Source organism: Sarcophilus harrisii, chromosome 4, assembly GCF_902635505.1.
Source record: "Sarcophilus harrisii chromosome 4, mSarHar1.11, whole genome shotgun sequence".
NCBI lineage: Eukaryota > Metazoa > Chordata > Mammalia > Dasyuromorphia > Dasyuridae > Sarcophilus > Sarcophilus harrisii.
Genome location: NC_045429.1, coordinates 373,852,252 through 375,005,684, shown reverse-complemented (window position 1 = coordinate 375,005,684; position 1,153,433 = coordinate 373,852,252). Strand labels below are relative to the sequence as shown.

Below are 1,153,433 nucleotides of genomic sequence, written 5' to 3'. Positions count from 1 at the left end.
GAGGAGAAGAAGGAAGGAAGAAGGCAAGGAAGGAGGAAGGGAGGGAAGGAGGGAAATAATACAATGCAATAAACAGAAAACTAGCTTTGATGCTAAGAAATTATGGGTTCAAGAGTTGACTGGAACAAACATTGTGAAGAAAAAACTTGTTTTCTTATAACTTTGATTTCTTTTGAAAAGCCAAATACAATAACAATTTTTTTTGGAATAATATATCCTCAATTTACCTCAAAGTAAATAATGAAAAAAGTAAGAAGGAAAAAGTAAATTATATTTTAATACAGCAATCCCTTAATCTCTTTAGCACTGGTTTTATTTTTTAATGAAAAAAGTAGATCTACATGAAATGGAAATAATTGGAAGCAATTGTCTTATGTCTATTAAACTTATGAGCATATAGTACCAGAGGAAAGACTCCATTCTTAAGAATTTGGAGGAGAAATGGAAAAGTCATTTGGCAGAAATTAGGTTTAAACCAACATCTGTATCTATACCACAATAAACTCAAAATGTACATGCAGGCTAAATATTAAAGGTTGCCCCCATTTGAGTGTGTGTGTGTGTGTGTGTGTGTTTGAGAGAGAAAGACAGAGACAGAGACAGGAAGAGAGAAAGAGAGGGAAAGAGACAGAAACAAAAAAGGGGAGAGGGGTGAAGAGAGGGAGAGAAGTGTTATGGACCAGAACTTGAAACAAGGTGCTAAGTCAGTGGAATTGATAGACAATAGTTATCTAATTTAGCATGGTTCTTAACAGTTCTCTAGTTCAGTACATGTACTTAGTACTTACTATAGTTCCACAAGATTCACACCTTTAAGAGACCATCTATAAGCTAGGATCCTCAACCAGTGGAGGAGAACTAGGGAAGACAGAGACTTTGGTGGTGGTCCTCCTGCCTCCCCCACAGAAACCAAGACACATTCAGGAAGACCTCAAGAAGCTTGCAGAAGCAGATAAGACAAAGGACTGGCTGCAGGAGCTTAAACTCTCAGAACCAAGGTGAGAGAGGGTCGTCTAAGAAAGCTAACCAGGCCCCAGGAAAGGAGACAAGACTTGGAAAGAGACAATAAAGGACTTTAACTCCTGGCTGCATTTGGGTTGATTACTGAACTGAAACAAAGGCTGCCTCCAGAGACCCCAAGGAAATCTCAGCAGAGAATATTACATTTTAGAGAAGAATATTACAGGGAGGAAAGGGAAAAGAAGAGATTAGACAAACCTTAGTTAAAGAGAAAAAAAATTTTTGAGGCAATTGAGGTTGTGTCTTTTTCAGAGTCACACAGGTAATAATAAGTAAGTAATAGGCAGGATTTGAACTCAGGTCCTGTGCTATATCCACTGTGCTACCTAGCTATCCCAAAAGAGAGAACTCTTAACCAGACAAAGGATAAAAAAGAACATAAACATAAATAATTTTGATTACATTACATTTCAAAATTTTTTACAAAAATAAAATCAATAAAAGCAGAAGAAAAACTGAGTGGGGGAAATATATTCATTAAATGTCACTGATAAGAGATTTGATATAAATGAAATATGTAACTAATTCAAAATATATGACTAAGTACCAGACACAAGCATGAGGTATGACAATAATTTCTTTTTCTTTTTCTTTTCTTTTCTTTTGTGTGTGTGTGTGTGTGTGTGTGTGTGTGTGTGTGTGTGTTTGCTTGAGGCAGTTGGGGTTAAGTGACTTGCCCAGGGTCATAGCCAGGAAGTGTTAAGTGTCTGAGTCCCAATTTGAACTCAAGTCCTCTTGACTTCAGGGCTAGTACTCTATGCACTATGTCAATTAGCTGCCCCAATAAATAATTTTCAAAAGAAAAATGCAAAATATAAATGAACAATTGAAACATGTACCAGTAGTAAGGGAAAAATAAATTAAAATAGCTTTGAGTCTTACCTCATATTCTGCAAATTAGCAAAGATGACACAAAGTAGAAGCAGTCCATATTGGACAGATGCTGAGAAGTTAGGCATATAGAAAAGAACAAAACATATATACAAAGAAATGTAATATAATATATGTATATATAAAAGATGCATAATTTTTTTTTTTATTATTTAAGGAGATAATGCTAACATTGGATGGGGTGAAGGGTGAGAAGGTAAATCTTGAAGCAAGCAAAATCAACAACAAAATCATTGTGAAAGTAGTAAGAATTAATTAATTTTAAGTAATATCAAATTCATAGATTTTACTATTTGATTGACCTCTTGGTCACTTTTTCTGAATTTAAAAACATATTTTGGGATATAGCTCTATTTCTTTCCATTATACTCTCATTCAGTTGCTCATGCTTAAAATCTTGGTACTATCTATGAACCTGCAATGCTTTCTATGTCTAGATCAAATTGTACATTCTAAGGAGGTCAAAGGGTAGATCCTCATACCTGTAAAGCCTGTATGCATCAATTAAAATGGAAGCTAGCAAACAAGAAATTACTACCATGATCTTCTTTTGGATCCTAGTTCTCAGACTTGCTTTCATTTCTCACCCCCTCTACACAAGGCAATGAAAACCATCAAAGGAGTTCTGCTGTGATTAAAAAAAAAAAATTGAAAGATATCATGTCTAGGTTATTCATAATTTTATTAATAATGCTGACATATTACCAATAAAAATGAACACTCTCATATGCCAAAAACAAATCATTGCCATCAGCTCACAGTTTATATGCCCTTGGAAAAGTGGATATTCCTGAGAATGTCAATCAATTCTTATTGGTTAACAATTAATGAGAGAATATTGTAATAAAAGGTGAGCTTATTCTAGTGAGACTCTTGAAATAGGTGTATTGGCCACCTAAATCTTTATCAGATTTATCAGTTTTCATATCACTGGTCTAACTAAAGGAAAAACCCACTTTTCCCCAGATTTGTCTAAGTAAACGCAATGAGCAGAAATCCACCCATTTACCCAAATTTAGACTTTTCTTACTATCTTTGATTAAATCTTAGCTTTGTTGGGGGGGGGGGGAGGGTAAGTCTTTGAGCAAAATTTCCCACACTGATTTATTTCTGAATGAAAAAAAAATAGAAAATGGGGAAAAATCCAATAATTAGTTGTCAAATATGAGAGAAATAATAATTTCTTTCAGTGAAGTATGGAGAATTTGTGAGTGAATACAATGAATAGGACAAACACAGCCATATGTTCATGCACAAACACACACACATATACACAGTCCATTAATGGTTATTAAATAAAACAACTCTCTTAAAGCTTGACCCCATCTAAGAAGAATCAACAGAGTCCCTTAATTCTCACAGGTCTTTATAGTACTGGATGCATTAGGCAGCATCTGTAAGATAGCCTCAATTAAATTACTTCAAATGTAAAGTTCCTGTCTCTAATACCTACGTGATTTTAGTTGAATAGCACTTCCTGTTTTCTGATGAGTTTCCAGTCTGTTTTACCTGGCTCATTTTTTCCTTTTACTCTTTTGCTAGAAACCTCATATAGCTTTCTACAGCCTAATGCGTAAAATCCAATTCTTATAGCATGCCATTCATATACCTCTACAGACTAGCATGTCTTACTTTTTTCAGTCATATCTCTATCGTGCACATTTCAAGATGTCAACTATACTTGAGAAACAGCACACAGCTTGAGATCGCAACAAAGAAGGACACAATGTTGCTGCCAGCTCATGCCTTACTACAGTTCCCTTTTGTTGGTAAATTGTAACCTACTCACCAAAAAGATGGTCCCCTCCTCTTTAATGCAAAGAAAGCCTAAAGGGTGCCATTAACCAAATGGGAACAAGGGAAGTCACTTATCTGAATGAGTGTCCTAGCAAATCCAGCTGTCTAAGAAAAGCTTTGTTCAGCTACTGCTTAGGGCAGAAGTTGCCAAATTGGTGATACAAGCAGCTTTTAGAATAGATCCAATTATTATTTTTATTTTAATATTTAAATTATTTTACAAACTATGAAGTTGTAAATGTTTGGAATACTCTTAGAAAAGCATGTGCCATCACTACTAACTTATTCACAAAGGTATAAATTTTATTATTTTATTTCTTAGGTGCAAATGCATAGTAGAGTCTAGAATTTATTTCCTTACATAGAGAATGGAGTATGGAAGGCTTTACTGAAATTCAAGGAGTTCAAAGATAAAAAGTGACTGAAAAACTAACTTTTGAGAAAGTAATACAAATGTAGCTCTGGCCCTCTTTTCATTCTGTGAACACCAAAACAAGCAAAGGAGAAAAGTAACAGAGGAGGCAAAAAGGTTTCTGGTGGCAGCTCAACTGCAGTGGTAACAGATCTAATTTCTGTAGTTTTCAGAATGCTCTACTAATATGCTGATCTTCCCAGAAAATCAATCAGGAAAGAAAGTAATTCTTAGGAATCTTTGAATATTAAGAATGAACAAAATGAATAAAAATTACTTACCTGGGGAGTTATAGCATGGAGAATATGTAGTCAAAGAAGCTAGAATTAAATTCTGGCACTGCTTTGTATTTGTGTAATTCTGGACAAGATGCAGTTTTTCTGTATCAGTCTTCTCACCTGGATTCAAACCAGTGGAGTCTAGGGACTTAACAAATGGGTTCCACACAAGTTCAGAAAATAAGGTAGAACCATTGAGACCTTTAGAACAATCCATTCTGATTTATGCAAAGTAAATAGATTCCATAACTGTCTTTCTTTGACTTTAATATCATCAAATCAAATATCACAACGCCTGAAGTCATATAACCATATTCTATTCATTTCATTGTTGTAAGAAATGCTGAAAAGCTAGATTTCTAGTGTTCAAGTGCAAGCTTAGGATAGTGGGTACCACAGACCAAGAGGTTTTCAGAATGTGAGAGGTTAAGGAAGGTTAAGATTCCACAGAACAATTAAGTGATCAATAGAAGCCTTGAGCAAACAAGGAATTAAGGAGTTAGGAAGACATAGGTGAATTCAGCCAATGAGAAAGACTCAATAGGAGGAGTTTTCTGCCATTTTTGAACATAGCATGTATGATGAAGGAGGAACATATTCATACATATTTAGGGAGAACATATAGTGGATGTATCAGAAAGATTGTAACCTGAAAGAAACAGCACCAATCCATTCTCTGAAGGAAGGGACTGTGCCAAACTAGCAAGTATAAAAGTTCTCCCACTTCTGTGCTCAGGGTACCTTGTTCCCAAAGAGGAGTGGGGCCTACTTCTGGCCAGAAATGTTAAGAGGATTCCTTAAGACTTCTTTAACAAAATTTCCTCAATATCTTATTTTCAGTGTCAAGAGTATATTTCTAACATTGTTATTTTGAAATATACTTAGAATAATAGGTGTTATGGGATAGCAGATAGAATACTGCACTTAGGAAACCCTGTATTAAAATTCATTGATAGATTACACTATATGTTATGCCACACTGATGAAATCACAAGTGTCTTGTGCATAGAAGCATAATCAGGCTAGGAAATCCTTACTTTTGCATTACCAATAGATCCTTACTTTTGTATTACCAATAAGACTCTTTCAGACTATGTTATTATTTTTTGAATGGCTCTAAATTTTATTTCATTTACCTGAATTTAAGCAGGACCAATCTTACCATTCACACATCTCTGTTGAAAACACAATTCACACCTTTTAAATAAAAAAATTGCTTCTGATTTTTTTTTCCACTTCTTACCAGTTGCTTTGGAATTACAAAGATATAGCTGACATTTATCTCAGTTAAGGTTCATTAAATTTGGGAGACCTCTTTTTTCTAATTAATTCTTCTTTTAAACTAAAATCTAAAGAGTTAGCCCTATAATTCAGTGCCATCAGTGAATACAATGGAGTAGACTCTTATTTCTGTATTTTACATCATCAATGAAAAACTACATAGGAAATCATAGCTGTGGAATGCCACTTGTTCCATGCTATGATTATTAATGATGAAAAACCATTTATTGCTTTTTGAAAGGTGACAAGGTATAATTTAGAATGTCAGCGGCATTCCCCGAGTTGGGGTACTTACTATGTCCTGGGATTTTCTATGATAAATTTGTTAGCTGCAAACAGAGAAAAAATACTTTATGTGGCTCTCATCCAATTTGTATGAGTTATTCAATTAGAACAAAGGAAAACCAAGGAGAAATTATGCTTTTCCTTCCTGTAGTGTTTTGACTATAGAAGTGAATCATGATCACTGTATGTATCTCTAATCTAAGGGATCTAGTTTTATAAAAGTATTACTTTATATTTCTCCAGATTTCAGAAGAACAGGTTCCTATGAGATGTTATTTCAGCAATGATTTTGCTATTAGTATTTGATGGTTCTGGAGGTCCCTGTTATATAAGATTCCTTTCACTGGGCATTCTCCAAGGAAGTCATCAATGACAGGTCTCAAATCAAGCTTCCAAAGTTTCATGACAAAAGAGGAAATAGATGCAAGTAAATAAAACTTAGAAGTTACAATTTTATAAAACATTTAAAAATATTAAAGGAGCCTCGTTCTCTCTAGAGGCTATATATAGCACTATCCAGCTCATATTTATGACAAGATGACCACATATCAATTGAAAATATAATTTTCCATAATGTTCTCAACAGTTTTCATTGTATGGAAAGTTGATCTCTTCCCATTCTCCACTAACTCTATTTTTAACAGGGAGAGAAAAATGTAAGCATTATCATGTCTTATAACCAACACAAATTTCAGTTACAGGAAATTACCTTAAGATATATTTTACAAGAATTTTTTGTTTTATAAATAGTGTTGATTATTCTGTCACTCATGATATAAATGCTCAAAATTGGGAGTTTGGAGATTAATGCTTATTTGCATTATGTCTGTGATACTGAGATATTCCTCTGAAAAGACCATGTTTTCATGCAATTCAAAGATAAGCAATAAATATGCATCCAACAAAAGCAAATCACCCTTTTAGTGGGAGTAAAAGCTGAATGGAAAATTCATTCTTTTTTTTTCTCATCAAAAACTGAATTTTGAAGAATAAAATCATAGGTTGGATACAGAAGTCAGAGACAGATCCAGCTGGAAAGATCCAGATGTTCCTTGGATTCAACAATTCATTTGAACAAACACCAAGCACTTACTTTGGACAAGACATAGTTGAGGACATAAAGTCAAAAAATAAAATACTTCTGCCTTCAAAGGGAAAACATATGTACCAATGAGAAAATATGAGATAATTTTAAGAGAGAGTCAATAATTAAAACTTGGAATAGAAGAGGCTTCCTGTGGGAGGTGGTACTTGAATTGAGTCATGAAAAAAGCTAAGGATTCAAAAAGATGGAGGTAGGGAGAAAGTACCTTTCAGGCATGGGGAACAATCTGCACATAAGTATGGGTGAAGGAGAAAGAAAGCCAATTATGGGGAAGAGCTAGATTGGCTGAAAGAATACATGAAGAGGAATAATGTGAAATAGATCTCTTATCAATTGCAAAACCATTCTACTCCTTTCCCTACATAGCTCATACATCAAGGATGTGTGTGTGTGTGTATATATATATATATATATATATATATACATATATATATATGTATGTATATATGTATATATATGTATGTATGTATATATATGTATGTATGTACGTATATATGATTTTCATATTTTTTGCAAAGATAGGAAAGTAAGCATTTAATTAGGTATTTAGTAATTATCCTCTGTCATCTGTTCAGTAACAAGAAAGTTTAGGATATTTCCCAAGTCTTTGGTTCATCATTAATGATAATAACAATAATCATTTACATTTATATCATATTTTAAGGTTTTGCAAAATGTTTTACATTTGTTAACTTATTTGAGCTTCATAACAATCCTGAAAGGTTGTTTTTATTATTATCTCCATAAGTTGATAAGATCTGAATTCAGCTACAGATTCAACACTCTATCTAGTGTATCATTTAGATGCCTTAATAATATCTAAGATATTGCACATATCTTGCACATATCTTGAGAAAGGCTTTCTGAGTGTTTTGACAATTGTGTTTTCTCTAAAATTGCCATCCTCTGCATTTCGTCTACTCCAGCTGATCTGCCTATTTTTGCTTTCTTTAGGACCATTCTTACTCCATCAGTCAGTCAACTAGCATAAGTAAGCCTTTATCATGTGTTAGGCATTGTGTTAAGGGCTGGAAATACAAAGAAAGGCAAAAGACAGCACCTGTTCTTAAAGAGATTACACTCTTTGGGCATGATAACATGCCAACAATTATATACTTTCTCAAAAAGACAACAGCCTCTTAAAGAAAAAAAGAAATATGGTACACATTGTATATATCAAATCTTTTGGAGATTTGAAATAATTTTGTTCCGTGGGAGATGGACCTAAACAAATATTATTAGAAGATGGAAAGATAAATAGTGGCTTCACATAGGCAATAACTGTAAATTAAATGCCACTGTTAATGAGATTCTGTTTGCAAAAATAAGTAAACAGAAGGCTGGAGATGGCTCAATGACAAAATAATTCCCTTATTTTGAAAACTACAGCTGCCTAGATATACAGGACCAGAAAATATCATCACTGTCCTTAATATATTATGAGATATGGAAGGAAACAAAGAAGGAAGCATGGTATGGTAGTGATGGTTTATTGAGGGAGAAGAGGGAGGACAGAGGTGGAATGATCTATTGGTCTGTAGATAAAGAGCATGAGTTCAAAATGGGTCCTGTAACATTCTATCTGAGTGGTTTGAGAAGTCCCTTGTCCTCTCTGGGAGTCTGCTTCTTTATTTAGAAGATGAGAGTCTCAAAAATCCCTTTCAGTTCAAAGTCTATAATCCTAAATTCCTTAACAAAGGACTTTAAGTTAAAATTTAGAAAGAAAATAAATATATCAGAAACAGCTTTTCATTTTACAGCCTACAGGTGTGAACATTTTTAAATGAGAAGAAAATTGGGGAGAAGGAATATTATTTGGACATTCTTTCTTAGCTTTTGAAATTTCAGAATTTAAATTCCTGTGCTATGTGTTAAAAAAAAAACACAAAAACATGCTAAATATCCAAATAATAACTTTTAAAATGAATTCATTTATATTGTTCTATTAAGAAACAATGGATTATATTTTCTGTCCAATGTAAATGTTTGGTAGATTTAATTATCCTTATATTTTTCCCCTCTTCCTCTTCCTTTTTTGCATTATTCTGTATGCTATACAGTTAGGCCTAGTGTGAATAGATTTCTAAAGTCTGGAGTCAGAAATACTCGTCTCCTTAAGTTCAATTATGATCTCAGCCATTTACTAGCTCTGTGACTCAGCTTAGCTAAGTCACTTAACCCTTTTTGCTTCAGTTTTCCCAAATGTAAAATGAGCTGAAGGAGAAAATGGAAAACTACTCCAAAAACTTTATCAAAAAAACCCCAAATGGGGTCACAAAGAACCAGGCATGACTGAAAATGATTAAACAACAACCAAAAAGGTACATACTACTGTAATGCCGGAACAACTGACACAAGATAGAGATTAGAGAGTTTTTAATATTTCATTTGGATTTCTGAGAGGGAGAGATACTCTGGAACCAAAGGATCCATTTTGGTCCCAGGGTTGATGTCTTAAAGCCTTCAGTAACTGCAGAAGCAGCAGCAGCATCGTATGTGAGATTCAAATGATTTTTATATACGGGGCTTTAAGCAATCAGGATAGACAAAGGCAGGGGTGGAGTCTGAGCCCTGGTAAATGGCAGGAATTTCCAAGGACGGACCACCAATATGGTTCTGACAGGGTGGGGAGGGTGAGGACCATAAATTCTTGATAACTTAGGAGGACTTAGGAGCCAGGATGTCTGAACTCCCCCTTATCTTGAGATAACACATTTACTGTTTATAACCTTAGAGTTGGTAACCCTAAGTTATATCAGTCCTAATGGTTGGAGGGGAGAGGGGGGAGGTTGCAAGCAGGGGATTGAGGCAGAACAACTTAGGGAAACAGAGGCAGGACCATTTAGGGAAACTGAGGCAGGACCATTTAGGGAAACTGAGGCAGGACAATAAAAGAGAATTGTGGCACAGCACTACATTGATTTTAATTATTTTAATAAAAGTGATTATTTTATGTATTTTAATTAGCAAATTTAATTAAGTTCCTGCCTCATGGCAAGCACTGTGCTAGATGCTGAAAATACAAAGATAAAAATGAAATATTTCTTGCCCTGAAGTATATGTGCTTTTGACAAATAAAAAGAATATCAGATCAGTATCTTGGTATGGTATTGAAACTTAAAGAATGTTTTTGCTGGTCTCTGGAAAAAGAAATACCTTTGCAGGTAGATTGCCTCCTTTACTAAAACATTTCAGGGACACTCATTCAGTCCTCATTTTTATCCTGTTTACACTGATATGTGTGAAGATAGGGATTTTCCCTTACACTCCATAAACAATTTCTCTTCTGTAGCCCTGTAAAGTAGTTGGAAAAGAAGAGGTTTGTCTCAAAAGATGATATTGCCAAGGATTGTACTGGTAAACATTTAATATTCAATTCTATAAAGAAAGGAAAAAAAACATTTTAAAATTTAATTTGTAATAACACTCGTAAATCTAGAAAATCTACAACAAAAATAAATCAAGAATCAAGTCCTGATATGTACTGTTAAATAATTTTTGAGGTATAAAGGGTCACAATGAAAATTAACAACTGACTCTCAAGACCAGTTAGAGCTGGGCTTAAACACACCACTGCTTTTACTCAAATTGTTTTTTGGTTGTGTTTTTTTGTTTGTTTTGTTTTGTTTAGTTTAGTTCAACCATCTTTTAAATTCCCAAAGCTGTCAGTTTGTGGGTGAAATGCAGAAATAATCATAGTTTAATTCTAAATTTTTTTTTTGCAAATCTATAATTTCACTGATATAGAGAACTCCTAATTAGAAAACTCCCTCCACCAATATTGACAGTTTACAGTTGAGAGTTGCCTGAGAGGAACTGAGATGTTAAGAGACTTGATCTGAATCACAAAGCCAATATATGTAAGAAGTTGAACATAGATTTTCTTGACCCCTGAAATGAAACTTTCCAGAAACAGTTTCTACCATTTTTCTTTCATAAGCACTCTTTATACACCACAAAATTTCTATTACGAAGATGCCAGCAACAATTTCTGCTAAAGCCCTGAATAGCTTAAAATAGCTTTGATACCTTTATCCCCCTTTAATGATAGCTAGAATTTGCCATGATCTTGCAGAAACTGGACTTCCAATTCATTTAGATCTATTATTTATCCATTTAGATCTATAATTTATCCATTTTCTATTATAACAGTTTTTAAGATCAGTGCTCTAAACACTGCTCTGGCTTCCAGGCAAAAAAGTTACTAAAGTTTTTACCTGTCAAAAATCTCAGTCAGAGGAAAGACTCCCAGGCAGTGAAGCAATGAAAAGATCACATACATTAATAAAACTTGCTATTTTATATGCCAAAAGGAGTTCATAATTAAATGATACACTATTTTCACTTTATGTTTTTTCATATTTTGGGTTTGAGTTTTTTTGGTCCATTTCTTTCACAATATGACTAATATGGAAGTATGTTTTACATAACTGAAGAAGATTCTGTGAAGATGGAGGAATAGGTCAGTAAATTTCAAACTCTCCAGATTTCCCCCACAAAGAGAACAAATTTGATAAATTTAGGGCAAAGACAGAGTGGTGAAAAATCAAGAAGACTTGGTGCAGAACAGGAGTCCTCAATGCACTATCCAAGAAGACTAGAAGAAAGACCCGCCCCACCCCCAGACTAGGGATTAGCCAGTGGGGATTATCCAGGCTAGCTCCACAGAAACACCAAGTGGGGACCCTTTGGGCCAGCTGGGTTTTGCTGAAACCTCAGCAAGAACCACAAAAAATAATACTTCTTGAACTGTGTGTGGAGTGGGGGGTACATGTCCAGGAAGACTAGGGGAACCTTGGCTGATCAGAAATGCCAGATCCAGCTGTGCTGCAGAATTCCATCACTGATTTGTACCTTAGTTTTGCTAAACTGCTTTTCATTTTGTTTCACATTTTTATGTTTTGTTATAATAGATGACTCTCTGAGAAGAGAAGGTAGGATACATTTGTAAATAAAAGTGGTGATAAAAGCAAAAAACATCAATATAATTTTTTAAAAGAGAAATAGATTCTTCAACATATGGAATGATAAGTATGATTTCATTCCTGGTAAAATTCAAGACCTATTCCTTTATGAGATAAATTTTAAAAGAAAGCAATGATCATTATACATTGTCAGATTATAACGACATAAATTATGCCTAACTAATCTCATTATTTCTTTTCTTTTATTCATTCACTCATTCTTTCTTTTATCTTTTCAATAAGTTACTAGACTTACTAGCAGATATAGAGAGATGCCTTGATATAGAATACTCAAATGTCAACAAGGTACTTAGTGAAATTTCCTTGCAGTATCTCTGAGGATAAAATGGAGATGTCCTAATAACATAAGTAGATTGAAGACTGTTTAAAAAAACTAGCTCAAAGATTGGTTAATGATGGAATTTATGTTAATTTAGAAGAATCTCTCTAGTTAAATTTTTCCAGATAAATCTTGGACCTTGTTCTGTTTTTAACAATAATTTGGGACAGTCAACTCAACTATCATTTATTAAGCATCTATTATGTACCAGCCACTGTGCTACATGTCAAAGATACAGGAAAGGGGGGAAAAAACCTAAAACAAAAACTGTTCCTACTTTCAAGGAGCTCACAGTCTAAAGAAAAAAACAACATCAATGCAACCATGCATAAACAAGAAAAAAAAAAGAAATATAGAAGATAAATGGGGGTAGCCTCCCCCATTTAAAGGGGATTAAGATTAAGGAGGATTGGAAATGATTTCTTGCAGAATGTAAGCTATCAGGCAAGACTTGAAGGAAATAAGAGAATCTAGTAATAAATGGCATGCTTATTAAATCACATATAGTGTGAAGCTGGGAGGGTTTGCTGACAGTAGGTGAGAATCAAAATCTCTTAAAATCTTAATAAGTTTGAATGGTAAATTGATCAGATGACCTGGATTTTAATAAAGATAAATATAATGTTCTTTAAGGGCTAAAACAATTCACTTCACAAATAATAGTTTCTTGAGTTGTATCTATATGTGTTCCTTTATGTCAGTTCTTGCTGCTGTGACTTTAACAAATTAGATTTTTTACAAATTAGATTTTTTACAAACTTTTTTTTAAAATTGCCTTTATATTTGAGGAATTATCTTCTGGCTCCCACCTATCCAGCCAAGTCTTATAACAAAAAATAAAGAATAAAGAGGGGGAAAAAAAAGGCTCACTTGCTGTGACATCAGTTGTCTTTAATTACAACCCTAATCTTCCAATTAGAAAAAGCACCAGGTAAAGGAACATATTGTATGCTCATTCATTCATTTCACCAGTTATCCAACAAATATTTATTGAGTTTCTACAACCAATAAAATACTGTGCTAGGTACTATGGGGAAACACAAAGAAACTACAATATACCCCTTATCCTCAAGGGAGAGATAAGACCTAGATAGAAGTGAAAAGGTCACTTAAAAAAGTTTGCAAACAAAGGGTTGTATGATTTTGTAGAAAAGAAAAGTCATTTCTGGAGAAGGAGGAATCAGGGAAAGTTTCATCAAGAAAGGTGACATTTAAATTGGCTCAGAGACCATGTAGGATGTCTATAGAAAGGGAGAGGAGGGTCTTTCCAAACCAAGGGAACAGCAGTGGAAGGACCTTAATCCTAATTTAATAATGGGTTATTAACATAATGGAAAATTATCACCTCTCTTAAATCCCTTTAATTACACTCCCAATAAAAGATCATCTATTCTGTAATTGGAAACCCTCTGTAAAGGAAGGGAGGAGATCTATCTCCTGAAATAACTTATTCTACTTTTTGATAGCTTGAATTTTGGGGAAGTATTTTCTTATGCTAAACCTAAATTTGCTTGTTTACTATGTCTCTTGTTTGCAGCTCTTCCTAGTTATAGTAAGAAATCATAGAATGGCCAGTACGGCATCGTTAGGTAAAGTAGTGGCTTAAGAGTTGGGAAGTTGGTTTAAAATACTATCTACCAGTGAGAAAGAGAACATTGTCTATAGCAACAACAATATTATGTAATGTTCAACTGTGATGGATTTGGCTCTTTTCAACAATGAGGTGATTCAGGTCAACTCCAAAAGAATTGTGATGAAGTGAGCCATCTTCATCCAGAGAGAGATCTACCTGGATTGAATATGGATCACCACATAGTATTTTCACCTTTGTTGTTATTTGCTTACTTGTTTTTTCTTTCTCATCTTTATCCTTTTGATCTGATTTTTCTTATGCAGCATGATAAATGTGGAAATATGTTTAATAGAATTGCCCATGTTTAAACATATTAAAATGCTTGCTGTCTAAAGGAGACAGGAGGAAGGAGGGAAGGAGAAAAATTTGGAACACAAGGCTCTGCAAGGGTGGACAATAAAAATTCTTTTTGCATCTTTTGAAAAATAAAAAGTTATTATTATAAATATATATATATAGTAAAAATCCTATCTCACACATACACATTGAGTGTCTTACCTACAGCAAGTTATTTAATCTCTCAGTGCCTGAGGTAAAATCTATAGGCAAAGTTGCTCATCTGTTCTGTTGGAGTATTTTTCTTACTGGAAATTCCCTATGCTTATAAAATCATATATTCAGTCAAAAAAAATTAAAATGTAATAAGATTGTTAGGAATATTTTAGGATCTTAAGTTTAGAGCTAGAAGGGCAAAAGTCATATAGCTCAATCTTTCTCATTTTACAGAACAAGGAAGATAAGTACCTAACTTAATGTCATCCTGGTGCTAAATATGAGAGGTAAGAGTTGAACCTTATGTCATATATGAAATCCTAGACTATAAAACCATAAATCTTAAATGAATTCTGAGATGACATGAGAAGTTGATATTTTCTTCCCACAGTAGAACTGATTCTCAACATTGTTGTTTTGGGGGTATAATTCCATTGTTTCTTTTTTTTTTAAATTAGCTTTTTTTATTTTCAAAATATATACATAGTTTTCAATATTTACCCCTGCAAAATCTTGTGTTCCACTTTTTTCTTTCTTCCTTCCCCCATCTCCTAACTTAGACAGCAAGTAATCAAATATGTTAAATATGTACAATTCTTCTATGCATATTTTCACAAATTTTCATGTTGCACAGGAAAAAATCAAATCACAAAAGAAAACAAATGATGAAGAAAACAAAAAGTAAACAATGACAACAAAAAGATAAATATATTATGTTGTGATTGACATTCAGTCCCCACAGTCCTCTTTCTGGATGCAGAAGGCTCTCTCTGTCACAATTCTATGGGAATTGGTCCAAATCACCTCATTTCTGAAAAGAGCCATCAGAATTGATCATTGCCTATAATCTGGTTGTTGCTGTATATAATGTTCTCTTGGTTCTGCTCACTTCATTTAGCATAAGTTCATGTAAATCCTTCCAGACCTTTCTGAAATCATCTCGCTAATCATTTTTTATAGAACAATAATATTCTATAACATTCATATCTTAGCCAATCTGAGGGGTGTGTAGTAGTAGTTGTACCTCAGAGTTGTCTTAATTTACATTCCTCTAATCAATAGTGATTTAGAACATTTTTTCACGTGACTAGAAATGGTTGATTTCTTCATCGGAAAATTGTCTGTTCATATCTTTTGACCATTTATCAATTGAAGAATGGCTTTTATTGTTATAAATTTGAGTCAGTTCTCTATATATTTTAGAAATGAGGCCTTTTTCAGAACCCTTGGATGTAAATTTTTCCCCCAGTTTTCTGCTTCCCTTCTAATCTTATCTGCATTGGTTTTGTTTGTCAAAAGCTTTTTAACTTAATATAATCAAAATTATCCATTTTGTATTTCATAATGTCCCCTAGTTCTTTATCCATAAATTCCTTCCTTCTCAACAGATCTGAGAGGTAGATTATCCTATGTTCTTCTAATTTGCTCATAGTATCACTCTTTATTTCTAAATCATGAACCCATGATCTTAGTATAGGGTCCTAGGTGTTGGTCAATGCCTAGTTTCTGCTACACTATTTTTCAATTTTCTCAGTAATTTTTGTTAAATAGTGATTCATATCCCAGAAGCTGGAGTTTAAGGTTTATCAAACACTAGATTACTATAGTCATTGACTATTATATCTTATGAAACTAACCTATTCTACTGATCAACTACTTTAATAGTTTTGATGACTGCTGCTCCATTGTTTCTTAAGAAACAAAAGTACAGAGGAACTAAATTTTTATTTCAACTGAGTTAGGAAAAGTGAGATGTAATTTAGGATTTTCCCATGGCTGAACAATATGAGCAAAAATTCCATTGTCAAGACCAATGACAAAAAAATGAAAGTCAAGATAAGCATAATACTGATTTCAGTTCTTTAAAATTTCTTTCAGAAGCCAGTCATAAAGAAATGAATATATTTCTTAATTAACATATCTGATTTGTCAACAGTTTGTTGGGAAGTGGGAGAGATTGATCCAGTTATTGATTTTATTACTTTATTTTTTAGAATAAATCCTTATTTCATGCTATGCTTTTACTTATATTAACAAAGCACCTTATTATTAGCTCATTTCTTCCCTATACAAATATTTTACTTCTCTTGAATTCCTATATTTTACATATTTGAGCAATTTTTTTTTTGTTTTCTTCCCATTTAAAAAAAAAAAAAAGTTTTGTTATTGTTTAAGTGAGATGCTTCTCTCCTTCTGTCCTTGAAACCCCATCCCAGGGAGGCAAAAAATAGATTCCATCACACTGTCAAAAGTAGTATTAATTATTTGGGACATGAATATTACTCATGATGCTCATCTTCATTTAATGAATTGTGTCATATTCCTATGCAAATTACTATCATAACAAAAATATCTGCTATGATCCCTTTTCATTTAGAAGAGAGTTGGGGTGGCTTTTTTACTTAGGTCCAATATATTATCTTAGGTCAAGAAGATATTAAAAGTGATTTCATTTCCATTTGTTCTGGTAAGTGTGGCAAAATAAAATGTGACAGAACTAATAAAGGCAAGGGATGAAATACAATCATACTCAGCGAGGGTGACAAACCTCAGCTGTATTTCTTTTTTGACAGAGAGTTGAAAATAACAGGTTATATTGTTTCTCTGATAAGTTGGATCAGTAATTAAATGAATGCCTCCTGGTTCGCATTCAATTTGTCAATGGTGAAGTGAATTTCTTTCATGAATTATTTTATATGAATGGCACATCTTATGACATCTAGGTGTGATACAGTAAATAGAATACAAGGCCTGGGGTCTAAAAGACCTGAGTTCAAATTTGCCTTCAGATATTTTCTAACTATGTGACCCTGGCCAATGCACTTTAGTTGCTATTTGCCTCAGTGTCTTCAAACATAAAATGGGGATAATAATAGCATCTACTCTACCTCAAAGGGTGGTTGTGAGAATAATAATAAAAATAACAGCTAACATTTACATAGCACCTACCAATTTATTTATTTAGCACCTATAGATACTGAGCTGAGCAGTTTATAATTATTATTTCATTTGATTCTCACAACAACCTTAGGAAATAAAATTATCTCTATTTTTACATTTGAAGAAACTAAAGGAGATAGATATTAAGTAACTTGCCCAAAATCACAGCTAGTAAGTGTCTAATCCTGGATTTAATGATTCCCATGGACACAAGACAATCGGTATATATAATATGGCACCCAAATAACAAGTTTATATAGAAACAGTTAGCCTGATTAGCTGGATTGCCTGGGGAATGCAACATGCTAATTAAACTGGAATTTTCAGTTATCTAAGGATCTCTTCTGCTCCACATATTTTGAGGAAAGGTTTATGAAATACATCTTCTCCTAGTGAAATGACCATTCTATCTTTGTAATCAAGTCTGACCCAGAAAATATACTGGATCTGGTCATTAGGGGATTATGACACCAGTCTAAATCCTGATCATGAGTGAAGAGTGAAAGGGAGGAATTCAAGAAGATGGTCAAACAGGAGTTTATATAACTATAGTACCTTGAGCACATACTAACTATAGGATACTGAGCATGTGGGACCACATAAACAACTTGCTATTGTATGCAGATGTTTCCTTGTCACTTCAGTATAACTCTGCTTTAATTACAACACAGGTTATCACACCCCCTGACTTCTCAGGAAGTCCAAGATGCCCTTAGGGATGATCGGGAGCCAAACAGGTACTGTCAGCAGAGTGCCCAGGACTAAAGAGTCTTATACCTTGCCCAGGTTTCCCCACTATCTGTGACCCTCTACAAAATATACCAAGATTTCAATGAACTTTTTGAAGGTCTCTTTAAGACATTTTTAGTATGTGTGTTGGGGGGAGTGGGGGGGTGGATGAGATGAGCAGGAGGGAAAGAGAATGAAATATACAAAAACCAATAAGGAAGGGAGGGGAGAAGGAAGAATTTAAAGGATTCTAAAAAAAGACAGGATAAAAGTCAGTGATTTCAAAAAAGATCACTGAATACATAACTAATTCTCTTTAAGACCAATATTCATTTATAGCAAGTACCTTAACTTTGCATAATAATCAAAACTGAAGGGTTTTCTGAATAATTTAGAACATATTAACAAAAAATTGGCAGTATATAGAGCATTTCCCTTCTTGAGAATTAGGTCTATACTAGCCGTTGTCATTCAGTTAATTTTCAGTTTAGAAAGTCTTAAAATATGATGTATAAAAGGAGACACCTCAATTACTAGGTAGAAAACATATCTTTTGCCCTTCTTGCATTTGTATATATGGGTATGTGAATGTGTGTGCTTTCTGGAAAAATAAAGATAAGATTTTATAAATTTTAAAAGTACTTAGCCTTAGGATACTTATTCTACTTAAAAAAAAAAAAAAAAGAAAAAAAAAAAAAAAAAGCAAGATACCCTAACCAATAGATTAAGCTCAATGGATCTTATCTGGCAAATTTCAAATTTGCTATTTATCAACTCACTTTACCAAATTACAGAATTAGTTATGTATTCAGTAATCTTTTTTGAAATCACTGACTTTTATCTAGTCTTTTTTTTAGAATCAGTATCCCCATCAAAAAAAAAAAGGGGGACAATGTTAATACTAAGTGGTTAAAGTCAAACTATACATTCCTACTTTTTAATTTGTAAATTTCAGAAGTATAAAGTGACACATGTAATAAACCTATTAGCTACTCCCAAAATTGGATAAGTCAAACTCCTATCTTTTCTCCTTCTCCAACAGGATTAACTTTCCTTGAAAGAAGACAAAGCTCTTTCTGAGTCCTAGCTTCCCATAATGTACTTTGCTAATTACCTAAGTACATTAATAAGTCTCAGCTATATAGAGTTTAAGCCTCTCAGATTGGTGGCTAACACTACACATAAATGACCATACCATGATGACCTGCCAAGCAAATACATTTCCATTAAAAAAAAAAAAAAATGCAGGCTTTCTATAACTATCAAAACCAAAAATGAGCATTACTGTATCTTTTTTATATGACTTAGCTATATTAGGACAAAGTAAAACTTTTTGTCACGTTTTTGATGACTTCTGAATCAAACCTGAATTAAGAGAAACTTGATGTTATTTTACAAGTCATTCACAATCACTCAAGATACTTTGTCTGTCTTGGATTAAAAGAAAATGTATCATTTCAAATTATTATCATTTTTTTTCAAAGCAACAAGGTATGCCTAGAGTATTTACAGTGAATCCCGGAATTAACCACTGAAGCAGGACTTCTTTTTTTTTTTTTTTCCATTTGTGACCTTTTTACAAGGTTACTTGAGAAATTTTTATGTAACCCAAGGTATATAGGTATATAAAATAGGTATACAAATTAAAATTTTATTGAAACAAATAATAATTTTGTGACAATTACATTCAGTTACCTATATGTGTTCACAAACTACAATCTACAGAGCTGCTCTGGGTATATTAGAATAGCATCTACTAGATAAGAATCTACTAGGTGCTGGTAAGTCTACTAAATATAATTCAGAAATTTAATTTGTATATATCTTTAAAAGTTATAAATGGTCAACAGAATTGCTGGGGAATGGAAGGGCACTTCATTATCAATAGAATCCAAAAAAAAAAAAGTGCCTTTTGGAGGAGGGGGACAGAGTTTTGATTGTCTACCAACTTCTGAATTATTCAGAGCTCTCTTCCTTGAAACACACTATTCTCCTATGCCACATGTCTGCCTATATGATTATGAATAACCAAATTCTCCTCACCACAGATCCTGTTTCTTCTTTGCATAGAAATAGCAAATAATGGATAAAAAGCTGAACTTGAAGTCAGGGAGATCTGCCTTTATATTTCTATTTTTGAATGAATTAATGAAAGACTAAAACTTTTATTAAGAGCTTTCTATGTGCAAAATACTGCATTGAGTGGCAGGGAATACTATTAGAATATTAGTGCACTCTAGAATCCCATTTTAAAAGAGAAGACAATACATGGGGAAAGTTTCAGTTGTAAATCATTTCTACCTTATCTTGGTATATCGTGGATGTGGGTCTATGCCTAATTTGTGTCCTGTTGTTTTCAGTTTGCCCAGCAGTTTTTGTCAGATAGTGAAACAGTGAATTGCTATTGTCATTTACTACTGTGTCCTGTGTGCCTAAGCTATTTCAGTGATCCATCACTCTATTGTTAAGCCAATACCAAATAATTTTGATGATTGTCACTAGATAATATCGTTTCAGATCTGACAGCTAATCCACCTTCCTTTACATTCTTTTTTCAGTAATTCCCTTGATATTCTAGAACTATTGTTCTTCCAAATGAACCTAGATATTTTTCCAGTTTTATAAAATAATTTTTGAATAGTTGGCATGACAGTGAATCAGTAAATTCATATAGATAGCATTATCATACCTGTTTTATTAAGTGGAGTGAATTTGATGATTTTCAAACTCCAAAAATCTTTGTTCCTGTGCATGATGACAGCTAGATGAAAGTCAATAGGATTTCCTCTGGGATGATTCAAGCCAGTTCCAATAATCTTGGGATGATGAGAATCATCTATAGCCAGAGTAAGGATTGTGGAAACTGAGGGTGGACCACAACATAGCATTCTCACTCTTTTTTTTTTTTTTTAATTAAAACCTTTTATTTACAAAACATATGCATGGGTAATTTTTCCAACACTGATCCTTGCAAAATCTTTTGTTCCAGATTTACCCCTCCTTTCCTCCACCCCCTTCCTCTAGCACATTGGTAGTCCAATACATGTTAAATATGTTGAAATACATGTTAGATCCAATATATGTATACGTATTTATACAGTTATCTTGTTGCATAAGAAAAATCAGAACAAGAAGGTAGAAAAAGAAAAACTGAGAAAGAAATCAAAATGCAAGCAAATAACAACAGAGAGAGTGAGGCATTTTCAATCTTTTTGTTGTGGTTTGCTTGAATTTTATTTTCTTTCTCATTTTTTTCTTTTTGGTCTGATTTTTCTTGTGCAACAAGATAATTATATAAATATGTATGCCTCTATTGGATTTAACATATTTTTTATCATGTTTAACATATATTAGATTACTTGCTATCTAGGAGAAGGAATGGAGAGAAGGGAGGGGGCAAATGGGAACACAAGGTTTTGCAAGGGTCATTGTTGAAAAATCATCCTTGCATATGTTTTGAAAATTAAAAATTCAATAAAAAAGGATTCCTTATCTGAGATAAATTTAGTAAACCTAAATTTATACATGTAATCATGCATGTAAGGGGAATTTCCCTATAAACAATTACTAACATTTACTCAAAATGTTTGTCTTTCCTTGCCAATTTGGAACTAGACCTCCATGTCATGATTCTCACCATTCCCCTACACAGAGACCTCCCTTCTCTTCCAGCACTTCTTTATGCACTGTCTTTACCTGCTAGAATGTAAGCTGTTTGAAGGCAAGGACATTCTTACTTGTTTCTATTTGTATCCCTAGTGCTTAGCACAGTGCTTGTTCCTAACCAACCGTAAGCACTAAACAAATGCTGCAGCTCTTTATAACAATAGCTAGATTATTTAACCTTTCCTCATATCTAAAAGGAGGAAAGTGGATTAGATAATCTCAGAAGACCTAGAAAGTCCTGGAAAGATTTACATAAACTGATTCTGAGGGTAACAAACAGAACCAGAAAAATAGTATACACAGAAACAGCAAGATTGTGCTAGGATCACCTATGAAAGAATTGGTTTTTCTCAGCAATTTAGTGATCCAAGGCAAGCTCAATAACCTTTGAATAGAAAACACCATCTGCATCCAGAGAGAGAACTATGGAGACTGAATATAAATTAGCACATGCTATGTTCACTTTTTTTTATTTTTTTTCTGGTGTGTGTGTGTGTGTGTGTGTGTGTGTGTGTGTGGTTTTTCTCTTTTGTTCTGATTTTTCTCTCCCAGTATGACTCATAAAGAAATATGTAAAAAAAAAAAATTAATGTACATATATAACCAAAAAAAGATGTTGTTTTTACATGTAATTAGGAAAAATTTTTAAAAATTAAAAAGAAGTAGCAAAAATTGTGAGGGTATCCCTTTGCTACATGAGCTCCTGGTCTTTCTATGTACCTGTGGAAAAATACCATCTTGTTTGTGATATAGTGCAGCTCCTAGGGAAGAAGTGGCCTTGAAGACACCTTGCCTTGGGAGTGATATTATGGATACTGCACCTACTCATAAAGTCAGAATCAGATTACTCCTCAACTCCACCTCGAAGCCATAAACTTGGTATTTATCAGAGACATGAAGAACCTGATTTCTTTAATGTTTTTCCTTTAAATTTCACATTCCTGCATCTAGTTCTTTGCTAACTTCTTTTGGAATTTATCCCATTTTAAATGGCATTACAATTACAATAAACTTTGCCCCTTGACTTGGAGATGAGTTATCTCCTACAAATTCTTTTGAGATATCTCATCACCCTAGTCTGGAACCCCAGCCTTTTTAGAATCCCCTTTGTACCTCAACAGTTTGGGGAGGTGTTTTGTAGCAATTTTTCTCATATTAGTAAATATTCTTTTCTAAAAGCTAAAAAAGTCTGGCAGTCTGATAATCTTTGGGAAGCTCACTGGTAGAAATCAATCAGTAAACATTGATTAAACATCTATTCTCTGTCAGGTACTGAGCTATACAGTGAGGATGCAAGAACAGACAAAAGACTATCTTTGCCTTCAAAAGGATTGCAGTCTAATGTGGGAGTATATTTGCAAATATGTACACACAATATACAATATAATTAATAGAGGGAAGGCACTAAAAGAGGTTAGGAAAGACTTCCTGTAAAAAAAAAAAAAAAAAAATGGATTTTAGTTAAGACTTAGGAAAAGCCAGTAGGCAGAAATGAGCAGAGTTAAGTATTCTAGGCCTGAGGAACAGACAAAGAAAATGCCTGAAAGATAGTTTCTTGTCTGATGAACATCAAGGAAGCCAGTGTCTCTAGAACAGACTAAGTGTTTTGCTGGGAGAAAGTGAAGAGGTGAATGCACAACAAATTGTTTTGTACTTGATCCTGGGGGCAATAGGGAGTCATTGGAATCTATTAAGTGGGGAAGGTGACATGGTTGGACCAGTGCTTCAAGACAATCACTTTAACAGCCAAAAATAGGATGGATTGGAGTGGGAAGAGACATGAGACAGGCAGACGCCCCAGCAGGTTATTATTATAGTACAAATGTGAGGTGATGAGGTTAAGAGGATGGGGGGGAGGGTGGAGCAATATCAAATGGGAGGTGGATATTGTAAAGGTAAAATCAACAAGTCTTGGTAACAGATCGGATACAGAGTGAGAGAGAGTGAGGAGACCTGAATGGCACTAAATTTTGAACCTGAGAACCTGGAAGAATAGTGGTTTCCTCTACAATAATAGAAAATAAGAAGTGGGGATGGTGTAGAAGGAAAGATAATGAGGTTGGTTTCATACTTGTTGAGTTAAAATGTCTACTGAACATCCAGTTTGAGATATCTGAGAAGATGGAGCAAGAAAGGTAAATTTAAGAATAATGAGCATGTAGATGTGCTCTTGGATGAAAGAATTAGAAACTCTAACCCTTCAGGGCTATTCCTACAACCCTGAAGGTTAGCACAAGCTGCTCAGATAATGAGATTTCAGACAGAATGCTTGCTTCAGAAAGCGATTCTACAAAGGGAAAAAGAGTAGATTCAAGTAACACACCTATAAGTTCTGTGGTCTTGAGCAAGTCAGTTTAATTCTCAGTACCACTCAAACTCCTTAAGACAGATCTTGGGGAAGGTACCAATCTGCCTTAGTGGAGAAACTTTTCTCATATTAAGACATTTATATCCATGAAGTTACAGCTCTATACAACAATAATAACAATGACATCATAAACATCAACAAAGACTAGTCTGGTCTACTGACTGATAGCCAGACAGAAGAATAATCCTGTTAAAAATATTGCACTTGAAGGGAGGGAGGCAGAGGAATGGCCCCACACTTTGAAAGATTATTCTAATTTGAAAGGAAAAATCTACAAGAGAGACCACAGGGTCTTCAAGAATTCCTAGATTAACTCAATTTGATCAATTCAATAAACATTTATTAAGAGCCTACTATGTACCAAGCCCTGTGCTAAGTGCTAAGGGTGCAAAAAAAGACAAAAGACAATTCCTGCTCATGGAGCTTGCAATCTAATGGGGGAGACCACAGACAAAGGCAAAGCAACATGCAAAGCAAGTTATAAACAGAATAAATAGGAAATATTTCAAAGATGAAAGCACTGGAATTAAAAAGGATTAGTTAGGGAAGATTTCCTGTAAAAAGTAGGTTTTTAGTTAGGAACTGTGATCTTATAAATATAAAAATCAGCAGCATAAGAAACCAAGGGATTACACAGGCCAAAGATCATAGTATTTGATTGTAGATAAAAAAGTCTTCAAAGACCACCTAATACAAAATCTTTATTTTATAGATGAATAAACTGAGTACTCAGGGAAGTGTTACCCAAGTCACAACACTAGTAAGTTGTCTGAGGCAAGATTTGAAAACAAAGCCTCTGACTCGACCTTCAGTACTTTTTGTTTATATCACTTTGTTTACATATATAAAGAATACAAATACTAACTCATAATTTATATTGCTCTTAAAAGATTTCAAATTTCTTTGTTGACCATCCCTGTAAAGAAACTAGAGAGTAGGAATCCCTAAACAAAATATGTAATCTTGAAAAAAGGTATTTTCTGAACATCAGTAAAGGGATATTTTGGAATAATATATTTTTATTCCAATACAATTTCATTAAGAAAGCCTGAGGTCCAAAATTTAATATCCCAAATCTGAATTTCTTCAAAATCATGGGAAAGGTTATTTTTCAATTAATATTATTAATTTTAAATTAATTTGACATACTTTCTCTGACACTAAAGTAAATGGTCTGAAATAAAATTGTGTCTGCATTTGAAATAGGAATGATGATTTCTTAAAGCCTTTGAGTCATTTTAACAGGAGATAAGAAATATGTTCTCAAAATGGAGATACAACCATTATTTATGAGAGATAATAGACTTTAGTTAGCACACTAGTTAAATCTGTTATATTCTCTCAAGCTGCCTGGTATTTAAATATGCAATATACAAATGAGTTTTGGCTTTCTTAAAAACCATTTTTAAAAAATTCCTCAGTCTCCTTTTCAATCAACATGTCAGAATTCATATTCCTACTTGATTTTGAGATTCTGTTAATTAAGACTAATTTAACTTTTCAGAAAATTCTTGTTTTAGAGACATTCCTATCATTAATATATAAATATCTGGGAAAGCTTGAAAGCAAAAATCATATTTCCAGAAGCTTTCTCTAAATCACCTTTCGATTTTTGGTGGCTATTGCAATATGTTATTTTTTCCTCCTTCTGCCTTTAATTTATATGCTAATATTTATGTTGTTACATATTCATAAATTCCTTACTGAAATTCTCCCTTTTTTGCCATTAGAGTTTAAATGACTTCTTACTAAATTTGTTAAATGAATCCAATCCTTTCCACAGTTCATTTCATATGCATTTTCTTTAATTTTTAAAAATCTTTCATGTTGTGCTTTTCTATAAGTAGTGCTTCTTTACATATATATTGATATATTTAAATCTTTATACTAACTATTAAATTTCCATAGTCTCAGAGGGCAGGTCTTTGCGAATTCAAATGAATTGTTTGGGCCTATTCAATTCTCAGTGACATTTATTCAGGTGTGGAAAATGCTGAGTGGAGACCACAAAATATTCATTTTTCACCTTCTGTTTCATTATGAATGAATTCACATTCCCCAAAGCAGAACTGGAATGACTGAAAGATTCCTTTATAAATAAAAAAAAAATTAGTTTCTATTCAGAATACTATTCTGCCAAATTTCATTTACTTTCTTTTTTTTTCCCTTTTTTAAAAATTGTATTTTATTTATTTATGTTTTTGATACACATTGCTTTATCAATTATTTTGGGAGAGAAAAATCAGAACAACAGGGAAAAACCACGGGAGAGAAAAAAAAACAGAAAAAAGAAATAAACATAGCATGTCTTGATTTACATTCAATTTCCTTTGTTCTTTTTCTGGATGTAGAAGGCATTTTGTATCCAAAGTTTAATGGAAAGTGCCTTGGATCACCAAACCACTGAGAAGAACCAAGAATTTCATAGTTTATCATCGCACATTCTTGCTATTACTGTATATAATGTATTCCTGGTTCTGCTTGTTTTACTTAGCATCAATTCACATAAATTTTTCCAGGATTTTCTAAAGTCAGCTTGTTTATTATTTTTATAAAACAATAATATCCTCTTACCTTCATATACCACAACTTATTCAGCCATTCTTTTGCCACCACAAAAAAAAAAAAAAAAAAAAAAAAAAAAAACTCTGCTACAAACATTTTTGCAACATGTGAGTCTCTTAACCTCCCTTATGATTTCCTTGGAATACAGACCCTGTAGTGTCACTGCTGGATCAAAGGGAATACAGAGTTTATAGCCCTTTGGGCATTGTTCCAAATTGTTCTCCAGAATGGTTGTATTTCACAACTCTACCAACAATGCATTAGTGTCCCAATTTTCCCACATCCCCTTCAACATTTATCATTATCTCTTCCTGTCATCTTAGCCAATCAGAGGTATGACGTGGTACTTAAGAATTGTTTGAATTTGCATTTCTCTAATCAATAGTGATTTAGAGCATTTTTTTTCATATGACTATAGATGGCTTTAATTTCATCATCTGAAAATTGTCTATTCATATACTTTGACCATTTATCAATTGGGGAAAAACTTCATTTACTTTCTTTTTTAATTTGTCATCATTTGTCATCCTATTTTCTACAAACAGAGAAATATTCTTCAATACCTGGAACATCTTATCTACCTGCTGGCCTCCTTCTCCCATGGTGTGTTTCTTCCAAGAACCAATTCCAAGAATTGATCCAGGCCAACAAAACTTCATTTCATTTCCAACTTTTCTTCTAACTACAGACTTTTCCACTATACCCTCACATATGAATCTTCCAACCTTTTGTAGCTATTTCTTTACTGTACATGGGATTTTCTAGGGAAGGATACTAGAATGGTTTGACATTTTTTCTCCACTGTATTAAAGCAAACACAAATTAAGGGGCTTCCGAAGGGTCACATAGCTATTAACTATCTGATGCTGGATTTGAACTTGAGACTTTCTGACTCCAGATGCAGCATTCTATCCATCTAGCTGACTCCGCTGCCATATAGCAAAGACTTAATAAATGCTTGTTGTCTTCCTTGTTGCCTCATGGCCAATCTCACAGCTCCAACTGCCTTCCAGATATCTCAAATTTGATGTCTAATTAGCATAATAAACTCTGTCTAATACAGAACTCATTATCTTTGCCTCTAACCCTTTCCTCTTCTCACCCTCACCCCCATTCTGCCCCCTCACATAACTCTCCTATTACTATACAAAGCAAAACTATCTTGCTATAGAGATACAGAATATCTCTTCCAAAGAAGACAACTGAGAAGACACCTCCAGTGAAGTCAAAGGTATGAATGATTGCACATATTTTCATATTTTTTCCAATCTTTTGATTAGTTTTGCTAAATTTTTTTTCTTTTTCAAAAAAAAGTTATCATTTGAGACATATCTCAGAGAAGGAGAGAGACAAATAAATTTAAGTTTAAAAAAATCAATATTTTTTTCAAAAGAAAATTGTGCTTTCTTTGCTACAAAACTTCATGCTGCTATTTTAAAATTAAACTTCCATTCAAGGAAGTAATCCAAAATATATTCACTCTCCCACTCTTCTTCACATCATCAGCTTTTGTTACTTTTTTTTTCTTTTTTCTTTTTCTTTTTTGATCTCTGTCTCACAGATGACAGCAGAGTTTTTACAATGTCGTGTTAGTCAAGCTAAACATGTTCCACCATCCTTCTCTTTTGCCTGCCATAGCAAATAAAAAATCATCTTCCAAATCAGATATGAGGGCAAAGATAATCTGAAGACCTGTGGATTGGTTGGATGAGAAAAAAGTTAAATGCCCATAAATTTATATACTTATTTATAAAACCAGAAAATTAGAGCTGAATGGGGCCTCAAAGATCATCTAATCCAATCCCTTTCTTTTTTTATTTTACAAAAAAGGATATTAAGGCCCAGAAAAGTGAAATCCACTATTCAAAATTGAGTAAATATTTTTATTTTGGAATAAGAACTGAGATTCTTATTGAGGCATTATGAATCTCCTTGATCATATATTTGTTTTTTTTTTTCCTCCCATTTACATTACTTGTTTTTTTTAGACCTAAAGATAAGTATCCTTCATAAAATTCTTGTCATATTCCCTTTCTCTCAGCAAAACTGAGGATTTGTAAGGAACAATTCACATTTTTTGGTCAACTCATCTTGCAACCCATACTATAAGCAATTATCCCTTTCACAGCACAACTTTCCCTATTGAGGTTTTGATATATCTCAGGTTGTCATAAGAAATTAAATAGGAATTTGGGGGGAGTTTTATGAAAGTCACAGATGACACACAAAGGCCAGCAGATAATAGGAAAAATATTTAGAAACTCAGAAATGCATGTGTATGTATGAATTATGTAATATCAACATATTTTATCTTTTAATGCCAAAATAATTCAGGCTTCTTCTCTGGTATGAAGGAAAAATAAAACATTTTTGTGGATTTTCTAGATCACAGGGGTATCATGCACCTAACCCCTATAACATGGAAGGTAAGCTGACCATTATTAGTGGTATAATCTATAGCCATGGGATAGAGCACAGAAAATTGTTCTGATGAATGAGCCTATAGCTACTAGCAATATGATCTAATCTGTTAAGATTTACTAACAAATCATAATCGAATTATTAAATAGAAACACACATGGCAAGAGCCAAAAGGCAATCAGGCATTAAATTAACATTAATAATGTAATAAAATTAATATAATCAAATAAACTGTCTTTTCAATTCTGTCTTAATATGTGATAGAGTAGAAAGAATGTTAGATATAGATCATCACATAATTTATAGGACCTTGAGCAAGTCATTTAAATTTTCTGTGGCTCAGTTTCTTAATCTTCAAATTAGAGGACTGGACTAGATAAAACTAAAAATTTTCTTCCAGCTGTGAATCCTAATGATTCTAATAGCATCTCATATTATTCCACTTTACATACTCTATCCAGCAATCAAACAAGACTCTTCTTTACTCCCCAAAGATTCACTCCATGTTTGGAGTAACTATAAGTAGTTAATTATACTTAGTTACATTTACTCTTTCTCTATTTGTCTCCATGTCTGGAATGTACTGAATGGATCAATCAACAAAAATTTATTAAGCACTTACTATAAGCTAGGCAATGCACTAGCTCCTGGACTCAGTAATCTGAACTCAGTGAATAAGACAATCTCTACTGTTAAAGATCTTACATTGTAATGGAAAATACAAATTCATGTGTAACACATATATATGAAGAAATTAAATATAAAATAATTAAATGTATGGTAATACAGTTGAGGGAATTAGGAAAGGCTTTATTCACAAGGAAGATGGCACATGAGCTAAATCCTGAAGAATGAGAGGGACTCTGAGTCAGAGTTAAGGAGAAGAGAAGCTAAATTTTATGTGGGGGAACCCATGCAAAAAGCACCAAAATGCTAGATGAAGGATGTGAGGAACAGAGAGATCACCATTTTGGCTGTATTACTGAATTTAGAAGAAATAATGTCCAATGAGACTAGAAAGAATTGGTGTTCAGAAGTGAAGTTGTGAATTCAAAAGGGGGACTTTTGTCCTATGAACAATTAGGAATCAGTGACATTGTTTGAATAAGGGAGTGACAAGATCAGATGTGAACTTAAAGAACATCACTTTGTCAGCTGTGTCAGTGATGAACAAGAGTAATGAGAGGCCTAAGACAATGAAAGCCAAGGAGATTACCACAGTGATCTAGGCAAGCAGTGATAAGGCTTGAAATAAAGCGATAGTTCTGTGATTACATAGAAAGTTTGAATATGAGAAATATCGTAGAGGTAGAAATAGCAAGATTTAGTAACTGTTGAAGTATTTATTGAGTTCTTTCAGTTTCATATGATGTTTCCTGACTCCATTTCTTGGCAAAAAATATTGGAGGATTTGACATTTCCTTCTTTACCTCATTTTATAGATGAAGAAACTGAGGCAATCAGAGTTAAGTGACTTGCCCAGGGTCACATATCAAATAAGTGTCTAAAGTCACATTTGAACTCAGGTCTTCCTGACTCTACACCCTGATGCTCTATCCATCACACACCTCTTTAAAATACTATCTATGCTTTAAAATTCAATTTAAATGCTTGTGGAAACTTTCTCTGATTTTACTCTGCTCCCATCAGTAATGACCTTCATGGTCATATCTTAGAGACACTTTTGTAACTCTGTAGTACATTTTTTATGTTTGGGAGAGTGGAGTTGGGTTCACAAAGTGGAGAATTTCATGGACATGATTTTAGAACTGGGATTTGTGGGCCTGAAATACAGTTAAAAATAAATCTTAGTATTTTTTATCACCAATATTTACAAATATACCTCATCTAAGACAACCATCTATGATAATAAAGAAGGGGAGGAAATTCAGTAAGATAAACCAAATACTGAAAATACCTGACATATAAGAAGAACATAACAAAAAGGCCATTCATTGTTTTTATTATGTGTCAAACATCGGGCTAGGAGCTGGGAAAGTCTATTGAGAGAGAGAGTACATAATTAATTAGATGCATAAAAGATATATGTTGAGTAGAAGAATAATCTGAGAGGAGAAGGCATTAGTAGCTGGGAAGATCATGAAAGGCCTTCTTAAAAGGTGGGATTTGAACTGAGTCTTGAAGGAAGCCAAGATTGAATATATACAAGACATATACTGAGTAGAATGAAGGTAACCTGAAATGCGAAAGCATTAGTAGCTAGGGAAAACAGAAAAGTCTTCCTGTAGAAGGTGAAATTTGAGCTGGATGTTCAAGGGAGTCAGGGAAATCAAGGTAAAGGTGATTAGACAGAGCATCTCAGTTGTGAATAGTCATTGCAAATACATTAAGATGGAAGATAAAGAATTCTTCTTCTGAATCACAGAATGTGGGCACAGACCAGAAGAGAAGCATATTGAGGCAATCTGAATTCATATCTGGGATTTGCTAGTTGGATACCCAAAGCTATACATTTACAATTTGGGGCAAATCTATTATTTCTGCCTACATTGTCCAAATGACAAAATAATCATATTAGAATTCCATTTGTCATACACTCTTTTTTTTTCCTGTCCTTATCCTCTAAAAGTTAGAGACTATAGGGAATGCTCCTTTGATTGCCACATTATCTGAACTTTCATTCCTAGGTATTGTTTTTTTTTCCTTCTCTCTCTATTCATCACCAAAAGACTGACCCTCTCAGAGAGATGTGATGAATTTGTTTTGGCTGTAATAACTCATGCAGAACTGTTTAGTTATATGTGGAGGTTTACAGTCTGTTCCAGTGGAGAGACTACACACAAAAATGAAATCCATGATCTTCTTGAAGACTGAAGTATTCTTATAAAGAACTTCACTGACAGTTCCTTTGGAATTATCTACTCATCCACAGTAAGCAAACAGCATTTACTCTATATCCATATGGCTGTACCATATACTGAGAAGTCATCAATAAATATTTGCTGTTGTTAGGAATAAACTGCTGATACCCAATTTGGTCACTGCTTCTTCTTCTTCTTCTTCTTCTTCTTCCTTTTGGAATAGTGCCTGACATGTCTGAAAGATGCTCTCATGCAACTGTACTTCTGTTTAATGTTGCTTTCATGCAGTCACATCTAAAATTGGCCAAAATGCTTGAAAACAACATTAGTAACAATCTGGTCCTGGCATAAAGAATGGACCACATGTACACTTTCCCCAGCACATATGTCCTTTTCAGAGTATACATCTCTTATTAAAGTCAATCAGAGTACTGAGAATTGGATTCTATTATTTTACATAATAGTCCTTTTGTATCCTTTAAACATAAAAAATGCCCATATAGATCAGTCAATATTTTTGTAAACATATTCTGTCAATGCAGTTCTACTTGAAATTAATCTAAGATGTAATAAATTGTTTTTTAGTATTCATATTACATAGATGTAACCAAATGGTCGGCCTACAAAGCAGGAGCATGTATGTGTCCACAAGAAGTATAGAATTCCCTGAACAAACAAAAATTGTCCTGAGAGGTTAATTGACAAGTGAATGTAATAAAAAGTGAGTTTACCAAATTCTTTCTGAGGTCATAGTTTGATTTATTTTATACCTACTTCTAAGATCAGAGATGGAAATCTGAAAATTGTCTATTCTACCCTTCTTAGTTTATGAATAAGGAAACAGAGGATCACAAAGTCACAAAAAATAGTCAAAATTCAAACTCAGAGCCTCAGAATTCAAAGCCAGTTCTGTCCACTACACTCCTAAGATTTTTTAATGCTTGGTAACATTAATTTCTTATTATTTATATTAATTTGTATATTTATTATTAGAAATTATAATTAAATTTTTGGATATTATTATATTAATTTGGACATGCAGTTAAAATTATGTTAATTATCAGTTCCATAATAATATTGATATTAATTCTAGTATTTCAGGCTAGTTTTGTGTCTAGATTAAGAAACCTCATTTGTGACTTCTAAGATTGGCAGGATCCATTTAAAGATTTCTCCTAGATTGATTATATCAACCCATTGAATCACAGAATTTGATCTCAAATTCTGTGATTTGGAAAGGATATTACTGCCATCTGGTCTAAACTACGCATGAAAGGAATCCCTACTATACCATTAACAGACAAGTGGTCATTCGGCATTTGCCTGAAGATTGTAATGAGCAGGGACTCATCACCTCTCAAAGCAGCTCTTTCCACTCTGGGAAACTCTAATTGTTAAGACATTTATCCTGACATCAAGCTTAAATTGGACTCTTAACACATCTGTTAGAGCCAAACAGAATAAATTAAATCCTTCTTCTACATGACAACCCTTCAAATACTTGAAGACAGCTATCATGTACCCCTTAAATTTTCTCTTATAGATAGGATTGTTGCTGAGTCATGTCTGATTCCATTGGGATTTTTTTGGGCAGACACTGGAGTGGTTTGACATTTCCTTCTATAGATGAGGAAACTAAGGCAAATAGGGTTAAATGACTTGGCCAAGGTTACACAGATAGCAAATATCTGAGGCTAGAGTTGAACTTAGAATGATGATGGAGGAGATTGAAATAGAAAGCGAGAGTGAAAGGATGAGAGAGAGAGAGAGAGAGAGAGAGATTTGTCATGACTTCTCAAGAACAAACACAATGTTGTTTATATTGAAAAATTTTGAAAAAAAATAAAAATAAAATAAAATAAATTAAATTTTAAAAAAATTTAAAAAAATAAAAATTTTGAATACTGTGGAGGTAAATGAATAGCACTTGACTTGCTTCTAAGAAAGCTTATCTAAGCATATTCAGAGTTTTAAGGTATCTCAATCTTTCTTCACAAAATTTTTTTCAACCCTCAGTATCACCCTTTTGTTCTTCTATACACCACCAAGTTATCATTTGATAACCATCTTTTCATCAATGCCAGTATCCAAGAACAGCAACACATAAGTCATTGCTGTCTCAGTAGCTATGTATCTACCACCAAAATGCTTGTTGTGTACTAACTCCACCTCTACTTCAAAAAATTCATCTCTTGCTTCAATATGTAGCTTCTCATCACCTTCTAAATAAAGTCATTCCCAATCCCTACCAATTACCAGTGCCTTTCCTCCCTAATAATCTCTAACTACATTGTGTTAATTTTATATATTCTCTTTGTATTTATTCTATTATGTATCTATGTGTATTCTTATCTCCCCCCATTATATGTAAAATCCTTGTAACAATTACTTATTCTTTCTATAATACTAACATAATGCATGGCATCTAACCATACCCCTTTTCATAAAAGCTTATTCACTTATTCATAAAAACATATAGATTCATGTTAACAGGCATTAGCCCCAGCCTCAATACAGAGTTCCAATACAGAGAGTTATAAGTTTTCATCAGCTTTTCAGATGTATGTTTCAAACATATAAAAATATAATCTAAAGTTCAATTCTATATTAATTTATTTTATAATTATTTAGTCTGTGGAATTATGAATTTTTTTTTAATTTTTAATTTTAATTTTAACCAAAGAAGATATCATCTCACTGCTCATCACATGTGCAACAGTTTCTGGATAAGATAGTCTCAAACCTGTATCAGTTGCTTTGCTACCTCAGTCACATGATCTGACTCCATTAGACTTTTTCTTATAAGGTCACATCAAAAATAATATGTATGCATCAAAATCCCTTTCTTTGGATAAACTTAAGACTAGGATCTTTAGTCACTAAAAAGCAGTTGAAGGTTTTGATTAAGTTCAAAAATCAGATAGAGATATATAGCACAAGATGGTGTTTATGTTTAATTTTAATAAGTGCTTATCTTTTTAATAGAATAATTAACTTTAAGTGATTTCTATAAGGTTATAACATTGATGCTAATGATATCATGAAAAAATTTAAAGGACACTAAGACTTTTGGGATACATTATAAAAGACAATTTCAGGGCTGAAAATATATCCCATTCTTTGTTGTTTTTTGCTTATTTCTTGTTTACATAACATTATAGCACAGTCAAATAAAAATTCTTTGACAAGGGGCAAGGAATCCTTTGGAGGACCTAAATAGATAGAATTTTGTGTTGAACAAAGATAATGTTTAACTGATGATTCAGGGGCAGTGACCAAAAAGAGTATTTTAGCTGGCATTCAGGACTCTAAAATGATAGCTAAGTAATGGCATACTTTCCAGTGATTAATTTTTGCTAGCTGGGACATCTGCTATCATTTGAAAATGGTCCAGTCTGAACATCTGAAGCAGATGGGCGCCGCATGGAAGGAGTCAATTTGGTCTATAATTAATAAATATTTTCTCATCTCTTGTAAAAAGGATCTCTGAGGAAAAGATTTCCATTACTTCTTGAAATAGTGCAGCTCTGGATAGGGTCATTTACCAACTGAATAACTTTTCAAACCAAAATACCTCTTCTTTTACTAGAATGTAAGCTCCCTGAAGAAAAGACCTATTTTCACTTTTGCCTCTGTAGTTCAAGTGTTAAGCACAGAGATTGGCTCATAAGTAAGTACTTAAAGTACTTTTTCATGCATTCATTTATTCATTAGTGGTTTGAAGTCACCTCCTCTGGGTCATGTTCCAACTCATCACTGTGCTTGTAAGATAGACAATTGATGACAGAAGAAGGCAGCTTGAAGGCATATTAAAGAATCTGAGAAAGCCATTCCAGAATTAAGTATGTCATATATACATAATCTACAAAGTCTACCTCTATTCTGAATGTCATATATATTAACACAGATATTCTCAAGTAAGGAACAGATAGTTATGTCCTTCAGTTGAGATGGGGAAACAAAAAATGTCTCCCCTTTGTTCTATGCCACTTTAAGATATGTTCTATTCCATTTAAGATTTATCCTTTGGTTTTAGGGCACTGTGGTTTTCAATATTAAAATTAAATATTATATCAATTTTAAAAATTGATCATGTGCTAAAGAATAACGAACTCAGGAAGAAATGCAGGAAGACAGTTGTCCAAAAATAGAATGGGGGGCCTGTAGGCATGGTCTCTATTTAATGGAAAGGCTGGATGACCATTTTTAAGGTGCTTTGTTAAAGAAGTTTATTTTGCAATTATATATTGGATAAATGGTCAGTGAGGTTCCTTATAACTCTGTCTTTCTATGATTCTGAGTTCCTTAAAATATGAAGATAATCATAAAGCTAGAGCCAGAAGAAATCACAATTTTCTTACTTTGGGAAACTGAGGCCCAAAGATTTTAAGTGATTATTTTAGGTTCATATAGTTAGTAATTAGAAAGGCCAGGATTCAAACGTTAAGTGACTTCAAGTTCATCATTATTTTTTTATGTACCAAGGTATCTCCTATTAATTCAGTGTTTTCCAAATCTAAGTTGGCAATTGAACATGTTGAGGATTAAAACCAAGAATATTAGTGTGGGGAATCTCATATATAAATTGCTATGGGGATAAATAGGGCACGTAGGTTGATAGTCCTCTCTCAGTTGATAGAGGGCCAGCCTTGGAGTTAGTGAGTTCAACTTTGTTTTAAACTTTGTGAGTTCAAACTCAGCCTCAGACATTTACTAGCTGTGTGACCTTGGACAAACTATTTAAACCTGATTGCCTCAGCTCTTCATCTATAAAATGAGTTAGAGAAAGAAATGGCAAACCACTTCATTATCTTTGCCAAGAAAATCCCAAATGGGGTCACAGAGAGTTAGACATAATTGAGATGATTAAACAGCCAAAACAAAAACAGTATAAATGAGAAAGGAATCAGGGGAGAAATTGAGCTGATTTTTAGATGAAATTGTACACAGGAGTATTTTTTGATTCACATATAATTACATCTTTCATATTTTAGCAAAAAAAAAAAAAAAAAAAAATTGGTAAGACAGAAATCCCCTCTTGGAACTCCTACTCACATTCTCCAGAACACCGGGTTCCTTGAAACACAATTTAGGAAATATTGTGTTATATATCAGCAACTGACTACTTCATATGAATACAGATTATGCAGGTTTTGATGAAACTGAAGAGGAAGTGGTCAGAAAAGTGGAATGGTGCTCTTAGATAGCAGAACTGAGTGTGACACTAGAGAGAGCAAAATTGGGCACTTAAGCAAGGAAAGCAAAAATAAATAAATTAAAAAAGAATTGATAAAGGGGAAAGAGTAGATGCCAAAGACAATCTGAACTTAAAATCAAATGCTTCCTAGAACCAGAGATATATGTTAAGAAAGTTATATATCATCAATACTTCTGGATGAGTATTTATGGAATGATATATTATTATAAACAAGATGGCCCCAAACTCTTGGTACCAAATACTACCCAGAGAATTCAATACCAAAGAACAAAGGGAGGCAATCCATGGTACTAAGGCTATTGAAATAATACAGAAATTCAATCTATTTAATAATGCTTCAGATTTGATTGAATTTTTTTGGTGATCCATAATTCAATATAATTAGAAGAATGTCTACATATAAAAACAATCGGCAAGCCTCGCAATAGGGAATATTAATATTTGGGGGAGAGAGTTATTATATTCCATATATATATGGAATATATGTATTCTATGATACTAGCAAGCTTCTTAGATCAACAGGTAGCTTCTTATTTAAGATCTCATGAATGTCAATGTTGATATTTAGCAATCTGTTGGACAATGATCTCCATAATGATGTCTAGAAGAGAGTATATATTAATGCATATACAGCATATACTTTGAGATCCTTCAAGGCTACATTTTTTTGTCTTCTGCCTCAAATGTTTCATTATTTCAGATAACAGTGAGTCTCCTATCATAGGAAGTATGTAAGCACAAGTTAGATAACTACCTGATAGGAATGATGTGATTTGTGTGTTATTATCTTTTGTGCTCAAAGAGAACCAAAATGACATCAACTATGCTTGGGCTCAAAGAATAGTGTGTTCACTGTGGCTAATCAGATCAACATGAGCTTATAAGGCTCTACCACAGGTTAGAAACAAACAAAAAATGTGAATATTTGGAGTGGAGATGTCTCTAAATTTCCCCTTTTCTCACTTTCCTTTTCAATTATTATTATTTTCCATTCAGCCCCCTTTTCCAGCTGATATTCACATATATACAAGCACATATATACACACACATATACACACACACACACACACACCCCAAAAGAGACTTAAAATACAAGTTTGTATGCACAATACACTCATGTGTGCATATGTGCAATACATACACATGTGTGCATATGCACACATATAAAATATCTAACTTTGCTTCTGTAGGATATGAAATTCACAGTCAGCGTGATCTTGATTTGCTTCTCATCTTTGACTTTCTGAATATATTTGATTAGCATAGAGACCTGCTATTTCTGTCCTTAAAAAAGGAAAAGAAAGCTTTTTAGAAGGAGGTAAGAGGAGTTGGGAGAAATAACTCAGAAAAATGAATCATACATGTAAATCATTCTGCTAAGGGTACAATCCATGAGGATTTTGAGAATATTCATAAAACAGTGCTGAAAAATAAAGGAATACTCATCACTGTCTCCTATCAAAGTCTTACTTCATTTTTAATAACCTCTTCCCATTCAATTTTCTCCTTTCTAAGAGCTAGATAATAGCATAGCATTATTCAATGAAAGATTTTTAGGTTTTCATTGTATTATACAACCACTACCTGGTGAATTGAATGGTAAGGTGGAGAGGAAGATAAACAAAGCTATAAGCCCAGCTCCAGAGAGGAGACTTCAGTATTCACTATAAGAAAGAACAGAAACAATCTCCTATTATTTATTATATCAGGACTGAAATATCCCTCTGGACAGTTACTGCTCTAATGGGCTGTACAATTTACTTCAACTTAGGTTATTTTGATGATACATCATGATTTAGAACAATATGATGTTTTTTCATCGGGAAAGAAGGGGAGATAGAAGTGATTAAAAAATGATTCTACTCCTCCCAAACTAGTGCATAGAAAGAATAACAGCTAATGCAAAACATGGTCTCAGTTCAAATATCACTGATACCATTTGAAAATTACTAAAAACACAATATAAAAAGAATACACTTTTGAAAATGCACCACAAAGCTATAGCTATAACTTGTGAATGCAAATTTAGTCAAGAAATGAATTAAAGGGTTTAAATGAAAGCTGGATTGTGTTCGTGCTAATTCTGTGCAGATGAGCAGGGCTAACTCAGCCGTGAACAGCTGGTGCAATGATTTGTATTCTGTCTTCTATTGCATATGCTGGTTTCTTTAGTATTGACTGATAGAATACCTGGAAGAAAAGTGCAAAATTCAGTCAAACTGTTTGTTTGTGTTCTATACTACAGTCGCTAATAAATTGCTAACTCTTTTAGTCCTCTGCAGTCTTTCCTTCCTGCCAACTTCAGCATCTACTGACTGCCTGTAAATTTATCTGGCACTTCCCAGTCAGCTTCAAATCATGCTGCCTGCACTCTGGTCTTCCTCTTCTTTCCAATAGAGATCAGAATCCAAATTGGGTCAAGGAATCATTTCCAAACTGTGCTAATTCCACTCACTGGCTACTCTCTCTTTTCCAATTCAATGTCTCCTACATGTGAATTTATGAGTACAAGCAGAGGTTCTAGTGACATTAGAAGAAATTCAATACTCATAGGTATGCCCATGGCCATCCTATAATAAGCATTGTCAATGGGAAGCCTCACTTCCACCAAATGAATTACATATTCTCTTGCTAGAAATTTACTATAATTCTAATCATGTTTAATCCCATGTAGAAGAATACAAATAAAATATTCTATTGAAAAAGAAACATCTGGGGGGAAGGAGAGGAAAAATTGGAGCAAGAAGTCTGGCAATTGTCAATGCTGTAAAGTTACCCATACATATAACCTGTACATAAAAGGCAATTAAAATAAAAAATTAAATTAAATTTAAAAAAAAAGAAACATCTAACCAGTAAACATCACTTAGTTGAACCAACAACCCTATTCCACTCCTGCCTACTGGTTCATAGATTTCATTGCATACATATGCTGAGTAATTAGTAACTATAAAATAATGGACCAGAAAGCACTGCATGGGGTATGTCAACATGATGAATAAAACTATGGTCTACTGACTTTTCCTTGAAGAAAATTTCTGAAGGTTATATTTCTACTGGGACCCTTAATTCAACAGAAACTTCTGGAGTCCTGCATATTGAAAAACTAAATCACGGACATCAAAATGCAGTCTCCATTTCTATATTATCTCTGATCAGTGGTTAGGTAAAGGTCAAGTAATCTGTCTTGATGTTTTTTCTTCCTCATGTGCCACATAAAACTAAGGAATGGATGAAGATAAGGATTTCATGCAGAACCAAGCTATTATTCAGGATCCCACTTGTCTTTACTTGAAAAGGCACCCAAGAAGAATTCTTGGGCCATTTAAGAGTATATGTCATCAGGAGTACAATACCTTACCTGTATAATATACCTTTTCTATTCTGACTAATCACAGGATGTTATAACATAGAGGCTGCCCAGGTCAATCTTTTCATTTTACAAAAGATGGGACCAATAGATGGTGCAGTTGATATACCAATTCTGAAGTCAGGAACACTTGAGTTTAAAATCTGATGTCAGATACTTAATACTGGCTGCACCACCCTGGGCAAGTCATTTAATCCCAACTGCATTTTACAGAAAACACTGAAAAGAGATGAATTGATTTGTCTGAATTATAAAAATCTTAGATAAAATTATTCTATTTCCAAAATAGAATTGATGAGGTTAGTGGCAGGTGTGGGGTTCAGGGACCAAATGAAGAGGTTTGGCTCTCCTAATTCCCCTTCAGGATTCACACAAGGTAGTGAGTTGTGGGAACCCCCTTTTGTGGGAAGGCACAGAAGTCCTTCATAAAGGAATATATGAACTTGAAAAGCTAGACTGATAAAACGAAGCTTATTATTGGCATTGGGAAGTCAGCCTTTGCTATGCATGAATAGAAAGACTAAATTCCTTAGTGGCAAGGTCTGACAGGGAAGTAAAGTTTCTAGCAAATACCAACAGAGAGATATAAAGTCTCCTTTGGGAAACAGGTGAAAGAGTTAAGAGAAGGTAACACTGAAAGAGAATATCATTTCATTGGGCAGAGATTGCTGCTATGCCAGGGATGCCATATTAGGTCCTCTGCAAGGACTGAGATCCAAATTGCCATTTTTATAAGAAAATCTGAGACAGAAGTTTCAGTCAAATGAAATTCCCTCACTGCCCCCAGGCCTAGATGAGACTGTAATGCCAAAGGTCACTTTTAATGGGGTGACCAGTTCCTCCATTTGTCCTATTTCATATTCTGCCTTAAGGTTATGACTGACCCCTCTTAATGGTTGAGATAAAGGTGTTATAGACATTCCTTATTGTCATTAGAATATCAGTAACCTCCATCTATGAAGCTATCCCCACCTAGGTCTCTGCATTATGTCATAAAAGGCTTGTTGTCCCGATACTCGGGGCTAGACTCTTTGAGATGATAGTCTCTCCTAGCCCTGGGATCCAGTGGTCCCACTATTTCTCTCCATTTAATAAACTATTGAATTGGTCTCTAATCTCTGTCTTGCTCAGTTTCTTTTGACATTACAAGACCACTTCTTGAGAGTGGTTTTGAGCCAACAATAGGGGGTCAATAGAAATCTAAATGTCCATCTAAATGAGATTACTTCAACTAGTCCCACCAAGTTAAATCACTTTATCTTGGTTCCCTTGGGGCGGATTTTTCACAGAGGCAAGGTTCAAGGAGAATCTCTCCTTCAAGGAGCTTCAAGTGCTTTACCTCATGGCTCATTCCCAAAGTCAGAAAGAGAAAGAAAGAGTTTCAGAGCTCCCCTCATCAGAATTACATTACAGAAAGAAAAAGGGCCCCTACGGATCAGTTAGTTGCTTACCCCTCTCATTTTACAGGGAATCAAACTGAGTTTTATAAGTTAATATTAATAATTTGTACAAGGTCACAAAAGAGTAAAAACTCTTTCAGATTGTTACATATATTTTTGCTAGAAAATTACTATAATTCCAATCATGTTTAAAGAAGAATACAGATAAAATTCTCTATTGAAAAAGAAACATCTAACCTTAAACACTTTTAGTATATGAGAATACTGGGCTTGTTAATACACTAATCAAAATGTCCATTAGAATCTTAAAGAAATATTCTTGACTTAAGAGGAAAAAATGAAAAACTGTGAGTTCATGTGCACTGAAATTAATTAATTTAAATTCAAACAGTCATTAAGCAAATATAATTATGTGAATTGGTTTTTAAAGTTGTTTCTTATAGGGGAAGGGATTGAATCTATGACTCATTTTATATAGAAAACTTTCAGTGAGAAAATTCTTTACACTGATACATAGTGATCACTGTGATCAAGGTGATATATTAACACCTTCTCAGCAGTTTATTGATTTAGAAAATTGACAAAGATTCTGAGAGGTTAAATAACTTATCCAGCTTCCCCAGTCAGTACATATCAGTTGTAGGACTTGAAGTTCCTGACTCTGAAGCCAGCTTATTATATACCCTCTGTCACTCTCTTAATGCAAATAAAACATTAATTCTTTTTAGAAAAAAAAAATGCTCATTCTAGATACAATGTTATTTTTTTCATTCCCTCAGACATCATATCCTAATATAGAAGCCCATAGAAAGGGCTGACATATAGAAAATCTTATGCTGATACTCGATTAATGACAATAACATGGAATCTCAGAGACAAAAAACAAGGTCAGCAAAAAAGAGGAATACAAAAAGATGGTTGAGTAATTGAAACTATTATCAAAAGTCTTTCATAAGATAATTTGGAAAAATATAGCATTAGTCTCTTGCTACATTATAAATACAAGTTTGAATTTAAAGAACAAAGAAATTACTAAAAAGATAATTCTTTGGGGAGAAACAGGGATGAACAATGAATTGGGACTTAGATTAAATAAGAGCAGAGGACATGCATAGATTGTCTTTGGTTAACTTTGCTTTTAAAGAATCCAAGATTTTCTCTGAAATAATGACATCTTTATTTAAAAACATATTTTCCAATAATGTTTTATGACAGATATAAAATACCACAGTTTAAAAGGAATTAAGTACATGTATCATGCAAAAGGCAATGGAAAGACGCATGGTAGGGCACGAATAGTATACTATCTGCTGCCAATGCAAAACTGCATGAGATAAATATTATAAAAGATACCATTAAAAACCATGACTGGAAAAGGAACTGGAAAGGGAGTGAAAGATAAACAATGGACAATACCAATAGTTACTTACAAACAAGGGAGGACTTTGTACAAATCTGTCTCATTTAAATCTAATTCATCCACAAATCAAGGCACCATTCTGTAATGTAAAGGAAGGAATCTAGAGAATCTAGAGAAAAGTCCCCAACATGTGAAGTGAATCTTTTGTGGAGGATTTAAGGAAAGAAATGAATGAGTTGCATAGAAAGAAATCATAGATGCATGAAAATATAAAAGGAAAAAAATGTTTTTTTTTATTTTGTTTTTTAAGTATGATCCAGCTCAGTGCTTGTCCAGATCATTCTAAACTCCTTAAAAATGTATTTTCTCATGCTCATGGAGGTAGTAAAAATATGCTTGATAAATTGGTAGTAATTGATATACATAGCAATTTGCTAAAGTAGTGCCCCTAAGGCATTCTGTGGCAATTATATAGCTGAATTAAGGAGATGTCAAGTGTAAAAAACATAACAAACCATGACCTATTCCTCATTCTCCTACCTGATGTTTGCATGTCAATAACCTGTTCAGGCATTAGAAACACTAATCAGTACAGCTCGGCAATTAAAAATAGCTGAAATTATGAAGTGTGTTGTAGGGGAATAACTGAATGATGTGCCAGGTTTTCAGCTTGGGTAACGCTCTTCAAGAATTCCCAAAATAGCTACCTTTAGTCTGGTTTAGGAGAGAATATTTATAAAAATAGGTCTGTCTATATATCCCCTAGTGATGAGCTAAACACCTGGAGATACTGTATAATTGTGTGTTTGTCTATATACTAGATTGCATTCCTGCTTTCAAATTCCTTTATTCAATTCAAGTTTGCTTGCATTTTTATGTACCTACTATGTGTTACTTAGGGAGCTAGACATTAGGGATACAGAGATAAAATAAGGGAAATAATTCTTTCCTTAAAGGAGCTTATACCCAATGAGAGGAAATACATTCAGAGACATATAAATTTTAAGTTTCATAACCTTAAAGCTACACTGAGACTTTTGGAACCTTCTGTATATACAAAGTAAATAAAAAATAATTTTGAGGTAGCCCTCTAAAGTCTGAGGAAATTAAAAAGTGCCCTTATAGAGGTAAATCCAAGTAGAGTTCCCAAAAGGTAGAAGAGAATAGGAAAAACATCATAGTCATTTGTACAATCAATAAACATATACAAACTGTCTACTCTGTTCCAGACACTGACAAAATACTGGATGTACAAAAAGACGCAAAAGACAGTTCCTGTCCTTGTGAAACTTACAGGCTAAGAGGAAAACAACATGCAAAAAATTCTCTCTCTCTCTCTCTCTCTGTCACACACACACACACACACACACACTACATTAATATGGTATATTATTAACATATCTATATAGTATTGGTATATGATATAATGTGATTATCTATTATAATACTGTTATATTATACATTGATATGCTAATTTTTTATATATCATTACTTATATATATTTATATTATAAATTATATGTGTGTGTGTATGAGAAAGGGCCAGAGAGAGAAAAAAAGAATAAATAGGAGATAATAGAGAGAAAACACTAATATTAAGAGGGATTAGGTAAGATTGCCCATTTAAGGTGGGATTTTATTTGGGGCACAGGATGATCAGTAGTTGGAGCAGAGAAGGGAGAGCAATTCAGGCATGAAGGCCAGTCAGAGAAAATTCATGGATTTGATTGATGAGACATCATGTTTATGGAACAGCCAGGATGCTGTGCAAAGACAAAAATGCAGAGGATTGAATGTCATGTGTAAGAAATAGTAGGTGGACAAGGTAGCTGGAAAGTAAAATGAATGAAGGGGACAAATGAGTATTCAGTCTGGAAATACAGGTTAGTGATAGAGTCTGAAGGACTTTAAATGCCTAACAGAAGCTTTTATTTATCTTAAAGAAAAAGGAGAATAACTGATGTCTTTTGAGCAAGGAAGTGACATGTTCAAACCTGTGATTTGAGATTATCAATTTGTTACCTATGGAAAATGGATTGAAAGGGCAGAAACTGGAGGAAGCCCAATTAGGAGGCTACTATAGTAGTCCAGGTGAGAGGTGACAAGGTCCTAAATTGGAATAGTGACTGTGTCAGTGACAATAGGAAATACAGAGAGAGACCATAAAGATAAAAACTAAGAAATATTGGTGACTGATTCAATATTGAGAATGAGAGTGAAGAGAAAATTAAGATTGACTTTCAAGTTATCAGCTCAGGTGACTGAAAAGATGATACTGCTCTCAGCAGAAATAGATAAATTAGGAAAAGTGTTACAGTTTTTAGCTTGAGATATCTATAAGACCTAAAGTTGAATGGAATACATTCTTAATTTTTGATTCTTGAATCTAGTTCCATGGGAAGTAAGCTTTATGTATATCCAAGTGAATTCTGTCAATAGTGTTTTACTAAGGCATAGCAGGCTTAATTTTCCTTTTCCTATATATTTAGATGAAAGGAAAAAGCCAAATCCCCTACTGATCACTTCTTTTTCTTTAGATTTTTTAATCAACTAAGAACACTAATGGCTTTTCTAAGAACAATTTATTCCAACTGGAAGAATTCACTTTTTTTTTTCCTTTTTTTTTTTTTTTTTTTTAATAGCCTTTTATTTCCAGGATATTACAGGTAACTTTCGACTAACAATTGCCAAACCCTTGTTCCAATTTTTACCTCTTCCCCCCAAACCCCCCCCAGAAACAGGATGACCAGTAGATGTTAAATACATTAAAATATAAATTACATACACAAAAGTATAATGACCAAAATTTATTTTGCTGTACAAAAAGACTGTCTGAAATATTGTACAATTGCTTGTGAAGGAAATAAAAATGCATGTGGGCACAAATAGGGATTAATTCGTTGGTTTTAGTCATCTCCCAAATTCTTTTTCGGGGCATAGCTGGTTCAGTTCATTACTGTTCCATTGGAAATGATTTGGTTGATCTGGCTGAATGGCCTGGTCCATCAGAACTGGTCATCATATAGTATTGTTGTTGAAGTAATAATGATCTCCTGGTCCTCCATTTCACTCAGCATCAGTTCTTTGAAGTCTCTCCAGGCCTTCTGAAATCATCCTGTTGGTCATTTCTTACAAAAGTAATTTCCATAATATTGTATACCACAATTTATTCAAATTCTCCAACTGATGGACATCCATTCAGTTTCCAGTTTTCCACAAAAAGGGCTGCCACAAACATTCGTGCACATACAGGTCCCTTTCCTTCTTTATAATCTCTTTGGGATTGAGTAGTAACACTGCTGGATCAAAAGGGTATCACACTTTGATAACTTTTTGACATGGAACAAACTACTTCCAAAATGGTTGGTTCGTTCACAGCTCCACCAACAATGCATCAATGTCCCAGTTTTCCCGCATCCCCCAACAATATCATTTTTTCCTGTCATCTTAGCCAATCACGGGTGTGTGGTTTCTTAGGTTGTTTAATTTGCATTTCTCTGATTAGTAATGACTTGGAATCTTTTCATATGACTAGAAATAGTTTCAATTTCTTCATCTGAAATTCTGTTCATATCCTTTGACCATTTTTCAATTGGAGAATGGCGTGATTTTTATAAATTAGGTTAATCTCTATATATTTTGGAAATGAGACCTTTATAGAACCTTTGACTGTAAAAATATTTTTCCCCAGTTTATTGCTTCCTTCTAATCTTGTCTATTAGTTTGGTTTGTCAAAACTTTTCAGTTTGGTATAATCGAAATTTTTCTATTTTGTGATCATAATAATCTCTAGTTCTTTTTGGTCATAAAAAACTTCCCCTTCCACAGGTCTGAGGGTAAAACATCCTGTGTTCCTCTAATTTATTAATAATTATTTCTTTTCCTAGGTCAGAACCCATTTTGACCTTATCTTGGTTCTGTTAAATGGATCAATGCCTGTTTCTGCCATATTAGTTTAAATTTTCCCAAATTTTTTATCAAACAGGAAGTTCTTATCCCAAAAGCTGGGATCTTTGGGTTTTCAAAGACTGGTTGCTATATTTGTTGATGTTTTATCCCTTGAACCTAATCTATTCCACTAAAAACTAATCTATTCCTTAGCCAATACCAAAAGTTTGGGTAACTGCTGCTCTATAATATAATTTTTAGATCTGGTAAGCTAAGCCACCTTCATTTGATTTTTTTTCATTAATTCCCTTGAAATTTTGACCTTTTTTTTTCCATTAATTTTTGTTTTTTCTAGGTCATTAAAAAGTTTTTGGGATTCTGATTGGTATAGCCTAAATAAATAGATTAGTTTAGGTAATATTGTCATCTTTATTATATTTCTCACCCTATCCAAGAGCATTTAATATTTTTCAATTGGTTAGATCAGACTTAATTTTGTGAAAAGTGGTCTGTAATTTTGCTCATAAAGTTTCTGATTTTCCTTGGAGATAATTCCTAAATATTTTATATTATCAGTAGTTACTTTAAATGGAATTTCTTTTGTAACTCGGCTGTTGGTTTTGTTAGTGATATATAAGAATGCTGATGCTTATGTGGGTTTATTTTATAACCACAACTTTTAAAGTTGTGGATTATTCTAATCTTTTGTAGAATCTCGGGGTTCTCTAAGTATACCATCATGTCATCGGCAAAGAGTGATAATTTGGTTTCCTCATTGCCCACTTTTCCTTTAATCTCTTTCTCAGCTCTTATTGCTGCAGCGTTTCTAATCAATATTAAATAGCAACAGTGATGTGGGCAATCTTGTTTCCTCCAGATCTTATTGGAATGATTGCAGTTTGTCTCATTGCATTGATGTTACTGATGGTTTTAAATAGATGCTGTTGATTATTTTAAGAAAATCCATTTATTCCTATCTCAAGTTTTTTTTTAATAGGAATGGATGTTGGATTTTATCAAATGCTTTTTCTGCATCTATTGAGATGATCATATGGTTTTTTAATTTGGTTATTAACATGGCCAATTATATTGATAGTTGTCCTAATATTGAACCAACCCTGCATTCCTGGTATAAACCTACTTGATCATAGTGTATTATCTTGGATGATTTTTCTGTAGTCTTTTGCTAATATCTTATTTAAGATTTAGCATCAATATTTTAAAGGGAGATTGGTCTATAATTTTTTTCTCTGTTTTCAGTCTACCTGGTTTAGGTTCAGTACCATGTCTGTGTCAAGAAGGAATTTGGTAGGACTCCTTCATTCCCATTTTATCAAATAATTTATATAGCATTGGGGCCAATTGTTTTTAAAGTTTGGTAAAAATTCACATGTAAATCCATTGGTCCGGGGATTTTTCTTGGGGAGTTGTTTACTTGCCTGTTTATTTCTTTTCTGAAATGGGACTATTCCCAAAATTACTTCCTCCCCTGTTAGTCTGGGGAAGTCTATATTTTTTAGGTAGTCATCCATTTCATTAGGTTATCAAATTTATTGGCATAAAGTTGACAAAATAACTTTATTATTTCTCTAATTTCCTCTTCATTGGTGGAAAGTTCTCCCTTTTTTCCTTTTTAAGACTACTAATTTCATTTTCCTCCCTCCTTTTTTAATCAGATTTACCAAAGGCTTATCTATTTTATTGCTTTTTCATAAACCAACTCTTAGTTTATTAATTGCAATGTTTTTATTTTCAATATTTTAATTTCTCCTTTTAATTTTAAATTTCCAATTAGTATTTGATTGGGGGTTTTTAATTTGGTCTTTTTTAGTTTTCTAGTTAAGCCCAATTCATTAATCTTTTCTTTTCGTTTTATTCAATCCCTAAGGATTAAAATTCCCTCTTATTACCGCTTTGGCTGCATCCACAAATTTTGGTATGCGCTCATCATTGTCATTATCTTGGGAAATTAAATTGTATCTATAATTTTGCTTCACCCAATCATTCTTTAAGATAGATTTTTAGTTTATTACTTTTTTCTATTTCCCTAACTTTTTTGTTGAATGTATTTTTATTGCATCATGATCTGAAAAAAAGCATTTACTTTTCTGCTTTCTTGCATTTAATTTAGGGTCTTTATGTCCAATATATGGTCAATTTTGAATAGGTTATGAACTGTGAGAAAGAAAGTATATTCCTTTCTATCTCCATTCAATTTTCTCCAAAGATCAACATACCTAATTTTTTCTAATATTCTATTTACTTTTTAATTTCTTTCTTATTTGTTTTTGGTTTGATTTGTCTAATTCTGAGGTGCAAGGTTGGATCTCCCATATTACAGTTTTGTTGTCTATTTCTTCTTGCAGCCTCTTAACTTCTCCTTTAGGCAGTTGGATGCCATACCACTTGGTGCAATATGTTTAATATTGATATTGCTTCGTTTTTATGCTCCCTTTGAGGATGTGTTTCCTTTTATATCTTTTAATTAGATCAAATTTTGTTGATTAGAAAGGATGGCTCCCTGTTTTGTTTTGAAGCTTTTTAATTTTTTAAACCATTTCTCTTATGTATCTCCCTGCTTTAAATGTGTTTTTTAAAAACATATTGTAGGGTTCTGACTTTTGATCCCTTCTTCGCCCTCTTTATGGGAAGTTAATTCAATTTTGGTTAGAATTACTAAATCTTATTTCCTGCCATCCTAATAACCCCAGATTATGATTTATTTTGCCTCCCCACCCTCTTTCCCCTTTAAACTTATGCCCTCTTTAATCCTCCCTCCCCCGGTCTTTTCCTTCCTTCCCTTTCCTTTTTCTTTTCCTTTTCCCCCCATTTTTAATGGGGCAAGAATTTTTCTAAACAAAAATTTTTTTCGAGCCAACCTGATGGGAAGATTACCAAATTTCCTCCCCCTCTAAATTCCCCGAATATGTTTCCTTTGCCTCTTTGTGGGATGGTTTCCCCCTTTTTATCCCTCCCCACCATTCTGCCATCATCCCTTTTTTCCATATCTCCCCTTTTTTTATGTTAATTCAGTAAATCAAATTATACGTATTCTGTTTGTATATCCACAACAAAATACAATTCTCAAAAGGATTATTTTTTACCTTTTCTGCATCTCTTTGGTTCTATTTGGAGATCAAATTTTTTGTTTAGTTTGGTTTTTCTTGAAACAAATGGAATTCATTTGTTTCTTTAAATTATCTTCCCCCTGGAAGAAAATGCTCATTTAGCTGGGTGTTTATTCTTGGCTGCATCCAAGTTCTTGTGCCTTTCGATATCATATTCCTGGCCCTTCTTTCCTTTAATGTGGGCAGCCAGATCTTGGTGATCCCCTTTTTGGCCCTCGGTATTTAAATGTTTTTTTTTGGCGCTTGTAAAATTTTTCCTTAATCTGAAGTTCTGAAATTTGCCACAATATTCCCGGGTTTTTTTTAGGGTTTCTTTCAGAAGGTGTTGTAATTCTTTCAAGCCTATTTTACCTTCTGATTCTATCTGGGTTCTTTTGATGATTTCTTGTAAAAATAGTATATTCTTTTTTTTTCATTAGTTTTCGGAAAGTCCAATAATTCAGATTATCTCTCCTAGATCTATTTTTCCAAGTCTTCATTTTGCAAGTAGATAATTCATGGTTTTTCAATTTTTTTTTTTTTTTTGATGATTCTTGCTGTCTCAAGAATCAAGTTTTATTTGTTCATTCTAATTTTTTAAAAAATTATTTTCTTCATTAGCTTTTTACTTCTTTTTATATGTCCAATTGAGTTTTAAATGTATTGTTTTGGTCTGTGGAATTTTTCCATTTACTAATTTTTTTTAGTGAATTATTTTTTTTTCAATTACAGATCCCTTTTCTTCGAGTTCTTTGTCTTTTCCAATTCAAAATCATTTCTAGTAATTCTTCATTTTTTCAATTCACCAATTTTGTTTCCTCACTTCTGGGAATTTTTCTTTTTCAATTCGTATTTCAGGGTTTTGCTCTCGTAAGGCTTCTCTTTTCCTTTCCCCATTTATATTCTAACCCTCTTTTAGACTTTTTAATGGTCTCTTCTATAAAACATCATGTAAAGGAGGAAGTCTGATGCATGTTTTATTTGAGGGGTCTCTTCGGGTTTGCTGACCTGCTCTTTTCTCATAGAAGCTGTCCATTGTTCTTTTCATCTTTTTATTCATGTTTTAAAGCCTTTAGGGTATGTCTGCTAGGCAAGGGGGTTACCAGCTTCCTCTGCAGAACAGGAGAGATGTAAACCGATTTCCGGCTCCGAGGTATGGGAGTGCTCTGAATGAGAGTTTCCCTTCCCCAACAGGAAGTAGATTCAGCACTGGCTGAGCTATCAAACTCTTATGGGCTAGTGGGTTGCGATTGCCCTCGGCTAGAGACTAAGGGGTGAAAGTGTCACTGCCCCAGGCCGGAGCCTCTTGTGGGACTGTGAGTATTAGCAGCTGACCGCAGACCACAGACCGCAGACCGCAGACTGCAGACCGCCACAAACTCCCAGCGTCTCTGCCTCATGCAAATCGGCCCTGGAAAAGCTCTATGGCCCCAAGCCGAGCTCCCCACTGAGCAGATTGGAGGCTAACCGGGCTGTGTCCTCCTGCCGTGCAGGATCACAAGTGCCCCAAGGAAAAGCCCTGTACTGCGGGTTGGGGCTGGGCGCTTGTGCTGAGATCTGTGCTTTCACTTTCGGTTTGAGGCTCTCCTCGGAATCTAATTTCTCTCCCAGTCTGTGCTGATCTCCCCCCTGGCCCCGGAACCAACCTTTTTTTGGTGAGACTGCAGATTTTCTTCGGCCGGTGAGTTGTTCTACTTCTTATCTTTATGAATTGTAGCAGTCAAGACTATTTTTGAGGCTCGATATAATATTGATAAAGAGGGTAAGAGAAGAGCTTAGAAAGTCGCGTGTGCCTTCTCTGCCATCTTGGCTCTGCCCCTCTAGGCCAAGAATTCACTTTGTAACTGAACATAAAAAGGAAAGGAGCTGTCCAGCTGCATAAACTTTGGCTAGAGAGGGGATTTGTAGCTATATAATGAGTAACTTTTATCCAACCCCCTGCATACATCATGAGCTTTTCTAAACTATTTAGTGAGTATGTATACGGTGCTTTACACCCAAAAGCAGAATTGTACAATTCCTGTGTGAGAATGGTGGTACCTCCATTCACAGAAGGAAAATCTGGATAGCTTCGAACAGCCACAACTATTACCATCCCAAACACTTCATTTTTTATCTCCAGAAGGATGATTTCATTTATAAAATTCCTTAAGGCTTATAAAATGCTTTACATATATTATTTCATTTGAATCTCACAGTTTCCCCCATCTGTAATTGATCTTCTTCAAAAAAGTAAGACTTGACCAAGAGACTTAAAATAATGAAATTCAAACTTAAAAATAGCATTCAGAGAATTTTGTTCAGCTTCTTTCATATTCTAGAATTGTATTCTGAAGGAAGAAACTTTACTAATCTTCTTCACAAGTCTCTCAAATACTGAAAATACTCCCCTCACAGAGGAGCATTATGTCCTTCCAAGGAAGGAATAAGAAATTAGAAACAGCTTCATCAATATAAAACACCAACTCAATCTTAATTGCTACTCATTCCTTTCTATAACAAAAATAAGAACCATAGTCTAAACAATAAAGTAGGTGAGTGGTAGTTATACTATATGATGCCTCCTTTCATATCTGACTAAGCATTTGGTATTTGAAAATAATGATAAAAATTTCAATCCTCAACATGATTAATTGCTGAATTGGCAAGTAAAAATAAAGTGAAAATTATTAAAAATCAAACAACAGATCTGAATAAGAAAGACAATCTTCTTATCCTTTGTTGTGTCCTTGAACCATGGCCATAGGAAAGTGACATAGGCTGCCCTTTGTTTTAAAATATGAAGAAATATATTCTTCCTAGATAGTTTAGACATTTACCTACCTATAGGGAAGAGGATAAGCTATGTAATATCGATGGATATTACAGGTCTAAAACTGTCACTTAGATAAATATATGAAAGGTTCCTATGAGTTTTTTTTATAAATTCATGATTATCAGGTTCTGAAAATTATTAAAGCAAAATGCTATTGCATGTATTATTTAGCATTTATTTTCTGAAGCCAATTCAACAGACATTTTGCTAAACAGAATTGCTTTCGATCAGGGACTAGGCAAAACATTTAGAATGGTACAGAAACATGATGTAGAAAATAGATACTTCTCTATGAACTAAAAAAAAAAAAAGAAGACAGTGTTTTAGGTATCATCATATGTTATTCTTAATTGGTTTTGGAATATCAAACAATGAATGAGTATTTATTAAGTACTTATTCCATGCTAGGCACATACCAGGACAAAGAATAAAACCATCCCTACTTATATGGAGCTTGTATTCTCATGAGGGAGCAGTTAATTCTGGGCATGAGAATTAGTTAGTCTTGAGAAAATTATTAGATGCCTATACTTTAAATATATCCTATCCTTTATATGAACTGTAATACAAATTGGGCTCAATTCCTCTGAATCCACCAACAAATAATTAAGTTCTTGCATCTCTGGCACTGTGCTTAAACATATGGGATACAAAGAGAGCTAACAAATATGGTTCCTGCCCTCAAGGAACTCACATTCTAATAGGAGAGATTACAAGAAAAACAATTACAACGTGCACAAATCGTACAGTATACACAAACAAGATATATAATCAGTCTAAGATAGAAAGTACTCTCAAAACAAAGGCATTAGGAGGCGCAGGATGAAGGCTGGAGGAAGAGTCTGAAAAAAGCCCTTTTTAAAAAGTGAGATTAGAGATGAATCTTGAAGGAAACTGGGAAAACTGAATAGCAAGGTAAAGTGGGAAAGCATTCAAGCCAACTGGAATAGCAGTGAGTCATTTAAACATGTTAATGGATTAATAATGAAATCAACATCTTCATATGAAAAGACTCCAAACTAATACCCATTAGCATTCTCTTGGCCCTGAACCTAGAACATGAAATAGGGATGAAACCAAGAATTCTGAGGAGATCTTGCCTAAGGCAACCTGAATGTATAGGAGGACTTCCTTAAAATACTGCTGGGCTGAGTACTAGAAGGCTACACTCTAACAAAAGCAGGACCTCTTTAGTTGACATGTGCCCTTTAAATCCCCAGAGATTTTCTTTCTCAAAAGAAGCTACCCCTTAAAGTTTTAAATTTCACATTTAAAGACACAATTCATCTTGAAAGCTTTTCTTAGCACAAAACCTCTTGGTAGAAATCCCACATGTTATTCAACCCAGTCACTGATTTAATTATTGATTACCCATCTGTTTGATATTTATTCATTCCCAACATTAGTTTTTTCTGCCAACCACTGCTCCAGTGAATAAGTAGTCATTACTCAGTTCTTCCTGAATTCCAATATTTCCCTAAGATCTCCCACTATTCATTTATATTCTACATGACCAAATAGACTCACATTCAGGAACCAGCTTGTACTAACCCCAGATCTCCTGCTATTATCTCTAAAATCATTTACTAAAGAAATCTTTCTCTTTTTCTCCTAAGTTTCAGCCTGAAGGCTTAGATCCAGTTAACAATTTCCCAAAAGGAAATCATTTACCACAAGGAGGTCCAGAAGAAACATATATATGTCTCAGGAAAGTCTGCCATTATTACTAGAAAATCTATTCAGACCACACATTCTTGAGGTAGTAGGCCAGTTACATCATTTTAGCATTCAAAGGAGAATGCAAAAGCTAAATGAGGTATCACCCAAAGCAAATGATTTAAAAATAGAGGGAAACCCCAGAATGAAATGATTTATTTGAATACTTAGCAATGTAAATTTCAGAGTTCAATGGGTTGTACAAATCCCTCTCCCAAGACAAAAATAAAATCATGACAGTGAAATCTTCCTTTCTATAAAGCTAAGTAATACCATTGTCCCATACCTTGAGCCCTAGCCCCAGGAGTTGTTAGATTGAATGAGAGGGAGACATAGGCCTGGAAATCAAAATATTGTATGTACCTTCCAAATCCAGCTTCCATTCACTTCGAGTATAAAGAACTCTTTTATGATTGACCTGAGGAAGTCCTTAGTCCAAAAAACGTCAAAGCACTGTGCCTCATATCAAGACTGTCTACCAACACAGTCTCCCTTCAATAGCAAAATGCTATTAAAACTGAGAAACTTTCCCTCACTCAGGATTGACTTCTTTTTTATTATATAACAATCCTTGGCAGGAAGTATATATAGCAGACAATCTACCCCTCTTAAACAAATCACAATTTTTATATTGAATTCATCCCAGTCCTTATTATTTCATTTTTTTTTTTTGGCTTCTCTGAATGAGAACACAATCTGTTAATAACATATTTGTGCCAATATGTGCCGTACATATTGTGGCCCTGTCCTATGACCAAAGAACCTTACACTCTATTCCTGCCATGACCATGCAGCCCAGATAGAACTAGCAACCACCTGTCCTTAGTCAGATTCCTATTCCTGGAATCCTGCACTTAATTAAAAGTGCTTCTTCTCAGCTACGGCCATATCACCCTGAACATGCCTGATCTCGTCTGATCTCAGAAGCTAAGCACGGTAGGGCCTGGTTAGTACTTGGATGGAAGACCACCTGGGAATACCAGGTGCTGTAGGGGCAGCTAGATGGAGCAGTGGGTAGAGCACCAGCCCTGAAGTCAGGAGGACATAAGTTCAAATGTGACCTCAGACACTTAACACTTCTTAGCTGTGTGACTCTGGGCAGGTCACTTAACCCCAATTGCCTCACGAAAAAAAGTGCTTCTTCTCTTGCTCTAATTAGCCAGAACAAATACCTATCCCCTGACAAATATTGGCCTAATATCTAATGGCATTCCTCTGTCCTGATTTCCTACCAGATTTAACTTGTGCTATCTGTTTTTAAGGATCACGTCCATGAATAAACCTTACAGGGGTTCTCAAACTACCGCCCGCGAGCCAGATGTGGCAGCTGAGGACGATTATCCCCCTCACCCAAGGCTATGAAGTTTCTTTATTTAAAGGCCCACAAAACAAAGTTTTTGTTTTTACTATAGTCTGGACGTCCAACAGTCTGAGGGACAGTGAGCTGGCCCTATTTAAAAAAGTTTGAGGACCCCTGCCAGGCTTAGAAGATCTTCCTAGGTAGCCACAAATAAAGTTCTTATCTCTATAATCAAAATTATACTTCTATGTACTAAAATATAGATAACACTATAGTTGCGTATAACAAACACGAAGTTATAACTGTATTGATTAGCAATGAATAAAATATTCTCACCATATCACCAGTTACCAAGAGATTATTCTTCTCGGACCTTCCTTTCCAGTCCTAGAACCAGAAACAAACAGTACTCTCTTGGTTACTTTAAAAAGTATCCACTCTCCTTATACTCAACAAATCAAATCAGAGAGTACTGTTTTTGATAACTGACTTTACTAATTACTACCACCGGAGTGATTTTAGTTAAATTATTTAATCTCTTTGGCTCTTAGTTATTTTATAGGTAAAATGAGGAGGTGGTCTAGATCACCTCTAAGATCCAATTATGTTCTTAATCTGTGAACTCACAAAATCATTTCAGATTTTCAGCATGGATTGTATCCATCTCCCCATCACAGGGCAATGTGAATTTCTTGAGAGCATTTCTTTGTTACCCTAGCACTTAGCACAGCACCTGACATATAGTACTTAACAAATGTTTATTACTTAAATGACTGAGCTATCAGGCATAGCCATAGCTTACTGGGTGACCAGGGGAGGAACCACAGATTTAAAGGTAGAAGGGATCATAAAGGTCATCAAATCTACCACCTTCATTTTACAGGAAATTGAAAAAACTGGGACCTGACACGGTTACATGATTTACCAAAATCAGATAGTGTATCAGGAGGGATTTGGACTTAAGTTCTAAGTTCATAATATTGCCCACGGGCTTACTTTTAGATAGCAGGTGGATATACTGAGCCATTTCTTTCCAGAGATATGGAGGCTTTTTTTCAGAATGTATCCTCCTATCTGCCATTTCTACTTTTCAAACAAGCTAATTTGCAAAAAAAAAAAAAAAAAATCATAGGTTAGAGTCATCCAATTTTTCAGTAGCAATCTCTAATCACCCTTTTGCTCACTCATTAAATGTATCAGTCAGTGCTACATCCACACAACTCTAATAATGCTGTGATTATGCTTGGAATGTCTCCCTACCCCATAGGAATTTATCTAAACACAATACTAACCTTCCTCCCCTGAATCCAGCACTACTAGACTTTAATCACTGAATGGCTGCTGCCTCAAACTGAGACCTAGAAAAGACCTTAACTTAAAAAGGCCAAGGTCTCCCATTGCATGCAGGGCCATTGCCAGTCATCCTGACCTATGTCTTGCCACTGATGACTCAGAAGGAAAGAATAAGGCTGTTGACTTTGCACATCCCTGTCTCACTTAATCCAATTCATTTGCAAGTCAAGACATCACTTTCCTGATGTCATTGGTCCTTTTTGAGAACAAAGGACAAAGAACAAGAAACAAGAAGAATTCTCTTTAGAAACACTCTCAAATCCCATCACATTTTATCCTCTTATATTTTGAATCTTTGTTTCCTCTTAAAAACTATTTTCAGTTATGTTAGAGAGAAACATCTCCTTTAGGATACAGATTGATATATAATCTTTTGCACTTACAGTTGCTATTTGACAATGGAAGAAATATAAACATATGTTTGTATATCTATGAGTATGTATATGCAGTATATGTAAATTCCCTCTAGTTTTTCAGGGTTTCCCCCCAGGCTTTTCCCCTTTGCTTGGAGATCTAATTTTCCAGCTGTACTTGCCCTAGTACAATCTGATCTGAAATTAACATATTTTTCTCAGTGCCTTCACCGTAATCTGTAACAATTCCTTGTTATAAAGCTTTCCCTAAGAAATCCAATAACAAGTGATTTCTTGCCTATTTCTTTTCCTTCCTCTCATGACTGACAAGACATTATCAGATGCTCTCAATTTGTATCTTCTTTCCTTAGTAAGACAACTGAAGATAAGCCCTCTGGATCTGAGACTGAAAGACTTTAATTCAAAAATCCTGGATCTAACACTTTGGGTCATCTAACATTTGTGAATCTCAATTAATTCATCTATGAAAGGGGGGAGGTAAATTCAATAATTTATGAAAATGCTTTCAGATCTAGAGCTATTTTCTGACACCATATTTTTAAGCAGGCCTTCCCTCCTTTTTTTAGTTAGCGTTTTTTTTTTTTTTCTTAATAAAAAATTTTATATTAGTGCTACACTAAAAGCCCAAAAGTCCTTTACAAAGTAAGTCACTTAAATAAAAGTCTGATGATCAGAAAGTAGATATGAGCCTACTTTATCTCTTGCTAGTTGACATTTCTTTCCCCTTTCTTTCTTTATCCAGCTGTGGTTCTGCCATTACCCTATAAAATATATTTTTAAATGACAAAGGGTGTTCTTAATCCCACTTAAAAGACAGTTCTGTTCTTAGCTTTTGAAGACAAATTGATGCTATTAATTACATCTGAGTCAATTCAGTACCTTAAGTTAAAACTGGAAAGACCTGTACATAGGGAGGTTTTGTTAACAGCTTGAGTACATGTGAGCACTTTATTTTTTTTTTTAACATGTGGGCTTGATTAACAATTTATTTAATAATTTTTTCCAATTACATGTAAAAACAATTTTAACATTCATTTTTTAAATTTTGAGTTCCAAATTCTCTCCCTTCTTCCATTCCCAATCTGACCCCCATTGAGAAAGCAATCAATTCAATACTGGTTATACATGTGTAGTCATGTAAAGTATTTCCAGAGTAGTCACATTGTAAAAAAAAAAAAAAAAAAAAAAGCCTCAAGAAAAATAAGGAAAGTATAAAATATATGCTTCAATCTAAATTCAGAAACTATCAATTATTACTCTGGGGATAGATAGTATCTCTTCAATCATTATATTGCTGAAAATAGCTGTCATTCACAGCTGATCATCTTACAATATTACTGTTACTTAGTGTGCAGTGCATTTCGCTTTGCATCAGCTCATGTAAGCCTTCCTTGATTTTTCCGAGAGCTTCCTGCTCATCATTTCTTATAGTATAATAGTATTCCATCATAATCATATACCACAATTTGTTCAACGACTCCCCAATTAATGGGCATCCCTTCTATTTCCAATTCTTTGCCCCCAGAAAAGAGCTGCTATAAATATTTTTGTACATATTCATCCTTTTCCTTTTTGTTTTTTTAATCTCTCTTGAGATACAGACTTAGTAGTAGTATTGTTAGGTCAGAGGATATGCATATTTGTATAGCCCTTTCAGGATAATTTCAAATTGCTCTACAGAATGGTTAAATCAAGTTACACCAACAATGCAATAATGGCTCATTTTTCCCACATCCCTCCAAGATTTGTCATTTTCCTTTTCTGTCCTATTAGCCAATCTAATAGGGAGAAGGTAGTACCTCAGAATTATTTTAATTTGCTTTTCTCTAATTGTTTTAATTTGCATTTCTCTAATCAATAGTGATTGAGCATTTTTTTCCCTCATGCTATAGCTAGCTTTGATTGTTTCATGATTACTCATTCTTGGTAGCAATTCTATCTCCTTTGCCCTCCACAATATCATATTTCAAGCTTCCTGATCCTTTAATGTGGAAACTGCTAAATTTTGGAGTGCATTGTCCCAGACTTCAGGGGTTTTACACAGCTATTTTTAAAGATATATCAAAGAAACTGTAAATTTTCAGTTTTTTTTTCCAAGGAGACATGATCTAAGGAGAGGTGTGTTTACTATTCACTTGGCCTGTGCTCTTGTCTGCGAGTGAATGACCTCTTTTCTGCCCTGTAATGATGGAGAGGGCCTGTGCCCCATTACTTTTGCTAGCTCTGGTTTGTTAGTGCTCTTCCACACCTGAGTATGGGCAACAGTTTTGACTCAGTGCTAGTAAAGAGTTCCCTGCTATCTTGTAACCAGTCATTTCATCTCCTTACCATCTATATGAGTTTAGAACCCCCGAATCAAGTGCTTCTCATCCCCCTCCCCCTTCCCTTCTCCTAATTCAGTACCTCCCAAGGTCTGCCCCTGGTTTGTTCAGGCTGAGCTCATACTGGCCTGTACTCTACTTTCACCTAGGTGCAACAGCCCTTTCCTGATGACTATCTAAATTGTCTTTGGCTGGAAAATTATTTCACCCCATCCTCTTATGGGTTCTGCTGCTTCAGCAATTGTTTTATGGCATTATTTAAAGGCATTCAGAAAGGTTTGGGAGAGAACTCAGGTGAGTTGCTGCTTTTTCTCTACCATCTTGGCTTTGTCCCTAATATGTGCACTTTAAATGTGAAATGATATCACATTAAAAATATTAAAAATATTCTTTATTTTAGACTTTTTACCGATCCTAAATGTCCTTTCCCTGAGTTAATCCAATTAGTAAGGTTTTTATTATATTATGACAAAGAAATGACTTTTGGATAATGATACTGGGCATAATACTCCTACAGCCTAACCATCCAGCTTAACCATCTGGAGTGAGGAGCAGCTGGCAGGAGAAGTCACCATCTCCAGATAGTCTCTCTTGGCACTGCTAAAAAGGTAACAAATAAGGCATCTGGTGGATCACAAGATCCAGCTGTTACCAACATGTCACCTCTTGCCTTCAAAAGCAATTTATTCTCTGAAGGTGCCAGACTTGTATTTGTACAGATGTAATGAGGGTGGAAATAAGGGAAAAGTCACCACAAAGTCCAGAAAATAAACCAGTACTGGGAAGAGAGTTATAATTATTGCATCTAACATTCCCATTATGGAAGTTGGTGGTGGGAAGTGGGAACATTTCTGGACTCAGAGGCAGGAAAAAAGAACCAAATTCAAATTTTTCTTCTACCATTAAACTATTCAAAATCATTCATAACCTAGCATCTTCTACCTATCCAGTCTTCTTATACCTTACTTTCTATCCCATATTCTTTGCTACAGTAACACTGGTCCCTTCATATTTCCTTAAACAAGACTTTCCAATGTTTGGCTCCAGACATTTTCTCTGGCTGTCTTCCACACCTGGACAACAGTCCACTCCCATCTCATCTCCACTTGCTGCTTCCCTCAAGTCTTAATTACAATTCGATCTTCAACAGAAAGCATTTCCCAACTCCTCCTAATTCAAGTCCCTTGCTTCTTTTTAGTCATTTCTTATTTTTCCTGTAAATAGTACTTCTGAACATATTTTATCTCCCTGTTGTCTTCTCTATTAAAGTGTGAGCTCCTTGAGATCTGTGACTGACTTTTGCTTGTTTTTCCTATCACCAGAACTTAGCACAGTGTATGGCATATAGTTGGGATTTAATAAATGTTTACTGATTTATGTTAAACCAGTATCAAGCAATTTCTAAAATCTAGATTGTCAAAATGAAATTGGGCTTGCATGTAAAGAAGCAGAAGAGCAATTATGATTTTGCTGAAAATCTCTCACTGGTGACTCTTGGAAGAAAGAAAATACAAGACTATAAATTCTTTCCTTCTAAATATGCCTTGCCCAGTAAGTGGGCACATTTCCTTCACTTTTCTCTTCAAACATGAAAGATGTCCTATTTAAAATAAGGGAGAATACCATAATTCTCTTTTCTTATGCCTGATATTTTTTTCCTTTGAAACTTGCACTTTATAATAATATAATGATTTTTGGCATTAATAGGTTTTAAGCTTAGCTGATGTGTCCATGCATTATATTTGTTTACAAATGTACACAGAGTTCCATAACTAGGGAGAAGTGAATAAAGATTTCCCTCAGGGAATCAAAATTTAGAAGGTACTGAGATCATTGACCCTCCTTGAACACGTTGGGGGGGAAACAACTGCTTATAGTTTATTAGCAAGAATAATCAGTTAATCTGTAACAAAAAGTACAGATGCCTGCTGGACTCCAGGTGGGTAGCTCCTCTTCTTTCACATAATCATCTGGTTAAATGCCAGGATCTCCATAGCATCACCCCCAACAGAATTAATCTTTAAAAGTTGAGTTGAGGGCATCATTCATGCTTCTTCCCCAGAGTGGCTTCTAAAGTTTATTCCAAGGAATAAAAATTCTAGTTATGGTTCTGTATATACTTATATATTAAAAGCATAGCTAGGAAAAGAGTATAAAGGAGGCAGAGCCATTTGCATAACCAAGCCATCATGGTGACAGTGCCAAGCTAACAATTGCTTGCTGCTGCCTTCCCATATGCATCATTTATATTTAAAGATGTGATTTCTAAAGGGATGATTTTGAGCAGCTAATGATGGTGTTTCATGACTTGGGATGAGACACTTTAAATAATGAAAAATTTGCAAAGTCTAAAATGGTTATCTTTTTTTTTTTAAGACTTAGTAATTCTGTTGAGTTGATTTTTTTTATTTTTTTTGCCCCCACACATTAACATATGTGTTAAAGATAGACAACAAAGCAGTTGAAAATGACAAAAATAGAACTTATTCCATGGCAATTAAACAGGTAGCTATTTCTAGATGTGTGTGGTCATCTAACACACACAAAAAAAAAACTTTATAAAAAATGTCTCCTCTGATACTGTCACTATCCTGGTATAGCCCCTCACCACCTCATGCATAGACCATTCCAATAACCTGCTGGTTGGGCTCACTGCCACAAGAATCTCTTTTCTCCAATCCATCCTCCATCGAGATGCCCAAAGTAATCTTCCTAAAGTACAGATCTGACCATGCAATCCACATACATACACATTTAATAGACTATAGTGGCTCCCTATCACTTCCAGGCTTAAACAATAAAATTCTCTATTAAACAATAAAATCCTTCATAACCCGCTCTCTCCAATCTATCCATTTTCCAAACTTCTTAAAACTTATACTATTAATGCCCTAAAATCCACTAATACTGGCCTTTTTTTTTTCACATAAGAAATTCTATATCTAATTCCAGAAATTTTCACTGGATACCCCCCATTCCTGAAATTCCATAATTCCTCCACATCTGCATCTTGACTTTCCTGGAATTCTTCTAATCTTAACTAAAATCCCATCTTCTGCAAAAAAGATTTTCTTAAACCTCCTTGATGTTAGTGACTTCCCTTTCAATTAGCTTTCTGATGGAATTGTTTGTGTGCTGTCTTCCCTCATTAGAATGTAAGAGCAGGAGCTGTCTCTTGTCTTTTTTTTATATCCTCAGCATTTAGCACAGTGCCTGAAACATAGTAGGTACTTAATAAATGTTCACTGATGGATAATCAGTGCTTCCTTTTCAGTTGCTAAAAATTACGATAGCAGAACACAAATTCTGGCAAACCCCATTGAGCTAAAGAGATTGTAAGCAATGGTCCCAAAATTAATTGTATATCAGTTGTTAAAAACCAAGTTAGTTAAATTTGAAGAGTCCTCCCACTAAATAGCTAGCTAATAAATGCCAACTTGGAGGTTATGGTGCCTCATAAATCTACTCATAAAAGTATAACAACAATGGAAAAATCCATTGGTGATGAAATCACTAATTCTTGAAGCAGTAAAGCCAAAGAAAAAGCCTTGTGAGTTCATGATTTTTACAAAAGAATAAAACGTTTAGAAAATAAAAGTTTAGAGAACTAGGAAACAAATCACAATTTTCAAAAAATTACTTGAGAATTTGACAGGAAAAAAAATGAGAATCTGAAAATTAAAGAGTCTGGGAGTAAAAGGACCTGGATCAATTATTCAATTGCTGGTCTCCTTACAAATTTGTGTGTGTGTGTGTGTGTGTGTGTGTGTGTGTGTGTGTGTTTTAGAATTGTAGAACTTTCTCTGCTTTTAACACATCATAGAAGAATGTTATTATCTCTAACACAGACATACTTGAGTCAGTCACCTAGAATTTTTAAAGCATATATATGATTAATAAATAATACCACGGACAATAAATAATAAAAGTGTCTGACACCATGGTAAGTGCCGGGGATAAAAAAAAGTCAGGGGAGGGGAGGGAGACTAGCTCCTGCTCTCAAGGAATTTGCCCTCTAATGAAAGAACCAGAAAAGAGCCAGACAGTGTTGTCAAGAATTTGGCTGATCATACAAGACAGATCTATCACTTACATGAACATCTGGTATGCAATGTACCTAAGAAGACAAAACATCTCATCACAAAACCCAAGCCTTCCCAGAAGGATACAGTATACAAAATATAAACAGACATCCAGAAAAAAGCCACCCTGATTAATTATCCAGATTTTCATGGATCTGTCATGAAGCAATCTCACTTGCTCTCCACTATCCCCTCGGGACATAGACAGAACTCATACTCCATAAGCTGGCTCCCCTGTTTCACTATGTCTCCATAAATTGACTTTCACCCTCCGAGCTGTTTGCCTTCTTTCTCCCCATCTAGATCACTAGCATCTGAACTGGGCTTCCAGGAGCAAAGGAGCCCTGGGGAAGTTAGTCCACTCGAGCCAGGAATGATATCCCACCTCACCACCAGCTATCTTGATTAGTAAATTAGTAATTGCTGATGCTCATAGCCCACTACATGTAGCCATACAAAAGAATTTCTTCTCTTTATATCTTATCCTGCTGCTTCTTGGATTCTTTTCCTCCTTTTCTTGTTCTGGGCATAGTAAACAAATCAATATTACCACTGATTCTGGAAAGGGCATTTATATTGACTGCCTTCTGGCTGGATCCCCAGAATAAAGCAACGCTCCCCAGTCACCATTAGGAATAAGACCCTTTATGAAAAGGACTTTCTCACTTTTGTATTTGTGTCCTCAGTATTTAAGGCTTGATACAAATTAAGTGTTTAATAAGTGATTTTTTCATTTATTCATGCTAACGGGGATACAGGGTAAAAAAGAGATTTTGGTCTTTGCAGTAAAATTGGCATTAGCTGTAAATTCCAGAGGCTCAGCTCAACTCTCCCTCTCAATGTGTTTAAAAAGGAACCAATTTCTCACAGTTCTCCCTGTCTCTTTCTCCCTGGCCTAGGAAGAGTATGACTTGCCTTTTTTTCTAAAAGCACCTGGCAGGGAGCAGAGATTTGATTCATCCCAACAGCTCTCACAGTAGGGGCTGTGACCAACCAAAAATAGTCACTGTATTAGTAACTCCTATAGCAACTAAATGTCCACAGCCTTGTTAGAATTATGGGAATAGTGGTGCTGGTGTTGCAGTCAGAATACTCCAACCTCTGTCCACAAAAGTTCTCCAAAAATTGGTATAAGTACAAACTAGAGCTAAGTGCTATAGTGGTTAGAGCACCTGGTCTGGAGTCAGGTTCCTGAAGTCAAACCCGGCTCAGATACTTACTAGCTATGTGATATTGGACAAGTCACTTAACTCTCTACCGCAGTTTCTTCATCTCTAAAACGAACTAGATAAGGAAATGACTAACTACTCTAGTAGTTAGAAAATCCCAAATGGAGGCAAATTATTTAAAACTAAATAATTAAAAGACTCACTAGAGCAGTTGTTCATAACCTTTTTTTTTTTCTATGATGGACTCCTTAGCCAGTCTCATGAAACTTATATATCCTTTCTCAGAATAATGTTTTAAATATGTAAAATATAATACATAAGATTGAAATGAAATGAAATTATAGTGAATAAGAACTGATATCCAAAAGTTCATGGATTTTCATCAAGAACCTCTGCCCTGAAAAATGAATATCTCAGAAGATACTGTCAAATGTGGAGATGAAAGAAAAGCTGTTTAGAGTTTTTGTAAGAAAGGGACACACAAGGAAAAATTAAAAAGAATGACTGTATTTGAATTGAGATGACAGGTTTGTGGTCAAGCTCTACTACATTAACCTTTGTGATCTTGAGCAAGTCATTTAATCCCTCGAACCTCTATAAAATTATTGGGTTGAATTTGAATCACCAATTGAAAAATGAAAGGAACTTCTAAGAATAATCTAGTCTACCTCTTTCGTTGTATGACTGAAGAAATAGAGGCCTAGAAAGGTTAAGTGATTTGTGTATAATTACAGAATTAGTCAATAAACATTTATTAAGCCTTTACCCTGTGCCCGGAACTGCACTCAATCCTGAGCATACAAAAAAAAAAAAAAAAAAAAAAACAAATGGCAATCCCCTATTCTTACAATCTAGTGGAGGAGACAACATGCAAACATTCATGTATAACCCAGATTATAAAGGATAAACTGAAAATAATTAACAGAGGGAAGGCACTCAAATTAAAAGCAATAGGAAAAGGCTTCCTGTAGAAGACGAAACTTTCATTGGAGTTTGAAGGAAGTCAGGAGATAGAAATGAAAATGGAGACTATTCCATGAATCAGAGAACAATCAGTGAAAATGCCCAGTCAGGAGATGAATTGTATTGTCTTGAGACAGACTAGGAGATGAGTGTCATTGGAACTCGAATACTGGAAGAATCCTTGTAATATGTAAAAAGACTGCAAATATGGGGTTGGGATGGAGTGTCCTATTGATTAGGGCAGGCTTTAAGTGCCCAAAAGCAACAATAAACATTGGAAGGGGGAATCTGAGCCCAAGTTTGCAGACTTCAAATACAGCACTGTGGGATCCCAGTTAGTGAAAGCTATTCCAAAGTGGTCAAGGAATTAGATTGAAAGCTCTTACAAGGATACTGTGCCTAATAATCTTGAATGGGGGAATTATTCAAACCAACCAACTCCTGGTCTCATGAGATTGAAAGTCATAACAAAGACATAGTAATCAGGTGCAAGTAATAGTAAGACGTAACAAGGGCAATGTGATCAGGGCATAATCTTCACTGTGTTGACCACATAGTTTTGGGTATCTTCTAGGCACTCACCCAAGGGCTCTGGTGTATCACCCAATCTCTGGGAGCCAGGCCCAAAATGCAAATCCTAAATGACATCTGTAATAATGCTTTGCAGCTCCTCCTCCCTATGTAGTTATAGAAATAATTACCACAGCAATTTTTGGGGGGGGGTCTTTGCAGGGATCCACTGAATTGTCTAGCAGCTGCCCCCAGATAGCCCCTATGTAAATAACCCATTATAAGTATTAAAATAATTCATATAACCATAATGGAGCTTCTTGTCTCTTTCTTTAGGACAATTAGGATTTGATTGCTGGTGGGGAAGGAGACTCAGATTTCCTTTGTTTGGGGGATTTCAGATCAAAAATATCAATGTATCTCAAATTCTGTTGTCCTAAGCCTTTGTGGCACAGCATGAAATACATAGACTAGATCAAAGCTTCTTAAACAGTGGGTTGCAATCCCATATGAGGTTGCATAACTGAATATGGAGATCACAAAATCATGATTTACTTTCAATAAATGTTTGATTTGTATACTTATTTTGTATACCTATATACCCAGAGTCACATTAAAATTTCTTGGGCAAAAAGGAGTCATGAGTGGAAAAAGTATAAGAAGCCCTGGACTAGACTAATAGGATGCACCCCTTAAATCTAAGGCAACCTGACACACACCTAGATCCACAAAGCTTTCCAGGGACTTTTGCAACACAAGTAGACACAAACATCTAGGGAAGTCAAACAGCTGACGATCAGTACTTCATGTCTCTGCCAAAATAGTATTCTGTCCTTCAAGATACTTAACTCTTCAGTGTATAAAGTCAATTTGGAGATCACTATCAACCTAATGGTAGGATAGAGGCTCTTGACTTCATTTAGAAATATAGGCTTCAATTGCTGCTCATCAGTCAGTTGTCCTGCTTTCAGGATTATGGTCATTGGTCATTATAAGATTCAAGTTGACACTAGCTTTCATCTAGAACAGAAACAGAACAGCCCAATTATACTATTTATATATAATCAAGGTATTAAAAATCAGCCTTTTCTTTCTCTCTTCCTCATAAATATTTCAGGTATTCTGAGGTCAGAAATTCATTTTCAACCTAATCCAAATGCAAAATTACTCCTATTAAAACCAATTTATTTCACCAATATATTTCTGTTACAATGATAATGGAGGAATTATGATGAAGAAAGAAAGAAAGATGGGTATCTCAATGTTTTAAGCTCAAAATTAGAAATGCATAAATTTAAGGATCAGATGAATTTATTCAGCATTTAAGCTCTTCAGTATAATTGTACAGCACAGTAGATGAAGACTTAGATTTGATGTCAAGAAAATATAGCCGTAGGACTTGCTCTCAACTTTGGTCTCAGACACACTAGCTGTATTACCCTAGAGAAGTCATTTAACCTCTATATCAGTTTCCTCAATGTTAAAATAGGGAATATAATAGTACCACAGCATAAGAGCACCATAGAATTATTGTGAAGATAATATGAGATTTTTGTCAAGTGAGCAGCACAATGCCTGGCACAAAGTATATGCTTATAACCTCCTTTTCTTTCCTTAGTACTTGCCCTTTAAGAACCTTTTTTCTACATGACTATGTAGAAAATGTATTTATAAAACAAGGGCTATTTCATTCTAGTTTCCATTTTCAATTTTTAATACCAGCCATGCAATGTTTCTTGTTTAATGAAAACTGAGAGCAACAATAATTACCCTAAACCTGCTTATATCAGTGAGTAAAATCTCCAGATAGCTAAAACTTAAGATCAAAAAAGGCAAGAGGGACACACTGGAAGAATCTTTTTTTTTTTTTTTAAATTAATGTGCATTTCTACTACTTTATTTAAAGTGGGTGATAAATTCATAAACTTTAAACAAATTCACACTTTAAAATTACTGGCAATACAGTCTTGAATATGCATGCAAAAAATTCGGACAGAACTGAAGACAATGAAGAAAAGTGATTCTTCATATATATTCTATAGAAAAGCTTTTCCCTTCAATAGTTGAATCATCATTTCACAACTTTTTACTTTTGCATTTACCAGAAATGATTTACATATGATGAAAGGTACAGAGGATACCAAGAATATGCATGATTAAAAAAAGTAGATGGGGTGGGCAGGATGCAAAGCAAAAGCTGGGGATAGCATTACACTGAAAACTTGATCTATGATCTCATCATTTCGAATGTTTCCTACAAGAATGAGTGCGTCCATTCCTGCCCATCCCATCCAATTCATGATCCATATGCTTCCATAAATACACCACAGAGGAGCCACCAGAGATTTTCTTTATCTGACTTGACATCCCAAAGAAACCAGTGTATTCAGGCTGTCTACCTATTTTCTTTTTTCTCACCATGTGACCAGTCTGTCTTTTCTTCTTAAAATACATTTCCATGATTCCATCTTTTGTTCATATTCTTCTTCAGAGTTACCAATTGGTGATGGATATGAAAATGGGTATATAGATATAGATATATAGTAAGACTATATATAATACATATATAACATTATATGTAGCTACATATCAAGACTCTGTCTCTTTATAGATATACATATATGTATACACACACACATATATATATATACACACATGAATATTTGTGTCTGGATAGCTGGATAGATATATACACATATCTATATATACCCTCAACTCTTTTATAACCTTAAACTCCTCCCAGAATGAAGTCCTACTTTTTAAATAAAATTTAAAAACAAACATCATACAAAGAACAATGAAGAAGTATGTGAATATATGTTTATGTGTGTACATGTTTTTATATGTATATATATATGGATATATAATTTGTATTTGGTTACAGAATAATTAATAAACATTTATTAAGTCTAATCTGTGCCAGGCACTGATCTGTGTGTATATGATATTACAAATTTTAAAATACTATAAAAATGCTAGCTGTTATTCTGTCTCCTCTATTCCTTGTTTAGTTGAGACTCTCCCCCTTAGCTATAATTGGGAAAACTTTCTCTTCTAATTTGTTTATGATATGACCTTTTATATTCAGGTCCTGTATTCTTTTGAAGCTCATTGTGATAAATAATGTGATCTGTTCTAAACTAATTTTCATCACAATTTACAAATTATTTAGAGATGGAGATGCTAAGGAACAAAGTTTTTAATTATCTTGCCTCAGTACTTGAACAAAATTAAGGAAAACATCAACTTATCAAACTTTTATTGTTTCTGTTATATACAAAACTTTCCATTAAAGGCTTATAATAATTTAGAGCCTTTTCATGTCTGTGTCATGCCTTCTCAGATTTTACCAAGACAGAAAAACTGCATGTGAAGGTGGGTAATAAGCTATTGCCTATCCTTTATTCAGTGACCATACTAGCTAAGTGAGAACAAGCTCAGCACTATAATACTGGCTATTACATTATTATTATTATATGATTTTGGAGAGGTCCAGTCCAACTCAAAAAAATATTCTTAAGAATTCTAGTTTGCTTTGCTAGTGATGGTCCCCATTCAACATACAAATGAAATCATGAATTCTTTATATATATATATATATATATATATATATACTAATGACATATAAAATAGAATTTCAGATCGGAGTTAGAAGACCCTAATGGGGAATATCTATTCCAAATGATACCTGAAAAACAAACCCCACATACACGTGACATGATGTATCCTTGTTTCATTTCAATCATGTCTGACTCATGATTCCATTTGGGATTTTCTTGGCAAAGAGACAGGAGTAATTTGGTCACTTTTGTAATCCTAATTTTCATGCTAAAATATAAAAAGTTTCCCCCTCTTTACAAGTTATTACTATAAAAAGCTTTTTTGGAATCCTTGCCCTCTAACCTTGCCCCCACTCTTAGACAAATTTAGTTTCTTCCAGTCAGTATCAGGATAATTATTAGCACCTACTAGAAAATGGCATCTTCCCAAGTTTACTTGAGAAGTGTCTTAAGTTAATCATGAGAAACTGCTCATTGCAGACCAATTTCTAGATAATATTACCTTTGTTTGAGGCTTCTAAAGACACTGAATGTGTCCAAGGCTGTTTCCCAAACGACTCATTGAGATTCAGAAAAGATTCAAACACAATCTTATCCATATGTACATGGTGCTTCCATTAGCAAGATTTTGCTAATGTCCAAAGCAGAACTTGCTCTTCTTGTGGTTTTCCCATGTAACTATTGACAACACAGTCACAAAGTACTTTTTTATTGTTGAAATTTCATCCTGTGTCCCTCACACAGATGCTGTTATATGCATGAGTGAGTCAATGGCTAATATAGGGTCTGGAATACTGTAACCTTGAAGGATCATGCTCCTCACTCAGAATTACATGAGGAGTCCTTGGAAGTTTTCACTTCCTTATTCTATCTATCCATCCATCCAAAATCCAGCTGGATCTAGAATATCCTTCAATAAATCTGACAAAATACACATTTGTTCTATACTGAGTAGCCCTGTGTAATACAATTCACCTTTGTAAGCTTTTGTTTTCTCATTTGTAAATGATGGAATTGATAGATCAAATCTTCTTAAACTCTGGGTCATGATCCCATAAGGGGTCTTGTAATTGAATGTGAGGGCGGTGAAATTATGATTTATTATCAATAAATGTTTAATTTGTATACCTATAAATTCAGGGTCACATAAAAATCTCTTGAGTTAAAAGGTTCTATTGGAAAGTGTTTAAGAAACCCTGGATTAGATAATATCTAATAATTTCTACCTCTAAATCTCTGATTCTATGACCCAGCAGTAACTTTGATTATATAACTCTTAAGGTAGAAGGCATTTTCTACCATTTGTAAGAAGGGCTGATCAATTCTCTAACTTTTCGACTTAGTGCCTCAAACCTAGGACAAGTGGACATCTAGCCTTCTATTAAAAATCTCTTATGAAAGTGAATCCACTACTTTCTGAGGCAGTCCATTCTTCAGGAAGATATGCAATCTTTTTGGAGAGTTATCATTGTTGAAGATGTTTTTCTTATAATAAACCTAAATTTGATTCTTTGAGCTTATATTCATTGTTCCTAGGTCCATCCCTCATTTCCAAGCAGAAATATAATGGATGTCCCACATGACTGCCTAAAATATTTCAAGATAGCTTTCATGTTCCCCAAGTTTTCTTTTCTCTAAGCTAAACCTTCTTAGTTCTTACTATCAATTTTTAATAGCAGGACTTAAGGGCTTTCATTTTCTTTTACATAATCTTAATACTATGCCTCCTAAAATTCAATATCAAAAATTGCCTAGTCTTTCAAAGAATATTTGACCAGGGAAGAGATTTTTGTAGTTTTCTTGCCCATAATTGAAGTATTTAAAGTTTCTTGTAATTCTAAATGCTATGATGTAATTTATCTGTTTTTATTTGTTAGAATGCACAACTATTCATTTAATTGATTTTTTTTTTGTTTCAATTAAATTCAACAGACATTTATGAAGTATCTATCATATGTACACCTAAGACCCTATTGTGGCACTCCATTGAAATCCATGGGTGGTTGATAAAACCCTTCTGATATCTCTATATAACAGAGAAAAGAGGGTAAGAAATTGAAATGTCCAAGATTTTTAACATACAGAAAATTACTTAAGGTAGCTTAATGTTATGATGAACAAGCACATTTAAAAACAAAGAAAGTAGATGGTTTTCTGGAAAATCTTTCCCAAGCTACCAGAGGAGAGTACAGAATTAAATGACAGACATGTCACACAAAATGGGTGATGTGATTAAGCATTGTAATGTGATGGGAACTGTCCTTCTTGTAAGATAAATGATTCTCTTATCCCCAAGGCCCAGGAAAGCATTGAGGGATGTCAGATACACTGGAAAGATCCTCATCATAGAACCATATTGGTGAGTCATTAGGACTATTGAACTTTTATAAGGAAGTTGAAAAAAAAAAAGCAAATTTCATCCCTAAAGGAATCAGACTGAAGGCCTGCCACCCAATTCATAAGAGTTCCAATTTTCATTCTTTAGTAACTTTAAAATTGGGAGGGACGCTTGATGGCCCTCTTCTAACAAAGGAACCTTGGAAAAATCCATACCCTCGATGAATGTGAAGTAGAGAATACAGGTGTTAGAGGTATCTACATCCACTAGGAAAATAATATTTCAGTCCATTCTGCCAGCAGCAGCTGGCTCAGCTGCTTTCATGTCCTATCTTTTGATTATATCCAATAAGCAAATTCATCAATAATAGGACTTGGTAGTACTAGTGGATCACATGAAGTAGGAAAGATTAGAATCCCTGTGTAATGGGAACACATGCGAATTCTTGATCAATGCAAGCATTACTTTTTCACATCCTAATTTATACAAAGAACCCGGGCAAGGTACTATAAAGGGGGTTGGGGGGGGGGGGGCAGGGAGAGAATTGTATCCCTGGGCAAAGGGACTTGGGGTTGTATTTTAGGACATGTAGTACCACCTGGTGGATTACTTAAAAATTGCATGCACCACCCTTGGAAGGAGCATGGTTATTGCAGCTAACTCTGTACCAGCCTTTTCTCTGGTGCCATGTCAAAAAAAGATGATCCTGTGGAGAAATAGGGATGGAATATCCCTCATTTCCTTTACATGTCATTGTTCTTTGGACTTTGTCACAACATTAGAGCTGGAATAAAAAAGACCTGAATTTAAACCTAGCCTTAAATACTTCTTAAACTGTTTGACACTGGACAAGTCATTTAATCCTTCCTCAGTTTCCTCATATGGAATATTATATATAATATATATGTGATCTGCTTTAATATTGTAAGTCCAAGGTTTAAAGCATTAATTATGGCATCAGTTTGTTAAATGAACATCTTCAAAGTATCATTCTTTCATCCAAACATAATGACTTCATGCAGAAAAAACTAAAGAGAAAATGCTCTTTACAGATGTGCAGGATAGTTCATATTATCAGAAAAGAGAACGGGGTTGAAAATCATATCATTCAGGTTCTAACCTGGAATCTAATACTAAAAATGTTACTTTAGGCAAATTAGATAACCATCCTAAAACTCATTTCTCATTTAAAATGGCAGATTTCAACCTAATGCTTGTTAATGCCCCTTTCAGATCTAATTAATATGATCTATATATAGGAAAGTGGTATTCTTTTTAAAGCAATGAGAAAATAAGAAAAAACAACTGAAACTAGAAATCAAAAAACAAAATGACTTGAAGAAAAGCAAGAGTTTTCTCTTATGGTTTTTTAAGATGACTGGAGAGAAAACAGCTGTTAAGAAACACAAAATGCTAATTATAATGTTTAGTTAAGAGGAATGATTATCAGAGAAAGTAAAAAAAAAAAATAGGGGAAGATTATAGCAATTTAAATTGAGTCACACAATGCCGGCATTCAGCAAAATCCAGTTTATCTTGTTTGCAGCAATCAGGGAGGTAAATAGAGAGAAAAGGGGGTTGCTACCACATTAGAAAACAAAACAGAAGTGAAAGCATCAGCTATTGGGTTGAGAAAAGGTGGCAGAGGCCAGGTAAAATCAGTAAAACCCACGTCTGTCTCCTTTGCACTACACAAGCACCCATATTCTTTGTTATGAGCTATTTTTACTCATATGAAAAGGAAAGAGCAAATCCTTTGGGAGACATTCATTAATAGGGGATGATGGCTCATTTTTATGGTGTGAGCACCATTCGGAGATATTTTGTCACACAGGATTTTGAATTATAAGGATGGAAATAGTAACAGTCTGCCTACTTAACTAGATTTGCTTAGTTAATATTATAACTGTTGATTTAAATCTCATCACTTTCTAGTTATGTTGAATGGGGGGAGGGAGGAGGAGGTGGCAGGTTGTAATAAAATTGTGTTCCTCCAGCCTTTAGTTAAAACTAGAAACAAATAAATGAATGAATGATCATAGTTATGATAATGTCCAACATTTATAGGTCTTATGAGCCACCTACTATACTAAATGCTTTATAACTATTTTTTTTTCATTTGAACTTCACAACAACCTGTGGAGATAGATTAGAAGCTATTATTATCTCCATTTTACAAAGGAGGAAACTGAGGCAAAGATTAAATTACTTGCCCAGGGTTATTCGACTAGTGTCTGAGGTCATATTTGAACTCAGATCTTTTTGACTCCAGAACCAGAGGGAGAGAAGGAAGAAGAATAGGAGGAAGAAAAGGAGAGGTAGGAGGAGAAAGGGAAAAGGAGAAGGGGGAAAGGGAACAAGAGGACGAGGAGAAAGGAAGGAGAGGGAGAGGGTGATGAGGAGGGGAAGGAAAAACGGGAGAAGGGGAAGGAAGAGGAGGAGGAACAGGAAGAGAAGAAAAGGGAGGAGGAAAAGTAAAGGAGGAAGAGGAAGGGGAAAGGAGGGGGCAAGAGAGAGGAGCAAGGAGTGGGAGACAGGAGAAGGAAAAGGAAAGAGAGGAGGAGGAGGATGTACTATTTTGAGACATCTGTGATTTCATGAATGTGGGGAAATACAAGCATGGAAACTCCTTCTACTGATGCAGTTTGACAACTTGTATTTAAGTTATGTCCTTTTTCCTGGGACACCTAGAGATTAAGTAGCTTCCCTTACCATGTTGACTCACCTAATATATATCAGAGATGTTTAAAATTCCAGGTTTGCTTAACAGCAAGTCCACCTTCCATCTACTATGCCAAGTTACCTCTTATCCATCATCATAAATTACTCGCCTTCATATATATTGAAAGCTTTATAAATTACTTCCTTCAAGACAATTCTATTAGGTAGGTAGTATAAATTATCATCACTCTTATAGTTGTGCTGACTGAAGGACATCCTAGGATTTGAAGGTTCAGAGGGACGACCATTCCATTTTCATCACTACATGTAATTTAGGATCATAGGAAATCTTGAACCAAAAAGTAGAACTAAGTCACACTAGGGAATTCTTAAAGGGACATATATAACACAATTTTCAAGAATAGGATTGAGAGGAATTGAATTAGTGCCCCCAGATCTAAGCAGCAATAGTGGGGCACAGTCTTGCCAGTCTTGTGCAGGTCTTAATAAACTAAGCTGGAAAGAATTGGTGACAACAGGTAAAAAGAGAAAGAAAAGGGTGACTTCAAGGAACATATCAAAGGTTGGCGAATCAGTAGCAGAAAAAGCAAAGACTGAAAGACTCATGGAATTGCTCCCCGTAACCCATAGGCAGCCTTGATTTTCTTATATTGAAGGTACAATTTATATTTACTTATTGAAGGACTGATAGAAGTCCTTCGAAAATACACTTTCCCCAATTTTCTCTCCTTGTACTTAGATGCTGTAATATACTGCCTGATTCTCTTACCTAAATGATTCCTATAACTTCATTTTTGCCTCAAATATAAAGAGAACAGAAATTTCAGTCATTTTTGAGTTATCCAACTTTTTGTGACTGAATTTGGGGTTTTCCTAATAAAGATAATGGAGTAGTTTGTCATGTCCTTCTGCCATTTTACAGATGAGAAAACCGAAGCAAACAGGATTAAGCGATTTTCCCAGGGTCACCCAGCTGGTAAATATTGGAGACTAGATTTAAATTCAGGTCTTCTTGACACTAGGCCCTGAGAGGCTCTACCCTGCTTATTATATTGCCATAGGCTAAAAAAAATGTGACCTATTTGTTGGAACAGGTTTTATTAAATCTTCAAAATGTATGTGGGATATGTATGAGAAAAGAGCGAAATGTATCACCAGCTAGTCACAAACTCATACAAATCCACAATAATTGATGTTACAAATAGAAGAATTTAAGACTTGGGGGTCTTAAGTGATTTACTTGGAGGTTATAGAGCTAGTAAATTTTGGAGCTAGGGTTCCCAAGATCTGACTGCAAGCACCCTGCTGAAAAATTCATAAGGCTTATATATATACCAAAGGAATTTTAAAGTTTCCCTAGGGTAATCGATTCATTTTATAAACGATAAAATAGAAGCCAGGAGATAGGAAATGATTTGATCAAAATCACAGAATTAGTATCAGAGGCAGGATTCAAACCTAGACTCACTAACTATATGCCCAGTGTTTTTTCGTTTTGGTTTGGTTTGGTTTGATTTAGTTTTTAAATTTATTTTTAATATACATTGCTCTATGAATCATGTTGAGAGAAAGAAATCAGAGTAAAAGGTAAAACCATTGGGAGAGGGGAAAAGCAGAAGTCAACATAGCCTGTATTTATTTACATTCAAACTTTTCTTTTTTTTTCTTGGATGCAGATGGCACTTTCTATCCAGTTTATTGGGATTGCTTTGGATAACTGAACTCCTAGTAAGAACCAAGTCTTTCATAGTTTATCATCACACATTCTTGCTGTTATTGTGTACAATATATTCCTGGTTCTGCTTGTTTCTCTCAGCATCAGTTCATGTAAATCTTTCCGATCTTTCTAAAATCAGCTTGTCCATCATTAAAAAAAAAAAAACCAATAATATTCTATTACCTTAATATACCACAATTTATTTAGTCATTCCCCAATTAACGGGCATTTATTAATTTTACAATTCTTTGCCACCACAAAAAGAGCTGCTACAAACATTTTTGCACATGTGAGTCCTTTCCATTCTTTATGATTTCCTTGGGATGCTGGGTCAAAGGATATGCACAGTTTGATAGCCCTGTGTTATATATCCAGGGCCTGTTTTATCTGCTTCACATGAAGTTGTTCCTAAGAAAAAGGACCATAGGGAATAGCATTCTGTTATAACCTGGGCCTGACCTTCATAATTGAAAACCAGACTCTCTTTTAAAAAGGATCAGCACCCTTAAAACAGAGTCAGTGACTGAGAAGATCTCACACAGAACATACAAGGTAATAAATTCAATTTTGTCTCTAACCCTGGGGGAGTGGGGAGGGTTCTGGATATTGTCCAGAATCTCTTATATGTAAGTTATAGACCAGAAGAAAGAATAAGCATAATAATACTTATTACTTTTATATATATATATATATATATATATATATATATATATATATATATATATATACTTAATAAAATAATTATAATAGTAGTAGCCAATATTTATCTAGTTACTTAAGTTTGCAAAGTGCTTTCCAAAGGTAATCAATCTCATTTGATTTTCACAACCCTATAAGGCAGGTGTTATCATTAACACCATTTTACAGAAGAAGAAAATAGTTTCAGAGGGATTAATTTAATTACCTATGCCATAGCTATAATTTGAAACCTAGTCTTACTTGTCCAAATGGTTTAAAAAAAAAAAATAGCTTTAGAGTCAGTGTTTATTCAAATACCTCTATGCCTGTTATTTGTGTGACCCTGGGCAAGCTGTCACTCAACCTCATTTTATTCAATTGTAAATGAGCTTTGTTTTGTTTTAATTTAGCTCATTAATTTAGCTTGTTTAAAAATCATATTCACTCTCCCTGCCTTTTCTCTTTCTCTTTCTCTCCCTCTCTCTTTCTCCCTTCTTCTTTCACTCTCTCTGTGTCTCTGTCTCTGTCTCTCTGTCTCTCTCTGTCTTGGTCTCTGTCTTTTTCTCTACCCTCTCTATGTCTCTGTCTGTATGTCTGTCTCTTTTTCTCTTTCTCTCTCTCTCTTTTTCTCTCTCTCTCTCTCTCTCTCTCTCTCTCTTTCTCTCTCTCTCTCTCTCTCTCTCTCTCTTTCTGTGTGTCTCTCCTTTCCTTCTTCCTTCCCTCCCTCTCTCTCTCTGTCTCTATCTCTCCTTTCTTTCTTCCTCCCTCCCTCCCTCTCTCTCTCTCTTTCTTTCCCTTTCTCCCTCTGTCTCTCTGTTTCTCTCTTTCTCTTTCTCTTCCTCTTTCTCTCCCTCCCTCTCTCTTTCTCTCTCTCACTCTCTCATCTTCCTTCCTTCCCTCCCTCCCTCTCTCCCTTTTCTCCAGATTTCTCTGTTTTTATCTCAATCTCTCTTCTTCCTTTTCTCTCTCCCTCTTTCATACCCTTCCTCTTTCCTTCCCATTCTTTCCAGAGCTCAGAGTATCTGACAGTAGTATTGGCAACTTATCCAGCATGAAACTTCAAACAGAAGTTTAAAGGTCCCAGTAGTTTGAGTCAAAACTTGTACATTAGGTGTCGGTACACAATTGAGAGGTGCCTTGGTGGATAGATCTCTGGTCCTAGAATCAGGAAGACCTGAGTTCAAATCCAGCCTCAGACACTTATCAACTCTATGATCTGGGCAAGTCACTTAATCCTGTTTGCCTCAGTTTCCACCCCAGTAAAATGAGCTGGAGAAAGTAATGGCAGACTACATCAGTATCTTTGCTATGAAAACCCCAACAGGGTCAGGAAAAGTCATATACAATTAAAATCAACAATTTTGTTGTTGAGAGAGAGAAAGAGAGAGGGGGAGGGAGAGAAAGAGGAAGAGAAAGAGAAAGAGAGAAACAGAGAAGAAGAAAAGGAAGGAAAAGAGAGAGAGGGAGAGAGGGAGGGAGGGAGGAACAAAACTGGTCTAAGAAAGGCCTGAGCTTGAATCTTGCCTCTTGAACTTTATGACCTCAAGCAAATTTTTAACCTTGCAATGTCCCCAAGCAAATTTCTTATATTGTAAACAGAATCACATTCATAAACTATCTCTCAAAAGTTGAATCTCTTTTTCTTAGGGAATTTCAGCTTTCATTTGGTAGTCCATTCAGATGTCAACCTCCACCTTCAGGAAACTCATATTCTATCTTACCTAAATTCCTCATCTCATAATTTTAATAAGTTTTCTTTTTTCTTGGTGGAGAAAGACAACAGCTGGCCAATATTCTCTAACACTCACAAAACTCCTCATACATCTGCAGTCTACGCCATTCTTCAGTTTTATTTCTCTGAATGGAACAGTCCTATATTCATTACTCCTTTCTTTCTAGGTAGTACTTTCAAGCCATTAATTTTCCTAATTAACTACCCCTTATTCTATCTTACTCTCTTCCAAAAAGAAAGAGGAAAACATATTCTCTTAGTAAAATTGAAGTCCATGTGAATTTGGCCTTTCTCCTTCCACACCTGGTTTAGCAAATGTAATCTCTTACTTTTCTTGCAGCTGAAAAACGTTTCTACTGATCAGAGAGTAGTGCTGAATACTAAAATGGCTGAGAATGTAAAGAAATTGGAATTCTTTCTAGAAAACTTCACATTTTCACCCAGAGAATGTTGCTGTGGTTACAACTTCTGTATGCAGTTTAGGACATTGGCTTTGATGAATAGGCTGTGTTGTTAGTTTAAGAAGACAGGCAATAAAGTCAAAAAGAAGACCTTTGAACATTAGTCAACCCCTGTAACAGTTTAATGTCCACACATTTTGTTATCTGACTAAAAGGTCACATCATTAATTATGGTGGTCTTGCCCAGAGTTCTATTTTCTACTATACTGTTAAATTTCTTTTGACATATGGACCACAACAGTTGGGAACAGAATTGGGCTTTGATATATTTGGAAAAAGATATTTTCCCACATACCTCATCTTATAAGGTATAGGCCAACTCAATTATCTTCTGTACTGGTGATTTTGATGGAAACTGCAGCATTCTGAAATCTACAAATGCTGTAAATTCTCATTTGTCAGAAATCCAAATAACTGGAAATTTCTGTTAATAATTTATTTTTTCCTTCAGATTCAACAATATCTGCATTTTACTTTCAAAATCAAAATATAAGGGATAAGCAAACAAGATAATAAAGATTTATTTTAAGCAATTTATAAATTAATGTCAATAACGATTCAATAATTAGGGACAGGTAGTGGAACAGGGGATACAGACATCTGAATCTTTCTCTCTGTGTGACCCTGAGAAAGGTATTTAACCCTCACTGTCTCATCCTTCCTTCAAAAAAATCAACCATCAGTGTGAAATCTGGAGTCAGTATATTCATGTCTATCTGTGTAACTTTGTACAAGATACTTCATCTCTCTTTGATTCTACTTCCTCATTTGGAAAATAAGAAGATAAAACTATATGACTTCTGAAATCTATTAGTGCAATTGATTTATGCTCATTTAAGAATACTGACATCCCCATATAAAGAGAATTTCAACTTATAATTATGTCTATGCAACTCTACAAGATCCTAGAATACTACTTTCACCAGGAAAGAAGAAATAGAGTTATGATCAGTGCAATGTTTGAATTAAGTATTTGTAATCCAAACCTAATTCTTGGAAAATTAGTGTTCCACATATGATCACTTTTATTTTGCCAAAACAGTCTGTTTAATTAAAAGATATCATGTCAACAAAAGGAAGAAGGAAGAAAGGGTGTTATATACCCAAGCTAACATTAACAAGCTACCCATATTCAGTTTTTTATTTTATACATCCAGTGAAACACAACTCTCAGTGATCCTTTCACTATAAGTAGATCCATAAATAGACTAAGATATTGTAAAAGGATGAATGCCATGGATACTTTTAGAATGTAATAACCCAAAAAGCTAATGAAAATGGACTCCAATAAGAAAGACATGACATCCAGAAAGAAGAAAATTATAATAACATTGTACTTTGCTTAGACCAGACCAAAGCAGGAATATTGTGTATAGAACCTCGAGAAGAGGTCCAATATGATGATGAAGAACCCTGAGCCTAGACTATATGAGGAATGAGTAAAGCAACTGGAGATGCTTTTTAGTAATAATGACTTACATATGGATAGTGATTTCAATTTTTCAAATGCTTTTCTCATGAAACTTCTAAGATTTAGGGAGTGTAAGTATAATTATCTCCATTATATAAACGAGGAAACTAGGATGATGAGAGTTTAAGTTACTTGTCTATGGCTGCAAAGTTAATAAATTCCTGAAGCAGGAATATAACTCAGGTTTCCTAATCACAAATCTACTGTACTGTCCATTATATCACATTGCCTGGACCTTTGAAGACTTAGAGGGAGATGATAGCTATTTTCAGGATTATCATACAGAACGTGGATTATATTTATTTCTTTTAGATAGAACAGAGAAAATGAAATTTAATGTTTAAAAAAAAAAAACCCTGCAAACAATCAGATTTATCTAAAAGTACAAAGGGCTGCCTCAAATAATAGTTTTTTGACTGCATATTATCTAAGAAGCTAAATAGAAGATTATCCACAAGGAGAGAGACTCAGTTCAGAGGGGAAAAAAAGAAATTTACATGATATATTTAGTAGATATTTAAAAGGAATAGCAAGTTGTACATGATAGATTTGTAGTCTCATATCAAGCACCTTTTTATTATTCTATTTTGTTATAAAATTGCTTCATTTTATTTCATAAATCAAAAGTAAATTTAGAAAAAAAAAAGACCCAATAATGTAAGTTAAAATCTAAAGAGTAAATGACAATGAAAATTCATAACCTCAGTTGTCTATTGGATGTGAGTAATAAATAGAAGTAGAAATCTAAGTGAAAAGAGATAAACAGTTATCTTAACTGATCACAAGGTATAGTGACAGAACATTGGCTAGGATGTAAGGAAAGCCTTCAATATTTGCTTCATATATCATAATAAGTTTATGGTGAATATATAATTTAAATATAAAAGAATGGGGTATCTTTTATAATTATGGTCATCAGAAAGATTCAGCACCAAACCAGGTGTAGAAGAGATTATAAAAGATAAATTGGACAATTTTGGATGTTATATTTAAAAAAATGTTTTAAAGGAACAAAATAAATGTACTTAGGTTTAGAAGGGAAATGATGGGGAAAATGTATTTGCATTAAATCTCATTGATTGAAGTCTGATATCTAAGATATATAGAGAGATATAATTACCCCAAATGTAAGATAAAAAGCCAGTGATGAGTAGATAAGCAGACAGTTGTCAAAAGATGAATTTCAAATTCCTAATAATCATATGAATGATTGCTCTAGTTGATTAATAAGAGAAATGTAAATTAAAACCTCTATGAGATTTCTTCTAACAACCAATCAATTGGCAAAGATAATGATACAAATAATAAATAATGGAAAGTCTGTGAGAAGACAGGTATATCAATAAACTGTGGAGCCATAAGTTGGTCTGACTATTCCAGAAAAATTATTAATATCCCTTTATTCTACTGTTAGGCATGTACCTCAAGGAATTCAAAGAGAGAAAGAAAGTTCCCACAAATATCAAATTATTCATGGCATTTCTTTTTTGTGATTAAAAAAACAAACAAAATAAATCCTCATACAGTGGGGAAAGTCTAAAAAAGGGCCAGATTAATGTACTATATATTCCTATAATGAGTAATAATTAATATAAAAATTACAAGAAACATATGAAAAGTATAAACTTGTACTGTGAAATAAGTAGAAGCAAGAAAATATAATACACCATGACTATACTAGTGTAAACAATAAGACAAACATGAACATTGTATAATCATAAAAACTAATCTTGTTCCAAAGAAGGAATAAGGAAATGCACTTGCCTTTTCTCATTGAGAGGAAAATACTGATAGGTCCTCAGGCCTGGTCTCCAGAATATCTTCTCCCCTAAAGACAGATGGGGGAGATGTCCAGAGTTTACTCAAAACTACATATCTAGCTAAGAAGAGTGGAGCAATAAATTCTTATCCATTGACAGGACCTTGCTAAAATCCTATTTGTTGACCGGACTTTGCAAAAAATCCATCCTGTCTTCTTTCCTGAATTACAATACTTTGCTAAAAGACATTCTGGCTCCTCTCTTATCTGTACCTTGCTCACCTCACATAGGTTGTCTGTCAACTGAAGCCCAAAATTTCAGTTTATAAAGGCTCTACTAACTTCTACTAATTACCAGACTTTTTCAGAGTTTGGTCTGTTTCACTTTTACTTTAATGGTCTTTTAAATTTTGTTACAAAGACAGGGCACACTGAATAGAGAAGGAACAAAGGAAATACACCAATGGAATGACCATTATGTGAAACAAAAGACATAAATAAAACTTTTTTAAAAAATAAAAAGAAAGAAAAATTTGGATAATTAAACTGACCCATTTAAAAAGGTAAAGATGGAGTGTGTGTGTAAAACAAAATAATACAGAGTCAGCAATGGTTCAGAACTTCTAACATGAGGCAATAAAATATAACCAATAAATTACCGTCTCCAGCCTAAGATAGAGTGGGTCCTAGATAAATCTTTTCAATAAGCACACATGCTGATATATGTGAGACAGCATGCAAAGTAGCTTTAAAAAAAAAAAAAAAAAAGGATTGCTTAATATTGTACAGATAACTTAACTGTTAACTGGCCAACGATTTCACAATTCCATAATTTTTAGCTGTTTGGGATTGCATATGTCCAGACAGATTTTATTTTTAGAGTTCATTTTTTTTCCTTAGGTTAGAATCTATACTCTTCACAATAAAACAATTAGAAAACAAATAGTAAGAAAAGGAAGAATGTAGATCTTTAATAACTCAGAAAATGGATAGTAGACTTGTAAATTGAGATATATTAATCACTATATTATATTATCTGAATAAATGTTCTTCTTCCTAAATTATTGTTTCTTTGTCTTCAGTTATTTTGCTAGAGCTGCTATACTATAAACTAACTAATGACCTAAGGTTGATGTTCCTTCTGCAGGTTTGAGGTTCTCAAAATGTTTAGTGCCAGAATACCTTTACAATGAAAAATCAATCAAAGACAAAGAGATTTTGTCTGAGTTATAGCTAATGATGTTTACCATAGAAATTAAAACATTTTAATATTATTTTGAAAACAGTTTTGACCTCCCAGACTTCCTGAAAAGTTCTCAGGAAATTCCCAGGGTACTTGGCCACATTTTAAGAATCACTAATTTTTGCAAATTAAGACAACTCTGAGGTACCACTTCACACCTCTCAGATTGATTAAGATGACAGGAAAAAATAATGATAAATGTTGGAGGATATGTGGGAAAACAGAGACACTAATACATTGTTGGTAGAGTTGTGGACTTCTTCTACAATTCTGGAAAGCAATTTGTAACTATTCCCAAAGGACTATCAAACTGTACACACCTTTTGATCCAGATCTATTGTCTTTGTACTCCAAAGAGATCATAAAAAAGGAAAAAGGAACCACATGTGCAAAAATGTTTGTAACAGCCTTTTTGTAGTGGTAAGGAACTGGAAAGTGAATGGATGCCATCAGTTGAGGAATGGCTGAGTGATATATGAATGATATATAACATATGGCATAAGATATATGAATGTAATGGAATATTGTTGTTGTATATGAAATGATGATCTGGTTGATTTCAGAAAAGCCTGGAAAGACTTACATGAACTGATGTTAAGTGAAATAAGTAGTACCAAGAGAACAATATAGATAGCAACAACAAAATTATGCGAAGATCAACTGTGATGAACTTGGCTCTTTTAAATAATGAGATGATTAAAGGCAATTCCAATAGACTTGTGATGGAAAATGCTATTTGCATCCAAAGAGAAAACTATAAAGACTGAACATGAATAACAGAATAGCATTTCAACTTTTTTGTTGTTGTTTGTTGCTTTTTTTTTTTTTCATTCTCATTTTTTCCCCGTTAGATCTGATAAATGTGAGAATATGTTTTAGAAGAATTAAGTTTAATCTCTATTGGATTACTTGCTGTCCAAGGGAGAGGGAGGAGGAAAGGAGAGGGAAAAATTTGAAACACAAAGTTTTGCAAGGGTTAATATTGAAAACTATCTTTGCATTATTTTGAAAAATAAAAAGATATAAAAAAGAATCACTATTTTTTTTTACTTTTAGACAAGTATTTACCTTTTTGTTGAATAATTTTCATTTGGCATTGAATTTCACATTTTTATTTTCCCTATTTTTATTCTTATGTCTCAAAACAAATGGTCTTTTTGCTTCATAAGGCCACATCTAAAGATATGTAAGTAATGAGAGTGCATTTAAAATAACTAGAAGTATAAGAAATTTTAGAAGCAAATGGAAAAAATGCAGAGCTAGGACTAAACAAAAAGTAACAAAAATCCACCTCTGATTTCTCACTCCAAACCATTTACTTCAGAGTTCTGATAGTGCTTTGTTGGGCTCATTTGTTTGATTTTTAATATTTATAAATCACACTTTCCTGCCAAGATAGCAATATATTCTGAATAATCCAGGTTCCCAGAACAAAGAACACTTCTTACATTGATCAGTTAGATTCTCCTGTTTTTATCCCTAATTAGATCCTAAAGTGACATCTCAAGGGAAGTGATTCATAAACCTAATAAGAAAAATAAGATTGAACTATAAATAGGCATTTTATTCATACTATTATTTTAGGTTTTTTAAAAATTCTGTTTCTATGAATCAAAACTGCCTCCCCAAATTATGAAATGTGTCAAAATTCCTTCAACTTCTCTTTCTATGTGCTCAGAATTATAAAAATGTATTATTTATGGTATTTGGGATTGCGGTCTTCCATTTATCTTGCTTAGAACTTTCTTCCAAGTAATTCATTATCTGTTTGGTTATTCTTGAATCAAAATTCAGCATAACAAATTTCATTCTGATATTTAATAATTTTGACAGAATAAATTTAGAAATAATATAACAAAATTCTTTGTGGCTTTAACTGTTGAACTAATTACATTCAAGTTGTTTGTTTTTTTTTTTTTATGTATACACATACATACATACACACACATACACACACACACACAGACATTCCAGCAACACCACCACCACCACTACCATTTGACCTAAGCTTGGCTTATTTATAGCAGCACGTTAGTTCACTGAGGGCATGGATTTTTGTCTTTGAATTTCTAGTGATTAGCACTAAATTTGAGCTAAATTTGTTGTTTAATTAGAAAAAAGTGGATAATACTTCCAATTAACTGGCAAATTATTTCATTTTACAGCTCACTTTGTCCAGGATCTCAGAGACAGAATCTGAGGTTGTGGTAGGGAAAAGAAAGAGGAAGATGAATGGGATGCTTGGAGTGCGGGCAGCATGAAGTGGAAATGCCTGGGATGTGTTCATGTTTGTTGGTGCTTATCAAGGTCATAGAAATATAAGTTATTTTTAAAAAATAATTCATGGTTATACTCAATAGTCTGTAAATCCCTACATTTCCAATATTATTTTATATGTTTTTCTTGGAACTTAATATAAGATGTAGTCCAAGTGTGTTACTTGGAGTGACCCCAAAAAATAGTCCAGAAGAAAAAGACAGAAGTTGCCTGAAGTCAAGAAAAACTTTCTTACAGTTAGAATTAACCAAAAATGGAATAGTTTGCTTTTGGAGGTCTTGAAACAGAGGATGGGAAAAAACCTCAATAATTAAGTATGCTGTAACAAACCTTTGGTATGTTTGTTGTGGACCCTTTGGTAGCCTAGTGAGAACTATGGACCCCACCTCAGAATATTGTTTTTAAATAAATAAAATACATACTGTTATAAAGGAAACCAATTGTGTTTATATATTTAAAATAAAAGTTTAAATATAGTTACAAAAATTTGTTAATTCATAGGCCAAAACCACCAACACCCCCAAATCCAGCTTAAGAATCCCTGTTGCAGAGTGAAGTCTAATTTGGACTCTAGGGAGCTTCCAGGACTAAGTGATTCTATTATCATTCTAATTAGAAATGATTGACCTTTTCTCATATTTTGAAGAGCACATTCTTTTTATTTTCCTTAAGCACTTACCACATTCTATTTTGACTATAATTATCAAAGTAGCTGTCCTTGAGTGGAGGGACTGATGAAATGCAGGGTAGCTGGATGGGCATTGACTGAGAAAGTCTGAATTACTATAAGTAATCTGGAAGCCTAGCTACTGTCTGAGGCAAGCAGGGAGATGCAATGATAAGATTCAGAAATAGACTTTTTGATTTTAATTATGCCTTTTGTTAAGTAGGACCTTTATTACAACCCCATCCCAAGTGGATGTCTCTGATAGACTTCTTAGCTGAATCCTTTACATTAACAAAATCATTATAACTCCACAGCTACTATATTTAGTCAGAAAGCCAAGTTATGATGTCAGTACCTCCTCCAGGTTATATTTCCTCTAAAAAAGACTTACTCTTTAGGGTGTTAAATCCCTTTTAGGGTTAGCCCTCCAATCAATCATAGAATTGTCCCCTCCTCCATTAAGTCCTTTTTTGGATTTAGTGTGGTTACTGGTTTTCTCCTAGCTAATTGTTAAAACTCCATTTCTTTGTTATAAACCCTTATGGATCTAGCCTGCTCTCATCAGCTTATTAAATCTTTGTCCCTTGATTTGGTGGATGTCTAAGTCTCAAATACTTTTCAGACAACCTGTAACAACAGCCTATAACCCCAATATACTTTTGGGGTATCATTCATGTCCAATTCTTCATGACACCACTCTGGGTTTTCTTGGCAAAGACACTGGAGTGGTTTGCATTTCCTTCTCCAGCCCATTTTACAGATAAGAAAACAGGAAGCAAACAGAGCTAAGTGATTTGTCCAGGGTGACATAGTTAGTATGTGTTGGAGGCAGAGTTTGAACTTCCTGACTCCAGGCCCAGAGCTCTATCCACTGTGCCACTTAGCTGCATGCCTCCTTTTATTGAGCAGTTATTTAATAAAGAATTTTTATAATCAGAATACAGAGATACCTTGAAAAGATTGGACAACAAATAAATTGAACTAGCCAGTATCTTCTAATCATCTTAGAATCTTAAAACACAAAAGTAGCCCCCAAATTAAGCAGATCAAGAATATTTTGCTTGGAATGGCACAGAAAATAAAATTTTAAAGGAAAAATGGGTACAGTTATGACATCTATAATCATAATTGTGTTTCTCTATCATGGTAACATTTCTGCTAACCTTCTGCTTAGTTTTGTGCTTTTTGAGAGCACATTGGGAAGCAATTTTTGAATTTCATTGATTTTCAAATTTGATGTTCCTTTCTTATTTACTACTCCTTCCTTTCATTTTTCTTCCAGTGAGAATAAATAAAAGGTTCCAACTAAATTAACTAAATCTACATTCTTTAATGTCCTCCACCTTGGGTTGTTTTGGCATTCTAACAAGTGAAAGGTGTGAAAGAAGCAATGACAATATTTATTCTTCCTGGCAACTGCCAAGGTGGTACTTAGCATTTTAAATGTTCATTTCCAGCAGCCAATGTTTTTCATTGCCAGCGATCTTTTGTCTTTGCAAAATGGAAAGAAGTTTGATAATTCAAGTCTCATTGTTGCCAAGAAAAGACCTCAAAAGAGATAAACCATAAGAAATCAAATCACTGGCTTTCAGCTCTGCTAAACTCTTCATCTTAGATCTCAGAAACAATTTTGAGGAATTTCTTCTGCAGATATCTTTCTGAGATGAGGTTAAGCGGGTAGAAACTCCTGACAATTATTCCCCCCCAACAGCTGTTTTTTTTTTTTTTCACTCTGATTCAGATACTTGTACCTGTTTTGAAAGATGAAAATTAATCCAGTAAAACCAGAGTGATAGGCTTTAGTTCCTAGTAAGAAGTTTTCAAATAACAGACAGAAAGTCATTTATTTTTGTTTTTCTAATTTATCCCCATATCCCTAAAGAGGGATACTCAAGAGAAATCCCAACTCAAAGGAGGGCATGATCATCCACCTACATTTGCCACTTTATCTCTACCTGCCCAGCAGCAAACAAAAGACCCTATAGTATTTTTTACTTTAGTTTTCTGAGGCTTTTCCCCCCCACATGTAAAATAGAGACAATAACATCTATTTGTTCCCTGGTTCACAGATGAATTTTTATAGGGAGTTAGTTCAATTTTTCCTTTCAGACTTAGGGAAGCAAGACTAAACTCTTGGAATGGATAGGAAATGATCATCTGTATGACACCCTCCTATGGAAGCAATTCTCTTTCTATCATTTAGGTTGATGGATTCTTCCAAACTGACTGCCTTTAGGTAGTCATGCTCAGATTCTGAGTTGCAAATAAAGCTTTTAAAAGAGATATTTGCCAATGTATCTACTGGATAAGAATCACTACATTCCAGAAAGTAATGCCTTTGGAAGATTCAGAAGACAGAGAGAGTATTTAACATAGGGGGATCCTAGGGCTCTGTGCTAGGGGAAAGTAGCCTGATGATCTGCCTTAAACATAAAAAAAAAAAAAAAATGGAAAACTAGGCTAATAAGGAATTTTCCTCTCTCTCCAATTAATTTGGAAATTTTCTAACTGGTCAACATGCTCATTAATTCCTTTCAGGAGATACATATAACTTCAGTAGCTCGAGCTGCCCTTAAAATTATTTGTTTGTTGGAATTAAAGAGTAAAATGGATTCTGATTAGTGGACTCTCTATTCTGACCTACTTTTTAAAAAGTAACAGAAGAGCTTCAACTTTTTTAAAATTTTACTTTATTTATGTCCCTGTAAAGGGGATAGACCAGCGAACTACAGAGCAGACCAGGACTAAGAGGTGGGGTACGGAGCTTTGAGGCACAGTGAGAATTTTCCCAGGGAAGAGATGACAGCCAGGTGACCTATGGAGTTCCTACCCAAAACAGATACAATTATATGCTTACTGATATGTCCTGAGAAGGAAGTTATTGAGCAGTGTTATTGAATCCAAATAGAGATAGAATTTTCCTCCCCTAGATAACATAATTCCAAAATATAACCTTCTTCTATGCAGAAGGCAGTTTTCCTTGCTAGTAATACATTCAAGGTTTACCTGGCAAGTAACCCCAAGTTTGAAAGTATTAGAATTTAGCCATTAAACCAGACAAGGGAGCTTTCTTGAGGGCAGGGGTGAATTAAAAGGTAATACTACAAACCTTGGGGACACTTTCTTAGGCAGTGGGGCCATCAAAATGTCAAAAGTTTATTTTGATGTCAGCCCAAAATTCCTTTCTTTGTGAATAAAACTACTTCATGCTTGTATGTGTGTGTGTTTGGGGGGGGTATCTGTTGATAAGTTTCTATGAAATTTTATATTTCTTTTCTTTTCCACGAAAAGGCAAGGGCAAGGGAATAAGTATTTACTATCTATAAGGCATCAGGCTAAGGACATCTAACAAATATTTCATTTGATTCCTCACAACATCCTTGTGAATTAGGGATTATTATTAAAACCATATTACAAGCAAGGCAACTGAGGCAAGCAGAGGTTAAATGTCTGAGCTCAAATCTGAACTCAGGCCTTATTGATCCCAGACCCATTTACTATGTCACCAGCCACCTCTAAAGTGAAATGAAGATTGCTGTCTGCCTTTATGCCTGTGTTATATTGAATGCTTATACAAGAATTGGACAATCTGTTCAATATTATCCATATTATAATGTGGAATCCAATACAGGAGGTAGAATTGGAAATTTTCCCAGAGTAAACTCTGGGTGAGGGGAGGGCATAAATAGTGAAGATATACAATGACTATTTTGAGTCTGTCCCTGATCTTGAGCATTATCTGCATGATACCAGAGTTTTGAGGATGAAGGCAGAGATAGAACTGGATATGGGATTATAATGTTGATGATTTTGTGTTTGAAGCTTGGGAACAGTTTTGTGGTATCAGCAATGTATTCACTCTATATAATTTTTTTAATAGCCTTTTATTTACAGGATATATACATGGGTAACTTTACAGCATTAACAATTGCCAAACTTCTTGTTCCAATTTTTCACCTCTTACCCCCCCCCCATCCCCTCCCCTAGATGGCAGGATGACCAGTAGATGTTAAATATATTAAAATATAAATTAGATACACAATAAGTATACATGACCAAAACTTTATTTTGCTGTACAAAAAGAATCAGACTCTGAATTATTGTACAATTAGCTTGTGAAGGAAATCAAAAATGCAGGTGTGCATAAATATAGGGATTGGGAATTCAATGTAATGGTTTTTAGTCATCTCCCAGAGTTCTTTTTCTGGGCATAGCTAGTTCAGTTCATTACTGCTCCATTAGAAATGATTTGGTTGATCTCATTGCTGAGGATGGCCTGATCCATCAGAACTGGTCATCATCTAGTATTGTTGTTGAAGTATATAATGATCTCCTGGTCCTGCTCATTTCACTCAGCATCAGTTCGTGTAAGTCTCTCCAGGCCTTTCTGAAATCATCCTGTTGGTCATGTCTTACAGAACAGTAATATTCCATAATATTCATATACCATAATTTATTCAGCCATTCTCCAACTGATGGACATACATTCAGTTTCCAGTTTTTAGCCACTACGAAAAGGGCTGCCACAAACATTCGTGCACATACAGGTCCCTTTCCCTTCTTTATAATCTCGTTGGGATATAATCCCAATAGTAACACTGCTAGATCAAAGGGTATGCACAGTTTGATAACTTTTTGAGCATAGTTCCAAACTACTCTCCAAAATGGTTGGATTCGTTCACAACTCCACCAACAATGCATCAATTTTCCAGTTTTCCCGCATCCCCTCCAACAATCATCATTATTTTTTCCTGTCATTTTAGCCAATCTGACAGGTGTGTAGTGGTATCTTAGAGTTGTCTTAATTTGCATTTCTCTGATTAATAATGACTTGGAGCATCTTTTCATATGACTAGAAATAGTTTCAATTTCTTCATCTGAGAATTGTCTGTTGATATCCTTTGACCATTTTTCAATTGGAGAATGGCTTGATTTTTTATAAATTAGAGTTAATTCTCTATATATTTTGAAAATGAGGCCTTTATTAGAACCTTTGACTATAAAAATATTTTCCCAGTTTATTGCTTCCCTTCTAATCTTGTCTGCATTAGTTTTGTTTATACAAAAACTTTTCAGTTTGGTATAATCGAAATTTTCTATTTTGTGATCAGTAATGATCTCTAGTTCTGCTTTGGTCATAAAGACCTTCCCCTTCCACAGGTCTGAGAGGTAAACTATCCTGTGTTCCTCTAATTTATTAATAATTTCATTCTTTATGCCTAGGTCATGAACCCATTTTGACCTTATCTTGGTGTATGGTGTTAAGTATGGATCAATACCTAGTTTCTGCCATATTAGTTTCCAATTTTCCCAGCAATTTTTATCAAACAGTAAGTTCTTATCCCAAAAGCTGGGATCTTTGGGTTTGTCAAAGACTAGGTTGCTATATTTGTTGACTGTTTTATCCCTTGAACCTAATCTATTCCACTGATCAACTAATCTATTCCTTAGCCAATACCAAATAGTTTTGGTAACTGCTGCTCTATAAATAATTTTAGATCTGGTACAGCTAAGCCACCTTCATTTGATTTTTTTTTCATTAATTCCCTTGAAATTCTTGACCTTTTGTTTTTCCATATAAACTTTGTTGTTATTTTTTCTAGGTCATTAAAATAGTTTTTTGGGAGTCTGATTGGTATAGCGCTAAATAAATAGATTAGTTTAGGTAATGTTGTCATCTTTATTATATTTGCTCGCCCTATCCAAGAGCATTTAATATTTTTCCAGTTGGTTAGATCAGACTTAATTTGTGTGAAAAGTGGTCTGTAATTTTACTCATAAAGTTTCTGATTTTCCCTTGGCAGATAGATTCCTAAATATTTTATATTATCAGTAGTTACTTTAAATGGAATTTCTCTTTGTAACTCTGACTGTTGGATTTTGTTAGTGATATATAAGAATGCTGATGACTTATGTGGGTTTATTTTGTATCCTGCAACTTTGCTAAAGATATGGATTATTTCTAATAATTTTTTAGTAGAATCTCTGGGGTTCTCTAAGTATACCATCATGTCATCGGCAAAGAGTGATAATTTGGTTTCCTCATTGCCTATTCTTATTCCTTTAATCTCTTTCTCAGCTCTTATTGCTATAGCTAGTGTTTCTAATACAATATTAAATAGTAACGGTGATAGTGGGTAACCTTGTTTCACTCCAGATCTTATTGGGAATGATTGCAGTTTGTCTCCATTACATATGATGCTTACTGATGATTTTAAATAGATGCTGCTGATTATTTTAAGGAAAAGTCCATTTATTCCTATACTCTCAAGTGTTTTTAATAGGAATGGATGTTGGATTTTATCAAATGCTTTTTCTGCATCTATTGAGATGATCATATGGTTTTTGTTAATTTGGTTATTAACATGGCCAATTATATTGATAGTTTTCCTAATATTGAACCAGCCCTGCATTCCTGGTATAAATCCTACTTGATCAAAGTGTATTATCTTGGAGATGATTTCATGAGTCTTTTGCTAATATCTTATTTAAGATTTTAGCATCAATATTCATTAGGAGATTGGTCTATAATTTTCTTTTCTGTTTTCAGCCTACCTGGTTTAGGTATCAGTACCATGTCTGTGTCATAGAAGGAATTTGGTAGGACTCCTTCATTCCCTATTTTATCAAATAATTTATATAGCATTGGGGCCAATTGTTCTTTAAATGTTTGTAAAATTCACATGTAAATCCATCTGGTCCTGGGGATTTTTTCTTAGGGAGTTGTTTACTTGCCTGTTCTATTTCTTTTTCTGATATGGGACTATTCAAGCAATTACTTCCTCCTCTGTTAGTCTGGGAAGTCTATATTTTTGGAGGTAGTCATCCATTTCACTTAGGTTATCAAATTTATTGGCATAAAGTTGAGCAAAATAACTCATTATTATTTCTCTAATTTCCTCTTCATTGGTGGAAAGTTCTCCTTTTCATTTTAAGACTACTAATTTCATTTTCCTCCTCCTTTTTCTAATCAGATTTACCAAAGGCTTATCTATTTTATTGGCTTTTCATAGAACCAACTCTTAGTTTTATTAATTAGTTCAATAGTTTTTTACTTTCAATATTTTTAATTTCTCCTTTTAATTTTAGAATTTCAATTTAGTATTTGATTGGGGTTTTAATTTGGTCTTTTTAGTTTTTAGTTGCAAGCCCAATTCATTAATCTTTTCTTTCTCTGTTTTATTCAAGTAAGCCTCTAAGGACATAAAATTCCCCCTTATTACCGCTTTGGCTGCATCCCACAAATTTTGGTATGATGTCTAATCATTGTCATTATCTTGAGTGAAATTATTAATTGTATCTATAATTTGCTGCTTCACCCAATCATTCTTTAAGATGAGATTGTTTAGTTTCCAATTACTTTTTGGTCTATTTCCCCCTAATTTTTTGTTGAATGTAGTTTTTATTGCATCATGATCTGAAAAGAAAGCATTTACTATTTCTGCTTTCTTGCATTTAATTTTGAGATCTTTATGTCCTAATATATGGTCAATTTTTGAATAGGTTCCATGAACTGCTGAGAAGAAAGTATATTCCTTTCTATCTCCATTCAATTTTCTCCAAAGATCCAACATACCTAATTTTTCTAATATTCTATTTACTTCTTTAATTTCTTTCTTATTTGTTTTGTGGTTTGATTTGTCTAATTCTGAGAGTGCAAGGTTAAGATCTCCTACTATTACAGTTTTGTTGTCTATTTCTTCTTGCAACTCTCTTAACTTCTCCTTTAGGAAGTTGGATGCCATACCACTTGGTGCATATATGTTTAATATTGATATTGCTTCGTTGTTTATGCTACCCTTTAGCAGGATGTAGTTTCCTTCCTTATCTCTTTTAATTAGATCAATTTTTACTTTTGCTTGATCTGAGATAAGGATGTTAAGATCGTGTATTTTAAGATCAGCACGAGACAGGAATTCAGGTTAGGGGAAAATCATCAGTCTTTATTCTCAGTGAAGAAGGATCGGAGGTGGAAGAGAATCGGCGATAGCAATGTGTGCAGCTGAGTCAAGAAGCTAGCTCGACCAGCAGCCACACAACCAGCAGCTCGGAGTCTCGAACCCAGCCCAATCTCCCCCCACTTGTCTTCCTCACTCTCTCTCTGCCTCCACCCACCAAAATCGTCATTTCCTATACAACACATCAGGACTTGCATGGAGAGTGGGCAGGGACCATTCTTTATCCAATCATGTATATTAATAGAGTATAGCCCAATTACTATCTAGCCTCATGTACTTGGGACCTCAGTGCATCAGCTCAAACCTCAGCCCATTACAGCTACCCCTGCTTTTTTGACTTCACCTGAAACATAATAGATTTTGCTCCAGCCTTTTACCTTTACTCTATATGTATCTCCCTGCTTTAAATGTGTTTCTTGTAAACAACATATTGTAGGGTTCTGACTTTTTATCCAGTCTGCTATCTGCCTCCTCTTTATGGGGGAATTCATCCCATTCACATTTACGGTTAGAATTACTAAATCTGTATTTCCTACCATCCTATTAACCCCAGATTTTGCTTTACTTATTCTTGCCTCCCCAACCCTCTTTCCCCCTTTTAAACTTATGTACCCCTCTTGTAACATGATGCTTACCCTCTTTATAATCCCTCCCTCCCCCCCTTTGAGTCTTTTCCCCTTCCTTCCCTTATTACTCTTTTTCTTTTCCCTTTTCCTCTCCCCTGTTTTTAATGAGGCAAGAGAGAATTTTCTCTAAAACAAATGTCAATTATTTTTTCTTTGAGCCAACTCTGATGAGAGTAAGATTCACACAATGTTCATCCCCCTCTAAGTTCCCTCAGATATGATAAGTTTCCTTTGCCTCTTTGTGGGATGTGGTTTCCCTCTTTTATCCCTCCTTCCACCTTATTCTGCCATCATCCCTTTTCCATATCTACTTCTTTTTTATGTTATATCAGACAATCAAATTATACATGTATTCTTTTTGTATATCCACAACAGAAATACAATTCTCAAGAGTTATTTTTACCTTTTCTGCATCTCTTGAGGTTCTATGCTTGGAGATCAAATTTTTGTTTAATTCTGGTTTTCTTCAGAAACAAATGGAATTCATTTGTTTCATTAAATGTCCATCTTCTTCCCTGGAAGAAAATGCTCAGCTTAGCTGGGTAGTTTATTCTTGGCTTGCATCCAAGTTCTTGTGCCTTTCGAATATCATATTCCAGGCCCTTCTTTCCTTTAATGTAGAGGCAGCCAGATCTTGGGTGATCCTTATTGTGGCACCTCGGTATTTAAATGGTTTTTTTGCTGCTTGTAAAATTTTTTCCTTAATCTGATAGTTCTGAAATTTGGCCACAATATTCCTTGGGGTTTTTATTTTAGGGTTTCTTTCAGAAGGTGTTTGATGAATTCTTTTAATGCCTATTTTACCTTCTGATTCTATTACATCTGGGCAGTTCTCTTTGATGATTTCTTGTAAAATAGTATCTAGGCTCTTTTTTTCATCATAGTTTTTGGAAAGTCCAATAATCCTTAGATTATCTCTCCTAGATATATTTTCCAAGTCTGTCGTTTTTGCAAGTAGATAATTCATGGTTTTTTCCAGTTTGTCAATTTTTTGTTTTTGCTTGACTGATTCTTGTTGTCTCAATGAATCATTAGTTTCTATTTGTTCAGTTCTAATTTTTAAAGAATTATTTTCTTCATTAGCTTTTTTTACTTCTTTCTGTATATGTCCAATTGAGTTTTTAAATGTATTGTTTTGGTCTGTGGAATTTTTTTCCATTTCACTAATTTTTTTTTTAGTGAATTATTTTCTTTTTCCAATTCACAGATCCTACTTTCTTGAGTGTTCTTTGTCTTTTCCAATTCACAGATCCTACTTTCTAGTGAATTCTTTATTTTTTCCAATTCACAATTCTTACTTTCCTGAGATTTTTTTATTTTTTCCAATTCACCAATTTTGTTTCCCTGCACTTCCTGGGAATTTTTTAACTTTTCCAATTCGTATTTCAGAAAGTTGTTGCTCTCTTGTAAGGCTTCTCTTTCCTTTCCCCATTTATCTTCTAACTCTCTTTTGAGACTTTTAATGGTCTCTTCTATGAGAGCATCATGTAAAGGAGGACAGTCTGATGCATTTTTGCTGTTTGAGGTCTCTTCAGGTTTGCTGACCTGCTCTTTTTCTGCATAGAAGCTGTCAATAATTCTTTTCATCTTTTTATTCATGTTTTAAAGCCTTTAGGGTATGTCTCCTAGGCAAGGGGGTTACCAGCTTCCTCTGCAGAACAGGAGAGATGTAAACCGATTTCCGGCTCCAAGGTATGGGAGTGCTCTGAGTGAGAGTTTTCCCTTCCCCCAACAGGAAGTGGATTCAGCACTGGCCGAGCTATCAAACTGCTTAGTAGGGCTGAGTGGGTTAGCGATTGCCCTCGGCTAGAGACTAAGGGGTGAAAGTGTCACTGCCCCAGGCCAGAGCCTCTTGTGGGACTGTGAGTATTAGCAGCTGACCGCAGACCACAGACCGCAGACCGCAGACCGCCCGAACTCTGCCCCAGTGTCTCTGCCCAATGCAAATCGGCCCTGGAAAAGCTCTATGGCCCCAAGCCGAGCTCCCCACTGAGCAGATTGGAGGCTAACCCGGGCTGCGTCCTCCTGCTGTGCAGGATCACAACTGCCCCAAGGAAAAGCCCCGTACTGTGGGTTGGGGCTGCGCGCTTGTGCTGAGATCTGTGCCTTCACCCTCGGTTTGAGGCTCTCCTCGGAACCTAATTTCTCTCCCCGTCTGCGCTGATCTCCCCCCTGGCCCCGGAACCAACCTTTTTTGGCGAGACTGCAGATTTTCTTCGGCCGGTGAGTTGTTCTACTTCTTATCTTTACGAATTGTAGCAGTCAAGACTATTTTTGAGGCTCGATATAATATTGATAAAGAGGGTAAGAGAAGAGCTTAGAAAGTCGCGTGTGTCTTCTCCACCATCTTGGCTCTGCCTCCCGACTCTATATAATTTTATGAATGAGATATAGTAATGTATATTCTTCTTCAAAGAGAAAATGTTTTGCTACCTTAGATTAAAACACTTTTTTTCCTATTGTTACCCACTTTTGCCTTCTTTTTCACTGTCAAATCTGTACAAAAAAGTAGGCTATATCAGTTGCTTCTATTTCTTCAACTATTCTTAACTTAACTCTCAAAGATCAAAGGATGTTGGCTTTAAGACTAAGATACCTAAAAGGTATCCAACCACCTCATTTTATAGATAATGAATTGAAGATTGAGAGAAGTTATGTAACTCGTCCATTTTCATATAAGTGGTAGACAGAAGAAGTGGAATTTAAACCTAAAACCTCTAAATTTTTATCCACTATTTTATCCACTCTTTCATGAGGCCCTCCATTTTTGATCTCTCCATTTTGTTGAAATTTAACTATCAGAGATCATCAATAAATTCCTAATTACTAAACATAATGGTCTTTTTCTCAGTCCTTATTCTCCTTGACCTCTCTGAACTATTCCAAAAGTCTTCTACTGCTCTAAAGTTTTCCTACTTCTATGGTACTAGGTTTAAGTTTTCATCACCAATGGCTTGTCTTTCTTCCTCACATTTCATAGCCAATATCAAGTACTGATGATATTTTGTTCGAAATATTTCTTATAGTTTTCACCATATCCTGAACATGTTCCCCATTTTCTCACCTTCATATTGTTGTTTGTGCTATTCTCAATACCAGAAATGTCCTTCCCCTCCTTTCTGCCTATACAATTCTTTCTCATAGTTCAAAGCCAAAATCAAATCACACTTCTTTATGGGAAGATTTCTCTGTCACCACCTTAGCTGGAAAAGACCTCTTCCTCTTCTGAACACTGTGCAATTTTTAGAATTTTAAAACCATCAACTTGTATAAATTTAAAGATGAAAGAGATTTTAGAAGTTATTCAGTTCAACTTTGTGCTTAGGACAGAATTTCTTCTACAATATTACTGAAAGAGATCCAGTTTCTTTTTGAATGCACCCAATGATTGGGACATTTCTTTTCAAGAAAATCCTTTCTATTTATAAATAGCTCTAATTAACTCCAAGCTTTCCACAGAAACAAAGGCTGTTTTTAGCATTAACATTTTATTACTGAGTTGTATATATATATATATATATATATATATATATAAATACCTCCAACAAACTAAAGGTAAGAATCACACAGGGGGAAATGCAGGAATCCATAGGAAATGTGAACATTTCCACACATAACCAGTAAGGAGACTTCCAGAGGGCAGTTAAAAGGAGTCTGCATAGAGAGATGGCATGAGTTTCTTATTCTGAGATGCTTTCTTTTTTAAAAAATGAAGGGTTAAGAAAGAGAAATAAGCTAGGGAAGGAGGGAAATAATTTGGGGAAATTATTCTTAGATTAAAAACATTATATAGAGAACTTTTATAGTAGAAAGGAAAATGGAGAGTTGGGAAATATTTGAAGCTTACTTTCATCAGAACTGGTTCAAAGAGAGAAGAATTTTGGATGGACATACACATGAGGCTATAGAAATTTATCTTAATAAAGAAATAGGAGAGAAAGAGAGTAAGAGATATAGGAATAAGAGAATAAGAGATGATAAAAACATAGGGAAGATTAAGGAAAACAGTGGTTAGAAGCAAAATAGACTTTTTGAGGAAAGACAGGATAAAAATAGAGAGCAAAGGATAAACAAGAAAATTAGTTTGAGGGCAAGAGAGCAATACAGAGAGCAATCATAATTGTGAATTTCAATGGGATGAGTTCACACACAAAATTCAGAGAGCAGAATGGATTGGAAGCCAGAATCCAACAATATGTTGTTTACAAGAGATACATCTAAAACAGAAAACCACACAGAGTTAAAATAAAAGGCTGGAATGGAATCTGTTATGTTTCAACTGAAGTTTTTTTTCTTTTTTCCCTTTTTTTTTTTAAAGTAGGGGTAGTAATCATGATCTCAGACAAAGCAAAAGCAAAAATAGACTTGGTAAAAAGAGATAATCAGGATAACTATATTCTGCTAAAAAGGTACCATAAATAATAAAAATGTTTAAGTATAAATTTCTTTGATTAAAACCTTATTTCTCAAATATATAGGAAACTGAGTCAAATTTATAAAAATAAGAGCGGTTTTCCAACTGACAAAAGGTCAAAGGATAGAAATAGGCAGTTTTCAGAAGAAGAAACCCAAAACTAAATAAAGTCATATGGAAAATTATTATTGATTAGAGAAAGGCAAATTAAAACTGAATTACCATATCACATCTATGAGAAAAGATAAATGCAAGAGGGGATGGTTCACTAAATAACTGTTGGTAGACTTGTGACCTGGAAAACAATTTAGAACTATGCCCAAAGGACTACAAAACTGTACATACCCTTTGACAAGCAATACTACTATTAGCTCCATACCTTAAAAAAATCAAAGAAAAAGAAAAATCTACAAAACTATACTAGTTCTGTGTCACAAAGGACTGGAAATTGAAGAAATATACCATCAGTTAGGGAATGGCTGAAAAATTTATGAAATATGATTGTGATAGAGTACTATTGTACTATAAGAAATGATTGGGACAGGAGGAGAAAGGTGCTTTCAGGAAAAACAACATGGCAAGACCTATATAAATTGATATAAAGTGAAGTGTGAAGAAATGGGAGATCACTGAACATTAACAGCAAAGTTGTAATGATGATCAGATGTGAAAGACTTGGCTATTCTGACCAGTACAATAATCCAAGATAATTCTAAAGCATTCATCATGGGAAAAAAAAAATGCTACTTACTTCCAGAGAGAAAATTGATAAATTATGAGAGCAAGTTGATGTATGATTTTCTCACTTTATTTTTCTTGCTTTTTGTGATATAGCTGATTTTAAAAAAAACATATTTTGCAAGGGGAAAAAGTCTATTTTAGTTTTAAGAATATATCTATACCCTTTGCTGGCACAAAAATAAAAATAAGTCAGAAACACCTAGCCTAATTGGTATTGCATTATCCCTCTGAAATCCATTAGCTGCAAAGATTAATTTCTAAATGTGTTTACAGATGGTTACTAAACCTAAGTATGGAGTTTCCCACTATCTTCAGATTCAATATTTTCCTTTTATTGTGCTAATAAAAATCACCATTAGAATTTTATGGCCAAATAAATGATATAGAAATCCACACATTTGTTTACTTAAGAGTGTCTATAGAAATTGCGACTCTTAGGAGCTATTAAGTTTGAATAACTCTAGTTAAATACTGCAAAGTATATATACTGGGACCTTTTACCTGGAGTCTTAAAAGTATTTTGCTGACAATAATTTTACTCAATTACTCTATTAATATCCTATTATAATGATCATTTCCTTACTTGATCTATATAGAAAATGTCAGACCAAAAGATACAATATTAGGTTCAAAGTCACAAAGCAGATCCCTGATTTGCACCAGGAATTCTGCACCTTTAAAAGATGAGAAATTCTGGGCACTGAGTTTTTTGTTTTTGTTTTTATCTACTGACAAGTAGTAGTCATGCAAGTAATAAGTTAGAAGCACTATCATTACAAGGATCTCTTCCTTCCATTTTTCATACAATCATTTGCATAGTACTTTATGAATTATACATCAACCAATTCTCTTTGTATGGTCAGATATAGTTATACTCGAGTAGCTAGTCTACCTGTTCATCTGCTCAGTGTTTCAGGATTTTTCCCTTCCTCTCTACCTATACACATTCTTCTTGAATCCCCTTATTCCTCCTGAAACACATATCGCAGCCCTGATATGTCCCTCAGCAAAGAAGCAAATTCCAGGTCACCTTCTGCCATCTTTCATTTTCTTAAAAGAAAGACATTTTAATGAAATGTTATGCAAATTGTAAAAAATGCCATACTATGCTAGAATTATCATCAGTCTAGTCTATTCCTAACAACAGAAGGAAGGAGACAGTGATAACCACCATCTCTGAAATAGAACTAAAAAGCACTGACCCGTCTTGAATTTGCCTTAAAACTGCATTATACCTAACACAAGTTAATTATTTGAAACTTCTTGAATCCATTGTGTTTGGATTTTTAATAACTATTGTGCTCCTGAACACAGCACTCCTGTACCAGAGGGGGACTAACAGAATAACTCTTATGAAGCAAGTTGAGTTAAGCTTGGATGAATGGATAAATTAGTCTATTCAATCTGTTCTTTATCATTATAACATGGTCTCCCTTGATAATGATGGGGAGCCCATTGGTGATCAACTTCTTTGGAACTTTTCAAAGCACCAAATGAGAATTAAGTTGATACCAAATGTAATACATGCTTATATTCAGCTCCTTTATTAGGAATCTTTATCCCAGTTACTGCAAGATAATGAAGCAGGTTTCTCCAAGCTGTAGTACTTTGATCAGTGTGGACTATTGTGTATCTGTGGAGTTTTAGAAAGGAAGAGGACCTGTGTGACCACGCTCCCAGAATTACACCTTTGATTGGCAATTATGGTCAGTGCAACCCCCTCTTATGAGGCTTATTTTAAGCATAAGAATAAAACAATGGTCCTATGGATACATGTGGTTCCTTTCTCTACTATTTATAGGAATTTATATTAAATGAAAAATTAAAAGTGAGTACAGTCATAAAAGCTCTGAATCCTCTAGTTAAGAAAATTCCTAATATTTCAGTAGAAGTTTAGCTCCCTGCCTTAATTTCCATTTGGATTTTTCTCTAGATAATCCTTTCTCAAATTGAGGCAAAAATTCAGATTAATTGAAATTTGGAGGTAAAGAAGCAAATACAGGACTCTATCTATCTATAATAGGTTAAAAAAAGCAAGTTGAAGAAAGAACTATTTCTTGGAACTTTCTGTAGTATTTGGGAAGATGGACACAATTAATAGTGGCATTAGTCTGAATCTTCTCCAAAATGTTTGTATAGTAAATAGAAACACTCAATCTCTCTTCTCTGCCACAATTCAGTCCACTTTCGCCTTCTCCTTTTGCTGATTGTTTCTCTGCTTCCAATGGTTTCCAGCTCATCTCTTGATATTCCCTGGTAGACCGCTTAGACTTTAGAATTTCTCTGGCTCATATTGACCCCATATTTTATAGGCAACCCACAAGATCTGACCAAGTTCTTTCAGTTAATCTAAACATACCCACTATTCAACAGAACTACAGTTTATCCAAAAAAAAAAAAAAAAAAAAGGCTTACACTTAGTCTAAAGCTTATGATTATGACATTTTGATTTATGAAAACATTTTCTCATCTATTTTACCTATCAGAGGTAGCAAAACTTTCCTTAAGTTTTCATCAATTACTTTACTCCAAACAGTAGAACATCTGAAGCTAGGGGGTGAAGATCCTCAGAGTTGACTTCATAAATGTGCCCAGGAAAGCCAAATATATACCCTTTGGCTATAGCAAGATCCAGACTATATAAATAAGGAATTGCTGTAGGGATCTTATGTATTTAAATGTGTAGTATTCAAAATTATGATTATATAAAATATGGTATTTGATTGCAGTCTAATAAAATGTACATTGTGAATTCAAATAATGAAACCATTTCTCATATTTGTCACTAATCAGGACCTAGCTGTACATTCAGGTTGTAATGCAATATCAGCATCTTCATGGATTGGGAAGGTATTAAATCCTGGATAGATTTTGTATCTATGCCACCAAGGTATTTTAGTTATGTCTCAAAGAGAACAGAAAATACTTAAGGAGAAGTCACAAGGACCCAGAACCAGGAGAGTATTGTAGAAGGTAGGTTAGATTGTGGGAATATCTATGTTCATAAAACCTTTAGTTTTTTACTGTTCTCAGATATCAGTTCATATAGATTTAGAGTATTTCCATGACTTTTTAAAAGTTGCAAAATCATAACTATCTATTTTAGTAACTATTCAAAAAGGATATTATATTCATTTTGACATATCAGATGATTTAATAATTTAGATTTGCACTGAAATGTTAAAATGAGGCAACATGAATATTTTAAAGAAACCACTTTTCTTTCCTTTTTATTTATGTGATCAGAGGTTATCTGTTATTGCCAATTAAACTCAGAAGCAATCATCTGCTTTTGATTGAACTTATTTCCATACTCGGCTACAGCATGAAGTGTTTCAAACAGTAAATAATATGATATTGTAAGCCAAGTTTAGACTCCTGGGCAGTCTGTAAAGTGTCATTTTACCAAAAGGGAATTAAACGTAACTATAAGAAGTCACACTTGAAAGTATGGTTATTGTAACTGTAATTCTAATCTGCTCGAGCAGCAAGCAAGAACAATTGCAATAGTCACGTAGTCAGTTGACAGAAGAACCTTCATACAAATGAATGGGGAAAATTAAGTGCCTCAGAGATCTCTATCAAGTTATAAGGGAAGACACTTATGTGGACATTGTCATAATCTGTCCAATAATCTCCCATTATCCAATAATTGTCATTTGTATATATCCTCCAATACTTTACCTTTCTAGGATGTTTTGGTGAATACTCAATTTATTGACTGAACTGATGTCATGGTCCTCTTCAAGATTGAAGGACAAACAATAACAACATAGAAAAACTGAGTCAATTATTATAGCTCCATGACACATCATATTATGAAAAATAAAAGGTGGTCATGTTTTAATTAATTTTTAAAAACCACTTCTAAAGGCAATTTTTAATTAACATTTCAATTTTCAGAGGAAAATTTGATGCAAGAATATCACAGCTAAAAAATAAGTTACACCCAAGGGTTCTGATAAAGGCCTCATTTCTAAAATATTTAGAAATTGATTCAAATGTGCAAGAATACAAGCCATTCTTCAATTGATAAGGTCAAAGGATATGAACAGATAATTTCCAGGTAAAGAAATTAAAGCCATTTCTAGTCATATGAAAAAATGCTCTAAATCATTATTGATTAGAGAAATGCAAATTAAGACTCTGAGGTACCACTTTACAACTCTCAAATTGACTAAGATGACAGGAAAAGATAATGATAAATGTTGGAGGGAATGTGGGAAAACTAATACATTCTTTGTGAAGTTGTGAACTAATCCAAACATTTTGGAGAGCAATTTGGAACTATGCCCAAAGGACATTCAAACTGTGCATACCCTTTAATCCAGCAGTGTCTCTACTGAGTCTGTATCCCAAAGAGATCATAAAAAAAAGAAAAGGACCCACATAGGCAAAAATATTTGTAGCAGCCCTTTTTGTAGTGACAAGGAACTAAAAATTGAGTGGATGTCCAATAGTTAGGGAATGGCTGAATAAATAATGGTATATGAATGTAATGGAATATGATTGTTTTATAAAAAAGATCAGCAGGATGGTGAGACTTCCATGAACTGATACTAAGTGAAATGAGCAGAACCAGGAGAACATTTTACATTATACAGAAAGATTATATGACGATCAATTAGCACTTGTCAACAATGAGATAATTCAGGCCAGTTCCAATGGCCTTGTGATGAAGAAAGCCCATCTGTCCCCAGAGAGAGGACAGGGGATATTGAACGCAGACCACAACATAGTATTTGCACTCTTAAAAAAAAATCTGCCTCAGAAACTTCCTAGCTTTGGGAACCTCGTCAAGACACTTAAAATCCTTTTGATTCAATTTATTTAACTATAAACTGAAGGGGTTAGACTTGATGACTTTTAAAGCCCTTTTGAGGTCTAAATCCACCATTTTCTCATGATTTATATGGAAAAGTATCTAATTCTGTGGACAGAATCCACTTCTGTTCATGGGTCAGAAATTTTAGATTATTCTAATACTAATGTTTTAGATTGTTTAAAGTAGAAAACAATGATACAAAAAGAACATGTAAATTCTTATGCATAACTAGAACAGAGAGGGAATGGATCTCTGGTTTCACTGGTACAGGGAACTCCCAATAAGTAAAATCCCTCTAACAATATACATCAGCCTCTTTTTTCTTCAAGTTAAATCTTTAAAAGTACCTAGGGAGACTGAGAGTCCAAGTGACTTACATAGTAATTAAGGCAGAATGAGTCAGAGATGGGATTTGAACACATTTCCTTTAAGTTAGTTCTCGATCCATTATGCTATATTCTTGGTACAATTTATTTTCTGTAGATATATCCATATATACATCTTTAGCAATGATGTGATAACAGTACTGAATATTACAGATGAGCGTTTGCTGTTTATTACACAGAAAACTCTAAATCTATTGAAAGTTTTCCAACTATAAGTCTGAAAGCTGTTTGTGAGTTTTAAATAAAGATACAGCTGCACTCGTCATTAATATCATCAGCATTCCCCCAAGTCTTTTAGATTCACATCCAATAGACTAGTATTAAAGTAACCACAGTTCAGAATGTAGAAGCTCTGTTTATAAAATCAAAGTTGTTCAAATGTAGTATTAGAATGTCAAAATTCCTGGATATTTATTATTAAAGGATAAATTATCTAAAATGTCAAGGACATATGACTTGAATGGAAACAAGTAAAACAATTCAGTGTTAGAAGGAAAAGCAGCATTTTTCTAACTTTAACAACAGAAGCTTCATATTCCCTGAATTTGAAAAGCATGATAATGTCAAGGGTATCATTTAACAAAACTTTGATATTGAAAGTAATGCTGGGTTGAGGAGAATATGACTCATTAAACTTCTAAACTCATCATCCTCTGTATCTTTACCATTTAGCTAACAAAATTTTTACCTACACTACATCAAAGACCTGTTTTTATTTTTATACAGGAGTTTTGGAAGTTCTTTTGTTGACATGGAAGAATTGTCAAGCAAAGGCTTTAAGAGATAGTCAAGATAAATTGGGATCTATTCATCAATACTAAAATAAATCTCTGATCTCATTGATTCAAGAGTTTATAATGCAATCTTGCTTTTTATTGTAATTTGTGCATGGAAGTGCTTATTTATTGAATTAGTAATACATGCAGAGTTTTTTTTTTTTTTAATTGGAAGAAAGATTGTGACTTTTAAGTTACCATGGTAAATCATGCATTTGGTACTTAGTTATTATTTCTGTATCATTTGACTTCTCTAGTGCTATTCTCATAATTTAATGCTACAGAATAATGGAACTAATGTACAAAGGCAAAGTCTCATAATTGCTCCATAGATCCATTTAACCCAGTCTTCAAACGTTGAGAAATTAAATGGAATCATGAATGCAACTTAAAGTAGAGGGTGATGAATAGAGAAAGTTAGAGCAATGATAGAAGTCAAGACAGTCTACTGGTTCTTTAAATATTGTAAGAAGGACCTAACCTTAACTCTTCGCAAAGAATCAGGACACATTATTAACCTCACTTTCCACAACAATACATTTTAATATTATGACTTGCTGTCTAAATAGCTCTCAGTCTCAGAAATGGGATGATATTGAGCCACTTGATTGATATCTGCAGTTGTTCTACCATTTCCCCCATATGGGCATTTTTACTAAAGAACCTGTCAGCTTTAGCTAATAACTAGTACATTTTAATAATAATAAAAAAAAAACTGTCAGTTTCAGGATGGGATTGATTAGTTCTAACAAAAATCAGTTAATTGCAAGGGAAGACTGTTCAATGATAAGGAAATACTAGAACATAATTCACAAGGTCTTGTCATTTTTAATGGTGGACCAATTATTTTCAGGATGCAGAATTTCTCTTTTAATGAAAGGCTTGATGAAAGGTTTTGTTAATGCAAAGCATTTTTATTAACTCATAAATAATCCAAAATACAGAGATCCTAATGAAACAAAGGTAAGATAACTAAGGATAATAGTGACATAGACTGGATTTTATCCTTTATCACAACATTAGCAATTACATGAATTATCTATTTGTATTCTTTCTGTACAGTCTATCCAATTCCTGCTCTTCCATTTCCTGTGGTTATTCTTTTTTGCTGGCTGTTTGTCTGGCTAATTACTTGCATTCATTTTGGATAGCACATCTTGCTCTGAACTTTAGTAAACTCTCACTTTTGATTTAATACTCAGTTTCTGAAGTTTATCTGGCTTCTAATTATTCTTATCCCAGATATTAGAAAGATTCATAAATATAAGCAATGGATTTAAGCAACATAAGGAAGGGATTTAAGAGGATGGATGAAGGTCAGGTCAACATTACTGCTCATATCTGAATGTTACTTTCCTTGGTTTAGCATGCCCCTCAATTCTTATGATTCAAGAAACATACACAACACAATATGATATGAAGTAGCAATCACTTATAGTGGGGACCGATTATTTATGACAAAAGACAAGAAGGAATTGGGCTAAACCAGTTCAAGTTAGTTATCTCTAGCAGACACTGTCAGTTCAATGTTAAATTCAAGAAGACAATTTAATTATGCCTTTATGATTATCTAATTACAACATAAATGAGAGCAGAAGGAAGTTCAGAAGGAGATACAAATAGGATAGCTTGGTTACTGCCAGGTTAAATTTAATATATACTTTTTTAATGAGTAATAAATACAGTTCCACATAAAATCCTATTTTATGTTCTTTGTTTAATGAAATGTCCATATTTGTCAAGTTCATAATAAAGTTTAATTATAAAGAAACAGAGTTAGTGTAATAGAAGCCAAGGCTATGACAAGGAAAAAGGGAAATGTGGAATCAATCATGTGGAATAATTGAAGGAGCATATATTAGGGAATCCAATATGCTTGGTTCTGAATGAAACTTTTATCAATTATTTGTTGTATGACTTTGGGTAGCACACAGTTTCTCCAGGTGTCAATTTATTTTTCATTTCCTCTTTTGATCTGCAAAATGAATGAGTAAAGGTCCATTCCTTTCCAAATTCCAAAATAGAGTGAAATAGAATAATTGGCCCAATGACCTAAAGGCAAAAAATATGAAAATGAAGGCATAACTTTTGGTTATTATCAATAAATAAGTATTTAATCACCACTAATTGCAAAGCACTGTTTTATGCACCAAGGAAGGGAAGAGAAGAAAAATGAAACAATCTTAACTGTCAGGGAGATTGCAATCTGAAAAGGGAAAAGAAAATGTATATAAATAATACATACAAAATAAATTCTAAGCATTTAGGGAAATGGAACACCAGGAAGTAAAAATATTAGCAAAGTCTTTGTGTAGAAGATTTACATCATAAAAGAAGGTTAGGGTCCTGAGGCAGAGCTTAACATAGAATGCACTTCAGGAATGAAGTACAGCCAGAATGAGGGTATAGAGACAAGCAAAAAGATACTTTAAGAGAGGAACAGAGGGGCAGAGCCAAGATGCAAGGTTTTTGAGCGTTTCCTATCTTCTCTCAGATCAACACCAGATCAAGTCTCTGAAGAGGTTTTAGAGAGACAGAACTCACAAATATTTGGAGTGTAACAAATTTCCAGCAGAAGATATTTTGGAAGAACTTCAGGAAAGATCTGTCTCAATGTGACAAGGCAGGAAGCAGCCCAGAACAGGTACAGTGCAGCACAGGGAGACCCTGCCTCTGCCTACTGGAGGAATCTATTAGCCAAAATATAGCTGTGTTTGGTACTCTGTCTCAGTTCAGAAACCAGTGGATCAGCAAACTAACTGTGAATTCTCCAACGAAGCAACAAAAGACAAATAATGATCCCCTGAACTCCAGAATAACAAGTGGGACTTGGCCACGCCCACCCAGCAGGGAAGAAAGCCAGCTGCACAATGTAGCTTAACTAAAGCATTTAGCTTACACCTAAAAGATTTCAGCTAATCCTGACCATTTTGAGCTAGACCTAGTCCTACAAACAACATTTAAACTATTTATTATACCCACAAAACATTTATCAGCCCTAGTATAGGCGATAGAACAGACAAATATACAGGCACAATAGAGAGAGTACCGTGAGGGAACGTTGAAAGGTCACGTTGACCTCAGGGCAGCGTGAAACTTTTGTCACCTGAAGCTTAGGACAATCTACCCTTTGCTCTAAAAGCCAACCTCAACTTTTAAAAATGAGCAAAAAAGCAAAAAGAACTCTGACCGTAGATAGCCAGTATGGATGCAGGGAAAAACAGATCTCAAACTCTGAGGACACTAAAGGCAAAATATCTCTAGAAGAAGCCTCAAAGGGTGATATGAGTTGGTTTCCAACCCAAAAGTTCTCTTGGAAAAATTCAAAAAGAATCTTAAAAGAGTTAGAAGAAAAATGAGGAAAGGAAATAGGAACTTCAGAAAGGGAAACATAAAAATTATCTGAAGAAAACCACTCCATAAAAAATAGTTTTGGCAAAATGGGAAAAGAAAACAACTCCTTAAGAGACAGAATTTGTGAAATGGGAAAAAAAAATCCAATGAACAAAACAACTTATATAAAATTGGCCAAATGAAAAAGAGATTTAAAAGCTAATTAAAGAAAATAATTCACTAAAAATTAAAATTAAACAAATGAAAGTGAATGACTCAATGAGACATCAAGAATCAATCAAATAAAATAAAAAAAGCTGGAAAATATAGGAGAAAAGAGAGAAACAGAGAGAAAGCCAGTTTGACTGAGTCATAGAATGAAGGGAACTATTGTATAAAAAAGTTGGAGATTAGAACCAGAATGTGAAGGGATTTAAACAATTTAAACAAAGCATTTTCTACCTTATTTTAGAGGTAATAGAGAGAAACTGAGTTATTATGTAGAAGAGTAAAAAGGAGGTCATTTTTAGTGTACAATTAGTTTTTTGAATACATTCTCAAATGTATCAGTGATGCTGAACATAGTCCAGCCACACCTGCTCATTGTGTGCTATCTTTGTTCATGTCATTCCAAAAATTAGCACAAAGGGTCCATCCAACATGCTGGAAGCCTTCCTAACTTTCTCCTGCACATTCTGAGAGTATCAGCTAACCATATTATCTTTCCACTTGTAATCTTTCATTCTTAGAACATAACCTGTCTTCTTTCTGCTATATAATTCCTTGCTGACATCCTTTATGACTCCTCTTCTTCTCCTTCCTTCTTTCTCTTCTTCTATTCCTCTTCTTTTCCTTTCTCCTCTTTCTTCTACTCTTCCTCCTTGTCCTCCTGTTTCTTCCTCCTCTTCTTTAATTCTTCATTCTTCTCTTTCTTCTCATTCTTCTTCTTCTCCTCCTCCTTTTCCTTTTCCTTCTTCTCTTTCTCCTTTCTTATTCCCCAACTTTGTCTTCTCCATTTCCTTATTATGATTCTCTTCATCCTCCTCATTAGTTACTTGTTACAGTCTGCTTGTTTCCATCATATGCTTCTTCATTGTCCTCTTTCTTATTCTTTTCTTTCGTTCTTTGGAGCCTTTGGAGGCTACTGTATTTCATGTCTAGCTTCCATATGCTAGAATAAGAAAGAAAAAGTATATTGAAAATTCCTTTGTTTTTAAGGGAAGCGTATCAGATACCTTGTTAAGTATTCATCACGCTATGACTAAAGATACAAGGACCAAATGAAATAGTCGCCATCTTCAAAAATTTTCTATTCAGTCATGGGAAACAAAATATGCCTACTAACTTTACCTAAATACATATTAGAATTTAATCCTTGTATAGGAGTTTCATAATGGGGGGGGAGGGAGAAGGCGGAGCTAAGATGGTAGAGATGACACACATTCTCTCTGACCTTCTCTACAATCCTCACAATAATTATGAAATCCAGCCTCTAAATTAGCTCTAGCCCAGCAGAACCCACAGATATTGAGAGTGCAACAAATTATCAGCAGAAGATAATTTCTAAGATTGCCAGAAAAGGTCTGTTTCAGTTGGAAACAGAAGGGAGGCAGCAAGCCCACAAGCAACTGAGTGCAAATGCCAGTGCAGACAGCACAGAATCCTGAGGCATTGTTGACTCCATGGTGTTGCTGACTCTGCATGGTAGAAAATCTGCTGGGAGGAATCCACAAGAATCTATAGCAGTCATTCTGCCCTAGTTGTAAACCAATAAATCAGCAGAGAAGTTATAAAACATCCAACACAAACAGAAAAGATCAATAGTGAACCCCAAAACGCCAGAATCTCATGGAACCTATCCATGCCCACCCAGATGATTAAATCAGCACTGACCCAGGGCAGCTACAGTGGCTTGGAAAACCTCCCCCACCCTAAAAGCTGACCTTAACTTTAAAAAAAAATGAGCAAAAAAGTAAAGAGTACTCTAATGATTGACAGCTTTTATGGGAAAAGAGAAGAACAAATTTAAAACCCTGAGGAGACTAAAGGCAGATTATCTCCAGATGAAGCCCCAAAAGGCGATATAACCAGATCCCCACCACACAAGGCTCTCCTAGAAAAAATTAAAAAGGATCTTAAAAGAGAGCTAGATGAAAAATGGGGAAAGGAAATGAAAAATTTGTAAGAGCGTCAGGGAAAGGATACTCAGAAAGTATCTGAAGAAAATTCACTACAAAATAGACTTAGTGAAATGGAAAAAGCATATAACTCATTAAAAGATAAATTTGATAAAATAGAAAAAAAAAAGCAACTCCCAGCAAAAACAGAATTGTGAAACAGAAAAAGGAGTTTCTTAATGGAAAAACTGGCCTGATGTGAAGTTTGGCAACCAAACCAGGAATTAGCTTGAAGTCAAAAGACATTTCATCAAAGCTTATTAATCTTTCAATATACATTTACTATCATTGGCATAGAGCTAAGCTTGAGTCTGGATAGAACTTCAGAGTATACAAGGAGAATCCATTGAAATGGAAAGGGATTTTTTTATTCTTGTGTACCAATTTGCAGTCAGTAATATGGTCAGTCTAAAGAAACTCTCCATGATATAGATGAGCATAATTACCAAAAAAGAAGAGGAAACTGGGGCATGCTTAATATCACACAACATTAGTCGGAATGAGTACAACCAATCTTTGCTACATTCTATTATCTCCAAGAGTTGAGTGTATTCTGAATGTGATTCAAAGTATATGTGTTATAGTCAACAGTTGCAAAGCCTAAATTCCATCTTGATTTTTTTTTCCTTTCTCAAATTGTGAAAGATTCATTAGTGACTCACTGCCTAATCTCTTATTCCAGTTTCAAAAGTAGTTTAGTCTATAAATCTCCTCTAATGAGTTTTCTGAACAACTGAACTTGCCTACAAAATCTTGAAATGTTTTACTAGCAATAATTTCTTTCTCTTTTTTAAAATAATTTTTATTCATATCATTTGTTTTAATATAATCTTCATTTCTCAGCATATTCTTCCTTTTCCCCCTCCCAGAGAGCCATCTTCTATAGTAAAAAATAAGAAAGAAGAAAAAAATACAAAAATCTGATTCATTTGCCAAATCTGGTGATCATATTTTCTAAATATTCATTCTTTATTAATTTTTGTAGCATTTGTATTCAATCTATTTTCCTGAACATTCTCTTCTCTAGGTTTTTCTGACATTTTTGTTATCTTTGATTAATAATTTGTTAAGCCATTATTAGCCATTAACATGGGAAGATTAGCAAGTCAGACTTTGAAGAAAAGAGCATCAGAATGAATCCTTATTGATAAAGGGGAAAAAAAGAGAAGGAAAGGTCAAGAGCATAGGGTAAAGCATAGAAAGACATACTTCAGTATATTCCACAATTTAGGCCACAGGCTTATAGGATCACATTAAATATGAGACTGGAGAGGAGCAACACAAAGGAAAAGTAGACTATGAAAGGAAAAATAAAGAGGCACTTATTTTCCAATTTCCTTGTTTTTGTCTATGCATACAGTGGTTCAAGCTGGAAGTTAAACAAACTCAAGACCACTTAATTGAATTTTTAACAAGTTAGCTAGATACAGTAAACTTGAGTATGCAAGTATCCTAAAAAGACTCAATAGAGATTCCAGGATTACCTACCTTGGAATTTAGGTATAGTTTAAATGCTAACAGAATTTTGTTTTCTTTCTTATTTTTGTAAACATCTGAAATGTTCTAATTTTCCAACTCATCAAATTTCTTTTGGAAAACTAAATTTGAATAGTGTCTGTATAGATCTTCCCAATTCTTCAAGGGAAAAAATATTATCCTAAAGGAGAAATGCTACAAGTAGATCAATTATAAAATATTTAATAAAGAAGTGGTTCAATTTAAGTCAACAATGGCATGGTTCTAAAAGTTTGGGGTGACTGGTCAGTTTCCTTAATGAGTGCATAACATATTTCTAGTGTATGATGAATTCACTTTTTTTTCCCTCAGAAGTCCCATATGCAAGTAAATACCAATGGCTTCAATTATTCTTCTGATTATTATTTTCATGTGCATTTTTAAACTCATTTATACTATGTATCTATATTAGCTTTTCTTCCTAATTTTTATAATGAGGTTAAATGCTAGAAGATTCTCCACTAACTAATGATTTAATTTTATTTTACCATAGCAGTAAATCTGCATTACTGGAAAAGGGAGATTTACTGGCTCTTATCCCTGAAGCCTAAACAAATACAATGATTTCTGAACTACCATTAATTGTAGGGTGCTTTTTTCTTAAAATTATTTTAAATTTAGGCTATTTTCTGAGAATAAAACGCTTCTTATTCATGTTTCAGCTTTATATCCCCTAAAACCAGGCCAGTTCACTATTCTGCCTGCCATTTTCTCTTCACAATCTAAACCAATACCTTTCACATTAGGTCTGTGACTTGATCCTTAATATTGAATCTTTCTAATTATTAATCCTTAGTCCTTTTCAGAAGACCATTCTGCTTTAAAAAAAAAAAAAAAAACAACACTATTTTTTTTCTTAATGCTATTAGAATCAATTTAAATCAAGAGTTATCATTATATAAAATGGGCATAAAATAAGCTCCTTTCCAATAAGGTTCCAACAAGCAAAGCTAGAATATACAGTATTATTGCTACTATTGTATATAGTGCTAGAATTCTAACTATAGCAATAATGACAAGAAAATTGAAGAATTAATATAGGCAAATAGAAATCCAAATCACTGCTTTTTGCAGATAATATCACACTTTATGTAGTGACTTCAATTAAATTCAATTCAATTAAACACTTAGTGGAAATAACTTCAGCAAAGTTTCAAGTTATAAAATATCTATATATAAATCATCAGCATTTTTGAATGTTACCAACAAGTCCCAATAGAGAAATAATGAGAAATATCATTTGAAATAATTATGCTATACAAAACATTTAGGAGTTTACTAAGATACAGACAAAAACTTTATTAATATAATTACAGAGTACTTTATTGGATTAAAGACAGATCTAATTAATTGGATAAATGTTAATTGTTCATAAGTATTCTGAGCTAACATAATAAAATTAGAATGTTACAAAAATTAATTTACTTATTCAAAATCATATGCAGTCAAAGTGTCACCAAAAATATATAACAAAATTCATATAGAATAACAAAAAGCCAAAAATCTTAAGGGAAACAAGGGATGGGGGAGTGAGAAGGACCAGTTCTCCAACTATTCTATGAAACAATAATTATCAAAATGATTTGGAATTTTTTAAGAAATAGAGAAGATGAACATTGTAACACCTTAGGTATATAACATACAGAAGCCTATGAACAAAGTAAAAACAGGTTGTAATTGAGCAAAAACTAGATAAAGACCACCTCATTAACTCTAAAGCTATAAGCTTTAAATGAATATGGGACTTAAAGGTAAAGAGTGACATCATAAAAAAATTAGAGGAGTAAGGAAGAAATGACATATGTACAAACAGAGAAAAATTATATGATCAAATCAGGGAAAGAGGAGATTGGTAAAGATAAAATGGCCAATTATGATTATATAAAGTTGAAGTTTTCACACAAAATCAATGCAGCTAAAATCAGAAAGGAAGAAGGTAAGGGAAGGGCAACTTCTCTGTTAAAGTTTTCATTTATAAGATTATTTATTTATTTATTTGCCTACTTATTTATTTAATTATTTACTATGGCAGTCAGGATGTGACCTGCCCTGGATCTCACAGCTTCGGAAGTATTTTTTTTTTTGAGAACAGATTTGAACTCAGGTCCTTAACTCTTAAGACTCCACTTCACAAGAATTAGAATGTCAAAGCTAGTAATAAATTAAAATAAATGTTGGTGGGATTGTGAAAAAACAGATATATTAATAAATGTTAGAGCAGTGAATTAACACAGCAATTCTGAAAAGCAATTTAGATCTATGTTCAAAATGCTGCTAAATTGTACATTCTCTTCAATCAGGGTTACTACTACTCAGCTTTTATTCACAAAGAGATTTTTTAAAAATGAAAGGATTTAAATTTACAAAAATTATCAACAGCTATTTTTGTAGTGGCAAAGAACTGGAAATGGGCAAAGGAGAGAGTATCTATTAGTTGGAGAATAACTGAATTTTTATTTATGATTATATTGTATGATTATTTTATGATTTTAATTGTATTTTATTATGCCTTAAGAAATACAATTAAGGATGGTTTCAGTGAAACTCTGGAAGCTTATATTAACTGATACATAGTGAAGTAAACAAAATTTACACAATAACAATAAAACAAAGCAAAAATAGGCCACTCTTTAAGACTTAAGAATTACAATGATCAATCATAATTAAAAAGGATCAAAAGTTAAGCTTTTACATATCTTCTAAATAGAAAGTTGACAGAGACAGGACATAGTTTGAGATTAGATAGATATAGATATAGATACAGATATAGATTTAGATATAGATATATCATCTGGACATGACCAATACAGGAATTTGTTTTGCTTAACTAAGCATATTTATTACAAAATTTAATTTTTTTTTTTTGCTTTTATAAGGGAGAAGTATAGTGGAGATCAAATAAATTTTTGTACTTTAAAAAGTTAAATGCATCTTAAAGTTTTTACATCTCAAATACTTGACCCATAGTAAGTACTTGGCAAATATTTTCATTCAATCACTCATTTATTTCACAGTTATATTACTAAAATGATCAATTATTCATCTTCCTATGAATGATGGTAGAGAGACTCAAATCCTAACTAAGGTCATAAGAACACTGATTTAGACTGGAAACAAACTTTGGAAGTGATTTATTCCAAATCTCTCATTTTAGAGATGAGGCAATTAAGACCTTGAAAGATGAAATTTATCCAAGGACACAGAAAGATAAAATGGTAAAGCTAACTCATGACTCCATGGACTATTATTAAAAGCTTTCCAGTAAATGGCCCTGCCTCAAAAATTCACTCCAGCACATCCTCCACTCAATTATCAAATAGAATCATTCAAATGCCTGACCATATCATAACTCTTCCCCTTTCATTCAATAAACACTATTCTTCCTATTATCTGTAGGATCAAACCACTTTAAAAACCCGTTTTCTACCAGGATGATGCTTTGAATGCTTTCAGCTCTTTCCTCCTCTAACTCCCGGACTTTTCACCTTCTTTTTATATGTCATCTTGTCCCAAGGAAATTTGTCCCTTCAAACTTCTTGAAGACAGGGATTTTATAGAAAACTGTATAGAATTCTGTTTGTATTTGTATTCTTAGTCTGTAGAACTTATGCCTGACAAATTTGTTATGATTCAGTCATTTCAGTAGTGTCCAAACTCTTCATGACCCCATTTGAATTTTTTCTGACAAAGAAACTAGATTGGTTTGCCATTTTTTTCTCTAGCTCATTTTACAGATGAGGAAATTGAGGCAGAAAAAGGTAAGTGACTTGCTCAGGGTCACACATCTACTGTCTGAGGCCAGGTTTGAATTCAGGGAAATGGGTCAACCTGACTCCAGACCCAGCACTGTTATCCATTGTGCCACCTAGATGCACCATATAAATGATAGGATATATTTAAAACATAGGATGACAATTGCTAATTTCCTTAAGATATGTCTAGAATTATATTCTCTCTCATCAGAATATAAGCTCTTTGTGAGTAGGGGTTGCTTTATATTTCATACTTGTATTTACCTGGCACACAGAAAGGTCTTAATAAATTCTTGTTGAGGGGCAGCTAGTTGATGTAGTGGATAGAGCACCAACTCTGAAGTCAGGAGGATCTGAGTTCAAATCTGATCTCAGACACTTACTACTGCCTAGCTATGTGACCCTGAGCAAGTCACTTAACTCCAATTGCCTCAGCAATCAATCAATGAATGAACGAATGAATAAATAAATAGATAAATTCTTGTTGACTTAACTATCTTATTCTGACTATTCCTTCCTACCTTTCCAGTCTCCTTATACCATGCTCTCTTCCACATATTTTTTGATTCAGTAACACAGACTTTCTTGCTGTTCTTCACATATACTAAATATCTCAATCCCAGAATTCAGCAAATATATTTAATTCCAATAACACTAAAGTCAAAATTCCTGAAACTTTTATTTCATTTTCATTATAACTTTATTATTCATATTTATTTTCATTGTAATTCTTGGTATTTTTTTTATCAAATTATAATTTTCCAATTTAATTGAAAAAATGAAGTCAAATATTGTCTTAGGATATTCATTCACAAAATTGATCTGATTATCTGAGAAAGTGTATCCAACTAATTCATAGAAGAATTGTTCATTGAAGTAAGACAATTAATTTTATGATGTTCATATTATTTTATGCTAACTGTACAGGTAACATCACCATTTGAAAGATTTTAAATTATCAGTTGTTAGTAAGAAAAGAAAAACTGCCTTCTATTGATCCCATTTAGAACCATATAACTATAGAGAACAATCTTTTATGAACTATTTTCAACATTATTTATTTTGTGATCTGTCTCTTCTCCACAATCCCAAGAAATTTATAAGCTCCAAAATCTGCATCTCTCCCCTCAACCCTCCATACACAAACACAAAGACACTTCATAATTTATTTTCTTCTGAATTCCTCTATTACAATAGAGAAGATTACAATCTCCCTAGTTAACGAAAGCTAAAAACCCCAGGGTCTTCCTTGGCTTTTTATTCTTACCCCAAAGATGTAATTTCCCCCCAAAATCTAGTGATTTCTACCTTCAAATATCCATTATCCATTTCCCCTTCTCTGCATTCACATAACCACCATGCTAGGTCAAGACCTCATCATTTCTCCTCTGTTCTATTATCATAACCTTCTTGTGAGTCTCTCTACTTCATCTCTCTTTACTATAATCCATCTTTCTCTGTACTGCCACTATAATCCATCTTTCTCTGTACTGCCAATATGGTTTTTTTTAAAAGCATAGATTTGACCACATCAAACTCCTGCTCAATGAGTTCCAGTGACTATTATTTCCAGGATCAAATTATCGATCCTTCTGTTGGGTATTTAAAACCCTTCACAATCTGGTCACATTCCAGTTTTCTTTTACCCTTTTTACCCATTAGTCCCCTACAGTTACTTTATAATCCAAGTACACTAGAAGCTTTCTGAAGTTGTCTCTGTGCCTTTGTCCTGGTTTGTCCCTCATGCTGGAAATGCTTTTCCCCTTGACCTTTGTTCTTTGGTTGTTCTGGCTTTTTTCAAGATTCATCTCATTTCCTCTTTTTTAGAAAGTTTTTCCATCTCTCCTCCACTATCCACATTGCTGCTAATACTACTTTTTCTCTGAGACTGACTTCCATATTCTCTGTATATATCTCATCTATAACTAGTTATTTTTATACATCTTCTCCACCATTAGAATGCAAGCTCCTTGCAGGCAAGAACTACTTTCATCTTTCTTTGTATTCCCAAAATTTGCACACTGCTTGGTACAGAGTAAATACTTCATATATATCTCTTGCTATTGTTGCAATTATCTCCTTCTTGACATGGGTAATAGTACTTAAAGGTTAGAAAAAAGAGACAAAGTAATAAAAAGTGCATGGTTCATCTCTTCATATACACTACTATTATATACCAGTATTTAAGAGAAACTCATTAAATAATGCTATTAGAAAATCTAAATTGTAAAAATGTCACATAATACAAAGATTTATAGATGTAAAGCAATAACAGTAGATGTCATAATGAAGAAAATCAATAACAAATCCCATTACATCTCTTCTAGAACATATCATTGCAATTGATTTGTAATGCCCAACATCACACAGGGAGTCATTGGGAAAGCTGAGATTCCAACCAAGGTCCTTTGAGTACAAATCTAACATCATTTTTACCTTGGTCATTTACAAAGGATAATGATTTTTCATTCTTAACATTCTGAAGGATGGGCTTGATTGCATAATTAAAAGCAATCAGAAAGATAAAGTAGAGAGATCTCATAAACTTTTCACTTTACATCAAAAAGAATTAACCTTTTCATAGAGAGAATCCGAACTCTTGTAATTCTCGAAGAACCAAAAAGTTCTCACTTTTTGGAATTCAAATAAAAATTCCAAATAATTCAACTAAATTTCAATCATGTTGGTTTTCATTAATGCCTTCCTGAACCATCTGCTTTTTGATTGTTTAACTGAAATTGTTCTCCAGGATTGTCTTCACCTCTCAGCAGTCAATGTGTCTTTTAATAGGAGCTAGTAATTAAATACTATGTGCCAGTCATTGTGCTAAGTACTTTGGAAAACAATGTTTCATTTGATCTTCACAACAACCCTAGGAAATAGGTGCTATTATTATCTCCATTTTCCAGGTGAAGAAATTGAGGCAGAGTTTAAGTGACTTACCCAAAGTCACACAAATAAGCATTTGAGTTCAAATCTGAACTTCGGATTTCTTGATTCCAATCCCTTCCTACTATTCACTGTTCCATCTTGCTGTCTCAAAGCCAATCACGGAATTTTATTATCATTCCTTTGTATTTAAGTGCAAAAGGTTTCTGGAGTGTCCCTATTTAAATGCAACATATCTCTTAGGATCTTAACAGCTTAAGCTATTATTAAATCAACTAATCACTTTTCAGTATTTAATTGGAGTCTAGCTAAGGAATTACATTCTTTAATTTAAGAGAAAGCAAAGAGGAGTGATGGTTAAGGAAGATGAAAATCAAAAACAAATCATCTGAACTTTGTTGGACTCTGATACTTAACCAGAATGCTTTACAAAACCATAAATACTCAATAAATATTTGTTTGGAAAAGGAAAAAAAAACTTGAAAAATGAAGAAGGCAAAATTATCTTGATGATATTCTATGAAGTCTCTGTTTCATGAGGAAAAATAAAATCAGTAACCCTGATTCAATCAGATCGCAGTTGGTGGTGCTAAGTATTTAGAAATGTTGCATTCTGAAATGACAAAAAAGGAACAGCACTTTTTTTTAAAAAAGCATATGGAGTAATTTGATTCCCAGATGCTTTCTATATACCTTTTCCCTTTTCTCCACATGTCAGCACTAGAAATTTGCTTCCGTTAATCCAATTTCCTAAACCAGGAAATTATGGTTGAGAGTAGTCAAGAGATTAACTCAGAACTTAGAACCTTCTGAAATAGAATTCCTACTTAATATTTACAAGTGATTTTCCAAGATCATAAAGATATATACTTCACTGTCCTAGAATGAACTTTAATATTTAACCAAATGATAAATTTTGAATTCTATCTAAATTTAACAGACTTCAACTTTGTTTCCTAAAGACTTTTTATAGTTAATGTCAAGCATATGAGATGGCATAAATCTCATAGAGAGTTCCAAGGAACTTTAAAGGGTATCAGGTCCAACATTCTTATTCTACAAATGGGGCATGGTTATAGAGCAATCATTTCTCCAATAAAATTTTAATGATAGCCATATTCTTGATTCATTCAACCTAAGTAATACTAGCATTCCTGGCATAAAGTTGCCCAGACTAATGCCATTTTCTGAAGGTATCATTAATACAGTGTAATCAAACTCTGTCATATAGTAGCAAAAACCTGTTGTAACACTATTTGACCAACCAAATTTGACCAATTTGCTCCATTCATTATATTATTGCAGAATTAACAGTCTCCTATAATATTTCTCCACTTAAAGCAAAATTACATCTTGTGCCTCTGCTATTTTACAAGCTATTATTATACAGAATCTGAGAAACCTCCATTGTCCAGTGTTTCTTTCCCCTACCCCAGTTCTTATCCACACATACCTCCTTAGGGTGATGTGGAATAATGGATAGAATATCAGATGTGGTGTCAGAAATAGGGGGTTCAAATGCTGTTTCATACACTTATAAGCTATGTGACACTAAGTAAATACTATGATTTTTCTATGTTTTAGTTTCCTCATCTATTAAAAAGTTTTCTCATCTATTTCACAAAAGCAGCTTTTATAATCCCTTACAATTCTAAGTCTCTGACCTTAAGATACAATGATCTCATCTATTCCTGTATGTCCACTGTAACTACATAACTCCAGCTGAATTGGTAAAGATAAAATCAGCTCAATTCACCTCGGGAATTCCTACCAGTCTCACCTCTATCACCTCCTCTAAATCTTAAACTTGCTTCTATCATTGAAATTTGATCATGTGAAATTTTATTATATCAATATTCAAGTATTTTCTATTCCCTGAACATCTAACAAGCTCATCTTTAACATATTCTTCAGTCTCCCGTCTGTCCTCATTTTAATCTGCGAAGAATAATAATAAACCAGACATAAAATAAGTTAATTAACCAGATTCTGTGTTTCCAAATTCCTGTTGTGACCAGAAGACACTGTTCTTTCCCTATCAACAAGAAGCAATGGAATGTAATTCATGCTACCAGTTGGCACTCAATTTACTTCAAATGGAAATTCTCATTTCAATGTTCCTTGAAGGTTCTTCCAATTTTTGTTTTGGAAGAATTTGTTTTGAAGTACTTTACCACAGTTAGAGTTTTTCAAGATGAACGTCAGTTTTCAAATTAACAATTTCCCAAAGAACACTGTGGCTTTGTTAAAAATTTAAGTTGGTTACTTTAAAATAGACCCACTCCTGTCAAAATGCTCTTGTGAGAGGCGAGGAGGAAAACTAAAGTGGGAAAGAGTATATTTTAAAGTGACAGCTTCACAGTGCCTCAGTATTTTAACTGGAATGATTAATTGGAGATGCAAACCTGCTGTAATCTAGGCATATTCTTATGTAACTCTCTTAGCAACTTGTTCCCATCTCTCATTCCCTTAAGCTATATGAATTCTAGAAAATTCTATCAGGTACCAGATAGAAAGAAAACCCAGGTTGTCCATAGAATCTTTATCACATGAAATTCCTCTTATCCTATTACAATAGGATTTTGGTATTTTTGAAGGTCAAAATAATGTTGTTGTTGTTTTTTTCTTTTTCTTTAAATAAGCATGTTGAAATGACTTCTGTTATTTTGGGAAGATCACTGTACTGCAAGTCAGGAGACCTGAATTTTAGTGGCTACTCTTTCACTACATAATTCTCAATTCATTTAAATTCAACATGCATTCATTAAGCAAGTATCTGACCAATTCAACTCACTTGATAGTTTGGTCAATATTATTTCTAAGGTGTTTGGTAATGTAGCATCATGATTTCTCTCAAAGTCTTGGATGTAATAACCACTTAATAAAACTTTGTTTCCTTTAATAATAAATTAAGCAATTTCAGAAAAAAAATCATTTCTCACTTTAATGATTCCCTAACTACCATTCTATTATGACCTTGCCATTTCTGACTTTTAGATCTTGTCATGTTCAGTCTTTTCGACCATGTCCAACTTTTCATTACTTCATTTGGATTTTCTTGGCAGAGATATTGGAATGGTTTCCCATTTCATTCACCAGCTCATTTTACAAATGAAGAAACTGAGGCAACAGGGCGAAATGACTTGCCTAGGATTATACATCTACTAAGTATCAGAATCCAGATCTAAATTCAGATTTTCCTGCCTCTAGGTCCAGCAATATATGCTCCATGCTACTTACCTATCTCATCTTTCAATAGTCCTGATAATAAATTTTTCCATTTTTGTTCCAGGGCATATAGGCATCCACAGAGAATGCTCATAAGTTAAGGCAATTTCACCTTCACGCCCATAAATCGATAGAATCAACATCACAAAAAAAAATTACTATGATTATTTGTATGTAAAACAGGAGATGTTGGAGTCAATCAGTCACCCTACCTTGCTTAAAGTATTTAGCAAGATAATACATCCTGATACTTTAACCCACTGAGAATGCTTCTAATGATTTTAGCCAACATGTAAATAATCCTTGAAAAGAGGGAATGACCTAGAAAGTTATCTGAGAGTGACACTATAAGAGAAATATATTCACAGTGGCTGACGAAATTTGGTGGGAGTTTTAAAGCCCATCTAAAGTTAGCATGCTAGCTCTGTCTGAATCAGGGATTCAGGTAGCACATACCTTAGCACAATAACAAGCCCCTGAAAAGGTATTGGGTTGGGGGGGTAAGAGGGAAGAATGATTAAAGAGTCTGATCTTCCTCTTCTTCATATGACCAAATTAGAGTTGGAAGATTATTTTTCACTTTCCATCAGTGTCATGTTGGTCTGTCATTTCAATTGTGACCTCATTTGTGACCTCATTTTAAGGTTTTTTTAAACAAACATATGAGAGTGCTTTGCCATTTAATTCTCCAACTCATTGTACAGATAAAGAAACTGAGGCAGAATTAAGTGACTTGTCCAGGGTCATACAAATAGTGAGTATCTGAGATCAAATTTGAATTCAAATCTTTCTGACTCTAGACCCATTGCTCTATATATTACACCATCCATCTGCCCTCATTGATGTCCTAGTATCTATAGAATAGCTGACATAATACTTGAAGTAAGAGCTGAAGATAAAATAGAACTACCAAGGAAAGGAATAAGTGACTCCAGAACTTGTGCTACACATATCAGTAAAAAGAGAATTTATGATTATATCAACAGATGCAACAATGGTCTTCTATAAAGCAAAGCACTGGATGTAGAGCCAAGATGGTAGAATAAAAGCAACAATCTGTACTCTCCCGATATTCCCCACTAAACAACTTTAAAATGATGCCTCAAATAAACTTGAGTGGCAGAGCCAATGAAAGCTCAGAGTGAGACATTTTTCTAGCCCAATCCAATTTAGGAGGTTGTCAAGAAAGGTCTGTAATATGGGGGTGAAGATCAGCCCATCTTGGAGTTCCAAGAGCATGAGTTGGCAACATCTGCAAAAGTGATCAAGTAGCTTTGAATGTTCTCAGCTCAGAGAAATAAGGGGGTCAGACAAGTGATCAGAAAGAAATTACAGAGGACCCTTTGCTGACACTTGACACAGTGCATTGCCCATATACAATTCCAGATTACAACTCCAAGACAAAGAGAATCACCAGTACTTGGAGCTATAAGTCACAGTACCAAGGCAAAGAAGAATTCCTGTGGTCTTTCAATGAGGGAACAGGGACCTTGGTCTAACTTCCAAGGCAGAAAGCACTAGAGCTTGTGGCTTCAAGGGAGCAGAGGCCTTTACTGGATAAAGATCAAAACACAGGCCTGGGGAGCAGTGACTAAGCCTCTCCTCCCATCATATTAACTTGGAAGGAGTTGTAATGCTGGAGAAACTGAGGCAAGATAGAAATTAGAGAGTTTTTAATATTTTATTTGAGAGGGAGAGATTGTGCTGGGAGTAAAACAGGATCCATGTTGCCCCCAGGGCTGAATAAGTCTCAAAGTATCCAGTAGTGAAGGTGAGTTTTCAATGAAATATATATCTATGTGACTCTAAGCAATAAGGATAGACAAAGGCAGGGGCAGAGTCAGAACTCTGAGAGCAAGAATCTCCAAGAAGAGGACCATCAATGAAGTTCTGACAGGATGGGGGGTAGGACTATAAATTCTTACAAATTGGGAGGACTTAGGAGGTATCCAACTAGAGCCAGGAAGTCTAGAACTTAGAGACAGAGGATGCCAATTCAGTATCTGAGATAGGATATCTGGAGTTTTAGATTTTGGAATGTCAGAGTGGCCAGATTCTGACAGCCCCAGTTATCTCAGTCCTAATGGTCAGGAAGGGGAGTTGCAAACAGGGGGATTGAGGCAGAACAATTCAAGGAACTGAGGCAGGACAATAAAAGAGAACTGTGGCACAACACAGTGAAAACTCATGTCCCTCTCCATCCACAAATCAGCTCTAAAAACAGCAGCAAAAAATCCCTGAAATTTGGGACAATACCCCATCCCCATTCCCCACTCCAGGAAAAAAGCTCCAATTTTAACATAAAGGCAAAAGTCTAGAAATAGTCCGAAATGGATAAATACTAATTACTCATGACTGGTTTGAGCCAATATAATAAAAATGACAATTCAACCTAAATTAATGCACTTATTCAGTGCCATACCAAATTACCAAAAAAAAAATATCTTATAAAGCTAGAAAAATATTTTTTAAAAATTGATAAGATGATATGAAAGGCAGTTTTCAAAAGAAGAAACAAAAGCTATATCCAATCAAATGAAAAAATGTTCTAAATCATTATTGACTAGGAAAATATAAATTAAAACAACTTTGAGTATCAGTTCATATCTATCAGCTTGGCTAACATGACACTGCTATCATCCTGATGCAGCCTTCATTATCACACAGCTGGCTTATTGAATTGTCAGCTTACTAGGGTCTCCCTGCCTTAAGTCTGTTCCCACTCCAGTTCATCTTCTACCATCAAAATTATTTTCTGAAAGCACACATCTGACCATGTAACGATTCTCCCCATCATCATCACCTCCATTCAATAAAACTCTGTATTTTATTATTTCCATGATCAAATATGAAACCTTCTGTTCGCCTATTAACATCCTTCATCACCTGATCTCTTTCTACTCTTATATGTTTCTCACACCTTATTCTGTAATCCAGTGATATTGGCCTCCTTGTCCCCCAATGCTTCCCCAGATATTCCATTTCCCAAAATAATACATTTTCACTTTTAAAATGTTTTTTTAAAATTTTTTTTTAGTAAAAAAACATTAGTTTTTTAGTTGTTAGTTAGTTGATTATCCTAGTATTATTGGTTCTAAACAGGGATCTCAGAAGTCATTTTATTCAGCCTTTGCAAATAAAGAAACTAAGACTTATTGGGTTTAAATAACTGATGGGTCAGAGCCAAAGGTATACTCAAAACATCATATTTAGCTAAGGAATGTGGAGCAATAAAATCTTTTATCTCTTGCTCCTTATTTGTCACCTGAAAAAAACACATCCTGTCCCATTGATAATACCTTGCTAAAAGACATCCTGTCTCATTACCTGAATGAAAAGACATCCAGGCTCCTCCCTTAGCTGTATTTGATTTTCCCCATGTAGGCTGTTAACTTGCTACCCAAGCCCCAAATTTCAGTAGATAAAAACTCTCCCAAACTTTCTACAATAGCTAGAATGACACAGATAAGTCTGTCAGCTCTGGCACAAATAAACTCTTTTGTGACTATGAGAAAATCTCTGAATTTTTCAAATTATGACTCATGGCTCTCAAATATTTCATAACTTGTCCAAGGTCACATAGGTAGATCATGAATTTCAGAGATAGAATCCAAACCCAAACCTTTAGATTCTACAGGCAGGAGTCTTTAGAAATGCTGTTTCCTTTCTATTCTTTTTCTACACTACCCCCTTTGAAAGTCACATTCCCTGCCATAGCCTCAGCTCCTCATTTTATGCAAATGACTTTCAAATCTATATTCCTAGTCTTGATCTTCTTTCTGAATACTAGGCAGATTGAGACTAAAAGATAAAATTTAAAAAGCACTGACCTTGAAATCAGGATGCAAACAGAATAATAATCATGGAACTTTCAAAATTCCCTTAAAAATCAAAACCATTCAACTCTATTTTGACCATTCACCTAGCTGGCCAAAGAAGAATCCATTAATTTAAATAATCAAAATATTTCCATTAAAATTTATGAATGAACAGGATGAAGAGAGGGGGAGGAGAAGGTAGAAAGGGAGAATAGAAGAAATAAAGAAACTTCTTTCTCTTTGGTAAAACCTTCAAGAGCCATTTGTCCTTGTGTAGTCACTACCCTAATTACTTCAGGGAAGAGTCCTTCCTAAACTAATTTGGAGAAAAGGGAACAGGATATTTTTTTTTCAATTAATAATTAAATAAAAACTGATAGAAAGGTTCTCTTTCAGATTAGTTGAAAGGCTTAAGACTTTTTAAAAAAATATTCGTAGGAGGAATGGCAGGGGGGAAATTATCTCTTTTCTCACGTGTGAGATTGTCATGATTATTACAACACATTTCTACTTAGAAACCCACTAGACCTTCAAATACAATATGCCTATAAATTACTTTCTTATTTTTCCCTCTAAACCTGCCTTCTCTTTCTGACTTCACTGTACTGATAGTGACCCACCCTTCCCACAAGCTCCACCAAGTCTTGATATTATTATATCCATAAACTGTCATTGACAAGTTACAAATTATATAATTTTTTTAGCTATTGTGATTTTTCTCAGGCTGTTCCCTATGCTCTTTCCAACTCTTAACCTTTTTTATTATACCCACCATGTACTATTTTGTATAATAATAATAATAATAATATATATATATATATATATATATATATATATATATATATGACATTTCTTCTATTAGAGTGTTAGCTCTGTGTGTTCAGAAGCAGCCTCATATCTTCTCATAGTCTTGGAGGTCAACCCTCTCCTTTCACAGATGGGAAACTGAGGCATAGAAAGGTTAAATAATTTGCCTTGGGTCATACAGCTAATAAGTATTTGAGCCAATATTTGATATCCAAATCCACTGTGCATTCCACTATATCATATAAACTTTTAATATATTACAGAGACTTATAAAGTATCTGCATATGATTGGCATTTAATGAAGAATTTTGATTTAGAAATTTTTACATTTGAAAGCATGTTATCCAAAAGGAGTATGCTCTCAATTAAATAACTCATTCTTTCAAGGACCTACTCCTTCCCAGCATTGACAGGACCTAGAATATATATTATGATAAGTAAAAGTCACCCAGCCTCTCCAAGCTTCATTTTCCTCATCTGAAAAATGATGGGATTAGACCAGATGATGTAAGGTTTCTTCTTGGTCATGATATTTTTTGGTTCTAAGATCCTTGCAGTCTCATATTGTATGCAACAACATTATAACAATAGAAGGGAGAATGTAAATTATAATAGAGCTACTAAGAAGCTATTTAGTAGTTTAAAAGAGAAAAATATGTTTGGTATATATATATTTATTTATGTATAAATAAATATATATATACACACAAATATGCATGTATGTATGTATATATGTGTACCTATCAATATAAGTATTTCTGGATGATTGTGCAAATATGCACATCTGTATAGAGTTATCTGGTGATATTTAGTCATTTGATTTCTAAAAATATTTACTGAGTTCTAAAGGCAAGTAGATCTTTTGATATTTTTCAAGATAATATCTTTTCCTTAAGAAAGGCAATTAATGCTATAATAATAAAATAATAAAAAAATTTTAAAAATAAAAAGAATAGCAATTAATATGGTTTAGTGATAAACCACAAATTCAGAGGACTCCTGAAAACATGCTCCCCACCCCTTGACAGAGAGATGATGAACTCAGAATGTAGATAGACATATAGATTTTTTTTTAACATAGCCAATGAGAAAACAGTTTTGTGTAACCATGCATACTTGTAAGTTTTGTTTTCCTTTTTTTCCCTGAAGATTGGGAGGGGGGAAAAATAGATTTTGTTTTATGAAAAAAAATTGATTTGATTTTTTAAAATATAGAATGTAATCATCCAAGTGGATTACTTTTTATGAGAAACCACATACTGATACATGAGAGCTTATCATCTTATTTTAAAATTTTTTAATAAAAGAAAATTTATTGATAATTTCTATGTGAATTAATTTATCATGTAAGCAGATATAATTCATCAATTTTTGTGTCTGAGAGGACAAGAAGGATAGGAGAGCACATAATTAGAAAGAATCATGGGTAGTTAGAAGAAGTACTGGAATCAAGGGAAAGAGAGAAGGGTCAAAGAAATAGTAAGGAGGGAAGGCAATAAAAGTCAACCAACAAACACTATAATTGGATGGTTTGTGTCAGATTCTATTGTAAGCACTAAGGGGTACCCTGTCCTCAAGATGTTTGCCTTTTGCTGAGGAGATCCTAAATATATATATATATATACACAAATAAATGTATATATATACAAATATGTATATATATATATATATATACAAATAAAAATAAGATATATCAAAAGATAAATAACATGATTTGTGAGGGTGAATAGGAACTAAGATTGGAGAAATCAGGAAAGGTCTCTTGAAATACATTTAGAAAAGGAAGACAAAAGAATTTTCAAAACAAATTTCACCAATTTCAGCTCTATTCAAAAGATGATAGAAATAGAATTCTAACAAAGGTCAAGGATTTCCCTAAAAATGTTTTAGATTAGATATTTCATATCTAAAAGGAAAAAAGTTAATCTAGAGGTTCTCAGATTTTAAAATTATATTGTGATTGATATCTATTGATGGAAGAAAGACATGCATAATGTAGCCTTCTCAAACTTTGTCTCAAGACCCTTTTATATTCTTAAAAATTATCAAGTTCTTCAGAGGGTTTTTTTTTTTTTTTTGCTTTATATGGGTTATATCTATAAATTTTAGTTGTATTAAAAAGTAAAACACCAATTTTAAAAATATTTATTTTAATTCATTATAAACAGGAATAAATTAATTATGCATTAATACAAATATTTTATAAAAATAATGAATTTTCAAAACACTTTTCACAGAAAGTCAGAACTGAAAAATTGGGAAAATATCAATTACTCATGGGTGGACCAAGCTAATATAATAAAATGACAATTCTACCTAAAAATATTCTAATTGTTCAGTGCCATACTAATCAAACTGTCAAAAATTATTTTATAGGACCAAAAAATAACAAAATTCATCTGGAAAAAACAAAAGGTCAAGAATATCAAGAAATTTAACGAAAAAAAGTGCCAAGGACAGTGGCCTAGCAGTATCAGACCTAAAACCCTATTAATGATTATTAACATATATGTAATATAACATGTAAAATTCTTCACATACATAAAAGAAAGTTAGAGATTGGACTGAATGAACAGAGAAAAGTTATACCTACAAATATCCTGGAATCTTAAAGATGTCAAAGAAGGACATGAGTATGTGGATTAAGAGATTTATTGGCATCCTGAAATCAAAATTGAAAGGGAAAATGTTTAATAAAATTAATACCAATGCAAAATCAGTACACCTTGGGAACTGTAAAATTAACTTTAAAACTAACATTTAAACAGGAATAAAAAGTGAACATAGCATGTGTTGATTTACATTCAGTCTCCATAGTTCTTTTTCGGGATGCAAATAGCATTTTCTGTCCAAAGTCTATTGGGATTGCTTTGGATCAATGAACCACTGAGATGAACTAAGTCTTTCATAGTTGATCATTACATATTCTTGGCTGTTACTGTGTACTATGTATTCCTGCTTCTGCTTGCTTCGCTCAGCATCAGTTATTGTAAATCTTTCCAGGTCTCTCCACAATTAGTTGTCCATCATTTCTTATCAAATAATAATATTCCATTATCTGTATATACTACAACTTGTTCAGTCATTCCCCAATTGATGGACATCTACTCATTTTCCTATTTCCTATTCTTTGTTTCCATAAAAAGACCTGCTATAATCATTTTTGCACATGTGGATCCTTTTTGCTTCTTTGTGATTTCCTTGGAATACAGACCTAATAATGGCACTGCTGGGTTAAAGGGTCTGCACAGTTTTACAGCCTTTTAGGCATAGTTCCAAATTGCTGTCCAGAATGGTTGGATCATTTTACAATTCCACCAACAATGTATTAAGGGCCCAGTTTTCCCACATCCCCTCCTAAATTATCATAAACTTTTCCTCTCATCTTATCAATCTGAGACATGTGAGGTGGCACCTCAGAGTTATGTTAATTTGCTTTTCTCTAATCAACAGTGATTTAGACTATTTTTCATATGACCATAAATGACTTTAATTTCATCATCTGAAAATTGTCTATTTTTCTTCTTGACCATTTATCAATTGGAGAATAACTTGTGTTCTTATAAATTTGACACAGTTCTTTATATATTTTAGAAATAAGACCTTTATCAGAAACACTGACTGTAAAGATTTTTTCCCCAGCTTTTTACGTCCCTTTTAATCATGGTTCTATTGGTTTTGTTTGTGCAAAACGTTTTTAATTTAATGTAATCAAAGTTGTCCATTTTTCCTTTCATAATGCTCTCTAGTTCTTCTTTGGTCATAAATTCTTCCCTTCTCCAAAGGTCTGAGAGGTAAATTATCCCTTGCTCCTAATTTGTTTATTCCCAAATCATGTACCCATTTTGACTTTATTTTGGTATGGGGTGTGAAATGTAGGTCTTATGTTGAATTTCTGACATATTATTTTCCAGTCTTCTCAGCAATTTTTGTCAAATAATGAGTTCTTATTCCAGAAGCTGGAGTTTGGGGGTTTATCAAATATTAGATTTCTATAAGCTTTGATTATTGTGCCATGTGTATCGAATCTATTCCATTGATCCATCACTTTATGTCTTAGCCAGTACCAAATGGTTTAGATGACTGCTGCTTTATAATATAGTTTTAGGTTTGATACTGCTAAGCCACCATCCTTTGTTTTTATTAATTCCTTTGATATTCCTGATCTTTTATTCTTCCAGATGACTTTTCTTATTGTTTTTTTCTAGTTCTATAAAATAATTTTTTGGCAATATGACTGGTATGGCACTGAACAAGTAGACCAATTTAGGCAGAATTGTCATTTTTATCATATTAGCTCAGGCAAAATTGACATTTTTCCAATTGTTTATATGTGATTTTATTTGTGTGAGAAGTGTTTTGTTATTGTGTTCATATAGTTCTTGGGTCTGGAGAATATTTTTAATAGCTTTTCCAGATAAACGTTGACATTATTCTCAAAAATAAAAACAGTACTCAGCAAGTGATAGTTTCTTAAAGGTCAGTTGCAATGAAAAATCTGAAAACATATAAATTTTTTGTACTCTTTTATATTAAGATGCATTGTTTGTATCTTGTTCTTTGTTTAAATCCTTTACCTGTGCACAATTTTTTAACATCATGCAGCTGTCATTTGGAAAATACAAGTTCACTGATATTTGGACCAGACACCTTCTGAAGTTGCTTACAACTTTAAATTTATGCCTCTATGGCTTTTCTCTTTCATAATGCTTCAAAGTCTTAGGTTGGTCAGTGTTGTCTGACACTGTGGCACTATGCTTTATAAGCAAAGCAGAATTGTAGTGACTCAAAAGAAACAAGAGATGCACAAATTTAAATTCATTTCCACTCCTAATGTTCATGGGGACTATTTGAGCCTGACCTGTGGTATAGCATTCTGAGCTCATATTGAACTGATCAGACACAGTAGGTCACACTGTACATTGACTCCAACATAGTGATGTTATTTTAGTCATATTTGAGAACAAAGGACAACAACCAGCCATTCCAATATATTCAAAGCCATACAAAAGAAAAAGACTATGCCATAAAATATAGAATTATAAGGAACTCAGAGGGTATCCAGTCCACTCCTTTTATTTAGAGAGAAGGAAAGTGAGTTACAGGTAGGTTTTAGTGACTTGCCCAATATCACACATGTAGAAAGCATCTAATATAGGTTTTGAACCCAGGTTCTCTCACTGCTTTTCTAGTATTCTTTTCTATCATACTATGCTATTCATTATAGAAATATTCAAAAGAAATGTTCATCTAAAAATTACACGTAGCTATAATACTTCCCCACCCCATTCCCCAAGAACCACACAACTTCCTGATATCAATTATTAATTGTGACACTGAAAACTTAGTGGAGTTAGGAGTGTTTCATGACACCTTTCAATTAACTTTCTATATTCCTATTCTTTCTTAATGTTTAACTTGCACTATCTTGAGATCTGGGAAGATTTGTTTTAAAAAAAAAAACTTTTTTAGAAACTAATTTTGATAATAATATTTAATGGCCTAGCTGTACCAGATCTAAAATTATATTATAAACCAGCAGTTACCAAAACCATTTAGTATTGGCTAAGGAATAAATTAATTGATCAGTGGAATAGGTTAGGTTCAAAGGACAAAACAGTCAATAACTATAGCAATCTAGTGTTTGACAAACCCAGAGACCCTAGCTTTTGGGGATAAGAACTTACTGTTTGACAAAAATTGCTGGGAAAATTGGAAACAAGTATGGCAGAAACTAGGCATTGACCCACACTTTACACCATACACCAAGATAAGGTCAAAATGGGTTCATGACCTAAACATAAAGAATGAGATTATAAATAAATTAGAGGAACACAGTATAGTTTACCTCTCAGACTTGTGGAAGAGGAAGGAATTTATGACCAAAGAAGAATTAGAGATCATTACTGATCACAAAAAAGAAAATTTTGATTATATCAAATTGAAAAGTTTTTGTACAAACAAAACTAATGCAGACAAGATTAGAAGGGAAGCAATAAACTGGGAAAATATTTTTACAGTCAAAGGTTCTGATAAAGGACTCATTTCCAAAATATATAGAGAATTGACTCTAATTTATAAGAAATCAAGCCATTCTACAAATGATAAATGGTCAAAGGATATGAACAGACAATTCTCGGATGAAGAAATTGAAACTATTTCTAGCCATATGAAAAGATACTCCAAGTCATTATTAATCAGAGAAATGCAAATTAAGATAACTCTGAGATATCACTACACACCTGCCAGACTGGCTAGAATGACAGGGAAAGATAATGCAGAATGTTGGAGGGGATGTGGGAAAACAGGGACACTAATACATTGTTGGTGGAATTGTGAATACATCCAGCCATTCTGGAGAGTGATTTGGAACTATGCTCAAAAAGTTACCCTTTGATCCAGCAGTATTACTACTGAGCTTATATCCCAAAGAGATCATAAAGAAGGGAAAGGGATCTGTATGTGCACGAATGTTTGTGGTAGCCCTCTTTATAGTGGCGAGAAACTGGAAACTGAGTAGATGCCCATCAGTTGGAGAATGGCTGAATAAATTATGGTATATGAATATTATGGAATATTACTGTTCTGTAAGAAATGACCAACAGGATGATTTCAGAAAGGCCTGGAGAGACTTACACGAACTGATGCTGAGTGAAATGAGCAGGACCAGGAGATCATTATATACTTCAACAACAATACTATATGATGACCAGCTCTGATGGACCAGGCCATCCTCAGCAATGAGATCAACCAAATCAGTTCCAATGGAGCAGTAATGAACTGAACCAGCTATGCCCAGAGAAAGAACTCTGGGAGATCACTAAGAACTATTACATTGAATTCCCAATCCTTATATTTTTGCCTGCCTGCATTTTGGATTTCCTTCACAGGCTAATTTTACAATATTTCAGAGTCCAATTCTTTTTATACAGCAAAATAACGATTTGGTCGTATATATTTATTGTGTATCTAATTTATACTTTAATATTTTTAACATCTACTGGTCATCCTGTCATCTAGGGGAGGGGAAGGGGAGAAGGAGGGAAAACATTGGAACAAAAAGTTTGGCAATTGTCAATGCTGTAAAATTATCCATACATATAACTTGTAAATAAAAAACTATTAAAAAAAAAGAAAAAAATAATAATATTTTAAATAACATATGTTTAAAATGTTCAGCTACTATAGATATGTTTGCATGTGTGTATGTATGTACTGTGTAACAATATTTAATGTTCATAGAATTTCATTTGCTTAAATAAAAAAATCTAGCTTAATTTGTTTAACGAAACTTATTTTTTTGTTAATTTATTTATTTAATTTGACCTATCTTCAACTTTAAATTGGTTGCCTGTTTTGCAAATGGTTCACTCTAAAAGATGAAAATGAAGATACCTGCATAGACTTCATAAAACACTTTTCAAATTTTTTTTTCCTTTTATTCCAAACTTTCTCCCTTCTTCCACCACTCTCCCATCCATTGAAAACACTAGAAACTTAAGGCCTGTTATACATATGAAATCATGCAAAATATCTCCACATTAATCATGTTGCAAAAAGAAAAGCAAGAAAAATGAAGTGAAAACATTCATTTTCATGAGAGAAAAAAAATAATTTAAATATATCTCTTGTTCTGCCAATAGTAACATAGAAATTGTAATCTATTATATACAAGAGTCCATGCAACAATATTGAACAAGACTAGTGAATCTGGGACAAATGACCTGTATGCCCTAGGCAAGGTTTGAAACCTGTTTCCTCCTGTCTCCCCCCCTCCCCCGAAAAAAAAGAAAGAAAATTGTTATCCCTGTGTGTTGTAGGAAACTCTGAGTTCACATTGTAACATGTGTAACTTAGCTTACTCCCAAATAAATGGCCAAAATACCAATGGAGAAGATACTTTTCTGATATTTTAAAATATTTTCTATTTTGCTTTTTTTGAAAATGCATTTGAAGGACTTCTAGGGACGGAGCCAAGATGGCGAAGATGACACACATTTCTTTCTGACCTTCTCCTATAATCCTCAGACTAATTAGCAAATCCAGTCTCTGAATTAGCTTTGGACCTGCAGAACCCACAAAATATTAGGAGTGCAACAAATTACCAGCAGAAGATAATTGTGAAGATCACCAGAAAAGGTTTATTTCAAGTGGAAATGGGAGGGAGGCAGCCAACACAAGCAGCTGAGCACAGATGCCAGCATAAACAGTGCAGAATCTCGAGGTGGTGCAGACTCTGTGGGCGGTGTGGACTCTAAGGGGTAGTGGGGATTCCCCATGGCAGAGAATCTACAGGGAGGAATCTATGGAATCTCCAGCAGAGTGGGCCACTCTGCCCTGGTTGCAAGCCAGTAGATCAGCAGAAAAGTTATAAAACATCCAACACAAACACAAAAGATCAATAGTAAACTCCACAACACCAGAAACTCATGGCACATGGCCACGCCCCCCACCACCAGAAGTGAGTCAGCACTGACCTAGCTACCATTTATAAAGGAAGTTTGGAAAACCTCCCTTACCCTAAAAGCAGACCTTAACTTTTTTAAAAAAAAAAATAAGTAAAAAAGTAAAGAGGACTCTGATATAGAGAACTTTTATGATGAAAGAGAAGAACATATTTCAAACTCTAAGGATCCATTGTCTCCAGATGAAGCCCCCAAAAGTGATATAACCCAGTCCCCAGTCCATAAGGCTCTCTAGAAGAAATTTAAAATGATCTTAAAAGAGATCTAGGAAAAAAAAAATGGGGAAAGGAATTTAAAACTTTGCAAGAGGGTTTGGAAAAGGCATGTAATTCATTAAAAGATAGATTTGATAAAATGGAAAAAGAAAGCAACTCCCGGAAAAACAGAATTTGTGAAATAGAAAAAGAAAATAACTCCTTAAAAACAGAATTTATGAAATGGAAAAAAAAATCCCATAGAACAAAACAACTTGTTGAAAAAATTCAATTGGACAAATACAAAAAGAAGTAAAAAAAAAAAAAGTAAATGAAGAAAATAATTCACTAAAATTCAGAAGTGAACAAATGGAAATGAATGACTCAATGAGACAACAAGAATCAGTCAAACAAAATCAAAAAAATGAAAAAAAATAGAAAAAAATGTAAAATACCTAACTGGGAAAACAATTAAACTGAAAAATAAATATAGGAGAGACAATCTAAGGATTATTGGACTCCCTGAAATACATGATGAAAAAAAAGAGCCTAGACACTATTTTTCAGGAAATCATCAAAGAGAACTGCCCAGATATCATAGAATTAAAAGGTAAAATGACCATTGAAAGAATTCACCAAACACTTCCTGAAAGAGACCCCAAAATTAAAAGCCCAAGGAATATCGTGGCTCAATTTCAGAACTATCAGATTAAGGAAAAAATATTACAAGCAGACAGAAAGAAACAATTCAAATACCAAGGAGACACAATATGGATCACTCAGGACCTAGCAATTTCCACTTTAAAGGATTAAAAGGCCTGGAATCTGATATGCTGAAAGGCAAAGGAACTTGAATTACAGCCAAGAATAAGTTACCCTGCTAAACTGAGCATTTTCTTTCAGGGAAGAAGATGGACATTCAATGAAACTGGTGAATTCCAATTATCTTTGATGAAAAGATCAGAGTTAAACAAAAAATGTGACCTCCAAATATAGAACTCAAGAGAAGCATAAAAAGGTAAAAAGAAAAAAAAATCTTGAGAACTGGATTTCTGTTTAGGATATACATAGAGAGTTCATGTATAATCTGATGTTACTGTTATAATATTAAAAAAAAACAACTAAAGGTGGAAAGGAGATTGTAACAGAAAAAAGAGGAAAGTGGAGGTAAAATTAGGGAAATTACATCTCAGGAACAGGCAAAGAAAACATATTATAGTTGAAGGAAAGAAGGGAGGTGACAAATATTATGTGAATATTACTCTCATCAGATTTAGCTCAAAGAGAGAATATTAGCTATGTGTGGTTTCACCAAGAAACATATCTCACCTTATAGAAAGGTAAGAGGGGAAAGGGGAAAAGGGAAGAGGTTAGGCTAAATAAAAAAGAAAAGATAAATAGTAGGAGAAAGATATAAGAAAGGGGGAGAGTCTCTACAGGGGGAGGACTGCTTGAGGCAAGTAGTGGTAATAAGTAAAATACTGGGAAGGGGAGGAAGGGAAAAAGGAAAGACAAAAATATAATTTGGGGTTAATAAGATGGAAAGAAATATAGAATTAGTAATTTTATCTGTAAATGTTAACTAAAAAAGCTAGAAAAAGAGAAAATTAAAAACCCCCAATCAAATACCAAACTTGAAATTCTAAAAATAAAAGGAGAAATCAATAAAATTGAAACTAATAGAACTATTGAATCAATAAATAAAACTAAGAGTTGGTTTTATGAAAAAAAACAACAAAATAGATTCATCTTTAGCTAATTTGATTAGAAAAAGGAAAGCGGAAAATCAAATTATTGGTCTCAAAAATGAGAAGGGAGAACTCTCCACCAATGAAGAAGAAATTAGAGCAATTATTAGGAGTTATTTTGTCCTACTTTATTCCAATAAATTTGCAACCTAAGTGAAATGGAGGAATAACTACAAAAATGTACATTGTCCAGATTAACAGAAGAGGAAATAAATTATTTAAATAGTCCCATTTTAGAAAAAGAAATAGAACAAGCTATTAATCAACTCCCTAAGAAAAAAATCCCCAGGACCAGATAGATTTACATGTGATTTCTAACAAACATTTAAAGAACAATTAACTCTAATACTATATAAACTATTTGAAAAAATAGGGAATGAAAGACTCCTACCAAATTCCCTTTATGACACAGACATGGTACTGATATCTAAACCACATAGGTTGAAAACAGAAAAGAAAATTATAGACCAATCTCCCTAATGAATATTGATGCAAAAATCTTAAATAAAATATCACCAAAGAGATTACAGAAAATCATTCCCAGGATAATACACCATGAACAAGTAGGATTTATACCAGGAATGCAGGGCTGATTCAATATTAGGAAAACTATCAATATAATTGGCCATATTAATAACCAAATTAACAAAAACTATATGATTATCTCAACAGATGCAGAAAAAAGCATTTGATAAAATCCAACATCCATTCCTAATAAAAACACTAGAAAATATAGGAATAAATGGACTTTTCCTTAAAATAGTCAGAAGCATCTATTTAAAATTATCAGCAAGCATCATATGTAATGTGGATAAACTAGAACCATTCCCAATAAGATCATGGGTGAAACAAGGTGCCCAGTAGCACCATTACTATTCCATATTGTGTTAGAAATGCTAGCTTTGGTAATAAGAGAAGAAAGAGATTAAAGGAATTAGAGTAGGTAATGAGGAAACCAAATTATCACTCTTTGCAGATGAAATGATGGTATACTTAAAGAACCCCAGAGAATCAACTAAAAAGCTATCAGAAATAATCCACAACTTTAGTAAAGTTTCAAGATACAAAATAAATACACATAAATCATCAGCACTCTTATACATCACTAACAAAACCCAACAGCAAGAGATACAAAAAGAAATTCCATTTAAAATAATTATTGGAGTATAAAATATTTGGGAATTTATTTGCCAAGGGAAAGTCAGGAACTATATAAGCAAAACTACAAAACACTTTCCACACAAATAAAGTCAGAGCTAAGCAATTGGAAAAATATCAAGTGCTTGTGGATAGATTGAGTGAATATAAAGATGGCAATACTTCCTAATCTATTTATTTAGTGCTATACCAATCAAACTCCCAAGAAACTAATTTACTGAACTAGAAAAAATAACAACAAAATTCATCTGGAAGAACAAAAGGAAGAGAAAAGCAAATGAAGGTGACCTAGCTGTACCAGATTTTAAACTATATTACAAAGCAGCGGTCATCAAAACCATTTGGTACTGGCTAAGAAAATAGAGAAGTTGATCAGTAGAATAGGTTAGGTTCACAGAACAAAATAGTCAATGATTACAGTCTAGTATTTGACAAATGCAAAGGTGCCACTTTTTGAGATAAGAATTCACTATTTAACAAAAACTGCTGGTAAAATTGGAAACTAGTATGGCAGAAAATAGGTATAGACCCACACCTTCCTCCATATACCAAGATAAGGTCAAAATGGGTTCATGATCTAGAAATAAAGAATGATATTATAAACAAATCAGAAGAACATAAGATAGTTTACCTCTCAGATTTGTGGAGGAGGAAGGAATTTGTAATCAAAGACTAGAGATCATTATTGATCACAAAATTGATGATTTTGATTATATTAAATTAAAAGGTTTTTGAACAAACGAAACTGATGCAAACAAGTTTAGAAGGGAAACAATAAACTGGGAAAATGTTTTTATATCCAAAGGATCTGATAAACACCTCATTTCTAAAATATATAGATAATTGACTCAAATTTATAATAGTTCAAGCTATTCTCCAATTGATAAATGGTCAAAGGATATGAAAGTGAAACTATTTGTAGCCACATGAAAAGGTGCTCCAAAACACTATTGATCATAGAAATAAAGTAAGACAACTCTGAGATACCACTACACACCTGTCAGATTAGTTAAAATGACAGGAAAAGATAATGACAAATGTTGGAGGGGATATGGGAAAACTTGGACACTGATTCATTATTGGTGGAACTGTGAATAGATCCAAACATTCTCGAGAGCAATTTGGAACTATGCTCAAAAAATTATCCAACTCTGCATAACCTTTGATCCAGCTGGGATTGATTCTACTGGTATTATATCCCAAAGAGATCTTAAAGGAGAGGAAGGGACCCACAGGTGCAAAAATGTTTGTGGCAGCCCTCTTTATAGTGGCAAGAAACTGGAAACTGAGTGGATGCCCATCAATTGGAGAATAGTTGAATAAATTATGGTATATGAACGCTATGGAATACTATTGTTCTGTAAGAAATGACCAGCAGAATGATTTCAAGAGAGGCTTGGAGAGATCTACATGAACTGACGCTAAATGAAATGAGCAGAACCAGGAAACTATTATACACAGCAACAAAAAGACTATACAATAATCAGTTCTGATGGACATGGCTCTCTTCAACATTGAGATGATGCAAACCATTTCCACTTGTGCAGTGATGAAGAGAACCATCTACATCCAAATAGAGAACCATGGGAAAAGAGTGTGGAACACAACATAGCATTCTCACTCTCTCTGTTATTTGCTTTCATTTTGTTTTCTTTCTCAGTTTTTCTTTTTCTTCTTTCTTTATCTGATTTTTCTTGTGCAACAAGATAACTGTATAAATAAGAACAATATATTGGATTTAATGTGTATTTCAACATATTTAACATGTATTGGACTACCTGCCATCTAGGGAAGGGGATGAAAGGAAGGAGGGGAAAATTTGGAACAAAAAGTTTTGCAAGGGTCAATGTTGAAAAAATTACCATGCATATGCTTTGTAAATAAAAAAAAACTTTAATAATAAAATAAAATAAATGCATTTGGTTCAGTAATGCAAAAGGCTGCCTTACAGGTTTTCTTTTAATAATGAGTGTACCCAAGTCATATACTGAAGTTATTCAATATTCAAAGAAAGATTAATAGAAATAACCTTGTTCAATAACTCTAAGCATAAACATTAGAATAGTACTAGAAGGCTAAGAGGATGAAGAATATATGTTGCAGAGATTTTACCATGTATCTGGATTAAAAATAACCTTAAAGAACTTGCACATTCATATATTTATATACATCTTAGACAATACAGATGGGAAAAGTGTCCAGCCTAAAATTGAATTGTAGAATGAAAGTCAGCCAAACTACTTTCAAGAAATTACAAAGTTCTTTTTAAGATCCTAAGCTTCTCTGGAAAGCAAAAGTACATCTTTTTAAATACCAATAATCAGGATTATTACTAAATGACAAGTTATGGTTTGTAGTAATGTCAGAAAAAATTAAAATGAACAGTTCATTGAAGGCAATGTAGGTTTAAGTAGACTACAACATATAACTAATAATTAAGTTTGAAATTTAAAGAGCAGCAAAGACATCATTATCAGATGATAAAAGGAAAAGAGAGCCTAGTACTGATGTAAAAATGAGGATTAATAGGTAGAAAGAAGTATGTATCACTTGTATCCCCTTGATGTCAAGAAAAATAAATGAATGTATGTTGGGTTCATCCCCTATTCCAAATTTATAGACAACACATAGGCAAGAAATATGCAAGATGGGAAGCTGTGAAAGGGATGTTCTCAGCCTCATTAAAGGAAACTTCCAAACTGATGGGATTACACATTAATCTGAGCATTTGAGGGGAACAAATCACATTTATAGAAAGTAGTATTGATAAGCACTGTATTGCTCCTCTCCCATACCCCAAAAATACACAGTGTGTTCTAGAAAGCTTTTTACTTTGCTTACCCTAATCCTGACTCTGAAGTCAAGATCTTTCACCCTAAATTTCTAATCTAGTGTAAAAGATAAGGTATGTGCTAAACAAATACAGATCCCAAAGAGATTAAAGACTTAAAGGATCTATATGTAAAATAATATTTACAATGCATCTTTTTTTTGTTTGTTTGTTTGTAGTGGCAAAGAACTAGAAACTAAGGTGGTAGCTGCCCAGGAAATGGGGAATTGTCAAACAAATTATGACATATGAGAAATATGTTTCATGTTGATGAAAGAGACAGTTTCACTAAAATCTGGGAAGATTTGTGTAAACTGATACAGAGTAAAATAAGTAGAACCAAGAGAATAATTTATACAACTATATAAAAAAAACAACTTTGAAGATTTAAGAACTCTGATAATATAACCATTGCCAGTTACCTTCTATCTGAGTGATGACGGACTCAGGATACAGATTGTATTTAGGTGCATGATCTATGTAGAAATTTGTTTGCTTCACTATCTATACAATATCTGTTATAAAAGTTCTTTTTTTCCCCAGGGGAGGGCAGAAGTAGAAGAAAGAGAAAATGGATTTTTGTTCACAAAAAAAAAAAAAAAAAATTTAATTAGCCACATACTTTTCAAGCACAAAATAGAATGTCCTGATTGCTGCAAGAAAATGTACAAAGAAATGTGGTTTGGGAACGTTGGAAAGAAATGAGATTCCAACTTTGAGGAAATTCTTCATAAAGAGGTAACATTTAAAATGAGCTTCAAAAGATGAGTGGGATTCCAATAGGGCAACATTGATGGAAGTAAGAGAATTGTGTGTGATTTAAAAAAAAAGAAGTATAAAAATATGATGTATGAAATGACAGGTTGCCTTTCAACTGAACTGACACATAGCATGCCTAAAGGGTGATATCTATAAGGCTCCTTTGATACAAAGCAGACCATTAGCAGAATACATTTGCCAATGCATTGCATAAGAGTTCACCATCCATATTTATGGGATTAGAGGTAATTAAATGCACTGTCTTAATCTACTCTATATCCTGATCATAAGTTATTTTGACTTTTCTGATATCCTAATACAATAAACATGAGGAGATTCAACTGAAAGTTATAATTGAATTTGGTGCTTAGGGGAGTAAGTGAGAACTGTTCAATGACAAATTCAGTAATTACAGTTGGAGGTTAGAGTGATGAGCATAAAAAAGGTGACTGAAATTGGAACATGCTAACATTTTGATCATTTTGTGCCTCCTCTCCCCAAATACACTATAAGTTCACAGAAGGTGGGAACCTCATCTTCTGTTTCTTTTGCATAATCCATGACAATTATCACAATGCTGAGCACAAGAAAAGAGCTCAATCGTTGACTGTTTAATTGAGTAGAGTAATATGGGTCCACAGAGAAAAATCAATTTGAAAAGAACAATTGTGTCAGCCATGAAACTCTAAGACATAACAAATAGGAAAGGCACAAAAGAAAGAACATGGCTCCCATTCTCCTTCAATACATATTTATACAATTATCTTCCTGCAGAAGAGAAATCACATCAAGAAGGGAAAAAAAATAAACAATATGCAAGCAAACACCAACAGAAAGAGTGAGAATGTTATGTTGTGGTCTACACTCAGTTCCCACAGTCCTCTCTCTGGGTGTAGATGGCTCTCTTCATCACAAGATTATTGGAACTGATCTGAATCATCTCATTGTTGAAGAGAGCCATTCAACAATGGCTTGAATTGTGCCATTCCCTCAAATATTGACCCTTACATATATGTTTGCATATGTATAGAAATTTGTATTTGATTGTAAGTTTCTTGAGGACAGGGAATGTTGGTGGCTGTCATAAAGAAAGTGCTTCAGAAATAGATGCTTCTTGGTTAATATTGACTCAGTTTAGTTAGCATATATGAATCTCACTGACCAAAGAAAAGAGAACCTTCCTTTCTCTTCTTCCTTCTCCTTGCTCATACAGTTATATTTTCTAGCTAAATGAGCACTTAATAATTTTTTTAAATATTTCTACTTTCTGAGAGATCTTCATGCCTTGTCAAACTCCCTCTTTAAACTAGTTCTTTTCTCTCTGGCTACACATCTCTATTCAACTTAACAATAAGACAGGAGGAGAGGTAGAAAGAAGTGAGCAGAGTTTAACAAGAATCAATGTGTGTAATACATTATTGGTGGTACTGTGAATGGATCCAGCCATTCTGGAGAGCAATTTGGAACTATGGTAAAAAAAAAAAAAAAAAAAAAAAGTTATCAAACTGTGCATACCCTTTGACCCAGCAGTGTTACTACTGGGCTTATATCCCAAAGAGATCTTAAAGGAGGGAAAGGGACCTGTATGTACACGAATGTTTGTGGCAGCCCTCTTTGTAGTGGCTAGAAACTGGAAACTGAGTGGATGCCCAACAACTGGAGAATGGCTAAATAAATTATGGTATATGAATGATATGGAATATTATTGTTCTGTAAGAAACACTCAGCAGGATGATTTTAAAGAGGCCTGGGGAAATTTACATGAACTGATGCTGAGTAAAATGAGCAGAACCAGGAGATCATTGTACACAGCAACAGCAAGATTTTTATTATGATCAATTCTAATGGACGTGGCTCTCTTCAACAATGAGATGATTCAATTTATTTCCAATGGTCTTCTGATGAAGAGAGCCATCTACACCCAGAGAGAGGACTGTGGGAACTAAGTGTGGATCACAAACAGCATTTTCACTCTTTTTTGTTGTTTGCTTGCATTTTGTTTCTTTCTCAGTTTCTTTTCCTTCTTGATCTTATTTCTCTTGTGTAGTAAGATAATTCTATAAATATGTATACATATACTGGATTTAACATATATCTTAACGTATTTAACATGTATTGGATTATCTGCCATCTAAGGGAGGGGGTGGGGGGAAGAAGGTGAAAATTTGGAACACCACAAGGTTTTGCAAGGGTCAATGTTGAAAAATTACCCATGCATATGTTTTATAAATAAAAAGCTTTAACAAAAAAAAAAAAAAAAAAAAAAAAAAGAAAGAGAGAGATTTGTGATGGAAAAAAAAAGAATCAATGTGTGAAGAAAGAAAATTTTGAGAATGTTAAGGGTCAGGTTATTGAAATCCAGGTCTTCCTTAACTAATAGGTAAGCTCTCTATCCTGACTCAGTCTTCTGACCTTTTTTTGACTTACAATCATTTACTGAGGGCCTAGCAAATAAATTCTAATTAATTGTAGAGAACAATCTTGGTTCCAGAGAACTAAATGGGAAACATATTTAGCTTCTCTCAGAATTACAGGAGAAAACTCTAGATGGAGAATTTGACATATGCTCTTCAGACATAGTTATTGTTTTGGCTGGTTTGGATTAAATGTTTCTCTTTGTTAGGAAAGACATTTTGAATTTGGAGAGATGTCTTTAAAGTTTAAATTTTTAAAGTCAAATTACTGAAGTTGTAAGGAAAAAAAACTGCATGAAGTTACAAATACAAAATATTCTACCTAGCATTCATTCAAAGTCCTTCAGAATCTAACCCTGTTTTTTTGTTTTATCTGGCAGAGATCTCCTCACATCAACATGATTCTTATGAAAGACTTTCTGTACTAATATGTTCCAAGGAGAAAAAGCAGAAAGACAAGAAGTACCTGACACAGTCCAAACTCCTCCTCCACAGATGTCAAGAGTCTAGGCTGCTAGAAAATCACCACTGTATTCAGCCATGCACAAACAGTGTCTCTATGTAGGATGTTCCACAGCTCTCCATCAGCTTTTGGGAGGAAAAGCAAGACTTATAGAAAAGAATGTTCCTTCATATGGAAACAGCATTAATGAATTTATCAAGCTGAATGAGGAATTATAAACTCCTTAAATAAATAAAACAAATTTGGTACAGGAAAAAAAAAAAACTTAGCTCCCTTTTACTGTTTTAGTATTTATTTTGATTACTGACTTACTTGATGTCCATTAAACACCAAATAAAATCATATCTTCTACAGGAAGTTTTTCCCAACTCTTCCTAATACCAATGCCTTTCTTCTGTTAATTCCTATTTATCCTGAATATAGCTTGCTTAATATATATTTATTTGTATGTTGCCTCTTCCATCAGATTGTCAGTTCCTTCAAAGCAGGAACTATCTTTTGCCCCTTTTTATGTATATGGTTAGAAAGAAAATAAACATACACACAAACGTACACACATTTCATGCAGATGAATTTGCTTATCTTTGTATTTCCAATGCTTAGCACAGTTCTTGTCACATGATAGGTGATTAATAAATGTAATAAATCAAAATGATTGATTGTTATCAAGTGGCCTTGGAAGGGAAGTTTTTAAAAATGATTTATTGAACTGAATGCAAAATTTTCATTATGTCCAAGATTCAAGTTCAAATTGAATACTGTATTTCTTCATCTCTCTAGAGTATGATGGGAATGCTGCTAAAATGAATCTCTCCAAAAATGTTCTAGTTTTTGTATGCTTTTCATATGCCTCATACTGCTCTGACGAACTGTGCGCTGCCCAAATAGCAGAACTGCTTAGAAGCTACAAGTTACTAGTACGACCCTGAAAAAAAAAAACTGGAAACAAAAAGCTGGAACAAAGTATAGAGCTATTCCATCCTATTAGACTAAAGAGGAAACTGCCCAAACCATGAGCATAAAAGATGATGGAACAAATTTTGTGAGACAGAAGTGGGCTAAATTGTTCCACTGCTGGACACTGGAACAGGAAGATGACAAGGCAAGCTTTATTGAGTTCATAAAGATAAAACTCTAAATATAATTCAGACATTCTTGTACATGGACCATCTTCCTTTTTCTTATTTATATCTTCATTATTTAGAACATTGCCCAGCACAAAGTTAGCACTTGAAAAATATTTATTGAATTAAATCATGCTTGGAAATTATTTTATTCAATCAATAAGCTTTATTAAGTGCCTACTATGTTCCAGGGAGTATACTAAGAACTACAGATACTAGAGGCCCTCAATGGCTTAAAGTCAGTATGTATCAGAAGCAGAATCTGAATTAGGGTCCTCTTGATTTGAAGATGGGCTCCTTACACATAGCACCAGCAAAGGCAGTCCTGTCAATAAAGAACACAAACCTGGTAAAGTAGCTTAAACAAATGACTTAACAGGAAGGAAAGTTATATTGCTAAGTGTAAAGCCTAACAGATGGAGAACCACTAAAAATTATGCAAAGACTCTAAAAAAAAAAAAAAGACAGCTGTCTATACTTTACTTACCTTTTTATTTCCAAAAGAACCTGTTGCTGGGGAATTGTCAAATGTTAATATTACCATATTACCTAATTATAATCAATTGTAACTTTGAATAGTATAAATTCTAATTATGTGAATATTTCAGGAGATTCTTTATTTACATTAATCAAGACCTACCTATACAAAAACTAAGAAGTAGAATTGTATCAAAGCTATAATATATAGAGTGCTCAAAAAGTCTTAGGATCATTTTAAACAATGTTATTGTTAACAACAGCAACAGCAAAAAATAATGTTCTTGGTATATTGTACACGCCTGATAAAAAGAAGTAGAAGCTAAAAAAAAATTATTTCTGGCTCTGTCGCACAGTAACAATAATAATAACCTAAACGGACCGTGTCCAGTTATAAATAGCCCTGAAGAATTTCCTCCCTTTCTCATCTAATGGGGACTCTATTCTTCCTACAAAGGCAGAGTAGATGTGTTGTTTTTATACTGTAATTAGAGTTAAAAAAAAACAAAAACACAGTTCTAATATCAAAACATATCTCTCCTGAGAATAATTAAAGAACAATTATGTTAAAAGCTTAACTATAGTTCATCAAATGCATGAAACCAACTCAAAAAAGGAATCTCATTGGCAAGCAGAGTTCCATTAATGGGGATTTTCAGTGTTCCTGCATTCCAAGGCCTGGATAACATACTGCCTGCCATGAATAGGATTTCTAATTCCTCTGCTTTTTGGAGATATATGGGATTCAAGAAACTACCTTCAGGACAATGTAAATGTGTGTGTGTGTGTGTATTTATCTTTTAAAGAAACAGGCTGGATCATCTAGTAATTCTTGCCACTGTCTTTAGCTGTTTCACTGTCTTTTCAAGTCTGTTCCTTGAGAGATTCAAGTCATTTCAGAAGATCACAGATTTAAAATTGAGATTTGTCCTGGAGGTCAAAAAGGACAACCTCTTTATTTTAGAGATAAAGAAACTAAAATCAAGATTAGGAAAAGTGACTGATCAAAGATCCTACAGGCAATAGATTTCAACGGGAGTTTTTTACTACAGAACCATTGGCCTTTCCACTATTTTACACAATTGATTACTCACAGATCTTAAGATTATAATAGATACAAACTTTGTAGACTTCTAATTCAAACTCTTTATTCTATATATGAGAATATGGAGGAGGTGAAAAGGTTAAATGATTTGTCCAAGATTATAGGCATTAAGTATTAGAAGGAAAATCTGAACCCAGGGTCTTTAACTCAAGCCAGTCCAGTACTTTCCCCCATTCCATCCAATAATGTTAATGGTTTGCCTTGAAGTGTGTTCCTTGAATGACCACAGAAGTGATTTATCATTCTCAATATGTCCCATTTACAGCAGAGATGCAAATGGTTATCCAGACACTGTGAATAGTAGCTAGTTCACATACAACAGATGGGATGCAGGAGCACTAAATATAAGAGTCCAAAAGAAATTGGTGAGCTAATCTATTTACCCATTGCTTTGCAAGGCTAGTATCACTTTTTTTTGAGACAGCAACTGGTTCTCTACCTCTTACATGCAACATGTAAGAAGTTATTGGTTGTTATCTGTTTTTCACACCTGGGGGGAGAATTGAAGTACCTTTTATTAATGAGCTCTTTTTTTATAAGCCTCATTATTAGTCTATGAAAGATAGTGTGACCCAGGGGAAGGATCATTGGAACTAGAGGACAAGACCGTGTTTCAAAGGCTGTCTCTGTTTCTTGCTAAATGAGTGCCATTGGGGAAGTCTACAACTCAGTCTTTTCATCGTTAAAATGAAAATATCATTAATATTATGTTATCTATCTCATAAAGTAATAAGTGCTTTATAAATTTCAAAATTTGGGACAAATCTGAATTATTATGACAATTTATATGTTTTTTCTCAGTACTGACTAGCCTGTGAATGTCACAGAAATCTCAAAGAAATAGTCTTAAGCAAGAACTTGAACAAACATTGCCATCTGTGCCTGTCTCCAGTAGAAAGCAAGACTGTGACACCAATGAGACATTCATGTTAAACTACATCTTCTTTATGTATATTGCCAATTCTAACCAAATTTAAAATTCAAACATTCCAATAGCTTTTTAAAATATCTGAAATGGAGTTTCCTCACTTGAATTCTGTTCATTATTTATATAGTCATGGTTTAGGAATTATGTTTAGAAAATAAAAAAGATCTAGCTACTAAATTAATAATCCAAGGAGATCAAAGATAGAAAGAAACCATATGCCAAAATATTTGTCAGAATATTTTGGGAGACAGGGAAATGGCAAAACAGTTTGTGTTATGTGATAATGGAATATTACTACAGCAATGAATATGAAGTATTGGAAGAATTATATGAACTGATTCAGACTAAAGCAAAGAGAACTAGGAATATAAAATATATTTCTATAATAATGAAAATGAAAGAAAAGGAAAAAGAAAATAATGCTGTGTAATGGCCAAGTAATACTGAAAAAGAGATGTCAGAATTCACCTCTCTCCCTTCTTTATAGAGGTAGGGAATTAAGAGAATGAAGGATTAAACATTCTGTGAAAATTGTATTGATGCATTGATTAGCTTTATTGAATTGCTTTTTTCCCCTCTCCTTTTCAGGTTATTTGTTAAAAGGGGAAGGGAAAAGGAACAAGGAGAAATATACTGGAAGTTAAGATGATAGAATAATTAAAAGTATCTAATTGTCAAGAAAAAGAAAAATCTCTTGTATTTGGGGTAAAATGTGCTACTTAAAAAAAAACAATAGATTTACACATATGTTTAATAAGGTTTCTTTTTAAATCATATACACACACAAAAACTGGTATATTTTCAATATGAGGCATATTACCTACATGTTAAATTTCAATAAAAATAAAATGATACTATTTAACAGACAATGATTGATTGAGTCAAAATATTTGGCTTCAACTCTGCATGTCTTTAAAGATAATTTTACAGAATCTAAAAATATAACTCCCCGAGTTGGGAAACAAAATGGGGGAGGAGGGGTAAGAGGGAGGAAGAGAGGAAATATCAGTCTCCCCACCCCACAGAGGAAAAAAAAAAAAAGAAGTCCACTTCTGTTCCAAAGAAACTCAAATACAGAAAGATCAAAATCTAGATTCAAGGATTAATACTATGGGCATTTGCATGGGAAGTATTTAGCTTTGACAAGGGAACACAGGATGCAGAACACAGGAAGCACCCTGACTCATAGTATTCACTTTCTTATCTAGGAACATTAGCCTTAAAAATAAACATCTATTAAGCTCAGCAGGCATTCTCCCATGAGTCAGTATATGACAAAAGGGAATCATTTCCAAGGTGATCACAAATATCCAGGAATGTGCTAGTAGGTTCATATGAGCCCAGAGAACAGATTGTTAAATTCTTAGTCTGAGCATTTATATGCTGGAAATCAACAAACAAACAAATCAAGATTTAATTTACTGCTCTGTTGGCTTAAACTTAAAAAGAGATGGAAGAAACATTAGTAATGCAGATTAAAATCATGTTTATCCTATTTTTCAGAGAGATTGTCCTCCAATAATCAGCTATGAATGACTCAGTTCTTCTCAGCAAGACAATGTTTCAAGACAAGAACAAAAGATTCATGAAGGAAAATGCTATCCACATCCAGATAAAGAAATGATGGACTCATTAGACTGAAGCCTACTTTTTCACTTATCTTATTCTTTTTTTAAAAAATCTGTTTCTTTTTTCATAACTGTGACAAAATATGGAAATATGTTTTACATGATAGCACATGTATCACCTATATCAAATTGCCTGCCATGTTAGGAAAAAGAAGAAGGAAAACTTGGAATTCAAAATTTTGTAAAAATGAATGTTAAAATTATCGTGACAAATAATTGGAGGGGAAATAAAATATTATTTTTTAAAAAGATGTTACTTCTTCTACCTGTGTTGCTTACAATCATTCTATAGCTTCCTGAGCTGATCCCCACATCTGCTAGTACCCTCCTCCAACTAATCTCCAACATCTACTTTTTTATATTTTGTATATTTGTCTATGCATACATAGTGTCTGTCCCTAGAAGATGCAGGATCCTTAAAGGAAGAGAATATTTCATTTTTATCTTTAAATTTCCAGTATCTCAAACAGTCTCTTGAATATAATACAGGCTTAAAAATATTTGATTGATTAATTGACCAATATGAAATATTTCTTGCAACCACCATTGCAAAGGAAAATGACTTTGGTTGTTACTGGGGAGAAATTAGTAGGATTTAGTCTATGCCAGTTAACCATATCATTAATGTTCATGACCCAGCTATAATTTTATCTAAAAAAAGAAATTCTTATAAATAAGGTAAATAAAAGTTAGATATTTATGTAGGGAACAGGAAATCAATAGATGGGTCAGATTTAGACTGTGTTTGTGTCCAGTCTTTTAAAATAGTCCATTAACACACCTAAGATTTAACCAAATCAGACTTAAATATAATTGGGAGATATTTAACAAAGTAAATAAAATATAATGTTAATAAGTATTTTTCATACTAAGTTAATGCATATTACCTGTAGTGATCCTTATTTACTTTGACTTTGACACCATTGTTGTAGAAGTTATGATCATCCCTGGTAGCAACTGTAGTATAATTAATTATATTTCGATTGGTCTAGAAAGAAAGCAATGGAAAATCTTGGTGCTAACAATTGGGTATACAAAGAAAAAAAATCATTATTATAGTCATTGTTTTCTAAAAACTCACACTAATAGAATACACAAAAGTCAGGTAGAAAGGCCCAGTGGTGCTTAGTGTTAAAGGAGATAGCAACACATTTTCTTTCATATCAAAACCATTAATCAAATTTTATCAATTTCTGCTGTCAAACCATGTGAAAGAGCTAAGGACTTTGGTAGTAAGAATGTTGTTTTCTGATTCTTCAGTAGTTGTGGCTGCTAGTGAGGTAGATAGAGACTTTAGCTCCTGCAAAAGCAGTTGTAAGAATAAATCTCACTAGTTTCACTGTCCAGATGATGGACTTAGAAGCTACTCTGATAATTGAGTTGGTGGTCTAGATGGCACTGCAATTGCCTCCTAGTTGTTTAGTCAACCTTCCAATTGGTGGTAGCTCATTAGCAATTAGTGCTGTTGGGTATTTATTCCACAAAATCTGCTCCCTTTGATAAAGATTGAACTAGAACTAAAACAGAGAGACTGGGTTAAGAAACGGCAGTTACCAGGATTTTGAACTCTGGGCTCTGGGCTGTAATTTTGTAAGTAGTAGGTGCAGAGTAAACAAACTATGGGGATTGAGGTATATTTTGTTTTTAGTCCCAGACTGATTCTTTTGTGAAGGCAAACTAGACCATCTTTTGCCTTTTTTTCTTACCTAGTATTTAATTACTGAATGGGCAGTGCCTCAGACAAACTGAGACCTGGGAAAGACTTTAGCTTAAAAAGGCCAGTCTTCCATTCTATCTGGGGCCATTACCAGTCATCTTAATCTACATCTTGCCATTTTACTCATGTATTTGGAGGAGAGAATAAGGCTGATGACTGTGCATCTCTGCTTCACATAAATCCAATTCACTTACAAGTCAAGATACCATCCTCCTGTGTCATTGGTCCTTCTTCAAGAATGAAGGATGAACAACAACAGCTTTTTGATGTTTATTCACAGAATGCAACTATTAGGCTCTCTCATAAAACATCCTCTGACAAAATGGCAGAGATGAAATGCTATTCTATTTGGAGCATTAATCTAATCACACAATGATAGATTTAGAGGTAGAAAGGACTTTAAAAGAAATCCAATCCAACCTCCTTGTTTTATGGATTAGTAGTACAGAGAGGTTAAGGATTTTGTGCAAGGTCACACAGATATAGAAATGGAAGAGTCAGGAATTGAATCCCTTTTTTACTTCAACACCATCAAACTCTCCATTGCATCATATTATGTCCCAAATGCCTGGTCTGATGAACTGTGGCATTTCTTTTGCTTTTTATGTTCTGGCATATGGACCATATTTCCTGCCTTTTCAAAATGCTGCATGCTTATTGAGAAAATTACTTATTTTCTTCCCTCAATCTGCCACTGATTGAGAACAATTAGTTAAAATGTCATGTTGGCTCTAACTGCTGCAGTTTTACACTTAAAATCTCCAGAAAAGAAATGTTCTAAAGGTATCAATTATGGAGATTGATTATTCCTTCTTTGGACAATAAGAATTCATTTCCAAAGCTGACATGGCAGACAGTGCAATACCATACAGAAAAAGAAAGATGAATTCAACTTTCCCATGCATTTTAAAATGTACCTAAAAGGTTTTTGGATGACTGGATTTAACCATCTTTCTGATCAATCAAATTTTTCTTTGAAAAATCAAGGGGAAAAAAAAAGCACCTTTCAACAATTTTGTTCTGATATATTATTTCACAACCCAGTTCACATCTTACTGATTTCTGCAGGCTAGGGTGATGCCAGTATCTTGGTCCATGATGTTTACTAAAGAATGTGTTAGAACCACTTATTATGTCAGCAAATCAAAAGCTAAGTTAAGCCAACTTCCATCAAAATTCCCCTTAGCAGTTATAGAGGTTGTGATCATCTGTATGAAACTAACCTTTGACTTCCATAACCTTTACCTACAATCTCGAAAATAAAACAGATTTATATTCAGGTGCACAAAATATAACATCTGAGATATTAAAGGAAGAGAACAAATATATTTTCCCCTAGTGCTTTGTTTTGTGAGAAGAGAAAGCAGAATGCTTTTCTTAAAGCAAAATGTTGCTGCTGACAGAAGCAAAGTGTGTACCCAAATGTTGATTATCAAAAGCTTTTTAAAATTCTGGCATTATCCCAGATGCTTTTGTCACTTAAACAAAACAGGCAGCTAAGGTTAATAGAGTCTTTCATTAGAACAAGGTTAATGTGTCAAAAGAAAGGGGAAGAATTTGTGTGGTAAGGGAATAAACCTGCCTATCATTATAGAAGTCAGGATGTAAGAGAGTGCTCTAAAAAGTCCATTAAAGTAAGAATTCTTAACCTGGGGACTGTGGGTATGATTCACATATCCAGGGGATCTGTGAAATTAAATAGGGTAAAAGACATTTTACATCTTTATTTTCGCTAACCTCTGACTGAAATTTAGCATTTTCTTCAATTATTTAAAAACGTTATCCTGAGAAGGGAACCACAGATTTCATCAGACTGTCAAATGTCTGTCTGTCTCTCTCTCTGTCTCTGTTTCTCTGTCTCTGGCTGTCTCTCTCTGTGTCTCTCTCTCTCTCTCTGTCTCTCTTTCTCTCTCTCTGTCTCTCTGTCTGTCTGTCTGTCTCTCTCTCTGTCTCTCTCTGTCTCTCTCTCTCTCACACACACACACACACACACTTAAAAACCTCTGCATTAAAGTTTGCACATGGAGTATTATTATCTAGCATATGCTATTTGTTCTTAGGACAAAAATTACCAGTATCTACATTTCTTCATGACAGCTAAACTCTGTTAGAGCCCCAGAAGAATTTTGGTGAGATTTAGGATACACACATTAATAAAACTCACCTGAAATTGAGGACACAGAAAAATAGACTTTTAGAAGACAAAGAAAGCTAATAAGACATTTTATAAAACAGGAACCAAAGGTGCTGAGAGATTAAATAACTTTGTTAAGGTCACATAAGTATTTAATGGCAAGCTGAGACTAGAAAATAAGCTTCCTGACTTTTTCAGTGTACTTTTTACTCAGACATTGTTGTTCAATTGATTCAATTTTATCTGACTCTTTGTGACCTCATTTAAGATTTTCTTGGCAAAGATATTTTTTCTCCAATTCATTTTACAGATTAGGAAAAGGAGGAACATAAAGGTCAAGTAACTTGTCTAATATCACAAAATGCATAAAAGTTAATGGGCCTATGGATTAGGGAATTAGCTATGGAGCTAGAATAGTGTTAACACAGATGATGAAACAATTAATCTTAAAAAGATGACTGAAAATAATACTTTAAAATAAAATACTCTCTTTTTAAAAGATTTTTTGTATACCTTATTATATTTTATAACTAACCTACTTCTTGGGTCCCTGGTGCAATTTTATTACCATAGATATACTATGATAAATTCTGTTTCTTCTCATTAAAAGTATATATCATTTATTTATTTATTTTAATCATTCTAAATATTTTCACTATTGCCTGTTAGCATCAGCTTTTACTTCTTTTCTCTTTACTGAATTTAACACCTAGCTTATGTTTTCACTTTACCGTGTCTTCTACAATTTTTGACAACTTTAATACTCATGTGAATAATCTGATTTCATCATTCTTTTCCTTTTTCAGTTCTATTAATCTTCATCTCAATCAATCAATGGGAGTAAGACATCAGTCAATAGGAATAAGCCATTAATTCGCATGTTAGATCCATGGAGGAGTATGGTAGACTAGCAAAAAAAAAAAAAAAAGGTACCATAAGAAGGGAGAGAGAGTAACCTCATAGTGGGCTTAGTCCTGAGGAAAACTTAACAAAGATCTTCATCATAAGCAGATCCTTTATAGGGGAAATATATTCCTTGGGGGTTTCCCAGGTATAAAGCTTGAAACTCAAGAGATGGGGGAATCAAGAAGAAGAAGAAAAGATAAGTAGAGGGGGGATCAAGGAGCCAGATGGAATACATTGGCAGACCAAGTCTCAGACCTGTCTAAAAATATCAATCAATATCTCAAAGGCTGTTTAAAGATGCACAGAGGTTGGAAAGATAGACAATAGAGTTCCATCTTCACAATCACTCTGTACCAACAGGATAGTCTGGGAATTGTTTATTTCTGATCATTGCCATATGGGCTTCTTCCTGACAGGGATAAATATTCAGTTCATATCACAAATCATATCTGAACAAGTATCCTTTTTCCAACATAATCTACAAGCAGTCATCTAGGTTTTTCTTGAAGACTTCCAATGAGAAAAGAACTCACTATCTGCAAAAGTAGGCTATTTGATTTTTGAATAGCTATCATTATTTAAATACTTCTTTCTTATACACTAGGATCCACTTATATCAGCCACATTATGCTATCAAACATAAATTTTCCTTTTTGCAACTTCCAGGAAATTAGTCTTCATTTTGACCCATATGGCTAAAAAGACCACTCTTCTATGTGACAACCATTTAAATTTTTGAAGACAATTATCATGTCCTTGACCCCAAGTCTGCTTTTCAACAAAATATACCTTCAACAAATCTTTTTATAGCATGAAGTAAAAGCCTTCATCCCCTGTTAAACTGCCCTGTTGGATAGTCTCCAGCTTACCTATCAATGTCCTTCCTAAAAGGTCATGACAAGAATTGATTAAATTATTCCAGATACTATTTTAAAGCTTTACTTTCCTTAAGCCCTAAACCCCTAAAATCCAAATTTTCCCACTTCTGAAGATGACTTCAGATTAAACAGTAAAACATGAGGTTCCCCATTTACCAACTTGACTACCTTAAAATATCTCTCTATACACCCCTCATTTATCATCTCTTGATCCTTTATCTTTTTCTCCTTCATTCTAAGAATATATTTAAATAGCTTTTTTTATTTCATAGAATTCCTAGTAAAATACTAAGTTACTCAAGTAATTGACCCAATGAAAATACAGTAGATATATGCCTGTTCACCTGCTTTGGACAGAGAGACAGACAAGCAGACATACACACACATACACACAGATGCCCCCAGAGAGACAGACAGATAGAAAGATTGAAACTTAAATATATCCCCATTCATAAATGTAATGAATATGAATGGTTTGCATACCTGTCTCTGGAAAGCAAAATTAATAGTCTTATGCAGAATTTTTAAGTACTCAGTTGTTGATGGTACCCACCCATATTGTTCTTGAAGACCAGAAAATAAACCATAATGCTTGCTGACAATGATAAACTAGAATTCTATTTTATACTAGGCAGTTTTAATTAAGCTTTTTTCACTGAATATTTTTATAATGGATTTTAGTTTGATATTAAGACACTGCCAGTGATACTCTCAGGCATTTGTTTATTCTCTGCCAAAGCATCAAATTACATTGTTGATTTAAACATTGTCTGATGTATGTAGATTGTCTATATCAATATAATTTATACAGTAATACTTCCAAAAACTGACCAATGAAAATACATCTATGTATATACATACATAATATATGTAGATAGATATGTCAAAAATTTAAGTTGAATATGTGTATTCTGATGACTCACTTCTCAAAACAGAATGATTCTGGGTTATAACTATCATATAATAATAGATTATTATTTTACCAAAAATTAATGAATCATAACATGAAAAGCACTCAATAAATTTCAAGAACTAAATAAATATTTCTGAACGTCCACTATGCTCAAGGCATTAAGCTTTATTCCATACTACTAAAAATGGACTATCACTGTTTTCAGTTTCTATACCTTAAGTCACATTATTCTCTTCTTATAGATTATGTTCATTTTCCTCATCATTACCTTTTGGAATTTTGTCATCCTAATGCTTTTCCTTATCTAACCTCCCAAAATGGTAATAATCATTCTAGAAAAGCTCTCATATTTTAACTTTCCTCTGCATTTGTAATAGATTAATCTTGATACAATGTTATATATAGAATTTCATATAGAAGTTTAACCAATCACTCCAAAATCAACTATCATAACAAGGAGACCAAAAGAATCTATGATGCACTTTGAATCAACAAGCAATTAAGTTATTTGATAAGCATTCAGATATGGAATCAAAAGATAATCTCAAATCAACATATAAACCCACTTGTAAAACCTTATGAAGAAGCATTATAGACAATTTTGAGCAATGCTATCTCATTAAACTAGGAGAAGCAGTTCAAAGTAAAGCAATTTAAACAAAGCTTGACAAGAGACCTAACTAAGCAAAGTCATCCCACAGTCACTTAAAATCAAAAATGGAAGGACAACAAAAAAAGGAGAAAAATGTATAAGAGATATGCGAAGATTTTTATCTAGAAAGAAGATGAACTGGTCATGTGACCAAAAAGGGGTGGATAGGGCAAAACAAGACTGAACTGATTTGTTATCTTACCTTTATTTGTAAGGTTAAAGGAGATGAGTTCAACTATTATTTTTGCATGTCAAGAGAAATCAAAGAAGGTCGACAAGACATTCAATAGACCTTCTGGGGTGAAGATAAAGGAGGATATGGAAAAAGGAATTGTTTATATGCTCTGAGGAAGCAGTTCAACTCTAATAACTTATCGTGCACATTTATTGCTTTGATCTTTTCTGTGTGAGGGAAAAGTTCCTAACAACTTGATCACCATATTTCTCCCTTTATAGAGTATAAGGGTACAAATTTCTGATTGGTTTCCAGTGACTGGATCTGAGAACTGAAGATTTGCCTAAGATGATTGGCTGGTTGGGATTCCTGGAAAAATGGAGATTTGAAAGAGTCATCCCCTTTGCCCTGACATATAAAGGTAAGATAACAAATCAGTTCATTCTTGTTTTTCTTTTCCTGTGCTCAGATAATAGACCAGAATGCAGCAGAATAGACCTGGCTCTGGTGGGGAGAGGGAAGAAGCATGTACATATACCTTTTTCTCCCCCTTTTCTCTCCCTTTTACTCCAAGAACAGTTAATGACTACCCTGGGGAAAAATAAGTTCTCCTCCCCTGCTTTTTCACCCCATTGGTCTAAGATAATAGTTCTTAAAGATAGACTTTCTCTTCCCTAAAAATGGTAGCATTCAGGACAAGGATACTCTCTTGCAGAAAGCAACCATATTACCTGAGGGACAATGTTTTTGGCTTGAAGAGATTTTTATTTCCTAGGCAGCATGAACCCAGAATCTAAACCCCTGGCTAGAAAAGGAAGATGTTTTGGAGAAAGTCTCAAGAATAATTCCCCCAAGGTCAAGAATTTAAGTAAACAAGATTTCTGTAATATACAAAATATCTTACCAAGAAATCCACTGACTCACTGATGAATGCAAGAAAGATTTATTTTACATTCTTGCAAGAATGGACACCTAGGTGAATAGATATACCTTTGAAACTCCAAAGGCAGCATTTTATTTCCCATCCTGAAGCACAAGTTTTTCCCCTGATTCCTCATTAATTGGATATTATAGAAGTTATGTGAATTACAGAAGTTATGTGAATTACAGGATATGAATCTCCACCTCTTATTACATATATAGCCATATCTGACTCACTCCCAAAGAAGCTTCCATTCTAGAAGGGAGAAGGGTAACTGAGAAAGGATAAGGACAGAGATTGTTTTCAAATCTCAAGCCATCACCTTTCATTACAAAAGTCAATCCTGCCTCCAAGGAGTTTATATTTTTTTTTGGGAGAAAGATTATCCCTTGATGTCCTTGTGAGTTTCAGTTTTCTGATTTAAATTTAATTTCACGAATTCAATTTTTATAACTGTGGAAAACAAATGCCCATCCATTTCTCACCATTTTCATTGTTAAAGTCATATAAGCAATCTGTAAACAGTAGAAGCTATGCTATATTGAGGCATCTCTACAACATATTAAAATTACAATTTATTAGCAAATTTTCAGGAGAAAGTGAAGGAGAAATGTGCTTTGATAAATAAAGTATTGATTCAGAATAGCACAAAGAAACACAAGTGTATATATATATATATTACAGATCAAAAGGGAAAGAAATCTTCTACTTCCTGATACCAGGCTTTACCCAAATTTTCCTGCCGATCCACATCCTGGTTTCTGACTTCTCAGTGACATAATCCCATGTGGCAAGATGGGAGAGGGGGAAAAATGCAGAATAGAATATCCTGAATAAAATGCCCCTGGGAGAAAAAGGAACAAAATCCACCAAATGGGGCAGAAGACAAGCTCTATTTTATTTCCATTATTGTAAGAAATTTAGTTATTGTAAGAAATTGTAAGAAGGTCTGATTGGAAGAGGGCTACCTATTCAACAACTCCTAAGAATTTTCGCTTGGCATCAGTAGGGAAGTAGAGATTTGAACTAGGTTGTACCACAAGTCTGAAAGTAATTATATAGGGCCTTATTGAATGTTAAAGTGTGCCCTAGCAAGCAGCCCTAAGCTTAGTTTTCTTCTGAAGGAATATGACTAAATACTAAAAGATTTATATTTTTTATATAAGCATTAGTTTCTCGGAATCTTTTCAAACCAAATCTTTTTCAAACTTTTCAAACCTTCACTGCATTCTCTGTGGGATGAAATAAATGAAAACTGCCCCATAGCCAATATTCACTTGCTACTCTGAGTCCTTATGGGGCAGTAAGGTATGCTGGTTATCTATAGGTAGCACTTGTGGATATCCACAAGTGTTACCCGTGCTAGAGTTGGAGATGGCCCAAAGTAAAATCTGAGTAGGAACAATAAACCAAAGATGGAATTTCTTTTTTGAAGAGGCCCAAGAATCAGTACTGATTCATGTGAGCTAAATCTTGGGAAGGCTTGATTTGTGTTTTACATTTGTTACTATAAAATAAATTGCTAGTATAAATCTAGATCTAAATAATAAATCTATTTTATTTTGTTATCAGGATTATTTTGCCTTGAAAATAAACATAAAAAAATTCAGGGATATTATGAGATTCAAATGAGGATAAATGTGTGCATGTGTATGCATATATGTATATGTAATGTTTTTGAATAAAAGTGCTATAAACATAATAACAACAGATTGCATGTATATAATATATTCATTTCATAAAGCATTTTTCTCATATTTTTGTTGCTATATCTCTTTTACAGATAAGAAAAGTAAGATTCAAAGTAGTTGAATAAACTATACCAAGAAGATGCTTATACAAGACTAGAATTCTAACCTATTCCTAACTCCTTGTGTTGGATTCTTTCCATTTGTGAGCTATAATCATTATCAATTTAGGAAATTAATCTCACTTCAGGTAACATACTAAACTAGTAAAATGTGGTTTCCATATTTTTAATAATTATTCTGAACCACAGGGCCTAAACAATAAGATCAGATTCTGCAAATTACACTGAATTTTGGGGAGATAATCACAGAAATAAAGGAAATGATGCACTATGGTAACTGTGTTTCTCATCCAGATTAATTCCTTTGCAATAAAATGCTAATGCTTAAGTGAACTTCATTAGAACTGAGATGTTGACTCTCCACAATGGAGCCATTGAATTATAGAACCAAAACAACTCCTTATCACAAAGGACATAAGGTAGACAAGTAATTCCCAGGAAAGCTTAACTCATGAACAGTATATTGTTAAGGTAGAAACAAAACTGCCTGAGGAACCAGGACTACTTTCAAGTAACTGCCATTATGGGATTACCTTATTTTGCTAGCATATGAACCAAAACCATACCCTTTATTTTGGGTTAGAAGGCTAATAATCATATGTGAATCAATCTTCATTTCTATAATTTTATGATGGCAAGAAAAAAATAAGTCCTTTCCTAGGCAATAATTGTAAAAACAGATAGAGAATATGCTATTTCCTTTCCCCAAAAGGACAGTAAAACACAGAGTGAGAATTTGACTTCTAGGGCTATCAAAGTCTTGATTAGAGTCAACAATCTATACAGTTTGGATTTAAACTAATATTTTAATTTTGAAAGTGTTCTATTCCCTTAAAGGACTATCATGTGTAGTTTCATTATACCCTCATTAGAATAAGATTATAAAAATATTATTGACATTTACTTTATATGAGCATAAGAATTCCTTTCACTATTTCTCAGATTCTATATAAATAAGAAATCATTATTATGAAGGCAAGATTCATATGAATCCAAGCTTGGGGATGTCAACTTTGGTTAGATGTTCAAATATTTTTTTTTTTCTTTTTTAAAATACTATAGTAAGATGCAAGAAGCACAGTCAATAAATCAACGAGCATATTTAAGCACCTGTTATGGGGGTAGATGGTAGGCATTGTGCTACACAGATAAAAAATTAATTTCCTTAAGGAATCTGCAATCAGTGGGTGAGGAAGATTCAATATCTGATGTACTTTGGCCATACCCTGAACAATCTAAATTTTATTCCTTCTGTTCTAATATTTATCATGTACTGTCATCAGTTACTTCATTGTCCTTTACCTCCAGCAGAGTAGGTTAAAAATGTTGGACTTGGAAATTGGAAGAATTGCTTTTCAAAAGTGCCTCAAAAAAAGTGCCTCAGACTTTTACTTCATGATCAAGTTGCTTAACTTCCTTTAGCCTCAATTTCCTCACTTATAAAATAGGAACAAAAGTTTTTGTTGTTATGCAAGTTGATTTCAGTTCTGTCTGACTGTGATTCCATTAGGGTATTTTTGGGCAAAGATACAAAAGTGATTTGTCATTTCTTTCTCCATCTCACTTTACAGATAAAGAAACTGAGGCAAACAGAGTTAAGTGACTTGCCCAAGAATGTCTGAGGCCAAATTTGAATTCAGGAAGATGAGTTTTCTTGACTCCAGGCCTTACACTCTACCCCCTTTACCATCTGTCTGCTAATACAGGAATATCACTAGCCTAATAACTAATAAAATTGTTGTGAGAATCCAATTAAATGAGATATCTGAACATCATTTAGAACACCTTAATGTGCATAAATGTTATTTATTATTATTATCATTATTATTGTTGTCATTAAGGCTTTTCCTGTTGTGGAAATATTCACCCTCATTCTTCAGACCTTCTTCTCTCTACTCAATCATTTATTCTACCGTCAGGATAGGGATTATCACTGTATTTGGCAGAAAAAGTCATAAAAGACATCAGTGGCTGAAATATTCTATGTTCTAAGTACAAAATATAAGAATATCTAATAATATGTATGGAGAAAGTATTAGTTGGCTTTGGGATCTTGTAGGAAGGCAGAATCATGACTTTTCATTATGGGACAATTTAGATGAAAGCAGAGTTTTCCTAAAAACTCCACCCTTACTCCTGACTTCCATCTTTGTGGTATGCAACAGAGGTGAAACCCAGATGTAAAAAAAAAAAAAAATCAATTTGTGAATGAAAAAGTTTCTCTTATTCTTAGAAAACTTGCAATTCTTTTTCTGAAACATAAATAATTCCAAAAATACTAATGGTTATTGGCTCTTCTGGCCAGTTTTTCTTTTGACCATTTAAACACTCCTTATTTTCAATATTTCTATTATCCTAAAGCATCTTTAGAGTCTAGATAGCAAAATTTGGTTTTCTCTCTTTACCTTTGTCTTTTAATGAGACCCCATAAATCAGAGATATTGGCTTGAAAAGCCTATTTGTAAAACAGGTTTTTAAAGATCACAGAATTTAAAACTAAAAGTAGCATAGATTTGGAGCTAGAAGTTACTTTAAAGTCCTTTAACAGTCTGATCTCAGTTTAGAGATTAAAAATAGAATTCTCTAAGTCCAGTATGCATTCCACTATACCATTATCAAAGAGATCTACACTCACATTCTCCCTCTCCCTCTCCCTCTCCCTCTCCCTTTCCCTCTCCCTCTCCCTCTCCCTCTCCCTCTCTCTCTCTCTCACACACACACACACACACACACACACACACACACCTACACTGACTATCCACCCACCTCAGACACAGATAAATTAAGTGATCATTCTGATTTGAGAAAACCTGGAAAGTCTTGTCTCCCACATTTGAAACTGAAATTCTGTCATAAGAGACTCATTCTTTTGGTTGCATCACCAGTCCCTTGTTAAAAATACAAGTACTTTCTGGAGGTATTTTCACTTTTCCAAGAGGCTTCTGTATAATATACTAACCAAACAAAAACTTTAGGAAGTATTAACATTTTAATTAAAATTAACAGCATCAGATTTATAGAACTGCAAAAAAACCATAGGAGTTGGATTCTGAGATTTTTTCCAGAATCCAACTCCTATGGAAGGAAATTTTGAGAACACTAGAAGTGAAATGATTTACTCAAAATTACATAGGTGGCAGGCAGACCTGAATTTCAAACTCATATACTTTGTCTACAAATTCAGGGGCTTTCCTACCATATTATTCTCCCACATGGGAGCCTCGGAAGAGATGGATCCTAACACTATGCAGTTAAATTTTGCTAGGATATGCTGGCCAGAACAGGAAGATCAGGGTCATACTTGAGAGTATGATCAGGAAAGCTCTCACAAAGGGGAAGTAGAATTCACTGAATACAAAGCACATACTTTGCAGTTTTACTCTGAAGCCAGTATGAGCCTGAATTCACTTTTTCTGTTCCCTCTCAGTTATTTTTAAACCACAATAGGATGCAGGGCAAAGTGACAAAGAGAAACAAAACAGCAAGGTAAGGGAGAGCTGGCATGATGTCATTCTATATGGCCTTATCTTATGCTATATTTATTCTAAGTACAGACCAATTAAGGAAGAAAGTGACAGAATATATTTTGGTTTCCTTAATTTTGAATCTACAACAATCACCAAAAAAGGCTTTTCCCTCACCTCAAAGTTTGGAAGCAGAAGAAAATTTGTTTTATTTCAAAAGATACTTCTTGGAGCCCATGTAGGAGAGAAACACCAAGTTTTGTTTTGAACTTTTCATGGCTCAATGACTCTGGGTAAATCACTTAACCTCTCAGCTTTCCTAAAAAACCCTTTAAGACTGGGAACAACTGTAGATTTACAGTAATGGATGCAGTTTTCTTGCTGGGAATTAATGCCAAATAAATATTTAAAACAAACAGAAGTATAAAAGGTAAGAATGTTTAAAGGTCCAAATAAATATTCAAAACAAACAGAAATATGGAAAGTAAGAAATGTTTAAAGGTCCAAGTCACAGTATCACAGATTGAGATTTAAAATAAAGAAAACTCCCCAAATGAATAAATATCTCTACATTGATATATTGTCTATTTTTTCTTTTTTTTTGGCAACTTACATATTGACAAAGATTAGAAAGGAAGAATTTAATATTCCTTTTCTTTTCTTGTCATATATGATGTTTTAAGTGAAAGTGGTTAATGCTGACTGCTCAGTTGGTATTACAATAAATGGCCCTTACTTTTGTGGAATCTGACCTTAATCCCATAAATTTCCACTTAAAAAAGCATACTACTAATTGAGAATTACCAAATTAATGAAATGTACAAGTGACAAAATCTTCATCATCCCAAAAGCTATGGCAAGTTTAATAAGACAAAGTGTAGCACCAGAAACACTCTACAATACTCTTCCCTCATCTCCCCCATTCTATTTTGTCAAATTTTATGTTTACAGATTATGACATGAAAATAGAGATTTTTATCAATATATTATAGGAGTCATGTCTTCCACAAATACCTCTATGTATTAGTATGAAATTAAATTATAGTCAGTTTGATATAAATGGTGATTTCTATTAGTTAATAACATTTGAGTACTTTGGAATCTCAGAGCAGAAAGGCACCTTGAAAATTAATCTTTACATCCTCCAGACTTTACATATCTTTGGTAGCTATTTGTAACTGGAATTGTGATTTCAAAACCATAGAGAGCACCTGAGATAATGTGGATCAATACTTTCTCTGAAACTGGCACAGGACCATACTGTGTGCAATATGGTCGTGTGCCAGTTTTCCCCAAGGACTAAGAAGTTAAGTGACTTGTCCAGATGATGAGTGTCTGAGATGGGACTTAAACCCAAGTCTGGTCAACTATAAAATCAGCTTTCTGTTTACTCTATCAGAGATGTCTATATAATAATAATAGCTTATATTTCTATAGCCCTTTAAGTTTCATAAATCCCTTTACACTTAATAGCTCACTTGACTCCCACAACAGCTTTATGAAGAAGGTACTCTCCCTATTTGACAAATGAGAGGACCAAAGCTTAAAGCAGTTATGTGACTTTTCCAGTGTAACACAACTAGCAAGTGCTATAAGACTTCCTTATATTAAATCCAATATTCTATCCACTATACCAAAATAATCATAGCAGATGAAAAACTATACCACTAAAAAAAATTTCCCACAGATTCAGAGTTAACATCTAGTTTCATCTCTGTAGAACAGGAAACTGAAATAAGCATTCAGAACCTAGGGTTTCTGAGGAAACTACATTGATAGCATTTAATAGGAACAAAATTGTACTGCATCCCAATATTCCATTCTAGTCCCACCATAGGCAAACCAGAGACGGTCTAATCCAACTAACTCATGCTTGAACAAGAATTTCATTTTTAACTTCTAAATAATTTCTAGAAATCACTAGTGGTCACCCAGCTACTGATTAAAGACATCTTGTGACAGGGAGTCTACTACATACAGAAAAATCCTATTCCATGTCTGCATAGCTCTAATATTAGGAAATTTATCCTTGCCTCAAACTGGAATTTGCTTGTTTATCACTTCTGTCCCTCGCTTCTAGTTTCTCCCCCAATGATTGACAGAAAGAGTCTATTCTTTTAAATTCCTGTCAGTATGATCTATAGTTGCAGGCACTCATTTGTATGATTCTTCAGTAAATGCAAAATATTTCAGGGAGGAAATTGCAAATGCTTTATAATCATTCAGTCGGCTACAAATATTTATTGGGCAAAAACTATGCAAACAGCATGAGAGAATAATAGAAGCAGTAGAAATGAACTTAACAGGTCATCTAGTCCAACCCCACAATTTTACAGATGAGGAAAATGAGACTAGGAGGGATCAAATAATTTGCCAAAGGTCACATGAGTACTAAATAGAATTCAAATGTAAATCTTCCAGTTTCAAATCTACTGGTAACATTGTTTCCCAAGGTTAGCTGCATAAATAAAAGAAAAGAATTCTATAAACTATATAGACTATTACTCCAGACACATTGCATTCTGGTTAGGGAAACAAGATGGGTAAACTAGTAAATTTATAGATTATGTGTGACAAAATGCAATAAAAGTTTAATTTTGTGGTAGGTATTTATACAACTTTATCCTTGCTTGATACCAAGACCAGCCAATGGATATTCAATTCTTAGGTTTTCAACTTTTAGCTTTTGGATAAGCTTAATTTCAAAAGCACTAGCTTTATTTTAAGAAGTTTACATAACTATTGCATTTAGTTTCTTATTGCCAGCCCTTTTCAATTTACATCTTCCTTTTATCTTTCTATATAATTATTTCATCTGTGAATATTGGATGGCAGTATGCAAGAAGCCATTTTCAAAAGTACTTTCAAAATATGCTTCCGAGTTTAATAACCTTAATGGGGTCGGGCTATTTTTTTCTAATGCAGAATGACACATAGCTCCACTACTAATTTAAAGCATATTTATTTATTTATTTAACCTTATCCCTTGTGATTTATGTAAGAAGAATCTCATAAATGTCTGTCATTTTATGTTTTAAATAATTTGAATAGCTCAATTAAATTCAGAAAGCCTAGACAACAGTTGAAATAGGTTTCCCCTACTGTGACTTCTTTCCCATTTATAATTTATTGAGTATCTTCATAAAGAATGTCATGTTATTACACAGGCACAGACATTATTTTAAAATACATTACAATGGATTTTGCATGTGTATGAACCTATCAATGAAGAAACTACTCCACTGGGAATTGACCCTTTCTAATAGATGTATACCTTCTTTTTAGGATGCAACTATAATGAAGTCCTAGCACATGGGTATTTAAAATGTTAATACTTTGTGAGGGAGGGAGGGAGAAATAGTTAGACGTGTTAAAATATATGATTGTATACATAGAACCATCTGACATCAGCACTAGAATGGGGAAGTGGATCTGCTAACCTACTTTTGCTATGGGGTAATTCATGTGATAAGTCCTAGGTCCATTTAGTACTCCAGACTTTAATATTATATCCTAACCCTCACAGGACAAGCAGTGCTGGAGAAAAAGAAGGAATGGTGTATAGGAAAGTTCCCATCCCCACTTTACATCCCTGTTCTTTATGGGTATATGGATAAGAGAAAGACAAATTTTATCTTCCTATACACACAGACACACACACAGACACACACACACACACACAGACACACACACACACACAACCTATACAAGATTTATTCCTACTATGTGAAGGTTTTTTAAGTGAATTTCTCATTTAAAAGACTAACGCATCTCCATAAGTAAATAGGTTATTCCTGGGTAGAAATTTCTTCCTTCCCAATAAAAATTTGTATTAAGTACTTAAGATATGACTCAAAAGCTGGAAAGAACTGAGAAATATGACATTAGAAAATAAGTTCATTAGAGATGTTTATTTCAGCTCTATCATTTAGTAACTGTGTGACCAGACCAAGTCAAGTCAACTCTCTGGGACTTGTTTATCTATAAAATGAGAAAACTGGATTAGATAACCTCTAATATTTCTAGGGCAATTAAGTGGTATAATAGATAAAGTGCTGGGCCTAGAATCAGCAATACTCTTCTTCCTGAATTTAAATCCAGTCTCAGACACTTAGTAGCTGTGTGACCCTAAGTAAGTCACTTAATCCTGTTTGCTTCCATTTCCTCATCTGTAAAATGAACTGAAGGAGAAAATGTCAAACCATTCCAGTATCTTGGCCAAGAAAACCTTAATGGAAACACAATGAGTGACTGAAAAGCATCTACAACAAGGTCTTTCAATAGCATAGTTCAGATGGGACTTACCAAGCTAACAGTAGCAAGGAAGAAAGTTGTGATTGAAATTATGATTCACTCAAAGAGGGGCCAGAAACATCAAGTCATAAAAACAGTCAGTTGTATAGAATATTGCCTCAGTTACCATGGATATAGCTTTCTGAGCCAATGGACCATAAGTGGGACACATTATTTGGACCAGAAATACAAATCAGCATCATATTCTAGTATGTAAAAGCTGCTAAGAAAAACAGTTCAATGGAAGTAATTAATCTGAATCCAAGAACAGAGGTTCAACTAAACTGCCTCTTAAGTTAATAAGCTTTATGATCTTGGACATGTCACAATCTTTTTGAACCATAAAATGAAAGAGTTAGAAGTATCTATAGTCCTATACATATCTATTATCTATAACCTTATGGTCGTAAGCTATGGTCTTGGGACAAACAGAAAGGTCCAATATTGCAAGGACAAAAACATCTTGACTTTATCATAAGTCAAGACAATTTATAGCATACAACTTTCTTTTAGACATTTTAGTTAGCCTTGGATTAGCTTTTGTTGAATAGTCTCATACGGTTCAACAGCATGTATTTATGACCATTAAACTTGTGCACCCTTGTCTGTACATTCACCTTCATGCCTCACTCTAAGAAAGAAAATTCTCTTGAGTTTCATTGAAATTTCTTAGAAAATCTTCTCCCTTGTCCTCTTCGTACCTAGCTATCTCCTCTGTGACCATGACATAGGTACAAAATTATCCCTTTTTCACAACACTAAGCTAGTTTTCCTCTTATAACTCCATTTTTGTGTCTTTTGCTGGATCTTCTTTTTTAATAAAAAACAACTTTTATTTATATCTTTTGTTTTTATATTTCCTACATATCTCTTCTCCCCACTTCAGATTGCCATCTCCCAGAACAAAGAAACAAAAAGTACAGAAAAAAAAGTCCAGCAAAATCAATACATAAATGAATAGTTATCCTATTATGTGTGTGTACTTCAAATTGTTAGTCATTCCTAATAAATTTCCATTTATTCTATATCCTCTTTTTTGCCATTACAAAAAGAGTTAATAGAAATATTTTGGTATAGATGGGGTCTTTGTTTTCATCACTGACCTATATGTCTAACCATGAGACTCATATGTACATTTTAATCACTTTCTTAACATAATTTCTTCACCCAGAAAAACAACATAAAGTTATGGAGTGAGTCTGAATATTATAAACAAAGGTATATGGTCCAATCTCAAATGCTGTAGTGAAACTGTCTCTTCTTCCTGGGACTTGACTGTGTAGTGTTTTCTGGACTCAAGTCAAAAGCTTCTGGTATATAATATAAATTGACTGAAGTCTTCCTCAAGTTTTCTATATGAAGAACGGAACATTTAAAAAAAAGGAATTATGAAAAAATAATGGAAATAAAGGATAAGATTAAAGAAATATATGAACAACAAAAAGATGGTTTGGGCAAATGGCAAGAATAAGAATAAGAAATAAATCCATGTGCTTCAGTGGTATCCTTGCTATGAAGGAAGGCCACCATCAAAGTGTGTGAACCTTCTGTGGTGAATTTATTAAAGAAGGGAAAACAATTTAATAGGATAGGTAGCCATAGATGGTTGATTGAAATCTACATAGATAGAGAAACTACCCAATAGGATGAAATCACAGAACTGCTTTAAAATTTCAATTTCACAATATTTTTCACTCCTCTCTATATATGCTGTGATAAGAAAATAATATTAAAAATTAATAATAGTAATTATCATAATAATAACCTGAAGCTATTTAAAAGTATTTACTACTGATAGGATGATCATCATAGTGTTCTTGCCAACTTCCCAAGAAGTATCATAGTTACCACTAAATCCAAGTGTTAGACTATAAGAAAAAGAGTGGTCTTTTGTGAATTGAAAGAGCTTGTTTAATTGAATTATTCTAATTTGAGGAAGTAATGAGAACTTTCTCAATACCAGTTGTATTTCTTTAATGAGGGAAAAGGGAATAGCAAGAATTAAAAGATTACATAAGGGGGAAGAGAATTGAAGATAATAAGTATTTATAGAGTACCTACTATGTGCCAGATGATCCTTACAAGAATCAGGAAAGATAGGTATTAATTCCATTTTACAGTTGAGCAAACCCAGGCAAATAGAGGTTAAGTGACTTGTCCAAAATCACACAGCTAAGAAGTGTTTGAGGCCAGCTTTGAACCCAGGTAATCCTGACTCCCTGACGATTGTTCTATCTGCTTAGCCATGTGTAATGATATAAACAGATTCTCTGAGGCAATAAGTTGCAAAGTGTGGACCTGCTTTGAAAGAAAATGCTTCCTCCATCTAAAAGTTCCCAATGCCAAAAAAATCATAGGCCTGGTAGCTCCTGTTATTCCTACCATTTAGAAAGCAAATGTCCTTATTGGCTGAAAGGGATCCTGGAAGTCTAAAAAGAATCAGTAAAGTCTCTAAGACTGGGAAGATTTCTAATTAACTTATCATTTCGGTATCATGCTATCATATCTGTATTGGTGAGGATCTAGAAAATGCATCTGTATACATTATAATATATGGAGGCAAAGAATAGGAAGGAAATAGAAATGAAACCAAGTTATTGCAGTATTAATAGAAGAGAGATAACAAAGGTTTGGATACAAAAGATATCTGAACAAAAGGAATTAGTCAGGGAGGTTCAAGGAACTCAGGATATTGAGAAAAGTTCAGTGATAAGAAGGATGATATGTCATGGGCTTTTAACATTAATTTTTTTTGGGGGGAGGGGGTCTCATGGATTCTTGGCAGTCCAGTGAAGCCTACAAACCACTTTTCAAAACTGCATTAAATAAAACGCATAAGAAAAGGAATATATTGAAATTATGAAAAAAATATTTGTAATAAGATTACAAAACTAATAAACCTCATTTTATAAAATTAAATTTAGGCTCAGTAGAAAAAAGACTTGGTGCCCTCATAAGGCTAGTCTATAACTAAGGTCTAATGCTAGATTTTTACACAGCCTATTCCTTTAGTTACAATTTAATGATCTAAAAAAGGACCCACATCATGCTCAATAAAGGAAATGATTGTAAGTGCTAAAGTATGAGATGCAGAGCTTTTCAGCATGATATATGTGAGTCAGCAAGGCAAAGAGCTGCTGAAAAGCCTTCTCATAAAAGCAACACACAGCAAGAGAATAACTTGTAAAGCCTTTTCATTTTATTTTTATTTCCTACCTTGAGAAAAAAATCAATCTCTTTTTTTAAAGTCCTTTATAGTGAACAACAAAGTCTTTATCAGAACAACACACTTTCAACAGTTCAAAACAAACTTGAACCAAAATGCTAAGAAAACCAGGGGGAAAAAAGGAAAATGAGAGAAGTGTCCAAGAAAAATATTTTCAGTTTGTTTTTTGTTGATGGTGCTGAGGTGTTGGGTTTTGTTTTGGGTTTTTTGTTTGTTTCATTCCAATGCACTGATGTATGTTCAAATAAAGCTCTAGATTTCTAATCAGTATAGCTTTTGAAACCCTTAAGATTTTTAACTGTGATACTGTTGGTCACAGTCTGAGGATAAATCTTTTCTTCTAAGTTAACAGGGTAGCTTAAGCTCTAAAAAGTCATGTCTATCACTGTAATCATATCATCTAGCATCTGGTATATATGCTCTGTCTGACATTCTTATCTCTTTTTTCTTTTTTAATAAAGCAAAAAATTCAACCTCTGTAGGGAAATATGACTGTAATCCAGTGAAAAGAATTTATAAATCTCTTGTTTTCAATAAACAGTTTCATTTTTTTTTTTTGAAAGACTCAAATTCTCTCAAGGATCTCAACATAGTGCAAGTTCACCCATACAGTTAGGTGAACTTCAAGTCTCAGGGTAGTGTTGTAAGTAGTTCCATGGCAACAGGCAGGCTGTCATCAAAACCACAGGCATCTAATTCTTCTAGGTCTGGTTGACCAAGGGCAACTTTGAGGAACCAATGATCCAGAGGATAGAGAGGACTAGATTTGGAGTTAAGAAGACCAGAATTCAAATCCAGGTTAGATACTTATTAGCTAAGTAAGACACAAGGTCTGAAAGGCTTAGTTGTTATATCTGTAAAGTGGGGATAACAATAATCTCCCAGTGTTGTTTGAAGTATAAAATGAGATAATATTTGTAAAGCAGTTTGCAAACTTTGAAGGGCTATATGAATGCAAGCTATTATTTTTTTTAATGCCTAGTTATGTTATTGTTTGTTTGTTTATTTGTTTTAGCCAGACTTGTGACTTTTTTGATGTAGGAAACTACTAGTAAGGACCTACCAAGGCAGACTAGCACTTAATGTAGAATTTTTACTCTTAGAGAATAGCCAAGAATCCTGGAGAGTTAAATGGCTTACCTAAGATTACACAACCAATATTTATCAGAGGCAGGACTCAAATCTAACTATTTAAACACTTTAAGGATAACTTACTATTTATACGACACTGCTTCTCAATACCTACCTAAAATTAAGAAATCCATTCCTACATTCTAACTTGAGGTAAAAAACATTTTTGAACCAGCATATTTGGACCTTATCATAATTCTGAGCAATGATTCATTTATAGAAATCTTCCTTCCAACTTTTAGATGAAATTGAAAAGCACATATAACCAATAAGATGTTCAATGCCTGAATCTCTGGATCCACAGCTCTTCTTTTTGGCAATCAAACTAAGGAGGTCTCTTTAATTTTGAAGACCTTAAGATCAACTAGCTCTGAAGAGGTGACCTTGTCCTACAATCAAACCTAGGAGTAAACTACTGTGGGGAGGCAGGGGAAGGAGAACTGAGGTAGGGAAGGTGGGGGAGAGAGAGAGAGAGAGCGAGAGAGAGAAGAAGGAAGAAGAAGGAAGAAGAAGGAAGAAGAAGGAAGAAGAAGAAGAAGAAGAAGAAAAGAAGAAGAAAAAAAGAAAAAGAAGAAGAAAAGAAGAAGAAGAAGAAAGAGGAGCAGGAGAAGAGACAGACAGAGACAGACAGAGAAGAAAGGAAGGATAAAAAGAAAAGAGAAAAAAGAAAGGAGGAGAGGAGAGAGAGAGAGAGAGAAGGATGATAATAAGAAAGATAAGAACAAGAACAGAAAGATTTTTAATAATATTTTCCCCAAAATATATACAAAAATAGTTTTCAGCATTGGCCTTTGCAAAACCTTGTGTTCCAAATTTTTCTCCTTGCCTTCCCCTAACTCTCCTTCCCAAGACAGCAAGCAATTCAATATAGGTTAAACAAGTGCAATTTTTCTACACATATTTCCATATTCATCATGCTGCACAAGAAAAATCTGATCAAAAGGGAAAAATAAACAAGAAATGGAAAAAAAACCAAGCAAATAAACAATAACAACCAAAAGAAAAAGGTGAAAATACAATGCTTTGATCCACATTCAGTCTCTAGCGTTCTCTCTGTGTATACAGATAGCACTTTCCATCCAAAGTCTATTGGAATTGTTTTGAATCACCCACTTTTGTTGAAAAGAGCCTAGTCATCAAGATGATTATCACATAATATTGTTACTTTAGACAATGATTTCTTGGTTCTGCTCACTTCACTTAGCATCAGTTCATATAAGTCTTTCCAGGCTTTCCTGAAATCAGTCTGCTCATTATTTCTTATAGAATTATAATATTCCATTATATTGATTTGCCAAAACTTATTCAGCCATTTCCCAAATGATGGGCATCCACTCAATTTCCAGTTGCTTGCCACTACAAAAAGAACTGCTACTAACATTTCTTTACATGTGGGTCCTTTTCCTCTTTTATGATCTCTTTGAGATACAGACCCAGTAGAGACACTGTAGATCAAAGGGTATGTACAGTTTTATAGTATTTGGGGCATAATTCCAAATTGCTCTTCAGAATGGTTGGATTACTACACAACTCTACCAATTCAATTGTGTTCCAGTTTTCTCACATCCCTTTCAATATTTATCATTATCTTTCCCTGTCATCTTACTCAATAACTAAGTAATACCTCAGAGTTGTCTTAATTTATATTTCTCTAATCAATAGTGATTTAGAGCATTTGTTCATATGACTAAAGGTGACTTTTATTTCTTCATCTGGAAATTGTTTATATCCTTTGACCATTTATCAATTGGGAAATGGCCTTTTGTTCATTTTCAGTCCAATAGGAAGAAGCTATTTATCTCTGCTCATAAAACAACGTTGAGCAGTCATACTATGCCCTTTACTTTTATATCCTTCCTGAGAGAAGTAAGAAACAAGAGACAACTCTAATTGCTTAACCTGAGGAAAAGGGAAGCCAAGAGGCTATTTGTTCTCTGTTCTATCTTGAAAGGATAAGAACAAAGTCATAATAAAAATTTTCAAAGATATGGATGTTGAAGTCCCATATGTTTCTGGTCAAGTCAACAATGTTTATACTCAGACTCAAAAGATGAGCGATTTAACAATACAGATAGCTCAAAGATCAACTAGTCCAACCACCTTATTTACAGAGGAACATAATTAATTCATAAAGCTGGAGAAGCTTCCCCAATACACTAATAGAAAGAGGTGGAATTTGAAACCAAGTCCTCTAATTCCAAAGCCATTCTTCTTTTCATTAGCACCTCCCATATGAGTAAGACAGAATCTTATCTCCTGCATCCCAAGCTCTATTCATTGGATATGGTATCCTTTTTACAAAGAAGGCCTTAGTTTTGAAGTAAAGGGGATCCAATTTTGTCCAAATGATTTATTGGGATCCAGACCTATGTTGTCTGGAATAAAGTGAGAGAAAGGTAGTAATTATATATTATCAATCACTTAGTCCATTAAAATATTTGTAAAGAGCCTAAAGTTACCTATGCCAATGATATGGCCTGAATTGAAGAATTCTCAAACAATGGGGGACACTTATAAATATTACACCTTAAATGTCCATTTTTTAATTGCCACAAAAATTATATTTGTGGTATTTCATCTGTGATGTCAAAACATGTTTGCTAGACTGAAACATAACACTTCCCTTATGTCAATAATAACACAAAAAGGGCTATAATTTTTTTTCCTTTTTTTTTTTTGGCTGAGGCAATTGGGGTTAAGTGACTTGCCCAGGTCACACAGCTAATTAATGTGAAGTATCTGGGGCCAGATTTGAACTCAGGTCCTCCTGATTTCAGGGTTGGTGCTCTATCCATTATGCACCTTGCTGCCCTACAAGGGCTATAATTTTCAAATGTGGGTTGGAAGTGCTTTTCAAACCTTCTCTGGAGCCGATAAATGTTTCAGGGTTATCAAGAAATATAAATAATCCTTTAGAGATAGAACCAATATTTCAACAATGTTAGAAATATATTTTCCTTGACTATGAACAAGGTTTTACACATAAAAGAAATATCTAAATTTCTTCTACTTGGATTTTATACTTTTACCTAAGAAGTTAGCCATTTAATTTTACGTCTTGAAGAACTTTAATAATCCTTTGTAGCTACACAGTTTTACAAGCAAGAAGAGATCTTTGGGGGTGGTTCCCAAAGGCATTGAAAAACGCTACATTTCATAGACATAGACTCCTGCAATCTACTCTGAGACAAAAGGCAAGAAAAATTGCTGGGACCCCTATGATAGCATTACTCTGCATGCTATCCTATGTGATGTTAGACAATTTCTTTGTAGATAAACTATTATGTAATAGTCAACTACAAGAGTCTGAATCCATAAGTCATATATAAAAATAATTTTTATTACTTTTAGCAATTCCAAGTGTGTTCTTAGAGTGTGCTTTTAGAATCACTGGCACACCTCCTCACCTTAGCAAATTTGAGTAAAGTGAATGGGAAAATATTAAGGAAATTCCATTATTTATCTAATTTAAGTAACAATCATAGAATTACCTCCAGATAATTACTAAAGGTAAGACTTTGAGCAAGTCACTTGACTCCCTGAGGCATAATTTGCCCACCTTTTAAAAATAGGAATAATATTTCCCCTGCCTACCTAGTATCATAAAATAATTAGCCCTTTAAGGAATATTAGTCCAGAAGAATCAAACACATTGCAACCATTCCAAGTGTTACCCAAGCCAAATGAAAATATAATTTGAAAATATTTAATAAAATAATTAAAATATAACAAAGCATAGATATTACGTATTAAAACTAAGTCAAAATGTGACCCACCAGAATCTTTCTGTATACTTTAATGACTTGTTGCTATTTGAATTTGACATTATCTAATCCCACATTCTCATTTTATAAATGAAGAAATTAAGATAACATGACCTATCTAGAAGCAAAGAACTATCAAATGACAGAATCAGGATTCAAGTCCATATTTTTGCTGTTTGCTGTCTTTTTTTAATTTAGTTTAATTCCATTTTCATTTCCAAATTCCCTCCATCATTCTTTCCACCACCCATTAAGGTAAGAAAAACAATATCCGTTATACATATGAAGTCATGCAGAACATTTCCACATTAGCTATCTTCTAAAAAAAAAAAAAAAAAAAAAAAAAGAGAGAGAGAGAGAGAAAGAGGAAAAAAAAATGTGGCTCATTCTACACGCTGAGTCCATCAATTTTCTTTCTGGAGATAGATAACACTTTTCATCATGAGCCCTTTGAAATTGTAGCATATATTATTTTGTTGAACAGTTTCTAAATCTTTCACCATTGATCATTTTTATAATATTGCTGTTATTGTGTGAATTTTTCTCTTGGTTCTGTTCCCCTTATTTTGGATCAAATCATATAAGTCTTCACAGATGTCATCACTTTTTAAGCACACAGGTGTAAGTATTAGAGGTGAAATTTGAACTTGACTCTAGGGTCAATGCTTTCTCCACTGTATAATACTAATCATCCCTTTGCTTTATATTTCATCTTAGCTATCAGGAAATTCCCTGGCTAAACCTGCTTCCTCATTACTTTGTAATAATTCTGTGATTAAATCCAAGGAATTCTCTTGTTAGGTCAAGCCCTATTTGGTCACTGTTTGGGTCTTGATTGACCCAGATTGAATGTAAAAAAACAGTCATTTCTGTTTTGGCCAGAAACTCAAAAGGTCTTCCTCTCCTTATTTACTAAATTAGATTTTTTTGCCTAGGTAAAAGAAATGATCCTTTGCCAAATTAAATACTTAGCCTTAATCACTGAATAGGTATGGCCTCAGTCAAACTAAGACCTGTTAAAGACCTTAGTTTAAAAAGTCCAAAGTCTCCCATTTTATCCAGGGCCATTTCCAGTCTTCCTGATTTATATCTTGCCACTGGACTCTCCTGGCCCTGGAGGGGAAAGTGAGGTAGATGATCTTGCACAGCCCTCCTTCACTTAAACCCAATTTACTTCCATGACATGGCTTCACCTCCCTGAAATCTTGATCTCCTTGAGAAAGAAGGACAAACAACAACAATGACAACAACAACAATTAGATTTAACAATTTTTAACTTAATACTAAGTACCATTTACTCTGTTTAGCTGTTTTTTTGATAATAATATTTCTGTCATCTTATCCAGCCTTCTGCTTCAATGAAGCTTTTTTCAGTTCTTTCCTCTTCTTTTTCCTGTTCTGTCCTTAAGCATTTGTTCACAAGTTTGAAAAAAAAAATTTGATCATTATTATAAATGGACTGCCATCTTTAAAATAGAAGCTTGAAGGCAGTATGCTAGAATTGATAGAGCACTGGAAAAAAGAAAAAGTGCCTTAAAAATTTTCCTTAAAATACTGACTAGTTAGTTATGTGATCCTGGCCAAGTCATTTATCACCTTTAGCTTCCATTCCCTCACCTGTAAAATGAGGAAAATAGAATCAATAACCTCTAGGTTTTTTCCCATCTCTGTATTTACAATAGTTTAATCTTACAGACCTCATCACACACATTCTTTTCCTTGTTTTTACACGCACACACACACACACACACATTTCACAATTTTACTCATATGATTAAGCTCATGAAATTTAGGCAGTTACATCAAATATTTATAATACTGTTCTCTCAAAGTCTTGAATATTAGCAATTGTCTTATAATGGATCAAAACTGAATCTCAATTACACAAATATTTCTGACACTGTTTTTTTTAGAGAGTAAGTCATAAGTATTATCAGTAGTCTTTTGATGGATCATAAGTTTGAAAGGAAAGGAGACTTTAGAGGTCATTAGAATCACTTCCTTCCTTTTGCAGTTGAAAAAAAAAATCTAGAAAAGGTGATTGAGTTTTCAAAGGTCACAGAGCTACTAAGTGGCAAAAAAAATGATCACAGTCTGGTTCTTTTACTCCAAAGCAAAATTCTGTACAGTAGCATGCTGCATGATGGTGATTGTAGGAGATGGCTATATGACATTAGGCTTTGTAGGATTCTTACTGAGATGAAGCCAGATTGCTGATAATACTGATGGGCAGAGAATGCTTACATCAAGATGAGAGGAATTAAAAGTATCTCAAGCCAGAGGTTTTCAGTCTTTTAATGGTACTCATTTAGAAAGGGATGCTTACATGTAGAAAGGAAGCAATGAATGAGAATTGCAGGTGATCTAATTTATAAAATTAGGATTATTCAAAGAAGAAAGGGAACTGTTGTGATGCTGCCACATAGCCCAATAGATAGAAGTCAAGGCGTGATCATTGGGAAGACCTGAGTTCAAATTTGGCATTAAACAATCATTAGCTTTCTGAAGCAGGGCATATTTCTTAACCTCTGTCTACTTGTTTCCTCCACTGTTAAGAAAGAATAATAACAGCACCTACTGGCTAAGGTTGCTTTGAGGATGAATTAATATTTGTAAAGCATGCTTAACACAGTGCTTGGCACATAGTAAATGCTTAATAAATACTTCTTTCCTCCTTTTCTTCCTGTCCTGTAACAGTAGGAAAGAAACACATGGGAGAACAATATAATTCAATGAATTTTTCTTGAGCAATTACTCTATGCAGGGTACTGATGGGGAGGGGGAAAAACGAATGAAAATTTATGACAGATATTTTGTCCTCATGGAGTTATCATAATTTAAGTTGGAGAGGGGAGAAGTGTGATATCCATAGAGGATATTAAGATAAAAAAGTCATATCCATCCTCCAGGAAAAGTTATTCTGAGAAGCAGGATTCTAGCCCCCTCACTTAATACCTGGGTAACTTTACCTTTGTCAAGATAATTGGAGACTTCATGTTTTTCAGAGCTAAGGCCCAGCAGGCAGGCTATGTCCTACGCTTGGCACTCACCCCCTAGATGATCTCAGCCCCAGCAGAATCCCAGAATTGTTTCTGGTCATGAAACCCAGTTATGAATCAAACTTGTCATGTTGTTGTTCTTACTCCTCAATGTCAGGGTTACAGCTCCCTATGCAGCCATTGGTATAAATATTGAGATTCCCCAAACATAAAGCACTGCCCTCTCCTGCCCATTTGGAATGGAGCTCCCTTACATATCTTTGTTTACAAGCTGTTTTCCTCATTTTGAATTTAAACTTTGCCTTGATCCTTGACTCTGATTTTTAGCCTGCTCTGTTCAGCTCAGCTCTGGTCACCTACAGGCTGGAGATTGGTTCCATTACATTTACACCTTTCAGTCCATTTTCTAAACTATAATATGAAGGGATTGGTCAAAATGTTCCTTAATGTCTCTTCTAGGCAAGCTCTTCTAGGTTCATCTTCTATCCCAACATTTCCAGAATTTATTATACACTTGTTCCAGTAAATAATTCTACAGACCATCTTCCTCTGTTCTCAGAACCTCTTGGATATTGTTGTAGGTAATTGTACCTTCCAAATTTCTAACTAATAGAAGAATTGATCAGATGAAGCAGCCTTAGAGTAAATAGCACATAACTAAAATGTATGTAATGCTTTACAATTTATATATCTCAATTATTATTTGATGGAGGGAGCAGCTTCTAGGAGGAATGTAGCAGTAATCCTGAAGCTCCCAGACTTTAGGAGTGTTATCATTCTAATAATTTGTTTGTCAATGATCCTAAAGTCTCCTGGCTTTAAGAATATTACAGTCAGATAACAATCTATTGGTCAGTGATAATAGAGTTTCTCAGACAAATGGTAAGGTGCATACCAGACTACTACTCAGTTCTACCTCTGGGCTATAAAATTAGCATATCAGTAATTGAATAATCAGATCTCTCTGTACTTTCTTATAAATTTGTCTTCTTGCTCCTGGCTCTTTGCTAAAAACTTTTAGAACTTAGGTTGCTTCCATTGGTATTACAATAATAATAAATTTTGCCCCTTGACTTGGAGATAGGTTCAAGCTTGCAAATTCTTTTGAGACACTTTGCAATACCAGTCTGCAACCTCAACCTTTTGGGGTCTCCTTTTTAACCTCAAGATTATTGTTTCTGTTTTGTAGATAAATTTTTAAAAAAGACTTGGAGAGTATAATTGTTATATTCTACCATAAGTAGCCAATCTGGTACTTAATATCTCATATCTAACATTTAATGATCCTGATCTATCTATGGACAGGAAGCCATACCTATGTTCTTTAAGAGTTTTTATATGGGAAGATACTAGAGGGCAATGTCTAGAGAGTGGAGGTACCAGAGCAAAAGAAAACTTAACATTGCCTCCTTTTGTAATAGTATTCTAAACATCTAGAAAATAATGATATCCTAATTTCAATATTGCTAAATTCAAATGGTTAAGCAGGCAGATAACTAAAAACATTAATTGAGAAGATCCAGAATTCTTGCTTTTCCCACAGTCCTCATTTCAAAGTTCAGTCTCTTGAAGGACATTACTGATAATGAAATTGAATTAACTCTCCTCAATCTTGGTCAGATCCATTCAACTTTACAAGGAATTTAATCTAAGGGGGAGGGGGAAATCCCTTGTATTCTACTCAGGTTTGGATGGGGATCAATTCTTTGATTAAATTGTCTGAAGCTAGAAGTGGTCTGGGTATAGAAATAAGTCTCTTTTTCCAAGAGCAACATGAAATCTTTCTCTCAGTCCTTAATTGGAATGAGCGCTCTTTCTATTATAATATTCATTCTCTTATTAATTGCTAACCAATCAGAGTTGCTTGATATCCTCGGGAATACCCACTCTTCCAAGAGCATAAAAACTAGGAGCCAACAGCCACAAAGGCTCTATGGAATTAGTACCACTGACCTCTTTTATAAAAATGCTAACATTATTAATAATATGATTAATTACCCAAAATTTATGTCTTTCAAACACTTTCAACATCACACAATGTAGTTACATGAATTAATTTTTCTGAAACAATTTTTGTTGCAAAAAGCCCTTCCTTTATTTTCAGAGACTGCCATCTTTCACTATCCCTGACTAGAAAGGAACAAGGCTCTCAGTTACCTACAATTACCCAAGTGCCTCTTTCTTTTGAAAATGTACAAAACAAACACATTAGATTTCAAGATCTATTTTTTTTTTCCTTACTCTGCTCAGGATAACAACAGAGACTATGGAAATGAAGAAACAAATTTGCAAACAGAAGGGAGATAGTGAGATTTGGATCAGATTGGAAAATACCATTACTAAGATGGATGATGGAAGTGAGGTTGCTCCAGGAGCAAGAAAAATACTAACATATAAAGACAGACCTATAGATTAGAAACCTTGAGACATTTACCTAGACAATACTTAGTCCAAGCCCAGGAGATTTGCATATGACAGAAGATAACAATTTGGGTATGTGAGCCTGAAAGAAAGAAGAATCACTGTAATTTTTTTTTTTTATTTTTTTTTTTTTTTTTTTATTTAATAGCCTTTAATTTACAGGATATATATACATGGGTAACTTTACAGCATTAACAATTGCCAAACCTCTTGTTCCAATTTTTCACCTCTTACCCCCCCTCCCTAAATGGCAGGATGACCAGTAGATGTTAAATATATTAAAATATAACTTAGATACACAATAGTATACATGACAAAACATTATTTTGCTGTACAAAAGAATCAGACTCTGAATTATTGTACAATTAGCTTGTGAAGGAAATCAAAGATGCAGGTGTGCATAAATATAGGGACTGGGAATTCAATGTAATGGTTTTTAGTCATCTCCCAGAGTTCTTTTTCTGGGTATAGCTAGTTCAGTTCATTACTGCTCCATTAGAAATGATTTGGTTGATCTCTCGTTGTGAGGATGGCCTGATCCATCAGGACTGGTCATCATCTAGTATTGTTGTTGAAGTATATAATGATCTCCTGGTCCTGCTCATTTCACTAGCATCAGTTCTGTAAGTCTCTCAGGCCTTTCTGAAATCATCCTGTTGAGTCATTTCTTACAGAACAGTAATATTCCATAATTTTCATATACCACAATTTATTCAGCCATTCTCCAACTGATGGACATCCATTCAGTTTCCAGTTTCTAGCCACTACAAAAGGGCTGCCAAACATTCGTGCACATACAGGTCCTTTCCTTCTTTATAATCTCTTTGGGATATAATCCCAGTAGTACACTGCTGGATCAAAGGGGTATGCACAGTTTGATAACTTTTTGAGCATAGTTCCAAACTACTCTCCAAAATGGTTGGATTCGTTCACAACTCCACCAACAATGAATCAATGTCCCAGTTTTCCCACATCCCTCCAACAATCATCATTATTTTTTCCTGTCATCTTAGCCAATCTGACAGGTGTGTAGTGAGTATCTTAGAGTTGTCTTAATTTGCATTCTCTGATTAATAATGACTTGGAGCATCTTTTCATATGACTAGAAATAGTTTCAATTTCTTCATCTAGAATTGTCTGTTCATATCCTTTGACCATTTTTCAATTGGAGAATGGCTTGATTTTTTATATATTAGAGTTAATTCTCTATATATTTTGGAAATGAGGCCTTTATCAGAACCTTTGACTGTAAAAATATTTTCCCAGTTTTGCTTCCTTCTAATCTTGTCTGCATTAGTTTTGTTTGTACAAAACTTTTCAGTTTGGTATAATCGAAATTTTCTATTTTGTGATCAGTAATGATCTCTAGTTCTGCTTTGGTCAATTAAAAACCTTCCCTTCCACAGGTCTGAGAGGTAAACTATCCTATGTTCCTCTAATTTATTAATAATTTCATTCTTTATAGCCTAGGTCATGAACCCATTTTGACCTTATCTTGGTGTCGTGACGTTAAGTATGGATCAATGCCTAGTTTCTGCCATATTAGTTTCCAATTTTCCCAGCAATTTTTATCAAACAGTAAGTTCTTATCCCAAAGCTGGGATCTTTGGGTTTGTCAAAGACTAGGTTGCTATATTTGTTGACTGTTTTATCCCTTGAACCTAATCTATTCCACTGATCAACTAATCTATTCCTTAGCCAATACAAATAGTTTTGGTAACTGCTGCTCTATAGTATAGTTTTAGATCTGGTACAGCTAAGCCACCATCATTTGATTTTTTTTTATTAATTCCTTGAAATTCTTGACCTTTTGTTTTTCCATATGAACTTTGTTGTTATTTTTTCTAGGTCATTAAAATAGTTTTTTGGAGTCTGATTGGTATAGCGCTAAATAAATAGATTAGTTTAGGTAATATTGTCATCTTTATTATTTGCTCGCCCTATCCAAGGCATTTAATATTTTTCAATTGGTTAGATCAGACTTAATTTGTGTGAAAAGTGGTCTGTAATTTTGCTCATAAAGTTTCTGATTTTCCCTTGGCAGATAAATTCCTAAATATTTTATATTATCAGTAGTTACTTTAAATGGAATTTCTCTTTGTAACTCTGACTGTTGGATTTTGTTAGTGATATATAAGAATGCTGATGACTTGTGTGGGTTTATTTTATAACCAGCAACTTTGCTAAAGTTGTGGATTATTTCTAATAACTTTTTAGCAGAATCTCTGGGGTTCTCTAAGTATACCATCATGTCATCGGCAAAGAGTGATAATTTGGCTTCCTCATTGTCTATTCTTATTCCTTTAATCTCTTTCTCAGCTCTTATTGCTATAGCTAGCGTTTCTAATACAATATTAAATAGGGTGATAGTGGGCAACCTTGTTTCACTCCAGATCTTATTGGGAATGGTTGCAGTTTGTCTCCATTACATATGATGCTTACTGATGGTTTTAAATAGATGCTGCTACATTATTTTAAGGAAAGTCCATTTTATTCCTATACTCTCAAGTGTTTTTAATAGGAATGGATGTTGGATTTTATCAAATGCTTTTTCTGCATCTATTGAGATGATCATATGGTTTTGTTAATTTGGTATTGACATGGCCAATTATATTGATAGTTTTCCTAATATTGAACCAGCCCTGCATTCCTGGTATAAATCCTACTTGATCATAGTGTATTATCTTGGAGATGATTTTCTGTAGTCTTTTTGCTAATATCTTATTTAAGATTTTAGCATCAATATTCATTAGGGAGATTGGTCTATAATTTTCTTTCTCTGTTTTCAGCCTACATGGTTTAGGTATCAGTACCATGTCTGTGTCATAGAAGGAATTTGTAGGACTCCTTCATTCCCTATTTTATCAAATAATTTATATAGCATTGGGCCAATTGTTCTTTAAATGTTTGGTAAAATTCACATGTAAATCCATCTGGTCCTGGGGATTTTTTCTTAGGGAGTTGTTTAATTGCCTGTTCTATTTCTTTTTCTGAAATGGGACTATTCAAGCAATTTACTTCTTCCTCTGTTAGTCTGGGAAGTCTGTATTTTGGAGGTAGTCATCCATTTCACTTAGGTTATCAAATTTATTGGCATAAAGTTGAGCAAAATAACTCCTTATTATTTCTCTAATTTCCTCTCATTGGTGGAAAGTTCTCCCTTTTCATTTTTAAGACTACTAATTTCATTTTCCTCCCTCCTTTTTCTAATCAGATTTACTAAAGGCTTATCTATCTTATTGGCTTTTTCATAGAACCAACTCTTAGTTTTATTAATTAGTTCAATAGTTTTTTTACTTTCAATATTTTTAATTTCTCCTTTTAATTTTAGAATTTCAATTTAGTATTTGATTGGGGTTTTTAATTTGGTCTTTTTAGTTTTTTAGTTGCAAGCCCAATTCATTAATCTTTTCTTTCTCTGTTTTATTCAAGTAAGCCTCTAAGGATATAAAATTCCCTCTTATTACCGCTTTGGCTGCATCCCACAAATTTTGGTATGATGTCTCATCATTGTCATTATCTTGAGTGAAATTATTAATTGTATCTATAATTTGCTGCTTCACCCAATCATTCTTTAAGATGAGATTGTTTAGTTTCAATTACTTTTGGTCTATTTCCCTAACTTTTTGTTGAATGTAGTTTTATTGCATCATGATCTGAAAAGAAAGCATTTACTATTTCTGCTTTCTTGCATTTAATTTGAGGTCTTATGTCCTAATATATGGTCAATTTTTGAATAGGTTCCATGAACTGCTGAGGAAGAAAGTATATTCTCTTCTATCTCCATTCAATTTTCTCAAAGATCCAACATACCTAATTTTTCTAATATTATATTTACTTCTTTAATTTCTTTCTTATTTGTTTTGTGGTTTGATTTGTCTAATTCTGAGAGTGCAAGGTTGAGATCTCCTACTATTACAGTTTTGTTGTCTATTTCTTCTTGCAACTCTCTTAACTTCTCCTTTAGGAAGCTGAGTGCCATACCTTGGTGCATATATGTTTAATATTGATATTGCTTCGTTGTTTATGCTACCCTTTAGCAGGATGTAGTTTCCTTCCTTATCTCTTTAATTAGATCAATTTTTACTTTTGCTTGATCTGAGATAAGGATGGCTACCCTAACTACTTCACCTGAGCATAATAGATTTTGCTCAGCCTTTTACCTTTACTCTATATGTATCCCCTGCTTTAAATGTGTTTTTTGTAAACAAACATATTGTAGGGTTCTGACTTTTGATCCATTCTGCTATCTGCCTCCTCTTTATGGGGAGTTCATCCCATTCACATTTACGGTTAGAATTACTAAATCTGTATTTCCTGCCATCCTAATAACCCCAGATTGTGCTTTCTTATTCTTGCCTCCCCAACCTCTTTCCCCTTTTAAACTTATGTATCCCTCTTGTATCACGATACTTATCCTCTTTATAATCCCTCCTCCCCCTTTGAGTCTTTCCCCTTCCTTCCCTTATTACTCTTTTCTTTTCCTTTTCCTCTCCCCGTTTTTAATAGAGGCGAGAGAGATATTCTCTAAAACAAATGTCAATTATTTTTCCTTTGAGCCAACTCTGATGAGGTAAGATTCACACAATGTTCCTCCCTCTCTAAATTCCTCAGATATGATAAGTTTCCTTAGCCTCTTTGTGGGATGTGGTTTCCTCTTTTATCCCTCCTTCCCACCTTATTCTGCCATCATCCCTTTTCCATATCTACTTCCTTTTTATGTTATATCAGTACTATCAAATTTTACATGTATTTTTTTGTATATCCACAACAGAAATACAATTCTCAAGATTATTTTACTTTCTGCATCTCTTGAGTTCTATTCTTGGAGATCAAATTTTTTGTTTAGTTCTGGTTTTCTTCAGAAACAAATGGAATTCATTTGTTTCATTAAACAGTCCATCTTCTTCCCTGGAAGAAAATGCTCAGCTTAGCTGGGTAGTTTATTCTTGGCTGCATCCAAGTTCTTGTGCCTTTCGGAATATCATATTCCAGGCCCTTCTTTCCTTTAATGTAGAGGCAGCTAGATCTTGGGTGATCCTTATTGTGAGCACCTCGTATTTAAATGGTTTTTTGGCTGCTTGTAAAATTTTTCCTTAATCTGATAGTTCTGAAATTTTGCCACAATATTCCTTGGGGTTTTATTTTAGGATTTCTTTCAGAAGGTGTTCGATGAATTCTTTCAATACCTATTTTACCTTCTGATTCTATTACATCTGGGCAGTTCTCTTTGATGATTTCTTGTAAAATAGTATCTAGGCTCTTTTTTTTCATCATAGTTTTCGGAAAGTCCAATAATCCTCAGATTATCTCTCCTAGATCTATTTTCCAAGTCTGTCATTTTAGCAAGTAGATAATTCATGGTTTTTTCCAGTTTGTCATTTTTTGGTTTTGCTTGACTGATTCTTGCTGTCTCAATGCATCATTAGTTTCAATTTGTTCAGTTCTAATTTTTAAAGAATTATTTTCTTCATTAGCTTTTTTTACTTCTTTCTGTATATGTCCAATTGAGTTTTTGAATGTATTGTTTTGGTCTGTTGGATTTTTTCCATTTCACTAATTTTTTTTTTTTAGTGAATTATTTTCTTTTTCCAATTCACAGATCCTACTTTCTTGCGTGTTCTTTGTCTTTTCCAATTCACGGATCCTACTTTCTTGCGAATTCTTTGTCTTTTCCAATTCACAAATCCTACTTTCTAGTGAATTCTTTATTTTTTCCAATTCACAATTCTTACTTTCCTGAGATTTTTTTATTTTTTCCAATTCACCAATTTTGTTTCCCTGCACTTCCTGGAATTTTTAACTTTTCAATTCGTATTTCAGGAAGTTGTTGCTCTCTTGTAAGGCTTCTCTTTCCTTTCCCCATTTATCTTCTAACTCTCTTTTGAGACTTTTAATGGTCTCTTCTATGAGCATTATGTAAAGGAGGACAGTCTGATGCATTTTTGCTGTTTGAGGTCTCTTCAGGTTTGCTGACCTGCTCTTTTTCTGCATAGAAGCTGTCGATTGTTCTTTTCATCTTTTTATTCATGTTTTAAAGCCTTTAGGGTAGGTCTCCTAGGCAAGGGGTTACCAGCTTCCTCTGCAGAGCAGGGAAAGATGTAAACCGATTTCGCTCCGAGGTATGGAGTGCTCTGGGTGGAGTTTTCCCTTCCCCAACAGGAAGTGGATTCAGCACTGGCCGAGCTATCAAACTGCTTAGTAGGGCTGAGTGGATTATCAATTGCCCTCGCTCAGAGACTAAGTGGTGAAAGTGTCACCGCCCAGGCGGAGCCTCTTGTGGGACTGTGAGTTAGAGCTGACCGCAGACCGCAGACCGCAGACCGCCTGGAACTCTGCCCAGTGTCTCTGCCCAATGCAAATCGGCCTGGAAAGCTCCTATGGCTAGCCGAGCTCCCCACTGCGCAGATTGGAGGCTAACCGGGCTGCGTCCTCCTGCCGTGCAGGATCACAACTGCCCCAAGGAAAAGCCCCTACTGCGGGTTGGGGCTCGCGCTGTGCTGAGATCTGTGCCTTCACCCTGGGTTTGAGACTCTCTCGGAACTAATTTCTCTCCAGTCTCGCCGATCTCCCTGGCCCCGGAACCAACCTTTTGCAGGACTGAGATTTTCTTCGGCGGTGAGTTGTTCTACTTCTTATCTTTACGAATTGTAGCAGTCAAGACTATTTTTGAGGCTCGATATAATATTGATAAAGAGGGTAAGAGAAGAGCTTAGAAAGACGCGTGTGTCTTCTCCGCCATCTTGGCTCCGCCCTGAATCACTGTAATTTTTAAATGAATTGATATGATATTGCTCTGTCTCCATTTTCATTGAAGGCTTATAAAACACCAAAATATCAACAAAATCAACAAGAAATTCAGCATGTACTCCTTGACCTTATGAATTCTGAGACACTCCCATTGAGATTCAAAAGTGACCCCAAAAGGCTGGGGGTCGCAGACCGTTGTCTCGAAGTATCTAAAAAGAATTTACAGGCTTGAACACATATCCAAGTCAAGGGGCAAAGTTTATTGTAATTGTTACACCAATTGAAGTGGGCTAAGTTCCAGAAGAATTTAACAAGCAACAGAGAGAAAGGATTTATATTTATAGGACAGAGTTAGATCAGAGCTTCATGTTACTTATTTGCTCATTTTATGGCTTTCATGTAGGTTTGAGCTGCGTTCTAGTCACTATTATCTCAGGAACTTGGTTATCACTGACCAACAAATTATCTCTCTGTCAGTCAGTAATCTTTGTAGGACTATTCGAAGGCCAGAAGACTTTAGAATCATTGAGAGGCAGATTGTCAGAACAATAGCACTCTAAGCTCAAAGGGTCTCAGGATCACTAATATATCTCCCCTAAAGTCTAAAGGAAGAAATATTATTATATTCCTAGGTCAGAAATCTTTTACAATCATTGACAGATTATTAAAATAATAGCACTACAAGGTAGTGGGGGGAGACACCTCAGGATCACTGATTCTAAAGCCAGAAGACTTTAGAATCATTGACAGATTATTAGAACAGAAGGTGAGGGGTTGGGTGGGAAGAGAGAAACCTCCTTACTGCTGTTTCCCCTAGAAGCTATACTCCATCACTCCTATACTTTATTTAGTAAAGTTCTATAGAGGCATTGAACATAAGAGTAGATAACTATCTGAAAATTGTTTTACCATAATTATTTATATAAAGAAATCAATTTTTAAAGTATTTATTAATGACCTTTGTGCCTAATAACTTTCTCCTGCCTAATGCATCTATGTTACATGTTGCTGTTGTTCAATCATTTTTAAGTAATGTCCAGCTCTTCATGATCCCCTTTGGAGTTTTCTTGGCAGAAAGACTGGAGTGATTTGGCATTTACTTCTCCAGATCATTTCACAGATAAGGAAACTGAGGTAAACAAAGTTAAGTGACTTAGTCAAGGTTTCACAGATATTGTTTGAAGTTGTATTTGAACTCAGGAAGTTGAGTCTTCCTAACTTCAGGCCCACAACTCTATCTACTGTGTCATCTAGCTGTATTCTAGATGATAAAGATACAAAGAAATGAAATATTTCTTGCCTTTATCAAATTTAACATAAATATTTGTGAAAATAATGTCCACATATAAGATAACAAAAAATAGACAAAAAATACACGGCTAGAGGTAGAAGGGATTCTACCAGGAGCAGGAGGGGAAAGATATGGAAAGCAGGAAAGGCCTCATGGAAATTGGTGATTCAGCTAAGTTTTGAAGGAGTTTACTGATGCTAAGAGATAGAGGAAAATAGGAGAAACAATTCTGACATAGGGGAGTTAGGCATCTAAAGACAGGAGGGGGACTGAACAGGCATTCTCTCAACATTTGTTTGGATTCTGAGTTTAAATTGGATGTCATCAATCATTTTGGTAGCTCTACTTTGTTCCAGTTTGTGAAGGCTGCTCCTCAGGTGGCAGGGATCCTGATGCTTACAGAATTATAAAGCTTGTTTGAGGTATAGCAGACAGAGACTTGCTGTTCTGTTTAATCCTGAGGCACTATTGTGAATTCAGCCTATGATGCCAAAAATAAATAAATAAATAAACCAAGTAGGATCTAATTGACCTGCCCTTGAGATTGTATACATATATACACTAAAGAATTATATTCTCATACAGACAAATGACAAAGCTATTCCTTTTAAATGCATAAATTTGCTGCCTCTTTCTCCATTGGTAAGATACCCTTTAGTTACTAAAGGCAAAACGACAAAATAAAGATCCTTCCTAAAATGATAAGACCATCTTACCCTGCTGCTTCTCAAATTAAAGTGGAGAGAAGGAATTTAGCAAGCACCAAAAAAAGACCTAAGCAAGACCAAAAAATGTCCTCCTGTGACCTGAGAAACAAACTGTAACTGCTGTTTATTTTAAATGGTACACAGGCAAACATTCAGCAGCAGACAGTGAAAGATAAAGAGCATTTTCTTCTCGATTCAGTCTCTATTCTAAGGATTCTTACTCTGGGGCCCATATCCCAAAGGATCAGTAGAAAGATTTCGGAGAAGTCTATAAACTCTGATATTATTTTTAAAAATCACTTTTATGTGTTCCTATGTTATGCAGATGAGGGATGTTAAATTTCACTCCTCTTCCAAAGTTCTCCAGTGACCTTAAAATGGATTTGGGTATGCTTAGATTTTCTACAGATGTTTCCAAGCCCTACTAATGTTCCCTCAGATAAAGGAAGAATTTTCCCTATATCCCAATTCTATTTAATCACTGATTTTCGTATTAGCTTTGAAAAGAAATATTTGTTTCAAAAGATTTAATCTTTTGTTACTGAACTGTTACTGAACATGAAAGGCAGAATTACATACCACTCTACTGGATACCACCTCAGTTTCTGGTGAGGGCATTAGATTCATGGTACCACTTAGTGCTATTACACGAAAACATCAGAAGGCCTACCTGATCGTGAACACATGGTGAGAAAAGATTCAAATCAGTTGGAGCTGGTCTTGTGATCTTTCTGGAAAGTCCCAACTCTCTTAGCTGGAGCCACTGTTCTGACTAGATATCAACACTCCTAGAGCCTCCCTTCACCCTTCTCCAAGAACTTTAGGGTGTGATACAAAACAACTTAAGTAACAGATTCCTGAGGCTGACCTTCCAAGAGAATTCCTCCAGATGGAAGCACATTTAAAGCTTGACCACTCTGTCCTCTCAGAGCACTCCAGGATTTCCACGTGGTATCTCAAATTGTAATTCTCTTGTTTTGTATAAAGACCCTAGTTAGCAATTCGGTAGTCCTCTTGGTTGATATCTCCCATGGACCATAGTCCCAATTTCAAGTCCAAACCATACTCCTCCCAGCTTGGGTCCCAGGAAAATTTCAGGGGTATTTTCCTGAGCTAGTTGGCTATATCATATTATCTACAATACTGGCTTTAAAGTTATCATGATTCAGGCTCCTGAGTCCTATGAGGATCACCTCCAGAACCTGAAACTAAACACAGAAGAAGTGAAAGAAGGTGAAAGAGAGAGAGCAGTTTCAAGGAACCCCTCTCAATAGTTCAGCTTAAGGTATTTATGCTGCAGTTGGCTAATGCTGTGGTTGGCTAAGACACATACAGACAGAAAGAGGATTTGAAGAATGAGGGGAAGGATTAACTGGATCTCACCAGAATTAAAGATCCAGGTAGCCAATCAAAGGAGACTAACCCTATCTACCTGGTAGAGGAGCATAAGACCTCTAACTAAACAATCTGGCCTCCATATAAGAATTGCCTTTCCCTGAAAGCCTAGATTATATTTACTTTATTTTCAATAATCTCTATCTATCTGAAATTTAAGATTTTTTTCAATTATTTAAAAACATTATTATCAGAAGGGGTCCATAGGTTTCACCCAACTGCTAAAGAAGTCCATGACACAAAAAAAAGTATAAGAATCTCTCCTCTAAAATCACTACTGAATAACATAGAATTCAAATTTCAAGGCACTACTTTAAAAACATATCAAAACATTATACCATTTATTAAGCTTCCAATCATTCCTCTGCAAATTCTGCATTTATTCAGTTTTAAACATCAATGAAAATCCATAGGAATGAATAATATAAAAACTATTTTCAGCATTTAACATTTAGTAATTTACTTCCATTAGCATCTATGGAACATAGGCCATTGGCAGATTTGTTTGTAAAAAGCCTAACCTATACATAAATTGCCTGAAAATAGACATTACTTGCTCACTTCTTGGGGTATTAGCTACTATTTACAACTTGGAAACCTGAAAAATCATTATTTTTATAATGATTCTTCTCCATTTTTCTTCACTGTAGGCAACATTTATTTAGCAATGGTCATTACTATCCGCTCATGAGAAAAATGGGATCATATTTTTTTTCCTCCCCAGTTCTAAAGGTTGGTAATGCTTTGCCTCTCATTATCACTAAAAATATCTAAAATGTACAATAACAATAATAACTAGTATTTGTACAGTTTTAAAAGGTCTTTAAAGCATTTTACATGTATTTTCTCACTTGACCTAGATACAACAGCCTTGTGAAACAAGTGCTATTGTCATCTTCATTTAACATAAGAGGAAACTAAGCCTGAGAAAGTTTAAGTGATTTTTTCCTAGTCACACAGGTAATTATTGTGTGAGGCAGGTCTTCCTGACTCCAACTCCAACCTTCTATCTATTGTGCCACCAAAAATGTACAGGAGAAACCAGTCTTAGATCTCTAAAAACTTGATAATTTCTGAAATCCCTTATAACTATAAAACTATAAAATTATAAAAAATACAAATTCTTTGACTCTGGTAAGTTTATAATCATAGTTGTTAGAGGCAGTTAGGTAGAACAATGTATAATAATGAGTTCAAATGTAACCTTAGACACTTACTAATTGCATGATGCTGGGCAAGTCACTTTACTGTTTTTTTGCTTCAGTCTCTTCATATGTAAAATGCTGATAAAAATAGCACTTATCTCCCATAGTTGTTGTGAAGATAAAATGAGTTCAATCTTTGTAAAGCATTTCACAAACCTAAAGGTTCCGAACAAATGTGAGCTCTTGTTAAAAAGCAAAATGAGCTGCCTCAAGGTGTGAATCCTTCCTTTGGAAGTTTTTAAGCAAAGACTGGATGACAACTTGTCAGGTACTTTGGAATAGAAATGCCTGGGTCAGATGGATGCCAAAGCTCCTTCTCACTCTCAGATTCTATGGTAATCAAAAGGAATTCTGCCTATTTCTAAATTAAGGTCACAAGCTCTAATGGAAAGAGTATTGTAATTCGAATCAAAGTACCCACTTCAAGGGCAGCTAGGTGATACAATAGAGAGAGTGCAAGTCCTGGATTCAAGAGGCCATGAATTCAAACCAGACACTTACTAGTTGTCTGATCCTGGGCAAATCACTTCACACTGTTTGCCTCAGTTTTCTCATCTGTAAAATGAATTGGAAAAGGAAATGGCAAGGTACTTCAATATCTTTGCCAACAAAATCCTAAATGGTGACACAAAGAGTCCGAAAGGACTGAAACAACTGAACAATGACAACAACAATGAACCTGTATCTATATCAACTACTTATTACTGAAGTATAATGTGTCTAAGAAAATAACTTTTTTGGTTCTTGGTTTCCTCATCTAATAAAATGAGAGTGTTAATATTAAATTACTTCAAAGATGAAGTCTAAAAATATAATCTTATCTTCTGACTACAGGAAGATAATTTACTGGATGGAACACCAAATCTAAAGGAGACTGCCTCAGACTTTCATTAGCTCTCCAGTTCCTCTTTCTCTCCAATATCCCAGAAACCTGAAAGCAACTCTACCTTTAAACTTCATAAACAGTTAAGTATCCTCTACTCTGCAACCAATCCTTCTGACTGGCTAGTTCCTCCCAGATTTTCATTTTAAAAAGAAGAATCAGGACAACCATATCTTCATTGCCCTGCAGTTTGCACTCCTAACTCTCCCTAACTTTTACCACAACACCCCTGCCCCAACTACTTTTTATCTCTCTTCCTCCAGTTTTCAGCTCCTTTCTAAGTGTGGTTTCCTTTATAAAAATATAAGCCCTTAAAGGCAGGGATTCTTTCAGTCAATATTTGTATTCCCAGCACTCAGTACAGTTCCTGGCACATAATAAGTGTTTAATAGGTACTTGTTAATTTGTCCACTTTTTGCCTCAGCTTCCTCAACTGTAAAATGAGAGAGTTAACCTTGATGATTTGTAAATTCTTTCAAACTCTAAATCTAAGACTGTGTGATCCCATGATCACATGACTGTTTAGTTCTTTTCAGTGGATTATTATTCCACTTAGAGGAAAGGAATCCACTTTTTGAGATACAAAGAACAATATCATTCAGGGGTTAGATATCTCCTATTGCTTCCTGTCATAAAGTTATTTTTCCCCCCAAAGATCATTATTGATTCCAATTATCAGCTGTATTTTTGAAATTATTTGGATAAAGGTGCTAAATATAGTTGCCTCATTTAGCAAGAAAGTGACTTCTATAAGAAAACAGGTTTAAATTTATAAATTCCAATATTCAGTTGCAGATAGAATAGCTCTAGACTAGTATTATATACAAAAACTGTTTTAGAGGGAAACAAAAAGGGATAACATAAATATAAGAGCCTTTTTTCCTCCTTAATTTTGCCCAGGTTTCTGTTGGAGGCTCTTTTCTTTCTTTCCCCTGCCACTACTATAAGCTTCATTTTCAATCAAGATAAGGTCAAATTGAAGTACCTAGGGAGAAAGAAAAAGATAAAACATTTGAAAATTGAAAGAAGTAACCATATTAATGAAAAGAAAAAAAGAGGGAGAGATGGTATCAACAAGCAGCGAAAGAATGATATGATGAGTTTTGTTGAGTTTTCAGGGATCAGATGACAAGGGCAGAAATCAAATTGGGTTCACTTTCAGAAAGAGCAGATTGAACCAGTGATTGCTAGAGTGTGATGTGCATTAATGAGATAAAAGCTTGTGAATCATTTCTCAATACTCAAAGAAGAAGAGTCAGAAGAAAGGAGGGAAGATTGAATTCAATATCGACTGAGAATCCACTAAATTTATGAACTTCTGCCAAGGCCTGGAAATACAAAGATGAAAAATAATCATCTCTGTCCTAGAAGAGCTTGAAATCTAGAAGTGGGGTCAGGGTGGGAGGACCAAGGTTAGTCTACTGAATTTGGAGTGCTGAACTTGAATTTAAATATTTTCTCTGCCTATGTGACCTTGAGTAAATCATCAAATTTCCTTTCCAATTATAATCTGGTCTTATCAGACTACAAAAAGGTAAATAACTATATCACTAATTAGGACATATTTAAATACATCGGATAATTTATGCACAACAGTATGAACCATTACAAAATTGTAGAATTTGAAGACTGAAAAGGACCTAATAAGATGTCTAATCCAACCCAAAAATGAAAAATATCCCCACTTATAAAGGAGAGAGAGAATCCATTACTTCTCATGGGAGCCCAATATATTTTGAGATACATCTTAATTTTTAGTAAGTATTTTTTCCTAATATCAGACTTAAATTGTTGTCTTTGCAACTTCCATCCATTGCTCTTAGTTCTATGTCCTTGGATTAAACAGAACATATCTGTCTCTCTTCCACATGACCTTAAATACTTGAAGACAACTATTATTTGTCTTGCTAAGTCTAGCCTTTCTTTACTAGGCTAAGCCTGCCTGCTTTCTTCAAGCTTACACTCTATTGGAGGGGACAATATGCAAGCAATTTTTTTTTTGTTAATCATACAATACCACTGAGTCTCATTCAGCTTGCAAACCCCTAAAATCCCTAGATCTTTTTCAAAATTGCTATCTAACTGTTCCTTCCATTGAATTGTACCTGTGAAGTTGATTTTGGGGTACCTAAGTTTAAAACTTTATATTTATCACTACTGAATTTCATTTTACTAGATTCAGACAAATATTAGTCTTTCCCTTCCTCCTCCTCAACTACTAATGCTTTCCCTCTAAATTTACCACTTATTTATGACGGATCGATTTTTTCTACCTATAGAGAAATAAAAATGGATATAGTGTATATGTGTGTGTGACAGAAATTTCCACATATACATATACATATATGGAGTTTCTTGAGATTTTTTTCTTTCCTTGAATTCTCAGTGCTTGGCATAATACCTGGCATACAACAAATTTAATAATTGCTTATTAACTTGAATGAAGAAATGAAAAATATTTATTGACTACAAAGTGCAAAGCATTGGAAATATAAATAGAAAAGCAAGACAGTATGCATTCTCAATAATAGGAGCCCACATATATAGTTGGAATCAGGTTCTCATTTTGAATTTCCATGTGGGCCATGATCTGTTACTCCGTTTAAATTTTAAGTTCCTTGAATGAAAGACTTAAATAAAAGGTTAAATTTTACACTGCTTATATACTCACCGACGTCTTTACCATAGATCTGGTCACACAGTAGTTATTTGTTGTAAAATCACTGATAGTCTGAGCCATGTCCTCAGAAGTACAGTTATATAAATGAATATATGCATTCCTAATAGTCCCATATCATTAGCCAGAGATCACTAGTAATGTCTTAAAAAAAATAATCATAAGAGAAGAAAGAGTCAATATGAGAGATTGCTGGGAATCAGTACAACTGATCTTCCCTCCACAGAGTTCCTGAAAAAAATCTAGAAAATTCACTAGGATGAATCCTGATGGGAAAATCCAGAAAGAAAAGTCACCATAATTCATTTGTCCTACCTAGTTCAGCAAAGGGAAACTGACAGAAAAAATAGCACACTGCAGATGAGGTCAGAATAGAAGCTCATTAGGCACAGGATACTCTAGCCAGAGAAAGGTTGTGTCAAAGGATAAGAGAAGATCCTAGACCTATTATGAGAGTGCCACCAGACCTATGTCAAAGCACTACAGGGACAGGTTGCAAACTGGCAGCTTTGCAGCACACTACTTAGGTCTAGATCACAAATCCATATTAGCCTAATAAAGAAACCTGTATTCAGGATGATGTTCCCAGATAGGAAGACTTTGGATGGTGACCCAGAAAGGAGGAAGTAAAGAAAAAAGTAGCAAGTATGTGGCTCAAACTCTGGAAGAAAGTAGGGTTTCAATTCCAGCATCTAGCCCAGTCAGCAATGGAGTAACCAGGACAAGAATCCCAGACCAAAAGAAAGTCTACAATTCTATCACTCTGAACCAAGCAAGTTTTCCAGCTGATTGATAGTGGCTGAGTCTAACAGCAGTATCCTCTTCCCAAACTGAAAAGCAGGTCAGAAACTTGCTGAGCTCAGAAGGAGGGGGTGGAAGGGTGGGCAATCATACTTTTCCCTAGATCAAATCATCTTGAAAGCACTAAAAGCTTGTAGGTTCCCAATTTGTCTTTGAGATTGTGGAATAATGTAATATTCATTACCTCAAAGAAAACAGCAACAAGATTAGACTCTCCAGAAGTGCCATAGAGTCCAGCCCTAACATCATTGCCTGGATAATAAGTCTAACGTCAGGAAGAAAGCTGGAAAAATGAAGAAAGGGAAAAAAAGAATGTCATCATAAAAAGCCATGGTAGGGCAGGGAACTCCTGGCACAAAACCATAGGAAAGAAATGACTCCAAAATATCAAAAAGCAAAATGCATCTTGGGCAAACATTCAACTGGAATTCTTGAAAGAGATGAAACAAGACTTTTTTAAAAATTAAAATGTTTTTATAAATGAAATGAGTTAGTATTTTCACTCATTTTTATTTGCTTGATTTTTTTTTCTCTTGGTTTTTTATCCTTGTGGTATGATTTATTTTTTATTTTTTTGTACAACATGAAAAACACGGAAATAACTTTGAAAGGATTGTATATGTTTAACCTATATCAGATTGTTCGCTCCCTTGGGGAAGGAGGATGAAGGAGAAAAATTTGGAACATAAAATCTTACAAAAATGAATGTTGATAACTCTCTCTACATGTATTTAGAAATATAAAATAATGCTGAGGGGGGAAAGAAAATAATATTAGTTAACAAATGTTTATCAAACTGAAAAAGAATAAATGAGATAAAAGTGCTAAAGGAAAAATGAGGAGGAGAGGAAATAAAAACTACAAAAGAAATGGAAAGGGATTTAATAGCTTAGAATGAGTATAAAACTTTGTACAAGTAACTATCCTCTGAAAATTAGAATGAACCAAAGAGAAATCAAAAACTCTCTGAGACAACAAAAAGAATATTAAAAAGAGATTTAAAAGACTGAAAAAATAGAAGAAAATGTAAAATATCTCACAGAAAAAAAAAAAAATCTTGATCTAGAAAAGAGATTAAAGAGAAGAAAATCTAAAACCTCTTTGACTATGTGAATGCATGACCAAAAAAGAACAAAAGAGTTCAGACATCTTATATAAAGAAATCTTCATTGAAAACTATCCAGATCTGTTGGAATCGCAGGCAAGGTAAAAATAAAAAAATTCTACTAGTCACCCATGGAAAGAAATCCCCAAATGAAAACTTCTTTGAACAATATGGCCAAAATCAAAGAAAAATATAAGAAGGAACCAAAAGGAAAGAATTCAAGTACAAAGGAACCACAGTATCACACACGATTTAGTACTTACCATAAGAAAAAAATAGAGAACTTGGAATACAATATTCTAGAAGATAAAGTATAAATTCTTACAAACAAAAATAATTTACTTGGTAAAACTGAGTACAATGTTACCAGGGAATGAGAGGAGGGTAGTAGTGGAATTAATCTTTAATGAAATAGAGGAGTTCTACACATTCCTGTTGAAAAGAATAGAACTACAGAGAAATTTTGAAGTTCAAACACAGGAATGAAAAGAAACATAAAAAGGTAAACATAAATGCACAGCAACAAAAGACTAAACAAAGGTATAGTATATTAAAATATGGAGAGATGATACCTGTGTCTTCTCTGAACCATTTGATCATCAAGGATACAGACAGAGACTAATTAGAAAAGGCCTAGGAATAGTTCTGTTATGTCTTACTGATCTTTAGTAGAGCCAAATAAATACTTTGTTATTGATATGTGGGCCTCTGGATCCCCAACACCTAATTAGATAAATGTCAGAATCAAAGGGAAAGTTGTTGTTGTTGAGTTGTTTCAGTCATATCTGATTCTTCATGACAGGGAGATTAAAGTTATTAATTCAATTACATTATTTAATCAACAACATTTGAGGTATTTTTTTAGCAAAGATATTGGAGCAGTTTGGCAATTTCTTTCTCTAGTACATTTTACAGATGAGGAAATTGAAGGCAATGAGAGCAAGCGACTTGACTAAAATCAAATAACTTAGGCTAGATTTGAACTTAGAAAAATGAGTACTACTAACTCAGGTCTGGCACTCTCTCCACTGACCTGCCTAGCAGACTTCAAATATAATACAGTCAAAATTCTAATAAATAGCCACATTTCAACAGTAAAGACATTGAACACTGAGACATAAACCAAACATTACTATAGAATATGTATCTAGTCTCAAAATAAGTATTTTTAAAGATCTTACTAACTAGCCTCAAAATGCAGGACTCTGTATCATATCTTTTTTGATGTCAATGAAGAGTTGTTAAGGAATGGAGAAGGGGAAGTGGGGGAAAGGGAAAATATTCTATAGGTTATTAATTCAATTATTTAAACAACAAGCACTTAAGTGTTTATTATGCAATAAGTTATATATGACAACTACTATCTGCTTGAGGATACCAAAAATGGCAAAAAGAAAATAAAAAAACTTTGAAAAGATCAGTTTATATTCCAATCTTCAAGAAGAACAATGTCAAAGAATGTTCAAATTACTAAAACAATTGTGCTCACCTTATGCACAAGTAAAATTATGCTTAAGATGCTGCAAAATGGGCTAGAATTACCAGATGAGCAGGCTAGTTTTCAAAAAGTGAAAGAAACTAAAGACCAAATTGCCAACATTTACTATAATATAGAGAAAGCAAAGGAGTTCCAGAAAAACATCTACATCTGCTTCATTGACTTCACTAAAGACTTTGACTGTGTGGATCATAAAAAATGTGGCATATCCTCAAGGAGATGGCTGGACCAGATCATCTTATCTGTCTCCTGAGGAACCTGTATGCTGGCCAAAAAAGGAATAGTTAGGACCAAACATGAAACAACTTATTGGTTTAAGATTGGAAAAGGAGTATAACAAGACTATACATTATATTACATATATACTTATTTATTTAACTTATATGCAGAGTACATCATCTGAGATGTCAGTATGGTAGAATCTCTCCTTTATTATATTGAATAATTTATTTCATGTTGGAATTAATTGATCTTTCATTGTACATCTGCCAAGGCAAACCCAGCAACTATAGAAATTCAAATCAAAACTATATAAGTTCAAATCTGGCCTCAGACATTTAATACTTACTAGCTGTGTGACCCTGGGCAAGTCACTTAACTCCAATTGCCTCAATACTTACTAGCTGTGTGACCCTGGGCAAGTCACTTAACTCCAATTGCCTCAGCAAAAAAAAAAAAAAAAAATATATATATATATATATATATATACACACACACACACACACACACACACACACATACACACACAAAGTCATGTTAGAATAATAGGCAAGAAATTAAATTCTAATTTATAGGCAGGTTCAATGAATAAAAAATGGCAATTTTACCCAAACTAATTTCAATGCCATCCCAATTAAATTACTTAGAAAAATTTTACTAAATTAGAAAAAATAATAAGAAAATTCATTTGAAAAAAACTAAAAGTCAACAATATCCAAGAATACCCAAAGGAAATAATGAAAATTAAAGAGGGTAAAGGAAGGAGGCTTGGTAGTACCAGATCGTAAACTATATTATTGGATAGTGATTATTATCTGGTACTGGCTAAAAATAGAAAGATATATCAATAGAGTAGAGTAGATATATAATTTATAGCAGCAAATAAGTGAATAATTTAATTTACATTAAATTAAAAAGGGATTGTACAAATAAAACAAGTATAGTCAAGATTAGGAGAATGGAAAATTGGAGGGGGGTAGTATTTTATTGACAATTTATCAGACAAAGTTCTCAAATCTAATATATGCAAATCTATAAGAATATAACATAATAATATAGGGATATAATATAATAAACTCTATAAGAATATGTCATTCCCCAATTAATAAATGGTCAAAGGATTTGAACAGGTGGTTTTTCAATGAAGAAAACAATATCATTTATAGTCATGAAAATGATCTTTTGAAAGAAAGAAAGAAAGAAATGCAGTCTGGACAAATTGAAAACTGAATTAAAGTTTTTAGAAAAATATCAACAGTCTTAGATATGCAGTGATACCATTCTGATGGCAGAAAGTAAAGAATTAAGAAGCCTCTTTAATGGGTGTGGAAGAGAAGAGTGTAAAAGCAGGCTTGAAGCTTAACATAAAATATAAATAAAACAAACCTAAGATTTCAGCAACCTAAGATCCCATCAACTTCCTATTAGAGGGAGAAAAAATGGAAACCATTAGATTTTATATTCTTGTTCTCAAAGATCATCATGGCAGGCAGTGATTATGAAATTAAAAGATGCTTACCCATTGGAACGAAAGCTATGATAAATGTGGACAGCTTACTAAAAAGCAGAACTATCACCTTGCCAACAAAAGTCTCTGTAGTCAAAACTACATTTTTTCCATAGCAATGTATGGCTGTAAGAATAGGACTATAAGGAAAGCTGAGTACAAACAGAATTGACATTTTCAGATTATGGTACTGGAGAAGACTTGGAATGCAAGGAGATCAAATTATTCAATACTTAAAGAAATTAATCAGACTATTCCCTTGAAGGTCAAATACTGAAGCTGAAACTTAAATACTCTGGTCATATAATGAGAAAATGGGAGTCATCAAAAAGGATCTTGATGATGGGAAAGATTAAAAGCAAAGGAGTATAGCAGAATTTGAGATGGAAAATGTTGTGGAAACAACATATATGAACTTAGTGACTTCAGGAGATAGTGGAAGATTGAAAAGCCTGGCATGCTATGGTTCCTGGGGTCACAAAGAGTAGGATAGAACTGAATAATGACAACAATGATGGAATATTCAATGGAGTTCTGCATTATATTTGCATAGAGGAGTGGGGGCTATAGAGGAATGTGGATTCTCTTCCCCTGCCATTGCTGATAATCATTGAAAAAAAGAAAGTAGCAGAGATAATGAGGGAAGATGTTAGTGTGTTGACTAGAACACTTCTGTGATCTTTTGAGGTTGTAGGAACATGCTTCTCTAATAAAATTAAAGAGAGCAATTCCATTGGTTGTTCATTATTGCAAAAATTTTATACAACTTGCTTTTTTAAATAATATTTTATTTTTTTCAAATACATGTAAAGATAGTTTTCAGCATTCATTTGTGTAAAACTGTGTTCCAAATTTTTCTCCATCCCTCTTTTACCTTCTCCCACCCCAAGATAGTAAGTAATCTGATATAGGTCAAATATGTGCAATCCTTTTAAATATATTTCCATATCTGTCTGTTGTGCCAAAAAAAGTAGACCAAGGGAAAAAAAAACATGCAAAAGGAAAAAGAAACAAACAAACAAAAAGGTGAAAATACTGTACTTCAATCTACATTCAATCTCCATAGTTCTCTTTCTAGTTATGACTGGCATTTTCCATCTTGTGTTAAGAAGACTAAGTCCTTCATGGTGGATCATCACATAATCTTTACACAACTTTCTAAGGCATTTTATTGCTAAGTCTTGGATGACTTAGACATGACAGGTATATAGTGTAAACCAGGAGTTGCTTATTGAGGAGACTCCTGAGTTGTAAGGAGGACATGATTTTTTTTTTCTCTCCTTCCTTTTACCTATTGTTAAGTCTTTTTCAGTCACACCCAATGTTTTGTTGACCCCACTTTGGTGTTTTCCTTTTCCAGTTCATTTTACAGATGAGGAAACAGGCACATGATTACGTGACTTGCTTAGTGTCCCACAGATAGTAAGTGTCTGAGGACAAATTCAACCTCACTCATCATGAAGATGTCTTCCTCACTCCAGGCTAGACACTCTATCCACTACACCATCTTGCAGCTCTCCTCTTTCTCTCTATGCCATACTGCTTTGAAGCAGAGCTATTCAAACAAAAGGAGAAAATAATATAAAAGGAGTTGAGATATACACCCCAGGCATACATAGCAGTCACCTGAGGAGGAGACAGCTTTAGGGAATGGAACCACTGGCAGTAGAAAAGAGAGCTATATAAAGCCTCGAGAGCCAAGTAGCCTTGCTAATCTAGAGTTCACTATAGATAAGATCAGATTCAAGAAATCCAAATGAGCAACCAGCCCCTCAGAAATGCAACACACAAAAGATGACATCTGGCTTCTACTGTATCAGAGTTGTGTGTTATTTTGGCTATAGATAGTCCATAAATGAATGCCTTACTGTAGCAATAATCTGAATTTGTACCTACTCTTTTCTTTTTGTTTTGTTTTTTTTCTAACATTTTTTAAACTTTAATTTTCTTGCTTTTTTTTGCAACATGCTTAAATGGAAATGTTTTTCATGATTTCACATGGATAATGGAGGTCATATTGCTTGCCTTCTCATTGGATAGAGAAAGGATTGAGGGAAGAATTTGATCTTTGGAACTCAATTTTTGGAACTCAATATTTTAAAAATGAATGTTAAAAAAATAAAAATTAAAAAAAAAAACACACTACCTTTTCCAGGTCCTCAGCGGTGCTTTGTACTCAGGGGCTGAGGAAGTGACATCACACCTACTCTTTTCATTGGTATTTTGTGCATAGGTGGGAGCATATACCCAGGTTTTTATGGAGAATATTTCATAACTATTGTTCTAACTATGCCACCTTAAGAAATGTCTTTGCAGGGCAGCTAGATAGCACAATGAAGAGTACCAGCCCTGAAGTCTGGAGGACCTGAGTTCAAATGTGACCTCAGATATCACTCCCTAGCTGTGTGACCCTGTGTGACCCCAATTGCCTCAGCCAAAAAAAAAAAAATGTCTTTGCTATAAGCTAATTGTACTGATTGATCATTAATTAAATATATATAATTCTGGAATCATGAACTATAATTTTACCAGTAATCATGAGAATAGTATTTGTCCTCTGGGGAAGGGATACTGCAGAGAAAAGTTATTTCTACATCAATCACTCCTTCATTCTCTGAAATACTGAACAAAGTTAAGTTGGTGAGAAGAAAAGAATCCAGACTGGTAATCTCCAACCCCAACATTTATATGTTCATTCATATTAAATAATCAGGAACTAATTATGTTGACACAGGATGTTATAAGAGAAGGGCTAGAGCCTTTATATAGGTACTATCTTAATAAAAAGCAATACAGAATAGAAATAAAAGTATTCTAGGTTCTTAAATTCTAACCTTGAAAATAACTACTTTATTATTTTTATAAAGCCCAAATTCTCATTTTTTTTCTTTTTCCTTAAGAATGATTCTAGATTTATCTTCATTTATCACATGCCTTCTATTAGAGAGGGGAAAAGAAGTTTTCCCTTTATTCCACTCCAGCAGCAAACTTTATTCCAGATGGCAGTGTCTAAGCTAAGGAAACAGTGTATTTAATGAATTTTAAAATTAAACTGGAGAGATGTGCTTTGACAGTTGTAGCAGGAGAATATAATTCTGAAAATGTACTTTTCCACTAGAAGTTTTTATTACTTAATATAATTTTTATTTACCATGTCAAACTTTTCCATTTTCATTTTCCACAAGGAAAAGAAAACTATTTTCTTCTTCTTTGTGTCTGTAGCATTTCAAATCTGAAAAGCTTCAGTCACACTAAGTTTTGTGATGGGTGCTATTCACCACAGTTCCAATGCAGTGTGCATGACATGAAATGCAACTGCTTATATCTTTTTGTTGTTGTCTATGAATCCACCCCTATAAGAAATATTGCCAAGTTTTTCTGTATTTCTCTGTGGAATTACTATTGAAAAAGTTAGGCTAAATAGGGAGAATAAGAAGCTTTCCAAATAAAAGCAGGAAGGCATATTTGAAGGGATGAGGATTGCTATTCCATATCCAAATGAGGTGGAACTGTGTATGAGAAGGGATGAAATGGGAAAGTCCTGCTCAGAGACTGGAAAAACCCATTTATTCTTCTTCCCTTACACTGGCAGTAAGTGGAAAACTAATGAGTTCTGCCCATTCTTCCCACTTTCCTTTCCTGTTTCATTTGTCCTCTACACCACTGATGTTCATTATTTTCACTCCGCTCTCTAGCTGACCAAAACCACTTGTTTCAATCTTTTACCCATCTTTGACATTCCAAGTTCCAGGATTTCCTTTCTCATCCCCACCACTATTCCTCCGACCCCCACCCCACCACCATCTCTCAATGTAACTCAGGGTTGATACTTTAAACATAAGAAGATCTACAAATCCAGTCTCTGTGTTATTATGGTCAAGGCTGCCCTTTCCCCCATAGCCCATTTCACTTCTACTTTATAGGGATAAAGATGATATTTCAGAATGTATTTCTTATGCAGAATCCTAGCAGCCAACTCTTACTGAAGTCGAAAGAGCTGCAGTGGCTCCACTGACCTAAAACAAATCCCTAAGGATCCCTAATTTCTATTAATATAGGTAGACCCCTAGTCTACAGCAAAATTTCTTAAACTTTTTCCACTCAAAACTCCTTTTATGCCCAAGAATTTTTAATGCAAATCTGAGTGTGCAAATATATAAAATAAGTATATAAATCAAACATTTACTGATAATAGATCATAATTTTACAATTCCAACATTAAGTTTTGAGACCCCATCTGGGGTTTCAACCCACAATTTAAGAAGCTTTTGTCTACAGGATGTATGAGACAAATGAGCTCTGTCCTGTACCAGCAACAGTCTCTGGCCTAAAATAAGGGTCATGCAACCCCCAACATCTGTAGGAAAAGCATCCCACAGATAACAGACCTGAAAAATTCTTACACGTTGCCAAACACCCACAGAAAAGATGTTCTGAGAAATCTAAACATGCAAAAGAGGCTAGTTTACAGAGCAATAGGCAGTAAAGCATTGGACTACAACTTTAAATATAGTCAGATTCATTTTTCAATTTTATTTTATTACAATACTAAATAGTCCATAATGTGTCTTCATAGAGGGTTCCTCATATAGCATAGGAATCCATTCAAATTTTTAAAAAATTAAATATTAGTTAAAACAAGCATTGTTGCCATAATAAGTATAAAAATGGAAACTAGAAAATGAGTAGATACAAAAGTGAGAAATATAGACCTTAGCATAAAGTTTAATCATATTTAAATATCAGCTGTTAATTGATCTCATCTAGCATTGTCCAGCTTCAATACTTTTGCTTAGACATCTACATCTTGAATTCCCTCAATCTCATTCTTTCCAACCTGATCAAGTTGCCTTCTCTTCTCTATTACCTTTATTTACCTTGGATTCTTCCCCAGGCCTCTGGCTATGATAGGTGAGCTCTTGCCTTATCTTATTAGGTCCTAGGCCTCTGTACCACTTCTAGTCTTGCTCCATCCTTAACACCCACCACAATCCCCTTTGTTGTTTTGTTTGTTTTCCCTTCTAATACTAGAAAATAAGCTTCTTGAGTATAAATACTATACTTTAACTTATATACATAGGGCTTAGTACAGGGCTGGGTCCAAAGTAAGCACTCAGTGAATGTTTTGTCTATTTCTACTTAATTGTTTGTCTTATTAATGAAATCCTATTTGTCCTTCAAAGTCCAAATCAAATGCCAAAAACTCCAAGCAGCCTCCCTTTGTTCTCTCAGCTCAAAATATTCTTTCAAGTTTGCTTTGAGTACTTTGTCTAGATCTTGCCTTCACTCTCTCCCCGTACTAATTTGTTTCATACTTATTTATACATACTTCATACCTTTCCTCTAAGATTTTACCTTTCTCAAAGACAGGGTCTATGTGATTTTTAAAAAATTATTGTGTGGTAAGACTTACCACAATGTTTTACACAGAATAGTTGTTTTCATGAACTCAGTTTATGAAACTGAATTGATTTGATATCTATCAGCTGAATTGAATGCAGCATATTCAATGTCCTGGGTATAAGGAGAAGTATCAGCAGCATCTTGACTTTATATCACTATGGCAACTAGGAAGGAAGAAGAAGATAAGCATGATCTGAGCACCACCCAGAAAAAGAGAAAGGTCTTCAATAAATCATGAAGCCACAAATACAAGAATGGGAGAAAAAAATTCAAGGAGATCTATGTATAAAAGGTTACATCTTATATTAAAACTGATGTTACCTATTAGTCTATGGATAGAAAAGTTCATGACCAAAGAATAAAATAGACATTTGTGATTATATAAAATTTAAAAACTTTTACACAACTAAAAGCACTCCAAAAAATTAACTATAAGAGAACACCATGAGCTTTAGTGGACTAATCCTAAAAGGGATTTAGCAGAAGATCTGCACCATGAGCAGATCCTTTATGGAGGAAATATAAACTTGGGGGTTTGACATTATTAAGTGGGGTTTCTAGAGACTCCCCCCCCCCACCTGCAATGGGATTATAATCTAAAGTACCTGAACAAAAGACCTATTAAAGAATAAAAAGTTCAAATAATGATCCCATCATTGCCTTTCCTGCTTGCCTCAGAGAGTATTATAATCTTATCTGTGCTTCATACTTTCTTTGCTAGTCCACCTAGTTATCCAGAATCTCATCATAAATGTTTAAAAAAAATTTTCAGTCTTCCATTTTTTTAACACACAGAAAGAATTGATTCGCATATATAAGGAAAAGAAACATTACCCAATTGATAAATGATCTAACGATGAAAACATGCAGTTCTCAAGGGTTTAAGAAACTCAGACTATATAAAAAAACTCCCAATTCACTGCTAATTAAGCAATCCTGAAAATAGGTATGATTTATCTCATACCTATTAGAAGGATTAAGCTGATTAAAAAAAAAGGAACACTGTAAGAAATGACCAACAGGATGATTTCAGAAAGGCCTGGAGAGACTTACACGAACTGATGCTGAGTGAAATGAGCAGGACCAGGAGATCATTATATACTTCAACAACAATACTAGATGATGACCAGTTCTGATGGACCTGGCCATCCTCAGCAACGAGATCAACCAAATCATTTCCAATGCAGCATCAATGAACTGAACCAACTACGCCCAGAGAAAGAACTTTGGGAGATGACTAAAAACCATTACATTAAATTCCCAATCCCTATATCTATGCCCACCTGCATTTTTGATTTCCTTCACAAGCTAATTGTACAATATTTCAGAGTCTGATTCTTTTTATACAGCAAAATAATGTTTTGGTCATGTATACTTATTGTGTATCTAATTTTATATTTTAATATATTTAACATCTACTGGTCATCCCCATCTAGGGGAGGGGGTGGGGGGTAAGAGGTAAAAAATTGGAACAAGAGGTTTGGCAATTGTTAACGCTGTAAAGTTATCCATGCATATAACCTGTAAATAAAAGGCTATTAAATTAAAAAAAAATTTAAAAAAGGAACAGTATAAATGTGGGAGAACTGGGAAAAGTCACATTGTTATATATTTGTACACGCATGTTTGAAGCCTGTATGATTGATTTATGTATAAATACACTGTACATGTGTTATAGATAGATGAATGATACATAGATAGATAGATAGGATGCATATATATTTGGAAGAGAATACATCCCAGATTTATAGAAGGATATATTCTAAACCCCCAAAAAATCATTAATGTAAATAATTTACTAAGTCATATAGCTGAGATCCTAGGAAATACTATTTCAGCTGAACATAAATTTAACATTCAACTAAAAACTACCTTTTCTCTTAGAATTACCCATCCTTAAAACTTCATACTTTCTATTCATCCAATGTGTTTAGATTGATAGATGTCTTGGTGAATTTATGAATCCATTTACACTAAAACCATACTTGATATTGAAAATACAACTGAGCATATGTGGCATCTTAGCCACTTACAAGATCTTCATAATCAGTTTTGTGTTCAGGCCTAGCTATTGTCACTGACAGCACAGTATATAATAAATGTTTAACTTTCTGTCCTATAAGTCAGCATAATGTTGCCTTATCCCAGATGACCCAAATTTCCTTTTCTCTTCTTCATTCCTTCAAAATGTATTATATCTAACCTGCAGAAATTATATTTTTATAGATCTTAGTGTTAAAAGAAAACCAGATTACTCCTTTGAGACTTGAAAGAAAGTTCACCTACTCCAATTTCCAGCTAAGAAAAGAAGTAATTCTAGCAATCAATGCAGCCACTGAACACAGGGATCCAAAAGACAGATAGCTCTAGAGGTAATTTTTGGGGAGACCTGTAAATATCTTCTAGAAGAAGTGAGGCTGCTTTAATTGTCCAAACAAGTCCTGAAGAATAAAGAGAAGGGGACTGGTCTCCTTTGATTAAAGAGGTTATTATTACCATATTAATCACTATACCTAGATCCATGCACACTACAGTAGTGAATTAGATAAACAGAGTGAAGACCTTTCATTAGAATGTGGCCTCCACCCATGCCCCTTAATTATAACTTGAAACTTTGCAATAACAGGATGAGCTACAGCAAAAAGCTACAGGTGTTCCATTATCTTGGATCAACAAACATTGCCCTTCTGTTTCTTCCTCCCCCTCACTTTTCTTTAGCATTAAGTACCTAACACATTAAAAAGTGTGTTATTGACTAGTATTTTTTGTTTCTGGGGTATATATTTATTCTGGGTAAATTAGAATTTCCCACCCAATGGATGAAAAGGTCAGAGCAGGGGAGGGGGGGGCAGCCCTGTTAAGGGCTATATAATCCTGGGTTTGCAGCTTGTACTTTGCACTTCTCTACTGACACTTTGTAAGGAGTTGCTTTTTCTCTTGAAATAAATCCTTTTTTGCTTTTGATCTTAAGAATCTCTGATTTTGATTTTGGTAAGGGTCTCTGTCCCACAGAGTAGTTTTAACTCTCTTGTATACATATTTAGATACACTTTGCAGACACCTTACCTAAAATGCTAATCTTCCTGAGTTGTATTGTAATTGCACTCAAAATGTTTTTGGTTTTTCTCTTCATTTTTCATCAGCAGTTCCACTTGGTTTCAGTTCTAGAGAACATCATGCTTCCCCCAGGATAAGCTTATCACCTACAATTTCATCACCATGCAGACTGACTGGATTTTTGATATTCAAAAATCTCAGCTCCCTCAGATGGCTCTCTCTTCTGATTGAAGGACTGGGAAGTGGAGCAACAAATTCCCAAAGTCTCTATTTTCCATCAGTGGTTCTGCTTGGTTACTAGTCCAAGAAGTATCTTGTTCTCAGAATGGCTTCACTTTGATCCCTTTCTCCTTTAACTTTCTCCTATTAACTACTTTTGGTGTATTATCCTCCATTATATTTTAAACTTCTTGAGGGCAAGGGCTACCTTTCTTTTTCTTATTTGTATCTCCAATACTTAGCATGGAACCTGGCACATAATGGGTGCTTAATAAATGTTTATTGAATTGAACTGCTTATTATATACTGGGCAGGGATGATCGAAATTGTCTTGTCCTTATATGGAAGTTGCTATTCCTATCTATCAAAACAAGATGCAATTTGAATTCCTAGCAGCAGCACCCTATACTGCTACTTTTGTTAGATTTTCTTAAATTTATGTTTTTAATCAGGATGAGGACAGACATGATTTTCTTTTAATATTAAGGTTATCAGAAGTGTTTAAAGCATTATAAACATGGAAACTATTGAGTTAAATAAAAGTTTCCTATTTTTCATTTTCCTATTTACAAAATAACATATCTTGGTCATTTTGTTACTTTAGTCAACTTAATCTTTTGCAGACAGAGTTGCTTTTAGGTTGGGCATTTCTTGCTCATTTTTTAATATCCCAAAACTTCTCATTTAATGTCTGTTGAATTAATTCAAAACAGAAATGGTCCAATCTTTTTCATCATGTATGTAAATAATGCATGATCCACAGAGGAACTGCTATTAATGTTGCCTCTTAACCATAATTATTTAGAAGAAAAGGGAAACACTAGGCATATATTAAGATATGTTCATCTTTTTTTTACCATTTTCTTTTTTAAAATGAGGTTTGTTTTTATATTACATATATATGTAATATATATTTTACAATATATATAAATAATATATATTATTTATATTTTATATTACAAACAAACATATACAAACAAATTGCTTGTGAGCCTTCTTTTGTAACAAAGTAAAACAGGCAAAACTGATAGCACAGTGACCTTAACTTAAAAGTTAATGCAATGTAATCTGTAGCAACCCCCATTTCTCTATTTTAAAAATAAACAAATAAATAACAAAAATAAATTTCCTCTCACTCCTCCCCTTCTATAGGAATAAAACCAAAAAAATCAAATTTCTTATAAATATACATAGTCAAGTCAAAAAAGAAAATCCTCCCAAATGTTATACTCAAAACCTCCATGTTTTGGAGTATGCTTCACTCCATCCCCTAAATTTACCATCTCTTTGTAATGAATATCATGTTTCATTATTGTTCTTCTGGAATCACAAATGGTCATCCATCACGTTCTTACAGTTTTTTAAGCTTTTTGTTTTTACAATGTTCTTATTGTACAAATTGTCCTCCTTGTAATTTTGTTGTTGTTGTCCTAGTCATTGTTGTTGTTTACCATTTTCTTACAGTAAATAACAGATGAAAAGAAAGCAAAGACAAGATCAATAAACCAAATAGTAGAAGGTGAAATGGGTCTACAGACTCAAATGATTATCCATGTTTCTATAGAATGTTGCTTAATTGCCATTCTCTCTGAGGTTCTGTTTCTTCAGCTGTAAGACTTGAATTAGATGTATTTATGCTTTAAATACTATGATCCCATGATTTACCTTCACAGAATCCTAGACTTTCAGTTAGATGGGACTTCAGGGTAATCTTACCCAACCCATATCCAAAAAGGACTCTACCCTCCAACATATCCAATATTAATATATGATCTAAATGTTAAAATTCATAACATTGTTTAAAACATTTTAGAAGATTAGCAGATTATGTACCTTTCAAGGTTTGGACAACAGATGGATTATTAGCTAAACAAGAACTATAAAATTGAAAAGTTTTGCTGATTAAAACAAATGCCAATAGAGTAAGAAGAAAGAGATTGACTGGGGAAGAAACATTTTAGTATCTCTTTTCTCTGAGTGATATCCAAGAATAATAGACAACTAATAACACTATATCAAACCAAAATCCATTTTGACCAATAAATAAGAGGTCTAAGGTTATAAACAAAACTACTCAAAAAAAATTGCAAACCACTATCATATGAAATAATGCTCCAAATGGCAAGAGAAATTCAAATATCAATAGCCAATAAATTAACAAAGGTGATGATGCAATGGGAACTGTATCTCCCTGATCTTTGGGGGAATGGACCTAGGTTGGAAAAACCCTAAATCTCAAACCCTCCCGACCTTTGAGAGCATCCCCACCCTCCTACTAAATTCCCAGGGGAAATTCCCAAATAATCTCCATTTACAATTCATTTGGAGATCTTGGTCGGGGCATTAAGTACCATCCATTATTGATTAGTCCCACAATTCACCTGGAGATCACTCTCTAGCCCCAGGCCATAGAAACATAAATATAATCAAGGCTGTGTACCCAAACCTTTGCCAATTCTTCCAGAACTGGCCCACTGAGGGAAATTATAAATCTTTTTTTTTTTTTTTTTTTTTTTTCCAAAAGCCTCATCTGGAGATCAGGACTACGAATTCTTTTGCAAAAACCTGTCACACCTGGAGACCCCATCACTGTTAAGAGTATCTCTTAGCCCTCAAATCATTGAATTATCTTGGATGGTCTCAGCACCATGATTTTGACCAAGCAGGTAAATCAAAATTAAAATTAGAAAGGGTGCAAAAACTACAGTGAAGGCAAGTCTCTCCCTGAAACCTACAGTTGTTAACTGCATTTCTTGTTTAGGGTGGCACATAGGCCTCCCTGTTGCAAGCATGTCAGGTCCTCTGCAGTTCTGGAGCACCATTTTAGCCAGGGGATCCAGTTTGAGATGGACAATTCAATGTAAGTTAAATCTGCAGTCATCTGTGCACTCAACTCGGCCTCTGCTTGAAGAGGGAGCAGTAGTGCCCAAGGTAGTTGTGCTGGCCCTTGTAGGGGGGACACTGCATGAGAAAGGTGGGGCCTGAAATTGCTCCACCTGTCCCTGCCAAGAAAAATAGGCAAGCACTGCTACTAGAATACAGAAAGGATCTGGATTACTAAGCAGAGTGTCAGAGTATGCACACTAAATCAGCCCATCAAGGCAGGCAAACCATGAACTTTCAAAAGCCTAATATCAAACTGCAACATCCTTCGAGGATACTAATATACTAATTAAGGAGTTGGGGTTACAGAACTGGAGAAGTGGATTAGAGAGACTGTCAGTCATAAGACAGGTCCTGTACCTTGGAGATTTCCCAAGGATGATTTCTGGTTGTTCCTCAGAACAGGCAAACAGAAAATGGTCCCAGAAACTGAGTCTGCCAGAGTAATTCCAACAGAATAAGGGGTTCAAAGTTATAGCAGAACCAGCAATCATAGTCCAGCTGGGCTTACAAATAATAAACCAAGCAGGGAGTAAAGACAAAAAAAAAGGACTGCTGGGAGGGCTTCTAATATGAACTGCTGGGTTGGGGGAGGCAGAAGTGCCTGGGGCAAAGTGAACAGGAATTAGTGGCACTAGGAGTTCCCATTTTTTCAAGTGCTTTTGGGGAAAATCCACTAGTTTTCCTAGTCCTTTATCTCTTATGCTCCCCTTTTGTTTTATCACAGGAGTCATCCAAGAGGAAATAAATAGAACTCCAATTGTCAAGTAGCCATACCACATATAAATCCTGAAAGTGATTCAAAGTTCCTATAAATAACAGACTAGTATATTGGGGATTTTCTACCCTGGAACTTAGCCAAAGATCCCTCAAATAATAACATGTTCAGAAGGTAACACTGTCATCAATTAGATCGGGGTCCTCAAACTACGGCTGCAGCCCAGATGCAGCAGCTAAGGATATTTATCCTCCTCACCCAGGGCTATGAAATTTCTTTATTTAAAGGCCCACAAAACAAAGTTTTTGTTTTTAATATAGTCTGGCCCTCCAACAGTCCGAGGGACAGTAAACTGACCCCCTATTTAAAAAGTTTGAGGACCCCTGAATTAGATAATGCAATATAAACTATAAGCATCTTTTACAGCAACAGTTACCCAAATTTTAACCCAACATTTTTCATCCTAAATCCTAAATACACAGTAATAGGGGACCCAGTCAGAAGTTGACAGTCATTCATCAACCAGTCTCAATTCCTCCCAAATCAATGGGGCCCAGAGTCCATTAAGGGGAAGGGGGTGATGGTCTCATCTTCTGAAACTGCTTCCTGCTGAGAATGGGCACAGAGCTGAATCCTATTCCAGGGAGGGGTGTGTGGTGTGGTGTGCTGAGCTGACAGTATCCAATGGGCTAATCTATGTCTTAGAAGCAGGTCAATGCAGCTGTAACTTGACCAAAATCTAAAACAGAAAACAAATCTAAGAAATAAAGGTTAGAACATTCTGAGATAGAAAGACTGGTTCAAAAGGACTGCTACAAAATGTGGAAAGGCCAATATAGACTGGCCAGCAGCATCCCATGTAAGAAAACATGTTTCTCTCACAGAACAGACAAATTTTATTGTCCCAAAAACAAAACAGCAGTTAGATCTCACAGACAATTGTGCCATTTGTCCTCTCATTATTTTAGAATCCTTTACAGACCTTATTACCTATAGACTCAAACATCTCCATTATTTCTCAGAGGCAGTAAGACCTTAAGTTTAAGTTTCAGGAAATCATGTGATCCGTATTCTCAGAGGGCTGTAGGGCAGAAGATGTCAAATGCTAGGTCTAGACTTCAGGAAGTCATATGATCCCCAGGAAGTAGACAACATTGTTGACCATGAGTTAGTGATTACTTCCTTTTCAATCCATCTAATGAATTTAAAAATCAACAGATAAGGGCAGAGTATACCCACATGTTTTCTGCTATATAATCAATTTTCTTCTGCCATGTGCCACACACCATGCTGCACTGTCCAGTTGATGTGCCTGGACCATTCTTTACAAGGATTGAATAAATGCTTTCTGTTTGGAATTGGAGGTACCTCCGAGTAGTCAATTAAGGTAAGAAGGTCTAATAGCCCATACCACACAGGTATATAGTACTTTAAGATTAGCAAAATACTTTTCAGATATTAATTCATGCGATCCTCACAAACTGAAATAGATACTATTATTATCTCCATTTTATATGGACTGAGAAGTGTTAAATTGTAATGCTGGAGAAACTGAGTCAAGACAGAGAGTAGGTTTTAATATTTTAATAGTGGAGAATTTGGATTAGCCACAACTAGTCAGCTGAATGGGACTCTTGTACCAAAGTATCCAGCAGTGAGCAATTAATTCCACAGGGCTCCAGCTATCAGGGAAATGAAGGCAAGGTGGGGCAGAACACTGGGTGAGTGGATGAGCCATAATTTCAGGAAAAGATCATAATTCAATTCTGACATGTCAAGAAGATTGAAGGCAGTAGACAGGAGTTTGGGCCAAGAGAGAGATCTCAAAAACTCGGGCATTTGAGATAAACCATATGGAGTGTTATGACTCACTGGGAATGTGAGAATAACCAGAGCTTAATGGAAAGGGGGTGGGGGGGGTGATATAATATTTTATTCTTCAGGGTATAGAATAATAATTCAGGGAAGCTGAGGCAGGGAAACTGAGGTATTACAAAATAACTTTTCAGCATTACAGAATCAGTAATTGCCTGAAATCAGATTCAATCCATTGCTTATTGACTCCAAATCCTGCAGTCCTATTCATTTACATCATGCTGCCTCCTGAAATGGTTTGGCTCTTTTTAAGACCCCAATCAAAGGCTAGTGTAATCAATCAATTAATAAACAAACATTAGCATGCCAGGCATTGTGCTACGCATTCCAGATACAAAAAAAAAAAGCAAAAGAAAATCCCTGCCCTGAAAGACCTCACAAAAGCTTGAAAAACCTTGTCTGAGGTCTCTACTATATGTAGACAAGAAATACCTTAGAAAGGAATGGGAATAGGCTCAGGGATTCCAGGGAGAAATTGGAAGCTATCTCAGTCACCTAGGAAACTGAATCCAAGTTGAAAAGAATATATGTCATGGGTTCTTTCTGATCTGACATCAGAGAAAAGAGGAAGTGAAAAGCCAAGTCCCTTGGGAGGGAGTGGTAGGAAGAAACCGAAATATACTCAGATGGTTCAAATCCCTTTATATCTTTTGTTAGAATGAATGCATAAGTGTAAGGCTGTGACCTGTGTCCTGCCAGGCTTCTAAGAACCAAAAGTAACCTGAGGATTTATGAACACAAAGCTTTCTAAACCTACAGGGTGGCAATGAGATATTTTTCACATTTGGAACTTCAGTTGGAGAGCAAAAGTTAAAACAGCAGATTAGATTAAAGGTAAGCAGTGATTGGTACAAAAAAAAAAAGTACTACTTAAAACAAGAAACATTTATTCTGAGTCTATTGAAATATAGAGAAATTTGCTAAGTAAGAGCTAATAGTATTTATATGTCACTTTAAAGTTTGCAAAGCACTTTTTATATAGTAGGTATTACATTTGATTGTCACTACAAACATGAAGGAGATACTGTTGCTATCTCCATTTTACAGATCAATAAACTGTGATTGGGCAGTTAGGTGACAGTGGATAGAGTACCAGCCCTAAGATCAGAAAGACTCATCTTCCTGAGTTCAAAGCTGGCCTCAGGCATAACTGTGTGATCTGGGCAGGTCACTTGATTTTGTATGCCTCAGTTTTCTTATCTGGAAAATGAACTGAAGAAGGAAATGGCAAACTACCCCAATATTTTTGCCAAGAAAATCCCAAATATGGCCCTATAGACACAACTGGAAAGTAACTGAACAAGAACAAACTGAATTTGAGAGATGCAAAGTAATTTACCCAGGTAGTAAGTGACTGAAGCAAGATTTAAACTTGAATTTTTCTTACTACAAATCCAACACTCCATCCTTTGTGCCGCCTTTTAGAAGACACAAATGTAGGAGATACAATTCTAACGTGCACTGACTTCATTGCACACTGACCTTTTCCATAATTTCATTTAGCCATTTGCAATCTCTTGGGAAAATTTCCTGAAAGATATCATATACTATAATTTATTCAGCCATTCTCCAATTGATAGGCATCACTCAGTTTTCTAACTATAAACTTTTTTAAAAAGCATGATTGTGCCATTCTTATCTTTTAATTAATTGATTGTGTCAAGTTCAGTTCCTTCTACATATTAAGCATTTAATTAAATATTTCATGATTCAATGTACTCTTTGGTATATTTTTCTTTCTCATAGAAATTCATCATACAATAGATAGCGCTCCTGCTAGTTCCTAAAGGTAGTCACAAGATCAGAGATAACAAATTTTAGTATGCAAGAACGTTTTGTAAATTTGGAATATTTGTTCCCTGCATCTTCCTAGCCTGAGGGAGAGCATGTCTTACAATTCTGTAAAGTAGAAAGTATCTTGGATTTGAAGTCAATGGGCCTGTATTTGAAGGCCATTTCTACTACTCACTTTATGACTTATAGAGGAATCCCTTCACATACACATACCTATATACTCTATGTCTATAATTCTGTGATTTTAGTTCTAATATGGTCAGGATCATAATCCAAAAACCATCTAGTAAGAATCAGACAGCACATGATTGACAATTTGACAATTATAAGTTCAGAAAATTTTATTATCTTACCAGTAGTTTTAAAAAACAAATTGTCATAGTAGCTGTTGTAATAATGTTAAGATATGTTCTTGAAAATATGGAATATAGATGAAAAAAGAACTGGATGTGGAAGAAATACTAAAATCTTATAACTATAACAACGATGATGAAGATGATGATAATGAGAACAAGCGTTTATATATTGCTTTAAGATTTGCAAGTACTTTATGACCTCATTATAAGTATGACTTTATGATAATCTCACAACAGTCCTGGAAAAAAGCTACTATTTTTGTCATCATTTTACAGATAGGAAAAATGAGACAGACAATGGGTCACACACCTAGTAAGTGACTAAGGTTATATTTGAACTTGGATATTCCTGACTCCAAGTCAACATCATTTGCTGCCTCTCATATATTATAATTCTCTCCCCTTTTGCCTATCCCTACCCCATCATTACTTCCTCCTCCTCCTCCCTTCTCTCTCTCTCTCTCTCTCTCTCTCTCTCTCTCTCTCTCTCTCTCACTGTCCCTGTCTGTTATCTGTGTCTCTCACTGTCTCTGTGTCTGTGTCTATCTATCTGTCTATCACTCACACACACACACACAGTAAAACTTAAAAAGTGTCCAACTTCCTTTCTTCTTGAAAATCTAACCAGATAAATAATTATGTACTGGGATTTTATCATTCTTGTAACTTATCTTTTTTTAGGTGGACTGAAAGTTGAAGAACCCAAAACTTCTTCTGTAAACATAACTCTGCAAATGGAGTTATAGTCTGAATCCCTAAATTAAAACAAATATTCAGTATGGAAACAATTCTTTTCTTCCTATCCACATGTATGCATAGCAGTTACTCACAATCAATAATTACTTCAAATCAAATACCTATATTGTTTCAAATGCAGCTTATACTTTCCAAATCTGGTACCAACAAAACCTGAAGACAACTTAAAACTGGTATTATTTTTTTTCAATAATTAGATTTTTTTTTCCTTTCAAAGACATCTCATGGTGGATGCCCATAAGTTGGAGAATGGTTGAATAAATTATGGTATATGAATGTTACAGAATATTATTGTTCTATAAGAAATGATCAGCAGGATGGAGAGGCCTGGAGAGACTTGTATGAGATGATGCTAAGTAAAGTGAGAAGTAAGAGACTATTGTTCACAGCAACAAGAATATGGAATGATCACTTCTAATGGAAGTGGCTCTTTTCAACAATGAGATGATTCTGGCCAATTCCAATAGACTCGTAAAGGAGAGAGCCATGTACATCCAAAAAGAGGACTATGGGAACTGAATGTAGATCATAACATAGTATTCTAACCTTTTTCCTATTGGTTGCTTGTTTTTTGTTTTCTTGCTCATTTTCTTCCTTTTTGATCTGATTTTTCTTGTACAACATTATCATTGTGTAAATATGTACAGAAGAATTGCACATGTTTAACATGTTATATCTCAATTTCCCTGAATTATTATGCCTTGAATAAAGTTATTATAGCCCCACTCCTTTGTCCCTTGCCATTAGGACTAGAGGTCCTGAAATACCATAGAGTCATAAAACTCCAGGTGAATTATTTCATCTGCCTGCTGGGATAATTCCCTCACTGTTTGCTGTCCCCTTCTTTGGCCCTTTACTGGCTATCTCCTGCCCTTGACCTTTTTATCTTAAACTCTATCCTGTCAGGACTAAATTATGATCCTTTCCAGGAAATATGGCTTTTGCACTCACTAGTATTCTCTCCCCCTTGCTTTTGTTTACCTGATAGCTGGAGCCCTATAAAAGTCTCTGGAATTAATTGTTTGCTGCTAAATGCTTTGAGATAAGAGTCCCATGCAGATGATTGGGGAGTTGAACATCTTTGGACATGAGTTCTGTTTGGCCAGCTAGCTCAAATTCTCCACTATTAAAATATTAAAAACCAATTTCTATCTTGCCTCAGTTTCTCTGGCATTATAAACATATATTGGATAACATTGTCTAGGGGAGAGGGTGGGGATAAAGGAAGAAGAAAAAAAAATTAACAAAGTTTTGCAAGGGGGAATATTGAAAACTATTCATTTATTTTGAAAATAAAAAGTTATTGTTAAAAATCCTCACATTAGGGTTTTGTCTGTTACTAAGAGATTATATTCTCAACATCTGTCTTTTAGGGATAGATGCAGTCTAAAATATTTGATTAAAAAGAGAACTTCTAAAAGCAAACTGTACTATAAATCAGAGGATGTTTCCCATGTGAACTTCTACTAATGACATCAACAACAAAAATATCTATCAACAAAAAGCTGACTAATTTTGTTGGAGATGAAAACAAGAGACAAAAATGATGTGGTTGAGAGTTCTGGATTTGTAATCAAAGTCTGGGTTTGCATCTAGACATTGCCACTTATTATCTGGGCAAACAGGCAAATCAAAACTCTGGGCCTTACTTTTCTCCTCTATAAAATAAGGAAGTGGGACTAATTATTTTTATGGTATCTTTCAGCTTTACATAAATGAGGATAATGAGAGAATTGCTTCTGCCTGAAATTCTGTTTTTTAACTTGGAAGAGATTTCTTGCAAACTTACCCCTATACATATCCATGCTTCTTTGATTCTTACTGATAGGTTCCTTCTACAATCTACTCTTGTCTGAACTCATTCACATTAACTTCCTCTCAAATTGTTCTACATACTTTTAAGAGTTACTTATAAATAATTTCTTTAGTAATAGTGGTTCTTTCTAATTTTGTTGCTTCCTGAGATCTCCTTTCCTTAGTCCCATTCTTAGACCATTACATCCAAATGGAATCTTGAGATTGCTCTATACTGAAATGGTTGCTGTTTTGAGGATGAGGGACAGTAGAGCAAAAGGGAAAGAGAAAATTTTGGAACACAAAGTTTTGCAAGGATGAATGTTGAAAACTATCTTTGCATATGTTTGGAAAAATAAAGCACTATTTTTAAAAACATAGAATTTTGAACTCCATCCCTGACTCTGATTAACGAGTCTTTTTTTAATATATATTATTGTGAAGATCGCGTATTTTAAAATCAGCCAGAGTCAGGAATTCAGGTTAGGGGAAAATCGTCTTTCTTTATTCTCAGTGAGGAAGGATCGGAGGTGGAAGAGAATTGGCAATAGCAATGTGTGTAGCTGAATCAAGAAGCTAGCTAGACCAGCAGCCACACGACCAGCAGCTAGAAGTATGGAACCCAGGCTCAATCTCTCCCAGCTTCTCTTCTTGTCTCTCTCTGCCTCCACCCACCAAAATCGTCATTTCCTGTACAACACATCAGGACTTGCACAGAGAGTGGGCAGGGACCATTCTTTATCCAATCATGTATATTAATAGAGTATAGCCCAATTACTATTTAGCCTCAAGTACTTGGGACCTCAATGCATCAACTCAAACCTCAGCCCATTACATATTATCTTTATTCAGGAAACAGGCCTCTCTGGTCCAAAGATAGTCTCTTCACATTTGGGCCCTCAGGGGCCCATTCAAGCATTACCTTCCCTACATTCATTTATTAGCTTTTCTCCATTTAGAATATCAGTTGCTTGAGAGCAAGGGATATTATGTTTGCTTTTATTTTTAATCCCAGTGTTTATGGCAATGCCAAAAACATAATTTTTAAAATGTGCTATCTGATTCAATCAAAGAATGTGTTCCACTTCATGAAGGAATCACCAGGTGAATTTCCATTTTTATATTTAAAATACTTATTAGATCTTTGCTATTTATAAGTAAGTTCCTAGCTATTAAAGGCCAAATCTTTAAAACTAAGATGGCTATAATATCACATAAACAGGACATTAAACCACTTAAATAAGTTTTGCCTGCAAAACATTACAGTTTCTACCCAAAGATTGGGTTTTCCTTAGGAGCACCTTTAACACTTTGAAATATCTTTCTGATTTCTGATAGCTACTATACTATCCTTCCTTCTATCCCCTACTCTCTGGGACCATAAGAATCTCTATCTGAACAGAGCATCTCCTGATTATACATTCTTAGTTCTTAGCGTGTGGGGCAGTATCATCCACAAATGCAATCAGAGACTATCAGAGTAAGAAAAAGCAAAAAGTAGTTTATTTCATTCTCAGCAGAAAAGGCATCTCCCATCTGACAAGGTATTTGTCAGTGAAGAGAATTCTTCTAAACACAAGAGTAAATAGCTTAAAAGCAGAAACACCTAAAGTACCCTCCCTCCCCCACCTCCCCAGGCTAACCTTTTCTCTCATTCTTTGAGGGTATGCAGGTTTACATTTTAATTCTGGAAATCTAACCCAGAAACAAAAAAAAAAAAAAAAAAAAAAAATATATATATATATATATATATATATATGTATATATATGAGTTAATAATAATTTTAAAAAAAACTCTTGCTTTAAGCTTCCCTAGAAATCTAGAATACAAGCAGATATAGAATTCAAAGCCCTCATCACTTTTAAAAGTACTTAAATGTTAATTAAGGGGTAGTGGGAAAACAGCAGAGAACAACACCTTCAACTTTTAGCTATATCTCTATAAAGTCTCAAGTCACAATTAAAATATTGTTTAAGGTTCTATTCTTATGAGAGTGTTTTCACACAGTTAATTCCTCACATTAGAATTCTTTGTTGTGATTGTTGAATCATATAAACTGTGTCCAATGACCCTGAGTGACCCCACTTGAGTTTTTCTTCACAGAGATATTGGAATAGTTTGCCATTTCCTTCTTTAGCTCATTTTGCAGATGAGGAATTGAGGCAAACAAAATTAAGATATTTACCTAGGATTACACAACTAGTAGGTATATGAGACCAGACTTGAATTAAGGAAGAAAAAGCTTCCTTATTCCACTTTGGTACTCTATTCACTGTACCATCTAGCAGGGATTCTAATCTTTTCAGATTCTACTCTCTATTATTTTTCTTCCCTCTCCCACATAAACTTTAATAGAACTAAGCTAAAATATATGATACATGATGCTTTCAAATATTTAGTGATCAAGAATTCAGGTTCTAGAAAAAAGATTCTTTTAAATTCCAAAAGTATCAAATCAAGCTCTATAGAATAAGAGGTGTGCCTCTTTGTATAGTATTGGAGGGAGGCTGGAGCAATGGAGTGAACAGTTAGAATTTTACTACTTTTAGTATTAATGAAATCAATTACTCTATTTGATACACAGTCCTCTTTGTTTTCTAAGTTAAACTAGTCTAGTCAGCATTGCATAAGCTAGTCTTGGAGGAAGAAAAACTAGAATTCAAATACAGCCTCACATACTTATTATCTGCTTGAACCTCAGCAAATCCCTTAATCATCATGCATATCAATTACCTCATCTATAAAATGGCATAGATAACAGCCTCTTCTTCCCAGAGGTGTTTTTAGGATAAATGAAACAATATTTGTAAATTGTAAATTTGTAGAACAAATTTGTAAATCTGTCTTCAAGCTGTATCCATATCTTTCTTTTGTTGAGCCCTGGATAATAAGCCACAGCCAGCCCCCTTCTTTGCAATTAGGACTGGGAAAATGGAGTTTAGAAAAGAGCCCAAAAAAATGTGAAGCTCCAACCCCCCTTTTATATACCATATTATTATAAACATTCAGGTGCGTTATCTCCGTGCTTGCTAGGATGATTCCCCCTCCTATTGAGTATTGCCCCATGCCTTACTGTGTCCTGTCCTCATCCTTCTTTATCTTGACCTCTATCTTGTCAGGTTTAAATTATAATCCTTTCCTGACATTATGGCTTGTCCATCCTCCCAGTATCCCTTGCCCCCTCCCCCGTTGATTCCCCTATAAAATTATATACTCAGGTTATATATTCTGGTGGCAAAACCTAGTTAGCTAAAACCCTATATAAGTTCTCTTCCTCTTTTTATCAGCATCAGAGTGCTTTGGACTATAGTCCCATTCACTCATCTAGCTTAAACTCTCCACATTAAAATTAAAAACCAATCTCTACTTGCTTCAGTTTCTCTGGTATTACACTTTCCCCATTCTTTGTATCTTTGCAATCAAGATATAAATTCAGCTTCCTCCATTGCCTCTAAAAAAGTTTAAAATATTCTGCAGAGAAAAACTGAAACCAACAACTTCCACCAATCATAATTGAATAGGACTTACAATGAAGAATGCAACTTGTCTTCTAATACAAGTAATGGACTAAAGGAGATGTACAATGGTTTTTTGGGTTTTTTTCCTCCGTTGGAGGAATTTGGTTTTTTTTAAATAAAAAGTTTATTTCTCTCTTCTTTAAATGGCAGGAATGGGGGAAGTAGGAAGAAGAGAAAATAATTGTTTGTTAATTGAAAAACAAAATTTAAATTAAAAAAAAACAGAACAAAAAAAATTCTCAGTGAGGAATGGGAAGGGAAAGCAAAGAGACTGAACAAATGAGCAAAAAAAAAGTAAAGCTTCTAATACTTATGATAGGGTAAAATTAATCCTCAAAACTATAGAAGAGATTTGTTTTGTAGGGTTTTTTTTTTAAGATAATGCAATAGCAACAATAGATCTGAAAATGGTTAAAAGCCATAATTTAAAAATCAGACGAATTTTTCTTTATTTTCTTTATTTGTTTGTTTATTTACTTATTTGTTTGTTTTGCTGAGGCAACTGGAGTTAAGTGACTTGCCTAGGGTCACACAGCCAGGAAATATTAAGTGTCTGAAACTAGATTTGAATTCAGGTCCTCCTGACTTCAGGGCTGGTGCTCTATCTACTGTACCACCTAGCTGCTCCCAAAACCAAATGAATTTTAAGGGTTAAAATTTCAGTATTTAATTTTTTTTTAAATTGAAAGAATATTTGTCCTAGAATAGATATTACAAAAACCTTAACAAATGAGATATTCTTTGTAAAGCACTTAACACAGTATCTGGCACATAATAGGTATTTAATAATTATTTATTCCCTTTCCTGTTCCATTATCAACATTTTAAAAAGAAAGAGAATGAAGGAAATTAAACTCAAAAGCTTAGCATTATAAGAAATGCGAGAGCAAATCAAGTCAATAAAATTGAAAAAAAATCATGTGATATCTACAATTAAAAACAGAGTTCAGAAAGACAATTAAGTCCCCCCTCCAAAAAAAATCATAATGAAATTAAAAACTTTAATATGCTCTATGGATAATTTTAGAATGGCATGAATAGGAATCACACAGGATGAGCATCGATTATACGTCATTCATTATTCTCTATGTGGTCAACCCTTCCTTTTTCTTACCACATATTTCTGTTTTAAGATGATTTACACCAGTTTTCCTATGGATTTTCTTGTCATATGTTGCAGCCTGCTCACAATCACTTAGTACTTCTTTGATGCTTTTTAGGGACACCATCAATGATGACTGTCACAGACTACAGTATTCTGTGACTCTTAACCAAGTAATATCACAATTATCATCAAAAGAATATTGATGTTGAAGCATAGGTTTTTGTTTCATGGAGAAATTTAAACTCATTAAGGTAATTTTACAATGATATAAATGCAATCCTGCCTCATCTCCTCTTCCTGTCTAATTTTAGACTCAGTTTATTTTCCATTTGTAGTGTCTGGTAAAGATATCTATATGTGTATGCATGTTTGTGTGTGTATGTGAATGCATCCATGTATATGCATGTCCCTTATGCACTGACTATCTGAAAAAGCAATCAGAGAAGCCATTTAAGTCTAACTCTCTTGTTTCCTTTACAAATCTGGCATACTATGTATTTACTTGGTACATAACCAAGAAATGGGATTCAGATTCTTATGTTTGGGATAATATAATATACATCCAATTCTGGGTTACATACCTATAAAAGTTCTATGAAACTTCTTTCCCTTGACACCAGAATATTTCTGACTTTACAGTTATATTTTTAAATATATTTTTTCATCAGACCTGTGATTTCATTGACACGGGTAACTCCCAAAGGGGAAATTCTTTCTACTAATGCAAAGTAGCTCTGAATCTGCAATTTACAGAGTTCCTTAGGGCACTGAAAGTTTAAATGACAGTTGTCAAGTTTCACACTGTGGAATTTGAATCCAACTCTTCCTAATTTCAAATAACCTTCTATTTTTCTCTACTAAGCTACTCTGATTGTAACCATGAAAACCAATCTCTTCCCTTGTTACTCTAAAGGATTGGTACACTTTAGATGACTATGAAATAGTCATAACCTATCAACTAAGGGTTTTAATGGACTGGAAATTCAATGTCATTCAGGAGTGCAATATGATAATTAAAAAAATTGATGCAATCTTGGATTTCCAGAAAAATTAAGATAATCAGCCCACCATATTCTGCCCTTATCATATTTGATTTGGAGTTTTGTGCTCAGTTCTATATACCAGAATTTAGTTGAAATTTCCAGAACAGTACAATCAGGATGGTGTGGCATCTTTTGGCCATATGAGGATTGTATGAAGGAGCTGGGCATATGTAACCTGACCAAAATAAGACTGTGGAAACATAATAGCTTTGCATTTGAAGCATTATCACACAGGAAGAGATGTTAAACTTATTGGTAAACATTGGTGTTTTGTCTTACAAAGTAGTGACTTCTTAAGTCTTTAAGTTGATACTGGATGATCACTTATTAGATATTAGAGATTCTTTCATGAAGGGACTGAGCTACACAATCACTGCATTCTCTTTTAGCTCTCACATTCCATGATTTCTGTGAACTAGATGATAATTAAGTGATGTTACAAGGATAGACAATTCATCTCTGCCTGTGCCACAGGCCCATCTGGTGCCAAACTTGCCTGGGCCAAATGTAAGATCCCTTTCTATCCTCAAAGATAACAGATGTTCATCTTCCTGGGTCAATGTGAACTTGTGTTTAAAACTCAATATTTTTGCCATAAATGGGAAGGCATTTATACAATGCCTTGTGCATAATATAGTGCCTAGAACATAGAAGATACATAATAAGTGTTTACTAACTGATGTCACAGAAAAGTAAGGAACCATTTCTTTTGGATAACCCCAATACTTGAATTAATGAAAAAAAAATGTATTAAGTCCTTAGTATTAGAAGAAAAGACTACAATTTCGGGAGGTTACAGATATTTTAAAGAAATAGGATGAGACTGATTCTATGTGATCTGAAAGGACAATGGAAGAGCAATGAAAGAAAATTGCCAAAGTAAACTTAGGGTTGATTGTAGGAAAATAAAATTTCTAAAATAAAATTATCTAAAATTGGCTGCTTTCAGAGATGGTAAACACTCCCTCCTTGGAGTTCTTGGAGTGAAAGCTATATAAGCTCTTAGCAGGTATGTTATACTGGGAATTACTTTTGAGTATAGGTTTGACTAAATGGCCTCTAATATGCCTTCCATCTTGCAAATTCATGATTCTGCTTCTGTGATCCTGTGATTATCTCATGGTCTAGAGTGCAATCTGTCCTATGGAGAACTTGGTACTTTAAAAAAAAATTGATTAGTTAATTTTATTATTAAAGCTTTTTATTTACAAAGCATATGTATGGGTAATTTTTCCAACATTGACCCTTGTATAACCTTTTGTTCCAAAATTTCCCCTCCTTACTGCCACCCCCTCCCCTAGCTGTCAGATAGTCTAATATATGTTGAAATACATGTTAGATCATATATATATATACATATATATACTTATACATATATATACACACACATATATATATATACTTATACATATATATATACACTTATTTATACAGTTATCTTGTTGCACAAGAAAAATCAGATCAAGAAGGGAAAAAAATGAAAAACTGAAAAAGAAAACAAAATGCAAGCAAATAACACCAGAGAGAGTGAGAATGCTATGTTGGGTTCCACACTCTGTTCTCATGGTTCTCTCTCTGGGTGTAGATGGGTCTCCACTGCACAAGTGGAACTGGTTTGAATCATCTCAATGTTGAAGAGAGCCACACCCATCAGAATTGATCATTGTATAGTTTTGTTGTTGCTGTGTATAATGATCTCCTGGTTCTGCTCATTTCACTTAGCATCAGTTCTTGTAAGTCTCTCCAAGCATCTCTAAAATTATCCTGCTGGTCATTTCTTACAGAACAATAGTATTCCATAACATGCATATACCATAATATTCAGCCATTGATGGGCTGAATATTCATCCAACTGATGGGCATCCACTCAGTTTCCAGTTTCTTGACACTACAAACAGGGCTGCCACAAACATTTTTGCACATGTGGGTCCCTTTCCCTACTTTAAGATCTCTTTGGTATATAAACCCAGTAGAAACATTATTGGATCAAACGTTATGCATAGTCTGATAACCTATTGAGCACAGTTCCAAATTGCTCTCCAGAATGGTTGGATCTGTTCACAGTTCCACCAACAATAATGTATCAGTGTCCCAGTTTTCCCACATATCCTCCAACATTCATCATTGTCTTTTCCTGTCATCTTAGCCAATCTGACAGGTATATAGTGGTATCTCAGAGTTGTTTTAATTTGCATTTCTATGATCAATAGTGATTTGGAGCACCTTTTCATGTGGCTACAAATAGTTTCAATTTCTTCATCTGAAAAGTACCAAATGGTTTTGATGACCGCTGCTTTATAATAAGGTTTTAAATCTGGTACAGTTAGGTCACCTTCATTTGCTTTTCTCTTCATTAATTTCTTTGAAATTTTTGATCTTTTGTTCTTCCAGATGAATTTTGTTGTTATTTTTTCTAGTTTCTTGGGAGTTTGATTGGTATAGAACTAAATAAATAGATTAGTTTAGGGAGTATTGCCATCTTTATTATATTCATTCGACCTATCCACTATTTTATACTACCAACAATTATTTTAAAATGGAATTTCTCTTCATATGTCTTGCTGTTGAATTTTGTTGGTGATGTATAAGAGTGCTGATGAGTTATGTGTATTTATTTGGCATCTTGCAAATTTGCTAAAATTGTGGACTATTTCAAATAGCTTTTTAGTTGATTCTCTGGGGTTCTCTAAGTATACCATCATATCATCTACAAAGAGTAATAATTTGGTTTCCTCATTACCTACTCTAATTCCTTGAATCTCTTTTTCTTCTCTTATTGCCAAAGCTATCATTTCTAATACAATATTGAATAGCAATGGTGATAGTGGGCAACCTTGTTTCTTTTTTTTTTTTAGTGATATCTGACTCTTCATGACACCATTTGTGTTTTTCTTTTCTTTATTATTATTATTATTATTTAATAGCCTTTTATTTACAGGTTTATGTACAGGTTACAGCATTGACAATTGCCAAACCTCTTGTTCCAATTTTTCCCCTCTTACCCCCCACCCTCTCCCCCAGATGGCAGGATGACCAGTAGATGTTAAATATATTAAAATATAAATTAGATACACAATAAGTATTCATGACCAAACCGTTATTTTGCTGTACAAATAGAATCAGACTCTGAAATATTGTACAATTAGCTTGTGAAGGAAATCAAAAATGCAGGTGCACATAAATATAGGGATTGGGAATTCAATGTAATGGTTTTTAGTCATCTCCAGAGTTCTTTCGCTGGGCGTAGCTGGTTCAGTTCATTACTGCTCCATTGGAAATGATTTGATTGATCTCATTGCTGAGGATGGCCAGGTCCATCAGAACTGGTCATCATCTAGTATTATTGTTGAAGTATATAATGATCTCCTGGTCCTGCTCATTTCACTCAGCATCAGTTCGTGTAAGTCTCTCCAGGCTTTTCTGAAATCATCCTGTTGGTCATTTCTAACAGAACAATAATATTCCATAATATTCATATACCACAATTTATTCAGCCATTCTCCAACTGATGGGCATCCACTCACTTTCCAGTTTCTGGCCACTACAAAAAGGGCTGCCACAAACATTCGTGCACATACAGATCCCTTTCCCTTCTTTATGATCTTTTTGGGATATAATCCCAGTAGTAACACTGCTGGATCAAAGGGTATGCACAGTTTGATAATTTTTTGAGCATAGTTCCAAATTGCTCTCCAGAATGGTTGGATGTATTCACAGTTCCATCAACAATGTATTAGTGTCCCTGTTTTCCCACATCCCCTCCAACATTCCACATTATCTTTCCCTGTCATTCTAGCCAATCTGACAGGTATGTAGTGGCATCTCAGAGTTGTCTTAATTTGCATTTCTCTGATTAATAATGACTTGGAGCATCTTTTCATATGGTTAGAAATAGTTTCAATTTCTTCATCTGAGAATTTTCTATTCATATCCTTTGACCATTTATCAGTTGGAGAATGGCTGGGTTTTTTTATAAATTAGTCAATTCTCTATATATTTTGGAAATGAGGCCTTTATCAGAACCTTTGACTGGAAAAATGTTTTCCCAGTTTATTGCTTCCCTTCTAATCTTGTCTGCATTAGTTTTGTTTGTACAAAAACTTTTCAGTTTGATACAGTTGAAATTTTCTATTTTGTGATCAGTAATGATCTTTAGTCCTTCTTTGGTCATAAATTCCTTCCCCTTCCACAGGTCTGAGAGGTAAACTATCCTGTGTTCCTCTAATTTATTTATAATCTCATTCTTTATGAATGAACCCATTTTGACCTTATCTTGGTGTACAGTATTAAGTGTGAATCAATGCCTAGTTTCTGCCATATTAGTTTCCAATTTTCCCAGCAATTTTTGTCAACAGTAAGTTCTTATCCCAAAAGCTGGGGTCTTTGGGTTTGTCAAACACTAGCTTGGCAACCTTGTTTCAATCCTGATCTTATTGGGATCTGATTTATCCCCATTACATATGATGCTTGCTGATGGTTTCATATAGAAAAGTCCATTTATTCCTATACTCTCTAATGTTTTTAATAGGAATTGGTGTTGGATTTTATCAAATGCTTTTCTGTACTTATTGAGATAATCATATGGTTTTTATTAATTTGGTTATTGATATAGTCAATTATGCTAATAGTTTTCCTAATATTGAATCAGTCCTGCATTCCTGGCTATAAATCCCACTTATTCGTGGTGTATTATCCTGGGGATGATTATCTGTAATTTCTTTAACTAATATTTTATTTAAGATTTTTGCTTCAATATTCATTAAGGAGATTGGTCTATAATTTTCTTTCTCTGTTTTCATCCTACCTGGTTTAGGTATCAGAGACCTTGGTTCTTTTTATAAAAAAATGGTTCATATGGCCTCCCAGAAGTAGAATTTATTTTGGTTCCTAGAACTAATAGGGAGCCACTAGAGTTTACTTAGGAAGGGAGAATATAATCAGAACTATCTCTTTAGAAATCTACTTTGGCAAGTGTATAAAGGATGAATTGGAAAAGAGAAAGATTTGAGTCAAGGAGGATAAATTGAAGTTATCATAAAAGTCTAGGTGAGAGGTGATGAAGGCCTGAATTATGATGATTGTTATGTGAATAGAATGTCCTGGGCACATAGAAAAGATGCTGTGGAAGTAGAAATGCTAAGAGAAATGGTTGAAGAAAGGAACAAGGAAGTGGTTGTAAATCTCTAGGATTAGAAAAATAGTAATGTCCCTGTCAAAAATGAATAAATTTAGAAAAAGGTAGGGATTGGGCAGAAAGATAATGAGTTCTGTTTGAGATAGTTTTGATTTTGATGTTTAGACATTAATGAGTTTGAAATATCTATGGTCATCAAATTTAAAATGGCTAGATGGCTAGCTGTGTTATATAGAGAGACAAGAGACTGTGGCTGGATATATATACATGTTCATACATGCACACACACACTATCCCAAAATTCCATAGGCATAGCTAGAACATTAGTAGAAAATGGAAGATGTGTCTAGGGAATTTTAAGATGGAGAGAGACATGAGAGAAAAGGAAATCATGGTGAAGAACCTCTATTTTCTCTGTAAAATAAGAGGCAAGATCCTTAGCTAGTTGGGGAAGGGAAAAGTGCAGGAACCTTAAGGATAGAAGAGGCTTGGGATAATTTCTTTGGGGAATGAGAGAGCAAAAATTACAGAGTAATAGAAAAAATAAAACTGGTGAAATATGTCCAACCTAGTGCTCCAGTTGAACTCCAACAAAAGTACCCCAGAGGAAACTTAGGAGGAATATACTATTTACCTGTTAGGTTACTAGACTAACTGATTTGAAAATGGAACAGATTAGCTTCTTTGCAATTAGTTTAACTGAATTTTCCAACATCTGGAGATGGTATTTAGTTAAAATACGTAAAGCAGTGAGGGGTTGATTATTATCACCTGTGTATTTAGACTATCCAAAAACTTATTTCCTTGGAGAAATATTAAAATTAACAGTGAGAAAGAGACTTTGACACTTTAGGAAAATTTTGTTTAAAGTTATTTGGAGTACCTGTAGCTTTTTTATTAATGTACTCCACTTGTGTCTTAACCTTTTGTGAAGGCAACTGACTAAGGGGGATGAGGCTGCACCATAACTGGTAGTATCTCTTCTGGGTTATCTTGAATATACTGGCTGTGCTCCCTGTAACAGGAAATTAGTTCACCAGAAGGGCAATCCATGATAAAATTGTAATTTAGGTTTAGCTATAAGCTGTGCATCCGAATAAGCATTTCTCATCTCCCTATGGAGACACTTGCCTCAGAGCAAGCCAGATGTTAAACATTTGTATAAAAATGTTATATTTTCTCTACCAGATTTTCTACTCTTTGAGGGAATGGACCATGTGCATGGAACATTACACATAGTAGGGTATTTAATAAAAAGTTGTCATTTATCTCGTCTCTCCCTCTCTGACTTTTTAAATAGAGCATGTCCCAGCTCCTGAAAGAGACATGATGAAATAAATATGCATAATGAGACACACTTTGGGGGGCATGACCAATATGGAAATTTGCTTGACTATTATACATATTTAATATAAGGATTTAATTTTTCTTCTTCCTTCACCTACCTTTCTAGAAGGATTTAAGGTGAAAGAAAAATAATAAATATTTGATAATCAGATTTTTTTGATTCAAGAAATATAATTAAAAGGAAAAATAGATGCATAATTAAAAAACAAAATGAAACATTTAATTATATCGACTGTCAATAATACCACCCACTGAGTAAGTTTCTGTGTGAGTCTAATTTTCCCCTTCTCATCAGGAAAGGTGCTAAAAAAACATACTCTCCTAAAGAGAAAGACAAGGAAAATCTCCCTCTTTCCCTGTCCTGAATATTCTTAAAGCAAATATCATTTCCTGCAAGCTAGCATTTCTGCAATAACTAGTAAAGTGCCTGCAATGCACTGATTCAAAATAAATCCCAGAACAGTCAGAATGTGCCAGGATAGAGGTTGCATGGCACTGCCAAAAGAATATTGGACTTGGGAGTCAGAAAACTTTGATAGGAAGCCTGGCTTTGCAATAGCCTAACTGTGTCATCTTTAATCAAGTATTTAGAAGGTACCAAGCACTGCACCAGGTGCTAGGAATACAAAGACAAAAAATAAAACAGTTTCTTCTCCACATTCCCCTAAGCTTACTTTCTATCAAAGGAAACAATATATAAATGTACACATACAAACAAAATAAAGACAAGGTAATTTTTTTTTGAGGAAGAGGCATTAGAAAAAGCCTCATGTAGAGGATAATGTTTGAGCTTAGTTTTGAAGGAAGATAGACATTCTATGAAGTAAAGATATGAAATGACATGTATTTCAAATATGGGGCAAAATTTGTACAAAGATACCAAGGAAGGTATGTTGTGTATGAGGAACTTCAAAGTCAATTTGACTAGAGTGAAGAGAGAATGACCAGAAGTAATATATAATGTGATTTTAAAGGTAGGTGAAAGGCAAATTATGAGAAGTTTTAAAGTGCTAAACAAAGGGACTTTGTATTTGACTATTAGAGGGAGCTACAGGATTTTCTGGAATAAAGAAAGACATGGTCAGTCAGAAAATTAACCAGTAAGGACTTATTAAGCATCTACTATGTGCCAAGCAATGTGATAAATACTAGGGTTAAAAAAAAAGCAAAAGACCTTTGAGGATTTTACAATTAGATGGGGAAGACAAATATGTACAAAGCAACCTACATAGAAGGATAAACATGATATAATTTAAAGGAAAAGGACTAGGATTAATAGAGATTAGGAAAATTTTCCTGTGGGGGGATTTTAGTTGGGAGTTAAAGGAAGAAGGAAGCTCAATAGTCAGAGCAAAGAAGGGGGTAGCATTCCAGGAATATTCCTGGAATGTCAGAGAAAATGCTTGAAGTCAAGAAATAGAGTGTTCATGGAATGGTCAGGAGGCCAGGATCATTGGATTGAAGAGGGTGTCATGGGGAGTGAGGTGTAAAATGACTGAAAAGGTAGCAAAGAGTTATGTATGGAGCTCAAATTGGTGAAGGAAGAAAGTTGAATAAATTATTATACCTCTGGGAATCTCAATTCTCTTACCTATAAAATAAGGAGAATAATATTTGCCTTTTCTACTCTACAGAACTGTTTCTAGGAAATTTTTTGGTGTAGATTATTATTATTCTCACAAGTAGTAACATAGTTAGCTATACTCATTCCCAACTTCTGTTTACAATCTTTTTATGGATAGAGAATCCACTCCAAAAGTAAGGGAGCTATTTCACATCTTATTCAAGAATATGTTAGCTGTCCAATAAGAAGTGATGCAGGAGGACTCCTTTTCCAAAAGGAAGGGGAGATTGGGCCTTATTTCACCTTGTATTTTATTCTTCTTCATTTGGGCTTTCCCTTGACATTTTAAAGTGAAAACATCCTATATGATGTGAGTGGATAAATGGAGTTTGGCATGAATAATGACCCTGCAAAAAATACCATGAGAACATAATTCATTCTATTGCTTTCTTAAATAAATGTTTGTTTTCCCATCAGAAATAATAATAGCAAGTGTACAAATGTTAAGTATGTTTGTGTAAATGAAGAGTTGCATTTATTTCACTATTTATCAGTCCTTGTTTACATGAAATATATATATATATATATATATATATATATATATATATATATATGTAGTGCTACATTACACTTACTACATATAGTATAATCTATAAAGCAAGGCATGTTTACCCAATTACATAATTCTTGATGGTAAGAATTGTTTTATGTAATATAAATACGGATGAATAATCCCTGCCCATGGGGGGAAAAGTTTTTTGTTTTGTTTTTTGCTATAATTATTCCAGCTTTAATGTGGAATCTTCCCTTCTGTGTTTAGTTATTAACACTCAAAAATACTTCCTTAGAAATATGCAGGATTTATTCCACTATGTCTCACCCAAATGCATCCTGGACTTCTGTCTTATTTTCAGTCACTCTATATTAAGTGATAGTGAACTATTTGAGGTTTTGAAGTGACAGTAGATCCCAGTAGAGGAAGCAAGGAATACATTAAAAAGAATTCTCTATTCATTTCAAAAGCAAACTCTTAACAAACAAATCTACTGTTTTATTTAATGAGGATTTATTAAATGCCTACAATATATGAGGCAGCTCCAAACTTAAGATTCACATATATTAATCTCTTGAGGATTGGAGTCCATGCTTGTTTCCTCTCTTCCCTCTAAAAGTGTGCAACCCAATTTGGGGCCTTGAATAGGTGCCCAAATATGTTATGAGCGATAAGAAATTCTCAAATCTTCCCATTTTTAGGTCTCCAAAACATCTTCCCAAGCTGGAGTGTCATATACCAACTTAATGATGTTTTCGTGTTTACGTATTTTTTTTAATTTTTTCAATTTTGAACATTTCTTCCTTCTTCCTTTTGCTCCTTCTTCTCTGTCATATACCAACTTAATGATATGTTGATGTTTACCACATTTTTTTTTTTGTCGTTTCAAGTATGAATTTCTTCTTTATCTTTTTTTTTCTTCTTCTTTTGCATTTGTATACCCAAACACCTAGGACATTGTCCAAAACATAGATGCTTAATAAATATTTATTGTTTGTATCTCATCCTCTTGGGGTGTTGACCACTCTATTAGTGTCACCATGAAATACTGCAAAGAACACTGGAAATAGGACCCTCCTTGGTTTGAATATTATAGTTGTTTTTTCTTCATTCTTGAAGAGTTTCAATGGCATCCTTGTTTGGTGTGTGAATTGAATTTAAATGAAGCAGAGTTTCCCAAAGTTGTCAGCCTTACTCTTTCCTCTAGAGTCCTCATAATCCAGAATCAAGACAAAACTCAAGAAAACTAGTAAAGGTCTAGGATGTAGTGCATGACTTGCTTCCTATATCATTTACCTATGTGAAATCAAGTAAGTCATTTAATCTCTCCAAGTCTCAGTTTCATCAATACAATAAGGTGGCTGATCTAGATGACTTCTAAAGTCCCTCCAGTACTAAATCTAGGAGCCTATGCTCTCTCTACAAGTGACCTGTGAAGACCGCGTATTTTAAAATCAGCCGAGTCAGGAATTCAGGTTAGGGGAAAATCGTCAATCTTTATTCTCAGTGAAGAAAGATCGGAGGTGGAAGAGAATGGGCGATAGCAATATGTGCAGCTGAGTCAAGAAGCTAGCTAGACCAGCAGCCACACGACCAGCAGTTACGAGCATGGAACCCAGGCTCAATATCTCCCAGCCTCTCTTCCTGTCTCTCTGCCTCCACCCACCAAAATCATCATTTCCTATACAACACATTAGGACTTGCACAGAGAGTGAGCGGGGGCCATTCTTTATCCAAGCATGTATATTAATAGAGTATAGTCCAATTACTATTTATCCTCACGTGCTTGGGACCTCAGTGCATCAACTCAAGCCTCAGCCCATTACAGTGATCCATTACTAGACTTGTGACAATGGACCAGTTACTTAATCTCTCTGAACCCTAATTTCCTTATCTGTAAAATGGAAGTAATAATATTTGCAATGCCTAACTCATAAGATTAGGAGAATCAAATATTCTGAAACTGCATGTTAGGCATTATTTTAATTCATTGACCATTTATTGTACAATTTTTAATTGCAAGAGGGTAGGATAAGTTAGGCATACAAGAGAAGCAAACTAAATACCTATCCTTAAAGAACTTATAGCCTATTTGAATTCAGAAGACATGGACACAGATAATGACAACAAAAAGAAGCTATAGGAATGGTTCAAATAAAATAATCCAAGAACTCGGGGAAGAGATAAGATGCCTTTTACCCCAAAGGACTCAATAAAGTTTTGTGAAAGTAGTTTTTGAGGATATTCTTGAAGGATGACCAAGATTTCAACAGAGAGATCCATGAGAGAAGAGAATCATTCCATTTTATGGAATGAAGTGAACAAAAGTTGTTGGGGAAAAGTCACATAACATTAGAGAAAGGAAAGCGGGCTAGTTTGGCTACAGCACAAAATACATCAGTAATAGGAGACAAGTCAGAAAGCTAGAATATACAAGATTAAAGTAAGCCTTGTGAGCCACTCCAGCCATTCTAGATGCTTAGATTTCATCCAGTTGGGCAAAGGAGAACCACTGAAGATTGCTGAGCAGAGAACTCTGCTTTTAGGAAGATGATTCAATTAATGGTTTTGAGATGATTAGGAGAAATGTTCATTTTTCTAAGAAGATCAATCAGTTCTTTGGGGGGAGTGAAAAAAATGAGGAATGAAATCTAGTACTCCTGGCAAAGAATCAACTCATTTTAGCAGGTTTTGTGATTTCTTGGTCAGGAATAGATTTATGAATAGGAAAAGTAGATATCTTCCTACAGTGATTTAATTGGTATTGAAAAAATCTGCCCATCATGGTTCCCTCTCATAATTTAACTTAAATGAAAAGAGGTACAATAGATAAGATAATTGATTTGGGGTATTAGAAATTTGGGGGTGAAATCCCTGTCTGATACTTACAACATGTGTTGTCATCTTGGGCAATCATTTCTTTCTCTGTTTCTTTCCTCATACATTAAAGGAGGGTATTAGACTAGTTGATTGTTAAGGTCTCAGATCCAAATCCTAAGGATTTCTCACTGCTAGAATTTCTCCTTTAGATTGACAAAGAAACAAAAGAGTGCTGTCTCTAACATCTACTGTTGAGTTGTATGTCTTAATTAGGAACTCTTCTCTTGGAGAGGATATTATCTTGAGCATATTACCAAAAGCTAGTTTATCAGAATTTATAAGTTAATGGGAGGGCTAAGTCTTTAGCAAGTTCTTAGACTTTTTTGAGTTTTGGGTCACTTTGACTTTCTTGTGAAGCCCATGAACCTCTTCTCAGAATAATGCTTTTGAATTCATAAAATATACTATATTATCAAGGAAATCAATCACATAGAAATACAATTATCTAATTTTTTTGAAACCACAATCAATCAATCCAAAAACATATAATAAGCATCTACTATGTGCTGGAAACTGTATTAAAGTTCACAAACCTTAAGTAAAGAATCTATGCTGAAGCATATTTTATTTAGTCATACACAATATGCTCAGAGGTTGTCTGGTTTCAATTCAGCACACTGAACTTTTGGAAAGCCCATTTCAACTGAGAGATGGATGAGGAATCTACACTAAGGTCAAAAACCATGTAATTAGCTGAGGAGCTAAAAGGATTATTAACTCAACAGAGGAAGAGTGTGCATATAAATAGCATATGTACATTTTACAAATGAGGAAGCTAAAGCAAACAAGGTTAAGTGACCTGCTGTTACATAGGTAGTAAGTATCTGAGGCCAAATTTGAACTCAGATCTCATTGATTCCAAGACCAGAGCTCTATCCACTTCACCACCTACATGTCCCTTAGTACATGGTAGGCAAAACATAAAAGTTTATTCCCTTCCCTGTTCTCTTTGAGAACTAAACTTCAACTAAAAGTGGAATAGAAAAGTTAAGCAATTTCTATGGCCTACAACCTTGCTCCTATTTATATTTAGGAAATTTGGGCTCCACTGCTTCAAAAGATTCATCTAGGGCACCATTTATCCAGTCTTCCCTTTTGAACTTTACACCCAATATTCTTGAAAAGGCATCAAGAATCAGAAGGCCCCTTTTGACCAATGCCCTCAGAAAGAAACTGAGATTGAGGGAAGTTAAATGACCTGCCCAAGGTTATAAAAGTCCTCTGATATAGAACCAGTACTATTCCCATTATTAACATACTATAGATATTCTCTACCTGCTTTCAAAAGCAATCTGCAAGGTCTTTTTGTTTTTTTCATTAAAGTCTCTGATTTAAGGATTATAATTTTGACTCATCCAATATCTTCTTCAAAATATCAAGTGTTATTGGCATTTGCAGGAGCCAAATCTAGATAGCTCTCTTTGCAAGTATTGTTAGGTGATGAATCTGGTGAATTTTCTACTGTGACGGGTCTTGGCAAAATGGGAAGCACATGTAATTTTTTTAGTTTGTCAAAAGACTGACCCATTAGGATGCTTCTTGATTGCCTGCTTGATGAATGCATCCCTATACCAAACACTTGGATAGTGGAGATTGGGAAATAGTGCTATGACCACTGAAAAGCCCTTGTGGACCTCAGTCCACCGGCAGGTACAGAACACTGGGTCAAAAACTCAGGAGGTTAAATAATGCAAAAGGTACCTAGAAGGAGTTTTCTGAGGCACTTCCAGATTTCATACAGAAATATTCTGGAAGGGAAATACTTAGTAAGAAATCAAAAATTCCCTCTGCTTCAGACACTATTAAAAAAAAATTCTTAGGGAACAAAGGTAGAATTTTATCATTTGTGGCAAAAAACTAGTAAAGTAGTCGAATATTCCTTAGATCCCATTTGTGGACATATCATCTGAAGTATGGGCAGACGTCCTTATCCAAGCTTTTGCCCAAGACATATCCTAATTCCAACTGCACTACACTACAGTTTCTTACTACTATATTTTGCTATATATTACTTATATTACAATATAAGTTGATCCCTTATTTAGGGAGTTGCCTGAATTCTCAAAAGTTATTTTGCCCTAAAAGGAGAGTAGAAATTGGACCCTGGGTTATAATAAGTTACTGAAGTGCTTCAAGGACAGGGTTGCAAAATATTAAAGTGTTTTATACGATAGTATTTAGTTAGTAGTTATGGTAATAATTAGGAGTGGCAATAGTAGGAGCAGGAGTAGGTGAGCCAATATGACTGCCAAAGTGACTCAGAGGGTCTAGATTTGATGCATTTCTTAGATCTGAAAATGGAAAATCTGACTGCTACAATGCATGAATGTTTGAGGGTACCACATAATCACTTTGTGAATACAAAGTGCTGCTAAGGACCTGCTTCTAAAATTCTAAACTACAAGCTAAAAGAGAGTGATAAGTGTTTAGCAAGGACTAGTATTTAGAAAAAAAAATTATTACAGAAAATGTGGTTTAAAGGCACCATAACTACTAAGTACATAAACTCTGTTCAGTTTGTTCAAGAGCTCAAGGGGACCTAAGATAATAAACTGTTATTGTTATAATTGCAGTTGTCTGAGCAGCAGGACCAGCTTCTCAATTACTCAGAATTGATCAAATTAATCAGAAAAGAATAAAAAATATATCATCTCTCTCATACACACCCCCCACCACTATATCCAATCTGTTACCAAAACCTGCTGATTTTACTTCTGCAACATCTCTTATATGCCCCTTGTCCCTCCTTTGACACTGCCACTTTAATGAAGTTCATCTTTACTTCCTTTCTAGATTACTCAATAGCCTGCAGGTGGATCTGCTTGCCTCGAGTCTCTTTCTATTCCAGTCTATACCCTATTTCAACCACCAAGTGATTTACTAAAAGCACAGCCCCAGCCATATCAGCTCCATAGTCAATAAATTCCAGTGTTCCCTATCATCTCTAAGATCAAATGCAAAACTGGAGTTCATAGTCCTTTATAATCCAACCCCATTCCCAGGCCCTGACTTTCAGTCTTTTTTTTTTTACTTTTCATCACTATCTTCAATAAACTCTGGAATCCAGTGACACTGACCTCCTTGTCATTCCTTGCAAAAATTACTTCATCTCCCAATGCTAGCCATTTTTGTTGGCTGTCCCTATGCCTGGAACTCTTTCCCTCCTACCTTCCCTGGCTTCCTTCAAATATCAGCTAAAATTCCATTTTCTATAAGAAGGCTTTCCTCATCCCTTTTATGTTAATACTTCCCCTCTTTAATTATCTCCTATTTAACCTGTATATAGATTGCTTGTACATAATTGCTTATATGTTTTCTCTCCTATTAGATAGGATACTATGAGAAATGTGATAAATCCCCTGAGAACAGAGACTGTTTATTATCTTTCTTTGTAACTTTAATACTTAACTTGGGGCCTGGAACATGGTAAGCACTTAATAAATGTTTATAAATTATTATCACATAGGTATGGGAATAAACTTATTTTTTGTGACTTCAAAAGGAAGAACTAAGAAGTCACAGAAGCAAAAATTAGGGTTCAAATTTTTTTGGGGGGAGTGGGTGGAGTGGTGGAATACTTATTAACATTAGAACGTTTGCAATTGTTGGTGGAGTTGTGAACAAATCCAACCATTCTGGAGAGTAGTTTGGAACTATGCTCAAAAAGTTATCAAACTGTGCATACCCTTTGATCCAGCAGTGTTACTACTGGGCTTATATCCCAAAGAGATCATAAAGAAGGGAAAGGGACCTGTATGTGCACGAATGTTTGTGGCAGCCCTTTTTGTAGTGGCTAGAAACTGGAAACTGAATGGATGTCCATCAGTTGGAGAATGGCTGAATAAATTGTGGTATATGAATATTATGGAATATTACTGTTCTGTAAGAAATGACCAACAGGATGATTTCAGAAAGGCCTGGAGAGACTTACACGAACTGATGCTGAGTGAAATGAGCAGGACCAGGAGATCATTATATACTTCAACAACAATACTATATGATGACCAGTTCTGATGGACCTGGCCATCCTCAGCAACGAGATCAACCAAATCATTTCTAATGGAGCAGTAATGAACTGAACTAGCTATACCCAGAAAAAGAACTCTGGGAGATGACTAAAAACCATTACATTGAATTCCCAATCCCTATATTTATGCACACCTGCATTTTTGATTTCCTTCACAAGCTAATTGTACAATATTTCAGAGTCTGATTCTTTTTGTACAGCAAAATAACGTTTTGGTCATGTATACTTATTGTGTATCTAATTTATATTTTAATATATTTAACATCTACTGGTCATCCTGCCATCTGGGGGAGGGGGTGGGGGGGTAAGAGGTGAAAAATTGGAACAAGAGGTTTGGCAACTGTTAATGCTGTAAAGTTATCCATACATATAACCTGTAAATAAAAGGCTATTAAATTAAAAAATAAAATAAAATAAAAATAAATAAAATTTTCAAAATCTTAGAAAAAAAAGAATGTTTGCAAACTATAATAGCCTGCTTTAAAAGGACCTTAGTTCTCCATCACTGGAGATCTTCAAGCAGAAGCCATTAGTTGGATCTTAAATATAAGGGATATTTGTCCACATAGCTTGTGCTGGATGGTTTCTGCAGTCTCGTCTAATATGTAGATTTTGTGATTTTGATTTCAGAGACAGTCTGTGTTACAAGGATTGCACATGCATCTGTAAAAGTGAATAAAAATAGAGGAAAGAAATGATATGTCACATGAGAAGTAAAGATTATGAGTGTTATTGGCACTTAGTACAGGAAGTAATTATAGTAAGCAGGTTACAGTAACTAGTGAAGTCTTCAAAGAAAAGATGGGATTTGAATTGGGTCTTCAAAAATAAATGTTTGTTTATTCTTAACATAATTTTTTGCTATTCTAAATTTGATAATGACAAAAATGAAGTTTACCACATACAAAGAACAGAAAAAGGAAATTACATGGACCTCTTATCTCTCATATATAGGAGTATTTCATTTTTGAATTACATAATAAAATCAATATGCTTTAAAGGATTTCCTACTTATCTATGTCTCCTTCTGAAATCCTTCCTGTTCTCTTTTCTGCATTCAAAAAAATTTGAAATGTATGGAATAAAATAAGCATTTCTATATAATAGTACAATAAAAAAGATGATTGTACAAAGCTGCAGATCTATCAATACAACTTTCTATTTCTTTTAACTATATAATAAAGTTATCATGTAAAGTTTTTTTCTTCCCCTTCCACCCTAGAGATGACATATATTATGTGTATGTGTGTGTATGTATAAAATCATTCTATACATTTATCAGTTTTTTTCTATCAATTCTGTAAAGATAGTATTGTCCTTCATAAGTCCTTTGATTATAGTCCAAAATGATTTATTCACTCAAAATTGTTCTTAAAGCAATATTACTGGTATTGTAAACAATGTTCTCTTGGTTCTGCTAATTTTACTCTTTATCATTTTGAACAAGTCTATCCATGTTTTTCTAAAATCATTGAACTTATGACTTTTTATAACACAACAATATTTCAGCCACACAACTTGTTCAGCCATTCCCCAGTAATTCCTTTTTCTTTATTTTGTTTTTATATCATTTTAACCTTATCCCTCTCAAATCTTCAATTTATTTTTTTAATGAAACAAATAAGCATAGTCAAGTAAAAAAAATGCACAGTGACCATGATTGAAATTTATGTGTCTATGTAAGTCTCCACCTCTTTGTCTAAAAATGAGTAGCGTGAATCAGTTTTCTTGAATTTGAGTTGATCATTTGCACTAATTAGAGTTCTTAAGGTTTTCAAAATTGTCTTTTACCTCATGACTGTTACTCTATAAATGTATAAATGGTTTTCTTGATTCTTTTCACTTCACTCTGTATCAATTTATGTTACTTCCCAGGTTTCTCTAAATCCAGCCCTTTTATAGAATTTTTACAGTACAATTATGTATTATTTAAATCATATTTCGTAATTCTCCAAATGACAGACAATATTTTATTTCCAGTTCCTTGCTACAATTAAAAGTGATGTTTTGTACATAATGGTCCTTTTTCTCCCTCCTGTAGAATGCTGTACCTGGAGTCAGGAAACCCCAAATTCAAATCCTGCTTTAGTTACTTAAAAGTTATATACATCTCTAAAGACCTTTTCAGCACAACAAATATTCTATCATTCTTTGCTAAATTTAGATTGCAATAACCAGATTAAACTTAGAAAGCATTTTGAACCTTTCACACATACACACACACACACACACACACACAGAGATCTATCCAAACTAAACCCAGCATAAATCAACAAATGTACAAGCAATATGGATTCATCATTTCATCCCCTCTCTTCATTGGGTTCAAATCCCCATTCCTATAAATCTGTGACAATAATAGTCACAGACCAAAATGATCAGAAAATCAGTTTAACAGGGCTTAAAGTTTTGCTGCCTTTTTTTGTCTTTTATAAAAGGGAGAAGACACAGTGGGGAGGGGAAGGCAGATTTGTTTCATATATGAAACATTACACTACATTTTCAGATTAGTGCAAACTACTGTATACATTTGAAAGGATTGTTTGCTCATTTATTCAATGAAAAATAATCTAAAACAATTGAATACATGGTGTTGATCAATTTTGCAACAGTATTTTATTTTAGGCTTTTATGGAAGGAAAAAAATGTATCAAAGGTTTTCTAGACAAAACAGTATCTTTCAGCCCTCCCAAAAATATGGTTGTCTATCTTGCTGTTGGGAGATCTCCAGGGAAGAAACCCTACAATCCCTTTTCACAATCCTTGTCAATCTGAACTCAATTTTTCTTTTCTTTCACAATGAAAAGTCACCCAAAGTAATCCAGTAGAGACGAGGAGTTTAAAACTATAAGATATTATGGCAAGTTAGAGACTGGCCAGATGCCTATCTTTTAGTAACTGCCAAGGTTTTAACAAAATAAGGTAGCCTACAAGTTAGTATTATGTCACACCTTTAACAGATCATATGCATTTACCTATCAAAGGCCTGTCAGACCGTGGACAGCAAATGGAGTGATTCTCTTCTTACTACATTCACATATCTTCTGCTTCCATCTGTCAGAATCTGTATTCTCTCACTGCCCTATTCTTAACTTTCCTGTCAATTCAGATCAAGGTTTATATAACCACAAGGGATACAAAAGATAGGAAAAAGCTGGAACTTCTATTTCCTGGGCCCATATCTTATTTAGGTTTTGAATCATCCTATACATGCTATCCCTCCAACACATACATAAACTCAAACACACACACACACACAAAACCTCATTTCCCTTGCTTTGCAGTAATTCACTCTGTGATTGTCAAATATTCATATTTTAAATACTCACCATGATTAAAAAGAAATAGTCCTGTGATTTCATTGGTAACAGGAATTCTTAGATGAAGAAACTCCTTTTCTTAATGTTGGTCAGCTTGTGCCCTCTAATTTATGGTTTTAAAGCCTAGTACACTGAGAGGTTAAATATTTTGCCTAAGGAAATGACAGAACTTATCGCTTCCGTCCATTCTTCAGTCAAATCATATTAGCCCATTTACTATTTCTTATATATGTCCCATTTCGGAGACTTCGAACTAACTCTAATCTATGTCCTCCTCTTGGGATCCATGTATTTTTTAAAACTTAGGGGAAAAAGGGAGCTCAAGTGCCACCTTTTGTAGAAAGTGCCCCCTCCCATCCAGAAGTGCCTCTCCCTTGAAGATTACCTAATTGCTCCTTATCTCCTTTATATAATATATATCTATATATTTACATATTATCTCCCTCATTAGTATGTAAAGAGGCACCTATGTTTCACAGTAGAAAGAGTGGCAGTCATGGAGTTAGAAAGACTCATCATTCTGAATCCATATTTGGCCTCAGACACTTACTAGCTGTGTGAGTGTAGGCAAGTCACTTGACTTTTGCCATAGTTTCCTCACAGTGAAATGAACTGGGAGAAGGAAATGCTAAACTACTCCAGTATCTTTGCCTAGAAAACCCCAAATGGGATTATGAAGAGTTGGACAGGACTGAAATAAGCAACAAATAGCATGCAAACTCCTTTAAGCAGGGACTGTTAAATTCTTTGTCTTTTTATCCTCAAGAGCATAATATTATGACTAGCACAAAGGAGTCAAAAAAAAAAAAAAAATACTTGACTACCCATAGACTATTTATATTACCTCTCAGTATCTTCCCTCTTCACCTCCAAGACAATTCTCTAAGACCTAACACTCTTAAACTAAGATTAAATCTATTGAAGAAAAAAAAAAAGATTAAATCTGAATTGATAAAAAAAATTCCTTATCTAGAGTTTCCTATCCTATGCACCAGTGAACTGACAGGTTTAATCTCCCTTCTTTCCCCCAAAAAGAAATCTTTTTAAATACAAAGTTTCTGGAATAATCATTTTGGTACATCATTACTATAGCTTATAAAAAGTGTTAATGTATAAGCCAAAACTATTTACAGTATTTATGGATGAGGAGCATTGATCAATTTATATAAACAGGTAATTTTTCTATCCCTAATTATAATTACTATTCTTTAATTTCTATTCATTTCATGGTGACAAGAGTATTTAAAATGCTTGTCATTGTTGTTATAGTTTACAAAAGTTAATCAGGTTCATGTGGTAATTTAGGCCCAAGCAGAATATACATAGTATATTCAATATATTTGTTATAAGAGATATGAGACCATGAAAACTGTTTAATGAAACTTCAGAAAGTTTAATATTCTGTTCATCTTTCTTCACTGACAGAAAAAAAGACATTGAAAGGAATACAATTTTACCATTATGAAAATTATGATAAAGAAAAAATAAAGGATTTGCCCAGGAGAACACAAAAGGCCAAAGAAGTCTCCAGATTCTATTTTGTAGTAGAGATTGATAGATACACTGAGGAAAGGACCAATAGACAGAATATAGATGGATCTCTGTAATGTTCTTCTCTAAAATATATTGTTCTCTGGGAGCAGATTTCTTGTGGGGCTTCTGGGAGCAGTCTTCCTTTCAGTTCAGTAATCACAAGTGCAGCCAGGGATTAAAGTCCAAATCCTTTATTTTCTCCTTCAAAGTCTTGTCTCTTTTCCTGGGGCCCAGTTAGCTTTAATAGAGACCTAGCTCTCTCTTTGATTCCCAGAGCTTAAGCTGCCTTCTCTGGCTTGTGAATCTCCTCAACTGAATCCTGGCTGAGGCTCAGAGCTTCTAGTGGTCTTGTGTGTCTGGCCCTGAGAGCTTCTTGCTTATATGCCCCACACTGAGTATACATCAATCTTTATATCACTAGGAAACCATTATTTGTTGTAGGATTAAATCAGTCCTAAACTAGATTTAACCACTGTCTCCTCAATTCCACTTAGTACCTTGTTTCAAGTTCTGGCCCATAACTTCTCCTTGTAGGATCAGATCAATCATACTGAACCATGCTAAATTAGATAATTATTGTCTCTATCAATTCCACTGTCTTAGTACCTTGTAAGAATCCTAACAGATTTCATAATATAGAGATTTTGTATTTATATATGTATGTGTGTGTGTTACTTTATTTTATTTATGTTGTCCTTCAAAGAACTTGCTATCATGCAGTCTTCAAAAAACGGCAAAACATCCCATTTGTAGAGGACTATAATGGGTATTCTGATCAAATCCATATAGAAAAGGAATCCTTCTACAACACACCCTGTAACAGGTAATAAGGTCTCTGTATGGTGTCTTCCTTCTACTGAACTATACATTTACTTATCCAAGTATTTCAGAGACCTGGAAAAAGCACTGATCTAAGTTCTGTGATATATTACCTGAATAACAAGTAAAAATCATTGCTTCTCATTGCTTCAATTTCTTCATGTACAAAATGAGGGAGATGATTTGGGTCCCTTCTAGTCAAGAAGTCCAATAACTCTATGAAATGATTACAATAATCCCTACCACATCATGATTTTCACTATAATGGTTGTGATTTATCATGGATTGGCATAAGAAATTAAATAGGAATTTGGGAGGAGTTTTGTGAAAGCTGCAGATGATCATTTAAAGGCCAGCAGATGACATGGAGCCTATGATCAAATATTTAACCCAAATTTTGAAGTAAGGTACTTTAAATACCCCATAAAAGAAAAAGAAAAAAATTCAGATTTTTTTTCAAGAAAAAAAAAATTAAACAACTTTTCCAGGTGGGGCACTCCACCCCTTCTCCACCCCTACCCCATCCCACATCAGTCATGTGAAAGGACAAGGGAGAATAGAAAACAATGTCTTGCAAAGAACATTATGTCATGAGTTAGAAGGCTTTGGTTTTAATTCATCACTTGTAAACTGTGATTATTTCCAACTTATCCTATATATATCTTGTTTGTGTATCACTGTTCATGTAAGAATATCTCCAAGATTAATATGTCTGTTTTCTATGAGTTACCTTACCAGGTAGGCAGGTGCACTGGACACAGAGGAAGGTATTACTCATAGAAAATGGACATATTAATTTCAGGGGTACTCTTATATTCTCATAAAACTATGAGCTCATTGAGAGCAAGGACTGTTTTGATTTTTGTCTGCATATGTTAATCAGTCCTAGCATGGGATAGAAAGACCTAGTAAGGAAACAACACTTGGCTTGAGTAAGCGCACACACACACACACACACACACACACACATATTTGTATGTGCCCATCAGCCCCTCTACATACACATTAGCAGGGGAGAATGTAGTGACTCCCAGAACCAAGTATTTCTGCTACGTCTGACAAGCTTTTACTCTAGTGACAACTAAGTTGCAGGACTTCTTTTATCATTAAGGACATCCTTATCTTTTAGGAAAGAACTAAATTGGCCTAGGGAAACAGTGTAAATATAACTACTACAATTGGGATTTTCATAAATTGTAAGCTGATCAGCTTTCTTCAACTGCCTAGTAGTTATGATACCAAGAAGAATGAGAAAGGAACAAAAGAGAGACCAGGGGGAGAAAATGTACTAAGACATTTTGTAAAGTACTCTCAGATGGGATTTGAGAAAAGAGTTCCTAGAAGAAATGGTATTTAACTCAAATTTTGAAGAAGACCTGTAAAATGTTCAAGATGATGGAACTAACAGATCATCTGATTTAATTTCCATATTCAAAAATTTCCATATTCCATTCCTCAAAAGAGGAAATTGAGGCTCAGGGTATGTAATGATTTATTAAAGATAACATGAAAAGAGTTTTCTCTTGCATTTAAACTCTATGGAAACATTTTTGAAGCCTTCTTTTTAGTTTCTCCAGAAATATTCCTGGACAATATTTATCTCTAAAGTCCTTTCCAAATTTTTGAAGAAAGTGTTTTCAAAAGATGGATCAAGAAAAAAAATGGCTTTTATTGAGGAAATGGATTGCCTTCCCTGCTCACAAGAAGTGATTGTTTCTGAGACTCACCTTTCTCTACTGAAAAAGGAATTTAAAGACTAGTGGAAGGAGGAAGCTCTTTTGTTTAACACTAATAGTGATGGGAATATCCAGAAGGGAATGGGTTGATGACTTGATTACTCAATAAATTTTAGAATGTCAATAATAGATGTATTATATATTTTGCCTTGTTGAAGTTCCTCTAAATGCTAACTGAAATCTTCTTGGGACAGAGAAGAGAACAGAGAAGATAATGCTAATTTGTACATCTTTCTCTCTCAAAACTAGAATTGCTTTAGATACAAATTAGTGTTAATTTAAATGACTTTTTACAGCAGATGAGCCTGCACCACAACTCCATAGTCCAATTTTTCTTCTTTTGAAGGAAGGGGGACAATATAGTGATTTTTTATTTCAATGATTTCTAGGGAACTCCCTTGAAAAACAAAAACAAAACTTTCTCTATCAGTGCCTATCAGCAACTGTTATAAAAGTTGTAAAGTTAGAGATTTCTTGGTATACTGAGATGGTAGATATCTTGAACAGAGCAACAGAGTAAATATGTATCAGAGGAAGGACTTGAATCAAAATTTTCCAAACTACAAATGCTGCTCTTTAACTATTATGCCACTCTACACCTATAGTCCCAAACATTCCAGCATGATTACTGCCTCATTGATTTTTTGCAATAGTATTTTTTCTAATTACATGTAAAGGTAGTTTTCAGCATTCACTTTTGAAAAATGTCATTCCAAAATTTTTTTCTTCCTCCCTTCCTTTCCTCTTCCCTCCTTGAGTCTGCAAGCAATCTGATATGTTATATATGTACAATCATTTCAAATGTATTTCCATATTAGCTGTGTTGTGCCTCACTGCTTTTCTTATAATTTCTTTATTACCTATATGAAATTTTTTTTTCACTATGAATCTAATTTGTCTTTCATATGAGATTTATGGTAGCTAGACAGGATAGTGAATAAAGCACTGGACTTGGAACCAGGAAGACTCATTTTCATGAGTTGAAATCTGACTTAGAAAATTACTAGCTGTGTGACCTTAGGCAAGTCACTTAACCCTTTTTGCCTCAGTTTCCTCATCTATAAAACGAGCTGGAGAAAGAAATGACAAATTACTCCAGTTATCTTTGCCAAGAAACCCTAAATTTTGCTTTTTACCCTAAACCCTAAAATTTACCTTTTGTAAATAGGGTCACACAGACTCAGACATGACTGAAGTGACTCAACAAAAATGAGACTATTGCTGAGCACAGAGAGATGCCTAAAAGATAATGAGGTCTTCCAGATGTTCCTATTTACAGATAATATTATGATAATTAAACTGACTCTTAGATTAATACAGAGCTTCCTGAGATCCATAATCTAACTATTCAAAAAAGAAAACTAAGTTACAAAGCATCTTCTTATCTACACCTACATATCTGTGATATAAGATATAAACATAACCAGTGGACAGTAAGCTAGTCCCAAAATTGAACAGGAGGAAGAAAGAATGCTAGAATATTTTACTTTTGGGAAATTGCACAGGTCTTTTAAACAGACCCAGAATTCTCCCTGAAACAAAGGCAAGTGTTTTGTTTTTTTTTATTCATTTTTATTTAATTTTCAGTTCCCTCTGCTCTTCTTTCCCTTTCCCCCATATATTGAAAAGATAAAAACAAACCTCATGACAAACATACCTAATGATGCAAAACAAATTTCTGCTTCATCATATCCTCTCTGCTATCCCTCCCAAAAAAAAGATAAAAAAAGAATATAATATTTCTAGTCATATGAAAAGATGCTCCAAGTCATTATTAATCAGAGAAATGCAAATTAAGACAACTCTAAGATACCACTACACACCTGTCAGATTGGCTAAGATGACAGGAAAAAATAATGATGATTATTGGAGGGGATGTGGGAAAACTGGGACATTGATTCATTGTTGGTGGAGTTGTGAACGAATCCAACCATTTTGGAGAGTAGTTTGGAACTATGCTCAAAAAGTTATCAAACTGTGCATACCCTTTGATCCAGCAGTGTTACTACTGGGATTATATCCCAAAGAGATTATAAAGAAGGGAAAGGGACCTGTATGTGCACGAATGTTTGTGGCAGCCCTTTTTGTAGTGGCTAGAAACTGGAAACTGAATGGATGTCCATCAGTTGGAGAATGGCTGAATAAATTGTGGTATATGAAAATTATGGAATATTACTGTTCTGTAAGAAATGACCAACAGGATGATTTCAGAAAGGCCTGGAGAGACTTACACGAACTGATGCTGAGTGAAATGAGCAGGACCAGGAGATCATTATATACCTTCAACAACAATACTATATGATGACCAGTTCTGATGGACCAGGCCATCCTCAGCAACGAGATCAACCAAATCATTTCTAATGGAGCAGTAATGAACTGAACTAGCTATACCCAGAAAAAGAACTCTGGGAGATGACTAAAAACCATTACATTGAATTCCCAATCCCTATATTTATGCACACCTGCATTTTTGATTTCCTTCACAAGCTAATTGTACAATAATTCAGAGTCTGATTCTTTTTGTACAGCAAAATAATGTTTTGGTCATGTATACTTATTGTGTATCTAAGTTATATTTTAATATATTTAACATCTACTGGTCATCCTGCCATTTAGGGGAGGGGGTGGGGGGGGTAAGAGGTGAAAAATTGGAACAAGAGGTTTGGCAATTGTTAATGCTGTAAAGTTACCCATGTATATATCCTGTAAATAAAAGGCTATTAAATAAAAAAATAAAAAAAAAAGAATATAATAAAATATGTTTTAATCTACTCCCTAGATCCATAAATTTTCTTTGGAGGTTATCTGCAGCAGGATTCATCATGAATCTTCTTTTGATATAAGATATGCTTTTTTCCCTGTAAATGAAGTACTTCTTGGTGATCTTTACCTTGAAAAACAATTAAAAAGAAGATTCATTATCTTGACAATAGGCAAGATTTAATAGAACAGAGAATATTCTTTAAAAAACACATACAGCACACACACATACACACACATATTTCAATTGTCACAGTTGAGCTAGTAGGAACTTTGGAAATTATTTAGTCAAAATTCTCATTTTTCTGGGTGAGAAAACTGAAGGTCAGAAGAAGTTACTTATTCTGGCCAAACAGTTAATAGTAAATATAGAACTAAAACCCAGGTCTTTTAATTCCTAATCAAGTGTTCTTTCTATTACATCATACTATTTCTTTTGCCCCATCATTAACACTTCCTAATTGTCTAAATGCTAAACTCATTGTCCTTTTCTCAGTCCCCAGTGTCTTCAATTTTTCCCTGATAGAAAAAATACACCCCTAAGGCCAAATACAGTGTCTGGTACATGGTTAAGAAATATTTGCAAATCGATTTACAGATTTCTGCATCATTTGAAACTGTTGACTTTTCCTTTCTTAAAATTCAATCCAATTTTGACCTTGGTTTAGCTGAATTCTCTTGAGAGTTTTTCCTCACTATTTGCTCATTTTTCCTCAAACCCCCAAATGCTGATATTATATAGACCATGTAACTCTAATAAAGAGTTATTTAAAATTTTTATTATGGAGCTATCTACTCCTACTCAAAATTTATATCTCCATCCCTGTCCTTTGTCCTGAACTGCCATTGCATTTTAAACTTTTTCATAGACACATCTGCACCTAGATGTCTCACAGATAATTTAAAATCAAGATATCCAAACTCTCTCCCAAAACATCCAAATGCTTCTACCTCTCCCCTCCTCCCCACTCACACAGTTATCTGTTTCCAATAAAATTTGATTCTGATTACCATCCTTGAACTATTGTAATTGCCTCCAGCTAGCTTTACTGACTACTCTCTTCTATTCCCAATTCATCCTACTCTGTTAAGGCAGAATGTTCTTCCTAAAGGACAATCTAGATCTCAACCTTCAACTGTTTCTCATTGTCTATAGAATAAAGCCCAAATTCCATGGTCTGTGCTTAACCCACGTTTAAAGACTTATCCAATATCATTGGCCTCACAATTAACTCCAGCTCAATTAGAGTTCTTCCTAGGCAAGTTTCTCAATATTTTCTTTAATCACTTTGTTCATTTTGCTTAGAATCCCTTCCTCCCATCTCTGCAATCCTTCAGGGGTTCTGTCCAAATACTCTCTCATCCATGAAGCAATTCCTGATTTTCCCTTAGCTAGAAAGAAACTCTCTAATGCTAATATATTTCTTCCAAAGCATTTTAATGTCTTTTCTTACTACATTCCACTTTGCATTATATTACATTATGTGTGCATCTTAGGTCTTTTACCATATTATAAAGTTGATAAGGGCAATGACTTGTCATGAGTGCTTGCACAAAGAAGCCACTCAAAAAATGTTTTTTGAATTGAATTAAATGCATCCACTACTAATTATGCATTCTTCCACATTATTCTGTCTGTTGGATAAAAAAAAAAATAGCAGTGGGTAATTTGTCTAGAAAATTAAGCATTTTAATTTGGGGAAAAGCTATAAAGAATATTAAGAATTGCTGTTTATGCACAAGACTGTATAACTGAAGTTGTAGTGAATATATTATCAGCTTTATGTTGTTTTTCTCACTTTTTATTGCCGAACTACAATTAGATCCATTTATGTCATGTTGCCACTAGTGACATCTCATTTTGTCAGTGTTGTCAGAAAATATCCCCAGTGGTAAAATTAGTGAATAGCTTAACATTCAGATTACCTTATCAATATTCCTTACTTACACTCACTCATCTGAAGTAGTTTATTAAGTTTACCCTCAGGATAAGCCTAGAGTTGAAATAGCATTTTGTAAATGACCTAATTGCTTTTTCTTAAATCTATTTTTTACAAATGTGATGTTGTGACTAGAAAATTGGATGTCAATAAGGTCACAAGTTTTGGCAATGGTCAGAGCACAGTTCTGTCATATAACTACAGAAGAGCTGCTGCTTGTTTGAGAAATTTCTTATCTTTATATTTAAAATGAATATGCTTCATTTCATAACTCTAATAAACTTGTTGACTTTTTCTAGTAGCGAAAAAACAAAAACAAACAAACAAAAAAAACAACCTTAAAGCAAAATGGATATCCATAGATTGGGGAATGACAACAAACTGCAATATGTCATTGTTTATGGAATATTATTGTACAAAAGAAATGGCAAAAATAGAATGAAAAAAAAAATCCTAGGAGACTTAGATGAACTGATCCAGAGTTAAGTAAACAGAACTGGAAGAATAATATATATGATTAATCAACCAATAAGCCTTTATTAAGTTCTTAATACATCAAGCATGTTGCTTGACAAAGTATAAAAGGCAAAAACAACCTCTGCTTTCAAGAAGTATATACTCAGGAGCAGCAGGTGGTACAGTGGGTAGAGTATCAGCCCTGAAGTCAGGAGGAGCTGAGTTCAAATTTGGCCCCAAGCACTTAACACTTCTTAGCTACATGACTCTGGGCAAGTCACTTAGCCCCAATTGCCTTAGCAAAAAACAACAACAACAACAACAACAAAAAACTAATGAAACAACGCTAAGTAATTGTAATAACCAATCTTAGTTCTACAGAAAAAAAAATTAGGAAATGCACATTGCTTTTTTTTTTCAGAGAGAAATGAAATATTATAGTCTGACAGTAAGAGGAATATGTTTTTAAACATAAACACTAGGCTGATTTTGCTTAACTTTTCCTTAGTTAGAAGGGAAGATTCAAATTTGGAACTATGCTCAAAAAGTTATAAATTGTGTATACTCTTTAATCCCTCAATATTACTACTGGGCTGCTTATATCCCAAAGAGATATTAAAGAAGTGAAAGGAACCTTTATGTGCCAAAATGTGGCAGCCTTTTTGTAGTGTAAGAAATTGTAAGAAATGACCAACAGGAGGAATACAGAGAGGCTTGGAGAGACTTACATGAACTGGTGCTAAGTGAAATGAGCAGAACCAGGAGATCAGTATACACTTCAACAACAATACTACATGAGTATACATTCTGATGGAAGTGGTTATCTTCAACAATGAGAAAATCCAGTTCAGTTCCAATTGATCAATGATGGACAGAATCAGCTACACCCAGAAAAAGAACATTGGGAAATGAATGTAGACTACTTGCATTTTCATTTTCTTCCAGATTATTTTTACCTTCTGAATCTGATTTTTCTTGTGCCACAAGAAAACTGTACAGATCTATACACATATATTGTATTTAAGATATATGTTAACATGTTTAACATGTATGAGACTGCCTGCCATCTAGGGAAGGGGGTGGAGGGAGGGAAAGGTAAAGTTGCAACAGAAGTGAGTGCAAGGGACAATGTTGAAAAGTTACCCATGCATATGTTCTGTCAATAAAAAGCTATAATTTAAAAAAAAAAAAAAAGGGAGGATTCATAAGGATATCCACAAATGTATTATGCTGTAAAATATAAGACAAAATTATAAAATCCATTACATCTTTATCAATACCATTATTATCTTAAGAAGCAAAGAAAAAGTCAAAGAGATAAAAGTTTATAGGCTGGCCTTACTTGAAACTGTCATGATGAGTTCCACTTAAAAAAGTTGATGAAGATTCTATATCTTGAAACACAAGAAGGCTAGGGATACTGGAAGAAATGAGAAATACCAATAGCTACTTTATGTAAATCCCCCAGCACAGATAGCACTGACCATGTAATATGGATAAACCACAATGTTCAAGGGGAAAATAAATGAATCCTTTCATTTTATAACAATATTACATCATTATAAAACCAAAAAGATATACTACTTTGAAAACTCTTAGAACTTCAGAAAATTTGGTTTTCTTCCATGATTCTGATTAGCTACAAAAGTACAGAAATGCTGAATTCCAAAATATATTGGGGTTTCAGGGCTTCCCCATACAGTCAACCAAATGTTGGAGTTCAGATCCCAAAAGTACATTGGGATTTCAAGCAGGTTTTACAGGATATCTCAAAAGAATTTGTAGGCTTAGACCTTCTCCAAATCAAGAAGAAAATAATTTATTATCATGTCATTGACTGGCATGCTTAATTCCAAAAGGGAGTTAAACATTAACCAGGGAAAAGATGTAAGCTAAATTCCCTAAATGAACTCACAATTAACCACGGGAAGACTCCATTATGTTGCAGCAAATTCCTAAAAAAAGAAGTTTAGCAGGGATTAGACCATTGCCCAGAAGGCCAACCCTAAAAAGGAGTTTAGCACTCTAAAAAGAGTTAGAGGAAGATTGAAGAACAGGTAAATTCTTTAACATTGAGGAGAAATAATCTCAGGGGTTGACATTATAACTTGACCTTCTGATTGGTTACAGAGATTGAAGTGTTTGTCAATACAAGGAATTCAATCAGGGCCTATTAATAAAGACCTAATCAAAATTAAAAGATCCACTTAAAGAGATAATCTTATCAGTATTCCTTTCTGTTTGCCTCAGGGAGTACTTTGGTATGGAAATTGTTCCTTTAGGTTCTCTCACTCCAGGCCTACCTGGCTACCAAGAACCAAGGACCCCATCAATTCCAAAAGATCAATGATGAAGAAAGTTATCCATCACCTGACCAAAAAGCAATGGATTAAGGGTGAAAAGACATATTTTTTGATCATGGCCAGTGAAGCAATTTGCTCTTTGACTATACTTATTTATGATGAGGTTTTTTTTTTTTTTCTCTTCTTTTTTTCCCCAACAGAGTGAGAGATAAGAGGAAGAAAAATTAGATTTCCTAATTTAAAAAAAAAATGTACATGTATTATAATGCTGGAGAAACTGAGCAAGATCGAGATAGGAGTATTTAATAGTTTATTAAATGGAGAGATATATACTGGGACCAAATGGATCCATGGTTTGGTTCCACAGCTGAATGAGACTATCATCACAAAGAATCCAGCAGTGAATGTCAGATACAAGATTCTTTTATAGGGTAACAAGAACAATGACATAATGAGGGAGGTACCTGGATGGGGATGACCTAATAGGGGGAGGCATCTAGTATGACATAATGAAGGGAGTCACCTAGGATGACATACTGGGAGGTACTAGAGAGGCTGCTGATTTTCTAATGATGTCTAAAATGGATAAAGACCTTTGTCCCATCAAACATTAAGAGGGAATGATTATAGCCTAAGGTCTAAGATATATGACCTTTATCCTAACATTAAGAGAGAATGGTTATAACCTGAGGCAGAGTAACTGAATAGGACAATTAGGGAAACTGGGTCAGGATATTAAAAAGGAACTGTGGCACAAACAGTATATCCAAACCACTGAGAGGATATAAACAGTTTTGAAATAAACAGTTTTTTAATAGGTTATCAAGACTTAGAGTAGTTAGGCTTCTTATCCATAGTCACATAACTAGCAATTGTTAGAAATGGATTTTGAATCTGCTCTATTTTGAAATTGTGGGCCTTAGAGTTGATGGAATCTTGATGGAGGGGTGGGGATGGGGTGTACTTTTTCAACAGGATGATCTATTTGTGCCGATCCAGTGAAAAATAGTTTCCTCTAAAAGGCAAGTAAAATCCAATTTAAAGCATGTTAAGACTAGATGAGGCCTAGGGACAATATAATCATAGAGCCATAGTAGGGGAAAAAAAAAAAACTGGGGTAGTTCTTGCTGGCTTTCTCCTTCCATATGTGATTATGTAATACAATCCCTGAGCAGGCATAGAAGCACATAGCTTGAAAACACTGATAGAGGGGATAATTGTCTGGGACCCCAAGGACAAAATATTTTGCTTCCTTAGGGTTCAATATATGATTAGCAGACAGGCCTCCAGGCAATTCTCAATCTACCAAAATAAGCAGATGAAGGCCCCTGATTGCTACATAACAAAACCACTAGAGCAAAGAGGCATTAACATAGGTACTGATTGTCAATTAGTATTTTGAGAAGTTGCCATCTAATTTCCTATGACAAGCTGAAATGCCTGAGCCTATCCTTTCTAAAGAATTGTGCTGGGTGAAGAATTTAGTCTGTGAGTGTAGACAGTGCTTCTAGCATCTAAAATCAATGATGTGTGGCAACTGGCATATGAAAGTGTTTTGAAATCCTAAACTTCCCTTTCTCTCAAGATAGAAGGAGCACTTATTCTAATCTGACAAATATTCCTTCTTAACAAAACTTTGACTAAGTACCTATGCTATGTGAAATTAGGTGCTGGAATTAAGAGATAGTCCCTCTCTTGATCCCGTTTTCATTTCCCTTTTGTGCTTTCTTCCTAGACAATCTTCCCCATTCCCCAGGTTTTAATTATCACTTCCATGAAAATGATTTCTGGAAACCCATCTTTTTCAGGTGATCCACATTCTATTAGAATGGATATATACTGCAATGTCAACACAAGCAAAATCTAGTTTATATTTTCTCCTAACCCTGTCCCTTCTATTTCACTGTTTCCCATAGTTCACCAATCTCTAAGACCCCCCTATGCAGAATCTTGATGGAGTGCTTCAATCTTCCTTCTCATTCTAGGATGATCACATCAGGCTCATTCTACTAACACTACATATCTCATTCTGTCTCCATCACTCTTGTTCTTTGGTATAGGTCTCTCATTAACATCATTTACTTTTACTCTTGTAATAATCTCTGGTAAATCTAAACATTCTCTTTGTTCATCATTAGAATGGGTGTGATTTTATCAGTGGAAAGGACATTTTATTTTATTTTTAAAAATCTTTATTTATTTTAATGTCTTTCTTTTTTTTAATTTTTCAAAACATACATGTGGACAATTCTTCAACATTAGTTAGCCCTTGCAAAACCCTGTGTTCCAATTCCCACCCCCCTTCCCCAGTGCCCTCCCCTAGATGGCAAGTAATCCAATATATTTTAAACATGGTAGAAATATGTTAAATCCAATGTATGTATACATAATTAAACAATTATTGTGCCACATAAGATAAAAAGAGAAGCAAAATAAAATATAAGCAAACAACAAAAAGAGTGAAAATGCTATGTTGTGAACCACACTCGGTTCCCATGTAATGCCTGGAGAAACTGAGGCAGGAGAGAGATTAGAGAGTTTTCAATAGTTTATTAATTGGAGAGTATAATTGACTGGACATGACTCTCGTCTCAAATTATCCAGTCAGATAGAGATAAAGATATACTGGGACCAAGGAATCCATGTTGGTCCCAGGGCTGTCATCTCAAAGAATGAAGCAGCCCCGAATAAGAGCGGCCTCTTCCTTTAAATAGCCCTAGAGACAAAGACCTCCCCCCCAAAAAAGCGGGAAGGCTTCTGTCAGGTTGGGGGGAGACCATAACTCCTAAAAGGCCAGAGACAGGATATCTGAATACCCAGAGATAAAGATGTCAGTGAGGTATCTTGGAATATTTTAGAGGGGTATTGTAAATTCTTGAGGACAGGGGAGGGTCAGGAGTTCTGCTCTCTTGTTTATCTTGCTAGCAATATATAACCTTAGAGTAAACGGTCCCCAGTCTTAATGGACTAGAGTGGGTTTTTATGACTAAGGGGATTTAACAGAACAGCTAAGGAAACTGAGACAAAGGAAACTAGTTCAGGGGAAACCAAGTCAGAACAGTTAAAGAGAACTGTGGCATAACACCCACAGTCCTTTCTCTGGGTGTAGATGACTCTCTTCATCACTGAACAATTGAAACCGGTTTGAATCATCTCATTGTTGAAGAGAGCCATGTTGGAAATGCTATTTTAAAAGATACATTTCCAGCTATATTCTAAAGACCATGGGACCTTTTTATTTAAGTCGCTATTGAAAATTCCTACATATGCCGAGAAAATAAGTTTCTTAAAAGCAAAGACTGTCAGCTTTTCTATTCCCTTCTCCAGGTACTACAGTGTTTTGTATATATTAAGTACTTAGTAAATGCTCTTCATCAATCCATTCATTCATTATTCATGCTTTTCCCTTTCCAATTCACCCTTGAAATTGTTGCCAGAATTATCTTCCTTAGGACTGGTTATGTCAATTCCCTATTCAAAATCTTTTTGCTATTTTTCTACAAGCTCCTTAGACACTACCCCAATATATCCTGCAGATATCTTATTTGTACAAAGCTGTTTGCATGTTGTCTCTTCCATTAGACTTGACTTCATGCAGAGTAGACACTTTTTATTGTTATTCTTGTTTTCTTTTTTGCCTTTCTTTGTGTAGTTAGGGCTCAGCTCAGTGCCTACCACACAATACCTACTTAATAAATGCTACTTGACTAAGCTACTTGAACTCTGAGTTCAAATTCCTTGCCTGGAATTCAAAAAGTCCTTAAAAATTGGGCATCACCCTATCTTTTAAAACATTTCTCATTCTACTCCTTTCTGTATACTTTATCATTCCGTCAGATGAATCACAAGCCATTGTGTCAACTGTTTTAGTGAATCCAAGTCAGAAAGACCCAAGTTGAAATCATATTTCAGACACATCTTAGTTGTGTGACCCTGTGCAAGTCACTACCTCCTTGTTTCTTTATTTGTAAAAGGGATTAATAGTAGCTACTATCTCAAGGATTGTTATAAGAATAAGATAATATTTGTAAAGGGTTTTGCTTTGAAAGTCTTAAAAAGCTATATAAATGCTAGCTATTATTAATATGTATATTTTCCCAACCCTTTCTTTTAAATATGTTCCTCTCTCATCCTCTACATTTCTCTACTTCTTAAGTAGATCCACCTGCTGCATTTTCCCTTGCTTTTAGTGTTTCCCTGAAGGGAGTGTCATTAGGAGTATGTTCAACTGCTTAAACAAACACCAAGCAGTCATGCAATAATACAATGATAAAAATTCAGAATTTAATGGAAATTTGCTGTCTTCAGGAGAGATATCTCATGATAAATTCTCAGCACACTGTTTCACTCCATCAAGGATTTTGAGGAATATATCAGCCAGAGAAAGAGGTCAAAAGGAACTTGGACAAAAGGAAAGGGATGCATCTTATTGAAGTCTTTCAGAGATCATATTTATAGCATTGAAAACTTTTGGGCTCGGTAATGTCTGTTTGCCCACCCCACCATACATTGCCAAATGCCTCAAATGATCCACTATATTTAGGCTGGCTGACCCCTGCCTTTTATTCCTTAACTCTCTTTTAGCCAAGAATCTTGCTACCAAACAACCAAGAATGCTACCTGAAAAGGAATTTCAATCTACTCTAATAATATCAGCTCCTCAACCATGACTTTCCTTTTTGATCTCATCTTTTTGGAGAAGGCTCCTTGAAGACAAGGAGTGTGTTTGCTTTTATATTGTAATCTTAGCACTTAGCATAGTGCTTTGAAACATAGTAACTGCTTAATAAATGCCTTTTCATTTATTCACTGAGTCATGTTTGCATGTAGCTTATAAATTCCCAATAATTATCATTTACTTTGGTATAAAATATTCAGGCTAGGACAGAAAGCAGCCTTTAGCTGAAAAGAATATTTTCCCTCTCCAAGTTCATGTGTATGTGTAGATAGCCAGGAGGCATTGATATTGCTGGTTTCTTAAACTCAAAGGCTTCATCCTTCTCACTTTTGCCCTGGTGAAAGACAGCACAGTCAAACAAAATTGGCTTCTCTTTAGAGCAGAATTACATCCTGGGAACCTTCATGGTAGGTAATTTTTTATCCTCATTGGTATTTCAAAGCTATCTTTAGATTCTCCTGGGTCCCAGGAAAATAGACAGAAGCCTAAATCAACAGACTCTGAGAAGCACAAATGCAGAAGGCTAGTTTTCCACACAAAACAACTGCTCCCCATTTGCTGCCCAGTACCCAAAGCAGGACCACAATAAACATAATGTTGGCAACTGAAGAAAGATAGCCTTACAGGGTTTAGTCAGAAGGTAATAAAGCCTTGAAAAACTCTCCATATTCTACTCTTATATTTTTTAAATCCCCAAAGCAAAAATGGTTTCTGCCATTTTATTTCCACAAATATCTAATTTATTTATCATTTGTGCTAGTTCAGCTAAATACAGCTTTATTGAAGTAAAAAATATCATTTGTTTCTCTTGTTATTAGCAAATTGCATAGTTCTTTCATATAATTATTAATAGTTTGATACTTTTCCCTTGTCAATGATGTATTCATATTCTTTGCCCATTTATCTTTTGTGGAGTGTTGGCAAAAGACATCTGAATGGATGTTTATATATACATATCTACATTCCTATATTTGAGTTCTAAAAGTCTTAATGCAAATTTAATAATTAAGGCTTAGATTTGCATTAAGACTTTTGGAATGCTATTGGGGAAAAGAAATCTTTTTTTTTTTAAAGTGATTTACAATTTTTTTAAAGGTGAATATTATTTATTTTTTAATAATTATAATTTTTTTATTGACAGAGCTCATACCTGGGTAATTTTTTACAACATTATCCCTTGTACTCACTTCTGTTCAGACTTTTCTCCTCCCTCCCTTCACCCTCTCCCCCAGATGGCAAGCAGTCCTATACATGTTAAATATGTCACAATATATCTAGATACAATATATGTGTGCAGAACTGAACAGTTCTCTTGTTGCACAAGAAGAATTGGATTCAGAAGGTAAAAATAATCCAGGAAGAAAAACCAAAATGCAAACAGTTTACATTCAAGGGAAAAGAAATCTTAATCAGCCCATTGGGCTTCCATTATCAAAACTTTTAATCCATTCATCCTGTTCCCACTGTCATATTAGTGTATCTAAAATATACTCTACTTCCTGCAATCTCATTATCTACCTAGATCTTGACTAGCTCACTCTCCCATCTTTTCCTAACTTCTCCCCAACTCCTCCCTAATCCCTCCCTTTACTCCCTAGATGTTGCCTTTATGTCCCTCTCCCTTCTCCCTTCTAGCTTTAAAAGTTCCAATTATCATATGATTCAGTCTTGCTTAGATATATTTGGTTGAACCTCCAGCTATTTCATGTAATAAATAGCAATCTTTGTCCAGTGATAAATGTCTTTCGTATATTTCATAAATGGAACCTTTCTCTTTAAAATTACTACTTTAATACCATTGAGGAGATGGGGTTAGGCACCCATATACCTTTATTTGTTATCATCCTATATATTTTTAGATAACAAGCCCTTATCTGAGAAATTTGATGCGAAGATTTTATTCCCCAGGGAATGGATGACTTTCTGTGTAAAATGGGTTTACGGTATATAAACCATTTGGTGACATGCTCAAGAATGATTACATACAAAGGAATGATTGTGTTCATGGAAAATCAAGAAGTTAAAAGAAAAACTTCAAGGTTACCAAAAAAAGATCATAGCATGAAAGTTAAAAGGGATCTTAGACCCCCTCATCAAAGAGGTCAAATGGCTTGTAGGGATTAAGTATAGAACTTGGGTTGACAGATTCTAAAATTAGTATACTTATTAGTATACTATTCATTAAAATCCTACTGTACAAACATTTGCTATTCCTGTCTGCCAAAATATTTCAGGATTTTTTGAAGATGTAAAATAAAATAGCCATTTTTAACTGAAATTCCTTCTGTGAAAGCAGTCCATGGTAAGTGAGAACTGTTCGGACTGAGTCAGAGTGGACCAGACATTGTTTTTTCTGTCCTATTATAATGGGAAAATTTGGTTTCATAGGTGAAAAGGGCACTGATTCCTCAGAACCTGAGGTGACTAAAAAGAGCATGGTATGTATCTTCCAGGAAAAAGAATACAAGACAGCTGAACCTTCTTGGTAGAGGACAAATTGTGTGACAGCCCCAGAAGAACTCTCACAGCTGCCAACCCAGAACTTTATGGGATCTGTCAAGAAATTAATGCTGCCCTCAAGAAGAAAAACAACTTTCACAACTTGGCATCCACATCCTTAGATGGACCATCTGCCCCTTCTACATGGTTCTATTGAAATCAGCTTCCTTTAAAGGGAAAAAAAAAATGACAAGTGAAAAGGGAGATAAAAGAAAATGCTTTGGTTGTGGTTTGAGAGTTTTCCTGGGTAATAATATTTCAGAAAACCTAATGCTGTCAAAATAGAATCTGAATCTCACCTTCTGGATGGGAACAACAGCAAAAAAAGAATACAAATTTTCTCCCAAATTGTCAAATCCTGGACTTCGAGGATTCTAATGCATGAAACTCCTAAGAACAGTAGATCAAGTCAAAAGCCTCCAACAAAGCAAAATAAATGCAGTCACTGATTAAGTCACAGGAGCTTATTGTGGCTTAACTCAAGCCCTGATGATACAAAACCTTGTTGTTCACTCCTGTTTCGTGTCAGGCTCATCTTTTTTCTAAAAGAACCCTGCTTCTGGAGTTAGAAGACTTGCATTCAAATTCCACCTTGTGTGTTACACAAGTCCTAACTCAAAATGACTACTCAGAGACTTCTCAAAGTGAAGAGCAGAAACTTTATTAGAATTTTGTCAGAAGCAGATTATCCACTTACTGGAGTTCTTCAGAGAGAGGAGGCTGATTTCACAGACTTTAAGGGTGATTATATAGTCATAACTCACAAAAATCCATGGCCCCCTGCCCTTATCCAGTTAATTTTCATTGCCTGTTTAGATGCAAATAGCACAGGTTTGTTCAATTCTAGCCAAGCCAATATAGTTGACTTTTTGCAGATGTATTTACCTAAGTTTATAATGGTCAGTTTCACAAGGTTTTCCAAATGCTTGCAGGTGTGTTTGCCTGTTTATGGTATTTGAGATAGTATGAGTATTCTATTATAAGGTTTGTACAAAGAATTTCATTTTCCAAACCTATCAGATTTTCATAAACTAAATTTAGGTTATAGGTTGACTCTATCTTAGTTAATAATTTTATGAAAAACCACATAATCCCCCACAATAAGGAGATTTATTTAGAGGTAAGTAATGCATTAAGCCAGAGGAGTTAGAAGGTTTCTAGAATAACCAAGGAAATTTAGTTTACCTCAGGCTTCCTCAATCGACAAACAGAGATAGCTAGTTTGGAGACTTCTTGAACATCTCCAGGCCATTAAATAATTAGTCATGTTTTTCTCTAAGCAGTTAAGTAAAGGTCCAGGAGGTTATCTCAGGTATTTCTGCTGGAAGAGCAAGTCTTTTGCTCTTCTTCCCAGAGTCTTAATGATTAACAGATCCTTGGTGCCGAGTCTTGGATTTCCCACAGTTATTATTCTGAGAAGTTCTCAATTTCCCTTTTCACTCAACCTCAAATATTTACAAGTGGTGTGACCCTGAGCAAGTCACAACTTTCTTGCGTATCAATTTTTTCAACTGTAAAAAAGGGTTTGGACAATATAGATTCAGGTCCATTCCAGCTCTACAGCTATAATTCTAGACAACTTGAACCATACCTGACTATCCCAAATCTTCACATCTCCTTTAATTTGATGGTATCACTTTCAGATAAAAGTTATAACATCAATATTTTTGGAACTGCTGGTTCCATTACTTTTTGAATTGAGACAGTGTTGCCCCCAATATGTCTTGATTGTATGGCTCTAAAGTTGTTCCTAAGCCCCTAACTACTGACGTTCTACTCCAAAATTGTGCAAATGTCCTAAGAACTAGAAGAGTCTGATATTTTCAGGGAGTTGGGGGGAGGAGGGGTGTACAAAGTGCAGAAAGCAATCAATTTGTCCCTACCCAATTTTGAGATTTTGCCAATTGGTGTCAATTGAAATGGAGCTTCTCTGCCCATTAACAATTGACTTAGAATCAATCTGATTTATTTGCTATAGGTTATTGCCTTTTGCCAGCCGTGGCAAGGATGAAATTAATGAGGAACAGGCAAAAATATATTGAGTGATGATGTTAAACAGAATCTCTTCAAAATCAATTAGACCCTTTAACAAAATAGAGCTGTTAACTTTCTGAAAGAACCTTGAATTATATCCAATTTGGCTGGGAGGGATTTTGCTCTTCATTTTTCATGGCCTTGCAAAATGCAATTAAAAACTGAGACCCTGTTCCGCATCTGCCACAATTATGGGCAGATGGGGAATGGAAAGAGATAACAAGCACTCATGCATTCCAAAACAAAACAAAACCAAAAAAAAAAAAAAAAAATGAATGACAGCATTTACAACTCCAACAAGACGTGACCTTTATTCAGGACATTCTTACAGATTCACTACCATTAAGCTGTGACCACGTTTTTTTCCCTCTAGCAGACAAGAATTGATTGATACATTTTTATTTGAAATTTCCTTAGTTATAAATAAGACATTTTTTGCAACCAAGTGGGATTTCATAATGATTTTAGAAGTGGAAACTCCATTTCTACAAAATACAATATTCATATTAAGTGGTTACCCAGACATTAGGCTTTAAATAACTATTTAAATAGATTGTATAATACTCCCCAAAGGGTCCAGTGCCTCCAGCCAGGAGAAGGACACAGGGCTCACTTAAAGCCTCTTCCTCCCCCAGTGGTTTCAACTCTTTTCTATTTTCTCCTTTTCATCCACCATAAAATACCAAAGTCTCCTGAGTGAGGCACTATAATATTATAGCTGCTAGACTTAGAGACTGGATTAATTTGGTTCAAATTCCACCTTATATGAACACTTAACTTTTAAGCCCTAACGAAGTTTCTTAACTTGGATAGAACCCAGTCTTTTCATCTATAAACTTAGGGTGACAGCACCTACCTCACAGCTTTGTGATAAGGAACAAATTAGATAAGGTAAAGCATTGATAGATGAATATAAGCTATCATCTTATAAATTTCTTTATTTAATCCTCCATTCCTTCTAGCTCTTTCTGTACCCTCCTTTTTTAAATGGGAATTATTTATTCCCATTCTCCATCTGCAGAGTCTTCTGCACCTCTCACTTTACTAAAACTATTGGTGAAGTTTTCTTAAGGGCTCTTTCACACCTTTCCTGATTCTTTTATTGACTCTGTACTTCACAATATCCCAATAATCTTCTCACTCAGGAAGATGGCTCTTCCCCTGAGGCCAGTCCTAATGAAGTGGTAGTAGGGACCATGTGACATGATAATATGAAATAGAAATATGGAATAGATTTGGGAGAGCATAGTGACTTATGACATGAAACAACCATGACAGAGAGATCCATCTCTGTTTACAGGTTTGCCATTTATTACATGAAATATCTCACAGACTTAACCAAACACAACTTAGCAAAGCAGAATCAAACTGATTAAGCAACTTGCTTTTGTGGGAGAAAAGACTTTAAAATTTTGGGGAATAGAGCAGTGGAAGGTCAGGATCTAGGGAGTAAGGAAAGAAACTAGAAAACATTAGATTATTTAAAGGTAGGGTAATCAAGACAATGCCAGAGGTTAGAATACTAACAATGGAAAAACAGATAAGCTCCAGCTTCATAGTCTTTTTATGCTAACAGGACAGTCAGGGAGACCTGACCTGATTATGATTGATAAGAGGTCTCTTATCACCTCTTAATGGTAATTTTTAGCAATTTTAGCTGGTTTTAGCAATTCTGGAGACTAAACTGATTTAGAGTTCACATCACTATGATTAGTGGTTTTCTCTAAAAACTCCATTTTGAGAAAGTTGCTGAGCAAGCCATGCTCCCTCCATCACTCCTATCCCTGCAGCCCTTCAGGGTTTTCATCTTGTCCCCTAGGCTTCCTTTTCCTACTATCCCTGGCTTTTCAGTTCCTCTTTCATGGGTTGTCTTCCCCATTAGAATCTAAGTTCGCTGAGGATAGATAAGCACAGCCTTTCTTATAATCCTAACTAGCTAACTAGCACTTAGTGTTGGGCATGAAATATAGTATGTGATTAATAAATACTCTATCCAGTTATCTATCAGTTGTGAAATATAGAACTAGGTAGCTTCAATGTCAGAAAGACCAGTACTAAATTTGCTTTGACAAACACTGGTTCTGTACTACTGGACTTAAATCACTTAATCTCTCAGTTCCCCCAGGAAATCTGTAAGGCTATAAATCACATAGCAGGTGCCCATTTGCTTTAACAGAGGCAATTTTCAGGTCTGAGTCGCCCTTTTCCCTGCTACTTGTTTTCTTCCCTTCTCTCCTCCAAAAAGTAATTTCTTTAAACTAGATCTCACTACACAAGTTAGTAGTTATTCTTCTTCAGGTACAGATCCTGTCCCAAGTTTCTAAGACCTATGCCTCTACCCTACTTGAACTACAACAGCAAAGATAAATTCCAAGATTCAGAGCTCTTTAACAACAATAATAACTATCATTTATATGATGCTAACTGTATGCCAGACACTGTACAAAATACTTTTCTCATTTAATCCTCACAACAACTCGGACAGACAGATGATATTGTTGTGCCACAATTCTCTTTTATTGTCCTGACTCAGTTTCCCCAATTGTCCTCAGTTTTCCTGAATTGTTCTGCCTCAGTTCCTAATTGTTCTGTTCAATCCTGCAACACCACCCCACCCTCCTAATCATGATGATCCAGATAAGGAGAAAGACCTTCTATCTTAGACATCATCAGAATGTTGGGTGCCTCTCCCCATTCTGTAATCCCAGTTTATCAAAATGTCCTGTGCCTCCCCTCACCCTGTCAGAACTGGATTGATAGTCTTATTCCCGCTCTCAGCACTCTGATTCAGCCCCTGCCTCAGTCTGTATATGTATATGTATATATAGATCGATAGATATGTTATTGAAAATTCACATTGCTGAATGCTTTGGACATCAGCCCTGAGGGCACAGCAAGGCTCAGAGCACAATCTCCCCCTTCCAAATAAAATATTAAAAACTCTAATCTCTATCTTGCCTCAGTTTCTCCAGCATTACAATATTACTATCCACATTTTATTGACAAGCAAACTGAAATCAACAAAGGTTAATTGATTTATTCAGGTTTACATAACTAATAAGTCCCTGAGGTCAAATTTGAACTCGTTCCTGACTATACACCTAGACCTCTATCTACTGTACCACCTAAGGTCTACTTAAATACTAAGACTTATTTTTCCTCTTGATATAGTGACTCTCATCCCAGCATACATATAGAACAACTTTAATCCTAAAATATTGCATAATCAATGAAGATTACCTTTGTCATTTAAGTTTCTTCTCTTCTTTGCCCCTAATTGTTCCTCTAAGAAAGAACTGTTTGTTAATTTACCATCTTACAAATGACAACAAATATCTAAATGGACATTATCACGCCTACTCTCCATTCAAAGCATGTGTCAAGTCCTGCCACTTTTCCATTTTGCCATTTGAGGACTATTTCCAATGGCCAAGCAAGACTAGTTTCTTCTTTCCCAAACTGCCCAAATATTGCAAGATTCCTACATGTAATTTAATAATGATTCCTACTCAGTTCCATCAAAAAGCCCTGATATAGAAGTGGCTAACCCACTGCTAAACTCTGGGTAATCAAGTAAGAAGCATTCTCAAGAAGAGAACCTATAGCCTAATATTTTTTCAAAATACAGCATGCACTCTTCTTGATAATATCACTTTATCCTTGTTTCTTTACCAATAATAGAATGATAAATTTATAGAAAAAAAAATGGTTTTTGGAGCCCATCTAGCCCAAATCCTGATTTTTACAAATGAGGAACTATGGCCCAAAGGAGGTGAAGTGATATCTTAGGTATTTGGTCTCTTTGCTCTTATGTCTCCATACACAATTCTGAATTTAGTTTTTTTTGGGAAGACCTCACTGTGCTATGGATCCCAATCTACCTGTCTAACCTTGGTCTCTCAGACAAATCATAATCTCCTACAGGACATAGTCTCCTTTTCATTCATTATGAATGGTTTGAGGGTAGCAAAAAACAGAACCAAAAACAAACCAATATACTTTTACTCCAAATGGTTTGTTCTTTCCTCTAACCCAGCTATTTGCTATAAAGTCATTAACAGAGCAATTTGTGGACATTTACATTCATTACATTTGGAATGTCCACAGAGAATAATCACTAGGAAAGATCAGTCATTTAATCATATGACTATAGACTATCAACAATAGACTGTGGACTAAGATATATAAGGAAGGTGAGAAGTTACCTGTTTATCATTTCATGAATAAGTAAACTGAGGCCTAGAAAAGTTGTGATTAGGTCACATAAGTAGTAAGGGTTAGAAGTGGAATTTGAACCCAGATCCTCTAGATCCAGAGCTACCACTCTTTCTTTCCATTGTATTCTGCCACATACAAGAATATATATATACTAGGAAAAAATTTCACAAGAAGTTCAAACCCAAACAGCTTTAATGAAAAGCTGTATTCACTTCTTCTTACTACCTGGCTCTCTTTCTGTCCTCTGAGTTCTTTAACCTTGGAAATGTCATTATATTTAATTCCTTTCCCTCCCTCATCTCCAATATCCTATCAGTCACCAAATTCTACTCATTTTGCTTGTTCAGTTCTCAGCAGCAGTGACAGTTTGTATGTATAAATTGGCTATTTCAATCTCAGCCCTTGTTTTGTGCCCATTTAAATTGATTTCAGGATGCCCTGCTTTTCATTTAACCTTTAGAATTATTCCATACAAGAGAGAAATGAGCTTAAGAGTACCTCAGCAGTTATAGGAAGATCAGCAATGTCAGCTCAGGATGGGATTTAGATGTGGAATGTGGCCATATGGTCCCATTTTAATGGACATACATTAGATTTGCCTTCAGGAGGAATGCTTTGGTTATTTACAGGTATCAGCACCAATAAAATTGCTTGGAAAGGTTGAAGGGTGATTAAAATTAGAGTTTCTGGGCACAAAAATGTGCTTAAGAGTAATCAGGGTCAAATCTGTGAATTAAATGTCCTCTCAAGATTTTTTGTAGACTCAATAACAAACACCCATTTCAATCATTCTGTTAAAGCCAATTACATTTTTTGTGTGTTCCCTGCAAGGGAGATCTCCTTGTCAATGAAAGCCTGATTAATTTACTTCTCCAAGTAGAAGAGGGCCAATTTTTAAGCAAAGAAATAAGTTTATTTTTCAAAACAAAGCAATTCATATAAACACATTCAGTAGGCCAAAAACAGAAACAAGAAACCATTTCCCAAATTCCCCCAACACAACCCAAAACTTTGTCATTCTTTAAATTACTTTTAAAGGGATGAGTCATACCAACTATTAATGCCTGTAAACTGAATCACTCAGACTTTCTAGTTACTTCAGGGAAATTAAAGTACTCAATTCATGCTTAAAAGCACAATTGACTTCCAAAAACTTACATCAAGAGATTCTTTTTTTCTACTGTTGATGGGCCTGTGGAGTCGTTTCTACTTCCCAACTTTACCTGTAAGTTGAATGTTTACACTGATTAAATTAATCAGGCAGGAAGAATTAGAAGAAGAGAAAAGTAGAAGACTAAATGAGTTTGTAAAGAAAGAAAGGAGATAAGTGAAAGACTCATAGTTTGAACTAATGAGAATTTAGAAAAACAGCAGCCATCATGGAAGAATCTTGAAATCATAAACCAAAACTATATACTCCAGTTGATGACTAGTTGTGAGACCCTTGATACTTAATTGTTTCAGTATGATGAAAAGATCCCTTAACTTTGAAGTCAGACCTAAATTCAAATTCTGTTTTTGTTACTTGCTATAACTTTGAGGAAGTCACTTAAAGTCTATGAGTTTCAACTTCCCCATTTATAAAATTAGTAGGTCAGTCAATAAATATTATATACTTACTATATTCTAAGTGCTGGGAATATAGTGAAAGGCAAAACAGTATTCTCAAAAAGCTCATAGTTTAATGAAAGAGATCATATGCAAATAGCTATGTACAAATCAATTATATCTACAATAAATTGGAGATAATTAACAGAGGCAAGACAATATAATTAAAATGGATTGAGAAAGGCATCTTATAGAACGTAAAATTCTAGTTGAGATTTGAAGGAAGTCATGAAATCTGGGGAGCAGAGATAGAGAAAGATATAATAGAGCTTCCATAAGATTGTTGTAAGGAAAGTTCTTTGCAAGCATATAGATAGAACTAGAGAAATGTTAATGACAATCATTATTAGTAGTGTCTTTAACTAAGAATATAGTATCAACAATCAAAATTGAGTACAAGCCTTACGGGAGAAGGGTGAATATCATAATCTGAAGTAGGAAGACAATAGAGCAAGCCACAAAGAGAAGGTTGTATTTGACCATCCAGGGAGATTAACTCACTGGACAAAGACTAGCAACTACAGTATGAGATTAAGCTAATTAATCAGAGAATGGCCTAACAGGTATAATACCAGTAATAAGTCTGATTATTTGTAGGTCGGTTTACCAGAAGTAAAACAGACTAGGCAGAAGAAAAGTATAATTAGCTACACATCCAAACTGACTCTAAAATACAGATGGTCTAATTAAGCATCATCAGCAGGAAAGGTGATTGACAAAATTCCAAGAAGCTGACAGTTGACAGTGGTCCAGGAAAGCCATCAGCCAGCATTGGAGTGGTCTTATAGCAAGTACCAAGGATCCATTCATAGAAAGATTGGAAATCTAGTCTCTTGATATAGAAATAACAGGCAAATACTTAGTGACAGGGAATCTAGGTAAGATAACCCTGAGGAGACAGAGAGTACTATCATATCATTCTATTGTTGCCACATAATGTTTCTGTGGCTTATGTCAAAATGACTAAAATTGATGAAAAAATGGGAGGTATAATTCAAGTTTTAACTTTCTAGGCTAACAGGTTGGTGATTAGAAATGATTATTTAATAAAGGAGGAACTAGTGGACCATTAGCATAGCATATTTTATATTTCTACTTCTTAAGGACAGTAATTGGTCTGAAAGTCCTGGGAAAAACCTAATTTACAGCAAGAATTAAAAAGCATCAGATTTTTTTTTTAGTTAGATGGATAAAGAAACAGGGATCTAAAGTAAGCATTATCCTTGAAGAAAGCATTTGGGACTTCACAGGAGAGATGAACTCCAAAGGAAGAAAATATAATAGATATTTCTGGTATTTCAGTTTTCCTTACTTAAAATGACACAATAGAGATGAAAGAATGAAAAAGGGGGCATTTATGTAATATCAGTAAAAGGAGGAAAGTTTTAAAGGGAAATTTCTTTGCAAGGATTGGGCATTTGGGAATGTAACATCTGATGAGGGGTTTGGCAATGAGAACACTCATAAATTTAATGGCGTGAATCCAAGGGCATCCTTATGATGACTTATATATCACATAGTGGATAATTTATGTATATATTTGTATCATCTAATTTGTGATGTGTGGGGAGTCTAAAAGGAGAAAAGATTCTAAAAATGCTTTGTGATTATCTTATTGAATAAGTTAAGAAATATAAAATAAGGGAGACTTCAAAGTTATTTCTTAAGCACTCATTAGGTAACTTTAGTTTCTCACTGTTTTGTATATCAGTCATTGCTGCCATAAGCTGGATATATACTTATAATCTCACTATAGTGAACTATGACTATTCTATTATTTTCTTATTTTGCAAATGTAGAATAAATATTTTAGGGTGAATGTAGTAAGAAAGTACAAGTTGATTTCAGGCTTGAGAAACACAGAATTGTGTTTAGTTGTAGTGTGTGATACAAAGAACCCCAAATTTGAGTCTGAGAATCTTGGCTTGAATCTTAGTTTTGTCATTTACTAACTATGTGACCTTACAGGCAAATAATTCCTCCTGAGTCTCAGTTTCCTCATTTATAAAATGAAATGATTATGCTAGAAAATAAAAATGATTCCAGCTATACTATTCCTTCATTTGTGAATCTGGAAGATGGCTCCAGATACCCTAGTACCTAAGCACAAAATAGTGGTCCATAAAGTTCTAACCTAACTGCAAAAAAGCAGCCAGGCTTATGTGATCCCTTTATGAGATGACACTAAGATCTTTGGATGTATTAAAAAGAAAGCAATGCAACATAGTTAACAGTGAGGTAACAGTACCTCAGATGACCATTAAAAGTCAGAAAAGAGGAAACTAAGACAAGATGGGAAGAGGGAAGAGGAACTGAGCTCTTGAGGAGAGGAGCAGAAAATTGACAAAGCATAAGGGGAAATCTTAAGAAGCCACATAGGATTCATATGCAAACATATGCAGCCATGCAAAGATAGAGATCAGGACATGGAAACAGGTTATTTGGAATGATCTTGTAAGAGTATGTCCAAGGAGAGAGTCTCATCTCACCACAGATCCCAATGTGGTCAACCTGTGGTTCCTTTCTCTCTTTGGGCTTTCTTGTAAAAACATGAAATCTTTCCTTCTAGGCACAAAGTCGGTTTAACTTTGTTTTAGATATTTTTGTTCCAAAACCAGTGTATAACCATTTAGCATTTTTCTAATTTTAATAGTATTTTATTTTTCAAAATTCATGGAAAGATAATTTTCCACATACACCTTTGCAAAATCTTCTGTCCCAATTTTTCTCTCTCTCCTCCTTACTCTCTTTTCCTCAAGACAGCAAACAATTCAATAGAGCTTAAACAAATGCAATTGTTCTAATCATATTCGCATATTCGTCATGCTATGTAAGAAAAATAAAATCAAAAGAAAAAAAAACCAATCACCACTCCCACTAACAATAAAAAGATGAAAATACTATGCTTTAATCCATATTGATCCTCCATAGTTCTCTCTGGTTATGGATGGCACTTCCTTTCCATCACAACACTATTGGAATTGCCTTGGATCATCTCATTGTTGAAAAGAGTTAAATCCATCACATTTGATCAACACATAATCTTGTAACTGTGTATAGTGTTCTCTTGGTTCTGGATATATATATATATATATATATATATATATATATATACACAGATACATACATACATATACACATATATATATGTATATACACATTAAATAGGCATAGTTAAGCATAACTCTTTTTGATTCTGGATTTACTTATTAGAAATTCAATTGGAAGGAAGCAACTGAGGAGAGCTGGGGCAAGGAATATGGAGGGGAGACAGCAAGAGAGAGAGTGAGGGGAAGTAAAAATTGAAGAGAAAGGGAGTGAGGACAAAGAGAGATAGAGAGATACAGAGAGAGAGTTGGAGCCAGAGACAGAGGGAGATGTATAGCTAACAGGAAATTCTCTGAAGCAATGATTTAAAAGTAGGATGACAGAGATAAACAGAGGATTAAACAACTCTACTACTCATCCCATCCCATCAGTGCCACACTACTTAATATATATATGGTTTAATGTTAATATGGCTTAAAATGGTGAAAAATAGGAGGTATACTTCAAGTTTTTTTTTTTAATAGCTTTTTATTTGCAAGTTATATGTATGGGTAATTTTACAGCATTGACAATTGCCAAACTTTTTGTTCCAATTTTTCCCCTCCTTCCCCCCACCCCCTCCCCTAGATGGCAGGATGACCAGTAGATGTTAAATATATTAAAGTATAAATTAGATACACAATATATACTTCAAGTTTTAATTTTCTAGGTTGACAGAATGATAGGTAGAAAATCATGTCTAAAATAAAATATAGACACATATGTATGTGAGCATTTTTCCAGTAGTGGTGGGGAAAGAATGAAAATTCAAAGATGTAAAAGACATAGGCATTACATATGGGAAGGATCTTAAATATCATCTACTGAAGTTCAAACTTCTCTCTTACTTATGAGGAAATTGAAGTTCAGAGCTATTAAGTGGCTTACCTAGAATCACACAAAGTCAGGACTGAAATCCAAGTCTTCAGATTTAAGATTCATCATTGTTTTTATTGCTCTTTGCTACTTCTTTAGAGAGGATATGGTATATTTAACAAGAAAATTGCATAGGAATATAATCATAAAATTAGAAATATGATTGAAGGATATTAGGAATGGGCTTTCAATGGCCATCTTCACATTATGTTCACATTTTCAAAGCCTTCAGAAAATTGAAAAAGATGAAAAAGTTTAGGGAAATACACAATCTGGAATGAAACTCATAAGAAAAATTAAGGGTAAAATGTACTTAGATATTTAGGGGTTTTAGAGCTAATATAAGATGGAGATCCTGCAACATCTAAGTGATCCTGCAATTAACTATGAGTGTCAAGGAGTCAAAGGCATGGTAATTTCTAGCTTTATAATTTGACACAGTGACAGTTGACACTCAGGGAAAGATAAAGTAAAACAAATACAAAAACAGCTTCCAAAGAAGTAGCATGATGAACAACACTAAGTAGTTCAGCTGCAAGAAATTTCCATGAAATTGATCCTAGAATGTAAGATCCCTGAAGACAGATTATTCATAATTCATCCTTGTGCCTGCAGCTTCTAGCCATAATACCTTGCACAAACTAAGCACTTGATAAAATGCTTATTGAATTGAATTATGTTGAACTACCAGAAGAATTTTTTTTTAAGGAGAATGAAAATCAACAATAATTTCTCTTGGGATCTAAGAATATGAATGTCAAGAGAACTATACCAGTAGCAAGCAGGTGGATATATTCTGTTTGTCCTCCCTTGTGAGCTGTGATATAAATGCATGCTGGTCTTTATGGTAGAGAAGAAAATGAAAAGACTTAAGGAATTCCTCTTTGGTTTTGAGCTTTATTAAAAAATAAAAAGCCTTCCTAGATGCAATTGAAGAAATAATCCTCAAAGAAAAAGACTTTGAGAAGGCACTGGGGTATCAAATTCTCTATCATGCTCTTGCTAAATGGAATAACAAAAACTCACAGAGATAACACTTTCCAAAACACTTTTGTCACAACCGTCCACATGCCACAGCGGAAAAGAGCTGCTAATGTTCTAATTTGACCCATAACATATACTGGCTTCATGGTTATGAGCCAGTCAAAGAGCCCAAGCTGGTTGCTGATAAACATTGATGGAGGGATTTTCTTTATGTGTCTTTGACATAGACAAAAACACATATGTAATGCAAATAATATTATCTCCATTTTACAAAAGGAGAAAAGGAAACTCAAAGAGTTGAAGCAACTGATCCAGCATTACACAGCTAAAAAGCAATAGAGGCAGGAGTTGATTTCAGGCTTCCTAAGTGCAACACTCTACCTCATCATATTGTCTCACAAAAAAATAAATAAATAAAATCCTACACAAATATAAAAAGAAAACTATAAAAAAAAAAAAAAAAAGCCTCTCATAACAGCTCTGGGAGGTATATAATATAAGTATTCCTATACCTATTTTACAGAATGAGACACAGAAAAAATAGAAGTTTTTCCATTATTCGAATTATACAATAGGTATGAGTTCTTCTCATAGAATGGGCTTTGGATGAAGCAGTATCCTACTCTTCAGAAAAGAAAGTAAAATATAGTAGCAAAAGAGAGGAATGCTATCACCCAACCCCCCGGAGGAAGAGATGTAAATAGTAATTAGGAATTTCAAGCTAATGGGTATGGAAATAACCATAAATATATTCTACATGAGTCATGTGGACCTTTTGTCTTCCTAAGGAATCTATCAAACCTATAATGGAGAGCCTGGCAAAACTGATCCTAGGAATCTACCACTGTCACCATCTTGACATAAGAACAAATGATAAAGGCAGGAGAAATATGGTCTACTTCTCTAGTGACTTTGATATCAGAGGTAGGGAATTGAAGAACTTGGGAGAAGAGGTGGCATTTCCTTCTTTCTCTTCAATTAAATTCACAATAGGAACTAAAGAGTTAAATCAAAAGTGAATCTGAAAGAGACAAAAGCATACCATAAAGTGAGCAATAGCTGGCTATATAGTGTCAGATAATATCATTCAAGAACAATGTATTCCTGATAAGGATAAAGTAGAACCTCAAAAAAGAGTATGTGTTTGACAGGAGAGTAATCTACCTAATTCAAAAGGAATTTGAATTGCAATTTGAAAGGGATGGAAATACGGATCCAGATAAATTATAATAGGAATACAATGAAAGGTAACAGGTATGACACAGATAGAACCGTAATAGAAGCTGAAATCAGAAATTACCCAGAGAAAATAACAAAAGAAAAGAGTATAGAGAGTTCAAAATGTTTATATTTATATATCAGTAGAGGGAGCAGGATAGGAAGGAAGAAAGGGAGGAAAACAGAAAGAGTAGGTGAATTAGAAATAAAACAAGGCAGATTTGACATTTTTCAGAAAGAAAAAGCTATGTCCTATAGGTATCACTGAAACTGAAGAGAAAAGAGTCATAATTTAAATACAGCCAGGGAAGGATATACCTTATCCCCACCCCCCCAAAAAAAAAGTAAGAAAAGGAAAAGAATGATTAAAGCAACAGAAGATTAAGTATAATGGAATCAGTGAATATGATTACAAAAAGTATTTCTGCAGAAAAGTGAAAGGAGAAAAGAGGAGCTATGTTGTTCCTTCAAGTTCCAACTAAAATCTTACCTACAAAAAGCCTTTTCTGATCCTCTGATGCTAGGGTCCTCCCACTGAGATTATCTCCAATTTATCTTGTGTGTGTGTATGTAGTTTATTTATAGATAGCCATTTACATATTGTCTTCCCAACTAGACTATGAGCTCTGATACTAACTTTTGTTTTTGCTAAAGCAATTGGGGTTAAGTGACTTGCCCAGGGTCAGACAGCTAGGAAGTATTAAGTATCTGAAGCTAGATTTTAACTTGGGTCCTCCTGACTTCAGGGCTGACTATCCACTGTACCACCTAGCTGTTTCCAAGCACTATCTTTTTTTTATTTTTTATTTTTATTTATTTATTTATTTATTTTATTTAATAGCCTTTTATTTACAGGATATATACATGGGTAACTTTACAGCATTAACAATTGCCAAACCTCTTGTTCCAATTTTTCACCTCTTACCCCCCCCCACCCCCTCCCCTATATGGCAGGATGACCAGTAGATGTTAAATATATTAAAATATAAATTAGATACACCAAAACGTTATTTTGCTGTACAAAAAGAATCAGACTCTGAAATATTGTACAATTAGCTTGTGAAGGAAATCAAAAATGCAGGTGTGCATAAATATAGGGATTGGGAATTCAATGTTGGTTTTTAGTCATCTCCCAGAGTTCTTTTTCTGGGCATAGCTAGTTCAGTTCATTACTGCTCCATTAGAAATGATTTGGTTGATCTCGTTGCTGAGGATGGCCTGGTCCATCAGAACTGGTCATCATATAGTATTGTTGTTGAAGTATATAATGATCTCCTGGTCCTGCTCATTTCACTCAGCATCAGTTCGTGTAAGTCTCTCCAGGCCTTTCTGAAATTATCCTGTTGGTCATTTCTTACAGAACAGTAATATTCCATAATATTCATATACCACAATTTATTCAGCCATTCTCCAACTGATGGACATCCATTCAGTTTCCAGTTTTTAGCCACTACAAAAAGGGCTGCCACAAACATTCGTGCACATACAGGTCCCTTTCCCTTCTTTATAATCTCTTTGGGATATAATCCCAGTAGTAACACCAAGCACTATCTTTTTAAACCTTTCTTTGTATCCCCAGAATTTAGCATACTGCCTGGCATATAGTAAATTCTTGTTAATTTGACTATTGTATGAATATATTATGGATAACTTCACCATATGCAGAATATGGTAAGTGTTACTAATACAGATTTTTAAATTGGCTCAGAACCAAGTCATGACAGTGATAAAGAATTTAAAGCATCCATAAAATTAGGGGAAATATAGGAATAAATCCATATCCAGAGACTCTAAGAAGACCTAGATGAATCTTGATCCCTTTCCAGATATTAATCTCTTCAATAATTCCTTCCTCTACCATCTCTTTATTACTACTATACCTTTGAAAAATAGATTCTGGTTTTATAATTACAAATAATCCAGAGAACAACTCAAAAAATTCATTTATAAAGTACCTTAAAGTTTGTAAAAAAAAAACAAAAAAAACAAAACACTCTTCCCACTAACCATGTTAGATAGTTAGAAAGTGAATATTATTAGCTTGACTTTACAGATAAGGAAACTGACATCTGGAGGTGAAGGGTTTCCCTGGGCACATAGCAAGTACATGTTAGAACCAGGATTTGAACCCACCTTTCCTTGAAAAGACTACCAGATAATCTTTGAATCTTGTGATCAGCAGAGTGACTGAGGAAATTGTGATATATGGATATAATGGAATAATAAAGGGAACTGAAATATATATCTATGAGAAACTCAAAGAAACATGGAAAGATTTGTATGAACTGATTCAGAGTGAATTAAGCAGAATTAGAAAGACCATCCACACAATGACTTTTTGATGTTCTTTTTCTGTCATTTCAATCATATCTGACTCTCTGTGACCCTATTTTGGTGAAGATACTGGAGGGGTTTGCACTTTCCTTCTTCAGCTTATTTTACAGATGAAGAAACTGAAACAAATAGGGTTAAGTTACTTGCCTAAGATCACATAGCTAGGAAGTGTCTGGGACCACATTTGAATGAAGGAAGATGAGTCTTCCTGATTCTAAGCCCAGTGCTCTATAAATTGCACCACTTAACAATATAATAAAACTTAACAGTCAAGGAAAGCAGAATGGTGGTATCAAAATATTCTTGACACTTCTTACTACTACAAGAAACTCAAGACTACAAGAAAGTCACTAAACTTCCCAGAGCCTCAGTGTCCAGGGTGTTGGACCTCAAAGGTTTCTTCAGGTCTTGATACCTGCTATTTTGTTGATGCTAAGAATAAGCAGAACTCAGAAAAATTATAATTACTTGATTTCCAGGAGTGGAGCTAAGATGACAGAGTAAAGCCAAGAAGCAGCTCCAACTCTCCCAATTTCCCTTGAAAACTACATGAAATCAAGTGTCTGAACAGAGTCTGATGAAATAAAACCACTATCCAGCTCAAAATAAACTGGAAAAAACTTCAAGAAAGGTCAGTCTCACTGGGATGAAAAGGGCGTTCATCCTAGCTCAGATAGACTCTGGGAAAGCTGTTAGAGGATCTTAATCACAGCAAGTCAGCAACTAAGATGCTCAACACTAGCTCAGTAAAAGAGCAGATCAGTGGGTCAGCTTCCAGTTCCAGCTCAGAAGGCAAACTCTGGAAAACTAGGCTATCTGCGGAAAAGAGCAAGCAAAGTTACCCCTGCAAATATACTTTTTTCTCAGCAGTATATGGCACTTACACAAAAAATTGACCATTTATTAGGGCATAAAAATATAATAATCAAATGGAGAAAGGCAGAAGGAATAAACACTTTCTTTTCAGATCACAATGCAATAAAAATTATATTTAATAAAGGGCCAGGGAAAGATAGACTAAAATCCAGTTGGAAATTAAATAATCTAATTCTAAAGAATTAGTGGGTTAAACAACAAACCACACAAACAATCCATAATTTCATCCAAGAGAATGACAATAATGAGACAATACAAGAAAACCTATAGGATGCAGCTAAATCAGTTCTTAGGGGAAACTTTGTATCTCTAAATTGCTACATGAATAAAATAGAAAAAGAGAAAATCAATGAATTAGGTATGAAACTAAAAAAGTTAGGAAAAAAACAAATTTAAAACATCCAATTAAATACCAAATTAGAAATTCTGCAACTCAAAGGAGAGATTAATAAAATTGATACTAAGAAAACTATTGAACTAATAAATAAAACTAAGAATTGGTTTTATGAAAAAAAATCAACAAAATGGATAAAGCTTTGGTTAGGTTGATTAGAAAAAAAGAAAGGGAAAAAACCCAACTCACCAGCATCAAAAATGAAAAGGATGACCTTACCACCAATGACAAAGAAATTAAAGCAATAATTAGGAGCTATTTTGCCCAATTGTGTGATAGCAAGTCTGACAATGTTGATAAATTTGACAGTCTGACAACTGAAATGGATGAATATTTACAAAAATATAAATTACTAGATTAACAGAAGAAATAAATTACTTATATAGTTCCATTTTAGAGAAAGAAACTGAACAAGTCCTATATGAACTACCTAAGAAAAAATCTCCAAGGCCAGATGGATACACAAGGGAATTCTACCAAATATTTAACAATTAATTCTCATATTATGTAAACTATTTGGGAAAAAAAGGTAAAGAAGGAGTACTGCCAAATTCCTTCTATGACTCAAATATGGTACTGATATCTAAGCCAGGAATAGCCAAAACAGAGAAAGAAAATTTCTCACAGGTAAGCTGAGCTAATATAATAAAAATGACAATTTTGTCTAAATTGGTCTACTTCTTCAGTGCAAACCAATCAAACTGCCAAAAATTATTTTATAAAACTAGAAGAAATAATAAAACCCTACTCAATGTAATCTGGTAGCCCCTTAATGAGAAGACAGGACTCACTGAAAAAGAAAGATTGAAGGCAAAAGAAAAGAGGACAGCAGAAAATGAGATGGAGAGTGTCATGGAAGCAACTAACATGAGCTTGGATGGACTTCAAGAGATAGTTGAGGATAGAAGGGCCTAGCATGTTATGGCCTTTGGAATCATTAAGTGCTATACAACTAAATATCAACAAAGAAGTTAAGTGGCACAGTAGATAAATCACCAGACCTGGAGTCAGGAGGAACTGCTTTCAAATCCAGCCTCAGACCCTTAGTGTCTTCTGGGCAAATCACCTAACTTCTGTTTTATTTAATCCACTGGAGAAGAAAATGATAAATCACTTTACTATCTTTGCCAGGAAAACCTCATGAACAGTATTGGTGACGCTGGGCAAGTCATTTTAATCCTATTTGTCTAAGTTTCCCCCTCTGTAAATGAGCTGGAGAAGAAAATGGCAGACCACTCCAATACTTTTGTCAGGAAAACCCCAAATTGGGTCACAGAGTCAGACATCACTGAAATAACCAAACAACAACTTTATTCCAAACCTAATAATAACAGCTAATAACATACCATTTAATATATGCCAAGCACTATGCTAAGTATGTTACAATTATCATCTCACTTAATAATCCTTACAATAATCTCAGAGGGAAATGCTATTATTATTCCCATTTTATAGATGAACAAATGCAAACATACCTAGCACTTTTTTTTTAAAGAAAAGAAGAAAACGTCTTTCTCAAAGTCAGTAAGTAAATTTATTATGGAGTGAGAGAATACAAGCAATTTGTCACCAATTCTTTTAAAGAGAATACTTCTTCTCTAGTGTGTCTTTCCCATTACAATGAGTTCTTTAGTCACAGGAAGTGTTCAATCATTGGTTCATTGACCTAGAGGAGAATTATAGGAGAGATTCATGGTTTCAAATATGAGGCCAAATTGTCTTCCAACTATGATTGCATATCTGATTCCAATGGAACAATAATAATAAGATAATGTTTATATAATAATACTTGAGCATTAGGAGGGTATTAACATTATCTTAGTTATTAATACATACATACACACAAATGTAAATTATATCTATACATATGATCTTGTATTTTCTTGAAATTTTACATTTTTTATTAAAGGCATATATAACCCAAGAACATTTCAGTCCTTCTGTTTAGCTTGATCTATCATTTAAGAAACTGTCATCAAAGTAGCAATGTTCTTCTCAAGTTGAATAATTTTCCTAAAGGAATTTGAGAGGTCTGAGGTCTGACTTTTTGTTTTTAAGGTATCAGATGTTTTGCTTTCTTACAAGCAAAAACAAATCATTTTCATTGATTTCCATTGACATTTTAAATTTCTGATTCTCTGAAAGTAATTCTGGAATTCTTAGAGTTCTGTTTTTTCAGAGCTAAGCTATGTGAATTAGGTTCATTAATGTTTGTGAATGAAAAATTATTACTCATGAGATTAACTTTTCTAGAAGCTAATATAAATATGTATATGTACATGTATAGGTGGATGTTTATGTATGTATATACATATATGTACACATTTGTATGTGTGTGGTTCATTCATTTATTTGTATCCATGTCTTCACAACTCTGTGAACCACAGCACACCAATACTGTTCATGGAGTTTTCTTGGCAAAGACAGTAGAGTGGTTTACCATTTTCTTCTCCAGTGGATTAAATAAAACAGAAGTTAAATGATTTGCCCAGAAGCACACAATAAGTGTCTGAGGCCAAATTTGAACTCAGGTCTTCTTGATTCCTGGCTTTCTATCCACTAAGCCATCTAACTTAATATATATACATACATACATACACATGCACATACACACACATATTCACCACTTCAGTTAGGAAAACAATGTTCCTTTTTCCTATAGCACAAAACCTTAAAAGATTCTTGTGCTTTATTATAGCACCTAGAGATATCATCAAGTGGTTTGGACATGAGTCATTTTCAGAATGAAAAGAAAAAATGGAATACAGCCACTGATGATGCCTTTCCTCATTAGGAACATCAAAAGTATATTTTAAAAACCAATAATTAGTCTTGGGATTAGAATAATGGACACAAGCTCAGTTTATATCACTTTGCTAGATACACAAAACACCAAATAATTTAACCATGACTAATTTTTTTTTTCATGGATTGACTGGATGTTTGAATTGAAATGATTGGGTGTTTTGGCATGGCATAAACATCCTCAGTGTCTCTGGCCTTCCAATCTATATAAAATGGAAATGCTTGTAATTCTGCTGTCTCAATATATAATAAATATAAAGAATGAAGTGACAATATCTATGGAGTATTATATTCACCAAGATTATTACTAATATTAAATAAGATATTTGAAAGTCTAGAGATGCCAGGCTTTTCTGTCTTAGTGTTTTCTTGATCTATTTTTATTTTGCTATATTCTTATATCACCCACTTCCCCCACAGAAACTTTTCTTATAACAAAAATTACAATTAATGAGTGAAATAAGTGAAAAAGCATTTATTTAAATGTTACTGTGGGAAAAGCATGATACCAAGCATTTGGGATACAAATAGTTTTCAAGAAGCTCATATATTCATGGGGAAGACAACATGCATAGAAATTTCAACTGTAAGTCAGATGGAAAGGTCCTCATGATCTTTAGTGATCAATGACAAAACAGATCATAAAACACACCATAATTAATATCACTGTACTGAAAAAATCATATTCATTATTGTTCAGTTGTTTCAGTCATGTCCAATTTTTTATGACACCATTTGGATTTTCTGGACAAAGACCCTAGAGTGGTTTGCCATTTTCTTCTCTAGCTCATTTTACAGATGAGAAAAGTTAGCTAAATTTGGTCTTGCCGTGGGTCTCACAAGTGTCTGAAGCTAGATTTGAACTCAGAAAGATGAGTCTTCCTGATTCCAAGTCTGGTGCTTAACTTCCCCCATATCATATCATATTAGGCTTGAATAATGAACTATTGGATAGAACCAATGAGTTTGGTGACAAGAATTTTTTGGGGGGGGCCTTCAGTAGTAATGTCCCATATTGCCCATAGAAGTCAGGCCATATGCCAATAGGGGATGATTTTCAGGATATTGGCTATGAGAACTTAACTAGAAGCAGGACTAGGAGTCCAGGAAGTTCTGTCAATCCCATATACAGAGGTTTAGATTGCTTTCATAAAGACTTGATGGGTAGTGATTGAGTTGGTAACATAAAAAACCAATATACTGACTACAGCAGCTAGTATATGTACCATTTCATACTTGTGGCCTACCCTTTCTCTGTAGAGAGGACAGATATTTATCTTATCATCAGTTAACTGCAATCAAAATTTCTCATAGCATGGTTGCTGCAGAGTAAGAAGATCATCAATTCTAATTCCTATTCCTCCCTTTACAGATCAAGAAACAGAGGCCCTGATCAGTAAAATGATTTATCCAATATTTGAACCTAAGTCCCTTGACTCCAACAACAGCATCTTTCCCATATAATATGCTGTGACCAATGATCTGGGTTAGATAAAAGACATAATGGATATTCAAATCCTCCTTCAGACCCTGACTACCTGTGGGATTCTAGAGAAGTCACAACTTATTTTTGCTTCAGTTTCTTTATCTGCAAAAGGACTTAATGGCCTGTCAGCTCTAAATCTATGGTCTTTTACTTGAGTTCTAGTACCTGTTAGCAATGTCTTTCTTTACATTGTTTCTTGGTTCTATTTATTTCACTCTATATAAATTGATAATTCTTTCCAAGTTTGTTGGAATTTTCCACATTTGCATTCTTTAAGCCAATCTTATCAAAATTCTCTCAATTCATTACTTCTAATGCAATTGGTGAAAGCACTGTAGCATAACTTCAATCATTCTGCAAAGCTCACAAAATTATTAATGACCAGCCTCAAATTCATTTTTCCATATGCTTCAACATTAGTAAACCTCTATCAGAGGCCCAAGGACAAAAGATAGAAAGTAAAAAGAGTTGGTAAAAGCTTAAAGTATAACTTTGATTTTGAAGTATTTTCACATATGTTATCTTATTTGAACTTCACATACCTCACTGAAGTAGGTTGGGCAGGTATTTCCTCTCATTTAACAGATGAACATAAGGAAGTGTATATACAGCCTTGCTCCAGGTTGCATGTCAATGGACAGACCAAAGCTCCAACACAGTTCCTCAGATTCCTATTGGTTTGTTCTTCCTAAAATATCACACTTCATTAAACTGCTCAGGCAATGAGGTCTTGCACAGTTTCTGGAGTTTTCACAAAATTAAATAGTCATATAAATTACTTGTTCTTAGATCTGAGGATAGTGGGTAGATCAGGTGACTTTACATGGTCCATTTAAGCCTTCAAACATTTTGACAAAGTTATTGTATAAAACAGATAATATTCATCTCGTGCTCTGTAAGACTTGCAATTACAGACTTTTGTCCCCAGCTGTTGGGGATGGCAAATGGAGCTTTAATGATGTAACTCATCAGTCGGGTTCAACCAAATCATAACTGTAACACTGCCCCTGGGGAAAAAGGAAGAGTAATAATTTCTGGAATTTCTACTTAAAAAAAATCCAAAAAGCAAATAAAAAAACCTTCTTCTCTATCACCCGAATAATTCATGTGGGATATATACCACCTTCTTGGGGTTCTGGAATTGTTATAGATTCTGATAGATACCCAAGATATCAATGATGACCACAAATGTCTTGGGCAACTGGGAGTTAATAATAATTACTAATATACAAAACAATGAAACCAAGTGTCAGTTGAATGTAAAAGTAGAAATATGGTAACTGCTATTTTTCATTCTGGCTCATAACAAGTATACTAATGAATCATTCCAAATGTATCATTGCAATTTCTTTTGGGTTTACACAACTAACCTTCTTTACTCTACTTTGTATCCATTGTTCTGCCTGATTTCAATTCCAACGAACAAGACCATTACTTCTAATTTCATGACCATGTTGCTAAGTCAAATCTTGATTGATACTACCTCTTATACCTTTCCTCCTTCTGGTTGGAGGACTGGAGGAAGGAGCATATTTTGGTTTTTTTTTTGTTTGTTTTTTTTTTGTCATATTTCAGTTGTACCCAACTCTTTGGTGACCCCTTTTGGGGCTTTCTTGGCAAAAATATTGGAGTGGTTTGCCATTTCCTTCTCTTACTCATTTTTACAAATGAGGAAACTGAGGCAAATAGGGTTAAGTGACTTGTCCAGGAGCACACAGCTAGTTAGTAGCTGAGGCCAGATTTGAACTTATGAACATGTTTTCCCAATGTTAAGCTGTATTTCTATCCACTGAGCCAGCACATTGTAAGTTCTTAACAAAATGTTTATTGGATTATTATACTGGATTAAATTCTCAGGCAGATGGGAATTCATCCTTTTTTAAAGGACATTTGTATAAAAAATTCAATGTCTTTCTTATTATAGCTTTTTATTTACAAGATATATGCATGGGTAATTTTTCAGCATTGACAATTACAAAACATTTTGTTCCAATTTTTTCTGTTCTTCCCCCTACCCCTTCCCCCCAGATAGCAGGTTGACCAATACATGTTAAATATGTTGAAATATAAGTTAAATACAATATATGTATACATGTCCAAACAGTTATTTTGCTGTACAAAAAGAATCAGACTTTGAAATAACGTACAGCCTATGTAATAGTGTAGTAGCCTGTGAAGGAAATCAAAAATGCAGGCAGACAAAAATAGAGGGATTGGGAATTCTATGTAGTGGTTCACAGTCATCTCCCAAAGTTCTTTCCATGGGCATAGCTGGTTCAGTTCATTACTTCTCTATTGGAAGTGATTTGGTTCATCTCATTGCTGAATAGGGCCACACCCATCAGAATTGATCATCATATAGTATTGTTGTTGAAGTATATAATGATCTCCTGGTCCTGCTCGTTTCACTTAGCATCAGTTCGTGTAAGTCTCTCCAGGCCTTTCTGAAATCATCCTGTTGGTCATTTCTTACAGAACAATAATATTCCATAATATTCATATACCACAATTTATTCAGCCATTCTCCAACTGATGGACATCCACTCAGTTTCCAGTTTCTGGCCACTACAAAGAGGGCTACCACAAACATTCTTGAACATACAGGCCCCTTTCCCTTCTTTAAAATCTCTTTGGGATATAAGCCCAGTAGTAACACTGCTGGATCAAAGGGTATGCACAATTCAACAATCTTTTGAGCATAGTTCCAAATTGCTCTCCAGAATGGCTGGATGTATTTACAATTCCACCAACAATGTATTAGTGTCCCTGTTTTCCCACATCCCCTCCAACATTCCGCATTATTTTTCCCTGTCATTCTAGCCAATCTGACAGGTGTGTAGTTGTATCTCAAAGGTGTCTTAATTTGCATTTCTCTGATTAATAATGACTTGGAGCATCTTTTCATATGGCTAGAAATAGTTTCTATTTCTTTGTCTGAGAATTGTCTGTTCATATCCTTTGACCATTTATCAATTGGAGAATGGCTTGATTTCTTATAAATTAGAGTCAATTCTCTCTATATTTTGGAAATGAGGCCTTTATCAGAACCTTTGACTGTGAAAATGTTTTCCCAGTTTATTGTTTCCCTTCTAATCTTGTCTGCATTAGTTTTATTTGTATAAAAATTTTTCAGTTTGATATAATCAAAATTTTCTATTTTGTGATCAATAATGATTTCTAGTTCTTCTTTGGTTATAAATTCCTTCCTCTTCCACAGGTCTGAGAGGTAAATTATCCTATGTTCTTCTAATTTATTTATAATCTCATTCTTTATGCCTAGGTCATGAACCCATTTTGATCTTATCTTGGTATACGGTCTTAAGTGTGGGTCAATGCTTAGTTTCTGCCATACTAATTTCCAATTTTCCCAGCAATTTTTTTGTCAAACAGTGAGTTCTTATCCCAAAAGCTGGGGTCTTTGGGTTTATCAAACACTAGATTATTAAAGTTATTGACTAGTTTGTCCTTTGAACCTAATTTATTCCACTGATCAACTAATCTATTTCTTTTTTTTCTCTCATTTTATTTTATTTTATAATTTATTTTATTTTATTTTTTTATAATTATAAGTTTTTATTTTTTACAACATTATCCCTTGCACTCCCTTCTGTTCCGATTTTTCCCCTCCCTCCTTTCACCCCCTCCCCCAGATGGCAAGCATTCCTATACATGTTAAATATTCAACTAGTCTATTTCTTAGCTAATACCAAATGGTTTTGGTAACTGCTGCTTTATAATATAATTTTAGATCTGGTACAGCTAGGCCACCTTCATTTGATTTTTTTTTCATTAATTCCCTTGAAATTCTTGACCTTTTGTTTTTCCATATGAACTCAATGTCTTTTTCTAATCTGTGCCCAAAATTAAAAACTTCATTCGGACATTTTGATGTGTCAAAAAATGCTGGAGAAAAATGAATGGTCACGTTTTAAAATTCCTGCATTGTGTTTGCTTGTCCCATCCAGATTTTACCACAGTAAATCTGGGAGCCTCTTGCTGAAGGGTTGAAAAAAAAGAGTAAGTCTTATGGGAGGCTGGCAAACAGCACTAAAGAGAAAGATTGCTATCCAAGCTGCTTTTCAGCTATCTCTAAGCAGTCAGGGCTGTGAGAAGCAAGAATGAGAAAGAGCAGGTTCTCTCTTGTTTCTTATTGCATATATCAAAGACAAATGTACACAGGGTAGAATAATGGACCACAAAGCATTTTGTTCTTCATTCATTCTACAACCCCTATAGTTATTATAATCAGAAGCTCCATCTTTGAGCATTAAGTCAGCTAAAAATAGAAATCTTTGGGGAAAAGCTAAGCAGAGACATCACCAAAAAAAATGGGAATTGAATGTTTTGGATATGAGAAAGATATACAGGAAAGGGAAAAGGAGAAAATAAGAGAGTAAAATTAAAATTAAAGGTAAAATTAAAATACTGAGAAGCTCAATAGAGCATGTGAAGGAAGGTCAATCAGTTGTTGAAAGATTAAAGTTAATTTAATTTTTCTCAAATAAGAAGACGATAAAAAGGGTAGCCACCCTGGATGTTAAAAAACATGGGTTCAAATCCTGACTTTGCCATTTACCACCTGTATGACTTAATTTTTTTCATCTAGCAAATGAGAGTTTGACCAGAGGGCCTATAAGGGTATTTCTAGCTTTAAACTAATAATTCTATTATGGAATATTATTGTTCCGTAAGAAATGACGAACAGGATGATTTCAGAAAGGCCTGGAGAGACTTATACGAACTGATGCTGAGTGAAATGAGCAGGACCAGGAGATCATTATATACTTCAACAATACTATATGATGACCAGTTCTGATGGACCTGGCCATCCTCAGCAATGAGATCAACCAAATCATTTCCAATGGAGCAGTAATGAACTGAACCAGCTACCCCCAGAGAAAGAACTCTGGGTGATGACTAAAAACCATTACATTGAATTCCCAATCCCTATATTTTTGCCCACCTGCATTTTGGATTTCCTTCACAAGCTAATTGTACAATATTTCAGAGTCTGATTCTTTTTGTACAGCAAAATAACGGTTTGGTCATGTATACTTATTGTGTACCTAATTAATATTTTAATATATTTAACATCTACTGGTCATCCTGCCATCTGGGGGAGGGGGGGGGGTAAGAGGTGAAAAATTGGAACAAGAAGTTTGGCAATTGTTAATGCTGTAAAGTTACCCATACATATAACTTGTAAATAAAAGGCTATTAAATTTTTTAAAAATAAAGAAAAAAATAAATTAATAATTCTATGATTCTAATTTCCATCGCTAGTGCATTCCTTCAGAGGTGATAATGATGATGATAACAATAGCTAACATTTAGATATTGTTTCAAAATTTACAAAATGCTTCACTTTTAAAAATTTTATTCTCAATTTAAAAAATAAGCTTTTTCATAGCAACAGAATAGATAAAAAAGATAATTCCTTTGAAATACATAATAAAGTTTATCATATAACTTTTTTTCCCTTTCTACCATAGAAATGGCTACCATTAGACACAAATGTGTATGTGTGTGTGTGCGTGTGTATGTATAAAACCATTCTATACTTATTTCTATTTATCGGTTCTCTGGATGTAGGTAGCACATCTTCATATTTCCTTTATAGAAAATTTTAATAGTATAATAGTTAAAATTACTTAGTCTCTCAAAGTTGTTCTTAAAACAAAATTGCTTTTACTGTATACAGTGTTTTATTGGTTCTGTTCATTTCACTCTTCAATATTTTATGCAGGTCTATCCATGTTTTTCTAATACTGAGATAATCATTTTTATAGCTCAGTAGTATTCTATCACATTTTTTTTCAGACTTTTGTCAACTGATGGCCATCCCCACATTCCCACAATTCCTACAGTTTCCAGCTCTTTATCATCACAAAGAGAGCTATTATAAATATTTAGAACACATAGGTTCTTTTACTTTTTCCCTAATCATCTTTGGAAACATATCTAGTAGTGGTCATTCTGGGTCAATAGGCCATTTAATCATGCTTTTAAAATACTTTACAAATATTATCTAATTTTGTCTTCATAACAACCCTAGGAGTTAGATACTATTATTATATCCATTTTATAGATGAAGAAACAGTGGCAGGTAGAGGTTAAATGACTTGCCTAGAGTTAAAACTAGAGCTGGAAAGTGTCTGAGGCTGAATTTGAACTGAAGCCTTCCTTAGTTCAAGTCTAATACTCTATTCACTGCATCAATTCACTTGCTAGGAAGAGTCCTTTCTTTCACTCAGCAGATATCTTTTATGTAAATAGTTGTTTGCATGTTGTTTTCTCCCAGAAGGCTGTGAGATCCTAGAGTGCAGGATCATGTTTTTGCCTTTCTTTTCATCCTCAGAACTTATACAATATCTGGCACATAGTTGGTTGCTTGTGCCAAAGAGCTATGGATTAATATTTCTCCATATAAACAAGAAGATGACAGGAATATACCAGTAGTCACTTACATTGTCCATCATTTCCAAGTAATGAAAAATTAGGTTAATTCTCCACATAGCTCTGGAAAAGCAAAAGAATCACACTACAGCATTAGCCAGACAGAATGCTTTCATTGCAACTTCTTTTAGGGCCTTGAACATGATAATTTTTAATAGACTGAGCTTCATGAGTAAACACAGAAGTAATTGATAGGTTGTTTTTTAAATTTAGGACTTCTTTAATTCTCATTGGAATTCTTTGCAGCATAATCCCATCTTCAAAAGCTCTTTAACTGATTTCATCCTTTAGTCAGTTATGCCTGAGACATCGAAGCAGTTTCTTTCCTTCCCAACTCCCCTCACCCATATTCCCCTCCTCTGAAAACTGTATCATCTTTTAGGAGTTCCTATGAGACTATAATTGCAAGTTTATTGCTCTGAAGGACATTTGAGAAAATATTTTAGAAAAATGGACAGAGGGATAGAGCAGGAAATGATTTGTGTGAACATTAAACTATGCTTCCAAATAGGTGATTTGACAGGTATGGACCTTGCCATTTTCAACATTCAATCTTTGTGATAAAACCCCTCCAAATTGTCCATTAAATTATATATTCAGTGCATAAAGCACAAAATAGCTCCAAACCAGCTGCCAGACCCATCGAATGTAACTTGCAAAGCTGAGCTATGCATGATCAGTTTGCTCACAGAAGCAATGTTAGCATTCATTTTAGTTTCTTCCATTTGCAGTCTTCGAAGACACATTAGAGAATGCAATCATCAATGGTCCTTAAAAGGGGTGGCAAAGAGAACATTGCTTAGTCGCATTTCTGGCAGGCATTTACTGAATGACTTCAAGAAAGGAGTTCATCTTAGGATAGCCTTGGCAGGGAGCAATTCATTTAGAATTGCCTCACTTCCTAAGGGAAGAATAAGTGGAAGTGTCATCCTCTGTCACAACAGGGTGGTGACTAGGGACATGGAGATAAACTGAGCCCATCATCTCACAGAAGGAATGAAAGCACATTATGGGTAATGATTACTTCCCTTTTCTCTCAAAAGGTCTATGTCAGTGCCAAGCACAAAGTAGGTGCTTAATAAATGTTTGTTAATTCATTCATGTCACTTCCCCAGATTTTGGTTCATTCTGGTTCTAGAAGGATGCTGCTTATTGTTATAAGCAGTCACATGTTCTCTGTGTATAGATCAAGGTCCAGAATGACTGCTGGGACAATAGTCGGCTGCCTTATATTGGAGATCTTCAAAGACTTTGGGAGGATATTTTAGAAAGGATGCTTGTTTAGGTATGGATTGGAGTAGATGGCTTCTGAGATTCCTTTCAATTCAGATTATTTGAAACCATGCAGTCTCAATGGGTTTTAGCTTCTCTTTGAACAAACCCTTGGGCACACTTTGCTTTATGAAACTGATACATTGGTCATTGAATGAGAAATGGCTGAACAAATTGTTATATATGACAATGGAATATTATTACATAATTAGAAATGACAAATATGAAGAATTCAGAGAAACCTGAGAAGACATTATGAATTAATACAATGAAGTTAAAAGAACAATGTACACAGGATGATGACATCCTTCAATTAATTCCAGTGACTCTTTAATCATTGTAGTACCCACAGGCTTAACTATAAATTCCTTTGTTTGGCATTCAAAGCTCTTCACAAACTGGACAGTTTCTACATTTCTAATATTCTTATATCTGTCAATCTTTTTTTCAGAATTCAGTCTAAGAAAAATAGGTTGTATCCCTGAGTTTATTCCTCCTAAAGCAGAAATGTATACTGGAGAGCACAATTAGAACTGAGTTCTGGGTAGGCATAGGCAGCAGGGATTATTTAGACAAAAATAACAAGGAGAAAGATATAATCACATAGTGGTCTCATCAGGTTATCAAGACAAAAATAGGTTGGGTGTGGAGTAATCACATAGTAGCCTTATCAGGTTGTCCCTGAGCTAACCTATTTTTCAGTAGAGTAGTCATATGAAGTGCTGGAAGTCAACATGAGCCGGTCTAAGTTGATTCTGTAGCAGAACGGGGGAATTCTGGACTCAGTATGCAAATGCAGCAAGATGTACTCAAGGAATGCTCAATTTGTCTTCTGCTTGCCTGATTCTGATTCTCAGGTCACTCTGGCCTCCTCTGCATAACAGGGGAACTTGAGCAAAACAATTTGGTTAGTAAAAATTAATTGCATCAGTTTTACACACCTTACTTCTTCTACACTTTACAATTCAGCCCTATAAACCTACTCTCTATTATCTCACTGAAAACTGCATCCTCAAGATTTTGTATTGGCAAATCTCCCATGGTCTATTGTTCTCATCTATCTCCTAGAATCCCTAACTTACTTCAAGTCTCAGCTCAAACACAACATTCTGCAGGAAACCTTTCCTATTCTCTCCCCTCAGCTGCTAATACCTTCTATTTGGGGGCATGTATGTGTGTGTGTGTGTGTGTGTGTGTGTGTGTAGAGTGTTAGAGTATTTAAACACACAAATATATACATATGGATATATATGGAATGGACATTTATGTATATATTTCCATACATATGTATATGTGTATTTTATACTTAAAAAAAAATACACATTGCCTCCCTCATCAGACTGTAAACTTCTTTACCAATATGGACTGTCTTTTGTGGCTCTTTGTATCCTCAGACTTTATTATTAGCAGGTGCTTTAAAAAGTCCAGCTGATTGAAGGAGAAAAGAAAACATGTTATTTTGCTGTTTCTATCCTCAGGGTTTAAAACAGGGTTTTGTATATAACAAACCACTTGGTGGGGTTTTTAAGTATATAAATGGTGGGGTTTTTAAAAAATTCTTTCCATAACTTTAGAAAGGTAAATTGGGACCAAGTTATTAATGGTTGCACCAGCTAAACAAAGGAATTTATATTTGATTTGAGAAGAAAGAGGAAACCATAGAGTGTAACATGGTCAGAATTACACTTTAGGAAAATCATTTTGGCAATAGTACCCATTGTGATCCTTGTTTATTCATAATCTTCTTATGTGACTAGGTGGATCTATAGGACAGTACTTGCTGTTAAAGAGGCCAGGTAGTTTTGCTTAGTTCAATGGTCAGCCAACATTTCAACCTTGGCCACCTGGGCTGCCAATAGATGATTTTGTTCACAAAAATTCTTTGAGTGAGAAGTTCCAATACCATCACCAGAAAAATTCCATGAGATAAAGAAATTGTACCCATTACTTCTTCTCAAATCCCCACAGAGCCAGAATAATTTTGAGCATTACACTATGGCACTTTTCTGGAGTTGAGCTTTTGTTTGATTAAATGAAAAAAGATGCCTGGTATACAGAGGATCCATCTGTGGCAAGCTTATTTTGTGGCAAGCTTATGAAAGATCATGAGTGAGAATCACACAGGATAAGGGGATCTGACTGATTTGGGAAGAACATTATGGGATCATAGATTGAGGGTTAGAAAGATGCTTAGAGGCCATCAAGACCAACTCCCTCACTTACAGATGAGGAAACTGGCACAGAGAAGTTAAGTGACTCCCAAAGTCTCACGGCCAGTTTAATGCCTGAGTTAGGATCTCAACTCACATCTCCTAATGTCCAGGAAAAGGGTCCTGTCCACTAAGCCATGGAACATTCATATTAGTGAGACATGGATCTATTTATTTAGTTATTTTGAATAATATGGCCACCAATGAAGATTTTAATCCTTCCATACCTATTATCCTAGGTGATTCATGTCCAGGTCATCTCATATACCCTTCAAAAAAGATATGCCCCAAACAGCAAAAGTTCTATTCTTATAATAACAATAATAATAGCTTACATTCATATATATAATATACATATACACATACATATATATGGTTTTGCACTCACAATTATTATCTCATTTCCTCCTCACAATAACTCTGTAAGTCAAGTACTATTGTCATCTCCACTTTATTGTCATCTCACACAGCTAATTATCTGAGGACATATTTGAATTCAAGTCTTCCTGACTCTAAGCCTAACACTCTATTGTGCCATCTACTTGCCCCAGTTTTAGTATATTCATATATCCCTCTGGCTACCCAGTATCTCTCAAACCTGATTCATGATCAGCTCATCTTTTCTGGTCAGATATGCATTTTAATAATATTTCCCATATTTCTTTTTATTACTCTCTGAGGCATTTATCATTTCAAGTCTTCTTAGCTTGTGGTATCCATAGTTAGTGTTCAATAATTACTTTTTCAACTTAACTTATCTTTGAAGGGCAGTTTCAAGGAACTGTTCAAATGTGATGTCCTTCCATAGCACCCTCATGCTTCTCTCCTGATTAGCTTCTGCTGACATGCATTGAAAGATGTGACTTTTGCCCTTGGAGTATGGAAATTCCTAAGGATGACAGAGGTTTAGAACTTCCAGCCTTGTTGTTGATGGTCATGTTCATGTAACACTTTAAAATTTACAAAGGGCTTTTGTCACAACACCCCTATAAGACAGTCAGACATTGTAATACAAGTAGTTATTCATCCTTGATTTCAAAGAGGACCAATGACATTACAGGATAATGTACTGACTTGTGCATGAATTGGATTTAAGTGAAGCAGAATTGCACAAAGTCATTGACTTATCTCTCTCTTCCAGAGTCACTGAAATCGAGTGACAAGATAAAAGTCAAGATGATGGCCTAGTTATAATCATGGTGTCTTCCATGTCTGATTAAGCTCTAAGTGAGGAATTCCAGATTAAGAAATTGAGAAGCAGACAATGTAATTCCATATCCAAGCAAATTAACTTACTTATTCAACAATATAAATTTAAAGCTGAGAGTTTTAAATTGCTGAAATGGGAAGAAGTTTAGGATCAAGCAAGGATGCCTTATAAGAATGTTTTGCCTTCTAAGAAATTGAAAGGTATAGAAAGCTGATATAGTGCTTCAATCCTCTTTCTCAACTTCTTATCCTTTTATCTAAATCTTGATCTACAGTGGCATGTGGAACCCAAGATACCCTTTCCTGAATAATAATGATGATTAACCACAAAAATGTATTCTTGATATTATAAACTATTTCAATTCTGAGAGAAGTCTTGAAGATTTTGAATTTAAAAGACTTTGAATTAAAAGACTAAATATTTAATATGCAGAACTATCAATAACAGGAAAAAGGATTTTTTTTCTACCAAGAATGGCAAACATGTCATATAGAATTTAAACATGTTGTATATATAAAGAGCATATTATCTAGATATTTTTATATGAAAATGAAACCTTAGTTTGGAAAGTTCATAGGAGATAAGCTATCCAACTTGTAAGAAAGTTTCCTGGGGTGATGAGAAGTTATGTGTCCAGTGTACTTCCTAGGAGGGAAATGAAATCTATTCTCACTTCAAAGAAGACAATATCTAAGATCATAATGTATAGAGGAAAAGATGCTAGAAAAATCTAGATAGAGACAGTGGTTAGTTATAGCCATGGGTCTGGAATCAAGACCTATTTATTATCTTTACAAGATGAGCAAGTCTTGCTACTTACTACTCAGAGCAAATCACTTAACCTTTTTGTCTGACTTATTTTCCTCTACTTTTAAATGGGAATTTAAACAAGACCTACCTCATAGAATTGTTATGAGGATCAATCCTCATGAAGTATTTAGTAGAAGCTTAATTTTTGTTACTCATAATGAGTACTATTTTTTATATAGGTTTCCTGAAATGGAAATATATTGCTTTATAATTTGAATACTCACATATTCTGCTTTGAACATGGCAATTAAAAAATGTTTCCTATTTTATATTTAATTTTAAAATAAAGAAAAAGAAAAAAAAGGAAAAAAACTTTAAAAAATAAATACTTGTTCCCTTTCCTTCCCCTACAATAAATTGGTCAAGCAGGCATTTCCCATTCCAATGAAATCATAGGTCTATTTGATTCCCTTGTATAAAACCATTTGAAAATTTATATCCATTATTCCAATGGAATTGGGATGGAAAATGCCATTTGTATCCAGAGAGAGAACTATGGAGACTGGAATGTAAATTGAAGCATAAATTTAATAATAACAAATAAATTGAATAATAAATTTTACTTGCATTTTCTTTCTCATCATTTTCCCCTTTTACTTTGATTTTTCTTGCATAACATGACAACTATGGAAATATGTTTAAAAGGATTGCACATGTTTAACCTAAAAAAAAAACCCAAATCAATGTCCATAGTATAGCTGTTTCAGAAAATAACCCTCTCACTTTTAAATAGTTCATATCAATTTCTGCTGGCAAAAGGGGAAGAAGGAATCAAGAAACTGTCCAAATCCTATTTAAGACAAATTTTTAATGATTTTTCTTCTATGTGCTGCTGGGTTAGGCAGCAAAGAGAAATGAGTATAGCCTGGAATATTTTAATCATAAAACTAGATATGTTTCTGGAAGAAGGATCCCTCTGATTAAAGAACAGAAACTTCAAAGACTCGTTTTGGCTGCGGGAAATAAAAATAATTGAAAATTAAAGGTGAGAGCTTTAAATTTGCTGAAATGGGAAGCAGCTTAGGATCAAGCATGGGTTCAGTGTTTTGCCTTCTAAGAAATCAAGATGAGAGAAGCTCATTGAAGGAGACAATTTGCGTTTAAACACAGCAGCTATCATTCCAGTATGTGATTTAAAAAAAAAAAAAAAATCTGCTCCAGACATTGTTACAATCACCTGAAAGGAACCATCTAAGAAATAACTCTTAACGAAAAAGAGCAAAGCAGAGAACAAATTTTATTGTTAAATTCAATGGTGCACTAACTGATTTCCACATAATTGGTAATGTAAGGTGGAAGAAAAGATTTAACTGGGAGACTCGAGAGCACATTTTCTGAGTTGTAAGTCTTCAGGTAAACCTCTCAAATTCTTTTTATACTGTCTACCGTGACTGACAGAATTGTTTGTATAATTCAAATCTTGTCTCTTTCAAGAAACTTTCCTGTTTTCCACAGACTCCTCTCCACCTTAATGATCTCTTCCCCCTTTAAAATCTTTATAGTCCTCACAATACAAGCCATATAATCGATCACTTAGTTATACATGACATTTCATTATTTTCATATTATTTCAGGTGTGTGGGTTTTAAGAATTGAAGCCCAGAGCATTGGATTCAAATTCTGGTTTAATCTAGTTATGGGACCACGGCATAGGGCAATGGTATCTAATAATAATGGGAACCAATAAATCAAACATAAGAGCTTGCATATTGACTTTGTTTTAAAATGAAGTATTATATATACATAATTATATATAATATCCTATATCTGTATATAATAATCTGTATACCACTGAAATCACAAGTGTGGTTTCTATAAATAAATAGTAGACAGTTACTGTCCTTGGAAAGTTGCAATCACATTAGAGAAAATCTTGTAGGAAACAATTATAGTGTAGAGTCTAAAGAGCAAAAGACAAAATACAAAATATGAGATTAGTCAGGGAAAAGCTTGGTGGGGATAGAGGGAGGAGGGAATAATTTTGAGCTGTCAAAGTATAATTGGCAAATGTTAGCAAGGTGAAAAAGAATATGGGAAATGATATAAGCACAGATACAGAAGTAAGAATTAGCATATTCAGCACCTCTCTCTTCCTTTTGAGCATTTCCTCTTGGTACCCTCCCTCTGTGTATTCTACACTTTAACTGGATTAAATTAATTATCATTCCCTATACATGTCAGATGGATCAGTGGATTAGATCATTGAGCATGGACTCAAGAAGACCCGAGTCCAAATCCAATCTCAGACATTTAACCAGCTTTGTGACTGAGAAAGTTATTTAATCTTGGTTTACCTCAGTTTCCTTAACTGAAGATAACAATAAATATGGAGATAATAACAGCATCATTCTCATAAAGTTATTATGAGAAATAAATGCAATAATAATTGTAAAGGGTCAAGCACAGTGCCTGGCCTAGAGTAGGCACTTTAAAAAAATGCTTATTTCCTTTCTCTCCTCCAATCAGTTCTGTATGTGTCTGTGTGTGTGTATATATGTATGGAATAGTGTGGTCTTAAAAAGACCACTTGTTTTCCCTTCAGAACTTAAAAAAATACCTACTTTTATACAGTATATGCTTCATCTGTCCTTCCTACCATTTAGGTTTCTCCTTTACGTCTAGGTTCTGTCTTATGTCAAATGACTTCAAAGGTCATCTATGGAAAATTATGTGACAGAGAGGAATCTTTATTTTATAGAACATTAATTTAAAAAATTGTTTATATCTTACACAGTTAATAAGGGCATTTGAACAGAATCTACTAATTAAGATCTAATTGCTTTTCCACTGATGACTTATAATGGGTTCAGGCTGAAAAAACAATGAATTTCATTTAAAGGAATAAAAGGTCAAGAGTATCAAGGGTAGTAATGAAAAAAAGTAGAGAGGAAGGAGTGCTAGTAGTAACAAATATTAACCTATACTATGACTGAAACCATCTTAGTGTTTGACTCAAAACCTGAACTATCTAGGTAAGAACTGACTACTGAATAAAAAACTTCTGGGAAATTGCAAAGCAAAACCAGGAATATACTAACATCTTATGCCGTATCTAAGATGGCTACCTGACTTGGATGTAAACAGTAATCCAATAAATAATTTAGAAGATCAAGCAAGTTCTCTTCCTATACACACAGAAAGAGAGAACAGATGCAAATTTATAAAAATAAGGGTCATTCCCCAATTAATAAATGTTCAAGAATGTGAAGTCAGTTTTCCTTTAAAAAATAATCATCACTAATAATTAGAAAAATGCAAATTAAAACAACTTTGTGATGCTGTCTCATATTTGTCACATAAGTAAAATTAGCAAAAAAAGGAAAATGATAAGTGTCAGAGGGCAAGAGGAAAGCAGATACATTAAGGCATTTTTAGTGGAGCTCTAAATAGTAGAGCCATTCTGGAAAACAATTTGGAACTATGTTTCAAAGTTACTGAACTCTACAAACTTTTTGAATCTGCAATACTACTACTGAAATATCTCAAAGAGACCAAAGAAAGGGAAAAAGGGTTAATATTATTCAGAGATAGAGATAGATAGATTTGTGTGTTTACATGTAGCTCTTCTTTTTGTGGTAGCAAGGAAATAGAAACTTAAGGGACTCCTATCAATTAAGGAATGCCTAAACAAATTATGCTATGGAATAATACATTTTGTCATAAGAAATTATGAAAGACTACAAATGAAATCTAGGAGACTTGTATGAACTGATATAGAGTGAACAAAGACAGAAATGATTTTAATGGCAACAACATTATAATAACAAACATCTTTGAAAGACATAGGAACTTTAATCAGCTCAATAATTAACTATGATTTCAGAGGAGTTGTGAGGAAACATGCTACCCACTTCCTGAAAGAGAAATGATGGACTTAAGATACATATGAGACATTTTGTACACGCCAGAATAGAAATTTGTTTTGCATGTTTGCTATGAGGTTGTTGTTGTTGTTGTTTTTATTTAATTTTTGGTTTACAAAAGTAAGAGGAATAGAAAATATTTTGTTAATAGAAAAGAATAAAATTTAATTTTTAAAAAGTAGGTTTTGCATCAAATCAATTATTATATGTTTCTTCTCTCATCCCAAACTTCACTTCAGAAGAATTTTGGGAAGTACTCCCCTCCTACCCACCTCTATCTCCATAAACTCTCAGAATAGTCCTTCGGTTCATAATTCCATCGGCAGAGCATCTCTCTCTCTCTCTTTTCCTAGTATTAGGTGTGTAATAGAATGCAAACAGTGACATCTTCTGGTTGCCCAATCAAGAATAAACACTCCAAGCACCAGAATTCTCTTCATGTTTCAATTCCCTTTGCCATAGAAGGATGACTGATCCTTCAAGAGGCAAATAAGAAAGAGGCTATGGTATAAAGCAAATATTATAAACAGCCATTAAAAAATATTTTCTGTCTCCATGGGACAATGCAGGGACAAGAATACTAAAAGAATGTGTTGATACTACTTCAAACTGTCCCCATATTGCCTCCCTGGGTACAGGTGCATTGAGACACCTGCAACACTGAAAACACAACTAATTGTAGAAGCAGTTGGCCTACATTCCCTTTATTTGAGGACACAGATGGCTGGTCGCAGTCATAAGGAGCAAATTAGCAATTAGCCAATCATGCTTCCAATTAGTTGTGTGCTCAAGTAATTGCATTTGCCCATTTGTGTCAGGAAAAATGAAGGCCCTTGGAAGAGTTGACCCTACATTTTCCCAAATGACTCTGGAAAATGATAGATGAGAAAAGCTAGCTATCCAATAGTGATCTCAAAGAGAGACACAGCTATTGGTAAAGTTGCTGTCCAAATTCTGATTAGTTCAGCATCTTTTTGTATTTAAATCTATTTTCTACACTTTTGAAAGGTATATAAATCTTTCTATTCCAGACAAAGTGAAAAGATTGATTTATGCCATATATTATGCTATTTGGCAACTGATCAATTTATGCAGTTTGTTGAAGTGTTTTATATGAAAGCAATGAAATTATATTGATTATTGTTTATACTTTATTAACTATGAATAGTAGTGTTGATAGTGGTAGTAGTAAGGAGTAGATCCTTACAATAATCCTGAGAGATAGGTCACTTTTATCTTCATTTTACAGTTGAGGAAACTGAGACAAACAGAAGTGACTTCCAATCACTCAGCTAGTAGGTGTCTGAGGCTGAATTTGAACTTGATTCTTCTAGCCGCCAACCCCACCTCTATATCCACTGCACCATCTTGCTGCCAGTAGCAGTACCCAGTGTAGTATCATCATCATTTTTTACAGATGAGGAAATTTGCCCAAATTTGGGAGCAAAAATACTTCTCAGAAAGCTTAATTCAAGTGTTTTAATTTCCCCCAGCTTAGTCTTATGCACATATATACCCCATATATGCATACATGCATATACATATAAAATTAAGAGAGTCTCTAGCCAAAGTTGTACCTACTGTGACATATCATGAATGAGACCCTAGGTTCTAAAAGGTCATAGATTTAAATATGGAAAAGACCACAGAAACTATCAAGTTCAGTCCCTTCATTTTTATAGATGGAGAAACTGATACAAGGAGAAACTTTTTAGGACTTTTCCAGTCACAAGGCTAGTAAGTATCTGAGGTAGGATTTGAATATAAATTATTTTGATCCCAGTATCAGTGTCCTATCCACTACAATACATTATTTCTCTAACAAAGGCAAAAGTGAAACAGTTCCTACCTTCAAGAAGCTTAGAAGGCTGTTCCATACGTTGGATTTGGCAAATGCATTCAAGCTAGAAAAGTTTCTGGTTTAGGATCCTGTGCAGGTAATCTGTCACCTAAGAAGGAGCTTTGTAATTGCAGAGACTTTCATCACCAAAAGCTGATGAAAATGGGCCAATTGATAAAATACTCTTATGAAATATGTGTAGTTAAAAATCTATGTTGATAGAGCATATGCCCACAAGGAGGAATTACAGAATATTTGAAAAATTTGACAATTAAGGCATGATCTTCTATAGTTGAGAAAGCCCAATAAACAAAAATCTGAATTTACAAAATGGATGTTAGGGGTGGTTATTTGCAAATTATTTGCAAAAGGATTTTTACTTCACAAAAGTGAAAAATCTATATGAAGTATCTTTCCATGGACAGAGTTCCTAATGCATTAGAAATGGAATTCAATTTGCCAAAAATTCATTTCAAACATAATTTTCTCAGAGGCACAGACAAACCAGAGTACAGTTGTACAAATACCAAAAATAATTTTACATTGGTGTTTCTGCTGTGCTTTGAAAGAAAGAAATTGTGATTTTATACACAATCAGACTCAGTTGATATGGTTAGTTTTGCTGAACTGTTTATATGATAGATGCAGAGTAAAATGATCAGAAGAAGAATTTCTGAAACAGCAAGGCAAAGATCTTAGAAAAACTTCAGAATTCTGCTTGGCATGATAAGCAGTCATGATTTCTGTTGTCTCCCAAATATCAAGGGAGAAAAGGAGAGAAAATAGAATTATTAATTTTTTTAAATTAAGTAAAAATTTAAAATATAGAAAAGAAAATGGAGATGATTCAAAAATCAAAAGATATGAACACACTTCTAAAGAAAGTATATAAAATAATCTAAACATCAAAAGAGTAACTGGAAAACCAGAAATAATGGCCTGACTATATCATGATCTCATCAGACCTTTTGTGGAGTATTATGTTTGGTTATGCAGGGTAGATATTACATTTCAGAAAAGCCTTTAACATGAGGATCACTTTTAAAGGAGAACAAACCAAAAAGGAAGAGAATTGAAATGTGACCTATAAGAATATTGGTTTAAAGAAAGTTAAGTGTTTTTTCTCAAGAAGGGAAAATCTTGAAAGTAATGGTCTCTGTCTGAATTTTAAATACTTTCATGTGGAAAAGGGAGTAAACTTGTTTATCTTGTCCCTAGAGAGTGAGGGAAAAAAATTAATGGAAGTAGCAGAGAGCCCAATTTATGGTAAATATAAGGAGAAAAAAACTGGTGATAAAATAAAGCTATGCTAAGGAAAAATGGGCTATAGCAACAACAATAGATAGCTACTACATAGTACTTTAAGGTTTGCAGAGATTTTTACAGTTGTTATCAAATTTACTCTTCAAACAATTTGGGAAGTAGATTCTATATTATCTCCATTTTTATGGATGAAGAAACTTCTCGATTGTGAGCTCTAGAGGATAGCAATGATCTTTTGCCTTTTTTTTTTTTTTTGTATTCTGCAATACTTCACACAGTGCTTAAAATATATTAGATACTTAATATATGCTTACTGATTGATTCAGAAATTAAAATGATTTGTTCAGGATTATATAGCTACTATGTATCTGAGGAAGGATCTGAATTCCTATCTTCCTGATTCCAAGTTCAGTGCAGGAATGCAGGAGGCAGAAGAGCCATCAGGAGGGTGGTCAAGACAGAATATTAGTTATTTCAAGACAGAATAGGTTTTCCTGCATTAGAGGCTTTCAAAAGTAATTATAATTCTACCAAACAGTGATGTATTGGGAGGGATTCCTGTCCAGGTATAGTTTAGACTAAATGGCCTTTGTGGTCCCTTCCAATTATGAAATTTTGACATTTTGTTTTACACACACACACACACACACACGTAATGGCCTAGAATTCTGGAGAAATGTACTTGAAACAAGGATTCTTACAACAAGGTGTTAACTCAGTGGAATTGATAAGACAATGGTTATCTAGTTTAGCATGTGAATTCTCTAGTTCAGTATGACAGATTTAATCTTACAACAACTAGTGATATAATGATTGGTTTATACTCAGTATACTGTAATGATGTAACTGTAATTGAATATATAAACTGGGGATAAACTCAGCCAGAGACAGAGAAGACTTGACCACCCTCCTGATGGCTCTCCTGCCTCCTGCATTCCTGCACTGAAACCAAGACCCATTCCGGAGGACCTTTAGAAAGCTAGCCCAGCCCCAGATGAAGGAGACAGATTGTGAAGAAGATAATAAAGACTCTGGACTTTATTCTTGACTATTCTTGTGGTGACTGTTCTGCTGAAACCAAGGTTCATTCGGAGGACCTTCAGAGAACTAACCAGAACATTACACACATACACACACACACACACACACACACACACACACACACCATTTATTTATATTTATATATATATATATATATATATATATATATGCATTTATATGAGAGAATATAAAGATATGTGTGTATACACACATATATGTGTATACATACAGCATATATGTAACATATGCATAATATATACATTTAACATAGTCCATAAATAATTTATATCTCTAGTAGGTGTCTACCCTATTTGAGGGCCATCTCCAACTGTTCTGATCCATTTCTGGCCACTGAACCCAGATGGCTCCAGAGGAGACAGGGAGGCAGGTAACTTTACACAGCCCTCCCTTACTGAAATCTGAGTCACTAGCAGGCCATGGCATCACCTCCCTGATGTCATGGCCCTCTGAGAATGAAAGACAAATAATAACAACCTGTGCTTTTAAAACTTGAATGTTTGATCACTCATCTGCCTTCATTTTTATTTAATGTTCATATAGTACTGAACTTGGAGTAAGGAAGACAAGTTCAAATTCTATCTTAGACATTCCTTACTAGTTGTGTAACTATGTATGATGCTAGCCTTAGTTTCTTCATCTGTAAAATGGAGAAAGTAATAGTACCAACCAAACAAAGTTGTTGTGAGGTTCAAAAGATACACATGTTAAGAGCACTTTGCAAACTTTAAAATGCCTATATAAATGAAATGCTAGATGGCACAATGGATAGAGTGCTAGACTTGCAGTCAAGAAGATTCTTCTTCCTAAGTTCAAATCTAAACTGAGACATTGGCTAGCTATGAGACTGGGCAAGTCAGTTAATCTGGTTTACCTCAATTCACTCATTTGTACAATGAATTGAAAAGGGAAATAGCAAACTACTCAATATCTTTGCCAAGAAAACCCTAAATAAGGTCATAAAGAGTTGGACATGACTGAACGACAACATATCAGTCTTATGTAGTAGAGCCAGGACTTTTTGTTATTATAACAGAGAAATATCCTGGAATAGAAAACAAAACTGAAGGAAGTTCAGAAGAAGTTCAACAGGGCAATGTTGTTACTACCATATTAAAAGTTTATATATATATGTAAAAGAAGAGGTTTCTATTGAAATCCGTTTTTATGCCATTATGTATTGAAATAATTTTCAAGAATACATGGCATTAGTCAATTTGGAAGGAGTGAAGTGATTTCATAATTGGATGAAGACAGATGATACCACACAAGAAATGTCTTGAGATTGGCTAAAAAATAAAAGTAGACACCCTATGTATAACATAGTAAAGAAGGTTGGAATTGAGCATTACTGCAGCAGACCTGTTAAATCATGGCCAAATCCAAAGGTGAGGAAAGAATTGCAGGAACAAATGGGAAAGAAGAGTCATATTTTTCTCACACATTCACTTCCCTGATTGACCAGGTCACTATCTTGTGAACTTTATGAGGTTGAAAGATCAAAACTGTCCATTTGAGCAGTGGATAGTGCCCCAAAGTGACTGGTGGCAGCTTCTACGTTAGGAGCTGGTGCATATAATAAGAACAAAGAAAATCAGCTTCAGGGCTCTACAAATGCATTGATCTAAGCAGAATTTCATGAGAACTTTATGAAAGAAGTTACCAATACCTGAGAATTACATTTTGGCCACTCAGGGCCCTCTAAGCATGAATCCATTCTCCTCTAAGGACCTTGGAATGGACAAGGGGGAGAGTAAACTTCTGTTTTTGAAAGAATATTTCCATAATAATTGTCTTTTACACTTTCTCAATAAATCCCTTGTCTAAAAGCTAGTTAAAAATCTGGCTGATAATTAATGGAGAGTACAACAGTGGAGGGCTTGTGAGTAACAGCTTTAGAGGCCACACCTGCTGAGCATTACCCTTGGAACTGTTATGGAAGAACTTGGCTTACTATTGGAAGAAGAGTGGGAATTGGGAAAGTAGTCTTTAAACCAAGCTACACATAATAGCAACTTATGACATTAATTGCAATCCTTTTTCTCTTTTTTATTCTTATAAATGTTCTTTAAGTTTCCAATACATACAAAAAATTTACAAGTAAAATGTGCCGATGACAGTGTGATTTACTATGAAAAGTCTATCCCCAAATAAATAAGTTTCTTTTATCCCAGTTCTCCTCTGGCCATCGACTAAGCAACTCCTTTTAGTTACCTATTTCTTAAAACTCTACTGGCAAAGCTAATAAATAGTATTTGTAGTACTTGAACATTCCTAAACAATTGCTACCCAGTAATTGGCACCAAATGAAACCTAGCATTTGGTAATAGGCAATCTAAGAAAATGACAATAGTTTCTTTAGAGAAATACCTGAAAGCATATGCTTTTCCCTAAATGAACCCAAACAATTCTCCCAAGACTTGTCACCATATGAGAAAAAGAAAATTGAAATGAAATCTCTGTAGGTACATAGACTACCTTTCTGAGAGCTATTAAAGTTCAGTATGTGCACTCTACATTCTAATAACTATTATTATAATCTTGAGCTTTCGATTCATGTACATTTTGCAGTTTTGCCTCGCCAAATCTCCTTGTGATCTCCTTGAAGGCAGGTGTCTTGTACTATCTCTTGTATTGCCTACTTTGCCAGCTACATTTTGCCCTTTAAATGTAGAAGTCATCCTACATTTATGCATTGCTTAAATCAATTTAAATGGCTTCCTCTCCATTGCCTGTACTAGTATCTATTGCCTTTATCATGTCATACTTGGAGTACTAAGATAGCTTCCATTCTACAGACTGTTGCCCAAGTGATTTTATGAAAGCATAGCTCTATACTCTGTACACTTCAAATGTTCTTCATTGCTTTCAAAATAAAGTTCAAATTCACAGACAATCACTAAAGGTCTCCTTGGCATAGCTTCAATCCTACTTTCCAATCTCATATACTCTAGGCTAAATGTAAGAATCACCAATCCAATCCAACAAGAATGTATTAGAACCACTATGTTCAAGGGAAATAGCTAGAAGTCAGGGATACAGAGACTCTTTGAAAGGTGTGGTGCTGAATCATCTCTATAGGAATTTCTCTATCAAGCTACAGAAATCTCTTTACTTTAGAAAATCACTCCACCCTTGGACTATTTTTCATATTGGAGTTCATATATGGGCTCACTTTCTGATTAATCATTTCTTCTCAAAATCTCTCACTTAAGGAAGAAGTCTTCATACTTAAGTCATCCAAAGATGTGATTACTCTCCTGACTAATCTCCACAGGATTTTTCTCTACCAGGCATTCTTTACTCATCTCCTTTTTTACTCCTTTTTATGTAATGTCCTCTTTTCTTAGAATGCAAGTGCCCCAAGGGCAAGGACTCTGTATGTTTCTATTTATATTATCAATGCTTAATACAGAGCCTAACACATAGCAAGAGATTAATAAATGCTTGTTGGCAGATGTCAACTGTGGTACATGGACATCAGCTGCATGTCCCCTAAGAAATATAGTTCAATCCTAAATTCAGGAATCCATTATTAAGAGCAAATGACCATGTCCACTGGGAAAGTTCTCTATGAAATGTAATATGTTTCATACCCTATATTCCTAGTCTTCTTCCATAGCTTTAATTTCATTAAAATGATATTAATTGTATAATCATCTTTTTAAAAATCAATAAATAACCAAGAAAATATCAATTCTCTTTGTAGTATATTTCTGTCTTAGAGTCACATCAGGTATCCCAAAGATATCATTTTCCTCTCCCATCTTATACCATCACCACCCTCAAACCACTCCCCCCCAAAAAAGGAAGAAAAAATGAAGTCAAAGTCTTATGTGTCCTGCAGGATTTTTGGCAGAAATTTTACATTTTAAACACAGCATGAGTCAGAAAACATTTGGAATCGTGTCTATCTTAAAGTTAAAAAAATATTTTTGGTTGATTGATTTGTAGCTCAAGGGATATAGTGATAACACAGTAGCAATTACTTTAAAAACAGAAACACTACTGGGTTTATCTACAGATACTATTACCACATTTATTCAAAAGGAAGCCTTCCATGCCCCCAAGTAATGTTTTAAATCTGCAAGAAAGAAAATAGTTATATAGTTATATATATATATATATATATATATATATATATATGTATATGTATATGTAGTAATTAAGATAACTGAGAAAACAAATAACTAAATTAGTAAATAATAGAAGGTCCTGGATATTTCTGAACTACCTAGAATCTTCTAGTTATGCAAAAGTCAACTAGTGAATCCTACTATTTGTATATAATCTCTCTTTGTTCAATAAACCATCCCAACAAGAAACGTTCAGGCCATTGAATCAAAGATAAATAAATATTTAACATCCAGGAGTACTGAAAAAAAATTAAAAGTGCAGATAAAAACCTTTCAGATTTTTGTCATCTTCTGGTACTTTGGTATCCAAATACTGGATGAGAATAGAGATATACTGATTGCAGTGTTTTAGTACCTCTCAGTGAGATATGGCTTTTACTTAGCTAGTTTGTGTAGTGGGATATAGTATTAGGCTTGGCATTAGGAAGAACTAAGTTCAAATTCTACCTCAGATACTTATTAGTTATATGGAGGAGTAACTCAGAATAGGGATATGGCAAGGGATTTGAGAGTAGACAGATGAATTGAATGGATTAATTCTAGGGTAAAGATTGGGAAGGTAATACAGTAAAGTCAAAACAATGACAAAAGTTAAGCACAAACTAAATAACTGGCATTATAAAAACATTGGGTAGCAATTTCTATTTTCACAAATACATTTTCCCTCCATCATTTCCAGAACAATACTAATCTATGCTTCTAAGATTATATGATTCTTTCTACAAACAGGATGTTTGGGGTATTTTCATTTTAATATTTATAGAGTTTCTTGGTATAAGAATGGTCTCTTGCATGTCATTTTCTGATAAACAGACTTTGCTAGCAGTTATTACTGAAGGAATAATTTAGTACATGATTTCCATATGTTTATCCCATTTTGTTATAAAATCCACAAGGGTTATGAGATTATGAACATAGTGAACATGTGAACTAAGTAACAAAATATGTGTATGTATCTGATACACAAAAAAAATCAGACATTTTTGTTAAATTCATTTCTTTCATTTTTGCATAACCTTAATTTCCAAATGTATTTCTTCCCATACTCCCTATCAATAAATAAGGCAATCAAAAATTATATATTATACATTGACTATGTGGTAGACACCAAATAAAAAAGGAAGAAAGTGAAACAGTCTCACTCAGAATCATCCTTTATAACAAAGAGGAAAAAAAAAAAAACAAAAAAGTAGTTCATCAAAACTAATACATCAGTCAGGTCTGACAATAAATGTAGAAAATTATTAAATATTCAATGAAAAGAGATGGTAAGCAGTTTAGGGATTTCCTTTTCCCCTCCCTCATATCAAACACTTACAATGAAATCTTCCTTGGGTCAGGAAAACTCAGGTTAAGTAGCATATCTGATTCTAGAAAAGCTGGAGTTATGTAAGCAGTTTAAAATTTTTGCCTCATCATAAAAATAAGCTATTGTTCTTTCTGCTGAGACATCAGGATATATTAATTCGATCTAAAGCAGAGCCACGGGTCAAAAATGGTCAAGCAAAAGGAACAAACAGGAATAGCAGACAAGGACTAGAAATGTGGAAATTAGAAATGGAAGAAAGACAAGTTAGAAACACAGAAGGTCAATAAATATTTGTTCTGAATTTATTTGAACTGAAGATCAGTAAAAATGGTGATCAAAATCGGAAGAGTAAGGAAAAATGTCACAGTCTAGGCTCAAAGAGACAGAAAGGAAAAACACTTAATTTTCTGGGGCATCTTCTCTATTTCACTATGCTTTTCCTGTAGATTAACCCTTGGGTATCCAATCTCCTTCTTTTGTTTTATTTTTTCTTTTCCCTTTTTTTTTTTTTGGGGGGGGGTGTTATTTTTCAGATCATAGAAAGGATTATGACCTTATACTTTGTATTTGGGAGGCAATGATGAATAGAGGAGGGTGACCTGATCAAAGTATTATATTAACAACATTGCTCAGGAAGTAATAGGAATTTGGGGTGGAGAAAGAATAGACAAGATGTACACCCAATAGAAAGTTATTAAAATAGTTTCAGTGAAAAGCAATAAAATTTCATATATCAGCACATTACAGAATGTGCTAATGTTTACCTTAATCCAAGTTTGCCTAAAATCAATATCCTACCAACCCAGATCCTCCTAATGAGTGAAAAAAAAATATTTACTGAATACTTACTGAATGCTAAAAACCATAGGCTATAATTGTGAACAGATAGTCTCTGCCCTGAGAGAGCTTACTTTCTATTAAGGGGAGACAAAAGATACAGGGAAGTGATGATCAGAAAGGATTTGGAAAGTAACAGGAATGGTAGAGACATTGGAAGATAGACCGATTCATTCTTCCTGAAGCATTTCTGCTAATTGTACTCCAATTTGCCTAGTAATATTGCCTAGAAATCCCAAAGTCATTGATTCATATCTCTTCCTTGGCTGTCAAGTCCAATTAAGCAACAGATTTTATTTTATTATTTTTTTAAATAACCTTTTATTGCCGGAACCCATACCAGTGTAATTTTTTTTTACAATATTATCCCTTGCACTCACTTCTGTTCCGATTTTTTCCTTCCCTCCCTCCACCCCCTCCCCCAAATGGCAAGCAGTCCAATACGTGTTAAATAGGTTACAGTAGATCTTAGATGGAATATATGTGTGCAGAATTGAACAGTTCTCTTGTTGCTCAGAGAGAATTGGATTCAGAAGGTATAAATAACCCGGGAGGAAAAACAAAAATGCAAGCAGTTTACATTCATTTCCTAGTGTTCTTTCTTTGGGTGTAGCTGCTTCTGTCCATCCTTGATCAATTGAAACTGAGCTAGATCTTCTCTTTGTCGAAGAAATCCACTTCCATCAAAATACATCCTCATACAGTATCGTTGCAACAGATTTTATTAATTCTTCCTCTCTATTTGCCCTTTTCAGTTCTACTGCTACCACTGTGGTCCGTGCCAATATCTCAAGGCTTGATTATTGGTATTGCCTTGTAACTGGTCTTCCTTCAATTTTTCTCATTTCTAATACTTCATGGATTGTAATAGCAAATTTAAAATCTTAAAACTCATCTTTCATCTTGACAGTTTCAGGCTCAGAACCCTTTCATGATATCTTTTTACCTAAAGCAGGCATTTGACTTGGATGGGAAAAATAAAATTACATATTTATTTTCATTAACTACTAAGCACATTTTAGCATTTTGTTCCATTATGAATATTGATAATAAATATTACTCTGATAAAGGATCCAAAGATTTTATTATTATTTATTATTTTTATTATTATTTTATCAGAATGCCAAATGGGGTCCCATCACACACATACACACACACACACAAAACTGGATTAAATATAACTTTATCAGTAAGCAACTCTACAATTTGCCCCAAGCTCTATTTCAAATTTCTCCCCTACAAGGTCTGCAAGATTGGATCTAACAGTGATTCTCAAAGTGAAATCCCAGGATGATTCAAGTTTTTGGGGTCCTTTCAGGGCATCTGGAAGGTCAGAGCTATTTTTATAATAATACAAATTTATTATTTGCCTATTAATATACTCTTATAATTTCATATTTCTATGAGATCAATTTTTTCAAAAATTTCAGCCAAGACAATTTATTGCAACAGACTGAAGGTAAAAATGGATATGTACAGATATTTGCAAAAATATGTACAAATAATATTATTCTTACTCCTTTTTGTCTTAGAAAAAATAGTTTTTCCACAAAAATATTATTTATGTTAACATGAAATTGGTGTATTAATATGTTAATGAATTGATAAACCTTTTAAATATATAAATTTTAACTTTCAATAATGGTAAATATCTTTTTTATTTTTGAAGGGGGATTAATAGTATTTTATTTTTCCAAATACATGCAAAAAAAATTGTCAATATTCACCTTTGCAAAACTTTGTGTTCCAAATTTTTCTTCCCTTTCTTCCTTTCTCCCTTCTCCAAGACAGCAAGCAATCCAATATAGGTTAAAAATGTGTAAAACATATTTCCATATTCATTATGCTATTTAAGAAAAATTAGATCAAAAGAGGAAAAACATGATAAAAGGAAGAAAAAAAAAAACAAGCAAACAATAAAAAAGGTGAAAATACTATCCTTGGATCCACATACAATCTTCATAGTTCTCTTTCTGAATGTGGATGGCAGTTTCCATCACAAGTCTATTGAAATTGCCTTGATTCATAATATGATAAATATTTCAGTAGATATAACCTATATAAACAAAAAATCTTTGGGATTCTTAATAATTTTTAAGAGTGTAAAGGGATCCTGAGAACCAAAAGTTTGAGAACCACCAAGCAAGATAAACTGATCAACACTGTTCTCTAAACATGTGTTCATTTTCTGTTGTTTTTTCCCTGCCATCTATTGGCCTTTCTTTGTTCACAACAGAAGAAATCAGAGCACAGTGGAAAGAATGCTGGGTTTGTGATTAGAGGGTCTGAGTATGAATCTCAAGTTTGGCTACTTAGTGTTGTTTGACTTCAAGCAAGTCACTTACTCTCAGCTGAGACTCTGCTTCTTCATATGTAAAATGAGGAAGGTTGAACTAAATAGCCTCTTAATTTCCTTTGCAGCTTTAAATCTGCTCTGAGAATCTTCTGAAATGCTTATCATTCTTCTTTATTCAAATTTTATCCATCTTTTAAGATTCCATTCGAATTTTTAGCTCTTTCACAATCTTCTCAGAAAGTGATTTCCCCTCTCCTCTTCACTTCTAAGATACTTATGGTTCATACCACTAAATTGTCATGTGGGGAGGAGGAGGATGTATAGACAAAGATCATATATGATCCACTTCACTGGAGCTTCCAAATCAATGAGATCACAGTCTCATTTGAGTAGAACATTTGGTATTTTGTAAGTTCTGTTTCTAGTTGTCCTTTGTTCTTGAAGAGGACCAAAATGTCATCACTATGTTAAAGTCAGTAAGTGTGTCCGACTATGGGTGATCAGACCAATGAAGCTCAGAATGCTCTGCCATGGGTCAGATATAAATATTCTCTGTGAACATTTGGTGCTGATTCTCTAACTTTTCATCCTTAAAGTCATCCTCCTTGCTTTCCATCTGGAAATCACTTTGCATTTAAATGTACACTTTAAATTGGGAACATGAGAGGTTTCAGTTTTGCTTTGTATATAAGGTCTACTACAATGTTTTATGTAGAGCAAGAATTTAGTAATACTTCTTAAATCAAATTGAAGAGAGAGCAAGCATCTTTTTTATTTCCTTGTATCTTCAAACACTGCTAGGAACATAAATGTTTAATGTTCATTACTGACCCTAATATAAATACTTCTCTTCTAAAGTAATTTTGAATGCATTTATTGTCTTTATTTTATTCTCCCAATAATCATTTAAAACAAAGAACGACAGTAGATAGAGACTGGCTTTGGAGTTAAGATGTCAGGGGTTAATTTCCACCCCTGACACATAATGACTATGCAACTCTAGACAAGTATTTTGATCAGTTAGCAAATTTTTTAAAATTTTAGGACAGATACATTAGTAGGAGGAATTTTCTATGTGGAAGAAATCATAGACCCAGCTAAAAAGAAAAGAAAAAAAACCCTGAAAAATATATACATTGTGGTATTTTCCACCCCACCTTTTGTATGATATAGGCAGGCTAACAATCCTGATCTTAACTCGACTTCATTCTTTTTCCATTAGGTAGATCAGAGGTGCTATTTTTCAAGCCTCACTGGGGAAAAATAAAGTCTTATATGGAACAAATATAAAATAGTAAAATCCTTAAGCTTTTTCCCCCAAACCTTCCACTTCAGATATGTGTCTGTTTATGATCTTATCAAGAAATTCCTCTTGGGTGACCATAATATTCAATCTTATTGCTAGTGGCTATATAATCTATCATAGGTCATAGACTTTAAAGTGAAGTACTTTAGCAATATCTAGCTACATAAATCACATAAAGGAGAGGATCTTAAGTATCAGTTCCAAGATAAAGAACTAGAATTCATTCTCTGAGAGAGGGCGGGGGAAGGTATGCTGGGGGAAATTGTAAATGTACAAAACAAAAAACATCAATGAAAACTTATTTTTAAAAAAAGATTCTTAGTGAAGCAGTTATATAAAAAATAGATTGCTTGGAAACTTTTTTAAAGTCTCAATTATTAAGTTATTGATTTTGACCCTGGTCATAGGATTAAGAGATAAAATATATAAAGCTAGAAAGGTCTCCATAGGCTACCAACCTTCTATTTTTACAGTCGAGGAAACTGAGACTGAGAGAAATTAAAGATAGTGACAAAGGAGGGATTTGAGGTCAGGTGTTCTGATGTCAAAGATAGTGCTAAACTACTCCACCTCCCTCTGGGATAAAAATATTCCTTTATGACTTCAAGAACAAGAACAGCTTTTGTTATATGCCTCTTTCTCTCAAGCCCATTTTCCCCTTGTTTGTAGGCTTGGCTAAGTTTAGAGACAGACCAAGGGTGGTCTCTTCTTGTCTTCTCACATTGCTAGATATCAAGAGACTGTTTTACACCAGAGCATGTATGAAATAGTTAGCATTTATGTAGCATTTTAAGGTTTGAGAAGCACTTTACAAATATCATTTCAGTTTATCCTCAACAACCCTAGAAGGTAGGTGCTATTATTATCCTCATTTTATAGATGGGAAAGCAGAGGTTTTTTTTTTTTTTTTTGGTTTTTTTTTTTTTTTTTTGGGGGGGGGGAAACTTGCCCAGGGTCACATGGCTAGTTAGTGACTGAGTCCATATTTGAATTTAGTTTCTCCTGATTCCAAAAGTCCAGTGATCTAGCCACTGCACCACTAAGTTGCCCTGGAGAGCTAAATAGAAAAAAGAAATACAAATAAAAGCAGAAGTAGCACTATTTTGGAAGTCTGATTACAGACCTTAACCTTAACTCAAAGAGTTGAGTGGTAGTCTTGGATTATTGTATTATCTTGAGACAGTAACTTTTCTAGCAGCTGGAATAAACATATTGAGCATTATCACTCTGTAATCAAGTCATCAAATACCTTCTCTGTGCCAATCACTGTGCTAAAATCTGGGGATTTGAAAGGAAGAAATAAAAATTAACAAACCATAGTCCTTGTGGTCATCTAACAGGAAAGACATGTGAACAATGATGCACAAATCAGATTTGTACAGGATGAAATGGTACAATATATCAAATTTTGTCTCAATTTAAATTTCTTAATTTGCACATCTCAGTGGAAAGAAATAGCCAAGGCAAAGTAGACAGAGTGCCTCAAAACTGGGAAAATCTTGAACACGATCTTGAATCTTGAACTCTAATATTAACTAGCTGAATGTCTATAAAGTAAGTCACTTAATGATCTCTCAAGTCCCTCCCAATGATCATAGAGCAGCTTGGATAGAGTACTGGATTTAGAGTCAGCAGCACTCACCTTCCTGGGTTACTATATGTGGGACCCTGGACAAGACACTTAACTTTGTTTGCCTCAGTTTCCCCATGTTTATAATAAGCCAGAGAAGTGCAAACCACTTCAATATCTCTTCCAAGAAAACCCCAAGTAGGGTCACAAAGAGTCAAACATGTTAATAATGTTATCCAATGATAAGAGAGGGGATGAGAGTACAGGAGGAAATGGCAGTAGACATTTATTAAGTAAACATTTATTAAGCATCTAAGGAAGGCCCATATAGGTTATGAATATCTACATGAGTTGTTTAAATGTTATTTTGGGGGAGGCAGATAGATATTTTAGATATCTATGAAATCTAGTCCACCCTTCTCCAAGAAGACTTAGATTTCTATCTGGAAGAGAAGAGGTCACAAGACCCCATTTTGTTTTGTTTTGTGTTGTGATATGGGAGCCACCTACCAGTGATTGCTGGAGGCCTAACTCAGACCTGTAGAATGGATCTTTTCATGTGAGAGGATGATGATAATACAAAGAGACTAAGAGACAGTTGCATTCTCTGACCTCTCTCTTCTTCCCTCTTGCCTCCAATTTATTTCATTCCGAATCCACAAGCAACACCTGTGTCAGTAAAGACTGCTTTACAATGCCTTCAGTGTTATGATCCACAGCTGCAGAGACTCTGGGAGAATTGACCTGCCCCTTCACTTAGGCATGATCCTTAACAGTGGGATTTTTTTGTATTTGTATTTGTGTGTGTGTGTATATATATATATATATATATATATGTGTGTGTGTGTGTGTGTGTGTGTGTGCATATATATATACACACACATACATATATATATTAGTATTTATTAGATCAGCTTTTTTTAATTTTCAAAACATGTGCATGGATAATTTTTTAATATTAACCCTTGCAAAACCTTGTGTTCCAATTTCCCCCCCCCTTGCCTCTACTCCTCTCCCTTAGATGGCAAGTTATCCAATATGTGTTAAACACATGTGTTAAATCCAATATATGCATACATATTTATATAATTATCTTGATGCACAAGAAAAATCAAATCAAAAAGGGAAAAAATGAGAAAGAAAATAAAATGCAAACAAACAACAACAAAAAGTGAGAATGCTATGTTATGATCCACACTCATTACCCACAGTCCTCTCTCTAGGTGTAAATGGCTGTCTTCATCATAAGATAATTGGAACTGGACTGAATCATCTGATTGTTGAAAAGAGCCAATCAGAATTGATCATCATATAGTCTTGTTGTTGCCGTGTATAATGATCTCCTGGTTCTGCTCATTTCACTTAGCATCAGTTCATGTAAGTCTCTCCAGGCCTTTCTGAAATTATCCTGCTAATTGTTTCTTATGGAACAATAATATTCCATAACATTCATATACCATAACTTATTCACTCATTCTCCAACTGATGGGCATCCACTCAATTTCTAGTTTTTTGCCACTACAAGAAGGGCTGCCACAAACATTTTTGCACATGAGGGTCCCTTTCCCTCCTTTAAGATTTCTTTAGGATATAAAGCCCAGCAGAAACATTGCTGGATCAAAGGGTATGCACATTTTGATAGCCCTTTGAGCATAGTTCCAAATTGCTCTCCAGAATGATTGGATCAGTTTACAACTCCGCAATGTATTAGTGTCTCAGTTTTCCCACATCCCCTCCAACGTTCATCATTATCTTTTCCTGTCATTTTAGCCAATCTGAAAGGTGTATAGTGGTACCTCAGAGTTGTCTTAATTTGCATTTCTCTGATCAATAGTGATTTAGAGAACCTTTTCATATGACTAGAAATGATTTTAATTTCGTCATCTGAAAATTATCTGTTCATATCCTTTGACCATTTATCAATTGAAGAATGGCTTGAATTCTTATAAATGTGAGGTAATTCTTTATATATTTAGAAATGAAGCCTTTATCCAAACCTTTGAATATAAAAATGTATTCCCTTTTTATTACTTTCCTTCTAATCTTGTCTACATTAATTAAAACTTGTCTACATTAGTTTTGTTTGTACAAACACTTTTTAATTTAATATAATAAAATTATCTATTTTGTGTTCAGCAATGATCTCCAGTTCTTCTTTGGCCACAAATTCCTTCCTTCTCCACAGATCTGAGAAGTAAACTATCCTTTGTTCTTCTAATTTTCTTATAATGTTACTCTTTATGTCTAATCATGAACCCCTTTTGACTTTATCTTGGTATATGATGTAAGGTGTGGATCAATAAGTCCCCATTTTGTTCTCCTGTGAGATTAAGGAATTCAAGACAAGAATTATATCTTTTTCTCTATAAAACTCCTCTTCCAAATATCTAGAAGATATAGATCTAGAAGAATGTTTTTGGTTTTTGTTTTGTTAGATTGAGAGTACTTACCTGGCAGATGTCCCTCAGAGAGAAAGACTTGATTCCATTTCTAGTTACCAAATTCTAGTTATATAAAAGACCATCAAAAATAATAAATAGTGAGTAAAATAATTTATCCAAACAAGTGGCAAAAATAATTCTGAGAAATTATAGATTAAAAGAAAATACACAGGGCTTTTTATAGAGGAGTAAGCTGAGATTGCATTCAACAAAGTGAAAGGTCTCAATTTTAGCCAAGAAGAAATCCCCCAAAGTCTTTTTAGGGAGGCAAGCTGGAAAGCAAGGATAGGTTGAGGAGACAACTTTCCTTTAAATTTCTGCCATTTCAAAAAATCTTCTCTCTGCCCAAAGTTGATCCCAAAGAGATTCTTGATCCACTCACATTTTCCCTCAAAGTAGGAATCAGGATCTCTCCTCTCCAAAGTTCTCACATTAACTCTGTGTCTCCTACAGGCACATAGCAAGTCATTATTCTCTATTAATCTGGATTATGCCTATGGAGCTCCATGTAACATACATCTGGACATTTGGAAATTTGAGTTATATGTGGTTACTATATTCCAAGTATCATACTAAGGTGCTAGAGATTCAAAGAAAGACAACAACAACAACAAAATTCCAGGTCCTTGCTGTTCAAGGAACTAACATTATTTTGTTTCCCCCCCCCAAAAAAAAAAGATATATATGTATAAACACACACATGCAAATATGCATATGTGTATGTGTATAGTTTTTAACATTCATTTTTGTAAAACTTTGTGTTCCATATTTTTTTTCCTTCCTTCTTTACCTCCCTCCTTTCCAAGAGAGCCAGTAATCTGATAGAGATTAAAATATGTGCAATTCTTTTAAATAAATTTTGATATTTGTCAGATTGTGCAGGAAAAATCAGATTAAAAGGAGGGGAGGAAGAAGAAAAAAAAGCAAACAAAGAAATGAAAATAATATGCTTCAATCCACATTTAATCTCCATTGTTCTCTCTTTGGATGAGATTTACATTTTTCCATTCCAATTCTTTTGGAAATGCCTTGAATCACTGAATTGTTGAAAAGAGCCAAGCCCATCATAGCTGATCAACACATAATCTTGTTGTTACTATGTATATGCTCTCTTTGCTCTGATCACATCACTCAGCATCAGTTCATATAAGTCTTTCCAGGCTTTTCTGAAATCAGCCTGCTCATCTTTCTTTATAGAAAAATAATGTTCCAATATATTAATATAATATAATTTATTCAACCATTCCCTATCTGATGGGCATCCACTCAATTCCAATTCCTTGTCACTATAAAAAGAGGTGTTACAAACATTTTTGCACATGTGGGTTCTTTTCCCTCTTTTATGTTCTCCTTGGAAAACAAAATCAGTAAACACTATTGGATCAAAGGGTATATACAGTTTTATAGCCCTTTGGGCATAAGCAGCTCATATTCTAAAGGAGGAGTAATGGGAAAATACTTATATAACCATCTATCAAGAATAAAGGTTGAAGAATGCAAAAAGTAGAATGGTAGATTGTGGAGCAATGTAATCAGAGAAAGAGAGAATTTACTAATTGAAGTAACTAGTGAACTAGTCATTCTCAAGGTAACAATAGGAAAATGAGTATGATAGTATGAATTAAAAATAAAGTCCTGCTACAGATCCTATAGATAACTATTCCTGTGGCTTCTACAGAAGAATAAGGTGGTATAGCACAGAGTATCTTAATCTTTTTCCACTCATGACCCAGGTATATAGGTATATGAAAAAGGGAGAAAAATCAAACATTTACTGATAATAAATCATAATTTTGTGACCCACATATTCAATTCATGACTCCATATGGAGAAAAATTCATAGTTTAAGATTTGGTATAGCAGACAGTCCATACAACCCCATGCATCACATGTATGGGCATCCATCTGCTATACTGAAATTTCCACAAGGACAAGGATCTTGTTTTATACTTTGTATTCACAACTGCACATTGTAGGCACTCAATCTATAATTATCAAAAGAGGGTGAAAATTGTAATAAAAGAGGGGGAAAGAAAAAAATTCCAGTATGAGGCATTACTAAATATTAAAAGAACATGAATTATGAAATATTATCAGGAAATTACCAACTACGAATAGCAATTAATAGCACTTTGAGGGTAGGTATTATATTTCTTTAATCAAATACTTTCTATTTATTTTTTTCAAAATTGAACAACATATGTTTGGAATTAGTAATAAAATTATTCAACTAGTGTTAACATTAACCAGAGGTTAAATGTCTACAGTAGTCTGTCCCTAATGATTTCTTCTATGTTTAACAATATGTGATATCCAAAAGAAAGAGATTACTCATTAAGAAGGATCTTTGCAATGGGACATTAAAGAAATTCTTTGAACAGTTCAAAGGGAACTATTCCTTAGAATTTGGAAGAAAATATCACAAAAATACCAGGGAAAGTTGGAACAATGTGAGAAATTGATGTTCCATGTCAGAATGCAACACATATTTTTAGAAAATTTAAAGTATTACTCTCAGAGCTCTAATAGACTCTTAGCAAAAGATCTAATTGGGTTCACATCTTATTAGGAGATAATTTTTTTTTTAAATTTAAGGCATTTTCTGTTTCACAAAATCCTACTTTAAAGGAGCAATTCTCCAAGGAGAAGTCAGCTAATGGGACAAGTTCTAGCTTGGTGGGTGGGAAAGGGAGCAATGTCATTCTGACATTCTTCATGGATTTGTGATGGTCACATTTTAATTTACAGTAACATTGGGTAAATCTGGAAAGGGATCAGTACCTGTAGAATTAAATGACTCAGTGTTCAATTCTCCTAGCATTGATTAAATACCTGCAAAACCCTTTGCTGAGTACTGATGATATTAAAAAAAAAAAAATGTCCTTGCCCTCAAGAATTTGCAATCTACATGGGGAGTTTTGATTGGAAAATAGACAATATGGTAATTCAGCCCCCACCTCTGGGCTCCCAATTCTTCCAAAGATGCAACTTTTGTTTTTCCTGACTCTATGATCATCTACAACATTAACCTTTTGGCTTCTTCCCCCCACATTATTCCCTTTCATTCACTCTACATTAGGCTCAAACTAACAAAAGTTGGCAAGCTATCTTTTAGCCCATTACATTCAGACTTGCTATCCCCATGCCTGAATCTACTCCTTCTTCCTACTCACATTCCAATTTTTTTTTTTCCTTTCAAGGGTCAACTCATCAAGTAAATCCTTCCCTGATTGAATCATTTGAAAAAAATCAACATACAATTTGATAATTCCCAAAGTAGTTTGTAAATTCCTAGTCAGCAGGGTCTGTGATTTTCCATTTTGTATTTCTAGACCTAAGCATAGTGTGGTTTAAATCACATAGAAGGCTTGTTATCTTTATTGAACTGAACTGAATAAGGAAATCTGAAAGAATGCCCTGACATAGAATGGAGCACTATGGAACAATTTAGGGCTGCATGGACCACTGATCAAATTCAGTATGATATATACCCTACTTGGTTATACCATAGAAAGATCACTTGTCTAAGGACCTAGAATCATATCTTACTTCTGTTAAACTTTCATGGCATTAGCCACATCCCTTACCCTTAGTAAATCTCCATTTCTTCATCCTTTAACTGAGAATTTGGAGTAGTTGGCCACTAAGGTCTTTTTCCAAATCCAAGCATATGATCTTATGTTTTCTTCTGAAAACATGAGAAGCAGCATAATGTACTAAATAAAGGGCTGATTCAGAGTCAGGATGGAATTGGGTTCAAGTTATATGAAGGTTATATGATCCTGGGCAAGTCACAACCTCTGAATACCCAGCTGACATAGACTTGAAAGTTGCAAAATAGTTGCCAATATTTTATTAAAGGAAATCCCTTTATCAGAAGCAGTCTGCCACCAAAATCACAGGAAAGGAAGAAAAGATCATATATTAAACATAAGATTCTCTCAATAGGTACAGAATCCTGAGATATGTTGTTAGCCCAGTTGAGAATCTACATTAACACTTTTAGATCACAAAGTTAACGAGTTTCAGCATTCCATTATTTCTTATTTTTATAGAAAACATAGAAAGGCAGCTAAACTTTTCTTCAATATTTTAGAAAGATAGTTCATTAAAAAGTTATTTATTCCTTTTGTTTTATATCAAAATTTTGATTTTCAGATGTGTGCCTTCCCTCCTTTTCTTTGTACAGTAACATCTCTCCTCTATTCCTGATCTGGCAGAAAGCATGCTAGACTTGGAATCAGTAAGAACTGGATTTAAAATTCTCTCTCTAATACAGAGTAGCTGTGTGTGAACAGCTATAAAGAGTAAAAACATAACCTCTCTAAGCCCAGTTTTCTCACATGGAAAATAAATAGGTTACACAAATGGTCTCTAAAATCTCTTCTTCAGGTGCTGTTTTTAGTTACAAGTATTTAAATTATATGGAGTAGCATTATTTTTGTTTAGTTGTGTCAGATTCTTCATGACCCCATTTGGGGTTTTCTCAGCAAAGAAACTAGGCTGGTTTATCATTTTCTTCTCCAATTCATTTTACAGAAGAGGAAACTGAGGCAAACTGGGTTAAGTGACTTGCCTAGATCACATAGCTAGGAAGTATCTGAGGTCATATTTAAACTCAGGAAGATGAGTCTTCCTGACTCCAAGCCCAGTGCTTTGTCCACTATGCCATTCAGAACTAAATACAAGACAGTAATTACTGTACTGTATGTGTTGATTCTACCTGGGCATTGTGAAACTCATATTATGAACTATGTTTTTTTTTGTTTGTTTGTTTTGTTTTGTTTTGCTGAGGCAATTGGGGTTAAGTGACTTGCCTAGGGTCATACAGCTAGGAAGTGTTAAGTGTGTGAGGCCAGATTTGAACTCAGGTCTTCCTGAGTTTAGGGCTGGTGTTCTATCCATTCCACCACCTTGCTACCCCTACAGATATGTTTTTAAAAGTGGATGTTGTCAGCCCTCAAATAGCTTTTCTTACAGAGAAAGTATAAATTTTAAATAAAAAGCAAGCTATCAAGGTATTGGGCAAAGATTAAAAGTAAATTCTTACTACAAACAAAAGTGGGTGATGTTTTAATTCTCCATTCACTTCAATTTAGTTAAGTAGATGGAATCATGGAAAAGAAAATTTTAAAAGAAAAAAGAAACCTAGTGTCTTCAATCATGAATTTGACATTTCAGAGACAAGCATTGTCTTCTCATACATGGCACTTTTTGGACGCAAACTAAATTTAATTCTGCTAGCATTTATTAAATTCCCGTGGTACTCAGGAGACAGAGAGAAAAACAATTTCTCCATCAGAGGGCTTACATTCTATGAAAATTGAAAGAACCAATAAAAGGAACTTTCCCCCTAGCCAGGCCTCCCAAAAGAAAACAGTAAGGAAGAGAAGAAACTTTCTTATCACCATGGAACATATGGAGGGAGGTTATGTCTGAAGTTTCAAGGCATTTCCTCTTCTTAGGACTTCCCTGGCAGGCCGCTATAATAAGAAGGTGTGTTGATATGTATTTGTCCAGAAGGAGTTATAACTTTAGCAAAACTCAGACCAAAATTGAGTTTAATGGGTAAAAAAAAAAAAAAAGAAAAAATAGTCAAATGTTATTAGGAATCAAATATATGAATTTTGACAAAATGTAATTCATTCTTAACAAATGACTAACAAACTAACATCTTAACATAATTACCATCACTTAACTAATTTTTATGCATTTCTCATTATAGGCAGTTTTCACTTTTCAAAACTTCACATTTCACTGCTCCATGTACATCTTACACTTCAATTCTCACTGCGTGACACCCTTTCAGAAAGGAATTTTACTCCAAGGAATTTTATTCTAACTGTTGACCTGAATCACAGACATTATTCAAAGTCAAGTGAGCTGCCCAAATATCATCTATTATGTGTCTGAGGAAGGAAAGAAGTATTTATTAAGCATCTCCTATGTACAGGGCATAATGCTAAGTGCTTTACAAATATTACTTCATTTTATTCTCCCAATAACCTTGACAGGAAGATGCTATTATTATACCCATTTTACATGTAGGGAAACTGAGGCAGGCAGCATTTAAGCGACTTACTGGGATTACCCAGTCACTAAAAGTCTGAGAAAGGACTTGAACTCACTTTTAAAAATTTTCTCACCAACCAACTTTCTTTTTTCTTTTTCTTTTTCTTTTCTTTCTTTCTTTATAATATATATTGCTTTATGAATCATATTTGGAGAGAAAAATCAGAACAAAAGAGTTCAAATCTTCCCAATTCCAAAGTCATTACTTTATCTACAAAAGAGACTGACTGACCACTAGTTTGGACATGTTATAGTAGACAGTCAAAATACTAAATAATTAAGGGCCCTTATAAATGTAAAATTCTAGGATTCTGTAGTATTAATTTTAGGCTATTTTTATAATCACTATAATTGAATTTTTTATATGTTGTACTTATATTTTCTAATACATTAGGGTTTATAATAATCAATCTATTATTGTATTTATATTCATTTTATAGGACTTAAACACAATGTTATTTTTTAAAATATTAACAAGATTGGGATTATAAATCAAAGTTATGATTTTTTTCTTCTAAGTCCCTGGTTAAGAGTGCAACCTTTAATAAACAGGGTTCTCACTTGAAAATAGCATCCTTTATGGCAATCATTTTTACAAAGTAGTTTCTAGGAGTACAAGGCAATGAAAAATGGGAACTGCCTTTCTGGCAGACATAAGAGCAGGCTTTCCCTGCTGGTTATCTGACATAATCCCCCATATCCACCTGCCCTAATTCCTTAGCTCAGTAAAGCTTATCTACTGACTTCAGTCTCTATCCAAGAAAAGTCGGTAGTATTATGTTTTAATCACTTTCATTCTATTCCACTTGACCCATTTATAACTTAGTAAGAGAAAGCTAGAGTAGCAAAGGTTTAGTTGAGAAAGTAAATAGAACAGAAAGACAAGAAGGTAGTGAAGTATGTAGTAAACTGGGGTTGGGAGAATTTAAAAGACTCCAAGAAAGATGCCTCAAATGGACATAAAATATATGAATTATCTCAATGACTATATATCAGCGTTAACAGTCCAAATGCCTTATTTTACAAATGGAGGAACTGGAGCAGAAAGATCAAATTATTTGTCTGTGATCACAGATAATAACAAAATTAGGATTTGAATCCAGAGTATCTGCTCTACTAATCAGAATATCAAGGATAATTTTTTCCCCTGCTAAATAGGAAAGACAATGTATTAGAAAACAGAGTTTAGCTTGAAGTTAGATAGACCGGGGGTCCAGTATAATCCCTGCCATATCCCACAGAAGCCTGGGTAAGTCATTTAACTTCTCAATAATCTCAACAAATCTCTAAGATTATAAATTGTACAGTAAGTATGACCTGAATTGGTAAAGAGAGATTTTTCCTCACTTGGGAATTCCCCCATTGAAATTATAATGACCAATCCCTATTCCCTTGTAGAGTTTGGTGATTTCATCTGTACAGGCATTACTGCACACATGAGTACTCATTGCATTTTTAATATCAAAATCCTGCCACACTTTCTCATCCTGAGTAATCTTCATTTATGTTTTCCCCTAAATCTTCCATAAAGCATTTATATTTTATGTCAAAACTTAGCTCTTGTTAAAATTGTTTAAGGCTTTAAAATCATTACTGATCCAGAATGATACATTATATCTAAGGGGGGAAAGCAAGAAGAGTCTGATCTTACCATTAATTTTGCCACTGTCCATGCAAAAATCCTTTGCTATGCCAATTCATTAATTTAATATCAAAGATTCTAGACTCTGAAATAAGAGTCACATCAGCCTTTCAGGATCATGTTATCTCAGAGTCAGAAAAGGACCTCAGGGACCATTTTATATACCAACTTATACTTGGAAAAAAATTCCTTTTAATAACATCTCTAACAAGTATTTATCCAACCTTTGCTTTAAGACTTCAGATGAGAGCAAAATCCATTCCCATCACCAGTACTAAGTGTGAAGGAAATTTTGGTAATATCAAACCAAGATCTATATTTCCTCAACTTTTACCCATCACTCTTAGTTCTGTCCTCTGGGACCAAAAAGGACAAATTCAATCTGTCTTCTTCAAAACAGTCCTCCAAATGCCAGAAAATATCTAGCATCTCCATCCATATCTCTGTTTCTGCCTCTGTGTCTCCTCCCTTCCTCTCCCACCTCACCTCTTCCTCCCTCTCCCTACCTTTCCCCCCTTTCTTCTTCATCCTCTTCCCATATTCCCTACAGTTTTGGTTGAACTCCATAAATGGACTAACAGCAGCAGTCAGCCTGAGATCTTTCCAAGGACAATTCTCTAAGACCTTCTTTATAACAAGCTACAATTTAGCTGTCTGCAACTAATGTATGTTCTTTTCCCCTTTGAAGGTACAGAATATCTGTTGGCCTCCATCTCTCTATAAGAAATCCAGCAGCACTATGGTAATCACCCACAGTCCCTCTGTATTTCAATGAACCCACTCAATTCAGCTTTTTTTTTTTCTCAACTGCTCATCAGTTCCAGGCATGAAACCTGTCTGCTGTGTGGGTGTTAGGGAATGAAAAGAAGCCAAGTCAAGTTCACAGCCTTATTTTATTATGAAGCACAACATGATTCAGGAAGCATTTTATTATTTTTAAAACTTCAAACATTGCAAGAATGTGCTTAATTGTGATAAGAAAAGTCTTCTGTCTGGTCTCAAAGAATCTCAAGGTAACATTACCTTCCCTGCGTTGAGAGGAGTTTCTTTAAAGTCCAAGTGTTAATAAGGCTACAACACCTCTACACTATTTCTATATTAATGAGATAAAAAAGAAAAGAAAGGAAGCCCACTATTTTTCTCTATTGCTGGATTTTGAAGCAAATTCAGTATGTCTCACAACATTAACCAGAAAAATAGGCTAGAGTCCTCTGACCTGTATCTCTGCAATAAAGCAGACAAAACCTTTCACTTATTGGTAAATTTCCTACAACTTCCTTCTGGACTTAGATAAATTGGACCCCCAAAATGGGGAAGAGAAAGAATTACTGCAAATACAATGGCCTTGGGGTCATTTGAGCTAAAAGTCCCACCTTAGCATGACAGCTAGTCTCAAACACTTTCAAATACATTCCATCAGCAACTGACCTTTCCAAAGGTTTGTTATACAATTAAAATAGTCGTTATTTTTATGGTTAATTTTTAAAGATACTTCTGTTGAATCCAGTGAATGATCTGCCCATGTTAATTATTTTTAATCACCAAGAAAATGCTATTGAAGCAATTAATAGCATAATAAGCCTTGAATCACGAATCCTCCCTCTAAAAGGACTGAAAAATTGGTTCCATTGTTTAAAAGTCCTTTGTCTCCTTCTGGACCCTGTAATGAGGACATGACTGGAAATGTTTGCCACCAGCTCCATTTCCTTGGTAACCGACAATGGTGCTGAAAAATGCAGAATTATGACTTCACTTTGGGTTCAAGCACCAAAGAGAACTAAGTGCTCATGTCTTGGGAGACTACTTATTAAAATTCAGATCTATGACAAGATAACAAAGGAAACAAGAAATAACTGGCCAAGAAAATTGCTTTTGTTATTCACATCCTGTTCTTTCCTGTTTTCATAGGAAATTTTACTTTCAGGCCCGAGTATTACACAGGGTGATTTTTTGATTAAAATTCATCAAAACTAGAGGGGAAAGTGTCATAAGAGGAGGGCAGGGAAACAAAATAGGAGAGAAATCAGATAGGAGCTTAGCTTAATTTAAATGATTCCTATAAATTTAGGTAGAGTTTTATTCTAACCAGGGCCAGAAAGAACAAGATAAGTGAAGTATGTCTAATTTCAGTACAGGAAGACAGCATTAAATTCAAACTGTCCTGTTTTTTTGTTTGTTTGTTTTTTCCTGAGGCAATTGGGGTTGAATGACTTGCCCAGGGTCATACAGCTAGGAAATATTAAATATCTGAGACTGTATTTGAACTCAGGTCCTCCTGACTTCAGGACCAGCACTTTATCCACTGTACCACCAAGCTGCCCCCTCTTCTCATTTTCTAGATGAGGATGGTGAGACTCAAGAAGTAAAGTGGCTTGCTCAATGTCATACAACAATACACTGACAAAAAATGAGATGGTATTACAGAACTTCAGAATTAAAAGGGAGCTCAGAGATACTCAGGATCAGGCTCAATAGCATGTATATGAAGCCTTTCTTGATCTAAACCCTTCCCCCTACTTTATTGTGCTTTTGCCCCAAAGTTCCTTATATTTATCTATTCTGGTTCAAATTTGAATAAACCTATGTTTTATATATGTTGTCTCCTTCAGCTAATATATAAGCTCATTGAGAGCAGACATTGTTTCACTTCTGTCTTTGTATCCTCATGGCTCAGCACAATTCCAGGCACACAGGAGGCACTTAATAAGTGCAAAAGTGATTAAACTCTTCTCTAAGGAGGAATCTCATTTATATGTCAATACAAGGGCTTTGTATTTGTTCCAAAGTATAGTGTAAATCATAAAGTTCCATTTAAATGCTAATTATTATTATTATTAAGAATAGCTATTATGTCCCAATAAATGTTCTCTTCTACAAACTAAATACTCCCAGTTTTCATCTGAGCTTTCTATTGTCAAAATTTACAGTATGGAAATAGTGGAAAAAATGCTGAATTTGCTATCAAATTCAGCTGAATTCAAATTCTAACACTGTATCTAATTACCTGTGATCCTAGACAAGCTAATTCATCTCACTGAACCTCTGTTTCCTCATCTAGGCAATGAATAAAGATTATAAATCTTCTAAAGTTCCTTCTAGCTCCAAATCTAAGATCCTGAGCACATTCTTCTGGATACACTGGAGAAGTCAATGCCTTTTCTAAAATGTGGAATCTTGAACTAAGAACAATAGTACAGACAGCGTTTGACCTGGAAAGGAAGTAATGATTGCCATCCTTTCATTTTAGACATATTATTTCCATTAATAGCATCTAGGTGACGCAGTGAAATAGAATGGCCCACCTAAAGTCAGGAAGACTCATCTTTTTCAAATTCAAATCTGGTCTCAGATTCTTGCTAGCTGTGTGACTGGGCAATTTACTTAATCCTGTTTGCTTTAGCTCTTCATCAGACAAATGAAGAAAAGAAAGTGGCAAAACATTCCAATATATTTGCCAAGAAAACACCACTTGAGGTTACAAGAAGTCAGGTACAACTGAAATGACTGAATGACAACAATTTCTATTAATGCAACCTAAAAATCATATAAACCAATTTTTTGGCAGTTACCTTATAGTGTTGATTCATATTGAGTTTGCAGTTCACTAAACTCTAAACCCTGTCACTTCCCATGAGAACTGCTTTCAAGCTACATTTCATCCCCCCTTTTTTTTGCTTCTGCAGTTGGCTTTTTAAAAATATAGTCTTCTATATTTATATATATTAGACTCCATCTAATGAGATTCAACTCATCTCTCTAGCCTGTCAAGAACTTTTTGAATCACAATTCTGTCATCCTAAATGTTATCTATCCCTCTCATTTCTTGTTTGAAAATTTGATAAATATGACATCTGTCTCAATCCAAGTCACTGACTAAAAAAAAGTTAAGCAAAACAGTAACCTGGACAGATTCCCGAGTCAATCTATTGAAAACATCCCTCCATTCTGACATAGATGACTCTTGGGGTTTGATTGTTAAATCAGTTCCTAAACCCATCCAACCGTTCCATGGAAGAAAAAATTCAGTACTGTATGGTTTAGATTTCAAGTTTATTAGAAATATTGACAGTCATTACTACTTTAGGGAAACCGAAATAGCAGTTAGCCTTGCAAACTGAAATTCTTCCAACTGAGGCAGAAATGATACATTTTATAGTACCTTGAAACAAAGACAAAATTCTCTAGTCAAAATTAAGCTGAAATTTAGAATTTAGGTAACAGTATTTGATTTGCCAAAAGTCAGGATCATAGTTTAATACCTGGAGAATTATTTCCCTAATGTAAGACTGTTGTTACTACATTGACCTAATATTTGATGAGGAATGCATTAAAAGACTTCAAGTTCATTAGAATTCTGTACATGGAAATATAGTAATAAGGGAGAGATTTCCTTTTGTCTCTTTTTGAATCCCAGTGCTTAGCATAGCTCTTGGCATCTAGTAAGTTCACAAATATTTATTAAATTGAATTAAAATAAATGACAAGTTCATTATTTTGTCCTTTCTTTTAAGAAAATGAATTCTCTCTCAGCAATAAAGCATTTAGAAAATGCCATCTATATCAGATTGCTTATTGTATTGGGAAGGGAGAGAGTTAAGGGAAGGAGGCAGAAAAAATTTAGAATTCAAAATTTTATGAAAATGAATGTTGAAAACTATCTTTACATGTGATAAGAAAGTAAAATGCTACTAGGGGGAAAAAAAGAAAATGAATACTCTATAACAATGGACTGGAGAGTAGAAATAGAATTCTACTCCTGGTATAGGAGTGGTCCTAGAGTGGAAAGAGTGGTCCCTCTTTCTTATGTGGTCCTAGAACTGCTCCATACCCTCTTGCTAGTGGGATACATAGAGACACAAGGACTACCTATCACAAGTCTTGAAAAGTTGTAACTTTAGATCAGTCAGATGAAAACCTTTAATTGAATAAAAAGACAAGATTAGGAATGGTACATGGGTGTAAACTGCTGCTGTTGTTTTTTTTTTTGTTGTTGTTGTTGTTGTTAGCATCCCAAGTACTCAAAAGGTATTAAAATAAATAGATAAATAGATAAACAATCTTATATCTACCTCTTGTCCCTTTCGCTTTCAGGCACTTAACAAATGCTTGTTCTTTTGACTCGCCTCTCATTATTGAGGAAGGGAATTGTAGATGTTCTTCCAACATCTACTGCACTTTTCTACTTTCTGTACCCAGGAAAAACATTTCCTTCTTTCCTCTTCTGTCCTAGAGAGCCCCCCCAAACTCCCCATCTTCAGCCCTCAGTGCTAGCATTCTCTCCTCCCATACAGAGAAGAAATATAACCCCGAAAGACCTTGTAACTAATATGAGATATACTAAGCCTGCTATAGTAAATCTTTCAAGTGAGTCAAGACTGGGTGAGATGAAGAGTGTTCTTACCTGGACTATTCAAAGCAGCTTCTGCCCTTATCCACTGACAACTCTAGTTCTATATTCAGAAAGAAAGATAAGTTCTTGCCAGAACTTTGACTTATTTTCCCCTTAGAAATTGGTAGGCTTTTGAAAAAGATATTACAAAAGGATTTTGTAGCTAGGACACTGCTTCTTTGGCTTTTGGTTAAGTACTGACAAATCTGATTTTATTCAGAAAAATTCAAAGGCTTTAGACTAACACATTGAAAAAAATAAGATTTTTTTTAAAAACATCATTAAAAAAGGAAGCAAGAAAATCCTTAGTATGTTTGTACAATATTCTTATACAGCCTATATCCTGCCATCTTATCTATGTAGTTAACATGAGATACTATCAAATGTTTTTTTCTGAAATCTAGTTTTATTATGCTTAGGACAATTTCCTGCTCTACCTTCCAAAGAAAAAAAGATTAATCTATCATCATTTATTCTTCATCAATTTATGATGTCTTATATGCTGACCACTGTTAGATATGAACAAATAATATCTTTACTAATACTTAGAGAATTTTTCTAGTAATCAGAGTTGGAACTTTGTATTCTCTATAGTTTGAAGAACACATTTTTCTGCTTGTTGAAAAATTAGGAAATTAGCATATTTTAAATTTTATGGTACTGTTCATATTCAGTAAAACTTTCCTCTCTTTTAAGAATTAAACAATTATGGAAACTCTGCCTTTTCCCCCTCCCATTTCTTCTCCATCTCTACTGAGAGGGCAAGAAAAGCATAACTTCTATTGCAAACATCAGCCATAAATATACATATTTAAATACGTGCATATATCCCAATCTGCATTCACATCTCTCTATCAGAAGAATAGCTTGTTTCAAATGAATCCTCAGAGTCATTGCTAGTCAAGGCATTGATCAGAGATTGTAAATCTTTCAAAGATGTTTGTCTTTTTAATAGTGTCTAAATTATTCTCCTGGTTCTGTTTATTTGACTTTCCATTAGTTCATATAAGTTTTCCTAAGTTCTCTGAAATCATACCCATCAGATTTCTTTGGCATTGATATGAATTTTCCAATAAACATAATAAGTGCTATGTTCTTCAATAACCTCAGAGGTGGCTTGTACAATCCATTAAATTGTCTTTGAGGTCAGTAAATGTCTTTCACCTCTCTTTCTACCTCCAATGTAGCACAGTGTCTGGCATATAATAGGTACTTAATAAATGTTGTGACTGATTACATACTTGAGTGATATGTGGTGGGGGAACAATTATTGTTGGGGCAATCTGACCCAGGGTACCTTGCTCCCCATCAATGGTATAGTCATCTGAAATAGAAATACAATTTCAGGATCTAGGCTAAGGTTCATTTTAGGACCCTTTCCATGGTACCTAACATATCAAGTCTTATGATGTCTCTAGAATGTGATGTAAATTGCTTCTTGGTGTGTTTTTCTCTGTAAGACAGATGAAACTTTTTACCTGAGCGCTAGAATTTCAAGATCTAGTTTTAAGTTCTTTGTTCAGGGATCCTGTAAGTTATTCTGCTTTAAATAGTCTTATCAATAGTTCATTCATTCTTACACTCTTGTCTACTCACCCTCAGTGACCCTGAAACCTTCTGCCCAATCAAAGCTATTGCCCAGTCACAGCTATACTTGTAAGGTAATAAACAGTTCTCTGGGAAATATGATTCTGAGAATCTTTCTCAACAAGTAAGGCAGCTTTAGTCCTGAATATTATGTTTTACTACCTCCAACTTCTGGTTTAATTTTAGTTTGTGATTAGAACCCTGCCAGGCCCTTTCAAGGAAAATCTGAATCCTTATACAGGACCAATGTAGCTCCCCTAAAACAAAATCTCAGCATCATCCCTGCCCCAACTCACCTCTCTCAATATCTTCACCAAAGTTAGGGGTTCAGAAAGCTAAATCTTGGATTCTTCCATCAGGTTTCATACAAGTACAGATATCCTACTACCATATACTCCTGTCATTGCTTATAAGGATGGGGAATGGATAGGAGAAAGAATTCCCCTCCCCTTCTTACTGTATTTTGCAAGCAGTAATCAGGTTCTTAAAAACTGAGAGCATCTTCAAGAACCAGCTACTTGCTCCACAGTTTGTTCTCTTATCAATTATCTCCAGGGTCACTTGCTCTATTTTCAAGTTTTCAGTCTTTTTGGTGGGGAAGGCAGTTGCTTAAACCATTTTCAGCAAGTTGATGACTCAAAAACAAAATCAAAAAAATCAAAACATCAATTGCATGTTGGCATATATCTAAGGCTTTTCAATTCATCAATAAGTTTGGCAACTAAGTTAATCAGAGATTCCCTGATAACTTCCCTCCTATAGAGAGGGACTCTCTGGAATAAAGAAAAAAAATTTAGGGGGATAGTGACAGGAGTTTTGAAATGTAGAGAAGAGAAAGAATTGACTTTATTTTTTATTTTTTTCTTGGTCAAATATAATAACTGAGAAAGAGTAAAAAAACAATGTGGAAGGGTGGAGGAGAGAAGAAAAACTTTGGAGCAGCTTCTGCAGAGAATGCAATAGAGAGCCAGAATAAAAAGATTGTATGCTGGGCAAGAAGTCCTACTTGAGATTAAAGTATAAAAATTTGTAGATCTCCCAGTTAACCTGAGTTCATTAAAACTCACCAGAAGCTTGTGCACTCACTTAAGCTTCCCTAATTTATCTCAATTTTCAGCAAAAATGAGATGCTACCATCACCTCTTTGGTATTGATCCAAATTGGAAATTGATATAGTTGCCTCTCCCCTAATGTGTAAACATCTTGTGCTATAATTAATACGGATCCCCATATCCTTCAATATTTTTTAATTAAACAGACTAGAGAAAGAAGCTTGTTCTTACTTCACCACAGATCATTTAATCAGGTCCTTGCAAAGTAGTTTAATTGACCTGAAAGCAATTATACATTAAAAATACTTTGAATAAGGTAGAAGATTTCTCAGAGCCCTGATGGAACTTTGGTACACTTGCATTAAGACAAATAAGCTGTAGTAGGTACAACCTTTTTGTCCATTCTATATAAATGGCAAACTGTTAAATGAGGGAGAAAACATCTTGATGTAATTCTTGCTTCATTTAGCTCAGACGAAAATGTTAACCTCCTAAACCAAGGAGAAGCTAGCCTCTTTTAAGTAGGAAATGTCTTCCTCATGTGCAGTGAGCAATTCAATTTGTTCCAAACACTGTGTTTGCCCTTAATTTCTTTTCCTCGCATTTCCAGAGGAAAATAAGACTTTTGCAGTACCTTCAAATGGACTATATTTTCTTCATAAAACACATTTTCCAGATCTTTGGAATTACATTTATGCTACTGTAAAGTTAATTCTGATTCAGTGATTTCAGAAAAGATTTCCTCCTAAAAACAGCTTGATAACTTATGATATCACAAAAATGGGCACATATACAAGTTTTCTCTTCAAAGACAACAATAATGTTGAAGTCATGGAAATTCTTGTTTAACCCTACCTTTGGATTACTCTAAGCACTAGCACTTACTATACATTTTCAGAGATTACTAACTCTAATGAATTAGATAGAGAAGTTGGAAAAAGATGACCATGTGTTTGAAAAGGTGGGAAATAATGGAATATTAAAAGCACTTTCATTAGGAATAATTTTTAACCATAGATCTTTTCTAACCTGATGAAAGTCCAGAAATAACAAGTTAACTACTTACCAGTAGCCAGTTCCTCCAGTGTGCTTCTTTCCTCTTAAATGATTAGGATTCAATTGGCCATAAACAGTGTCCTTTTTCTGTGGGTCCATTTTTCCTCTTAAATTATCAGCAAAAAATCAGTTGCCCATAAATATAATGGCATCAGGGTTTTTTTGTAATTTATTCTCATAATCTACTATGGGAGGAGTTTCTTATGTAATCATATAGTATAGGACACTGTATCAAAAAAAAATTATCCAGGAGGATTATACACACAGACATTGATAAATCTTTCACACAGGTGATATTCTCAGTCTTGATTATCTTGCTGCTTACTTAAAAGTACCTCTATTTCAGGAGTGGGTGGAATTAAAGGCCAAGTAAGTAATGAGGGTTCTACAGATAGGCATCAGTGACCCCCCTTCCACTTTGCCTTTTCTTTATCCCCAGCACCTCTTGGTTTCCAGAGAAAAATAGGTTGACTTCTCCCAGCCCAATGGCACAAGCAAATTCCCTGACCCCAGTGGGGAGTGGAGGGATTGTTCACAAAGGAGGACCCTTACACATGTTTTTTTTTTTTTCTAAATAATAGGGTTTTTTTTTTATTTTCAAAATACATGCAAAGATAGTTTTCAATATTCACCCTTGCACACCTTTTGTTCCAAATTTTTCTCCTTCCCTTACCACCTCCTTCCCTATACAGCAAGTAATCCAATATATTTTAAATATGTATAACTCTTCTACACATATTTCCATATTTATCATTCTGCACAAGAAAGATCAAATCAAAAAGGGAAAAAAATGAGAAAAAGCCCAAAAGCAAGCAAACACAAAGATGAAAAAATTATGTTGTGATCCATAGTCACTGCCCTTAATCCTCTTTCTGGATGTAGATGACTTTCTCCAACACAAGTTTATCGGAATTGGCTAGAATCACCTTATTGTTGAAAAGAGCCACATACATCAGAATTGATCATCACATAATCTTGTTGCTATGCATGATATTCTCTTGGTTCTACTAAATTCACTTAGCATCAATTCATGTAAGTCTCTCCAGGCCTTTCTGAAATCATCCTGCTGATCATTTCTCATAGAACAATAATATTCCATAACATTCATATATCATAATTTATTCAGCCATTCCCCAACTGATGGGCATCCCCTCAGTTTTCAGTTCCTTGCCACCACAAAAGGGTTTCTACAAACATTTTTGCACATGTGTATCACTTCACAGGTTGAGATCCTCTACTAGTGTAGTTTTGCAGTCTACTTCTTGCAGATCTCAACTTTTCATCTAGGATCTTGGATAGTATATATATATGTTTAATATTGACATTACTTCATTATCTATAGTATCCTTTAGCAAGATGTAGTTTCCTTCCTTTTCTCTTTTAATGAGATCTATTTTTTGCTTTTGCTTTATCTGAAATCAGCCTCACTAGTCCTGCCTTTTTTTTTTTTTTTAACTTCAGTTGAAGCATAATAGATTCTGCTCTAGCCTTTTACCTTTACTCTGTATGTGTTGCTCTGTTTTAAATGTTTCTTGTAAACAACATATTGTAGGATTCTGGTTTTTAATTCAGTCTGCTATCTGTTTCTGTTTTATGCGAGGATTCATCCCATTCACATTCACAATTAAATTTCCTAATTCTGAATTTTATTTTCCCCAAGGTATACTTTTGTATTTCCTTTATCCCTTTCCTTCCTCTACAGTGTTTTGTTTCTGACCACCAACTCCCTCAAATAGCCCTCCCCTTTTATAGCCCTCACTCCCTTTCCTATCCCTTTCTCCTTCTCTACTTCTTTTCTCCCTTCTATTATTATTTCCCTCTTTCTTTTCCCCCTTTTCCCTCCCACTTTACTATAGGATGAGAAAAGTTTCTATATTAAATTAAATATGTCTAATATTCTTTCTCTGAGCCAAATCCGATGAGATTAAGGTTCACAAAATTCTCCCCCCCTTTCTTTCCCTCAACTGTAATAATTCTTTTTTTGCCTCTTCATGTGAAGTAATTTACCCCATTTTACCTCCCCTTCTCTCTTTTTCTAGTATAATCTCTTTTCCACCCCTACTTTCTTTTTTATATCATCATAGTAAAATCAAATTATACCTACACCTTCTAAGTATACCCTTAACAAAGATACAGTTCTCAAGAGTTAAACATATATATCATTTTCTCATTAAGGGATGTAAACATTTTAACTTTTTAAAAGTGTAATTGTTTCTTCCTTTTTTTACCCTATTTATGCTTTTTATGACTTCTGTATTTGAAGATCAAATTTCCTGTTCATCTCGGGTCTTTTCAACAAAAATAAATGAAAATCCCCTATTTCATTAAATATCTATATTTTCCCCTTAAAGATAATGCTTTATTTTGCTAGATAGTTGATTCTTGGCTGCAGTCCATGTTCCTTTACCATCTGAAATATCATATCCTAGGCCCTTTGATCCTGAATTGTTTCTTTCTGGCTGCTTTCAGTACTTTCTCCTTGATCTGATAATCCTGGAATTTAGCTACAATATGTTTGAGTTTTCATTTTGGGGTCTCTTTCAGGAGGTGATCAGTGAATTCTTTCAATGGCTATTTTACTCTCTGGTTCTAGGATATCAGGGCAGTTTTCCTTGATAATTTCTTGAAAGATGTTATCTAGGCTCTTTTTTTTTCATCATTGTTTTCAGGTAGTCTTATCTTTCTTAGATTGTCTCTCCTGAATCTATTTTTCCAAGTCAGTCATTTTACATTTTCTTTGATTTTTTTCACCTTTTTTAAGTTTTACTAATTATTGATGTCTCATTGAGTCATTCACTTCCATTTGTTTAATTCTATTTTTTAGTGAATTATTTTCTTCAGTTAACTTTTTTATCCTTTGCATTTAGCCAACTGAACTTTTAATTGAGTTGTGTTGTTCATTGGATTTTTTTTTCCATTTCACAAATTCTGTTTTTCAAGCAGTTATTTTTTTCCCCATTTCACCAAAACCATTCTTTAAGGAGTGATTTTCTTCAGATAATTTCTGTATTTCCTTTTCCAGAGCTCTTATTTTCTTTCCCTATTTTTCTTCTAATTCTCTTTTAAGATCCTTTTTGAACTCTTCCATGAAAGACTTGTAAGATGGAGACCAAATTATATCCTCTTTGAGGTTTCATCTGGAGATGTTTTTCCTTTAGTGTCTTCAGGGTTTGGGGTGTGTTCTTCCCTGTCTCCTTAATAGCTATTTATGGTCAGAGCTCTTTTTTCTTTTTTGCTCATTTTTAAAGGTTGAGGTTTTTTTTTTCAGGGCAAAGATGAGGTTGTCGCAAATTTCCTCTACAGGAAACAGCTGCTGTATGCTACCTTAGGGCTGATGCTACTGGCTTCCTTCCCATATTGGCTGGATGTGATCAAGTCCTACATTATGCTGGGGTTCAGGGACTCATTATTTGCTTTCTGTAGTTGCATTGAAAGTCATACAGTTAGTCTGCTGATTCACTCTGCCAAGGCAGAGTAGCAAATGCTGCTGTCTTTTGGCTATGAGTCTCCTACTAGATTCCCCCAGCATGGAGGCCTTTCTGCCCTAGGTCTCCTTGCATTGCACTGGGCCTGCACTGGCCTTTTACTCTAATACCCATTCAGAGACTTGATCTGGTGTTGATCTGAGGGAAGCCAGAGAGAGCTCAGACAAAGACCTGTTTGCTCTCTGACATCTTGGCTCTGCCCCCTTTACAACTCTTCCTTTCAGAAGAATGGAAGCCCTTTGAGAGCTTTTGGCTTTGGCTATGTCCCCAGTGCAGTGCTTGATACATAAAAAACTCCTAATTAATGCTTGCTGGTTTTTTTTTTTTTTTTTTTTTTTTTTTGTCTTTCTCTTCCTAGTACCTCACATAAAAATTCCTTATTTAATTCTTGTCAAATTGAAATTAACAAAATAAGCAAGTATGGCAAGTAACAAAACTATGAGCTTTGCTCTCCCAATGCCTAAAGGATGGAAAGGATGCCCTTCAATTAGGGAATGGCCAAATAAGTTGTGGCATGTGATTATGATAGAATACTATTGTTTTTTAAGAAGTGGTGTGTAGGATGGTCTAAAGAAAACCTGCAAAGTCGTGCATGAGCTAATGCAAAGTGAAATGTATTGTGTATAAAGTAATAATGGCTATGTTGTGGAATAATCAGCTGTGAATGACTTTGCTATTCTCAGCAATACAAGGTTCCAAGACTACTTAGACTTATGATGAAAAACGTTATTCATAACCAGAAAAAGAACTGATTGCTTGGAAATATAGATTGAAGAATACTTTTTAAAATTTTTGAAGGTTTTTTTTTGGTTGGGGGAATACATGTTTTTTCACAACATGATTTATAAAAATGTTTTGCATAACTTCATATATATCTTCTCAATGGGGGAGGGAAGCAGGGAGGAAGAGAATCTGGAATTCCAAGTTTTAAATACAAATATTTAAAATGTTTTATATGTAATTGGAAAAAATAAAATATTTTTAGAAGAATGGAATTTTAAAGGGTCAAAGGATATTTAAGATCTTTAGTCTAAGTCTCTTATTTTATAGCATTAGGAAAGGGTAGGGGAGGAGATAGGTTATGCCATGCTCAAATTCCTGTAACTAGTTATTAAGGCTGGAACTCCAGTCTTCAAAATCCTCATTTACTGATTCACCAAACTATTCTGTTTCTGACAATTTTGAGCAGAATTGCTTTTCCCTACTCTGATTGCTATGCTAGGGTACCTCTAGTGCTCAACAGAAAAAATTACACCCAGTGAAACCATCCCTTCTTGCTTCTAACAACATTAAGTTCACTTCAGCACAGGGAAGAAGGTCCACTGTTTGAAAACAAAAGAGCTTTGGGCAAATTAATCATTTCAAAAATTAAGGAAATACCATTCAAGACAAATGATATTTAAATTAGCCAATCCCTACAATGGTTTGGCATGCCTGTCCGCTCATTTCGGACCACTGCTAAATTATTTATGCTCTGAAGCATGAATAGAACACTGTATAAATCAACAAACAAATAAGAGTTTCTTTACACTGCTGTGGAAATGTCAATCTGCCACATCATTTAACAGCAGGGAAGAAAGCTGCAGATGAGATGGGTGGAAGGCAAACATTCATTTTACCACTTGGGATCAGGATGGGAACCTCTCCCAGAGGGACATTTTTTTTAAAAAAAATAAGTGAAGGTGTGTGTGGAGGGGGAGAGATATTATGGATTGGTGGGAAATGGGAAGATGAAAAGATTCTCTTTCCTGATCCTAAAGACAAAATTAGTGTTATCAGGATTGTTTCTCTCCTCCCCTCCTTTTTTTTTTCATTTTCAATTTACGGTTTTCTTTTTACTCCAGTATTTTCTCTCTCTCCTCACTTTTCTGCTCCATTTTCACTTATTTAAAAAAATTCTTTACATTTTTTTAGGATAATGGATTTAGAGATGGGAAGGATCTTAGTGGACAATTAAATACAATTTTTAAGTTACAGTGAAGAAATTGAGGTAATGCAAATATGATAGTATCTGAGGTGTTGAATATATTATTCCTGATTTATCCAGGCTCCCACAATCAATATATATTAGAAGTTAGATTTGAACCCTGGTCTTCCTGATTCTAAGGTTAGTTTTTTTTCTATACTCACAGGTGAGCTACAGCCAGAACATATGAGCCAATTGTTAAGTTTTTAATGCAAGTATTTCCATGTGAAAAATAAATGCAGAAAATGATGAAGAAAAAATGTTAATAAGGGAGATTACACTTAACATTCCCTAGTGCATCCTTATCTATACCATACTACCTGTCTATATTAATAAAATCACTATGTAAATATATTTGTTTGAATTTGTTATAATTACAAAGTACATTCATGATGTACTATAAAGAATATTAGCTTTGAAGTTAGAACTCAGATCTCTTGACATAAGAGCTGTTTTGACCTTACACAGGTCATTTCTCCTGTGTGAGCCATAGTTTCTTCATCTGTTCAATGTGAATAGGAGTCAAAAGTCAAGGTACATGTTCCTTCTTGAACATCCTTTAATTAAAAGCACTTTCTAAAACATCACCATGTTAATACTGTGATATTGATGGAGCAAATATTATTGATCTCATTTTTATAGATAAGAAAACTGAGTTCAGTATCTTAAAGAATTTAGAGCCAGAAGGGTCTTTAAATATCAACCAATCTAATTCCATGTCCATTTACTTTAATATTTTAATCTTCTTTAATTAACATTTTTTCCAACACTTTCTTGTCTACACAATTAACAAAGCAATAGATCTAGCCCTGAGTTTAAAGGGATTTCCAAGGTATAAATACATATACATAAAATTTGATAATCAGTTCTCTTGTTTATGTTTCTAAAGCTCTCATTTTATAGAGGAGAAAAGGAAAGAAACTAAAGCCCAGGTTCTCAGACTCCAAGGTCAATTTTCTTGGTACCACACTGACCCCCAACAAGCAATTACCTCTCTATATCCCCAGGACTGGAAAAAAGAAGAGTATATGTAGTTTCATTGCAGTCTAACTTGTTGGAGGATGCGGCAGCTATCTTAACCTTAGGTGTAGAGAAAAAGATTTGATAAGTCTGCCATGTTCTTAATTTTACGCTTGAAGAAAACAATCAATGGTATTTATGAAAACTGTCCTGTATTATTAAAAAAGATGATTGCTTTCAGCCTTTCTAAAATGTATTGTAATATTCATTTTTCACAAATAGCAATTTTAATCACTCTCTGATAAATCCTACTAAGCTCTCAGTCACTCCAACATCAATGAGCAGGATTTTAATGAGTATGACCCTTCATGTCTCCTTCAGATTGTATCCATTCGTTACCCAATGCTTTAGCCAATTCAGATCTCTGCTCCCATTCTGCCTCCAGCTGTTACCCAAATTTGTCCTTGAAAATGTTCTCATCAGTTCTGGAGAATTTCATGCAATATACTAACTTGCTGTATACCACAGGAAAGGAGTTGGGGGCAGATGTTTTCTTTCAGTAGAAATGAGGAAACAAACAGCTGATCCACATTCTCAAACAGTACACTAATGGGTAGAAAATCTAGCTGAGTCAGCTTCCATCATATCATATCCTGGAGTTTTTCTAAGTGTAGAGTTTTATCATGCAAAGTCAGGTTTTTAGTGCCTTTGGATATGTTGCCAAATTAAAATGGAGTCACAGAATCCTAATGCCTCAGGTTAGAAAGCATCCTAGACCTTTCCTTTTAAACATTCCTGAAAGTAGTCATCAAGCCTGCTTAAAGATCTGCAGAAACAATGCATTGACTTCATAATGCAATCCCCATTCCATTTAAGGACTATTCCACTTGTTTAGAAAGCTCTTCCTAACAGATAAGACAATATACCTCCCTCCATTTTTGTTGAACTAGATTTGTGGAAGAATTTATGCAGGACTTGGCTAATTCATGTTTAGTTTTGTTGAATTGTTGTGGGGGCTTTGGGAGGAGAGGATTGAGGAAGCAACAGTTGCTAAAATTGATAACTCAATTGGAAGAAAAGTGGGAAAATTATATTGACAAATAAAAATGATTTAAAACAAAAGCCATCCATCTAATTTTTTAAAAGAAGAAATTAGGTAATTTCTAAACTTAAATTTAAAATCTAACTCAGTACTCTTAGAGGGAGGTAGATATTATTGGGGAAGACATGGAGGAAAAAAATAGGAAGAAACAGGTTTAGTCATAGAAGTTTAGTAATAAAGGATTGATTCTCCTACACCTAGCACAATAACTAGTTCATGGCACATACTTATCAAATATTCGTTGATTAATTATTTCCCCAGGCTCTACTCCTTTGGCAATCATGTCTTTTCATTGGTACCTTCACCCATTCTGCTTATTTTTTTATGTTTTGTTTCCCTATTACATAATGAGCTCCTTGAAGACAGAGCATGTCTTGCCTTTCTTTATACTGCCACTTTATACTTAGCATAGTGCCTCGTACATAGGTGCTTAATAAGTGTTTATTGAATGATTAATTAATTCACTTAGACCAGAATGATTTTTTCAACTATGGAAGATATGAAGAAAGTGAAGAAATAGAAAGAGAATAAAGAAAGCAGAAAGATTTGAGAAATGCAGCAGAACAGTTTATACCTAGCCAGGTATGATCAAGAAGTATTAAAACTGCCCAAACTTTATGTAGCTTATTTTTGTCTCAAAGACTTGGAGAAATGGAAAATGTATCAACTTTTCAGTAGTTCTTACATGAAATGAACCAAAATGTTTTGAATAGTTTATATACTAGTTAAGGAATCATCATCAATAGATATCAGATATATACTTATTAAGAACACATTAAAAAGCATTTGGATGAAGATCAATGAAAAGAGAAACAGAGAGCTTTTTATTGGAGCATAATGCAAACCACCTGAACTGAAAGACAAACTAGATTAAATTCAGGAGCCAAGACTGATATATTTGCACAATATAGTACTGAGACAAATATAGATGTATACTAGAGAAGTTAATAATCTCTTGACTTACCTTAATAGTCATTCCATCCTTCTAATAGTTGAGGAGGCAACAAAGGATATTCTATTCTGCATCTGATCCTCATTTACTAGTATGGACTGATTGCTGGAGGGAAGGTATGGGAATTGGGCATTCCTATCTAATTTTATAATTAAAAAATGAGGGAAAGCTGGTATATTATGCGGCATGCATTTTAGACTTTGGTAAAGCTGATTTCAAAAGATTAAGAAGCTAGACAAAATACTATGGACTAAACTGCTACAGAGAAAGTTAGTCTTGGAGGATGGGAAACTCAAAAGTAAAAGTATGGAGATTTAAAGATAAAAAATTGGAGTTTTTCAGAAAACTAATTTGACTAATGTGATTATAAAATGAACTTTCCAACCAAATTAGATTTTTTTTAAACAAGAGTCATTTTGAAGATGGAAAGCAAGAGTAAATCATTTAGCGTTTCTTAGTGTCTTCTGTAAAACAAGAGTAATAATAATACCTACCTAGTGAGGTTATTGTGAGGATAAAATGTCATCATATGAAAAGCATTTTTGACTTTCTTTGTATCCCCAACACCTAGCATAGTGCTTGGCACATAGTAGGCATTAATAAATGCTAGTTGACTGACAGAACTGTCAGTGATATATAAAAGATAATCAAGACTGAGAGAAAGGTAATCAAGAATGTAAAGCCTTTTATGGGAGAAATATGCTTGATTTCATGTTCTAGGTTACTTCTGCCAAATCTATTACAATACAGAAATTAAGAGGTAAAAACCTAGGATTTATTATACTTGAACAGAGGTTCAGGTGAATAAAGAATAACCCTGAACTCTGGATTGAAGTTTCTGGCAAACTTTTATTGAGAAAAATTACATCAGAAAGACAAAGAAATAAATTATTTTACATATTTCATCTTATATTAGTTCAACTACAGGTTATAGATTTAACTACATTTAGAATGTTCACAATGGGCTAAGAAGAAAGATTTACATGCCTACTGAGTCTGCAAGAAGGGAATCCTTCCACAAATAACTTTAGGAAGTTTAAGTCTACCTTTATCTTTTTAGCTGAAGAATTTTTTTAAAAGTCTTCCCTTAATTCTATCATTCTAACAGTAAGATTTTAGCCAAGTAAAGTTAATATTAACAAGAAACAGCCAAATATCTATGAGAAATAATATAATAAAAGAAAAATAAAAGATTTCCATCACAGGCTATATAGTAAGGTAAATGTTTCAGTTAAAAAAAAAATAAAAGAAGGGAGGAGGTAAGAGAACAGAATCTACTAACTATAAACAATAAAAACTTTGTCAGATTCCTGGCAAAATTTCAGAAAGAATCATGTCCAGATCATGCCTTCTCAGCACAGATGTTCCTCAGGGTTCTGTCCTGGATCCTCTTTCCTTCTCTGTACTATTTCATTTCTAGGTCTCATCAGCTCTCATTGATTTAATTATTATCTTTATGCTGATGATTCTTAAATCAACCTTTCTTGCCTGAATGTCTCTGCTAAATTCCAGACCTTTTGAACTGGATGTCCAGTAGACATCTTATACTCAGTGCATCCAAAACAGAACTCTTATCTTTTCCCAAAACCCTTCCCCACCACACACACTTTTTCTATTACTGTGAGGGGAAACACCAGCCTCACAGTTCCTCAGGCTTGCAGCCTAGGAATCATCCTTTGTTCCACACTTCCTCTCATTTTCCAAAACCAAACTGTTGCCAAGACCACTTAATTTCATTTTTGCAACATCTCTCAAACATCTTTCAACCCCCCTTCTTGATTCTTGCACACTGAAACTACTACAGTACAGGTGGTCATCACTTCATACCTTAATTACTGTTGTAGTCCTGCCCTCCTTAAGTCTATTCTCACTCCAAATTATTCTCAATTCAGCCATTAAAATATTTTTCCTAAAGTACAAATCTGATCATGTCATTTAGTCCTACTCAATAAATTCCAGTGGCTTCCTGTTGCATCTAAGAGTCAATGAAAGATGCTCTATTTAGCATTCAAAGCCCTTTATGACCTAGCTTTTTCCTACCTTTCTGGTCTTTTTTACTCTACAATACATGTTCTTTGATCCAGTGACACTGAACTCCTGGCTATTCTGTAAAAAAGATATTTCATTACTTGACTTGGGCATTTTTTTCTGGCTTTCCCCTATACCTGGAATGCTTTCCCCACTCTGCTCTAACTGATGATTTGCCTAGTTTGGTTTAAGTCCTAACTAAAATCCCACAAGCTAAGGGAAGCCTTACCATTTATCCTCTTTTAATGCCAATACTTTCCCTCTTGTAATTATATGCTGTTTATCCTGTATATGTCTTGCTTTGTACTGTGTACACACACACACACATCTACATATTTTCCTCTATTAGACTATCAAATCCTTGATAGTCTTTTGCTCCTTTTTGTATCCCCAGTGCTTAGCACAGTGCCTCACACATAGTAGCTACTTAATAAATATTTACTGAATTTAATTGAAATTTAATTTTATTGAATTAATTTAACTGAAAAAATCATTAAGATAGTTGAAGGACACTTAGAAAAGGAAGTGATTTACAAAGAACCAATATGGCTTCATAAAGAACAGAACTGAAAACCGATAATTAAGTATCTTATCCAAGTTTATAGAATTAATAATGTCAGACAAACTTTATTTCCATTTTTAAAAGGGTTATTAAAATAGCTCAGTGGAATACTATAGCTACAATTTATAAAGACTTTAGTGAAACTTCTCATAAAGTATTTCATATTATGCTTGAGGAGAATGTGAGAAATATAAGAAGTGGTCAATATTTTAGAGGTATTTAGAATTGCTGTAAAGATTAGACTCAATGATATTATAAACAAATTAGAAGAACAAAGAATAATTTACTTTTCAGATCTGTGGAGAAGGAAGGTTTTTTGACCAAAGAAGAAATGTAATATGTTATTGAATACAAACAAGATAATTTTGATTATATTAAGTTAAAAAGATTTTGTACAAACAAAACCAATAGAGACAAGATTAGAAGAAAAGCAAAAAACTGGGGGAAATTTTTACATTTAAGGATTCTGATAAAGGCCTCATTTCTAAAATATATATAGAATTAATTCAAATTTATAAGAATTCAAGCCATTCTCCAATTGATAAATGGTCAAAGTATATGAACAGACAACTTTCAGATGGAAGAAATTGAAACTATTTCTAGGCATATGAAAAGGTTCTCTAAATCACTATTGATGAGAAAAATGCAAATTAAGATATCTCTGAGGTACCGTTACACACCTCTCATATTGGTAGGAAAAGATAATGACAAATGTTGGAGGGGATGCAGAGAAACTGGGACACTAATACATTGTTGGTGAAGCTATGAACTGATTTAACCATTCCGGAGAGCATTTTAGAATTATGCCCAATGGGCTATCAAAGCCAATGTTCCTCCTGGGCTTGTAATCCCAAAGAGATTATAAAGGAGGGAAAGGGACCCACATGTGCAAAAATGTTTGTGGCAGTACTTTTTGTAGTGGCAAGAAACTAGAAACTGAGTGGATGCCCATCAGTTGGAGAATGACTGAATATGTTATGGTATATGAATGTAATAGAATATTATTGGGGTTTTTTTAGAAATAGTCAGCAGGAGTGAAATGAGCAGGACCAGGAGATCATTATATACTTCAACAACAATAATATATGATGACCAGTTCTGATGGACCTGGCCATCCTCAGCAACGAGATCAACCAAATCATTTCTAATGGAGCAGTAATGAACTGAACTAGCTATGCCCAGAAAAAGAACTCTGGGAGATGACTAAAAACCATTACATTGAATTCCCAATCCCTATATTTATGCACACCTGCATTTTTGATTTCCTTCACAAGCTAATTGTACAATATTTCAGAGTCTGATTCTTTTTGTACAGCAAAATAACGTTTTGGTCAGGTATACTTATTGTGTATCTAATTTATATTTTAATATATTTAACATCTACTGGTCATCCTGCCATCTAGGGGAGGGGGTGGGGGGGGTAAAAGGTGAAAAATTGGAACAAGAGGTTTGGCAATTGTTAATGCTGAAAAGTTACCCATGTATATATCCTGTAAATAAAAGGCTATTAAATAAAAAAAAAAATAGTCAGCAGGATGATTTCAGAGAGACCTGGAGAGACTTACATGAATGAACTGATGCTAAATGAAATGAGCAGAACCAAGAGATCATTGTAAAATGATCATTGGCAAAAACAAAACTATACAATGATCAATTCTGATAGACATGGCTCTTATCCACAATAAGATGACTCTGGCCAGTTTCAATTATCTCATGATGAAAAGGGCCATCTGCACCCAGAGAGAGAACTGTGGGAATTGAGTGTGAAACACAATATGGTATTTTCACTTTTTTGTTGTTGTTTGCTTGCATTTTGTTCTTTTTCTCCTTTATGATCTGATTTTTCTTATGTAGCATGATAATTATGGAAATATGTATAGAAGAATTGTTCATGTTTAACATATATTGAATTACTTGCCATTACTTTTAAAAATTTTAGACTGAGTAGATAATAGTTTATTATAGCAGCTTTATAAGAGATCTCTAGTGGAAGGGTCCAATGTTCTAGATGTGGTCCTATTTTTTCTTTTTTTTCTTTTTAGTTTTTTTATTATTAAAGCTTTTTATTTTCAAAACAAATGCACAGATAATTTTCAACACTCACCCTTGCAAAACCATGTGTTTCAAATCTTTTTTTCCCTTCCTTACCCTCACCCTCTCCCCTAGACAGCAAGTAATCCAATATATGTTAAATATGTGCAGGTACTATGTTTTTTTTTTTTTTTAACATTTTTATTTTTTCAATCAGCAAAAATTTGTTTTCTCCCCATCCAACCTTTTTACTTGAGAACTAAAGAAACACAGATCTCATTATAAACATACATAGACAATCAAAATAGTCATATTTTTGTTCAGTCGTTTTTTTTAAGTCTCATATTTTACTCTGAGTCCTTTGCCTTGTTATCATGAAGTGGATTCCATGTTTCATTATTGGTCTTTTGGAAATGTGTTTGGTTATTATATGGATGAATTTCTAATTCTTTTAAAATTGTTGCCTTTACCATATTCCTATCATTGTATTAATTGTTCCCCTGATCCTGTTCACTTTGCTCTACATCAGTTCATACAAGTTCTCCCAGGTTTCTCTAAAACCACCCTCTTCATGATTTCTTACAACACAGTAGTATTCCATCATATTTATGTATCACAGCTTTTTCATCCATTCTCCAATTTATGGGTACTCTTAGATTCCTATTCTTTGTGACCTCAAAAAAGCTATAAATATTTTTGAACATTCTTTGTTTTGCTTAGGTCTAATTCTTCCATTAATGGACCTTTCCTTTAAATTCCTTTCTTCCCTTTTATTTCTCTATTGAGTAAAATGTATTTCTATACTCAATTCTGTGTGTGTATATTCTTTTTTCCTTTAATCAATTCAGATGAAAGTAAGGTTGAAGATCAGCTATTGCATACTAATTACATGATACTTTTTCCTAACCTTTCTTTCCCTCCTTCTCTTCCAATATATTTCTCTTTCCATTCCTCTTTCAAAATAAAGACATAATAGCCTTGTCAAATGAGACTCCTTCTATGACCTCTGATGATAGGACTCAGAGGAGATACATGTACCATCTCTGTATATTACATTGTAAACAGTTTATCCTTATTTGGTCAGTTATCATTGTTTATTAATGTTCTCCTTTTTATCTTTCTCTTAATTCCCATATTTGAAATTCAAAGCTTCTATGCAGCTCAGATCTTATCATTAGGAATACTTAGAAGTCTCCTATTTCATTAAAGATCCATTGTTTTCTTCCTGTAGCATTATACCTACCTCCCAGAGTTGTGAAGTTTAAATGAGATATTTGTAAAGAGTTTAACATAGTACCTGTAACATAGTAGATGTTATATAAGTCTTTTCTTTCACCAATTATCAGAATGCCAGACATAGAATGAGGAAAACCCAAATTTTAAATCCTACCTCTATGATTTGGGACAAGTCTCTGAAAATGAAGACAGTAAGAGCATGTATGCCATAGAATCGGGAAGATTAAATTAGGTTATATATAGAAATAGATATTTATGTATGTATACTTATGTATGTCACACCTTGCAAACATAAACATGCTATATAAATCATAGCTAATGGTTATTACTTTCATTTTACACAGAAAAAAAATAGACACAAAAACACTTAGTATCTTGGCAATGGCAGAGCTGAGATTGGAACCCAAATCTTCTGAATTCAAACCATGGAACAGTCCCCAAGAGCAAAACTGTATCCTAGTGAAGGACATCACACAGTTGTTTCTACATCTGCTAACATTTTCACTTTAACAGATGGTTTCGGGTCCTGAAAATAAAGCAATAATAATGCTAGAATTTCATAATGCATGTCAGAGATAGTGAGAGAAGTATTTTGGGGGACTGAGGGCAGAAGTAGTGAGGTTCTTAGTGTACCTGGCAATGAGAAAACTTAGTTGCAAAGAAAACAGATTAATTTTTCTCACCTTAACATTTCAAACACCAATTTTTTTATGCCGAATTAAAAGATCTTTATCTGCATAGAGTTAAGCATTTATATAAAACTCTAACATGCAAATTTCCATTTAAGCTGTGAGAAGTAGATACAGTTTACTCCAGTTTGGAAAACTCAGTCCCTAACCTGAGTTTTCATATATTCTTAATTCCTTCTGAGGAACTGTCTCCTGAAGTTTGTGGTATTCAGTTATTTTTCAGTATTTACAACTTTTCATGACCCCATTTGGAGTTTTCTTGCAAGGATACCGAAATGGTTATCATTTCCTTCTCCAGCTCATTTTACAGATGAAGAAACAGGGTGGAGTAACTTGCACAGGGGCACATAGCTGTTAAGTGCCTTAGGCTACAATTGAACTCACAAAAATGAGACTTTCTGACTGCAGACCTGGCATTCTATACCCTGTGCCACCTAGCAGTTTCTGAATCAGTCCTATCTTTTCTACTCTATGCAACATCAAACAAAGGAACCTCTATGTGTTATCTCCATACATCACACGCTGTTAAACGATTTGAGTTCATCATTTACTTCAAGCCAGTAGAGAAGGAAGCCATTAAAAAAAACATACTAAATTAAGTTTGACATCTCTCTTTAAAAGACAAATTTGTTTGTTTCTAACATGCTGAGTTCAGCTGGATGCTCTGACATTGCTCTCTAAATTACTGATTAACAACTAGAGTCTTAATTATCCTCACATTTTTCTGGTATGGTTTTCAATATTAGTTCTCACACTAGGGTTTGTTTCACTGAGGATCTATTTACTTGCTACAATAGGCAGTCAATAAATACTGTATCTCTTTCTTGAAAGAAAGATAATATTTGAGAATGTTGGCTTACCAGGAAATCAATTTCTCAGATCAGAAATCCCAGGTCAGTTCTTATCACAGGAACTTAAAGAGAGATAACTTAAAGAGAGGTTGATATAATAACTGCATACAGAGATACAAACCTGGAGAGAGAAACATTTCTGCATATAGACAGAAATGACTGAATTCAAATCAATAAAACTTATCCTTTATTCCATCTTATATTCATACTCCAGGATATATATATATATATATATATATATATATATATATATATATATATATATTCATTCCTCTAAAGATCTCTCACTTCAAAAAGTTATAAGATCTCAAACCAGTAGGGACTAACAATCATTCTGTATATTCTATGAACTGATGACTGAGCAGTGAATGCTGACACCCAAAGTAAATATTAATGACTGAGGGGCCATTCTATAAAGCTGGGATGCCCCTGGATGTTGTAAATCTGAAGCTGAAAGTTGTATATCATGTATCTCTATGACAATCTGAGAAAGAGACAACAAAGAACGTAACCAAAAGTATTCCTCACTAAGAACTTTTTACAACAGATTTTGACCTAAATTGGATGAGCAATAATCTCAAAAGATATTTTAATGATTCACCCTTGACTATTATTTTTAATGAAAAGATTAAGTCAAAATGGTGAAGAAATATATGTCTTTTCAAGTATTTTGGGCACAAGTTAGAGTCTCTGGACTGTGGAATATTTTTAGAAACCAGAGTTGAGGATGAATCCAAAGCAGCAGGATAAAGGCAGGGACTCATCCAAGCTGTCCCTCAAACTCTTCCAAATACCATTAAATAGTGACTTTAAAAAAACTGTAGCGCATGAGAATGCGTAAAAGACAGAGTGAAATAGTTTTTCAACCAAAGAAAATTTAGAAGGTCAGCAGGAGAGATCTGTTATACCAGGGTGGGAGTGCAGAACAGTTCCAGCACAGACTATGCAAGCAAAGCCCCACCCCACCAAGCCAGAAGCAAGACCTGGGAACTTTTTTTTTTTTTTTTTTTTTTAAATAGCCTTTTATTTACAGGTTATATGCATGGGTAACTTTACAGCATTAACAATTGCCAAACCTCTTATTCCAGTTTTTCACCTCTTACCCCCCACCCTCTCCCCAGATGGCAGGATGACCAGTAGATGTTAAGTACATTAAAATATAAATTAGATACACAATAAGTATACATGACCAAAACGTTATTTTGCTGTACAAAAAGAATCAGACTCTGAAATATTGCACAATTAGCTTGTGAAGGAAATCAAAAATGCAGGTGGACATAAATATAGGGATTGGGAATTCAATGTAATGGTTTTTAGTCATCTCCCAGAGTTCTTTTTCTGGGCATAGCTGTTTCAGTTCATTACTGCTCCATTGGAAATGATTTGGTTGATGTCATTGCTGAGGATGGCCAGGTCCATCAGAACTGGTCATCATATACTATTGTTGTTGAAGTATCTAATGATCTCCTGGTCCTGCTCATTTCACTCAGCATCAGTTCGTGTAAGTCTCTCCAGGCCTTTCTGAAATCATCCTGTTGGTCATTTCTTACAGAACAGTAATATTCCATAATATTCATATACCACAATTTATTCAGCCATTCTCCAACTGATGGACATCCATTCAGTTTCCAGTTTCTAGCCACTACAAAGAGGGCTGCCACAAACATTCGTGCACATACAGGTCCCTTTCCCTTCTTTATAATCTCTTTGGGATATAATCCCAGTAGTAACACTGCTGGATCAAAGGGTATGCACAGTTTGATAACTTTTTGAGCATAGTTCCAAACTACTCTCCAAAATGGTTGGATTCGTTCACAACTCCACCAACAATGCATCAATGTCAAGACTTGGGAATTCTGAATGAGTGTCAGCACTGGCAGTTTCTAGACTTCTCAGTCCATAGCCATCATGGATGAGTTAGAAAGTCATCAGGAAAGGTTTGTGCAGTTAGATAAGAGCCACAGCAAACCAAGATTCTGCTTTGGGAGCCACTGAATAAGTAGCAATAACAGCAAAAGTGGTGAAAGTAACAGCAGATTATAGGAGGGCTTGGTATATGATATTTTGAAGAGTAAAGAAGCTAGGATTACAATAAAGAATCACCTAACCAGTAAAAATGAGTATAATTCTTCAGGGGAAAAGGTGGATATTCAATGAAATAGAGAACTTTCTTTTTTGAAATAGAAGACTTTCAAGTATTTATGATGAAAAGACCAGAACTAAATAGAAAATCTGAATTTCAAATACAGGATTCAGGAGAAGCATAAGAGAGTAGTCAGGAAAAGGAAATCATAAGGGATCTAATATGTTTTTTTTTTCTGTTTACATTACTACATGGTAAGATATGTGTAATTCAAAAACTTTCTAATTATTATATTTCTTAGGATTAATATATTAGACAGAGGGCATAAGTGTGAGTTGAATATGAAGGGATAATATCTAAAGACAAATTAAAACACGAGAGAGGAATATAGTGAGAGAAAGGGAAAAGAAAAGGTAGAATGGCATTAATTATCTGCAACCCAAAAAAAAAAAGGCAAGAAAAAGTTTTTTACATTAGAGGGGAAAAGGGAAAGTGAGTGAACCTAACTCTCCTCAGAATTGGCTCAAAGAGGAAATAACATATACATTCAATAATGGATATAGAAATCTATTTTCCCTTGAAGGAAAATAGGTGGGGAAAGGGATAGAAGAAGGGGAAAAAAGTAATACAAGACAGAGTATATTGGGGAAAAGGGTGATCAGAAGTAAAATATTTTTAGGAAAAGAGAGGGTGAAAGAATAGAATAAAAGGAGGAAGCTGTTAGCACTAGAGACTGTGAAAATAATTTTGAAGCAAGTTTACTTGATGAAGACCTCATTTCTCAAATATATAGAGAATTGAGTCAAATTTATAAAAAAATAAGAACTATTCCCCACTTGGTGAATGATCATGACCAGTTTTCAGATGAGCCAATCATGCTATTTAAAGCTATATAAAAACATTCTAACTCACTACTGATTGGAGAAATTCAAATTAAAATAATTCTGGGGTATTACTTCATATTAATTAAATTGGCTAATGGGTCAGAAAAGGAAAATGACAAATGCTGAAGGGAATGTGAGAAAAAAAATGAGGTATTAATAATAAAATTATGTACTAATTCATTCATTCTGAAGAGCAATGTGGAATTATGTCTGAAGGGCTATAAAATCATGCATACTTTAACTTAATAATGCCACTAGTAGGTGCGAATCTCAAAAAGGTTTTAAAAAAGGAAAAGAACCCATATGTTCAAAAATATTTATAGTAACTCTTTTCTCAGATCAAAGAATTGGATAAGTGATACTTATCAGTTGGAGAATGGCTAAATAAACTGTAGAATGTTATTATGATGAAAAACTATTGTTCTATAAGAAATACTGAATAAGATACTCTTAGAAAAACCTGGAAAATCCTCTCTGATGAAATGTATTGTGTACAAAATAATGCCAAAGTTGTAAGATAGCTAGTTGTTAATGACTTTGTAATTCTCAGCAATACAATGATCCAAGACTATTCTGAAGGACTTATGATGAAAAATTCTACCCATACCCAGAAAAAGAACTGATTGTCAGAATATAGACGGAAGCATACTTTTTTATTTAGTTTTAATACATATTGTTTTATGAATCATGTTGAGTGGGAAAAATCAGAACAAAAAGGAAAATTAGTGAGAAAGGTAAAAAACAGAAAAGAGAATGAACATAGCATATGTTGATTTACATTCAATCTTCATAGTTCATTTTCTGGATGCAGATGGCATTTTCTAACTAAAGGATTGGCTTTGGATCATTGAATCACTGAGATGAACCAAGTCTTTCATAGTTGATCATCATACATTCTTGCTATTATTGAGTACCATGTATTTATTCCTGGTTCTGCTTGTTTTGCTCAGCATCACTTCCTGTAAATCCTTCCAGGCCTTTCTAAAATCAGCTTGTTCTTTATTTTTATATAATAATAATGTTCTATTACCTTCATATAGAACAACTTATTCAGCCATTCCCCAGTTGATAGGCATCCACTCATTTTCCAATTCTTTGCTACCACAAAAAGAGCTGCTACAAACAGTTTTGTACATGTGGTTCCTTTTCCCTCCTTTATTATTTCCTTGGGATATAGACCCAGTAATGGCATTGTTGGGTCAAAAGATATGCACAGTTTTATAGTCCTTTGGGCAAAGTTCAAAATTGTTCTTCAGAATGGTTATATCATTTCACAACTCCACCAACAATACAGTAATGTTCCAGTTATCCCACATCCCCTCTAAAATTTATCATTGTCTTTTCCTGTCATTTTAGCCAATCTGAGAGGTATGAGGTGATGCCTCATAGTTGTTTTAATTTGCATTTCTCTCATCAATAGTTATTTAGATCATTTTTTCATATGACTATAGATGGTTTTAATTTCATCATCTAAAAATTGTCTGCTCATATCCTTTAACCATTTATCAATTGGGGAGTGACTGGTAGTCTTTTAAATTTGACAAAAATTTGACAGAAATGAGACCTTTATCAGAAACACTGAATGTAAAATATCCCCCCAACTTTGTACTCCCCTTTTAATCTTGTCTCTGTTAGTTTTGTTTGTGCAATTTTTTTAAAACATTTAATGTACATTTAAATTTAATCTACATTTTGCCTTTCAGCATGTTCTCTGGATTTTATTTGGTCATAAATTTCTCCCTTCTCCAACAATCTAACAGGAAAATTATGCCTTGCTTTCCTACTTTGCTCATGGTATCACACATTCATTTTGACCTTATTTTGGTTTGGGAAAGCATATTTTTAAACTTTTTTTGAGTATTTTTTGAGGCAGGGAAAATCTATATTTTCTTTTGCGGTATAACTTAATGTATATCTTCACATGTGTCTTTTCGATGCAGGGAGAAGAAGGAAAGAAGGAAAAGAATCTGAAACTCAAAGTTTTCAAAATATATTTAAAAATGTTATGTGTAATCAGGAAAAATAAAATATTAAAAAAAAAAGAAGAGGGAAAAATAAGAATCCAGAATTGGCATTCCTCAAGCACATACTCTTCTATCTCAAAGAAAAAAAAATTCACGAATACATACAACTCTGGATGCAAATCTCATGCACAACTTTAACTATGACAACATCCTCTTAATAAATGTTAGTAATTCCCTACCATCTAGTGGATAAAGTCCAGTCTCCTTAGTCTAACATTTAAACCCCTTCACTAATTTCAATCTCTCTCCTTTCATTTCTTTCCTCTCTTTGCCTCTCCCCAATGTCTGTTATGTCCCCATAAAGATGCTGCTACAAATATTTCAGTATATATGGGAACTTTCTGTCTTTAATTTTGGTATTTATTAGGACAAATACTTGGCAGTGGGACCTATAAGTCAAAGGATATAGAAATTTAAAATTTGTTTAGCATAATTTTATATTGCTTTCAGAATGGTTGGACTAGTTCATAGCTCTGTCAGCAATAAATTAGCATTCTTCTTATTATTCCTTAATCCCTCCTACATTGATTAAGATTTGTGATCTTTGCCAATTCTCTAGGTATATGATAAAACTTCAGAGATTTTTTTTACTTGCTTTTATCCTGTTAATAATGATCTGGATCAATCTTTCATATGATTGTTAAATTATTTGCAATTATTTTGCAAGCTGTTTATTCACATTATTTCACCACAGATTGGGAACATAATACATTTAACAAAGATTTTTAAAACAAACATTTTCCCAATTGATAACTTCACCTTGTATCCTAGATATAGTTATTTTGTAGGGGCAAAATTTTTCCAATATTTTGTAATCAAAATTATGTATTTTAATTTTGGTAATTGCTTTGATCTCTTCTTTTGGTCAAGAATTCTCCTCCAAGAGAAAGCTGTGAAAGATTTTCCAAATCACTTTTTTCTAATCTTTTTATGATGTAACTTTTCATATTCATATTGTATATCAATTTTAGGATTATTTTAGCATATGATGTAAATTATTGGTCTGAGCTTAATTTCTGCCAAATTATTTTCCAATTTTGCCAAATTCTTGTCAAATAGGGAGTTCTCCAATTAATATGGGCTCCCAGTTTATTAAATAATAAGTTGTTGAGTTTGTTTCTGCTTTTCCTTTATCTAATGTGTTTCAATGATTTACTTTTCTATTTGTAACTTGTTCCATTCCCAGGTGCTATGACCCCACATCCCAAAAATAGGGAGTACAAAAAAATTCTCTTTCAATGGTTAAATATTTTTCACATTTTCCTTCTTAATATACTTTCCCCAAGTTTTTTTCCCTTGAAGTTTTAATTATTTTCCTCTCTCTTTGTTGATTTACCTGATAGTGATATACATTTTTTTTAACCAATTTTCTCTCTTGATCTTGGTCTTTCCACTCTTCCCTCTTCAGCCTCTGGACTTTCCTCTTGCCTCACTCTTCCTTTTTTCTCTTCCACTTAAATAGGGGTCCTCAAACTACTGCCCGCGGGCCAGATGCGACAGCTGAGGACAATTATCTCCCTCACTCAGGGTTATGAAGTTTCTTTATTTAAAGTCCCACAAAACAAAGTTTTTGTTTTTACGATAGTCCGGCCCTCCAACAGTCTGAGGGACAGTGAACTGGCCCCTATATATTTAAAAAGTTTGAGGACCCTAGGTTAGATCCTAAGGCTAGGTTGCTAAGAGTACTCAGGCTACTCACTTTAGGCAATATTGTCCAGGTTGCTACCTTGAGTAATTTTTTGGAGGAAAAAGGTACAAAAGGGCTGACTTTTACTAAGTTTTCAGTATCCTTTTCTTTAGGACTAAATTCTAAGTTTCTAAATATATCTTGGGAAATATACCTCCCCTTCTCTTTTCTTACCAAGTATGTGTTTCATAATATGTTTTTAGCCTTCTTTCCTTAACAACTTCATTCACTTCCACAATTACAATTATTATCCCTATGAAGATGATTCGCAAATGTACATATATAATTGAGACTTCTCTTCTGAGCTGCAAGTGTCTACAAGGCATTTAGGATTACAAACTCAACATTTGTGTTGAGCTTATTCTTTCTCTTGCTCTACCTTCCAAATGTACTCTTATTCTGCATTCACTATTTTTATGACTGGCACCACCATTTATTTAGTCTCCCATGTTTGCAATGAGATTATATTTGACTTATCCCTTTAATTATCAAATTTTGTCAATTCTACCCGTACAATCTCTCTTGCATCCAACACTTGCCACTACCCTACTAAGGATATTATAAAAAAACATTTTATTATAGGTCTTTCCAATTCTGTTCTCTTCTTCTTCCAGCCTGTTCTTTATACCAGACTGTGTCAACTTTATCTGATACTTCTCATATTAAACACTCAAAACTCTAGTCAAATGGCACAGTTCTGTTACCTGAACATGTTTCCCCCAAGCCTGATATATTCTCCTTCTCCATCCTTATCAGTTGAATTCTTATGTATTACCCATCTTGAAAAACCCAAATAAAAGTCATCAGCTCTATAAAGCTTTCCTTGAGCACTCCAAATGGTAAATGGCATTCCCACTTACATCTTGGACCTGACATTACAACTTTGTCATACATCTCTTTAATGTATTGATCATGTGAAATTCTTAAGTATAGTTATATGTGTTTGTTTAATTGAATTGGAAGCTCTTTGTGGGAAGGAAGTACATTTCCAGAGCCTAACAAAGTGCTTTATAGAAACTCACCTCTTAATAAAATAAATATAGACTATAGAATAAAATAGAATAGATAAATTACTACCTGTAACTCTCTAATGCATTACTGAGTGACAGCAAATAAAATGTTTACATCTGTCTGCCTGGAAATGAATGGTAAATCTCACCTATCACACTGGGATATTGCTAAGATTATGGGATTTATCACAAGACACCAGAGACTGTAGTATTTTATACCTCGTTTGTATGTAATCTTAAAAGAAATTTTTTTTTTAAAGATTAGGTGATGCTGAGATTAAACCACTTGAGAATGTCCCCAAATTTCAAATAGCATTTTACTTTAAGGATAATCAAGACCACCCATTTCTTAGAGTCCTGCTGTTTGTTTAAAAGATACATTTTTTGTCCTGATATTGAGTTTCATGGTTGAGTGCCAATATTCTCAGAGGATTTAATATAGGAGCAAGCAAGAAATCATTTAATCCTAGCCACAGCATGGTTTTCAAAGGGATAAAACATTTGACCTCTCCTTAATGTTCTGCAATGGACACTATGGGCTGATCTGCAGACATTTTAACAGCTATCAGGGAAGCTCCTGTCTCTTTATAAGCTCATTTGATACATCTTCCAGTAAACACATATCTTCATCAAAGGGGGAATTATTTAGATGTCAGCTTTGCCTCAGACTCACCATCTCAAAGGTAGCATACTGCAGCACAAATTTCCCATCTTTACCTCATTCACTCCTCCCTAGTCAGGAATAAAAGCAGACATTTATTCAGGATTTAATGTTTGGAAAGTGCTTTATCTGTATTAGCTCATCTGGTCCCTCATAATCACTCTTGAAGTAAATACTACAGGTGTCATTATCTCCATTTTATTCATGGAGAGCCAAGATGCAGTGTTAAGCAGCTTGTCAATGGTTATGCCTCTAATTAGTAAGCACCAGAGACAGAATATGAATCCAGATTTCTCCTGATTCCCAGTCCTGGGTACGTTCCATTATACCATATTTTCTCTCAGTAATGAGGTTCTCACTCTGCCCTCAGACCTCAAATAACATTTTTTCTTCTTTTTAATGTATTTGTCACAGTTTTTAGTGCATTAAATGTCTTATGGACAGGTAGATGGCACAGTAGAGAGAATGTCAGGACTGGTCAGGAAGATATATCTCCCCAAGTTCAAATCTGGCCTCAGATACTTCCTAGCTGTGTGACCCTAAGCAAGTCCTTTAATCCTATTTGCTTCAGGATTCTCATCTATGAAATGGGCTAGAGAAATACTCCAATATCTTTGCCAAGAAAACCCCAAAAGAGATCACACAAGCAAACTATGACTAAATAGCAATAAATTGTGTTGTATCTCTAATGAGGGTAGGGATTATGTCAGGAAAAACTATCTACACATGCAAATTTTAACCACTCACACCTAGTAGAGTATTTAGTACACATAAGGTGCTTAATTGTTTATTATATGTGTGTTGAATTGACTTAAAAGTCACCCAAAGCATGAAATTTTGTGTGAGCTTTTTACAAGGGTATGCTGGTCAATATTTAGGACTTGGGCTCTGGAGGAGAAGGGAGGATTTATTTTAATGTTTAATGTGCATTATTAAAAATTTAAGTCTAAGCAATCAACAAAACAAAAATCAAGCCCTGATTTTGAAGCCCTGATCAAAAAGGCTCATTTTTCAGGAGAAATTGCTCACAATGCAGATCTAATAATCTCCCAAACTTGTTAGAACTTACTCCAGGAGACCTTCATTTTTAATTGAAAGAATTGGACAAGAATTTATGAACTTTCTTTTACCTCTAAAGCTATAATCTTAAATCAGGCAGAGTAGTATAATGATATGATTATAGGACTATTGATAGAATCAGCCCTGCCTCTGATACATGAAAATTATATTAGCTAACATATCACTCTTTAAGGTTCCATGTACTTTATATATACTCTTTCACATGAGCCTCTCATAATATTAGGAAGTACATTATTATCATCCCTATTTTTCAGAGGCCCAGAAAGATTTAGCCATTTGCCCACATGCACATAGTCAATAAATTTCTAAAAGGCAGGATTTGAAGCCAAGTTTTTCTTCCTCCAAGACCAGTGATTTTCTTCACTGTATCACATGCCTCTCTTTCTCACACACATTGTTGGTCTATGGATAGAACCATAATTAGGTGATAATTAGTCTAAATGAATCATGAAGGCTAAGAATCTACATTAATGAAGAGTTGAGAAAGCTAATTGCAGATTCATTAACATGAACATTCTTAGAGGAAAAGTGGCCATCCAAGAAGCAAACAATTTGATGGAAGAGTAATTCCTAGTGTATTGGAAAAGGGATAATTATATTTGCTAAAACATCATATTTGCCACCATATTGCTCTGCTCTGGACTTTTCTACCATGCCCCAAAAAGTTCTGAAAGAACACTTCACCTCAAAACACTTGGAACTCTCACCTCAAAAGAGTCCCCTGACTTTTGGAACTCTCCCTTCTAATTATATGGCTTTTCCAAGAATTTTCATTTAAGCATGTCCATGCCAGCCATCTCCTCATTTCCTATGAGTTCACACTTCTCATGACACTATTCTCACTTCTCCCTTTTCTGTTTTTGTTTTATTTTTTAATGTATAGTCTTCACCATTAAAACAAACCTGAAGGACAGAGGTTGTTTTAGTTTTTGGTAAGATTTACTTATATATTCTCATTGCTTAGCATAGTAACTCGCACATAGGCAATAAGAAGATCTAGGTAATTTTCCCAGAACTTTTGGATAAGATTATAAGTCACATTAGGTCAAGAAATATAAATAAACAAAAACTGTCACACTTGATTAGTATCCAGAATGAAAGTATTCTGCCTGGGAAGAACTGCATCTGAAGTAATGAATTCAGATCTAGGTAATATAATTGGAAGAGGGAGACATTATAGAAGTGAATTACTGAATCAGGTTTACATTCAGAAGAGATCTTGGAAATCCCACAGTCCAACTTTTTCATGTGAGGAAATTGAATTCCATAAAAGTTAAATAATTAATCAAAGTTTCAGAAGTGTTCAATCTTGAATTTCATAATCCAAGACCACTAGTCTTTCCATTACTCCATGATGAATCATGTAAGGATTGGTTGAATAAATTGACAAAATTGAGCCTGGAGAATAGAATAACAATGTTCAAATATTTGAGTGGCTATGCAGAAGAGAGATCAGGATTCTTTTATATGATTACAGGATAGAGAATTAAAAAGTACCAGAGAGGCAGATTTTAGCTCAAAGATTTTCTAGAGTTATCTCAATATGAAGTGGACCACCTTTAAAAAATGAAATTTCACTGGAAGTTGGCTGACCACTTGTAAAGAATTTTGTTGAAAAGGATTAATGCTTTAGTCAGGAGGATTCCTAAGGTCACTGCCAACCTTTGAAATGTATTATTCTTTAGAGCATCTAATGAATCCTTTGGCTCAACATTCTGTCTTCAACAGTATCCCAGAGAGACATTTTATGGTAGTTCAAAGCCGATATCCTCCACAGCACTACTCTCTTATAGATTAGGGGTGTACTTTGATCATTCTTTCTAATATCTTCTTGAATGCCAGGGTATGGCAAAATGACCTAAAAGAACTAATTGAGGCTCACCTCCATAAAATCTCTCATATCTGACCCCCCTTTCTCTCCTCTTGTACCACTATTTTTTTAGCTTATGACCACCTCTTGCCTAGACTGTTGCAACTGTCTCCTACATTTTCTCCCTGCTAGGGAGTCCCTTCTCGCTCTAGGGCTTCCTCCTTGACTTCCCAGGTGATTTTCCTTGAATGCAAATCTGACCAAATCATTTCCCTACTCAACAATTTTCAGTGGCTCCCTATTGTCAATAAGATAAAATTTAAATTGTATTTAGCTTTTAAAGCCCTTCACAACCTATTTTTCCAAGTTCTTTATGCATTACTTTCCTTCCCACTTTCTATGATCTAATAAACTATTCTTATTGTTTTTCACACAAGACTCTTTATCTCCTTTCTCTAGTCTATCCCAGTCCTTTTCTTTTACTCTCCGCACTCCTCAATTTAGGGTTGAGGGAGTTGAACCTCATTAAACCTCATAGAATCCTTCTCTTCTTTCAAGATGTAGCTGAAGTACCATCTTGCACACAAAGCCTTTCCTGATCCCAAGAGCTAATGTTCTTCATCCTTAACTCCCTTGTTTTTATTTGTTTGTTCCTTCTTTTCAGTAGCCTCTGACTCTTTATGACCCCTTGGGGGGCTTTCCTGGCAAAAATGCTAGAATGTTTTGTCATTTATTTCATTTTGCAGATAAAGGAATTGAGATTAAAAAGGAATGACTTGCCATAGTTCTCACAGTTAGTATTTGTGGCCGGTTTAGAATTTGGGAAGATCAGTCTACCTGACTCTAGGTTCAGCACTCTGTGTACTGTGAAGCCACCTAGCAGCCCATTAATTACATTGTATTTGTTTTGTCCTATTCTGCTTCTATTCATTTTAAATTTGTGTGTATATATTGTCTTCTTGGATAGAATGCAGTCTTTTCTTTGAGAGGAAGCATTTTTTAATCTTTGTCTTTGCCTCCTTAGAGCTTGTTGATTGACTATAAATCACAATACGACTAAGAAAAATGACATTAATGGCTTTGGATCAAGTATCTAAATCATAAGAAGCAGGTTCCTAAATCTGAAAACCAAACATCTAGTAAGACTGGATTTGAAACTAGGGAAAGAATGCCAAAAAGATTAAAAAGGTGAAGCAGGATTATCCTTGGTAAGCAATTGACCCTAACCCACACTCTTACCCCAGATCCTTCAAGGAAAGCCAGTCAGACAAACAAGATCATCCAATATCTTGTATCAATCAGCACAAAGATTTGACCTCACCAAGAAAAGAATATCTCTGGAACATTCTCTCTTAGGATCATGGAATAGTTCCAAATGAGCAAAAGAACTTAAATCTTACCTAAAGTTTACCAAATTCAGATTCCACATGAGCAGGGATAGCTCATGGACACCTACTCCAAATTTGAGGATAACTAACAAAGATTCATCCAGGCTTGGAAAGACATTTTAGCGGATATAGGTTGAGTGAGTTGGCTTACAGATGAAATGAGTAATGAGTAATTAAAATAAATAACACACTAAATATTATTAGGAAAGCCCTTCTCAATAGGAATCAGAAAATTTCTCCACCTTCTTAAACATCTCCTGGAAAGAAGGACTGGGAAGCAGCTGCAAACCCTGGATCTTATAAAATGAGAGGCCCCAGAGGTTTCCCAGCTGATTTTTGTTTAGGTGAGCATCTGGAGCATGATCCCTCCTTTGAGTACAAAAAGCTCTCTTTAAAGTTCGGAAAATTGAGGAGTGCGGAGAGTAAAAGAAAAGGACTGTGATAGACTAGCATCGAAATGCTGTGGCTTTTACTTTTAACCCTCTTATCTTTTGTTTGGGGGAGTCTGGGAGAGAATGAAGACTTGGATCATCTCGGCACATTATTTTGTGGACTAAGAAGTTTTCATCTTACAGTCCCTCTTCTAAGTCATTATGGAAAGAACCCTGGACTGATAGCTTGGGGTAGGGATGATTGAGCAAAAAAAAAAATTCTCTTTTTTCTGATCATAAAACTATGATTCTATCAGTCTTTCTTTACCATCCCTCTTTCCCCCAAATCTCCAGCATAGCTTAAAATTTCAAAGGAAACTGAGGAATGTGCCAACCCTAAACAGATGATCAGGATTTGCTGTGGTGTTCTCTTTTTTAAGCTCTCTGTTTTTGTGATTTTTTTTTCTATTAATAGATATTACCATGCTAATCCTGACCTTTTGAGCTGTTCCTTTTTCAGATGACAAAGGTATGCTGCACACTCTACAGAATAATTCAATCTGTGGGACTTGGATCACCTATAGCTCACTTGAGTCTATTCATCTTGAAGCTTCCTATTCTGGATGTTATGTTACCAAATGGGTGAGTGGGGCCAGAATAGAAGAGTCCCTTAATGTTCTTTGTATTCACAGCTGTTAATTACATTTCTCCTGTCTGTCTCTAGGATAACTATTATATCATGCCTATTGGGGTGTCAAGCCTAGATGCTGATGGAAATAAGACTGTTCACAAGGTGAAGGTGCTCAAGTGTTCACTCACTCTTGCAGGTAAAGATTTGTAGAATCTGCATTAAAGAGACAAAGGTGACTAAGTCTGCTTGTGGGTGTGTGAAAAGTCTACTTTATTCCTTCTGTTCTTGATAATAAAAACATGTCAGCTGGAGGAAGCTAGGAAACCTGGCTTTATGCTTAAGCTAATAATTTTGCTCCAAAAGAGAAGACACAAAAATACTGGAAGATACAATATGACCCTCAGTTCTCCAGGATTGAAGATAATCAATTCTTGTTTAGATATGGCAGAGAAGGGGAAAAACCTATCTAGACACCTTGGGAATATATTTCTTTTCCAATTCTTCTCTCCCTGTTTTGCTGGATGAGTATGGGTGTCCCCTTTTTGGAGGCAACCTCTAATTTTATCTGCTGTGGGACACTAGTGCTTTCACATCAAGTGATTACAGGGTTTTGATAATAGAATAAAAGAACAATAGAAAATAACCTGTAATCACCTTAAAACTAATTGCTCTAAAGTTCAGATTCTATAACTTGACTTCTTTCTGAAACCAGCCATGGATGTTCCAGGTCTTGATCTGTGTGATGTCAAGATTGAGGATAAGATGTCCTATGCTATTCCATCCATCCCCAAAGGAGACTGTGAGAACTTAGCCTGCTGCTATAACTCTGAAGATGAAATAAAACCTTGCTACTATGGCAACACAGGTAAGTGGCAACCTTTCTTTCCTTCTTATTAGTTATGGTTCGTTAAGTTGTAACGTAAGCCAGGCTGACTTGTGGTGTGATACTTGTGTAGGAATAGAAAATAGCACAGACCAAATGTCATCTCCATGCAACTCATCTCCTTTATGACACGAGCTACTTTTTTAGCCTTGTTATTTGATTCTGAACACTCAGTTTCTTGCTAGTTTTTCTTCTTCACTTCCTCCTCAGGGAAGATAAAAGCTTCTTGTAGGCAGAGAACATCCTGTTATTTTTCAATTCATATTTTCAATGTTCCACACATAATAAGCAGTTAAAGTCTTTATCAAGTGGCTTTCCCTACAAGTTATTGACAAGTAATACAGTGTAACTAAAATAATGATTCAAGCTTTTCTATTTTGTAAAGTAGAACATGTATTGGTGGTATTTGAAAGTGGTTTGGTATAAAACAAATTGCCAAAATATGTTGTAGAGATTCCCTTCAAGGAGTTAATTTCCATTTTCTTTCAAAAAAAAAATATTATTTCTTTATTTTTTTTATATCCCCTTCATACATACCTATCCCTCCTACCAAAGACTAAAAGAAACTAGCAGGAGTTTATTAATATACACATATGGACACATAAATATGTAAAATATGCAGAAAATTATTTGTAACTATATATATAAAAATATATAATAGAAAGTATGTGTACATACATTTACCAGTTAGTTTGGGAAGGCAGAAGACATGTAAAATCAACAATTATTTTTAGGCTCTATCCCTGTGGCTAGACTAAGAAGAATGACTCTGTGGTTTAATTTTTCACCTCTTTGTTTTCAGTGACTGCCCAGTGTACTCCAGATGGTCTATTATCTGTTGCTATTTCTCAGAACATGACTAAGCCATCATTGCTTTTGGATACAGTACACTTGGTTTCTGGATTGGATGCGAAATGTGATCCCGTGGAGCAAACTAATGCCTTTGTCCTGTTCCAGTTCCCACACTCTGCCTGTGGTACCATCATGCAGGTGCGAGGGCAAATATATGACAAGACTAGGTGAGAGAGCTTCAATGAAGAACACAGTAAGTGCTGAACCAGAGCAAAAACAAAAGTATCTGGGCTCCAAAATCTTGTGGTTACCTTTGTTAATCTACAAAGAGTGGCAAATGAAGGCTAAGAAAAAGGTGCCTTGAAACATCTTTTTGGACAGATTTTCTGAAACAATACTATTGCCTCCCCCCCCAAAAAAATAAATAAACAAAAGCATACTTTCTATAGATTGATATCTACTTGGCTTTTCCCTTTTATTTGCTTTTTGAAATCTAATTTTGAAGCAAGGCTGACCAAGTTGGGCCTCTCTTCCTAAGTTACTCTTTTCTGTTCTTGCTATTTTACATATAATTTTCCTAGGCTCTTATAGTATTTTTCTAAATAAAACTTGCACAAGAGGAATACAAAGAAAGCAAAAAGTACCTTAAAAGGATAGAAGCAATAAAAGTTTAAGTCAAGTTTTGATAAACCAGTCAATGACAATTGAATAGTAAATAAATTGCTTTGCCTATGATTTTCAGATGATCGGTAATCAGGCAATTTATAAGAATATGCTATTGGCATTTAGGGATGTGGGAAACTGGACCCCTGGGTCAATCACTAGAAATAGCATCTTCAAGTATGATCTTTGATAACTAAAATCTGTTTTTTTTATTTTGTCTTTATAAATATTTTTTATTATTTTTTTCCAGTATGAAAACTTTATTTTTTATTTTTTTTAATTTAATAGCCCTTTGTTTACAGGTTATATGCATGGGTAACTTTACAGCATTAACAATTGCCAAACCTCTTGTTCCAATTTTTCACCTCTTACTCCCCACCCCTTCCCCCAGATGGCAGGATGACCAGTAGATGTTAAATATATTAAAACATAAATTAGATACACAATAAGTATACCTGACCAAACCGTTATTTTGCTGTACAAAAAGAATCAGACTCTGAAATATTGCACAATTAGCTTGTGAAGGAAATCAAAAATGCAGGTGGGCATAAATATAAGGATTGGGAATTCAATGTAATGGGTTTTAGTCATCTCCCAGAGTTTTTTCTCTGGGCGTAGCTGGTTCAGTTCATTACTGCTCCATTGGAAGTGATTTAGTTGATCTTGTTGCTGAGGATGGCCAGGTCCATCAGGACTGGTCATCATATAGTATTGTTGTTGAAGTATATAATGATCTCCTGGTCCTGCTCATTTCACTCAGCATCAGTTCGTGTAAGTCTCTCCAGGCCTTTCTGAAATCATCCTGTTGGTCATTTCTTACAGAACAGTAATATTCTATAATATTCATATACCACAATTCAGCCATTCTCCAATTGATGGGCATCCATTCAGTTTCCAGTTTCTAGCCACTACAAAGAGGGCTGCCACAAACATTTGTGCACTTACAGGTCCCTTTTCCTTCTTTAGTATCTCTTTGGGGTATAAGCCCAGTAGTAACACTGCTGGATCAAAGGGTATGCACAGTTTGATAACTTTTTGAGCATAGTTCCAAACTACTCTCCAGAATGGTTGGATTCGTTCACAACTCCACCAACAATGCATCAACGTCCCAGTTTTCCCACATCCCCTCCAACAATCATCATTATTTTTTCCTGTCATCTTAGCCAATCTGACAGGTGTGTAGTGGTATCTTAGAGTTGTCGTAATTTGCATTTCTCTGATTAATAATGACTTGGAGCATCTTTTCATATGACTAGAAATAGTTTCAATTTCTTCATCTGAGAATTGTCTGTTAATATCCTTTCGCCATTTTTCAATTGGAAAATGGCTTGATTTTTGTTTTTATAAATTAGAGTTAATTCTCTATATATGTCTTGATAAATATTAAGGTGTTCTTATTGACATAAGTAATTTTGGGGGGGATATGTCTCCAACCATCCTTCTGGGTAATCATAATCCCTATTCTTTTAGAATAGGGAAATAAATTAATCTCTTTCAAAGGGAACCCATTTTCAGAACATTTGTAGATAATTCCATAGCTAAGAGTGGCCTTCCACTGGCTAAAGCCTGTCTTCTTCCATCTAGTCTTCATATCAGTTGTAACTACTTGATAAGAGGCAATGTTCTCCCAGCTAATATCCAGGTCTTCACCTTCCCTCCACCATTTCCTGATACCAAGTCAGGGTGTCTGGCTCTGCAACTGCAAATTGCTTTTTTTTTTTTTTTTTTTTTTAATTTAATATCCTTTTATTTACAGGATATATGCATGGGTAACTTTACAGCATTAACAATTGCCAAACCTCTTGTTCCAATTTTTCACCTCTTACCCCCCCCACCCCCTCCCCTAGATGCCAGGATGACCAGTAGATGTTAAATATATTAAAATATAACTTAGATACACAATAAGTATACATGACCAAAACATTATTTTGCTGTACAAAAAGAATCAGACTCTGAATTATTGTACAATTAGCTTGTGAAGGAAATCAAAGATGCAGGTGTGCATAAATATAGGGACTGGGAATTCAATGTAATGGTTTTTAGTCATCTCCCAGAGTTCTTTTTCTGGGTATAGTTAGTTCAGTTCATTACTGCTCCATTAGAAATGATTTGGTTGATCTCGTTGCTGAGGATGGCCTGATCCATCAGAACTGGTCATCATCTAGTATTGTTGTTGAAGTATATAATGATCTCCTGGTCCTGCTCATTTCACTTAGCATCAGTTCGTGTAAGTCTCTCCAGGCCTTTCTGAAATCATCCTGTTGGTCATTTCTTACAGAACAGTAATATTCCATAATTTTCATATACCACAATTTATTCAGCCATTCTCCAACTGATGGACATCCATTCAGTTTCCAGTTTCTAGCCACTACAAAAAGGGCTGCCACAAACATTCGTGCACATACAGGTCCCTTTCCCTTCTTTATAATCTCTTTGGGATATAATCCCAGTAGTAACACTGCTGGATCAAAGGGTATGCACAGTTTGATAACTTTTTGAGCATAGTTCCAAACTACTCTCCAAAATGGTTGGATTCGTTCACAACTCCACCAACAATGCATCAATGTCCCAGTTTTCCCGCATCCCCTCCAACAATCATCATTATTTTTTCCTGTCATCTTAGCCAATCTGACAGGTGTGTAGTGGTATCTTAGAGTTGTCTTAATTTGCATTTCTCTGATTAATAATGACTTGGAGCATCTTTTCATATGACTAGAAATAGTTTCAATTTCTTCATCTGAGAATTGTCTGTTCATATCCTTTGACCATTTTTCAATTGGAGAATGGCTTGATTTTTTATAAATTAGAGTTAATTCTCTATATATTTTGGAAATGAGGCCTTTATCAGAACCTTTGACTGTAAAAATATTTTCCCAGTTTATTGCTTCCCTTCTAATCTTGTCTGCATTAGTTTTGTTTGTACAAAAACTTTTCAGTTTGGTATAATCGAAATTTTCTATTTTGTGATCAGTAATGATCTCTAGTTCTGCTTTGGTCATAAAGACCTTCCCCTTCCACAGGTCTGAGAGGTAAACTATCCTATGTTCCTCTAATTTATTAATAATTTCATTCTTTATGCCTAGGTCATGAACCCATTTTGACCTTATCTTGGTGTACGGCGTTAAGTATGGATCAATGCCTAGTTTCTGCCATATTAGTTTCCAATTTTCCCAGCAATTTTTATCAAACAGTAAGTTCTTATCCCAAAAGCTGGGATCTTTGGGTTTGTCAAAGACTAGGTTGCTATATTTGTTGACTGTTTTATCCCTTGAACCTAATCTATTCCACTGATCAACTAATCTATTCCTTAGCCAATACCAAATAGTTTTGGTAACTGCTGCTCTATAATATAATTTTAGATCTGGTACAGCTAAGCCACCATCATTTGATTTTTTTTTCATTAATTCCCTTGAAATTCTTGACCTTTTGTTTTTCCATATGAACTTTGTTGTTATTTTTTCTAGGTCATTAAAATAGTTTTTTGGGAGTCTGATTGGTATAGCGCTAAATAAATAGATTAGTTTAGGTAATATTGTCATCTTTATTATATTTGCTCGCCCTATCCAAGAGCATTTAATATTTTTCCAATTGGTTAGATCAGACTTAATTTGTGTGAAAAGTGGTCTGTAATTTTGCTCATAAAGTTTCTGATTTTCCCTTGGCAGATAGATTCCTAAATATTTTATATTATCAGTAGTTACTTTAAATGGAATTTCTCTTTGTAACTCTGACTGTTGGATTTTGTTAGTGATATATAAGAATGCTGATGACTTATGTGGGTTTATTTTATAACCAGCAACTTTGCTAAAGTTGTGGATTATTTCTAATAACTTTTTAGCAGAATCTCTGGGGTTCTCTAAGTATACCATCATGTCATCGGCAAAGAGTGATAATTTGGCTTCCTCATTGCCTATTCTTATTCCTTTAATCTCTTTCTCAGCTCTTATTGCTATAGCTAGCGTTTCTAATACAATATTAAATAGTAACGGTGATAGTGGGCAACCTTGTTTCACTCCAGATCTTATTGGGAATGGTTGCAGTTTGTCTCCATTACATATGATGCTTACTGATGGTTTTAAATAGATGCTGCTGATTATTTTAAGGAAAAGTCCATTTATTCCTATACTCTCAAGTGTTTTTAATAGGAATGGATGTTGGATTTTATCAAATGCTTTTTCTGCATCTATTGAGATGATCATATGGTTTTTGTTAATTTGGTTATTAACATGGCCAATTATATTGATAGTTTTCCTAATATTGAACCAGCCCTGCATTCCTGGTATAAATCCTACTTGATCATAGTGTATTATCTTGGAGATGATTTTCTGTAGTCTTTTTGCTAATATCTTATTTAAGATTTTAGCATCAATATTCATTAGGGAGATTGGTCTATAATTTTCTTTCTCTGTTTTCAGCCTACCTGGTTTAGGTATCAGTACCATGTCTGTGTCATAGAAGGAATTTGGTAGGACTCCTTCATTCCCTATTTTATCAAATAATTTATATAGCATTGGGGCCAATTGTTCTTTAAATGTTTGGTAAAATTCACATGTAAATCCATCTGGTCCTGGGGATTTTTTCTTAGGGAGTTGTTTAATTGCCTGTTCTATTTCTTTTTCTGAAATGGGACTATTCAAGCAATTTACTTCCTCCTCTGTTAGTCTGGGAAGTCTATATTTTTGGAGGTAGTCATCCATTTCACTTAGGTTATCAAATTTATTGGCATAAAGTTGAGCAAAATAACTCCTTATTATTTCTCTAATTTCCTCTTCATTGGTGGAAAGTTCTCCCTTTTCATTTTTAAGACTACTAATTTCATTTTCCTCCCTCCTTTTTCTAATCAGATTTACCAAAGGCTTATCTATTTTATTGGCTTTTTCATAGAACCAACTCTTAGTTTTATTAATTAGTTCAATAGTTTTTTTACTTTCAATATTTTTAATTTCTCCTTTTAATTTTAGAATTTCCAATTTAGTATTTGATTGGGGGTTTTTAATTTGGTCTTTTTTTAGTTTTTTTAGTTGCAAGCCCAATTCATTAATCTTTTCTTTCTCTGTTTTATTCAAGTAAGCCTCTAAGGATATAAAATTCCCTCTTATTACCGCTTTGGCTGCATCCCACAAATTTTGGTATGATGTCTCATCATTGTCATTATCTTGAGTGAAATTATTAATTGTATCTATAATTTGCTGCTTCACCCAATCATTCTTTAAGATGAGATTGTTTAGTTTCCAATTACTTTTTGGTCTATTTCCCCCTAACTTTTTGTTGAATGTAGTTTTTATTGCATCATGATCTGAAAAGAAAGCATTTACTATTTCTGCTTTCTTGCATTTAATTTTGAGGTCTTTATGTCCTATATTATGGTCAATTTTTGAATAGGTTCCATGAACTGCTGAGAAGAAAGTAGTATTCCTTTCTATCTCCATTCAATTTTCTCAAGATCCAACATACCTAATTTTTCTAATATTCTATTTACTTCTTTACTTTCTTTCTTATTTGTTTTGTGGTTTGATTTGTCTAATTCTGAGTGCAAGGTTGAGATCTCCTACTATTACAGTTTTGTTGTCTATTTCTTCTTGCAACTCTCTTAACTTCTCCTTTAGGAAGTTGGATGCCATACCACTTGGGCATATATGTTTAATATTGATATTGCTTCGTTGTTTATGCTACCCTTTAGCAGGATGTGTTTCCTTCCTTATCTCTTTTAATTAGATCAATTTTTGCTTTTGCTTGATCTGAGATAAGGATGGCTACCCCTCTTTTGACTTCACCTGAAGCATAATAGATTTTGCTCCAGCCTTTTACCTTTACTCTATATGTATCTCCTGCTTTAAATGTGTTTCTTGTAAACAACATATATGTGAGGTTCTGACTTTTGATCCAGTCTGCTATCTGCCTCCTCTTTATGGGGAGTTCATCCCATTCACATTTACGGTTAGAATTACTAAATCTGTATTTCCTGCCATCCTAATAACCCCAGATTGTGCTTTTACTTATTTTGCCTCCCCAACCCTCTTTCCCCTTTTAAACTTATGTACCCCTCTTGTATCACGATGCTTACCCTCTTTATAATCCCTCCCTCCCCCCTTTGAGTCTTTTCCCCTTCCTTCCCTTATTACTCTTTTTCTTTTCCCTTTTCCTCTCCCCCATTTTTAATGAGGCGAGAGAGAGTTTTCTCTAAAACAAATGTCAATTATTTTTCTTTGAGCCAACTCTGATGAGAGTAAATTTCACACAATGTTCCTCCCCCTCTCTAAATTCCCTCAGATATGATAAGTTTCCTTTGCCTCTTTGTGGGATGTGGTTTCCCTCTTTTTATCCCTCCTTCCCACCTTATTCTGCCATCATCCCTTTTCCATATTTACTTCCCTTTTTTATGTTATATCAGTACAATCAAATTATACATGTATTCTTTTTGTATATCCACAACAGAAATACAATTCTCAAGAGTTATTTTTACCTTTTCTGCATCTCTTGAGTTCTATGGTTGGTGATCAAATTTTTTGTGTAGTTCTGGTTTTTTCCTTAGAAACAACTGGAATTCATTTGTTTCATTAAATGTCCATCTTCTTCCCTGGAAGAAAATGCTCAGCTTAGCTGGGTAGTTTATTCTTGGCTGCATCCCAAGTTCTTGTGCCTTTCGGAATATCATATTCCAGGCCCTTCTTTCCTTTAATGTAGAGGCAGCCAGATCTTGGGTGATCCTTATTGTGGCACCTAGGTATTTAAATGCTTTTTTTTTTTTTTTTTTTTTTGCTGCTTGTAAAATTTTTCCTTAATCTGATAGTTCTGAAATTTGGCCACAATATTCCTTGGGGTTTTTATTTTAGGGTTTCTTTCAGAAGGTGTTCGATGAATTCTTTCAATGCCTATTTTATCTTCTGATTCTATTACATCTGGGCAGTTCTCTTTGATGATTTCTTGTAAGATAGTATCTAGGCTCTTTTTTTCATCATAGTTTTCAGAAAGTCCAATAATCCTCAGATTATCTCTCCTAGATCTATTTTCCAAGTCTGTCGTTTTTGCAAGTAGATAATTCGTGGTTTTTTCCAGTTTGTCATTTTTTTGTTTTTGCTTGACTGATTCTTGCTGTCTCAATGAATCATTAGTTTCAATTTGTTCAGTTCTAATTTTTAAAGAATTATTTTCTTCATTAGCTTTTTTTACTTCTTTCTGTATATGTCCAATTGAGTTTTTGAATGTATTGTTTTGGTCTGTGGAATTTTTTTCCATTTCACTAATTTTTTTTTTTTTTTTTTTTAGTGAATTATTTTCTTTTTCCAATTCACAGATCCTACTTTCTTGCGAGTTCTTTATTTTTTCCAATTCACCAATTTTGTTTCCCTGCACTTCCTGGGAATTTTTTAACTTTTCCAATTCGTATTTCAGGAAGTTGTTGCTCTCTTGTAAGGCTTCTCTTTCCTTTCCCCATTTATCTTCTAACTCTCTTTTGAGACTTTTAATGGTCTCTTCTATGAGAGCATCATGTAAAGGAGGACAGTCTGATGCATTTTTGCTGTTTGAGGTCTCTTCAGGTTTGCTGACCTGCTCTTTTTCTGCATAGAAGCTGTCGATTGTTCTTTTCATCTTTTTATTCATGTTTTAAAGCCTTTAGGGTAGGTCTCCTAGGCAAGGGGGTTACCAGCTTCCTCTGCAGAGCAGGGAAAGATGTAAACCGATTTCCGGCTCCGAGGTATGGGAGTGCTCTGAGTGAGAGTTTTCCCTTCCCCCAACAGGAAGTGGATTCAGCACTGGCCGAGCTATCGAAGTGCCCAGTTGGGCTGTGTGGGTTAGCGATTGCCCTCAGCTAGAGACTAAGTGGTGAAAGTGTCACCACCCCAGGCCGGAGCCTCTTGTGGGACTGTGAGTATTAGCAGCTGACTGCAGACCGCAGACCGCAGACCGCCCCGAACTCTGCCCCAGTGTCTCTGCCCAATGCAAATCGGCCCTGGAAAAGCTCTATGGCCCCAAGCCGAGCTCCCCACTGCGCAGATTGGAGGCTAACCCGGGCTGCGTCCTCCTGCCGTGCAGGATCACAACTGCCCCAAGGAAAAGCCCGGTACTGTGGGTTGGGGCTGGGCGCTTGTGCTGAGATCTGTGCCTTCACCCTCGGTTTGAGACTCTCCTCGGAACCTAATTTCTCTCCCCGTCTGCGCCGATCTCCCCCCTGGCCCCGGAACCAACCTTTTTTGGCGAGACTGCAGATTTTCTTCGGCCGGTGAGTTGTTCTACTTCTTATCTTTACGAATTGTAGCAGTCAAGACTATTTTTGAGGCTCGATATAATATTGATAAAGAGGGTAAGAGAAGAGCTTAGAAAGTCACGTGTGTCTTCTCCGCCATCTTGGCTCCGCCCCTGCAACTGCAAATTGCTAAAGGTAAGGTCACCCTCTTTGGCAAGATGGGTTTTGTTTCTTCTTTCTCTAGAATCTAGAAGCTCTATACCCAGATAAGGACGTGATGTGTTCTGGGACTTGATAATCTATTTTCAAGAAATTTCTGCTTCACAAAATGATCTTTGAGGCTTTTGATAAACCTTCTAGCTTTTTGGTACCTTGATCAAAGCATTTTGTTACATCTCTGGTCTCTTTGGTCTCATATCAATTATTACAGTATTACATGCAAAGAGCTCTACACATGCCATCTAATCCTCATGACAACCTGGGAGGTAGGGGCCATTTTCTTCATTTTATAGATTGAGAAACTAAGTTTGAGAAGTTAAGTAGTTTGCCCAAGTCTCTAGAGCTAGCAGTTTCTGAGGCAGGATTTGAACTTGGGTCATCTTGGACTCCATCCACTATAAGACTTCACTTTCCCTGAATACTGCTTACAGAAGAGCACTATAGTTCCTACTATATGGCAACTGACTACCCAGTGACAAGGCTACTTTGGCAGCCGGTTCATGTGGAGGTTCAGATCCTACATAGAACAGACCCAAACTTGGTTCTGCTCCTGCACCATTGTTGGGCAACCCCGATTGCCAATCCTCTGCATCCGATACAATGGCCCATCTTGGTGAAGGGGTAAGTGACTGAAGGCTTTGACCAAGAAAGTAGGAGGGATGGGTGGGTATTAAGTTCCTATCCTGATCTTTTCAGATCTTCTTTAGATGTCCCTATACAGGAGATAACAACTACTGGATAAAGATGATATCCATTCCAAGAACTTCAACACCACCGTTTCCTTCTCATTATAAGCGTTTCATCATCCGTACCTTTGCCTTTGTGGATTCTGCTTTTAAGAAGGCACTTGTGGGACCGGTAGGATGTCTGGCTTCCTTGTACATGGGCTTGGATGCAAAAAAAAAATAATAATAATCTTTGCTACCTTTCAGATCTAACCTCACTTCACCTTTCAAAACAATAAATTGACAAATGATAAATTCAGCTAAATAAAAAGGCTCTGATGAGCAAGTTGTCTTCTTCCCCCAATCAGTAGATTTTACATAGCTGTGGAAGAGGTGGGGGAAAGGTTGAGGGAGATAGGTGGGTGGATAAATTATATATAATCTGTATATAGTCAGATCTGAGAGGTAAAGATATATATTCATTTGGTTTAGATAAAATTTATATTGGAGTGCTTATCTCTATTATAGTATAAAGTGCATAAGGATATTTCTAAACGTAAGAATTTTTAGCCTCATTCAGTCCTTGGTAAATAAGTATTTAAATGTTCTTATTTCTCTTCTCCTGTGTATTTTAGCTTTTGGAGGATCTAAATTCTTTCTATGCTCTTTCAGTCTGCATAACTAACTTCCTTTAGCAACTCCTTTCTACCTTTAGCAGTAATAGAAGACCAAAAAAAAGACAGGATTCAAGTGATATGACCATGGGTGTTTCACTCGTCCCTCTCCTTTTTCTTCTTCTCCCTGCCCCAGGTATATCTACACTGCAGTGCCTCAGTCTGCTTACCTTCAGAGGCAGACTCCTGCACAGTTACCTGCCCTGTGGGAACTAGTAAGTGTCTAGATTGATCTCCTTAACCTCATTGCTTTAAATGCTTACTTATAGCAATAGAATTGTTCAGAGAAAGGAACTAGGTGTCTAGATCCAATCCTTGCCTTCGATAGACCATAAATCTTTTATCAAACTTGTCAAGTGACTGATTAAAAAAATCAAATAAAATATCTCTATTTGATATCTTGGTTTATAGCTAGCACTGAGAATGAAAGTGGTGGGAGCTAACGCCTACCAGATGTAATTCTATTTGTAATATAGTAATATTGTAATATAGTTATATAATATACAATATAATAATTGTAATATAGTTCACACTAACAGGTGACAGTTGTAGTCAACAGAAATGTTCATCTGCCTATACTTCTATACATAAACAGTTTAAGGACAACAGACTTGTTATTTTTTTTTTTTTTTAACCTCCTATGCTATTATTATCTAACCAACTTTCTCAGCTCTTTCTAGATCAAGCCCCCTGTATTAATACGTTTTCTTGTTCTATCCCTTCTCCCCTTAGGAAAAAGGAGGAGCTTTGAGACTTCTTGGAATGAGACTTCAAATGTCTCTAGCAAGGGGCCTATATTTTTCCTTCAAGCTATTGAGAGTTCTTCGCCATCAGGTGAGTGTCAACTCCATTGTATTTTCCTCATACTTTTGCACTCTGAAAATGTAAATTTAGATTCGTATCCCTGATTGCATTCACATGTTTAGGATTTAGCACAGTGCCTTGCCCATAGTACCTTAATAAATGGTTTTTCACTCATTAGACAAGTTGTCTATCTAGCTTTTATTTGGACCCCTTATTCTACCATGCTCGTGTATTTTGAAAGACAAGGCGGTTATTTTGATATTGAAGTAATAAATATTAAGTGGTGAACCCAGAAGTAGGGAAAACAATGACATTTCATCATAAATTAGGGACTTTGATATTTTCCTACCCATTCCTAGCCATAAGCTGAGGACAAGTTGTTCACACGTGTAGGATATAGTTCTCATGATATTTCTAACCTGAAGGAATAAAGGACCAAGGTCACTTACCAATTAGAAATAATGTCATCCAATTGTATAAGCACAAATTCTTAAAATATTTCTTTCACAGGTTCAGTCCTGGATATAAGAGCAATCTGGCCTACCATATCTGCAACACTAATTGTGGTAGTCTTGTTGCTCACTTTCTTAGCACTGAGGAGACTGAAAATATTCTAGCAATAAAAATTATACTTTGCAATTAAGTTCTTATCTCTAAGATGATTGATTAGGGACTCTTGGTCTAATTAATTCCTTTGATCATAGGGGTAATTGCCCTCAGCTCTAAGACTTGAGAAACTGTTCTGTCTTACAAAACTAAGGAAAAGCTGTGTTCAAGGGAATAGGGTGATGGATACATTCCTAAAATGAACAACTCTAACCTTTTCTATGCCAAGAATACACTCTTTTTAGGATAGCCTATTCATCACTCGACTTCTCTTCAAACATTAACCTCGTACATTCTGATCTTCTTGGATCTACCCTGACAGTCTTCATATGTGAAGGACCTACCTCTTTAGCATTGAGAGAGCACTTGTTCCTCCTCAGCAGAGGGAATAAAGAGAGGCATTCCATGTTCTAAAAGGGGCTTCAAATAAGTAGCACATGCATGAGAGTAAAGCTTCATCCTGAAGAAAGGTTGTTAGCAAAGAAGGAAACTTTTTGAGATAAATATTCTCTTCAAGGTCCAGCAAAATAGGGGGAAAAAAAAGGCGGGGGAGGGGGAAGGGAAGGGAGCACGGAGAAATGAGAAGGCTGGAGGGAAGGGGGGGAAAACTTCACTCAGAAAACACAACACTGCAGGAACCAAGAAGGTAACAATAAGCACTCTACCAAGCTGTCTACATTTAAAAGTGCAGGAATGTTTGAGACCACAAATAAAAAATAGAATGGAAAAACCTTTGCTGACTTCTGAAGAAGAAAGATCCCTCTTGCTCAGCCTCCCCACCCCCATGTGTGTCCTTGATCCCTTCAACAAAAGTTTTCTGCTTCAATCATTCCCCTCTTTCTATTCAATCTCTTTGCTGCTTCTTTAACATACCCAGTCCTCCCATCCTCAGATGTCACAGGATCCTGCCATGTCCTTGAATTCTCATTCTATATTTCCCAACATGGCCAAACTCTTTTGGAAAAACTCTCCTAGATCTGTCTTTGTACACTAGCATTCCATTCACTTCTTAATTACTCCCTTTTTATCTTCCTACCAAGCAGGAAACTGCTCTTGTTGGATCCTAGGTGATATTTTAATTGCTCTCAGTTCTTCTTGGTTCAATCTGTATCATTCACTACTAATCACTCTTTAGATTATTGTAATCCTCTCTCATTTCTCTTCCTTGTCCTGTTTTGCTGGCTCCACATCACTTTCTTTATACATGGAAATACTCTGGGTTGCTGTTGGTATCTCAATTTCTCAGAACTAATAATTATAATAGCAACATTTATATTGTGCTTTAAGGTTTTGCAGAGCACTTTAATACTAGCACCTATGCCCCCTAAAGTTGTCATGAGGATAAAAAGATGTTTATAAAGGCCCAGAATGGTCAATTTCCACTTTATATCTTTGGATCAGTTTGTTTCAACAATATAGAATAAGAAAACGCTCAAAGATTACCTTCCCTCTGACCCTTTTGTGAATTGTCTCTCCCGATTGTAAATTCCTTGAGGGCAGGACTTGTCTTTATTAATTGTATCACTAGTACTTAGCTTACTGATTGAAAAAAGGCCAATCTTGAAGGAAGAAAGATTAGCTAATGCTCTGTGCATGTCATCACAATGTCAAGAGTCTGAATAAATGGCCCCCAACAGACTGAGTGGAACTACTAGGGCAAACTATGTATAGACATTGATGGGTCACACTCCACCTAGAAGAAATGCCTGGATCAAGGAGTTCCCTTCCATTAGAATATTATAGTCTTATGTAAAAATGTACTCTTCTAGTTCATCCAGATCACTCCTGCAAAGCCAGGTCCTCGTTTTTTCAGTGTCTTCCAGAATCCTTGTTTTAGCTTAATAACCAATTCTTCATCCTAGATTGTTTCTCATGCATCTTCTATCTTTTTCACTGAATGAAACCTAATGGTAAAAAAACACTACATTCTTACCCTGAGCAATATTGATTCTCTTCTCGTGACGCTTTCAAAAAGCGAGTAATCATGTTTCTTCCAGCCACTTCCAAATCTTCTGTCATTCTGTGACTTCAATATGAGGCTTATGACATCACCTTCAGATCCTTATGGCTGTCCCAATTAGTTTCCAGATTTTTTAAAAAGTTCATTACAGACCTTGTCTTGTGTTACAAATAAACACAATTATTATCAGGGACCCTATGATTAGACCTAAGAAATGAATCATTACAGAGGTTTCATTATAAGTAAGAATTTATTATCTTTCTCTCTTTTTTTAATTAAAAAGGAAAGGAGTAACTTATAGAAAATGGAAAGTTATTTTTTGTGGGTAGTATTGGTCTACTAAATGAGTTTTCTTAGTTACCTATTTTTGAGTCAAATAAAGGAGATATTTAAGTTATATTAGATTTGCTCTAGTTTTAGTTGGCTGCCCAAATCCAACATATCATTGCCTGATCTAACAGAAAAGGAAAAGTAATTTGCTAGAAGCTTTTCATCTTCTGGCATTCTCTTTATACAATGGCATAAATTATAACAAAATTCATTTAGTCATCACTTGGCCACATTTACCCCAGTATCAGATAGCATTATGACTGCTGGACCAGTCTTCTGAACCTGTCACTTTTTTTTTTTTTTTTTTTTAGCCAGGCAAAGAAATTCTTCCTTCTGTATGTGTGCTTTGCATGATTATTGAAGAATCAGTAATGCAGTCATTTACTTTAGGTATAGATTCTTTTAATTTGATGTAAAGTGAAAATAGAATGTATGCTTTTGGTTAAGAAGGAAGAAAAGAAATATGAGGTTATCACTACAATGACATTTCTCATTGCTCTAATTTTTTAAAAGTATAAGTAATAAACAATAATATTCAAATTACTTTAGATACTTAACCTTAGGGATCATTATTTCAAAATGCTCTGTCTATTAATTTCACATGAACATTACCTCCTTGTCTTAGGAAAGACTATTTCTTCACACCTTTAAGTAAGGAGTACAATCTGTTCCACATATTCTTCACTCTACTGAATTCATGGGATTTACATAATTAAGAAAAAGAAAACAAATATTGCCCTTTCACTGACATGGATGGAATATATGTTCTTTGTATGACTGAGACAAAGTACTTAAATATCCAAATGTTGATTGCAGAATAAGGCATTAACTTCTTATAGAACAAACCGTTATTATATTGGGCACCTAATATTAATTACCAACATATATCCTTTGTTCAGACATACTAGTCTCATTAGTGGTTATTGCCTTTAATCCTACTCTATTCTTTTATCTCCTTTTCTCTTTTCCTACCACAATCAATTTCAAAACCAAATCCATAACCTCTCCTTCATCCCAGACTCCCATTTCCTGATTATTCAATTTATTTTGGCATCTCTCTTTTCTGAATTTGTTTCTTCAGTTGTCAGTAGCACAATTTAGCACTTATTATCCAAATTCTTCATGTTTGTTAATCTTGTCTCTTCAACTAGATTGATTTATTTCTCATCAATATAAACAATCTCTCATTTGCCCCTCCCTCTCATGACATTACCTAGAGAAGCTTTATGTTAAAATGATCCTGGAAAATTATACCAAAGAATCTGTCATTCTCCCTATATGTTTTAGCTCTGAGCACCTAGCCAGGAATCATTCTGGAAAATCATCTCTATATGTCTTTCTCTGTGTCTCTTCGTGTGTGTGTGTGTGTGTGTGTGTGTGTGTGTGTGTGTGTGTGTGTTTCTGTCTCTGTTTCTTCACCTCTCTAGGGATACTTTCCCTTCACTTGTTTTCTTTCAGTCACATTTCCAAAAAAGCCTAGCCATAATAAAAATAAAAAATAGACCTGTGGGACAAAAATTAAGATAAGTCTTTTGGTTAACATTTTTAATAAAGATGAAATAAACAGTAAAAGCAAAGAGTCAAACATTTTGTTTTTGCCTAAAGGTTTCAAGCTTTTATAATGGAGCTCAAGTGGAGAAAGTAGAAAAGGGCTTATTCCCTTAGCATCTGTAGGTAGATTTGAGGAGTGTCAATACAGTAATTGTTTCAACACTCCTTGTGTCTGACTCAGACAACCTTGATCCTGGAGTCATGGCTTTGCTATTTAATAAGCAAGAAAAATTGAAATGTTATTGGGGGTTTTGCACACTTATGGGCCTTGGACCAAGTGACTTCCCATTCTTTATGTCCAAATATCCCAGTGAGAGAGGTGTTCTGGGTATAAGAACACTGGATTTTTGAAATGCAATTTCAAATCAATTTTAAAATTCCAGATTTGCTGTATATTTGCATGGCTTTGGACCAATCCCTGGGCTTTATTTTCCTCCTATGTAAAAATGAAGAATATGTTGAAAGCATTGTTCTCTAAGGATAATCTAACTTTAAATCTTGATCTTCTAGATTGCCACTCCTTTAGCAAAATCAAATGGTTGGTTAGCATTTCTTTGCAATAGCAAGTAACAGCTATTATTTCAAAATGTGTGGCAATGCAATTGTTTTATTCAGAGCCATAACTATGGTTAGGGATAGTGGCTTTGCTTCAGGGTGTCGACATCTGGGGGAAGAAGGGAAGAATCTATTTTCTCCTTGTGGCAATCCCATGTTTCCATGATCAACTACTTGTCCTGTCTTTGCACACAGGATAAGGGATGACTACCTAGGGCAACACTGAGAAAGCTGAAAGCTCTTTGGAATGCAAAGTGAGAATAATGAAGAATAATGAAGGCACGTATCATTTATTAATACTATGTGTTTAAATTAAAAAAAAAAAAAACCATTAAGAAGACTTGAGGTTCCCTGGAATGCAAAGAAAGGAAATAAATGGTAAAGGCAGTCAACTAAGTGAATTAAGCTGGGACAATACAGCTTTGATTTGAGAGCAACAAGTTAAACTATTTTTAATCTTCTGGTCAGGATGACTGTGCCACCAGACCCAAAAAAGTAAAGCAGATCCCAGTCATCCATTTTTATGTTTTATGTCTTTTATAGAGCAGTTTGAGATATATATATATATATATATATATATATATATATATATATATATATATATATATATATATATTTTTTTTTTTTTTTTTTTTTTTTTTTTTTTAAAGGCAATTGGGGTTAAGTGACTTGCTCAGGATCACAGCTAAGAAGTGTTAAATGTTTGAGACCAGATTTAAACTCGGGTCCTGCTGACTTCAGAGTCATACTATATCCACTGCACTATCTGGCTGCCCCTCTATAAACTTTTGGATGAATAATTTACTACTTCTCAACTCTTTTTTTTAAAAGAGGTAGCTAAATGGTGCATGTGGATAGTATTGATCTCAAAGTCACTTAATCTCTATCTACCTCAAATTCTTCATTTACTTCCCAGGCTTGTTATGTGGATAAAATGAGATATAAAATTTGTAAATTACTTTGAAAACCTTAAATCACTATATAAATGTCAGCTATTATTACTATTTATAATATGAGAGTTGGATTAGATGATCTCTAAGATCAGAAAAGTGGTAACATTTTATAATTCTTAGTGGCTATTATGATTGCTGAAACCAAACACAGCTTCTTTATTCATTTCCATATTTTACAAGCTTTCCCTTTTCCCAGAATTGATTCCTGTGAAACATATTAATCATCATCTAAATTCCCCATGTATTTCTTTGTTATATATGTAATATACAAAGTCAAAGGAAATAGAAATGATGTATTTGTTCCAAACTAAGTTATTTTAATGCTATACAAGGTCTAGAGATTAAATACCATTCTAGTTTATTTTTCCATAAAGCCTGTCAGTAATGAGCAGTTTGCTCAATCTGAAATGGCTAGAAAGATAGATAGTAGAGGAATGGAATTTGAAATTATTTCTGTGTGGAAACATGCCCTCAGTTGTAATGCCCCAGGAACCTTGAGTAATGAGTTTACAATATAATACAAGGAAGGAAGGAAGGGGGAAAAAAAGAAGGAGGAAGAGGGAAATATTGCTCAACTTGAACTGTCCAATTCTTCATCCTTCCATTTTGATGATAGGTACAGTAAGTGCTCTGCAAATACTGGGTATGAAGTTATTTTTATACATTCAAACTCCATTATTTAGGTATAGGAAGAACATGTAAGTGAGTGTTTGCTGAGACAGTGTTTCAGGAACTGAAATAACTTTTTTTTTTTTTTTTTTTTAATTTTTTATGATTCCCTGAAGCTAATGGAGATAGGGTTGACCCCTGTCCAATAGAGTTAATATGTTCTGGATACAAACTATATTGATTTGAATTTTGTTTCTGAGATCTTTAATTCTTTCCTTCCCATTGTTTATGCTGGTACTTAATTACTAGAATGGGCAATCCCTAGGAAAGGAAAATGGACTCCCAGTGTTCCTTGTTGCTGAGACATCAAGAGAAGGAAGGAAGCAGAAAAACTCTCCTCAAAACAAACCAATGAATAAGTTGAAGGGAAGTCAGTCTATGCTGTAATCACTTTTAAATGCTTGGGGTCAACTCATTCTGTAATTATTGTATAAAGAAGTTTAACGTAATCTATTGGATTAGATACAGACAGGCAAGGAGAATGCATTGAGATAGAACCTGAATGACTCAAGATCCTTGGTGGGAAGGCCAACCACATTGACATTTGCAGATGGGTGACATATAAATAGAGTTCCAGATCTAAAGTCTGGAAGTTTCATCTTTCTGAGTTCAAATCTGACTGCAGACACTTATTAGCTATCTAATAACCCTGGGCAAAACTTGTCTGTTTTGCCTCAGTTTCCTAACCTATATAATGAGCTGGAGAAGAAAATAGCAAACTACTTTAATATTTTTGCCAAGGAAATTCCAAATGGACAATTTGGATATGACTGAAATTACTGAACAATAATATGTAATGAACAAGATCTGCATCTTCATTAGAACACCTTCCCTTACTCGAGCTCCCCCACCTTTTTTATTAGTAATTTCTTTTATCCAGGATTTTTGTATGTTGATATGTCACCACTTTTGTATCCCTCCATGGGCCTCCAACATATAAAAAAGTGTTGGGGAGAGGGAGAAGGAATGAATCAGTGTTTTAACTGAGATATGACGTCTGAGAAACTTTTGCTAGTGAAAGTCAGCACCTTCTCTGTGACTTCAAGTTCCAAAAAGTCACCCAGAGCACAGAGAGGTTAATTGACTTGCCTGGAGTTATAGAATCAATATGTGTCAGTGACATGATGAACTCAGGTTTCCCTAGTCAAGGCTATCTCATTGACTGCTATTCCAGGCTGCCTTTCTCTCCCCAAATAAAAAAAAAAAAATGTAAGAACTTCATTTAATAGTAAAATGTAATCAAAATATGACAACTCGGCCAAGAACTGTTCTGTGGAAAAGCATTACAGAATATTAAGAGAGAAACTGACAAAAGACAGTAATCTTTTCATTCATTGAGATTAGAATAAATATCTACTTTCTGTTCACTTTGCAATAGATTGAATACAAAATGCAGAATTAGTTATGACCCATGTGTGCTTGGTTGCTTTGTCTCAGGAGTAGATAAGAGCCAACAAAGAAAAGGACTAAAATTATGAACTGCTAGTATTGAAAGGGATCTGGGAAGTTAATTTAATCTGTGGATTTCTAATTGAAATAGCAAAGTACTACTATTAAGAAACAAGGCATAAATTGATGATAGATTTTGAGAGTAAGGCCTCCCTCCCCATCCTGTCTCCACACCAACATCAGCTCAATAACTCTGGACACAGACCTATTAGGAAAAAGTAAAGACAACTGGGGTAAGAATATATCTGGGACTCAACTAAGCACTCACCCCTTTCAAGGATTACTAAAGGAGGTAATGGAAATTTCATTTCTGACAATCTCTGGAGAGAGAATGGATCAGTATCTGCCCCCAAATGTTGAAAATAGTCATTTGTCTGAAAGTAGAAGATTGTTTTGTTTAATCTGATGTCCTTCCCTAATCCAGGATTCTATGACAAAAAGGAGAGGTAGGGAGGTGGAGAAATTTCCTCCCAGCTGTTATAAACTTTATTATGACTGTATTTGCATTGGAAAATGATATCTAGATCAGTTATTTCATTAGTGTAGAGAACTTCAGGTATAGAAACTCCTTTCATTTAAATACAGATCACCAACTCTTCTACAATTTATAGCAGAAGAGAGTTGGTGGGTCTCTTATTTAGTAACTTTCCCAGGATCATACAATTCATGGAAAATTCAAATGTCCTGAGTGAAATAAGGGGCAATTTAATTTATTTGTCTTTATCTTTCTCTCTTTTTTGAATTAACCTTCTGGTGTGAAATTGCAACTTTCATGGTTTAATATCAGTGACACTTAAAACAGTTTTCCTCTTCTGTAAGGGATATTTTGAAATCAATCGACAGATATTTGAGTAGTGCTATGTACCAGGCACTGTACTAGACACTTAGGATACAAAAGCTGAAATGAAACATGTCATGTCTATCAACATGTACATAAATATGTATATATGTGCATAAATATATAAATGCAAAATGTATACAAAATCAATACCAGGTGTTTATCTTCCAGGACCTTGAATATAACGGTGGATGAGAGAGGTTCTTCAATCTACCAGGACCAAAAGCAATCTCAAAGGATAGAGAAGGTCTGCATTGCCTCGAATTGATTTTTCTAGCAGATACTTTGCTGCAGTCAGCCAGCTGAGGATATTACAGTGAAATAGCAAGAAGACAATTTTATTTCAGCTCTTCCCCATCTTCATTTGTCTCTTTCCATTCTCTTCAGATATAGCAGTTTTATAATTTACTGTGAAACTCTTTCCAAATAATTCTTAGCATGGCAGAATATAAAAACCTTGTTCAGAAATGAAATCATATACTGTCACATTCTTCCCTTAATGAATACAATGGATCCTTCATCTCTCTTTTAATTTTCTATAGTAAATGCATTAGTGTTGCTATGACTTGTACAATGTTGAAGGAGATGAGACAGAGAAAAAGAGAAAAAGACACCCTGTAAGCCTCTTCTCTTCTATATAATCAATCTTATTTTTTTAAATAATAGAATTTAAGAGAAAAGCCTCTACTATAAAGCAAGACCATCAATAACAGCTCAGAGCTCTTTCCCTTCAGACATTCATTTCAACCCCTCCCTGAAAAACATGAATCAATACCAGTCCAGAATATTTATACCAAGGTTCTTATTCCACGTTCCCTCTCCTCAACATCTCAGATTGGGGGGGGAAAAAAAAAACAATAAAAATCCGGCCTGCTTCACCCATTTGGGGAAATTTAATTCCTTTTCCTACCTCAGCTGACTACCCTGTGTCCTTTTTCCCTGGCTGCCATTTATTAATGTGGAAAAACTCCCCTCAATAAAACTGTCTTGCTTCACTTTCTGCCCACTCTTGTCTATGATGTTCCCATCTCTCACACACATCTCCTTAGAAATAGCATAGCTATCCCCACGAGGTACCAATTCCCAAGATTAGTATCAGGGAATACAGAATGGAAGGACGGATTGAGAATCCCATTCCCTTGGCTATTGGGCCTCCATACACACACTCTCTATAAGTGGCAGATAAGGAAGAGAGAGACTGCTGTCTTTCTTTGTACCACTCTTTGAATTTCCAAACCTAACTAAATCAGTAATAAGACACTGGAATGTTACCACTCATAAGCTTCTGGAAAGAGAAATAGAGGAAATCTTAGAAAAGCATTGGCAAAGATGTCAAAAGAGACCTGGAAGATGCTTCTTTTCCTGCCTCCTTTTGGGGATAACTTGGGTTTGCTCTGAAGAATTTATCTCCTCAAGTCTAGAAAAAAACTTTTTTTTTTTTGCCTCAGTTTCTTAATCTCTGTGTTTATACTCTTTGCTCTAAGTCAGCCTTCAGATGACTAATAAATACAACCTCAGAATGATCTAAAAGGTTTTGCAGGGGTCCTCAAACTTTTCAAATAGGGGGCCAGTTCACTGCCCCTCAGACTGTTGGGGGGCCAGACTATAGTAAAAACAAAAACTCTGTTTTGTGGACCTTTAAATAAAGAAACTTCATAGCCCTGGGTGAGGGGGATAAATGTCCTCAGCTGCTACATCTGGCCCGCGGGCTGTAGTTTGAGGACCCTCGATGGTCTTCAGAGCGGGGTGGGGAGAGGAACCATTACTCTGGCAACTCCACACATATCCCTTTTGTTAGATGCTATTGAAGTTGTTCAGTCAGAAGAGCAGTATCTTTCCCTCATTCAGCAGCAGGAAAAAAAAAAGGTCTCACCAACTGTGTCTCAGACTACTGGAAGTCGCTATGCGCAGCAATAACCAGACCAGTTAGCATCTACTGCCTCTGGTTCTGCAAACCTTCAGACAGAGAAGGAAAGGACACACAAGCCGATCAAAAACAAACAACAGTTGGTGCTCTACCATGAATGTCCATATACTTCCTAAGATCTAGAGGGTGATTCATGGACTTCAATACCAATTTCTTATTACAATGTCTTTTTCCAAAATTTACTATGAAAACAGTCCTACAATCCCTTAGGAAATAGAGGTTTGGTGCATGCCCAGATCACATATCATGGAATATGCATGTAGATGGTAACAGCCTCCCATTTGAACTCCTCCACATTGGCAATATAACTGGGATTGCCTGAAAGTGTCTTTAAAAAAAAATAAACATAATCTGAGCACAGCCTGGGATTTTCCTGGCAATACAGAATGTTTAGGCATGAGAGAGTTATCCTGCCTCTCAGAATTATTTTCCCAGTATCTTCCCAAGGAGACAGTCTCTTGGGTGATGGAGTATATGCTAAACCCCATTACATCTAATTCGTCAGGACAATGCATTCTGGGGTGATAACACTGGATTACATATTCAATGCAAAGCATTTATTAACAGTAACTAAGTGCAAGCCATTAAGCTAAGCACTGAGGAGTTCTAAAACTGGACATGATGATTTCTTTAGTTCAAATTTCTTCCAGTGAGGAGCTCTTTCTATCAGAAGTAGAACCACAGCTTTTCTGCCATTTCTAATCTTTGTTGTATGGGATGCTAAGAGGTTAAAGTGACTTATCCAAGTATTATTCAGTCAATATGTATCTAAAGCAATACTTGAAGATAATTCTCAGTGACTCAGTGGGGTACTCATTATTTTCTCACAGAGAAGAAACTGAAATAATCAAAGTAGAGTGTATTAACACTAACTTAACCAGCTTCTTGCAAGCATACATAATAAAAAAGAGGTATCTGGAGAAGTGGGGAGGCAAATCTCACAAGATGCTTTAACATCTAAGCAGTTGCATCCTTGAATGCAGTTCAAATTGTTGAGGACAGAAAAGGTGGATTTTTTGTTTTTGTTTTTTTTACTTTCTTTGTATCCTCTGAACTTAATAAATGTTTGTTGATTGACTGATTTACTGACTGGCAGAAAAAGTGAGATTTCTTTGGACTCCTTACCCAGTTCTCTTTGACATTCATGCCTTCATTCTGAGACTATCTCTGGCAAGATATGTCTTCTTTGTATCTGGCAGTTTGCATGTCTGTCCAATTAAATTCTATTATCTTTGAGAATATGGATGGGGTTTTTTTTTGGTTTGTTTTTGTTTTTTGCTTGTTTTGGCCTTTCTTTGCATCCTCATTGCTTAGCACAGTGCCTGGTTCAGAGTTGGAAGTTAATAAATCCTACCTGACCAACTGACTGACCACCAACCTAGAGTGGCACACAGTGAAAGCACAGGATTTGGAGTCAAAAAGGTATGAATTCAAATCCTGCTACTGATACTAATTAGGTGTGTTTCTGTGCAAGTCACTTAACTCTGAGTCTCATATTTTCATTTGTAAAATGTGAATAAAAATAATACTTCCTAAATTTGTGGTGAAGCTCAAAGGAGAAAACACATGATAAGTGCTCCATGAACCTTAGAAAATTATGTAATTGGAGGTATTATTGTAATATTAATAATTTCATTAGTTGTTAATTTAGAACAACTGGAAACTGAATACAAAGATAAACTCGAGAGAAGTGGCAAAATCTATTAATGCATTGGGGAAACTAATTACAGAAGATTTTAAAGAAACAATTTACAAATTACAGAAAATGTTTGTAGACTTTTAGGTTTATATTCCTGTGGCATTAGGCAAATAAGTTAATTTGTCTAGACCCCAGTTAGGCTCTCTAGATGGAGGGGATTTCAGAAATGTCTACTCTAACACATATCTGAATAAGAAACCCCTCTATAACATTCCTAACAAGTACACATCTGCTGTTTGCTCAAAAATTTATCAATCAATCAATCAACTACCATTTGTTGTTTACTACGGAATTCAACAAAGCACTGTGCTAGATAAACACTGGAGAGACCATTCGGGTCCTTACATTCAAATGGGGAAGACAATATGTTAGTATATAGAAAATAAAGATAAAGTAGGTACAAGATAAACTTAAAGAGAAAAGCCTGAGGAATCAGGGGCCTGAGAAAAACTTCCTCTAGAAGATATCATTTGAACTAAATTTTGAATTAAGTCAGGTATCCTAAGAGATGGAGGTGAGGAAGGGAAACATTTCAGACACAGAAGACAAATGTTGTAAAAACATGGAGATGGAGATGAGATGTGAATTGTATGTGTGAGGAAAAGAAAGAAGACCATTATGGTTGGATTATGAAGCAAATGGAAGGGAATAATGTATAAGAAAAGTAGAGAGAAAGTAAAGTGCCGAAGGAGTTTATATTTGATCTTAGAGGTAATAAATAGGAAGTCACTAGAGTATATTTAATAGGGTATGTGTGTGTGTGTGTGTGTGTGTGTATGTGTGTGTGAGAGAGAGAGAGAGAAAGACAGAGAGACAGAAAGAGAGAGAGAGAGAGAGAGAGAGAGAGAGAGAGATATTGATTGTCAGACTCTACTTTAGGAAAACCACTGTCTCCTAAGACAGGACATTCCCCTTTCCCTTTTGGATAGCTCTAATTGTTAGCAAGTTCTTTTTTTTTAATATCAAGTCTAAATTTATCTCTTTGCAACTTCCATCTCAAGTCAACAAGCATTTTAACGCTTATTATAGGCGAGGCACTGTGTTATGTGTACAAAAAAAAAAAAGCAAGAAATACTACCCCCTCAAGGAGCTCATAATTCAATGGGGGACATAAAATGCCCCAAAAAAAATTACAGAAAAGATATGTAGATATATAGATGCCTGTGTGTATACATATATATATACACATATATGTGTAAATATAATTATAATATAATATGTATAAAATGGAGATAATATTTGAGGAAAGTTGATAAGATTTAAGGAGAATGGGAAAACTTTCTTGAGAAGATGACATTTTATCTGAGACCTGAAAAAAGTCAGGGAAACTAGGAGGCAGAAGAATAGAGGGGAGAGTTCTCAGCATAGTTGATGAAAATGTTCAGATTCAAGATACAGAGTGTTTTATGTGATAAGCCGGTGTTACTGGATCACGGGGTATATGTAGGAGAGTGAGGTGAAAGAAAATGAGAAAGAGAGAAAGGAGTCGTTAAAAAAGGCTTTAGCAGTCATCATTCTTCCCTCTGGAGTCATACAAAACAAACCTAATCCTTCATGAGACATGACCTTCCCCTCACTCACCTGACTGTCCTCTGTATATTCTATAGCTTTTCTTGATTGGAATTTATCAAACAAAGGACAATCACTTGTTAGGTATGCTGTAGACTTTTAATCAACTAATAGGCATCCAAAGCAAAACACAACAATCAGATATGGTCTGATAGGAGAGAGTACAGTAGGACTTTCATTTCCCTACTCTTTCTTTCTATGTCTTTTTAATGATGAAGAAAAAGGAATAAGGAGTTATATAGCACCTACTCCTATGTGCCAGGAATTCTGTTATGTACTTTTAAAAATATTCTCATTTGATTCTCCAACAACCTTGCAAGGTAGATACTCTTATTACCTACATTTAAAGTGGAGGAAACTGAGGCAAATAATGATTAAGAGACTTGCCCAGGTTCAGACAGCTAGTAAGTGTCTGAGACTGGATTTAAATCCAGATGTTCCTGATTCCAGATGTCCACTATCCACTGCCTGCAACATAACCTAAGAAGACTGAATTAGCTATTTGGATTCCAGAGACCCCTGCTTATTGCTAGTGAGTTCATTAAAATACAGATTTTTTTTTTTTAATAAACTACTGACTAGTCATATCTACACCACCTTGTTCTTTTCAAACCCAAGCATAAGTATTTGTACTGATCCCTATCAAATTCCATTTTATTAGTTTATGTATATTGTTCTTAACTGTGGAATTTACATAGTATCATTAATAACTTTCCAGCTATTTAAATGAGATAGATAGTATTTAAAAGGCACTTGGCACAGTGCCTTTCATATCATAAATGCTAAATAAATACTATTTCTTTCTCTCCTTCCTATCCAATCAAGTTCCTATAAATACTATCTAGCCTAAATCCTTCTAGCTTTCCCACAAGAATATCATGATAGAAATGTAAGCAAAATATATTTGCATCATTCTTCTGGTCTACACTCAAAATTAGTATCACCCTTCCCCATCCCTTCAACTCCCCCTTAAAAAAGGAAATTAATTTAGTCTGGTCCATTCTTGATGAAGCCAGACTGACTCTACAAGATCACTCCTTCCATTTCATTAACTTTCCTTTTATATAATACATATTAGAAATTTGTCAGGAACTGACTAGAGTGCCATCCCTTTCCATCTTTTGAAAGTTACACCATTATTTGTTTCCTTCCAATCCTGAAATCTTGTTTGCCATGATTTTTCAAAAATCACTGATACTAGCTCAGCATTGTCATCTACCAGTACTTTAGTTCCCCAAAATGGGCAACAGTAACGAATATATCACCTGCTCAATTTCTTGCCCAAATAGGTTTCTTCTGGCAGTATTATTTGTACCCATATGAATTACTAAAAACGGGAAGTAATCACTTCACATCCCATTGGGCTCAGGATAACTTCTGTTCCTAACATTCTATCATTCAGATCTTAGAAGGACACAGCCATTCAGCATGCAGAACTGCAATTGGATAGTAAATTGCCATTGATTCTCAACTATTTATTTTGACTCAATTCCATGGATCAAGCAAGATAAACCACTAATCATCACCTCCTGACTTAATTGTGCAGTGGTAGAGCAATGAGCCTCCAGTCAAGAAGATCTGAATTGATAGTACCAGGTACATAGTACTTGTATGCTATGTACTATGTACTATGTAAGTAGTCACTTAATAAATTCTCATTTCCTTCCTTTTTCCTCAGTTAAAGTACTCATTAGACTTTTTTTTATCAAATAAAAAAGCATCTATCACCTTTTATCTTAAAGCCATTTCTTTGGAACAAAGAATAAAACACTTTATTCTGTGGGGAATTTGAAGGCTCTAGATGCAGAATGTAACAAACCATCAGATGAGCTCACTCTGTTGATTGATTTCACCTATTTCCTTCGTTACAAGGAGAGTTTCATGTCAGGGAGATAATTTATATTGGACATCATAGGGATGCAGAAAAAAGGCATCAATAAAATCTTTTGAATTTTAAAAAAAGTTATCTTCATCCTGAAAACTCCTATTTTTACTAACTTGAGTTTGAAAATCCACATACTCCTGGGATTCTTTTTCTGTTACCATCTGTTTGTTGTTTTCCTTATTGATAATTAATCGTATTTTGTGCACTGTTAAAAGTCTTGTTTGTCATCCTCACCTAGTTGGGAGAATGGTCTTTGTGGACCTTAGCTCAAAACTTAATTATATTTGACAAATCTAAAGTTCAATGTTACCATGATGCCTGGCTTATGATTTAATAGAGCTGGCTGCCATTTCATATAGAATCCAAAGGTGGATTGGATGTTTATCATGATGAATAGAGCATCAACTACCTTGGGATGCAATTAAGCTACAGTCTTCTTGAAAGTTGATGTCATGAAAGGTTGGTGACTTACTGAAGGTTTAATGTTGATTCATATTGGAAAGGAACTGTAAGAAGCTATTGGGAATGTAGCCTAGAAATTGTTAAAACATATGATACTTATCCGGTTTTCTCATATTTGCGGGAATATGCATTAAAGTGAAGGACATCAAATTTCCTGAGAGGCAACAACGGAGTGGCCTGTGAAGATAGCATTCTAGCTGTAGCTCCTATCAATATTTTATCTACTCTTTTTGCTTTTAAGTAAAGGCATATTGAAGATGGCTATGACTTTTTGAACTTCAAAAGATCAGCATGGTGAAGAACCAGAGTTCTGGGAGCCAGACATTTGCTCAAAGCCAAATGGTGAGGGGTAGTTTCTTGACCAACCTGTCTTACCCAGAAAGTTACCAATTTGTTAATTACTTATACTGAATTCAGAAGTGAAGACAAATGCTATAAAGAAACTACTTCATGTTTGAGTCCACTCATGAGCCAAGATGATGGAGTTACAGGACATACCACATCCAAACTCTCCTCCACAAAACTTCTCCAAAGAGATCCATAAAGTTCATCAGACTGGATCAGAAAAAGTCACAGTGACTGATAGGTTGAGAACAAATCAACAGAGAGAGGCAGATCTAGAGATATCTTCAGACACTGAGAAACAAGAGGAGCTTCTGACAGGAGGACCCAAATTCTTACTGAGGTACCCAATGGGCACAGGTGCCAACTGACAGCTTTGTTGCCCATTATCTAGTTCTGGATTATAGATCTCAAATGGACTGAGAAAGAGACCGGTACAGAGGGTGAAAAAAGAATAGTAAGGGCGTGGTGTTCCCAGGTAGGGAAGCCCTGGGTAGTTATTAAGAAAGGAACAAGTTCTGAAGTTAGCAGCAGTAATGTGGCTTAAATCCTAGATGCAAACCACAATTCTTAGACTCTGCACAGATAATACCATTTATCTATGCTCCTATCATGAATAGTCAAATGACCATCATAAAGTCATCTTGACTAGGACCATTGCACATTCATATTATCTAATCTGAACCGAATCTTCCTGCATCCTTCCTGCTATATGGGGGAGGGGAGGGAGAAAATTTTAGAAAGAAAAAATATTTTTCCTATGGTCTTACTCACATTTTCTCTTTTATTTTTTATTTGTACTTCTCCCTATCAGATTGAGAGTAGGGTCTATGCCATATCTGTTTATATTCCCAGTACTGCAGCTGATAAAGAACTGGATTTGGAATTAGGAACAAATGAGTGGGTTCAAATCTTGCAACTGACATATATAGCCTGTGTTACTCTGAATCACATAATCTATCAATGCCCCAGAAATTTCTCTAAGAATTGCAGCTATACATTGGAGGTAGAGGTTTTCTTCACAGGGAACTGCCATTAATGGTAAAATCACAGGTCCAGATTTTTAAAAATATATATGTATTTTTTAAGTACTTGTGATTACAGAATTATATAATAAAGTCAATTCTGAGTCAGGCCTATCTTAGATCTGTTCAGCAGTTAATTCATGGTATCAGAATGTAATGAAATACTCATGGACCATATAAATTCAATACTAATTTACTTAAAATGATAGTTTTTTTAAAAAGGGATACAGGTGGATGCTTCTTTCTTTTGCCTACATATTCACCACAGCTGAGTAAAGCCTCAATCAAAGGTAGATTTTGATTCTAATGAAAGCAGGAATTCTGCCAAACCTAAAGAGGATTAACTATCAATAGGTTGGGCTTTTTATGTCTCAGGTAATAAGAAGCCGCACCACCTGAGATTTGACTCCTTTATCCCTTAAAGCTTACATAAAATTTAATTTAATTTTTAATTAAATTTTAAATTAATCTTTAATACAAACTAGAATATGATTAAACATATAGAATCACCAATTAGTTCCCAAGAGAAAAATGTCATAATTTTTAGCTGTAACTAGAGAAAACAATTACTAATTGAAAAAGAATTGTCAGGAACGTACTTACTGCATCCAACAAAGACCAAGAAGTTCAGTGTTGGTAGTAGTAGTCAATTTGAAATGTTTGCTTGAAATCCACATGGAAATGATGAGCAAGAAAAACATTTTGCAAGGGAAAATAAAAATCCAGATAAAAAGCTGTCTTGGGAGGCATCTGCATTACAACAAGCATTTAGTGTATCTAAAGATGTGATCACCTTCTTGCTCTAAATTCTCATCAGGGGGCTTTTAAAACAATAGTTTTACATTTGATTTGGGCAGATATACTAGAAGGCAAATGTATATCATTTGAATGTGAAATCACAGGAGTCTAGAAGAACAAGTTAAGGGTTTTCCGCTCCAGAGGCCAAATAAAATGAAAAGTAAATAGAAAGCTCTTAAAACTTCCTTTATGTAACAAAGGAAAGAGCCAATCTCTAGGTATATACAGCTTTTTGGAATCTTTTTTCTGTAAATTGCAATCCATGTAATAATGATACCCATGAGGTACCTGGGCATTATACTAAATTTTTTTCCCCCTTGATTGAAATAATTCATGGAAGAATATTGAAGAGAATATCAAATATAAGACAGAGAAGATTGGTCAGTTAGGGGAAAAAAAGTGAGAAATGATTTATCTTGGATCCCTATTTAAAATTCTAATCAGTATTAGTTCAGTATGATTCCATAAGGGCTAATGATTGTTAATAATTATTTTTCTAAACTCATTTAATAATATATATTAGTCAGTCATCTCACAATGGGTAAAGAATAATCAATGTATTAATCCATATTTATATAAATCACATAGGAATATCTAGATAAAATAGATTCTTATCAAAGGATCTCTATAATAGACCTCAAACTAATGTAATATTCACAACTTGTTTACCAGTTATGAACTTTATTTGCATAATCACAATAATGCTGACATGGATATCTCCATTCTGTTTTGCTCAAATTACATGACAAAAAAAAAAGCATCAAATGCAGGGTAGGTCCCCCAATCTGTTTTTTGTAAAGTATGTATGACATGTACTCTCTTCTCTTGCTCAATGTGAGGAGAAGCCCATCCACCTTATGATCAACTAGTCAGTGGAGATATTCCTTTCTTCACCCAATACATAACCCTACAGACATACCATTTCTATCTAATGCATCAATTTTGGCCCATGAAGCAAAATGATCAACCAATGGCATTCTGTATTTTGTGTAGCCCTTATAAAATGTCCAAATATTAAATCTGGCATCAAATCTTATAAAAACAAAACCCTGTAAAGAGAAGCATCTCAGGCTATGAGGAAGGTTTGGAATATACTTCTTTGGAAAGGGGCCAAGTTCATTTAATAAAGTGCTATTGGCACAGAGTTCTGCCTCAATTTCTCTTTTTGTCATTTGGAATGTCTTTGTCCCCACAACATAGAGTTCATGAAAAGAGGCAATGGAAAATCAGATTAGAGAAATGAAATAGAGGTGGATTGTGAAGGGCTTTAAGAGGCAGAAAAACTTGTATTTTATCCTGGAGTTCAAATCTTATCTCATACCTGTGTGACACTGGGCAAGTCACTTAACCTTGTTTACCTCAGTTCCATCATTTATAAAATAAACTGGAGAAGGAAATAGAAAATCATTCCATTTTCTTTGCCAAGAAGACCACAAATGGGACCATAAAAAGTCAGACATGACTGAAAAACAGCTGAACAATGACAACAAAAATCACTTAGCCTTTTTCAAAGTACTATCTGAAAAATAAGGATTTGGGTTCAAATTCAATGACCTCCAAGTTCCCTTCTAGTCATGAGTGTGTAACACTTTGGTTCTATACATTCACAAATTATTTTCTATGATATATGCTCATTGAGAGAAGGAACTTTTAAGTTCTTGTCTCTATCCCTAACAAACACTTTATACAGTGCCTGGCAGGTAGAAAGTGCTCAAAAATTTCCTTCAAAAGAAATACCACATGCCACCTTTTTCACAAAGCCTTTCTTCTTTTTAAAATAGGTCATTTAAATGTCTAATTTTTAATTCTAAATTATCTATACCTTTCTCATCCATTGAAAAGAAAATCTATTACAAAAATACAGTTACACAAAACTAATTTCTCTATTAGCTATATTCCCTTCTCCCATCCCACCAAAAAGAAAAAAAAAAGGCAAGTAAAAGATAAACTTCCATCTGCATTTTGAATCCATCAGTTTTATATCTAGAGGTGCATAGCATGTTTTATCATGAGGCCTTTAGAATTGTGGTTGGTCATTTTGTTGATCAGTTAATGCCTTTAAGAATTGATTATTTTTTACAATATTTCTGCAACTTTATACGTTTCTCTTAGTTCTGATTGCTTCACTTTGTACCAGTTCATACAGTTTTCCCCAGATTTTTCAGAAACTGTCCCTTTCATCATTTCTTATTGCACAATATTATGCTGTCATTCACCAATTAATGAGTATTGCCTCAGCTTTCAATTTGCCACCACCAACAATGCATTAATGTAGATTTATTTTCTGTTAGTTTGGTTATTTATATGATCAATTATGATGATAGTTTTCATGATATTGAACCTGTCCTGCATTCCTGGTATAAATATGCCACTTGGTCATAGTATATTATCCTGATATTTTGCTGTAATCTTTTTGCTAATATTTAATTAAAGATTTTTACATCAATAGTCATAGAGAAATGTGTCTATAATTTTATTTTTCTGTTTTGACCCTTCTTGGTTTAGGTATCAGCACCATATTTGTGTCATTAAAGGAATTTGGTAGGAATCCTTCTTCCCCTATCTTCTCAAGCAGGTTTACATAGTATTGGAATGTTCTTTAAAGGTTTTCCATTAATTTGTAAATCCATTCTGGCATGGAAATTTTTTCTTAGGGAGTTCATTGATGGTTGGTTCAAGTTCTTTTTTCTAAAATGGGACTATTTAAGTAATTTGTTTTCTTATCTGTTAATCTTGGCAATCTATATTTTGATGTGATCTATATTTTGATATGTATTTATCCATTCCACCTGGAGAATGGAAAAAAGTTACCTGTTATATCTATGACAGAGAAAAATTCATAATCAAACAAGAGATATAGGCATTTGTGAGAGATAAAATGTATAATTTTAATAATATGAAATTTTAATTTTTTTTCACAAATCAATGCAGCTAAAGTTAGAAGAAAAGCAGGGAATTGGCAGGGGGGAATTGTATCAAGTTTCTCTTTTAAAGATCTACTTTTTAAAATTTATAGGGAACTGATTCAAATTGAATAATAATTATTCTCCAACTGATAAATAATTAAGTGATTTGAATACATAGTGTTTTTAATATAATGAGGATAAGCTAGAAACATTTCTATTAATATCGGGATGAAACAAATTTGCCTGTTCTTGCCACTATTATTCAATATTGTATTAGAAACGTTAGCTTTAGTAATAAGAGAAGAAAAAGAAATTGAAGGAATTAAAGTAGATAATGAGGAAACAAAACTATCATTCTTTGCAGGTGACATGAATCCACTAAAAAACTACTAAAAACTATTAACAACTTTAGCAAAGTTGTAAGATATAAAATAAGCTCATATAAATCATCAGCATTTCTATATGTTACCAACAAAACCCATCAGCAAGAAAGAGATCAAAAAATTTCATTTAAAATAACTGTAGATAATATAAAATATTTAGAAGTCTACCTGCCAAGACAAAACCAGGAAATATATGAAAACAATTACAAAACTCTTTCCAACACAAATAAAGTTAGATCTAAACAACTGGAATGCTCATGGATAGACTGAGCTAATAGAATAAAAATGACAATTCTACCTAAATTAATCTATTTATTCAATGCCAAAGTAATCAAACTGACAAAATATCAAGAATTTTAAGATTCAATTTAATGAGGAAAAAATGCAAATGAAGGTGGCCTAGCTGTACCAGGCATAAAACTATATTATGAAGCAGTAGTCATCAAAACCATTTAATACTAGCTAAGAAATAGAGCAGTGGATCAGTGAAATAGTTTAGATTTATGATACAATAGTCAATGATGATAGTAATATAGCGTTTGATTAACCCAAAGACCCCAGCTTCTGGAATAAGAATTCACTATTTGACAAAATTGCTGGGGAAATTGGAAAATAGTATGGCAGAAACTAGGCACTAACCAACACCTAACACCTTATACTAAGATAAGGTCGAAATGGGTTCATGATTTAGACATAAAAGGGGATACTATAAAGCAACTTAGGAGAGCAAGAGATAGTTTACCTCTCAGAAGGTGGAGAAGGGAGGAATTTATGGCCAAAGAAGAACCAGAGAATATTGTGAAATGCAAAATGGATAATTTTGATTACATTAAATTAAAAAGGGTTTGCACAAATAAAATCAATACATCCAGGATTAGAAGGGAGGGAAGCAGAAAGCTGGGGGGAAAACTTTTCAGCCAGTGTTTCTGATAAAGGTCTTATTTCTAAATATATATAGAGAATTGACTAAAATTTATAAGAATACAGGCCATTCCCCAATTGATAAATGCTTAAAGGATATGAACAGATAATATTCAGATGAAGAAATTAAAGCTATTTCTAGTCATATTAAAAAAATGCTCTAAATCACTATTGATTAGAGAAATGCAAATTAAGACAACTCTGAGATACCACTTCACACCTCTTAGATTGACTAAGATGACAGGAAAAGATAATGATGAATGTTGGAGGGGATGTGAGAAAACTGGAACGTTATATATTGTTGGGGGAGTTGTGTGTTGGAATACACAGGAGCCATCTGACAATGTCTGCTGGAGATCCAACCCAGACCTGCAGAATGGATCTGCTCTTGTGAGATGATGATACAAGAAGACTAAGAGACAGTTGCTGTTCTGTGACCTCTCTGACTGAGAGGCTGTTGTGTTGTCTGACCTCTCTCCACTTCCCTCTAACTCCAATTTATCTCATTCCCGGTCCGCAACACCTGTGTCAGTAAAGGCTGCTTTGCAACTCCTTCAGAAGCTATGATCCACAGAATTGACCTGTCCTTTAACAATTCCCCCTTTGTTGTTTTTTGCTATTATTTCCCCCCACAGCATAGTCCGCACATTGAGGAATGCAAGCAGCACTATCACTTCTGGATGGCTGTAGCAGGTATTGATCTCATGGAGGCAAACTTTCAAATGGAGAAGAGGACTATTGTCAGAACAGGCATTTAAGTCTATCATCAGTCTCCTGGTTCGGCCTATGATGTGTTGGCCCATTTACTTACCCCGTCTAAAAAAGTCTTACTGGGGCTCTTCTTCCTTTCCTTCCCCACGGGTTACCAAAGGAACTCTGGAAGGATCCTACTCACGAACAGTTTTGGCTAATTATAAAATAATCTCAAACATGAGGACAGTAGTACCAGTGAGTTCCCTCTTGACTCTTGAACATAATGCTGCTGGTTCTTCTTGTAATTCTTATGCTTCTTATACCCCATGTTCAGGCACCTTATGTTAAGGAGCAGGTCAGTTCTCCAAGAGCCTCCACAGCTGTGGATCATAGCATCTGAAGGAGTTGCAAGGCAGCCTCTACTAACACAGGTGTTGCGGACTGGGAATGAGATAAATTGGAGGCAGAAGGAAGAGGAAAAAGGTCAGACCTAGCAACAGCCTCTCAATCAGAGTGGTCAGAGAACAACAACTGCCTCTCAATCTCCTTGTATAATCCTCTCATAAGAGGAGATCCATTCTGGGTTAGACCTCCAGCAGCCACTGTCAGGTGGCTCCTGTGTATTTCAACAGCTTCTGTATATTCCAACAGTTGTGAAATGACCCACCCATCTGGAGAGCAATTTGGAGCTATTCCCAAAGAATAATCAAACTGTGCATACCCTTTAATCTAGCAGTGTCTGTACTGGGTCTATATCCCAAAGAGATCATAAAAGAGGGAAAAGGACCCATTTGTACCAAAATGTTTGTGGCAGCTCTTTTTTGTAGTGGCAAAGAACTAAAAATTGAATGTATGCTCATCAGTTGGGAAATGGCTGAATAAGTTATGGTATATGAATGTAATGGAATATTATTGATCTGTAAAGAAATAATGAGCAGCTGATTTCAGAAAGGCCTGGAAAGACTTACATGAACTGATTCTGAGTGAAGTGAGCAGAATTAAGAGAACATTGTCCACATCAACAAGAAGATTATGTGATGATCAACTGCGATTGACTTGACTCTTTTCAACAATGAGTTCATTCAAAGCAATTCCATGATTTGGAAAATGCCATTTGAATCCAGAGAGAGAACTATGGAGTTCTGAATGTGGATCAAAGCATAGTATTTTTGCCTTTTTTGTTATTGTTGTCTGCTTGTTTTGTGTGTGTGTGTGTGTGTGTGTGTGTGTTTTCCTTTTAATCTGATATTTTTGTGCAGCATGACAAATATGGAAATATATTTAGAAGAACTGCACATGTTTAACCTATGTTGAATTGATTGCTGTCTGGGGGAGAGGGGTTAGGGGAAGACAGGAGAAAAATTTGGAACACAAAGTTTTACTAAAGTGAATGTTGAAAATTACCTTTGCATGTATTTAGAAAAATAAAATTTAAAGTAAATAAAATACTATTAATTGAAAAAATACTTGCTGATTGATCATATAGGTGGTAGATATACATGACAAATAGAATTAAAGCCTAGCCAATGCTTTTAATACAAGCAAAGTAAAACTGGTCTAAAATGAGGCAAATGAAAAGATTCTTCAGAACATTTCAAAATATAAACAAAAGAAAGGAAAATCAATTTTTTGGCTCTAACTCTGTTGTATGCTACAAATAGCATTTTCCAGATAAAGGCTTTTTTTTTGTGCCCTGGAATTTATATATACTTATTTAAATCAAGCAGTCAAGGTTTTTATCTTCATATAACATATTTGTAACCTACCTATACATAGTGGCAAAATATTTTGATGATTCTAACTACTGACACATTTTCTGTCACTTGCCATCCAAACACCTGAAAAAAGTGTTATATTGCTGTTTATTTTCTCCAATAGTCATTTTCTAGTGAAAATAATAGATTGAAACTTAGTTTGAATGGGAAAAGGATTTTTATTCAGTTGGTTTTCCAAGACACTGGTTAAATCAGACCTGGTGGTGTTAATTAGGTCACAAGGTAAAAGCATACTTAAAATGTTTAAATATTGTGGTGAGTTCCACAATAATTTTCAACATTTCTATTACTTTCATTTCAGCACTCATCAATGATCTATACTGCTTGATATCTTTCTAGCATATAATTCTGAATTTTTCATTTTGGGAATACTGAGTTTAAGTTGCTAATGAGACAACCAGATTGATTAGAATTAACATGGACCTTGGCATTTATTTCTTCCAAGTCCTTCATTTTGCAGTTGAGGAAACTGAGACTAAGAGTGAATAACTAACTTGCAGAGGGTGACAAAAATTGTGAGTGGCAGAGCTGTTATTTGAAGGGCTCCTCTGACACCAACTTTAGTATTCCTTTCTACTATACCATACTGCTGGCCATAGAAGTGTGTGGTTGTAGTCTGGGGAAAAGATTAGGGCTGGGTTAATAGATGTAGGGTTGCATTTTACAACTTCCAATATTGAGAGATGATGGAAGAAGGAGCACTGATGTCAGTACTGCTTTACCTTTCTTCTGGAGCCACAGGTGATTGAAGGAAAACAGGTGCTGTTTAATACTGAGAAACACATAGTATCAGTATCACCTACATAAAACATAAAACCACTTTAAGGTGGTTTAATCACTTTACATATATCACCTCATTCACAAAAACCCTGCAAAGCAAGTGCTCCTATTATCACCATGTTACAGATAAAGAAATTCAGGATAAGGGAGGTTGAATGACTTGCTCAGGATAACACATCTTGAAAGTATGTGAAGCAGAATTTAAAATTATATCTTCTTGACTCAAAGTGCAATGCCTTATGCAGTATGCCATCTCAGAATATATATTCATGTCAACTTTTGCAAATGGCAGCCCAGAGAATCACAATAAAATAGGCAATATGGACTACTCCTGTTTATGAGTAGAATGGAGTGTAAGCTTTTTGTGACTTTAAAAGTAGGGAGGGGGGGAATTTGTATGAATAAAGTTTTACTGTATGAGGATTACAGGGATCCAATTCAATGATAATTTACTTTCCCCTAGACCTTACATAAGCATGACCTCAAAAAAGAATGTAGTGGATGGGCAGAAGGGAAGATTAGAAACAACAGCTTTTAACAAAGAAAGGAGGATCTTATAGTATTTTTAAGTTACTTGTATATATTTTGAATGTGTTTTGTAAATAGTGTGTGTGTGTGTGTGTGTGTGTGTGTTTCCCTGTTAGAAAATTAAAAAGCTCCTTGAGATCAGGAACAGTTTCAGTTTTGTTGTTGAATATCAAGAGCCTTGTAAAGTGCCTGGCACATAATACATGTTTAATAAATACTTGCTGAGTGACTGATCTTTGAGTGAGTATAGAAGCACTTGTTCAAAATGCAAGTGTTTAGAATAGAACTCAAAGGAACCAAGTGTCCAAAAAAGATAATTCAAAGACAATTCAAAATTTTATTTTTGTCATTCTTGATTAAGAGCATCTCATGTACTTCTAGTATCAATTAAGTGATGTTAACTAACTTGCCCACTTTTGCTTTTCTCTGAATGAGTTTCAGTGGTAGATAAATGCTGATCGTCACTGATTGTGTACAGCATAGAAATAGCTTTTTATGAATGACAACAAACAATCCTATAGATTTTGAAATATGTAGAGGTAGATTTTTATAAACAGGATGAATTCATTAATCCTAAGAGTCTTTAGGCATTTTTGAAAATAAAAGTATAGTTAGTTATCTATATAAGGTTAAGGATACACAAAATGCCAATTACTATTTCAGTCACCCATCAGAGCCAACCAAACATGTAATTCTTCCAGGATTTTCCTAATTACATGGTTGAATAAGTCAATTATAGCTAATTTATTTAGCTAAAGTATATTGCTCTCCTAGAACTAAAATATACAGGCATGCAATCTAAGCAGCACTGAAGGGCAAGAAGTTAATGACAGACTTCAGGACTCTTCTTTTTCCTTTTCCTATGAATGTGTAAGATATTTTGGTGATATTAATTCAATTAATCAAACATTTAAGTAGATGCAATGGTAAATATAAAACAGACTTCTCTCGAGGAGCTTGTATCCTAATAGGTAAAAATAGGATATGTACACAAAGTATCTGTGAAAGAAAAGAGCATGTAATAAGTGCAAAGAAGTCCATGCAAAATGATTTTTACAAATTGGAGAGTAGAAAAAGAACTTTTCAGCTGGGAGATAAGGAAAGAATTCTTTGACAAGATAGTCAAGATTTAAAAAGATGCTCCAAGTCATTATTATCAGAGAAATGCAAATTAAGACAATTCTGAGATACCACTAAACACCTCTCAGAATGGCCAGAATGACAGGGAAAGATAATGAGGAATATTGGAGAGGATGTGGGAAAACAGGGACACTAATATATTGTTGGTGGAATTGTGAATACATCCAGCCATTCTGGAGAGCAATTTGGAACTATGCTCAAAAAGTTATCAAACTGTTCATCCCCTTTGATCCAGCAGTGTTACTACTGGGCTTATATCCCAAAGAGATACTAAATAAGGGAAAGGGGCCTGTGTGCACGAATGTTTGTGGAAGCCCTTTCTGTAGTGGCCAGAAACTGGAAACTGAGTGGATGCCCATCAATTGGAGAATGGCTGAATAAATTGTGGTATATGAATGTTATGGAATATTATTGTTCAGTAAGAAATGACCAACAGGATGATTTCAGAAAGGCCTGGAGAGACTTACACGAACTGATGCTGAGTGAAATGAGCAGGACCAGGAGATCATTATATAAATTCAACAACAATACAATATGATGATCAATTCTAATAGACCTGGCCATCTTCAGCAATGGGATGAACCAAATCAATTCCAATGGAGCAGTAATGAACTGAATCAGCTACTCCCAGGGAAAGAACTCTGGTTGATGACTAAGAACCATTACATTGAATTCCCAATCCCTATATCTTTGCCTGCCAGCATTTTGGATTTCCTTCACAGGCTAATTGTACAATATTTCAGAGTCCTATTCTTTTTGTACACTAAAATAATGGTTTGGTTATGTATATTTATTGTGTATCTAATTTATGCTTTAATATATTTAACATCTATTGGTCATCCTGCCATCTGGGGGAGGGGAGGGTCATCCTGCCTTCCTGGAGGGAAGGAGGGGAAAAATGGAACAAAAGGTTTGGCATTTGTCAATGCTGTAAAATTACCCATACATATAACTTGTAAATAAAAAGCTATTAAAAAAAAGATAGTCAAGATTTGTACATTGATGGAAGGAAGAAACTTCAGTAGAGAAAGAGGAAGGAAGTGGAGATACTTCTTGGAGATAGAAGGCAGGACAAACCTGTATATCAGTGAATATTCCTATTTAAGAAGAAAGGATCAAGGAAAAAGTAAGATAAATAGATAAAATAAGGGTAAAGTTAGTATGAGAAAGGAAGTCAATTATGATCATCAAGGTGATGAAATAGAAGTACAGAAACAAATGATGATATTGAGGAGAGCAACTGGCACCAAATATTGGGATTTGGCACCAAATGTTGGGGTTCAGTAATGTGATAGATTCAGAATGACCATTCTATTTAGCAAAAGGTTAATTTATTTATTAGAAGAGGTTACAGACAAAATGAAGAGATACAATAAACATCAGCAGTGGTAATATGAAATAAATCTGGGAGAATTTATGGTTAGCAAGGAAAGGGGTTTTTAACAACTAATATGAAAAAGACAATGTTTCCTAGTGTAACTCACAATTAATCAGGAAAAAGAGACTCCATGAGGTGGAAATAAAGCACTGACTTGCTGGCTAAATCCATAGAGGTGTTTAGCTATAACGAATTAGCTATAACAAGAAGAAAGGTAACACAAAGCATGGTGGGTAGATGAAAGACCCATAAAGCATGGGAGAGAGATGAGGAGAAAGAGGGATCAGGAGGCAGAATTGTGTGGTGCTCTAACCCAAAAGGGATTTAGCAAAAATGGACAGATTTATAGGGAAAATTTAACCTTACAGGTTTGACATGTGATTGAATACATAAACTGGGTTACTCAAGACCTCTACAGGGCATGGGCCTCTAAGGTTGAGCTGATCCCCATTAAGTGCCTTTCCTTGCTCAGGGAGTATGTATAATATTACCAGTACTTCAGGGTTTCTCTGCCAATTCCACCTAGTGACCCAGAATTCATCAACATAAGACATAATCTATTAAGGGATAGAAGAAAAAGAGACAAGTAATGATAGTTGATAACTTTTCCTATTAAGAAGTACTGAGACAGCTATTTGTAAACCAAATAACAAAGAACTTTCATTTTCTCAGGGCACATAGCCAAGATGTGATTAAAAACAACCACAACTTTGAATACCTGTTCAATTGGAGCATAAGTACCTGTGGCTGGCAATTCACATGAGTGCAAATGATATTACAATAGGAAATATGGAAACCATTCCTTTAGAAACTTGCTAGCATTTATATAGCATTTTGACGTTTGCAAAATATTTTGTGTATAATATTTCTTTTGATCCTTACAATAACCTTCTAAGTCATATGTTACTATTATCTCAGTTTGATAAATGAAGAAACGAAGCTGAGAAAATTTGAGTGACTTGTTCAGGGTCATAACTAGTAACTGTCTGCAGCAGGATATGTTTCTCCTGCCCCTCCCATATTCTCCCTCTCCCCAGTCCTGGAATTATTTTAAAAGAATTAATCTGTCTCTCCCACAACTTCCCCATGGAACAAATTAAAAAAAAACAACAACACAACAACCCTGGAAAACAAATCTTTCATGTGTTTTAAGTTCATTATCTCTTTCAGGGGATGAGTTTCATATTTTGTCTTAATTCTTTTGGACACTAAGTTTATCATTGTTTTGATCAGAGGTCTAAAGTTTTTCTAAGTTGCTTTCTGGAAAGGATTCCTAAAAATTAAGGAGTCTTTGGCAAAATAAAAAAAAAAACCTGAATAACAACAACAAAGCTATAAGTATTGGAGAACAGGTGTTATTTTCATCACTGCTAATTGAAGACAAGGGCTTCAAAAGAAAAAAAAAAAGGTAGATTTTGGACTGGGATAGCAAGATAAAAAGCTATTTCCTGAGAATGAAATTTGTATTTAAATAATGAAACATTAAGCTCCTGGGCAGGTAAAACAAGAGATACATGTGGATGCAAAAAGAACTCAGAAATTAACTTAGATTTTAAAAAAAGATAAAAGATGGAAGAAAGAGCAAATAAGAGAGGATGAATATAAATGTTTAGTCTGGCATTTCTATTGTTGGAATACCTAAAGTTCAGAATGAGCTGAGGCTAGCAGAAAAACTAAGACATAATAAAAAGCTTTTAAAGCTGTACTGGTGAAAAGAGAATCAAAGAAAGGAAAGGAACTATTTATTGAATGAATGGTGAAGGATCCGATCAGACCAAAAATCAATGGATTTATTATTTCCATCATCTGGAGACTACATTTTTAATACAGCTAAGAAAGACTGCATGCATATTTTAAGAATGACATCATATGCTTGTCTCATATCAAATTTGTGGTAAAATTTGCAGCTAATTTGTTGCACAAGTACAAATAATTTGTGGCAGAGTATTTCATGAAGTCCTAGATGTTATCATGGTGAATATATCAGCTGTCATTTATGATGTAGTACAGCCATTGTCAGGAATGATATGAACTCTAACCAAGTCCATCCTGTTCCCACTGAAAACTTCTCCATAGATACACAAAAGGATGCCAAATTCCTGGGACTGTTATCTTTGCCAGTATGATCAAGATTTACTGGATCCAAAGGATCCTTCATATAAGGATCCTTCCTTCCCCTGATTAGGTAGCACTAGATAACTCTCTTGTCCTTCAAATAACCTTTATGATGATCAAAGCTCCTTCATTATCTTTTACTTGCATACTCTATTCCCTGATATCCCCTCATGCAGTTACTGAGGTAGACACAATATGCATGCATTTGTTCTTCATTCCCTAACTCTCTAGACCTTTCCTTTATTTTTAACATCTGACCTTTAAATGGTCCCCTTTACTCAGAGCCTTCTTTGTGACTATAATAATGCCTTTTTTGTGAATTTTTCACATTCTGAATCATGTTCCCAGAACCTGATGCTTCATCAATTTTATATAGTGATTTATGGTCTGCAATGAACAATGATTTCATTTAAACCTCACCTATTCTATGTGCTTTTTATTAATGACATCATTTTACAGACTTGGAAAATGAAGTTCTTAGAAGTTTGATTTACCCAAATTCACACAACTAATAAGTATTGGGGTAAGATATAAATCCATTTCTCTCCTGATTTCCAGACAAGTATTCTCTCCACTATAGTATTTACTCTCTAAAAGGTTGAAATAAGATCTGAATCTACCACAATCATGTTTAACAAATGTTAGTCATTTCATATCAAGTGATCAAGAAGTTTTAGTGGCATGCTGTGGGTTTTGGCCCCATGTCATTCAACATTTATTTTAGTGTATTTGATAAATACATTAATGACATGTTCATGTAATTTCCACATGACCTAAGTTTAGAAGGATAGTTAATAATACAAAAGGCTGAGACAAGATACAAAATTCAAGTTATAGGTTGAAAGAATGGTTTATTAGTACATGATTAAATTTGACTGAATAAATATTTTTTAAATCTCCTTTTGAATATGTATACATATACTGCATTTAACATATACTTTAACAAATTTAACATGTATTGGTCTACCTGCCAACTAGAGGAGGGGGTACGGAGAAAAAGAGGAAAAGTTGGAACAGAAGGTTTTGCAAGGGTCAGTGCTGAAAAATTACCCATGCATATATCTTGTAAATAAAAAACTATAATAAAAAAATAAAATAATCTCCTTTTGAATTAGAGTCCCTGAAACATTTTTAGCAAATAAAGTTTTCTTAATTAAACTTGCCCAAATTATGTACTAACAGTTCTTAACTTTATGAAGTTTGGCAAAACTTTAAGGCAATATTTTTATATTTGTTCAGACAAATTAGATTCTTGTAAGATTTCAATTGGTCACTTGATTAGGACTCCTACCATGATGATGTTTATAATAACAGAAAGTCAATAAATTCTTACAAAGTCATGTGTTTGCACTTTAGTTATAGATTTCTGGCTCAAATGTCTTTCTTTGTGTTAGGGTCAGAAAGAATCTATAATTTTTAAAATTATATATTATAGAAGAGGTGGTAAGGATCCTAGGTTATTTCCATACAGAAGAATGTAAGCTTCTTGAAGATAGAGACAAGATTTTTTTTTATACCTTGAATGTGTAGACCTTTGCTATCTACACATAAGTCCCTTAAAATATGCTTTATGAATTGAATTGGATCTCTATGTATATTTTGAAACCAATGTTATTTCCTCCAATGGTACCTCTAGTCTGTATTGAAATGTGATTCTGTGAAAATCCCTGACTTGATATTCCTTCCATACTTAACTCCCAATTGCCAATTTGAGATAGTACAAGTTTCTTCTATTTGTGTTTAAAAATGTGCATGGGACAGGTATTTATTTCTTACACATAAAAGAAATGTTACAACTAAAACACGTGTGTAAATTTAGAAATACTTTAAATACCTAACTAAACTAAATAGTTACTATTATACTCTGTCAGCAGGTTGAGATATAAATGTTATCAGTTTATAGGAATGCTGAATAGGTATTGTTATATTTTTATTGGCTGCTCACTGTCCCTTTGAAACTCGGGGCCTGAGCTCTTCAGTTTCTAGGCGGTCATCTTCTAGGAAGTAGACTTCCACTGCTATCACTCATATCTACCTAACGGTTACAGGAGCTCTGGAATCCACAAGTTTATTTTCAAGTTAAGACAAATCCACCTCAAGATTAGTGATTGTCTCTCCCTAATGAATATTGACGTTAAAATCTTAAATAAAATATTAGCAAAAAGATTACAGAAAATCATCGCCAGGATATTACACTATGACCAAGTAGGATTTATACCAGGATGCAGGCTGGTTCAATATTAGGAAAACTATTGGTATAATTAACCATATGAATAACCAAATCAACAAAACCATATGATTATCTCAATAGATGCAGAAAAAGCATTTGATAAAATCCAACATCCATTCCTATTAAAAACACTTGAGAGGATAGAAATAAATGGACTTTTCCTTAAAATAGTCAGGAGCATATATTTAAAACCGTCAGTAAGCATCATATGTAATGGAGAAAAACTGGAACCTTTCTCAGTAAGATCAGGAGTGAAAGAAGGTTGCCCACTATAGCCATTATTATTCAATATTGTATTAGAAATGCTAGCCTCAGCAATGAGAGTTGAGAAAGAGATTAAAGGAATTAGAGTAGGTAATGAGGAAACTAAATTATCACTCTTTGCAAATGATATGATGGTATACTTAGAAAATCCCAGAGATTCTACTAAAAAGCTATTAGAAATAATCCACAACTTTAGCAAAGTTGCAGGATACAAAATAAATCCACATAAATCCTCAGCATTTTTATACATCACCAACAAAATCCAACAGCAAGAGATACAAAGAGAAATTCCATGCAAAATAATGTTGATAGCATAAAATATTTGGGAATCTATCTACCAAAGGAAAGTCAGGAATTATATGAGCAAAATTACAAAACACTTTCAACACAAATAAAGTCAGATTTAAATAAATGGAAAAATATTAAATGCTCTTGGATAGGCTGAGTGAATATAATAAAGATGACAATACTCCCTAAACTAATCTATTTATTTAGTGCTATACCAATCAGACTCCCTAGAAACTATTTTAATGACCTAGAAAAAATAACAACAAAATTAATATGGAAGAACAAAAGATCGAGAATTTCAAGGGAATTAATGAAAAAAAAATCAAATGAAAAAAAATCAAAATCAAGCCTAGCTGTACCTGATCTAAAGCTATATTATAAAGCAGTGGTCACCAAAAGCATTTTGTATTGGCTAAGAAATAGATTGGTTGATCAGTGGAATAGGTTAGGTTCACAAGACAAAATAGTCAATAGCTATAGCAATCTAGTGTTTGACAGACCCAAAGATCCTATTTTTTGGGATAAGAATTCATTATTTGACAAAAACTACTGAGAAAACTGGAAATTAGTATGGCAGAAATTAGGCAAGGACCTACACTTAACACCATATACCAAGATAAGATCAAAATGGGTCCATGATTTAGACATAAAGAATGAGATCATAAATAAATTAGAGGAACATAGGATAGTTTACTTCTCAGACTTGTAGAGGAGGAAGGAATTTGTGACCAAAAAAGAACTAGAGATCACTACTGATCACAAAATAGAAAATTTTGGTTACATCAAATTAAAAACCCTCTGTACAAACAAAACTAATGCAAACAAGATTATAAGGGAAGCAACAAACTGGGAAACTGTAGTGTAATCTTTTTCTCAAATGTAGCCAGGTGTTAAAAGTTTAAATCCTTTATTGTTTCCTTCAAAATAGCTCGTTTAGTTTTCTCAGAGGCCTATCTCCCTCCTTGGTTCCAAGAGCTCTTGCAGCTTGTCTGCCAGCTTCAGCCTCCAGCTCTCTCTGAATCTTGGTTCTACTCTTCTGAATCCCCAGTTCTGCCTGACTGCAGTGTCTAGCTTCTCAATCTCCTCAAGTGATTGACTTCTGGCTTTCAATCTCTTCAACTGAACTCTTCATTGACTCAGCTCCTTTTATGCTCTTTTAGAGGTGTAAACTCAAAGGTTGACTCCTCCTCCAAGAGAGTGGGATTGTGGTAGGTATAAACTTGTGAACTCCTGAAATCCTGAAATCTCCCAAACTTGTGAACTAATGTGTGAACTCCCAAAGGTATAAACATAAGCATTATTTCTATCAATTCTAGTGATTTAACACCTTGTAAGGATTCTAACAGGAAAACGTTTTCACAGTTAAAGGTTCTGATAAAGGATTCATTTCCAAAATATATAGAGAGAATTGACTATAATTTATAAGAAATCAATCCATTCTCCAATTGATAAATGGTCAAAGGATATAAACAATTTTCAGATGATGAAAACGAAGCTATTTCCACTCATATGAAAGAGTGTTCCAAATCACTATTGATCAGAGAAATGCAAATTAAGACAACTCTGAGATATCACTACACCCTTGTCAGATTGACTAGGATGACAGGAAAAAATAATGATGAATGTTGGAGGGGATACGGGAAAACTGGGACACTGATGCATTGTTGGTGGAGTTGTGAACGAATCCAACCATTCTGGAGAGCAATCTGGAATCATGCCCAAAAAGTTATCAAACTGTGCATCCCCTTTGATCCAGCAGTGTTACTACTGGGCTTATATCCCAAGGAGATACTAAAGAAGGAAAAGGTCCTGTATGTGCCAAAATGTTTGTGGCAGCCCTGTTTGTAGTGGCTAGAAATTTGAAAATGAATGAATGCCCATCAGCTGGAAAATGGTTGGGTAAATTGTGGTATATGAATGTTATGGAATATTATTATTCTGTAAGAAATGACCAGAGCAGGATGAATACAGGGAGGCTTGCAGAGACTTACATGAACTGATGCTGTGAAATGAGCAGAACCAGGAGATCATTATATACTTCAACAACAATAGTGTATGAGGATGTATTCTGATGGAAATGGATATCTTTGACAAAGAGATCTAATTCAGTTCCAATTGATCAATAATGGACAGAATTGGCTACACCCTGAGAAGGAACACTGGGAAATTAGTGTAAACTGTTTGCAGTTTTGTTTTTCTTCCCAGGTTATTTTTACTTTCTGAATCCAATTCTTCCTGTGCCATAAGAGAACTGTTCGGTTCTGCCCACATATATTGTATCTAGGATATACTATAACATATTTAACATGTAAAAGAGTGCCTGTCATCTAGGGGAGAGGGTGGAGGGTGGGAATGGAAAAATTGGAACAGAAGTGAGTGCAAAGGATAATGTTGAAAAAATTACCCATGCATATGTACTGTCAATAAAAAGTTATAACTATTAAAAATAAAAATAAAAAAAGATTAGTGATTGTCTCTTGGAATCAGGCAAAGAAATACAAATACCAAAGAAGCATAAGACCTATGCTTAAGCAGGCCTCATGCTGCCTTATTTGGCTGCCATATTATAGAAGTTTAAGCTTGTATGGTTAAAATCCCCAAAATTTCATCATGCCATGTATCTATACAGGAAATATACTATATGTCCTATATTAAAATAAGATGGCACTGTAGGAAATATCTTTCATGTCAGTGTCTGGTCAATAGTAATGTTAAGCAAATAAAAAAATCCTAATTATGGACTTCAAAGAATAAACCATATAAGCTTAAACTTTCACTACAAAGGAGCATAAGGAATGTTAAGTTCCTGTCTAAAAGAATTTCCTTAAACCAAAAACTTAACCAGAGTAGAAGAATGGGTGATGTTCTTGATCAGGGTCCTGATTGTAGGCCCCATAGAAGAAAAGCAAGAATTAATAAGCCTGAGTTTCATTCCTACCTACTTTTGGGTATCTTAGAACCAGCATTCCTTCAGGAATAGGACAGAATCCTAGTTAAAAGGGAAATCCACTTTCTTCTTCTGAATAGAGACAAGGGAACAAGAGGATTTGAAAATTAAAAGGTGATTCTACTTTTAGGAAAGTCTCTCTCTGTCTCTGTTTCTCTCTTGGTATAGGTCAACTACAAGGGTGAGGTACATGTATCTAGCCTTGGAGACAACCTTAGGAATTCTGGGTCACTTGTTTAGAGCTAACCATTATTAACAGGGGAGTTTTTGTATTGGAGAAGCTAGAGGGAGGAAATCAATCTCTATTGGTCATTGCCAGAAGACCTGGAGCTGAAGGGCATTATTTGGTTAGGGTTTAACAGAGGCAAAATACAAGATACCTGCTAAATAGCCATGAAAACTAATTTATATTTTGAAGTTGAATTCTTAACCTCCTTGGAAAACATAACATTAGTCATAAAACTATTTTAAGAGTATCAATGTGCATTATCTTTGTGTTTTAATTTTTTTATAGAAGAAAGTAGTTGTCCCATATTTGATACATACTTTACATTAAATACATTTCTTTACCTGCTTTGGAGAGATTCTGGGCTCAGTCTAAATTTTAATTAATTTTCTCCAGAATACCTGGCTAGGGTACAATCAAAGAGTGTGAAAAAGAACTTAAACATCATCATTTCAAGCAAGGATTGCATCCCATGCCTGGGCCCAAAGCTGAGAGAGGATTCTGAATAGAGAAGGAAAAGAGGTATTCTAGCCCCTCCAGACCTACCAGCAGTTCCAAATGTTACATATGTATTGAAAGATGAATAACAAAGAAGACCAAGCAAATTCCTGCCTTAGAATGCTAGGCAGTTTGTCAACAAACAGTTGTGGAATGCCTGTTGCCATGTGGCAGGCTTTGTGCTAAATGTTGGGGATAAAAAGGAGGACAAAAACAGTCCTTATTCTTCAGGTGTCCAGATTTTAATGGTGAGATAAATGTGACTAGGTATTTACAAAAATCTACACAGAGCTTTATCAGCTGCTCATTGTCCCTTTGAAATTCAGGGCCTGAGCTCTTCAGGTTCTAGGCCATCATCTTCTAGGAGGTAGACTTCCACTGCTGCCACTCAGATTTAGCTAATGGTTGCAGGACTCTGGAATCCACAAGGTCATTTTCAAATTAAGACAAATTCACCTCTGGGAAATGGGGACAGAACAGATATAAGGTGATTTCAGAGAAGAAGGCACTAGTAGCTGGGGTAACTGGAAAAGGTCTGCCAGACATGGGATTTGAGCTGAGGCAGGCTTCTGTTAAAAAAGTCAGGGAAAAACAAGTATAGATAGATAAGAAGTCACAGAATTCCAGGTAGGCAGGATAGCCAATGCAAAGACATGGTGATGGAAATGAAATATCATGTGCAAGAAATAATTAGACTAATTTTGAATCACATAGTATATGGCGTGAGGAGAAATATAAAGTTTAACAGTATTGGAAAGGGATGAGGTTATTAAGAACTTTGAATGTCAGAGGTTATAGTTAATCCTCAAAGTAACAGGAAGCTATTGAGATTAAATGAGCAGGCAAATGATGAGAAGAGGCTCACTTTGAGGAAAATCATTTTGATAGCTGATTAGATTGGAGAAGTGAAAAACTTAAGACAATTAAGACACATCGGAAGACTATTAGAACAGCTATTGACAGAGGTGATAAGGGTTTGAAATTGGATGATTAATAGTTATGAGAAAAGAGAAAAGGGGATATAGAGAGGAAGGTAGAAATATCAAATTTGGCAATGTATTGGATATGTGGGATGAATTTAGGAAGAAACCAAGGTCATGAGCAGATGGTGGTACTATTAACAGTAAGAGGGAATTTGGGAAATGGGAGATTTTTGGTGGAAATGAGTTCTATTTTTGATGCAGTGTCTATAAGGGGCCCATAGGAGATATAGTTTAAGATGTCAAAAAAAATGAGCAAGACTGATGCTCAGGAGATAGTTTCTGATATAGGATACTATAATTGCTTCCTCCCTACTTCTTTATCATTATCCCCAGAACCCCTATTTCTACCCCATAGTGTAAAGTTATTATCTCACACTTTAATCGGGCAAACCCAAGATTACTCTCTGGGAGTGTAACAACTTAACCTTTCAGGCAAGTAAGTGGTACAATGGATAGTATGCCAGACCTGGAGTCCAGGAGACATATGTTCAAATAAGGCCTCAGACACTTGCTAGCCCAGTGAGCTGGCATGTCACAACTTCTGTCTACCTTTGTTTCCTCATTTGGAAAATGGGGACAATAATGACACATACTTTCCAGTGTTATTATGAGGATCAAAGGAGATAATTGAAAAGCACTTTGTGTAGTGCCTAGCATAAAGTAAGAAGTACATAAATGCTATCTATTATTATATTATAATAAATTCTAGCTTTCAGATTAGGTATAAAATGGTCAATAATAAGACTGGAAGGCATATATCAAAGAAACCAAAGAACCAGTCTTCTTTCTTCATAGTGTTCACTTTAAAAATTATAGGCTATGTATCATTACCCATTAGTAAGTTTTTAATCAGAGTGAGAAAAAAAAATGAAATTAAGACAACAAATCAGATATGTAATGTCATCACATTCAAATCTGAGATTATGTTGATAAAAAATGTCTTTCCCAGACTGAACTGTCCTAAACTCTCCTAAAAATACAGATGACTGCATTATAAATATTACATATTGGGGCAGCAACCCTTTTGAAGGCTCTCATAATCACTCATTTTCTGAGAAGAAACTAGGTAATATCAAACATCCAAGAAGCTCTTTGCAGGGTCAAGTAATGCTGTACTTTTAGACTGTATTATTTCTACTGTCCAAGATAATTGGATAGGAGAGATGGATTAAAACATAAAAAGAGAAATATGTAACAATAATCTTAACCATCTAAACTGATAGCATTATTCAGTAGCAAAGGCTTGTAACAGTAGTCTTCCTTAACTATGAGGAATCGAATGTGACAAATCCAAAGACTAAAACATGAAATATATCTAGGAATATTCTAAATCCATTGCAAATACAAAGTCCCCAATATATTAGAAAAGTTTTGAGAGTGTGTCCCTGCTTCATATGAAACAGAGAAGGAAGAGTGAGCCAAGTTAGTTAAATAGTTTAATCAGAGCAGTTTTACAATTCTAAAATTAACAGGCAGATCTGGTAATAAAAGAGCTCCAATGTTAGCAAAATGATGTTGCTTCCATTCTGAATCTTTCTTTTTATTTGTAAATATTGGCATTACAATTTAAAAGGACTCAAAATGGAATGATGTATGCATCATCATCATCATCCATGTTCTGTGATGCAACTGATGAAATCCCTGAATGGATATTGCTTCAGCTTTGATTTTAAAAAATGGCCTGACATGAAGAAAGTTCTTATTCCACAACTGATCACAGGTGGCAAAAAAAAAATAAAGGAAAAAATTCCAAAACTACTGTCAAGTTCATTACATATCACATTGTTGGCTGATGACACTGGCTCCAAATGTACAATAAAGCCCACAACACTTTATTACTATGAATATAATTATTGTGAAAATTCTCTCACGTTGATCAACTTGTTTCCGAAGCTTTTCTTTGTTTAAACTTGCATAATAAACATGCAATGAATTATTTCATTTGAAAGTGTTTTTTTTTTTTTTGCAGTCTTTTTTGTTTTCATACAAAGATTTCATAAAGTTGCAGTGCTGCATCAGAGCATTACCAAAAAAAGAGCAAGAGCAAATGGGGAGAGTCAAAGTGAATATACTGAATGAGAATTGCCAATGATACTTGTCCTGAGACACATCACAGGCCTGTTAAAAAAAAGTGCACAAACTTCTTTTGTTACCCTCCCTCACCAAAACTAATAAAAAAAGAAAGAAAAGAAAAACAACTCACAAAATAAATCTAAATGAGAACAAAGTGACGACATAAAGAAAATAAAGATGCTTTTTTTCATGCATTCATCTTCTGCATAGCTCAACCCACATATAGTAAGGCACTATTTCCCATCATAACTGGTGTCCACAAGAATCCATTACAGTGCTCCAGTGCTTTGTGAACTATTGATAGTTCTTTCCAGGATGATGAAATAAAGAGACTGAATGAGTGTGGATTTCTTATAGCCCAAAGAGTCTTCTAGCAGTCTCAGAAGAAAAAAAAAACTCTCTGTGTATATATGTAATGCATGGTTGTAGAGAGTGTCTGGAATGGTGTTTTATTCCAGAGCTATTTCTGTGTGTATATGTGTATGAATTTGGATTGTTCTTCAGTCTGTGTTTTCAAAGAAAATACACAAGGTAGGGGAAAAGCGCAGTCAGATCCTTACAAAGAAAGCTTCAGGTTTCCTGAAAGCATAGAACTTCAGTGATCTACAAAATTGACTTGAGAAAGAAGGATCTGTTTTCAAGAGTTGAAAATTCTGATTTTAATTGAGCTGGTCTTCATACTGTTTACGGAAGCAGTCACCTGCTGGGAAAAATTCCCAACACCTTTCTTGATACATCTTCCATACATAAGATTCCTAAAAGAATATAAAGAGAATTTATTAATATTACAACTTCATTCAATATGCTAAAACTGTAAGGCTAAAATAAACTTCAAGATCTCATATAATACTGAAAAGAGTTTTCCCAATTTATTAATAATTTTTCTTTCCTAAGTATAATGTGTTCTATGCATATCAAGTTTTTAATAAATTTTGCTTGATTCAATAATGAAGAAAATGGCAAATAGTTTTAAGCATCCTACAATTCAACACATGCATATCCTTGTCCCAATGAGAAATGTATTATTTCCAATAAACCATCTTCCTTAACATAAACTAATGATTGCAAATGACTTCTTTTATTAGACCAATCTTTGTGTGTTTTTTAAACATTTACTCTTTATTCTGTCATAACTACTTGAAATACAAATTGAGTCACAACAGGAGGAGATCTAAATTTATGTAAGTGAAATTTTAAATGGCACAAAAAGATATCTTGAATATTTTCCAATTTTCCCACTTTAATTATTTAATTTGATTTACCCATTATGATGAAGTCAGTATTTTAAAAGATAAACCACATGAGATATCAGTTACAAATATTTGCTAAACTCAATGGCTTAAGTAATTTTGGTAGAACATATAATGATAATTTATTTGCTCTATTTTAACCAACTTCACTGCAATCCATTATCACACATCAAAGGCCAACTTCCATGCTTTAATGATCATGATTTCATCCACCATGAGAATATCTGAAGTTATCTAGGCTGATCCTCAAACAAAAGGCATAATGTACATGAGATGTTTTTCCACCTTAATGAATCCTAGTTTGTGCCCAAAAAGCAGAACTTTGAGAATGCAACTTTGAGAGCGAGTACTCTCACATTATATTGAAGCACTGGAAAAGGACTTGATCTATATTCCACCAATGATAATAGGTATTTTATCTTTAGCATAGGCTGAAGAATACACACTGATCCATAATTTAGTCTAGCTATATTAAATATACATATTTAGTTTCCATATTGAGAGTTATTTGTATATAATGCACGTCTACCAGGATGGCATAGCGAATATATAAGTAGATAGTAGCTTTGGGGCCAGGAAGTCCTTGCTTATGACCCACCTCTGGCTGGGATGGATCCTGGTCAAGTCACATAACTTCCCAGTGGTCTGGGTAACACTTTAAGACTAAAAGTTGCAGAGTTGGTGCAAATTCTCATTGAAAGAGGAAGTTTCCTTGTCTGGGATTACACAAGTCAACCTCTATCTTTACCCTTATACACTGATGTTTACTTACCTGTCCTGTGTGCTCTGTTTCATCTTTGTTTATGAGATACATCAGAAAAAACCTACAAACAGAAAGAGTTCTGAGTATGTCAGAGAAATGGATTGAAGTAAATATATATATATTGCAATTTCCAATTATAATGGGTATAGGAAAAAAACACCAGAAAGTCAATTTTTTCTTATTTAGCATTTTAATTTAAGGGTTTTTAAGGTTGATAAACATCCCCAGTTGCAAGATATAGCCATATAGAGACTTCTATTTGATGTTAAAATTGGAACAGAAACCTGGTCAGAATAACATTTTTCTCCACTTTTAGTTTTATCTGGTTCCCAAATACCTTCAAACCTTCTATTTTTAATGCAATCATATAAATAAAAAATGTTGGTGATACTTCCTGATTTTCCCAGAAGATTCCTCTTTTTAAATATTGGCCACATTTTTCAGGATCACTTTTTAAATATAAAAATAGATCATGGGATCCACAATAACTCTGGCTATTCAAAATGAGTGGCAGGATTCATACTGTTTTTTCAAAGTAAAAGGAAATTTCTTTACCAAGGATAGGGAATATAGCCAGTATTCTCAGGACAATGGGCCAATATACACCTGGTTTTCTTCTCTTTTCCATTTCTTTTTCTAACTACTTATTATTCAAATTAAAAGCTAATCATGTGTATGCATGCATACATATATATTTCTATGTATGTACATGTATATTATGTACATGTGTATATATGTGTCTATAGATGTGTATATAATTATGTATTTAAAGGAACCCAAAACATAAATGGAGAAAAAGTTTTGTTTTTTCCCCCTTGGACTTAATAATTCTGGAAAAGGAACACTCTCTAAACAAAGAGAGTCTCTCTTCCTCCTTTATGGTTCTTCTCTAATGAGACTGAAAAATAAATTGCTGGATAGCAATTTAGAGAATTTATGACTGGCACACTTACAGATAATTAGCCAAGTTGTGCTCCTGCAGTGTGTGTGTTTCAAAACCATGAGGCACTGTATCAAAATAATCATTGCCTATCCCACAGATGAAGCACTTAGTCTAAAAGACAAAAAGAGATATTCAAAATGTCAGAAAATTCAACTAAAATAGGTAGAACTAAACATTTATGCAACTATCATTTGCCTACAGTTATGCTATCTATAGGCCATGTTCAATACACAGTAGGGGAAAGGCTGTATTTCCTAGACTAAGTCTGAATAGTTTATAATGTGAAGAAAAATGTAAAATGACTATCTTTAAGGAAGAACATACTTTCCCATAAGGATGGCCAAAGTAAATCAAACAGCTGTAAGTTATTTCTGTGGTCTAAAAATCTTGGGATAGTATTAGAAATAAATTTCAAAAACTATCACTAAAATTAGTGGTTTTATCATCCTTCTCCAGGTCAACACAAGCAATTATTAGAAGTAGATTGTTCTGCAGAGTTGTCAGTTATTAAGAATTCTTAACTAATGAAATCTAAATATGTAAATCTTAAGTATAGTTGAAGTTTGTTTCTTTTTAAAATAATAGCTTCTCACCTACTCCCCTTATTTGACCTTGGATGCTCAGGACTATGTACCTTCCTGTCACATCAAGAACTAGATGTGCAATTATGATGCCCTGGAATTTGAGTAACTGAAAAAAAAATTGACCTTTTCTTGTTCATGTCCAACTACTATTTACTGTAGAATGATTTATACTGAGGCATTTCAGGGGAGAATTAAGCACAGAAAACACATACTGTGTAGATAGCTTATAAGTCATTACTTTTTTCTCCTTTCTAGAAACTAAGATCAATGGGAGAGTAAAACAAAATTGCCATATATTTTCTCTACCTTACATTCATGTTTCTTTCACTAATGAAAAGACAAGTAACAAATGACCTACAAATATAGTCAAGAGAAATAACAATATAATTTCTTACCTCCATGTCTTCTTTAACTTGTTCTTGCTGGTCTCTTAATTCACCAAAGGCATCAATAATTAAACCTGGCATTAAATAAAGATAATGCTTAACTTTCATCAACAAGGGAATAATGAAATGAATTTTGAACCTGCTGGTCCTATCCAGAAATGATCAAATGCAAATTAACTTCTGAAAATACAGAAATCTGAAAATACAGATATCATTTAGGTCAGTGACTAAAATATTATTTGTTAATAGTACCACAGGCATATATAGTACATCTTATTACAGTTTATATCCAGAGAATTTTAGATTTTAATCTTTTAAAGGTTAACATTTTATTAAATACTCAAGTCATAATGGCCATTATTTTCATTGCCTAGAGATAGATATATGGTACAGTGGATAGAGCACTGGATTTGGAGTTAGGAAGTCCAGGTTTAAATCTTACTTCATATACTTAATAACTATGAAATGATGGATAAGTCACTTAGCCTTGTTAAGCCTCAGTTTCTTTAGTTGTAAGGGGAATAATTAAAATACTCACCTCCTAAGTTTGTTGTATCAAAGATGAGATATTTGTAAAAGTATTTTACAAACACTAAAGTTCAATATAATGGCTATTATTGTATTGTTAAAGAAAACAAATTTTAATTAAGTTGATTTTAAAACTTGACAATTAAACTTTACAAACAAAACAAAACAGAACAAGAACTACTTTGAAAAGGAGTCCTGTATATCAAATCTTCTCCAGCTCCTTTACCCTAAAATACAGGTTCAATGTGTTATTAGTTGGTTGTTGTTGTTATTTGTTTGGTTTTGCTAAAAACATCTTCTTTCCAATCAGATACCATTCCCCTTAGCTCTGCCCTGGGCCAAGAAGGACTGGAGACCAGAGGCACATCCTTTTCAAATTTAAACATTTTGATTTTTTGTCTTCAATCACTTATTCAACCAAGAAACATTTACTAGTTGACTCCCTTATGTCAAGCATTGTGCTAGGCACTGGAGATACAAGTTAAAAATAATATAGTACAAATTCCCATCCCCAACAAACACAACCTATTGCTGGGATATTATGTAGATACATACAAAACACAAACAAAATGGATATCAGATAACTTTGTGGGCCCAAAATGTGGGAGAGAAATTGGACTAGATATATAGATCTAGGAGTCATCTGTATGGAGATAATTAAATCCATAGAAATTTATGATATCATCAAGTGAGAGACTACTGAAAGAATCAACTCAAGACAGAAAGACTTGGGAAATTACATAGTCTGGGAGTGTGACATGGATAATATCCCATGAGAAGGAACAATTAGTACTAGGCCTGGAGTTGGGAAGACTCTTCTTCATAAGTTCAAATCTTGCCTTAGACACCTAATAACTGTGTGACCCTAAGCAAGTCACTGTTTCCCTCAGTGCATCATTTGTTAAAAAAAAAAAAAAAAAGAGCTGGAGAAGGAAGTGACAAACTATTCCAGTCTCTTTATCAAGAAAACCCCAAATGTGCTTACAGAGAGTTGGAAACAACTGAAAAAAAAGTGTCGCAAAAATTCAGAGAGGAGAATATGTTTGAGGAAAGGCTAATCAGCAGTGTCAAATTTGTATAGAGATCAAGAAATATAAATTAAATAATTGGTAACTTTGGAAAAAGAAGTATTAGTTGAGTAAAAAGTCTAGAGACCGGAATGTCAAGTGTTCATAAGAAAGTTAAAAGGAAAGCATGAAAGCAATGAGTTCAGACATTTTGCTGAGCAATGTTAAGGAAATATTTAATGATAGCTAATGGAGATGGTAAAGTCTAGTGATAATTCTTTAATCATGGGAAACACTTGAACTTGTTTTCAAGTTGCAAGGAATAAAGAAGTAGATAGGGAGAAGATAATGATTAGCCTCCCAAAAAGATCTGATAGAGGGGATAAGTTACATGAGAAGACTGGAGAAGATAGGATAGGATCCCAAGATATATGTAGAAGAGTTGTTGTTGGTAAAGAGAAATTCCTTTTTCTCTTCTTTTTCCATACCAACAAGAACCTAGGACTACAGACTACAAGTTGAACTATGGAAAACAAAGTGGCCAGAGGAATCAAAGGGAAAAAATATATGATTGATTTGTTTCTGACTTGACTACAATTTCCTGTATGAGATTCTTGGATTCAGGGCAGATAACCTGCCTGATAATGATAGGAATTGTGTTCCTCTTTATAGCAGGACCACCAGAGCCAATGAGATGATTCTGAGGAGAGTCTTAAACAGGGGCATAGGAGTATTGGTCAAGCACCAAATAGAACTTCTTGCTAATAGAGCAGAGCCTGCAGGAGGCAGAGGGAAAGTGATCCATGAATGGAAGAAGGAAATAGGATTAGCAGCAGTGGTTCTAACAACCAAAAGTCCCTACAGCCTGGGAAAGGTGCTTAAGATCCTTGGGAGGCTCCTTGTCCTGGGAAGCATCATCAAAGTGAAAGAACTGTTGGCACATGGTAGGGTGTTCTTTAGCACATTTGGCATACCCTACATACATATCTATGATTAGTACATTTCCTGCTTCTAGAAGAGAAGCTATATTAATGAGTTCTTTTAGGTTATAGAAGATATACTTCATAAAGTTCTCCTGTACTGTACTATAATGTACTCATAATAATAAAAGATAGATAGCATTTATATGTTTTAAGACTGCAAAGTAGTTTGTAAATATTATCTCATTTGATCCTCCTAACAATCCTGAGAGCTAGGTACTATTATTATCCACATTTTACAGATCAGAAAGTTGAGGCAGACACATAAGACACATGTCCAGGATCTCATGTTAGTTAAATTAGTTAGTTAAATGAATAGACTTGCATTTAAACTCTGGTCTTTTCAACTCCAGGCCTAGCACTATAGCTACTAAGACACCTACCTGCCTCTACTAGTCTAAACATTTTTAATGAGTTTCCAGAAGTGTATCTCAAATTAGAAGTTAAGGGAAGGGAATTTATGTTCTAATCTGGCATATGTGGTTGGGTTAAGGACTATAAATTATAACTACTGTCATTTCATAATCTTGAAAAAATAATCATTGTAGTATTGTGGATTAAAGATCACTACAAGTCAAAACTGGATTCAATTCCAAAGTCTATCACATACTCACTGTTGACTTTTTGGGCAATCCCTTCGTTACTCTGAACTTAGTTTTTTCATTTGAAAAATGAGATAATAACAATGTGCTACCTATTTTGAAGGGTTGCTGTGAGTAGAAATGCTTTTTAAAAAGTGAGCTATTGCTAAGCAATCTTTGCTAGTGATATTTCCAATTTTTTACTTTAAAATAAAATAACAGCTCTTTTAGCTAAATCATTAATAAGAAATATTGTCTGCTTTCTACACAAAAATCTTTCAAATGCCTTTACATGTCACCAACTGAGTGAATCAGAAAACATAGCTGGGATTCTGCAGCTTAATTTCTCATCCTATTTTCTCACATTTAAGACCTGGTTCCAGAGAAACATAATAATGAGGTTTCACTGTAGAAAATGGAATTTGCAGAGAAAATGGAGTAAGATATCTAATCTAGCATATACCTTGAATAGAACCATTTTTAAAGGGTAATATACATTTTGTTCATGTCAAGTGTACAATGGGATATATGACTTAGCCAGAAATAATTTAAAAGCCTAATACAAACACAGCAAATTTTGATGAATTTCTTAATGATGAAATTCAAAGATAATCTTCAGTTTCAGTATAGATGAAGTATAAGGAAACATGGACACATACCTTGTATGATGGCCAGAAGAATGACAATTACAAAAAAGAAGAAGGTGATATCAAAGATGATTCGATATATCTCATATTCATCTCCTGCTGGATCTTCAATTTCATCCCCAATACCACCACCAGCACGTACCCCAACATACATATGAAACATATAGCACTGTAAAAAATAATAGTGACAATTGATATTTATGTAGTGCTGTAAAATGCTTTACATATATTATGATAGTATATCCTCTAAAAAGATCTTAAATATTGGAGTTCCTTGTCTAAGGTCATAGACAGAATTTGAACCTATCATTCTAACTCCAAATGTAGCACTCTATTAATTATGTCTCCCTACTCCTCAAAAAAAAGGCCATCTGTTTCCATACACAACTCCATCTATAGGTTTCTCTAACCATAGTCCTAATCAAATTTCTGGAAAAGAAGTGTTTTAGAGTTTATATTTTACTATCAACTCCTCTGATTTCAATATTTGTAAATGTGACACTTTTGGCTTTTGCCTTCTGCTATATTTTATACAAAATGTGATTCTGCAGTCTTTCTTAGCACCTTCTGTCTCACTGCAAATGAAATGAAAAATGCCTTACCATGATCTTGGCTCCAAAGCATTTGGGATATTAAGATAATTAAGTGAAGACCATATTTAGTTCTTTTTAATTGAACTACTGAAGTTTTCTAAGTATTAAAAATAAAGTGCAACATAGAGAAATTAAGTGGGGAAGGAGAGCTGGTAGTTCTGAAATCTTATTCATATTTGAAATGGATTAAAAAGGGAAACACACACATGTGTGTGTGCGTACACACACCACACATACACACACACACACACACACACACACACATACATTCACACATCCTCAAAAAGGTATAGTACCCTCCAAAATCTACAAAGAAATAAGAGTGAGAAGGAACAAGATGAGGTGGGATCAGAAAGGTAGGCAGATTAAAGGGTGTGAGATAAGGTATGTAGATTAATGGGAAAGAAAGAAATGGGAGGAAAGGGGATGAAGAGGATATGTGAGGAATTCTTGGGGGGAGGTGATTAATAGCAAGGGAATTTAGCAGATTAGAAGTAAAATAGAAGAGTTAGCAGGGATAAGAAACAAGAGATAATGTGTATAAATGTGTGTGCATTTAAATGTATGTGAACATATGTGTGTATACATATATTTATGTGGGGGGAGTCTATGTGGGTATGCAAATGTATGTGTATGCATATATGTGTATATGTATACACACATATATATATACATACATATATATATGTAAATATAAATATATATGTGCTTAATTATAGTCTCCTTGGGGGAAGTGGGAGAGAAGGGGAATAAAGAATAAAGTAAAAAGTTCACAAGAGAACAAATGAAAAAACCTACAAGGAAGCAAAGATAGAGAGCTCTGAATACAATGTGTTTTATTATTATATATGCTTTCCTGAAATGGAAATTCATTGTTACATATTTTGAATCCTCTCATATGTTCTGCTGTGCATAGGACAATGTTTTTTTCCTTTTTCTGCTTGTTTTTCTTTCTTTTTTTTTTTTCTATTTAAGTTTTAAAATAAAGAAAAAAAGGGAAAAATAAATTAAGGAATGTTAAAGGGAATGGTCATACAATAGAAAGAAAATTTAAAAACCAGATGTGGAAGACAGAGATGCATATATATCATAATATGTATGAAACATAAACATCAAAAAACAAGAGGGAAAGAAAACAAAAGGGAATTAATATTTAGTGCCTACTATATGCACTGTGTTAAATGTTTTACAAATATTACCTCACATGATTAAGTTATGGAATAAAATACAGAGGTATTGTTCCAAATTTCTAGCTCTGAACTGTAACATAATTCCTTTTCTTATGTAAACATCAAAAATACAGGAAAATGGCTTAGGAGAAAAGTGTAAGGGATAGGAGAGGGCAACTGGAAGAACTGTGAGATTTATAGCGATCTAGCAATATATACAGTGGATAAATGCCTGTATATTTATCTCATTACCTCAGCAGTAGGAGATCAGGCACAATTAGTATCCACTATTGCCCATATAAATAACTTCCAAGTCCTACAATCAACAATCAATCCAATTATTCAGCAAACATATAATAACTGCCTACTTTATACTAGGCATTTTGTTAGACACGAGATACAGAGACAAAAAAGAAAGCAATCTTTGGCTGTATGGAGTTGTGCTCCTCAAAGCCTTTGACAGTCTGGCCACTATATTTATCCAAACATTTATCATTATTTCTGAACACATTTTTGCTCTTATCAGCTTAATACATGTTCAAAACTGAACTTATCTTTCCTCCTCAAATCCTCTCTCCTTCCAAATTTCCCTACTTTTGTCAAAGGCATTCCAATCTCCTAAATTCATAATCTCGATATAACTTAGATTCTTCAGTATGCTTGCCCCCACTCTACATGTACAATACATTAACAAATTTTGTCACTTCTAACTTTGCAACATCTTTCTCATCAACTTTGCAACATTTTGCAACGTCTTTTCTTCAGTCACATAGTTACCACCTCAGTTCAGGCTATCATTATCTCTTTTGAGGTCTGGTGAAAGGTTGATTCTAGAAAGCAATATTGATACCCAATAGCCAATATGCTCTTTCTTCTTAGCTCTTTTGTGTAGCACCTGCTATAATTAATAAATGATTCCTCAGTAGGCCAAAAGTGACTCAAACCTGATAACTACCTATCTTCCTTAGTTTTCTAGAATCATGCTTTGACAAAAGCTCATTTTTATTTCTTTTTCTATCTTCTTGAAGGGAGGTTAAAATTCTATCAGTATACTGCTGATTTAATTAGAATCTTAGCCTCAACAGCCACAACAACAAAAAAATTAAAAATCCATTCGGGATTCAGGCACTAAGGTTGTCAAACTGAATACCACAGTGCCATCTGCTGAAAAAACATGAAAATTTATATATTGATTAAGAAAACTGAAAAAATGCCTTGATACATACTCATTCAAAATGAATATATAATTTGAAAGAATCATGCACAGAACCACAAACACAAGAATTATAGATTTTACTAATAAAATGTATTCAAAATCTTATCCTAAACAGCATCTAGATCTATGCATATATATGTGCCTATATGTATGCTTCAAACATGCTCCTCATTTATCTACTTTTGCATGTATAAAAATTGTCACACTTAAATAATATACAGAAACAACTTCACACAAGGGGAGGGATATTTCTACTTAATAGGGTGGAGTGGAATTTATACTTAACAAAAATGTAAGAAATAAAAAAGACCCAACTGACAAAAACAATGGAAAGCATCTATTCACGTTGGTGTTGTGGTTCAGAGATGAAGCATTCTAATGCACATATGAATACATCAAAACTGTGAGGAGAATAGGGTCTTGAGAGAAGAGAAAAGAAATCTCTATGATTGGATTAAACTTATGTTCACATATGTACATATGTAACATGGGTACAAATAGTATATATGCAGTCTAAAGGATGCATTTCAAATGTTTCCTTTATTTAAAAATGATAATATGGAGACCCTTTTCAGTTCTTTGCACAAAATAGCTATATATGAATTATCTGTAATATATAATAAATGTTAAGTGGAAAATATAAAAATCAATTCAAAGAAAATATTTAATACTTATTGAATTTGCTTAACATGGCAATAAACATTCTTAGAAATGGTTCTTATTATAGTGTTTGCCTATATTTACCTTTGCAAATGTGTATGAATAATTTTAAAGTATGTGTCACAGACAATGCCTATTTAAAATATGTGACTTTAATCAACCACAAGCTTTAATAAGCATTTCCTATGTGCCAAACACTGTGGTAAGTTTTAGGAATATAAAGACAAAATAAAAATAATGCACTCAAGACATTTAGAGTATAGCTAAGAAGGATATATACACAGCTACATATGCAAAAAAGGTACAAGATGATTTGGAAGAGGAAGCACTGGTTGCTGGATAGAATTAGGAAAACTATATAAGGGGTGATTCAATGGAGTCTGTAGGAGAAGGGAGATGGAGGGCTTCATATGAAAAATAGCAACAAGGTTAATTTTACTGGTTCCTATTGTCAATGGGGGGTAAATAATATGGAATAAGGCTGGACAGTCTTTAAACAAATATAAGTAGACATATGGCAATAAGAATAATAACTAACATTTATATAGTGCTTACTATATGCCAGACAGCAATACAAAACATCTTACAATTATTATCAGTTGATTATCACAACTACCCTGGGGGTTACATGCAATTATTATTCCCATTTTACAGAGGAAGAACCTGAGGTAAATAGAGTTGAAGTAATTTGCTCACGGTCACCTAGCTAATAAGGATCGTAAGGCTGAATTTAAATTCACATCTTTCTGACTACAGATCTAGTGCTCTCTACACTGTAGTACTGGGTTGCACATATTTAAGCAGAAATAAATCCTATTTTTAGAATATTTTACTGCCAAGTTAAGCAAATTCTGTTGATGAGAAAATCTTTTGAATTTTCCACATCTTCACTTAACTTTAATTCAACAATATAGATAATTTTATAAATGGATATGTCCAATTGACTAGAATATCTGCAATATGTTAAAATTAACATTTGGTCAGATATATATGAAGGCATGTAAGTTTGTATATATGTATGCATGTATATACATTTGGTATAGTCCCAGGATTTTATCAGTGCTGGAAATACTCATATAAACTCCCTCCATACATAGCATTTCAAAAACTCATATGTAACTTAGAGTTTCAGTTGCCTAAAGTTATGAGAGGATAAATGACTTGCCCATGATCACAAAATAATTCTGTATGTATTAAAGTGCTCTGGACTTCATCATCTGGACTCTTCTGAATTCAAATCTAATCACAAGTATTCAGCTTTTCATAGAGAAAATATATAGAATAATCAGTGAATTAGTTAAGTGGGATTTTACAGAAAAGAAAAAAATGTTATTTGGCACAGAATCTATCAATTCTCTATCTGGACGGAGGCAGATAGCATGTTTCACCATGAAACCTTTGGAATTGTAGTAGAATATTGCTCATAATATTAGTTATTAATATTAATAGAAGTTATTAATCTTTCAAAGCTAATTATCTTTACAATATTGCTGTTACAGTATAGACTGTTCTGCTGATTTTGCTCACTTTTCTTTACTTTAATTATACAAGTCTTCCCAGGTTTTTTTGAAACCATTCCTTTCATCATTTGTTACAACACAGTAATAATCCATTGGATTCATATACTACAACTTGTTCATCCATTTCCCAATTTATGGACATCACCTCAATTTCCACTTCTTTGCCACCAAAAAAAGAACAGTTATTCATATTTTTATACATAAGGGTCTTTTATTTATGTTTTTTAAAAAGCCAGAAATAATATGCCTTTTCTTTCCTTTCATTTTTAGATAACCATATTGGCTCATAAAAATCTTTGAACATACTTGAAATTTTGATTAAATATATTTCTTTTTAGAGTTGACTATGTGGAGCAATTGGGTCTAGTGTCAGGAAGACCCACCTTCTTGAATTAAAATCTGTCCTCAAACATTTACTAGCTCTGTGATCATGGGAAAGCCATTTAACTTTGTTTGCTTCAGTTTTCTCATCTGTAAAATGATCTGGAGAAGGAAAATGGCAAACCATTGTAGTATTTTTGCTAAGAAAACCTCAAATGGGGTCATAAAGAGTGGGACACAACTAAAATGACCGAGCAACAACAATAAATTTATTTAAATATAAGTGATACTCACTCATGTATCAATTTGATTTTATTTTCTCTATACACAGTTGGTGATCAGCCAAATTCAGTTTGAGGGGGAAAAAAATCAATAAGACACTACTTGACTGTGAAGCTAATTTATCTTGCCCCTCTCCCTTTCTCCAGGAAAAATTATTTTTAAACAAAATAAATGAAATTCTTATATGTATAGCTCAGTTGTGGAGACTATATCTGAATGGCACAAAAACTACCTCTGCAAATACTCCTCAAAGCCTTTGATAAGATATTTGTAGACTTTTGGTATGGTAGGAGAGACCACAAATCCCAAGTTAATATTCATTCTGCCCTTATGAGTATAGTTATGAAACAAATGAATGTCTTGTAAAATTCTGTCCTCAGCTCTTGATGTAGGGGCATAATCAAGCCATTCATATATATATATAAAACATAGTTAACCTAGGCCTTTAAGCTGCCACCCAGACTATAAGCTAAATCTGGTATGATCCCTAGTGTCAAAAGTAGGAATCTTATCCTAGTCTAACTATTTTCTGTTGGTTTTATTTATTTTGTTGTAGTATTGCTCAAGACTTTGCCATATACTTAGTATAAAGGATTAATTATGATTTTGATATTTTAAATGAGTTTCAAAATTTATTTTAAATAGTTTTGATAATTATATACCAAATGCTCTGAATGATATGGTGTTTTGTTTTGTCCTATGTTGGAATTTTTGCTTCATGTTCATGTTTTCAAATTTTTCAAATTCTATGCAATACTTAAGCATTTATGAATGTTAATTTTTGTTACTTGATATTGGCATTGGGAATATCATGTTTTGTGACTATTAGTATATGTTAGTATGTTATGTAATGTTATATTTATTAGTATAAGGTTTTATTTGATGCTTTTTATAACTTCGATGCCTCTGAGCTATAGTGGATTTGATTAAACTGTTTAGCTCACCAGTGTAATTGTTAAGTATTGGCATTGTAGAACAACATATGACCCTCCAATTGTGTCAACAGTGAAACATTATCACCTTGCCAATAATTAAACAGAGTTTAATGATATTTAGAGCAGAAACTATACATAAATGTTAGGGTGTTCATGTAAGTTTTGAGAAGAGTATATGAGTGTTGAAGGATAGTAGGATAGTCTATCTAGATCAGTTCTAGCCTCTATGGATGTTCTATATAAATTATCATTGATATGAATATTAAAAATTGTCAGAAAATAATTTATACAGGGAATAATTACTGGATATCAGTTTGAGATAGTCCATATTCCAATGTGAGGTAGGGTTGGTCTTTAATAAAATGATGACTCTGATGAGCAAAATGGACAATACTGCACTGCAATTGAGAATCAAGATTAAATGTAGATTTGGGTATTTTTCTATGCAAGAGTTTAAAAAAATAATTTTGCCAGAAGTAATAGATATATCATGTGTGAGTGATGCATTCCATTAGTCAAAGATGGAATACTGTATAAGTAGAGTTTAGAAATCCAAGAATGGATATTTTCCTTGACTTTATTGGAACTAAGATATTAGGGAAACAATCCCAATGACAGATTCCCCTAAATCACTGGAAGACTGGTCAGAGGATCAGGGCATATTCCCCTAAATTATACAGTGAAACTTCTCTTGAACATGAGAAAGGGGAGAGATCTACTGCATTGGAAGGAAAACTTTGTCTTTTGCCATGACCCAATTCCATTAGATCAAATTAGGAATTTTCTCAAGAGATGATATATTCCAACTTTCCCCTTTCTTCTTGGAAAATAAATATGGGAATTATCATGTTACCTGGATATCAACAATTCTATATGATTGGAGAGTCTCTGACACAGGGATGAGAGATAAGCTGATAAACTCAGCAGAAATACTTTCATATTTTTTGGTAGAACTAATGGCCATGAATTCAGATATAACATTATGACAGAAAATGTGCTTATAAAATCTTCAAAAGCTTTTGGGGATGGGGCAAAAATAAGCTTTGGGCTTGGTCATTCCATCATTTTCAAAATAATACATCTCTCCTTTTATCTAGCTTGCATCTCTTCAATTTGTCTATCATATTTTTTTTAATTTTTGCAAAAAATATCATTGACATTTCCCTTATCTACCACTCTAGTAACCCTATCAATAATGGAAGTTATTGTCATATCAGTCTGATGTAAGTTAAGCTGGCCTTTTATGATCACTGTTCCTTTATTTAGATGTTTTCTAATTATCCCCTTTAGAAGACATTATAGAATTTTGCCTGGAATCAAAGACAAATTCTCTAGTCTTAGTCTGTGGTTTCCACTTTTCTGAAAATTGAACAATATTTTCACTTCTCTAGTCTTGTAACCTTTGCCTAATTGTCTTTCAATGTTTACTGATAGTGGCTCAACAATCATACCTGCCAGTTCTTTGTGTTTGGTGGGTTAGGGTTAGGGTTAGTGCGCGAATTTAGTAGTAGTGGTGGGATGTAGCTTGCCTGAATCAGGTCATGTTAGTATTCTCTTAATGTCATCATTCAACTTATCTTAGCTATCTATTCCCACTTAGTCATTTTTGGTCTAGTCTTTCCAGTCCAAAGATTATTCTCCCTGAGAGAGAAAAAATAAACAAAGTAAGAACTAAGTGGTTCTGAATTTTCTCGATAATCTATTTTATCATCAATCTGCTCTGAATAGTAAATGATTTTTTCTATGATCTTTATTTCCTGACTAGATTTTTTTTTTTTTTTGAGTACCATTTTTCTGTGGTCCTTAGCATTTCTCGATAGCCTGCACTTAGTCTTAGTTTTAGCATTCTTGACATTATTCTTATAGGAAAATGCCAATAGCCCTGTACTTTTGTATTTATTCTTTGTTGCCTGCTGTTGCTTTCATTTTCTCTTTATTTTTTTTTATCTAAATTGATTGATAAAATCCATGGGTGTCCAAATAACTTTCAGTTTTAGTTTTCCTTTTTATTATTAGCAGAACTGTTTTTTCCTATATCTTTCGAATTTCCCTCTTAAGAACAACTCATCCATCCTGAATTCACTTTCCCCATTGACTTTTAGTTCAAGGGAGGCTACCTATCTTTTTCTCTGAACACTGAAAAATTCTCACCCAAAATCTAGGATGCAGGTCAGAATATTTCTGGATTTTCTCTCCTCTATAGAAAATACTACATGGTGTAATTAAAAGGATCCCACTGCTTCATTTGACTAGTAAAAATCAATTCTGAATAGTAGTTCTCCTTATTAGGTTCTTGACCATTTGAAAATAAAATTATCACTAAGGCAATTCACTAAATTATTGGCTGTTCTGCTTTGGCAGAGTTTAGCTGCAGCAGATGTCGGTTAACTGAAGCTCTTCACCACTACTGTAGTATTTCTCCCCATTAGGCTCTTGATAAATTTCTAGAATTCACTTATTTTCTTCTGATTCTCAAAAGTAAAATATTTCTATGTGGTACTTTCTTAAGAGAAATGGATGAGCAACTGTTGTTTTTAAGTTTAGAAGGGCAAGTGGCAAATACGCTACACTTCTGAAAAGAAGATTTAATTACTACAGATCATCTAGAACCTCTGTTGTCTTTTGTTGGAATATTTAGCTATGAAAAGCTAAGAACTTAGAAAACTGTGAAATCAGTCAATGTGTTCTTGGCAACATGATTAGCACAAAACAATTAAATCAGCATCTACTTTATGAGATGTCAAAGTTGATTTTGATCTTGTGATTGATAGTTTTATTTAAAAAAACACAAAGTAGTTCACTAGTACTTGGAAATATATACATATACACAAAGTATAGATAAGAAATTTTCAAGATGGAAGAATGAAGTATATTTATCATAAATTGACATTTATTTTCTATAATGATAGCATTTGTCTGCTAAGTTGTTTCTCATGTTGAATTTTTTCAGCTATTTTGTGTCATCTGAACTCATTTCTGCAGAAGATCCCTCTAATAAAAAGTTTCTCTTCTTTAGGGTACATTGTTCAAATTCTAAAGGCCATTAATCATCTTGACCAAGTCATGTATCTAGTGTTCATCTTTATGTCAACTAGGTTCTTAGTTTTAAGCAACAAACCAACAGGTTCAATACTGGTTGATAGGTTTTTTTTTTTTTTAATACAATTTTTAGGTACTAATAGTTTAATTTTTTTGAGCTAATAAAGAAAAAAGTAATAAATGAAAAAGACCAATACAATACTTATAAGAGTATGCACATATACAATGTACATTTGGGGATTATCTGAATGACCTTTAAAGCCCTTTTTCAAATTAAAGACTGTTTGTTAGACAAAGATGACAGACAAAATGATAAAACTATATGGAACCACAGGGATGTTCTAATTTTCTCTTCATTCATAGGCTAATGGCCTCCTTTAGCCTTTCATTATCTTTCTCCTAGACTATAGCCACAGAGTCACAATAGTCTCCCTACCTCAAAACTTTCCTTTTCTCACCATTCTTCACAGAGATGCCAAAATGATATTTCAGAATACAATTCTGATCATGCCACTTTTTTCCTGAAACAAAAATGGCTTCCTATTGGCTTAAGGATAAAATAGAAATTCCTTTGTTTGGCATTTCTAAGTCCTTTACAATTTAACTTCTATTTACCTTCCCAGGTTTCCTGTATATTTCTCTTTTCACATATTCTACATTGCAGTTAAACAAATCTACTTGCTTTTCCCTGTACATAAGAATCTAACTTCACTTTTGGAGGGTTTTGTAAAAGTGATTATTTCCACCATGTCTGGAAAGCACTTCTTTTTCATCTCTATTTCATGAAATTGGTAGCTTACGACAATGCTTGGTTCATATGCTATCTCCTATCTAGTAGGCTTCTCCTTATTCTTCCAAATGCTACTGACCTTCCCACCCCAGAAACTGCATCAGTTGACTTGATATTTGCTTCTCTGTACATACCTTATTCCTTCCAGTAAAATACAAATTGTTTTTGGTTTTTGTTGTTTTTTTGAAGACATGAATCACACAACAGTTAAAAACAGATGAAATGAAAAACAATTCCTTAATTCAAGGATCTTACATTCAACAATTAATACTAACAGTCTGACAGCTACAGAGAAATATCTCAAATCGTTGCTTTGCTGTATGGGAAGGCTGTTCCCAATCGTTTGGGAATTTTAACATGTATCTATTCCTTTATCCTACTCCAAACCAATTATAATCCTCGAAGGGTAAAGAATAGAGAGGGATGGTAGGAGAACTGATTTGCTCATTTGTAAGACCTCTGACTTTCAGACTAGTCAAGGACCCCAACAATAATTTCGTTATTAGATAATTCTTTATTTAATATTCACTCAAATAAATAGCTAACAGAGTGAAAAATATCATTTATTTATTTGATGATTTTTATTAGTTTTTGAATTAGATTTTTTTAGTCCTATCTTTTACTTGTGACATGGCATTTGCATTTCCTGAAGTCATATCAATACAGGAAGGTTCAAAGACTCTTTATGCTTAGCAGGTAACTAAACACAATTAATTAGCCACATAGTCTGAAAGTAAAGTATCTCTCTTAAGGAAATCTTGACATTGGCTTAAGGAAAGCCAATACAGAGGCATGTTCTGCTTTAAAAATGTGAACTTATCCTTTTCAATTGATGTAAGAATAAGTTATATGATGAAGAAAATTAAGTGAATACCCTAATCTATTTCCATCCTTTTATGAAATAATATTTTCACTCAATAATCAAAAAATAGCAAAAATGTTTGAAAGAAAATGAAGTAATTGGTAAGAGTGTGAGGTAGCAGGGAAAGAAGGATTCTCTTAGTGGCTCACATTACTGAATCAAATGAACTATTGGGAACTTAGCATATTTAAGTAAAAAGAATAAATAATTTATTCAATGGTACGATTTCAAGTGAATTTTTTTTAGATAAAAATAAATAGAAAGGAAAGTAGGATAGCAGAATTTGCTTAGTAGATAGAATACTGGACTTAGAACTGAGAAGATTCACGGTCAAATATGGTCTCAAACACTTATTAGCTATATGATATTGAACAAGGCATTTAAATAGTCTTCTTCAGTTTCTTCAACTCTAAAATAATAATAACATTTTTTCCCCAGGGTTCTTGTAATTTAAAAAAATGAAGTACTATCTGTAGAGCACTTTGTAAATGTTAAACTATTATTTTTAGAACACCAGAATTAAAGAATAGACCTTTAGGGCCTAGCATAATGTTTCACATGTAAAAAATGCTTAATAATTAATTTTGCCTAATTTAATAAGAGCTAATACATAGTATTTTATGGTAATAATTAGATTTATCTTTCTTATTGTTTGCATTTTTTCCCATCCTTTAGCTCAATGACTATCATATGGTAAACACTTAATAAGTCCTCATTCCTTTGTTTCTTCCTTCCTTTCTCTTCTTCTTCCTTCCTTCCTTCTTGTCTTACTACCATTTAGCTTCCCTCAGTCTCAGTTTCTTCATCTTTAAAATGTGGATGTTGGATTAGATGACCTCCAAAGGATTCCCAATTTTAAATTTATGTTCCTAAAGCAAACTTTAATTGAAAAATTAGCAGTATTTATATTCATTTTTCATGGAATTTTAGAAAATACATTTGTATATTTTGGTGTCCTCAAATTCTGCAGAGTTCTAGTCATCATGGAGGATTCAAGTTTGTTTTTCATTATATCTAAATTCAGAAATCAATAATGACAGTACTTAATTGTCAGAAGGGACCTCAATGACTACCTAATTCAACTCAACCATAAAAAAAAAATGAAAACTCATATCCAAGAAGTCACTTTTGGAGCTCCCTAATTATTAAGCATTTTCCCTTACATCAACCCTGTCGCTATCTTCCTCAAATATTGTAAGAACTATTTTTTCCTGAATAATCTATAAATTCATTAGAGTACAATGGTTTTTCCTGAATAATGACAGTTCAGATTTCTGTGTGGTTACTGACATACAAATGAAAAATACTGAATGGTTATAGAATGAGTATCATGACATGTGAATGGGAAAATTCTGCAAGATTAACCTAAAGTTCATAGCTTACCGTTAGCATATCATCACATTTCATATCTGGTGTATCTCCATCTTCACTTTTATTATAGAACTTTCGGAAAAAATTGAATGCCACCACTGTGTACAGGTAAACGACTACAGCTAGTAATCCCACAGTCAGAACAAGCTAAAAAACAATAAAAAATACATTGAACACACATGAAAATCATCAATCATTTGCCCAGAATATTTAACATGCATATGGTAGGAAGTAATGGTAGTGAACACAATTATATTTACCTAGTTGAATATAACTAGATTTATCTAAGAAACAAATAGTATACATATGCAATGTATGATATTCACCTTTTGCTCTTATACCCTGAGTATGATGATTGATTTATTTTTAGGTTCCATTTCTATATTTTAGTCAACTGTTAAGATTATTTTATGCAAGACTTGACTACATAATTAACACAAACATACACATATATATCTATATATACACATTGTTATTATTTTATATATATAATATAATTTATATACATATAAATACCTTAATCATAGGCAGAGAGATTTCTAGATAGTCATATATCTATCTATATAGATCCAGATATATTTATCATGTTTTTTTCCTCAGTAGAATGAAATTTTGGAGGGACAAAAATTATTTTGGTTTTGTTCTTGTATAGTCATTTAGTCACTGTTTTAACATTGATTGAAAATAGTATTGAATAGCATTGAGTAGTATAGAATTGGCTGAAAATAGTATTAACAGATATTCAAAAGATTAAGTTTTAAGCCTCTTCTTTTAAATGACCAGATATTAGGTAATCTGAATTATTATCACAGTTTCCAAATTTCATTTTGATGAATATAAAATGACATTCTCTTCTGGTAGCCTTCTTGGAGAATCTGCTCTCTGCATCTTTGTATCGGCAAATGTACAAATTCCTCAGCTTAAATAGTAAACTATTACATATAAATTCATTTGTAGGTATTGTGGAATGGGAATTTACTGGGTTGGTTGTTCTGCTGTTAAGAACACCTAGTCCACCTGTTCTAATCAACTTTGTTGTTCGAAGATGTGCTTCTAATTCCTGTACTATGCACTACTTTAGGCCATTAGAAATACCACATTTTATCCACACAAATGTTACCATTTCAAGACTGCCCTGTAAATTCCTCACAAAAAAGTGATACTCCTGCATGCTGTATGGTAGGTATCCCAAATCACAGTGTGGAAATAGATGGGATATTTCTTGGCAAAACAAGTTGCACTGCCCTCATTGACCTTTCACTTCTATTTGTAAAATTAAATTGGTGAATAATAAAATTTATCCAAAGTCAAATGCTAGGGAGAAGTTCACCAACAGTTTAAGCTATCATGGGAATTGGACTGATTGATCATCTCATTAGAATATATCTGACCCACTAACTATTAAAAAACTGCTGAGCTTCTTGGGGTTTTCTTCCTTTGTCTGCTGAGTAGATGTGATACACAGAAAAAGCACAGACTAAGAAGTCAGGAGGTAGGGGTTCTCATCCTGGCTCTACCACAAATAAGCAGCATGAATTTTATTCACATTACCTGATATTTCTAGTCCATGCTTTCTTCACGTATAAAGTGAATGTGTTGTACGAAATTATTTTTAAGGTCTCTTTTAGTTATACTCAAGATTCAACTTGCAATTCTTATCACATATATAATGGTCACTTCAAAAAGTTTTGTGTTGGCAAAAATGTCAGAACAAATCCCAGGCTAGCCATTTTGCAAAGTGCGAAAATCATTTATTTGAATCAAGAAGTCACTGTTTTGTTTTTATTTTGTTTGTTTGTTTGTTTTAAGCTATTGTGGAAAAAGAAGTGGAAAGACTTTACCTGTTTGCCATTGTGTGTCACTGAAGACAAGATGGTACGTAATGTCTTGAATCCCATAGCAATGTCAAGAAGATGTGCAGCAAAAAAGAAATTATTGTAATGTCCAAGGACAGACATTGTCATATACCAGGCTAAATAGAGAAATGACTAGTGAGAAGAAACACAGAAAAGAAAAGTATTAGTTTATCATTAGTTTGATGCCATCTAAATCCAAAAAAAATTATTTATTTGATTATTCTTTCAGAATATGAGTAAATATGCTATATAGTCATGTTAACTTGTTCTTTATACCTTCTTTTAGACAGACTCTTCCAGTTCATCAAAAAATCATTTTCAGAATGGAAGAACTAATTGTTAATTCTCATGTCCTTTTCAGAATTTGTTACAGTGATAGCACACAGGTGGTCAAAAAGTGTTACTGACTTACTACTCTACAATAAATCCAAGGGATTAGCAGAAAATGCTTGGGGTTTTAGTTTTGTTTTTGTTTTGTTTTTTCACATGCTCCTCCCTATATTGGAAGCAAATAAACTAGCCTTCAGATGACAATCTAAGAGTCAGTGCTATAGGGGTAATGATCAAAGTTTGAATTAGGCTGGCAGAAGAAAGATTGAAACAGAAACTGTTAGAAACATAGAATACTTCTATGAAAAAATTGAAGCTTATGGAATAAATGAAATTTTGTAGGAAAAAGGATAGCAGAGCAAGAAGAGCAGAATGAAGATGGATCCATTGACTAGATGCACATTTAGGTATAGGCCAAAGAAGGGAAGGGAGCAACTAATTTTTAGAAAGGACAAATAGGAGAAAAATGAGGATACTATAGAGGTATGGAAAGTAAAGGAAGAAAGAATTTCCATTTAGCAAAAACATCTGTAAACAACTATTAATACAAATTCAGTGTCAATATGATGGAGAAAGGTCAAAGAGAATAAGGACTAATAAAAAAAAGTTGTTGGACTTAAGTGGTGACATTGAAAGGCTGAGTGGTAGAGTATTGGGGACAGACATGAAGGTCTGAGGGGTTAAGAAACTGATAAAGTAATAGAGGTTGCAATTTTTATTTGATCATCTATTAAGCATCTACTATATACCTGAATAATATTGTCTATATATTGGCATGAAATTAATGTGCAAGACATTTTTATAAATTATATTATCTGAATAGAGTATGATGAGTGAATAATAAAATGTTTTTTAAAAATTAAGATCAATTTAAGGTGGTGGATTAGAATAAGGGGTATCAGAGAAAGATTCATGGAGAATGTGGGAGTTGAATTGGGCACTGAAAGAAGGAATATCAAGAAAGGAGAAGTAAACTTCAGACAGGTTTCAGAGTGAACAAAAACTCAAGGAGAGGAAAGGGAAAAATGAGAATGGGGAAGAAATGTCTATTTTGTCTTCTTTTAAAAAAAAAATTTCCAGTTAAGCAATTTTTAACATTTAGTTTTTTAAATTTTGAGTTCAAAATTCTTTCTTCTTTCCTTCTCCCCTCCTTGAGAAGACAAGCAATTTGATATAAGTGATATAAGTTATATATGTACTATCATGTAAAACATATTTCCACATTTGTCAGGCTATGAAAGAAAACACAGAAGAAAAACAAGAAAAAATGATAAAAAAGTTTATTAGTATGCTTTGATCTGCATTCAGACACCATCAGTTATTTCTCTTGAGATAGATAGCATTTTTCATAATTCCTTCAGATTTGAGAGATATCTATTTTGACTGGAATGTGCTAAGTATATGAAGAATAATGTGTATGAATGAGTTAGGGAAAATAGAGAGGAGTCAGATTACAGTGGGCCTTGAATTCCAGGATTAGAAATATATAGTTTACTTATTCACTGAGGAAGCAATGCAAGTTTTTGAGCAGAGGGATACATGATTAAAGTAGTTTCAAAGAAAGAAAGAAGGAGGAAGAAGGAGGAAGGAGGAGAAGAAAGTTGGAAGTGTGAATTATAGGCCAGAACCTATAGGCAGAAATATGAATTAGGAAGTCGTGACAATAATCTGAAAAGAAAAGAAAAATGAATAGCTGAGTGAAGTTAGTTGAAGTAGAAGTGTGAAAAGGGCAATGAATTTAAGAGAATTTTAAAGACAGGATTGATAAGAAATAATAATTAAGAGTACAGTTAACTATATAGAAAGAAATGTTGAGGAGAGGTTGGGGATTAAATATGAGTTAATTAAAAATGGAATTGGTGAGGATAACGTGGCTACAGATATATTTTGATATAGAAAGATGGACAAGAAGGGGAATTTATTTATAATAGTTGATGTATATGTAATACTTTAAGGAGTACTGTAAAATACATGCTTATCATCCTTTGATCCGCATAATCAAATGAGGCAGGAATTATTATCCCCATTTTACAGATCAGGAAACTGAATTTTGACAAGGTGAAGTGACTTTCCATTGGTGAGATAGTAGGCAAGATACAGGGGTAAAATTTGAATCTAGGGAGATTGAAAATAGTCATGGAAAGAACATTGAAGAACTATTAAGAGAGCATGGAATCAAATGTTCACTTCAGCATTTATCAGTTGTTTCATAATAATGATGTTGATGATAATTTTTATATAGCACTTACTGTGTGCTAGGCATTGTGTACTTTATATTTATTGTCTCATTTGATTCACAACAAATACCCTGGGAGATTGGTGCTATTATCATTCCCACTGTACAGATGAGAAAACTGATGTAGAAAAGGTTAAATGACTTGCCAATGGTCACACAGCCAGTCTCTGAGCCTAGTACTGTCCAGAGTCACCTGCTGTCCCTGTAATCTCTATATTTTAGATAAGGGAATATCTTAGAGAGATGAAATTATTTGCCCACGATCACACAGTAACATTAAAAGAGACTGTCTGCTAAGACTAATGTACATAATTATTGGAGAGAGGTTTTACGGGTCATGTCTTCTAACTCTCTTACTTTAAAATGAGGAAAATGAGTCTCAGAGAGCTGGACTTGCTCCAGATAACATAGTTGGAAAAAGCAAAGCCAGGATTCAAGCTCACATTACATGTCACTAGAGATTGGGTCCCTTAAGGATCTGAATAAGAGGAAAAACTCTGGCCCCGATACAGGGGAGGAATGCAACATGGAGGACTGTAAGTACGATGCAAACTCCTTGAGGGCAGGACTCAATCTTGTATTTGCACTCCCAAGACTTGGCACAGAGCAGGCACTAAAATAAAGGCCTTCTACTATTGATATAAAGTATCCTAGGATCTAAGAGATATTAAGATATTAAGAGATATGACTTTGAAGTAGGCCCAGGCTGTATTTTCATAACTTTTTTTTTTTTTTTGACAAAACCAGGACAAGAAGCAGGTAGCATAGATAATGTAAATTGTTTAAAGGAAACAAAATGGAGAAAAATACCCAAATAAAGTCCATAAACACATTTTGTAAAATGGGTGAGAAAATAGTTTGTCCTTAAAGCAGGTATATTCCAATGGGTTCATTATTTTTTAATGCTTACTTTGATATCTTCCAAGACACTATGCTTATTCTAAAAATGTTTCTTAGTAAAAGAAGGTTATGTTAAGAAGATCTGAAAAATAATTTCATACTCCTCTCCTTTCAACAAATGTGATTTGTCAGAATGAATATTTCTTCAAAAATTTCTTTTTATTTTCTCTAGACATTTGGGATCTGCCAGTAAGTCAGAAGTATGTTTTCTTAAAGGTATTCATACATTTCAAATGTAAATTAATTTGTATCATGATTTCTTTTCATATGTAAACAATCACCTTTTTTCTTTTAGCATTTGAAAACAATCTGAATAAGTAGAGAAGAACTAAGTCATATTTTTTTTAGAAATTAACTTCATTAAGTAAACTGATGATGGGAAATTTTTAAAACACACATATACACATTGTATTAATGTTTTGCATCTTATAAATGAAAGACATTGTTAAATTGAAAGAATATCTTATTTTGTAGTAGATTTATTAAAATAAGCTTACATTGTCAGTGAAAACAACGCCTAGTTTCCACATCTGATACTTCACATCAATTGAATTTAGTCTGAAATGATAAAAAAAAATTATTTGTGAGCATATAAGAATGTGTATTTATGTAATAGTATATGTGAAATGAACACATCTATATCTATCTATCTGTATCTCAAGCACATGGGTTTATAATAATCCTACAGAATTCATTTTGCTATTATGAATGATAAAATATTCCAGTGGATAAATATCAATCGTATTTTTAAATGTGTCAAGAGAAGACTTTACAATAACTTTTGGTAATCCATTCCAACAACTTCTAGAGGGTAAAACAGACTTGAAATACTGTCTCTTGCTATTTAAGAATATAAACTCTGATTCTATCCTCAATAGACTTTTCACTTTTAAAAGGACAGATTAATTTTATCTTAGGCAAATATACAAATTTGTTCTAATTTGCATTCCTGAAAACTAACATATGCCCATACATATGTATATATGCACATATAAATATGTGTCTATTGACTATCATCAAAATTTTAAAAATTCTCCTATCTCCATGCCTTTGTACTGATTGTCTACCAAGCTTGGAAGGCCTGGGTTGCTCTTCATCCTCACTTCTGCCATATAAACCCCACCTCTTTCTTTTCAAAGTGTAGTTCAAGCAGCATCTTCTCCAAGAAGCCTTTTCTGATTTCCTTGAACTGCCAGTGACTTCCCCTTTCTTATGCATACTTCCATTGCCTTCCCTTTTCTTATGCATACTTCTTCTTATGCAATTATTCTTTCTGTACCACCTCTGCATATGCTAATGTATGATTAAGGATTATTTTATTTTCTGTATCATAAGTGCCTCTAATGTAGGTGTTTAATGCATAAATCTCATAAGCATTGACTATGCTCTGAAATTGCTTTTCCCTTTTTTAAAAATTCTTTTTTTATTCTCCATTTTTGGCACAACCATTTATACTTAAAACAGAAATTAACTTCTTAGTTCCCATTAGCAGTTGCTAATGGATTTTTGAAGGTTTTTTCCTACTTCAACAGAAGGCTTCTTTTACTGCAGCATAGAGTTAATAATGAATTTGCCTTTAACTCTATATTCTCTGTTTCATCAAAATCAGAGCTTTTTAGCAAGCCCCATCTTTTTGCTGTTGTCACAAGCACTGAAGCTTCCCTTACCCAACATATTCAACTATTTAAGGACATATTTTATTCAAAGAGATAATAACTACCCAATTAAATGCAGCTGATATTTTTCTAATACCATGAAACAGCTAAACAAAATTTCATAAGGTTATTATCTAATGTCATTGATGATTCCTAAATAAGTAAAAATGAGGACTAATTTTTATAAATTTTTAATAATCTTTTCTTTTAGGAAAATTAAGGAAGGTAGTTAGCACAGTGGATAGAGCACTGACAGGACCTGAGTTCAAATAAGGTCTCAGACTGTTAACACTTAACCCTAATTGCCTTACCAAAAAAAAAAAAGGAAAAACCAAAGTTTTTTTTAAGTCAGAACTACTAAACTCATTATACCTTAAGCTTATTTTTTAGTTCAATTATTTTAGTGATTTAAAAACAACAACACAAGTAATTAGTGCCCTTATAAATTTATATTGTCTTATTTAGAGAGAAAGTATCTTATAGTGCAAAAAAATATTAGATAAGGAATAAGAAAACCCTAGTTTTGGTTGTCATTAAATAATATTATTCTGAGCAAGCCTCTTTTCCTCTTTTCCCTCAATTTACAGTCACAAGATTAGGCTAGATAGTCCTCCTAATTTTACAATTCTATGATATTATTTATCTGAATATAGTTATTTTCTATCCTATGTTTGACCTGTTTTTGTAGGCTAATGAACCTTAGTTTTTCATCTTTTTTACATGACCTATTTATTAAAAAGTTGTGAATTATCATACTTATTTTAAAGTTCAAGAGATATTTTCTAATTCTAGTATATTAAGATTTGATGAACTTGCATCTGGTCACTCTACGTTCTTCATGGTTCCTTAAGACTTTGATCATAGTCTCTGCTTTCATCTTTTGAAGCTGAGATATCCTCTTTTAAAGTTATTATCACTTCATTTTGTTAATCATTTAGTTCTCAAATGCATCTTGAGGCAGTTCACATTGTTTTAAAATGTTGATATTAAAATAATACAAAATAAAAGTCCAAATGAAGAACAATTTTAGTTAGAAAAGCAGAGTTACTTCTGGATAAAATGCTATCCACATACCTGATAATACCTCTGCTTCTACAATATGATGGTTTTGAAGATGATATACTAGTCCAGTCTTTGTTTTTGAGAAACATACTAGTAATGTTGTGTTAACAAGTAATTGAAAAGACTGAGAGACAACTAACCTTATTTTTTATGCTATATACAAGAGAAGATTTTTCTTTGATTTAGAATTCTTGAAGTTACAAAAAACATTAATAATTGCCCTTCAGTGAAGCAGAGGAAAATTAGAGCAGCTAATTTGAGGGAAATGCTATGGTGACTGTCCTGTGTTTCCAAAGTGATTTAGAGTTTTTCCTCACACTAAATTAGTGGATTTGATTAGACGTGACTTGCAGTAGTGCTATCAGAAATAAGAGAATGTTGTCATCATAAGCCTATAAGCAAGATGGATGTTTATTGGCTCAGAGTAATCTTTCAACTAGGCATTTATATATGTATTTTTGCATTTTATATAAACATATATATATATATACACATACGTAAGTGTGTATGTTTATATACACATGTGTACATATATGTGTGTATGTATATAAATAAAATTATCAATATAGAAGATACACTGATTTGCAACAGAGTATGAAAAGATATAGGTTACATATAGACTTTATAGTTATGATAAGAAGGAAATTTAGAGGGGAAAAAAGGAAAAGGACAGGGAGAAGGAAGGGGAGCTACAAACAGCTAGTTACATAATGATTTTTTTGCCTCACCAATATGCTTGCACATATCCAGGCAGAATAGCACTACGGACACTGCAATTTTTGAATTGCATATTCTTGAAAATGAATTCTTGAAAGGTGTTCTTTTTGATAGATACTTGTATGTCTAGCTTTTTCTCTTATCTCACATGATCTCTAAATTTATTGAGTATACTATCACGAAAACAATTATCTTTACTGTAGAACATGTTTAAATTTTATAAAGATTTTGAAGTGTTGCTTAGGTATGGGTCTTATAAAGATTAAAAAAAAAAAAAATTTCACAGAAAGAAGCATTTCCACACCAGTCATTCTCCAAACTGATGAAGTCACAGGTTCAAAAACCTTCAGTCTCCCCCCAAAAAAATTTATAAAAATTGGGAAAAGAGAATAATGTTGAAGATGAGAAAACTATTTTTAAAAGTATGCTTCAAAGAGAAGAAAAAAGACCAGGAAAAAAAAATCTTTGATTTTAATTTTCTCTTTTAAACATGGCTATTTTGCTTTTTATGCTTCCATAATTTATCATGAGGCAGCTATTAATCTCTCTCTCTCTCTCTCTCTTTTTTTAATAGCCTTTTATTTACAAGTTATATGTATAGGTAATTTTACAGCATTGACAATTGCCAAACCTTTTGTTCCAATTTTTCCCCTCCTTCCCCCCATCCCCTCCCCTAGATGATAGGATGACCAGTAGATGTTAAATATATTAAAGTATAAATTAGATACACAATAAATATACATGATCAAACTGTTATTTTGCTGTTACAAAAAGAATCGGACTCTAAAATATTATATAATTAGCTGGTGAAGGACATCCAAAATGCTGGCAGGCAAAAGTATAGGGATTGGAAAAAAAAAAAAAAAAAAATAGGGATTGGGAATTCAATGTAATGGTTCTTAGTCATCTCCCAGAGTTCTTTTGCTGGGTGTAGCTGGTTCAGTTCATTATTGCTCCATTTGAAGTGGTTTGGTTCATCTCATTGCTGAGGATGGCCAGGTCCATCAGAATTGGTCATCATATAGTATTGTTGTTGAAGTATATAATGATCTCTTGGCCCTGCTCATTTCACTCAGCAGCTATCAATCTCTAATTAGTGAGAGTGAATTTTAAATTATTCTTCAAAAAAGTGAAAAAAAATTATTCTTCCACAAATAAAACCAGACTTGAACAGATAGATATCTTATTGGGAGCCTTTCAAAAAGTTGATTTAATATGTGTTGGTTGATAAAAACTTAAATCTCAGGTGATTTCTAAATGTTGTAGTTACTTTGATCAATAAAAGGGATTTTAAAAATCTAGTTTATAGTACAGTATACCTTCAAAGAGGAAGATGAAAGTAATATCAAGAATGGAATATACATCATATTAGTAAGAGTAGACCATACTCTACATCCTGGACTATTAATCATCTTCCTTTCATGGAAATGTATAAATCACAATCACTTTCAATCCAGAACTCAGAGAAATTTGAATATGTTTCTGAATATTTTTGTAAAAGAATATTATGAAAAATCACCTTCTTCTTAGCCTAGTAATAAGCATCACTTACAGTTTCTTTAGAACACTAATTTTATTCTTCAGACAAAAAGATCCTTGCTAAAGATAAATTATTCATATTAGCATGAATTTACACTGATAATAATAAAACAGATATTCTATTTTTTTTTCATTAATGGTATGCTTGTCTTTATTATTGACAAAATGTATGCTTGATAATATAAGTAACTTACATCTGGCAATTAATATTTAAGATAGTAACATTGTTCTTTAGGTTTAGGAAATGAAACTAAATTAATAGGAAAAGATCAAACATCTCAAGTGAAACACCACAAAAACATAATAAATCTAAATTTATCTATATTTATTCATATTTTCTGTTCTCTTCTAGTAGTGTAGAAAAAACATCTTTGATTTGGAAAGCTGAGGATTGAATTTTTAAATGCTTGATTTTAAGGCAGAAGGAAATACTCACACAGCTGATAAGGAGCTGTCTTTCTTTGGCTTTTTCTTTTCTCGAGCATCACTGAAATCTAGAGCAGCCTTATCCATGCCTAGCAATTCACTGATTCTATCTCGGCCATAGAACTCTCCATACTTATCCATAACCTGAAAGGAAGAAGGAAGAAAGATATTTTTGCCAGTTTCAAGTCCTCAATAAATTTCATTTTCTAACATTAAGCTGTTTCTGTCTTTCCTATATTTAATATTTATTCATTGTTTGGAATCATATTGCTAATAAACAAATAAAAATAATCAAAGCCTCTCAAAATATACTTATTTGGTAAATATGGCTTATCTACTTTAGCCTCACTAGCCCACAAGAATCTATACATTGTAGCCATTGCAACTGTTTAATTCATTATTCTCTTCACTCATAGGGAGTTACTTCCTGCCATAATGAAGTCTACCAGTCCCTATTGTTTATTTATTTCATTAGGTAATGAAGAATCCAGATTCTAATCTGGATAAAGCGTAATCACAGTCTACTCTGACAAGGCTAAAGTCAAGAATTTGGACATTCTGTTCATCTCTGTTCTGGGACTCATTCACTCTTAGAGTACTATCATTTCCATTTTAACCCCTGAAATAACATTAACAATAAATATGAGGAAAAAGAAGGAAAAGAGGAGGAGCAGAAGGAATTAAAATAAAGAGAAGGCACAGGGTATAGTTAAGGAAAATGGAGAGAGGTAGGATAAAAGAAAAAGTGGGAAAAGGACAATACAAGAAGTGAGGAAATAGATAAGAGAAGATTAATGAGGAAGAGGAAAAAATGGAAATCTAAGTTTAGTGAATAAGGAAAAGCTAATTTTGTTGGTATAAAGTTATATTATAAATACAAAAAAGAGCAACAATTAAAATGGCATTTATAAACATATTTTTGGAAAATTACACCATCAATAAAGGTTAATCAAAAAAAGATTCAATTTGTAGTATATTAGCTTTTGAAAGACTCAAGATTTTTAAAATAATCACTTTTAAAGGGATCAAACAAAGGTTAAAGTGTTAGTCCTCTCTATTTCTTGAAATGGATAATAAACATCCCCAATTATGAAACCTTTGAAATTTGGTTCCAGCCTAGATAAAGTGTTATGATTAACATTTGGAACTGTCCTAAAAAAAAAAAAAAAAAAAAAAAGAGCTGAACACACATCTGTAATAGCTTAGAAATTCAGGAAAGAGAATCTCATTCCCTAGAAGGGAAGCCTGCATATCTCCATTTCCTTTCTATTGCAAACATACCACTCTAGAAAAGGAGGAACAAAGTAGTTTCAGAGAATATAACTGCTAGAACAATGATAAGTATTCCTTAGTTAATTCTAGGATTGCAGGAATGAGAAAGCTGCCAGGAATGGATCAGCTGTAAAGGAAAAACTAAGAGGTTCCTGGAAAATACCAATTTCCTAGACTTGCTCTACTAGAGAAGACAGATAATTCTAGAAAATGTCAGATTTGGAAATCAAGTTGGCAAGTTTCTGGACCTAACAGGAGTCAGAACCTGAAGGAACCACAATATGATGGGAAGAGGAAGTAGTCATGAGGCCCTTGTGGAGTGATGTATATACATATGGAGAGCTATAGGGGAAGCATTAAATTCAGGGAAATATAATAAATCTAGAGAATTTTTGGATCGGGGGATAGTTCTAGCTCCCTGACAAGAAGGTGAGCTAATTTGACTGTTTATGAGCTCTAGTGTGAAGTCTTTATATTTCATATTTATTCTAAGGTAAAATAAAATACTTCACTTGATATATTTTTAATCTGAAATCTTTTACTGGAACTGAGATTTCTGTACAAATTTATAAAGGAGACATATGTTGGTATTTTCAGAAGGAAAGCCTGAGTACTAGTCAAACAAAGCAAGTTATAAGAGTTCCCTTAGGAGTATCCCTGGTTGAGGTAACCCAGAACTTTGGCGCTGAACTATGTATTGCCCATGCTATTGATAGTTCCTAAATATCACTGGCAAGGAATAAAATAAATATCTGAAAAGAGGGAAAGGTTAATTTTTTTCCTTCAACTATGCCTAGCAAATCATTCTGACTTGAAAATATTTTTTCTCAGGTTCCATGGAGAATACAAGGTGATTCATCAGGGGTAATCAGAACCCTTCAAGAATGTACCATGAAAAATAAATAGCAATTCAAAAAGCACTAAAAGAAAACCTTACTGAAGAACAATCTTCCAAAGTGAGATGAATTTTTAAAATCCAATCTTTGTAATTTCTTTTTTACTGTTTTACTTCTATAGTAGAAAAGAAGAGATATAACCTATACTTTTAGCCAACTATTAAATAAGATAATCGCACTGGGAGAACTTTGCTTTGCTTTGCTATTTCAGGGGATTTTCTCTTTCCTTCTCTCTCTCTCTCTCTCTCTCTCTCTCTCTCTCTCTCTCTCTCTCTCTCTCTCTCTCTCTTCTCTCTCTTCCTCCCTTTCTCCTTCCTTCTTTCTCTCATTCTTTCTTTTTCTTTTATTTCTTCTACTTATTTAAAACCATTTTACTATTTAACAATGTGACTTTAGACTCAACTGAGTCAGAGGTGATTGTGCTGTATAGAGTTATTGGGCATCTATTTTGCAATTGGATAGTGTATTTCTTCAGTATTCTTTTAATTCAAATTCCATTGCAATCTCTTGCAACGTAATTTGACTGAACAACGTAAACAGGCACATAAAATATTCTGATTCTCATTTTACACAATGATTCAATACCCAATGAATACAAACATTAAAATCTGCACTGTATTTCAATGGTGGAAGAGAAATATAGAGAATCCATTGTAAGAAACATTACCTTTCTTTTTACAAATTTGTCCCAATAGTTGTTGGGAAATGACCTATAAAAAGAAATAAATGTATATATTATATATCAAACATTTAAACAAAATCATATATAAGTTGGGAAAACAGTTGGTAATTTATATATAATTTAATTTACATATAACTACATTTTTAAAATACATATTCTCTTTAGAAATAATTCAATTCAATAAAAATTTATTAGGGTTGGATTGAGAAGCAGTTACATAGTAAAGTAGATAGAGTGCCAGCCTTGGAGTCAGAAGGACCTGAGTTCAAATTTGGCCTCAGACATTTACTAGATGTGTGACCCTGGGTAGGCCACTTAACACTGCTTCAATTTCTCATGTGTAAAATGAACTTTAGAAAGAAATGGTAAATCACTTCAGCATCTTTTCCATGAAAACCTCAAATGGGGTCAGGAAGAATCAGTTATGACTGAGTCAACATAACAAATAAGTTGATATTTCAAGATGTGTGCTTATTAAAATACTGAAGAAAAACATGTATGAATTATATATAGGTATATCAACATATACATTATGTTGATAGATCTACTATTTATATTTTAAAATCTGTTACAAGAGAAGAAGGCAAAAAAAAGAGCAAAAAAAACCTGTTGAGTATGAAATCAAAGGGATTCATTTAGAAATGAAAGTAACACAAGAACAAAGACATGAAAATAAAGACAAAGCATAAATTTATGTCTACAAAGGGGATAATTGTGAGAAAAATTCTCATCAATAAGCAGTTTTTTCTTTAAGTTATAAACTTACCAGTACATATATAGCCTTTGATACTTTTTTGTTGTAAGTATTTCGACCTGTTTTTGGTTGTAGTTTCCTATATAGAGCTAGAAGGGATCTAAATGCCTTCTAGTTCAAGGACTTTAATTAAATAATACAGATTTTTAAAGAAACATTGTATGATAATTATTTGTACTTTACTTTCTTTTCTGAATTAACATTTACCTAAAATATTCAGGAGCCATTAAAAGTTGGAAAATGACTTCACAGGATTAAAGAAAAAGTATTTTTTTCTTCTTTAAGACCATGTGTCATTAATCTGTCCAATACATCTTGGGTTAATTTGCTTGATGACAGCATTTTGACATAGGATTATATATGCCTATGCAGTTATGTGTGAAGTTCATTATTTTGATTTTAAAGTAATATTGTTTTCTTTGAATATTTATTTTCTTTTCTTTGTATTTTGGGCTGAAATTCCCAGAGGTTAGGTATCTCTAGTAGTGCATTTCCAGCCACAAAGAGTAATGGATGATGAATTCTATCACTTCTGTGGGAATGAACTAAAAGGCAATCTCATTATTTTTTAAAATTTATTTATTTTTAATACCCATTGCTTTATGAATCATGTTGGGAGAGAAAAGTCAGAACCAAAGGGAAAAACAATGGGAGAGGAAAAGAAAAACCAGAAAAAAGAAATGAACAGAGCATGTGTTGATATACATTCAATCTCTATAGTTCTTTTTCTATCCAAAGTTTATTGGGATTGTTTTGGATTATTGAACCAATGAGAAGAACCAAGTCTTTCATAGTTGATCATCACACATTCTTCTTGTTATTGTGTATAGTGTATTCCTGGTTCTCCTTGTTTTACTCAGTATCATTTTGTGTAAATCTTTCCAGGCCTTTCTAAAATCTGCTTGTTCATTATTTTTTGTAGAATAATAATATGCCATTACCTTCATATACCACAACTTATTCAGATATTCTCCTGTTGATGGACATCTACTCACTTTCCACTTCTTTGCTACTACAAAAAGAGCTGCTACAAACATTTTTGCATGTGTGCGTCCTTTTCCCTCCTATATGATTTCCTTGAGATACAAACCCAGTAGTGGCACTTATGGGTCAAAGGTTATGCAGTTTTATAGTCCTTTGGACATAGTTCCAAATTGCTCTCCAGAATGTTTAGATCATATCATAACTCCACCAGCATAATGCATTAGTGGCCCAGTTTTCCCACATCCTCTCCAATATTTATCATTATTTTCCTGTCATCTTAGCCAATCTGAAAGGTATGAAGTAGTACCTCAGAACTGTTTTAATTTGCATTTCTTAATAGTGATTTAGAGCATTTTTTCATATGACTATAGATGGCTGTCTGTTTTAGAAATGAGATCTTTATGAAAATTGGCTCTTCATATCCTTTTATCATTTATCAATTGGGAAATGAATGTATTCTTATAAATTTGATATAGTTCTTTATATATTTTAGAAATGAGACCTTTATCAGAAACAATGGCTATAAAAATGTTTTTCCCAGCTTTGTATTTCCCTTTTAGTCTTGTTTCTGTTGGTTTTGCTTGTGTAAAAACTTTTTTTAATTTAATATAATCAAAGTTGGCCACTTTGTTTTTCATAATGTTCTCTGGTTCTTCTTTGGTCATAAATTTCTCCTTTCTGCAAAGCTCTGATATGTAAAGTATCCCTAACTCTTCTAATTTGCTTATGATATCACCTTTCATGCCCAAATCATGTACCCATTTTGACTTTATTTTGGTATGGAGCGTGAAATGTAAGTCTATGCCAAGTTTCTGTAATATTATTTTCCAGTTTTCTCAGCAATTTTTGTAATATAGTAAGTTCTTATCCGAGAAGCTGGAATTTGGGGCTTTCTCAAATACTAATTATTATGGGCCTTGATCATTGTGTCATGTGTATCTAATCTATTCCACTGATTCACCACTCTATTTCTTAGCCAGTAACAAGTGATTTGGATGACTGCTGTTTTATAATATAGTTTTAGGTCTGGTATTAAAAGGCAATTTTATTAGAATCTTCAAAACACAAAGGAGCAAAAATGATGACATCCATCAAGAAGCTGACCGTGCTTAATGTTCTGATTTTCTTTGTTGAGTATATAACTCAATTGGCTTTCTGATTATCTAGAAAAGTTTTTTTAACTTTTTGAAGTTTTGTAGCACAAATATTTCCAACATAAATCTATACTCACTGAGTATTGATTACAAGTCTATCCCACTGGCCTTTGATATCATCTTCCGAAGGTTGTTCTGTAATATAAAGCCCATCAAATTCCAATTTCCGTGCTACTTCCTTTTCTCTCTTAAAAATAACCAATGGAACCTGCAGTTGAAAAGTAAATGCATTTAGAGTTAGTTTAAGTTTCCTGGTATGTTTAGTGGCTACTATCAGTACAAAACAGTCACTATGGGAAAATATTTCTCATATATTTAAAGGAAGCCAAAGATTAAGTTAAAATAGATTATAATAATAAAACATTATATATTGCTACACATATATATGTACAATTTTTAACATACCTAAGAAACTAAATGCTTATCTAAATAGAACCACTGACAGTCATATTTTCAAATAATAATGAAAAATGACAATGATGCTTATCCATGAGGGTGTTTTATGCAGTTGTTTATATAGTAATGTAGGTGGGGAAATCAGTAAGTATCCCTGATCATTTGATTCCCTTCCATTTATCCCAGCTGATCAAATCAAAGAAGGGGTATATATGTGGGCCACCAAAGTATTAACTTCTGCCTGAAACCACCTGTCCTCCTCTCAAGAAGGTAGAACAAGTCACCTCTTAAAGCAGCCATTCTGTTTTTAGACAACTATAATTGTTAGAAAGCTTTGCTTGATAGCAAATAAATTGACTTCTTTTTTCTTTCTACCCATTGCTTATAATTCTCTCTTCAGGGACCAAACATAACAAATCTGGTACCTTCTCTAGTTGACAGTCCTTCAAATGCTTTAAGACAGCTATCGAATCTTCTGCCAAGCCTTCTCTTCTCTATGTTAAATACCTTAGTTCTTTCACTCTATCTGTATGCAACACAAACTCAAGGCCATTTTACCATTCTATTTGATCTCTTCTCTGAACCATGCAGCTTTTTAATATCCTCCTTAACTATGGTACTTAGAACCAAATATAGTATACAGATGAAGTCTGACAAGGGTATATATGGCCTTAATGAAACTAAAGACTGCATTAGTTAACTCTTTTGATTTTGAAGTTCTACTGCTGACTCTTACTAAACTTAAGAGTCTGCTAAAACCCCTAGAATTATTTTCAGAACAACTACTTTCTAATTATGCCTCTTGGATATTATAATTGTGAAGCTGATTTTCTTTGTATTCAAGTAAAAAACTTTATATATACCTATGAATTTTATCTTATTAGATTCAGCTTAGTGCTCTATTCCATAGCTGTCATCAGACTAAAATGCAATTAGGAAATAATTACCAAAATAAATAAAAATACAATAAAATACAGATACTGTCAGGATGTGATTTTTCTAGTAAATATGAGCCTACATGAATTCTTATGTACAGTTAATGGCTCCTGGTTTCTTTTTGAGTTTGACATAATTCCTTTAGCCTATTAAGATCTTTTTGGATTTTGACTCTCATATACTATGTCAGTCCTCTCTGCCATCTATCTACATATTTGATGAGCATGCCACTGATTCCTTTATTAGTTGTGGACAAAACTGTTAAACTCTTAACCTTGATATCTAATTGTCTTTTTTATCTAATATGCTGATCCTTTATTTCTTACTAGTACATCAAAATCAATGTCTCTAAAGTTTAATTCATTATTAATCCTTAAAATCCATTCTTCCCTATGACTCCATATTTCTACTGATGCTACACCACTTTCTTAGCCACTTATGCTCAAAATCTTATAAATAGATATTATTCTTTTCCTTTCTTCATCCCCCATATCTAATTAATCTGCAATCTGCATTTATAACATGCCAATCATATCAAATTTAACTTTAGAGTGAACAAGGTAATAATGATATTACCTTGTTATTACTGAATACTATTAATTGTCATAGGTGATATAACACATTATAATCTTTTTTAGGTAATTCAAGTAAAAGTTGCTCTGAATGTAGTAGAGAGGCTAATTGAGGAAGTCCATGTAGTAGTAGATATAATATAAAAATTGAAAAAGTTAAGGGAGAAATATAAATACAAAAACCCATATATAGATAGGAGGCATTTCAGGATACTGTTATATGGAGTGCTAAGAAGAAAAGCTAAAATCAGAAGTCTGAGAGCAAATGTTGGCATGAATGCCTGAGGGAGTACTTCATTAAACTGACTATTTTCTTTAGTTGGAAAATAATTAATTCTTCCTATTTTAATCAAATTAATTGAATGTTGTAACAGGATTAGAAACTATAAGCAAAAATTATAGTAGAAGAGTAAGCTGCTCTCAAGAGGTAATTTTGCTACTCTATAAATTGTATACACTATTTACTCTAAATTATATTCTAGAGGACTGAAAATTTACTCTCCAAGTTGAAGGGCTTTTGAATATAGAAACATGCACATGCATATATATATATATATATATATATACATACCCATAAATACATTGATGCTTACTTTCAAGCAGTAGTATCCAATGATGCAGAAGAAGGAGATAACTGTGTGGAGAATAGCAAGGATCCGAAGTGTAGGCTCCATGTAGCCACTACTCTCCTCTAGAACATAGTGTACTGTAATGAGTCGATGTGATGTGCTGTCCAGACTACTTATTCTGGAATTTTCACTTGCACTTGGGGAAGGAATTTCCTTTCCTTCTACCACAGAAGAAGTGGAGACCTAATTAAAACCATTTAGATCCCAATCAGCTTCTTGAAATTAAAAAGCATAAGTTTCATTTTTAAACACAATATAATACTACAGTCATGTTTTTCCTTTTTAAGGTTAACAGTTGAACATAGATTTTTTTTTTAAATAACGAAGAGACTAAAAGTAAAAACATATATATTACAATCTAAATTGTTATTTTGTTAAAAAAAAATACTATCATGGGGATTTGAACTTTTTTAGAAATTTTTCTGTTTTAACAGAAATAAGCTGGAACTCATAGATTATACAAGAAAAGCAAACCAAAATTTTCCATAAAATTAAACATGAAATAGTAATGAAATATTGCTGAGTCATTTTTAGCAATTCTAACAGCCTAATTCTAATCAAACAGACTACCCTGGCACTAGTAATGAGAAAATCCATGTTCAAGAAAGATTTTTCTCCTAATGGCTTTCAATTTAATTAAGATAAACAAAATCACCATTGGTCTTCCCAAGAACATCAAGAATATAATTGGGTCCCTTCTTTCATGAAATCATACTTTTGAAGTGCTATAATAAATTTACTTATCTTACACATTTGTGAAACTTTAAAACTCTAATTTAATTTCCACAATTCAACATGCAATATTTAAAGTAATGAAAAGATGTGCATACCTTATAAAAGAGCAGGATAAAGTTGATTGCAAAAGCAACAAATAGGGCTAGCATCCTCATGTTGTAAAAATTGCGAGCAAAGTAGTTCTAAAGATGATTTAAAAAAATTATCGTGTTAAAACATCATTAGAAGGTGGGAACTGGAACACACTCCATGAAATACTTGCTCTCCTAAGACCTTTTTAGAATTAAAAATTTCTCCAAATAACTATTTCTCAACTGAAACAACTAAGGAAGACGTGTATATTCAGTAACCACTCAATTTCCCAGATTACAGTATGATTTCAAATTACAAGTATTAAAGAACAACCAAGAGTATGGTTTTATCCTTCTTTGTTTTATTCTTCTACTCAATAATTTAAAAAAAAACACACCAAAAATCCAATGTAATGAGGATAGGCCAAAGATCTGGAGATCATATCTAATACATCATAATTGGTCAGCTCAGTATTTTGATTATACTGTAAAAATTGAATCTTTCTGGACAAAAGTGAAGAAATTGGAAGGAAGTGACTGGACACTGAAAAACACTATTTCTTTGGAACATATCTAGTCATGGAGTCCAGCTGAGGTTAAGGGGATAAATGGTATATTAGAGCAGAAATCTGAAATGACATATGTTGGCCATCAGAAGCAGTGACAGAAATGGCAAATAGTAGCCAATCTGACTTTAGAAAGAAAATCAGAACAGGAGTTCCATGGTCTGACAAACAAATTCCATTTTAGTACTCCTAAAATAAGCACTGTTTTCGATGAATACATCATCTATAAGTAAGTCTACAGTGTGTTTATAGAAGTATAAGAAAACATTTTCAATTCAGTAACTCTAATAGGCATAACTGAGCTTTGATAAAAGCCTATTATTAACCACAGGATTGTTATTTCTAGTGATACACAAAGATACTAAATCTTGAAGAAGGAGGGTAAGGCAATATGGGACAGTGGAAAGAGAAATGAACTTTGAGTCAAAGGATTGTTTCTAAATCCTTGGAGTATCACTATTTTGTATGACTGTAGTTGTTCATTTGTGTCTGATTTTTCATGACTCCATTGGGGGTTTTCTGGGCAAAATTACTAGAATGGTTTGTCATTTCCTTCTTCAATTCCTTCAACAGATGATGAAACTAGCAAACAAAGTTGAGTGATTTTCCCAGGGTCACACAGATAGTATCTGAGATCAGATTTAAACTCACAAAGATGATTCTTCCTGATTGCAAGTCTAACAGTCCATCCATTATGCCACTTGGCTGTCCCTGTATGTCTGCAGGAATGTCCCTTAAATTTTGGGGGCCTTGTTCTTTTCATGTATAAAATGAAGACTTTGGTTCAGATTTGACTCTGAGGTTCTTTTTAGTTTTAAGTCTGATGCTATGATCCTTGAAAAAAATTTTCTTCAGTGTTCTGGCTACTATAGCTATAAAGATAACAGATGCTGTCCCCAAATCCACAAATAAGACTAATGGATTCATGTTATAAAATATCTGTAAAAGTATACTCTTTACTGCTATTACTTCTTTGTAATATGTACAAAGAAAGAACATTACTGTATAATAAAGAAATCTTAAATAGTTTTTTGAATGGCATATCAAAGGACAATGAGAAAAAGTGAGGATGAGATAATGAGAAATGAGGAAATTACTTGTAAGAAGGCTGCCTCCACCTTCAATTCTTTTACTTTTGAAGAAAGGCAGGCATGACCTATCACTGAGGAGGTTAGATTGTTACATATACCTAATAAAGTAGGAAACGACTAGAGAACAAACTAGCATTACAGGTTTTACAAGAAAACAAAGTTTAAAAGATTTTTTTTAGTAGTCGTTAGTTTTATGCTTCACACAAGGTATAGCTATACCCATATTTATAGCACAGCATATTCTGAGAATTTTTAATGAGACTCTAAATCATCAACAAAACATCAACTTAAAAAAAACAACAACAACAAAACATCAACTTAAATTCAGTTCGGTCTTTTTAAGAAGACAAGAAAATTCAAAAAACATTTTAAAAGATTTCTATAAAGTGTTAAAACTAAAAAGTTAATGTTACATCTCCACTGTTCTAGATAGAAACTATCCAGAACAATATATTCCTCTAAAATATCACACGTGATGTTTTATTGTACTTGAAAACTAGTATTTCTGTGTTTTTTTTAATTTTCAAGATCAACAAAATAGAAATAGTACTCTCAAGTATACAGTTTAATATTTTTTAATTTAAGCTTTTCTTTTTTTCCAATTACATGTAAAAACAATTTTAACATTTTTGGGGTCAAATTTTGAGTTCCATATTCTTTCCTTCCTTCTTCTTGCCCCCTCTTTGAGAAGACAAGCAATTTAGCACAGGTTTCACATGCATAGTCATGCAAAACACATTTCTATGTACGTCATGGCACAGACAAGTCAAACACAAACAAAAAAAAGAAGAAAAATAAAGAAAAAATATCTTAGATCTGCATTTGGGTTCCATAAGTTCTTTCTCTGCAGATGGACTATACCTTTCATCTTAAGTTCTTCAGAATTTTCTTGGATCATTTTATTGCTGAAAATAGTTAAATTATTCAGAGTAGATCTTCAAACAATGTGGTTGTTATTGTGTACAATATTCTCTTGGTTCTGCTCATTTTACTTTGCATCAGTTCATGTAAGTTTTTCCAGGTTTTTCTGAGAATGTATTGCTTATCATTACTATATGCACAATAGTATCCATTACAATAATATATAACAGCTTATTCAATCATTCCCAAATTAAGACATCCCTTCAACTTCCAATGCTTTGCTAGCACTAAAAGAATAGTATAAATATTTTTGTGCATATTACATCCTTTTCCTTTTTGTCTCTTTGGGATAAAAACCTAGTATTTGTATACCTTGTTCAAAGGACATACCCTTGGGTATAATTCTAAATTGTTCTACAGAATGTTGAATCAGTATTTAATTTCATGAATAGTGCATTAGTGTTTTAATTTTCCACATCCCCTCCACCACCGACTAATTAGCCAATCAAGTATATGGTGATAACTCAGAGTTGTTTTAATTTGCATTTATCTACTCAATGGTGATGTAGAACATTTTTCAGATGCCTATGGCAGCTTGATTACCTTGTCTGAAAACTGTTCTGTTCATATCTTTTGATCTTTTATCAACAAAGGAGCAATTCTTATTTCTATTAAATTTGATTCAATTGTCTATATATTTGAGAAATGAGGTCTTTGTCACAGAAACTACTTTTTCATGCTTCTTAAAATTGTATTTGGAAGTCAAATTTTCTTTTCAATTGTGGTCTTTTCATTAGGAATGACTGAATATTCTCTATTTCACTAATTGTTTTTTAATTCACTGAATTTTTCCTTAAAGGATTACATTCAGTTTTGCCTGGGTGAATGATTTTTAGTTGTAATTATAGCTTTTTTTATCCTCCAGAGTATCATGATCCAAGCTTTAATATAGAAATGTAAATCCTTAAATGTAGGAACTGCTAACTTTTGTGTTTTCCTGTCTGTGATTTCCATATTTGAACTGTTTCTTTCTGTATGCTTACAGAAAATATTTTCTCCTTGACTTGGGAGCTCTAGAATTTGGCTATAATATTCATAGGAATTTTCATTTTGGATTCTTTTTCAGGGAGTGATGGGTAAAATCTTTCAATTTCTATTTCATCCTATGATTTTAGAATATCAGGGACTTTTCCTTTATAATTTCTTGAAAGATGAAGTTGAAGCTGTTTTTTTTTTTTTTGATCATGTATTTCAAGTAGACCAATAATTTTAAAATTATCTCTTATCTATTTTCAAGGTGAGTTATTTGTCCATGAAAACATTTTGCAATATCTTCTTTTTCTTTCCTTCATTTGATTTTCTTTCGCTGTTTCTTGATGACTCATAAAGTCATTAACTTTCACTTGTGATTTTTAAAATCTTTTTTGAGCTTCATGGCATAGGACAATTCCTATTTATCTTTGAGACTTTGTTTTGACTTTATTGTCTTCTGATTGTGTGTTCTGATCTCCTCTGTCACCACAGTAACTTTCTATAGTCAAGATCTTCTTTTACTCTTTGCTTATTTTCCCGCCTATGTCTTGAATTCTAATTCTCTGCGACAGTAGGGCTCTGCTTCCTGAGTGGAAGGGGCACCATCTATCCCAAGCTCCCGGCTTTTGAGTTTTGTGTGTGTGTGTATGTATGTGCGTGTGTGTGTGTGTGTGTGTGTGTGTGTGTGTGTGTGTGTAGCTGTTTGCAGAGGTAATTTGGGAGACCTGTAACTTTTTGGTTCTTTCAGGGTAGTATGATCTAGGGAGAGGTATATTTAATACTGTACATAGATCTGGAAGTGACTATAAGTCACTTGTCCACTCTGCAACCAGGGTCTCCTTTCTCCCATAGTCCTAAACTCTGTTGTGCTTGCCCTGGAAATGAGATCCAGGACTATGATTCACATTCAAGTATGGTCAAAGCAAAACAGTCCTTCCCCCAGTGCCTGCAAAGGGACTCCTGGAATCTCCTTTTGACCAGTTATTTAACCCCTTCACTGTCTGTGGGCTGAGAGATGCAAAAACAATTACTGTAGCCACAGATTCAGTCACCTGCAAGGCCTACTTCTGCTTTATTGGGACCTGCATACTAGTTCAACAGACCTTTGCTGCCTACTTTGTAAGTTGTGTTAGGCAGAAAATTGTTTCATTCCATCCTTTTGTGGGTTCTAACACTTTATGATTTGTTTTGAGCCATTATTTTTAAAAAATTGGATAGGTTCAGGTGAGTCCCGGCCTCTTTTCTGCCAACTTCATTCCTCAAACAGTGCACTATTTTTAAAAACATTTTTCCAGAATCTTTGATTAACAACATTCCAAATTTATGAACCTGATGATTAGATAGTATTTTATCCTCCATCTCATTCCCTAAAGTTTTCAATTGTTTCTTAGGAACTGCCTTACAAGATTTTTAATTGATTTTAGACATATGAAAGGATTATCATTTCCTATAAAAATACTTGGAGGCTTTAGTGGACTAGCTATAAGCTCAGAATCAGTTCATAGCAACATGGATGCCAAAAAAACTAATGTTACAGTACAATAAAGTGTTTAGGAATTCTAGCAATGAAAGGTCTGCACTTTTTACCCTGATAGGACCACATCTAGAATACCCTGAGTCAAAGTTCAGTTTGCACATTTTAGGTGTATAAGAAACCAGCCAAAATGATGAGAGAAAATTGTGGAACATGTCATATGAGGATTGATTAAAGGTATAGAGAAACTTGGAAAACAGAAGATTCAATGAGGACATAATGACAATCTACAAATCTACAGAAAGAGGAGGGAAATCTGGAAGGGATTTAAGAGACTATCTAATCCAACACCCTTACTTTACTGTGTAGAAAACTGAGGCCTGGGACATGAAGTTACTTATTGTCTAAGGTCACAAACATAGTAAGGGGCAGAAATTGATTTTAGACTTGTGTCCTTTGCTGCAAGAGCTAGTGGCTCTTTCTATTCTAGCTGCTGCCCATTTTCTGAAGACTGGTATTGTAAAAAAGGCATTATGACTATATGTCAATAAATCTGACAATTTGAGTGAAATCAATGAATATTTATAAAAATATAAATTACCTAGATTTACAAAAGAGGAATTAAAACATTTAAATAACCTCAACTTAGAAAAGTAAATTGAACAAGTTTTTAGTTAACTCCCTAGGAAAAAAATCCCCTGGGCAGATAGATTAATGAGTAAATTCTACCAAACACTGAAATAATAATTAATCTCAATATTATACAAATTATTTTAAAAATTAGGCAAAGAAGGAATTGTACCAAGTTATGTTATGACATAAATATGATGGTATTATATATACTTGGAAGAGATGAAACAAGAAAGAAATTAGAGACAAATTTCCCTCATGAAATTTTGAAAAAAATATTAACAAGGTGATTACAGCAATATATCACAAGGGTTAAACATTATGACTAGATTGAATTAATGCCAGAAATTCAGAGTTAGTTCAATATTAAGAAAACCAACAACATAAGTGATCACATTGATAAAAAAACAATAGAAATCATGTGATTATCTCAATAGATGCTAAAAAAGCTTTTGTCAAATTACACCACCCACTCCTATTAAAACCACTAGAAACCATAGAATTTTTAAAAAGTGTGCTTTAAAATGATAAGTATTATTTATTTAAAATCATTACTAAGCATTTTTTGCAATGGGGATAAACTAGAAATCTCACTATTAAGATCAGGGGTAAAGCAAGGATACCCATTATCACCACTATTATTTAATATAGTATTAGAAATATTAGCTATAACAATAAGAGAAGAAAAAAATTAAAGGAAATAGAATATGCAACGAGAAAACAAAACAATCACTATCTGATTATGACATGATGGTACATATACTTAAAGAACCCTAGAGTATCAACTAAAAATTAATTGAAATAATTAACAATTTTAGCAAAGTTGTAGGATATGAGATAAATCCACATAAATCATAATCATTTCTTTAAATGATAAAAAAAACCCAGCAGCAAGAGATAGAGAAATTTCATTTAAAGTCATTGCAAACAATATAAAATATTTAGGATTCTGCCTTCCAAGACAAATTTGGGAAATGTATGAACACTATTACAAAGCACTTTTCACATAAATAAAGTCAGATCTAAACAATTAGAAAAATATCAGTTGCCTATGTGTAGGCTGAGCCAATATAATAAATATGACAGTTCTGATTAAACGAACTTACTAATTTAGTCCCATACCAATCAAACTACCAAAAAGCAATCTGAGAGAATTAAGGGGAAAACCCAATAAAATTCATCTGAAAGAACAAAAGGTTAAGAATATCAAGGGAATTAGTGGGAAAAAAATACAAAGAAAGATTGACTGGTAATATCAGATCTCAAATTATGTTGTTAAGCAGTAATTATAAAAACCATCTGGTACTGTCTAAGAAACAGAGTAGAGTATCAGTAGAAAAATTTGGTACACAAGACAGTAGTCAATGACCACAGTAACCTAGTATTTGATAAACCGAAAGATCATAGTTTTTGGAATAAGAATTCATTATTTGAAAAAAAAAAAGTGCTGGGAAACCTGGAAAAAAAAGGACATAAATTAGTTACAAACCAGCATTTCATACTATGTATCATGATAAAGTCAAAAAATGTACATGATTAAGACACAAAGGAGTGTCACTATATGTAAATTCGAAGAACAAAGAATGGTCAACTTGTCAGATCTATGGGGAAAGGAAGAATTCATGACCAAACAGGAAACAAAGAGCATTATGAAATGCAAAATAGACATTTTTGATTAAATTAAGCTAAAAAGCTTTTAAATAAAAAAAACCCAAAGGTAGTTTTCAGATGAAGAAATCAAAGCTATATATCCTAAAGGGAAAGGGACCCACATCGCAAAAATGTTTGTGGCAGCTCTTTTTGTAGAGGCAAGAAACTGGAAACTGAGTGGAAGCTTATCAGTTGGGAGAACAGCTGAATAAGTTGTACTATATGTATGTTATGGAATATTATTGTTCTATAAGAAACAATCAGAATGATGATTTAAAGAGAGGTCTGAGACTTATATGAACTGATGCTAAGTGAAATATGCATAACCACTTCAACAATGAGATGATTCAGGCCAATTCCAATGTGATGAATTCATTGTGATGAACAAAGACATCTACACCCAGAGAGAGGACTGTGGGAACTGAGTATGGATCACAACATAGCATTTTCACTCTTTTTGTTGTTGTTTGCTTGCATTTACTTTCTCATTTTTTCCTTTCTGATCTGATTTTTCTTGAAATTCAGCAATATAATTTTATAAATATATATGCATATATTGGATTTAACATATATGTTAACATGCTTAACATATAATGGATTACTTGCCATCTTGGGAAGGGGGTGGAAGGAAGGGAAGGGAAATTGGAACACAAGGTTTTGCAAGGCTCAATGTTGAAAAATTATCCATATGTTTTGAAAATAAAAAGCTGTAATAAAAAAAAAGAAAAAAGAAATCAAAGCTAATCTTAGGGATACTAGAAGTATTCTAAATAATTTTTGATTAGAGAAATGAAAATTAAAACAACTCTGAAATACCACCTACCTAGTACTATTGCACTCCTGATGGAGTTATGAAGTGATCCAACCATTCTGGAAAGCAATTTGGTATTATGCTCATCTGGCAACCAAATTGCTTCTACCCTTTGATCCAACATTACCATATTAGGGCTGTATCTCAAAAAGATAGAAAATAGATAAAAGGACCTACAAAAATATTTATAGCAGCTCTTTTTGTTGTGGCAAAATATTGAAAATTGAGAGGATGCTCATCAATCGGGAAATGGTTGCATAAGCTGTGATATATGGATGTAATGGAATACTATTATGTAATAAGAAATGATTAACATGCAGATTTTAGAAAAACTTGGAAAAAGCTGTATGAATTTATGTAAAGTAAAACAAGCAGAACCAAGAAAACACTGTACACAATATCAGCAGTACTGTGTGATGATCAACTATGAATGACTCAGCTCTTCTCAGTAACACAATGACTCAAGAAAAGTAGAAAATGCTCAAAAGAAAATGCTATTTATATCCAGATAAAGAACTGATGGACACTGAATGCATATTAAAGAATATTATTTTTACTTTATCCTTTCTTAGTTTTTTTTTCTTTTTGACATATTTTTTTCTTTCACAACTGTGACTGACAATGAAATGTGTTTTAAATGATAGCACACATATAAGCTATATCAAATTGCCTAACATCTTCAGGAGAGGGGGAAGGGTGAGAGAGAATGAGGAAAATGTGGAACTCAAAATCTTGCAAAAATGAATGCTAAGGGGTGAAGCCAAGAAGCTGCAATAAAGACAGAGACTCGTATCCAAGATCTCTCCCAAATCCCTTTAAATGCCTTTAAATAATGACATTAAACAAATATTGGAGCATCAGAACCCACAAAAAATGGAGTGGAACAATTTTCCAGATGAAGACAACATAGAAGTTCAGTAGGAAAAGTTTATTATATCATAGTGGGACTGGAGCATAATCATGAACTGCACCAACAGAGCCCCAGCTATAGCAAACCAAGAGTGGGCCTTAGGGTCTCTGAATCCATGGCAGTAGCACTGTTTCTAGACCTCTCAGCCCACAGACAGGAAGGACGAGTTGGAATATTGTCAGGAAAGGTTTGTCACACTAGGGTGTAAGAGGAGACCCTGCAAATTAGCAGTGAGCTTTTGGAACCACTGATGCAGTGGCTTCCAGGGATCTCATTCCATAGGTAAAAGGACCAAATAGCTGGTTGGAAGGAGATGGCAGGAGTTTCTTTGACTGGACTTGGGCAAGATTCTGCTGCTTTGCCCATATTTAGATCTAAACTGCAGAGCTGGTTTATAGTAGAGGTTCCTAGAAGGATGTCTGAAAATAACTGCACAAAACCCTTGAATCTTTGGATGGTGCATCCCTTTCTCCCTAGAAACAGAGCCCTACCTCAGCAACGAGATCAACCAAATCATTTCCAATGGAGCAGTAATGAACTGAACCAGCTACGCCCAGAGAAAGAACTTTGGGAGATAACTAAAAACCATTACATTGAATTCCCAATCCCTATATTTATGCCCACCTGCATTTTTGATTTCCTTCACAAGCTAATTGTACAATATTTCAGAGTCTGATTCTTTTTATACAGCAAAATAATGTTTTGGTCATGTATACTTATTGTGTATCTAATTTATATTTTAATGTATTTAACATCTACTGGTCATCCTGCCATCTAGGGGAGGGGGTGGGGGGTAAAAGGTGAAAAATTGGAACAAGAGGTTTGGCAATTGTTAACGCTGTAAAGTTATCCATGCATATAACCTGTAAATAAAAGGCTATTAAAAAAAAAAAAAAAAAACAGAGCCCTACTTTAACAAAGAGTTAAAAGCCAAGTAATAGCCTAGGAACAACAAAAAAGATTCTGACTATAGAAAGTTAATATGGTAATAAGGAAGATCAAAGAACACATTCAGACGAAGACAACAAAGTCAAAGCTTCTACATCCAAAGTCTCCAAGAAAAATAAAAATCATGTCAGGTCATGGAAGAGCTCAAAGGGATTTTGAAGATCAAGGAAGAGAGGTAGAGACAAATTGGGAAAGAAATGACTGTGATGCAAAAGGAAATACAAAAAGCTAATGAGGAGAATGCCTCAAAATGCAAAAATAGTCAAAAATAGTATTGGGAAAGGAGGTACAAAATTCACTGAGGAAAATAATTCTTTAAAAATTAAAATTGGTTTATGAGAAATCAGGAAACAATAAAACAAAATGAAAGAATGAAAAATAGAAAACAATGTGAAATATCTCACTGGAAAGATAACTGACCTGGAAAATAGATGGAGGAAATATAATTTAAAAATTATTGATCCACTTAAAAACCATGATCAAAAAAAGAATCTAGACATCATCTTTCAAGAAATTATCAAAGTGGAGAGCAATGTGGAATTATGCCCAAAAAGTTATCCAACTGTGCATACCTTTTGATCCAGCAGTGCTATTACTGGGTTTATATCCCAAAGAAATACTAAAGAAGGGAAAGGATCCTCTATGTGGCAAAATGTTTGTGGCAGCCCTGTTTGTAGTGGCTAGAAACTGGAAAATGAATGGATGCCCATCAATTGGAGAATGGTTGGGTAAATTGTGGTATATGAAAATTATGGAATATTATTATTCTGTAAGAAATGACCAGCAGGATGAATACAGAGAGGCTTGGAGAGACTTACTGATGCTGAGTGAAGTGAGCAGACCAGGAGGTCATTATATACCTCAACAATGATACTGTATGAGGATGTATTCTGATGGAAGTGGATTTCTTCGACAAAGAGAAGATCTAATTCAGTTCCAGTTGATCAGTGATGGACAGAAGCAGCTACACCCAGAGAAGGAACATTGGAAAATTATTGTAAACTGTTTGCATTTTTGTTTTTCTTCCTGGGTTATTTTTACCTTCTGAATCCAATCCTTCCTGTGCAACAAGAGAACTGTTCGATTCTGCACACATATATTGTATCTAGGATATACTATAACATTTAACATGTATAAGACTGTTTGCCAGCTATGGGAAGGGGTGGAGGCAGGGAAGGGAAAAGTTGGAACAGAAGTGAGTGCAAGGGATAATGCTGTAAAAAATCATCCAGGCATATGTTCTGTCAATAAAAAGTTACAATTAAAAAATATATATATATATATGAAATTATCCTTATATTCTGGAACCAGAGGGCAAAATAGAAATTGAAATCTACCAATAATCTCTAAAAAAGATCCTAAAATGAAAACTCCCAGGAATATTACAGCCAACTTTCAGAACTCCCAGGTCAAGAAGAAAATATTATAAGCATCCAAAAAGAAAAAATTCAATTATAGTGGAGCCACAATCAGGATAACACAAGATTTAGCAGCTTCTACATTAAAGGATTGAAGGTTTTGGAATATGATATTCTTGAGAGCAATGGAGTTAGGATTACAACCAAGAATCACCAACACAGTAAAACTGAGTATAATCCTTCAAGGGAAAAGAGGATTTTCAAGCATTCGTGATGAAAAGATCAAAGCTGAATAGAAAATTTGATTTCCAAATGTAGGACTCAGAAGATGCATAGGAGGTAATCAAGAAAGAGAAATTATAAGGGATTTAATATAGTAATTTGCTTATATTCCTACATGGGATTATTATTATGACAGTTGGAAGGAGCACCTATAAACAGAGGGAATATATGTGGGTTAAAAATGAAGGGAAAATATCTAAAAACATAAAATTAAGGGGTGAAAGAGAAATGTACTGAGAGAAAGGGAGAGGGAGAGGTGGAATGGTGTAAATGACTTGCCACAAAAGAGGCAAGAAAAAGCTTTTACAATGAAAGGAAAGGGGCAGAAAGGGAAAATCAGTGAACCACTCATCAGAATTAGCTCAAAGAGGAAGTAATATATATCATCAATATGGATAGAGAGATCTATCTTACCCTGAAGATAAGTAGGCAAAGAAGATATGAGAAAGGGGGAGGATGGTAGAAGAGAGAGCATATTGAGAGGAGGTAATAAAAAACAAAATACTTTTGGGGAAGGCAGGGTGAAAAGAGAGAGAGAGAGAGAGAGAGAGAGAGAGAGAGAGAGAGAGAGAATAATAAATAGGGGGAAATGACATTTAGCAATAGTAATTGTGAAAAGAATTTTGAAGCCAAGTTTCTCTGATAAAGGCCTCATTTCTCAAAGTATAAAGAATTAGGTCAATTTATAAAAACAAATAAGAGCTATTCCTCAATTAATAAATGATTAAAAGATATGATCTATACCCAAAGTACTAGAAATCATGCATACCCTTTAATCTGACAAGACATATTTTTGCTATGTATGTAACCCAAAAGAAATTTTTTAAAAAGGAACAGGACGTATATTACAAAAATATTTATAATATATCTTTTAGCCAAAAAAAAAAAAATTGTAACAGCTTTTTTCTCACAGCAAAGAACTGAAAATTGAAGGGATGCCTATCAACTGGGGAATGGTCTTATAAATTGTTGTTTGTGACTATGATGGAATGTTATTATCCTATAGGAAATGATCAGCAGGATGCTCTCAGAAAAATCTGGAAAGTCCTCCACAAACTCAAGAAAACTGAAATGTACTATGTGCAAGGTAATAGCAAAGCTATGAATGACTGCTATTCTCAACAATACAATGATCAAAGTCTATTCTAAAGGACTTATGATGAAAAAATATCATCCATACCCAGAGAAAGAACTGATTGTGCCTGAATATAGATTGAAGTAAACTTTTTAAAATTTTATTTTTCTTGAGGGTTTTATTTGAGGGAGGGGCTTAGAGAAATATGGTTTTTTTTTCACTATATGACTTTTATAAAAATGTTCTGTATAACTTCAAATGTGCCTTTTGGGAGGGTGGAGAGGAGGAAGAGAGAGAATCTGGAACTCCAAGTTTAAAAAAAAATTTTACATGTAACTGGGAAAAAGAAAAAAATTTTAAAGTATATGCTCACTGTTAAAAAGGCTTTATGAGACTTGCTTGGTTAGAAAGTCTAGAAGTATGAACAATGGATAGACGTTTCAGGGAGGAAGATTTAGGCTTGATGTCAGTAAGACTTGTTAAAAATTAGAGCTGATCTAAAGTGAATTATACTATATTGGTGGTAGTTACTTCCCTTATGGTGAAGGTCTTCATGCAGAAGCTAGATGACCATGTATTCCTGGACAGTAAGAATTTGACTAGATAATATCTGAGATTCCTTTCGGTCTCAGATTCTTTGGGAGAGGAATCTCTATACTTTTAGATTACAATTCTGGGAAATAAAAAGATCTAAACAAATTGAGAATATTTTGTTGATCTCAAAAATAATTCTGTCAGACTCATACACTGCCATTCAATTAAAAAAACTATCTTTTCACATCTTTTATTTCATGAGATTGATAATTGGAAGGAATTATAGATGTTATCTAATACATAGGAGGAAACTGGGTCTGTCTATAAGAATTGCCCTGTCTAAGATATCAATTCTTACCAGTGAAAGGGAGGACAAGATATTGGTAATTTTTATATTTATAGGAAAATTAGTGGCTAAAAGACTCATAAGAGCTCATACTGAAGACTTTTATGATAAAAAATCACTAATTTTTGGTGTTTGGGAAGAAAAGAGGACTAAGTGCTATGGAGAAGAAAAATACTTTAAACCTTGTATTAGTGAAGATATGATTTAAGAAAACTGTTAAAGAACATGACAATGTTCTTTGAATTCTTTGAATGAATGCAAATCTTAATTATTTTTATTCAACTTGAACTATCATGATTTCACAATCAGTTTTAAAGTAAAAAAGACTTACTAAGAGTTTCTGTTGATAGGCTATTATTTTTTTCCAAAATGCTGACTCGGGGACTTCCGGTTCTCCATATCTATGTGTATGAAGCTGCCTTAACTTCTGTTTGCCTTTATCTTCTTTGGATTTTTCTTCCTTTTCTCCATCTTCTCCCCTGTAAAAAAATGAATAGTAAATAAAATTCTCAGGTGAAGTTGATTGACAAGAAAAATAGTTCTCTGAATGAAATTTTCTATTGAACAAAAGGGGCACAAGAAGAATACAAATTAACAATAACATCAATATAATTATTTTAGTGGAATAGCAATTTTTAATTTATTCTTTTTTTGTTGTTGTTTCATTTTTTGTTTAGGCATCTGGGGTTAAGTGACTTGCTTAGAGTCACAGAGCTGGTAAATATTAAGTGTCTAAGGCTGGATTTGAATTCAGGTTCTCCTGATTCCAGGACCAATGCTATCCACAGCATCATTTAGTTGACCCTTGGAATAGTAATTTTTAATTAATGATAATGTTCTGAAGTCAAAAATACAAATTTAAATCTGAAGTCAGATTTTTCTACTTAACATATCCAGCATATTTGGGGAAAAAAAAGCCTTGTTTTTGTAAACAAGAATGTAATCAAGCAATTAACAGGCATTTTTTAAGTACTTAGTGTATGTCAGGCACTATGCTAGAAATACAAAAAATGAGACAGCCTTTGACTTCAAGGAGCTTACATTCTAATAGGACAAACTATAAATACAAAGGTGTGGTAAGTGAAGAAAGGAGTTAGGATCTAGGAAGTCAGGAAGATGTTGGATTGTTTTGAATTTTTAGCACTACATATAACATGTCTATTTGATTTTCCTTAGATATAATGTGTCCTTCCTCCAGCCACAATCCCAACAGGGCTAAGGGACAGATATATTGATTTAATAAGTAAGAGACTATAGAAAGACATAGGTGGAAAGTCATATATATTAGCAATATTTTATTGCTTCTTGATCTGCTGAAGTTTTGTTTGTGATTGTAAAATGAGTAGGTTTCCAGGTTTCCAAGCTAAGATGAATATAATAAAATGTAGTGGCAGAGAGAAAACCCTGCATTTTCCCTTTGTCAACATAAATAATTTTCCCAAAACACCTCTATTTCAGTATAAATGGTAGTTATGCTTACTCCTATGTTTGTCTCCTTTACCTAAAATCTCGTGCAAGGGAAGCCAGCAGACAAATTCATTGTCTTGGACACCTGAAACCAATGGCAGACTAGTAGACAAGATTAGAGGTAGGAATTGCACCTCATAGGGATATGACTAGTATGCTAACAGTATCTCAGTGTCTTCCTTCTGTATGTTGTGAAAAGGACAGGCTGCATATTCCAATGTCTTAATCTCTCAAAAAAAGCATACTTAGATTTGAATCTTGATTTCTTTTCTTTTTTTTTTTAATGACTATAAGATTGAGGGAAGGGATTTGTTTCTTTATCTGTATCTATACAAAATGAAATGAAAAGGAGACCACTTTAGACAGAAATCTTTGTTTTATTCTTCTTGATTAGATAAAAAGACATTCCTGTATCAATAGCTATTTAATAGTTAATTATAATAATTATAGCTGGAATTTGTATAACAACCAACTATGTGTCAATCACAAAAATCAATTTACAAATATTACATCATTTCATTTTCACAACAACTCTCGGAGATGTGTACTATTTTCTTCATTTCATAACTGTAGAAACCTGATGTTTCAGGTCTTCTTGACTTCAAGTCTAGTGTTCCATCCAATGTACCACCTAGCTCCCTCTGAGCTATTCATGTTTTCTTGTGTTAAATGCTATGTAATTATCAATTAATTCATATGTAGTTAATTTTTAAATGAGTAAAAGTTTTTCTATAAGAAAATACATTATGTTTTCTCAGTATTTTGAGAAGGATTCAGAGAATAACATATACTCCTTACTCTGTTCTTCTAGGATATTATGGATTAAGGAGAAAAAAAAAGAGAGAGGAAGCAAAAGTTAATGCATAAAATAATACTTGTTTTATGAGAAGAAAATAACTTCAACCAAATCAAATAGGTGGAGTAAAGCTTACAAAAGAATACAATATTTTAAATACATATCATATACATATATATTTCATGATGGATTAACATTTATCAAGCATCATTATGTTGGATAAAGAAAATTAAGATAATCAGGATGGGCAATTTGTTTTCTTTCCAACTTGACTTTTATGGGAATGTTTTACATAACTTCACATGTGGTTCCTTAATTGTGGATGAGGATAAGGAAAAGAACCTAGAACTCAAAAATTTTAAAAAACAAATGTTTAAAAAAATGTGTTTTGAATGTAACTGGGGGAAAATATCAAATAAATTAATGAGGAAAAAAATAAAACAAATATATTAAAAGAGAAAGAAAAATAAGATGAAAATCCATACTTAGTCTTCTAACATTTTTTCCTAACACTATTATAGAGGCAAAAATTATAGAATACAGAAATTATTCTACTTTTCTTCTATTTCATAGAAAAATATTAATGTCTCTATTGGATTTCCATAGGATGAGGAAATATTTTTTGTTCAGATTAGAACTATGGAGTGTTTTCTGTTATAAAATGAAAAGCAATAATTTCTGATTATTTCTGTTATATTTTATTATCAGAAATAAGTAAATCCCTTCATCTTGTCCTCATTTTTGCAGAATGAGTTGTATACTTTCTTTAGTTATCCTTTATTAATGTAATCTAGGTATTTTTATTACTGGACAAAAATTTATTTTGTCTTGTGCCTATACATATATATATATATATATATATATATGTGTGTGTGTGTGTGTGTGTGTGTGTGTGTGTGTATATATATATATATATACATACACACACATATACATACACACTATAATGTATTTTAATGTTTCAAATGTTTAAAAAGAGATACATTTGGAAAAACTTTTTCCTTATAAGAATATAAAACTATACATGTGCTTTAGAAAGAATTTCAATGTTATAAGCTAAAATGCTTAAACTATAATTGTGAAGTTTAAAAGTGTGCTATCAATGTTAAATAAATATGGATTAATATTTGAAAATGTAATTCTTATGTCAAGCAGTACTATGGATGAATTTTGAATTGTGCCAGTATAAGTTTAAAATTTTTTCTTGGATAATATCTCAAACTATAAAAATGAAAAGCATCACTAATAACAATTTTCTACCTTGAAAATTTAGCATCTTTACATAATACTTATACCTGCTATCCACAATCCTCAAGACACTGCAGTGATGTCTGTTATTAATATTTTGTTCCTTTTAATTAAAAAGCTATTTCATTACTTAGAATATAGGTCTTTAAAACAATAGAAAATCTTCAGATCCTCATGTAAACAAAACAAGATCTTTCTCCTGAATGTTGAAATTATGCAAGAATAATATGGGTCATTAATTTTGTGGGAAAGCTTTCAAAACAATTGCTGCATAGAAATGCTCTCATCTGAAACTTGGATGAGAATCAGAAATGCCTCTGTTTAATTGAACTTCTTCATCTCTAAAACAATTTACATTTAAAAACCATGTAGATTTTGCAAATATGTGATTTTCAATTTCCCCTATATTGAAAAAGCAACTGTTGGTCATTTAGAGCAGTGACAGAAAACTAGTCTGTAGTCTATTTTATTGTAATATTTTGTGGAATCATGCTTCTTTTTCTCCTTCTTGATTCTTCTCTTCCTCTGTTTTCTTTGGTCTCCAATAATAACAATCATGGTAGACTAGGCTTTCAAGAGTATTTAAGTCAAATTCTTAGGTACTTGGTTTTATTTATTGGCCTTATTTAAAATCTGAAGTGTATGAATTTATGTGTAATGTGAAAAAAAAATTAACTTTAAAAATATTGAATTTTAATTAGCATATCTATGCTATCATAGCATCTAACCAAGCTATCAAAATATGAATTCAAAAATGTTATTTTAATTTAGAATAAATGTGAAAATAAATCTAATTGATATTTAGGGCAATACTATCCTCAATTTAGTACATTGACAGGGAAAGGCATGGAAAGTCTAGTGATCTATAGAATCAAAGCAATGCTGAGGTCTCTGTTAATATTCAGATATAATGAATAAAATTGGGAGCCATTATATGTACTTTCTGATTGATTATAACTATGTTCACATTTAAGTATTAATATTTTCTCTTAAAATTACACCTTAGAAAAACAATATTCATTCTGGTGAGTATATGATAGGAAGAAAATACTGTACAAAGGTTTGAAGTTTTTAATTCATGATAACAGTGATGTTTGAGAGCTTGGGAAAAGGGATCAAGATGAAGACAAAATATTGAGTTTGATATTCTTATATGAATTGAGGATATATTGCTCTAGCTGGGGTCTCAGATTTGGAATCCTTTAATCTTCTACTTACTATCTCTATGACTTTTGGGTAAGTCACAATTTCCCTAATCTTCATTTTCCTTATATAAAAATACAAGAGAGTTGGACTAGAAGGCTTATAAGGTTCTTTTTTAACTATAGGTTTATGATCCTGTGCTACTTGTTAAAGACTAGGCTTTTCTAATTTCAATTTCACCCTAAATGTCTAGGTCTGAAGATCTCAACTAAGGTAAATAATTCATTGAAGTCTAAGTTTGATTTTTAAAAAATAAGAAAAAAAAAAAAAAAAAAAAACCTTTCCCCTCCCCAAATTTTTATAAGCCTAAAGAGACTTTAGATTTACATTCTATTGGTCAAAAATTTAATGAACATTCATGAAATGCCTACTATGTGCCAGACATTGCACTAAGCACAAGAAATACAAAGAAAGGTAAAAGACAGTCCTTGCCTTTTATGCTCACAGGTGAATGTGGAAGAAGACAAGCAAAAAACTCTGTACAAACAAATTATATGCAGATTACATTAGAAGTAATCAACAGAAGGAAGAAAGTAGAATTATGGGGAATCAAAAAAGGTTTCCTGTAAAAGATGAGATTTTTATCTAGACCCTGAAGTAAGCCAGAGAAGCCAGGAGGTAGAGATGAGGCGAGAGACGATTCCAGGCATGAGGAAGAGCCAATGAAAGCACAACAGCTTCTTTTAAAAAATTCTGCAGTCACTAAATATCAAGTCCAATTGGTATTATAAGGGCTTAGGATACCAATTTGTTGTTGCAAAGAAAAATGAAATTGGGTTATTTTGAAAGGGTTTTTTTTTTTTTTAGCTGTTGCTCCTGCCACTTTTCAAAAAAGAACATAAAAACATTAATAGGAATTTTTCACAGGTATATATAACCTCAATGTTGTCATTTTCTAGTATATAATGCAACAAAACATTGTGATTAGATACCTAAAAAATGATAGCACAGAATCATAATCTCCAATGATACATTTATATATTAGTGATAAAATTTAGACTTCTCCTAAATTGATATTTTTCTCATATTTTAAAATATCTAGTGTTGATATGTCTACTCCAATACATATGCTTAAATTGTTCAATCCTTATCTCCTCATACATGAATAGTTTAGGATATATGATTATGGGATAGGAAGCTGAAGAAAATCAATAAAACTCAGCAGAAAATTAAAATGAAGGTGAAAAGATATAGAATATCTCAAGAAGATATAGAAATTTATAGAATGCTATGATTAGCAGAAAATCTATGATTTAGAAACACTTGAGTGACAAGTTTTCATTGTCTTATTGTATGACTATAATGATTGACAGTTAGTTGAAATATTGAAAAAACACTAATATGAGAGTCTATTGAGTTTAACTAAACAAATCTTTTCTGTTCACTTGTCTAAACAAGGTAGATCTAGAATCAAAATATAGTAATCTAAATAGCACAGACTAAAATAGTATCATATTTAAGACATTTTTTTTCTCTCAAGCTATGATTGCATAGGGCAGAAAATAAGGAATAAGTGAAATTCTTGGTTCTTGTGGAGAGGCAAGAAAATATATGTGAATAACATCAAGCCCAAAACTGCTATACTTATAAACTAAAAATAATATAGTCTGAGAAGGAGGACAAAGAAAGAGTCAGAAGTAAGACATTATTATCAGTTATCTGGCTTAAGACCATGAGAATTATATTACTAGAAATAAATATATTGTTACAAAGTTCATATAGGGCTGATGTTTTCTGAGAACTTAAGATCATAGATTTAGAGTTGAAAGGACCTTTGCAAGATGCATTGAGAGTGTTCAGGCAGGTGGAAGACTTTAAAAAATTTTTTAAGAAGTCAAGGAAAAGGTAGCATGTACCGTTATACCTACTCTGCTTTTTCAGGTTCGGATTTCATTTCTTCTTTCTCTTCCTTTTCATCTTCTTTCACTTTCTGTTCCTTGAAAGGATTAGTGGGAAGAAAGAAAATCTAAGAAATATTGCAAATAACCTAGAGATGAGGTTAAAGAGACATGCACTCATATGCCAAACATTATCAATAATGATTCCCCAGTGTCTCCTAGGATCAAATCTAATCTTTTCTGTCTGCATTTCATTCTACTTAAAGTATACACTCTCTTTTAGTCATGGTGTTTCCTTGACTGTACTGCAAAACATACCATGCTTATTTTTTTATTTTTGACTTAGCCCATATTATTCACCTCCCACCCAGGAATAAACTCTTCTCCCTTATTCTTTCTTTCTTACAGACAAAGTTTATCCATGTTTAAAAGAATACTCAGACTTTTGTACTTCATGGTATTTAAACCTAAGGACTCATCTATTCACAACGATTTATTTCTCCTTTTTATTAATAACTGATGAACTGATAGATACTAAGCAGTTTAACCCTTAATAACATGTAATTATGTATTAACTTCCTATTACATATTAAATGCATGTGTGCAAAAGTCTGTCCTAGGCAATGAGATACAAATAGACTCTGCAGAATCTACTCTAATAGGGCAGTTTACAGCTTGGTGAAGGGGTAAGATTAACACATGTATGTATATAAGAGGAATTAAGAGTGTGGTAGGGCCAAAGGAGCTAGCTAAAGAAAATGCTATAGGAAAATTTGAGAAGAAAGATTATGTTCATCTGGCAAAATCAGGTATGCCTTTTTAAAAAAGGGAGAATCTGAATTCAACCTTGAAGGAAGAAAAAGATATGATTAGTTAGAAATGAGAAAGAAGCTTCAATAGTGGTATTGAGACTTTTGGAATACCATGTTTATTAATAGAATGGTGAATGGCCTGCACAAGTATAAAAAGGTAGTAGCACTGGGAAAATGAGATTGGGAAAGATGTAGTAGTCTGATTTTACTTAAAGGTAAAATGTGTGAAGGGAAGTAAAACAAAATAAAGCTGAAGATGTCGAAAACATCCTGGTTAGGTTTTAAATCCCAAATTAGAGTATGTTTTGACCTAAAGGCAAGAGGGAGCTAAAAAAAAATTTTATTGAGATAATACTGTACCTAAATCTATTAGGAAGATTAATTTGATGGTTCTAAGATGGATGAAGTAGTGAAAGAGGGAAGGCATAATGTTATTCCAATTGTCCAGGTAAGAGGTAATGAGGATCTAAACTAATGTGGTAGTAATATAGAAAGGAACGGACAAGAGAAAGAGATATTGTAGATAAAGAATTTATAGGCCTGACAAATGCTTGAATGTACAGGGTAAGGAAGAAAGAAAAGTTTTGAATACAGTTCTAAGGTTTTGTTACTTATAGGGAGAATGGTAGTGTCATGAACAGAAAAAATAATTTAAGAGATGGAACAGATTTTCAGGAAAAGATAATGAGTTCAGTTTTAACATGCTGAGGTTAGCAGACAGCAGAGAATACAGGTACAAATATTCAGAAGAAATACTTGAGCTGGGTATATAAAATTTAGGATCAACTGAATAAAGTTGCTTGAACACAAGGGAAGAGATGAAATCACCAAAAGCACAAAGAGAAAAAAATGAAGGTAATCTAGAAAAGATTTGGCTTTTTTTTGTAGCTTCCAAATAAATGTTTAATGATTGATTGTTTATCTGACTGATAGGGTAAAACTTCCAGGATATTAGTTTTATTCTCACTATTAAGAAAAAATAAACCATTATAAAGAGTCTAATTATCTCTTCACTAAAAATGTCAATAATCCTTTAGTAATCTGGTAATTAAAAATAACTACTCTTCTCTTCCTCCCAAAACAACACTGGTACACATTTATAAGAGTAATAATATCAAGCTAAATCTTCTATATTGCCCCCTTCCCCAAAATATCAGAGAGAGGCTATGAATTAAACAGATTACCTGGCATTTTTCTTGAACTTCAGGGACAGGGATTGGGTTACTCATTAAATCACTCAGGCCGGCATTAGGATTGTGAGGAATTAACTTATATTGTCCTCCTTCTCTCTTTAGGTCTAAGCCAAAAATATCTGATAGTAAGTCACTTTCTTCTGTTAATTCTTTTAGGTCAGTTAGATCTTCAGTGGGTAGGGCCATTTCTATAGCCTTCCTTTCCCCCTCTTCTCCTTCACCTCGCACTTCATCCTGGGTAGGGTCTGGCATGTTGGCCAAAAGTTCTGCAACTTTGATCTTTTTAGCACCTTCTACCAGGCTACCTCCCAGCAGCAAGCTGCACATGATACGAAAAAAGCCTCTAAAAACACTGGATATGAAATGTAGAAGGCCTACCAAAATACTCCAATAGGATGAAAAGAGGGCCATGACCAGGTCCTTCATGGTCATTTTCTTTACTTTTTTCATCTGTTTTTTAAGGCTCTTTAAAGTGAGCATTTTCATCAGTGTTAAGATGTTGTACCTAAGAGCAATGAGAGCTGATTTAACAGTCGTAATGGAAAAAAAGCCCATTCGAGGTTCCTGTTCTTCAGGATTCTCTTTTTCAGTTTCTTCTTTGTTCACTGATCGTTCATTTAAATCTGATTCTGAGATCTGTGCAGCTAGCTGCATTTCAAAGATGGTATCCTCACAGAAATTAACAAAAAGTTCCATCTTCTCCTTCTCCCCTCCTTCATTGACAACATCAAAAATAAACTGCCTTTTAGATTCTTTGACTTGTGGCTTCTCCCACTGGGTTCTGCTGGACTCACTGATTTCAAAATAAACTCTTTCAATGCGTTTTGCACTACCCATAATCTCAATGCGGCCTAGAAAAGGCTGAAAATAATTCAATACACTCTCTGCTAATTCAAGGAAAGTCTGTAGCCGGGTATCATTGGGCATGTGTTCAGAAAGATTGGTCAGGAGGACAGCAACATTAAAGCCAATGTCCTTGGCAGGTTCATGGAAACGTTTCACAAATTCCTCATAGTCTAAGGTTTCATTTTCATCTGTTTCCGCACAAGATAGAAGAAATTCAGTTTCCGATTGAGTATAGTGTTTGTGACTTTCCATTGCCTTATGAAAGTCCCTCTTGGAAATGATGCCCTTGCCATCAGGGTCATATTCTTTGAATGTATCTGAAGAAGTTAAATCCTTTAGTTTTAAAAACATGTCAAAAAACTTTAGAATCATCTCTACATTGTTGGAAGATTCTACCAGCATATCTACCATCTGTTTTCCAATGGTTCCATTAACAACATTACCTGGTGGTAAAAGAATTATATTTGTTCAAAATTAATATACTTTAGCAAAGATGAAAAGCTAATTACTAAACATATTAAGTGAAATATATTTGCCAATATATAGACGTAGAATATCTGCTTTTTTTTTGTCTAACATAAAACACTTTCATGTTAAACAATAAGGTTCAACATGGTTTGAAAGCTACAATGCTATTAGGACATGTTTTTCCAATAATATTTTGGGTATAATATGAATAAAATCAATATTCTATCCATCTATCTATCAATCAATCAATATTCTGTCCATATAAAGAATAGAAAATAAAGTAATCCCTGGTCACTATTCTACCACTAATATAAAAGATGACGCTAAGGATATTTCCAGTGCTTTACTCCACAAGCATATCTGTCAATGAGGCATAATAAAGCAATTCTATGCTGAGAGAGATTAGATATTATGGCAACTTATGGAATTACCAAATATGCTTATTTGTTGCACTGAAAATGTTATACAATTAGTAATATATGAACCTAGGTAATGGATGCATGGAAGACATTTTTTATAAAACAGAAGGTCTCAAGTTATTTACTTGGACTGAACTTTAAATTTGTATCAGGAGCTAGAAACTCATGGCAAGAAGACATGCAGAAAATATTACTACTTAACAAATGCATCAAATGCAAAATAGTTAACACGCTCACACATTAGACCAGAAATTTCTTTAATCAACTAAATAATGATTAGGCAATGCATGTGAGTGATATTAGCATCTAAAACATAGATAAGGATAAAAAGTAAAGAAAAGTAATTCTGGCAAAAGAAAGGGATAGAGATAAAAGGAAGAGGAAGAGGGGGAAAAAAGAAACATTGAAAACAGCATACAGTGCCTTAAGTGCTCAGAATTACCTATTCTAGTGCTAATAAACTTCAATATTCACAAAGTGATTAAAATTATTTTTGTCACTTCTGAAACTAGAATTTTAACTTTATCAATCTAAACAAAGTTTTAACCCCAGCAGCTGGCAATTTGAGATGACATCTCTTAAAAAGTATATTAACATGAAAATTTCTTTGTTCATAGCATAAAGTGTGAATGAATTATGGTTTAAAAATCCATAGGCTTAAAAATACCTTATAATATGATAGTCTTTAAAAAGCCAATATTCTATTCACCCTTTGATTTTATAGGTATTTTTAATTACTATCAATTGATTAATGTAAAATGTATTTATTTGCACATGTTGAAAAACTTAATCCTCATGACAATCCTCCATACAGTAAGCAAAAATATCTTTATTTTTCAGAAATATGCAGTAAAAGTGATGATAGAATTTTAAAGTAAATTAGAAGAAAAGGTGATTAAGTGGTTAGAAAGGAACACAGAATTAAGAATAATTTCCAGGTGTTTACAATTTTCTAGAATAGTGGTTTTTAAAGTGTAGTTCAGGGATCCCTGGGATGCCTGTTAATCCTCTTAGAGGGTTCATGAGTTCAGAATAATACTGATATTTTATTTCTATTACAGCAAATAATAATAATAAGCAAAGTCCTTATAAACAAAAGCTCTTGAGGGAAAAATCCTCATTAATTTTTATGTATGTAAAGATGCCTGAGGGCAAAAAAGTTTGAGAACCACTGTTCAGTAGCATGCCAAATCTCCAAAAAGTAGCATTTTGAATTTTATGATCACCAAATCAGAAAATATAAGACTATGCTATAGTACTTGCATTTCTGATTAATCAAAGCTACCTTCCAACATGGACAGCAACATGACCACCATGTCCTTCTGAAGATCCATTAATTCTTTCAACAACTCAATTTGGCTGGAATCCTGCAAAAATTAACATTATACTTTAAAAATTATATGATAAAACAATTCACACAACATTAACACACTCTTTGTCAGAGTATTTGAACTATTGCATTGCTAATATAAGACATACTGTTAAGGAAGATTGAGGGAAAATATACTAGGTATTCACACTAAATTAACTATAGAGAGAACTAAAATACCCTTCATTTACATGAAGGGGGATTTTGATAACACTAAGAGGAAACATTAAAAGCTGAAAGGAAATGACTAATAAATTACAGATTATATGATGATATATTAATATAAGTATTATTTTAAAAAGACCATCAAGATCATTTTAGTAATTAAGAATGCTGTTAAATTTTTTAAAATGGCAACTGCCATATAATTATGTAGAAGCACTTAATTACTGAAAAATCTTCTCAACTGAAATTCATTTTATGATTTGTCTATCTGCCTTAATATGCATTAGAAATTTAATAAATCCTAGTAAATATAATTATATTATTTCATAAATGAAGAAGACATGATGAATGACATATGCTCAGATATGTAGCAAATCTTTAAAATTACATAAATCACTGCATTTTGCAAAGTAACTTAGGATTTGAAAGATGTAACATAAAAATAAGTTATAATTTACTAATTTCTTGCCTTCATATTTTCCATTTTTATAGCATTTTCCTGATATCATATAAAATATATTTATATACAGAAATTTGTACAAATATCTTTATTATTCCAAACTCTATAATTGTTTTTCTTGGCATAGGATACCATTCTAAATCACCTGACTTCTAACACATATTAAAATTACAGCATTTTGAATAACTTTCCCTGTACTGTGGAAAACTGTCCTCAGAGGTTAGTATCTCGTTCTATATGGACAACTGCTAAGTTATATCATATGTTAATAAATCAAGGATCTATGATTCCTTTAGTATACAAAATGCATACATATGGCAGCCTTTCTATAATTTATAAAGTTTATAGGTGTCTGAGGCTAAAGATATTAATTAACTCACCAATGATCATAGCTAATAACTTTTAGTAGTGAGACTTGAACTTAATCTTCTTGATTTCAATTTTATCACTCTCTTGATTATGTCATGTTGTTTTATATTATAAAACATGAAAATAAAAATTCATTCTTATGAAAACATTTGTGATGAGATTTCCATTAAAGTATAAAATTTGATTGCTTGAAATTATGAACAATTATTTGTATTTCAAAAATTAGTTTACTAATATATTATTTATCATGTATAGTAGTTGGATAAGAATTAAATTATTATTAAATGATTTGAAGTTTACATTTACTATTTGTGTCAAAAATAAATGGCCTTGTATATATTTCATATCTCAAGATGCAAGTATTATAATTTGCATTATAGGCTATCAAGAAGTTATACAATTACTTGTATTATCATTTTATAATTTTTAATCTATTTCTCTCTACTTTTAAAACGAAGTAAACAAAGAAGAGAGAAAACATGTCTTCTTTCAAAAAGTTACCAAAAAGTGTGAAGTAACAGTAGGAAAATCTTTAAGATATAGTTATTGGCCTTTAGAATTAATTCCTTATATTTCTATGGATTTCCTAATGTTAAATTTACTGTTAAAGATAGACTGACACCAACACCTTCTTGTATATGATTCTATAAGGAAATTGCTTTCATTCTAGTGAAGCAAACAAGTTTTAGCATGACCAGGCTAGAAATTCCTTTTTCAGTAAAAAGGAAGGTTCAAGTGAGCATTTCTGAAGAAATGAGGTCATAAGGACACTGAGAAATATATATATAATATTTGGAGTATTTCATTTAAAAAGTATTTCTACAAACTACTACATTTTTCAACATATTTACTCACTTCAGTTTTGTAAAAGTCAACTACATAGCACAATGATCCTTCATTTTATTAAAAAAACAAAACAAAATTCAAGAAGAAAACAAGGAATGATACAGTATCAATGGAATGGTTAGATTAAAAGGCTGTTTGCATATACAAAGTATGAGTAAACTGACAGGACTATCTACCTTTGCAAATCAAGGTTTTGAAGAGTAATAGACAAAATACCTGAGACAATTTCATTTGCATATGAGCAAATACATGTAGAAAACCAACCACTGCATCCCAAAGCCTGCTATGTGCCAAACTCTGCTGATTTCCAGTGCATGGACCCTAAAACATAAACAGCAGAACAAGAAAAATGTAGCATTAATGATAAATTGTATTCCACAGTAACAGAAGCTGAACTTGGTATACATATTCATGTATATATGTGTGTTTCTGTTTATATATAAAAATAAATATACATAAATATATATATATATATATATATATATGTATGTATAAAATCATTAATGTGCCCTTAGGAAAAGGGAGTATTAATGAATATTAGCATATATATAATATTTTATTTTAAGGTGATTAATGTAGTTTTCTATATGACTTGTTGAAACTAATTCATACCTGAATTTCTCAAAGGTTTTCATATTGTGCTCTTCCATTAAAGTCAACCAATGACTTAAGACGCAGTAACAAAACAGAAACAGAAACCTTTGACTTTTATGTAGATTTGCTTTCATTATCTTCACAGAGGAAAAAATAAATCTATACTAATAAGAAGTCATTATAAATCTATTGGAAATCCAAAATAATTCCCAGGGTTAGAAAAAATAAAAAAAATAATTTATGGAAAATATAGCATAAACAGCAGTTCAGATAATCTCTTCTTAGGGAAAGCAAATCATATTAATATTTTCCTTTATTTTATAGCTGGCAACTGTGTAATTAATATATATTTTAAAATATTAATTTTATTTGATTAACTCCATAAAGCAGAATATGATGTTATTAAAAATGAAAAATTATGGGCATGATGATTTTATTTCTCATGCTTATTTTATGTGAAATCAATAAATTGTGTAGAGTATTGGGAAAATTTTTACAGATGACATATAGGCACATGCATATTAGACTACTAATTGCAAGATACTGTTTTCCTTTATACAATGTAGAGAAAATAATAAATGCTTCTTATATTCCATGGAATTCATGATATATTGAAGTATACTTTTATGCAAATAAATACATAAAATTGTACATATTACACATCTATATACGTATATGTAAAATATATTTTGTTAGATATACAAAGAAATAAAATTCAGTATATTACTAATTATAGATGCCTTCAATACATCAAAGATATGTGATTTTACTAGTTTGATAAGTACTTTCCCTGTTCCTTACAGAATTCCAATCATTTCCTTCTCTTCATCTCTAACTTCTAGATTTCTTGACTTTCTTCAAGTCTTACCTTCTTCCAGAATCACAATTCCTTAGTGACAAATCCTGCCAGTTGCTTCTCTTAGATTTCCCAGGAGTGATCAGAGAAAATGACTATACTATTAAAATGATAACAATATCCAAAAGACTATTAGACAGCTCAACGCAGAAGACTTAATCTTAAATAATATGTCTAAAACTCAACTAATTGTCTTCTGAAACAATTTACTCCTTCCAATTTCCCAATTATTCCTGGAGACAATCATCATTCAAGGCCTTCAGGCTCATATAGGTACCATTCTCAACTCTTCATTTTCTTTTACCTCTCAAATACAATCAGTTGTTAAGTTTCTGTTTCTTTCTTGGCATATGCCTTTTATCAGCTTTAATACTGTCTTTAACACTGCAGGCCATCCCTCCTAGATGGCCTTCTTGCTTCAAGTCTCTTCCCCTTCTAGTCCAAAGCTTCTTAAACTGTGGATTGCAACCCCATGGACTTGCATTACTGAATGTGGGGATTGTGAAATATGGTTTGATTTGTATATCTATTTTATACACTTATATATCCAGGTTCACATAAAATTTTTTCAGCTGAAAAAGGTTTATGAATGGAAAAATTTAAGAACTTGTTCTTATTATTTTGATTTGTTGAGCTGATTTGACTCAGCTGTCAAATTTCTTTTCCTAAAATATAGGTTTGACTTCCAATTCCAAAAACTTTAGTGGCTCCATATTACTTCTGAAAACAGATACAAAATCCTCTCTTCTGCATTCTAAAGCCCTTTCATATCATAGTCATTCCCTCCCTTTCAAATCGCTGAGAACTTACTCCCTGTTCCTTTCAGAATATCAAGTATTTCCTTCTCTTCATCTCTACTTTCTACTTTCTAGCTTTCTTGACTTTCTTCAAGCCTTACCTTCTTCAAGAAGTATTTTCCTATTTTCCTTAATCATAGTGTCTTTCTTCTAAGATTATCTACAATTTTTCATAGACACATCTTGTTTGCACAGTTATATGTATAAAGTTTCCTCCATTAGACTAAGAGCTCATCAACACAATCAAGATTAAAAGGGAACTAAGTACAAAGTTGGGGAAAAAATTTACAGCCAGTGTTTCTGATAAAGGACCTATTTCTAAAACATAAAGAACTGTGTCAAATTTATAAGAATACAAGTCATTTCCCAACTGACAAATAGTCAAAGAATATGAACAATTTTCAGATGATGAAATTAAAGCCATATATTCATATGAAAAATTACTCTAAATCATTATTGATTAGAGAAATACAAATTAAAACAACTCTCTTATCTCTTACATTGGCTAAGATGACAGGAAAAGATGATGATAAATGTTGAAGGGGATATGGGAAAACTGGGACACTAATGCACTGTTGGTGGAGTTGTGAAATGATCCAACAATTCTGGAGAGCAATTTGGAACTCTGCCCCAAAGGGCTATAAAGCTGTATACCCTTTGACCTAAAGGTGCAAATTACAGGATCTGTATCCCAAGGAAGTCATAAAGAAAGGAAAAGGATGTACATGTGCAAAAATGTCAGTAGTAGCTCTTTTTATGGTAATAAAGAATTGGAAAATGAGTAGATGCCTATCAATTTGGGAATGGCTGAATAAGTTATGGTATATAAAAGTAATGGAATATTATTGTTTTATAAAAAATGATGAACAAACTGATTTGAGAAAGATCTAGAAAGATTTACATGAACTGATGCTGAACAAAACAAACAGAGCCAGGAATACATTGCATACAATAATAGTAAAATTGTGTGATAGTCAATTATGAAAAACTTGGTTTTTCTCAGTGGTTCAGTGATCCAAGGCAATCCCAATAAACTTTGGAAAGAAAACACCATCTGCATCCAGAGATGTAGAGACTGTAGACTGAATGTAAATAAACACATATCATATTCACTTTTTTTTCTTTTTTTTTTAATCTCTTGGTTTTTTTCCCCCTCCCCACATGATTCATAAAGAAATGTGAAAAAAAAATCAATGTACATATAACCAAAAACAAAAAAGAAAAGAAAAAAACAAAAAAGAAAAAATAGACTAAGAGCTTCTTGAGAATAGGGATTTTTTTTATGCCATTAATATCACACTGCCTGATACAAAATGCTTATTGACTTGATGATAATTTATATTAGACTTTGTAATTTATAAAATCTTTTTCTCACAATAAAATCATGAGGTAATGAGAAGTATCATTATCCCCATTCACATATATGTACATATATACATATATATATATAAAAAGAACATATATATATATATATATATATATATATATGTTCTCTGTGTATGTTCTACCTAGACAATAGAAATTCTTCTTTGCCTGACATACAAGTAGGTACTAGGTATGAGTTTACTGACTGAAAAAAAGATTTCATCATATTAACGTATGAACAAAAGAGATGATAGTGGAGTAAAGAGATAATTGTTGGACTCCATTATGTGCTTCATTTATGTCCTTGTGATATCAAAAGAAAGTAAAGAAAGACCCAAGCATATTTAATAGGATGCCTGTGGAAAATTTATGGAAGGATATGAATAAGAGTTGTATAGGATAAGCCATCATGATTAAGTTATGAGCTGCATTGTTGAAGGGAATGTAAACATTCAAAAGAGTACAGGACTATTTTCAGTGTCTGAGTACTAAGATTAAGTTTATATGTCAAAAGATAGGGACTAAATATCTTTTTATTTTAAAATGGTTTTTCTCTCCTCTATTAAACTAGGAATCATTTCTTTACAGATCCTTTTTATCTCTTATAGCTTTTGGAATTAAAAAAAATATTTTAGAATCTTTCTAATTGTTAGTAGTAATTAGGATGAATGTTACATAGAGAATGTGTGATTAATTATATAATGCCAAATCATATTGTCAAGAATCCTAAATAAACAAGATAATTCACAGAACAACCTTGAACCAATAATTAGTTCTTATTTGCAGTTCGCATATTAATACATCAGCTAAAATACTAATAAATGTTTCAGCATATGACACAAAAATGGAATTTTGTTCCATTTATTGAAATTAAACATTTTAAGACATACAAATAATTGGGGAAAGGAATGAAAGGAGAAGAATTTACATTAGCATCAAGCCATATAAGCCATTATCTTATAGTTCTCAGACACTATATACATTTTTTGCAATAACCATCAGAGATCTTGAACTAGAAGGAACCTTCAAAGTCATATTATCCAATCCCTTCCTTTTATAGATGAAGCCCAGCTAGGTAAAGCTGCACAGCTCACATAGTGAATGCTCAAGCAATGTTACCTACTATGTAGGGGTCCCATGAATTAAGTTCCTTTCCAACCTACTGTAAAAGTTGTAACCTATATCAATATAGTTTTCTATTTATTTAAGATATGAGAACTAGCTTAACAAATGAGTTAGTAACAATTATATTAACTATAAAGCAAAATCCAAGTCATTCATTAAGGTGACCTAAACTGGCCAATTTGTACCCGTATTATTTTTGTATAATAATTCCCAGGGAAATTATTGGGGAAGATAACTAGAATGTTCTGAGAACCAATCAATCAATTATTAAGTGCCTAATAGATGTCAATGCACTAAGGATAAAAGTACAAAGAATAAAATAATCTTCACTTGCATAAAGCTCAAATTCAAATAAGGGAGACAAAATTCATTTTTAAATATCTATAGTATAAATATAAAGTGGATAAATTCAATATAAATATTTAAATTAAAGGTAATTTATGAGGGAGGGTATTCTCTGTTAGATAAGGAGGATCAGAAAAGTCTTCATGTAGGAAGCAGTACTTGAACATCACCTTAAAAGAAGAGAGGGACTCTATAAAATAGGTGAGGAGAAAGAGCATTCCCATCAAGGGGAATGTCAATATAAAGGCATAGATAAGGGAGACGGTATTTTGAGTATGGAATTGAGAGGATACTTTAGTTAAGTCAAAGAATGGAGAGAGTAGTAGTAATGTGTAATGGGACTGGAAAGACAGTTTGGGGATAGGTTGTAAAGGACTCCAAAAGTTAAACAGAAGGGTCTATATTTTATCCTAGAGTAAAAAGAAAACAACTGAAGACAACTGAGTAGTGGATTCACATTACATCTGCACCCAAGGAAAACAACTTTGGTAACAATGTGCCGAAGGGACTGGAGTAGAGAAAGACTAGTGACAGGGAAAAACAAATGGAAGAAAAAGAGGTTAAAGAACACTTTACAAACACTATTTAATTTTATCCTCATGACATTCCTGGGAAGTAAATAAAATCATCCCCATTTTGCAGGTGAAGAATTTAAGGCAGAGTGAAATCTTAAGCGTCACGTAATAATCAGGTGGTGCCTGAGGCCAGATTAGAACTCCAGTCTTCTTGACTCCAGTTTTAACATTTTACTCACTGTGCAACATAAGTGGCATAGTGAAGAGTAAAATGAAGAAATCATTTTTATTTCATTTATATTATAACCCAAGTTTGCTCTTAAGGATTCCCAAGAACTTAACTAAAATCTCTTTGAAGATGACAAGTTATTAGGTTTTTTTTTTTTTTTTTTTTTTTTTTTTTTTTTTTTTTTTTTTTTTTTTTTTTTTTTAGTTGTAATCAATTCTTCATGATCCCATTTGGGATTTTCTTGGCAAAAATACTAGAATTATTTGCCATTTCTCTTTCTGGCACATTTAAAGTTTAAGTAGCTAAACAATGAGGTTTAGTGACTTGCCCAGGGTCATACGAGCTAGCAAATGGCTAGATTTGAACTCAGGAAGATCATGAGATGGAGCCAAGATGGTGAAGTAAAACCAGAAAGCTGCTCAAACTCTCCCAGTTTCCCTCAAAAAACTCATGAAACCAAGCCTCTGAACAGAGACTGTTGGAATGAAACCACTCTCTAGCTCAAGATAGACTGAAAAATCTTCAAGAACGATCAGTCTCACTAGGGTAAAAAGGGTATTCAACCCTGCTCAGACAGACTCTGGGAAAACAGGTGAGAGAGTCTTAATCAGAGCAAATCAGCAACTAAGACGCTCAGTTCTGGCTCAGTAGAGGAGAGAATCAATGGGGCAAACTGGAAAATAGACCTATGTCTCACACTCCAGATCAAAATAAGGTCAAAATTGGTAAATGTTTTGAGCATAAAGGATGATACCATAAACAAATTAGGAGAGCAAGGGCTCATTTATCTATTAGATCTTTGGAGAAGGGAGGAATTTATTTTTTTTTTCCGTTTTTTTTTTTTTAATAGCCTTTTATTTACAGGTTATATGCATGGGTAACTTTACAGCATTAACAATTGCCAAACCTCTTGTTCCAATTTTTCACCTCTTACCTCCCACCCCCTCCCCCAGATGGCAGAATAACCAGTAGATGTTACATATATTAAAATATAAATTAGATACACAATAAGTATACCTGACCAAACCGTTATTTTGCTGTACAAAAAGAATCAGACTCTGAAATATTCTACAATTAGCTTGTGAAGGAAATCAAAAATGCAGGTGGGCATAAATATAGGGATTGGGAATTCAATGTAATGGTTTTTAGTCATCTCCCAGAGTTCTTTTTCTGGGCATAGCTAGTTCAGTTCATTACTGCTCCATTAGAAATGATTTGGTTGATCTCGTTGCTGAGGATGGCCTGATCCATCAGAACTGGTCATCATCTAGTATTGTTGTTGAAGTATATAATGATCTCCTGGTCCTGCTCATTTCACTCAGCATCAGTTCGTGTAAGTCTCTCCAGGCCTTTCTGAAATCATCCTGTTGGTCATTTCTTACAGAACAGTAATATTCCATAATTTTCATATACCACAATTTATTCAGCCATTCTCCAACTGATGGACATCCATTCAGTTTCCAGTTTCTAGCCACTACAAAAAGGGCTGCCACAAACATTCATGCACATACAGGTCCCTTTCCCTTCTTTATGATCTCTTTGGGATATAAGCCCGGTAGTAACACTGCTGGATCAAAGGGTATGCACAGTTTGATAACTTTTTGAGCATAATTCCAAACTACTCTCCAAAATGGTTGGATTCGTTCACAACTGAAGGGAGGAATTTATGACCAAAGAACTAGAGAACATTGTAAAAGGCAAAACGGACAACTTTGATCATATTAAATTCAAAGTTTTTGCACAAACAAAACCAATAGAAATAATATTAAAAAGGAAGTACAAAGCTGGGAAAAAAAATCTTTACAGCCAGTATTTCTGATAAAGGTCGTATTTCTAAAATATATAAAGAACTGTGTCAAATTTATGAGTACAAGTCATTCCCCAATTGATAAATTGTCAGAGGATATGAACAGATAATTTTCAGATGACAAAATTAAAGCCATTTATAGTTATATGAAAAAATGTCAATATCAAAAAGTGACTAGAGAAATGTAAATTAAAACAACTCTGGTACCACCTCATATCTCTCAGATTGACTAAGATGACAGAAAGAATGATAAATGTTGGACAGGATGTGAGAAAACTGGGACAATGCATTGTTGGTGGAATTGTGACATTATCCAACCATTCTGGAGAGAAATCTGGAACTATGCCAAAGGGCCATAAAACTGTGTGTACCCTTTGACCCAGCAGTGCCACTACTGAGTCTGTATCCAAAGGAAATCATAAAAGAGGATAAAATACCCATATGTGCAAAAATGTTTATAGCAGCTTCTTGTGGTAGCAAAGAATTGGAAAGTGTGTTAGATGCCCATCAATTGGGGAATAACTGAACAAGTTCTGGTTTATGAAGATAATTGAATTTTTTTTTATGAAAAATGATGAACAAGCTGATTTTAGAAAGACCTGGAACGATTTTCTGAACTGATGCCGAGTGAAACAAGCAGAACCAAGAATATATTATACACAATAACAACAAGAATGTGCAATGATCAACTATGGAAGGCTTGGTTCTTCTCAGTGGTTCAATCATCCAAAGCAACCTCAATAGACTTTGGACAGAAAATGCCATCTGCATCCAGAAAAAGAACTATGGAGACGAATGTAAATCAACACGTGCTATATTTATATTCACTTCTTTTTTTCTGTTTTTCTTTTCCTCTGTTGGTTTTTCCCTTTTGCTCTGATTTTTCTCTCTCCACATGACTCATAAAGCAAAGTGTATTAAAAATAAATAAATTTAAAGAAAAAGATTGATCTTGAATTCAAGAGGATAATCTTCCTAACTCTAGGTCTGGCACTAACTACTATACCACTTAGATACTTATTAAGATGACTACAACGTCCTTATACTGGACCAGTGACTTCTCTGAGCTTCAATCTCAACCAAGCAATTGCTTGTTAGGCATTTGAAACTGATTGTTCCAAAGATATCTTAATCTTAATATGTCTAAAAGTGAATTCATTATCTTTTCCCAAAAACTACCTCTTCCAAACTATTTCCCTATTTCTGTTGAAGGTGTCACCATCCTTCCAGTCTTCCCAGTTTCATGACAATTGCATTATCTTGGAAACCTTACTCACCTTCTCTCCCACATAGCCTGTAAGTTAAACATTTTATCATTTCTTTTTCGACAAATCTTTTGCATCTGACCACTTCTCTCTATTCACATAGCTTCTTCTTCATATCAGATTTTCATTGCCACTCACCAGAATATTATGAAGCCTCTTAATTGTTTTCCTTGACTCAAGTCAGTTATATACAACATATCTGCCCAATTTACTCCTCTTGAGCAGAGATCTGATAGATTAAATCCGGGAGTTTTACTTCTAAGTAAATTACTTCTATGATAATATATTAATTCTTCTGTCTAGCTTTTAATACCCTTCACAGCCTGATCCCTGCCTGCATTCACAGCCTCATTAGACATTACTCCCCCATCTAAACTCTTTGATCCATGCCTATTTGTTCCACATGCATAAAATGTGCCTCTGTCAAAAGACTACCTTCCATTCAAAGCTTTTTCTGATCCTGAAAAACTAGTGTTCTTCCTGCTAAGTTATCTTACATTTAAATGATATGTGTATGTTTGTGTGTATATATGTATATGTGTATGCATGATTGTATACACACATACATAATACACACATTTGAATGTATATGTATTATGTATTTATACAATACCTTCAATATCAGTGCAATTTTAAGCTATTAAGGTTTTTATTCTATTTTTATTATTTATTCTATTATTTTATTAAAGTTTTTATTCTATATATATTTATATATAAAAACATTTATGTCTATATATGTCTCTCTCTCTATAAACCTATATACAGATACACATATATACACACATACACACACTTGTTATCTTCCTCATTAGAATGTATTTATCTTGTACATATAGGGATTGGTTTATTCTGTGCATTTGCATCTCATATCATTTAGCATAGCCTCCAGCATTCAGTAGCACTTAATTGCTCCTTGATTGACTTATTGATTAAGAACTATCAGTCAAGATAATGTAAAAAGAAGTAAAGAATCTAATATATATATACATATATATATAATTAAATAGAAGCTTTGAAGCACTAATGTAGGAGCTTTTAACTGAATTTGAATAAATTAGAATAAAAACAATCACTTTAATGTTTTTTTTGGCTTGTTAGAACAACTCTCTATATATGTAAGATACATAATGATTTACAGTTCACATAATATGTGAAGTGCAAAATGTGTTTCTATAAAGAATGAAATACAATGCATCATACTTCTTAATAGTGTTTGTGTGTGTGTGTGTGTGTGTGTGTGTGTGTGAGATTGTGGGTGTCAGAAATATACTTACCTGGATATATTCTGTAAGAGTGTTGAAGACCTGTTTTGCCACTTGAATTGCTTTGGAAAAATTTCGTTGTCCTTGTTCATCAATTACATCTTTCCCAGAGTAATACCAGTAAAAATCACTAATTGATTCCTACAATATAGAGAAAACATAATTATAGCTGTCACTTTTCTAACAATCATAGTTGAAACATCCAATAATCAAGAGTTGGAATGATCTGGCAAATGAAGGTAAATGGAAAAGTTTTTGAAGAAAGAGTCTTCAATGCATGATGTCCTTTAATACTACAAAATGTTATCTAGCATCTCCTTCTGGAGATAACAGCCCATTAAAGAGATGTACATAATGTGAAAACAAGTTTTAAAATTACACTTAATATTTAATTAATTTAATAATTTAATTCCACAAACATAGTTTTACAGAATTGAGAGAATTGTTAAATATACATCCATAAAAATATTTGATGCCATGTCTGTGAAACATAGTGATAAGCAAAAATAAACCAAGGAACCAAGTCTTTCTGATATAGATACCTTCTTTATACTTCTGAAATAAATCCAGCACAAACCATACAGAATAAGTTATTCATTGTGTCTCTTTTGCATCTTTTGATGTCTTTCTTGTCTCTTTTGAATTTAAGGTAATGGTAAGATTTATTATAATGCCAACAATAACAGTACACCTATGAAAACTAGATTGATCTCTACTCAATAAGATATTTAAAACTAAATTTAAAAAGTATATCCTAGAAAAAATTTTAACTGATGAAGTTATTTTGCCTATATGAGGGGATAATATAAAATTATGTTTATATTTGCTATCTTTTATGTAGTTAATTCAGAAATTAAATTTATTTTTTCTCATTACTTTGTGATTAAAGATGTATCAAACTTTGATATTAAAGAAAAGTAGAAAAATATATTTTAAGATTTTTTTAATAATGTCATTGATTTATTTTTTCCACTGAAGTAAGAAAAAGAAACTATGTACCTGAGGACCATATTTATTAACGAGTTCGACAATGTTTTAGAATTCTTTAGTTTTCAAAGACTGGGCTTTTATAAAATTTAGCTCTTGAACTATGATTCTGCAATGGTACATATGTGGCATATGAAGTCAAAAGATCAAGTTTCAAATCCTGGCTCTGACATTAAATTCCTGTTGGACCCATCAGCAAGTGATTTAATCTCTCTGAGCCTCAATTCCCTTGACGAAGATGAAAGCTTGGATTTTTTTTAGCTTTTAATTTTTGATCCCCTATAGGTTTACAAATTTTCATATTAATTAAGATAATGGTGATTGGTTTCAAAGAGGCAATTTTTATTTTAAACAAACATAATAGTGGAATGGCATGAACCACCTTAAATTATCAACTATAACCAAAGATGAGTAATTATGGAAGTTTCAAGCTCTTTTTCCCCAAATTTCTCCCCATTCAGTGTGGTAAAGAACAGGTAATAATTTCTAGGTAAATTGTAAAAATTAAGTCAACTAAAAAGCTCTAGAAAAAAGTAAAGGAATGAACACAAACCCAGAAAATAAACAAAACAAAATAGAAAGCTAGGAAACAAGGGAGCAGAGAATTAGGAAAGAGGACATAGTGATCCAACATTGTGAACTAATATGAACATTACTTTTACCTCTGGAGGCTAAGGAATCAAAAATATAATATTCAGAATGGTTCTTTTACTCAAACATCAGAACATAGGCAAAAAACATGTCATATGGTTCAGGGTTTGCCAGATCATTCCAACTCTTTTGATCACTTCAGTAGCTAGTAGTACAGAAGATAAAGTACCTGAACTCTCAGTAAGTAGTCCACTGTGGAGATGATTATATTAACAGTTGTATTATTACCAGTCTGAGTTCTCAGATAGTTCTGAAAATCTACATGAATTTAAAAAAGAGGAAAATCATTGTGCTAGTTCAAACTACAGTTATTTAAACAAATAATAGATATTCTTCCCCTTAATTATGTAACAAAGAATTGTTTTAAAATAAAAATTTAATCTTTATACAAAATTCCAAAAATAATTCATAAGTATCATCCTTTTAAGTGAGTCACAGAATACAAATATTTTTGAAAATGTTTTATGCTAAAAAAATTTACACATAGTTTCTTTTTCCTAAAAGAACTATGACTAGACGGTCTGTTATAGGTTTCCACATCATAATATAGAAGTTTAGGAATCTAATCATTAAGACTTCATGAAGTCTGTCAAATTCTTAACACAGCATAACAGAGAAAAAAACCACACAACATTTTATTCAAGTCCAAATTCCACTACTTACTATATTTATGTTTTAGATTTGACTTTAGTCACTTGAACATTCTGTCTTAGTTTCCTTCTTTAAAAATGAAAATACATTTAATCTCAGCGGGGTTTTGTGATGATCAAAGAAATAATATATTTGAAAACCCTTTGAAAAATTCTCATGATTTAAAATTATAAAATAATAAGGAAACCCCTTGTAAACCTTAAAGTACTGTGTAAAAAATGTGAGATATTACTGCCATTGCTGAGACCAAAGAAAATGTATTTCTTGCTACCATCACTTGATCTGGATGGTCTGGAAGATTCCTCACAAACCTGAGTTATGTCCTTCACAAAGCAACTGGAGGAAACGGAAGAGGTCACAAGTGAATTCATCATCCTGCAATACCTTCTCTCCTGCAGAAAGGTCATATAGTAAAGCATTACTAATCACTCTCATTTCCCACAATTCCTCCCCAGCTGCAACCCCAACAGAACCTGCAAGTTGATCTAATATTGTTCTGAGCCAAAAATAATTGCAACTCATAGCATCACTTCTATCTGAAGTTCATGAAAGCATGAGCTTGCCAGATAGATGCCATTTCCCTTTGTAAAAACATTTACACTTTAAATACCGAAATTTATTTCTGTTAAATGTAGCAGCATGGGTTTGGCAACATTTTAAAACAACTTATTTGTAATTTGGGAATATCTTTTTGGTTTATGTGGGCATGAATTTTGTATCACATACAATATTTAATGTAGATCCAAACTGTCCTTCCTGTGAGAAAATGAATTACTATTGTCTTTCTTCCAAATAGGAATTTAAAAAAGGATTATATTATATTATGTTTCTTGCAAATAAGAAGTTAAAAAAGGCTTCTTTTGTAGACATGTCAGTTCCTAGGAAGCTTCTCCTATTTTGCATGATATATTTTTGTTTACAGACAACAATAGGTCAAGGAATGCTCAAGAAAAGCTGACATAGCAAAAGTAGTTTAAGAAGTTCTGTTCCAAGGTTCTTGGAGAAATAGTAAATGGGCAATTTTAGGGGAAAACTTCAGTAGCTTCTGAGAACTAGAATTAAAATTTATAGGAAGAATAGTGCAAACTATTAGTCAAATGAGATAATAAGTCTAGACAAAAATATACTACAGCCACAGAAGACACTATTTTTTTTTTTTTACGAAGAGAAAAAAGATATACATGAGCAGGAAAAATGCAAGTTTTTATCAGTTAATTTGATCCCTCTGAACACTTTATTTCTCCATGAGACAAACATACAAATAAAAAAATATTAATCTTTTTGACTATTTGGGATTGTCCCCAAATCTGAGATTCATAGCAAAATGGTATAATAAACATTTTTAAAAGAAGCAAAAGCAATTATATATTTTAATTAAGTACTTATTAAGTTATAAATAATCTGAATTAAGACAGGAAAATATGTAATAATCAGATATGTATAGAAAATTTGAATGATCAGTATTACAAATAACTGATGGACATAGCTTATGACTTTCAAAGTGAGAAGATTCAGTGTAATGGTAAGATTAGGCAGCAAAATCATTTTTAAAAATGAATGTGTACATTAAAAAAATATAAAGCCACTAAGCTCATTTCTCTATGCCTTCAAAAATGTAATATTCAGGGACTAAAAGTAGCATTAAGAAATATAGATTCACATATAAAATTAAGCATATAGATTACGGAAATAAACATATTACTCTCATAATAATAAAGCTTCCTTTGAGTTAATCTCACAAATGAAAAGTCATTTGGGGATAAGTGATGGCAGTGATTTTGAACCTAAATATCAGACAAAACACCAACCTAATCTCTTGATTTCTAGGTAATAAGTTAAATATGTTAACTTTAACTATTTAAGAGATCTTATTAATGGCTATATAAATTTCTTTTTAAGATAGGAAAGGATTGAGTGTTTAAGGAAGACAGAAGAAAAATTCATGGCAAATACAAGCATTTGGGGTTTTGTTGCCTTTGCTGACTCATAAAGAGAAATGAGTTTGAAATAAAATTATACATTACTGTAGACAAATCAATGATAAGCTAGACCAGAATTTTCTTAGAGAAAGGATAAAAAAAATATTCAGACTACTGAGGTTCACTTTCTATAGATACGTGCTTTATTTACCTAACCTAGGCATGTCAAGACAAAATAAGAGAGTATAGACATGTAAGTAAAATTTCATGTATTTCAAGTTCTGGAATTTCATTTAATATTGCTGCATTCTGATATTTTTAGGTTGCCTATGACATCAAAAGTACATATGCATTGTATGTTTCAGTTGCATCCAATTGGCATTTTCTTGACAGACAAATTAGTTTGCTATTTTCTTCTCCAGCTCATTTTACAGACGAAGAAACTGAGACAGAATTAAGTGACTATTTGATACTTTATAAATAGTTCAATTTTTTATATTTATGTAAATTTACAAATCAATCTATCAGTACATATTTATTAAGGACCTATTATATGTCAATGAATTAAGCTAGGTATTAGAGGTAAAAAGAAAAATGAAAAGTTGCTTCCTGATCAAGAATTTCCATTTTATTGCAGGATATTTTCTAAGATAAAACAGATAATTAACAAAATGAATACAAAATGATTTCAGGGAAGGGAAGAGCAAGTAGTTTTAACAACCAGAAATTTTTTTTAAAGGAAATAACATTTTCATTGACTCAAAGGGAACAAAGATTGTTCAATGAGGCAAAGATGAAAAGGTAGAACATTTTATATATGGGTACCTTCATAGGCCAAGGCATGGAGGTTAAAGATGGAGTGTTGTATATGAAGAATATATAGGAGGCCAGAGAGGTTGAAAAAAGATTGTGAAAGGTTTTCCTGCCAGAGGAATTTTTATTTTATCCCAGAGGCAATAGAGACCCCTTGAAGCTTCTAAAACAAAAGAATGATCTGCTCAATCCTGTGCTTAAAGGAATATCATTTTGGTTTCTGTGTGAAAGATGATCTAGAGATGGTAGGAGATCAGTTAGAGATGATAGTAGTAGCCAAGCAAAACATGCTACAGACAGCCTAGGATAGTTATGATGTCAATAGAGAAAAGGGGACAGATGTTGAAGTAGAGAAAAGAGAAAACAAGAATTGGAAACTCGGTAATAAACTCTATGTTGTGGGTTTTTGAAGTTCACTTATCTGTTTTTCCTCTGGAGATAAGTCACATATTATTGATCATTTAATAGAAGGTTATGATATGTTGAAAATTTCAGGCCTTTTTGGAAGCAGTGGATTGGTTTGACTTTCTAAACACATTTCTAATACTATCTATTTTACTCCTGTAATATAAAGATGCTAGGACCTTTTCATCTGACTTGTAGCCAAAACCTGAATGACTCTTTTTATTCCCACTCTTTTGAATATAGTTATTTTTAATGAATGCTTTTTTTTTTCATTTCCTCATTCAAAATAAGTTCTTATGTAAAGATTAAATCTTAAAAATTAGTATTGACATACTATAGACATAATTGTTATATTAAAATTTGTTAAAATACCAAACAAAACAGGATAGTTGAGGTAAGAGGGGGTCTAAACCTATGGTTTCATTAATATAAAAAACTCTTATTGTGGAAATTTCCTTCATAAATGCATATTGTGCAATAAATCTAAAATTAATTTTTAAAGGTTTCCTGGGAAATTAAAGGGTTAAATGGTTTAACAATGGTCAGGCAATATATATCAGTGTCAGGTGCTACCCTCTATTCTCCAGACAACTGGATGACTGAGGCTGCTGAAGTGGATGCAGTTGCATTAAGAAATATCAGGGCAAAGTTTAGAAACAGAGCTGCTAGTGAATAGCAGGAATAAATGAGCACTCACTAGGAAATTATATTCATATTAATTTTGATGTGTCCACTGCCTTTATATGAACTGTATGTAAGATCTACCTGAAGTAGCTATGGTGTTGTTAAATACATAAATTCATGCCTCCAAACACCTTATAAAGGTACAGAGTGAATAGAGTTATGACTTTTGGAGCTGAGTCATCTCTTTGTTTAATTTCAAAATGAAATGATAAGTAGTAGAGCTATTAACTATTTATCTAGCACATCTGTACAGTAATTTAATTACTCTCAGGTTAAAATGCTGCAAGAGCCCATGCTGCATGTAAATGATATGGTAACAGAGATGGATGGCTTTATGTCTGCAGAGGGTGCAGGATCAACAATATAACTGGAGATGTATATTAAAAAGCAACATTAAAATGTGATGTAAACTAGAATTAAAAATTGATGAAATGGAGGAAAATGTTCTGGAGTGCTAAAACCCTCACCTCCTATTTTAAAAAATACCCTTTTGTATATATTCAGTATGGATCTATGGCAGTATGAATATTTAATAAATCATTTAAATAATAACAAAATGAAAAAAATATTGGGGACATTATTATTGTTGTTTATACAAAGAAACTTATAAGATGTGATTTCAAATTGAATGGTTGTCTGCATTTTTGGCTACCAATCATAATGCCTTAAGAAACATTGGATTCAAATTACTAATATATTAAGTTTGAATTAGCTTTGTACCAGATCTTATAATTTTATTATTCATCCTAGGAAGGCTTAAATGTAAAGCACAGTTAGAGATAGGCATATTGTGAATGCTCAATAAATATTTTAGTTTATTTATAACCATATTAATTTCTAATTATTTGGATTTTTACCAGTATATAAACTATAATCTAAGAAAATAATAGGCATCAAGTTAGTCATTTCAGCCATCAGTGAGCTAAGAAATAATGAATGCCACCTTAGAGATATAAAAATTTTCTAATTGACTTGATATTAGATGAGCTAATTCTCAAAGAAGAAACTAGATCTATCCTAATAAAAACTCAGAATAACCTGACTAGGAAAAATTAAGAAACATGAAACATTAAGCAAGGCTTTAAGTTTAAACACTATTGTTTAACAGAGTAATTCTGTGATGGAGATGCTCTATAAGCTTTTGTTAAAAAAAACAAAACAAAACAGGAAAATATACCATTTGGTAACAAAATCATGAGGAATTAAATGTTCATTCTTCATAATGTTGTTAATGAAAAATTATAAATTGATGTAGGTTGAGGAAAACATCGAAGATAAAATACCTAAAAATAACATTTTCTTGTAAATGAGTTTACCACAATACAACACGATGTATCCAAATTACAGATCAAAATGAGACAACATAAAGAAAATATTGTCATCAAAAAATCTTAAATTTGAAATGTTAATAGTACTATTTCTCCTATTTTCACTAAACCCAGATTTTCTAAGTAATCAAGAGCTCTCCAAACAGGTTTGCCAAAAAACTCCATGCACATTTAAACCTTAATGACTTAGTTTGTGGACTTGAGAGAAACAATCTGTAAATGATATCCAAAAGAATATTTAATAAAGTTTGCCAAAACTATATATTTAGAGGCAGGTAGAGTAGTAAGAAGAACCCTGGGACTTGGGGTCAGAACATCTGATTTTGAGTCTGGTTCCATCAACACATTAGTATAACTCTGGGCGAGTTATCTTAAAATTTGTTAAAATACCAAACAAAACAGGATAGTTGAGGTAAGAGGGGGTCTAAACCTATGGTTTCATTAATATAAAAAACTCTTATTGTGGAAATTTCCTTCATAAATGCATATTATGCAATAAATCTAAAATTAATTTTTAAAGGGTTTCCTGGGAAATTAAAGGGTTAAATGGTTTAACAATGGTCAGGCAATATATATCAGTGTCAGGTGTTACCCTCTATTCTCCAGACAACTGGATGACTGAGGCCATCATTAACTTCTCAGAGCTTTTGCTTCTTTATTTATGAAATGGGAATACTAACACTTGCACAGACCACATAACAAGCCTATGACATATCAAAGAAGCCAAAGAAACAGAAAGTAAAAAGGTAAAGGACTATGTAAATATCTAAAATAAAACAAGCCTGGTTTGGGGATAAACAAAATGTGGCCAGATCTATAAAAAGAACAAAAATCCCAAATAACTGTGAGAAGAAAATTCAAACTGTTTTTGGTTGACATTTACAGATTATTTCAGATTAAAGTATCCATACAATGCATTATCAGAGTTTATAATTTAAAATTAAATAAGAACATCAGGAAGAGAGGATCCTGTACAGTGTCACTAATTAGAATCAAATAAATAATTTGCCTTCCTCTCTATGTACTAAATGAGTTTAGAACATAAACTCTAATATTTGATAATGCCTTTAAATTTTTCTGAAATTTTGGTGTAAAAGACAGTTAAGGAATATAAATAATGAATAAATTTTAAAATAATCAATATTTCAGGAACATATAATTAAGTCAAAATTCAATTTACTATTGGCAATAATTAACCACAAAGTGGTTCATCAGAAGATAGTCGCAGTCTTTTTCAGAGGCTTCTATTGCCAGAACACTAATGTGTAAGTAGAACTTTGAAAATTTTTTCCTGATCAAATGTCTTCTACATATAAAATTTGGTCCATTTAAATTTCTATGCAAACTAAAATGTATATTCCACTGTAGCAAAAATAATCAAAACAGGAAGGTAACATCTTTCACTGTTTTTCTATTATAAATGGAATTTAGAAAGAGAGCAATAGTTTTTATGCTTATCACAATTTTCTGAAGAGACAACACAAGGTTCTGAGAATTCTGATGAAAGAAGAAAGCATCTAAGAATGAAGTGAAATTAAGATTAATGCAAATTTTGGTTTATAATCTTTTTTCTGGTGTTAAAATGATAAGACAAACAAAAATACAAAGATATAATATTGAGCAAATGAGTTATATGAATAAAAAGTCTATTTGCTTAGGAATAATTGGGGTTCTGACAAAACAGGGTTTCAGGATTTTGTAAAAGAGTGGTAATACTGGTGAGGGAGAAAGAGAAAGCAAGTGTAAGCTTTTACAGCAACTCAAGAACTTGGAAAGGAACAGTATTATCAACTCATCTGATAAAATTATTCACATACTAAAAGTAAACATTGCATGACAGTCTTGAATGATTAGAATGCAAATATAGCTACAATTGGGATACCAAAATTAATAACATGATATGTATAATAGTTATCACATTTACTTATCCTATAATTTATATATAAAAAAACAATTAAAACTTCAATATCAAATGAAGAAGTTAGTGATCATTGAGTATAATTCAGACAGCACTGCCTTTCCTTTAATTAAGAATAGAGATGAGGCTTTAAACAGATATTGGCCTGTGAAAAGAAGGGAGCAAAAAGGACATAGTAAGTGTTTGATAATTAATGAATTAACAATTCAAGTCAATAGTCATTGAGGATATACAATGTACATGGAATTTAAACTATTGGAAAAGTCTATTCAACTTCATGAAAGTTCTTGGTAAGATAATTTGTTTGTAGTAAAGTCCTAGTCACTTGATTTTTACATTAGTTATATGAATGTGATTTGTCAAGGAGATTGTAATTAAATTAACCATACAAGAACCCTTATATTTTCCTCCAGAAATAAACACTACTTGGGCCTAATGCTTTGAAATAGTTTCAATAAAATGAAAGGAACATTTATATATGAAATTTAAGTGGGCTGATTTAAGTGACAAGTTACTGAACACAAGTGATAATAATCAACTCTTATTCAGTTCTTTGATAAAATAATGTGAAGACTGGAGATTCCAGTTTTCCTAGTCCATATTGGTAGGCCTCCTCTAAAGTATTAATCTGGGTTCTCAAAGATTATGTCAGCAGAATAAAAATTCAACACCTCTGATCCAATGTGGAAAATTTAGCAGCAGGCTATGTATCATCATGGCAGCACAAACAGATCAGTTTGGAAAGGCTTATTACCAGAAAGCTGGTCATCAGATAATCAATGATTGACTATAATTACTGATGGAGGCTGTAAGGGATTAGATATGAGAGTTTGCCAACTATTTGAGTGGGAAAGTAACCACAATGACAAAATCAGAAACTTTTGAAATACTGAAGTAAATCATAAGCATGGTTGTAAAAGTTCACATCCCTAATAATGATATATTCAGTAATAAATCTGCTTCTTTTCTAATACATCTATGGTATTATATTAAAGACCAATAAGTAATATATTAGCTTTCCAAAACCAAGGAATTTTGAAAAGATTTTAAATACTAGAGCTTTTGTGAAAAGAAAAAGACAACAAAAGATAGACCAGATCTCCTTTCTATTCATTTCTGGATCTATCACAGATTTCTTGTGATTGCACAAATCAGTGCAGCCATAAAGCCACAGTATACAAAACAAAAATACTACTGGAGGACTACAGCAAAAATTCTATTTATTTACATATATGACCATTGCAAAATACTGGGACCACTAAAAGAAAAAGAAAAGTAATGCTAAACAAGACAAAAATGAATTAAACAAAGCTTGCTGGTCTTTCAGCTAGTATGACAATCATTGCAAATCCTGAAAGAACAAAGAAAAAGAGAAAGGTTGGCACAAGAATTAAAAGAAATTAGAGTGTACAATGATAACTAAAGAATAACTTCATTTAAATAGATAAATAATGAAAACACAAACTTTTACTCGTTAGGCGTTGTACAAGGCTGACATAAAGCTAAAAACAGGAACAAACAGACAGTTTTTAATAATTACCACGCTCATGGGTGATGACTGAGGAAAGGAGGACAAGACATTTACAGTAGTTGAAAGAAAAGGAAATGGGGAAAAAAGAAAAAAAGTTGAGCTTTATTCTTAAAAGTTTAAAGCAAATATAACATACTCATTTCTGAGCTAAAGGGAAAGAGTAAATATATTTACTAACTCAAATGAGTCATAAAAAATATCCTGACATCAGAAGAACAACTCTTATACTCAAAAAAAAGTGTTATTAATGAATTTGACAGCATAAAATTAATTCTAACCCATATTCTGCTAAGAAAGGGAAGACTTAATTGAGGCCTGCACTATTTCTTTTAGGTTTCTAAAATTATTAATATTGATTAAAATGTTTAATTGAATTAGAGTATCAACATTCTGGGTGATAATTTGTTGTGAAAAATAAAAATCTAGTTTCCTCATTTCTCATGAGGAAAGTCAATGCTCCAAAATAACTTCCAAGCTAGATTAGAACTGAAAATATCCTCTCAAAAGACAAGGGATCTACCTAATTGCTGTAGCTTGGTGTGTTTCATCACACATTTCAGACAATTTCAAACCAGAGAGGCACATCAGTGTTGCCGCTTATACCTATAGACATCCATAAACATGATATAGCATTTAATTTTAAATAATTGAAGATAATTTTAGGGAACTAGCATGGGATAGTACAGAGCAATCTGGACTCAGGGAAACTTGGGTTCAAGTCCTCCCTCAGACATTTACCAGCTCTGTGACCTTAGGAAATTACTGATTCTCTCTATGCTCTAATTTCCCATGCAGTAAAGAACATGGACTTGATGGTTACCATAGCTCCTGTCAGCTCTAAAACTATCATCCTATGCAATAAATTGTGTTTTGATTTCTAATTGATAATGAATGGAACTTGTACACTGAAATGCTGAATGGAAAATGAAAGCACAGTAGTTAATTTAATAGGTAGTAATGTTTAAATACATAAAATCTATGAACTTCAAAATAGAGTAAAAATGGGTAGTAAATTATTTTTTCTTCTTCCTAAATAGAATTATATAGAAACATGTACATTGATCACATATAACAAAAAAAGACAAAATTCATTCTGATTTCAATATCATTCCCCCCCAAAACCCAGTGATTCCAAACTAGAAAATTGAAAAGATGATGAAGCCTATTCAAATGTAAACAAATTTTTTAAAAGAATTTAATATAGATGAATTAGTTTAAAATCAGCACACAAAGTAAAATTAAAAAAATAAAATCATAATAATGATTTCTGAAGGGAAAATATCATGCTAAATACCTTCTAAAATGAAGATACAATTTTTCTCATCTTTAATTTTAAATTTTTTGCTATATATCATATACATATAGTTAGTTAAGTGAAGCTTATTGAGGCTAATGTAATCTCTTTATTTGTCAGTTATTAAGAGAAATAACCTGGATTGTCTAAAATTGAATGACTCTACCTTTCTATCTTAAAATTCTAGATTTATTAAGAGAAAATATAATACAAAGAATGAGTCATAATAGACATGTTCATAGGTAAATATTACATGAAATAGTAGTCACTTGAAAGTTAAAAAAAACTTTCTTATTTTGTCAATCTGTGATTCAAAGAATCTACATCACTTTCTCTGACATATATAACATCAGCTTTGCAAAGTAATGTTCACATTTGCATTAATTTGGCCATTAAGGAATTTGCATTATAACAGGTTTATAGTGTATAGTATGCCTTTTTTTTAGCACAAGAAAGCATTAAGCTATATTTTCTAATTTTAATGTAGTTAAAAATAATCCTGACTTTCTTTCTCCTTGCAGTTCCTTAAATATATTGTGCTATTTCTTGATGTATTCCTAAATATTCAAATAATAAAATATTTCCTGGATAGTGGGACAGAAGCATTCATCTTTTGAGATTCTCCTGTAGCTTTATAAGTACCCTGAACTATACTCTTTTTTGGGATTTTCTCCATTATCTAGATCATTAACAGGTCACTCAGAAAACGTCTAGTACAAAAAAGAGTTGAACTACAAATAGAATTGAAATATAAGAAAAAACACGTGTGTGTGTGTGTGTGTGTGTGTGTGTGTATGTGTGTATGCAAAGTAATTTTATGTCTTTATGTGTGCCTATATTTCAAAGCCAAATAGAGATTAGCCATTTATCAACATTTTTATTAAGGTATCCGCTTTTTGAGGATTGACTATATAATTTTAGTAAATTGTAAAAAAAAAAAAATCATTAGAAATTTTTTTTTCTTTCAATCTGTGAATACCTGATCCTTCCTCTGTCACCATTCCAAGTCCTTCTGCTTTGTTTTGTCTCTCAAATGCATTGAGGTCAAGAACACTGAAACAACAATAATAAAAATGGACAGAAATCTTTAGAATATCTATAATGAAATATGATTTCAATGTAAATATTGATGTATGAAAGAATTCAATTCAATGAACATTATATATCAAGTTCTTTCGAAATATAAGGAACTGTGTCTATCTACTATAGATGCAAAGGTTAAAAAAAAGTTCCTACCTTTAAGACTTAGGGTGTGGTCACAGTCATACCTTAGTCTTTCCACCCATAGAATTTAAACTTGTTTTTCCTTAAAAGATCTTAAAATCATCCTTGAAACTTGACTGGCTTCAGGGACCTAAAAATTGAAGCTGCTAATATCGCTTCATGATCTATGAGAATAAAACAGCTATAAGGAGCTCCATGTAACATCTCTTATCTGGTTGACAATGGACAACTCAGGCAAAGGAGCTTTGCTCAGCTTAATCAATTTAATCAACCGCATACCCCCTTTTGATGTCCTTCTCATGCTATACTTAAGTAAATCTCTGTTAATGGTTGAATGCCCTGTGAGTGTCTCATTTTGTTCTAATACTCATCCTAAATTTCCAGGAGGTTGGCTTGAGTTAAGCCCAGCACAGAAATATGCAGCTGGATGAAGATGGGAGAGAAAATCACCAGTTATTTTGACTGGGTCCACTACAAATTGATGTAATATGATCTCAGCAGGACACTCATTGCAGCAAGGCAATTCTTTTACAGTTTCCTATTTGAATCACTATCCTACTTTTTTTTCTAAATCTTATATCCCATAGCTCTCCCTCTTATTCTCTCAAGTGAGACCCTTGTTTTCTATTTCATTGAAAAAACCAATCCCATTCACTGAAAGGTCCACTTTTCCCCTCCTCATTTCACATCACTATCACTTTCCACATTATCACTTCATTTGACTCATATGAAAAGCTGGTGCTTTTTGTCAAGGCAAATCCCTCCACATGAGAAAGGGATCCTATCCTATTACATCTCCTCTAGCAGTTTGTCATCTCTAACATTTCCACTTCTCCACTAATCTTTATTTTCTCTGTCTACTGGTTTGCTTCCTTGCTGCAGAGAAACACTCATATGTCTTCCCCATCCTCAAAACCCTTTATTTGACCTGTCCATTCTCACTCTTTTTGTTCTCATGGCTAACCCTGAGAAGGCCATCTACACTCAGAGCCTGCATATCCTTCCCTCTCACTTTCTTCAGTCCAGTCTATGATGTCATACATCAACTGAAACGCTTCTTTCCAAATTTATCATCGCTTTTTTGTTGCCATACTTAATGATCTCCTCAATTTTCATCCTTCTTGACCTCTTTGCAACCTCTAATGCTGTTGATCTCCTTTGCCTTCATATTCTCTGAGTTGTCATGACAATGTTCTCTCTTGGCTCTACTTCTACCAGTTGAATGACTCAACTGGTCTCTTTTACTGGATCTTTCTAACTATGAGGATTTCTCCAAGATTCTGAGTTAGATCATCTTTTCTTCTTCCTCTGTGCTATTTCATTTGATGATTTCTTCAACTACTCTGGATGCAATGATTAATTCTATGTAGATGATTCTCAGTTTTATTTATTCAGTGCATTCTCTACCCTCACCTCCAACCTTACATCTTCAACTCTATATCAGACATCATGAACTAGGTATTTTGTAGACATTTTAAACTTCCCATATTCAAAATTAAACTATTATCTTTCCCTCTGACCCCACAGACCTCCCCTCATTCCTAACTTCCTTATTAATCTTGAAAATATTAACAACCTTGGAGAATGGCTGAATAGGTTGTAGTATGAATGTTATAGAATATTGTTGTTCTATAAAAAACAATTAGCAGGATGATTTCAGAAAGACCTGGAGAAACTTGTATGGACTGATGCTGAGTAAAGTGAGCTGAACCAAGAAAACATTGTACATAGCAACAAGATTATGTGATTATCAATTCTGATAGTCATGGCTCTTTTCAACATTGAGTTGATTCAGGACAATTCCAATAGACTTGTGATGGAGAGAGCCATCTGTATCCAGAAATTGCAACATAGTATTTTCACCTTTTTTGTTGTTGTTTGCTTGCTTGCATATTTTTTCCTTTTTGATCTGATTTTTCTTGTGCAGTATGATAAATGTGAAAACATATAGAAGAACTGCACATGTTTAACATATATTGGATTACTTGCTGTCTAGAGGAGGAGAGCGGGGCAAAGGAAGGAGATAAATTTGGAACACAAGATTCATTGGAATCCAATTCCAAAGGTGAATGATTTTTGCATGAATTTTAAAAATAAAAAGCTATTATTTAAAAAAATACTGACAAATTAGGTGTCATCTTCTACTCTTCACGCTCTAGCTCTCAACTCCCATATTCCATCAGTTGTCCAAGTCCTGTAGATTTTACCTTCACAATATCTCCAGTTAATGTTCCCTTCTTTTTTTTGACATAGCCACCACTCTGCTGTAGACCCTTTCCTTATGCTGGTATTACTGCAATAGCCCTTCATTAGTCTCTCTGACTCAAGTCCCTCTCCACTCCAGTTTATCCTCCAATCAGTTATGAAAGTGATCTTCCTAAAGCATAAGTCTATTCATTATTGAAAAAGCTTCAATGGCTCTCAATTTCTTCCTCCTTATCTCTGCTTCCTGGCCTCTTTGTTTCCTTGCTTCTTCAAATCTTAGTTAAAAATTCTTTTTTATGCAAAAACCTTCTCTTATCATCCTTAATGTTTATGTCTTCCATATGGGATTATCTCCAATTTATCCCATTTTGTTTATACATAATTATTTAAATATGATTTTAGCACAGTGCTAGACACACTATAGGAGTTTAATAAATGCCTGTTGACTTATTGATATGTCAATGTGATAAATTATGATAAATATGTTACAAAATGGAATGTGATAGAAAAAAAGGAAATTATGTTAAGTGCTCAAAGGAAATTTGAAATTGAGAGATCATTTTCAAGTAATTTTCATAAGATTAGAGGAAAATAATGATAATCATCATGGTCTAAAGTTATTCTTTTACTAAGCAATGAACAAGACAACTCATTATTCATTAAGCCATTTTCTGACAATATTTTTAGTGAAAAGGTTATACATGTATTCTGCTAAACAAAGTGATATAAATCTTAGTTTATTGCCAGGATTGTTAAAATGAGTCCATTCTGTCCCTCTGTTAATCATAATTGGCTGAGTTCCCCCAGACTGTTCTGTTAGTTTAGGATGATATGAAGCTCAAGTTTAAAGTTAATTGATCCATTCAGTCTCCCACCTTTGAGACATCCTTGAGGGGAATAAATTTCCCAGACTATTTGACTATCATTTTAAAGATAATCACAACATCTCAATATATAATCTTGTCACTCCCTAGATTCCATTTTTATTTCCCCCTCCTCCCTCTCAGCTACAATTCCTTCCTGGTTCCTCCCTTCACTTCCTAGATCTTGCCCCCCACATTCTATGGACTTTCCTGAACTATAAAAGTCATGTCCCTCCAAATCAAGTTGCTCAATCACCTATGAATCTATCTTGCTTAGTTGTGGTTGGTCTGAGCCTACGTGCTATTCATATAATAAAATAGCAAATCTTTGTGAATGGGATAAACTTAGTAAAGACTTCTCATGGAAATGTGGCTTCGACCTATGCCTTAATTGTGACTTGAGACTCTGCAATAACAAATTGAGCTATAGCTAAAAAGCTACAGATGCACAATTATCTTGCATGAACATTTCCCCTCTTGTTCCCCAGATCTCTTAATTAGGATTTAAGTACTTCTTCTAAAGGTGATGCCTTTGGGAAATCAGGTACAGAAGTCTCTCATCTAAGAATATTTGCTTGTATAGCAATTCTCTAGGGAAATATGAATTGAGTTTGTTATTCTTTTATTTCTGGGATAGATCTCCATATTTAGAGTTTAAGCCTGGATTCCCCCAGATGATTGCAGAAAAGATTGGGGGGGTGGGGAGCTTCTGCATTGAGGGTCTATTTAATCTTGTGCTTTACAGTTTGCACTTTGCACTCCTCTACTGATATCCTGTCTGTTAAGAATTGCCCTTTCTCAGGATATCATAATAAATCCTTTTTTGCCTTTTTTTTTTAAACCTCAAGTCTCTGATTTTAATTGGGGTAAGGATCATTGTTCCACACAATTTTGGGGGACTCATCCAAGATATTTTCTGTTTGTGAAAGTTTTCTCTCATATGGTATTCTTGGGCAGGTGCCATCCAGAGGGTTCTCTGGTGATCCTTGGACATGGCTCAGAAACTGCTGTTCAGGTAAACTCCCAAAGATAAACACTCAGAGAAAGTAAAAATGGAAGGGGACTAGCAAAGTTAAAGGATTAAATCAGTTTAGGAGATAAGCCAGCTGAGAAAAGTTTGAAAAGAGGATAAAATAGTGTGAACCTTAAGAAAGGAACACCCCAGGTAGAGAAAGCAAATGGTAAGGCAGGGAGAGATCTTAAGTAATTAAGAGGACTTTCTCTTTGCCAAGAACTGCTGAGCTGCTTGGGTGACTCCAATGGGATTGGGAGAATTTAAGTGGTTAAAGTACATAAAAGGCTCCTATTTCCCATTGCTATTGGGAAATTCTAAGTGGTTCCAATCTGTAAAGATTCTCCTATTTTCCTTTGTTAAGATGGGGTGAGTCCTCCATCACAATCTAAGATAGCTGGTTCTGAAAACTAAACTATCCTAGTGTTCAGGTAAGATGGCCTTTTAGGAAGAATTGGGATGAAGTACCAAAATGTATAGGGATCAAATATTGTTATTTTGATGGACAGGTGTCCTGCTCACTGGGAGGAATTGGTGCTCCCCGAGGGCTGGGTGTAAATTTGTCTCCAGAACTTCCCTCCTCCCTTCCACTTCAAAGATCTTCTAAGAACAGGGGCTTGATTGATTTAGAAAAGCAGTTTATGTTTGTATGTGTGAGAGAGCCTGTGTTTTGTCTTCTATGTTTCTCTTAGTCAACCAAATTATAAAGAAAAAAAAATCTGGCTATTTGAGATTTTTTAAAAGCCTGCTTGTTTTGTACATAATTGGACTTATGTAAATAGTTTTTAGCTAGAGAGAGGAAGAACTAGTTCTGAGGGAAAGCTTTTAACTGTCACATCAAAAAGAAAAAAAAAAATTAACATATTTCTGTGGATCTAGAAGTGGCCAATTTAGGTCTACAGAAATAAAGTTTCAGAAGTGCAAAAACATTTTAGCAGTTTCTGCAATTTTTAAGACTACGTTTTAAGTTGCTTGGCATTATTACTCAGTCAACTAAGTAGAATTAGTCTACTGTATTTTAAGTAGACCTAATTTACATGACTAAAAGCTTTCTGAGGATTTGAATTTGAGGCTTACAGAAAAACTGCAAAAGGAAAAACAAACACTCTCTCTGGGATTTTCCCAGCCTTTCTCTCTTGGAGAGGCTTATAGAATTTGTCCTGCCAAGGCTGGTAACCTTGGCTGACATGGTTTCTTCTGGGGTTTGTGCTGTACCCCAACATCTTTGATATGGCCCCCAGCATTTCTAGCATGGAGGGTGGACTAGTCATTGGGCCATAGACCTGCCACAGAACACCCAGGTCCAAATTTCTCCAACCCTCTCTTCCCTCAGAGTCTTAAAATCCTGTGTACGGACTAGAAAGGGCAGTTTTCTGCCATCTTAAATTATGGAGCTATATGTGTTTAAACTGAAATTCTGATTCTGAAATTGTACGAAATAATTACTATTAATTAGTATGTACTAAAATTGTGAACTTGTCTATTCTGGTATAAGATTTTAGAAATATGTGCATTAATATTGAAATATTGCTACTAGAAATTTAAGCATGTATTTGATTTGATTTTAAGTTAACAAATTTTGGTTCTCTGGTAATTTACCTAAAGAGGTTTTATGTTTGTATCTCCTAATTAGACCATGTTGCTTTCTAAATTGTATATTGCATGACCTAGGGGTAGCTAGATGGTTCAGTGAATAGAGTTCAGGCCCTGTAGTCAGGAGTTCAAATCCAGCCTCAGACACTTAATACTTACTAGCTATGTTACCCAGGGCAAGCCACCCAATTGCCTGGCAAAAACAAAAACAAAAATTGTATGAACTCTCCTTTACCATTTTATCAGTTCAGTTGGATATGTGGTATAATTTTTTGTGAAATTTGGTTCAAAATTACTTAGATATTATCTATATTCTGAATTTTAAAGTTTGTCTTGCTTTCTTCCTTTAATAAAGAAATAAAAGCAATTTGAAATATAGGGATATGTATAACTGTAGAATGTATCGTTATCTGAAAAGTGTGTAATATATCTAAAGATAAATAAGAGAGTTTTGAGGAGATATCACTCCAGAGGGAGGGAGCCGGGTTCCAAAATATTCAAGTTAGATTTTAATGAAATGATACCAGTGGGGATAGGTGGAAGCTTTTCGGAGCTCTGCTACTTTAAGAGGGGTTAGTAGAGTAGCACTGGAACAAATTGTAGCTAAGTATAAATTGATAGAGACTATTGATTCTGATAAAAAAACAAATAATGGGGAGGGATTGCAAATTGAGTGGTAATTTCATACACCTGGGCATCTACCTTCATTAGGGAAAATGGAAAAAAAAATCAATCAGATTCTTAAGAAACAGATTACTAAAATGATGTTAGAGACTAAATTACCTTGGACCAAATGTTTGCCTATTGCTTTATTTAAAAACTATAACTGTCCCCAGAAGTGATTATGGGACTTTCCCCATATGAAATTGGTTTATTTTATTTGGGAGGGAAAAGGAAAATACCATATATTGAAACAAAGGATAAATTTTTAAGGAATTCTGTACTGGCAGTGTCCTCATCCCCTTTAGCCCTTAGGAAACAAAGATTGCTGGCCCAGACAACACCTTTGGAGTTTGTAATTTCAGAAGAATGGGTGCTTACTAATCCTGGAAAAAGCAGAGTGGGAAGGACCTTACCAAGTGCTATAGATGACTAAGACTTCAGTCTGAAGGCTGAGAACATCAGGATTAAAGGACCTGTGGAGAAATCTCTAGAATTTATAACCTCTAAAACTGATTTTTCAATTAGGAATGTTTTGGTGGGAGAGGAGATTGTGTTTAGAGGAATTTTTAATATTTGTATTGTACCTGTTATTTGTACTTCCAGAAAAGTTATAGAGATTCCTCGATTGAAAGAAGTTCAATTAACATTTTATAGGATGAACAAAGTATTAATGTTAATTCTGATGGGGTTCTTTAATGTAAGATTAAGACAGCATATTCTATATTCTATGTGAATCCTTTTAAATTAAATCATTTTAAAGCTGTTCCCATTGTTTAGGGAGATTCTTTAAGATGTTCAATAACATAAAATTATTTGTAATGCTGAATTTAAAATCCATCTACTTAGATACGAAGATAAGCTGTGAATTTTCTAGGATAAATCTCTTACTGTTACCAATATAAGTAGGTATGGTCAATATTTATTTAGGATATGTGATCTTTGAGACTTAAATTCATCTGAAGCTTTGAAGGATGAGACTTGCTATTTGAGACAAAATCTCTTGGGACTGCAGCTGATGTTATTTGGAATTTTGAATTCAGATATGATTGTCTGATAGATCATCAAGTTGGTAATATACCATATAAAAAGAATATGCTACAAGCTATTCAGGAGAATTTGATACTGAATTGTTACAGGCGAAAGTTAATATCTGAGCAAGAGTTGGGAAGACAACCTTGACCTCTGCTTAAAATGGTGTGGGGAGTGGGCACTAATCTACAGGTGATACAGGTGATAAGGCCACATTCCAAAATATATAGAAAATTGACTCTAATTTATAAGAAATCTAGCCATTCTCCAAATGATAAATGGTCAAAGGATAGGAGCAGACAATTCTCAGAAGAAGAAATTGAAACTATTTCTAGCCATTTGAAAAGATGCTCCAAGTCATTATTATATCAGAGAAATACAAATTAAGACAACTCTGAGACTGGCTAGAATGACAGGGAAAGATAATGCGGAATATGGGAAAATAGGGACACTAATACATTGTTGGTAGACTTGTGAATACATCCAGCCATTCTGGAGAGCAATTTGGAACAATGCTCAAAAAGTTATCAAACTGTGCATACCCTCTGATCCAGCAGTATTACCACTGGGCTTATATCCCAAAGAGATCATAAAGAAGGGAAAGGGACCTGTATGTGCATGAATGTTTGTGGCAGCCCTTTTTGTAGTGGCTAGAAACTGGAAACTGAATGGATGCCCATCAGTTGGAGAATGGCTGAATAAATTGTGGTATATGAATATTATGGAATATTATTTTTCTATAAGAAACTGTAGGAGGCTGAAACTCCAAAAATGTATGCTTGAATCAGATAGCAGAACACTTAATGCTAATTATCTATTTGATGTGAGATAATAGCTCTATATACATATTTAGATGAGATGGTGATGTGATGGCTCTCCTCACCATTGGTCCTTGCTGAATGTTTGATGATGAGATAATAGTAGGCAAGGATTGGAGGGCTGGGGGAGAGAAGTGAGAGTCACTTGGCGGCAGGAAGAGGAGGAGAGAGGCTAGAGACTACGGACTCCAGAATCTAGGATATATCTTTGCCAAGCTACGTGGCAGCTTGCCAGCCTCCTTCACTTCTCCCCCTAAAGACCAAGAACTTTGACTAATCCTGACTCTGACTGATCCTGAGGCCCTCCAGGGAGCTAGTCCGAACACTACAAGAAACAATCAGCAGGATGATTTCAGAAAGTCCTGGAGAGACTTACATGAAATGATGCTAAGTTAAGTGAATAGAATGAAGAGAACACTGTACACAGCAACAAGATGATGTGATGATCAGCTCTTTTCAACAATAAGATGACTCAGGACAATTCCAATAGATTTGTGACAGAGATAGCTATCTGCATCCAGAAAGAGGACTGTCAGGACTGAATGTGGATCACAACAGTTTTTTCAGCTTTTGGACTGTGTCTCTGGTCTTAGGAAGCTCCATGATGTGATTAGGGGATGCCTAGATATCTGCCTATTCAAGGTTAGGGCAGTCTTTGGTCATGTAAGATGTGATTAGGAGATTCCTCCATGATGTGATTAGGAGATTCCTATTCAAGGTTAGGGCAGTCTTTGGTCATGTAGGAAACTCCATGATGTGATTAGGAGATTCCTATTCAAAGTCTTTTGGAATGTGGCCTTATCACCTGTATCACCTGTAGATTAGTGCTGGCTCCCCACAAAGTGAGATCCTTCTGACTCAGTTTTCCAATGGTGCTCCTTTGAATAAGAACCCATCTGATTATTCCTGAGTCTGGCTAAAAGGTGAAATTGTTATTGCATACAATTAGCTAAGAATGTTTTATCCTGTCATGTATGTGCTTTCAGGCTGAGGCCTGCTATTATAATCATGTCCCTGCTTTTTCCTCTTATAACAAATTTCTATAATCAGGGCAAGTGTTCAGTAGAAGCTATGAGCACAATTCAATGTAAGATCTTGCAGTTTCCTATCTGAAAATATGTGGTCTTAATATTCTAAACTTAAGTATTTGGCCTAGTCATCTATCTGTTGCTAGATGTATATGGTCTTTTTCTTTTAGTATTTTTGTTGTTGCTGACTTTCCTGATAGGCATATTTATTTGTGAAGAGTTATCTACCCTAATAACTGGGAACATAAATGTTTGGGGGTGATAAACAGTACCCAGATGGGCACAGAATCCCAAACTGTATGCTGAATAGCCTCATTAGGCTCCAGGCCATGGTCAAAATAATTACTACCCAGACAACAAAAATACTGGATTTGTTAGCAGACCAGGCCACTCTGAGGAGGGAAGCAGTACTCAAGCCTAGATTGGTATTAGACTTATTGACTGAAGAAGGTAGAGTTTGTGGGAAATTAAATTGTTGCTGTATGAAAACTGATGATAATGGACAGATAGTGAAGGAAATTGCCAAAGACATCAGAAAATTGGCTTATGTCCCATTCCAGACCTGGTCCTCACTGATGGTGTGAAGTTTGTCACCAAACGACTGAAGGCACTAAAAGTTGGGGCTTGGTCATGTGAAGAGTTCATGATGACCATTCTCTTTGGAAAAGGGTAGATTATTTGGGGGAATAGGTTACAGACAAAATTAAGGGATGGTAAATATGAAATAGAATTGGAAGAACATATGTAAGACAAGTTCCTCACTAGAATTCACAATTTCCCAGGAGAAAGGGAGCATCCCATGAGGTTGAGGCATATCCTTAGCTGGCAGACTAAATCTCGAAAAGGACTCAGCACTCTAAAAGAGTTAGTTGTAAGGAGGAGAAATTCAGTTAGGGGATATACCATGTGGTATGGGGGAAGGAAAAAAATACCACAAAGCAGAATGCTGTGGTGGGCTGACCCCAAGAAGGCTGTAACCATAGGAGGGCCCACAAGTAGGTTTTAAAGGGAAAATGTATAGGGAAAATTTAACTTCAGGAACATGACTAGGTTTTCCACAGAGGAAAGATTGAACAACCTGAAAGGGGAAGTTCAGTTAGACTCGGAGTATTAAAGGATGAGAATGTTCCCCAGGAGAGGAAAAAAAGTATAAACCAGGTCCAGAGGGATTGGAGACTGAAAACAAGATGGTTGAGGAAATGTATCAAGGATGGTATGAGAAGTCTTCAAAGGTTTTTAAATAAAGAGGAGGGACTAAATGGGATAAACTGAATGAAGATCTTTCATGGAAATGTGGCTTCGACTTATGTCATATTTGTGACTTGAGACTTTGTAATAACAAGTTGAGCTATAGCTAAAAGCTGCAGGTGTTCTGTTTTCTTGGATGAATATTTCCCTCCATTTTCCCCCTGTCTCTTAAGTAGCATTTAAATACTTCTTTTAAAGGTGATGGTTTTGGGAATTCAGGTAACAGAATTCTCTTATGAAGAATGTCTGCTTATATAGCAGTTCTCTAGGGAAATTTGAATTACGAGTTTGTTATTTATTCTTTTGTTTCTGGGATAGATTTCCACATTTGAAATGTATGCCTGAATTCCCCAGACAATAGAAAAGTTAGAGGGTGAGCTGAGGTTTCTGCATTTAAGGTCTATTTAATCTTGTGTTTTGCAGTTTGCTCTTTGCACTCCTCTACTGACATCTTGTCTATAGGGAGTTGCGCTTTCTTATGAGATTGTAATAAATCTTTGTTGTTTTTTACACCTCGAGAGTCTCTGATTTTAATTTGGGTTAAGGGTCACTGTCCCACACATCTGTTATCTGTAATGAATATCTTGTCGTGTCCTGAACTGAATCTCTATTAGATTATATTATACTATATTTTTTTCAAATTCTTTTCTTGAGACTAGGAATTAACTTGATATATCAATTGGTATATATCAATTTTTGTTTTCAGAGGGCTTAGCATTGTGCCTGGCACATAGTAGGAGCTCTAAAAATATTTACTAACACAGATCATGATTGGTTTTGCTTCATTATATTTATATATTACATGGGAGATTTTATTTGACTAGTGACAATTGGTGAGTATTGAGAATAATGCACAAAAAAGAAAAAAGTCAAACAACATTAAAAATTACACATAAGAGAACAATATTCAGAAAGAGTAACACAAACAGGTAGGACAATGCCATTAATTAGATGTTAAATCTTATAAAATTTTAAAGAATCCAAAATATATAAAACTCTTCATAATTTTATAGTTATCTTTTTTGCTCTTCATAGGTGTAGCAAAATATTCATATTTGTCATGTATATAACAAAAAATAATTTTTTAAAAGCATAAACACCTGATTCAAGGACTGAAGTCCTACTGCTAGACCTCAAGTATGGTTCCAATTTGCTAATCAGAACTTATATTTTACTACTTCCTTTCATATTAGACTGACTTACTAGTTTTTTTTTGAAGCAAAAGTACATGAAATAAATTTAATTTCTGTATTTTGACATACACTTTTAAAATGTTTCAGGAAAAATAATAATTGATTGAAGGAAGGTATTTTCTTACCTACATGACTGCATCAGGCCAGCAAGGCTCTGAAAGAAGCCCACATCCTTTTTCTCTTTGAGGTAGTCAAGCATTTTCTACAGTAAATACATAAACCACTTAACTCAATGAGATAAAACAAAATTTTTGATTATTTGAACAATGTAGATGAATATATATTACATATGAATAATATTAATATTTTTAAAATGAAATAATATTGATTGTAATGATTAAACAATGTATGTGATACATTTTCATCCAATTTACTATCACATTGCATAGGGAAATTATACATAATATATTTCAGCTACTACAATTTTATAAGATCATTCTATGGAAAACAGATGCACTCAAAAATTATGAACAACTCTTCCACAAGAATAAAGATCCATCATACCTGTCAATTTCTTGGGAGAATTATAGTCACTTGGGAACAGCATTAGATTTGTAATCAAAGAACCTGAATTTGAATTCTAGCTTTGCAATATAATACCTATATAACCTTATGTTTAAATCACTTGATCTCTATTATCTATAGTATCTTTAGCTATAAAATGAGGGGGCAGGATTAAACAAGATCTAAGCATCCTTCAAGATCTAAATCTATGTTATGACAATAAATAAGAAAATAATAATTCTTTGTGTCCTAAATAATGTTAGGTCAAGCAATCTTAGTGGATCTAAGTATGACACAGTTAACTGTCATGATCCCCCTAACTAGTGCCCATTTTTCCTAACTAATAACTTTATATTTATTGATTCTATATATACATATACATTACATAATTATCATAAGCATATTCTATGCCCATATATCAACTGTGTGTATATGTATTGTACATGTATATATAAATGCATTTCATATTCTCTCTATACTCATTTGCATAGAGAAAATATATATATATATATCCTCTCCAGAAGAACTTAAGCTCCTTGAAAGGAGGAAGAGTACTTTTCTTTTTATTTGTATTTCCAGCACTTAGCAGATAATTAGTACTTAATGTTTGTTAATTAGTCATTAAGTAGAAATCTTCCTCCAGCAATGAAGATTTTATACAAAGTCCCTTGTGGTATAAAACTGCTAACTAGGCCTAGAGGACAAAGAAATGTTTCTTAACTACTTACTGATATAATAAGATTGTAGAATCTTAATCTCTGGAATTAAATAACATACTAGATTAGATAAATCTCTCAGGGTGCCTCATAAACTACATTCCTGTGACTCTACATTCTCTGTAGAAGGCCTTCAAATAACAGAACACAAGGCTGTCAACTAAATATGTAACACAGAAATGATGAGGCATTATCTTTATTAAAACTGAGAAGATGATACCACAGGATCACAGAAGCATTTACCTATAAGTAAAATGAACTTCAGAAGAAAAAAGAAAGGGCTTTAATGTTGTATGGGAGTATAAGAAAGGAAATAAAAAAAGAAAGCTATAATCTATGAAACATAAACACAATGAAAATTTCCATGGTGGTTCTTTTGCAAGGTGGAGATTTTCCTGAAAGTCAGTTACTAAAGAACTCTTAAATCCCTCAGTTCTTAAAGAAAAGATAAGGGCTATTTTCAGCCCGTTCCTCTTCCTGGAGAGAGTGTTGTGGAGACATGTACGCCACGTGGAATTTATTGACATTTCAAGATGTTGCTGTGGAATTCATCCAGGAGGAATGGAACTATTTGGATCCTGGTGAGAAGGACATGTACAGGGGATGTGATGCTGGAGAACTATGAGAACTTTGTTTCCAGTAACTAAACCATCCGTGATTTCTCATCTGGAGAGATATGAAGCCCCCTGGATATCAGGGGAAGAAGACCACAGATGCATTTCTGAGGATTCCCCAATTAAGAAAAGAGAATATGAAACCAAGGAGTCAATTCCAGAACATTGTATTACTATCAGAGAGACATCCAGAGAGAGACTCTGGAAGAAAGCCTATATGTAAGCCCCATCTTCGAGGCAAGAGAAATCCATTGCATCTTACAACTTGGTGCTAGCTGGAGGCTGAAGAAAGCAAAGGCAGAAGCCAAGGACAAAGCTGCAAGATTTCTTGGAGCCAGGCAGGGAGATAGGCCTCAACTAACTGGGCTATTTTGGAAGGAGAAATAAACGTTTGCATTTTTATCAATTGGCTGCGATTTTGGAGTAATTATTGATTGTAACTGAGACTAAGGCTGCCCCCAGAAAACATTTTGGCGCCCGAACACTTTGATCAGTCAGCAAGCATTTATAAAGAGTTTACTATTTGACAGGTACCATGCTAAAGACTGAAGATATAAAAAATGGTTTAAAGAGTTTCTGCCCTCCAAGAACTCACATTCTAATGAGGTAAATAAATGTAATTAACGGAGTAGCTGGAAAGTAATTTGAGAGGTTAAGGTCCTAATGGAAAAGTAGATAAAAAGTAATAGGAAAAGACCTCCTATAGAAAGTGAGATTTGAGCTGTGAATCAAGATCTGAATGAAGCCAGGAAAACTAAGAGGCAGAGATGAAGAGGGAGAATATTCAAGGCAAGGGAGACAGTCAATTAAAAGGCACAGAAATGTAATATCTTCTGCCTTAAACAGCAGAAGTCAGTGGCTGTATGATGACATTTATACAGGATAGTAAAATTTAAAAAGAACAAAAAGTAGTAAAGAACCATATCTCTGACAGAAATAGATTTTTTTTTTCAATTTAAAGTAATTGCCATAATCAATTCTTATCAGATTTCTCCCTTTAAAACAATTTAAAATACAACACAGCATATAATATTTTTAAAATGCATGTATTGAGGTCTTTTATCAGTCATTTTCTGCCACATCCAAAGATCTAAATCTTTCATGTCACAAAATCAATTTTAAAACCATGTCTGACAATATATTTAATGCTATACTTAATCACCTATCTGCTATAAGAAAGAATATATATTTTGTAATCTTTTCTCTAGAATCTTTAATTTTTTTAATTAATAATTTTGATTTTTGTTATCTTTTCATTTACATTGTTTTGTGTAGTATTTTTTCATTTATTTTATATCAATTCATGCAAAATTTTCGACATTTCTCATATTTGTGACAACATATTATTATTTCATTAATTCATATATCATATTTTTTCAGCCATTCTCCAATTGGTGGGTAACCACTTTATTTTCAGATCTTTACTATAACTGGATGTTTTTTAAGTTTGGTATATACTGGACCTTTGTTCTGAATTTGACTTCTTTTAATTTCCCCAGTAATGGGTTTTCTGCATCAAAGAGTATCAGACAGATTAGATTGGTAACTCTTTCTCTGGTTAGCTGGCACAGCAGAGTGCTGGATCTGAGTCAAGAAGATATGGGTTTAAATCCATCATCAGATACTTTCAGGTTATGTGACAAGTGACCTGGGCAAGTCAATCTCTGACAGCCTTAGTTTCTCAACTATACAATGGGGGTAATGATGGCACCTACCACTGAAGGCTGTTAAAATTAAATGAAGTAATATTTGTAAGGTACTTAAGCAAAGTGAATGAGATGAGGTGAGATCTTTCAAGACAGTTGTGAAAATTGAGTAAGGCTTCATCTATTTCAAAGTTTGAGTAGGCCTGAAGGACTTTAAGCACTAAGTCAAGGGCATACTTAAATTCCCTCCCTGCTATCCCCTAAGGGCATACTTAAATCCCCTTGTTATCCTCCTATGACATCAGTGTCTTTCTGTTAGGTCAAATATGGGCAACTATGTACTTATTGATCAAGTTCAATTTCTTGGGTAGTTCCCACATTTAGAATGTAAGATCCTCAGCCAATAAGGATGAGGGTCAGTGGTGGGAGGGGGTATTTGAGTTAGGGATAAAAAGTGTTGACCCTGCTCCCTACGGTGCTTCCTCCCTTCGATTGTCTGCTCCATGGTTGGGACACCTGATTCTCGAGAATGTTTAATAAACTTCGCTTTGCTTCTAGATATTTCTCCAGCTTTTTTTTATTAAATGCTGTCTGAACCACACAAAAGCATATGGTAGGTACATGGTATGGGCTTAATAACTGCTTATTCCTTTTCTTCTTCCCTTCCCTCCATATGACAATTGCAAAATGAAATCCAGAACAGATGAAACAGTTCAGACTCTACCAAAAATAGTTCATTTAGTATGCCTGTTTTTCCATTTTTCTGTCAACATTGATTATTCTCCTTGAATAATAATAATATCTAACATTCATATGATGTCATCTAGTTGCCATTAAATTTGTCAATCTATGCAGAGAAAAGTGAAATTTGTATTCATTTGTGATTCAGATCATTTTTTTTTTTTTAATAATTATCAGGTTTTTATTATTCAGTTGCTCCAGTTGGGAAATGAAGGCAAAGAGAATTAAGTGACTTGCCCAGAGTTACACATTTAGTATCTGAGGTCATTTTTGAGTTCAAGTTTTCTTCTTGACTCCAGATTCTGTGCTCCATCTATTGTGCCACTTGGTTGCTTTTATTTAGATTTTACAAGCTTCTTAAACAATTTATTAATATCTTTTGACCACTTATCTGTTTGTCAAATAAATCTACTGGGGAATAGTCCTTGGTGTAGGTATTTTTATCATTTTCCTATATAACTTTATTATGTAAGATTTTAACTCAAAGATATTTGATTTCTTATTCTATTTTTTTCTTTTCTAATTTTGTTTTCATTGATTTTATTCATGAAAAAATTAAAATATTTAAGTCAAAATGCCTATTTTGTGTTTTATGATTACTTCTATTCCTTGATATGGGTAAGAGTTTTCTGTCACAATTATAAAAAGAATTTGACCTAATTTTTTAATGGCATACATTTGATAGTTAGTTCACAAATTCATTTTCAGTTTATTGTGATTGACAATATTGAATGGTGACTTAACCCTAATCTCAAGCAAACTGATTCCCAGTCTTCTCAGAAGTCCCATTTTAAAAAAGGAACCTTTTTTTTTTTTTTTGAGAATTATTTGTTCCTACCATTTCATCCCTTATCCATTGGGGTGAGGAATTTCTTATTAGGCTTATCAAAATAATTTTTAAATTTTTTTTCTATTTCTTTTTTGGGGTATGTGTATATTCACTCATATTTAGGCATTAAAATTTAAATTTGATTATAATTATTTATAATATATCTTGTCTAGCTGTGTTTCCTTTATTCATATTTTTCATCATAATTTCTTTTTAGATTCTATACTTTTTTCCTTCAAGTAAATTCTTTTATTATTTTGTCAAGTTCTAAAGATTAGCCTTTTGATAATTTAAATTTAATGGCACTAAATTTTTAATTTAATGTAAATAGTATTATCATTTTCATTATGTTGACTTGGCTATATACTATGACTGATCATAGTATATAGCCAAGTCAACATAATTTTGTTAACTGATAATCATCTCAATAGTATTTTAAATGTCTTTATCTTTGTCATGCATATTTATAGTTGTATTACACAAATCTTGTGTGTGTTACTAGGTTATTTTTCATGTATGTTATATATTTTGTGATTATTCTGAATGTGATTTTCATAACCTCCCTCTCCCATTCCTTTAAATACCCAAATATGAGTGAATATACACACACCCCAAAAAAGAAATAGAAGAAATTTTTTAAATGATGAATTCAGATCATTAATGAGAGAAATACAAATTAAAACAACTTTTGAGGTTCTATCTCATGCCAGCAGAACTGGCAAAGATGGGAAGGGAATCATGGTGGGTTTATGGAAAGACAGTTTTATGAATGTGCTATTTCTGGAGTCACAATCTGCATCAAACATTCTAAAAAGTAATTTGGAATTTTGGTTAATAAATGACTGAAATACCTATGCTTTGTCTATGGCCCAGAGATCCCAATGTTAGAGATATATATTCCAAAGTGCTTAGGGGGTGGAAAAAGAAGTTCCATGTAGACCAAATGAATCATAGAATCACTTTTTATGGGAACAAAGAAGTGCAAAAAAGAAGATATCTAATGATTAGGAAATAGCTAAACAAATGATGTTACATGAATGTGAGGAAAATTACTGTGCCAAAAAAAAAAAATGAAGAATAAGAAGAATTCAGAGAAGCATAAGATGTATGATGGATCAGTGTCAAGTGAGCAGAAACAGGAAAGTAATCTAGACAATGACTACAACAATGGAAATGGACATTTTAATTTAAAATGATTTCATTTAAATTGACGTCAATAACTAAGAATAATTTAGAACTAGCCATTTAAAAAGTTCAATGTATTATATAAGTATTAAGGTGAGTTTACCTTTATTCATTTAGGTGATTGTAATTCCATTATCTACTTAAAAGTACCTAACTCAATAATAGCAAGGAAGATGAGAAATGGAAGAATCTGACAATATAAAATTAATCTACCATGTAGTAATAATACATATAGCACTTCAAAATTTACAAAATATTCTAACCATACTAATTATCTCATTAGAGTCTTGTACTTCTTATGAAGTAGGTACAAATATTTTGTAAATGAGAAAACAGACTCAAAAGAGTCAAATGAGTTGATCATGGTCATAGTATCTGAGTTATTTTTTGAATTGGGTCTTCCTTCCCTATTTAACCTACTTCTAATTATATATTCTATTCATTTAGAAAAGTATATTACATAGTTACTAATGCTACATTAACTAGAGTATAGCAAAATTAGAATGATTTTAAGAAATCACCTGTTGTACTGTAGAATTTCCTCCATTTAAGATGGCAATTCCAAGCTTCAGGGTAGCAGCTACCATCGGTCCAGTTTCACCTTAAAAATACAAATACATTGTATATATACATTATTTATATATACATTATTAAATAATATAAATACATTATTTTCTAGATTACTTTAAGTCTATTGTATTAATTTATCCTCACTATACCAATTAGTGTTTATTTATTTGATTATTATTGGTCTTTTATGTTACCTTATTGATCAGCAATGATGATAATACCGTAATAATATCCAACAAAATCATTAACATACACTTACATGTTTATAGAACAGAAGAAATAAAAGAAAAAAAAATTAACCTATTGTGGAACTCTGATGTCAGCTTTTCTGCTTGCAAAATATACTCAATATAGTATCCTATCTAGAAGGGAAAAAACTGTGTAGGAAAGATTAAAAAACATAAGATAGATTTGGCCTAACACAATGACTTGTTTTGGGTTTTTTTTTCCTCTTTTTTTTAAATAGCTTTTTATATACAAGTTATATGCAATTTTACAGCACTGACAATTTGCAAACCTTTTGTTCCACTTTCTCCCCTCGTTCCCCCCATTCCGTCCCCTCCCCCCCATGGCAGGTTGACCAATACATGTTAAATATGTTAAAGTATAAATTAAATACAATATAAATATACATGACAATGATTTGTTTTTAAAATAATAGTAGCCTCAAGCCCTGGGTTACAAAAATTGAACACATTTGATGAAATATTTTGAAAAGTAATATGTGTAGAATAAACATTTGTTACAAAGATTTTTTAAAAGTAGGATTGTGAACATCCACTTAAAACTGACAATAAATATCATGTCCAAAAACACAACAGCCAAAACATTTATCTATCAAAGGCACTACCTTTAATTCTCTATATTTACAACCTAGGAGACACCTGGATTTTTTATTCTCTTCCACTTTGCATATCTACTACATTGCTAAAACTTGATTACATTCCTAAGTATCTCTCACAATTGTTCCTTTATCTCTATTTATACCAGGACGATACCCTTATCACTTTTTTTTCCTGGACTACTGCAATAGCTGCTTAATTGCACTTCCTATATCCAATGTCTTCCCTCTCCAATACAGGCTCTGTATTACTATCAAATTGATATTCCTAAAATTTGACCACATCACTGCATTTCCATTTATTTCTAGGCCATAATAAAATATAGATTTTTTTCTAGAATACATCTGGAATTTAATCTTCACAATCTGGTTCTAATTTATCTTTCCAAGTTGATGATACATTCCTCCTTTTTTAGACATTATATGCTCCATCCCAACTGTCCTTTCCTACTTACAATACAACCTCTGCCTGTGGACCTTTTGGCTCAGCTACTAAGCAATATCTCTTCCTTTATTCTTCTTAGGACCCCTATTTTTCTTCACAGAGGCTAAATCCTTCAAGAAGCCCTTCTGATTTTCCCTTAAACATTTTCTCCTAAGTTATTGTATATCTATTTTGTATATAACTTACATTTTGTAAATTTTTTTCCTGTGAATGTATTCCCAAAATCTTAGCTCTTTAAATTGATCAAACAATAGATTATTATGGTAATTTACTACTGTGTATCATGTACTTAATCTACTTTCTAAGCCAATCACAGATTTTTTTTCATGATTACCACTTTGTAATAGAGTTTGAAATATGGTGCTAAGCTATTTTCCTTTGTAATTTTTAAAATTGATTCCCTTGACATTCTTTATCATTTGTGCTTTTAAATGGATTTTGTTATTTTTTTCTAGCTATATAAAAAAACTTGGTAATTTACATAATAGAAAGATTTCAAAATGTTCGGAAAAGGTTTTTTCAGTAAGAGTTCTGAGGGAAGGTCTTTATAGATAAGGAAAAATGAACTGAAGCCTCAATAATGGTTAAAGTTGACATTTGATTAAAAGAATCTAAAAGGCCCATTAAAAGAACCATTTTGTGAACATAAGTAATTTGAATAAAGAGATAACAATAGGGAGAAAGACTAGCAAAAGACTCTTTTTACAGATTCTTACCTTTGCTGGCACTGATTGTCTGTAGCACCATTTCAGCAGCCCCTCTGTCATGTAATCGTGCTTGCTGGTAGAGGAGTTTTTGTTTTTCCATTTCTTTTTCCTGAACACAAATCCCAACCATTTATGTTGTCATCAGTGAACATAAAATATGTCTAAAGACGATAATTTTTAAAGTTATCTCTTCATGTATGGGCTCTATGACAACATTATGAACCATTTCAACACAAACACTGTTACTCAATAGATACCAACATATTCAACTCATTCCCCCCCCCCCCTTTTTTTTTTTTTACTTTTCTCAATATACTTTTAGTGCTGGTTTATTAGGATGGATTTTCTCAATTGTGAATTGTTCGATCAGCCCAAAGCACGTATCACAGTTTTGTAGTACTTCATTAAACTTGCACTTTCTGAATTGTATTTTTGTGCATTTATTTTTCACATTTTTAGTAATCTCCCATGACATAACCATAACTTGATACTGCTCAGCAAATGACTCGAGTTGCAAGTTGTCACTGAATCACAGAAAAGCTTGATCTGAGACATCTTGGAGTTTAACCAAAATTGAAAGCCGATATAAAAAAGAGATAGATTTCAACTAAGTAGTGTACTCATCATACTGATCACCCCAATCACATTGATCCCCAAAGAATAAAGAATGCAATGTGCCTTTATATTTTGCATTCTCTGGTGGTAACAAACGATACTGCATGGCGCTGCTGGAGCAATGATTGAAGTTTATTCTTTTCCATTTAAACTACCACTGAAAACATAAAGAAGAAAATAAAAATAAAATATAAAGGCACAGCAAGTTCAAGACTAGTATGATCATTCACTTGAGCAATCCAGTTCGCTGGAGAATTGAGACGGGACTAAGCAGTATAAGTTGCAAAATGAAAGTTGCATAGAGCCCTTTGACAGCGAGTCCATCAGAATGGCGTGGTAGAAAAGCTTAGTCAATGGGACATGAAACAGTCAATTAGTATCATGTCCAAAAACACAACGGCCAAAACATATATGACCTAAGAGCAGGAACAGCTGCAGCAGAAGTAGCCAGAGTGACAGCTTTGCTGCCATAAACTTTCCATCCAAAGTACGGAAAATAGACACTGGAAGATGGAAGAGGTTTAAAAAATGAAGGCTTGCTAGTTACATAATATGAAAAATAAAGTAAACTAAAAGGAGAGGGAAAATAAATGGGCTCAAACAAATGAAAAAAGAAACCTTTAAATCAAAAGCAACCAACACAGACATTTATGCTGTTACCAGAGAGTTCTCGCCGAGGCTGGCAAATTTGTTTCTTAAATCTTTGATAATATCGTGCTGCGAAAACAAAATTGATCAGGTTTTTTTTTTTCACACTACAGTTAGAGCTCCTTTGGTTAATTTTTATTTTTTTCTTAAATTAGGTGATAGGCCTAAATGGAAGCATAGAACAGAAAAAAAAAAAAGGCAGCTTTGCTTTATATATAGCCATGCTAACATCTAAAAGATTTGCCTTCATGTTTAAACCTCTTCCTGTGAAGTCAAAAAACAAAACGAAAACAAAACCACACACATATACACAAAACTATATTGTTGTTACAGCACAGTTTCAGGAAAACTGAAAGAAAACCCTTTTGTCTGCTCTTCAGGTGCTGCTTAAAACTGATGAGCAACATTTGATTCTTCTTTTTAGACCCAACAATCTTTTACTTTCCTTTTATTGCTAGAGCTGCTTACAGTGTTTGCTTCCAGCTTAAATGACTTATGTTTTTGTTAATAAAGTGCTTTTCAATGTAAGAGTGGTAACAAAATACATTAACACAAAAAAAATATCATTACTACGAGCAAAAAAATCAAAGGATGAAAAGAGATGAAGATAGAGAAAAAGCCAGTTCCTACACTGATATAAGAGAACAAATGAAGACAGCCTTCAGGTTGACTTGACAAACCACCACCAAGCATGGAAATGTTAAAAGACAGAACGATTTGGATTAAACAATTTAAATTCCTGGTCTCCTCTATATTAACAGAATGTGACAAAGTCCATTGACTATAAACATAATTTGCAAAGATTCTGTTGTTTTTGCTTATACAGCACCTAACACTGGATAATTGATGTATACTTTTTTGGAAGATGAAAAGACTCACTTGAGTAAACATTCAGTCAAAAAGTATAGACTAAGATCTGTCAGGTCAATATTAAATCTATTGTAGATTATTAATGGCTCCATTTTTAGACTGAGAGGCAAGACTTAGCAATTCTCTAGTGCATCTTTTTTGTTCTTTTAAGAATTGTCTGCTTTATGTTACTCTACTCCTTATTAGTGAAAAATATGTCATAACTTTAAAGTCTTGAAAATTACATAAGAAACCATAAGAAAGATATAGGATAATAAATGAGCATTAAATAGAAGAAAATAAGATTTCTTTTACTTTAGGATATGAGTGAGGGGAAAAATGCAATTTACTACAGAAATATTCCCATCCTTTCTATTTTATGGTTCTTTTCCTAGTAAATTTTAGGTATCAGGCAAATGATTTAATTTTTTTAAAAGTTACTATAATAAGAATAAAATCTAGTTTATTTTAGACTAATTGTCACAGAAAAGGATAATTAATGTTCCCAGAAATCATTCTATAGAGTTATTATTTTTCCTTATTTAGGGTAGCTTTTGATTTGTGAAAGGTGGCATGGCACAGTGGAGAAAAGGATGGCTTTGGAGAAAGATTTTGGCTCAAGTCCCTCCTCTTACATGTACTGTGTGACCTTGGACAAATAACTTAATGTCTCACTACCCCAAGCAATTTTCTAAAATTATGAATTGTGGGGCATATGCCAAACTTTTTTGGTAGTAGAATAATTCACTGAGAAATTACTTTATCAGTTAAATCACAGATTTGATTAAAAAAAAAAAAACCCACAATTGAGTAGTAGCTTTTATTTTCAGATTCAGATTATCTGAATTTCAATATGATCTCAAATTAAAATGGCTACTTAGTTATTTTACATTTCTGGAATTGTTCCAGGGTTACAGAAGGAGGGAAGTACTTTGAAAAAAATAAAGCTAACTTAAATTTATCCCCAAAGAATATTGATTTTAGAAAGCAAGAGAATTAAAAATCACTAGATGTTGTTACAAATAGGTCATGATGAAGCTCTCAAGAGCAGATGCATTTATCAGTGAGATAAGAGATGTGATTTGAATATTTGGATTTGAAATATTAATCAAACAACATTCTTTTCAAAGTGACAACTTTGCAATCAAATCTCTCTCATATCTCAAGCTTTTGACATTTAAAGAGTACAACAAAATAAGATGATTCTCAAGGAAAACATAGATCTTTTGCATCCTCAATAGTCTGGCTAATGTTAAGATCAAAAAGAGAAGAAAACAAGAAGCAGAAATAACAATGGTCCCTTTTTACTCTGTGGTCAAAGAGTTTTTCTAATCCTTTTGATAATCCCAGAATAGAGAAGGGAATATATATATATTTTAAGCTGGAATTTTTTGACCAATACAAAAGATTCCTTCTTTCTGAAAGAATAATCTTCAGTACTTGCTTGAATTTACAAGTGGCAATTTCAGCTAAAGGCTGATGATTTGAATCTGATCGGTTATGGTTCCTATAGCACCAATAATCTTCAGTTTAGTTGTTTTCAAGTCTTCCACATTTGCTTAGAAAAATATCATGATAATTACCTTAAGAATTCTACTACATGTTTTAAGGAAGCAAGTTGTGATTTAAAAGAGAATGTAATTTCATGAACTGCATTTTATATTTTTAAATCCAAGAAGAAATGTGTTAAAATAAAAATTTTATTTTATTTGACTTGTTTTTGAAGGACTCACAATATATTAGAGAAATTCAAAAAAACATTTTTAGAGAATGAATTCTTTGCTTACTAAACAGAATAAAAGATATTGACAGAAAGCAAAATTTGATAACTACATGAAAGAAAGATGGAAAGAAATAAAGTGATAAAAATTTGATAATGATATTGATTCAGATCATAAACCAAACAAGAGATTTGAATTATTCTATAATGTTCAAGATATCAAAAAGCTAGGCTTTTGGAATATTCTATTTATTTGTGGTAAATGAAATTATATTTGTCTATTTCACACTGCAGAGAAAACAATTACATATTGTCCAATTTATTCTATACTCTGAATACACAATAAATAATTTATAAATGCTGAATTGATTACATGAAAGTATCTTGCAATGTGAATAGCTTTGTAGAATTAATCTGAAAGAAAACCAAATTACACCTGATATAGTATTTTTGCCATATGAGGTGAAAAAGCCAACACAATATCAATATTCTTTTTATATACATTCAAATTTTAGTCAATTAACTCTTTACAAGAAAATAGGTACAAATGCAGTTATGCTGATTAATGTATTTTAAATGTGACATTTAATTTTATTCTCACATTCCATCATAACAATTTCTCCTTATATTCTAACCTTCAATACTACTGAAGTTTTTCTATACTTTTATTTCTCAATATTAAAAAAAAAATCCTTACATATGATCAATTTGAAACTGTTCAAATTTAGCATGATTTTAGCATCCAGATTTCTTAAGTATTTAACACTTATAATAACTGGAATCTTAGAAGTTTACTTCACGGGGTATCTTGCTTACTAATACAATGCAGTATCTTTAATCAAGTTTTCTATGTTAAAATACTGTAGCAAGTAATTACTAAAAGGCTTCAATGAACGTTAAAAGTATGAGAAGAAATAACTTTATTGAAGAAAAGAGGGATGGAAGATGAAGGGAATAAACATTAATATATTAAATGCTTCTAATATGAATATCACAGTGGAAAGCAATTGATAAATACTATTTCTTTTATTTATTAGTTTAAATTAGTTTAGATAAGCATGTTCCATAAACAAATGGAGAAGAAATAGTATTTATTAGTTAAAATTAGTTTAAAAAATACATAAAAAAAAAAGGATATGCAACTAAGATAAAACAGATTTTATAACTGAAACTCTTGCTAACAGATTCTGCAATACTAAACTATCAAAGAAATGGTTCAAGGCAGAGCAGTGAATCAAGTATGAGGTCTGAAGATAATAAGACATATCTTCCTGAGTTCAAATTAGACCTCAGATATTAAGTAACTGTGTAAACGCTGAGGAAGTCCCTTAATTCTTGTTTGCTTCAGTTTCCTCATCTGTAAAATGAACTGGAGAAGGAAACAATCCAATATCTTTGCAAAGGAAATCCTAAATAAGGTCATAAAGAGTTGGACATGACTAAAATGACTGAACCACATAAAATGATAAAAAATGCTACAACTTTGAGGGCAGCAAAAAATGTCCATTGTTATCCAGTGTAGTTTATTGCACACATTTTCAGACTTTCTCAATCATGTGGTAATTCCCTGTTTATTCTTTTTTTTTCTCCTGAAGCAATTGAGGTTAAATGACTTGCCCAGGGTCACACAGCTAGGAAATGTTAACTGTCTGGGACCAGATTTGAACTCAGGTCCTCCTGACTTCAGGGCTGGTATGCTATCCACTGTGCCACCTAGATGCTCCCTCCCCTTTTCTTTTAAAAAAAAAATATTCATTGTTATATGTGATGTCTGCTTGGTAGTGGAAAAGCTGAGTGATACTAGGGGAAAATTTTGTCATATAAAAGCAAGATATACAAGTAAAATTTATTTTAAGAAAGAAAATATGTAATAATAATTATGTAATATAATAAAGAAAACATCAACTCTACATTTCTTTTCCTAATAAATAAAACAAATATATACACAATGTATATATGTTGATGTATATATATATTTTATATATATATATATTTATCTATATACATATACAGGTATGTGTTTGTGTGTGTGTGTGTGTGTGTATTACATATGGTTTAGACTAAGGGAACTCATAGTCATAATGTACTTTTCCTTGATCTCATCAAATCTGGAATATAATGTTGAGTTGTGGGCAACATATATGAAAAAGAGGGCAACCAGGATTATGATGAGCCTGGAGATCATATCATATGAGCATCAATTCTAGGTATGGAAGATATTTAAACTGGTGAAAAGAAAATTTAAGGGGCCAATGCAGTTGGTTTAAGTATCTGAAAGAGGATCATGTGGAAAGAAAGCAGCATTGTATTGCTTGACTGCAGAAATCAGAACTAGGAGCAATAGTTAAAAAAAAAAAAAAAAAAAAGGAAGAAAGAAAGAAAGAAAGAAAAGATGCTAACATGCAAATATAATTTTTTAAGGGAAAACTCTCTAACAATTGGAATTCTTCCAAAGTGTAACAGATTTCCTAGGGAGGTGGTAGGTTCCTTTTTATGGATGATAAAGATTTGATTAAGATGCTGGGTGACTAACACTTGCAAACATGTTATAGATGTAGCTCTAGTTTACTAAGTATTGATTTGTGATCTTTTTAAATTCTGAGATTATCTGATACCTTTCATATCATACCATGCCTTCTTGTATCCAATCAGACCCCAATTAATGAGTGAATCTCAACATGAGAATGAATTCTCTCACAAATGAAAACAATTCTACTTTTAAATATGTCTTTCCTATAAAAAGGAAGAAAAGCCCTCATTAGAATATCACTGTGTGGTTTACATACTTTTATGATCATAGAATTTAGAACCGGAAGAAGCCTTAGAAATTATTTGATCATATCTTTCATATTACAAATGAAGAATGAAGAAACTTAAACCAAGAGATGTCAAGTGCTTTGCTTAACACTCCACATGTAATAAGCATAATTAGGTAGGATTCAAACCCAGATATCTGCCTCAAAATTCAGTATTCTAAATGTAGGCAGGCTGTCTACCAAATGTGGGCTCTGTTTCTAAATTTGTGATTATAATCTATCAACAAGAATCTGATAATTTTATTAAGTTTTCAAATATGTTAGAGTACTTTTCACATGTTTATACTACCTAGTGTTTAACAATTTGTTCACTATTCAGAGTATATCTTCAGTGTCAACTATGCAGAAAACATTGTATTAGGCACTCTAAGGCCATATTAAAGAGGAATCAAGTATAATCCATCAGTTCAAAGAATTTAAAATCTGGAAGTGAAGAAAAGCTACATCCAAAATAACTGCTACAAGGCACATTAATAGTACATAATAATATATATATTTTTAAGAACTATAAGAGTTCTAAGGACTCTTGCATGACTTTTCAAATCTCAGAAGATCTAAGGGGACCATGGAGTATTTCATATAGAAGGAGGAAATTGAAGTAAAACTTGAAGGATAGTTAGAATTTCATTAGAAGAGAAATTTACAAAAGAGCAGTGAGAAGCAGGAAACCATCACAACTGAATTATGTTATTGTTTTCTATAAAGTTTTTATTCTCTGTTTCTCCTGCACTTCCTGTTCTGAGAGAAAAATTGGGACTTTGGAATTTAATATATGTTTGATCTCATTGATGTAATAATAATAAGCATTTATGTAACATTTTAAAGTATGCAATGTATTTATTCTCATTTGAACTTCAGAACAATTGTATGAGGATGGCATTATTATTATTATTAAAATTTTGTAGATGAGGAAATTGAATCTAAGTGAGGTTAAGTGAAATGCCAATGGTAACAGAGTCATTAAATGTCTGAAACATTTCCTGACACCAAGTCCAGTGGTCTATCAGCCAAGTGACCTAGTGTATATGCTTTGGACTGGAAATCAGAAAGACCTCTGTTCAAGTAATAAATCTAGCACTTATTATCTATGTCCCTGGGAAAGTCCATTAATCTCTCACAGGTTCAGTTTATTCATCTTTAAAATGAGAATAGCACCTATTTCACACAGGTGTTGTAAGGATCTAATGTAATCATGAATGTCAAGTACTTTATAAACCATAAAGTATTATATTCATTATGATCTTGCACTGTGCCACCTATTTGTGGCAATTCGATGAAGCAGAAGACAAGCCACCCACTTCTGAATATCCTGTAGAAATCTAGTCTCCTAAATGTCACCAAAGTCTACCCAAACACTAAAATGTTTCTTGAATTCTCTTGACATTGTTTAGATATAAATGTAGCACAACTACTGACCACTGACTATCTCAATCTTGCTTTTTGGTCAGTCTATGTTTCCTGACATTTTACCCCCAGGAATAATAAATTTCTCCAACATTTACTACACTTTCCTGTGAAATTTATAATATGCTGCAAGCTGCTTACAATAGCCACAACTGTCTTCACTGTGCTTTAGTAGGTGCTTAATAAATGCTTATTGAATGACTAAATAAAGATGTATTGGACAGATTTAGGTTCACTGACTTTTGGAAGTAAAAAGACACATTATCAGCGATATATAACCAAACAACAGCAACTACTAATTACATTCCATTTATAATAAATAATTATATTATAAAAGATAGATTTCTTTCTAAAACTCATTAATACAATACAATAGAAGAGTAGCTAAGAATTTCACAATGAGTGTAACTACATGATATAATAACATCTATTCATTTTGAAGAAAAAAAATGATAAAAGTACTTAATAGATATCAGCTTGATAAAACAGAATTCTATCACACGTTGTTTTTTGCTTTTCAACCAACTGTATTAGGATTATATACCCTAAAAGAACAGTTCTGTCCTTTTTTTTTTTAACTTGTCACTTTGGTTTTGTTAGCATAAACATTTGGCAACAGCAAATTTTCTCTGAAAGGAGGCACAATCCAAAATCCACAAGGTGGCTCAGTGGATAGAGTACTGGACGTGGAGTCATGAAGCCTCTTTGTCCTGTGTTGAAATCTGGCCTCAAACATTTAGCTGGGTGACCTTGAGAAACTTAACCCTGTTTGTCTCAGTTTCCTCATTTGTAAAATGAGGAAATAACAAACCTCTCATTTCTTTTTTAAGAAAACTCTAAATGAGATCACAGAGTTGGACAAAAATGAAATAACTGAACAAGTAGGACACTGAAAGATTAACTGACTTGTTCAAAGTTACACATCCAGCATGTGTCAGGGAAAGTCTTTAGCCTAAGTATTCCTTATTCTGGAGTCAGCTCTCTTACCACTCGGCCACAGTGCCCCAAAGAATAGTACAAACATTCTGGGTTATTAATATTAATACAACATGTCTTGTAAGAATATGAAAACATTTTCTTACACATCATACAAGTAAATTATGTTCTTATTTAACAACAGGGTTATCTGGAGATCATGCCTCAGTGGTATATTTTGTTTTTAGATTGGATAAGGTCCATTATCCTATCCCTATCTCATCTCTGTCTCATTGTCTTAGAACCAGAAGGAATCCTTAGTAATCCTATCTCTTTGCCATATTATCAACACCTATACCTTTGAGGAGAATCTTATATCTGCTAAATCTTACTTGATAACACCACTAGAAAAGTTGCTCAAAAGCTAATGAGAGGGAAGATAACCCTTCTCCTGAAATCAAGAATCAAATTTACTTTATGCTGCTCTTTAGATACACCTTCCTATCTAAGCCCCAGAGAACACCCCCCCCACACACACACACATGCATACACACATACACACACACACACACACACACACACACAAAATAACAAAAGCATAATTGCCTACATCTGCAGTTCTGGACCGAGAACTTTCCTCTCAGCAAAACTTACAAAAAACTGATCTTCCAAAATACCACTTTGGATTATGGAGACCTGGAATGCTTTTTTAAAATTAAAGTCATTTACTATTAGCAGTTTTAAAAATTTATATGTTAGGATCCCATTATGATGACATTTCAGTGAAAAAAGTGAATTCTTATCTAGTTTCAGCAATATTATCAACCACCTACTTTGTTTTCTCATAAGTAGAATTGTGTCAAATATAACATCAAGAAAGACGAAGCCAGATGAAGCATGGATCTGGTAATATCAAAAGATAATCAGAATAATTTTTCTTGGCATGCCTATAAAAACATCAAATCATGAATCCTCCAAATAGCAAGAAGAACACACTATTTTGAACCAGATGAGAGACAATGATAAGACAAGTTGTGTTGGTGCCACAAACTTGGAGGAAGATTTTCAAGAACTTTTTCTACTAATGCATTGAAGATGTTGGGTCTAACAAAGGTAAATGTCACAAGAAACTGAAACTCAGACCCAGACAAATACACATATATATATATATTTTTTACCTTGCTGCGTTGGGATCCTGTGACCTTAAGGAAGGGTGAGGACAAGAAGCAAAATAGCAATAAACAAGTGTCCACATAATTGCTCTGAAGACAACTGATAGACCATACATGATGTGCACTTCAGACAATACTATTTGCTGCTTGAATTTAAAAAAAAATAAAATGTATTCTCCAATCAATAAAGATGGACTCAAAGTTAACATATTTATCAGATAAAAAGGTAAGATATTAATTTTATGTGTGGGTTTTTTGGGTCAGTAATATTACTTGTTTTCACAAGTTCTTTTTCAGCACTGCAGAAATGCTGAAATTATTATATGAAGGCTCAATACCAGGAAAGGTATTGTTTTCAAAAATGTTTTTAATGAGTCCACTGTATTTTTTAATAATTATTGCGGCTATATTTTCAAACTAATATTTTAAAACAGACATATAAATGAAGTGACAGAAAAATAAATTAATTTGAGCTTGTCCCTTCAAACTGATTACTTTATACAAAATTTCTCTTTGGAGAAATGAAACCAAGAATTGAGAAGAATGACAGTTAGCAAAGAATAATTCTTCTCATTTGAAAAGAAACAATATTCTATTAGTATAGGGGTAGATAATTACCTGCCTCTCTAAGGTAAAGCAACTGATCAATAATAATAAAGTTTCAAAAATTTATAAAGAAAATATGCAAATATAAAAACTGTTATGATAAAAATTCGAAAAATGCAATCCTAAGAAAATAGGTACTCCTGCCTCATGCATGCAAATTGCACCATGTGCAATTATCTACATATGTACAAGGAATGAGTGGTCTGATTGGCAGAAATAAAAATTAGTCAAAATCTTCAATCTTGTGACTTTTTAAAATTCAGGGGAAAATAATTATTAAAAATATCCATATGTTTTGTATTAAATTTTAAGCCAAAATAATAAACATGGCTAATTAATGGTATAATGATAAATCACAGCAATGGTTTGATTCAATAATACCTTCCTTTATTAAATTTCTACTAGGATTTCAAGGGGAAAATTTTCCCTAGTAACAAAATATTTGAAAGTTCAGTAGAAGAGGTAGTATCTCTGAGGCTCTTGAGAAACACTCATTCTGAACATATGGGTTTTATTTTGCTCTACTATTTTGCTCTACTATTCTGCCTTCTCCCAGCACCCCTCATCCCCTACCCCTTAAACTTCTGCAAATGTTAAGACTCAATTTTGTCAATTCAGATTCTAACATGCAGTTCATTGACACAATAAGCTGCAGGAAGCATGAAGCAAGAAACATAAATGTTGGTTATAAGCTATGAAATAATGTTTCCAGATAGAAAAAGAAAACAAAAAATGCCACTCTTACTTCAAAACTCTTAACTTCTTCTTCACCATCATCATCTTCCTCATCATGACAGCTCTGATAAAATATTTTAAAAAAGGCAACAAGATTATATTGTGCAGTGGGAAGGAAGTATCACATATGATACAATATATTGTGTGCCCAGAATATTTCCATGTAATCATTCTTATTAACAACACTCCTACATTGAAATTATGAAAGTACCAAATTAACTGTTATATCAAATTAAGAAATAATAACAATAGGAATTTGTTTAGTGCTATATTTCAACTGGAATGACAATAAAAATAATAGGAATACTTTTGTAAATGATATGTTGAATACAAATTTATGATTTAAAATGAAGAAAAACTTTAATAGGTGTTTTACAATATTTAAGTGAAACAATGTTTTATATAATTTGTAGCTGGCATAGAGGGCAAGTAGCTGACACAAAGAATACAATACTGGACCTAGGGATGGGAAGACTTGAGTTCAAATCCAGCTCAGACACATACTAGCTGGGCAAGTCACATAAGCCTGTTTGCCTCAGTTTCTCATCTGTAAAATGAGCTGGAGAAATGAATAACAAACAGTTCTATTATTTTTGCCAAGAAAACCTCAAATGACATCACAATGAGTTGGACATAACTGAAATAACTGAACAACAACAAAATAATTGGCATATATTACATTGTATATATTTAACTCAATACAGTTGTTTTGTTCAAGTTATAATAACTTAAAAGTAAAGACCATGCCCTCTTTTGTCCTGTCTTGACATTACAATGTATTTCTGAAACCAATGTCAAGATATTAGAAGATGGGAGAATATGACATGTAGGAGGACAAGAAGAAAAAGGATCTTAGAACCAATGAAGTTGCTTAACAAGCATAAGAATCTTCTCCTAAAGTCTAGACATTCTGAAAAAGACACAAATTTCCATTCTCCATAGAAAGATTAGGAATGTCATCAGGATTTAGGATACTTTGTTAGAAGAAGAGCTGAATCATGGTGTTACTGAACTCCTACTAAGAAATATGGAAATGGCTATATATTTAGTTAATAACATTACTAATATGAAGATTTTCCTAGGAATCTTATGAAGAATGTGATAGGCTTTTAAAACCTGAAAATTTGTTAACTTCTGGTAATATATGGGAGTTATTAAAAGAAACCTGTGGTATTATTAATTCTAACTACGAGAGTAAATGACATAGATCAAAATAGTCATATTTCTATCACTGCTGCAAATTTAAGGTTAGGGCCTTCTGAAGAGAATAATAGGGAAAGGAATAGTTTGCTAAAATGACAAATGGGATTTAGCTTTCTGAAAAATGGTTTAAGATATAGAAATATTGAACTTTCCCTCCAAGTATTGAGTGCTTCTAATGTAGATCAAAAAGATTTGCCTGGAAATTTGTTAATCTGATCTAGAGGAGAAGACTGGGGTTTAAACTGAAAATGAAGACTGGAGTAAAAAAAATTTCAAATAAAATTTGGCTGACAAGGAGTCAACAAGAAAAAGGCAATAAAAAGAAAGAAAAAAATAGCAGTAAAAGTGTCCAGTGATTCACAAGAATAAAGAATGATTGAGTGTAAAGGCATTTATTGAACACTTGCTATGTGTCAAGCATTATGCTAAAGGGCTATGAATTTAAAAAGAAAAATTAGGATAGTCCTTGTTCTCAAGGAACTCAGATTCCAACTGAAGAAGACAACTCAAAAAGAAAATCAACAGCAATATCAGTGATGGATGGTAAGCATAAGAGTCCTTAGTATTTAACAGTTATTTAAAGGACAGTGCCAGGGTACGGATGACATTGAATCAGGACATTTGGTAAAGGCCTGGTGGTTCTCCATTTCATTGAAAGGAAAAGAATTAGTTAAAGTCATCTTAACCAGCTTGTAAGTAGTTAAGAAGCTCAATAACCACAAGTAAAAGTTGCAGAAATAATACTCATGACTCAGGCTAAAAATAAACACTGGTTTTGAAGAGGGTTCCAATCCAGATTACAATGAGGTATAATTCTACTAGTGAAGCTACACTGTCTGAATGATCTTGGCCAAATCACACAATCTCCTTGGGTCTCAGTTTCCTCATATCTATAAAACAAAGGGGCTGAACTGAATTCCATAAACTCTTCCAGTACTAAGACTATAATGATATTAACCTATGTCTGTAAATCAATGAATACAATATAATAAACAACATGAACTATCACTTCAAATGAAAGGAAGGAAATTATGACCTCAGAGTACCAGGAAAACTTTGTTATATAGGAAAATGGTAAAGAACAAGCATATCTGATTCAAAAAGAGCAGACTGGATCAATGGGAGAGGTAGTGTAATATTGTATAAAAAGCTGATGATATATTTCTATAAAGAAATTCATGAACTTCAGGGAGAATGATCAAGGAAGAGTGCATGGATAAAAATATGAGACAGAAATAGAAGCAATATCAAAACAGAAGTACATTAAGAAGCAGAAGGAAGAAATGGACCAGAAGTTCTAGATGCATACATTAAAATGGACTCTGAGATGGAATATAGTTGTGACTGGGGAAATCAACTATATGAACATCTGCTGGGCAAGTAAAAACTCCAGTGCTAGAAATTTCTCTGTTAGAAGCAAGGCAGCTGAGTAATTTTTGATATGCTCTTGTGATCATTTAATCTTTTACAAAATAGGACAAGCAGAAAGTTGAACTATTATTAAAGTGATGTGACAGGATAGGGATAGGAAGTTTATCAACAACCTGAAATTTCAGAAGTACAAAAAAGAAAATATAATATTTATTGGGGAAAAAAAGATGTATGCTTATTGGAAGCTTTGGAATTGAGGAAAATTAGAAAAGAATAGCACAGTCCTGTGATAATTATATTAGTAATGGAAAATCCAGAGTAAATTTAATATTTGTAATAAAGGCAATAAAAGGTTTTTGTTTTGTTTTGTTTTGTTTTAGTCATGGTGAAGGCAGTAAAGAGGAACATTTTGAGTAAGAAGGACAAGGAAGAAAGAGTGACTGTTTGGAGTAGATCATGTAATGTTAAAAAGAGATAGAGAAGGGTAGAATTCTGGGAAAATGGTGGAATAGGTCAATAAATTTTAAGCTCTCCTAATTTCCCCTCAAAGAGAACAAATTTGCACCTTAGAGCAAATACAGAGTGGTCAAAAATCAAGAAGATCTGAGGCAGAACTGGGGTCTTCCCGATACAACCTAAGAAGATCTGAAGAAAGAATCCAGGCGGGGATTAACCAGTGTAAAGTGCCGACAACTCCTGGCTACCTCTGCACAAACACCAGGTAGGGACCCTAGGACTAGTAGGGTTTAGCTGGAGACACAGCAAGAACCACAGAAGCTTTCACCTCCCAGACAAGAGGAGTTAGGGATCTAAGTCTGGAAAGACTGAGAAAAACTCAAATGATTAGGAACACCAGCTGCCACTACAGAGACCCCACCCTGGGTGAGAAGGAACCAGTAGCTTGTGAGTGCAGTCAGGCAGGGATGCTGCTGGCTGTGGGCACTTGCAAAAGAGGAGAGCTCTTGGTTTGAGTTCCAGGGTTAGAAGAGAGATAGGGAAGCTACAGGTACCTTCTCTCACATCATGATTAGAAGTACTTACACTAATACTTCTCATTAAAAAAAAAAAAAAAATGAATTGACAAAGAAGCAAGAGCCCAACCATAGAAACCTACTATGGGAACAGGGAAGACTGGAATTCATCTCCAAAGGAGGACACTAAAGCAAAACAAAACAAAACAAAACAAAATAAAAAAAAAAAACACAACACAACAACAACAAAAAACTTCTCTTACCTCAAAGAGTATTGTGAAATGGCTCCCTGCCCAGAGAGAATTTATAGAAGAACTCAAAAAAGATTAAAAATCAAATGAGAGATGTTGAGGAAAAACTAAAAGAAAAAAAAATGAAAACCAAAGAAAACAAGATTGAAGACAGAGAAAGAGAGAGAGAGACAGACAGAGAGAGAGAAAGGGGCAGAGTCTTAAAGACAAAAATAATTCTTTGAAAATTAGAATTGAGCAAAGGATAGCCAGTAAAGCTATAAGAAACCAAGAAATAATAAAATATAAGGAATGAAAAAAATAGAACAGAATGTGAAACATAAGAAAAACAAGAGATCTAAAGATCAAGAAGAGAAAATATAAGAATAATTGGACTATCTAAAAGCTGAAACCAAAAAAACAAAAACAAAACCAAAAAAACAAACTTTGACACAATAATGAAAGAAATAATCCAAGAAAATTGTTCTAGACTGATGGAACATGAAGGAAAAGTAGAAATAGAAAAAATCCATTAATCACTACCTCAAAAAGATCCTTTGTGGAAAACTGTAATGGGCTGAAGCTCGAGTTGATGCACTGAGGTCCCAAGCACGTGAGGCTAAATAGCAATTAGACGATACTCTATTAATATATGCTTGGAGAAAGAATGGCCCCGCCCACTCTCTGTGCAAATTTTGATGTGTTGCATCGGAAATGATGTAGAGACAATTTTTGTGGGTGGAGAGAGAGAGAGAGGAGAGAGACTGCTGGTCGGGTTCATGCTCTCACTTCCTATCGCCATCCCCCTTCACCTCCGCAAAGAATAAAGATCGAGGATTTTCCCTTAACCTGAATTCCTGACTCCAGCTGATTTTAAAATACTCGGCCATCACAGAAAACACATTGGAATATTACTGCCAAATTTTGAAGCCCCCAGATCAAAGAGAAAAGTTTGCAAAAAACAAGAAAAACACAATTCAAATATGCTAGAACTACAATTAGAATTGTACAGGACTTAGCAGTCACAATAAAAATTTTTCCTGAAATCATATATACGGACAATTAAAAAAACTAGGCCCGTGGCCAAAAATATCATATCCAGCAAAATTATCCATAATAATGAATGAAAAAGAATGGATATTCAATGAACTTACAGATTTTCAGGACTTTCTTTCAACCAAAACAGAACACAATAGAAAATTTAACATTTAAGAGCCAATATCCAAAATTAATCTCAAGGAATTTAACATGAATACATTGTTTATGTTTTTTACATGAAAATGCATACCATATGTTTAAGATTAACTTCAGTAATTGAATAGCTAAAAAGATTTATGCAAATGAGGTACAGAGGAAGAATAGACAGAGTCATGACAGTGGGAAAAAGGGATGAAAACCTATTCATATTGGGAATGGATTAAATAAGAAAAACTACATATACACAATGAAGAAAATAGCACCCTCCAAAAATCTATAAAGAAAAAGGAAGGGAGAGATGGGCAGAAGGGAGACAAAGGGTGAGGAAAAAAGACATGGGAGGGAGCCACGGGTGGTGGGGAGGTTGAGTAATAACAAGGCAAGTTAAGTAGCAGAGTTAAAGTAGAAGAGTTAGCAGGGATAGGAAAGGAGAGATATATATACAAGAACTACAAAGAGTAGCAGGAATGAATGTAAAATGTATGTACATATGTGTGGGTCTGTGGATGGGTGTGAATGCATGCATATATGTATACATATATGTATATATCTATTAAATATATCTGTGCTTAACTATAACCTCTTTGGCCATTCTCCAATTGATAAATGGTCAAAGGATATGAACAGACAATTTTCAGATGATGAAATTAAAGCCATTCCTAGACATATGAAAAATGCACTAAATCACTATTGATCAGAGAAATGCAAATTAAGACAACTCTGAAGTACTACTTCACACCTTTCAGATTGACTAAGATGATAGGAAAAAGATTATGATGTTGGAGGGGATGTGGGAAAACTGGGACATGTAGCAGCCCTTTTTGTAGTGACAAGGAACTGGAAGCTGAATGAATGCTCATCGGTTTGGGTAAAGAATGGCTGAATAAGTTAGTATATGAATGTTATGGAATATTATTGTTCCATAAGAAATGATCAGCAGGATGATTTCAGAGAGGTCTGGAAAGACCTAGATGAACTGATCTTGAGTGAAGTGAGTAGAACCAAGAGAACATTGTACACAGCAACAATAAGATTATGTGATGATTAACTGTGATGGACATAGCTCTTTTCAACAATGAGATGATTCAGGCAAATTCCAATAGACTTGTGAATGGAAAGAGTCATCTGAATCCAGAGAAAGGACTATAGGGACTGAATGTAGATCATAATATACTATTTTTACCTTTTTGTTGTTGCTTGAATGCTTGTTTTTTTCTTTCTGATTTTTTTGATCTGATTTTTCTTATACAACATGATAAATGTGGAAATATGTTGAGAAGAAATCCACATATTTAATCCATATTGGATTACTTGATATGCAGGGGAGAGAGGAGAGGGAATAGTAGGGAGAAACAGGAAGGTTTTGTAAGGCTAAATGTTTTGCATGTATTTTGAAAAATAAAAAGTTATTATTAAAAAATAAAATAAAATAACTATTTGAACTGTAAAAAAAAAACCCTCTAGCTTACTTGGGGAAGCCGAGAGGGGGAATGGAAGGGAAACAAGAAAAACAATGCTTAGTAGAGAACAGAATAATAACCTACAAGAAAGAAAAAATGGACACTCATGAATATAATTTCTTCTATGAGTTTCTTTCTATGAGCAAAACACTGCACTAAGATCTGAAGCACCTGCGATAATATAAGAGTTTTAAATTTTAAGGTATCTAAGTTTTAAGAGGATGGGAAAGATCCTAGAAGTCTGGAAATGAGAAAATATCTGCACTGTTTAAAAGAAAAAATGGAAAAGTTAGTTTAACATAATTTCCTTGCAAAATTCTAAAACAGATTAGTAATAAGAACTTTATTTTTGAAGGGACAATGGATTCATGATTAAAATGGTATAGTAAAAACTTGGCATATAAATTCCTTTCACCATTACATATAGACAATCATATCAATTTGCAAAGATCCATTTTGGCACTGTTAGATTAAATAATTTGCTTATGGTTATATACAAATAATATGTCTGAGGCAGGACTTAAACTCAATTTATTCCTGACTCTGAATCAGGTTCTTCATGTACTATGCCATATATCTTTTTGTATAAAAATTTAGCAAAAAAGAGGTGTTCCTAAATAGATATATCAGTAGAATACTACATACATACATATATAGTATCTAGATTTCAAGAGATTTGAAAGTTTTTAATGATTACTTTGAGGATAAAATAGAGAAATGTAGTTTGAATGATAGTAAAGAGAGAAATATATGCAATGTTTTAAACAACAGTATCAGAGGATGCAGTAAGCATACTGATTCAGTTTAAAGTGAAGTTTCTGTTACAATGACATCTTGGTCTGTCTTGGTCAACTCTTTTATATCTTAGATAAAAATGTTAAAAGCATACTAATCAAATAGACAAAAGGACAAACAATAAGGAAAGAGAGTTTGATCTGGAAAATCTCTAGATCAAAAAGATATGCCTAAAACTAGCAAAATACAAATACAGATAAAGTCCTATATTATTAATTCAAAAAGATAAGTATGGGATGAACGAAAATTTGAGTTAACAGTAATAAAGGTGAAGAAAAAACAACAGCAAAGTTTTTTAAAAAATGATTGATTAGAAGTTTATTATAAATTTTGGTGTGAAGCAGTCAACAAAAAATTAAGATAACCTAAGCTGATGAAAAGATATTTGGTTTGTTGGGCTTATTTCAGGATATCACACTTTAAGATGAACATTAATAAAATATAGAACTGAAGGATGCAGAACAGGATGATGAATGGGTTTAGAAGCTGATAATGATTGAATAAAGTGAAGTGATTAGCCTGAAGGAGAAAAAAATGTAAAGGGAATTGATAACTTTTTACAAATATCAGGAGGCTATTATGAAAAAAAAAGATGGTATTTATTCTTATTTCTGGGGGCAAATCTAATAACAGTGAGTAAGAGATAAAGGTTGCAAGATTTTGGCTGAGTACAAAGAATGTTTTAATAATCACTGGAAGTGATTAAAGACTACATTGACCTCTTATGGCAAACAGGATAACTTTTAACATTTTTCAACTGTAAGATTATATGCTTTTATATTTCTAACTGCTAAGAATGATATTTATATTGTTTTCCTATTTAAGAACATCTGATTTTCCATTGTTTTAAAAAAAAAAGATTAGAAAGTCAGTAAAATAAACCAAATTACCTTGGCCATAATATCTGCATAAGCCATATAAAGGAAATCTTCTTCCAATTTGCTGGAAAAAAAGAAGAGAAAAAAAAGAAATGTATTTAAATAAAATAATTTTTTAAATGTCCTCACTGCTTTTTGTAATAACTGATTGTATAGTCAACAGATACATTCAACTTTAGATATACCTGCTTACCTGGAGAAGAGACTTCCTGAATAAAACCAAAAAAAGGCCTTAGAATCATTAAAAATAATATTCATCATAAAATACATTGTGGTGTATTCCCTTTTTTCTGTAAAATAAAAAAAATTACCCAGAATATCATTCAAAATATATTAATTCCATTTACACACAACTTCAGTAGTTCTCATTATTTGATTTCTTAGACCCCAACCTATGAAAAATGGCACATTAGAAGATTATTAGGTGCCAGACAACAAGTTCTACACTTTCATGTGAAATGACAGCTGACAGCCAGGCATGAAACATCCAAATTAGTCATTCCAATCTATAAAGGGCATTCTATACTCAACACTAATTAATATAACAATATGCCTTGCTACCAACCAAAGTTTTAACGTGGCCAACAATTTATAGATACCCTATTGAATCAGTCAAGGCATAAATTAGATTTGAAAAAGGTCCTCAATTAATTTTTAAGCAATGAAATGCTTTGAGCCATTAGATGAAATGAGATGAAGCACAGAGACGGGCAGTTAGGTGACTCAGGGGATAGAGTGCTGTTCCTGTAGTCAAACTCATCTTCCTCAATTCAAATTTGCTTCAGACACTTATTAGTTATGTGACGCTGGGCCTTTTTGCCTCAATTTCCTCATATGAAAAATGAGCTGGAGAAGGAAATGGCAAACCACTCCCATATCTCTGCCAAGAAAACCTGAAAGGGGGGTCATAAAAATTTGGACACTACTGAAAAATAACTGAACAAAAATTCCCCACCAAATCCAACAAGTATTAGGACTGTAAACAGTTATGCCCTACAAACTTGGACAAAAAATAAGCCAATTAGGAATTCAGAATTCTAACAGTAGGCCCACAAGCGGTGAAACAGCTCCAACTGAGTCCTTGAGAAGGAATCACTCAAGGAGTCCCTTGAGAAGGGAAAAATCTGACTCGACCTCTCACCTCCAATCAGAGGATGAACTTTCAATCCCTATAATTAGAAAGACTTGGACTTCTTCTAAGTGACAGTGTCTCCAGGAAGAGCAGGGGCTGATGGTTGGATCTACATTGTGAGCCAAGGTCAAACTAGATACAGGGAGTAAAGGTAACCCAGGGGCCCATAAGAGCAAGACCCCAGAAAGGGAGATAAAACCTCATTCAGCCAAGGATTTTAAGTTATTACACTGCCATATGTTTCTGTAAGTATGTTCCCTTGGATGATATATACTTTTGGGAGCAAATATCCCAAACTTTGTTTTTATATCAACTCTTTTTACTATGTCACCCAGTGAAAAAGTAAATAATAGTTCCAAAAGTTAATTAAGATAATTGATACCAATTGATAATTAATAGATAGCCCAACAATGCTAGCATTAGGGATAAGATTAGAAAACTATTCCAAACATTGCAGGGATATCCATAGACCCCTAAAAGAAACAATCATTCACTGCAAATTCAGCAAACGCAAATAGAAATTGTGGAGAGTAGCCTAAGGAGAGAAATTATATTTTAATAATTGGGAGTCATTATAATGATCCTGAGTTATTAAAGCTAGGTTAAGTTCATATTTTCTATTTATTAAATAAATGAAGTATATAAAACCTGTTGGAAAAGGAAATTTAAAAAAGGTATCTATTAAGTCTTAGAGAGTTAAACTCTTTGCCTATGATCAGTCACCCCACTAAAAATATCGGAGGAAAAATTTCACTTAACACCTTTCCAATTCTTTTTTTTTTCTCTTAACCATACACATTATCACTACAAAAATATTCTGCACTCAAGTTTTTAGGATACATTTAGTCTTTGCTTTTCAAGAAGGTAGCTCATTTTGAAATTTTATTTTATTAAAATGACTATGTTAGGTAAAAAGAAAGCAATTTTGGAAGAAGCATCATAATGGATAGAAAAACCTAAGCACAAAAATGAAAAAAAAATGGAACTCAGCATCCAACTATTATTACTCTAAGACATTATAACATGAATTAGTGCTTGACAATATCACTCACATTATGTGGATGATTCTACTCCACCTATGTTACATGAAGTTTATACCATATTATCACATAGATTTCCCCAACCCTACCATTTCTCTGTTAAGGCTGTTCTACTAAACAGGAGAATCAGCTGATGCAGAGGATCAACTTTCTTTATATCTTCATCTTCTTCTGGTGGTTCTATTCCAGGTTTCTATAAGAAAAGTAAAATGAGGAAAATTCCTAAATAATTATATAACTGTAATGACAGCTTAAGAAATGATTAATGGTGAAAGAATTTTTTTCATTTCATGCTGAAGAGACACATGTTCAAGAATGGAAGGGAGAACAAAACAGATTCACACTGGACTATTTAAGAAGTTCACCAAAATATATGACAACTGAATAGTTCTGAACATTATTTTTATGAACTTGTTGATGACATCCAGTCTCCTTGGTTTTGAAAGGTTTAACTAGGAATCATTTACCAAACATTTGCAATAAATTGCCTTTTTTGTTTTTTTAGAAAATAAAAGACATTTGAATGCAAAATCTGCTTCTCATATCAAGCATTATTTTCCTTGTCTTCCTCCAAATAACCGCTAAAAGACTATACCATTTGACTCAATATTCGATAAACTCAAAACCTGAAATGCCCATACTGAATATGACAAAAGATAGTCTGTTACGTCCATGGAAATAACTTTTGAAAAAAAAAATAAAAAATCCGTTTTGTCCTTATATTCTTCTTTAACCACAGTGTGGCTAAATTTTATCAATTATGGAAAATATTCAACTTTGTGTTATATTTTTGCTCACAGCTAAATTAATCCTTATATTTTACTAGAACTTATAGGATCTACTTAATTTGATTCATTTATTGAATCAATATTTTATTCTGTTTTATCAAGACTAAATTTCCAATTCCACAAATACCTTTATTTGAAGACAGAAGTTTTAATTTTGCATTGAGTGCAAAAATGTCCAAATGTGTTGATATTAAATGGATGCATTTTTCCCTCTAAAAAATGAAGAATAATTTTCCCCAAATAGAAAAGGTTTCAAAGAACAACAAGTTTCCAAAATTTTTTCCTTCAATATTATGACAACTGTTGACAATAAATTCCTCTTCTTGAACCTTTGGAAATGGAATCACCCCAATAAACACATACTGCTAAATCTTCTATCAGTTTATCCTCAAAGTAATGTTCTTCTGTTTCAATCCAAGACTTTTCATAACCTTGAAGAAAGAGATTGACAGCCCGATGCCTAAAAAGAGAAAAAATTTCAAATAATAAATTAAGTGAAAATAAAAAATCAGTTGCACTGTATGATATTTAATACTGTGTTTTGTTACCATTAAGAATTAATTTTTCCTAATCTTGAGTAGTAACTATCTCTCCAACTTTTTCAACAAATAATTATTATGTACGATATATTTAAAACATTGTACAAGATAGTGGGGGAGATACAAAGAAGAAATGACTCAAAATGCTTATAATTTAATATGTGTAGAAAACTGAGTTTGCATCCAGTATAGCACATAAACAAATAACAATACTAAAAAATGATGCATAACAAGAATATAAAAGAGGTGTAAATTTCTATGGGGAAATTAAATATCAATTGACTGAACATCTATTGTGTTTGATTGAAAATAAATGTCTAAGAGTAGCGAGGTGGCACAGTGGATAGAGTACCAGCTCTGAAGTCACAAGGACCTGAGTTCAAATTTGACCTCAGACTTAACACTTCCTAACTGTGTGACCTTGTCAAGTCACTAACTCCAATTGCCTCAGCAAAAATAAATAAATTAACAAACAAATGAATGAATGAATAAATAAATAGATGAATGTCTAATCTAGTTTAGTCCTAAGGTAAGGTAGGAAGTTGGATCTCCTAAAATTTTCTGCTTTTTACTTTTGCTTGCTGAGGAATAAATGGTAAATATATGTCTTCAGATTGTGAGATACTTTTTACAACAAATGTGAACTTTCCTTCTTTCTGCTTCCCATCAACTTCTGGACAAATACAAACATTAAACCATTCCTTTATTTCTTTTCCTTTTTCTTGGCATTCTAGACTTATTTCACCTTGTTATCTTTCACACATTCCATTCCACTCAAAGTAGTCTTCTAGCTATTCCTCATACATGACATCACATCTTGACATCTCATAAGCTATCAACGATGGCTGGAAATGAACTCTTTTGATACCTCTCACTCAGAATCCATTTCATCCTTCAAAACACAGCTTAGGTGCCATCTCTGAATATGAATCCTTCCTAAGAAGTACTTTATTTTGAATCCTGGTTCTCAAAACTCTTTGTTTTATAACTGTGTTTATATAATACCTGGTAACACTTCCAAGTATTTTATATTATCTGCAGTTATTTTTAATGGAATTTCTCTCTGTTTCTCTTTATGCTGAATTTGTTGGTAAATGACTTCTGTAGATTTATTTTATATCCTGCAAATTTGCTGAAGTTGTTAATTGTTTCAACTAATTTTAGTTGATTCTCTATAGTTCTTTAAGTATATTATCATCTCTGCAAAGACAGTTGTCTTATTATCTATTTTTATTCCTTGAGGTTTTTTTTTCTTACCTTATTAAGAAAGCTAGCATTTCTGGTACAATATTTAATAACAGTGATGAAAATGGACATCCTTACTGCACTCCTAATTTTACTGTAAAGTCTTAAAATTTATTTCTATTTCAGACAATTCTTCCTCTTGCTTTTAGATAGATATTACCTATCATTTTGAGAAAGGTTCCATTAATTCCTATGCTTTCCAGTGTTTTTAATAGGCATGAATATTGTTTTCTATCAAAGATTTTTCTGCATCTATTGATATTGTATTTTTTATATCAATCTAAAATAATTCACTTTTACGTTGTCATATAATAGACGTAGAATACTTCTAATTGCCCAAATAATGATAAAGTTCTTTAAAAAGTTTATGTATTATCTTCCCATATAAAAAGACACACAGTTTACCCTTATTGGGTTTCTTACTATTTATTTTTCTCCTTTATCTTCTTATACATCTCTTCAGCCTTATACTTGAAAATCAGATTTTCTATTCACCTCTGGTCTTTTCATCAAGACTGCTAAATATCTATTTTATTTCTTGAAGAATTATGATCATTTTTTTCTGGGCAGTTATTCTTGGTTTTAATCCCAGATTTTTTACCTTCTGGAATAATATGTTTCAGGCACTCCTCTCTTTGAACATGGCAGCTGTCAAATCTTTTATGATTCTGAGAGAAGCTCCAACTGTTTTTGAACAGTTTCTTGTTGCTTTCTAAAGTATTATCTTTTTCTTTGAGACTTTGCTTGTATCTTTCTGACCTAAGTTGGCTTGGGCTAGAACACCTTACTTTGATCTTTTTTGGTTTTGACATTCCAAAATTCAATTTGAAGCATAATTTGAAAATTATTTGGAAAGGAATGTTGAGAGAGCTTGGCTGAGTACTTCTCTACTCTGCTATCTTATCTCTTTGCTCTAATTCTCTGCACCAATAGCAGTGTCCTACATTATAGATCACAGCTCACTGTGAATGTACAATAGTGGAAAAACAAAGCACCAAAAACTTCTTTCCAATCTGTATCCTCTCACCCCAATCTATTTTTATTTTATTTTTTGTTACATGGTAGAAATCTACTGGCATTCATTAGGAGTAAAATGATTTCTACTGCTGTCTTACTGAATTGTTTTACCTTGGGAGATTATATAATGGAGCCATCCGGAAACAGGCCACTACTGCTCGTTTCCTCTGCTTAGAAAGCAATTTATGCCATACAGCCTTTTTAGATCGTTGTGGATGTTCTACCTGAAATATAATTAAATCATACAATAAGCATCCAATTCCCACATTAATTCATCTTCAAAAAAATTAAGAATAGTATTGAAAAATGAAGCTCAAGAAAGCATATAATCTTTCTTTTAGACAAATAAGTGTCTAAAAATAATTAATTAATATAAATAATGAACAATTAAATAATTGATACTAACACCAGATAGTTTGGGATAGACTTTATTTGAATAAACATACTATTTTTTCTTCAGTGCTGTATGTTTCAAAAGCTGTCATCTTTAATCAACACCAGTATCTAAAATTAGTCCATATAAAAATTCTATTGACTCCTCCCCCTTTGATGTCTTCCAGTAGACTTAAAAATAAAATTTTGCACATTAACTTTTTTCTCTTTGAAGAAGTCATCGTTAAAAACATTGAGAGCATATCCATCACAAAGTTGAAACATTCCTCAATAATCTCTTATAATAAGTTAGAAGACAACAATGGGTGTAAGTAAAATAACTTTTTTTTTCATCAAAAAGCTAGCACTCCTTAAATTAAAGCAAACAGAAGACAATAAGCATTCTAGGTCAGAGGCCCAAAAACAGATCAAAATCTATTAATTTAGCAAAAATGTTAAATTTTCTACTACTATGTTAAAGTTTTAAAGACATGTACACAAATGACAATAAAACTTTTAAATTACAATAGAAAAAACAAGCAAGCTGATGTTTAGTTAATGGTGTTTTGCTACCATAAGAGAAAAATAAACTTATTAAAATAATTAGATAAAGCAGAAAAATTCCAATATGGTTCTAAATTAATTAGTAATCATTATGCAGTTCAACACTATACTTCCCACACTGTAATAGCGCCGGCCCATATTTGTAGGTCTCTGGAAAAAATAAAAATGGTTATGTCAGGTAGAAGCCAAGTTGACAAGGCAACAAGTATTTATTAAGCACTTACTATGTGCCAGACACAAAGAAAGACACACAAAAATCCCTTCTCTTAAGGATTTCACGATCTAATGAGGAAGATAACATGTCAACAAGCTTTATACATGGTAAATTGAAGATAATTTCCAGAGGAAGGCACTAAGATTAAAAAGCATTCATTCTGAAAGGCTTCTTGAAGAAGGTAGGAATTGAACTGAGATTTGAAAGAAAACAGAGAAGCAGGAGAAAGAAAAGAAGAGGGGACAGTTCCAAGTTTGGGGGGAAGAAAATGTTTCCATTTTGAACATGTTGAGTTTAAGAGATAAACACCAGGCTAGAAGTCTGGCAAGAGTTTAGTGTTGGACAAATACATCTAATAATTTTCTGCAGAGATGATAACTGAATCTTTCTAAATTGATGAAACTCACCAAGCACAATGAATAATGAAAGATTAGACAGGACAGGGAGTTGAGGGACAACTGGAGTTAAAACAAATGACCTAGATGAAGAACCAGCAAAGAGGACTGAAAAGGATAAGCCAGATGGATAGGAGGAGAATCAGAAGAGAGGAGTGTCATGAAACCTAGAGAAAAGAAAGTATCAAGAAGAGAGTGACTGATGAAATCAAAGACTGAAGAGCAGTCACGAAGGATAAGGACTGAGAAAAGGTCATTAGATTTGCAATTAAGAAATCATTCATTGGTAAGTTTGGAGAGAGAAGTTTCAGTTGAATGATGAAGTCACCAGTCAGGGAGCAGTAAAGAGAGTGAGATGAAAGGAAGTGGAGCCACTGATTATAGATATTTTTCTCAAGGAACTTAATCATGGAAGTAAAATGAGGTAGGACACAATCTAGTTGGGATGGATGGATCAAGTGAAGGTAGAATAAATTTTTGATCCTTTGTATATGATAAAAAGTCAACCTATAATTATAAAAAAATCATGGTGTCCTGATAAAAGAAAAATTATAATTAAGCTTAGTCATAATAGAGAAGAAGTAGCATTTTAAGTTTCAGAAGACATTTTAAGTTTTTGAAATGAGTTTTACTGAGTCTGAAAACAGGTTTCTAAATTTGATTTAAGTATTGAGTCATTATTATATTATTATTATTATATTTGAATGATGAAGATTCAAAACAAAACATAAAAATATGGATGTTTCACATCTATTTGAATGTGCTTCCATAACTGAGTCAAGAGTTTGAAGGAAAACAGCACCTCCAATGGAGGGCTAATAGTAGACCCTGCCAAAGTAATCATGTATATAATTATAATCATGAGCTGATAGATTTAGACCTAGGTGGCCTGTTAGAAGATATATATCTTAGTTGCCCTCATTTTTCAGGTGAAGAGACTAAGGCTCAAAGAAGGCATACAAGTGTATTTTTAAGTACCCTAAATGTTCTCATCACTATTCTAAGCTTCTATATAAAATTTCTCTTGCAAAAACTTATAAAACAAAAATTACAAATGTACATTAGGTAAAAGTTTAAGTCAGGTTCCAAATTATCAGAAGGAATTAAGTGCTATTTTGTGGCAATTTTCTTAAATATAATATTTATGTTAACATGTGATTGGAATGTGTATAGAACATATACTTTTAGTTTATATACTTTATTTACTTTAAGAAATCATTTGATAAAAAATATAACTTTCGGTGTTAAAGGCTTTCCTAGAAAGTATCTCTAATATATAAATAAAAATTACATATAAGTTCATGAGAAATGAAACTATAGAGAACTCCATTTAACAATTCACTGAATATCACCATCCATTGTACGCTAAAACTGTAATCACAAAAGTGTTGTGTTGGTGCCATGCTTGGTGTTGTACCCACATTTTAGCAGAATGAAATTAGGCTATAGTACATTTGGGAAACAGTGATTTTTTTGCTTACTATTAAGGATGTCCCTTTTAAAGCCAATACTCAATAAGTGATATTTTATGATTATGAAAACCATAATACAACAGTCTGAGATGAATTGAAATTACAAATAACTCAAAGGATAATGGAAAGATTTTTGTTCAGTGGGAAAAGACAGGTGCTTTGCTTACAATGACTGTTGTATAAAAATGGCATAAAGTGTATAACTAATGGTTTTTACAACTAGAATGTGAATTAGGTTAGATATACAGCACAAAATAGGGACAACAGATTGGTAACTTAAATATTATGGTATTACCTTAGGGGAAAAAAAGCTAAAACCCCCTCAAAATCAAAACATAAAAGAATAGACATTTGGTATTTCTACTATGGAGAATTTATGTGAAAATATGAATAAATGACAATTTGTGTCAGTGAAAAAAATATTCACATCGACTAAATCATAATTTCTTCTGAATTTATAAAGAATAATTATAGTTTCAATATAAAATAAATTAATATTTAAAAATTACACATTCTGCAAACCATCAAAACATCTTATTCATTGGTATTCTCTAAATATCATATACATGTAGAATGGCATCTTAATCCATAAAAATGTACATACAGCCAGTCATCTTTTTAAAACAGGTTTCTACTTTGTAATTAACTTATTATTCCAGAGTCAAGAGAATATCTAACCTGTTCAAGGTGAAAAAGCACATTTGCTATGTCCAGTACTCTTTCTACTGTCTTCTCAGGGTCTGAGGTTTCTTCAGTTCTGTTCGGTAAGTCTTTGTAAAGTGCCATCTGCCATCTAATAGCTGGATCTTCTAACTACAAAAAGAAGAGAAAAATATGTACACATCATTACAAATGTATAAGTGGAAGACTTCCAGGAGCCTTAAAAACTGCTAAATTCCTAGGAGAACCTTACTTAACAATTTAGAATTATAGAATGCATTTTCAGGTATTGGTGTGTCTAAGGTTGCCTCTTTTTCCCTAAATTTTAAGAAGAAGAAAATACATGTTTTTTTTATGTGTATAAAGATTTACTAATGCTGATAGTAGTATAGCATTTAGGCAGTGAACTTTCAAGAGACTTTAAGAAACAGAAAAATCTACCATTAGAATAAATGATATAGTGGTCAAAGACTTGTTTTTAGCAATCTAAACAAAGCCATTTGTCATTAAATCATCAAATCGCCTTGAGATGCCTGCCATATTGTAGCCTAATTATTTTTTTTTTAAAAAGTCACTGACTAGAGTAGCTAGGTGGTGCAGTGGATAGAGCACCAGTCTTGAAGTCAGGAGGACCTGAGTTCAAATTTGACTTCAGACACTTAATACTTCCTACCTGTGTGATCCTAGGCAAGTTACTTAGCCCCAGTTGCCTCAGGGGGGAAAAAAAATCACTAGCCAATTTTCTGCAGCGGTACCAAAGAAATGTAAAAAGGCCTAAAGTCACTCAAACTCCTTACATGAACAAAATTACAGCTGCTTCTTCTAATTCTACAACTTAATATCCAGTACCATAGTTTTGCTATGTTTTACTTTTGTTTTTAGAACAAGCATGAACATTAGAACAGAAATGCTATGAATATTAGGCAAGCTTAATAACCTAGTTACTTATTCAATAGTTTTTCAACACAACCAGAAAACCCTATAGAATCAAAATATTTTTTACTTAAAATCTTATTTCTTATTTCTGAATGTCCTTGTGAATACATAATTCAGTAGTGAAACTTTTTTTAAATTTAGAAACTTGGATTTGTAGAATAGAAGAAATCACAATGTCTATAACACAATGGTTAAAAAATTAAATGGTTCTAAATATATGAATGCTTTATATTTGAGTGTTTTGATTTTCCATAGGAATCAATGGTGCCTGACTCCTCATCTATTTCAAATGAAAGATAGTCTTCTCACTTGTATCTAAAGTAAAAAAAAAAAAAAAAAAAAAAAAATGGTACTACAAAATCTCTTTAAATTACAATTATGTTATCTGGGTTTACTATTTCCTTAAATCTCATAAGCATGCTATTTATGGTTTTATCTGGGCCAATTATAAACTGGTAAATGACATAGGGTCAAACAGATTCCTGGGGCCTGAAATTGAAAATCTTTTTTTCAATTTGTCATCAAATCATTTTTTTGGCCTGGTCACTTTACTAGTTCCAATTTACCATCTTAACTCACACCTCACCATTTCACATATAAGTAAAACAGAATAAAAAGGAATATATGTACATATATACATATAGATGAATAATTTTTTAGGAAAACGTTTATTTTGTATTTTGATGGTAGGAATTCCTTCTCCATATGGAAATGCTAAGCATGCTTGGGTTTAAAAACACAAAGTAGGAATGTCCATTGTTTTCCTGAAAAATAGGACATTATTGATAAGTCTCTATACAAACATACTACAGTTAATGCTATAGAAACATAATATTTGAGTTGGAAGAGATTGAACTAGATCATCATTGGCCACTTCTAAATCATTATACAAAGGAAAAAACGGAGGCCTAGAAAATCCAGAAAAATCACTTAAGTAGTAAGAAGCATAATAAGGATAAAAATCAGTCTTTTGATTATAAATGTGGAACATTTTCTCTTATATTACATTTTTATTAACTAGTTCCACAAGGAAGTGACTTTTAGTAAAAACATTCTACAATAAGAAGTTGATTTCACAGTAAAATATAAGAAATATATTTGTGGGTATGTAAAATTGAGACTTTTAAAGTAAAATTAGAATAGCCAATGATATAGCGATTTTAAGTAGTTGAATTAAAAACAGATAATAGGGTGTTAAGAACTTCGTACTCCAAATTTCTTTAAAATATTTCTTTTTGTTCAAAAGCACATGGAAAATTATTGACTTTTACTTATATTGTGGATGAAGCTTTTAAAGATAAACTAATAATTGCTGGTTTATACGGTTTAGAAAGTACCTTAATATACTATTATTTTGCTAGTCTCACAAAAACTTATAAAACCAGTACCTCAGATATTATCATCAGTTACAGAAAAGGGAACATAGACTGAGAGAAACTCAGTAGTCACATGATTACATGTGATTACATGATAAAGTCCATGATCACAAAATAAGGTAGTAAATTAAAGAACCTGACTGAATGTTCAGTGCTCTGTCCACAACCTCACACTGCATCATTTATTTGTTGAAGGTATGATCCTGAAGAGTTAATTATATAAGTACTTAATATATAAGTGATTTTATTATCACCCTACTGTGTAATATTCTCTCTAAAACGTAATATTCTTTCTTAAAATGTAATCTTCTCTTGTTGAGGTTTTCTTGGGGTCTCTGGAGGCAGTCTTCCTTTTAGTTCAGTAATCACCACAAGTGCAGCCAAGGATTAAAGTCCCAATCCCATGTCTCTTTCAAAGTCTTGTCTCCTTCACTTGGGGCTTGGCTTTTCTGGAGGCCTTCAGGTCTGGCTTTGGTTCTGAGAGTTTGAGCTCCTGCCTGTTTCTGGCTTCTGAATCTCCCCAACTGCATCCTGGCTGATGCTCCTAGCTTATATATGCTCTCTTATCAAAGGTGTGAATCTTGTAGAACTATTGTAAGTACTAAGTATATGTACTGAACTAGAGAACTGTAAAGGATCATGCTAAATAACCATGGTCTCTATCAATTCCATTGACTTAGCACCTTGTTTCAAGTTCTGGCCCATAACACTACTGTAGTATTTTTCTTAATTTAGTTTGAAAAATTCAAAAAGTGTTGCTCTGGCAGATGTGTGAATATTATTATTAATGTACTCAGAAACAAAAATTTGGTGAAATTTAAGAAAGAATAAGTAGGGATTCTGGACTTGGTCTAAAGAAAAAGAAGTATATTAGAACCCAAAGACTTTGGATCTATAATCAGAAAATGTGGGTTTATATTCCAGTTCAAATAAACTAGCTATATGACTATGGGCAAATAAATTACCTCTCTGAGTGTAAGTTTTCTTATTTGTAAAAAGAGATACGCTATACAAGATACTTCACCAAATTATTGTTTAGAAAGTGTCTTATAAGCCCTTCAATATTATATAAGTAAGAACAACAATTAATGAATACCAGTAATCTTGTCCAAAGTTGCATATCTGAAGGTTTTGACCTTAAGGTTAAAACTTAGCCTGAAACAAGGAGCAACTTATCCCTAACCATGTTTATAGCATTCACAGTACTTATGGTCTTGTTACAAAATGTTTCTCTTACTCTTTTTTCCAGCTATCAGAATGTAAAATGTCAATGGTGTAATGCATATGTTTGAAATTTGGTTCATTATAATGTTTTAACAAGTATGAAGTCATTAACCAACATTAAATTTTCTTTCTTTTTTTGGCTAATTTAAAATAGATTATTTCAAAAGTTTCAAAACTTCTAATTTATTTTCCTTTAAAAAAATTATAGTATGGTCCAAACTATGATACAAGCAGGATTTCCCATTCTTGAAGTAGAACTGTGTCATCACATATTAAGGACATTATTACAAAGTGTCAGTCATAGCTATATCACACAGAAAATTAGATTTTTCTTGCCAAGCACGCCCAAGCATTGTTTATATTATCAAATTTATTTGTTTACTCTAAGAATATTAAATGGTAGATATATTAAATCTTAGCTATTTCTTGAATAAGAGCCAAATCTGAAGTAAAGGCATTTTTAGAGAATCATTATTCCAAGTCACTGAAACAATGATCAATTTAAATCTCTTAATGGTCAAAGAGAGAATACAACCCAAAGGAGTAAACTGGAAATTCAATAAGTAAAAACAATTTAAAAAATGATTTGAGTGCATGGATAAGACTTTAAATTAAATAACTACTGTCATGACAAAGAATAAATTGAAATGTCAAAAAGAACTTCATTTTGAGGGAAAAAATATACTTTATGCATGGAAGGATATGCAAAAACTAAGTTAAAAGTCTGACATAAACATTTTAAAATGCAATTGCTCTTTACTGAAAACTACATGATTATTTGCATAATTATTTCTCTCATTATTTCTCCAATTCCCTCCTAACAGGGCAGACAATAAGGCATATATAACTAACATTCTCAGTCTCAAGATACTTAGGGATTTCAAGCTGCTATTTCTTCTAATACAGTCCAATACGTAATATCATATATCTCAATCTCAATTGAGAAGCATGTAAAACAGAATAAATCACCTATCAAATCCATTCTGCCTGTCAACTAAGACTGAACAAAAAAGGCAGGCAAGTGGCACAACAGGGAGCTGTGCTGAGACTCAGAAAGACGAGTTCAAATACATTCTTAGATACTTCCTAGCTGTGCTTCAGTTTCCTCATCACTAAAATGGGAATAATGATATATATATTTCTCATTGTTGTGAAAATCAAATGAGATAATAATGATAAAACCTTCAGCCTAATACCTGGTACATAGCAAGTACTATATTAATGATATTTATAAATGTAATAATACTTTTCTGTGATGTGAACAAATATTTAATTGAAATATCTGTTCCATTTCATTCTGATACATAAGGTATAGTTAGTGAATTATCTTTACTTTTCTTCTTTATAAATCTTTATAGAGTATTATCCTTATGTAATATTTAGCACAACAGATAGCACTCAGATGTAAAAAAAAGTGACTAATTTCTAAGATGCACTGATATACAAAGAAACAAAAATATAGATAATTATTTTTTTTATTTTCTGTTCTGAAGAATGTCATATCACTGACTCTTTTCTACTAAGAAGTAGCAAAAAAGAATTAATTTTATTCACATTCACCTATTTACATTAGAGGTCATCATTGCAAAAAATCTGAAAAAAGTCTCATTATAAATTAAATTATACTTATTGATGAGGGGAACAGAATTTCCATAAAACAAGATTTTTCTGGTGTTCTTAAACAAAGGGTTTTTATAATGTAGAAAAAAATGACTGGCCAAAATATTTTACTATACTATATTACTGCACTATTATCTGTGATAGCATCCTTCTGAACAAAGAAATAGTTGAAATACACTGAATGTATATTGGAAAATGTCCTGTCTTACCTTTCCTTGGAGATGAAGATTACTGCGAATAATATCACGTACTTCATCTTCTGTGTCTTTCTGTCAAGAAATGAACATCAGAGAGAAAACTTACAATGAGCTAGAGACCACTTGTCCATGAACAAACTACAAGATTCTTTTAAATAAGCATAATATACATATAGTTGTTCTATTTATAGGATCCAAAAAAAAAAAAAAAAAAACCCAACAATAACACACAAAACCCTAAGATTTGGGTATTTTTTAAAAAAGATAATTCTATACAGTTTAGCAATTTGAAGCAAGAAAACTTATTTTTTTTGTTAGATTAAGTGTTCTGATATCTAAAAGATCATTTTATTTATGTATATCAAGAAAAATAGTAACAATTCACTTTCTAGCTTATTTCCCCTACAAATTCACTGGAAAAGCTGATTTTACACTAAATTATGATTTTCATGATTTTTCTTAGTTAAACAAAAGAACAGTAGCCTCATGCCATTATATATAAGTAACCCTTATTATAGCTACAGCAAAAAAATATACTTTCAACTTTATGGAGATTGTAAACATAACCAAGATGATCGTCACAGTGGTCCCACTCTACAGCAAAAAAATATACTTTCAAGTTTATGGAGATTGTAAACATAACCAAGATGATTGTCACAGTGGTCCCACTCTACTCTTACCATGGGCTATACTGGCTTTTCAGTACCATATTCAAATTTACATAGAAATGATATAGAAATATATAATATTCTTGTGTTGCGAATGGAAGTTGGAGTCAATAGATGAAGTATTCCCTTCAATTCCAATGAATATTTATTGAAAGGCTGCATAATACAGTAAAAAGAACATGAAATGAAAATTCTAAGTTATCCTAGGTGCAGTAATTCTTAGTCCAAGTTTTGCCAATTGTTCAGTTGATCCTAGCCAAGTTTCTTAACCTATGTGACTTGTTCTTTATCTGTAAAAGAAGGATAAGAATACTCACACTTTTAGCTCTGATGCTGTTGTGAGAAAAATACCTTGTAAACCTTGAAACATTATATAAAAATTTGCTATTATCATTGTCATCATATTGGCAAGAGTTTTTTTCTTCATCTTTTTCATTAGCAGGAAGAGGAGAAAGTAGGAATAAAAGCAGCCAGAATTGGCATATATTTTTGGGCAAATACCTCAAAACTTGAAAATCAATTATTACATGATTTCAGCACTTTGCTTTTCATATGTGGAATTACCCCTTATAAATCTGTACCAGTAATAAATCTTTATCAGATCATCTCCTGTGATAAATTATTTTGGATTTTTAATACTACCTGTAACTAAAATTTGAGAGAATGGGAAGCCATCTGGTACATTGGAAAAAGCACTGAATTTGGCAGTAAATGAATAAGAATTGAATCCTAGCCCAGTCACTTATTTAATACATGTGAGCCAGGGAAAGCCCTGTAAACTTTTTTGTGCTTTTGTTTTCTTCTGTAAAACGAGAAGTTAGATGACCTTTGACATGCTTCCATCTCTCAATCTATTGGCTTGGTCCTGAAATATCACAGGGAGTTAGTATTTATGACAAAATAAAAAAAGTAAAGCACCAAAAAAGCATAGTTTTAAGTGGACACCAAACTATCTAAAAGAAGTTATCATTAAGAAAAAAAAAACATTTTATCCAACCTTATATTTCTCAATTATAGAAAAAGTTGATATTTAATAAATTTTCAATTTTGGTGAGACATAAATATAGAGGACTGACAAAGAGAAAGGTAAATAAGTAGCCTGAGAAGGTTGGGTAACTTGTTAATAACAGATAGAAAAAGACATTCCCCTACCATACTAAATCGATTTTTGGCTAAAGCAATTAATTCTTGGTCTCCAGGTGCACAAATATTCAATCCAATAGGCAGCAATCTCTTTAGGGCTGCTACAATAAGAGAGGTCTGCATAGAATATCTGTCTCCTTTGCGTTTCATTTTTTTCCTTTCCTGATCTGTAACTGCAGCCTGTGGGACAAATGAGAGATATAGTCAGTCACTTTTTTTTTTTAGCAACTTGTCACCCAATAGCAACAGAGTCACCCAGTTCCTCCCTAGTCTTCATATCTTTATGAAAACTCTTATTGGTTATTTTTTTTTCCTTTCTTTTCTGCCCTTAATTACAAAGTAAGTAATGTTTTTTGTGAAACCAACTATTCTTTGGAGTGATTCTTATGTAATTTTTTTGTTTAGCTTCCAATAATTTTACCATTCTCTCAGAAATTTTGTCAGTCCAGTACACCATAAGCCCCTTCTTTTACAGGTTTGATTTTTTTCCCCCTTTATTAAGAGAAAAGAATGATATCTGTCCAAGTAAAATGTTGTGCATACTTGTATAAATTTCTCTCCTCTCACTTTCTTCTAATCTTTTTGCTATTTGGCTTCCATGATTATTACTCAATTAACATTATTATCTCCTAAGTTAATGAAAATCTCTTAAATGCTAAATGTAATGGATACTTTTCAGCTCTTACCCTAGCAGATCTCTCTGTAGCATTCAACATTGCTGACCACCCTCTCCTTCCAGGAATTTCCTTTTCTCTTAGTTTTTGTGACATTACTGTCTTCAGGTTCTGTGACCACTTCTTCTCTATGTCTTTGATTAGATCCTCATTCCTATCATGGGCAGGTAGGTGGTACAGTGGATAGACCACTGGGCTTAGAATCAAAGAGACTCATCTTCACAAGTTCAGATCTGGCTTTGGATACTTATTAGTTATGTAAATCTGGGCAAGTCATTTAACCCTGTTTGCTTCACACTTCTATAAAATGGGCTGGAGAAGGAAATGGCAAACTACTTCAATATGTTTGCTAAGAAAAGCCCAAAGGGGTTCACCAAGAGTTGGATGTGACTGAAACAACTGAAACATCTATGGGTGTTTTTCAAGACTATCTTGGGCTCTCCTCACTTGTATATATAATGTCATTAAGTGATCTCAATAGCTCCTATAAGTTTAATTATCATTTCTACTCAAGATAACTCATAGAGTGATATAAATGCTAAGTCCCCTCTCTCTTATGCTTCAGTTTTGTACCACTGGCTGTTTAGTGGACATTTCAAATTGTATAAGCTGAAGGCATCTCATATTTGAGCTATATAAAATAGAATTTGTTATCTAATCCTTCCCTACAACAAACTTAACTATTTGAACATTTTTCTCTCAAAGGATTGTAACCTTGACAACATTATCAACTCTTCATTCTCACTCATATATGCAATCAATTTTAATTTGTACTTCCACAATATCTTAGTTTTCAGTTCAGTTTCTCATTACTTCTCACTGAAATCATTGTACAATGTTTGACCAATAATGGAGAACTATAGTACACTTAAGTTGTATCATAGAACATATTTTGGAATAAGAAATATTTCAACCTCTTGAGTCAACTCAATTACTTAAAATCCCATGAAAACTTCTGTAGATTTGGTCATTAAATAGTTAACATTTAAACTATTCTCATTTTTTTCCCATAATTAATCTGCAAAAGACAATTTTAAAAAAAGATCTTTTAGAATCATGAAACAAATTAGAGTACCTTTGACATCTTTGACTTTGTATCAGTAATAAGGAAAGACATGTTGTTGATTTCATTCTGAACCACAAAGTTCTGTTCTTCTCTTTTGAAATTCTGGAAGGTTGCACAAAAAAATTTAAGTTAAAAATTATTTATCAAAGAAGCTAAGTTAGAACTGAAAAGAAGTGATAGAGACTCACTGCAGTGTGACTTTCCCTAAGTGTTAAATCTTTTTCTACTTTTATTTACTCTTGAAAACAGGACAAATTGCTGAGTAGTTCTGATGGAGACAGTATTTTTAGGTTGCAATGAACACAGAATCAGATTTTTAAAAAATATTTTAGAAATTATATGGCTAGTTCTTTTTAAAAATATCAAATTATATCAATTCATAAAATTTACCTTAATATTAATCAAGCATACATAAAGAAGTCAAAATCCCAAGTAAGTTTTAATAGTGAACATTTTAGCACCCAAATATATAATAGCTATGGATAGAAAGAAATTTTAGAGATCAACTAGTTGAATACCTTTATTTTTCAGAGAAGTATTCAAGTTTTACACTAATATAACAATTATAAATCTCATTTTAAAAAAATCAGTCAATTAGTTAACTCAATTTTATCTTTAAACACAGGAAAAATATTAGCCCAAATAATTATCAATCTGTACCTCCAAAAAATAATTAAAAAAAAAGAAACCTAAAAGATGAGGATAATGTTGAAAGTCATTTATTTAAAGCTTCTTAAAATACTGAATGCCAATAAATGTAAATTTTCAATAATTTATTTATTATGACAGATGTTCCATATGTTTTTGTAAATTTTTTTTCAGGTCACTTTGGACAAACTTATTTACTATGTACATGGTACCATGCTGTTGATCTTGGAGATTTAAAGTGTTTGATAGGTTGGAAAAATCCCAAGCTAATATTCAAACTTTTTGAATTCCTAGCTAAAATTTGTATATTATATAATTAATTTGTATCCTCCATCAATCAAAATTAAAGAAATTACAACTCAAATTCACTGATTTTTTCTTTGGTAGTTTTATAAGTTTTAGTATGGGTAGTAGATGCACCAATTGACTAAAGAAATTATTTGACTTTCTTTGTATTTCACTACTGTATAACATTTCTATTTCTCCATTTACTGTGAAGACACTATGAGATAATTTAACAATCCCATTAAGAGGATTTTAAAACAAAATATATGTCTTAATTCAACACTATTATATACAAGAATAGCTCCTAATAGCTACATGACTGACAAAATAGGTCACATCTTAACCATGTTGGAGTAACAAAAAAGTAATAACTTTTTGGATATATGGAAATGGGTAGCGTTCATGAGTAAATAATTGATCAGATCACACAAGATGAAAGAAATAATTTTCATTATATAAACTTTAAAAAGTTTTTATATAAACGTATCTCATATATAAAAACCTAGAAGGGAAACAGGAAAATGGGGAAAATTTTTTATAAGAGTTTCAATTCTAAGAAAAGATGATGAATAATTTAGAAGATTAAGAATCTGTTCCCAATAGATAAATCAAAGGATATGAATGGGCAATTCTCAAAGAAATAAGTCAAAACTTTCAACAATCATATGGAAAAAATTCTTTAAAATATTAGCATTTAGAGGAATGTCAATAAAAGAATAAAAGCAATTTTGAGGTTCTACTTCACACCTAAAACATGGACAAGGACTTCACACCTAAAATATGGACAAGGATGACAAAAGAAGAATATGACAAATTTTAAGAGGAGAGCTTGTCAGAAACCAGGTTGCTTTCTGCTCTTGGTAGATATATGAAGTGGTCCAGATATTTTGAAAAGCAATTTGGAACTATGCACAGAAAGTTATAGACTATACATATCTTTTGACCCAATCATAGCACTTCCAAGCTTATGGATTTATAAATATAAACATTTATAGCAGCTTTTTTAAAATGATAGAACAAAAGTGGAAAATAAACTAGTGTCCTCCTATTGGAGAATAGCTCAACAAATGGTAGTATATTAATGTGGTGAAAAATACTGTATTTTATATAGTAATCCTACTGTATGTAGAAATGATGAAATGAACAATTTTAGAGAAAACTGACAAGATGTCTACAAAATAATAAAGAGCAAAGTGAGTTGAACAATAATAACAATTTATTCAACAATAACAACATTACAAATAGGTCCCAACTCACACAAATAACAAATACTGTGAAACAAACACAGTATTAAAAATTATGCTGTTTTAATTCCATTGAGCTAAAACCAAATACCATATTTTAGAAAATTATAACTTCAAAGAGTATGAATTAGAATACCTGTGATTACCTCCTTTGATTAATTATTTGAAGTAATATGAAAGGGCTATTCAGAGAAAAAAAGTTTAAAAGAATTTAGAACATTGATTAACTCTAAACATAAACCACAAGTCCAAAAAGAATGAAAATGAAATAACCATTCACTTTCTGATCTTGACATTTTGACTGACTGACTGGTATTGCTGGATTTGATTGGACTGACATTTTGGTATTGCTAATATTATTGGATTGCTAAAGCTGTGTACTGAAAACTTTGCTTTTCTCTTTCTTTTCTTTTTTTCCCCTCATTCTGTTCCTCTCTACCTCTTTTCCTTCTTTGCTTCCTTTCAAAATATGCTCAAGGAGGATGGGAACTATTGGAAGGGACAAAATAATTTCAACTAAAAAATAAATATTTTAAGTGGAAAAATAATGAACTACTAAAATTTTACAAATTATGCAAGAATATTTCATTTGAGAAATATTTACATTTAACATTTGTGGGATTGCATTTACAGAGACTAAAAGACTTTCCAAGGGTAATATTGTTAACTATGAAGTTTGTGAAAACTAGAATCCAAATGAGGAGAAAAGTATGTTATTTAAATAATTAACATATGCTACAGATATTTATTTATACTTTATTGATGATGAGTAGGACTAAAATGGTTTTATGATAGTTTTAATAAATAGAAAGTTTAGTTAATAAGACAAATTATAATGTAATCCAAGATGGAGTCAAACTAAGACTAAAGTATACAATTTCCTTATACAAGAGTGCAACTCCAATGGACTAGCCATGTAATCTGAGTTTCAAATGAATGTTTGTCCAAAAACTGTTTTACAGATAGATCACACGAGGCAGGTGCTTCCATGGTAGTCAAAAGAAGCAAATCAAGAATCTCAAGACTTCCCTGGAGAACTCAATTGTAAGAAATGGGAGACACTGGCACAAGACCATACAGTCTGGTATGCTCACATCAAAGAAGGTACTATACTCTATAAGCAAAGCAGAATTGCAGCAGCTCAAAAGAAATATAAGATGTACAAATTTAGAGACATCACCATCCCAAGTGGTCTTACAAACTCTTTGTGCCCAACCTGTGGTAGAGCCTTATGAGTCCATACTGGTATGATAAACCATAGTCAGATACACTTTATATAAACACTGACTTTGTGATGTCATTTTGATCTTCTTCAGGTACAAAGGTCAACATCTTTTTAAGGATTCTTATAGCTTATTAAGTTTCTAATCTGTTTATCTTAAACACCGCTGATGAATACTGAGTTGGACCCAAAACTAACTAAGCAAAAGTTAGGCTGAATCATATTGAAAGGCATTAAATGACTCCAAATTGCTTTATTACTTGCCAAAGCTCTTCTCTTTAATATGAACATATATTGGTCATACTATGGTTGTGAATCATAGAGCCCCACATACTCAGAAGAATCAAAAAGTGTAAGTAACCAAATAGGGCTAGAGAAAGAAGGAAAGCTGTAACCAGTTGGTCTTATTTTGTTCACAAATTCTTGCATTTTGAGGGAAGAGGGAGCTCTAATTAATATGGCTGTTTTCTTTAATTTATCAAGAATTATATAGTTACATTTGCAAAGAGTCAATATGCTTTAAAAAGTTAATGGACTTTACTCTAGATACAGAATATTAAGAAAAAAATGATTGGAATATAATTTCATAGATACTTTCCAAAATCTAAGAAGTACATTTAGTGATATTTCATTCAAAATTCAGAAAAAAAAAATCCTTGCAAGTAATTAGGGACATTTGGATAAAATTTATATACTATTTCAAATATTATTGACCAGGTTTTAACTATAATGATAGTACTTTCATTTCAGTATAACATATTATTTCAGAACATTTAAAAACATGATGACCGAAAGCAAAATTTGAAAACATTCAGGAAAAAACATAAAGGCAGTGTAAGAAAACAATGAACAACTAGTTTGAGAATAAGAAGACCTGGATTCTGCTTTAGTTCCAAGGGTCTGTGATTCTTTTTAAAAAATAGTTTATTATTTTTATTTTTCAATTAACAAATATTTTTAAAACTAAATCTGCCCTTCTCATTACACCCTTCCCAATTAAGAAAAAAAATCATTCAATATGTAGCTAGCTACCTATTTCAGCAACACAAATCCCTATAGTAGAGAATATAAAAATGTTTGTGTCTTTTTGCATTTTAAATTCATCACCTCTTCAGGGCCATGTTTCATCTTCATTCTTTTGGACTCATGGTTTATTGTTGGAGTTGATCATAGTTCTAAAGTCTTTCAGAATTATTTTTCTCTACAAAATTTGACTAATTTGTAGTTCCTATTATTTTTCTCCTGTGTAAAGTAAAATCTTTGAAAAGATACTATGAAAAGATGTCATTTAAAATAAGCATTGAAAGAATGCTAAAAAATGGAATATTTTACTTGTTTAAAATGATAAAACTTAAAACTGACATGCAGAGGGAATTAATGTATAAAGTATAGGATTGGGCCAATTAATCTGTAAAGACCTTTCCAACAATGATTCTGATATTATAAATACCAGATATTCAAATAAATAAAATATTTGAGTAAATATTTCTGTAACTTCAGTGTCTATCACTATTTCTTTCTAGAATTATATATAAATCTTGATTCATTTTGGTATTCCATATTTAAAATAATAATTATAGAAAAATAGAATATTTAAGACAATTGATGGAAGATATGGAATAATAAAGGGAAATATATTAACAATAAGACTTTAAAATACATGGTGTTAATTACTACAATAAAAATGTTATACAGCAATTAAGGACAAATCTATAACACAGAAAATGGGTAACTGCAAATTTCTAATCAATTTAAGTAAAACATAATTTATGTCTAAAATACATTTTGGGGTCAAAATAATATTTAAACATTTCAAATATATGCCAAGCTATTTGAAGACAAAAGAGACTTTTCATTTTGTTTTTTATAGATAATCTCAAATATTAAAAGGTAATGTACTATGATGATATGCTAATATCACAAAAGAAAGCCCATTTCACCATTACAATTGGAAGCAAAAATGTATTGATGCTGAAAGAGCTGAGGCAACAAGTACCTTTTCAAAGAAGATAATTACAATCTAAGTTATTAAGGAACGTGAGAAAGGGGAATAGGCCTTTTTTTTAAAGAGGCTAAAAGCATTCACTTTCTGCAAATATTATCCTACTTACATGAGACTTTGACCAGTAGATGAATACTTCAGCCACCATACGGAATAACTCCTCTGCTTCAGAATTTGGTTCTTTTAGCCACTTTGCTCTAGAATAAACAATCAATAATGTGGTTCCTTAGTTATTTCTTAATGTGATGACATTGCCATTTGGGTGAACAGACTTCAAAAGCAAGTAATGAAGAAAAATCAAACGTATTTTAAAATGTCATTCTTAAGTTTAGTTTTCCTAATTATTGTTTTTTTTTTTATTTTTTTTATTTAATAGCCTTTTATTTACAGGATATATACATGGGTAACTTTACAGCATTAACAATTGCCAAACCTCTTGTTCCAATTTTTCACCTCTTACCCCACCACCCCCTCCCCTAGATGGCAGGATGACCAGTAGATGTTAAATATATCCTAATTATTGTTAAGGCCTTTACTTTCCCTACCCTTACTTTTTTTATATCATTTAAGTTCATGGTTTTTAAATTTTCTTTTCAGTTCTAAATTTTTTCCCTCTTTCTCATCTACTCCTCTACACACTAAGAAGGCAAAAAAAAAAAAAAAAATATGATACTCATTTTCAAATAAAGTCATGTGAAATATTTTACAATAACTATGTTATGGGGGGAGGGGAAATAGCAAAAAGAGACACATTTTTCTTTCTGGCAATGAATAGGATTTTTCATCATGAGAACTTTGGAATTGTCATGGATCACTGAATAGTTCATTGTAGCTAAGCCTTTCAGGGTTAATTATCATTACAATATTGCTGTTACCATATACAATGTTCTCTTAGATATACTTAGCTTACTTTGCATCAACACATACAAGTATTAGCAAATTTTTTTGAAATCATTTGACTCATCATTTCTTATAGCATAATACAGTATGCCATCACAATCATACATCACAATTCATTCAGTCATTCCCCAATTGAATGTTTTGTCAGCAGAAAAATAGATACTATATCTTCATACATATTTATACTTTTCCTTTTTCTTTGATCTCTTGGGAATACAGATTTAGTAGGGATATTACTAGATCAAAGTTTTATAGTTCTTTGAGAATTTTTCTAAATTATTCTCCAGAATGGCTATATTAATTCATATCTCTACCAACAATGCATTACTGTACCTATTTTCCTACATCTCCTTCAACATTTATCATTTTCCTTTTCTATCATGTTAGCCAATTTGATAGGTATGAAGTAGTATCTCATTTTTAATTTTTATTTCTCTAATCTGTAGTGATTTAGAGCATTTTTTATGATTTAATATTTGATTTTCTCTTCTGAAAATTATCTGTTTCATATGCTTTGACCATTTAGCAATGGAGGGATAGCTCCTATTTTTACAAGTATGGCTTAGTTTACTATGTATTTGAGAAATGAGGCCTTAGTAAGGGAAACAAAAATTTTTCCCACTTTGCAAAGATTTCCTTCTAATTTTGAATGTACTGATTTTTATGCAAACTCTTTTAAATTTAATCAAAATTATCCATTTTAACTCTAACTTGTTTATCACATACTCTCCTCTTATCCTCATTGGTATTTTTTTCTATATTCCCCTAATTTATTACTCTTTATATATGAATCATGGACCTACAGGCAGAGTTGAGATAGTGGAGAGAAGTCAGGAAGTTGCCTGGGATTTTCTTAGTTTCCCTCAGAAATAAAATTAAATCAAGCTTCTAAATAGATTCTGGAGCAATATAACCCACCAAAAAATGGGACGAAACAATTTTTCAGTTTAACATTGTAATGCTGGAGAAATTGAGGCAAGATAGAGATTAGAGAGTTTTTTATATTTTATTAGAGACTCCGGGAGGAGAGATTGGACTACGGGCAAAACGGGATCCATGTTGACTCCAGACAGCTGGATTGGACTCTTGTCTCAAAGTATCCAGTAGTGAGTGAGGGTTTCCATAGATTCTTAGAGGGTTCCAGAAACCTGGGAAATAAAGACAAGGTGGGGGTAGAACACTGGGGAGTGGAAATTTCCAGGAACAGACCATAAATTCAGTTCTGACAGGTTGGGGGTCAGGAAGGATCATAAATTCTGATAAACTGGGAGTCTAGGAGACACTAAGTCTGAGGTGGAAGATAGCTGAGATAAGCCATCTGGAGGTTTATGACTCTTTGGAATGCTAGTGGCCAGTGCTCCCAGCCCTAATTATCTTAGTTCTAATGGGCAAGAAGAGGGGGTTGCCACTGGAGACCACGGCAGAACATTCAGGGAAACTGAGGCAGAACAGCATAACTTGGAAGGATTTCAGGAAAAGTTTGTCTCACAATGCAGGTAATCTAGTGGGAGACTCTACAGTACAGAGAAGTAATCAAGTCCTTCAGTTCTTATTTAGCAGGCCAGTGGCACAGTAGGCCAGGTGTGAGGCCTCCAGTCTCATTCAGAAGGCAAATTGCAAGTCTCAGAACCCCAGCATAACAGGCAACCACAAAGCAAGGCCACCCCAGCATAGAGGGTAAGTATCCAGTACCTCAGACTTTAACACAGAAAGCCAATGAGAAAGTTCTGAGTAAAAGAATGTTGACAGTGTCCTCAGTGCCCTAAGAGCAGAGCATTCAACTTTAAATAATGAGCCCCCTGATTACAATACACTATTATAGAAACAGGGGAGATTAGAACACAAACTCAGAAAAGGAGAGCAATGGCAATCTGCTTTATGTAAAAGCCTCAAAGGCAAATATTTGTTAGTCTCAGGCTCAAAAAGTTCTCTTAGAAGAGCTCAAAAAAGACTTTTAAAATCAGGAGAATCAAAAAAAGTCAAAATCTTATAAAAGGAAGCACAGAAATTGACTGAAGAAAACTATTCTGTAAAAAATAGAATTGGCCAAATGGAAAAAGAGGTATAAAAGTTAACTGAAGAAAATACTTCATTAAAAATTAGAATTGGGCAAGTGGAAACTAATAATTCTATGAGACATTAAGAATAAATCAAACAAAACAAAAAAAAAGATGAAAAAGTAAATCATGAATGCATTTTGAATTTATTTGGTATAAGATATGGAAGAGCTTATCAGCTTATCAGCTTTATCAGCTTATCAATTTCTGCCAGACTGTTTTCCACTTTTCTCAGAAGTTTTTCTCAAATAGTGAGTGCCTATTTTTATTGGTGGCATCATTGAGTATATCAAATGCTAGATTACTATTATAATTTACTAATGTTTACTGAATTTATTTCACTGATCTACTATTTCTTAGCCAGTACTATATTGTTTTATAATTATAGTTTGTTTTGTCATCTTGTTTGAGATCTAGCACTAATATTAGATAACCTTCCATAATTTTTACTTAATGGATTGCCTTGATATTCTTGACCTTTTGTTCTTTTAGATAAATTTTGTCATTTTTTTCTTGCTCTATAAAATAATTCTTTGGCAGTTTGATTGGCATGGCATTGAAAAATTAAATTAACTTAGGTAATATTGTCATTTTCATTATAATTTCTTGGCCTTTCCAGGAACAATTAATATTCTCTAATTGTTTAATCTGTATTTATATGAAGTGTTTTATAATTGTATTCATATAATTTCCATCTGTGTAAAACATTCAAGAATTTTATACTGTCTATAGCTATTTAAAATAGAATTTCCCTATCTTTTCCTGATGGATTTTTTTTTTTAGTAATATGTAGGAATTCTGATAATTTATTTTGGTTTAGTTCATATCTTGCCAATGTGCTAAAGTTTATTATTTCAACCAGATTTTAAGTAGATTCTTCAAGTATACTATATATCATCTACAAAAGACAATCATCTCGTTTTCTCATTGCCAATTCTTATTTCTTCAATTTATTTTTCTTCTCTTATTGCTATATCTAGCATTTCTAGCACAATATTGAATAACAATGGTAATAACGCACATTCTTGTTAGATGCTTGATCTAATTAGTAAAGTTTCTAGATTATTCTCACTATAAATAAGGCTTGCTCTTGAGGTCAAATAAATTTTATCTATTTTAAGAAAGGTTACATTGATTTCTATGCTTCTCTAGTGTTTTTCATAGAATTGTGTTATATTATCAAAATAAGTTCATATTTTTTCAGTCAACTTTAGGTGAAGAAGCGTACTGTTGGAGATAAGTGAGCTTGGCAATTTTAGATTTAGCACAAAGTTCAACTATCCCAGTCAAAATTTAAATAAAGAACAACCTCAAAAATAATCTCAATCCCATATACATATTGATGGGTCAAATCAGAAGAGATACACACATTTAAACTGGTAGGGAATGAATTTGTGAAATAAAGGAGTTTTAAAAAACATACCTGTTGAAGTCCACAAATCTAATTAACAAAGGATAGAAGGCATAAAGATCTCGTGCCAGGGTGGTGAATTCATCTAGAATGAGAAGCTCAGCCTCCGACATGTCACCCCTAGCCTCAGCTTTGAGGTGATCTTCATCAGATACTACTATAGCTGCTTTATTCTTGAGTTTCTCCATCAGTGGCAGGAAGTGTGACTTTAAGAGCTGAGACTTGACTTTGTTTATGATAGGCTGAGAAAACACTGTTTGAAACCAGGTATTTAGCATTTTTATCTATATCTACACAATTATCTTTATCAATATAAACATATAAATATACATGTATTCAATACAATGATATCATCCTTTTGAGTTTTTTTTTCTTTTTTAAGATGCTCATCTAATTCAAAATTAGCAGAGAAACAAAAATCATCATTCACTGGGGCTAATACAAGTTAACATTTCATTTTATCTCTCCTTGCCTTTATATATGCTGTCCCCTGTTGCTAGAATGAACTCCTTCCCCACATTAAACTCTTCTTCCTAATTTCCTTCAAAGTTCAACTCAGTTTCCATCTCATCTTTAAGCCCTTTAAGACTCCTCTACTTAATACTGTCTTCCTCTCAAATTATTTCCAGTTTCCACCAGTAGAATGAAAGCTCCTAGAGGGCATAGTAGTTAATTTTTGTTTGTTTTTGTTTGTCTTGGTTTGGATTTTCATATCCTCAGTACTTTGATCTAAATTGGTGAAGTGAATCAAGAGACAGGAAGAACTGTGTTTAATCCCTTACTAAGACCTATAAATGGCTATGTGGCTCTGGGTAAATATTTAACTTCTGAGTGTCCCAGGCAACACTCCAAAACCATAAATTAAATAGCAAATATTGATTTATTCTGATAGTGGAATTACCTAATAACAATGATCTTCAAGGACTAACATAGAACTTATACTTAAGAAATGTTTGTTGCATTTAATTGAATATACTTTTTTTCTTCAGCCTTAGACTAGTAGAAAATGATGGAAATTCAATGATAAGAAATAAAAGTAAAAGAATGTAATTACCCACATTTGTTTTAAGAAAATTGAAAGACAAACTTCATCTCCAAAAATTAGTTATATAAGAATTTATATGGAATTTGAAAATATTTTTATTTCCCAAGGAGATCAGCGAAGATGAGACTATCTTGCCTAAATTATAGTATTAAATAATAGTTTTTGTATTCAAGTGTATTTTTTTAACTTTAGCTTTTTTCTTTTAAAATTATTTTATTAAATTAAATTGCAAAAAAAACTTCTAAACTCTACATACAATGTTTTTCATTCAAAAAAGTATTTATTAAGTGCTATTTATTTGCAAAGTTCTGGATACAATTTTTTTTTAATTGTTGCTCTTAAGTGATTTACCATTTTTTTTTCTGGGGGCACAGAAAATTGATACATTAAAATACAAAATACAATGAGATGGGAGAGAACATTAAGGATCAAGATCAGTAAAATCTTCCTATAGAATTTGACAACTGAATTAAACCTTGGGGAAAAAAAAAACCTAAAGATTCTCAGAAGGGACTTAGTTACTTGCACAAAGTTTAGCTCTATATTCTGTCTCTGGAAATGGTCCTGAGGATATATTTAGAAACAATGATGATAGTCTCAAAGAGAAACAAGAAAATCAAGCCTGTACAGCTAACTTCTTTACACTTTAATTCGCCCATATTCTGAATGCCAGTGTTTTCCCCCCCTTAACTCATTCTCTAAATGATGTATTGTAGAGCCAGAATTCAAATGTAAGTGTAGCATTCTTTCCACTTTACCTTACTGCCTTTCAGTATCCAGAAAACATGACCCATTTTATTACTGTATGACTGATTCACAGAATCACAGTGAAAACAATTTCTACAAGTTCCATTACAGAAAGTTTAACCACCCTTGGATGCCATTAATTTGAGTAAGATTAGAATCTTGGGTTGTTACTGCTGTCAGCATCTTTGTCTCTTCTCCACCTCACCCCACCCAGGACCAATAGATTAAGAAAAATTACATCTCATCTAGTACTTGCTCTGTCATTGATGGTTTACACACAATTTTTTTAAAGAAAATATTTAACCTTATTATACCATGATTCTAGATAACTACTTTTTCAAAACTCTGAGAAAAAATTTAAAAAAAAAAATTTCCCATACCACCTGAAACTTACAAATTTAACATTATCAAAGAAGGAATATTTCTTTACTTTTATAAGAAAAGTATAATATTTTGGGAGTATTTTTTTAAACAATCCTTCCTCGATAGTAAGATAATATTATTAAATAACTACTAATAATGATAAATATTAAATAAATAAAGTTAATTGAGTGAACCTAATAAATAAAAATGAAATTAATAAATAACGATCAATAATCAAGACTATCTCCAAAAGGGGCATTTTTTTTTCCTTCTCTAATTCCACTGTAATTATCCACATCCATAATCACTTACATATCCACCAGATACCTCCCTTTCAAACTCTTTCATAGGTCTGGCCCAAAAATTATTCCATCACTTTCAGAATTTTTATTAAATTAGATAATCTTTTCTTTTGCATTATGACCACTAATGCCATTGTATTTTTACAATACAATTTTATTCATGAGATGGTGATGCGGGAAAGATTCCAATCTTTGATTCCCAACCCCCCCTAGTTAATGTAAATTAGCCTTTGACTCACAAAACCTGGTCCCTTTGAATTCCAAATCGAGACCTCAACACATGGTCTACACCTCAACAATCATAGTCATCAAATTTTTTTTTAAATGCTTCCCTATCCCTACTTTAAAAAAAAGATTATTTGTTTTTATTTCAATAATATCAATTTAACCATATCCTCAGTGTCTTTTTTAATTGCACCAACAGTTTCTTCTTAATAACATTAACTCAAGTTTTCTAGTCCTCTCTAGAGACTACTCTTTGAGGTAAACCATTCTTCCATCAATTGAATGATGTTTGGCAGTTATGCTTTCTTCTAGTTCAGTGATATATAATTTGTATTACAGAACCAAATGCTCAATCTTTTACTTGCTGGATCCCACACAGTCTGTGAGTTTCCTCCATTATTCACTATAGTTTCTCAAACTTTTTGCTGCTTTCAAGCTTGGGCTTCTAATGAACAATTTATTTCTTTCTCTGTGGTAGAATCAGTTGCCTCAGTCCAATTGCCCCAGAGCTAAGAAAAATCAGAGATTTGAGCAGAGATCCATGCAGATATAAAGGCAAGGGCACAACGGAGGATGGTGAGGAGGAAAAAGAAGAGAAGGTATCCGCTATGCCTGAGAAGCTTACTTTAAAAAAAAAGTAACTCCCAAATCACTTTACTACACTCATAGATTGACATATTACAATAAAAGTAGAATTATTTGGTCACCTAAATCAATAGACCATGGATCTATAGATTTAGTTATAATTTCTTAAGCTTTGGAAAAGTTGTTTACTTAGGAATTTAGATAATTAAATATTTAGAAAGCTACTAAAATGTTAAACAATGGATTAAGTCCAAGAAATTTATAAATTCACCCAGAAAATAAAAAAAGTTTTATCATTATTAGTCCATGATAGTTTATGAAACAAAGATCTAACTATAAGAAATAAATCAGTTTTGCTAATTAACATATCTTGAGTTTCCAAAAATAATATGGACAAAAGATTACATATTCTTTACTTATTCAGAACTGTTCTGAAGTCAAAATCCTTTTTAATATGGCAATACTTTTAAAATCTTACCTGCTAACCTCTTCATCCAAGCTCCTTCATCAATACCCAAGTTGTTATAAATGATTTTCAATATATTCCCTAGAAGGGTGTTCATGTGCTCTGAATTCAGGGCTGTACAACATGTATCTACCCTGTCAGGATTATTTTCAGGTCCATGTTCCCACCATCGGGACATATAACTACAAAGCATGGGCAATATAACTTCCATGACATGAGGCATTTGGGTGTAGCGAATTCCAGACTCCGCAAGTTCCACAATTTCATCCATTAACTTTTCCAAAGATGGTATATTTGGACAAACCTCTTCCACACTAGCTGGCAAATTGAGAGCTAGACAAGAATATTTTTTAAAGTGTTAAAAGGAGGAAATAAAGATGGCACATTTACTCTTCAGATTCCATTATTTTATTTTTTCTTTACATATTGAACCATCTAGATCCTAAGAATTATAGACTTTTTCTTTCCTTTCTTCTCTGTTCCATGAAATATAGCACACATTCTTGTTTAAGGGCTTACCAAAAAAAATTCATATGGAGAACACCATAAAAAATTAAAAGGCAAAATTTATAAAATATATATGCTTTCCAGGCTTAGAAATAACATAGCATTGGGATAAGTTAAGAAAGAATATTATAGTAGATAAGAATGATGTTATTTTACTTCTTTACTTCAATATAAAAATATTAGTTACATAAAAATATTTGTCTGTCACCCTGAAAGGGTACATTGCTTGGCCAGAGCGTGATATGTTCAGTGTTTATAATAGTCCATTATAATTATAATTTAATAATTATAGTTTATAATAAGTATCAAAAACCTGTTTTATTGGAGTACATGTGCAAAGAATGAAACAATCCCTATTTTGAAGTAATTCATATTTTAACAGGAGACAAATATGTGTGTGAATATATATATATATATATATATATAATGTTTATATGTATATATAATGTTTATATATATATATATATGAATGATAAACACAAAGAGAAGAAATGCAAATAAATACACAGTTATTAAATGCAATATAGTGTGGGAGAGAGGTGCTAGCTAGCAATTGTAGGGATTAGGAAAGTCTTCATGTAGAAGATGGTGATTACCCTGAGTCTTAAAGGACAAGAAAATTTTTTTGATGCAATAGTTAAGGTTATTTGAGCCACAGAAAATGGAGCATTGTATGTGAGAAAGAAAGAAAATGGTTACAGAGTAGAGAGTTATGTACAAGTTAGAATGATACTTCAAGGCAAGGTTATTAAAAGTTTTAAAAGCTAAAGAAGTTCATGTGAATAAATTTAAAGAAGCAAAGTGAGTTAAAATTCATAGGACAGAAGAGATAATTTCTATTCATCTTTAGCTTACTATCTCAAAATAATGTGCTTTAAAATGTTTTTACCTGTTCTTTCTCTTGTAGACTTAGTGTTATAGATTGAATATGTATTATGTTTGTTCAGATGTGTTTCCAAAAAAGCCACAGGGAAAGCACCAGCAAATGCAGCCAGGCATTCTCCTAATGCAGATCGCTGCCTGTAAGTATAAATTAGTGGCTTGTTAACTTAAAGAATATCCAATATCTCCTTTAATACCTCAGTGATCAATCAATTTTAAAATTAGAGACTAGCTTTAATCAAGTCTACACTTAGGGAAAAAGATAATCTAAAAGAGCAACATGTTTTGTAGTTGTAGGGTTTGATCAAAATCATTCTCTCTTACCTTTCCACATAGATACTCTTGCTGGTTCCCAGAGCATATAAGCTAGTCAGGATTCTGTAACAAGAAACCTGTACATCCTCCACTAAAAAAAAAATAGGGGAGGGAATTAAATATGAAGAATATCATCTTTTAAGTGTTAAATTTCAAGATTATGTTGGCACTCAAGAAAATTTCGAATATAAAGCAACCTCAATTTTAAAGCAATGCAAAACTAAAAATTAAAAACAAAAGAATAAGAAAAATATGCAGATAGAATAAAGTATAAAAAATTTTTTTTTGGTTCTAGGAATTAGTTTTAAGAAGTTCAAACTATAGTATGAATAATATTCTTCATTATACTTTAAAAATATTTTTATCTTTCATTTTGTGACTGAAAGTACTGAGGCACCAAGAAGTCCAGATTTATTTGACCATAGTATAATTCATAATATTAAATACAATGGTTAGGATAAGAAAAGTAAAATGTTTAAGAGGAAGTAATAAATAATAAGTTTTGATTTCCATTTCTATCCCTGACACAAATTACTACATAATTAATAAAAATATAGAAGTGTTAGCTTCAATAACTTGAACAAACATTTCAAGGTATTTATTTGGATTTTATATTTGTGATTAAATAATGTATGGGATACTGGGGACAAGTACTATGAACAACTACGACTATCTTGGCTCAAAACTGTTTTGTTTATTGCTTTAAATCAGGACAGCTACTATTACAGGATTTAGAACTAGAATGTATCTTTTAATCTTAACCCTTTTTTTTTTTTTTTTTTTTTGCTCAGGCAATTGGGGTTAAGAGACACACATCTTGCCCAGAGACACACATCTAGGAAGTGTTAAATGTCTGAGACCACATTTGAACTCAGATCCTCCTGACTTCAGGACTGGTGCACTATCCACTGTGCCACCTAACTGCTCTTAACCCTTTTTTTGAAGTAGAAACTGAGCCCCATGGAAGTGACTCCATCAAGGTATGGTCATACAAATGAAGAAGAGGAGAAGCAGATAAGTCAGCCTGATATATTGAAAGTCAACCATGAAAGTACTGTTGTTTTAGTGACCAATTAAAGTATTGGTAACAATGATTTATTGAATTATTTTTACATCAAGAAATTTGCAAATACTCCTTTCCCTAGTACTCAAAATTATTAATTTGGGAGCACAATTTAAATTCTATGATTTGATCTATTGATATAAAATTTATAAATATAGATAAATATAGCTATAGATATAGACAAAAAAATTTATCAAATTAAATGTGGTAAAAATCAAAGGTGGAACAACAACAACAACAGCAAACTATGGCTTGCTGAGGTACCATGTCCTATAAAAAAGATTCACTGTAAAAAATAAATATACTGCCTTTACAATCCCTGATTATAATGAAATGATATTTCAAAACCTTTGTAAGAGATATTACACATACATATTAGGTCTTCTCCAAACTGATGCTGTCCAATGTGTTCAAACAGTGAAGACAGCATTGGCAAAAGAGCCACTGTGGTATAATTAATAATTTGAGTCACTCCTTTTGGCTGGTTTCTAGTGTGAGTGAATTGTCCTTGTTTAAGATTTTCCATGGTTTTCTCCAAATCTTCAGCTGCATTATCCAAAAATGCTCTCAATGCTGTTTTAACACTGTCCATGCCAGTCTTCATCACAGTTCTAGGTAGTAAGTAGAAAAATACAAAACTGTTTATATTTTCTCATAAGATCAAATGTCCTACAAACAAACTTTGTGGTTCTTATTTGATTTCTAAAATTGAATAATCCACCAAGCCAAAACAAAACTTATTCTAAACAAGGATCACGAACAACCTTTAAAATATTTTTATTGTGAGAAAGTGCATAAAATCTAAGTCTACCCTAATAATGCTTTATGTATCCCAGATCCTTTCATGTTTATAATAGACAAGGTTTCTAAGAGGCTCAGAAATTTCTTAACCAATCTCCCCTAACAGACCTTATTCTGACAGTTCATAATCTTTACACAAACAAAAAATATCATTTTAATTCCATTCATTTTAAATAAACAAAACTTGAATGAATTTTTGAAGTCTTCTTAGGAAAATATTTTTAAAAAACTACTTAAAGGAAGGCACATTTCTTCTTATAAGGGGAATCTACAAATCTTAGTTTTTAAAGAGGGAGATAATAAAATATTAATGAACTTTATTGTTCAAAGACATTAAATACCTATCTCAAAGAGATATTCAATAATTGTTTTAGTTAGTCTATGAGACTAAATAATATACTGGTTATCCATTCTTTCCCAAACTCTTATAAAATGCAAATAACTTGTTAAACTATAATGAGCTATCTCTATAACTAAGAGATATCATGGAATCATTTTAAAGTTAAATCTTATTTTCAATGCTTTAAATGAATGCTAAGCAAATCAAAGCATAGAGGGTCAAATGATGCCAAGTGTCCTGCATTTGAATTCAATTGATAAGCTTTCTTTTTGGCAGTCACAATATAAGTCTAGTCATAATCTTTGTCCTTCCTAACTTCTAAAAAGAGAAGTCTCTATCACTTTCATCCTTTGGATAAATGTATCTACTCCCAGGACTTAAAACATCACCTACAGATAACTAAACTTTTCACTAAGCCCCAATATCTCAATTTAATGCCAATTCTATATTGTCAAATGACTACTGATTACCTCTACTAGAATGTTGCCTTAGAACCTTAAACTCAATTTACACCAAACAGACCTAATTGTCTTCCACAATAAACTCCTTTTTTCCTCTAAATTTCCCTATGTTGGGTGACAGCACCATGTTACAGGCTTAAAATTGTTATCCTCAACTTTTTCTTCTTCCTTATTCTGGGTCATTATCATTTCTGCATCTATTATGTCTTGTGCTTCAAACTTCTACTATCTGTTTTTACTACAAATTCAAACCCCATTTCCTTTTTCCTGGGCTACTAAAATATCTTTCTAACAGCTTTTATTTTCTTGTTTTCTCCCTTCTCTATTCATTCACAGAGCTGCCAAAATAATCCCCTTAAGGTATAATAATCCCTATAGGTCTATATTCATTTATTGGCTCAGAAAAACTTCAGTGGCTTCCCATTATTTATGAGAAATACTAAATCCTTAGATTGACATTAAAGACATGTCATTTGTTAAATCCAATATAATATAATGTACTGATTTTTTTTCAGGCAACTCACTTTTCATATATGTTCCAGTCAAATTAGAAAACAAAATGAAATAACGTTGATGGGATCAAACTGATCAAGCTAGAAGGGATCTTAGAAATCATTTAATTAAAAGCATTTACTTTACTGATGGGGAAACTAAGGCCAAAGAGATTATTCTCCCAACGTCTCCCAGAACTAGAATTCAAACCTTCTCTAAGTCTAATGTTCTATCCATTAAACCATAATAGCATATCTAACATTTTATATATCCCTTTAGTCTGTCAAGCATTTTATAACTATCTCATTTTAGCTTCCTAACGACCCTGGAAGACATAGAATATTTGCATTTCTCTTTTACAGATGAGAAAATTGAGGTTAAGAGAAGTTAAATGATTTAACTGGGGGCACATAGCTATTAAATCCTGAAGGTATGATTTGAATTTAGGTCTTCCTGAGCCCAGGACCAAGATTCTGTTGACTGACCACCTAGCTCCTCCTTACTCTCTTGCCTCATCCTATACTTTCCCCATTCCTTGCACTCACAAAAATTAGGACATCACCTATACTGGGAGTACCTTCCATGATACATCTTGTTGAAATAATTTCCTTCTTTCAAGATATAGTTCAGGTGCAACCCAAAGAAAATGTCATCCATGATATGCCTGTGATGGCTCCAAAAACTCTCATAACAAATTAAACAGGTCTTTTCCTTGACACTATTAAATCCTACTTGATATCATATTTGTGTTTTATGTTTTATGGCCCATATCCAGACTTTATTCTCTTTGAGAACAAAAACAAAGTCATTTTACTTCTTTTTCTCTTCCCCTGACAAATAGCAGAGTACTTTGGTTATAGTAGTTTTTTTTTTTCCTTTAATGGAACTAAATCAATTCCTGGACACAACTGAAATAATAAGCTATATGCTTTCTTGGAACTACAAAGCTGTCTTATAATGCAAACAATATTTATAGTTAACAAATACCTAAAGACTTACAAAGGGGTGGAGAAGGGTCTCCAAAAATGGACTAGCAATCTACAACTGTTCAGTTTCCTACAATTTCCAGATTTCAATAAATAGTCCCTCACACCATTTTTCTATTTAACACTTTTCATTGATTTTGATAGAATATATTTCTTTTACCTTGCATCCAAAGTCTGACCCAAAATATGAAGGCAGTTGACAATTGAAGAGGCATCATTTCCTAAACAAGAAGTAAAGTGAATTGTCAATCACTCTGCAATTACAGAAAAATCTCATTCCTCTTAATCTCTGCTTGTTTTTCAAAATGATTATTATATATATTATGCATATATATATATATATATATACACACATATATATTAAAATGGCCAGTAAATCACACAGCAAAACCAATTAAGTGGTAATGACTTTACAATCAAGTTAAATATCATGCACATTGTTTATGTAATGGTGGAAAGGCAGATGCAGGTAGGTAAGCAATAGAGCATTGCCAACATACTCAAGAAGCACTCATAAATGATGCTTAACTCAGGTTAGACTTGTTTCATTTGAGCTTATACAAATTTCATTTTAACTAATCCAAGTTAACTTAATTCTTATAGTATTCACCTCAAACAAATTAGACTCCTTGGTGTGGTAAAGACCAATCATGCAAAAAAGCATCAGAGGTGAAAGAAGCTAATCTGGTGTCCCATGACAATGCAAGTCAGATCTCCTAGGAATCAAGTTAACTCCCTAGTAAGATATTGAAACCCATAAGTTTCTTTGAAAGTAATAGGAAATGACTACTTTGTTTTATCCTTTTTATCCAGAAACCACAAAGTACATAGCCTATAATATCCTATAAATACAAAATAAGGACATAAAGAACACAGAATATATATTCAATATGCATAGACATATATTGTTATATATGAATGCAATATGATACAATTTTTTTTATTGATGACAAGAACACTTATAGAAATAAAATGATACACACAAAACAATAAGGTAAATTCTATTAATAGGTAGCTTAATAAAGCTTCTTCTTTTTAAAGCTCATATAATCAACAAATCCTCCTTCAAAAACAGGTATGTCCTGGCTTTGTCAATAATAAAATATATAGTTAAAGGCAGGGGTGATGTTTATAGAATATTTCATAAATTACTGCTTTAGCAATAGATATCCACTTGGGTAAAGGTTCTGAATTCCTTCCCAAACTGGGTATAACACATGTTTTTTTGTTCCGTAGTGGCAAAATCACATTATTCTATATAAGTAAGACATAAGGTACAATGGTCTTCTTGCCTCCTTCCACAGAATATTTCATCTTGTGACTATAGATTTGGAACTATGCTGAAGTAATATGGGAATACTTCATACATCTAGACAACATAATGAAATTCATTTGGAGAAACAAAAGATCTGGAAACTTAAGTGAAATACAGAAAAAAGGAGGAATAAAGACAACTGTTATATCTAGATTTTAAATTAGAATGTACCCAAAGTTCAGCCTAAGTTATATCTACTTCACCATCTAGCTGTCCATATTTCTTGAAATATGTTACATAACAGCAAAGAAAAGGAAATATTCTATTCAGATCAAGAAAGCTTCTAATCTGTTCCCATGATATACAATCCTAACTTTTGGGTTTTGATATACACTTTATGATATTTAAAAAGATCCTCTTCCCATTCTCCTTCAAAAGTAAAAATTTAAAATAAAACTTTACATTATTAGTAAGAGCAGAAAGTGCTAGTGGGAAATTGTTAGAATTTTAAGAAGTTGATAGGAGTGTTGTGCCACTTGCTGTTTCTAATCTATTAGTTAATCAATAAGCATTTTTATTCACTACCCACTAAATTCCAGGCATAAGGCTACAAACAGGTGTAACAGCACCTGTTCTCAAAGAATTCATCTCCCATAGGGAGACACAACATACATTTATATACTATATATGTGTATGGGTGTGGGAGTGGTACATATATACACATATATATATGGAGAAATAACATACACTTATATACTACATATATGTATATATGTACATACATATGAAACAAGTATATGCAAAATAAGTGCTATAATATACACACACACTCACTCATACTAAATACAAAGTAAATGGGGGAGGGAAGCAGCAGTAGAAAGATGGAAAATTAGGAAATTATAATATAAGCAATGATACTTAAATCGGGTTTTTAAGGGAATAAGGTATTCTAAGAGGCACAGGTAAGAAGTGAATACATTCCAGAAATAAGTGGCAGATTATGCAAAGACCCAGAAATAAGAAATGAGAGGTGAGAATGGAAAAGAATCCAATTTGTTAGTATTAATGAATGCAGAAGGGAAACTAAAGTTTCATAAGAGCTGATAATATAAGCTGGGGCCAAACTGCAAAGGATCTTAAAAGATAAATAAATGACTTTATTTTATCCCAGAAACAATAGGAAGTAAATAGAATTGAGTAGGAGACTTATATGTTCAGGTTTCTATTTAAGAAAAACTACTTTGTTGTAGCCTTCTATGGGACAAGAGGTGAAGGGAAAGGAGGGAAAAATAAAATAGAGAGGGAAAAACAATCTAGAAAGTATCACAGAACAGCTGGGTTGTTTTGAAATCAATGTATAAAATTTATTACATAGATTTCTGTGAATTGGAAATTAATTGATTTATATTGAATGCTCTCTTATGTTCTGCATTTAAGTTTAAAAAGAATAAAAAAATGTGTAGGACAGTGAGAGAAAATAGAAAAACTAATTAGGAGATTTTCAATAATACAGATGAAAGGTAATAAGGGTCTGAACTAAAGTGGTACTGATGCGGGTGTGGTCCCTTTAAGATTCCTTTCTTTCTGATTCCCAACCTTTCCTAGTTGATGTAATTATCAATCAAGGACCTTTTGATTCACAAATCCTGGTCCCTTTGAATTCCAATAGAAGATCCTGGCCCTCCCAGCCCAACCCGAATCTGAGCTAACTTGGGACTACACCCACAGGCCCCTCTAGCTAAATCTCCCATTATAAAAGAGCCAAGCTGGGACCCTCTCTTGGCAGAGGTTCCAAACATGCCAGCCTTATACCTGGCATGCTAGGACCCTCTGTCCACTGGAATCCTGTTTCCAGTGTTCTTAACTATACTTTAACCTTACTCCCAAACCCCATAATAAACCTCTTTTATCAATCTAGCTTTATGGGCCAGTAAATTCCTTTATTGGGAACTCTAGTGCCGTTACTAGACATTTAACTCCATATCCTTGCGCCAAATCCAAAGGGATTGTAGGGGAACTCTATTTGACTCCCTGTACCCTAAACCTGCCATTAGACCTCAATTAAACCCTAATTTCATTTAGGGAACCCATATCTAGACCTCATCAGTACCTTAAGAGGAAGATGCAATAGTTCAGGTGAGAGATGATAAAAACTCGAACTAGGATATTATTTTAGGTAAGAGATGTGGAGATAGAATTGACAAAACCTAGTTGGATAGGTGGAGCCTGGGAGAATGAGGATGACTTTGAGATTATAAACCTGGTGAATTCCACAAAAATACAGAACTTTGGGAGCAAAAGATAAACAATTCTGTTTTAGACATGCTGAGTTTGTCTCTCCAGGATTTTCAGTTCAAAATGTTTAACAGTAATCAGCGATACATAATTGAAGCTTTGTAAAGAGATTAAGGCTAGATAAAGGTATAGGAAGTAAATGAGGAAATAATGAAAGAATATATTTAAGACAGAAGAGGGACCCAAACAGAACCTTAGGCTAACCCAGATTTAGATCGGGGATATGAATAATAATATAAGAAAGGAGACTAATGAGTGATTAGACCAAGAGAAATCAATATCACAAAAACCTGTAGAGGAAAGAGTATCTAGGAAAAGAAGGTAGTCAGTACTTTCAAATACTTCAGAGGCCAATATAAATGAGAAAGGAGAAAAGATCATTATATTTAGCAATTTAGAGAACACTAGGCAATTTGGAGAGAGCAGTTTCAGTTGAATGATGAGGGGAATGGACAAAATAAGTTGAGAAATGAGAATCATTTCTAGAAGTTTCACAGTGAAAGGGAAGCAAGATAAAAATGACAGCTTGAGGGGATAGAAGAATCAGGATCAAGTGAGGTGTTTTTTTTTTTTTTGTTTAAGATGAAAAATATTGGGCATATTTGTAAATAACAGGGAATGAGTGAGCAGGAAGAAAGAAACTTGGAGGCAGTGCCAGGAGAAGATAGGAGAAGAAGGGAGCCTTTGTGAGGCAAATTTGTCAGAGAAAATGAGAAGGTAATCATCAAGGGCAGAGAGAAGAGTAAAGCTCCATGTATGCAAATTACAATTTAATACTAAATTTGGTGAGAGTTATCTATTGACCCCAAGACATTCTTGCTCCTTTCTCGAAAATTTTTTGAAGCAAGTTTTTTTGATGAAGGCCTCTTTTCTCAAATGTGCAGGTGATGGGGGGGGGACCCTGAAACTGTCCTCTGACTTTTGGGGGGGAAGCCATGGATGAATTCTTGAAACTTTCCTTGAACTCTTGAGAAACTCTCCTTTGGGAGAGGCCTGCCTCAGGGAATCAAAAGAAAGTGGCTTCATTCTGTTTTCTTGGTGAGAATAGATATACTCTCTACTGACTAGCTGCACCCTCTATTAGTCCAGGACCACTCCTACTTAGCTCTAACTTAAGTGATATTCAACTGGAAATCTAGGCCTGGAGGCAGTGACAACATTGAAGGAATCTCATGCAATTGATCTCTTATAAAAAAGGGCAATTTTAAACTATAATTTGCAGAGTCCCAAAACAGGATCATGCTTTGTCAAGGAACTTCTCTCTCTTCTTAGCAATTTGCCTGTCAGGACCCCTGTCCTTGTGAAGACATTTTCTTCTCAGTGTTAACACCTCTGTTTATCTTTCTGCCAGGATTTCTCTGCTAGGACATTTATCTCTCTGCCAGGACTTTGTCACTGGAAAGTCAGTCTCCTAGCAAAAGCTGACTTCTTCAGTGCCACAATAAACTTCCTTTTGCGAGTCTAATACTTTGGGTTCGTGAATTCTTTCAAGTTGGACCTGCGCCAACCAAAGAGGAGTTCCCACAACTCTCTGCACTGCCACTAATCACATCATTTTGGTTCCCTGACTGCATCACAGGGAACTAAGTCAAATTTATTTAAAAAAAATAAAAAAAATTCCTCAATTGATAAATAAAAGATATGAATTATATAAAACCAAAGGGTCATATAATCATCCATATCCTTTGATCTAACAAGGATACTACTAAGCATGAATCCCAAAAGAGATTTAAAAACAAAGGAAAAGAACCTATATGTACAAAAATATTTATAGTAACTCTCTTAGGGTAAAGAATTAGAAATTTAGGGGATACCCCTCAATTGGAAAATGACTGAATAGACTGTGGGTATGTTATACTGATGGAATATTATTGTTTGATGGGAAATGAGAAGCAAGATGTCCTCAGGAAAAAAAAAAAAAAACTGGAAATCCTCCATGAACTCAAGCAAAATAAAATATGCAGTGTTCAAAGTAATAGCAATGTTGTGGGATGATCAGCTATGAATGACTTTGCTATTCATAGCAATATAATTATCCAAGACTATTCTAGGAGGACTTAGGATCCATGCCCAAAGAATTTATTGTATGTGAAAATAAACTGAAAAAAAATTTTTTTAACTTTGCTTTTCTGGAGGGTATTTCTTGGGGTGTAGGGATTTTTATTGAAATGTTTTGCATCATAAAAAAGAAACTACTCAACAAAGGAAAAAGAATAAACAAATATAATTACTCTTAGATTTCTATTGGGATGATATATCTGGATAGAGTAAACCTCAAAATATGAAAGGTTTCTGAATGATAGTACTTGAGAGGGAGAATTAAAGTGGCAATGGGGAGCAAGGTTTATAGCAATTACTCTTGCTGGATCAGTGTTTATTGGACTATGAAAGAAGGTACAGATAGTATTGTCAACGATAGTTTATGGATACAGTCTTCTGAGGAAGCCAACTGTTTCTGAATGCCAGAAGACATAATTATAGAAGGAAGGGATCTAAGATGTAGGTAAACTTAAAAGACAGAACAAGAATGCAAACAATAATGGAAAAGAACCAGATTGAGACAATGGAAGCAGTGTGGATGAAGCAAATAGGTATGAGAGAAAAGGAAGTAGTGATAGGGAATTGTTTTTAAACATATAGATGGAAATTTTGTATCATTGGGATTGGAAGAATAAGAGATAGAAGTCTGTTGTTAATACTACAACTTTTGTCTGGAATTCATATCTTTGATAATTCATAATTGGCAAATGGCAAGTCATTTTTTTTTAAACCAAGTGCTGGGCATAGGTGTTGGGTTGAGTTGTAGAAGTGAAAGACCTATGTTTGAGGCTCGAGTCCTAAAATGAACTCAGAGGCAGCAAATTCAGATATGTAAACTGAGAAAAGGAAAAGAAAAGCAATAAACAATTTTTATATTTACAGCTATCTGCATATATACATATACATATATACAAATAAATAAACATTTTTATAGAGATATGGTGAGAACATAATCCTTTCAATATTAAAAAATTATCAAAGCTCAAGCATAAGCCTTTTACTTCAATAAATTCTGGACTGACTCTCCTATAGAAAGAACAGTAAGACAAAGACTGTTTTCTTTTTACCAATTTCTTATTTTTTCTATTAAAAATCACATCTACTATATTCTTTCTAGAACAGAATACTTTTATTATTATACTTGGCAATATAAATATGTATCACATATGTATATATTATCTATACAGAGCTATAATAAAATATGCTTAATGATTAAAAGCTTGACAAAATTATACTATATAACACTAATAAAATATAGATCTATATAAGAAATTTCCTCTATTGATTATATTTTCCTCCTAAGCCTTTTGAATATAGGCATGATTTTTTTTTTTAATTTGGTAGGAATTTGAATTAAGGACACATTTCTTTCACATCCATTAAATGACTGCTGTAAGAGTGCAATAGTATTCTCACTTGTACATTTGATTGAAATGCTATAAAAGTACTAAATTCAAATATAATTTGATTTTCTGTAATGAAAAATTCTAAAATTCAGATCCAAACGTAATTATGTATACAAAAGTATTCCTTCCATATATTTAAATTATATATTATAATTCATTATAAATAGATGTTAATATTGATGAATATTCACCACAATATATACATACACACATACAGAGAAAGAGACAGACAGATGAGCAGAGACAGAGATGGAGAGAGACAGAGATGGAGAGAGACAGTGAAAAGAGAGAGAGAATGAAACAACAGTGAGAGAATGAGAAAGAAGTAATGGAGCAGTCTGTTCTTTTTTTAAAAGAGAGTTGTATAGAGGTATGTGTGTGTGTGTGTGTGTGTGTGTGTGTGTGTGTGTGTGCATGTGTGTGATGTGGGAGGACCAAGATATATACGCGTATTTCTAGAAATAGAATGAGTATACACTAGAAACAGTATATCATAATGCTCTTTTTTATGAGTCATAAAGGAATAAACCTAAATGAAAATTTGTGTTTTTGGTTTTTTTTGCTAGGCTTAAAATTTGTATCATTTTGTTAATAGCTTTTGATGAAGGTAGGCACCATCAATTAAACAATCACTCAACAAAAAGAAGAGTTGACACAATTTTAACTCATCGATTTGCTAATCATTGATAAATATTACACAGTCTCTGAACATATGTAGAATACATGAAACATTTGATTTGCTAATTTAAAAGGAAATTGCCTTTAATTCTGTAGCATTTGAAACTGATGAGTAGTACCACCTTTCCACATGGCTTCTGTGATACTGTTTTCCCTGATATTCCTCTTATCTGTGTGATGACTCCTTATTAATCTTTCATCTTTTCATCTTCTCTTCCTACTTCATAAACATATATCATATGATCCTGTGGAAAAGACCTCAGAGGTCAGTTAGTCCATTATTTTACAGATGATAAAATAGAGGATGTATCTCAAATTCTTTCTTGTTCTAGTAATACTTTTTCTTGATGATTTCTTCCTTTTCTATGGCTTCAAAGATCCACAAAACTATTAAAATGACTATCAAATCTACATATTCAAAAAGGATCTTTACATTTAAGCTTAGTCTCATATTCCAACTTTGTGCAAGCTAGCTCCTTTATGATGTTCAACACATCTTAAACTAAACTAATCCTGTTTGTCCCTAAATCTGACTGTCTTCTCAACTTTCCTATTCTCTTGATTCCTTGCCAAAAGGATTAAAAAATTCAGAGCCAAAATTTACTTTTCATTTTCTCTCATCACCAGCATCAAAAAAAATTTCCTGATCTTGTCATATCCATATCTTTCACATCACTCCTTTTCTGTTCAGTGACATTGGTACTATGCCAAGATCCTCATAATTTTTCAGCTGCATTTGTGTAGCCTCTTAATTGCCTTCCTGACCTCTTATCTCTTCCTTCCATAATTCACTCTTCATATTTCTATGATAATACTTTCTTTTTAAATGTATGAATTTGGCCATGTCTTTCCCTTTCTAAAACCTTCTTTGGCTCCTTTTTGGATAAAGGATATAAGATTTTATAAGATAAAATATAAATGACTTTATCTATTATTTGAAGTTCTTCACAACCTGGCAGTAGCCTATCTTTCTAGGTTTATTTCACTTAAATTATTTGTATCATAGAGCCAAACTTTACTTTGATCTCATCTTGCCACTTCTTATCTCCAAGGATTTATGATATTCTTATACCCTCAGAACGCATTCCTTTCTTATTTCTGCTTATTGAAACAATTGTCTCTATCAAAGGTTTAAGTTTATTGTTTTCTACTCCATTTAGTTTTTATTGATATTCCAGATTAAAGTGATCCCTCCTTCCTGAAATTTTCCAAAATAAAAATTTGTCCACATCTCTTTTGTTTCTATCATAATGTATCCTATATCATAATTATTTATGTATATGTTACATTCTCCTCTAGAAAATATGATCCTTGAGAACAAGAATTATAGTTTTTCATTGTTGTATAACAAACCACATATCATAATGTCTAACACATTATAGACATTTAATAAAATTTTTTAAAAATCCAAATCAGTTCTTGAAGCAGCATTAGCAAATTAACAAATAAGTTGAAATACTTTGAAAAAACTTAGAACAAAAAATTTTAAATTTTTAATATGCTATTCCTAAAGTTATATCTAGAATTTGACAAATGACTACTAGGTAAGTAAGTACAAAGGGAATTCTAAGGACAGGAACTCTAACTTAGAGCTAAGCCAATTATAAAAATCAGAACAGTGTCTTAAAATGTATTGTAAAAGTCATAGCTTAATTAAAAATTTCCTTTATCCTCTTAGTCAAAGTGTGGATATCTTCTATATATCAGAAGTTCCTTAAAGATTTGTTTTATTCTCTGGAGCAAAAGTATCAAAGTGATCAGCAAATGTAAACTGAGAAATGTTTACCAAGATAATGAAAATACAATACAAGAAAGAAAATTTTAACTTTTAGTTTTCAAAGTCAGTACATCTCCATAGGGAATTGTTTCTATTTGAAATTAATGAGTCTACTATGGATAATTGAATTTTGTATTGTGTTCTTGAAGAATTTGAAATGCACTATAGAATTATATGGAAAAAATTTACCAATAACACTACACTTCTCACCCCTTCCTAACTTAGTATATCTCTATTGAGGACATTACAATTCTTCTAGTCACACTGATCCCTAACTTTAAAATCTACCTTAATTCTTTATATCTTTTTCTTTATACCATCATATCCAAATAATTGCCAGAAGGACACTGAAATGATCAAGGCAAAAGGTGATGAGGACCTGAAACAGAATAGTAGCAGTGTCAGAGGAAAAAAGAAAGTTTATATGAGAGATTCTAGGAAGATACAATCCATAGGACTTGGCAAATGATTAAATATACAAGTTGACATGGTGAAGGAGAGAAGAGTTAGGAATCAAGGATCACAATTAGGTTGCATATCTGGGTCACTGTGATGATGGTGATATCTCCCGAATGATATGGAAGTTTAGAAATGGGGAAAGTTTGGGGGCAAACAATGAATTCAGCTTTAGACATGGTGTCTTTAAGATACATATACATATATATATATATATATGTGTGTGTATATATATATATATACACACATATATATGTGTATATACATGTATATATGTATATATATCTTTAAGATATATATGAGGTTATCCAGTTTGAGATGTCTAAAATGCATTTGGAAATTTAAGACTGGAGCAAGTTAGAGGTTAGAATTAGATAAACAGATGTGAATATCACCTGCAGAAAAGGGATAATTGAATCCACAGAAGCTGACAATAACTTTCATTGAAACAGTACAGAGAAAAGAAAAGGTTTCAGGACAGCACCAGATCTCTGTAATTTACAAGTTCCCCTCCACTCACACTCCAATCATTCTAATTAAAGTCCTGATCATCTTTCACTGAGCTTTGAAATTGGTCTCCTTTCCTCTAGACAAGCTGCTCTTAAATCCATTCTTCACACAACTGCCAAATTGATAGTCTGAAAGATGAGATCTAACCAGATTACCTCCTATCTATGTCTGCATCTAAAGCTCTTCACAATCTGATTCTGGCCCACATTTCTAGTCACATTGCACATTACTCTCCTTTGCAAATGCTACATTTCAGTGAAACTGTCCTCCTTGACCCATATGTGCCACTGTACAATTTACCCCATTCCTAAATGCATTCACTCTTCACCTCTGCCTCTTAGAATTCTTTCAAAGCTGACTTATTTTATATGCTACTTTTTAAATGAGGTCTATTCAAGCTCCTCATACAAGTCCAGAAATTATTCTGTGTTTTTATTTTGCATTTTTATTTTTCTTTTTGTGAATTTTCTGTGTTCAAATTATTCTACATATCTATTAATTATCTAGAATAATACCTTCATGTATCAGGTGCTTAATAGATGCTTGCAGGAACAGGATATCCCAGTGAAATATGTAAATATAATCTATCACTCCTAAAGAAATAGTAGCATAATTTAGAGCTAACTTAATAGTATGACAAATCTTTATAGTTACATTATGATATAACATTAGTATATATGTCACTATTAAGTTCTATAACATGGTTAAACTAAAGAGCTTTTTTTTCTTGTGTTTTCAATGATCTTTTCAGTAATTAGCATATTTACTAATTACTCTGTAATGTAATCTTTTAAATCTATATGAAATAATGAGATTACTATCCTAATTTTGACTGACGTCTCATTTTCAGGAACTTGAAAAACCAAGAGGTTTCAGTAAAATAAGAATATGGAAAAGTAAAGAAAACCTAATCTTCAAACTGAATGAATTTCAGCCACTTGATACTTTCTTTTTCCTACAAGAAAACATAAATTTTAAAAGTTACTTCCATATGGATCCTAGAAAATCTGTAGTGAAATACTATTCTGCAGGCATCTGTGCCACAAGTATTATTATTATTTTTTTTTGATTCTGTTATGGAGGATTTTACTTTGTTTCATGGAAATATTTAGTCTATTTAGCCTGCAGTAAGACTGCATTATCCATCCTCAATTTTGGGTCATAGTTCTAGGTTGCAGTCTCAGGGTAAGAAGGAATACCAGGACACCAAAACTTATGGCTGCAGAGGAGTAGGGACATTGGTCACACAGTTCCAGGATGAAAAAGAGTGCTTATGGTCATGCACAGACCAGAGCAAAGGCCATGAGAAATTAGCACCTTGAAAGAACTGAAAACATACTGATCCTTCTCCTCTGGCCTACAACCTAGCTCTGAAAATAACTGAAGCTTGGGACAGTGCCTCCTCCATCTTGGCAGTAGAAACCAATTTTAATATAAAGTTAAAAGTTAAAAGAAATATGCTGGAGAAATGAACAAATAACAATGACAACATTTAAAACAAAACAAAAAAATTCCACCAATCACCACTCAAAGAGATCCTTTGTAGAAAATACATAGGAATATTATAATCAAATTTTGAAACCCCCAGATCAAAGAGAAAATTTTACAAGAAATGAGAAAAAAAAACAATTCAAATACGTGTAGGCTGTGGAAGCCTGTTGCTACAAAGAATGTTGAGCCATAAATGCCATCAGAGATAGTAAAAGGGGCTTCATAGTATTCTATGGCTTGGAGGGTTGTGAAGTACAAGCCTAAAGCAATAGTAGTTGTAAGGGCTTGAATTATTTATTTGTGGTCCCCTTCTATTAGGCTGTGATGTGCTCATGTGATAGAGACCCCTGGGGCGAGAAGAATGGCAGTATTTAATAGTTTAGTGCTACAGTTAGAATTGTACAGGATTTATCAACAGCCACAATAAAAGACCACACGTCCTGGAGTTATATCTACCAGCAATTAAAAGAACTAAGGCTGAGGTAAAAAAATATGATGTTAGCAAAACCATCCATAATATTGAATGAAAAAAAAAATGGACATTCAATGAACTTGCAGATTTTCAGGGCTTTGTCTCAACATATCTGAAATTAATAAAAAATTTAACAAAAGAACCATTTAAAACTTAATTTCAAGGCACTTACCATGAATAAATTGTTTGGGTTTTTTTGGTATGAAAATGTATGTCATATCTTTAAGACTGACATAAGTAACAGGGTAGCTTAAAAGAAAGATTGGGGCAGTGTTGAATATGATTTGGCTCTAAAAAGCCAAAGGTAAAAATAGCCATTATGTTACACAAAGGAGGTGTAACAAGGTATTAGAAGGGGGAGAAGAACTCATAATTATGAAAGTCTACTCACAATGGGAATGGGTTAAATAGGTAACACTACATATATACCATGAAGGGTATAGCACTCTCCAAAATCTGTAAATAAGGGGGAAGGGAATAAGAAAAGGTAGGAAAGATGTGTAGATTTATGGTAGTGGGAAGGGGTAGATTAATGGGCAAGGGATAAAGGATAAAATGGGGTTCAGAAGGGTGTATAGAATAATAGTAGTGGGACAAAGTTTGTAGACTGATGGAAATGGGAGAAAGAGGGAAGGAAAAGGTCAGGGAGAAGTTAAGGGAGCAATCCATGGGTTGGGAGAGGTTAAATTAGGCAAGTTAAGCAAGGAGATTAAGCAAGGCAAGTTAAAGAACAGACAAAGTAGAAGAGTTAGCAGGGAGAAAAAATTATTGAGATATATAGAAACACTATAACAAGGATCAGGAGCAGAATTTATTAGAAAAATAAAATAGAGCAAGTAATCATTGATGTTAGACAAAATCAAACTTAAAGATTTAATCAAGAGAGAAATCTACATTATATATCAGCCATATTAATAGTATTTTAAATGTATATAGGTTTTTGTATGTGTGTATATAGATATATGTATATGTGAGTGGTTTTGTGGGTGGGTGTGAATTAAATCTTTGCTTAACTGTAGACTGCTTGGTGAAGGGGGAGTTGTATAAAAAGGTAAAAAAGAACAAAGTAAAAAGGGTAAAGCAGAGAATAAAAGAATAACCTACATGGAAGCAAAGATGAACATTCATGAATATAATTTTTCTATTACTATATGCTCTCTTGAAATTGAATTTTATTATTCTATATTTTGAATCTTCTCTGATACATTTTTGAGAACATAGCAATGTTTTGTTTTGTTTTTTATTTTCCTTTTCTGTTCTTTTTTTCTATTCATTTAATTTAGTATTGAGTTCAATAAATCTTTTTTTTTTTTAAAAGAAAAGAGGTATAAAAAATGCTGAAGAACTCCTTAAAAAAGCAGAATTGACCAAATGGAAAAAGAGATACAAAAATTCACTAAAGAGAAAAACTCCTTAAAAAAAGAATTGACCATATGGAAAATGAGGTACAAAAATTCACTGATAAAAAATAGAATTAAAAAGTAAAAATGGCCAAATGAAAAAGGTGGTACAAAAGCCCACTGAATAAAATAATTCTTTAAACATAGGAATTGGGCATATGGAAGTTAATAACTCCACGAGACACTAAGAAACAAAAAGATACCATTTTTAAAATGAAACAATTGAATATGTGAAATATTTCATTGAAAAAACAGCTGACCTAGAAAATAGATTAAAGAGAAATAATTTGAGAATTTTTGGACTACTTGAAAGTCATGATCAAATAGGTTGTGGAAAATGAGAGAGATTAAATGACTGAGAAAACAGAGTTTACTTTTTCACACATATTGATTTACAGCAAGATGTGCCAATTCGTCAACGAAATTGGGATCAGATTTCCTCAACTTGTGCCTAGGTCCCAAGGAAGACAGACTTTTATATATTGACAACAATTAATCAAATAATGACAATTAATTAGAAAGAAACAATATGAGATGATCTGACTTTTAACTGGAGGGAGTTTCCAAGTTGGAAAGAAGAGAATGAATAGATGCAACTGCCTGTTCTGTCCCTCCCCCCAAAAAAAGAAGTATCCTACTCTCTCCCATGTTATCTGTAAATAAGCAAAGGAACAAGTTAAAAATAACTGGTTGATCAGTAGTATGGAATCAGGTGTTTGCAGATCAATTGCTTGAATGAGCTTCTGGTCAGCAAAACCTAATTACTTGGTTAAGAGTCTCTAAACATCAGAGAGAGATGGTCTGGCTTCTCAGCCAACCAGAGCTAAGTTCAAACAATGTGATAAGATTTAAACTTTACTCACTTCAGAAAACTGCACAGAGGAAATAGCATATATACTCAGCTGAGCATAGAAATCTATCTTACATTATAAGAAATAACAGGGATAAGCAAATAGGGTGGAGAAGAGGGGTGTTCTGATAGAAGGGAAGTACAGATGGGAGAGGCAGAAATCAAAAGCAAAACATTTTTGGGGATGGGCAGCATGAAAGGAGAAAAAAGATATGATAAACAGGAGGAAAAGTAGGATGAAGGAAAATTCTCTGGTTTATTTCTCAAACAATATAAAAAACTGAGCCAAATCTATAAAACATAAGAGCCATTCTCCAATTAAATGCCAATAGACTATGAATCGGCAGTTTTCAGATGAAATAATGAAAGCAAACTATCATCACATGGAAAAAACTGCTCTAAATCACTATGCGTTAGCAAAATGCGAATTAAAGCAACTCTGAGGTATTACCCACATCAAAAAGGAAAAGGACTAATATGCCCAAAAATATTTATAGCATCTTCTTTGTGGTAACAAAAATTACCATCAATTGGGGAACTGATGAAGAAGCTATGGTATATGATTGCAATGGAATACTATTATACTATATGAAATGATGAACAAGATGCTCTCAGAAAAACCTGTGAAGACTTACATGACATGATGCAAAGTGAAATGAGCCGAATATTGCTACTTACGATCATAAACTGTTAACAGTTTAGCTATTCAATAATGATCCAAGACAATTTTAAAGGACTTATGATGAAAAAAGCTATCCATCTCCAAAAGAAAAAAAAATGAATAGAGTTTGAATGCAGATCAAACCATACTGTTTTTTAAACTTTATTTTTTATGGATTTTTGTCTGTTTTATTTCACAGAATGACTAATTTAGAAGCGTTTTGCATGACTGCACATATATAAGCTATATCAAAATATTTGTTTTCTATATAAAGAGAGAGGACAGGGAAAAGGAAGAGAATCTCAAAGGCAATTTTTAAAAAAATAAATATTAAAATAGATTAGCCTTTAATTTGAAAAAATTAAAATATTAAATAAATATATTTTAAAATTCCTGTGTCACTTCCTTGAAAATGGTAGAGGAAATTTCTAGTCTGAAAAAATAGTGGAAAAAAGGGGCAAAATGATTAAGAGTAGATTCTATATATTAGGGAAAAGAATTGGAATATATTTCTTCCTAAATCTACCAGCAAGGTTAGCTTCCATCATCACAATCTATGGCCTGTCTAATCTTGTCCAAGAATACAAGGGCAGGAATGATTTTCAATTTGTAGAATATATTTTTCAAGGGATATAAATATATATGTATACACACACACATGGGGCTATTTTTCTTTTTTTAATTTTTATCTTCTGTGAAATGAGTTCTCTTATTTCCATAACTTACTTTTCCTGATATTAACAAAAGATATTTTAGCATCTAGATTACAATTTCCTTAAAAGGTTTTATATGTGTGTATATGCATGTATATAAAGACATATGTTTAAGTGGGTATTCAGTTGATACATATATATATGTTAAAAGACACATCTCAAACTAATTAATAAGACTTGATAATTACAGATGTCAGATGACAGCCAACTTTGGAGTATGATTATAATATCCAACAAATATCCATTACATATTATAATTACTATTATTTGTGTAATTATGGCCTATGCAAGTCTTTGATTGGTTTCACTTTGATTTGACCGTATAATTTAGAAATCCAGATTCTAAAATTAATTTCCAAGCAAAACAAAATCAATGAACTCAAATTATATCTCAACTCTAGTTCTAAGAAAAATTTAAGATAACAAAATATTAGATAATAATCATAATATAATAAAAAACAAAAATAACATATGATATCCTACAAAGAACTGCTGAAAATAACAGTCTTACAGGTACTTATCACTTTTAGAATATCTAAATTTACATAATTGACAATCTGGAGACTATTTTACAAAAGGATTATTTATTGTTTTCACTCAAAAAGAAAAAAAAATTTTAAAGAATTTATATGAGAACATTTATTGAAAATTTATTTACATAGAATTTATCAGCAACATATGTATATTAGTATCATCTAATTTTTTAGCTTCTTGCTGATACTTAAAATTTGGGAAAATTAAATATGAAATGGTGAACAACTAACAAGTTGGAAAAACACTGAATCAATAATAGACCAACACTATACTTCTGAACTGATCATTGCTTGCTCATAATTCTATGATAGTTTTCTTTTCAATTAATAATTTCATAATTGCATAAAACAAAAGTAATAGGAACATATATTCAAGGTATGGAAGAATTCATAATGTCCAGGGAAAGTGGCCACCACAAAGTACAACTGATGTTGACAAATGTATCTTAACAAAATTGTGTAATATTAGATCATCTCAGAGTCAAGACAGGGAAGAAATACAAAAATATTGTTAAAAGAAAGGCTTAATAATTTTCATAAAATTTGCTTCTCTGTTAATCAGTTAAAACTAAAGTAATTCAAGTAGATAATATTCAATAGGTAATTCCCATGTTAATTTCTGAAATAATAAAAACACAAATGCAAAATTCCAGAAGTTTAAATGAAACAAGATACCAAATAAAAAACTTTAACACCAAAGAATAATTTTAGAAAATGAATAGTGTTTTTCTATTATTAACAGAAAGTGAATTGGATCTCATAGTAAAATGAAAAATTTCAAAATGTTTGTGTAATGTCTGTATGCACACATATACATAACATACACACAGACCTATACACTCTTAGTTTTCCATGTGAATGGAATGAAACTTCGAGGACTTATATTAAATAGCAATGAGGTCAAAAAAAAAAAATTGAAAACTGATATCATCCAGGAACATTCTTAAATTGATAAAAGCAGTCAAAATAGTTCATATATACTCTATGACCTTTCAAAAGCAGCTCCAGTAAAGTATGAAACATAAGATTTCATTGTTCCCTAATAGCTCAGCCCAAAGAAGACTATGGAAAATATTTGACCATACTTTAAATCTGGGAAACGACATTAAACTACTTATTTGCTGGTACCAGAAACTAAAAGATGCCAGGTACATTACGTTCTTCTCCCTGCCCTCCATTTTTTTTTTTTTTTTTTTTTTTACCAACCCTTGCTCACGATTGAGCACCAACATCTGAAATGCAATAGTCACATAGATTTGGAATTTAGAGCATAAGAAAATGAAGGGACTGTATATGAATTAGAGACAGAATTTTATAACAGGACTTTAATTCATTTAAATAAAAAGATAAATGAAGATCTATGGTATAATTTTTTTTCTACATTTAGAGAAAACAAGATATGACAAACGCTAACACTTTCTTTTAAACTTTTGAAAATATCCCTCAAATTTCAAATATTTTGAACTAGCAAATAAAACCTGCCACACCCTCAATTGCACCTTAGAGGAATTGCTAAGTAAAATCAGCCTAGAAAACATTCTTTGGCCAATGATGACCTTGCATGCAGCCATGCAACCATGCATTCATGCAACAAAGCAAGACACAATACAATGCAAAATGGCAAAGAAAACCAAGTGATGGCCATGCTGGTATTTATCAAGGGTCTCCTTACCAAACAGTGAAATCCTATGCCTGACAAGAACTCCAAGTTTGCAGAATAGGCTGAAGACAAAAGAAAAAAAAAAAGAGAAAAAGAGAGAGAGAGGGAGGGAGGGAGACAGAATGAGAGAGAAGGAGAGGGAGAGAGAGAGAGAAGGGGAAGGAAGAGGAAAGGGAGAAAAGATGGGGAGAAAGAAGAAAAGGGAGAGAAAAAAAAACAGCTGATATATGAGCAAGAAAAAAGCAACATGATGTCACGCAGAAAGAATCAATTATCTGAGCAGAATATGAGAGTAAAAGGTACTAAAGAAAGAATCTTTAAGTGCATACTTTTAACAAACATGGTTAAATAAGCACATATTATAAGTAAAGAAACAAAAAAAATTGGAAGCAAAGCTAATTAATATAGAAGCAATCTACATGAAATCCATAAGTATATAACCACTGAAGGAAATCAGAAGCTAAAAGTGTGTTTTTGCCAGTTCCATTTTGTCAATGAATATTTGAAAATATTTACATTAATGAAAATATATAGCAACAAAAGTTTGGTGCTTGTTGGATCAACATTTGAAATCTACTTTGAGTTTTGTCATATAATTTGAACTAACCAACCCTATCCATTCTAAGTTCACCAATTTTATTTACAAAACAAACAAAAAAAAATTCAGAAACACTATTAATCAACTATTCCAAGGGAAAAACAATCAATAGAATAGATATTTTTATATGACTTTTAGTTATAACTTTAATCTAAGAGATTGCAAGCTTCATGAGGTCAAAGACTACATTATTAAACTGTATAGCATGTAGAACTGTGGGTACCCCATGATTATTTTTGAATGAATAAGCCATTAAATGAGTACATTTGAAGTATTTAAAGTTTTATAATGATATTGATGCCAAATAGATCCTAAGATATTTGGTGGTGCTTGTTATATTTCTTATCACTATTTGTGCCTTAGTCCTATCTTGGAAAGATGAAAATCCATCTAAATCCTCAGAATAGGATTTTTGGAAAGCTTTGTTATGTAAATTATTATATGTTTCCTAAAAACTGAAGTGAGACCAAATATTTATTTAACACAGATACCTACCAGATTAAAATCCATATTCATCTAATTTTGGAAAATAAACATGCTCTCCAATAAAAGTGGAAGTAGTGACATACTTTATAGTACTGTTTTGCTATTATTATTTTTTTTCCTAAGGCAATTGGGATTAAGTGTCTTGCCCAGGATCACATAGTGAGGAAGTGGTAAGTGTCTGAGGCCAGATTTGAGGTCAGGTTCTCCTGACTTCAGGGCTGGTGCTCTATTCTCTGCGCCACTATTCTCTGTGCCACCAAGCTGCCTCCTGTTTTGCTATTATTGTCAATTGTTTTTAGTAGTTGTAATGGATTCGGTAGGACTGAACCACATCCAGATTCTTATTCATTTTTCTTTATTATCAATAGCTTCACATGTAAAACAGCTGGCTATGTTTTGAAGTTCAATCTTTGGTCACGGAAAGAGGGATTTGATTCAATGCTGCATTAATTTGATACTCTAACCACATGAACTAAAATTATGTATTCCATCTATGTATTACTACCAACGACAAAAAGGTAATTCAAAAAAGAATTTACTAAAGAAAATAAACAGATCAGTTATCGTACCTTTCAATAAAAAGAATTTATATTGAAAAATTCATGAATAGAATTGTGTATTAAGACCTTTATCATATTTGAAAGTTGTAAACAAAAAAACCCCACATATTTCTAAAATAGTTATTCTATTAGACAGGTATTTCTTCTCAAGTAAATAACTGAAACTACATCATAGAATGAGACTTTGTTTTTAAGTTCCCGCCTACTGTTTATTATAGCTTATCTAAGCTACTTACTGTGCAAATTAGCCGCAAAAGGGATCCTTCTATGTTCTTAAATAGAGTGCCTTGGAATCATACATTCATATAGCATGATATAATTACCTCCATACTGTGACTCTCAATGCTTTCTCAAATTTTTTCCAATTTTCCCTTCCCACCAAGATTATGCTTTATCCAAATCAATTCAATTATGTCATACTGAAATATATTTGGAAAAAAAAAACTGACAAGAATTTTAGCCAGAAGATCAAAGATGCAGACCTGAAAGGAATAATGGGATCATCTCATTTTACAGATGAGAAAATTGAAGACTAAAGAAAGGAAGTGAATTGTTGATGGTTTCAAAAGCAATAGAAAAAGGATTCAGACTGAAGTCCTTTGCCTGTCAGATCAAGCTCTTTTCATTTTATCCATGATCTTAAACAATAACAAAGTATGTATTTAGTACTTGATAGCTGCAAAGAGTTGTTTACATTATCACATTAGATGTGATACAATATTATCTTGGTTTATGTTGTCAATTAGTGACTGTGCCACAGAAGAAAGTTAAAGCATAAGATGTCAGAGTTGGAAGGAACTCCCAAGTCATGTAATCCAACTCATATCTGAATTTCAACCCTCCTCTCCAACAACATGTACAAATAGTCATCCTGCCTCTTCTCTTGGAGTGCATTAGTGAAGGGAAATATACATTAGGAATATTCTAATCATTGTGTTTTTCCTGGTACCTAGTCAAATTTGCTTTTTTGAAACTTAAAGAATCTTAATTTTGTTCCTGGGGCCAAGAAATAAACCAAGCAAATCGTTCTTCATGGCAGCCATTCAAATACTTAAAGAGAGTTAATTATGTTCCCTCTATTCTACTTCACCCTGTCCCATGTCTTCTCCTAATACAGTGACTTGTCATATTACCTTCCAATTTGTCTTTTAAATATACTATAGCTTGTGAATTTCCTTAAAACACATGGCAGCAAGAACTAAAAACAATTCTCTAGGTGTCTACCATTGGACTATAATTTCCCTTGTTTTGGAAAGGTACACTACTTTTTATGCATCTTGAGACTTCATTGACGCCTCATATCACTTGCTCATATTACTTCTGGCAATGAAGAGTCTAACAACAAGACATGTTATTAGAGCATATGTTCTTGATTAAAGCTTCCTTTAATGTACTGTTGCAAGGAAAATTATAGGTATACTAAACAATCCCATGAAACTTGGCTTCTAAAATGAGGAAAAAGGTTCCTAAACTTAACTCCCTGAGTATGATGTCTAATTGAATAGGCAGTTTTAGAAACCATAGAGATAGAAAAATCATAGAGAAGATATTCATATCCTTATTATCTATAAATGCCATTCTACTTACATGTATTAATTACTTCAGTTTTAAAATATGAAATATTTTCAAAGATTAAATGTAAGACAAAAACCATCATCATCATTAAAACCCATCTGAGTTTTCTACAGCCTCCCCCCCAAAAAAAAATCATTGCTTGGGATTCATTTTTAGTAATTACTCTCTTTATCTAGTTAGTTGATTCTCAAACAAGATACATAATTCTAAGCCTTTATGCATATCTTTTCTGCTTGCTAGGGCCTAGAAGAACTTATTCTTCTTCTTGCATTGCTTCTGAAAACCTACGGTAACTACAACTCCAGCGGATAAATATTTTATTGGACATAAATAAATAAGGGGTAACTACTTAATAAGAGGTAATAATTGATACAAATAAGATACCAAAAGTCTAAGAAAAGGACCTCTAGTCTACTGAATAAATTCCATTCGAAGGACAAAAGCATCATAGGAATCACACAGGATAAGAAACCATATTAGAATGCCAATTTGTATCAGTAGAAAGAGTATTCACTCTTGATGAAATCATGTAACTATCAAAGTATAAAAGTGTGTTTAAGTAGACAGAGAAAGAGATGGATATAAATATATAGATATGTAGATGATATGACAATAATTTTTTGTGAGCAAATGTTTCAAAAATAAATTAGAACTTTAAAAAATATTTAACAGTTGAGTTCTTCCAACTTCTATTTCAAATGTGTCTAGAGTTGTTTGTATACCATTTTGTGGGCAAAACAAAGACTTGGATTTTATAAGTCAGTAAAAACAAAAAATTTGTATTTGTTGAAATATTAAATAAAAATATTTACCAGTGGATTTTCATGATATGAAAGTAACAACTCTTGACGAAAATGAATTGTCTTGTTATTTTGTTAAAATATTTTTCTTAATGAGACAAATATAGAAAAATTGGTTCTAAAAGATTATGACAAAACATCAGTATATCTCATTCAAATGCACTAAAATTATAAAAATTTGCTTTTGTTTATTAAAAATTAGATATCAGTCTGGAAAATTGGGTCTAAGTTATAGCAAATGATTATTTATGGGAAATCTATTACCAAGGTCCTGAAAGGGGAGAAAATTTGCATGAGATACAGGAATCAGCAAAAGATAAAAGTCTGAATATGAACTTTCCTAGGTACCAGTTATATAATCTTGGGTAAGTCACTTGTTTTCTCTAAGCCTCACTTTTCTCATCTGTAAAATGCAGGGTTGGGCTTCATGGTGTCTAATTGGCATTCAGTCATTCTAGAGCAAGTCTCTAATTTCTCCCAGTTGTATCCGGGCAGTTTCCTCAATCTGAAGAGGAAAAGTAGTAAAAAGAGGAAAGACAATAATGACAAGGACACAGCAGCATGTTAGGCTTTCAAATCCACAGGGTTTGCTAAGGGGCTTAAAGTACTTGGGCAATTGTCTGGTTAGCTAGCACCATCACAGAATACTGTCAAGAAGAGGAGTTAAGAAGAATTAGAATTCTATAACTTACTATACATATCTATCTGACACAGACAAATTTCTCCTACTCTCCAGGCTTAGTTTCCTTATCTATAAAATGAGAGGGTAGATAGGAAGACTCAAGGTCTAGCTAACAATTTATAAATATAAATAGGAATATAAAAATAAAAGAGGAAGAAAATAATGACTGATTCTTAGTGAGAAAGAAATGAAAGAAAACACAAAGGAACAGACTGTTCTATAGTGGGGATAGAAGGACAGCCCCAAAACACAAAGCTTATATCACTTAAGGGTGGCTCACACTGATGACAGCTTGACATGGAGCTAAACTAAAAAAAATAATCAACATTAATCAAGAATCGGAGATTACATTATAAAAGCCAGGAAATGCAAAACTTTGCAGCTGACTGCTGTTACTTTTTTCTGTTTAAGGGGATTGTTTTTAAATTTTTTTACTACACTGATTTGTTTTACTTTATATAACATATATTTGCTTATGTGTATATGTGTATGTATATATATATGTATAAATCTGTGTGTGTGTGTGTGTGTGTGTGTGTGTGTGTGTGCGTGTGTGAACCTTCTGGAAACAATGATTTTTTGGCAAACTTGGTCTATACACAACATTCTGAAACAAATTTCATTCTCCACAGGAATAGTTTACAGATATCAAGGCTGAAGAAGTAGAAGGCAATAACTCAATGCTGGCAAGGCCAATTTGAGTTTTCACTTATAAAAAGTCCATACTCCTATGGAATATGGCTTCATTAGATGGAAGATCACTACAAAAGAAATGCCCTCTATAAAATCTCAATGATACAGAAAGATGAAGTGTACATCACTTAAAAGTGAAAAAAAGAATACTGATACATAATAGGGAAGGAATATACACATCTTCCTATGTATCTCTGTCTAGTATTTATTATTTCTACTTCTCAAAATGAATATTCTAACAACATTTATTATTACTATTACTAGTGATTAATATAGGTTACACTGTTTTCTCAAACATTAAAACAAAGAAATTATGCTCTGTTTTATCATCTTGGGGATATTGATTCTGCTTCTTTTGGATCGCCAACTCATGTGCAAAGATAGGTTGATAGCAAAAACACAAAGGGGAAGTAAAAAGGGAATAGGAAGAAATTAACTATTGTCACTTCACTGAGAACCCATTCTAAGTCTGAAGCTAATCAGTCTTGATATTAGAAGGAGCAAAACTTTAAAATATGACTATTTTCCTAAATCTACAACATAATCAAGAGTTATTTTTTTCTCTTCATCAGTGATTCATTTTCCTAAGTTTCATTTTACCTAATTGTATATCCAACAAAAAGTTTATTGCCCTGCTATTCACTGTTGGTATCAGACCTATTAGCTGAAGACTAAGAAAAATTTCTATCAACTTTTTATATTATGTTTAAACTATGTGACAGGTATTTTTTTTTTTAATTTTTATTCAAACACTTATGGATATACCTGCTAAAGACTGAAAAAATGAAAAGTAATATCATTTTATTATAATTCTAATAATGGATTAAAAGATAGACAGATAGATAGATAGATATTCTTGAGAAACAATTTCAAAGATCAAAGAGGAATTTATAGCAAGTTTGTACTCTGATCTCTGCAAAAAAGAATAGAGAAGATGTGGGAAGTTGAATTGAATAGGATAATATAATTTTCATTTATATTCTAATTTTAGTCTTCATAAATTTCATATTTAAAGGCATATAAGTTTGTCTTCTTAACGTAATATGCCTTTAAGTATGAAATAATTTAAATTGTATGCCTTTAAAATATGCCATAAAATATGCCTTTAAATATAAAACAATAAATTGTTTTAAAAATTAGCATATTTAAATAAATGTTGTAAAATAATTAACACACTATTATTACTAAAATATAGATTATATCAATATATGTCCCATTTTGCTTGTTCCATGTTTATACCACAATGGGAATTATTTAAATCCTACCTCTTCAGCACCAATTTTAGCATCATTCTGTAAGAAAATTCAGATGTTACAACATATACCCAATGGTTTGCTATTCCTTCTCTTCTAATATCATCCTAATAAACAGGAACCAGAGTAGAAATAGTATAAAATTTCTCTTGCCTCTACTCCATTCTACTCAAGCTTCATCACACACATATAATTTAGTCTTAACTAATACAAAAAATTATGTTTACCTAGTAACCATTTCTTTTTCCTTGTTAGATGCGTGTCCTCCAGTGCTGAGAGGCCTGCTTGCTGCAGATAAGAAGTATAAGCGATGGTTTTTGAAATATTGATCAATTAAAGGAAGTACAACCTGAATGAAAACAGAGAAAAATAGATACCATCATTTCAACTGTTCTCAGTAGTTTAAAACTGGCCAGAATGTTTTGAAAGTGTGATATAAGTTAGGATTACATGCAAAAAGTCCTCCCAGATTCATAGCTATGTCATTCAGTAGCAGGATTCAAAATTTTGCTTCTTTGGTTCAATTGACTAGCTATAACTGGGACACTAGACAGAAAAAAGTAGTACACTGTAATGTGATTTTTTTAGAAGTGCTAGTTCCTTCCACAAAATATGTCAGTATCTAATAGGATACATTGAGCTTGACTAAGAAAATAATCAATTTTCATTTGATGACTACAAAAAGATGTAAATTTTAATTAGAAGAAATTTCTTAGATTCATTTTACCACAGGTTTGATGGGATGGTAGAAGAATGAGTATTACAACTTACTTTTATAGACAATTAAGTAGCAGGAAACAATTTATAAGTAAACAATGGAGTTCACTGAATGTATTATTCTTTGTCACTACCTACCAATTACTGACTTAAGAAGGGCTTCAAATAAACATATGCATGTAAGTCTGATTTTGAATTTTTTCTTTATAAAAAAGTAATATTTCATGAGGTTTAATTTTTACTTAACAAGAGACAGAGCCAATTTTTAAAACCACAATATTACTAAACTGTTCTTTTTAAAAATTGAGAAAGATATATTTTCATTCTAATCAACATAATTCAAAGAAACATGAAGATTTTTCAATCAAATAACCTTCTATTTTGCTCACAACTAATTGCTATTTAGGATATTAAACAGGGAGAGAAGTGGAAGCATAAGACAAAGTGCTGTGAAGAAAGGGAGAACATTTAATTCATGGAATTCATGCATTTTCATGCCATGGAATATTTACATTTCTATATCACCAAGTGAAATTCACATCATACAAATGCATCTTGAACACAGGCACATAATTAAATGCCATCATCTGTAAACAAACAATACAGCAACAAGAGTATACTATACTTTAGCGAAGAATTTGATTTCCTGTTCATAAGGGAAATGCTCTCCTTTGCTTCTGCTGCCACCATCTGTAAAAATGAAAAGTTTTTAAATGGACACTGCACACAACTGCACAAACTGAACACAATTCTACTTTTTCTGAATCCAGAGTGAATAATTTAGAATAGAACCTCACTCAATATGTTACCTTGTGAAGTTTAATGAAAAACAAGACAAAATAATGTAATAACATTGGGATTTGGGATTATGAATAAGTAGAGGCTACTGTATTATACTGAATTTTTTTAATAAAACATAGGGTCAAATTAATATATACATCAAAATTATATTCCTAAACACATCTGGATAGAATTAGAATATCTCTGATATGTGACAGACAACCCCTTTCAGAATAAAGTACCATCAAAGTCTGCCTCTCTTCAACATTTATGGGGAAGAGAATGTTACCAAAAAAGGGGAACTGAACATGGAATTACAAAACTATTGATTTGACTCTAGTCACTGAACTTGGTCTCCAGAATTTCTTTTATTTTTGATTGCCATGTTAGGGTGAAAGTCAGAGGGAAAAAGTGCCTTGCTCGTGGTCACTCTATTAGTGAATAGAGAAGCAGAACTTAAACTGAATTTTCCTGGACCGAACATCATTCATCTAATCAATATGCTAAGCTGCTTCCCAGAATCTCTCCAATCAAAACATCTCATCTGAAAACTCAAGAATAATGTTAGATGATGTGTAATATATTACAAAAATAATTTCAATAAGAGCCTAAAAATCTTAGATATTCCCAGTGTTTAGAAAAGATCACCTTCAATTTGACATATGATAAAGAATGTCTAGAATTGGAGGGCATCACCTAGGACATCCCCCAAAGAAAAAAAAGCATGAAGTCTTTCTCTCTCATATATGCTTGACAAGTGGTCATTCATTTTCTAAATGAACAATCTTTTAACTGTTCCACCAATAGAAAATTCAATAAATTAGGACTATTCTATTTTTTGATGTTTGTTATTTGGAAATAACTTTTAGGAAGTTTTCCTTAAGATTAAGTCAGTTCTATAAATCATCTCATCTATACTCTATTTACAAATTGTTTTCTTTTCTTTCTGGATCTAACAGAATCCTTTTTTCATAGGACACATTTTTAATTATCTGAAGACAGCACACACACTCTCCCTAATTATTCTATTCTTATATATAAAAGATAGCTAGACTACAATGAGAATTTAGAGAGAGAGATGGAAAGGACACTTGAATGTATGCTTTTATTGGTACAGGGAACTTCCAGGAAGAAAATTCCCTTCACTAATATAGATAAGCAATTCAGTTGTGAAGCAATTTTATATAGTTATTGGGAGCACAGATAAATGGTTTACTCCTGGTAATAAGACATATTAAGACATATATCACAGTCAGGCTTTGAAATACAGCTTTTCCTGATTATAAGTCCAGTTTTCTATTCACTAATCCTTGCCGCTTTTCAAGAATAATACATTTTTTTTTGGGGGGGGGGGAAATCAGCACAAGAAGTATTGTGGCTAACACATCCCAGAATAGCTCAATAATGAGAAACCTGGGTCAAAATGACACTAATACCTTAAAAAATAAAATTATATTTTAATTCTCATTATTTCATTAATTCTGCTTCTCCTGTGTTCAAAAGACTAAATGGAGAACATAATTATTTGCCATAAATCACAAATAAGTTGGCTAATAAATGTCTAGGGGAAGAAGAATATTTAAAAAAAAAACTAAGTTAATAAATTTTACATATGGAATATTGATAAAAATATAGTTGAAATAAAAACATAAATGTTGCTACTATCCCTTCTACTTCTTAGTTTGTACTATTTCAGCCATTCTAGGAAAGTAGTGAACATTCTCAATGATTAACAAGAATAGTTTTAGAAGGTTAAGAGTTTATTAGTCTAGCTGCACTCCAGTTACATAGCTTTGAAAGCAAATATGAAGTTTGACATTAGAATTGGATATTCCCCTCACTTACACACCAGTAAAGATTTGCAAAAGAATATATATGGAGATGTTAATTTGTTGTTCTTCCATGTTGTTATTATTTAGTTTGTTTCAGTTGTCCAACTTGTCATTTCCCTATTTAGGATTTTCTTGATAAAGACTAGAATGGTTTTGCCATTTCTTTCTCTAGCTCATTTACAGATGAGGAACTGAGATAAACAGGTTAAGTGACTTGACTAGGGTCATATAGTAAATGTCTATTTGAACTAACAAAGATAAGTCTTCCTAAATACAGGTCCAGCACTCTATACATTGCACTTTTTAGCTGCCACAGAGGTGTTAATATTATTAATTCAAAGAAAAATGTATTTTTCCTCTTTTTTTTTCAATCCACATTGGATGTTACATAACATATAATATTCTCTGGTTTGTTTGTATATATAACCTGGAATTTTATCATAAAACCAAATGTTTAAACTATAATATGATTCTGCCATCTATGCAAAGTTAGGAACACATTTCCTTGCTTTTTACCTAATACTTCCTTACTTCTCCACCTCATAACTCCTGAAAAAAATGAAGATAAGAGATTAGAGAAGGCTAGATCATATTCTAAGATCCTTAGAAGACCTTCCCAATTCAGATCTTATTTCTTTTAATAAATAAGAAACTTAAAAATACTTTAAGATGTGATTTTTTAATACACATAAATATTATATAGAATATATATGTAGTTATATATGTATATTTTTGAACATGAAAATAAAAATCCTATTATGATTCTAATTTAATTCTCCAATTAAATATCACTCATTGAGAGGAATATCTGAAAAAATGTTTCGGGTTTTTTTTTCCTTCTGAATTGCAGATACAATTTCAACTAGAGTATATATTATAAACTAAGAATTGGCTACCTTAAAACCAAGAAGTTTAGGAAGAGAGTTATAAAGTTGGAAACAGGGACTCCTATTATGAATGAGGCAATTGGATTAGGAATGCAGAGGAGAGTTTCTCCCTAAGATTTCACTGGAAAAGCTGTAGCTATATTTAAGATTGAGAGAAATGTCAAGAACAAGAAAATCCTAGTGTATGAGTTTGTAATTCTTCAGCCATAAGCATATGAAGCTTATTTCATTAGGGAATATTTTTTAAGGCAAGAAACATTTTTAAGACAAATATTTACTGAATATATTCAATTAGAAATGCCATTATTTTTTGTTGAATTAGAGAAATAAACTCTACTTACAAACTACAAAAATTAAAAATGAGATGCAAAATATCAAATTAATTTTGAGGCATAAGGCTATGTCTGGATATACTGGCATATTTGGCATATTTGCCTATGTTCTTTTTAACAAAGAAACCACAAAAGAGAGAAACCTGGGGAAGAAGGAATCTGATGGGGAAAAGAAATAAATAAATTCCAGTTATATAGGACCCTGACAGAGGCAATAACTAATAATAAAATACTTATTTTATTGTTCAATAAATATCACCTATTATTATTTTAAAATTAAATTTTATTTTACAATTAAATAAAATAATAATAAATAAGCATAGTTGTTAAAAATATGGAGATAATACATAAAATGAAAAAAGAGTGAGATGGGGGAGGTAAAATATCTTTTTCCTGTAAAAAAAAATATATATATATATATATAAATATATTTTTTTTTCTTGAGGTAATTGGGGTTAAATGACTTGCTAAAATGTTCTTTTCTTAAGATGGCAGTTATTCATACATATTAGAGAAGGATCTGTAATAGGGTGAGGGAATGAGGTCTGAGGCAAAAATGGTTTGTGAATGAACTGAAATATTATGCTGAAATATAATATAATAGCAGCTACATGGTTCAGCATCCTGGATTTGGGAATACCTGAGTTCAAGTCTGGCCTTATATATGTATTAGCTATAGGCCTCTGCAAAAGTTACTAACTCTCTTTGCCCCAGTTTCTTCATCCATAAAATGAGTTGGAGAAGGAAAAGGCAAACCTCTCTAGTATTTTTGCCAAAAAAACTCTCAAATAAGATCATTACAAGTCAGACATATCTGAAGAAATTGAACAATAACACAATATTAATTATATAAATGTTTGTTACATATAGTTAATCATAGAGAAATAAAGATGAATGATGAATATCTAAATCATTGTGCCTTCTGCAATGGTGAAATCTGATTTATATGTTACTTTAATTCTAAAAAGGTTCTTTATGGTGTTATTTGTTACATGTCATGTCCAGTGGCTATCATTTTTATTAAAACAAAAAGTAATTTAAAAGCAGATTATGTTTTAATAGTCAGGAAAATGTTTTTGTTGGTATGGTTATTAGCCTTGAATCAAAGTGTATATATATTCAAACCACTGATTCATGAGATTGAAGATTAGAATTAGTGAAAAAGCAAGAAAAATGAGAAGAGATATGAAATATAATTAAAATAACCTAGCCCTAAATGATTTCAAAACATAATTGAAAATTAAAAATTGAAATGGACAGAATAAGTGACATCAACACTGATAATGTTTTTATCCAGAAGTTTATACAATGCAAAACAACAAAACAACAACAAACAAACAAAAAACCAGCAGGCAAAATACTGAGATCGAGTCCAGAAAGTATGTTGATCAACAAATATCTATCTAATACATGTGCTGAACAGAAATGGCTTGTAATACCAAACAAGAATATAAACTCTTTGTAAAATATCACTGAAGATAAACAATTAGCAGCACCATCTCATAAAATAAGAAGTGCAATGGAGTATAAACTACTGTGAAAAAAAAGGTTGACAGGTACTCAATTAAGCAAATTAAGCTCTCTCCATCTTGAGAGTACTCCAGAAAGAAACTGGAGGAATATAAACAAGAAAAACATTTTTAAAAACTATAATAATAAACTATTTTCTCCATCAAGAGTGGTGGAACTACTACATTTGGACTTTAAAAACCCAGTTCTAGAATTGCTTTTCAGAGGAAATAGAAGTAACATTGAAGTGTATAAAGATGAGAAAAGTAGCCAGATTGAACAAAGTACATCTAGAAGAGATTCATGCTAGTGGCACTAAAATTGTAAAAGTGCTGAATGGCCACTATATAAGATATATAAAGGAATTTTTTAATGATAACATCCTACCAATGTAAAGAAATGAGGCTAAGAAACTCAAAATATAATGGACTTTGAAGAAGTAAAAAGGAATATCAAATGGACAGCAATAGAGTCAAAAACAGGAATGAGTAGTGTGTAACATAAATAACAAAAAATTCAAAAATAGAACAGATATCAAAATAATTATTAAATAATTGTATGATACTAAGAGAAGATATATATATATATATATATATATATATATATACACATATATAGATAGATAAATTGGTCACATGATAAGAATAAGAAGATGAAGATCCAGAGTGTACTAGTTTCATTATGTCAGTATAAAAATAAAAAAAAATCCAGTGCTTTGGTTTTACCCCTAGGCGTGAATTTTGGAAAGGACATGGACAATGAAGCATAGGATAGGAAGAGATGGATTTATTGTGATATGCATCATTTGCAGAAACTCCCAAACTGATGAGATCACAGATCCATTTGTATGTTTAAGTATTTTTTTTTAAGTTTAGCAATGTTTTATAATTTACAAAAGTTTTTAAAAAGTATCTTACAATTTGATCCATGAAACATTAGAAAGTAAACATTATAAACGTTATTATTTCAATTTCAAAGATGAAAAAACTAGCCCTGGGGGAAACTAAATATCATGCTCAGTCATACAACTACAATTTTTAGCCAATTACTTAATTTTTTCCTTTCACCATATCACATTACTTAACTGGTTTCCTACTCCCTTTTTATGTGGTTTCAAATAATGTTTCTTAATCAAAAATCACTAATTATATTTTGGTCAAAGATGATGTGATGAGGTCACCCTAAATTTAAGAACGTTTAAGACCTCATGATATTTTTTCTTCTCTGTCCTGATATTAATAATCTTATTCTCAAATATGCAAAAACTCATTTGTTACTTAAAGGACACTGGTGTCATACCAAACTCCAAAATATATTGATGAGCTTCATCCACATATCTGATAAGTTGTTGAAGGAAACTATAGGCAAAGCGTTTCTCAATTGATGGTGTGTCTAATTCCAAGTCCTTGAATCCCCTTAAAAAGAAAATACAAGACAAGTAAGTTTCTACAAAGTCAACTAAATGATTAATTTTACAAAAAATAAGCATTTCTAATGGTACCTATTGCCCCCATATTATTACTTATAAAATAGTTCAAAATAAGATCTAGAAATAATCTCTAATGAATATGTACTTCTAATTTAATATCAAAAACTAATTAATAATTTATTCTGAGGTGATAAAAGTTGCATTTAGGAAAATAATCTTAAAGCATAGTATATACCTATGGAATTTTTTGTGTAATGTTACTATATGATTTAAAAATATAAATAACATAAAAAGAATCTTATAGTAATTGTGGATGGGAATTATAGAAGTAAGCGTAAGGAATGGCTATGAAAAAAGTGAGTATACTTGGTCATTTCATTAAAAAAAAATCAAACAAACAAACAAAAAACAAAACAACTTTGTTAGTCTGCTCTTTTTTTGAATATACAAATACTATACCAACTTCCCAGGTGAAAATTAGTGGGAAACTATTAAGTTTGCTTAGTAGTTAGTTTTTTTGTTATAGATATTTAAATATTTATTTTAAATGTATTTCACACTATATAAATTATTATTTTACCTGGATACGGCATAGCCATTTATCTGTAAAAACTTGAGAATATCCTGTGCTTTCTCTCTATCCTTGGCTTTTTCTTTGGCTGTCAAAGTATCATAGGGTACCAGAAGGGGATGGTTGCCACCTCCTACTAGAATATCCAAAAAGAAAAAATGCATTTAGGGTAATTAATTCTATTTCTTCCTTTAAAGTACAACTTATTAGTAGAATAGATGAAACTTACATTTCTTAGAGGTTCCTACTACCATTTTTCTTTTCTTTTCTTTTCTTTTTTTTTTTTTTTTTGCTGAGGCAGTTGGAATTAAGCAACTTGCCCAGGGTAACACATCTAGGAAGTGTTAAGTGTCTGAGGCCAGATTTGAACTCAGGTCCTCCTGACTTCAGGGCTGGTGCTCTATCCACCACACCTTCTAGCTGTCCCTCTTACTCCCATTTTTCAATGTTGTACAATATGATTTTGTAGTCATTTATTCACATACCTGTGCCTCTCAGGTGGAATGTAAGGATCCTAAAGGAAAGAAGTGTTTCATTTCATTTTGTCTTTGCATCCCTACAGCTTTAGTTAACAGAGTTCAAGGTACAAATACTTAGTAAATAATTGTTGGGTTTTTTTTCCTTTTTAACAGTGATTTATTTATTTTTTTTGCTTCTGATAGTAATTTCTTTTTTTAATAATTGTAATTACTAATTGATAAGTAGAAATGCTTAGAGATGCCAAATATCTCCATTAATAATACAATAATGGAGTAGAACCATTCAGACTATCTTCCTAACATTTTATGTTTATATAAATGAGCAAGTGATGACAAAAATATATATAAATTGATATGTAAAGTGGTAAAATTTCATTTTGATCCAATACACATTTTCTGGTTCTCATACATTTAGTAAGTGATTTCTTTGTGGAAAGATATTAGGGATTTTTTGCCTTTTGCCTCTTTAACTTCTCTTCTATATCCTTAGATGGATCTACTTCTTCATTGTGGCCTTAAGAAAGCACATTCTTTATGTAGTCTACTAAAGTTCTGTCCCTTTTATTACTAATACATGATATCAGTGGTTAATCTTTACACTTTTTGTCACATGCCTGGATTGCCACTAAAAAAATATGATTATCCTTCTATTTTATTTTTTATGCCATAGATTAGCTTTTCTTAAACACTACTTCTTAATAAATCATCTGAAAAATCTTCAATGAATGCATCTTTTTTAAAAATTTTAATTTTTTGTCCAGTTTTCAATATTGCACTGCAATCAATAAACCCAACATTAAATTTAATACTCTCTTCATTGTTCCACATATTTATATAGGAAATAAGGACAAAGAATCTGTATTTATCACCTGTAGCCTCTTAGAATTTTCATTAAGTCTTGTACCCTTACATTTTGTCAAGGAGGACAACATTCTTGAAAGAAACCAAGACCTAAATATTCTAACAGCTGTGAGGATAAACATCATAAGAAAATTCCTGAAATAACTTTTATTAAATTAAACATTTTGTTTGGTTAATTTTATATACATTTAGACTGATAGAATAGTACTCAAATAACTCTAATTTTATTTGGTTACAAATTCTTAGGATGATTTTAAATTGTATGTTTTTTCAATTTAAAATAAGAAAAAGAAAAACATGTTAAATGTCCTGTTGAAAGAGTATAGTATTTGATTTACAGATAATAAAATTTGTGGAAATTGAGTTCTTGTAATTAATCTGCCTGGCTGCTAGGTAGCAGTATTAAATTACAATTAGATAAAAAAAAGTGTTGCAATATCATCTCAGCCCTATGATCAGTGAATAATAAATTTTCCATGATACACAGAGAAAGAACCCTTATACATCATTTTTATATTGTAGATATTGTTTGACTTGCAGCAAAATCAAATGCAGAGTGGAATAAAGTACTTTATTGTGGGGTTTTACTGAAAATAGATATTTTAGTCCTGAATACCTTATCAAAAATTCGTTATATTTAACAGCTATGACCATGACTCTTATTTCTAAGATATAAATATTAAGTCAATTTATATCCTACAAAACTATCTTAATTTGTCAGTTTAATTTGTAACACTGAAAAGAAAGAGAATAGAAAAAAGGCCACTATTAAAGAATCTGCAGAAGAGGAGGGAAAGCAAATAACCATTGTGTCAAGTGAAAGATATTCTCATTTCTCTAGATACAATTCAAATATAATACAAATAGAAAAGTATGAAAATTATTTCATGTTAATATTTTTTCCATTAATAGGATTAATATCTTGTCCAGAATTAGAGTCTCATTGGAATCTTATCCCAGGGGGCACTATTACTGATAAAAAGTTCCTTCAAATATGTTATCCCTAAACTATGATATAAATGTTAATGTTTAAATAAACAATGAAAAACCCATAATTCATTAAGTTATATCCAGTTCTACTAAAGTAATATAGTAGAATCATGTCTTTTTTTTTTTTTTTTTTTTTTTTTGCCATTTTTAAGTCCCAACTAAAAGCCTATCTTTTACAAAAAGCCCTCTCCAACTCCTCCAGTGCCTTCCCTCTGTTAATCAGTTCCTATTTATCCTACAAATAGTTTGCTTTGAATATATTTGTTTGCATGTTGTCTCCCCACATTAAAGTGTTAACTCCTCGAGGAGCTTAGCCTCTTTTTGTATTCCTAGCACGTTGTGTGGCACAAAGTAGATGCTTAACTGGATTTTTATATCAGTGAAAAATTTTTTTGATTATCCTTTCATTTGATCATCAAAGAATACATAACATCTCTCAATTAAGTTGTGATTAATCAACCATGTTACATGAAAAACATCAAAAGGTCAAGCACATGTGAACAAAGTTTAGTGTACTTGAAGGACACACAAATAATATATGTAATTATTACTGTGTATGTAATTAACATGGATACTTGAATGCTCTATGATTTTGTTGATGTGAACACTCCTACACTCCTATGATTTATTAGAGGGTTTCTGAAAGTTAATATGGCCATATATCCTGTGATTGAAGTGGTGAAATATCTCTTTAAATTTAGTTAGATTGGTTTGGGGTCAAACTGCATATATTACACTATCAGGTATATACGAAAGCATTCTCAGCTTCTTAGAATCTGCCAGACCTTATCCTCTTGGCATAGAATTCAAGAATCCAGATTCATCAGTACACCATAATAAAAGCAGGACTTAAGTAGCAGAAATAATAAACTTTTTTTCTCAAAAATTACTATGTTGATAATCACGTTTAGATAGCACACTAAAGTTTGAAGTCATTATTTTCTTTTTTTTTTTATTTTCTAGGCTTGATAAGTAATATCAATGCGGACAGTTTTCATTGATTCCAAGTACACTTTATTCTTCATTATAATCGCACATATATACAAATACACACAAATCCTTAATATACTATAAAAGTCAATGGTCCTTTACAAAGGTTAACGAATCTTTTGATCTGTTGTTTCTTCTTCATTTTCCGTATTATTAAGCCCTTCCATCTGAAAGACAATCAGTTTTTCTTATCCATCTACAAATATAATCCCTGAGTGGCTGAAAGGCTTGAATTAGAAAAGTTCTTTGTACAGAGCAATGGATGCCTAGATTGGGTCAATTAACATATTTTAAGGGAAGGGGAAAAATAGGAAAATGAAAGAGGTAAGGGAAGATAGACCGTAATTAAGGATAATAGTGTAGGACAGTGACAATGAACTAACAATTTTAAGAAACTATGAGTCTTGGGAAAAAATTAAAGATACCAATTGAATGAGTAAAGTCAAGGGCATGTACACAGCAGATACGGACAAGAACCAAACGCATGTCCCTCTAGACCTAGTGGCTCCAAGGAGTTAGACTCTAGTTGCCCAAGATATGTCATCCAAAAATTCATTCATATAAATGCCCTTGTGATAAGAAAAAAAGTTTTCTAGTGATAGAAGTGACTATTTTTCTACTATATTAATAATCAATTATTAAATTAGGATTTCAGTTTTTCCTTTCTATTTTCTCTTTCAGGGATCAGCCTCTTTATGTCCTTCAAACAGTCTCTGAAGGACAAGGCTGACAGATTCTCAGGGTACATGCTCAGAGATCCAACTAGGAGAATTGTATTTGTCCAGAATATAAACAGAATCGAAGCTCAGTGAATTCTAGCTCTAAAACAGTAAGTGTCTGCCCTTGCATTCCCTCTTTATGATTTAAAGTAACTCAGCTCTTGAAGGGGAAAAAAAAAAAAACCAGAGTTAGTTGTGGTAGAGATGGATTCTCTTGTCCACACTAGTGGAAGCAGATCTCATGATCAAGCCATACTCTCAACAAGAGTAGCTGTAGACTTTTAGGCCACCTCCTTATTAATATGTCCACCACTTCATTAATTGTATACAAATAAATGTTGATTTTCTCTTGTCAGGGCACCTCCAAATACAAATTCAGTGTGTTAAGTGATCTCTATTATGCTTTGGTTACTGAGAGAAAATGCTGACCCTAAATTTATTATTTGCTAGACTAATTATTAAGCTGATTGTTAATATAGATATTAACTGTCTTTGGATCTTCTTATTCATCTCACTAGTAGTTGTTTTTTTAGTCGCTCAGTTACATCTGACTCTTTGTGACTCCATGAATCATAATATGGCAATGCTATCCATGGGATTTTCTTGGAAAAAAAACAGTGATTTCCCAATTCTTTCTCCAATGAATTAAGGCAAACAGAAGTTAAATGACTTGCTCAGAATCACACAACCAGTGTCTGAAGCTGGATTTGAATTGAAGTCTTCCTGACTCTAGGCCCAGCTTCTATCCACTAAACCACCTAGCTGCCTCCTTCTACCAGTAGCTGGCTACAAAATTCCTCTCAAGGACCAATTGAAGGTATATTTGAACCATTTACTTTAACATGTGAATATCAAAAGGCTTCAAAAGTCAACCAGGATTCCTTTACTGACCTCATAATATTAAAAGCTTTTATTTGTCTTTGGGGAGAAAAAAAAAAGTTACTCTTTGTAGCAAAAGTAGTATTACCTTTGGCCTCCAGTTCCAGTTTCTTTTTCTTTGCCCATATGTTATGATAATTTTCAGCCATCATTTCTGCCATTGCCTGAAGGAAACAAAGAAAAGAGCTGATTAATTTATTACAACATAGGTGCATACTTATTAAAAAGGAAAGAAAAAATATCATTAAAATTTTACTTAATGGGATAATTTAAATATATGACACTTTAAATTTGACTATTTTCTCAGTTAAGACTTTAGGATATCTATCAAGTAAGCAAACAAAGATTTATTAGGCACCTACTATGTGCTACACTTTGGAGATAAAAAGACAAAAGAGAAACAAATATGTTGTTTTCATGTAAAGGAACTACATGTAAATATATAGTAAATACCCAATATATATGAAGAAAGTACAAAGTAACCTTGGAAGAGAAGACATATGCACTAGGAAAGGCCTCAGGTAAAAAGAGATGCTTGAGCTAATTTCTGACAGATTCCAAGAGTTGGAGCTGAGGAGTAAAAACACAACAAAAGAAGGGAGATGGAAATATTCTGGATGAAGAAAAGCAACTAATACATTGTGGAGTGCATAGAGAAGAAAATTGTATAAGAAGTTTTTAAAGAAAGAAATCAAGATGTAAACAACTCAAATGTCAAACAAAGGAGTTTACTTTTGGCCCTGAAAGTAGTTAAGGAGCCAGTAAAGTTTATTACAAGGGAGCATGAGTGGAGCAGTGTGACACAGTCACACTGGAATGGGAAAATTGTTTTGGTGGCTATGTAGACTAGAGGTCAGAGTAGAAAGGGAGATCGATGGTGGCTCTGTGAAAGACAGAAAGGAAACAGAGTTTAGCAAGTGCCTGCATATATCAAATGAAAGAGAATTATGAATTAAAAATTCAGTTTCAAATGCCTATATCTTTATTCTTCTCCAGATTTCACTTTGATTATATCAGTCTCTCTACTTCAGAAACTTCTTAATTATGGAAGCTCATTCTATCCTTGAACTTCGAACTTCACACAATAAAGTACCCCCTATCCCTGAGGTCACTCTCTTTCCAGAACCTCCATTTTAAGGAGGAAGCATAGGCTGTACTCCTGATTCTCTGAAGCTTTATAGAATTAGAGATCAAAAGAGACTAGAGATGGATGTTATATCTGGCAGTCATCTGAACAAAGTTGGTAATTGAATGAGATTATCAAGTAAGAGATTATATAGAGTGAGGAGAAGAGAATTATAAGGCAGAAGAATAAGGGATTTGACAGTAGAGAATAGCATAAAGTGGATCTGGTTCACTAAGGAATAAAGATTGAAAAAAAAAAGAATTGCATAGACAGTGCAGGGGGAATAGACTAGCAAAGTACTAAAGTGCAGAGAAATTGATGAATAAGGATTAGAAATTATGGAGGCAATTTTAGTTCTTAAAGAAATTATTTTTTTAGCATGAATAGCTTATGGGTTCATAAAATTAGTTAATGTTATGTGGTGTGTGTGTTATCCATACACACACATTTATATATACATATATATGTATAATATGTATACACATATGTGTGTATGTGTATAGATTAACTAGGATACTACCCAATTACATTATTTTTCTCCTCCCTATAATGCTATTTAATTGTTTTAAAAGTATATCAAATATTTCAAAAAAAAAGGTAAAATGACTTTTCTTTACCAAAATTATGGCATTTATATATAAATTTCACAAAAGTATTCCAAATTTTTTTAAAATGTAATTTTTTAAATTTTATTTTTAATTCTAAATTCTTTCCCTCCATCCACCATTCCTCCATAAACGGAGAAGTCAAAAAATGATATCCATATTTCCATATTAGACATTTTCTAAAAGAAAAAGAAGAAAATTAAAAAAAAAATTTTTTTCTGCATTCTTAGTCCATCAACTTCCTATTTGGAAGGTGGACAGCATTTTTTCATCATAAATCCTTTGGAATTATGGTAGATTGTTGTATCAATCTTCTCCCTCCTCCCCACCCCAAGGCAACTGGAATTAAGTGACTTGTCAAAAGTCACACAGCTAAGCCCACATTTGAATTCAGGTCTTCCTGACTTCAGGGCTGGTGGTCTATCCCCTGCGCCACCCAGCTGCCCCTGTTGTAACAATCATTACTACTAAAGTCATGCATGATAGGTTGTTGTTTTTTTTTTTTTTTTTAATAATATCGGGATTACTGCTGTACATTATTTTCCTGGTTCTGCTCATTTCACTTTGCATCATTTCACAGAAGTCCTCCAAGTTTTTTCCTGAAACCATTTCCTTCATCATTTCTTAGAGTACAATAGTATTCCATCAAAATTATATATTATAACTTTTTCAGTCATTTCCCAATTGATAGGCATTCCCTTCTTTGTCACTGTAAAAAAGAGGTGCTAATATTTTTGTATATATGTGTTTTCATCTTCACTTTCTCATATCTTTAGGAATAAAAGTACTTTTGGACCAAAGAGTATATAATTTTATAGCCCTTTAGGCATAGTTCCACCATGACTGGATTAGTTTACAACTCCACCAATAATTCCTAAATGTACCTTTTGCATTTTCTTTGTTATTTATATTCTCCTTAGTAAATGTATTTTTTTTTTTTAATGCACATTGCTCTATGAATCATGTTAGGAGAGAAAAATCAGAACAAAAGGGAAAAAACATGGGAGAGATTAAAAAAAAAAACAAAAAAAGAAGTGAACACAGCATGTGTTGGTTTACATTCAATCTCCTTAGTTCTTTTTCTGGATGCAGATGGCATTTTCTGTACAAAGTCTTTTGGAATTGTTTTGGATTACAATCATCGAGAAGAACCAAGTCTTTCATACCTGATCATCACACATTCTTGCTGTCAATGTGTACAATGTATTTCTGGTTCTGCTTGTTTTGTCAGCATCAGTTCATGTAAATATTTCCAGGCCTTTCTAAAACCAGCTTGTTCATTACTTTTTATGGAACAATAATATCCCATTATCTTCATATACCACAACTTTTCCAGCCATTTCCCAATTGATGGGCATCTACTCATTTTCCAATTATTTGCTACCACAAGTAATTTGCATTTTCTAATTATTATTAATTTAAAGCATCTTTTTTCATGTAGCTATTAACATTTTTTATTTCTTCTTCTAAAAACTGCTTGTTTATGTGTTTGGATTCTCCATTGAGAAATGACTTTTATATTTGAAAATTGAGATATTTATCAGAGAACTTGCTCTGTTTCCTTCCAGTTTTCTGCTTTTTTTTCCCAAAAAATTTTAGCTTCATTGGTTTTGTTTTTGCAAAAACATTTTCACTCAATGAAATCAAAATTATTTTATCCCCTATGAATATATCTCTATTTAGGTCATTAACTTTTTCCTTTATTTATAGAGCTGACTTGTAATTAAAAAAATTTATAAGATTTAGCAATAGGTACAATTGTGGATAGCTTTTTTGAAAAAAAAAAAAGAGAAAATTAAAGAAAGATTAGGAAAAATATTGAAATCAACAGGTAGACTTACATGAAGATCTCTTGAGAGGGTAACATTGCTCATGTCGATAGCTCGAGGGCTGTAACCATGGGCAGTATCAATAGAAACCTAAGGAATAGAAGTGAAAAAAACAAAACAAAGCAGTAAGCTGTTACAAAGATCATAGAGTAAGAAATTTTTGTGAAATCTTTTTCAGAAAATATGAAAATAAATATAAACTTGATAATAGAAAAACTCTTGTACATTCTGAGGTGCCACCGTAATTACCAACCTACTATCCACTATCCCCTATATCGGCACCACCTTAGCAGAGTGAATCTGAGGGGGCTTCGCAGTAGACAAAGCAACCCTCACCCGGTTCTTTGCCTTCCACTTCATCCTACCCTTCATCATCACAATACTAGCCGTCGTTCACCTACTGTTCCTCCATGAAACAGGTTCTAACACCACCTCAGGAGTCAACCCAGACTCAGACAAAATCGCATTTCACCCCTACTATACCATTAAGGACACCCTAGGCCTTATACTACTCCTCATACTCCTCCTTCTAGCCCTATTATCACCAGACTTACACCCACTAAACACACCCCCTCACATCAAACCAGAATGATACTTCCTATTTGCATACACAATCTTAGCTCTATCCCTAACAAACTAGGCGGAGTTCTCGCTTTATTAGCATCTATCCTAATCCTCCTAATCATCCCCTTACTCCACATAGCCAAACCTTGTTCTGAATCCTTACTGCTAACCTAATCACACTTACCTGAATCCGCCGCCAACCTGTAGAGCAACCATTCATCATTATCGGCCAACTAGCCTCTATACTCTACTTCCTATTAATTCTTGTCCTAATGCCCCTCGCAGGCCAATTTGAAAACTATATATTAAAACGTTCGTGGATCACAAATTGTATACTAACATAATCAAAGAGTTGAAGGGAAGTCCTCATTACATTTAACAAAAGATTGATTCTAAAACATATTTGAAAACTAATCATCCAACCTTTGCTTAAAGACCTACAGTGAAGGGGAACACACTATTTCCAGAAACAGTCACCTCTTATTGTTAGGAAATATTTCCTATTAGAATCAGGCCTAATTTTACTTTTTTGTAAACTTTTATCCACTGCTTCTACTCTGAGTTCAAGCAGAAATCTAATTACTCTTCTATATAATGATATTTGAAAGCAATTATCACAGAACACATTCACTTTGCACATAACATAACAGCATTAGATGTTCAACCAATGTTTGCTGAATGAATGTAATACAAATGAAAAAAATTAAAACAATAAAAGTTTGGTTTTTTTTGTTTTTGTTTTTGTTTTTCCTTCTATATAGTGGAAAGTGTTAAGTCTTTATGGTAATTACCTGGCTTGTCTGGGAGATGCGTCTTGTCCGAGTATAAAGGGCCATGCTGTCTCCTTCTCTAGTTCTTTCAATTCTCCATCCCCAAGCCAACATTGTTTTTAAAGACTCTTTGATTGGCCAGCGATAAATTTCTTTTTCCTAGAGGAAAAAAATGATGATGTAACATGTTAAAATAGAAATATTAATTTTGTTAGTTTTATTTTGAAAGAAAAATTTCTATTTTTCTTATATGATTAATGTTTCTCATATGCAATGGAAAGTAATTTTTTTTAGTAAGTGGGCAGCAGCGATCTGGTTTGACAAATGCAACTAAAGAACAAATATATATTTTATGGTATAATTTTTTAATTTCTTTAGCTTCTCTGTTCATGGCTACATCTAACAAACATAAAGATATCTACCAGAAAATGAACATATGATTAACATTCTACCATGGAAATAAGAAAAGGTCAGCTTGCTTTGGTTAAAAGCTAGATTTTCTTGAAAGTTTCACTTGCTATTTTTAATTTATAAAGAAATAAAAACAAATTGTTAAATGATTTAAAAAATTCTTTATTTTTTTCTTTTCTAAAAATCACTCACCATCTAGAGGATAATATTAAAATATCTACTCTGCTTGTGAGACAGGAGGTTAAACAGAGTAGGACAATATTATAAAGATATAGGGAGAGAAAAGGATTAAAGAATAAAGAGTAAAATGAAATAGGCCAAAGAACAGACAATAAACTGGAGACAGGAAATGAAAGGAAAGAATATGAAATAAACATTGGAATGGGATAAAGAAAATTCAATATATATAAATATTTTCCAGTAGAAAAATATGAGTATGTGGAAAGCTAGCTTTAGCAGCAGAAAGACCCAATGGTATGTTTAAACATAGGCTTAAACCAAATACCTAACAAGACAAGGTTTCTCACCTTTTCAGATAAAAGCTTATATGGTTTCATTAATGGTTGAACTTTAGAAGAGTCTGAATATATTTCCCCATAAATCCACCCATTTGCCAACTGAAAAAGAAGAAATCACAGAATCTCAGATTTGCAAAAGGATCTCAGAACAAAGAACAACCTGTAATTGAATAGGAATCCCTTTTATGTCGCTAGAAAATTGGTTTCTAACTTCTTAAAAGATTTCTGGATATAGTGAACCCACTATCTCTGAAACTATAATGTCTCATTCTAAAGTAATTCTATTGTTAGGAATATTTTCATTAAATCTCTAAATTTAAATCTTTAGAATTCTTTAAAGCCTAAATTTGTCCCTGCTCAACCACTGCTCCTTGTTCTCTGGTCAAGGAGGAAAATGTAATGCCTCTTTTGCATGATTACCCTTCTAATACTGAAGAGTCGTCCTTCCTCACCTTTCTTTTAAGCATGCCAGTAACAATTTGTTTTGCAAAAAATAAATACAAATATTCAGCTTCCAGATTGCTAAGTTCAAAATAAAGGATTTAAAATGAACACAAGCTTGAGCTCAGCAAAAAAAAAAAAAAAAAAAAAAAATATATATATATATATATATATATATATGCAGTATGTTTTATGTTACTTTTCTCTTGTTTATACATGACATTTAATTGTTCATTTCATGCATGGTATCCTCTCCAAAAAGAACATGACACCCCAGTCCTGATTCTTCTGTTTTATATCCTCCTACCTAGAACACCAGCCCAATATAATTCATCTCTCTGGATCATAAAAACTAATTAAATACTTGTGGAATTGACAAATGAAGGAAGCAAGTACCTCAACATCTGCTGACAATTCTATGCCCAAATCACAGTCTATGTGAATTTACTTCGCCTATTATTTTACCAATGAAATATAAATACAGCATGTTTTTTGACAAATACAGCTCTTCTCTTGATGAACTGTCAGAGTGTCATTTGATATGTGCAAATGTGACATCAAATAGAAAGAGAGGGAGATGGATCATTAATTTATGACTATGGTCATGATTTTCAAGGTTAAGGCTCTAATAGAATATTGGAAGCTTCAAGGTTCTGTTTCTTATTATAAAAAATGAATTTTATACATAGGATCAAAATTAACTTGAGAAATTTTACAATATTACATTTTTATCAAAGTATTAAAAACATGGTGATATATTTTAGATATTATTTATAGATTAATAGAATTATTTCACTATTATCAGAAATATAATTCATATTCATATCCACTAAAGCTAACTATAGTATTATTAGATCAAATAAATTGGATCTAAATAGTCATTCTTTTATAAAACTATATTGCAACTTAAAATTTTAAAGCCCTTATAAATTACAGTTAAGCACATTAGATAAGCACATTATGGGAGCCTCTAAACAACTTTGTGGAAGTGACCAAATTAATTCCTTGAAGCCTCAGTTTCCTCATATGTCTAACTCAAAAAATTGTTGAGAAGATGAAATCAGAAAATGATTGTAAAGCTAACCTTAAAACAATAATTATGTTTGTCAAGTAGCTTGCCAGATTCATACACCAAGCATAAAAGATCTCTCAAAATCAAGTCCAGCACTGTTTCTCTGATACCATAGGGCTTCTAAAACAGCCAATAATTACCCTTTTTATAATCAAAGTTTTACTTTTTTACCACTAGTGGATATAATAATGACAAGTTATTAAAAATCACAATGCTTGATTATATTGTTATATTTGGGCTTTTTACCTTTTCCATTGACCATTTGTCATGTGAATGTTCTGCATATTTATTAATGAAGTATTCTAACTTTTCAGGAATTGTAATGCTGAAAGAAAAAAATGAGCATCAAACATTTTATAATATCTAAGAGTCAATAATGCTGATACTTGACTTATAGCTCATAGATAATATTCTATTTACCTTTTTTCATAAAATTATTTAATACAATTATTTTTTGCATAAGGAATGAGCACTGATCCTATGATTTCATTGACAGAGAGTCAGTCCCAAGCAATGAACTAGATAGCAACTATTCTATACCTGATATCCATAGAATTACTTTAAAAAATGAGAATTTAAATGATTTTTCCAGGTTATATAGCCAGAAGTGAAACTCTATCCCAGTTCTTCATGACTTCAAGACTGGCTCTACAACCAAGCCCTATGCTGACTCTTAGTTACTTTTTACATACATTTGCTTTTTAAAGCTAGTATAACAGAAAAGGTAAATAGAAAATGCAAGGTTATAGAAAATGGCTATCTCTGAGAGTTGTCCAATATTACTGCATAATAAGTTATATGTTAACTATGAGATTGTTCAAGAATATAAAGACACTTGGATTAAAAAAAGAAAATAAATTAAATCAGAATTTGTTCTTATGAACTTGGAAAACTTTTTTTCTCTTTCCTAGTACATGTTCTTTCATCGCAAATCATTTCCTTTATGCTTAAAGAATTGTTGCCTTGAAAAACTTGCAACAAAGAAGTTTTAGTTTTCTGAAACTTTACTAGTCTTTTTTTTTTTTCATTTACTAAAGTTCTTGAATTCACTGATGCTAATTCATTTTCTATATACCTGTGTTAGTAATTGTAGTTATAAATGTTTTATAACATTCTAACAAGACTATCTAAAAGAGAGATAATTAGAAGATTCAGATATTATTTTACTATTTTATTTTCTAAGTTATTTATGTGATTCGATACATTTTCTTGAACAAAGATTACACATATTACATTTTTGACTCAGATTGAATGAGATAAAAAAATATAAAGCTATTTCCAGATCTAAATCTGATGAAAGTATCTCTAAAATTCCCAATATACTATTTAAAGAAATTTTATATTTACCAATAATCATATTTAAAAATAATTCATTAAAATACTAATTTTAGGAATAGACATATAAATAGAATAATGCATAATTAATTGCTTTTCTTGCTACCAAAATTAAAGTCATCTGACCATGCATAAAATATACACATGCAGCTATCACATTTATAAAAATTTTCATATGTATAAATTATGATACTCCATTACATATGACTATGTCCATTAGGAAATTCCAAACCTATAATACAGTGATCAACATGTTTTAAGTGTTCAATCAGTACTTATTGAATTTAATTCAATTGATAAACACCTAAGATAAAATGCTAAGAAAATTTTATAGCATTCTGTGAACCTGACCTAGATGAAATATTGGTAAGTCTATCAATCAACTCATAAACAAAATTTGGAAATGTGGTAACTGTTTGGCCATTATTTGGTTTTGTTTTTCTCAAAGTGATATAAAAAGGTTAAAAAATAACATAAAATAAGATAAACTTTTTTCTGGTATTTTCACCAAATTGCCCAAGTTGAATTTGTTAGTCAAAGAAGGTAAGAGAGCTGGGGCCTATTAGTCAGAACAACTCTGAACAACTTTGAAATATTGCCATACGTCAAAAGAAAGTAAATACCTAATGATGACTACCTGAAGCTGTAATGCAGTATGACATGAAGAAGCACTTTTCCTTGGAAATAAGAAAGTATGATCCTATTCAGAAATAATCACCAAAAAACCCAACACTGATGACATTTCAAAAATTATCTGTTCTGACTACTTAATATAGACATATAGACTATGTCAAGGTATTCCTAAGCATTAGATATTTCTTTAGTCTGAACTTTATTTTTACTTGCAATTGATATTTTTTAAATATTTAATTATACAGTACCATTTCCATAGCTGAATTCTCAGGTGACATTGCCCTTAATTACTATGCTGTACTATGTCCTAATATGAAACAAAAATTTCTGCTTTTAACTTAGCACTTTGTAAGATTCAATGGTGGTTAAAAGGTCTGCCATAAATATTATGTAAACAATTCTACAATGCATGTTAAATGGGTTTTTCTTAGACAAAAAAAATTATGCAATTAATAATACTCATTAGGGAGCAGGTAGATGGCATAGTGGATAGAGCACTGACCCCGGAGTCATGAGGACCTGAGTTCAAATCCAGCCTCAGAGACTTAATACATCCTAGCTGTGTGACCCTGGGCAAGTCACGTAAGTCCAATTGACTTGCCAAAAATAACAACAACAACAATAATAATCATTAATAAATATTTCAGGATAAATTTCTACTGAAACATCACCTATTAATTTCCTTGGCTATTACTATTGACAAACTTGGTCAGGGATTACAGAAAGTTCACTTTAGTACCTTATTCAAATTCAGACTTCACAAATCATTTACAATAAAAATCTGCTGCAATAGAAAGAGTCCATACTTTGAGGTATCAACAGGTTGTGGGTTAAAGTTTCCTTCAGAATCCATTGATGACTGCTTTTCCATCATACTGACATAATTTGATTCCATGTAGTCAGGAGGCAAAGCTCCTGCAACAGCACTGAGACAGGGCAATGCCAGCTTGAATAATTCGTGTTCATATTTCTGTGGAGAAGCAAAGGACAGAACAAATGCTGCTGATAATTAAATATTACAGAAGAATCAGAGATTCCTTCAGGACAAAACAAAACACATTCATAAAAATAGAAATAAAAAAGTACAATACATAACAAAAACAAATGAAGTTAAAGCTAGGTCAAAGAACAAGAAAAGAAAATTAGACCTCTGCCCCATGTCAAGATTTATGTTTCAAGTGAAATTAACCATGACTGCTTTAAGTGAAAAAAAGAGACTTAAAAGCACCATCAACATTTCATTGCACTGAAGAACTATGTTTTGTTTTGTTTTAATTTGTAAACTGCTATCAATAAAGATGCCGGAAACAAACTGCAGAAAATAAGAGCCTCTGAAGTGGCTAAACAATTCAAGTCACACCATTAATTCAAACGTCAGAGATACTTTATCAGAAAGGCCAACAAACTCAGAAATTTCTTCTTGATTAAACCATGTAATTCAATTTCCAGCAATATTATCAACGAGAGTAAGGCAATGTAGTGCAATGAAAAAGTAAACTCTGGAGTGAGAGAACCTCAATTCAAATACTAGTTTTATTTCCTCTATGACCCTAGAAAAGTTACCAAACCACTTTGTCCCACTATTTCCTCATTTGTAAAATGAGGGGGTTAATTTTAATGGCTTTTGGGTTCCCTTCAAGGCAACACCCTTAGAAGTGATGCAGTGGATAAAATACAAGACCTGGATTCAAGTAGGCGTATGTTCAAATTTGGCTATACTTACTAACTATATGATCCTAGGCAAGTCATTTAACTGTTTTCCAATGTTTTCTCTTTTTTTTCCTTTTCTTTTTTTTAATTAAGCTTTTTATTTACAAAACATATGCATGGATAATTTTTCAACACTGATCCTTGCAAAACTTTCTGTTCCAAAATTTTCCCTCCTTCCTTCCATCCCCTCCCCTCTATCCCTTCAGAAATGGCAGGTAGTCCAATACATGTTAAATATGTTAAAAATATATGTTAAATCCAATATATGTATATATATTTATACAGTTATCTTGCTGCACAAGAAAAATCAGATCTAGAAAGAAAAAAAAACCGTGAGAAGGAAAACAAAATGCAAGCAAACATCAACAGAAAGTGTGAAAATGCTATATTATGGTCCACATTAGTTTCCCACAGTCCTCTCTCTGGATGTAGATGGCTTTCTTCATCACTGAACAATTGGAAATGATCTGGATCATCTCATTGTTGAGAAGAGCCACATCTATCAGAATTGATCATCATATAGTCTTCTTGTTGCTGTGTATAATGATCTCCTGGTTCTGCTCATTTCACTTTGCATCACTTCATATTGAGTCTCTCCAGGTGTCTCTGGAATCATCCTGCTGGTTGTTTCTTATACAACAATATTCCAGAACATTCATATATCATAATTATTCAGCCATTCTCCAACTGATGGACATCCACTCAGTTTCCAGTTTCTAAACACTACAAAAAGGGCTGCCACAAACATTTTTGCACATGTGGGTCCCTCTGCCTCCTTTAAGATCTCTTTGGGATATAAGCCCAGTAGAAACACTGTTGAGTCAAAAGGTATGCACAGTTTGATAACTTTTTGAGCAAATTGATTTGCAGAATAGTTGGATCCATTCACAGTTCCACCAACAATGTATCACTGTCCCAGTGTTCCCATATCCCCTCCAACATTAGTCATTGTATTTTCCTGTCATCTTAGTCAATCTGACAAGTGTGTAGTGATATCTCAGAGTTGTCTTAATTTGTATTTCTTGGATCAATAGTGATTCAGAGAAATTTTTCTTATGACTACAAATACTTTCAATTTCTTCATTTGAAAATTTTCTGTTCACATACTTGGACCGTTTATCAGTTGGAAAATGGTTTGTATTCTTATAAATTTGAGTTAATTCTCTATATATTTTAGAAATGAGGCCTTTATCAGATTCTTTCGATATAAAAATGTTTTCCCAGTTTATTCCTTCCCTTCTAATCTTGTCTGCATTAGTTTTGTTTGTACAAAAACTTTTTTAACTTAATATAATTAAAATTTTCTATTTTGTGATCAGTAATGATCTCTAATTCTTCTTTGGTCACAAATTCCTTTCTCCTCCACAGAACTGGGAGGTAAACTATCCTATGTTCTTTTAATTTGTTTATAATATCATTCTTTATGTCTAGATCATGAACTCATTTCGAACTTATCTTGGTATATGGTGTTAAGTGTGGGTCCATGCCTAGTTTCTGCCATACTAGTTTCCAATTTTCCCAGCAGTTTTTGTCAAATAGTGAGTTTGTATTCCAAAAGCTGGGGTCTTGGGGTTTGTCAAACATTAGATTACTATAGTCATTGACTGTTTTGTCCTGTAAACCTAACCTATTCCACTGATAAGCTGCTCTATTTCTTAGTCAGTAGCAAATGGTTTTGATGACTGCTGCTTTATAATATAGTTGTAGATCTGGTATAGCTAGGCCACCTTTATTTACTTTTTTTTCATTAATTCCCTTGAAATTCTTGACCTTTTGTTCTTCCAGAGGAATTTTGTTGTTATTTTTTCTATGTCAGTAAAATAGTTTCTTGGGAGTTTGATTGGTATAGCACTAAATAAATAGATTAATTTGGGTAATATTGTCATCTTTATTATATTCGCTCAACCTATCCAAGAGCACTTGATATTTTTCCAATTGTTTCTATCTGATTTTATTTGTGTGGAAAATGTTTGTAGTTTTGCTTATATAGTTCCTGACATTCCCTTGGCAGATAGATTCCCAAATATTTTATACTATTGACAGTTATTTTAAATGGAATTTCTCTTTGTATCTCTTCCTATTGGATTTTGTTAGTGATGTATAAAAATGCTGATGATTTATGTGGATTTATTTTGTATCCTGCAACTTTGCTAAAGTTATGGATTATTTCTAATAGCTTTTTTAGTTGATTATCTAGGGTTCTCTAAGTACCATCATATCATCTGCAAAGAGTGATAATTTGGTTTTCTCATTACCTACTCTAATTCCTTTAATCTCTTTTTCTTCTCTCATTGCCATTTCTAATATAATATTGAATAGTAATGGTGAGAATGGGCAACCTTGTTTCACCCCTGATCTTATTGGGAATGGTTCCAGTTTATCCCCATTACATATGATGCTTGCTGATAGTTTAAAATAGAAGCTACTATTTTAAAGAAAACTTTCCAATGTTTTCTCAATTATAAACTGGAGATGATAATAGTATCTACCTTTGCACAGTTGTGAGGATTAAAGCAGATACTGGTAGAAACATTGTCTGAGACACAACACATGCTATATCAATGCTTATTCCTTTCCTTCTAGCCCTAGGATCTTATAAGCACTGGACTAAGATTCAGGAGTCATTGGAATGCCAATTCTATCTGTTAAATCTTTTTGAAGACTCACTATTCTCACATGTAAAAGGGGGGTTTAGAGAGGGTGCCATGCAAAGTGGTTGTAAAGTAAATGTTTTGTAAATTGTAAAATAATATAGAAATGCATGATACTTTTGTTTTTAAAGGAAAACCTATTTTTCAAATTCACTTTAAATTTACTTCTTAAAAATTGCAATGTTTGTTAAGGAAAAAAAAATTTCTTTTTACATATTATATTTGACAGAAAACAAGGCAAAAATGAGCATGGAGGGTCTGGTAGGGATTGGGACAGGGATCAGAACTGCTATTTCATCAATAATAAGGATTTTTGATGAATAGGAAGAACTGAGTAAAGACCCTCTCAGAATATGGCTTCAAACTATGCTCTAATTGTGACTTGAAACTTTGCATTAACAAGTTGAGCTATAGCTGAAAGCTGTAGGTGTTCAATTATGTTAAATATATATTTTCCTCCTATTTTCTCAAACACGTTAGCATTTAAGTACCTAATACAGTAAAGAGTGTGTTATGGACTAGTATTTTTTGGTTCTGGCCTCTGGGCAAATTAGAACTCCACAGCCAGTGGGAGAAAAGGTCAGAAGGGGAAGAAGGGAAAGGGTTTCTGAGTTAAGAATTTATTTAGAGTTTATCTTGTGTTTTGCACTTTGCACTTTGCACTCCTCTACTGACAGCCTGTCTGTTGAGAGTTGCCCTTTCTCTCATGATCATGATAAATCTTTTTTTTTTTTGCTTTTTACCTTAAGGGTCTCTGATTTTAATTTGGATACAGGTCACTATCTCACACATTGATGGGCACTTTTTCCCACCAATCCAAGATAGTATCTTCTTTGCCATTTGTTGCTGTTCAGTCATATCACGTCTGACTCTTTGTGACTCCAATTTGGGATTTTCTTGGCAAAGATACCAAAGTGGTTTGTCATTTCCTTATGTTGCTCATTTTAGAGATGAAGAAACTGAGGCAAAGGTGAGGTGTCTTGTCCAAGGTTACATAGCTAGTAGGTATGCTGAAGCTGGATTTGAATTCAGGAAGATGAGTCTTCCTGCTTCATGACTATCCATTGTGCCACCTAAAAGCCTTGCAATTTGTAGTCTTGGGGAATTACCTAATACACTAGAAGTGAAGGAAATTTGTATGGACTCAAGCAGTCAGTGTATATCAGAAATGCCACCTCAACAAGATAAAAATGTAACATAAAATTGAACTATTTTAAATTGAATCAACTTTCAATACACTGTCATGGATGAATGGTCCATTATGTCAATTTTCTATGACAAATATAATCTCAAGTGTTAACCTACCATCCACCATACTTCTGATGTATATATTTTTTTGATATATTAATGTGTTTACAGGGTCTCAAACTAATTTTGATCAGCTACCTCTCTAAAACATCTAAAACTTTTTGCATTCTAGTTGCTCATATATATTATTTTCACTAAATAGGAAACTCCTTGAGGGCAGATCCAACATTTTCATATTTGAATCCCTTTTCATAACTATAATTCTTTTTACACATAAGATACTTGATACCTTTAAAAACTTATAACATGTCAACACTTGAAAAGAAATATTTTAATTTACACAGCACCTAACTACAAAGTATAAATAGAATTAGGTATATATTAGAATTAGCTCAATTGAAGCAATGTATATATAAGAACTTTGCAAATATTAATACATTATACAAATATTATTGTAATCCAAAGTTATCTCACATTCCCTTGACAATTGAGGGAATAAACAGGAAAAATAATCTTTTAGATGTGACTTATTCAAGTTCAGTGGCATTTACCATGTGCATGCATAGCATTTTGTCATATTCATAGATATTTGGTCATTTAGGTCCTTTAATGTCATATTCAATAATGATTTTAAAGAAAAGTTAAGCAGATGTGAAAAGTATCTTTGAGGGAATGATGGGGTTCTGTGCAGTTATCAAAGGTACAGATAGAAATATAGAAGAATGTCATAGTTGTTTTAAGTTTCAGACAAAACCTATCCAATGCACTAGAAAGCTAATCTATTAGAAACAACTCTGTTTCCTTACTAAACATACTATCAGCTTACCATGTATGAAACAATAATAAATTACCTTTTGAGACAGGGCATCAAAAATACCCCAGAATAACTTCCTTGACAAATGAAGCTCTTCTTCTGAGGCAGCACCAAAGTTTCCCCAGCCTCCAGGAAGACAGTAATACTTCCAGCATCTCTCATAATGATTTGTCAGCAGCTATGTACAAAATAATTAAAAAAATCAAAGCAAAAGGCAATTATTTTCATTAATTCCTAACTAGAATTTTAATGTCATACAGTGCTACCAACTCAGAGATTTTTCTGAATCTGAACTGAATTTTTTTAAAATTGAGTCACTGGATTCTGTTTCTGGTTTCTACATTCAGTTATATCCAACTTTTTGCCTTTCCATCTGGGGTTTTCTTGGCATACATAGTAGAGTTTCTTTCTTACTCCAGTTCATTTTACCAATGAGGAAACTGAGGCAAATGGAGCTAAGTGACAAATCCAGGATCACAGATCTAGGAAATCTCAGGTCAGATTGGAACTCAGAAAGATGAGCCTTTGACTAGAATTGTTCTATTTGGTCTTGGAGGAGAAAACTAGAAGCAATGAATAGCACTAGAAAAGAGGCAGATTTTGATTTAATATAAGTAAAGTTTTCTAACAACTGAAATTTTGCAAAAATAGCACAGGATGTCTGTTTAATTAGGCAGCAAGAAATTTCTGGGTATCTTCAAGTGGAACCTGGGTGACCACTTGGAAAGTTTTGCTGTAGACATTACTTCTATTTAAAAATAGATTAGACCAGATACCCTCTGAGACTCCTTTTTAATACTGATTTTATGACACTAAAACACAGAAAAAATTCAAATCCAATAATTTCTGTTTGTTTCTATTGGTAAAAGGTGAAATTGAATAATAATGCAATTCACAATGACGTTTAGATACATATTCAGGATAAGGTACAGTAATTAAAATATATATATTTTTACATAACTATGTGTCTATGCTCATGCTCTTTTCTGTCAGTCTTTGTCTACCAATTTTTAAAAGACCCAGTTCAAAACTAATTTCTCTTGAGAAACCTACACTGATATTTCCCAAATAATATTATCCTTTTATCCAAAGAACAACAGAATTTAAGAGTTCTAAGGTATTTTAACAGCCTTGTATTTGAAGCAATATATTAACATAATCCCTACTATAACATATCTAAGAAGCAGTAATATAGCCTTTTCTAGAAAACTTCTGAGAAGTTAAAATCTATCACTATTCTAAGTAGCCCATCCACTTTTAGAAACCTTTAACTATTAGAAATTTTTTCTTAATTTGAACTTAAATTTTCCTCATTACAAAGTTTACTCATTGAGTATAATTTCTGGGCTAGCTCCCTGGAGGGCCTTAGGATCAGTCAGAGTCAGGATCAATCAAAGTTCTTGGTCTTCAGGGGGAGAAGTGAAGGAGGCAGGCAAGCTGTCACGAGGCTTGCCAAAGATGTATCCTGGATTCTGGAGTCCAGAGTCTCCAGCCTCTCTCTTCCCCGTCCTGCAGCCAAGTGACTCTGACTTCTCTCAATCAGCCCTTCAATCCTTGCCTACAATTATCTCATCACCAAATATTCAGCAAGCACCAATGGTGAAGAGAGTCATCACATGACCATCTCCTCTAAATATATGTATATAGAGCTATTATCTCAAATAGGTAATTAGCCTTAAATGCTCTGCCATCTGATTGAAGCACACTTTTCAGAGTTTCAGCCCTCTACATCTGAGTTTGTTTCTACCCTCTGGGGCCAAACAGAACAATTCTCACACTTTCAAACACTGATTAAGCACCTACTATCCTGCTATGTGCCAGATACTTTGCAAAATGCTAGGGATACAAAAAGAGGAAAAAAGGCAGTCCTTGTTTTCAAGGATACATGAATCTATAAATAATCAAGTCCCCTTTTAAACATAATGCTAAACATAATCAGTCCTTTCAACCAATCTTCATATTACATGGATTCAAGGTCCTTAATCATTTTACTTATCTTCCTTTGAATACTTTCTAGTTTATCAGTTTTTATCAAGTTTATCAATGTTCTAGCTTTGTAAATGATAATGTCCATTTACTCAGTAAATGTATTACTCCAATTGTGGTCTAACCAGAGCAGAGACCAAAAAATTATCACCTTCTTTTTTCCTAAAAATTATGCTGCTCTTCATGTAGCCCAAGATCACATTAGCTTTTTGCCATATCATTCTGAATTTGTAGTTCACTGTGGCCTTATAATCTTTTAAAAATAAACTGTTAAACATTCTTTCCCCACAAATTATAAAATTATTGTAGAAAAAACTGATCCCCATCCTCCTTGTTCCCTGAAAAGTAAAACATTATTTAAAATATCCTAGTCTGAAACATTTGGATTTAACTGAAAGGAATTATAAACTCCAAAATAATGTCCTGCACTCTTCTCTCCAGACCAGCCCAGAAAAGGATTCTTTATTGAAGCAATTTGGGAGATGACTAGACAAGCTAGGGGAATCATGGGGAAGTTTCCTGATTGGTCTAACTTGCTTGGATTATGGGGAAGATCAGAAGAAATAAATTTCTTTTGACTCTTCAGATAATTGGAAGTTTCTCTTGAGTTCATCTTTGAACATATGGAAAGGAAAATCTTTAAAATAAGTAGTCAAAGAATTGGATAGCATCTAGAAAAAAAGATTCTCTTAGACTTCACTGACAGTTGTTGATTTTTCTGTTTAATAAAGCAAAATATCAACTGAATTTTATTCTTAAGGTTATTAGTATGATTTATCATTCTGAAATGCTGTTTAAAGTCCAGATATAACTATAACTCCAAAACAGCTTAGAGAGATTTTCTCTTTAGGCACTGAGGAAGCACTCTGTTGCTTTAGCACACTAGAACTTATTGCCGTAGAGGAACAGGGACATTCTTCATAGTTCCAAAGCTGAGTTCTTGTGTTCAGATACCTAGAAGAATCTTTGAAAACAGCTTGGGACAGTACACTCTTCACCCTGGAAATAAAACCCTATTTTAACATAGACTTAAAAGCCAAGTAATAGACTGGGGAAATGAGCAGAAACAGAAAAAGATTCTTATCACAATGTTACTAAAGTGACAATGAAGATAAAAATACAACCTCAGAAGAAGATAACAAAGTCAAAGCTCCTACATCCAAAGCATCCAAGAGAAATCATAATTGGTCTTAGGCCATGGACAAACTCAATGGGAATTTTGTCAAGGAAGAGAAATAGAGGAAAACTTTGGAAGAGAATTGATAGTGGCACAAAAGTAAATACAAAAAGCTAATGAGAAGAATGCCTAGAAAACCAAAAATGGAATGGAAAATTCCAATGGGAATTGGGAATGAGAAAGGAAGTACAATAGCTCAGTGAGGAAAATAATTCCTTAAAAATTGGAACTGAGCAAATGAAAACTAATGACTTTATGAGAAATCAAGAAACAAATGAAATGAAAAGAATGAAAAAGAAAACAATGTGAAATATCTCATTGGAAAAACAATTGAAAATAGACATAAGAGAAATAATTTTAAAATTATTGGTCTATCTGAAAACCATGGTGAAAAAAAGAGCTTAAGGGCAGCTAGGTGGTGCAGTGGATAGAGCACCAACCCTGAAGTCAGGAGGACCTGAATTCAAATCTGACCTCAGCCACTTATCACTTCCTAGCTGTGTGACCCTACAGAAGTCACTTAACTCCAGTTGCCTCAAGGAAAAAAAAAAACTTTAGATATCACCTTTCAAGAAATTATCAAGGAAAACTACCATGATATTCCAGAACCAGAGAGTAAAATAGAAATTGAAAGAATATACCTCCTGAAAGAGGTAGCAAGATGAAAACTCCCAGGAATACTATAGCTAAATTCTGAAACTCCCAGGTCAAGGAAAATACTGCAAGCTTTCAAAAAAGAAACAATTCAAGTATAGTGGAGCCACTGTCAAGATAACACAAGATTTAGCAGTTTCTACATTAAGACTAGAGGGACTGGAATATGATATTACAGAGAGCAATGAAGCTAAAGTTACAACCCAGAATCATCTACCCAGCAAAAGTGAATATAATCCTTCAGGGAAAAAGGTAGATTTTCAATGAAATAAAGGACTTTTAAGCATTTGTGATGAAAAGACCAGAGCTGAATAGAAAACATGAATTTCAAATACAAGACTCAGGAGAATAAAGAAGTGAATAGAAAAGGTATGTTACAAGGGACTTAATAAGGTCCATCTGTTAACATTCCTGCAGGAGAGGATGATACTTGTAACTCATAAAAACTTTTTCATTAACATGGCAGTTAAAAAAGGGTTTTATATACAGAGGGGACAGGTATGAGTGGAATATGAAGGAATATGAAGGTGGATATATAAAAAAAGAAAATTAATTAATGAGAGGAATGTACTGTATGAAAGGGAGAGGGAGAGATGAAATGGCATAAATTATCTGCTATAAAAGAGGAAAGAAAAAAACTTTTATAAAAGGAAGGGAAGAGGAAGAGGGGAGTGAGTCAATCTTACTTTCATCAGAATTGGCTCAAAGAGGAAATAACATACACACTCAATATGGGTATAAAAAAAAAATCAATCTTATCCCGAAAAAAATAGGAGGGAAAGAGAAAAGGGAACAGTAATAGAAAAGAGGGTATATTGGGGAAAGAGGTGATCAATAGTAAAGTGGAGGTATCAAACAAGCACCAACTTGCCACACATGACCTCAAGCAGTTTCCATGCAATCAGAACTGGATTAAAATATAATTGGGAAATATTTAACAAAATAAATAAAAATAAAGTAGAACATAGATAATATATAAATATGTGGTTTTCTAAGTCATGATGTGGCCTGCAGGGATCCTTATGTACACTTTTTAGTGGCACTCTGTATTTCAGTTTAACATCGATGATCTGTTTACTAATACTGAGTCTGGAGGTTTATTTAGAAGAATTAGGAAAAGTCTGGAAAAACAAAGATTTGTAGAGATAGTTCTCATCAAGTATTTAAAAGGTCATCAAATGGAATGGATATATTCTGCTTGGCTCCATAAGGAGGGGATGGACACTATTAAAAAGCCAATTTCTGACCCATTATTCTTAATTGAACCAATTATAAGGAAAAATTTCCCAAGAATGAAAGGTCAACACAAGTGAGTGTGCTTTGCAAAAGCTTTGGGTTACTTCCAGAGATAATGAGTTCCATGTCAATGGAAATTTTCAATCTGAAACTGGTTAATCAACTGTCTGATATGCTGTTCAGTATAAATTGAATTAAATAACATGTGAAGTCCCTTCTAATTCTAAGATCTGTTTATTTTATGAGACCACAATGACCATCCTATTATCTCCCTTCTGATGTAGAAAGCTGATATTCTATAGGTGTTTTATAATCCTTACCTTGTCTACAACCTTATCAACATTTTTTAAGGACAACACAAAGAGATCTTTTAAGTTGAAATATAAAGAATTAAAGAATTCATTCCTGTTCTTTTAAGACAGTATTATGGAGTAACACCCATGCCTTTACTAATCCCTCAAAGTTCTTCCCTCATTTCTTGATATGACTGTTTTATGCTCATTAGCATATATATACACCAAAATATACAGATACACTCCTCCAGCTTTTTGCTTCTCCAACTTCTCCACTTTTTTGCACTTGTCCAAATTTTTGCAGATTTGTCTGTATTTCACAAAGTCAAAGGCTAAACAAGCAGCGGCATGCTTGTCTGTGTACTTTGGAAACTGAGATTCTATCATCAACTATGTTGTCAATCATCACAAGCAGATAGTCATGAAAACAATATTTATATGATTAAAAGATTTCTATTTGAAACTGACCTTAAATATTATACAGACAAATTCAAATCTCTTCAATTTAAACATGGGGAAGAAAGATATGGTAATGAGCATTTATAAAGTTGACTACTATACACCTGATATTTTGTTAAACATTCTACAAATATCTCATTTTATCTTCACCGAAACTGCATGAGGCAGGTGCTTTTATGATCTCACTTTTACAGATGAGGAAACTGATGCAGATGGAAGTTAAAGGAATTGGCCAAAGTAACAAAATTAGTAAGTATCTGAGGCACATTTTCAGCTAAAATCTTCCAGACTACAGGTCTAGCACTTCGTTTAATGTACCACTAGCTGCCTCTAAAAGAAAACTGAGGTCCAAAGAAATTAATTGATTTATCTGAGGCTCTAAAGGTAATAAGAAGCACAACCAGGATGTATACCCAGCATAGTGGGGTGATTTGTTTTTACTCCCAAACCAATCTTGTATCAGGAGAGATAATGGCCAATTTGTGTTTTGTGATGCCACTCGGGTCATAGACTGAGGCAAAGTGATTTGTGACTTTAACTTTCCTTGCTAATAATCAGGAATGAACAAGGGAATCAGCTGTTCTAATACCTTGTGATGTTTTCTTGTTTGTCTACATAGGAGTTATGCTTTGTCTTTTTGGGTCTTTTTTTACTATCAACTATCCATTCTCAGGAAAGTTATTTAAAAAAACATATACCAGAAGATTATTACCTTACAGGAAATAAAATTGGAAGCAAAAGTAACTTGAAATTTTGCTCACACTTACCTTAAGAGGCATCTTAGCATGTTCATTTAATAATGGAACATCGAAAACTAATCTTCTTAATAAGTGTTGCATCATGGAAGGTCTCAACTGGCTGTTGGAACAATAATAATTTTACCAGTTACGTAAAATATACTTTCACTTAAAAATCATTATAATTTATGACATAAGCAAGAACTCTTATCTAGAACATTTAGCTTCAAGTATAAAATCTGTACCAAATTAGGTGGAATTACTTGGTAAGAGAATTAATTATCAGTAATTTTTGTCACAAAATAACATGATGGGAACAAATAAAAATGAAAATAGAAACCTAAAGTTAATTTTAAAAATCAGTATTTTTCAAATAGTTTTATAGTAGTAATACTACACAAAACATATATTAAAATTTATATTATAATCATACCAAGAAAGTTATATAATCAATATACATATAACTTCATCTTTTAATCATCACCCATGTATAGAAGCTACACAAAGTTCCCTTTGCTTTCTCTCCCCCTCTCAGAAAGCAAGATGAAAGTCTCAATCAAATTTAAAAATAGTCTTCAGAAATAACAGATGGAAAAATATTACTATATACTGTTACACACACAAAAAATCCCTTAACCTTCCCCCTGAAAAATGTACTAATAAACATCAATGTAAAAAGGAGTCAAAGAGAGAAAGAGGGAACTATTAATTAGGAGGAGAAAAATGGAAAAAAATTAACATAATACAAATGTCCAAAGCATTTTAATAAGTTCAGAGAAAAAGCATTTCTATTTCTGTAATTTGTCTTTAGAAGTAGGCTGTTTTAATAGCACTTTACCACCAGAGCAGAAATAAATTTAATATTTTATAATATCATTAAAGAACAAATTAACTGAAGACTGATAGCAACTTTTTCTTGGAAAAATTAAAATTCAATATAGAATTTTCTTTGACTTACCCACAAATAGAAAGAAGACAGACTTCTATGGAATCCCGCTGAGCTTTTGTAAGAGAACAGCCCTTGGATAGCCTATACACTGTATGAAGCAGTGAGTCTATGAGTGAAGCATGGTGTTCAGTGCCAGCAAAAAGAGGAGCACACCTTGTCAACAAAGGCAAGACTGCAGTGCAAAGATACCGATTGAGAGCCAAGGCCATGTCTGTGGCACTGAGAGCAGCCTATGAAATTAAATGAATGCAATGAGTTGCATGTGTATGAAACAGAACATTAAGAAAAGAAAATATAAACTATTGCTGATATTTATTCTCTTACCCCAAAAAAAGAATAAATATAGATATACTTCCATGTGAAATATATAGTTGTACAGTTCTTTGATTTAAGAAAACTGAGATGAAATCAGCTTTCAATTAATCATGAATACATTATCCAGAGGTTCTTGCATTTTCTTCCCTCTTCCATGAACTCTCTCAAATTTTGAATCACTAATAGTGTGACCAAATAAAAGTGGAATACAAATGGATACCAAAATGAATGTGTATGTCTAATTGTGTTTCACAAACATAAATTTTTCTGGATTGTCTTTTGTTTTATGTTTTGTTTTATGCTAATAAGATTTGTAAAGAGAAGAAATCAAAAATTTATTTCTTTACTAGACATTACTTATTTTATTTTCAAAAATATACCTGTATATATAAGTACCCGATTTGATTGAACATTTGTTAAGAACATACTATGTACATAGCATTGTACTAAACAATGAGAATACAAAAACACAGTTTTTGCAAAAGACAAAAGCACATTTATATCTTTAATTGTGTGATTTCATTTTTATTCTATTAACATTATGATCCTTGTAAAAAGATTTATGTCCACTTTAAATTGACTTTTCTTCCAGACAAAAAGAGTTCTTTTACTTGAAAATATTGGCTTAACTATTGATGCTCTAGAATTTTAGCACAGTCCTTACCATACAATTAAATAATCCTATGAAAGTCATTCAAAAGCTATTACTTTGTCATTAAATTTTGCATTTCAAAATGTTCATTTAAATAGTATAAATTCTTAACAATTTTAAATGTTTGAAAATAGGAAAAGTTATTTGTTTTTAAGGGACAAATTGATTTTTTTGGAGAGAGGGAGAATCTCAGTTTTCTTGTTTTCCCTAATTGAGCTAGAGTCATCTTTCATCCACCAAACAATGTTAGAAAAGCCATCAAACTGAAGTAGTCAGATTTTTAAATTGTTACCGTGTCTAAAGAAGCAGCAGCTCGGAGGTCTGGCAGAAAGCCAACCTCAAGAAGATGAAGTAGAAAATCTTGAACCTCAATTCCATAAACCCTGTCAAGGAACAAAACCATGGCTGCCTTGTGATCTGGGCAAAACCCTGCTGACATGTCAGGTTCTACCACATTTCCATCTGAAAAAAAAAAAAAAAAAAATATATATATATATATATATATATATATATATATATATATATATATATATATATATATAAATATATAAAATCAGTGGCTACCTAGAGATGAGATATTATAGGACTTCTAAAGGACTTCCTTTGTTTCTTCTTTTATCAAAGTTTAAAAATGAATAAAATGATTGTTTAATTTTTCCAGCCACTGACTTGGAAAAAATATTTTTGGTTTGCCTTCAGATATTATTAACACTAAAAGAAATCAAACCTTTAGGAGAAAAATAATTTTTTGAGTGTTAGAATATAGAATGATTTTTTTAAAACTCTGATAAAATTATTCTCATAACTGACTAGTTTATTATTTAATTTTATAAAGTACATATTGGCTTTTGAAGAAAGTTTGGCCAAAAAAAAAATTCTATTTAATTCTGAAGATGCTAGAAAATAAAGTCAAAGTCATCTTTGTAAAAGGAGAAAAAATTATAGGACTCACCAGTACACAAATGGTAAAAATAAATTCTTTTCAATAGATAATCCTCTTATAATTTATAAATAATTTTAGTGTGTATATGTGTGTACATACATGTATGTATGTATGAGGGAGAACATATGGATATATGTAAAACTTGTTCCAGAGATGAAGGAAATGTAAGTTGGAGCTAGAAATATTTTTTCTATATCAATAACTATATGATGATGGTTATCTTCCAGAACAAGTTTCAATTTGCAGAAAAAAAGAAGGCAAGATTACTGAGAATAGAAAAATAGAATACACAACTTTCTTAAAATTTATTTCAAAAATGTTAGTAGTGTTAGTAGTGTAGATAAGTGTGTATTTCTATTTCTTTATACATTTATCTATCTATCTGTCTATATCAGTTCTAGAGATCTAGGAAAAGTAAATTTAGTTAGAAGAGGAAAGAGTAGATATAAACTAATGTAGATGCAATAAATAGTACTTCTGGGTACTATCAAGAAAGTTAGCAGTTTAAATACCCCCCTTGAGGGCTTTAATATCTAATAGTTACTAATATATTTATTATAATACCAGCCTTTAGTAAGGTCATTTTGGATCTCATTAAGGGAAAATAAAGATATGATACAAAGAGGAACAGGGAAAAAGAAAGTGAAAGAAAAGAGAGAGAGAGAAAGAGAGAGAGAGGGAGAGAAACTGAGACTTTTCTCAAATATTTGAATAAAGATTACAATAGAGAGGAAAAGGAATAAGAAAACTAAAAAGAACATTTACACATGTGAATAATGGAACTTAGCATATACTTAGAACATTTCTGACATTTGACCATATGGAGAAGGCTGTCAGCTTCTGAGAGAATTATGATATATATAATATAAAATAGCTGTAATATCTAAGGGTACCCTAAAAGTTAATGAATAAGTTAAATCATTACTTTCATTATCCATGAGAAATGTCCTGAAGTATTAGGACTAAAATCAATAAAAAATAAATGAATATGATATTTAATAAGAAAATATCAAGAAAAAGAGATGATAAAAAATAAAGTACAGGTATTCATTAATTTCCATAAAGTATATTTGGAGAAAATGAAAATAAAAGCAATCAGAAAGAGCCTAAAAAAAGTGAAATAAAAATACAACTATGGATTATATATCTATCTATCTATATTGATTTCAGAGATCTAGGAAAAGTAAAAAGAACAATATGGAAATAAATTTCTATTGATTATACAGTTTTTCATTTCATTTTTATGTAAATATTATATTTGAATACAACTAAATTACAGGTGTACCTTTCTATCTCCTCTGTAGGCATAGGTGTGGGTACATGTGTACCCATGTGTGTACATGCAAAATTCTTCATAAAGCAACAAAATCATTATCGAGGTATTATTTAGTCTCAATTTTACACAAAACTAAATAAATGTAAATGAATAAAAACATATGCAAAATTTTATTTCCATGATATTCTCCACATTGTAATTGATGGAACAGGAATAGTCCTGTAATTTTATCAATATGAGGGAATTTTCAGTATGGAAATTCCTTTCACCAGTGTAGAATAGTAACATGTCTATAATATACATTCTTAGCATTTCCTAAGGTACTGAAATAAGTGACTCACCTAAGTCACATAATTATTATGTCAGGGGCAGGACTTTTATAGATTCTTCATGATTCCAAAACTAGACTGCTATTCATCTTACTCTGCTGTCTTTCTCTGTGTTTCCTTTCTCTCTGTGTCCTTTTCTATTACTGTCCCTCTGTCTCTCCTTCCACCTTCCCCCCATCTTATTTCTCAATAAGTTCTCAAAGACTAAGACAATAGAACCCAAACTGCAAGTTTCTGGTCAGTCAGTGAATAAGCAATTATTAAGCATATACCACATGTACAGCATTATGCTCTAAAGGAACCCAAAAATTATAATGGCAGAGATAGTTATTTATATAATATATCTATATTATCTTGTGTATATTTAAGTAGAAATGTCAATTTTGGAAGAAAGGCACTAGTAGCTGGGGAAAATATGGAAAAGCTCCTGCAGAAACTAGAATTTAGGATTTGAATGTAGCTAGGAGTTAGCCCTCAGAATGGAAGAGCATTCCAGGCAAGGGATAAGACTAGTACAAATGGAATGTATAAGACATAGCAAAAAGCTCAGTATAGTGGATCATAAAATATATGCAGATGAGTAAAATGTATGAAGACTAGAAAGGTAAGAAGAATCCAGTTTATAAAGAAGTTTAAAAGTCAAAAAGATTATCTTAAATTTGGTCCTGAAGGCAATAGGAAACTGCAGATGTTTATGGAGTAGATGAAATGATAAAGAAGTGACAAAGAAAGTGACAACTGAATAGTGAGAGACTTGGGGGAAAAAAGAGCTGAACTCGCAGGTTATTGCAAAGGTTTAAGTAAGGAATTGAATTAATTCAGAGCTGATTGGTTGGTCAGACTTAAAAGTTGCTAATATTTCAGTATCTATGAGACTGTAGGCCTCTATTACAATACCTCAGTTATCTATACTTGCCCTAATCTGTTTAACAATTTTATCACTTATGAACAAACAATTCTCAGACAAAGAAATTGATACTATTTCTAGCCATATGAAAAGATGCTCCAAATCATTATTAATCAGAGAAATGCAAATTAAGACAACACTGAGATATCACTATACACCTGTCAGATTGGCTAAGGTGACAGGAAAAGATAATGCAGAATGTTGGAGGGGATGGGGGAAAACTGGGACACTGATACATTGTTGGTAGAATTGTGAGTCCATCCAGCCATTCTGGAAAGCAATTTGGAACTATGCTCAAAAAGTTATCAAACTGTGCACTTTAACCCAGCAGTGTTACTACTGGGCTTATAGCCCAAAGAGATTTTAAAGAAGAGAAAGGGACCTGTATGTGCAAGAATGTTTGTGGCAGTCCTTTTTATAGTGACCAGAAATTGGAAACTGAGTAGATGCCCATCAATTGGAGAATGGCTGAATAAATTGTGGTATATAAATATTATGGAATATTATTGTTCTATAAGAATGATCAGCAGGATGATGCAGCATTGACAACTGCAAGACGTTTCTGAAATTCTTCATAAATGACAGAATTTAATTTTTAAACACCAAATTGTATAATTTCCTAGAAACAATTTTACCTTACCTTATGAAACACACTTCCCTCATTGAAAAGGATCAATAAATCACAAATTCATAGACTGATCAGCAATTAACTTCAGAGGATCTAACTAAATCCACACATGAACACCAATCTTTTTACTACATAATCTACAACCAGCTTTTACTTGAAAAATCTCACTTTTTTGAGTGAAACATGGGGTAACTAACACATCTTACTTTTGGACAATTTTATTTGTCAGAAAGTTTTTCCTCATATTAACGCTAAATTTTTCTCTTTGTAACATCTATGCAATCTTCTGGAAGGAAAGATCATTGTATTTCCCCTTAATCTTACAGTGTATTTTACATACTGAAAGTTCTTAATAAATGTTGTTAAAGTAAAGTATCAGGGTGTTAAAAGTTATGTTGACAGATTTACCAATTGTTCTTAACCCTGCTTATCAGTGTTGAGAGAAGCTCTGATGAAGAAGATACTAAGTCTGAAGTTGTGTTTTTTTTTTTTTTCCCTATCACCATTTCTTAGTCAAATATTCCTATCTACAAATTACTATCTTGGGGAGGAACTGAGATACAAGGGCTCCTCCTTTTTTTGCTAAGGTGGACCTATCTGTATTATTTTAAAGTTATCTAAAGGCTGTTCCTACCTGGAAGGCACTACTGATTTTCAGTGATCAGTTCATTAAGGTGTAGCTACTTTGACTTTTCATAAAACCCTTTTAATTCTTTTTGTACTGAGTTTTGCCTGTTAATCAGGGTGAAAGCCCAAATGAAGAATTTTCCTTCATGAGATAATCAAATAATAGGACAATAAAAAAAAACAATTTGGTAATAAAACAATAATAACTCATAAGTTGTCAAAGAAGACAAATTGGAAGATTGTAGTCAAGCAGAAAAGAGAAAATTAAAAGATAGTAAAGGTCAAGGATATATATAGACTGGGCAGATGAAAACATTTTGCAGATCAATACCTCCAATTTATAATCTTAGAGAGTTTTCTAAAATAATAATAGATTAAAAAAACATATAATTCCTGAAATGTGAAAAATTACATGTGATTAGAATAGAAAGATTAAAACTGCAACATAATAAGGAAAGAATTTTATAAATAATACAGTTCAAAATAATTGTAAAGAAACCTCTTCTTTATGCTTCACCAGGGAAAAAGTTCTATCAAGCATTTTATTATTCAATATATTATTGTATTCCAAAGAACAATATTACCTTTAGCTATTGTTGGCATCTGAAAAGCAATGCTGATGACTCCCACCAAATCTCCAAGTGGAATTAAGGATCTTAGAATAGACCTTATCCTAATAGCCTCTCCTTTGCCAGCATGGATCAACTACAAAGGGAGGAAAAAAAGACAGGACATTTTCTTCCACAGTCAAGTTACAACTCTACTCAGAAAACCCAGAAAGTGAATTAAATTCTCTTTTGATAAATAAGAGACATCCACCCCAGAGGTCAGACCTGAATCAGAACTAATTGTGTTATGTTTAAGAAAACTCTTCCCAAGAACATTTTTGATTGTCTACAAGACATGTATTATAGAGATAAGGCAGTCAGGCTAGAACCCAGAGTTAACTATTTCCAGGTCATAAATTTGATTCTTATACAGGCCAATTAAAAAGGACATTGAGTAAAACTATGAATTGTAAAAAGAACTACAAAACTATGTCCTCTTAATAATGGAGTAGTAAAATATATTTCCACATGAAGAATAGCATACTATATACTATTACATATCCCAATACTTAAAGTTTCCTTAAAAAACAGGCTAAAGTAACTTGATCTTAAATCAATGTAACAAATTACAAAGTAAATAAAATGGCCATTAGGAAAGAAAAGTAGAATCAATCAATTGGCTTTTGTACCTTAAGGACAGGAAAGTTAAGGACATCTGAAAATCCATGTCTCATTTAACAATTATACTACTTTGCATGTACTTTGCATGTAAATTTTAGTGGGTTTTAGAGTTCCACGGTTTTTGAACATAGGGAAGGAAAAGTAAAGTTGAATCAAAACAATATTATCAATGTGTCACTGGCTAAGTAAATCCTAATTAGGAATCACAATATAATTTCTGGCCATAGTGATCTTTTTCAAAAGCAGAAGTATACGTTTTTACAAGTTTTAATCATATTTGGCTTTCTCTAACCTGTTCATATCAGTATCAAAGAAGAGTGTGCAATGGGCAAAGCACTAGACACAGAATCGGAAATTTTGAATTAATCAATTAATCTCTCAACATACTCCTTCAAATGGAGATAATAATGGCACTTAACTCAAAGGACTATTGTGTAAATCAAAAAAGATAATGTACATGAAACATTTGCAAATCTTAAGGTGATACACACATTTCATGAGAAAGTGAGGTAGTATAATACACAGCATGCCAAACTTGGAATTCTGAATCAGACTTTCTTCTTCTGTAAAATGAGTATACTAATTGTTATCTACTACCTCACAGGACTATTGTAAATATGAACTAGGATAATATATATAAAGTACTTTGACAACCTTAAAGTGCTATATAAATGTTAGCATGTGTAAAAGTATAGGTTACAATTATTATCAGTTTATGTAGAGATAATAGTGATGGTGTTGTCAGTGGTCCTAGGATTTCAATATTGTAGGGACCTTTCAGGTAAAGAAACTCTCTCTACCAATGGAGATAAGTACCTTCTTTGCAATTTATACTCACAGAGAATTAGAAGTTAGAAACTGGAGCACTAAAGTTAAATGATCTGTATGAGGCCACACAGCAAGTCCAGGCTGGAAGTGGAACTTACTCCCAAGAATTACTGGCTTTCAGGTTGGCTCTCTATCCATTACTGCATGCTGCCAATGAGCAGATATGACTATATAGAATACCTTTGGTTTTCTCAACATGGGGTACTTCCTGATATGGGAATTCCCTCTAAAGTCTGACTTAGTAGACAGACTCAGACAAATTGCCCGGGGCAAAGAAATTAAATGACTTGCCCAGGATCACAGTTAAAAATGGACAGTATCTAAATCCAGTCCTTTCCCATTACAAACACTATACTACATTTTTTTGACTTGTATTTGTTTACATCAGGGAATAAGAGATATAATTTTAAAAGTACAAAAATGCATGTGTGTGTATATATCACATTATATATATATATATATATATATATTTGAACTCACGTCCTCCTGATTTCAGGGCTGGTGCTCTATCTATTGTGCCACCTAGCTGCCCCTATGAGATATATTTTTAAAGTTCTTTGCAAAACTTAAGCCTCCATATAAAAGTTAGTTATTATAATCGATATAATTATTATCTTTGCAATACTGAAGTACTACTAAAGAATAAAATTTACTCAAGTTCATCACAATCTTTAGCAAAGTTAACTAGATTCCAGATTTTGTTTTTAAACATTTCTCCCTCTTTTAGCAATTTTCCACCGCTGAAGTAAAAGACTGCTTTTAGTGAGACTGAATATGTATTTATGAAAAACAGAGAAAAGAAGGAAGAGGTAAAGGAAGCAACCTACATATAATTCAAAGGTGGCATCTACTTTTGTGAAATTTTGGTTTTAAATTTCAGGTTAAATGCTTAGGCATCTTTATTCTAGAAGAACAACCAGGAAAGTAAGGAAACTATGATAGATAGAAGGCATTGTTCACATTTTCCTATCATAATTCAGATGCATTTGGGTTCCACAGTCCCAAGTCCAAAGGAAGTAAAAGGAAGTCTGCCTTAAGGAGAATGGGAAAGATAGGAGTATAGTGGTAAAAGGCATCAGAGAATGGTAGTAGAAGAATGAGTTTTAAATTCCTTCTCCTAGCCAGCAGAAAACATCTGTCCAAGAATTTAATCTAATCCTTTAATTGCTTTCAGAAGGACAAAACATTCTTCTTATGAAGCCTCCATTTGACAAGAACACTTGCTGTCTTAATGTAGGAGGAGAAATGGAGGAATTATACAACAAAACAATTTTTCTTTTTTTTCTTTGCAAAACAGGTATGGCAAAATATGTTATTATAGTATTAATAAGCTGCATTTAGACTCCATTACTAATTTTTACAGTTCTTAAGAACAACCAGTCATGACCAGATAAAATCACATTTTGTTAGGTCAATAATTTACCAGTAATTATTAAAAGGATGAGATGAGCATTATTTTGCTACTTTTATGGTCTGATTAGATTTTTCTCTCTCTGCCCAACTCATCAAAATTCCATCGAAATAAGACACAATAAAAGTGTGAACCTAATTTAATAATCACCATTAAGAAAGCATAATTCACATTTATATTCATTGGTATACAAGTGAATGTTTAAAAATTATCCTCTGAAAGGCAAAAGGTGTATGATTGATATACTTCTGAGCTTAAATTGAATTATTAACATTTCCCACATTACTCTATTAAGTCTAGGCAATCAATAAATCAATATATTAAATTCTGAATATTAGCATCTGCTGATTTTTCCAATGTAAAGAAAAGATTACATTGAAAATTTAACAGTCAGTTCTCTATGGCACTATAAAGAGCTCCAGTAATTCCAATGACTGTACTATCCATCACTGATTTAACATTATTTAACATTGTTTCATGGAAATTTAAGTGAAAGAACAAACTTACATGCATTTCAGGAGCACAGCGTCCCAGCAGGTCAATCAAAGCTGCATAAAAGGTCATTATGGCATTTCCCATATGGATAGTATCATCTTCTTCTGTTGTCAAGTCACTTTTATTAATTTTTCAAAGAAAACAGAAAACAGAAGATAAATGAGTACTTTTTGAGACAATTGTTCCCAGAGGAATGTGATTACTGAGTTATAATGAACAACTATTTCACTTACCAAGGATCAAACTTCAATCTCTTTCTATGAGACCTGTAATCAGCCATTGCCTCTGGAAGGGGAGTAGTAAATGGATCTCTCTAATATTCCACTCACCATTTTTGTGATTTACCAGAATCTAACTCCCTTTTTTGGGAATTCTCATTAGAACAGAGGTTCCTTGAAGACAGGGACTATCTTAACTTTTGTATTTATATTTCTAGCACTTATCATAATGCTTGGCATATAGTTATTATTTAATAAATTATTTACATTAATTCATAATTCATACCATTTTACATTTAGTTGACAAATTAAAATAATGAAAATAAATCACTTTTAATTTGATAGATATTAACTGCTATGTTCACCCATGAAAATATATTTAAGAAAAACCTTTTTAGACATACAGGGTTTTGCTGGATCCATTAGTAGGTGATGGACCATCTCTAGAAGGATCCTCTGCTATTTTTATAGCTTCTTCCATGGCTGAAAGAAGACCATTGCCACCTTCCCCTCTTAAGGCTGGACCAAAACACTCAGGCCTCCGGATTAACAATCTGACCACAACATTTGCATTTTCTTCCACACTCTCCCCTAGAAACACATGTGGGGGGAAAAATTGAATGTAAATATTTATTCATTTGCAAGATAATTTATGTATTTTTGACCAAAGTTTCAAAGTTTGAAAAGGGAGAAAGAGACTTCCAACAACAATGACTTAAAAGTTTTAGTTGCTTGTAAATTTAATACAAGTGGACAATGTGATGTGACAGGTAAAAAGAACATCTGGGGCTTTGTTATGAGACAAAAAATTAGGAAAATGTAGAATAGTTTTACCTGTCAAATCAATCGATAAATAAGGGAAGAATTTAGGACCGATTAAGATATAGAGAATATTACAAATGAGTGATTAAATAAAACTAAACATTTTTAGACAAACAAAACCAAAAAAACTAAAAGGAAAGCAGAAAAATGGAGGAAGGATTTAAGTATTTATAGCAAGCCTTGATAAAGGCCCCATTTCTCAAATATATAGAGAACATTGAGTCAAATTTAGAAGAATACAAGTCATTCCCCAGTTGATAAATAGTCAAAAGATATGAACAGGCAGTTTTCAAATAAAGAAAAGTTATTATCACATAAAAACATGATCTAAGTCACTACTGAGTAGAGAAATACAAAACAACTCTGACCACCTCACAACTATCAGATTATATGACCAAAAAAAATAAATAAATAAAAAAGGAAAATGATAAACGTTGGAAGGGATGTGAGAAACTTGAGACAGTAATTCATTGTTGATTGAGTTGTGAACTAATCCACCCATTCTGGAGAGCCATTTGTAACTATGCCTAAAGGACTATAAAACTATGTATACCTTTGATCCAGAAATACCACTGCATTGCTGTCTATATCTAAAAGAAGTTTTTATTCATTCATTTATTTATTTGTTTGTTTTTTTCTTTTCTTTATTTATTTATTGCTAAGGCAGTTGGGGTTAAGTGACATTCCTAGGGTCACACAGCTAGGAAATGTTAAGTGTCTGAGGCCAAATTTGAATTCAGGACCTCCTAACTTCAGGGCTGGTACTCTATCCAATATGCCACCTAGCTGCCCCCAAGAAATTTTTTTAAAAGGGAAAATAGCCTATTTGTACAAAAATATTTATAACAATTCTTTTTGTGGTAGATAACAATTGGAAATTTAAGAATGTCTATCAATCGAGGCAAAGTCTGAACAAGTTGTGGTATATGACTTGATGGTTTTATTATTGTACTATAAGAAGTTATAAGCAGAATGATTTCAAAAAAATCTGGACTTACATGAAGTGATACAAAGTGAAATGAGGAAAACCAAAATATTGTAAACAGTAATGGCAATACTGTACAATGAAGAACTGTGAATGACTTAACTATTCTCAGCAATACAAAGGTGCAAGACAATCCTAAAGGACTCAGACTGAAAAAAGTTATCTATCTTCAGAGAAAGAACTGATATTCTTTAACTACATACTGAAACACTGTTTTTCTTTCTTTCCTTCCTTCCTTTCTCTTTCCTTCTTCTTTTCTTTCTATTTTGAGTGTCTTGAACAAAATGATTAACATGGAAATATTTTACATACTTGCACATATATAACAGACTACTCAAGGGAGAAAAGAGAGAAATATGGGAAGGATAGAATTGGAACTCAACACTTAAAAAAAACACATGGAATGTTAAATATTGTTTGCACATGTAATTGAGAGAAAATGATAATTTGAGATAGAGAGACAGAGAGACAGAGAGAGACAGAGACAAATTGAGAGAGATAGAAAGAGAGAGACAGAGAAAGAGAGAGACAGAGAGAGCTTGAAAGTAACAGTCCTTTATATTCTGCCCCAGCAGTCTGGTCATATTTGAAGTACTTTGCTCATTTCTGGGAACAAGGGTTTAAGAGGAATATTGATAAAATGGAGAATGTCCAGAAGGGGAAACCAGTATGGTAAAGAGCCTTGACTCTGTGTCATATGAAAGTAGATTGAAAGAACTGGACATGTTTATTTAACCTGGACAAGACAAGACTCAGAGTAAAGAAGATAACAGTCTTTGAGGATATGAAAAAATGTTGGAAAGGAATTAGTGTTGTTTCATTTGTTCCAATAGGGCAGAATTGCAAGTAATGGAAGTTACAAAGAAATAATATTTATTTATCTTTACTAAGAATTTGGGTAAGTTTTGTTTAATGAAGTATGCCAAATTGCAAACAGACCTGAAAAAAATATCAATTCAAAAATGTAAAATAAAAACAATGAACCATGGTCATTTTTTTAAAGTATGTAATTGAAAACACAAGCAACGCTACTCTTCACCTGATAATATTAGTATCATTTTTTTACATCAATTTAAACAGTAGGAAAAAAAAGGCAATAAAAAAGTACAAAACATTTTTAACAATATGAATTTTTGATGATATTAAAATTTTAAAATTAAAAAGTAATTAAAAGATTCATTTGTGAGGAGAACTTGGGCATCCTGATTGAAGTGATTAAAAAGTATAATAATTCGTCATACTTTGGAAATTGATTTAAACTTTAGAAAATAATGAGCATGATATAAGTACTTTAAGAGATAAATTGTCATTTTTCAGTCATGTCTTACTCTTTATGACTCCATTTAAAGTTTGCTAGGCAAATATACTAGAATGGCTTGCTAATTCCTTTTCCAAATCATTTTACAAATAAGGAAACTGAGGTAAATGGGATTTAATGGCTTACCCAAGGCCATTCAAGTAGTAAGTATCTAAGGCTGGACTTGAACTCAGGATGGTGTCTTCCTGACTTCAAATTTGACACTCTATCCACTGTGTTACCCAGTTACCTAAGACATATATACTAGTATGCAAAACAACTAAATATCTATTATATAAAATTATTTTCATATTATGAAATTTCTAGGATTATATTAATGCTTTCAATAACAATTTGAAAGTAAATTCAATAGTGTCCTTTCCACTTCCAACTCAAATTTTAGATGCATACCATTACAGAAGACAGCAAATCTTAGAAAGTCCAAATATCTCTCTCCTTCAACTGGATTCCACCCAATGTCTGGATAACCCTTGGTAACCAGCATCTGGCAGCTCTGTAATCCACAACCAGCCAGATATCGAACTACCTGAAAATAATGCAATATACAAAAAGTGTCAGTCAGCAGAGTCTCGATAAAAAGTCATGGAAAGCCTTTGGTTAAAGCATGATCCTTGTTATGAATCAAATTATAGAACAGAATTAGGAAAGATAAGAATAATCTTAATTATATGACAAAGAATCTAAGATATCCAAACATATTAACATGGTGAAAGACTGGGGTTGTGACTGTCAATTTTGATCAATTTTCACTTTAAATTCATGTCTTACAAAAGGACTTACTATCTAACAGTATTTGGCCAAAAGCAATAAAATACAGTTAATTTTCCATAGCAAGTACCTCAGAAAAAGTCGATAGAATCTATGACTTTTTATGGAATAAGATAACAAAACTGAGCTTTTCAAATTTTCGCATTAATTTTTTTCATACTGCTCTGTTTCTGCAAAGAATATTTTGATGTTTAAGAAAATTGTTAGCTATTACTGCCTGAAGTGAACTTACTATCTTAAGCCAAGACCAACAATAATTGGATATTATAAATAATACATAATATAAACATCTAGACTTAAGTAAAGAGCTTAAAGTAGAGATATAAAAGGGGAATAACTTTCTTTAAAAAATAGAAGAATTCTATAAAGTATGAATGTAAGAGAAACAAGAGAGCATAGTTATGGCTCAATATGCTACTGGGCATGGCACAAAAGTCTCAAGGGGAAAAGATCTTGATCTAGATAGTGCTTTGACTATTAAATGAAGATCTCCTGTCTGGAGAGAGGGAGAAAGGCAGAGGGGCAGAAGGCAAGAGGGGGAGAGGGAAAGGGAAAGGGAGAGAGAGAAAAAGGGAGAGGGAGGGAGAAAGAGAGAGAGACAGAGAAAGAGGGAAAGAGAGAGAGAGAGAGAGAGAGAGAGAGAGAGAGAAAGAGAGAGAGAGAGAGAGACAGAGACAGAGACAGAGAGAGCACTAAAAAAGAAAGTCATATGTCCATATCTGGAGTTCTCTGTTCAGTTCAGGGTGTCTTGGTTTAAGAAGAATACTGATAAGATGGAGAATATCCAGAAGGGGGAAACCAGTAAGTTGAAGGACCTTGAATCTATATCATATGAAAACAGATTAAGAGAACTAAGCTTCTTTAATCTGGATAAGAGAAGACTTAGTGGGAAGATGATAGCAGACTTTGATGAATTGAAAGACTATCATATTGAAAAGGATTTAATCTTGTTTTATATACTCCCAGAAGGCTGAATACCAAGTAATGGAAGTTATAAAGGGATAAGTTTAAGTTTGATGACAGAAAAAAAAAAAATAAAACAATTAGAACTCTTCCAAGGTAGAATGGGTTGTCTCAATAGGTCAGGGCCTTTTTCTCATTGAAGCTCTTCAGAGAGTAGACAGTTAAGGATATTTTATAATGGGTATCCCTTGGGGGTACTAGTTCAACAATATGGATGCCGAAATTTCTTCAATTCTAAAATTCAATAATTCTGAATTATTTTTTAAAAAAGTGATATCACTTCTTATCATTTTTCCTCACATAAATCCAAATATTCTAAGAGAAAGAGTAGCTTTTTACTGAGGAGTGACAACAGGAATCTATAAGTGCCATTGTAGTAAGGTTCATTCACTAAAAGTGATAAGTGGTAGCTCTTGATAATTCTAAAGAACTAATGGAGATCTTTATTGAACCAATGTTACCAGCAGAATAATCTTTTATCTTGTCAGAGCAAGTATTAGGGAAAATTTCCAGGATCTTGTCAAGCCTGACGTTCACTAAACATTTCTAATAAATGATCATCAGGACAAATGATACCACAAAAAAAAGAACCTAGAAATAAAAAGAGATTAGATAATCCTGGGCAAGAAACTGAAGGCCTTAGAGGCACAGATTGTATTTCATGAACACTGCTGGACAACAGAGGACAAGGAAACCAGAAGAAAAAGAAAAATTTGAAAAGTAAAGATGTGGTTAAAGAAATGGTGTCTCAAAAGAGTGTTGAGTGTTTTCATTATTCTACTTCAGTTTAATATCTGTTAATGAGAGATTCTTGAACAGGGACAGAACATATCTATGAAGAGATATGCTTTTAAAAATATGTTTAATACACATACACATACATTTGCTTAGAGTCTTGCAAATCTAATAAAGAATGCTTTAAATGGAAAAGAGAGGAGTTGCTGAACTCCCAATAACAGCTACAAGAATGAGCAAAGATGCTACTGAACCTCAAACTAAATAAATAAAATAAATAAATAAAGACAAAGACAAAGCAAAATATTGTCTAGCATGCATCTTAGGGTTTGAAAGAACAAATTTCAAAGGAATTAAGATCCAATTCCAGCCCATACAGCAAACATTTGCTATTTCTACTATATGACAGGCATTGTGCTAGGTGCTAGGGATACAAATACAGAAATGCCACAATTCTAGTTCTGATTCTATTGGAGTTTACATTCTGTTGGAAAGGAAGAAAAAATCATATAGAATCTCAGATATAAAATGAGAAGGGTCCATCCTGGTCTTCATCTATAATGTCATGGGTAAAGGGAACTCAAGGAAAGCCTCTACAAAGATACCTCTACAAGTAGTCCATTTACATTTTTATAGAGTTGCCTAGGGGCACATTGGGGTTTGTTAGGTGACTTGGTCAAGGCCATGCATGTGTTAAAAACAGAACTTAAACTCAGATTCTAAATAAAAGAATGTATCTTTATCCACTATATCATATTACTTCTTCTAATGAGATAAGCATAATTAAACAAAGTTTAATGCTCCTTTCTCACAAATACATTTGTTGGACATATCAGTAAAAAATTTTAATTACAAAATTTTCATACAAAAATTATGGGAAAGTATGAAAAGAAACAATTTATATAAACAAAAAAGATTATTACTTACCTTTTCCAAGTCAGGCTCACGTAAAGCTAAGGCCAATTCATTATTATCCATTACTGATGCTGCTGCTACATCAAGTGGTGTTGAGCCCCTCATTGCTGGAGAAGCTAAAAACATGCATAATTCTGATTGGTATTTGAAATCAAATAACTTCATTCAAAATGTAAATTTTGTCATATTTTCTTAAATTGTTTTTAAAATCAGGTTGCCTGATGCTATATTATTTAAATATGTAGGTAAAATACTTTGTAAATTACTGAATCCTGATAAATATGTTCATATCAAATATGAAAATATAGTTAAGAATTGACTCATCAGGAAGCTGGGTAGTATAATGCATTAGAGCACCAGCCCTGAAGGGAGGAGGACCTGAGTTCATATCTGAAACACTTAATACTTCCTAGCTATGTGACCCTGGGCAAGTTACTTAATCCCAATTGCCTCAGCCAAAAAAAAAAAAAAATCAACTCATTGGCTTGAGAAAATTTTTTCTGTGAGAACTCACTCTTGTCTAAGATATATTTTAAATATCTGTGATTCAGTGAAGTCACAGGATGCTGCTTGAATTATATACAAATTATATGGCTTTTTTATGGTCATAGAGCTGGTATGGGGAGAGGACAAAAATTTGAACTTAGGTTTTCTGATTCTAAATCTAGCATTCTAATAAGTGTAGGGAAGAAGGCAGGGGGGCAGGGGGAGAGAACTAGGAAGAAGGAAGGAAAGAAGGGAGAAAGAGGGAGGGAGGGAGGGAGGAAGATGGAAGGAGGAAAGAAGAGGGAGGGAGGAGGAGAAAGAGAGCAAGGATGCAAGCACTCAATGAGTAGAGCTCTGTGTCTACAAATATTCTTTCTGATCAAATGAAAGTGGCCTTGGGTTAAGTGCAACTTAAGTTCTGAAAGATTCTACCATATAGGAAAATCTTTTAAGTATGGCCCTGGAATAGCCTGCTTTTATTTCTGAGAAACAGCCTAGCCAATTATGAAGAGGTATATCAACAAGCAGGTCAACAGGTAATGATTTTAAAAGTACAACCCACAAAGCAAAGAAAACTATAAAATGACCCCCATTTCTGTATCAAAATGGTCCTCAATTCAATCATGTTCCTTGCATATTTGTAGTGACAGTGGAATAGTGACAAGAAAGGGGGCTTAGGGTACTAAGAATCACATAGCTTTAAAAAATCATCAATAAATTTTAATTGGTAGTTTGGCACTTTAAAGGTGAGATCCTTGTCCAATGACCAATAGTGAACATTTTGCTAAAGGAGGTGAATAACATTTTTCTTGATACTTTTTCTATTTATAAAACCACAATAAAAAAGGAAATTGAAGTTAAAAAAGGAAGCATTGCTCACAGATACTCCTTAGAGAGACAAAGAAAGGACTTGGTAGTGTGGGTTTTTAATCCGGGTTCAAAAAAAAAATCTTTCATAGGCTAGTTGGTCATTACATATTGTAGTTTTAATAATAATAAATACATGTAAAGAGATCCGTATAAAAACAATTGTTGCTTATGTAACAACATCAGTGAACACAAAATAGGATCACAGCAAGGGTATCAAAAGAGTCCAGAAAGTGTCTTACTCAGTAAAGATCCCTAGAGAAATGCATATGGTTTCTAAAAGCAATATCAGGTAAAAATATAAACTAGTCTTATAAGTTATTACTAAGTGGGATGATCAGCAATTGTGAGAGAAGCAGTTGAAGATTAAAAACAAGTTTAAAGAAAGTTCAGCAAGACATTCAATCTAATTAAATGAACTCAAGGATTTTAAAGGTTGAAAATGAAAAGGAAACTTATAAAAAGGAGAAAAAATAGAAAAAATTCACAAAATTCATTATAACAAATTGTTTTCTCCATGGAACTATCCCATTTGGATCCTAACATAAAAGTCCTAGATGTGCTTATAGAGTAGTTAAAAACAGCACTAACAAAGACAGGAGAAGCAGTTAGATTAGACTAAATGTACAAAGATATCTGTGCTAAATAAAATAATTGCATGGGCTTTGCCAATCATATAAAAAAAATGGCAAAAGAGAATGTTAATAGCAACTGAGTTAGAGTCTACTCAGAGGTTTGTGATCTGCACTACTAAAGGGAATTTCTGAATCTATGAGGTCATTTATCCATTTCAATTACTAAATAGATATCGTTTCCATACATATATGTAATAGTTACAGTTTTACATGCAATTTTAATGTTATAGGATAATTATAATTCATTGTTTTAAAATATATTTAACATTTTAAGTAGGGAAGGAAATGGTTAAACATTATTATTTAGCAACAATAAATCAAAACTTCTTAAGATTAATTTAGATTATAATATGAATACCTTTTTTTTCAATATTCTTCACCCTTATAGGATTCTACATATTGACATATATTTATATTTTTATGTATATATATATTTACTTACCAAGACCAACACTGCTGTTTTCCAGTAAATAACTAAGATGATCAAACATTGCTTTCTGATTCTGCCGACTTATACGGCAAAAATAACATAGAAAACGACAACAGTTGGCCACCATCTTAGGAAAGGTGATTTCCTATATAAAAAGCACTGATTTAGTTGTGACAAAAAATTTATTATTATTGTTTTTGCACAGCTAACTAGAGTAAATATTACAATTTTATTCAAATTACTTTATGAATAACTGTCATGTCAAGATACAGATATATTTTGTAGTTTTTAAGGTTACAGAAATACACATGTACATTTGTAATTTGTTTAAAAATACAAGCTTCTTAACTAGTAGCCTCATCATATAAGAGATGAATTTATATATTTCAAAGATAATTTTGAACAGAAAAAATTATGACAGAAAATACAAGTTTATGCTGATAAAACATCAATTAAAATTGTATATAATAATATTAATGCATCTTTTAATTTTAATACTATTTTAATTGCTCCATATTCTTTTTTTTCTTTTTTTAGACATCATATGTTTTTTTTTTTAACTGTTCCATATTCTCAAGGAATGATTGAAAAGAAATATTGATTGACAGTTAATATTCAGTTATGGGTCCTGATCCAAGTGAAAAATTATTACAATAAATTCTAAAAGATTATACAAATTCTTAATGTTTACTAGAATTTTGTATTATGAACTATTATTTGAATCAACATAAACATAGGAACTAGAAGTTGGGGTTATCAAGTAAGGCTTGGAGCTGTCAACTAGACCTTGGGAAACAATATTATTGGATTTTTGTAATAATCACTTTATAATATGCATTCTACTTGTTTGTGTATATCTACAATTTCACAGGGAATAAAATTTCTTAAGGACAGAATCACTTTTAAAATAGAATCTCAACTTCTAGCATAATGGATTATCTATACTAGGCACTTAATACCTTTGTTCAAAAGAATGATGTTTGTTTAAAAAAAAGTAATTTAAAACATTTATGATATAGTATTAATTTATCAATATTTTAAACACTTCATCAGACAGACACTGGAAAAGTAAAAATATTGTTATTGTAAGAGAAGGAAATGTTCATAGTATGAGATATAAGTATTTGATAATTCATATTGAAAATAACATTGGAGTTGGAATATTGAACATGAAAACTAAATTTAGAACCTACAAATTAAGTGCTAAGCTTTTAGAATTTAGTGTGTAAAGACCTACTTAAAATTGCTTTCCAAGTAGTAAAATTATAATTAAGAAACTATTTACCAAATTGACATCCTAAATATTATACAAAATCTATTATTTCATTCACCAATTTAATTAATTTAATATTTAGCAAGGATCCACTCTGTGCAGAGCAGAACTTTTATTCAAATTTAAAATAGGACATGTTCTATTGTTTTATGTCCTTATGCTCAAGAAAATTACAGTTTATTAAGAGAATAATTCAAAGATAACATAATACAGCTTAATAAATAATATTTTAATTAGATGGATATAAACCAAATGCTATGTGAAGTTCTAGAGCTGAGGGCTTACTCTGAGGTGTGTGTGTGTGTGTGTGTGTGTGTGTGTGTGTGTGTGTGTGTGTTCTGTGAGGGCAAGGCTTAAGAGAGGTTTCAAAATGGAGGAGTCATTTGAACTGAGTTAAAAAGGATGTGTGTGTAGACTAAGAAGGAGAGAAAGGATATTCTAGGCATATTGAAAAGATAAAAAAATGGGAGTCATGCAAGATGTGTTCTGGGGACAGAGATAATCCAGTTTATTTGGAGAATAAAGTGAATGGAAATGCATACCATGAGATAGGACTGACAAAGTACTGTGTCATCAAACTACGAAACTTAAAAAGGTAGGTAACAAAGATGTACATTTACTCAATGGTTGATAGGGATCCAAACAAGGATTTCTGAGTGAAAAGTGGTGGCCTACCCAGATTATCTCTTTACCTTGGACTCGCCACCTCCAAGGACATTGACCATTACTTCCATTACTGTCTCATGCATTCCCAGTGCCCGCATCAGATTGGGATGTTGGTAAAATACTTTGTTGTTCATGATATCTCTAGAGGAATTAGGGGAGGAGGTAGGGAAAAGGAATGAAAGAGAATTACATTTTTAGGAAAAAGATACCTGCTATTCTATTTTATCAGTTATAAATATCTTAAAAGCTGAAAGAAAATTTCTTCTCAGATATAAATACACAATACTTAAGTCTTAGTATTTTAGTTCTACATATTGATCTTTCCTGGGCAAATGTTAACATTTTATTGAGTTCATAGAAATTACACAATATTTTTATTAATCTGGTAAGTATATAATGAATTATTTATGATGTAATTTATAAAAGAATTATTTCCAGTTATCTTTGATTCTTTTAAATACAGATTTTTTTTGATAAAACCTCACTTATAAAACATATTTATATGATAATTTCTACTGTTTAAAAATATATTCTTAAAAGTCTTGAATAACAGAATCACCTTTCACTTCAACATTTAGTTTATAAATGTACCAATCAGTCAAAGAGATTAAATATTTATAGGTCCATTTCCTAAAGCAGCTGCCATCCTGAGGAACTAAATAATAATACATACTTCAATAATACTTTTATGTCTTAAAAAACTGCTTTTCTCACAGAAAGACAAAAAGTGAGGCAATATATTATTATGTCCCTTTAAATGATAAAGAAACTAAAGCTAAGGGAGGTAAAAATGGCTTACTGAGAATTACACTGCTTAGGAAGCATCACAGTCAATGTCAGACTCCAAATCCAGTACTCTTTATACTGTATCACACAAAATAACATTGTTTCTAAATATATATTCAATAGTTGTACCTCACACATTATATTTATATTTAATTCTTCTAAAAAGTACCTTTAAAGAAAAATTTTTTCAGAAGGAAATTTGATTTATATTGAATTCTTAATCAACAAACATTTATTAAAGGCTTCCAACTAGCCAGGCATTGTATGAAGTGTTAGAGATAACAAAAATGAGAAAAGTTCCTGCCCTGAAGGAGCTTACATTCTAAAGGAGGAGATAATATGTACATACATAATTATAAAGTATAGATGTCTTTGTGTGTGTATGTATAATAGTCATATGTGTGTATATAGATAGATAGATAGATACATATATATATATGTAATGTTTGGGCACACAAAAAAGTTTATTTATATATTAGGGATATATTATAGCCCTAGATTTTCTTTTTTTCCTCAGTTATATAACTGAGGGAATAAAGAAAATCTTCTTGTAGAAGATGATGAAAGCTGAATTTCAAAAGAAATCAGGGATTTTTAATACAATAAAATAAAATCTAAAGAAATCAAAGAGATTTAAAATTGTTCTTAATAGTCTAAGCACTGCCTCGTAAATTAACATTTATTTAAAAGTGACTTTTTCCCCAAATGAATTCTTTTTATTTGCAATATCAACATAATTCAAATCTTAGATGTCATTTCTATCAAACATATTTTTAAAATTACAAAATATTAAGGTCTATATTAAGTAGTTAAAAATAGATTTAAAGTAAATAGAACTTTTCCAAATTCTAGATCATTTTATTTTCTTATTTGGATGTGATATTTTAACATAAATTTTTTTCTGGAAATAGAAAAATATACATGTGATTTTAAATTTTGTTAGTAATTTTAAATGACATTTTTAAATATAGACAAAGACATAATGGGATAAGGGATAGAAACAATTATGCATTGGAATGAGGAAGACCAAAGTTCAAATTTCAACTCCAGTGAATGATGTTTTTTAAATCAGTCAGTCAATAAACATTTATCAATTCTCCTACTATATGTTCTAAGTGCTAGGGATACAAAGAAAGGTAAAAAAGTATTCTCTGTCCTCAAGAAACTTACTCCAATGGAGAAGATAGCATGTACACAATTATATTTCCTCACTTTTGCTGTCTTTATGTATGTGTGTGTGTGATATACATATATTACATATATATGTATATATACATACACATACATACACACACATATATTTTTATATACACACACACATACACACACACACACACACACACACACATAATACACTGGAAATACTCAACAAAAGAAGTACCCTAGAAGTAGAATGGATTGGAAAAAGTATCCTATAGAAGATGGGATTTTAGTTAGTATTTGAAGGAAGTCAGGGAAAGCCAGAAAGTAAAGACAAGGAGGGAAAACTTTGAAAACATGGGGGTCAGCCAGTGACAATGTAGAGACCTCAGAAACAGAATGTTCTATTTGGAGAACAGCAAAGAAGCTAGCACTACTGGATTGCAAAGTACATGGAGTATAGGTAGGGAGGCAGATATCAGGTATAAGAAGATTAGAAAGGTATTAGGGGGCAGGTAGGTTATGAACAGCTTTGAATGCTAAAAGAGGATTTTATATTTGATCTTGCAGGGAAAGGATTTTTTAAAAATCACTTTGATAACAGAATGGAAGGGGGAACAGATCTGAAGCAGGCAGACCAACAAACTACCAATTGTCCAGGTGTGAGGAGACAAGGGCTTGTAACAGGATCATTATAGCTTTACAGACTGAACGGGGTCATATGGAGAGATGTTACCAAGGCAAAATAACTGAACTTGATGATCAATTGAATATGAAGGGTGAGAATGAGTGAACAGTTTAGTATGATGCCAAAGATTATGAGGGGTTTGGTGATAGTGTAGGGTAGGACAGAATCAAAAGAACAATATAAAACGTTACAGCAATATTGTCTTCAGAATGACTTTGAGTGAATATAAATGTTATAAAAATTGGCAGTCTTTTTCATGGAACATAAATATGAGGTGATATTTAGTCACCAATTTTATTTTCACAATACTTAGCTAACCAAAAAGGCTGGAAAAGGGCTTCAATTCAAATAAAAAATTAGGAGGTAAAAACTTAGCTGGGAGGATAGGGGAAAAAAAATAAAGTTAGGGTAACAAAATATCCTTGAAGAGGCTTCACATGGAAGTGCTACACATGGAAAGCATGGAATAATAACACACCAGAAATGAAAATCATTACATTTTAATAAAAGAAAATGACTATTTATCTATATGGGAATCTAGAGCAAAATTAACAAATATTATAAGCATTTATATAGATAGATCATAAACCTGGTACACATCAATAAATATACATTTGACATAAACTTCAGATGAACAATTAAGCCCAGAATTAATTAGGAGGAAGGTTAGTATAAATTATATCACATTTAGAAAATTGCACAATACTTTCAATGAATGAAAGCTTTTCTTCAAAATGAAACTCATTTTTAAACACCAATATTCTTTTGTTGATACTGTATTGATTATGATTATTCCTGTGAATATATTTTTGAGAGTTTTTTTTTCAAAGATTATTGGATGAATCCTTTCTATTTACATTTTTTCCTCTTGTTTAGGAGATAGACAGTTTTCTTTAATAATTTATTGAAATATGATACTTTCATAGTCTTTTGATTTTGCTTTAATATTTCTTTTTTTTCTTTTGGCATCATGAACTTTATTTATGTCAAGGAGTCTATTACTTAGGCAAGATTTTTTTTTTACAGCTTATACTAAACTTAATTTTTAAATTAAATTAAAAATATTAATTATCCAAGTAATTTCCTCCAAAGGAGGGAAAGAGACCATTTCTTTTCCAATGATTTTCTGAAGAATTCTCATCTTTCTGAGTTCAAATCTAGCGTGAGACTCTTACTAGCTGTGTGACCCTGGCAACATTACTTAACACTTTTTATCATAATTTTCTCATCTGTAAAATGAGCTAGAGAGAAATAACTGTAGATTATTACCAAAAAAAATCATAATCAGATGCAACTGAAATGAATGAACCACAAAAATTAGAATTTCTGCTGCTAATTTCTCTGGGCATAGAATCGTGTTTACATTCAAAATCTCAGAAGTGGATCAAGGTCTGGAAACTTTTGGGATGCTCATATTATGAGTAAAATCTAATTGCAGCTCTCCTTGTTTGAGTGTCATAAGCTTCTGACCACAGTTTTTAATTATCACAAAATCATAGAATTCCCCATTCAGTGAAAATTCCTTTTTGAAATATTACTAATGAGTTATAAGGTCCTTTCAATCCTGTCTAACTCTTTGAGACCTTATTTAGAGTGTTCTTATCAAAATACTGGAGTGATTTGCCACTTCCTTCTCCAGATTTTTAAGAGAAAAGGAGACTGAGACAAAAGGGCAGAGTGATTTGACCAGGATCACACTGCTCATAAGTGTCTGAGACCAAATTTGAACCCCAAAGATAAGACTTCCTGACTCAGGCCTGGAGCATTATTTACTGTATCAGCCAGCTGCCCAGAGTTAAAAATCAAATAGTATTAATTATCAAGGTTAAATTCCTGGCTTAAGTCTTAAATATAAGTACATATTTAACCCCTTCCTCCAAAAATGATCATATTACCCAATTAGTCTTTGTTTCTAAAGTCTGCTATAAGTATCATATTAACATTCAAGGATACCTATTACTGAATAACAGAGGTAGAAGAGATATCAGAATATATTTAGTTTATCTAGTCTCAAGTCTTTCAAAAATCTTTTCAGACTCTTGCCATTGTTAGTACATCCTGCCGAAAGACTGCTTTTGTTTGATTTATACACTATGTTGGTTTAATTGTAATTATGTTATATATCCTCAGTGGAACTGAAATTTTTTGACAAATGGAATTACCCTCACTTTTGTAATTGTAAAATTAAAGCCTAGGATACAATCTCATACATGGGAGTTATCGAATAAATGCCTGTTGATTGATAAATAGGATCTAAATTTGCCTCTTTACAGTAACTGCTCCTAATTCTACTCTTTGGAGACACCTATAACAAATTTAATCGCTCAAGTTACAGCTCATCAAATTCTTGAAAATATCTTTATTATGAATTCCCTAAATCTAAATGAACCTCCTACCTTCCTTCTATAGATTAAACATTCTTGTTTCTTTCAATCACACATATAGCATGAATTTAAGGCACTTCACTATCTTGGCTACTCTCTTCTGAACAGAAATTATAAAGCAATTCACATTTAACAACTAAGTAACTTCCATGTCAGGATATTTATAGAAATAGTAAAAAAAAGTAAATGCCTATATGATCACTTTGAAAAACAGAAATTAATGGATGCCACTTGCTACTGCAATACTATAAAATAAGAAATTTATAATGGAAAAGTTCTGTACAGAAATCAGTCAATTTACCCTAAGCCACGAATCATAAGCTTCTCTTCTTCTTTGCCCATCCTGACACTTAGTAGAGAACGAATCTGTCCAAGAGATGCCAGCAAGTTGATTGTATCTTCTACTGAGACTCCATTTATGGTATAAGTCTTTGGTAATGCCCGAACTAAACCACCAATTCCATCATATTGGCGATGTAATAACACAAACATAGCCCTCACCAACTCAGGGTCTTCAATGACAGACTCCTGAGCCCATCGGACCATTGTCTCAGAGATCAACTGCTGAAGGGTAGCTAGGAAAACAGAAAAAAAAAAAGATTAATTCATTTCTATATCCTTATATTATATCTGGTCTTTATTTTAGTATGTAATGACTAAGAATATTATGTATAGAAACCAATTCATAAGAGGAATTCTTATAAATGTATAGAATATGGTAAATTTAAATAAGTCTTCAAAATTCTTTATTTTAGAAATATAAAAAAATATGTTCTCAGTTCCATGCTGTGGAAACAATGAATAACATATATTTAGACACAATAAAAATAATGTATAGTAAAAAAAAAAAACACTCTGAAGGTATCTGAAAAAATTATCCACATTTGTTATACTGCTAAATGAATTTACTAAAAATAAAATGTTTTCATTTATTGACATAAATTTAAAAATTTTTTACATCTTTTAAAAAACTGTAAATATACAGGTTTTATTGGTACATGTATTACAGGAAAAATAGACTATATATTATTGAATTGCTATATATATATTACATATTCTTATATTTTATTTATATTGTATATATTTATTACATATAAATATATATTAAATATACATTATTAATAACAATGATGATCATTCCAAAGGGAAATTTCATAATCCATTTTAGGGAAAGCACAGTCATAATTTAATTAGTTGAAACTGTTACAAAATTGTAGTGCTTATATCTATGTTTTCTAATTTGAAGGTATATATAAACGTATTATCTCTAGAAAAAGACTTCTTATCTAAAAGTTTTTTCTTGCTTTTCTCAAAATATTTTATGTCTTTGATAATGTTATTATTTAGCAATTCTATTAATAATCTCATATAGCATTTATTACTAAATCCTACTCCAATGTCTCATTCTGACATGTTGACTGTGACTTCTTGAAGGGGGTAGAGCCAAGATGGTTGAGTAAAGGAATTCACCCAATCTCTCCCCCAAACTGCTTCAAATTCCTTTAACTACATTTTAGAACATCAAAACACTCCCAAAAAAGGAGTAAAACATTTTTTCAGCTAAAGGCAACTTAGTACCTCAGAAGAAAAGTTCTGTAATAGCAGGATGAGTGTCCTGGGGCAGGACATGTGGGTACAACCCCAGTCCCAGCCAGGCCTGAATTAGCAGCAGTCCTGGTGACCTCCAGACCTCTCAGCCCAGAAGGTCAGCAGAAAAGGTCTGTGGAACCAGAGCCTACATGGCAATCCCAGAACAGGCTCACCCCAGTCCCAGTTCCAGTTGGACCCCAGCATCAGTGAGATAGGACCTCTGAATCACTGGCAGTCCTGGGGACTTCTGGACCTCTTAGCCCTAAGATGCCAGGGATTACTCAGAAATTGGAGCCCAAGCCAGGCCAGCACACTAGACCTTATAGCTACTATGAGGAGAGAACACACTTTACAGCTCCAGGGCAGAAAAGAGGGTTTGTGGTCAGAGTCCTAGAAGGATCTCTGAAAACACCTGTACAAACCCACTGAAGTGCACCCTCCATCCTGGAAACAGAGTCCTAATTTAACAGAGTTAGTTAACAGCTGAGTAGTGGGCAAGGAAAATAAAAGAAAAAAAAAGTTCTGACCCTTGAAAGTTATTTTGATGACAAGGAGGATCAAAACACACACTAAGAAGATGATTACAAAATCAAAATTCCTACATCAAAGCCTCCAAGAAAAATAAGAATTGGGCTCAGGCCATGGAAAACCTCAAAAGGGACTTTGAAAATAAAGCAAGTAAGATAGAGGAAAAATTAGGGAAAGAATTGAGAGAGGTGCAAAAGGAAATAAAAAACTAATGAGAAGAATGCCTTAAAAAGTAAGATTGAACAATTGGGAAACAAAGTATAAAAGCTCATTAGGAAAAATAATTCCTTAAAAAATAGAATTGAGTAAATGGAAGTTAATGACTTTATGAGAAATAGATACAATAAAGCAAAACCAAAAAATTAAAAATAGAAAAATATGAAATATCTCATTGGAAAAACAATTGACCTAGAAAATAGATCCAGGAGAAATAATTTAAAATTATCGGTCTATCTCAAAGTCATGATCAAAAAGAAAGCCTGGAAATCATCTTTCAAGAAATTATCAAGGAAAACTGTTCTGATATTCTACAACCAGAGGATAAAATGGAAATTAAAAGAATAAGCCAATCACCTCCTAAAGAGATCCCAAAATAAAAACTCCCAGGAATATTATAGCCAAATTCTGTAACTTCTAGGTCAAGGAGAAAATATTGCAAGCATCCAGAAAGAAGCAATTCAAGTACAGTGGAACCACAGTCAGAATAATACAAGATTTAGAAGCTTCTACATTAAAAGACTGGATGCTTGGAATATGATATTCCAAGAGAGCAAGGGAGCTAGGAATGCAACCAAGAATCACTTGCCCAGCAAAACTGAGTATAAATCTTCAGAGGAAAAGGTGGTCATTCAATGAAATAGTGGATTTTCAAGCATTTGTGATGAAGAGATAAGAGCTTAATGGAAAATTTTATTTTAAAATACAGAACTCTGAAGAAGCATGAGGTAATTAGGAAAGAGATATAAGAGACTTGATAGTTTATTTGTTTACATTCTTACAAAGGAGGTTGATACTTGTAACTCATTAGAAAGTTCTCATTATGGCAGTTAGGAGTACATATAAACTGAGGGTCCAAGTGTGAATTGAATATGAAGGGATGATATCTTTTTTTTTTAATGATGAAATTAAGGGATAAGAGAAGAATGTACTTGGAGAAAGGGAAAGGGAAAAGTAGAATGGTACAAATTATCTGCCATTAAAAAAAGGAGTAAGAAAAAGTTTTTATAGTGGAAGTGAAGAGGAGGGTGGTAAAAAAATGAACCTTACTCATATCAGAACTGGCTCAAATAAAAAATAACATACATATTCAATAAGAGTATAGAAATCTATCTTACCCTGCAGGAAAATAGGAGGGGAATGAGATATGGGAAGGTGGGGAGGGAGGAGAGTGATAAAAAAAAAGAAGGCATATTGAGAGAGGGAATGGTTAGTAAGAAAATACTTTTGAGGAAGTATAGAGTGAAAGAAGAGAGAGAGAATAAATGGGGGAAATATAATTAGCAATAGTAATTGTATTAGAAAAAATTCAAAGCAAGTTTCTCTGATTCAATATTATTGTATTCTGGAAAATTATGAGTAGGATAAATCACCTGTAAAGTCCTCCATGAACATAGTGAAATATACTCTATGCAAAGTAATAGCAATGTTCTAGGATGATCAGCTGTAAATTACTTTGTTACTCTCAATAGTACAATCATCCATACCTACTCTGATGGACTTATGATGAAAAAAGCTATCCATACCTAAAAAAAGAACTGATGGATTCTGAACATAGACCAAAGAATTCTCTATTACTCACTCTATCTCGTTCTTTATTTTAACTTAATTATTCTTGAGGGTTTTTACTTTCATTAGGGTGATTTATGTTTTCTTTCATAATTTGTCTGTTATGGAAATGTTTTACATAATTTCACATGTGATTTCTTAACTATGGGTGGGGATAAGGGAGAGAATCTAGAATTCGAAAATCTTAAAAACAAATGTGAAAAAATTGTTTTGACTATAACTAGGGAAAATATTAAATAAATTTTTTAAAAGGTTGTATCAGTGAATTACAAAATTTTGCAAAACCTATAAAGTTTTCAAGTACAGCTCTAGAAATAGAACTTATTTTAGTTATTATATCTATTCACTTCATCTGTCTAAATTCTAGGAATCTCAATACCCAGGGACAGCTATAAAGGTAATCATTTTTTTTTGAAGCAGCTTATATCACAGCAGCTAAGGAAATTGTCAATTAAGATAAGAAAAATTGTGATACATAGGTAGTTAGCAATACTTAAGCACTGAAATAGGGGTATTTAGGAATATAATAAATATTATATTATAAAACAGATGTCAGGATTATATTTCTTATAACTCCCCAGGGACCAAAACTCTTTTCCCTAATCACTATTTCCCTATGTGTTGTCTTCCCACATTATAATGTAAAATCCTTGAGGATAGAGATTGGCTCATTTTAAAATTTGTATTCTTTTTTAATTATTAAAAATTATTTAATAATTTATATTAATTATATATATATAATTTATATTAACAATTGAACTAACTAAATAATTGAAGCTTTTTATTTTCAAAACATATGCAAGAATAATTTTTCAACATTGACCCTTGCAAAGCCAGTGTTCCAATTTTTCCTCCCCTTTCCCCAATTCCCTCCCCTAGACAACAAGTAATTCAATATATATTAAATATGGTAAAAATATATGCAAATCGAATATAGACATACATATTTATGCAATTATCTTGCTGCACAAGAAATCTGATCAAAAAGGAAAAAAAATGAGAAAGAGAATAAAATGTAAGCAAACAACAACAAAATAAGTGAAAATGTTATATTTTAATCCACACTTAGTTCCCATAGTCCTCTCTCTGGGTGTAAATGGCTCTCATCATCACAAGATCACTGGAACTGGCCTGCATCATTTCATTGTTGAGAAGAGCTACATCCATCAGAATTGATCATTGCATAATCTTGCCATTGCTATGTACAATGATCTGGTTCTGCTCATTTTACTTAGCCTCAGTTCCTGTAAGTCTCTCCAGGCCTCTCTGAAATCATTCTGCTGACCATTTCTTATAGCATATACATTATAAATATGTGTGTATGTATATATGTGTATATATATATATATATATATTCTTATAGAATAATATTCCATAACATCCATATACCATAACTTATTCAGCCATTCTCTGCCTGATGGGCATCCACTCAGTTTTCAATTTCTTGCTAATACAAAAAGGGCTGCCACAAACATTTTTGTACATGTGGGTCCCTTTCCTTCCTTTAACATTTCTTTGGGATATAAGCCCAATAGAAACACTGATGCATCAAAGATTATGCACAATTTGATAGCTCTTTGAGCATAGTTCCAAATTGCTCACCAGAATGGCTGGATCAGTTCACAACAACACATTAATGTCCCAGTTTTCCTATATCCCCTCCAACATTCATCATCATCTTTTCCTGTCATCTTAGTCAATCTGAGAGGTGTGCAATGGTATCTCAGAGTTGTCTTAATCTGCCTTTCTCTGATCAAATAGTGATTTAGAGCACCAAGATGCTTTCAATTTCTCCATCTGAAAATTATCTGTTGATATCCTTTGTCCATTTATCACTTGGAGAATGGCTTGCATACTTATAAATTTGAGTCAATTCTTTACATATTTTAGAAATGAGGCCTTTATCAGAATCCTTGAATGTAAAAATGTTTTTCCAATTTATTGCTTCCCTTCTAATCTTTTTTTGTGGATAATCAAAATTATCCATTTTATGATCAATAATGATTTCCAGCTCTTCTTTGGTAACAGATTTCTTCTTCTACAGATCTGAGAGGTAAACTATCCTATGTTCTTCCAATTTGCTTATAATATCACTTCTTTAAGTCTAAATCATGAACCCATTTCGACCTTATCTTGGTATATGGTGTTAGGTATGGGTCAATGCCTAATTTCTGCCAGTTTCCCCAGCAATTTTTTGTCAAATAGTGAATTCTTATTCCAAAAGCTGGGGTCTTTGGGTTTGTCAAACACTTGATTACTATAGTCATTGACTATTTGGAAATGTGAACCTAACCTATTCCACTGATCAACTACTCTACTTCTCAGTCAAATGGTTTTGATGACCACTGCTTTATAATACAGTTTTAAGTCTGGCACAGCTAGGCCACCTTCATTGGCATTTTTTTCATTAATTGCCTTGAAATTCTTGGTCTATTGTTCTTCTAAATGAACGTTATTATTTTTTCTATGTGTGTAAAATAATTTCTTGGGAATTTGATTGGTACTAAATAAGTAGATTAATTTAGGTAGTATTGACATCTTTATTATATTCACTCAGCCTACCCAGGAACACTTGATATTTTTCCAATTTATTAGATCTGATTTTATTTGTGTGGAAAGTGTTTTGTAGTTGTGCTCATATAGTTCCCGACTTTGCCCTGGTAGATAGACTTCCAAATATTTTATATTATTGACAGTTATTTTAAATGGAATTTCTCTTTATATTTCTTGCTGCTAGACTTTGTTGATAATACATAAAAATGCTGATGATTTATGTGGATTTATTTTGAATCCTGCCACTTTGCTAAAGTTGTGAATTGTTTCTAATATTTTTTAGTTGATTTTCTAGGGTTCTCTAAGGATACCATCATAAAATCTGCAAAGAGTAATAATTTGGATTCCTTGCTACCTTCTCTAATTCCTTTAATCTCTTTTTCTTCTGTTATTGCCAAAGCTAACATTTCTAATACAATATTGAATAGTAATGGTGATAAGGGGCAACCTTATTTCACCCTAATCTTATTGGGGATTGTTCTAGTTTGTCCCCATTACATAAGCTTGCTGATGGTTTTAGATAAATGCTACTGATCATTTTAAGGAAAAGTTCATTCAAATAGTTTTCCTAATATTGAACCAGTCCTTCATCCCTGGGATAAATCCTACTTGGTCATAGTCATCCTGGGGATGACTTTCTATAATCTCTTTGATAATATATTTTTTAAAGATTTTTGCACCAATATTCATTAGGGAAATTGATGTATGATTTTCTTTCTCTGTTTTGCCCTACTTGGTTTAGGTGTCAGAACCATATCTGTGCATCAAAGGAATTTGGTAGACTTCCTTCTTTCACTGTTGTTTCAAATAGTTTGCATAGTATTGGAATTGTTCTTTAAATGTTTGGTAGAATTCACATGTAAATCCATCTGACCCTAAAGATTTTTTCTTAGGGAGTGAATTAATAGCTTGTTCTATTTCTTCTTCTAAAATGGGACTATTTAAATAATTTATTTCCTCTTCTGTTAACTTGGGCAATCTATATTTTTGTAGGTAATCTTCCATTTCACTTAGATTATCAAATTTATTGACATACAATTTGGCAAAAATAACTTCCTCCCTTTTCATTTTTAAGACAAACAATTTAAGTTTCTTCTTTCCTTTTTCTAATCAAATTAAAAGATTTATCTATTTTGTTGGGTTTTTTTCATAAAACCGACTCTTAGTTTTATTTATTAATTAGTTTTCTTTCAATTTTATTAACCTCCCCTTTTATTTTCACAATTTCAAATTTGGTATTTAATTGAGGGTTTTTAATTTGTTCTTTTTATAGCCTTTTTAGTTCCAAGCCCAATTCACTTACTTTTTTCCTTATTTTATGCAAATAAACATCTAGAGATATAAAATTTCCCATAATAATTACTTTGGCTGTATCCCACAAATTTTGGTATGTTGTCTCATTATTGTCATTCTCTTGGATGAAATTATTGTGTCTATTTTTAAATAGGTTCCATGAAATGCTGAGAAAAAAAAAGTGTACTCCTCTCTCTCTCCATTCAATCACACGTAACTTTTCTAAAATTCTATTTACCTCCTTAACTTCTTATTTATTTTGTGGTTTGATTTATTTATTTCTGAGAGATCAAAATTGAGAGACCCCACCGATATAGTTTTGTGGTCTAATTCTTCTTGCAGCTCTCTTAACTTCTCCTCTAGGAATCTGGATGCTTTTCCTTTTGGTGCATATATTTTTTAGTATTGGTATTACTTCATTATCTATGGTATCCCTTAACAAGATAGAGTTTCCTTCCTTATTTCTTTTAATTAGATCTATTTTTGCTTTTGCTCTATCTGAGATCAGGACCACTATCCCTTTTTTTGTTTTTTAACTTTATCTAAAGCATAATAAATTCTGTTCCAGCCTTTTACCTTTAAATTAAATTCATTACTCTACTTTGAATGTGTTTCTTGTAAACAACATATTGTAGGATTCTGGCTTTTAACCCAGTTTGCTATCCAATTCTGTTTTATGGGAGAGCTCACCCACTCACATTCACATTTAAAATGACTAATTCTGTATTTACCGTCATCTTATTCATCCTAAGTTATATGCTTTTCTTTTTCCTTTCTTCCTTTCCCTCCTCCCCTAACCACCACCTCCCTCAAATAATTCTCTCTCTTTGCAGCTCCTCCCCTTTTCTTATGTCTTTTCCCTACTACTTCGGTTTTTCCTCATATTACCTTTCTCTTTTTCCTTTCCCATTTCCTCTCCCACTTCTTATAAAATCAGACAAGTTTCTCTGTAAAACCAAATATTTCTAATATTCTTTCTTTGAGCTAAATCTGATGAGAATAAGATTCACACAATGTTCCACCCCCCCCTCCCATCTTTCCCTCAATTATAATAGGGTCTTTTCTGCCTCTTCATGAGATGTAATTTCCCTCATTTTACCTCCATTTTACCTCCATTTTCTTCTTTTTCCAATACAATCCCCTTTCGACCTCTAGTTTCTTTTTTATATTATCACAGCAGAATTAAATTATACCTTCAATCTCTAAGTATACTCATAACAGAGATATAGTTCTTAAGAGGTCTTTCCTTTTTATATTTTTAAACTTCTCTCGAGTTCTGTATTTGGAGATCAAATTTTTTGTTCAGCTCTGGTCTTTTTATCAGAAATCAATGAAATTCACCTGTATCATTGAATGTCCATCTTCTTCCCTGAAAGGATAATGCTTAACCTAGCTGGATATTTGATTCTTGGCTATAATCCAAGTTACTTTGCCTTTTGGAATATCAGATTCAGGCCTTTTATTCCTTTAACACAGAAGCTGCTGGGTTCTGGGTAATCCTGACTATAGCTCCTCAATATTTGAATTGTTTCTTTCTGGCTACTTGCAATATTTTTTACTTGAGCTAATAATTCTGAAATTTATCTATGATATTCCTTGGAGTTTTAATTTTGAGGTCTCTTTCAGGAAGTGTTCAATGAATTCTTTCAATGGCTCTTTTACCTTATGATTCTAGGATATCAGGACAGATTCCCTTCATGATTTCCTGAAATATAATGTCAAGGTTCTTTTTTTCAGCATAATTTTCAGGAAGTTCAATAATCCTCAGATTTTCTCTCCTAGATCTATGGTCCAAGTCAGTTGTTTTTTTTTCCCCCAATGAGGTATTTCACATTTTCGTCTATTTTAAAGTTTTTTATTTTGTTTCTTTTTGTTTTTTTTTTCTTTTTGTTTTATTTTTGTTTCTTTTATTTTGTTTGACTGATTCTTCATGTCTCATTGAGTCATTCATTTCCATTTGTTCAGTTTTAATTTTTAATTAATTATTTTCTTCAGTTATCTTCTTAGGTCTTTTTGTATTAGGCCAATTGAATTTTTAAATGAATTGTTTTGTTCTATGGATTTTTTTTCCATTTCAAAAATTCAATTTTTCAAGGAGTTGTTCTTTTTCTATGTCAAATTCTGTTTTTCAAGTTGTTTTAGTTTTTCATTTTGTAAAATCTATTTTGTAAAGATTTATATGGGAGTAGCTAGGTGTCACAGTGCATAGTACATCAGTCCTGAAGTTAGGAAAACCTGAGTTCAAATCTGGCCTCAGACACTTAATATTTCCTAGCTGTATGACCTTAAGCAAATCACTTAACCCTAATTGCCTCCAAAAAAAAAGTTATATGCCTTTTCCATTTTACTAAATCTATTTTGTAAGGAATTTTCTTTAGATAATATGTTTCCTTTTCCAAACCCTCTTGCAAAGTTCTCATTTTCTTTCCCCATTTTTCTCCTTTCTTTTAAGATCCTTTTTGAATTCTTCCAAGGCAGCCTTGTGAGATGGGGACCAATTCATTTTGCCCTTTGGAACTTCATCTGGAGATGATCTTGTTCTAGTGTCCTCAGGATTTGAAATCTATTCTTCTCTTTCTCCATAAAAACTATCTATGATCAGAGTGCTTTTTGCTTTTTTGCTCATTTTTTTAAAAGGTTGAGGTCTGCTTTAAGGGCAAAGAGGAGATTATCCAAGCTTCTTCTACAGGCTGGCCTAGGTCAGTGCTGACTAACTTCCACTGCTGGGTTCACATGGCCAGATCATAATATACTGAGGTTTCAGGGTTCACTATTTACCTTTTGTATTTGTGTTGGATGTCTTACAGCTAATCTATGATCTACTAGCTTACAACTAGGATAGAATAGCCAGCACGGCTGTAGATTCCATATGAGAAATTCCCCAGTACATGGAGACTACATTGCCCTGGGTCTTTGCACTGCCTGTGCTCGGCCCACCTCCCTCCATGCCCAATTGAAACAGACCTATTCTGAAGATCTTTCAAATTATCTTTTGCTGGAAATTTGTTACACCCCAAATCTTTGTGGGTCCTGTCACTCCAAAACCAGGCTAGAGCCTTAATTTGCTGTTAATTTGAGGGATATGGGGAGAGCTCAGAAAAAGATGTGCCTCCTCTCTGTCACCTTGGTCCACCCTTCACCCTCACCACCTCCCACCCCATCCTACCCCTCACTTCCTGCCCCAGCACTTTTCAAAATGCCTAGCACATAATAAACACAACAAACACTTAATAAATGCTTCTCCATGCACAGGAATCATTGAATTTTGAACAATCTGAATCTTCCTAATTGATACTTAGATAAATAGCATTATATGAAAAATGATAGGAATGGCATGTGGGAAAAAAAAGAATATAACTGCACACATAAAGTAAATTATTTATAATGTATAATGAGATGGAAAGTCCCACATACATATAATTCGTGTGTGTGTGTGTGTGTGTGTGTGTGTGGGCAGATAGATGATGCAATGCATAGTGTGTCAAGCCTAAAATCTGGAGGATTTGAGTTCAAATTCACCCTCAGACACTTACTAATTGTGTGACTCTGGGAAAGTTAATTAATCCTTTTTATCTCAGTTTTCTCATCTGTAAAATGAGCCAGAGAAGGAAATAGCAAATCATTCTAGTATCTTTTCCAAGAAACCCCAAATGGGGTCATGGAGAGTCAGGCATGACTGAACAATAATACATGTGTGTATATATATAAAATATATTTTTTCCTAATTTTCTTTCTACCTTTCTGACAGATTCTTCTTAGTTTTCTTTGCTGGATTTTTCTCTAAGTTACACCCATTAAATGTGAGTATCTTCCATTTTTTTGTCTTGGACCCTCTTCTCTTCTCTCACTTTACCATTTCACTTGATGATCTCATCATTTCCACAGATTCAGTTATCATTTGTATGCAGATGAATCTCAGATTTATCCAATCTTAATTTTTCTCCTATCCTCCAAACTTATATCTTCAACTGCTCAATAGACATCTTAAACTAGATATCCTGTGGACACATTAACATCAACATATCCAAAATTGAATTATTTAACTTTTCTTCCAAACACCCCCCCCTTTTCCTAACTTTCCATTTACTACCAAGAGTATCATCATATTCCCAGTGATTCAGTGACTTAGGCTATCAAGTATCACTCTCAACTCCACACTCTCACCATCATCTCCTCCAATCTAATCAGTTTCAAGTCCAACATAACCCCTTTTTTTTCCCGATAATTTCAATTATTTTTAATACACATTACTTTATGAATCATGTTGGGAGAGAAAAATCAGATCAAAAGGGAAAAACCATGGGAGAGAGAGAAAAAATAAACATAAAAAAGAAGTGAACATAGCATTATTAATTTACATCCAGTCCCTTTAGTTCTTTTTCTGGATGTTGATGACATATTCTGTCCAAAATCTATTGGGATTGCTTTGGATCACAAAACTACTGAGAAAAATCAAGTATTTCATAGTTTATCATTGCACGTTCTTGCTGCTATTGTGTACAATATATTCTGGGTTCTGCATGTTTTGACAGCATCAGTTCATGTAAATCCTTCCAGGTCTTTATCTTTCTAAAATCAGCTTGTTTATCATTTTTGATAAAATAATAATATGTCATTAATTTCATATATCATAACCTATTGATGAGCAATCCATTCTTTTTCCAATTCTTTGCAACCACAAAAAGAGCTGCTATAAACATTTTTGCATTCCCTCTTTTATGATTTCTATGGGATACAGACTCAATAGTGGTATTGCTGAGTCAAAGGGTATGCACAGTTTGATAGTCCTTTGAGCATAGTTCCAGGTTGTTTTCCGGAATGCTTAGATCATTTCACAACTTTACCAACAATGCATTAGTGTCCCAGTTTTCCCACATCCCCTCCAATATGTATCATTATCTTTTCCTGTCATTGTAGTCAATCTGAGGAGTATGAGGTATATCTCAGAGTTATTTTAATTTGTATTTCTTTAATCAATAGTGACTTAGAGCATTTTTTCATCTAAATATAGATGGCTTTAATTGTAATCCGAAAATTATCTTCATATTCTTTGATCATTTATAAATTAGGGATTGACTTGTATTTTTATAAATTCAAGACAGTTTTTTATATATTTTAGAAATGGATCTTTATCAGAAACACTGGCTGTGAAGATTTTTTTCTCAGCTTGGTACTTCCCATTTAATCTTGCTTCTATTGGTTTGTTTGTGCAATTCTTTTTTAATTTAATGTAATCAAAGTTTTCCATTTTGCCTTTCATAATGTTCTCTAGTTGTTCTTTGGTCATAAATTCCTCCCTTCTCCAAAAATCTGATAAGTAAATTATCCCTTGCTCTTCTAATTTGTTTAAGGAATCCTCCTTTATACCCAAATCATGTACCCCTTTTAACTTTATTTTGGTATGGGGTTTGAGATGGAAATTTATGCCAAGCTGTTGACATATTATTTTCCAGTTTTCCCAGCAATTTTTTGACAAAAAGTGAGTTGGTTTTTTTTTTCCAGAAGCTAGAGTCTGGGGCTTTATCAAATACTAGATTGCTAATAGGCCTTGATTTTTGTGTCATGTATATCTAATCTATTTCACTGGTCCACCACTCTACTCCTTACTTAGCCAATACCAAATGGTTCTGATGATTGCTGCTTTATAATTAGTTTAGGTTTGGTACTGCTAAATCATCCTCCTTTGTATTTTTTTCCATTAATTCCCTTGATACTTGACTTTTTTGTTCTTCCAGATGAATTTTGTTATTTTTTTCTAGTTCTGTAAAATAGTGTTTTGGCAGTTTGATTGGTATGGCCCTGAAAAAGTAGATCAATTTAGGCAAAATTGTCATTTTTATTATATTAGCTCAGACTACCTATGAATAATTGATATTTTTCTAATTGTTTAGATATGACTTTATGTGAGAAATGTGTTGTAATAGTGTTCATATAGTTTTGGCACATAGATCCCCAGGTATTTTTTCTACAGAAACTTTAAATGGAATTTCTCTCTCTCTCTCTTCCTGATGTACTTTGTCAGTTATAGAAATGCTAATGATTTGTGTGGGTTTATTTCATATTCTACAATCTTGCTAGAGCTCTGAATTGTTTCCAGTAGGTTTTTGCATGGTTTTCTAGGATTTTCCAAATATATAATCATATTATCTGCAAAGAAAGATAGTTTTATTTCTTCATTAATTTTTCTTTTAGTATATCTAAAGCCAACATTTCTAGTACAAGTTGAATGATAATGGTGATAATGGGCATCCTTGTTTCACCCCAGGACTTATTAGTTATGTATCTAGCTTCTCTTCATGACAAATAATAATGCTGTAGGTTTTAGATAGATACTGCTTATTACTTTAAGTTAAGCTCCCTTTATCCCTACATTCTCCAATGTTTTTACTAGGAATTGTCAAAAGATTTCTGTTGGTTTTGTTATTGATATGGTCAATTATGGTAATAGTTTTTCTGATATCAAATCAGCCCTGCATTTCTGGTATAAATCTCACTTGGATATAGTATATTAGCCTGCTAATAAGTTGCTATGATCTCTTTGGTAATATTTTATTTAAAAATTTTAGTCAATATTTATTAGGAAGATTGGTCTGTAATTTTCTTTCTCTGTTCTGGCCCTTCCTGGTTTAGGTATCAGTACTATATTTATATCATAGAAGGAATTTGGCAGTATTCCTTCTTTATCTATGTTTCCAAATAGTTTACATAGTATTGGAATGAATTGTTCTTCAAATGTTTGGTAGAATTCACTTGTGAATCCATCTGGTTCTGGAGATATTTTCTTAGGGAGTTCATTAATGGTTTGTTCAATTATTTTTTTTTCTAAAATGGGACTATTTAAATAAAATATTTGCTCTTCTGTTAATCTGTACAATTTATATTTTTGTCAATATTTATTCATTTTGGTTAGACTGTCAGATTTGCTGCCATTGAGTTGAGCAAAATAGCTTCTAATTATTGCTTTAATTTCTTTTTTCATTGGTGGTAAGTTCACCCTTTTCATTTTTGATGCTGGTGATTTAGTTTTTTTTTTCTTTTTTCTAATCTAATTAACCAAAGATTTATCTATTTTGTTCATTTTTTCATAAAATCACACTGTTTTATTAATTAGTTCAATAGTTTTCTTAAGTCTAAATTTTATTAATCTTTTCTTTGAGTTTCAGAATTTCAAATTTGGTATTTAATTGGGAATTTTTCATTTGTTATTTTTCTGGCTTTTTAGTTCCATGCACAATTCATTGATCTCTTTCTCTATTTTATTCATGTAACTATTTAGAGATATAAAGTTTCCCCTAAGAACTGCTTTGGCTGCATCTCATAGGTTTTGGTATGTAGTCTCATTATTGTTATTCTCTTGGATAAAATTATGGATTGCTTCTGTGATTTGTTGTTTGACTAATTTTTTTAATAATTAGATTACTTAATTTCCAATTGGTTTTTGGTTTATCTTTCCCTGCCCTGTTATTGAACATAATTTTCGTTACACTGTGGTCTGAGAAGGAAGCATTTACTATTTCTGCCTTTCTGCATTTGATTGTGAGGTTTTTATCCCCTAATTAAGGTCAATTTTTGTGAAGATGCCATGTATTGCTGAGAATAAGGTATATTCCTTTCTGTCCCTATTCAATTTTCTACAGTAGTCTATAATATCTCAGTTTTTTAGAATTCTATTAACCTCCCTAGTTTTTTTCTTGTTTATTTTGTGGTTAGATTTGTCTGATTCTGAGAGGGGAAGGTTGAGCTCCCCTACCAATATAGTTTTACTATCTATTTCTTCCTGGCTTAAAATCTTTTCTAGGAATTTAGCTGCTCTATCATTTGATGTTTAAACATTTAATATCATTACTACTTCTTTTTTTATGGCACCCTTTACTTTCCTTCCTTATCTCTTTTAATAAAATCCATTTTTATTTTTGTTTTTGTTATAAAATTCTCTGTTAGCATTCAAAGCTCTTCATAACCTGTTCCCCATACACATATCTTTCTCACTTTCTTATGCTCTATACTCCTCAGCCTCTTCTATCTCAAGTACTCTGCCTCAGTGAGTGGCCCAAACCCATTTTCAAAAGCAAGAAAGAGAATTCTAAGAAGAAACTGATATTTAAGGAACACACAACTTAGCAGGAAAAATGGAAAGTTGAGCCTCACAAAGTTATCAAGACACTAGAGAATTTTCCATCCATGAAGAAGCTCCAGAGGTTGGAGAGGAGCCAGTTATAGAAGACAACCAGTAACAGCCATTTAACAATTTACAAAAGGACCACATCCTCCCCCCAATTAGCAGCTTGAGAGAAGCAACAGACGTCCAACTCCAGGAACTCCAACCAAAAAAACCCACCAACCAGCTGCACCAAGACCACTCAAAACAGTCACTGGCTCCATATGTGACACCCCTTCTCCAAAGAAACCTCCAGATATCCGACAACTCCTCCCCAACCAAAGAGGACTAGCCCAGAGAAAGAGAGAGAAATGAACTACAAGACAACTCTGCTTTTGCCCAAAACCACCCAGAAGCACCACCCAAACACCAAGACAACCCATAGGTCATGGACAGTCCCCGTTCAGACCCAGGAAAGTAAACCAACAGCCAAGATGATGAAAATGATCAGCTTCCACCACCAACCAACTCAGATACAGGGGCAAAGAGGCCATTAAGTCACAAAAAGCTTTCTCACATGACCTGCGATCCTACCAATCTGGGAAACACAGATGACCCAGAACTAGCCACACCCACAGACAAGTGCAACACCAGGGCCTACTCCACCTTTCTCCCAAACAAACACATGCTCATTAATACACATGAGAAGTCCCCCAAAACTGAATCACACCTGTCACTGTACTACACCTACAGCACAACATCTGTCATTTATGTATTCCTCCATCCACTCCCTATGGGCAAATAAACCACCAATCACATTCATGACTGTCCCCAGAGTCTACAAATATTGCTGTGTCCAGGGCACTGGGGGCCTTCCTTGGCTGTTCGTAGCCATCCCCTATGTTGGACAAACACTCATGTGCCCCTGTCACCCAAACGTCCAACTGTTGAAGCACCCTACACAGTGCCTGTACTATTCATGATCACCTGCAGCCAAACCCCCTAGCCCCTTCACTGGCTTCCCTTTCCCCAGGCTGCTGCTGGCTTCCACCCTGCCCCACCAGCACCCATGAATCATCCCCCAGCCCAGTCACCTCCCACATAGGTGAGAATAAAGGAGCTCAGTCAATGAGAGTCCTGTCCCTCTACAAAGCCCTCTCTAAAAACTACTTCCTGTCCTTGAACTATACCTTTTATCTCTTTACACTACTTTAGTTTGTTGAGTCCACAACCCCATTTCCCATTACATTGCAAGCTTATTTTATCAGGGACTTTTTTTTTTATTTTTGTATTTACAGCATTGTCTAGCATATAGTAGGTACTTAATACATGTTTACTGACTTACTAATAGCTTTTAATTAACGATACTTTTGGAATATTCTGTATTGTATATTTTCAATAGGGGAAAAAATTCTATTATAAAAATAAAAATGCCATTAATTTGAAGAAAAAAATTATCTAGGTAAAGAAGGTACCTAGCTTATTTTGTTATTCTTCAACTTTCCCTCAGTTTTTACCATCTAATAAAAACTGAGGTTCCTTAGCTTAAATATATAATTCTTGAAAAGCAACAGCAAAGTTTAAAGCTCTGCTATTTTTCCTATTGGTTAGTTCTACCTAACTTTGATTACTACTGCTAAAAGTTGTAGGCCCCCTAGTGTTAACTTTGATATTTCAATTATCATATGCTTAAATAATTCTCTTGTTGGTACTGAGTTTTATTTTTCTAACCATTTTCTAGCCATTAGGCTGTTAAAAAAAAATGCTTTAGCAAAAGCAAAATCCTATACTTGGCACTATTTCCTACTTGTTTTGTCTCAAAGTTAAGAGCAATTTTCCAGCAACCCTGTTTTGTCATTTATTTTAATTCTCCAATTAAAGAAAAAAAAAGAGAGGCCTTTTTTCCCCTCTAGAATTTCTACTTACATATATCCTTTGTCTGCTCTACAATTCTGGTCTACATTAATGATTCTTTTCCCCTCTACACAATGAGAAGATGATTACTTATCCCTTCTGCCAGAAAATCTTAACTGTTGGTGAAAAATATTCTTATTGAACACAATTTCTTCAATTTTTCTTCAAGTAGTATAGTAATATTCTTTAAATAAGTAAGGATTATAGCTTTTAGAACAAATTAATTGAAGCTCAAATAAGTCAATGAAACACAAGTGATTCAAGGAAACTGTTATATCTCATTTTTCCATATTCTAGTAGAACTAAAGATCAGTTATTTAAGAAATATGTTTAAGCCAATAAAAGAAGTAAACAACCCCTCTTTTTTTAAAGAAGATGAAAATCTTTTCAAGGTATTAAAATCAATAACAGAGAGTTCCTACAAAACATGATTAATTTGAGTCATTAGAAGTTCTTGATACCCAAGCAAGAAGAAAACTAAGACTTTTATTTTTCCTTGTTTACCTCTCCTTCCAGGGTTATACCTTCTATTTTTAGAGTGAAATATATACCAAAAAAAGCATATCATGTAACTACAAACTTTATCATTTGTTTTAAATTCAATCAATTTAAGGTATTTAAAACTTTCAAAATGATAAAAATTTTAAAGAATTATAAGACTCATAGCTCAACTCACTGACAAAATTAACAATATGTCTTTAGAGGCTGCAATTTTTTTTACTACATTGTTACAAGACGAAGATAGGCAAGAGGAAAAGAAAAAACAAAACTAACATAGACTGACTTTAGAGAGGTTATTTTACAATTACCTCACACTTCTGATCAGCTTTAACTGATCCTTCAGAGTCAGCTCTTTTAGGAGTTAACTGAATTCTGAAGATTAGTTCTTGTGGGAAATTGAAATGTCATTTAAAAAAAAAAAGTTACATAATTTATTTTCTTAAGCATTTCCATTTAATACTGCTTACAGGGTTTCCTGGAGTCATTTTCAACTGGTTTCTCTGTCTGTTTCTTCTTTAGGTATGTCACTTTCTCTACCAAATAAAGCAGTCTTCCTCTAATTGTTAAATCACTGTTTCCATCCAGACCTCCATCTTCATCCAATTCAATTCCTAAAATATAAAATCCATAAGAGTAATACAAATGAACTATCTTCTGAAAATGGAAACTGGCAGCATACCTATCTGTTTATATTAAGTGAAAATGATTTTCACCAGCATGGAACATAACCAGAGATATGATCAAAACTTTAGCCGACAGAATACTCATGTATAGTACCTTCCCACTATGAAATAACACTAGTAGTAACATCTTTGCCTCTTGAGGGCATAATCCACCTATAAGTTAACTCGTTTATGACTATGGTTTTCTTGTTATCAAAAGAGGAAGTTTACATAAAGCACTTAAGAATGCTATATAAATCAATTATCATTATCATTATCAAGATGCAAAACATCTTGAGCCCAGGCAATATGGGTCAAGCAGGAGATTCTATCATTATTCTGGGATGTTTCTCAACCATATAAAGTAGTGCTATTGATGTCATGTTTAAGGATTCTCCGCCAGCCCAGATTCCGGACCCTGGGAGCAATTAACCCTACATACAAAGATTCCAGAACCTTCTGACTTTTCAGTTTTGCCTTATTCTTCTAATCTTCCTCACAATTCCTCTCTACTGATCAAAGTTATGTTTTTCACTAATTCAGTTAATTTCAATGCTAAGTGTTAGTAAAAAAAAAAAAAAAAAAAAAAAAAAACTCCATGAATGATATAGTCTTGAAAATCTGGGCTATATTAGATTTAAAGGAGAAATTAATTAAATAAAATGAATCTTTAATCCTTGGAATATATGTGGCAGGTATTTTAGATGAGGGTGCTCTCAATTCTCCCTAGGTCCTGCCCCCCATTTAATCTCCAACAAGTAATAATAAGGGTTTATCTATTTTATATCCTATTTCTAGTAGTTTTATATTATATACACATATGGATACAAATTGAATGAAATGCTGGTCATTTTTAATTACTAAAGAATATGATTTACAGAAATTCTTTTCAAAACAAGCTGTTTGAAATTTAGAATAGTTATTTTTGTAGAAACATCATTATAAACAATTTCTATGATAGCCCACATAATTAGGGTCAGCTATAATATTAAGAAAACAATAAATTCTAACCATTATTTATAGCAACTTTTCAGGGAGAAAAATAATTCTAAATTTCAAATTGATATCATAGGAACCTTAAAAAAAAGGGGTGATAAATCTTCCTTATGTTCCATATAAAGTCACATCAGCAGCTATAGAACTCTGAAGCTCATATAGCCACAAAGATGGAGAATTAATCCCTAGAATCAATTGCTGAAAGCATACCTAAAATAATGCAAACAACAGATAGCAAGCCTGTCATATACATACAATGTTATATATTTCTTAACTGTTCCACTATTAATAAGCTACCTATCTATATCAATGAATGGAGTTTCCCAATAAAGCATTTTACAACCTAAAAACAACATAGGTCTGGACAAAAAAAAATATTGTACCAAACACCATGAAAGATAATTGTATAATACTGAAAAAAGAGATAAGTGAGTCAAGGATAAATTTCCAATTTTCTTATTATGAAAAAAATTACAAAACAAATTCCAACAACAAATCCCAAATGCACATGAAATACAATCATGATGAAAGTTATATGTAATTTGAAATTACCTCTAACAATCTTGATGGTCAGTGTATATTTTGCTAAGTTTCTAAAAAACTATTTAGGGAAAGTTACAGAATAATTTTACAACAAAATTCAAAATTTAAAAGCAAAAGAAAAGTGAATTGAAATATTCACTTGAAAATATTAGAGTATGTATAAAGAAACAAAAATTATTATCTTGCAAGTAATTATAGTGTTTTCAATAAAAAACAATAATTGAAAGCAAATATTCTAATCTTTTTCAACAAATTGCATATGTTATTAAAATGATATATACAAAAAATTTGAAAATTTGTGAATTTCGAAATTAGCTTTATGTAAACTGATGCCCTTGGTACTGTTTTTTAATTACCTCTAAAGAATTTAGTATGAGAATTCTGCTGAAATTTTTGTGTAAAGTGAGATATAATTCTGAAAAAGAACCAGTGAACTATAATTCTGAAAAAGAACCAATAATTAAACTACAACATATTCAGAGTGATTTGAATAATAATTAAGTAAAAAAAAAGAAGATGTTTAGATTAGGGAAAAAAGGACGCAAGAGCTGTTCACAAAAATACAAAGTATTTTGATTTATAAACAGGATTAGACTTTTCTGGACCAAAAAAATGGCATTTAGAAAGAAGCATATTTGAACTCAATATCAGAAACAATTCTATTACAGTTAAATACACTCAAAATTAAATGAATTGTCTTGCTTTGAGAATATTAATAAAGCTTTTCCTCAGTGAAAACAATGAAGAGTAGAAAGTTAGGTGACCATTGGCCAGTACTAGCCTAAGTGGCAGAGTAAATGACTTGATGTCCCTTATGGTCTTTTTAAACAAGAATCTTTAAACATGACTCAGTCAATCAGTGCTTTTATATGAAATGATATACTTCCTATTTTACCATATTTCTTTTCTAGATAATTACTTTGGGATTTAAAAATCACCAGAATAACATATATATCTTTGATTGCTTGAACCTAGTTTCCTATTTTCTGCCAAAGATCCCCTGAGCTCCAAAATTCTTTCATATGTTAAATCAAATGATACAATATGTTTTCATCCAATCTGAGTGAGCATCATTCAAATAAAATCAAAATCTCTGCAGTTGTATATGATTAACTACTTAAGAAAAAAGAATTTGTCATAGTTAATCTAGTTGAGTTGCTCTCCCAACCCCCACCAACAAAACTGAAGAATTTGAAGTAATTGAAAAGTTACACAGCCCATTCCTCTTTTAAACCACATTTCATTTTTAGCAACATTCATTTTACAAGCAATTAAGTTCCAATTCTGAGTTAGATATTGTGATACAAAGAAGGAAAACAACATTACCACAATGCGTCATCAAATCTTCATGGAAGTCTAAGAGTTGATCCCTAATATCTTCTGGACACGGACATTCATTTTTCTCATCCTTAAAATTCAGGAGCATATTAATCTGACAGAAAAGAAGATAACAAAATGTGAAAACAATAATCTCTTAAAATATTTTAGAATAGATATGAGGGAAGAAACTTCAAAGGAAAAACAAGGAAATAGATTTTAACCCGGTAAAGAAATAGAGTTTTCAAAATCTGTTGCATATACAATTTAATTCTTGCCTACCTGGTTATTATAAAAGAAATGTCAATCAGTGAAAAAAATTGCATAGGCTCAAATTATTACAAAGTTTTATAACACTAAAGAGTGATCATATGGAATTAACTTTCTTTTTTACCTAACTTCCTTCTACTAAAGTTATTTGAACATTTAGAATATCTCAGTAATATAACAACAAAAGGGAAGGTAGATAGCACAGCAGATAAAGCCCAGGGCTAAAAATGAGGAATAACTACTCATCTTAATGAGTTCAAATCTAGTCTCTGACATTTCCTAGCTGTGTGACCCTGGACAAATAATTTAACCCTATTTGCCTCAGTGCCTCATCTGTAATATGAGCTTGTCAAGGAGATGGTACACCATTCTAGTATCTTTGCTAAGAAAACCCCAAATGGAGTCACAAAGAACTGAACAGAACTCAACAACTCAAGAGAATGTACTAATCTTCACTGATTCCTATTGCACAACTGTGCACAGAAATTTTCTACAAGTTTAAATAAATAAGGATTTTTAAAGTAATTTGAAACTCCCATAACAAGTAAAGCCCAAAAGGCAAGACCATTACCCCAAAGAGAAAAGTAATTGTGAAGAAATTATTATACCAGAACACAAGATGCATTATATTATATATAATTTAATTTTTCTTGACAAAAATCTGAATAAATTGTAACAAGTGCAGAAAAGAAGAATTTTCATTTCAGCTGGCTAGATTGTACCTGCTCTTGAGGTGGAGATCGAAATTCCTTTGTTTTCCTAGCTGTTAATGCTGCAGACATGTTTAAAGCTTGCATAACTTCATTATATCGAAAACGTTGATTATCTTGAAGCTTTGCTACAAAATCATCTGAGAAAGCAACAATGGCTTCTATCCTGTGCCGTACCTGGCAATCACAGAGGTACTGTAGTAGAAGACACATCTGAAAAGACAAGTAAGATCGCCACAATTAATTTCTCAAATTAAGATTAAAATTTTCCTATGGAGTATGTATGTAGCTGAAGAATGTATGTAATTATATTAGGTGAAAATATATGGAATGTGTGTATGTATAGATAGATAGAGAGATAGATATTAGCATGTATACACATTTATAAACCCAATAAATCTTCTTTTTGCCATTTAAATCTCTTCACAATATGGCACAAATCTACCCTTCCAGCCCTGAAACACATTACTTGTCTTTATATATACTACATTCCAGGCAAACCTGACTTCATGTATTCTACAGTCCAACCAAGCTATCCTTCTTACTGTGTCTATATTCCATCTCCCATCTAGACATGAGAGGACAGCCAATACAAAGGCTTATATCTGGGACTCTGCATTAATCAACCCTCCATAACTAGGATTTACTCTCTTCTCACTTACATCTATTAGAGTTCCTTTCAAGTCTCAGTTTAGAGATCACCTTCTATATAAGTTTTTCCTGATTCTACAATTACTAGTACCTTTTTTCAAAAGTATTTTATATCTTCTTTGTATGTATATTTATGCCTCAATATGTGTATACATTCTTCCCTGCCTAGATAGTAAGCTACTTGAGGTCAGAGTCCATTTCACTTTTGTCTTCGTTTCCATGGCGCCTGGCACAGAATTGGTGCTGTGCATATATGTATATCAATTTCTCTGTGTGTGTGTGTGTGTGTGTGGACACACATTTTCCTAAATTCCATAAAATTACCTGCAATTTAACAGGCTCAGGAAGTTTCATTTGGAGCAAGCCTTCCTTGGGCATCTTTCTTCCTTTGGTCTCTTCTTCACTTCCCCCTTCCAGCACTGGTTCTTCAATGTTATGTTCCTTTTCCAGGACTTCATTCTCTTCCTCCTGACTGGCAGCTTCTTTAAACACACTGGGCTCAATCAGCTGCAAAATGTGTTTCAAGTCCTCATTATTAAAGATTCCCATGATTAATAAGGTGTAGAAAAGTTTAATGAGAGGTACAAAGAGGAATTCAGTGGTCCCCCCTACTGGATCCCGAGCATGGAGACTGCCCTCCTTAACAGCTTCTGTCAGCATCTGTATGGTCTTGGATTTTAAGATGTCCAGTGGGAACTCAGGGCTGTATTGGTAGTACTCACTACTAATGCTTACAAAACTTGGAGATGAAAATTGCATTCTTGGCCTCAGGGAAGTGCTGAGACCTATCCCTGGGAGGCCATGCTTTTTGTTCTCATCAGGGAAGAGGGTGATACTCTTTGTCTCATCTGTCATGGGGACAATGAATTCATTGTTCATCATCAACCTGGCTGTAGCATAGGAGCTAAGGTGAATGTCAATCAGCAGGTCATAATAGCCTGTGCGCAACAGGCCTGGCATGTACTTGTTCTCAATGGCATAGAGAAGCTGGGGTTCATCCACATGGCTACATAAGGCATGGGCCACTCTGTTGTTCCCAAGAGCACAGACAGCTGAGTACAAGCGAAGGGTATGATAGTGAAACTTCAACAATTCTTCTTGTTCCGTCAATTCTAATATATCTACAGACCTGCAAAAGGTTATAGTTATTAGCAACAAGCTTAAAAGATGTTTAAAATTCTGCATTACAGAAAAAATTTTGGAAAAGTAGATATAATTTTATGCACATAGGTATTAATAGTGTTTCAATATCAATAGTTGAGCAATTGTAATTGCTTTTAACAAGAATGAAAAATCTGAACATCTAAAATATTTATTAAATACATAAATAAAATTATTAAAATGAAATTTAATAAATTAGGTTTATTAAATTAAATATTAAAATATTTATTTAAACATTTATCCATATTATAAAATATTCTTTTTTTTTACAAAAGAAATACAGTTCAGGTGCTATTTAAACAATGCTATCTTCTCACTCATTGGAAATATGCTATCAATGACATCCTAATAGTTATTTGAACATGTGTCACACTTATTTTCTTTCTACACTTGAACCTTCCTGAGGGTAGAGGCTAATCTTAGCCAATCCTCATCTTTTTTTTTTTCCTACTGATTAGTGTTCTTCACAATAGGCACTTTACAAAATGTTTGTTGAATTGAATTTTTTAAAATGCATCTGAAGGTAATTAAAGCAAAAAAATTAGTCAAGATCTAAGCCTTTTTTGGTAGCCAGACCAATGGAAAGAAATCTGCATCTTCTTTACTATGGTATATTCATTACACATCTTCAAAATTATATCTAATGTGGAATCTTTGTTCTTCATGCAGAATTTATTGGAATGCCACATGGTTTCTTTTAGATTATCAAAAAATGAGCTGATGTGATAGGCTATGAGCTTCTAAATTTTGAGGGCTTTATCACACTCAGCACTATGTGAAACAACTTAAATCATTTATCAAAACAATCTTTATTCAACTTTATGAATAGTAAAGGGAAATCCCAAGTGAAGAAATCTCCTCTCTCAATAGTAATCAGATATCTCAGAGTAATGCCTAGAGCACTGAGAGATTTACTGATTTGTGGAAGATCACAAAGACTACATTTTTCAGAAGTGGGATGGTGTGATTTTTGCTTCTGTGATATCAAAAATATTTGACTAAAATTAAAATACACATACAAAAGCATTAACACTTACCCCACACTTAAAGAAGCAAAAACATGAGAATTTCAAAGCTGAATAGAAGTATTATTACTCAAAACAAAGGGGCATCATTAATTAATGTATTTGTCTCCAACAAGAGAGTATTTAAATTTCAAAGATGATTACTTAATACAAGGGCAGTTTCATGTGGTAATAATATTTTTTAAGTTTTATGATGTAAAACTTTGATAAGAGACCCACCAGTTCTAAAATTATAGAAAATGATATTGTCTCATACTGTGCTCAAAGGAAAAGATATATACTATATTATATCTTTTCTTTTAAATCTTAGGTCTTTACCCAAAGTGTATTTCTACTAACATAGGAGGTACCTATATATTTTACACATGTTGTTAGAAATTTCATATATATAAAATGACAGCAATCATTTTCTGGGTTTCAGCACTGTTAATAAATGTTTGTTACATTGAATTTAAATAAACTAAATTTTTCACTAATCATTGGACTAGAAAAAGCAAATTCAAATTTGACTCAAATAAAAGAGTCTCTTACCATTCAAAGGGAATTAGTGTTTAGTTTATTTTATTTTGATTTTTATAATAACATATCTTCCCCAAAATGTTTCCTTTCATAAGTCCATGGCTCTTATATATTAAAAAAACAAACAAACAAAGAAAAAAAACCTGTTTTCCTCTGGGATGTGAAGGGACATGAACTGCAAGGGATCTACACACTGAACCAGCCAGCCTTGGCGTTCACTGATTCGAGAAACATCCACTTTCAGAAACTGGTTTGGCATCCTGCTCCAAAGAACATGTGTGAGAAACTGTACGTGGAGACGTGGAGGGCACTGTGGAATGGGATTTTTATGCTCACTCTTGAATAATCCAGCTGACAGTGGCATTACATTCTGAGAAGAGCAAAGCAAAGGGAAAGACCATTTACAATAATCCTGAAAGCTAACAGTAACTGACATTTACATAATATTTAATGTTCCTCAAAGAACCTTTTTCTTTTTCTTTTTTTTTTTTTTTTTATTTAATAGCCTTTTATTTACAAGATATATGCATGGGTAACTTTACAGCGTTAACAATTGCCAAACCTCTTGCTCCAATTTTTCACCTCTTACCCCCCACCCCCTCCCCCAGATGGCAGGATGACCAGTAGATGCAAAGAACCTTTTTCATAACAACACTGTGAAATTTGTAGTACAAGTATTATTATACTTCCTTTTGAAAGAAGTTCAATTGAGACTCAGGTAAATATCTGACAACAACTTGCTACCTGCTTGTGACACAGTTGAGGCTTAAATACTATCGGATTATAAGTTCTTCAATGATAAAAGCTATAAATTTTTGTCTTTGTTTTCATATTTATTTCAGATATTTATTTATTTAATTGAAAATAGGCAACAATTCTTAATTTTAATGGGATTTTGTTTGGGTGGATCTCAAAAGGAAGAAATAGAAACAAAAAGTAGAACTTAGAGAAAAGGTTTTTATGGGTTGATATAAGGAAAAAAAAACTTTCTTAGAAGTTCAAAAGTGCAATGGGATGCTTTAACAGGTAAAGTTTCTTTTAAACTGGAAACCTTCCAGCAAGAAGAACAATGTTGAGATGGGAGTTAAATTAATCAACAAGCATTTACTAAGCACCTGCTAAGCCAGGCATCATCCTTTCAATCACACTGCACAATGGGGAAGAGACTACAGTGGGAAGGAAAAGCAAAATTAGGAGGCTGTTATACTAATCTAAGTGAGACATGAAAAAAATCTTAACGAAAGATGTTTAGAAATAGAAGCAGAAAGATCATTGGACAAGATGTAAAAATCTGAGAGACATTCGACACAGAGAGACATACAGAGTAAAGATAAAAGGCTGGAAACCAATTTATTATGATTCAGATGACATTAAAAAAAACAGTGATAGAGATTCTGATCTTAAATAAAACAAATCTAAAAATAGATCTTATTAAAATAAAAAAGGGAAGTTCATCTTGATAAAGGGTACCATAAAAAATAGTAATAATACTAAATGTTTAAGTATCAAGTGGTAGAACAGCCAAATTTCTAGAAAAGATTTTAAGCCAGTTATAGGAAAAACTAGACAGCAAAACTATATTGGTAGGAGAGCTCAACTTTCCTCTCTCAGAATCAAACAAATCTAACCACAAAATAAATAAGCAAGAAACTAGGGAGGTTAACAGCATCCTAGAAAACTTAAGATATGATAGACCTTTGGAGAAAACTGATTAAGGACAGAAAGGAATACATCTTTTTTCTCAGCAGTACATGGCACCTACACAAAACCTGATCGCGTATTAGGGCATAAAACCCTCATAAGAAATGCAAAGAGGCAGAAAAGTAAATGCTTCCTTCACAGACCACAATGCAATAAAAATTATATTCAATAAAGGGCCAGGGAAAGATAGCCTAAAAACCAAATGGAAATTAAATAATCTAATTCTAAAGAATGAGTGGGTCAAAAAACAAATTACAGAAACCACCCATAATTTTATCCAAGAGAATGGCAATAATGAGACAACCTACCAAAACCTATAGGATGCAGCCAAAGCAGATCTTAGGGCAAATTATATATCTCTAAGTTGCTACATGAATAAAATAAAGAAAGAGGAGATTAATGAACTGTGCGTGCAATTAAGCAAGCTAGAAAAAGAGCAAATTAAACCCACCCAATTAAATATCAGATTAGAAAATTTGAAACTCAAAGGAGAGATTCATAAAATAGAAATTAAGAAAACTCTTGAACTAATAAAACTCAGAATTGGTTTTATGAAAAAAACTAATAAAATTTTGTTCTTTAAAAAATGATGAACAAGCTGATTTTAGAAAGACCTGGAAAGATTGACAAGAACTGATGCTGAGCAAAACAAATAGAACTAGAATTATACAAATTAACAACAAGAATTTGCAATGATCTAGTATGAAAGGCTTAGTTCTTCTCAGTATTTCAGGGATCCAAAGCAATCCCAGTAGACTTTGGACAGAAAAAGTGCCATAAGCATCAAAAAGAACTAAGGCAACTGAATGTAAATTAACACATGCTATATTCACTTCTTTTTTCTGGAAATCTCTTCCATGGTTTTTCCATTTTGCTCTGATTTTTCTCTCCCTTATAAATTTTTCTTTCTCTTATAAATCAATAACATGACATAAACTAATGTATATGAAAAAGAAATAAACTTACTACAAGGAGGAAAAAAAAAACACACTGCTGCTTAGTAAGCAACTTTCTCAGCATTTTGGGCCATAAGATTCCTGTGAACTTCTATAACCCCATGAGCAGAAGCTATGAGAGCTTGGGAGTAACAAAGCCAAAGGTTGGCTTGGAGCATGCAGAATAGGAACTACTCAAACAAACACTTCAGAATCTATGAAAGAATGTTCACCAAGATCCAGCAAGATAGGCCCTCAGGTGGTCTGGATGATAAGCCAGGCTCTACAGGAGATAGATGGCATCTAGCAGCATCTTGGTTCCTTCTCCAGGAAATCAGAGACAATACTCCAAATAAATTCCTTAAGCAAAGCTCCCAAACACTATTCAATTGTTTCTTTTCTTACAGATCATGGACTCATTCATTCTGTTTTCTCTTTTTTCCAGTATCCTTCATGTTTTTTCTTTCTCTATTAGAATATAAACGCCTTGAAAACAAAATGAATGAATAGTATGGGGCAGGCCCTTGTCTGGTCTCATGATTTGAGGATCAGGCTACAGTTTTCTTGTTTTTGTATGTCAGTGCTGTGCATATAGAAAACACTTAAAGACTTAATAGCTTTCTATCAATTGTCCCCATAAGGAGCTTTCACATCACCAAAGTCATACAGTGTACCCCTAATCCAAAGATGAGAAAGAATGTAAGGAGAGAAAAGAAGAGGGAGTTGGATGACAGTTTTCAATGCCTTATTTTACCTCTTACTACATATCCAATCAGTTGTCATATATTGTTTCTACCTCTGCATTTCTTATATATGTCTCATCTCTACTCATATAGTCACTCTTTTTGTTCAAGTCCTTTCTGCTTCATCCCTAGAATACTGCAAAAGCAACTGCATCAAGTTTCTCTTCTCTAATAAATTTTTCACATAGCCAATAAAGTGATTTTCTTAAAGGATAGATTCGACTATGTCACCTTCCCTGCTTTGGTATTGTCCAGGACATCCCTATTGACTCTTAAAACAAAGGTTATTACATCTTTATATCACCTTTTTTTTTCAGTTTCTATTTTATGTAAGTTTTATGATGTACATAATTATTAGTAAAGTATATGTATATAACTTAAAAATAAGTAGCAAATGTTTTTGATAAATGGCTTAAAATTTCAAACTCTAGATTTCACTCATCAGATTAAGTATTAGCTTATACTAGCAAAGATGTAAAGTTTCTGTAAAATAGGGATAATAATGTCATCTATCTCAAAGATTGTTGCAAAGAACAGTCAGTCAACAAGTATTCAGTAAGGTATCTTGATTTAGTTATAAGCAATGTACTAAGGGGTAAGAATACACAGACAGGAAAAATATGGTCCCTGATCAAAACAAGCTTACGTTCTAATGGGGAAGTCAATATGCCAATAGTCAAGGTATACAAGATGGGTGTATACAGAAGAGATTAGTACCAAAAGGACTAGGAAAAGGTTTCCTGAAGAAAGTAGGATATAACCTGTGTCTTAGAAGAAGCCAGAGAGTTCAGGAGTTAGAGATTAAGAAGGAAACCATTCCAGGCATGGGGAACAGCCAGTGAAAAAGGAATGGAATAGAGAAATGGAATGTTGTATGAAAAAAAATGTAAAATGTGACAGGGATCACGGACAGTAAAGAGGAAAATAAAGTGTAAGAAGGCTGGAAAAGTAGGACAGGGCCAGATTATTAAGGGTTTTAAAATCCCCTACTTCTTCATAGGGTAATATACAATATACTGTATTATAACAGTATTATAATAAGTGAAAATGCAATTCTTGTCCTGGAAAATAAATTATATTTGAATTGGCACCATTAAAAAAAAGAAAGGAAATATAAATAGTGTTCTAATGTAGCCATTTCAAATTGTGATCTGAGGTCCCCTGAAGGCTCAAAACTATTTTCATAATAATGCTAAGATGTTTTAATTTGTGATATGGTAAACTGATATGTGATCCACATAAAGGAAAGTTCATGGCAGGGGGGGAGGGAGGCATTCAATAATTTTTAGGACTTTAAAGGAGTACTGAGACCAAAAGTTTAAGAACTGCTTTTTGTGTATATATTCAGGAGTTGAAGGGCTCATTATAGATAAGAGTCAATATTGGAAGAAAATGACAGTTTCCCATATTCAATGCTAATAGAATACCTAATAACTCATAAGGCAGTTGCTTGTGAATCTCATTATCAAAACAAAACAACACAATATAAAAAAAGGAAGTTCCCTTATTTACCTTTATCCTTCCTAACTCGAACTGGAAAACATTAGGACTTGTAGCTTGTGCAAAAACTGCAGGAAATAATTTTGTACTTGGCTCGACCTAAAAATAATAAGCATATATAAGAACTAAAAATTAGCAAGAAATTCTATGATAAGACACTTTGAAATTATTAAGGAATAAGCCATAGCAAATAACTGCAAGTTTTTTCTTCACATTTTAAATATTTTTCAAAAATAGCTGTCAAATACATTTTTATTTATTATGGATTTGTTTCATCATCTTTTACAGCACCTTTTCTTTCAGAGCCTCAAGACACAATTTTTATTAAAACTTGAATTATTGGACAGAATTAATTAATACATTTAAAAAAAACTATTCAAATCTGCTTTATAAAGATATTTTCACCAACATCAACTTCTTTATAATGAGTATTTTTCTTTAATGGAAAAAGCATGCCATAAAACCCCTAAAAGTGTGATGTCAGCAAGGAAATTTGTACCTGGTAATATGTGCTCAGTTCCTTGCCATTTGCAGTAAAGGTAAGCAACCCACTGGCAGCATCCACTACACAGCCGATCTCCAATCCATTATTGTTGCGTCCTTGCCCAGGGCTCATGCTCTCACCCGCACACACCATATAGCAGTTGCTGCGTTTGATGCTGAATTTCAAAAGACATTTAATCTATGTACATCCACAGATACAGCAAACATGTACATTTTGCACACTAAACCTAAATTATACTGCGCAAGCAACAAGCGCATGCTGTAATGGGATAGGTGCATAATGGACCTGATTCTGTGGTTCTGAGCAAAACTTGTTGACTTCAGTGGGAATTCTGAATCAGGTCTTACACTCTTCTAAGTTTCATACCTAATAAGGACAGGTCAACAAGTTTAAAAAGTAAGAATTGACCTGCACCTTCCCTCAAAAAACTCAAACCAAACTACTTTTTTTTTCCTGAGGTTCAAAAAAGTTTAACTAGACATAAATAGCAATTATAATAACTTTTATTTTCATGCCCTTTCCTCCTTGTTCTGAGTCAAGAAGTATTTATTTCCACATACTATCAAAGATTGCTTTATCATGTTGGTAGGTGAGCCATTAAATATTCAAGACTGACAAAATTTGGTTACACATCAAAATCCCTCTATAGTCAACTCCCAGTCATCTCTAACATGGGATGTGCTTTGCAAAGATATAAAAAAAAAAAAAAATCCAGTGACAACAATGAAAAAACTGATTTTAGCCATTAGTTTTAACATTTTGCCCCACTATTAGCCAGAGATGGAAATAAGCAGTAAAGCTGACTTCTTTTCCTTCTTCTGTCACTCTCCAGTAAAAGTAGAGCAAAATAGCCAAAAGTCTGACAGCAGGAGGAAAAGGAGTTAAAATGAAGTGCTTGTATAATCAACAAACTAGATAATAGGCCTCTGAATAATCAAGAGTTGACTGTCTCTCTGTGTGCCATCTACATAAGACTGTCTCCCCAATAACTTTTTATCCATCTCCAACCCCCTTCTTCCCCTCCACACACATCAAAATCATCTCTCCCACTCAGCAGGCCTATCCTTACAATAGCTATTTTTTTATTATAGGAAACTCATTAAATGGTTGTCATCTCTGAGAGCCAAAGGTTTCCCCTGAGAAATCTACTAGAAGTTAGTGCTCTTGCTCCCATTCTAAAGCAAGGCATTCCTTTAGACTTGTACTAATTTCACAACTTTTCAAGCTTTTTTATATGAAGACAGGGGATTAAGTTTCCCATTAATTGAAAATGACATTGGGAGGTACAGGAAAGAAGCGACAATATAGAGAGCTCTTTCCAAGAAAACCTGCCCCAGCAGACCAGAGAGGATGGATGGGCACAGAAGTGGATGGGAATGGTTAGACCTTCTCTTGTTTTACTCTGCAAGGAAGATAAAGACTTCTTCACTTTTTTGAAGGTTTGGTTTGAGTTTGATTCATTTTTACAAATGGAAAAAAAGATGGCACAGAAAGATTAAGTGACTTACCCAAAGCCACACAGCGAGTCAATGGCAAAGCTGAGAAAAGAACCCACTACTCCTCAGTCTCCATTCAAATTCTAGCCACCTACTCTAAACTATTATCCCACATTTTCTCCACATTCTTCTCCCCACCATGACTGAACACTTCCCAAGATGCATGTCAAACTAATCCTAAATATTTAATAACTACTCATCACAAATACCTAAAATCATAAATTTAGAATTTTTTGTTCCCTCCCAGCCCACTGTCAGTCAAGTACAACATCACTTGACAATATGATTATTACTCACAATACATAAGTGTTCTCTAAGTTAACAATTTTATTTTGCTTAGATTCAAAATCTTGTTTTGTGGGATAGGGTACCAAAGGGGACACTGACATGAAGAGCCAGATTATATCATTTCTATTCAATGACTATTACCTTGGACATTAAATTCAAAAAATAACTCTACAGCTTCACCAACACATGCAAAATTTACATTAAATTTATTCAATTAACAAAAAGTCAAGGAAACCAACCTTTCATGTACTTTTCCTTTTTCATCTCCCAGAGTAACTGTTACAGTTCGAACTCTGTCTAAGTCAAAGACTGTGTCATATTGATGGAAATCTGATGTAATCCAGCCTACCCAAACATTAGCAGGTTCTTGCCCAGGAAAAATTCGCACTGAATAATAGTACTGTAAAAATATCAAGCATAAATTATCAATAAAATAGTTGGTTTACAAAATGACATTAGTTTAAGTCTCAACTTTTGAACTGCCTAGAAATACATATTTTTATATGTATACATACATAAATACATATGTATTTAACATATGTCTGTTAAAGACTACCTAAATTGATAAAAGTACTTTAGTAATAGAACAATAATCTTATAAAATAGTATAAATATGCTTAATCAGAAATAATGAAAGAGGAAAAAACTCATAATTATACCAGTCTTGAGATTATTTTTTTCAAAAAGTATGTAAGAATATGTATCAGACACAGGGATATTACAACTGATACTATTTTTCCCTTCTGGGGTTTAGAAAAGTAAAGTCAAGGCAAATACACTGGCAGAGGGGAAAATGGTTCTTGCCTAAATATGGAAAACTAATATTTCATTCCCATTTTTCTACCACTTTGTCAACTACTTATTATGCCTCTTTTGCTGGCACCTTACCTCTAAAGAGGTAATGAATTAAAATTCAATTGATATAAAAATTACATTAAGTTTCTACTACATGCATATATAGGAAAAACAAGGACCAAAAACATCTCTTAAATGTGAATGTCTTCTGGTGATGTCTTTTGATTCATGCATAATTGGATTTAAGTGAGGCAGAGTTAAAGAAAGTCATCAGCCTTTCTCTTCTAAAGCCACCACTGTTCAGTGGCTGGACTGAGTGAAGATGACTGATGATGACTCAAGATGCAGTGGATGACTTTGGTATTTTTGATATTTAACCAAGCTCTAGACATTACACAATATGTGCTTCACTTGCCTTCATGGCCATTGGAACAATTTGTTTTCATCTACCCATTTCACAAGGAGAAGTCTTTACATACCTGGGGCATACATCCTCAAAACTCGCCATAGAGTTTGAGTTTAGTACATTTCGTGTGAAGATTGATGAGCTCTTTACAAGGCTACTTTCCACTTTTGATGGTCCATTTGAGCCATCTAACTCTCACCTGTGTCTCCAAGAAGCTATAGCATGCACAGTGGCCACACCCCAATAAACTGTTTTGGCAGACAGGCTAAACCAGGTTGAGGGTAACGAAAAAGAATGTCTTCTAAGTTTTTTTTTAATTTTGCTCTCAACTTTTTTTTCTTCTTTCTCTACTACTCCCATGATAGAAATGTTCATATCTATGCAGATGCCCTAAAGAATGCTCATCCCTGGAATTTTTGTTGTTGTTGTTGATAACATTACTGATATAGGCTCATCACCTAGGAATTATCTTTAACTTTTTCCTCCACTATACTTTATATATCTAATTAGCTGCCAAATCCTGTTGTTTCTTCCTGGTTAATCTCTCTCATATTTATTCCTTCCTCTTTATTTCCATAGTGAACTACCTAATTCAGACCCAGTAGACAAAAGGCCATGATAAAGAATACTAGAGATTATATGTACTTCTGAAAATCACATAGTGTTGTATAATTTTGCAAATGAATTATATGATAAAGACTGATTAGACAGTCTCATTTTCTCCTGAAATCTTTTTCCAAATAAAAATCTTACTATATGCATTTGCTTTCCCTCCTTGGTAAGACAAACCCACATGCTATTTAAAAAAAAAAAAAAAAAAAAAAAAAAAGACCCTTAAAACATTCTTAAAATGGGGGAAGAGAAAGAGTAATGATTTTTGAAAATAAATTGCTGGAATTTTGGGAAGCAAGGTGTGTCATTTTAAATGTGCAACACAATAACTAACAAAAGTAAATTTAAGAGGAAAAAAAAAGACAAAAGATAGCAACTTCATACCGTAGAAGTCTGCATCAAATAATCATAATCATCTCTGTCATCTGCAAGAACGTCTTCAGTGAGTCTTGCAGAATGGCTTGTACTATAATCTGGTTTTGTTCTTCTAAGCATAAACCTGAAAAGTGTTAAAGGACTGAGGAATGAACATAACACACAGCACTGACTTATTCAAGGAAAACATACAATGTTTTCAGATGAACTATGATATTCTTATATGACCTACAAAATATTATATTTGGCTCGGATGATTCCATCACTTATATCCTTATCCATTATTTATCTTTGCCACTGTAATTCTACGTGGAATATCATCATCATTTTGTCTTAAAATGTGAAGACCGCGTATTTTAAAATCAGTTGGAGTCAGGAATTCAGGTTAGGGGAAAATCGTCAGTCTTTATTCTCACAGTGAAGAAAAAAAGGAGGTGGAAGAGAATGGGCAATAGCAATGTGTGTAGCTGAGTCAAGAAGCTAGCTAGACCAGAAGCCACACGACCAGCAGCTGCTAGCATGGAACCCAGGCTCAATCTCTCCCAGCTTCTCTTCTTGTTTCTCTCTGCCTCCACCCACCAAAATCGTCATTTCCTCTACAACACATCAGGACTTGCACAGAGAGTGGGCGGGGCCATTCTTTATCCAATCATGTATATTAATAGAGTATAGTCCAATTACTATTTAGCCTCATGTGCTTGGGACCTCAGTGCATCAACTCAAGCCTCAGCCCATTACATTAAAAGACTTCTGATATTATGAAATCACCTACAGCTAAACCGGAAAAATAAAATAATTATTTAAATGGATGCACTTTAGGTTTCAATAAAGATTCATTCTTGTTGAGGAAAAAAAATGTTCCTCTGATATAAATTAAAGACTATATGACTTTGGACAGATCAGCTCAACTCTCTGAACCTTTGAGTTTATTTATTTTTAAATTGAGAATAATAAAAATTTTGCAATTATAATAATTCTCAATAATAATTTTCAATTAATATTTTTTGGCATATGTTAAGGAAAATGTTTTGCAACTTTAAAATTCTACACAAAGATGATTTATCATTAGATTCAAATGATATATATAAATGCTTTACAAATCTTAAAGTGCTATGCATAATATAAGCTATTAGATTGGAAAAACCCTTACCTTTTTCTGCAACCTCCCCTCCCTTCCAAAGACTGACTACATAGCTAAAATCACACTTTAAATATTAATGACCTTTGTTTCAGACGAGAAGGTTTCTCCTGAGCATAATCTTTGTGGTTATTGAACTCTGGTTTTGTGGCTTCTTTTTCTTTTTCTACTCTATCAGGCACCAAATGACCATGAGCTGTCTTCATTAGAACTTCAAAATCAGAATCCGCATCATAATCCTCCAAGTCATTCTTTGGGCCAAAAAGGCTGTTGCCTGGTAGCCCTCCAGCAGCAGTTTTGGAGAACACTTCTGCACACTCAATAGGCATGCTTAGGCGGTAAAACATGATATCCGTGCCACTGTTCTGGGAACTGAAAGATTTCTGAGTAACTTTTAAACATGGAGAACTGTCTATTGTGCCATCTATCCTGGTCACCTAATAAGTGAAAATGACAATAATTAAAATCATGAACAAACATCATTTCTTTCTTTTCTAATGATTGAAATGCACTTTTTCATTTTCCAATCCTCAAAAATTACTTAAACTTTAAATTATTTTTTCTAAAGAATACCAAAGAGAGAACAATGAGAACCCATTGGGCACTAGAGGGCAGACTAAATCAAATTGAATCCTATTCCAGCTTTTCCCTATGCCTAGATCCCACTGCCTAGATGCCTTAGACCCTCTCTTCCTCTTAACTTCATTGCTAATTCCCCCTTCTATTTCTCTTTTTGCTCAAAGCTGAGCACATACACTAATACTTACGAAAAGGAGCCCAGAGAGCCTGTTCCTCTGTAGCACTAAAGCTTATCTGCAACTTTCCTAACAGTTTTGGTTCTGGGTCCTTCTAGCTCACCAGTTTCAAAGTCAATATGGCTACTAATGCTCCACTGATGAATAGGGTGTTACCAATTATAAACTCTCAAGTAAAATGAAAAATCACCAGGCCATAAAATATGCACTGACCCTGGGCTCTTTAGACTACTTGCTCTTAACATTCACCCTACTGCTGGATGCTTTGGACCAAGAAACTTTACCATATGTCCATCCTTTGGGCTCTTATATTCACCCTGTACTTGAGTCCTAGATGCATTGCCACTCCAATTAAGAAGTGAGTTGTTTCAGAGTAACGACTATCTGGCTTTTCTATTTGCATATCAAGTTCTTATTGCAGTGCTAACCAAAGAGAAAGAACTTTTTACATTCATGTATTCTTTGGATCGATTCATGCATCAGAACAGGAGATACTATCTCATTTCTGTCATTAATTTGATGAATGGTTTTAGGCGATTAACATAATTTTTATTTAATTTCTTACTACAAAAAATAATGATAGATTAAATTGAGTCCAAATTTCTACAAAATTGTCATTCTTCATCAATGAGATCAAAGCAGAGGCAAATCATATACTGGTTGGCTATAAGTAAAATTCAGTACTGCGAATAAGTAGGTTACTACTCCTGAATTAACTGACCAAGCAGGCAGAGATATTAAAAAGCATTTAAATCCTAGATTTTTAGAATCAAGAGAAACCATGACATTATTGTTACTAGTAGAGCAGAATGTCTATTTTTAATCATTTCACTTACAAATTTTTTTTCTACTATAGGATTAAAGGAAATGTGTTCCACAAAACTTGTTTCCTGAAGAAGAAAACCCTTAAAAATATAATTATTTGACAACTAGCAAGGCAAATAGGAAATAAAAACATGCTATCAATCCCACAGGAGGTAGATATCTCAGTGTACTAGGAAGCAGTAAAAATCAGTAGAAAGAACTAGCAAACAGAATCTGAAGGCTCAAAGATGAAAGAAAATTGAGTACAGGAGTATAACTGTTAAAAGCAAAACATGCTGGTTTCCAAGGTAAGATCTATATTATATTTAGTTTTGAATTTTCTTTCTCCCTCATCATAAAAAACTGTTTCATAAAAAATATTCAATAAACATCTGAGAAATTCAACATAGAAAACAGACCTCAATGTGTTCGTGGTTTGATGGCACTTGAAGAAACTGAGGAAGCCTTTTGCTCAGCCACATTGTAATATCTCTGTTTGTATTAACAGCAAAAGGTTCATAGCCCTCTTGTAACCCACAGATGGTGAAAAATTTCAAGGTACTGACATCCTTCCCAAAGTTCATCCGTCCCACTTGAGCCACACCTAGGCTGCATACTGGTATGAATCCTGTTGAGGGGGAAAGGACAGGAGGAGAAAAGAAAAAAGAAGTAAACTTAAATGATAACTTTATTATATATTTAAAAGGAATTGCAAGTTGTACATAATAGATTTGTAGTTTCATGTAAAATCATCTTTTTGATTATATGATGTTATAGAAATACTTGTTTTAGTCCATAAATTTAAAAACATAAATATTTTGTGGAGTAGAAACTTAGTATGTTAGTCTACCCCTCATCCCTGCATACAAACACACACACACACACACACACACACACACACACATCCCTCAGAAATTGAATATAACATTAAGAAAGCATTGTAAGAAGAATATATATAAAAGAATAAATTCAATATTATCACAACCAGTCTGTTTCTTCATAACTAAAGAATACTCTTTTGAGAGCAAATCTTTTGGAAACATCAATTTCAAAATTTCAGATTTCCTAAGGAATAGTGATATAATTCATTGCCAAAAGAAACTATTAAGTTGTCATTTAATTCTTTTAAGTTAGAGAATCCAATATGTGGATAAGGAAAGAAAACTAAATTTAAGAAAGTGACGTTTTGGAAAGTTGACAAAGAAGGCTGACACCAAGAGCTACCAACTAAACACTGTCTTATATTTACCAACCAAACAAGTATAAGACAGTGAGCTCCAATGAGACAATTTCAGTAAGGAGGTCAAAGACTAGAATGATACACTTCAAACTAAAGAAGTGATTCATCTAAATTGTACTTCTGAACAAAATTGGATCATTGGAATAGAGTTAAAAGACTTGGTGGAAAAATATCCAGTATCAAGTTCTGGGGACAGAGCCAAGAAAGCAGTGGAAAGCCAGGAAGGTCTCGAGCTTTCCCAATTTCTCTCAAAAACTACGCCAAATCAAACCTCTAAACAAAGTTTGATGGAGTGAAAACACTCTCCAGCTCAAGTTTTATGAGAAGGATTTCAAGAAAGATCAGTTACATTAGGATTAAAGGAATATTCAGCCCGACTCAGATGGTGTTCAGGAAATCCAGTGGAAAGGTCTTAATCACAGCAGATCAGCACCTGAGACTCTCCATCCTAGCTCAGTAGCAAAGCAGACTAATGAAGCAGCCTCCAGTCCCACAGCAAAATGTATTTTGCCAGCCCAGGAAACCAAGCTGTTGCCTAAAGAGAGAAGTTAAGGCCACCCCTGCTGGGAGCAAGATATCCATCACAAAGGATGTATATGCTCAAAATCAAGGCTTAAAGCTATACAAGAACCTTGGGACAACACCCGCTGTGTCCCAGGAGCAGAGCTCAACCTTAAAAGTCACAAGATAGGAAAAAAAGAAAGAAAATGACCAAGAAAGAGAAAAGAATCTTATCCAGTGAAAACTACTATGTTGACAGGAAAGACCAAAACACCAACTCAGAAAAGAACAAAGTGTCCACAGAGGAAATCTCAAAGAGTGATATGAATTGGTCTCAAGGCCAAATAGAATTCTTAGAAGTACTCAAAAATGATTTTAAAAGGCAATTAAGAGAGGTAGAAAAAAACTGGGAAAAGAAACAAGGTATGCAAGAGAGTCAACAGTGGGAAAAAGGAAAACAATTCCTTAAAAAATACAATTGGCCAAAAAAAAAAAAAAAAAAAATCACCTTAAAAAGAAGAATTAACCAAATGGAAAAAAAAGAAATATAAAAGCTAACTGAAGAAAATCATACATTAAAAACCAGAGTAAAAATGGAAGTTAATGACTTTTTGAGACATCAAGAATCAGTAAAAGTAAAAAGAATTTTAAAATGGAAGAAAATGTAAAATGCCTCATTGGAAAAACAACTGGCCTGGAAAATAGAACCAGGAGAAACAATTCAAAATTATTGATCTACCTGAAGGCAACAATCAAAAAAGGAGCCTAGATAGCACCAAGGAAAACTGCGCTGATATTGTATACCAAAGAGCAAAATGGCCATTAAAAAGTTCTAGAGAGAGATCCCAAAAGGAAAATCCCAAGATACATTGTTGCAAAACTGAAGAACTATAATCTCAAAGAAAAAATATTACAAGCTGCCAGAAAACAGACAAACATAAATAATAAATAATAAATAAATAAAATATAGAAAGCAGAGATCAATGAATTGGGCATGCAAGTAAAAGCTAGAAAAAGAACATATTAAAAATTCCAAATACCAAAATAGAAATTCTGAAATTCAAAGGAGAGATTAAAAACATCGAAAGTAAGATAACTACTAAACTAATTAATAAAACTAAGAGTTGACTTTATGGAAGGGAAAACAAAAAAAAAATAACCTTTCATTAATTTGATTAGAAAAAGGAAAGAAAAAATTCAAATACTCTCATCAAAAATGAAAGAACTTACTACCAATGAAGAAGAAATTAAAGCAATAATGAGGAGCTATTTTTCCCAATTGAATGCCAACAATTCTGACAATCTAATTGAAATTGATGAATATTTGCAAAAATATAAATTGCTCAGATTTACAGAAGAAGAAATAAATTCCTTACATAGTCCCATTTTAGGAAAAAAAATTGAACAAGCCATTAGTGAACTCCCTAAGAAGAACTCTCCAGGGCCAAATACATTTATAAGTGAATTCTATCAAACATTTAAAGAACAATTAATTCCAACACAATGTAAACTATTTGAAAAACAGATAAAGGAGTCCTGTCAAATTCCTTCTATGACACAGCTGTGGTACTGATATCTAAACCAGGAAGAGTCAAAACAGAGAAAGAAAATTATAGACCAATCTTTTTAATAAATGTTGATACAAAAGTTTTAAATAAAATATCAGCAAAGAGATTACACCACCTAATCAGCAAGATAATACAGTATGACCAAATGGGATTTATAACAGGAATGTAGGGCTGGTTCAATATCAGGAAAACTATTGTCATAATTAATCATATCAATAACAAAACTAACAGAAATCATATGATATTCTCAATAGATGCAGAAAAATCTTTAAACAAAATACAGCACTCATTCCTATTTAAAAACACTAGAGAGCACAGGAATGGATGGATTTTTCCTCAAAATGGTAAGCAGCATCTATCTAAAATCATCAGCAAGCATTATTTATAATGGGGAGAAACTAGATGCATTCCCAATAAGATCAGGGGTAAAAAAAAAAAAAGGATGCCCATTTTCACCATTTTGCCTTTAGAAATAAGGGGGGGGGAGAAATTAAAGGAATTAGAATAGGCAATGAACAGATAAAACTATCACTCTTTGCAGGTAATATAATGGTATACATATAGAATCCTAGAGAATTATCAAAAAACCTACTTTATACAATTAGCAGCTTGAATAAAGTTACCAGATATAAAATAAACCCACACAAATCATCAGCATTTCTATATGTTACTAACAAAGCCCAGCAGCAAGAAATAGAAAGAGAAATTCCATTTAAAATAACTGCAGAAGAAATAAAATATTTGGGTGTCTACCTGCCAAGGCAAACCCAAAAACTATATTAACACAATTATAAAACACTTTTTACACAAATAAAGTCAGATCTAAAAAATTGGAAAAATATCTGTTGTTCATGGCTAGGCTAAACTAATATAATAAAAATGACAATTCTACTTATTCAGTAACATAACAATCAAACTGCCAAAAATTATTTTATAGAACTAGAAAAAAATAATAAAATTCTTCTGGAAAAAAAAGGTCAAAATATTAAGAGAATTAATGAAAAAATATACAAAGAATGGTAGTTTAGGAGTATCAGACCTAAAACTATATTAAAAAGCAGCAATAATCAAAAACTATGGTATTGGCTAAGAAAGAGATTGGTGAAATAAGTTAGATACACATGACACAATAATTAATCACTATAGTAATCTAGTATTTGATAAACCCCAAAATCCAGCTTCTGGGATAAGAATTTCATATTTGACAAATATTGATAAGAAAACTGGAAAATAATATGTCAGAAATTGTACATGGACCTATATCTCATACCTTTTATTTGAAAATAAAAGATGACAGTATTATCAAATTAGGAGCGCAAGGAATAGTTTACCTATCAGATCTTTGGAAAAGGGAGGAATTAATGACCAAAGAACAACTAGAGAAAATATTGAAATGCAAAATGGCCAACTTTGATTACATTACATTCAAAAGTTTTTGCACAAACAAAACCAATACAATCAAAATTAGAAGGGAAGCAGAAAACTGGGGGGGGGGGGGAGAAATTCTACAGCCAATATTTCTGATAAGGATCTTATTTCTAAAGTATATAAAGAACTGTGTCAAATTTAAAATAATACAAGTCATTCTTCAATTGATAAATGATCAAAGGATATGAATAAACAATTTTCAGATGAAGAAATTAAAGCCATCTTTAGTCATATGAAAAAATGTTCTAAATCATTATTAATTAGAGAAATGCAAATTAAAATAACTAAAAAGTACCACCTCATATTTATGAAACTGGTTAAGATGACAGGAAAAGATAATAATACATGTTGGAAGCCATGTGGGAAAACTGTGAACCCCAATGCATTGTTTTTTGAGTTGTGAAATGATCCAACTATTCTGGAGAGCAGGTTGGGACTATGGCCAAAGGGGTTATAAAACTCTGCATATCCTTTGATCAGCATTGCCACTACTGGGTCTGTCTTCCAAAGAAATCATAAAAGAGGGTGAAGGACTCATATGTGTAAAAATGTTTAGAGCAGCTGTTTCTATAGTGGCAAAGAAATGGAAAATGCCATATGCGTACAGTGAGAGAACTAGATTGAATGTAAATCAAAACATTCTTGTTCACTGTTTTTAGTCTTATATTTTTTTTTCTCGTAGTTTTTCCCTTTTGTTCTGATTCTCTCTCTCAACATGATTCCCAAGGAAATATGTAAAAAAAAAAAGTTCACATATAAATTAAAAAAAAAACATTTTTACATATAACTGTGGAAAAAAATATATATATAAACCCTTTTTTGTTTACTTGCTAAAAAACCTACAGGCATTGTAGACATTCCCTCTGCTGAACAATGTAGTGAAAAAAGCACTTAGAAACAGAAGATCTGGGTCTGGTCCTGATTGTGCTATCCTATGCTCTTTGTTAAAAGGAATAATGTTGTATTCTCAAAATTTTGGTCTGAGTACAGTAATTAAGTGCTTAAAATGTTTGTTAAACTGAAAAATTATAATTAGACATACATAAGGGCTATCTCCCAAGACTTTATCCTGGACTAGAATTTTTTTCCTTCTACATGATTCTAGTTCTCATGAATTCAATTATAATTTCTATGTAATTAATTCTCAGAGCTATTTGTCAGGCAGTCATATAACATTTATTAAGAACTATTATATGATAGTCCATATGCTAATTGTTAGTAATCAAAGAAAAGAAAAAAAAATAAAAGGAGCTCAAGACCTAATAAGGAAAAAAATATACAAATTATGTACAACCAAGATATAGAAGGATAGATGTGGGAAATATAAGAATACAAATTAGATGGATTCAGAACTGATTGAACCACTAAACTCAAAGAATATTTATTAATGGCTCAATGTCATACACAGGATATCTCTAGTAAATAAAGATTTAATTAAATGTTATTAACTGGATTTTAGCAAAGCCTTTAACAAAGTATTACATACTGTTTATTTTTTGGGGGGGTGAATGGAGAGATGTGAACACTATGACAATGGTTGATGGTTGGTACTTGTTCTTCATTTTCATCTCTCTCTCTCTCTCTCTCTCTCTCTCTCTCTCTGGCTGAGGCAATTGTGGTTAAGTGACTTGCCCAGGGTCACACAGCTAGGAAGTGTTAAATGTCTTAGTCCAGATTTGAATTCAGGTCCTCCTGACTTCAGGACTGGTGCTCTATCCACTGCGCCACCTAGCTACCCTTCTGTCCTTCATTCTCAAAGAGGATCAAAATGACATCATTGTGTTAGAGTTGAGTTACAGAGTTTCTGACTGTGACTGATCAAGCCAATACAACCTCAAGAATGCTCTGCCACAGATTGGATGCAAATAGTCCCTGAGAACATTTGGGGTGGCCCCTCTAATTTTGAATATCTCATGTTTCTTCTAAGCTAATCCAATTCTTTTTAGCTCACAAAACACAGTACCTTCTCTGATGAGGGCACAGACTGGGCAGTTCTGTGCCAATGTCTCCCATGTCATAAAATCAATTCTAAAGTTCTTAAGCGATACCTTGAAAGTGTCCTTGTACTGCTTTTTCTGAGCACTCTGTGAGCAATGCCATGTCTGATGTGAACATTATGACAACACAAATATATAGATTCAGAATGAATAACTAAACTCAATGAATAGCTGTTAATGGCTAAATGTTACCGTCACAGGATGTCACCAGTAAACAAAGTATCTATGTTTGTTTCTGTGTTACTATAAATTTTTTTTATCAATGACAATGATGGACACAAAGATGACATATTGGTCATATTTACAAATGATACAAAACTAGAAGGAATAACTAACATACTGGATGACAGTACTCAGTTTATAAAACTATCAGGATCCCAAAAGACCAGCATAGTTTAGAGCACTGGATTGATTCTAATGAAATATTAAATAAGGATAAATGTAACATCTTCCATTTGTGTACAAAATATCCATTCCAGAAATACACTAAGAGGAAGGCAGAGAGAGCAGCTCTGAAAATGATGTGGGAGATTTAGTGGGCTGCAATTTGTACCAAGAATTATGAGTGCACCTGAAGCATGTATTGTGGAATACTTAGAGCTTGGTGAGACATCAAAGATGCTAAAGTCATCTATTGCATCCTGAGCCATCATCAGTCATCCTGTCCTTTGTCTTTCCACTGGACTTCCAAGATGCTGGAAGAGAGTGAGGTTGACAACATTGTGCAACTCTGCCTCACTTAAATCCAACTCAAGCACAAATCAATACAAATCACCCACATTCATGATGTTATTCATCCTCTTTGAAAACAAAGGACAAACAACAATGAATCAGCAACATAATGTGGCAACAACTACAACAAAATAAACAATAAAATCTTGGGCTCCACAAATTACTACATATAAAACTTTCAAGACCAGAATATTCCTGAAAGAGTAGTCCCTATGTACTCTATCCTCATCAAACTCTTTCTAGAAATCTATATTCAACTTTAGTCACTCCATTCTAATCTTTGAATCCACTGTCTTTATGGCAAAGAATCATTTACTCTATCATTAGTCCCCAGTATTATATCATCTGAATTATTATTTTCCCTGAATAAATATTAACTGACTTTTCCATCTTCCATGAATTAAATATAAATATGAATGCTTTACATGATGTCTCTTACAAAAAGAATGTGAAATCTTTAAGCAGGAAAGGTCTTGATTTTCTATTTATAGCTCCAACACTTATCCCACTACATAGCACATAAAAAGCATCTAATAAAAGCTTTGCCATTTCATTGCAGTAGAGAATCCCAAGTTAAAATGGACATTTATAAAGTAGAGTCCAGATGAAAACTTTTAGATCATGTCTCATTGGATCAGTTCAAGAATATAAGCATATATAGCCTAGAAAAGAGAAGACTCAGAAGAATTGGGTAATTGTCTTCAAGTATGCAAATGGCTACCACATGGAAGAGGAATTAGATTAATTTTATTTTTAATTAAAAAGCACTTCTTTTCTCTCCTCCCAGCTCTGTGCAATTTAAGAGATAAAAACCAAATCCTTAAAAATACATAGTTGTGCAAAATAAATTTTCAAATTTTCTGCCAAGAGCCTAGCTCATCATCAGTCTTCATGATTAGTAACTCAATTGGTTAAGATTCTTAAATATATCAAAGTTGTTTGATATTGCAGTTGTTAAAATATTCTCCTGATTCTACTCACAACACTTCAAATAAGAATATATATATATATATATATATATACATACACATATTTCCTCAGATTTCTCTGAAATTATCCCTTTCATCATTTATTATAGCATAATAGTATTCCAATACATTTATATACATTCTATTATATCTCCTATTGTCATATTGTGGTACAAAATTTTCTTTAGCATTTTCCAGAGTCAACTCACATACAGATCAATGAATTATCTTTTCCTTTTTCTGGATGTATCATATTATGATACATTAGTGCTAAACTCATAGCCAATAGCAATATAATTCATGTATGAAGGAAACTTATCTAACATGTTTATTATCTCCATACATGGCAAATCATAGTCTATTTCCTCTTAGGAACACTAGACAGAACTTCAGTACTATATTTGGGGACTATTTTAAGCAGCAAAATCACCAATAAAAAGAACAAAAGTACATGCACAAAATGTGGAAGTAAAAATGATATTTGCACTTGTTACGAAAAAAGAAAAAAAGAAGGGAAAGTATCTCCTTGCTCAACCTCAGTTGGGAAAATGCATATTAGCCGATCCAATTTTTTTGATTCTCTGCACGTGTTCCCTAATGAACACAAAAGTGCCATGGAATATTCATTTTGTAGTTACAAAGAAATTTTGACATGTAGATAAATTCACAGATACAGAATCTTCAAATAATAAGGACTGATTAGGCCATATTCCCCTACCTGATAGGTATTCAATTAGTTTCCAATTCTTTCTACTACAAAAAAGGCTGTTATAAAAAATTTTTATATATATGGATCATCTTATTATTTCTTTTATCTATTTGGGATACAGCCTAATTTCATAGCTTTGGAGTCATTCTTGACTATTCACTCTCCCCTTACTCCATTCATCCAATCAGTAGTTAAGTTCTGTCTATTTTATCTCTGTAACTTCCATCTCTCTCTTTATTCACAAGGTTATCACTCTACTTTATCCCTTTATCACCTCTTGCCTAGATGATTAAAAGCAAGAACCTCCCAGAAGTCTACAATCCATCCTCAATAGAGTTGCCTAGTAGCAGGTACAGATCTGATTTTTTTACATTTCTATTACACAGGTTCCAGTGGTTTCCTATTGCTCTTATAGGGAAATAGAAACTCCCTCACTTAATATTTAAAGCTGTTCACAACTAGTTCCCATCTATCATTCCAAAGTTTCACTAAATAAAGATGACATTTACAAAATTAATTTTATTTTATAAAGCTCCCTATCTTTGAATCAGGTCCTATTTTTCATTTGGTAAATAAGTCAAATAGCCTTTAATTGATCAAATTTCATTCATGCTTTAGAATAACCAAGATATTACTGGTATTGCTGTTATAAAGATATATACACACAAAATTGTTAAGGACCCTGCCTAAGTGAAGGGGCAGGTCAATTCTCTGAGAGTCTCCACTGCTGTGAATAATAACACTTGAAGGAGTTGCAAAACAGCCTTTACTTATGCTGATGTTCCTTGTGGATTGGAAATGAAATAAATTGGAGGCAAGAGAGAAGAGGAGAGAGGTGAGAAAACGCAACTGCCTTTCAGTCTCTTTGTATCATGGTCATCATCATCCTCTCACATGAAGAGATTCATTCTACAGGTCTGAGTTAGACCTCCAGCAACCATTGGCAGATGGCTCCCATATCACAACACAAAGTAGTATTATCATAAATATTATCTATCAAAATTCTATTTTCCCAACTTTAGACATAAGATTTCAGAGTAAACTAAGTTTAAGAAAAACCCAACTGAATTTGAATACTTTTAAAAAAGATTTTCTTTTATGATAAAAAAATCAGGTAAACCTAAAATTAAAAGTTCAACCCATTACTCATAAGGATATATGTGTCATAAGAAATAACAAGAAAAATAGCAATTTTTCAGTGTCCCAAATGAAAATTTAATATTTGTAGGAAAACTAAGTCATTATCTGCCACTAGTTTCCCAATTCAGACAAGTAAAAAATATTTATTCTCTATGTAAATATGAACTGACAAAAATTTTTTTCTAGAAATTAGTTTTTAAAATGTCAGATCAAACAAGCTATGTGGCTTTTGTATTTAGATTTTTGATCTTTTGATTTAGAGATGCAAGTCATCTGTTCCTTTATTTTAAAACAGAAGAATAATAGTATAAAGAATTTTGAGTTACTATTGGCAAAGTTTTATATAACATAAAATGAACAAGAACTTACCATCAATAACCTCAAAATCCTTAAAGGCCAGTTCTGAACCAGAGTCATCCAGGAGGATTTCACCATTCAAGGTGAACATCATGGTATGTTCATTCATGTCAACCATACAGCCCACAACATCTCCTGCTTGCCATGAGCGCCCATAATGTTCACTGCCCTGATGCCAACGCTGTGCCTACAAAGGAACCTAGAGTCACTTGCCAGAAGATTCAGAAAATGAGTAATTCTACCATCCCATCCTACCACCCATTTACACTGTAATTATTAGGTGTGTGTGTATATCTATATCTATTTCTTTACACACATATAAGTAAATATATATATATATATATGAATGTATAGTTCTTGTCTACTTTTTAGATGTGTATAACGGGTCACCAACATCTATGCAAACATTCAAAGTAACAATTAATAAATATCAAGCAGAGAAAAGTCTTTATTTTACCCCCCAGAAAATGTAAAAAACATATGAGGACTCACTGCAATTAATAAAATATGAATATAATTTTCTTTTCTCAGGAGAATTCCAGTTTTCTTTAGGTCTTTATTTGATATTAACATGTTTAAAGGATATGTTTTGCTACTCTTAAAAAGGAAACAAACTTGGAGTTGGTATAAGGGTAATAACGGGATATTCTGATGAGAACTTTCATTTCAGGGGGGGTATATGTAGGCCTCAAGTGTAATAGTACTAGCCTGAGGTCCTGAACTCTTTCATATAAGTAAAAAAAAAAAAAAAAAGATGGGTTTGCTATCACTCAATGAATAATAATTTATTAAGTGCCAATATGCCAAGCACTATGCTAAGTACCGGGGATATTAAAAGGTGGAAAAAAAAGAATATCTCCTTTCATGTAATTTACAATGCAATGGAGGAAGACCAAATGAAAAATATATATATATATATATATATGTACACACACACACACACACATACACACACTTACCAACAACCCCCCTCCCCATAAATATGAGGTAAGAACACTAGAAAAAGTGAGGAAGCTAGATTATGAAAGATCTTGAATTCTAAATAAATCATTTTGTATTTAATCTCAGAGGCAAGAAAGAAATACAAGTTTTGGTCATTTTTTTTTTTAACTTGGATTAGATAATAAAAAAAAAAACTAAGAAATTTCCATCTCATAATAAAACAAAGATATTTAAAAAAGAGATTCGGTTGTAAGTCAAGAAGATAGTTATTATCCAACCAGTGACTATCCCACATTTTCTTGTAAGAAAATATTAGTAAAACCTCACTTCCATGTAATTATAAGCAATGAAACTGAGTCTTACTGAGTTTTAATGCTGATTCCAAATGTTTAATGTGATTTAAAAAGAAATAGGTTTAGTTTTTTTGTTTGTTTTTGTTTTTTACTTTACAACTCCATAGGCTTTCATACATATTCACCAAGGAACTAAATATTTCATTTAAAATTAATTATATATCATATCGTATAGCAGATTCAAGTCCTGTCTGTCTTGCAATAGAAATACATTTTTCACACTACATGTTTTAGGTTTCTACTATGTTAGCTGGGATGTGACATTTTCTGATAAAAATGAACATTATTTTTTTTATTTTGATTTGTTTTGTTTTCCTCTGAATTCAATTGCATTGTTCTAGCATGCGTTAGGTTTTCCCTATGAACACCATAAACAAATGGACTGAAAACCATTTGACCTACTAGCATATTAAAAATTATCCAAGGGAAAAAATCTACAGTTACTACGTTCTAAAGTTAAGATTTATGTCATTGCTTAGACACTTAGCACAAAGTAAAATACACATACCTTGAAGCCATCAAAAGCAAAAGCTCGTTCATCAGAGCCAAGCTCCTGATCAGGTTGGCAACCTGGCCTACTCCAGCCAACTCTCATGTCTCCAGCAGTAACAGCCTCAAATTCAAAGTACCATCTTCCTGCCTTCACAGCATAAGTCTTTTCAGCACGGAAGATCCTGAACTTTTCTCCTGTGCCACTGCACACTTCACTTCTAGTGGCTAGTCAATTTTAAAAGAACATAGTGATTATTTATTAGGTAAATGAAATAAAAGGAAGAATTCTCACAACAGTGGTATTTATTTGAGTAACCACTATATTGAAAGGAATCTAGGAATATTTTTAGATCATAATTCTTCAAACAATAAGAATCAATAGTAATTCAGATCTAAGAGTGAAACTGCAATTAGTTTCATATGATGTTTCTTTTTTTAGTTATATAAATCGACAGCTGTGGCACAGTGGACAGAGCACTGATCCTGAAATCAGGAGGACTTGAGTTCAAATCCAGCCTCAAACACTTAACACTAGCTTTGTGACCCTAAACAAGTCACTTAACTCCAATTGCCTCACCAGAAAACAAAAAAAAAAGTTAAACTGATACCTTGGTTTCATATTACAAACGTTTGGAGATTATTCCTACTTCATGAAAGGTAGAATAGCTACAAAACTAAATCGATAATGAAGTGATTCCATATGAAAGTATAAGCAACATTTCACATTTGTAGTACCCACCTACCCATTGAAAAAATTTATAGAAATCAATTTTCTCCCATTTCCAATTCCCACCCCAATGGAGAAAAAAATAAAAAAATAAATTTATTATAATAAATATGCATAGTCAAAACAAATTCCTTCAGTGACTGATACAAATTAGATAGATAAGCACCTCATTCTATATCCCAAATCCTTCACTTTCCCATAATGAATAGTATATTTCATCTTTGCTCCTCTAGAATAATAAATTATGACAGTCAGCATTCCTACAACTCTTAAAGTTGTTTTCACTCTTGTCCTTATTGCATATATTGTTCTATTGGTTCTGTTGATTGCATTTTTCTTCAGTTTGTAAAAATCCTCAAATTTGTTCACATTTATAATACTGATATTATAGCACAAATTGTTCTTGATCTGCTTACTTTGATCTATATAAGTTTACAAAAATCTTTCCATATCTATTTGAAATCATTTATTTCTACACTTCTTATAGTACAATACAATTCACTCATATTTATCCATAATATTTTATTGAGCCATTTCTCAATTGTTGGATGTCTTTTTTAGTTTCTAGGTGTTGGAAGTTATAGTTGCTATAAATTTTTCTCTATATAAAAGAACTTTTTTTTCTTTTCTTTGATCTTTTTTGGGGACAGGTATAAAAGTGGAACATCTAGGTCAAAAGATATATACATCATTTAGTAATTGCAAATTGCTTTCCAAAATGAATCAGTATTTCATCAATGTGCCTTCTTTTCCTATAGTTACTCCAAAATATATTATTTTCTGTTTTTGTTATCTTTGCTATTCTGATGGGTGTGAGGTAAAATTTTAGAATTGCTTGAATTTACATTTTTCTAACTAATGATGATTTGGAGGTTTTCTAGCTGCCAATACAAATACCAATGTGGTTAACACCCCCCAAATCTATAGAAGTTATTACAATAAATATGATAAACACTAATCTTACAACCTGACACATTATAATAATGGCAATGGTTCCCTAAATGTTCAGCAAAAAAGGCTGGATGGAGGTAAAAGTAGCTCTGGTAGTCATACAAAACTAATTTCCTTCCCCAAAAATCTAAAACCTAAAACAAAGAAAGTAATTTGGAGACTTGAATGTGTTGAGCCCAATTGAAGGTTGAAGAGAATGCTGATCATTAAAAAGCTGGAAGCATTTTGAATTGGGAAGAGAAGAGAAAGAGCAAAGTGATCCAGTTCTAAAGCTTCATCTTTTTTTTTTTTAATAAAAAGAACAAAATATTGAACCAGTAACTACATTGCTTGGTCTCAATTTGGAAAAGACAGGTTTCAAAAAATCAAGCCCCATACTCAGTGAAACTCTTCTGATGAAGAAAAAGTTAATACTTGAATATGTGGCTAAGTGTTATAACTTTAATTAGTGAATAAGATTTAACTGTATTTTCTAATGAATATTAATTAAAAATCTTGCCATTCTGAATGCCAAATAGGAATGGGTAAAAACAATACAAGTAATAAATGTAAAAGCAGATTATTCTGATATATAGATTCTCAGCAATCAGTAATGAATTAATTCATCATATTCAGGGGATGCTATTTCAAAATATTATTTAATGGAAATATATTTGGGTTGAGTAAGCCTCTATGAAGAACTAATAGTGACTGAATAAGTGGTAATCAAAGCATTGGTTTGCTGATTTTAATTGTCCTTTAAAAAGAGAAAGCAATGAAAACATCTTTTATTTATAATGACTTGAATGGAAGTCACTACTCCAATTGTTATCATATTTTATATATTAATTATGTATGTTATACACAGACTAGATTGTAAGCTATATGAAGACAAGATGTCTTCTTTGTTATCTTTACTTGCCTCCTAGAATCATGCTCTTTACATAAAAGGGATTTAAATATTTGAAGGAAGGAAAAAATAAAGGAATGATTTTTATGTTCTGGGTCACACAGCTAGGAAGTGTCTGTGCAGACTTGAATTCATGAAGATGAGTCTTCCTGATTTCAAGTATCAACTGCACCACTTAGTTGTCCTGTTTCCTTTTTACTCTAAACTTTATTAGATTGGTTTGTGATAACTTTTTTTTGTCTTGTGTGATAAAAATTATCCATTTTTATAAGAAAGCTTCATTTATGCACACAGTTTTCTAGTGTTTATCTTAAAAGAAATAGGTGTTGGGTTTTATCAAAAGCTTTGTCTATATCTATTAATATAATTATATGATTATCATACTTACTAATAATATGGCTAATTAAGTATAAAAGTTTCTTCAGACACTAAATAGGTCCTGCATTCTTGCTATAAATTCAATCTGGTCACTTTGTTTAATCTTTGTAATAAGCTGATTTAGATTCTGCTAATATTTTATTTAAATTTTTGACATTTATGTTCATTATCAATATTTTCTGGTCATTAATTGTGGACTTTAAACAGGACTCTGTTCTGGGCCCTCTATTCTTCTATCTCTATACTATTTCACTTGTGAATTTTGTCATTAGCACCCACAGATTGAATTATTGATATTTTTTGTCTTTCATTTTCTAAGAGGACCATGACATCAGGAAGGTGATGTCATGACCTGCAAGTGAATTGGATTTGAGTGAGGGAGGCTGGGCAAGGTCATCTGCCTCACTCTCTCTCCTCCTCCGCCATCTGGGTCCTGTGGCAAGATACAGATCAAAATAACTGGAAATGTCCCTGCATGAAATGGGAGACCATGGCCTTTTTAAGTGTCTTCAACAGGTCTTTGACTGAGGCCACACCCATTCAGTGATTAAGGCTAAGTGGCAATTGAGGCAAAGAATCTCCTAATCAAAATTATCTAAATAAATAAATGAATGAATGAATCTGAGAAGGGAAGACCATCCCAGATTAAATTATTACCTCTAAATTGATGATTCTTAGTTTTACTTATCCAGCCCTAACTTCATTATGGAACTTCAGTTTCCATCTCCAACTATCTTTCATACATCTTGAATATGATTTCTAGTAGACACCTTAAATTAAACTTGTCATGTCCAAAATTTAACTCATTCTTCTCTACCCCTACCCCCCAATTTCTCTCCTTTTTCCAAACTTCCATATTACTATCAAGGGTATCACAATCCTCCTTGTCATTTAGGATTGAAATAGATCAGAATCTTAAGCAGCTAAGGGGCAGAGGATAGAGCACCAGCCCTGAAGTCAGAAGGACCTGAGTTCAAATTTGATCTCAGACACTTAACACTTCCTAGCTGTGTGAACCTGGGCAAGTTACTTAACCGCAATTGCCTTAGGAAAAAAAAAAAAAATAGACAGAAGGGATTTCTCAAAAGACTAGATCCCTATTGTTTATATTTATAGCTATGTTTTAGCTATAAACTGAATTATATTATGTCACATTTTTATCTTTAATTGACTTTTCCTTCTGCTTTCATATGTGACATTTAGTGATTATTACACTGCCTAGAAATAAAAGGAACAAAAAAAGAGAAATACCATGATCTTGATCAGGAGCTTCTAGGTTGTAGCCATAACCCAATAGTGTACGGACAGCCTCCCTGAGGCTATCCTTATTTGATTTCTTGGTACGATCATCTAGAAGAGCATAAGGAACTAGGCGAGGGTTTCTTCGGTTCTTTACATCCTAGAGGAGGAGAAAAAGTGCAGAAATCAAAGTAATACAGCCTTGGGAGGAAACTAGGGTTAAAATAAATCAGGTAATCATCAGCTATTGAATATATCAAATTACAAGGTTCATGAGAAAAGAGATTAATCCTATTCCCATGCCACAAGAACTACAAATACATGAAAAATACAATAATCAAATGAGTAAGTATATTGAATTAAAACTCATTCTTTATATGAAATCAAGATAAAATATGGAATAATAACTCCACAGAGTTTAACAAACTTGCTTGATCTTGAAATTACCTGCCACAGCAAAAAGGTAAGAAGCTAATTCAGTGAATACAAAAGTTAATTGAACATATCACTGACAAATCTTTATACCATTGGCAAATAAGTTTTGATCACATCAGTAATTTTCAGGCTACAGGCATGCTAAGCTGCTGAGAAAATGCAATAATTCTAAGCAATTTAAAAATATTTTAAAAGCTATCATTTTGAGCTTGTTGATACTAAATTGAGTTTTTTGTAAAATAAAATAACTTCAAAAACTAATTTTAAGTTTTCTATTTTACTTCATAGTTACTTACAAAATGATTGTTTCATTACATTCTGTCAGAGTACTAATGTATGCTCGATTATGGCAATCAAGAAAAAAAGAATGAAAAGATATATCCATGCAGAGAATTCATCAAATCATTAGTAAAGAAAGCTCAGATTTGGAAAATTCACTGGAAATCATGTATACACAAGAAAAGACAAAGTTATATCTTTATCTTTTGATACAAATTTTTTTGTGTGGAATTCTGTTGCATGTGTGAAATTGCCATATCTAATTAGCAAAAAAGACTAGACCAGTAATTTAATTGGTATAGAGATCTCTCATGAAATATTAACCATTATGTACATGTTAGTCTTAGGAAACCATCTAGAGCAGGAATGTCAAGTACATGACTCATGGACACTCCCAATGAACTACCTAAGCCAGATTAAAAAGTAATTAGGAAATTTTTTAAAAATATGAATACAACAAAATAGATAATACAAATATATAGTTTTTTAATTCAATATGCAATTGCAGGGATTGCTAATATGATTTAATGACCTCCATTTCTATTTGATTTTGACACCACTGCTGTAGAATAATGAGTTAAAGGTTATACAATTTATATGTATCAAACAAAATGAACTTAGGTCTTCTTGACTTTGAAACCATTCTGATATACTATATCATGCTGGGTTTTTCATTAGGGAAGGTATGGTTGTTATAGTTATTTGGTATTAATCTTACCATTAACTAGCAATTATTTTTTTTTTTATTTAATAGCCTTTTATTTACAGGATATATACATGGGTAACTTTACAGCATTAACAATTGCCAAACCTCTTGTTCCAATTTTTCACCTCTTACCCTCCCCCCACCCCCTCCCCTAGATGGCAGGATGACCAGTAGATGTTAAATATATTAAAATATAAATTAGATACACAATAAGTATACCTGACCAAAACGTTATTTTGCTGTAGAAAAAGAATCAGACTCTGAAATATTGTACAATTAGCTTGTGAGGGAAATCAAAAATGCAGGTGTGCATAGATATAGGGATTGGGAATTCAATGTAATGGTTTTTAGTCATCTCCCAGAGTTCTTTTTCTGGGCATAGCTAGTTCAGTTCATTACTGCTCCATTAGAAATGATTTGGTTGATCTCGTTGCTGAGGATGGCCTGATCCATCAGAACTGGTCATCATCGTATTGTTGTTGAAGTATATAATGATCTCCTGGTCCTGCTCATTTCACTCAGCATCAGTTCATGTAAGTCTCTCCAGGCCTTTCTGAAATTATCCTGTTGGTCATTTCTTACAGAACTAATATTCCATAATTTTCATATATCACAATTTATTCAACCATTCTCCAACTGATGGACATCCATTCAGTTTCCAGTTTTTAGCCACTACAAAAAGGGCTGCCACAAACATTCGTGCACATACAGGTCCCTTTCCCCTCTTTATAATCTCTTTGGGATATAATCCCAGTAGCAACACTGCCAGATCAAAGGGTATGCACAGTTTGACAACTTTTTGAGCATAGTTCCAAACTACTCTCCAAAATGGTTGGATTCGATTAACTAGCAATTAAAAGAAAATGTCACCTAACCTTAACTAAAAAATGGGAGTGAATATGAACTAGACTATGACTAAGGTCTGGTGTAGTTCTAAAACTTCTATGATATTATGACTACCATTTTCTTTTCTAAATTCCTCAATAAAAGAAATTTTTCCTAGTTTCTCAAAATTACAACCCTAAATTGATGGGAGCTTCAATATACCTGCTGGATGCCATAAGTCCAACCTTGTCTGATGCGATCTCGAGCCCATACATTGTGAGCATTTTCAGCCAACTTGTCCACCATTGCTTCTTGGGAGGGGGTGAGTTTTATAAAGCTCAGATCCATTGGAGCAGGCTTGTAACCACTTGTTAACTGATAACTGAAAAAACAAAGCATCATTTAATTGGCCATTTTGCAAAGGCAAGGTCTAAAATATCAAACAAAAAATCATATTTATATATTATATATATAATATAATATAATATATATAAATATATATTTTATATATTCTTGAACTTCATCCTCCCCTATTCTTTGCACAGGAAGAGGGGAAAGTATTTTCTAATATTTCTGCTTTGAGGACAAGCTTGTACTTCCAAATAATAAAGATGCTGTTGTAACAGTCATGTAGCTATTATGATGAAACACCATTTTTGACAACACTCATAATTAGAAACAAATTAACTTCAATTATATTAATTCACTCAATGTCTAATATGACTTATAGTCTACAAAACAGACCAAATTAATCATGATAGGACTAAGTACTTTTTCTAAGATCCAGATCTAACTATATATGATACCTTCTTTCCCTAATCTCTTTTTTTCCCAATAAATTTCAGTTCTCCCTATTACCTCAAAGATTAAATAGAAAGTCCTCTATTGGGTTTTTGAAGCCTTTCCCAAACTGGTAGCTTCCTAGTGTTTCTAATGCACTTATACTTTACTCTTTTTTGTGTACTCAAACACCCAGCAACACTAGCCTCTATGCCTTTTCATTGGCTGCCTGTCATACCTGCAAAGTTCACCCCTCCCAATCTATGTGTCCTGCTTCCTTCAAGACCCAGGTCAAATTCTAACTTCAGCAGAAGTTCTTCCCTGCCTTTCCTTCACCCTTTTAGTACCTTGCCATCACTGAAATGACCTTCCATTTACTATCTCTTTCTATCTCTCTCTGTCTCTGTCTGTCTCTCTCTCACTTTTGCTATTACAGTTACTTATATGTTTATCACTCCTAATTGAAAATTATCCCCTTGAGGGCAGGGATTGTGTTTTTGACTTTCTTTATCTTTGGTACTGTACCTAGTACATTTTAAACATACTTACTGACCAAATAACTAGCTAACTGATAGACTATAGAATTACTGAATCAATATAATGCAAGAAAAAGGAATCTTAAATAGTTAAAAGTCTTAGGCTTTTTTGATATAAAACCAAAAATATAAAAATGCTTAATATACCTGTAAGAGGAATGTTATTATTTATCCTTTCTTCCTTTAATTTGAAATAACCATGCAAAATATTTTTATAACAATCAGTTTCAATAAAAGTCATTTTGATTCCATTTTTAAACTACTGAACATTTTTTTAAAAAAGACCATTCAACCCACTTTTCTTTCCATTTTTTGTCTAGTCAACAGATGAATTATATCAAATTCAAAATCATAGAAGAGGTTTTCCAAAATATTCAATACCCTGATAAATGGAAACTATCAGATAAAATGCCTACTATCATATTTAGCTCGATTTCCCTAGATTTTTAAATACAAATATTATATGCCCTTGTAATATAAAAATAATCCCTTTTTAACTCATTTTTTTTTTCTGTTCATAAACCTTAAACCCATCCAGAGGTAAGAAGCAAGATGATAAATAGATTAGGAAACCAGTTTATTAATAAGCATTCATTAAGCATTTATTATGTGGCTAGATACTGTGCTAAACCTAGAGGATACAAAGAAATGAAAACAATTGTTAAAATAGTTTCTACTCCCAGGGAGTTATCTTTCTAATGAGGGAGATAATATGAAAATAACTAGGAACATACAGGAAAAAAAAGTAGATGGATTAGTGTCTGGGAGGGAGGTACCTCCTGCATGAATGGGAACTTGAACTGAATCTTGACAGAAGCCAGGGAAACCAAGAGACAGATGTGAGGGGGAAGAGCATTACAGAAATAAGGGAAAGCCAGTAAAGTCAGAAACAAGGAGAGGATTCTAGTGTTAAAAGGAACTACAAGTGAGTCAGCATAACTAAATCACAGAGTGAAGGAGAGCAAAGGAAAAGAAGACTGGAAAAGTAGGATGGGGACAAGCCATGAAGAATTAAAAAAAGTTAAGAAGAGAAGTTTATATTTAATCTCATTTACAGAAGAAGAACTGACCATAGATGGCAAATAAGTTGGAGTTCTTTAGACTTGAGAGGAGCTGATACAGAGAAATAATGTTCCAATATGTGAAAAACAATTATGGAAAAGAGATGTTAGTGTTATCTTATTTGATCCAGGAGGTAACATAAGGGACAATGAATAGTAGCAGCAGATAGACAAATTAAGTTTGATTTGCCTTCCAAAAGTCTAATGAGCTGTTTTAAAGGGTAGTATGTTTACCTCATAAAATATGAAGAAGAGATTAAATAATCAATTTCTAGGAAAGTTTTAGGGGAATTCTAATTTGTCAATGGGTAGAAGGGGATGACTTCTGAAGTGTAGTCTGAGATTGTATAGTTCAATAACAATCTGATTCCCTTTGCTCATTTAGATATGAATACTACTGATTATTTGTGTTTATAAAAAGTTAAAATATTCATCTATTTTATTTTCTCACTTACATATTGTTTTACCTATATATCCACCAAAATCCAATCTACTGATTTTTTCAAAATATAAGGATCATAAAGTTCTTATTATAAAAAATGTTTCAAATAAAATCAAATCATACAATAATCAGATGTTCGCAATGATTTTTCAGATCAGACTTATAAGCTTAATATCCTGATATTATACTATTGTTCTTCATAAACAGGACAGAGACTGGAAATTCTACACACAGATAGAGTTGAAAATGCCATTGTCTTTCTATAATGCTATTACTAAAAGTGTTCCCACACACACACACAAAATTGTTTCAACACAACCCTAACAAATTCTTTTAATTTCTCTTCATGGTCTACCCCATATGAACAGGATTTAGATTATATGCCAAATCAGACAAATCAACCACAATCACATAAACCACATTTAAGTTCATGTTAAATCTATACTTCTATTTTTTCACTATTCTACAAATTTTACACTTCCTACAATTTCAAATATATGGAATTTTCATTTCTAACTTTTTTCCTACAAAGGAAAAAAAAATTGAAAACATACCATAAATGTCTTTAAGTTTAAATTCTATGAACATTAAATGTACTTAACAAGTAAACAATAAATATACTCAAAGATAATGTGATACTTTTCAAGGCAAGGTTGAGCTATATTATCTGCAACTGCATATGTAGGAGAACCTATTTATTATAAAGAATGATAATAGAGGCTGAATAAAGTAGCTAAAACTGGTACAAGAACATTTTGTCTTAGAGAAGAAGTTCCAGACTTTCTCTATGATGAACTTCAGAAATATAGCAAAAGAATCTCCTTTCTCCCAAAGTTCTTATACCAATTCTGGTAGGAAAAGCAGATTTTTTTCAGCATTATTTCAATTATTTAGGTTTCTCCTCCTATATATACAGTTACAAACAAAACATATTAGGCTTGCCTTGAAACTCAGGTTATAATTAAACAAAACCCCATTTCACTATTTTATAGACTGCAAATGGTATTATTACAAAGGAAAATATAGATAAGGAAACAAAAAAGCCAAAAGCAGAATGCCTATTCCTTACTTGTACTTAATTCCAATCTCAAAAAAAATCTTCAAAACTTTTATCCCATTTTCATATACATATTAATTGTACTTGCAAATAGAATTTGGAATTCAAAACATTTTTAAAATGTTTTAAAAAGTTTTAATACATATTTGGAAGGAAAATAAAACAAAATTATCTTGGTTAATTAGGACTTTTTTTGAGGACCATATTTCAGAAAATAATCTCAACAGATAGGCTAAATCAGGTTGAGGGTAACAATTAGGGGGATGTCTACCTCAAGCATGTGATAACTTCCTCTGGCAGAATGAATGGATAAAAACAATTTGTTTCAGTGATCATGAAAGTGGTTGAAGCATTTGCTTAGAGCTTCATCAGACTTTGAAGATGCCATGGTTATGCACTGTCTTGACAATGGACTTTGATGACTCAGGAAAATTGAGTGAGACTAATAATTTTGTACAATTCTGCTTCTGCCTTAAATTGAATTCCTTCTCAAGTTAAGACATGACCCTATGAGATCATTAGTTCCCTAATTGAAGGACAATCAACAACTAGGTTTTATGAACTATGTATTGGGGATACAAAGACAAAAGTAACTAGCCCCTGCTTACAAGTTATATGCATGTATACATGTATACAAAATCGATATCACATAAGTTGGTGACAGGAGAAGCAAGAGCAATTAGAAAGAAAATCAAAAAAGTTTCATGTATAAAATTGTGCTTAAAGACATCAACAAAATTTCATTTTTATATAGTTAGTACTTGAACTGAATCTTGAAGCATCAGGGGTCCTCAAACTTTTTAAATAGGGAGCCAGTTCACTGTCCCTCAGACTGTTGGAGGGCCGGACTATAGTTAAAACAAAAACTTAGTTTTGTGAGCCTTTAAATGAAGAAACTTCATAGCCCTAGGTGAGCAGGATAATCATCCTCAGCTACCACATCTGGCTCGCGGGCTGTAGTTTGAGGATCCCTGATGAGGCTCTAAAAGGTTGACGTAGAAGAAGGGCCTTCTAGGCACAGGAAAGCCAAGGTAGAGGCTCAGATATGGGAGATAAAGTTCCCTGTGTAGGAAGATTAATGATCAAAAGTTTCCTTCATGAAGAATTCCATACACCAAAGGTAGTTATTTAAAAAAAAAAAAAAGAAAAAGAAAAAAGAATCTGAATAAGTTAACATCTAATCTAACTTTTTTTTCATTCATTTAACAAATCAATAAATATTTGAGTGGCTTCTGTATACACAGCACTGTATTAGTTGCATCTTTATCCTTACCAAATTTATAATCTAGAAGTAAAGCTGAGACACAGATACCAATAATGATAATTCAAAGCAGAACATTAGTATAGTAAGAGGAATATAATGAATGCTTCTAAAGGAATTTAGAGGAAAGAGACAGAGATATTATTTCCATCTAGTTGATAGAAAGGTAGCTTGTTATGTTGTTTTTTCTTTGATTTCAAATATTAATGAGATGAAAACAAGCACAGCTGAGTATACAATTATCTCAGTTGTAGGTAAAAAACAAGAAGAGGAAAAAATCTATCTGGCATTTTTACTAGTGTAAATGTACTGGGAAAATAATTTTTTTTTTATTCTAATCATTCTGTACTCTCATCCAGACCTTTTGTACTTCTTTCTCTGATAACCTTAATCAAATGTATTGATTTGTCATTGATGAATCTTTTCACAGGAAATGACAGGCAATCAGCTACCCTGTTGTTCAACTCAGCATCCCTATGATTTCATTCACTCAATCAATCAAGCAATATTTATTAAAACCTGACTGTGCTAGGTACTGGGGATATAAAAAAAAAATAAAAGGAAACTGAAAATCTCTGCTCTCAAAAATGATACATTCTCATGAGGAGAAAATATATAAATGTCAAGGTGTACCAAGAGACATACAGAGTATATAACATGAAAGAGAAATACATTAGCAACTGAGAGAACTGGAAAAGTCTTCCTATAAAAGGTAGTATTTGAACTGGATTTTGAAAGGAGCTTAGAACAGTAAGCAGCAGAGTATCTGAATTTAAAGAATATTATAATAATCCAGATAAAAGGTGATAAGGCCCTGCACTAGAATTATGGCTATATGAGTAGAGAGAAATCAATTATACAAAAGATACTTATACAAAAGAAGATAGAAACAAGATTTGGAAATGGACAGAATATGTAGGATGAGAGGGAGGAATAAGAGATAACACTGAGGTTGCATATCAAGGTGGCTAGAATAATCATACCTTAAGGGTAACAGAGAAGTTTCAAGAAGGGAAAGACTTTTAGAGAAAGATAATGGGTCCTATTTTTGGACATTTTGAGTTTAAGATGCCTATAAGCACATTCCCTGGATATATAAAAGATATCTAGAAGAGAGCTATATCAGGAAAATCTAAAAAAGAGGGAATGTCCTGAAAGAGGAGGTGATCAGTAAAGTTGAATGCTACCAGAAAGAAGTCAAAGAGCCTCAGGATTAAGAAAAGATCATTAGATTACTCATTAACTAACCAATGATAACTAGAGAAACTCTGGTTTCAGATAAATGATGAAGGGCAAACCCATATTAAAGAGGATTTATGAGAGAGTGAAAAGAGATTTTGGATGGCTTCCTTAAGGAGTTGAGCCACAAACAAGAGGAAAGGTATGGCACAATATTTAGCTGGGATGGCCAAATCAACTGAGAGTTGATGAGAGTTGAAAGACAATGATGGGCATGTTTATAGGCAAAGAGAAGGAATTTGTCTAAATAGAAAGACTGAACCCGAGAAAGAATGCGGGATGATAGCTGGGGTCCTTTGATGGAGAAGGTAGGAAAGGATAAGATAGGGGGTGTATGCCTTTACTGGGAGAAAAGCCACTATTTTATTTGAGACTACAGTGAAGGAGGATAAAGTAGAGAGAGATATCTAAGTGATGTAACATAAGGAGGAAAAGAAAAGAGGGAGTTCTCTATGTATGGTTACAAATTTTCAATGAAATATGAGATAAGTTTCTTGACTGAGAGAATGAGGGGAAGGATATACAATGGGAAGCATATACAATGGGAGGATTAATGATAGATGAGAAGATTTGGATGTCTTACTGTAGAAAGAATTCAACTGAGATAATACAACATAAATTTGTAATGGACAAAATCACCAAGTTTTCTCCAGTTTTGTTGCACTTCATGTAAATTGCAGCAGAAATTATCCAAGTATGAGGAGCATCAAAGCATGACAGATAATAGGACAAGAGTTGCAGAGGAAACAAGGATGAAGGACAGCTTTAAGGTTAATTTGGTTCATCAAAGGGTCAAGATAAGAAGGAAAAGAATGTTTCCAGTATAGGGATGATGGTCTGGGGGAAAAATTGAATAGCTGCAGGAATAGAAGTCTTAAGAAGGATAAATAAGGAAAAGTTGCAAAACTGAAAACATTTTCAGATAAAGGAATTTCAGAGTTCTGACACTAGAAGTAGAATACTTAATGTGTGATGGCATAACCAATTGTATGACTATCTGTATATATACACTGAAGTCTATTAGAGCAGGAGTTCATGAGAATTTAGTCAACTGAAGTACTGGGGCAACTAAGAAGTTTGAGGGGGTATGATTATTTATGAAGTTTCTAAGTATGAATACAGGAGATAGAGAACAAAGAGAGATTTGTGAGGTAGGTACTGAACTCTTTGATTAGGAAGGGTTCTTTAAGATTAAAAGATCAGGACTGGATTGGGTGGTCAGTTTTGATGGCACAAATATCAGAGAAAGAAAACATGCTTAGTGAAGATGGTAAGAGGAAGGTCTGTAAGGGACAATGGGAATTAAGAAGTATTCTGATTCTCCTACTATGACTACTAAGTTAGGACTTTAGGACAGTGTATTAGAAACAGCGTAGTCAGAACTGGAATAGAAGAGATTTAGTTAGGAAGAAATCATGTGTCAATGAGGGCATAAAAAAGAAAAAAAAAAGTAATTTAAGATGAAAGCATGTTTGTTATTCCATGCATTCCAAAAAACACAGTATAAAGAACAAAAAGATCTGATGTGTCACATTGTGGAGGTGGAGTTAAAATACATAGATCTAAGTGAGGAATTTGAAGAAGGGGATCAGATTTTGTACACTGGACTTGAGGGGTTCAAAACCACTAAAATGGGATGAATATAGACAATCAGGATAGTTTAACCATTGAGCAATGAGTCCCAGCATAGTGTTCTACAGAAGCACAAGACTGAACAATTTAAGGTCATTCCTTAAGATTCAGTATCCTGTATATATATAACAAATAGAGGGAGATAAGGAGACTAGGTGCCTTCCTTTTCTTGGAGAAAGCCCTGAGGGGGAGAAGATGGAAAAATTCTTGCTTTAAGAGTCCTAGCAATGGAGAAATTCCAGTAGTATGAAAACATTTGGTTAAAAGATGGACAACAATCCCTTTCATTGTTCTACTTATGATGCAAAAGTAGGTCCAAAAGATTGGCAAAAGAAAAGAATTGGCTGGGATCCTTGTCTGACAGTAAGAGCATATGGTCTAGTATTGCTGAAAGTTTCCAACTGGGTTAGGAGAGAGGTTAGGTGGAGGGAATAAGATAAACTAAAATCTTGTCTGTATTCTAGGCACTGTGCTAAATCCTAGAGATACAAAGAAAAAATGAAACAATTTCTGCTCTCTGGGAGCAGAGTGGAGCTACTATGTTCCTCTATATGATGTCTGAATTAGAATAAAAATTCCTTAAGGATGAGGACTTTAACCCCCAGAGTTTAGTAGGTACCCGATATACAAGAAAAGCAGACTGGCTACCAGCCTCATAGAACAAAAAGTACTGGTGGAAAAAACTTTCTCATCAGAAATTCCCAAATCAGTGAAGTCACAGGTCACTCATTTCCTGTGTCCTTCCTTTCTTATTTATACTACCTCATACTGAGGATGTTTTAACTTGGAGTAGGACAGTTATTTTACAGCTGCTTATTACAGTAGTTAGTTTTCAAGTGGCTGTTTCTCAAAATGACTGGATTTTGCTACCTCTCATGGAAATTAAATTAATCTTTTGTTTTTGTTCAGTCTTACCAGTCATGTCCAATTCTTTGTGACCCCATATGGATTTTTCTTGGAAGAAATCCTGGAATGGTTTTTCCATTTCCTTCTGCAGCTCATTTTATAATTGAGGAAACCCAAGCAAACAGGATTAAATGACTTGCTCAGGGTCATAAACCAGTAAGCATCTGAGGCCAGGTTTGAACTTGAATCTTTCTGACTCCAGGCCTAATGATCTGCCCACTGTGACACTTTTCTGTCCCCAAACAAATCTAATAAAGTAATTAATAGCAAGGTGTGCTAAATGACCAATCTGTTGTTCCCTAACCATAGGTGTATTCAGTATGTAAGTACTAAAAGAAAATACCTAGAAAGAAAAAAATAAATTAATAATTACTGGTAGAATTTCAGATAATACTGTTACCCTATCTTAGTTGGGGGTCAGGGTTATTTTGTCACAAGGAATCTTGCCTGTGACTTTTTCCAAACTGACGGCTCCATCTAAAGAAGGTTTGGGGGGGAAAGGAAGATAGGATGGACAGAAGAATTATACCACATGAAGTATTGTAAACCTAATCTGAAGAAAAACTATGGGAGAAAGCAGGAAGGATGATGGAGAACATCAGTAAAGATTTCTCATACTATTACTCAAGTTTCCTCATCCTCTGAGATTTAATATTTTAACTTAATCATAACAGCTGTGAGAATTTCTGCACTATCTGAATTTCTTGAAGAGGCCATCCATAAATCTAATTATATATTATTATTTGTAAAAAAAAGTCAACGTTTTTAATTGTAATGCTTTACAAAAGATAATCTGAAGCCTAAAATTGATCTCAATTAACTAGTGAAGGATTCTATCTTAAGTTAAAGTCACTAAAAAGTTATGACCTTTTAATCCTACTTCATGTCAACATATAGTACTCTGAGAGTGAAAAGAAATACAGTAATTTCCTTTCCAAGAATAATATACAAAACTAATTTATTTTACTTAATACTAATGTCATAAAATAATATTTAGATCAGTGAGGCACTAATGATATGTCACCTTTGAAAATGAAGCTGCTACTCTGAATATATCTGAATATAGGAAATAAAACAATTTTACCAAAAATAAGCATTTCAGGAGGAATGATAATGTGACCATTAAGAAAACTGAAACTATTTCTCCCTTTAATCTACAATTAAATGAAGAGGCATCTCAGAATGGCAAATCATTTAACTTTTACTTGGGATTTTCTTTATTTTTAAAATCTTGTTCAATGGATCAAATGATCTATAAAGTACTTTCCTAAGACTATATGAGTATATACTTCTTTTCTAATGTCTACATAAAACAGAGACTAAGTAATAAAGTGTCAATACATTTTTCAGATCCCAAGAATACTAAAAATAGTACTATATTGGACAAAATCCAGCCTTTTAAAATATTTTTAAACCTGGCAAAGAACATTTTAAAATAGCAACTTACCTGCTTGTTCTCTCCAAATTACTGAAGATGTAAACATACACACACACAAAATAAAAATTTTTAAAAAAATAAAAAAACAAAAATAAAAGGAAGAAAGAAAGAAAAGAATTGATAGCATTTGGCTTCATTGATGAATCTCTGTGTGAAGCACCAATTCAATTAGTTCTTCATTCCTATATAACTGTATTTGTATCTCCTCCTAAACAGGTACTCTGAGCAAACCCAGGAAGGTAAGAGGGGGAAAGATACTATATGCTATCAGTGAAAGGCAAATTAAAGCTGATACTAACTAACTAAGGCAAAAAAAATACCAAATTTATTAAGAAACAATCTTTTCCCTTTTCTCTCCAATATCTGTTCCTCAAAATTTTGTTGTTTAATATTAAAGTTAAATGGAGTTGAAAAGTAATTTAATAGCGAAAAAAATGTAAGATAACAGAAGATGATTACGTCTATGTTTAGTGGATGTTAGCAATAATTTCCATTATTAAATCAACTCATAAGTGCCTTAGAACAAATGGGAAATTTACCAACAAATACACATACAAATATTAAGAATGAGTTTTATTGTAAGCATGTATATAGACACTAAATACTTGCTTGGATTTTCATAGCAAGTATATAAGAAATAGTAAATAAAGTTTTTCTCTGAAAGTATATGTATGCCATTCACTAACCACCAAAATGGTAAGAGGAAATAAAAAAGGTATGGTTCTATTTCAACTCAATTAAACATTTATTAAGTATATATTATATGCAGAGCACTGGAGATGGTGGCTATAGAGGGGAAGGTATTTAATAAGACAGTCTCTGTCCTCAAGAAGCTCACAGAGTAATAGAAAAATAAGATAACTCTAAAAATAATTCTATTTAAGCGCTATATGAAGTTCAAGGGGGAAAGGGTCAGCATAAATAGGGGAAACTAGAAATTTCCAGTGCAAAAGAACACTAATAATAACAATAATAAATGATAAGAATAATAAATATATAACATTTATATAGGGCATTTAGATTTACAGAATATCCTATATATATTCTGATCCTTAAGAACAATACTAAGAGAAATTGTTATTCTGATTTTACAGATAAGAAAACAGGCTAGAAAGTTAAATGATTTGCCAGAATCATACAAGCTAACAAATATTTGGAGCAGAATTCAAACAATGGTCTTCCTAAGTCCAAGTCAAGTATTTCATCCACTAGGTCTGTCAAAACTTCTTACCACAAAAACCTCCTCTAAAGGGCCCTGACAAATTCTGACCCCTAATAGATTCTACCCACAATCTTCCAGGGGAGGGAAACTCACCAGAAACCTGTAAAGTAGCTAATTTTTAAAGTGAATAGCTTTCAAAGATTTACACAGGCACATCAGAGTATTAACAAAACAAAGGATATCCTGAAAAGTCCAGATGCCAAAAGACTGAGGATATTTTAAATAAAACTAAGTCTAAACTCCCCAAGACCTATAAGGCTAAATTAAATCATCTGTAGAATGATCTCTATGGTAGTGAGGTCCAGGGCCAAGATTTCACATATAGTTATTCTAATCATGAGGTTTAGTTCAAAAATATATTTAGCAGACATATTTACCTTGATAAGCAGTGTATAAGAAGACATGTTCAATATCATTAATATTATATATATACATTTCTTTTTCTGACACTACTGTAGTGCTGGTACAGGCCATTATCACCTTAGACAGAAATTATTATAACAGACTGCTGGTTTTCTCCTTGACTCATATATCTCCTCATTCCCTCCAAACTATCGTCTGCTTAGCCTTCAAAGGCAGATAAATGGTACGCTAGAAAGAGTATTGGACCTGGATTTGGAAAGACCTGATTTCAAATCGAGCCTTAAATACTTATTAGTTCTGTGATCCTAACCAAGTCATTTAGTTTGTCTATCTGAGTTTTTTTTTTTAATCTGTAAAATGGAGATAATAATAGAAGCTACATCTCAAGGTTGTTATGAGGATAAAATGAGTTAAAATTGGTAAGCATTCTTAGTAGTAGTTGTAAACTTATCTTCTTAAAGCACAGATCTCGCCATATCATTTCCCTGTTTAATGAACTCCATGGACTCCCTATGACAAATATAAACCCCCCTGGACTTTAAAGCCCTTTCCAATTTGGCCCCTTCCTATCTTTTCAGTCTTCTTACATTTTATTCCACTCTTTCTCCTGCAACATATATTCTGCAATCCAGTAACACTAACTGCCTTGCTATTCCATCCGGCTTCTGCATGTATTGTCACTGGATGTCTGCCATTCCTAGAATCTTTTTTTTTTTTTTTCTTTTCATTCCTGCCTCCTTACTTTTCTGGCTTCTTTCAAATATTAGCTAAAATTTCATCAGCAAGAAACCTCTTCTAGCCTTCCTTAATTTTAATGCTTTCCTCCTGAAAATACCTCCAAATTAACTTGCATGTATTTTGTTTGTTTATGATTATTTTCATGTTATCTCTTCCATTGGATCATTAGCTCCTTGAAAGCAGGGACATCTTAGCCCAGGAACTGACACATTGTAGACACCTAATGAATGCTAGTTAATTGACTGACATAGCTTTACAAATTTAATTTAGTGGATTTGTTCCTTGCACATACATTTAAGTCTTTTTAAAAATAGTTGTCCCTTTTCTTTATCATTAAAACTGATTAATCTTTACTTGAAGAGAATTTTGTTCTTGAGAGCCTTTCAGACTGACTTTGCTTAAATAATTTCAGGTCACAGGATTCTATATATCACTCCTCTGAATTCTGAAAGGTACTTAGTTATCAACTAGCATTTACAAAGTGCCTAATATGTGCCAAGCATTATGCTATGCATTGAATTCTACCTAACTTTTTCCTTCTTATCTTCTATAAAAACTAATATAAAGTGGTCGCTTCCTCTCAAAGTTACCATAATTTGTAATTTAGCTGCTTCCTTGTAAATCAGAACAAGGTCAATATCCATTCATTCAACAATAATTTATCAATTGCCTATTATATTCCAGGTAGCATACTATATTGGATAAAGAATCAGGATAACTTGGGTTCCAGCACTGTTACTGAGATGACTCTGGGAAAGAAACTTTACTTCTCAATGGCCCAGTAAAATCTGTAAGTTTCAGTACATTTATAAATATGGACTGCACAGAATTTTCTCACCAGCAGTTCTATATGCAACTAAAATTCTAGTTCAGAAAAGCAACAACAAAATTGCCAAAATATATACTTGGCAAAAGATACCATGCCAAGTACTAAGGATATAAAGAAAAACTAAATCCTCTACTTTCTAAGAACTTATATTCTAAAAAAGAAAAACAATATATTCATAGATAGTTAAGTTTAAAATATAGACTTGTCATAATGAATGTACAAATGCAGCACAAGATTTATGAAGATCGTTGGAAATTTCCATTGCCTTCCATACTGAGAAATAACTCAATTTAAAAAGTATAAATTAAATGCCTTCTATGTATCATTGTTGTTCTACTGACTAACTTTCGTGGATAATTTACCAATTCTAATGTTTCTATTGTTGTGCCACAGTTCCCTTTTAATGTCCTGACTCAGTTTCCCTAATTGTCCTACTCAGTTACTCTGCCTTAGGTTACAACCATTACCTCTTAATGTTTGATAGGATAAAAGTCTTACTTAGATCAGGCTATAATTATTCCTTCTTAATGTTTGATGGGATAGAGGTCTTATATCTTAGACATCATTAGAATTATCAGGAGCCTTTCTGGTACCTCCCCCCATTAGGTCATCCCCATCTCATGTACCTCCCCCATTATATGATTGTTCCTGTTACCCTATAAAAGAATAAAAGACATTCCCTGCTGGATTCTTGAAGATGATAGTATCATTAAGCCCTGGGACTAAACCATGGATCTATTTGGTTCCAGTAAATCTCTTTTAAATAAATTACTAAAAAATCTCTAATCTCTATCCTGCCTCAGTTTCTCTAGCATTACACTATTTACTATTCCTGAGATTCAGTTATGATTACTAATAGTTCTAAAAGTCTGTGAATTATAGAATTACCTATTTTTTGTGGGAAATAGATGAGCATTTATTTGGTTTCCGCAATTATAAAAATTAAACTGGAGAAATGAAACAAAAATTAGAAAATTAAAGTCCACAGGCAGTCAGTGGTAAAGATTATTTCATCCAAAAGATTGTAAGAATGTAAACTCCTTAGGAGCAGGGACTGGATTTTGTAATCTGGACTGAGGGCCTGAGATTTAAAAAGAATCTTTTGTTCTTTGCCCCACAGTTTTCCATTGTTATCTTCTCCTTCTAGAAAGGAAGCCCTTTTAAAAAGGAATCTTGAGGCTCAGATTTCAGGTGAAAAGAAAGCCAAAGTCCCCAGGCCTAGATGCTCATCAATATCTGACCCAGATATCCAAATGGAATTTAAAAGAGTCTGGCATCCCCAAAAGATCAATGGAGTGCTTTTTGACCAAGATTTCTGATTGAATAACGACACAACTTATCTGGGGAGATATGCTTTCCCAGGAGAGTCTGAAACTCCAAGATCAAAAGTTTCAGAGTGATAATTTTAAAGGGAACACATTTTCACTCCCCCTTCAAAATCACTCTATTCTGTTTGATACATACTACTCATTAAATTTTAATGGCACAACTCAACTACCTTTCTAACTGCTCCTTCTCCATCTTTCACTAGATCTCCATCTATCTTACCTGCTAATCACATGTTGACTCTAGTATTCTGCACTCAGCCCTCTTCTCTTCTCCCTCCATTGTATTTCACTGGGTAATACCATAAGCTCCCACAGCACCAACTATCATTTTTATGCAGATGACTCTGAGATATTTTTGTCTAGTCCTAACCTCTCTGCTGACCTTCAGTCTCATATCTTCAATTGCCTTCTGGAATCTAAAACTAAATGACTTGTAGACTTTTAAAATCCAATTTTTCCAAAACTGAATCATTACCTTCCCTCCCTACCAACCAAACCCTGCCCCTTTCTTAGCCTTCTTATTATTGTCAAGAGTATCACTGATATAATACGACTCTTTGGTCCCTTGATCTTTGTGGGGGACCTGGGTCAGAAAACTCTGAATCTTCTGGCTTTGGCCTCCACCCCCCACCCTTAATTTACCTGGAGTTTACTCTTTAACTTCTAGCTTGGAAAACTCCTAAAATAATCACTACCCTTAATTCACCTGGAAATTACTCTTTAGACCACCACCCTCCATCCTTAATTCATTTGGATATTATTCTCTAGATCACCACCCTCCCTCCTTAATTCATCCAGAGATTGCTTCCCTAACTATGGGCTACAGAAGACTAAATAAAATTGACCCGTTTCTCAATGCTCTGCAGCTATTCCATCAGGAATCCAGCCCACTGAGAATCCTCAGTGTCATAATAAACTGCTTGTTTTGCTAACTTTAACTTGGAGACTGGCATGCGAATTCTTTTGAAAAACCTGCAACACTGGCCTGGAGACCCCCAAATGCTGTTAGGGTGTATCATCCCTCAATATCATCATTCACTCATTCACCCACATTCATAACCTGGGAATTATTTTCAAGTCATCATCTCATGCTCCATATCTGAACATTTTTTAAGTTCTATCAATTCTACCCTCCTCACATCTCTTGTTTATATTCACTCCTTCCTTATGACACTGCAACTATCCTGAGACAGGTATTCACAATCTCACAGGTATGTTTGCAATAGCCTGCTTCTTGATATTCCTGCCTTAATTTTCTCCCAAAACTATCCTCCATTTAGCTGTCAAAATGATCTTCCTAAAGTTTAGATCATAGCAGGTCACCTCCCCGTTTAGTCAGTTCTTCTGGCTCCCTATGATCTTCTGAATAAAATAAAAAAATCAAATTTATATTTTAAAACCATACATAATCTTTTCTACCTATCCAATCTTCCTACATTTTACTCTCCAACCTATCTACAACACACTACAACTCAGAGAAACTGGCTTCCTTGCTGTTCATTATATATGATCCTGCATCTCATGACTTTAAGCATTTTCACTTGCTATCTCCAAAGAATAGAACTCTATTCCTCCTCATATTTGCCTCTTAGCTTCCCTAGATTTCTTACAATCAGGGCTTTCAAGAAGCAGTCTCAATCCTCCTTCATATAAATATAAATATAGGTAGATATTGATAAGCACAAATAGCTATTTACTTGTATACATACCTACTATTTTTTATTTTATATAATTGTTTGCATGCCACATTACTCAAAGAAGGGTCTGTATTTCCTTCATAGTCTTAAAAATCCCACAATTTGCCTCTTAGCTTTGTATACTCAGAATAAAATGGATGAAAAATATAGTTACTTGTATTTGAGGCTTAAGGTCTCGAGCAAAATTTCACTGAGAATCATCAAATTCTCTGCATGACTTGTCTACTGCCATCTTGTATTAATTTCTAATTTTAGAGTTTAACTAAATTACAGGTTCATGAACGCTTAGCCATATAAGCTGTTTAGGAGAAATAAGAAAAATATTTCAATCACAGTGAATGGAACTTGGATGAAGTATTTCTCAAGATTGAGTCACATGATCCCTGCTCCCAGAGCTGGGAACCCTGGGATACAGGAAGTTGCAGAGTTTCAGGAAGTGATATGACCTGTGGGAAGCGGCCAACATCGGTGACCATTGGTCAAAGATGGTTATGCCCTTTTAGTTTATTCAACGAGAAGGCTCGGGTCTTTGGCTTGTAAGTCCTGGACAAGGTGGAAGCAGGCCAGGTTCCAGGAGCACATGGCAGAGTTGGGATGGCTCCCAGCTGTGTCTGGGCCTCTCTCTGCAGGGATTAAATAAATGTTTTCTCTTTGTACCTGAAGATGTCTCTGATTAGTTAATTTGGGAAAGGGGGTCTTGCACCCATCCCACACAACAGAGATTTTTAGTAGCCTTTAAATATTGTTGCTGCAAAGAATATAGCATGTTTGGAAATCTTCCATCTATCTCAAAGTTAATTAGAAGCAATTTAAATGTGAATCTTATAACATCATCCTTCTCAAGATATGTTTTCAGAATACCATCCAAGTGAACCAACTTGAGAAATAACCAGTCAATATTGTGCTCACATACATCAATACAATGTGAAGTTGCCATTTGTTAGCAAACTGTCACAATTTGTACCCTCTTTTGTGATTTCCTTGATGAAAAAATGAGTACACATTTTTATGTATTTTGGAGATATGTAAACTGAAGAAATTTATATAAACTATAAAAATAATGACTTTTAGGAATATCAGAGGAAATAGATATATGGATAAACAAACACTAGAGCAAAAGGGTTTTTTTTTATTATGTTTTAACTAAATGTTTCTATATAAATAAGTCATAGATCTTAGATATGAAAACACAATTTGTTCTGAAATCTTCTTTCACTTTTTCCCCTTCCTATTATGCAGATTATAATCTATCCATGCTTTCTCATCCTGTGCACCCTTTATATCTCTTGGTAAACTATTGACAGAAGGTTCACACATAATGATTAGTTTTCTCTAGGTTTCATGAGATGATAGGAGTACCAATGTAGTATATGGAGTGACTATGTGCTACCCCATACTTTTGCTTTATGAGCAAATCATCACTTTTTTTTTCCAAGCATACATCACATAGGTGATATATTTTATGCCACTTTCTTATGATAATTTATCACTGGATATTTCCTATAATTTACTTATGCCAAGCATTTTTTTCTCCTTTGGATGTACCATAATTTTGAATCCTTAGAAACTGCCATGATTTATGGTCTCCATGAATCATAAAAAAGTATTGATTTTAAAAGATTCTTTATTTTTTTCCCCAAGGAGAATCTTGGTGTCAGTAAAATTCCATGAAATCTTCAAATACACTCCTGTTTCTATTGACCTCTCTGTATGTATGCATGTATATGTGCATCACATAATATATTCATATACAGTGATGGACAAATTCTAAGGATTTTTCATCCAACTTATAATCTGTACAATACATATTTTTTTCTATTTGGATTTTAATTAACTATTAGACAGACAATCTTTTGAACGTTTATGATTTAAATGCCTATGAATTTCACTTAAGAAGTTTTCAATATTCTGAAGATAAATGCCACTTAATTCCATCCATAAATGGGAATAAGAATTATACATGAAAAATCCCTTTTCTTCTGAACTCTTCACTAGATATCCTTCTGAACACTGCACCACCCAGACCTTGTTAACCTACTCTACACACCAGATACCATAATGCCCTGTACAGGATATGCTCAAAGGTGATACTAAGAATTGATGAGGCAGGATTGAGACTTAGAGTATTGTACATTTTATCTGCCATCTTCAGAACTACTTCCATCACTTTCTTAGGCTACCAAGAATGAGGATAGTCTGGCATACTCTTTCTATACTTAACCTATCTATCAGCAAACTCAAATGACCTCTTTGATTCACAATCTCCATGACAGGCTATCTAAAAGCAAACGAGTCAATCCATTCCATCAACCCCAACTTCCCATTCTTTCATTCCCATTCACTTTAATCTTGCTTTTCCCATGTATGACTCCAGTTTTATCACTCAGTATGCTTTCTGAAATTTCTGTTCTTTAATTAACATTTCACTTAGACTTTTTCTTATGATCTCTTTTTTTTTCATGCTATTTCAACTAACAGAGAATTATTTTTTTCTCTGAACTATGTCACAAATGCCGCTAATAAAACTTTTGTAATAAATCTATATGGTCAAGTGAGAAGATCCTATATAATTTGATCCTATATAATTTCCTTATTGATTCTATTTACAATTAATTGATTTTGTCCTGTTAATTGCTTACATGGTCATGGTTCTCTGTCTCTGAACTTAGATCAGAATTCAGCTAGTATGTATGTTAAAGTTCTCTTGATATTGCTGTTCACTATTCTATTCTTGCTTCAAGGATTCAGCCCCTGTTTGGGGATGCAAATGAATATGAAGGTAGATTATCTTGTATCTTTACACCACAAAATTATCTTTCAAAGAAATCTGGTTTGTTATCCAAAGAACTCTGAGATAAAATTTACAAATTAATTTCTCTCATAAAATATTCTAAGTCTATGAGAATTGTCACTTCAGCATCATCTACAAATCATTCTGTGCCAAAGAACACCTGTTAATCCACATAACATCAGGTTCTAAAACTTCATAATACTTGTGTGTTTTCCTTGAGAAGCTGACTAGCTGATCTTAATCCATTTTAGACTCATTCTTGCTAATTAAAGGTGGTTTTGTCACATTTCAGGAATATGTGAGTATGTTTCTTCTATCTACTATCAATCACCTCAAGATACATTTGGGTCCATAAATCGATTAAAAAAACATTCCTTCAAGATAAAGGAAGGATGATGTCTCATCACTATGATGTTACCAATCCTACAATCAATGATATATTTTCTGTTCTATTCTACGTTCTATGCTTATAAAAAGGAGTTCCATCTCTAATTCTTTGTCTTTGGCTAAAAATTGAGGCAACCAGTGATCCATTTCATTCTCAGATTGCCAGGCCTAATAATAAAATGCTATCTTGCTCAGAAAAATGTACCTCAGTTTACTTTTCCATTAAATTTCACACATGACACAAGCACTCACAAAGACTTGGTTTCCCCCAAAGACATTTTATCCCTGACCATCCCTTCTAGCCCTAGTTATAACTTAATATTGGAAGCCCCCAACACATTGGTATTGGAAGAAGAATAGGGATCCTACATGTTCCTCAGTGCCACTATTACTAAGTAACTTCTCCCCTGAGGATCACTCCAAATTCATCATCCTATACAGATCATAATGACAATTATCTACCATTCCCCAATTTGCTCTTTGTCCCATATCAAGAAATTCAGTTTCTAACTTAGAATCTTCCTCTTTTTTTCTATTCATGCCTTTGTACTAGGAAACTTTCACTTAAACTTTCTAACTTCTTGATACCTCAAACTCTTTAACTACTATCACTTAAACATCTATATCAATTCATGTATACATAGGGATGGACACACCTTTAATATCACCATTAACTACTTGTTCCACAACTGAAAACTCTATAACTCATTTACATTCATTCATACATTATATAATTCACTCCATCTCCTTCCCTAAAATTAGCCTTCCCTTCACTCATCCTTTCCCATCTCTTCTTTGTCAAATGAGGTTCTTGTCTCATACAAAGAAAAACAAGATAATTCACCATAAACTCCTTCTCTTTCTACAACCTTTTGATCTTTTAATATCATCCCCCATCTTCTAATTATATACCTCAGACATTGATAAAGAAACATTTTCTTTGTCAAGGTCAACATAACATCCGAGATCCTACCCCTAACATCCGAGATCCTACCCCCTCCTATCTTCACTTCCCACTGATTCTTTCAATGTTGCCTTTAAACATATCAAAGTCTCTCTTATCCTTAAAATCATTTCTTTAGATCTTACCCTTCTTGGCCACATGCAATATCTTTCCTCTATTTATAAGTTAAACTTCTGGAAATTGGGGGGATAGGAACTGTTGTATTCACTATATTTGTTGCATTCATTTTCTTTCTCTTCACTCATTTCTTAATCCTTTACAATACTCAATTTTGTTATTTTCCATAATTACTAAGTCCAATAGAGCTTTTGACATTATTGATCACACTCTCTTTCCTGGAAACTATATGTGATTTCACAATATCATTCGGTATTCCCATCTTTCTATGTATCTAAATTTTTTTCTAAATTTTCTTTACTAAATCATTATTCATATCCAGCTCTTGTCCTATAAGCTAAAGCTCTGTCATTGGCCCTCTTCTCTTATTTTTCTATATTGTCTCCCTTTGTACATTGACTCCCTTGGGAACAATTATCTCCACGATACATATAGCTCCCAAATCTTCATATTCAATTTACTAATTCTCTCGATCTCTAGTTTCAAATTACTATATATGAGTATCTATTAGGTATTTCAAACTGGTTTATCCAAAAAATTCTCAAATTCAACAAAATCACAAGAACTCATTGTCTTTTCCACTAAGTTCATTCCTCTTTCTACCGAAGACACCATCATCTTTCCAGGCACCCCATATTCACAGCTTTTGAGTCATCATTAACTTCTCACTTTATTCCCCAATATTTATTTAATTACAAAGTATTTTCTATTCAACCCTGAAACACACCTCCTTTCCTTTTCCCTTATCTCCTCTCACATGGGCACTAATCTAATCACCTTAACCTCCAGTCTGGGCTACTTCAATAATCTACCAAAGGAGTCCTAAGAAACATCCTCTACAAACCATCTTTCACATGACCAAGGCAATATTCCTAAAGCACAGGTCTCCTCTTGTTAGATCCTTATTCAAGAAGTTTTGGTAGCTCCCTATTGCCCCTTGATTAAATATAAACTCTTCTTTTTGAAATTTAAAACTCCTTACAATCTTATTTCTGACTATATTCAAGTCTTGTTATGTACATCACTTCCATTTCACACTCTATAGTCAAGACAAACTTGCAGCTCTTCACACATAACATTCCATTTCTGCTCTTAACTTTGCACAAACACTATTTAAATGAACTTTCTCCTCCCCTTTATTTTATGTCATCAAGAGCCAGTGCCTCATTACACTCCACACCAAATTACTTTGCCTTTACTTCACATATCTATCTATATCTATACATATATATATATATATATATATATATATATATGTATATCTATATCTACAATGTACATGTTGTCCTTCCTTGAAGACAGGGACTGTTTTGTTTTTGCATTTTTATCCCCAGTGCCTAGGGTCATGTATGATATTATAGTAGGTGCTTAATAAATGTTTATTGATTACATGGTAGGACTAAATCTATCCAGACTACTTCAGGTTATTTTAGATATCTGAATTTAACTTACTTCTTTGGAAGTTTCATTTTTTTTACTTTTTCTTCAGCATGTTCATCTGATATTCCTACATGGCAGCCTAAGGCCAACAGAGTCCTGGAAAGTAAAATTAGAACTAAGTTATACCAATTTCTGTCATATTTAGAAACATGATACACAAAACTATGCTACAGTGAAATACATGCTTTTAGAATTATACAACAGGAATACTTCTGGATAGTTGAATAGTTACTAAATACATTTTAGGATTATGTAACCAATTGGTGTAAGCTGGAGAACCTTTGATTTTTTTCTCTTTTCTAAGTGATTTTATTTCTTTTTAGAATATTTTTGGCCCCTACTGCAATGGTATTTGCCAAAATTTTGTCTTTTTTTTTTTTCAGGAGCCTCTGAATAATGAAGAAGCTGATCTTTTTGTTGTTTTTAATTACTAAACCACCCCATACCAAAATAAGGTCAAAATGGATACAGGATTTGCATATAAAGGATAATACCATAAACCAGTTAGGAGAACAAGGGATAATTTACATATTAGATATTGGAGAAGGGAGGAATTTATGACCAAAAAAAAACTAGAGAACATTATGAATGGCAAAATGGACAACTTTGATTATATACTGTGTCAAATTTATAAGAATAAAAGTCATTCCCCAATTGATAAATGGTCAAAGGATATGAACAGATAATTTTCAGATGACTAAATTAAAGCTATTTATGAGTATATGAAAAATGGTCTAAATCACTTTTGATTAGAGAAATGTAAATTAAAACAACTCTGAGGTACCACCTCATATCTCTCAGATTGGCTAAGATGACAGGAAAAGATAATGATAAATATTGGAGGGGATGTGGGAAAACTGGGATACTAATGCATTGTTGGTGGAATTGTGAAATATGAAATCCAATCATTCTGGAGAGCAATTTGGAACTATGGCTAAAGGGCCATAAAATGGCATATCCTTTGACCCAGCAGTGCCGTTACGGGTTCTATATCCCAAAGAAGTCATAAAGGAAGGAAAAGCAAAAATGTTTGTAGCAGCTCTTTTTGTGATAGCAAAGAATTAGAAAAGCAGTGCATAGCCATCAATTGGGGAATGGCTGAACAAGTTGTGGTACATGAAAATAATGAAATATTCTTGTTCTTTTAAAAATGATGAACAAGTTGATTTTAAAAAGTCCTGGAAAGATTTACATGAACTGATGCTGAGCAAAACAAGCAGGACCAAAAATACATTGTACACAATAACAGCAAGAATGTGCGAAGATAAAGTATGAAAGGCTTGATTCTTCTTAGTGGTTCAGTGATCCAAAGCAATCCCAAAAGACTTTGGAAAGAAAATGCTATCTGTATCCAGAAAAAGAATTAAGGAGATTGAATATAAATCAACACATGCTATGTTCACTTCTTTTTTTTCTATTTGTTTAAATATCCCATAGTCCCTTTTGTTCTGATTTTTCTCTCCCAACATGATTCATAAAGCAATGTGTATTAAAAATAGATAAATTTAGTAGAAAAAAATTTCTAAACAAATTCAATTCAATAGCATTTTATTAAGTGTTTACAAAGTGCAAGGTACTAAGAACAAAATAAGAAAAGTCTCTGTATTCAAATATCTTAATTCTATTTGACATGAAAACATGTAAATGCAAGTTGATTTGGGAACATAAAGAGCAATAACAAGTTGAGTGCAAGTGAAGCTTTTCCTAGGAAGTAGTTCTAAGTACCAAGCAAAACTTGATCTTGAAAGGAAGGCCAGAAAAAAGAGTTGGAGTAATATTTTTTGTGTAAGGAGGATAATTAATAAAATAGCTTTGATAGAAGTAATGTAATGTGTATGAAACTTAAGTCTCTCCTTTTTATAATGGGCCATTTATCTTTCTTTAGAAAAGGGAAATTAGCCAAGTGGCAAAAATGAAAAGGAAAAAAGATTGTATTTTCATTTTTTCCTGATACCACAATCTATTTCTTTCCTATTGCTATCCTCACCCCCAAAGCATACAATCATAATGTACTTTGTTATGTAGTCAAAATGGATTAAAAATACATTTTATGAATATATAGTTTTTACATCACCTACATTTTTTCCTTATATCCCTTCATTCTATCTCTAAGAACCATCCATTGACAATTTTTTAAAAGAGCAATCATAAAAAAAATCAGCAAAAGTTAATCAATATATTAGTAAAAATTTTTAAAAAATGAAACGTTCCATCCTTGTGAAACCCAGTCCTCCCTAAATACACACTTCTGCAAGAAAGTGGAGGAGGTTATTGTCACGTGGGCAAAGAATTATTGTAATTTTGCAACATTCAATCAATTATTTTGTAATTGCTGTTCTTATTTACATTGACATAGTCATCATATATATTGTTTTCTTTATTTTCTTTATTTTGCTTTTTCTTGGATTTGCATATATCATTCCATATTTCTTTATATTCATCATATCTATTGTTTTTTACAACATAATATTTAATGACACACGTACTACAATTTATTTTAGTATTCTTCCCAAATGATGTTTACTTTGTTCTAAATCTTTGTTACTAAAAATAATACTACTATTAATATTTTGATCAATATGGAACCTTTCTTTATTGTCAAAGACTTCCTAGGAAGTCTGAGTGAAATCTGAGTCAAAGGCACATTAAGTAAATGCTTTCCAGAATGATTATACTAATTTATAGTTCCATCAACAATATATTACTATGTCTATATTTATATCTACATTTCCTCATTTCTATCAATTTTCTGTGTCTGAGATTAAATCTCAAATATCTTTTGATTGACACTTATAACGAATAATAAACTATCATTTATATTGTGCTTTAAATTTCACAAAATATTTTAGAGGGAGGTAGATGCCTTTATTACTCCCTTTTTATAAATAAGGAAACTAAGGCAGATAATTTAATTACTTCATCATATAGCTATTGAGTGCTTGAAACCAAATATAAGTTCAGGTCTTAAATCCAGGTTCAGTGTTCTATCAAATGAACCTTCTAGATGACTTACAATTACTGACCAGTCACATTATTTCATATTATTGCAAATAGTTTATAATTATTTTAAGCATCTCTTACTTTCAAAAAACCTAATGCAACCAACATTAGAAGAAAAACAGAAAACTGATGGGGAAGGACACAGGACTGAGATTAACATCAAGCACCTCTGATAAAGGCCTCAATTCTCAAATATATAGAGAATTTAGTCAAATTTATAAGAATATGTCACTCTTCAATTGATAAATTGTCAAAGGATATGAACAGTTTTTAAATAAATAACTATAATCATAAGAAAAATTTTTCTAAAGCACTACTGATTAGAGAAACGCAAATTAAAACAACTCTGAGATAACAACTTAACACTTATCAGATTGATTAACATGACAGAAAAAGAAAAAAATAGTAAATGCTAGAGGGAATCTGGGAAAATTGTGACCTTAAAGCAGTTAGTGAAGTTGTGAATTGATCCACCCATTCTATAGAGCAATTTGGGATTATGTCCAAAGAACTTATAAATTGTACATATCCTTTACCCAGCAATACCACTATTAGAGCTGCATGCCAAAGAGATTTTTTAAAAAGATAGAAAGAAGAAAGGAAAAAAGCAAGGAAGGAAGGAATACAATAATAGCAATAGTGTATGATGATGAAATGTGAACAACTTAACTCTTCTCAGAAACACAAAGATCCAAGAGAGTTCCAAAGGACTTATGAAAAGTGCTATCTATCTCCAGGTAAAAAACATACAAACAACAAACAAAAAAAAAACTGATGGAATATGAATGAAGATTGAAACAAACTTCTTTTTTAAATTTTATCTTTTTCTTTAATTCTTCTAGGAGTTCTTATTGGATTTATGTTCAATTTGCATTTTTTCTTTGAGGATTTGCTTGGAGATGCTTTTATGTCATTTATTCTGAGTTTGTGTTTGTCACAACAATCTATCATAATAGGTCAGTGAAGAGGGTCACATTAAGTGGGGAAACTCTGGGTAAGGTATAAGACCCTTCAGCCCGGAGGGAATCCACTAACAAAGTCTGGTTTGGCTCCCCATCTCCTCTAAGGGCTCTCAGCCTTCCTGAGAAGTTAGGGGCCAGTGACAACCTGTGTTGAGATTGAAGCAGAATAATACCAGGTGGAAGAGTGGTACCAGGTGGCAAACTACATAGCAAGTTGTTTATGCTCAGAGTTGTTTTTGTTACATTATAAAAAGGAGAAAGCCCTTGAAATAAACAGACTCATTTTCCCACCCTCCTCAGGAGTCCCGCCTCATCACTTCTCCACTAAGAAGGTATATTTAATCACCCTGGTGTGGGGACTCTAGAAAGCAAAGGTACGTTCTGTCACCCCAACTTGGGGGTTCTAGAAAGCAGGACACAAGTCAGGTTCTGTTTTTGTTGTTTGCTTATTTTATCAACCTGTTCCTTGACTTTGGACTTTATTTCAGAGTTGAGCTAAGCTTAGTTTCACAGGTGGAGGAGAAACAACTACTCTGAGCTTCAGGCATTTATATCCTGTCGTTTCAGAATTAGGCTGGAGGGTTATAAGTTTTCAGTCCTTCCAGAGTTATGTGATGAAGGAAGAGGTTTGGTAATTGCCCTCTTTGTGTGTTCTATGGTCCTTATCCAAGTTGCTTCCTGTTCCTTTGAGATCACAATTCTCTGCCACTACTAACCCTAAATCCTTGCAATCATCCCTCTCCTCCCTGGAATCTGGAAGTAGGTAATAGGAAGTGGAGTTTCTAGTACTAGCATAAAAGTCTTATGTAAACTCTTTCTGACTAGGTATTCCATCTCTTTAACATTTCTGAATATTGTTAGCACTACTGCTGATACTAATGCTAATGTAGATGCTTCCAAAGTCTATTGCTAATGTCAATCGTGTTTCTGCTCAAATCCCATTACAGTATCTACAAAACATTTTTTTTTTATCTTCTAAGCTGTCCTGGGCTGGAAAAAATATTCACTGAGATCTTTTTGTTGGTTATTTCACTTAAAATTCATTTTAACATGAAAATATTGCAAACATCCAGAAGAATATGATTCAAGTATATAGTGGAGCTACATTCAAGATAACACAAGATTTAGCAACTTCTATATTAAAAGATTCAAAAGCTTGGAATATGATATTCCAGAGTGTAGTGTTGTCTTCTTTTCTTAAATATGATCATTCTCTGTGGAGCAGGTTTCTTGGGGAGGTTTCTGGAGGCAGCCTTAGTTTCAGTTCAGAACAATAATCACCTCAAATGCAACCAGGAGTTAAAGTCCAGTACTTTATTGTCTCTTCCAAAATAGCCCAGTTAGCTTTTCTTTGGTTCTGAGAGTGCTTGTTGCTAATCTTTTGCCTCTGCCAGCTTCAGCCTCCAGCTCTCTCTGAATCCTGGTCCTGAATCTTCTCCCAACTGAATTCTGGCTCTGTCAATCTCCTCCACTGACTGACTTTACTGACTCACTGAGGCTCTAAGAGTTTCTTCTATATGATCTCTTAAAGGTGTGAACCCAAAGGTTGATTCCTCTTCTGAGAGAATGGGATTGTGCGAGGTGTAACTTTGTGAATCTCCCGGACTTGTGAACTTTAATGTGTGAGCTAATGTGTGAACTCTCAAAGGTATAAACTTAAGCATTGTTTCTATCAATTCCAATGAGTTAACACTTTGTAAGGATTCTAACATCAGAGAGTTAATGAATAATAAAATCAAATAAGAGGATTAGAAGAAAAAGTGGGAAGAGAATTTAGAGGCATGCAAAAGGAAATATAAGAAGGTAATGAGAAAAGCATCTAAAAACTAAAATTGGCAAATGAGAAAGGAAGCACAAAAGTTCACTGAGGAAAATAATTTCTTGAAAATTAGAATTGAGCAAATAGAAGTTAATGACTTTATGAGAAATCAAGAAATAATAAAACAAAACTAATAGAATGCAAAAATAGAAAAAAATGTAAAGTATTTCATTGAAAAAACAACTGAAAATGAAGTTAGGATTACAACCAAAAATCAGCTACCCATTCAAAATTAGTATAATCCTTCAGGGAAAAAGGTAGATTTTTAATGAAAATGAGGGCTTTCAAACATTCATGATGAAAAGACCAGATGTGAATAGAAAATTTAATTTTCAAAAACAAGACAAGGGAAAAATATAAGGAGGGAATCAGAAAAGGAATATCATAAGGGACTTAATAAGATTTATCTGTTTACATTCCTACTTGGGAAGATAATACTTGTAAGTCATTAGAACTTTCTCATTATAAAAGCATTTAGAAGGAGTGTATAAAGATAGAGACAAAAGATGTGAGTTGATTATGAGGGAACAAAAAAAAATTAAGTGTTGAGAGAAATATACTGAGAGAATGGGAAATGGAAATGTGGAATGGCATAAATTATCTGCCATAAAAGAGTTAAATAAAAGCTTTTAAGTAAAGAGAGGAAGAGGGAAAGGAAACAGCAATGAGTGAGCCTTACTCTCATCAGAATAAGCTCAAAGAATTGAAATAACATACACACTCAATATGGGTATATAAAAAAATGATCTTACACTGCAGTAAAATAGGAAGGGAAGTGTATACAATTAGGACAGAATAGAGGACATATTGGGGAAGGAGGTGGACAGTAGCAAAACACATTTTGGAAGGATCAGGGTGAAAAGGAGAGAGAGAATAGAATAATCAGGGGGGATACAATTAGAAATAGTAATTGGAAAAAGAATTTTTATTTCTCTAATGAAAGTCTAATTTCTCAAATGTCTATGGAATTGAGTCAAATTTATTTAAAAGAAAAGGCCATTCCATAACTGATAACTGATCAAAAGATATGAACTCTGCCCAAATGCTATAAAATCATGCATATCCTTTACCCTAACAATCCCACTACTAGGCATGAATCCCAAAAAGATTTTTTTAAAAAGGGAAAGGACCTCTATATACAAAAATCTTTATAGCAGCTCTCTTTTCAGGGCAAAAAAATTAGACATTGAAGGGATGCATATCAATTGGGGAATGACTGAATAAATTGTGATATGTGCTTATTATGGAATATTATGAGCAGGATGCTCTCAGAAAAACCTGAGAAATCCCTCATGAACTCAAACAAAGTAAAATATACTCTGTACAAAATAATAGCAATATTGTGGGATGATTAGCTGGGAATGACTTTGCTATTCTCAGAAATATAATGATCCATAACTAGTCTGAAGGACTTTTAATGAAAAATGTTATCCACACTGAAAGAGAAAGAAAAAGAGAACCTGAAACTCAAAAATTTAAAAACAAATGTAAAAATTGTTTTAAATGTAATTTGAAAAAAATTCAACATTTTAAAAAGAAAAAATGGTCTAAATTATTAAGAGAAATGCAAATTAAAACAACTATGAGTTAATATCTCATACTCAGATTATCAAAAAAAAAAAAAAGAAATTTGAATCAAATGATTTTTCTCCTTTTTAAGAAGTAGTATATGGATTCTTTCAACTAGTCCTTTGTTTCCTGAATTCAGAGAGTTCTGGGAAGCTTCTTATATACATATATTTTTTGCAATGTAGTGTCTATGTATTTTTATTAATAATGTTCTTTTTAGACGTCTATGATCCTTAAGTTATTTTTATGCATCTTGTCTCTGAGATCAATAATTTTCTTTTATTGAGAGTATGTGTTATTTTAACATTATTGTGTTTTGCTTTTCTTCCAAATTGTTCTTACATGAAATATATATGTATTCCAAAGCTGTTGTTCATTCACTTTTTTGGAGAAATTTGTCACCATGGATTTTTTATTGTTCTTGTTTATTTTTCTTATTCTACTAATCATTGCTCTTCAGCAGATCAATGACTTGATTATGTGTTCTATAAATTCTCTCAAGGTTCTAGTTTATCTCTTGAATATCTGGGAACAACCATGCTCTCTTAAGAACCTACTTCTGGTTCATCAGGTTTTGATTCTATTAATCTTTAAATATTTATTTGGAGATTTATGCAATCTTTAGATATCTTGTTCCTCTTCTAACTTTTGCTAGTCTTAATTGCTTTATTTATTTATGTGTTAAATAAAGTTTCTTCTTCTTGAAAACTTTGAGAGTTTGAGTCCATTTTTTAAAGAGATTTTTCTATTGCTCATCTTCTGATACTTTTCCTTTTGATGATAAGTTCGGTTCACTACTATACCTAGACTTAAAATTATCTTAGTTTCTTTCCAGGTGGGGAAATTTATTTTTCATTAGTCTCAGGAGGAGTCAGGATTAGTCCCAACTACTGGATTCTAGTTTCCTCTTCTACAAGCCTGGTGCAGTCTCCCTCACTAGTGCCTTTTTCCTTTTCCCTTTCCCTTTCCCTTTCCCTTTCCCTTTCCCTTTCCTTTCCTTTCCCCTTTCTTTTCCTTTCCCCTTTCTTTCTCCCTTCCCTTTTCTTTCTCCCTTCCCTTCCCTTCTCCGTTCCCTTCCCTTCTTTTTCTTTTTCTTCCTTCCTTCCTTCCTTCCTTCCTTCCTTCCTTCCTTCCTTCCTTCCTTCCTTCCTTCCTTCCTTCCTTCCTTCTTTCTTTCTTTCTTTCTTTCTTTCTTTCTTTCTTTCTTTCTTTCTTTCTTTCTTTCTTTCTTTCTTTCTTTCTTTCTTTCTTTCTTTCTGTCTTTTGGAGCTATCAATGTTTGCTGCTTTTTTTATTAGTTTGCAGGAGGGTAGAACCAAGTAGAAAGTCATCCCAAGCAGAAAAGTTTAGTTCTTCCTCCTATGCCTCTTCTTTCTACAAAAATACCTGGGTAGATTTAAAATCTGTTGTTTGTTATTACATAATACTGAAGGAAAGATAGGGACAGCCTGTTATGCATCTGCTGCACTAAGAGAAAAATCCCAAACAGACCTCAAAGTATAAGCTGGTATTAGAAGTGAATGATTCAGTTTGGGCAAGTACTGTCAGAAACACCTTAGATCTATTACTCATTTGATTTTGGATTAATTTTCGATCACCATTTTCAGAATTAGTTGCCTAATTTTTTGCAATCCCCATGTTCAGGTACACAACCCCATAATGAGTCATGACTTATAGGTTAAAAAGCTTTGGCTTAGTGTATAATTAGTAAAAGAACATTTTCAGGAACAGTGAGGAATGATGAAAAAAACTGTACCTGAATCTTAAAATACATCATAATTGTAAATTTGCCAATAAAGATACCAAAATAACAGATAATTCAAGACAATGCTTTTTAAAATTGTTTCTGATGGTTTCTGCTTTTAAACATATACTTGCTCATTTGTGTAACTGGGACTGAGATCAATACTTTAAGTTTTATTATCTATTTTACAAATTGTTATAATGAAAATGCTTTGTGATTTCTTAATATCTATATTATATATACATAAATATGAGTGTATGTATATATGTACACACACACATATATAGATAGATAGATAGATAACAAAATTATTAAATTAGAAAGGCAGATTGGAAAAGGACCTGGGATCTGACTGATACATTATGGCTTTGTGTGTCTAGGTATTTCATTTAATGCGTCAGATAATGTATCATATGGTTTTCTAAAATAAATAATAATTTTCTCTAAAATGCTGAATCATTCACCAAGAAAAAAAAAAAAAAACAACTGGTGCCTAAAATATGATGATTACTTTGGGGCAAGGTAATGACAACTAAGTGGCTATTCCAAAGCACTTACAAGAAAAAAAGAAAAGTTTGAAATGATAAGAAGAGATCCATGCTGCTTGCTCAAGAAAAATAATAAATTATATCAGAAAAAAATGCCTTTTTTTAAGTTTAGACTTAGTTCTAGTAATTTAAAGTTCTTTGAAAGTAGAACTAAGTTTTCTTTGTATTTTTTTCTCTCCAAATACATATCAATGCATTTGGAAATTAATGAATTAAATTAATTAAATGCATACTTCCTACATATTAGGCTGCCCCCCACAAGGAAACTTTAGGGTGACATTTCAACATTTGGATTCTATTTAATTAGGAGAGAATGAACTTAGAGAATAAAATAATTAAGAGCAATTAATATGAACTTCTTAGGAATTAGCTTTATCAATTAAACAACAATATGTCATACTGCTTTTTTTTTTTTTTAAAGTCAGTTCCTATCTTAAAAATAGGAATAGACAGAGAAAATGTGTATATTAGTGGAGGGAACTTCTAGTTTAAATAACACTCTCTATATCAATTAATTAATTTGATATCTTCTTTTGAACTTCAATACCTTAGCGTTATTTTCTAGAGCACTGAGAGGTTAAAAAGGACTTAAATAGGGTAAATTTAATTTAATCTATTTCATTTTTATTTAGTTTCCAATTAATTTTTGTTCTATTTTCCCTTTATTACATGTAATTTTTATTGCAGCATGATCTGAAAAAAGATGTATTTACTACTTCTGCTTTTCTGCATTTGATTTTGAGGATTTTATACCCTAAGACATGGTCAATTTTTGTGTAGGTTCCATGAACTGCCGAGAAAAACATATACTCCTTTCTGTTTTCATTAAATTTTTTTTCCAAAGGTCTATGATATCTAACTTTTCTAAAACTATTTTTTTCATTAACTTTTTAATTTATGTTGTGGGTTGATTTCTCTAGTTCTGAGAAAGTAAAGATGAGATCCCTCACTACTATAGTTTTGCTGTCTAATTCTTCTTGTAGCTCTCTTAACTTCTCTAGGAATTTGGATCCTATACCACTTGCTACATAGATGTTTAGTATTGATAGTACTTCATTATCTATGGTACTCTTTAGCAAGGTATAGTTTTCTTCCTTATCTTTTTAAATTAGATCTAATTTGGCTTTTGCTTGATCTAAGATCAAGATCGTGATCCCTACTTTTCTTATTTCAGCTGAAGCATAATAAAATCTGTTTCAGTTTTTAACCTTTATTCTGTATTACTTTGCTTTAAATGTGTTTCTTGTAAACAACATATTGTAAGATTCTGGCTTTAAATCTTCTGTGCCATTTGCTTACATTATATGGAACAGTTCATCTCATTGACAATCACAGTTAAAATGACTAATTCTGTATTTCCTACCATCTTATTTTCCCCAAGTTATACTTTTCTCTTTAATTTTCCCCTTTCCTTCCCAATATTTTGCTTCTGACTACCACCTCCCTCAAACATCCCTCCGTTTTTATAGCACTTGACCCTTTCTTATACCTTTCACCTACTACTTCTGTTCTTCCTTCTATTAGCCTCCACCTTTCCTTTCCCTTTCCCCCTCCTATTTCCCTATATGGCGAGACAAGTTTGTCTGTGAAGCTAAATATGCCTGATATTCTCAATTTGAGACAAATCTGATAAGAGTAAAATTCATACAATGTTCATCCTTCTCCCTTCTTTTCCCCAATTGTAACAGGTCTTTTTGCCACTTCATGAGATGTAATGTACTCCATTTTACCTCCAGTTCCCTCTTCTTCCAGTACAATTCCCTTTCCACCTCTAGGTTCTTTTTTATATTATCACAATAAAATCAAATTATACCTGTACCCTCTAAGTATACCCACAACAGAGATACAGTTCTCAAGAGTTAAACATATCATCTTCCCTTATAAAGATATAAGCTTTTTAACTTTTAAAAAAGTTTTTTCTTTCCTTTTTACATTTTTATGCTTTTCTTGTGTTCTGTACCTGAAGATCAATTTTTTTGTTCAGCCCTGGTCTTTTTAAAAGAAATAAATGAAATTCATTTGTATTATTGAATTCCATCTTTTCCCTGAAAGATAATGATTAATTTTGTTGGATAGATGATTCTTAGCTACAATCCATATTCCTTTGTCTTCTGGAATACAGATTTCAGGCCCTTTCATCCTTTAAAGTGGAAGGTAAGAGGTCCTGGATAATCTGATTGTGGCTCCTCAATATTTGAATTGTTTCTTTCTGGCTGCTTCCAATATTTTCCCCTTGATCCAATAATTGTGAAATATAGCTGCGATATTTTTTGGAGTTTTCATTTTGGGATCACTTTCAGGAAGTGACTGTGAATTATTTCAATGGCTATTTTACCTTCTGGTTCTAGGACATCAGGGCAGTTTTCCTCGATGACTGCCTGAAAAATGATGTTTAGGTTTTTGTTTTTGTTTTTTTTTTCTTTTTTTTTCTTTTCATCATGGTTTGCAAGAAGTCGTAGATTGTCTCTCCTGGATCTAATTTCCAGGTCAGTTGTTTTCCAATGAGGTATTTTACATTTTCTTCTATTTTTTCTTTTTTTTGTTTAACTGGTTCTTGAAGTCTCATTGAATCATTCACTTCAATTTATTCAATTCCAATTTTAGTGAATTTTTTTTCACTTATCTTTTTTAGCTCCTTTTGCATTTGACATATTGAATTTTTACATGAGTTGTTTTATTCAATGGATTTTTTTCATAATGTTCTTTAGTTCTTGTTTAGTCATAAATTCCTTCTTCTCCAAAGATCTGACAGGTAAACTATCTCTAATCTACCGGTACATTGGCTTCGGAACCAGGGGCCAATGCTATTGTATTTTGGCTAGAAGTCTCCCCATAAATTAACCAGCAAACAGAATCCATACTCCTCTGGGTCTCTGTGAAGTGCCTTTGTTCATCAGATGCCTCTCCCATATCCAATTGAAACAAATCTTCTGTGAGGTTCTTCTAACATATCTTCTGCTGGAAATTTGTTATACTCCAAATGTTGATGGGTTCTATCACTACAAAATCAGTTCAGAGGCTTGATTTGGAGTTGATCTAAGGGACACCAGGAGGAGCTTAGCTAAAGCTCTGTCTACTGTCCACCATCTTTGCTCTCCCTCCTATATTATTTTTAATACATATATTTTTAAACCCAAAGATTCCAGCTTCTGGGATAAGGACTCACCATCTAAAAAAAATTCTGGGAAAATTGGAAATAGCATGGCAGAAACAAAGGCATAGACCAACATCTCACATCCTATACCAAGACAAGGCTGAAATCGATTCATGATATAGACATAAAGAATGATATTATAAGCAAATTAGGAGAGCAAGAGATAGTTTACCTGTCAGATTTTTGGAAAAGGAATTTATGATCAAACAAGGACTAGAGAACATTATGAAATGCAAAATGAATCATTTTTATTATATTAAATTGAAAAGTTTTGGTTTTTAAAAAGGTTTTGCACAAACACAGCCAATGTAACCAAGATTAGAAGAAAAACAGAAAGCTAGGGAAAAAAATTCACAGACAGTGTTTCTGATGAAGGATTTTTTCCTAAAATATATAGAGAGCCTACTCAAATTTATAAGAATATAAGTCATTCCCCAATCGATAAATGGTCAAAGGATATGAATAGATAATTTTCAGATGAAGAAAATAAAGCCATTTATATTCATATGAAAATAATGTTAGAAGATGAATTGATGTTGAGTGAAATGAGCAGGACTAGGGGATCATTATATACTTCAACAACAATACTATATGTTGATCAATTTTGATGGATGTGGCTCTCTTCAACAATGAGATGAACCAAATCAGTTCCATTTGTTCAATAATGAATAGAACCAGCATACCCAGTGAAAGAACTTTGGGAAATGAGTGTGAACCACTACATAGCATTTCCAATCCCTTCTGTTTTTGTTCACTTGCATTTTTGATTTCCTTCACAGGTTGACTGTACATTATTTCAAAGTCCAATTCTTCTTGTGCAGCAAAATAAATGCATGGATATGTATACATATATTGTATTTAACATATACTTTAACATATTTAACTTGTATCAGTCCACCTGCCATCTGGGGTAGGGGGTGGGAGGAAGGAGGGGAAAAAGTGGAACAAAAGGTTTTGCAAGGGTCAGTGCTGAAAAATTACCCATGCATATATCTTGTAAATAAAAAAAGCTATAATCAAAAAAATTAATTCCAAAAGAAGAAAAAAATGTTGTAAGTCATTATTGATTAGAGAAATGCAAATTAAAACATATTACTTATCAGATTGTCTAAGAAAAGACAAGAAAAAGATAATGATAAATGTTGGATAAATGTTTAGTGAAAACAGGAATAATAAAGCATTTTTGGTGGAATTGTGAAATGATCCAGCTATCCTGGAGAGCAATCTGGAACTATCCTGAAAGGGTTATAAAACCATGCATACCCTTTGATCCAACAGTGCCACTACCGAGACTACATCCCAAAGATATCAGAAAAGAGAAGAAAGGATCCACATGTACAAAAATGATTGTAGCAGCTCTTTTTGTGATGGCAAGAAATTGGAAATTGATGCTCATCAACTGAGGAATGATTGAATAAGTTATGGCATACGCAAGGAATGGAATAGTAGTGTTCTATGAGAAAATGATGAGCAGATTGATTTCAAGAAAACCTGGAAAGACTTATATGAATTGATGCTAAGTGAAGTGAATAGACCAGGAAAACATTGTACAAGATTATACAATGATCAATTATAATAGACCTAAGTATTCTCAGCAATACAGTGATCCAAGATACCTTCAACAGATTAGGGATAAAATGTCATCCATATCGAGAGAAAGAACTATGGAGACTGAATGAGGATCGAAGCATACTATTTTCACTTTTTAAAAATTTGTTTGATTTTTTCATGATTTTTTTCCTTTAGTTTTGATTTTTCTTTTGTAATATGACTAATATGGAAATATGTTTAAAATGATTATACATGTATAACTTCTATCAGATTGTTTGCTGTCTTGGGAAAGGGGGAGGTAAAAGAGGGAGAAATAAAAACAAATTGGAACCCAAAATCTTACAAAAATGAATGTTAACAACCATCATTACATATAACTGGAAAAAATAAAATGTTGAAATTATAAATAAATACCTATACTTCCATGAAAAAATTAGAGAAACTATAGAACAGCACATATAGATCCTTGTATCTGAAGGCCTATTTCAAATATGGCTCCTAAATCAGATTATTGATCCACTGAAGAACAAAAGTTTGGAAGTCATCTGCAAAGTCGTGAAAACCGAATTGATGGAATATGGGTAACATTACTAAAGAAACTATTCATAAAAAGAAAAGTAGCAAGGAAATGTGCACATTTAGGACAAATCTTGACAAAGGAAAATTTGTTTACCAGAAAAACAAGAATATTCTCAAAAGTAGAAAGAAAAAAGATACAAGAATAATTTTGTAGAGGCTGCAAAATGAAAGAATGCTAAAGAGTAGAAGATAATATTAAGTATAACAGAAAGCTTAATGGAAAAGAATTCCACTGGATTTACCAATTAAGTAGACTTTGCTCAGAAGAAAGCAATTTTAGCAAAAGAACTGGAAAAAGGGCAAAATTCAAGGAGTTCAATGATAAGACAATGAGTAAATTAAGAAAGAAGCACTAAAAAAGTTTGGCAGGAAAGAGGAGTGAAAACATTTTATTAACATATAAATGTGTAATAATGCAAATCTAAAATTAACCATCCTCTATAGAACTGACTTCACAGATTAATGAAACAAAAAAGCTTATACTTCATCCTTACGTCATCTTAAAAATTAAGATTATTAATCTAGATGGATAAAGTAAGCCATCTGTATCTTAAGGTCACATACCTGTAAGGTGTTATGGATAAAGGAAAAAAAACCTAATATACATGTTGACAAATCTATCAAGACTGTTTTCTTTGCGTTTTTCTCAATTTCAAATATTGTCATCCAATATCACAAAGCAATTTGGAAAATTTTCACAAGGTCATTTTTGTAAGACTTCTGAAAATTAGACTTTCAAATAGCTTCACATCCTTGAGAGAAATGAGAAATAAAAACCCAACCCTACTCAAAGATAAGCATATTGACATATTATACACAGAATTGTAAACTGGCCTATCCATTCTGGATAATAATTTGGAATTGTGTTAAGAAAGTATCAAAATTGTTTATATCCTTGGATCCAGAGTTCTCACTACTACCATAGGAAAAAAAAGATCTTTATCAAAATATTCATAACCATAGTTTTTGTGGTAGTAAGAAGTCAGGAAACTTAATGGATGCCACTGATTAGGTAAGCAAACTGTGATACATAAATATCATGGAATTGTTATGAGTATTATAAGAAGTGACCAATATAAAATATTCAGGGAAATTTACTCATGTGAACTAATACAAAATGAGGATATCAGAATTATGAAAGAAAAATATATGGTAACTATCACAACATAAACAGAAATGCTACTATAGGGAATAAAGAAAATTAAAAAGAAATAGAATTCTTTATATTTAGCAAGTTCATATTCAAAGAGATGAAAAAATGTATCTCCTCCCCTATTTTCAGAAATGGGGAACAATAAGTATAGAATATTGCAAATTTTGTCCATTTAAGTTGATGTGTTAGTTTTGCTAAACTATTCTTCCCTGCCCCCTTTCTTTTTTCCCCTCTTTCGATACAAAAAATATTCATATATAAATAACATTTTGTACATTGTTTCCTCCATGAGAAAAATGAATGCCTGCAGGGTTGGGACTAAGTTTTTGCTTTTCTTTGTATCCTTTGCACTCTGCAAATAGTTCTTGGTTAATTAACATTAATTAACTGATTAATAAATGTTTTTTGAGAATAATAATGATGATTGGTGGTAATGGTAATGATGATGATGATGACAAGGGATAGATTCCTAGGTAGAAGAGAATGATATAAATGAAACTAATATGAAAATAAATTATATTAAAATATATTATTTTTATACAATCTACATATTTATATTATTACATAATATGTAAATCTAAACATGTTTTAATAATAAAAGCAACATATAAAATGTGGTTTAAAAAGTGCTTTCTGACAACATACCTGTAAATCAAATAATATATTGGAAGAAACATTAACATAATATTACCAGGAACATTAAAAAAAGATTATTAGAAAAATATCCAGTTTTATAAATAAGTATAAACTTATATGCATTATCCATCCATTTTGTTATGGATCATGTGAAACCTGCATTAGCAATAAACCATCAAAAAAGGGCAATTATATTTATGCTTTTTCCCCTTTTTTCCCCTTACAATGCAGGTATAGGATAAAAGATGCAGCAAACTTACTTTAGTGTCTCAAGGGACATCTGTAAATTGTAATTGCGTTCCTGTTCTGGAAGCTTAGCGAATTCTACCAAGCAGGGGTGTTGTCTCTTGTTGTCATCTCTGACCTGAAAAATAACAGCTAGTTAGTATGTTTCCTCACTATTTTAAAGCAATAGTTAAAGAAAAAATAATTAAGTTATTCCAAAAATAATGTTAGTATAAAAACTACCACCAATCCAGTTCTACAATATGTTTTAGTATAGAAAGATAATGGGTAACATCTACTTACTACTTGTGTTAGGAATCAAAATTTATTTATACTCCCACCTTTTTAAATAAGTTAATCAGATTTTTGGGCTTCAGTTTCCATTTACTCAAAGTACTGTTTCATATACCTCAAATTATTCTGTCATAGCCTGATAGGCATTCCTTCAGTTTCCCATTCTTTGCTATGACAAAAATAACTGATATAAGTATTTTTTGTACATATAAGCCCTTTTCTTTTTTTTTTTTCTCTATATAGACCTAGGAGTGGTATTTCTGGGTCAAATGGTAAATACAGTTTTATAGACATTTGGGTATAGCCCCAAGTTGCTCTTCAGAATGGTAAGAACAGTTCAAAATGATAATAAATTAATGTACCCATTTTCACATATCCTCTCTAGCATTTGTCATTTTCCTTTTCTGTCAATCTGATGTGAAGCAAAATGACTCCACTTTGTATCTGCATCATCTCACTATCTGACAAGGCAGTCAAATGTATGCTAAATATGTCACTTTCTAGGATTCTTTGGTTTTCTTGATGTGGCAACTAATTTACGTTGATTAAACTTTTTAATAAAATTACTATGTATGTTACTTTTTTATCATTTTTCTTCATTTACCACATTTGAATACCAATTATCTGTTTAAAGAGTTTAGAATCATGTTGTTTTAATTTATGATAGACTCTTTTATCAATATTTCTTCTTAACCATCAAGAGCTTAATCTTAGCAAGTTGATGCTCTTACTATACTTACATAACTGGAATAATTCCAACTTCAACAATAGTTCTTTACTGATTTAATAAGATATAACCAATTTTAGGATTTTTCCGTGTTCCTTGGTAGTAGTTGTGCCCAGAATGTGCCAATTATTTTAATAAGGAGAGTGTTCCTTATATAAGGCTTCCATGGAATTTATATATCTGTGGACTCTCCTATTCTTTATTCCTAAATCATGCTTAAATGATGTGTATAAGGCAAGCCTGAGGGATTGGAAGGATGGTAGTACTAATGACAGTAATGTAATACTCTATATTACAGAAGACATGTAGAAAGATAAGTACACTGATGCACTCTTGTTAGAGCCACAAATTGGTTCAACTAATTTGTAAAATAATTTGGAGTCATGCCAAAAAAAAAAAAAAAGGTATATATACTCCTTAATTCAAAAATACCACTTCTAGGTATATGTCTGAAAGAGATCAAGACAGCAATAAAATATTCATAAAAAACATAATAGTAATATTTTTATCATAGTCCATAACTGATTAAGCATCTACCATTTGACAAGCATAAATACTATACTAAATACAAGAGATACAAGGGATATAATCTCCCCTCAAGGAACTCACAATCTTAGGGCAAGGAGAGAAATTACAAGCAAACAAACATGTACATTTAAACTATATTCAGGATAAATAGGAAATAATTAATGGAGCAAGCTTCTAAGAGTAACAGATACTGGAGAAGCCTTCCACTAGAAGCTGTGATTTTAGATGGTACTCAAAAAAAGCAAGGGAAGGAGAGCATCCTAGGCAGGCAGAACAGCCAGAAAACATCTGGTGTTAAGATGATATGTCTTATTTGTGGAACAGCAAAGAGGTCAATAACACTGGATCAAAGAGTATGTTGGCGTGGAAGGTATAATGTGTAAGAAGATAAGGGGGGGATAGGTCATCAAGGGCTCAGAATATCAGAGGATTTGTATTTGGCCCCAGAGGTAACAGGAAGGCAGTATGAGTAGAAGGGTGATGAGTTCAGACCTACATTTAAGGACAATCACTTTGAAATCTGGAGATAAAATAGAATAACAAGAGACTTGAAGCAGGTAGATCTACCAGTAGACACTTGTAATAGCAGAGATGTGAAGTGATAGAGTCATGCACCAGATGATAGCAGTGTCAAGTTTGAAAGATGCTGAAAATGTGAAATTGATAGGCCTGGGCAAAGATTCAATAAAGGAGGGAAAGGGAGAGATAATGAGAAGGTGCAAATGATGCCTTTGTGGCAAACCTGGGGGACTAGAAGAATGGTAGTACTAATGGCAATAATCGGGAAGGGGAATGTTTAGGGAGAAAGATAAAATTTCACTTTGAGATATTTTGAATCAAAACAGCTGAGTTATAATATTTGCTTAGCATATATGATCCAGAATAAGTAGCTTGCTACTCTGTGACTCAGTTTACTCATCTGAGAAATAAAGTAATAATTTATTCTAACTATTTCACAGGATGTATACATTTGTTTGACAATTTTTAAATATTCAGGAATCTTGAAATAAAATTAATAAATTAATGATAATATTATAACTATTATTCTGATAAATAATAATAATTGACTAAACTATATGTAGGTTATGAATGTACAAGAATTAAGATACATTTATGACATAATAAATACAGAATATAAAAAATAGAAAAACATTTACTTCTTATTTCTTATTTTATCTCTGATATGTAGGAACTAAAGACATTAAAAACTGCCTTTGGTCTTTTAAGCAGAATGGCTGTGATAATAACAAAAAGGGATCAAGTGCTCAGGCTATAAAATAAAATAAGTAAAAAACTCAAATGAATTATAAAAAGTGACACTGAATTAATTTAGAAAATATAAAAATTTCAATCCCATAAGACATCATAGTTAAATAAGAAAATAAAAGTCATAGTTTCTATTTCTAAATTACATTTTGAGCACATTTTTCTCCAAATAATTAAATTTAAAATAGAAAAGTAACTAATCCCTCAGCTACCTTACCAATAATGTCATTCCCTCTATTAAAGGAAATAATTGTTTAAAAATGGTGTTTTTGTATTTTTCATTTAATTACTTATGTATAGAATCTAGTAAATGGAAGGATGAGTAATAGTGAGTTCTGTTTTCCAGAAAGATTAATTAACAGAACATTAAAATAAATTTCAAAATCATGTACCGGTCCATATTGCCAGCCAAGTTCAATTTTATTCATAACCCATAACTCATGGATGTTCTCAGCTAATTTTTCTCTGATTCGTTCCAGATGAGGAGGCAAAACAATCTAAAAGAAAAAAGAACACATCTTAATGATTTCAATAAAGTACTTCTCAGTTGCTTTTAACACTAATTAGAAATAGATGAAAAGGACTGTATAAGATTAGTAAAGGTGCTCCAAGAGGAAGAACTTTCTCAGTAATATAGGGATTTTCTTTGCAATTTGTAGTTTTAGAGAATGGGTTAAATCACTGAAAATTTAAGAGACTCGTCCATAGTCATATAGCCAATATGTGATACAGATGTGTAACATGGTTCTGACAGCAGTTTTCTGTCCATAAATTCACAGCTTTCTATCACTGATTATATTAATTTAAGTGAATGTTTCTTGTTTTGGTAAAAGTTTCAGCTTACTACGTAAACTGATGACAAAAATGGGAAAAATGATAGAGCAACAGTTGATAGGTTCCTAATTTACCAAGAATAAGTTGCTAGACATCATTTATTCAAAAATAGTCATTCAAAGTTCACACTGTCAATGCTCTGAATGATAATACTGGTCATATGTGAGAATTTTATAATAATGAATTTTGTACCTTTTCAGATTCTTTCCAAATACTTCAAGTGTCTAAAGTAGTTTACTCATATTTCTCTGAATTCTACTTATTATATTTAATATGTAGTAGAGAAGTAATTTTAATGAATTCCACATAAAGAAGTAAAAAAGTTAAAAAGGATTTTAAAATAGTTTTGATTTTAATTTATCACTTTCTTTTTCATAAAATTGGTTAATAAAATTTCCATTTAGTTCAGCCAATATGTAATGGCATGTATACAGTTTCTATTTCCTTTCCTTGAAATGTAAAAGTGATGGCAGTATTAGCCATTTATGTCATATAGCAGCAGGAATATGCCTGAAGATCCTCTGGTATAACACAAATTTCCACATATATTTCCTTTATGTATCACAATTAAATTATTTCCTCTAGAAAGAAAGCTAAAATACTATTTCATCAACAAAACATGTTCTGTGTTACTAAACAAGAACGTAAACTTTAACTTTAACAAAAAGGTAACAGTTACTCAAATAGCATCAGTCTCTCTGAGGCTCCATTACTATAGAGCATTGTAAGTCTGGGAAATCAAGATACTTATGAGACTATTTTCTGTTCTTTGTATGCATTTGTATAATTCTATATATTGGAGTCTTCTCTAGGCTATCTCAGATTATAAACACATACTATACTAAGGATATGGGGCAGTGCTGACTGTCACAAAAATGATAAAAGCAGAATTCTTAATAATGTCTGAGCCTTTCCCTATTCTTTTAAACATAATAGTCTCAGAAACCATGAGACCTTGGCATTTAGTGTTATGGAACCCTGAACTTGCCAATTTTAAGTTGTGGAAAACAACTAGTATATTTTTCTTAAACTAAAACTATTAAAATAAAATCATTTATGTTTGATAGCATGCCATAAATAAATCACCTCAAAATAATATTTTGGATTTTATTTGTTTTATTACTCAATTAAAGAACCCAAAGGCAAGATGAAAAAATGGACAAGTTAATTTCAAAGACAATTTCTCCTCACTAGCAACTATTATGAAAGTTCAGACTCCTTGATCTATATTTGTCTGAGACAAATATACCTTTAGTCACATGACATATTCTGCACTCCCTCAAGTTTTAGTTATTGCTATGTGCTTTTAAAAGTTTCCACACAACTATAACTAATAAGTAATTTTAAAAAAGTAATTTTAATGTCTATAAGAAAAAAGGTGCTGGTTGGATACAAGTTTATTTTATACATTAATTATTATTATGATGATGATTTTTTTTTTGCTGAGGTAATTGGGTTAAGTGACTAGCCCAGGGTCACACAAGTAGGAAGTGTTAAGTGTCTGATGCCAGATTTGAACTCAAGTCCTCCTGACTTCAGGGTTGCTGCTCTATCCACTGTGCCACCTAGCTGCCCCTATTTTATACATTAAACTTTTAAAATATCGTTTAATAGTAAATAAAAACACTAAAATAACTAGAAACACAATTGTCCTAGAGAATCATTGGCTTAAAGAAATGCAAAGTGTTAGGAGACTTTTCCATACTTGACTAGTATCCACAGGGATTGGTGTGAAGGCTGCTTGTGACAAAGAAACAGTAGGGCCGAGCAGATCTCTCGAGTATGTTCGGTCTTGCTTGTATTCTCGACTATGTTCCACTTTCAATTTTTCTTTTGGCAGGACAGCTTCAAAGCAAGGAGCATAACCAGGTGGAGGAAGGAATTTGAACTCTCCATGTCGACCTCCAAGAAGAAAACGTACCCTGAAAATAAAAAAATAGTGGAAAATTATAATTCTGGCACAAATATTAAAACAGTCATTCTTAGATAATAAGTTAAATACTAATATAAAATTAGTGCTATCTAAAGTTACCATCTTTATAATCATTAAATAATAAATCAAATTCTCTTTAGTGACTAAGAATTGCCCTAATAATACTCTTTACTGTACTACTCAAAAGGCAAAGATGCCAGATTCAGTAGATGAGAATGAATAGTAAAAATTCATTATTTCTACTGAATAAGCAACTTGAAACTCAAATATTTTTCTCCTAGAAGCAAAACAAAACAAAACAAAAAAGCCCAAAACACATATACTAAAAGGCAACAAGGAACAGAATAAGAAATCACAAAACCTCAATTGACATCATACCACAGATATTTTCTGGATATATAACTATAGACAAATAATTTAAACTATGAACCTCAGTTTTAGGATTGATAATCATAATAGTCCATAACAATGCCTGTACTACTTACCTCACAGATGTTTTGTGGAAAAAAATTAGAAAATATTTGTGAAAATATTTTGCTAACTATACACAAAAATACACACAAAATATGCAAAATAACACAAAAAATACAACATATTAGCTGATAGCAACCTATTTTAAGTTTATACAAGGATAGAATAGTAGGTTAGGTAGGATACAAAATAAATTAGATGTTTATTCACTAGTCATAATTTTAATGAAATGATGTTAAGACCCCAATATCCATATGTATATATGAAAAACTAAGGAAATACTCTAGGTTTTTAGAAATTCTTAAAACTAAAAGATTCTCCTAAAATCTTCTCAAAATATAACCATTATACCAAATGGAGGCATACCTCTCAAAGATTTCAATCTCCATTCTTTTTAATCTTGCATGTAAAATATGACAAGCTTTGTGCAAGGCTGTCTAAGTGGAAGACACAAGATTTTTGCCAAACACATTTAAAATACATGAATATAATGATTTTAAATGTTTAAAGCCTGTGAGGTGAGTTTTAAGCTTAAAATGAGATACTGAAAGGAAGAAAAAAATAGGTGTATGCCAAAATTACATCTCAAATGAATCAATATATAGAGAGCATTATCTAATCCTTGAATACAACATTAAGCTTAATGTATCTATAAGAAGCTATAATGTATCTATAATCTATAAATATAAACTATTTTAATAACTTCCAGTATGTTCATTCTATTTTTAACTGAGTGAAAATATAATTTAAATCAAAGATGAATTATAAGAAAAATTAAAATTTAAAGTCATTTTCTAGTAAGGCAGCCTAATGAAGTCAGAACTCTTCATATATATTGTAATTTGATTGTTATAACTATTAAATACTGTATACTTAAATTGAGGCAAAAATTTTGGAATGAACATACTAGAAGTTGTTAAAATAGTTTACATTTATGTTCTTATCGACACAGAATAAAGCTCTCATGACAGAGAAAGGAATTTAATTTTTCTTAACTACTTTCCCTTCTTTTGAAATGGTGATGCTTGGTTATAACTGATAAACTGCAAATAACCTCCCAAATATTAAAATTTAATTTCATTCCTGAGGAAAATTATGATGAATCTATATTACTGAACATCTATAAAAGGCACCTATTATATTTTTACATTAGAATCTAGCTGGTGGAGTGGATAAATGCTGAATCTGGAGTCAAGAAGCACTAAGTTCAAATTTGGCTTCCAAAATTTATTAGCTGTGTAACCCTAGAGAAATCAATTAGCATTCATTTGCCTTAGTTTCCTCACCTGAAAAAAAAAAAAAAAGGAAGGTAATAAAAGCATCTGCCCCTCAGGATTGTTAAGAAGAACAAATGAAATAATAATTGGGAGGTACTTAATACAGTGGTGGGTACACAGTAACTGCCATATAAATGAGAGATGTTATCATTATTGTAAAATCATTAAAATGCCCATAATATGATAACTGGGTCCTATTAAATCAATTTTAAAAATAAATGATCACTTTAACTTTAATTTTTCTTTTAATATTACCAAAAATAGAAGGAAAGAAAGTCTATTTTTTTGTGAAAGTATTTATGTTATTTTTGACACTGATATGTATAAATACCTAATATGTCAAGTGTAAAAAGCACTGTATAACATCTAAAGATCATAGCTTTGGAGCTAAAAGGGAACAAAGAGACCATCAATTACAGCCATGGTGAACTGATCATTCATTGAAATGATTTTGACATGAACATCCACCAAAAAATGATACTTATGCAATAATACATACTCCTTAAAGCTATGACAGATAGAAGTTAGGAGTATAAGATTTGAGAACTAAAAGAAGACAGGTGACAAATTAACGAAAGGTAATGAGTTTATAATTAAAAGAAGGAAGCATACAAAATATGTTACATTTTAAAGAGGAAGAAAAAGATGAAATATTTCTAAAACTAGGTTGACTGAGCTAATTTCTGCTCTGTTCATTTCTATGTAGTAGAGTAAGGTCAAAACCCACAATCACTTAATCTTTTTGTCTTTCAGAGAATAGGGAAAATGTAGTTAAGCAACCATGCAAAAGAGAGAAGAAAGAGTTAGAGATGATAGGGAAATAACTGTAGAGTTTTTCTGAGAAAAGAAACAAACAAAAAGCACTACTAAAAATACTAACTTTATTCCTGCTGAGAAACTAACAACTGGAAAGAAGAGGCCATCAATGTTGAAATTCTCAAACATTCCTTGAACTGGTTGTCCATTGATTCGGAATGAAATGCTTGGGGCACTTAGATCTAAACAGCAGCTGATGACGTCATCAGTTCGCAATAGGTGTTGGTTTGGCGAACTCACCGTTCGTGCTACGCAACCTATTGAGACAAAAATATTGATCAGAGATGTACCTTCTGAAATTATAACTCCCAAAGACTTCAAAAAGTAATGAAAAATATATTTAAAATATGGGAATACAATGATTTTAAATGTTTAAAACTCCTATTTGTCATATACTTCCTTTAAAATACACTGATAATACATTAAGATATAGTTGAATTTAGATTAAATCTAATAATTAGACTTAGTCATAGAAGATAGTTAATGACATATATTTCATTCCTCTTGATAGAGAAATGTTGAAAACAACAGATTAGAATGCATACACTGTCAAGCAGAGATAATAAGTGAATTTTGCTTAACTATTTTTAGTTAAAAAGAAAGACCTAATGGTGATTTCAAAAAATAAGCATATTATTTTTAAGGCATTAACAAAACTTTTGAAAACCGTGACCATATGTTTCATGCTCTGTAATATAACAAGGTAATATAACAAGGTCCTTCTGCAATTTCTGGTAATAAGCTGTCTTGAATAGAACCTAAGGTAGAACACCTTTATGTCAATGGAGAGCGTGATTGACTACTATTATTTAGTGCATAAAGAAAGCAATTGCATTCTACATAGTATATTATTATAACAAAAATGAGCAGTTATGAAAACAATAGTATTAAAGTGACATCAATGGATTTTATCAACTTTGACTTAAATAGATGAAAATAAATCTGCTCTTTCACATGATGTGAACTGCATTCTCTAGTCTAGTGGGATACCATTTGGTGATACAAAAAGGAAATAAAGCTAAATTCCTTCCCTGCAGGGATGAGTATCCTTATAGTACATATGAGGAAATATATTTAAGTTACTAACCAAAAAAATTAGTCACATTAAAAACTAGACTATGGCAAATGGAAGCTAATGATGCTATGACAATCAGTCAAACAAACAGGATGAAAAAATGGAAGAAAATGTAAACTACCCCATTGGAAAAACAGTTGATCTGGAAAATAGATCCAGAAGAGACAATTTAAAAATTCTTGATCTGAAGGCCAGGACTAAAAAAAGAGGCTGAATAGCATTCTTCAAAAGATCATCATGGAAAACTGCTCTGATATACTAGAAACATAGGGGGGAAATAGTCATTGAAAGAATCCATTGATCACCTTTGCAAAGAGATTCCACAAGAAAAAGAACCCTAAGGGACACTGTTGCAAAACTCCAGAACTATATATCTCAAGGAAAAAATACTGCAAGTTGCCAAAGTAAAAAAAAAATTAAAGAACAAATTAAAAACCCTCAAAATTAAATGCCAAATTAGAAATTCTGAAACTCAAAGGAGATATTAATAAAATTGACACTAAGAAAACTATTGAATTAATTAATAAAACTAAGCATTTGTTTTATGAAAAAAAAACAACAAAATACATAGACCTTTAGCTAATTTGATTAGAAAAAAAACCAAAAAACAAATTATCAGCATCAAAAATAAAAAGGTGAACTTACCACCAATGAAAAAGAAATTAATTATTTTGCTGAACTGTATAGCAGTAAATCTGACAATCTAACCTCAATGGATAAATATTTATAAAAATATAAATTGCCCAGATTAGCAGAAGAGGAAGTGAATTACTTACAAAGTTCTATTTTAGAAAAAGAAATTGAAGAAATCATCAATGAACTTTCTAAGAAAAAAATCCCTGGGGCCAAATCGATTTACCAATGATCTCTACCAAACATTTAAAGAACAATTTATTCCAAAATTATGTAAATCTTTTTGCAAAAATAGGTAAAGAAGGAGTCTTATCAAATTCATTCTATGACACAAATATGGCATTAATACCTAAACCAAAAAAAAAAAAAAACCAAAACAGAGAAAGAAAATTACAGACAAATCTCCCTAATAAATATTGAAGCAAAAAATTTTAATCAAATAATAGCAAAGAGATTATACTAATTTATCACCAAGATGATACAGTATGAGCAACTGGGATTTATATCAGAAGTGCAAGGCTGGTTCAATATCAGGAAAATTATTGCCATAATTGACCATATTAATAAGCAGTATCTATCTAAAACCAACAGCAAGCATTATTTATAATGTAGAGAAACTGGATTCATTCCCAGTAAGATCAGGGATGAAACAAGAATGCCCCTTATAACAACTATTATTCAACACTGTACTAGAAATTTAAACTTTAGCAATAAAAAAAGAAAAAAAACTTAGAAGAGAGAATGAGGAGTTACACTATCATTTTTTGTAGATGATATAATGATATACTTAGAGAATCCTAGAAAATCATCCAAAAACCTACTAGAAAACAATCAACAACTTTAGCAATATTGCAGGACATAAAATAAACCCACATAAATCATTGGCATTTCTATATATTACTGACAAACCCCAGCAGCAAGTGATAGAAAGAGAAATTCCATTTAAAATAACTATAGCCAAAATAAAATATGTGGGTGTCTATCTACCAAGACAAACCCAGGAACTATATGAACATAGTTACAAAACACTTGTCACACAAATAAAGTCATTTCTAAATGAGTGGAAAAATAACAATTGCTCATGGGTAGGCTGAACAAATATAATAAAAATGACAATTCTGCCTAAATTGGTCTATGTGTCCAATGCCATACAATCAAACTGCCAAAAAATATTTTCTAGAACTAAAAAAATAATAAAATTCATCAAAGGTCAAGAATATCAAGAGAATTAATGAAAAAAAATGATCATGGCCAAACCTAAAACTATATTAAAACAGCAGTCATTAAACCATTTGGTACTGGCTAAGAAATATAGTTGTGAATCACTGGAATAGATTAGATACACATGACAGAATAATCAAGGCCTAAAAGTAATTGAGTATTTGATAAATCCCCAAACTCTAGCTTCTGAGATGTGAATTAACTATTTCACAAAAATTGCTGGAAAAACTGGAAAATAATATGTCAGAAACTTAGAATAGAACTACATTTCACACTCAATACCAAAATAAGGTCAAAATGGGTACAAAATCTGGGCAAAAAGTATGGTATCATAAGCAAATTAGGAGAGTAAGGCATAATTTACCAACAAGATCTTTGGAGAAGGGAATGTTTTATGACCAAAGGAGAATTAGAGAACATTATGAAATACAAAATGAACAACTTTGATTACATTAAAAAAAATCTTGAAGACTAGTTACTCCCTGAAGCAAGCAATGAGGAATATGAACATGATTGTCTCTTTAAATTGACCTTAGCTCTCATTTTCCCCTTTTGGAACTTAACTTGCCAGTCAATGGCATAATAACAGAATTTTTTCCTCTTGATTTGGAGAAGATCTAAATCTGCAAATTATTTTGAGACAATCTGTGATACCAGCCCAAGATTTCAATATACCTTGGGGATTCAAATTTCTTCTCCCCAACATTTGGTGGCCTGTGTAAAGATAGTCCTAAAACTCCAATATATATGGGGGTTCAGTGTTTCTACACTCCCATACCCCATTCTCATGACAAAAATTAATTTATAAATTTCATCCTCTATCAATTAGCCTACAAGATCTTGACAAAATAATAACAGAACTGAACTAGAACAACAGAATAACAGTAGGTCTATAGTAAGGAAAAATAATGATAGAAAAGTATGAATGGAATAGTACCTTCAAAGTTCAAATTATTATAAAGCTTTAAAGGTCAAAATGATTTCGTGATGGTGAAAAAGTAATAAATAATAGAATTTATATTGGATTTTAAGGTTTATAAAGCTATTTTATAAATATTATTGCATCACAAAAACAATTATTATCATCTTCTTTTTATAGATGAGGAAATTTAAAGAAGGTAGAGCTTAAGTAACTTATCTAGAAGCACAAAATCAACAAGTAAGTGAGACAAGATTTTTAACTTGTTTTCCTAACTGTAAGTTCACAGTATGCTCATTTCTTTCTCCTGTTTTTTTTCTCTTTCCTATGGTTTTTCCCTTTTGTTCTGATTTTTCTCTCCCAACTTCATAAATTCATAAAGCAATTTGTGTTAAAAATAAATTTTAAACATTTATCTAAAAATAAAATAACAGTAGGCTGTTTAATTGATGAAATTCACTATGATTCAATTTCTATTAATCATCTTTGTTGTTCTGAAGTATCTTTACATTATTTCTGAATTTATTCTTGGATTATCTAGCCAGAAATTAGTCTATTTTCATACCTTTTAAAGCTGGAAATCACAAAATTTGGGTGCATCATTGAAAGGATCAAAAAAGTTACAGTCTCAAAACAAATTGGAATTATTTAAATACATATGCACATTATTCATATACAATGTAACATTTAAAATAAAATGTTTTAATTTTAGTATCTTTCTTTTGTCCTCCAGCTCAACAGATTTTGCCTTTTACTAAAGTGAATATATTCTTCAAATACCAGATGTCTGAATACTATATATAACAAGAGGTAGAATGTGTGCATCTCATAAAATTGCAGAAATTAATTATAAGGGCAAAAAAGCTTACTTTCAAATTTTGAGAAAGCATATAATATTTACCTGACCATAGATGAAGTCCATCAAATCCGTAGGAGAACAAATCATCTCCAACACCATTTCCGCCCCATTCTTCACCACCCCCAGGATAGGGCGAATAACCTTCTGTTGAAGCCCAACCTACACGGAGATGCGTTGCTTCAGCTGTCACAAAAGGTTCTGTGTGGTCTACCATGAGTTCATAGTACCATTTCCTATACTGAGCTGACCCTTCACTGATGCCAAGGAAAATATTGGGCCGCATGCTTTTAAGAGAAAAAAAAAATACCAGTTGAAAAAAATCTAAATATCTATTATCACTTTCAGTTTATAGTACTTTTCTTGAATTATACTTTTCTGAGAAGAAATAAATCAAAGCCATATCATTTAATTTAACATTCACTGATTTAGTATGCAAGTATATTCGGTCTTGACCGTGAACATAATTCAATAAACATAATATTTGATATTCTGGTTATACTGTGTTTACGCTTCTGATTAAGTCACAATTCAAGAGTTTAATGTTGTTGGGATTTTTTTTAAATCTTAATTACCTTTCTATGATATTTGTAGGAGCATGCAAATAATGATTCTATTTTAAAATTAACTCTCTGGGCAAAAATATATGCAAGACATTTTTCAATTTAATCTGAATTACTAATATTTTCTCCATCATTTCTTTAAGCCTAATCAGAACAAATAAAGGATAAATAAATCCTTGATTTGTAGTGTCTGCTAATTTCTGAGGTTTTAATACTCCTACAAAATTTAACAATTGGCTCTCAAGAGCAAGTTAGAATTGATTCTAGAAAATATCTGCCTATTTTGCATAATATATTTGAGTTCATATGTTAGGAAACATCATAAATTAGTTCATGAAAGATAATCTTTTTAATTAAAAAAGAGAGTAATGCAAACCCAAACCAAAATTCTTTGAATGGAATTAAAACATCAAATTTCTAATATGTTTTCAAAATATTGAAGGTAAATATAATAGAAAAACTAACTTGTTCTTTTTCGATAATGTAGTTCTGGAATTAATTACATTTGGCCAGTGATGATGGCATGTTTCATTTCCTCACAAAAATGAACACCATGAAATGCAAGTTCCTTGAGGAGAGGCCTGTTTGCTTTTTAATTGTTATCCACCGCACTTAATGAAGTATCTGGCAGATGGTTTGCACTTGATAATTGAGGTTGGCATATTAAAATTTAATGATATTTTCAATATCTTCTAGGAACACACAAATCATCTCATTTTACTTGCTTCTTTGAACACAGAAAATTGTAACATATTTACTTTCCTTGACCATAAACTTATTCCACCAAACTTCAGGTTTATTTAGCTATTCAGATGACCTATGATAAAGATAAACCCCTGACTCAATTTTGAGCTGGTATAATATATCTTTTTCCCAATTTGTCCATAACAGTGGTAGTCAGGAAATACAATTGCCTCTGAAGAATTAAAAATAAATATCACACAGAAGATAATGGAGAGGTACATGATGGTTATTAAAGTACATGAAGGCTGCAATCTTCATGTATTCTTCATTCAAAGATTAGGAGTAAAAGATAACATAAGGAATTTTATGATACACAGAAAAAGTGCTAGTTACATATAAAGAACAAGTGAAAACAAATGAATAATGACTGCTTTTTTGTTTTTTTTTAACCATATAAAGTAAAAATAAGGAGAGTCTCCAGCACATTTAGGTAGACATCCATGGTAAATGTACGGAAATATATGGACAAGATTATGTACGATAGATAAACATAAAGGGGTTGCAATCTCCTTCACTGGAAGGAACTCTAGAATTATTAAGATCGCAAATCCATTCCAGTCTTGGAATAAGGTAAATACTTTATGAATTGCATTCATGTAAAATAATACCTTAAAGCTGTTCAATCAAAAAGTTAAAAGATTCAACTTCTAGAAAAGAGACTTAGTAACTCTATATATCATTAGAATTTATTAAAAAAAAAAAAAAAGAAGAAAATACCTGCTCACGTGATTCACAAGACGTGTTTGTAATAGTAGATCTCTTCCTGGTAGAAGGTTGTCACAGATTAGATGCTGATTAGAGCGGACAGCAACTCCATGGCAAACACAGAGAGAACACAAGACATCAAGAACCTATAAAAGAAAACAGCTTTCTTTTCATTTTATTTATTCCTTATTTTTCAAGCTCAATAAGTATCAATCACATTAGAAAACAGCAAACATCCTTATAATTCCCTAAGATCCAAAACTTGAGGCTTCCCAAAAGTTTCCAAAAATGTTATCTATAAAAATTTAATTGCTGTGTGAATGAACATTCATTATTCCCAAAAGTACTTATAAGACTACTGAAAGTAAATACTAAAATAATTCCTTATAAGGAAAAATTGGGGGCACATTTAAGTTTCTTTTTGTTAATGCCTCATTCTTTGCTCCCAGAAATTAGGAAACGTTATATTCCCTCATTTTAACATAGTCTACAAAGTACCATTTGACATGTCACTAATCTAAGTGGCATAATCCCACTAATACTGACAAAAAAAGACTCATTCTCCTATTTTGCTATTTAATTCACTTAATCTCTCTCTCTCTCTCTATCTCTCTCTCTCTCTCTCTCTCTCTCTCCATATATATATATAATCTCACCTTGTGATTTCGTCCATGTTTGTCTAAAAGTGAGATGATGGATTTAATATGTCCTTCTTTAATAATATTCAGAGCTTCTGGACTTTCCACCAATACACAGTGTAAAACTTCAAGAATCCCTAAAGACAAAACAAAAGAAAAAAGAAAAAAACAGGGATTTTTAATCTATTATTTTCATTCTCTATTCTTAAAAACAAGATAACCAAAAGGAAATGTCCCCAAGAAATATTCAATACATATGTTTTAGTAAACCTATTTTATATTAATTTCTTCCTATAAGCAAACTAACACTTCTTCAAGAGTTTATCAAGATTATCAAGAGTCATTCTCACCATGGGCTTTAGCTCTGATAAAATATTCTTCATATTATATTTGGTCTCATTCAGAAATGCGTTTTATACCAACTGTCAGTATTTTATGAAGTGCTCTGATATCTCATTTTAGACCAAGTGCAGTTACTGAGAAATGAGCCTCAATGTGGAATTTAAAAAGAAAACTAATGAACAGCAACAATAATTGATATTTTATGTATGTGTATTTGTGTACAAATAAAATATATATTATATAAAACGTGTTATTAATATGTTATAGATAATATTTAAATATACATATGCTCTACATTATACTACACTATTCTACACTATACTATACTATGCTATGCTATGTTATGTTATGCTCTACTCTACTCTATTCTACTATACCATACTATACAATAGAACAGCTCAGTGGCTAAGGAAATGAGTAGAACACTGGGCCTAAGGTGAGAAGACTTGAGTTCTAATCAGGTTTTAGTTCCTTCCTAACTGTGTGATCCTGGGCAAGTCATCTAAATCTCTCTGCCTTAATCCACTAGAGAAGGAAATGGCAAGCCATACCTCAATCTTTGCCACTGACAGCAATATGGTCACTATTGGCATGTTATGGTCTGACAGTAATGGAGAGTCAGGCACAAGTGAATGACTGAACTATTATATTATGCTATATTATACTTACATAGTATTATACTATACAAAGAATCATAGACAATGAATTAATAACAATACTGACAACATATGCAACAAATGGTATTACAAATAAATTCTTAAAGGAAAGTTAGATGAGAAGTATAAGTAAATAGAAAATATATGGGAGTTGTATTGGGAGACGGGATGGGGAATAAATGGCAAGGAGGACTTTAATTTAGCCTTCTCAAGACTATCTAACTTTTAAATAAATAAGAAAGAAGTTTAGGACTTAAAATTTTAATATAGGCCTCTGGAGATTACTGAATGTGAATATAAAGAAATATATCTATTTCTCAGCTATGCATGGAACATTCTCAAAAATTGATCATGTATTAGGGCACAAGAACCTTACAAAAATGCATTATAACAAAAATATTAAATATTTTTCTGATTATAATGCAATAAAACTATATATATAATAAAAGGTCTTTGACAAATAGATAAAAATTAATTGGAAACTGAATAAATTTTTTTCTTTTTATTTATTTATTTTTTTGCTGAGGCAATTGGGGTTAAGTGACTTGCCCAGGGTCACCTAGCTAAGAAGTGTTAAGTGTTTCAGGCCAGATTTGAACTCAGGTCTTCCTGACTTCAGGACTGGTGCTCTATCCACTGAGCCACCCAGCTGCCCCAAAAATTTTATTAAAGATAATGATAACAATGAGACAACACCAAACTTTTTGAGATTCAGCCAAAATAATACTTAGAAAGAAACTGATATGTATAAATGGTTATATCAATAAAAGAGAGAAAAAGGAAGAGCAACATATTGTGTATGCAACTAAGAAGCAAACTAACACCCTTGTAAATAAATATCAAAATAAAAATCATGGTAATAAAACTTAAAGTTTAGAAGAAAATTTCAAGCTTTTGAATAAATATAGGAGCTTTTTTTTTTTTTAAGGGGGGGAATAGATAAGCCATTGGGTAATTTAAAAATAGCAAACCAAATCAAACTACCAATATCAAAATTGAAAGGGGTGAATGTTAAACAAATGAAATAAAATTAAGGTAATTATTAGTATCCATTTTGCCCAATTATTTGCAAAAATTTTAATCATATAAATGATATGGATCAGTATTTACAAAAATATAAATTAACAAAAGAAAATTAATAAAGGAGCAAAAATAATACATAAAAGGAATAAGATGGGGGCCACACAGAAAATTGCCCTTGAATATTTAATGAGTATTGGCAAGGGATCACATGAGGGACTTTTTGTTAGAGTTTTTGCTTGTACATGTTAGGTCAATTCAAATATAATTCATGACAGTTTAACTGAAATAGATAAGTATTTCCAAGAATATAAATTGTCCAGATTAACAAAAAAAGGAAATAAAATATTTGAATAATCCTACTTTTTAAAAAGTTAATGCATAAATGAACTCCTTACCCAAAAAACACAGCGCCAGTTATATTTACAAGTGATTATACCAAATATTTAAAGAATACTAATTCAAATATTACATAAACTATTTGAAAAAAAACAGATAAAGAAGTTCTGTCAAATTTCTTTTATGACACAAACATGGTCTTGATACCTGATTCAAGGAGAGTAAAAACAGAGGGGGGAAAACTATTCATGAATTTCCTTAATGTATCTTGATACAAAAATTTTAATGAAATATTAGCAAAAATAATAACATTGTAAAAATCATATGCTATGAAGAAGTGGGATTTATATTAGGAATCTTGGACTGGTTTAATATTAGGAAAACTAAGCAAATGTATCATGTAACAATAAAATCAACAAAAATGATATTATTATTTCAATAGATACAGAAAAGAATTTTGACAAAATGCAATATTAATTTCTATTTAAAAAACACACTAAAAAGCACAAGAATAAATGGTGCTTTTTCTTAGAAGAATAAATAAGATTGATTTAAACAAAGAGCTACCATTGTCTTTAATGGGGATATATCAGAAGACTTTCCAATAAAGTCAAGGATGAAGCAAGAATGTTTATAATCACCATTAATATTCAATATTGTACTAGAAATGCTTGGTATAGTAATAAGACAAGAAGAGGAAATTGAAGGAATAAGGATAAGTAATAAGAAAAGGATATATTTTTTCAGAAGATATGATAGTTTACTAGCGTGTCAACTAAAAGAAGTAATAAAAATAATTAAAAACCAATAAAACTGAAGGATATAAATCTTCAGCACTGCTATTTGTTACTAATAAAACCCTGCAGAAGAGATAGAAAGAGAAATTATATTTAAAATAACTACAAAGATTATGAACTACATTGCAGTGTACAGATCAGAATACTCACAGGAACTCATAATTAAAGTACAAATAAAGTACTCTTCATATATATGAAGCACTATATAATTGGAGTAATGCTAATTACGTATAGGTAGGTCAAGTTAATATAATAAAAATGACAATATTAATTAAATTGGTTTAGTGATTAAGTATAATGCTAATCAAACTACTACCAAAGAATTACTTTATAAAGATAGAAAAAATAGTAAAATGTACCTAAAGAAATAAAAGGTTAAAAATATCAAAAGAATTAATAAAAAAGAAAAGAAATGAAATGTGACCTAACAGTACCAGATATCAAACTTTACTGCAAAACTGTAATCATCAAAACAATTTGGTATTGGATAAGGAACAGTAAAGTTGATCACTGGAATAGATTAGATACATAATATTAAGAAGGCAATGAATACAGTTTTTCATAAATCTAAGCATCCCAGCATTTAGGCCAAGAACTCTCACTATTTCATTAAAATTGCTGAGAAATTTTAAAAGTAGCCTAGTAGAAATTAGATATAAATCAACTTCTCACACTGTAAATCAAGTTAAGTTCAAAATGTAGTCATAATTTAGACATAAAGAGTGATATTATAAGTTAATCAGTTGATAATGGAAAAATTGCCTTTCAGATCTAAGGATATGGGAAGAGTTTATGATCAAAACCCAGAAATAAATGCAAAGTGAAATGGATAATTTGAGGTAAATGGAAAATTTAAAAGTTTTTGTACAAATAATACCAATGCAGCTAAAATTAGAAGAAAAGTAGGAAACTGGGAGAGGGGAAGGTCTGGAGGGAGGAAGAGAGACAGGAATCTTTATAACAAACCACATAACCCAGAGATTTTAAAAAGGGAATTTCCTTTCCTCTTCTCTATTTGCAGTTGACTATAACCTCCTACTGAGAGACCTTTGAACAAATGAAATACTTTAATAATGTTGGTAACCATCTTTATATATAATTTGAAAAGTAAAATAGTATTGAAGTTTAAAAACAACAGCAACAACAACAACAAACAAGTTGCCTGAGATGAGAGGTGATTTGTGGGGATAACACCTGGCATGTGTCAGAGGCCCAACTTGAACCCAGGTCTTCCTAATTCTTAAGGTCTTATTTCAGGGAACAATTACTGTTTAATTCCTCATATTCAATCCAGTCTATTGTCTAATTATTTCTCCTCTGGACCCAGTTCAGCATTCATCTAGAATATCTAAATTATTTGTATTGATGTAGTAGTTCAATCAAATAACATATTAGAACAGAAAAATGGACTTTTTCATGCACTTAATTTTTTAATGGATATTTTAAACAGAAATCTTGTGAGCTATTGTTCTTCTCATTTAGGAGGCCTTATGGCATTCTAAATTCTGACACAATTAGAACAATGTTATCCACAAACAGAAGCATATAGGGTACTGTACCACTTACAGAGTGTCAGGTATTTGTACTTTCTCTGGGTATAAGGAATATTAAATGCATCTCAGCTATGTCTTTTGTATAATTTTCTGCTGAGAACATGAGAACATGCTTTAAGTTATCCGATGGAATACCAGGAAAACACAAAAGAAGGTGGAAGGCCATCCTTTCTTGTGTATTAATCAATGAGTATCCTTTATTGTAGACAAGTGTTTACCCTGGAAACCTGGCCAGTTCCTTGAGTAAAAACAGTTCTCCAAAAGGAATGAACAAATATTTTTCTTGGTGGGTCTCTTGTGATGAAGCATCCTGTACCTGATGATGCTACATCTCAAGAGTCACATATCAAATGAGAATATTTAGTGTAGTGCTTTCTTTGTTCTCAGCTGATAAAAAACCTCTTAGTGAAAAGGAACTTTGAGAATTTAGCTAGAAAGTAATGTACAACTTGCCTACTAATGCCTCTCACTTGACACTATGAATAGTTGTGACCATGAATTCTCCCAGCCAAGGAATTCAGATGTTTTCCTCATAGTGGTGATGATGCATGTTGTATGTCGTTATAATGGCCACTGTGTTTATTAGTTGTATATTAATTACTTTTGTGCTATGAGTTTCCTTTTCCCTTATGTCTTATTTAAATGAAGGTTCTGAGCAGTAATAAACTTGTATCTACCCTCTTCAACCTGCCTGTTGAATGTGAATTCCAAACCTAGATTAATCTTACACTAAGACATTCAACTGAAGGCTAAGCATGATTATGCTTAGTAGTCATTCCAATCAAGCACACAGAAACTTGAGGTGAGCTTGCTTTCAGATATACATGATTAAAGGACACTCCCCTCCTGACTTCAGAACAGGAGCAGATATTATCTATGTCCTATTGGACTTGATGATTAAAAGATTCATATTGTATGATACTTAAGTTTTTAAACTGATTGGGGATATGGAGCTCTGTGGATATACTAAAGGGACTAAAATACATCTTTAATGAATTTTCCATCTCTAAATCCTATGATCTCATATTACTGACAAATTTTATTCTTGACCTCCATGCTAACATTATTGAAAGTAAAGACAGTAATTACATCTTTTCATTTGATAGCAAAGATTTTTAATACCGTTCTAGTTTTGTGTTTTATAATTAAAGGACAATTCCATAAAGCTAACAATGCAACATGAGGGAGAAGTGCAATTTTTTCAAATAAAAATATCCATTTATACCTATAGATTAGGAGGGAAACTATTCCCCACAGTCTTCCAAAGAAATTTTATTACAAAATATTTGAAACAAACAATTTTTAATTTATTGCCATTAAGTTGGTTTCACTCAAATATACAAACTGGTAAGAGTAGAGGGAAAAAAATGGGAAAAAAACTTAATCCCTAAAATAGTATTCAAATGATTAATTTCAAGTTTGAGACATTTTACAACTGTGTACACATAAATGGCTTCTAATTCTCCAGGTACTTAACTAATTATGCTATGCACATAAGTATTTATTTAATACTTGTACATCTCTATAGAGCCTCAAATTAATAATCATGAATACTGAAGGAGAGCAATATATTAATATTTCTTATAAATATTTTATTTAATCTAATACTGTTCACTGCAGACAAAATGTGAAAAGAAATTTAAATGCAATAGCATCCTTTTTCAGAATCGTATATCAATATCAGAATGCTACTTTTCCTTTAAGTCAGTCAAATGACTAAGCCTAGATGGCATTCTTGGTTCGGAAAAAAAAAAAAAAAACTAACAAATTAAAGAACTCATTTTATATGTCTATACCTAGGCTACTCTACAAAAACCTATAAAAATGCCTTCTTAAGTTGAAATTTCATTTACAAATTAGTTCCCTTATTTTCAAATGCATTCTAAAAGCTGGGAGATTATGAAAAAGGGGTGAGATTACATGCTTGTGTGTACATATGTATGTGTGTGTGTGTGTGTGTGTGTGTGTGTATTAGAGACAGAGACAGACAGACAGAGACAAAGACAGAGAGAGGAAGGAAAGAAGGGAGGGACAGAGAAAGGGAGGAAGGAAAAGATGAAGGGAGGGAGAGAGGAAAAGAGGGAGGGAGGAAGGAAGGCAGAGAAGGAAAAAAAGAAAGGAGAGCAAAAAGGAGGAAGGGAGGGAGGAAAGAAAAGAAGAAGGGAAGAAGAGACAAAGGGAAGAAAAGAGAAAAGGAAGAAGGGAGGAAGGGATGAATTTGTTAAAAGAAATTATATATCCTGTAAATAAAAGGCTATTAAATAAAAAAAATTAAAAAAAAAAGAAATTATAAATACACATACAAATGTAATATATATGAACATAAGGATTTATTTTTGTGTTTTAAAGTACAGAAAGAAGGATAATATAGGAGTAAAAAGACAAATAGAAAATATACCTGAGGATGCCTCCAGTCTTTCCAGTCTGCTGATGAGCCAATCCAAGGAGCCAGAAAATTGAGCACAATTTTTGCGATTTCCTCTAATGAGAGCCGCTACAAAATAAAACGAAGTTTATATTTATGTCTCTACTACCATATCTCAAAACATTTGTAACAAATGAGAGTAATGTGTTATATCAAGTTTATTGGAGTATCATGAAAATTAAATTCAATAAAAAAGGAATGCAAGCAGAAAGCTTAAAATCATCCTGTTCATAAGGGTCAAATATATGGAATGAAACATATTCTTATTTTTTTTCAGAAAAATTAACTTAACTTTCATTATTTAAGATAGAGAGGCAATATGACATAACAAAGAAAAGGAGAGTCAGAATGGAGCAATGGAAAGTACAATGGATGTGGCAATAAAGGATCTAGGTTCAAATCACAGTACTGCCACTAAACTGCCTGACTACCTATGTAACCTTGGACAATGCATTTAATTGGTCTAGATGATCTCATATGTAAAAATAAAAGAACTGGAAAGGAAGATTTCTGCAGTCCCTCTCTAACCCTATGAACACTGGATTGGAAGTCAGGGAGCCTATGCCTCCATTTCTTAAAATCAGGTAATTGAAGAAAATCTCAAAAGGAGGGAACACATACATGCATGTATATATATATATATATATATATATATATATACACACACACATACGCACACACACATACACACATACACATATATTATATATGGAGAGAGAGAGAAAGAGAGAGAGACAGAGAAAGGCAGAGATAGAAACAGAGACAGAGAAAGAGACACAGAGACAGAAACAGAAAGAGAAAGAAGCACTCAGACAGAGAGACAGAGGCAGAGAAGAAAGTTAGGAAATTACTATGGATTTATTTCTTTTTTAGTGACAAAATATTCAGTATTCAAAAACATGAATCTGGATATTGCTTTAATCAATAATAGCAATTCTTTCCAACAAGCAGATCATTACCTATCAATGTCTGATGATTCAATGATTTTTGTTATCTTCCCATAGGGTCAACACAGGGTAGTGTAATAGTGGAATATCTACCCAAAATGCAAGGGAGACTTCCTTTAATTCTCTTGCTATTAAGTGGATACCAAGTGATCTTGTTACATATTTATATGTAATAAATGATGACCAGACTATGTTCTTTTTATACTCATACATTTCTTTGATTCTTTTTAAAAACTCCTTCTTTATTATAGGTAGAACCTACCCTATCCACTATTGCCTTCTGAGTGCTTTTCACTTAAATCTTTTGTAGACTTTAATATTCTATGACACTATACAACTATATAACAACATCAGTTAAATGTTAGTGTTTAAAACAATGGAACTTTATTTTAGTGACAAGTTGGGCATAATTAAAGGAGCTTTGTCATTCCCAAAGGCAATCCAGATGTTCTCTACTAAATCTTGGTCCCAATTTGACTACTACGTACATTGTCAGTATAAGATATATAATTCATACACATATACACAGATATATACATATACATATACATATGTGGACACACACATATATAAAAATCTCTACATAAAACTCTCCTTAAGGCAGTGGAGTAAACAGAACAAAACGACTGAGGTCTGTTACAACCACTCCAGCAAGGATAAGAAAGGACACCAAATGAAAAGTGATAGGGAAATCTGAGCCAAAATTCTAGTAATTACATTTTGCCGCCTCAGATCCTCACAAAGAGAGAGTCAAAGACTTTAGGCATTAGATAATGGATCTAGTTAAAGAAGATAGAGAAATTAGAGAAGTCAGAGAAGCACTGGAGTATAATACAAATGTGTTCTAGCATAGATGGGGGCAGCAAGGAAAAACTAGAATCAGAAACTATATACTAGGGCAGAGATAAGATAAGAGCTAAGTTCAGGGAGTGTACAACTTAAATTCTGTAATTATGTGGCTATGCTAAAAAATGGGGCTTAGATAGAAGCCTGAGAGGTTCAGATTATAAGGGCAAGGAATAGGGCATGCCCAAGATCAGGATATTACAGTCAACACCATTATTCCATGTCAACCCTGGTACAGGCCAGCCAATATGCATCAACCCCTTTTAAGAGTTTAAAAAATATATCATACCTATTTTTGTTAAAAACAGTAAAAAACAAGAGAAAACTATGCCTTAATATACTAAATAGGTATCTATGTAAAAATAAAAGCTGTCATTTTGTGTAAAGACAATAAACTAGAATCCATTATAATAACATCAGGAGTGAGGCAAAGATCTATTATCACCATTATTAAACGCAATGTTAGAAATATTATTGCTAACTTTAATTGAAAAAAGTTTCAGCAAAGTAGCAGGGTATGAAATAAATTCACAACAAATTTTCAGCCTTTCTTTATATTATCAACAAATCCCAAAAAGATCCAGAAAATAAAATTACACTAAAAATAATTACAGAACACAAAATAAGAGTCCACTTACCAAGATGTACATAGGAATTATAGACATAAAATTATAAAATAATCTTTATAAAAAAGAAAACAGATCTAAGTGGAAACATATCAGTTGCTAATGGTTCACCTATGACAATATTCTGTAAAATAATGTACTTGTTCAGTTCCATACAAATCAAATTACCAATGGCCTACCTTAGAGAACTAGAAAAGAAATGAGAAAATGAAAATTAAAAAACAAAGGGTAAAGATTTTCATGGGAAAAGCATTGAGACCAAAGGCCTCAAAGTAAACTGCAAAATAGTAATTTTCAAAAGAATTAGGTACTGGTTAAAAAAAAAAAAAGAGAAATGACAATCAATAAAACAGATTATATACATAGCATTAAAAACAGATAGTAGTCTAGTTTTTCATTAACCCAAAATTCCCACCTACTTGAGTAAGCACTAGTATTCAAGAAAAATTAAAAAGTAATCTAGAAGAAATTAGGTTTAGACCAATCTCACACGATGTAACACAATAAGTTTCCAATGAATGGATGACCTAGATATAAGATCACATCATAAACACACTATAAGAGCAAAGAAGAAAATAACCTTCATGACTACAATAAAGAGAAAAGATCATGACCAAACCAGAGGCAGAATGATCACAGAAGAGAGAATATCCAACTCTGTTTATGTAAAATTAATACATTTTTAAATAAACAAAATCAATATAGTTAAAATTAGAAAGGAAATTGTTAACGGGAAAAAAATCCCTGCAGCAAATTTGTCTGAATAAAGTCTCATATTCAAGATATTTAGGAACTCATTCCAATTTGTAAAAAAGGACTTATTTCCTAAGAGATAAAATATAAAAGGAATTTCCAAAAGAAGCTATCTAAACAGGCCACCAAGAAGATTTTTTATTTTAAATAATTATTTTATTTATTTATTTATTTATTTTAAATAAGGTATTCTTGTATACATTTAAAATTAGAAGAAAAGAAGATTGTGAGAAAAATTTTGTGGTTGTGGAAAAGAAAAAAAAATAAGCAAAGCAATTGTAAAATAAAGTAACTAGATACGGAATTTAAAGAAAAAGGGATAAAAATGAGAAGATAGTTGTCTTCTCAGAGATTCCTCTTAATAACAATTTCATTTTTTCCTATAAAATACACACAATTTTTAAAAAATATAGTCTCATCATTAAGCCATAACTCATTTCAAACTGCAGAAAGTTTTATCTTGATGTTTCAGACCTACAATAAATGAAACTGTTTAAAATATGATCTGGATTAATATTTTTTAAGTCAGAATCAAATAGGCCAGAGTTACTTTCTCATTCTAACAGCAGAAAAATAATCTTGAAATTATGTTCAGAGGGAAAGTCAGATTTTGGGAAAAAAGGGAAAAAAACTGTAATGTTCTGGCTAATTTTGATGGAAGGCCTTCAGACCAGCCTTGATCTCAGCAGAATAATCACCACAAGAATAGTCAGGAATAAAGTCCAGAGTCTTTATTGTCTCCTTCACACTGTCTCCTTCTCCTGGGGCAGGGCTAGTTTTCTGGAGGTCCTCAGGAATGGGTCTTGGTTTCAGTGCAGGAATGCAGGAGGCAGGAGAGCCACCGAAGACTAGGGCTAGTCCTGAGATCCTCCAGAGAGCTAGTCCAGGCACTACATATTGACTCTCAGTTGGGGATTCAATGGCTACATAAGGAATGGAGTTATTTGCTCTCAATGGAGAGATCACTTTATAATCTGAACTCAAATTCCCTCCAAGAGAGACATTTGTTTCTTATTAGAAGTCTGTTATTCCCTACTCTCTCTAAACTAAAGTTGAGGATCTCAGGACCAGCTTTGGTCTTAGTGGAGGAGTGAAGAAGGCAGGAGAGCCATCAGCATGGTCAAAGATGGAGAGTCTCATTTCCAGTCTTCTCAGCCCTTAAATACTTCAATATGGTTACATCATTACAGCACACTAAGTATGTGAGAACTAGAGAACCATTATCTCATCAATCACACTGAACAAGTGATAACTATAAGCACCCTGCAATAAGTATCCCTTGCTTCAAGTAAAACAGGTACTAACACATCAAAGGGCCAAGCCAGGATTTTAAAAAGTAATCAAACTAATTTCCCTGCCCCTTATCTAAAGTTCCCCCACTATCTGCAATCCTCTACACTGTATATATTACAAATTTTTTTTACAAATGTCAATAATACATATACTAAGAACAAACAGTTGTCTTCCTTCTAAATACAAATAACAAGTCCATTAAAGACATATGGCAAATATTTATTATTTGACTGACATGTTCAATAACATATTACTCTGAGAATATTTGGTAATTTATATTCCAATAATCACGGTAAATATGTACAAAAGGATCATAATTAAAATAATTGTGGCTTATGTACCAATATCAATTGCAGAAAATAGAAAGATAGAGGCATATTTTTTTTTAAAAAATTGGTAAGCTTAGTTGAATTATATTAACATATATTTGAAATGAAATTATTTCAATGTAAAAATAAGTGAAGATATAAAGAAATATTTGCAAAACTATGGTTCAAGCCAAAGACTTATATACTAAATGGAAGATTCTTGCCTTTAATCGTGAATTCTCTCCTGTGAAAAGGTTTAGTAAGCACAGAATGGAAGACCATTAGAATCCAGAAAATATTTGAGTTAAGCAACCACTTGATTTACCTCTCAAAGACCTCAGAGCAATAGTAGCTAAAGGTTGTATTCATTTCCAAAATAAACATCGATAACATGTCTTGTTAGAACAGTGAATGATTATATAACATATTGTCTCATGAATCAGAAAAAGAGGCTAATATAGAGAGATTTTTGCTAGAAGAGGCATAATTTTTAGGACACAATAGTATATATTCATAAGGTATCTGAATGGGGTGAAGATATTTAAGGTATGCAAGGAAAAATTTTAGACTCTTGATGAGAAATATCTACATGTGAACTGATATCTTTGATGTAGTGGTGATAGGGAATAAATAAACTTTCTAAAAATGATACTCTATATCTTTTTGATCTATATCTTTTTGATAGTTTCCTGAAAGAAAAAAATCATTAGATCCCATATGGCAAAATGTCACCTTATAGACTCTGTTCTAAAAAGGCATCTTTCATCCAAATATCAAAATCAGGAAAAGGCAGAGTGATAATGTCAGAGTAAAAGCAGAGACTCACCCAAGCTCTCTCCTAAACTGCTCCAAATACCTTTATATAATTACTTGAAACATAATTTAAAGCGTTAGAACCCACAAAAAGATGGAGTGAAACAATTTTCTAGCCGAAGACAGCTTGGAAGATCAGCAGAAATGATCTGTTGCACTTAGGGGGAGTGAAAAACAGCCCACCTGGACCATACCAGCCCAGTCCCAGCCCCAGAAAACCAGGAATAAGTTTTGGAAACCATTGAATCAGCAGTAGCAGCAGCAGAGTCAGCAGTGGGGACAATAGCTTCCAGAGATTTCAGCCCACATATTGAATAGCTGGTCAGAGGGAGATAGCACGATCCTCTTTGTAGTACTCTGTTGCTTTGCCCAGAAATCATTCCTTGCTCACAGTCCCAAGGTGAGGAGGAGGTACTAGCAACTAAAATTTACAGCCACAGTGGAGCCAGAACCCTCATCACAGATCCAAGACAGAAAAGAGTACTTGTGATTGCTCACAGACCAGAGCACAGGGCAGGAAAGTAATAATCATATTTCTTGGATCATACTACCTTGGAAGTAAGTAATGAATACTTACAATTCCCTATAAGGATCTCTGAAAACAGCTATACATTTGGGACATTGTGGGACATTGCATCCTTCATCCTGGAAACAGAGCCCTACTTTAACAAAGAGTTAAAGGACAAGTAATAGGCTGAAAAAATGACCAAACAGCAGAAAAAATTCTGATCATAGAAAATTACTATTGTGACAAGGAAGATTAAATCATACATTCAGAAGAAGATAGCAAAGTCAAAACTCCTATAGTCAAAGTCTCTAAGGAAAATATGAATTAATCTGAAGCCATGGAAGAGTTCAAAGAAATTTTGAAAATCAATTAACAGAGAGGTAGAGGAAAAATTGTGAAGAGAAATGAGAGTGATGAAAAAGGAAGTACAAAAAGACAATGAGGAGAAAAATGCTTTAAAAAGCAAAACTGGCTGAATATAAAAGGAGGTACAGAAGTTCATTGGGGAAAATAATTTCTTAAAATTAGAAGTGAGCAAATAGAAGCTAATGACTTTAGGAGAAACCAATAAACAATAAAACAGAACCAAAAGAATGAAAAATAGAAAACAAAGTCAAATGCCTCATTGGGAAAACAGCTGACCTGGAAAATAGATCCAAGAGAGATAATTTTAAAATTACTGAATTACTTAAAAGCCATGATTAAAAAAGAGTATAAACATCATTTTTCAAGAAATTATTAAGGAAAACTGCCCTGATAGTCTAGAACTAGAGGGTAAAAGAGAAATTTAAAGAATCCAACAATCTCCTCCTGAAAAAAGATCCCAAGATGAAAAGTCCTGTGAATATTATAGCCAAATTCTGGAATTCCCTGGTCAAGGAGAAAATATTGCAAGCATCCAGAAGAATACAATTCAAATATGGTGGAGCCACAGTCAGGATAACACAAGATCGAGTAGTTTCTACATTAAATGATTGGAAAGCTTGGAATATGATATTCTAGAGAGCAAAGAAGCTAAGATTACATTCCAGTAAAATTGAATATAATCTTTCATTAAATCTTTCAATCTTTCAATAAAATAGGATATTAAATGATATTAAATGAAATAGAGGACTTTAAAGCATTGTGATAAAAAAGACCAAAGTCAAATAAACAATCTGACTTTCAAATACAGGACTCAAAAGAAGTATAAGGGATGATCAGGAAAGGGAGAAGTAGAATGGTATAAATGATCTGGCATAAAAGAGGCAGAGAAAACAGGGGGCAGAATTAATCTTTCTCTCATCAGAATTCTCTCCAAGAGGGAAGGTTTTTTTTTCAATCTGATATAGAAATCTATCCTATCCTGCAGGAAAGTAAGAAAAGAAGGGGATATGAGAAGGGAGGGAAGGCACTAGACTGGAGAGTATATTGGGGGAAGGTATCATCAGAAGCAAAATACTTTTGATGAGGGACAGAGTGGAAAAAAAAGAGAGAGAGCATAGATTAAATGGGGGGGAATAGTTAATAATAGTAATTGTGAAATGAATTTTAAAACAATGTTTCTCTGATAAAGGTCACATTTTTCTTTTTTATTTTCAAAACATTTGTATGGATAATTTTCAGCATTAATCCTTGCAAAACCTTGTGTTCCAAAATTTTCTCCCTCCCTGTCCCCCACTTCTTAAGTAATCTATGTTAAACATATGAAATTCTTCTATACATATTTCCATAATTATCATGCTGCACAAGAAAAATCAGATCAAGAAGGAAAAAAATGAGAAAGAAAACAAAATGCAAGCAAACAACAACAAAAAGCGAAAATGCTATGTTGTGATCCACACTCAATCCCCATAGTCCTCTCTCTAGTCCTCTCTCTCTCTGGGTACAAATGTCTCTTCTTCATGACAAGACCATTGGGACTGGTGTGAATCACCTTACTGTTGAAAAGACCAACGTCCATCAGAATCAATCATTCTATAATGTCATTGTTGCCATGTACAATGTTTTCCTGATTCTACTCACCTTACTTAGCATCAATTCAGACAAGTCTCTCCAGAACTTTCTGAAATCATCCTGCCAATTGTTTCTAATAGAACAATAATATACCATAACTTATTCAGCCATTCTCCAACTGATGAGCAGCCAATCAATTTCCAGTTCCTTGCCACCACAAAAAGGGCTGCCACAAACATTTTTGCACATGTGGGTCCTTTTCCTTTTTTATGATCTCTTTGGAATACAAGCCCAGTATGACCACTGGGTCAAAGGGTATCCACAGTTTGATAGCCCTTTGGGTATAGTTCCAAATTGCTTTCCACAATGGTTGAATCTGTTCACAACTACACCAACAATGTATGTGTCCCTCTTTTCCCACATCCCCTCCAACATTCATCATTATCTTTTCCTGTCATCTTAACCAATCTAAAAAGGAGTAGTGGTACCTCAGCATTGTCTTAATTTGCATTTCTCTGATCAAAAATGATTTAGAGAATTTTTTCACATGACTTTAAATGGTTTTAATTTCTTCATCTGAAAATCGTCTGTTTATATTCTTTGACTATTTATCAAAGGCTTGAATTTTTTATAAATTTGAGTTAATTATATATTTTAGAAATGAGAAGGGCCTCATTTGTCAAATATAAAGGAAATGAATTAAATATTAATAAAGATCCATTACCCAAATGATAAATAATAAAAAGAAATAAACAGTTTTCAGATGAATTAATCAAGCCACTTAGCCATATTGAAAAAAAATACTTTAACTCATTATTGATTGGAGAAATGCAAATTAAAACAATTTCTGAGGTAATACCTCATACATACTAGATTAGCTTATAGGCCAGAAAATGAAAATGACAAATGTTGGAGGGAATGTGGGGAAAATGAGACATAAATGCATTATTGTTGGAATTGTGATCTGATTTAACCATTTTGTAGAGCAATTTGGAATTATGTCCAAAGGTCTATAAAAACCTGCATATCCCTTGTCCTAGGCATCTCAAAGAGATGAAGAAAGGGTGATGGGGAAAGTAGCTACACGTGCAAAAATATTTATAGCGGCTCTTTTCTCAGCATGAAGAATTGGAAATTGAAGTGATGCCCTTCAATAAGGGAATGGCAGAATAAATTGTGATATGTGATTATGATGTAACACTATTGTGTTATAAGAAATGATATGCTGGATGCTTTCAGAAAAACCTGGAAAGACTTCCGCGAGTTCTTGCAAAGTGAAATGTACTGTGTACAAAATAAAAGCAATATTGTAAGATGATCAACTATGAATTGTATAATACAATAATCCAAGACAACTCTGATGGACTTGTGATAAAAACAAATGCTATTTATATCCAGAGAAAGAACTGATTGTGTCTGGATACAGACTGAAGCTTTTAATATTTTAAAATTTATTTTTCTTGAGGTTTTTTTTTGAGCAGGGGAATCTATGTTTTCTTTTACAACATGACTTTATGGAATAGTTTGACCTAGCTTCACATGGACCTTTCTCAGTCGAGGGATGGGGAAGGAGAAATGGGAAGAATCTGGAATTCAAAGTTTTAAAAAACAAATGCTAAAAATTATTTTATATGAAACTGGGGAAAATAAAACATTAATAAAAATTTTAAAAGCATTCAAGATTCCTTGAAACATTAGGCAAAGTATAAAACAGCAAGATGTAAGCCTGTCAAAGGTGTGGGCCACTATAATAGATGAGTTGCAGTGGAGATTGCAAGTTGAAGTCTCACAGATAATGAGACTTCTCCTAGAAGTTCCTTTTTCAGCTGACATTCTACTTATGACATCAAGTCCCTGAATACCACAAAACATTCTGGATGAAATCTGTAACCACTCAAAAGAATTCATGATGACCAAGGAAAGACCACAAAGGTGAAGCCTACTTATTACTGAGGCAATGAAACATGTTTGGATGGAGAACCTAGAGTCTTTCTATCAACATGTATATCTGAAAGAAACAATACCAATAAACAAGTTGGACTTTATTTTAAATGGCAGGAGAACAAAATGTGCTGCTTTCAAGAAATTGCAAAGGTCATGTAGTACCTCAAGTACCTACAAATAAAAGACTACATTTTTAATTCCAATCTTCCTTCTGTGTTATCATATGTCTTAAAGCTATGGAATACAACATTGTATTTGAAGGACTTAAAGTGATGATAACATAGAGGACAATAGAGAAATAGGTAGTAAATAAATGTAAGCAAGCTAAAATATGTAATCAATAAGAAATTCAAGGTAATCAGCAATAAAAGAAATAATCAGGGAAATGTATACTTGTAAGAGAAGAAAGGATAGTCCTGTGATTTGTGAAAGAAATGTGAAGTGAATCCTAAGAGATTCACTTGTATCTTCATGATGTCTAGAGAAAGCAAGACAAGCCTCCTGCACGCTAGGTGCGTCCCTGTGGCAAAGTTATGGGAGGACACAAAAAAGAGTAGCAAAAGATGTGAAGGTAAGACTGGGCAATTGTATTATTAGAGGGAATATTCAAATTAATGAGATGACATTTTTTCCAGAGTAGCAATATCTCGATTTCTATAAATGCTGATGGTAAAAAAATTATAGAGGCCTTTAGATTATTTTAAATATCCTTCCATCTGAAAAAAAATTTGTATTTTTTTCTGTTCCATTCTCAGGAAAAAACATACATTCTTCAAGAAAAGCTTTAACAGAAAACATAAGTAGGATTTAATTACTTAATTTCCTTTCTATGCTTATGTTACTAATAAAGGAGTTGTCTCTGCACAAGGTGGAGGGAACTATAACAGTAGATAGAACTTTTTCGTCTAGAGTCAGATTTGAGTTCAAATCCTGCCTCAGATATGTACTAATGGTGTGACTGCAAAGTCTCTTAATCTCTGCCTTCCTCAGTTCCTCAATCATGAATTGGGAATAGTGATAGCCATCTACCCCCAAGAGTTTTTATGAGGATCAAATCAGTTAACAGTTATAATGACTGTGCCTAATACTTGTCCCCACTTTTCTACCTGCATAGGAATGGAGGCTAGCAAGTAGGGAAAGAGGTCTAGATCACTGTTTTCCAACCATAGGTTCTATACGCTACTACTAGAACAAAGCAAATGGTTTCTACTTAACAAAATATTTATAACTGGAATGTTCCTACTTATTAAATCTAATAACCTTAAAATATCTTCTCCTTCCCCAACTACATGACCCACTTTTCTCACCTGATACTCTTCAAAGTTCAAAGGCACCAAACTGAAGATAAAAAATAAAATTATGTAAAATATTTTATTGGTCCACAGTTTAAAGTCTCCTAGAATCTGACTCTAATTTTTCATAATGATTTGGACCAAAAACTAGCCTATGTTTAGAGTTTCATCACTACACTGTTGGTCAAGTACGATTAATATGAAGTATAGAAACTTTGAAAATGCTGTTATAAAATAATAACTATCTCTATCAGTGTAGGTATTAATTGTGATATGTGATTATGATGTAACACTATTGTGTTATAAGAAATGATATGCTTGGATATCAACATGCATTCACTAATAGCAGGTCAACAAGGCAAAAATTATGACAATACAGAGATTTAAGAATGGATTCAAATATTCAATAAAACATGGGATTTTCCTTTTATTCAGAAATGTTATTTTATGAGTAAGAGGATAGCCTTACATATGCAGTATCAATTCTGACACTATGTGACTTAGGGTAAGATCTTTAATATTTTGGTATTATTATATTACATATATATAATATATTATATATTATATAAATATATCATATTTATATAATAAACTTCATATTTATATAATTTATTTATATTCATATAATTTATATAATATAATTTGGGTTTGGAAACACTGCACTATAGGATCTTAGAAACCAAATATTAGGCATTATCATATGCATATTTCATGGAAACCCAAATTTTCAGAATTCAAATGTTGTGGTTGTCTTCCTCTGCCCAAAGGAAAATGCTGCAGCTATGGCACCGTTCACTATAGAATTGCATAACTTGATTTATAATTTATGAAATCTACTTTGAAAACTATCATTGCAAAAAGTTAATACCTAAAAAATTACAGTACTCTTAAGTAATTATCCTAACCACACATATATCCAGGATCATGATTTTATCACTTTTTAAAAACACTCATTTCTTACCTAGTAACTCATACAAAGAGTTCAGTATGGACTTCCAAGATTCTCCTGCTTCCTTCCCAGCTACATCAGCAAAATGAGCTGCACTGCTATACACATGTAATCGGTCTATGCACTCAAGGACAAGGTTAATCATACCCTACAAGGAACAAAAAAAATCATGTCAGAAATGGATAACAAGATTGCTAAATATAAAATAAGTTATGCCATTTAATAAGGGAGAAAACATAAAATAAAATACATGCACATTTTAAACATCTATTATACTAACATTTCTGTCAAATGAAAATTCAAAAAATTAAGTAGTTTCATATTATTATAATTAGTGCTATACAAATATAAAAATTGTAGCATGTCTTATAGGAATAACTAATTGTTATATGTAAATTTGGAATGAAAATAGATTAAGAAGGTCTACAGATCATGAATACAACATCAGTTTGAAGAAATGAAATAAATGGAAAGTTTTATATTTATATAATCAAAGCTACAGTCTAATAACATTGTTTATTCACAGTTCACAACAGTGCATTTTGCATTTTACTATAACATACACATATATTCTAGTTGAGAGTAATAATATTGACCAAATTTTTAAAAATTCTAAATAAACATTATTGTAGTATAGTGAAGGATTAATGAATTTAAAAGAAAAAAAGTTATGAAAGTATAGCATTCTTTAAACAACAGAGAAAAATTCATTGAATAATATAAATATAGACTTTCATTTTTATATAAATCTTGTTATTATTACTAGAATTAAGGCTGTCAAGATAAAGTAAAATACATGACTAAAGAAACAATAATTAATTCATCAGACAAATTATATTCAAAAATCTAAATAGTGCCAATTATCAAAATGTGTTCAGACTGTGGAACACATAAGTTATTTCACTGAATCAACTGCAAAGCTGCCTGACACACTGAAGTTTTCATAATATGATGCATATCAATAACTTAACAAACACACCTAGAAAGACATACTCCAAATTTCTTATTTCCTGATATTGATAATCCTCTAAATTGAATGCCTACCTCTCAACTTGAACATCTACTTTCATACCAGTAGAGAATCAATATTTTTTTCTGTTTTATGAGTGAAAAATGACCTAAAAGAACTGACATGTAGATTTCAAATTTCTGATGAACAATTAATACCCAAAAAAGAGAGAGAAGGTCTATGAACAGTAAAAAAGGAAAGTAGTGGCCCTTGGATATCAACATGCATTCACTAGTAACAGGTCAACAAGGCAAAAATTATGACAATACAGAGATTTAAGAATGGATTCAAATATTCAATAAAACATGGGATTTTCCTTTTATTCAGAAATGTTATTTTATAAGTAAGAGGATAGCCTTACATATGCAGTATCAATTCTGACACTATGTGACTTAGGGTAAGATCTTTAGTATTTTGGTATTATTTTCTCATTTCTAAAATGAAGGATTTGGATTAGATGTCTAAGGGCCTCATATAAGCTCCTACTATTATGAATAATATTCCTAACTCACTGAAAGTAATCTATTTCCTAATTCTCATTGTTATCTTCTTATTCATGAACTTTTACTTAATTTGATAGTAGGGGAACAAAATAATTAGTCTATTCTTGCTGACAGAGTACAAAGTTCTAACTTACTGGCTTAAGTTTGTACTCATATATTATTATTATTATTATTATATACCATGTATTATTATTGTTATTATTACTAAGTCCTTTGATCCTCACAACAACTTTGCAAGTTGTTTTACAGATGAGGAGACAAATCCAAGAAAGATTAAATAATTGCCCATGGTCCTATGGCTACCATCGGATTGAATTCAGATTTTCCTGAATCCAAGATTTATACCCCATCCACTATGCCACATAGCTAGCTGCCTTTCCAACATTTTTTCTTAGGTCAGGAAAATAGAAATAATAACATTGTTCCTTTAGAATTAGATTTTTCTTTATTTTAGGGTCATAATATTAGGCTAAATATCCATCAAATAATGGTCCAAAGTTTTAAATGTACAGAATTGATATAGAGTACTTTCTTCATGAAAAATATCAATCAGGAAGTCCTTTTTACCACAGGGTAGCATAAAATAAAAGATGGGTGGTACAAAATTACCTCTTCTTGGAAGAGATTCTGTCGGTTCTTTAGAGCTCTTAATCGGTTCTGCTTATCTTCATGCTCTAAATGTTCATCTGGTGGATGGAAGTAGCCAATCAGGTCTTGTAGACTCAGACTTACTGACTCTATTGGTAAATCTATTGTGGAAGACTTCACTTTCTTGCTGAGAGCATCAAGGCCCCTAAAACAAATTGCAAAAACTTCAGTAGATAAATGGTTCTTAAATATTTTTTGTCCACAGACCATATAGGTAAGATAGAATATGTCAAAGATCATCACCAATAAATACCTTTCTCCCAATAAAGAATGAATGAAAACTGTATCTCATTTTCAGGGACATCAGTAAGATACATGAGTTCCCAAAGCAAATGTGAGTTTTTTGGAGCAAGGTTCTCCTAATGCGTGAAATCTCTTCACAAATGAAGATAATAATTTATGACTTAGTAGATGAGTCGGAGAAAGTTGCCTGACATGATGAAAGACTGGCTTTCTTCAAGTCATTTGGCCAGAATTTGTCAGAAGGAGCCGTTTTAGAGGCTCCATGGCCCTAACCCTCATGTTATAGATGAGGAAACTGAGAAGAGTGGTAAATTGACTTTTCTAGTCCTCCAGATAGTAACGATCAGAAGCAAGATGTGAACAGCAGTCCTCAAATTCAAGAACAGATATGCTTTTCAGTGTACCACACTACCTTTTACCCAAGTCATTCATGAATCAAGGTCCAGCACTCTGTATACCATGTAAAACTAACCATTCAGTAAGATAAATAATAAATAGAATACTAACTCATTTAATTCTAGAAGAATATAGCCTTTGCTTTATTAAATATATCAACATTGCAACAGAGCCAAACAATAAACATTGATTAAATGCCTATAATATGCCATACAATATGTTAAGGGAAGGCAATACAACAACAAAAATTAAATAATGACCTAAATATCTTGTATTCTATAAAGAGATACAACATGTACATAAATGAATATATACAAACAAATAGATGGGCAAGCCTGAATGGAGTCACTAGAAGTTAGGGGATAAGGGAAATTTTCATGTAGAAAAAAGCACTTGTGCAGAGTTTTGAAGGAAACAAGGAATTCTAAGAAGTAATGATAAAAGTAGGGGTGCATTTGAGAAATAGGAGATACAAACATTTGGAAATCAAAGATAGAGTAATATGGGAGGAAAATAAAGAAATCTAGCCTGGCATAGGGTATGTGAAGGAGAGCAAAATATAATAATAATGTTGGGAAAGTAGTTTGAAAGAGGGTTGTGATAAGTTTTAAAAGTCAAAAAGAAGAGTTCATTTTTTTTTATTCCAAAGACAATTGGGATTTACTGGAATTTACTTACTCATGAAGTGACATGGTTAGACTTACATTTTTGATAAACAACTCTGGCAGATGGAAGAAGATGGCCTGAAAAAGAGAGGCTTGAAGCAAGATAATTAACTAAAAAGCTATTGCAATAATCCAAACAAGAGCTACTTAGGGTGAAAGCTATGAAAGTAAAGAGAAGGCAGGAGATGTGAAAAATGTTGAGAAATAAAAATGTAAAGATAAGATCACCGATATGGGATAAAGAAGAATGAAGAGATAAGTATAAATTTTAAGTTGTAAATCTCAGTGAAGAGGAAAATTGCAATGCTTCAGTAGAATATATATCCATTCAACAGAAGGTATTTTAATATAATTGGTAATGGTAGAAGAGGATTGAGGTTGAGGGTAACTATAAACTTAATTTTGGACATATTAGGTTTGAGACATTATGACACTTCCATTGGAGGCAAATGGAGAGGTGGAAGTATAAATGTGGAGAAAGACTTAGCATAGAGATATTGAAGTCATTTGCATAGAAGATAGAAGATTATACCCAAAGGGGTACCAATTGAGAAAAAAGTAGAAAGAAAATAGAAAAGGATACAAGACTAAGACTGTTACAGATCACAGAAAAGCAACTTATTATGGATGATAAAATAGCAAAAGAATCTACAAACTACCATAAGGTCATAAATCACGTACATAGTGATTCACTATATCTAAATATTTGGACAAAAACAGTTACAATCCACAACAGCCCTTTATGTTGTCATCAAGAGTTTTAAAAACATATAGAGATCTCAACTAAATGTAATCTTATAGATACTGATTGAGGAAATTCCATCAACAACAATTTTCTCTAGTATCCTCAGCTTTCACTGCTATAGATTTCCATTCAAAGTAATTTTAAAAATGCTTCTTAAAAAGTGCTAGTTTAGGAAGAAACATAATACCATAGCATTTTTCTGAAGATACAAAATACATCAAACTCCCATCATTTATTTGAAATAAGCATTATTTTAAAGTATTAAATTAATAAATAATATGCTGTATGTTTTCTGTGCCTTGGAAGCAAATATATTAGAGTACTAAACATGAAGCCAGAAGATTTGGATTTCAGTACTAGCTTTATTATTTACTAATTACATCCCCCAGGGAAGTCAATTAACTTCTAGGAGTCTATTTCTATATAAAAAATCATATTCTCACTACCTACTGGGTTGTAGAGAGAATTAAATGAGAAAGCACTTAAAAGGCACTTTGTAACTCTCAAGTACAATATAAATGTGACTAATTATTATTTTCATTTTACTGTTAATGTTATGAATAACTTTCTTTAATTTGTTGCTCATCTGGAGTATAAAAAAGTAAAACAAAGCTAATGAGTCACTCTAGAAAAAGTAAAATAAAATAGAACCCCTTAATATTCTTTTGGTCTAGTACAAGATGCTTAGCACATAGCCTAGTGGGGACATAATAGCTATCTAGATGTATAGATACAGATACAGATATTTGAAAGCCTTTCATATGGGAAAATATTATATTTATTCCATTTTCCTCTAGAGAACCAAACTGAAGAACGAAGAATAACAAATAAAGAAAAGCAGATTTTAATCAATTTGAGGATTCTGTTGTTGTTAAGTCATTTCCTATTCATATCTGAATGAACCCATTTGAAGTTATCTTGGCAGAGAAGCTGAAGTAGTTCACCATTTCCTTCTCCAGATATTTTACAGGTGAGGAAACTAAGGCAAACAGGGTTAAGTTATTTGCCCAGAATCACACATTTAGTAAGTGTCTGAGGTCAGATTTGAACTCAAAAGGATGAGCCTGACTCCAGGCCCAGCATCCAGGCCCAATTAGCTGCTCTTTACAACAATAAAAACTTCCCCAAAGTAGAACAGCCTAGCTAAGAGGTTTATTTTTAATAGTTTATTTTTTCCCCAGGGATTTTTAAGTTAAAGTTGAATAACTACATGATAAGTATTTTCCAATTGGAACTGCTTCTCAGGTAAGAGTTGGAGTAAATTGAATTTCAATTCTAAAATTCTGCGATTATAAGTATTATTGATATAGTAGTATTTTTATTTCTTGCTAGAATATAGGGTTATAAGATGATGCTTAGTTATTATCATTTTATTTTATTTATATGTTAAAATTTAGAGCTAGAAGGGATTTTAACATATCCAATATAACCCCCTCATTTTAAAAATGAAAAAAAAATGAAGAAACTATGAGGGAAGTGACTTAGCAATGTGATGTGATGAAACAACACTGGATGTAGGATCAGAAGGCTTGTATACAAAACTTAACCCCTCTTTTTTACCAGTGAAACTCCAAACTAATCACTTTACTTCTCCATGACTTTAGTTTCTCATCAATGAAGTGGAAATATTAACATTTGCATTAATTTCCCTTCAAAGGTTGCCATGTCAGGCTAAGTAATATATATATATATTACTATAATAATAATTCTATGAAATAAGATAGGAAGGTTTGGGAACATTTTAAGGCGATCATGTATCACTTAGTAAACTTCAGTAACTATATGATAATATAACACTTATTTGAACAATACAATATTTATGAAAATGACTAAATGATTTCTTCAAAGTTTAAAAGTTACTGAATGCCCCTCAATATTAATCAAGGGCTGGTAATGAGTAGTTGGTATTAATAGGGTGTTGGAGAATTTTGTGAGCTTTAAGAAAGCTAGCTAGTTTTAAGGTTTTTCCCATACTTATAGGTATGCTGAAACAGTGGTTCAATTAATGTATGCCACTGGTAGGAAAAAAACAAACTAAAACATATAGCTTTCCTGAGATTTTATAAAAGGAAGTTAATTTTTTATGAATATTATGCCATTAAATATATGGCATAATTAACAGAAAACCCAGAAATATCAAGAGCTTCTAAGTAGCATATATTGATTTAAATGAAAAAAATCTAAGATAAAATATTTATTATGAGTCTACTATATGCTATGAACTCTTTGTACTCAGGGATAAAGAAAAATATATCATATCCCCCCCCCCCAGATAACCTTCCTTGTGGTTTTCTCTTTTCATAACAAAAGTCTGAGTCTTTTGGTTTTCAGACATAATCTTTTAATCATAACATCATGGACTTGGGTACATAGTCACTTTCTAAACTAGATGTTAAAAATATCTAGAGCTAGTACTTTATGAATTTAGTTAGGCAATGACAAAAATCCATTCACTCCTCTCTTGTATATTGTTAAGGTATTATTTCTGACATTTAAATCACATTGATTTAGTTTCTATATTTGAAGCTTATAGAGTTTTTACAGATTAGATTTTTGAACTTGGGTTGGACATTTTTTGTAGATTTTTTTTCTTAAATGATTAAAATATTTATATCTGCTCACTCCAGGTTGAATTCCATAATGATTTCCAAAATTTTTATATTTTCAAGTTCATTCAGAAACTGTAAGCCTGAGCAGTATAATGAACTAATGAGTTAAAATTCATTTGGCTGTACTGTTAGGAGGAATTGAGCAGCACTGTGCAAAAAATTACACAGTTTGCTCCAATTCTAAATATCCTGGTGTACCTCTTAGTCTATTCAATTAGCTTCCAAAGTGCTATTGGATTTATCCCAACACATTTGTTTTCCTACTATGTTGATTAAGGTCAACATAGCATGATTCCAAATCTCTTCAATTGGAAAAAAATTTAAATAAAATAATTCAAAAGGAAATGCACCTTATAAACCTATTGAAAAGAAAGACTGTGCTACGTATTACTCGTGCCGTGCGTGATTCTTCATGCTGAGATCTGGATAAATTTAAGCCGTCATCCATATGGCCTTCATGGTGCATGATAGCCTGAAACAAAAAAGCAATGAGTGAAATAAATATCATTGTGACATTTCCTACCTACAGAAGAATAAGACTATGCAGAGTCTAAAAAGTACATCACAAATCCCTAGTCAAATATCAAGAAAAAACAAGTCACTTCCCTACCAAGAGCTGTTTCATTTTAACAACTGAGTATCCCCAAGCTAAAATATTAAGGTGAACATAAGAAAAAACAACTGTGTTTTTATAATCAAATTCTGATGAAGGTCTCTTTACCTAAATCACATAATCTATATGGAATAACAAAAATAAAATATCTTTTATTAGCATTCTATCCACTGTGCCATCTAGCTGAATTGAATGTTTATATTAAATCAGGAAAATGGGAAGTTGACAAGAACTCCTAGGGTGCAAATATGGATGACCATAAGGATGGTAACAAAAATAGTTAGATTTTCAGCAAAGTAAAATATCTGTTTAACATGTTGGGTTTGGGTTGTCTATAAGTAGACACAGTTCAAAATATCCAACAGGCAGTTGTTAATCTAGAAGTGGAGCTCAGGAGAGAGTCTAGGGCTAACTCTTATCGTCTGATGAGAGATGATAATTGAATCCATGGAAACTGTTGGTGTATATACATACAAGTATTATAGCCTAAGTATGCCTTTATTAATTTGTAAACATAGGTGCATATGCACTGCTTATGGACACATATATCAGCACATGTCTACATGCACATCTGATGTACATCAGCTATATTTGATCACAAAGGTATCTACATATACAATATGAAAGCATATAATTACGTGTTCTATCCACATTCCCCAAGAATTAAAATGAATATATCTTTTAAAAATTAGTCAGAATCTATTTGTAGCAACACCCTAAATGAATAGTAAGGCCTAGATAAAGCTGCTAGTATTAATACATTTTCCCTTTAAATCATCCTATCACTTCTATTACAAGGGAGTATAAACAAATTGCCTACATGAGTGGTGAGTGTGGGACTTTTCAACAAGTAGTTAACTACTTAGTGGTTAACATGATAAGGATCCGAAAAAGCCAGTGGTCAATCCATCAGTCAACAAGCATTTAAAAGTGAAAAGAGGACATTCAATACTGGTCCCAAGAAGAAGAAAAAAAATTGGCTAGTGACTTGTGGCTAAAGAATAAAGACAAGGGGAAGCTAGGTGGTGCAGGATAGATCATGGGCCCTGGAGTCAGGAGGACCTGAGTTCAAATTTGGCCTCAGACGCTTAACACTTTCTAGCTGTGTGACCCTGGGCAAGTCACATAACTCCCACTGCCTCACAGAACAAAACAAAACAAAAAAATTGAGACATGAAAAATGCCAGGAGATGTTTCCAGGATATGTATCCCCAAACTTTGAAGATTTCTAAGAATCAATACCCATATCTGGGAATTCATATGAGGATATTAATGAAAGGAAATCAAATAAGTATCACTAGAAATTTAAGAAGTCCAAGAAAAGGAACTGAAGACTTTGGAGGCACAAGTAATGTTTCTGCCTTTGCTCCTGATTGAAAGTGTTTTAGAAAAGAAAGACAAGGGAAATAATTTACTAAGATAGTTTAGATAAATGGAAATGCTTAACATGAAAACTCTTGGCAAAGGATGGAGTCTAAAAAGGAAATCTATTTGAAGATTTGCCTATCTGATCAACCAAGATTTAAATTTAAAAGTAGAGGGAAAGGAGAAAACAATTTACATGTTTCCACTTTGCCAGATGCCACACAGAGTAAAAAATTCTAATTTAGGAAAACTATCAGTAAAGAAGAAGAATAATTCACAAAAGACAATAAAAAAGCTTACAATAACATTAATGAATCCAGATATCAAAATATAAATAAAAATATGGTAAAAATCATACTGAAATAGACATCTTACTGCAAGGAATTAAATTTAACCTCATAGACCAATAAGAACTGGTAATTTGAACTTCAAGTTTGAAATGTAGTAATGGAAGGATATACCTTAGTGGAAAGATCAGATTAGATAAAAAGGGAGACTAGAGTACCATTCTAGACCAAGATTATATATTCATATAGGGAATCTATAAACTACAATTTGAATGGAGATAGAGGACATAAAATAAATTATATTGTGATAAGAGAAAACAATGGCCAGTCAACAATCAGAAAATCGAACAACAAATCTGGAAAAGTATCTCACAAATTTCACAAAGGAAGGATGCTAATTTCATCTACCTAAGATACTTGCAGTATATTTTTTGCTAAAGGCAAAGATATATTTTTTTCTTAATTGGCTTTAATAATAATTACATTGTGTAATGTTTGGGCTAGCTTTCTGGAGGTCCTCTGGAAGCGCCTTGGTCTCAGCAGGATAATCACCATGAGGATGGACAAGAATAGAGTCTAAAGTAGTCTTTATTGTCTCCTTCACAGTTTGTGTCTGTCATAGTGTGACCCAGTCACAGTCTGACACAGTCTCTTTCAGCAGTCTGCCAGTCTCAACCAGTCTCAGTTTGAGTCTGACTTTGTCCCCAGTTCTCTAAGCCCTTGAACACCCTATTACAATGACATCATTACAGTATACTGAGTATAAGCCAATCTAGAGTGATTATATCATTATCAAACTAAAGTGATTATATCTATATCATACTAGATATATGTGAACTAGAGAAACATTATCTCATCAATTCCATTGAGTTAACACCTTGTTTCAAGTATACTTCTACAGATTCCAGCCCTATACAACATTGTGTTGACACAATTTCCCCTAGTATTCTTGGAATACTTCTTTTTATTTTAGAGTCAACTAAAAGGGGGCTATGTTTGACAACAACAAAATGGAGGTGTAAAAATCTAATTTAATAATTGTAATACAATTCGAATATTAAAAAATTGGATTGTGATAAAGAATTCATGATAGTGGTATCTGATGTATCAACAAGGAACACAATGAACAATGATAAATAGGACATTGTAACCATAATTAATATAGTCTACCATGTAATTTGTCATGCAAAACAATATAAGATGCATTTTAATATAATCTTACCTTACGTTGTATCGATCCCATTCTTACAGATTTCACATCCACAGATTGGTAAGTTAACCACAGGCCTGTATCTACATGTTGTATGTAGCACACTGAATCACCATACTTTATTTCTGATGTTCCCATACCATCTATTTCTTTTTTTATCCCTATATCTAATTTTTCCTACAAGGAAAAAAGAAAAGTGATACATTAACAATTATAATAGTATTAAATATTAGTTAAGAAAGTTATAAAAATAATGGCAAGATATTCTTTTCCCTAAACCCCATTCCATTACTTAGTTTTAGTGTACAAATCAGAAATCTTGAAAAGCAATGCCTTAAATTTATTTTTTATGCATTTTAATTTTGGTGAAAAGTACTTGTACTGAAATGTTTGAAGAGCCACCCAAAAAATGAGCAAAAGTAAAAATTATTGTGATTATATAAATCTTCATGAAATTTTATCTGTTTTCCACAAAAATTATTTGATTTTATTCTTTTGTAACTTCCATAGCAATTTCAGAATTTCTTCTTCCCTGGACACAGTCAACATTCTGATCTATATCATACAAATTTCTGTTCCCACAATGCAATTCTCTATCAGGATTAAAACAATTCTTATTCAGAATCCTACTGCATCACATATTGATCCTATGACAAACTAAAATAATCATACATATCACAGTACTTAGAAATGAGAACACAGAAATTACCAAAAAAAACAAAACAAAACCAAATCCCAAAACCAAAACCAAAAGTATTCTTTCTCTGGACTTTTTCATATTCACCTAGTATTACATTTATTTTTGTATATGTTTAATTTCTTCCATTAGATTATAGGAATTTTAAGGACAATGAATATAATATTTTTCAGCTCTGGATTCCCAGAAATTAGTAGAATATTTCACATAGAATGAGTTTTCAATAAATATTAGTGTTATATATAACAACAGGTATATAAAAATAGGTATACATACCAAATATTTATTAATAATAAATCATAATTTTGCAATCTCTACACTCAGTACAAGATCCCATATAGCAGCATGAACCATACAAAGTTTAAGAAGTTGGGCTCTAGTCTACCCTTAGCCTAGTGACCCTAAAGGAGGAGGAGCAATTTAGAAGCAGACTGTAGGCAACCTTTGCCTGGCATAGAACTTTCTATAACACCTCATAGAGATTGTGAATATTACAATTCATCTGTCATCAATTGGTGACCACATATGAGGAAATCATGCCCTACTACCACCTTCACCCTTTTGTTCCTACCCTCCTTAACCCTAATCCACCCATAGCAAGATCACTTCGCTCTTTTGTGGGCTCTCCAGAATTTCTGTTCCAAAGTGAAATTTCTCTTTATTCCAATCTTTTTCTCTCATATTCTCTACTCTCACTGAGTCCTTGCTTCCCCCTTAAAGACATTATATCCTTAGTCACCCAGGTCCATCATTGGCTGTACCTTCTTACACACCACCTAACATACCAGTCCTTCAGAGAATGTCCCTGTTCCATACCAGACAGCTTCAAATGCTTGTTTACTATAAGTACTTAACAGCTTCTCCTTTTCTGAAGTTTACTCGATCAAAATTGTCTACCCAATTTCTATCATAGTAGCTGTTGAATACTAGGTCACCCTTCTTTCTTTCTCAAGAAGTTCAGCACTCATTATCTTCTTCTAAAATTCTTATCCTAATATTATTGTTCTGTAAGAAATGAGCAGCAGGATGAATACAAAGAGACTTGGAGAGACTTACAGGAACTGAAGCTAAGTGAAATGAACAAAACCAGGAGATCATTATACACTTCAACAACAATACTATGTGAGGATCAATTCTGATGGAAGTGGCTATCTTCAACTATGAGATCCAAATCAGTTCCAATTGATCAGTGATGAACAGAACCAGCTATACCCATCGAAAAAATACTGGGTAATGAGTATAGACCATAGCATAGCATTTGCATTCTTTCTGTTGTTGTTTGCTTGCATTTTTGTTTTTCTTCCCAGATTATTTTTACTTTTCTAGATCCGATTTTTCTTGTGCAACAAGAGAACTGTATAAATATGTATGCATATATTGTATTTAACATATGCTTTAACATGTTTAACATGTATGGGACTGCCTGCCATATAGGGGAAGGGGTAGAGGGAAAGAGGAGAAAAGTTGGAGCAGAAGTGTTTGCAAGGGTCAATGTTGAAAAATTTCCCATGGATATGTTTTGTCAATAAAAAACTATAATAATAAAAAAATAAAATTCTTAACCTAGAGATCATTCAACATTCATAATAATGCTTTCTTAAATTCCCAAACCTCCCAATTCTTCAGTCTCCTTTTCTAAAATTAAAATTATTTTTATTATGAACATAATAGCAATAAATAAGAATTTCCAAACACGGAGAATAGAAAAAAAGACTAAATGAAACTTTAAGTCTCTACAATGTATAGATTGTTTTTCTTTCTTCCTTTCTTTCTCTTTTTCGCTCTTGTTTCTTTCTTCCTTCCTTCCTTCCTTTCCCTTTCTTTCTTTCTTTCTTTCTTTTTTTTTTTTTTTTTTTTTTTTTTTTTTTTTTTTTTGCTGAGGCAATTGGAATTAAGTGACTTGCCCAAAGTCACACAGCTAGGAAGTGTTAGGAGTCTGAGGTCAAATTTGAACTCAGGTCTTCCTGACTTCACAGCTGGTGCCACTGCACTACCTAGTAGTCCTGATTGCTTTTCTTTTTAAACATAACAAATTTAATAAGAAACTTTCAAAGTTGCTTTGCTTCCATGTGATTTTTTCTGGCATTTATTCTCTATTTTATTTTATGCATTAAAAAAACTTCCAAATTGTTTCTTTTTTGGTCGTAATATCTCTAGTGCTTCTCCAAAGCATAACAAACTGAAAAGGCAAAAAAAGAAAATTTTGTAACAAATGTACAAAATAAAACAAAATAAATTCTCACACTAGCCATGTATAAAAAAGAATGTCTTATTCTATATCTTGAATATGGCTTATAAAATGAAATCAGTTACACGATTCATCATCAATCTTCTGGAGTCATGGCTGGTTATTGTGTTAATTATAATTCTTAAATTTTTCAAAGTTTTATTGGTTAGTTTTTATAGTGTCATCATTTTATTAACTGATCACCTGGTACTGTTCCCAGTTAACTGTTTTTCTTCTAATTTTAACAATGCTTGTTCTCTCTATGCAAAAACTGATTTCATAAAATCAAAATTTCCCATTTTGTCCCCTTGTTATATTCTCTATTTCTTGATTGGTCATGAATTTCTCCCTATCATTGTTCAAAATGCAATTTTTTCTTTATTTATTTAAAATTTGATCATTTTTATCTAATTCCTTGGTACAACGGTAATTAATTTCTGCCAGACTATTTTCTAATTTTTCTATTAATTGTCACATAATGAGTCCTTACTCCAGTAGCTACAGTGTATAGATTTATTAAAGACTATGCTACTATGTTCATTTTTGTCTTTATTCAGCCCCCTTAAATCTGTAGCTTCTACTTCCTCTACAATTCATGTATTTCTCTTTACCAAGATTTATCTCTCTATTTGTGCATTTGATCAATCCTCTTCAGAATACTGCAACCTCAATACTCCTTATCTCTCCCACCCTCACCCTACTTCAGCCCCACATTGAATCTTAAACTTTCCCTTATTTTTTATGTTCTTCCCTACTGCCTTCAAACAGGCCTGAGTCTCTTAATATCTCTTCCAAATTTCTTTTATGACAGAAATATGATGGTGAGAACCTAAACCAGAATGAGCAAAAACAGAGAAAGAAAACTATAGATCAATTTCCCTAATAAATATGAATTCACAAATTTTAAGTAAAATGCTATAAAAGAGCTTACAGCAACATGTCACAACAAACATACACTATGACCAAATGGGATTTATATCAGGAATACAGGGGACCTTCAAGATTAGGGAAATTATCAGTATAATTGACCACATAAGGAAAAAAAAAACAATAAAAATCATGGTTATATCAATTGAAGCAGAAAAAGCTTTTGACGAAATATAAAATTCATTTCTGATTTTTAAAATATGCTAGAAAGCATAGGAAAAATTTGAACTTTTCTTTAAACAATAAGGGGAATCTACCTAAAACTATCAGCAAGAATTATCTGTAATACAGGTAAGATAGAAGCCTTGTCAGCGAGTACAGGAGTCAAGCAAGGATATTCTCTATTACCAATATTATTCAGAATTGTACTAGAAGTTCTAGCTATAGCAATAAGATAAAAAAAAAAAGAAATTGAAGGAATAAAAATAGGCAATGAAAAAATAAGGTTATCACTCTTTGCAGATAATATGATGATATACTTAGAAAACTCTAAAAAATGAACTAAAAACTAGTTGAAACAACTGTAGCAAAAGGACAGGATATAAAAATCATCCATTTCTATATGCTACCACCAAAATTCAGCAATAAGAGATAGAAAAATTCCATTTGAAATAACTGTAGATGATATAAAATAATTGAGACAAACCCAGGGATTATATGAACACAATTGTAAAACTCTTTACACAAATAGGGGTCTAAACAATTGGAAAAATATTGTTCATGACTAAGCAGAACAAATATACGGAAAAAAAATTCTATATAAGTTTACTTTATTTTACTTATTTAGAATCATATCAACCGAACAAGTATTTTATAGATTTTTTTTCATTAAAAACTCATATGGGAACTTCTAGGAGTAGAGCTAAGATGGCAGAGAGGTGCAAAAGGAAATACAAAAAAATTAATGAAGAGACTAATGCCTTAAAAAGCAAAATTGGGAAAGGAGGTACAAAACCTCATTAAGGAAAATAATCCCTTAAAAATGGAATTGAGCAAATGGAAGCTAATGACTTTATGAGAAATCAAGATACAATGAAGCAAAACCAAAACAAATGAAAAAATTAGAAAAAAATGATATATCTCACTGGAAAAACAACTGACCTGGAAAATAGGTCTCAAGAGAGATAATTTAAAATTATTGATCTACTTGGAAGTCATGTTCAAAAAAAGAGCCTAGACACCATCTTTCAAGAAATTATCAATGAAAACGATCCTGATATTCTAGAATCACAGACAAATTTATTAAAATTAAGAGCCATGCCCCAATTGGATAAATGATCAGAAGATTTGATCTATGCCAAAAGGCTGAAATTTCATGCACATCCTTTGACCCAATAATACTATTACTAAGCAAGAATATCAAAAGAAATTTGGGGAAAAAAAAACAGAAAAGAAAAAAAAGGAAGATTATATATATGTACAAAAAATAATCATAGTAGCTCTCTTCTCAGGAAAAAAAAATTTAGAAATTGAGGGAATGTCCATCAATTGGAAATGGTTCAATAAATTGTGGTTTATGTTTGTGAGAGAATATTATTGTTCTCTGGGAAATGATGTTCTCAAAAAAAAAAAAACCCACCTTAGAACTGTTTCTGACTTATAGTTCTTCCATGAACAAAGTGAAATATACTGTATACAAAGTAATAGCAATGCTCTAGGATGACCAGCTGTCAATTACTTTGTTATTCTCAACAGTATAATCATGTACAACTACTGTGAAGAACTTATAATGAAAAATTCTATCCATACCCAGAAAAGGAATAGATTGTATCTGAATACTATTTGAAGCATTTTCTGTTTCTCTCTTTCTTTTTAACTTGATTTGTCTTGAGGGTTTTTAAAAGTGTTATTAGTGGGGAGATCTACACTTTCTTTCACAACTTGACTTTTATGGAAACATTTTGTATAACTTCACATGTAGTTTCATAATAGTGGGTGAGGATAAGGGAGAGAACCTAGAACTCAAAAATCTTAAAAACAACTGTTTAAAAATTTGTTTTGAATATAACTTGGGAAAATATTGAAAAAATAATTTAAAACCTCATTTCTAGAATATATAAAGAACTGAATCAAATTTATTAGAATACAAGCCATTCCCCAATTGATAAATGATCAAAGGATATGAACAGAAAATTTTCAGATGAAGAAATTAAAGGCATCTGTAGACATATAAAAAAATGCTCTCAATCACTATTGAGTGATTGAGAAATACATTTTCTAGAGACTGTGAAATGCAAGACATAAGAAATGCAAATTAAAACAACTCTGGGGTACTATCTCACACCCATCAGATTGGCTAAGATGACAGGAAAAGATAATGATAAATATTGGAGAAGATGTGGGAAAACTGGGACACTAACGCATTGTTGGTGCAATTGTGAAATTATTCAACCTATTCTAGAATCTGGAACTATGCCCAAACGGCTATAAAAGTGTTGATACCCTTTGATGTAGCAGTGCCATTACAGAGTCTATATATCCCTACAAAATTATAAAAGAGGGGAAAGGGCCCACATGCAAAAAGTGTTTATAGCAACTCTTTTTGTAGTAGCAAAGAACTGGGAAATGAGTAGATATCCCTTAATTGGGGAATGGCTGCATAAATTATGGTAGATGAAAGTAGTAGAATATTATTATTTTGTAAAAAAAATAAATAAAAATGGACAAGCTGAAAAAAAGGCCAGGAAAGATTTACATGTACTGATGCTGAGTGAAATAAGCAGACCCAGGATAACATTGTATATAATAACAGCAAGATTGTGAAATAATCAACTATGACAACTATGACAGACTCAGTTCTTCTCAGTGATTCAGTAATACAAGACAATCCCAATAACTTTGGTTAGAAAAAGCCATCAGCATCCAGAGAGAGAACCATGAAAACATAAATCCTGTGCTCACTTTTGTTCTGTTTTTTTTTCTCATGATTTTTCCCTTTTGTTCTGATTTTTCTCTCCCAACATTTCACATGGAATTATATAAAAAATGAATGTGCTTTTTCAGGTAACTGGGGAAAAATAAAAAGGGAAAAAGAAAAGAAAAAAATTCACATGGAAGAACAAGAAGTCAAGAATATCAAAAGTATCAATGAAAAATATATGTAAGAAGGAGGCCCAGAAGTTCCAGATTTCAAACTAGTATTACAAAATAGTAATAACAAAAGAATAAGTTAATGTCTAAGGAACAGACAAATAGATTGGTGGAATAAATTGGGAATGCAACCTCTAGTAGAAAATGATCATGATAATCTAGTGCTTAATAAACCTAAAGAGTTAATTAAGCTTTTCTGGTTAAAAACTCATTACATGACAAAATTGCTAGAACAAGTGGAAGGGTATTTAGAAGAAGCTAAACATAAAACAAAGTCTCATAGGGTAATATGATTATTCTGGAGAAATGTACTTATGGATAAGAGAACAGTTTAAAACTACACAACATATAAAGAGAATCACAGGAAATAAAATAGATAATTTTGAGCATATGAATTAAAAAGCTTTTTTTTTTTTTTACAAACAAAACTAATGCATCCAAAATTAAAAGGCAAACAGAAAACTGGGAGAAAATGTTTATGTGTCTCTGATAAAGATCTAACTTCCCAAATACATAGGGCAAGTGAGTCAGAGTTATAAAAATAAGAGAAATTCTCTGAGTGATAAATGGTAAAAGGATATCAACAGGAATTTTCCAAAAGAAGAAATCAAAACTATCAATGTCATGTGAAAAAAAATGTTTCAAATCACTGTTCTTTAGAGAATTGAAAATTAAAACATCTTTGAGATATACCTGACCCTGTCAGAATGCCTAACAGAAAAAAAAAGAATTTTGAAGGGTAAGTAGAAAAATTGACATACTAATGCACTGTAGGTGGAATTCTTAACTAGTCCATATGTTGTGGGGAACAATGTAAAACTATGCCAAAAGAACTACAAATCTGTACATTATTCTTTGATACAGAAAATACCACTACTAAAGAGACCAAAGACAAATGAAAGGAACTATAATACTAATACTAATAGCAGCTCTTTTTGCGGTGGAAAAGAATTAGAAATTGAGGAAATGACTATAAATTGGGAATTGACTGAAGAGGTTGTAGTATATAATTGTGATGAAATACTTTTGTATTAGAAAAAATGAAAAGCAGAATGATTTCAGAAAAACCTGGGAAGACTTACATGAAATCATGCAAATTGAAGGAAGCAAACCAAGAGAATATTGTATATAGTAACAACAATATTGTGAAGATGATCAACTATAAAAGGCTTTCTATATGTCTCTAATCAAAACAATGATCTAAGACAATTCCAAAGGACCCATGAATGAAAATGTTATCCACCTCCAGAGAGAAAGAACTGATGAACTCTGAATGAAGATTAAATCTTTTTTTTGAATTTTATTTTTCTTATTATTTTTGTTCTGTTTTCATTATAATGTCGTAAAATATATTTTAAATGATTTCATATTTACAATCAATAAAAACTGCTTATTTTCTCAAAGACTGGGGTAGGAGAGAGGGAATTTTTGAGTCAAAAGTAAAAAAAAAAATGATTGTTAAAATATTTTATGTGTAATTAGGAAATATTCAAATAAAAATGTTTTTTAATGGATGTTACTCAGTTCTCTGTTCTAGAGTTTTTCTACTATTTACTAACAACTTTCTCTAACTCTCTCTATATATCCAGTCACAGTGTCTCCTCCGAACTTTAGACCAACATTACTAATTGCCTATTGGATATTTAACTTGTATAGTCCACATATACCTCAAAAATCAAATAATCAAAAGCTAAACTCATTATCTCACTTTGCCCTCCAAATCTACATCTCTTCCAACTTATTTCTGTCAAAGATATTCTTTCTTAGTAAGTCTTAATTATTATCTAAATATGGAGCTTCTCTATTTGTAAAACCAAAGTCATACAATCTAGCAAATAGCACCTTAAACATTAAATCTTTTCCAAAGGACAATATAAAATTCTAGTAAGCAAGCTATCTTAGAATAAAAGGAATTAATGGATCCTAATAGATCCCTAGAACATTAACTATGATAGAGGGACTATAATAGTACTATTGTATTGAGTTGTTTTTGTTTTTTTTTAAACTTGGTCATCAGTAGACTGAGATACTTATAAAATTTTCCTCATAGATACCATTCTTTGGACAATAACATCCCATATCTGCATTTATTATTATTATTGTCAACTAATCTCAGGAAATTCCCATTTGAGATCTCTGTGGTAATCTAGTTTCTTATTTATTTGTCTTTTGAGTATTGAGTAGCTTATAAAAACAAAATATGAACTGAATTTTTTAGGTAATTTTTACTGATTTTGAATTTATATTATTTGCTAGTGCTGTATGCATATACATTGTATGTGTACATAGGTGTGCATGCATGTTGAGGTTAGGGTGATATGATTTTCTGACAGTCTTTATTAAGTCAAGGGCTGATTTCTCCTGAGAGAATCTGAGAAAGCATATCTATCAACTAGGAAGAACTTTTGAGATAAATTATATAAGATGCATTCCTCTTAAGAAAAGATGATTAGAGTTACTAAATTTAAAAAAAAAAATGCCAAGCTGACACATGAGCTAAGATTCTTAATCAGATAAAGATCTCAAAATAGAATGAGAACAATGGATAAAGAAAAAAAAGCAAGGTTCCATGCTAAGATTAATGTTAGGACTAAAATCCTCAAAACTTTGTTTTTAAAAAGGATATTTATTGTTTCCTATCTTGTTTTTTCTCTAATTTTTTTTCTTTTTTTATCTGATTTTTCTTGTGCAGCATGATAAAAGTGGAAATATGTTTAGAAGAATTACACATGTTTAACCTACATTAGATTACTTGCTATCTAAGAGAAGGGGGAGGTAAGGAAAGAGGAAGAAAAATATAGAATACAAAGTTATGCAAAGGTAAATGTTGAAGACTATCTTTGCATGTGTTTTGAAAAATAAAAAGATATTATTAAAAAAAGGAAAAAAAGAAAAAGATAATGAGATAATAAGTATACATTATGAAAAACAAAGTTGTTTTCTTAAGTTATATTTTGAATTTTACATTGTAATTCAAATTCTGTCCTAATTATCTATGTCCCCTTCTAAACTTTCATTTTTTTAAACCTGATTCATGGATCCTCTCTATTTTCTTCTTTTTTAGTAAGATATACATTTTTAGATATGTACTATATATATTTGTTTTATTTGATTATAATTATTTGTTACAAAAGATGTCTTTTATTTTGATAGGGAGTATTCTGTCCCTCCTCATTTTCCCTCACCACAGTACAGGGATTATGAACCTGGGAAATGGTGATGCTTTCACAGAAAAGCAGAGATAATGGGAAAGTTCCAAGGCTAAAGTGAAGTTCGTTTTTTGAATACTGAGTGTGAGATGTTCCAGAACAGAAAACTAAAATGTCCAATGGGCAACTAGTGATTGAGGTATGAATTTCAGGGAAATGGTATTGTATAATGAGATCTGGGAGGCCTCTGCAGAAAGAGGATAATAAATGCATGGAATCTAATGAGGTAATCAAGAGGGACTATAAAGCTACAAGATAAAAAGGCCTGAAACGGAAATATGGGAGTCACCCACAATGAATTATGACTAACAAATCAGCAAAAGAGACCATGAAGAAGCAGCTAGTCAAGCAGGAAAAGAAACAGGATAGAGTAGAATTTAAAAAAAATACTAGAGAAAGGATCTAGGAGGAAAGTGTCATCAACAGGGTCGAAAATTAGAAAGGTCATGAAGGCTAAGGACTGAGCAAAAATCATCAGATTTGGCAATGAAGAAATCACTAACAACCTTGGAGAGTGTGTGTCTCAGTAAAGTTAGAAAATGACAAGCAATACTGTAAAAGAATGAGACCGTAACAACAGGAGAGGAATTGAAGAAACTGGGGATATGGTGACTTTTGTGACCAAGAAAGAGCTGAAGGAAGGAAAGGTGAGAATAATAGGACTATAATTTGAGGGAATAGTGAAGTTTTTGTTAAATGGAGGAAATATGGGCATGTTTGAAGTCAGTATAGAAAGAACCATTTGATATGGAAAGGCTGAAGATTTGAAAGAAAGGAAATTGCTGATGAAGTTTCTGAAGAATACAGGAACGGACAAGATAAGGTATGGGGTTGCTCCTGGCAAGAAAAAGGGCCCAAATAGAGATTCCATAAGAAGAAATATTAACCACATCTTTTATGAACTATTGCAAAAAATATATAATTAATAAATGGAAACTAAATAAATGATCAAAGATTAATTGAAGTGTAAATAAATTAATACTAAACAACGGGTCAAAGGATAATTTTGGGATGCAAAGAAGCCTAAAGAACAAAATTTATTTCATTATTTACTTTCATCAATATCTAAATTGGGCATGCAAATAAAAATGAACCCTAGAAAAAAACAAATTTTTAAAAATGCAATATAAATACTAACTAAACTAAAAGAACTGATGTAAAATTTTAAAATAAAGTATTAGCTAGCAACATATCACAAAGATTATACTGCATGACCATGTTGGTATTACCAAGAATATAGGGATAGTTCAAATTTAAGGAAACTATAAACATAACCGGTAGATCATAACAAATATCTTATAATTGTATTAATAGATGCAGAATAAGTTTTTGAGTAGTTATAACAACCACTACTATATAAAAATCAACATTATAAAGCAAAGGTATAAAACAGATCTTTCCTTAATATTTAGTATTATCCATCAAAACCAAGAGGCAGCATTATGCATAGTATGGATAAATTAAAGACCTCTCCAATAAGATCTGGGGCAAGGAAGATAAATATGTCCCTCATCATCATTATTACTTGATATTTGATTTGAAATCAATAATTTTAAGCTCAAAATACTAGCTATAACAATAAGACAAAGAAACTAAGGGAAAATAAGCACAGGAAAATAACCAAAATTATCCAATTTATGCATATCATAATTAAATTTACTTAGAGAACATCAGAGTTTTAACTAAAATTAACTGAAAAAATAACTTAGTATGCCTACATGATAAAAAAAAATCAATAAAAAGTAAACCCACATCTACTACTTGGTTTATTTCCTGGATTTCTTATTCCACAAACTCATCATTCTATAAGATGAAATCATCTCTGAAACTCACTTCTCCTTAAAAACATCCTACCCCAAGATTCCCACTCTCCCTCTGGTTGGAAAGATAAAGAAGGGATTTAGGAGGCAGGTAGAAGTGGACATCTAGAAGCTCCTCCTTGATTCTCTGTTTGAAGAGGTTACCCTTTTACTCTTAAAGGGAATTTAACTTCAGTATTACTCACCCAGATGATCTAGATTTCATGAAATTTAGAAACTCGTAATTCTGAAATGAGTTCAACTCTGTAAATCATACTTCCTCATCTCATTTCCCATCCTGGTTTCAGGACTTCACCATGCACCTGAGCCAACCATCACCATTTGCTTTTCTGCTTCTTTTTATATGAGGGCTTTCCTCATTAGATGGTGAATTCCTTGGGGTAGGGATTATCACATTCAGCACTTTCTTTTAATCCCTAAAGTTCAGTACAGTGGCTAGCACAAAGTAGGCATTTAATAAATATTTATTGACTCTATTTAGCATAAATAATTAGCCTTTCTGTATTTAACAAATAAAATCTGTGAGAAATATATGGAAAAAAATAACTATAGAATGTATGAAACAGTAGGGAATTTACCTGCCAGAACAGCTATATAAATATAACTACAAAATACCCTTTACTCAAATAGAGATAAAAATTATTGAAGAAATATTAACTGCTCATAGGCAAAGCATAAAAAAATTACAAAAAAAAACTACCTAAATAATTTGCTTGTTCAATATCACATTAAATAAACAATCAAAGGATAACTTTATCAAGCCAGAAAAAAATAATAATAAAGTTTTTCTGGAGGAACAAAAGGCCAAAAATCTCAAGAAAAATTATTTTTATAGTGAGAATTAATAAGACTTAATTGTAATACATTTAACACTATACTATAAAGCTTTAATCATCAAAATGATTTGATATTAAGAAACAGAAAAGTCAACCAACAGAACAGACTAGCTACAAAAAATATAAAAACAAACAAGCACAGTAGCCTAATGTTTGAGGCAACTATGTAGCTCAATAGATAAGAATGCTGGGCCTGAAGTCAGAAAGAAAGAGTTCAAATCTGTCCTGACACTTACTAGCTGTGTGACTCTGAACAAGGCCTCTTTTTGTCTTAATTCCCTGAAGAAGGAAATGGTAAACCACTCTAGTATCTTGGCCAAGAAAACCCCATAATGGATTCACAAAGAGTGAGACCTCACTAAATAGCTAACAACAAGATGCCTATTTAGCTTTAACACACATTCCCTGACTCCCAAGAATTCAAAAAATGTGAAAAAACTAAAGGAGTTAAGAGAAACAGAATGATTAGTACAGTAAAAAAAAAATTTCCCCACCTTAGAAGACCGGAAACTAAATGCTGTTGATTTGACATCAGCTTTCTCTTTATCCATCAGTAGAAGGCTTTTGTCATCCATAAGGCTTAAATATTTGCCAGTTGTTACATGCCGTAATCTGAAGGGCTGACCCCATCTGATGTGGCTCCCACTCCATCTAATTAGAAAAGTTAAGATCAATTTCTAAAACTGAGTAAGTTATTGTGCATTACTTTAACCTCTAACAGTCAAACATAAAAAAAAAATATGAATTTTTATAGTGAAATTTTTTTGAGATTTTTGAGATAGCTTCTTTTTATTAACTGCATTTTCATACATACACAAGTCAATACAAAAAAAATACTACAATCAATACTTGATCATTAATTGAATCATATACACTGAGAATATGTATATGATGTTGGATTATACTTCATTTTTCCCAGAAGTTTTTCTAAAAGAGTGAGTTCTTATGCTGAAGACTGGAGTCTTTGGGTTCATCAAATCTTAAGTTTATAGTCATTTACTATTGTAAATTTAATTCTATATGATTAGACCATTCAATTTCTGATTAATTTACTCTATTTTCTACTGTCCGTTATTGAATGCAATTTTTATTACATTATGATATGAAAAGGAAGAATTCAATATTTTGGCCTTTCTATATTTGATTTTGAAGTTTTCAGTGGCCTAATACATGGTCAGTTTTTGTCCAGGTAATTTTTGTTACGGCTGGAAAAAGTGTATTTTTTTTTTATCCTCATTCATATTTTCTCCAAAGCTCTAACAAAACTAAGTTGTCCAAGAATCTATTCACCTCAGTTTTTTTCTTGTTAATATTTTGGTTGGACCCATCAAGTTATGAGAAGAGACAGTTAAGATTCCTCACTAATATAGTTTTGTTGTCTATTTCTTTCTGTAACTCACTTAACTTCTTTAAGAATTTGGGTGCTAATTTGAAACTATACCCGAAGGGCTATCTATAAAACTGTGTATACTCTATGATCCAGTAGTATCATTACTAGATCTATATCCCAAAGAGATCATAAGAGAGAAAAGGACACACATGTGCAAAAATGTTTGTAGCAATTCTTTTTCTGGTGGCAAGGAGCTGGAAATTTAGTAGATGCCCATCAACCAGGAATTGGCTAAATTAGTTATGTTATATAAATATAATGTAATTTTATTCTATAAGATATGATGATCAGAATAATTTTAGAAAAGTCTGGAAAGATATATATGAACCTGATGTTGAGTGATGTGAACAGAAATTAATTTCTAAAAGAGTAAATAATTATGTATTACTTTAATCTCTAATAGTCAAGCGTACAAAAATATAAACTGAACTGTGAAATATTTTTTTAAATAGCCAGGTATCTTTTGAGATGGATTTTTTTATATTAACTCTATTTTTATGGACACATGTTCCATGCCATCTGATGCTTTAAAATTGTAGTTGCTAAGTCCTGTGTATCCTGATTGTGACTCCCTAATATTTGTCTCTTTGTAGCTATCTGTAATATTTTTTCCTTAGCCTAAGAATTCTGAAATTTGGCTATGATGTTCATTTTGTGATATCTCCCCAGAAATGTTTGATGGATTCTTTTGATGTATGTCTAGCTTACCCTCTGGTTCTAGGCCAGTTTTCTTTAATAATTTCTTGAAATATGTCTCCAGATACACCTTTGATTATGGCTTTCAGGTAGTCCAGTGATTCTTAAATTATCTCTCCTAGATCTATTGTCTAGATTAATTATTTTTCCAATAAGATATTTTATGTTTTCTTCTTTTTTTCATTCTTTTGCTTTTATTTGACTTTATTGTTTATTTATTATTTTTATTTAGATTATTCACTTTTAAGGAATTGTTTTTTAAAATTAACTTTTGCACCTCCTTTTCAATTTGGCCAATTCTGTTTTTTTAAGGAGCTGTTTTCTTTTTCTAAACTGTCGACCATTTTTTCATCATTCTCTTGCTAATATTGTAATTTATTTTCCTAATTTTTCTTTTGCCTCTCTTATTTGATTTTAAACTCCCCCTTTGAGCTCTTCTATGAATTCTTTATGGGCTTGAATCTAATTCTCATTTTTTTTTCCTTTGGGGCTTTGTCCATAAGTGTTTTAGATATTAATATTTCTACATATTACTAACAAAACACAGCAGAAAAATGCAGCAAAGATATATTCCATAGGGACAGCTAGGTGGCATAGTGAATAGAGCACTAACCCTGGAGTCAGGAGGACCTGAGTACAAATCTGACCTCAGACATTTAACACTTCTTAGCTGTGTGACCCTGAGCAAGTTACTTAACCCCAACTGCCTCAGCAAAAATAAATAAAGATATATGCTATATAAAATGACTACAGATTGTTGCTATGTGGTGCAATGGATAATGTACTGGGCCTAAAGATAAGAAGACCTAAGTTCTAATACTGTCACACACATACCTACCAGCTGTGTTACCCTGGACAAGTCATTTTGCCTTTGTTTGCTTCAGTTTTCTCCTATGTAAAATAGGGATAATAATAGCATCTATCTCCCAGGATTGTTGTGAGGACCAATGGAAATAAGTGTAAAGTGCTCAGGAGAGTGTCTGATACATGATATGTATATTACAAATGTTAAATATAATAATAATCATTGTTATCATTATTATTATCATCCTAACAACTTGGGAGTTTGCTTACCAATACCTATACACAGAAAAATACATGAATACAAATACAAAAAAGCCCTCTTCATGGACACAAACACATCCAAAAAAAATTGTAGAAATTTTAATTGCATGAGTAGGCTGTGTCAACTGTTATGAGCCAGAACTTGAAACAAAGTGATAACTCAAGGGAGATATTAGAATCCTAGTGTTAACTCAATGGAATTAATTGATACAATGCTTATTGGTTCACACCTTAGAGCGAATCCTTACAAAGTGATGTCAATTGCCCTAGTGGGGTAAGATGGCAGCCAGAGGGCTCTGTCAGCTTCAGCTTCTCTTCTTCTAAATATCTCCAGCCAGTACCAAGGTGAAAGTTAGAATGAATCTGTCTTGTCTCTGAGAGAGGGCTTGTGGGCTTTTGTATCTCACAGAGTGCTCTCCTCTCTGTCAATCTTCTGAACTAACTAACTGACTGAAGCTTCTGTCAGCTTCTTATATATAATCTCTTAAAGGTTGACTCCTCCTCTGAGGAGGAGGGATTAAGGGAGGTATGAATTCACAAAGTTACAAAGTTAACTTTGTGAATTTCCCATACTTGTGAAGTCCAATGAGTACTTAAATACATTAGTGAGTTAGAGAATTTGCTAAATTGCTAAATTAGACAACTGACATCACTTTGTAAAAATTCGCTCTAAGGTATGAACCAATAAGCATTGTATCTATTCCATTGAGTTAACACTAGTATTCAAACATCTCCCTTGAGTTATTAACTTGTTTCAAGTCCTGGCTCATAACAGTCAACATAATAAAAAAATAGCAAAACTACCCAAATCAATTTACCTATTAATTGTCATACTAATAAAATTATCAAAAGATTAAAATGTTGAGCTTTAAAAGAATGTTCATTTGGAGAAACAAAAGATCAAAAGTTTCAAGAGAATTAATGATGAAAAGTAAAAAAGGGCCCTAATAATACTACATTTCAAACTTTTATATATAGAAAAGCCTTCATATCTATATTGGGAATCATATTTCTTGTCTTCTTAATGGGTGGGAAAGGAGGGTGAGGGAGGGAGGGAATTTGTAATGATAATATTTTTTTTAAATGAAGGAGGCAAGAGAACATACTAAGTTTAAATATAAAGAAGTAAACTCAAAGGCCTTAACTACCTGAAATAAGAATTCATTATTTCACAAAAACTGCTGGGAAAACAGTCTACTAAAAACTAGGTATACATTAATTTCATACATTAGATATCTAAATAATTTCCAAATGGATGTATGAATTGGACAAAAACTATTACATAATAAACATATCAAAGGAACAAGGAAAAACTTAACTTTTAGACTTATGGATGATGGAAGAGTTTATGACCAAACAAGATACAGAGAATTACAGAAGATTTCTGATTACATAAAAGGAGTTTTTTCACCCACCAAATCAAGGCAACTAAAATCCCTAAAAATTCCCTTTATCAGACCGTATCAAATCTTTTTTTAATATATTTTATATAATACTTTTATTTGATTTTTTATATTTTTTTATTTGATTCTATTTATTTTATATAACATTTTCCTTCATTTCAACAAAGAAACTTTAAAAATTGACTATATGTGATGCCTCCACTTTCTTTTTGATTTCTAACTTCACAACTAGCTACAAAGTGAATTATGACAATGTCTTAACTGAAATTTTTTTCTCCAAAGTTATCAGTATGATAGGAAGTAGGGCCATAAAACCCTGAAAACATAATTCTGAATGTAGAAGAAGCTATGAAGCCTACTTCTGAATGATCAAGATGATGTATTATGGAAGTGCCTTAGAGAATATGGATATAGATTCTGAATTGACTTGAGTGTGCTAATCATTTTTGTGGATACTAGTTTCATCAATAGGCAACAATTAAGAAACCAAACTTTAGGCTTGGGTAATTTGTGCAAAATTATTTTGGCATACTTTGGAACCAAAAAGTCTTTATTTGGTCTAGTCTCTTTCTCTTGGTTTGAAAATCTCTTCAAAGGACTTCTTGATAGACAGTATGCAGTAAGAGACAATGGTTTAAGGGGAAAAATCTTCAACCATCTCTCCATCTGAGATTAATATGTCATTCCATTAATATGGACTCCTTTCTTTGTCAGTGTTTGCACTTTTGTTTTAGGTGAATACTTCAAAGTCCAGAAATTGAGTCTATGAAGACTTTCATAGTCACCTAACATTAATATGCCAAGGTATGACCTTCAAACCCAACCAGCAATAGCTGAGACTTATACTCATCCAAGAATGATGTCACATTTGAATGTGGGACAAATGCCATGTAGAAACTGTGCTAAGCCAACTCTCCTCAGAGACAAAGGTGCTTTAATGGGAGAATATGCTCTCAGAGTATTGGAGGAAAATGTTAGTATTTCTGTTCTTGCTATATGTTTGAAGTGCTATATTTTGAAGCTAATTGATATTAAATAGTTAAATTAAACTGCAGTGCTAGTCATTGGTGGCTATTAATATGGCCTGAAACAATGACAAGTATCTCTACAATAATAAAGAAGCACTGTTTGGGGACACTGAATCCAGGGCATATATGTAATCTCAATAATTTCTATTTTTAATTAACAAAAATCTATTTTCTCAACTTTCAATTTTTCCCTAACAAGATAATGAAAACGTTTGAAACTGATATTCATTACAAAGTAAAACAAATTCCTAAACTGGACAAATCAAAAAATACATTCTCAATCTGCCTGCTGACTCCATCATTTCTGTCAGAAGGTGGGTAGTATGATTCACCATGGGTCCTCTGGAAACATGGTTGATCTTCGCACTTGTCAAGAACTTTAAGGTCAACAACTTTAATGTTTACTTTTGTACAGTTGCTGCTACTGTATTCCCTTCATATGAAACTCTATTAGTACATCTAAGTCTTCCCCATGTTCTTCTGCAAAAAAAATCCCTTTAATCATTTATAACAAGTCAATAATATTCCACTAATCAATATATCATAATGCGTTCACCTATTGTCCAGTGGAGCGAAACTTCATTGCTTTCCAGCTATTTGCTACCAAAAACACCTCTTAGAAATATTTTTGTAAATATGGGTTGTTATCTTTTTTTTCATTAAACTCTTTGAAATATGAGCCTATAGTAGAATGTTGGGATCAAAAGGTTTCCAAAATGATTAGCAGAATGCCAGGACCAATTCACAATTACTGTATTAGAATACTTAGAAATGCTAATAATTTATGTGGGCTTATTAGTTGTTTCAATTAATTTTTGGTTTACTCTGTGCTTCTCTAAGTAAATCATCATATATAATAACAGATAATTTTGTTCCTCCTTTGCCTATGCTTACTCCCTCAAATTTTTATTATCTTAATGCTACATTTTAAATGTTATGTCAAATAGGAATGGTGACAATAAGAACTTTGCTTTATCCTTCATTTTATGCAAAGGCCTCTAGTTTTCTTCACTGTATAATGTTGATTCGATTTTAGACAGACATTACTTGTCATACAAAAAATAATCAGTTTGTTCCTTTTGTTTGTGTTTTTATCTTGTTAAAAGCTTTGTCTGTATCTACTGATACAGTTATATGATTTTGGGTTGTTAGCAGTATGTTCTATTATTTTGATAATTCTCCTAATTTTAAACCAACTACATTCTTTTTACAAAATCATACATGGCTATAGTGTATAATATTTATGATTTGTTGCTGTACTCTCCTTGCTAATATTTTATTTGAAATATTTATTCAGTTTTCACTCAAGATGCTAATCTGCAATTTTCTCTTTGTTTTGACTATCCTTTTAAGTATAAAGACAAGATCTATGATAGGAAAAATTTGGTAAGCTTCTCTGTTTTGCTATTTTTCCCCAAAATCTTGTTTAACACTAAGAATAATTGTTTCCTGACTATTTCATATAATTGCTTGCATATTCATTTGGTCCCAGGGATTTTAATTTGAGGGCTAATTTATGACTTACCAAATTTGATTTTTTGATATTTTTTTAGATTAACTATTTTTGGTTCTATTAACCTGCATACTTTATACTTTTTATAAATATCAGTTTCCTTTAACTAACTAGTTTAATATGCAAATAATTAGGCAAAGTAGTTTCTAGAAATCTCCTTTATTGTGATGTAAAATTTCCTTCTTCATTTATGAAACTGGTAATTTGTTTTTATTTTTTCTCTTTTTTCAGATCAAATTAGCTACTGATTTAGCTACTTTATTGTTTTAAAAATACAATCTCTATTTATACTAATCTTTAATTTGTTTTTAATTTTGTTTATTTATTGATTTTTTGTACTTGGTTGGGTTTTTTTGATTTATTTGTTTTCTAGGTTTTTAACTGCATAACCAAATCAATGGCCTATTACTTTTTTCTCTCTTTTATGGGTTAGAGCTTTTGGTGACATGAAATTTTTCCCACAGTTACGTCCCCCAAATTTTGGATGCCATTATCATTGCTGTCATTATTTTTAATACCATATTATATTTTATATGATTTTTCTCTAAACCAACAATTTTTGTGATTATTTTATCTAGGCTCCAATTATTTTGAATAATTTCTTTAGTTTTCTTTTATTAAATATATTTCATTGAGGTTCATAAAAATGTTATTTTCATTCCCAAATTTCACATCATCGTTATAGCTATTTACGGCTGGCCATCAATAATTTAATAGGAAGTTTTGGAGATTTGCGGCATTTAAGGAAATTGCAGGTGACACACATACATACACATATATATATGTATATATATACTATATGCATATATATGACCAAAAAATTAGTGATATAAATACATATTCATTGTAAGCCATTTTATCATTTACTATCAAAAGTACTGTCATACATATATTATAAACAGTTAAATTTTCTTAAAACTTTCAGGATGCTGAAGAACTATCAGCTATGTAATCTCTTCTTTCAGTCTCTACCATGTAGGTTCAGTGACCTGATATTCTTTGATAGTGACCTTAGTATCTCGTGCTTTTTACAGAAATTTATGAAATAGTTGCTGCAGCTGTACCAGAAATTGCAAATTTTGCAGTGTCCAAGATATTACTCTATCTTGCAGAGAAGTTGCAAATTTTTATGAGTAGCATTTATTATTTTATTATTTTATGTGTCAAATAATATGATCAGATTTATTAAAAATAAAAGTTTGCAGTGGAGCCTAGAGTTATTCCTATTTTTCACATTTGAAGTAGTTAGTCTTGTGCCCCTGACTTTGAAAATTTCGAGGTATGACTGTATACTCCTTTCTATTCATATTCAGTAATCTTCAGAGCTCCATCATATCTAAATTTCTAAAATTCTATTCAGGTCCTTAATTTCTGTCTTCTATATTTTTGTTAGATTTGTGTAGGTCTGAAAGAAGATTCCCCATGATCACTTTACTGCCCATTTTCCCTACTACTCATTTAATTTTTCCTTCAATTATTTAAATGCAATGTCATTTGGTGTGTATATATACATATATAGATAGATATAGATATATAGATTTATATAGATATATTTCAATATTAATATTATGAACTCATGGTCAATGAAATCTTTCTGAATTACTCATCACTTTTATTGTATTATTCACCATTTTTAAAGCAAATCTATTTTTCTTTTGCCTTGTCTGAGATTATGATTTCCTTTCTCCATCTTTTTTTACTTCAGCTGAAGCTTACTAAATATTGCTCCAGTCCCAATGAGAATGTTTATATTGCAAGTCTATTATTTATAAATAATATATTGCTGGAATGTGCTTTCCAATTCTTTCTACTACTCTTTTTTATAGATGAGTTTATTCCATTCATATTCACATTCACTCATAATAATTATATATTCCCCTCTGATTCTCTTATGCTTTCTCTCTTTTTTTTCATATTCTTTCTTTACAAAGAAACAGTGAAGAACATGTACCATTGCTTGCTACTTGATGCAACTGCTACTGTTTCATTCAGCTTGCACTGAGCTCAAACAGAGATTCATTCTTACCCTAGCTTTCTTTCTTTTTATACCCCTTTTTGTTATTGATCAATGTTAAATTTGTTTTATGACTACTTCTATGAATCTACTCTGTCTTATTCTTTTCTGTCTTGTGATTTAGGAAGATGTATTTCTGCACCTGATTGTATATATATTCTATCCTCCTTTAATCAGTTCATTTTCAATTACTGCTCATAACCTCTCACATTTTCTTCTTTGTTTATATAACCTATTTTAACTCAATGATTATGTAAGAAAATTGCCCCTACCCTCACTGTCCTTTTTCTCTTGGTATATTTCTTTTCCCTTCTTTTTTTCTTTCTTCTTTTAAGATCATCAAAACATACCTAAATATTTCCCGACTTTGAGATATTTAGTCTCTTTATGATTCCTGAAAACATTAGGGTTCTGAACACATAACTATCATTTTCTTGCCTCTTTGAAATGTTCATGCATGCTTAGTCTCTTATAATTGCTTGTTCATACTTTTTTATGTTTCTCTTAATTTCCAAATGTGCATTTTAAATTTCCTAATTAACTTCATTCTTTTTTATCAATAAAGTTCTCCATTTTGCAAAAGTTTATTTTTTCTCCCAGTTTTAATGGGTTATTCTTAAGAGGCTATGCTTTTTGCCTTTTTATAGTAACATATTTAATTATCCTTTATTTTTCCTGAGGTTTTTATTCTAATCTAATTTCATTGAAAGGCAGCTATAAACTCTTTTGTATAGTCCTGCCTTCTAGATAACTGAAACAAGAAATATTGTCATATGAACAGCAGAACATGAGAGGATTAAAAATATAAAGCAATAAATTTCGATTTCAAGAAAGCCTATATAATAAAAAATAAATACTACATATAATGTCTAGAAATGTCCATCTTTTCCTTGCTTCTTCTTGGTTTTCTTTTGTGCTCTGCTGTGTACTTTTTACTTTATTTTTTCCCTTCTTCCCTCTCCAAGAAAGTTATAATTAAATGTAGAAATATAGATAGATATAGATTTAGTTATATCTATATGTACATACATATGTTTATATATACATACATATGTGTGTATTTATATTTCTAATTTTCAAGGAGTCTGCTTTGTCAATAAGATTTTGTAATTCTTGTTCTAAAATGTTAAATTTCTTGCAAATTATTCCTCAATATCAGCTACTCTATTCTAAACCTTTCATTTAGCACCCTTACTTTATGAAATCATTTTAAATCTCATTCCATTCCCTCAAGGAATTCTAGTTGAACTTATACAAAACTTTGTTTTTCTTGCAGGCTTTCCTTACAGACATTTTTATACTATTCTCTACTTATGGGTTGTGTCCTTAATTTACCTGTTCCCATAAGATATTTTTATGAAAAGACTCTTATTTTTATTACTTTTTTAAGTCCTACTTCCCAAATCTCAACAATTACATGGTTGCTGCTGCTTCCATCCAGCTTCTGTCAGCTAGTTGGCAGGTTATGCAAGTTAAATGAAGAACTACAATCTTCGTTGAATGTTCCTCAAATGAAGGCTTCAGACTGTGTTGAAGGTTGAGTGTTAGACCTAGCTCTCTGTTCAGAACCACAGAACTGTTGATAACTTTTGTTCCTAATCCTTACTCAGGGTGCAACCTCAAATCTGCAATAACTCCTTATCCCTGGTCCACCAGTTCTAGGCAGAGGTTCCTTGCTCAATCCTCAAAGGATCTGAGACCCATGTCTGCAATGAAATAAGCAGACATTCCATATGACTTCAGATTCTGCTCTTAACATAACATCAAGCTCTACCTTGTTATATCTGGAATTTTGTTATTACCTCAGTACATTATAGAAGAATCTCCAAGGCAGAAAGTTCTACATGTCATTCTCCCAGCTAAACTCTGTCTCCAATGTCCACAATCTGTGTCTACCTTTCTCTGAATATCTAGGGTGGAAAAATGATTTACTGATTTTTTCCTTGGTTTTGCTAATCACAGGCTAGTCTGCTGTTCTTTTTATCTTTATAATATTGTTATTTTTGTGTAGATTGTTCTCCCAGTGCTGTTGGAACCACTTTGCATAAGTTCAAATAAGTCTTTCCAAGTTTTTTCTGAAACCATTTACTCCATCGTTTCTTACAATCCAGTAGTATTCAATTGCATTCCTATACAGTAATGATAAAATACTAATACTTGTTGAATCATTTGCCCATTGGTAAGCATTCCTTCCATTTCCAATTTTTTGCCACCACAAAAGGGACTGCTAAAAATGGTTTTGCACATATGGGTCCTTTTCATCTTTTTTTGATATCCTGAGGCATAGTTCTAGAAGTGATATTGCTGGATCAGAGAGTTTACACAATTTAATAGCTCTTGAGCATAATTCCAAATGGCTTTCCAGAATGATTGAACTATCATGCTCTCCACTGCAGCATTACTTCTATTCCACACCACTGAACTCCTAGCCAGAACTCACCCACTTCTCGTTAGACCTCTCTATCTTCATAAACTACTCTGGATGAAAAAAAAAAAATAACTTAGCCCAGCATTTTTTGTGGGTTGTAGAGGAAGTAGGTTGGGTGAGCTGAGCCCTATGATTGCCAAATTATAATCTTTTCTTGTTCCATTCTTTTATAGACCTTCCCTTATTTTTCAGAATCTATGCTGGTATCTATGTCTGTGCTTTACTGGTATCTATGTCTGTGCTTTACTCTACAGATTTTGCTCCCGTGCTTCAGCCTGCCTTCTCCATGTGTCCCTGCTGATCTTTTCTCCCAATGTTGATTCATTTATTCCTAGAACTCTCCTTCTGAGGAAGGCCCCAGGGCCAGTAATCTTTCATTCTCTCAACTTTGCCACCATGACCTCATATGAGTCCTTACCTTCCCCCTCTTTTAAATTCCTTTTTTATGTGTTGCCTTTACCTCTTTAGGTTGTAAACTCCTTAAAGGCAGGGACTGTATTTTTATTTTTTAAGCTTATATTTACATTTTTAGCATTTAGCCTAGGGCTTGGTACATAATAAAAAATAAGGGTGTTTTTGTTTTTTTTTAAATTTTATCCCATCACTACTATTCCTGCTCTAGCCTTTATCTTTCTCTTTCCAATAGCTTTTTGGAAATTAAGGATGCTACCCACTAGAAACAACAAATAAATAACACATAATAAATTTCAAATTAATTTGATCACTTGAAACAATTAACTCTCCTCATACTGAGTCTGTGTTTATCTTTGGTTATTTCTGTCTCTTTCTGGTCACTCTGTTTCTGTTTCTCATTTCCTACTCCATACTTCTTTAATCTCTTGCTTTCTCTATTAAACAGTTGTCAAAATAATATTAGTATTAGTATTAATTGTAATACAAATTACAATTAGTACTGTTGTCTTTTATTCAAGTTTCCTCTGAAGGCAATTTTTCTGGTCTATGTATATAGAAGATTAAATCCAGGACCTATTCCTATCAAGCAAAGAATGCATGATAGCTGTATACTTATTGTGTATCTAATTTATACTTTAATATATTTAACATCTACTGGTCATCCTGCCATCTAGGGGAGGGGGTGAGGGGAAGGAGGAGAAAAATTGGAACAAAAGGTTTAGCAATTGTCAATGCTGTAAAATTACCCAAACATATAACTTGTAAATAAAAAAAAACTATTAAAAAAAAAGAATGCATGATAGAATCAAGAAATTTGACGTTTTTCAAATCCTAAAATCACTTATTGGTCCAGTAACAGTCTAAGCCTGATGTATACTACCTGTGATACTAGAGGAAGACAGATGAGATTAGGCTCAGGACAGAATGTAAACAAAGTCACTGATTTTTTTCTCTATTTTTTAGTTGAAATCTTAGCACTCTTACAACGCCAACCTTAAAACAAAGACAACTAAGAGTAGAAAATTAATATAATTTCCACTTCGTTATTAATAATTTATTTAGTTATGTATTTGTGTGTAAATATATAAGATATATATTGACCTGTTAAATAGTATGTATATATAAAATGATACCAGAGTCCCCAGATCTTTCTCATTGAAATTGGAAGGAAGAAAGGATCTTTCGTAATAAAACTGAATTCTCACTTTGGAGAATTATTTTTCTTTTTCTTTTTTTTCCAAAAAAGGGACACAAAATCCTTCAATATAAGGGAATCTTCAGACATTTCTCAGAAACAGCAACTTTACTACTGGTCTGGAGGTACAAATTAAGAATTTGGGAGCTTATGTAGGAATTTATTGAATTGTTAGGGATGTTAAAAGCTTTGAATTTTTTTGTTGTTGTTTTTGGTTTTTTGTTTTGTTTTTTGTTTTTTTTAACTTACGCAACTCTTAGCGTTTCAAGTCTCCAAAGGGAACGAGCATGAATGGATACAGCACCACCTTCATAATGAACTGTTCTGTTAAGAAAAATAAGAGACATACTTTGAATCTAAGGGTTGTTAGTTTTTGAAATGAGAATATTCTTCAGACTAAAAAAAGGCAAATAGCTCAAGCTATAGCAATTTCAGAAAATAATCTTGCAGGGATTTTATCAGTGAACAATTTAAACTAACTTGGATAAGTATTCAGCAGAAACATTTAAATTTTGTTGCTCTCATTCTTCCATGACTACCACCAAATGAACCTCTTAAATGGCTAAAATTTACTGTGTTTAACATAAATTGTATCTCATATTTATTTATAATGAGTTTTTACATCACATTCATTTCTGAATGCATCTTACCCTCCTTATACTCAGTGAATCAATCATCACTTGTAACCAAAATTTTAGAAAGAGAAAAGGGACAGTCCAACAAATTAAGTAATGTAGTAACCATGCATGACATCATATACAATATTTTATACTACAGTCTCTTGCATAAAGAAAAGAGATGCAATTTTTCCACTCCTGTCCAGCACTGATCTTGATCATTTTGTTCACAAAATGTATCTAATTTCCGAAGTATCTCTTAAAATATGTTATGGTTTCAACAAGTTGGCTACAAATTTAAACATCTCAATTTCTGTTTTAGATTATTGGAAAATATGAGAAACTCAGAATATAGTGACAATGGTAAAGTTTTTGACATAAGATTACAATGACATAAAAGTAAGCAAATGAATTCCCATAAAATACTGCTTTTTTTCTCCCTTTATCCCCCATGGAATAAAACACATGCCCACACAAATTTTTTTTTGTCACATATTCACATGCATATTTATATATATATATATATATATACAAAAATGTAATAATACTTTAAATTCACTAAGAATTTAATGTTTTCTTAGCAGTTTATATTGCTTCTCTTTCATAAAAATTCATTGGTATGATTTTTTTTTAATTATATCAGGTGTTAAATTAACAAATATCATAAAGGTAGCATAAGTAAATATTAGAAAGTTGTAGAATTTATTTTCTTTTATTTTATAACATTATACCATAAAACTCTCTCTTCCCAATAATTCTACAGGGAACAAATCAATCATTCCTTTTCAGATGTTTAAAGATTATATCAACCTTTTCTTTTAGAAAGAACAGTAATTTGACTTTGTAGTAATAAAATAAGAGAAAAGGCTTTCTGCTACAATATGGGTCATAGATCCAGAGGAAAATACAAGTACTAGGTGCTCTAGATTCTAATCTGATGCTTGCAAATGAATCAGGATGAGGAAGTTAGGCAAAAATGCTTAAACAATTAAATTAATTCCAGGTTTTTCACAATGTCTGTCCTTAATAGATAAACTTCTTTAGTTATGACTAAATGATTCTTCTTTTGCTAACTAATAACTTATGAAAATCTCATTTTTTGGCAATTATAAAATCAATTTTGCTAGGGGACTAGCCTAAGTCAGATCTACTCCAGATCACTATGAATGTGATTTTTAGTCATTTTTTTTGGTTAGTACACTTATATATAAAAACAAAATCCACTTATGTTTACAGTCATCTTATGGTATAAGATAAGAGTATTGGGTGATTATTTAGGAGATATAAGCTATAGATTCACACTACTTAGAAGTAGTGTGATCCTAGATAAATACTTTCACAATACAGGCCTTAGTTTACTTATCTATAAAACATTATTTCTAAAGTCTCTTCCAGCTTTAACCTATCAATTCTATGCTAGCTTCACCTTCTTGTCTTTTTAACAGGACAGATTATCTTGTAAAATTCTGGTACCTTCTCTGCAACTGAGTCTTTCAGAGACCTAGAGCACCGAGAGAGAGCTAAGTGACTTGATCAGAGTCACTATGTCAATGCAGTACTCAAACATAAGTCTTTCTGGCTTTTAGGACCCTATAATGTCTTTTTGTGTCTGTGTCTGTCTGTCTGTCTGTCTCTCTCTCTCTCTCTCTCTCTCCATCAAACCTGTCTTAAGTTCTTTTCAATGATTTTCAATCATGTCACTCACTTCCCACTGCCACATCTGAGTCCCAGCCATCATCAATTTTTATCTGCATTTACTGTTACAGCTTCTAAACTATCCTTCCCATCTCTGTGTTTTTCTTCACATTCTGTTCTTTTCATTCACATTCAACACATTCTTCATTTCACTATGCCACTTCCTTGCTCAAAAACTTACTACGGCCTTTTATTAACAACATCAAATTCTGTACACCCACCCTGGCTATCAACTGGTTATTTGCAGAGGTGTCCAAATCACTTCATCTTTAAGTTTAAATATCTTAATTTGTTATATAAAAACATTGACTTATATAATATGAGGTCTCTTCCAGTTCTATATACCATGATCAAAAGGAAAAATACTCTGTGATCAGGATCTAGAACAAGTAATCAAAGTAAAGAAGGAATAGAAATCTCTTCAGAAAATCTTCCACCATTACTTAAATAATTTTTAAAGTGTAAATTCCATGCTAGCTCCCTGGAGGCCTCAGGATCAGCCAGAGTCAGGATAAGCAAAAGTCCTTGGTCTTTAGGGGGAGAAGTCAAGGAGATGGACAAAACTGCCAGGAGTTTTGCTGAGGATCCCTTCTTGATTCTAGAGTCCAGAATCTCCACACTTCTCTCCTCCTCCTCATGAGGCCAAGTGAAGTTCTCTTGCCTCTCTCACTCCACCCCCTAATCCTTACCTACAATTCTCTTAATCCCAAATATTGAGCCAGCATTAACTGAGAGAAGAGAAATTCCAAACATATGCTAATAGAGTTTTTGTCCAATAGGTAATTAGCCTTAAGTGCTATGTTGTCTGATTCAAGCCACCTATTCAAAGTTTCAGCCCTTTACATCTCCTGCTTTCTTTTGTTTTAGAACACAGGTGATCACAGTCATCCCTGACTTCCCAGGGAGGTGAGAACTTCAAAAAGAAGGTGATGATGCTCCCCCACACCCCCCTCCCCGACTTCTAAGGAAGGGAGGTGAAAGCACTAAAAAAGAGATGATTATGCCCAGTTTTAGCCCTTTACAAAATGAAGAAAAATAATTGAAAGTATGATTGTTTCATTTGCTATATATAATCTATCAAAATACTAATAATAATTATTTAAACTTCTCATCTCTAAAAATATCAAATTTGAGAAGGAAAATATGAATTAGCATTATTCTTTTCATATCCTCCTTCAACATGAGGAGCCCTAGTTGTGTTTGCAGGCAGGAGGAGCCACAAACAGAAAGAATTCAAAAGTTAAAGGGGTTAAGAAAGATGTGACAAAAGACTATTCTTCATATTTTCCAATAAGAATATTCATTTCATATGGTTCCATTAATAATAGATAAAATAAAGTTTCAAATCCGGATTAGTCTAAATATTGTTTCTTTACACAAGTATTTTTTGAAGTTCATGTGAGTTCACTCATAAGTATACAACAAAATAAAGCTGCTAAAATCTGTGATTTGGGCTTAAATTTAAAACGTGCTTAAGCTCTCTGCACAGTAGATAATAGCTAATGTGTTTTTAATTTCTAAATCCTATACTCTAGTAACATCATTAAGGACAGTGCCCCCAAATCCAAAATATTATAAGTGGAAGCAGCAATTAAAAAGGTAAGAATATCAATTGTACTTCATAAAAATCCATATAAATAAATGTATGTTGGATAATAATCAGTTACAAAAATTTCAAGAAGTCAATGTTTGAAGTAGGTCAGGAAGAAGAAGAATTCAGAAAATTGGCATAGATTATTTATTACTACTGAACCACCAGTATTAAGCACCTATGCTCTGGAAAATATTGTGTTAGGTATGGGAAATATAAATAGAAAGATGAGACAATTCTCACTTTTAAAGGGCTCATATTTTAATTGAAGAACACACAAAAATACACACATATATATATGTGTATATACACATACACACATACATATATGTATGTGCGTATATATATATATATAAATATATGTATATATTTATATATATGTATATATATATATATATATATATATATATATATATATATATAATATGGGTACAAATTTAAGATAGATGTAAAGATTAGCATAAGATTAAGTCTGATAGTTCTGGATAACAATAACCCATATTGATCTTAATGTAGTGAAGAGATAAAACTAATATATGAATGTTTTCTTTAGTACTATTTCAATTAATTAAATATATACTATATACATATATATATGTATATATGTGTGTATATGTACATGTATATATGTGAGTGTGTCTATATGCATATACCTATACATATATATATGGTTTCATCCTATAATAAAACATAAGTTAATTTTGAGGACTTTGGAGACTAGAACTTTCTTTAGAAGCAATGGCTGAGGAAGCAGTAGTGCAGAACCAGTCTCATATTTCCTCATATTTCCTTAGGTTCCTCCCCTGGAACCCAAGTAGCAGATCAAGCTGGAGTCAGGGTCAATGGTCTAAGTTCACTCTTACTCCCAGCATTTCAGGCCACACACCCACACACACCAGACCACAGCAAACTGGGAACATTCACAAGGAAGTGACTGAATCAGTAGCTACAGAAGATGCTTTCAGAGCTCTCAGGATACAGAGAGTAAAGGGATCAAACAACTGGTCAGAAGGAGATCCTGGCACTGGGTGCTGGAATTTGTTGCTTTCCCCACATTTGGATCTGGGTTACAGTCCTGGTTAGAAGTTTCAGGGCCAGGAGGAGCTCTGGCACAGCAGAGTTTATGACCACAATGAAGCAAAGGACCCTCTTCATGGTTCAAGGACAGAAAAGGATTCTTGTGATCCCTGAAAGATCAGAACCATTCCTGAGAGCAATCTGGAACCATTTCTCAAGAGCTATAAAACTATACATCCCCTTTGTTTAGCAGTACTAGATCTGTGTCCCAGAAGAATTAAAAAAAAAAAAAAAGGAAAAGAAAAAAGACATATGTACAAAAAAATTTATAGCAGTCCTTCTGGTGTCAAAAGACTTGAAAATTGAGGGGATGCCCATCATTTGAGTAATGCTCAACAAGTTGTAGTATATTATTTTGATGAAATAAATTGAAGAAATGACAAGGAAGATGCTATCAGAAAAACCTGGAAAGACTTACATGGACTGATTCAAAGAAAAATGTGTAGAACCAGGAAGACATTGTACACAGTAACAATACTGTAAGATGAACAAATATGAACTATACAATGAGCCAAGACAACTCTGAAGGAGTTATGATGAAAAATGCTATTTAACTATGTCCAAAGAAAAAATTGATGGAGTCTAAATACAGATCAAAAGCATACTTTAAATTTTTTTCTTTAGTTTATTTTTAAATTTCAGTTTCATGTTTTCTTTTACAACATGACTAATAAGGAAATGTTTTGTATAGCTATATATACATATATATAAAACATATTAAATTATTTGCCTTCTCAATGAGGGAGGTAGAAAGAAAAGGAAAGCATTTAGAATTCAATTTTTAAAAAAAGAATGTTGAAATTTGATTTTATGTGAAATTGGAGAAAATAAAATGTCACTTTTATCATTTAAATGGGGAGAAATGCCTATAAAAAGTATACTGACTATATTGACATTTGTCAACAACTCTATTATCAGTAATATAGAAAAAGTTGGAGTCTTTGCTCTATTCCACTAAAATTCACACTATATGTTCTAAAATCTAAGCAAATATCACTATATACTACAATATCAATTAATAATATATATTTCTTATTATTACAAAACCTCTATTATTGTAATAAGGAATACATCATTTATTCAAACACTACAGCAAATGATGGATATACAAAGATAAAGCATGTAGTTCCTGACTTAAATGAGTTTTAAATTTATGAGAGGAGACAACATCAATATAAGTAATTAAAAACAAAATAAATACGGGGAATGTGGGAGGAGTGAAAACACTAGAAGTTGGGGAATCAGAAGAGTCCTTACACAGGTGGTGACTCAAGAAAGCTTTCAAGGAAATCAGGGACTCCTTGAAGTACAGATGATGAAAAACTACATTACAGACATGAGTGTGCAAAGACAAAGAAACAACATGAGGAGGCCTAGTTGTGTTTGCAGGCAGGAGGAGCCACAAAATAGAAAGAATTCAAAAGTTAAAGGGGTTAAGAAAGATGTGACAAAAGACTATTCTTCATATTTTCCAATAAGAATCTGTTAGTAATTTAAAAAGAATAGTTTCTGTTGACTAATAAGATCAAAGCCAGAGTTTAAATAAGAAGACAGTGAGAGGAAAGGGAGCAGTGGTACCTATTATTGAAAGATTTCGTAAGGAGTTTAGCCATAAAAAGAAGGAAATACATAGGATGGCAAGAAAGATTCATAAGCCACTAATTGATTGTGTGAACAAGTCATTTATTTTCTCTATCTATTGCTTGTATAAGGCTAAAATTACTCCATCCCTTTAATACTGATAATTTATCAGGCAAGAACAGATCTTGAGCCACTAAGTGTGAATTCCTAAATAAATCTACTTCATCCTTTGGCTGGAAAAGAAATTTGAAACCTTTGGAGTATTAGGAAGATTTATGATATTCTATCTTCCATCAGAATCTTAGTAGTGTCCACACAGCAGCTTATACTAATGTTATATTAGTAACCAAGAATAGACTGGGCACAGATTTAAAGCTCTACAAACAGCCCAAGATAAAATCAAATTACATTAAAAAATAAAAACAGAAACTTAATATTAAAAAATACTTAATGTAAAAAAAAACTTTGCACCTTGAGGATGCAAACAAAAGAACTTCCAGGGATGATAAGTTATCTCTTTACCACATATACTCTCTATGTTTGAGGCCACAGTCCCCAGGAATCTGAATACAGTAACCGGAGAGTACAACACAAACTTCTGGCAGAATGTTTTATAACATTATCTCACTATGCCATCTTGGCATATAGCCCCTTTCTAAATATTAATGAAGTCCAGCAAATATCAACTGATAATCATGGTGGGCAAAGGGGGAAGGTGAGCATTGATGAGGACTCAAGAATTACAGCATTAGAAAAACAACCTTTCTAGCAGCAGCAGTAGCAGCAGTGGCCAAGGCCAAAGCCAGGCCACAGAATGGGAGATCTGAATGTCCTGAACTTTCCACTGCAGGGGATGAGGAAGAGGGAGAGTGTGCTAGGTTTGCTGACTATGACTATCTCTTAGCTGTGAATCAGTTCTAGTTTTCTTGGTGACAGGCTTGACTGATATCTAAGTGGAAGAATCTCTTCTTCCTGGACCTCCAAGAGAAGCTCCAAAGCATGGAGCTAAGCGTGAAAGAAGATAGATACAAAGAAAAATGTAATCAAGACAATACAGAAAAAGTTATAGCATCACCCACCAAAAGTCTATTTATACATAGAAAGATAGGTGTTCAGATGGTAATCTCATTAGAATACAACTTCAATGACTGCCTGAGCTCCAAACTTTAGCCCAGGAGTTCTGGGCTAGCTCTTTGTTCATTAAACTAAATTGCATATCTTTATATATTTATAATCACTATTGAATGAGCTCTAAATCTCAGAGAAAAACACAGAGAGAGTGCAATTCCATTTCCTTTGCTAGCCTTATTGGTAGCAATGCTCCACTTGACTTCATGGCTGGCTCTAGATTTTTAGTCATTATCCATTTTTTATTTCAGATTATAATACATTTTCTAGGTAAATTATTCTTAATTGTAATATAACCTTTATATTTTGCCTTTTAGAATATCTCAATCCTTAGAAAAACTGTGATGAAAAACCATGATTAACTCAGTTTTTCTCAGCAGCACAATGATCTAAGAAATGGTCAAAGAACTTATAAAGGAAAATGCTATACATAGCCAGATAAAGAACTGATGGACTGTGAATGTAAATCAAAGCATGTTTTTTTCACTTATTCTTTGTGTTTTTTCCTTTTGATCTATTTTTTCCTTTCACAATAGTGATTAATATGGAAATATGTTTTACATGATAGCATATGTATAAATTATACTGCCTAACAGCTTTGGAAGAAGGGAGAGGAGGTAAGAAGGGAGAAAAATTTGGAAATATGAATGCTAAAATTTTCATTTTGAAAGTGGGAAAAGTGGGAAAGTGGGAAAAATACTATTTAAAAAGAATCTCATTCCATGTCATTCACTGCTTTAAGCCATTGTAACAGTGTAATCCTAATTTTTGTTCCTCACCATTTGATTTGCTTCTCATTTGCTGCTAGTGTTATTTTTCTTTACTCTCAAATCTGTATTTTGTCAATGATGTTACTGTGAGTTTATATTTTGGGATTTTTTTTAAGAAAATGATTGGTGGATTCTTCTTATTTTCATGACTCTCTTATACTAATTGGTCTGGGCAATTTTCTTTAATGATTTACTGAAATATGACATCTAAGATGGCCATCAGTTCGGGAATAGCTGAAAAAATTATGGCATATGAATGTTATGAATATTATGGTTCTATAAGAAACGATCAGCAGGATGATTCCAGAAAGGCCTAGAGAGATTTACATAAACTGACACTAATTGAAGTGAGTAGAGCCAAGAGAACTTTGTACACAGCAATAAGAAAAGTATGTGGTGATCAACTCTGATGGACGTGGCTCTTTTCAACAATGAGGTTTTTCAAGTCAATTCCAATAGACTTGTAAGGGACAGAGCCATCTGCTTGGAGAAAGGGGACTATAGGGACTGAATGTGGATCACAACATAGTATTTTCAACTTTTTTGTTGTTTGCTTGCTTTTTTTTCTTTTTCATGTTTTCTTTTTTTGATCTGAATTTTCTTGTGCAGCACAATAAATGCAGGAACATGAATAGAAGAACTGTACATATTTAATATATATTGGATTACTTGTTGTTTAGGGAGTGGAGGAAAGGGAGGGAGAAAAATTGTGAACACAAGTTTTTGCAAGGGTAAAGGTTAAAAACCATCTTTGCATGTATTTTGAAAATGAAAAGCTACTTAAAAAAAGAAAAATGACATTTAGGCTCTCTTTTCTGATTGTGGTAATCCAGAGATTCTTAGATTCTTCTTGCTTTGTTTTCCAGGTCAGATTTTTAAAATATGAGATATCTTAATTTTACTCTTATCTTCCCAATCTGCTGACTTTGTTTTAATCATCCTTATTGTCTCCTGGAGTCATTAATTCCTAATTGTAGTAGTCAGATTTTTGGAGAATTTATATCCTTCTTCTATTGATCCCTTTTCCAAGTCTCTCTCCCACAGTTTTCATTTGTTTTACAACATGTATGTAAACTCCTGCCTCATTTTTTAAAAGAAATTCCTCTAAAACTGATTAATTTTCTTTAACCAAAGGGCTATAAAACTGCACTAAAAAGAGATCCAGATAAAACTGGATCTCTTTGATCCAGAAGTTTTTTGTTGTTGTTCTGTTTTGTTTGTTTACTGAATTTGTATCCCAAAGATATCATAAAAAAGGGAAAAGGAGCCATATGTGCAAAATGTTTGTAGTAGCCCTTGTTGTATTAGCAAGGAACTGGACACTGAATGGATGCCCATCCATTGAGGAATGGCTGAGTAAGTTATGGTATAAGAATATAATGAAACATTATTGTTCTATAAGAAATAATCAGCAGGATGATTTCAGAGAGGCTGGAGAAACTTCCATGAATTGATACCGAGTGAAGTAAGTAAAACTAAGAAAACATTATACACAACAACAAGATTATGTGATGATCAGTTCTGATGGACATGGCTCTTTTCAACTGTGAGGTGATTCAGGTCAATTTCAACATACAATTCCAACAATATTTGTGATGTAGAGTGTCATTTGCATCCAAAGATAGACTGAAAAGTAAATCACAACATTTTCACCTTTGTTGTGGTTGTTGTTTTCTTGGTTGTGTTTTTCTTTCTCATTTTTTTCTTTGGATTTTTCTTGTGTAGCACAATAAATGTGGAAATATGTTTAGAAGAATTGCACATATTTAACTTAGATTACTTACTATTTAGCAAGTAATCTTCCTTCCCCTTGAGAAAAGGGAAGGGAGGGAGAAAAATATGGAACACAAGATTTTGCAAGGGTAAATGTTGAAAACTATTTTTGCCTGCATTTTGAAAAATAAAAACTTATTGTTAATAAATTTGTTAAATAAGTAACTGTTGGAATCTTTACAAAGTGTTAAGACATTTCTTTACAAAGTGTTAAGACATTGGAGTTGATTTGATCTTAGAAGAAGATATTTTGGGCCAGAACTTGAAACAAAGTACTAAGTGGAACTAATTGAACAATGCTTGTGTTCACACCTGTAGAGAGCTCATAAGTATCTAAGTACTCAATGGAGTTCACATGTTTGGGAGATTTCAGGCAGCATGCTGGGAGATATCCCACAATCCCACTCTCAGAGAAGTAGCATAAATACAGTTCCAGTGAGCAACTCAAGAGAATTTCTCCGGAACATCAACAGGGCTCTGAGACAGAACACTCTAGGACAAAAGCTACAAACCCTATCTTCGAGGCAAGAGAGATCCATTGCATCTTCCAACTTGGTGCTGGCTGGAGGCTGAAGAAAGCAGAGGCAGAAGCCAAGGACAAAGTTGCAAGATCTCTTGGAGCTAGGTAGAGAGAGAGGCCTCAACTAACCGGACTAATTTGGAAGGAGAAATAAACGTTTGCACTTTTACCAGCTGGCTACGATTTTGGAGTAATTATTTATTTCAGCTGAGACTAAGGCTGCCTCCAGAAAACCCTCACAAGTAACTGCACTTTAATGCTGATATTTCTCCAGTCTGACTCTTTATATACAAGGTAAACAAATGTTTTCTCCAGTATCTTTCCTATTATTCATCATTCCTAAAGAACCATCCCATTTAAACAAATATTTTTAAACCAAACAAAAAAAAAAAAAAAAAAAAGGAAAGGAAAACACACACACACACACACACATACACACACACTTAATCAAAACAAGCAAAAATTCTGAAAATATGTTCAATGTCCAACATTTATAGACCTCCTACCTTAGCAAAGGGATATGATTAGGGAGTCATTTTGAATCTTTTCTTTCCAAGCTGTCTGTTCTTTATAATTTTGCAATATTAACTTTTGAATGTTTTGATTTTTCCATTTACTTTGTTATAATCATCGTGTATTTATTTTGACTCTACTTACTTCTCTGTACATCAGTTTATATAGATCTGTCTGTGTTTTTCTTTATCCCATTTGTTATTTCTTATGGCAGAGTTATATTTCATTATATTTATATGCCACAATTTATTTAACCTTTCTTTAATTAATGGCACCAAATTTGTTTCCAATTCTTTGCTATCACACAAAGAGTATTGCTATAAATATTTGGGTGAATATGGTAACTTTTTTCTTATCAATGGCTTTCTTAGGATAAAGCCAAGAAATGAAATCTATTTTAGTCACTTGATTTGCACAATTCTAAATTGCTTTCTGAAATGCTTGTACTGATTCACAATTCCACCACTAATTAGTGTATCTATCTTTCCACAGCCCTTCCAACATTGACATCTTTTGTTATCTTTGTCAATTTTCAGAGTATAAGGTGAAACCTCAGAATTCTTTAGATTTGCATTTCTCTTATTATTAGTAATTTAGTGAATTTTTTCTATGTGGTTGTTAATTATTTGCAATTCTTTGGAGGACTATTAGTTCATAACCTTAAACCACTTATCTACAGGGGAATAGCTTTGGATATAAATATATATGTATGTGTATATGTGTATATTTTATATATATATATATATATGCTCAGATATATATACATGTATATTTGTGCACACATATATACACACAACATATACACATATTCATGTATTTCTATAAATTCTCTGCGTACCTTGGATACCAAACCTTAACACAGAAATTTGAAATAAAGATTTTTTTTTTTACCTATTTGACTCGTTCACTTTTTATTCTGGGTGCAATAATTTTTTTTCTGTCATGAATCAGTTATCTATTTCATCTTTTAAAACTTTTTATTCCTTGTTTACTTAAAAATATCTCCTCTACCTATAGTTATAAAGCTATAAAGAGTTATATATGATCATGTTTTCTAATTTTTTATACAAAGATATTTAATATTAAGGTCACAAGCATTTGGAATGTAATGTTATGAATGAATATTTATAGTAGATTTCTATGTCCCAACCAGCTGCATTCTTTTGGAATCTCTTCCATTTTTCCATAATTCCCCCAAGATAATCATCATTGAAAAATCTCATAATACTTTATATTAAACCAGTCTTAGCACTCGCATCTATCATTTCTATATACTTCTTTCATTGTCTTGTAGATCTTGTCCTCTAGATTACTTTTTTATCTTGTGCCTCACTTTAATAGATATTAATTCCTTAAGGTAATAGAAAAGATATTATCCATGGCAGAAATTTTCCTATATCACTGATTGTTCATTGTTGTCATTTGTCCTCTCCTTGATCATTTTTTCTCATTTGCTTTGAAGTCTCTTCCCAAAGGCTATACCTCCATACTCTTAGAAAAATCAGTTGCTCCCAGCAGATGATCCTTCTTCTCCTTAGGCTAGATGAGTATTCTAAGTACTAAATCCCTAGAGATTTTTTTTTAATTGTAAAAAACCTCAGTTTCTCTTTATAGAATCTTTTTTCTCCCATAGAAGTATTTGACAATGGAAGCCCTGTCTCATTGCTTAAATAAAATTTCCTTCTTTATTTTCCCTTATTTTTGAATTGCCCATTCCCTTATAAACCCTTCTCTTTCCTGAAAAAACTAAAGAAATGACTTCCCCTTCACTGAAAACTTTTGACTTGATAAGGGATATCAAATATCCACTCTAGCTTCTTCCTACTCTTGCCTCTTTCATGTATTCTCCCATTCTATAAGTTAGTGCTATTTTTAAAAATGGCTCAATTAGTGGATGGTATGTAAGGTTTAACACTTCAGGTCAGTTTCTCCACCAATACTTTCTTTTGATTTCTACTTTCACCCTAGTCTACTTGGTTTTTATTTAGAATGAAATTTCCTAATATTCTTTCTATTATTTTGTTTTTATTGTTGTCTTTGGTTCTTATATTTGTTTACTCTTCTTGTATTTCTGCTATCTACAGAATTTGAAACGCAAAATTTCTTTCCGGAATGATTTTCTTCCTAGAAATATTTTGAATTCCTCTTTTTATTGAATGTACATCTTTTTTTCCCCAATTACAGTTAGATTTAAGTTTGTCAGGTAGGCTACTTTGTATTGTATTTTGAGTTCTTTTGAATTCTGAAATTATATTCTTTTCCTCTTGCATTTTCTGATGGATAAAGAATCATCTTAAGTAGTTTGAATTTTCTTTCTTTTACATCTAAAGGTACTTTTTCTAGTTATTTGTAAAATTTGATGCTTGCCAATGGAATTGTAAAATTTCCTGATTGTGTTGTGGAGTTTGAAGCACACAGCTTTTGTCTAGATGGAATGTGTAGTTTATTTGCAAGTGGTACACTGTGTACAGAAACTCTGGATAGTTTTCTTGCATTATAGTGTTTAACATTTTTGATTTATAGTAATTTTTTATGAAATCTGTAATCCTTAACTTGTTTTTTTTTTTTAATTGTTGTTTCCTATATTTGAGACAATATGTTTTGCTTGAATGGACATCATGATTGATTTAATCTGATTGCTTTTCCTTTCTCCTCTTCAAGCTAGCTCTTCACTTCCATCTATTTGTGTTCCCAATCAGTTATTTTCTCTTATTTTCTTTGATAAGACTTGCCATCATGGATTCAAATTTTTCTGTTCTGTCAATTATTTCTATTGTGTAGACTAAAAATTCTCCTTTTACTACTCTAATTTCATTCTTTAACAACTCACTAGAATCTTGCTGTGGTTCTATTTTGTATGCTGTGGAAACCATAGAGTCCTCTGCTTCATTTCACTTTATTTCACAGTATTTATTCAATTATACTTGTTTAGATGATCTGGACCCCATAATACCTTCTGTTATCCCGCTGTATAGGACTGTGGATGAATTATTTAACCAATATTTGCCTCAATTTACTCAACAGTGCAATGAAAATAACAATATTATTCATCTCACAAAATTTTTGTGAGGATCAAATAAGATGTTTATAAATAGTGCTTAACACAAAGCCTGACATGTAGTAGATACATTATAAATTTATATATGCTTTCCCTTCCCCATCTGTTAATAATATTTTTCCTGTTGGTTTATCTGCTTATACTCATGGTCTTTAATTGAGTTACCTTTCTCCTGAGATATTTGGTAATTTCAAGTTGTTTTTTTTTTTTTTTTTTTTTCCTTAGAATTCTTTGTTTCTCATTGTCTGACTCTATTCCCTTTGAGTATGGTTTTACTTCCTGGGGACTGGATTTCAAAGCTATCTCAGTCTTCTTCCATGATGGGAAATTTATATACCAGTCTTTATCTCTATTGGAAATAACTTCTACAAGGGACGGAAATAGCCAAAGTTGCATGATGAGATCTTTCTCTTGGACTTGGTGGAATATCACACAGGAATACAAGTGGTCTTCTCCAGTTCTTTCTGTTCTTCGGTTTTCTGGTTGAGCTATATTGAGGCATAAATGCTGTTGTCTTATTATTGTAACCTCTAGCAAGCTTCTGCTCTTTGGATTTCTGTAGAGTTGAATTAGATTGCAAGTCTGTGACTCAGCTTCCAGCAGCCCTGTTTCTGGAATAGGATGGGTGATAGAATCTGGGGGGATAAAGGGTACTGAAAGAGAAGGTTAGTGGCTTCTTTAGCCTTCTTTATTGTTAGTTTATTGAATTATCTCCTTTAAATCCTTGGTGCCTTAGAACATAGAAGAAATTACTTCATCTCCTGCATATATTTTCTATTTTACAGAAGTTTTAAGAGTTTGTGAGGACTGAAGAAAATGTTTCTCCTTCTATTTTGATGTGACTAAAACTTTTACCAAATTTTATCTTTTAAAAAAGTGTTACAAGAATCTAAATATCAAGAAATAGATCATTTCAGTGGAACAAGATATTTTGATATCATGCTTCTAAATTTAATCACTACAAAATAATCCAATTTCTATACATTGAGCCTGAACACCAACCTTCGTTGTTCCTCTCCATGCTCCCCTGAAGGAACAGTTAAACATTCATCCATATGACCATGAAGCAATCTGAGCACATCGCCTCCAATTAGATATCCTGAAAAGAGAAAATGTGTTGTTTATCATTGATCACTGAGATTCATACAATTTTTGACCTGGAACACCATCTAATTGAAGAGCACTACTCTTATTATCTTGCCAAGAACCAAGACTCTAGGAATTCTTAGAGAGCATGGCCTGATTTCAATTATCTGTCCCATTAAAATAAAAAGGCAGTTTGTGGGCACTTCAGGAAATTTTATAGATGACAAAATAAATAATACAATGGCTACTCATTTTATATGATACCCTTTCTCCTTTTCTAATAGCATCAAGGAAATCTACATAATCTGAATATCTGACCCATTCTGGTGTATACTACTTTCCTACAAGCAAAGCAATATTATTTTTTTTGTATTTATTTATTTAATATTTTCCCAGACAAAGAGACCAAAGGAGGGAGAGAGAGAGAAAGAGAGAATGCTTCAGACTATATTCAGGCAATCAGTCCTACTCTGAGTATGAATAAGATTTTTCATCATAAGTCCTTCAAAGTAGTGGATCATTTTAATACTGAGAATAGCAAAGTCCTTTGTCACTAGTTGTCCCAGAATATTGCTATTACTTTGTGTACAGTACATTTTACTTTGCTTGAGTTCATGGAGGACTTTCCAGGGTTTTTTTTAAAGCAATATTATTTTGATTTCATATAATCTAAATCTAACTGCAGTAAGTTCAAAGGATACTTCAGACCACTGTAAAACTCTCAGTCATAACTTAAATACATTGTCATTGTCTTCTGTTAAGACAGATAAAGCAATGTGATAAAGTAGAAAGAGCACTGAATTTGAAGCTGGATTCCACATTCAAATCTATCGTCTTGAAATTTATTAGCTGAATGGCTTTAGTCAAATCACTAAGTCATTTCCTATCTTTAAAACAAGTAGATAATCCTGTCTGAAGGCACCTAGTTCAGAATTTAAATGAAACACTCAAGACTATAATAGTGCTGATCATATCTTTACTAACACCATCAAAGAACATAAGACAATTCATGATAAAAGTTAGATGCAATCACAGTAAATGTAGCTACTTAGACTTTTCTCAGACCCTCACAGAAATTTATTCTAAGTCTCAGCAGCAGCCTGTGAAAATGTCAAAAGTCTCACCAGATCAGAAAGATTTTTTGTCCCCAATTGTTTTTATTTCCATGGTACTTAATACCATGTCAGTCCTAATAGATTGCTCCAACATTTATTAAAAACACTCTGTGTGCACATCATAGATGTATGTGGTGTGTGTGTGTGTGTGTGTGTGTGAGAGAGAGAGAGAGAGACAAAGAGAGAGGAAGAGATAGACAGGGAGAGGGAGAAGAAGAGAAAAAGGAAGAAGGAGAGAGAACGATAGAAGGAGAGAGATGATTGGATTGTGTGTCTGAATTCTCTACTTTTTCAATTTTAGAGTTAGGTTGGTATCAGGCATAGTGAATGCTGCTGGACTTAGAGTCAGGAAGAAGTGAGTTCAAATATAGCTTCAAATATTTAGTAGTCATGAAAATCCTGAGGAAATCACTTTAAATTCCTCTATTCCTCAGTTTTCTCATTTCTAAAATGACATGATAGCATCTATCTCCAAGGATTGGTAATAAATATTGGTTGGTAATATATTGGTACTATATTATAAATAATAAACTATTGGTAAAACACTTTGCAAACCTTCATGCACTATGTAAAGGCTAGCTATTATTATCAACAAGATCATTATCTGTTTTTTTACAATTATTTTTCTGCAGTGCTATCACTTCAGGTGCAAATAATAACAATAACAATAATACTTACATAGTACTTTACTACTAATAATAAAGATAACATTTAGATAACATTTTAAGACATGCAAAGCACTTTGTATAATTATTTCACTTGAGCTTATCCTTGGCATAGCCTTGTGAGGTAGGTGCTACTGTTATTCTAATTTTACAGATGAAGAAATTTAAATTAAAGGGTCAACTGATTTGCTCTGGTTCCTGCAGCTAGTCTGTGAAGAAGGTAAGATTCTGAATCAAGTCATTCTGAATCTCATCCTGATGCTCTATTTTGTGGGGCATGAGCTACTTCATCCAGATACTGTTTAAAGAGACAAAACAATCAAGGTTGCAGCACACCTGAATCTTATGCCAAGGGATAGGACTTGATGATTTCTAAGAACTCTTCCTGTTGGAATCTTTACAAAGTGTTAAGACATTGGAGTTAATTTAACCTTAGAGTAATTTTGGGCCAGAACTTGAAACAAGGTACTAAGTGGAACTGATTGAACAATGCTTGTGTTCACACCTTTAGAGAGCTCATAAGTATCTGAGTACACACGTACAGGGCTTAGTCCGAATACACACCTTCCTTAGGGCCAGAGAGCATGCTGGGAGATATCCCACAATCCCACTCTCAGAGAAGTAGCATAAATAGAGCACTCTGGGAGATACAGGAGACTACTCGCCTCAGTTGGAGATTAAGAAGCCACGAGACGGAGTTGAGCTGGAGGCTGAAGAAAGCAGAAGCAGGAGCCAAGGACAAAGCTGCAAGAGCTCAGGCAGAGATAGGCCTCAACTAACCGGGCTAATTTGGAAGGAGAAATAAACGGTTGCATTTTTACCAGCTGGCTGTGATTTGGGAGTAATTATTGATTGTTACTGAGACTAAGGATGCCTCCAAGAAAACCTTCACATCTTCCAGTTCTAAAGCGATGTACTATGAATTATGAAGTAAATGGGATGATTATTCATAAACCATCAACAAAAATTACAAAAAAGATGATATACTTGCCAGCCCACAAAAGCTTTCTAATTAAACAGAATTCTCCTTACCTTGGGCCGCTTCACTTCCTGAACTGATTGGGGCCACACTCCAGAGGGTCTGCTGGAATGCAGCATCTACATGTAAGATGTCACTGCCATAAGACAAATGCTGTAATAAGAGGCAAAATAAGGCATTTACTGAAAAAAAATAAATTTCATTTATTTTAAGATTTTAGCAACTTACAAAAAATCAAAGTTACTACTGAGTTTTAAATCTTCTATAGTCTTATAGTTAAGGTAAGCAACTTAGTGCTTTGTACAAATGATATACTAAAAGATCCTTATGGACTGATCAAACACAGGGTAATAAAAATGGAAATGGGAAATTAAAAGATGGAATTTATATTATAAGTGTTTTCCTTTATTTCGAAGAAATTTATATTTTACTATGGGTGTAAAGTATCAAAATTCTGAATATATTTGCAAGATGAAATTTCAATATAAAGTTTTCCACATGCTATTTAATATTTAAGTAGCTTAAATCTAGAAGGCACCAATCATCCTTCTGAGACTTAGTAAGGTTTTAAAAGAATCCTATTTGACATGTGTTAGCCACTAGATGGTAGTATTTTATTATGGGAGCTAAATACTCTGCTCCCAATCTCTTCACAGTCCTTAACAAATTGAACTAAAATTTGCCTTTTTACCAAAAATAGAAATCTTAAATTAAAATATAAGTATAAATATATATTATAAAAGAGAATATTATGGAATAATGTATTAATTTTAATTAAGAACATAAAGAATTTAAAGAAAAATATACTAAGCAAATTTAGGTACCTTGCTAGCTAAACCTTATTCATCTAGCACTACTTGACTAAGTTCGCAGGGGTCCTCAAACTACGGCCTGCAGGCCAGATGCAGCAGCTGAGGACATTTATCCCCCTCACCCAGGGCTATGAAGTTTCTTTATTTAAAGGCCCACAAAATAAAGTTTTTGTTTTTACTATAGTCCAGCCCTCCAACAGTCTGAAGGACAGAGAACTGGCTCTCTATTTAAAAAGTTTGAGGACCCCTGTAACTCTCAACTTCTTTTGGAATCAGAATCCAGATTTAGCATATGAATTACTGCTTGGTAGTAATATGTCCCTATATTATGTCTATTAAATGTTTGTGTGACTCACTAAGGGCAGATTAATTTCTTCACTATTTAGTTTATTCACAACAAAGACATAGTAGCCTCAGCAAAACTTTCCCAGGACTTGTGTTTACTTGTATAACATTAGGCATTACTGCTTTTAATTACTCTAAGAGTATTCTCACCTTACTCCATCCTAGATATATCACATCTGGAGTACTTATAGTTAGTGCCCTAGTTATCACATTTCCAAAAGGAAAAAAATACTGGAAAGCACAAAGAAAAGGTAATCAAGATGGTGAGATGGTCATATAGTGCAATATCATTTGAAAGAACTAGGGGAATTTAACTTGGAGAAGACAGAGGTAAAAGAAAAAGATGATAACTATCTTCAAGTACTTGAGGGACTGCTATATGAAGGAGAATAGTCATATTCTGCTTAATCTCAGAGAGCAGAACTAATATGAAAGGATAGAAGTTACAAAGAGATAAATTTAAATTTGGTGTAAGGAAGAGATTTCAGACAATTAAAACTACTCCAAAGTGGAACAGGCACCCATGGTAGGTGATGAGTTCAGCCTCCCTGAAGATGCTAACAATAATAAGACTTTAAAGTGTACAAAGCTTTTTACATATTTTATCTCATTTAATCTTCATAACAACTTTGTGCCACTATCCCTATTTTGCATATGAGAAACCTGAAGCTGAGAAAGATTAAATGATTTGACCAGTCACATAGCTAACATCTGAGACAACATCTGAACTTAGGTCTTCCTGATTCTAATGCCAGCACTCTATCCACTGTATCACTTAAAAACAGAAAAGTTTTACGTATACAGAATCTAATAAACACACATTCATACATATGTAGAGGTATAACAAGATACTGTAGACAATAGTGGCCTCAGAGTTAGGAAACACAGGTTCAATTTTCTCTTTAAAAAAATAAAGTTTTATTGTCTTGTTTTTACATTGCAAACATTTACAAATTACAATCATCTCCTGAGAAGTCTCTTGTAACAAAGTAAAACATTTAAGCTGAACTATACTATAATGTCCTCATTTGAAAGTATACACAACATTTCACATCTATCCCGTTTCTCACCTTTTTTAAAAAAATTGTTTTTAAAATTTGAAAAACAATTATTTTTTTCTCCCTCCCCATTGAAAAGAAAAATAAATTTCTCGTAACAAATATGCATAGCCAAGCAACATCCTTCAATGGCTATATGTCTTTGTGTATACATATTAACATACACACAAACACATAAATATAAATATATATACATTTGTGTATATGTGTGTGGGGCACACACATGCCCACCTCTCATTCTTCATCCTAATCTATTACTGCTCTTTACTGGAAAGAATGATTTGCTCTCAGTTCTCTAGGATTAGGAATGGTCACTATTCTTAAAAGTTGATCATCCTTACAATTTTGTTGTTATTATATAAATTGTTCTCTTAGTTCTGCTCCTTTCATTTTTCATCAGTTAGGAAAAGTCTTCAAATGTTTTGTAATATTGATGCTATAGTGTAACTAGTTCTAGTTCTTCATTGTTTCACTGTGTATCAGTTCATATACATTTTTAAGACATTTTGAAATCATTTCTTAAAGAACCAATAATAATAATATAACATAATATTAATAATAAGATAGTAATAGCTCAAATCTCACTTCAAACACTTAATTTCTCTTTGATTTTGGGACAAAGTTTCTAAACTCCTATTTTCTCCTCTATAGTAAGAAGATATTCAGCATCAGTTGTGTTTTCAGTATGAGTAATTCCCTGTGTCAAGACAAATTGAAGCACTTAATAACTAAATGCTAGAAGATTTCCCAAGTCACATAAAAAGTCACTTATATGACTTGGCCTGGATTACAAACTTAGTATGGGATTCTTTTTATTCCTTCTCAGATAGACTTCTTTATTCACTATGATATATTATCTCTACTTATAAAATGAGTAAAATAATACCAATGCTCCATATACTTATGAGACCATTATGAGGAAAGGACTTTGTTAACTTTAAAATATCTTATAAATGTGAATTATTAGTACAATAGCTAACTTACGGATAGTGTTTACACAACACTTCACATATATTATCTCATTTGATAAAAAGGACAAGGACTACATATGTGATCCCATTGGTAAAGGAAACTGACAGATGAAGTAACTTGCTCTACCGATGCTGGTTGTAACCTTCTCTAAACCTTATAGTATTAGAAAGTTGTCTAGAACAATGAGAGGCTGTCCTTAGTTAGCAGTCTTAGCTTATTTTTTCACACAAGCTATTGCTCCAGAAAAAGGATCAACTAATTAAATAAGGAAAAGGAAAAGAGGAAGAAGGGAAAGGAAGAAATGACAAATCAGAACTGGAATTGATCATTTTGTTTAATCCCTTCATTTTGCAGATGAGACGACTGCAACTCAGAACATTTAAGGGACTTACATCATATAGGAAGTTAAGCAGCAGCATCTGTGATGAAACATTCCTCAAACCCAATTATAATATTATTTTTACTAAATCAAATCATAAAATACTGACAGGAAATCCCTTGTAAATAATTTATATTAGTAATTTATTATCTAAATCTAGAAAGAGAATTTTATTAATCACTATGTAGTTCATTACAACATTATTTTATATAAAATCACCATGCTATTTTGTACTTACCAAGTATCTTTCAGAAGACACGCTGACTAAAATTAGGTCATCTCCAACTCGTACTTTTTCTCCTTCTGAACGCTGTTTGGAAGCAGGGTGGATGGTCCACCAACATGCTTCACCTACAATAATATTCCAATCAACTAAAAGCATTTAGTGAAATAGATCTTGCCTATAAGAAAACAATAATCTAACTGAGGATGATATATACTTGTATAGATATTTTGGATCAGGTACAAAATAAATACAGGATTATTTGTAGAAAAAAAGAAAAAAGCTGCTGAAATCAGAAAAGGTTCCATTTAGAATTTAGCAATTAAGATTAAACTAAAGAACTCTAAGAATCCTAAGAAATAAAGAAGAGGAAAAATGAATTCTGATTATGAGCAATATCTAGTGTGATGTCAAGGAAAAAGGAAATGCACTGCTATATATTTGGAATAACAAAGAAGGACTATTTCCCATGTTCATAAAAGGGTCATAAAAAGGTCATAAATGGGAATAAAGCTACTGTAGCTTACTAATTATAGGGAAATGACACAGTCGAACCTTTTAAGGAAAATCAATGGTTGGAGATGGGAGGGATAAGAGAGGAACTGAAGCAAGCAAAAAAAAAAAAAAAAAAAAATAGGAGGCTATCATAGTAATCTAGGTAAGGAGTGACAAAGGCCTGAACTAAGGAGGGAGTCATTTGAGCCTAAAGAAAGGATTGATGTAAGAGATGGTGAAGAGGTAAAAATGATAAGATTTCATAAATGAATGGATACATGAGGTAAGGGTAAACGAGGTGTCTTAGATGATATTAATCACAAATCTGGGCACCTGGAAGACTGGTGGTACTATTCTTAAGAGAAATAGAAAAGGTCTAAAGAGAAACAATGAGAATTATCTCTTTTTTAAGTCTTTGCAGATTTCATTAATATAAAACATAAAATTTATTTATTTATTGTTTGATGAGGCAATTGGGGTTAAGTGACTTGCCCAGGTTCACATAGCTAGGAAATGTTAAATGTCTGAGGTCAAATTTGAAATGAGGTCCTCTTGATTTCAGGGCTGGTGCTCTATCCACTGTGCCACCTAGCTATTCCATATATAAATTTTCAAGATCAATCTGATAATGCTTTCTCACGAACCTATTTAAGAAGGTACAAAGTAACATTTCATGTAAAAAATAACATTTCCTTTAATCATCATAATTAAAATAATTTTTGCAAATGAGTTGTGTATAAGGATTGGACGAAATGCTATTTTTCCCTTACACTCTTTTTTAAACAAGGCACAATATTCATTGTTTCAATATCTAGTTCTTTACATTAATTTAATTAGTGAAATGAATTAGTGAAGTGAATGAAATGAATTTAATTAGTGATACAGCTCTCTCATTTTTTCAAAATATTTTTACATTAACTATTTAATCTATGTTCACATTTTATAATCTGTGGAAAATAAGCCAAAAATAGAACCTAGGAGTTTTTATTTTACAATTTTCATGCTTTCCTTTATCTAAGAGCTTGCTAAATTATGCAATTCAGTGAACTTTCCTATCAGAGATTAGTATAGATCTGGATCACTAACTGTGGAGCCAAAATTTTTTAAAGGGTAATTAAAAAACATTTTCTTAATAAAGATTGAATTTATAAAACATAATTGTTTTTATTCATCAGAGAAGATAAATTAAAGGGCCAAAATAAAAGAAATTCTGGTTACCATATAATTAAAGTCTCCTGAACAAAAATAAAAAATGTGGTAAGGTAGACTGATTGTCTCATCATTTAGAGAAGAATAGAAAGTGAGAAAACAAAGCCATCAATCCACTATGTATTCAATGAATCTACATTCTTAGTATATTTAGGGATGGAACCAAATGGATGACTGAGTGAATGAATGAATAAATGAATGCATTTTAAAAAGGAAAGGTAATAGAAGGAGAAGAAAAAGCATTTATCAAGTATCTACTATTTGTCCTAAGTGTTTTACAAATATTATCTTATTTGAATGGAATTAAAAAGAAAGGAAAGACTAAATATAATTTCACAAACTATTATAAAAATTGACTATGATTAATCCTTTTGGGAAGCAATGCAGAACAATATGTCTTTCTCAAACATAAGAAAAAGCAAGTTTGAAGGAATGATGATAGCTGTGAATTAATTCTAAATCCTCTACTTTTGGTAAAATAATCCATGACTGAAAGGGTTATTATTTATAAATGACACATATTCATCTAATTTATCATATCATGTTTCATAATCTATTCCTATCTAATCTCAGAAAGCATTTGTTAAAAATTGATCCAATACACAGCTCACCTGTTGTGTCTTCTTGTAACCCAACATCAAACGCCAGTTTATCTGTTGAAGATCGGGAGGTGGAAAGACAGCAGAGATACTAAAAATAAAGAAGTAAGTGTTTGTTCATCATTACATGGTTATATTCATGACCAATTTCTATGATGAAAAGTAATATGGCATTGAGCTGCCTCAGTTATATCATACAATAGACTTTTTCCATAAACAGGCTCTTTCTTTTCTAACTTTCTAATAGGGTTTTAATTGCCTATAATATAGAACTGTGTTTAAGCTGCATTGATCAAATTTAATGTCCCAAAGTGAATTGTCAGTCCCTATTTGTGTCAATTTCCCACAAAAGATGGGAGACATATTGGCAATAAAAGAATTGCTCCTTGGGAAATGAGTAACTGAGGACCAAATTAGATCCTCAGACATGCTGTATACATCTTGTGCAAGAATTCCAAGAAGATAAACAGAATAGACTATAATTCTGAAGAGCATAATTCAGATGAGGTTAGAAAGAATATGGCTTTTAACAGAGAGCAGGGAATAATCTTTGGCTAAAAGGAGAATAAACACAAAGAGAAAATGAAAATCCTCATAAAGGAGAAAAAAAGTATCAAGGCAGCATTGACAAGTGCATATCAGCTGGGACATGGCTTTTTAAAACTTTGAGTTAGCATACATTGGACTCATTACTCCTTTGAACTGATTTTAAAAACAATGCAATAACAATAATACTACTTGACATTTTGAACAGTGATTGAATTACAAATCATTAGGAAGGATGTTTTTCTCATTCAGATTACCTAAGTACTCACTACCAAATCATTCTACCTAAAATAAATTTTTAAAATATTATGAGCTAATATATCCTTTAAAAGTGTGTAAAAAACAGCTGTTTGGTGCTAGAATTTAATTGTTAGTATCTATAATTCTGTGTATAGAAGGAAGGTCTCCTTGGACCACATGGCAACTGAGTTTGACATGTTTACTTACCATACCACTGTAGGAATGTCGTAGTAATATGGCATGTCCATACAGGAGAGTCCGATGGCCACCACCTTGTGCAGTCTGAGCAGACAGAAGAAAAAGCAGAGAAGTTTTGAAAAAAAACCCCAGCAACATCCCTATAAGTTGCTGTACTTTCCAAACATTCTATTACAATTTAAAATATCAGAGAGCTTTTCCATAAAATATCTTTTCTGATCCTTCCATATACTTTCTAAATATCATATTGTTTACAAGTTAGGTTCATGAAAGATTTCCAAAAATCAGAATGACATATTTTAGGAAAATTGAATTATATATAACAGTAGAAATAAAAGTTGATAGAAAGGGGTAAATTTTTTTTAAAAAAATCTTATCTTCCTATAAACAAAATTGTCTATATTAATGCTATATTACAGAAAACATTTGCTAATAGACAAGTTAACTACAACATAAAACAATTTCATCAACTCTTATTCCTTAAATAGCAATCCAAGTAATAACTTTTCCTTGACTTATTTGGATTTGTTAACTTCAATGGATCATTACACTTTAACATCAGACTTAAAATTTACAAGTAACCAAAATTAAGATTAACTTAACTGATAGTTGTTTGACTCACACTAATCTAATGTTTGTGCATACTTGGGAAAATTGAGAAGAGAGTTTCAATCTCCTTTCTGAATTTCCTTTGATTGATACATTCATATTTTTCTAACTATTTAAAAATTGGATTTTGTTTTTCATTGTTTCAAATGTAAATTTTTGGAAATCTGAATTAAGTTAACAGAATTCACAATTCTGCAAATAAATCTCATTTGAGTCAATTTAAAATAAATTATTAAAAATGCAATAGTACTGCAAGATATACAATAGTCTTCTAATCAGGCACTATTAAAATCTTATAATTAGTACTCCGAGGTGTGAGGTAGTGAGAGGGAATACACCCCCAGTTTAGGTTTTTTGACAGATTACTTAATCTCTTAATTGCTCCTCACCTTTGAAAAAGAAATCTGTTAATCCTGGTGCCCTTTTGGATTCTCCAAACATTTAAAATTCGATATTCTAATATATGTTAGAACACAGAGACATGTGTTAAAATTGTATCTCAAATAATGTCTATTTATGCAACCTTGGAATTCTCTGTAGCATTCTCTGGAGTATTTTTAATCAACCCAATTTTATTTACAAATAGGAAATAGTTACTCATGTCAACATCAACCAAAAAATAAGAATTTGACCATAAAAAGTTATTATGATGACAGGGAAGATCAATTCACAAACTGAGAAGAGGATAATGTTAAAACATCCATGAGCAAAACCCCAAAGGAAAATGGGAAGTGGTCTTGAAGCCAGAAAGATTTCATGGGAGAACTCAAAAAGAAGCTTAAAAATCATATAAGAGAAATAGAAGTAAAATTGGGTAAAGAAATGAGAAGGATGCAAGAGAATTATGGGGAGGGGGGAAAGGAGTAAACATCTTGGAAAAAAGAAAATAATTGCTTGAAAAGCAGAATTGGTCAAATGGAAAGAGAGGCTCAAGAATTGATGTAAAAAACATCCTTAAAAATGGAAAAGGAGCTACAAAAGATCACTGAAGTTAGACCTGGGCAAATGGAGACTAATGACTCTTTGAGAGAGACATCAAGAATCAAAGAAATTTACAAGAATGAAAAAATAGAAAAAAATATAAAGTACCTCATGGGAAAAACAACTTATGTGGAAAACAGATTCAGGAGAGATAATGTCAGAACAATTAGACCATCTGAAAGCCAAAATCAAAAGATCCTGGAAATTATCTTTCAAGAAATTATCAAGTTATTGTGGAAATATGTATAGAAGAATTGCACATGTTTAACATACATATTGGATTACGTGCCATCTAGGGGAGGGTGTAGGGAAAAGGTAGAAAAAAATTTGGAGTACAAGGTTTTACAAGGATGAATGCTGAAAATTATCCATTATGTGAAAATAAAAAGCTTTAATAAAAAAATAAATTATCAAGGCAAAGTGCCCTGATAAACTGTAAACAAGAGCAAAAAAAAAAAAAAAAAAAAAAAACACTGTAAGAATCCACCAATCACCTCAGGAAAGAAATCCCCAAATAAAAACTCCAAGAAATAAAATAGTCAAATTAAAAAAAAAAAAAACAGGGAAAAATTATTGTGCTGACCAAAAAGAAACAATACCAATATTGGGGACTATTTAAACCAATTTTTGATAGAGACCAGTGGTCAATAGGAAAATATTTGTCTGCTTCCAAAAGGATACAGTTCTATTGCAAATGGAAATTTCAAAATTATTTAAAGAAGAAAAACAAAAATAAGGATCATTTCCTTTTATTTGATGCAATTTCATATAGACTAATGAAATTTTAACAGTTTTCATAATCACATAAGATAGGCATGAAAATATATACGTTTTTATGCTGTTTGTCAGAGCTAAGGGTAACCTAAGATGAATATGAATATGAGTTTGGCCAAGGGCCTAATATTCCTTCTCTTCTGCTCTAGTTAAAATGATTGTTTTTCTTTTGCATTTTAGGCCAACATCTCTTCTAAAAATCAGAGTTAAAACTGTGTAAGATTTGTGCAGGGTAATATAGACAATGTGGAGCAAGAACATGATTCGAACCTAGGTCTTCCTGATTCCTAGGTCAGCTTTCCACCTTTGATGTAACACTGCCTATCACTAATTGTAAAAAGATCTTGAAAAAGAAACCAAAGAAAACCATTACCTAATCACCACACAGGGAAATTACAACCAAATTTAGACAGAACTCAGCACTACAGCTTTGAATTATTGTAAATTAAGAGAAAAATATATGTAAAATATATGTGCAAACTTTTACTGGCAAAATGAGGTGAGAAAATCACACAGGTATAAGAAAACTCAAGCAGGTAGGGGAGAAAAAGTCATAAATACCTGAATATTTTAGGCAAAAGCACTTTTCCCCTGAAATATTTAAGTCATTGACTTCAGTCTCATTTTTTTATGACATAACAGTCACATTCATTAGGAAATTTTGTTTTCCTACATTTAAATAGAAAATGTCTACACTATCTTAATTCAGGAATTTCTCAACAACATAAAACAGTATCATAACAACTACTAACTGAATAGAAAAATTAGGTATGTAAGGAAAGATCTCATTAATACTGACCTGCTGCTGCCTGATGATGGCTTTTCCATTTTCCCTAACTGTATTTTCCCCACTAATTAGTTCAGACAGAAGGGCTTCCCTAATTCTACAGATGAAGACCAAAGCACTTAAGTGATTGGCCCAGCATAATAGGGCTAATTACCAGAAATATTACTGAAAGCAGGTTTTCTGACTCCCATTCCAAAGTTCCTTTCTTTTCCACCACTATAATGGAAATAGCATGCTGAATGTATGTCTGTTAAATGCTTACATATGAAGGAATAACCAACATTCCAAAAATCCATAAAGTTCCCAATAAAAACTGAATAATAAGAATGTGTGGTGCCCCAACAGTGTTCATGTTTGTTTGTTTGTTTGTTTTTAAGTCTGAACAATTCTAAGACTTTGGAAACATCCTATATATAAACTTAGAGGGAAATGAATAAATGGGGTGAGAGTGGGACTGAGGAAGGTAACAGAAATGAAGACTTGGATGAGAACAATCTCTTCTCTAAGACTATAGTTGAAGATAAACTGACAATTTATCTCAGATCTAAAGTTATGGATCTCTTCTCTAATACTATAAAGTTATAGATAAACTGACACTCAGAATTGGTGGAGAGAGTTTTCCTAGAACGAGCTCCTTAAGGGACTCAGTGGCACTGAGCTTTAAGAGGCCTTCAGAGGCAAGTTTGGTGAAATCACAGGTCCAGTTCTCCCTGTCTCATCCAAAATGAATACATCATACTCAATCTTACCATGTAGTTAAATGCCCTACTTGCCACACAGATATCTTTTGTCACTGAAAGCAGTGGATGCTTTTTATTAACAAATATATCTGTCTAGATTTCATTGAAAGGGTTCTAAGTAACAATTGGATACAATTGTTAACATAACACAAATGTATGTTAAATATATAAATATATACATATGTATGTGTACATGTATATACACCAACATATATATGTAGACAAATACATATGTATATAATATATATATACATCACCAGAATAATTCATCAGTGAAAAATGATGGATAATAATGGTAATAATCATAAATTTTATATAGTTTGTGTCAGGATCTCTGCCTAAGCACTTTACAAATATTAAAGTCATCTATAGTCATATAAAAAAGTTCTCTAAATCACTATTGATTAGAGAAATGCAAATTAAAACAAAACTCTGAGGTACCACCTCACACTTCTCATATTAGCTGAGATGACAAGAAAAGATAATAATAAATGTTGGAGGGGAAGTGGGAAAATTGGGATACTAATGCATTGTTGGTGGAGCTGTGAAATGATCCAACCCCTCTGGAGAGCACTTTGGAACAATGTCCAAAGGGCTATAAAACTGCATAGACTTTAATCCAGCAGTGCCATTACTGGGTGTGTATCGCAAGGAAATAATTAAGAAGGGGAAAGGACCCACATGTGGAAAAATGTTTGTAGCAGGTCTTTTTGTTTAGAAAAGAATTGGAAAAGGAGTGGATACCCATCAGTTGAGGAATGGCTGAAGAAGTTATGATATATGAAAGTAATGAAATATTATTCTATTTTTAAAAAATAATGAGTAACTTGGTTTTAGAAAGTTAGAAAGTTTAGAAACTGGAAAAATTTGCACAAAGTGATGCTGAGCAAAACAAGCAGAATCAGGAATACATTGTACACAATAACAGCAAGATTATGGGATGATCACCATGACAGACTTGGTTTTTCTCACTAGTTCAGGGATCCAAGGCAATCCCAATAAACTTTGGATGGAAAACACTTTACATGCAGAGAGAGAACTATGGAGACAATGTAAATCAACATATGTTAGGCTTACATTTTTCTTTTTTTTCTGTTTGTCATTTTTTCTTTTGGTTTTTCCCTTTTGTTTGGATTTTTTTCTCTCCCAAAATAATTCATAAGGTAATGTGTTTTTTTTAAATGAGTATATATGTATAACTAAAAAACACAAAAAATGAGTGTCCAAGGATTAGAAAAAATACAAATATTATTTCATAAATATTTCATATGTTTAAAATCTTAATATATTATAATAAAACTGCCTCAAAGACATGAGAATATGTTAAGTCCAAATAGCCCTGCTATATATAGTTAGGGTGTGGGCGAGATTTTGGCTACCTTTAGTCAATGCCACTTCTGTTGGCAGTGTATTCTAGAGTTTAAAGGCATAAGAAGTATGACTGCGCCAAATTTAATTCTTTTTATCTTTCTTCAATAATAGTAGATGAAGAATTCTAATACTGAAAAAAGCACTATATTGTGGTTTGTTTTAACTAAATGTTTCAAAGATTTTCTTTCAAAACTAAGTAAATAGTTTAATGTCATAAATTTAGTACTTCCCTCCAAAGATGTAGAACCCAATCATTTGTGCCTGCCCATTCTGTGAAACTCTTGCAAAAAGTTCACCAATGGGATCTACCTAATATGAGAGAAGGCTTCCACATTTTTTGATATCATGAAGGTGCCAGAAGAATACTCTCTCTTTTGTCCCTTGCTCTTATGATATATAAAGTTTTTCTTCCCCTTCTCCTATAAAATACTTTGATGACATTCTTTACTCCTGTTCTTCAGAGTTGACTGATGTTTATGTGATTCCTATTGTTGTTATTCTTTTTGAGAATGAGTCTTCCTATCTCCCCAAGTTGTATATGCACTAGTTATTCAAAGGCCAGGTTCCATTCCTACATGGGAGGATTATATTTGCAATTCACAAAAATTTTCTTTTTATTTTATTTTTTTGCTGAGGCAATCAGAGTTAAGTGACTTGCCCAGGGTCACACAGCCAGAAGTGTTAAGTGCCTGAGGTCACATTTGAACTCAGGTCCTCCTGACTTCAGGGCTGGAGCTCTCTCCACTGCACCACCTAGCTACCCTGAATTTTCTTTTCATTAGGGCTGTTAGAAGGAGTATATGTAGACAGAGCAGATGTATGTGTTGAATTTGAAAGGATAATAACTAAAACAATAAAAATAAGGGGTGAAAAAAGAAATATACTAAGAAAAAGCAAAACGGAGAAGTAGAATGGGGTAAAACATCTCATACAAAAGAGGCAAGAAAAAAGTTTTTTTTACACTGGAGAAACAGATTGTGGGGGGAGAGGGGGTAATAAGAAAGAATGAGTGAACTTTACTCTCATAAGAACTGGCTCCAAGAGAGAATAACATTCATACTTAATTGGGTATAGAAATCTATCTTACAGGAAAGTAGGAGGGAAAGCAGATAAGACAAAGCAAATGGAGTAGGGGTGATAAAGAGGAAAACAAGACTAGGGGCGGGGAGGAAGAATGAAAAAAAAAACCCACTTCTGATGAGGGAAGGTGTGAAAGGAGAAGAAATAGAATAAAAAGGGAGAAACAGAATGAAAGGAAATACTGTAGTATTTAGCAATAGTATCTGAAAAAAATTTAAAGCAAGTTTTTCTCATTTCTCAAATATATAGATAACCAATCAAATTTATAAAAATAATATATATTCCCCAGTTGGAAAATGATCAAAAAATATGAACATTTTTCAAAGGAAATAATCAAAACTTTCTATAGCCATGTGAAAAACTGCTCTCACTACTGATTGGAAAAAATCAAATTAAAACAATTCTGCAGTACTACCTTTTACCTATTATAGTGGGCAGAAAAGAAAAATGACAAACGTTGGAAGGAATGTGAAAAAAATGAGAAATTAATCAATTGTTAGTGGAGTTGAGAATTGATTAAACCATTCTGTAGAGTAATCTGGAACTATGTCCAAAGATATATAAAACCATGAATATTCTTTGACCTAGAAACATCACTATTAGGTCTATATCCAAAAAGATTTTTTTTTAAGGAAAAGGACCCATATGTACAAAAATATTTATAGCAGATCTTTTCTAATGTTAAAGAATTGGAGTGAAGTAATGGTCCTCAAGTGGGTAATGGATGAATATATTGTAGTATGTGATTGTGATGGAACACTATTGTGCTATAAGAAAGGACCATCAGGATACTCTCAGAAAAACCTGAAAAGATTTCCATGAGCTGATACAAAGTGAAATGCACTATGTATAAAATAACAGCAGTATTATAAGATGATAGTTATAAATGATTTTCCTATTCTCAGTAATACAATCATTCAAGGCAACTCTGAAAGACTTAGGATAAAAAATATTATCCATGCACAAAGAGACCTGATGGTGTCTAAATACAGACTTAAGTATACTTTATTTATTTTCTTGACTTTTTGTCTCTGTTTCCTTTCATAACACAATTTATTAGTTTTGCAACTAATTTTTCATGAGTAAATATGTATCACCTATATTAAATTGTCCATCTTCTCAATGAAGTGGGGTGAGGAGAAAGGGAGAGAATTTGGAACTCAAAAGTTTTAAAAATTAATATTAAAAATTGTTTTTACATGTTACTATGGAAAAATAAAATACTAAATTTTTTTAAAAGAATGCTGTCTATTGTACTGAATATCCTATAGAGTTTGTCTAATCATATGTATAGTTAGGAAAAATAATACAGATGGACAAAGAATTGGACCCAGAACTTAAGAGAAGGGCACATAAGGCTAGGTTCCTATGAAAAAATTGCAAAGCACTTTTGCTGACTCTTAAGTTTCTTGTAAGTTCAATTTAATAAAAAATTTAATTTATTTATAACTGTGGGAAAGGAGAATTAGTTATGGGATTGATTCCTGTAAATATGTTTTTGTTTTTATAAAATAAGAAAATGAAAAATAGAAAGGAAGGGGACATTTATAAAAAAATTTCAATATCTTACCTTCATCATGAATTTCTGTAGGAGCATAAAAAGAAAAAAGAAAGCATTAAACATTCAGTTTTTCAAAGATTTCCAAAATTAAATTTTCTTTTTCTAGAAGCCAAATGGAGCTCTCCAAATTATAAAACATAAAAACACATTTGCAACATTGTCATAATAAAGCTTATACTAACTACAAGTGAGAGAACAAAAACTGCAACCAAAAATGCATTTATAGACATCTTTGAATTAATACCCTTCTTTTAAAAATATGTTAAAACTACTATGTTTGAATGTATTAATTATTAATTAATATTCAGTGTATTTAGGCAGAGAGAAAACAAAGTGTAATTAGATGTAGAACTTATGGACACTATGGACACTATTAGTAAGTGTTTCATCACTTCATTTCAATTTTTCATACCAAAAAACAACATGATCCAAAGAGTAGAGCAAGTGAGTAGCAAGTTCTGTGCATAAGAATTAGTATATGTGACACATTTTAATCTAAATTACTCCACTAAAGGGTTTATTATTTCATGCAAAATAAATGTAAAAGAAAAAACAAAAAAAGCATTAAAACACTAAGTTTGAAAGACTGAAAACTTCCTTTTCAAATGACACATTTAGTGCTAATTGTATTGATACAGTTTTTTAAATTTTATTCAATTATTTAAAAACACCAAATAATAAGCTCTTGAAGGGAGGAACTATCTTTTCTTTGTTTCTATTCAGATTCTCAATCCTTAAGCTAATGCCTGGCACATATTAAGAACTTAATATATACTTTTTGACTTCACAATATGCATGTGTTCCTAGAATATTTCTTCTGTAATCTTAGCATATTTCTTCAGTGAATTTTCCTGACTTTGTACTAAGAGTCAGGAGGATTAGAAACTGCATTTTATTTATAAACTTGGAACAAAATATTATTCCAAGAAATGTGTGCATACTTAAATTAGTAATAAGTGAAACTAAGGAAAAAGGATTTATCATAAGAAAATTATCTTTTAAATAAAAGAACTCTATCACCCTGAAAGATAATTATATGTGAGTTTCTATCTTGGGACAAAGTAAAGATACCATCAGGAAATTTGCTGAGAACAATTTCATTGCACAATTTTAGACATATGGGATGTTAAGATATATTTATAATCGAATTACAACATTAATAATGTGGCTTTTATTAAAAACTCTTCAATAATTACAATTCAACATTTGAAAATCTAAAAAAGAATTATCATCAGTAGAATAACAAGGCAAGTTTAACCTTGGAGTATAAAATAAAGCCTGGGAGAGACTAATGAAATTTTGTCAAGATAGCTCAGTGGTCAAATCAACATGCATTTTTTCAACAAGCCAAAAGGCAGTTCTAGACATAGATCTAAACCACATGGTCAATATAGAAACCAAAATGGTTACATACTTCATAGCCAAACGTGGAGAGGCTCTATGTTAAAACAAATTAAAACAAGACCTGTAATTGACTGTGGATCAGATCACAAAATTCAGACTTGCTTTGAAGAAAGAAAGGAAAAACCATCAGACCACAAAAGTATAAGTTAAATAACATTGCTCATGTATATGAAGTGAAGATGATTAATAAATTAGAATACCTAATAAATTATGAACCAAGGATCATAATATTGTAGAAAAGGCAACAACAAAACACATTCCAAAGAAAAAGAGCAAGAAAACAAAATACCTATTCAATGAAGCTTTTCAAATAGTGAGGAAAGAAGAAAAGTAAAAGGTAAAGGAGAAAGGAAAAGACATATCCAACTTCATGCAGAATTCCAGAAAAACACAAGAGATAAGGTTATCTTAACTGAGCAATGCAAAAAATAGAAGAAAACAATAAAATGGAAAAGAAGAGATCTCTTCAAGAAAATATGAGATATCAAGGGAAAGTTTCATGCAAAAATGGGCATGATAAAAAACAAAAATCATAGGCAATTAACAGAAACAGGAGAAAATAAGAGGAAATGGAAAGAATCCCCAAAAGAACTATAGAAGAAAGATCTTAATATTACTACGACTATGATGTTGTGGCTACTAATTTAGAGCCATCCATAAAGTCAAGTGGAGCATTGCTAACAATAAGGTTAGTGAAGGTGATGGAATTTCAGATAAGTTATTTATAACTAACCTAAAAGATGATGATGTTAAAGTTCTATATTCAACATGCCAGCAAATTTGGAAAACACAATTGTAATTGGAAAAGATCAGTTTACATCCCAATCCTAAAGAAAGGCAATGCCAAGGAATGTTCAAATTACTGAACAATTCCATTCATTTCACACCCCAGCAAGGTTATGCTGAAGATTCTGAGCACTAGGCTTCAACAATATGCAAAGCGAGAATTACCACAAAAGCAACATGGTTTTGAAGGGGCCAAAGAACTAGAGACCAGACTGCCAACATTCACTGGAGAAAGCAAGGAAGTCCAGAGAAACATTTACTTTTCCTTAATTGATTACATCAAAATGTGACAAGTCCTTCAAAAAGATAGTACTACCAAATTATATTACTTGTCTCCCGAGGAACCTGTATGTGGGACAAGATTGGAAAAGGAGGCTAAATATTATCACAATATTTATTTAGCTTAAATGCATAGTGCATCCTGCAAATGCAGGCTGAATTAATTAAAAACTGGAATTAAGGTTGCTGGGAGAAATAGCAACAAATTCAGATGATATAATCTGATGGCAGAAAGTGAAGAGGAGTCAAGAAGTCTCTTGATGAGGATGAAAGAGAAGAATGTAAAAGCTGGCTTGAAGTTTAACATAAAAAAAACTAAGATCTTGGCAAGGGATCCCATCGCCTACTGGCAAATAGAGGAAATGGAAGAAGTGCTAGATTTTATATTTTCAAGTTCAAAGATCACTGCAGACAGCCACTGCGGCCATGAAATTAAAAGACTCTTGCTCTTCAAAGGAAAGTTATGGCAAATCTGGATAGCATAGTAAAAAGCAGAGACATCACTTTACTGACAAAGTTCTGTGTAGTTAAGGCTATGACTCTTTCAGCAGCAACATGTGGCAGTAAGAGTTGGACTATAAAGAAAGTTGAGCACTGTAGAATTGATGTTTTCTAATTGGGGTGATGGAGAAGATTTTTTTTAGAGTCCCTTGGATAGCAAGAAGGTCAATTCAGTTAAGATTTAAGGAATTAATTCAGGCTACTCACTGGAAAGCAAATAATGAAGTTGAAGCTGAAATACTGTGGTCATTTAGTAAGAATATAGGACTCATTGGGAAAGACACTAATGTTAGGAAAGATTGAAGGCCAAAAGCAAAGGATGGGATGGATAGATAGTGTCATGGAAACGATGAACAGGAGCTTGAACAGACTTTGAGAGACAGTGGCCAATACAAGGACTGGCATGGTCTATAGGGTTACAAAGAGTCAGACATAACAACAGTGATAAAATGGTCAAATTGATGCAATTTGTTTCAAATGAGCTAAGATTTTGTAAGTTTTTTTTTAAGTTATCCAATTTTTAAAAATAGCAGATGAACTCTTTTTTGTAGGGATGCAAACAGGATAATTCTATTTATTTTTTCCCTTTAGAATTTCTAATGTCCAAATGGCTAACCAAGTGGGAAAAAATAGAAAGGGATAGAAAAACAGCAGTAAATACTTTTAAATAAAATGGAATTTATATATGTTAACAGATTTCCACAAGAAAAAACTGCAACCTTGACTAAGAACAAGCATAGTAGAACATAAAAGTACCTTCTATATTAAAATAGCAATAAAAGAATTAGTATTTTAAGAGACAAAATAGTTAAGTCTTGGTTTTGTTTGTCTAATATTTGTATAATGTTAGTTATTTAATGATGATTGTTGAAGGGGATGTGGGAAAACTGGGACATTGATGCATTGTTGGTGGAGTTGTGAACGAATCCAACCATTTTGGAGAATAGTTTGGAATTATGCTCAAAAAGTTATCAAACTGTGCATACCCTTTGATCCAGCAGTGTTACTACTGGGCTTATATCCCAAAGAGACTATAAAGAAGGGAAAGGGACCTGTATGTGCACGAATGTTTGTGGCAGCCCTTTTGTAGTGGCTAGAAACTGGAAACTGAATGGATGTCCATCAGTTGGAGAATGGCTGAATAAATTGTAGTATATGAATATTATGGAATATTACTGTTCTGTAAGAAATGACCAACAGGATGATTTCAGAAAGGCCTGGAGAGACTTACACGAACTGATGCTGAGTGAAATGAGCAGGACCAGGAGATCATTATATACTTCAACAACAATACTATATGATGACCAGTTCTGATGGACCTAGCCATCCTCAGCAACGAGATCAACCAAATCATTTCCAAAGGAGAAGTAATGAACAGAACCAGCTATGCCCAGAGAAAGAACTCTGGGAGATGACTAAAAACCATTACATTGAATTCCCAATCCCTATATTTATGCCCACCTGCATTTTTGATTTCCTTCACAAGCTAATTGTACAATATTTCAGAGTCTGATTCTTTTTATACAGCAAAATAATGTTTTGGTCATGTATACTTACTGTGTATCTAATTTATATTTTAATGTATTTAACATCTACTGGTCATCCTGCCATCTAGGGGAGGGGATGGGGGGTAAGAGGTGAAAAATTGGAACAAGAGGTTTGGCAATTGTTAACGCTGTAAAGTTACCCACGCATATAACCTGTAAATAAAAGGCTATTAAAAAAAACCAAATAAAACATATATGTGAAGAAAAGGAAAGGAAAGGCTTACTATAAAATGCATATTCTAAAGATGAAAAGGTTCTTAGAAACCAATTCATCCCAGAACGGTTAAATGACTTAGTAGGGTAAAATGAGGGTAGAATGACTGATGGAATTGAATTATCTCACAGTGCTTCCAGTAAAATCTTTGGGTTGCCTGCTTGTTTCCTTCTTTGTTTGCTGGGTTTGAGGGCAAGAATGGTAAGGCTTAGCAAGGAAAATGGGAAGATGCATCAGAGAAAGTGAAAATTCTACCTCAAAAACATATTAAGAAGGAAGGGAATCAGCATAAAAATTTTAACCATTAACTGATGATGAAAAACATTGGCCAAGAAATATTAAAAAGGAAATCCCATATATGGAGAAAATAATAAAGAAAATGCCCTTGATTTATGTCAGAAATGTTTCATATTTATGTCAAGCACATGTCATATGTCCTCATCTAAGGATGACAACTTTGAAGCATTTTGCTCAGGTGTTTCATTTAGTTTCCTAAATGATAACATATATAATACTGACTTTCAAAGAAAAGTGTCCACAGTTGTGAACAGATCCAACCATTTTGGAGAGCAATTTGGAACTATACTTAAAAAGTTATAAAGCTGTGCATACCCTTTGATCTAGCAGTGCTACTACTGGGCTTATATCCCAAAGAGATCATAAAGAAGGGAAAGGGACCTGTCTGTGCAAAAATGTTTATGGCAGCCCTTTTCGTAGTGGCTAGAAAGCGGAAATTGAATGGATGCCCATCAACTGGAGAATGATTGGTTAAATTGTGGTATATGAATGTTATGGAATATTACTGTTCTGTAAGAAATGACCAGCAGGATGAATGCAGAGAGGCTTAGAGATACAACTCTTACTGTCACATGTTGCTGCTGAAAGAGTCATAGTCTTAACTACACAGAACTTTGTCAGTAAAGTGATGTCTCTGCTTTTTACTATGCTGTCCAGATTTGCCATAACTTTCCTTTGAAGGGCAAGAGTCTTAATTTCATGGCTGCAGTGGCTGTCTGCAGTGATCTTTGAACCTGAAAATGAACTGATGCTAAGTGAAATGAGCAGAACCAGGAGATCATTGTACACTTCAACAATACACTATGAGGATCAATTCTGATGGAAGTAGCTAGCCTCAACAATGAGAAGATCTGAATCAGTTCCAATTGATCAGTAATCAACAGAACCAGCTATATTCAGTGAAAGAACACTGGGAAATGAGTGTGGACCACAACATAGCATTTACACTCTGTTGTTGTTTGCTTGCATTTTTGGTTTTCTTCCCAGGTTATTTTTACCTTCTTTCTAAATCTGATTTTTCTTGTGCAGCAAGATAACTGTATATATATATATATATATATATATATATATATATATATATATATATACACATATATTGTATTTGACAAATATTTTAACATATATAACATGTATGGGACTAACTGCCATCTAGAAAAAGGGGTGGAGGGAAGGAGGGGAAAAGTTGGAACAGAAGTTTTTGCAAGCATCAATGTTGAAAAATTACTCATGCATATGTTTTGTCAATAAAAAGCTATAATTTAAAAAAAAAGAAAAGTGTCCACAGTGAAGATAGTAAGCATGTATTCTAACATTTCTGCCTAAGAGAAATTTTCTGAAACATAGGATCACAAAAGGAAACAAAAATGTAAGTAAAGCTAACTAATTATCTCAAAGAGGGGTTAAAATTCTTTTGAGATGATAGATAAAAGGCTACTCCTATTGCACAGAAGTACTGAAAACAGTGACTTTATGACACAATTAAAAAAAAAAGAATCCTAGAATTAGAATCTGAAAAGCTAGATATGAATCCAAACACTTGAAAGTATCAGAGTGATCCTGAGCATGGCAGTTTAATCATTTTTGACACCAACTATATGAAATGAAAGTTTGACACCAACCATATGAAATGAAAGTGACCAATAAAGTCCTTTCTCCTATTAAAACTATGATTCAACTCATCAGGCTCACACATGCATGCGCGCGCGCGCACACACACACACACACACAAACAGGGATGGGAACACTAATTAGATGGATTTCCAAAAAGAAAGGCTAATCTTTAAATCTATAGCAAAGAGATTGGCACATTAAAATCATTTAATTATTTTCATTCATAATAAGCTAATCTGCTTTCAGATTTTGAGTATGTGGCCCTAATCTTCCTTTTATCTGGTACCCAGTTCAATAACCTTAAAGAAGTGAATTTATTCAACCCAGACCGAGGAAAATAAAAATAGTATAATTTTAATGGCACTATTATGTTCAAGTTTAAAGTTAACTCCAAAAGAAGGAAAAAACTCAATTTTAGGGGTCCTGAAAACCTATTCATTAAAGAGTAAACCAAAGAAGACAGACTAAAAAAAAGTTTTACAAAGAAATATTTTTTCATCTTTATTAATACTCTCATTGTCATAATACTTGGGAGTTTTAATTCGTTAGGATTTTGGGGGGGATAGTTGCAGGGGTATGGTAGTGTAAGGGGTTACTAGAAAGATAATTAGCTTATTTTTAAAAATATAGCAACACTATATTAAAAACTTATATGCTTAAAAACTTTAAAGTTATCTTATAATCATCTTCTGGGCAGTAATATAAAAAGAAAGAGCACATGTAAAAGTATATAGAAAGAACAAGGAAATACTAGGAAGCAAGGAGACTAGATTTTTAGAGTATATTCGATACTTATGAATCTCAAGGACAACAGAGAAAAAAATACATATATATATTTGAAGCTAATAAACAGTAAGATCTCAGCCTGATGATTTTTTTTAATTTAAAAAAAATCTCTTTTAATTTAAATCACTAAGGCATTGGCTCCCTACACAAAAAGTTTATATTATAATCTTTGCTACACCCATTATAATTATTATCAAGCTTTATTGCAAGTTTACAGTTTCAGAGTGAGAAAGCAGCAAAGATAGGTTTTAAATATCAGGTCCTCTATATCCTTTTTTGTTAAAAATCTGGCAAAGCCTTCATAGAATCATTATATGTCAAAACTAGAAGAGTTTTGTCTACACCGTAAGTGTAGGTCTAACAATGTCACTCCTACTCAATAAACTCCTGTGGCTCCTAATCATTACCAGAATCAAATATAAAATCCTTTGTTTAGTATTCAAAGCCCTTCATAACTTAGCTACTTCTTACTTTTCTAGTCTTCTTACACTTTGCTACCAACCATGTATTCTCCAATCCAGTGATACTGGCTGCTTTGTTATTCCACAAACAAGATATTCTATATTTAAGCTCTGGATATTTTCTCTGACTGTCTCCCATGCCTGAAATGCTCTCTCTTCATCTGTACTACTGGTTTCCCTGGCTTCTTTTTAGTTCCAATTAAAATCTCATCTTCTATAATAAACCTTTCCTAAGCCCTCTTAATTCTAAGGTCTTCACTCTCTTAATTATTTTCAATTTATCTTGCAAATAGTTTGTTTTTACATACTTTTTTTTTGTGGTCCCCCCATTAGACTATGAGTTCAGTAAGGATAAGGACTACCTTTTGACTCTTTGTATCGCCAGCTTTCTGCATAGTGCCTGAAACTCATGAAGTACTTAATGAATGTTTATTGACTGATAGAAAGAATCTAAGTTCCTAGAGCACATTAACTATTTCATTATAATATTTCATTTTTTCACTTTATATTCTTTTTATTCTCAACCAATTATAGTACCTACCAAAGTTTGAGGGCTTAATAAATGCCATCAATTGATAATCTAGTACATTTTATTTAGAAAATAAATCAAATCATGCCAAATAGTATCTAGAAAAAGGATATTTCTATTTTAAGATCCTTGGAATAAAATTAGTCAATATTTGTAATTGCTTTCTACTGATAACACAAGAATGTTGGTAAGCAAAAGAAGGTAAGGTTTAATAATAAGCATGCATTAATAGTTCATTTCACACAAATTTTTAAAAATACACTGAGTCACATACCCATTTTTCTATATCAATTTGCTGTGGAAAGAAAATCAAAATAAAAGTGAATAAAAGACTACCAATGTAACAATCACTAAATATAAATCTATAATAGATAAAATATGCATTCTCCTAATCCCAATCTTCTATCTCTGTGTCATATGCAAATGGAATATATCATGATTAAAAAAAAGCTTTTCACATAAAGACAAAATACCAGATCTTAACAAGTAAATTTGAAATAATTTCACCACCAATAGAATTCAAAGAACAACCACATTATTGAAGAGTTTGAGTATATGCTAATGCTCCATGCTTGTTTTTTGTTGAAAGGTAGTCTAGAGTACTGAATCAATTGCTAATCTTGAAGCCAGGAATCAACTGTTTCATTTGCTGCATGAAACAGTAATTTGCCTTCTCAATACTGTGGTCAATCCTCTTAGAATATAAATTACAGATGCACTCTTTATCTGCATTTGTAGAAGGAAATTCCAAACTAGTCATTTCTTCCACTAATGAAACTACAGATGCAGGCAAAATACTTTTCACTGATTTTTTTTTAATCATGAAATTATCAAAGGTTAGCTATTTTCCCAAATGTAATATGTACAAGAATCATGACAAAAAATTAGAATATGTTGGCATCAAGAGTGCCAAAATCCAAAGCATAAAATCAGATCTAAAATAATTCTACAATATTAATTATTTGATAGGTATAAGTATATCATGAAAATGCAATTATTTCAACCTGCTATTATACTGAATTAGATTTGCATAGCAAATGATCAAAGGATATGAACAATTTTCAGATGAAAAAATTAAAACCTTCTATAGTCATATGAAAAAACTGCTGAATCAATATTGATCAGAAAAGTACAAATTAAGGCAACTCTGAAGTACCATTACACACCTCTTAGATTGGCTAATATGACAGGAAAATTCAATGAAGAATGTTGGAGGGGATGTGGAAAAACTGGGACACTAATACATTGTTGGTGGAATTGTGAATACATCCCGCCATTCTGGAGAGCAAGTTGGAACTATGTCCAAAGAGTTATTAAACTGTGTATATCCTTTGATACAACACTTTGATCTAGATCTTTAGGCTTATATCACAAAGAGATCTTAAAGGAGGGAAAGGGATCCACACATGCAAAAATGTTTGTGGCAGTCCTTTTTGTAGTGGTAAGAAACTAGAAACTGAATGGATACCCATCAATTGAAGACCGGCTGAATAAGTTATGCTATATGAATTATATGGAATATTATTGTTCTATAAGAAATGATTAGCAGGATGATTTCAGAGAGGCCTGGAGATACTTATATGAACTGATGTTAAGTGAAATGAGCAGAACTAGTAGATCATTGTACACAGCAATAACAAGATTATATGATGATCAATTCTGATGGATGTGGCTCTTTTCAATAATGAAATGCTTCAGATTAGTTCCAATGCTCTTGTGATGAAAAGAGCCATCTATATCCAGAGAGGACTATGGGAACTGAGTGTGGATTACAACACAGCATTTTCACTCTTTTTGTTATTGTTTACTTGCATTTCATTTTCTTTCTCATTTTTTTCCTTTACAATCTGTACAGCAAGATAGTTGTATACATATGTATGCACATATTGAATTTAATGCATATTTTTACCATGTTTTACATATATTGGATTACTTGCTAGATAAGGGAGGGAGAGGAAATGGGGAGAAATTGGAACACAAGGTTTTGCAAGAGTTAATGCTGAAAAATTTTCCATGCTTAACTTTTGAAAATTAAAAAGATTTAATAAAAAAAGATTTTTATAGCAAAGTTTTTGAAAAAAAAGAAATTCACTTAAGAGATAAATTTCCAGTCCAGATTTTTTTATCAAGAGGTAAAAACCCTACTCATTTTAGTATGTCAGCTAGCTGATTGATGATATAATATCACACAGAAATATGAAAACTATTACAAATAAGCATAAGAGACTTGGTTTATATCTTCTTTTATTCGTGTGATGAAAATTTAGTCACATTCAATTAGAATGTTATTATGTTGACCTCACCAGAAATGTACTTAAAGATCTAGTGAAAAGTTCTAAATCAAGCTTCCTAAGTTTTCCTTGTAAGATTCTATTAAGAACAAGATTTTTCAAGGAGAATTTGAAAGCTAAAAACATTTTTAAAAAGAAAGAAATACATACTGAGTGGAGAAAAAGTCTTAATTCACTCATTTTTACTGTAATTATGGATATCTAGCTTCTTACCTGGATTCTAGATAAAACAAGTAATCCCATTTCATTCCATTTTCTCCAGCAGAATGTCTCCTTTATAGACTCATTTTTACACTAATTTTCAATTTCTTCCTATCTCCTGGCTGTTTCTATGATACCTACAAATATTGCCACATCTCCCTCATCCTTAAAAAAAACTATCCCTTGATCCAATGATCTCCTTTTCACGTCTAAAATCCATACAAAGATCATATACAATAGGTGCCTATACTTCTAATTCTCTTTTGAACTCTCTGCAGATTGGCTTCTCATTTCATCATTCAAGTGAAAGAACGCTCTCCAAAGTTATCAATTATTTAATTCCAAATCTGAAGGTGTTTTTTCTTTAATCAACATGCTTCTTGATCTCTCTACAGCTTTTATACATCACTCCCTCTTCCTATTAGATATTTGTAACACTTCTCTCTTCTAATTCTCTGCTTTTCACTCTGTCCCATATTTGATAAGACATCTACACTGAGGTTGAATTTCTATTAAACTGCATTGGTTTTAATTATGTGAAATGATTTTGAATATCTGCTTTAGGACTGCTCCTTTGCCACAATTTCTTTTCTTTTTTTTTTTTTTTTTTTTTGCTGAGACAATTGGGTTAAGTGACAATCACTCCCAAGTCTTGTAACAAACAAGATGGAAAATTATAAACATTTTCTCCATTCTTCATAGTCTCTTGAAACTAATTCCTAATGTATCCATTCAACAGTCCCTTCTCCAGCAGCTGTCATCGTCTTACACAAACTGATCTATAAGCTTACAAAAGAATAAGACTCTACATCCGCTTTTATACTCTCTGGGGCTGAAGCTAAAATCTTGGTCTGGCATAACACAGCATTCTGGTGCAACACTACTCAGAGAGTTCCAAAGGAACTAACTACAACGTTAAGGTATTTAAGCTGATATAAATGTATATATTGAATTCCCTTTGAGGCTATTATAATAACAATGAGCTAGTAGGTTTTTTTTTGTTGTTTTTTGTTTTTTGTTGTTGTTGTTGTTTTTGCCACAAACAAAGAACTGTGTTCACAAATCCTGGAAATGAAAAGGAATTAAATCAAAATGTTCACTGATCCTGAAAAAATTTTCTGCCCTAACAACTTACTCAACAAAGAGAAAAACATGAATTTCTAGATTCAGTTTTTCAAGACAGTCAAAATAAAGAAATAGGCTACAGTAGAGTATTGGAAAATACTTTTAATATATATGCCTTTGAGTAAATAAGTTCTGTTCATTTTATCATTCATAAAAATGTGAAGATAAAATCAAATATGTCCTCATGGATTTCATATTCTGTAATCATATTTATCTAAAATGATCTTCAGCTTAATTTTGCCATGGACTTTAAAGTTAGTGTTACACTCAAAACACTGATTCTTCAAGTAATTCACTATCTATTTCTTGATAAATTACCATTATTATCATCATTGCTAACATTTATGTAGCATATTCTATGATTGAGGCACTTTACAAATATCATCCCATTTTACCTCAAAACAACTTGGAAGTTAATATTATAATCTCCATTTTATAGTTAAGCAAAATGAAACAGACAGAAGTTAAGTGATTTGCCCAAAATCACATAGCTAAATTTGTGAGGTGAAATTTGAAGGAGGATGCTCCTGATTCCAAGCCAAGGAGTCTATCCACTGCGTCACCAACCTGCCTTCTTGAAGACAGATAATACTGCACATTGGAAGAATAAGAGCTATATAAAATGTTATAATCTCTAATTTTCATAATAATTAGCTATTATAATTTTACATAGTTAAAACAATTAATTATATATAATGTATTATTTTATTATATCCTATAACAAAAGTTTTGTTCTATACTTTTGAGTAACATTATAATCATTAACTATTCAAATTTTTCTATAGGGTAAAAATGCTATCTATTTTTAGTCACTTAAAAGAGATTAAGAAATGTAACAAATAAGCATGATAAAAAGACAATGCATTTTGATAGGTATTGTTGCTTTCTATTAAAATATCAGCATAATGAGTATAAGGGGTACCCTCTGAAAATGTTTTAAGTTATTTTGAATTAATAGTTTTAATATTAATTCTACTTGACATGATCAATTTGAGAAAACTCAAAAGTTAAAATAGCTCACTCACACTATCAAAAAATTATAAATATTAATAAAAGAGTATTCTATAATTTGTATTTTTAAATAATACATTTTGTTCTTAATTTCTTATAATAATATGTTACTTCCATTAGTTAATTTTTATGATATAATAAGGGGAATGTGTATGAGACACGAATTGCAAAGATAATTTTCCAATCTGAATTTCAAACAATAAGAATAAGAACTGGAAATACTGTGGGAAAACAATGTTGGTGATACTTCTTTAAATAAATAACTGTTAAGTTATGTATAATTTAAAAGTTTCTTTTACCAAACTCACTTCAGAATTTTAATTTTTTATTATATTGGCTCAGCCTACCTATGAACAATTGATATTTTTGAACTATTTAGATCTGACTTTAATTGTGTGAAAAGCATTTTGTAATTCTGTTCATATAATTCTTGGGTTTATCTTGGTAGGTAGACATCCAATTATTTTATTTCGTCTACAATTACTTTAAATGAAATTTTTCTTTCTAACTTGTCAAAAATAGATGAATGCTGTTCATTTGTGTGCATTTATTTTATATCCTGCAACTTTGTTAAAGTTGTTAATTGTTTCCAGTAGATTTTTGAATGATTTTCTAGGATTCTCTAAGCACATTATCATATCATCTGCAAAGAGTGCTAGTTTTATTTCTTTGTTGCCTACTCCAATTCCTTTAATTTCTTTTTTTTTTCTTATTGCTAAATTCAACATATTTCGTATAATATTAAATAATATTGGTGATAATGGACATCCCTGTTTCACCCCTGCTCTTACTGGGAATGTGTCTAGCTTTTCTCCATTACAAATACTTGCTGTTGATTTTAAATAGATACTGCTTATTATTTTAAGGAAAGCTTCCTTTATCTCTATGCTCTCTAGTGCTTCTAAGAGGAATAGGTGCTACATTTTGTCAGAAGCTTTTTCTGCATCTATTGAGATTATTATATGATATTTATTGTTTTGTTATTGATATGGTCAATTATAGTTATAGTTTTCCTGATATTGAACTAGCCCTACATTTTTGGCATAAAGCCAACTTGGTCATAGTTTATTATCCTGCTGATAAGTTGCTGTGATATTTGCTAAAATTTTGCTAAATTTTTTGCATTAATATTCATTAGAGAGATTGGTCTATAATTTTCTTTCTCTGTTTTGGCTCTTCCTAGTTTAGAGATAAGAACTATATTTGTGTCATTGAAAGAATTTGACAGAACTTCTTTATTTATTTTTCAAATAGTTTAGATAATATTGGAATTCATTGTTCTGTGAATGTTTGGTAGAATTCATTTGTGAATCCATCTGGCCCTGGAGATTTTTTCTTAGGGAGTTCATTAATGGATTGTCCAATTTCTTTTTCTAAAATAGGACTATTTTAAGTAGTTTATTTTCTCTTCTGTTTATCTAGGCAAATTATATTTTTGCTAATATTCAACCATTTTGGTTAGATTGTCTGAATTGCTGTCATACAGTTGAGCAATATATGTCCTAATTACTGCTTTAATTTCTTTTTCATTGATGGTAAGTTCACCCTTTTCATCTTTGATGCTGGTGATTTGGCTTTTTTTATTTCCTTTTTCTAATCAAATTAACCAAAGTTTTATCTATTTTGTTGGTTTTGTCATAAACCACCTCTTGGTCTCATTAATTAGTTCAGTAATTTTCTTGGTTTCAATTTTATTAATTTCTCCTTTGAGTTACAGAATTTCTAATTTGGTATTTAGTTTGTTCTTTTTCTAGGTTTTTTTAGTTACATGCATAATTCATTGATCTCTTCTTTCTCTATTTTATTCATGTAGTTATTTAGCGATATAAAATTTCCCCCAAGAACTGTTATGGCTGTGTCTCGTAGGTTTTCATATGTTGTCATTCACTTGAATGAAATTATGAATTGTTTCTGTGATTTGTTGTTTGACCCACTAATTTTTTTGAATTAGATTATTTAATTTCCAATTGATTTTCAGTCTAACTTTCCCTGGCTTTTTATTAAATATAATTGTTATTTCATTATGGTCTGAAAGGAAGCACTATTTCTGCCTTTCTGCATTTGATTATGAAGTTTTTAGTGCCCTAAAGATACCATGTATCCAGGCCTTTCTGAAATCATCCTGTTGGTCATTTCTTACAGAACAATATTATTAATGGTCCCCTTTATCAAGATGTACTTTCCTTCTTTATCTCTTTTAATCAGATCTATTTTTACTTTTACTTTATTTCAGATCAGAATTCCTACTCTTATGTTTTTACTTCAGCTGAAGCCTAATAAATTCTGTTCCAGTTTTTTACTTTTACTCTATATGTATCTTCTCTGTGTCAAATGTATTTCTTGTAAACAGCATACATTAGGATTCTGTTTTTTAATCTACTCTTCTATTTGCTTCTGTTTTATGGGAGAGTTCATCCCATTTACATTCAGTTATGATTACCAGCTCTGTATTTTCTTTCATCCTATTTTCTTCACTGTGTATACTTTGATTCTCTCTTTTCACTCAGTCCCTCTTTAATAATGCTTTGTTTTTTATCCCACCCCACAAACTACCTGGCCTGTCTTTGATTGTCCTCCCCCTTCATTTCTCCTAGTGCTTTTACCTTGTCTTTTATCCAGTCACTCCCTTTTCTTTTCTCTTTCTCCTCCTATTTTTTAATAGAGTTGGATAAACTCTGAATCCCCAACTGGATCATTAAGTTATTCCCTTTTAGAGCCAAAACTGATGAAATCAAGCTTCAGAGAATGCTCATACCTTTCCCTTGTTTCCTTCCATTGTAAAAGGCCTTTTCTGCCTCTTCCTATGATCTAATTTGTTCCATTATAACTCTGCTTTCCTCTTCTTCCATTACAGACTTTTCCCCACCCCTTAATGTCTTTTTTTTCTGATATCATCACATCAGAGTTCATTTACAACAACATCTTCTGTTGCCATGTGATGCCCCCCTCTGTCCCACAAACTGATACAGTTCTCAATAATCATAGGCATTGTTTTCCCATCTAGGGATATAAACAGTTTAACTTTTAAATTATATATATACATATATATATGCATATATATGTATGTATGTACGTATATGTATGTATATTTTTCCTATTTACCTTTCTAAGCTTTTCTTGAGTCCTATATTTATAGATTAAATTTTTTTGTTTAGTTCCATTTTTTTTCCCAAATGATTCAAAGTCTCCTACTTCACTGAAGATCCATCTCCTCTTCTGAAAGATAATGCTCAGTATGGCTGGGTAGTTAATTCTTTGTTGAAATCCTAGGTCTTTTGTCTTCTGGAATATTGTATTCCAGGCTTTCCAATCCTTTATTGTAGAAACTGCCAGATCCTGTGTAATCCTGATTTTTTTTCTTCTTGATATTTGAATTGTTTTTGTCTGGCAGCTCGCTGTATTTTTGCCTTGAGATTAAAGTTTTAGAGTTTTGCAACAATGTTCCTTGGGGTTTTCTTTATAGGCTCTCTTTCCACAGGTGTTATGTGGATTGTTTCAATGAATACTTCCCTTCTGTTACTAGAATATTGGGGCAGTTTTCCTTGATGATCTCTTGAAGAATGTTATCCAGGATGTTCAGGTAGACCAATAATTTTTAAATTGTCTCTTTTGTATCTATGTTCCAGGTTGGCTGTTTTTTTTATAAAGTATTTCATATATTCTTCCATTTTTCCTTCTTTTTAGTTTGATCCATGTTTCATAGATTCATTAGTTTCCATTTGCCTTGTTTTCATTTTTCATGTGTAATTTTCTTCAGTTAGTTTTTGTATCTCTTTTTTCAAATTGGTTAATATTACTTTTGAAGATTTTGTTTTCTTCGGTGGATTTTTTTTTTTTTTTTGAATTTGGCCAATTGTGTTTTTTAAGGAATTGCCTTCCTTTTCCAAACTGATGATTCTGGCTTGCATACCTCTCATTTTTTTCTCATTTTTTCTCCAATTTCTCTTATTTGCCTTCATAAAGTTTTTTTATGAACTCAAAGAAATCTTCCAAGAAGCCTCTTTTGGCTTGCAGCCAATTCATTACTCTTTGAGATTTCCTTTGTGGATATTTTGTCCTCGTCTTCCCTGTCATCACAGTAGCTTTCTGTGGTCAAAGTTCTTTTCTGTTTCTTGATTATTCTCTTCTTGTTTCCCCCCCCCCTTTTTTTTTTTTTTACTTTTATGGTCAAGTTCTATTCCTAGGTTAAAGGGGATACTGATCCCAATTACCTGTGCAGCTCTGAGTCTTAGCTTTTAGCCTAGGGGCCATTTGCAGGAAGTAGCTTTGTTTTCTCTTTTCAAGAAACAGTATGGTTTCCTAGAGTTTGCTTTCCAAATTGAAACTGGAGGTGCCTCACTGATCTGCTCCTTCATTGAGCTAGGACTGAGGTCTCAATTGCTGATCAGCTGTGATTAAGACCCTCTCACCAGCTTTCCCAGAGTCTGTCTGAGCTGGTCTGAACACCCTTTTTACCCCAGTGAGACTAACCTTTCTTGAAGTTTTTCCAATCTATCTTGAACTGGAGAGTGGTTTCATTTTATCAGACTCTGTTCAGAGGCTTGGTTTCATGTAGTTTTTGAGGGAAACTAAGAGAGGCTGAGTAGTTTCGTGGCTTCACTTGACCATCTTAGTTCTATTCCCAGAACTCCAACTGATAGTCTTTTTGTTCATGTTTATTTACTTACGCTTCTCTCAACTCCTGTATTTGTCTATCAAAGCTACTATATAACTCTTTCCATTGAAAATATTTTGAAGACCTATATTGTAAAGGGCAGGAACTCTGTATGATTGAGTTAATCCTACAACAAGGTGTTGAATCAGTGGAATTAAGATAATGATTCTCTAGTACTTAATATGGTTCTACAAGTTGATACCTGTTTTACAAGATTGACACCCATGATGATGTACTTTATAATAAAGTATATAAGAGCCACCAAAAGGCTGATGATGATGGAATTTATCTTTCCCAGTCCTTGTTGGCTCTTAGATACTCTATTATAAGTACCTCATCATAAGTGTCAATCCTGTAGAACAGGTGTCAACTTGTAGAACTATACTAAGTACTAAGCATATGCTAAATCGGATAATCATTGTCTTATTAATTCCACTGAGTTAACACCACATTGTAGGATTTAAATTAATTATACTGAGCCTTAAGTATATTTCTCCAAAGTTCCTGTCCTTTACACTATATCATTAATAATCCTCCTTTCCCTTGAAAGATTAGTGTTGTGCTGGGTAAATTATTCTTGGCTTTAACACATTTTTTCTCCCTTTGGGAATATAATATTTTGAGTTCTTCACATTTTTATAATAGAAGCTGATAAATCCCTATGGTTTTAATTGTGACAGTTCAGTATTTGAAATTCTTTCCAGATTCTTTTAATACTTCTTTGTCCTAAGAACTAGATTTTGGTTATAATATTCCTCCGAATTTTCATTTTGAGATTTCTTTCAGGAAGCAATTTTGTACTCTATTTCTCCTTTGTCCTCTGATTCCATGAGATCTAGAAAGTCTTATGATTTTTTCAATAATGATATACAGCCTTTTTGTATTAATGGTTTTCAGGCAGTCCCATGACCATTATCTCTTCTCAATCTGTTTTCCAGGTGAGTTATTTTTTTCAAGGAAATATTTCACATTCTTGGAGTCTCCTAGAGCTTTTATTTGGTACATTCTAATTTTAAGGGAATTATTTTATTGAGTAAATTTTGTAACTCCTGGTTCTAGTTTTTAATTCTCTTTTCACACTTCTATAACTCACACTTCTTTTCCTATTTTTTCCTCCTGGTGTTTTCATTTGGTTTTTAAAATCATTTTAACTCTTTTAAGCTCAACTTTAACTCTTCTAAGAATTCTTGGATTTTGCCCAAACCACAAATTTTGAAGTTTTGCTCATAAATGTTTTGAGTAATTATCTTCTCTAGGCTTGTATTTTAAGCTTCAGTCTCTATAATAGGTTTTCATGGTAGAATTCTTGTTTATTTGTTTCTCATTTTCCCAGTATACCTCTTGACTATGGATTTTAATTTTGGCCTATGTTTCTTCTGGGATGAATGTTTAGGTTGAACTTTTGCTCTTTTGAATGTTTCTTTTGCTTTCTTAAAGTATTAAGCATTGTGTTATTCCAAATCTCATGGCTAGGTCAGGCCAAGGATATGGAAGCTTTCAATGCAACCAATGTGACTGGACCTGATTCCCAACTTTGCTCCTGGGATCAGTCACACAGCTACTGTTTCTATATGAATCTATTCCTCACTCAGCATATAGGTAAAGCTTTAAAATTCTAGGCACATTTGCCCACTTCAGCCCACCCTGATATGTCATCCAAATGTCTAGTAAACAACAGAGATATCATATGATACCCATTCTCACACTTCACAGTATTTCAGCAATCCATGGGATCTGTTCCTTCCCTAGTTCAAGGCTTTGTTTCTCATTCAGTACCTGGGAATTGCATTGCTGTGAACACAGTCTTGGCCAGACTCCCTCCCCAGTATATATAGTCCTCACTATTTGTAGTTAGGCTGGAAAAAAATGACTCGTGATGGGTTTGTTTGTTTTCCCTCAGACTGCACAATCAGAATTCAGGTGGATGAGTTTTATAGATCTTTATTGGGGAGTTATGGAGGGGAAACTCAACTATACTTTTTCCTGCTACTTTTCCATTCCTGTTCTGCCCCCTACAACCCAGATTTAAATCAAATTACAAATGTATTAAATCCAAGTATTTTAGAAGGAAAAAACTAATTACAAGTCAGCAACAACATGTACTGTATAATGCTTCAAATCATTTCATAAACATAAATTTAGACTTAGAAAAACGTTGTACTATAAAAATGCAATCTATTGCCTTTTAAGTCAGCTTTGTAGCTGGGTCTTACAAAGATATAGATGTGTAATAAGTAATGTGTTTGCATCCTTTATATATAGTGTGCCTTCCGGCCCCCGCCCAAAATGCTTTAAACTCTCAGAAGATTTTCAAATAGTTTGAAGATCTGATTCATGTTCAAGTTGCCATGAATCGATGTTATTTAATGATGAACTATAGTTTTGGAGGTGAAAAACAAACAGATTTCTTTGAGAAATCCTCTACTATTTCTAGTTTTATTTTAAATTAAAATTTCAGATAAAAAATAGAAACCCTATTATATTGACTATAATCTTTTTTTCTAGCCAAAATATTAAAATCCAAAGGAAAAAATGCAATGAAACAGTTGTTTCATAGCTGATTAGAAGGAGGACAGGGATTTTACTTTGTTGATTTGAAATTCAATAAAAAGGCTTTAATTCAAAATATAAATACCTTTTTACTACCCTCCCTTTTCTTGTATGCATAATGAGAATTCAAATTCATTTTATTTAATGTTTTATCTTTCCCATTACATGTAAAACAATTTTTAACATTTGTTTTTAAAACTTTAAGTTCCAGATTTTCTCTTTTCCTCACTCTCCACCCGCTCCCCCAATGAAATAGCACATGAGAAGTGATGCAAAACATTTTCATAAAAGTCATGTTGCAAAAGTAAAATAGATCTCTCTTCCCCCCCCCACCAAAAAAAAATCAAGAAAAATAAGCTTAAAGAGATCTGTGTTCAGATACAATCTTTCTTTGGATATAGATAGCATCACATTGATTTTTAAGTAATTTTACAATCTATATAAGCCATATGAAACTGTTCAGATGGAAGTTATATTGTCATACATAGAGATTACTTTTCTCGTCTGAAATGTACAGCCATTTCAGTTTTTTTACTTATGGAGTTTTTCTATTATCCTGTGTGAGTATGGAAACATGTTTATGTGCTTGTGTGCGCACGCTCGCGCGCGCATGTGTGTGTGTAATTCATTCCATTTACATTGGCTGTAATGTACCACACTGGGTCCAAAATATGGCTAGAACAAAGATGTATTTATTTTTATCAAGAAAAAAGAAAGAAGGGTGTTCACATGTTGGCTAAACCCATGCAGCAAATGTATGGGAAGAAATGGACAGTAATCACACAAGCATAGCAACAAGCAAAGATTGGGGGGATAACCTCGTGAATGAAAGAACACGTCTATTTGAATTTGTCAATAAAAATGTTTGTTTCTATAGTATATATAATTTTCAATTTCATAACTAGAATAACTATACTTTTTCGTTTAAGCCATGTGCTACAACATTAATTTCAAAACATTATCAAAAGATCTGTTTAACTGTAAGTTTTAATGAAGTCTCAAATAGGTAATTTCGTGACAATAACAATAATTATATAACACAAGATGAAACTTTTACCTTGTTAACAGCAAACAGCGTCACATATAATATCTCAATTGACTTTTATAATAACCCTATTGGACAAATCTTATTATCACATTTACAGATGAAAAAACTCAGGCTGAGAATGATGACTTGACAGATTCTCAAAGTCAGTGTATAAGGCAGTATTTGAACTCAGATCTTCCTGATTCTAAATTTCACAGTCTCCTCTATCACTTATTTAATTAGGGAAAAATGTAGAAAAAGTTAAGGGAAGATATGATCACTGTCACTAAGCAACCCAGTTTTAAGAAGAATAATTAAAGGAATATCTGTTTGCAAAACTACAACAGATCTTAGGCTTTTATATTACCTTCACTATCTCTGCATTCCAAATAATATATATATGATTGTACTATGAAATTTTATTACAAAACTAAAAATGACTCAGAAAAAAATAAATGATAATGAAATGTGATCACACAGAGCAGTTAGCAACACATATGTACGGTTGCTAACAGTGTTGGGGTTTTTTTAACACTGAAAATAAATATAACATTAAATCACAATAAAAATGCTGGTATCAATCATCATAATATATTTCAGTGACAAAGAATTTCCCAATGAATCAACATAGTATTGAAGTTTTTATAGCACAGAAATCATTTAGCTAAAGAATATTTAAAATAAATTTGAAGAAATGACCAAAAGCATTGACTTAATATATTAAAAGAAAATTTTAGAATGTGGTTATACCTGTAAAAGAAATAGATTAGTTGATTATATGGTGGCTAAGTTCATTTTATGTTAAAATTTTACATGGACTTGAGTACTTGCCCCTTCTGCTTTCTCCATCGTGTTGGCCAGCATCTCCTGGAGAGCTCGGACAGATAAGGATTGTTCCAACACAAAGGTACATATTGATAAGTCTGGAGGGACATTCTGTTTAAAAAAGGGAAAAAATTAAATTATTAATTTTGTCATTGTCAATTAACCAGGAATAACCCCATTTTTTTCTTTTAGATATGCTTTACAGACAAAGTAAACACTTTATGATTGTCTAATTATTTCAGGCTATGCCAGATGCAAACTAAGATTGAAAAGCATAAAGCACATAAACATACAGCTTTTGATTATTTAAAAATTATTAATAACCATAACTTGGCTTGTCCTCCTGGTATAAGCTAAAATTCCTTGCAAATGTTTTTCCTTATATTAACTGAAATATCCTTTCTTTATATTTTTCATTGATTCCTTTTATATTCTTGACTTTTTTCTTCCAAATAAATTTTGTTATTATTTTTTCTAATTCAGAAAAATATTTTTGGTAATTTAATTCATATGATTTGAATATATATATGTATATATATATAGTTTTAGGTAAGATCGTCATCTTTATTAAATTAGCCATGCCTATTCATCAATAATTAATATTTCTCCAATTATTTATAAATAATTGGAGAAATATTAATTCCTATTTATATATAGGAAGGCTGATGATTTATGTGGATTCATTTTATATTCTGCTACTTTGCTAAAATTATTACTTTGACTGTTTAGTTGAATCCTTGGGCTTTTCCAAGTATATCATCATATCATCAGCAAGAAAAGATAGGTTTATTGCCTCATTCCCCATTCTGATTCCTATGTTGACAATTATCAAATCTACCTATCCTGCTCAAACTTTTCTGAGGAACTCCGATCTTGTATTTCTGCCTTTCAGACATCTTAAATGGAAAGTTCAGCAGACATTTTAATCTCAAATTTAATTTATCCAGAATGAAACTCATTATCTTTCTCCCAATACTCCCTACTTTTCCTATTACTATGTCATCTTCCCAGTCCCAAACAAAAAACAAAGAAAATATAGGTTGGGTTACATAAAACAATAAAGGATGATTATTTTCCTCTAGATTTTTTTTCCTTTTTTATCAAGAACTAGCTGAAGCTAAATAATTTCTCTGTTGAATCATGTGTTCCCAGTAGTTTTATAATTCCTGCTTTAAACTTTAGGCAAATCTACTTCTCAAAAAAGCTTTCACAAAAAGCTTTGACTTGTTTTCTCTTGAGTGTGGTAAAAGTTCTTGAGGTATAAACTCTTACACAATAGATGACAGTCTAAGGAGTCAGCAGGTATGCTTACAGATTGGGGATGTAGTAATGAGAAATTCAAATCCTGAATGTTCCAAAAGCTTTGCCTTTGTTCCCTATGCCATGGTGAAAGAGATTGATGTAGATGAATGCAAGACTTCACAAAATTTATGGCAGACTTGTTGAGTCAAAGATAAATGTATCTATGTTCAATAACATTTGTAGCAAGCCTTTTTGTAGTACAAGGAATAGGAAATTGAGTAAAATCCATTACTTGGGAATGGCTGAACAAAAGATAGTATATGAATGGAAATGGAATATTACTGCTCTATAAGAAATGTTGAGCAAGCTGATTTCAGAAAATCCTGGAAAGACTTACATGAATTGATGCTTAGTGAAATGAGCAGAACCAAGAGAACACTGTGCACAGTAACAAGATAATGTGATGATAAACTATGATGGACTTTGCTCATTTTTTCCCTTATGGTCTAATTTTTCATGCACGTGACAAATATGGAAGCATGTTTAAAAGGAGTGTACAAATTTAACCTATATCAGATCACTTGCTATCTTGGGGACAGAGGAGGCAAAAACAGGAAGGAAAAATTTTGGAACACAAAGTCTTACAAAAATGAATGTTGGAAACTATCTTTATATGTATTTGGAAAAATAAAATACTATTGAGGAAAAAAAATAGATGTGTCTAGAGAAGATTCTCAAAGACCAGGTACCCACTTCACTGCAAAAACAAATATCACTTAAAAGACCTAACTGTATGAAAAGACTGAAGTGATTGAGATCATTTTGGACCAAGGAAGTGACAAAAACAGAGAGGTTTTATTTTTGTCACTTTTAATTACCATGATTTTGTGGACAAGACTATTATTCAAAAATACAATAGTGAGGGTGACTAAAATTGTATAGTATGGGAAGTCTTATCTAAGTAAAATATAGTCAATGATTTGTTTAGTCAGACATTGTAGTGCTTCTAGAAATTTTGGTGATGGCCATGGAAGTTACTTTGGTGTAAATAATAACTAGCAGTGGTGGAAACTTCATTGGTGGTTTTGATAGCAGTCATGATGTTGGAGGATATTAATGGATTTGCAATGATAGTGATATGAAGGAAGTGGCTCTGGTTACTATGAAAGAAACAGAGACATTAGACATGGTGAACAGGGTTACAGAAAACAGGACAGTTTTTGGTAGCAACTATGAGAACTAGTCAATGGAAGATGTAGTAGCAATTTTGGATATAGTAAAAGCCACAGAACTTTGCCAACTATAGTGATTGGTCCTCAAATTTTGGTACCAAGAAAGAAAGAAACTTTGGAAGAATTCCTGCCCTTGTGGTAAGGACCAATATTTTGCCAAACCACATCACCAAAATGGCTAAAGTGATTCACATATTAAAAACAATGGCAGAAAATTTAATTACTGTTAGGAAACAAAGTTCAATAGGAGAAGAAAGTTAGAAAAGTGACAAGGAATTATAGGTTACAACACATTTGTGAACTCAGCCAAGTACAGTGGTGGCACATCCTAGCATTTCAAGATTCAGCCAAGTACAGTAAGTAGTAGCACATTCTAGCATTTCAAGAAGACATATTCTAGCCAGAACTTTGTGTGTGTGTGTGTGTGTGTGTGTGTGTGTGTGTGTGTGTGTGGAAAAACACAGATTATTTTAATTTCTGTTCTGTGGTAATTTTAAAGCATCCCAACAAAAAAGTACTAAACTTCTGTTAGTACTCAATTTGGCTCAATTGCCTCAACTGTAAAATGAAGATAAGACCTAGCTCCCAGGGTTGTTGTGAGCATCAAATAAGATAATATTTATAAAGTGGTTAGTATAGTGCCTGGCACATAGTAGATGCTACATAAACACTCATTCCTCTCACCCTATGTTCCTATATTTCTGCCACAAAAATATTCTGACATGATCACCGTGTTCAATAAATGTCAGTAGCTCTCCTATAGCATCAAATATAAATTCTTCTCTTTGGCAATTAAAGCCCTTTAAAACTAAGTTCCAATATTTTTTTCCAGATTTTTTATATATTTATTCTTTCTTATCATCTATTACTCTCTTGTTATACATTACCTTTTCCAGGGCCCAGAGTTAAGAAGACTCCTCATACTGAGTTCACATTACTAGCTGTGTGACCCTGGGCAAGTCACTTAACTCTATTTCCTCATTTTTAAAGTAAAGGCTTTCCTAGAAAAGGAAATCACAGACCACTCCAGAATCTTTGCCAAGAAAATCACAAATGTGGGACTAAACATGCAATTCAATACCGCTATCATGTAATCTGAGGTAATTTGATATAACCAATGTTTATATACATCTGCATGAAGTAAAATGCAGTGTCTGAATAATTGATACAATGAAATGTAAATTACAAAATTCTAAATACTATAGCTAACATTACTCATTTAGATGAAAATATTAAAATATTTAATGCTATATTTAAATCTGGAAAGGATTATATCTAATCCACCTTCTTAATTTTACATTTAAGGAAAATGAGGTCCAAGAGGATTAAGTAACATACCTTACCTCACACAAATACTAAGAGGAGTCAAGATTCAGACATATGTCTTCCAACTTATCACCATTGTGAGGATTTCCATTACCAGTGGAAGATAATGGTACCCTAATTTTCAAAAAGCCTAAACACAGGAACTCTAAAATTCAAGTTTAATTTATTCACTCATATATGTATGCATTCATTAATTCAATAAATATTTGTTGTCATATGCACTGTACCATATATTAGTGGAAATATTATTTTAAAAATAAAAATAAGTGTCCAATCTTTTATTGATCAGACACAAACATTTTCTTAGAACCCTTAACAAATTTAACTATTTCTTCTTATTAATAACCCTCCAGACCTAAAATAGCACTAAAATTTTCCATAAATCTTACTAATTTCTATTTCTTCTTAACCTGCCAGCCTCCTTCTGCAGTCTGGTATAATGTTCTTCAGATAGGTTCACTGATCTTTTGTCTGCCTTCCAAACCAAATTGACAGCCAAAAGCTATGATTTTTCTCCCAAATTCCTATTGATATGTATTTAAGAGATAAGAAAATAGAAAGTAATCTCTCATTTCGGATAGCTGTTTAGCAGCTTTGTCCCAAGCATAAAAATGTAATACTTAAGATATGGACTGGTTTAACAATGTACATCAATTTGCAAGGCCATGATTAGCATACCTTTTATGAAAAACTTATCCTGCCAAAACTATCTCCTTTCCTTTTTCCACAGAGTAACAGGTCTCATACAGACATGTAATGTAAAACTCCAGATAGAGTGAGCAGGAAAGAAATGTACTTACATCTCTAAAATGGCAACTCTCAATCTTTTACTTCCTAAAACCACTTTACTCTCATTCAACCCCTTCCTCTGAGACTAAAAATGGAAAGGAATAATTTAAGAGAGCAAGAAATTCAAGTTTAAAACTTGTTTTGTGAAAAATTAAAATAAAACAAACCAGAAATTGGAGATGGTATAATTTTGAGGGTTTTAAGTAAAATAATGAAGTTATTTTAGTGACTTTTTGATAAAATTTACTCAGCATCATTAGTAATAAAAATAAAAGCATCACATCTTGAATTTGAATAAAACTTAACACACAATTTCAAAACGATTCAATTATACTATATTAAATTTTAGAGTATTTGTGGTAGATCAAATAGGTTAGGAGGTTTATGAAGTTCCTGGAACACCTTGAGAGTGTTGAGCAGATCCTGGAACACACAAAGCTTTATAAGGCTCCTGGCATACACTGAGAGCTTTGTGCAGTTCCTGCATTGAGAATTTTGTGTGGCTCCTATACCTGTCCTCCCACCAGTCTTCTAGTAACCACTATTTTATTCTTTTATCATTCTTTGCAAATCTGAAGGATATGAAGTGACATTTCTCCTATTATTATTAAAAGCATTTTTCATACAATTGTAGATAATTGTTTTTCATTTGAGAATTGCTTGCTCACCTACTGTGATTAAGTATTACCTGAGGAATAATTCTTATCCCTAGGCATTTGTGTTGATTCATTTTTATTATCTCGAATAGCAAGTCTTTCTCAATCCTTCAAAGCCGCTGGTACTTTCCAATTCAGGGCTTCCTTCCATCTATACTATATTTATTTTTTATATTCTGATTTATGTATGTGTGGTTCCTGCCTCCCCAAAAGTAGGATTTTTGAGGGCAGAGACTTTTTTAGCTTATTCTTTGTATCCTCAGTGCTGAATACACCATCTGGCACATAGATAGCACTGGATAAATGCTTGTTGACTGACTTTTCAGGAAAATTTGATATGGAAATGTTCTCAAGTATTTCCCTACTAATTTTAACTGCATTTATTTTACATGTTTGGAAGATTTTCAATTTAATGTAATGAAAATTTTCCATTTTATTTTTATATTCATCTCTCTTTTTAGATAAAAATGAAATCATGAGCAATTGCTAATATTATGTTCAGCATTATGTACCAATATTCACTAGATATTGATGTACAGATTTCTTTCTCTTTTACCTATCCCTATCATATGTATTTGAAAAAAGTAATATAGCATAATGGCTTCTTTCTCTATTCTTGCAAACAACTTACATCATATTTCAATTAGTTCTTTGGATATTTGTAAAAGTCACTCTAAATTCAATTGAACTTGGTAGTTTTTTTCCTCTGGGAGTTAATTTATGGCTTGTCTTTTTCTGAGATTGAGTTGGCTAAATCATCTATTGCTTGTTCTGTTAATCTGGGCAATTTATAGTTGGAAATATTCATCTGTATATGGTAAGTCACAAATTTTGTTGGCATATGATAAATATATTTCTTCTTTATTTTTTCTATTTTTCTTTTTCATTTTAACATCATTTATCTAATTTTTCTAATCAAAATAGCTAATGATTTTTCTATTTTATTTTTTCTTTCAAAAAAGCAGTCTTATTGTATTTATTAATCATTTACTATTTTCTTTTTTCTAGATTTTAAAATTTTCATTATTACTTTTTTGTTACTTTTCTTAACTTTTTGAGTTCCATATCTAAATAAATGATTTACTCTCTTTTGTTTTGTTTTCTTTGTTTTGTCAAGATATTTGCTTGAGCCACTGGGCTTCTAATTGCTGTAATTTCATCATTTATATCTTGATTTCGATACCCACAGTAATATTTCTTGGCTATTTTCAACCCATGTTCTTGTTCTACAATTAGAATGAACTAGTCATTATGCCAGTTTCTCTCCTTGGAACTTCAGGCTACTCATCACAGAATTTCTAGACTCATCCATGACCTTCATGTCATACTTTAGTTCACATCTAGCATTTCCTTCTCCTCTTACTTTCCACCTCTAGTTCTGAGAACAATGATCAAATCAATACAATTATTCTATGAAAGAATATATCAACTAATTACTCTATGACTCCATTCACCATCCCTGTGACTTCCCTCCCTAAAACACGGCTCACCCTTTCACTTTTGTGTATTTTCTTCCTCACTGGGAATGTAATCTCCTTGAGAGTTATGACAGTTTTATTATTTGAATTTCCTTTTTTCAAATCAAATTTTATTCTTAATCAACAATAAACAATCTACTTTTTCTCCATCCCACTTTCCCTCTTACTCACTTTTTGTGCCACATACCAATTCATTCTTTCCTTTGAGGCTTTGCATGCAGTCTTGATTGTCCTCTTTTGAGTTAGCATTTTAATCTTCCTTGATACCATAGTAACTTCCTATGGTCAAGTTCTTTGTTTGTTGTTTGTTATTTTCAGCCTATTTCATTATTTTTAAGTTGAGTTCTGCCCTCTGGATTGAAGGGGGCAGTGACTGCTTGTCTGCTGCTGTACTTCTGTGTAGGGGTATCGGTCCTGGCCCCACACCTGGTTCTGTCCTCAGGCTGATTGAAGGCTGACTGCTTCCCTACTGCTATACTTGGGCCTCTGGGAGCTTAGTTACTGACCCAAACTGGGGCTCAAGACTTCTTTGCTAGCTTGCTGGGGCATGGCCTGCTGCTTGCTTATATGGATGCTACCTGCCTTGGAGGGTACTCTCCTTTTACCTAAGAGTGATACAGACCTGGCACACAAAAAGAACTCCTAGAAGATTTCAAAATGATTTTTAAAATTATAGATGAGAGGTACAAGAATAATTGAGAAAAGAAATTAGAGTGATGAAAGAATATCATGAAAACTCATGAAAAGGAAGCACAAAAAATGTAAAAAGATGATCAAAATTTACTGAAAAAAATAACTCCTTAAAAAGTAGAATTGGATAGTGGAAGCTTATGACTCCAGAAGATATCAAAAATCTAACAAAATCAAAAGAATTTAAAAATAGGAGAAACTATGAAATATCTCATTGACTTAGAAATTTTATCCAGAAAAGATAATTTAAGAATTATTGGTCTATTTGAAAGTCATGATCAAAAAGGAACTGTACATCATTCCTCAAGAAATTGTCCAAAAAAAACCCTAAAACATTGCCCTAATATCCTAAAACCAGAGAGTAAAATAGACATTGAAAGAATCCACTAATAACCTCTTCAAATCAATTTGATATTTTAAAAAAAAGAATAAAACCAAATTGCCAGTTTCAAAAAATGAAAAAGGCAAAATCACCACTAATGAAAAGAAAATTAAAGCAATTACTAGGAGCTAGTTTGCCCAATTATATGACAAAAAAACAATCTACCAATCTAAATGAAATAGATGAATATTTACAAAAACATAAATTGCCCAGAATAACAGAAGAATAAATAGAATACTTAAAATTAGTCTATCTTAGAAAAAAGAAATCAAACAAGCCATCAGAAAACTCCCTAAGAAAAAAATCATCAGGTTCAGATGGTTCACAGTTGAACTCTACCAAACACTTAAAAACAATTAATTCCAATATTATATAGACTATTTAGAAAATTGGGTGAAGGAATTTTATCACATTTCTTTTATGACACAAATATGGTACTAATACCTAAACAAAGAAGAGCTAACACAGAGAAAGGAAAAATACAGACTAACTTCCCTAATGAATATTGGTGAACAAATTTTAAATGAAATATTAGCAAAGAGATTACAGCAACATATCACAATGATCATATATCCTATAGTGGATCCTATAAATCCTAGGTAGGATTTATACTAGGAACGCAGGGCAGGTTCAATATTAGAGAAACAAAAACAACAGAAATTATATGATAATCTCAACAGATGCAAAAAAATTTTTTTTGACAAAATATAGCACCTATTTTATTAAAAACATTAGAGAACACAGGAATGAATAGAGTTATCCTTAAAATAAGAACTATCTACCTGAAACCCTCAACAAGCATATTTCTGTAATGGGGATAAATTATAAGCCTTCCCAATAAGATCAAGGGTGAAGCAAGGATTCCAGTTATCACTATAATTCAATTTTGTGTTAGAAATGTTTGCTACAGCAATACGACAAGAAAACGAAATTGAAGGAATTAGAATAACCAATGAGAAAACAAATCTATCATTTTCTGATAATATAATGATAGATTTGGAGAGAATCCTATGGAATTAACTAAAAAACTACTTGAAATAATTAACAACTTTAGCAAAGTTACAGGATATAAAATAAAATCCATAAAATTCATCAGCACTTCTATACATAACCCCACAAAGCCCAGCAGCAAGAGATAGAGTAATTACATTTAAAATAACTGAAAACAAGATAAAATAATTGAGTTTATCTGCCAAGACAACCTGAAGGACTATATGAAGCCAATTAAAAAGCAATTTTCATATAAATAAAGTGAGATCTAAACAATGGGGAAAATATCAATTGCTTATATGTAGGCCAATGCAATGTACATTATTTTATGCCAATCAAATGTACAAAAATTAGTTTATACAGGAAGAAAAATAATAGCAAAATTCATCAGGAAAAACTTTTTTACTATAACTTTTTACTGACAGAGCATGTGCCTGGGTAATTTTTTACAACATTATCCCTTGCACTCACTTCTGTTCCGACTTTTCCCTTCTCCCCCTCCACCTCTTCTCCTAGATGGCAAGCACTCTTATGCATGTTAAATATGTAATAGTAAATCCTAGATACAATATATATATATGCTGAACTGTTCTCTTGTTGCACAGGGAGAATGGAATTCAGAAGGTAAAAATAACCTAGGAAGAATAACAAAAATGCAAACAGTTTACACTCATTTCCCAGTGTTTCTTCTCTGAGTGTAGCTGGTTATATCCATCATTGATCAATTGGAACTGAGTTAGTTCTTCTCTTTGTCGAAGATATCCACAGGAAGAACTTTTTAAAGGTCAAGATAGCAATAGAATTAATGAAAAGAATATGACATATCAGATCTCTCTATTATAAGATTGTAATCATCAAAACTATCTGGTATGGGCTAAGAAATAGGGTGGTAGATTGGTGGAATCGATTTAGGTCCGCAAAACATAATACTAAATGACCATAGTAATCTAGTGTTGGATAAATCCAAACACTCTAGTTTCTGGGACAAGAACTTTCTCTTTGACAAAAAACTGCTGGGAAAACAATATGAAATAAATTAGATATAGACCAACATCTTAGACTATATTCTAAGATAAAGTCAAAACAAGTACATAATTTAGACATGAAGGTAGATACCATAAATCAATGAGGACATCAAGAAATAGTTTACTTTTAGCTCTATGGAGAAAGCAAGAATTTATGATTAAACAAGATAGAGAACATTAGAAGTAAAATGTATACAAAATGTATAACTTTGATTATTTTTGTTATTATATTAAATTTAAAAGGGTTTAAACAAATAAAATCAGTGTTACACAGATTAGAAAGAAAACAGAAAACTGGGAAACAATTTATACCAAGTGTCTTTAATAAAAGCCTCATTTCTCAAATAATATAGAGATCACTGAGTCAAATTTATAGAAATAAGAGTCAGTCCTTAATTGATAAATGGTCCAAGAAAATGAACAAGCAGTTTTCATATAAGGAAATCAAAGCTATCTATATTAGCACATAAAATAAAAGCTCTAAATCATTACTGATTAGAGAAAAGCGAATTAAGACAACTGTGAGGTACTACTTCACACCTATCAGATTGACTAATATGACAGAAAAAGATGATAAATGTTGGAGGAGATGTGGGAAAGTTGGGACACTATTATACTCTTGGTAGAGTTGTGAATTGATGTAATCATTCTGGAGAGGAATTTACAAGTATCCCAAAGGGCAAGCACTACCACTACTAGATCTGTATTTCAAAGAGAACAAAAAATAAGAGGAAAGGACCTACTTTTAGAAAAAATTTTATAGGGATTTTTTTTTTTTGTGGTGGCAAAGAATTAGAATTGAGGGAATGCCCATCAATTGGGGAATGGCTGAACAAGTTGTGTTATATGGATGGAATGGAATATTATTGTGATGTAAGAAATGATGAGCAGAATAAGTTCAGAAAAAACTGAAAAGACTTATATGAATGGATGCAAAATGAGGTAAACAGAACCAGGAGATATTAAATACAGAAATAACATAGGATGATCAACTATGAATTACTTAGCAATTATCAGCAATGCAATGATTCAAGACAATTCCAAAGGACTCATGGCTGCTGCAATACTTTTTCTTTTACTTCAAAGCTCTGGATTTTGACTAAATGTTGCTGAAATTTTTTATTTTATTTATTTTTCTTTTTTTGAATAAAAGCTTTTTTTATTTTCAAAATATATGCATAGACCGTTTTCAACATTCACCCTTGCAAAAGGTCATGTTCCAAATTACTTCTCCCTTCTTTCCCCTTATCCCCTCCCTTAGACAGTAATTATCCAATACAGGTTAAGCTTATGTAATTCTTATATACATATTTCCACAATTATCATGCTACACAAGAAAAATCAGATTAAAAAAAGGAAAAAAAGAGAAAGAAAACAAAATGCAAACAAACCACAACAAAAAGTGAAACACCATGTTGTGATCCACATTCAGTCCCCAGTCTTCTCTCGGGGTGCAGATGGCTCTCTCTATCACAAGACCATTGGAACTGGCCTGAATCATGTCACTATTGAAAATAGCCATGTTCATCAGAATTGATCGTCACATAATCTTGTTGTTGCTGTGTACAACATTCTCTTTGTTTTGCTTACTTCACTTAGCATTAGTTCACATAAATCTCTCCAGGCCTTGCTGAAATCATCCTGCTGATCACTTTTTCTAGAATAATAATATTCCATAACATTCATATATCATAACTTATTCAGCCATTCTCCAACTGATGGGCATCCCCTCAGTTTCCAGTTCCTTGCTACTACTAAAAGGGCTGCTATGAACAGATGGGTCCTTTTCCCTTTTTTATGATTTGAGGATTTTTTTCAGAAGGTGATAGATAATAGGATTCTATTTCTACTTTGAACTCTGGTTCCAAGAGATGTAAACAGTTTTCTTGAAAAAATATTTGTAGACTATTTTTTGGACATGGCTTTCAGGTAATTTGATGATTCTTAAATTACCTCTCCTTAATCTTTTTAGGTCAGCTATTTTTGGATTAAGATACCCTATATTTTCTTCTTTAATTTCTGTCTTTTGATTTTATTTTAATATTTCTTGATTTCTAATAGAATCATTAGCTAATTTATAGGAATTTGTTGTGTAGATAAGTTTTTGTTCAAATTTCCTGTGAGAAATTATTAATTCATTTCTGATTCTTTCCTCCATAATTTTCATATCTTTTTCATTCCCCCTCATATTCTCATTTCATTTATTAAAATGTTTTTAAACTTAAAAAAAAAACTCTTGCATCATCTCTTTTGGGAATTCTTTCCAATTCTTCCCAATTCTTCGGGAACGTTCCCAAGATGTTTTTCTTTGAGACTTTGCTTATGAATGTTTTACTGTCGTTTTCTTCCTCTAGATCTGTGTCTTATTCAACTTGTCACCATAAGGTTGCTTTGTTTTGTTTTGTTTTTTAAAAGTGGTTATTGATTGTTGTTATTAGTTTCTTTGCTCATTCTCCCAGCTTATTTCCTGACTGCAGAATTTATGTTAAAGTCAGGCTTCACATTTCTAGAAGGAATGTATAGTCCAGTCTTGCTGATACTTTTTTAGATATTGAATGTTGTTATTGCAAGATTTCAAAGAACAGCTCAGGCTAAGTCTGCAAGCTTTCAATGCTACTAAAACAGTATGACCCAGAGAAAAATCTGATTTGTTTTAATATTTCTTGATATTTGATGGAATTATTATATTCCATTTGATCCCTTCTGATTTACAGCGAATTTGTTGTTTAGGTTCATCTGAATTCAGTAAGTTCTTCACATTTGTTCGAGTCTGACCAAAACATTTGTGGATTTGCCTTGATTGAAGTTACAGATTCATCCATTATTGGCCACCTGAACCAATTAGTTGATTCAAAGTGAGAGAACTGCAGGTTCATCTTTGATCTAAGATTCTTGTCTTGCTTAAAATTGTTTCTCGAGGGACTTCAGACTGGGCTGAATGCCAGAACTAAGAGCCAACTCCATTTTGCTGTTGGAGTCAGAATTATGTTGCTGCTGCTGCCTGCTTCTAAAAAAGTACAAAGGTTAGGATGAGGCCAGAACCATGTCTTTTCCTGTTCTCACACCTTAAGATGCAGTTTTTTCCATAATCCAGTTTTCTTACTCCTCACCCCGCTCTTTTATTCAGTGACACTGGCCTTCCTGCTTTCTTCAAACACAATATTCCATTTCCTTTCTCTAAATTTTCAGGTTTTTTTTTCCATGCCTCAAACAACTCTCCCTTCTCATCTCTGGCTCGTAGCTCTTATGGCTTTCTTTCAGTCTCAGCTAAAGAGCCACTGCTTTTGCAAGAAGCTTTTCCCATTTCTCATTAAACTTAGTGCCTCTTTACAAAATTATCTTCATTTTATCCTATATGTTGTTTAAACTTAATTATTTGTGTGTTATCTTGCCTCATTAGACTGAGAGTTCTTTGGAAACAGAGACAGTTTTTGCCTTTTTTTTTTTTTTTTTTTTTTTTTTTTTTTTTTATTTCTAGCACTTAGTACAATTACCTTAAATGCCTAAAGAGCATAAAAACATTTTAAAGGTTTTATATGACCAGAAAAAGATACACTGATCATTTTTTAAAAAAACAACTGCAGATGTGAACTGATGCAGTCATTCTGAAGAGCAATTTGGAACTATACCCAAAGGGCTATAAAACTGTGCATACCTTTTGATCCAGCAATATCACTACTAGATCTATATCCCAAAGAGATCATCAAAAAGGGTAAGGATCTAAATGTACAAAAATATTTATAGCAGCTATTTTTGTGGTGGAAAAGAATTACATAGTTGTGGTATATAAATTTAATAGAAAACTATTGTTCTATAAAAATAATGAGCAAGTAGATTTCAGAAAAACTTGTAAGATTTATATAAACTGATCTGAGGAAATGAGCGGAACCAGGGGAACATTGTTCACAGCAACATTGTTTTGATGATCAACTTATGTAGTGTTCTCTTCTTTTCTAGAATATGATGGTTCTCTCTGAGAGCAGATTTCTTGGAGAGGTTTTCTGGAGGCAGCCTTCGTTTCAGTTCAGAGTAATAATCACCTCAAATGCAGCCAGCGATTAAAGTACAGTCCTTTATTGTCTCTTCCAAAATAGACCAGTTAGCTTTCATTGGTTCCGAGAGCTCTTGTTGCTTGTCCTTTGCCTCAGCCAGCTTCAGCCTCCAGCTCCCTCTGAATCCTGGCTCTAAATCTTCCAACTGAATTCCAATCTCCTCAACTTACTCCTGCTTTCTCCATCACTCGAAGTCTTCTCCTCTTCCTGGAGGCTTCTAGTTTTTATAAGCTCTCTAAAGGTGTGAACTTTAAAGTGTGATCTCTATGTATAAACTCTCTTAAAGGTGTGAGCTCTAATGTGTGACCTCTCAAATGTGTGACCTAAGCACACAAGCATTGTTTCTGTCAACACCTTGTTTCAAGTTTTGGCCCATAACAGACTTGGCTCTTCTTAGCAATACCATGATCCAAGAGAATCCAAAAGATCTGTGATGGAGGCTTCACACTGGGTTGGATGCTAGAACTGAGACCTTGCTCCACTTTATACTCAATTATATACAAGCATAAAGAGATTGTCAAGAACTTCATAGGATTTTATCTTAAGAGGACCTGATCTATACTGGAGAAGGGAATACCACTAAAGATTACATTAAAGCCACAGATCAAAGACTTAGGACTAAAAGATTAGAAATTTTCTCATTCATCTAATTCATTTCACAGAAAGCAAACTGAGGTGTAAGGGAGTTTACATGATTTGCCCAAAGTCACATTGGTTGTATAGAAGTACTAGGCAACTAAGCTAAGTAGATATTCATGAAATTAAAATTAAAATTTCAATGACAGAATCTTTGTAAAATGTGAACTTAAAGTGCATTTAATATTGGCTTAAAAGACTTTAGTCTTAAAATGAACTTAACCAGTGTTTTGTTGTTTCGTTTTTTTCCTGAGTCACCACATTTTCCATATATTGTTGCTCCTAATTTTGGATTCTTTTTTTCCATTTGAGTTTCTCCTACACTTCATCCCAGTTTTCACTGAAGATTAACATACTGAGACAAAAAGTTTTCCCTATGGTTAGCAATTCTTCCAAATTATATGTCTGAAATGTTGAAAATACTAGTAATAGGAAAGACTGAAATAGATGAGCTTCTTGGTGGCTGAAGTATTTTAACCTTGTCAAACCATTTCAGGTTATTGTATCTGACAACCTTGACAAGAGTAGGAACTATAATAGGTGGAAAGCAACTTATTAACAAACTTAAACTGGTGATAATTAGTATACAACACTACCACAAAGTGGCACAGCTATGCCAATTTAGTGAATAATTAAGAAAACCCCTAAGAAATTAATGGAGTCTCAAAAGATTTAACAAACATTCATTTTGCACCTAGGACATGTCCATTGTAATGTGGTAGAAATGTTAATTAAGTGGACATACATACTCTTTGCTACATTAATCAATCAAGAAGCATTAAGTACCCACTATTTCCAAATATTCTGCTAGCCAATATGGATAAAAATTCAAAGGAAGAAACAATCTCCATTCTCACTATTATGAAAATGAAATAATCTCTCACTATTATGAATTATGAGCAATAGATATGCATCCATTTGATCTCCCTCATGTGATAACATAACTCCTTTTCACTGATTATCAGTTTCTCCCAGAGGCTCAGCAGTATCTTGGGGCTTGATATAATCAACACAATGTCTGTGTTGCAAAAAAGAATCTGTGGAAAACCTCACCATTTGGTAGGAACAACTCCTTTACTTCAACTCTGAGCTAGATTTCCTTCACCCACAATGGCAAGTACTTTGGTGAGCATACATCTACTTGTTTCCTGTTATCTCCTTGCCTTATATTTATTAGGTAGTCACCAAACAGTATGTGAAATAGTAAAAAAGAGATTTATTAAATACAGTTTGTGGAAGTTTACCTGATATCTACTAATACCCTCATTGAGGATATTCCCAACTTTGTGCAGAGATGACTCTTGTAATGGTTTTATTTTAAAAAAGAGAAGGAAAATTGAAAGATTTGCAAAAATTATTAAACATCACCTGTTTTCCCATTCATAGTAATGGAATAATATTTGGATTCCCATTATTATATTCTTGATGTGCTTACAAAGCATGTAGACATGGTACTAAAAGGAACAAAAATGAAAAATGACTGCATCAAGTCATAGGTGCCAGAGGTAATATAATTGTGAGGGCATTGAGGAAATGCTATATAAGATATTTAAAAGAAAGGAATATACCAAAGGCATCAGGGTAAAAAATCTCAAATTTTAATTTTTTTAAGTGAATGAGAAACAACTTCCTCATTTGTCTGATATTTTTCTTGGGGAAAAAGATGCAAAAATGTGAAGTAGGCCAGTAGTGTCAAACTCATGGCCCAAAATTTTGGAGTGGAACCTGAACCAGACTAAAATGTAATTGGAAAATATTTAACAAAATAAATAAAAATACAATGCAACATAGATAATGTTAGCTGGTGATTTTTCCAAGTCAATAGGCCTCCAGAGATCCCTGTCTTTTTCTATTTTGATTCCACTGAGGGATAAAATAGAATAAATAGATTCAGAATTGGTTGAGTAACTACACTCAAAATAGTAGTTCAGTGTAAAATTACAGTAATAATAATTATTATTATATTAATATTATATTATAATTAATTAATATAATTATAATACTGTAATAATCATACAGTAAAAACTATCCAGTGGAAGGCTCAAGGGTCTGTGCTTAAGTCTCTGCTATTTAACAATTTTGTCAATTACTTGGATAAAAGCTTAGAAAACACTCACAAAATTTGCAGGTAGCAGTAAGGTAAAGGATAGCTAACACACCTGATGACACATTTAGGATCTAAAAGCATCTTTTTTTGCACAGAAAAGCATGAGGCTTAATCAATAAAGATAAATGTAGTCATGCCTGAGTTCAAATAACTGAGGCATGGTTAAAAAAAAAAGTTTGTCTAAAAAAAGATCTGAGGATTTTAGTGGACTGCAATCGCAATATAAGTCAACAATGTGATACAGCAACCAAAAAAAAAAAAAAATATATATATATATATATATATATATTTATCCTCAGTTCATGAAGTTTACAGATAAACTTGAATAGTCCATACAAGGGCTTCCAATATAAATAATATACCTTCAAGTTCATGTCAAATTAGGATAATTGGAAATATTTAGCCTAAAGAGAAGACTTAGGACATCCAAGAAGAGACAGAATAGATGAGTTTAGATATTTAATGGGCTATATTCCTAGGAAGAAGTATTAGACTTGTTTTGCTTAACCCCACAGGACATAATTTAGAATAACTGGTATAAAATGCAAAGAGACAAATTTAGATTTGACATCCAAAAACAAAAACAAAAATCCCTAACAAAGCTATACAAAAATGGTTTGGAAGACATTGATCATCCTCAGACAAGGATTATTTGCCACATATGTTGCAGTAGAGAATTACTCTTCAGGTATGGACTGGACTATATGACCTCTGAGACTCTTAACAACTCTGTAATTTAAAAAGAGATTGCAAATGGTTCAGTAACAACTGAATATAAAGTCATATTCTACTGAAATTATCCCACAGGTTAGTAGTATCCAGTATTTTCACTGGTCTAACTAAATAAATACATTTTATTTAATATGCATACTTCATGAAATTTGGAGGTGTAAGTATTAACAAGATGGAAGTCAGGAAAAAATTATTACAGCAAGCATTTACTAATGCTATAAAATTCAGGAAGGTCTTTCAAGGTTACTTCATCTAATCCTTAAAACAGCCTTAGAAGATAGGAACTATGATCCTTATTTTACAAATGAGGAAACTGAGGACAGAAATTAAGTAACTTGCGTTACAGAGCTAAATGGAAAACAGTATTGAAGGTCTTTCAAGGTTACTTCATCTAATCCCTAAAACAACCTTAGAAGATAGGAACTATGATCCTTATTTTACAAATGAGGAAACTGAGGACAGAAATTAAGTAACTTGCGTTACAGAGCTAAATGGAAAACGGTATTGAAGGTCTTTCAAGGTTACTTCATCTAATCCTTAAAACAACCTTAGAAGATAGGAACTATGATCCTTATTTTACAAATGGGGAAACTGAGGACAGAAATTAAGTAACTTGCGTTACAGAGCTAAATGGAAAACGGTATTGAAGGTCTTTCAAGGTTACTTCATCTAATCCCTAAAACAACCTTAGAAGATAGGAACTATGATCCTTATTTTACAAATGAGGAAACTGAGGACAGAAATTAAGTAACTTGCGTTACAGAGCTAAATGGAAAACGGTATTGAAGGTCTTTCAAGGTTACTTCATCTAATCCCTAAAACAACCTTAGAAGATAGGAACTATGATCCTTATTTTACAAATGAGGAAACTGAGGACAGAAATTAAGTAACTTGCGTTACAGAGCTAAATGGAAAACGGTATTGAAGGTCTTTCAAGGTTACTTCATCTAATCCTTAAAACAACCTTAGAAGATAGGAACTATGATCCTTATTTTACAAATGAGGACTGAGGACAGAAATTAAGTAACTTGCGTTACAGAGCTAAATGGAAAGCGGTATTGAAGGTCTTTCAAGGTTACTTCATCTAATCCTTAAAACAACCTTAGAAGATAGGAACTATGATCCTTATTTTAAGTAACTTGCGTTACAGAGCTAAATGGAAAACGGTATTGAAGGTCTTTCAAGGTTACTTCATCTAATCCTTAAAACAACCTTAGAAGATAGGAACTATGATCCTTATTTTACAAATGGGGAAACTGAGGACAGAAATTAAGTAACTTGCGTTACAGAGCTAAATGGAAAACGGTATTGAAGGTCTTTCAAGGTTACTTCATCTAATCCCTAAAACAACCTTAGAAGATAGGAACTATGATCCTTATTTTACAAATGAGGAAACTGAGGACAGAAATTAAGTAACTTGCGTTACAGAGCTAAATGGAAAACGGTATTGAAGGTCTTTCAAGGTTACTTCATCTAATCCTTAAAACAACCTTAGAAGATAGGAACTATGATCCTTATTTTACAAATGAGGAAACTGAGGACAGAAATTAAGTAACTTGCGTTACAGAGCTAAATGGAAAACGGTATTGAAGGTCTTTCAAGGTTACTTCATCTAATCCCTAAAACAACCTTAGAAGATAGGAACTATGATCCTTATTTTACAAATGGGGAAACTGAGGACAGAAATTAAGTAACTTGCGTTACAGAGCTAAATGGAAAACAGTATTGAAGGTCTTTCAAGGTTACTTCATCTAATCCCTAAAACAACCTTAGAAGATAGGAACTATGATCCTTATTTTAAGGAACTTGCGTTACAGAGCTAAATGGAAAACAGTATTTGAATTCAATTATGTCTTCCTGACATAAGATCTAATCTGAGATCTTTCCCCATCTTGGAAATCCTTCTCTACTCATGCTCCAGTTTCCTAAATTATTAATACTTTAAAAACAACAACACCAACAGTTTTTGGGGATGAAAAGCACAGCGTTTTAAGATTTGAAAAGGGCTTGACATCTATCTGATGTCACTGATCCTCACAGAAATCGGGGCAAGGTAGACGCTATTACTATTCCCATTTTATGAATGAAAAAAACACAAAGACAAAGACAAAAAATTGAAGCCAGATAGACTGATCTGTCAAGCATCAAAAGATTATTATCCCAAGCACAATTTGAAATGGGCCCTTCCAAACGCCAAGTACAGACCTCCATCCATTCAGTACTACACTGAATAGCCTGGGGGAAATGGCCTTTCAAAACAATTCAATAAACATTTATTCAGGGCCTCCAACCAGGCAGCTCCAGGGGATATAGTGCCTGCCTACAAAGAGTTTGTAATCCAATGAGAGAGAGAGAACAAAATACGGTCACTTTCATCCTCCCCTTTAGACTATTTTTAACGTTTGCCGAGCACTAATAGACATTAGGGGAGCGAGGAGGGGCAGTTACCCGGGTTCCTTACTCTAGACCTGAGAGAGAGACTTAGGAAGCCAAGGAGCCCGACTCCCGCAGAAGAAGCTGAGGCCGCGGGAGATTACGGGCCTCCTCACCCGCCCAGAGAGGCTCCGTTTCTCCACCGGCTGGAGAGAAGGAAGGATGCGGGGAAGGTGGGGGAGGGGAAAGACAGCCTTCCCTAACAGCGCAGATCCTGAAGAGCAGGCTCATCCTCTTGAATCTCCAAGCCGGCTCCCCACACACAGTTCACTGCTTCGCTCACCTAGCCACTAGCAGCTGTCATCAGGAGCGGCCTGAGCTAGAACCCCAGAGAACGTGCTCACGAGGAAGTCACACCTGCCTATAGGGGGATGGGGGCAGGCCGGAGCTGCTGCGGTTGCGCAGTTCTGGAGCATGCGCAAAGCTCTAGCTAGGTATCGCCTAGCGTTTCCTCGAGCCCCTCGCTTCTACGGCCTCGTGCTGCGAGCAACCTGCCCTCGTCTAAAAGCAGTGAGTCCAAAGTGCCACCAGCCAAACACCCATGGTAGCCTCCAAGTCTTCCCTCCTCCTTTTCACAAGGATGCTCAAGATGGCAGGTGTAGGCAGGAAATCAAAGAGGGAGGGAGGGAGGGAGAGAGACAGAGACAGAGAGAGACAGACAGAGACAGACACACAGAGACACAGAGACACAGAGAGAGAGAGAGAGAGAGAGAGACAGACAGAGAGAGACACAGAGAGACACAGAGAGAGACAGAGAGACAGACAGAGACAAAGAGAGAGACAGAGACAGAGAGACACAGAGAGACAGAGACAGAGAGAGAGACAGAAAGAGACAGAGACAGACAGAGACAAAGAGACAGAGAGAAAGAGACAGAGAAACAGAGAGAGACAGAGAGGGAGAGAGAGACAGAGACAGAGAGAAAGAGAGAGAGAGAGAGAGAAAAGGGAGGGAGGGAGGAAGGGAGGGGAAGGGGGAATTTTTTTTCTTCCTCATTTCCGCCCTTGGTTTTCCTAGATTCCTTCAAAATTTCAGCTAAAATTCTATTTTCTACAAAAATTCCTTCCTATTCTCCCTACATTTTAATGTGAGTTCCCTGTGAGATTATCTATATTTTATCCAGTATCTGCCTTCCATATTATCTCCTTCTAAATTCTTCGATGCGAGAGATTTTGTCTTTTTTTTTTTTTTAGCATTACCAGCTTTAGCACACTCCCAAAATAAATTCTTATTAATTTGTTGAATAGTAATAATGATTATCTCTCCTATGATGGGGTTGGATCTCAAAGTTCACTTATAATTTAAAAATCTAGACTAAAAACCATTACATTGAATTCCCAATCCCTATATTTATGCCCACCTACATTTTTTATTTCCTTCACAAGCTAATTGTACAATAATTCAGAGTCTGATTCTTTTTGTACAGCAAAATAACGGTTTGGTCATGTATACTTATTGTGTATTTAATTTATATTTTAATGTATTTAACATCTACTGGTCATCCTGCTATCTGGGGGAGGGGGTGGGGGGGTAAGAGGTGAAAGATTGGAACAAGAGGTTTGGCAGTTGTTAATGCTGTAAAGTTGCCCATGCATATAACCTGTAAATAAAAGGCTATTAAATAAAAAAAAAAAATCTATGACCACATAATCTCTAAACTCTTTTAGATACAATAGTTTAGTTGGTATTCATAAAACCTGCTATAAATAGAATCTTTTTCATTCTTATTAAAATAATTGACCAAATTTTGCTTCTGTATTTTAATAGACAAGGAAAGGCAACAAATATGACCAACCTTCATTATTTCAATGTATCTATGACTCCCTTCAACAGATTAGATATAATTTAAATAAATTAAGATTAAAAATAATATATGTCAGAGCAACTAGATGATATAGTGGATAGAGTACCAGTATTAAAGTCAGGAGAATTCAACTCCATCCTGAGACATTTGATATTCACTAGCTATGTGACCCTGGACAAGTCACCTAACACCAATTGCCTCTTAATAATAATCTGTTACCTATTCCCATGTGATTGTTTTGTATGTTTTCTCATAAATCCGCCATTGGGGTCTATTTCTCTGTTTTATTTTGTAGTTCTATTTCTATTTCTCTTTTTTATTTTGTAGTTCTATTTCTGTTTCTCTTTTTTATTTTGTAGTTATCAAAGAGGAGACTGTTTCCCCTTGTGAAGTGAACGGAAGGACCTTTTCTAATTATTTTGTTATTAACTATGAGGATTGTATTAATAGTAATTTAGTATTTTACTTGTTCTAGTACTATTATTTTTGTTATATTTTTCTAGTCTTTTATCCTATTTCTGCTACTTATTTTTTACAATTATATACTGCCATTTTACTCATATTTACTACAGTTATATTGCATTTTTACAACCTTAATTCTTTTGACACCGCAGCCATGGAGCATCAACAAAAGAATATCAATATTAAAAATTGTGATCTTTATTTCAAAGAGAATCTTGACCAATTGATCATAAATTCTTTAATTATGACCACCACTTGAAAACATATATATATATATATTATGATTATATGTATATGAGTGAATGTATGTTTGAATATATATGCACATGTATATATATATATATATACACACATACCCACCAATACTTTGCAATCTATTTTCATAAAATATTAAGAATAATACAGCTTTAAATCATCTATAAATATGTTTAATTACTAGCACTCTGATAGGAGATCTCCATACTTCTACTGATTCTCAGAAAGGAGAGACAGTCTATTTCTAGGAGCATGCTATAGATTGCCTTATAATCCTTCATATTGTCTCCTATATCTCACTTATTAGACTATAAGATCCCTAAAGAAAAGAATTTTATGACAAATAGCCTTTGTATTGCCCATAATACAATGTTATTTTTATGAGTTTCAGTTAACATTTGTTAAATAAATGAACCTGTCCTTGATAATTTAGTTTTTGAAAGTAGGGAACTAAATAGGGCCTTTTCTTAGGTATGGTTCACTAGTGTAGAATTTATTCTTTCTCATTTTAGGATTATCTGAAAAAATTAAATTACCTAGAATGATATATGGAAAACAATGAATCAGTGCTTACAAAACACAAATGTTTACTTTATTGAGATTAGTTATAGTAATTTTCCAATTTTGAAACAGCAGTGAGTTGATTTCTAGAATGGAAAACAACATGTGCCAGTCAGATAATCATATTAAGATCACATTATCAGTTACTCCGTCCAATAATCTAATATTAGTCTGTATTTTCAGTTCCTCTTATCAGTTTAATTCTGAATCATCACTTTACTTATACCTAGGCTAGATAACATGAAACCATATATTTGTTCAATTACCAGGACATCACAAAAACAAGCTAGACAACATGAAATCATATTTTTGTTAGTTTATTAGCATATCACAAAATCATGACTAGAAACACACTTAGAAATGTTTTTATCTTTTTTATTTTAAGCCCCTTATAGTCGCCAAATTTCACAAATCCTTCTCAGCTCCCTCATTGTGACAAAGATTTAATACTTCATTCCAATGAAATACATACTACAGCAGGCGAGATAGAAATTTTTGATCAGAGACTGAATGATCACTTATCAGGCATATATGTTATTATAATTGGGATTCCTTCAGAGTAATAGCGTGGGTTAGAAGGACCACTTCCAATTCCCAAATGCTTTGATTCTATTATGTTCCTTCTTTTTTATTTTATGTTATTTTAATTTTTAAATTTCTATTTATTTTATTAAGAAAACAATAAAAAGGAAAAACAAAAACAAAACAAAACAAAATAGAACATTATCATATGCTCAACAGAACATCACGGAGGATTCAAAATATATAATAATAAATTATCATTCAAGAAAGGATATGTGATAGATAAGGAAATTATATTCATGAGTGTTCATCTTTTCTTTACTTCTTTGTAGATTGTTCTTTAATTCTCTGGTGTGTACTTTTTTTTTTTTTTTTACTTTATTCTTTTCTTCCCTTTTTTTCCCCTTCTACAAGCAGACTATAGTTAAACAAGAATATAGTTATATATACATATATAGATATAGACATCAACACATACAACATATACACCCACATCTTTCCTATCTCTGCTAATTCTTTGCTTTTAATAATACAGTAATAATTATTAATTAATCAATTAATGTGTCAACCATCAAGTGACAATAATAATTAAATAATAATAATAATAATATTTTTTCTCCCTAACTTGCCTAAGTATTACTCAACTTCCCCCCCCCCTTACCCATGGATCCCTCCCTTGTCTTTTTCTCCACCTTTTGCTTCCCCCTTCACTCATTCCTTCCCCATTATTTCTTTACAGATTTTGGAGAGTGCTGTAGCCTTTATGGTATAAGTGTAGTATATATAGTAGTATATATATATATATATATATATATATATATATATATTTTTTTTTTTTTTTACCTATTTAGCCTTTCCTGATGTGATTAGATTTTCAGAACTAGGAGTCCTCCTTCTCCCTCTAATACCTCTATGTCAATTCATTCTCTGCGCCTCATTTGTATAAATCTTTCTTTTGAGTTACTCTATCTCTGATATCAATCTTAAACATATGGTATATATTTCCATGTTTAAAAAATATAAATAATTTGTTCATGTTAAGTTCCTTGAAATTCATTTTTTATATTTAATAATTTTTAAATTATTTAATAATTAATATGTTAAATTTTCTATTGAGTTCAGGTTTCACAATGTCATGCTTGCCCAGGTTCTGGGCAATTGAAAATTTTCTTGTGTTTTCCCAGTCATTAATGGAATGAAACAAAGCTGTGTGCTATTCCCTTGCTTTTTAGCATAATGTTTCAGCCATGTTGTCAAATGCCTTAAATGAGAATGAACATGTTTCTAAGATCAGCTATCCACACCGATTGAAAATTCTTCAATTTGAAAAAGCTACAAGCCAAAACCAAAATGGAAGGAGTGTTCATGCATGATTTTTTGTTTGTGGATGATCATGCACTCAATGCAACTTTCAAAGCTGAGATGCCACAACGTATGGATTGATTCTCTACTGCTTGTGCTAATTTTGGCCTAATAATTAACAACAAGAAAATACAGGTATTCCATCAGCCAACACCATGTTGTATGCCTGTGAAACTTGGACAGTCTACCACTTGAATTATCTCAGGAAAATTCTGTTTACCTGGCAGGATAAGATAACAGAAACTAAGATCTTTTCTTGAACTAATGTGCCAAAAAATCAAACTCTAGAGAGCACAACTCCATTGGGCTGGCCACATTGTTCAAATGCCAAACGTACTCCTGCCAAAGAAAATTATTTTATGGAAAACTCACACAGGGCAAGAGCTCACAAGTGATCAGAAAAAAGTGACTCAAGGGCACTCTCAAGGTCTTTCTTAAGAACTTTAGAATTGATTGCACAATACAGGAGACACTGGCACAGGATCATTCAGCATGGCATGCCCTCATCAGAGAAGGTGCTATGCTCTCAATGCGCAAAACAGAATTTAATTAGCCCAGGATAAACAAGAGAGGCACAAAGTTGGAGAAGCTGCCCCAAATGTTCATAGGGACTATTTGTGTCCAACCTGTAACTGAGCATTCTGAGTTCATTTTGGTCTGATCGACCAGTGAGACACATTGCAAAATAACTGTAACACAATGATGTCATCTGATTTAAATATTACCACCTGTTTTGCCTCTACACTCCAAAATCATGGAACGTTTCCATTTGACTTGCAGCTTTCCATATATGTTTTTTTTTTCTATTAGAGTGTGAGCTCCTTGAGAGCAGGAACTGTTTCCCTTTTCTATCTGTATCTGTACCACTTCATACAGGGCTTTGCATGGTAGAGTTCAAGAGTTTAGTATAGAGAGGAATGAGACACGTCTGCCTGGTCATACTCCTTCAATGGAGATTCTGGGAGGAGGCATCCACTGAGGGAGAGGAAGGATAAAAATTTCTAATGTGGAAAAGCCAGTGCTGGAGAGAGGTTTAGAATAAAGAGATGGGGAATCATAGAAGACATCTGAGAGGTAGATACTGTGCCATGCAAAGCAATGAAGCTCTTTTTAGTTGAAAGTGATCTTTCATATACTTCTCTCTCTGTGGGTCTGTCTCTTTTTATCTCTCTGTCTTTGTCTCTCTGTGTCTCTGTCTCCTCCTCCCTCTCCTTTTTTTCCCCTCTCCCTCTCTTTTTCCTTTTTTCTCCTTCTTTATTCTCACTGGATCTTATTCCTAAGTGAATAAGGATTCACTTATTCCTTATTCTTATTTATTGGTGTATGTTAAGTGTATTCTTTCTATATTCCCAGGGGGTATGATCTGTATGTGTTTTCATCCTTATGTCACTTCCACAATACATTAGTTTTGTTTGTTTGTTTTTTCCCCTGAGGCAATTGGGGTTATGTGACTTGCCCAGGGTCACACAGCTAGGAAGTGTTAAGTGTCTGAGGTGAAATTTGAACTCATCCTCCTGATGTCAGAGCTGGTGCTCTATCCATTGCGCTACCCAACTGCCCCCACAGTACATTGTTACTGAAATACTTGAAGGACCCCAATATATTAGGTTGTCTTACCTTCAAACAAGTATTTAGTTAAAAAGCAAAGACTCTGAAACTCTCCTTAATCAACATTTAACATCAACATTTCTTTACCAATGTGTAATATGAGTTTGTGAGAAATGTTTAATAGTCTTTCTTTTTACATAAAAGTTCCAAATTCGGAATAGAACTTTTCTAACAGTCAATAACAGATATATAAACAATCTCTCAGCATTTGTATCTTCTTAACCCAACTCATCTTTAGATACTGTAAGATTCATTTTGTGTAATACACACCAAATTGGAAAATAAATCAGCATTTGAATCATGATTAACTATTTTCTCAATAGAAATATGAAGAGAAGAAAGATTTGCATTTATATAGTTTGGAAATATCAGAAACAACATTTTGATTATTCATTTGCACTTCTGAAATAGATACTTGAAAAACTCTGCAAGCAATAATAGCCAATTTCTACTTTGAATGGGTACAAATTTATTCAGATCTGCCAGTCTCACACTGAACTTAATCAGAATTTTCAAACCTAGCCACTGTATACCTATTTTCTTTAGTTTGATAAAGGCCTTAGGTCCATGTTTATTCTCTCTGATGATTACAGAGTAGATTTTTAAACCATTGGAGCTCAGTTAAATGATAAAGTACATTTCAAAAAATATTGTCATTGATTTTGATTTACACCTCCCAGCTTGTCTCATTTATTGTTTCATTTTTAATAAGCTTCATTAGACTCATACGAAACTACAGTCACTGTAGATTAGCTCTAAAAGAAGACATTGAAAAATTTGATGCCATTGAATTGCTTTTTAAAGAAAAACTGTTATAAATAATTGCTCAAAACTAAAAAAAAAAAAAAAGGCATCCTTTTTGAAGAGACCTATTTCCAACTGCAAACTTCACTGCTTTAATCCTAGTATGGGCTGCAAGTGTCAATTTCACCCATGTCTCTCTGTAATACTTAAGAAGTCAAACATAAATCCTTTAGTTTTCCAGAACTGATGAACTCCCTTACAGATTGATGACAGAACAGTTGATAAAGTTCAATGCTCATAGGGCTCTGTAGCTAAGATTCCTCTATTCCTAATACGGATTTTTATAGGGATGAGCATTTAAACTAGAGGCAGCCACAAGTTAAATCACAGAAAACAGCTGTGATCACAAAAAGCAATAGAACAGTACAGCATTTTTTGGTAGCTGGCAGTAATCCCAACATCCAGGTGTGTCTGCATTACATACCATGTGCTGTAGTATCTGTGGATCTTTGATAATCCAGTGTTAGAATGCATTGCCTCCATAGGATTTAGAGCTATGAGGAATCTCAGAGGTCACCAAATCTAACTCATTTTACTGATAAGTAAACAGAGGCAAAAGAGATTAAGTAATTTGCCCAGGTTGTATGGCTACTGAATGTCTGAATCAGCATCTGACCTTGTGCTCCTGGCTGCAACTCTATGACTATCTCCCATGTTTCGCACTCATCATCTCTACCTTTCCAAATTTTTTGTTTTCTCCAAAGCTCAGCTCAAGCAACATTTCCACATGAGATCTTCCCGGACTCTCCCATTTATTAGTACCTCCTTCCAAAATTGTACCATGTATTTATTTTGTAGATCCTTTTAAATGTATGTATCATACCTCCCAGAAGAATGTAAACTCATTGAAAGCAGAGTTTTCTTTGCCTTTGGATGCTCAGCTTGTCACTCAGCACTTAAGGCACTTGATAAATGTTTGTGATTGATTGATTCACTGGCTGGAAAAGCATTCTCACATCATATATCTGTTACCTAAAAACAATTTTTAGGGAAGGATATACTGGTGCACTAAAGCCATCTGTTATAAACTGATAACTGATTGACAGTTCAGGCCATGGCATGAGTTGCTTTAATAGATTCAATAAATAAATAACAGTTCTTAACTCATCTCTTTTTTTTCACACATCAGGAGGAACTTAATGAAAAAAGAGATACTAGAACCCCTTGCATTTTTCCTAGAATATCTATTCTAGGAAAATGATTTAAGGATCACTTGCCAGTCATTCTCTCAGTTTAAAACTTACAGCTGCCCTTAAAGGACAAAGCAGCATTAGCTCAGGAGCATCATCAAAACACCAACATTAATATGATGACAGAGAGATCATAATGGAAATTAATTCATACTAGTGTCAACCAATTTGTATTATAGTAAAAAAAAAAACCCTAAGATTTGAGTCAGAGGAGTCAGGTTCAAACTCTATATGTGTCACTCACTACTTGTGTTATCTGGAAGATGTCTCTTCATCTCTCTGGGCCTCAGTTCCACCATCTGTAAAGTCAGGGAGTGAGGCAACTAGGTAACCAATAAATCTCTTTCAAGCTCTAAATCTATGATTCTATCACCCTTCTATCATATAGATTAAAGATGTAGTGTGAATTCAGAGAAAAGGATAGAATTCATACAATCACAGATTTAGATCTACACACAACCTTATAGGCCTCAATGCTCATCACCCATCCTCATTTTACAGATGAGGAAATTGAGCCTCCAGAAAGTATCTTTCCTCTCAGAAGTACTTGTCTCATCTCTCTATTATAAAGGTAGTAAGGTAGTAGAAGAGTAAAACCACTCCAAAAACACTCATTAATAGGGGGCACACAATATTCTACAACAAGGAAAAAGAAAACCCATAGTATAAAAGAATTAAAGATAGTTCCTGAATTGTAAACTCTGTGTGTTTATATGTCAATATACACATATATTGACATATTGAAACATATACATATAATAATCTTGAATAAAACATTAGAAAGTTTTTTTATATATGTGTATATTTGACTTTAATCTTTAAAAATTATCTAATTACATATGAAACTTTGATATTGCTAATTCTAAGATTTAAATTATGATTTTTTTAAAATCAAGAAAAAGTAGTTTTGAGATATTTCTGCTTGCCTGATGCACAGTTAGAGAAGCCACACTCACATATTTATAGGGATTATTTGTGTCTGAACTGTGGCAGAGCATTTTGAGTTTATATTAATCTGATCAGTCACAGCAAACACAATGTAACTGAACTCTAACATAGTGATGTCACTTTGGTCCCCTTCAAGAATGAAGGGCAACAACCAACATGTGTCTGCTACTTTCTTATCCACAGACATACATATATTTATACCACAGTCAAGGCAAAATTGAACTCTGAGAAAAAAGTTTCGTTCTCTTCATTAAGGACCATTTGGATTACATTTATGCTTTCATCATTTTTTTACTTATGAGAATTTTCATAGAGTTAACAGAGGCCTCAAGAAAGAGAGTTGATAAATACAACATAGTTTGCTAAAAGTATGATGATACTAATATAAAAGCTACTCTGGGATTGATTGCCATAGAGGCTAGTGAGCTTTACAAAAAAATTTAAAACAAAAGATAAATGTGTTCCACAGATGCAAATAACCTTATAATTCTACATACACACACCCCAACCCATCATCTCACAAATGATACTATTGCTAGCAAAGTGTACCAGACAAAAGATAAATTATATAGCATGGCTGTTACTAAAAAACTAGGTGCCTTATCTTCATTTATAAATATTGTGTTATATATATATGTGTGTGTGTGTGTGCATGTGTGTTTAATATACATGTATGTATTTAGTCCATAAGATTATTGAATGACTTCTCAAAATGAATCTATTAACAGATAACTGAGCATCTCATGTACCTAACATTGTTCTATAATATTATTCTCTCATGATCAGAATGTGAAAGTATCAAGTTGGAGGAATACAATCTCAACATTTTCTGAGGATTAAATTGAATGATTAAACATGTTAAAATATGGCTAATTGTTTGCTCATCTTTATTTTCAGTCAGACTGCTTAAAAAACTAGCAATTGTTGCAGATTTTTGTTTTTTTTCACCATGCTTAAGTAGTGTTTAAGATTATTTGTAGTTGTTTATTCTTCTCAATAATCAAAAGCACTTTAAAAAAAAACACTTTGCACTGTGGTTTTCTTTTAACTGTAAGACCTACTTTTAATCTACCTTGACTATGACTAAATTAACAGATGGTGATTTTTACTTTAGTGAGAGGCATTTTTTAGCTGCATGAAGTAAATCTTCAATTTATAGCATTTGCACTTTTGAACCTGTGCTGAATTTATTGTTCCTCCTGAGATGAATTCTAGAATTCAGGCTGTCTTCATCATTTCCACACAATTCTTCCAATGCACCAGGCTCTTTTTAAAAATTCTGCTATTTCTTCTTATTTTTATCTTTTTTTTTTAAAGATTTTTTTAGATCATTAAAAATTTTTTTCTGTGCATTTTCACTTTTTAAAATTTCTTAAGTTACAAATGACTGCAGTCCCCTGTATACTTTCTTCACAACAAACAATTTTGGCTCCTCAGAGAAAAGGCCACTGAAATACTTCCTAAAATGTCTATCATTTGTATTTAAAAGAAATTAATTTTCATCTCTTACTAGAATTCTGCATTTTTTTCTTGATTTCCTCATCTCTGATTTGCACTACCTTGCACAGCAGGTGGTATTAACAGTTATACAGCACTATCTCCTACAACCATCTCCTGCATTGTTTTTGTTTTATATTTGACATCAGTAGTTTGTATTATGCATTGTTTAAATGCTCAAAGCTCTATCAAATATTACCTCTCACATTTTTCATCAGCCTCCAACTCACCTTGTTAGTTTGGATTAATTAAAATATTTCTGATATCTATGGAAATGTACATTAATCTTTATTAAAAATCAGGCTGATCAATTCTTTTGTATCTCATGCCTAATTGATTATAATTGGGCAGCAAAAGTATATTACTTCTTTAAGGAATCCATGGCAGGTGCCCAGAATATTCATATTATTTAGAGACTACCACATCTATTTGCATCTTTTTTCCTTTTCACTAAAAATAATTTATTAGGGAAATTAAAAGTTTAAAGAAAGAAAGATGGAGAATTATACTCTACTATTCCTCTGACAGAAGGGAAAACTGGAAAATATGAAACTAAGGAGTAAAATTTCAAATTTCCTTTATTGGGTAGATAAAAGTAATAGCAGTTCCCTTCCTTTAGAATGGATCTTCTAAAAACAGCATAAGAATAAGTGAAGAAATAGAATTAATGAATGTAAATAAATGTTTTCCACTAAGTATTTTTTCACTTGATGTAGTAATAATAATAATATTAGCAATAATGTGTCACTTCAATGTTTGTGAAATTTTTAAAAATATTATTTCAATTTATCTCCACTAGGAGCCAATTTTACAAGTATCAATATCTTTCTTGAAAAAAACACAACAAACAGGACTTATTGCTATTTATATTCACCTTAAGAATGAAAATATTAATGGTGGCAAAAAAAGTCATTCTATTTTCTAGTTTACTTCATCAGAATTCTTAAATTAATAAAGACATTTCTTAAAGTTATAGATTACTATATATTGTAGCATCAAGATTTCCCAATTAATTTGGAGGAATGACACCAAAGAAGGGGGAATTGACTAAAAATCAAGGCAATATTCATTCTTATCTAAAATAGAGGTAACATCATTTAAAACTGCTTACTATTAAGATTTTGGGTTACCTAAATACCTAAAATTGTTTGTTGTAATTCAGTCAGTTCAGTCACATCTAACTCTTTATGACCCCATTTAAAGTTTTCTTGGCAAAGATTCTGGAGTGGTTTGCCATTTCCTTCTCCAACTTAATAACAACACCAATTTAATTATCAGGTAGAATTCTTCAATTTATTTTCATGTCTACAATAAAAAGCAAAACCCCATTCCTTCAAGATACTATGCAAAACACCAAGAAGCACCCTCCTAACATGCTGTTTATATCTAGACTCAAAAATTTCCACAAAGAAAAATAGGGGAAATTACATTTCCAGTATGAAATCATGATTTTTTTTTTTCTGACTGTACCAGGAAAGTCTCTGTTCCCATTTAAAACTAAAGTAGAAATGGTATATTTTAATGGATAGGTATCTCCATCTCCTGGGCTTTTAGAAGAATGCAGCTAGGTACTTTTCAATTAGAGGGATTTTAAAAATCAGTGGTATTACGATAATCACAGATGAAATTTCTTCAGTTCTTCATACCAAAATTTCAGATGTTCAAAATTGCTGTTGATGACAACAGACAACTTTAATGAGCAAACAGTTCTCCATACAGAAGACATGATGAAGAGGGGGAAATTTGTCATTACGAAATTGGAGAAAAAAGAAATAAAGCTAAGGAAAAATTCAATTGAATTCAATTGAATGATTTTTTTCATTCATTTTTTTCAATTCATTTTTTCAATTGTACTGATTGAGTAGAGAGCACTCTGATAAGCACTAAGGAAGATAACATTTGAATAAAACATGGAACTTACCAAGAATTAAGAACACATAACATATATATTATATATAAATAACTAATAAAAACTAGTATATAATTGGTGTGTAAAAGAAGGATAAACAAAATGCTATGTGAGGTCTAAGTGGGAGGAAAATTATTACTAACCAGGGGGAGGGAGTAATCAGAGAAGGCTTCTTAGACAAAAGATGAAATATGTTAATATGCTAAAATGTGTCCTTTAAACAAATGATCTGTATGTGTATATATGCATATAAATACATATATTATAGATTATATATACTCTTTCTCTCTCTCTCTCTCTCTCTATATATATATATATATATATATATATGCTAAAGCCAAGATTGTAATCTAGTATTTTCAGAACCATTTTCTATTTTTTTAAAGTATCCATCCAAAAAAGAAAAAATGTGGGATTCAATATGAATATTTAAATTATTAACATTTAAATTATTGCCCTATACTTTTAACATCAAGAGGACATGTCTGATTCTAAGGGAATAGTTTTCAGTTTAGCAAGGACATTTCTGATTCAAAGGGAATAGTTTTCAATTTAGCACTTCTTCCTAAAAGCTTAAAGGTCAATTTCTGTATAATAATTAAAATAAACAAAATACATGCCAAATAGAAATCTACAGATTTTCAGACTGAACAACATCCTTAAATTGAAATACATATATCTTCTTCAGACAATTCTATGCAAAAATTGTAAAAATTTTCCCATAGACAGAAAATCTAGATAAGTTTTAAAAGAGATCCTACAAACATGGAACATAGTTATCTTGAAAAAAGCAAGTCATAAATTAAAAGATTCTGAAATTTAAAATGTTTCTGTGATGATTTTCAGAAATATATATATTCACAGCATTCAGTAGTCAGCACTCATTCTATTCTTCCTAGCTATATAACATATTCAGGATAAGCTAATTACAAAAAAAAATAATAAGATAACTCAATTTTCTATTAAGGGCAGCCCAATGTCAAAGTATCTGTGAGAGAATATTGGCAATCAGATTTATATATTGTAACCATGGATTATCACCTGGACATTATTTCATTTCAATATTGTACTAAACTAAACTCCTTTTTTTCTTTTCTTCAATTTTCTTTTCCTTTCTTTCTTTTTCTTGTCTTGTTCAGTCTCTCCCCCCTCCCCCTTTTTTTTTTTCTTTCTTTTTCATTGCTAAATAACAAAGAGTAATGGAATATTTATTTACTGGAGCTTGAAAGGACCTTAGAAACATTATTTAACTCCAACTCTCAAATTTGCAAATAAGAAAATTCAGCCCTAGAATGATAAACTCAGGCTAGTTAGAGACAGAAACAAGACCAGAATCCCAATTCTTGGTCCAGTGCTCCATCCACTATAACCATATTATCTGTTATATGGTTATTATTCCAACTTACTCAATCTTAGGTTATTTTTATTATTAAGGAGTTAAGTAATCAGGACAAGCTGGATCTGTGTCACTGTATTGTAATTACTTTTGTATTCTATTCTTGATAATTGGTGTCCAAAGCTTTGTCAAAATGTAGTTTTTTAGCATAAAAAATGACAAGACAATCATAAATAGAGCTAAAAATTGCTAGTAACTAGGGCATCATCACCCACTGGAAATATGGGCTTAGTGACTAGGAATGAGTCATGGCTGGCCAATTTAAAATGTGAAATCTAGTTCTACTTCATTGTCTAGGCAATTGATCTCTATACTACCTAGAATTATGGCTAACTTCTTTATCATATGACCATACGCTGAAAAACCACAGGTAAAGAAGTCTTTAAGTGGCAGAAAATTAATAAATTTTGCCTCCTGAGTTATATAAAGATTCAAATGCTTCCATGTCTGATAAACACCAAATAGAAGAAACAGATAAAATAGAAGATAAATAATGTCTTGGTACCGTGGAAAGAACCTAAAATCAGAGGACCTGGGTTAAATCTCACTTCAGAGTCTTACTATGTATGTGTGAACTTGTGGAAAATTATTTATTCCCCCAGTTTCCTCATCTATAAAATGAAAAGATGAAGTAGATGACCTTTAAAGTCCTTTCAGACAATTATCCTGGATCCTATGTGTAGAGGGCGGAACTTTGGAGAAGTATACTTGAAACAAGGTGTTAACTCAGTGGAATTGATGAGGTGATTGTTCTTTAGTTCACATATATATATTTAGTACTTAGTATGGTGATGTAATGGTTCTCTAAGTTCACACATAATCAGTATGTTATAATGATGTAATTACAATAAGATATATAAGGGCTAAGAAAGACTGGAAGATAGACAATTTATCTTTGGCCAGCCTTGTGGTGGCTCTCATGCTTCCTGCACTAAGATCAAGACTAGGCCAGAATAAAGAATCTAGACTCTATTCTTGACCTGGTGATTATCCTACTGAGATCAAGGCCCTTCTGGAGGACCTCCAGAAAGCTAGCCCAAACATTACATTTTGGCACCCAACATGGGGGCACTAAAAGAAGTACACTGCATTTTGAGGCTCGAGACATGAGGCCCTACACTCAGCAGTTTGACTGATGCCATGATAAGTTCAGTGGAGAAGTCCCTGTGACCAGGAAATAGGGTAAGTAAACTAATCATTTTCGTTTTTCAACTAAAATGGGGCAAATACTAAGAAAAGAGCCTTCCTCACCCCAAGAAAAGTGTGTAGAAAGCATAGTTAGGTTAAAAAATGGCAAGGTTTGATTGTAACTTGGGAGCAGATCATTGGACTCTTAGACCTATGTGCATTTATAAGAAGTTGTATATTTTCATGTTTAAAGAAAAATGTAATTCTTATTATAATAATTTATGCTTGTCAAATTATGTATGTCTTAAGAACATAGTATTACAATGTTAAAACTATGTTTTTATTATTATTAAAATGATGGCATAGTATTTCACTTATTTCATTCTCTTAGAGAAAATTGTTTTTTTTCTTAGTCTTATTTGCTATTTCAATGAGGATTGTGCTGATCATTATTAATTCATTAGAAGTTCATGTAAATAACTGCACAGAAGAGCCCTCAGTGACACACAAAGAAAGGTATTGCTCCTTCTTCTTTTGTAATTCTAAAATTTGAAAAATAGACAAACACAGATAACCTTAATACATGATATTACATGGTAAGCAAATGAGAAGGCTGCAAAACAGGTGCTTTGTCAGGTCTGAGGGGGAGAAAGTTGGTAAATGCCAGAAAACATTACTAGAGTCAGTAAACTTCATTGTTTAAATTAAGCCAAATTCATTCTGCCTACCTTAGAATTAGAAGTGGACTCCAAGAAACAGAGCCTGTTGCCAAATCCTTCAGCTGCCAAACACAGTTTCTGTTGTTCTTTGTGGATGGTCGCAGTACATTGTAAAACCACTTCATCATCCTGCCAAATAGAAGAAATAAGTGGCAAATGTTAAGTTGGACATGACTGTGCATTCGAGATCAGATCTGGAAAGATATAACACAAGAAGCATTTTAAAAATCTAAGTTTAAGACAGCAGCAAGAACAAAGCTGGAAGCAATTCCCAGGGTTTTATTTATTCATTGTAAGAAAGCTAATGATGTAGAATTTGCCAAACAGGTATTCATCTTTTCCCACATGATCCCCACTTCTTCTCAGGGGAAAATTGAGCAAAATCACACAATAAACTAACCTTTTAAAAGTGATTAAAACAACATTACTAAGAAATTATATCATATATCTCCTTAACAACAAATACCATCACAACAAGATGATTCTATGGGTGAGCAGGTGAATTATTGTAAATATAGTATCCCAAAAAAGAGATCAAGACATCAATATATATGTAAATTTACTCAGCAGACTTAAATGGATATATTCCTTAACTATTCCATTCCACTACAACATAACAAATTCTCCAAAGATTAATTAAGCATGGTAAGTGATAGTGGATAGAGTTTGGGGTTGGGAGTTCTAATCTTCCTGAATTCAAATCTGGCCTAAACCTGGTCAAGTCACTTAATCAAGTTTGTTTCAGTTTCTTCATCTGTAAATTTAGTTAGAGGAGAAAATGGAAAACTGTCCAGCATCTTTGCCAAGAAAATTCCAAATGGAATCATAAAGAGCCAGACATAACTGAAAATGACTGAATAACAAAAATGATGAGAGATGGAGGAAGATTGTACAACCTTTTGCTACCATCATCGATAGTCATGGTAGTAAAGAACTTAAACTGAAGCATGAAAAAGTCAAATGATTAACCTTGGGGACATAAAATTAAGCAGTAACTTTGGGGCTAAAATTCAGGTTTTCAAATTTCTATAGAGCAGAGCTCATTCTATGATATAATTTTGTTACTCTGTGCCATCAATGGTAAAAAATTTAAAAATAAAACCCTTTTCATTATGACAGGAAGTTTCTTTCTATGCATTCTGGCATCTGATTAGGCTTAAATGTTTTAAATTATTAACATGAGAGATATGGTGGAACAGAAAAGTAAGAACCAGTAAGAGAGAGATAACAAGATCTAATGGAATGAAAATTTTTGAAATTCTATCATTCATACTTAATGCTAAGCACATATTAAAAATCTTAAATTCCATCTTTGTGGAAAAGAGGGGAAATAAGTATACAAAACAGAAAAAACAAGAATTTTGACTAAGAAATAAAAGACTAGGTTAAAAACTAAAAAAGAAAATAACAAAAGACATTTTGAATTTATCTCATTGACATCTAAGATATTCCATGTCAAGCAAGATAAATATACATCTTGCCTATTCTAAATACTATCTTTATCACAGAAATCACTTTCATGTATATGCGTCTATATATGTGATTGGGAAAGAGAAGACTTTTGTATTACACACATTAGAATGCTGACAACAATCTTCCTTGCTGAAATATACCAGGGATGAGAATAAAAGATCTGCCCTATAGAAACTAGATGCATAAAACACTTAGATATCCTAGGAGGAAAGCAATTGCTTTCTGTGATGTAGCCACACAGACTTATCATCACACAAACTTACTGCTGTATTTGAGTGAGAAAGGAATCCTAAAAATTTTCTTTCCCCACATAGACCAAAATATGCTATGTGGGGAAAGATAATAGAACTGATATGATCAACTCCTAAGATTAGTCAGACAGCAATTTGAAATAAGAAGGGCTTCTAACCTTTTTATATGTTTCATCCTTCATACCATCATCTCCAAAATCACATTTTATTTTATTTCTTTTATCTTCCTTCCTTCCATTCTTCCTTTTTATTTTTCGAGTAACCAAAGTACAGAGATTTTTCCAGTCTCAGCCATTTTCTGCACTGAAAAATGCTTCACTTCTCTGGATAGACACCAAGTACACAATGTGAAGAAGAACAGATCCCAGAGAGTTTTACTGCAGTATGTTTTCAGTAACATATTTTTGTTCATGATGGAATATTATTCATAGAATCTTATTTTTATCTTGCTTCTGGAATTTTTCTAATCATACCTGTACACTTAGATGTTTATACTGACATTTCAGACATCTAAACTTTAATATATGGGACCTGGATGTTGCTACATGGATACAAAATTTTCTTTAAAAAAAAATCCCAACACAATGAAACATTAGCTTGCATTTTTTTGTCTCTGGCTCTTGATGCTGCTGTTGGCAAACCTTTTGAATTCTGTACTTGCTAATTATGACATAAGTGTAATCCTTCAAATAAAATACAGTCATAGTCTCCAATATGCTGGGCACTGCAACCCACATATTTTCACAAACTTTCAGTAAATTACAAAAATTTTAATGCTACTAATAAATTAGTAAGATAGAAAAAAATTGCTGGCCTAGGAGCTGAACTACTAATCCAACAAATTTTATTTGGGTAGTAAATAATCCCAAATAATGGACACATTGTAGATTCTTTCTCATAAAAACTGTTTACAAATAAAGCACCAGATCAAGTCTTATAACTGAAAAAATAAGAAAATTAGTCAGATAATGAGAGAAGTAGCTAGCCTTTCAAAGAAAGAAGATTAATGAATGAATTATCTCAAGTATATTCAAATGATTATTCAAAATATTATATCAATAAAATATGTTTAGTTGAAAATACCTTTCTACCCAGGATGAAATGAATCATTTGTGGAAAAAAAAGTCAGAAAAATATGTATTTCCCAGGAAATGTAGATTCAAAACCAGTAACAAGAGGTTTGTTAATATAATACAGAAGAGAAAAAGGGGATAAAACTCCAATACTTACAAAAACTCTCCAATAGTTAGAAGGCTCACCCTGCAGATTCCTAAATCTAAACCTCTTAAAGAAACATCAACACCCCACAGGAGAAATCAAGAATTAATATGTATAGGCAGTAGTAAGTGTATAAAATTCAGTTACTAATCCAGCAAAGAAGAAATGTGTGATAATGACATGGGATTCCTTCATGAAGATTGGGGAGACAGCCATATGCAAGTATGTCATACCTAATCAAATCAGGAAGCATGCCCTCTTTTCTGGGGTATTTCTTTGGAATGTGACTGAGAGCCAACTAAAAATAATTTTTAATTTGTCAACAGAGATTCACTTCTGCTGATAGGTGTAGGAATAAATAAAACTTTCAGAAGAAATCTGAATTGCATCTATAGTGGCTTGAAGTCCCAGAAAGTAAAAGGGGAATTTTTATTTTTTCAACCATTCAAAAGAAATAATTTTGCTAGAGCAAAAAAGGCAAAATGGGTATAGTGGAAAAAATAACTTTAGATTTGGATTCAAATCCTGGTTCTACAACTTATTACCAATGTTATCTTGCAAAAGTGATTTCAGCTATCAAGCCTCAGATTCTTTGCTTGTTAGATGGAAAGTTATCCTATATGGTCTCTCAAATTCTCTCTAACTTTAAATTCATGATCTTATTGAATTTCTGTACAAGTGTTTAAAACATTTGAAAGATGGGGTCCTAACTAGAGATAGAGTATATCTCATGAGGCCAGAGAAGAATATGTTTGGTGAGCTGAGCAAAAGAGCTTTAGACCAAAATTTGAAGAGAAGAAAAATAACAGAAAAATAAAAATCAAGCAATAGGGAAACTAAAAAGTGTGACCTGGAAGAATTAAAGAATAATGGAATCTGAGAGCTGGAAGGAACTCAGAGGTCATCTAGTCTAAGCCTTAGCTAACCTATGAATCCTTCTCTAATAATCCCAACAAATGATTATCTTTTCCCTCTGGATTCCTGACTCTTTGCAAACACACACACACCCATATCCACACAAATACACACATCGCCATGCTTTACACGTGGATAACACAAAGCTTGAAGCAATAATCAATCCACTGGATGATAAAATAAAGATTCCAAAATATTTGACAGGTTACATAACAATGGGTTGGAATAAATAAATGAAATTTCATAGAAATAAATGTAAATGTAATAAGGAATGTCCCTTTGGAGGAGCATGGGGAAGTATATGAGAAATCTAGGATATATAAAAACAAAAGATGTCAATAAAAATCCACTAATTTAAAAAGGAAAAAAGAAGGGGAAAATGATATGTCTTCAATTTAGTCTTAAAAATCACCAGCTTTAGAACACTATAGATGACAAGTAATGAATAAATAAGATTTATTTATTTAATAAATTGAATATTCATTTGACTACAAGATGAAAATGAATTAACAGTTTGACATGGTCATCAAGAACACCTGATATAATTTTACACCACATTCTATCCAGAACAAAGAAAATAGCCAATTCACTGACCACTTTGCTAATTGGACCACATCTGGAATATCATATTGGATTCTGAGTTCCACATTTTCAGAAGACTATTGAAAAAGAAAGTGACTACATACAGAGTAAAGCAGCCTGAATGATAAGAGGACAAACAGTTGAAAAACTTGAGATGTTTATGCTGAAAGAGGAAAATTTAGGGAAGAAATGAACTATCCTTCAGCATTTAGAAAGATATATTGAGAAGGGATCATTAGGATTTACCCTCAATAGTTCCAGCTGGCAGAAATTGGACCAATAGTTGAAAATTGCAGAAATGCATATTTCAGCTTGTGATAAGCAAGAATTTTCTCATTAGAGCTTTCCAAAAATGGCATGAGCTGATTTGTGAGATAATGAGTTCTTTACCACTGAAAATGTTTGATCATAGGCTGGGTGGTTATTCTTCAGGGATCTTATATAGAGTATTCTGTCAGGGAAGGTCAGATTAGGCCTTATTTCTTCTAAGGTTTCTTCCAACTTAAAGATTCTATAATTCAGAAAAGACTTGCAAAAGGGAATAAAGCTGTGTGTATGTGTGTGTGTGTGTACATATCACTCAGAAAGAAAAATAAGGAATCCCATGCTTCTTCTTAAAACTTCACACAACCACACTTAACATTCCTTCCAATGTTCAACTTCAGAAACTGACTTTTTTTAAACCCTCAATGTTTTGAAAGAGACACCAAGAAGACTTAGTAGAATCAGCTCTATATCACATCCCAACTCATATACAGAACCCCTCACTCACATAGACAAAGATGGGAATTATAGCAAGGACTATATAGAGAGCCCAAAATTACAGCAGCATCAGGGGACATCAGTAACATGACTGATAACACAAAAAAAAAACTCAGCTAGAAGTTAATTTTAATACCTTGCTCCACGCTTACAAAGCAAAAATGATCATCACTTGTCAACTCCTGATGGCATTCTGAAAAACTGACGTTGTTAAGAGTCCATCTGTCCATCACCACCACGTTCACAGTCATTCCCTGTAGCTCTGCCCAAGTCTCAAGTGTTATTCACCAGACACTCTCACTTTTAAATCTAAAAGACTGCTTTGGCACTGTTCCTGTCCCCTAAATAGACTAACTACATTTCACTTACTGCATGTATGTACTACTGGCTAAGGGAGGGTTGTGATACATGCTAAAGAAGACGCTTATCCTCCCCCTCCAAACTCCCAAGAGCCCCATAATATTTCTTTTGATTTTAAGTTCAACACTTTTCCTACTAAAGTAATATTTTTTTATCAACTAAATAGAGAAAATTCCCATTTCATCTTTGAAATACTCAGAATCATGTTATAAGAAAAGGCCTTCAAAGATGTCATATTCAGCTGTTTTCTAGACAGATTTTTAAACTTAAATCCGGAATAGTATTCATTACTAGGACCTTAAACAATTTCAGCCTCTTCATAAATATACTATACTTGATACCAAATGAAAAGATAAAAGTGATTTGTGAATTACATTCTAAAATATAGTAATTCAGCATTCAAGTTTTATCCAGTTTGTTCCACCTGTGGGAGGCTGTAGTATGCTGGAATAAACCTTGGACTTAAGTTCAAGGACCTGAGTTGTAGTCCCAGCTCCATTATTAACTCAATTAAATGACCATAGGCAAAAAATTCATTGCTTTGGACTTCAGCTTTGATTTCCATAAAATGAGGAGATTGTAACAGATGATCCTTATGTACTTCCTTGCTCAAACAGCTATGATTGTATGATTCAATGGATTCCTGCACAGCAGTCTTGACATGAGTATGAATAGGTATGTAGTTGATATTAGAAACTTCATGTAGGTTAGAAAACTGATCAACTCAAAACTGTCTTATCACATCATTTACTATTTAATTTTACATATTATCTTTTAGAATTCAGTTGTGTCTGGTATTAAACCAGGAACTCTAAAAGCATGAATAAATCTATGTCTTTTGTTTTTCTTTAAATCATTAGGTAAAAAAGCATGCTAAATCAAAAGGTTTCTATCCCTTTCCATTTCTATCCCTTTCCATGTGTGGGCTGATCAGCACATTTCTTTCCAGACTAATCCAATCTAATAAACATTTATTAAATGCCTCCAATGTGCCACTGCCATATTCTACCAAGTAGGAATTTTGAGGAAAACAAATCCTCAATGTTTATATAACAGAGCAATTAGCAATAATTTCCATAAGATGAAAATGAATTCTATTTCTTGGCTTTTGAGCACTTCCAACATACACTTATACGAAAAATAAATAATGCTTTTTGACATTTCACTGGTGGCAAATAGATACCGTTCAACAAAACAAAACAAATGAAGAAAAAAAAAATCTAATGTCTAATTAGCAGGAAATAAATTTCATTTAAGTGAATAAAAAAGTGTACCTTATTTTTCTGACTGAGAGTCTTCAAGTAAATTAGCTTTTAGAAGAAAAATGAATAAATAGAAAAAGTCCTATTAACATTAAAGATGTTTTGGCAAGAAATAATTTATTCAGAGTCAATGAAAATAGAGGTCAATAGAGTGCTTTTCGAGTGAAATGAATAAGCTTTTTTCCCCTAAATTATATTATAAACTCTTTATATTACTTTGAATCAGACTTCACTAACAAACTACCCAGTAATATAATCTATCCAAGATTAGTCTAAGGTTTAAAATCCAAGTCTATATGAAGTTGTGGGCTTTAATCTATCATTTCACTAACATTAAGGATAGCAGTTTGTTTGTTGGGTATCTTTCCAAGCCTCTCTTCTCCCACTATTTCTGCCATCAGACATTCTTCTCTATTTTCCCTAGAGTGAATTTCTCTGCCCTTCATTGCCCTATTATTTTATTGTACATTTCTCCTTTGTTACCTCCACACTTGTGGAACTGCCTTTGTTCTCCCGAATCTTTCTCTTTTACATATTCTTCCTGCAGTTCCAGACACTTCTGACTGGGTGACAATGCAGCTAGGTAGGACAGCTTATTAAACTGGCATTTTCTCTCTTTCTAGTCATTGACTTCATAAGAGAATGTTGCTTGTGAAAGTTGAACCTGAAAGTTTCCAAGCCACTGGGAAGCTTAAGGTGTCTAATGACTGAGTTTCATCTTCAAAAAAAAATGCTTCCTTCCCAAAATAGCAACTAACTTTTCTAATTCTTCAATTCATGATTATTTTTGTCCCTTCCAGTGAAAAAGAAGCATTAGGTAGCAGTTAAAAGCAAACTATCTCACCATGAGAACATACATAATTTAAAACATGGCATCATGAAGAAAATACAAATATGTTGACAATGCTGGAAAAAAAAAGGTTAGTTTTAAATTATCTGGTATGTGTTTTAAGAAAGGGACCTGTAAGCCTATCAGACTCTTGTTTTTCTGAGGTCTCTTCCTTTGCCAGATTTACTTTGCTCTTTATGCGTTATTACATATTTTTGTGGGTAGTTTCTCCTCTTACTCAATTGTAGTATCATAAAAAAGTAAAGAGAATAGGACAATTGTAGAATTAATAAAATCACAAGGCCCATTTAACATTTCCCCTTGAATGAGAAAAAAATCCCATACTTGTCCTCTAATTTTCTACACAGCAAGAGTTTAATAAATTATATTGATTGATTCATCGAAAGTCTTTTATCCAATAAAGAGCTTTTACGAGGCCCAAGAGATTGGCATGTGGATGTGAGGAATGAGGTGGGAAAAGTAGGAAGAAATGTCTTTTATGGGTTTTTCCCCCAGAATTCATTTGTAAAACAGGCATTTGTTGCATGACATTCCAAGAAACAGTGTTATCACCATGAGATTTTTCATCCAGAATTTTATAAATATTCCAAATTCATCAATGTGCTGCTTAATAAAGGCTTTCTATGAAATTAAAAGATAAAATTCTGCCTTATGAAGAAGAATGTTAATCTAACAACATAAAATAGACATGATTAACACCTACTTCATGTTTCATTCTCTACCTGCTGTTTTTTTAAGCCTTACTATAAATGCAAAGATATGTCATGTTTTATTTTTACTTTAGTGCAGAATTCATAATTAAAATCCAGTTAATACAAGCAATACAAGTACTTTTAACACTGATGCTGGCTACAATATGTAAAGAGAAATTTGCATAGAAGCATGTGATAATGAATCATTGAGCTATAACTACTGTACAGAAAACTTTTGAATAGTCGTGGGAGAGATGTATGCTACCCAAATTCTAAGACGTTGTGCAAAAACTAAATGATTCACTTTGAAAGGGGCTAATTGTAATTAAAATGGTCAGGTTGCCATTTTTAATGAGAAAATGAACCCATTGATTCCTTATGGGACATGAAAAGCTTTTGTAATGATTGACAGAATGGCAGTCTCTATATGTTTAGGTAAGGAATTGCATCATGAGTCACAAGTGGGTGAAGATACTTTTCTCTCTGCTGGTGTATAATTTTGTTGTATATTTGGAAAGAATAGAAAATTGTACATAGTAGATTCGCAGTTTTGTATTCAATCATCTTTTTTATTGTACTGTGTTTTGAAATGCAAGATTTGTTCCATAGGTTAAAACTATAATTTAAAAAATAAGTAATATGTCTTCCCATTTGCAAATGGTTTATAAAATTTAAGTAAATTTTATATGTCTGTAATTTTTCTTTTTAATGAATCAGTGCTATATGAGAAAAAAACAAAACAAAACATTGGCCTTAGAATTGAATAGCCTAAGTTCTAGTCCAAGTGCTATCATTTATGAACTGTTTTACTTAGGGCAAATAATTTACCTTTCTAGGCCTCAGTTTCCCAATCTGTGAAATGAGGATAACATTTGTACTGCCTATATTATGAGTTTGTTGTGAGAAGAAAAATGAGACATAAAAACACACTGTAACAAAAAAAAATCAAATGGTTATATAAATGTATATTTCTATTATTGTTTAGAGTTGTTTTTTTCATTGGTGTTTAGAATTCCCTATGAGGAAACTCTCCCAATACAGATCAGCAACTGTTTAGCAACTTATACCTTTGCAGAGATGTCTTAGGACACTGAGAATTCAAATTACTTACCCAGGGTCACATAACCAACATATCAGAAGCAAGATTTGAACCCATTTATTTTGGACGCTAAGGCTAACATTCTATCCACAATTTCATGTTGCCTTTCTTCTTCATTATTATATAAACACGTGTAGTATAAATAATATTCATATATTAACAAATTACACGAAACCTTTAAAGCTTGAAAAATTAAGCTCTCTTGGAACTATGTGGTTTTCCACAGAGAAGTTGCCAAAGAATGATGTGACCACTGAAAATGACTGGTTCCCTGTCTGAACCCTGTCTGGTCTAACACCATACAACTTCTTTCGCTGTTCTTAATACTTCATTTCATTGCATCCTTCAGGGAATTTCTATCATGAAAGACATATCCTGACTATGAGACTCTATTGAGCTGACATGTCACGAACAGAAAAGTTCAGCAAAGTCATCTAACAGTATTTTTTTCAAATTGTACATTTTTGTAGTCAGGACTTGATGTTAGAAAGGATCTATAAAAGGGTAAAAAGATGATTTCCCTTCAGTGACTCCAAATTTGACTGTCCCCAAACATACTCGTACATCTCAATGACTAAATTCAATAACTTGTTAAATGAAAGTATCTCTAGAGGCTTAAAAATGTTGCAAATGTGACAGTGAGAGCCATAACAACAATATTTTAAATGGGAGATGACTTGTGTCAGAGCCTCTTTTCTTTCCTCCCTCCTTCCTCCATACTTCCCTTCATGTCTCCCTCCCTCCTTAGATAGCCTTTCATGTCTTTGAACAATGTTTTAAAATATATATATATATATATATATATTATAAAATATACATATATAAGGCATATATGCCTTATAAACTATAGTGTGCAGGATATTATTTCATTAATCTCTGTTAATTTAGCCTTCCATACAGCTCATTTTGTAAAATAGAGATAATAATAGCATCTACCTCCTAGGGTTGTTGCAAGGATCAAATGAGATAATAAGTAAAGCAATGAGTACAATGCCTGGCTCATAGTAAGTATTATTTTTTATAAATGTTCATCATTATTACTAGTAATAGCATATACATACATACATACATCTATCTACATGAATTGTTTTATAAATTGCCTACACTGGAAAAGATACAATTCATCTCCCTCAAAGTTATACAGTAATGGAATAATATTGAATACTTGTACTTAAAATACTTATAATAATTAATATTTTGAATAATATAGAGTACTTAGAATGAGAAAGGCAATTAACTAGGACTAGATTTGTAGGGTTGAGGAAGCAAATATACCAGAACCCTGTTTTAAAGAAATTATAGAAGTGGAATAACTATTACGTGAAGTTCTCTTTGGTTCCCTATTCTTTTATGTTCAAAAGAAACTAGGTGAAGCAATTAGTGGGATACGGATTGCAAATAGTTGTTGTAAATAGAGATACTGCATATACAAACATAGCCCTCTTAAACTGACTTCATAAAGTCCTTGAACATCTTCATATGACAGTTAGCAATTCAAGTGAAGAACAAAGATTTCAACTAAACAATTGTGCTCAGATCAGATGGCGTCCAGATATGGGTTGAATGGTGTACTGGGCTGCTAAAAACACTTTAGATGAAGCCTGATTACATTATTGGCAGTATCATTAAATGCTGCATATAGGGTTGTGACTACACTAAAGCATGGCCTTATTATTTTATATTATAAGGAAATTTAAAATTAGACTCAAAAGCTGATACAGTGATGTGCTTATAATACATATAAGAGAAATAAGTAAATTCTAACACATTAAGTATACTATGGGTAAAACTTTTCTTTTTTTCATTTATGCTACATACTCAAGGATAACAGAAGTGACAGATCTAGAAGGTATTTTAGAGATTTCTAGTCCAACAGCCCCTTGCCATTTACAAATGAAGAATGAGACACGAAGAAGTAAGATAATTTCTCTATGGTCATGTCTAATTGGCTTTTGTTAATATAGGTGGGTTTTTTTTTCCTAAATTGTTAAGAAAATATGTACTTACATTACTCAAATATGAATTCTCTTTATCTTTATCCTTTATTCAACAAATATTTATTGAATATCTATTATGTATAAGAAAGTCATGAATAATAGACAATATGTGCTCTGTTCTCTAATAAAAATATTTAAATACAATGCCTAAGCTCAAAATACTTTACTTATACACATGAATCATTAAAAAACAAATTTCAAACCTGCTTTGTCCACCCTTAAATGTTATACTATTGTAAGCAACATTCCTAGTGCCCATCACATAGTCTGATTTAGTCAGAAGAGAAACTACTAATATAGAAGCTCACATTATATCTGATGCTAAAATGATAGCCCTTGTGATCTTATTGTTGCTAGCATGTAAAGTAGCTAAGATTCTAATTAAAGATGTTGACCTTGATCCAAACCAATGAGCTTTAATCTGATAATGAAATCTTAACATTCACTAAAGCATTTATTTTATTTCATTTCTTTTCCCCTGTTTTGAACAGAGCAAATGTGACAAAGTATTTGAAAGCATTATGAAAAATATTGTGTCATACCAATATGATGTGGTAGTATTATTATTATTCTTGTTAATATTAATATTATCTATATTGTACTTAACAAGTACTTTAACATATTTAATATGTATGGGACTACCTGCCATCTAGGGGAGAGGGTGGAGGGAATGAAGGGAAAAGTTGAAACATAAGTTTTTGCTAGGATCAATGCTGAAAAATTACCCATGCATATGTTTTGCATATAAAAAAACTATAATAAAAACAAAAAATTGAATATTCAAAAAATAGTAATGTTATCATTTAATTTATGGAGAAGACATTTTTGTTCTATGTCCATGGCTATCAAGAAAATAAATTTAGGAACCTCTGAATAAAAAGCAGCTTAAAAAAAATCCCATCTCCAAAATTTCTGACAGGTAGTCAACTTAATTTAGATGGATCTATTTTTCACTGCTATTGCATTGTTTTGTTTGGCAAGACAAAGTAATATAAAAAATTATCTGTATTTGCTTTTTAAATTAAAAAGCAACAGAAAAAATCCACTTAAACCAATAAATATGAAGAAAATAGGAAAACCAGGTAAAGGAAAGACAGAGTACGGGAGAAAGAAAAGGTGGGCTGACAAAACAGGAAAGAAGAGAAGACAAAGCGACTCAGAGAGTGAGATATACAGATAGATAGAAGAAGTGAAATGGATATACAAATACAACATAGAAAAACACATACACACAAAAAAAGAAATAGAGATACTGAAAGAGAGAAATCATGGTTAAAACATTATAAAAAATTTTTATTTCCTAGAAAAGTATAGAAGGCTAAAAGTATACTTTCCCCTTTTCCAAGGGAGAAAAACCTAACACATATGCTCTGAAGAATATGAAATAACACATTTAATTTTGTGCAAAAAAATCAGTCATCTCTTTTTACATTATGCTGTAATTACCCAGCTCATGACCACCATTATCTTTTTTTTTTTAATTTAATAGCCTTTTATTTACAGGTTATATGTATGGGTAACTTTACAGCATTAACAATTGCCAAACCTCTTATTCCAATTTTTCACCTCTTACCCCCCACCCTCTCCCCCAGATGGCATGATGACCAGTAGATGTTAAATATATTAAAATATAAATTAGATACACAATAAGTATACATGACCAAACCGTTATTTTGCTGTACAAAAAGAATCAGACTCTGAAATATTGTACAATTAGCTTGTGAAGGAAATCAAAAATGCAGGTGGGCATAAATATAGGGATTGGGAATTCAATGTAATGGTTTTTAGTCATCACCCAGAGTTCTTTCTCTGGGCGTAGCTGGTTCTGTTCATTACTGCTCCATTGGAAATGATTTGGTTGATCTCGTTGCTGAGGATGGCCAGGTCCATCATAACTGGTCATCATATAGTATTGTTGTTGAAGTATATAATGATCTCCTGGTCCTGCTCATTTCACTCAGCATCAGTTCGTGTAAATCTCTCCAGGCCTTTCTGAAATCATCCTGTTGGTCCTTTCTTACAGAACAATAATATTCCATAATATTCATATACCACAATTTATTCAGCCATTCTCCAACTGATGGGCATCCACTCAGTTTCCAGCTTCTAGCCACTACAAAGAGGGCTGCCACAAACATTCGTGCACATACAGGTCCCTTTCCCTTCTTTATGATCTCTTTGGGATATAATCCCAGTAGTAACACTGCTGGATCAAAGGGTATGCACAGTTTGATAATTTTTTGAGCATAGTTCCAAACTACTCTCCAGAATGGTTGGATTCATTCACAACTCCACCAACAATGCATCAATATGACCACCATTATCTTAACATTTATAAAAATACCATAGTCACCTTGTCTCTTCCCAAATTCAACCACACCGATTCTACTTCTGTCACATCTACAACTGTACAAGCAGTTCACATCTATAAAACATAGCATCATAGTTACTTAAATATTTGAGATAGGAGCTGTGATTTTATCATTTTGAATACTCTGTCCTCCATGCCTTCTTAGCCTATATTATTCTTGTTCACTTTCTCACAAAACCTTCATAAACCATTGACCTAACATTCCGGAGGCCTTCCATGATATGGTCACTTTTTATGTAACAAAAAGGAATGTGGATCAGCAAATAGTACCAAACTAAGGTTTGGGGGCTCCTCATCCCCTAAGACAATAATAACATTGATAATAATAAGAACAATAATTACTTCTTGCATATATATAGGATTTTAAATTTTGAAAAGTAGTTTCATGAACAAAATGGTAAGGTAGGCATTACAGGTATTATTATCTCCATTTCAGATATGGAGAAACTCAGGTTTAGGAAAGTTAAATGTCTTGTCCAAGATCACACAACTAGGAGTCAATCAGAGTCAAGTCTTTCTTGATTCCAAGGACAGTGTAAATTATCTGTCACTGGTTTTATCTCAGCCAACACTGCAATATCTTAAAGGTTTCCAAGTTCTCTGCACATATTAGACAGGGTTCTTATATTCTAAACTACTTTGTACTTAGTGTATTCATATGTAAAATTGGTATAAAAGAGCAACATTCTTGAAAGATTACTTCACAATTATATTATGAGGCATTAGAAAAAGACAGAATGGGAATGAACTAAATGGCCTGAATAAAAAATAATAATAATACTTTTACCTGAGCAGGGAAACTCTTGAATGAGTCTGAAATTATATAAGATTTTTTAAATTCTCTCATGATACTGAGAGTCTAAAACCTGGATAGAACATGTTACATATCAGGCAAAACTAAGTAACTAACAAATTTCTTATCTCCTGATGAATATATGAAAATTGTCCCTTATAATAATACAACCATGGCAGAAGGAAAGAAAAAAAAGCTCATCGACTTCCCCTCCCATTGTGATAATGTCAGGAACTCTTAATCGTAATCATTTCTCAGGAATCCTTCCTACCAGCATGGCAAAGGTAAAGGCTTGAAGAGAATGCAAGTAGTTCTTTCAGTCCATCACATATTGCAGCAGCAATAGTGAAACCATGAAAAGGAATTGGCTTCTGGAGCATAGCTGAGTGATTCGATAACATGATGTTAATATTAACATCTGCTAAGTTCTTCATGGTTTCTGGCAAGGCAATGCACAGAATAAAAAGCACTAGCATGTTTTTAGAGGAATATGATTATATTTATAGATGTATGTAAAGAGGCACCTTTAATCCTGTAGGATACGAATGCATTGCATTTCCTAATGCAATTTTCTATATGAGTAGAGGAAATGCAAAATTGTAGATAAAGAAGTGTCTTAAGAGTCAGGAGGACCTAGATTCAGGTCTCACCTCTGACATATACACAACTTATGGCCCTTGAACAAGTGAATTTGCTTTCTAGTTCTCAGGAAGCAATATTGAAGATAAATTATACAACAGTTGCAGGTCTCCATTGGTAGAGGGAGCTCCTCACCCAGAATATCAAAGAAATCACAGGTCTGGAAAAAAAAATCAAATCAATCTGTTGCCCATTCTCCATGTTTGAATTTAAAAGTCTATAAGCCATAAAATGACTTTGCAAATTGGGAAATAATATTCATGTGAATGAGGAATTTATATCTGGATTTCCACTCATCATCCTTTTGAATTCACACCCTTTATAAGTGGTAAGAGGAAAGAGCATTGAATTGTACAATCTGAAGACCTTGCTTAAAGCTTTTTTCCTGTCACTTTAAATGGTTACATGATGTTACCCAAGACACTTCACACAAGTCTAAGAGGCAGGGAGCCTCTGAAAAAATAGGAACACATTTCATAATTGTGGTAAAGTGTCAAGAGGAAAATGTTTTGTAAATTGTAACTTAGTAATTTGCAAAGTGCTTTGTAAATTCTAGAGAAATATAAGCTATTAATCAGCTGTCTCTCAAATGAATAGGTCACCTATCAGTGTAATGAATTCTTTATTCTTCTATTTAGACTGAACCAAACAATTAACTCCAGAGACAGCTCTTCAGATGAATTACATCTGTTATTAACCCGTTCACATTGAATGGCCATGGAGAAAAAGGAAGTGAAATATATAACTATTTATTTAGCTTTATAATAGAAGCTTACATAAAAAGCTTGGTAAGAGATTGAAAATATAGGCAAAGTAAGAAACTTTGGATTCTATTATCAATGTATTTCTTCTGTGTATGAGTTCTGTATCTTCCACATCACTGATTAGGTTTCAAGGGAACTAAAACCATCTCACTTTTAAAGACCATCACAGAATAACATATCAATGTAACACATTTTTAATATTTATGGCTATCACTCCTCCTGTTAGAATGAGGTGAGGGACTATCTCATATCTGTCTGTATCCCCAAATTTGAGCAGTACTTGGCACATAGCAAGAACTCAATAAACATTTTTCCTTCATTTGTTCTATCAATATGAAGATTTTTTCCCCCTTAAAAGTTACTGAAAAATCCCTTAAAATGCAGTTTGGGGCCTTTTTCTTTAATAACTGAGTCTCAAGGGACATAAAGTATAATTTGCTATTATCTGTTATATTATAAAAGATCAATGATAAGGTTACTACTGTAAAGAAGTTAAAAGAACTGAATTCTGGTCTTGATTCCATCATTAAATTGCGATCTTGAAGCCAAACACAAACACTTTAACCTACTATAGTTCTTCTAATAGACTTCTATGATGGTGTGGTAGAAGAGGAAAAACAATGACTAGGTAGTCAGGAATCTGAGTTCAAATTTTGCTTTTGATACTCATCCATGTGACTTTTGGCCAAGTACTTCAACTTTCTCTGCCTAAATTTCCTCATTTATAAAAAGCAGACCTCTGAGATTCTTTAGTTCTATAGCTATGATCCATGGAATTAAAGCAATATAACAAATTTGAAGGTTTTTTCTAGTACAGCTCAATCTGTGAAACATCTTACTAAAGTGTAAGGATCAGACTAATTTATATTCAATTTTCCTTCAAGTTCTATCATTCTTATGATCTCACAATTCTGGTGACTGTTACTGTCACAATTCGATATTTCAGCTCTAGGTTTAAAAAAAAAAGTTCTAATGGCTATTTTAGCACATAAAGTATCTTGCTTTCTTCACTTTCTGCTACTTGTGTTGATCTCTTCCAAGCCGAGAATTAAATATAAATCTGTATCCCTTAGATGAGATGATGTAGTGGAAAGAAAATTGGCTCCAGAGTAAGATGACAGAATTCAAATTCTGCATTTGTTACTTATTTATCCATAGGATGTTAGGCAATCTCCCTTTGTCTCAGTTTTCTCACCTGTAAAATGAGGAAGTTGGACGAGACTGAAGGAAACAAATTTCCTTTTGGTTCCAGATCTATGCTAATGTTTACAAATTTCCATAGCACTTTTAACAATCAGAAGATCTAAATACTATTTCCAGATTCTCTAGATCACCCATTCTTATGTGTAAACCTAAATCTCTTTCAATTTTTCCATCTGTAATTAAGACAATATTGCTTACAAGGTAGCTGTACAACCAGTATAAAATCTTTCCATCTTCTAAATGCAGTTTGCCTTTTACTCAGTATTTCCAAGAGTAGATAAGGCACTCCTCTGAGGGTAATAACAGAATTAGCAGAGGATCATAGACATACAGTAATCACTCAGTGGCAGTGGGGATGATTCCAGATTTGGAGGCAAAAGAAATTCTGTCATGTACAGGATTAAATAAAGGAATGAAGTCATATGGTCACTTTGATATTTGGATGGCTCTATGGAGACTCCTTCCATGTTACAAACCCGATCCCCCTACACCTTTTCCATATGTATATGTGGGTGTGGGTGTATATGTGTGTGTATATGTGTGTATGTCCTATACAAGGACTAGCATGTATCATTTATCTTGGTACAAAATTATTTCCATATTGCCAATGGTTGGAAAAATTTAATTTAAAATGACATAGAAATATATGTGTGCATACATATATATATATATGCACATGTGTATACACACAAATATATACATATATCTATATGAAGAGACAAAGACAGAGAAAGGAAAAGGGATACATTAAATAACTTATTTAAATACCAATGTTCCAACATTGATTAAGAATGAAAAGATAAAGTAGATTTTATTCAAGAACTGTGCTTCTGAAAAGTTGCATGAGAAGTAAATATACATATATATTAAATTATATCTCATTTAAATGTATTAGAATGTTAGTAAATTCTTTTCAATATGGCCAATTATCCTATAGTTTTTCAGTTTTTTAAGATCAGGTATTTTTATCTAAGATACGTCCCAATTTACAAATGGGTTGTCTTGAAAAGATTAATTAAGTTGGCTGTTTAGAACTTAGAATACATTTAGCAAAAGAACCAAAGGTAAAATATAATGATAGATTATCAGGCTAACCCATTAAAATCCATCTAATCAAAAAAAAAAATAAAGCTATATAGTAGAGATGCATCCATCCCACAACCCCTAGAACTACCTAGGATTTGAGCATCTTGGAGTTGTAAACATGTGACTTGAAAGGGAAAAGAAACAAAAGGCTTTCCAGGAGAATTCATCAACAGCAAGAAAATAGTGTTGTTGGACTCAGAAAGTAGTGATGTGAAGATGTGGAAACAGAGTGGGGATTCTGTATCTGTAATTGAAAAGGGGGATGGTGGGCTGGGCAGATGCTCCAGCTCCAAAAGTAGTCACTTCTCTGTATGACTCATTTGTGAGTGTCCATAAACGAAGTACTCCCTGCACTGGGTTTCCTTAGAAAATGTATAGGGAGGTAGGTTTAAATGCATTTCACCATCCCCTAAGCCTAAATTCTGTTAGATTCTTAGATACAAAAATCATTGCTTTCCCCTTTGTTTCTTTGATGTTGTTGTTATTATGCAGAAACCCCAGGCCATCAACATTTTTAATACTACATGATCTAAGGAAAGCTATCCATATATCTTCCACCTGCTGACTGTAACTCACATCAAAAGGAGACCTAACTTACAAACATGAATATGTTTCAATATGTCTATATGTTTTGACCAAGATGAGCAACTTTGGGCTTCTGGCAGTGAGGAAATTTCTGAAACCTGTTTTATATAGGTTTAGGGACTAACATCCTACAACCCTAAATCAATGACAAGTTAAAATGTGTGAATTCACTTTTTCAATGTCAGGTAACCTTCTGTAACTATCTTTTTCCCAAGTGGGATAAAAGCTGTGGATGAAAAATGGGAGCCGCAAAGAAATTATCACTGCAGTGCTTCATTTTATGTTCCCACATGTAATCCATGATTAGAGTGATTTTATTTAACCTGCATATTGTGAGGAAAAGAAAAGACTTGGTTATAGCAATATTAAACAGCCTATGTATAATTTCTTAGGGAAAGACACCAAAGCTTCTACTCAGTTTGGCTATAGGATGCAAAGACAAGGGCAGATTTACTTAATATATCAATTTAATGCATAATATATTGAGTAAATAATTGCTGTCTTAATCAATTTAATGAAGAATCAACCTTTCTCACTTTACATTTGAGGAAACTAATGTCCAAAGAGATTTTGATCTGTCCAAAATTGCAAAAGTAACAAGTAACAGAGTTCTTATTCTCTTGTACTTGATGGTAGGTAGAATTTCACAATAAAGTGATTGTGGTTTATGTAAGAAATAGAAATACATAGTGCTAGACATTTTGGACCGTATCTATCCATGGGCTTTCAGGGCCTGACCTTTGGCTTTTAATGGAAAAGTAGGGTCTTTCTTTCTACCAGCTTCTCTGGAAGGAGCTTCCCATACAATAAATGGCATGCGTCAGTGGACTGATTTTTCATAGGCAGTGGGATGATGCTTATCTTGGTGCATACTTATTTCTACACTATTAATAGTTACAAAAGCTAACTTTAGTTCAAAACTTACCCTTGAAGAATTTCTCACTAAGTAATACATAGAGAACATATTTCTCTTCTAACATCACGACAGCACTGGGGAAACATGGGTATAAATTGAATTTCAAATGAGATTGCTAACCATCACAAGATAATATTTGTGAGTAATCACAAATGCTAATAAGTGACTTATGCTAATAAGTTCTGTCCATGTTATATAGACATGCACTCATTAGAGTCTGTAAGAAATACAACTAGTAAAAATATAATGTACAGCATTGTTATTCTATTTAAAAATAATAAGATTAGTTCAATGGAAATAACACTAGACTGAAGTTAGGATTCCTGGGTTCTTAGCCTGGTTATGCCATTAATTATCTTACTATATAATAGGTTATACTTCCAGTGATGCTTTTACACCATTGCTTACTTCAATGATGAGTCTGCTAAAAAAATGATCAACAGTTTCTCATTGTCTACCAAATAAATAACAGATTTCTGAAGCTGCCATTCAAGGCCCCTCATACTTGCCTCTTATCTAACTTTTCAGTTTTATTTCATAATATGCCTTTTTGCATACTTCATGTTACAGTCAAACTACACTAGTATCCACTGTCTTTAATCCTGCTATCTCATTTCTCCATATTTTTGCATACAGATTTCCATTTACTGGAGTCCTTCAATTCTCTTTAAGGTATAGTTTCTCTGCTAGCTTTGGCAATAAGAGCTGAAAAAGAGATTAAAGGAATAAGAATAGGCAATGAGGAAACCAAATTATCACTCTTTGCCGATGATATGATGGTATACTTAGAGAACCCCAGAGATTCTACTAAAAAGTTATTAGAAATAATCCACAACTTTATCAAAGTTGCTGGTTATAAAATAAACCCACATAAGTCATCAGCATTTTTATATATCACTAACAAAATCCAACAGTCAGAGTTACAAAGAGAAATTCCATTTAAAGTAACTATTGATAATATAAAATACTTAGGAATCTATCTGCCAAGGGAAAATCAGAAACTTTATGAGCAAAATTACAGACCACTTTTCACACAAATTAAGTCTGATCTAACCAATTGGAAAAATATTAAATGCTCTTGGATAGGGCGAGCAAATATAATAAAGATGACAATATTATCTAAACTAATCTATTTATTTAGCGCTATACCAATCAGACTCCCAAAAAACTATTTTAATGACCTAGAAAAAATAACAAAATTCATATGGAAAAACAAAAGGTCAAGAATTTCAAGGGAATTAATGAAAAAAAAAATCAAATGAAGGTGGCTTAGCTGTACCAGATCTAAAATTATATTATAGAGCAGCAGTTACCAAAACCATTTGGTATTGGCTAAGGAATAGATTAGTTGATTAGTGGAATAGGTTAGGTTCAAGGGATAAAACAGTCAACAAATATAGCTTACTGTTTGATAAAAATTTCTGGGAAAATTGGAAACTAATATGGCAGAAACTAGGCATTGATCCACACTTAACACTGTATACCAAGATAAGGTCAAAATGGGTTCATGACCTAGGCATAAAGAATGAAATTATTAATAAATTAGAGGAACACAGGATAGTTTACCTCTCAGACCTGTGGAAGGGAAGGACTTTATGACCAAAGAAGAACTAGAGATTATTACTGATCACAAAATAGAAAATTTCGATTATACCAAACTGAAAAGTTTTTGTACAAACAAAACTAATGCAGACAAGATTAGAAGGGAAGCAATAAACTGGGAAAATATTTTTACAGTCAAAGGCCTGATAAAGGCCTCATTTCCAAAATATATATAGAATTAACTCTAATTCATAAAAAATCAAGCCATTCTCCAAATGAAAAATGGTCAAAGAATATGAACAGATAATTCTCAGATGAAGAAATTGAAACTATTTCTAGTCATATAAAAAGATGCTCCAAGACATTATTAATCAGAGAAATGCAAATTAAGACAACTCTAAGATACCACTACACACCTGTCAGATTGGCTAAGATGACAGGAAAAAATAATGATGATTGTTGGAGGGGATGCGGGAAAACTGGGACATTGATGCATTGTTGGTGGAGTTGTGAACGAATCCAACCATTCTGGAGAGTAGTTTGGAACTATGCTCAAAAAGTTATCAAACTGTGCATACCCTTTGATCCAGCAGTGTTACTACTGGGCTTATATCCCAAAGAGATTATAAGGAAGGGAAAGGGACCTGTATGTGCACGAATGTTTGTGGCAGCCCTCTTTGTAGTGGCTAGAAACTGGAAACTGAGTGGATGCCCATCAGTTGGAGAATGGCTGAATAAATTGTGGTATATGAATATTATAGAATATTATTGTTCTGTAAGAAAGGACCAACAGGATGATTTCAGAAAGGCCTGGAGAGACTTACACGAACTGATGCTGAGTGAAATGAGCAGGACCAGATCATTATATACTTCAACAACAATACTATATGATGACCAGTTCTGATGGAGCTGGCCATCCTCAGCAACGAGATCAACCAAATCATTTCCAATGGAGCAGTAATGAACTGAACCAGCTACGCCCAGAGAAAGAACTCTGGGTGATGACTAAAAACCATTATATTGAATTCCCAATCCCTATATTTATGCCCACCTGCATTTTTGATTTCCTTCCCAAGCTAATTGTACAATATTTCAGTCTGATTCTTTTTGTACAGCAAAATAACGGTTTGGTCATGTAAAAAAAAAAAAAAAAGGTATAATTTCTCACTTCATCTAAGAAACTTTTCTTGATCTTTCCGGTTGAAAAATGATCTCTTTCTTCCTCAGTTTTCTCATCACATTATGCCTTGATCTTTCCTTTACACTCCTCCAGCTCTCTCTTCTAGCTGGTATTTCTTTATTTCTTTTTAGAGAATAAGCCCCTTGAAAGCAGAATTTGTGCTGTTTATATTTTTTTCTCAATGACTATAATACAATGTCCTACCTTAAAGAGATGCTTAATAAATATCTATCAAATTGTCAATTTTTTTAACAGAAGGGAAAATGAAGGAATAATGTGATAAGTTGAGTCTTAGAGCTCAAGCTTTCTGATACTGATTTCTTTTTTCTAGACCACATATTATGAAACATTCTTAGACAAAGAAAAATCTTGCTCTTTTCTACTTAAAGTCTTTCAGAATCTGAGATACCCTTTTTTTACAAGCCAAAAAGTTCACTTTATTTTTATGAAAAGTTAAATTTTTACATACTCTACTGTGTACTCTAAGGGACTTTCTTATCCCTCAGAACAATTGAATGGGTATTAGTGATCTGGGAGTTTCTTAAGGAAATACATAGACCACTAGTAAAAAAATATAAAACATTTTTGCAGCAAGGATGCTCAGGCAATCAATCAGCCGTTCTGGGAGTGCAGCAGAAGAGACATAGCTCTCTCTTCACTATGTGAAACTCACTTTGTGGTGCTGAAAGATATTATACTCTTGGGTTTGAGGATGGGGGTGTCAAAAAACAATTATTTGCCAAGGATGTAGGATGTATCTACTACCTGAAAAGAAAAGAGAGAGGTAAAGAGAAAAGGTAAAGAGAAGTCAGGAAACTTATGAAAAGGGACTATTGGCTGATTCCTTAGAAAATGAAATAAATATATTAAATAATAAAAATAAAATAATAATAAATAAATAACTCGGTAATAAAAATAAAAATAGGAAAGAACCCAAGTGACAAATGGTGTCTAATAATAAACTAAGAATTAGATACTTTCCAATTCATTCCAAGTAGCCACAATAACTTCTCAGGTTACTTAAAGCTTTATGAGAGGGGTAATAACATTCATCTAAAGCAGGGTTTGGTTTTTTTTTTTTTTTTTTTTGTTAAGTTATGGCATCAGTAATAAAAGCTAATAGGAACAATGGATCTCTCCTTCCTAGATTCAATTAAATGACTGCATTTGGTTAAGAGGAAGTCTTGATTTTTTTTTTTAACCCAGTGCTTTTAATACCGATTTTGCAAAGGGTGTGTGTAAGGGTGGGGGTGGAGGAAGGGGACAAAAAAAGAAAAAAAAAAAAGGAAAGGGGAAGAAGCTCCAATTCACAAAGAGCAATTAGTGCAAATTGGAAAAATCTGGCTGCTAATTTCATCTGATTGTTGGGCTTGGATTTCATTTGTCTTGCTTTAGTTACAAAACTATTTCTTGACTAGGAAACTACTTTAATGATTATACAAAGAAGAAACAAAAAGTCAGAATGCTCATTTGTGAATCATAGAGCCTTGAAAAGTGACTTTTACTTCTGAAAGTGCCAAGTTTTATCAGTAAGGTGACATTTTCGAGTCTATGTCTGTTTTTAAGATAAAATGAAATGTAACATGCTTTCCAGGGTGAATAAAAAAAAAATTGAATTCCTCACTGTTTTCTTCTTCAGTTTTTCTTGGAATTATAAAATGCATCTGGTGATCATTTTGTTTGGTGTTTGAATATTCATATTTAAAATATTTATCCTAGGGTTCATCTGCACAATGCTACAAATCTGAACGAGCCATAACACTGATTTATAGAATTTTAGAATTTGAATGTGACTGCAGGCAAGTTCCATGCCCAAAATGGAATCCCTTTTACAATCTATCTCCCTGATCTGTGGTTTTCTAGTTTCTACTGAAAGAATTCCAGTTAGGGAGACCTCACCACTTCTCAAGGAAGTCCATATACCTTGAGGACAATTTTAATTGTTAGACATTGGTTTTGTATTTTGTTTTATTTTTCTTCATCTCCCTAAAAGCAAATTTTACCCACCACTTCTATATATGTCTTCAGAGGCCAATTAAACAATCTTTTTTTTCCCCACATAGCAATGCTTCTTTCCTAAACAATGAACTAATGTAAATACTGCATATAAATAACATTTCAAATAATACTGGCTCACATTTGTGAACTGCATACAAATTGCTTCTGAATGTTTCTGCTACACTTGGAGTCCAATGCTCACAGTCCTGACTTTAAGACTAGCTTATGTGTGATTATATTTGGAAATAAAGGAATGGAAAAATAATATCCATATCAGAATGTAAGCTTCTTTTGTCAACAAACCAAATTAACAAGTATTTATTCAAGCACCTTCTATGTATACAGTACAGTGGCATTTCTCCCATTCCTCATTAATAATACATTCTAGATATTTTTTTCAGTACTGGAAGAATTATTCTCTATCTTATTAAGTAAAGACTTTTCTCTTTTTCTCCAAAATTAGGTTATTGGCCTTCCTGTCTTTGGCCTGAACACTTCTCCTATTCTTGACATTCCTATCAACCTATACCATCCTTTTGTATCTTTTCTCCATTGTGTATTCTTGCTTATATCCAGTATTAATATCTTTTAAAAATCTAATTTGGTCATGGGTTCCTTATGCATCCACATCAGCTTCTTCCTTTTCTTCTTCCTTATCAGAATTATTTGTATTTATCTCATTCATCTTTTTTCCTAAAAAGCTTTCTTTCCCTATTTGATCAACTTCCCCTGAAGACATCTGTGCTAGGGAAATCTTACCTCTTTCACTAAATTTTTTAAAATGAATTTTTCCAAAATCTAGAATTTGCATTAATTTATACCCAGCTTTCCCTTCTTCCCCAGATTTTAAGATGAAATTGTCTTTTCCCCAAAGGTTCTTATCTTTTTAATTTTTTTTATTTTAGCATCCATTATCTTCTTGTTAACCAGCTTATCAGTTCCAGAACAGCACTTCCTCTATTTGTTCTTTCCATCTTTTCAAAATTAAATTTTCACCAAGGAAATTAAAGTTATGAGTTGTTTTACTTTTGACAATGAATGCTTCAGCAGATATTCAGATAGTTGAGATCCCCCTTTACTATTATATTAGCTGTCTGCTACATTTATGATTTGTTTCCTGAATTCCTCATCTATTTATTTCTTTTGTCTAGGTAACTATAATAAATATTTTACCACCTCCATTGATCCTTATCAAAAATTTTCCAACATCTTTCCCTCCCCATTTTCTAGATTTCCTCACATTCACTATATCCATTTTAATAAATTCTGTTATTTAACAATTCCATTGACCTATTCTTTTGAATGATCCAAGTTTCCATAGCTATATTCAAGTAGTGAGTCCCATTTTGTTGTCTCATTGATAGCTATGAGATTTGGTTTTCTTTCTTACTTTAGGATTTCTTGTTTTATCTTTTTTTTTAACCCATACTTGATGCATTTGTGCATTTGTGATGTATGTGGCTATGAGTTTTGTTACTGGCATTCTTCTGAGATATCATCTTTTAAAATTACTGGTACCTTGTTATTTTTAATTTCTAAGTTGTACCTACTACTGTTCATAATCTCTTCCTTGGTAGATTTATGTGGACAATTTTCTTCCTCCTTTATTTCCTGTAATATAGCAGTGTTAATGCACTATTAAATGGCTCCCATCACCTAGAATGGATTGTAGTTTATTCAATTAAGCTATCTACCAGAAGTATTTGGCTTATATAATAATTTGTTAGGCCTATAAACTGCTTTGAGTGCCACAGCTTTTTTTTCAGGATATGGAATTATTTCTCCCATAATTAAGTGCTGTTGATTTCATCAGGCTTTGGAAGATGAGAACATGTGCTATTCATATACTTCTTTACAATCTATAAAACACTTTCACAAGCATTACTTCAATCTTCGTAGTCTTATGAGGAATGCAGTGTAGGCATTATTCTCTTCATTTTATAGATGGAGAAATCAAGTCACGTGTGCTCAAGGATTTTCATGGAAAAGGAATGTAATTTGTTTTGTTTGTTATAATATTACAAAATCTTTCCCCAGTCACAGGGAAATTATTAAACATCACAGAGGGATTTTCAATCTTCTAATTTCAACACTTTGATAAAATTTCAGAAATGATCAATTCATACTAATCTAGGCTCAGAAGAATCAAAGAATACCTGGATTTGGATTGTTATTCAAGCAGGGGTCCTCAAACTATGGCCTGTGGGCCAGATGTGGCAGGTAAGGACAATTATTCCCCTCACCCAGGGCTATGAAGTTTCTTTATTTAAAGACCCACAAAACAAAGTTTTTGTTTTTACTATAGTCCGGCCCTCCAACAGTCTGAGGGACAGTGAACTGGCCCCCTGTTTTAAAAGTTTGAGGACCCGTAAATTCAAGAGAATATTTCTAATCAGTGATAATCTAACATGATTGATAACTTCAGAAAAATATTGCTTTCTAATTCTTAAATTAATTTACAATGTAGTACTTACTTATGTTGGGCAAAGATCCATATTAGATTCCCATGAATGTAATAACTTTCTGGAAATAATGTACTAACTGACTATATACAATTCAGAGGAAAACTAGGCAAGCAAATCTCATATTGACATTGTTCTACTACTAATGAGGGAAAGCTACTATAATTCAGTATATAAATAATAATATATTCTTTTTTTCTTTTGTTACTAATGTCTACTCTTTTTCTGAGAGAGTATCTGATCACAGATAGGCAAAAAAAAATTCCGCCTAGTAAATTTTTTTAGTATTAGCTTGTTATTTGGACTGCAGTTATTGATATCTATAACCTTTTAACCAAAGAATATTTGAGGATAGAGTGAAAAGGGAATCTGGAGATTTACCTATTTTATTTACTAAACTCATTATTTTGCTCAACAAATAGCTTTACTTTATAAGAAAATTATAAGAAAAGGAACTAAAAAAGCCAAGTAAGCCTGATTTCACACACATACTTACTAAGTTACTAGACTCAATTTTAATGGAAGAAACATACCAACATCTAGGACATTAGTGCCCAGATAAGATTTCAAGAAATTGAATGAAATAATGGAAGATAATTCACATCTTCAGATCCAAAATCAAATCACTTGCCAGGATCACACAGATAAAGATGATAATTTAACATTAGTACTGATGTCCTATAATTCCAAGTTCAGCTTTCTTCCAGATATACCATAATGTCTTCTGTATTCAGTGATATGATTTTTTTTGACTCAATGAGAGAAAATTAAGGACATTGCTAACATTGCTTTAAAAAATAGTAACACTTACAATTCCTCTCCTATCTCAACATATATCATGTTGCTCTTTGAGTCTGAAGACTCAAATCTGATTAGTTTTAAAAAGTTAAAAAAGTTCATAAATTTCCCATTTTAAGAACAATGGAGCATGGCTATCATTTACAACTAAGAATCATCTCTCCATCCAGTCATCAGTACCACCCTCTATAGCATCTGGCAATGGTTTTGGTTTTGGGGGAGTTGTTGTTTTTTAAATAAATTTTAAAAAACCATCTGCTCCGGAGGAACCTATTCTTCCTTACCCCCACAAGATTTCTATGTAAAGTAAAAAAGGTCAAGGTCAATGATGATTCAATTCAAAGGCCAAAATGACTGCTACAGAACAGAGAAAATGCTAACATTACACTATTTTCCTAGGTATTCATCCTACAACAGGATTAGAGCAGAAACACAGCCCATAAGGTAGCATATCTAGTTGACGGGAGAGAGAGCTGTTGCATAGACTTTTCTTAATTTAAAAAAATTGAACCTAATTTTTAAAAAGAGAGCTACAGATCTCTTTAAAAAGAGAGAAGCATTTTTTAAAAGGAGCAGTTAAGTATTTCATCACTTTCAAATCCTTACCTGCCTATTAAATAAGAGATCAAGAAATAGAGGAGTTCTTAATGTTTAATAAAACAGAAATTGGACTCAGATTCCTTTTTGTTGTTACAAAGTCATGTTAACCATAATTTGTGACTCAGTTTTAAGTAGAGGTTATATTGATAAAAATTTATGATATTACTTGAAATTTTAAATATATTTCTCAATGCTCTCTTCTTCAGTCCCTTTCCTTAAGTCTTAAAACTCTTGGATTTATATTTTGTTACATTGTCTTTGGTTATTTGTGACTAAAATTAAAGTTATTTAAATTCTTATCTAAAATAAGTCTAAAATTATTATCTAAAATTATCTAAGAATACTTGCTAAGAAATTTGTAGTTTTTCTTGATCACTTTTCACAATAACAGTGTATTAAAATTCAGAGGAGTATTAATAGAAATTGAAATAAAGTTTAACTGTTGTTATTTCATAATAGTTCCTTATTGGTTTTCTACTAGACAAAATAATAAAACTCAGTAACTTTTCTTAAGAGGCAATGTGGAGGGGCAGCTAGATGGTGCAGACTGCCCTGAAGTCAGTAGGACTCGAGTTCAAATGTGACCTCAAACATCTAATACTTATTATGTGTGTGAGCCTGAGCAAATCACTTAATGCAAATTGCCTCACAAAAAAGACAATGTAGAATACTGGCCAGAAAATTAATTTCAAACTAAATAATCTGAGTTCAATTCCTATACTTAAAACTTATTTCTGTGATCACAGACAAGTCATTCAACCTCTCTGAGTCCGTTTCTTTGTCTATAAAATGGTGAGAGCCACCTTTAGTACTTCTCAGGGCTATTGTAAGAATTAAAGAAATGATATATGTGGATTGTTTCTTAAATCAAAAGGCATTATATAAATGTCAGCTATTATTACTGTTATGATAGCTATTCTTAATAATAATAAATATTTGTGTGATATCTTTATTTACCTCCAAAAGCCATTCTCTTTTCCCTATAATTCAAGTCCCAATGTTCTCACAGCATTAACAAGCATACAAGTTAAAATAGCTCTGAAAAAATGTCATTAAGACATTTAAATCATTGAATTCTCTGTGGATCTTTCATATTTACAATGCATAATAAGTGTCCAAATATTATCATTTTTAGTTCATAAACATTTATTGATTAACAAGATGAGTAGAGAAGTATTGAGAGCCTTGAGGGTTGATACAAAGTAGCAAGCGCAGTATCTTTACTAGTTATAGTCAAGGATGAACTTACAAGTCATATATAAAGGCTTATAAAATCCATTTAACAAAACAAATAGTTAACAAGATCTGTGTACAAAGGCTAAGTAAATCTGAAATGATTACAGTACCAAGTATATAGGGAACTGGTATGAGAAAAATTCCTAGAAATGAAAAAGGAAGGGGCAAATAGGTGGTGCAGTGGATAGAACATCAGCCCTGAAATCAGGAGGACCTGAGTTCAAATCTGGTCTCAGACCCTTAACACTTCCTATTTGTGGGACCCTGGGCAAGTCACTTAACCCCAGTTGCCTCAGGGGAAAAAAAAGTCTGGAACAACCCTTTAAAGGAATAAAGTGAGTTTAGAGAGAATATCCCAGATGGAAAAGTCAGCAAACAAATGACTTCTGAAGTTAAAGGGTTCGTATGATTATTAGGTTTCTTAGTGAAAGCAAATAGTACCAGCTAGGATAGAAAAGCTGAAAAGTTAAACTTCATTCCTAAGGAGAAAAGAAAGTTCCTGGGGACTTTCAATAAACCATGAGTCTTTACAGTTGACTGTATGTGATAATGAGTAGCTCACCACTAACAACAGGATATGCAATAATTATAAAACATTACCATGTAGAACTGTCCATGATCATCAAGCCTTTCCATACTAAACATGCAAAATTCGGTTTATGATTTGGAAAAACAAGAAGCAACTAATTATAGATAACACTTTTATTAGTGACATTTGAGTTTTCCTCCTTTGGCTCAAGGACACATATGGATATAGTGAAGTTACATGAGTATAAACTACTTTTTGAGGAGGAAAATATTCCTCATATGAAATGAAACAACAGTACCAAAAACCATAATATTAATACTTCAATGGATCTTTGATCGCATTACAAAGGGACATTCCTTCCAATAGTAAATAATCATTTATTAAGCATATACCAGGTACTAATTACAGTACTAAGAATTGAGGATACAAATTAAAAAAAAAACCAATCCCTTTTTTAAAGAGTTTACAATTCAAGGTACTTGGCAGGGTGACATGATTTTTCTTGAGTCAAAACCAAATAGCTGATGGAAGATGAAGCTAGCTGGAAAATTCTGAGATCCCTTTGGGAGAAGGAAAACTTAAGGAAGTTTGTTGCTCTTAATAGTCAAGATTACAATCAGTCATATGCATCTATTGCATGGAATTCAGGTCCATGTTCTCCTAAAGAATTTCTCCAAAAAGGGTCTGCCCAATATGTTGAGCCTATCCTCTGGATCTTCTTTGATTATTGTTTGGTCAGTAGAACAAAACCTTCTGTCAATACTCAATTACTAGTCCTTTTTCTTCCAATCATATATCTCTTTGAGGATGTCATATATGCCCCTTATCCAATTCTATTTTGTGGCGGGTCACATGTAAAAGCCTATTCCTGCTAACCATGTACTTCCCTGTCATTCTTTGGATGATTCGCTACTTTAATTCTTTAGCCATCTTTAGTGGGGGTAATCTGCAACTTTCGTCAGAGAACATCTCTGAAAGAATAACATTTAACAAGGAGGAGCTTTATTTTGGGGGAAAGCTTGGACTCATTAAATGTACAGTTCTATCTCCCTAAGGCATTCTAGCCTACTCTCTCCAGTCACTCTCCCATAGTTGTTTTTGTTTTTTTACATTGCTAAACTGATTTGAGGCTCTGAATTTCATACTACTTTTAGCCTCATCAATCCATTTCAAATGAATAAAATTCAAAACATAACTCAAAAGAATGAGAAATATTTCTGCATCTAAGTCTTTTTGGGAGCCAATCTCATAATTTTTACCAGATTACACAGAAAGAATTATTTTCTCTCACTCTGAGCTGTACCCCAAATCAAATATTATGGAAGTAATTATAAAATCATAGATAAGGATAGAGTATGACCATCTTCTAGTCTACCTAGTAAACAACAAGAACACAGAGATAGCTTTAGTGTGTCATCTCTTAGTGAAGACTTTACTATTTGCTCCTATATATGCAATATTTTGCAAACTGTCTTTCTCTTTCGAAAAAAATTAAATACAATCAATTCAAGAGGAAAATTGTTATACCTGACAGGTTGATAAATCCTGAATACATCCATCAAAGTGTCAAGATGCACAGATAAAAGCATTTGTAACTAGTATTTTTAAAAGGTCAGGCTTAAGTGGGATTGTTAACATAGCATATTTATTAGGCTTCATACAATCTTGTTTTATCTCATCTAGCCAAGAGAGCACACTAGACTGAAGGAATGATTTAGGAAATATAATTATGTGCATATCACAACTGACACTACTTCAATTTGCTTTGAATTATGTGATAACTAGTTTTGGGGGGTGCATTGAAAGGGTGTAATTTTCAATCTGCTCAGGTAGAATATTTCATTTTATATAGATGATATCTGATATTAACTTAGTGAAGCATACTTCCTGACAGATTCCATATCCTTGATCTCCACTGAGTCTGGGAAAGAAAATGAGTTTCAAAATGAGGAATTTTTCAGACATGTTAGAATTTGAAATCAGGGTTATGAGACACTGAAATGCTTTATCAACAAGAATTAGATTGTGAACTTCTGGAATAGTAAACATCAAGAGTACTGATATTCTTAGATGTTACTGTAGTTTTGAATTATTATTGACTTCCCATTAGCTCTGTTCAAAACAAAACAAAATAAAACAAGATCAAAAAATTTTTATGGATTATTAATTTTTTGAGTGGACTACTAGGTTGTGTGGTGGGTAAAACACTGGACCAGAAGTAGGAATACTCATCTTCCTGAGTTCATATCTAGCCCCAGATAATTACCAGTTATGTAACCATAGGCAAAGCGCTCACTTAAGCTTGTTTACCTGTTTCTTTTCTGTAAAATTAGCTGAAGAAGAAAATAGCAAGCCATTCAAGTATCTTTGCTAAGAAAACCCCAGTCAGACCTAATTAAAAATGACTGAAAAACAATGAAAACAAAATTTATTTGTAGGGAATTCATGAATATGGTAGTATAGTATCATGGGAAAAGTTTTGGATTTGGAATTGGAGGATTTAGGACCAAATCTAGGCTCTTCAATATCACCTGTGTCACAAGTCATTTAATTTCCCTGGGCCTCAGCTGCCTTATCCTCAGAAAGAGATGATTTTATTAAATATCCTGTAGGATCTCTTCAAGTTCTAAATCTAACATCTATGACCTCTAATTGACTGACTTGATGTCCCTGGTTCAAAGTTAGCTGTTATTGTCTCAAGCATTTGATTGCAACTCTCATTTATGTCAACATTTTGCCATATTTTTATTGTCTTTTCAAATTTCTGACTTAATCAAAGCAAAATCAACTAAGTCTGGCTATAACCCAAGTAAAGATTAGTTCTGTTGTCCATTTTTCTTTCAAAATCATCTTAGCAAAGATTTCAAAATATCAAGTTACATACATATTTTCCAATAGTGTAAGCTGATTCTGAGATGAACTAATCAAATGAAAGACCTGAACAAGGCACATTAAGCCATTCATCAATTGTCATGTGTCTCAGTCTATCATTGTATTTTCACATAAGATCTAAATAATTAATTCCCCCCCCCCTAAAATACCACAAAGCTGTAATCACAAAATCATGAAGAGGTGCAGGGAAATAATTATTTCATCAGTGATAAGGCTAGACTTTTAAAAAATCCAATGTATACTTAACAACAGAGCAAACCTACATCATGGATTTTTCCCGGGACAATCCAAATTTCAAAAACTCAGATTTGTTGTTCTATGGACCTTTGAAAAACTATATCTTCTAATTATTTTGGTAAATAGTAATGGAATGAATTATTCCATTGTAAAAAAATACACCCCAATTTTTTTAAACTTGTGAAAGATAAAAGCATTTTTAGGCTGAAAATATTGAACAGTTAAAAATCATTGAATCACAAAACTTTTATGAAGTTTCTGCTACACAACTGAAATTATGCTACATTTGAGAGATACAAATAGAAAGGAAAATTACCTTGTTATACTTAACTATACTAAACTAAATTGTGTGAGTCCATACAGATGTACAAGGAGTAAGATTTAAGATAAAGCCTGGGAAGTATGGGATACCACATGGGAATGTTAATATTATATCATTATATTATTTTTCTTACAATTTTATTATTTTTTAAAATACAGGCAAGTCATTAAAGGTATATTTGTTTCAATGTTTATACCTTTCTACCATTTATATAAATAAATCCAGAAATTAGGAATCTGATAGAATGTGTACCTGAAGTCAGAGACTGTTTCAATTTTGGTTTTGTATCCTGAGAACCTAGATCAATGTCTAGCACATAGTAGATGTTTGATAAATATTTGTTGATTGGGATAATAAAAGGAGGAATCATTTGTGCAACCATGTCACTAAAATAGAGCTACCATCTTAACTATCAAATCCTGGTACTTTGAAGGTCTATATAAATTAGAAGTTCATTAACCAAAATTCACTTATGTTTGCTATTCTCTCATAAGCTATATTTTTACTAAGCCCACAAAGATATTTGGGATATCAAAGTTCCTCTATTTTGTAACAGTTTTTCACATATGCATTCATATTACACATCTAGTTACCTATTTTTTTTAGACTCATAATCATTAACCTAAATGAACAAGTATTGAATTCCCACAAATTTCTTGGCAGTGTACTAGGTGGTACAGAAAAAATTGATTTCACTTGCAGCTCAAAACCTCCAATCATCAGGCACACTGTGCCTAGAAGTATTAATTCAATAATAAAAGAAGTGAAAATACCAACAGTGCCATTTTTAAATCATGGTTTTTAATGAAATTTCCCCTACCCTGATCCCCACAGTTGTAGACTAAGGTAGTTATATAATTTAGAAATACCAAGACAATACAGCAGTATTGAAACTGAAAGTCCTCATTAGTCTAATAAAAAGAGTTTTCTAAAGTAAAACCAAGAACTAACATATTCATGGCTGTCGATCTCAAAGCATACAAATGATATGAAAATGCTACTATGAATTTTAGGCTATAAGCTCCCAAAGTATGAATTTCATTTCAGTGCTGGATATAAGCTTTTGTTATTTTTTTCCCTAAATTTTGTGAAATTATGTCACAGATAAGGACAAAGCAGAGGTGATGTTTATTTTATTTCTTAAATGAATCGTATTTGTAATAATTGTTATAGGCTTCCTTTTTTATTCTTCCCAAAGGTACAATAGATCCAATTTTGGCCAACCTGCAAAAAATAACAAAACTTTGATCTTTTCTTCCTGATTGCTGAGTTTTTTTTTTGGAAAAGAGAAGACAATCAAAGTAAGGAGGTTTAATCTTTATGGTTCCAAGCATTGGTTCTAGAATTAAATGTCCTTTTGAAAATGGATAAACTTTGAGGAGAAAGTCTGATTAGTCAAAGTCTCTAATTATTAACTGTTTCTCATGACTTATATCTCCAAAAAGTGACTTTATCTCTTTCTGGGTCAGGTCAGAGTATTCAATTTAGATAATATAGAACACTAGTTTCTCATATTGTGTTCATACCCAGAGGAAATGGGAAATTTTATTTAGTTGGAACAGAAATAACAAAATTTAGATGTACAGTTAATTCTTCAATTATTCATAGTAACAGGGAACAGGGTTAAGATGGATAATTGAAATCTGAAGATTATCCAAAGTTTTCATCTCAGCCATTAAGATTAACATCCTCTGCAAAATCATTTTTCCCCCAATGATGCTCACACACAAAAAAAAATGAATCAGTTCCATTCCTGTTGAAAGTGCTTGAAAATCATTTCCAAAATATATAGAGAATTAACTCTAATTTATAAAAAATCAAGCCATTCTCCAATTGAAAAATGGTCAAAGGATATGAACAGACAATTCTCAGATGAAGAAATTGAAACTATTTCTAGTCATATGAAAAGATGCTCCAAGTCATTATTAATCAGAGAAATGCAAATTAAGACAACTCTAAGATACCACTACACACCTGTCAGATTGGCTAAGATGACAGGAAAAAATAATGATGATTGTTGGAGGGGATGTGGGAAAACTGGGACATTGATGCATTGTTGGTGGAGTTGTGAACGAATCCAACCGTTTTGGAGAGTAGTTTGGAACTATGCTCAAAAAGTTATCAAACTGTGCATACCCTTTGATCCAGCAGTGTTACTACTGGGATTATATCCCAAAGAGATTATAAAGAAGGGAAAGGGACCTGTATGTGCACGAATGTTTGTGGCAGCCCTTTTTGTAGTGGCTAGAAACTGGAAACTGAATGGATGTCCATCAGTTGGAGAATGGCTGAATAAATTGTGGTATATGAAAATTATGGAATATTACTGTTCTGTAAGAAATGACCAACAGGATGATTTCAGAAAGGCCTGGAGAGACTTACACGAACTGATGCTGAGTGAAATGAGCAGGACCAGGAGATCATTATATACTTCAACAACAATACTAGATGATGACCAGTTCTGATGGATCAGGCCATCCTCAGCAACGAGATCAACCAAATCATTTCTAATGGAGCAGTAATGAACTGAACTAGCTATACCCAGAAAAAGAACTCTGGGAGATGACTAAAAACCATTACATTGAATTCCCAATCCCTATATTTATGCACACCTGCATTTTTGACTTCCTTCACAAGCTAATTGTACAATAATTCAGAGTCTGATTCTTTTTGTACAGCAAAATAATGTTTTGGTCATGTATACTTATTGTGTATCTAAGTTATATTTTAATATATTTAACATCTACTGGTCATCCTGCCATTTAGGGGAGGGGGTGGGGGGGTAAGAGGTGAAAAATTGGAACAAGAGGTTTGGCAATTGTTAATGCTGTAAAGTTACCCATGTATATATCCTGTAAATAAAAGGCTATTAAATAAAAAAAAAAAAGTGCTTGAAAAGGTGATATGGTCAGACACCCACTAACTCAACAAGCACTTATTGAGCATTTAATATTTACCAGGCACTGTGCTAAGTATCAGACAAAATGAAGTAAGAAAAAGAAAGATAGCAGAAAGCCAAGGTATGCGTGAAAAAAACCTCTATAGAATAGATAAGTAGATATTAAAATAATAATTGATTATAATATTTGCTAAAAGCATTTAAACATGGAGCAATGACTTCACATCTTTGGTAAATAACATCTAAAGTAAAAAAAAAATGACATCTTCAAATGTTAGCAATACAAAATGTCCTCATCTTTCTTTTTAGTCAACCAAACTTTAATATGAAAAAAATGAAAAGTTTGAACTAGGCAATTTCTAAGGTTACTTTCTGTTCTAAAATCTTCTCCCTTGAAGAGACAGTAGGGCATAATGAGGAGACGTCAAGATTTGGAATTAAAAAGATTGGAATTAAGTTGTATCTCTGATACTTAATAGCTATGTGATCATTACTAGTCAGTCAATTAATGTCTGCAAACTTCTCTTTTTTCATCTGTAAAATAAAGATGATTAATATTCTTAATTATTAGTAATGATTGTTAACATTATTAATAATAATATTTATATAGTGCTTTAAAGTTTGCAAAATTAAGATTTGTATGCTATTTCATGTTATCCTCACAATAACCCTCTGAGGCACTTGCTTTCATTATCCTCATTTTCCAAAAGAGATAAAAGTTGTAAAGTTTCTGAAAGCATTTTGTACCACCAGTACTGAGCTCAGTGCCTGGTACATAATAGGCACTTAATAAATGTTGATTATTGATTGATTGAAGGGACCTGAAGTTGAATAAGTATACAAGGCAAGATTCAATTTTAGATCTTCTTGACTCCAGACCCAGTATTCTATTCTCTATGTCATCTGGTTAATGTGAATAATACCTACATTATCTTACAGAGTTATTGTGAAGCTAATAAGAAAATATATATAAATCATTTAACAAATTCGATAGCATTATGTAAATATCAGTTACTGTAATTATTTTTAGCTTTATGTTCTTTGAAATACAATAATTGATGAAAGTAAACATTAAATATACGGTGTTCTACCTAGTGTGCCACCTTACAAGCCAATAAGTCAGTATGTAGGTTTATATGCTACAGGAGATTGACTTCATTGGTTAACTAGTGCAGTTGAATGAAGGAAGGAATGAGGGAGATATTATCTAGGGGAGAACTGTCTAGAACTGACTATATTTTAAGAGAAGGAGAATTATGAATTGTCAGGGAAGGTGTGCCAAAATGAAAAAAGAAGAGAAAAATGCATATGGAGAGACTTTAAAGAAACAAAAAGACAAACCAAAACAAAATACCCAATCAGTTCTCTATTTGAGGAAATGCTGGGTCAGGGTGGGCGGAGTGAGGGGGTCAGGGAAATGACAATCTGAAATCTAAAATCTTAGCAAATGAAGTTTGAATAATATTCTGGAGTATATTAGGTCCTAATGACCCAATTTACTTTTTCTGGGAATAATTTCTCCAGAAAGCAGAAGCTTTCTTTATTTTAAACAGAGAAATCAAATGAGTAAAACAATAAAATAATACCATGAAAAGGATAAAAGGAAGACTGAATTACCTCCAGGACAAAATATCTAATCCTCTCAGACTTTTAACTACCTTCATAACTCTAGTTTTTTCCTACCTTTTCAGTCTTCTTAAAACCCAATGATATTAGCCACCTTGCAATCCATTGAACTAGACAATTTATCTCCTGATTGATTATTTTCACTACCATTTTCCCCTTCCTGGAATTTTCTCTCTCCTTATCTTTGCCTTCTGGATTCTTTGGCTTCCTTCAATTCTCAGCTTTAAGTCTTCCGGAAGCTTTTCCCAGTTCTCATTAATCTTAATGCCCTTCCCTTGACACTAGTTCCATATAGTTTGTTTTACATAGCTATTTGCATGCTGTCTCTGCCATTAGACTATGAGATCTTTGAGCTTAGGGGATTGTCTTTTGCCTTTCGCTGTACCCCCAGCACTTAGTATAGGGCCTGATATGTAGAAGGTGCTATTTGATTGACAAAATTTGGTGTGAGAGGACCTGAAGTCAAATTTCAGCTCTAAAACTTTATCTGCATAACCACTGACAAAATATTTTATGTAGTTGGTCCTCAGTTTCCATTTCAAAAAATGAAGAAATTGGACTAAATGATATTGAAGGTTTTTTTCCAACCTTTAAAAACCAAAATCCTATGATTTCATCATCCATATGGGATGATGGAGTGACAGATGGCCGACCTTAGAATCAGAAATATCTTGTTTCAAGTATTATCTCTGAAGTATACTAACTGTGTGATCATGGGCAAATCATTTAATCTTTCAATGCCCTAGGTAATATCTAAGATCATAAACTAAAAAGGACTTACAGATATGCATAGGTGGAGGGAGTTTTCAAGTGTTACATATATTGATTAAATCAAAGACTTGAACTCTACCTTTCTCCCCCAAGAAATGATCCCAGGAATCAGGAATGAATTTTCATTGTCTTTTGTCCTTCTAGGCTAATATTAGCACTACAAAGCAAGGTGTGCCAGGATAACATCTTATTAACCTTTATACTTATATCAGGAAGCCATTTAAGTAAAAAAGTAATCCTTTAAATTACCTTACTCTATCACATGAAAATATCATTTAATAATCTATAATCTTATCTTCTCTGTAATAGCAGCAAATTATTTCACTCTATTGATATTTCCTATGTGAAGCAATAAAGATGAAGAATGACTATATTCACCAAGACAGCCAACCAACTTTTAACAGACTATCTAAAGAAATAAAATAGGAGAACATTACTGCCTTCATTGTCCATTAACATATTTTATCATTAAATGCTTTTAATTTTGCTAGTAATCCCATTTATCCCATTTAAGGTTAGCACCCTTTCTGAAAGTCTGTCCATGAAAAGAATGAAAAAAAAAATCTTCTGTTTATGAAGCAAACCTGGAGAAAAAGTTAACTGTTCCTTATGTGATCAGTATTTATTTAGGAAGAATCCTAGATCTTCTTTGGGTAAACCCAGAAAAAGGATTGAGACGTGAGCCCAGGGAAAGAGGAATTCCTTGACTGAGTTTTACTATCAATCAAAGAACACAGTGCCTACACACTATGCCTGCCCATGAGACATCTTGAAATGTGTATATCATGTTTATACAGACTCAGCTAGATAGAATTGCCATGAAGTTTTCTTCAAATATCAATTGAACTTATTGTGTATCTAATTTATATTTTAATATATTTAACATCTACTGGTCATCCTGCCATCTGGGGGAGGGGGCAGGAGGAAGGAGGGGAAAAATTGAAACAAGAGGTTTGGCAATAGTTAATGCTGTAAAGTTACCCATACATATAACCTGTAAATAAAAGGCTATTAAATAAAAAAATATCAATTGAAAAGAAATTTTAAAAGGACAAAGCATCCTCTACCCAAATACTACCCTAATACTTTCTCATTCCATCTCTTTCTCTACTCATGGTTTTAAAAATTAAATTTTATAGGAGGCAATATTAAGAAAAGAAGTAGTTTAAAAAGTTACCCTTTAAAAAAAAAAACTCAAAGCCTGATTTACTGTATACTCTAAGAAGGTACAGACCATTAGAAATGGGAAGGATCTTGAGATCAGATATTTTATTTCGCTCACTTTATACAGGAATCCTTTCCCAAGGTTACCTAGCTTAGTTACCAGCATAGTTGTATTTTCTGATTCTCCAGCTACTGCTCTCTTTATTCCTTTTGGAAGAATCATTTGCACATTCCTCCCCAAGGGGACTTGTTAGGCGGGAAAGTCCACTATATATAAATATAGACTATCTACATATGGTGACAAGTCTGTCTTATCTATATCTTACCTATATTTATATCAACAGCAATGACAGCTACTTGAGCTCCAACAAAGAATAATCTAAATCTTTCTTTCAACAAATATTTTATTCACATAACCGTTATTCAGCAAATATTTATGAAGGGACTTGCTATATGCAATTCATTATGCCAAGATCTAAGAGTTATATTGAAAAGGAAGAAAACACAGTGAGTGTCTTTGAGATACCTTATCCCACTTACAATGGGACATCAGAGAGTAGAACAAGTAATTATAAATCTATTATAACAAATGATAAAGATTCAAAGAAAATACTGTAGAAAATAAAGTATTACACCTCAGTTTGGTAATTTGCTTTACATATATATTCATATTCAAATCTATCTCAAGGTTCTTCTCCTAAAAGAAGCCTTCCCAGATTTTCTCAACTCCATTACTATTTCCTAGAAGACTTTGCCTAGTTATCCCCTTTGTTTCCATCACTTTCCATCTTTAATATATTTATCTGTGTTCATGTTGTAATCCTTATTACCACTACTATCACCAATGGATGCTCTTTGAGGGAGAGAACTGGCAATTTTTACTCTTTTACTTCCCCTAATGTTGGTTTAAAAATTAATATTACTATTTAATTAATATTAGTAGTAAAGGCACTAATAAATGTTTGTTGAATAAGAAAAGTTCACTTTACCTACCCAAGGTCCAGGCATCCAAGAGTCCTTATTTCCTTTCTGCTGCCCAGGTCCTCATTCTATCTCGGACTGTCCTCTGCAGGTCAGGTTCTCTCCTGCCAGATCATACCCAACTTTCTCTCAGTAATCACTCCAACCCTTCAAAGTCCTACTCTCTTCTAAATGATAAATAATTCATCTCATCTGCAATTACTGATATACTCACTAATAGTGAATATTAGGGAAAGTTGCAGAATCATATACAGAAGGACATCACACCCTCATTTAATTTATGCTAATTCAACTCTATATTCTGGGGCAGGGCAGACAGGGGAAGGAAGAGAACTAGAGAAAGAAGAGAGGGAAAATTTATCAAGTTAAATGGTATTCAAGCCCATTCATTTAATGAATATATGTTCTAGAGAAAGCAAGAGATGGAAAATATGAAACTACTGTTATTTCCATCTGTCTTGGGTGGCGTGCTCCTCAGAGTATGAATATCATTCAGGCCTGGCTGTGATACTATTACCTCCTTTTCACTATGCATCTATCATTCTCTTTAGATTGTCTGAGCTAATAAGAGAAACATGTTTCAGCAAATGAGAGAGAAAACTTTTAGGAATCTGGTCTTCCTAGTTATTATTCTCCACCAATCCTTCTATGTCCTCATTGATTTCTATCCTCTAGTACCTCCTGGTGAAACAGAAAGAAAAAACAATTTTGTGATACTAATATCCTTCATTTATTTATTTATTTATTTGTTTATTCATTCATTCATTTGTTTGTTTGTTTTTGCTGAGGTAATTGGGGTTAAGTGACTTTCCCAGGGTCACACAGCTAGGAAGTACCACATGTCTGAACCATATTTGAACTCAGATCCTCCAAGACTTCGGGGCTGGTATTCTATGGGCCACCTCGCTGTCCCATACTAACATCCTTTAAATTGTCCCTATGTGTAAAGCCTTTTCAAGAATAATTCCTCCCAGTCATTGGTTTTCCTGCCAGCTAAGTATTTCTATTATTCTTTTCCTCTATATGAGGTAGAATTCTTGAGTTTATACCTCTTACCTGATCAGTAGTTTAGCTGAGTATTGTGAGGAAAAATGTTAATATAATAGTTTCCATCTCAACTATCTTAGACCCTTCTGCTTCTTGACACAGATTATTTATTATCTCCCCCCTTTAGACAGTGAGGTCCTTGCAGGACTGTCTTTTGCCTCTTTTTGGAACCCTAGCCTTTAACACTGTGCTTGGCATATAATAGGAGCTTAATAAATATTGATTGATTGAATAAGAGTCTAAATTTCTTTAGCCACAATTTAAAGATACCATATTATATCATACGAAGGATTTATGGCCTTTTCAAAGAAAATGTTGACTTACATGTTTTGCCATTGTGCAAATTTTAAAAACCTATATCCCCATCCCCAGTAATATGCAACTCCACTGCATAAGGAAATTAGAGCTATTCAAAAGTGAAATAGGTTGATTTGGGAGACTGAGCTCATTTTTGGTGGAGTTCTTGAAGCAAAGGCTTGATAAGCAATTATGTGAAATGTGATGGGTTTACTTGCTTAGACATGAGTTAGACTAGATGGTCTCTGATGTCCCTTCCTATTAGGAGATTCTGGAAGTCTTCTGTTGTAGGGGTTATGATTTAATGGATAATTTGGGGACAATACCTTAGTGTAAAGGGGTAATTCTAATGATAAAAAAGTTGAAAAGATCTCTCTCTCTCTTTCTATATCTCTTTCTCTTTCTTTCTCATATCTCATTTACCCCCATCCTACATATATTACATCTTTTTTATGGATTGCCTTCAGTTATAAAAGTATTTTTTGTTTTATTGATTTTGACAATGCCAGAGTGATTCTTCATTTTGAATTTTTTATTTGATACTTACACTGAGACAGTACTATTACCAGAAAGGAAATTACTATAGCTTCAGAAATGACTCCTAATCTAACCTGTTCTAAGGAGGAGAAAAATAATTCTTCAAAATTAGAGCTAAATTTAAGACAGCCTAGAGGCAAAAGACTCTGAGATGTAGTTTTAGCATGTTAATATTGTTACTAAAAAGGGCTGCTCATGATCATGTTCTTCAAAATATATTGTCACAAATCCCATTGAAAACATTTTATATCGCTACTTCCATGAGTCAGTTTTTTTCCTATTTCACACTTCTCCAACATTTCAGATAGATGCTAGTTCATTTGACCAAGATGAGCAACTAATGATAAGTGATAATACAATGTATTTTGTGCATTTTCCTAAATTATGTGAGATGGAGTTGTTAATAATAATATGATCATTTTTAAAACATCATCTTAAAACTCACCTACCTGTAGCTTTCTGAGCAAAATTCTGATATGGAGTTTGAGGGCCGGAAATCTAATCAATCAGTCATTTCCTACCTGTGTAATATGGGAATGTGATACATATCGATTAATAAACGAATAGGGTATATTTTTCATTTTCAGAGACCATCTAGTTCAATTCTTTTATTGAAATTTCTGGTACAACATTCAAACTCTACTTGAAAATCTGAAATGATGGGATGTTTCCCACCTCCTGAAGTTTACCATTGCATGGTTCTCATTGCTCTAATTGTTCAAAGTTTTTTCTAAATTTGGGGAGTATGAATCCCCATGAAATTTGTGAATAGACACAAGGATGTCCATGAATTTAGATAGAAAAAAGTACATCCTTTTTTCATTAACTTCTGACTGACATTTAGCATTTCTCTTGAATATTTAAAAACACAATTCTGGGACTGCTAGATGGCACAGTGGATAGAGTACCAGTCTTTGAAGTCAGGAGGACCTGAGTTCAAATGTGACCACAGACACTTAATACTTCCTTACCTTTGTGATCCTAGGCAAATCACTTAATCCCAATTGCTTCAGGAAAAACAAAACAAAACAAAACATGATTCTGAAAAGTGGTCCATAGGCTTCATCAGGTAGCTAGAGGGGTCCATAAAACACTAAAGATTTTAACATCTATTTCAGCCAGGACACAAGTATGTAGAATTCCAAAGAATTAGATAGTGACCCCATTAAATGTGAAGTGATGATGAAATAGTCTCTATACTATTTCAGTCACTGACTTATTGGTAACTCTTAACAAAGTCCTTGGTGTTTCTCTTTCCATTAATAAAAGGAAGACCGAAAGTACCTTGCTGATGTATCAAGAAGATTGATGTATCTTGAAGTCCTTAAGAAAAAAATCTCTCTGAAAATGAAAAATATACCCTGTTCGTTTATTAATTGATATGTATCACATTTCCATATTACACAGGTAGGAAATGTGGGCTTTGATTTCTGGGTAGCTTCTTTCAACACACACAGTCCCAGTTCAACCAAATATTTTGTATTCTCAAAGAATAGGAAACTGAAGGCCACAGAAAACTAGAACTTTGCTGATTTTTGTAAAAAGTAACATAGTAAAGTCTACATATCCTAAGAATGCAGTAGAAAAAGTCATTCCCTCTCTCTCTATAGCAACACGATATCTTCTAGGGGTAGATTTACTTGCTGTTTAGGTAAAGACTGAATGTATGGTAGAAAGAGCACTGGAAAAGGAATCAGGAAATCTATGTTCTAGGCTCAGTTCTATCACTAACTGGATGCATATAACTTTTGTCAAGGTCCTTTTGGGGCCTCAGTTTACTCTTCAGTAATTGAGGGGTGTGGACTAAATGATCTCTGAAATGCCTTGTAATTGTAATGTTTTATGGATTCTAAACAGGTAGCATCTTTGCATCAACTTAGAAGTATAATTTCACTTTCATAAAATTAAAAAATAAATTTCACTTCTCTCTGAAAATAAGATGGTGATATATATATATATATATATATATATATATATATGTGTGTGTGTGTGTATCTTTATATGTACATACAAAGACTCATACGACAGACACATAATACATACATATATGTACATATATAATTTCCATTCAATTTCCTCCATTTAGGAAGAAAATAAGGTTTTCTGATTAATGAATACTAATGAATAAGAAATTTCATTTATTGCATCTCCATTTATTGTCTTGAGAATATTAAATGATGAATATTAAACTTCCAAATATTGAAGAGTGCTTTAAGAAATTTCTCAACTCATATCTATGCTATTCAATATTTGAGGAAATTAAAATTATCAAATGTAGAACTCTTAGGCACTAAAATCTTCACTACTTATTTATGTGCTATATTTTAATATTTCTTCCTAGGTTTCTGATTTATAGACATTTTAAGATCTAATTTGATTAACCCTATCATTTGACAATAATTACAAATTTTAGCCTAATGAAGTCTATCCCATTTTCTGTTTAGCTTCTCTGTGTATTATTTTATGTGAATAAAGATGTAAAGAGACTAACCAGGCTGCACTTTTAAAGGGTATTTAAAGGGCAATACTTAGAAATATTTTTTTTCCTTCTTATCATTTAAAGTTTAATTAAATGTCTTAAATAATTGGGTCCCCTTAAGCCAGTGGATGAAAATAAAACTGTCAAAGATCTTTTCAAACTAAGAAAGCTGGAGATTTGTCAGTATGGTGCCAAAGAGGTCAGTTCAATTTTAGCTCACTGAAAAAATAAGATTATAAGAGAGATGACTTTTCTGAACATAAAGTTTCGGGGTACAGAAAACTAATGATTCATGAATTTGGGGTGTTAGAAGGGTGAGAAATCTTTTCCCATTAGTAACCTAATACATTAGCAGAAAACATTTAGCTGTTTACTTAGAGATTTTACCAACTACTACACATGTTCCAAAGAGCTCTAATAATAATGGTTCAAACTCTAATAGATTAATAGAAACCCAGATGACCAGAAACCCAGAAGTTACTCAATTATAGGTAAGATGCCTCTAGAAAATTTAGGAAAGAGAACTGTATTCAAGGAGAGAACTGGAAATAGACTAAGCATTCTTAAAAAGTCCAATTTACCAATATAGCCCAAAGCAAGTCATCTTACTATAGTAAGATGAATAAATCTTTGATGAACAAGGAGTCCTTAAGGGTTAGAGATAAGGAAAAAGTCACAGGTACCCTTAAACAAACCTTTAGCCCATTCTTCTCAATCCCTGATCCTAATAGGTGAGAAAACTTTGAAAACTTACAAAAACAAAACCTGCCTTCTGGGCAAAGCTACAAAAATTTGACCAACAAATAGCACTAGATTTGCCCTGTACTTTAGATAAGAAATAACTTATAAAAATTTCCCATGGAAGGAAAGACTAAATTTTTTACCAAATCAAGTAGGCAATCTGAACCTGTCATGGGGTACAATTAAGTTACTTATCACAGTTTTATCTTCTCCACTGATAAAGGATTAGTCCACATATCACTCAAGCTCCAGAATGACTAGCTTCCCCATACATATGGCAGTCACAGTGACCTTAAAAAAAAAAAAGAAAAATAAGAAAGGAGGACAAGATCTGAGATCACCACAATTGGAGTACCACAAGCTTCTCAGACTCTTGCCTGCCATCTACTTTTCCACTATCCCATTCTCTATACTATAACCTATGGGTTGGGGTAATCTAATTGGGGCACATCAGCAAACAAGGCATGCTAATGTCAATTATGGAAGAGAAGACTAAATTTGATATATCATACCTTACCCTCACAAATAATCATTTGCTACATTTGATGAATGATGTCATTTTTGGATGGGAGAAAATAATCAAAATTACAAATAATATGAACTATCTCTAGGTCTTTTTTTTTTAATTTTTATTCTTCAACTCAGAATACCCTTTTTGATGCTTCAGAGAACTTCAGAAAGTAAGACAGAAATTATAAGAGACAATATGGATACCTGTGATCATTTCTGATGCTTAGTTGCCAACCAATTAGGTACTGCAATTGCAGATACTATAAAACTTATTTTTTTCTCCACCCAGTACAAAAATTACATGATAAGCTGTCCCTCATGTGCCCCTTTCATGACCTTCATTTTTTAAAATCACCAGGTTTTTTTCATAAGTATGCTCTATGTAAAATGTGGTACTTCCTTCAAGTGAATATCCTTGTTATCAATCCATCCCTAGGAGATAGTAGTAAATCATGTCTGCTAGTTGAACTGCAATTAAGAGGGCTGTGTTTAAGAAGGATTCTAGGCTTACAGCACAATTACTCAGTGCACTGAAAGCTTTTGACATTCAGGTAAATCAAGCATGGAATTGTTGATATTTCTTAAAAATCATGGTTCACAGACCTGTCAAATGGATAACTGATAGATAACACAATAAAGAAATTGTTGAACTGTGATTTCCTGAGGAGTAGATGCTTTCAGTGACTGTTGTGGAAGGTTATCCTATTCATGTTATGACTATCATCTTTTACTCAGATTCATTGAATTATATAGTCTACCAGAAAAACTACAGTATTTATTATAAAATCACTATGACTTGGGCACAGTAGGAAACATAGGTATTGACACTAAAATATTATTAATTGGGTCCATATTCCTAGACTATAAGTTTAAAAAAAAAGGCTTTGGTAATGTAATATCTTGGGACTCACAGTAGAATGTCTTTAGACCTCTATAAATAGGTAAATAATTAATAATTATACAAATAAGACCCTTTACAACTGTAAAACATGCAAGGATACATGAGAGAAAGCTAGATGGAACAATAAATAAAATGCTGGACCTGGAGTTAGGAATATCTGAGTTAGGACGACCTAAGTACAAATATATTCCCAGATACTTAACAACTATATGATATGGGGTAAGTCCCTCCCAGTTTTGTAAGGATTTAAGGATATATTTGTAAGAACACTTAGCACCATTCCTGGTACATAGTAAGTCCTAAATAAGTAGTAGTAATTATTATTCTCTGAAGATCTTCCCTCTTGCCAGATACTTCACAGACAGTACAGATAGAGAGTTGGGAGTGACTAGAAAAATCATCCAGTCCAATTCATTTTATGGATGAGGAAACCAAGGCCCACAGCTGTTATGAGATTTGCCCATGGTTTTTTACCTACTAAATTTTAGAAACATAATTGGACTTCAAGTCCAGACCCAATCATTGTTCAACTTTACTACCATGAGACTGGTGTGGTGTTCATTTGTTTCCTCTCCCCATTAGTTTTTTTTTTTCCTTTTGATTTCTCTATTAAAGGAAGAAGAAAAATTGTATCAATTACTTCAAGATAATTCAGGTCCACATCCATTATATTTCTTAACTTGCAGAAAGTAACCTTAACCCTGTGGACCCATTTTCTCCTAGGGAAAAAGAGCAACCATGTAATGGTAGAATCTGTTGTTGGTATTCAGTAGTTTCAGTTGTATCTTACTCTTTCTTGACAAAGATACTGGAGCTGTTCATCATTTCCCTCCCCAGCTTATTTTACAGATGACGAATTAAGGCAAACAGGGTTAAGTGACGTGTCCAGGGTTAAGTGTCTGAGGCAAGATTTGAATTCAGGGAAGCTTAGTCCAGCATTCTGTGTTGCCCACTGCAACACCTAATGCTCCATAGTAGAGCATATTAGAAAGTAAATATAACAAATAGTATGCTCATTTCAAAATGTTAAAAACTATACTAAACTTTCATCAGTTCCCTCCTCTGATGTAGATCATTATCCCTACATCTCTCAATAAGGGTTGTTTTAAGTTGATGTTGGTTAAAATATATTTATTGTACACTGGCTAGTCCTCCTGTGAGAAGCTTCAGATTTACCTAGACTGGTCCTCAAATATGAAAAATGTATTCAATTACAGGGCACTTACTCAGACTTTTCCAGCTTGATCAGTTATGTCAGAACTTGTACCCCAGTGGAATAGTCATTAAAAATTCAGTTACCTTAAGGTCTCAATGAGGCCCTAAAGTAAAGCATTAATAGTGAAATACTAAGAGATAATAGTATTCAACATAAATTGAACATTAATTGAGGTTCTTGAGACCTATTGTGTCATCCATCTTACAGAAGGAAAATGAAGATGACAACATTACAAAAATAACATCAAGCCATCAAAATGTTAATAAAATATATCTTAAGGAGCTTTTTCACTCAGCATTTCCTTTTCTACCCCAATGATAGTCATGCTGTTTTCAAAAGAGATTACATTACATATGCATCTGAACATATTATTATATGTAATAGAGTATAGAATGCTTCAAAGAGAAATTAAACAACTCTGTTCCTGATAGTAGCCTTGAGTCCCTGGCATTCAAAATTGTCTCCATTGTTGCAAATAAACCCCCCAAATCAGCAGAATCTGAAGTGGAAGCACCTGTTTTATCATTTGTTTAATGTTTACCCCAACACTATTTGAAACTTGAATAACTACTGAACAGGGATACAATTGCAAAAAGTTATGTTTTTTACCAATGCCGGTTTAAAGGAATTCCAAAAATACTGGCTCATATGATCTCATGTCGGTATTAGATCTTATAAAGTGAATGAACCAGGGCAAATAGTGTTTTTCTTTCAAACAAAGGTTTTAGCCTTTAGAATTAGAATGTTTTATGAGAGAAATGAATTTCTGAACTTTATCTCAAGAGCTTTTTGGACAGAAAACCAGACATCCTTGAAGGATAGCTTAATGGTGCAAAGACACAAGATCAGACACTTTGGTATTCACCCACATCCCCCAAGGATAGCTAAATTCCTTGAGATAAGAATAGATTGGTAATTAGAGAGAGAACAGAATTTCTAAACATAATGCATTCAGATCATCTGAATTCTAAAACAAATTCAGAGACAGAAAACCATGACTAAGTAGTTTCGGGACAAAATCAATTAATTGTAAGATCAATAAGTAAATAATGCAAAATCAATTTAATCTTCTCACCAGGCTCTTCTATCCTCCACTATCTTCCAGACTCTGTCCAAGTTCATGTTTGTTGCTTGTATGGCACTATCTAGCCATCTCTTTCTCTACCATTCCCTTTTCTTTTTTGCCTTCTATCTTTACTAACACATAGATCTTTTCCAGTGAGTAATGGAGGAAGACAACACATAAAAGGGAATTGAAAAGTTGAGGGTGGAAAGTGGGAAACTGTGGGAAGTCCAGAAAATATCTAGAGTCATGGGTTGAACTAAGTTTAAAATGTGTAGTTAATGAAGGTGTTTCTTCATTTAGAGATTGGAATGAACTCACCAATTAGAGAAGTCAAATCAACAGAGATCACTGGAACAGAATTGGCTTCCCAGGTCACTGTTCTCTGGATAGGGGATGACTCAGAATTGGGGCAAAGTAAACTTGAAAAGTCCTTGACTTCACAAAACATATACTCATCTAGACATGAGGCAGGGAGATAGAAAGTTGGGCCTGGAGTTAGGAATACCTGAGTTCAAATCCTACCTCAAACACTAGCTGTGTGAACTCTGAGCAAGAACCTGCTTGACTTAATCCATAGGAGAAAGAAATGGTGAACTACTCCAATATCTTTGTCAAAAAAAAAAAAAAAAAAACAACTCCATGGACATATTATTCATGAGATCCCAAAAAGGTAGGTATGAATGATTGAATAACAAATTCCTCCATTTGAATGTAAATCCTTGAAGGTAGAAACTTCCCTTCTTTTTGCTTGAATTTTTTTCCCACTGCTTAGCAAAATAGCTTGCATAGAGTAAGTGCTTAATAAGTGCTTTATCTATCTATTTTATGAAATTGGGTCTATCACAGAGTAAGACTTAGGATTAATTAGTTGGGGAGGAGAAACTCTTAGGGCCATAATGGATCTGACCTAGAGTGAATATGAACTCTCAGATCAACTGTAAAATAAATATAAACACCATCTTGCAGATCCTCTAGAACTAAGCAGACATTTCCAAGATCTCATGACTTTGTTCTTCATGATGTCTGAGCATGTGTTGAGATAGAGGTTCCTGGAGAATTGCCATTTAATATTACAAAATTATATATATATATATATATATATATATATATAATCAACAAAACTTGATTAAAAACCTCTTACGTACAGAGCAAGAGACAGCATGACTTAATGGAAAGAGAGCTGGCCCTTTTTGAATCAGAAAGATAAGGGTTCAAGTCCTGTCTCTGTAACATTATGGTTGGGTGACCCTGAGCAAGTACCACCTTTCAATGTTTCAGGGAGTTCTTGAATCTCTTAAGTAACAGAAAAAATAGTGGTCTGTATTAGCATGGAAATTCATCAAAGGAAACTAATAAAATGGTAACTGATGAAGTGAAAGCCCATAATGATGAAATTGTAAGTATAGTTTAAAAAATATCCATCTCATTTTCTATGGTCAATCAGCAAGTGTTTATCAAGTACTTGATAGGGAATATATTGTGCTCATGATGCCTGTCTAGCCTTATCTTTTATTCTTTCCCTACCACATGTCATCCTTTATGCTTGAAATGCCTTATCTTCCTCTCTTCACCAATAAAAATTCCTATTTATCTTTTAATGAAGGATAATGAAACATTCTGTGAACACTAGGCATTCAAGGCCTTTCCCACTGGTTTTAGATAACACTTCTCTAATGGTCTTATTTATTATATGGTACTATGATATTTCATACAGATTATACAGTTATACAAGTGTCTTCTCCTCAGACTAGCCATCAACGTCAATGAGAGCTGGAACAACCTTATACCTTTCATGTTCTCAGCATCTTGAATGGTGATTTGGGCATGCCATACTAAAAAATGTTTGTTGAATTGAATTGAAAAAGACATAGTTCCTGTCCTCATGAAACTTACATTCTATTAGGAGGTTATGACAGATACAAAAATAAAATTTTTGTTTAGCATTAGGGAGGCATTAAAGAACAGAAGAATGATGAAATCAATTTGGGTATGCCTCTGGGAACCACATAAAAGATGGATAGGTCACGAATGAAAGGGTTTTAGAATGAAAGCAGGAACACCAGTGAATAGATTATTACAATAGTTTAGGTGAATGATAGTGATACCCTCAACTAAAGAGGTAGCCATGACTTCACAATAAGGGACATATTAGAGGAATAGAAGTGATTAAGAATTAAATCAATATATCAAAAAATATATTGAGCCTCCTGTGTGAGCCCTTCAAGTCTCAGCTTAAAGACCTCAGCTAAGAGTGAACAAAGCCCTACTCTAAAGTAAATTTACTAAATTAAAAATTACTTTAGTAATTGACATTCTAACCAAGCATAAGTGTTTTGGTAATTGGGGAGAAATCAAAATTAATCTTAGGATTTTTGACTCCTAAAGGTACCTTAGAAGTCATATAGTCATCAATTCCTTCCTTTAATAAATGAGGAAACTACGACCTGAGTGATGAAATATCTTGCTCAGTGACCTACAACTAGTCAGAATAAACTGGAACTTACAAGGGCAAAAATGGTAAAATATTTTTCATTAAAAAAAGGGCATGTTTATGTTGTATAGTAAATGCTCTTGGAGTAAGACAGGACAATCGATTTGTAACAATCTAGAAAACTCCTGATACTTGATTTTGAAGCATCTCATAGCACTTGAAGAAAAATGTAAATTACAAGATGTCAATATTTAATGTTCTTCTGCATAGTTTGTTCTGACTTACTAAACTAATTAGCATAATTTGCTGTATAACACAGATAGAATAGGGACCCAACACACCCAACACTATCTTGCATTCTCAAAACCAGGGCATGAGAGTAAGGGACATGAACATGATTATTGGGAAAAAAGAAAAACAGTTAGAGGGATATAGAGTATTTTCAGAATCTTCTAAATTAGTTCTTAATCTGAAGTTGAGATCCACAGGGATCCATGGATAGATTTTAAGAGTTCATGAATTTGTTTTTTACATATTTTGATAATTTATATTCCAATACAAGTAATTTCATCTGTCCAATTATTTTATTTTACACATCTAAAATCATTATTTCATAGTGGGGTTTCCCCAGGCTAATGAAGAGCCCCAAGAGACAAAAAAGATTAAGTACTCCTATTCTAGATCATAACAAACCATTATGCCAAACTAATAGAATAAAAAAAAAAAGGATAATCTGGGTATAATTTGTAAAGGAAATAGTTTGAGTAAAAAGCTATTTAGGTTATGCTAAGTGATTATTGAATCTGATAGCAAGAATGAAATACTAATCAAAGAAAGGTGAAAGAATGGTTTGCAATTAGAATTGATAAGATAAAAAAAGAAAGTATATTATCGAACAGAAAAAGAGATCTCCATTTATATATATATATATATATATATATATTTGACAAAATGAAGATGTTTTAAAGAGTACTCAAGCTCCATAAATTAAAATAAATATACCTTAGGTTGATCCCTTTATAAATAATTTTATAATGCAATATAAAACCAAAAGTTCTTTCTACTTACAACTGACCCCTCACTAAAAATCCTGGTAGCTAAGATGTTAGAATTTTACACAGTATTAGTTTTTCTTGTTCCTGGTTTCACTTTTCCAAAATCTTATCAGCTAGAATTCTTCTATTGATACTTCTACATAGAAGAGGGGAAATGGTAATTTTGATAACTTGAATTTTTATAGCAATCTAATAGCTTGATAATTAAGGTACAACCTCATTTCATGCATGATAAAAGAGCTACTCCCAAAGCAAACCCACAATTAAGGTGCTTTTAGCCAATTATAGCACATTGAAACCTCAGCAAATTAAAAAATTTCCAAAAGGCCAGCCATAATTGCCAATATCATAGTGATAGCACATTTGATGAGCATCAGCAAAATTAGAAAATATAGTGTGAAGTTGAAGCATACAGTTTACATGGGGTTGGACACAGTTTGAGGCCCAAAGAATGATGTTTTTTTCCCCCATTCTTTACAGCACTTTTAAAGCCCTGGGTCTTTAGGCTAATGTTAATTTCCATTGCTGTATGAATCCAGCCCTTTGAAAAGGCTTGTTCCTGCCTATAATTTCAACGAAGAGGCCAGAGAAAATGAAATTTCACAGGGAGAAGTACATAACTATTTTCTTCCAAATGGATATTTGTGCCTTTCATCAGATTCTAAACAACACTCTATCCATCCAGAATCATTTTGAGTAAAAGAGACAGCTGCCCTGGCAGCATTCTGCCAACACAATAAAGAGGTTAAAAACAACAGCCGGGTGGTAGTGTCAGGACCTCAAAGTGAAGTTAATAGACTTATTCATAAATATTCCCAGTTTACTTAATTCCATTACTAGAGAAGCCATGATAGCTATGGGTCAAATAAGTCAATGTCTAGGAAGTTTCAATGCAACAATGCATTAATTTATTTGAAATAAAAATACTAGAGCATAAAAGTTCCTTTTTTATTTTTTTAACATAAAAATGACCTAGTCACCCAAAATGTCTGCCCATGTTACAATATAAACGGTACAGGATTTGGTGGCAAGAATGGAAATCATTTTCAGAGGAAAACCTGCTTACCTTCTCATTAAACTCTTGGTATGCTTTCACGTGGTGTACATAGTTGTCCTCACATATGACCTTTCATCTCTTGAATTCTGAGTCTTTTTTGACTATTGTCCCTACCTGCAATCTTTTACCTCCTCATCTCTGTCTCCTCACTTCTCTGGCTCCTTTCAAGTCTCAACTAAAGACCTCTCTTCTACAAGAAGCCTTTCCCAGTCCTCTTTGATCTTAGTGTCTTCTCTTTGAGACTACTCTTAATGTATCCTGTATATATTTTGTCTATATGTGCTTGTTTACATATTGTACCTTCTCCATTAGATCATTAAGTCTTCGAGAAAAGGGACAAAAGCCTTTATTGTATCCCCAGCCCTTAGAACAATATCTGGCACATAATAAGAGCTTGATAAATGCTAGTTGATGGATTATTTGACAGATTAGGACATGACACTTTGAACCTCCTAACTGCTGCTTCCATTTCTTCATTAATAAGGGAACTTTGGCAAGGATCTATAGACAAAATATATCCTGAGCAACATATGTGAAAGAAAGTACTGCCTTTTATATATTAGCCCAGAATAATAAGGTCCTTCATCTAAGACAGAATTGTTTCCCAAGGCAATATTATTTCTGTGCTATTACATAGTTTTCTATTATAGATGGACTATAAATCCAAAAGTAATCTCTATAAATCTATGCCATACTTCCACTTGAATTCTGACCAGGAAGAAAAGTTCTGCCTTCACTCCCAAAAGAATAATAAAAATGAGAGAGATTACATCGATCAAAAAGGAAAAATACAACAGAATCCTAAGAATTACTTAGCAGATACAAAGATTAATTACCAGATGACATATTTCATGAAACTAAATAAATGTATATTTATCTAGAAATAAAGTTATAAAAACTTTGAAAACCAAATTACTAAATAAAAATGGAGTGGAACAGTTTTCCTCCAGCAGCATTGACATGGCCGTTGTATTCCTCACATCAAGGTATGGAGTGAACAATGAAGACAATGACATCTTTTATGCTTTCATTCAATTTGTCATAAAGAATTCCACTGGTTCAGCATTTTTAAACAATTTTTTTAAAGAAAAAAGCAGAAGTAAAAATATATTGCTATTTATATTTTGGGTTGAACAGAGGACCTCTAAGACACTTTTTAATTATGAAGTTCTGTGAAGTTGTGATTTTTTTTTCAGCTCAATGCAAAATATTTTAAGCAAAGGGTTGAAATTTAATGGGATACTTTATTTTGATCATTCTAAAAAACTAAAATCATTTTCTATTCTACAACATCTCTCCTTCCAAACCTCAGATATAGTAGCCTACAGATATGCCAAAATGAAAATGTCTGTTGCTCAAAAAACAATTATGCCCTTGATTTTAATGCATTAAGCAGCATTCCTTGCTTAACAAATACCAGTCATTATCTCACATAGAATACCATCACCAGCCACCAAAAATGGCATTTAATTATACTTTTAGAACTTTAAAAACTGACTTTATACTTGAAAGTTACATATATTTAATTCTTGTTTAGCAAAAAATATGAGACAGTGAAAAAAATATGGTAGCAGAATCAATACTCCAATAATAGCAATGTCAAATTGTTACTAATTGTCATTTTTTCAGTCGGGGAGACCTGAGTTCAAATTCTTCCTCAAATATTTATTAATTATGTAACCTAGCCTATTAAGCTTTCTCAGTCTTAGTTTCTTCATCTATAAAATTGGGATAATAATAGAACCTACTTCATGGAGTTGTTATGATAATAAAATGAAACAAAATCTATGTAGTGTTTTGCAAACTTTTGAAGGATTATATAAATGCTAGTTATCATCATCATCATACAGTTACATCTTATTATTAATTAAATTAGACAATGGTACGTTTAAAAGAAGTACATATATCATTCAAAAAAGAGTCTCTTCAAACAATATCTTTTTCTCAAAGTATTGTCAGAGCATTCACTAACAATTATTCATATTAGCTTTTTCTTTTTTTTTTTTCAAAAGATGTTTCTAGGTACATTCTGCTGCTTCATTTCCAATGAAAGTAATGTTCGCAAGTTAAATAACATGGGGCCAAAATAAAAGGATGCATGGCTCTACTCTATCACTATTCCTAGGCTTAGTGAAAGCAAATCCAGTAACTTTCTTCAATGTCCGGTGACATCTGTTTTTAAAGCTAAAAACTTTTACAATAACAATAAACCTGATCAAGGTCTCAGATTTTGTTGACAAGTGGGCAAAAATAAGCTAAGACTTCTGAGACAAGATAAGGAAATCAGTATCAACTTCATGTCCCATGATTAATTCTGTATCCCCTGAACTCCATTTCCCCTACTAATTGTTCTAGCCAAACATCTTGTAAGTACTCAGTGGATTAACTTGAAAATCAATATCTAGATAAATTATTTTTCACACCTGGAAGAACTTAATCAAGTAATGACTATATTCTTAATCAGTTCAACCTTGGCTGTTCCTAAAAATTGGTCTCAAAGTAATGTGCTGTGCCCAAGATATAATTATCACTGAGACTTGATAAACTATTTCTCATAGTAACAAGACCTTTCTAAAAAGACCATAGACAACTAAAGTTAGTCATCTCCTGTAGCCTCCATGAAGCATGAATTTCTCAACAAAAGTACCTTCTTTCTACTTTAAATTTATGACACAGTCAGATCTTGATAGAAAAAAAATTTGGCTACAGGATTAAGAAAACATCCTTTTCAATAGAAATATAATAAGCAAGCAAAAAGACAAACAGTCCTTACTCATGATGAATTTACATTCTAATGGGGAAAATAATGTACAAAAATGGCAGTGAAAAGTAAAGAGAAAGGTGAGGGAAGAAGAATAAAGGTATCTGAGGCAGGGACATGGTTTTGATATCCAAAAAGTCAGAAACAGGATTGGAAAAGGAAGAAAGGCAAATCAGCTTCAGCCCCTGCACAAAATGGAGGCTCCAGGAAGACCTCATCAGGGAGTTTAACCTTCTAGATAAGAAACCACAAATACTGTAAAATAAGGTATTCTGTAGGGTTGTAGAATAAAGACTTAAGAGTTTAGTCAGTCTCACAAAATGGAAAAAAATTCAAATCAATTTGACCATTTCAGTGTTATAAAATTGAGGTTGAAAGGAAATCAAACTGAAGTCTTTCCTCATTGAATTGTAGTCAACAGGGCTCATGGAGTTGCCTGAGGAAGTGAAACAGTAAAGAAAGATGACAAGTTATCAACCCAAAATGACTTGACGTGCACAGCCTTTCATGAAGATCATTAAAGTCACTTTCCCAGAGAGTCAGAAGATGAATTTCTCTACAGATAATTATCTAGTTCTATTTCCCTAAGATGTTCCATCCTGCTCTCCCCTCATCCCCATTAATAATATCTTTAGTTTCCACTCTTAGCGGTGTTAAATCAACTCTGATCTCAAATGCTGTAACATCCTTGTTGAGTGAATTAACTTACCATTCTAGGTGTTTATTCTAATTTAGTTTCTGAAAGGTAACCCAGTAAACATTTTAATAAAGTGTGTCTTTATTGACACAGAAGCAATATATTTAAAGAATGTGTGACATGGCATCCTTTCTTCATATTCCTATCACATAAATATTGATATACATCATATTAATAATTATAGCTCATATTTCTGTAATAGATATTTTAGAAGGCTTACAAAACATTTTTATCAAAAAAAATCCCTATAAGATACACTGTACGTGTGTTCATCCTTTTTTATAGATGAGTACACTAAAGGTTAGAGAAATTAATTAGTTTGCTCATGGTCATTGAACTAGTTCATGTATTAAGGTTGGAATTCAAACTGAAGTTGATTGACTGCAGGCCCAGAGCTCTCATCATTAAGACATGATGTCTCTAGAATTCCATCCTTGGAATCATTTGGTGGCTACTCAGTTGTGTTCTCCTTTGCTATCTTTTTCTAGACAAAGGTGAAAAGCAACATTAAAGGTTACAGTTTATCATTGTTATATTACACAAAAAAAATGTCACAGAATTTCATGCTTTGGATGAGGGTATTGACTGGAAGATTACTAAAATCCATTCACATCCTAAAGATCTGAATTATCACTATTCCTTTTCTAATGTGACTTTTTAAAAAATTTACTTCTGATACTCTTCATTTCCTAATATTCCTTGAGATCAGTGAACATTTTTTTTTTTTTTTGCATGTCTTTGTATCCTGAGTATGTAACACAAAGTCTGGCACATAGTAAGCAATTAACAAATGCTTACTGACTGACTGAATCACTGTAAACTTCAAGACAGCACTTGGTTTCACTGAAATTTAAAACTAACCTTTAAACAGTATCCCTGATAATATTTTAGGAAGATCACAGGCAATTTGGATCAGTCTTCCTGATATATTGTAGTTTGCATTACTCTTCTATTTGTCTTTTGAGTTCATTAAGTTGTACAAAATAAATAATTAAATTCATTGGAATACATAAAGTCCATGAAGACCTAAGTCATTTATTGTCATCTACAAAATTCTGGTTCCTTTATTTTTTTAAATATCACTATGAAAATAATCACAAAATCTTCTGTTGAAAACTTAATTGCTGTGGTAATACACACACACACACACACACATAATAAGGGCAGCTATGTGGCATAGTAGATAGAAAGCTGGTCATGGAGTCAGGAAGACTCATCTTCCTGAGTTCAAATGTGGCCTCAAACACTTACTTATCTCTGTAACTCTAGGCAAGTCACAACCATGTTTGCCTCAGTTTCCTCATCTGTAAAATGAACTAGATAAGAAAATAGCAAACCACTCCAGTATCTTTGCCAAAACAAACAATTCCAAAATGGATATATAGATTGATAGATAAATAGATAGATACTGCTATTATAGTTGATTTTTTTTGGTTATACAGTGATCAATTCTGATGGAAATGGCTCTTTCCAACAATGAGATGATTCAGAACAGTTCCAACGACCATGTAATGAAGAGAGCCATCTACACCCAGAGAGAGGACTGTGGGAACTGAGTGTGGAACACAACATAGCATTTTCACACTTTTTGTTGTTGTTTACTTGCATTTTATTTTCTTTTTCATTTTTTCCTTTGTGATTTGATTTTTCTTGTGCAGCAAGATAATTATATAAATATGTATGCATATATTGGATTTAACACTTTTTTTTTACCATGTTCAATATATATTGGATTATTTGCCATCTAGGGGAGAGGGTGGGGGGAAGAGAAGGAGAATTAGAACACAAGGTTTTGCAAGGATTAATGTTGAAAAATTAAACATGCATATCTTTTAAAAATTAAAAAAGCTTGAATAAAAATATGTGGTTATATATATATGGTTTATATATGGCAATTTTTGAGATATATATGTGTGTGTGCCTACATATATACAATTCTATATATAGTTATGGCTGTATCTATAGTTGATGGATATGACAGTAATTGAGATATGTGTGTGTAAGTATATACACATTCACATATACAAACATGTATGATTGATACATATTTGGGGAGGGCTTTGGGATATATATATGTGTGTGAATGTATATATACATATACATATACATATATATATGAGTATGTGTGTGGTTAAGTGTGTATCTACCTAAGTGAAAACATCTGCCTAATTGAAATCTGTGCTTTGGTGGATGAAATCTGCACAAGAATGGGGGAAATAATCTTAAGGAAAATTAAAAAAAACAACAACACTATAAAACTGGGAAGAAGAAAACAAAACAAAAACAACTTTTTTATTTAAAGATATTAAACCTAAAGAAATGAAGTTCATTTAAAAAAAATCTTAGGCATTTAGAAGGTAGGTTTTTATTAGACTCATTTTTTTTTAAACTAGATTGGTATTGGAAAAGTTTAAAATTTAACTTTGATGAATTAAAGATGCCAAACTAATATTATTTTTGAGTACTGGAAGTTCCCACCTGACAAATCATAGATATTGAAGTCATAACATATCACAGTAAAATTGAAGCAGCATGTCAAGGAATTTGTAGGCTAGAATTTTAATTGTTATTATGCCTATGGTTTTCTGAATGATGTTTGACCAATCACTTAAACTCATTTATCTTTTCCCCCTTTCCCACTATTAGTAATTTGCTTTCTCTCTCCATCCTACTTCTCATGGCACTCAAAGATCGGGCTGGGGTGAAATATTGTGGAATGAGAATGGAGAAAGAAGAAGAAGAAAAAGTGGGTGACATATCATAACCATTCCTCTAATCTTAAAGCAACATGCAAAGTCCTATTCATCTCTTCACCACATTCTGGTGCACTTTTGTGCTCACACTCCAAATACTACAAAGAACAGTCCAGGACAGTTTTAAGGTTGTTTTCCTCTAAAACAGAGATAAAACTTGCTATATTCCTTCATGGAAATTAAATATTTAACCCTTTTAAAGGTATGAAAATAGGGTGGAAATGAAGAGACTTTTATCTGTTAAAAAGTAAGAAAAAGAAGGTGTTCCTGTGGAAATAGTCCTGGAACTAAAAACCATAAGGCCTTAATTCAAATTTAAACTATGTACTTATGTAATCGTGACCATTTATTAAATAACTATTATATGCCATTATTTATTGATTCCAATTTGGATTTCTCTCCTCCAGCTGATTTGAAGCACATACTACAAATTTATAGTTCATTCATTCAATAAATCTTGGTTGAGTACTTCCCACATAAATGACTTTAGAAGGCATGTTTTCTAAACAACTCATCAAATATTTTGTTATCTAATTAGATCATCATTAGATAATATTATCTAATCCCCCTATAGGCAAAAGGCAAGTAAACTGGACCTGGAATCAGGAAAACCACTGTTCAAATCCAGACTCAGATAGCTGCAATTTGATGCTAGGTAAGTCATTTAACTACTGTCTGCTTCAGTTTCTTTATTTGTAAAATGGGAAGAATAATAATAAAAACAAAAATAGCGGCAATCCCTTATTAGCATATAGAAGAGTAAACAGATCCAGAGAAGTTTTATAACTACAGATAAATAAGATGGAATTTGAGCCTAGTATCTCAGCCAATTCAACATGCTTTATATAATGTACACAATTAGGTATGCAAAAGTGTCAAGAGCTAAACTGGGCTCTGAGGAAGAAACAAGGTATAAAAATAATAATTCCTGCCCTTTAAAAGCATATGATCTAATTAAGGAATTTGAGCCTGAAAGCAATATGATCTCTAAGATTTTGACTCAAAATTTTAAAACCTGATTTTATGGCTTTTAGATCTGAAGTAAAATTCATTTACATTTCAGAAAAACATCCAAAATCAATGAATGTTCTGGCCATTTCATCACAAGAATTGAGATAAGAGTCTTAGGAACAGAAATAAGATAAAACCTCTAGGGACAGGAAATAAAGAGATGTGGTAATAGTTGGATCTATTGCCTACATATGAACCACTAGCTCTGCAAATACAGGGTAAGATGCTTATGAGAGAAAAGTGGTTCCTTTATTCTTCCTACAATCAAATTGATAACTGATATGCTCCCTTAAATTAGACACTGTCATAAAGAAGGTTTGGGTGAAAAGGTCCCAGGAAACAGTAGTACTTGCAAATGGAAGGGGGGAAAAAAAGGAGGCAGCAGCATTTAGGAGGAAAGGGAAATTCCTGTGCCCAATTGGGACTGCAATTCAAAGGGGAAGTTATTATATAAGGGATATCTTTACCCAAGAACCAAGGAGATAATAATGAAGTAAGTAGGTGCTGTTAATGAGTTCAAGTTACCTGACCCAGATGAACTACATCTTTAGGAAATGAAAGGACCAGCAGATGTAATTACTGTGACATTGTCAGTGACCTCTGAAAGACCATGGAAGAATGGAAAAAGGTACTGCAAAACTGGAGAAGGGCAAAAACTCTATTTTTCAAAATAGGGCTAAATATAGAATGTGTATACTATAGGTCAGTGAATTTTTTTTTCAATTCTTGACAAAATTATAGACTGCATCATTTTTGAAAGAGGCTAACAATCACTTTGAAAAGAAGCAAAGATCAAAGAGCCATTATGGCTTCATCAAGAACAGGTTATACTATTGTATATACTTACACATTTCATTTTTTTATATTTTTTTAAGTAAGTTGGTAAATCAGGGGAATGCTGTAGATATATATGGTTTATCTAGATTTCAAAAAGGATTCATGATGCAGTTGCTCATGTTATTCTTGTGGAAAAGATAGAAAGATGTGCACTAGACAATAATACAACTAGTTGAGTGGCCATACTCAAAGAGTAATCATTTTCTTATCATTTTGGAAGAATATCTCAATAGACCATGCAGTTTTTATCCTTTGCTTTGGACAGTTTTATCAATGAATAAGATAAAGACACATATGGTTTCTTTGTAATCTTGTATTGGATCAAAATTGGGAGGAATAACTAATACATTAGATGAATTGGGGTTCAAAAAAAGATCTTGACAGACTAGACCAGTGGAATAAATATAATAAGATGAAATGAAATAAACACAAATGTAAAGTTTTATATTTGTGTTCTAAAAACTCAGCTTGATAAATTTAAGCTAAGAAAGCCATGGAGTTTATCTGAAAACTACTGAGGAGGTTGTAGTGGACAGCAAATAAAAGTAGCCAAAATGGTACCAAAAATAAATAATGTGAGGTTGCTATGCACTAATATAACTCTAATTTCTAGAAATAAGGAAATAAGAGTCCCTCTTTACTCCATCTTGTTCTGACCATACCTGGAATATTTTAGATGCCACTGCTTAGGAAGAATATTGATAAGCTACAGAATATATGGGGAAGGGCAATTAAAATAGTGGAGCTTGGTCTATTTCATAGATCTTTTGAAGAAATTGGGGCTATTTGGCCTGGAAGAAAAAAATCAGGAAACTTCAAAAACCTAAGTATAGCCTTTCAAGACATAACAAAGAGTGAGGAATGAAATTTGCAAAGAAGCAAGTTTAAGATTCCCATATGGAAAATCTCCCTAAAGACAATGATCATCTAAAAGGGAATGGTTTGCCTCAGGAAGTAGTTATCTCCCCTTATTGGAGGTATTCAGCAAGATTAGATGACTTTTTGTTTTATGATAAATCAGAAATATAGGCCAGGGACCACCTTTATTATCTACTTATTACCCTATATGTTGTTCCCTCTGCCACTCTGCTAGAATATCATGGTTTGTATTTTCTCAGGCTGTTAAATGACTTTTCATAACAAGCACCTAAAATTCACAGACAGTGAAACCTACCTCTATATTCTATTTCTCTAAATATTCTGAGGGCGTTTTTCATTTAATCATTGCTTAAACTGTCATTCACTGGTCCTTGAATTAATCATTTTTTATCTCAAGCTAATCTTTAAATTATGGGAAAAAAAGATGCAGCATCAATTTGATGTCCTTGAAATGTTAGTCTTGAGTTTGGAAAGGAAGTGAACAAGTTCCCTCCTGTAGCTCCTTTAAAATATGCCTGATTGCTTCAACATTTTTGATCAGGAAGCAGATCCTCTAAAGCCTTTTAGGTCTCCAGCTGGCAAGAGGGACATTTTTTGCTTTAAATCTGAAATCAAGATTCAACAAGCAGAAGACACTGAAAAAAATTAAATCAGGAAATCTTTTTAATGATGATTTGTTCTTAAAATCTAACACTCAAAATGAGGAACAGAACATCATTTTAAAAAGAATATTTTTCATTGTTAAGTGTCAGAGTAAGTTAATAAAGAAGTAGGAGGGAAAGGGGAAAAAGGAAAAGAAAGGAAGGGCTGAAAAAGAGAGGTCCAATTGAGGGAGATGGTAGTCAGAAGCAGAGAAAAAATTAAGAAATGGTCAAAGAATAAAATATTTAAGAAGTTTTAGTCATCTTATTGAAAGTCACATATATGCATCAGGTATAATGATGGTACCCAGTTGTAATTCCTTCTGTTGGGGTAGCAGAAGGCAGTAAGTCTCTCTGTCTCTATCTCTCTGTCTCTTTCTCTGTCTCTCTCTCTCTCTCTCTCTCTCTCTCTCTCTCTCTCTCAGCAGTCAGAGTTAAGTGACTTACCCAGGGTATCATACACCTAGTAAGAAATATTTAAGACTAGATTTGAATTCAGGTCCTTCAGGATTGGTGCTGTATCCACTGTACCACCTATTTGCCCTGATAGAACTCTAAAACTCAGGAGTTCTTAGCTTCAGTGAGCTATACTGGTCTTTGCAGTGAGTCTGGCAGTAATATGGTGAGTCCACAAAAGCAAGGGACAGTAGGGTTGCCTATGGAGGTCCCCAGATAAGAGATAGAACAAGTCAAAACTCGCATCTGCTCAGTGGTAGAATCAGTATAAGTGACTGAAGTGATTTTAACCCTGAACTAAATAGGAAAATTCAGTCTTAAAATTAAAAAACTAAAAAGTCATTTATATACAGGTATATATTTCAATTTTGAGGCTAAAGACAAGCTGAGCATGAATTCAGATGGAATATGTATCTCAGCAAGTCCATACATGTATTCAATTTTCTTCCTTAAGCTTGTTAGAATGTGTTTCACACTATTCCCTGATACCAATTCTTTTCAGTGGTTAAAAAAATATATATATCTCACATCTTCCCTTCTCTCCACTCATACTAAAATTTGCTTAGTCCAGACCCAAATCATCTTTGCCTAGACAATTACAATGGCCTCCTAATTAGTCTCCCTGCATCCACTCTCTTCTTTCCAATTCATCCTCCATATAGTAGCCAAATTGAGATTCCTAAAGCAAAGGTCTAACCTTATCACCTCCTTAATCAAAAAGCTTTGATAATTCTTCACAGTCTGTTTCCCATTTCTCTGTCCAGGATGGGTACACACCACTCTCATTCCACACATTACTCTACATTCCAATCAGATTTTTTTCATCCATACAATATTCTATCTTCCACCACCACACCTTTACCCAAGTTATTATTCTCCCATCTCTGGTAGATTTCCCTCATCTCTACCATTTAAGAACCCTCAAGTCAAGTTCTATTTCCTTTTTAAGATTTCTCATGCTTTTTTGAATTGTTTAGAGTCTATATTCCATGATCAAAAAAAAGTCACTTTGTATTTATTTGAATGTTGTTTGAATCTAGAGCAACTAGAGAGCATAATATGGATAGAGTGCCAGACCTGGAGGCAGGAAAACCTGAACTGAAATCCAGCTTCAGATATTTACCTGGGTGACACTGGGCATATCACTTGATCCTGTTTGCCTCAGTTTCCTCATCTGTAAAATGAGCTGGAGAAGGAAATGGCAAATAATTCCAGTATCTCTGCCAAGAAACCCCAAATGGGGTCATGAAGAATTGGGCACAATGAAAAATGACTTTAAAAGAATGTTTTGAATCTTATGTTTTTTGTCTTCAATTGAATATAAGCCCTTGGAGGGTCCAGATTCTCTCACTTTTGTTTGTATCTCTAGAACCTCACAGAGTACCTGGCACATCACATAGTACATGGAACATAGCAAAGTGCTTACTAAATGTTGTTAAGTGATTAATAGGAATAAATCAATAGGCCATTTTGAGTTCAGTGACATGATAGTACATCATATATTGTTTATTTCAAATTTAGTTAAGAAACCAGAACTAAACATTTCAAAAATGAATGTTGAACCTTTTGGAGTAATAAAACAACTCTTTTTTGTCTTCTATTAGGTAATTATTCTAAAATTTTCAAATCTCATTTTCTTCTTCATTAGCATAGAGGTAGACATATTTTCAGGGTGAAAAATCAAATATTAGTGATATGGTAACATTTGGAGAAATTTCTTAGGTATTCCTGTTAAGAGCACAACATTCCACCTTTACCCCCAAAATGTGGAATACCCTTTCTAAAAGAACTGACTTAGACTTGATCTCCTGCCCATTCTTCTACTACCAGCACCATTCAAAGTTAGATACTAGTTAAGCTCTTTCCAAAAGAACTGACTTCCCTGAACTTGATCACTTGTCCTACCTCAACTTAATGCAATTCTTCATCCTTTCAGGCCACATTTCTCTCTGAAGTTCACGATCTAAAACCCATAGTATCTGCCCAATAAGGCAAAAGAATGGGAAGTGTGTTAATAAGAAGACTGAAATTGGTATTCAAAGATTTGGGTTCCTGTATAGTCACTTGAGCTCACTGAGTCTTAGTTTCTCTAAGAATATGAGGATAGAATTTGAACTCCCTCCCTTACATGGTTGTTTTAAAAGAAAGAATTTTGTAAATTGTAAAGTGATCAATCATTTTATATTTAAGTAAGCTATGCCTCATTAGCTCACTTTTTTTTCATATCCCCACACCTAGCATAGTGGCTGGCATAAAATAAGTGTTTTAGAAATTCTTGCTGATTAAGTTACTGTGCTACTCACATCATCTCAGCAGCATCATTAGTTAGACTTCCAATCTTACATCCCCTTCCCTATCCTTGATGGACTGATCTTTCCAGTGCTTGACATTTTAAATAGGGAAACAATGAATACCATGAAACTATGAAATCAGAGATAAAGTGTCAGGAGCTATATCAAAGTCAAGAAAGAAGAAATCGAATGCATTCAATATGAAGGGATCTTTGAATATGCAAGAAAAAAGATAAAGGGGAATTTTTTCATCAAAACTTTAAGATTCTACTCAATGGCAGATGCTCACTGGGATCAAAAGGAAATTGCTTCAGAGCTTGGTTGAGAAAAAAGGAGGGATGACAGATATGGGACAACACAGACACTAAGCAAGATGCAATCTTCTTTTCATGCAAAATTTTCAAGGAAGTATGAAAAAAAGGAAAGTGACAAAAATATAAACATGCCTTTCTTACAGTTGGTCAGAACCCTCATTTAGAATGTTTTCTTCCATTTGTCACATATGTGCATGGTAGGAAATGTGCATTATGTGTCTGCAAAGCCCAGTATATCATCAGGGACCCAGGCAGTTTTGCGAAATAAGGGAAAGGAGATCCAAAAACATCTGTAATCCAGTCCTGTAGCTGGCTGGCATTTTGTAACAAAGCTGTTCCCTCCCTAAAGGCCAGTGCTAAGCTCCTACAGAGAGCTCTGGTGATGCTCTAGGAAAAGGCATTTCAATCTTCCAAGAACTGTTATTTTAATAATTTAACAGTCTTAATTTAATATTTCAATATGATAGGTTAGAAACATTAAATAATAAAAAATCAACTTACTCCCTAAAGAAAAACTCAGATTTTTAAAAGAAAAAGGATAAAGATAGAAGGGGAAAAAAAGGGTCAAGACTCAGGATGTATATTATCCCCCTGATCCAAGGTGTATACTATGTCTTTTGTCCACAACCTTACATTTGGGAAAATGTTTGCCATCTTTATCTCATATATGACATTTTATTTAGATTATTAAAACTATGAAGGAAAAGCACTAACCAAGTTTGAGGTAATAGATAGATGAGTTACTGATAATTTAGTAAATATTGACTGCTACACTAAGGACTCAAATTCAGAAAGTCTTGATTCAAATTCTGATTCTGTCACTACCTATAAAGACCCTCATGGCCAAGTCGTTTACTTTCTCTGGGTCTCAGTTATCTCATCTATAAAATGGGAATAACACATCTGCCCCTCATTTATCTTTAAATAAATTTTTTATAAATTTTTTCTAGATAAATCTTTAGATAAAAAATATTTCAGAATTTACAAAACATACATACAACAAGGATATAAAACAGATGGTTTAATAACTACACCCATTTTACAAATAAGGAAACTGAGCCTTAGAAAGATTACTTTGCCCCTACTCATAATCCAGAAATTCAAGTACAATAATACTTCCATTAATCTTCATTACTTCTCTGCAAATTTCTCAATGTGGATAAAATAACATAGGATAAGAAATTTCTTTTTTAAGTATAAAGGTATATAACAATTCTTATATTATTAATAATTAGTAACACTGCCTCACTTAGATCTAGGAATCTGGTTTATCATGGAATAAAAATAAATTACCACAAATTAAAAGATATTTGGGCCTATATTATTTTCTTTTCTAATCTCCATATATTTACTGAAATTCTCAAATTTTCCTAACATTTTTAATATGTCACTGAAGTTTATACTCCTATGAAATGATATGCAATAGCAGAAACATCTTTAGCTCTGAGGATTTGCATTATGAGATCATGGCAGAAGTAATTAAAGTGTTCTTTTCATTGTTTTCTGCTGGGGATGACTTATTTACAGATTTTATGGTAGCTCACCACATAAACAGATTTGGTTATGCTGCTCTTTTATCCACCTTCAGTCAGAACAGAAACTTGGCAACAGCACACAGTTCAACACAAAACAGAACTGTTTTGTAGCGAATACTTCATTTTTTTTTTTAGACAGGTGCACAGTCTCACATGATGAAAGAGATAACAGTCAAGACCAGGAATAGAAAACAGTCTTCTAACCCTAGACTGTAACTAGAAAAAAATTAATGATTCATTTTTAATGACACACCAATAATTTACATTTGGTAGCTGGGAAACAGAATTATGTTAACACTTTTTTGATTAAACACCTATACTTTGAATTAGCTGGTGAGCTATTACATCAATAGAAAAGGAACAAGAACATTCTTCACCTTCTCATTTCTAATCATCAGGGTATCCTGGTAGCAGACATAATGTCCATCTAGACATAAAAAGTTGCAGGAATTGCTACCTTATTCTAATTAACCCTGAGTAGACAACTTTAGAATTACACAGATCTCTAGATAAATAAATGAATGACAATTTAACATGTATAATAAGGAAGTTATTTTGTAAACAGAAGTTATTTTATTGCATGAGGTAAGGAATCTCTCACTATTTCTTCCATAGAAGACAACCTTTACAGACTTAAATTTAGGGCAACTGTCCATAACCTCTCCTAAAATCAAGGACAAGAAACTGTGTGCTCTTAGCAAAGAGATTTTTTCCCTACTATTTATTCATGTTTTTTCTCAGTCACACTCACACACCCACAATCAGTAGTCAGGTAAATCATCACAATTCTTTAAAATAGAAATCAGTGGGACAGAAAGGATATCTACTTACTTCTCTTTCTGTCTTTCAGTTTTCAAAATAGCAGGAAGCTTTTAATGTTGACAATTTGATATGAAATTCTAGTAAAAATGAAGAATGAGTTAAGCAAAGGCAATAAATAGAGGAACAGTTTTTAAAATTATTCACAAGCAGAAATACAAAAAGGAAATTGGGCTTTTAAAACTTTTTCTCTCCTGAAAGTGCTTTCAAGCATTATACTGTAAATTAAGCTGCAGGTAAAAATCAGATAAGGAAAATACAGCATACCACTGATTCCTGCCTCACGTTTTGAGGCATATAACTTCTCAAAATAATCAAAAGAAGGTTATTTCAGTTGAAGAGAAAACTACTTAGTTTTGCCTTAAGTAAAGTGAACAGTTTCCAGAATAAAGTCTACCTAGTAGTGTTACTGCTAAATCTTCAGAGCAGCTGCAACAAATGAGGGTAGGAAAGAGGAGAGGAGAGAGGAGGAGAGAGAGAGAGAGACAGAGAGACAGAGACAGAGACAGAGACACAGAGAGAGAAAGAGAGAAGAGACAGAGAGAGACAGAAAGAGAGAGAGAGAGCATTATGGTTTTTGTCTCTGCTTTGGATTCCGAAAATTTAGAGTCAAAATAAACACTGATTTTGTTTGGGCTGAAAAGCTAATTTCCTACACTTCCCACTGGTTCCTTCCAACCTTCTTCAAAAGGCACATGCATGCTACTAGTCCTTTTCAAAATGCCGCAGTGGAATGAGGTTTGGTTTAATAGAGCAGGGTTGGTTCTCTGGAGACCTTGCAAGGCAGGCTGCATCCTCCGCAGCCTATTATCACTGCAGCCATTTGAAACAAATACATTCAGATACTGGAAATTTGCTGCAATCCTTAGCTTTACTCATTGACTGGCATAAAAGGCAAATGATGATTTTTAAAGGTTCTCTTTATTTACAAAAGGTAATGAAAGGGAAGGAATTTTCTGGGAGAGGACGAGGATAGCTTCCCCCCATCCCCCACCCCGTGATGATGGTGTACTGCTAGGTCTTTTCTATTATTCCATTAGAAACCTGAAAAATACATCAATCTGAATGTTATTTTCCAAGACTGGTCATCTTACATGAAAAATTATGAACTAAATCATCAAGAGAAGATGTTCACTTGGAACTTCGGAAGGAAACATTGTAAATGACAGTTTCAAAGTTTAAAAAATGGGCACAAGGTTCTTGATACAATTAGGTTTGGCTAATATTTGGGGTATTATTGAATTGGATATTTGGTGCTATTATAACAGACTTTGTGAAATTTATATTTCTTTGCAATACACTAAGAAATTCATCTTAAGTGTAACGTTTTAGTTTTCACTATAAATGAGATCCTGTGCTATATGGAAAATATAATTGTAACAGCCTAATAAATAAATTATTTCCAGATATTTTACAGTAATAAGGAGATTTGAAGAGCAAATTACCTTTGTAGGACATAGTAAAATCTTTCTGAAATTTTTTTTGACAAATTCTCAAATGTTTGGGTATTTTGCAATAAAAAACTGTTGGACTTAGAATTGGAGGAGCTGGATTCAAATTTTGACTGCTCCCCATGTAACTTTATACAAATCATTTAATCTTTCTAGGCCTTGGAGATTGGATTTCTAAGGCTCTTTCCAGTTCTAAATCTATTAAGTTACTTATATCCTGTTGCTTGATAAACAAATTTGTCCTCTAAATATGTAATTTCTCTCAATGAGGAAGAGACTTCAATATACCCAGAAAAGATAACTAAAATTAGTTACATTACAAAAATAGAATTTAAGATCAAGAGTAGTTTATGATGTCACATAAAGAATTTAAAGAGCTATTTGCCCTCTATTTGGGTACTGAGATACTTATGAAATCTTAAGGCATTAATAAAATGTGGAAGTGATGAAGCTGCTGATAAAAATGCAAAGGATAATACTAGAGTTGAGTAACAAAGTAAGATAATACAAGATATAAGAGAAGCAGTACATAAATACAATAATTAATAATAGTAGCTAAAGTTTATATAGAATTTACAATGTTCCAGACAATGGGTTAAGTGCTTTACAATTATTATTTCATTTAATCCTGACAATGCACTTGGGAGGTACATTTTATGGGCCCATTTTACCTATGAGGAAACTGAGGCAAATTGAGATCAAGTTCACCGATCCAGAGTCATAATCAAATGTCTGGGATCAAAATTGAACTCAGGTCTTTCTCAGGCTTAGCATTCTAATTGGGGATATAAATATTAAGTCTTACAAGTTCAAAAGAGAGTAAGGTAACTTACTTACCATGAGCTAGATTGGGCTCAGAAAACTTCTGAATTGCAGTGAGGGGCTTAGGGAAAAAGAGACTCCTGAGGGCTTTCTTTAAGGACTTGAAGGGTTTCACAAAGAAAAGGGCTTAGATTTTTTCTGCTTGTCCCCAAAATTAATAAGTAGGAGTAACAGTTGGGCATTTCAAAGTTGGGCTTATTTCAGGCTTGACATACGAAAACCTCAAAAATTAGAGATATCCAAAAGCAGAAGGATTTGCCTCAGAGAGAAAGTCTTCCCCCCTTTTCTATATTAGGGTTGGGTTAGATTATATGTATTCTATTCTTTCCAGCTCTGATTATCAGTTGAACATTGATTCTAAAGATTTTTAAGATAATGAACCATGTTAGTAGGACAAAAGGTGCTAATAAAAACTCCATTGTATATGGAATAAAAAAAAATCTCAGAATTAATGTGAATGGTACTGATTTTAAGGAGAAATTTTTAAAATGGATATCTGTGTTTGTGTATTTTAACAAATTACCATAAAATATTATTCATATAAGAAAAAATATAAACATTAATAAGGAATCAGTTCATTTTATGGACCATTTGGAAAATCTTTGTAAACTCCACTTTTTCACCAACCTATGTTCAAGTATGGTTGGAGTAGATAATACTTTAAATTTTAAATAAGTTTTTTTAATTTTCAATAAATGCTATTTATAAAAGTATTAATTTTGACCAAGACCATTTATTTCACACCAGTTTTACAAGCCATGCTGCTATACCTATTATTTAAAGAAAATAAATTATGTAAGCCTTTGTGAAAAAAATGCATTCTTGTTGATTAAATTTAGCTTTAGTAAGATGATTTATTCTTTCTGGAAAGTGGGTCTCTTCTTTATACTGCATTTTCAGAAACAAGCACTATTAATAAAGGAACCTAAAACTTAGGAAATAAAATAATAGGTTTTCTTCAAATTACAAAAAGGAGGAAGAATATGAGTAATGTTCCTCACTAACAACAGAAGCTTGATTGGTTGTCTTCCTGACCAATCCCTTCTTTCTTTCCTTTCTCAGTCTCTGCAATTTCCCTTGTCTACCCATGTACTTTTATAGAACCATAAATCATAGGGTCATAGATTCAAAGGTAGAAATTACCCTCAAGTACATCTATTTCAAACCTCTCACTTTATAGGTGAAATAACCAAGACCCAGAAAAACTGAAGTAATATGCCCAAGGTCACAGATAGGAAATGGCAGTTTTGGAATTTAAACTCATCGATTCCAAATTCAGTATTCTTTCTCCCTAATGACTGACTTTTTGACACTGACTTAATCAGTCCATTTCTAAATGTCCCATATTATATACAGATGGTTTTTCCTATCATTTCAAAACCAAGTCAAATCATCCCAAAATCAGCCCTCATATCTTGTCTGTATCATGTCTAAGTTCAGCCATCTCAGCAAGTCAAGTAGCTGAGATACAACACAAAGAACACTGAATTTGAGTCCTGAGTTTGACTTCTGGCTTTGCTAATCACTGGTGGAATTGGTTAAAACAAACAAACAAACAAACAAAAAAACCCTCAACCTATGTTAGCTCCACTTTTCCTCATCTGGTGATAATTATAATTACTATTTAACTCAATGGAGGTATTGTAAAGTTCCAAAAATCTGTAACAATTCAAATGTTCATGGCAGTCTAAGGTTCGCATACCATTTTCTGGGAAACAATCTTATGAAGTAGCTAATAAAATAATATTCACCTTCGTTTTAAAAATGAGAAAATTAAAGCTCACCAAGGTTGCAACTTATCCATCCTAACATAAATACTCAAGATTCAAATCCAAGTCTCCTTCCAAATGTAGCATTCTCTCATTTGTATGTAAAGCATTTTGTGAAGTATAACATTATATCATCATTGCTTTACTCTTCCCTGGTGACAAGACTAGCAAAAATTAGTTATTGCTCCAATACCTACTTTATCCTCAGACCTCACTGTCAAGAATCCTGCATTGCTTTTGATGTTAAACATATAAATGGGACAAAAGGTTGGAGTTGACATCCACCACAAGCCAAAATATCAAAGCCTTACAGAAGGTTTGTACATAATCATTGATCCATAAATCTCCAGTCTGGCCAAGAGCTTGAAACCATTGCCAGCTCAGTTTTCCAGGTACATAAAGGATATTATGACCTTCTTGATTCACTTTTTTTTGTCAAATAGAAGTCAGCTTTCTGGTCCCTCAGATAACTGAAAATCTTGAACTGAGTGATAATGTTCTTAGGTACATGGTGATATATGACTCCCACTTCAATATCATCATTCCATACTGCTATATTTACTCCATTGGCCATGCTCAGAATTATCCAGAATTCGCTACAGGGAATTCCCCTTCCATTTAGACTCTGTAATGAACATTCTCCATGATGGGAGCAAACCCTTTTGGGGAGCATATGTATACCTTTTTATTTCTTGCTTGATTTTGATAGACTGAGAACCAATGAGCAAATTTCATTGTTGCAACCAAAAAACTTAACATTCAGAGGAGATTCTCTCCTGTAGGAGAGTTGCTGAGGTTATGTTTTGCTCTTCCATATCCAGACATACAATAAGTATAATATTTTTGCATTCTCAACAGTCATCTTGATCTATATCTTGCCATTGGACCCAGTTGACTAGAAGGGAAAGTGAGGCAAGTGACCTTGCACAATCCCCCCTTACTTAAATCCAGTTTACTTGAATGACATGACATCACCTCCCTGATGTCATGGTCCTCTTTGAGAACAAAGGACCAACAACAACAATTTATTCCATATAGGAATTCAAAATTTTTTTCATATATTCCTCTATGCATATTCCCAGAATACCATCATATTGTTTCTCCTACTTGACTAGGTAAAGGGCTGTTAGTATTATGTTTCTCACTTCTTTGACATAATACTAATGTGTTATTTAAATATCTAATATTATTTAAATTATCCTATTAAAAACTTACTGTAGAATATAACCTCAGAAAACACCTAGATATTGATTCTTTAAAAAAAAAATTGAGGTTCTGACTTAAAAATTTGTCCCATTGTTAATGTCTTTGAAACATCTTTATCAACCAATATTTTTTTCTCTTCATTTTTTATTGCTCTTTAGCCTGGCACTTAGAGGACATTTTCACCTGGTAAATGCAAATGAGGGATTGCTACCAAGTGCATCTGACAAAGCTGTCAGGTTGTGTGTATATGTATGTGTGTGTGTGTGTGTGTGTGTATTTTCCCACATAGCTGCCAAGTAAAAATTTAACACCTGCAGTATTTAAGGGTTTTCCCCCACACTCCTTCTGGAAAACACCAATCTTTCTGTCAGTTCCAATAAATATTGGCTTTCTAATCAGAGATTCAGGTCAGCCAAAGGCAATTATGAGGAATATGAAATAAGGTGCTAAGGACAGCTGTTTGAATACATTAATCCCATCACACTTTTGTTCTTGAAATGCCCTGATTAGAAGTACAGAATGCACATACTCGCACACAGGAGCTTGCCAAATATTCAACGGAACAGGTCAAATTCCATTACAGCAAATGCCATTAGACTTCTTATTTTTAGAATGGGATTCATTAAAAATGGATCAATGAATTCATGATCTCATGGATGTGGGAACTCTTGCCCCATCCATGCAGGTCACAATCCTTCCATATCTTCTTGGTCTGTATGACTCTTATAGTCCCATAAGTGTAATCCTATCTCTTCCCCATTGTCCTGGAGGCTTTCTCTTTTAAAAATAAAAATTATATATATATATATATATATATATATATATATATATCATGCAGCACTCAATTCATCCATCTTTTAATCCTTAATATGTTTGACTTGCTTCTTTTTTGATCAACATTCCCAGGCTAATTTAATTTTCTTTTTCTTCTTATTTGCAAGTCATGGATAGTAATGGGTGACAAACTACTTAGTTCAAAAATGTAGCTTTCCCTTGTCCTATCACTATCAAGTTATTCTTCAAAGATTCTACATATTCTGTGATTTGCATTTTTTTACTATCAGAAAATGGCTTCTGATTGTGAAAAGTAACTACACAAGTTTCTACATGAAATCCAGTTCATTCTCCTTCCCTTATTCAAATATGACCCTAATTCATTGTTCTTTTTTTTCAAGATTTAAATACTAAGACATTAACAAGTTAGACGGAATTTTGTATAACTTCATGTCATGGTCTGGGCAATAAAACTTTTTTCTATTAATTTAGATTTTCTAGTATGAATTGTTAGTCCAATCTCTTTTGAACTTCCATATTTTCATCCAGGAATCCCTGTATTATTCTGAGCCTTAATGCAGAGTGCCTAATCTCACATACAAGTATGAGCATCTGATGGACAGATATGAATTCACTACAGGGAATTCCCCTTCCATTTAGACTCTGTAATGAACATAGTCCATGATGGGAGCAAACCCTTTTGGTGAGCATATGTATACCTTTTTATTTCTTGCTTGATTTTGATAGACTGAGAACCAATGAGCAAATTTCATTGTTGCAACCAAAAAACTTAACATTCAGAGGAGATTCTCTCCTGTAGGAGAGTTGCTGAGGTTATGTTTTGCTCTTCCATATCCAGACATACAATAAGTATAATATTTTTGCATTCTCAACATCTTTCAATTGCCTGAATTACCACAATTTTATAGCTTGATTTGGAAAATTACTTTCCGGAGCTTGCCTTTTCCTACTTCATATTTTCATCAAATATATCTCCAAAAAATGGCAATTATCATTCTTGTAAAGATTTAATAAAGAAGAGAAGATAGGCATGTGGTAGATAGGTACTGATATCTTTTCCACTCCTTTTTTCAGAGCTAATAATAATATTCTTAATTTTATCTAGTTACTTTGTAACTTTTCTTAGTATTCTGTCTTGATTCACAATGGTTTAAAAATTGTGGTATCTCCATTTACATACTTCTTCCATTACAGACTTCTTTGTGTACTTGATCTGGTCCAACTACTCTTCTTAACTTCAGCTTTTTGGAATGCTTTTCCAATTTCTTCATTTAGCATATCGAGCACTGAGGTGTTAAAATAAAAATTCTGGGATTTCTCTTCATTTAGCATATCGAGCACTGAGGTGTTAAAATAAAAATTCTGGGATTTCACTGACATTAGCATTTTTGCCCTATTGTTATCCTTTCACTTTAGCCTATAAATGCTCTTGAGACAATTCATGTTAGATTGGTCTCATGTTATGTTGTTTGTACACTCATTGTTTCCTCTTCCACTCTTTGCTATTTTGTATGATTATACTGCTCATAATCCTGCACCACTTTTCCTCTCCAAATGGATGACTTAATCCAGAACTCACAGTGACAAAACTCCTACCAACACAGACCTACAACTTATCTGCACTAAAGTTATGTGACTTGCCCAGGGTTGCATAGCTAGCATGTATCAGAGGCAAGGACTTAATCCCAGGTCTTGCTGACTCTTCATTATGTTTTACTGCCTTTCATCCTGCTCTATACCATTTCAGAAATGAGTTTATATTTTAAATGAATACTTTTGGTGGCCATTTATCTTTCTGTTTACAAAAAAGATAAGAATATTTGTTAGTTAGTTCAGTTTCTGGGTTTGGGTCTCCCTTGTAATCATAAAAATCAATGTCTTTTTCTTCATCCATTTTTTGTTATTAATAATTTATTTGAATAGATTGAAGTTATAATTGCATTAAATGCCCTCTTTTATTCTTTATTTTTCTGTTTTGGTATTGATTGTTCATTTTTTTCTCTAGTCAATGGTCTAAAAATATGGGACAGAATTCCCATATTAATAATTAGTTGGTTGATATCTGGTTAAGATATAGTCAGTTTTGCTCAATGTTAACCATATCCAGATTTTTCTAAGTAACTCCTTAAAAGAAAGTATCCATGATTATAAAACATGAAAGATCTCAATATCCTATAAAGCTTTAACCTCTTTGATTTCTTAATCCCAATCTCTAATGTTCCAATATTCTTGTACCCTCCTTCCATGTGTCTGCCATCACATTTGAATTGTCATTTTTTAAAATAGATTTTGTTTTTATACATCTACTTCTCCATCTTTTAGAAGAGATATTGGTGCATTAATTGCAAACTATCTTCCTGGTAGTCTTTTTTTCCTTTGCACACATTATGTTTCCTGTTGTCTTTAGACATAATAAATCAACTCCTTTGTCTACTTCTGTAAGGAGAGCCAATAAGTCATACTTCTATTTGACTCAAATTTCCCTCTGCTTTTCAGTTTCTTAAATGATAGATTATCTCAAGGTGAGAAAAAAAAATTAGAGTATCAATAGTTCAATTAATGTTTAAAGATGATTTATGAACCTTTAGGTACTTAGCATCTTTTATTCCCTTCTCTAACTTCTCTACTATCAAATTCATCTAAGTGGAAGGGATATACATAGAGATGGGAGCCATTATATATTTTTATTTTGTATTATGGATTGTAGTACACAAAAAATTTCATCAATTAGTAGCCCAAATAGTGATGGTGAATTTCTTCATACTTAGGCTAGTCTGCATAAGAATGACAATCTCTCATCATGATAATAGATATTTTTTGTTAGATCTCCAACCCTCATATTACTAATTTGAAACAATTTTTATCTAAATAAATTCTAGAACATCAAATAATTTAGGTAGCCTACTGGGGTTTATTTTAATATATCTTTCATGTGATAAATACCAAAAAATGCTTTTTTTTCTATAAATCAAATATTTATTTGTTACATGTCCATTATGTGTGAGGCAACAGGTTAATTGCTATGCAGGAAATATATAAAACCCTTATATCTAGTTTAGGAGACAAGATATAGACATGACATTAACTAAGAATTCAAAACAATAGTAGAAGAGACATTTGCTAGATCAGTTACATCACAAATAGTTGTTTTAGGACTTCAGAAAAGTTAGAGAATCAAAGAAAGATTATTTCAAGATGAAATGCCAAAGAACATCTTTAAAAGAATGTTTGTAGTTGATCTGGCTTTTGAAAGACAGGTAGAATTTAAATAGGTAAGAAAAAAGAAGATGATATTATAAGATTTAAGAAAAACCTAGTATGAGTTAGATTATGGAAATGGGGAAGTACAAGGTATAGTCAGGAAGTAAAGAGTCAAAAAATTTGGCTGAATTTGAAGGTTTATGTAGGGGAACAAGAAAACCAGGCTCAAATGACAGGTTGAGATCATATCATAAAGTAACTTGATTGTCATCCTAAGTAGTTCAGATATTGACTAAATTCTTTAGCAAAGTATATAGCAAATAATGGTAGATGATTCAAGCATTCAAAAACTTTCCGTTATGACACCTTTTCCACTTCTCTAAATCTTTTCTCCTTTTCCAAATTTATATTCCTCTTTCCTTGCCTCTCTTTTTCTTTTTTTACCCTTTCCCTTTTACATGTTCATGGTGTCTTAGTTTAATCTTGCTGCTACCCTGCACAAAGCTTAGGCTTACTGGCAATGCTCAGAATTATCCAGAAACTCCTGTCCTATGACACAGCAATGGTTTTCAATTGTTCACCAACTGGACCACTTTTCATTCCTAAACTGTTTTTTAAATATGTACATATAATTAACTCCTTATTAGCCATGTTACTGAAAGAACAGTGACAGAAATAATCCAAAAATGCTATTTTGGAAAGTGTTTTAAGGCTTACATTTGAAATTCAGCCTCTTTAATGTTCTCATAGGAGATGGGATTTTAAAAAGAAGAAAAGTAGATGGGATTTGAATTGATAGGGGAGAAAGCAGGATATTCTAGATGGGGGAAATAATGAGCAAATGTACTGAGTAAGAAATGCACTATAACCATGGAAAAGAAGAACATGAAATGATACAACTAATCAACAGGACGAACAAGCCAGAGACAGAAGCTAGGGGAGAGGAGTTCAAATATTTTATGTGCTTTACTCTAAAATCAATACTCAAGTGGCAAAAAAAATTAAAATGAAGGGTAGAATAAATCTAAAAACACTTCTGGAAGACTGGCACCTAATTAGCAGATTCTTGAACAAACATTTTAACTTTCTTATACCACATTATTAGAAAAACAAGAGAAATTTAAAGAACTCAAGAGCTACACATGTAACAATTATGCTCCATGTAATGCTATTCAGATTAAATATGATTTGCAGAGATGATACTGTACAATAATATATCTAATAGATGCAGTACAAATGAGTCATAAGAATTAAAGAACAAATAATAGAAAACCTGGCTCTACAGATTTTACCCATTATAAAATTTTCATATTGGATTTATAATTCTTAATGAAGACATATGCTTCATTTTAAGAGATACATTAGTAAGCAAATGAAGCAGTTTAACTATAAAGATGAATTCTTATGGTAACATGTTCAAAATGGAAAGGATAAGATAAGCCATAACATTTGAAATGGTAAACTTGAATTAGTCTAGAATTTTTGAAATATCTATTAAACAACTTCTATAAATGTGTGACTCATTTTTCATGGGACATAATCTAATATGCTAAAGCAACAACTAAACCAAAACAAAACCCTAGTATCCCTCCCCCCAAAAAGTAAGCCATTGACAGGTATCACCTAATCTTTCTGCTACTTTGTGTCTCTACTTAATTGATAATGTTGCCTCTGTAACAAATAAACCAATAAAAAGCAAGAGTTACTGCTGGAAAAAACAAAACAAAACAAAATAAAACCATTGCATTTTCTCAAGTCTGTTTCAATATACTCTATCCATCTCGCTTGTCTGACTGAAAAGTATTGTCAATTGACTAGTTTTTAACTGAATTGCAGAGTAAATCCTAAAATGGCAAAATCCCTGGAATTGTGTTGAGCAGCTGTACTAAGCATGGAAATTCAGAGGCACCTTCCCCTGGAAAATGCCAGCAATTCCTTATAAAATCTGCTTGGGCTAAGGACAAGGATGAAACACAACATTCTCATGGCAGTTTGTTTTAATTGACTTGCCATTTGTCACATGATGTCTGTCCTGAGCTAGTGCTCAGGGAAGGAGGGGGAGTATTTCTCAAATTGAATTCTAAAACCCTTGAGGATAGTCAGACAAATGTCTTAGGGATTTGCTGCAACTATTTAAATCTCAGAAATGAAGCTTTAATCTGCTAATTAAGAACTCATATAAAATAGATGATGGGGTAACACCCTTGCTTTTACTATTTGACTTCTGTTTGCAAACTAACAATATATAGATTTTTGTCATATACACTTGTAGTTCCTGTATAGGGAATAAACGTGTCATTCAAAAGGGTGCTTGACAAGAATATGAGGAATCCCTTCCAAGTCAAAGCATAATATTAAAACAGCCAAATCTGCAGTCAGCCATTAAGACGTGTTTTATATAACAAAAGACTTCCATATTAAAATCATAAGAAATATATAATTTGGAAAAAGAGATGACAAATTATAGCAATAAATCAACATGACAAAGGAAAAGACCAATGAGATGGTAATTCTCCATTGGAAGTAACATTTTTTGTCCTGACATCCTTACTTCAAAAGTCAAGCAGATCTAGATGATTTTTTACATGATCTTTCTAAATGTCCAAATATGCAACTTTTCTTGAGAAGCATGAAGTATGAAACATCTCTAGTGATTGGAAAATAATCAACCTAGATTTTTATTAGAATTACAGTGAGCATTTAGTATAATAAAACTGTGACTTTGTGAATGTTTGGGTAAATTTTATATAGTATAACAAATTAAAATATATACATTTAATCAAGGTACCATTTTCTTGATCATCAGGAATATTTTCTATAGGTGCGAATGCTGTTGAATGTGTTCCATTTGTTCCCATGACCTTGTGTTGGTTACATTATTTTCACATTCAGACACTGAAATAATTGCTAAAAAGGAGTTTTGATTCTTTAAGAGTGATCTCATAGCAAAAGTGAAAACAATATCATTTTAGTAATTATGATTGTTCATGTTTTAAGAAATTTTAATGGATCCTTTGAAATAGAAAAAGGAAGGAAGGAAGGAAGGAAGGAAGGAAGGAAGGAAGGAAGGAAGGAAGGAAGGAGGAAAGAAAAGAGTGGAAATAATGATGGGATCTGAATAACTCATTCAAAAAGTCATCACAATCCATTCTAAATTATATCCCATTTTAAAATTTGAACTGAAAAGATAACTGATGGCCTCATTCTCTTTATCTTCTCTCTCTCTCTGTCTCTTTCCCTCTTTCTCTCTGTGTGTCTCTCTGCATGTATACATGTATGTGTATATATGTACAATATACACATGCATGCATACATGTATGTAATATGTATTGTAATATTAATTTAAATAGTATCATTCTTTTAGTAGACTAACAATTCAATACAATTCAGAAGTGCCCCATTATCTGGTACTTCATCAAGAAATAAGCTGTTTCTGGGGTTGAATTTTAAGAATATCTACAAGCTTACCTCTTACAGAGGAAGGATTGTTTCAGGATCTGTTAATGGGACTTTTTCTATTCTGTACTGCACTTATATTCTAAACAGAGTTATACTGAAACTAATTTAAGTTTCCACAATCTACACCTAGTTATATTCCACATCACTGTTTGGTATATTCTCTATTAGGGTCAAACAGTTCTCTTAGGTTTTCATAAACTCTACACGTCATCTAGTCAGAAGCCATCCTGTGAAACTTCTGACCACTTTCAGATTCCTTATCTTCTCTCAAAATTCAGGTCAGGTGCTACTCCTCCTACATACCCTTTTCTGATATCCCCAGCTAAAAGTAATGTCTTCTTCCTCAAATATTCCTTATGGAAAATAGTTTTTCCTCCCCTCGATGAAAGTTCTTATAACCTCTGCAATCATGGAGGGCATGTTATCATTCAGCTGTTAATGTCCTAAGAAAAATAAGTATTCACTTTGTTTTCCTTGTTCACATAAAGTATTGAGGCAATAGAAATTCAATAATTCATTCAAGGTCATGGCACCTAAGCCCTACAGAGTATTTTATATTTTAAGTTATCCTAAATCCTTACACTAAATATTTTTCCAGTAACTACACTAAGTATCCTTTGTCCTTTTCTTTGGCATGGAATGAAGAGACTAAATGGTTTTCATTTAATTTTTCATTAATTTTAATGTGGTAGTTAAATCAAGTCCCTTTTGACATCTCTCTTCAAAATAAAATAAATCTGATTTCTAATCTTTCTTTATTAAAGTTTTATGTCTTCCCCTTTTAATCCTTCTATCCAACTTCTCTCTATTATTATGATAGTCAAGTGAAAATTTACATAAGCACATCTGATTTGTGGAGCTAGTTAGAAATTAGCTAAATTCCCTATTATAGGAACAGTAACAATATACAGGGAGTTTGGTGGCGCAGTTAGCAGAGCCCTAGACCTGAAATATAGAAGATCTAAGTTCAAATCAGGCCTCAAACACTTAACTAGCTATGTGGACAAATCACTTAGCCTCTATCTGCCTCCATTTCCTCAACTGAAAAAAAAAAAAAAGATAATAATAGGACTTAGTTCATAAGACTGTTAAGAAGATCAAATGAGATAATATTTGTAAAATGCTAAGAACAGTGCCTGGTATATAGTAGGAATTTAATAAACGTTTGCTCCCTTCACTAAATCCTGCTGCTCTATTTAATAATTATTGATTTAACTCCTTTTCATGACCAAGATTCTCATTTTAATAGTATATAAGCCTGCTAATTCTTCTTCTACCAACTGATTTCTTTAACTCTCTCTCAATGTGAAGGCAGCCTCCATTCTGGAGAAGTTTCACACGCAAAAAAAATTCATTCCTTTTATATGAATATTATATATCAGGAAAAAAATCTAAATTGCACTTATTTTTTTTCATTTCCAGAGTTCATTTTCTTTCTTGTTGTAGGGAATGAGGGTGGAGAAATGAGAGAAGTATAATCACCATTATTTTAATATTATAAACTTGATGTCATCAAGAAAATCAATCTAAAAAACAATTTTCTCCTATCCCCTCCTCATTTCTCCACCCTCATCCCTTACAACAAGAAATGAAGAGAGGATAAGAGAAAATTTCTAAACATCTTAAGAAAGTCATCCTACTGAAGGAAGTAGTTACTGATTAACTCAGTTTAAGGACAAACATGTCAACAGAGGCAAAAACTACTCATTCTGTCCAATGATAATTGACTTTATTTATTTCACAGCCTTTATCCATCACATACAAAATGTCTTTTATATGTAAAAAAATAAATTTGCCCTTTGTCTTTGTCTAGAAATTGAATTTCTATGAGATTTTTTCCCTTTATATTTTTTTTTATCTCCAAGTTCTATCACAAGGGCTGTCTCATTGTGGGTATATTTTAAAATCTTATTGATTTTCTTGATGACATCAAGTTTATAATATTAAAATAATGGTGATTTTAGTCATACTTCTTTTTAATAAGTGATTTTTTTTCCATTTCTTCCGGACCCCAATTACAAGCTAGTTAGTCATTGCTGCCTCCCTTTGTTCCTAATCTTGGGTGGCCAGGTACTGCCAAATTCACTCTTAATTTCAATACTTCTTTTGGCCTTGGGTATCTTTTCTGTATCAATAACTAGGTTATGTCCCTCTTGCCTATCTGGCTCAGGTGTCTTTGGAGTTCAATGAGTTTCACCTAATTGATAAAACATACCATCTTTTAGGATCCTAAATTGAGAACACAGTAAATCAGGGATGCTTCCTGACTAGAAAAAGTTAATGCTAATCATATCTCACAAACAGGGACAGAAATTGAGGCCACTTAAATGACCTCTTTTAAGATTAGAGTTAATGTCTGATTAACTTGATGTTGTACAGAGAATAATTTGCATACTCCTGGGGCTTAGAATGAAACAAAATGGCATTTCTATTCATCCATTCCTCTCTTACTCCCACTACTTCTGGAAAAGTAATCAAGGCCTACTATGTGCTTTGCATACAATAGATATTTACAAAAAATTGATTGGTTGAATAAATAAAAACTCAGAAAATACTAGACAGAGAATGAAAAGGGTAATTAGATCAGGATGTATAGAAAGGCAAGAAACCTATATGAAAAATATATTATTTTGTGGATTGAAACACTTCACTATTTCTACAGAACTATACAGCCTTTAGTTTTATGAGAAGTTCATGAGGGGGGAAAAACAATTGTAGTGAGGCAGAAAGAGATGAATCTATCACAGTGTTTTTCCAAACCACTGCACTATATAATTAAGAAAAAAAACTGATGAGAGCAGCTTCTGCATAATAAGTTCCTGATAAGACTCCCAACACTTGTTCTCATCCCTATATAATATTTCATAATATTTTGATAGTTACAAATGGCTAATACCAAAAGTACCAGAAGACAGGTAGGGTTACTGAGCTCTGTTGAGCTAGGAGAGGTTTTAACAGTCCACCTGTAGTTTCTTCCCTAATTAGAAAAGGATCTCTGGAATCCAAATGAGAAAAATCCAGGGCAACTCCATTAGTATGAATAACAAATAAGGGTTAATGCTTTGGCTTTGAGGTATATGACAACCACCCAAAAAAAGAGAAAGTCTAGATGTACTAAAAGGGCCTTGAATATTGTATTTCACAATCTGTCATTCCTCTCAAATCTCATAGCACTGACTACCACAAAGACTAATTGAATATATATATATATACACATATTTACACATATGCACATATATCTTGTAGTATGTATATGTATTAACTGTCCAACTAGATTGTAAGCATCTTGAAGTCAGTACCTTCAGAATCATAAAATCTCCAAGTAAGAAGGAATCTCAAGAGCCATCTAATCTAAGGATTCCTCCTTTTGTGGGGGAGAGGGGGTTTGTTCCCTTTAGCTTTCAGTTAACTTTCTTCTATACCCTATTTGATATGAAAGGAACTAAATTTTAGAATTTTCTATGCAGATACAGTTAAGAAATAAAGAAATAAATTTTGTAATTGAGAATTAATTGTGTATATTAATTTATAATTTAAAATTTAAGAAATATTATTTTTAAAATTGTGTGTAGTACATAATAAAATTTTAGTGTCATAAAACTGCTCTCTCCCCAATCCCAAAATTTTATTATGAATATATTTTTGAACATCTCAAAAGGGATAACATAATTATTAAATATTCCACATATTTCCCAAAAACTATTAAGACTGAGAAACATACATAACATATATGAAGCACATACAAAAATTATTTGCCTCTTTTCTTCCTCCTATACACATTCTTTGTATAATTCAATTTACTGAATCATAAAAAGATACACTATATTCATGCTAAGCAACCCTGTGTTACATGCTTTAAAAGTGTGAATAAAAAGATTGGAGTGGGAATCTTTAATTTTTGATGGGAGGAGAAATATCTCTTTTTGGGAGTTACTAATTTTCCTTATAATAATGTTTCAGATTGTCAGCTCTCCTAAGAGGAAAGAATCATAATTATTTAGATAGCAACTAATTGACTACAGACCATAAAAAGTCTAACATCAGTGGATTTAGAGTGAGAGTGAACCTAGGAATACAGTTCAGGTGAATGAATTTAATCAAGTCTATATGATTAGGTCATTCAGATTTGAAATAGGTTGATTTGGAAAGACAAAGGCCATTTTCTAAGGTTATGTGGGAAAAGGATTCTCTGGAAGATGTAGAGGGAATAATATTGATTTGATCTTTATCTGTATCAAGAGAGAAAGTATCCAGAAAATGGAAGGGAATGGTCCAGCTATGTTCTGCTTCAATCAAACACATTGGAGTATTTTGTTCATTTCTAGGTGCGATATTAGAAAAGAGATTTAATGCACTGGAGTGTTCTTACAGAATGACTACCATGATTATGTTGGGATCATGACTCATTAAAGGAAATGGATAAAAGAAACTTAGGAGAACCTGATAGTAGTCTTCCATATCATAATTTCTTATGAACTGTAGGTGTTGAATTAAGTTTGTTGTTGATAAAATTCATCTGTTTTATTAGCACTTTCTCTATCACTTCCTTTGACATCTTTCTTCCAGTTATCAATCACAAGTTTATGCTTCCAAGATTTTCTAACCCAACCCTACCTCAACAGGTAGCATGAATGGGGAAAGTGGACTGAGAAGATCTCAGTTCAAATCTACCCTCTATCTTATTCCTGAGTGATGTTGGTGACATTTATGGGTAATATTCCTTCTCTAGAGTTCAGTTTTCTCATCTGTACAATGAGGAGGCTGCATTGGACAATCTCTGAGATCCCCCCTACCTCTATATCTATGATCTATGATTACCTATTGCTTGGACAATTAGAAATACCTCCTAATTGTTCTCTCTGCTCTTCATGACTCATTTCTCCAATCTGTTTTCCACAATGCTGCCAAATTGATATTCCTAACACACTGGTCTGACCTGGTCCAAAAACATCAATGATTCCTCATTACCTCTGAGATAAATTGCAAGCTCCTTTATTTGACATTTAAAATCTTTATAATCTGGCTCCACCCTTTTATTTCAGATAAAGTTCACATTTTTTTTCCCTCAAGCATTTGAATTTGAGCCAAAAAAGATCTGCTTGTCCCTCCCCTTACATTACATTTCATATTTTCATATCTTTCTTTTCCCCATGCCTGGAAGTCTCTCCCTTCTCACTTCTGCCTCTTGGAATCCCTAGCTCACTTCAAGGATCATTTCTTCTCCTCCTTCCTACCTCCTACAAAAAAGTCTTCATGTTTTCTCTTCTTTGAAATTTTTTTTGCATTTCTTTTGCATTTACTATATATTTATTTAATCTGTACACATGACTACCATCCCTCAAGTAAAATGTAAGCTCAAGAATAGGGACCATTTGATTTCTGTCAAAAAATAAGTACTTAATGAAACATTGCATATGCTCAGTGCTCTTTCTTAGATACTATAACAAACTAGACAGTTCTGGTCAATATTTCATAGATATAATATGTCATATTCTTGCCCCAACTTTAAAATTATCCCATCAATTTTGAAAAGAAGTCTAAAGTAATTTAACTTAGATTTGTGTGTTGAGTTCTAAATTTTCATAATATATAGGAGTTTGTTTTAGCTCTTTGACCTAGAGTTTCATTATGGAACATTCTATGTATACATCTTATAAATTCTAATAAGTTCTATAAACAAAAATCTTAATAATTTTTATAGTTGCTTATTTTATCATCTTATTTACAATTTTTTCCTAAAGAGGACATTATTAGGATCCTTACAAATATAAAAGTAAAGTTCATAAAAATATATCTTTTAAATGTGAAAAAATAATTATGTACCACCTTATAAGAAAGCAATCACAACCAGAATTTTCATTAATACTGTAAACCAATGCATAAGCAAGGTGACTTTTGATATTTGGAAGAAAAACAGTTTAGAGTCTGATTAGATGACATTTAGAAAGTGATTAATACATGTTCACGCTAACTACATTTTTATATTTTAAGCAATCACATGAAATTCCATTAGTCTCACTAGGAAGAAAAATAACTATTAAACATGAAAAATGCTTAAAGATTCTCATAAAGTCCCAGACTTGTATAATGGGATAAAAGATTTTTCACAAATAAAAAAGTCCTAATATTATCTCTGATTAACTCTATTTCTTTTTGAGATAACTAGAAAATTGTAGAAGAAATGAGATAGCTATGTTGATGCAAATGGCAATGATCCCTTGAACATATGAGAAGCAGAAAAAATTTCCTTTCTCTTTAAAGTTGTCAACTTTCTAAAAAAAAAACCAGATAATTTTGTCACAAATATATTGTATAAATGTATTGTATAAAATACAATGGCCTTTACCAAAACGGGAATTCTAAATAATGAAACTGAAGCCTGATCAATGATAAAAATAACTCAGCCATTCATGTTAAGGTATATGGAGAAATGGATGGCAGAGATAAATGAAGCCTAAAAGGAACCCTGTATATATATGCAACTTTCACCAGAACTCGATTTATATATATATATATATATATATATATATATAACATATATATGTGAGTGTATCTATGTTTATTGCTATCTATCTATATCTATATATGTGTGTGTGTGCTTCTTTGTCTCTTAAACTTTCACCAGAACTCGATTCAAATAATTAGGACAGTGTAATTTAGTAAAAATAAAGGTGGGGGAGTGGTCTCAGAACCAGAAAGATCTGATTCATGCCTCACTTGGTATATACTAGTCGTATGGCCTTGTACAAGACACTTAATATCTAAGGACTGTAGGCAATGATCTAAAACAAAGAGTTTCAGAGAAGGTGCTGATTTCCCATGATGGAGAGAGTTCCCTCAACAAAGGTCAAAATAATAATGAAACCACCAGTCTAGTCATTAGACCAATATAGAAGCAACATAGCAAAAATGTATAATTTGATTCTTACCTTAACTATCAGAAAAGAATTGCTAAATAAAGAGAAAAATTTAAAAACAATATTTTTACTACACTACAATAAAGTGACCTTCATAACTATCAATGATAGTTAGGAGACTACTTCTAAAAGGTATAAATTATTTAGCCCCCAAATGAGTTTTCTAATTTTTTCTATAACTCTTCAACTCCAATACTCTACTAATCAATTCTCTATTTATTCCCACTGTGAGTAAATTTGTAAACTGCAAAGTGCCACATATATGTAAACTCTTACTATCAGGGACAAAGTAGAATTTTTGGTGCTTTTATCCCAAATCAGCCTACCAAGATCATAGATCATTAGTCAAGGTGATTCAACTACATGCAACAGGAAATCTAACGTTTCTCAGGAAAAAAAATGAAAAAAGAAAATCAATTATCCTGACTCTGTTACTTATATCAAAGACCTTAGAGTTTAAAGGTGTGGGATTTGTTATTGTTTAAAATTTTTGGAGGGGTAAGGAAGGCCAAACCTAAATCATATGGAGACTTATGTTGTCCCTTCATCATAGAAAAACAAAAGAATATTTCAGAGACTCTTTTGCCACCAATTTAATGAGCATAAGGTAGATCATGATATGATCATTCAAGCAAGCAGTTATATTAAACAGCTGCGCCATTACTGCCTCACTGCTGAGTACCTTAAAGACAGAACAAGACAGGCACAGATTAATATAAAACACACACACACACACACACACACACACATGCACACTAGCGTGCACGTACTCCAAAATATTACTCAGCAGATCTTCTTTCACTCTAGGAAATACTACATTTTGTTTTGTTTTATTTTTCCTTTTTTTCTAATTGTTCTATCATTTCTGGATGATTAATTTATATTGCAGAATTTTATTTATAACTTCTGACAGTTGATCCATACTATGTTTTCCTTTATTTATTACAAAACTGCTTATCCTCTCCCCCTTCATAATTGAGAAACAACCTCTGCAATCCCCCAAAAGGAAAAATGACTTTAGCTGCCAGCAGGGATTCACCAAGAACTCCACTGCAGATAACTGCAGTCTCTTTCATCAAATATTCAACAAAGCAAAGCTTTTGAAATCAACTGAAAAGGTTTTGATAACAGCTTTTCTGAACCTTTTGTAAGTATCAATGACCAATCATGAACAACAGAGGGGAATTCTCCATACTTATCAGTATTTGGGGAGGGGGACTTCAAACCTCAAAAGAGGGAGTTCCTTTTTTCCTGCCCCTCAAAGAAAGCATTTGAGACAGCATCATCTTAGACTATTTCATGCCCCATATATACTCTGGTGACCTCTCAGTGTATTGTTATGTCTTTGTGTAGAATTACTGAACCTTAGAAGCCAGAAACTAATAACATACCACTCTTCTCCCCTCCCCCATTCATCTCTGTAACAACATAAAAAGATGACAGCAAAAAAAGCTCTAAACTCAGTGCCACTTTCTGCATTGCAGCAAGGCTTCTAACTGATATCACTGATTTTCTGAAACAAGACATTTAAAGGGATCCTACAGCCATCAAATCAGAGGTTCCACAGGGTTTGATTTTTAAAGATAACTCATTAGATTCATCAAGATCTCATAAATAAAAGCTCTCATTAACTACATTTTATTTTCAGAACTTTATATATGTGTGTATATATACATATATATGTATAGCTAAGTGCAATTCATTTAATGAAGAATGGATCACTTTCACTCATTTTAGAAAGATCATCCTACTCTAAAATAATATATTAAACATATAAAGAATTTTGTTTAAATGTTGACATAGACATCAGCACATCACAGTCTATCCATGAATCACAAAATAAAATTTTTAATTAACTACTCTGATTACTGGCAGTCACTCATTCATATGTTATTATATATATGCTCTGCTTTCTCATATGCAATTATTCTCTAATTCACAAAAGACTAGACAATTTCAGCAGAACAAGTAATAAGAACAAGTTGATAAGATATTTGGATATTATAGCTCATTTGGATGGATTTTGATACTGGCAAGGACACTGATAAACTGAGTCCTCATATGCATCAATTTATCATAACCTTACACATTAGCCAGCTGCCTTAAAAAAAAAAAAGCATGCTATTAGTAACAAGAAAGTCATTATGTAAAGGACAGTCAAGTGGAAGAACGATTAGATTTCTTTTATTTGGCTCAAAATGGGAAAAGTAAAGATAATGGGTGGAAATTGCAGAAAAACAGATTTCAGTTTAGTTTAATGGAAAACTTCCCAATAATTAAATCTATCTCGAAGGGGAATGGGTTGCCTTAGGGAAGCAGGTGTTGCCCATCACTGGGAGTCACTGAACAGAGACTAGATAAATATTATTTATTAGTGATATTTCAGGAAGTACTGAGTTCTTCATCTATATTAGGAAGTTCTTTCTGCCTCTGAAACTGTCACCAAAAAAAAAATATGCAGACAAAGATCATAGGACATTAGATCAAGAGCCCCTATTGCAAAAAGAAAGAATGAAGGGAAAAAAAAGAAGAAGAAGATACCTGGGGTGAATTTCAAAGTCTGCTTACAATAACAGCCATGGCTAGTCTATGGTAGTATAATGAATCAAGTGCTGAACTTGAAAGCAATGGGGTTAAATCCTTCCTCTGATAGTAACTATGTGAACACTGGGAAATCATTAACCTTACTGAATCACAGTTTTTGAAATGAAAATAATATTCTTGATTGACTCACAGGGTTTGTTGTTATCAAATGAGATAATGTATGTAAAGTATGAAAACTTTAAAGGGCTATAAAGTGTAACTTACTAGTAATTCAAAAAAGTTTTCCTTTTCAAAAGATGTTTTTAACTACTAAAACCAACAAATTCTATAACATGAGTAGAATTTTTAAAATGAGGCAATGCAACATAAGGAATGGACATTGCATCAATTTATAGTCAGGGGACCAGGGTAACTGCCTGTGTAACCTTGGCTGTAACCTTGGGTGAGTAATAATCTCTCTGATCCTCCATTTCCTTCTTAGGAAACAAGTGAATTAGACAAGATGACCTCTAAGATTGCTCCTTACTGGAAATCTATGATAGTTCCTTTTTGTGGTTAAGACTAGCCTTAATTTGTCATACATGCTTCTCTCACATCCCTAAACCACAGGAATAAAGACTTTTTTGGAGTTACCATTACGCTCTAATTCACCCTAAGTGGGTACCAACTATACAAGAATCCAATATCTAATTCATTATGATATATTCAAAACTTTGTGGTGTTTGACCTGGTACTCTAGAGGATGCAACATTTTACAATTTAGATGTCTTAGGGCCAAAAGAATAAATTGGACTTGGGAAAATAATTTCAATGAATTAATATATTGCTTAGAATTATATTACATATAGTTGGTCAGTGTATGGTCCTTAACAACTCTAGTTCAGAAAATTAACCTGCAAGTATTTATACAACTTTCCCCAAATTGAGTTTAAAAGGTAAGGCACTAACACTAATTTTCTTCAATTTTTTTAAAAAAGAGAATATATAAAACTTACACATATAAAAGTACTTTACGTACTTTACACACATAAAAGAACTTTACACATATAAAATTAAATTTTTTGTACAATAACAACATTTGTTATATGTTTTCAACATAAATTATCAAAAAGTCTCTTTAAAAAGATTACTTCCCATGTAGGGATTCAAGACAATCCATTAGACTTGTGATGGAAAGTGTCATCCACATCCAAAGAGAGAACTATGGAGACTGAATATGGATGGAAAATAGTATTTTCACCTTTTTTTTTATTTGTTTGCTTTTTCTTTCGCATGTTATTTCCCTTTTGGCCTGGCTTTTCTTGTACAACATGATAAATATGGAAATATGTTTAAAAGGAATGAATGTTTAACTTGTATCAGATTACTGTCTTGGGGAGGGAAAGGTAAGGAAGAATAGAGAACAAAGTCTTACAAAAATGAAGTTGAAAACTATCTTTACATGTATTTAGAAAAATAAAATACTACTGAAAAAAAATAACTGGTTCCCTGACTATAAATTGATATAGTGTGTCCATTCCTTATGTTGCATTGCCTCGTTTGTAAAATATTACCTATGTTATATAATTTGTTGGTGTTTTAGTAGTTGAATACATCTTTTGAAAAGGAAAACTTTTTTGAATTACTAGTACCTTGCACTTTATATACAGTATCTCATTTGAACCTCACAATAAACCCTGTGAGTCAATTAAGAGTATCATTTCCATTTGACAGATGCAAAAAGCCCACATACAAACTTCATGGTGGTGTGGGGGTACCTGTTTCTAAAGGACTATGGCACTGAAGCTTTAACTCTGGCCAGGCCTTATCCACCTACAAAAGTTTCATATATGAACCTAGAAATGAATCTTAGGTCTGGTATCCAAGGACCAGTCTAGATAGCACTTGTAAAGACTCATCACTAGAAATCTTGTCACTACATTATGAATTTATGAAGACACAACAATGCACAAAGACCATCAATGAAGGCATAGTACAAATGTCCTATATGTACCAGGAGTCACTACCTTATACTTAAAATGGCTTCTGCATACTTCTGTGCATTAGACCAGTCTAGGTCAAGATAACTGAGCTATTGTTTTCTGCCTGCCCAACATTCAATTGTTCAAAGTTGCTTAAAACCCATGGCACAAACAAGAATAATAATTGACCATTAAATATTGAACTTTTAAAGTTCATATAGTGCTTTACATACATAATCTGTTTCCATGGCCAAAAATATTTTTATTACTCCTTTCAGGTTCTAAATATCTAGTTTGTATTATTGGCCTTTAATTAATTTATTTTATTTTAATAATTAATTAATTTTAAGTATTACTAATCCTTTTGCCCAGATTGTATCCTCTGCCAAAAAGTGATTATAAGCCAGGTCCTGCACCATTTTTTCACTCTCATCTTGTGCCAGAGGCTTCCAGGTTGGTCAGTCACCCAGAGATTGGATGAAGTATTGAGAAAAAAAGATACTGTTACCATAGTTTATATATATATATATATATATATATATATATATATATATACACACACATATCATAGTTTAGCTACAGCAATTGAGGTTCAGAGAAAGGAATGTAGCAGTTGTCATTAGCTCTAACAGAAACCTCAGCCTTTCCTGCTCTGAGGAACTCTATAAGGAGCAGAAAAAAGCAAAGAACATGAACTTCTGGGAGATCATTTTGAATCTGGTTCTTATATTAAGTATGACTTGACAAGAAAGAGAGCAAGAAAGCCTGCTGAGATTTTTTTAAAGGGTGAAGTAAACATCTCTGCTATTACAAAATGGCTTTCCTATTGTACACAGAATTGTACACAGCAACAACAAGATTATAGGATGATCAACTATGATGGAATTGGCTCTTTTCAACAAAGAGGCGATTGAAGGCAATTGGAATAGACGAATGAACAATTCACATCTAGAGAAGGGACTAAGATGACTGAATATGAATCATAACATAGTATTTTCACCTTGTTTTCTTAGTATTTTGTTTCCTTGGTTTTTTTTTCTTTCTCATTTTTCCCTTTTTTATCCCTTTTTGCTTTTTATTACACACCATGATAAATGTAGAAATGTTATTTTTAATGACTTTTCCTACGTATTTGTATTTCTGGATTTAGTAATTTCTCTGGGGAAAAAAAAGGTTCTGTTTAGGGTTAGCCTGAAAGGTATCTGAGGGACTGAGACTTGGAAAACATGTCACGTCAGGAACAACTGCAACCTTCAAAGCTTCTGGGTCTTTCCCTATTTCTTTGGGTATGCTTATGTTAAAGCTTAAGGAACTTCAACAGTAGACATGGAAAACCTTTGTGTATTGATTTTGGACCCCAGCTTAATTATCTGTCCCTATAACTTGTCATGACTAGTTTTCTAAAATTATGTTTAGCAGATTCTACCTAAACTGTTAAGATCAATAAATTTAATATTGAGCTATTAGGACTCATCCTTTCATGGATAATCCTTATTTCAGAACTCTGATAGTATAGACAGACTTCAGGAATTAAAAATTCCCTGCAGTTGGTTTTGAAGCCCTCTCCCTGACCTTATCTCAGGTCTAGATTTCTATCTTTCCAGATGTAAGAAAGAGAATCCCAAAGGAAAAGAGGAAGGAAATAAACCTATCCAAAGAAAAGAGTAAGCTGCAATTTGGGACGAAATAGCTAAAAACTTGACTCTTACATAACTCTGGAAAGTATACAAAGTGCTTTTCATGTTTTAACACAACCCTGACAATTAAGTGCTATTGTTATTCCCATTTTACAGTTGAGGAAACTGAGTCTGACAGAGATTAATGAACTTCATAATTACACAGCTAATAAATGTCTGAGGCAGAATCTAAACTCATATCTTCTCGACTAATCTTATATTTCTGTTAAAAGGTTAAATACCCAATTTCTTTTTACTTGAACATGACCCTCAATTGAAGCTCTCATCTACATTTGAATAGAGGATCCCATTATCTCCTGTAACCTATAAAATCCAAATTCTTCCTCCAAATTCTTACTTTATACATAATCTCCACTCTATCAATCCAACTTTATTCCCCAACTTTCAAATTTCACCTCCAAGTAGCCAAAACTCAGTCCTATCTTCATTGACAATTCTAGTCTCCTCTGTGGATACCTTTTATTCTCCTCACCTTTTACCAATTACCAAAGGCTATATTCAAATCCCACCTCCTTTATGAAGTCTTCTGAAACTATTTATACCTACCCTGATCTGTCCTGTTTCATATCTTGGTATTCTTTCTAATTAGACCAAGATCCAAATCAGAAAATTTCTACTGTAGTTATCTTGAATCTCTCAAAATCTGTGTATTAACTTAAATAGTTAGAACACTTAGTATAGTGTACTAGCTGAATAGTAAACATGTCAGATTTATTCAACTGAATAATTTAAATCATTTGGTATATCTGAATCATTGATATAATTATGAGATTCCAACTAATAAAATAATAGGATGTTAGGTCTAAGAGAGAATTTAGAGATCATTTAGCATAACCCTTTCATTTTACATCTGAGGAAACTGAAGCTCATACAATTAATAGCAGAGATGGGCTAGAACTCAGGTGTCCTAACACCCAAGTCAGTGACTTTTGAGCAACATCATGCAGACTTCAAGCACATACCAAAATATAAGAGAGAAAAAATGAAACAGGATCGTACACTGAAGGATAACTCATACACACACAATCAAGACTTAATTGTTCTTAGCACAGCTCTTTACGCATCACAAGTAATAAATATTTGTTGAATGATTGGTGTCCTTTATGTTGGAAGAGAACCAAAATGACAAGGTACAATGCACCCAACTGTGGCTCATCAGACCAATACAAACTCTGATAGTTCCAACACAAGTCAGACACAAATACTCCATATGAACATTTGGAGTGGAGAATGTGCAGCTCACATTTTTCTATCGAGTTACTGCAATTGTGCATAAAACACAGCATCTTCTTTGAAGCAGGCATGCCATGCTGGGCAATCCTGTGCCAGTGTCTCCTATACCTCACAATCTATTCCAAAGTTCATCAGAGATCTTGAGAATGTCCTCCTATCATTTCTGACCTCCATGTGAGCACTTGCCTTGTGTGAATTCTCCATAAAACAATCTTTTTAACAAGCATACATTTAACCTTGAATAATATGACCAACTCAACAGAGTTACTACTAATGAATACTAATTAACAATTAATAAGACTAATAGAGTGTGTACACTCTCTGCAGTAGAATTTGAATGCTTGGCAGTTCAGCTCAAGAAAGGACCTCAGTACATAGTACCTTATCTTGCCAGGTAATGTTCAGAATCTTTCTAAAACAATTTAAAAGGAAGCAATTCTGTTTCTTGGCATGGTCCTAGAACATTGTCCAGATTTCACAGACATAGAAAAATGAAGTCAGATTAATGGCTCTGTAGATCTTCATGAATGGTACCCATTCTAATACCTCTTTTCTTCCACATTTTCTTTCTGAGCTTCTTAAATGCTGAGCTAATGTACATCCCTGAAAATATACTGCCAAGGTAAATGAACTTGTCCACACCACTCAAAATTTCCACATTTGCTGTAATAGATGGTTCTGTATATTGATGGTATGACACCAGATGGTGGAGAACCTCTGTTTCCTTGGTGTTATTAGGTCAAAATTAGCCCAAGTGGCAGAGAATCAATCCACATTTTGTTGCATCTCAGGCTTAGAGGAATCATTGAGTACAGAATCATCTGCAAATAAAAAGACACCAATTCTCCTTTCACTTTAGTCTTAGTTTGTAGCCTTTTCCAAGTTAAAAAAATTACCATCCATGTGAATTCTGACCTTGATGACATTTTTATTCTCACTGAAGACATCTCACAACATTGCTGAAAATAGAATGCTAAAAAGCATGGGAGCAACCACACAGCCCTATTTCACTCCACTGTTGACAGGGAAAGCATACATCATGTATTATTCAGAACTTGTGCAAGCATGCCATGGTGGAACTTGCACAATATTGATAAATTTCTCTGGGAAACCAAATTTTGCCATGATTTTCCAAAAGCTCTTATAATTTATGACTCTGTTCTATTCCTGGAATTTCTCTTAGAGTTGTCAGGCAGTGAATACCATGGCGACCATTCCTTGGCCTTTTCTAAAACCACAAAGGCTCTTGGATAGATGAACATCTTCCAAGTGAAGATAAGCCAATTAAGGAATTTTGGTAAGAATTTTGCTATCAATGACTAAGAGAGAAGTTCCTCTCCACTTCCCATTCCTGGCCCAGGATTTTCACAAAATAACCTATTTCTTTTTCCAAATATTTATAAAATGAATACATAAATAAAAGTATTATTAATAATGGTAAAGTAATTGGCTGAGTCAGAGCAAACACAAATACCAGTTAGACCTTTCAGCAACATAAGGTCATTGTTCCTCCTCTCTATCATTACATGAAACTAGCTGAATCAAAGCAAGGCTGAACCACAGGTGATCTTGTTTGCACTAGTCTTGCTGATGTTACCAGATGGCCAAGCAAGTAGTTACACTTATGATCTGATTAGATTATAATAGATGAAGCTGTGAAACAAGATTATAGTCATGATGCAGGTAACATCCCCTATTTGACAAGCTTCAGATGTAACAGTTGAGAGATAACCTACTACTGCGGCAACAGTGATGCATTTAGAAGAAGAGGACCTAAATTCAAATCTTCCATCTACTTTAACCTTTCTAAGGCTAAAGTTTCCTCATCTGTAAAATATTCCTCTCAAGGCTGCACATGGGATTTCTTCTACCATGGCCCATCTCTTCATAGTGAAGCCTTATTCCAGTCCTGAAATTCACAGATTGAAATTATTCTCAATCTTTGAGGCATCTCCTTATCATTGTATGACTCCTCCAAGAATCTCTATTTGAAAAGGGCATTAATGCCAGCTGTGTTTCATTCTTCTCCAGGGTGCACTTCAGACCTCACCTACCTTCAGTCCCATCCAATTCCCCTTTACAACTTTCAAGTGTATGTCTTCCTCACATCTACTACATATACCCCCAATAGAAAGTAAGCTCCTTGAAGAAAGGAATTTGTGGCCAAAGAAGAGCTGAAATTCATTATTGAACAAAAAATAAATAATTTTGATTAGATTAAATTAAAAAGGTTTTGTACAAAAAAAAAAACTAATGAAGATAAGATTATAAGAGAAACAAAGTGGGAAAACATTTTTACATTCAAAGGTTCTAATAAAGACCTCATTTCTAAAATATAAGAAGTACCTAGCACGTAGTAGGTAGTATATAAATTTTTATTCTGTGTGTCCTACTTCCCTTTCTGTCCTCCTGCCCTTTTCTCTTTTATTACTCTTCTACGTCCATCAATTTTTATTACCTCCCCACTCACTCACTGCCCCACAACTACATCTCCAATGTCCTCAAGGTCTAAGTCCTTTGGAACTGAAATGTCCTGGCTCCAAGTAAGGACCAGCATAAAAAGAAGCCTAAGTCCATTCCACTGGGCTTGTCCTTCAAAGTCTTAGAAAACATGAACAGGAGGATCACATGTGGACACATGATTAGTGGAAGAAGTTCCCATACTAGGGGTTTCCTACACTTACAAATAATTGAATTATAATATTTTGATTCTCCAAATGTTTTGATGAGAAAGAAAGAGTATGGTACAATGGAGAAAATACTAAATTTAAAATTCAAGTACCTGGGGTTAAATCCTATTACTCTCTTCACTGCCTATTGACCTTGAGCAAATTTAACCTTTCTGTCACAGTTCCCTAGGTTTTATAGATATGAAAAGAAGATTAGGCTAGATGGCCTCCAAGTACCCTGCAACTCTCCAAGTCTGATCCCTATGATTCTTTTCCTTCTTTAATTGTATTCCATCAACAATAACTATAATGTTTATGCAGTCTTTTATAGTCTACAAAGCACTTTCCTCATAACAATACTATGAAGTAAGTCATGCAAGCATTTTCAATGCCAGGTACAATGAAGAATTTGAGAGTTAAAAATTTAGAATGGCATACAGTTTTGAGGGACTAGCAAAGAGTAAAATTGGGGATTTGGGTCCAGATCCTGTGACACAATATAGTGCCTTTTCTGTCAGAACACCCTATATTCCCATACACTATTCCTCATTTGAAACAAATGAACACACATATAGCTAATCTGCAAATAGCTGACAATCTGTTTGGTGGGAGAGAGGGGGAACTCTATCGGATTTATGCAATTACTTAATATCTGCAGACACCATAATTTCTCCAACACAATTTTGTATTCCCTGTAAAACTTAGTACAATGTCCTTGAATAGAGCAGAAGCTGAAACTTTTGTTGAATTCCCAGACAAAACAATTCTGATATAGACTTGTAATAAGATGAAACCTATGAGCCACAATTTTACTGTTAGGCATCTTTGTATTTTTGGATGCATAAAGTTTTCCAGTGTGGATGATTAAACCAATATATTTTACATAACTAGATTCCACTAAGAGACTTTGCAGTATTCAGGGTTTGAATGTAATTATGATGATGTCATTGGTGCACAAGAATGTTTTGGAGAACTTCACCATCAATAGGAAATCATTTTTTCAGACACTGCAGTACATTTTCCATGACAGTGGTAAACATCTTCAGAGAGAGAAAAAATGCCCCTGTTTAATACTTCAGTTACTGCCAATTCTCAGCAGATCACTGAACAAAGTTAAGTTGTAATCCATGTAATCTTTTATACATTAGACATGTCCATAAGAGACATCCAAGTAGAACCTGTGAGGCTTAATAATACTCTGCTGAGTCAAAATAACTACAAAACAAATAGAGAAGATTGTTACATGAACAAAACTCAGCAAACCATGAACCCATAAAATATGCATGAATATGCAGTAAATAATGAAAGATAAATGATGAGGGCTGCTAGGTGGAGCAGTAAATAGAGCACCAAACCTGGAATAAGGAAGATCTGAGTTCAAATCCAATCTAAGACACTTAACTAACTGTATGATCCTGGGCAATGCCCTTCACCTTGTTTGCCTCTGTAAAATAAACTGGAGAAGGAAATGGCAAACCACTCCAGTATCTCTGCCAAGAAACCCCAAATGGAATCATGAAGAGTCAAACATTGCCAGACAGAACTAAGCAATAAGAAGGGATGATACATTGTGATTAAACTCCTTTCCATTCCCTACAATAAACTATTACTATCCCCATTTTCTCCTCACCTTTGTAAAACTCAAACAATATATTGTGCACATATACATATATATATATATGTATATGTGCACATGTATACACAATGCATATATATGCACACACACACACACACACACATATATATATATATATATATATATATATATATATATTTTTTTTTTTTCCTACAAGTTTAAACATACCACCTTGGGGTAAATGAAATCTCACCTTCCTGAAAAAGGAACATAGCAATCAATGAGAGCCTGTCAGAATACATTAGTACAAAAGAGAACTCAATTAACAAGCTGATGAATATACATTCAGATACTCAGAACCACTGAATCAAAAACATCTCTCCACAGAATTCCCAGATACTCATTCTAAAAGAACAACAAAGACTCTGGTATCAGACAGGAACAGAATCTCAATATCACATAGGATAGCATAATCCATTAGCCCTAGACATTCTAATAGACAAAGGGTGCCACTTAAGATTATTGACAAATGAAGGAAGTCATCCTTCATGACTTAAAAATACAAGTTAAAATACAAGAAAGAATAGGCAAGGAAAATGATCTAGGTCCAATCATTTCTCCAGAATAACTGAAAATATTTTTTAACTAAAATAGCATTTAACAATATTTAATTCAAAGACATACAAATCTCTACCCTTTACAAAGCACACAGTGTACATACTGCTTGACAATTTAATATTTTGATGGATGAATCTCCTCTTTCACTGATTGTGGGAACTCCCTCTAAACAATATAGATCCCTGTGAAATTCTTATTCATTTCTTCCCATAAGTCATACACTGAGGTTGCATACCATATATTGGAGACCTCTCCCTAGTTCTATTTTACTTCCTCAATACTAATAGAACCTACAGATTATCAACTGATTAGCCTTTGCTCTAGCCAAATGATCAGCCCAACTGGTTTTCGATTAAACATTGCCAATTACATCCTTCATGCTGATTCTCTTTTATAATTCTTGGTTCATCATGTGTGGAATCCAACTCACACCTACTATGCATTCTCCATTGCCTTGTGAATGACCTTCAACATTAATTCTTCAGAAATCTGTTCTAAGATGTGTAGATACATACCACCATAGAAATAATATTGGTTTCTAGAAGGTAATCTTTATTTCAGAGGGACACTTGGATAACTAAAAGCATTGTGCATTTTCCCAAAAATAACCCAGCCTGTTTTACTGCTCCTACCTGTTCTAGATCCAAACTTTCTTTGTATCTCCAGAACTTTGCACTGTATTAAATAGAGCAAGAACTTAATAAAAGCTTATTTAACTGAATGACTAATAATGCTAATAAACTTGTACTTTAGGTATCCATTCAGTGGTATATCATAGACCAAATAATGGGCATTCTTCATTCAGATTTTTTTTCTTCTATGGATAATTAGTTCAAACTCTTGGATCTATAGATTTTATTAGTAAAATGCATATATATTTAAGTCTCATGATCTTTCTATTATTCCCTGTTGCTTCTCCCTTTCAGTCACAGATGTACTTACAATGATGATAATAACTTGAATTTCTAACACTTATTAGTAGAACATGATATTATTAGAATATCAAAAACTTTCATGGCCTTTAAGGATAGGAGAATGGTTCCTTCAGGGCCATGTTGAGCTGTCAAAATTATCCTTTACTTGGAGGAGCCCTACAAATTAGAAATAATCTCTTCTGCATTAGAAACTGATCACTGCTCCCTGTTTTGAATTTGGAAACTTAACCTCCCCATTTTCCCTAGACCTTTCAAAGTTCAGCATTGCTCCCTCATCCCTATTTCTGCTCTGCTGCATCTTCTTTTCAGCATTTTCCCTACTCCAGGGGAGGAAAAGAAGGGAAGGGGGAGAGGACTAACCAAGAATCAGATCCAGCCTTGGACAACTCTTTATTGCCCTCTGCTGACTGGGAAAAGCCATTGGCTCTGGAATACTTTCATGGCATCACAAGGTTGATTGTTCTTGGATCCTTCAGGTTACAATATTTCATTCAGGACCAACCTCAGTCATCTTGATCTATATCCAGATCCATATATATATATATATATATATATATATATATATATATATATATATATATATATAGAGAGAGAGAGAGAGAGAGAGAGAGAGCCAGCCATTGGACCGGATGGCTCTAAAGGGGAAAATGACCTTGTATAGCCCTCCCTCACTTAAATCCAATCCACTTGCAGATCCTGGTATCACCTCCCTGATAACATGGTCTTCTTCCAAAAGGAAAGACCAACAACAACCTCAGATTATAACAAAAGCAGAGAGGAGATGCTGGATATCTGGAGCAACCTAAATGCCTTTATTGCCAGCTTCCCTAAGCACTAAGGGGTTCAAACTCCCTAGTTCATAATCTAGATCTATGTATATATTAAAGATAGTATAATATCTGATAATGTGTATCTTGACCCAAAAATAGAAGAAAATAGAAAATATTCAACTCTCAGTACCTCAATATCAGAAAAAAAAAACTATATTTGCATAACTACTCCCTCTTTAGCAGATTATTTTAATGACAGGGAAAAAAAGATGGATGGAGAATGTGGTCATTTGTCTTGCTGTTGACACAGTGAATCTCAAAGACTCCATGTCTCTGAAGTCAGGAATATGTGGAAGCTCTGACACCTTAGTGAGGGTAGTGGATTGGGTATGAACAAATGATTGAATATTCTTCCTTTTACTCTTGGAAAGCAGTCACTCTTCAGCTTTACCTACACCTTGATGCTACCAAAAAAATGCAAAAACCATTGAAGATTACTCAAGAGAAGAGTAAAGAAAAATCATATTTCTACTTCACATTCCAAGAAGGGAAATATTGAAGTCAAAAGAAAAAGGATCCAAGTGAATACATAATTATTTCTTATTCCTGAGTTCATCTGATTATCCACATATTATCCCATCTTAAAGATGCCATAACCTTCTAAGAATCATCCCTCTGACAAATCCACATGATGATAGTTCAGAGTATTTTGTCTGGGATATTTGAAAGAAATGGGATAAAGAGTTTGTTTTATTATTTAATGCAAAACCTACTAGCATTCCAACCCAGCAAATGATTACCTTATCATTAGCTCACTAGCAAGAAATCTCTGGTGTTTTGAAGCTCTTTTTGTATAAACTGTGCATTTTATGCATTTCTCAGAAAGGCAAAGATTCACTGTCACTGGAGGTGGAGACTGATTTGTTTTCTTGTAGTGCTATACAGCAGCAAAACAGGCCCATCAGGAATATTCTTACACTTAAATACACATTGTAGAGAAGTGCCCAGAATCTTGTTTGCATAGAAAACTCCATGCTTCATAATTCATGAAAATTGTAGTTACTTCCCTTCAGGGTTATCTCTCAGGGCTCACAGAATGGTGCTGGGGTGGGAATACATCATCAAAATCCCATAATTCTGTTTCAGAGCTTTCAAACCCACATGTCTCAAGGCAGAACTCAAAATATATCAATCCATTGATAATGGAAATGCCTTTTAAAATCACCTGCCAGCTAAATCTATGGTTCTTTAGGAAGGAATTTTTGAATCAATAAATAAGTACAGACCACAGAACTCTGGAAATGTGTATTTTCATTGGTTTTCTAATTTATAAATCCAACAAAAATTCCATCGCCAGAGAATAACAGAATGCTAGAGTTGAAAGGGATTTTAGATTGCTAATACCATTTGTCAAACTGTTAATTCTATAGTGCTATATAAATATTATAGCAGGAGCTAGGTGGGACAATGGATAGTGCTAAACCTGAAGTCAAGAATATCTGAGTCCATCCCCATACACTTGCTAGATATCTGGCCCTAAGCAAATCACTTAACTCCTCTATACCTCAGTTTTCTCATCCATAAAATTGGAAGAATAATAGTATCTCCTTTTAAGAGTTCTGAGAATAAAATAAAAAATTATTTGTAAAATACTTTGCAAACTTTAAATGCTATAAGTCCTAGCTATTATTACTTATTTATACTAATAGTAATATTAATTATTAAAATATTAATAATTTTAATGATATTCATTATTATTATTTAATCCAGCTCCTCTTTTTACAAATGAGAAAATGGAAACTTAGAGAGATGAAATAATAAGGTCCAACTTAGGATGTAACTATTATCTGGCTCAAACTTAAGTCTTCTAAATCACATCTAATACTATTTCTACTGCTCTATATGAATTACACTATAGGAAAAAAATTTATTTCCTATCCATACATAGTCCCAAAGTGATAATAAGAAAAAGAATTAATACACTCAAAGAGTCATCAGTCACGCTTACTATCAACATTTTCAAGGCATAGTAGTCTAAAACATCTTTGAAATTTATGTGCAAACTACTATTTGAAAAATCAACCTTATGTTTTAGAGCCTTCACAAATGCTATGAAATGCTGTATTTGCACATCTCTGGAACCATCTGTGACTGTTCTGGGCAGACTAACTCAGCAATAATTTTATTATTTCATATGCACTATATCCCTGCAATAGAAAAAAAAGTTTTCCAAGAAATATTAGCTGCTAATTTGAAGACATTGAATAATGACTCCTAAACTAGATGTTTTAGTCCAAACTTTACTTGTTACCAATCCAACCCAGTTTGATAGAGGCTTTGAAATCTCTACAAGAGAAAACCACTAATATGCATCTAAGAACCCCAGGGTAAGTGGCCTAAGTGTAATGTTCTTTTCTTTCTACATTGGATGCTATTATTTTTTGTGACTGTTTCTAGGATTTTACTTTCTCAAGTCATTCTATGTGCTGCCACATTAAATTTCCTTAAACTGTATTTTCTTCACATTATTCCCCTGTTTAAAAGAGATAGGACATTCATGTGACCTATTTCTCTAATCCACTAGCAGGCTGATAGAATGGATAGATTGATGGACTTTGAATCAAGAAGACCTGAGTTTGAATCCTGATATGAAGACCTACTAAATATGTGATGGTCAATTCTCTCTCAGTCTCAGTTTCCTTGTCTGCAAAATAGGAATAATTCTAGCATCTACATACTAGGATTATTTTGTGGATAAAATTAGATAATATTGTAAAACATTCTGCAAGCCTCAAAGCTCTATATAATTGCTAGCTTATACTTTTAATATTAACATGTACTTCCACATGTTCTTCTTTCATCATGAAAATCAAATGAGATTAAATAAATATATACATATATATTTTGCAAATGAGATTTTATATATATATACATATATGTATATGTGTATATGTACTTATATTTTGTTCCTCAGTCATATCTGATCCTTCATGACCTCATTTGGGGTTTTCTTGGCAAAGATATGGGAATGATTTGCCATTTTCTTCTCCAATTCATTTTATAGATACAGAAACTAAGGCAAATGGAGTTAAGTGACTTGTCCAAGATCACATAACTAGTAAATTTTTGAGACCAAGCTCAGGAAAATAAATCTTCTTGCCTCCAGGTCTGGCACTCTATCTACTGTGTCACCTAGCTGCCCATGCCTATGTAGATATAATATTTTGCAACCTCAAAGTGCTATATGCTTGTTAACTGTTATCAGTACAAATCTAAACTTAACCTACCATTTACCATGCTCAGCCTTTCTCACCTCTCCCTGACATCCATTTAGGAGAGAAGGAAATAAATTTAAATAGTGCCTTTTCTGTGTAGGCACTATGCTAATTGCCTTTTTAAAAATATATTATTTTATTTGATCCTCATAATAGCCCTGTGAGGTAAGTGATGGAATCTTATCTTCTTCCCTAGGCCCAATATCCTGTCTCTCTTTCTGTCTCTCATTCTCTCTCTGTCTATTCCTATCTCTCTCAGTGTGTCTTTATCTGTGTGTGTCTGTACGTCTTTTGCTGTCCCTGTCTCTCTCTCTGCCTCTGTCTCTGTCTCTGTCTCTGTCTGTCTCTGTCCATCTCTCTTGCTCTCTCCCCCTTTCTCTTTCTCTCTCTTTCTCTCTCTCTCTCTCTCTCTCTCTCTCTCTCTCTCTGTTTCATTTCTCTCTGTGTGTCTGTCCCTGTGTGTGTGTGTGTCTCTCTCTGTTTTTCTGTCTTTGTCTCTGTCTCTCTGTTTCTCTCTGGGTCTCTCTCTCTCTCTGTCTCTTTTCATTAAAACAAAAATATTTTTTCATTCATATCCAATACCTGATTTTCCTTCTTTGCACAATTTTCCTGTTCTTTCTTACACTCCGTTCTCTATATAATTCCTGACCTTATTCTGCGGGACTGCCTCTCTCCCTTAAGGAGAAGGCCCACGGGGTACATCACTCCAGTAAATGCTAATACTTGATTTGGAAATGGTTTGAACCTGAGTTCTTTCAAAAACAACATTGCAACACAGGTCCCCGGACTCCAACAATTTGAACATACCAAACAGTAAATACTATTATCATCTCTATTTTACAACTGAGGAAACTGAGGCAAAGAGAAATTAAGTAATTTGTCCAGGGACAAATTGTTTCTGAGGCCAAATATACAAACTTCAGTTCTCTTGACTCCAGGCAAAGTACTCCATCCATCCACTGCACCACTAGCTGCTTCACTGTTCCTCTCTAATAGTTTCCTCTCTTCCAGGCAGACCAGACTCTTTTTCTTTACTTATCTTTACTATCCAACTTTCTCTCTGTCCATATACATATATCAAGACCCGGTTCAAAATTGGCTTTCTGTAGGAAGCCTCCACTGACTATCCTTTTCCTATGCTCATCACTCATATTTTCTGTGTTCTCGGCACACTCAGAATGTGTTCTCCTCTTCCTTTGTTTATATGTTGCCTTTTTGTTGTCATTGTTGTCATCGTTCCCTATTTACTTAATGCACGCCTATCTTGCCTCAGTTTCCTCATCTATAAAATGGAGGGAACAATAGCTCTGACCTCTCAGAATTACTGTGACAATCAAATGAGATAATTATTGTAAAGGGCTTACTTAGCACAGTGCCTGGCTCACAATCAGCACTATGTAAATGTTAGCTATAACTATGATTAAGTTTATCTCAGCCTCTCAACAAGATTTGTAAACTTTGAACAGCCAGTGTCATTTGGAGGTTTTCCTCACTTCTAGATTAATTTACCTCTTTGAAACCTCCATCCATTTGTTGCTCTTAGTGTTATATTCAGGAAACAACCATTCCCCTTCCCTGCACAAGCCCTTCAGATATCTGAAGAAAAAACCTATCTGGTGACTCAGGGAACTGGACCTAAAGTCAGGAAGAACTGAATTCAAATTCAGTCTCAAGCACTGTGTGTCTCTAGTCTCAGTGTCTGCAAAATGGAAATAATGGTACTACCTTCCAAAGTTGTTATAAAAATCATATGTGATATATATAAAGGACTTTGCAGTAACTTGAGAAGCTATATAAAATGTGGCTATTATTATTATTATTATTATTGCTATTAAGTCCTCTCTGCCCTAAAGTTATCTCTTCACCAGGCTGAATATTCCCCTTTCCTTTAAGCAGTTCTCAAATGGCAGTAATTTGAAGCCCTTACATCATTCAAGATGCCCTCTCCACTTTACTAATGTCATTCAGTACTGAATTCTATGTGTAATATAATCAAATGATTGAAAACAGGAATGATGTGAAAAACTTGGCTACTCATGGCATTGCTTCAGGAACAGATGCCCCCTAAGATCCGTTCCAGCTCTAATATTTGATAATCCATGACCCCTTCTTTGCCTAAGGGAAGGGTTGAAGAGATTGAAGTCAGTCAGAACTGTCAGACCACGTGGCTTGAGCAATGGGACCTCTCTTGGAAGCATTCAATTTCAAGGTAATAAGCACTTTGCCAAGATGGAAAGGATGTAGGGACAATCCCCTGTGCAATCTGGTTCATTCAGCAAAAGAATCTAGAAATACCAAACACCCTCAGGCAAAGGCGGAATAGATAAGAATGAATATATTTGTCTTTTTTATGAATTCTATACTTTCTGTTATTGCCTTATTGCATTTATTTATATATCATTTGTGTTTATTCACTTTGTCTCTTTACTGAATTGTAGGACTCTTGAGAACAGGAACTAGGTTTAACCCCTCCCCCCCAAAAAAAAGTAAACTCCTTAGGGTATCAAATGAGATAATTTATATTAAAGTGTTTTTAATTCTAAGTGATTATAAAAATATAAGATGTGTATGTTATTAGTAATTATCAATACCTCTGTAAATTTTATGCTCATTTTCTCATGTTCTAACGTCAATGGAGATGAAATATTGCTAGAATTCTCCTTAATAAAATTTTAAATTGTAAAGATGATGATGATGATGGTGGTGGTGGTGGTGGTAGTGATGATGATGGTAAGAATTTATATAGTGTGAGGTATTGTGTGAAATGCCTTTATTAATGTCTCATTTGATAAAGCAATTCTCCTGATAGACAGAGCTGATAGGGACCTTAGAGGTCAATTGAATCTATTTGTAATTTTTGTAATTTGTAAATGAGGAAACTGAGACCTGGAGGGACTGTTTTTATTAGGGGCACATAACTAATATATGTCAGAAGTAGCATTGAAACACAAGTCTTCCTGATTTGGTCTAGTGCTCAAGGCTATTATATATTGACCCCCAATTCTTTAGTGTACTCTCCTATTTTCCCCCACTTCTTTCCATCATTTTTGTTGTTTGCAAATCTCATCTATCTCAAATAAGAAATAACTGATAAATAGAAGTGTATATAAAATGATTTTGCATTTATATATGGTATGTATATATATATATACATTAAATATACATACATATATATCATATATGTGTATACACACATATTTGTGTCTAATGGTAACTATCTCTAGGGTGGGGGAACGGAAGTTAAAAAAAAGGAAAAAAGAAATTTTTATGATAACTATTATATATTTTAAAAGAATAGTGAGTCCTATTGATGTATTGTTGGTGGAGTTGTGAATGAATCCAACCATTCTGGAGAGTAGTTTGGAACTATGCTCAAAAAGTTATCAAACTGTGCATACCCTTTGATCCAGCAGTGTTACTACTGGGCTTATATCCCAAAGAGATTATAAAGAAGGGAAAGGGACCTGTATGTGCACGAATGTTTGTGCCAGCCCTTTTTGTAGTGGCTAGAAACTGGAAACTGAGTGGATGCCCATCAGTTGGAGAATGGCTGAATAAATTGTGGTATATGAATATTATGGAATATTATTGTTCTGTAAGAAATGACCAACAGGATGATTTCAGAAAGGCCTGGAGAGACTTACACGAACTGATGCTGAGTGAAATGAGCAGGACCAGGAGATCATTATATACTTCAACAACAATACTATATGATGACCAGTTCTGATGGACCTGGCCATCCTCAGCAACGAGATCAACCAAATCATTTCCAATGGAGCAGTAATGAACCAGCTATACCCAGAGAAAGAACTCTGGGAGATGACTAAAAAACATTACATTGAATTCCCAATCCCTATATTTATGCCCACCTGCATTTTTGATTTCCTTCACAAGCTAATTGTACAATATTTCAGAGTCTGATTCTTTTTGTACAGCAAAATAACGTTTTGGTCATGTATACTTATTGTGTATCTAATTTATATTTTAATGTATTTAACATCTACTGGTCATCCTGCCATCTGGGGGAGGGAGTGGGGGGTAAGAGGTGAAAATTGGAACAAGAGGTTTGGCAATTGTTAATGCTGTAAAGTTACCCATGCATATATCCTGTAAATAAAAGGCTATTAAATTAAAAAAAAAAAAAAGAATAGTGAGTCCTACATAATAGATTTACAGTTTAATGTATAATTATTTTTTAAAAATACTAGATTATGGAAAGGTTTGTTTTATTTCAAAAATAAATAAAATTTTTAAAAAATAAAACCAGACTCAGTGTATTATGAGGGTTGTAAGTCAAGAAACTTGGCTTTATGTAATTTTTTTTAAAAACCAAATCTGTGATTTCATCATTGTAGGAAGTTCCTTCTTTCAGTGTAGTTTTTCTCTACAATGTCTGGGTTTAGGGATTTGAGATATTAGCAGTCAAGATCCCACAGCTAGTATGTGGTAGAATAGTACTTGAATTCAGGCCTTCTTGACATTGAAAGTTGTACTCTATAATGATTCTTCCCCATTTATCTACAGACTTGCTCTGTTCTTCTCAATGTAAAAATATTCCTTTGACTCTCTTATTTCCTCAAACAATTACTCTTTCTCCTTACTCTCACCAAAGACTTAGTCAACTGATTTTTCCTTAAAAATTATTTTAGAATTTCTCTCTTCCTTTCTATCCTGATTGCCACCACCCTTATTTACAGTACTGTCACTTCTTGCCCAAACAACTAAAGTATCCTCCTAAATGCTGATTTCATAGGAAATAAATGCTAAAGGAAAAGATTTGTTATTAGATTCAGAGAATTTGAATATGTGAATATGCTAAAATCCATTCTAAAAGAAAAATAGCCATATCTTCATTAAAATATAAGAGGCAATGCTGGGGAGATATGCCTAACTTCTCACTAATATTACTTATTTCTTTAAAAAAAAACAACAACAACAACCAGAAAATCTAACAGCCATGGACAAAAGCAGATACCAATCAATCCAATACAATCCAATAAGCATGTATGGAACAACTACTGTATGCCATGCTTCATTTTCAATAATTCTCATTTCAGCTCTCAGTCACAGCCACAGACATCAAGGAGAGTCAACCCCCCCATCCCCCGAACTAAAAACATAAAACCTTGGAACTGTTTCTGACTACAAAGACATCTGATTTCATGTATGAAATATAGAACTCAAAAATCCCTGTTTATTGCAATTTTGAGAAATACAGAGGTCAACCTTAACAAAATATACTTATTCATGTTTTTCACATATACTCTTATACATGTTTTCTGGGCTCCAAAAAGAGAGAAGAAAAGGTGGCTGAATGAGAAAAAAAAAGAAATGGCAATAGCATTATTAAACCATTCGTGGCTTTACATTAATAATTTCTTATTGAATGCATTTTCACAAGTAACAGGCATAAGAACATTTCCAAGGCTGTTTCCTATGTTCCTACATGTCGTTATCTGGGTTTCAAAAGATTAAAAGTTGAGGTAGTTTATTTTATTCCTTCTTAACAAAGCCACTATTTGAACAAAGTACAAGCACACCCAGTTTTTGTTTTAAGTGGATAGCAATGACTTACAGAGGAAGAGAACTGCAGTCTCTGGGCAATTCAGCCAACTGCAGAGCTGCATCTGAATGTTAATTTCTTGATACTTAGCTAGAAATTGAAAATCAGGCATAATACCAAACTAATGAAAAATTAAATATCCTCTAAAACTGTTTTCCTGACAAGAAGGAGACATAAAGAAATGAAACAAAGGCACTTTTCTTCTTAGATCTGAAAACAACTGGGAGGAAAAATCCAAAGGAAAATTAATCAACTAGACTTATTTGATCTCTACTGAAATTTCTGTTTATTCACTAAATCTCACTTTCAAAACAATACCCTTTACCAAACAGATTTTAAGATTTATATCTTAAATATAAAATCATCCCACTAAACCCCTATTGCTCACATTACTAAATTTGAATTCTTTTCCTTCAAAATTATATAGAACTAAATAGGAACCTCACATTCTAAAAGGAAAATTTTAAATCTTAGCTGCCATTGGGCTTTTCATCAAATCTAAGGGACATTCAATTCAGTGTCTTAGCAAAGACTAAGAGTGGGAGGGAAATATTACATCATTTTCTTGTTTCCCATGATGTATGCATAGCTCAGATTGAGAAATCCCATGAAAGCTTCCAAAGAGTCTATGTTTTTATTTGTCTTTCCCCTAATGAGGGTCTGTCCCAGAATTATCTTATCCTAGAATTTTGAGATATGATTCAGCAGATTGTGCTGCACTAAGACTTGGCAATCTTTTCTCCTGCCTAAATGAAAAAGAAGTCTTTGGCTTGTATCGTTCATGAATACCTTCATTAAATCAATATTAGGAGGGAAGGATTAAAGGAAGGGAATAAGCATTTATATTGCACTTACTATATGCCAGGTATTATGCTAAATGCTTTTTTACACATATTCTCTCATTTGGTCTTCTCAATAACTCTGCTATAAAGGTTTTAGCAGTATAATTCTACAAATGCAGAAACCAAGACAAAGGTTAAATGAATTGTTCAAGATCACACAACTAATAAATGTCTGAGGATAAATTTGAACTCAGAGCTTCCTGACTCTATGCCCAGTACTCTATCCACTATACCAACTAGATGTCTCTATTAGGAAGAAAGGGTTGCCCAAATATACTACCAATTCAGTAAATCAGTTCCAGTTTGTGAAGTAAAGTCATCCAGAAGATAGAGAGTTAATTGTTCTTCATCTCTTCAGAAGACAGAAAAATGGGAGCAGGAAAAAGTCATTAAAACTGCATGCTATTTGACCCAGTGACACCCTAAAAAAGATCAATGGAAGAGAAAAATCTATATGCACAAATGTATCTATGACAGCTCTTTTTATAGTTGCAAAGAATTGGAAACAAAGAGGGTATAGATCAATTGGAGAATGACTGAATGAATTATGGTTGTGAATGTAATGGAAGACTATTGTTCTCTGAGAAATGAAATGGATCATTTCAGAAGAAGCTAGGAAGGTTTTTTGAACTGATGCAGAATGAAGGGAGAAGTAGCAAGAGAACAATTTATACAATAGCATCAACATTGTAAAGATAACTTTTCAAAGCTTAAAAACATTGATCAACATTATGAAAAATCTTGAGTCTAGTGAACTGATGATGACTGTCACTTCATGACAGAGAGGTATTGGGCTCATTATGCATAATGAAAACAATTTTTGGAAGTAGCCAAAGCAGAAATTTATTTTTCTCAACTATGAATATTTCTTTAAAAGTTTTTGCCCTTTTTCTTTTGAAAATGTATTTCTGTTTATTGAAAAAAAAGGTGTTTTTTTAAGAAAAGTAAAAAATGGGATTGGGGTAAAAGATTGAGTTTAGATAGTGAGGAGAGAATCTTTTGTAAAAGGTTTCCATTATATTACATATTAAAAGAAGACACATGCTGATCTCTGGAATATAATCCTTTGTTGTTTTTATTATTCAGTTGTGTTCAACTCTTCATGATTCAAGTTGGAGACTAGTTTGATATTTCTTTCTACAGCTCATTGTACAGATTAGGAAACTGAGGCAAACAGGGTTAATTCCCTTGCCTAGAGTCACACAGCCAGCAAGTGTTCTATTCACTGTACCACTCAGCTACCTGGGAGATAAACTAAAGAGGTTCAATTTTATCTGCTTCAGGGAGGATGGACCAATTGACGTCTTGAGATCAGTACCATTCTTACAATTCTATTATTATAAGAATTGTAAGATATTTAGAAACCTTTATGAAGTGCTATTAAAAAACAATTTGAATTGTTTCAAAGGTTTCTTCTCCAGGTCCAAGATCATTTCAGTATGAGTGGCTATAAAAAGTTAGGACAGTAAAATGCAGCACTGGATTTGGAGTCAGGAAGTCCTAGATTCAAATCCTAACTCAGACACTTACTGGAAGTATGACCTTGGACAAGTCATTTAACTTCTCTCTGATTCATTTTCCTCTTTGATAAAATGGGGATAAGAGTTGTATTCCATATAGGCCTTTTCCTGATCTAAATCTCAGATGGTCTAAGTTCTCTCAGGGGAATGAGGTCCACATCATCCAACTCTATTTCTTATGTGAGGAGTATGAGAAGTTAGGTTTCCACAGATATTGTCAAAATAAGATGAAGAAAGGCATGAAATATTTTATTAAGATATCTCCAGCCAATCACAACATCAGTCAAGGAATTGCCTAAACAATAAAGTTCCTTCCCAAAGAGATTATAAAGAAGGGAAAGGGACCTGTATGTGCACGAATGTTTGTGGCAGCCCTTTTTGTAGTGGCTAAAAACTGGAAACTGAATGGATGTCCATCAGTTGGAGAATGGCTGAATAAATTGTGGTATATGAATATTATGGAATATTACTGTTCTGTAAGAAATGACCAACAGGATGATTTCAGAAAGGCCTGGAGAGACTTACAGCTCATGTAAGCTGAGTGAAATGAGCAGGACCAGGAGATCATTATATACTTCAACAACAATACTATATGATGACCAGTTCTGATGGACCAGGCCATCCTCAGCAACGAGATCAACCAAATCATTTCTAATGGAGCAGTAATGAACTGAACTAGCTATGCCCAGAAAAAGAACTCTGGGAGATGACTAAAAACCATTACATTGAATTCGCAATCCCTATATTTATGCACACCTGCATTTTTGATTTCCTTCACAAGCTAATTGTACAATATTTCAGAGTCTGATTCTTTTTGTACAGCAAAATAACATTTTGGTCATGTATACTTATTGTGTATCTAAGTTATATTTTAATATATTTAGCATCTACTGGTCATCCTGCCATCTAGGGGAGGGGGTGGGGGGGTAAGAGGTGAAAAATTGGAACAAGAGGTTTGGCAATTGTTAATGCTGTAAAGTTACCCATGTATATATCCTGTAAATAAAAGGCTATTAAATAAATAAAAAAAAACAATAAAGTTCCTGATTAAGGGGTCAAATCTAAACCAGTCTAAACAGGCAAAGGTCAATGACAGAACACAGCCTTTTGACATATGGAATGGGTTAAAAAGGAGGACTGCAAATCTGACCAACTGTAAATCAGATTGTGAACTGACCAACTGTAGCTTGGATTGTGAATCCAAACAATTGTAATTTAGACTGAATCCGACCAGTTGTAATTCAGATTGTAAATCATACTCAGACCAATGTGAGCCTTGAAGGGAGGAGTAAAGAACCTAACTAGCAGGATAAAGCTTGCTCTTGCATCTTTGTTCAGTGTATGTCTCATTTGGGAGCACATCTCATTCTTCTCTCATTCTAAAAGAGCATTGGTTGTAACCCTACTCCAGGACTAGCTTACAAATGGGGAAGCAGTGGACTGCAGCAGCTCATCCTGGACTTACTCCCCAATCCTGCTGGGTTCCAAGAGGTCTTTCTGATAACATTCACATAGGAAGGTACTGAATCAATAACATATTTAAACAGCTATTAAAATATGTCAGCATGAGAAAGAAACATTCAAAATTTATTTCTATTTTAGGTTGTTCAACTTCTCAATTATTGATTCTAGAACATGCCAAAAAAGTGCAATATAATTTTTTCTTGTTTTGTGGATGTTTCTTTTCACATCATAGTCTATTCTCAATAAATCCTCTCACAATAAAGAAAAGAATTAATTAAAAATTGTCAGCATGGTATATATAAAATCAAATATTGAGCTTCCTGGGATTAAAATTAGAGCTCTTAAATTTATTGCTCATTGTAAGTCATTGAATCAGCTGCAGATAAAACTCTGAAATCTTGGGAAGCTTTAATTTAGAGCAAAAAAATCTAGATGCAAATCCTGGCTATGTCACATATTACTTCTAGGACCTTAAGATAGATACTTCATTCCTTTTGGCCTCAGTTTCCTCATTTGTAATATAAAAGATGTGTTCTAGATAATTCCTAGCTTTCCTTTCAGTTCTAAATTGAAGGGTCCTATAGAGCCAGTCAAGAAAACAAAATAAAATGCAAAAATTTTTGAAAGAAGAAAAAACATTCCTATAATTTGTTTCCAAAAGAATAGATTTGATGCAATTTTTTCATTTATTTTCTAATGTGAAAAATGAGTTTATCTTTTTACTTTAATTTCTAAATTTCATTTCTAAAAAGAACTTCATTTCTAAAAAAGTTCATTAAAAGTAAGTTGGGACCCTAATACTATTTGAGAACTGTAAATTATTAAATTGTCCAAGTATCAGAATGAAATAAATGACTTCAATAAAATCACAATGAAATTAAATCAATGTAATCTAATGACTGGTGGCAGATAGACTCAAATAAGTCCTCCTCTTATTTTGAGAGAGGAAGAAAAAAACCTCATTCCTTTCTTAATAGAGCCCAACAATAATCATTCTATCAGTATTATATGGATTTTCTCATAGTAGGAGAGCTGTACAATGGAAATGTTCAGTTAATTAATCTATTATTGTATTTTAATTTTTATAGTATCTGATTTACTAAATATGTTACTAGAACCCAATAACTGTCACTATTTTAAAGTAACTAGATAAAAGGAGAAAAATTTCAAAAACCCTTGCCCTCAATCTCTTCTTTCTTCCAATCTCTTCCAGAAGAAAGAGAAAAAAAGGAAGGAAGGAAGGAAGGAAGGAAGGAAGGAAGGAAGGAAGGAAGGAAGGAAGGAAGGAAGGAAGGAAGGAAGGAAGGAAGGAAGGGGCAGCTAAATGGCACAGTGGATAGAGCACCAGCTCTGAAGTCAGGAGGACTTGAGTTCAAATGTGGCCTCAGACAACACTGGCTGTGTGACCATGGGCAAGTCATTTAATCCCAATTGCCACACACACACACACACACACACACACACACACACACACACACAATTAAAAGAGAAAGGAAAGGAATGAGGGAGGAAGGAAAAGAAGAAATAGTAGTTGTAATAGTAGTGATTTTTGCTACTGTTATTGTCATTTTTTTAGTTGTTTCTTCACAAGTCTTTCTTGCTCACAACATGGGCTCTCTCAATTTACCTTCAGTAAATAGTCCACTCACATTTTTTCAATCTATGGTCTTTAAGTTAATGACCTCCTTGTACCCTTATTACCCATCTTTGGTCTCCCTTTTTCAGTACAGGTTTAGTTCTCTCATCATTTACAGTGGTTTCCAAGTGGATAGCTCATCACTAGCTTGCACTTAATGTAGCAGAAACAAGACGATCTTTTCTTAAAATCAAATTCTCTCAACAACCACTGGGTTCCCACAGACCCAAATTTCCCCACAGAATGCCAGCCAGCATCACATCACATCCCTAATATGTGTAATACAGGACTAGTGTAGCTTTCAGAGACCTGCAATTATAATGAAAGATCTTTATGATGCTTTGCCTCCAGGCTTTTAAGATAAATCCAATTGGATGCTTTTTTTATATATATAATTAATAGCTTTCAATTATCATGGTGAAGAGTAAAAAAGAAAAAGTTAAATGAGAGAATTACCAAAAAATATATATTTAAAAGTGGAATAGGACCATAAGACACTGGCACAAGAGAAAATTAAAATATACTTATTATTCTTATACTTGTTATCTTTTTTAAAAGGCTAAAATCTAATACAATTTTCCTAATTCATTCTCTAAACTGTCTGTGATACCAAAAAACAGATTGGCTACATTTGATTACATTTTTGCAACATATTCTCAAAGCTAAAATCTATCCTTTCCCCTTTACTATGCCCATAGTTGCTTCCCAACCTACTTGTGTGCACAATGATTGAAGTTCAGATGTGGAGAAATGCTGTTATCTAACTATAACATATCCAATTCAATATATACTTTTTCAGCAAAATAGTGTTAAGGACAGACAGTGGGAGGAATACAAAATTTAAAGAAGATATGATCTTGATATGGAACTTACATCTAGAAAATATAATGCAAACATAGATGATTATAGCAGAAAATAAAACATGAGAAGAACAAAATTCTAAGTGGAATCTAAAGTGATCAGGTCATTAGCAAATTTTGGGATTAAAGAAGTCTGCCTAAAGGAGAATGACACTCAAATTGGTCTTTTAAAGACAGATAAGAACTAAAAGGATTAAGAATATATTTTAGGCAAAACCTAAAACAAATGTATGGTAATATATAGGGAACATAAAATGGATGACAGGTAGTCCATATAGCAGAGATCATGGAGTTCATAAAGGAGATCATTATGAAATAAAGCAGAATAGTTAAGATGTTGCCAGATTACAGAGGCCCATGAAGGCCAGACAAATGAGTTGGAATGCTTCTTGTTAATCACTAGAAATCAATGAAAAACTTTCATCTGAAGAGTTAATTGAGCAGATTTGGGAATAGAGAATAGAACTGGGAATAGCATAATTGTGAATAAAGACGATTGTTATTGAGGAAAATTTGAAGGAGTAAGAGAATCAGGATTAGGGGTAAAATGCATATTATTAGATCATTCTAGCTATGCTATACTGGATAAGGGCAGTGGTCACAAACAAGAGGAGGGAATAGATAAAAGAGATATTATGTTAGTTGTGGGACCTAGTCGCTAATTGGATATAAAAGGTAAATTAGAATGAAGAATCCGAAATAACATCAAGGTTTTGATCACAAGAGACTAAATTAATAGTGAAGCCACTATTAAAAGAAAGCCACTAAGAATGAAGTCAGGAACAGGTTTGGGGAGAAAGAAAATAACCTTGATTTTGTTTTTGCTTAGTCCTAGGTGCAAATGGGACAGATATGAAGATAGAAATGTCCTACAGGCAGTTCAAAATCACACCAGTAGTTTGAACATCAGAGATTAAGTAAATGGTGGAGTTTTTGACAAAAATATTGCTGTCAGAAACAGGTTTGGTTAGAAAGAGAATAACCTTGATTTTGTTCTTGCTTAGGTTGAGGTGCTAATGGAATGGATATCAAGATAGAGATGCCCTGTAGGGAATTAGAAATATGAGTCAGCTCAGAAGAGTAATCAGGTCTGGAAAGAAAGATTTATTTCTAAGAAGTAAGAGTTGAAACCATGAGATTTCTCAAGAGAGAGAATATAATGAGAAAAAAGCACCAAAAACAAAACTTGGGGGAAACATCAAGAAAAAGAAAAGGGGATGGGTTAGAGAGGATCAACTGGAGAAGCAGAAGGAAAAGCATGAGAATATAGGGTCTTGGAAGGTGAATAAAGGATAGTATATATAGAAATGGGTGGTCAACAGTATTAAATGTTACACAGATATCAAATAGGATGAGGAATTTTAAAAGGTTACTGAATTTGACAACTAGAAATTCACTGGAGAAAACGGTGATAATACTTTAACTAATTAATTTTGGCCTGCATAGAGTTTAGAAAAAAGAAAAAAACAAATATTAGATTTTGGTAACATGTTTCCAACATTATCCAAGGAATATTCCTAATATAATGACCCATACTGGTGATTAAGGTAAAAATGTCTTTTGAGTGCAAAAGAATAATTTATCAAGATGTCAAAGCTTTAAAGAAATAATTCTTTATGAATCAAAACTCTCTTTGCTCTATTTCTCTGTTTACTAAAGAACTTTGTTTTCAATGATTGTTTTTCTAAGAACTGCTCTAGAGGAGTGCTGTGTCCAAATGACCAGAACCACTCTGTCATTTTTAATCTCCTCTTATAAATTAATAACCCAGCATTCTGGTTTATATCATCCTCTTATGAGTTGACTTAGTATGACTCAGCCCTTCAGAATCTGATCCCCCCTGCATGAATGAATAAAATCAAATTTTTAGATTTGCAAATTTGAGGACCACATCTAGATTCATATTGACTAAGTAAGGTATAGATACCCTGGGAGGCCTAAGACACACAAGGCTCATTCTCTCTGCTCACCAATTCACTATCCCCCTGCAACTTCACTCGTTAGACATTGTAGGTTGGCAGCTTCTCTACAGTTTATACAGCTGCTCAGGGGACTAAGAGATTTAGTGACTTGCTAGAATCACATAGCCAAAGTGTGTCAAAAGAAGAACTTGAATTCAGGTCTTCTTGGGTCTGAGGAAAGCTTCCTACTCTCTCCTCTGTACTATATTGTATTCCTATACAAATCTGTGATTTATACTACTTGAATGCCTCATAGTAAAAGTTACTGGGATATATGATTTGCTCAAGCAGTTCAATAGTGCTTTGTTATTATTCCATCATTTTTCAGTTGCATCCAATTCTTTGTGGCCCCATTTGGGTTTTTCTTGGCAAAGATACTAGAATGACTTGTCATTTCCTTCTCCAGATCATTTTACAGATGAGGAAAATAAGTGACTTGTTCAGCATCACACAGCTGCTAGAACTCTCTGAGGACCAAACTGAACCCAGAAAGATATGTTTTCTTGACCCTAGGCCCAGAACTTTATCTATTGAGCCACCTACCTGCCTTAGCTATTGCAATTATTTTAAAATGACAAGAATAACAAACTTGTAGTTTTTAGAAAAGTACATTTATGTTTATAATATAAATTAGCATTCATACTCCTATTTTTGCATCTATAATTCCAAAAATAAAGTAATATAACTTCAAATTACTGGAAAAAGATCAATACCTAACAGGTTTAAATGCTTCATATCATAAATGTGCTTCATAAATGTAATCCTTGAAACAAGCAATACAAATACAGAGTGTGACATATTTTTATTTAAATATCAAGCAAAATACATTCTTTCATCTCTTGTTGTTCTGTCATTTCAGTCATATCTGAAGCTTCGAGAATCCATTTGGGGTTTTCTTGGAGTCGTCATTTTCTTTTCCAATTCATTTTACAGATGAGGAAATTGAGGCAAACCAAGATCACACAACTTTTAAGTATCTGAGGCCAGATTTAAAGTTAAGTTTTCTTGAATCCGGGCCTGGCACTTTATCCACTATGACACAGCTGCTGTATTCTTCCCACCCCACTCCTACTTCGAAGCTTCTTTTTAGGATATTGCTTTAAATTAAAAGACACAAAATGACTTCAAACTCCCTACACCCCATACTTTGGATTTCAATGATAATTCTACTTTTTTGCATAGTATTCATTAAAGAAAATGCCACACCACAAATCTGCGATCACAAATGATGCTAATCTGAAATTGTTCTTACAATAAATATTTAATTATCTGTGGAATTCTCTACTGGCAAATATAATCAGAATATTCTTATTCACATTAATATTGAAATTGCTTAATCAAGTAAGGGAAAAATACTCCAAGAGATAAGAGTTTAAGTCCTAATGCAAATTAGCTATATGATCTTGACCATGTCATTTCATTTCTCCAGCCCTCAGTATTCTCACCTATAAAATGAAGACATAAAACTGGATTATATCTAAGGTATCTTCCAATTGGAACAAGGCCTTCATGCATCAAGGTCACTTAATAAGCATTTGTGATATTAAAATGACATTCAAATCCTATGATTCTGTGTGGTTCTAGTCAGGTTTTGTGTTTATTCTACCCAAAAGGAGTAAAAAGAAAAAGCCTTTTAAACCACAAATTATCTCTTTGACTCAGGGACACTGTGAACTTTCATGAGCAAGTCCAATTCTGTTTTAAAGCTAATCTTTTGTCAGTTAAAAAGTCTATTTCTAGCATTAAATGGGGCGAATAGAGGACAAGCCAACCCTCTTTCATTGATTCCCCACCATTAATAAAGATAATTGAGAACTGACTATGCCAGCAGACATTTCACTTGTAGGAACCTTCAGGGCTACTAAAAAAGTATGAATTGCTCATAGGAAGCAATATGCTGTTTTGTTAAAACTCTGCTTTTAGGAGATCCTGAATCCCTAGCACTGAAGAGACCCAGAATAGAGTCTGGGTATTCTATTTTTCCCTCAGGGTAAACTCTGTTCTACCTAGAGTTCTTTGAACATTCGTAGAAACTTTATTTTCGAATGACACAAATACTGTGCTATTTTAGATAGTGGTCAAGTTACCTTTTTCTCCATTCCTTTGTGGAATAGCCCAAATTAAAAGTAGTATTCACCCCTGCCAGAGGACTTCTTCACCCTGAGACCTGTGTTCAACTAACATTATTCTAACTAATTTAATAAAAAAAGAGCAAAGAGACTGGTAGTTTCTAATTGACATCCATAGCCTAGGCTAGTTTGACTTTCCATTAAGGCAAATAGGGTACTAGGACATAAAGCATTTCTAAAAATATCTCATTTATCTTATCCATGAGTAAAAGACCTAGCAAATCAATTTAACACAAATGACTGCCAGACTACTTTTTTGTACACAGCAGGCTTACACAAGCACACAAACATACATATAAATACAAGGGCGCACACACATTATGAAAGAGAATTGAGCAGGATCCACCTTGCTTCATCAAAAGAGTAATGAAGATGGTTTTGTAGTGCCACTACTATCTGATTCAAGTTAACTGTTCTAAAGCAGCTCAGCTGGTCACAATCTCCATAGGTGAGTAACAACAAAAAGGCGCTCCAGTATCAGAATATGTCTCCTGCAGAGCTGTCCCCCTAAAGTGATAATAATTCCATTCTCTCCCAGTTGAAGGGATTGTATGTTGTCAAATTGTCAAAAGATGGCCAAGGGAAATCATCCTTGTCCCCAGGTGCTTTGGGGCTACATTTAGGACACTGATGAAACTTCACTGCCCAGCAGTTGAACCTCTGTGAGATAAATGAGAAGGTCGACCGAGCCAGCCTCTGAGGTGTCTTCTGGTTTTTGTCTGCATGAACAATGTATTCCTTACGTGACAGCCTTTCAAATATTTGGTGGGGGGGTAACAATTGTTTCCTATATGTCCTCTCTTCTCAATTTAGTTTCCTTCAACCAACACTCATGGAGTGGTTCTGCATACCCTCACCACCCTGGTCACTGTCCTCTAGATTTGCTGTAGCCTTTCAATGTCCCTTTTAAAGAGCCAGAAACAGAACAAAAGTCCACTAGATGCAGAGTAACCAGCACAGAATATAGTAAGATTGTAACTTTCCTCATTCTGGCCCTTTTTGGGCCAGACTTTTGGAAATGTAGACACTAATTACAGTGGTTCTTTCAGTAGGTATGTTAGTGCTGGAAAACCATGCCAACATGTACTAGTTTATAAACTGTCACCTTATCATTAACAAAGATAAACCATCTCTAAGATCTCTTAAAGCTTTAAATTTTTGTGATCCTAAAACACACATGGCATTGTGGGTCAATCTCCAAGAGATAGGGTCTTACTTTTTTATAAAGAATAAAATCTTTTTAAAAAATCTTTTAGAATATTTTTAGTGAATTTTATTTTTTGGGGGGTGTGGCAATTGGGGTTAGGTGACTTGCCTAAGGTCACACAGCTAGTAAGTGTTAAATGTCTGAGGTCATATTTGAACTCAGATCTTTCTGAATCCAAGGCTGCCACTATACCATCTAGCTGTCCTAGAATAGTTTTTAAGAATAAAATTTTTAAGAATAAATTCAGATATTTGAAGTTCTATGAGAAACAGTTGTTGGATACTAAAACTAGGTAGTACCTTATATCTGTATATTCAGTGGTGGCCCTCTATGCCATCAAATAAAATATTTAGCATAATGCCTGGAAAATAGTAGGCACTTAATGAATGATTGTTGACTGACTTAATGACTGATCTAATGCCTCATGGATAACTAAAACCCTACCAAATATGGAGGAAGTTTACTCTGTGAGTATCCTACTATGCCAGCAAAATATTTTACATTTCAAAACTCAACAAACTCAGAGAGTCCCAGAAAGATGAAACTGAAAGGATCTTAGAAATCATCTAAATCAACCCCATTTTTTAACAGATGAGGAAATTAAGAACCAGAGAAATAAAGAAGTCACATAACTAATTAGTAGCAGAGGTGAAACTTGAACTCTCTTTATCCTGGTTACACAACATAGGAATAAATTTTTTTAGTCAGCCCAGGCACTGACGGATTTATTTTAGAACAGAAATGACTATAAAAAGCCAGGGAAAGAAAGCAAACAATTAACAGGGCAGAAATGTATTTGTACAATCCCTCAACATTACTCGAGAATATACCTCAATCTTCATTTACTTTATGGGAGATAAACAGAAAGATATTAATTTCAAGGAGAACCTATATTTCTAAATGATCCCTTGGTAAACATAATTCAGTATTAATTTATTGTAAACTAAATTTATCTCAATGTCAAGAAACTCTTGATGTTCTTTTCAATCTAAGCCAATAGGTTTCCATATGCCTTTCTCTCCCCCTAAAAAGGGCACATTGAAAGCACCTGAGGAAAGTTTTACCCTCGATTCTAACCATCTTAATATTTACATTGCTTAGCAGCAGAGACATTTGACTATGATGAATTATCTTTATGCTGGAGGAACTAATAGTTAGACCACCCAAACAATCACATTCAGACAGGATGAGAAAAGATGAGGGGAAGAAGCAGAAGGGCTTTCCAGAAAGCTGACTCATTCTTCTTCTATCTTCTACCACTTGACAAAAAATCATTTATTAAGAAAAGCAAAATTAATGGTTAGCATGGAGAGAAACATTTACATTACTTGGCAATCCAAGAGGCTAAGTGAAACTGTGGGATGATTTCAAATGTCTAAGTATATGACAAGTCTACTGGGGCTTAGGGATCTGGAATATTTAGTTTGACTTAGGAGGTAGGCAGGCACAATTAAAATGAGATACATACAATCCACAACTTCTGCCATTAAAAAAATCAAAACCCAGGGGGGGACAAAAGAAACAAAACAAAATGTGCTTTTACATTATATTGAAAGATCTTATCAGATTTACTTGACTGTGATCCAGAAACAAGCTGCTGTGGGATCATAGGCAATAATAATAATAACTGACATTTATATAGCACTTACTGTCTGCCAGACACTGTGCTAAGCTTTTTGTAATTATTATCTTATTTGATCTTCATAACAACCTTAGGAGGTAAATGCTATTAATTTCTCCATTTTACTGATGAGGAAACTGAAGGAAACAGGATTAAGTGACTTGCCTAGTCAGTGTCTAAGCTGGATTCGAACTCAAAAAGATGCATCTTCTTGACTCCAGATCTGACTCTGTCCACTGTACTACCTAAATGTACTTCATTTTCCTTTTCTCTTAGAAAGATATGATAGTGGCGCAATTACTTTTTATTCCAGAATTATCATGAGGAAAACATTTTGCAAACCTTAAGTCGCTTTGTGAGCTGTTATATAAGCTTTGAAGGTCATAAGCTTTTGAGGCAATCTAGTCTAAACTCTTCTTTTTGTAGATGAGGGAAATGAGGCTCAGAAAAGTAAAATACCTTGTCCCATCCCACACAGGGGAAAAAGCAGCAAAGATAAGATTTTTAACCTAGACCCTCAAACTGCAGAACTAGTGCTCATGTGACAGTTTTACAAAATGACACTGACTATTTCCAAGAAGTATTTTTGTGTACAAAAGCAGTCATTCATAACTCCTCCACTGCCACAATTAATTTCAGGAATATATCCCAATTTATCCACTTTGGGAGTTAGAATTAAGGCCTAAAGAAAGGTAGTTTTATCAGAAAAAGTTAAATAACTTTAGTAAGTTAATTAGGCCACAAGTCAAGTAAAATCTAAGAGAAGAAAAAAGAAACCTGTTCATGACATTATATGGTATCAAATTTAAAGTTACTGTGATCTTAAATTCCTTGCTCACTGAAGTTCTGTTAAACAGAGGCTTCTTAATAAATAGTACCAGGACAATAATATATGCAATGACAACAATGTGAGTTGAAAAAAATAATAACAAAGCAGCAAAATCCTCATTACTATGTCATTATAATTATCACATTTCACCCCAAGAAGAAATATGAAAATGTGTTCCCCTTCCTTCATTGCAAAGTTGGGCAACTATGGGTTTGGAATATTACATATGATATCAGGCTAGGTTGTTGTGTGAACTTTTTTTTTTTTACATTTTCTTCTTTATTCTTTGTTTAGAAAGGATGACTCTCCGGGTAAGCAACAACTGAGAAATATACAGGAAAATGTTAGTGATATAAAAAATATCAATTGAAATTGAAAAAGCATAACAAGGCCCTGGACTGGCCTTAACTATATAATCTCAAAGATAATATATTCTGGGATTCTCTAGTCTTCAATTGTGAATCCTCTGATTTCCTCAGGATGTAAATTAAGTTTATTTGGATAATCTTATAGAACACATTTGAACCATACCTTGACTTTGAAATATGCTATAAACAGTTAATTTGACTTAAGGTAATCTTATGACCGCTTTGCTTCTTTTGACTTGTGTTTGTCCTTACTTTAGAGTCCTCAACACAGTTATTTGTTCAAATTTAAGGTTTTCTAAAAAGAAACAGTCAAATCATCAACTTCAGGACTTTTAACAGTTATGTTAGTATGTTTTCTTAGTTGTTTTTGTTTGGTTTTTTTGGGGGGGAGGAATTTTTCTCACCATACCACAATACTTTCCAATATACACATGTAGTATTAAATGAAATTCAGCTCCTATTCCTTCTCTAATTATAGAAACCATTAGACAGACATTGAGATTAAAAACTTTGCTCCAGACACCAGAAATCAACGAATGCCACTTTTGAAGGCAGGGAGCCAGGGACACAATACTTTATATGGAGTAATCAGAGTATTGAGAAGAGTAATAAACATCTTGAGCCAGAGAATTCAAATCTCTGTATTTGGACAACTCCAGAGAAGTTGCCATCATGTTCTTAATCTATTTGGAGGACAGACACTCTCATACTAGCCTATGATTCACATTAAAGCCATTTTTGCTTAAGTGCCCTTCAGACCTCCCCAAAGATCCAAGCTCTTCCAAGAAAAATAGCAGCAGAGAGCCAAGTCTCATGATTCCTGCCTACTAGAGATTTCCAGGGGTGACAGGCCCCTGTTACTCTTTTCCCACACCTTCTAAAAGAATAGGTAAAGCTTGATTGATTTTGAAGGAAATCGAACTTAAAAGACAAGATGAAAAAAAGAAATTGGCATTCTATTGTTCTTCAATTTAATCAATGAATGTTTTCTAAAAAAATTTTCTAATTTTTAAAAATGTAAGTCAACTAACTGCTTAAAGGGATCTTGTAGTGAATCCCCTTGTCAAGCAAATAATCAATGGGTAGTTTATCTGTTTTCCATGTTCATATTTTTTACACATAATTGGGGTTTGAGAATTCATAAGCATCCTGGGATTTACTCTACCTTAAATTTGCTAGCATAGAATGCTATTTGAGCATGCTCCCTCAAGCATGCTCAAAGTTGAGGGTTGAGGGTAGAATATTAGGCAGGGGAGCTGCAAGAAGCAGATACTCTCTTAAAGAAAGGCACCATTAAAATAATCCACTGTTCTTCAGAAATATTCCACTGTTAACATTTCGGAGCTACCAAACTAAACCAGAAAAATGACAAGTCCTATAAAATGTTTAAGGACAGTTTTTATTAAGTCATCACTTCAGCCAGTTGTAATTTTCCCACTATGATTAAAGTCCCAAGGAATGAATTCAGCTTCCAAACTCCACAGATTGCAAATTTCTAGTCAAATTAGCCAGGCCATGTAATGTGCTGTTATCACCCACAACCAAGTGATCACCAGTGGGTTATATATCACAGACATACCAAAAATATCTTCCTAAGAACAGTATGAAGAAAGTTGCCTACAATTCAGATATTAACGTATATCCAATTTTTTTTATAATTCTTCCAGTCTGAACAAAACACTTTCCCTCCAAATTAACTACATAGTTTCTTTCAACTCCCCGCTTCTATAAATACAAGGCAATGTGAGAGCTCCAGATAACAGATGTAAACTTGATTGCCAGGAGATGAAGATAGACCTTATCTCTTATAAAGCAGTTTCAGCAATGTATTCTCTTCCACTATTGCTTCTAGAACTGAACATTTTAAATGTTCAGATGACTTTCCCAGAGCCAAACCGAGCAGTTTCCAAAAGTCTAACTTTTTTTTAAAAAATTCACATGTTTTAACCACAACACTATATCTAGCACTATATTCTTTGCATTACATATAGAATTACAGGAAAGTTGAATTCCGGGTCAGCATACCAAACACCAATATAATTAGTTATAGGATTCAGGACCAATAAGAAGTTTCAGAGGCATACTGTAAAAAGGACAGATAGCTTAATAGGGTCAAAGACAAAAAAAAAAAAAAATAGGTCAGTGTACTTTAAATAGAACAATACATGCCTTATATTGCCCTTTGTTGGTAGCTTTTCAGTAAATCATTTGTCATTTTTCTACTTTACCTTTCCTGATATTTCAAAGACATTAAATCATTAGAGCTAGAAAGAGTCTTACATCTCATTTAGTTTTATTCCTAAATCCCCTTATTTTCTATGTAAGAAACTGATTTGGAAAGAATTCTTTCCCCTTATTTTCTACCCTCATATATCATTATGGCAAATGAAAGGACAATGAAACAATAGGACATTTTAAAAGTGTAGGCATAATAATAGCTTGTATTTTACATAGAACTTTAAGGTTTTTGAAGCATTTTACAAATATTATCTCACTTTATGCTCCCAAAAACATGGTAGGTAAATGTTATTATTGTCCCCATTTAAATGTGGAAACTGAGACGACAGGGCTAAGACTATTTTCTCAGGATCACACAAAGTATAAAATATCTGGGTCTGGATCAAAATGCAGACCTTCCAGCTCTAAATTCAGAGCTCTATCCACAGTGTGCTATAGTGGAATATGGTTTCCTATAAACATTAGGGTAGTTCTCTATGATTTATTAAATTTGGCAGGTCTGCTCCCACCAATAAAATGAAAAGATTGGGCTAGATGCACTTCCAAATCTTTTGCTTAATCTGATTCTAAATTTCCTTCATTTCTTGAGCTTCTTCCTAAACATTGACCCATTCTTAACATTGAAAATCTGCTTCAGTGGAGGAAGTATTACATAGCTGCAAATGATCACTTGTTGGGGCATGGCTCTAAGTCCGAGAGAAACTGAACATTTTGAGCAAGGATGGAAAAAATGCATTAATCCAAAGCATGGAAAGAGCACTGGATTTGATATCCATTAATGTGGTTTAGGAATTCTCATTCTGCCACCTAATAGCAGTGGCCTTGGGTACTGCATTTTTACCTCTATATGGCTCAGTTTTCTCCTCTTTAAAATGTATGATTAGATTAAATGATTTCTAAATTCTATTCCAGCTTTAAATCCTTTGTGGGATGTGCGGAAACTGGGACAGTAAAAGGGAATGTGGGAAAACTGGAACACTAATGCATTGCTGGTAGAGTTGTGAACTGATCCAGACATTCTGGAAGTAATTTGGAACTATGCTAAAAGGGCTATAAAATTATGCATAGTCTTTGATTCAACAGTGCCACTACTAGGTCTTTATCCCAAAAATATCATTAAAAAGGGGAAAGGACCCACATGTGCCAAAAAATGTTTATAACAGCTCTTTTTGTGATGGCAAGGATTTGGAAATTGAGTGGATTCCTCAATTGAGGAATAATTGAATAAGTATGTTATATTAATATAATGGAATATTATTATTCTATAAATCTTAGGAAAGCTAGTCAAACAATAAAATAGGATGGTTTAGCAACCAATAATAAGAATCAATACATGCAAAGTTCTTAGAGCCATATTTCTTAAAAGATTTTTTTTTACGTTCTTCTCATGTCTCAGGATGGGGGAGAGGAAGAGGGGAGAAAGGACAAGGAAAGAGAATTAGCATTTATTAAGTACATCCTGCCAGACATGGTGCTAAGCACTTTACAAACATCTCATATGATGTCAAAGTTATACAATTTTTCTATTGCAGTAGTTTAAAAGCACTTTATGCACTGCCGTCAGGCAAATCTGGATCTTTCATAACTCTGACTATTCAGATGATGTCTCTAAAAATAATCTATCACAACACATCCCAAAGCCATTTAGGTCAACATTTATATGGTGTTCATTACTGACTAGTGGCTTCACTTATGTCAGTGCTCTCATTCAAATTAACTTGTCTTTCTAAATGGAAAAACCAATTGAATCTCAGCTTAACATCCCAGTTAGATGAGTGTGAGAACACAAAGACAAATTAAATATGTTGCATTATGAGAGTATAAAAATGGCACTAAAAAGAAAGTATATTTCATGACATTCAATGCAACCCAACAAAAAAATTATTACACAATCACTATGTTCAAGGCAGTGTTCTATGGAGCACTAGGCAGCATTAAGATGTTCATTTTGCATTTTGCCCCTTTCAATAAAAAAATTTCTTTGACCCATAAGCTCTTCTACCAGCTCTGCTTCACATAGCTTCACTTTCAAAGACTGCAAACTCGCTCTATAACCAAAAATGTCAAGAACCTCTCTTCATAATCTTTTGAAAGAGTACATTGTTTTCCACATGTCATGGCAAAGGAGGAATAGTTTTTTTTGCAACTGTTAAAGAGCATTCTCAGTTTGTGTGATGTTTTCCATTTTGCATTGCTCTGTTTCTAATTCGAACTCCAGAAGTAAACAGATCTTCCAACCATCATCATCTTAGATACAGACTAATTTGTTCTTTAGCCTGAAGCTCAGAGTCATGTACTACCCTCCAGCCAAAATATAGTCAAGGTCAGACTGATATGCATTTGATTACATTTCCTCTGTCTCAAAATAAAATACTGCTTAATGGTAGGCACACATCTATAACTTTGTTAGATTGAATTGCAATAAGAAAATACATTCTTCTCTCTGGTAATCTCAGATGAAAGCCCAAGCTCAACATACATTTGTGGAGGTAAGCTTACTTTTTGCTGTCACTTCTCAGAAAGCAAATCAAGAGGAACTTCTCTTTCCTTTTCATGAGATGTCTTCTTGGCTTTATCTTTCCCTGACACTACAGTGCCCCCTTGTCCATGAAATACAGAATATGAGCATTAAATATGCTGTACCAGGCAGAAAAGCAACACAAAAGGTAGAACACTGGACCTGGAGTCAGGAAGAATGGACTTTGAATCACTCTCAGACACTTACTAGATATGCAAATCTGGGTTGGTCACTTAATCTCTCTCTACCTCAGTTTCCTCATCTATAAAATTAGAATAGTAATGGTAGCTATCTCCCAGAATTATTATGAGGATAAAATGAGATATTTGTAAAATTCCTTGCAAGTCTTAAAGTGCTATGTGAATGCTAGTCATTTATTATTACTATTATTACTAGTAATAATATGAGGAAATTTCAAGATATCATCATAGAGTCTCAAAATTGAAAGAAGCCACAGAACCCATCTAAGCCAATCCATATCCATATAGATACTTTTATGAAATTCATGATAAGTGATAAAGCAGCTTCTTCATGAAGAATATTAGTTATGGGGAATCCCTTACCTCTCAAGATAGTCCATTCTACATTTGTAGAACTATTAGAAGATTTTTTTTCTTCTCAAGAGCCTAAATTGGCCTCCATGGCAGTATCAACTCAGTCCTCCTTAATCTGAGTGCTTCCCTTCTGAGGCTTTCTCCAGTCTGCCCTGGTTATAGCTTCTCTGTACATAGTTGTTTGCCTTTTGTCTCCCCGATTTTAGCATAATCTTTGAGAGATAGAGGACTGGGCTTTTTGTTTGTTTGAGAGAGTTTTGAGGGCTATATTTGTATCCCTAGAATTTAGCATAGTGCCTCATCCATGACAAGTGTTTAATAAATGCATGTTTACTTGCTCCTTAATTTTTTGTTGTTGTTGTTTGTTTGTTTTTTGCTGAGGCAATTGGGGTTAAGTGACTTGCCTAGGGTCAAATAGCTAGAAAGTGTTAAGTGTCTGAAGCCATATTGGAATTCAGGTCCTCTGACTTCAGGGCTGATACTCTATCCAGTGAGCCAACTAGCTGCCCCTAGTTTTTCCCTAGTTCTAAAGTCAAACATGTCTAATCCCTCTCTAACATGACAGCTCTTAAAATACTTGAAGACAGCTATTATTCATGTTCCCTTCTGAGACTTCTCTTTTCTAAGCTAAATACCCATAGTTCCTTCAGGTGATTTTCCTATATGACATAATTTCTAATGTTTTCACTATCTAGATTGACCTCTGTCACATGTTTACAAGTTTCTCAATATCATTCTCAAAATGATGCAAGAGGAATTGAAAGCAATTCCAAAACCAATCTAACTAGAGTAAAGTATAATAGAACTTTTGTTCTTGTTGCTATTGTTATTCTGTTGTGACTGACTGTGGGTTTTCTTGAAAAAGATACTGGAATTGTTTGAAATTTTCTTCTCCAGCTTATTTTACTGATGAGAATACTGAGGCAAACAGGGTTAAATGACTTGCCCAGAAACTCCTAGCTAGTAAGTGTCTGACGTTAAATTCAAACTCAGGAAGGTAGGAACACCAGGTCTGGTGTTCTATCTATTGTACCTACTATCTACGCTCACAATGGAACTATCACCTATTTGTTGGCTGCTATACTTGTCTCAATGTAGCTTTAGGTCATGTTAGATTTTTTTTTTTTTTTGCTCCATGTTACATTTCTAATTCATAAGGAGTTGAAATTCACTAAAACAGCTATTTATTCTCCCATTATAATCACTAAGCCTAGTGATTCTCTGAGCCTCAGCTTCCTTACCTTTAAAATGAGGATAACAATAATGTAATATCTATCTCCACTATTGTTGAGGTTCAAATGAGATATCTATATAATATATTCCAAAGTCTTGTTGAAATTTTAAGCCGTAATAGATTAAAAACCATCATAATTTAATTATAAATTAAAAGCTACTGTTAAAATTAAAACTGCACCAAGACATTTGGAACACACTACTTAAAGCCCTCTAAAACTTTAAAATATTATATGCATACAAGTCACCAACACCATCATCACCATTTATTATTTCACCTGATTCAGTTTAAAGCATCACTTAAAGTACAAGCATATAGGAATTCATGTACAAAAAACATTTTCTCAGTCAAGAATACTAGGAAGGCAATTATCATCATGTGCATGTGAACTCAAAATTCTTTTTATTTGAAAAGGGGGGGTCTTTATATAAGGGTCTAAAAAATTATAAACTATTAAGAGGCAAAACACAAAATTTTAAGAGGCAGAATGAAGATATCACTAGAAACTCTTTCATGATCTCAACAAGCAGGAAATCTATGCTATCTCAGCAAAGAGTTGACTGAGGTTTTAAGATTGGCAATGAGAACATTATTGATAACAATAAGCAACATGCTAAACTTTGAGGGATGTAAACAAAGCCAAAGAAATTTTATATTTCTAAGCGCTTTAATGAACAACAGAAACAACAAATTAACATATAGAGTATACAACTAAAAACACCCTAAAAACAGATTTTAAAACAACCTCAAACTTTGATGTGAAAATTAAAGATTAGCAAAACTGAAAACAAAAAACCCAACACAATTAATAAATAAAACTAGTAATTAGTTTTTAAAGCAATAACAAACTATTAGCTAAACCAATAACTAATATCAAAAATGAAAAAGGGGAATTCAGACTAAATGAAGAATAAAAAAAAAACTATTAGAAATTATTTTTCTCACTTTTCCAATAAGACTGAAAATAAAAATTAAGTGGATGAATTTTTAATATAAAAATTCAGATAAAAAGAACAAGAAATAGATTTAAATAACCCAATGTCAGAAAAATAAATTGAACAAGCTATAATGAGCTTCTAAAAGGAAAAAAACAAACCAACCCAAAAGTAAATGGATATACATTTGAAGAACATTTAATTGCAATATTATATAAACTGTGTGGAAAAAAAATCAAAAGAATGGATCCTGCCAAATTCCTTCCATAAAACAAAGTTAGTCTTGATACCTAAAGCTCGGCACATCTGAACAGAGAAAGAAAATTTATATCTCTAATGAATTTTGAAATAAAAAAATAAACTAAATATTAGTAAAGAAACGATAAAATGATGATAAGGTCATGATACTTTGGAATAAAATGTTATCGGTGTGTGGATTTTTTAATCTATATGCTGATTAAGATACATGCTATAGCTGAAATCTAACTTTCTTATGGACTCCAGTGGCCAAGCTCACATCTAAAGTTGCTTTGTTATCTAATGATCAAACACATTACTCAGAACAAAGAAATAATAATCTCTTGCTCCATTCATATAGCCATTCTGCTTACCTAAAAGTGATGCAGTGAAATTTGGAACATCGTTATTTGTACCCAGAGATGTAAATGTTCTTGCCATTTCATTTCACTTGTCATACATTCAGTAACCAGATAAACTGACCATGCTTGGAAGTTCAGTGGCCATCTGCCACTACATCTGCATTTTAGTTTGTGGCTATTGGAGGATAACAGCCATCATTAGTTTAGAGGCCTATGCTGAAGAATAGTTAAACATATCAAGAATATTTTTTTAACAATTGCCAGCCTGAAAGTAAACCTTCAGCAAAACAATTTTCACTCTAGAATTTCCTTTAAAAGGAGTTTTTCTTTTCCTCTCCTATGAATCCTGGCAAATAAGGAATGAATGGATTTAGATCTTTTTAAATATTCAACCATAACTACTTGCGCAGTGTGGTTAAAAATAAACAGATGAGCAAATAAAATCCTTACTCCTTTGATCATATCAAATTTTTATTTGTCTCCAGAAACTTCAAAAACATTGAGACTACTATATATTAAAGTGCATGTTTATTATAATATATTATTATTAATTGAAAATTTTTCATACACAAAATAATTCTCACCACACCAAAGTAATTCCTGACATCTAATTCTAACTGAAAAATAGTACCAAAGCTAATTTTTACAGAAAACAGCACTTTTAGACAAGAGTACAAAGCAGAAAAAAGGACCTCATTAGTATTTTGTGCAAGTGAAAAGTATGACACCTTAATTACTCTGACCTTTAAAAACATTGAACAAAATATCTGTAACATAACTAGCTACTAAACTGATTTCAAGGGAGAAATTCTGAAAGAAAAATAAGATATAATATCCTTTTTTCTTAATTCAAAAAAGATTTTTAAATATTTATTGTTCTTATATAAGCTAGATGTCCTTCTCCTTGCCATCCCTCCCTTCTGCCAATTATCCTTTATAATAAAGAATTTTTAAAAGAAAAAGACAATTAAAAACACAGCAAAAACAATCAATATATTTTTAAAATCCAACATTATAGTCAGCATTCTGAAACTGTGAACTCCCATCCCCACATCTGCAAAAGAATGGAAAAAAGAAGTCATCTTTTATCTTTTGAGGAGAGAAGAGTGAATTATTATTCTAACAAGCAAAATACCTCACAAACAAGATTGTTATCATCTAGACCTACATGTAAAATAAAATTAGCCATGTAAATTTGCCTAGAAGCTGGTTTTTTGAACCTGAAAGAAGGCAGGAACTGCAGGCAAAATTAAATTTAAGAAAAATACAGACATTCTTTATTTTCTAGTGCTTCATATTTTATCAATGCTCCCTAATTAACACCTACATGTCACAGCTCTTTGCCTGTACTCACTTAGTCATGATTTCTTACTGCAGAACCTTCCCTATAGGGAGTGATTCGGGAAAAGAGGAAAATAAAAATTGTAGCTTAGATACTATACTTAAAAAAAAAAAAACCCTGAAGCTTATATCACAAAAATTAGTAAATAAATATCCCTTCCCCCAGTAGCATGGGGCGGGGGGGGGGGGGAGGGGGGGGGAGAAGAGAGAGACAGACAGACAGACAGAGAGAATGAGAGAGAGAGTTTGGCTGTGAAAATGTGTATTTTTGTAGAGACAGACAGAAACTGTCTGTGACTTCTCCTCCAAGTCTTCCTTTTATTCATAGAATCTCAGAGTTGGAAGATATCTAACAGATGAAAGAATTCAGTCCATTCCTGCATAAGAATCCTCTCTGTAGAATTCCCAACAAGTGCTCAGAAGGAAGCAATATGGTGCAATAATAAAAACACTGACCATGGATTCAATATACCTCTGTTCACATCCTCCTTCTGATGCTTACTATCTCTGTGTGATCTTGGGTAGATAATTTAACCTCTGAATCCCAGTTTCCTTATCTGTCAAATTAAGAAATTCAACCACATGAAATCTGCATTCTCTTCCAGTTCTAGAGGTATGATCATTGCTGGCCATGAACAGAAAAAAGAGCTTAGGAAAGATGGTGAACAAAAAGACCAGAATCAAGAAAGCTACAGATTGGTTTATTTTTCTCTTTCTTTTCTTAAAGCTGAGTACAATATGTTAAGTACAATAAGAGAAGACCTGTAATATATACTTGTTGAAGTGAATTTGAATTATAGGGTGGGGGAAGGCTACGGGTACTTTGATGATATTTTACAAATTAAAAATCAGGATGTATGTTCTGATAAGGGACTTGTCCCTTAATTTGTGAATAGAGAATGTTCAAAATCAACATTATTTGAAAATTTTAAGACATAGGCAAACAAGAAGTACTTTTTAAAAACTCACTATGTGCCAAGTATAGTTAGTTAGTCATCGAATAAACACTTATTAGGCAATTATTATGTGCCAGACTCTTGACTAAGAGCTGGGGCAAAGGCAAAAGTTTCAGTCCTCAAGGAACTCACAATCTAATGGTGTATATTTCCTAATGGAGAAGAATGGCTAAACAAAAGGAAAAAAGAGAACAGCTTAAAAGGGGATGGAATTGGGAACAGAGAGAGAAGAATATGGCTATAGAAAAGGGTAAAAGGATGAAAATAAAGTAGCTAAAAGGAGCAGCAGATAGTGTCAAGCCTGGAGTCAAGAAGGCCTGAATTCAAATTAAGGTTCAGACACTTACTAGATATGTGATCCTGGGCAAGACATTTAGCCCTGTTTGCCTTAGTTTTCTCCTCTGTAAAATGAAGTAGAGAAGGAAACAGCAAACCACTGAGGTCTCCTTAACAAGAAAACCCCAAATGGGATAATAAAGAATTTGAAAATACTGAACAAGACCAACAAAAGGCTTCTTACACTTTACTTCCCTCAACACACTCTACTGTCTATGGACACTATTCTACATGGTATTCCTTGAACATAGTACTCCATCTTTCAGCCTTCCAGCTTTCACACCACCTGTCCTGGATATGTAAGATGCTTTCTCATCACTCATTACTGCCTTTTAGAATCCCTGGCTTCTTTCATAATTCAGCTCAATTGCTATATTTCCAAGATGGCCTCTTGAGTCTCTACAGTTATCTCTTTCCCTCTAAGGTTGTCTTTGATCTGTTAAAGTTGTTAAGTATTAAGCAGATACCTATTTATTTGCCTGCTATTGTCTTTATTAGAATATAAACTCCTTGAGACAAGGTCTGTTTTCACCTTTCTTTGAATCCCAGGTTTATATAGTACCTGACACGTAACAGCTACATATGCTAATTAATTGAAAAGTTAAGTCTTACAGGAGTGAATGAAGCTTGAAATATGGTAAAATATAGAGACACAGGGATACAGAAGTCTGAAAAAAGGCTTTAAAAAAGCTCCCCCAACTTCTGCTTTAGCCCCTGAGGTGACTCCCATTTCTGTGCAAAACTGTGTGGCTATTGCTGCCAAAGATCCATGCTCTGGTCTAAACTGATCACTTGAGGTTAAGAGGTAGCAACAGAATAAACCCCTCTTCTCCAGATGTCAAAGCTGGCCTTCTGCTGTTTGGCTGAATTTTTTACCTCCAGCTAAGTTTCTGTGCCTAGCAGTAACTTTGACTAAAATAGGAACTAGAACTCTAAGGAGGTAGAAGATGGCAGGGGCCCAGCTGCAGTAGCATGTGGCAGGTGGAGCCTGACAGAAAACGAAGCAGATGGATTTGCTCTGTGTGTGTGTATATATACATTTTTTCCCTCCTACTTCATCCCACAGATTATTTAGAAGAACCTCAGGGGTCCATGGAATGCAGTTTGAAAAATGCTGATTTGGACTGTTGGTGTGCTAGAACCCATCTGTAAACATCATTTAAAAGAAAATTTATTTACTTTCCAGGCAACTAAATTCCAGTGTTGTGTATAATGTTATTGTTTCAGTTCCTGTGACAGACAAAAAGTGGCAACCAACACTTGAGAAGATCATAAATCATCTGCTTAAAGATGAAGAGGCAGAAACTGAGGGTGTGCTCAAGCAAAAAGTTGATTGTTAAATATACAGTGTGAGCATTTACACCTCAGAAATCAGCAAATGCTACAAATCCAGGCTTGATTTTTTGTTTTGTTTATACTTAAGAATAATGTAGAAAATATTAATAATGCAGATTAAATTTAAAAGCATAGCCTATGTACTTTTTTGGAGGGAGATGGGGGAGAAGATTGAGCTTGTCACCAAATATTTACCAGTTAACTACTGTGTAAAAGGTAGTTTGAGATCACTGAGTCTACTTTTACTTTAAATATAAGTCTAGTTTTATTTTATAAATGAGGAAAATGAGGCCCAGAGAGAGCAGAAGAATTAATTTGTTGTAAAGGAGATTTAAAAAAAAGTCATCACTTACTATCAAAATATGTGCCACATAGAAATTTCATTTCAATTAGATCATGAACATATATTTCAAGCTAGAAAGGGCTTGATAGGCCAGTCTCCTCATTTTACAAGTGAGGAAAATAAGGGACAGAGAGACTGTGTTTTGTCCAGGTTCACCCAGCTAAAAAAGTAGCTGAGGGGAATTTCAACCCAAGTCTTCCCTGAGTCCCAACACAGTAATTTATCCTCTATAGAAAAGGTTCCAAATATGTGGCTTGTGGGTCAATTTCCAAGTGTGGCCCAAACCAGATTAATATGTAATTGGGAAATAGTTAAAAACAAAAATAAAATAAGACATAGATAACGTATATATGTGGTTTTCTAAGTCAATATACAACCCACAGAGATCCTTATGCATGATTTAGTGGCCCTATTTTTATGTGAATTTAACAGCATTATACCGCATTATGTGGAGTGGTACACCATGTTGTAAAGGGCTTTTCATACCAAACATTATTTCATTTGGAAAACTGTAGGAAATAATTGAAGATATTTTTTAAATAAGTGACTCAATATGACTTTATTATTCTTAAATGGACAGTTAGGCAGCACTATGAATAAAGTGCTGGACCTGAAATCAGAAGACTGACTCATCTTCCTGAGCTGAAATCTGGCCTCAGACTACTTACTATGTGGCTCTCTGCAAGCCATTTAATCCTGTTTGCTTCAGTTCTTCCTCTATGAAATAAGCTGGAGAAGAGAATGGCAAACCATTACAGTTTCTTTGCCAAGAAAAGCCCAAATTGGGGTCATGAAGAGTCAGTCGTGACTGTAACAACCCAACAACAAAATTCTTAAATATCAGAGAATGCCTTCAAACCCTCTCAAGCTCCTCCATCTTTTAGCCAAAATGCATTGCTTCAACTTTTTTTCTCTCATTTTCCAACTTCACTACTCAGCTGGAACATGCTTTCTCCAGAGTTAATTACCAAATTTTAGTTTCTACATCTGATGATCTCTTCTCCTTCCTTATATTTGGCCTTTCTGCTGCATTGACCCCTTCTAAAAAAGGGGACCCCACTGGCTCCTCTCTTCTTTATCCTGTGTTTATGACACCTCCTCCTCCCTACCTCATTGCTCTTTCTCACTCTCCCTTACTGGTTCTTCATCATATCATTCCCCATAAATTCCATCAAAAGTCAAAAAAAAAGGTATAGTAGAAAGTCCATTAGATTTGGAGTCTGAAGGCCTAGGGCCAGATTTTAATTCTCTTTAATACCCACAATGTAATGTTGAGCAGGTCACTTTACTCCTCCATTTCACTGGACCAGATGAACTTTGAGGTCTCTCTAAATACAAGAACCTTTGACCAAACTTAGAGAAACTGATTCTATGAAGTACAAACCAGGTATCTGAACTAACAAACATGGAATAATTATATGGAAAAGATTACAACTGATTCCCTGAAAGTAATGGACTTACATTTGACACTACCTTCTTTCAACAAGCTAGAGTCCTATGTTCTGAATTAGGACTTTGAATGTACTGATTCAAAATCTACAACATAGAACAATATACTGTGCAATTCAAAAATATTTTTTCCAGGGTTGGGTAGCCAGAAGTAGATAAATTTGTTGCCACTACATTTTTTAAAGTACATTTAACAAATAGATGCCCATCAATTGGAGAAATGGCTGAATAAGTTTGATATTATGAAAGTAATGGAATATTATTGGTCTATAAAAAATGATGAAGAGATAGATTTTAGAAAAGCCTGGGGAGACTTACATGAACTGATGCTTAGTTAAACTGGCAGAACCAGGAAAAAAATTTACACAATAACAAGATTGTGTCATGATCAACTATGACAGACTTGGCTCTTTTCTGCAATTCAGTGATCCAAGGCAATTTCAATAAACTTGGATGGAAAACATCATCTGTATTCAGAGAGAGAACTATGAAAACTGAATGTGAATCAATGCATACTTTCACCTTTTTTTCCTTCTTTTTTTTCTCATGATTTTTCCCTTTTTTCTGATTTTTCTCTCCTCAATAGGACTCATGGAAATATATTTAAAAAATGTACATGTATAGCCTAAGTTTTTTTTAATTAAAAAAAGCAAAGAGAACATTTTAAAAGTTTTTTTTTTATTTGAGTCACTCTCTTTGCTAGAAATTAATCAAATATCACCAAAGTAATTTATTTTATAAGGATGTAATTTTTCTCTATCACTTATTTATTTACTTTCTTAAACAAAAACAATAAGTTGAAACCAGCCAATATAGTGTCATCATCTAAAACTATTTGCAATATTCTGTACTGATGGTCATCTACCTATTAAAAAAAAGAAGGTATGCTTTACCATCTGTTGCTGGAGACCAAAACTTTATGTTATTTTCTTGATTCCACTTTCTTCACTCTGTATCCATTTGTACAAATCTTTCCATGCATTTCTAAATTCTTTAAATAATATTTCTAATGAGATGATAATATTCCAGTGCATTTCAGGGCATTCATATGCACTGTTTTTCCAGTTTTTCACTCTTACAAAAGGGAAAAGTTCAGAATATAGGCCCTTTCTATCTGACTTTGTTCTATGTGAACATTGCCCAGGAGTGTGATTACAATTTAGGGAGCTGGTGAGTGAGATTATTTAGGTTATAAAGAATCCAAGATGACATGCATAATATTATGATACAGTTGTCCTTAAAGCTTGAACAAAATTTGCCTTTGAATATTAGCTATGGGTTTCTTCTCTTATATCTACAATCTAAGTTACTGAGATTTCAAAGTTAAACTTTTTTTTTTTTGGCTGAGGCAATTGGGGTTAAGTGACTTGCCCAGGGTGACACACCTAGGAAGTAGTAAGTGTCTGAGTTCATATTTGAACTCATATCCTCCTGACTTCAGGGTTGGTACTCTATCCACTGCACCACCTAGCTGCCCCTCAAAGTTAAACATTTTAAAGCCATGCAAGGAATTCATGGAGACCCTATATATAGGAAGAGTTGATGGGAAATTTTTAGACTCAGTTTTTCCAGACCTGACAAGTTTGTTTAAACTTGTCAAGACTAATTTTGGTCAGAGTCAGAACACCCCATGAGGGCAATCAAGAATATTTTCACTGACCTGTGGGGAAATTGGTTATTTTTAGATTTTTCCAAGGAAGAAAGGGTAATAGTGACCTGTTACCGCCGGGATATATGTATGTTTGTATTCAGATCACAAATTTGAGGTCCCTTAAGGGAAAAGAAGGAGGATTTATATAAGCATTTATGTAACCCTTACTATATGTCCTTACACATAATACTGTGCTAAGTCCTTTAACGAATATTATCTTATTTGATCCTCCCAATCCTGGGAAACAATTTAGAGAGTTCCCAGTTTATAAACTCCTTTCACCAATGTTAATTGGCAATTTTTCTGCATCCCAAAGTTTTAGAGAATTTTCCAGAGAGGTAGATGTCACACAGCTAGAAGGTATTAGAAACAGGACTTTTACCCTTTTTTCTTTATTCTTAAATGAGATAACATAATGTAACGCTGTTTACAAACTTCACAAGCTATATAAAGGTTATTATTATTATTATTCTGAGACTATACTCCCAATAACTAGACATGTTGTTGTTTTTATATATAAGGATAATAATATTAAGGTATTATTCTATAATCATAAAATCAAAACTAAGAAGGAATGTAGAGATCATTCAATCCAACACCCAGTAGTATGGGAGGCCCAGAGGGTGACATGACATATCTAAGGTCATACAATGAATCGCTGAGAGAGAGAATATCATTTTAGAAAGCATCATCTTAAAAGGAAAAAAAATAAGGTGAGACTACATTGGTTGAGAATTTTTAATATAAGGAAAAGGAAAATTGACATTAAAAATGTTGAGAATAAATTTCAGGCTAGTACTTTCTTCTTTGATTTAAAGCTTTATTGGAAAATAATGCTGAGATTATAAAACAAATTTCCTTCAATTTTATGATGTTTTCTTTATATGTCTGCAAGAAACCTTGTTCAAAGTAAATAAATAAAAAAACTATTAAGACCTAGAAGAAAAATTTGTTAACATTTTCATCACCTTTTTTTATCTAGAGCTATGGTTTCTCTGATTGTGAGAGGTCCTGCCCAGTGAGGAAACAACCTCTCTAAGAAGAATTTATAATCTGCAACAATATATTAGGCATTAGATCTAGAAAAAAATGAGTCTGTTCTCACAAGGGGGATGATTTGAAGGCAACTTGATATGGCTCAGGATAGCAGCAATAAGCTTCCATTACTGGTCAGGTTTCCCACAGAAGTCAGCTCAGCAGGTTTCTGACCCACTCCATTATTATGGAGCACTTAAGGTTCCAGGCTATTCTCATCACGGAGCACATGCACATTTAAGCTTTTCCCACAACTAAAACCTGACGTTTAAATTTTGCTGTATTTTATTTGTAGAGACTAACCAGTATCTTGAGGGGTAACTATTGCAAAACTTATTCCATTTCCAAGAAAATGAAAAAGGTTTCTCTTAGCTGGAAGAAAATTTTGTATCCATTATGATGGGAAATTTGCCAAAACACATTTTACTCATTCTTTTATTTTAAAAAAATTAAATACTCTATTGTGGTAAATGACTTGCCCATTTGTTTAGCCAATCAATAAGCAAACATTTATGAACTGCATACTATATGTCAGACATTATGCTAAGAGTCAGAGATACAAATAACAAAAGCAAAATGGTCTTTGCCTTCAAGGAGTATGGGATACAATCAATCAACAAGCATTTAATAAGCATTTAGTATGTGCCAAACATTGTGCTGGATATTCATGATTCAAAGAATGGCAAAACTAGGCTCTACCCTCATTACATTCCAATGTAAGACACAACACACATGCAAATATAAATAAAGATAATGCATATAGAATAGAAGGAAGAAAGAAGGAAAAAGGGAAAACTTCTAATAACTCAGAGGATTGGGGGTAAGAAAAAATGGAGAAAAATCTCCTGCCCAAAGTGGCATTTGAGTTGAGTGTTAAAAGAAGGTACTGCTTCTAAGTGGAAGATATAGGAAGGCAAAACATTCTAGATTTACAAGATAATCAGTGAAAAGACACAGAAATAAGAGATGGAAGGTGTTAGGTGGCAGGAGCAGCATATAAATCAGTTTTATTTTCCAATAAAGCTTTAAATCAAAGAAGAAAGCACTGGTCTATACATTTATTCTCAACATTTTTTAATGTCAATTTTCCTATCAATTCTCTTATTAAAAATTCTCAATAGATATTGTCTCACCTTATTTTTTTTCCTTTTAAAGTGTTATTTTCTTTAAAAAAAAAAAAAAAAACCCATGAGATAACACTGATGCTTTTGAAGCCTTAATAGCATGGAAATGAGCAAAACATGCTCTTTGGCTTTGAGTCTTACTATGCAGAGTAAGGAAGGTGAAAGCTCCACTGGGCTCTGACCCTCTCAGGGCACACGTGGAGCTCTCCATTCAGTCTTGGGCACTGCATTTTAGAATATATGGATATGGATTTAAAATATATGGATAACTCTGCTTATGCACAGGACATTGAAAAGACTAAGGACTTTGTCCTAAGAAGATGAATTGAAGGACTTGTTGGTGTTTAACCCAAAGAAGAAAAAATTTTAAGACAATAGTAAATCTGTCCTGAAATATTTAAAGGCTGCCTCATAGAATTAAATGAGGATTAGATATATTTTACTCAGCTTTAGATAGCAGAGGAGCAGGAAGAATACAGTTTGATGCAACAACAACAAAAACAACAACATCCAAAGGACAAGGACCATCTACCATAGAGGAATGGTTGGCCTTAGGAGGCTGTGCTGACATTTCAGTATTTAAAAGGCAGCTAGGTGACCAGTTGTGGTTACATCCTGCAGAAAATTCTAGTTCAGTACAGGTTGGAATAGAGGACCCTTCAAAACTTAGAAGTTCTATGATTCTATGAAAAATATAACACACAAAAATTGGAAATTGAGGGGATGCCCATTGATTGGGGAATGGCTCAATAAACTGTAGTGTATATTTATGATGGGATAATATTGTTCTATGGGAAATGATGAGCAAGATGCTCTGAGGGGAAAAAAAGACCTGGAAAGTCCTCTATGAACTCAAGCAAAATGAAATGTACTATATACAAAGTAGTAGCAATTTTCTGGGATGACCAGCTGTAAATGACTTTGCTATTCTCAGTAATACAATCATTCATGACTGCTATGAAGTACTTATGATGAAAAATCCTATCCATACCTAGAGAGGGAACTGATTATGTCTGAATACAGACTGAAGCATTCTCTCTTTCTCTATCTCTTTTTTTAACTTAATTTTTCTTGAGGGTTTTGATTTTCATTAGGATAGATTATTTTTTTCACAACTTGACTTTCATGGAAATGTTTTGCATAATTTTACATGTGGTGTTTTAATTGTGAGTGGGGATAAGGGAGAGAACCTAGAACTCAAAATTTCTAAAAACAAATGTAAAAAAAAAATTGTTTTGACCTGAGTTCAAATCAGGCCTCAGACACTTAACACTTCCTAGATGTGTGACTCTGGGCAAGTCATTTAACCCCAATTGCCTCAGGAAAAAAAAATTTGTTTTGAATGTAATTGGGGGAAAATATATTTTAAATAAATAAGAAAAGTATGAGGCAGTTAAAATTTTGAAATCATTTCTATCTCAATCATATGTATAAATTATTCTCTTAATAGAAGGGATTGTTTCATTTGTTTTTGCATCCCCAGAGCCACACAGAGTTCCTGGAACACAATAGACACTTAATACATGCTTGTTGTTGATTGATTGGCTGATTAAAAGATAACCTTTAGTCCTTCCTATAAAATCCAGATGATAAATCACTGATTTGGAAATATCCAAATAAAAACTGCTACTCACTTCGGATATTGTAGAAGGGACTGATACCCGAGGAAGGGCATTTGCCTTTAGGATAAATGAGGTTTCTTCTGACAAGAAAGTCTGTAATTATTATCCTCTGAAGGGTTAATTCCCAGGGTATTTTGTATAGTAAAGCAAGTGCTCAGAGCATTGGCCAAACCACGGTGCTATTAAGGAAAATGAGAGTAATATTTAAGCCAAGCATTCTCAAATAGAAAAATCTCTAAGAAAAATACCTGTAATTGACCTAGTAATTATAAAACTTGTCCTCTTTCTCCCACTTTCCCTATGTTAAAGATGTTAGATTTCCTCCTCCTAACCCCCAGAAAATAATTGTAGTACAGCCGTTTTTTAGCCTCTTCAGAGAACAGTGGTACCTGATAGCATTATATTCACCTCTGTGAACAACTGATTGTTCCATATTTTGTCTCTAATCTTTTTGGAGAATGAATGGTCTCCAAGGGTTAGGTGGGAAGTGATGAAGTATAAATGGAAAGCCCAAAGTATTAGATACAGCTTTCAAAATTTCCAGATCACTCGGCTAACACCACAAGGGAAAAACAATCTTAAAAACATCTTTATCAAAGAAAGCAACTTCCTTTCAGGCATCTCCAAGTTTTTGTTTAAAGTACATTCTTAGCCATTAAAAAAAAAAGTATCATAGTCATTGAATACTACACAATTTTTGCCATTAAAAAGAGAGATTTAGACTCCTGCACATTTTTTACTTTAAAAGGGAGAGAAGATCATAGAGTCACAGGATTCTATGCATTCTTAGCCATTAAAAGAAGGGATTGTATGATTCTATATTTTATTTGCCATTAAATGTGGAAGGAGAGGAGACAAGATTTTAGGATCATAGGATCCTATGCATTCTTTGCTATTAAAAAGACAGATTTAAGATTCTCTACATCCTTTTCATTTTAAAAAAAATGTGGGTGGGGAAAAGGAAAGAGGAAATCATAGGGTTTTGTGCATTCTGCCATTTAAAAAGTAAGGAATTTCTGTTATCTGTCTAAATTTTCTTCCTGTTAAATATTAAAATTGAGAGCTTTTTAAGATTGAGCTTTTTTTCCTGTTATCACACCAAAAAACAAGCATTACAGACTGAAAGTCCAAGGCATGAAATTTACAAATAAATCTCAACTTCCTTGGTGCCTGTGTGCCATTGTTAACATGCCCACAGTGCAGCAATTGTAGATACAAAAAGTGGACTGCTCCCACTATTCTGATAGATAGTTTACATAACCTCAGGGGTCAAAACTTCAAACTGCAAGAAAAGCTGAACTTCACTCATGTCTTGAAAGGGAAAGCTCTAAGCCAGCAAAAGCTCTTATCCTTTTTTGTTTCATTGACTTCTTTGACAGTCTGGGGAAACATATGGACCTTTCCTCAAACTAATGGCTTTAAATGCATAAAATAAAATACATAGATTATAAGGGAAACTAATTATACTGAAATCATTTTCAAATTTAAAAAAATAAGGTTAAGAGCCCAGGTTAAGAGCCTGCACTGTATTTTCCAAAAATATTTTTAAATAAAAAACTTCAAAAGGCAACATCATATGGTTTTCTTGTTTAGGTTTGTTTTGTTTATTCACATTCAACTGTTCATGATCCCACGTGGGGTTTACTTAGCAAAGATACTGGAGTAGTTTGCCATTTGCTTCTCTAGTTCATTTTATAGATGAGGAAACTGAGGCAAGGTTAAGCAACTTGCTCAATGTCATATAGATAGTAAATGTATGAAAACAGATTTAGACTTGGATCTTCTTATCTCCAGGCCCAGAGCTCTATCTATTGAGTTACCTAGGTGCCCCATTATATGGTCTGCCCAAGGACAACTACAGTTTTACTTGATCCCATACAATGCCAGCAGTGCAGAGTGTATCTCAGAGTCCTTTTCCTTCTCTACTATCCCAACAGTACTTGACAGAATGAGAAATGGTATAGCATAAACAGGCTTAACAAATATAGAGATTGGCTATTCGCTGACAAAACAGACAGTCACCTAAATGACTGTCCTAAATAGCCATTTTAAGGATTCCAAAAAACCCCCATTCCACAAACATGCCTGCCATGGTACTAAAAATTCTTAGCAGTAGAATCAACCTTTTGAATTAAGGAATTAAACCACCAGAAGGCTCCTGGGAGAAGTAACACATTAAGCCATTTTCTCTCATTAACACTGGAGGAAGAATTAGTTTGTCAAATTACATTGTTACTAGCCAGATCCTGAGAAAAAGAAATATGAAGCATAAAGATTTTGGAAGGGAAAGTCCCAGAACATGGGGCATTAATGTAGAAGAATGAGCTCACAGAAGTCCCCACACTTAGGGTGTGGATACTCAGGCAATATGAGAGTGACTTGATAGAAGGAAAACTTCCTAAAAATTAGCACCTTGCATAAATAGAATGGAATATAATGAAATAGAATTACTTCCCATTTATTAGATGACTTTATGCAAAGACTAGATATGTTATGGAAGATATTCTTTAAATTATATGCATTGATTAAATGGCTACTAACCCCTTCCACCTATGAAACTGTGATGCAATCTATAAAAAAATGGATATGAGCACCAAAAGTAAAAATAAAGTATTGTTGAACAAATTCCCAGGATTCCAAACTACTTGGCAGAATTCCCAAGATCACTCTTTTTGCCCTTCCTCATAATCTAAAAGCACAAAGTATCCCTAAAAAATCAATGGCAAATGGCCAATTGTCTCCAATTCTAATGCCTACTCTATTCTCTAGCCCTTCCTTTTTTCTTAAAAGTATTGGTAATCAACTTCAAGTATTGGCTGTGACAGAAATTGCTAATGAAGTAAAGTCTGTGTTTCATTACCTCCCACTGTGACCCCCAGACAACAAATGCCTTCATGGTCCTCTGATTGCCAAAAGTCCTCTCCTTGGTCTAGTGTCCTAAAATTTTCTCAAGTTCAATCACAACTGAGAAGAAAATTCTGATTGCACAAATGAAGCAATTCAGACTAAACTTTGATAGAAGAGGCTTAAAAGTAATTAGTATGTAGACTGAAGAAACTTTCTAAGTTAAATTCTGTTATATATGCATAGCATATATTGTCCTTCATATCCAAAAATGATGCTATTAACCCATAATAAGTCAATCAGGATATGAGCCATAAACTATTACTGCTGTTGTTTTTCCAGAAGTGGAGCATGGGGTTTTTCTGGGGAATCTGCATTTTCTTTTGCTCTATCTGTACTTTAACCCTTATAATAATGACATTTTGGTAAGAAAGCTGGCAGAAGGTAACTTATCTATATTCCTAGTTCATAGTCAAGTTAATTGCTCCTTCCCACTACCAAAACTGTGATTTTGGTGCTCATTAACATGATTTTCTAACTGATTCATTAATTAAAGGCAGAGATGGCAGTATTTACATATTATCTTTTCCCTTCTACTTTATGTTCTGGAATAGTTTAAATTAATTAATTATATAATTAGTTAATTTTATATAATAATTAGTTTAAAATAAATAATAATTTAAATTAGTTAATAACAACTCACTTTATAAATAGTTCTGAAAGGCTTACAAAGTGTTTTTCTCAGAATGGTTCTGAGATAGAGATGGTCTATTATTATTATTATTATTGTTCTGATGAGGCAATTAGGATTCTGATTTGCCCAGAATCATACAGCTAGGAACTGTTAAGTGTCTGAAATCAGATTTGAATTCAGGTCCTCCTGACTCCAGAGCCAGTGCTCTATCCACTGTGCCATCTAGTTTCCTTGTTGTCTATTATTTTCAAAACAAGCTTTTGCCATTGTCATGGAGATCCAACAGAGTACAAGTTGAAGAGGGATGTTTTAAGTCTTCCATATGTTGTTGCTGAAAGATGATATTGTTCTATTTATAGAACTCTCTAGAAGGGATCTCTAATTACTAAAAAGAATTTGACCTAATTATCTATACACGAAAAACAGCATGTATAAAGAATATGTATTTTGCATATTATGATAAGTAGTTAAATGATCAACCTATCATTCACATATCTATAGATATGTATGTGTATATACTGATGGATTTGAACTGTCTGTCCAAGATACAGATACTACAAAGATAATATATCCACATAAATAAGATACACATGTAGAAATATACATGTAATATATGTATTTATGCACATATACATATAAGAAACTTAAGTGTGTACATATACACATATATGAATGTGTATTTGTTAATGTGTAGATACACACAGAGAGTGAGTTGAATTCATAATTAACTAGGATAGATTGCCTTTGTGAAATTAGAAAGCTCCTTTAAATATCCTACACTTATCCTCCTCCAAAAAAATCTTATTAATTATAATTGAGTCTACTATTGCTTTTTAGGATTTAAAGCTACATAACACGAGAGACGTTAAGGAGTTTTAAAGAGTTAAAATGATCACTGAGATGGAAATGGAAAGGCTCACAGTAGGTGTGAGAAGGCTATACAATATATAACCAAGAGGGAATATCAAAGAAGAAACAGATCTAAGTATATAATAAAGAAACTGTCTGATTAAAAAGGATTGGTTGGTTAAATTGCAGGGGAAAGTATAGGAAACTTCCAATACATGGTGGGGGAGGCGTGTGCAAATCTAGTAAATTTATTAGGGGAAGACAGTAATAAGAATGCACAAGATAAGCAAGTATAGAAGAATTTCAATTTGTATCATTGGAGGAAATATTTATATGAGTAAGATTCAAGATCTTTTAGAGATTGACAAGAATCCTTATTATTAAGATGTTCATTATTACAAATCTTTGGAATAGCTTAGTATTTCTTATACAGGTTCAGAAAAGCTCCTAAGAACTCTTTATTTTCTTCTTGGTTCACTACATAGTCTGGCATTTATCCAAGTTTGGTGCTAAAAAGTGCTGGTTATGTAACTTGGGATGAAAGAAAATATTAAATACTGTATTTGCTATTTAAAATACTATTTTAAATTTGCCATTTAAAATGCTATATCTTTTCTGCTTAGATGGAATTAATGACTTGCCTCGCTAATCACTTTTATATCATTTGATAAGAGAAACAACAAATATGTGACTGTCTCTTCCAAAGTCCCTCCATTTTATGGCATTTCAAATGAATAATTCCATGTCATAATTACTTTGCGAAAAGAATTTTGAAAACAGAAGTAAGTATCACAATCTTCATGGTCTTTTAAAAACAAATTTTCCCAACCTGAACACATCATTAGGAGGAAAATCTTTTTGATGAATACAGGGATTTCAATTTCCCTCAACAAGACATCATGAATAATAAAAATAGAATTTCAGCTCAAGCCAACATGTGCAAGCATAAATGAAATTTCAGGGGAGGGGCATCCATAGAGCAATAACAGCATCTCTGATATTGCCCTTAAAAAAAGAACATAAAATTCGGTTCCATGGTCCTTACTCTCCAGGATACTAGCCCACATAATACTAAAAGTTCCTCTTATTACTATTAATTATCATCACTGGTGGTAAATGTGTGAATTGCTTTTACAGCTGGTTTTGTTTTTTAAGATAGCAAATTCTAGACCAAGTGGTACAATGACATCGTTCATTTAAGCTCAAATCTTTCTGGCAAGTAAAATGAAAAGAGCTGCTTTAGATAGATTCTAGAAGATCTGATTTTTCATTCAACTCATTTTTTTCAACCTTCCTAAGCCAGAAAGTAGGGCTTAAATGTCCCTGTGAAATAGGTATTAAGTGAGAAGCTTTGCAGTTGAAACAGAAATTCAAAGGCTAGGCTTAGAAAGTATAATTTGCCCTTAGTTAGTCTGGTTTAATGCTGGAATAGATTTCTGTTGCTGCTCAATATAAAGAAATCACTTTGGGAATCTGGGCTTCACTTTCCTACCAAAAATCAATAGAGGAGAATGAGAACCAAATAGAACACACATTCTTTCAGATTCCTCAACTATTTCAGGTTTCTCTTCTTATTACCCAGGTCTTTGAAATGCTATATTGACTTTCCATAAGTTAACTACTATTGGACAGTTTATTTATTTATCCTCCTAAAAGACACATGTTGTTCTTCTTGTTGTTGTCATTTAGACATTTTTCTCTCTGGAGTTTTCTTGGTAAAGATACTGAAGGGGGCTGCTATTTCCTTCTCCCACTCATCTTACAGATGAGGAAACTGAGGCAAAGAAGATTAAGTGAACATGGGTTAACACCTGAAATGTTAACCAGTAATCATGACAACAAGAGAGGAGTTAATAAAGAAAAGAAAATTCACACATATGTATGTACATACACATCCATACATATTTGTGCTTAATTAGCCTGAATTAATAACAAATATGGTAGAGTTTTGTGAATGCATTTCATAGACACCAAAATGGACAATGGTCACAAATTTATTTGGCATAGATAAGTAGAAAGTTCTCCATTGAATCTTACCAATAAAAATAAGATATACAACAAAAGTATTGTCACGCTATTTCCACAAACCACAAAATGGGTTATGGCCTCCTGTCACCCCCTAGTGACTAATCCAAGGAAGACTAGTTGTTTCCAACATTGCTACCCCTATAATTCAGCTCCCACAGACCTTTGCTCAATAATTGTGTTGAGTGAATCATGTTTTAATAATAAACATCTTTAGACTTCTCTTTTTGAACTGAATTGCGAGCTGTGGGAAATCCACATACAACATTGCACTGTTCTCAAGATAAGCAAGAGATAGCATCTCCTATTTCCTTGTCAAAATGAAAAGCTACTCAAGAAAATGAAAATGAAAACAACTCTAGACCCACATAATTAAAGTTGCAAATCTTGTTAACATCAACACAAGGCTGCATGAGTCCATTTGCTTAGGAAAACTGAGGTAAAATATTAGAAAGGAAAAGTTGTTAATCTCAAAAGGAGTAAAAGGAGTCATGAGAAATGGAAAAGGAGAAAGTATAAGAACATTATTTAAGCCTAACAACAAGGGTTGCAAAAAAAAAAAAAAAAAGTTGTTTCAAACAATACACTAAAAAAATAGCACATATTCAAGATGCATTTCCCAAAATGAAAATCATATAAGAAAATGGGTAATCTTGTTTCCACGTGGAAAGTATCTAGAGCAAGGCATTGTTGGATATTATGAAATATACTATGTGCTAAAAGAGAAAGAATCATAAAATTAGATTGTTCTCATGCTCCCCAATAAAGCTCAGTAGATTCTGAAGGTTAATCAAAATAACAGATTCTGGAATCCTAGTTGTATGGATGTCATTATCCACAAAAAGCAAAGAACAAAAGTTCTTTATGTAGTCAATCCTCAGAATAAGGAAGAAAAATGTTGACCTATGGCCTAGGTTTCATGGTTGTTCAATTGAATTCAACAAGTATTTTCTAAATGACTATCATGTGATAGGTACTGGAGATATAACAATAAATAGGAAACAGTCCCTACCTTTAAGGGATTTGAATAAAGCAAAATATTCTCACAAAAATATAGTAAATACTAAGTGATTTGGTTGGAGAATGGGGAGAAAGAGAACACATTTTCATGAAAGGAAATCAGAATAGATATAACCTGTACTGAAACTTAATTTAGTTGAGATTGATTCTAAGAGGTGAAAATAAAGAAAATTCTAAGCATGGGGAGACCCAGTACAAAGGCAAAGAGGTAAGAAGGACAGTGTTGTGTTACTGTTAGTAGGTAGGCCAGTTGTGCTGGAACACAAAGTGCCTAAAAGTAATGTAGAAACAGTCTAGAAAGAGATGTTAGAGTCAGATTGTAAAGGAATTTAAATTTATTTTATCCTTAAGACAATAACGGGCAGGTAGATGATATGATAGAGCACTGGAATCAGAAAAACTCATTTTCATAAGTTCAAATCCAGCCTCAGACACTTAACAGCTAGGTGACTTTGTACAGGTTACCTATTGGCTTCAGTTTTTTCCATCTGTAAAATGAGTTGGAAAAGGAAATAGCAAACCACTCTAAGTAGCTTTGCCAAAAAGTTCAAAGAGGAGTCACAATGAGTTGGACATGATTGTAAAAGAACCAAAAAGAAGTAATAGAGAGTATTGAAAATTTTTGAGTTGGAGAGTAGCATAGTACTTTAGGAATATCAATTTGGAGGTTAAATTAGATGAGAAAACTGAATGCTAGGAAATTAATTAGGAGGTGTTTACAACAAATCAGGTGAGAGGGGAGGAAGGACTGAACTAGGGTGGTAACATAAATGGAGGGAAAATAATGGATGTGAGAGAGATTGTGGAGGTACAACTGATTGGATATGGGAAGTAAATGAAAGTAAGGAGGTGACGATGACTTAGATTGCAAATCTGGATAACTAGGAAAATTTGATTATATTTTCAACAAAAATGTAGAAGTTGAGAGGAAGCTGGAATTTATAGGGAAAGATAATGAGCTTTGCTTTGGACAATATATATAGATATAGATGTATAGATATAGATATACACATATACATGTATATATATGTATTTATGCATACATACAAATACACAATGTGTATATGTATTTATACATATAAACATACACATATAACATCTGTAAAATATAATAATAATAGTATTTATATTATTCTTTTAGATTCAAAGTATTCTATATGTTATCTCATTTGATTCAACTATACCATAAAGCAGATGAACCTAAGAGCAGTTAAAGGATTTGTCCAGGATTTCATAATTAGTAAGTATATAGACAGAATTTGAATACAAGTCTTCTGATCCCAAGTCTAGGACTCTATCCATTATATAATTAATATTGTGGGAGTTAATGAGATCACCAAAACAGAGATTATACAAAAAGAAAAAGAAAAAGCCTAGGACAAAATGTTTGTCCATATATAGGAAGCAAGACACAGATCATTATAAAAGATATTGAGGGGTGATCAGACAGACAGAAGGAAAAACAAGAGAAAGCAGTGTAACAAAAACCTTGGCTACTACCTCCCTACAATGTCCTTCATCCTCTGTTCTATCAAATAAAGATCTTACTCATGCATCAAGACCAAGCTCAAGTTGTTATTTCCTGCATGATTCCAGCCAACAATAATCTCCTCTCAAAATTATCTGTACCACATAGTTAGCATCTTATATATTCTCTTGTCTCCTATGTATAGATTTTCTTTCCCCCACTAAATTACAAGTCTTTGTGACAAATGGCCATACTTTTTACTTTTTTTGCATGCTCTATAGATATCTGGCATATAGGCTTTACTATTGCCTATTTGGTGAATTGAAATCTCTGTGTTTTTTTTTAACTATTTGCTATGCAAAACCTTTTCTGCAGTGGGTCCTCTTATTTATGTATAAAATTGGGGGAGAGAGATCTTACCATACCAGCTATCATAGCAAAAGGATTTATCCTGTGTAAATACATGGAAGAAAACTCTTCAGCCCATCTAATTATTTACATATTGGAATAGTGCCCAGTCCCACACAGTTTTATATATAAGTTTAAATAAAAGCTGAATTCTAGAGGAATTAAAAGTCTAATCTTGGGTCCCATAATTCTGTTTTGTGGTTTAGACCAGGGTTTTCTCCTTAGGCCAGATGATGAATTTTGTGGTTTGTATTTGACCTGTTACTTCTGCCCCTTACAATCTATGAGAATTTGGACAAATCATTTTCCTCATCTGTGAAATGAGTAGGTTGAATTAAAAGATCTCAAAGGGGCCTTAGGAGGTAGCTAGTTGCCCAAAGAAACATAGGTTTACAACAGAAGTAAATATATCTATTAATATGGCACTTAGTAAACATAAAGATCTCAATTACTGGAATAACAACTAAGTATTTCATAAAAACTACTGGAAAAATTGGACAGCATTAGAAAAGAACAACTCATACTTTATATTAAGAAAAGTTCCAAATGAGCCCATGACCCAGATTTGGAAAATCTGGGGGAAAATATGTAAGATATAGATAGACAGATAGATGGATAGATGAATAGAAGAAACCTTCATGACCAAACTAGTAATACAAAAGATCATAAAACAAAATATATATATAATTCACAAGTTTTTATATATATAAATCCAATATACTATGATTAAAAAGGAAAGAACTAATTTGGGGAAAAAAATCTTTGCTACAAGTTTCTCTGAAAAATGTTTCATTTCCAAGATATATAAGGAGCTGATTCACATTTATAAGAATAAAAACCATTTGCCAATTGATAAATGGTCTAAGGATACAAATAGGCAGTTCTCAAGAGAAGAAATTAAAATCTTTTAGCTAAATGAAAAAATATTCTGAATAATTATTAACTAGAGAAATTCAAATTAAAGCAAACCATTGATTCTATCTCACTCACACCCATCATATTGACAAAAAAGAAAAATAATAACTGTTGAGAGGCTGTGGTAAAATAAGCATATTGGTACACTGTTGATGGACCTATGAATAGGTTCTGCCATTCTAGAAAGCAATATAGAATATTATATAAAAAGTTGATTATATAATTCTGGTTGAGTATAAGCTCCTTGGAAGCACCATCTGTTTAATTTTCATTTTTGCATTATCAGTATGTAGTTCAAAACCTGGTACATATTAGGTACTTAATAAATTCTTATTGATTAACTGATTTGCTAATTGGTTCCAACTATAGTGAAGTTACTAGTAAAGAGTATCCGTGGCTTAGAAATGGAAGAAGAAGCAATCAGAGTTAATAAGCACTGAGTCTATATCAAATCAAGAAAGTTGGAAAAAGTCACTCCAGGGGTAAGCCTAGAGCTTAAAAATGCCAATTCTGGGTTTAAGTGCTCAAATAAACAGAAATAGAGTTGGGCAGATAAGTAGAACTGAGGACAAGTCAGTACTCCTGTGTGACTTTGGGTAATTGTTCCTTATACCTGGAATAGTTTCACTTCTCGTCTCTGCCTCCTGGCTTCCTTAGCTTCTTTCAATTTCCAGCTAAAGCCCCACTTTCTGCAAGAAGTCTTTCCTAGTTCTCTTTAACCTCAGAGATTACTGAATCTGAGATTAACCCCAATTTATCTCATATATATCTTTTTGGTACATAGTTGTTTGAATGTATTGTCTCCCTATTAAACTGTGCAGAGACGGTCTGATGCCTTTATTCATATTTCCAGCACTTTGCACAGTGCCTAAAACATTAAATATTTCATAAATGTTGTTGCTGTTTCTTTTTTTTTAATGCAATAGAATGGCACACTTAGACTTTCTTAAACTCCATTGCCTCGTTCATAAGAAAGCAACTACAAAGCTGGAGAATGAGCTAGCTCTAAATTGATGATTACAGATGTATTAGAGAATTCCCATTCTTTCCATACTTCCTAGTGAGAGCTTTAGATGATACCTTTTGGAGAAAATAACCTCTATTTGTTGTCTAAGTCTTAAAAGAGTAATTGTGTTACTTTAACAGTGATAATTTTAGGCCAAGTAGAATGAGAAGCTATTGGAGAAATATTGGAGAAATACAGGGTGCCTCTGCCAAGAAGCCCTTCAAAATTACATCATATAAGCAACCATCTATACCTAGAACTTATCTGGATGGTGCTTACTACCACAAAGAATGAAAGGAAATTGATGGGTGATCAATTTGAAATGCAATAGGGAATTAACATAATAAGGATTATGATAAAAAATTAAATCAAAACCATTTTGTATCAACAACAATTATTGAGCATCTACAGTATATTCTATACTATATATAAAACAATAAAAAAGAAATATGGTTCCTTCTGTCAGATAATAATATATTCAACTGCCCCCAAATTGACCCAAATACTAAAATCCTTCCTCCTTTATCATGACACAATTGGCATTACTTAATTTATTACTTCCTATATTCTGAATCTATCATATCTCTAAACATTCTCAGCTTCTTTCCCACTCTGCTACCAAGTATCACTAGCAGAAACTTCCAACTTCAAATCCCAGATCACTGTGATTTCCTTTCTCCAGAATTATCATACAAACATCATAGAACATTAGCACATTAGTGATTAAATTATATCCCAACCACTCCGATCACAGAGAAAAAAAAATCATTTATCCACACAGGATTTGGAAGAGGGGGATGTAGAAGGATGCTTTTGCTACTGACAGATTAATCAATGAAAACATCCTGTAAGAAGAATGTTTTTAATCAGACTTTGAAGGAAGGGAATGATATAGATAAGAGGACATTTTAGATAAGTACAAAAGTATATACAAAGATACAGAGGTGCGAATATGTAAGTCAGAGACAACAACCAGGTTTTCTTGGCTACAGCTGAAAACATATGTTGGCAAGTCACAAGGAATGGAGTCGGTGAAGTGGCAAAGATGTAGTGATAGTGAAAGGCACTTTTTTGTAATGGGCTGAGGTTTGAGTTGATGCACTGAGGTCCCAAGTCCGTGAGGCTAAATAGTAATTGGGCTATACTCTATTAATATACATGATTGGAAAAAGAATGGTCCCTGCCCACTCTCCGTGCAAGTCCTGATGTGTTGTATAGGAAATGACGATTTTGGTGGGTGGAGGCAGAGAGAGACAGGAAGAGAAGCTGGGGGAGATTGGGCCTGCATTCCATACTCCTAGCTGCTGGTCGTGTGGCTGCTGGTCTAGCTAGCTTCTTGACTCAGCTGCACACATTGCTATCGCCGATTCTCTTCCACCTCCGATCCTTCACTGAGAATAAAGATAGACGATTTTCCCCTAACCTGAATTCCTGACTCTAGCTGATTTTAAAATACGCGATCTTCACACTTTTTTTAGAAAGACTATCGATAAAAGAGCTAGCATATAACCAGATTCATCCCAAAGTTAGCATTATAAAGTCCAACAATCATTTTGTGAAACATAAAATTGTCTCCATTAGAATACCCTAAGGAGGATCTTTTCACAGAAGAGTGGGGTAGGAAATAGTTAAAAGTAGAGGCTGGCAAGACAGTTTAAAAGAGCCAGCACAAGAATCCCTTTTCTGAGCTCTCTTGAGAATCCCTTCACTGTCCCAAAGAGCTAAAAAAAGCCAAGGGGGCTAGGCTAGCCAATGGAATAGGCCTGAAACTGAAGGATGCCTCTGCATGAGACCAGAATTGCATTTAATCCCAGGGTGAGAAGACCAGCTGTGGGGGCCTTTAACTTTACTTTGATTTGCCATTTGGGAATTGAATAGCCTTTGTTGTTACTGTGGAAACCCAGAAAAGAAAGGCTTTTGTTCTGGCTTTAAAAATATTTTTAAAAAATATTCTACCATGATCTAATAAAGTAATAAATAAATAAATCTATATTTCATGAACACATACATTTAGAGCTGAAAAGTGCCTTACTAGTCCAACTTGATAATTTTACAAATGAAGTGAAGAAAAGTTCAGTGACTTGCCTAAAGTCATACAAGAATTAAGGGTCAGAACCAAAGTTTGAATCCATTTAAAACTTTTGATTTTAAGCCTAAGACTGCTTCTGTAACACTACAGAATTTAAGAAAAGTATCCTTGGCTTTCGGAAAAAAACCTGGTAAGTTGTATAAGAACTGACACAAACTGAAGAGAGCCAAACAAGATAACACTGTACACAGTAATAGCAATATTGTAACCATGATCAGTAATGAAGGAGCTACTCTCAGCAAGATAATATTCCAGGACAATTCTAAAGGTCTCATAATGAAAAATGTTTTCCACCTCCAAAAAAAAGAACTGATAAACACTAAGTACAGAACAAAGTATGCTCTTTTCACTTTCTTTATTTTTCTTGAGTTTTGTGTGAGTGGGAAGGTGGGTATTTGGTTAAGATGGAAATGTTTTAGATGACTTCATATGTATAACTGATATCATATTGCTTGTTTTCTCAAGCGGTGAGAGGATGGGGAGGAAGATAAAAAATTTGGAATTCAACATTTTAAAAAATTAAATGTTGTTTAACATTTGTTAAACAAACAAACAAACAAAATGTTGTTTAAAAAATTAAAAATGTTTAATATAATTTGGAAATATTTAACAAAATAAATAAAAAAATGTAAATCTAAAAAGACAGATTCTTGGTTACAACAGGGAATTTTTAGAAATGTTATAGGTAAAAAAGATTTTGAATGTGTCACAATAATCTTATAACAATAGAACTCAAATGACAATGATTACCATGGAAAAAGCACTATGTGATGGCTCAGAAGGTAGAGGTTATCCCCCTCTTTTAAAATGTTCAATGCTACAAAAGAAACAAGTCATGCAGCCAACTTTTGGTTCAAGAGCTCAGCCCTCAAAAACATTTACTTTGAATCTAATAGTGAGGCCCCAAACTTAGAACCCAGATGAATTCGTTGTAAAAGTTACATTAAAAAGTGCTTTTAAATATTATTTTTTATTTTGGATTACTTGCCATCTAGGGGAGGGGATGGGGAAAAAGGGAGAAATTGGAACACAAGGTTTTTCAAGGCTTAATGTTGAATCCATGCATATGTTTTGAAGATAAAAAGCTTTAATAAAAAAAATAAAATCAATGTTTTGTTGTGATCCTTCCTCATACCTTTTTCACATACACAGCCCAGAAGTTAAGTGAAAAACAGGTGCTTTGGGGGATCCCTTGGCAAGGAAAAAGATTCTCTCTTATGAAGAAAATAATTGGGAGGGAAATCAGAAGAGTAGCGAGCCAAAAAAAGAGAGAAATGGAGAGTTCTCCTACTTCTTTTCCTGAACAGATTTATAGAGAAGGAGGGTAAGAGCACAAAGGTCTTCACCGAAAATCCAAAATATTATTGGGCCTGGAATCAGGAAGATTTTAATTCAAACCTGGTTTTTCATACTTACTAGTTGCATAATCCTGACCTGGTTACTGAGACTTTGCCTCAATTTCCTCAACTGTAAACTAGAATAATAATAATACCTAATATTGTTGTGAGGATCAAATGAAATATTTGTTAGTTTGTTTTTAAAAGGCCACTTAGCACAGTGCTTGGCACATAGTAGGCACCATACAAATGCTTCTTTCCCCTTTTACCTCTCCTTTTCCTTACAAGATGAGCTGTGATTTGTAATGGGACTAACTTAGGAAAAACTACATGCCCTGCCCTCAGATTCACCATTCATCCAGGCGAGTCTAGTACTGTCTAGTCCCTCAATACCTACTAACAGCATCTATTCTATCAATTCCTTAGACCAATGGGAAAAGGAGAGGAAAAAAAGGAGAAAGAACCAAGCAGTCCTGTCCCATATGCCTGACCAGAGCTTACATGCATCTTCACTTGACCAATAAGAAAAATGAATATGTATGTAGTGCCTTACAATTACAAAGAGTTTTCCTTGCAGTGATCCCAAATCTATAATTTCATTGATGCAGAGGAAGCTCCCTCTAATATATATATATATACATACATACATATATATGTAACTAATCTTCAATTTTACAATCTTAGAAAATTACTGGATGGGGGGGACAGTGAGAATTTAAATTATTTACCTAATATATGTCAGAAGCAGAATTTGAACTCAGGATTTTCTATTTCTGATACCAGGCCTATGTCTACTATGACTTATAGCCTACAAAATAATTTCTAGGTGTTATGACAACTGGCAAACAAAAAACTTTTGTTTTTTGGGATTCACCACTCAAATCAAAGAAGTATAAAGATGGAATGGACTTTGACAACCATCTATTCCAAACCATATTTGAAAAGGAATCTGTTCTATAATGTATCTGATAAATGGTTACCTAGTCTCTGATTGAAGACATCTAATAAGGTCAACTAACTTCCTGAGGCAGTCCCTTCCATTTTTTTTTTTAAATATTTCTAGTTGTAGTTTTTTTTCCCTTGACATCAAGTCTAAATTTATTTTCGTAATTTTTACTCTTTGTCCATGGTAAAACTGTGGCTGCATATAAGAAATCATTCCCTCTTCACCTGAGAGCTTTTCAGATATTCTAAGATGGCTATTCTATTCTGCCTGAGCCTCTTTCCCAATTCCTTCAAGGTAAGAACTGAAGGCCCTTTACCATCTAGTTTGTCCTCTTCTAGACACTCTTTGGCATATTGATGTCTTTACCAAATTATTCTTCCCAGGACTAAACACATAACTCTAGATGTAGTTTGACCACAGCAAAGTGCTACACTATTATCTATTAATTTCTGGAAGCAACATCCCATGTAATATAGTCCCAAAGTGCAAATGTTTCTTTGGTTGCAGCATCATGCTGAAATTGATCTTATAGTCCATTAAAATCTCCAGATCTTTTTCAAGCAAACTGTTGTCTAATCATGCTTCTCATATCTTAAATTTTTGAAGTTGATTATTTTAAATCAAAGCACAAAATTTTACATTTATCTCTATTAAATTCAACCTTTTTTAACTTCAGTTCCAGGTTCTAGACTTCTAGGATCTCTTCAGATCTTGATTCTGTCATCTACTATAATCAGCTATTACTCCCAACTTTGTTCCATCTGTAAATGTGATAAGCCTTTATCCATATAGGCTAAAGTACATCCCTAGGGAACTCTACTAGTTGTGAAGTTCCTGCTTAGATTGCATATGAATTATTATCAGTAATGAAGATCAAAGCAGGAAGAAACTACACAATTAGTTGAGATGAGGGTTGCCAGCACATAGCTGTCAAATGGTTACTAGGGGCTGATACCAGCACATCATTGTGTGCTAAAGCATTACCCATCTTTGGCATGCATGCCATAGGTTCTCAACCCCTGAATTTGACTGGGTAGGATAGCTGTTGGGAGATAGGGGCAAGGAAAGGGAAGATGATAGTGAAAAAAGTTTAGTGAGTGGTCATGCCTTTAGTTTATTCACTAAGACCTCCATTTTCTTAGACCTGAAAATTTGAAAGACAAATTCCCAAATTTAAATAGATTATTTATTGGTCACTCAGAAAGGGACATTCAATTCAAAGAAGACCAAGCAATATCATTACACAAATGCTTATACTACCATGATATAAGCAAAGTCATAACAAAGACTGTAAATAGCAACCTTAGAAAAATATAATTGGGCAGCTCAAAAACCTAAAAGACTTGTTAGTAGCCATACATTTATAATAAAGGCAGGAAGTTAAAAATAAGGACAAGATGAGAGAGAATGTCTCTTTTCTGCTCCCTTTAGCACTTCCCCCCGCCTTGCCTTTCTTCCTCCCTTTCATTTGTATAAACAAAAGAAATTCAAAATTGAGAACATAGGGAGCCTTGAGATCTAGACAACACCTGGAATTTTATTGAAATGGCAACTCCTGAAATGTTTCTACAATGATACAGGCTGATAATCAGAACTTGAATAGATGTTACAGAATTCTCTAACCTTGAGTCAGAGAGAGGAATAGGATAAGAACATGAATCCTTCCAACAGGAGGGGGTAAGATTAAGACAGACAAAGCTTGTGGAAGCAATTTACTTGTTTTTTCAAAAGAGGTGAAAAGGAAAGAAAAAAACTGAGGCTCTAGAAGTGGCAGATTTCTCTTTCTTCATGAAAAAAAAAATGTATCTGGAAAAGGACTGTCCCCTTCCATAGAAAGAATTGGTGGCGTCTGAATGCAGATTGAAGATATGGTTCTTCTTTATTTTATTTTTTGTTTGTTTGCTTATTTGTGCTTTCTTCCATAGCATGACTTACATGGAAATATGTTTTGCATAATGACAGATGTTATATATAACATGTCAAATTGCTTTCCTTCTCAAGGAATGGGGGAGAGAAAGAGAAAGAGGGAAAGAATTTGAAATCAAATTTTGAAAAAAGAATGTTAAAATTGTTTTTACATGTAATTAGCAAAAAAAAAACATTTATTTTTTAAAAGCTTCTGAGGGTTTCCCTTTATTTTAATTGTGACTATGCTCTTCATGATACTTTAATAAATTCCTTTGCATCAAACTAGTTCTTCTTCTGGATGACTAATAAGATTAAACTTATTTGTAAGGACTCATGAGCTATGATTTTGAATGCAAACAGATCTTGCAAGAATATTTGAGTCCTAGAGTAGTTTTCTAGCAACCCAATATTTAAGATTAAAGTGCCTTAGGCGTTATAAAAGTAAAAGGGAGCATAATTTTCTCAAAAAGGGCTAAAAATTTTTTTCTATTCTCTATCATAAGAAGAAAAGACATCACTCTGAAAATGATCCATATAAAATCTAAATGGAACTTTTCTAAATTTAAAAAGAAAATAAAACAGAAGAAAAATTAAGGTTCATTATAGAAACAAGGGTCTAAGGCAAAAATAAAGAGGCAAGTATATGAAGAAAAGTCCATTTAAAGACCAAGAGTTTTCCAAGAGCTCAGGCCCTGATTTTTCCAAGTGTCCCTCTAATATAGTCAGCTTAATAGAAAATATTATTATCTATTCTAACCCTCTTTAGTTTGCTTAGTTTCTGACAGAATGATTGAATGTCATGTTCTTCTTATTGACATCCCTGTGGGCTGGAAAAGGAAAATTTATACTAGTGCATCCGCTGTTAGGAATAAATCTGCATCTACATATGATATTTCAGGGATGAGTCATTACTCATTACATTTCTCACATTTTACATCTCCATTTAAACAAAAACATTTATATTTTTTATTCTAGACTATAAAATCCAGATGATTTATCTTATCTAGGTAATCTGGTTTCCCCCTAAAAAAAATCATAAAGAAGTCTAAATAAGCAGCATTTTAAGGCACAGGAATGTAACCACAAACAGATGAGCTTATGATACATCATCACCCTGCCACAAAATTACTATAGTTACCCTTGTTAAAAAAAAATAAGAAAGAAAGTAAAATTAATTAAATTTATTAATGTAGCATACAACAGATCTATATACTTATCCCCTCTCCCTAAGACAGTAAGCAATATGATATATTTAGGTTATACTTATACAATTACATTAATCATATGTATACATTAGTCATATTGTGAAAGAAGAATGAGAACAAAAGGGAAAAATCACAAGCAAAAAAAAAAAAAAAATGAAGATAGTATACCTCAAACTGTATTCAGGCTCCATGGTTCTTTCTCCACTTATGGTTAGCATTTTTCCATCATGAGCCTTTTGGAATTGCCTTAGTTCATGGTATTGTTGAGAAAAGCTAAGTCTATTAAAGTTGATCACTATACAGTATATAATACACTATACAATATACAATATATTCTCCTGGTTCTACTCACTTCACTTAGCATCAGTTCATATATTTACAGATTTTTTTGAAATCTGCCCGCTCATTATTTCATATGAAACTTTAGTATTCCACTGCATTCATGTACCACAATTTATTCAGCCTTTCCCCAACTGATAGTCATCCTCTCAATTTCCAATTCTTTGCCAACACAAAAAGAGCTGCTATAAATATTTTTGTACATGTGAGCACTTTTCCATTTCTATTATTTCTCTGGGATACAGACCTAGTAGTGGTATTGCTGGATCAAAGTTATAGAGAGTTTTAGAGTTCTTTGGGTGTGGTTTCAAATCACTTTCAGAATGGTTGGATCAGATCACAACTCTGCCAAAAATGCATTAGTGTTCCAATTTTTTCATGTCTTCAACATTTATCATTTTCTTTTCCTGTCATATTAACCAATCTGAAACATGTGAGGTGGTAACTCAGAGTTTTTTTTAATTTGCATTTCTCTAATCAATAGTGATTTAGAGCATTTTTATATGACAACAGATAGCTTTAAATTCTTCATTTGAAAATTGCCTGTTAATATCCTTTGACTATTTTTCAACTGGGGAATGGTTCCAACTGTTATAAATTTGACTGAGTTCTATTTCTAAAATATATAGAGAACTGAGTCAAATTTATAAAAATATACATCATTCCCAAAGAATACGAAGAGGCAGTTTTCAAGTGCCTCTATCTATTATATAAAAGTGTTCTAAATCACTATTATTAAAAGAAAATTAACAATGTTTTTAAAAAGACATAAACCCTCACTGAAGAAAACAATTTTTATAAATAAAAATGGGCTGATTGGAAGCTAATGACTCCAGAAGATATTAGAAAACAATAAAATAAAGTGAAAAGACTGAAGGAATAGAAGAAAAATTATGCTATCTCATCGGAACAACAATTGATCTGTAAAATAGATCGAGCAGAAATAATTTAAGAATCATTGAAGCACCTGAAAGCCACAAATAAATATAACAACTTATTAAGGAATTATAAAGGAAAACTAGAGGGCAAAACTAGGAGGAAGGAAGAAAAAGAAAGAATGAAGGAAATTATTTCGTATAAATGGGATGCACAAGAAACAGTTTATACAATGGAGGGGGAAAGAAGAGGGGGGTATAGAAGGAGACAACATTTGAGGTTCAGTCTCATCTAAATTTATTTAAGGAGGGAAGAATACATGTATATATACATGTTCTACATCCAGAAATTTATCTTTCCCAATGGGGAAGTTGGAAAAGGTTTAAGAAAAAAGGGAAAGAAGATAATAGGGAGAAGATAAATGAATAAATTAAGGGAAATAGAGGTCAAAAGCAAAACAGATTCTTGAGACAGGGTGTAGGATAAAAAAAAGAGAAATATAAGTATAAGATAAAGGGAAACACATAGCTAGCAATCATTAACTGAATATGAATGGCATGAATTCATCCATAAAATGAAAGGAGATAACAGAATAGATTAGAAATCAGACTACAACAATATGTAAATTTTTTTAAAAAGCAGAGTTAAAAATAACAAGAAGATGGAGCAGAATTGATTATATTTCAGTTTAAATTTAAAAAGACAGGGGTAGCAACCATAACCTCAGATAAAGCAAAAGCAAAACATTAATTTAAATTAGGAAAACTATATTTCAATAAAGGGTACCACATACAATAAAGTAGTAACAATATTGAAAATAAATCAAACATGAACTAAATTACATAGCACTTAAATTCCAGAGGGAAAAATAAATGAGTTATGAAGGAAACAGACAGTAAAACTATCATGGTGAGGGAACCATGATTTACTCTTCTCAGACCTATATAAAACTAACCATAAAATAAATAAGAAGGAAGCTAATGAAATGAATATGATTTTTGCAAAGTTAGACCCTGGAGAATATTGAAGGGGAATATAAAGGAGTACACCTATTCTCAGGTGTATATGGCAGGTTCACAAAACTTGACAACATATTAGGGGGAAAAAAACCCTCACAAATAAATGCAAAAAAGCAGAAATAATAAATGCATCATATTCTGATTATAATACAATAAAAATTTTACATTCAATAAAGGATATTTGAAGCATAGCTTTAAAAAATTAGTTGGAACCCAAGTGACCCAATGTTTTAAAAAAATGAGTCAAAAAAAAAAGAAAACATAAAAATAATAATTTCACTAAATATAATGACAACAATGATACATCATATGAAAATTTGTGGATTACAACCAAAGGGAAAGGAGAAAATTTTAGGAGAATCTAAGGGGAAATGCACAATAAATACTTATATCAACAAAAGAGAGGCATATTAACAAATTGGGAATGAAACTAAAAAATTAGGAAAAACAACAAATTTAACAATATCATCCCCAATTAAACACCAAGGTAAAATCCTGAAAATCAAAGAAGAATTTAATAAATTCTAATGTTTAAAAATTGAATAAATAAATAAAACTAGGAGCTAGTATTTTGGGAAAAAACAATAAAAATAGATAAACCATTGGCTAATTTGATTTATTCTTATTTTATCAGAAATTGGCCTTATCTATCACCTTGGTCCCCAACAGCCTTGGAATTAATTTCAATAAAATGGTTACTTACCTATTTTTTTTCTTCTGGAAAAATGAATAAGAAACACCTAGACATTTAGGGTAATAGGTTCCCTTAATTGATGGGTTGACTCACTCCCAGACATTTGGAACTAGGACAAGGCAAATACTGAGATCCCTAGGGCCAGCTTGATTTAAGGTCAAGGCAGCTTTTTCCCTCAAAAATCAAACTTGGTGTAAGAAGCAAAGAATAGGAAGGGGTCAAGTCCTCTCTCCAACAAAATAGAAATGTGGAAGCTATTAAGGGCACTAAGAACTTTCCTTTCTACAAAGTCCTTCCATTGTATTTTGGACTCTCCAAATGCCTGATGGAGCTATGTAAAAATAATACAAAATATTTTTTTTATTTCAATGAGTGCCTTCATAATAATTTCAAAATTTATTCACTGAACATAAACAAGTCACTTATCCTCTCAGAGCCTTGCTTTCCTCATTTGTAAAGGGGAGCAATGCCTGTCGTACTAAATTCAATGGATTATTATTAATGTCAAGTGGTCAACTGAGAATAAACATTAAGAGCTTTTCACAATTTGAAGTGCTATATTCATTTTAGTTATTGTTATGCATCAAGTTAATGTAATAGTTTATTTTATTTCAGTACTATATATTCAGTAAATCAAATGCTTAATCTTCATACTTTGTTTTTCAAGCAAAAGGTGCTGGAACCATTTCATACATTTCAAGAGCTAACGTGTTATATTTTCAGTGTGAACATTTAAATAGAAGATATTTTCAAGACTGAGGAATTGTGTGTTTGTGTAAGCATCAGAGTCTAAAATAAATATATAGGGAAAACTGTGGGAACCATGGATAAGCTCTATCACAAAAGAGTTGAAAAATATTCTTGATTTCTATTTATTCATACTTATCACATGGATATTGAGGTGAGGTATTCTCTCTAAGTTTTCAAGAACTATTACCAAGACATGAATTTCTGTAATTTTTTCAAATAATTTAGAAAAATTTAATTGAGTGACTGATGGGAATTTTGCATGCATAACACTACCATAAAATATTTAGCTGCTTTTTTTCTTATACTCCTCCAAAATGCAATAAATCCATTTTGAAAGACCACACTGCTATTGATTGCTACCTGAATTGAATGAGAAGTTAGAACATCTGTGTGAGCTCTCCACATCATAGATGTGTCCATTGTCAAAGCATAATTCTGCATTGGAAATAAATCATTATAAAGATTCCAACATAAGAAACATAGATACATAGAAACATAGATACATCTTGGAGGATGATTACAATCCCTATAATTCATCATACAAATAACTTGCCACTTAGTGGTTTTGTGTTGATATATGGTTTTATACAAAGACTCACAAGGAAAATCAAGGACTTAAGAATGCCAACAAAAATATTAACAACACATGAAAACTAAAACCCTGTAAATCTTCCCTATCAAATTCCTCAAAGAAAGAATTAAGACAATAGCAGGGTCTAATTTGTGCTCTGTGCACCAGAAAAAAATCACAAGGAAATTAATAGACATTCCACCCACACACATCTGCTAATTCAGTCAGTTGGTGGGCTAACCTTATTTGACTAAAGGTTTAAAAAATGTCACGTTCCAGTTTTAGAACAGAAGGGACAATTATTAAAGGAAAATTTCTTTTTGGTAGAAGGATATTTTGTTTTTTTATTCAAAGGGATCAATAAAGTGGTTTGTATTAAGTCCAAATGTACAAGATATTACAAAAGTACTGCCTTCACTCCTGGGGTTTAACAAATTAAGAACAAAAACAAATAATGTGGGTGGTTTTGAGGAAAGAGATTTCTTACCTTATATATGCAGACTGTTAAAGGTAATTGGTGTCATGACACTTTGGAGTCCTGCTGTGGTAAAGGCCTCTGCTTTAAACTATTAATCCTTGTCAGCACCCAGCAAATCACTGTCTGCAAAAGCTTATGTCTTTCCAGATGAGGTTATTGTCAATTCAGCTTCCTCCAAAGAAGCTTTTCCACATTTTTCTGGCATCTATGTAACATTTACATTCCTTTTGTAATTTTGGACTTTCCCCCATAAAAGGGATACATTCATTGCCTTTATAATTTCAGGGATCATCTGCAAAGAAAACCTGAAAATATTTCCATCAAATGTTCCTTGTGCACTATGTAAGGATCTCTATGTGATCCCATTATTTCTTACTTTATGTCATATAGACTACATTTAAGGAAGTTTCCATCAGCCATGTTCACTCCTTCATTCCTCTCCTGTTTTCACTCCTGATTTTCCTCTACTCTTCTCTTCAGACTTTCCTACCATTCGTCTTTATGATTACTTTCTCCCCACACTTTTTGATGTGTTGCTTTCCTATTACAATATAAACTAACTACAAGGCAGGGACAGATGTCATTTTTGTTTGTATTTAAATTCCCAGGGGTAAAAACCTGATACTAAGTAACTAATAATGTTTGTTAATGACTATTAAGTTATTTAGGGCCATGATTATCATTTTTATATTTGATCCCTCTAACCTAGGACAGTAAATTACTGAGTAGAAGTCAATTATTTGTAATTCAAAGTAAAGTGAATATGTTAATCCTGATTCCTTACCATCTCCCACTTTTGATGAGGGAGAAAGGTAGGATGGAGACCTTATTATAAAGTATAATTATTGGTCTTACAACATTTTGCTTATGGATTTATATTTTAAACTTCCAACATGATTTATTATTTATAGTTAAGCTCCATATAACATGATTTGATTCTCAGGACTCATATATTTTCTCCCAAGCAAGTCTTCTCCCATATATTCAACTATCTCTTCTATATTAAAAGCTTCTAAATCTATGTTCCCAGCCCTACTTTCAATTTACCTCCTTTTCATTCCATCCTGCAGGTATTGTCCTAGATCTTAAAGTAGAAAGAAGCTCTGGAGTCATCTTGTTCAACACAATCATTTTACAGATGAGAAAAAAGACTAGAGAAGTTCTAAACTGCCCAAGATCAAACAAGTAGAATGTAGCAGATATATAACTTGAAACCATGTTCTGCCTCTAATATCAATTTTTCCACTTGACCCAATTCCTTTAATTTTTCTGTCCTCTTCCTTTGCCTCTTCAGTTCCTACTGATTAGATAAATCTTAAAGGATTTTAGATAAAATCCTTAAAGGATTAGATAAAAACAAACCATCTCCATGAAATTTATTCTGACAATAGAAGTAATAAAATGGCTAAATGAATTTTCCCTTTCTTTGAATTCCTGTGGCAGCTAATGTCTATACCACTCATTTGGAATTTACCGTTTCTTATCTGCTATTTTTAGTTAATTCTTCCCAAATAAATCGCAGATTCCTACAGGGTAAGGGCACTGTCCTACACTAATACTTCATTCCCTTCCCCATATTGTTTTGCCAATAGCCAGGGCTCCATAAATATATACTGATTTGTGTTTACTGCTGAGCAAATAGAACAGCTATGTCATAATCTTAATTCATAGAGTGTACAAAAAGGAAGTTAATCTAATCAATTTATGGTTTAATTGTATATGACTGAAGATTTGGGAAACTCCCCATTCCTACTAAAGAATATTATTCATCCCATCAACAACTTATTATATTCTCATTGTACTTATGTCTGGTGATATACCATAAACAAATTTTAAAATATTCCCTGTCTATAGCCCAGAAGGATAAGCAAATAACATAAAATGAAAATTCTTTCTTAACAGACAACAAAAGAATACCAGAAGACCTAAGTTCAGGAGGAGAGAAAAGAATGATTTTTATCAATGTCAGTATAGCATTGTATAAAATGTATGATTTGAAGTATATATTTATATAGGTAGTTGAGAGAAACCTCCTAATCAAAGAAAATATACAATAAAATCAATTTAAAAGAATTAAAATAAAATATATACCATAAAAAAATAAATAGATTAAAATAATATATGTTGTAAAACTTTAAAAATAAATTGTTATAGAGAATCACAAAGTCATTTACTACCACCATTTAAGGGAAAAATGTATTTTGCTTGCTGAAATATTAAAGGAAATCATCTCTTGCCAGCAATAGATTTTGCTGGCAAATTTGCTGGCAAATTAAATAAAATTTCTGAAGGTCAGCAAGGAGCTGATAACCACAGGTAATCATAGTATCTAATTTAGTCTTTTCATAATGAAATATATCTCTCTGGGGCAGGTTAAAATGGGTTATATAAACATTTCTGAATTCTATGGATTATGTTTAATCATCTGGATAATTGTCTGACATCCATACTGTAACCTAGAAAAAAGTCCTCTGTTTACCCATTACCAAACAATAAATGTATAATTTTATATTTTTACCTTGATTTTTATTTTATTCTGCATACTAAAAAAAATGGAGGAGGTTATAGAATTTCCACTTTAAAAAAAAAAAAAAAAGGCCTGTTATCAGAATAGTTACCATTTCCTCAAAATGAGCATTTTATTCTTCTCTTCCTGGTTCTCCTGAATATTATTGCCAAGCAATGTTTCTGAGTAGTTAACATTTTTTATTTTGTTTTCCTCTCGTCACTAAATAATGGAGACATATCATCAGTAAATCATAAATAAATCATATGTGTTCTACTTATTATATGGATTTGAGGGGGGAAATCTGAAGCATGTGTACAGGTGCTTCCTCGGGCATTAAAACAAGAATTCTACACAATAAAAATAGCCTAAATTCCCTTCCTTCTTCAATCTCAACATTTGAGACAGCTGTTCAAGGGGAAAATATATGAGTGATGTAAGATGAGGAGGGATGGAGAAGAGGAAGCTTGTAACAAAGGGCCTCAATTGTTTTCAGTATAGAATAAGGAAAATCTTGACTTATAAGAAGGTAAAGATAAGGTTTATCAAAGGAAAAATGTGAAAGAATGAAAAGATCCATTGTATTGCATTATATAAAACTCATTATACCTAAAATGGACTCGTTATCTTCTCACTTAAACCTGGTCTATTTCTGGTTATGGTTATGGGTACACCATCCTTCCAATCACCCAGATCTCTAACCTCGAAGTCATCCTTAGCTCTCCACTCTCTCTCTTTGTCTGCATATGCTATCAGTTGCTAAGTCTTGTCATTCTAGCACCACATCTCTCACACATATGCCCCTCTCTCCACTTAGCTGGGAGCCACTTCAGGCCCTCATTCTCTCTTTTGCACTATTTCAAGACTTCCTAATTGGACCCTCTACCTCCAGTCTATTTCTGCTTTAATCCAAGGTCTTTACAGCTGCTAAAATCATCTTTCTAAAGAACAGTCCGGTCTGATCATGAATCTTCAATTGCTTATTATTCCTTCTAATATAAAATAAAAACTTAGCTTGGCATTTAAAACTTTTTTGCAATTTGGATTCAAGCTCCTGGGCATCTTTCTGATTTGTTTTATTTGATTTACTTTCTAGAATTCTCCATTCAAGGTCAAATCAACCTATGTCCTATTCCTGATTTTAGCATTCCTCGGAATTCTTATCTTCTTCCAAAGTTCAGTTCATATGCTACCTCCTCTAGGAATCCTTTTCTGATTTCCCTCCTCCCCAGTTGTTAGTTCAGAATGTAATCACCTTGCAAGTAGTGACTAGTTCACTTGTCTTTATTTTGTGAGCATTTTGCACATGGTAAGTACTTAACAAATTATCTTTGAATTGAAATGAATTACTTATTGTGGTTCACTAACAGCTACTCACAGCTGTCAAGATACTCCAAAAACTGGCCTCTCTAAAGCTCAATTTTGTATTTTGTTACTTGTGCATCCATTTGACTATCTCACCTACAGAACATTATCCTTGCTTTTATTTATCTGCCTTCACATATAATGCCATACCAAATTCTTTTTTTTTTCCTTTAGAAAAAAAAAATTTTCTACTAGTATTTATTCTCTCAGCTCCTTATCCTCCCCCACTGAATAATTAAAATAAATGAAAACTTGAGCCCTCCTGATAAATATGCATCGTCCAATAAAACAAATTCCCACACTAGTCATGTCCAGAAATGTACATCCCACTCTGTTTTAAGTCCATGATTTCTATGAAAAGAGTTGGGCGTTATATTTGTTCTTTAATCCATTAGATTCGTGGTAAATTGTTGTATTGATCAAGGTAATAAAACCTTTCAAAGTTTTTTTTTTTTCTATAATATTGTAATAGTATAAATTGTTGTGGTCTTGCTTATTTTACTCTGTCAATCCTCACAAGTTTTCCCAAGTTTCTCTGAAAACTCTCTTTTTATCATTTTTTTCAAAACACAATAGCATTCCACAACATTCACACACCATAATTTTCTAGCCATTTCCTAGTTGATGGATATCCTTTCAGATTATAATTCTTTGAGCTTGTTTTAAAAGAAAGTTGCTATAAATATCTTTATATATAAGGGTCCATTCTACTTTCTTTGATGTTTGGAGTTTAGGACTCATAATGGATAGTACTGCTGGGTGGAAAGAGTATGCACAATTTAATAACTTTTGGAGAATTATTCTAAATTGCTTTTCAGAATGGCTTCACCTAATTCTTAATTCCATCAATAGTGCACTACTGAGCTGTTTCTCTTATAGTCCTTCTAACATTTATCATTTTGCTCTTTTACATCCTTACCAATTTAATGGGTTTCCCTCCTTTTTGTGTGGTAAATTCTGTTCCTTTCCCTTTTGAAACCCAGCTCAAAATCTGACCTTTTTCAGGTGTACCAAAATTGCTCTGACTCTATTCATGCTCTTCCATATCCATTCAGCATTTATGTATTTAGTTTGTCCTATATAAACTTGCACTTTACAATTTATTTTGTTGAAGTATTCTTCAATTGTTTCATATTTACATGTTCTGTCTTCCCAATTAGAATGGAAGGTTCTTAAGGGCATAGACCATTCTTCCATGTCACTTGTATTGCTGTTCACTCCATCCCAACAATGTTCAATACAATATTTTGCTCAATAAATGTGGGTTCATTCATATTTTTAGGACCAGCAATTTTCAGTTTGTGCAGAATTCTATTCCCCAAAGCATATTCTGACTCCTTGCCAACAATTTACACTCATCATATATAGAACAGTCTTTACTTTCCTACCTTTTACTGTTTAGACACTATCAGACCTAACTCCTCTCACCTACAAAATTATAGAAAATAGGTCCTATCCAGAATGTTAAATTACTGCTTTTAGTCATTATCAGTCAAAAAAAGAAGAATTTACTGTATACTTATTAAATGCCTAAATGCAAAGATGAAAATGTCCTGAGATGCCACCCTGTTAAACAAAGATTAATTCTTTATTCAATTTTAAAATGGCTCTGTCAGACCAGAAGTCACTTATGAAAACAGGACATAGAATCAGAAAGCAACTTGGAAACGTTGTTTTTTTCTACCAAGCCAGGAAACCATACTTCCCAAGATATTCAGGATACTAACACCTGGGAAAAGAATATCAAAAATCCATTCATTTGAAAGTGGGCTATGAAGTATATATAAATTGCTCTTTTATGGTCACCTAAAAATTTATTAATTTGTGCTCTCTGATTTCTCTAAAACTTCATTCTCAGGTAGCAAAAGCTTTTATAAAAGTGTCATGATTTTGAGTTAGTGACCTACTAGTTTATGAACATGTTGTTTCCTCACAGTAGAATATAAGCTCCCAATGTTCAGGGACTCTTTCATTTCTGCCTCTGTATTCTCAGTGCCTAGAGGAGAGAATGTCTCCTAGTAGATGCTTAATAAATGCTTGCTGAATTAAGTTGGCCACCCATGGTTAAAAGAATCAGACCATTAGGATGTTTTCTTCTAGCCATTATTTTATTTCCTTTCTATTCAGAATCATTATTTTTACTTCCTTTTCTTTCATATTTTCCACATAGTTTTCTTTTATGTTTCCTTCCTGTCTTTCTTTAAATCTCATGACCCTTTAGACTGGCTTTTTTTGCTGCTTCTTGGCAAAGTGTTATCAAGGAAAAAATAGGTAAGGGTCCTAGACAGATCACAGAAACAGAAGGGGGTGGTCTCCCTCGCCTTTCTAACAAGCATAATTTCCAGTCACTATATGATTATCTATCAAGCAAAGCAGCCCCAAGAGCATATCAACCTCACTCAATCTAAGACTTACTTTCTCTGCCCCACCTCCTCCTTGGACCTTTCCTCCCATTTATAATATATCATTGCTATTTGTAATAGTGGAAAATATTCATTTTATCACTTAGTTAATCAGTTCTCATCTTTATCTTTCCTGATTTTTTAAACATTTTAATTTTCTCAATTATAAGTAAAAACAATTTTCAACATTAGTTTTTAATATTTAGGGTTCCAAATTCTCTCCCTTCTTTCCTCTCCTCCCTTCTCCCTCAGATAGTATAACAATTTAATATAGGCTATATATTACAATCATGCAGAATATATTTCCTATCAGTCATAAAGAAAACACAGACCCCCAAAATGAAAAAAATAAGAAAGTGGAAAATAGTGTGCTTCAATCTGCATTCAGATTCCATCAATTATGGAGATAGATAGCATTTTTTTCATGAGTTCTATAGAATAATCTTGGATCATTCATAATAGAGAATAGCTAAGTCATTCACATCTGATAATTGTACAGTGTTGGTGTAATTGTGTACAATGTTCTCTTGGTTCTGCAAATTTCAACTTGTGTCAATTCATGTGTTTTTCCAGGTTTTTATGAAATCATCCTGCTCATCACTTCTTATAGCACTATAGTATTTCATCACAGTCAAATGTAATTTGTTTGGCTGTTTCCCAATTGATGAACATCGCCTCCATTTCCTAATCTTTGCTACTACAAAAAGAGCTGCTATAAATATTTTTATAAATAAATATTTTCCTCCACTAATTTTTAATACATCATGCTATATTACTTCATTTCTACTGCTATTATTCTAAACTTACTATGTCAATAATTTTACTATATGTATAATCTATCATTTGTTTCCCTAAAAGAGAGAAGGAACTTAGAGATTATGCTTTTCCAATATTTGAAACTAGCATTTCTCTTACTCATGAGCAAATCATTTCTTTGGGACTCACTTTTCTTAACTTGAGAGCATTGGATTTGATATAAGATCTTCATCAGTTTCAACATTCTATAGCCAAGCAATCCTAAATATTCCTTATTTGTCAACAGACCCTTATAAAGAACAAGTAGTTCTTTTGAAGTCATAATGATTATGCTTTGCATGCAACCCTAAGATATATGGAGAAGTAAGCTAAAATATATTTTTCTCACCTAATTTTCCCCAAGAAAAAATAATGTCAAGACACTCTGAAATCATTTATATAACAAAAAAATCTAAAACAACACATTATAGGGGCTACTGAATATTTTTGAAGAAAAAAAAAAGAGATTCTCAATGACTTGTTTGCTTCAGCTTTTATGAAGAAACATTAGATTTTCCACTTCCAAACCATTTTTCATAGCAGACAAGGAAAATGTATTGAATCCCATAACAGTAAGTATCAAGAATGGATCAAACTAAATTGACAAACTGAAAAAAATTATGAAGACCAGAAGGCATCCATCAGAATTTTTATAAGGAATTCAAATGAAACTGTGGATTAAAATATAAAAGCAAAGGATACAAATGACCAATGGCTTTATGACTGATGGACTGCCCACATAAGTCTTCTTTATTATGAGAGAAGTCTCCAAAGTGACCCTGGGAAGGAAAAACTGTAGGGATTTCCTGTCCATGCCAAGCATACTAATAGAACCAATTATAAAACATAGCATCAAGTAATTCAAAAAAGAGAAATTCTGTTTGGGATAAGAGCTACATGACTTTTATAAAGGAAATTGTGCCATGATAAGATAGAATTGCTTGACAATTTATAATAAATATGCATAAAAGAACATAATCTATACTCCGATTAATCTTATCTATATTCAAACTATCTTTGTTCTTATTTCTTTTCATGCCTTTTCTCACAGTTATCCACATACCTACAATAGACTTTCACCACTCATCTTTCTCACTTTCATCTCCACATACTAAAATATTAAGGTCAAACTCAGGTAACAATATTCTCACGAATCTTCCTTTGTTTACCACTGTTGGAATGATCTCTCATTAAATTTTTCATCAATCTTGCTCTGGTGTACTCCTTTGAGTGTATCACATTGTGTTTTATATTTTCTTTACATGTCATTTCTATAAATTTCTTAAAATGTCTTATTTTACTCTGGTATCCATAAGCCTTAGTGTGGTGTCCTGTACAATACAATAAAAAGTGACATTATAGTGTGGTAAATTTAGACATAGACAAAAACCTTTTGACAAGTTTTCACATCCATGCTGTTTAAAACACATATGTGCACTCACACATGTGTGCATTTTTATAAGACTAGTGGAAAAGCCATGGAAAAAATAAGTGGCAGCAATTATAGAAAATGTAGGGATAAATGGACATATCTCTGGATAAAGTTGAGTTAAGAGGGAATTTACTGGAATCCAATTCTGAAACACCTTATTTTCCCCACATGATCTTGAATAAATATGCAAAAATCCATCAAATTTACAAATGGCAAGGAAGGTCTTCTTGGTAATGAAATACCAGGTTAATAAAAATATTCAGAATATTTCCTCACACTATACAAAACTGTGACAAGTTTCAATATGAGGGGAAAACAACCCAATTGTGTTTATACAATGAAGAGTTTTGACATATCAGTTCATACTCTCTCCCCTATAAAGAAATTTTTAGAATCATCAAGTTTAATTTCTAAAATGTTAAGAACTTACTATATACAATGCATCATTCTAGAGCTAATGATTCCAAGACAAAAAGAAAGAAAGAAAGAACGAAAAGGAATAATCATTCATTCAAAGAACTTCCAGTTCACTATTGTCAACTGCTTCTCTAAAGTAAAAGTTCCCTGACAACTGGAGCAATATAAAAGTAACTTCCTAGCCATAATATAAATGAGTTGCCTAGACAATACATCACTTCCAAATCATAGAAGGTACTAAAGCAAAGTCAAGATTGGGTGTCAAACTGTCAAACTGTGACATTTGGCCTGTAAAACTTTCCAATGTAACTAGAATCAGATTAAAATGTAATTAAACATTTAACAAAATAAAAAAATATAATACAATATAAATAATATTAGTGTGGTTTTCTACAGCAATGTCAGTAAAGATCCATTTCTATTTCAGTTTGTCATCACTAGTTGACCACATTTTAGAGGGGATTTCTTCAGGTATAGATAGAACTAGAATATTCTGTGACTATGACTTCAATACAATGCACAATTGTCGCCCAAAAGATAAGCATAATATTAAGATTTTTGAACTGGGGGAAAAACCCTTCATAGATCATATAATCCATCCTCTTAATGTTATAGATAATTGAACAGAGGTCTCTTCTAATTTCACATCAAATCAAGAGCAGAGAGGGGCTCAAATGCAAGTCCTCTGACTTCAAATTCAATGCTTTCCTCTCCAAGTTACACAATTTTCTTATGGTTAGACAAAACCTTCTTTACAGAACCTATGAACACTTTGTCCAGTTTGGGCTGTTGTATCTCCAGAGAAAATTAAAAGAGTCAAAAAAAGACCCGGGGAAAGACAATTAAATGGATTGGATGAATATATGGCAAAGAATTATGACTATTGAAAGATGAAGACAAGTAAAACAAAAAAATTATGGTGCCACAATGGATAAAGTGATGAACTTAAAGTAAGAGAGACTCATTTTTCTAGGTTCAAATCTGTCCTCAGACACTTGTTGGGGCTGTCCTCAGATACCCTGAGCAAGTTACTTAACCATGTTTGCCTTACTCCCCTCATCTGTCAAATGAGCTGGAGAAAAAAAAATAGCCAACCACTCCAGTATCTTTACCAGATTTGGGATCATAACTAAATAGTATCCTAACTAAGAAACCACTCAATACATGACTTCCTGAGTCAGAATTCTTTGTTTATATTTTGGTTCTCAGCTAGGGTAACTTGAACCCTTTGCTCTTTCTCATGATCTGATCTCCATTTTAAAAAAAAAATAGCTTTTGACTCTTGGCCCACATCAGCACCTGGCAACCAGTTTCTATTCCCACTTTAAAATGCTATACAACTATTAAATAAACACACACACACACACACACACAAATACACAGACACACAAACCCTTGAACACATCAGTGAGGTCCTATTCAACTATCACTGTTATACTTGCATGAGCCTTAGCTACTGCTGCTTTTCATAATCAAACCCACTTACCACAATCTCAGAAATGGAAAAAACTTCAGAGACTATCTAATCTTAACCTATACCTCAACAAGAATCTCCTCAAGAACATAACTGATAATTGGTCATACAACTCTTAAAGATTTCTGAGGAAGGAAAAGGCAATTTGTTTACTACTTTCAGACAACTTTACTTATTAGGAAGTTTGTCCTCATACTAATTCTCATATTTGCCTTTTTGTAATGTTTACTCCTTTTCCTTCCTCAGATTTCTTGGGATTCCATTGCATTTTGATATTGAACCTGTGATTTTATTAGTGTGAGGAACTCCAAGATGAGGAAATCCCGGTTACTAGTGTAAGTCAGCATCTCCTCAGCAATGTATAGCCTTAGAGGACTGACTTGGGATAATGAGAGGTTAAATGAGTAGCCTCAGGTCACACAATCGATACCTTTCTGAATCAGGACTTGAACCTCAAATCCTGACTTTGACTCTGATTCTATTCATGACATCACATTGTCTCCCATGACTGACATATCCATTATGGGTTATTAAGAGGAAGTCAGAAAGGTCCTAGCATATCCCTAAGTATTTCCTGATTGTTACCGTTAGGAACAGAGCACTGGGAAAGATGGAATTCAATACAAACCATGAGACAATATTATTTTCATTAGGATATAAATGGAAAGAAGACTAGATTGCTGAGAAGAAAATTTGAAATTTGCAACTAATTATTCATGTGACTTGGGGCAAATCATTTTACCTCTAGACTTTATTTGCTTCACCATATAAGAAGGGATTTAAATTATATGATCATTAAGGTCCCTTCCTGTCCTATGACTATGTGAATTTCTTTTTAGCATGTACTTACACTTAAACTAGGGAGCATGTTCACATATGTGAATGACCTTATATCCACAGAATGTGCTCATTTTTATCCTTATACAATAAAATATACAAGAATGACAGTTTTTCCAATCCAGTCTCTTTAGATATCTTAATAATTAAATGGAATTGACCATTTAAGTTATGAACTCCTACAGAGCAGTGTCTGGGCATTTGTATTTGGTTTTGCTTTTTGAGTTGGTGCCCTTAGTGCTCAGCATAGCAGGGTTTAAGGTTGCAATCAAAAGGGAAAGGTAGAATGACAAGACATTGTAATTGTGATCATCATTGTGTATAGTTGAAAAGTAGAGAAAAACTGAACCAGGCACTGAACTCAAGAAGAGAAGTGTCCTAAAAGCCAATACAAAACTACTAAGATTTTGATCAGTTGATAGGTATGTATTGAATCTTTGAGAACAGGGACTGTCTTTTCCCTTTCTTTATATCCTCAAGTCTTATCACAATTATTGGTACATTGTAGGAGCTTAATGTTTATTTACCGAATGACATAGTAGGTATTTAATAATCATTGGCTTGACTTAGCTTGCCACAAAACCAACCATATAACAGGAATGAAAACAATTGCCTAGGAGTGATAGATTTGGTGGTTAAGTAAAAATATAGCCACAGATTTCTACAGTTTGTAGGATCCTTCCTTCTTTCCACTCTAGCAAGTGAAAAATGGTTCTGCTTCCAAGATTACAGTTTAGGGCTAAGAAGAATCTTATCAAGAAACACTTCAGTGATAAATTCCTCCTGCCCATAAAAATACACTGAATTTATCTAACCTTAAAATCAGCTAAATTTATCTGCAGTATTTGGCCTCTTCTTGAAAGTTACACTGCTAAATTATGTAGAGTCCTTGACTGTTGATGGCACAAACAACAGACAAAAGAGTATATCATTATTCATTTTGTCTCTTATGCAAAAATTTATGAGTACCCGACCCTAATTCATTCATAGATTCTTTTTCAGTAGGATTTGGGTTTTTGATCATTTAATTATTCAACATTAGAAAAGAAGATTTAAGATGATTTATTATTATTAATCCTGGGTGAAAAAAAGAAAACAAGGTTGTACAACCAAGCCATTAGGGCTATCTGCATAAGAGGAGATTCACTTGGCTTCTCTTGTCTCCAGAAGGTTTGTAAATCTCTTATATATGGCAATTTTTTGTGAAAACAGGTCTACAGAGTCTTTGCTGTATAAATACTTTGTTTTTCTGGGTTTTGAGGGATGACCATTAAAAAAAAAAAAAACAGAAGCTCCTTTCACTGAAAGTCTACTTCAGTGCCAGAGATATCATAGAATTTATCCTGGATTCTCAAAGACTAAAACTTGGAGTCTTTCTACAAGATGGGCCACAGATTGTATTTGTCCTAAAAAATTCAGCCTAAATACACTGAATTGCATCACCAACTTGGCTCCCAGATATTGATTATTTTTATTTCCAGAAAATCATTGTATCATCTACTAAGGCATACAAGAATTATATTCTTCATTGGTAAAGGAATCAATCCTCATTAAATAAAAAAAAAATTGTGTTGAAATTAAGTATTTTAAGTACTGAAATTTGAAAATACACACTTCAAATTATTTATATTTGTGAATAATATATTCATTTATAAAAAGCAACTGCCAAAATTACTTACTACAAAATTCTCTAAACACTGTCCTTTAACTACCAGAGTTGGAAGTGCTCAATGAAGTCATAAAAATAGGTTAACAATCCTATCCTGCTGAGCATCTTTATGACAGCTCTAGAAATTCCCTTGGTTACTCACAGGGACCACAAGCATGAAAGTCAGAGAATATGTATCTCTAGGTGCTGGAGGATGATCTCATCTCAGAAATGGGTTAAGCCCAGATCATTCTGTACCTCATAAATTTGATCTGCACTTTCTAGATCAAATCATCCAAATTAAAAATGAGACTAAATATTTTAATATGGGTTGATTAAAACCCCATATCTGTGGGTGATAAAACTTATATATTTGTTAAGCCAGAGACCTTATTCTAGAGAAGTTTAAAGACTGACAAATGTATGTACATATATCTTTTTTGGAATGTACATCCATTTATAGTCAATACTTCCCAAGCAGGTCATTCCCCAAGAGTAGAAAAGATCTTATTGTTTTATCTTCCTAAGTCTTTCAGGAAAGCCATTCTTTCTACATTTCATTTTTCCATATTTTCAATTACCCAAATAAGAAATATATACTTTTTGTAAACAAATGATAATGCAAATTTCCTATTTATTCTATCAATTAAGTTCATACCATGTTGTACAGCAGAATTAAGCAATGTACTTACCTGCTGAACTAATCCTCACCTGAACTGAGATTATTCTCCTTTAATGATAGAGGATTTCAAAGAAATACAAACACAATATTATAAGACTAAATGTATAACATATATTTATTGAGATCAACATTAACACATAATTATGCCTTCCCTTCTTATCAAGGGGAAGAAGCATACAATATCATTATATGAGGCATACTCTAAAGCATAAAGAACAGGTGTTAAAATACAAATGAGCCATAACATAATTATATCTTTCACAAAGTATAGCCTTAGTAATGGCTTTGGAATTTTTTTTAATTCCATTTTGGCATCTGTTTATGCTCAAAGCAAAGCTGTTGGAAGTCTCCTCTACGTATGGCCTTTTATTATAAAGCTTCTGGACAGGGTTAACTTTTCTATTTAAGAAAAATGTAGACATATAACTGCCAAGTTCTTCAGCTTAACAACCAAGTCCTTTAATTTTTAGAGTTTAAGGTCTTCTAAGGAAACATACTTCCTCCGCCCTTCCCAACACACATATTTAAAAAAAAAAAGTTTGACAAATTCTAAGTGATAATTTCCACCCAGTCCAGTCCAACAAACATTTATTAAGCATCCAGTATGAGGTAATGCCCTTGCAAAACAACCACAAAAGGATCCTTAAATATAACTGACAGGTCTTGCAAATAATGGACTTCAAGAGCTAGAGACACTTAATCCAATCTCACTTTCAAAAGAGTGACTTCATTTGTTCCCAACAAGTTAAGTTTCATTCTGTCCTTAAAGATGGCCAAATATATAAATACCCTTGATGGCCCCCTCCCCCTGCATCTGACAAGTTTTATGATCCGTGACTTTATTTTATTCATAAAGATTAAATACAGTTTTCTCCAGATATGATGGATATCTTTTCCCACTTTAAAAGAGTAAAAACAAAAACTATCTTCTGTATTTGAAGTTCATCTAGCTTAGCCTTCTCTCCTACCAAAGGAAATTATATGAATGCCTTTAATCTATCTCTTTTAATTTGTTTCTTAAAACAAAAAAAACAAAAAAGAGCAGATATTGATTCACTCACTTTAAGCACTTTCCTCTCTTTCATGCTAGGCAAAGAAAGAGACAATAGGCCAGTTAGGACACCTAGCTTCTACTTCCAATTTTACTAGCACTAACTAAGCACTATTACCTTGAGCAAACTTCTCTATGATCCAATTTTCTCATCTCTAAAATAAAGATATAGGATTAAATGACTAATAATGTCTCTCCCAGCTCTCAAATTTTTTGATTGTAAATCAAGGAGGAGCAAAGGAATATAAACATATTACCATTTAAGGAATGAATGGGGAAGAATAAAACAGAGTGAATATCAGTACAGGGAAGAGTTTAAGAACCAATAATATCCCTTCAGTTTTTAAATAATGTACTTCCTAACACAGGGACAATGGATAGGATAAAGAGTGGTGATGAGTGAATGTGAAAAGAAGTTATTCCCCAACCCCCCCCCCCCCCCCCCCCCCCCCCCCCCCCTGCCAATGCAATACCATTTTAGAAGGGGCAAAACAAAACATTTGTAAAATGGATTTAGATTGGCAGAAGAGAAAAGAAAAATCATTGCTAGTGAAAAAAATATGTGAGCATTCATAATCTAGAGACTGCTTTGGCTGAAACTTTGGCTTCCTGTTGGGAAGTAAAAGAGAAGAGAGAATGTTGAAATTAAAGTCAGGAGAAAACTGGATTCAAATGTTGCCTCTGAAGCTCTCTGTCAAATCTTAGGAAAATCATTTAACTTCTGAAATTGCTTTCTTAATCTATAAAATGGAGATAAAAATAGTACCAAGCTCAAAGAGTTGCAAGTATCAAATGAAATTATGAATGCAAATTTTTTGTAAACTTTAAAAATACTTTTAAGATGTTCTCTGTTAGTATTAACATCAATGTAAGATGGGATTAGATGAGTAGAAAGGAGCCACAGTCATATTGTGGCACCGAATACACAGTCAAATAGCTTTAACTATTACCCACAGGCAATAGACAACAAAATATGATAATATTGTTTGATTCAACTTGACAAACAGGCATTAATCAATGACTGATCAGTCAATAAATGTTTACTAAGGGATGCATGACACTGTGCTAGGTACTTTCTGTTCTACAGAACTCAAAGCAAGACATTGAGGGAGATAAATATAAAGAAATAAGTAATAGTCTCTTTTTCATGGAATTTGGGGGAGAGAAGACCAGCCCTGAAGTCAAGAGGGCCTGAGTTCAAATCTGGTTTCAGACACTTAATACTGCCTAGCTGTGTGACCCTGGGCAAGTCACTTAAATCCAATTGCCTCAGCAAAAAATAAAAAAATAAAAATGTACCTAGGTATTATATACATATTAACTAGAAAATGAAAAGATTTTCTCAAAAAAATATATAATGTTTAATTTCTCAAATCACAACAGAAGTTCTCAACTAAACTGGAAAGGAAATCTCTTTACTACCACTTACTACCAATAACCAGTGGCTATCTCTATCTGCAGACTTATTATTTTCTTTACTTGTTGCCTTATTTTCCTGATCTAAGCTTTAATTGGCTGGAAAATATTGAGTCAATATATTTCTAAGTTATCTAGACATTACTAACTACATACATAAGCACGGAAGTCTTTTTGAGCCAACAGCTAATCAAAAAAAAATCATATCAAAGATATGAACTTCTCCCACTCATCTTAATGAGATGTCTTGCTCCAAGCACAGTTGAACTAGAATCTCAAAATATCTAAACAATTGTTCTTGGCTTAGAACCTCTAAAGATTTGTTGTAGGTTTTGATGAGTCCTAGTTTTAATAGACCACCAAAATGTCTCAGAAGCAAATAAAAGTATACAAAAACTAAGTGAAAACTATGTACATATATATCCAAATAGTATAAGCTAACTATATATGAACTTTTCACAGTATGCTCACAAGAATATATACAAAATGAGATCTGCTTTCTGGAGAAAAAAGAGTAAAACAAAGGGATAAAAAAGAGGGCAATAGAATTTTCTCTTACCTCCCTAATTACTATTTCAAGAAGAAAGCTTTATTTCCTGTATAAGCAGGGCTTAAATCACATAAGATTTTTGAAGGCCTTCCAATTTAATAGATGCCACGTCATCCAATAATAAAATAATAATTTAGATGCAGGAGATAATAAACCTTTTCATTGGCATGAAAAATAGAAAGAAAAAGCATCAGGTACTTAAAAAAACTATTTGAGGTGTCAAAATGAAGTAATTCTTCATCCCATGTCTTTTAAAAAAATTTTCTGTGCCTCATGGAAGAAATTTTATATAGCTATTATTTCAGAGAACCCATAAGCTAATAATTGTAATCTGGACATAATTCTCAACCATGGGCATATCCAGCAAACAAATAATGAAGGATATGTTCAGGAACCAGGGGAAAGGACGGTGAAAGCAAAGATGCTAAAAATGCATTTTGGGCTTAAAAAATTGCTGACTATTCCTATAGGATGTCCCTAACATTCTGGTCTTTTAGTGAATGATCTGCACTTGATTTAAAGAAAATGGAAAAAAATCACTATCCATTTAAAGTTCATAGAAATAGGGTTCCTCAGTTAACTTACTTAAACATCCAATAGATTTTTATATTCCTGAAAGTCCCACTTTTTTACCTCTCAACATCAAAACAAAAAAACTAACCATTCTAAGAATCAAAAATGAAAGTTTCAGAAAAATTACTATATAAATTTTTGGACAATTTCATCAGGGTCTAGAAAATATTTAATCATCCACATTTTTGTTAAAAAAAAAAAAAGTCCCAAAATCCAGGATAAAAACTTGATACATTTTAGATCAATACTTTATTTGCAACCAGAGACCCACACCTCATTGTCCCTATATATATATATATATATACCCCACCCAATCAGGCATATCCTTATACAGTAACCTCCTCCAAGAAGTCTTCCCTTACTAACTTCCTGCCATTTGCATCATTCCTTTACATTTTGTCCCTAAGTATATAAACACTTTTAACTATATTATTATAAACTTATTACTATTCTCTAGATATTCATATCTAGTATAATATATAGTATAGTAAATTATACTCTACAAACTCAAGAAAAGAGACATCTCTGGGCTTTTCCAAAGCACATAGGATATATTCAATAATTCTTTGTTGACTGAATGACTGTAGCTTTTTAATAAAATCAATTTTATCTAATATATTTTAATGGAATATTAATTAATATTATAAAATAGTATATTTTCCCAGATTAAAAAAAAAACACCAATATTACCTGGAAAGAAAGAATCCATATAATTTAATCTTCAAGGTCCCTTCTAGCACTAAAATACTTTCATTTTAAACCCTCAAGGGGGTATTCAGTTATACATTTGGCCATGAAATTTATAATTCAGTCCCTAACCAGATAAATAGTGCTAAATATCTAAAAAGGAAACTATCTCATTTCCTGACTAGGAAATGGATTTAAATCTTATATCATACACTGAGGTATTATGCAAGGGCATTAACATTCTGGTATAGTTATTTGGGAAGGAAGAAATATAGAAGGTAAAGTCCCTAAGTCCATTTGTTTTATCTGCCTCTAAAATCAAAATGGTACCCTATTTGAGTGAATACCTTGTACTTAATTCATCCTTCTTGAAAATTCAAAAAGATTTGAGTTAAAGAGCTAGATTGTGAAATGGGTAGAGCTCTAAGTCTATAGTCAGAAAGATATCAGTTCAAATTCAGACTCAGAAATATACTAGTTATGAGAACCTGCCTCAATTTTTTCATCAGAAAAAAGGATGGACCAAGGTGAGATGGAGATAATAACACTTACCTCTCAAGCTTTTTGTGAGGATAAAATGAGATAATATTTGTAAAATGCTTTTTAAACCTTAAAATACTTTGCAAATGCTAAATTTTATTATTATCAGCAAGATACTATTCTATTTCCATTTACCTGTTCAGTTCTTCAAGTATCTATGATTTCATCGATGTTCATCTTACTTTTACTAATGAAGATCATAGCCCTTGACTGCCTTGGATGATTAAAACATTTTATCAGACCACGGTCATACTGGTAATGAACCTTTTCAAATGTAGCTGTACTATTCCTCAGATGACCAGTAGTCATTGGGCCCATATCCAGTCTTTCCAATTTGATAAACTTCCAGTCAGAATTTAGTCTGTTGGCTCAGTCTTCAAGAACCCAATGTCACCCTCATGCCACAATGAAATATCAGAAGACAACTTTTGAGGCCCAATTGTTTGTATTAAATGAATAAGACTTCGGAAAAGGAAATATGCAGAAGTATTCTTATCTTTTATGGTTGGAAATTTTTATTTGGATACAAATCTTAATGTTGAAATTTATAATAATCATCTTAGAGAAATAAGGAAACAATCATATTTGTCAATAACCACAAGCCTCTTATAGAAATTAAAAGACCCCAACTTTCAATAGCAGTATATCACTATGAAGTATGACACCAGTTTTTGCATTATTTCCACTTTTATAGACCAAAGAAAAATGTTTCTTACTGCAAATGTGCTCTCTTTATTTATGTAATATGTACCCCTTATTTGTGATCTGTGATAATAGTTTAAATAAGAGAGAAATCCTTTTAAACAAGAACACACTATGAGTGAATGAGAATCCAAATTCAGGAGGATAAGAAAGCAATTATAAATCACAATGTAACACATACAAAAAATAAAGTTTTTATATAAAACACCAAGCAGGCAGGATTGTGGTATAGAACTTTATTTAAAAGGGGATAATATATTCTTTCCTTAGCAGATTAGATGATGCTACCTACCTCGAGTAGGCCTTGAGTGATAGCATGGAATAAGCAGAAAGGAATCAGAACTACTAACTAACCTCTTCATTCTCATTTTGCTCATCTGTAAAATGATGAATAATGTTAGCACCTACCTCCAAGGGCTTAGGTTAAATTAGATAATATTTATAAAGCACTTCATAAAATACAAAATTATATATAAATGTCAGTTATTATTATTGTAATAAGTATTAACTTAATTCTCTTAGTAATCTGCAAAAAGGAATAGAATGGTACCTGTACTTCCTACCCTTTGGGACTGATGTGGTGAAGGTGCTGTGGAAACCATAAAGTAGTGTAAGCCTTATAATTATTATATAATGAGCTATTGCCATCAGTATCATATATCCTGGGTTTTCTTTTCTTTCTTTCTTTCTTTCTTTTTTTTTACATTGGGTCTCCCTTCTTATTTAGGCTAGAAATATAGTAGCCATTCATGGTCTAGACTAATACTAATCAGCATAGATTCTGACCTGCTCCATTTTCAATTTGGGCCAGTTCTCCCTTTCTTGGACAAGCTATTGGCCCTCCCGGCTCCCAGGGGCTCACTTCAGGAAGACAACCAAAAATCTTAGCCTGTTGCAGCTCAAAATGTCTAAGGTCAAGCAATCCACTAGCCTCAGTCTCCCCAGTAGCGGGATGATAGCAGCACATCACTACTATTGGAAATAGGAAGGTGGTGGTGTTTTTTTTTTCTAATAGTAATAATGAATTATAGTCAGCTAATTCTTTCATGCTAATTTACCCCTTGCAAAAGACAAAGTGAATGCACTGACTTTTGCTGCAGCACTCCTGGAAAACACTTTCTCTTTTATTCTTTATTTTTATCTACAGTATTTTCTGAAGCTCCATTCAAAACATCTTTTCCAAAAAGATTCCTCTAAACTAAGTTGTCCTCTATTTTCTTTGAATTCTTCCATTGTATTTCTTTTCTATATCACTTGTGTAACAAATACTGTCTCATTGTTGTTTAACTCTTTATTTTTAAGTGTCTTATATTTTCAGGGCAAAGCCCTGAAACTCCTTCAGGGCAAAGCCTATGTAATATACTTTACATTTCCTGTAACTCTTAGCTATGTCACTTTTATATAGCATATGCTCAATATTTACTGCCTGATAAAAGGTTTGATACATAACAAATATTATCTGTGGTTAATATTTTCATGTGTGTTTGTCCTCCTGGTATTTAAGTCAATCATTCCGAAGAGAGAGCCTTGATGAGTAATGAGGATTAAGTAAAATAATTCATGCAAAGACTATTAAAATGAATTCAAAAAATACTGAAAGACTTAGAACTCTGATCAATGCATTGACTAATCAGAATTTCAGAAGAATGCTGGTGAAGCATTTCTCTCATATCCCTGCAGAGAGGAGATAGACTAGTTTACATAGTGAACATCAGTCACATTTTTCCCATGTGACAATTGTGTCAATTTGTTTTGCTTCACTATACTTATTTGTTACAAGAGAGAATTCTGGTAAGAGAAGTTTAGAGTAGTTTCCTCATAGAAAGAGCCTGTGGGAAATAATAGAAATGTTTTATTAAGAGAAAGAGAGAAAGAAAAGAACAATAAAACATTTAAAAAATATATATGAAATCAATAGTTCCAGTAAAAACAATAGGTTTCATTCTTAATCATAAATCACAGAAACATCATTTAAAGAAATCAGGAAACATTTGCTCCCATTTAGCATTTAAGACATACCATAATGTTTTAGAAAAATCTAAGGCAACATGGTTCATTGATTCAAATGATCCCAAGAGAAAGTGATGCTGGAAAGGAGTATTACAGACTGGATAAATACTATAGCAGAGAGGATAAGCAAATCAGATTACTGAAGATTTTGGTATTGACTTGAGAGCTTCCAGTGATCCTAGTATCATTTGCATTAGATTTTTCTTGTCCTGGTACAGGTTTTCATATTCTCTTTCTTAGAAAGGACTTGGGTTTATTGACCATGTATATCAACTGATGAGATTTTGAAAGAGATATTAAGTAGAATTGTTTCATTTGCTATTCCTGCAATTGTAATAGCAATGTCCTAATGAGTATTTCTCAAACATGAATTACTACAGTAAAATACCTTCACAGAATAGTCCTAGTCACTAAAGTTCACTCATATTCATCCTCTGATTCCTTTATTTTCACTAAATGTCACTACAATTTCTCTCTTATTAACAATTGAAAACCTTGATAAATTTCACCAAGGACACCAAGATCATTTAGGGCGTATTTCTCTTATTAGTTTAATCTTATCTCTTTTATATTCTATACCCGATCTTACATCCATTTTCTCACCTAATCCAGTATTCTCACAAGAAAAAAAATAGCCTTTTCATCTCTAAATTTAATACATCCTTCTCCAACATATTCATTTTATCTTTCATTATTGATTTAATCCTCAATATCTGTAAACATATTCCAGTTACCTCTTTCCAAAAATTAAACAAACAAAAGAAAAACATGTCCTTACTCAACCACCCTTTGTAACTATTTGCCTATTTCAAAAATGACTCCATAGTCTCTAAAGTGGAAGACTTGAATAGCAGTCAACTAACAGAACACAGATAGTGGGCATGGAGAGGAGGCTGTATGTGGGCAGTGGGAAATGATGAGCTCAGTTTTCAACATGGTTAAGAATGAGGTGATGGAATGAGTGGAAGTTACAGAGAACTAAATTTAGGCTAACAGTGAAAAAAAGTTTCCCAACAATTAAAGTCATCTACAATTGGAAGGGTCTTTAAAGAAGTGCTCTTCCCTCTTCAAATGTTCAATCAAAAATCATATAATTATTTCAGTATGTAGACATGGGAATTCTTGTACAGATATTGGTTGGACTAGATGGCCCTCATGATCCCTTTCTACCCTGAGATTCCATGGATTCAAATTCCTTTAGAGACCTGGAAATATAGGAATTGGAGATTATAGTTATTCTCATAAGTCTGTTGTTGAAGATGAGAGAATGTTTTTGCTAAGAGATTAAAGGGTGGAAGATTATAGGTTACACTGAAAAAAAGGATTGGATTTGCTGTTCAAATGAATGAACTTGGGAAATTCATCTCATCTCTCTAGTCCTCAGGTCTCATCTAGAAAAATGAAAAGGTTGGATGAAATGGTCTCTAGAATTCCTTCCTGTTCAATGCTGGAGCTATGATTTTATGACTAAACTTGAGGCAGCAATCATAATCAGATACTGATAAGAAAAAAACTTGAAAAGAAGGAAGAATAAAGAAAGTAAGAAAAGAAGAGAACAAGCAAAGTACATGTTATAGCCATCAGGGAAAAGGAGTTCAGCAAAGATAAGGACAGAGAAAATACCACTGATTTAGCAATGATGAGATAATTTGTAGTCTTTAAGAGAATGGTTTGAAGAAGCAGAATGTGCAAAGAAGAATGAACGTGATATTAGAAAACAAGGATTCAGGATTAATCCACCTTTTGTTAGCCATGTGATAAGATTATAATATAAGATTGCTAGTTAACTAGTTATTGACTTTAAGAGCAACTAGGAATCCCAGGGTCAACATAATTACATTTTTCTAATTAAGGCAAATTTAAAAACTAGATTGTTTGAGGAACTGGGGTGGAATTTAGAAAGTAAAAACAAACATATTTAAATGAAGAAAGGAAGAAACCAATGATGAGAAAGAAAATAAAGATAGTGAAGAGGAACTGGACAGAATGGGTCTCAAGTAATAACTTCTTTTAAACCCATTTCCTTATCTGCAAAAACAGAATTAATGATACATTCCTGGCATACTCTAGCATGTTGGAAAATAATATTTGAACTTGCAAAGGTTAATGTAAACATGAGCTATTATTATTCTACCATTCTTGAGAATTGAAACCAGAATGTAAGGAGTTAAAAAGAGAGGGTGACAGAAAATAAAGAAAACTTTATGAATCAGAAAATCTGAAAGAAAGAAGAATAAGGATTTAGATGGTAGTTGGGGGCAGGAATGGTGTGGAGTGGAATCAATAGCAAGCAAAGGCATTTTAAAGTAGAGAAAAACTATTATGCTTGAAGACAAGAGGAAAGGATGTCCTGAAGAAAGAGGTAAGGAAGGGTCCACAATACAGATGGAAGGATTAGATTTCAAGAAAAGAACCTTTCTCTGAAATTAAACAAAAAAATAGAAATAGAGACAGTGTCCATATTAAAAAGAGAGTTTTTGGGAATTGAAGGACATATGCTGATTGGCCTTAATATTTTTCATAAAGTAGGACCAAATGCTGATCACTCAATTATCTGCTTGCCCTTTTTGCTTTTCCTCAGTTCCTTGTGCCCAGTTTAGAATATACTCTACCACTATCTATTTATGTGACTTTGAATAAAGGTTATTTAATCTTTCAAAATCTCAATTTTATTATTTTTATCATTTTTATCAATTTTATCAATTTTTATCATTATCAAATTTGTCATTTATCATTTTTAAGTTCATTGGAAGACTGCATGACTTCTGAGGTTCTTCCAGTTTTAATCCTCCCCATGCTAGTATTAAAGGCTGTCTTATCTTGCCTTTTAAATGCTAAGCTCCTTAAAGGTAAAGACTGCTTTGCAACCAGTAGGCACTTAATTCATTAGATTGTGAAGTCCTTGAGAGCAGATAGAGCACATAGTAAGTGCCTAATAAATGTTTCTTGACTACCTGATTAATAAATATTTACTGAATTGAAGTGCTCAAAGGAATATCTCAATTTCTTTGTTAAAGGCTATAAGATCGAATATTGGTCCTACAAGAGATATGATAGAGACATAGATGCACAAACTTTATTTGATGAATGAAAATTTTATAATGTCACATCATATCTACCACCATGTGCACAATTTCATATTTCTATTTATATTACATAAGTATTGGTTGTTGAGTAAAAAACTCTAGACCATTAACTATAGCCAAATTAAGTCTGGAATGGCACTTCAAGATCACACCCTCTTCCTTTACTATAACAGACTCTTTGTACATAGACATTTGGAAATACCAATACCTTGGCACAATAATGGACAATAAGCTGATTGTTCATTAATTTCTACAAAAGCAAAATAGCTTTTAACAACTTGGGAAGGATTTTTAAGCTGGACAAAAAATTTTCAATCTTTTTTGCTTGACTATGCATATTTGTTACAATTTTTTTTCTTTTCTTTTTTCAATGGTGTTTGGGATGGCAGGGAAAGAAAATCAATTTTTGTTCATTGAAAAGAAAATTTAACAATTGGCACAAGAACACTTATCTGCCAGAAAGAAATTGGAATGAGAGTTCGGATACCTGGGTCTTGTCCCAGTTCTGTCACTAATGAGCTAAATGACCTTCCAGAAAATACTTAGCTTAGCTAAACTTCAATTTCCTCATCTGTCAACAACAACAATAACAACAACAAGAGCAACAAAACAAACCCAGAGAGATAATAGAAGCTAAACTCTGTCTGACAGGGTTAAATTAAATAAGATATTTGAAATATCTTTAAAGTATAAAGTTACATATAATGTATTATCTGCTTTACATTTTCTGAGATACAGATGGCTATGTCCCCCTGAGAGATAATCATTAGAAAGGGTTTTAGATTAAAAGAGTCAGCTCACCAAACAAGGGAAACCTATGCAGGCCAGATTTTTTTAGCGCCAAGCCATTCTTGCATTCAGGACATACTCTTCCCCAAGGGTAAATAAACTGTGCTTGTACAATCTAAAGAAAGGCAAGAATAGTGAGGGATAATGGAAAAAACAGCATTAAGGACTTAGAATGAGAATGGATTTTGGAGGTCATATGGTCCAACCTTCTTATCTTTAGATAAGGAAACTGAAGCCCAAAGAGATTAAGTGAATTTTGCCCTCACCCCCTCACTTCACATGCATAATAAGTACCAGAGACAAAAATCTGAATTTATTCCAGATATACAGACTCTTTCCATGAAACCATGTTCTCTCTTGACCAGTAGCATTTTAATGTGCTAAGCATACAGTTAATAGAATTCTACTTAAGATCTGAGGAAGTAAAACAACTACAGAGACTAAATAACATCTAATAATATTTTCTAGTTCATTTTGAGAATTTTTTTCTGAAATAGAAATTCACTATTATAAACAATGTATATATACACACACAAACATATTTAGAAATATATGCATGTATACATTTAGGGCAGTTAGATGGTGCAGTGGATAGAGTGCTGGACCTAGAGTCATGTGACCCTGGGTCACTTACTCCCTGTTTGCCTCAGTTTTCCCATCTGTAAAATAAGCTAGAGGAGGTGTCAAATCACTCCAGTTTCTTTGCCAAGAAAAGGTCATGAAGAGTCAGTCATGACTGAAATAACTGAACAACAAAATATACATATGTGTGTATACATATATAGTATGTGTGTGTGTGTGTATGTGTGTGAATAAGAAAGCAATGAATGTAGAGAATAGAATTTATGCACCTTCTAAGGAAGAGAAGACAACACATAAGTCAAGCAAATAAGGAAAATGTAGGGAAGGGAAATGAATGCAAATAATACTAGAGAGCTACATGATGCTGAAAGTCATTTCAGATGTAGAGGGGGGAAACCCTGAGAAACATATAGTAAAAACATGAATTTATAGTCATAACTTGCCTCAAATATCATCTCTTCTAGAATTATTACCTCTTCTAGAAATAAAAATAGTTTTATGTGGAGATAAGGGTACCACTTCAATTTGTATTGCCAAATCTAAATCCTTTAGGTTTTGATCCCTTCAATAGAATGGCATTAATCCTCTAGACAAATATATATATACATATATGTATGTATGTATGTATTTTGTTTTCTTCACAATCATAGCCTTTAATGATTAACTGTTTAATTTCCCTTTCTCAAACAGGATAGCTTCTTCTTTTATCAAGGGGAAGTCTTAACAGTGTAACTGAATGTGCTATCTACGTGATGCAGATTGTTAGACACATAAGCTATTTGCTTGAAGAAGAGTACATATGATGAACTTGGCCATAGGAAGGGGAAAAAAAGATTAATCTAATTTAAGAATGAAGTTTTCATCCTAACCTCATAAACATTTTGGAACCATCTATATTTGCAAATCAAAGATATGTACTGTATAGCGAAAGAATAGCAGACTGTGTAATTATCAAAGAATATTGCAGGGCAAATCTCCAACTTAAAATCCCTAATTTTCAAAAAGGAAAAAAAAGCACTTTATCCTCCCTTTTATATTTTAATCCTCGACCAAAAACTTCACTGTTCCATTTTGCTCCCCTCTTCAAGGTCATCCATCATCAGCACAACAACCTAAGGATGCTTTAGTTAAAGAAAAATCTAGATTAGACTTGCCAGATCTTCACTAGCACAAGACCCACTTATCAGGGGTGTTATTCTGCAAGATGGGCAGCTGTCAAGTGCCAAGGGGTTAACATTACTTTATATGTACACAGCCACATTAGCAAGCCCATTACCTCTGTTCCCATTAAGTATTCTGATAACACCATGAGCTCTATGAGCTCAGCTTAACATTTAAGCCTGCAGCAAACCCATAATTGCACAAAGCTTTCCAAAATGTTCAAGCTAATTTTAACCTTATGGAATTTAATTTTAAAACAAGGAAAAAATATGCTGCAGCTATGTATTTTTTCAACAAAAATATTTTTTCCATTCCCTATGCGTGTTCATTTTAAAAATATGAAGAGAAAAGTTTCAGACAAATGTCTCTTTTTTTTTTTAAAGAAAAGCAAATTACTGTATTTTGAACAAACTTAAAATATTTCCATGAGAAATTTTTTTGTCCAGGTCCTTTTAAGTATTGGTCAACAGTGTAGCCAAATGATTGAAAACAACATACATGGTGGTGCATGATATGGAGTTGCTATGCTAGATAGTTTTCCCCCTAATATGTAGCTTTGATTTTTTTTTTCCAAAAGCCTTTTCTTTCTCATGTTCAAAAATAAATACTGACAACATTCCTATAGTAATACAAATAAAGGTGAAAAGAAAAGGAAAAATTAGTACTCTTGCAACATACAAATTTGCCTTTCAATTTGCTTTTGAAATAAAATCTATTTGTATACGTAAGTATCAATATTTAATTAATTCAAAATTCACTCATCCTTAAAGTTTGTGATTGGAAGGTAAATTGTATCACTGTTGAAAGAGAAGTAATCCAGAAGCAGCAGAGGCTGCAGTCCTCTGATACTGAAGACTAAGTGGATTTTAATAAAAATCAAGTGTAAATTTTCTGTATCTTAAGAGAAAAGGAGAAAAAACCAAAGGTGAGTATTACCAGAACATCTTAAAACAACAGTTTATGCTAACTAGCTTCCCTTCAACAAGAAGTTATCTCATTTTATTTTCTGTCAAAGAGAATTTCAGTCTCAGCTTTTAGGGTGAGCTATGTTTCTGCCTGGTAAGTATCTGCAGTGTATAGAACAAATCAGAAAGGAAGAAACAGTGCCAAAAGGTACTTAGAGAGAGGAAAAAATGGTATGAGTACAGAGCCAAAATTTTTCCCTGCTGGCCACCTCATTGCTCCAGTCACTCAACTGCTCCCACCCACCCTCTACATTTTATTGCACTCAGCATTTCACAATTTTCTGCTTAAACCAATACTTAGAAAAATGACAATCACAAGGCTACCATATGCACACATGCACACTGTACACACACACATACACACACACACACACTATCTTAAATTGTTACTGCACTGTTAAAGCACAATTCCCAGCAATAATCTAATATACCATAGAGGCAGTTCTCCAACCAGTCACCCCTTCTGCCCCACCTTCACTTAGAAAAACCTGTTCAGTAGTGAACAACCTGACCCAGCTCAGGCTGCTCACACATGCAAACTGAATACGCAAATCTATTTGTTATTTCCCATCACAGCATCATAGCATGCGTGTCAAAGTGAAAAGCATGAGAAACGGGTTTACGTAGGAATTCCCAGCAAGATTTCCCCTTGCCCCCTGCCCCCATAAGTGATCCCTGCAAAAAGTCTCAGTTTCTCTCTCTCTCTCTCTCTCTCTCTCTCTCTCTCTCTCTCTCCCCCCCCCCCCACCCTATCTATAGGGTGTACGTTCTCCCATCATCTACATGCAAAGCATGCTAGTAGAGGGTCCTCTCTTTTCCTACCCCGGCCCTACAGGTACCCCTAACGCTTCCTGTACACTATGAATCATCTCAAGCTTGTAGGGCACAAGCATCTTCATGCTCCTAAGGGAAAAGAGCGTGTGAGCTTCTTAACCTTCTCCTGATTGCAATAGCTTTCTCTATGTATCTCCCCCTCCTCATTTCTTCTCCCTCCCATTTACTCTTCTTTCGTCCTCCTTTTCTCTGCACCCGGTCCCCGACTTGCACCCATCCTAGTAAGCCACTAGCTGCTCCATTCCTACCTATGGGTACCCTACCTCCTGCACCCCCTCCTTTCACTCAACCAAGGATCACGTTAGTTGATGGCATCCCCTTCCCCCACTATGCTTCTCTCGGGTCCTTCCAGGTGAAGATGAAAAGTATGATGCTTACAGTTCGCAGGAACTGTATCTCATCCTCGCCTTCACCCCCGTCGGCCATGGTTCAGCTCTTCAGCCGGGGAGCCGGCTCTCGTCCCTTGATGAAGCCTGGTGGTGGCTTTATTAAAGCGGCGGCGGCTGCTGCTGCTGCTGCTGCTGCTGCTGCTGCTGCTGCTGCTGCTGCTGCTCCTTTGCTGCTGCAGCTGCCCAGAGTTGGGGAGCTGGAGGAAGAGTGGGAGGGGAAAGCCGGGCTGGCTGCTCGGTGGTGTGAGGCAGTTATCCCCCCAACCCCCCTGCAAAGAGGAGGAGGACTAGGAGGAGGAAGCGGGGGGCGGGGGAGAGGGGGAACGTAGAGCAGCAAGCTGAGGGAGATGACACTGCTCCGCACCGTACAGTGGGGAAGGGAGGGAAGGGAGGGAGGAATAGAGGGAGGGGGGACCAGGGGTCCGGGGAAGGAAGAGGGGAGACAGCACGAGCAGCCCCAGTCTCTCCTAGTTCCTCTCCAGACTCAGGATGGCAGCAGGTTGACGAGTCTGCCCCGGCTCCTCTGTTCAAGTGCTGGGAGCCAGAAGGGACGTGATTAGTGATGCGGTGGGGGTGGGCGGGGTGGAGCTCGTCGGCTCCCTCACTGCTGCAGGTAATCTGCAGACAGTTCCCTCTGCAAGCCAAACCTGTGGCCTAGCGCCCCTTACTGGTGAATACATGTATGTGAATACATAACACGCGTGTACACACACACCCGCCTACCCAGGGAACCCCGGCCATCTATATAGTCAGACTGCTGATCCGCAGTGAGTGCTTAAAACCCTGGACTCAGCGGATTTTTATGTTTTTTAGAGCTCTCTGACTGTAAATTACTTAAGGAAGTACCATCTCTAACTTGGGCCCATTAATGAAATTTAAAACTTCTCTTTAAAGCTACTCCACTATCTGCACAAGAACTCTTTAATGTCCAGTATATGTCTACCTCACTTTTCAAATATAATCTATACAATGCATATCCTTTGGACAGGTACTCTATTTACTTTCTTTTTTTTTTTTATCGCGATAACCTGTAATCCTCTGTAGGAAAAGCTAGAGTCTGCAGAGGACGTCGTCATTATGAGCATTGTAATTTTATTTTTCTCCTGAAAACTCAAACCAATTCGCAACAGATCCGCGTTCCATCTATATTCTGTACTTTCTAATACTATAGCAGTCACATATCTCCTCTATCTAAGAAGCAGTTAACTATCTTCATATTATATTCAGTAAAACTGAAGCAGTGAGCAAGGCTAAGAATTTAAGTAAGAAAAAAAAATTATTTCTTCCATTCATAGATCAGAAACCTTCCCATTTAAAAATATTATAAGTGATAGCTATCTTTTTTTTTTAAAAAGTTAGCCTTGAAACCAGATTTCTACTAAGAGATGAAACAAGGTTGCCCATTATCACCACTATTATTCAGTATTGTACCAGAAATGTTAACTTGAGCAACAAGAGAAGAAAAAAAACTTAATAATTCTGATTAATACTATGAATAAAAATGAATGACTATGATTCCAGATTATGATGAAGTATCAATAACTATGATGCTGGACTCAAGATGCAAATACAGTCATGGTAGCAAATTGTTGTGCTTGACTATGAAAGTTGACAGTTTTGTTTTGTTTTGCTTCCAGTTGACTATGGATTAAAACAAAAAGAATAGGATAGCAAAAAAGAAAAAAAAGGAGGGGGATGGAAGATTATTGAAGTATCTTTTTTTTTAATGCATAAAATTATAGGGAAAGGAGGCCAGAAAAGATCACAGAGAAATAAAACAGCTTCGCAAATTACATGTTGAATATGTTATATTTAGGAGGAAAAGCAAATTATGAATGATAGAGATTTCATGTAGAGTCCTCTTCTGTTGTGGAATAAAATGGAACTGTCTGTTTTATTTAGTGTTTAAGTTCAGCAGTTTTTTTTTTCAATTTAAGGGTTGAAGACAGCTCCCAACAATCTGACCCTGTTTCCTTTTTTATTTTTGGCCATGCTACTCAAGCACAGTAATTAAATCAATATTCCCATTTCTCCATATGGATCAGGTCATGATCCCTGGGACTTCCAGACCAGGACTGCCTTCTCTGCACACTGTGATTCCTTACAGTAGATGTGAACATGTATTTTGCAATGTAAATTCCTAGAGGACTTAGATTAACTATTTTTGTATTTGTATTTCCAGTTCTTTCACTCATCTATCCCTTGGCTACTGTGCTAGTTCATTTTTCTCTCTTGGACTGTTTTCAAAAGTTCCTAAGAGGTCTGTCTCCCCTTCCTAACCTATTCTACCTCCAATTATCAAAATAATCTTCCTTAGGAACAAGAATGACCATGCCAGGTCATTAAAACTTAATGTTAAAAATCTTCATTGACACCCTATTAGCTCTACCATAAAAAGCAAATTTCTCAATTGGTACTTTAAAATCCTCCAAAATCGGGTGCCAATCTTATTTCATAGTATTCTCCTCTGTGCACTCCATATTCCAACCAAAATGAAATGCTGTTTTTCCAGATCAACATTTCATCTCCCATATCTATTCCATGGCACAGATCATAATCCCCCAGACCTGAAATGAAGTCATTTTTCATTAGTTCTTCTCAACTTCCATCAAAGTTCAGCTCAAGAACTCACTTCTAAGTGAAATCGTCTGCTTCCCCTCATCCAATTACTTTGCATTTACTTGTGTGCTTACAAGAATGAAAGTTCCTTGAGACTATAGACTGTCTCATTTTTGTATTTGTATCTCAAGAATCTCTGCCTTCCACATGTCAAGTCCTGGATAAATAATTGTTTAATGGAATGGATTCTCTCTGAGACTTACTTCATCATCTATAAAATAGGCACACCATTTGAATTATTTACTTCCCTATAATGTTTTGAGAAAGCACTTTGTAAACCATATAGTGCTATGGAAATGTGAATTTAATTCATAATGTTATGGTCTTTGTGTTTGATATGAAACTACAGGAGCTGGAATATGTTTTCTGTTGTTGAAGAGTAATTTTGGTGTTTCTAATGAACAATATATGAATGCATTGGCCTTCTTTTGTGTCCCCAATACTTAGTCTGAGAAAGGACCTCAGTGTCTGATATGTTAACCTGTCAGGTGATCGATCTTCAGAATTTTCCTGAGACAACTCAAATGGAAGCAATTCAGTTTCCTGGCATAGTGCTGGTATACTGTCCAGGTATTGCAAGCATACAGCAATGAGGTCAGCATAACAGTTCTATTGATCTTTAGTTTGGTAAATAAGCTAATACCTCTCTTTTCCCACACTTTTCTTTGGAGTCTCCCAAACACTGAGTTGGCTCTGGCAATGTCTGTGTCAATCTCATTATCAATGTGGACATCCCTGGAAAGTATACTGCCAGGGTAAGAATACTTATTATCCACAGCATTCAAAACTTTACCATTTACTGTAACTGATGCTTCCACATATGGGTGATATGGTTCTGACTGATGGAAAACCTGTGCTTTTGCTAATTTTGGTCTAACAATTAACAAGAAAACACATGATATAGATATAAGAAGTGTATAGATATCAATATTGATATACACATATGAATATGATAGCTAGGTGATAGAGTAGATTCATCACTAAACCTGGAATCAAAAGTACCTGAACAGGAATCCTGCTTTATGAATGTATTAGCTGACTAGCAAGTCATTTAACTTTTCTGTGCCTCAGTTTCATCAAATGTAAAATGAGGATAATAAAAGCACATACTTTATAGAGTTGTTGTGAAGACCAAATTGCTTTCCAAAATGCTTTTTACCAACTCACATCTCCACCAACCATATCTCTTACCAACTCCACAAAAGTTTACCAGTACTTTGCATAGTATCTGGGATATAGTTGATGTTTAATAAAAATCACTGTGGGGCAGGTAGGGGGTTCAATGGACAGGACTCCAAACCTAAAGTCAGGAAGACTTTAAATCTGACCTCAGACATTTACTAGCTGTGTGATGCGGGGCAAGTCACTTAATCCCAAATAACTTCTAAACAAACAAGCAAACAAATAAATGGTAGTTGACTGCCTCCAAAATAAAAACAAATAATGATAGTTGACTGTCTCTCAGCTCTCTTGCAACAATTATAATTTTCCTTTTCTGTTCATGTAAAATTTTTCAGTCATGTATAATGAAAATTATCCATTTCATTACCTGTGATCATTTAGTAAATTTAGTTCTTAATCATAGTGGTAAAAATTATCTATTTCCTTTCACCTTAATTTTTTGATAGAACCTTTTATAATTAGATATTCTATCAATTTAGAATTGATAATAGAATATGATGAAATGTTGATTTAAATCTGTTTTCTATCAGGCTGCTTTCTAATTTTTCTAATGGCTATATAGTATGTATATGTGTGTTGAATACATGTTAATAGATAACCTTCTCTGTATTCTTTTAATGGATTTTTTTGGTCTCTTCCTGATTTTATTTTTTACTGGTATCTAGAAAAGGCAAAGATTTTGTGGATTTATCATATATCCCTCTACGTTTCAGCAGTTATAATTGTTTCAATGAATTTTAATTGAATCTCGAGGTTTCTCCGAGAAAAATATCATCTGTAAGAAGTGATAATTTCCTTTTCTCTTTGTGCAAATTCTTTATTTTTTTCTTGTTTTATTGCAATAGCTAGACTTTCTAGAACTATATAAAATAACATGACAACAATGGATATTCTTGCTTTATTTCCTAATCTTATTGGAAAGACCTTTGTTGTTTATCCCATTATAAATATGCTAATTTTTGGCTTTCAACACACACACGCACACACACACACACACACACACACACAGAGTACATTTTATACATTTCAATGTTTTTAAGATAGATGTATATTATATTGTCAAAAGTCCTTTCTGTAACTAGTGATATAATCATGTTTTTTTTCTATTTTTGTTATTAATATGGCCTACTATGTTTATAGGTTTTGCAATATTGAACCTATTCTTTTTCCTCAGATGATTCAAATTTGGTCATAATGTACAATCTCTGAGAATTTTTAAAGATAACATATTAGGAGCTAATATTAAGAAAAGTAAACAACAATTTTAATCTTTAAAATTAATGAGATAAACTTGCCTATAAAATGGAAAAAACTTATCAAATAGATTTGAAAATAGATTCCAACAATTTTCTGTATATAAGAAATATTACATAGAAATGGATAAGAACATTTATTGAGTACCTACTATGTACTAGGCATTGTATTAAGTGCTGTAATAAATACACTCTTATTTGATTCTCACAATAATACTGTGATGTAGGTACTGTTATTATACACAACTTACAGGTAAAGAAACTGAGGCAGACTAAAGTTAAGTGCTTTACCCAAGATTACACCACTAGTAAGAGTCTAAGACCATACTTTAAGTTTTCTTTCTGATTCTAGGCCCATCATTCTACTCATTGTACTACTTAGCTGTCTAAGACAGAGTAAAGTTAAGAGTAAAGTAAAGGGCCTAGAATATTATAATGCTTAGCTGAATGTAAAAGAAAAAAATTAGGAGTATCACGAACAAATATGTATAGTGAAACAAAAATAATTGCTATCAAAAAGGAGAAACCTGGAAACTACATTATGCTTAAAAGTATCACATATTGTGAAACAAAATTAATAGTAAACATATATGTACTGTATAGTATAGCATCTAAGTACTTAAAAGAAAAGCTATTTGATATTTTAAAGTTCCTAAATTGTATGAAAATAACTATAGATATTTTTAGAGCTTTAAAAATTTAACAGAAACATAAACAAGAAGAAAAATAAAAATCTAAACATAACGTTGGCATGTTGATTATTGAATGGGAATGTTAAAGAGTATTTTTTTCAGGATCACATGGCACTACTATAAAAACTTGTCATAATAAGAAATGAAATAATTATAAGTGAATTCAGGAATGAAGAAATATGAAACTGCATCTTTTGTAGACTATGTTTCAGTGATTTGCTGTTGCTGATGTTGGTTCTCTAATTTTTCAGATCATAAGACTGCAACCCATTCATATTTTTGAATCTTAACTGACTCTTCTTCATAACCATACTCTAATTCCACACTGGCAGAGTGGTTCCACCAAATCTTCTAGAAGCCTTTCTCTATATCTCTTATAGATCATAACTCATAATTACCAAAAAAAAATGAAAAAAGGTGAAGACCTCAAGAAATAATAAATCATGATTTTTTTTAAAAAGTGGATAAATTACTTGGAAAGATAAAAAAACTTAAGAAATGAACAAATGAAAAAAATTACATTCATAAAAGTAGGATTTCAGAGTTATTTCCTAAAAATAATTTTTAAATGTAAAGTCGGGAGGTACACTTGAAATCTTCATGTGTCCATAATTTTATTAATATAGTCCCTCCCTATTGTAGAAGGATTCCTCAGTCAATGTACATCACAACTCTTTCATGAGCTATCCTTTTTTTAATCTTGTACCTTTTTTTTTTTCAAATAAAGAAGATAATCTACATATGTTCTTCCTTTGGTCCTTTTAGAATTTTCAACACTAAATGTGACCATGTGCTATTCATTTCCTGTTGTTCATTTCCCCTTAAGAAAAGTAGCTAGAGCACAGGCTGACCCAATTTCCATCTGATCCTGTGACTTCCTCCTGTGCCCAGAAACCTCCTTTCCTGATTCATCTGTCTGATCTCAGGAATGCTGCTAAAAGCTGGCAGAGTAACTTCCATCTGTGCCAGCACAAAGCAACTTTCACTTCATGTTGCCATCCTGATCTCCCAACCTTCAAAGATGCAAAAATAAACAACCTTCTCTTTGAACTCAAGTCTCCCATCTCCTATTGTCATTAAAAGAACTTCCATCTTCTACTGAATAGGTTCAACTTCCATTTGCTACTATGCCATTTTCTGCTTAATCTCTAGCATCGATAAGGAAAAAGAGCATGAAATAAGGTAACTTATCTGACCATCTGACCATGTACCTTCTATTTCATGCTGCACTTATCTCTAGGTTGATCTCCAATCTCTTTTGGAAAGAAGAGTGGTGCCTTCTAGTTGATAATTAATATTCTCATATTCAATCATACTCTAAATATTTCAGTGATTCTGAGCCCCTATCATCCAAACCACATTTCCCATCAGTATTTGGAGTGTAACAAATTCCCAGCAGAAGATGCATTGGAAAAACTTCAGAAAAGGTCTGTTTCGATCAGACATGGGGGAGGTGGCCAAATGCAGATTCAGCACAGAGACTCAGGGCAGTATGGTGTACATACACTAGGGAATCTACTGAGAGACTCTTGGGCAAAATATAGCAGCATTGGCTATTCTGTCCTGATTACAAGCCAGTAGATCAGCATATTAACTGTGAGAAATCCAGGGCAAATAGTGAGCCTCTGAACCCCAGAATAACATGGGACCTGCCCATGCCTACCCAGCACTGTAAGTCAGTCAACATTGACCCAGGGCAGCCTAAAGCCACTGTAGCCAAGGAAACTTGGAACAATCTACCCTTTGCCTTAAGACTAGACCTTACCCCTTTAAAAAAAATGAGCAAAAAAGCAAAAAGAACGCTGATCACAGATAGCTTTTATGGAGAAAAAGAAGAACAGATCTGAAACCTTGAGAATCCTAAAGACAAATCATCTTCAGATGATAGCCCAAAAGGTAATATGAGTTGGTTCCCATTTCACAAAGATTTTTTTGAAGAATTCAAAAAGGATCTTTAAAAATAGTTAAAAGAAAAATGGGGAAAAAATGAAAATTTTGCAAGAAAATTTGGAAAGGGAAAAACAGAAATTATCTGTTTAAATAGATTTAGTACACCAAGAGAGGACACATGCTTCTTTCTGAGCTCCCCTACTACCCTCAAACTATTTACAAAATCCAGCCTCTGAATTAGTTCTGGACTGACAGAACCCACGAATATTGGGAGTACAACACATTACCAACAGAAGATAATCTTGAAGATCACCAGAAAAAGTCTGTTTTGAATGCACATGGGCATAGGAGGAGGCCGAGCCAAGTGCAGGCACAGGCAGGCAGGCAAGCAGAGCATAGAGGACAGCATATGCTGAGCAGACCTGGGGTGGGGTGTGGTCTTTACAGGTGGAAAATCTTCGAGGAGGATTTTATCACAGTGTTGGCTACTCTCCTCTGGTTATAAGCCAGTAGATCAGCAGAGACGTTATAAAACTTCCAACATTAACACAGATGGTAAACAGTGTACCCCAAAGCATCGGAGTCTTACAGGATCTGACCACATCCACTCAGCACTAGGAGTGACTCAATGTGATCCCAGAACAGCTGTTGATCCCAGTGCCACTTCCTATTGCCTGTTGAGGAAGCTTGGAAAGCCCTCATTGCCCCAAAATCAGACCCCAGCATTTTTTTAAAATGAATAAAAAGGCAAAGCAAGCTCTAACTATAAATAGCTTCTATAGTGAAAGAGAGCAGATTTCAAACCCTGAGGAGACTAAAAGCAGATTATCTCCAGATGAAGCCTCAAAGGGGCACATGACCCTTCAGATGACGCTCCAAAAGGTAATATGAGTTGGTTCCCATCTCACAAAGATTTCTTTGAAGAATTCAAAAAGGATCTTTAAAAATAGTTCAAAGAAAAATGGGGAAAAAATGAAAACTTTGCAAGAAAATTTGGAAAAGGAAAAACAGAAATTATCTGAAGAAAACTCCTTAAAAATAGATTTAGTACACCACCACATAAGGCTCTTGAAGAAGAAATTTAAAAAGATCTTAAAAGAGAGCTAGAAGAAGAATGGGGAAAGGAAATTAAAACCTTGTAAGAGGGTCTATATAAGGCATATAACTCATTAAAAATAGAGTGGAAAAAGAAAACTCCCTGAAAAACAGAATTTATGAATTGGAAAAGCTAAAAAAAAAAAAAACTCCCAGGAAAACAGAACTGAAAAATTGTGAATTGAAGAAAGAAAAATAACTCCTTAAAAAAATTGGTGAAATAAAAAAAAAAACTCCATAGGACAAAACAACTCATTTAAAAACTCAATTGGACAAATAAAAAAAGAAATTAAAAAGTAAATAAAAAAATAATTCTTTAAAAATCAGAACTGAACAAATGATGACTTGAGAAGACATCGAGAATCAGTCAAGCAAAACCAAAAAGAAAAATAGAAAAAAATGTTAAATACCCATTTGGGAAAACAACAAACCTGGAAAATAGATCTAGAAGAGATAATCTAAGGATTATTGGACTCCTTGAAAATCATGATAAAAAAGAGCACAGACACTATTTTTCAGAAAATCATCAAAGAGAATTACCCAGATGTCATAGAATCAGAAGGTAAAATAGCCATTGAAAGAATTCATCAAAAATCTGCTGAAAGAGATCTCAAAATTAAAATTAAAAAAATTAAAATTAAAATTTAGTAAAATGGAAAAATTATATAACTGCTTACAAAATAGATTGAACAAAATAGAAAAAAAAAACAACTCCCTGAAAAACAGAATTTGTGAAATGGAAAAAAAAGCCATTGAACAAAACAACTCCTTTAAAAATTTAATCAACAAAATGCAAAAAAGAGTTTAAAAAATAACTGAAGAAAATAATTCACTAAAAATAGAATTGAATAAATGGAAATGAATGACTCAATGAGGCATCAAAAATCAGCCAAATAAAACCAAAAATGAAAAAATGGAAAAAAAATGTAAAATACCTCACTGGAAAAACAACTAATCTGGAAAATAGATCTAGGAGAGACAACATAAGAATTATTGGACTTCCTGAAAACCATGATGAAAAAAAGAGCCTACACATCATCTTTCAGGAAATAATCAAGGAAAACTGATGTCCTAGAACCAGAGAGTAAAATAGCCATTGAAAGAATTCACCAATCACTTCCTGAAAAAGACCTGAAAAAAGAAAACTCCAAGGAATATTGTAGCTAAATTTCAGAATTATTGGATCAAGGAGAAAATATTGCAAACAGACAGAAAGAAACAATTCAAATATTGAAGAGCCATAATCAGGATTACTCAGAAGCTAGCAGCTTCCATTTTAAAAAAATTGAAGGATATGGAATCTAATATTCCAAAAGACAAAGGTACTTGGATTGCAGCCAAGAATCAACTATCCAGCAAAACTGAGCATTATCTTTCAGGGAAGAAGATGGGCATTCAAAGATACAGGTAAAATTAATTTATTTCTTATGAAAAGACCAGAACAGAACACAAAATTTGATCTCCAAATATAGAACCCAAGAGAAGCATAAAAAGGTAAAAAGAAAGTATTCTTGATAATTGTATCTTTGTTATGGGTATACTCAAAGGGTACAGGTATAATCTGAAATTTTTGTGATAATATAAAAAAGAAATTATAGGGGAATTGTATTGGAAGAAGAGGAAAATAGAAGTAAAATGAGATAAATTACATCTCATAAAAAGGCAAAAAAGAAGACCTATTATAATTGAGGGAAGGAAGGGAGGGAGATGAATACTGTGAATCTTACTCTCATCACATTTGGTTCAAAGAGAGAATATCATATATGTTTAGCTTCACAAAGAAATTTATCTCACCCTATAGTGAAGTAGGAGGGGAAAGGACAAAGGAAAGAGGAAGGCTAATAGAAGAAAGAATAGAAGTAAAGGTAAAAGGATTGGAGCAGAATCTATTATGCTTCAGCTGAAGTAAAAAAACAAACAAAAAAAAAATAGGCATAGTAATCCTGATCTCAGATCAAGCAAAAGCAAAAATAAATCTAATTAAAAGAGATAAGGAAGGAAACTATAGCTTGCTAAAATGCAACATAGATGATAAAGTAACATCAATACTAAATATCTATGCACCAAATGGAATAGTATGAAAATTCCTACAGGAGAAGTTAAGAGAGCCGCAAGAAGAAATAGACAACAAAACTATACTAGTGGGAGATCTCAACCTTGCTCTCTCATAACTAAATAAATTGAACCACAAAATAAATAAGAAAGAAATTAAGGAAGTAAATAGAATTTTAGAAAAGTTAAATATGAAAGACTCTTGCAAAAATTCAATGGTGACAGAAAGGAGTATACTTTTTTCTTGGTGGTTCATGGAACCTGCACAAAAGTTGACTATATATTAAGGACATAAAAAACTCAAGTGCAGAAAGAAAGAAATAGAAAATGCATCTTTTTGAGATCACGATGCAATGAAAATAGACCAAAAATTAACTTGAAACTAAATAATCTGATCCTAAAGAATGAGTGGGTGAAACCACAAATCATAGACACAATCAATAATATCATCCAAGAGAATGACAATATTAAGACAACATACCAAAATTTATGGGATGCAGCCAAAGCAGTTCTTAGGGGAAGTTTTATATCTCTAGATGCTTACTTGCATAAGATAGAGAAAGAGAAGATCAATGAATTGAGCATGCAATTAAAAAAGCTAAAAAAAAAGAACAAATTAAAAACCCCCAAGTAAAAATCAAATTTGAAATTCTGAAAATAAAAAAACTGAAAGTAAACTTTAAAGTTAAAAAACTATTGAACCAATAAACAAAAGAGCTAGTTTTATGGGGGAAAAAAACAACAAAATAGATAAACCTTTAGTTAGTTTGATTAGAAAAAGGAAAGAAGAAAATAAAATCAGTATCAAAAATGAAAAGGATGAACTTTATACCAATGAAGAGGAAATTATAGCAATAATTAGGAGCTATTTTGCCCAACTGTATGCCAATAAATATGATAATCTAAGTGAAATTAATGAACAATTACAAAAATGTAGATTGTCCAGATTAACAGAGGAGGAAATAAATTACTTTAACATTTCCATTTAAAAAAAAACAAAAAAAGAAGTTGAACAAGGTCAACTCCCTAAGAAAAAATCTACAGGGCCAGATGGATTTACATGTGAATTTTACCAAATATTTAGAATTCTACCAAATTCTTTTTATGACACATACATGGTGCTGATATCTAAACCAGATATCAAAATAGAGAAAGAAAATTATACTGAGAATAGCTAAGTCTTTCACAGATGATAATCTTAAATGCTCATGGGGACTTTTGATGAAAAATGCTATCCATTCCCAGACAAAGAATTGATGGTAATTAAATACAGATTGAGGCATATTTTTTTAAATTTATTTTTCTTGAGAGATTTTTAATTTCTTTGTTTTGATCTGTTATCTTTCACAACATGACTATTATGGATATGTTGTATATGACTACATATATGTAACCTATATTGAATTGCTTGCCTTCTCAAAGGGAGGGATTTGGAGAAATAAAGGGAGAAGATCTAGAAGTTAAAGTTTTAAAAATGAATGTTAAAATTGTTTAGACAAGTAACTGGTGAAAAAACAATATACTAAATAAATTTTTAAAAAGAAAATGCAGGTTTATTGTCTCAATTCCTTAGAGTTCTTGAATACTTCACTCTCATATATAATATTTAGCCTCAATATTTTTACATCTATCAAAAAATTATATTGTCATGCAGCTAAGCCTGGGGTGTTTTGAAGGCTGTGCCTGAAAAACACAACTTCTGACAGGTTCTATCCATATAGAAAGACTTCAGGTGTAGTAACTAGTCTTAGGGATAAACTGTATCTCCTTCATTACAATCAGCCTCCATGGAAAAAGAGAATGGTTTCACAAAAAAAAAAAAAAAAAGAAAGAAAAAAGAAAAAGAAAATTATAGACCAATTTCCCTCATGAATATTAATGCAAAAATCTTAAAGTATTAGCAAAGAGATTACAGAAAGTCATCCCCAGAATAATACACCATGACCAAGTAAAATTTATACAAAGAATACAGGGCTGGTTCAATATTAGGAAAACTATTAGCATAATTGACATATCAATAGCAAAACTAACAAAAGTAATATATCTCAATAAATGCACAAAAAACATTTAACAAAATCCTACAACCATTCTTATTAAAAACACTAGAGAGTATAGGAATAAATGGACTTTTCCTTAAAATGATCAATAGCATCTATTTAAAACCATAAGCAAGCATCAGATGTAAATAGGGATAAACTAGAACCATTCCCAGTAAGATCAGGATTGAAATAATATTACCCACTATCACCATTTAATATTGTATTAGAAATATTAGCTTTAGCAATAAAAGTAGAAAAAGAAATTAAAGGAATTACTCTGGTAGATAATAAAAAATAAAATTATTACTCTTTGCAGATTATATGATGATATATTTAGAGAATACTACAGAATCAACTAAAAAACTACTAGAAACAAATCACAACTTTAGTAAAGTTGCAGGATACAAAATAAATCCACATAAATCATCAGCATTTTTATATATTACTAACAAAGTCCAGCAGCAAGAGATACAAAGAAAATTCCATTTAAAAATAACTATAGATAATATAAAATATTTGGGAGTCCTCCTGCCAAGGCAAAATCAGGAACTATATAGACACAATCACAAAACACTTTCTACGCAAATAAAGTCAGATTAAATCTCTTGGAAAAATATCAAGCGCTCATGGGTAGGCCATGCTTATGTAATAAAAATGACAATAATACCAAAATTAATCTACTTAATCAGTGTCATACCAATCACACTCCCAAGAAATTATTTTAGAAAACTATTTTACAAAGTTCATCTAGAAAAACAAAAGGTCAGGAATAAAAAATGCAAATGAAGGTGGCCTAATTGTGCCAGATCTAAAACTATATTATAAAGCAGTGGTCATCTGGCTAAGAAATTTGGTACTAAGAAATGGAGTAGTCAATCAGTGGAATAGGTTAGGTTCACAAGACACAATAATCAATGACTATAGTAATCTAGTGTTTGACAAACTCAAAGACCTCAACTTTTGGGATAAGAACACACTATTTGATAAAAACTGCTGGGAAAACTGGAAATTAGTATGGCAGAAATTAGGCATTGACCCACATCTAACACCCTATACCAAGATAAGGTCAAAATGAGTTCATGATTTACACATAAAGAGTAATATTACAAGTAAATTAGAAGAACAAAGAATATTTTACCTCTCAGATAGATGGAGAATGAAGGATTGTGGCCAAAGAACTGAAGTACATTATTGAATACAAAATGAATAATTTTGATTATATTAAGTTAAAAGGTTTTTGTACAAACAAAACCAATAAAGATAAGATTAAAAGGAAGCAATAAACTGGGGGGGGGAATTTACATTCAAGGGTTCTGATAAAGGCCTCATTTCTTCTTTTTTTTATTTAATAGCCTTTTATTTACAGGTTATATGTATGGGTAACTTTACAGCATTAACAATTGCCAAATCTCTTGTTCCAATTTTTCACCTCTTACCCCCCAACCCTCCCCCAGATGGCAGGATGACCAGTAAATGTTAAATATATTAAAATATAAATTAGATACACAATGAGTATACATGACCAAACCGTTATTTTGCTGTACAAAAAGAATCAGACTCTGAAATATTGTACAATTAGCTTGTGAAGGAAATCAAAAATGCAGGTGGGCATAAATATAGGGATTGGGAATTCAATGTAATGGTTTTTAGTCATCTCCCAGAGTTCTTTTTCTGGGCATAGCTAGTTCAGTTCATTACTGCTCCATTAGAAATGATTTGGTTGATCTCGTTGCTGAGGATGGCCTGATCCATCAGAACTGGTCATCATCTAGTATTGTTGTTGAAGTATATAATGATCTCCTGGTCCTGCTCATTTCACTCAGCATCAGTTCGTGTAAGTCTCTCCAGGCCTTTCTGAAATCATCCTGTTGGTCATTTCTTACAGAACAGTAATATTCCATAATTTTCATATACCACAATTTATTCAGCCATTCTCCAACTGATGGACATCCATTCAGTTTCCAGTTTCTAGCCACTACAAAAAGGGCTGCCACAAACATTCGTGCACATACAGGTCCCTTTCCCTTCTTTATAATCTCTTTGGGATATAATCCCAGTAGTAACACTGCTGGATCAAAGGGTATGCACAGTTTGATAACTTTTTGAGCATAGTTCCAAACTACTCTCCAAAATGGTTGGATTCGTTCACAACTCCACCAACAATGCATCAATGTCCCAGTTTTCCCGCATCCCCTCCAACAATCATCATTATTTTTTCCTGTCATCTTAGCCAATCTGACAGGTGTGTAGTGGTATCTTAGAGTTGTCTTAATTTGCATTTCTCTGATTAATAATGACTTGGAGCATCTTTTCATATGACTAGAAATAGTTTCAATTTCTTCATCTGAGAATTGTCTGTTCATATCCTTTGACCATTTTTCAATTGGAGAATGGCTTGATTTTTTATAAATTAGAGTTAATTCTCTATATATTTTGGAAATGAGGCCTTTATCAGAACCTTTGACTGTAAAAATATTTTCCCAGTTTATTGCTTCCCTTCTAATCTTGTCTGCATTAGTTTTGTTTGTACAAAAACTTTTCAGTTTGGTATAATCGAAATTTTCTATTTTGTGATCAGTAATGATCTCTAGTTCTGCTTTGGTCATAAAGACCTTCCCCTTCCACAGGTCTGAGAGGTAAACTATCCTATGTTCCTCTAATTTATTAATAATTTCATTCTTTATGCCTAGGTCATGAACCCATTTTGACCTTATCTTGGTGTACGGCGTTAAGTATGGATCAATGCCTAGTTTCTGCCATATTAGTTTCCAATTTTCCCAGCAATTTTTGTCAAACAGTAAGTTCTTATCCAAAAAGCTGGGGTCTTTGAGTTTGTCAAAGACTAGGTTGTTATAGTTGTTGACTGTTTTGTCCCTTGAACCTAACCTATTCCACTGATCAACTAATCTATTCCTTAGCCAATACCAAATAGTTTTGGTAACTGCTGCTCTATAATATAATTTTAGATCTGGTACAGCTAAGCCACCTTCATTTGATTTTTTTTTCATTAATTCCCTTGAAATTCTTGACCTTTTGTTTTTCCATATGAACTTTGTTGTTATTTTTTCTAGGTCATTAAAATAGTTTTTTGGGAGTCTGATTGGTATAGCGCTAAATAAATAGATTAGTTTAGGTAATATTGTCATCTTTATTATATTTGCTCGCCCTATCCAAGAGCATTTAATATTTTTCCAATTGGTTAGATCAGACTTAATTTGTGTGAAAAGTGGTCTGTAATTTTGCTCATAAAGTTTCTGATTTTCCCTTGGCAGATAGATTCCTAAATATTTTATATTATCAGTAGTTACTTTAAATGGAATTTCTCTTTGTAACTCTGACTGTTGGATTTTGTTAGTGATATATAAGAATGCTGATGACTTATGTGGGTTTATTTTATAACCAGCAACTTTGCTAAAGTTGTGGATTATTTCTAATAACTTTTTAGCAGAATCTCTGGGGTTCTCTAAGTATACCATCATGTCATCGGCAAAGAGTGATAATTTGGCTTCCTCATTGCCTATTCTTATTCCTTTAATCTCTTTCTCAGCTCTTATTGCTATAGCTAGCGTTTCTAATACAATATTAAATAGTAACGGTGATAGTGGGCAACCTTGTTTCACTCCAGATCTTATTGGGAATGGTTGCAGTTTGTCTCCATTACATATGATGCTTACTGATGGTTTTAAATAGATGCTGCTGATTATTTTAAGGAAAAGTCCATTTATTCCTATACTCTCAAGTGTTTTTAATAGGAATGGATGTTGGATTTTATCAAATGCTTTTTCTGCATCTATTGAGATGATCATATGGTTTTTGTTAATTTGGTTATTAACATGGCCAATTATATTGATAGTTTTCCTAATATTGAACCAGCCCTGCATTCCTGGTATAAATCCTACTTGATCATAGTGTATTATCTTGGAGATGATTTTCTGTAGTCTTTTTGCTAATATCTTATTTAAGATTTTAGCATCAATATTCATTAGGGAGATTGGTCTATAATTTTCTTTCTCTGTTTTCAGCCTACCTGGTTTAGGTATCAGTACCATGTCTGTGTCATAGAAGGAATTTGGTAGGACTCCTTCATTCCCTATTTTATCAAATAATTTATATAGCATTGGGGCCAATTGTTCTTTAAATGTTTGGTAGAATTCACATGTAAATCCATCTGGTCCTGGGGATTTTTTCTTAGGGAGTTGTTTAATTGCCTGTTCTATTTCTTTTTCTGAAATGGGACTATTCAAGCAATTTACTTCCTCCGCTGTTAGTCTGGGAAGTCTATATTTTTGGAGGTAGTCATCCATTTCACTTAGGTTATCAAATTTATTGGCATAAAGTTGAGCAAAATAACTCCTTATTATTTCTCTAATTTCCTCTTCATTGGTGGAAAGGCCTCATTTCTAAAATACATAGAGAACTGACTCAAATTTATGAGAAGTCAAGATATTCTTCAGTTGATAAATGGTCAAAGGATATGAACAGACAATTTTTAAATGAAGAAATTAAAATCATTTTTAGTCATATGAAAAGATACTCTAAATCTTATTGATCAAAGAAATGCAAGTTAAGACAACTCTGAGGCACCACTACACACCTCTCAGATTGGCTAAAAAGACAGGAAAAAAATAATGACAAATGTTGAATGGATGTGGGAAAATTGGGACACTAATACATTGTTGATGGAGTTATGAACAAAGATGGTCATTCCCTTACTCTTGCCATTATCCACAAATCCTCATGTTAAAAATTTATGAAAGTCCCTTATCCAAATACTCTCATGGCTTTCCACCTCTTCTTCTGCCTTCCTTAATCAAATTCTTCATCTATACCATGACTTCCAATCTCTTGACCTCTCACCTCTCCCAAGCCATCTCCCCTTGCATTTGCCATGCTTTCTTCTTATCCAAATACTGACCCTTTTGTGAACTAATTCAACTCTTCTCAAGTCCCTAGCCCTCTTGTCTTTTCACCTATTGTACCCTGCTAATCCTCAGCCTTAGATTACCCCACCATCTAAATATTTGCTAAACAAGTGTGAAGATAATCATGAAACCATTCTGACTAGACCACTACAAATTCTTCAATTGGACCCTCATTGCTGTTAGGCAATTCTATTATACTTTCCATATAAGCCTACTATCCCACTCTCCCCAGTGACTTTTCCAAATCTTTTCATCCCTTCTTAAACATCTCATGACTCCCTTTTCCCTTTTGCTTTTTAGCTGAGAGCCTTATTTACATTTATATATGAAAAAATTGTAGCTATTCTTCATGTACTCTCATTTTCCTCTTCATCATCTCCTATATGCTTTCTCTCACAATCCTCTCTTTCGCTCTTGCTTTTCACATGAAGAGGTAGCCTAAACTGCTCTGCCTGGAAAAGTGATCCCATTATGTCTCTTTTCTTTCAACAAATTGTTCCCCATCATTTTCAATTTATCATTTATCTTCAGTCTCTCAGTATTTACTAGCTCATTTCCTATTGCCTAGAAATATATCCATTTCTATCTTATTTTCCAAAAATCCTGACTTGATCCTTCCACCCCCACAATCATTCTATATTTCCTCTGCCCTTTGTCCCTAAACTTGAAAATGAAAAGGTCATTTATAATAAATGCATCCATTTTCTCTCTTCTCAACTCCTCAAAATCAGACTGTTGAGTATGGACTAGCTCCCTGGAGGGCTTCAGGGTCAGCCAGAGTCAGGATGAATTAAACCTTGGTCTTTAGGGGGAGAATTGAAGGACATAGGCAACTGCCACGAGGTTTGCCAAAGATCTCTCCTGGATACTGGAGTTCAGAATCTCCAGCTTCTCTCCTCCTTGTTCTGTTGCCAAGTGACTCTGGTCTCTCTCCCCCCTCCCTCTAATCTTTGCTTACTATTATTTTAACACCAAACATTTAGCCAGTACCAACTGTGAGAACCATTTATGCAAACATATGCTAATAGTCATTGTCTCACATCGAATAGGTAATTAGCCGTAAGTGCTCAGTCGTCTGATTGGAGCATACCTTTTTGGAGTTTCAGTCCTCTACATTAGACTATCACCCTCATCATTCCATTGAATTAGGTCTCTCCAAAGCTATCAATCATCTCTTAATTAAGAAATACAATGGCTTTTTCTCAATCCTCATTCTTGATCTCTGCAGTTTTTGACACTGTTGATTACCCTTCTTTCCTTAATACTGTCTTCATCTAGGTTTTCAGGACACTACTTTCTCTTAATTCCTTTCCATCCAACTTCTTCTCAGATTCCTTTGTTTGATCTTGATCCAGAACCCCCTCTCTACTATAGATATCCCATGCTGTTTTGGACACTCATTTCTTCTCTCTATATATGCCTTCATTTGGTAATCTCATTAGACTCCATGTATTTATTTCCCATCTCTTTGCTGACAATTCTCATATCTATCTTGTTTCAATCTCTCTGCTGACCTTTAATCTTGCATTTCCCTGTACCTTTCAAACATCTCAAAATGGATGCTTAATAAGCATCTTAAATTCAACTTGTCCAAAGCCATACTTATCTTTCTCCCTAAATCCTCTTTTCACCTACCCCCTCCTAATATCTCTATTATTGTAGAAGGTAATACAATCTTTTCAGTCTATTAAGCCTAAAACACAGATATCATCCTTGATTCTCTCCCAACTTCTTCCACCTCATATCCAATCTGTGGCCAAGATTTGTGTATTGATTTTACCCTTGCAACAACTCTTCCCATATGTTTCCTTCCCTCCTCTGACACCGCCATCACTCTGATGCAAACTCTTATTTCCTCACACTTAGACTATTGCAATAACTTACTGGTGGGTCAGCCTGCCTCAAGGCTCTCCCCATTTCAATCCATCCTCTCTTAATTCACCAAACCGATTTTTCTAAAGCTTAGGATCAGCCATGTCACCACCTCCCCCTTCAATACACACACACACACACACACACACACACACACACACACACTCAATAAGCTCCAGTGGCTTCCTGTTTCCTACAGGATCAAATACAAAATTTTGTAGCATTCAAAGAGTTTCATAATCTAGCCTCCTATCTACCTTTTTATACCTTACTTTCCACCATGTACTCTTTGATCCAATGATTCTGGCTTAGTGGCTACTTCAGGACACGATGTTATTTCTGGGTTCTGGGCATTTTCTTTAAATGACCCTAATGCTCACCTCTTCATCTCTGCCTACTAGTTTTCCTGGCTTCTTTGAAATCCCATTTTCTACAGGAAATTTTCCCCCACTCTTCTTAATGCTAGTGTCTTCTCTCTCTTGTTTTCTATTTATCTTTGTATATAGCTTCTCTCTCTCCCCTTAGATTGTAAGCTCATTGAAGGCAAAGATTGTTTTCTTTACTATTTTTGTATCCTCAGTAATTAGCATATTACTTGGCCCCTAGTAAGTGCTAGATAAATGTTTGTTGATTCACCAATTTTTACTATTTGAAATCTTCATTAGCAACTAGAGTCTAAATTCCTCTCAACTCCTATATGGAAGGTATAGACATAAAAGAACGGTCAGTTTTTACTACATCTTGGGCACTCCATTCATGTTCTCAAGTGCATATGATTTTATACATATATTTATGTATATATATATATATATAC

At 33.1% G+C, this 1,153,433-nt stretch overlaps 2 protein-coding genes and 2 pseudogenes across 18 annotated transcripts; 3 read left to right on the top strand and 1 right to left on the bottom strand.

The window, feature by feature from the left end:
- The first annotated feature begins 55,758 nt into the window (after positions 1–55,758).
- LOC111720455 lies at positions 55,759–55,877 on the top strand (annotated as a pseudogene).
- Positions 55,878–137,220: 81,343 nt separating this feature from the next.
- LOC111720454 lies at positions 137,221–147,002 on the top strand (annotated as a pseudogene).
- Positions 147,003–367,020: 220,018 nt separating this feature from the next.
- On the top strand, positions 367,021–391,391 carry ZP4 (zona pellucida glycoprotein 4). Its single transcript, XM_031968692.1, has 12 exons — positions 367,021–367,299; positions 367,568–367,689; positions 367,772–367,874; positions 368,391–368,543; positions 369,364–369,551; positions 370,096–370,193; positions 371,601–371,728; positions 378,849–379,041; positions 379,128–379,278; positions 379,896–379,974; positions 380,492–380,593; positions 391,273–391,391. The coding sequence occupies exons 1-12, from the start codon at positions 367,134–367,136 to the stop codon at positions 391,389–391,391; spliced, it is 1,602 nt and encodes a 533-aa protein (XP_031824552.1). The 5' UTR covers positions 367,021–367,133.
- A 29,264-nt stretch (positions 391,392–420,655) lies between these two features.
- RYR2 (ryanodine receptor 2) lies at positions 420,656–1,133,512 on the bottom strand. Of its 17 annotated transcripts, none has more exons than XM_031968512.1 (109): positions 1,132,993–1,133,511; positions 935,125–935,244; positions 899,189–899,293; positions 885,773–885,793; positions 877,093–877,107; positions 869,190–869,264; positions 868,209–868,287; positions 865,909–866,021; positions 862,158–862,257; positions 859,262–859,358; positions 844,186–844,260; positions 831,285–831,441; positions 817,997–818,161; positions 814,860–814,981; positions 809,813–809,996; positions 807,704–807,839; positions 795,451–795,546; positions 788,364–788,482; positions 787,720–787,853; positions 785,741–785,982; positions 781,056–781,248; positions 778,200–778,416; positions 776,053–776,157; positions 772,881–772,984; positions 755,918–756,001; positions 744,039–744,059; positions 733,900–734,059; positions 731,445–731,592; positions 727,265–727,473; positions 725,474–725,648; positions 715,241–715,449; positions 713,347–713,699; positions 712,134–712,248; positions 710,176–710,336; positions 709,661–709,690; positions 708,147–708,306; positions 707,660–707,746; positions 702,912–703,138; positions 700,388–701,192; positions 699,425–699,625; positions 698,442–698,547; positions 695,382–695,525; positions 676,954–677,227; positions 671,681–671,795; positions 669,728–669,860; positions 667,310–667,413; positions 664,307–664,442; positions 661,196–661,382; positions 660,586–660,691; positions 657,195–657,315; positions 652,193–652,362; positions 650,943–651,163; positions 650,015–650,105; positions 643,480–643,620; positions 637,826–637,989; positions 635,298–635,376; positions 633,548–633,637; positions 632,631–632,768; positions 631,288–631,365; positions 627,804–627,879; positions 622,807–622,933; positions 622,097–622,212; positions 616,083–616,147; positions 614,968–615,089; positions 608,106–608,155; positions 590,057–590,117; positions 587,189–587,427; positions 585,763–585,844; positions 585,446–585,576; positions 584,062–584,382; positions 580,329–580,569; positions 576,058–576,145; positions 570,557–570,649; positions 568,817–568,987; positions 567,009–567,068; positions 561,662–561,796; positions 559,017–559,052; positions 558,078–558,190; positions 555,529–555,625; positions 554,467–554,570; positions 552,391–552,414; positions 552,218–552,269; positions 544,111–544,164; positions 542,766–542,789; positions 532,630–532,729; positions 530,579–530,658; positions 523,948–524,024; positions 511,926–511,999; positions 501,366–501,446; positions 500,573–500,661; positions 498,778–498,906; positions 488,822–488,926; positions 486,682–486,763; positions 483,655–484,952; positions 481,689–481,756; positions 475,438–475,585; positions 461,563–461,649; positions 460,697–460,915; positions 458,277–458,407; positions 455,293–455,335; positions 452,468–452,601; positions 447,556–447,616; positions 443,578–443,724; positions 441,749–441,883; positions 428,991–429,147; positions 425,245–425,309; positions 424,276–424,376; positions 423,332–423,383; positions 420,656–422,064 (listed from the first exon to the last, which is right to left on the bottom strand). In XM_031968512.1, exons 1-109 carry the CDS (start codon positions 1,133,038–1,133,040, stop codon positions 421,969–421,971), a joined length of 15,006 nt encoding a protein of 5,001 aa, XP_031824372.1. In that variant the 5' UTR covers positions 1,133,041–1,133,511; the 3' UTR covers positions 420,656–421,968. The 17 variants fall into 17 exon arrangements, with proteins under 17 accessions (XP_031824372.1, XP_031824388.1, XP_031824389.1 ...); XM_031968513.1 differs by having other exon boundaries at positions 421,969–422,064; positions 622,807–622,930; positions 1,132,993–1,133,512; XM_031968518.1 differs by lacking the exon at positions 542,766–542,789 and having other exon boundaries at positions 421,969–422,064; positions 1,132,993–1,133,512.
- Between the last annotated feature and the right edge of the window lie 19,921 nt (positions 1,133,513–1,153,433).

Bases quoted from the DNA above. Each gene is read 5' to 3' on its own strand.
- ZP4 (XM_031968692.1), top strand. From the start codon at position 367,134: ATGCTGTGGCTTTTACTTTTAACCCTCTTATCTTTTGTTTGGGGGAGT. The intron at 367,300-367,567 runs GTAGGGATGATT...TTCCTTTTTCAG, and splicing joins CCCTGGACTGATAGCTTGGG to ATGACAAAGGTATGCTGCAC. The intron at 379,042-379,127 runs GTAAGTGACTGA...GATCTTCTTTAG, and splicing joins TGGCCCATCTTGGTGAAGGG to ATGTCCCTATACAGGAGATA.
- RYR2 (XM_031968512.1), bottom strand. From the start codon at position 1,133,040: ATGGCCGACGGGGGTGAAGGCGAGGATGAGATACAGTTCCTGCGAACT. The intron at 807,840-809,812 runs GTAATTTTGTAC...TGTTCCTTGTAG, and splicing joins AGAATCTCTTCCAAGAAGAG to GGTATGATTAACCTTGTCCT. The intron at 558,191-559,016 runs GGAAGTATAGTG...ATTATATTTCAG, and splicing joins GCCGGCGCTATTACAGTGTG to GTAGAACATCCACAACGATC.